Source organism: Hypanus sabinus, chromosome 6 (assembly GCF_030144855.1).
Source record: "Hypanus sabinus isolate sHypSab1 chromosome 6, sHypSab1.hap1, whole genome shotgun sequence".
In the NCBI taxonomy this organism is placed as follows: domain Eukaryota; kingdom Metazoa; phylum Chordata; class Chondrichthyes; order Myliobatiformes; family Dasyatidae; genus Hypanus; species Hypanus sabinus.
In genome coordinates, this window is record NC_082711.1 from 68,828,181 (window position 1) to 69,946,217 (window position 1,118,037).

The 1,118,037-nt window shown below is 40.8% G+C and overlaps 8 protein-coding genes and 3 long non-coding RNA genes across 20 annotated transcripts; 7 read left to right on the forward strand and 4 right to left on the reverse strand.

The window, feature by feature from the left end:
* Positions 1-13,326: 13,326 nt before the first annotated feature.
* Positions 13,327-22,217, reverse strand: btd (biotinidase). Of its 2 annotated transcripts, XM_059972362.1 has the most exons (4): positions 22,011-22,146; positions 20,427-20,544; positions 19,705-19,854; positions 13,327-16,072 (listed from the first exon to the last, which is right to left on the reverse strand). In XM_059972362.1, exons 2-4 carry the CDS (start codon positions 20,445-20,447, stop codon positions 14,894-14,896), a joined length of 1,350 nt encoding a protein of 449 aa, XP_059828345.1. In that variant the 5' UTR covers positions 20,448-20,544; positions 22,011-22,146; the 3' UTR covers positions 13,327-14,893. The 2 variants fall into 2 exon arrangements, with proteins under 2 accessions (XP_059828345.1, XP_059828344.1); XM_059972361.1 differs by lacking the exon at positions 20,427-20,544 and having other exon boundaries at positions 22,011-22,217.
* LOC132395568 (uncharacterized) lies at positions 22,159-37,639 on the forward strand. Of its 2 annotated transcripts, XR_009512672.1 has the most exons (4): positions 22,161-22,296; positions 24,293-24,384; positions 32,947-33,070; positions 37,510-37,639. It is a non-coding gene; the product is annotated as an uncharacterized LOC132395568 (long non-coding RNA). The 2 variants fall into 2 exon arrangements; XR_009512673.1 differs by lacking the exon at positions 24,293-24,384 and having other exon boundaries at positions 22,159-22,296.
* Positions 31,126-43,466, reverse strand: LOC132395567 (uncharacterized). Its single transcript, XR_009512671.1, has 3 exons — positions 43,327-43,466; positions 37,469-37,642; positions 31,126-31,831 (listed from the first exon to the last, which is right to left on the reverse strand). It is a non-coding gene; the product is annotated as an uncharacterized LOC132395567 (long non-coding RNA).
* A 456-nt stretch (positions 43,467-43,922) lies between these two features.
* Positions 43,923-157,066, forward strand: hacl1 (2-hydroxyacyl-CoA lyase 1). 5 transcript variants are annotated; one of them, XR_009512674.1, is made up of 18 exons: positions 43,943-48,279; positions 51,113-51,217; positions 51,317-51,357; positions 51,469-51,549; positions 53,562-53,634; positions 60,199-60,276; positions 61,921-62,015; positions 63,733-63,845; positions 69,827-69,962; positions 82,547-82,652; positions 84,280-84,363; positions 99,496-99,597; positions 117,382-117,536; positions 119,163-119,321; positions 126,980-127,087; positions 150,438-150,624; positions 153,011-153,127; positions 153,931-157,066. XR_009512674.1 is itself a non-coding variant. In XM_059972365.1 (18 exons), the coding sequence occupies exons 1-17, from the start codon at positions 48,139-48,141 to the stop codon at positions 153,041-153,043; spliced, it is 1,797 nt and encodes a 598-aa protein (XP_059828348.1). In that variant the 5' UTR covers positions 43,943-48,138; the 3' UTR covers positions 153,044-153,063; positions 153,927-157,066. The 5 variants fall into 5 exon arrangements, 4 of the variants coding, with proteins under 4 accessions (XP_059828349.1, XP_059828350.1, XP_059828348.1 ...); XM_059972365.1 differs by having other exon boundaries at positions 153,011-153,063; positions 153,927-157,066; XM_059972366.1 differs by having other exon boundaries at positions 43,923-44,047; positions 153,011-157,066.
* Positions 157,067-190,438: 33,372 nt separating this feature from the next.
* On the forward strand, positions 190,439-628,260 carry LOC132395570 (E3 ubiquitin-protein ligase HECW1-like). Of its 2 annotated transcripts, XM_059972368.1 has the most exons (29): positions 190,439-190,605; positions 312,105-312,405; positions 335,034-335,141; positions 389,572-389,666; positions 417,041-417,113; positions 422,323-422,492; positions 428,917-429,059; positions 436,110-436,210; positions 437,583-438,935; positions 455,664-455,765; positions 496,459-496,609; positions 510,634-510,704; positions 515,127-515,248; positions 518,843-519,028; positions 522,113-522,247; positions 528,470-528,575; positions 529,510-529,606; positions 535,316-535,399; positions 552,157-552,266; positions 552,874-552,994; positions 553,644-553,757; positions 571,270-571,422; positions 587,552-587,650; positions 601,399-601,528; positions 604,834-604,980; positions 607,445-607,559; positions 609,057-609,142; positions 609,626-609,738; positions 627,545-628,260. In XM_059972368.1, the coding sequence occupies exons 1-29, from the start codon at positions 190,576-190,578 to the stop codon at positions 627,654-627,656; spliced, it is 4,728 nt and encodes a 1,575-aa protein (XP_059828351.1). In that variant the 5' UTR covers positions 190,439-190,575; the 3' UTR covers positions 627,657-628,260. The 2 variants fall into 2 exon arrangements, with proteins under 2 accessions (XP_059828351.1, XP_059828352.1); XM_059972369.1 differs by lacking the exons at positions 571,270-571,422; positions 587,552-587,650; positions 601,399-601,528; ... (3 more) ...; positions 609,626-609,738; positions 627,545-628,260 and adding an exon at positions 554,976-557,232.
* A 9,465-nt stretch (positions 628,261-637,725) lies between these two features.
* stk17a (serine/threonine kinase 17a) lies at positions 637,726-746,562 on the forward strand. The gene is made up of 7 exons (XM_059972371.1): positions 637,726-638,190; positions 684,921-685,133; positions 719,081-719,225; positions 735,360-735,486; positions 741,687-741,735; positions 741,822-742,001; positions 744,507-746,562. The coding sequence occupies exons 1-7, from the start codon at positions 638,090-638,092 to the stop codon at positions 744,802-744,804; spliced, it is 1,113 nt and encodes a 370-aa protein (XP_059828354.1). The 5' UTR covers positions 637,726-638,089; the 3' UTR covers positions 744,805-746,562.
* Positions 746,338-831,063, reverse strand: LOC132395572 (cytochrome c oxidase assembly factor 1 homolog). 2 transcript variants are annotated; one of them, XM_059972373.1, is made up of 7 exons: positions 765,652-765,710; positions 759,511-759,624; positions 753,618-753,769; positions 753,202-753,278; positions 750,334-750,834; positions 748,722-750,278; positions 746,338-746,989 (listed from the first exon to the last, which is right to left on the reverse strand). In XM_059972373.1, exons 2-5 carry the CDS (start codon positions 759,605-759,607, stop codon positions 750,747-750,749), a joined length of 414 nt encoding a protein of 137 aa, XP_059828356.1. In that variant the 5' UTR covers positions 759,608-759,624; positions 765,652-765,710; the 3' UTR covers positions 746,338-746,989; positions 748,722-750,278; positions 750,334-750,746. The 2 variants fall into 2 exon arrangements, with proteins under 2 accessions (XP_059828356.1, XP_059828355.1); XM_059972372.1 differs by lacking the exons at positions 746,338-746,989; positions 748,722-750,278; positions 765,652-765,710 and adding exons at positions 799,473-799,546; positions 830,862-831,063.
* Positions 831,064-831,437: 374 nt separating this feature from the next.
* blvra (biliverdin reductase A) lies at positions 831,438-885,559 on the forward strand. 2 transcript variants are annotated; one of them, XM_059972375.1, is made up of 7 exons: positions 831,438-831,480; positions 854,547-854,673; positions 859,698-859,817; positions 868,964-869,061; positions 870,462-870,569; positions 872,526-872,697; positions 883,849-885,559. In XM_059972375.1, exons 2-7 carry the CDS (start codon positions 854,555-854,557, stop codon positions 884,108-884,110), a joined length of 879 nt encoding a protein of 292 aa, XP_059828358.1. In that variant the 5' UTR covers positions 831,438-831,480; positions 854,547-854,554; the 3' UTR covers positions 884,111-885,559. The 2 variants fall into 2 exon arrangements, with proteins under 2 accessions (XP_059828358.1, XP_059828357.1); XM_059972374.1 differs by lacking the exon at positions 831,438-831,480 and adding an exon at positions 845,115-845,169.
* A 12,665-nt stretch (positions 885,560-898,224) lies between these two features.
* vopp1b (VOPP1 WW domain binding protein b) lies at positions 898,225-949,339 on the forward strand. The gene is made up of 5 exons (XM_059972376.1): positions 898,225-898,414; positions 930,525-930,583; positions 932,279-932,356; positions 935,429-935,580; positions 946,530-949,339. The coding sequence occupies exons 1-5, from the start codon at positions 898,355-898,357 to the stop codon at positions 946,721-946,723; spliced, it is 543 nt and encodes a 180-aa protein (XP_059828359.1). The 5' UTR covers positions 898,225-898,354; the 3' UTR covers positions 946,724-949,339.
* A 23,646-nt stretch (positions 949,340-972,985) lies between these two features.
* lancl2 (LanC lantibiotic synthetase component C-like 2 (bacterial)) lies at positions 972,986-1,027,109 on the reverse strand. Its single transcript, XM_059972380.1, has 9 exons — positions 1,026,724-1,027,109; positions 1,020,074-1,020,191; positions 1,011,182-1,011,389; positions 1,006,795-1,006,942; positions 1,000,337-1,000,483; positions 997,348-997,530; positions 995,397-995,573; positions 988,008-988,080; positions 972,986-979,347 (listed from the first exon to the last, which is right to left on the reverse strand). The coding sequence occupies exons 1-9, from the start codon at positions 1,026,868-1,026,870 to the stop codon at positions 979,271-979,273; spliced, it is 1,278 nt and encodes a 425-aa protein (XP_059828363.1). The 5' UTR covers positions 1,026,871-1,027,109; the 3' UTR covers positions 972,986-979,270.
* LOC132395578 (uncharacterized) lies at positions 1,026,844-1,039,045 on the forward strand. Its single transcript, XR_009512675.1, has 3 exons — positions 1,026,844-1,026,980; positions 1,029,094-1,029,284; positions 1,035,393-1,039,045. It is a non-coding gene; the product is annotated as an uncharacterized LOC132395578 (long non-coding RNA).
* The last annotated feature ends 78,992 nt before the right edge of the window (positions 1,039,046-1,118,037 follow it).

The window sequence follows — 1,118,037 nt, forward strand, 5'->3', positions numbered from 1 at the left end:
GGAATCTATTTAAGGACATATTACAAAACCAATATTTAATCAAGTCTTACATCCGGCTTTTCATGAAGTATAAAAGCCGTAGTTGCAAGGTCAACACATGATTAAAGGGCTCAGACAGCTTTGTGCAACTAGGCATAATTGTTTGTGTATTCACTCTCTTTCCAAAGGGCTGCTTTTGATCTTTCCAACACTTTGATTTTAAAATATATTCTTCAGTTAGGTCATTTTCCTCAACTCAAAACTAGAGATTAATTAAAAAGATAAAAGCAACAAGTTAAGATCAAACTAGCTTTTATACTAACTAATGATCATGAAGTATTAAAATCTACTGCTTCACTTGCCTAAGTCATCAATTATTGATACCCCTTCCTAAAGAAGGTAGCTGATTTTATAGTTAGAATATATCCCCAATTTATGAACTGACATTTCAACTGAATTGGAAAGGTAAGTCATCAGTTACATCTTCCTATCTAAATTGTTTGTATTGATAAACTTTTAATTCTGTCAGCAGTTCAGTCCTTTTTAAACACAACTGAATTTCCATCAATAAGTTTTCAACTGACCTAGCTTTTTGGCAAAGTTTTAAATTTCCCAATAACTTCTGTGTGGAATAGTGCTACACATTAAATACAACTCATTCTAATCTCAAGCTTGCATTCCACACAAATGTAGCTTCCCTCTTTCTTCAATACCTTTAATTATCTCCATTAAATCACCTTTAATCTATTTAAGGGAATACAAACCAGTCCATGCAAACTTGCTCCTTGAATTCTTTAATATTTGACTATGAAGAATTATTTTAAGTGAAATTCTGAAGTTCAACAGCCTCAACTAAACACAGTTCCATTCAGCCACAAAATAGATTGAAAATTCACAATAAAACAGATATCATGATATTAAATGCTGGCTAGCCATCAGCAGTTAGGAGAACATGTTTCCACTAATGAAGAAAGAATTAGTTTAGCACGAACTCAGGATGTCCTGTGATTGTTTCCTTTCAGTCTGATTCTAATAAATCGTACTGCTGATGGGCTCACAGTCAAGAAAAGACCACTTCTTTTTTTCATAGTGGAAACGCACTCACAATGTCGCTGTTAATCCACTGATTCTATCCATCTTTGTTCTCTCAAGCAATCCTCTATGACCCGAGCTAGTTTTTCATATTGTGCTTTTAATTTTGGAAAGGCAGTACAGAGAGCGTGGTGACTGTACTGCATCTGAAGCAAAATGGAGAGCATAGACCAGTGACATTAGTTAACAGTTGGAATTTCATTTGACAAGGGCACAATTAGCTCATTCAAGTCAGGCAGAGGAGTGAAGTGGTACCACATTATCATTTATTCAACAGCAAATGGAAAATGAGTCATCAGTTTAGAACCAATGTAGCTGGGTATTTTATACACCACCACCTGCATTCTGTGGAAATTCTATAGCATTTTCTCATCATGAGACAAACATTATCAAAGAAAATAAACACGATGCACTTAACAATAGTCAGGGGCCGCAAAAATAAAGAATCTAAGGAAATCATTGAAAACAATACAAAAGAATTAGATTAGTTTGCATTTGAAGAGGCAAGGGTTGTTCAGAGATAGCAACAGGACTTTAGAGGAAGTCCAGTCTGATTACTTTAAGTGATTTTTTTTTTGTTAGGAGATGCTAAAGTGCATCAATGAACGTAGTGCATTTGATGTATTCTACTGTACATGGACTTAAAACCTTTGGTAAGATGCCAAATGGGTATTGGTTACAAAAGGTAAGGCCAAAAAACAGCAGAATTAGGCCATTCAGCACACCGAGCCTGCTCTGCCATTCCATTAAGGCTGATTTATTATCCACCTCAACACCATTTTATCTCCCTGTAACCTTTGACTAAAAGGAGCCTATCAACCTCTGCTTTAAATATATGAGAATCAGATTTAATTTCACCGTCATATATTGTGAAATTTATTGTCATTGTGGCAGCAGTACAATGCAAAATGTAATAAGAAAAAAAGTGAATTACGGTAAGTATATATATTAAGTAGTTAAATAAGTAGTACAAAAATAAAAGTAAAGTAGTTGAGGTACGGTTCATGGGTTCAATGTCCATTCAGAAATTGAATGGCAGAGGAGAGAAGCTGAATCGTTGAGTGTGCCTTCATCAATCATGGAATTGAATTTAGAAGCCAAGAGGTAATGTTGCAGCTATATAGGACCCTGATCAGATCCCACTTGGAGTCTGGTCACCTCACTGTAGGAAGGATGTGGAAACTATAAAAAGGGTGCGGAGGAGATTTACAAGGATGTTGCCTGCATTGGGGAGCATGCCTTATGAGAATAGGTTAAATAAACCTGGCCTTTTCTCCTTGGAGAGGTGGAGGATGAGAGGTGACCTGATAGAGTTGTATAAGGTGATGAGAGGCATTGATGGTGTGGATAGTCAGAGGCTTTTTTTCAAGGGCTGAAATGGCTAACACGAGAGAGCACAGTTTTAAGGTGATTGGAAGTAGGTACAGAGGAGATGTCGGGTACGTTTTTTACGCAGGAAGTGATGATTGCGTGGAATAGGCTGCAAGCAATGGTGGTGGAGGCAGATATGATGGCATCTTTTAAGAAACTCCTCGATAGGTATGTGGAGCTTAAAAAAATAGAGGGCTATGGGTAGCCCTAGGTAATTTCTAAAGTAAGTGCTGAAGGGCCTGTATTGTGCTGTAGATTTTCTATGTTTCTATGCCTGTTAAGAACCCTTAGCATCCACAGCACTTTTGCCAATAGGATCTGAAATTGGTTTGGTAATGAGAGATAGAGAGCAATGATTGTGGGTTGTTTTTGCAGCTAGAAGCTTGCCTCCAATGCCAGGCAGCAGGGATGCATTGATTGTTATTTACTGTCTGGGTATGAATATAAGAGATATGATTAGTAAGTTTATAGATGACTTTAGTGTGCTTGTCCATGGATCTTTGAAGGCAGCAGCAAAGATAGACAAGGCATATAGGAAGGAATATAGAATACATGAAGTCATAGAGAAGTACAGAACAGGCCCTTTGGCCCATGCCAAAGCCATTTAAACTGCCTACTTTCATTGACCTGCACCAGGACCATAGCCCTCCATATCCCTGCTATTCATGTACTTATCCAAATTTCTCTTAAACTTTGAAATTGAGCTCAGATGGATCAGTTCTGCTGGCAGCTCATTCCACGCTCTCTCAACTCTCTGAGTGAAGAAGTTTCCCCCTCACGTTCCCTTTAAACTTCTCACCTTTCACCCTCCAGCCATGGCCTCTATTTGTACTCCCACTCAACCTCAGTGGAAAAAGCCTGCTTACATTTACCCTATTTATACCCCTCATAATTGTGTATACCTCTATCAAATCTCCTCTCAATCTTCTACATTCTAAAGAATAATCCTAACCTATTCAACTTCAGGCAGGTGGGACTCATCAACCTTGGACGGCAGCCTGCCGAGGAGAAGGAAAACTCAGATTTTAAACCTCTGCTGCCTTCCAGCCATACCCCCCCCCCCCCCATGGGAGAGGCTTTGGGAGTAAACCCCGAGCAAGAAATCCGGAGCCGGGGTCCCCAAGGCAGTTTGATGTTGTTTATAACTTCACTGTGGCAACCTCTGCAACAACACTGGTGCCAAACTGCATCAGCACTTGCCCTTCCCACATAAGTGACGTGGAGAAGGGAGCCTTTTGCATGGGCAACAGCCACTTCTTCCAATCTTCCTTCCAGGAGAGGACACAGTCCACCAGAGTTGCAAACCCATGATTCAGTGGGATTGATGGCTACCTACTACTAACCTATTCTATCTTTCCTTATAACTCAGGACCTCCAGACCCAGCAACATCTTTGTAAACTTTCCCCGCACTCTCTCAACCTTGTTTATATCTTTCCTCTCAGTAGGTGACTCAAAACTAGGCTCACCAATGTCTTATACAACTTCAACCTAATATCCCATCTTCTGTACTCAATACATCGATTTATGAAGGCCAGTGTGCCAAAAGCTTTCTTAACGACCCTACTACTTATGATGCCACTTTCAACAAATTATGTAGCTATATCTGCAGATACCTTTGTTCGACCACATTCTTTAGTGCCCTACCATTCATTGTTTAAGACCTACCTGACTGGTCCTATTGAAGTGCAAAACCTCGCATTTGTCTGCTATAAATTCCATCTGCCATTTTTCAGCCTATTTTTCCAGCTGGTGCAAATCCCTCTGCAAGCCATGATAGCCTTCCTCACTGTCCACTACGCCCACAACCTTGGTGTCATCCGCAAATTTGCTGATCCAGTTAACCATATTGTCATCCAGATAATTGATATACAAACCCCATTTCCAGATAAGTTGGGATATTTTCCAAGATGCAATAAAAACAAAAATCTGTGGTATGTCAACTCATGTGAACCTTTAGTTAACTGAAAAAAGTACAAAGAAAAGATTTTCAATAGTTTTACTGACCAACTTAATTGTATTTTGTAAATATACACAAATTTAGAATTTGATGGCTGCAACACACTCAACAAAAGTTGGGACAGAGGCATGTTTACCATTGTGTTACATCACCTTTCCTTTTAATAACACTTTTTAATCGTTTTGGAACTGAGGATACTAATTGTAGTAGATTTGCAATTGGAAATTTTGTCCATTCTTGCTTGATATTGCTCAGCTGCTCAACAGTCGTGGTCTCTATTGTCTGATTCTCCTCTTCATGATGTGCCATACATTTTCAATAGGAGATAGATCTGGACTGGCAGCAGGCCAGTCAAGCACACACTCTCTGTGTCTACAAAGCCATGCTGTTGTAACCCGTGCAGAATGTGGTCTGGCATTGTCCTGCTGAAATAAGCATGGACATCCTGGGAAGAGACGTCGCCTTGATGGCAACAACTGTAGATGTTGAAAGACCTAAATTCTCTGCAATACAAAAATTTAGAAATTGATGGCTGCAACACACTCAACAAAAGTTGGGATAGAGCTAAAATAAGATTGTAAAGTGCACAGAATATTCAAGTAACACCGGTTTGGAAGACTCCACATTAAACAGGCTAATTGGTAGCAGGTGAGGTATCATGACTGGGTATAAAAGTAGCGTCCATCAAAGTCTCAGTCTTTACAAGCAAGGATGGGTCATGGCTCACTTCTTTGTGCCAAAATTCGTGAGAGAATTGTTAGTCAGTTCAAAAGGAACATTTCCCAACGCAAGATTGATGAGAATTTAGGTCTTTCAACATCTACAGTACATAATATTGTGAAAAGATTCAGAGAATTCAGACACATCTCCGTACGTAAAGGGCAAGGTCGGAAACCACTGTTGAATGTGCGTGATCTTCAAACCCTCAGGTGGCACTGCCTAAGAAACTGTCATGCTACTGTGACAATTATAGCCACCTGGGCTTGGGAGTACTTCGGAAAACCATTGTCACTTAACACAGTCCGTCGCTGCATCCAGAAATGCAACTTGAAACTGTATTACTCAAAGAGGAAGCCATACATCAACTCTGCAGAAACACCGGCGAGTTCTCTGGGTCCGAGCTCATCTCACATGGACCGAAAGACTGTGGAACCGTGTGCTGTGGTCAGATGAGTCCATATTTCAGCTAGTTTTCGGGAAAAAAGTTCTGGCATCGAGTTCTCTGCGCCAAAGATGAAAACAACCATCCTGATCGTTATCAGCAAAAAGTGCAAAAGCCAGCATCTGTGATGGTATGGGGCTACATCAGTGCCCACGGCATGGGTGAGTTGCATGTATGTGAAGGTACCATTGACTCTGAGGCATATATTAGGATTTTAGAGAGACATATGTTGCCATCAAGGCAGTGCCTCTTCCCGGGATGTCCATGCTTATTTCAGCAGGACAATGCCTGACCACATTCTGCACGGGCTACAACAGCGTGGCTTTGTAGACACAGAGTGTGTGTGCTTGACTGGCCTGCTGCCAGTCCAGATCTATCTCCTATTGAAAATGTATGGCACATCATGAAGAGGAGAATCAGACAATAGAGACCACGACTGTTGAGCAGCTGAGCAATATCAAGCAAGAATGGACAAAATTTCCAATTGCAAATCTACTACAATTAGTATCCTCAGTTCCAAAACGATTAAAAAGTGTTATTAAAAGGGAAGGTGATGGAATACAATGGTAAACAGCCTCTGTCCCAAATTTTGTTGTGTGTGTTGCAGTCATCAAATTCTAAATTTGTGTATATTTACAAAATACAATTAAATTGGTAAGTAAAACTATTGAAAATCTTTTCTTTGTACTTTTGTCAGTTAAATAAAGGTTCATGTGAAATAACATCACAAATTTTTGTTTTTATTGCATTTTGGAAAATATCCCAACTTTTTTGGAAATGGGGTTTGTTGATGGCAAAACAATGAAGAACCCAGCACCGATCCCTGCAACCCTCCACTCATCACAGGCCTCCAGTTAGGGAGACAACCCTCTACCACTCTCTGTTTACTCCCACAAAGCCAAAGTTTATGTCAGTACCTCCAGTTGAACTCTGTCTTTTTGTATCATCCTGTGTTTTTTGTATTGCCATGTACTCCTGTCCCTGCCCTACTCCAGCCTCTGTGTCGCTGATTACTCTGCCTCTCACCTGTATTACTACCATCTGTGTCTCATTGTGCTCCACCTATCATCTGCCTCTGTATATTGCTCAGTGTATTTCAGTCCTGTGTTTTCACCTGTTTGTTGCCAGATTGTGCCAGTGAGTTTTCCTGAACCTTCCCAGCATTGGTATCTGTGCTCTGTCTTAATATCGACTCTGCCTTTTTCCCCAATTCTGGTTTTTGGATCTCTCTGGATTTTTTTAAATCTCCGCCTGAACTTTGACGCCAACTTTGTTGCCCCTCTGGATTTGCTGCTCAATAAATATCACAGTGCACACAGTACTTGGTCTGTGATTGTGTTCCTGCTTCAGCATCCTGACAGTCAAATCCAATTTACAAACGTTTGTACTACCTAATCCTGAATGCTGAGCAACTGAACCTTCTTGACCAGCCTGCATACAGGACCTTGTCAAATGCCTTGCTAAAGTCCACATAGAGAACACCCACTGTCTTGCCTTCATCCATTTTCCTGGTAACTTCCTCGAAAAAAAATCTATAAGATTGGTTAGACGTGACCTACCGCACATGAAGCCCTGCTGACTATCTTCAATCAGTCCATGTCTTTCAAAATACTTAAATATCCAGTCCCCTTGAATACCTTCCAATAACTTTCCCACAACTGATGTCAAGCTCACCGGCCTATAATTTTCAGTTTTTACAAGGGCTTCACCTTTTTATGAAGGTAGGTTGAGCAAGTACATAGGACTGTCAGGGGTAGGTGTTTATTACACCAAGTTAGAGTGGTGGGTGTATGCAGTCGGAGTGATGATAGAGGCAGTTACATTAGAGACATTTAAGAGACTCTTAGGCACGAGGATAAAAGGAAAATGAATGACAATGTGGGAAGGAGGGTTAGTTTGATCTTAGAGTAGGTTATAAGATCAGCATAATATCTTGGGCCAAAGGGCTTGTCCTGTGCTGCACTGTTCTATGCTCTTGATAAAGTTCCTTTACAATCACAAACAAAAAGTTCCAAGCATTTCCGCTTTACTGCTACATCTACATATGAGTGTCTTCATCATAGCTAACAGTGGAGCGTAGGTGGACGTCATGGAGGGATTGTCTACGGAATCTCTGTGGGTGGAGGTTGGGAACAGGAAGGGGTCAATAACTTTTCTGGATGTTTTTTATTGGCCGCCCAATAGTAACAGGGATATCGAGGAGCAGATAGGGAAACAGATCCTGGAAAAGTGTAATTATAAAGTTGTCGTGATGGGAGATTTTAATTTCCCAAATCTTGATTGGCATCTCTCTAGAGCAAGGGGTTTAGATGGGATGAAGTTTGTTAGGTGTGTTCAGGAAGGTTTCTTGACACAATATGTAGGTAAGTCTACAAGAGGAGAGGCTGTACTTGATTTGGTATTGGGAAATGAACCTGGTCAGGTGTCAGATCTCTCAGTGGGAGAGCATTTTGGAGATAGTGATCATAATTCTATCTCCTTGACAAGAGCAATGGAAAGAGAAAAGCAAGTTAGAAAAGCATTTAACTGGAGTAAGGGGAATTATGAGGCTATCAGGCAGGAAATTGGAAGCTTAAATTGGAAACAGATGTTCTCAGGGAATAGTACGGAAGAAATGTGGCAAATGTTCAGGGGATGTTTGTGTGGAGTTCTGCATAGGTACTTTCCAATGAGACAGGGAAGTTATGGTAGGGTACAGGGACCATGGTGTACAAAGGCTATAATAAATCTAGTCAAGAAGAAAAGAAAAGCTTACAAAAGGTTCAGAGAGCTAGGTAATCGTAGAGATCTAAAACATTATAAGGCTAACAGGAAGGAGCTTAAGAAGGAAATTAGGAGATCCAGAAGGGGGCATGAGAAGGCCTCGGCAGGCAGGGTTAAGGAAAACTCTAAGGCAATCTACAAGTATGTGAAGAGCAAGAGGATAAGACGTGAAAGAATAGGACCTATCACGTGTGACAGTGGGAATTCTTTACTTCAGTATTCACTATGGAAAAAGATCTTGGTGATTATAGTAATGACTTGCAGCAGACTGAAAAGCTTGAGCTTCTAGATATTAAGAAAGAGGATGTGCTGGAGCTTTTGGAAAGCATCAAGTTGGATAAGTCTGTGGGACCGGATGAGATGTACCCCAGGCTACTGTGGGAGGCAAGGGAGGAGATCGCTGAGCCTCTGACGATGATCTTTGCAACATCAATGGGGATGGGAGAGGTTCTGGAGGATTAGAGGATTGCATATGTTGTTCCTTTATTCAAGAAAGGGAGTAGAGATAGCCCAGGAAATTACAGACCAGTGAGTCTTACCACGGTGGTTGGTAAGTTTATGGAAAAGATCCTGAGAGGCAGGACTTATGAACATTTGGAGAAGTATAATATGATTAGGAATAGACAGCATGGCTTTGTCAAGGGCAGGTTGTGCCTTATGAGCCTAATTGAATTTTTTGAGGATGTGACTAAACACATTGAAGAAGGAAGAGCAGTAGATGTAGTGTATCTGGATTTCAGCAAGGCATTTGATAAGGTACCCCATGCAAGGCTTATTGAGAAAGTAAGGAGGCGTGAGATCCAAGGGGACATTGCATTGTGGATCCGGAACTGGCTTGCCCACAGAAGGCTAAGAGTGGTTGTAGACGAATCATATTCTGCATGCAGTCGGTCACCAGTGGAGTGCCTCAGGGCTCTGTTCTGGGACCGTTACTCTTCTTGATTTTTATAAATGACCTGGATGAGTAAGTGGAGGGATGGGTTAGTAAGTTTGCTTATGACACAAAGGTTAGAGGTGTTGTGGATAACGTGGAGGACTGTCAGAAGTTATAGTGGGACATTGATAGAATGCAAAACTGAGCTGAGAAATGGCAGATTGAGTTCAGCCCAGATAAGTGTGAAGTGGTTCATTTTAGTAGGTCAAATATAATGGTAGAATATAGTATAAATGGTAAGACTTGGCAGTGTAGAGGATCAGAGGGATCTTGAGGTCCAAGTCCATAGGACGCTCAAAGCAGCTGCGCTGGTTGACTCTGTGGTTAAGAAGGCGTACGGTGTATTGGCCTTCATGAATCGTGGAATTGAATTTAGGAGCCAAGAGGTAATGTTGCAGCTGTACAGGACCCTGGTTAGACCCCACTTGGAGTACTGTGCTCAGTTCTGGTCGCCTCACTACAGGAAGGATGTAGAAGCCATAGAAAGGGTGCAGAGGAGATTTACAAGGATGTTGCCTGGATTGGGGAGCATGCCTTATGAGAATAGGTTGATTGAACTTGGCCTTTTCTCCTTGGAGCGACAAAGGATGAGAGGTGGCCTGATAGAGGTGTACAAGATGATGAGAGGCATTGATCATGTGGATAGCCAGAGGCTTTTTCCCAGGACTGAAATGGTTGCCACAAGAGCACACAGGTTTAAGATGCTGGGGAGTAAGTACAGAGGAGATGGCAGGGGTAAATGTTTTAATTAGAGAGTGGTGAGTGTGTGGAATGGGCTGCCAGCAACGGTGGTGGAGACAGATACAATAGGGTCTTTTAAGAGATTTTTGGATAGGTGCTTAGAGAAATAGAGGGCTATAGGTAAACCTAGTAATGCTGTAGGTTTTCTATGTTTCTATATCAAATAAAATGCAACCAGAGCCAGTGGGCATAGGCTTCATAGAAGAGAAATTTAAAGAGCTGAGTGACAGATAGTGGTGGGCATATGGAATGAGCTGCTTGAGGAAGTGGTTTTGGACATTATAAAGTTCCAAAGATGCTGCATAAGTCCTAGACTTTTTTTCTTATATTTCATTTTCCTATTGTTCCTGGTCCAGTTGTTTTTAAAACTATGCCCATTTCTATCTCTTGCTTCAGATTTTTAAATATAACTTTGAGAATCAGGTCTTTTCAAGAACTTCATCAATTACAGCTTAAAAGTACTTACATAAGCTCACAGCTTTCAGGCAGTCCATTTCATACCCAAATATCCTCCAATTGAATGCCTCTGCTCTCCAGATGTTTTGGCAGTTGTATTAACTTTAGGACTTCCCAATACCAATGCATCTGCTGTTAATGGATGTTTTGTACAGTGGGGAAGCACGGTCATCTGCCACCTCCTGTAAGGCATGTGGAGGAGGTCTGGGTATCGATGCCAGTAAGAGTTGGTGTGTGAAGGCCTTAGTATTAACAGCCCCCTGCTCACTGCAGAGAGTTTTTAACAGTGAAGTGCAGGCCCTTCTACTTACCAAGGGAGTTCACTGCTGTTGTAATTGTTGCTGTTTACATCCTTCCCTGTGCTAATGCTGGGGAAGCACAGCAGGAACTCATAGTTGCTCTTTCCTGTGCCATCACAGAACTCTCAAGACACATTTGTGACACCAGGGACACGCGGCGTGTGTGGCAAGGTATACAGCGTAAAAAAAATTACAAGTTACCTTGTGTTTCAACGACAGTGATGCCTCCTTCCTGATAGGCTGTATGCCTTCTATGCATGATTTGATGCAATGTGACATCATCTCCCCCGAGGAACAGGCACCTTATTTGCCACAGGGTAAACACACGCAAAGCTGCAAGCTGGTTAGGTGCTGAGGGATTGTGGAACCCAGCTAACCGAGGTCTTAATGGATATCTATAATATCTCTCTGCAACAGTCCACTGTCCCTGCAGGCTTCAAGGCAGCTGCCAAAGACAGCAATGGTAAATGACCTGAGCGATTGCTCAGTGGCACTGACCTGAACAATCACTAAGCTCTTTGAGCAGCTGGTGATGGATTGTATAAAATCCCACCTTCCACACAGTTCCTTGGTGTGCATGTAATGGATGATCTAACCACCACTCATTAGTCAGGAAAGCACAACAGCAACCCAGCACCTAGACTGAGATTGAGGTGTGCAAGGCTCCTGGCCTCCATTCTAATGTTTGCAGCAGCATCATTGAGAGTGTTGTGTCTGGCTACATTGTCGTGTGGTATGGAAGCTGCAGGCATTGGACTACAAGGCCCTGCAGAGTACAGTAAAATCCAATGGAAGGATCACTGGGGCCTCCGTCCCACTTGTGACATTTACCAGGAGAGTTGTATGCAAGGGGCCCAAAGACCACCCATCTCGCAATCTCTTTGTCCCACTACTGTCAGGAAGGAGGTACAGAAGCATCAGGACTAGGATTGACAGACTGGATAACAGCTTCCTCCCTCAAGCTGTGAGACTAATGAATACCCTGCCAGCACTGACGTCTTATCACAAGGTCTGATTACTATTTAGCTGAGTGGTGCATTACATGCACTTTGAATTGTATTATAACAACTTATCTGTACTAATATTTTATACTATACGCTGTGTGAGCTGGGTTCATTTCCCACCGCTGGCTGTAAGGGGATTGTACATTCTCCCTGTGACCACATGGGTTTCCTCTGGGTGCTCCAGTTTCCACAATCTAAAGCTGTATCAACTGGTAGCTTAATTGGTCATTGTAAATTGCCCCATGATTAGGCTAGGACTAAGTCAGGGGATTGCTGGGCAGCATGGCTTGAAGGGATGGAAAGGTGTAATCCTCACTGTAAAACAAGAAATCAATAACAGTATTCCAATTTTTCTGCATAATTTGATCAAAGCCTGTGTTGTTGATAGGATTGAATTGGAGGCCCAAACTTTTATATCCAGCAAGTGCATAGCTTCATTGAAAGCCAGAGAAGACACAAGAGACAGGAGAGCATAAACACCAGAAATTCTGCAGATGCTGGAAATCCAAAACTATACATACAAAATGCTGGAGGGGATCTGCAGGTCAGGCAGCATCTATGGAAATGAATAAATAGTTGCTATTTCAGGCTGAGACCCTTTTTCAGGACTGGAAAGGAAGGGGGAAGATGATGAAAGATGCTGGAACAACAAACAACTTGCTGAAGGAACTCAGAGCAGCGACTATGGAAGGAAAGGAACTGTCAATGTTTCTGGTCAAAACCCTGCAACAGGGCTGAGAGTGGAGAGGCAAGATGGTTGGGCAGGGAAGACAGGAGAATACACACAAGTCCTCATTGAGGGTTGTGCAGTAGAAAGGGTGAGTAACTTCAAGCTTCTGGGCATCCACATCTCTGAGGATCTATCTTGACCCAAAATAATGGTGAAGGTATATCAGTGTGTGAAAGAAAAATAAGCTTGAGAATAAAGGGTTAACAAAATCATGAGAATAGCAGGGTGAGAAGCAGATGGGGTCTGTCTATTCACACTAATTAGCAATGTCCTGTTACAAATGAAGAACTGATAGTGCACAGATGTTGTAAGTCCTGTTGCTGATGAAGCACTGATAATGGATGGATGTATGCAAGGAGGAACCCTTAGTCCTCAATTCTACATGTCTAATGACTTTGTTTCTTATAATCAATGGGGAGGAACCATTGGCTTTCAAGACTACATGATTAAAGGCTTGGTTGCTTCTAATTAATAGGGAGCTGATTGTGTATGTGGGGACCCTTTGTCTAATTTTGAGTAAGGTATGCAAGCATCCAGAACCTTGTCAATAAGGTCTAAGCAGGAACTCTTGACTCCTGAAAACTGGTGGACTGCATGCATTTTAAGCTATAAAAGACCATGCTGGAGCTCACTTTAGCAGAGGCTCTTAGTGAGCTCTCAGTGATCACATAATAAAGTAATTAAACTAAATACCAGTGTCTGTGTCTTTACTTAAGTCAAATTTGTAATAATAATTTCTCTAACGCAGTGGTTATATTTCATTGTGAGTATGAGGAGAATTGGTATGTCACCAAGAACTCAAGCAAATTTCTAAAAATGTACTAAGGAAGGCATTCAAAAGGATTCAATGGTTCTTTTATTATTAAAGTATACAACTCCGAAATTCTTCTTCAGGTAGCCACAAAACTAAGGGAAAAAAAGAGAATGGCAACATGATCAACTCCCAAATTCCCCGTCCTGCACAAAAAAACCAAGAAAAATCGGGCAAAAATGACAGTATATAGAAAACTGTAAGACTGGAAAAATAGTCTATTGCCCACAGTCCAAATCCATAGCAATATAGAAAATGCAGAAAACCTCAATAACATTGTCTAGGCACAGCAACAGGCCACAGCCTCTCCACTCCAGCAGCAGAGCAATCCCACCAGCGACCAAAAGGCAGGCAGCCAGTGCTCGCCTTCCACAATTGCCTCGATGTTTTAATCTCCCTCGTTGCTTTAATCAGTAAAATAGAGTCCAACATTGGCATGAGGCTGCGCTTGCTGCCTCCTGGAATCCTCTAGGAGACAGCAAAGCAATGGATTGCCCAAACTGTCTCCAACAGCTCCAGAAACACTTGCATGATGAAAACAGATGTAAGAGACATAAAGGAAGAGAAATAAATGGTTTTGTAGTCTATCCAGAAGATGTTGAGCGTGGGAGCACTGCAGGCAGGCGTTTTCTTGCCTGGAAGCTGGCCGGCATTCCGGCTGTTTGCATCGGCGTCTGGTCTGGACACCAATGAACAGGATTAGAAAAAGTTGCAGAGGGTTGTAAACTCAAGCCAGCTTCATCAAGGTCACTAGCCTTCCCACCATTGAGGACATCTTCAAAAGGTGATACCTCAAGAAGGCAGAATCCTTCATCAAGGACTCTCACCATCCAGAACATGCACTCTTCTTATTACGAACATCAGGAAGGAGAGACAGGAGCAGGAAGACACACACACACACAACAGTTTAGGAATAGTTTCTTCCCCTCCACAATTAGATTTCTGAACAATCCATTAACCCATAAAAACTACCTCACAATTTGGCGCTCTTTTTTGCGCTGCTTTTTTATTTTATTTCTAGTTGGAAATTGTAGTAGTATTTTTTATTATTAAGTATTGCGCTGTAGCACTGCCACTGAACAACAAATTTCACAAGTCAATAATCATAATACTGATTCTGAGAATAAAGATGAGAAGGGAAGGGTGAAGCAGGAACCCAGGCTGATTGGAGGACTTCAGTAGCAAGACTTTTTAAACAGAATTAGTTAACTGGCAGGTAAGGATAGAGTTCAATAGCATTCTGCACACTGGACTATTGCAGAAGACCACTCAACTTTACAGATAGCTGTCTGCAACAGGACTCTTGCTGACAGGTGGAAGAGTTAATGGTGAAATCAGCAAAGTCTAAAGGTTGTCCCAACCACACCCAGGATTAGCTTCCTTGATGGCCATGTGTTCAGAGATGCATCCATTCAGAATGTTTTTGTCTTACATCTTCAAGTGGGCCCTTCTCGGAGATGAGAGCTAACATGCTTTCAGTCTGTAACTGGCCAAAATCCAGAATTCTACCCGTGTGTAAATCATTAGTTTGTCAATATTGATCTTTAATTTAAGAATTGTCACAATCAGAAAATAATCTGAAATTTTATCCCATTAATCTTTTTTGTACCACCTTCCATATAGTGCTGCAGTTACAAGGCCCTCTGACATCCCCCACTTAGTCATGTAAAAATTGTTGTTAACCCACTCCAAGGTATCTGCACGATAAAGTTTCACCTCAGTAGCCAGTATCTCTGTATAGATGTGGTGGGTACTGAAATTTCCCCACAACTGGAAGTCAATAATATCAGAGGCAGTGGTAACACTTTGTCCACAGGTGTCAATGGTGGAGCCTGCACACTTCACCAAAGCGCACACTTGCAAGTAGTACGTGCCGTGTACTGTGTGAAGCCCATCAAAGGCTCCGAATGCATACAGATCACTGGCGTGGCTACGTCGGTAAAACAGATGGCAACAGAGTGTGTTAGAACAGACTTGCAAATTACCTTCCAAGTCTGTCACAGGAACAAAGGTATAATTGTCGTACATCATTAGACTATAAAAGATATCACCAAGACCATCTGCTGCACGTAAGAATTGCTGACTTTGGTCCATCTGTATTCTCCTTTCTTGCAGCTGAGGAGCAGAAGGTTCAATGTGAATGTGCCTTTCAGGAAATTCCAATCTTCCCTGAAATGGCTCCAGCTCCGGACTGTGGACATTGTAACTTGTAATTATTGGAACCTCTGCCACTAGGAGCTTTCCTTCACGGGTCTCCATATTGTAGTAATAGTGGGAAGCAAAAGGACTGTAAATCCCACTTCCTGTCATTTTGTATTCGGGGTGATGCTGATTAGCTGCAAGGAGATTGATACCAAATGCAGTTGCAAAAGCTTGCTGGAATTCAACTGCTGATAACAGTGGAAGCTGGTTTATCCATGCAGTGGGGAATATGATTTGTTTTACACCATAATTATCAATTAGGCTCACTGCTGGCTCATAAAATAAGATATCAAAACATGTAAAAATTCCAAATTTTCCAGCAAAAGGAGTATTAAAGATGACGTGCTCCACTACCCTGGGTGTGTTGAAAGCTTCTTCAAAGTAAAGGTTCTGTTTATGATATTTGGCAATTAAAGAACCTTCAGCATCAAAAATTACATCTGTGTTAAACTGGTATCTTCCATCTGAGGGACACCAAGGATCACTGCGCTCACAGGACTGCCTTTCCCCCATGTTTGCTATCAAGTACATTTTTCCATACCTTGCCATACAACTCAGTTGATAAAGAACCTGCAAAAAAAAAGGAAATATTAGCATATGTTTTTTGTGATGGATATGCATTTTGTTGGGGAGAAACAAAGATCAAAGATTCATTGCACATTATTCTTTCCAAAGTCTAATTTCTCCGAAAGTACAGTTATTGTAGTAGTTTATAAAAGTGAGTGATATTGCTCAGAAATCAGATACATAAGTGTTTCACTGGGAAAGATGCATGCTTCCCAGTTTGAAGTGATAACTATTGATGCTCAAAGCAAGATTTTTCAAGTTGGTGATGTACTACGAAATAGTCGCAGAAAAATTCATTCAGGACCCAATTCCATTTAATATTATTTCTAGATTGCTGATATACAATCTGCCTGCAATCTAAAATTCTGTGATACGACTGTGGTGAGAACAGTTGCCTGCAAACAATTGTTCCAGCGTGTGCAAACCGTTCCACAGCAAGCAGAAGAAAATAGAATGCTGAATGTAAACATTTTGATATTAACAATGTACTTCAGATGAAAGTGTTGATGGTTGAGATTGCTAGCAATAGCACACACTTGCACCAAATACAGTATGTGCACCATCTTTACTAAGATGAAAAATGTAGTATTATACCAGTCTTGCCAAATTAAGCTGGCGAAATCTGTAATCGTTTTTCACGGCTGGTGAACTGTATTGAGTGCATTCTGGTGCATAGATTTCTACTGTAAAGCAACACGATCAGAAACTGCATATTACTAGTTATTACTATATTATATTTTACTATATTATTAATTACTAGTTATTACTATATTACTGGTTATTACTAGTAAGGGTATCCTTGTGCGCCACTGCAACGCTTATAATGGATTATTCCTCAAACTCCAGCTCCCAGTGGGCAGTAATCCTTGCAAGGAATAATGACTGGAGAACTGAGACTGGCACATGTACCACCAGTTCCTATTCAAACAAGCACTTTAGTGTGAGCAGAGAAATAACTATACAGGTTAGCACATTGGATTTTCTTTTCAAGGAAAAATGGATAAATCTTTGGAGTAAGACCTCAAAATATATCTTGCAGTGTTCACTCTTCATTGGAGAAAGCAAGCACAGTAGTGTTTGGTACTGCTTAGTAGTGCACCTGCATTCAGTCCACAGAGTTAACACTCAGCTTCCCACTCCTACTCCAATCTATGTTGCCCAGTGTAAACTTGAGGACCATAAGATATAGGAGCATAATTGGGCCATTTGGCCTATCGAGTCTGTTCTGCCATTTCATCACGGCTGATCCGTTCCCTCTCAGCCCCCAATCTCCTGCCTTCTCCCCGTATCCCTTCACAGCACTTTACCTTTTCCTTGGGCTTGTTGCAGCCTTCTGGACCACAACTTCAGTTAAGTTGATTACTCTCTAAGTTACACATATTTGATATTGGCTCAGCTTGTTTCCTCCATTTTAATTTTCCTCAGGGACTGGAGGACATGCCTAACCTGACCTGCCAGGCATGTCTCCTTGCTCTGCTTTTCTAATTCCAATGTTACTTTGTCTATGTTCTCCCTCTCTAACTGCTCCCATTCAGTTATTGAGTAGATAATCTTGACTGCAGTTCATTCCTATTGTCACAAGATTCTCTCGCCTCCTTCCCAGTTCTATAATTGATCTTCAAGCTGAAACATTCACTTGAAGGACAAAAGAGAAGCCTGATAAGCTGCAGGCTGGATAGGGGTGGGGTGCAGGTGGTGGAGCTGTCTCAGAGGGGATAAGGTTATCCAGTCAATGAATGAATTGGTGCAATCAGAGACACATGGCCTGTTCTCTTTTCTAGCATTTTTCATGATTATTTAATATTTCAAGCAATTCCTTCCAAAAAGAGCCAGTTGAGTTTTATTTCTCCGTTTCTCAGGAAGATGCTGGCAAGGTCAGTATTTACTGCCTACAGCAAATTTCCCACAAGATAATGGTGACAAACTTGAATTGCCGCAGATCTTCTGGTTAGGGCAATCCCATAATGCTGCTTTGTAGGGAGTTCTAAGACTTGTATCCAGTGATGACGAAGGAAAGGTAATATATGACTTGGGAGGGAGCCAACCTACAGATAGTGAAGATCCCATGATGTATTCACTGCCTTTAACCTTGCTGGTGGCAGAGTTCTTGGGTTCAATGACAGCTCTCAAAATATCTGAATGAATAATTGTGGTGCATTTAGTTAACAAGAATAAGAAATAGGAGCAGAGTAAGCCATCTGAAACTGCCCTGTCATTCATCAAGATCATTTCTGACCTGCTCTTTCAACTGCATTTTCCTGCACTACTCTTTGTCCCTTGGGGCGAGGAAAGCATGAGTAAGTTGTCTTCTACTGGAGACAATCATTACCTGGCATTACGGTGTCAATATTATTTGCCACTTATCAGGCAATGCGTGACTGGTGACTTACTGCTTCATCTGCTGAAGAGTTGCAATTAGAATTGAATATTATGCATTCATCAGAAAACATCCCCAGTTTCAACCTTATTAAGGAAGAAAGGACAGTAGTGCATGTCACTACCCTGCAGGATTCCTGCTGTGATGTCAACAACCATCAACATCTTGGAAAAACAGACTGATATGACTTAGGAAGGTTGTTGGAGATCCTTGAGGGGATGCAGAAAATATTTACTGCAGTGGTTCCAGAATGAAGGATTTTCTACAGCCTGAGAAAGAGACAAGTTTGTTAGAGACGCACAAAATCATGAATAGAGTGAAACCATTCCTCTCAGCAGATTGTTCAAGGATCTGGGGACACAGATTTAAAAGTTTGCACAAGATATACAAAACTGAGTGTAGTTATGGTTTGAGTTTGTTGTTTGTAACAGTGCAAGAAACAGAATTAATCAGTACTTCCAAAAGCAACTGGATGGGCAGCTGAGAGAACAGGTTACAGGATTGAGTGAAAGGACCAGAGACAGACTGATGAATCAATCTGTTCAGAGTCAATGAAGAGAATGGCCTTCTTCTGCGCTGTAAAAATCCTCTGTTTCTATGAATTTTGGAAACTTGAGATGCATTGATAAAATCTACAGATATTAGGAATCTAAAATATAAACATGTATTGTGCAAAGTGAACAACATATAGGGCCAGACTTCAAGTGCAGAAGCTGAGTTAACATTTTTAAGAGTTGCGCCTTCACTGGGTTTGGTTGCAAAAACTTTTTAAGATGACAGATCCACAAACCTATTGGTCATTCTTAAGTCTTTAGGGTAACGTTTACAAAACTCAACTAGGGGTGGAGTTTCAAGATGGCGACGTAAGCATCTGCCTTTTAGGCGCTCTTTACTTTTTCAACTATAATCACCCTTTAATCAAAACTCAACTCAGTGTAAGCTTTAATTTCCAAGCACATAGAGTGAGTTTCTCTGAAATTTTAAATGAAAAGTTACTCAATGCGCCAATTACATTTCCAATTTACTGTTTAGTCAGGGCAGCTTCAATTCCAAAAAGGTGATTTGGTAAGGCCAACCATCAAACTCAAAGTATGTTACTACTTAATTAATACAATATATGCAAAAGATACAATGCAGGATTATAAACATTAGCACCCTCTTTCTGTAAGACATTCTGAATAAGCTTGTGTTAGTTTTCCTTAAATGTTTATAAATAAGATTAAGAGATACAAAACTGGATACTTCATATAGCTCCTACCTCTGTATTATTAATTGCTTTTGGACGTAGACAGGGATTCCACTTAACAACTGTAGGATCTGGAATAGGCTCCAGATATGGAAAAATCCAATCTCTGGTGTAATTAAAGCCATAGAGGCCCTCCTCGGGAAAGACAATTATCTTAGCTCCCTAAAACATATCAAAAATAATAATTTGGTTAGCATAAACAAAATTCTACATTTAAATAGTACAGCTAATGGGATAAACTGTTCCAAACATTACTGTATAAGCAAAATGGTGTTAATGCTATATTTACTTAAATAAGATCATATGACCATTAGATACAGGAGGAGAACCAGGCCATTCAGCCCAATAAATCTGCTCTGCCATTCCATTAAGGCTGCTTTATTTTCATAAAAATATGAAGAGAGCCTGAATGGTGGGGGCCTTTGATGATGGATGCTGCTTTCCTGCAATAGCACTCCATCAGAACAGAATCAGGTTTAATATCACCGACATAAGTTGTGAAATTTGTTAACTTAGCGGCTGCAGTACAATGCAACACATGACAATACAGAAAAAATGAATTACAGTAAGTATATTAAAATAGTTGAATTAAAAATAGTAACAAAGACAGAAGGAATAACAAAAAAGTGAGGTAGTGCTCATCAGTTCAATGTCCATTTAGAAATCAGACGGTAGAGGGGAAGCTGTTCCTAAATCACTGAGTGTGTGCGCATTCAGGCTTCTGTACCTCCTACCTGATATTGAGAAGAGAGCATGCCCTGGGTGATGGTAGGGGGTGGTTCTTAATAATGGATGTCATCTTTCTGAGGCACTGCTCCTTGAAAATGCCTTGGGTACTATGGAGGCAAGTACCTAAGATGGAGCAAACACAAGGAAATCTGCAGATGCTGGAAATTCAAACAACAACATACACAAAATGCTGGTGGAACACAGCAGGTCAGGCCGGAGGGGGTGGGATGAAGCTAAGAGCTGGAAAGGTGATTGGCGAAAGTGATACAGAGCTGGAGAAGGGAAAGGATCATGGGACGGGAGGCCTCAGGAGAAAGAAGGGGGGGGGAGCGCCAGAGGGAGATGGAGAACAGGCAAACAACTAAATATGACAGGGATGGGGTAAGAAGGGGAGGAGGGGCATTAATGGAAGTTAATGAAGTCAATGTTCATGCCATCAGGTTGGAGGCTACCCAGCTGGTATATAAGGTGTTGTTCCTCCAACCTGAGTTTGGATTCATTTTGACAATAGAGGAGGCCATGGATAGACATATCAGAATGGGAATGGGACGTGGAATTAAAATGTGTGGCCACTGGGAGATCCTGCTTTTTCTGGCGGACCGAGCGTAGTTGTTCAGGGAAACGGTCTCCCAGTCTGTGTTGGATCTTACCAATATATAAAAGGCCACACCGGGAGCACCGGACGCAGTATACCACACCAGCCGACTCACAGGTGAAGTGTCGCCTCACCTGGAAGGACTGTCTGGGGCCCTGAATGGTGGTGAGGGAGGAAGTGTAAGAGCAGGGGTAGCACTTGTTCCATTTACAAGGATAAGTGCCAAGAGGGAAATCGGTGGGAAGGGATGGGGAGGGGTGGACGAGTGGACAAGGGAGTCACGTAGGGAGCGATCCCTGCAAAAAGCAGAAGGGGGGGAGGGAAAAAAGAATCAAAAAAAGAGAGAGTGAAAAAGAGAGAGAGTGAACCCCTCACCCCCATCCCTATCCCTATCCATTATTTCAGTCTGGTTCTCTTTTTCTCCCCTCACTATAATCTCCCCCCAGCCCTACCTTTCTTTCTCTTTTATTTCCCATAATTCTCTACCTCCCCCCCAGCCCATTTCCCTCCAGCCTATCACTTTCCAGCTCTCTACTTCATCCCTCCCCCCACTTCTTATCCCCTCTCCACCATCCCATGTTACTTCACTCCTGATGAAGGGTTTCGGCCCGAAGCGTTGTCACTACCTCCTCCCATAGATGCTGTCTGGCCTGCTGAGTTCTGCCAGCATTTTGTGTTTTTATTAACTGAGATGATGTTGTTTTCATATTTTCAATCCTCCCATATGTTGATTAATCACCACCTCCGATAAAATGCATCGCTCCTGAAGGCCCCGCAGCGTTTCTCATGCAAATTAATTCTACCCCTAACTTCAGTGTTTATAGGTGTTACTCATCAGATAACTTTTTTTAAGACTCCAAACGTCATATTTTATTTCCCTGGCCCCTGATTTTTCGTCAGTCGGGCTTCTTACTGGAAGGAGTAAACGAATAAAGTCACACACACAAACCGGCGGAGGCGCTCAGCAGGCCTGACAGCATCTGTGTCACTTTACCTGCTTGCTCGCTTCGGACACTTGTAGTTGGTAGATGTCCAGGTTTTCCCTCATGTGCCTCAGCGCTGCCTGACGTGTGGGACGGACCTTCGGACTTGGATTCAATATCGATCTGTGTTCGTAGACGGCCGCGGTGTAAACATCGATTCCGCTCACTAGCGTACATTGGCACGCCAAGAGCAGCCAGTTCAGGCTCTGAATCTCCATGACTGGACCTGGGGTGAACACTTCTGTTTTTAGCGCAGCTGTCTGGTCAATAATTAGCTTCAAACGCGGGCTGGGCAAGGTGAGGAACGGGTGCAGAAAATCGGGAAAATGAAATCGGTATCACTTCCGCCCCCATGTCACGTACGTTCGTAAACTTCACTTACCCTTTTGATTTGCTTAGTTATTCTCCCCCTTTGCAACGTTACAGTGCACTCTGGAGTCGAAAGTGTGCACGCTCACTCCATTTCCGTTGCGCTTTGCACCAATTACAAGGAGTCTTTTTTTAAATTCTGCTTATCAGCTAAAGCAAACTTATCTTCTGGAATACTGGCTGCTGGTCTGGTCCTCTTTCACACGCACTAACACCGCTCACCAATACATGATCCACGGCAACACTGCGCTACTGAGTTAAAAATGAAATTGTTAATGAATCACCTTTTGTTCAAACATTGTCATTTTAGCCCATATATGCAGCCTCAGCAAAAGGACTAGGAAAATAGCTGTTGATGAGATGGGAATAAATTAAGCCATTAGCAGCTACATAATACACACTGACCCAGAAAAGTTTAGTACCCACATAAAAGTGAACAAATGGTAGTTATCTAAAATAACTGCCAGAAGTTTCTTGAATTCAACAGCATAAGCCTTCAAAATTAACATCCCAAATGTGTGATATTACAAAGGCTCTGCCACTATACGAGGGGTGATTGATACGTTTGTGGCCTAAGGTGGGAGTCAATTTTAGAAAACCTAGCACATTTATTTTTCAACATAGTCCCCCTCCTACATTTACACACTTAGTCCAGCAGTGGCGGAGCATACGGATCTTGGACCTCCAGAAAATGTTCACAGCAGGGGTGATTGATAAGTTCGTGGCCTAAGGTAGAAGGAGATGAGTTATACAGCTCTCGTTACATGCACGTGCAGTTCAACTCTGAGTGATTATGCAGAAAGATTTAAGTTAATAACTTATCAGTTAATAACTCAGCAGGGGTGATTGATAAGTTCGTGGCCTAGGGTAGAAGGAGATGAATTATTCAATTCAAACTTGGTGGCTCAGAGGATGGTCCCTTATTCGTGGTGGCTCGGAAGACGGTCCTTATTTGTGGTGGTTTGGTACTTGACTCGGGCTCGGAACTTGCATAGCCGCTCTGATGAGTTGATGAAGCAGCAACGCGTAGATGTAAGCCAGAGTTTTTATGCTGCTGGTTCGAATGAGGATCAGCTGCCCTAATCAAGGAGCCCAGTGGAACACGGGGAAAAGGAAATTAACTGAAATGAGTCATCAATGGACCAGACCATGACAACCATATGCATTTGATTTAATTTTGCATCATTAGTTTTAGGTCATGGAAAGTCCCCAATACATTTAACCAGTATTTACTAAAACTCTTCTTAACCCCATTGATGAGGCCAGTTTTTATTGTAATCCACAAATGCCCTTGAGAAAATGGTAGTGTTGCCTTGTCCAACTTTGCAGACATTGAAGGAGCTCACACAGTTGAATAGGAAATACCAGATTTTTAAAGCAGTAATGAAACTAGATAGTATATGGTTTGGAAATTGGTGCTGTTCTCATGTGCCTGCTAGGTCCTTTCAAACAGTGGAGTTACAGAACTGGAAGATATTATCCAAGAATCCGTGATGCTGTTGGGGGTGGGGTAGGACGAAGGATAGGAATAGATGTCAATGAAATGAGATGCTGAGTCATGGTTCTTGATGAGTTCTAATGGAGTTGCAATACACTGTCCCTTTTCATCAATGGTGAAAAGCTTCGGGGAATCAGGAGTCGCTTACTTACCACAGAACGTCCAGCCCTTGTTTCACCTTTATATCCTCTGAATTTGTAGAGGCAGTTAAGGTTCCACTCACTTGCAAATCCAGACTGCTGATGTTCCAGGATCCAGCTAAAGGTGTTGCTGTTCCAATGCCAGAGGGAGAGGGATAGATTCCATTTTGAAGGAAATTGTCAATTTTGAGTGCCACTTATTGTGGCAGGAGAACAAGTACGTTGTGTTCTCCTCATGTTTCTTAGTGTGAGACAGTGTAATAATAAGAGTATTTTATGTATCTAGGTTTAATGCTTATAACATTGGAATTCAAATCCATAAATTCCAACGGCCCAGTCAACGGCAGGAGCAGGCTAAAGCGACGAGGTTTCTTGCAGGTTGGTGGCACTTGTTTAAAAGCAGAGCTTCACGGGAGTTCGGTCTTATTCTGATGCAACAGCAAGGCACAGCAAGAAGGTTTCTCGCAGGTTGGCGACATGCTTAAAGGTACAAAAGGGATAAATGGGGCACCCATTGTTGGGAGTAGGCAAGTGGTGAACATAGAAGTGTCAGGCTTTGCCTCAAGGGAGACTTCAGCTTGAAAGAGGTGTTGGCTCTGGGTAAGCTACCGTTAAGTTTCCTTTTTTTTCTGTCTAACTGTACCTAGTGTAGTAACTGGCTGTTGTGTGTTCTTCATGCCGGATGTTAGAGTGCTGGGAGACACAGAATCTCCGAGGGAACTACATCTGCATGAAGTGCATTCAGCTGCAGCTCCTTGAAGACCATGTTAGAGATCTGGAGTGGCAGCTGGATGACCTTTGGCTTGTCTGGGAAAGTGAGGAGATATTTGATCAGAGTTGTAAGGAAGTAGTCAGACCAATGTTGCAGGAGGTGAGTAGCTGGGTGACTGTCAGGAGAAATGGAGATAGACGGTTAGCACAGAGAACCCCTGTGGCCATTCCCCTCAATAATAAATATACTGTTCTGGGGAGTGACCTCCCAGGGGAAATGCCACCGGGTTATTGGCACTGAGCATAGGTCCGAGGTGCAGAAAGGAAAGGGGGAGAAGAGGGCAGTGGTAGTGTTAGGGGTCTTAATAGTCAGGGGAACAGACTATTCAGTGGATGTGAATGGGTTACCTGGATGGTATGTTGCCTCCCAGGTGCCAGGGTCAGGGTTGTCTCAGATCACGTCCACAACATTTTGGAGAGGGAGGGAGAGCAACCAGATGTCATGGTACATATTGGTACCAATAAAATAGGAAGGAAAAGCAAAGAGGTCCCGAAAAGGGAATTTAGAGAGCCTGGTAGGAAGTTGAGGAGCAGAACCTTCCGGGTAGTAATTTCTGGATTGCTGCCTGTGCCACGTGTCAGTGAAGGTAGAAATAGGATGGTTTGGCAAATTAATGTGTGGCTGAGAAGTTGGTGCAGGGGGCAGAGCTTCAGGTAAGTTGATCATTGGGATCTTTTCTAGGGGATGTATGACCTGTTCAAAAGTGACGGGTTGCACCCAAACCCAAAGGGAACCAATATTTTCGTGGGCAGGTTTGTTAGAGCTGTTGGGGAGGGTTTAAAGTTATTTGGCAGAGAGGTGGGAACTGGAGTGAAGGGACTTGGGATAGGACTGATGGTGAAAAAGGAAAGACAGTGTACAATCAGGCTGTTAAGAAGGGCAGGCAGATGACAGGATATAACTGCAGGCAGCAGGGTGAGTATCAGTGTAATAGGGATGCAGAATTGAAAAGGGTAGCAAATTCAGCACTAAAAGTGTTAAATCTCAATACACAGAGTATAAGAAATAAGGTGGATGATTTTGTAACACTTCTATGGATTGTTGGATATGATGTTGTGGCCATCACTGAATTGCGGCTATAGTTGGAAGCAGAATGTTCAAGGTTACATGTTGTATCGGAGGGATAGGAAGGTCAGTGGAGGAGGTGGTGTGGCTCTGCTGGTAAAAATGGCATCAAATCAATAGAAAGATGTGACACAGGATTGGAAGATGTTGAATCCTTGTGGGTTGAGTTAAGAAACTGCAAGGGTAAAAGTACCCTGATGGCAGTTATATACAGGCCTCCCAACAGTAGTTGGAATGTGGACTACAGATCATAATGGAAATAGACAAGGCATGTCAAAAGGGCAATGTTATGATATTCATGGGAGATTTCAACATACTGGTCAATTGGGGATATCAGGTTGGAAATGGATCCCAAGAGAGTGAGTTTGTTGAATGCCACTGAGATTTTTTTTAGAGCAGTTTGTCATTGAGCCTACTAGGGGATCAGCTATTCTGAGTTGGATGTTATGTAATGAACTAGAGGTGATTAGGGAGCTTAAGGTAAAAGAACAACTTTTAATTTGATAGGGAGAAAGTAAAGTCTGATGTAGCAGTATTTCAGTGGAGTAACAGAAATTACAGTGGTGTGAGAGAGGAGCTGGCTAAGGTAAATTGGAAAGAGCTGCTGAAAGGGAAGATGATAGAGCAGCAATGTTGTGAGTTTCTAGGAAAAATGAGGAAGGTGCAGGATTGATGTGTTCCAAAAACAAATAAACACTCAAATAGCAAAAATAGTACAAATGTGGCTGACAAGGAAAGCTAAAGCAGATGTAAAAGCAAAAGAGAGGGCATACAACAAAGCAAAAATTAGTGGGAAGACAGAGGATTAGAAAGCTTCTAAAACCCTACTGAAAGTAACTAAAAGATTCATTAGGAGGAAAAGATGAAAATGAAAGCAAGCTAGCAAACAATATCAAAGTAGAAGCTTTTACAAGTATGTAAAACATATAAAGAAGATGAGAGTGGATATAGGACCGCTAGAAAATGAAGCCGGAGAAATAATAACGGGAGCCAAGGAGACGGCAGATTAACTAAATGAATATTTTGCATTAGTCTTCACTGTGGAAGACACTAGCAGTGTGCCAGACGTTGAAGGGTCTGAGGGGAGAGAAGTGAGTGCAGTTACAATTACAAGGGAGAAGGTGCTCAAAAAGCTGAAAGATCTAAGGGTAGATAAGACACCTGGACCAGATGAAGTACACCCTGGGGTTCTGAAAGAGATAGTGGTAGAGACTGTCGAGGCATTAGTAATCATTGGCATTAGTAATCAAAAATCATTGGGCTCAGGCCTGGGGCCAGAGGACTAGGTAATTGCAAATATCACTGCACTCTTTAAGAAAGGAGGATGGCAGCAGAAAGAAAATTATAGACCAGTTAGCCTGATCTCAGTGGTTGAGAAGATGTTGGAATCAATTATTAAGGATTAAGTTATGGAGTACTTGGTGACACAGGACAGGATAAGCCAAAGTCAGCATGGTTTTCTGAAGGGAAAATCTTGCTTGATGAACCTGGTGGAATTCTTTGAGGAGATTGCACGTAGGATAGGTAAAAGGGATGCAGTGGATGTTGTATATTTGGACTTTCAGAGGACTTTGATAAGGTGCCACACATGAGGCTGCTTATCAAGTTAAGAGCCCATGGCATTACAGGAAAGTTACTGGCATGTTTAGAGCATTGGCAGATTGGTAGGAGGCAGAGACTGGGAATAAAAGGATCCTTTTCTGGTTGGCTGCCAGTGATTAATGGAGTTCAGCAGAGATCAGTGTTGGGACCCCTTATTTTTATGTTGTCTAGCAATGACTTAGATGATGGAATAGATGTCTTTGTTGCTAAGTTTGTAGATGATACTAAGATTGGTGGAGGGGCAGGTAGTGTTGACAGTGTTGTTAAGAAGGTGTATGGTGTGTTGGTCTTTATCAACCGTGGGACTGAGTTCAAGAGCCACGAGGTAGTTAGACCCCACTTTGAATACTGTGTTCAGTTCTGGTCAACTCATTACAGGAAAGGTGTGGATGCTATGGAGAGAGTGCAGAGGAGATATACGGGGATGTTGCCTGCATCAGAGAGCATGCCCTATGAGAATAGGTTGAGTGAACTTGGCCTTATCTCCTTGGAGATCGGAGGATGAGAAGTGACCTGATAGAGGTGTATAAGATGATGAGAGACATAGTTTCAAGGTGCTTGGAAGTAGGTACAAGGGGGATGTCAGGGGTAAGTTTTTCACACAGAGAGTGGTTGGTGCATGGAATGCACTGCCAGAAAATGTGGTAGAGGCCGATACAATAGGGTCTTTTAAGAGACTCTTAGATAGGTACATGGAGCTTAGAAAAATAGAGGTCTATGTGTTAGGGAAATACTATGCAGCTTCTAGATTAGGTTACATGGTTGGCACAACATCGTGGGTCGAAGGGCCTGTAATGTGCTGTAGATCTTTGTTCGATGTTGTAAACAGGTAGGCTGCAGAAGGACAAAGACAAATGCAGCATTCGTATTCATTTCAAGAGGTCTAGAATACAAGAGCAGGGATGTGATGCTGAGGCTTTATAAGGCATTGGTGAGACCTCACCATGGGTATTGTGAGCAGTTTTGGGCTCCTCATCTAAGAAAAGATGTGCATTGGAGAGAGTTCAGAGGAGGTTTACAAGGATGATTTGGGAATAAAAAGGCTATCATATGAGGAACGTTTGATGTCTCTGGGTCTGTATTTGCTGCAATTTAGAAGGATAAGGGCGGGGGGGATTTCATCAAAACCTTTTGAATGTTGAAAGGCCTAGACAGAGTAAATGTGGAAAGGATGTTTCCCATGGTTGGGGAGTCTAGGATAAGAGGGCACAACCTCAGGTTAGCATCTATTTAAAACAGAGATGGAAGAAATTTCTTTAGCCAGAGGGTGGTGAATTTGTTTAATTTATTACCACATGCAGCTATGGAGGGCAGGTCGTTGGGAATACTTAAGGCAAAGATTGATAGACTCTTGCTTGGATACAGCTTTAGAGTTTCCGGGTGAAGGCTGGGGAGTGGGTCTGAGGAAGGGAAGAAAAGATCAGCCATGATTGTGCCAAATGGCCTATTTCTGCTCCTATGTCTAAATCACAATGCTATAGCACAGTGCACTTATTTTGCTGTAGCATACACAGTATTTCACACATAAAAATAAGATCACACTTCCCTGGAAGCCATAATGAGGACATCAGTGATCCTATATACAGACTTCAGAGCGAAAACTTCTGATGAATCACTTGGTAAGGTTTCAACTGCAAAAGAGGGCATCTCAGTTCCCAATTGAGTTTATAAGTGTAAAGGAAGAGAAAATACAAGTGGAAATGTGTTTAAACACAGCAGAACCAGCCAAGAGAGCATGTGCCAAGTCTGTGAAGGGAAAATTTAGGATGTATGTCAAAAACTAGTTGATGGTAAATATTAGTAATTAACATTTTGTTTTGGAAGTGTATTAATAGCTGTAAGTTACCAGGAGTAATTGGGGATCAAGTTTATGGCATGAGAAATTCAGAATAAGATTTATTATTTATCGAAAAATGTGTTGTTTAGTGGCAGCAGTACAATGCAAGACATAAAAATTACTGTAAGCTACAAAGATAAATAAATAAATATTAAAAAGAGCAATAGTGAGGTAGTATTCATGGACCATTCAAATAACCTGACGGCAGAGGGGAAGAAGCTGTATCTAAGATGTTGCATATGGGATTTCAAGCTTCTGTACCTTCTCCCCGATAGAAAAGAAGGCACGTCCCAGAAAGTGAGGGGCCTCAGTGATGGATACAACCTTCTTGCGGCACCATCTTTTGATGGTGAGGTGGGCTGTTCCGTGATGGAGTTGGTTGAGTCTTTAACTTCCTGCAGCCTCTTTTGATTCTGCACATTGGAGGCTCCATACCTGGCTGTTATGCAACCAGCCAGAATGTTGTCCACCTTACATCTCTAGAAATTTGCTGGAGTCTTTGGTAACATACCAAATCTCCTCAAATTCCTAATGATGTATAGTTCTGGCATGCCTACTTCATGATTTCATCAATATGGTGGGTCCAAGATCGATCCTCTGAGATGCTGATGCCTAGAAACGTGAAGCTTCTCACCCTTTCCACCGCTGACCCCTCAGTGCATTCTCTTACCGTCTCCTTCCTGAAGTCCACAATCAATTCCTTGGTCTCGCTGAGTGCAAGGTTGTTATGACATCACTCAAACAGCAGATCTAGGTCATTCTGGTATGCCTCCTCATCTTCATCTGAGATTCTGCCAACATCAGTGGTGACACTGGCAGATTTATAGATGGAGTTTGTGCTGTGCCTGGCCACACAGTCATGAGTGTTGAGAGTTGAACATGCATCCTTGAAGTACACCTGTGCTGATTGTCAATGAGTGATGGTCAAATTAGTTTTCTGAAAAGGGCAAAATGTATCAAGTATATAATGTGGAAATGAAGACTTAAACCTTACTTACAATTCCATGAAATTAATTCAGGGAAATCTTTACCTCCCAAAGAATTAGTCCCCGATACACATACTGTATAGTCATGATCTTCCCATCCTATAGTCAGATCAAAAGCAATTCAAATTAAAGAGTTAAAAAATAAATTTGGAATGGATTAGATTTATCAAGAGAATTGATGGGTTCGTGAATGAACTGGGGAACAGCTCATTTGCTTTCCCAGTTGTAGCTGCAGGTACAGATTCCAAAATAATGCTGATGATCAACATAAACACTTAACGCATTATGAATTTCTGCCTGTTAATCAACAGATCTGCAGAGGCTGGAAATCTAAAACAAAGTAGAGAATACAGAGCCAACACAGAGTTGGAGACAATTCTTTGATGTTTATTCATGACAAATGTTCTCTGACCTGAAACACTGACTGCTTCCCTTCCCACAGATACAACCTGTCCTGTTGAGTCTTGCAACTATCCTGTATTAATTTGAATATCCTGACTTCAGACTGTACAGCTAATCCTCTATGATGCTTGGTGCTTTTACTGAAATTTCCAACTTGAATTCTAGGCTATTAACATATTAAAGGTTGTGAATCATGCTTTCATATTTTGATCCACTATTTGAGTGGACACTATAAATTTACTTCCCATCTAACCAGATTGCTACTGTTGCTTCAAAGGAACCAGGATCAGAAATGCACAGAACAGAGCATATGACTGAAATTCAATAAACATATACAAATATATAGTAGACGTAATTTAAACATATATCATTTTCAACTGAATTGAAGAGATTTCAGTTCATTTTACAAATGATTTGTGGACAAATTTGCACCCTGTTAGATGCCTAAAAATAGATCTTGCTTAAAATTTCTTTTAATCAATGCAGAATAAAAGACATTACAAGCTTTTTGCGATAATGACAGTTATATTTTCATAGGAAAGGCTGCATAATTCAATGAATAAAACTAGCTAACTAATTGAATTACATTAATTTAAAGTAGTTCTAAATACATAATTATACTTTCAGTTTGTCACAGTTCTGCATAAAATCATATGTTCTAGATACAATATTCATCTGAAAAGGGCAGGTAGAATAAATTATTTTCAAAATCTTACTTTGTTGTTTGGTCTGCGCTTCTGAAAATGTACTATTTGTGCTTAGTGAGTCATGCATATGTCAGTGGATTTCTGAGTGGGCTGGAGAAGGTGTATAAATTGTAGAATTATTGCAGATCATAGATCAGAGGCAGAAGCAGAGCCTTTGCTTGTGCACAAGTATCAGTCTTCTAGATAGGTAAGAACAAACTGTGGAAATCTACTACGTACTACATTTTTTTCTGATTCCTTCATTAATTGTACTCTTATGCTTTATGGTTCAATTTTGTTTGGAACAAAAAAGAACAGCAGATTTTGGAAATCTGCTTGACGGACCCTTTGTCAGAACTGGAAAAGTGATCATTCATTCTGTTATCTCCACCTTCCCCTCTCTGCAAATTAAAGTGCACTTGTCTTCTCAGTGTTCAGTTCTGATAAACAGTCCCAATGCTCAGTCAGGCAACATCTGAAAAGAATAAAATATGTTTGAAATCAATGGCATTTCATCAAAGTTTTGACCTCATTTCATTAACTGCATTGCTGTTTAAGAATTGATTGATGACAACTTAGAAGGGAAGATGAAACAGTAAAAAAAAATGGCTGGCTAATCTTTTTGTATCGGGGTCAAGCTTACTAATTTTCTTTATCTTACTTCAAACAGCTTTCCTGTTAGAGAAAAGAGTCATCAAGTCTAAGACCAGTCTCTTTCAGTGCCTTCTTTTGCTTATCAAAGAATATTTCCTGTGTTAGGATCATTTTAAGAGAAAGGAGATTATCTCAGGTTGCCTAATATAATTGGCACTTCATTATGGCTTTTGATTTTAACCTGGTTTTTACGTTAGACCAACATCAGAAGCCTATTCACAAATGGCTGACAGGATATATGGGATAAGCTAGTCTGTTCCTTCCATCATCCCTGTGGGCTTCCAGTGACTGGCTCTCAGTACCACCCTGAATGCTGCACCTCCACTTTGAGTGAACAGCGTCCACAAACGCCCAGGACTCATGGTTTTGTATTTCTTTAGAAACCTTGCCTACATCCTTCTCTCTTCATTGTCAACAATGATCTATGATTTAGTCAATGGCCTTCATTCTGACCTTTGTACGTTAATCAGTTCTTTCACATCATCACTCTTAGTATCAAAGGTTTCAAAGATACAATTTAATGTCAGAGAAATGTATACAATATACATCCTGAAATATTTTTTCTGCGCATCCAAATCATTCTTCACCATTCACATGATTCTCAAGATGTTTTTAAAACAGTGAAGGGACTAGTCAGTGTTTGTATATAGTGGAGGTGTGTTCAATAGCAGGTTGGTTCAAAACCAGTAAGCCAAAGGAAACTAAGTAAATAAACCAGTCTCTAAGAAATCTAACTAGTGATCCAGGAGAAACTTCTTCATCAAGACGGAGGAAAGAATTAAGCTGAGGGGAACTGCTGATGTGCATTTATCTGGAAACTGCATTGTAAATAAAGAACAAGAAATACATTCTGTTGGACTGAGATAAAAAGTGTGGTGTTTAATCTGCTGTGGATTCTATGTTTTTGACTGTGTAAAAAACATTCCTTATTATTAGGATGAACAGTATTCCGCTCCTCATTCCCTTTGCATTTATCTTCCTACTGGTATGTGTAACCCCTGAGCCAATTGGAAATGAAGATGGATGGAAATCTTTAGAGAAGCAACAAAACAGGGACTTGGTAAGTGTTTGGCAGACAATAATGTAATTACTTAGCAAGCAATCTTTGGAGGAAGGAGGGACACAAATTCTCCTTTAAAATGGGTGTGATACTTAATAAAACTTGGCATTGGCATTCATCAACTAGAAGGACAAGGAGGATAGTGAGCTCAGGGAGGAGGAGGATGATATTCTAGGGCATGTGATATCCAGAAGGAGAAGGTGTTGGGTGTTTGGAAGAACATTAAGGTGGATTAACCCATTGGGCTTGATGAGGTCTACCTCAGATTATTGACAGAGCCAAGGGAGGAGGTTGCTGAGGCCTTGACAAAAATCTTTGTATCTTCTTTAGCCCAGTGTGAGGTTCCAGAGGGCTGGAGAATAGCCAGCATTGTTCCCTTGTTTAATAAGAGCAATAGGGACAATTCAGGATGTTATAGTGAGGTGAACCTTACATCAGTGGTATTGAAATTACTGGTGAAGATCCTTAGGGATAAGATTTACTCACATCTGGAAACATATGGACTTGTAGGGGTGTCAGCATGGCTTTGAATGGGAGACGTACATGGACTTAAGAAAAGCATTTGATAAGACCCCTTACATTCAATAGGCTGATCCAGATGATTAAGGCTCATGGAATCCATAGATTGGATCCAAAACTGACTGTGGCACAGAAGACAGGGAATACTGGTGGTGAGGTTCTTTGAATGTTGACCTGTGACCAGTAGCATTCCATGGGGAACAGTGCATGAACTTTATCATCTGCCACTAATGGTTTGGATGAAAACTTGGGTAAACTAATGGAGAGGGTTCTTAGGGACAAGATTTATGAGCTTTTGGAGAAGCACAGTCTTATTAGGGATAGTCAGCATGGCTTTGGGAGTGGCAGGACTTGCCTCACAAGCATGATTGAGTTTTTTTGAGGAGGAGGCAAAACAAACTGATGAAGATGGAGCAATGGATTTTACGTGTATAGAATTTAGTAAGGAATTTGACGAGGAAGACTCATCCAGAAACTCATGGGGCTTAGGATCCTTAGAAACTAGGCAGCACGGATTCAGAAATGGCTAGTTGGGGAACTGAGCTCAAGAAGCTGTGGGGTGGTGATTCTTAATCATACAAATTGACCGCAAAGTGTACTTTATATAAGTAATAACGTTTTGTGGTGAAACTGTGACGCCTTCGGCTGTTTAAAAAGAAAAGAGCTGTGGGGTGATGTTGCAGTTCTATAAAACTGATTAGATCACCATTGGAGTATTGTGTTCAGTTCTGGTCACCTCATTATAGGAAGAAAATAGATGTTTTACAGAAGATGCAGAGTTGTTGCTGATTGGATTGGAGAACATGTTCAATGTTCAAGGTTCAAAGTAAATTTTATAATCAATGTACATATATGTCACCATAAACAACTCTGAGATTCATTTTCCTGCAGGCATACTCGCAAATCCATAGAATAGTGACTATAACAGAAACAATGAAAAATCAACCAGAGTGCAGAAGACAACAAACAGTGCAAATGCAAATATAAATAAATAGTAATAAATAATGACAGAATGAGATAAAGAGTTCTTAAAGTGAGATCATTGGTTGTGGGAACATCTCAATGAATGGGCAGGTGAGTGTAGTTAACCCACTTGTTCAGGAGTTCAATGGTTGTGAGGTAGTAACTGCTTTTGAACCTGGTGGTGTGAGTCCTGAGGCTCTTGTACCTGCTGGCAGCAGTGAGAAAAAAGCATGGCCTGGGTGGTGGGGATCTCTGATGATGGATGCTGCTTCCCTATGGAAACGTTTCATGTAGATGTGCTCAATGGCTGGGAGGGCTGAATCCACTACCTTTTGTAGGGTTTTCTGTTCAAAGGCATTGGTGTTTTCATCAGGCCATGATGCAGCCAGTCAATGCACTCTCCACTACCCAGACTCCTAAGGAAGTAGAAGCGCTGCCATGCTTTCTTCTCAATTGCACTTACGTGCTGGGTCCAGGACAGGTTCTCTGAAGTAGTAACACTCAGGAATTTAAAGTTGCTAACTCTCTCCACTTCTGATCCTCCAAAGAGGACTGGCTGGTGGACCATTGGTTTCCTATCCTGAAATCTACAAACAGTTCCTTGGTCTTGCTGACATTGAGTGAGAGATTGTTGTTACGTCACCACTCAGTCAAATTTTCAATCTCCCTTCTGCAAGCTGATTCATCACCACCTTTGATTTGGCCCACAACAGTGGTGTTATCAGCAAACTTGAATATGCCATTGGAGCTGTGCTTAGCCACACAGTCATAAGTGTAAAGCGAGTAGAGCAGGGTGCTAAGCACACAGCCTTGTGGTGCACTTTTGCTGATAGAGATCATGGAGGAAATGTTGCCAATCCAAACTGACTGGGGTCTACAAGTGAGGAAATCCAGAATCCATTTGCACAAGGAGGTATTGAGGATGAGGTCTTAAAGCTTATAGATTAATTTTGAGGGGATGGTAGTATCCAATCCTGAGCTGTAGTCAATAAAGAGCATCCTGATGTACGCATCTTTGCTATCTGATGTTCCAGGGTTGAGTGAAGAGCCAGTGAGATGGCATCTGCTGTTGACCAGTTGTTCCGGTAGACAAATTGGACAGAATCCGAGTAATCTCTCAGGAAGGAGCTAATATATTTCATCGTATATCCTAAATGAAGAAATGTTGAGCAAGCAAGGGCTTTTCTCTTTGAAGCAAAGGAGGATGAGAAGCAACTTGTTGGAGGTATTTAAGATTATATGATGCACAGATAGAGTGGACAGCAAGAGTCTTTTCCCAGGCAGCAATGGTTAATACCAGAGGATAAACTTTTAAATCGAGTGAAAAGAAGTTTGGGGAGATGTCAGAGGTGTTTCTATTTCACCTAGAGAGTGTTAAGTACCTGGAACATACTGCTGGGGCTGGGGTAGAGGCTAATACAACAGGGATAGGCACATGGATGAAAGAAAATGGAGAGAGTGGAAGAGAAGAGTTGCATAAATCATAGAGTAGGTTAAAAGGTTGGCATCACATTGTGGGCCGAAGGGCCTGTATTGCGTTGTACTGTTTCATGTTCTAAGAAAATGTAGGTGGGCTGATTAGTAAGCTCACCAAAGACATAAAAGTTGGCAGAGTTGTGGATAGTGAGGAAGGTTGTCAGAGGATACAACAGGTTATAGATCCATTGGAAATATGGGCCAAGAAATGGCAATGGACTTTCCCCTTGGGGTGCTGCACTTTGGGAAGTCAATTATAGAAGGAAATTATACAATAAATGGCAGGACTGTTAAGATCTTTGATGTACAGTATGATCTTGGGGTGAAAGTCCATAGCTCCTTGAGGTTGGAAACAGAGAGGGTATCCTTGCCTTCATCAGTTAGGCATGGAGTATGAATGTTGGCAAATCATGTCGACTTCATTAAACCTGACCTAGCCACATTTAGGATGTGGATGCTTTGGCATGCGTGTAAGCAGCCTCACCAAGATGACGCCTGGATTAGACTGTATTAGCTATAAGGAGAGGTTGGACAAACTCAAATAGATTTCTCAGGATCGTCAAAGGCTGAAGGGGCAACCTGATATAAAATTTTGAGAGATATGGATAAAGTAACTCTGCTATCGATGGCCCCAAGCCTGGCTGTGAAAGGAGGAAAGTTGGAGAATTGGTTAGCAATCCCATCCCGTAAAAACCCAGAACTACAGGAACTCCTTCTTTCCCTGGGAGGGGGAGGATCCTCGTCTAGAAGATGTGTGAAGTTGTGTGATGAAGTTGGAAGCCACAAGGCCAATCAACCTTCGGCCCAGGACAGATGATTCTAGCAACTTGCTGCTGGCGGCCTATGCCCCATGGGGGGAATGTGGGCTGAAGAAGGAGAAGAGTGGATAAAATAGATATCCAAAGTTTTTCTCAGGGTGTAAGTACTAGAAGGCAGATCCTTGAGTTAAGAGGAGAAAAGTTTAAACAAGATTCAGAAGGCAAGCTGTTTTACACAGAGGGTAGAAGGTGCCTGGAACACGCTGCTGGGGAGCTGCTGGAGGCACTTCAACAGGCAGGAAATGAAGGGAAATGGGTTCTGCGTGCATTCAGATTTGATTAGTTTAAATAGACATCAATGTTGGCACAGGCATCGTGGGTTGAATGGCCTGTTCTTGTGCTACACTGTCCTATGTTCTATTTGAACTAGCCTTTACAGTATTATGCAACCTCACCCTCCACATCCATGTCAACCTTATTGCCTATTCATTTGTACCCTTCAATGCTTAACTAAATGCAATTATTGCATCCGACTCCACCTACAGATAGGGTAAGGCATAAGTATTTTCCAATTTGCTTGTTATCTTTAACCTCCGCTGGTGAAGATACAAACGATTTTTAGACAATCCAATTCTTAATACATTGGAAAGCACAGTGGCAATATTGGAATTTAAATGCTTACCTTGGATAATTATTTTAATTTCTTTTTCTACCACTGAACAGTTTTTCCGAATCCTTCAGTCCTATTTCACTGGTAGAGGGATGAATTTTGGACTTGGAAGAAAAGAAAAGCTTCATGGAAGATATGAAAGCAAAATTGGTTCATATGATGACAAATTCAACAACAATCTGGAAACTAAAGAGATTTTCAGTGGTTAGTTATCCATTCAGTGGGTAATCAATACTTGTTCATTAGAAAAAAAGATTGTTAGAATTAAAGTATAATTATAGTAAGTGCCAGAAGAACATCTACATCAGTTGAGAATGAGTTACCTGTGACTGTAAACTGCGAAAACATTTTGTTCAGTTTGTTGTTGCCGATAATAAAATAAAATATTTAAATTAACTGGTCCCAGAACACACTTACTCCTATGACTCAAATATATTTTGATTTTACTTGTGCGCAAGGAAAATAGTATCTTTCACCTACACTGTTCTGAGGCCAGCACAGAAAACTTGCTCTTTATTATACAGAATTGGCTTAGCAGTTATAGATATTGACCATTTGGTAAATTTGGCAAACATCTTAGGCGCATATGTATAGTTTGGGTGCCTGAGACTTTTGCTCAGTAGTGTATTCGTCAATGTGGAATGGAGAGTGAATTTTTGTCAATCTGGAAGAAGCAAAAGATGTTGGGAATGGCGAGTGTGGAGTGCCATGGGAGGGGTGTGGGATGGATAGTAAAGAAGCAGTGGCAAGAGCAGAGGGTGCAGACTCACCGAGCCCTGAGACACTAAGCAAGGTCATTTGATTCCAAACAACTGGGTTATTGATAATTACAGAACGTACCTCTCAGAGGTTCCCAACCTTTTATATGCCATGGACCAATACCATTAAGCAAGGGGTCTATGAACCCCATTTTGGGAACCCCTGGTCTCTCTGGTGCTTCCTGCACCCTCACCTCTCCCTTCCCCTTTTCACAACCATGATTCCCCTCACCTTGCCCCCTTCCCACACTCAGTCCACAATAGAGACCCATATCAGAATCAGGTTTATCAATACTCACATAAGTCATGCAACTTGTCTTTTTTGTGGCAGCATAAAAGTGCAATACATAAAATTACTACAGTACTGTGCAAAGTCCTAGACACCCTAGATATACGTACCTAAGATTTTGCACAGTACTGTATATGTTTGAATTCTTTGCTTGCAGATTTAATTGCCATTCACAAAAGAGATGGTAAAGTCAATTGAACGTTCAAGCGGACAGCTGCTGATATTTTGAAATTATTAAAGACAATTGTCCCTGAGTTTTTCACATCCTTCCATTATTCCTATCTCATTTACAACTTCCACACTCCCTCCTCTTTGTCCTGTAAAAGACAAAATAAACCTTATTGAATTTCAATAGCACAGAGTCCCTGAAACTCCATGACAGTTTCATCAAGGTCAGCTGGCTGTTGATAACAGGGGAATATGTGCAACACTCCTGGAAAATAATGCCCCACCTCTCTTTGACAACAGAAAATCTGGTGCTAGTTGATCTTAAATGGCCACAGTATGGATTGCCAGCATTTCAACAGTAATGTCATTGATGGCCTGGCTTGTGCCATGTAGCACTAAGGCTGTGTTAGTAACCTATTTCCCCAGTAGCGCTGAGGCCATGTTAATGCTTTCATGAACCAGTCTGGCAGGTTCCCAGACAGGAACACTACAGTCCAGAAACACAGTCTCCATAGTCCTTCAATGGCAGCCCCACACATAAGGATGTAGAGAGAGTTTGGAGATGGTACATCTATGGTACTACGTAGGCCAGATAACATCATCTCCTCCATGGCTTAGCATCACCCAAATATCCCATTTTAGAAAGGTTAACACTGACAGCCAGTGATAGGCCTGCTGGCTATTCCCAGTAAGTACCATTAGTGGGATTCAGAGTGTCACCGGTAGTATAGACATAGCATGTACTGCACTGCTAACTAGTCTAGTCTCATCCCTTGTTGGTTACAGTAACGTACTTCACCACTAGCCCCATGAAGCAGTTTCAGAGAAGGATGATTATGCAATGATTGTAAATAGTTTGATACCAACTCTCTGAACTGTTGCATCGGCAAGAGTCATTCCTGTGGACAGGGTAGTCTTAGGCTCCCTTTGTAGTTCTAATACTGCTATCAAAGTAAAACACAGACTCAAATTCTCCGTGATTTAGGAGTATAAACACATTGGCAATCCACCTTCTGAATGTATAGACCCTCTCTAGAGCACACCCAACGTAACCTGACTGGTTAGTGCAAGACACATATTCATAACTAAGGTGAAGAAAGGTAGTAGGAGTATTAATGTAGTGAGATACTTCTGCATTTAGGCAGAAAATGGATGTCCAGATTAACCAAAATGTATAATGCATGGTGATTGCTCAAGGTGGCAAATAGGAAAGATCAAGAGTTCAGTCCATCAGTCCTTATCATCAGTTCTACTGGCCACCTGTTCCCTAGAACAATGGCATCGCTGTCTTAACGTGTTTTCCTTGTACGTTTAAAGCAGTATATGTGGTCAGCAGCACTTGGAATGGACCTTCCCAGCAGGACTCCAGGCAGTTCTTTCAGCGGTAGGCTCCCTCCAGCACCCAATCTCCTGGCGGGTAGGTCTGATACTCTGCAGCCAGAATGAGCTTCTGGGCTTCAGGCACCTGTTGATGGGAACTTTTAGGACAACTTACAGAACAGCACCGGAATTGACTCTGGACTCCAGAATGCCCTGAATTATAATAGCATTGTACTACCTGCTGTGCTACCATGGTGTGATGTGCACACTCCACATCTTCTTTTGAAAGAAGATTCTTTTATTAATCTTCTTTTGTAAGTCCAAGGAGTGTTGTGTGTTACAGGGATCATTGAAGTGTTGAATTGATTTATGAGGGTATGCTGAACACTGTGTTGATAGGCTCAGGATGCATGTGAAGAAAAACTGTGTGGAGACAAAAAAATCAAAGGAGTTGTTTTCTCATGGGGTGTTCCACGTCTGGGAAATTTGTAGTTATTCGGTGTCCTTCCCAGTTTCATTGGACTTTGTCCAGAACGGAAATAGCGATCAGTGCCTGGGATTCATGAGTGAGTTGGAATTCCGATTTCCCCCAACAACAGCAACAATCAAGAGGAGACTTAGAATCGTGAGCCCTAAAATCTTTTTGAAAATCTATGTGACTTGCTACATAGTATTTTGTGTGGTTTATTTGTGCTTTCTATTTTACAATAATAAATTAATCTTAAATTACTTGTGCAATTATTATCACATCTCCTGGACACTCAAAATGTTGGCTCTGATCAACCCAGCCTGCTACATAAACGAGGTAAGAAATTCTGGAGCCCAAGGTATTTGCTTCATCTTTAGTCACAGCTGAAGTTCCAAAAGACTGGACTGGGGTTAATGTATTGTCATTTAAAAAGGCTAGCAAAAGCAAAGCATGGAACTATAGGCCAATGAGTCTGATATCAGTGGTGGATAAGTTACTGGATGGAATTCTGAAAGATAGGATCTACCAACATTTGAATAGACAAGGTCTAAATTGAAATAGTTAGCATGGCTTTGTCCATGGGAAATCATGTCCGATGAATCCCAATGGTAGGAATCAGAGGGTGATGGTGGAAAGTTGGTTCTTGGACTGGAGGCCCATGAATAGAGGTGTGTTATAAGGATCGGTGCTGGGACCTTTGTTGCCTGTGGTTATTAAGGTTGTAAACAATTCTAAAATTGGTGGTATTGTAGACTGTGAGAAAAGTTAGGGGATCTTGATCAGTTAGGTAAGTGGGCTGAAGAATAGCAAATGGCTTTCAATCTAGGACTATGTGAGATGTTGCGTTTTGGATTAGTTGGACAGGGTAGGTCTTAAACAATTAACAGTTGGGCCCTGGGGAACAGGGGAACCTAGGCTAACAGGTGCAAAATTTACTGAAATGTCATCACAGGTAAACTGAGTGGCTTTCGTGACACATTGGCTTTCATCAACCTGTGCACTGACTATAAGAGATAGCATATTATGTTGCAGTTGTACAAGACTGATGAGGGTGCACTTGGAGTGTTGTATTCAGTTCTGGTCACTCTTTTATAGGAAAGAATTCAGCAAGTTGTAAAGAGTACAATGAAAACTTACGAGAATTTTGCCAGGACTCACTGGCCTGAGTTATAAAGAGAGGTTGGGCAGGCCAGAACTTCATTCCTTGGAACATAGGAAACTGACTTACTTCCCTTAGCTCCCTGTGGAGTTCATCAATGCTTTTGCAATCCATTGCATTACTGTACGGGAAAGTGGTCTACACAGCTTCGCCAGTGCCCTGTTGTCTGGCCTTACCCATTTCCACCTCTCTGCCGGGCATGTAGGGCTGGACTTTGAGAGGCATGGGCAACTAAGGGGCGAGCTTATTCAGGTGCATAAAATCAAAAGCGGTACAGAGAGGGTGAATGCATGCTGTCTTTTTCCCCAGAGTAGGAGAACCAGAAACAAGAGGGCATAGGTTTAAGACGAGAGATCAAAGATTTAAAAGGGTTCTGAGGAACTCCTTTATCACAAGGAGGGCAATGGGTATATGAGACCAGCTGCCTGAGAAAGTAGTTGAGTTGGGTACATCAATGACATTAAGAGACATTTAGTTACTTAACTGCAAACACAAATTAGCAGAAGAGCATGAAGTGGAACATGCTCCACAGCTGGTGGGTGCTTTGTGGCAAACAATAGAACCTATCATGCCATAAACCTGTCAGATAAACACTATTGACATCCACCCTCAAGAGCTGGCCAGGTTAGACTCATCCATTATTTTAGGACGTTAATCCCAGTCCTTTCACTTTGGAAAGGTGTTACTCCTGGGGGAGAAACGAGTAGGGATCCTCAAAATGACCTGCTCCTTAGTTTTCAGGTGCAATATTAGCAACCCAATAATGGCCTTCACTATTCTGACACATGAGTTTTATTTTATTCCACGCTTACTTAATTAAGTTTTGCAGCTTTATGGTCAGACTTGAATTTGTACTCCAGATGTTACTTCCCTTTACTTCGAGAGAAGAACCATGCAGAATCTATCTAAATTTTTGCTCAAAATCCACTGTGCAAGAAGCAAAGTTATAACTCTCCATCACTCCTTTCTTCCTTGTTTTACAGCGGTTGGCACCCAGCTTAATGGTGCATTACTGCCACCTTCTGCTCCAGAGTGTGGACCAGATGAGACTTACATTCTAAATCCCTTCACCCATTCACACACACACACATACCCTAATCTACACTTTATCCTTTCTTCTTTGGCCATCCTAAATGCCCTATCCATCATATCCTATTAAAAAAAAACCCTGAATCCCTTAAGAAAGCTAAAAGTACCCTGACCTGTGTTCTCTCACCCATGCCCAGTAACCGTTCTAATGCGAATCCTTGCAACCCCAATTCCCTTAGATTAATTCTCATCATCTCTGTCTGTATCCCATACTTCCTGCAACTCAGAATGACATATTCTACTGACTCCTCTTCCTGACATTCCTCACACAATCCTGTCTGGTGTTTCCCTATCATTTTCAGTGTTTTGTTTACTGCACAGTGCCCCAGCCTTAACCGCGTCCACACAGTTTCCTCTCTTCCGTATCCACTGCATCCCTAGTACCTGTATCACTCTTCTGTATTTGATATAAATGCCTCCCTTTCCCCTCTCTGTCCCATCTTTCTTGCCACATTTGGTTTATTTTTCCCAAATTATACACTTCGCCTCTGCTTTGCTAATACTAATGTGCATTTCTATATTTCCTTTCTTTAACGCCCCCTTTGCCAACTCATCCACCCTCACATTCCCCTTCACCCCTACATGAGCTGGAAGAAACCCATAGAAATTTAACCTGACCTCCCTGATTTGCAGCTCTTGCGACTGACTGAAGGATTTCATAAAGTACATCTCGTCGGCTGTTGAGTGAACACTCCATCACTCCGACACGCACTCTTTTATCCGGAATGACGTCCCGGTCCTGGTCAATCAGACATCATGTCTCACACTCGGATTGGTCAATCAGACATCATGTCTCACACTCGGATTGGTCAATCAGACATCATGTCTCACACTCGGATTGGTCAATAAGGCATCACGTCACACACTCGGATTGGTCAATCAGACATCATGTCTCACACTCGGATTGGTCAATAAGGCATCACGTCCCACACTCGGATTGGTCAATCAGACATCATGTCTCACACTCGGATTGGTCAATAAGGCATCACGTCCCACACTCGGATTGGTCAATCAGACATCATGTCTCACACTCGGATTGGTCAATAAGGCATCACGTCCCACACTCGGATTGGTCAATCAGACATCATGTCTCACACTCGGATTGGTCAATAAGGCATCACGTCCCACACTCGGATTGGTCAATCAGACATCACGCCCCACATTCGGATTGGTCCCTGTACTTGTCATACAGGACTCAGCGCTGCACGCTCTGATTGGTCGCAGTCCTGGTCACTCAAGGCGCTTCCTCGGCAATCTGAAAATGGAAGGGATTGGGGTGGCTGGGGAGTTGGAGGAGCTCACTGGAGCTCAGGTTATAGCAGATGCTTTGAGAGAACAGGTGAGTGATATTAGTAGCATTAAATTTATTCACCGACATGAAGATGAAAGCCGTGAAACCATTGCAATATTTTAACAGTGCCACTTTGTAACTATGATTAGTAGTTACAAGAGCCTTCGACTCTTCGACCAGACTCACTACCAGACCCACATGTACCTTTCCCACCCACCTGGCTTCACCTTCTAGCCACCCTACTTCCCCTTTCTCCACCTTTTTCTTCCGGCATCTTCCCCCTCCCTTTCCAGTCCTGAAGAAGGGTCTCGGCCCGGAACGTTGACTTTATTTCCATAGATGCTGGCTGACTTGCTGAGTTACTCGAGCATTTTGTGTGTGTTGCTTTGGATTTCCAGCATCTGCAGAATTTCTCCTGCTTATGATCCACTCACTGGCGGGTCCACTCACCAAGCAGGTCAAGCAGCATCTGTTAGGGGCAAGGAGAATTATGATATGCTGATGCAGGATTTCCACCCGAAAGGTCAATAATTTCTTTCGCACTTTCCCCTTTCCACGGATGCTTCTTGAGTCTCTGAGTTCCTCCAGCATTTTGTTTGGAATAGCCAATCTGTGGTATACTATACTTCTGTAGTTTATTCATCAATGCTTTTAGTTGATGTGTTTTAACTTAAAATCACTTACCTTTTCATGCTTAGACTTTTTTGCTCTTTAAATTTTTTACCATTTTGTATCTTAATATCTCAAATTATCACACATTCCTCTTATTAAAACTAATTCTGCTAAATGGTGTTCTCTTGAGGACATTACAATCCTCCCTATTTTTGTGTACCCAAATATTTGGATAGCGAGCCTTTTTTTTTAATCTGGAGCCTGATCTTGTTTTGAAGTTATCAGCAGGACTGACTCCAATAATGACTCCTGGAACCTAAGCCATATGTATTATCGGATGATTATTAAGCAAGATCAATTGTGCCAAGTATGAGGCAATAACCCTGTGAGTCTAGTCTTATCAGCCTGCCACAGGATTGGGAAAAATGATATTCCACTGTTGATGAGCTACCATCATCACTGGACTCTTATTGTTTGTCATTTTCTGGCTTCATTATTCTGGAAGAACCAGCTGTCCAAATTTTCCTAAATGTTTCTTTCATGGTCAGAGTCTGGAACACAGGAAATAATGAAGAAATATTGCAACAACAGAAATGCTCAGTGCCTCTCAGACCGCGGGGGGTGGGGGGGTGGTGGTATGAGAACACCTATCACTGATCGACCCAAAGATTCATCATAAATTCAGATAGAAAGAGTCTGAAATGAAAATATTGTGCAGCATCCGCAGAGAGAAGAAGCAAAGTTAACATTTTTGATGAAATTATAGAATTGGAAAGAAAACTAAAATGAGAAAAGCGGGTAATGGGCAAGAAGAAATGCATGAACATTCCGAATGATAGAAGTGATGGCAAAATGGGCTGGCAATAAAAGACATATTCAGAACAGAGCAACACCGTGGTGCAGTCAGCCTCCGCTTCAGTGACCTGGATCCAATCAATCCTGACCTCTGCTATTGTCAGTGTGGTGTTTGCATGTTCTCCCCGTAACCATGTGAGTTTCCTCCAAGTATTCAGTTTCCTTCCACAACCCAAGAATACAAAGGTTGGTAATGTAATTGACCTCTGTAAATCCCCCCTTCGAGGGATGTGATGATGTGGTCTGTACGGGTGGCTCAGTGCAGCTCATGACACGTGACATCATAAACTGATATGATCAAGAAGCTGAATCTGGGGAGAGTTTGATCAGAATTGGGGAGGGGAAAGTAAAGTGGGTGAGCATAGGATTATATACATTAATAAGCAGTGCAAAAAAAAAAAAAAAGTGGTGAGTTAGTTTTCATGGGTTCAATGTCCATTTGGAAACAGATGGCAGAGGGAAAGAAGCTGATCCTGAATCATTGAGGCTTCTGTACCTCCTTCCTGATGGTAGCAATGAGAAGGTGGCATGTCCTGAGTGATGGGGGTCCTTGATGATGGACACCGCCTTTTTGAGGCACTGCTCCTTAAAGATGTTCTGAATGCTACAGAGGCTGTTGTCCGTGATGAAGCTGACTATTTTTACACTCTGCAGCTTACTTTGATCTTGTACAGTAGCCTCATCCCCCCCATATCAGACAGTGATGCAATCAGTTAGAATGCTCTCCACGCTACACCTCAAAAGTACATTCAATGTCAGAGAAATGTATACAATATACATCCTGAAATCCTTTCTCCTTGCAAACATCCACAAAAACAGAGGAGTGCTGCAAGGTATGAATGACAGTTAAATGTTAGAACCCCAAAGCCCCCCCATCCATAAGTAGCAGCAAACCAATGACCCCCACTCCCCACCAGCAAAAAAAAGCATCAGCGCCCCCCGACCAAGCACTCAAGTGTGCAGCAAAGCATCGATAAAGACACAGACCTGTAGTACCCCAAAGACTACTCGTTCACCCGATAATTTGACAGGCTCTCTCGCTCTCTCCCTAATAAGGGAAAAAGAGGTGTCCCCGTTTCACAGCAAACGGGGGGGGGGGGAAACATAACAAAATTTATGGTGATTTATGGTGTTAAAAGTCTGTTGTGTCACTTCACTTGAAGGAGACTAGTGTTGAAATTGCAGGGGCCCTGGAGGTTATCTTTAAAATGTCAGTATCTACGGGTGAGGTGCCGGAGGATTGGCGGATAGCTCATGTTGTTCCGTTGTTTAAAAAAGGCTCTAAAGGTAATCCGGGAAATTATAGGCCGGTAAATTTGACGTCGCTAGTAGGTAAATTATTGGAAGGAGTACAAAGAGATAGGATCTACAAGTAGTTGGATAGACAGGGACTTATTAGGGAAGAGTCAATATGGCTTTGTGCATAGTAGGTCATGTTTAACAAATCTATTAGAGTTTTTTGAGGAGGTTACCAGGAAAGTGGATGAAGGGAAGGCAGTGTATGTTGTCTGCATGTATGTTGTCAAAGGCCTTTGACAAGGTCCCGCATGGGAGTTTGGTTAGGAAGATTCAGTAGTTAGGTATTCATGGTGAGGTAGTAAATTGGATTAGACATTAGCTCAAAGGGAGAAGTCAGAGAGTGGTGGTGGAGGATTGCTTCTCTGAGTGGAGGCCTGTGACTAGTGGTGTGCCACAGGGATCAGTGCTGGGTCCATTGTTATTTGTCATCTATATCAATGATCTGGATGATAATGTGGTAAATTGGATCAGCAAATTTGCTGATAATACAAAGATTGGAGGTGTAGTGGACAGTGAGGAAGGTTTTCAAAGCTTGCAGAGGGATTTGGACCAGCTGGAAAAATGGGCTGACAAATGGCAGATGGAGTTTAATACAGCCAAGTGTGAGGTATTGCACTTTGGAAGGACAAATCAAGGCAGAACATACAAAGTAAATGGCAGGGCACTGAGGAGTGCAGTGGAACAGAAGGATCTGGGAATACAGATACAAAATTCCCTATAAGTGGCATCACAGGTAGATAGGGTCGTAAAGAGAGCTTTTGGCACATTGGCCTTTATAAATCGAAGTATTGAGTATAAGAGTTGGGATGTTATGGTGAGGTTGTATAAGGCATTGATGAGGCCGAATTTGGAATATTGTGTGCAGTTTTGGTCATCGAATTACAGGAAGGATATTAATAAGGTTGAAAGAGTGCAGAGAAGGTTTACAAGGATGTTGCTGGGACTTGAGAAACTGAGTTACAGAGAAAGATTGAATAGGTTAGGAGTTTATTCCCTGGTGTGTAGAAGAATGAGGGGAGACTTGATAGAGGTATATACAATTATGACGGGTATAGATAGAGTGAATGCAAGCAGGCATTTTCCACCGAGGCTAGGGGAGAAATAAACCAGAGGACATGGGTTAAGGGTGAAGGGGCAAAAGTTTAAAAGGAACCTGAGGGGGGGCTTCTTCACACAGAGAGTGGTGGGAGTGTGGAATGAGCTGCCAGTTGAAGTGGTGAATGCAGGCTCACTTTTAACATGTAAGAAAAACTTGAATAAGTACATGGATGAGAGGTGTGTGGAGGAATATGGTCCAGGTGCAGGTCAGTGGGACTTGGCAGAAAAATGGTTCGGCATAGCCAAGAAGGCCTGTTTCTGTGCTGTAATGTTCTATGGTTTTTCCGAGCTCTGGGCACACAGCCAACAGCCAGCTTGTGCTTTTGATCTTCCGTGTTCTTCCACAACATATCAGACGGCAGTATCGACCCCAAGTCCACCCGCCTCCAGAGCCACGAAATCCTGGAACCCTGAAGGTACGCTAATCTTCTAGGACACATTCTTAAGATGCAAGCAAAGGAGTCACCGTTAGGCACCATTGTCATCCTAAGCTTCACCTATTGTTTGTACCATGTAGAATGCTTGAGATGGAACTAAATTGAGAGGTGATCAAAGCCTGTGATCATATTCATGAACTGAATAAAAATGTAGCACAAAGTGATCAAAATCAGGTTTATTATCACCGGCATGTGACATGAAATTTAACTTAGCAGCAGCAGTTCAATGCAATACATAATCTAGCAGAGAAAAAATATTAATAATAAATAAACAAATCAAATCAAATATTGAATAGATTAAAAATGCACAATAACAGAAATACTGTATATTTTTTGAAAAGTGAGGTAGTGTCCAAAGATTCAATGACCATTTAGGAATTGGATGGCAGAGGGGAAGAAGCTGTTCCTGAATTGCTGAGTGTGTGTCTTCAGGCTTCTGGACCTCCTACCTGATGGTAAAAGTGAGAAAAGGGCATGCCCTGGGTGCTGGAGGTCCTTAATAATGGACGCTGCCTTTCTGAGACACTGCTCCCTAAAGATATCCTGGGTACTTTGAAGGCTAGTGCCGAGGATGGAGCTGACTCGTGTGACTCACCTCTCCACTGATAAGCAGTGAAAAGAGACATACAACACAGAATCGGGCCTTTGGCCCAACACATGCATGATGAGTAAAATGCCTATCTAAGCTAATCCCAGTTCCCCACATTTTACCTATATTCAGCTAAACTATGCCTATTCATGTACCTGTCCAAATTTCTTTTAAATGTTGATGTTGTACCAGCCTCAGCTACTTCCTCCACCCTGTACCACCCTGTGCACAAAAAAGTTGTCCGTCCTTATTAAATCTTTCCCTTCTTACTGTAAATCCATGCCTTCTTAAATTCTGATATCCGAAGCCAGGGAGAGACTGCATGCATTCATCCTATCTGCACCCTCATGTTTTTATACGCCTCTAAAAGATCACCCCTTGCTCCGCTATTTGTCAAGGGATAACACCCTAGCCTGCAAACACTTCCTATAATCCCGTTTCTCGAGAATGGGCAACATCATCATCAATTTTTCCTGCACTCTTGCCAACTTAATGCCATCTTTCCTATTGTTGGAACTCACACGACATTCAGGCACCGGTGGACTTGAATATGATCACCAATGCTCTACTTGACATTGAATAAAGGCACAAAGTTTGCAGTCAGTTTGGAAGGAAGAGAGAGGGAATTGGTGATGGGGACTGAAGAAAATAGCTTTGACTCATTCTGATGTTTTACTGAATTTTGCTTATCCTGGATATCAGAAATACAGTCGGCCCTCCTTATTCGTGGGGGATTGGTTCCGGGGCCCCCCTGTGGATACCAAAATTCACGGATGCTCAAATCCCTTATTTAACAACTATCAGTGTGGTGGTCTTTAGGACCCAGCGGAACCCTGGACTTTATTTAACATGTCTCTGTGCAGTGGACATTAGGACCTGGTGGCGCAGCTCTGAACCTGCGGTGTTTCTGTTCATGAAAATAATCACGATTGCGATTGAAAATAAGGTGGAAGTAATAAAGTGATCGGAAAGTGGTGAAACACCATCGGTCATTGGAAAAGCGTTAGGCTACAATCGGTCAACGATCGGAACAATTTTAATGGAGAATGTGAAAGGCCCTACCCCAATGAAAGCTACAATTATTACTAAGCTACGCAGTGGTTAAATTATTGAAATACATATGTTTAAGTATTTTATATGCATGGAAAGATAAAATATGTACTATATACTAAGAAAAACGTTTGACTCTAAATAATACCAGATGTACCCATTCCGACTTCAAATCCGACTTAAAGACAAACTCAGGCATGGAACTCATTCATAACCTGGGGACTGCCTGTACTTTTAAGTCATTTCTAGATTACTTATAATACCTAATACAATGTAAATGCTATGTAAATAGTTGTTATACAGTATTGTTTAGGGAATAATGACAAGAAAAAAATAGTCTATACATACTCAAGCAATGAGTGCTGGAGAGAGAACTTCCGGGTTTTCCTGATCCGCGGTTGGTTGAATCCGCGGATAAGGAGGGCCGACTGTATAGTAGAATAATTTGGAGAAAGTGGAGGAGTCAGGAAATATAACAGTGAGTAAGTTGGCTGTCAGAAGTGAAGCCATGGAATGGAAGGTGACACTGAAAATGGAGGGAGCACACCTAGGACAAGTAGGAGGGACTAAGGAGAGATAATTGGAGGCAACAGTGATCAAGGGACGAGAAGTCATCACTCATTGATTCACTGTTTATGATCAGGTAGATAAAAATGATAAAAATATAAATAAAACAGCATGATGCATGTTTATTAATCCGGTTTATGGTGGAGAGGATTGAGAAAAAGATATTTCAAAAGCTATGGCTGCTTGAGAAGGACAATTAGGGATAAATTATATTTGCTGTAATTATATCAGAAGTCATGAGCGACTTTGATCAGTTTTTTGATGAATTGATACTGGCTTTATACACATGGTTTTAAAACAAAGGATACTAGAATAACGCTATCAAGAGCCCTGAAATAAATTTAAGGTACAACCCATGAGAGAAACAGTGCATAATGAGAACTATTGGGTCTACTACAAGCACTGTACTTCTAAAGCTGGCCTATTTGACCATGGCATCACTGATGGCATTTTTAAAACAAACTTTCCAACCTCATTAAATTATGTGATATTTATTGTTTTGATTATCCATAGCTTTAATATGCGATCTAAAGAGTATATTTTTCTTAAATTCAGACTGTTTATTGACATTCGGTAAACATTACGTCAGTTTTTTTCTCTTTGTAGGGTATTCAATACATGTTTGGTGTTGTTGGTATCCCAGTGATTGAAATTGCTATGGCAGCCCAAGCTGTTGGAATGAAGTACATTGGAATGAGAAATGAACAAGCTGTAAGTAAAACAGTTAATTTTATGTTGTTCCTTAACACAGAATTCCTAAAGCAAAGGCCTGGGATGCTTCACTGGCTCTTTATTTTCATGTCCAAACAGGCTTGTTATGCAGCTTCTGTGGTGGGATATTTAACAGGAAGGTTAGTCTCTCTGTGGTTGACTTTTAATTTCATGGATTTGCTGCATTGTAGTATGTGTTTATATGTGATTCTGCTATGTAAAAGTGATTGTAACTAATCTTTCTGTTTCAGACCAGGAGTTTGCCTTGCAGTCTCTGGGCCAGGTCTTATTCATGCTCTGGGAGGAATGGCAAATGCAAACATGAACTGCTGGTAACTTCACCAAATTATTGTATTTGCATATTTCAGTTTGTTCTGTGAAAAATACTCCTGCATAAGATGGAAAGTTAGCTGATAAACAGTAACTTTTATGGACTCTGTGTCTTTAATTGGTATTATGATTATTTTTAATGGTCTTGTACAGGTCAGAGAATGAACCTGAGTTTATCCTGGTCTGTATAATTCAACTTCACATTGAATATTATGTTAACAAATAAGCATTCATGAGGAAGAAAGGATAGGGATGTTTTTGTAATTTTGTTTTTTTTTGGTGTTGTTCAAATGAACCTGAAACATGAAACTTTTCTGATTTTTCTTTGTCTCAGCCAGAGGAGGCAGGTGTTCCTTCAACAGGAATGTTCTGGTTGAGCAAGGATGAGGGGGAGGAGATGGTGAAGTCATGTATTGACTGGTGGAATAAGAAGAGTTGAATTTATACAAGACTAATACAAATCATAAACAAGAGAAAATCTGCAGATGCTGGGAATCCAAGCAACACATGAAATGCTGGAGGAACTCAGCAGGCCAGGCAGCATCTAAGGAAAAGACATTTTGGGCTCAAACCCTTCGGCAGGACTGGAGAAAAAAAAAATTCTTTGGTCCTTTAACGTTAGTCATAGAAACCAAGACAAGAACATTTGATCCATTGTGCCTACACTAGCTCTTTGACTCTTATCAAATTTGTCTCTTTCCCAATTGACTTTAAATGCACAATCATCATTGCACAAGTAGTGTTTACTATTGGGATTTTTATTATTTTGTGACATTGATCAATATGAACTCTTGGTGCTTTTACCCTGCTGATGAAATGTAATAGATCTAATCTGAACTGGAATTGATGTAGAGTCACAGGTGAAAAGATGGTAGCTCACTGCTATCTGTCCAAACCTACCACTCCCTGCATAATCAGTACTGTAACAGTATACATTTTGACCTGGAATGAATATAAGTTCACCTTTGGGGTTTGGTGTTTTCAATGCAGAATTACTTCATTTGATGGCTGTGGACTGTTTGTCTGTCTGCCTGTACCGTCGTTAATGTGCAGCAGCACAACTGACTACAGTACACAAAGTTTTGAAAAAAATATGATGATGTGGAATAGTATTGCATGTCATTTGTGGGGAAGGGATGAAAAGGAAATAGTTGATGTTTTGGATCAAGACTGTGCATCAGGTCTGAGTCCCGATGCAGTATTCCAAATGTCGATAATTCCTTTGCTCCCACTGAGCTTGCTCGACTCACCGAGTACCTCCAGTAGATTGTTTGCTCCAGATTCCAGCATCTGTGTTTCCAAGGAGAAATTAATGTGCATTTTATACATTTAAGCTTTTCAGTTTGAATAATTTGTTTAGTTTTGCAGTTAACACTATTAAATCTGCCTTGCATCTCAAAGACAATTGAATTTTATGGATACGGCTATTGTGAACCACACCTGCTTTACTTAAAAAATATTGGTTACCTTTGCTGAATTACATGGCCTCCAGAGTGATTTTAAGCATCACATCATCAGAGAAAGGATGAATTAATATTTTTAGGTGTTTACTTTATATTGAACCTGATTCTGATGATGGGACTTCACCTATATTGTTACCCTTTCGAATGTTGGCAGGCCTTTTGAAAAAATTCTGTCTAATATTTTTACAAAAGGCAAAGTGCAGAAATGACATAGATTGCTGATTATTTGAGGAGGGACTGACAAGGCTTTAATCCTGGTGTAGCCACAAGTCTCATTAATTCAGGTTAAGAGCAGTTGTTCTACACATTAGCCTTCATTGTATGTATGAATTTTCCATACTCTAATCACTAACTAGAAAATAGTTTGTCAGCTTTTATGCATTTCAAGACTTGTACATATTTTAATATGAAAAAATTGCCTGAGAAATTGAGGTGACAAAATTAATTCATGTCAGCTAAAACTGTTAAATAGTAGTTCTTTTGAAGATGTAACCCTTTGGCATGAGTGAAATTTGAAACATTTTTATTCAGTGGAATTTAATTATTTTCAGGCCTGTTATTGTCATAGCAGGATCATCTGATACAAATCAGGAAACGATGGGTGCTTTTCAGGAGTTTTCACAGGTTTGTGAAATTTGTCAACTCTTTAGAATTATGATTACTTTACCCTTGCTTAGTTTGGGATGTTTGAAGTCACTGTCAATATCACTGCTTGTGCATCTGAATTCATTGCATTGTATGATAAAATATTTCAATGACTGGTTTATTATTTTTTCCACTACCCTGAATTTCACTTTTTTCCAGTTTTAAGATAGAATGCATACGGTGTATTGGCGTTCATCAATCGTGGAATTGAATTTAGGAACCAAGTGGTAATGTTGCAGCTATATAAGACCCTGTGAATATGATCCTCAGAGTATCATACATTGAAAGGAATTCCAACAATTTCATCCTAGAAAAGATTGGCACGAAACCAATACTTCTGGAAACCGTTATTCAAAGGAAATTTCATTATTTTGGACACATCTCAAGAACTGATAACACACTGGAACGCACTGTGTTCGAAGGCAGAGTAGAAGGAAGCCGCTCCTGAGGTAGACAGAGGACAACCTGGATCGGCATCATCAAGATGTGGACCAGCCTCACTGCCAGAGATGCAAGAGGTTTGACTGCAGACAGATCACAGTGGAAGAAAGTGGTCGCTGAGGCTCTGGCGGAGTATGGCACATGATGATGATGTCAATATAAGAAATAATGAAAAAAAACACTTCTATAGATGTACAGTGGAGAGCATTCTGACAGGCTGTATCATTGTCTGGTATGTAGCAGGGGAGAGGGGTTACTACACAGGACCAAAAAAAAGCTACAAAAAGTTGTAAAATTAGTCAGCTCCATCTTAGTTACTACCCTCTGTAGCATGCAAGACATCTTCAAGGAGCAGTGCCACAGAAAGATGGCATCCATTATTAACAACCCCCAAAATCCAGGACATGCCCTCTTCTCATTGTTACTGTCAGGAAGGAGATACAGAAGCCGGACGAAACACACTCAACAATCCTGGAACAGATTCTTCCCCTGTACCTTCAGATTTCTGAATGTACATTGAACCCATGAACTCTACCTCACTTTTTTTGTATTATTTCTGTTTTGCACTATTGTAATCTAACTATTTAATATACATACTTACTGTAATTGATTTGCTTTTTTACATATTATCATGTATTACATTGTACTGCTAATAAGTTACCAAATTTTATGCCATGTGCTGGTGATAATAAACCTGATTCTGATTCTGACAACAATTTTAGCAAGTAATATTTGACTAAATTGCTATACTTTAGGCTGCTAAACAAGATACGAGCCCATGGTATACAGGAAGGATGCTAGCATAGATAGAAGACTGGCTGATTGGCAGGAGGCAAAGAGTGGGAATAAAGAGGGCTTTTCTGGATGGCTGCCAGTAACTTGCAGTGTTCCACAAGGGTTGGTGGTGTGATTGCTTTGTTTCATGTTATATGTCAATGATTTGGATGATGGAATTGATGGCTTTGTGGCCATGTTGGTGGATTATACAAAGATTGGTGAAGAGGCGGGTAGTGTTGAGGAAGAAGGGAGTCTGTAGGACAGATTGGGAGAATGGGCAAAAAAGTGGTAAATAGATCACAGTGTAGGGAAGTATGTGGTCATGCACTTTAGTAGAAGAAATAAAGGCATAGACTATTTTCTAACTGGGGGAGAAAATTCAGAAATCAGAGGTTTAAACTTCGGAGTGCTCGCTCAGGATTCCCTAAAGGTTAACTTACAGTTTTAGTCAGTGGTAAGGAAGGCAAATTCATGCTAGCATTCATTTCGAGAGTACTAGAACATGAAAGCAAGGATGTAATACTGAGGTTTTGTAAGGCATTGGTCAGATCATACTTAGAGTATCCTGAGCAATTTTGGGCCCCTTATCTAAGAAAGGATAAGCTGACATTGGAGAGGGTCCAGAGGAGGTTCATAAGAATGAACCCACCCGGGAATGAAAGGGTTAATGTATGTGGAGCATTTGATGGATCTGCGCCTGTACTCACTGGAAATTAGAAGAATGAGGGAGAATCTGATTGAAATGTACCAAATATTTAAAGGCCTAGACAGAGTGGAAGTAGGGAGATATTTCCTATTGTGAGAGAGTCTAAAACGAGTGGGCACAGCCTCTGAATACAAGAAAGTCCCTTTAGAACATTGATGAGGAATTTCTTTAGCCAGAGGATAGTGAATTTGTGGAATTTATTGCTACAGGTGGCTACGGAAGCCAAGACATTGAGTATACTTAAAGTGGGGGTTGATAGGTTCTACATTAGTAAGGTCAGTTGATTGTCGGTTGAGTGGTATAGTCAAGCAAGTTGAATATAAAAGTCACGTTACATCTGTATAAAGCTCTGGTCAGGCCACGTTTGAGCTGTGTGCAGTTCTACAAGCTGCGTTATGTGGAAGTTTTGAGAGAGTGCAGAAGAGGTTCACAAGGGTATGCCCTGGTTTAGAGAATATCAGCTTCAATAAGAATTTGGGCAAATTTGGAGCACTGATGGCCGTGGTCTGATCTTACAGAAGTATATACATTTAAGAGAGGTATAAATAGGGTAGATAGTCAGCTTTTTCCTAGGATAAAAACAGTAAATGGGAACATAGAGCAGTACAGCCTTCGGCTCACAATGTTGTGCCAACCTTTTAACCTACTCCAAGATTAATCTAAGGCTTCCCTCCTGCATAGCCTTCTATTTATTTTCAAATAATAGAGAGCATAGGTTTAATGTAAGAGGAAGAAAGCTTAAAGAATGTTTGTTCAGTGTGGTAGGTGCCTGGAAACAGACATAATAGCAGTGTTTTAGAGGTATTTAGAAAGGGACATGAACTGGCAGAGAATGGAAGGATATAAATCATGTGCCAGCAGATGGGATTAGTTTCAACTGGCATCATGGTTGGCACTGACATTGCGCCAAAAGGTCTGTTCCTATTCTGTACTATTTTAGAGTCACAAAGTCAGAGAAGAGTACAGCATAGAAACAAGTTCTTTGGCCTATCTAATCCATGCCAAACCATTTAAACTGCCTACTCCCATCAACCTGCACCCGGACCATAGCCCTCCTTACCTCTGCCATCCGTGTACCTATCCAAACGTCTCTTAAATATTGAAATCAAGCTCTCTTGCACCACTTGGGCTGGCAGCTCATTCACACTCTCATGACCCTCTGAGTGATAAAGTTTTCCCTCCTGTTTCCCTTAAACTTCTACTTTTCACCTTTAACCCATGACCTCTAGTTGTCGTCCCACCCACCCACCCTCAGTGGAAAAAGCCTGCTTGCATGTACCCTATCTATACCCCTCAGAATTTTGTATATCTATCAAATCCCCACTCAATCTTCTAATTATCCAAGGAATAAAGCCCTAACCTATTCCATCTTTCCTTATAACTCAGGCTCTGCAGTCCTGGAAGCACCCTTGTAAATTTTCTGTGTATTCTTTTACCCTTATTTATATCTTTCCTGTAGATCAGTGATCAAAGCTGTACACAATACTTCAAATTAGGCTTGTACAACTTCAATAAAGTATCACATCTCCTGAACACCTTGTCAGGCCTGGGGATTTATCCACCCTAATTTACTTCAAAATAGCAAACACTTCCTCATCTCCAATCTGTATAGAGTCCATGACCTCTCTGCTGCTTAGTCTCACTTCTATGGAACCTGTGTCCATCTCCTGAGTAAATACAGATGCAAAGAATTAATCTAAAATCTCTCACCTCTGTTTTGGTTTTATGTATAAATTATCTTCCAGAGGACCAATTTTGTCTCTTGCAATCCTTTTGCTCTTAACATATCTGTAGAATCCCTTGGGATTCTCCTTCACTTTGCTAGGGCAACCATATCCCTTCTTTTAGCCCTATTAATTTATCTCTTAAGTATTCTCTTGCATTTCTTGTACTCCATAAGCACTTCATTTGTTCCTACCTGCTTATACCCACTATACAACTCCTTTTTATTTTCTCATTTGCTACTAGCAGATCAAATGTCACACACACTCTTGCTGAGACTTCTTTGTACTGTTTAAAGAAGCTTTCTGTACACATTTGACAAACTCTTGTCTTGTCTAGTCCTTTTACAGTATGGAAGTCCAAGTCTATACTGTGTTTCTTGCAACAGTCTGCAATTTCTCTACTAATTTGTTCCTCTAAATCCCGTGGGCTGTTGGTCACACCTTCTGGCTTCCCCAGTTCTACCTATAAAGCCCCACTAGACAAGTTCTTCAGTCTGTCCTGACTGAGCACTGCCATGACGTTTTTCCTGACTGGTAATTGTGGGCAAGTCCCTGAAGCCAGCCCCACTGGACCCAGAATCTTGTCCTCTCTCTCCCCGAGCACCTGAATTCGGTCTCAGCCTCAGCAACAACAGAGGCTGCAGAGGGTTGTAGACTCAACCATCCCCATCAGGGGTACAAGCCACCCCACTATATAGGACCTCCTGAAAAGGCAATGCTGAAAGAATGTAGCATTCATCTTTAAGGACCTTCAGCATCCACGGCATGTCCTTTTCTTATTACTACCATTGGGGAGGAGGTACAGGAGCCTTAAGACGCACAGTCAACATTTTCGGAACAGCTTCTTCCCCTCTGCAATCAGGAGGATTCCAGAATCAGAATCAGGTTTAATATCACTGGAATATGTTGTGATATTTTTGACCATGTCTACAGTCAATACTGAGGACTCCAAGGGCTGGTCCCTTCCACTTACACGCCAGTGCTGCACCAGAGATTTCTAAAACTCTTAAATCTACCTATTCTCAAGAAATAAAATAAATTGATCACTACCTCAGAAAATAGCAAAAAAAAAATGACTAGAAAGCTATACACCACAAGACCTCTAGAACTATATATACTGGTGTACCAGAGAGACTGGACATACCCAGTGAATGCGGTACAGTCAGACATTATTTGCAAAGTCTGATTCTCTCAGCATAACTAACCCATTTGGGTAAACAATTCCAAAGATCACCATTTGTTTGGAGAAAGAAAAACTTCATTCTGTGCTTATTTAGTTGAGTGTTAATACACTGCTGTGGTTTATTCTAGTACAACAACTAAGATATTTTATTGGCTCCAAAAAAGTGTTTTGAGATGTCCTGAAAGAGACATTAAACTCTTTCCCTCCAAACTACCCGTGTAAATACAGGAGCTTCTGTATGTTTATCCGTCACCTTTTTAGTGAGAAATAGTAGGGTGGAAAGCCTGATCAAATGTGACCTTGCTTGGTTTGAAATATGGACGGGGAGAGATATCTTGTGATGAGGATGTGACCAGTCCTATTGTGATGGTGAACAACTTCCTTGAACCCATACAGTCCTTCTGGTGAAGACGTTCTCATAGTGTTGTTCGGCAGTTCAGAATAGTGGTATTTGCATGTGATTGCTGTCCTTTTCCTTCTTGGTGGTAGAGATTTGAAAGCTGTACTGGTGTACCCTAGTCAGTGCAATTTATAGGTAGTGAATACTGCATGTTAATGGAGGAGGGAATGAGTGTTTACAAAGGAGGATAGGTTACCAATCATTGCAGATGGCTGGAGCTTATTTCAGCAGTGCCTTGTATAAAATCATTGAGAATTTAAAAGCTACACGCTCTAAGAGGAGTTGACATAATCTCTCCCTGAATGTCACCTTGCATTTTGCTCAGAAGCTGTGTAAGATGGATATGGCTGAATAATTCAGTATAAATACTGTGTGGGAAATGGGTTGGAGGGTAATCCCTATGAACTGCGTGAGGAATCATTAACGGCATGTGCTCTTTGGTTGTCACAGAGGAGCTAAAGGTGCTCCAAAAGCTTAGAATTATCAATGTAATAGGGGTGGGTGGAGCTAATGATTTTCATCACATCCTCCTGCACACATGTGAGGATAATTTAGGGTTTAATAGTTATGCAGGAACCAACTTTCAGTGTGCTTTCCAATGTATTCTGAAATGAAGACTCATTTACTTATTATTTTAATATATAATAGACAAGTAGTTAATAGTCTGATAGTTATTTATCAATTGATTTTTTTTGCTATTTTTAAAAAATTGATCAGCTGCACTGCAAAATAAGTCAATAAGGAAAGCTCACTTAAACAGGTTCAAGCAACAATGTTCGAAGAATATTTTATGAATGGTGTGAGGAGACATTGTATTGAGTGGTATTGAGTCTTGTAAAAGAAGGTAATTCTATTGGCATTAATTAAAGTTATTCTTAATTAAAGTCATCAACAATTTTTTTTTCTGTTTTCGCTGTGTGTGTGTGTGTGTGTGTGTGGTTGTCTATGCCTTGTTGGCTGGGTTCTGCAAGGTTGGCAGTATTAACTTTCACACCCTCCATACTCCACTGCATCTCCCTGCCACCCTAACCTTCCCAATTAGTTACAAAACAGTAGGTGTACTTGATTAATTTCCAAATTGTATACCACAAGGATTGAAATAGTTTTATTTATATTTAGATCCTGAAAGTCAGAGTTCTCAGTACTTTGTGTTCTCAATAAAGACCAATTTGAGAGATCCTGCTCCTGTGTATCTGTGACGTGCACTATGTATGCGTTCAAACTGTAAAACCTGCTTCACGATAAGGTTATGTTCTGTCTATGTAAGCCAAACTTTATTTAACTGACTTAATCACATCATTAATTTTGGCAGGTGGAGGCATGTAGACTCTACAGCAAATTCTCGGCTAGACCAAGCAGCTTGAGATTTGTACCGGCCATTATTGAAAAGGTAATTTGCAAATCAAAAGGGATGATATGTAAGATGTCCAGTTTATTGAAAAAGATCGTTGTAGAAGATACTTGGAATTGACCACGGCATTCAACCCTTTTTCATGGAGCAGTGGTTTCGTGTGGAGCAGGAAGCTGTGACTGAAGTTGCTGTGGAGGAACTCAGCAGATCAGGCAGCATCTAAGAAGAGGAATTAACAGTTAATGCTTCAGGCTGAAACCTTTCATCAGGATTCTGCAGATTTCCAGCATCTGCAGAATCTTCTGTTTGTGACTGAAGTTGTAGTGGTGACACAGGAAGGTCATTGCCCCTGCTCAGAGATATTAAATGGTACACAATACCCACATCTTGTTGCTTGTGTAATATTCTATTGTGCATGTGAAGCTTGTGAGAGTACTGGAGCAGATTTGAAGGATAGTTTTGGTCAGCTTTAGTGAGCTGCAACCTATCCAGACAGGTGGCAGAGAGTTTACAATTCCCTCTTCCTCTTAGTGGCTGCCATGTTTAATTTTTCATTGTTACCCACTTCAGCCCCTTTTCTCCTATCATTTTGTATTCCCTGTATCATTGTCTTGCTATCCCCTCTGTAACAAATCCTTTCTCCAACTCTGACTATCTTCCCACTCTCTCCACCTCATTGACCTCTCCCAGATGGATTTCCTCTGCAATGTCAGAAGGTCATGCAGGAAAGTCTTAACTTAAAAGTACCTTCAGGGGTGGGGTATTGAAGTTGTTTCAGTAGGCCTTTGAAAGAGTGATTGGTGGTAAATATTCTGACTTGCAGCACAAATGGATATACTTGAAAGTAAAAAGTTGATAGCGATAATTACTGTAAACAGTACTTGTTCTTAACTATCTCAGTAAATTGATCTCAAAGGACATACTTCAAGATCTTTCCTAAAAGGTTCATCTGTTATTGATCAAAGAGTTTTTGGTAAGGAGAGCAAAATTGTTTTTTTTTCTTCACACCAAATGGATGAGACAAAGGGGGAGAGGGATGTTCCTTTTCTCACATTTATATTTGGAGGAATTCCTGCAATTGATAGATTGTGGATGAGTATTTTACTTTTTGGTGGGTTTTTAAAATTGGATTTATTTGATCAGAAACAGGCTGGTTATGTGTTTGAGTAACAATGAGCAATTTTTATCAAGGTTGTTCACATGTTTAACATGCATGAATTTCGTCCGCGGGAAGCAGTTTGTTGCATTTTTATGAATAAATCTCTGTACAAAGTAAATATATAACTATGCACATAGAAATTATAATGATTTCAGTTAATTGATGAGGGAATTCTGTGTCTTGGGAGATGGCACTTTCAGAAGGTCTGTTAAGTCCTGCTATATTGATTAGTTGGAAAAGACAATTTCAAAGTCACACAGGAAAATTATACAGATGTCCTAACCTATATTTTCTCCCATCAACATCCTTTACTAAGTAGATATTTTGATTCTTTTAATCACATTGCTGTTTGTGGAAGCTAACTTTCCACAAAGTAATTACTTTGACATATTTTTGACTTTAATGCTGTGACTACTCGTGAAAGTTATTTAATTGACTTTAGGTGTTTTGTGTCATTCTGAGATGGTGATCTGTGCTACGTAAATACATGTCATTCTTTTTTAATTTTTTACCATTTTTTAAAGGCAGTTAGAAGTAGTATGTATGGGCGTCCAGGAGCCTGCTATGTTGATATCCCTGGAGATATGGTGACTTCAAAAATCCACACTGCCTCGCTGAGGTAAGTGTGCATGCCAAGTTAGTCAGATGTTGGTCAATTGTTCAAACTCAGACTCAGGTTTACTATCACTGACATACGTCATTAAATTTGATGTTTTACTGCAGTAATAGAATGCAGTAAGTAAGAACTATAAGAAAAATAAGTAGTGCAAAAAGAGAGCAAAATAATGAGGTAGTGTTGATAGTTTCACAGGCTGTTTATAAATCTGATGATGGAAGGCAAGAAGTTGCCCTAAATCATTGTGTGTATCTTCAGGCTCCAGTACCACCTCCTTGATGGTAGTAGTGAGAAGAGGGCATGACTTAGAGGCTGAGGATCCTTAATGATGGATCCAACCTTTTTGAGGCATCCCTTTTTAAAGACGTTCTCAATCTTGGGGAGGCTAATGCCCATGATGGAGCTGGCTGAGTTTATAACCCTGTGCAGCTCCTTCTGATCCTGTGCATTGTTGCCTCCATACCAGGCAGTAACACACCAACTAGAATGTTCTCCATGGTACATATGTCATAGGAGCAGAAATCTCCTGTTTCTACACCTGTAGAAATTTGCTGGAGTCTTTAGTGACATATCAAATCTCCTCAAACTTCTAATGAAATATAGCAGCTGGTGTACCTTCTTTGTAATTGTTTTAAGATGTTGGGCTTAGGATAGATCTTCAGAGAAGTTGACTCACAGGAACTTGAAACTGCTCACCCTTTCCACTGCTGATCACTGCTGATACTGGTGTGTGTTCCCTCGATATTCCCTTCCTGAAGTCCATAATGAATTCTAGTCTTACTGATGTTGAGGTCAAGCTTCTTGTTGCACCACCACCACTGTCTCACTCTGTACACCTCCTCACCATCTGAGATAGTGCCAACTACAGCTGTGTCATCTATGAATTTATAGATGGCATTTGAGCTGTGCCCAATGAGACAGTCATGGGTATAGAGAGGGTAAAGCAGTGGGTTACTCACGCATCCTAACGCGCACCTTTGTTGATTATCAGCGAAGAGGAGATGCTATTTCTGATCCAGACTACTGAAGACTCCCAATGAGGAAGTCAAGTATCCAGTTGCAGAAGAAGGTGCAGAAGCCAGGGTTTCAAAGTTTGTTGATTAGTGCTGAGGTGTGATGGTGATTGTTTCAGAAATTTTAATTTATTCAGTAATTCTGCTTATCAAAATAGAAAAATATTATTGAAACTTAGCATGCCAAGCAGCATGTGTGGAAATGAAAACAGCTGGTAATTCAGATTGTTTATGCTCCTGATGTTTCTTGTCCTGAGATTTTTATCTAGTGTAGAAGGAATTCTTTGAACACAGGATCTTTGAACTCCTCTTTGGTAGTAAATTTCACAACCCTGAGCTACTTGAAACAGTAGCTTGAAACTTGATCCACTGACAGCATGTTTTGCAGTTTTGGCATTTCTTTGTTTTACCAATTTACAGTTTCAGTCATTTAATCATAGTTTTATTAAAAAACCATGAACGTTTGAAATTTTTGTCTTGGCTTTTACTGTGAGGTAAATTACTAGACCTAATTTATCACACACTTGTAAATGCCACCTTTTGTTCTTGACGTTAATGGTGTATTGTAGAATAATGTGATTGATTTTGCAATGAAACATGCATCTATGACCCTATAGTGGGTGCTTGTTCTCCAATGTTGAAGCTTATTGTGTGTTTCAAGACGATAAGAGACAGGATAATCAATCTAATTAACTTTCTCCCTGTAGAACTGTTCCGTGTTGTCCCCATCCTCCATTGGCTTCAGCAAATCCCACTGCAGTGAGAGAAGCAGTTTTGATCATTAAGAATGCCAAGAAGCCCCTTGTTATCATCGGAAAAGGTATGGTGATCAAACATCGTATTTTAAAAGAAAGGAATTGGAATCTCTGGCATACAGATAAAGGAATTCATTCTTCTTGCTAATGGATTCCATATAGGCAATGGTAATTAAGAATAAATTGTACAAAACTAATCACTTCCCAATATGAACAATAAGAAAGTTGTTTAAAAAGGATTTGTTTCAGGTAACTACATTTCTGAACAGTAGGTGGCAGCAGCACTCTGAGTTGTACACTGTAGGGTGCAGAAACTGCACAGCAAATGAAATTTACAGTAAATACATGGTGGGGGGGCTTCAAGCATATGCAGGGGGTGGTAGCCTACCTGTTCGTTTGGCTTCCTCAACAATCATCTTAATGCAGAAGTGGGTTAAATTTTCCATTTCTACCTCGTGTGCATATTTAGCTCTCTATGCAGTTGCAGTTCATAAACAGGCAGATACAAGGGACTTTTTAAAAAGATAACTGACCTTATGAGTATTAATCAGCTTCCAAACTTCTTCATTTTTGAAATTGCTTTACTGGGCAATGAGAATGTGGGTCACACATCAAATAATAACGGGACCTGGCAGAGATGTCCAATTTCCTTGAGTCCCGGGAATTTGTGGAAAGAGACAGATGGATGATGGGGGTAATAGTTGTTTGTTTGCCTTCTCTGTGTTGGCAAAAGCCACTAGGGGAGGGATTGGATATTGTCTGCCAACATCTCACTCCACAGAGCCAAATAACACCTGACAATACTGAAAGGGTAGGAGTGATAAAAGTAAACACTTATGGAAATCGCATATAGTTGTAGGATGATTTTAACTTTCCTAATATTGACCTGGACTGCTATTGTGCAAAGTGTTCTGATGCGGCAAAATTTGCTAAGTGTGTCTAGAGAAGTTTTTCTCAAGCAAAATGTAGATTGCCCTTCTGGAGAGAGGACAGCACTCAACCTCCACTGGAAAGAAAGCTGAGCAGGTGGCTGAAGTGTCATTGAGATCAGTGAGTATAATTGTATTAGTTTTCAAATGGTTGTGGAAAAAGTAGTACCAGTCTACAAATTACAGCCCTAAATTGATGCAAGACCAGTTTTGATGGTATTATGCAGGAACTTGTAAATTTGATTGGGAGTAGCTGTTACAAGGTAAAAGGACATCAGGCAAATGGAAGGTTTTAAAAAGTGAAATAGGGTTTTAATTGTGTTTATCTGAAGAGGATTGTCAAGGACAGGACTGCATATGTTGTGTAGATGGACTTCAGCAAAGTCTCACATGGTAGACTAGTCCAGGGGTTAGATCATGTTGGATCTAGGAGAATACAGAATTAGCTTGATGGTAGGCACCAGAGGGCGGTACTTGAGGCCTTTTTATCACATTGGAGGCCTGTGATCACTGGTGTTGCACAGGGATCAAGTGCCATATATACGAACAGTTGGGATGATACTGCATATGGCATGATTAGTAGATTTTCAGATTTCACTCATATTGGACGTGTGGTGAACATTGAAAAAGGTTGTCTGAGGTTACAGTAGGATCCAGATCAATGGGGACATTGTGAAAAGGAATGATAGATGGAATTTAAGTCAGACAAGTGTGAAATGAAACATTTTGGGAAATTAAACCGGAGAATAGTAAATGACAGTCTTTGGCAAAGTCCCACATGGGAGGCTGGTCAATAAAATTCAGTCGCATGGCATTCAAGTTGAGCTAGTAAACTGGATTAGACATTGGCTTGAAGGAGAAGCCAAAGAGTAGTAGTAGATGGCTGCCTCTCTGACTGGAGACCTGTGACTTGTGGTGTGCTGCAGGGATTGATGCTGGATCTATTGTTGTTTGTCAACTATATTAACTATCTAGATGGTAATATGGTAAACTGGATCAGTAAACTTGCATAGTGGATACCGAGGAAGGCTGTCAAAGCTTGCGTTGGGGTCTGGAGCAGCTGGAAAAATAGGCTAAAAATGGCAGAAGGAGTTTGTAAGACCATAAGTTGTAGGAGCAGAACCGGGCCATTCAGCCCATCAAATTTGCTGCACCACTTCATCATGGCTGATCTATTTCCCTCTTATCATCATTCCCCTGCTTATTAAGACCATGAGACATAGGAGCAGAATTAGGACAATTAATATGGACAAGTGTGAGGATCAAACCAGAGTAGGACATACATGTAGTAGCGTCTTTTGTCCCATGTTAACTGCTAAGGTTAATAAAATGGCTTCCCTGTAATGTAAATTAACATGGGGTCTCTGTTGTTCTCGGCAGCAGCTTGTTTTGGTTGTTATACTGATAATGGGTTTACTGTCCAATAGGAGAAGTGTTATTCTTTCTGATGTCTGGGAACTTGGGTTTTCGCGCGCTGGGTCAGGGAGGCAGGCGAAGAGGATGGACGTGTGGGAGTGGACAGAGTCCCAGGACAGCGGATACTGGGATTTGGTGGTTCGGAGGTTGTCAGAGGCTCGGAGGTTGTTGTGGAGGATCCGGAGGTGTGAGCTCCAACGCAGTAAACTTTCTTGTTCACAAAACTGATAACTTTACTGATTTGGTGCCTTTATTTTATTTGTTTCTACTAACCCATCACCAAGAAATAATTATAAAGTGTTATCATTTACTTGCATATTTTAAGTTGTGGGTTTGTACCGTGGAGCATCACACATTATCCACACCAGTGAAATTACAGTGTTGGTGGGGTCACCGCCAGTTAGACGAACAGGAGTCAGTTTGGGGTGTAGTTGCTACATACACATTGCATGGTAGGGGATTGAAGTGTGTGGTAGAACATAAGGGATCTGGGAATACAGATCCACAATTCTTCGAAAGTAGCTTTACAGGTAGACAGGTTCATAAAAATAGCTTGTGGCACATTGGCCTTCATAAATCAAAGTATTGGGTGTAGGAGATGGGATGTTATATGGAAGTTTTATAAGATGTTGGTAAGGCCAAATTTGGAGTATTGTGTGCAGTTCTGGTAATCTACCTGCAGGAAAGTTATCAATATGATTGAAAGAGTCCAGAAAAAATTTACAAGGACTTGAGAACCTGAATTATAGGGAGAAGTTAACCAGGCTAGGATATTTTTTTCTGGAATGTAGGAGAATGAGAGATTTTATAGAGGTACAGTGTACAGAATTACGAGAGGTAGAATTCTGAGATAGGGAGACTAGAACTAGAAGTCATAGGTTAAAGGTAAAAGGTGAAATATTTAAGGGGAACCTAAGAGGGTTCAGTCAGAGGGTGGTGCATGTATGGAATGAGCTGCCAACGGAAGTTTTGGATGTGTGTTCAATTGCAACATTAGTGAGAAGTTTGGATGAGTGCATGGATTGAGGGCTGTGGTGCAGATGCGGTTTGATGGGACTAGTCGGAATAACAGTTCAGCAAGGTCTAGATGGGCCAAAGGGCTCTATGACATAGCCTTGGGATGTGAGAGCTAGGGGTGCAAGTATGTAACTCCCTGAAATAGTTGATAAAAGTAGATGATGGTGAAGATATGTGCATGCTTGCCTTCGTTGGTTGGGGATTTTGTAACTATTCTGTCAGACTTTAGTAACACTATACCTGATGTATTGTGTATAATTTTGCTCACCGTTCTATAGGAAGGCTGTGGTTAAGTTAGAGAGGATGCAGAGATATTGATACGAATGTTGCCAGGATTAGAGATTTTGAGTTTTAAGGAGGGACTGATTAGGTTGATTGGTGAATTATAGAGGTTTATAGAATCATGCAGAGCATAGATAAGTTAGGTGGTCATAGCCTTTTTTCAAAGGTGGGGGGAGTAGTCTAAAGCTAAAGTGCAGGTTTGAGAGAAAAGATTTAAAGAGAAACTGAAGGGCAAGCTTTTCCCACATAGAGGTGCTGGGTGTATGGAACGAGCTGCTTGATAAAGCTGTAGAGTTGGGTACAATTACAATATTTGGATAAGTGCCTGAATAGGGAAAGCTGTGAGTGATGTGGGCCATATTCTGACAAATGGGACTAGTCACCTTGGTTGGCATGGATGAGTTGGGCCAAAGGGCCTTTTCAATGCTGTATAACTCTGTGACTTGGAAAAAGCAACATAACTAAAACTGTGGCTCCAAAGAGGAGGAGTGTGTGGATCAAAGTACAGACATCTTAAATATAGAATTGATAATTATTTTCTAAAATTGGAAGTCAGCCAGAGTATCACCTAAAATGGCTTTTTTAAAATCTCACTTCAAATTCCAGTGTGGGCTGGAACACCCAGCTCCACTGCAGTCCCTCTCACCCTTCAGTATTTCCGAATTGAAGACAAAACTGGAATCTAGAATGAAAAGCAGAAAGCTGAAAGAACTCAGTGGTTCAAGCAGCATCCGTGGAGGGACATGGTATTAACCTACAGACAAAAAGTGCTGGAGGAACTCAGCAAGTGGCATTGACATTTTGGATTGATACCCTATGTCAAGACTGGGGGGGAGCAAGAAAGAACCGGTTGTATATATCAACATGCAGCAGATGGGATGGAGGATTGTTGATGATTGATGGAACCATTTGGGGAAGGGCTAATGGGTGAATGGAACTAGATGTGGGATGGGTAGATGAAATGCTGGTAAATGATATATGGGGCCCAGCTGGGGAGGGGAAGATGAGCAGATGGAACCAGCTGGGGGAAGGGAATGGGAGGGATCAATTAAAGGATAAGGTAACTCGGTGAGCAGGTGAGTGTTTGTACTGTAAGATTGTACCAGAGGCGGGGGCTGCTGAAATTGGAAAACTCAGTATTTGTGCCATTGATTTGGAAAATACCCAAAACCAGATGTTCTTTCAATTTGAATTTGGCTTCTCTGTGGCAATGGTAAAACAATATCCTTGTAAATCTCAACCCAACATATTGATTTATTCCTTTTCCCTTTGCAGATGCTGCTTGACCTGTTAGGTTTCTGTTTTAGAATCTGTGAATTGGTTGATTGTTTGTCTGACTTCCTGTTCTAGATGAGCTGGAAATTCCTCTCTAGATTCGTTTGACATGCTGTACATAGTTTAATGTACAGAGGAATTTCTGGGATGTTATGTATTCATCTCAGGAAAAAGGTAAATTACTGTTTCTGGAATAAACAGTAATATGAGGGACCACCTACCACTTAATTTAGGTTTAATATTCATCCCTTGAATTTTGCAACAATTAAATAACATAGAAAGATCTCAACACCAGGTAATTAAAATTGTAGTTGAAACATCTGCAATGTTCCTTCTGGCTTCTCCATGGATCTGATGTGCAAATATATGGGACTTCTAGACATGCGCTGTGGTGTTTAGCAACATTTCTGTGAATGTTATTCTGTGCACTGTAGCTGTGAATGGTGCAGGCCACTTGTGTACAAAGAGGCTTTCACAGCACACACGTGGTGGCTTCTATGTTACTTAATGGAGATCGTAACTGGTCCCAGGAAGTGAAATCTAGCACAGAAAATGGGCTCAAACTGAATGGGACCCTTGCAATGTTTCTCTTTCAATCTCCCCAAATCCTCACCAATCCTTTTACGCCCTCATCCCAAATTACAACTCTGGCACCCTACCTCACAATTATGAGCCTAATATTCACCAGTCATTTCCCTAGTTTATATCTACCACACACCCGACCCTGGTCCTGGCCTCACCAGCTGTGACGATGAGCCCTCCCCATTTTCCCAGCTGCTCTCCCCACTGTTTGTAACCTGCCCCTCCTAGTTTTGATCCACTGTGACCAATGATTTGAAACTCCCGTGCAGGGCAATCCCATCTCACCTCGTCCTGGGTTCTGTATGGCATGGAGAGAAAAGGTGCTTTTTTATGCTCAAACTAGACAATCTGTTGTGCACAATGGTTTGTGCTATTTTTGCAGCTTTGTGTCCTTAAGAAAAAATTTGCACCATTGAGCTAATATACCCTTAAAGAGCTCAGAAGAATTTCTAAGCTATTGTTTTTTCTTATCATAGTTATATTGGAAGCATTTGTTCATGGGTGCACACATGAATTGGAAGACATATTCCTTCATTTTCTTAAAGGTGCAGCCTATTCTCGTGCTGAGGAATACATTAGCAAGCTTGTAGATGTCTGTGGATTGCCATTTCTGCCTACTCCAATGGGGAAAGGTGTGATACCTGATGACCATGTAAACTGTGTCTCTGCAGCCAGATCCAGGTTAGTGTCTGAAGCAAAGCTGATATTTTACCAAATTTAAAGAGCAACTCAAGGTTTCAACACATTCTGAAAGTTGAGCGATCTCTAAGCAGGGAGTTCCTAACTTTTTTTATGCCGTGGATCAATACTGTTAAGCAAGGAGTCTATAGACCCCAGGTTGGGAACCCCTGCACTAAACAGCCTTAAATTTACACTTAAGTCAAGTTTCCATTTCTGGACTAATCTAAATTGTATACTTTATGTGCTGAATTTGCCATCATTTTGCTATTGCTGACATGTTTGTGGCTGCCAAATTGTATTACCTTTAACTGATCCGCTACATGTTTCTTATCATCGTCACAATTCATGCACTTGCCTTTTCCCATCTGCCCACGGCAAGAATGTCAGTCTCATGCTCTCCTTTGTCAAGTCTGTGAATTTGACTCCATCATGGTTTGAAACTTGAACAGAAATACTTAAGCAGTTACTGAAGGTTTTTTTTTCAGTCAACTTTACTAGGTAGTGTGAATGCATCAGGTATTTTCCTGTGGCCCGGAATCAAGGGTGCTAATGTCAAGGATAAAATCAAGGTTTGTAAGTTCTTCAGATTTCCCCTTCAAGAGGGCACTGGCTGCCCTTCTGCCCTGTAAGTTCCCACCACCTCCAAATGTTACCTAACTGCCAACATTTTCCAGTTTTAGTTAAAAATTTCCATTAGTTTCATGCCTTTGAGAATGCTTTAGTGTGATTAGCTGCTCAGCCAACTTGATTGCATCACAACTGCTGGATGCTAGAGGCCCAGCTGAACTGGTACATGGCAATGCTAACTATCAGAGAAGTGGAAATAATGATCACAGGATTTGTAGAGAGAACTTGTAGCAAGGTTGGTAGGAAATGCTGTTGCTTTGTTGTTGACTGGAAATATTGTCCAATTAATTTTCTGCATCTTTCTTTCTTAAACCATCCACTCCAAACTCTATAACTTTTACCATCACCATCTTTTTTAATCTCTGCTACATATTGAAGGCATGTGCACTATAGTTAAGGCTAATGATTTTTGAGTGAACTGCAGTTATAATTTTATGAGTTCATCCCATATTACACCATGCTGGGAATTACTTCAAAGCTGCTCCTTTTCACCCACTGTAATTTAAAATTTGTCAAGAACCTATATAAACAACTTGCACTCCAGTAAAATTAACTTAAAACTATTTACGTACTTGCACATCAGTTACACGTTTTACTTCAAAGAGCCAAACTGAAATGGATGGGTATGTTTAGTAGCAAACAGACACAGAATTGTTCAACAATTTTAATTATGAACTGGTTTAAGTGCAGTTTTCTTGTGTCATTTGCTGCAAATTATGATGTTTGTTCTGAATACTGAGATAAATAAATGCGAGAGAATTTGAAGTGAAAGCTTGAAATTGCTTAATTATTTTGGAAGAAAATCGCACTTGTTTCCAATTGCTCAAGGAGTGGGCTTGGGCAGTTTAAATTTTGAATATTAAAGTTACTATGTTCCTAATTTTAGTATTTTGTCTGCTTTATTTCATATTCCATTTTAAATTAGAACATTATTACCTTGTGTTGACATTGATGAAGGAAGGTGTGGTGTTATGATGCTGTTTAGAATAGTGTTAATTGTTACCTCTTAGTAAAGTGTAACTTATATTCTGATATATCAGAGTATTGTATGAGGCAGTGTCTTCCAACATACCAAAAAACTTTTTTTAGGTGGGCAGCTTAAGCAGTCAGGGAGGTGTTTTGAAAATTGTATGCATGAATATTAACTGGGAATTAGAGATAAACCATATCATCATCTATACAAACTTTCACATTGATATATGTGAGCAGATAGCTATGCTAGGACAAGGTGATGCCATCTCTTAAGCATTTGCTTTTACTTTCTTTAAATTTGCTTATGTTCCCTAATATTCATTTAGAGCAGAAGGTCACAGTTCTTGATTAACTATGTGAAATCAGGGCTATAGCAGTTCATCTGATCCAATTATATCTTCCCACATTTTTTAAACATAAAACATAAAGGTACAAAATTTAAAACCTTTTTACTTTGTGCATGAAGGAACATGATATGTTAGATCTGGTATTATGTAATGAGAGTAGATTATTTGATGAACTGGTAGTTAAGGGGCCTTAAGGAGAAAGTAATTAATAATTTGATAGAATCTTATGTAAAAATTGAAAGTGAATTGAGTCCTTTTTGAAACCAGTCCCTTAAGTCTGAATGAAGAAAACCACAAAGACAAACATTTGAGCTGCCTGTGATAGGTTGTGAAATTACATTAAAATGTGTGAGAGTAAACAAGCCACAGCTAATAGTTAACATTTTGTATATAGTTTATAGGTAATATATATCCCATTTAAGGCAAAAACAAACCTCAGTAGGATAGCAGTTGTACTCACTGCAATGTTGCCACAAAAAGCAGTAATCATGAGGACTGGGAGATTTCAGAATACAAAGACACTAATTGAAAAGGGAAAGCATAATTCAAGGGTAGGATAGGAAAAACTGAAGTAGATATGAAGATAGTGGATGCAAGTTGCAAATGTTACAACGCTGTTTGAGGAAAGAGAGAGGGGAAAAATGAGAAACTATAGACCAGTAAACCTGATAAGATAGAACTGTTTATTAAGGAAGTATTAAAATGCATAAATAATGGCATTGGGACATGAAAGGGAAGTAATGTAGCAAAGTTCAAAGTAAATTTATTATCGAAGTACATATATGTCAGCATATACAACTCTTGAGATTCTTTTTCTTGTGGACATACTCAATAAATCCATAATGGAATAATAACCATAATAGAATATAAATATCACACCAACTTGGGTGTTCAATCAGTGTGCAAAAGACAAACTGTACAAATACATAAAGAATTAATAATGCTAATAAATAAACAAAAAATAAATATCAAGAACATGAACGACGAGTCCTTGAAAGTGAGTCCATAGGTTGTGGTAACTTTTCAGAGATGGGCAAGTGAATGTGTGAAGTTATCTCCTTTTGTTCAAGAACCTAATGGTTGAGGGGTAATAACTGTTCCTGAACTTGGTGTGGTGAGTCCTGAGGCCCCTCTACCACATTCATGATGGCAACAGTGAGAAGAGAGCGTGGCCTGGATGGCGGGAATCCGTGATGATGGATGCTATCTTCCTGCAACAACACTTCGTATAAATGTGCTCAGTGGTGAGGTTCTTACCCACAATGGACTGCGCTGTATCCACTACTTTTTGTAGGATTTTTCATTTAAGGGCATTAGTGTTTCCATATTAGGCTTTGATGGAGCTATCTATAGAAGTTTGTAAAGTTTTATATGCGATGCCAAACCTTCCTAAACTCTTAAGGAAGTAGAGAGACTGTCGTGCACTTACTTGTCTGGCCCAGGTCAGGTCCTCCAAAATAATGACACCGAAGAATTTAAAATTGCTGACCCTCTTCATGTGTGATCCTCTGATGAGGAGAGGTTTACGGACCCTTGGTTTTCTCTTCCTGAAGCCAATAATCAGCTTCTTGGTCTTGCTGACATTGAGTAAGAGGTTGTTGTTATGGCACCACTTGGCCAGATTTTCAATCTCCCTTCTATACGTTGATTTGTCACTACCTTTGATTTGGCCTACAACAATGACGTCATTAGCAAACTTGAATATGGCATTGGACCTGTGCTTGGCCACACAGTTATGTATAAAGTGAGCTAAGCATACAGCCTTGTGGTGTACCTGTGGTAATGGAGATTGTGAAGGAGATGTTGTTGCCAATCCGAACTGACTGGGGTCTGCAAGTGAGGAGACCAAGAATCCTATGTAAAAGGAGGTATTGAGGCCAAGGTCTTGAAGCTTATTGATTAGTTTTGAGGGGATAATGGTATTGAATGCTGAGCAGTAATCGATATATAACATCCTGATGTATACATCCTCACTGTCCAGATGTTCCAGAGTTGAATGAAGAGACAATGAGATGGCATCGGCTGTGAACCTGTTGTGCTGGTAGACAAATTGGAGTGGATCCAAGTCACTTCTCAGGCAGGAGTTGATATGTTTCATCTCTAGTTTCTTAAAACAATTCTCACTGTGGATGTAAGTGCTACTGGATGATAGTCATTGAGGCAGGTTACCATGTTCCTCTTAGACACTGGTATAAGTTACACCTGCTTGAAGCAATGGGTACTTCAGACTGCCGAAGTGAGAGGTTAAAGATCTCAGTGAACAATCCAGCCAGTCGATCAGTACAGGTCTTTAGTACTAGACCAGGTACCCCTTCATGGCTGGATGCTTTTTGTGCGCTCACCCTCCTGAAGGCTGCTCACATGTTGGCCTCAGATCCTAAAATCACAGGATCAACAAGGGATGTGGGAGTTCTTGATGGTTCTTCCATGTTTTGACGGTCAAAACAAACATAGAAGGCATTGATCTCAACTGGAAACTAAGGTCTGTTGTTGCCTATGTTGCTTGATTTTACTTTGTAAGAGGTGATAGCATTCAAGCCTTCCCACAACTGTTGAGCATTCTTTGTTGATTCAAGTTTAGTCTGGAATTGCCACTTTGCCTGTGAGATGACTTCCTGGGGATTGTACCTGGACCTTTTTTAACTTTGCTGGTCACCAAAGTTACAATTACTTGGTTGTTGCAGATCTCGTCGTTCATCCAGGGCTTCTGGTTGGGGAAGGCTTTGATGACTTTGTAGGTACACAGTTGTCTACAACTGTTTTAATAAAGTTTGTGACAACCATGGTGTACTTACTCAGATCCACAGTTGAGTTCTTGAATGTGGCTTAGTCCGTTGTAAAACTGTTGTAATTTAGCAGATCTTGGAGTTTCAGCGGGCCTTCAATAAGTGACACAAACACAAGGGATAAACAAATTTAGATTTTTAGTATTGATACAGATTGAGAATGAATGAATTAGTCTTTTTTGAAGTATAATCAATGAGAGATTGTGAACGCAAGATGCTGCAAGGATCTGTGCTGGACTCCCAAATGTGCTTAATTGATATTGATAATTGAACGAGGGTAACAAAGATAATATATCCAAGATTGCTGATGATTCAAAGCTAGGTGACAGCATGGGGCATGGAAGATTTAAAGAGTTTTGGATTGGATATAGAAGCATAATAGAATGGGAAATGTGAAAAATGAGAAGCAAACTACTTATCAAAATAGAAATGCAGATTGTTACTTAACTCTGCCCTTGAGGTGAAGAAACTTCAAGACGGAGTGCAAGCCGATGTTCAATTCCATTTCACAGATGAAAGTGTCCATTAATCACCGATTAAAGTGTTGAGGAAGATTGAGACATCGAGGAGAATGTGGAAGGCAAACAAGAGTTCAGCACTGACTGTTCTTGCCACTGCCACGAGGGGGTCTGTGGGTGGCCTATCACTGTGTGTCTCGCTGTGGGACACTCTGGTGCTCTGAGAAAATGTGGTATCTTTCCCATCGGTGGTGAAGGAGGATATTACTGTGGTTTTGCATTATGGATTGGAGTATTGCGTTTATAGATTGTGGACTTTTTTCAGACTTATGGTTTCTATATTCTGTGTTTTTCGCCCGTTCCTTTCCATTTTGTTGTGCAGGGGGGTGGGGGTATGGGAGTTGTTGTTCTTACTGCGTTCTGTTAGTATTTTTGTGCGTGCGGATGGGTTGTTGCGTTCAATTTGTACTTTTATGTGGGGAAGGGAGTCTGGGGCATTGATGTTGTTTGTTGTGCAGGGGGTGGGTTTGATGTTTCTCTTTGGATGACTTTCAAGCTTTTTCTTTGTTTGTGGCTATCTGGAGAAGAAGAAGCTCAGAATTGTATGTGGATACATACTTCGGTAATAAATGAACCTTCGAACATTTAAAATATTCACAAACTGAAAGGTCTAAATCGAAACCTTGCTATGTCTATGAATAGTTGCATGTTAACATGATGGTAGAGTAAGCAATTAGGTGCATCATCGTAGCATAGCAGTTAGCACAGTACTATTGCAGCTCAGGGTGTTGGGAGTTCAGTTTTGGTGTCCAAAGCCAGTTTGTATGTTGCTTCCCATATATGCTTAAGTTTCTTCTGGGTGTTCTTGTGTCTTCCCACAGTCCGAAAACAAACCAGTTGGGAGGTTAGTTGGTCATTGTAAATTGTCCTGTGTTTAAGCCAGGGTTAAATTGCTGGGTTACTGGGTGGTGTGGCTCGAAGGACCAGAATAGTATGTAACTTTAAATAAAATAAAAGTAAAAGGCAAATGTCCTTTATTCCAAAAGGATCTGAGTGCCAGAGTTGACATATCTTAAGAACTTGGAACATAGAACAATATAGCACAAGGAGAGCCCACAATGTCTGCACTGACCATGATATAAATATAAACTAATCCCATCTGTCTCCAGTTGGTGTGTATCCCTCTATTGTTCCACTGTTTATATGTTTGAAGGCTTCTGCCACCTTGCCGAAAGGTGTGACAAAGGCACCAATAGGTTCAATAGGTACATTTAATGTCAGAGAAATGAATACAATATACATCCTGAAATTCTTTATCTTCAGAAACATCCACAAAAACAGAGGAGTACCCCAAAGAATGAAGGACAGTTAAACGTGAGAACCCCAAAGCTTCCCCCCCCCCAGCTCCCCCCTTCCACGCCCACGTACAAACAGTGGCAAGGTAACGATACCCCCTCCCCCACCAGCAAAAAAGCATCAACGCCCTCCACCGAGCACTCAAGCATGCAGCAAGCATCAATAAAGATCCAGACTTGCAGTACCCCAAAGCCTACCTGTTCACCCGGTAATTCAACATACCACAGGCTCTCTCTCTCCCTAATAAGGGAAAAAGAGGTTTCACAGTGAGAGGGGAGACATAGAAACAACTGGCTGACTTACGATGTTAAAAGTCTGTTACGTCTACGCCCAGAGTCGGCCCCAGAAAGGTTCAGGCCTCTGGACACACAACCCATGGCAGCTAACCCGCTGCTCCTGATGTTCCGTGATCTGCAACGCTTCAGTCAGGAGCACACTGTCTATTTTAAAAAAAGCAAAATTGCCTCACAAATATCCTTTAAACTTTCTCCTTCCCACTTAAAACTATGCCCTCTAGTGTTTGACATTTCCATCCTGGGAGGAAGACTGCCTACCCAGTCTTCCTCTTTCATAATTTTATATACTTCTATCAGATTTTCCCTCAGCGTTTGGTACTCCAGTAAAAAAAAACGAATTTGTCCTACCTCTATAGCTAATACTCTTTAATCTGATAATCATGCTGGTGAACCTACTTTATATCTTTTTCAAAGACTCAAGACTTGCACCCCAAGATCTCTCTTTACATCTCGCTGACAGTCAGTACCAGTGTACCTTAAGGATGCATGCCCTCCTGCTTTGCTCTCTCTACAGCCCTGACTCTGTGGCTACTGTTACGAACCGGCAGGTTTTGTTTACTGTGGACTATCACTTTAAAAGAGCACTTCAGTGAGGCAGGACTATGATGGTGTTCACTGACTGACTAGCAGCTTGTTTACCTTTCAAACAACAACACAGACAGTTACGGTCAGAAGTCAGAAGAAGAGAGAGAGAGAGAGAGAGAGAGAGGAGCAAACCTGGAAAAGGTAGCAGCTGCAGCTTGTCGAAGCTGGGAATTTGGAACTCTGCTGTACTCACGAGAGTGGGTTGATTATCGATCCAGTGCACATCGAATGTGTGGCTGTCACTTTGTGTAATCCACAGGAGTGGATTTAGGAATGTCCTGTGGGACCACTCGAAGTTAACCCTTGCCTGGGTATATTATGTGGTAACCCCTTGAAAACGACATCCCTGTGACAGATCACTCTGATGGTAATTCATTGGCCGGTTCATTGGCTATATTTAAGAGGGAGTTAGATATGGCCCTTGTGGCTAAAGGGATGGGGGGTATGGAGAGAAAGCAGGTATAGGGTTCTGAGTTGGATGATCAGCCATGATCATACTGAATGGTGGTGCAGGCTCGAAGGGCCAAATGGCCTACTCCTGCACCTATTTTCTATGTTTCTAATTCGTACTTGGATTTGGAACGGTGGAAGGATCTTCCACCACTGATACTTATTAATTAACATTGTGGAACCTGTGGAATTCAACGTAATTGCCTTCCCTCTACATAATACCTTGGAGTACAAATATCTCTCTCCCATCATTTATTCCTTGGATTACTGAACTTTCCTACTTTACCATCTCAAGACTCTAAGCCTTGTTCCCCCAGGCTCGATAGCTTGGCAGTTATATTTATACATATTGATACAGATAACGCTGTTAATTTTTGTTTATCTTGTTAAGTTACAATATTATAAGTAAATACTAATAAAGATAGTGGTTTTAACATCAAAACCAGACTTTAGGTGAAATCTATTGCTGTTGGTTTGTTTCTAAAATGTTACAGTTTGTAACACTACGCCATCCATCAATTTGCAATTGATAAACTGTTGTTAGCAGATGGTAATGAGTTTATAGGAGGGAGATAGATCTGCTGGTAGAGTGGTGGTGTAACAACACTCTTGCACTCAGTGTCAGCAAGACCAAGGAATTGATTGTGTAGGGGAAGTCGTGGAATCACACACCCACGACTTTCTGAGGGGTCCACAATGGAAAGAAGGAGCAGTTTCAAATACCTGGGTGTCAGCATCTTTGAAAATCTTTCCTGGCCCAGCATATTGATGCAATTACGAAGAAGGCACGGCAATGGCCATAGTTGATTAGGTGTTTGAGGAGATTTGGTATGTCACTGAAGACGCTATCAAATTTCCACGAATATACCAGCATTCTAACTGGTTGCATCACCATCTGGTATGGAGGGTTCTCTGTACAGGATCGGAAAAAGCTGCAGGAGATTGCAACAACCCTTTACTCGCTGTTAGTAAGACCAAAAAGCTGATTACCGACTTCAGAAGAAGGAAATCAAAGGTCCGTGAGCTGATCCTTAATCGAGGATCAGAGGTGGGGAAGTTTAGCAACTTTACTAGGTGTCGTAATTTTGAGGACCTGTCCTGAGCCCAACGTGAAACTGCAGTTACGACAAAAGCACGACAATGCCTCTACTTTCTTAGTTTTCCAGGATTTGGCACAACATCTAAAACTGCGACAAACTTCTGTAGATGTGGGGTGGAGAGTATATTGACCGGCTGCATCACAGCCTAGTATGGAAATGTAAAATGCCTTTGAATGAAAAAATCCTACAAAAAGTAATGGTTTGGGATAAGTCCATCATGGGTAAAACCCTCCCAACCATTGAGCATATCCACATGAAATGCTGTCACAGGAAAGTGGAATCTATCATCAGAGACCCCACCACCCAGGACATGCTCTTTTCTCATTGCTGCCAGTAGGAAGAAGGTACAGGAGTCTTAGGATTCACACCATTAGGTTCAGGAATAGTTATGACCCCTCAACCATCAGGCTCTTGAACCAGAGGGGATAACTCTCTGGTTCATTGAAATGTTACCACAATCTGTGGACTCACCTTCAAGGGTTCTTCCTCTCATGTTTTCAGAATCAGAATCAGGTTTATATCACCGGCATGTGACGTGAAATTTGTTAACTTAGTAGCTGCAGAGAGAGAGAGAGAGAGAGAGAGAGAGAGAGAAAAAAATAATAAATAAAATGAGACATAATAATAAATAAACAAGTAAATCAATTAGTTATATTGAATAGACTATTATAAAATGTGCAAAAACAGAAATACTGCATATTAAAAAAAGTGAGGTAGTGTCCAAAGCTTCAATGTCCATTTAGGAATCGGTTGGCAGAGGGGAAGAAGCTGTTCCTGAATCGCTGAGTGTGTGCCTTCAGGCTTCTGTACCTCCTACCTGATGGTAGCAATGCACTGGGTGCTGGAGGTTCTTAATAATGGACACTGCCTTTCTGAGACAGCACTCCCTAAAGATGTCCTGGGTACTTTGTAGGCTAGTGCCCAAGATGGAGCTGACTAGATTTACTACCTCCTGCAGCTTCTTTTGGTTCTGTGCAGTAGCCCCTCCATACCAGACAGTGATGCAGCCTGTCAGAATGCTCTCCACAGTACAACTATAGAAGCTTTTGAGTGTATTTGTTGACATGCCAAATGGCTTCAAACTCCTAATAAAGTATAGTCGCTGTCTTGCCTTCTTTATGACTGTGTTGGGACTAGGTTAGATCCTCAGAGACCTTGACACCCAGGAACTAGAAGCTGCTCACTCTCTCCACTTCTGATCCCTCTGAGAATTGGTATGTGTTCCTCCGTCTTACCCTTCCGGAAGTCCACAATCAGCTCTTTCGTCTTACTGACGTTGAGTGCCAGGTTGTTGCTGTGGCACCATTCCACTAGGTGGCATATCTGACTCTTGTACGCCCTCTCATCACCTCCTGAGATTCTACCAACAATGGTTGTATTGTCAGCAAATTTATAGATGGTATTTGAGCTATGTCTAGCCACACAGTCGTGTATACAGAGAGTTATCACCAATCCGCACAGACTGTAGTCTTCTGGTTAGGAGGTCAATCCAATTGCAGAGGGAGGTACAGAGGCCCAGGTTGTGCAACTTCTCAGTCAGGATTGTGGAAATGATGGTATTAAATGCTGAGCTATAGTTGATGAACAGCATCCTGATGTAGGTGTTTGTACTGTCTATCTAGGTGGTCTGAAGCCTTGTGAAGACCCATGGAGATTGCATCTGCCATTGATCTATTGTGGCAATAGGCAAATTGCAATGGGTCCAGGTCCTTGCTGTGGCAGGAGTTCAGTCTAGTCATGACCAACCTCTCAAAGCATTTCATCACTGTTGATGTGCGTGCTACTGGGCGATAGTCATTAAGGCAGCCCACGTTATTCTTCTTTGTCACTGGTATAATTGTTGCCTTTTTGAAGCAAGTGGGAACTTCTGCCCATAGCAGTGAGAGGCTGAAAATGTCCTTGAGTACTCCTGCTAGTTGGTTGGCACAATCAGAGCCTTACCAGGTACTGTACCAGGATCTTCTGCTTTGCGAGGGTTCACCCTCTTTAAAGACGGTGATATTCATTGTTTATTCATTTATTGTTATTATTTCTTCTTTTAGTATTTGCACGATCTGTTGTCTTCTGCACTCTGGTTGTACTTCCTAGTTTCGTGGTCGTTCATTGATTGTGTTATAGTTATTATCTTATAGATCTGAGTATGCCTGCAAGAAAAGGAATCTCAGGGTTGTATATGTTGACATATATGTACTTTGATAAAATTTACTTTGAACTTTGAAATTCTGCCAGCTTTATCATAGGTACTGATCTCCACAGCAGCATGTCCCTGAGGACATCTTCAACAGGTGATACCTCAAGGGGGCAGCATCCATCATTGAGGACCTCCATCACCCATGAATGAATGTACACTGAATCAACCCATGAACACTACTTATTTAATTACATTTTATAATATATTTGTTATTGTAATTTATAGTATTTTATATATGACACTGTACTGCTGCCATGAAACAACAGATTTCACGACGCATGTCAGCGATTTCTTTGTTTAGAGATACCATGTCAAATAGGCCCGTCTGGCCCTTGGGGCCAGGCCACTCATGTGTTATTAAACCTGATTCTGACTTCTGTGATCCGAAGGATTCAGCAATTTACTGTATACTTTATTCTAATGTGACTTCCCTGAATGCAACACCTCACACTCGTGTGGATTAAACTATATCTGCCATTTTTCTGGTGCAGTTTAGTCCAGTCTTATTCTTCTTCCCTCTCTAGAGTGGCCCTCCATTTCCCTTTTGATTCTGTCGCCATCATCAGATTTGGAGTGAGTTCCAAATCTGAGCTACTCTCTGAATTATGAATGATGCTTTGGCAAAATTTGCAATCTCTGCTCCTGGTCCTTGAACGGTCCACTAGTAGAACGGCATCACTGTTTTTGCACAATTTAAGCCAGACGTGATCTTGTACTCCTCTGATTAATCTCCTCCCAACCTTCTGTGGTCCAGAGGAGGAGTTACAGCTTTTCCAGTGCAGTAAACCTTACAGCTGAAATCCCTTATCCCCAGATCTATTGCAGTGTAAGTCGGTTCTATAGTAAATCTTAAGTGTATTTGCTTTTAATTATTCGCCCAAGCTATAGTTTATTTACAAGAAAGAAATTGTCTAATTTAGTAGATGGAAATGATTGCTGGCTCTACTTGTCATTTTTTGATTGCCTATTTCTTTCTCTCAGAAATCTGGACCCAGTTCATGGTTCTGAAATGTATTTCATATTGCACTTACTGACTCAGCATCTTTATAATGAATTATTGCCAACTTGTTTGCTTCTTGTAGGATGACAGTACTAGAAAAAAGCTGCATCAAATGTTGTGTATAACTGCATTGCCTCTTAATATTAAGCAAAATCTAGTTATATAGTGGAAATGTTTTGTGACCCCAAAATGATGCTGGTGGTGAATTAATTACTCTGCAAGTGGGGAACAAAAAGTCTAATACGATTAGACTCACAAAAGACCCAGAGATGCCACAGTTAATCTATGTGACCCCAAGCTTGCGATGCTCTAGAAAATTTTGAGGGCCTATTTTCTTCCCAGAAATAATAGTTAAGGGATATATCATTAATTAGTCTGCAACCTGAAATAATTTTCAGAATTTTATTATTCCTCAGAGCCTTGTTGAATGCAGATGTGATTCTGCTGTTGGGAGCCAGGTTAAACTGGATGTTGCATTTTGGCCATCCGCCACGATTCCGATCAGATGTGAAAATCATACAGGTATTATATGCTAAAACACTGATAAGTATGCTGTTCTGGTTAGTGTCTAAATTCATGGTGCTGATGTTTGCCTTCAACTGTACTGTATATTTAATTTGTATTCTCCTCTAGTGTGTTTATTTAGATTAAGTTATAAGATAATTTAGTTTCTAAGCCATTTATCTCACTCTCTGAGTGATGCACTCTTAGTTTTCTGGTGTTGAAATGTTGACCTTCAAATGAGTGCATAAAGTGCATATCACAAGGGAGTCACCACACCATTGTGCAGGAATTTTTCACTGCAAGGAGTGCTTGACAACCAGGCTTCCTTCCCTTGATAAGAATCAGTATCCAACCTTACCTGCTGCAAGTCCATATACCTTAAAAGTGCATTTAGACAGATTCCTTGCACAGACTGCTGGTAACCTGATGACCAATATGAGGATAATTTGGAATTCATTTATATTGTTACTTATTTAAAGATCATGCATGGTAACAGGTCCTTCTGACCCAATGAACCCATGCTGTTCAATTGCACCCATGTGACCAGTTAACATACCAACCCCTACATCTTTGGAATTTGAGAGGAAACTGGAGCACCTGGAGAAAACCCACATGGCCGAGGGGAGAACGTACGAGCTCCTTGCAGACAGTGGAGTGAATTGAACCGAGGTCGATGGTAGTATAATAGCATTATATTAATGGCTACACCACCGCATCACCCAGTTTGATGCACATTAATAGAAATGAGCCCTGGTAATTAAAATATCTTTGGGCCTCAAGCATGGCGAATTCAGTGCTTACCATTGCACCTCCATGCAGTGATTCCATCTTCCATTAAGATCTTCCCATTTATGTCAGCTGGATGCTGAGAAATAGGAGTAGTTCTGCCATTTTTAGGTGAGCTTCTAAGCAGCCAGAGGGATAGAATATTGGAGCCTTCTCTTTTGTAGTTAATAAATAGCACTGCAGCATGCTATTGTGTACACTGCATTGAAGAGTAATTTAATTTATGGAATGTTTGTGGAGGAGGAGAGTGTTTGACATTATTAGGTATACAATTTAAACCATCGTGTGCCTCAAAGCAATTCTGATGCTCGTCTTCTCAAAGAAGTGGGAAAATGCCAAAGCTAAAATTGATCATAAAACAAGACATGCAGTAAACTATAACACTTTATTTTTGGTGAGGCAGAAGCATCAATTTATTCTTAAAGAATTGGAAAATAAGCATTTCAGTTTCCAGCAGCTTTATAAAATGCTTTATATCTGACCTTGTTCAGAAGTCTGGATTTCTTTTCCCCAAACTGAAATTGGAATGTTACTGCGCATGTTAATAGGGAATTGTCGATCACTGAAGAAGGCATTGCTCTTTTAACTTGAGCAGAAAAATGTTGAAAGTGCAATGCAATTCCTGAGAGAAATAGAAATTAACTTTCAGGTACAATACATCCCTCCCTAAAATATTTATTGCTTTTGGTTCTCTCAGGTGCATATTGACCTGGTGTGTGTTTCAAACATTTTCTGTATTTTGGAACTTTAACATTTGTTTTCTTCTCCTCTCATCTCATTTTAATTATATTTTGTCAAATGTGTTTTAAATTTATTACTCTTTAGAAATTGAATATTAACTTCCATATGCTTTGTTTAGGTAGACATTTGTGCTGAAGAATTAGGAAATAATGTGAGACCTGCTATAGCCTTACTTGGTGATGTGAGATCTGTTGTTCAGCAGGTAATGTGTTTTTCTTTTTCATAATTACTTGGGTTTTCCATTTCTTTGCTTTCTTACACACTCCCTGGAAATTTTTTTAGCCATGGCAACAATATTTTGCTCAATGGCACATCTGACTGTGCCACACTAAGTGTGTTATCAAGGCCTACTGTTCTCAGCCAAGCCTTCACCCTATTTGAAAATACTCCAAAAATACAAGGGCAACCTCTAGTTTCTTTTCTGCACTGCAAATTATCATCTTCAATGTATTTTCTGATTCCTCACTTCTGATAAAAGTACACAGACTTTGTCACGAATGTTGAGATCCTTTTGTGCTTCAGCCTCCTTCCTTTGGCGTTTCAAGCCAATCAATCCTCCCTTTCTTAGCCCTGAATTTCTTCCATGGTTTCATTAAGCCAATATCCCACACTCCCAGCCCTTTACCCATGAAACTGTTAAATATCCAACTTTCCTTTTGTGGCTATAAACCAAATGCTAAAAATATCCTATAGGTTAGACATAATCTGTTCAAGGTGAAGAAGAGTTTATATCTCAGCTAAAGGCACTTACTAAGAAAACTTTATTCTGTTTTCTTTCCATTTATGCTCCCTGACATTTTGAGATCTTAAACTTTTATATCAGATTTCTAACATTTACAGTTTTGGCTTCTGGTGATATTGATAATAATAATTCTTCTTCTCCTCCCTGAGTACTGTTCCTTTCTGTTTCCAAATGCCTCTTCCAAAAGCTGTAAATGAATGCAGTAACTATTCCTAGTTCTTCTCAACCCGTTTGAAGCCCTTGACATGCTTGACATACCATTTTCTTTTAGTCCCTTCCAACTTCATTCATGGGTTGAACTCAAGTTGGGAAGATCACAAGCACAAGAAAATCTGATGATGCTGGAAATCCAAGGCAAAACACACAAAATGTTGGAGGATCTCAGCAGGTCAGGCAGCATCTATGGAAATGAATAAACAGAGCTCAGTCAGGACAGACTGGAGAACTTGTATAGTGAGGTGTTATGGGTAGAACTGAGGAGTAAGAAACATATGACCATGTTAATGAAGCTATATTACAGATCACTCAACTGTCCTAGGAATTTAGAGTAACAAATTTGTAGAGGGATCACAGACTTTTGTAAGAAACATAAGGTTGTTATAGTAGGTGATTTTGACTTTCCACATATTGATTGGGACTCCCATATGGTAAAAAGACTAGATGGGATAGAGTCTGTTAGATGTGTTCAGGAAAGTTTCCTTAACCAGTACATAGAAGTCCCATGGAAAGAGAGTGCAATACTTGATCTGCTATTAGGGAATGAGACGCTGGTGACAGCAGTTTGTGTAGCGGGACACCTTGCATCTAGTGATCATGATGTCTTTAGTTTCAAAGTAAGTAGGGAAAAGATTCTAAAATGAAGAAAGGCCAATTTTGATGGTATCAGAAAAGATCTGGCAAGTGTGGATTGGGACAGGTTGTTTTCTGGCAAAGGTGCACTTGGTAAAAGTGAGGCCTTCAAAAGTGAAACTTTGAGAGTACAGAGTTCGTATGTTTCTGTCGGAGTAAAAGGTCAAGATAAAAGGTTTAGGAAACATTGGTTTTCAAGAGAGATTAAGGCCCTAGTTAAGAAAAAGGAACAAATATGCAGGAAGGCACAAATGAGGTACTTGAGTATAGAATGTGCAAGAGAACACTTAAAGAAGTTAGCAGGGCTAAAAGAAGGCATGAGGTTGCTCTAGCAAACAAGGTGAAGGAGAATCCTAGGCTTCCACAAATATATTAAGAGCAAAAGGATAACAAGGAACAAAATTGGTCCTCTAGAAGATCAGAGTGGTAATCTATGCGTAGAGCTAAAAGAGATGGGGGAGATCTTAAATGGATTTTTTGCATCTGCATTTACTCAGGAGATGGATGCAGAGTGTGTAATTATGAAACAATGCAGCAACGAGGCCGTGGAACTGATACAGATTACAGAGGGGGAGATGTTTGCCGTCTTGAGACCAAATTAAGGTGGATAAATCTCAGAACCTGACAATATGTTGCCTTGGATCCTGTGGGAGGCTTGTGCAGAAATTGCAGGGGCCCTAGCAGAGATATTTAAAGCAACTTTAGCCATTGATGAGGTGCAGGAGGATAGGTAATGTTTTTTTGTTGTTTAAGAAAGCTTCTAAGAATAAAGAAATTATAGGCCAGTGAGCTTGACACCAAGTGGGTAAGTGGGTAAGTTATTGAAAGGTATCCTAAGGGATCAGATATATAAATATTTGAATAGACAGGGACTGACTCAGGATAGTCATTGTGGCTTTTTGTGTGGTAAGTTGTGTTTAACCCAACTTAAAGAGTTTTTAGAGTAAGTTACCAGGAAAGTTGATGAAGGCAAGGCAGTAGATGTTGTCTTCATGGACTTTAGCAAGGCCTTTGACAAAGTCCTGCATGGGAGGTTGGTCAAGAAGGTTCAGTTGCTTGGCATTCAAGTTGAGGTGGTGAATTGGATTAGACATTGGCTTTGCAGGAGAAGCCAGAGAGGGGTTGTAGATAGTTGCCTCTTTGACTGCAAGCCTATGATTACTGGTGTGCCACAGGGATCAGTGCGGGGTCCATTGTTTTTTGTCATCTATATCAACAATCTGGCTGATAATATGGTAAACTGGATCAGCAAATTTGCAGATGACATCAAAATTGGGAGTATAGTGGACAATGAAGAAGACTGTCGAAGCTTGCAGTGGAATCTGGACCAGCTGGAAAAATGGGCTGAAAAATGGCAGATGGAATTTCATGCAAGTGTGAGGTGTTGTATTTCAGGATACCAACCAGAGTAGGTCTTATTCAGTGAATGGTAGGGCACTGAAGAGTGCTGTAGAACAGGAATCCCGGAGTACAAATCCCAAATCACTTATGAAGGTGGTGTCTCAGGTAGATAGGGTCATAAAGAAAGCTTTTGGAACATTGGCCTTTATAAATCAAAGTACTGAGTACGATGAAGCCTAATTTCATCGTTTAAAGTAAAATTGTCATTTAAAGTAAAACTGGATAGGTATATGGACCGGAAAGGAATGGAGGGTTATGGGCTGACTGCGGGCCAGTGGGACTAGGTGAGAGTAAGCGTTCGGCATGGACTGGAAGGGCTGAGATGGCCTGTTTCTGTGCTGTAATTGTTATATGGTTATAATTTGGAGTATTGTGTACATGTTTTGTAATCTTCCTATAGGAAAATTGTAAATGAGATTGAAAGAGTACAGGGCAAATTTACAAGGATGTTGCCGGGGTCTTGAGGACACAATTTATATGGAAAAGTTGAATAGGTTTGAACTTTATTTCTGATAACAGTGGTTCTCAACCTTTCTCTGTTCATGACCCACCTGTGACTTTCATTTAACTCTATGATTCCCATCCTCCATGGTCTCTGTCAGTTGCTAATTTTTTTTGTCAATTGTCTTAATTTTGAATGAACGACAGTTGAATGTAAGAACCCCAAAGTGCCCCCAGCTCCCCTCCCTCCTGCGCGTAAGCTGCAGCAAGGAACGATCCCCCCCTCTCCCATTAGCAAAAAGAAAGCATCAGCACCCGCCACTGAGCACTCAACCGTCAGCAAAGCAATGGCAAAGTCACAGACTTGCAGTTACCCCAAAGACTTTGCGTTTCACCCTGCATTTGACACACCACAGGTTCTGTCTCTCCCTAAAAAGGGAGAAGGAGGTGTCTCCATTTTTTCCCCAGCAAGCAGGGAGACAGAACAAACAACTCGCTAGTTCACATGATGTTAAAAGTCTGTTACGTTGTTTTTTCTGAGCTCTGTTCCCAAAGATCTCAAAGATCCTGGGTCTTTGGGCACACAGCAGTAGATTTTCCAACTCCCCCAACGACACATGGGTCTCCTGGCGTGACATCAACCTTCGATCTGCCCATCTACAGAGCCCCGAGATCTTAGGCTTCCAAATCCAAGCCAGACTCTCAGGCTGAACCCTTGCGACCAGTCCTGAAACCCCGAGAACGGGTCCCATTCCCTCAAAGAACCGAAGTCAGCGTGTAACTCCAGGTCAGGGTCTTCAAAAGAACCCTGAAAAGGAAAAATAAAGATATTAAAGGTGGAAATAGAGCTGTTTCTGAAGATGCAAGCAAAGGAGTCGCCATTTAGTGCCATCTTGATTTTGCTTTGCCTCTCTGTATTGCCTCTCCATCAATATTTATGTTTTAAGAGGTTATTGGTGTATTATACATTAAATATAATGTTACAGGTGAATATGAAAAATTATTTCAAAATTACTTCTGCTGAAGATGCTTTATTTATAATCTTCCAACTGGCAGTGGAAGAAGCGCTTAATATTGTTACTTTGGGTCTTCAGTGAGATCCTTGTGACTGATGCAAACGCGAGTTTTTCAACATCTGGTTGCAACTTGGTTAAAGGAATTCAAGATCACAACGTCAAGTCAGTTATGAGCTTTTGAAAGCAGGTGAATAGCTTGACAAAACCACATTCTAGATAAAGGTGGGAAATCCACTTAAAAACAACTTTGCTTTCTCCTAGAGCTGTGGAAACTTATTTTGAATATCACGAGTAATTCATAAATTTTGCTTGTTGTGTTTGAATCTTGCTTCAGTTGTTATATCACTCGGCAGCTTAGTAAGACGTTGTTACAATGTGGTGTTAACGTCATTCACATTCACCCCAGATGGATCCACTACCCAATCTGGAAATAGCTCTCCAGCAGGTCTCAGAACTGAAATTCCATATCAGTGTGCAGTTGTTTCAAATGATCATCATCTTGCAATTCTATTTTAAGTGGCCAGTGAAGGAAATTGCATAAACACCCATCATCCAGTATTGCTGCTGAAAAGTTTAAGTTTGCCAAAGAAAGTGGTAATAGCCTCTTTGCATGATATGAGATTACAGTTTTTTCCTTGAAACTGATTAATGAATTTGTTTTCTCAAACATATCTGACAGGTAAAATATGTCAGACCTAGCAGCGAAAATTTGTTGCATAAGCCGTTTATGTTTACCAGTGGAATACTGTTTTCTGAGAAATAGCTCTTGACTTCTTCAAAATGGTTTCATGTTTTGTATCTGTCAGTATTGAATATACATGTAAAAATAAAACTAGCTTTTTAGACAGTATTTTTTCCAAAATTATTCAGTATTTTATACAAATATTTTTAAAGAAAAGCGAATTGAACTTCCTTTCAAAATATGTTAAGTATCAGGGATTTAATGGAGGTTGTACGGTAGATATTGATTCAGTGGTAGAATTCACATGTTTGTGCCTCTCTGCAGTTTAGCCTTTGCTAGCAGATGACCCCACTGCAGTAACTGCATCCTTCATGTCACATTTTATAAGTATTGTAACAGGCTCGAGTCAGGGGAAGGCAAACAGAATCAGCCTCCTGCTGCATAGTTGCTGATTGACCTTGCTGCAGACAGACCCACTCAATCTGCAGTTTGTGATTTGGGGGTGGATGTGGAGCAGGGCTGAGCAAGCTGTTCTTGTGCAGGGTCAAGCAGGAGCAGATATAGCGATTGACATGCTGCAGCCCCGTGTTTGTATGTGCGCGTGTGCGCGCACACAAACACACACACAGCTGTTTTGCTTTCTCACTTGTATCATCCAGCATATTTTCCCATTCAGTTCATTCTTGATGGTAGTATCCGTTAGTCTCCCGAGAGCATGGATGTGCGCCTGGAAGCTTGCTTCAGTCTGTGTTGGTAGAGCAGCATCTGTTGTGGCTGTAGAGGTCTACACAGGAGTGACAGTCTCGGCTGCAGCGACTGCACTTGAAGGTGTTGTCTTGGTGCTGTTTTTTGTGTGAGTGTGCTTTTCTTCAGCAGGAAAGCCTCAGCTTCTCTTCTCCTCTTTTTAGACCTCTGTGTAGTTCCAGCCTCCAGCGAGAGCAATCACTTACAATGTCCTCCCACCTCTCGACGTTTATGTTCAGTGACTTCATGTCTCTCTTGCAGACATCTTTGAAGTGAAGGTGGGGCCACCCTTGTGCTCTCTTGCTGGAGGCCAGTTCCCCGTAGAGCAGGTCTTTCGGGATCCTCCCATCTGACATGTGGTGTACGTGGCCCAGCCGGCGGAGACGGCATTGTTGGAGCAGGGTGAAGAGGCTTCGTATTTGAGTGCAGGCCAGGACCTCATTGTTGGTGACTCGGTCAGTCCACTTGATGCCCAGGATGCGTCTCAGGTTGTGAAGGTGGAAGATATTGAGACACTGCTCTTGTCTGAAGTAGAGACTCCAGCTCTCACTACCGTAAAGAAGTGTGCTGAGGACACAGGCCCTGAAGACTGCAATCTTGGTGTGTGTTGTCAGCTTTCTGTTCTCCCAGGCTCTCTTTGTCAGCCTGGCGAATGTTGAGGCTGCTCGTCCGATCTGTCTGTTGATCTCGGGGTCTAGGGAGAGACTGTTCGTGATGGTGGAGCGAAGGTATGTAAACTCATGAACTACCTCCAGCTCATAGTTGTTGATGGTAATGGCAGGGGGGTGCTCAATGCCTTGGCCCAACAAGTTGGTCTTCTTCAGGCTGATGGTCAAGCTGAAGTCCTGACAGGCTCGTGAGAAGCTGTCCATGAGGCGTTGCAGTTGCTCTTCAGAGTGTGTTGCCAGTGCAGTGTCATCTGCAAACAACATGTCCTTGATGAGTACTTCATGAATCTTGGTTTTCGCCCTCAGCCGGAACAGACTGAACAGCCTCCTGTCTGATCTGGTGTGGAGGGAGACACCATCAGTTGATGTTCCAAAGGCGTGCTTCAGCATGACTGCAGAGAAGATGCTGAACAAGGTGGGGGCAAGCACACAGCCCTGCTTCACACCACTGCAGATGTTGAAGGCCTCCGAAGAAGAGCTGTCAAACTGAAAGACACCCTTCATGTCTGTGTGGAATGACTGAACTATCCTGAGGAGCCTCGGCGAACAACTAATCCTGGCGAGGATTTTGAACAGGCCGTCTCTGCTCACAAGGTCGAAGGCCTTCGTTGACCTCAGTTCACTCAGAGTTCTAATTAAACTGCAGTGCATACATCCATTTCTTTTTTCATTTATACTGCAATTTTAGTCATATTTCATTAAAACAGAAAACTTATCATGGTCTATTCAGGCCCCCAGTTTCTTGTTGTTTACTTGTGGCTCCATGAAGGACAATTTGGCCCACGATGAGAACCACTGCCCTAGCACATAGAAGATGAGGGAAGTTTACAAAATTATGAGTGGTATAGATACGGTAAATATAAGCATGCTTTTCCCACTTGAGGTTGGTTGAGACTGCAACTAAAGGGCATGGGTTAAGGTTGAAAGGTGAAATGTTTAAGGGGAACATGAGGGGGAACTGCTTCACTTAGATGGTGTTGAGAGTGTGGAATGAACTGCCAGTGCAAATGGTAGATGTGGGATCGATTTCAAAATTTAAGAGAAATTTGTATAGGTACATGCATGGGAGAGTTATGGAGGGCTATGGGCTGGCTGCAGGTGGATGGGACTAAGCAGATTAATGGTTTGGCACAAACTAGGTGGGCTAAAGGGCCTGCCTCTGTTCTATAGTGCTTTATGTCTATGAATCTATATTAAAACTGTTAGATATTGAGATAATCAAAATTTAGATCTAAAATCTGAATCTGAAGTACAGGAGTTACAGTGAAATTGTCCAATCAGTCCAAAGAATATAAACAATTTGTTCTAATCACAATTTTGGTAACCCATTCCTGTATCCCATGTTTCTCTTTATTCGTTTTTCAAAATAATTAGATATATTTTGTTTCTTCAGAGTGATTTGAAGTTGTAAGATTGCATTCAAAAACCTCTTGAAACAAATCGATCTCATCTGTTAAGAATGTGCTTTAAGTGAACATAAATAATTACTAATCTATAAGGCACTTCAGACGTTCAATTGCCTTGCTTTTGCAATCACTTCTAAAAATACTTTTTTTTACTTTGTGGAGACCTAGCTGTTCTCTATTTTGTTCAGTAAAGTGCAGACTAGCTCCACTAGGAATAAGCCCAGAATAGGCCGGTGTATTTTTAAATGCTGCATTGGATCATCTATATTTTGCAATGTCTGAGAAAAATGGGTCTGACTGAGGATTAGTTGCTTCAACTGGCTCAGCTAAGCGAAGAAGGTAAGTGCAATTCCTTAAAGAAAAAAATCTAATTCTGGAATCAGTGACCACATCAAGCATATTGAAGAAAGATATTGCACATCTAAAATAGAACTCTCACAATTGACCAATGAAGATAATTAATTGGGTAGTATGTCAGAGAGTAAGGGAACATTGTGGGAGGGTGCTGATGGTTGAAAATACTTTTTTAGGAGTTTGAAGCGATTTGGCATCTCAACAAATACACTCAAAAACTTCTTTAGATGTACTGTGGAGAGCATTTTGACAGGCTGCATCACTGTCTGGTATGGAGGGACTACTGCACAGGACCGAAAGAAGCTGCAGAAGGTTGTAAATCTAGACAGCTCCATCTTGGCCACTAACACAAAGTACCCAGGACATCTTTCAGAAAGGCAGTGTATTATTAAAGCCCTCCAGCACCGAGGGCATGCCCTTTTCTCACTGTTACCATCAGGTAGGAGGTACAGAAGCCTGAAGGCACACACTCAGTGATTCAGAAACAACTCTGCCATCTGATTCCTAAATGGACTTTGAAGCTTTGGACACTACCTCACTTTTTCTGTATTTCTGTTTTTGCACATTTTTTAAATAATCTATTCAATATACGTAATTGATTTACTTGTTTATTATTATGTTTTATTTTTTTTCCTCTCTCTGCTAGATTATGTATTGCATTGAACTTCAGCTGCTAAGTTAACAAATTTCACGTCACGTGCCGGTGATAATAAACCTGATTCTGGTTCTGAAATAACCAGGGGAGGCAATGGAAATGAAGAGGGGTGCTATAAGTGGCAGCAGTGGAGAAGATGAGCAGTGAGGAGAGCAGCCATCTGGGAAAAACAGGAGTGTGATTGTGGTAGACACAAATAAACTTTATCCATTTGGGGCATAAACTTGGGAGTTTTGAGGGGGAAAGATTTGCATTCAAGGTGCACTTCTAGCAGTACCAGAGATAAAGAGGAAGTGGCAACAAAATAGGCCAAAGGGACGGGAATGTGAGAATGATGGCAGGCCACAATATTGAAGTAGTGAAGGTGAGGTTAAAATGGGACCCCAGTGTAAGGCTGTAGAGAGCATACATCCATCAGACTGGTGGCATTATATTAGTCTGAGCAAAGCTTTCAACCCCATTTGTATTCTATCACTCAGATCCAAAATACATTTTCCACAATGTGGCCCTCTGTACACCATGCTGCTATCTCAGCTCATCAATAGCCACGATACTTACATGTGCCTTTGCTGCTAGACCAACCCATTCCAGTGCTCTCTTGACAGTTACATGTCCTTTTGTATTTGAGCTAATCCTAATCTCAGCTCCATCACATTTTGCATCAACTCTTCATGAACTTCACATCCTTGTGCTCATGGAGGAGGATTCTCTCTCTCTTAGGCAATTCTTTGTTCTAAAATCACTCCATGATCTTCACTTTTCTCTTTTTCTGTGAACTCATGTGGCCCTACGACTCTCTGAGGTCTATGTCCTTCTGCGTTGTGTCCTCATGCATATTCCTGATTATATTCGCTTATCTGTTAATGGCTCATCATTCAGCTGCTCTGGCTTTAAATTCTAGAATACCCTCCCTCAATCTCTCCAATTCTATAATTGTCTTTCCACCTACTGTATCTGAGGAGATTCTGAAAGTGCAACTCTTTGCGAAAGCTGTCCATTATTTCTAATATATTTTTGTGGCACAGGGTTTTATTTGATATTGCTTCTGTGAAATCTTATAAAAGAAAGATTCGTGTTTGTAATATTCTGTTACAGCATAGAAAGAGACCACTAGATCTCAGCTCTCAGAGTAACTCCATCAACCCTGTTCCCCCATTTGTTTTCCAGTAGTCTTTCATTAAAGGCAATCATCTCTGATTCTTGTACTGCCACTCATTTTCATTAGGGTTAAAATGCGGTCCCCAATTAATGTACCACCATGATTTGGGATGTGGGAGGAAAGCAATGTAACTGGGGGAAATCCACATAATAACGGAAAATGCAATCTTTAGAGTTCACAGGTCAGAACCAAACTGGTTCATTGGTGTTAATCAGGCAGTTGCGTTGCCTGCAGCAGAGCTGTGCTGCATTTTTCGCAATTTCCATCTCTTACACCATGGCTTTCTTTGTTATTTGGAAATTATTTTTTGATAGGACTTCATTAAGGGTGAATAAGTCAATGGAATGGCTGTCCTCTACCCTGCACCCTTTCCCCACCCCATAGCCTGTCTTTGAGGAAAATTTGAAAGCATTTCCTAAACCAGGGGTCAGCAACCTTTATCACTGAAAGAGCCACTTGGACCCGTTTCCCACAGAAAAGAAAACACTGGGAGCCGCAAAACCCGTTTGACATTTAAAATGAAATAACACTGCATACAACGTTTTGTTTTGCCTTTATGCTATGTATAAATAAACTATAATGTGTTGCATTTATGAAATTGATGAACTCCTGCAGAGAAAACGAAATTACATTTCTGCATGCAACAAAAACATTTTGAACTCCGAAAAAAAGACGTTGGGTTGAAGGTTACTTTTAAGTAAAATACTCAACGTCTATTTGAGTCCTTCTTGTATTTATGAAAAACGCCAAACTTAAATTTGCCGCCAGCAGCAAACCAAAAATAACGTCAGCCAGCTGTCAACCTGAAAAATAAAAGGACTATTTCACTGAACAATGAAAACATATGAATATACGTAAAATAATACGCAATTAAAATATTTATCATACTTCTTCAGGTTGACTCACACCTGACAATGCAGTCGTATTCAGTAGGGATGGATCGATGCTTAGGGGAGTGACCGGGAAGGATAATGTGTTTTTTTCCTCTCTGAACTCACAGAAGCGTTTCCCAAACGATGTTTGCATTGCGATGATTGCAGAATGTAAATACTCCGAATTTATCATGTCGTGACATTGTTTGAACTCTCTCAAATTGGGCAAGTGAGACAATGTGCCTTTCTGTAAATCTCTGGCAAGCAACGTCAACTTGCGCTCGAATGCAAAACATCCTCCAACATGTGCAGGGCTGTACGTCCTTTCCCCTGAAGAGCTGTGTTCAGCATGTTCAGGTGCGCTGTCATGTCTACCATGAAATGTAGCTTTTCCAGCCACTCTGGCTGTTCCAGCTCAGGAAAGTTGAGCCCTTTGCTGCCCAGGAAAGTTTTCACTTCTTCCAGACGCGCGACAAAGCGTTTCAGCACCTCCCCTCTGGACAGCCAGCGATAAAAACACGTTGTAGTGGTTGCTACACGCAGTCAGTAAACTGCAGTCAAAGATAGCTTTATTCGAACTAAACAGCCTTGCTTTTAAGCCTCCCTCAACCCGCCCCCCATGGGCGCGGATGCTGCAAAAGACACGTACTCACAAACCCCCGTAGGCTATCTCCCTTAGCCTGAACGCTGGCTAATTGTGAGCCGGTTCGGATGTGTCAGGAAATGCGTCGCCACAACGTCTTATTTAGATTGTACAAGATCACCATAATCTTCAAATTTAGATTTACATTTCAAAAACTAACAAACTAACATAAAATACATATTAATTAAATACTGACCATGTAGCGGTGTGCTACACGCAGCGCTAAAATTACGACACGGAGTCGGTAACTGCAGTCGAAGGAAAAAAACTTTATTCGAAATCTTCAGCCTCACTTTTAAGCCTCCCTCAACCTGCCCCCCCCCCCCCCCCATGGCGCAGAGGCTCCAAAGCTCTGTGCTCGCAAACCCCCGTAGGCTATCTTATTGTGAGTCGGTTCGGATGTGCCAGGAAAAGGGTCGCCACAACCAATTATTTCCCAAAGCAACAGGGAGCCGCAGCACAGACGTAAAAGAGCCACATGTGGCTCCGGAGCAGCGGGTTGCCGACCCCCGTCCTAAACCAATAACAGTTTTAAAATTAGTATGCAGGAGATAGTATTTTGCCTGTTGGGTGAGAGAAGAAAACTAGAAAAATGTTTTAAAATATTTTCAATGATTTGGCTGGCACAGATTGTAGTTGACAAATATTGTTGTTATTCAAAAATGCATGTGGACTAATTATATATACTTTGTATATAAATAGAGCATAGTATAAAATTTATTTATTGCATTAAGTTAATTGTGCAAGAGTTTTAGCTAGTTCTGTTGTACATTATTTAGTAATCAGAGTGCAAGTCATAACAAATACAACCTGCAATATTACTTAAGGCTTGCCAGCTGTACTTTGTTGATTTCAACACACTTGTGGAATAACTGCAACCTTGGAGGGGTTTGAAAACAAATAAATTCAGTTTGGAGGGGTGTGTAAATTACAGTTCTATTCTTAGTGATCGTCCCATGATCCGAGCTAGCCTTCAACAATACCTTAAGTATAGGAAGCTCTAATTATCTTAGTGGCAAGCATAATGATTTTGTGATCAATTTTTTTCATTATTGATTAACAGTAATTTTCAATTTAATGAGGTGAAGCTTCACACAACCTTGTTGATTTTAAGTCTTGCAATCAAGTAAGATGATAAATAGTGACTTTGGTCTATGAATGTGCTGCATGTAGATTATAGCTTGGAAAGTCAATGGGACTTGTGAAGCAAGCTGTGTAAGTAATTAGCACTATGGCTAAGAATCAGCACTGCTATAACATGCATAAAATGCTGGAGAAACTCAACAGGTCAGGTAGTATCGATGGAGAAGAATGGAGTCGACATTCGGGCCAAGGCCCTTGGTGCTGCCTGATGATCTGAGTTCCTCTGGCATTTACGTATGTTACTCTGCATTTTCAGCATCTGCAGAATTTTTTGTGTTTATAATCAGCACTACTGGTTTTTAATAAACTACTAGTGGAGGCTTCTTATAGCAAAACTTGTATCAAGGATCAAGAGACTTTAGACTTATCACTGCAGCACAGCACAGCTGAGTTTTTCCGCCAAAAAAAGAACTAAAATTATTTACAAGACAAGATAGCAATAATACAATGCTGGGACTCTGACAAGATAGTAATTAGTGATATCTTAGGTTAGCAGTAGCCCTGATTGGGAAGTTATCAGCTGAAGTCCCACCTCCAGAGATTTGAACATTAACATTTAGCCTGATGCAAGGCTGAAGGAAAATTACATTGTTAGAAGATTTTTTGGGTAAGATGTTAGTGGAAATGTTTCTCTTATCATTGTGGTAAGTAAAAGAAAAGAGTGAACAGGTAATTAAACATAAAGATAATCATTTCCTTGACAAAAATACACAAGAGAACCAATCTTGGTAGGGATTGGTGTCGAACAAAATTGTCTATTAATCTCAACACTTTCCTCCACCCCTCTTGCTGCAATACGGTATTCACTCAGCGGCTGAGCTCCAGGTCATCATTAACTAGCTCACTGAAACGTGCACATTGTACATTGCTCCATGCTGTACATGGCTCCAATCCTCCCACTCTCCATAACTAGGCCCTGAAAAAATGTGGACCATTTCCATATCTTTAGAGCCACTTGTTGGTGAAAGCAGACTATGTTAACTGGATTCATCTACGATGTCAGTGTACTTGGTAAGTGTCTGAATATCAAGGCCTTAGAAGTAATGTTCTACCAGGTAGCATTCATTCTTGCCCATGTGTAATCTTCCACCTGTCGTAGGCATCTCAGTGCACCTGATGAGGTACCATCAAATGCTGCCTCTGCAAAATCCTCCAAGTCACGTCTGTTGAACTGCTGCTCAGACTAATACTGCATCAGTACTCTTGAGTCATGTCCAAAGGGCTTGAAATGTTAATGTGTTTGACAAATGACTTCTAAAGTAATGTCTCGGTCCAACTTTTGTCATAGCAAGAGATTAGTAGGTAGACAGAGTAAAAGATTCAAGTATGTTATCAAAACTTCTTTGTGAAATTGTACCCAATTTTTGGAGTCCATATGTTATAATTGCCTTACAACACAGAAAGAGGACAGTCAGCTGATCATTTGTGCTGGCTCTCAAAGCAATCTCATTAATCCCATGCCCCCAATTATTTCCCTGTAGCCTGTTCTCTCTCACAGATCCATCAACATCCCTCCCCCAGCTCCTGATTCTCTTGCTGACCCCCAACACTGTGGGGAATTAGCAGTGGCCAATTAACCCCTCAGCATATCTTTGGGATGTGCAAAGAAACTGGTACACCTGAGGAATTGGCAATCTAATTAAAAAACAGAAGTGCACCAGTTCCCAAACCAAATAGCACCAATATGTGGTAGAGCCTCCAAATGTCAGGTTCATCTGCCATTTCAAAACCTAAAGAACTGAAATGAAAACTTGTCATCCATAACCCCACGAAAGAGAGGGGAAACTAAGTAATGCATCTGTGCACTTTGTAAACCTTTGTAAAAATAGTAAGTTAATAGTTTTGCATACATTCCATCAGCCTATTTCTGTTGTAGTGTGTTCTATTTTTAAATAAAGTTGTGTCTTATGGTATTTTGCTTAAATTGGTGCTTGTGGAGGGAATGCCAGATTTGCATTGGTATAGGGTAGCAATAAGCATCATAAAAACCCTACTGTTGATCCAAAAGTCTTCCTGAGCAATGCTACAGGATTCAAAAGGAAAGGATTAGCATTGACATATCTCTTGTTTATAATCGTGGGATGTTCTGTCAGCTGCAATGTACTGCAGAGAAGACTCACTGCTGAAACATTAGAGTCGTAGTAGATGATATGATAGACGGCTTCTATTAATATGTAATGGTTTTAAAAGGTTCTACACTGTAATGTTTGGTCATTGCATTTTCACATTTTCTAACTAATACAAACAGAAAGCAAGATCTGATTTCAAAACGATAGTAGTTTGATCAGTGTGTTTCTAGTAGAATGTATATGATGGGACTTAGTACAATACTTGGAATTTATGCCCTGTGTAATTAACTATATCTTGCAACTGATGTGCTTTTTATACTTTGACCATATGAGCATTTCTATATGAGCATTTACCATTTTAGGTTCTGTCGTGTACGTTTTGCAATCACTGTGAGGTGGCTGCAGGCTATGGCACAAATTTCTGTGATCAATGTGCAGTGTATATGCCATTTTAAAATTCAGGTATGCAATTACAACTTTTGTTTTTCAGTTATTGGATTTCTTCAGGATTGCACCATGGTTTTACCCATCCAACTCTGAATGGTGGTTATTTCTGAAGGAGAAAATGAAAGCTAATGAAGAAATATCTAAGGTAAATCACTGAAACTGTTGAATTGCCCATAAATGTTTTAAGTTATTCAGATCTCTGTACTAACATGTATCATTTAAATCTTTCATCGGGGGTAATCTACTTGAAATGTGACTCATTTACTTTCCATGGCAGAATTGTAGCTCATGACTTAGAGTGTCAGTTTTGAGTGACATATTAATTATTTGACTGACATATTACATTAGTTATCTGTTTTTGCTAACAGAAGGTGTTTTCACTGTTACCAAAAAAGTCAGCGCACGTCCCGAGCAGCCGCGATCCTCCCCGGGAACTGCATTCTACCCGGCATTGCTTAAACATATGCCTGTGAGCATCTGTGCTTTATGTCGATTTATTTTGTGCATCTGTTAGCAAGATGAGTTCTAAGGTATCGGAAAAGCGTAAAAGAGCGTGTAAGGGTGTTACACAGCGTAAAACTAGACATAATTAAGTGTTTCAGTCCTGGTGAATGGAGTAAGGATATAGTGAGTTTGGCTAAGGGTTTGTGGAAGTTGACGAAGATGATGTTGAAGAGGTTTTGGTATCCCATGACCAAGAGCTGACAGATGAAGAGCTGATGCAATTTCAAGAAGAAAGGATAACAATCGAAACTGAATGCAGTAGTGACAGCCCGAAAGTAAAGTCGTCCAGGGACTGAACGTGAAGAAATTGCGTGAGATTTTCGCTGTGATTGACAACGCTGCAAGGATTGAAGAAAAGTATGACTTTAATTTTGAAAGGGTACGTGGGTTTAGGGCATATTTGCAGGATGGTTTGAGTGCTTGCAAAGAACTGTATGATAGAAAAATGCGCGAGGCTAAGCAGTCAAGCATACTGTCGTTTTCGAGCCTTCCACATCAGCCACAGCAGATAACGAACCTCAATGTTCAACATTGAGTCAGGCAGACAGAAGAAGGTGACCTGCCTGCCCTGATGGAAAGAGATGACAATGAGATGACACCCCAGTGTCCTCTACCTCCCACCACTGCAACCTCTGACGACTCAGCCTAACACACCATCATCAGTCTGCTTGCTGTCTTCCTGATTCCAGTAAGTGAAACTACACTGTACATACATTATTTCTACTTTATGTCGGCTGTGTATTTTTATGTGTTATTTGGTATGATTTGGCAGCTTCATAGCTTAAAGGTTACTGGAGAGAGTGCTGCTGAGAGCGTTTGCTTGAGATTTTTGCTACGCTAGACAGTGCTGTAATGATTGCTGAAAAGTATTTCTACTTTATATGGGCTGTGCATTTATCATATGCTGCTTTCACTGTTATTTTAGGTTTATGTGTTATTTGGCATGATTTGGTAGGTTATTTTTTGGGTCTGCGAACACTCACAAATTTTTCCCATATAAATAAATGCTTATTGCTTCTTCGTTTTACGACATTCCGGCTTATAAACCGTTTCATAGGAACGCTCTACCTTCGGATAGCAGGGGAAACCTATTTATGTTTTTTTGGTTGAATCAATTGGTGGAATGTTCCGAAGTGCTGCGCTTCTGAGAAAAAAAGTGAATAAGAGAATCCTATCAGAAAAATTATGATATATTTAAAACGTACCCACTCTTGAAAGTATTGCTATGATTACTCAGGCCATTTTTAATTTCTGGGTTTGACTGACCCTTGGTTATTTTGTGCAAGGCAGAATATTGCCAGGTGTGATGTTGTCACTGAAATGTGGCTGAAGGATGGTTATAGTTGGGAGCTGAATGTCCAAGGTTACACGTTGTAATGGAGGGGTAGGAAGGTAGGCAGAGGGGATGGTGTGTCTATACTGGTAAAGAATGGCATCAAATCAGTAGAAAGATGTGACATAGGATTAGAAGATGTTGAATCCTTGTGGGTTGAGTTAAGAAACTGCGAGGGTAAAAGGACGTTGATGGCAGTTTTATGTAGGCCTCCCAACAGTTGCTGGGAGTCAGACCACTGGCTACAGCAGGAAATAGAAAAGGCGAGGAAAAAGGGCAATGTTATGCTAGTCATGGGAGATTTTAACATGCAGGTCGATTGGGAAAATCCAGTTGGTAATGGATCTCAAGAGAGTGAGTTTGTTGAGTACCTATGAGATGTCTTTTTAGAGCAGTTTGTCATTGAGCCTACTAGGGAATCAGCTATGCTGGATTGGGTGTTATGTAATGAACTGGAGGCGATTAGGGAGCTTAAGGTAAAAGAAACCCTTAGGAACCAGTGATCACAATGTGATTGAGTTCAACTTGAAATTTGATCGGGGAAGAAGTAAAGTCTGATGTAGCAGTATTTCAGTGGAGTAAGAGAAACTACAACAGTATAACAGAGGAGTTGACCAAAGTAAATTGGAAGGAGCTGTTGGCAGGGATGTCAGCAGAGCAGCAATGACGCGTGTTTCTGGGAAAAAATGAGGAAGGTGCAGGACGTGTGTATTCCATAAATGAAGAAATACTCAAATGGTAAAATAATACAGTCATGACTGACAAAGAAAGTCAAAGCTATTGTAAAAGCAAAAGAAAGGGCATACAACAAAGCAAAGAGGTCTATAAGATGATGAGAGGCATTGATCATGTGGATAATCAGAGGCTTTTTCCTGGGGTTGAAATGGCTGCCACAAGAGGGAACAGGTATAAGGTGCTTGAGAGTAGGTACAGAGGAGATGTCAAGGGTATGTCTTTTACAGAGGGAGTGGTGATTGCGTGGAATGGGCTGCCGGCAACGGTGGTGGAGGCGGATACGATAGGGTCTTAAAAGAGACTTTTGGATAGGTACATGGAGCTTAGAAGAATAGAGGGCTATGGGTAAGCCTAGTAATTTCTAAGTTAGGGACATGTACAGCACAACTTTGTGGGTTGAAAGGCCTGTATTATGCTGTAGGCTTTCTATGTTTCAAAACTTAGTGGGAAGATAGAGGATTGGGAAATTTTTAAAAACCTACAGAGAGCAACTAAAAAATCCATTAGAAGGGAAAAGATGCAATACGAAAGCAAGCTAACAAATAATATCAAAATGGATAGTAAAACTATTTTCAAGTATGTTCAAAATAAAAGAAAAATGCAAGTGGATATAGAACCACTAGAAAATGAGGTAGGAGAAATAATAACAGGGGACAAGGAGATGGCTGATGAATTAAATGAGTATTTTGCATCAGCCTTTACTGTGGAAGACACTAGCAGTATGCCTGATGTTGTGTGTGAAGGAAGAGAAGTGGGTGCAGTTACTGTTACAAGAGAGAAGGTGCTCAAAAAGCTGAAAGACCTAAAGGTATGTAAGTCACCTAGACAAGATGAACTGCACCTTAGGGTTCTGAAAGAGGTAGCATTAGAGATTGTGGTGCCATTAGAAATAATCTTTTAAACATCATTGGACTCTGGCATGGTGCCAGAGGACTGGAAAATTGCAAATGTCACTCCATTCTTTAAGAAAGGAGGAAGGTAACAGAAAGGAAATTATAGACCAGTTAGCCTGATCTTAGCAGCTAGGAACATGTTAGAGTCAATTGTTAAGGATGAGGTGATGGAGTACTTGGTTACACAGGACAAGATAGTACAAAGTCAACATGGTTTCCTTCAGAGAAAATTCTGCCTGACAAACCTGTTGGAATTTTTTGAGGAGATCACAGGTAGGATAAATAGAGGGGATACAGTGAATGCTGTATCTCTGGATTTTGACAAAGTGCCACACATGAGGCTGCTTACCAAGTTCAGAGCTCAAGTTGGCTGCCAGTAACTAGTAGTGTTCCACAGGGGTCGGTGTTGGGACCACTTCTTTTTATGCTGTATGTAAATGATTTAGATGATGGAAAGTTTGTTGCCAAGTTTGCAGATGGTTCAAAGATTGGTGGCGGGGCAGGTAGTATTGAGGAAACAGGTGGGATGCAGAGGGATTTAGACAGATTAGGAGAATGTGCAAGAAAGTGACAAATGAAATACAATGTTGGAAGATGAATGGTCATGCACTTTGGTAGTAGAAATGAATGTGCAGACTATTTTCTTAATGGGGAGAAAATCCAGGAATCTGAGATACAGAAGGACTTGGGAGTCCTTGTGCAGAACACCCTGAAGGTTAACTTGCAGGTTGAGTCGGTGATAAGGAAGGCAAATGCCATGTTAGTTTTCATTTCAAGAGGTCTAGAATACAAGAGCAAGGATGTGATGCTGAGGCTTTATAAGGCACTGGTGAGGCCTCACCTTGAGTATTGTGAACAGTTTTGGCCCCTCATTGTAGAAAAGATGTGCTGGTATTGGAGAGGTTCCAGAGGAGTTTTACAAGGACGATTCCAGGAATGAAAGGGTTATTATACGAGGAACGTTTGATGGCTCTGGGTCTGTACTCGCTGGAATTCAGAAGGACGAGCGGAGATCTTACTAAAACCTTTCGAATGTTGGAAGGCTTAGACAGATTAGATGTAGAAAGGATGTTTCCCATGGTGGGGGAATTTAGGGCAAAAGGGCACAGCCTCAGGATGGGGGGGGGCACTCTTTCAAAACAGAGATGTAGAGAAACTTCTTTAGCCAAAGGGTGGTGAATTTGTGGAATTTATTGCCACATGCAGCTGTGGAGGCCAGGTCGATGGGTGTATTTAAGGCAGAGATTGATAGGTTCTTGATTGGATATGGCATCAAAGGTTACGGGGAGAAGGCCAGGAACTGCGGTTGAGGAGGAGAAGAGAAAAGGATTGGCCATGATTGAGTGGCGAAGCAGATCCAATGGGCCAGATGGCCTAATTCTGCTCCTATGTCTTCTGGTCTTAATATCAAAGATGTTGCAAATTTTGCTTATTTGTTTATGATGATTTTGGCAAGAAGTTCTGACAATTATTTTGTGATTTTTTTTTGTTTATATATTCAGAATATGAAATACTAGATGTAAGACCATAAGACATAGGAGCAGAATTAAGCCATTCTATTTCACAGTTCTGTCATGGCTGATTTATTATACCTCTCAATCCCATACTCTTGACTTCTCCCTGGAACCTTTGACATCCTCACTAATCAGCAACCCAATGACTTGGTCTCCACAGCTCTATGTGGCGATGAATTCCACAGATTCACTGCCCCAATCTTTTTTTAATGTTTAGCCATTTCCACCCAAATAATTCAAGATTTTGCAGGAAGAAAGAGGTCATGCATGGAAAAAGAACAAATCTCTATTTTCTCAGTGTTAATCTGAAAGGATAGTAACAATATGGAAATCTCTGCTACACATTGACGCAAAATACACTATTTAAAGAATGTTACAATTTTTAATTCACAGTCACTAAATAAAATATAGATTTGTTTTTCAGTTTTAATGTAGCAACTCCTTCAATTAATATGTGAAAAGTATAAAAATGCCTGAAATAAGGCAAGCAGAAACTAGAGCCTTTCAATGCTGAGGCTGAGGAGATGAACTATTACACTTGAATCTAATGAAATACTCGTACAGTGATTAAAACGTATTTGTTCAGATTTTCTCTCTGACTAATCAGACTTTAGTTCCTATTTCTTTTTGCAGGTTGGCCATGAGAGACCACCACAAGCTGCCAAAACAGTGATGTGAATGAAACAATTGCTACAATCACAATAATAATGACCAGCTGGAGGTTTTTCATGCACATTGTTCTTGCTAGGTTTCTGCTGGTGGTTTTAACTCTGACTGAAGAATCTACTAAATTACCAGTTTAGTCAATCAACAATTCTACTTTTTCCTCCTCTTTGTGCTACCAAATCAATATTTTAGACCATGATTCCTTTCAACTCGTCTACTTGAGTCTGATTCTCCAAAATATGGTCAGAGTTATTGGTTTCTGATGAATATTTCATTTGTGCAGCTAAAACACTGGAGAATTCACTGTATATTGCATTAGCCTATGCAGTTTGTGCAGTTTGGCCTAAAATTGCAGTGCCTCTTGCAATCTTTGCAAACAAGATATCCATGGCTCCTCTCAAAAGGTACTAAGCTGCCTCCTTCCCAAGGCCCTGTTATGCTGAAGCAACTCCTTCCTTACACATTTCCAGCTTCCATAAAGAAGTAAGATTCCTATAAAGCAGCAAAATTATATTTAGGTTAGTAATTTGATCTATAAAAGAATGATGTGTCGAAAATTTTATAAAGTTGAAAATGTTACAAAACACAGCTAATCTGAAAAACCTATCAGGTTTTCCATCTTAGTTCTAGCTGTTTAGAAATAAGTAATTTTACAGGATTAAGTCTGAGGTAATGACCTGCTTTCTTTTAATCAGCCTTCTGCATTGTTCTATCTAATTTAGTAATCCAGATGGGAACAGCTTTGTGATAGGTTTTGATTTTCACTGTTGGATAATTAGAGCAGTCATTAATCTGTGAATCATGTAACATCCCATTTGGTTACTGTTTGTAGTAAAACAAAATTATTTGTACAAGTAATTAATGTAACCATCTAAGTATCAGAAAAGGAACCCTTTTGTATTTATAATGTACTTTATTAACTTGCTCAGAAATATTTATATGTTTATGGTATTCGTGACATGATCCCATAATGTGCACTGATCACGGATACTGAAATTGAATTTAGATCTTTGATTGAAAATGCAGCCCTTCTGAAAATTCTTGGAAGTTTTAAAGTGTTTTTCTAAATTTGTTTCGTAATATGAGCACCGCTGATTTGTATTATCCAGTCTGAAATGATGTTAGGACATTATCAGCTATGTCAGGTAGAATTACATATTTGTATGGAGATCAGACCAGATCACGGTGGCATACTTTTCACTGATGGTCATTAATAAACTGGATTTCAGCATCATCCTATCATCCATCACTATCCATTTTCACTGGACATTTTTTTTTGTTCAATTTCAGAACTTTCCATTGTGAACACAAATTATAATCTCCTTTATAATAGGATCTGGCATAGTGGATTAACTAGTCTGTAGTCTCTACAATGTCCACCTGAAGCATAGAAATAGGAGCAGGAGTAGCCCTATTTAACTCAATCATGAGTCTGAATAGACCAGGACTTTTTTATCAGGACAAATGGAGGCTGAATGATGACCTTATAGCAGTATATACAAGGGAGTAGGTAAGTTGCATGGTCAGTCTTTTTCCCAGAGTAGGAGAATCTGATAACTATAGGGTGTAGGTTTAAAGCGAGGAGAGAAAAATATAGTCGTGACCTGAGGAGTAACTTGGGTATATGGAACAAGCTGCCAGAGAAAGCTGTAAAAATGAGTTGTTTTGGAAAAAAGGAAGAGTTACATGCGTGTTGCACAACTCTTAAGTTTATTCTTTGTGCAATCCCATTAAAGTTTTCCAAGCTTTCTGTTATTGTACAGTATATTATATTATAGTGTATTGTATTGTTGTATATTTATAGTTTATTCCAACATTTTCTTATTAGATTAACTAATTTGTAATTCACCATATTCGCCATATTTTCTCTTCTCCTTTTATAAATTAAATCTGCTATCCTCTAATCTGTAGAAACTGTATTTGGATTAAATAAAACAATGAGATGACCAATGCATTCACTTTTTCTAGGGCCATGTCCTTTAATATTCTGGGTTGTAAATTAACAGAGCTTGGGGATTTGTCAGCCTTCTACTGAATTGATTTGTCCTTCATTATTGCTTTACTCACACTAATTTCCTTTAATTCCTTGCTCTATCCCATTCCTAATGTATTTAAGAGATTATTTGCACCCTCCATTGTGAAGATAGAGCCTAGAACATAGACATCTCCAGCACGTTACAGGCCCTTTGGCCCACAATGTTATGCCAACCATGTAGCTTATTCCAGAAGCTGCCTAGAATTTCCTTACTGCATAGCCGTCTATTTTTCTAAGCTCCACGTACCTAAGAGGCTCCACCACCATCACTGGCAGTACACTCCACGCACCCACCACTCTCTGTGTGAAAAACATACCCCTGACATCCTCTCTGTACCTACTTCCAAGCACTTTAAAACTATGTCCACTCGTGTTAGACCAAAGTATTTGTTGAATTGTTCTGCTACGTTTTTGCTCCCAATCATAATTTGCATCTACATTTTCCTGCACAGACATTCACATATTTGCAGAAGCTTTAACAATCGGGTTTTATTTTCTGTGTAAGATTACTCTTGTACTCTGTTCATCTCTCATCCAACCCTTCCTACAAGCTTTAGGTTCTTCTTTGATGAATTGCAAAATACTCCCAATCCATACTGATAATTTTTTCTGGCCATTTTTTAGCCTGCTCCATAGATCTAATACTATTGCTAATGCCCTTCTTAAGCTATAATTGAGTTGCTTTCCTGATTTATTTTTGAACCAGACAGGAATGAATGACTGAATTTTGAAACAGCTGCTGAAGCTGGTAATCTAGAATAAAAATATCCCAGTAGGCCAGACTATGCACAATTAACTCGAAGAAACTTAGGCTGATTTTACTTATTATTTTGCATTATTTTGCCCTATTAGTGAAATACCCTTTGTTTCTTCATATCACCCCACCTTTTCCTCTACCTTGACTAGGCAGTTTTCTCTTTTTATGTGATAAAGGGTACAGACCTGACATTTTAACAGCTTCTCTTTCGAGAGATGCTGCCAGACCTGTGGCCTGACTTGTATATTTTAATATTTTCAACTTCCCATACAGTGTCAACTCATTAATTTCTCTGGATCTTTCACAGCTATAGATTCAGGAGTCTAGTTTCTAAATTTACTCTTGTATTCTCCATCCGAACTAAGAATTCTATCATACCAAGGTTATTCTTCCCTAAGGAAGCATAAGAAAATTGTTATTTTTTTCTTTCTCATTGTAGTCTAGGACAATCTGTCTCCAGTTAAGCTGTATTGATCTAAACATTCAGAATCAGGTTTTCTGTCATCAACATTAGTCATGAAATTTGTTTTGTGGTAGCAGTACAGTGTGGGCATAACAAATAGCATAAGTTTACAATTACAAATAAATTGTGCAAAGAGGAATAGTGATGTATGCTTATGGGTTCAAGGACCATTCAGAAATCTGATAGTAGAGGGGAAGATGCTGTTCCCGTCCTGAAACAAAAGCTGCAGAATCTGGGCCTCTGCACCTCCCTCTGCAACTGGATCTTCGACTTCCTAACCGGAAGACCACAGTCTGTGGGGATCGGAAATAACATCTCCACCTCGCTGACGATTAACACTGGCACTCCACAGAGATGTGTGCTTAGCCCACTGCTCTACTCTCTCTACACCCTATAGTTCAAACAGCATCTATAAATTTGCTGATGATGCAACCATTATTGGCAGAATTTCAGATGGTGATGAAAGGGCGAACAGGAGCGAGGTATACCAGCTAGTTGAGTGATGTCACATCAACAACCTTGCGCTCAACATCAGCAAGACCAAACAGCTGATTGTGGACTTCAGGAAGAGTAAGATGAAGGAACATATACCAATCCTCATAGAGGAATCAGAATTGGAGAGAGTGAGCAGTTTCAAGTTCCTAGTCTCAATATCTCCGAGGAATTAACCTGGATGCAACATATTGATGCAGCTATTAAAAAGGCAAGGCAGCTGCTACACTTCATTGGGAGTTTGAGAAGATTTGGTTTGTCAAATGAAACACTCAGAGACTACTACAGATGTACCATGGAGAGCATTCTGACTGGATGATCACCTTCTGGTATGGCAAAGGGGGCATGGCTACTGCACAAGATCGAAATAAGTTGCAGAAACTTGTAAATTTAGTCATTTCTATCATGGGTACCAGCCCCCATAGCATCCAAGACATCTTCAAGGAGCAGTGCCTTAGGAAGGCGGTGTCCATCATTAAGGATTCCCACTGCTCAGGATATGACCTCTTCACACTGTTACTGTCCGGAAGGAGATATAGTATCACACACTTGGTGATTCAGGAACAGCTTCTTCCCCTCTACCATCTGATTTCCAAATGGACGTTGAACCTATGAACACTAGCTCACTACTTTTTCATTTCTGTTGTTTTCCACTACTTATTTCAACTTTGCTATTTAATAGACATACAGATACTTAACGTAACAGTTTTTTCACCATATTTATTTATCACATATTACACTGTACTGTTGCCATAAAGTTAACAAATTTCATGACTTATGCCAGTGATATTAAATCTGATTCTGTTTCTGATATTTAAATGATAAGTGTGGGTCTTCAGGCTCTTGTACAGCCTCCCTGAAGGTAGTAATTAATAAGAGGACATGTCTGGGATGGTGAGGGTCCTTAGTGATGAACATCGCTTTCTTGAGGCACTATCTTATGAAGTGGTGGGGAGGCTTGTGCCCGTGATGGAGCTGGGTGAGTCTACAACCCTTTGAACCCTCTAATGATTCTGTTCATCAGCACCTCTATACAAGACGGTGATGGAACAAGTCAGAATGTTATGTGTGGTACATCTGCTAGAATCTTTGGTAGAACAGCAGTGCAGCATAGCAGTTAGCATAATGACATTATGGTGCCAGGGACCTGGGTTCAGTTCTGTCGCTGCCTGCAAGGATTTTGTATGTTCTTACCATAGCTGCATGGGTTTCTTCCAGATGCTCTAGTTCACTCCCGTACGTGTTAGGAGTTTAATTGGTCAAATGGGATTAATTGGTAGTGTGGGCTTGTTAAGCTAGATGAAGCAGTTACCATGTTGTTTCTCAAAATAAAATAAAAACCATATCTCTGCAAAATCCTCATGAAGAATAGCTGCTGGTGCATTTGTCCTGAGTGCATCGATATGGTGCAGATACAAACCTGAAACAAATATCTCCCAACTACCCCTTCCTAAAGTTCACAATCAGTTTATAGGTCTTGTTACCGTTGAGTCACCACTTAACTAGCCAGTCAATTTCACACTTTGTGCCTCCTCATTGCCACCAACACTAAAGTCCTCGGTCAATGTGTAGATGACATTTGAGCAGTGCCTAGGCACACAGTCATGAGTGTAGAGAAAGTAGAGCAGTGGCCTAAATGGGCATTTTTGATATGTGCCTGTGTTGATTATCAGCAAGGAGGAGATGTTGTCATTAGTCTGTATTAACTGTGAAGAATCTATCCAATTGCAGAGAGATCCAGGCTTTGATCCTTGTTGATTGTATTGAAGGTACATCCCAGGAATTTATCCTTCACAGCATTATTTCTGAATTGATTTGACCAATCATTTACTAGATTATAGTTACTCACTGTTACTGTTGTACTGTATTTGTGTATTTCTCTAGTTTTCTGTTTACTTCCACTTCCTACGTTAACAGTACTCTTTAGGAACTTATGGACAACATCCACTAACCTCTTCTGTCATTTGGAGTTTCTTACCCATACAAATTCCACATTTTGATATTCTAAGCCAAAACCCATCTTCACCATTGCATTTTAACATCATAATCTCACTTTTTTTCTTTTAGCCTGTCCTCCCTAAGTATTAAATATTCCTACAAGTTAATTTCCCATCCTTGGTTATCTTGTAGCCACGTCTCCATTATAGTATCAATCAGTGTGTTATTTCATTTATTGTACTGCAAGCATTCCGGGCACTGAGGCATAATGCCATTACTCTTATGATTTTAACATAATTAGTCCTCTTTGCTTTTTATCTGCACTAAGGCCCTAAGTGCCACTTGTCTTTGTTTTCTCTGCTTTTCCATATTTGATTCTACTTTTCCGTCTTTCATTTATTTTGATGTTTCTCCTTCCCTGTCTATGCTCAGGTTCCTCACCTCCTGCCAGTCTAATTAAATTCTCCAGCACAAAACTAGTAAATACCTCCGCACCCCTTATTGAGTCTGTTAGTGCTGGTCCTGATACTGCCCAAGTGTGATCCGTCTAATTAGTAGTGATCTCACATCCCCCAGATTCAGTGCTGAAATCCTACGAGGATCTACCTTCTCCAGCATTTCAAAACTTGAACAAGTGTTGAGACCTTGGTTTAAGATCATCACACAAGTATGATTAAATGTCAGTTCAGAATAACTTGGGTCTTATGATTTATTACTTGAACCCAAAATGTTTCTACCCCACGATCTCAGGTAGCCAACTGTTTCAAGCTTGCACTCTTGAAAAGAATACAAATTTTGCATTCTCCACAGCATTTTCTCAAGATTACTTGATGGATATTGAATCTGTAGTATACTGACTTCATATGAAGATAAAAATACTTTGCAATTTTTCACATTTTCCTTGACTGTTGGTTTGTTGGAATTTTGGCCAGAGAACAAACGGTTAACAGTAAGGACAGCAGTTTCAGCCGAGAGGTAGTTTCTTTGACAATGTAGCACCTGCTCGATGCGAAGTTGAGTGTTTAAATGATTTAATAACACATAAATGGATAAGCTTTCTAAGTTTATTGAGTGCTGCCACTATTTGTCATGCTAATAATATTCATTTCTTCATTTTACATTGACCCACAGAGAAGCTTTTTACCATAACAAAATATAGATTTGTTGAAGTATGGAGAGTGGCCATACTGTTTTGAATATTAGTGCAGTTGGTTTTGTTCCCTCGCCCTTTCCATTCCTTTCATATACTTATTGAATTTTGTTTGGAAAAACTGCTATTGATTCTACTTCCATGATCTTTGAGACAGGAAATGTTAAATTACAAGTATCTGCTGTGAGAAAGAATGTTTCTTCATCTCACCTTAAATCTGCCTCCTTGTTTTCCACCTTCAACTAATGGAAAAAATCTTTATTGAGTCAATTTATTTTCTGATCACATCACCTCTGCTGTACGGAGAAAAACTCCAGCTTTTTCATCCTGCCTGCATAAGTCATCTCTGGGACCATTCTGACAAATCCTTTGTCCATCCCTTCCAAGGCTAGACACTTTTTAAAAATTGTGTCTGGAAATGGACACAGTATCTGTGGTTGAATCAGTGTTTCATAGGAGTTCATAAGAACTTGGCATCTCTTCAGCATTTTCAAACTCTTTTCTCTGCTTATTCTACCACCTTTAAATATTTGTGCATCTATATATCTATGTCTTTTTAAAGCTTCACCACATACTCTTTGGACCAGGTATTCCCCTTCTTTCTCAAGGAGGCTTTGACTGCACCCTTGAGGAGTTTTTTTTTGTACACGCACAACTCTCTCACCATATGGCAGTTTAAATGAACAATGCCTAATGGAGCCAGCTAGTTTAATTGGAACCTCAGTGCTGGAAGTATCGGCCTGGTAACACTGGTTCTCTTATCCTTTCTTTGGATTTGGAGGATCTGTGATCTCAGTCTCTGAGACTGATGTGAGAGTATCCGTCAGTAGGGTGCATCCGTGGTAAGCATCTGGCCCAGGTGGCATACTTGGCCAAGTACTGAAAACCGTGTTAGTCAAGTGCCTAGAGTGCTTACGTACATCTTCAACCTCTCACTTCGGCAGCCTGAGGTATCTATCTGCTTCAAGTTGCCATCAATTATACTGGTGCCCAAGAAGAATGTGGTAACCTGCTCCAATGACTATTGTCAGTAGCACTTGCGTACGTCCACTGTAATGAGAGGTTGGTCACAAAACATATCAACTCCTGCCTTAGGAGTGAGCTGAACCTGTTCCAATTTGCCTACCATGACAACAGGTCAACAGCAGATGCCATTTCATTGGTTCTTCCCTCAGCTCATGGGCACCTGGACAATGAAGATGCCTATGTCAGGTTGTTTTTCATTGACTACAGCTCAGCATTCAACACTATCATTTCCTTGAAACACATTACTATGCTCTGAGACCTGGGTTTCAGTACAAGTGGGTCCTCAGTTTCCTAACTGGCAGACCCCAGTTAGTACAGGTTGGCAACAGCATCAGCTCCACATTCACCATAATGCTGTGTGCTTATCCCCATGCTCTACTTACTTTAAACTTACGATGGTGTAGCTAAGTACAACTCCAACACTGTATTTAACTTCGCTGATGACACTGCTGATGTTGGCTGAATCAGGGAGGGAGATTGGTTGAGTGATGCAATAACTACAACTTCTCACACAACATCAACAGAATCGAAGAGCTGATTATCAACTACAGGAGGAAGAAGCCATAGGTCCATGGGCCGGTTCTCATCGGGGGATCAAAGGTTTAGAGAGTCAATAGCTTTCATTACCTTGGTGTTATGTCGGAGGATCTGCGCTGGGACCAGCACACAAGTGTTATCACAGACTTTCTGAAAAGTTCTATAGATGAACAGTGAAGAGTACCCTAACTGATTACATCACAGCCCAGGGATCAAAAATGCTACAGTGAGGGGACGTCACGTGATGACGTAGGATCGAGACGCTGGAACTCAGCTCTCCCTTAAAAAAATCAATAAATTAATGTTTAAGTGAAGAAAAGTTAGTCAATACTTTCTAAAAGTTACTTATAAACTACTCTGGATTGTTTCAAGCTATGCCTCAAAAACAGAAGATGAAGAAAACCATTACTGGGAAGACAAAGCAACTTGGAGCAGAACCGAGGCCCACTTCTACCAAAGAACTGCGGACTCAGGTACATTATACCACCGGCGATACGGAACAGGAAACTGCAGCAACATCGGACATTCCTGAAGGAAAAGACCAACGAGAACTACGCAAGCGTGAAGCAAGGAGCATGCGCAAATGGGAGCAACCAGAACCACAAAGCCCAGATACGACTGCAACTGAAAGTGAAAGTGACTCTGAGGGAGAGTCAAATTCTCTGGAAAGATCAGACGGAGATGGAGATAAAAGTTCTTCTGGAAATATAGAAAAGACTTTGAGGCAAATAATGCGTAAATTAGGCACAGTAAAAGTAATCAAAAAGTAATTAAAAGTAATCAAAAAGAAAAAAGAAAAAATGATAAAAATGGAGATTATGTTTGATAAAATGACAAAGACAGGAAAAATGGAAAAGAGAATTATAGACTTGGAAACTACAACAAAAGACATGGTTGAAAGAATGAACAAAATGGAAGATGAGAATACTGCTTGGACATCAGAAAGAAAACAATTTATGGAAAAAATTGATAAGCTTGAAAATTTTAGTAGACGAAACAATATTAAAATTGTTGGACTTAAAGAAGATGAAGAAGGTGATGATCCAATAAGTTTTTTTCAAAAATGGATCCCTGAAAAATTGGAAATGGAAAGAGAAACTCCAATTGAGATAGAAAGGGCTCACAGAACCTTAAGGTCAAGACCTCAACCTGATCAAAATCCACGATCAATTTTGATAAAATGCTTAAGATACCAAGATAAAGAAAAGATCCTGAAGGCGACTGCCCGAAGAGCCAAAAATAGAAACGGGCCATTGATGATAGCAGGGAAACCAGTTCTTTTTTATCCTGATGTAAGTTATAACCTTTTGAAGAGAAAGAAGGAATTTAACCCAGCGAAAAAAGCCTTATGGGAAAAAGGTTATAAATTTATAATGCGTCACCCAGCAACATTGATAATTTTTTTGAAGGAGGGAAAAAGAAGATATTTTCCGATTATCAAGAAGCGGAGGTGTTCGCACAAGAACTTCCATCTAGTGGCTAATTATACATAGAGACTTCCAAACGTAATGGATTAAAGATGAAGATAGAGACAGTGAACGGAAGTGATGGACATTTAAGGATAATATAGAGGAGTAAAGCAAAATTTTAGAAACACTAATTGAGAATAGTATTTTTTTTCTTCTTATGTATATACTTTTTCATGTTGTGGGGGGGCTGGGGAGCTTTGGACCGGTTTCTGCGGGATTCACGTGTGTAATCATGGCGATTGCCATGACCCGTACAACAGAGGGGGGTAATGTTGTGTTTTTTTCACAATATTAGTAGGGGGGTATTTTGTTTTTGTCTTTATATTCTATTTTTCTTCTATCTTTCTGCCTGGATGATTGGTGGGGACACACATAGCAACATGGAGAATTTCAAAAAGATTTCCCAAGATACCAAGAAAGTTGAAAGATTAGGTATTATTATAGCTTGGAGTAACATAATTAAAAATAATGACTAATTTACTGAATTTTTTAAGTTTTAATGTTAATGGACTTAATGGACCGGTAAAAAGAAAAAGAATTCTAACATACATTTAAAAAATGAAAATAGATATAGCTTTTTTACAAGAAACACATTTAACAGATAAAGAACATCAGAAATTAAAAAGAGACTGGGTTGAAAGTGTTATTGCAGCTTCATTTAATTCAAAGGCGAGAGGAGTTGCAATTTTGGTTAATAAAAATTTTCCAATTAAAATACAAAACGTATTAATTGATTCGGCGGGGAGATTCGTAATTATACATTGTCAAATTTTTTCAGAACTATGGACTCTTATGAATATTTATGCACCAAATGAAAATGATGTAAAATTTATACAAGAGGTCTTTTTGAATTTGGCTAACGCACATGACAAAATATTAACAGGTGAAGATTTTAACTTTTGTCTAGATCCAGTTTTAGATAGATCAACAAAGGTGGTCACAAAATCAAAAGTAGTAAAATTAACTCTATCATTGATGAAAGATTTAAACTTGATTGATATATGGAGAAGAATTAATCCAAAAGAAAGAGATTACTCATTTTATTCAAATAGACATAAAACATATTCAAGGATAGATTTTTTCCTATTATCAATGAATATTCAAGATAGAGTGAAAAATGTGGAATATAAAGCGAGAATATTGTCAGATCATTCTCCTTTGATAATGACAATGATAATGACAGATAAAGAGGAATCAATTTATAGATGGAGATTTAATTCAATGTTACTAAAACGTCAAGATTTTTGTGATTTTATGAAAAAGCAGATTCAGTTCTTTTTAGATACAAATTCACATTCAGTTGATAAATTCATATTGTGGGAAGCAATGAAGACATACTTGAGAGGTCAGATAATAAGTTATACTTCTAAAATTAAGAAGGAATATATGATAGAAATAGATCAATTGGAAAAAGAGATTACAAAATTAGAAAAAGAATCTCAAAGAAATATGACAAGAAAAATGAAGACAACTTATTAATAAGAAGTTGCAATATAATACACTCCAGACATATCGAACAGAAAAAGCAATTATGAGAATTAAACAGAGATATTATGAACTAGGTGAAAGATCACATAAGGTCCTTGCATGGCAGTTAAAAACAGACCAGACTTCTAAAACAATAAATGCAATTCGAACAAGAGTAAATAAAACTACTTATAAACCTTTAGAAATTAATGAAACTTTTAAGAATTTTTATTCTGAGTTGTATAAATCAGAATCACAAAATGATAATGTCAAGATAGAAAGATTTTTATCACAAATAACTCTTCCAAAAATGCTGCAGTAAGTGGTGCATACAACTCAGTCCAACACAACAAAACCTACCCCACCATTGAGTCCATTTATATGGAGGACTACTACAAGTAAGCAGCATCTGTTGTCAAGGATCTCTACTGTCCAGTCCGCGCCCTGCTCTCTGGACTAACATTGGGCAGAAAGTACAGAAGCCTTAGATCCCACATCACCAGGTTCAGGAACAGTTATTATCCTATAATCATCAGGCCCCTGAAATGGCATGGATAACTTCATCTACCACTTCTCTCATATGATAATATCTATAACCTGTAGATTTACTTTTTCTTTACTGCTCATGTTCTATTATTTTTATTTGCTATTTGTCTTCTTTTGCACATTGGTTGCGTGTTAGTCCTTGTCTGTTTATGTGTAGATTTTTGTAAAATTCAGTTGTATTTTTTTCCTGTAAATGCCTGCAAGAAAATGAATTTCAAGGTAGTGTATGGTAACATTATACATACTTTGATAATAAACTTACTTTAAACTTTGAACTTGCCAATTTTCTTGCAATCTATCCATGTTTACCATACTTTAGTTTCATGCCTTGATTAATTTGGCAATTTTTAAAATCTCACTCCATATGTGATTGTACTTAATACATTCTAACTTTTCCTTACTAGGCAATGGCAGTAAAGGACTCTCTGCCTATGAACTACTACACTGTTTTCCACACCATTCAACCACTGCTGACAAAAGATTGTATTATTGTTTCTGAGGGTGCCAACACCATGGACATTGGCCGTACCATCCTCCCTAACTACTTGCCAAGGCATAGGTAATTACCATCATAATAATATCAAGGTTACTTAATAGAAAACTTCAGAAAGTTGCAGAATATTTAATTTAACTTTTGTACCTCTACAAAACTCCCAATATTTTGTCCCAATGTTTCACATTAAAAGAAGTTTCAAAGAATGCAAATGATTGTATCCAAGAAGTTTTACATATTCTCAAAAGATGTTGTCATGCATAGAAATACTATACTGGGGGCACACATTCACTCACACTTGGGTTGCAGCTACCAAAGTGCATTTCTTGTCACATTCTTGGAGATACATTCTCTGATGACTTTTGATTTCAACTAATTAATACTTAAAGGAGATAGGGAATTGATGTGATTAAATGGATGCTACAAGAAATGTTAACCTAAACACCAAGTACAGTGTTTGCTGAACATCTGAAAACTGGAAAATAATGGAAATAATGATTTCAGTTCACATCAGTTGAAGAAACAATTTCATTTATAATTTTTCAGCTGTGAAAGCCAAGTTATTATGTATTTTTAAAGCAGAGGTTGATGGATTCTTGATTAGTAAGGGAATCAAAGATTATGGGAATAGGGTTTAGAGGGATATCAGCCATGATGGGCAAACTTGAGGATCCAAATGGACTAATTCTTCTCCTATGTCTTATGGTCTTTTGCTCTGAACTCCTTGAGAAAGGTCATTTTATTTGTCCTTCTCTCCTGTGGCGTACTCTTTGCAAACAGAGAATACAATCCCAGTCCAAGGGTATGACATTCAAAAATGATTTGTTCACTAGATGTGGATGCTGATGAACAGACCTGCGTTTATTAACCATCCCTAATTACCTTTAAACTGTGGAGGCTGACAGGATCAACCACATTGGCTGGGCCTGGATTTACATGTAGACCATACTAGGGAAGGCCTGTGGATTTTCTTTCTTGAAGAACATTCATGAAGTAGTTTACAACCATCTGATAGCTTAATGAGTATTGTGATGAAGAACAGGCTTTATTTTGAATTCCTCATTTAATTTAATTTGTATCCCTCGGTAGTCCAATACTCTAGTTGCTGTCCAGTAATTTAACCGGCATGTGCTGACGTTTGGGAAGCATTGTGCAGTTTGGAGGTTATTTGCCACTCATCAATTATACCAAACTGTGAAGGTGTGTGAAGGAGCAAATATTGACAAATATTGCAACATAATTCAAGAAACAAGACTGGAAATTAAATGCATTTTAACAAAGATGCAAATGAGATATACTCAGGTCAAAAAAATCAAACCACTTTTAGTATCTTAGAAAATATGAAGGTGATCAAGATGGGTAAGCAAAGGGGTCAAAGGACATTGGTGAACAAGCCCTTAAAGAAATCCCACATAAAAGTGGTAGAAAAGCCACGGAAAGTGTTAGATGCTAATTTAAATTGTGATTATAAATTTGAGATTAACAATTCTTGCAGGATGTGGAACTAAGAGTGGAGACATGATAAAGATGAGTAATAATCTGATTAAAGGGAAAGCAAATTTGAGATGTTGAACTGTTATTCCAGTACTGCTGTACAATTTCTTTATAATGTTGTTGCTTTTCAGCACGTATCTAATTTGTGTTGTTGCCACTAAAACTGTGCAAAATTCCATCTGCTGCCTTTTCTTTTAGGTTGGATGCTGGCACTTTTGGTACCATGGGGGTAGGCCTAGGTTTTGCCATAGCTGCAGCGTTGATTGCCAAAGATCAGACTCCACGTCAACGTGTTGTCTGTATTGAAGGAGACAGTGCATTTGGGTTTTCTGGGATGGAAGTGGAGACCATGTGCAGGTAATGTATTTAACATGGAGCATATGAAAGAAACAATCTTTTGTATTGTTGTGTATGTATCAGTGCTGGCGTTGAGAAAGAGATTATTTACGTTTTCAATATTTATCAATTGTGAAAACCCAAGGCTGGAGGTTCAAAGTAAAATTAAAATGGTAACGTTAAAAATGATAAAGTTTAAAATTAAAATGTCATGAATTCATAAATAATGATTGTGCAACATCATAGTGGATTTTCAAGTGGTGAGACTATGGTAATTTCTTCAGTTTCTCTCTGGTGTATCCATTTCAGGACACTGTTTCTGTGGCTGATGAGGCCAGTGTGGGAACCACAGAGGAGAGAGAAGTGCTTGGTGGAGTGTGTGGGTGAGGAGCTTGGGAAGTGCTCCTTTTGCCACTGTTGCAGTGGTTCCTTGTGCTTCTGATCAATGGATTTGAGGTTTTCAATGCCACTCCCTTTTCTTTGCACCAGGGATTTCCACTCTTTCTCAAGGAGGCATTGACTACATCCTTGAAGAGTTTTCTTTGTCCACACACATATTTCTCACTAAGTGGCAGTTAAAATGAATGATATGACCTGCCTGTTGGAGCCATTTAGTTTAATTGGAACCTCAGTGCTGGAAGTGGTCTTGGGAGAGGATACTAACACTGGTTCCCTTATCCTTTCTTTGGATTTTGAAGATTTTGCAGAGATAGCATTGATGGTATCTCTCCAGTGCTTTGTAGTATCTGTTGTAGGTTATCCATATTTCAGAGCATACCTCAGGGTCCATTTCAGGGCAGAGATCATAGCTGCCTGGTAGTTTGTGAACTTCCTGCCAGGCTTGAAGTCTTGATCTTCAGACAGCTGAAGGCTGTGTTAGCACATTTGAGGACATTCAGTGAATATCATTGTCTGCTTTCATTGGAAGGTGGCTCCTGAGATATTTTTAAGTTAAGTGGCAGTGTGGTTTGTTTGGAGGATGCAGTGTGCTTCAGGGATATATAATCAGGTTATCGGAATGGCAGGGCCTTTTTAACTATTTGATTTTCAATGTGTATTTTTAACTTTGTGTCAATACTTAAGCATTTTATTTACTTGAATGTATTTTAATTGGTCCTGATTTTTCTGAAAACTCTGTCTGACATTGTTAAGTGATTTTGCTTTCTCACATTGCTTAAGCAGGAATCAATCATTATCTTACTAACATAAACAAAGCAAAAATCAGGGTCCAAGTCAATAGCAGCTCTAAGCAGCTGAGCAGGTTGACTCTGTGGTTAAGAAGGCATTTGTTGTGTTGGCCTTCATCAATCTTGGAATTGAATTTAGGAGCTGAGAGGTAACGTTACAGCTATATAGGACCCTGATCAGACCTCACTTGGATTACTGTGCTCACTTCTGGTCGCCTCACTATAGGAAGGATGTAGAAGCCATAGAAAAGGTGCAGAGGAGATTTACAAGGATGTTGCCTGGATTGGGGAACATGCCTTATGAGAATAGGTTGAGTGAACTCGGCCTTTTCTCCTTGGAGCGACGGAGGATGAGAGCTGACCTGATAGAGGTGTATAAGATGATAGCCATTGATCGTGTGGGTAGTCAGAGGCTTTTTCCCAGGGCTGAAATGGTTGTGACAAGAGGACACAGGTTTAAGGTGCTGGGGAGTACGTACAGAGGAGATGTCAGGGGTAAGTTTTTTACTCAGAGAGCGGTGAGTGCAGGGAATGGGCTGCTGGCAACGATGGTGGAGGCAGATACGATAGGGTCTTTTAAGAGACTTTTGGATAGGTACATGGGGCTTAGAAAAATAGAGGGCTATGGGTAAGCCTAGTAAATTCTAAGATTGAGACGTGTTCGACACAACTTAGTGGGCCAAAGGTTTTCTACGTTTCTATGAGTCAGAGTGGCTATTGAGATTTATTGCCTATTCACTCCAAACATGTCTGATCCTCTATTCTCAACATCAAATTTCTTACTCTTTTCCTCTGCCTTTTGATACATCCTTCTGTAATAATTGGCCACCACCACTTTCTGTGATGGATAATTCCATAGGTTCACACAGTTGAGTGAAGAGTCTGACCCAATATCCTGAGATATTGCCCCTATTTCTAGATGTCTCATCCTCCCTGTATCTAGCCGGTCAGGCTTTGTTGGAAGTTTCTACTGTACATTTCATGGAGATCTCTTATTTTTCTAATTTGTGCTGAATACAGACCTAGATAACCGAACCTCCCTCTGGACAGCAGCCCGATATTCCAGGTATCAGACTGGTGAACCTTTGTCCCTTATTGCACTTCTTAGTGCCTTTTCACCTTGATCTAGGCTGCTGGACTAATACTCATTTTGTCATGTCTTTTACAAATCCGTGTGAAGTCAGCTAACTCAGGTAAAGCCTTGCTTATGAAGTGAATAATAAGTCACAGTCAGCACATGAAACTTCTGGGGGAGAAAATGTAGTGAATTACCAAATTATTTTCTCATACAGTAGATTACTTTTCATCTCATGTATGCAAGACTTATAAAGCAGCAGTGCTGCATTTACTGCATGCAAAAAAAACAGACAAAATTTTCTGCTCAAAGGCATTTGTGTTCCCATACCAGGCCATAATGCAGCCAGTCAACACATTTTCCACTACACACCTATAGAAGTTTGCCAAGGTTTTTGAAAACATGTCTTATCTCCTTAGACTCCTGAAGAAGTAGAGGCATTGTCATGCTTCCTTTGCAATAATATTTATATCGTGGGACAAGGATAGGTCCTCTGATAATGTGACACCCAAGAATTTAAGGTTACTGACCCTCTCCATCTCTGGTGATTGCTGGCTCATGGGCCTCAGGTTTTCCTCTCCTGCAGTCTACAATCAGTTCCTTGGTCCTATTAACATTGAGTGACAGGTTTTATTTATTACACCACTCAGCCAAATTTTCAGTCTCCCTCCTGTATGCTGATTCATCACCACCTTTGATACAGCCCACAACAGTGGTGTCATTAGCGGGCTTGCTTAGGGTGCTGGAGCTGTACTTAGCTGCACAGTCATAGGTGTAAAGTGAGTAGAGCAGGGGCCAAGCACACATCCCTGTGGTGCTGCTGTGCTAATGGAGATTGTGGAGGAGATGTTTTCACAAGTGAAGACCCTGTTCCCCCTCAAGTCTTTCCTGCTATCAAATCTTAGCTGATCCGATCTTGACCTCAGCTCCACTTTCCTTCCTGTACCCTATAACTTTTGATTATTCTCTAGAGCAAAATTCTGTAAGTTAGTTCCCTAAGATGTTGGTGAGACCTAATTTGGAGTATTGTGTGCAGTTTTGGTCACTTGCCTACAGGAAAGATGTCTGTAAGATTGAAAGAGTGCAGAGAAGATATACAAGGATGTTGATAGGACTCGATGATCTGAGTTATAAGGAAAGATTGAAAGGGACTTTATTCCCTTGATCATTGGAGAATAAGAGGAGATTTGATAGAGGTATACAAAATTATAAGTGGTATAGATAAGACATATGCAAGCAAGCTTTTTCCATTGGGGATAGGTGAGACTAGAACTGGAGGTCATGGGTTAAAGATGAAAGCTGAAATATTTAAGGGGAACATGAGGGGGAGCTACTTCACCCAGAGAGTGGTGGGAATGTGGAATGAGCTGCCAGCAGATGTGGTGGATGCAGGTTTGATGTCAATGTTTAAGATATTTTTGGATAGGTACATAATGGAAGGGCTTACTGTCTGGATGCAGGTCAGTGGGACTAGACAGGTTAATAGTTTGGCACTGACTTGATAGGCTGAATGGCCTTTTTCTGTGCTGTAGTGTTCTACTACTTTTTGTCTCTTTTAGGCCTTGAACATGGTTCAATCTCCATAACTCCATATAGAAAATTCTAATGGTTTACAACCCTCTGGGGGTGGGGTGTGGGAAGTTCTCCTGATCTATGTCTGAAGTCCGTTTTTGAATCTATTCTCCCTCAATCAAGAATCCCCATGTGAAGTAACATCTTCTCACCATCCACCTTGTCAAGCTATTGACTACACTCTACTAAACTTCAATTCTAATCTGTTTGTCCTATCCTAATTAGACAATTACTTCATTACAGAGATCAGTCCAGTGAATCTTCCTGTGCACTACCTCCTCTCCTCCATAAAAGTATGCTGTTACTCTTGCCTCTGTAAAATTGTGGAAAGACTCCTGAACAGATGACATCCAGATCCCTCTGCATAGCAGTATTCTGCAGTCTCTCTTTATTTAATTATTATTCTACTTTTGTATATTTACTATAAAGTGGGCGACCTTATAGTTCAGTACTCCACCTGGCAATTTTTTTTGATGGACATTTACTTCTTGTTTTTTTTGCTAAGCTTGCTTTCTGAACACAACTATCACTTCTAAGATCAAATACATATGTATCTGATCATGGATGGAAGTCAGTCTTCAATTCTTAAAATGGAAATGGAAAATAGTTATCAGCTTGAAGTTAAAACATAGCTTTTCATACAATCTCTGTATTTTGCAGATGCTCAGTCTATGCAGAAGCAGATACTAACTCACTGCACCTGGTTTATTATTGCTCAAGATGCAGTATGAACAATAGGTTGTTTCAAACAGACAAGCTGACTCTTAAGTTACTTAGTTCAAGGAAGTTTGCAGACCATATGGAGAATATTATTTAGCATATCAATAACTGTGTATATAGTTGAAATCAGAAATTAGTTTTACAGATCTTCATCTCCAAAAAACTGCTTTTAGATTATTTGTTTTAAAAGGATATCTGAGGAATTGTCATATGTGTGTTAAGTCACCCAAGTCAGAGAAAAAAAAAAGAGCAGTTGAAGTTTATTAGGAACGGGGTGAGAAATATGAAGAATCATGGGAAGAAACATGGAGTGAATGAGGATCCCTTCCTCCAGCTTCGGTTTCTGCATTGGGCAATTCATTGTCTGAGTTGTGGTATCATAAATTCCAGTGTACAAGCTGACCCAAAGTATAAGCCGACCCCTTTTGTAGAAGTTTTTGATATAACCAGAAAAGATCATAAGATTTCACATCAGTACTCAGCTTTGCTGGATCTGGAGCCTGGAAATTTTGTGTACCAGTACCTGTTAAGAAAACAGGCCTACATATTGTAGAGCATTATAAGCGAATTCTTAATAAGTAAATCAGGGAGGGAAATTTGGGATTAGGTTTCCAAAGTAAAAGAATCCTCTAAAATGTAACCCCTGTGATACTATTTAATGCCCATCGTAATCTTGTTAAAACATAACATGGGGTAGCGGGATCAGCACGTGTACTCAGTATTGAGTTTGCGACCACCATGTACAAAAGATTAAAACGAATGTGATATGATGCTAGCTTCAAGCTGAAGGTTGTTGATTTGCTAAAGGAAAGAATAATTCTGCAGCTGCTAAGAAGTTTAGTGTAAATGAGAGAGAGAGAGAGAGTGGAGAAAGGCAGAGGACACACTGAGAGAAATGCCATAGGTGAAATGTACAAACTGCAGGAAAACATGCCAGTGGCCAGAACTGGAAGAAAAAGTGGATCACCAGTGATCATCTGGATACATTGTTACCAGAGAAATGATTTGAGTTCAAGCATTGAAATGGAAGGGAAAACACCATGAGGTCAGCGAAAATTTCAAAGCTACGTGAAGTTGGTGCACTCGATTTATGAATAGACGTTGAGGCAAAAAACAAAGATTGCTCAGAAAATTCCCACGGGGTGTTGTTTACGTTCAAGAATGCTACTGGATGGACAAAGCGGGTTAAAGAGGTGTGGTGTCGACCTCCCAAAGGTTTCAGGCAGGCTACTTGTCTGGGACATGTTCAAAGCGCACTTGTCAGGTGAGACACAAAAGCAGCATTGAAAGCTGAAAATATAGACATTGCAGTCATCCTCAGTAGCTTGACATCCGTGCTGCAGCCACGAGATGTGAGTTTAAACAAACCATTCAAAGAATTCATGTGTCGACAGTGGAACGCATTTGACTCAATAACAGCCAATAAATACGACCTGTCTTCCGTGTATTCGTTTTTCCAAAGTTGGCACCCTCTGTATAAGCCGACTCCCTAATTTTAGGACCAAAATTTAGGGCCAAAATTCTCGGCTTATACACCGGAATTTACACTATGTCTTTTTAATTTATAGGTATTGTACCTGTGTTTTTAGAAATCCTTTGCATTTAAGAAATCTTTACTTTGGGTTTTTGAGCTTTGTGCTTTCTTTTAGAAATGGTTTGTGTTTTAGAAACTGGTTGTAATTTGGAAATGTTTTATAATTGTTTAAGATTCAAGATAATGATTTAGTGATTCAAGCTGAGATAGAAATGCTCTGTGAGAATTCAGAAATGCTTAGGATTGAAATTCTGAATCTTAAACGTCTTTTGAGAATGTGTGGACTTAAAAGTGTATCACAGAAAATTAATGAATTGTGTTTTAAACTATTTTGGTAGCTGGAAGGGAGAGGGAGAGGTAGGGAGAGGGGTCCCACTACTCAAATAGTGGATATTGGCAGCAAAACTTGCCGAAGAGAATATACAGAGAAGTAAACTACTCTTTGCAGATTGGGTTGTTTCAGGATAGTCTCCCTATAGTGGGAGTGCTCATAGCTATTTATATTGGATAGGCTTAAGGTCTTTGTTTGAGTCTAAAAGTTTGTGAACCCAATACCATCACAATTTTTGCCTACTTATTTAGTCCACCTACTTCCCTTCTGTATACTTCCAGTTGACCTCAAATTTTGCTTAGTCACCTATCTTTGTGTATGTATATTCGACCATAATGCATTCAATCATTTAATTTAATTTGCTAAAGTAGAATATAAATAATGGAGGCCTGAGAACTGACCACCATAGCACTCCACTAGTAGCAGTCTGCCCACGTGAAGCTTCTGCTTATTAGCTACTCTTAATGGGTTGGTTAACTAACCATGATGATTCAATGTTTGTGCAGCTTTCTCCTGAGTCATGTCATCCTCTTGGTCTCTGCTCTGATTTTTCTGCTTTTGTAGTCACCTTTGGAAATCGCAATCGATGATCTGATCGTTTCATACCAAAAGAATTTATAGTCGGCAATTTCCCTAGGTCAGTTTTGTGGATTATTAAGCCCCATTTTCCTGCAGGTACAAACACAACTTTCAAAAGACAATTGTGCAGGTATATGAATTGGAAAGATCTTAACATTATGGGCCAGATGCTGGGAAATGGGACTACTGTATCTTGAATGGACATCTTGGCAGCATGGACTATTTGGGCCAGAAGACCTGTTTCCATGCCGTATAACTCCATGACTCTATCTTCAGTTACATAAGTATCCTTTGTATCTTAAATAGTGAACTAAGAAAGTTCATTGTTGCCAGTCTTGAAAATTTCTAAACCTTTTTGAAGAAAGTTTCAAATTTCCACTGCTTATATGTAGTTCCTACTATCACTCTTGAACTGGCAAGTTTTGGATCTCACCAGATTGAATTGAATACCTCCTGTTAAGCCACAATTTTATAAATTCTATGATATACAAAGCATCTTTATATGAGCTGTCATATTTAAGCTCTAAATCTCTGCTATCACTCTGGTGAAACTGTGCTGTGCAGTTGCTATCTTGACCATTTTAAAATTTGCTTTGCAGTCTTGTTGATTATGACTGACAGTTGGATTGTTGTATATTAAAAGGATGTTCTGTTTGGCATTAACCATTTGCTTTATTTTAGATATAATCTGCCAATAATAATCATTGTAGTGAACAACAATGGAATTTATTGTGGAATGGATGAGTGCTCCTGGAAACAGATGGCAGAATTGGGTGAGCCTTCAATTGTGTGAGTAATGACAGCTTTTTTGGGGGGTGGTTAATAAGTCTCTTGATGTTTGTAATAAAGTGTAAAATCTTAGAGCTTCCTTTTGAAAGCATAAAGCTGTATCTGGAACTGATTAGATTTCTGCCAAGACCTACAACTGGCTCCTGTACAACAAGCCCTTCTCGACACTCAAGATTTAATTGACTAGTCTGTCAAACTTAATGAAACAGAGGTACATCTGCTTGCTCTATGCCAAATGTAGCACCACATTTCTGAAGTTAATTAGAAACTGGTATCTTGTGGATTCTTGGCTGCGAAACCTGAGCAGCCTTGTACGATTTCATCCCAAGTTACGGGTTGGGGGTGGGGTGCATTATGGAGGGAAATATTTTTTCATTTGCTAATGATCTCATTTTATTATTTTAATTGTGCAAATCCATAATGAAGTCTTGTATTTTACTGCACACATCTTTTATATCACTTATATGTGATTGTCTATAAATAGCCGGTTTATTTTTAAGAAAGTATTGTGGCGGGGGGGGGGGGGGGGGAAACAAAAGCATATCACGTTCACAGTCAGAAAGCCAGCTATTCTATTCCCCTTTAATAAAATAAAACGCAGAAAATGCTGGAAGTACTCAACTGATCAGACAGCACGTGTGGAAAGAGAAACCGAGTTACAATCTTCTGATGAAGGGTTCTGGACCTGAATTGTTAACTGGCTGTCTTTCCTCAGATGCTGCCTAACCTGATGAGTGTTCTCAACACTTCCTTGTTAAGAATGACCAAAAAACATTTCAATGCAATATGTAGAGAGTCCTACCAAGAACAGGTCAGTGCTCAAACTTGGGGATACAAAATCAGGCAGGTGGCATGTGGTGGGAGAGCTCTTTGGAAACAGTGACTACAATTCTTTATGTTTCAAGTTAGCTAGGTAAAGGAATATACTTGGCCCTCAAGTTAGGAAATTGAATTTGGGGGAAGGCAGATCTCAACAGTGTAGGAGAGGACCTAGAAAAGTAGTTTGGGAGATGATGCTTGCAAATAAAGCTACTACTCACAGGTGAGCCTCTTTTAAGGGGGAGCTAATACTTGCAGGTAAAACAACAACCCACAAGTGGGGCTCTCTTGAAAGGAAGTTAGTTCTTCCAAAAAAATCAAAACTGTGCTGGATCTTTGAATGAATCCTGTGTGTGCCTCATTATAGAAGAGCATTTTACAGTTTAAAATTTTCTTCTCAGACCAGTATTTGAAGAGATTGGCAGATGAAGAATGGCTCCTCTTAGCAAATAAAGGGTTAATATGTGTGTGGAGCCGGATGATGTAGTTGAGGTCTTAAATGAATACTCATTTGTATTATCTCAGAAGAAGAGCCTGAAAGATAATGAATTCAGGGAGGGTATATAGATAATCTGAATCAGATCAGTTAAAAAGAGGAGGTGCTAAATATCACGGGATATATGAGGGTTGATAAACCTGCAGGGCCTGATTAAATCTATTCCAGTTTGCAACGGATGAGATAGCTGGGCTCTAAAGGAGATTTTTGCATGTTAATTAGTCATGGTTAAATGCCAGAAATTTGGAGGTTAACTAATGTTCCTTTATTTAAGAAGGGCCGCAGGAATAGGCCATATAACTGCAGTTTGGTTAGCCTTATGTCAGTGGTAGTGAAATTACTGGAGAACATTTTAAAGGATGGTACTTATGTACATTTGGAAAGGCAAGGTTTGATCATGGTTTACAAAGTCCCACATGGTTGGCTGACCCAAGAGGTTAAGGTAAATAGATCGAAGGTGAGCTTGCTTATTGGATCCAAAGTTGCCTTGGTGATAGAATGCAGAGGCTAGAAATGGAAATGTGCTTTTCTGAATGGAAGTCTGTGATCAGTGGTGCACCCTAGTGGCCCTGTGCCTGTATTCTTGTTTGCGATATACTCTCAGTAGCCACATCATTAGGTACAAGACTGGAACACTGTGTGCTCTTTTGCTGCTGAAGTCCATCCACTTAAAGGTTTGACATGTTGCACATTTGGATATGCTCTTCTGCACACTGCTGTTGTAACACATGGTTATTTGAGTTACTGTTGCCTTCCTGTCACTTTGAACAGGTCTGGTCATTCTCCTCTGACTTCTGTCATGAACAAGGTGTTTTTGCCTACAGGACTGCCACTCGCTGGTTATTTTTTGTTTTTCACCCTGTAAATTCCAGAGACTGCTGGGTGTGAACCCCAGGAAATCAACAGTTTCTGAGATGCAACCTATCTGGTACCAACAATCATTCCACAGTCAAAGTCATTTAGATTGCTCTTCTTTCCCATTGTAATGTTTTATCTGAACAACAACCGAACCTCTTCACCATGTCTGCATGCTTTTGTGCATTGTGTTGCTGCCTCATGATTGGATGTTTAGATATCTACATTAACGAGCAGGTATACCTAATAAAGTGGGCACTGAATGTATATTAACTCTTGGATATGAATGTAAGAGATATAGGACATTTCAGCACAGTGCAGGCCTTTCACCCATTATGTTGCACTGCCCTTTTTCCTACTTTAAGACCAATCTAACCATTCCTTCCTACGTGGTCCTTCATTTTTCTATCATCCATGTGCCTGTCCAAGAGTTTCTGAAATGCTCCTAATGTATATGCCTCTGCCACCATCCCTAGCAGGATGTTCCCCACTCCAACTACTCTCTTTAAAAAAATTGTCTCGAACATTCCTCTATATTTTCTCACAATCAACAGTGCCCTTGTATTAGCCATTTCCGCCCTGGGAATAAGTCTCTGTTTGTCCACTCTATCTATGTCTCTTATCATCTTGTTCACCTCTATCAAGTCTTTCATCCTCTGCTCCGAAGAGAAAAGTCCTAGCTTGTTCAGCCTATCTTCTTAAGACATGCCTGTTGTGACTGTGATCAAAGGCACTGGAGAGTAACTGAAAGCGATGATATAGAAGACTTTATTCATCACAGCAAGCAGGCATCATTGTGGAGACACTTGCAGAGGCTCCCAAACCTAAAGATACATTACATCTTGATCCAAGATGGTGGCATGACGCAGCTTGCAGCGGCCACTCCGGAGCTGATTATCTGTTATTTGTGAAGTGGGGTGCCGTGCGCAATCATAATTGATTGAAAACGGACGTGGGAGCACGGAGGAACATCTGCTAATCTCAAGGAAGACCTTCTTCGTTGCTGCTGCTGCTGTGAGGTCCGGGACTCTGCTGGAAAGAACAGGCCCTCAGTCCTCGGGGTTGCGTTGTTGATGGCCATTGGCGGGACCATCTTAATACGCTTGGCAGAGGATGGTGCTCGGAGAAGCTGTGCCGGAAGGGACGGTCGTCGGCTTGGAGGTTCGACGGACTCAGAGTCCGCTGCGGTCAGGTCCCTTTCGGTGTGTGCTGCGTCTGCGAGGCTGGGATCGACAGAGCTTTCATTGTCTGCTGCATATGCAAGGCTGAGTCAGGTGGCGCCGTGTAAGTCCATAGCGGGGTTATTCCCTTCTGCCGCCGGCGTGGGATGGTGAGTCTGTCGGGACCCTGGGGACTTGTGGAAACTGTGTGGTGATTTCTTTTGAACTTATAGTCCTTTAACATCTTTGGACTATTTTTACTGTGCCCATGGTCTGTTCTTGTAATCAATTATGCTATTGTTTGCACTGTTGTAACTATATGTTGTAACTAATTGGTTTTGTGCAGGTCTTGTAGCTTTAGTTTTTGGTCTTGTTTGTCTGGTGGATTTCTGGGAAATGCACTAAGATGGTAGCACGATATTAATACGCAGCAGCCTCTCCGGACTCTGGATTGGGGATTGCCAAATGTTATATGGATTTTCTGGTGTAGTCTGTTTTGTCATATGCTTTTGTGATATCATTCTTGAGGAACGTTGTCTCATTTTTTAACTGCATTGCATTTCTAAATGACAATAATCTGAATCTGAATCTGAATCTGATTTTTATACCCTTAGGATTGAAGGTAACAGGAGGTGATTTAGTGAAATTTCAAAAGATATAATAACATTGTTTACTTCAATACTTTTGGTTGACGAATGGTTCCTTTGAGATGTATAGTGAAGTACATTGTAATTGATAAGACACTTGTGAAGATTGAAAAGCCTTTCAAAGAAACTAATTAACATAAATATTTTAAAATCTTTTGACAACAGAGAACCTGGCACCCAAAATTAATGCTGTCAGAGCTTTCTACATAAATATCATAAGTACACAAAAATTATTGATCACCTGTACCTGTGGCCATGTTTAATATGTTAAGTGATTACATCTGTCTGACCTGCCAGTTTGAACTCGAGTTACAATGTTGTAAATAACTTAGTAGTGTTGCCTGGTTTGATGCAAGCCAATTAACACAACCCCATTGTCTTAACATTTATCAATTGCATATACAACCTTCATCATTGGGCCAGTTTAACTTCAGTCTACTGTTTGCAATTTACAATAAGACTGAAGACTAACTGCAAGTCTCCTGAACTTTCTTAAATTTACAACAAGAACTGAAAATTGGTTCTTGTTTGAATTACTATCTGCTCTATAGACATAACTCCTGAATACTCCCTAACAATGCCTTCTAGTCCAGGCAGCAACCTTGTCAATCTCTACACCATCTCTAAAGCTTTCACATTCTTCCTAAAATAAGACAACCAGAACTATGATTAGTAAGTTTATGAATGACAAAACAAGTTGGTGGTTTTGTAGATAGCAGGAAGGTTGTCTAAGGCTGCTTATAAATCAAATAGAAAGTTTGGTAATTAGCACAAGAATGTGCAATTTGGGAAGTTAAGTTGGGGTAGGAGAAAAACAATAAATGGTAGTACAAGAAGTACAGATATACCAAGGGTCTTGCAGGTTCAAGCACAAAATTACCTGTAAGTGGCATCACAGGTTGAAAAGGTGGTGAAGGCACATTGTAAGGGTAGGTTACTTTACAAAATGCTGGTTAGACCGCACTTGTGGTATAGTGTACATTTCAAGTTGCCACACTATGGGAAGCATGTGAATGCATTGATAAAAGTAAAGAGCAGATTCCTTGAACTGGAGGACTTTGGTTATGGAGAGAGAATGGACAGGGTAGGATTGTATAACAGGCTGAGGGGTGACCAAAGGAGTATAGAATTAACAAGGTCTAAATCACGTAGATATACTGAATTTTTTCCACTTGTCGGGGGGACCAAAAACAAGTGAGTGTAGGTTAAAGGTGAAAGGAAGGGAATTTAAGGGCAAGTTCTTTATACAGAGTATGATTTATTTCATTATCAGAGGAGGTGTTAAAGTCATTGCAGGTATTATGTTTAAAGGACATTTAGACAGTTAGATAAACAGGCCTAATGCAGACAAATTAGCTTACTGTAGATGGGCAATAAGGCCAACATGGAGTTGGTGGGCTGAAGGGCCAATTTCTGTGTCTGTATGACCGTGATTCAATATATAAAGCTGGCAGGTAAAGACCAGGCATATGGATTTTATTTGTGCCCTGGATGCTCTAAGTCCATTGATTTTTCTTTTTGGACAGGCACACTATATCTGTGTAATTTGGGGTGAAGACTATTTAAATGTGCAAAGCAAAGTCTGGTGTCTGAGTAGAGCCCTGACTGCCATTCCCCATTCTACAGTTCAGTGGGCAACCATTTATTCTGGTCATTTGTTCCACACATTGCCTTGGCACCAGACCTCAAAAGGTCCACAGAAGGTCAATATAGAGGCAGAGTCTATTCAGTTGGTAGGTGGTGGCTGCTGTGAGGGAGAATCTTGAGCTTGGTTCATTATCACTATTAACTATTTGCAAAAAAAAAAAAATCCCCATCCCTATTTTATAATAATTGTGTGCAGTTTTGGGCTTCTTATTTTAGAAGGGATATACTGACATTGGAGAAGTTCAGAGAAGATTCACGAGAATGATTCCAGGTATGAAAGGGTTACTGTATGAGGAACATCTGGCAACTTTTGGGCTGTATTTCCTGGAGTTCAGGAGAATGAGGGGGGATCTCAAAGAAACATACCAAATGTTAAAAGGCATGAACAGACTAGATATGGCGATGTTATTTCCCATGGTAGGGGATTCTAGGACAAGAGGGCACAACTTCAGGATTGAAAGAAGCCCTTTTAGAACTGAGATGTAGAGAAATTACTAGTCAGAGGGTGGCAAATCTGTGGAATTTGTTGCCATGACCATCTGTGGAGGACAAAGTCATTGGATGCATTTATGGCAGAGATAAACAGATTCTTGATTAGCCAGGGCATCAGAGGGTATGGGGTGAAAGCAGGGGAGTGGGGATGACTGGAAGAATTGGATCAGCCCATGATTGGATGGCAGAGCAGACTCGATGGGCCAAATGGCCTACATCTGCTCCTATATCTTATTGTCTAATAACTCTGACTTCTTGTCCATGGTCCACTCATTTTGCCAATATTTGCTGACTGGGTCATACACTCTGTAATCTACTCCATTAACCTCACTACCTACCTTTATTCTCTGAAAATCTTCATCTTAGCCCTCAACACACCCCTTCCAATATCTCCATTTTAAAATTATTTATTTATTGAGCTAAAGTGCAGAATAAACCCTTCTGGCCCCGTGAGCCACACCGCCCAGAAATCCCCTGATTTAATCCTAGCCTGATCGGGGACAATTTACAATGATCAATTAACCTACCAACCGGTATGTCGCTGGATTATGGAAGGAAACTGGAGCACCCTGAGGAAGCCTACATCATCACAGGGAGATCGTACAAACGCCTTACAGACAACGACGGGAATTGAACCCAAGTTGCCTGTACTGTAAAGCATTGTGCTAACCACTATGCAATCGTGCCACCTCAATTAGGTCATCTTTGACCAAAAATGTTAGCTGTACACAGGTACAATTTTGTTCATTCAAAATGACAGTATAGAAAGACATGATTTTCCAGTGGGTAGAAATGAGACAGCAGCTGATGCTACAAAATCGGCAGGTGTTGGAGAAAATTGAAGGAGTACGCATTGTATATAGAGTGGCTGATGAGAGCACAAAAACCCACATTGTTAGTGTCAGTTTTGATTCAACAATTTATATAGAAACTAAATATTTGAAATCAATTACCTCTTTTGGCTTGGAATATTATAGTGCATGCATACAACTTCTTGTACTGAATTATGGAAGAGGCATTGAATGTTGGGTTTTCTTTCCGAGGTTATCATCCCTGGTTTGTTTAATAAGCGGATTTCTTTTCAGGGGGTTCTGTAAGTTCTTTTCATAACTGTTGGATCAAGTGCCCTTTTTAATAAAGAAGCTATTTATCTGGATCACTGGATTGCTAATTTCTTCTCGCTCGATGCAACAGCTGATCCTTTTGTGAGATGTCTTTCTTTGTTCTCTAATAAATAAATAATCTTGGAGACATACTGTCTGCTGCTTTGCCCTGTTCACAATTATTCTGACTTTATACTGTAGGTAGATTTTTGACATGTTATTTTGTATGTTTTCTGTTTCCACCAAAACCTGGACTATTGGCAAAATTTGTGTCTCAAATGATGAGATAGACAGCTTTTATTTATTTCCTAAACTAACCAGTATTATTAAGTGTTAGTGTTTTTTTTTACCTGGAACTTTTAACAGCCATTGAATAAATTTATTTACCCCATTTTGTTGGGCTTGGTTAAAATGAAAATCTCTGAAAGAGCATTAGTTGGTATGGATTTGAAACCTTCAGTCAGAAGAGGATGCAAAAGAAAAGGCGGCATTCTACTATTGATCAGAAGTCCATTGCTTTAGTTATCAGGGAGGATATCCCAGAAAACTCTTCAAGTGAGGCTGTGTGGAATTGTTGAATACAACGGGGTGATCACATTGTTGATATATAGTGCAGACCTCCTAACATGAGCAGATATGTAGGCAAATCACTGGGAGATGTGAGAGTAATGAGGTTTTAGTAGCAGAGGAATAACTAAGAAGGAGAAAGACATTGCAATTGCTGAATTCAGGAAGGAGGCAGTGAAAGTTCAAAGTGAATTTATTATCAAGGTACATATATGTCACCACATACAAACCTGAGATTCATTTACTTGCAGGAATACTCACTAAATCCAATAACCATAATTGAATCAATGAAAGACTTCACCAACAAGGAGGGCAACCAGTGTGCAAAAGACAACAATCTGTGCAAATAAAAAAATAAATAATAATAATAATAATAGCAAATAAACAATAAATATCGAGAACATGAGATGAAGAGTCCTTGTAAGTAAGTCCATAGGTTCTGGAAGCAGTTTAGTGATGGGGTAAGTGAAGTTATCCTCTCTGGTTCAGGAGCCTGATAGTTAAGGGGTAATAAGTGTCCCTGAACCTGGTAGTGTGAATCCTGAGGCATTTGCACCACTTTGCTGATGGCGGCAGTGAAAAGAGAACTTGACCATGGTGGTGGGGGTTCCTGATGATGGATGCTGCTTTTCTGTGACAATGCTCCGTGTGGATGTGCTCAGTCAGGGGGAGGGCTTTACCGGTGATGAACTGGGCTGTATCCACTATCTTTTGCAGGATTTTCCATTCAACAGCATTGGTGTTTCTATACCTGGTTTTAATGCAATCAATCAATATACTGTCCATCACATCTATAGAAGTTCATCAAAGTTTTAGTTGTCATGCCGAATCTTTGGAAACACTTAAGGAAGGAGAGATGCTGCCGTGCTTTCTTCATGATTGCACTCAGGTGCTAGACCCAGGACAGGTCCTCTAAAGTAATAACACCAGGGAATTTAAAGTTGCTGATCCTCTTCATCTTAGAACCCCCGATGAGGATTGGCTCTTGGACCTCCAGTTTCCTCCTGAAGTCAATAACCATCTCCTTAGTCTTGTTGACATTGAAAAGATCAGAATCAGGTTTATTATCACTGGCATGTATTGTAAAATTTGTTAACTTAGCAGCAGCAGTTCAATGCAATACATAACATAGAAGAAGAAAAAAAATAGTAATAATAAATATGTATATTAAATAGATTAAAAATTGTGCAAAAACAGAAATTATATATGTGTGTGAGGTAGTATTCATGGGTTCGATGCCCATTTAGGAATCGGATGCAGAGAGGTTGTTGTTGTGGCACCACTCAGCCAGATTTTCAAACTCCCTCCTATATGCTGTTAAATCACCACTTTTGATTTGGCAAATGACAGTGGTGTCATCAGCAAGCTTAAATATGGCATTGGAGCTGTGGTTAGCCACAAGACATAAGTGTAAAGTGAGTAGAGCAGAGGGCTAACCACACGGCCTTGTGGTGCATCTGTGCTGATGGAGATTGTGAAAGAGATGTTGTTGCCAATCCAAACTGACTGTGGTCTACAAGTGAAGAAATCAAGGCCAAGGCCTTGAAGCTTATTGATTAGTTTTGAGGGGATGATAGTACTGAATGCTGAGCTGTAGTTGATAAAGGGCATCATGATGTGTGGATCCTCGCTGTTCCAGAGTTGAGTAAAGAGCAAATAAAATGCATTTACTGTGGTCTTATCTGGTAGTCTAGAATATGTTACTATTTAAAAAGGAGATTGCAGAAGTGATAGTAGTTAAATCCCCAAGCTTGATGAGATATATTCCAGGCAGGAAATATGTGAGGGAAAGGTGAAATGTTGTTGGTGCCCTGACTGATTTTTAAATCTTTGCTGACCAAAGTAAGGTACCAGATAACTGGAGGGCAGGAAATATGGTACCTTTATTCAAGAAAGTCAACAAGAGTAAGCCAGGTAACGACAAGCTTGTGGGTCTAACATCAACATTACTGAAGTTATTGGATAAGTATTGAGATATAAAATTAACTTACACTTGCAAGGCAGGTGGTCAGATATTCGTCATACTTTGTAGATGGTCAGCATGGCTTTGTTAGAGGGGGTATCCTCTGACCAATTTGACTACGTTGTTGAAACCCAGTTGTAGGATTTAGAGGAGCAAATTTATAGAGAGATTGCAGACAGTTGGAAAAACCATAATGTTGTAATAGTAATTGATTTTAATGTTCCACATATTGACTGAGACCCAGACTTGCAAACTAGCTGGATGGGATAGAGTTTGTCAGTCGTATTCAGGAAAGCTTCCTTAATATATAGAGGTCCCGACTAGATGGAGTATAATACTGGATCTCCTATTAGGGACAGGACAGATGACAGAGGTGTGTGTAGGGGAATACTTTCAATCTAGTGATCATAATAACGTTAATTATAAGATAACTTTGGAAAAGGATAGTTTTGGTGCTCAGATTAAGATTCTAAATTGTTGCGAGGCTAATTTTGATGGTATCAGAAAAGATCAGACAAGTGTGTTCTCAGACAAAGTTGAAAAGTTGTGCTTGGTAAGTGGGAGGCCTTCAAAAGTGAAAATTTTCAAGTCTATTCCTGTCAGAATTAAAGGCAAGGATAGCGGGTTTAGGTAGCCTTGGTTTTTGAGAGAAGAAGGAGGTGCATGGCAGCTATAGGCAGTGAAGAACAAATAAGGTGCTTGAGGAGCATAAGAAATGCAAGAGAACACTTACGAAGGAAATCAGGAGGGCCAAAAGAAGGCATGAGGTTGCCCCAGCAGACAAGATATACAGATATATTAGAAGCAAAATGATAACATGGAACAAAACGGCCCCTCTTGAATGTCAGAGTGATCATCTACATGTGGAGCTTAAAGAAGTGGGGGAGATCTTAAGTAGTTTTTTTTTGCATCTATATTTACAAGGGAGATGGACACAGAGTCTATAGAAATGAGGCAAAATGCCAATAAGGTGTATAGACTGTATACGGATTATAGAGGTGGAGGTGCTTGCTGCCTTGAGTCAAGTTAGAGTGGATAAATCCCCAAAGCCTGGCAAGGTGTTCCCTTTGTTATATATGTAATATTTTGAATGTATTGTTTGAGTATATTGTTTGCATTCTTTATTTGTTTAAATAATTCATTATGGGTTATATGTAAAATTACATGAATTGCATACATCATGACACAGCCATGTGATATGTGCATGCCTCACTTAAAGTAAAAATGAAACTAAAATCTTTTCTCCTGGGCTCCCATATTTTTCTTGGAATTAGTTTTATTTTGGAGTTACAAACCACAATACCCTTGGACCCAGCGGGGGGCAAGTGCAGAAATTGCAGGGGCCCGAGCAGAGGTATTTAAAGTGCCCTTAGCCATGGGTGAGGTGCTGGAGGTTTGGAAGATAGATTATGTTGTTCCATTGTTTAAGAAAGGGCATAAGAATAAGCCAGGAAATGGTGGGATGGTGAGCCTGATATCAAGAATGGGTAAGTGATTGGAAGATACATTAAGGGACTGTCCCAAACTCAGCTGTGAAAGGAGGAGACTTTGGCATAGGGAAGCAAACCAGTCCCGTAAAAACCCAGAGCAACAGAAGTCTCAGAGGCCTCATCCCTGGGAGAAGAAGATGGGTTGTACCTGGGGACAGCTTGAAGGACTGGACCTGGAGAGAAGACTCTAGTGAGCTGCTTTCGGCCTATGCCCCAGAACGAGTGATGGGCTGAAGAAAAAGAAAAAGAATTTTAAGTGACTGGATAGATAAAGTATTTGAATAGATAGGGACTGATTAGGGATAGTCAACATAGTGCATAGTAGGTTGTGTCTAACCAATCTTAAAGTTTTTCAGGGAAGTTACCAGGAAAGTTAATGAAGCAAAGGCAGTAAATAATGACTACATGGAATTTAGCAAGGCCCATAACAGGGTCCCGCATGGGAGGTTGGTCAAGAAGGTTCAGTCACTTGGCATTCAGATTGATTAGTAAAATAGATTAAACATTGGCTTTGTGGGAGAAGTCAGAGAGAAGTAGTAGATGGTTGCTTCTCTGACTGGAAGCATGTGACTAATGGTGTGCCGCAGGGATCAGTGCTATGTCTGTTGTTGTTTGTCATCTTTGTCAGTGATTTGGATGATAACATAGTTAACTGGATCAGCAAATTTGAGGGTGTAGTAGATGGTAGGGAAGAATGTCAAAGCTTGCAGTGGGATTTGGATCATTTGAAAAAATGGGCTGAATAATGGCGGGTGAAATTTAATGCAGACAGGTGTGAGGTGTTGCAATTTGGGAGGACAAGCCCGAGTAGGATTTGTGTGGTGAGTGGTCGGGCACTGAGCAGTGTGTTAGAACAGAGGGATCTCAGAATACTTGTCCATAGTTACTTGATAGTGGCATCACAGGCAGCCAGGATTGTAAAGAGAGCTTTTGGCACAGTGGCCTTCATAAATCAAAGTATTGAGTACAGGCGTTGAGATGTTATGTTGAAGCTGTACAAGAGATTGGGGAGGCCTAATTTGAAGTATTGTGTGTAGTTCTGTTAACCTACCTACAGGGAAGATATAAATAAGATTAAAAGTGTGCCAATAAAGTTTACAAGGATGTTTCTGGTACTTGAGAACCTAATTTATAGGGAAAAATTGAATAGGTAAGGACTTTATTCCCTAGAGCATAGGAGAATAAGAGGAGATTTTATAAATAAATACAAAATTGTGAGCAGTATTGATAGGGTAAATGCAAGCAGCCTTTTTCCATGGAGTTTGGGTGAGAATAGAAGTGAAGGTCATATGTTAAGGGAAATAGGTGAAATGTTTAAGAGAAACATGGGGGGAACTTCTTCTCTCAGAGGGTTGTGAAAATGTGTAACAAGCTGCCAGTAAAAGTGATAGAGTGGGTTTGTTTTTAACATTGAAGAAAAATTTGGATAGGTACCTGGAATGGAAGGGTATGGACCATTATGGTCTGGGTGCAGGTCGACGTGATCAGGTCGTTTGGCATGGACGGGATGAGTCACATGACCTTTCTCTGTGCTTTAGTGTTTCATGACTATAGGTAACAAAATGTAATGGTCTCAGAGTAAGGAAATGAGGGCATTGTGCTTGAGATTTGTAACATGGACTTACAGTAGTAAGGCATTTGTCATGATCCCAAATGAGAAACTTACTCAAAAGGTTAGAATCCATGGAATCCAGGACAAGTTGGATACAAAATGTAGTAGGTGGCGGTCACTGATGGTATATTGTTTGGTATGTACATTAATGACATATATGAATGTAGAGGGAAAATTATCAAGTTTGCAGATGACAGAAAAATCAGTGGTGTTGTTGACAGTAAGGAACATATCACAGTCTTCAGTCCACCATGTCTCTGTCAACTTGTCTATACTAATCCCATTGATCAGCCCTTGGTTTATAGTCATCAAGTGTTAGTCTCAAAAATTATTAAATATTAAATGTCTTCCTCCACTGTGTACTCAAAGCCCTTCATTCCAGATTAAAGATATCTCTGGCTGAAAAGCTTAAACTCAGATCCACTTTAAAACACTCAATCGTCACCCTATATGCTGATAAATAGGTACTTGATGGTCAAAATGGATATCTTGGGGCAAGGGGCCTTTTGCAGTGCCATATGACTTCTAATTCTATCATTGTAGATAGTTAACTCACACCTGTTTATGAGTCATTATTATTATGTTCAGATGTCCTTTACTCGTCCCCGAAACACAACCATTTTCCCAATCTCTGTGGTCGAGCTAATTTTGCAAGGAAGTGTTTGTAATGTTATTCAGCTGTCATTCTTGGTGGGAGTTAAACTTGGAAATTTATTTTGGCTGCACATATCATTTCTGCTCATGTGCAATGCATATATACTTTGGAAGTGTGTGATTAAGAAATATGTACAGGTTTTGCCTGCTATTCGAAGGTAGAGCATTCGTATGAAATGGTTCATAAGCCGAAATGTCATAAAATGAAGAAGCAGTTACCATTTATTTATATGGGAAAAATTTGTGAGCGTTCTCAGACGCAAAAAAATAACTTGCCAAGTAACACATAAAACCTAAAATAACAGTAACATATAGTTAAAGCAGAAATGATCTGATAAATACACAGCCTTATATAAAATAGGAATACTTTTATGCAATTATTGCAGCACTGTCCACCGCAGCGAAAATCTCATGCAAGCGCTCCCGGCAGAAGCACTCTTTCCAGAAACCTTTAAGCTAGGAAGCTGCCAAATCATACCAAATAACACATAAAAATATACAGCCTACATAAAGTAGAAATAATATATGTACAGTGTAGTTTCACTTACTGGAATCTTGAAGACAGCGAGCACGCTGATGATGGTGTGTTAGGCTGAGTGGTTGGAGGTTGCTGTGGTGGGAGACTTGGGTGTCATCTCATCGTCGTCTGTTTCCATCAGGGCAGGCAGGTCGCCTTTCTCTCTCTCTGCCTGCCTGGATGTTGAAGGTCGAGGTTCGTCATCTGCTGTGGCTGATGTGGAAGGCTTGAAAAACGACAGTATGCTTGACTGCTTAGCCTCACGCATTTTTCTGTCATACAGTTCTTTGTAAGCACTCAAACCATCCTGCAAATATGCCCTAAACCTGCGTACCCTTTCAAAAATTAAAGTCATACTTTTCTGCAATCATTGCAGCGTTGTGAATTGCTGCGAAAATCTCATCATGTTCAGTTCCTGGACGACTTCACTTTTGGACCATTCGCTACTGTGTTTGGCTTCAGTTGTTATCCTTTCCTCTTCATCAGCTCTTCATCTGTCAGCTCTTGGTCATGGGATGCCAAAACCTCTTCAACATCATCTTCGTCAACTTGCACAAACCCTTAGCCAAACTCACTATATCCTTACTTTGTTCACCACGATCAAAACGCTTAATTATGTCTAGTTTTATGCTAAGTGTAACACTCTTACGCGCTCTTTTAGGCTTTTCCGATACCTTAGAACTCATCTTGCAAACGGATGCACAAAATAAATCGACATAAAGCACAGATGCTCACAGGCATGTGTTTAAGCAATGCCGGGTAGAATGCAGTTCCGGGGGAGGAGCTTGGCTGCTCGGGATGCACGCTGCCTTTATTCGTAACATTGAAATCACCTTCTGTTAGTGAAAACAGGTAACTAATGTAGGTCTTTTGTAACAGCGAGGTGTTGTAAAGTGGATGTTCACAAAACGGGACACCTGTGCCCCAGATTTTCCTGCAAGTATACATTCCCAGCTGACCACAGAAAAGTCAGGGAATTCAGTCTTCTGCCTAAGTTTGTACTAATGCCAATGTCCCGAACGATCCAAGACATCCTTCCCATTGCTTGTTTTGACTGCACTCTGACATTGATCCTCCATGTGTTTCTCAGTAGTCACATTACACTGCGAAATCAGCTTACAGGATACAGTTTTAGTAACTCCCTTCAGCTTCAGGACATTTGTAGTATTTAATAATTTAAATGAGGTAATTTACACTTAATTGTCTCTTATATTTTCAGTGTTTTTATTTTGCAAAAGTATATGTGAACCTTTATGAATGCCTTTAACATATATCTTCAAAGTAAAATCTAATTGACAGTGGATGTGGTATATTTAGATTTTCAAAAGGCTTTTGACAAGGTCCCACACAGGAGATTAGTGTGCAAACTTAAAACACAAGGTACTGGGGTATTGATGTGGGTAGAGAATTGGTTGGCAGACAGGAAGCAAAGAGTGGGAGTAAACGGGGCCTTTTCAGAATGGCAGGCAGTGACTAGTGGGGTACCGCAAGGCTCAGTGCTGGGATCCCAGTTGTTTACAATATATATTAATGATTTAGACGAGGGAATTAAATGCAGCATCTCCAAGTTTGCGGATGACACGAAGCTGGACGGCGGTGTTAGCTGTGAGGAGGATGCTAAAAGGATGCAAGGTGACTTAGATAGGTTAGGTGAATGGGCAAACTCATGGCAGCTGCAATTTAATGTGGATAAATGTGAGGTTATCCACTTTGGTTGCAAGAACAGGAAAACAGATTATTATCTGAACGGTGGCTGATTAGGAAAAGGGGAGATGCAACGAGACCTGGGTGTCATTGTACACCGGTCATTGAAGGTGGGCATGCAGGTACAGCAGGCGGTGAAAAAGGCAAATGGTATGTTGGCATTCATAGCAAGAGGATTTGAGTACAGGAGCAGGGCGGTTCTACTGCAGTTGTACAAGGCCTTGGTGAGACCACACCTAGAATATTGTGTGCAGTTTTGGTCCCCTAATCTGAGGAAAGACATTCTTGCCATAGAGGGAGTACAGAGAAGGTTCACCAGATTGATTCCTGGGATGGCAGGACTTTCATATGAAGAAAGACTGGATCAACTAGGCTTATACTCGCTGGAATTTAGAAGATTGAGGGGGGATCTTATTGAAACGTATAAAATTCTAAAGGGTTTGGACAGGCTAGATGCAGGAAGATTGTTTCTGATGTTGGGGAAGTCCAGAATGAGGGGTCACAGTTTAAGGATAATGGGGAAGCCTTTTAGATGAGGAAAAACTTATTCACACGGAGAGTGGTGAATCTGTGGAATTCTCTGCCGCAGGAAACAGTTGAGGCTGGTTCATTGGCTATATTTAAGAGGAAGTTAGATATTGCCCTTGTGGCTAAAGGGATCAGGGGGTATGGAGAAAAGCAGGTACAGGGTTCTGAGTTGGATGATCAGCCATGATCATACTGAATGGCAGTGCAGGCTTAAAGGGCCAAATGGCCTACTCCTGCACCTATTTTCTATGTTCCTATGTCTTAACGTTGTTCGGCTTGAGGGCACAGTTTATATGTGCTCTTTCCGGTAAGACTCGTGGTGGTAGCTTGTATGTATACACCAATATGGAATGATGCAAGAACTCTGTGCTGGTTTCCCGATACTGCTCATTGCTAGTGGAGTTTATGACTGTTAGATGTAGACCATTTGATTTACCACGGGATTTCACCACTGTTCTTATAGTCAGTGTCTACATTCCCCCACCAGCACTCACACTAAGGAAGTGCTATGTGAACAGTATGGGGTTATTAGCGAACTGCAGAATGCACACCCTGATGGACTGTTTATTGTCAATAGACAATAGGTGCATGAGTAGGCCATTTGGCAGTTCGAGCCAGCACCGCCATTCAATGTGATCATGGCTGATCAACCACAATCAGTACCCCGTTCCTGCCTTCTCCCCATAGCCCTTGACTCTGCTATCTTTAAGAGCTCTATCTAACTCTTTCTTGAAAGCATCCAGAGAATTGGCCTCCACTGCCTTCTGAGGCAGAGCATTCCACAGATCCACAATTCTCTGGGTGAAAAAGTTTTTCCTCAACTCTGTTCTAAATGGCCTACTCCCTATTCTTAAACTGTGGCCTCTGGTTCTGGACTCCCCCCACATCGGGAACATGTTTCCTGCGTCTAGCGTGTCCAATCCCTTAATAATCTTACATGTTTCAATCAAATCTCCGTTCCTCCTTCTAAATTCCAGTGTATACAATCCCAGTCGTGAACGTACGCTGTACTCCCTCAATAGCAAGAATGTCCTTTCTCAAATTTGGAGACCAAAACTGAACACAATACTCCAGATGTGGTCTCACCAGGGCCCTGTACAACTGCAGAAGGACCTCTTTGCTCCTATACTCAACTCCCCTTGTTATGAAGGCCAACATGTCATTAGCTTTCTTCACTGCCTGCCGTACCAGCATGCTTACTTCAGTGACTGATGAACAAGGACACCTAGATCTCATTGTACTTCCCCTTTTCCTAATGACACCATTCAGATAGTAATATGCCTTCCTGTTCTTGCCACCAAAGTGGATAACCTCACATTTATCCACATTAAACTGCATCTGCCCACTCACCCAACCTGTCCATCCTGCTTTCTCCTAACATCCTCCTCATATTTCACACTGCCACCCAGCTTTGTGTCATCTGCAAATTTGCTAATGTTGCTTTTAATCCCTTCATCTAAATCATTAATATATATTGTAAATAGCTGCAGTCCCAGCACTGAGCCTTGCGGTACCCCACTAGTCACTGCCTGCCATTCTGAAAAGGACCTGTTAATCCCCACTCTTTGTTTCCTGTCTGCCAACCAATTTTCTATCCAAGTTAGTACCCTACCCCCAATACCATGTGCTCTAATTTTGCCCACTAATCTCCCATGTTGGACCTTATCCAGGTACTGTACATCCACTGGCTTTCCCTTGTCCATTTTCATAGTTACATCCTCAAAAAATTCCAGAAGATTAGTCAAGCATGATTTCCCCTTCGTAAATCCATGCTGACTCGGACCGATCCAAATGTGCCGCTATTTCATCTTTTATAATTGACTCCAGCATCTTCCTCACCACTGATGCAAGGCTAACTGGTTTTTAATTCTCTGTTTTCTCTCTCCCTCCTTTCTTAAAAAGTGGGATAACATCAGCTGCCCTCCAATTCTCAGGAACTGATCCTGAATCTATAGAACATTGGAAAATGATTACCAATGCGTCCATGATTTCTAGGGCCACCTTCTTAAGTACCCTGGAATGCAGACCATCAGGCCCCGGGGATTTATCAGCCTTCAGTCCCATCAGTCTACCCAACACCATTTTCTGCCTAATGTGAGTTTCCTTCAGTTCCTCCATTACCCTAGGTCCTCTGGCCACTATTACATCTGGGAGATTGTCTATGTCTTCCCTAGTGAAGACAGATCCAAAGTACCTGTTCAACTCATCTGCCATTTCCTTGTTCCCCATAATAAATTCACCCATTTCTGCCTTCAAGGGCCCAACTTTGGTCTTAACTAATTTTTTCCTCTTCACATACATAAAGAAGCTTTTACTATCCTCCTTTATATTCTTGGCTAGCTTACTTTTGTACCTCATCTTTTCTCCCCATATTGCCTTTTTAGTTCTGTTTGTTCTTTAAAAGTTTCCCAATCCTCTGGCTTCCCGTTCAACTTTGCCATGTTATTTTAAAAGCAAATACGAGGAAACCTGCAGATGCTGGAAATTCAAGCAACAACACACACAAAATGCTGGTTGAACGCAGCAGGCCAGGCAGCATCTATAGGGAGAAGTGCTGTCAATGTTTCTGGCACTTATCCTTGCACTTATCCTTACTATCCTTGCCCTTACACTCTGCCTCACCACAATTCAGGGCCCCAGACAGTCCTTCCAGGTGAGGCGACACTTCACCTGTGAGTCGGCTGGTGTGGTATATTGGTATATATATTTCATATATTGGTGAGACCTGACGCATACTGGGAGACTGTTTCGCTGAGCACCTACGCTCTGTCCGCCAGAGAAAGCAGGATCTCCCAGTGGCCACACATTTTAATTCCATGTCCCATTCCCATTCTGATATGTCTATCCATGGCCTCCTCTACTGTCAAGATGAAACCACACTTGGGTTGGAGGAACAACACCTTATATACCGGCTGGGTAGCCTCCAACCTGATGGCATGAACATTTACTTCTCTAATTTCTGTTAATGCCCCTCCTCCCCTTCTTACCCCATCCCTGATATATTTAGCTTTTCTCCCCCTCCTTTTTTTTCTCTCTCTGCCCATCACTGCCTGTTCTCCATCTCCCGGCCTATCCATCCTATGACCCTTTCCTTCTCTAGCTCTGTATCACTTTTGCCAATCACCTTTCCAGCTCTCAGCTTCACCCTACCCCCTCCAGTCTTCTCCTATCATTTCACATTTTCCCCTCCCCCTCCCCCTCCTTTCAAATCTCTTACTCTCTTTCCTTTCAGTTAGTGCTGACAAAGGGTCTCGGCCCAAAACGTTGACAGTGCTTCTCCCTATAGATGCTGTCTGGCCTGCTGCGTTCCACCAGCATTTTGTGTGGTTTGCCATGTTATACTTCTCTTTTATTTTTATACTGTTCTTGACTTCCCTTGTCAGTCACGGTCGCCCCTTACACCCCTTAGAATCTTTCTTCCTCTTTGGAATGAACTGATCCTGCACCTTCTGTATTACTCCCAGAAATACCTGCCATTGTTGTTCCACTGTCATTTGGCTGGTTCCTCCCTCATGGCTTCATAGTCCCCTTTGTTCAACAGTTATACTGACACTTCCAATTTTCCCCCCTCCCTCTAAAATTGTAGATTAAAACTTATCATATTATGGTCACTACCTCCTAATTGCTCCTTAACCTCGAGTTCCCTCGTCACTGGAGATTTTAACCACGCAAACCTCAAGTCAGTGCTCCCCAAGTTCCATCCGTATGTGGACTTTGCAATGAGAGGGGAGACATGTTGGACCTTGTTTACACAAACATCCCCAAAGCGTACTGGGCGGAGCCCTACCCCCACCTCAGTTACTCAGACCACATCTCTGTTATGCTTTTTCTTTTCCAATCTTTTTATTATTATTATTAATATCAACATAATATGATTAATACATAGATAATGGGATTACAAACATACAAATTTAAACTGAACATGAAAAGATACATAAATAATAGTTACAATATAAATGAGTCTTTCCAAATCATGAACGATACAAGTAACATATAAACAAAGCAAAACTAGGTATATCATAATATATATTTTTAAAAAAAGAAAAGAGAAAAAGAGAAAAAAAAATTATGGTAGAAAAACTAATTGAACAACCTAATAACTAATAAAGAGAAAAAAAGAAAAAAGGAAAAAAAATAATGATGAAAAAAAAGGGCTGTTTATAATATCTAACAAAAATACAAAATCATCAGTGTCGTCAACTCCGATCCTCTCAACATATGTAAAATCAAAACTGGAAAAACAAATCGGCTTGGAACAGGGTCACATTACATCATATGAAAATATTGAATAAATGGTCTCCATATCTTTTCAGATTTAATAGAAGGGTCAAATACAACACTTCTAATTTTCTCTAAATTTAGACATAACATAGATTGAGAAAACCAATGAAATACGGTAGGAGGATTAATTTCTTTACAATTCAACAAAATAGATCTTCTAGCCATTAATGTAAGAAATGCAATCATTCGACAAGCAGAAGAAGATAAATGGATTGAGTCCATCTTTGGTAAACCAAAAATTGCAGTAATAGGATGAGGTTGTAAATCAATGTTCAATACCATGGAAATAATATCAAAAATGTACACGTGTCCAGCGAATCCACTGCCACTTCCAGGACAGCAGCAACACGCGGTGCATGTGGAAGAGCATTCAAGACCACTAACTACAGGACAACATCACCTGACTGTTCAGGTGACGCCTCCCTCCCAGATGCGCTGAACAACTTCTACGCTCGTTTTGAGGCGGAAAACGACATGACGGCGAAGAAGACCACCCTTCCTCCAAATGACCAGGTGCTGTGTCTCACTGTGGCCGATGTGAGAAGAACCCTGTGCAGGGTCAACCCACGGAAGGCTGCTGGACCAGACAATATTCCTGGTAGAGTGCTTAGAGGATGTGCAGACCAGCTAGCAGACATCTGATATCCACTGACATCTTCAACATCTCCCTGAGCAGCACCATCGTTCCAATGTGCTTCAAGGCCACCACCATCGTTCCCGTGCCGAAGAAGTCTTCAGTGTCCTGCCTCAATGACTACTGTCCCATTGCACTCACATCCATTATCATGAAGTGTTTCAAGAGGCTTGTCATGAGGCACATCAAGACCCTGCTGCCCCCCTTACTGGACCCTGCAGTTCGTGTTCCATCGACGCCATTGCCATCACCCTCCACCTGGACAAAAAAGACACGTATGTTTGAATGCTGTTCATAGGCTTCAGTTCAGCATTCAACATAATCATTCCTCAGAAAGTGATTGGAAAGCTGAGCCTACTGGGCCTGAACACCTCCCTCTGCAATTGGATCCTAGACTTCCTGACTGGGAGACCTCAATCAGTCCGGATCGGAGGCAGCATCTCCAACACCATCACACTGAGCACGGGGACCCCCCCAGGGCTGTGTGCTCTGTCCACTGCTGTTCACTCTGCTGACCCATGACTGTGCTACAACACACAGCTCGAACCACATCATCAAGTTCACCGATGACACGACCGTGGTGGGTCTCATCAGCAAGAACGACGAGTCGGCTTACAGAGAGGAGGTGTAGCGGCTAACGGACTGGTGCAGAGCCAACAGCCTGTCTCTTAATGTGAACAAAACAAAAGAGATGGTTGTTGACTTCAGGAGGGCACAGAGCAGCCACTCTCTGCTGAACATCGACGGCTCCTCGGTAGAGATCGTTAAGAGCACCAAATTTCTTGGTGTTCACCTGGTCCTTCAACACCAGCTCCATAGCAAAGAAAGCCCAGCAGCGTCTCTACTTTCTGCAAAGGTTGAGGAAAGTCTATCTCCCACCCCCCATCCTCATCATATTCTACAGGGGTTGTATTGAGAGCGTCCTGAGCAGCTGCATCACTGCCTGGTTCGGAAATTGCACCGTCTCGGATCGCAAGACCCTGCAGCAGGTAGTGAGATCAGCTGAGAGGATCATCAGGGTCTCTGTTCCCACCATCACAGACAATTACACCACATGCTGCATCCGCAAAGGAAACAGCATTATGAAGGACCCCACGCACCCCTCATACAAACTCTTCTCCCTCCTGCCATCTGGCAAAAGGCACTGAAGCATTTGGGCTCTCACGACCAGACTATGCAACAGTTTCTTTCCCCAAACCATCAGGCTCCTCAATACTCAGAGCCTTACTGCCCTCTACTGTGCCTATTGTCTTGTTTATTATTTATTGTAATGCTTGCACTGTTTTGTGTACTTTATGCAGTCCTGGGTAGGTCTGTAGTCTAGTGTAGTTTTTTTTTCTGTGTTTTTACGTAGTTCAGTGTAGTTTTTGTACTGTTTCATGTAACATCATGGTCCTGAAAAACGTTGTTTCGTTTTTACTATGTACTGTACCAGCAGTTATGGTTGAAATGACAATAAAAAGTTACTTGACTTGACGTGATTGTCAGTCTTTCTGGTGCTTTACAATCAATGGAGACTTCGCTGCACAGAGACTTGCCAAGCAAGTTGGGACTAAAGTTCAGGCAGTTCTTGATGGGAAAATTGCTGAAGTTAAGAGTAGATTTAGTAGGTAGCTCACTGCTCCCATTAATTCTAAAACTATTGTTTTATTTGAGTATTCTTTAGGAAAAATCTAGTGTTGGCAGAATTCTTTTGGGTCTCATATACTTGAGATAAAACATTGGAAGAGAGGTGAATTTTGGGTTGTGCTACAGTTGGCACTCGGATAAATGGCCATTTTATGCTAAATGGTATGTGGTTCTTTGCCTTTTTTTCACTGGAACATAGAAACGAAAAATACTGCTTTAAAAATAAAATTGACAAGGCTTGACCTTGTCTTCTGGTAAAAGTGCTTGGTGCCCCTGATATCTGTCTCTGTCTAAGTTGATATTTAAAACACGTTACTAATGATTCCCTCAGCCATATTACCCACTGATGATATTAAATTAAGGAACCATCAGTTGGCAGCTTCTGCCTTTTTATACCCCTTTTAACTAACTAAGTTCGTTTTAGCCTCTCAGGACAGTTATATTAAATAATAAATTGCTTGAATTTTAACATTGGGTTATGTCACTGGGTACCTGTACTTAAAGAGAAGTAAATGTCTGTTTTCCTTCATTGAGCTGCTTTATTTCTTTCAGATCCCCTCCCACAAGCCTCATGCCTAATGCTCATTATGAGCAGGTGATGACTGCATTTGGGGGCAAAGGTTACTTTGTACAGACACCAGAAGAACTAAAGAAGGCAGTTGTTTCATGTTTGGATCAGGAGAAAATGCCGTCTCTTATTAATGTGATGATTGATCCATCATCTGACAGAAAGGCACAAGTAAGTGTATCTGAAGTTGTGCATCTTGTGCCCATTAAAGTATAGATTAATTTTCGTCATTTCGATTAGTGAAAATGAACAAGATGGTGGAAAGGATTGAAGGAGTCTTGTTCTGTGGTGTAAATTATCTCAGCCATGGTCTTGCATATTCAGTCTTTGTTCCTTTTAGTTTAATTTACAGCAGAGAATATACCTGCAGTCTTTATCTCATTCAGTAAGTTTCCACATCCTTTTGATAATGAGATGACTAGAACTGAACACAATATTCCAAGTGTGGTTGAAACAGAGTTGCAAATTACATTATGGCTCTTGAATTCAGTCCCCTGACTAATTTAGGCCAACACACCATACACATTCTTAACAACCCTAACAACTTGCACAGTAAGTTTGAGAGATCTATAGACATGGACCCCAAGATCCCTCTGTTCCTCTATAGTGCTAAGAATCCTGCCATTAATCCTGTATTCTGCCTTCAAATTCAACTTTCCAAAGTGTACCTCTTCATCCTTTTCTGGGAAACTCCATCTCCACTTTTCAGTTGAGAGGGCATTTGAACTCTATCTACCACTTATAAGAGTGTATGAGATAATGATGGACATTGATCATGTGGATAGCGAGAGATTTTTTTCCCAGGGCTGAAATGCTTAACATGAGGGGGCATAGTTTTAGGGTGCTGGAAATGGGTACCGAGGGGATGTCAGAATAAGATTTTCACACACAGTGGTGGGTGCATGGAATGCACTGCCGGCAGCAGTGATGGAAGTGGATACAACAGGGTCTTTTAAGAGCCTCTTAGATAGGTACATGGAGCTTAGAAAAACAGAGGGCTGTGCGGTAGAGAAATTCTAGGCAGTTTCTAGAGTAGGTTACATGGACGGTACAACATTGTGAGCCGAAGGGACTGTAATATGCTGTAGATTTCTATGTTCTATGTTCTCAGTCCAGCTCTGCATCCTATCAGTGTCCCATTGTAACCTTCAACAATAGGACCTGCTACATTGTCCACAACACCGCAACCTTTGTGTCATCTGCAAATATATTAAACCATCTATTCACTTCTTCATCCAAGTCATTTATAAAAATCTCAAAGAGCAGGGGTCGCAGAACTGATCCCCGCAGAACACCACTGGTCACCTACCTCCAGGCAGAATACACTCCATCTGCTACCACCAGCTACCCTCTGTGAGCAAGCCAATTTTGAATCCATACAGCCAAGTTTTCCTGGATCCCATGCCGTCTCATTTTCTGAATGAGCCCACCCTGGGGAGCTATATCAAGCACCTTACTAAAATCCATTTTCATTATGTCCTCTGCTCTGCCTTCATCATTGTGTTTAGTCACATCCTCAAAGAATTCAGTCAGGCTCCTGAGCCATGTCCTGCCTCTCACAAAGCCGTGCTGACTATCTCTAGATAGCCTGTGCTTCTCCACATACTCATAAATCCTGTCTCTTAGAGTTGTCTCTACTAATTTGTCCACCACTGAAGTAGGACTCATTAGACTATAATTCCAAGCAGAACACCAGAATTATCTCTACTCATTTTCAAGAACAAAGGGATAACATTTGCCGCACTTCAATCATCTGGTACTACTCCTGTGGCCAGTGAGGAGGAAAAGATCATCACTGAAGGCACAGTGAGCTCTGCCATTGCTTCCCGTAGTAACCTGGAGTAATTCCAATTCAACCCAGGGGACTTATCTATCCAAACTGATGAAATAAATTTCTTCTGAATTTTATTTAATTTCTTCCGTGTGCACCTGTAAATGGTGGGGACCATGTCACAACAGTTTCAGTTTGTCTTTTTGTTCAAGTACCGAGGATTGTATCTGATCAGTAACAGTGATTGAATACTGTTCTTTGATAAATCGTTACTAATAGTTGAGAGAAATATTAATAATACCACATGCTTTCAATGTTCAGTACTTTTTCTTTCTCCTGTTTTGGCCTTTCATTTTTCATTTATCTTTTGCCTCAAGTATAGATTTTGTTATTCACTATCCTTTATCATCCTCCTTCAGCCAGCTTACTCGCTTTCAATCTAGCCCGGTCTCAATTGGATTGCAGTTGTCTCCTTTCGTTCCTCCTTGGTTTATTATCAATTTTAAATTTGCTTCGTTTTTGACTTTTCCTTGTTTTGATGAGAAGTCATCAAGTTGAAACGTCAGTTGCTGCTCTCTCCACAGATGCCAGCTCACTTTGGGTGGTGCTGGTATTTTATTAGTTGCAGCACTCCTTGAACTGTAACTTCAAGAAGAAAGGCCAAATATTATTGTGGAGATAAATAACTCCATAATCAACTTACCTTATGATCTATGGATATTTTGAAATTGATTGGACAAATAATCTTTCATCACTCTCAACTTTCTGTATGTTATTTGCTTTCAGGATTTCACCTGGCTGACTCGCTCCAAAGTGTGAATTGAATGACTTGTGAAGAGGTGTTGTATTTACATAGCAAGCAAAATCTCAGATTAAATCAGGCTAAACAAACCAAACAAGCAAGTTTTTTATACTTAAGATTCTGCAAATATATTAAGATATATAAAAAGGAAAATATGCTACAAACTTTTGGGTGAACAATGAAGCCTTTGGGGTAACTGCAAGTCTGTGTCTTTGCTATTGCTTTGCTCAGGCTTGAGTGCTGGTAGCGGGTGCATTTTATTTTTGCCGGAGGGGGAGGGGGATTGTTGCTTGCTGCCGCTTACGTGCGAGAGGAAGGGGAACTGGGGAGGAGACTTTGGGGTTCTAACATTTAACATTTTCTTTGGGCGCACTCCTCTGTTTTTGTAGATGATTGTGAAGAAAAAGCATTTAAGGATGTATACTGTATACATTTCTCCAACATTAAATGTGCCTTTGAACCTTTGAAATTCTGAAATCTCGATGAAATTGAACGCTAATTTTCTTTGAGCTTGGAATTGATTCTGTTAGGTACTTGTGCCTTTCTGATGGGATAAAATTAACTTATTGGTGCTATTTAAAATATACATCTAAGGATATAAAGTTGGCCAGGAGTGCTCGTAAAATTAGCATTCAGTCTCATCAGTAATTAGTATATCAACAAGTGGGTAGAATTATTAAGTTGTACTAGTAGCTCAAAATATCATTATCACCAATATGAACTACTAGTAAAATGTGTACTTTCTGTATTTGTACCAGATGATACTCATTTTTGTATTTTTTCATTTTTAATCTTGATTACAAAATGAGTAATACATTATATAATATTTCAAAAATTCAAAGTACATTTATTGTCAAAGTATGTATGCAATATACAACCCTGGGGTTCATCTTCCCACAGACAGCCACGAAAGAAAGAAAACCAGGGAACCTGTTCAAAGAAAAACATCAGCGCGCCCCCCCCCCCGACTCGTTTAAAGAAAACAAATCGTGCAAACAGCAAAAAAAAAGAGTGAGAAGCACAGAATGTGAAACACAAACCCACAAAGGTCATTGGATGAGTCCAGCCCTATTCAGTTCAGTTCAGTTCTATTCAGTCTAGTGCTGTGTCATTCGATATCTGCAGGCCACCCCAATCAAAATTGCACAAAACAGCAGAAACCCAAAACACATCGTAACGTGAACTACAGAATCCAGTCCACAAACCACGTTGATTAAACTTCGCCGAAGACCCAGGAATCCGGCATCGTCTTCCAATAGCATCAGGGATAGAGAGACGAAATCAGCGAGAAAAGGAGCGGTTCATGGGCTTGCACACACTGTCTTCATCCCCGAGGCCGCTCGCCTTCTGGAACCATCTCAAAGACAGCAAAGAGCCAGATCGCTCAATCATCCTGAAAGCCCACCACCAAAATGTAGACCACAGGTTCCAGCAGTAGCAGAACCCATTTGAAAGAAAAAGAAGACATAAAAGAAGTGAAATAAATAGTTTTGTGAACTGTCTGAAGGATGTCACCTTTGGTCGCACTGTTTGCTGGTGCCATTTTCTTCTGGATAACTTGTAAAGTGTTATATCCTGGCCTAATTTAGTTGAGAAGTTGTATTTCATTGAGGTAAATAAAACTAAGCTTTTTTTCACTTTGCAGAGGTTCCTTTGTAATATAATTTTAAGTATTTAAAGAGCTAAGTTACCTGATGCATGTTTGAGAAATGAAGTACAATGCAGTATATTAAATACAAGCAATATACTTTCATTAACCTCTTGAAGAAGAAAGCTTTTAGGGATATTTAATATTTATTTCATTGCCAATTTAACCTTGAGAGTTTACATGACTCATAAAAAGGGGCCATTAATCAAGAACAGCACACATAAAATGCTGGAGGAACTCAGCAGGTCTGGCAATGTCTATGGAAAGGTCCAAAGCGTCCACTATTAATTTCTTTCCATAGATGTAGCCTGACCTGCTGAGGTCCTCCAGCATCTTCAGAATCTCTTATGCTTGTGGCCATCAATCAAGTTTTAGTTTTCTGTGCATAGATAGCATTGCTAGATCATAAGAAAACTGATAATAACAAATGTAAACACTAAATTTAGAGCCAGTCCGTTTCTCTTTCTATTTATTGTATTTATTTTTTAAGTCATATTTTAATTAGTCTTTGGATGTCATGGGCATAAAAATAGGTGCATTGATTGAATTTAAAAATAGGATTCTAGATAATTGGAGCAAGTAAAAGGGCCACTAATTGGGCAGGTAGTTCACATGTCTCTAGTATATCTTTGACATCTATAACCTCAGGGAGGTTGGTGCTAATTAGTTAAACTTAGAGTTAAAATGATATTGAGCAAGCAAGGTAAAAAGATACTGATGAAGCATATGAGGCTTTAAAATTTTAATATTTCAATGATATGTAATACTGTACATCAAATGAGCATTCTAGGAGTTTAAGTCTGTTACTTGCATTTTATTTGATCTTCTGTAACTAACAGTGGTGTCAAGACAATTGAAATTATAACTAGCAAAAAGAATGGTCTTCAGAGCTGAAGTTCTCTTGATTTTATTCATTATTTGAAGGACAATATATGTGGTCACTTTGGACCTTGAAGTTTTAAAAATTGAAAAAAAATTCTGAGAAATTGTTTGATTATACAGGTGTGTGACAGATCTGTGCAAATTAGTTTGAACTTTGCAATATGGCAATGTGAGTGGAGCAAAATTGAGCAAAATCTGCACCCAAGGCTTTACATTATTTTATGACTTCGTTCCCTTTGCACTACATGCCTTACAAGCCACTGATCAAGAACTGTCTTAGTGTCACAGCCAAGGTATTTGCTATCTTGGCTCTCTTAATACTTTATTTTAATGAATATTAATGAAAGCAGCAGTAAAGTTATATTAAAAATGAAGAGTATCATACTTTGTGAATCATTACTATGTTGACCAAAAACAGGATGTACAGTTAGCTATTTATTGTGCCAAAGTTAAAAATTGTTTATCCAATGTATATCAAAAAGTCATTTTGTCATCTTAACTTTATCATTGCCACTTCCTCCAACTCTTTCTATTCTGTAATGTTTACAACACCAAGGGGCTATTACATTGACGTTCCATTTGCACCATTCCCATAGGGACCAATGAATCACTTTTGGTGGTTTTTACTGTGTGCAAAGAGTGTTCCATTTACTTGAGGCTCTCTATGGGCATTCTAAGCTAGAAATACTAACTGCTTTAAGTCCATCCACATTAATGTTAATTTACCTGCAGAGATCAGTATCCTGTTTTCGTTCTGGAATAACACATTTGAATGGCATAAAATTCGTTAGAGGATACTAATATTGAAATTGGATTGATAAACATGAGAAATTCTAGAATCATGTTGAACTCATGTCAAGGTTCCAGCAGAATGTACCAGAATAGGCATTTTTTTCTTGTGAATGGTTACTCATTTTACTATATAATTATTGGTGAAGTGTTTTTGAATATTCCAAGAGAATGTTTTATGGGCAAGGTTTTATTTTCTCAGATTTCTTTGCAGATGTGTTGATACAGATTAGATAACTGAATACTACTTTCGTACTAGCATTTAGGATATGAATTCTGTAAATCACTAATCAGTATCAGAGCTACAATATATTGTAAAAGTACATGTAAAGTTTTTTTAACTAATTCCATGATTTAATTATTTGTCCAATATGCAAGTTAGAGGATCAATATCCAGGAGTAGAAATTTTTTTGAACTGCCAATGCTGGAAATCTAAAATTAAAACAGAAAATGTAGGATCACTCAACAGCTCAGGCGGAATCTGTAATGGAGTATTTCCATAAATTTTTGTTTTTATTTTATAAGGAATTTCCATATTCTGTCATTATGTGTATCCAGATACTGGGAAGTTTGCAGTAACATCCCAGATTAAATCTTGTTGCTATATTAATTATATCGCAGGTGGGTTCCATAACTCTCATTTGTTATTTACAGATTGCTGATTTAATGCTCTTGTTTAGAAATTCAGTGGCTACTAAATAAATTGAAATGCTAAATTGATTAGCAATGTAATGTGTGATTCTGATTTCCAACCACCATCAAAGGGGAGATGCTGAGCATGCAGCAGTGAATTAAGTTGGCACAAAATCATGCTTGATAATCCCACATATCGGGTCGCTCAAGATCCGAAGTCAAACCCGCATTTGGCAAGTCTTGCAATCAAAACCATGATTGGCGAGCCCTGGGATCAGGGCCCAAAGGTCTAATCCATGATTGGCCAGTCCTGGGGGTGAGACCCAAATGTATTACCCGTGGTTGGTGAGTCCTGGCACCAATATCCAGAGGTGGATGAAGTACAGAGGGCATAGCTGAAGCTTGAAGTGAGTCCAGACGTAGAGGGCAAGTCTGGGCTGGAGCCCGGAGGTTGAAGGCCTGATGACTGCAAGTCTTGGAGTCCAGGCCACAGGAGGCCTGACATCTGTGAGTCATAGAAAAATACAGCACAGAACCAGGCTTTTTGGCTCATCCAGTCTGTGTTGAACCATTTAAACTGCTTACTCCCATTGACCTGCAGCTGAACCATTGCACTCCATACCCTTACCATCCATGTACCTATCCAAATTTCTCTCAAGTGGTGCATGCACCACTTGTGCTGGCAGCTCATTCCACACTCTCATGATACTATTGAGTGGAGAAGTTTCCCTTCATGTTCCCCTTAAACTTTTTACCTTTCACCCTTAACCCATGACATCCATCTGTAGCCCTATCCAATCTCAGTAAAAATTTCTGCTTGCATTTTCCCTATATATACCCCTCATAATTTTGTATTCCTCTATTAAATCTCCCCTCAATCTTCTACATTCCAAGGAATAAAGTCCTAACCTATTCAATATTCCCTCATAACTCAGGTCCCCCAGTCCCAGAAACATCCTTGTAAATTTTCTCTGTACTCTTGCAACCTTATTTACATCTTTCCTCTGACCAAAATTGCACACAACCCTCCAAATTAGACCTCACCAACATTTTATACAACTTCAACATAACATTATTACCTAATATTTTGAGTTATGAAAGCCAATGTACCAAAAGCTTTCTTTATGACATTATCTACCTGTGCTGCCACTTTCAATTAATTATGGATGTGTATTCCCAGATCCCTCTGTTCTACCCCACTCCTCAGTGCCCAACTGTTCACTGTCCAAGACCTACCTGGTTGATCCTACTGAAGTGCAACACCCCTCACTTGTCTGCATTAAGTTCCATCTGCCATTTTTCACCCCAATTTTCCAGTTCCTCTATATCCATGATAGCCTTCCTCGCTGTCCACTATGCCCCAATCTTGGTGTCATCTGCAAATTTGCTAATCCAGTTAGCAGCATTATTATCCAGATTATTGATATAGATGACAAACAACAACAGACTCAACACCAGTCCATGCAGCAGTCCACCAGTCACTGGCCTCCAGTCTGAGAGGGAACCCTCAACTACCACAAAGCCAATGCCTGATCCAATTTACTACCTCATCTTAAATGCCAAGTGACAGAACTTTCTTGACCAACCTCCCATGCAAGACCATGTAAACAACATCCTCTGCCTTCCTGGTAACTTTCCTGGTAACTTACTCAAAAAGTTCTATAGATTGGTCAGGCATGTCATGGTCCGGTCCGGGGTCCGCGTTCCAGTCAGCGGGCTCCGGACTCCGGGTCCTCCGGCTGTCCCTTGTTTCGGTTGGACTCACTAAACCATAAACACCTGATGCTCATCTTGTTGGCTGGGAATATAAGTGGCCCTGGGATTGAGTGTGGTTGGTTGGGGGGGGGGGGGTCATCTTGTCAAGCTTCCCTGGCATGATTCTCATAGAGCAAATGGCTGGTGGAAGGCTGGTACAGCCACTTTGCCATCTTTAGGCTGTGTTGGAGAACCATTGCTTCTTGGATCCTTGCTGTCAGGAGTCAGAGCTGTCATTGCGGTATGGATTCGGCCTTTTCCCATGCCAGCTGGGTGGCCATCAGCCACTCCGAGCTAAGTAGGGATCCGGTTGTTTCCATAGCCAGCCAAGGTTGCTGGCCGTAACGGCTTCTCGGAGCAACCCCGATGCAGGGATGGAACTGTCTGTCGTTCTTTGGTGTTTGTCTCTTCCTGTCCTCGTCCCGTGGAGTAAGTCGGCTGTCCTGTCATTGCCCTGCGGGATAATCTGTCTTGTCCTGGCCTCCATGGGGTAAGTCAGGCTGTTCGGCCGTTGCCCTGCAGGGGGAATCTGTCTTGTCTTTGCCTCCATCGGGTAAGTCCGGCCGTTCTGCCATTACCCGGTGGATGGTCCTGCCCCACCTTGGTGTGGAGTGAAAGTTGAGTCCCGGCTTGTCAAAGGAGAGGTCTCGGCTCTATGTCTATGTTCTGTCCAGTCTCATGTTAGTGTCTTGTGAAAGATGAGTCCCGGCTCTATGTTGATGTACAGTTCCTAGTCTGCCTCCAAGCTCCAGCCTGGCCTCGACCCCAGCCTCAAGCCTCCAGCGAAGCCTCGACCCCAGCCTCAAGCCTCCAGCCTGGCCTCGACCCCAGCCTCAAGCCTCCAGCGAAGCCTCGACCCCAGCCTCAAGCCTCCAGCCTGGCCTCGACCCCAGCTTCAAGCTTCCAGCGAAGCCTCGACCCCAGCCTCAAGCCTCCAGCCTGGCCTTGACCCCAGCCTCAAGCCTCCAGCCTGGCCTCGACCCCAGCCTCAAGCCTCCAGCGAAGCCTCGACCCCAGCCTCAAGCCTCCAGCCTGGCCTCAACCCCAGCATCAAGCCTCCAGCCAAGCCTCAAGACCCCAGCCTCAAGCCCCCAGCCTGGCCTCGACCCCAGCCTCCAGCCTGGCCTCGACCCCAGCCTCAAGCCTCCAGCCTGGCCTTGACCCCAGCCTCAAGCCTGGCCTCGACCCCAGCCTCAAGCCTGGCCTCGACCCCAGCCTCAAGCCTCCAGCGAAGCCTCGACCCCAGCCTCAAGCCTCCAGCGAAGCCTTGACCCCAGCTTCAAGCCTCCGGCCTGGCCTCGACCCCAGCCTCAAGCCTCCAGCGAAGCCTCGACCCCAGCCTCAAGCCTCCAGCCTGGCCTCGACCCCAGCCTCAAGCCTCCAGCCTGGCCTCGACCCCAGCCTCAAGCCTCCAGCCTGGCCTCGACCCCAGCCTCCAGCCTGGCCTCGACCCCAGCCTCCAGCCTGGCCTCGACCCCAGCCTCAAGCCTCCAGCCTGGCCTTGACCCCAGCCTCAAGCCTGGCCTCGACCCCAGCCTCAAACCTCCAGCCTGGCCTCGACCCCAGCCTCAAGCCTCCAGTGAAGCCTCGACCCCAGCCTCAAGCCTCCAGCGAAGCCTCGACCCCAGCCTCAAGCCCCCAGCCTGGCCTCGACCCCAGCCTCAAGCCCCCAGCCTGGCCTCGACCCCAGCCTCAAGCCTCCAGCGAAGCCTCGACCCCAGCCTCAAGCCTCCAGCCTGGCCTCGACCCCAGCCTCAAGCCTGCAGCCTGGCCTCGACCCCAGCCTCAAGCCTGCAGCCTGGCCTCGATCCCAGCCTCAAGCCTCCAGCCTGGCCTCGACCCCAGCCTCAAGCCTCCAGCCTGGCCTCGACCCCAGCCTCAAGCCTCCAGCCTGGCCTCGACCCCAGCCTCAAGCCTGCAGCCTGGCCTCGACCCCAGCCTCAAGCCTGCAGCCTGGCCTCGATCCCAGCCTCAAGCCTCCAGCCTGGCCTCGACCCCAGCCTCAAGCCTCCAGCCTGGCCTCGACCCCAGCCTCAAGCCTCCAGCCTGGCCTCGACCCCAGCCTCAAGCCTGCAGCCTGGCCTCGACCCCAGCCTCAAGCCTCCAGCCTGGCCTCGACCCCAGCCTCAAGCCTGCAGCCTGGCCTCGATCCCAGCCTCAAGCCTCCAGCCTGGCCTCGACCCCAGCCTCAAGCCTCCAGCCTGGCCTCGACCCCAGCCTCAAGCCTGCAGCCTGGCCTCGACCCCAGCCTCAAGCCTCCAGCCTGGCCTCGACCCCAGCCTCAAGCCTCCAGCCTGGCCTCGACCCCAGCCTCAAGCCTCCAGCCTGGCCTCGACCCCAGCCTAAAGCCTCCAGCCTGGCCTCGACCCCAGCCTCAAGCCGGCCTGGCCTCGACCCCAGCATCAAGCCTCCAGCCAAGACTCAAGACCCCAAGTCTCTAGCCAAGCTTCGTCACGTCTTCGCCTGGTTTTGGGGGTCCGAGCCCGAGGGAAGACCCAGGTTCTGGGTCCTTGTCCAGTCTCGGGCATGGAGTCCACCCCAGGTTCCTTGTTCCCAGTCCCTTGTCCTGCCCTGTTCCTGACACTGCAGTGTCTGTGTCCTGTGGGTCCTGATACAACACCCCCGTATGATAAGGCATGACCTACCATACACAAAAGCATGCTGACTATCCTTAATCAGTCCATGTCTATCCTAATACTCATATACCCAGTCCCTTAGAATATCTTCCAATAACTTTTCCACTACTGATGTCAAGTTTACCAGCTTATGATTTCCTGGTTTGTTCTTAGAGCCTTTCTTAAATAACAGAACAGCATTACTTGACCTCCAATCCTCTGGTATCTTACCTATTGCTAAGGATTATTTAAATATCTTCTGGGGAAGGTGGGACCTGTACAGATTGGATGGGTTGCACGTGAATTCGAGGGGGAGCAATATCTTTGCTGGTAGGTTTGCTAGCATGGTTCGGGAGGGTTTAAACTAATTTGCAAGGGGGGTGGGACCCGGAGCGATAGAGCAGTGAAAGAAGTGCATGGAGTAAAGCCAGATCCAATAAATAGAGAGGCTTTGAGGAAAGAGAAGCTGAATAAAGAGTATAAAGGTAGTAAGGTAGAAGGGCTAAAGTGTGTGTACTTCTATGCAAGAAGCATCAGGAACAAAGGTGATGAACTGAGAACTTGGATACAAACATGGAATTATGATGTAGTGGCCATTATGGAGACTTGGCTGGCACCAGGGCAGGAATGGATTCTCAATATTCCTGGATTTCAGTGCTTTAATATGGATGGGGTGGGGGAGGGGAGGAGGGGTGGCATTACTGGTCAGGGATACTATTACAGCTGCAGAAAGGGTGGGTAATGTAGCAGGATCCTCTTTTGAGTCAGTATGGGTGGAAGTCAGGAACAGGAAGGGAGCAGTTACTCTACTGGGGGTATTCTACAGGCCCCCTGGTAGCAGCAGAGATACCGAGGAGCAGATTGGGAGGCAGATTTTGGAAAGGTGCAAAAATAACAGGGTTGTTATGATGGGTGACTTTAATTTCTCTAATATTGATTGGCACTTGATTAGTTCCAAGGGTTTAGATGGGGCAGAGTTTGTTAAGTGTGTCCAGGATGGATTCCTGTCACAGTATGTTGACAGGCCAACTAGGGGGAATGCCATACTAGATCTAGTATTAGGTAACGAACTGGGTAAGGTCTCAGATCTGTCAGTGGGTGAGTATCTGGGGGACAGTGACCACCGCTCCCTGACCTTTAGCATTATCATGGAAAAGGATAGAATCAGAGAGGACAGGAAAATTTTTAATTGCGGAAGGGCAAATTATGAGGCTACAAGGCTAGAACTTGCTGGTGTGAATTGGGATGATGTTTTTGCAGGGAAATGTACTATGGACATGGGATCGATGTTCAGGGCTATCTTGCAGGATGTTAGGGATAAGTTTGTCCCGGTGAGGAAGATAAAGAATGGTAGGGTGAAGAAACCATGGGTGACAAGTGAAGTGGAAAATCTAGTCAAATGGAAGAAGGCAGCATACACGAGGTTTAAGAAGCAAGGATCAGATGGGTCTATTGAGTAATATAGGGTAGCAAGAAAGGAACTTAAGAAGGGGCTGAGAAGAGCAAGAAGGGGGCATAAGAAGGCCTTGGTGAGTAGGGTAAAGGAAAACCCCAAGGCATTCTTCAATTATGTGAAGAACAAAAGGATGACAGGAGTGAAGGTAGGACCGATTAGAGATAAAAGTGGGAAGATATGCCTGGAGGCTGTGGAAGTGAGGGAGATCCTCAGTGAATACTTCTCTTCGGTATTCACCACTGAGAGGGAACATGATAACAGTGAGGACAATAAGTGGGGTTGATGTTCTGGAGCATGTTAATATTAAGGGAGAGGAGGTGTTGGAGTTGTTAAAATACATTAGGACGGATAAGTCCGCGGGGCCTGACGGAATATTCCCCAGGCTGCTCCACAAGGCAAGGGAAGAGATTGCTGAACCTCTGGCTAGGATCTTTATGTCCTCGTTGTCCACAGGAATGGTACTGGAGGACTGGAGGGAGACGAATGTTGTCCCCTTGTTCAAAAAAGGTAGTAGGGATAGTCCAAGTAATTATAGACCAGTGAGCCTTACGTCTGTGGTGGGAAAGCTGTTGGAAAAGATTCTTAGAGATGGGATCTATGGGTATTTAGAGAATCATCATCTGATCAGGGACAGTCAGCATGGCTTTGTGAAGAGCAGATTGTGTCTAACAAGCCTGATAGAGTTCTTTGAGGAGGTGACCAGGCATATAGATGAGGGTAGTGTAGTGGATGTGATCTACGTGGATTTTAGTAAGGCATTTGACAAGGTTCCACATGGTAGGCTTATTCAGAAAGTCAGAAGGCATGGGATCCAGGGAAGTTTGGCCAGGTGGATTCAGAATTGGCTTGCCTGCAGAAGGCAGAGGATTGTGGTGGAGGGAGTACATTCAGATTGGAGGGTTGTGACTAGTGGTGTCCCACAAGGATCTGTTCTGGGCCCTCTACTTTTTGTCATTTTTATTAACGACCTGGATGTGAGGTTAGAAGGGTGGGTTGGCAAGTTTGCAGATGACACAAAGGTTGGTGGTGTTGTAGATAGTGTAGAGGATTGTCGAAGATTGCAGAGAGACATTGATAGGATGCAGAAGTGGGCTGAGAAGTGGCAGATGGAGTTCAACCTGGAGAAGTGTACACTTCGGAAGGACAAACTCCAAGGCAGAGTACAAAGTAAATGGCAGGATACTTGGTAGTGTGGAGGAGCAGAGAGATCTGGGGGTACATGTCCACAGATCCCTGAAAGTTGCCTCACAGGTAGATAGGGTAGTTAAGAAAGCTTATTGGGGTGTTGGCTTTCATAAGTCGAGGGATAGAGTTTAAGAGATGCGATGTGATGATGCAACTCTATAAAACTCTGGTTAGGCCACACTTAGAGTACTGTGTACAGTTCTGGTCGCCTCACGATAGGAAAGGTGTGGAAGCATTGGAAAGAATACAGAAGAGATTTACCAGGATGCTGCCTGGTTTAGAGAGTAAGGATTATGATCAGAGATTAAGGGAGCTAGGGCTTTACTGTTTGGATAGTAGGAGGATGAGAGGAGACATGATAGAGGTGTACAAGATATTAAGAGGAATAGACAGAGTGGACAGCCAGTGCCTCTTCTCCAGGGCACCACTGCTCAGTACAAGAGGACATGGCTTTAAGGTAAGGGGAGGGAAGTTCAAGGGGGATATCAGAGGGAGGTTTTTCACTCAGAGAGTGGTTGGTGTGTGGAATGCACTGCATGAGTCAGTGGTGGAGGCAGATACACTAGTGAAGTTTAAGAGACTACTGGACAGGTATATGGAGGAATTTAAGGTGGTGGGTTATATGGGAGGCAGGGTTTGAAGGTCGGCACAACATTGTGGGCCGAAGAGCCTGTAATATGCTGTACTATTCTATGTTCTATGTTCTATCTTTGCTAGGGCAATTTCTGCATGCCTCCCACAGGATCTTGTCAGGACCTGGGGATTTATCTACCTTAATTTGCAAATTTAAGACATCAAACACTTCCTGTCTCTGTCTCCTCAGGTGCAAAAAAGATCTATTTAAGATCTTTCCCGTATCTTTTGGCTCCACACATAGATTACCATTCTGATCTTCCAGAGAACCAATTTTGTCCCTTGCAATCCTTTTTCTCTTAACATACCCGTAGAATCTCTTGGGATTCTCCTTCACCCTGTCTGCTAGGGCAAATTCATGCCGCTTTTTAGATCTCCTGATTTTTTTTTAAAGTGTTCTCTTGCATTTCTTATAATTCACAAGTACCTCAATTGTTCATACCTGTCTATATCTGCTATGCACCCCCTTTTTTGTCTTAACCGGGGTCTCGATATCTCTTGAAAACCAAGGTCCTCTAAACCTGTTATCCTTATCTTTTACTCTGACAGGCACATAATAGCTTTGTACTCTCAAAAGTTCACTTTTGAAGGCTTTCCACTTACCAGGTACACCTTTGCCAGAAAACAGCTTGTCCCAATCCACACTAAGCAGATCCTTTATGATAGCATCAAAGATGGCCTTTCTCCAATTTAGAATCTGAACTCAAGCTCCAGACCTACCTTTTTCCATACTTACTTTGGACGAATGGCAATATGTCACAGATGCAAAGTGTTTGCCTTACACAGACCTGTCACCTGCCCTGTCTGGTTTCCCAATAGGAGATCAAATATCACGCAATCTCGCATTGGGACTTCTATGCACTCATTAAGGAAACTTTCCTGAACCCATTTGACAAACTCTATCCCATCTAGTCCTTTTACAAAATGGGATTCCCAGTCAATATGTGGAAAGTTAAAATCACTAACTATAACCTCATGTTTCTTGTAACAATCTGTGATCTCTCTACAAAATTGTTCCTCTAAATCCCACGGACTGTTGGGTGGTCTATAATAGAACCCCATTAACATGGTCATAACGTGAGTTTAAAAGTCTGGTGCCAAGGACTAGAGCCTTTGGTGTGGTTGGAGATCTGTGTGTGCAAGGGGATGGCAGGGTTGGAAAGGGACTTGTTTAGCTGTTGTTTTCTTTTGTTATGTTGTTGTTGCTGCTTTTGTTTTACAGTTGAACGTTGTGGGCATGCTGTGTTGGCGATGGAATGTGTAGCAACACTTGTGGGCTTCCCCCTGCACATCTTTGGGTGTGTTGGTTGTTAACTCAAATGATACATTTCAATGTATGTGTGGTTTGATGCATATGTGGTAAATTCAGTAAATCTGAGTCTGACAGTCAGCTGTGACTTTAGACCTTGGAGCTATCTGTTGAAAATAATAAGCCTTGACTACAAGAGGGTGAAAGCTGGCTTGAGCATAGGTTAATGTGTCCACCTATATCAGGTAATTTCAGCTTGTCTGCCACTAGAAACCAATAATAATATTTTATTCTTGTACCAAATGCCCCAATGATCAAGATAAGATCTTTCTCTTTTGCAGGAAACCCTGTCTATAGCTATAGTGCTATAGCTAGGTGTTCGCATTTTTCTTCATGATGCCTGACTTTTCTACTGTTATAAATGTCAAATCGTGCATGCTGATCACATAAGAAATTTCTCGCCTGTGGCTTCGGTAATGAGGTCCAATGAACAGCATCTTTTTAACAGCATTTTAAAAACTATAAAGGGTGTTGTCTGACCCATATGAATGTTTACTGGTTGTTTTCCCCCAGGTAAGTATGCAAATTTACAGCCGTTCACCATTAAAGATGTAGAATTACTTGATACTCTGTGTGGACCATTAAAACAAGATACTTTTGCATCTGGGAGTTACTCTGATTGACAATGTGCAAAGCCAGAAAATAATTTTGAGTAGTAAATGGGAATCAGAATGAGCACTATAATGGGTCATTAGCTGTGGATCAGTTTCCATTGAAATTCTCATCATGTGACCTAGCAATGACTCGCAAATATAGAATAGGCCTTAACAGACTTGCTGCTGGTTCATTTATTTTTACATTTTTATGAATTTTGATAGAATCAATTTCTTTTTATATAATCACAAATGGAATTAAGTCAGTATGACTCGTGTAAAGGAAACAAGACTATCCAGCTCTTAATGTGAAGCACTGAGTCTGTTTACAATGGAGAAATGCAAGGAAGATCACAGGTATGATTTATGAGTTAACTTTGCAACACTAAACATGCTTGTATTAAATAAGATGACTGTAAGACTTGGGAGCAGAATTAGGCCACTCAGGCCTTCGAGCCTTCTCCGACATTCCATCGAAGCTAATTTATTATCCCTCTCAACTACAGTCTCCTGTCTTCTCCCTGAAATTTTTGATGCCCTGACTAATCAAAAGCCTATCAACTTTTGCTTTAAATATACTCCACCATTTGGCCTCCGCAGCCATCAGTGGCAATGAACTGCACAGACTCATGGCCCTCTGGCTGAAGAAATTCCTTCTTATTTCTGTTTTGAACGGACGTCCTTCGATTCCAAGGGTTCCCAACCATTTTTATGCCATGGACCAATTATATTAATCAATGGGTCGGTGTACCCCAGCTCTATTCTGAAGCTGTGCCCTCTGGTACTAGACACCAGAAACATTCCACATCCACTCTGTCTAGGCCATTCAATATTCTATATGTTTCAATGAGATCGCCCCGCATTTGTCTAAACTTCAGTTGCGTACAGGCCCAGAGCCATCAAACACTCCTCATATGTTAACCCTTTTATTCCCAGAATCATTCTCATGAACCACCTCTGGACCTTCTCCAATGCCAGCCCATCTTTTCTTAGATAAGGTGCCCAAAACTGCTCACGATATTCCAACTCCAATGTTTTGTAAATCCTCAGCATCATATCCTTACTCTTATACAGTATTCTAGTCCTCTTGAAATGAATGCTAATATTGCAGTTATCTTTCATCCCACTGATTAAACCTACAAATTAACCTTTAGGGAATCTTGCATGAGGACTCCCAAATACCTTTGCACCTTGGATTTTTGAATTTTCTCTCTATTTAGAAAATAACCTACACCTTGATTCCTTCTACCAAAGTGCGTAACCACACATTTCCCTACACTATGTTACATCTGCCACTTTTCCCATTCTCCCACTCTATCCAAGTCCTTCTGCAGACTCCTGCTTCCTCAATGCTACCTGCCCTTCCACGTATCTTTGATTTGGCTACAAACTTGGCCAAAAAGCCATCATCAACCAAATCCATGACATATAACATGAAAAGAAGCAGTCCCAATACTGACCCCTGTGGAACACCACTTGTCACTGGAAGCCAACCAGAATAGGTTCCCTTTATTCTGACTCTTTGCCTCCTGCCATTCAGCCAATCTTCTATCCATGCTAGTATCTTCCCTGTAATGCCATGAGCTCTTGTCAAACAGCCTCATGTGTGGCACCTTGTCAAAGGCCTTCTGAAAATACAAGTAAACAACATCTACAGGCTCTCCTTTGTCTATCCTGCTTGTTATTTCCATAAAGAATTCCAACAGATTTGTTGGACAAGATTTCTCTTTAAGGAAACCATGCTAACTTTGGTCTACTTTGTCATGTACCTCCAACAACCCTGAAACCTCATCCTTATTAATGGACTGTACCATCTCCCCAACCACTGAAGTCAGGCTAACTGGCCTATAGTTTCCTTCTGCCTCCCTCTTGTCTTGAAGACTGGAATGTCATTTGTAATTCCAGTCCTCTGGAACCATGCCAGAATATATTGATTCTTCAAAAATCATTACTAATGCATCCACAATCTCTTCAGCTACCTCTTTCAACATACTGGGGTGAGTCCATCTGGTCTAGGTGACTTACCCTACCTTCAGAACTTTCAGCTTCCAAAGAAACTTTTTAGAAATAGCAATTACATTCACTTCTGCCCTCTGACACTCAAATTTCTGGCATATTGCTAGTGTCATCCACAGTGAATCTTCTCAGTCTTGACGATTGGACAATCAAAGACACTGCCTTTTATATTAGTTCTGGTACATCAAATCCTTATAATGTGGTGACATAGGATTGGAAAATGTGGAATCCTTCAAGTTGGAGTTAAGAAACAGCAAGGGTAAAAAGGCCATGATGAGAGTTATATTCTTAATAGAAATTAAGTAAATCTGCCATTTCTTTGTTCTCCATTACTACCTCCAGCATCACTTCAAACAGTCTAATTTCCACTTTTGCTCTTAATGTGTGTGAAAAATCTTTTGGTATCCTCTGATATTTTTGGCTAGCTTACCTTCATAAATAATCTTTTCACTATATTTAGTTGCCTTCTGGTGATTTTTAAAACCTTACCAATCCTCTAACTTCCCACTATTTTTTGCTATATGCCGTCTTTCGCTTTTTTGCTGTCTTTTACTTCCTTTGTCACTCACAGTTGCCTCATTCTCCCTTTACAATACTTCTTTATCTTTGGGATATATCTATCCTGCACCTTCCAATTTGCCTCCAGAAACTCTAGCCATTGCTGATCTGCTGTCATCCCTGCTAGTGTTCTCTTCCAACCAACTTTGACCAGTTCCTGTCTCATGACTCTGTAATTCCCTTTACTCCACTGTAATACTGATACTACAGGCTTTATCATCTTCCTCTCAAACTGTAGGATGAATTCTGTCATATTATGATTACTGCCTCCCAAGTGTTCCTTCACCTTAAGCTCCCTAGTCAAATCTGGTTCAAGACCCCATCTAGAATTGCCTTTCCACAAGCTGCTCTCAAAAGCCATCTCAAAGGCATGCTACAAATTTCCTCTTGGGATCCAGCACCAACCTAATTTTCCTAGTCTACCTGTATACAGAAATACCCGTCACTATTTCCCTTATTACATGTCTTTTCTATTTCCTGTTGAAATTTGTATCTCACATCCAGGCTACTGTTCAAGGGCCTGTATATAACTTCCACCAGGGTCTCTTTACCCTTGCGGTTTCTTAACTCCACCCCCCCCCCCCCAGGGATTCTGCATTTTCTGATCCTATTTCACCTCTTTCTATGAATTTGATTTACCAGAACCATTAGGCTGTGAATTGTCTTTGGTTGCCCAAGAGGCCAAGCTGAGAAGGTGGATGCCAAGCCCCTGAAAATAGTTTTTGTACTCTGCAAAAACTGAATTCGGATCATTCAGTAGTTCAGAGATGCGTCATAAGGAAATGTCTGAAACAAAAAACTGAAGACTAATATTCTGATCATTATGTCTGATTCTAATGCTTTTTTCCTAATTTCTTCTAGGTAGTTAATCTTTGGTGTGCCATATTTGGAATCAGCTTTTATAGTGTCATGTGAAGATTTCATATTATCATCATATTTTTCAATTATATAGATGACCTTTTGATCCATCATATCTGTGCAGCTTCTCAGAGCAATCCCATTCCCGATTTATAGTGTTATAATCAATTCTCTCATATATAAACACAAGATGCTGGCAATCCAGAGTAACACGTACAAAATACTGGAGGAATTCAGCGGGTCAGAAAGCGTCTATAGAAAGGAATAAACAGTTGATGGTTTGGGCTGAGATCCTGGGGGCTGGAAACAAAGGAGGGGGGAAGAAGCTAGGTTAAGGTAGTGGGATGGGGAGTGGAAGGAAAAAAGCTAGAAGGTGACAGGTGAAGCCAGGTGGGGGATGCTGAGAAGCTGGAAAAGGTAAAGGGCTGAAGAAGAAGGAATCTAATAGGAGAGGAGAGTGGACCATGGAGAAAAAGGAAGGAGGAGGGGCACCGGGGAGAGGTCATAGGCAGGTGAGGAGAAGACTAATAGATAAGGAGGGAGTCAGAGTAAGGAAGAGAAGAAATATAGAACTGATATAGTACCAATATCTATGGTATGGGGTAATGTTTATTACTTTCTACCAAATCTGTACATCTCTATCAGGTCTCCCCCTCATTAATTTAGTGTTCTTGCCTTTTTCTTGTGATTTGCCTAGTTTCTGTTAACCTAGGCTACTTGTGAAAGCCTGCTAACGAGTTAATTTACTATGGCTGAATGATGATATAAAGGTGGTATGTCTGCAGGGATCAGCTGCTCATTGTATTAGTGAATTGAGTTCATTGAGTACCCAAAAGTAGCCTTAAGTCACAATTTCAGTACCAGCAATGCAGCAGCATTTTGATATTGAGCAGTATGCAGTGTGAAGTCCTAAGGACTGACAAGCTTGGCTGCAATTAAGCAAGAGAGTTTAATTATGTGGGGTATTGCCTTGATATGCAGATGATAGGGTAAGGTTGTACAGTCGACTTGATAAGATAATCTAATTAAAAAGTCATTAGAACAGTTCTCAAAAGCACTGGAGGACTGATGTGTATAAATTTGAAAATCTGATGAGCACCTTTTAAATGAAGATCAGGAACAGAAGATAGAAGTTCACTGATTTTTTGTTCTGGCAATCTTGAGATTGCGGGAGATTAAAACCAGCCTTTTATCTCTGGGTTTGGATGAAAGAACCAGCCAGTGTTCTTAGTGTGACTGTTGATTTAGCTGCCTGGCAAGAGCAGGATCTGGTAAAGGGTTGCAGCTGTGGGATCAGATATCCTGCAGAGTTAGCCTACTTTCATACACTTGCTTCTCTTTGCTCTCTCCTTTCTTGTAAAGCCTGAACATTTGGGAGAAGTTCCTCTGAAGGCTGCCTCTGACAGAGACACATTTGTCTGAAATGTGCATGTATGCTTCATGAAAACCAATAGCCTGTTCAGCTTTGTTGAAGTGATGAGCTAATGACTTCCACCTAAATGTAATAACCACTTTTAATAACATCTCACAAAAGAATTTCAGTGCAAGTGTTTACTGCTCTACATGGGATAACACAACTGTATCACAAGAGCTATATTTGGTTCTGCCTTTATTCAGAAATGTCAGAGGTCTCACTTCAACATGAATTTTGCCTTTTCATAGAAAACCTACAGCACAATACAGGCCCTTCAGCCCACAAAGTTGTGCTGAACATGTTAGAAATTACTAGGCTTACCTATAACCCTCTATTTTTCTAAGCTCCATGTACCTATCCAAAGTCTCTTAAAAGATCCTATTGTATCCTGCCTTCACCACCATTGCCAGCAGCCCATTCCACGCACTCACCACTCTCTGAGTAAAAAACTTACCCCTGACATCTCCTCTGTACCTCCTCCGCAGCACCTTAAACCTGTGTCCTCTTGTGGCAACCATTTCAGCCCTGGGAAAAAGCCTCTGACTATCCACATGATCAATGCTTCTCATCATCTTATACACCTCTATCAGGTCACCTCTCATCCTCCGTCACTTTTGACTTTCAACACAAACTATATCTTAAAGTTGGATTGAAAATTTGGTGCAGCTAAAATAATTCCACATGAGGCTTCACTTTGAACCCTGTATATTTGTAAGTGTATAATCTCTTTCTCCTCCCAATCAGGTGAGGAGAAGATAAAGGATAAGCCAGGTGCAGCCTCGTCAACGATCTATACAGCTACAACATAATGTCCCTACTCCTATACTCAAGGACCCTAACTGATAAAGGCCAATGTGCTAAATGCCTTTTTCACCACCCTTTCTACCTGTGATGCTGCTTTCAACTTGTGCTCCTGTATCCTTCTGTTTCATTCCATGGCCTTGTGCCCTACCATTCATAATATGAGTTCTACTTTGCTTTGAATTTCCAAAAAATTTCACCTCATAACCATCTGTATTGAACTCCATTTACCACCCCTTCGCCTATTTCCCTAAGTGAGCAAGATCCCCTGTAATCTATAATAATCTTCACTATGTCAAACACCTCAGCAAAAACTTTATGCATTCCCACCCAAACCATTAGTATAAGTGATGAATAATAAGCAACTCAATACTAATGCCTCTGGCACACCAATAGTTGCTGGACTCGATTCTGAGAAATAACCTTCAATCACTACCCTCTGCTTCTGACCTTGGAGACAATTTTGAATCCAACTAACTATCTCTCCTTGAACTCCATGGGATCTAACCTTCTAGATCAGCCTGCCATGCAGGACCTTGCTAATGTTCAAATAGACAATATCTACTACCCTTTCCTCATCTACCCTTTGGGTAACCCCTTCAAAAACACAAAAAGGTTCATCAAGTACAAGGGGTCATCAAATCACTAAAGGCATTGCGCCAGGGCTTTGGGACTACACTTGACCTTCAACTTCATCATAAAGTTTTCTCCATTCTTCAACTCTCTGGACAGTTTGTCCTGCTTTATCCTCTTCCTCCAGCAAGTCCTCTTGTGAAGCATCTAGAAATCGGAGTATACCCATTGACATACCTTTCCCGGGTTATTTTTAGTTTCAGAGTTCTCGTGTTTTCTCTTATTTCTAATCACCGGTGGTGGTGGCCATTTGGCTTGTTGTGGCTACACTGCTTGTCTGAGTGATGGCTGTTATCCTCTACTGCAACCACAAGGCACATCCCCTTTTAAAGAGAGCAGATTCCCTTTAATGATATCTCCCATCATGGTCAATGGCTGCTCACAGAAATCATTGTAATTATCAGCCAGCAAGAAATTAGTATGCTGCCTGCATTGCAGCCCATGGGGTTAGTCATGTGTGACAATTCCTGATCTGCATGAGATCCGATAAATTTAAAACTAGCTCTTTATTTGAATCAGAATCTAATTTATCATCACTGACTTGTATGATGAGAAATTTGTTGCTTTGCAGCAGTGATACAGTGCAAAATCATAAAATTACTATATATTGCAAACAAAACGAATAGCAGAGAAAAAGGAATAATGAGATAGTGTTCATGGGCTAATGGGCCATTCAGAAATCTGATGGCAGAGGGGAAGGAGTTGTTTCTGCGTGTGGATAAATGATATTAAATGTGTGCTGTTAACAATGCGCATTTAATATCACTTAGCCACTACCTGATAATTCACTTCGTATCTTTCATGTTTTGCATTGATTTTTCAATTTTTGTCCCTTTTGAGATACCTTGTAAAATCACCTCCATCTTTCTGCTTGAACTTTGTCCTGTGTAAAAACTTGATAATAATTGTAAGGGATTTATACTAGAAAATATTGGTTCCATAGCTCTTTTAAAGAATGGCTATTTCTTCCAAATTTCCAATCCTGTCACAAAGGTGAGTTTTATGCACTGGTTGGAAAAAGGCGATGTGAACAAAGTCTCATTTATGTTTTCCATGAGTATTTGTGATGCTTCATTTGTTTTTTGGTTGGGATTTCTTAAGTGTGTTTCCTAACAGTTCAAATGGTTTGGCTTATGGTTTAGTGGTAGCTCGAACAAAAGATCTTAAGAAATTGCTCCAGATGAAAGGTTCACCCAATTAAAAATTTGCGGATTCTACTTGTTTTTTTTTAGCTGAGCTGTCAGATGTGACAGTATATTGTGGCACAAGCATGGGTATCTGTGGTTCTTAGCTTCAGTAGGGCAGGGGTTGACTAGAAATGTAGTTGTGATGAAACTAGCTGTGGCTGCCGATCATAAGCAGTGCCACTGATCCTTACTCTTGCTGTACATTCGTAGGTGATGAGTGAAGATGGGATTGATAAAGAATCTAATTCTCACTTGATTAGATAGCCTGCCAGGATTGGTTTGGTGATATATGGAAGGGAAAAACTTACTGGTAAGTTCCAACACTGATAGAACTGCCTTCTAGCTTTTCTTGTACTTTATTTGATTTTGATTTCCCATAGTGAGATCTCCAACTTTTTAATTGTGATTTAAATCTGAAACACCACAATGCCATTATATCCTTTCTGGTCAATTCTGGACACAATAATGCTTTTAAAGGTACATCACAATATTGCTCACCATACTGTCAAATATAATGACTGAATATATAGTAAATAGCCTGAGAAAAGTAAAGCAAGGTATGTAAACTGATTAAATAAGGAACAATAAGTTATATTATAAAGTGTCCAAGCCACAAACATCATTTTGATCAGCCAGTGTTGATAAAGCTATTTGACAGGGAAATTAGTGATGAAAATTATTAAAATTTTCATTTATGAACTGTTTTCATGTGGTTCTTTACAAATGATAAAGGATATGTATCTCTAGTGTTCAGAATCAGCTTTATTATCACTGACATGTTATGAAATTTGTTGTTCAGTGGCATGTCTTTCTTTTGATTAGTAATTTGAAGTTACAAAACATAACAGTGGCAACAAGGATGGGATTGGAAAACTCAAACATATCAAGGGTAAAATAGTGCTAAATGAAAATACCACACCCAAGTTTTGCAAACCCCATCTGGTGATAAAACAGCCAGTGAGTTAGATCGCATGGATGCTAAAGGAATTCTTTCCAAGGTTGCGTGGAGCCCGTGGGCAGTGTCAGTGGCCCCAGAAGCAAAGAAGAATGGGTCCACCAGGATTTCTAGTGATTCTAAGGTTACCATCAACCCAGTACTGAAGGTAGATCAATAGCCCCTACCTGGGATAGAGGATATCTTTGCAATCCTTTCTGGAGGAAAACTCTTCAGCAAAGTGGACTTAGCTGAGGCTTACCTTCAGATGGAGATGTAAGAAGAGTCCAAAATGTTTCTCATGGTAAACACTCACAAGGGGCTTTATCACTACAATAGGCTTACCTTTGGAGTAACATCTGCAGCTGCACTCTAGCAAGGTTGTCCAGACAGACACTCGTTGTTACCTGGATAACATCATTGTTACCATTAAGGATGACAAAGCACATTACCAAAATCTTAAAATATTGTTAAAAAGATGAGAATATTATGGGCTCAGAACACAATGCAACAAGTGTGAATTCTTTAAACCAAGTAGTCATACCATTAACGCATGAGGATTCTAGAAGTGTGCTGAGAAAATTCAAGCAGTTATGTATGCCCCAGGTTTAAAGGACATGTCACAGTTGTGGTCCTTTTTAGGATTTGTCAATTACTATAATAGGTTCCTGTCTAACCTGACTACAGTATATAAGTTTAATGTCAGAGAAATGTGTACAATATATAGTCTGAAATTCTTTCTCTTCTCAAACGTCCACAAAACAGGAGTGCCCCAAAGAATGAATGACTGTTAAATGTTCGAACCCCAAAGCACCCAGCAAAAATCATCAGTGCCCTCCAACGAGCATTCAAGTATGTAGAAGAGCACCAATAAAGACACAGACTTGCAGTATCCCAAAGACTACTCGTTCACCCAGTATTCGACATACCACAGACTCTCTCTCACCCTAATAAGGGAAAAAGAGGTGTCCCCGTTTCATAGCAAGAGGGGAGACATAACAAACAACTCACTGATTTACGATGTTAAACGTCTATTGCATTGCTTTTTCTGAGCTCTGTGTCCAAAGAACTCGAGTCTCTGGGCACACAGCCAGCTGTCAGCCCACTGCTTCTGATCTTCCATGTTCTCCTGCGACACATCAGACTGCAGCGGCATCAGCCTTGAATCAGCCCATCTCCAAAGCCACGAAAATCTGGCACCCTGACGCGTGCTGGTCTTCCAGGCCGCGTCCTTGGCATGTCAAAAAGCGGCCAGTCGTGAGGGCCCTGAGAGCGGGTCCCATTCCCGCAAAGAACCGAAGTCAGCGTGTAACTCCAGGTCAGGGTCTTCAAAAGAACCCTGAAAGTGAAAAATATATATTAAAGATAGAAATAGAGCTGTTTCAGAAGATGCAAGCAAAGGAGCTGCCAATTTGCACCATCATCATTAAGCTCTGCCCTCTATTTGTTAATTATGACACTATTAGGAACTTTGCTAATATAGGCATGAGTTCAAATACATGAAAATGCCTATTGCAGTTTTGTGGTCACCTAGATATAATCACTTGAATGATCTTCTCCAAGTAATTTAAATTTAACAATTAGCTCTTTAAAAATTAGAGTTTGTTGAACAAATTTCCAGGATTTGATCCTAACATATATCCAGCAGGTTAATTCTGCAAGGATACAATCATCAAGATAGCATATGGAAATCTGGCGATTATTTGCTTGCCTTTTCCCTGTACTTTATCAAATCTTACACATTTTTTTGATTTGAACTTTTCCTGTCTGACCATATCATTGCACAATCCAGTTGGTTGATAAGCAAGGCATTTCAAAGGACTGCCAAAATCTTTCTAATTAAGGCAGATGATTACAATACATTGAACTGGTTTTTGTTAATGTCACCGTATTGTCGTCTCATACCTGATTTTCTATTAAGGATGTTGGTTTCTAATATGGGTCTTGATATTAGTAATCTGAGTTTTGGTCAGGAATACAGGTAGGAAATTGAGTGTGTTGCAGGAAAATGCAGAAGCTACCTTCAACCTTGAGACAAGATCTAGGGAATTAGTGAGTTTATTAAATGGGTTAAAATCTGTCATGACCATTCCAAACTTTGCAAGGTTGTTGCTTATATTTTAAAGATATATCAAGTCATATATTAAATTCACTGTGCCTATCAAGCACCTCTTGTAATTTGTATGCAAAGTGACCTCACATAAAGAATTACCCTCAAAGTAGTGTTGGAATTCATTAAATCTAAATGTCTTCTTTTCCTGTATTAAAATTATCTTGATTGAATTTATTTAGACACTGGTTGATATATATGGCATTTCCCACATAGAGACAGATTTATCACTTAAACACATATATGTTTAAGGCATCCTAGCATTTAGCATAACACTACAAAAAGTAGTGGATACAGCCCAGTCCATTATGGGCAAAGATCTCCCCACCATTGTGCACATCTACATGGAGAACTGTCACAGAACAGTTGCATCCTCATCAAGGACTTCAACAATCTAGGCCATGCTCTCTTCTTGCTGCTGTCATCAGGAGAAGGTAGAGGAGCCTCTGGACCCACATCACCAGGGTCAGTTACTGCTCCTCAACCATCAGGCTCTTGAACCAGAGAGGATAACTTCACTCAACTTTACTTGCCCCATCACTGAATTGTTCCCATAATTAATGGGCTCACTTGCAAGTACTTTTCATTGCATATTCTTGATATTTATTGCTTGCTTGCTTATTTATCTATTTATCTATCTTTCTTTCTTTCTTTTTGTATTTATTCAGTTTGTTGTGATTTCTACATTGGTTGTTTGTCCGTCCTGTTGGGTGCGGTCTTCCATTGATTCTGTTGTGTTTCATATTTCATGTATCAAGAATGTTCACAAAAAATGATCTCTGGGTTGTATATGGTGATGTATATGTATAGTACTTTGATAATAAATTTACCTTGAACTTTTGAAATTTGAATGTTGGTTCAGGAAGCATGGTGACACTTGTGGGCTGCCCCCAGCACGTACTTGACGCTAACAATGCATTCACTGAATGTTTCCATGTGCAATGTACATGTGACAAATAAAGCTAGTCTTTAAAATACTGTATATGTGTGAGTATACAGTGAGTGAGGGCCTCCGTCAGCAGAGCTGACCATGGATATTGCAGCTTAGCTGTCTACATATGCAAGCCTGGGCAGTACAATATGGAGACCATGCAGCAAGCTCCCCCCTCCACACATCTGATGAACCCAAATGAACGGTAGAGACTGATAGAGTTTGGTGGCAGCAGTGGATGCAGGAGTTGCCAGTTGGCATTGACTCAATGTAGAACTGCATCAGGGACTCCAGCTCTGTACTTTTCCCTGGGGGTTTACTCCCGAAGCCTTCTCCATGAAGGGGCATAGCCACAAGGCAGTGGAGGTTTGAGATCAGAGTTTTTCTCCTCTGAGATGGGCTATTAACCACGGCTGATGGGCCTCATCTGCCCAAAGTGACTGGTTTTAGGACGCCAGCAATTATAAACCTCCTGAAAGCTGCAGTCAAATTCACTAGAAAGAAAAAAAAACTTGTTTGTACAATAAATTTAGACAGGAGTCAATGTTAGTACATTGGTGATCAACTTATGAGTAGTACACTGCCATGAAATCACAGTAAAATCATGAGATAAATAGATAATTCATGTATGAGGCTCATGGTTGGAGGATCATTGTTATGCTTGATACTGCAGGATCTCTACTACAGGACAATAATGGGTTAAGCATGTTCAACTTATGGACACTCCTACAAACAACCAAGCTCCCATAATATTATTAAATTCAGAAGTCTGATGTACGTACATTGCCTATAATAAGTATTCACCATTATTCCCCCAGAGAGGTTTTCATATTGTTTTACAACATTGAATCACAGTGGATTTAATTTGGCTTTTTTGACACTGATCAACAGCCAAAGACTCTTTCATGTCAAACTGAAAACAGATATCTACAAAATAATCTAAATTAATTACAAACATAAAATACAAAATAACTGATTGCATAAGTACTCACACCCTTTAATATAACTCACCAAATAATCACTGATGCAGTTAATTGGTTTTAGAAGTCACATAATTAGTTAAGGTGTGCTAATTATATATAAACCTGTGTGCACTCAAGGTGTTTCAATTAACTACAGTAAAAATACACCTGTATCTGGAAGGCCCAACTGCTGGTGAGTCAGTATCCTGGCAAAAAACTACACCATGAAGACAAAAGAACACTCCAAACAGCTCTGTGAAAAGGTTATTGAAAAACACAAATCAGGAGATGAGTACAAGGGAATTTCCCTGTCACTGAATATCCCTTGGGGTACAGTTAAGTCAGTCATCAAGAAATAGAAAGAATATGGCACAGTTGTAAATATGCCAAGAGCAAGCCGTTCTCAAAAACTGAGAGACCATGCAAAAAGGTGACTAGTGACACCAAAAGACCTATGACAACTCTGGAAGAGTTACAATCTTCAGTGGCTGAGATGGGAGAGATTGCACATACACTAACTGTTGCCCGGGAGCTTCACTATTGCAGCTTTATGGGAGAGTGGCAAAGAGAAAGCCACTGGTGATTTAAAAAAAAAACTCACATGAAATCTCAGCTACAGTTTGCCAGAAGGCATGTGGGAGACTCTGAAGTCAGCTGGAAGAAAGTTCTATGATCTGATGAAACCAAAATTGAAGCTTTTTAGCCATTGGACTAAACACTATGTTTGGCATATGCCAGACACCGCACATCATCAGAAACGTGAAACATGGTGGTGGCTGCACCATGCTGTGGGGATGCTTCTCTGTCTTGTGAGGATTTGTGGCTGGACTTGAAAAGGGCTTTTTCACTCACGATCCCAATGCAATCTGACAGAGCTTGAGCAGCTTTGTAAAGAAGAATGGGGGGAAATTGCAGTATCCCGATGTGCAAAGCTGATAGAGACCCATCCACACAGACTCAAGGCTGTAGCTTCTGCCAAAGGTGCAACTACTAAATACCAACCTGAAGGGTGTGAGTAATAATGCAATCAATTACTGTATTTTGCGATTAATAATTGAAATAAATTTAGACCAGTTTGTAGAAATTTGTTTTCACCTTGACACAAAGGAGTCTTTTCAAATCCATAGTGATTCAGTGTTGTAAAACAATCAAACATGAAAACTTGCGGAGGTTGGGGGTGGGGGGGGTGAATACTTTTTATAGGCACTGTGCATTCGTTCTTACCAACAGCAGAACTAGTTTCAGTAAGAATGCCCAGATTAACTCTCAGTATGGCAGACTTATGAGGAGAGATTAGGTATACAGGGCCTGGACAGGCTTGCCCTTAGTGATATAGAAATGATCCCATTCGATCAAACTGCTTGGAGGCTTTCATGCTGATGGTTCCCCTGACTGAGCGTGAGAATGCAGGGATCACAGTCTCATAATAAGTGTCTGCTATTCAGGCAACTTTTTCACACTGGTAGGTTTATGGAACAAGGTGGGTGAGGCGGGTATAGACGCAGTTGTGAAGCACTTGGACAGGTACATGGATGGAAATGAAATAGTGGAATATAGTTCAAACACAAAAAAATGGGATAAGTATAGCTGAGCATCTCGGTCAGCATGAACAGGTCATGCCAAATGCTTGTTTCCATTGTCTATGACTGTGGCAGAGACGAGAAGAAATCCCTTCATTGGAAGGGTCTTTAGACCTCTACCCAGGGAATGTGCAAGTTCTGTTATCGAGTATGCTTAAGACAGAGAACAATGAAGATTTAAATATTAGTGAATCAAGGTATTTACTGTAGAGCTACTGAAGACAATGGACCTGAGGTTAAATATCAACCATATCATTAATGAATAGTGGAGCAGTTATGATGCAGTTCCTACTTCTCTTTCATGTGTTTTTATGTAATCACATGAAATGTGACCATACTTATTAATAGAATTACTTTCTGTTTTGTCAAACACTCCATTTTTACCAAAACATTTGGTATTTTATTTTATGTGATAAAACAAAGGGTGAATATGTAGGAGATCTTGGGACACTCACAAGTCCAGAAGCCATTAAAGACAAGCATCGTAACTGTGGAATATGTAGAACTAGGTTGTTGAGTTTATTATGGAACTGTAATTGATTTTGTACTCTTGATGTCTGTGTGATAAACTTGCATGGATAAGTCTAAACCACAAGTGTTATTTTAATTTAAAGATGATTTCTTACAATAACAAAAAAGTGTTCCCATTAATGCGATGTGGTTGCAAAGGTTGAAGTGATTTTGGTTAGAAGTCATGACAGTCAGTACACTGCATGTACATAAACCTGCACACATACTTCTCCCTTATGCCCACTGGAAGACCATTAGTCTACTCTTTAGGCCTCCTGGAGTGCCAAGACGCCTAGCTGATCCAGCAGCTGGTGATCCAGTGATATGGATTTGAGGCTTTCAAATGATGGCATCCACAAAACTGCAGAACATTTTAGATTATGATATTGCACAGACAATTTTGTGTGAAACAATGTGTCTGTATCCATCCTGCCAAATCTCTGGATCTTTTAAATGCATCAAATGCATTTCTAGGTAATTTGCAAAAATTAGTGGAAAACATACTGAGATTACATAACCCAGACTTGTGGAGCACAGAAACAGCCGTTTGGCCAAGCTCATCCATCCCGACCAAAGTGTCTCCTTCAGTGAGTCCTGTATCTCTGTATTTGGCCTATATCCCTATAAATCTTCTCTATCCATGAACCTGTTTAAATGTCTTTTCAATGTTGTGATTGTATCAAACCCACCACTTCCTTTGGCACACACCAATTAATGTAATAATATGCCTCAGAGAACATCTTCACCCTCTGTGCAAATTAAAAACACTTGGCCCTTGGGTCCCAATTAAATCTATACCCTCTAGTTTTAGACTCCGCTACATTGATACAAATGGCCAGTTGCTGGAAGCATTCAGCTAACAGAACTGCTGCATCTCTCTAGCATTCTGCTTTTATATCAGGTTTCCTATATCTGCAGATTTTCTAGAGAATATAGGCTTCTGAGCTACTCAATTTCTCCTTATACAGCTAACTTGATATCCCTGGATCCAATCTCATGATCTGAACATTGGCATTATTCTGTTGGTCTTTACAGTTTGACTGAAAACTGTGTCTGATAGTTTTGATGAGAATTAATCCAAAGGTGGGATACACAATTTTGGAGGTATGAAGAATTGTAGGGAATTCTGTCAAGCATACTGCAACTGCATATCCTACCAGGTTAAATAGTAACTCCTGTAGACAAAATCTAAAAATCAATGATCTGCAAATATTTAACTATTATCTTAATTTGATGTACTCTACACTTGATGAGATGGCCATTTCAAATTTTGTTGAACCATCTGGAAAAGCATAGACCACCACCAAGTTCAAGAACAGTTACTACCCGTTTACCATCAGGCTCTTGAACAAAAGAGAATAATTACACTCATCTATTAAGATATCCCACAGCCAATGATCTCATTTTAAGGAATCTTTATCATGTTATTTCATGCTCTTGTTTTTATGCTATTAATTTATAGTTGCATTTCATCATTTTGTTGTCTTTTAAACTCTTGTTCTTTCGTTGATCCTGTTTACAGTTCCTATTCTATTGATTTACTGAATATGCTCACAGGAAAAATATCTCAGGGTTGTATGTGGTGACATGTATGTACTCTGATAATAAGTTTTACTCTGAGCTTTGACTTATTAGGGATAGTCATTTGGCTTTGTGCATGGGAAACCACGTCTTACAAACTTGAGATTTTTGAGGCAGTACTGAAGATGGTTGATCATATAGAGCAGTGGATGGACTGGAGTAAAGCTTTGACAAAAACCCTTATGGTAGGCTGATCCAGATGAATAAGCACTTGTAATCCATGGAGACTTGGTAGATTGGATTCAAAATTGGTTTGGCCTTAGAAGATAGAATGTAGAGGTGGAGGATTGTAACCAGTGATGTTCTTCAAGGATCACTGCTAGGACCTCTTTTTATTCTGCATTCATGAGTTATAAAATAAAATTATCAAAGTTAACATTGATTAAAAAAAAGAACAGATGCAGCATTTTAACAATACATTAATAAAATTCCAATAATTTTGACCTTGGTGGTATTGAACTTGCAGAATTTCTGGACTATAGGACGTTACACCTTTTAATACCCAAACACATATTTATTCCACTCCTTGTACCACGTCAGTGGAACGATAATTTTTTTAGCAACACAATGAGTTTAAAAGGGGCAGGAGGTATGCAATAGCTCTGAAACCTGGCTCCAGCTAGCCATGCTCCTGATTCACAGCATACCACGCCCAACTTTGACTCTGACTACAGACCCAGCCTGAAGTCCAGACTCAGAGTTCATCCACACTTCAGAACCCCTGTGCTGGATGCACGTCCCGGTTGTGCTCTAGACTCCCATCATGTATCCTGGACAAATGAAGGAGCCAGATGCTGAACTATTATGTTTTCCAAACAAGGACCTTGACAGCAGACTATCAGAATTTTACTATAAATTGATGAGATTATCCAGTATTTCACGATCAACATTATGGAAATATATTGTTCATAGCATAATCTAGTCAGCACATATATTATGCCTCTTTTAATAAAACATAGCACTGATTCTAAAAGTAGATTGGCTAAAATTTCAAATTTTATTGAATCAAGGATCTTTGCTTGTAACTAATTTTAGACATACCACTTTGAAAGATTAATCTGAAAACTACCTAAAAACAGATTATTTAGGAAGTACTGTTGGAAGCTAAAATCCAATGTCCATGAAGTCTATTCGTATAAGGAATACTGCTCTGCAAAGACACATGGATGTGATTATGGAAAAATGCAAAAGCTCATACACAAACTTGCTTTGGTTTAATAAATCAATGTGAAGATGTGGGTCTGAGGAGGGTTAGGCTAAGGCCCACCTCATCAAGTTGGTTTACTGTCCTATTGGAGTTAATATCTATAATGATCAGATTTTCATCCTGTCTAGATTGTTTTCAAATAATCAAGTTCATAATTTTATAGCCTCTTTGGGTTGAGAATGTCTTGCTTTCATTCTAGTTCCATAGGATTGGGACAGTCTCATGAGGTGAGTGTGAGTCCCACAAACTCTGCTTTAGGTGGTGCTCGGCATGGAAGGTGGGTGGGTGTCTTGGAAGGCGATGATCTCCTTCCATTGTGGTGCTTCCGTCCTAGTGAAGAGACTTCTGGTTCTCATTGTAGGATCTTCCTCCTTTTTAAATGATCAGGGGCCAGGGACTCTCATTAACCAATAGGAATGTTTGTTTAAACTTTTCCAACGTCCTCCTGATAATCTCTTGCCACAATTTTGAAACTTGTTTCAAGAGTCTGTTGTCAGGAATCTGAATGGTGTGATCTGCCCATTGGGGCTGGCTGAGTGTGATTAGTGAATTGGTACTCTGGGTGCAGGCTATGGCGAGGAAGCTAGCATTAGTTAGATTACACTGGTAGTGAATTGAGAGGATTTAGTGGAGAGAGTGGTGGGGTCTGTCCAAGGTTTTGTGGTTCCTGCTTCATCAATCCATGTGGCAAATGAAATGGCAGAGATTAATGCTTCTTACTGTGAGGTCTGTGGTTTTGACCCACAGACTTCTTTTCTCGAAAGGATGACCAAAGGTTGGTATGATTTTCTTCACTGTTATCTGAACTCCACCTTGGACAGTCCCAAGCATAGCAATGAAAGGAGGAGTGTTGGGCATGGGGCTGGCAACTCCAACCCATTTTTTAAAAAAGCAGCTACAGAAATGCCAACGTAGATTCCAGGGATCTCACCCCTGGGAGAGGAAGGAAGATTGGCTACACCTGGGGACAGCTTGAAAGACTGGCCCAGGACAGAGAACTTTGGTGAGCTGCTGTCAGCAGCCTATGCCCCAGTAGGAGTGATGGGCTGAAGAAGAAGAAACCGTTATCTGAATGTTAGCACATTATTCAAAATGATTTCATCAAATACAAAGTTGCTGCCTGAGCAAATCAATTTCAATTGAGAAGCTCCCACCCAAGTAAGTACCCATCAGAATGTTCAGATGTACTCCGAGGTACTTCTTACCCATGGCTGTGTTTGCAGCAGCTTTGTCTTTAAATTACGGGACTGCTGGTTTAAACATTGTGCCAGGCAGTTGAATACAGAAACCCAGGATGCCAAACAAATACACAAAATTTAGTGCTGTTGTAGGTTGTGGGTTGTTTCTCAGCTGGAAATTTGAATGGAGCAATGTCAGGTGAAATTTAATCATGACAAGTGCAAAATGATGCATTTTGGAAGGTCAAATAAGGGTAGGATTTACACAGTGCTTGGTAGGACCCTGAGAGTGTTGTGGTACTCATCCATAGATCTCTGAAAATGGCAACACAGATAGAGAAGTTGGTTTAAAAATACACATTTGGGATAGTTGTTTTCATCAGCTATGATATAGATACAATTGGAGGGATATCTCTGAGGTTCTAATCTGCTCCCAACATATCAATGCAGCTAGAAAGAAGGCAAGACAGCAGCTGTATTTCATTAAGAGCTTGAAGAGATTTGGTTTATTACCTAAAACACTCAAACTTCTGCAGATGTACCCCAGAGAGCATTCTGACTGGCTGCATCACTCTCTGGTATGGGGGGGGGGCACTACTGCACAGGACTGAAATAAGCTACAGAAAGTTGCAAAATTTGTCAGCTACATCTTGGGTACTAGACTCCATAGTATCCAAGACATCTTCGAGGAGTGGTGCCTCAGAAAAGTCATGTCCATTATTAAGGTCTCCTATCACCTAGAACATGCCCTCTTCTCATTGTTACTGTCAGGAAGGAAGGCACACACTCAGCAATTCAGGAACAGCTTCTTCCCCTCTGCTGTATGATTCCTAATTGGGCATTGAACCCATGAATACTTCCCCACTTTTTAAATATATATTATTTCTATTTTGCACTATTTTTAATCTAACTATTTAATATACATGTATACGCTTTAATTGATTTACTTTCTTTTTCTTTCTCTGTTATCATGTATTGCATTGTACTGCTGCGGCAGAGATAACAAATTTCAGGATGCATGCCGATGATGGTAAAGTGGATTCTAATTCTGATCATGTTTTGTAGAAACATAGAAAACCTACGGCACAATACAGGCCCTTCGGCCCACAGTGCTGTGCCAAACATGTCCCTACATTAGAAATTACCTAGGGTTACCCATAGCCCTCTATTTTTCTAAGCTCCATGTACCTACCCAGGAGTCTCTTAAAAGACCCTGTTGTATCCACCTCCACCACCGTCACTGGCAACCCATTACACGCACTCACCACTCTCTGCATAAAAATCTTACTCCTGACATCTCCTGTGTACCTACTTCCAAGCTCCTTAAAACTGTGTTTTCTCATGCTAGCCATTTCAGCCCTGGGAAAAAGCCTCTGACTATCCACATGATCAATTCCTCTCATCATCTTGTACACCTCTATCAGATCACCTCTCATCCTCCATTGCTCCAAGGAGAAGAGGCTGAGTTTGCTCAGTCTATTCTCACAAGGCATGCTCCTGAATCCAGGCAACATCCTTGTAAATCTCCTCTGCACCCCTCTATAATTTCCACATCTTTTCTATAGTGAGGCAACCAGAACTGAGCACAGTACTCCAAGTGGGGTCTGACTAGGGTCCTATATAGCTGCAACATTACCTCTCAGCTCTTAAACTCAGTCCCACGATTGATGAAGGCCAATGCACCATATGCCTTCTCAACCACAGAGTCAACCTGTGCAGCAGCTTTGAGTGTCCTATGGACTCGGACCCCAAGATCCCTCTGATCCTCCATACTGCCAAGAGTCTTACCATAAATACTATATTCTGCCATCATATTTGGCCTACTAAAATGAACCAGTTCACACTTATCTGGGTTGAATTCCATCTGCCACTTCTCAGCTCAGTTTTGCATCCTATCAATGTCCTGCTGTAATCTCTGACAGCCCTCCACACTATCCACAACATTGCCAACTTTTCTGTCATCAGCAAACTTACTAACCCACCCTCCACTTTCTCATCCAGGGCATTTATAAAAATCACAAAGAATAAGGGTCCTAGAACAGATCCCTGAGGCACAACACTGGTGATCAACCTCCATGCAGAATATGACCCGCCTACAACCACTCCTTGCCTTCTGTGGGCAAGGCAGTTATGGATTCACAAGGCAATGTCCCCTTGGATCCCATACCTCTTTATTTTCTCAATAAGCCTTGCATGGGGTACCTTGTCAAATGCCTTGCTGAAATCCAAATATACTACATCTACTGCTCTACCTTCATCAATGTGTTTCGTCACAACCTCAAAAAATTCAATCAGGCTCATAAGGCACAACCTGCCCTTTACAAAGCCATGCTGACTGTTCCTAATCGTAATATGCCTCTTCAAATGTTCATAAATCCTGCCTCTCAGGATCTTCTCCATTAACTTGCCACCATTGAAGTAAGACTCTCTGGTCTATAATTCTCTGGGCTATCTCTACTCCCTTTCTTGAATAAAGGAATAACATCTGTAAACCTCCAATCCTCCAGAACCTCTCCCGTCCCCATTGATGATGCAAAGATCATCACCAGAGGCTCTGCAATCTCTTCCCTTGCCTTCCACAGTAGCCGAGGGTACATCTCATCCAGTCCCAGTGACTTACCCAACTTGATGCTTTCCAAAAGCTCCAGCCCATCCTCTTCCTTAGTATCTACATGTTTCAGTCCACTATAAGTCATTCCTACAATTGCCAAGCTCCTTTTCTGTAGTGAATAATGAAGCAAAGTATTCATTAAGTACCTCTGCTATTTCCTCTGGTTCCATACATGCTCTTCCACTGTCACACTTGATTTGTCCTATTCTCTCATGTCTTGTGTTTTAACCTTATAAACATTGCTTAGGCTACACCTGGAGAATTGTGTGGCACATAATCGCCACATTAGAGGAAGGATGTGCTTATGCTGGAGACAGTGTGGGAGAGATTCACTAGGATGTTGCCTGGATTGAAGCATTTCAGTTATAAGCAGAGATTAGGATGGTTGGTTTGGTATTCCCTAGAGCAGAGGAGGCTGAGATGGACCTGATAGAGGTATGTAAAACTATGAGATGGGGGAGATGGCGTCACAGGTAGACAGGATGATAAAGAAGGATTGTGGCATGCTCTCCTTCAATCAGGGCATTGGGTGTATGAGCTGGCATGCGTTTTTATGAGACGTTGATGGAACTACATTTGGAATATTGCTTTGCTTTTGATCCCACATTATAAGAAAGATGTCCTTAAGCTGGGAAAAGTGCAGAAAAGAATTAAGAGGACATGACCAGAACTTAATGGACTGGGTAACTTGGAGAGGTTTAGAAGGCTAATCACTGGAGTATTGATTCATTGAATGAATAGTGTCTCAAATCATGAGGACCAAAGACAGAGTGAATGACCATGATCTTTTCCCCAGGGCTGGGGAATCAAGAACTGGAAGTTTAGATAGAGATAGAGGTTGAAGGTAAGAGTGGAAAGATTTAATGAAAATCTGAGGGGTAACTTTTTCACCCAGAGGGTGGTCTATAGACAGAATGAGCTGTCAGTGGAAGTGGTTGAGCTGGTACATTAACAACATTTAAGATTCACTTGGACAGGTGCATGAATTGGAAAGATTTAGAGGGACATGCGTGAAACTTAGGCAATTGGGACCAGCTTAGATGGGCATCTTGGTTGGCATGGACCAACTGGACTGTTTCCTTGCTGTATGAGATAGAAATAATCTTTCTGTCTTGGCGGGGGTTGGTGGGGGGAAGTCTAAACCACATTTACAATAAGAGGTAGGAGGCTCAGAGGAAATTTGAGAAAGGATGTTTTCACCCAAAGAGTGGTTGGAGTCTTCAAAACACTACTACCCAGATGGGTGGTGCAGACAGATACTGTCTTGGTAAGACATCTACATAAGCATATGAATCACTCAGAGAGAGGAGGCTTTGAACCAAGTGCAGATAAATGGGATGAATGCAATGATTAATATGGACATGATAGGCTTCTTTCTGATTCCATTTATATGCAATACTGAAAGAATGCTGAAGGTATCTAAAGGTACAAATGAATCATTAAAATATTCTCTCAGTTTGACATATTTTTAAGAAGTGCATTGTTTATAAAAGCAATACCCTGTGTCCTGACTTAAATATCCTTCAGTCAGTGTACTGGCCTAAATATCCTTCAGTTAGTATTGGAAAAAATGTAATCTGGTTAAAATGACACTGCCGCTTACTGAACACAAGTTGACTGCTATCATGCTATATTGCATGAATGACTGCATTTTGGAAACTATAAAGTCGTTAGTCATATTGGATAGTTAACACTGAGCTGCTCACAAAATAAGAGGAGAAAACCAACAGGTACTGGCAGATAACTGGTGAAGTACTGTGATAAAGGTATTTCCGTTAGTGACTCCTAAATAAGTGCTTAATCTTATAATTCATAAGTGGAGAGATTTTCAGTCTTAGGAAAAAATCATAGTGCTTAACATTTAAAGTTGAAGTGATGCAGGAATTTACACTCCATCACTTCATTCTGTTCAGATATATATTTTTAAATTGCTTGTAGTTACAGCTGTAGTAGAATATCAATAATGCAATTTTTCCAAAGTCTACATCACATTTATTGCAATTACTGATGATGAAAAGGAACTTCTTGAAATAGATTTAATTTCATTAAAATGAATTTAACAACACGATTTTGCGTGAGATTTACTACCGAAATTTAAGCTTGGTTAGCAGAGTTCAGACCAGTATTTGGAAAGGCTATCTGTATCAGAATAAATGACACCAGTATCATTTGCTCAATTGCTTCTGCTTCCTCTGCAGTTTCTGTGAAAGTGTTGCATTTTGGCAGCCACCAGATGGAATGCAGAGAGCTGTCTTACTGAATGAATTTAACCTTCTACTCTGCCAAGACTGGTTAATACAAAAATAATATAACTAGCTATCTGTTTTCCCTCATCTAATCTGAGTGCATTAAAAACAGGTAGGAAACACTATGAAATTCAGAATATTGAATCTTAAACGTATATTAGGATATTTCTGTGTCCGACCTATCTTTAATATGCATACCTAAAATTCTAAATTACTATTGTTTGGAAAACCTAATTCAGGATAAATGTCTTAAGAGATGCATCGGACTACATCTACTGCCTATACCTAAATATCAGACATCAGCAGCAGCAGCATGTATATAAATTTCTAATAACGCTGCTTCCTAGCCTGAAGGAAAGTCGGAGCTGCAGCAGAAAGTGCGGAAATGATCGGGCTTGTGTCCGGACAGCCCCCTGGGACAGGGAGGTACAGCTGCAGAACTGACAACGCTTTGCTGAGCACTTGCTTGATATGTGTGGTATTAGTGTGTTTGTGTGTACGTGGGGAGGATAAGGAAAGAAAGGGGTTGGTTTAATAGCCCAAGTAGCTGGTTGGCTGCAGCTGTCTGGTGCTGAGAGAGAGGCAGAGGGTGGAACGGAAATGAAGTGTGCAGCATCTCTCTGTAGCAACTGTTGTTTGTGCTGGGATATGATGAATCAGTGATTGGCTTACGGACTGTCACTACTAACCTAATCATGAGGGGTTTGCGCCTGATTTAGCCAGCTTGTGAAGTATGATTCCTGCCCAGACCATTATTGTACAGGTAACGTAATGAGATGCTCTTTCCGTTGCTAAGCAAGTACTGTGTATTTGGTATGATGTTTGCTTAAAATTACAAGGAAAAACGGATTTTACTGCTTTCTAGTACAGCATCAGGCAATGCATTAATGTTGACATTAGGCATTGACAAGGGATAGCGTTTAATCAACAGATAACAGGATGGGATCGGTGTGTGTTTGGATCTAGGAGAGCTGCTGCAGCTACTTTGCAGGTGAATTACTAGCTGAGCACTTTTGTTCCCGTAGTTCTGTGAATGGTACGTGATGTGGCATATTCATGAGAAAATCGTTGCACTGCTGGCAAGAAATGGACACTCAAGAGTAATCATAAGTGAAACGCGTGTAATGCAGTGATGAAAACTGTTTGCAGAAGAAGATTATTATAATATTTTAGAAATTAAAATAATAACTGAAGTACCATGTTTCCTTTTGCCAGTGAAGTAAGATCTGCATAAATAACACAAGCACTGAACAGTACACAGCCAGGTTATGTTGCGGCAGGTTATCAAGCCTGTAGCGTCTATTTTTCCAGACCTGATGGCTCATTGAAAAGACAAAAACAATGCTCCTAACAGACTTTTAATTCTAAGTCCCGGCAAAATTAAAAGAAATAATAATGGCAGTACATAATTAAGGTAGATGTTTTCAATCAAAGGGAATAACATGTATTGCGAGTATTATGCACGCTCCAGATCGGGGTTGATGTAATATGTTTTCTGTAGTGCTCAGCAGAAGTAAGGACTGACAGTAGTATCTTCCACTGACAGAGATTACCAATTCCTCCAGTGCAGGGTGGAAACCTCTTTTGTTGTCTACTGCTGTCTTTAATTAGTAAGGTTAGGGCGCTGCAAATACAACCTTAGCTTGAATAGGATTTTGATTAGTAGGGACCATTTTACAGTCCCAAAAAATTCAGTCAGATGTTCAGCTATACTTCCATGCTTAAAAAATGATTGCCATTAATATAATGTCTCGTTTTGGTTAGATTTATTTGCGCTCTAATGTAGTTTGACATTATATTTCAAAGGAGTATACGAATTTTATGTTAATTTTACCTGCGTTCGGTTATTGACAAATGACATTTGAAAGAAAATGTATTAAGCTGGAAAAAAATATGCATCGATAAACATTGGAAATTATTACTGCAGGGTTATGTGGAATGTACAAATTGGCTACTGTTCAAGAGCCCGTGTACTTTAAATGAGGAGAGAAGATAGCTTTAAACCACTGCCCAACTCTCAGTGTCAATCATTGGATTGTCTTGGAGTCAGATTAGCAGTCGGGGTTTTATATATGACCTGATTAATGATTTCAAGTCACTTGGTTTGTATTTAGCAGAAGTTCTAAGAAACTGTTTAATGTATTTTAATAGTGGTGAAACCGTGTAATTGCCAGGAGTTAAGATTATAGACTGGAAGAATATCTACAGTATATTTGAGAAAGCTTGAATTTAAATCAATTGAGAAGATCTGGATAACTTTTCCTGTACATCTAACTTTTAATATTCTGCTTCTCTCTACCATCATCATTTAATGCCTTTCACAAAATACGCAGATGCTGAAAGTTTTATGCTAGAAAATGTGATGTGCATTTCTTTGCAATTCTTTTGGTGAGGGCTTTTTAAATGACAGTAATATTTCTATAAGAAAGTAGGAAATAAATACAGGCTCTATTTCTATAAGATTAATTTTAAGATTGATTTTATGTATTTGCAGTATTTTAATATTTTCTCTATTATTAACAGTACAAAACAAAATGTGTAGTAAGCTGCCAGATTTTCTTTTAACTGCAGTATTTTGTGAACCAATGGAAGTAATAGTTTCTTTCTCGTTGTCTGGAAAAAGCATACTGTCTCTGGCAAAGGACAGTTATAATTTCATTATGCAAAAGAAGCCCATACTAGCACATTCCCAAATATTCCACATTTGGTATGTTAGATTATAATACCTGGCTACCTATAAAAAGCATTATTTTGAATGGATTAAGTGATTTGTACTAATCACCATTTTTACTCTTTTAAGTGAATGTTATGTGTATTACTGTGTATACAACTTGCAACACTTGTTAAAATAAAAATTGCCATGTTTGCTTGTGACTTGGATTTCTGCTTGTTCTGAGCACAAGGTTTCTTTTTCTGTAGTTGTGCACTATATGCAAGCTAACATTGTAGTCACACTATGGAGTCACTCAAATTAAAACATCATTCCGCAGATTTATTCATTTCCATTCAATGGAAGCACTGTTTCCAACATTACTAAGATTTAGGTAGACCAGTTGGCAAGTTATCCAGTTTTGCCTATTCCATCTTTTTTGAAACAAGATGGAATTTTCTATCACTTCTGCTTCTTTCCCTTTCCTCAAACAAGATGGTGTTTTTAAAAAATCAGTTCCATCTCATCCCCTACCTATCTCTTCATTGCTGGGTATATAGTGTATAGATACTTTCAACCAATGTATAGACATTGTCCCTGTAGACACTCACTCATCTATCCATTGGGAGATGTACCTCAGCATGTTGGGAGATGGTCCCTGGCTGCTTTTCTTTCATCTCCACATGCTAAATTAGAAACAGATGACAAAGTTTCCTCAGTAGGTAACCTAGTGAAAATGTTTCCCTTGGCTAAATATTAACTTTGAGATTAATAGCAAAGAGTGCATCGTTTTAATGCTCTAGTTTATAAATACTTTCTCTGATCATGCAAGACTGAATACATCTAAATGTACTTCAGTGAACATTGGCGCATGATATTGTGCTGACCTTTTAACCTGCTCTGTTCAATCTAACCCTTTCCCATAGCTCTCTTTTTTATTTCATCCATATGCCTATCTATGAATTTCTTGAATGTCCCTAATATAAACATATATATATATCCCTGGAATCCTTCAATGTATTCTATGGAGTGGATAAGTAAGAATGAAAATTCTCCTGTTAAATGTAATTTAGCAGAATGACCTGATAGAAGCTGTATATTTTAGCAACAAATGGGTGGTTATCCTGTGTTATCTGGAATCTAGACTATATTTAACATTTTACCTGTTTTTTTCATTTTAAGGACATTGCTTTAGATTTGTAGTATCTGGTGTGATTAGCTGTTACATTGGACAACACTACTCAAAATGACTCAAAGCAAGATGACTTACAATCTTCAAGGTTAAGATCAAAGCAGGCTTTCTTGTAAGAAAACATTTCACTACTTCATAAAGCCTGACACTGACATTTTAATCTAGATGTTGCTAAATATACAGTAAACACAAAATAAAAATTTCTTGGAGGTAGGATGCTTGTCTATTGTTTGTGGAGCATCTCACTGGGATATGCATGGTTAAAACTTGAATGTAATGTGGTGATGAATTCTAGTGTTTCACACTGCTGTCCGTCAAAATAATTCAGAGAATTCTTCAGAATTATTCAAGTTCCGCAAAAATATTATGTGAGCAATCTCTAATAGGACCACACTCAACTAGATCCAGTGCATTGTCCTGAGTTGCTCCATGCCTTCATACAGAAGATGGGTAGGCAAGCCATGATTGAATGACAGGGCAAGCTTGAGGGGTTGTGGCCCATCTCTGTTTTCCTATGTTGTTCCTGTGTTCTTATTAACCCCACAGCCTTCAATCTCAATGTAGACAAACATACTCAGTTTTCTTCATCATTTCCATGCAGGCAAAGACAGCAAGAAATGAGAGGAAGAACATCTATATGAGAGGTGTGGGAGAGATGGAGAGTCATGATTTCATTGTCTGTTTGCAATACAGGAAACTGATTCCCAACCTCAGGAGCATGTGATCTAGCAGGTCGGCACACTGACAGTGCTTCATTGTGATCACTACATCCCCTTGGTTTTAATCCGGAGTAGATATCGTAATTACCATCTGAGCTGCTTACATCACCAGAAATGTGCTTATACTACAGCTTGCATGCAGCTTCCTTCTGCTTTACCTCTGCTGACTATCAGAGTGGTCTACCTGCTTCCCCTTCCCTTAAAGAGGAAGACACCGAGGAAGGGAAATGGGAGGAAGAGATATTGGAAGTAGGAGGACAAGAAGTGGATGAAGAAGACCTCAATTCATTGTGTGTCATTGCACCTAATATACTCCAGAGCATCTCAAAGATCAGCAAAATAAGAAGAGAGCAGGTTAATTTCCATGCCCTCTCCCTGCCAATAATGAATTATTTTATATTATTTATTCTGTTATTGTAATCAACTATTGGCTCTTGACCTGAGGAAGTGAGGGGAAATGAACACAACTCTATCCACTTCAATGGAGCACTGATCAAGAAAGTGCTTACATAAATTTGACATGTCCACAAGGATTCGCTATAGAAACTGGTTTGCTCTGAACTAAAGTAACCTGCAGAGAGTTGTAAACACTGCCAAGTCCATCACAGGTTCATCACATTCTTCCTCTAGTCCGTTTTGACAGCACATTGCTTCAAGAAGGCTGATAGAAACATCCAAGGATACCTGCCATCCTGCCGTACCCTTTTCACTTCACTGTCTTCTGGGAGATGATGCAGGAGCTTGAAATCCCAGACAACCAGACCCAAGAACAGCTTCTTCCTCACTGCTTTCAGACTTCTGAACCAATCGCCTCTTTCACACCCCTTTCCAGTAGTGGTGCTATTCTCCTATATGCTTAATTCTACTTCTTTTGGTGATTCTGTATTTGTCACCTCAGTCTGCACTGCAATTTACCATTTTGTTCTTGTATTTGTTGTTGTGTTTGTTATTATCATATATACTGTTTACTCTCAACTTCATATTGGCCAGGAATTTCGTTGCACCTTGGTGTATATGTTAATAAACTAAACTAATCTGAATCTGAAATGTTGATTCACCTTAAAAAGGATCCTAACCGTTTCCACTTGCCAGGTCAGTTTTAATTGATATTCTGTGCCATATGATTGTTAATTTGCTCTTCACTATCAAACTGCTCTCCTGTTAACTTAGCAGTTAAATAAACCTTGCAGAGTAGATAGTTCCAGTTTTAAATTACAACATGCACTGAATTAACTGACTTGAGCCTTGAAATACCTGGACAAACCTTATTATCCTTCAGTGTTTGCATAAGTGCTAGTCAGGGAGAGGTTTACCTTTTGTACTGATCAACTAACTCATAGATCCAGTCTAGTGCAGATTGTCTTCCACAAAATCAGATGCTGCGTAAATGCAAACGGCTGCTGCTCACTTGATGAACAATTGTTGGTGTATGATTTCTATTTTACTGGATTTTGAAAAATAACTTAGTTAACATGCTACACATCATTACCTTAATTTTATCTGTTGTCTAAAAAAATGCATAAAATTAGTTCCACATTGTCCTGTATAGGCTTTCTAAAGGCTTATTCTATAAAAGCTGGCAATTCCAGTTGCTGGACAAGCTTGAAACTCTCCTTAGAAGGAAGAAGTCTTTTAAAGAAGTAGTCACTTCAGTAGAGTTGAATGCTGTACACACTATAATTATCAAACATTATGCTATATGAAAGAAGCTAGGAAATCAGAGAGCCGCTCACTTAATGTCAATATGTCTGATCTTGACATATGAAAAAGGCATCCAAGGTGAAGTATGGCTTAGAAAAATACAAAGGGGCTATGCAGGCACACAAAGGTTGGAGCTGAAGGTAGAAACACAATGTAGCTTGAAGATATTCAGACGCCAAATCAAAGGGATTAGGATGTTGCATGCAAAAACTACAAACCACTATGAAGTTAACTAATTGAGAAGGATCCAATGTGAAAAATGTGGTGGCCACTTTATTAGGTACATCATCAATGCAAATATCTAATTGGCCAATCATGTAGCAGCAACTCAATGCATAAAAGCATGCAGACATGGTCAAGAGGTTAAGTTGTTGTTCAGACCAAACATCAGAATGGGGAAGAAATGTAATAGAAATGGTTTTGATCAGGACTATCAAGACTAGGACTGGTAGATTGGGTAACAGCTTCTTCCCCAGGCTGTGAGACAAATGAATACCTAGCCACTAACGAAGACTCATCACTAGGATAGAGGTGTTTACTGTTTACGTGTAATTCACACTTTACATCCATTTTGAATTATATTTTATTTATGTGCTGTGTGTGATGTATGTGTTGGGGTGAACCATGGTGTGGAGGAATGCTGGTTCACTTGGTTGTATATGTGTACTGTCAGATGACAAACTTGAACGTTGACAGTGGAATGTTTGTTGATGCCAGTTAGGGTGGTTTGAATATCTCAGAAACTGCTGCTAGAACATAGAAATCTACAGCACATTACAGGCCCTTTGGCCCACAATATTGTGCAGACCATGAAACCTACTCTAGAAACTGCCTAAAATTTCCCTAGCGCATAGCCCTCTATTTCTCTAACCTCCATGTACCTAACTAAGAGGCCCTTAAGAGACCCGATTTGATTTATGCACTTCCACCATCGCCACGGGCAGTGCATTCCATGCACCCACCACTCTTTATCTGAAAAGCTTACCCCTGACATCCCCTTGGTACCTATTTTGAAGCACCTTATAACTATACGTGCTCGTGTTAGCCATTTCAGCCCTGGGAAAAAGCCTCTGGCTATCTACATGATCAATGCCCCTCAGCATCTTGTACACCTCTATCAGGTCACCTCTCATCCTCCGTCACTCCAAGGAGAAAAGGCCAAGGTCATTCAATCTATTCTAACACTGGGCCTCCTGTATTTTTCACTCAAAACATTCTCCAGAATTTACAGAGAGGGGTGTGAAAAACACCCAGTCAGTGGCAGCTTCTGCCTTGTTAATGAGAGAGGGCTAGAGGATAGTGGACAGGCTAGTTCAAACTGACAGTAAATCAAGTCACTGCACCTTACGACGGTGTGCAGAAAAGCAGCTCTGAATGCACAACACATAGAAGCTTGAAGGGGATAAGCTACAGCAGCAGAAGACCATATAAATACACTCAGTGACCACTTTATTAGGTACAGGAGGTACCGAATAAAGTGGTCACTGAGTGTATGTTCATTGGCGGATGTGGTTAAAGAATTATTTAAGATAAAATGAATGAAAAATGCTACATTCTTTAAATAATTAATTCCTTTAACTTAGATACCCAAGTGTATAGAATCAAATTTCTTACTACACTAGCATGGAAGAATCACTGATCAAATCAAATCAGATTTATTATGATGACAGTCAATTGTACAACAGAGTAAAAACAGAAATATTTAGCATCTTGTCAAGGAAAATATTTCAGAGCAATCACCTTTCATCGGATGTAGACAAGGTTGAAGCTGAGAGTGTTTTAATGTGCAGAAGGGATGGAATAGAGAGAACACTGATAGTGTCAGTGATGCAAATGGCTTTGATGTTGGCCACGAGAGAAGATCGTGAAGGTTACTAGTGGCGGGTGATGTGTCTGAAGGAAATATGGGCTCTGACCAACAGAACACCACAGCAATTGGTACTGCAACCCTTGCTTCTCAATAAGCAAGTACTTAGACAGTAACTTCTCAAATGACTCAAAGATTGCTGGTAGTGAGTCAGGGAGTATTCTGGAGTTACGTGAAAATATCTGCTATTAATTCAAACTGGAACCAGTCTTCAGTTTTTATTGTAAACTGCAAGCAGTAAACTGAAGTTAAAAGCCCACAAGCTAAGAGATATGATTTGCAGAATGGTGACTGTGAGGCATTTGCACATGCAAGGATCAAATGTTAAGACAATGGGGTTATGTTAATTGGCTTTGCACCATTGTGACTTGAGTTCAAGCTGTCAGATCAGACTGATGTTGTCACTTAGCATATCAAACATGGTCACAGAGATAGGCAATCAATAGTTTGAGTACTCGGGATATTTGTGCACCTTGACAATATTAAATTTGAGGTGGCTGGCTTTCTGTCATCAGAAGTTTTTAGAATATCTGTGGCAATTACTTGCTTGCAAAATAGCTGTTTGAATCTTCAGAGACGTCTTATCAACTACAATGTGCTTCCACTTTAAGTAGGTACCTCAATGGAACCATTTGTCAACTCAAAGTATTGAAGTAAACAGTCATTGTACATATTGAAATTGTATTGAATCAGCTGTTAACTTTGACTTTTAAGGTATAAAAATGTGATGTATTTTGGGGTTTGTTAGCCTCTACCAAGTTGACTCCCCAATGATGGTCTACTTTTTGTGATGAAAAAAGACTTCTATATCACCAACTTCATTGACTCTCCAGTGACTTTGTTCACAATCTCAACATTTGGGACCTCGTCTGGGATACATTTGTGACCCACTGTGTGGCTAGCAACTTAAGTAGTTGAAGGTGGTGAGTATTTTTAACAGAGTTCACATGGTCAGTTCAATAACCACGGGATCACAAAGTATCAAAGAAAATGGCAGAGAGAGAGAGAGAGAGAGTGTGTGTGTAAAGACCAGCAAGCAGACAGTTTTTGGGTAGTTTGGTGAGGCAGGGCCACTAGTGACGGCTACTGACTGTTTAGGATGTAAGAGGGATATGTGTATAGTTGGGATACTGTCTAGTAGTATATTTGTTTGTGAGTGCATTTGTGTGTTTTAAGAATAAGTTTGAAACTTTTTGGTGTAACAGACTTTTACATGAAAGGGACTCTTATATTGAGTGAAAGGTTATAACTAAGCTTAGCTGTTCGGATGGCATCTTTTGAGGTCAGACAACGACATGTTGAGAACCCTGACGATCCCAGCAAGCCCTTGACCCTGATTGCTACCATTCACAGACTCCACCCCTGGGGAAATGCAGAGCAATTTGTATGAACTGCCTTCACTTAATGTTGCTTGTGGGAATTCAGAATTCTGATGCAAGCTCAAGGAAGTGATTGAAATTCCAGATGTATTCCAAAGATATGTATGTGTTGGGGAAAGCAAAATGCCTGAGGGATACGTGGGACAGGGTGTGTGGGATGGTAGATGGGTAACTACTGGTGATGCCAGTAAAGGGGAGAGATATCATTTCTTTAAAGGTGAAATGAAGCAGTGACTAGTGGAGGTGAGAGTAACTGGGGAATGTTAATGTCAGTAGTTCAGAGAACTGATGAGCCAGCCATGGTGTTATACAGAGTGTAAATATTGAGTATGCTGTATGAGGAGTGCATAGGACTGGATAGTCCAGAGAAGGATGATCTAGTCTTCCTGAAAATGCTGAAAGAAGCCCTAAGTTAAGCCCACCAAGAAGTTTTAGATATTGGATAGCAGTAGGATCAACCTATCCCAGAATAGTAGCATAGGCTGGGAGATAAAACGGAGGAGGGGGAAGATAAGTCATAAAGTAACTGTAATGGATGTAGCTGCTGTGAAGACACAGAAATTTGTTTTGTGTGCCAGCAGCCAGGGCCCCTAGCAAAGAACTGGCAGAATAGACGCAGAAGGAAAAAGGAGATGATTTGATCCAGCTGTGGCCTCTCAGACCATGGTTGGAGGCAGTGCTCTAAAAAGGGAGGAAGGTGTGAGAGTCACTCACCAAAACGGATAGAAATGACAATGCCTTTTCTGTCCAATTTGACCTCTGACCAGCTTAGAGAGCTGTTAAATATAGCATCCATGTTTGAGAAATGGCTGGCAGTAGTGGTCACCCACAGATGTACAGGAAAGGTTTATTAGAGGGCTGGGGTCAGCATTGTGATAGATTAGTGGACATGCACTCATCAGTGTCAGTAACTGACCTACCCTTCCCATGACTGGAGAAGGGATTTACATACCAGTGCTGGTCGTAAAACAACAAGGGCAGAGAGAAGTGAGCCTCAATATCTCAAATTGAAGGACTGTAGTATGCCCAAACAGTGAGGTACTGAAATGGAGATAGGTGCACTAAATAGGGCAGGTGCTAGCATAGATTCAGGAAAGGGAGAAATCACATGGACATGACAGGGACAACAAACAAGTATGATCCACAAGGCAGATACCATGGCCCACAGTGAGACAGCAGGAACAGTGTGGGAGTCATGTTAGAAAGTCCCAGGAGTAGGGCCCCAATGTAGACAAGAACTGTAGAAGCTGTGCAGTTGCCTGCAGAAGGAGCAACAATTAATGTAAAGACACACCAGAAAGGCAGAGTAAAGGGCAGAAAGGAAAAGAGTGTGCAGGCCATGGGGCAAAGATGTAGCAGAAGAACATGAGACAGAATTTGAAGAGAAAGAAACTAATTGGAGCCAATTTAGTTAGATTAAATGGAGATGTGAAGGACAACTACAACCAAGTAATGTGTTGAGGGAGAGAGCAATAAAAAACAGCAGCAACATATTGCAGATCTGAGAGAGGTGGAGGGAGGGAAGACGGTCCCACTTCAGTGAATGACCAAGACACATTAAGGGAGCTGCCTGAAAAGGCTCCCAGGTGGATAGGACCAGAATCAGAATCAGAATCAGGTTTTTCATCATTGGCATGTGTTGTGAAGTTTGTTAACTTAGCCCCAGCAGTACAATGATAATATAGAAAGAAAAATGTAAATCATTACAGTAAATACAGTGTATATATGTTTATTAGATTAAGAATAGTGCAAAAATCAAAGTAATATATATTTTTAAAAATGAGATAGTGTTCATGGGTTCAATGTCCATTTCGAAGTCGTATAGCAGAGGGGAAAGCTGGTCCTGAATCTCTAAGTGTGCCTTCAGGCTTCTGTATCTCCTTCCTAATGGTAACAATGAGGAGAGGGCATGTCTGGGGGGTGTGAGGGTCCTTTCTGAGGCACTGCTCCTTGAAGGTGTCTTGGATACTACAGAAGCTAGTACCCAAGTCGGAGCTGACTAATTTTACAACTTTCTGCAGCTTCTTTCAGTCCTGTGCAGTAGCCACTCCACCCCACTCTCCCCATACCAGATGGTGATACAGCCTGTCAGAGCACCCTCCACGGAGCATCTATAGAAGTTTAGAGTGTTTTAGGTGAGAAACTAAATCTCTTCAGACTCCTAATGAAATATAACCACTGTCTTACTTTCTTTTTATACCTGCATCAATATGTTGAGACCAGGTTAGATCATCAGAGATCTTGACACCCGGGACTTGAAACTGCTCCCTCACTCCACTTCTAATCCTTCTAAGAGAATTGATTTGTGTTCCCTCATCTTACCCTTACTGAAGTTCACATTAATCTCTTTTGTCTTACTGACATTGAGCGCAAGATTGTTGCTGCAGTGCCACTAAACTAGCTGCTATATCTTGCTCCTATATGTCCTCTCATCTCCATCTGAGATTCAACCAACAATGGTTGTGTCATCAGCAAATTTATAGTTAGTATTTGAGCTATACCTAGCTATACAGTCATGTGAGGGAGTAGAGCAGTGGGCTAAGCACACACCCCTGAGGCGCGCCAGTGTAGATTGTCAGCAAGGAGGAGATATTATCACCAATCCACACGGATTGTGGTCTTCCGGTTAGGAAGCTGAGGACCTAATTGCAGAGGGAGGTACGGAGGCTCAGGTTCTGTAACTTTTCTATCAGAACTGTGGGAATAATGGTGTTAAACGCTGAGCTATGGTAACAAACAGCATCCTGTATAGTCCAGGTGATCTGAGGCCATGTGAGGAGCCAGTGAGATTGCGTCTGCTGTAGACCTATTGTGGTGATGGGCACATTGCAGTGGGTCCAGGTCCTTGCTGAGCAGGAGTTCATTCTAGCTGTGACCAACAGCTGAAGGCATTTTGTCGCTATGGATGCGAGTGCTACTGGACAACTGTCATTAAGGCAGCTCACACAGGTGGTGCTTTGATAGATGACACCTGTGTCTGTGTGCAGACCCGGTGAGGCAGCCAGTGGAAACACTGGACCCTATGACTCACCTTAAACCACGTGACTCACCTTCTTGTTGCCCTCACAAGGGATCAGGTCTACCCATTAACAATGTCATTTTAGAGAAGCTGTGATGAACGGCAGCCTGCTGCTTCACAGCTGACCTGATACAAGTAGACCCACAGATGAAAGAGAACGGAAATACAAATGCAGAAGGCATGGAGAGAGTGTGTCAGCAAACTGTAATAAAGTGTTAAGGTAATGCAGCATCTGAACTTTGCAATGAAGGCTGGTTCTGGAAGGTAGATGATTAGTTGTATGGATTAGAATAGAAAGATGTTGGGGAAAATAGATGGCAAAGGATCTGAGTTACGACAGGGACATCAAGCTCTACAACCTTGATGGCAAGGCAGACTGGGAAAGAGAAGAAATTACACGCAGCATCTAAAGGCATTGACCTCCAGTGTGGAATGGGTGTGTAGACAAAGGAGCTGTTTTTCTCAGCTGGGTCAATGACTGCAAGGACAATCCAGGAGGAGGAGCTAATAGGGTGAGTTCCTTGCAGGCATTCAAATAGAGACCACTCCAACCCTCCCGTACCCTTCACTTTGGATCCTTTCTCCAACTACTAGAGGGTCTGAGAGACTTGTCAGATTATTCTGACAATCCTTTGTCATTGTGTGGAATGTGAGCAGTTGTCTGTGAGTCTGATACAGTTAGCTTGCTGATGGCCCCTGCCCACAGAGTAACTACTAGCCACTGCTGAGTTTTAGCTATCAGAGGATAAATGGACGAAGATGAGGATATGACGGGCCAGCGGGGAAGGAGGTAACAGGTACAAGAATGACAAAACTGCATTTTAAAGACTGTTTGACAGTGAGAGGACAAAAGTATCCAAGAAGAAGATGTGATCAAATCTCTGTAATGTTTTGTTGTCTTTTCTGTTTAATCTTATAGCTAGCCAGTTAGGGATGCTAATGTAAATGTAGATGCACGTAGAGACATAATAGATCAGTAATTGGAGAAAGGATCCAAAGTGAAGGGTATTTTTGCTGCCCTACTTAATTCGATCCTCCTTAACATTTGGCTTTCCTGGGACAGATTTCTGTCTGGGCCCAAGAGGAAGGTATATTAGGGAGTATTCAAGAGTTATATGAATTTAGTAGATATTACTTCAAATAGGAACCAGTCTTTAGTTTTTATTGTAAATTGCAAGCAGTAAACTGGTTAAAAGCCCACAGACTGAGATATGGTTTGCAAAATGATGACCATGCAATGTCTGCATATGCGTGAGCCAACCATTAAGACAATGGGGCTGTGTTAATTGGCTTGCTTAAAACAAAGCCATATGGGCTAAGTTATTTGCATCATTATGACTTGATTTCAAGCTGGCAGATCAGATGGATGTTAACACTTAGCCTATCAAACATGGTTACGGGTATGGATAATCAATAGTTTTTGTGTACTTAGAGACAGTATTGACAACTTTACTTTTGAGTGTGTGGCTTTCTGTTGTGAGAAGGTTTTAGAATATCTGTGCTAGTTATTTTCTCCAAACAAAGGTGTTTGAATGTTTAGAGGTGTCTTAGCAATTACAATGTGCTTCCACTATAAATATGTACTATATCTCAAAGAAATCATTTGTCAACCCAAATGTTGAAGTAAACAATGTCATTGTAACTATTGAAATTGTATTGAACTGCCTGTTGTTGACTTTGATCTTAAGGATATAATAATGTGGTGTACTTTTAGATTTGTGAGCCTCTACCAAGGGTGCTTCCGGAATGTTGTGATTAATGAAGACTTTTATATCTCCGGCTTTAGTGTCTGTCTGGTGACTTTGCTCACAGTCACAACAGTGAGATAGATCATCTTTAGCTGTGCAGTATTACTAATCAGTTGGTAGGATTGGTGATGAAACAGCACATGGAGTTGAATCCTGAAGGAAGTGATATGATGCATTCTGGTAAGACACAGGACTAGGCTGGGTACAATGAGTGCTGGGATTCTAGGGACTACTGAGAAACAAAGGGATCTTGGTGTACATGTCCAATGGTCTCTGAAGGTTGCAATATGTGGGTGGTATGATTAAAATGTCATACACAATTCTTAACTTTATTAGCTGAGGCAATGAATATAAGAACAAAAAGTTAGGTACAACTTGATGAAACATTGGATAGGCCATGGCTGGATACTATACACAGTTCTGGTAGGCAAAATGTAGGAAGGAAGTGATTGGAGAAAGTGTAGATGAGATTCACCAGGATGTTGCCTGGAATTATTTGTTCCAGTTATGCAGAGAGGCTGTTTTTTTTTGGAGCAGAGAAGGCCAAGCGGTTACCTAATGAAGGTTACCTCCCACTGTGTGAGATCTCTGCTCATTCTCCTATGTTCCAGGGAATAAAGTCCTAACCTATTCAACTTTTCCCTGTAAGTCAGGTTCTCAAATCCCAGAAACATCCTCGTGAATTTTCTCTGCACTCTTTCAAGCTTACTGGTATCTTTCCTGTAGGTACAGTAGATGACCAGAACTGCACACAATACTCCAAGTTTGGCCTCACCTATATCTTGTATATCTTCAACACAGCATCCTAATTCCTGTACTCAATGGTCTGATTTATGAAGGCCAATATGCCACAAGCTGTGTAGACACTACTTATCTACATAAGGCGAAGATCTACAAGGATATTGCTGGGATGAGAATCTGAGTTATAGGGAAAGGCTGAAAAGGTTTAGGGCATCATTGCTGGAGCGTGAGAATAAGAGCAGATCTGAAATTGGGTGAGACTGGAACTACAGGTCATAGTTTTCGGATAAAAAGTGAAACATTTAAGGGGAATGTAAGGGAACATTTCTTTATTCACAGTGCGGTGCAGGTGTAGAATGAGCTGTCAGCACAGGTGGTGGATGCACGCTCATAGAGTCATAGAAAAGTACAACACAGCAACAGGCCCTTCAGCCCATCTAGTCCATGCCAAGTCATTTAAACTGCCTACTTCCATCAACCTACACCCGGACCATAGCCCTTCACATCCTTACCATCCATATACTGTACCTATCCAAACTTCTGTCAAACATTGGACTTGAGCTCTCATGCGTCACCTGTGCTGGCAGCTCATTCCGCACTCTCACGACTCTCTGAGTGAAGAAGTTTCCTCTCATGTTCCCCTTAAACTTTTCACCTTTCAACCTTAACCCATGACTTTTAGTTGTAATCCCACCCAACCTCAATTGCAACATTTCAGAGATGTTTAGATAGGTATGTGGATGTGAGGTTATGGAGAGTAATGATGCAGGTAGATGGGACTAGGCAGAAAAATAGGTTGGCATGAACTGGATGGGCCAAAGGGCCTTGTTCTGTTCTGTAGTGCTCTATTACTCTATTGACTTGACAAATCAGGCAGCATCTGTGGGGTGGGGTGGGGGGCATAGTTGAAGTTTTGATTTGAAATCCTGCCTGTCTGACTTTTTAACCTGGAATATTGATTCTGTTCCCTCCTCACTCATCCTGTCTGAACTGCTTTATTTTGATTTATTTATAGAGCACTTTCTACGCAATGTAGTTCAAAGTGCTTTACAGTGGGATAAAGTGCAAACACAAAATAAAAGGCAACATGATGTTACTTATTGCAAATTTTTGAGCTGGACTTTAGAAGTGTCAACTGAGTTCATCCCTTATAGTTTTAGGTTTTGAATTCCACAGTTTAGGAGTGTGGTACAAAAAAGCTGACCTGCCAATCATCTTTTGAGGTAGATTGTTTAAATTTGAGTGACCTGAGAGCTCGAGGAAGATTATAAAACGGAAGCGATTCTGTGATGTACTGTGGTCCTAGACCATTAGAAGCTTTCAAAACAAGTAGGAGAACCTTAACATCAGTCCAATAAGATACAGGAAGCCAATGCAGGATAACTAGTTTGGAAGTGATAAGCTCCCTCATCCTGTTTTCAGTTAAAAGTCTAATAGATTTTGTTTGTCAATAGATTGCTTAGGAAGGCTAGTAAAATGTGCTCTGTAGTACTCTAGTCTAATCTATATTAAGGCATGAATTAGTTTTTCAGAATCATTACCTAACATTACCTGGTCATTTTCTTTATGAGGGATTTAAAAGTCAAATCTGAATCAAGGATAACACCAGGTTTGTTATTCTGATATTACAAGTTCTACAGTTTATATATTTTTTTTTCTCCTTTGGCTTTGGAACTAACCAAAAGAATTTCAGTTTTATCTTCATTTAGTTTGAGGAAAATATTGCTCATTTATCTGTGTGTTGCATTCTTAGCAAAAATCAGAGAAGAAGGGTGCTATCATCATCAGGCTTAACTGAGATATGCAATTGTGTGTCATCTGTATAAGTGTGGAAATCAAGTTTGTGCTCTCTATTGATGTCTCCTAAGCGGAACATGTATAAGGAGAAGAGTAGGAGACCAAGATCTGAGGAAAGCCAAAAGGTACACTGTATCTCTTAGAAAGTTGGTCTTTAAGGCAGATCAATTTGTGTCCTTTCTTGTTTGTCACTTAGATCTTCAGCCTGTTGACTTGAGTAATAAATAGTGCAAATGCAGAAGAAGTTAATTATGACAGATGCTGTTTGAAGAGTAAAATTCATTAGTAGGTCATGTGGCAAAGTTCCAGTTGAAATTTTATTGTTTTGGTTTCTTTATCCTGCTGGGTTCAAGGATACTAGCTTACTACTCTAATTCCTCTTTCAATCTTATTAAATTAGCACAGTACACTGTACAGTTATAAGTAAACTTGCCTCATGCTGAGTTCATGAGGAAGAACACATCTTTACAGCAAATTGGGCCTAGGGCTGAATTAGAAATTCCTGGCATGAATTCTAGGCTGAGATGATTGACTTCCAACACCACAGCAATTTTCTTTGAGCTATTTTTAAGTATTATTTTGCTTGTACAAATGCTACTTCAACAATAAAATAGCCTTTTCATTATGGAAAATGTCCACACTTGCAGTGCTCCAGCATAGGTGTATAAGATGATGAGAGGCATTGATCGTGTGGGTAGTCAGAGGCTTTCTCCCAGGGCTGAAATGGTTGCCGCAAGAGGGTACATTTTTAAAGTGCTGGGGAGTAGGTACAGAGGAGAAGTCAGGGGTAAATTTTTTAATCAGAGAATGGTGAGTGCGTGGTATGGGCTGTCAGCAACGGTGGTGGAGGCGGATACAATAGGGTCTTTTAAGAGACTTTTGGATAGGTACATGGAGCTTAGAAAAATAGAGGGCTATGGGTAACCGTAGTAATTTCTAATGTAGAGACATGTTCGGCTCAACTTTGTGGGCCAAAGGGCCTGTATTGTGCTGTAGGTTTTCTATGTTTCTATGCCCTTTCTGTGATTACTGATGATCAATAGATATGAACTTGTATTTGTCAGCTGATAATGCAGCAGTGTACAAAAATTCTTCAACTTATTTTCATTGTTTAATCTTGAGTATGATGTTCAAACCTTACAGTAATACAGGAAGCTATCTTGCATTAAATCACCTCTGTAAGCAAGTTTTACTGAGGATATTGTGCCCAGTAGGTATTGAGATTGCTTTTGAAGTCCTGAGTAGTGTCAGTGGGAGAGCAGCATTTCATGCAGGGGAGATTATTTAAATTGCTGATGATATTTAGAAGGATGTGTTTGCTTATTATTAAGTGGATTCAAAGAGGCACAAAAGGTCTTTCCAGCTGTGGAAAGACCACTGCCTAGAAGTTCATCGCCAGTCAGTACCACTACATTTACATCATCCAAACATCCCACTTTTAAACATTAGTTTCCATTGATTTCAGTCACTGCTATATAATACATCTACTGTAGTTCTCTCACTTGGGGCAAATTGTGACAAGACTTAAGAACCATGGAATTTTTCGCAGGTTTTCTGTGTTTAGGATGTGGACATTTTAGTCTTATACTTTTTTATGTTCTGTGTTTTTTGCCTGATCTTTCCTTTTTTTGTCCATGGAGGGGGATTGTGGGGGGATCAATGTGCCTGTCCTGTTTTCTTAATTTTTTTGTGTGGGAGGAGGGATTTTGGGGGTTGATGATGGTGCTGCCTTTCTTTTCTTTCTTGGTTTCATGGTTACGTGGAGATGAAGAAATTCAGAGTTGTATACCTTGATAATGAACCTTGAAAATAAGCCAGTCCAACACTGCCATATAACAAGTGAAAGGTCCAATTGTGACACAGTTATGCTTACTGCTTCATCATGCTTACATACAAGCGATAGATCTTTGATTACTTTACAATTTGCAACTTGGCAAATGTGGTGTATTTATATTTTCCCAGTGATGTCTATATTGATCATTACTAACACAAATATGGTTGATTGTGATACCTAGGATGGTGAACTACGTGTGCCTGTCTGGACTCGCCCCCTGCTGACTGCTCAGTTCCTAGCTAATTCTGCATGCTTGAATGTGGACATCTTTCATTTCTTGAAACACGCTGTAAAATAGATCAGGTTACTTGGATTCTCATAGGTCTGTGCTCCATCAGTGATTAATAGATATGAAGACAAAATTGAAGCTATGTGTGGTGAACTACGTGTGCCTGTCTGGACACGCCCCCTGCTGACTGCTCCTGTGGCTCCTCCCACAGACCCCTGTATAAAGGCGATCAAGGCCTGAGCCCGGCCTCTCAGTCTCCAGGATGTAGTATGGTGGTCACTCACTGTTTGTTCCTTCTTCCAGTCAATTAAAGCTGATATCTCGCCTTTACGTCTCAGAGTGAGTTATTGATGGAGCATCACCTAGATTACAGATGCTGAAAACATAAATGAAAAGAAAAATTGCTGGAAATACTCAGTGGCATCAGTAGTGAAAGAAACGGAGTTAACACTTTAGTTTGATTACATTTTCTCGATATCAGGTACAGTTATGAGCATGTTTTAAGTTGTGCAGAGATGGGTGGGTGGCAGAAGGTTGTGGAGAGAATAAAGGGAAACGTGACAAGATGGATCTCAAGTAACACAGCGATGTTGGGAGAAGGTTGCTTAAGTGCACGTGGTTAATACAATCATCAATGATTGCTAGGACAATCATCAATGTCCCTTGAACTTTAGGAGAAGTTTTGATGTAGTTATTGTCAACTGCTGAGATCGGAGGGAAATTCATTTCTGATTAATTCTGTACATGTGAGTGGTATGTAGGCATGAATTTAAAGCTCGTCTGTAATTGCTTTTAGGAAGGTGATGATGAGCCACTTTTTGAACTGTTGTAGTCCTTGTCGTGAAGTTGTTCCATGGTCCTGTTTGGGGAGGGATATCCAGGACTTTGACACAACAATGATGCAAGAAGAATCAGAAATTTCCAAGCCAGTGTGAAGTGCACTTGGAAGAGTACTGAGAGGTTATAGCATTCCTGTTTGACTTTTGTCCTTGACAGGGATGTTGGAAGGATCAGGTTAGAGACACGATGTCAAAGAAGTAATGTATAGTAACTACGGGACTAAATGCATTGAATGATCAATGGAGCTGCCAATTGATTGTCTGACCTTTTCCTGAATAGTGCAAAACACCTTGTGTGTTATTGGAACTGCACTCATCTGGTATGCTCCTGACTTGTGCGTCCTGTGTGGTGGAAAGGCTTTGGGGTGATGTGCTGAAAGTTCACTGCAGAATGCCTGGCCTCTGACTTGCTTGTGTATGGCCAGTCTGTTCCCTTCTCTGGTGATTTCCCCCCTCCTCATGTTTGTTGACTTTGGGGGACACTGCAAGGTAATGATAGGGAATATCTTTTTCAGAGATGAAAATTGACCTGCACGTGGATGGTGTGAACATTTCTTGCCAATTATTTCAGTATACCTGAATCTTTTCCAGGTTTTATTACATGCAGAGATAAGCTGCCTAATTAACTGAGAAGTTCCTAATGGATTTATATAGGGTACAGTTATCAGTAAACTTACCTCATTCTGACTTCATGAGGAAGGACATGTCTTTAAAGCGAATCGGGCCTAGACTGCATTAGAAATTCCTGACATGTATTCTGGGGCTGAGATGATTGATTTCTAACACCACAGCAATTTTCTTTGTGCTAGTTGTGGCTTAGTGCAATGGATATTTATCCAAATGGCTTGGTGTGAAGGGCAGTCACTGTCTGTTCATTTTGGAACTCAATTTTTCTGTTCATATTTGGACCAAAGATGTAATAGTGTCTGCATCCGGATAGTCTTGGCAGAATGCTGAGGGGGCATCATTGAAAAGGTTAACTCTAAGTTCTGCTTGGTAACCATGTTGATGATTCAGAAAAGGCAGTCAGATCAGTAATTGGTAGGTCTGGATTTGTCCCGATTTCTATTTTAGTTTATTTATTTATGATACAGCACAGTAACAGGCCCTCCTGGCCCAATGAACCCATGCTGCCCAATTACACTCATATGACCAATTAATCTACTGAGCGGTACCTCTTTGGAATGTGGGGCAAACAGGAGCATCCGGAGGAAATCCGCGCTGTCACAGGGAGAATGTGCAATGTTCCTTACAGACAGCACCGGAATTGAACCAAGGTCGCTGATGCTGAAATAGCATCATGCTCACTGCAATGTTACCGTGCTGTGAGGTGTTTTAACAGCTATCATTGGCCAGAGAGCTTGTTCCTGTACTCTTATGTTTGTAACATAGCTTAGGTGATGTGCATTAACCCTGATGGAAAATCAGTTTATCGAATGTAGATATCTATCAATGTAGAGGACTGATGAATAGACACCATTATCACCGTTCATTTGTAATCATTATATAGCCACCAAGGAAGCATTCACTCAGTCTTATTACATCCAAAATGGAATGTTGAATTAGAACTGGTAATACCTGGCCGAGTTTTTCTTATTTTCTTTATATGGGCTGGTCTGCTGAGCATGGTCCACAGCCTTGCTGTTTACAAAAACATAATGCAAACAAAAAGTTTATTGTGCTAATAATTAATCCCATTAACCCATTTGGACATCTATCAAAGGTATTGCCTTGTATTATACCCATATCTCCTTTACTTCCTCTTTTATTCTAAGTTAATTTGTTTATTTTTTCCCCACTTTTGATGAGAGTCCCAGACCTGCACATAACTCTTTTTCCTCTTTCTACGGGTGTTCTGAAATGAATGTTCCTTGCTTTTTCTGTTTCAATTTCAGGTTTCCATCATCTGCAGTTTTTGATTTTCTATTCTGTTGAATCATTGAGTTATACAGTAGTGTTCGAAAGTCTTAAGCATGTGTATATAATTATAGTACTGTATATTGGTTAAAATAGGAAGGTGGCAAGGGAACAGAAATAAGTCTACTTAGCTTTGTAATAGCTCAGTATTGTTAAGTGTTATTTGGCAACTGGACATATGTAATATACAGTACTGAACAAAAGTCTTAGGCACTCTAGTTATGTGCCTAAGACTTTTGCACAATATTGTAAATTAAAATGAGTTCATTTTTTAAATTCATAACTGAGATAATGGACAAAAATGGAACTTAACTTTTTCAAAACAGTAAAGGAACTTAAAGGAGTGAGGTATGAAATCTTTGAACTGAGTATAGTTGTAAATCAAAATACATAAATTGTGATGTATGAAGTTTGCTAAAATAATTTTGCATATATTTTCAACAAGATCATTCAGCCAGCTTTAAGCAGGTTCAAACTTACATCAAAATAACAATAGAGCGGAAATTTGGTTGATCACAAGGAAGGACCGTGCTGCTTAGTTAGAAGTGGTGGATTCCCAAGTTGGTAACTGAACAATATTTTGATTCCAAATACCTCCTCTTCTTGGGTTTGGGTATAATAAAGGCCAACTTGCTCACTGTTTAGGATAAAACAGAAGGAGAGCTGGCAAATGGTGGAGAAATGTCAACACTTTAAGAATATGGAAAGCCACGAGATGATACTTTATAGGGAAAAAGTAAAGGGATGGTAGTATGGACTCATAGAAAAGACAAGAACTGATGTGGATGAACAAAAACTTTGCTGCTGAAGTATATAATTCCATTAATGCATGAGTACAGCCAGATTAAGTAAGTATTTTGAGGAGAATAAAGAGATGTTGTTTACTTCATACAAAACATTGGCTTGAACATTTAAATTAATGGTGTGTGCAGTTTTGTAGAACTCATTCTACAAAGACATTAAAACCAAAGTAAGTGTTCATTATAAATTTCGTAGGCAGCATACCCCCTTATAAGGAGTAACTTGAAATGCTGGGGCTGTTATTGGAACAAAGGAGGTTAAGAGAAACTTTAATAGCAGTTTTCAAAAGTTTAAAGAACTCTGACAGAATGAATAAGCAAAGGCAATTATCTCTGGTTGTAGAGTTAACAGCAAGGTTTCACTGAGGAGACTGGGAAGCAGACATCACTTTGCATTGAAAAATCACTGATATGGATACAAAGACATGCTCCAGTCATAAATCAGTGAACCTGACTAAAGTTCAGAATTGCTGAGTTCAAATATAATCATGGGAGTTTGATTATTTTTTAAAGTAAACTGCTAAAATGAAAATTAGATATTTGTAAATAAAGATCATAAGGATATCAAAGTGCCATAGACACCCACTATCATTTATCTTTTTACTTAACTGTCCTGAATGCAACTGCAATTACACATCTCCAACATGTTTAACTTCTCAGTGACAACCCCACATTTCACTATGTCTGATTAAAGCTACTACAAAATAACACACAGAATGCAGAGGTGTGTCACATCCTAATATTCACATTCCAAAAATAGGGGAGAAGCTGTTGTTGAGCACTAGTCTAGTTACACATCTCTGACATCTCTCTGGCCCTACACTCAGGTGCATCTGGACAGTAAAGACACTTTCATTAGACTATTGTTTATTGACAATTGCTCAGCCTTCAATTACAAGTAAACTTCTCTCTACATCTTTAGATCTGGGACCTCACATCTCCCTTTTCTTGACCTCCTGACCAACAGACCACAATTAGTAAGCATAGGTAGCAACAACTCTGCCATGATTATTCTCAGTACTGATGCCTGACAATGCCACATCCTCAGCCCGCTATACACTCATGAATATGTGTTCTGATTTACTCTAATTCAACATACTGGGCCATACCTCAAATGATGAGTAGGCAGACTACAGAAAAGAGATAATGACATAGCATCATGACAACAACCTTTCTCTCAATGTCAGCAAAACAAAAGAGCTGATCATGGATTTGGATTGGGGTGGGGGGCAGTGTACGTGCTCCTGTTTACATTGATAGATTTGAGGTTAAGAGGGTTGAGAGCTTCAAATTCCTTGCTTGTCCAGGAACAACCACATTGACACTTCAGCCAAGAAAACTCACCAACACCTCCACTTCCTCAGGAGGCCAGTGAAACTTGGCCATTTCTCTTGACCTACACCAATTTTACTAATGCATCACAGAATACACCCTGTCCAGCTTGTGATGGCAGCTGCTCTGCCCATGACAGCAAGAACACTGCAGAAAGTTGTGGACACAACCACAGCACATCACAGAAAGCAAACTTACCTCCATGGACTCTGTCTACACCTCACTATCTCTGTAAAGCAGCCAACGTAATTAAAGACTGATCCCTACCCCCCCCCCCACCCCAACCTGGACATAAGACATGAGAGCAGAGTTAAGCCATTTCGCCCTTTGAGTTTGTTCTGCCGTTCCATCATTGTTAATTCTTTTCCCACTCAACCCCTTTTCCTGTCTTCTCCTCTTCATATTTCATGCCCTAATTACTCAAGAACCTATCAACCTTTACCTTAAATATATCTAATGACTGGCAATGAATTTCACAAATCCACCACCCTCTGGCTAAAGAAATTCCTCCACATCTCCATTTTAAATAGACATCCTCAATTTTGAGGCTGTGCTCTCTGATCTTGAACTCCTCCAACAAAGAAAACATCCCCTCCACATCCACTCATCTAGGCCTTTCAACATGCGATAGGTTTCAGTGAGATCCCCCCCATTCTTCTTAATTCTGGTAAGTACAGGCCCAGAGTCATCAATCACTCCTCGTGAAATAATTTTCCAACAATTCCAACAATCATTCTCATGAACCTCCTGTGAATGCTTTCCAATATCAGCACAAAACTGTTCACAATACTCCAAGTGAGGTCTCATCAGTGTTACATCCATGCTTTTAAATTCTAGTCCTCTTGAAATGAATGCTAACATTGCATTTGTCTTCCTCACCACTGACTCAACCTATAAATTATTACCCTTTAAGGAATCTTGCACGAGGACTCCCAAGTCCCTTTGCACCTCGGATTTTTGAATTTTTCTGTTTAGAAAATAGTCTACGTAGTTCATCCATCTACCAAGGTGCATAACCTTGCACTTCCCTACACTATATTGAATCTGCCACTGCTTAGCCCATTCACCTCCTCCAGCCTCCCTGCTTCCTCAACACTATCTTCCCCTCCACCTTTCTTCATATTGTCCACAAACATAATCAAAAACCCATCAATTCCACCATCCAAATAATTGACATACAATGTAAAAAGAAGTGGTCCCAATACCGAACCCCGTGGAACACCACTCGTCACCGGCAGCCATTCAGTAAAGGCTCCCTCTATTCCTACTTTGCCTCCTGCCAATCAGCCAATGTTCTATCCATGCTAGTATGCTTCCTATAAAATCATGGGTTCTTATCTTGTTAAGCAGCCTCAAGTGTGGCACCTTGTCAAAGGCCTTCTTTATCCTGCTTGCTATTTCCTCAAAGGGTAACAACAGATTTATCCGGCAAGATTTTCCCTTGAGGAAACCATGCTGACTTTGGCCAGTTCTATCATCTGCCTCCAAGTACCCTGAGACCACATCTGTAGCAATAGATTCCAACATCTTCCCAACTGATGAGGTCAGGCTAATTGGCCTATAATTTCTTTTCTTCTGCTTCTCTCCCTTCTTGAAGAGTGGAGTGACATTTGCAATTTTCTAGTAATAGACGCCAGAATCTATTGATTCTTGAAAAATCATTACTAATGCCTGCACAATCTCTTCCGCTACCTCTTTACAATACTGGGGTGTAGTCCATCTGGTCCAGGTGATTTCAGTCTTCCCAGACACCACCTCCCTAGTAGCAGCAAATTCATTTACTTCTGCCCTCTGACACTCTTGAACTTTTGGTATTCTGCTAGTATCTTCCACAGTGAAGACTGCTGCAAAATATTTATCTAGTTTATCTGCCGTTTCCTTGTCTTCATTACTAACTCTCCAGTATCATTTCCCAGTGGACCAATATCTTTTCTCATCTGACTTTTACTCTTTATATGTCTGAAAAAACATCTGGACATTCTCTCTTCCCTGCCTTCCTTCTAGGCAGAAGCTACAAAAGCCTGAAAGTACGTACAACTAGGCTCAAGGACAGCTTTTGTTTTGATTTTATAAGCCCTAGTGTGATAAGATGGACACTTAACCTCACATGTTGTGATCTTGCACCTTATTGTCTGCCTGCATTGCTCTTTCTCTGTAACTGTAGCACTTAATTCTCCATTCTGTTATTGTTTTACCTTGTATTACCTCAATAAACAGTTGTAATGTATTGATTCGTATAGAAGGTATGTAAGAGAAGTTTATAACTGTACCTCAATATATGTGACAATAATAACCCAGTTTATGAAAGCTAGCAGCAAGGTATTCTACAGCCAAAAGTAGGACATTCGTTTGCTTGGAAGAAATAGAAATTCTAAATAAATAACAGAACTGCAAATTCATCAAAAGAGATTCGTCAAAAATTCTTTGCATAGCATGTGGAACACTTTTAGAAACATGATAGAGAACATGTCAGATAAATGCATGATTAAATTCGGCAAGGGGAAACCTTAACTTAATTGCCTTTAGATCAATAAATTGATTAACAAGAGTCATAGGCACAGTAAAAGGCTCTTTAGCCAATCATGTGCATGATGTCTATTGAACCTTTTACACTAATCTGATCTATCCATGTTAGGGCTGTCCCCTGTACTTTTTTGATTAAAGCACTGGTTTAGATGCTTCTTAAACAGTTTGAGAGTATCTGTCTCCACTACTGCTTCTGAAAGGATATTCCAGACACCCACTACCCTTTGCATGAAAAAAATTCTACCTCAGATCTCCATTAAACATGTCTTACCTTAAACCTACAGTATGTCATCTCATCTTTGACACCCCCCCCCCCCCCCCGGTCAGGTATTTTTACTATCTATCCTCTTTATAATTTTATATACCCCTGTCAGGTCACTCCTCATTCAGCCCGCTTGCTCAGTTTCAAGGAAAAGAAACCCAGCCTGTCCAACATTTTCTTTCAACTGAAATACTCTGATCCAGGCAACATCCTAATGAATCTCTGCCCCTCTCCAGTGCAATCACATCCTTCCTACAATGTGATGACTAGAACTACGCAGGACACTCCAAGTGTGGCTTAATCAATATTTAACAAATTTGGAACATCATGTCCCAGTTCTTATCAGCTGCCTTCATCACATAATCCACCAGTGCTCCTTTTTCCAGAGATCTTGAACCCCCTCTTCTCGTCAACAATACTACTGTGTACATTCTACCATTGTTTGTTCTCTCAAAATGCATCATCACACACTTGAAAGTATTAAATTCCATTTGCTATTTTTCTGCACTATTTTCCAGCTATATCATTCTGTTGCCTTGCTACCCATGATACCACCAATTTTCATATCATCTGTAAACTTACTGATCATAACTCCTGCATTCACCTGCAGCGAAGAGCAGGAAAAATAATTTTCCCCAATAGGGAATAAGCATGCTAAAGACTGATAAGAGGAGGAAAGAAAAATCTATATATAATCTGAGTTGAGAAAAGAAAAAAGTAATGGGGAAATGTTGCTCAGCAGATTATCATTGCTTTGGTAGGTTTCTGTCATTAGTTGCACTTCCCCTTGTCCTTCAGTTGTGCAACAAGGGATGGAATAGGACAGCCAATATCTCCTTCGCCACAGGGATTTAATAAGTGAGGACTAAACAATGGAAAGTCCTCACCAGTTATAAACAAACCAGTTATATTCAAGGTTTAATCTGGTACTGGAAAAGAAATATAGAAAAGGAGACTTGGGAATGAAAAGAAAACATTGGGAAAATGGGACTGTTCTCTCAAAATCATGAAGCTCGAGGACTGAACTCTGCACTGTTAACTAATTCCAGAGGAATGATGGCAGTATTTAATAACTATTACATTGGTCAAACAGAACTTGCACTGTTAAGTACTGGACATAAATAACGGTGTGGCTTTAAATCATGTCTGCCACGCTAGTCCTTAATGCCATTAAAGGTGGTACAGTAGCATTGTGGTTAGCACAATGCTTTACAGTGGCAGTTTTAAGTTTGGGTTTCAATTTCAGCCGCTGCCTGTGAGGAGTTTGTACATTCTTCCTGTGACCCCATGGGTTAGGGATATTACGATGTGATCCTGCCTTGCTGGCATTGGAAACATGTTGACACAGGTGAGTTGCCTTGATGCAAGCAATATATTTTACTGCATGTATCAATGAATGTACATGTAACAATTAAAGCTAATCCCTGTGTATATCAGTGGAGAGAGGAAGTGAGCAAAATGGTACTTTTTTAAAGCTAATAGTGGAGAAGTGAACCCAGAGCAAATTTTGGATATTTATGATGAGCATCTGATTCTCATGTACAGTTGCAGTAGTATTTATTTACATAGTAGTACCAAGGAATCTTATTACTTCAGGGTTAGCTTGATTGGAAATCTGGGCCAACGGTAATTTTTTCCAGTCGTTCAATTCTAAGAGGGCAGTAAGAGTACAAAAAGTGATGAGAAAATTGCTCTGAAAAAAAAAGATAAACATATGTTTACTTGGAAGAAAAACATGATGTTTTTCTTCCAAGTATTCAATGGGGCACTGATGAGCAAGAGTTTGAATTCATTCAATGATATTGATGTAAATTAAGTAGAAATTCTAATCAATGACATTGGTTAAGTTCAATTGCAACTTTAGATGGGAAGCAGATACTCATTCACTGTTAAGATCCGAAAGTTGCTTCGCTTCTCTATCATTTGTTTTATGAAAGTGACATTGTGACAACTTCCACATTACTGGTGCACAAGAATGGCACATTGATACATTTGCATGGTAGACTTGCTTGGAGCTATTTAATAGAATAAGTACCCTTTGAACATTGCAATAATTACAATTAATTTAGATCTTATTTTTCCAAGAGAGAAACGATGAAAAAAATGTGTAATCCACTGATGAACATTATAGTTTGGAAAAATACTACAGTACAAGGAAGTTCAATAAACAAGGTAACACAATGGGACATAGGACAGTATAGCACAGGAATAGCCCTTACAACCACAATGTTGTGCATTACTAATTAAATTAGTAATCAAATGCCCAAATAGACTAATTCCTTCTCCTTATACCATGTCCATATCCTGCATTAATCTTTCTTCATATACATATAAATAATGGACTGAATTACCATGAGTAAGCTAATCGTGTATCTAAGCAATAATCAGGTTTTACTCCCAGCAATGGGCTGCCTCTGCTTCTTGCTGTGATAAGTAAAATCATGACACCATGGTCAACTATCAATCCCAAGCTTGCCTGATTTCTGATGACAGACCCAGGTGTGGAAGTAGCCCCTTATACAATATGAAGTTCTCGTGTTAGGAGGCAGAATAAGTCCCATCTAACCATAAACAAGCTGGCTAATCTATACTCCCTGCTTTGTCAAATAAATGTTTCTGAATGTCACTGGCATTGGAATCCCAAACTCTATCAAAAATTCAAAAACTGTTAAATTCCAATTAAAATAATTTAAATGCTATTTGAAATTACAATAAATAAACAAAAACTAAAATACTTGGAGCAGTTAACACATTAAAATAATTAAGCATGTCACTAATTAACAATGTTAGTTAGCTAATAGATAACTTGTGCCAGGACTAATGTGAAGTAGTTTCAATGAGTAGATTTTTCTCAGGGAATTGCTGTAAGTTATAGCACAGCTTATGGGGATCATTGGGAGCTCAATATCAGAGAGCTGGGAGGAAACTGCAAATGAATATTGGCTAGTAGGCTTGTGACACCTCTGCTAGCATTGGAATCCCAAACTCTTTTAAAGAAAACCTAGTAGTTACTCACAAAATCCAACAAAATAATTTATAGTCAGTGGGAGTCTACATGAATTACAAAGATAATGATTCTGTCTGAACTTGTTGACCTTAGTTTTAGACATAATATGAGTGATGTGCCTGAAATAAATCTAGCACTGGGGGTGGAGTGGGTTAGGATGGGTTGCAAGGGAAATCTAGACTCTTGTTTGATGGATAAAGTAAGATGGTTTGAAGGATATTATACAAGCCTCTGTGTATTTTAAAGAGCTTAAACTTCAATACAGTTTGACCCAGTCTTCAACCATAATTTGCAGGATCAGCAAAATCTCCTGAAAAGGAGTAGGTAACTAATTTTTGTTCATTTGGCTATGGTTTTCACCTGTCTTTGGGTAAAGCTAGAATCAGAGATTCAGAGATTGAGACAATAACGACAGAAGTTCAATGTTCTTGCTCTTTAATACCAGCCAGAGTAATTGGTGCTATCTCAGTTTAAATTAAAATAATCAAGCCCTATCTTTTTGGAGATGTCGCATATTGGATGAACTATTAAAACAAAACCCCTTCTGCTTCTGCATTTCTTCCTAAACAAAGGCACCACCTTAGCCACCCTCCAGTCTTCAATACATCACTCAGATAAGAAAGGTACTAAAAACTCTTATTAGAGTCCCTGCAACCTCTTCCCTGACTTCTCACAATGTCCTAGGATAGACTTGATCACACTGCAATGATTTCTCAACTATTATATGCCTCAACACTCCAGCACCTCTTGTTTCATAATGTTGATTTCCTCAAATGTGTAAAAAAAATTTAGATTATTTTAATTATTTTAAGACCTTCTGGACTAGGTTTTCAGTGGACTTAATACCTGCCTGTTGAATGTATTTTAGAGAGAAGTTGCCTTAATAATATTTCATAAATCGCAAATTGGATTCACAGTTTATAGATACCATATTTTGCATTGTGAGCAATCAGTCAGGCTTGCAGAACGTCTAGCTTTCCTTTATCCTGTGATTGAATTTTCTTCACAGGTGTATCTTTTCACTGCAGAGTGAATCTGGGTATAACTCAACAGTAACACTTAAGTATAAACAAGCAACCAAATCATCATGCCTAAGGATTTGTGTGCTGGGGGTTAGGCTGTAACTGGTTCGTATAATATCTTGTCAGTAATCGTGTGTCAGTAATCTTGCTGAGCAGGTCACCCACCCATTGCACCAGCTGCCATTTCTATTGATTTAATTTGGGGGTTAATGAATTGAGGTATTTGAAAATGTTATGCGATCTTACAGAGTGTGATAGAGAAATTATTCCTGAGTCAGAGCAAGAGGGCACAAGAATTATTTCTTAAAATTGGAACCAGACAGACCTTTTAGAAATCAAGAAACATTTAATCAAAGAAGGGTTAGCGACAATATGCAAGTCCCACCCCAAAAGCCTATGGATGCAGGTTATTAAAATTTTGATGACTGAGATTAATACATTTTAATAAGGAATGATTGTGGGACAAAGGCAAATCAATCTGGAGTATGATGTAACTGGTGAAATGGATTTGAGAAGCATGGAAAGAGCAGCCCAATCATGTGAAAATTCTTGTATTTATCTGGATTGTAATGCTTGTTAATTTTAATTAATACATGTTTTTCCTGCATGCTGAAAATATTTGAATCTATGGCAGATGTTTTGTTTAAACCTTTTGTACTTACATTACGGTTGCAGTTGAGTATTTTGAATTTTTTTTGACAATTTCACAATGTAGTAAATTTGCATGGGCTTTTTTATACTATAGCTGCAGCATTAATTGTGAGCCACAGCCTTGGGCACTGCAGTCAGGGATATAATGACGCATACTGCTAGGCAAGCCAGTCCAACATTTCAGGCACTCTGCCAGCTGCACAGGCATTTTATTTCAAAGCTAGGTAATGGATGCTTTTTTAAAGGTCCAACATTCCTGCTTCCTTTATCAGAAAATCAAAAAATCAACGTATACAGTGGGAGGCAAATTCTCATTCATATGTTACGAGTGGTAAACCTCGGACACTGACTGAATACTAAACTCATCCAGAATTAGGCAAGATTCAATTAATTAATGGAACATAAAAATTGGTTTCAATATGTATATAATTTGCATTGACCTATTTTTAAAAGAAATTATATGCTGTCACTCAATTTTTAGCTCCCTGGGGTGTTATATTGTATTAAAAATAAGTAATTTTTGATTGGGAACAGGTTGCAAAGATGGCAATTAGACTTAAGAGAAAGGCAATCTTCCACAATATCAGTTTAACAGCTGCTGTGGAATATAATTTGGCAGGAGGGATGGTATTACATTAGAAAGATGCACACTTACCAATCATTCTAATTCGATTGCTAGATACTTACCCAGGTCCTCCTTGAAGTTTCCAGAAACCTATGCATCCACCATTAGAATAGAAAACCTTCTTGATAACTAATATCCAAAGCAATTAAACATTGCTCCTCCAGGGCAAGCATTTATTGAATCCACATCAATATGGGCATCTTAAATTAGCTACTTCTCTTAGTATCCTGTATTATACCTCTGTATAAATATACCTGTGTTAATAGACTTGTGAAAGCCAGGAAGAAAATTAATATTCTTATTCAAATCACAGTGTTTTGAACAGGATCATTGGTATGGATGGAACAAGTAGTATTTTGGAAACTATTAATATTCTTAAAAGAGTATGAAGATCCTATGGAGAAAACTGTCTCAAGTTAAATAGCATTAGATCATATTGTACAAATCTACTCTAAACTGGTAAGCAAAATAACAAGTATAATTTAGTAATATTTGTAAAGGTTGCCGATGCAAATCCATATCCCCAACTTAAACATCTAGTCACTTAAATTAGCAATTATTAGTAGTATAGTTGAAAGTTGACACATCAACAGTAAACAAAAGTGGCAACATGTGGACATGGCTCTACTAGTGTACCAAAGATTAGACTTGGCCTCCATCGCTATCTTTGGCAATGAATTCCACAGATTCACTACCTTGGGTGAAAGAAATGCCTCCTTATTTGCTTTCTGAATGGATATCCCTCTATTCTGAGACTGTGCTCTCTGGTCTTGGACTCGCCCACTATAGAAAGCATTCTCTCTATCTCGGCCTTTCAATATTCAGTAGGTTTCAATGAGATCCTCCCTCATTCTTTGAAACGCCAGCGAATAAAGGCTCGGAACCATCAAATGATTCTCAGATGTTAGCCCTTTGATTCCCAGAATCATTCTTGTGAATCTCCTCTGGACCCTTTATAAGAACAGCACATCTTTTCTTAGATAAGGGGCCCAAAACTGCTCGCAATACTCCAGGTGTGGTCTGAACAATGCCTTATAAAACCTCAGCGTTACAGCATGCTTTTATATTCTAGTCCTCTTGAAACGAATGCTAACACTGATTTGCCTTCCTTACAATTAACTCAACCTGCAGCTTAACCTTCAGGGAATCCTGCAAGTTCCTTTGCACATATGATACGTTGAATTTTCTTTCCAGTTGGAAAACAGTCTGTGTCTTTATTTCTTTTACCCAAGTGCATGACCATATACTTCCCCACACTATATTTCATTGCAGCTTCTTTGTCCATTCTCCCAACTAAGTCCTTCTGCAGATTCCTTGCTTCCTTGACACTACCTGCCCCTCAACCTATCTTTGTATCGCTGGCAAACTTGGCCACAAAGCCATTAATTCCATCATCTAAATCACTGATATATAATGAGAAAAGAAGTGGTCCCAACTCCAACCCCCGCAGAACACCAATAATCATCGGCAGCCAACCAAAAAAGGACCCCCTTTATTCCCACCTGTTGTCTCTTGCCAGTCAGCCAATCTTCTATCCATGCTAGATCTTCCCTGTAATACCATGGGTTCTTATCTTATTAAGCAGCTTCATGTGCGGCTCCTCCTTCTGAAAATCCAAGTAAGCAACATCCGCTGTCTATCCTGCTAGTTATTTCCTCGAAGAATTTCAAAAGATTTGTCAGGCAAGATTTCCCCTTACCATGCTGACTTTGGCCTGTTTTATCATGTGCCTCCAAGTACCCTGAAACCTCATCCTCAACAATCAACTCCAACATCATCCCAACCACTGAAGTCAGGCTAACTGGCTTGTAATTTCCTTTCTTCTCCCTTCTTAAAGACTGGAGTGACATTTGAAATTTTCCAGTCCTCTGGAATCAGTGTATGTTGAAAGATCACTGCTAATGGCACAATAATCCCTTTAGCTCCCTCTTTTAGAACCCTGGGGTGAAGTCCATTGATCAAGGCAGTTTATTTACCTTCAGACCATTCAGCTTCCCAAAAATATTATCCTTACTAACAGCAACTACATTCACTTCTGACCCCTGACACTCTCAAAATTTCTGGCATACTGCTCGAGTCTTCCATCGTGAAGATTGACACAAAAGCTTACCAAGGTCATCTACCATTTCTTAGTTACTCATTACTACCTCTCCAGTGTAATTTTCTAGCAGTCTGATATCCACACTCCCCTTTCTTTTACCCTTTATGTATCTGAAAAACTTTGGGTATCCTCTTTAATATTATTGGTGAGCTTCCCTTCATATTTCGTCTTTTCTCTCCTTATGGCCTTTTTAATTACCCTGTTGGATTTTAAAAGCTTCCCAATCCTCTGACTTGACACCAATTTTTGCTATATTTTATGCCCTCTTTTGCTTTTATGCTTCCTTGTCAGTCATGGTTACCTCATTGTCCCTTTAGAATACAACTTTATCTTTGGGATGTATCTACCTTGCACCTTCTGGCTTGCTTTCAGAAACTCCAGCCATTGTTGTTTAGCTATCATCCCTGCTAGTGTCCCCTTCCAATCATCTTTGGCCAGATCTTCTCTCATGCCTCTGTAATTCCCTTTTGTCCATTGTATACTGATACATTTGACTTTAGCCTCTCTCTCTCTCTCTCTCTCTCTCTCTCTCTCCCTCTCCCTCCCCCTCTCCCTCTCCCTCCCCCTCTCCCTCTCCCTCTCCCTCTCCCTCTCCCTCTCTCTCCCTCTCCCTCTCCCTCCCCCTCTCTCAAACTGCAGGGTGATTTCCTCAGTGTTCCTTTACCTTAAGCTCCCTCATCAAATTTGGTTCATTACACAACACCCAATCTAGAATTGCCTTTTTCCGGGTATGTTCTATCTCAAGAAGCTTTAAAAAGACACCCAGTGGGATTTCTACAAATTCTGTCACTTGGGATCCAGTGCCAACCTGATTTTCCTAATCTACTTGAATATTGAAATTCTTCAATGTCTAGCATTTACCCTTTATACATGCCTTTTCTATCTTACATTGTTATTTCTACACCATCCAGGCTACGGTTTGGAGGCCTGTATATAACTCCTATCAGGGTCTTTATAGCTTCTTAACTCTACCCACAACGATTCTATATCTTCCCATCCTATTTCACCTCTTTTTAAGGATTTGATTTTACCAAAAGAGCCGCCCACCTCCTCTGTCCACCTGTCTGTCCTTTTGATATGGTGTGTATCCTTGGAAGTTAAGCTCCCAACTCTGATCTTCTTTTAGCTATGACTCGGTGAAGCCTGCCCACCTCTAACTCTGCTACAAGTTCATCTACCATATACTACATGTTATTCAGATATAACATCTTCAGTCCTGTAAACATCACCCTTTTTGATTTTGCTCCTGTGTTACACTTCAACTCATCCCACTGACTGAAATTTGCTGTTATCATCTGCCTGCCTTTCCTCACCATCTCACCACACACCTTGTATACAAACTGCTCCATCCTCATCCCTGTCGCTCTCATGCTCAACCCCCTGCCAAATTAGTTTAAACCCTTCCCAACAGCTCCAGCAAACCTTCCCACAAAGATATTGATTCCCCCTTGGTGTAACCTACTCATTTTGTACAGGTCATACCTTTCCCAGAAGAGATGGCAATGGTCCAGAGATCTGAAACCCTGCCCCCAGCAGCAGTTCCTCAACCACATGTTCATTGTCCTATTTTTACCCACACTGGCACTTGGCACAAAGAGTAATCCAGAGATTACCAACACTGAAATCCTGCTTTCTACCTAACTCCCTATACTAACTGGAAAGATGGGGAGTATTGAAAGAAATCTGCGTACAGTAAGTAATAAATCCAGAATTCATAAGCTACTGACATGAATACATTTAAGGATAGAGAAATTGATGTGAGAGTGACCATTTGCAGTAAAAATACAGGAAGGACACTGAACGGGTTATATTTTAAGCATATTTCTGTTGCATAATTATTAAAAACCAATTTTTGAAATGGGAAATCTGACAGAATCAATACCTGCTGATTTTTCATCATTTCCTTGTGCTATTTGGTCCCTCTTGCAATCCTTCACTAAGTCCTGAGCTCTTAAATATGTTAATGACCAATGGTAGCCATGTGGCATGATGTCTTCTGCTTTCACATTTGCATTCAGTAATTCAATCTGAGTTTTGTAAGTGTGGAATCTAGAGTTTTATTTTGTAGTAGCTGCAAGTACAACAACTCAGTCAAGGGAGAGCCACCAACAGAATATCCTGTACTGAGGACAGCTATTTAAATTAAACTATAATGTTTGGATCAACAATGTAAGAGGGCTACATCTAATTGTAAACTCAGTTTTTAAAGCTACACTCACACTTATACATGTTACATTGCCCCTTTTAATAAGCATGCAATAAACCCTTAGTTACTTTCATACATGTAAATTTGATCAGTTGTTAATTGCCTTTGTCTAAAGTCTTAATCTACAAAACTTTTCACTTTCACCAATGCCTCTCACTTCTTTTGCTTTTTATTCTTTCTTGTGGATTTAGTCACCATTTTTCCCCTCAGGACACATGAATCTTGGGCTTTGTCTCCATCAGAACTCTCCAGTGCAGTGCTGCTGTGGTGGGGCTATGTACACAATCCACTGTTGGATCTTACAAACTTTCCTTGCACTGTCAGTGGCCTACAAAATCTAAGTGTTGTTCCCTGAGCAACACTAATCAAGCATGTGTGACATTTAATTTGAATGAGGGGAGTCATGGCTCATATTCTCTTTAAAGCTCCTTCATTTTCTTGTTTGCACCCACATCCATTGTCACTTATTTTCATATTCTGGCTTCTGACTGTCGACTTGTTTACAGCCCTGTGTTCACTGTACTGTTTCCATTTCTGGTGCCTTAGTCTATCTTTAGATTACTCTTGCCCTCAGCCTACAGCGACTGGAAGCATATCTCCTCCTTTTCTTGACCAGTGCTGTGTATTTTTATGTCAATGTCCGTTATATCAGAACTTGCTGTTTTCAGTGTTATAAGTATCTTTGAATCTTGATGTGTGTTTGCAAAATCTACTGTTAATATGCTGATGCGAATTGTAAACCAGCCCTTAGTTTCTGCACCTTATCCCCATTCCAGTGTTTCTGCTGCTTTACTCTCAGATTAAATAGACATAACACTCAGTTTTCAATTACAAACCAGGAGCCACCTATTCTAATATTTAGAGCATCCTTGAATATTTCTTTGAAGTCAGCCAGCAACATCTTGTGGGAATGATTCTTAACAATGCGCTGTAGTTAATCTCTGAGTGGCCATCTCTGCTGCAACTTCATCTGTTTCTCTCCAGTTATCAGCAATTCCTTGAACGGTTTCTCCTTCAGTGGCTTTCCCAATGGTGGGGACTTCATTTAACACACTTTTGTGAAGAATTGCTTTCTCTTGTACTACCCTACTGTGCTGAAATGGTGTTCAGCAGATAACTTCCCTGGTTTTTCCTGGAGATTAGGCACCTATGTTTCTGAATTTTTCAGCTACTCTTGACACCTCAGTTTAATTTGCTTGATCTGGTCCCAGAGTGAAGGATTCTCTTCTTCCAAAGCCATTAAGTTATCTGCCGTACCCTCGTGGGTAGAGCTATGAAACTGCAAGAGTGAGAAGACACCGATGGAAATTGTATGTAAGCTTCCAAATGGTAGCCAGGATGTGGGGTACAAATTACACTGGGAGATAAAAACATATAAAAAGGGCAGTGCTAGTCATGGGGGGGGGGGATGGGGGAATTTCAATATGCAAGTAGGTTAGGAAAATTAGGTGCTGGTTGGTGCTGGATCCCAAGAAAAGGAATCTGTAGAATGCCTACAGCATGGCTTTTTAAAGTTGCTTGTCGTTGAGCTCACAAGAGAAAAGTCAATGCTGGATTGGGTGCTGTGTAATGAACCAAATTTGATTAGGGAGTTTAAGGTGAAAGAACCCTTAGGTGGCAGTGATTAATATAGGATAGAATTTACACTGCAGTTTGAGAGGGAAAACCTAAAGTCAAATGTACTGGTACTACAGTGGAGTAAAGGGAACTACAGAGGCATGAGAAAGGAGCTAGCCAAATTGATTGGAAGGGGATACTAGCAGGGATGGCAGCAGAACAGCAATGGCTGAAGTTTCTGGGAGCAATCGGGAAGGCACAGGATAGATACATTGCAAAGAAGAATTTAAAGGCAGAATAATGCAGCCATTGCTGACAAGGGAAGTCGAAGACTGCTTAACAGCAAAAGAGATGGCATGTAGTATAACAAAAATTAGTGGGAAGTTTTTTAAAGCCAACGGAAGGAAACTAAAAAAGTAATAAGGGGAGCAAAAAACAAACTGTGATGGGAGCTACCCAATAATGTTAAAGAGGATAAGAGGATTTTTTCTCAGGTTTAAGGGTATAAAGAGAGGTGAGAGTTGATATCGTGGAGCTAGAAAATGATGCTGGAAAGATAATAATGGGAGAGACGGGACAAAGAAATGGCGGGCAAACCTTAATGATTTTGCGATGGTCTTAACTGTGGAAGACACCAGCAGTATGCCAGAAATTTGCAAATGTCAGGGGGCAGAAGTGAGTAGAGTGAATATTAATGAGGAGAAAATGCTTGGGAAGCTAAGTTCTGAAAGTAGATAAGTCATCTTGACCAGATGGACTACACCCCATGGTTCTGAAAAAGGTTGCTGAAGAGATTGTGAAGGCATTAGTAGTAATCTTTGAAAAATCCCTTGATTCTGGCATAGTTCCCCAGGACTACAAAACTACAAATGTCACTTCAGTCTTTAAGGAAGGAGGGAGGCAGAAGAAAGGAAATTATAGACCCAATAGTCTGACTTCAGTGTTTGGGAAGATTTTGGAGTCCATTAATTAAAGGTGAGGTCTCAAGGTCCTTGGAGGCACATTGTAAAGTAAGCCAAAGTCACCATAGTTCTTTAAAGGGGAACCTTGCCTGTCCAATCTGTTGGAATACTTCTAGGGGAAAAAATACTGGATAGATCAAGAGTCAGTGTCACAGGAAAAATGCTTGCAAAAGTAGAAGATTGGCTTAATGGCAGTAAGCAGAGAGTGGGAATAAAAGGGGCCTTTTGTGGTTGTCTGTCAATGACTAGTGGTGTTCTGCAGAGGCTGGTGTTGGGAGCATTTCTTTTCATGTTATGTGTACAATATGTCAATAATTTGGAAGACAGAATTGATAGTTTTGTGGCCAAGTTTGCGGATGATATAGATAGGTGGAGGGGCAGGTAATGTTGAGGAATTAGATATTCTGCAAAAGGAGTTAGTTTGGGCAATGAAGTGGCAGATGGAATATAACGTAGGGAATCGTTTGGTCTTGCACTTTGGTAGAAGGAATAAAGGTGTAGTCTATTTTTTAACAATCAGGTATGCAAAGAATCTTGAGAGTCCTTGGCAAGATTCCCTAAAGAATAACTTAAAATTCAAGGTTATTGTCATTCAACTGTACATATATAGACTGCCAATGAGCCAGTGTTCCTCTGGACCAAGGTGCACAACACAGTACATATAGCTTACACACATAACACAAAGTAATATTACCACAAATAAATTAAGAAAAAGTAAACAGTATCATTACTAGCTCTTCATATCATACGTGATGAGACCTGGGTGGTAGGGAATTCAGACTTTATAGCCTGGGAGAAAGAAACGGTTTTCCCATCCAACACTTCTTGTCCTAATGCTATGGTACCTCCTGCCTATTGGTAAGGGGTCAAAAAGATTGTTGAACTGCATCTAGCAGTGCATCTGTGCCACAGCAGCGGACTGAGCATGCAGTGCCGGCACTCAGTATGATGGAGCTGGAGATGTTGCTGCTGACAAGGACCTTTCTGTGAAGTCCAGGATCCAGTTACAGAGAGGGGTGTCGATACCCAATGAGGACAGCTTACCTAGCAGTTTCTGAAATGTGATGGGACTGGCTCCATTTCCAGGCCACCATCAAAAAAGACAACTCCTGCGAGCAGCTCTGATAGATACCATCAAATACTCCTACTTCAACCTGCTACAGGGAAGGACCATAATGGCACCTAAGGTCTGTACAGTTAGTAAGGATGTTTTCATGTGACTTAAAAATTTTTTTGCTACTTAAAAGCAATCAAATGGATTGATCTGGTTGCCACGTTGGCACCCTTCCCCTTTAAAGAGGCTGAAGAGTGGATGCAGATCTGAACTAGGTTTGTTTAAGAAAACGAGGCTTTCAACTCCCAATACCAACCATCTTGTTTGCAAACGTACAGTCTCTAGTAAATAAAACTGAGGATCTCAGAGCAAGTGTTCCATATCAGAGGAACATTAGGACCACTTGCATCTTCTGTTTTGCAGGGACTTGGTTAACCCCTTCTGACTGGATGCTGCGATTTGGATTAATGTATTCACAATACACCACCAAGGTAGAACTGCTGAGTCTTTCGAAGGCAAGAGTGGTGGCATATGCTTCATACCCAACTCCTGAGGGTGTACAGATGCGGTCCTGTTCATCAGACCTGGAGCACCTCGTGACAAAGTGATGTCCATTTTACCTGCCGTGGGAGATCTCAGTCATCACTTTGGTAGTGGTGTACATCCCACCACAGCTCAATGTCAGGATCAAGATGAACTGTGATGAACATGCATGAAACAACACAGTCTGGTGCCTTCCCCTTTATTTTGGGGGATTTTAACCAGGCCAGCTTGAAAAAGTCACTAAATAATTATCATCAAAAAATCACGTGTAGTATCAGAGGAACTAACACACGTGACCACTATTAGAATCAGAATCAGAATGTTACACCATCTTCAGGAGCGCTTACTATGCTACCCCATGCCCACACTTTGTAAAGTCTGATCCCCTGGCTATATTTCTACCCCCTGAGTATAGGCAGAGACTGAAAATGGCAGCACCAGTCGTGAGGACCAAGAAGGTATGGACAAGGGAGGCACAGAAACATTTACAGGACTGCCTTGAATTGGTGAACTGGAGTGTATTCAGGGATTCATCTTTGAGTGTGAATATGCTACAGCTTTCAATGACTTCGTTAAAACCTGTATGGATGAGTGTGTGCCTCTGAGAACCTACTGTATATAACCAAATCAAAAACCATGAATGAACTAGGAAGTTTGTGGTCTGCTGAGAGCTAAATCTGTGGCATTTAAGTCTGGCAGCTCAGATCTGTACAAGAAAACCAAGAATGACTTGCAGAGGGCTATTTCAAGAGGTAAGGAACAATTTCAAGTGAAGCTTGAGGCGACATCGGATGTATGTCAACTCTGGCAGGGTTTGCAGGCCATTACTTCCTACAAAGGGAAAAGCAACATCATGAGTGGCTGTGATGCTTCACTCCCGGATGAGCTCAATGCTTTTTATGCTCGCTTTGTAAAGGAGAATAAACTACAGTTACTAGGATCCTTGCAGCACCCAGTGACCCCATGATTTCAGATTTGCAGGTCAGACTGTCTTTCAGGAGGATGAACTCTCGCAAAGTGCTAGGCCCCAATGGAGTACTTGATAAGGCCCTGAAAACTTGTGCCAACCAGCTGGCCAGCATGTTCAAAGATATTTTCAATCTCTCTTTGCTACAGTTGGAAGTTCCCACCAGCTTCAAAAGGGCAAAATTATATCAGTTCCCAAGAAGAGCAGTGTGAGCTGCCTTAATGACTATCATTCAGTAGCACTGACGTATACAATGATGAAATGCTTTGAGAGGTCTTTCATGGCTAGAATCAACTCCCGCCTCAGTAAGGAACTGGACCCACTGCAATCTGCCTATGACTACAATAAGTCCACAGCAGACCCAATCTCATTGGCTCTCCATGCAGCCTTGGATCACCTGGATGATATAAATACCTATACCTGGGTGAAGTTTATTGACTACAGCTCAGCGTTTAACACCATTCTACAGTCCTGTTGGAAAAGCTACAGAACCTGGGCCACTGTACCTCCCTTTGCAACTGGATCCTCAACTTCCAAGCCAGAAGACCACGATCTGTGTGGATTGGAAATAACATCTCTGCCATGCTGACAATCAACACTGGTGCACCTCAGGGATGTGTCCTTAGCCCATTGCTCTACACTCTCTACACCCATGACTGTGTAGCTAGGCATAGCTCAAATGCCATCTATGAATTTACTGACGATACAACTATTGTTGGCAGAATCTCAGATGGTGACGATAGGACGTACAGGAGCAAGAACCTTGCACTTTATGTCATTAAGACCAAAGAGCTGATTGTGGACTTCAGAAAGGGTAAGACAAGGGAATACACACCAGTCCTCATAGAGAGATCAGAAGTGGAGAGAGTAAGCAATTTCAAGTTCCTGTGTGTGAATATATCTGAGGGCCTAACCTGGTCCTAACATATCAACACAGTTGTAAAGAAGGCAAGACAGTAACTATACCTCGTTAGGAGCTACCGCAAAGTTTACAAATTTCATGACATATGCCAGTGATATAAAACTTGATTCTAATTCATAATGAATGCTGAGCTGAGGTCATTAAGTCACCATTTTCCAGGTGGTAGAGGACAGAGTGGAATGCAGAGGCAATGGGATCAACAGTGGACCAATGTGAGTGATAAGTGAACTGGAAAGGGTCCAATGTAGCTGGAAGATGGGACTTGATGCGTTCCATAACTAGCCACTCAAAGTCCTTCATTGTTTTTGAGGTGAGTGCTACTAGATGGTATTTGTTGAGGCAGGTTACTGTCATCCTTCTGGGCATCTGCATGATGGAGATGTGCTCAATGGTGGGGAGGTATTTACCTGTGATGGACTGGACTGAATCTGTTACTTTTTGTAGACTTTCCATTGAAGGGCATTGATGTTTCCATACCAGGCTGTATATTCTCCATCTATAGAAGTTTGTCAAAATTTAGATGACATGCCAAATTTCTGCAAGCTTTTAAGAAAATAGAGGCACTGAAGTGCCTTCTTTGTAATGGCACTGAAAAGCTGGACGTACATTGTTGCATGACCTTGACTCATAACCATAGCACCTCCTACTCACCCAACAGTCCATCTCATCCATGTCTTGGTCCACTCCTTAAACAGTGGTAGAAATATTCCTTGATCCACCTCTTGGTCCACTTCCTTGGACAGTGGTAGAAGTATTCCTTATATGCATCTTGTCTCAATATAGAAGGGTTCAGAACACATCCTTATGATTGTTCCCTCTGTGGCATTACAAGCATCATCGTAATCATTGTTTTTAGCCGTTCAACCAAAACCACTGAATATTCCCAGTTCCAGTCTACGTGGTTTTGTAAACCTGTTCTGTTAACTTGCCTTTTATTAACTCAGGTGTTGCTTCCTCCATTGGCTACTAGCTTCTTGAAGGAGTTGTACAAGGTACGTTGTGTTTTGTCCAAAGACAGTTTTAGCACCGAGGTGTAGAATGAGCATTTGGAGATTAGGTGCCTCCCATGGCATCCATAAGAACATAAGAAACAGGAGCAGGATTAGGCCAACTGGCCCAGTGAGCCTGCTCTGCCATTCAGAAAATCATGGCTGATCTGGCCGTGGACTCATCTTCACCTACTTGCCTTTTCCCCATAACCCTTAATTCCCCTACTATGCAAAAATCTATCCAGCCTTGTCTTAAATATATTTACTGAGGTAGCTTCCACTGCTTACTTGAGCAGAGAATTCCACAGATTCACCCCTTTCTGGGGAAAACAGTTTCTCCTCACTCCATCCTAAATCTACTCCCCCGAATTTTGAGGCTATGTCCCCCTAGTTCTAGTCTCACCTACCAGTGGAAACAATTTTCCTGCCTCTATCTTATCAATCTCTTTCATAATTTTATATGTTTCTCTAAGATCTCCTCTCATTCTTCTGAATTCCGGTGAGTACAGTCCCAGGCAACTCAATCTCCTCATAGTCTAACACCTTCATCTCTGGAATCATCCTGGTGAACCTCCTCTGCACTGCCTCCAAAGCCAGTATATCCTTCCTTAAGTAATGAGACCAGAACTGTACACAGTACTCCAGGTGCGGCCTCACCAGTACCCTGTATAGTTGCAGCGTAAACTCCCTGCTCTTAAGTTCAATCCCTCTAGCAATGAAGGCCAACATCCCATTTGCCTTCTTGATAACCTGCTGTACCTGCAAACCAACCTTTTGTGATACATGCACAAGCAAGAATTCATGGCAAGTCTCCAGTCTCCACCCCCTGTGACCTGTAGCTTTCCTTCCTTTAATGCTAATGAGACTTATTTTCCAGCTTAACCCACATGAGCATTCAATTCTTTTGCTGTCACAAAGATCTTGGCACAATTAGCAACTCAATGCTAAAAGCGACCTCACTTTTCCACATGGCACCTCCCTACTGGTGGTGAAGCCCTCCTCACCTTTGAGCACCTCTACAAGGAGTGTTGTTGTAAGAAAGCAGCATTTATTGTGAAGGACCACCAGCATCCCAGCCATGCTCTCTTCTCACTGCAGCTGTCAGGAAGGAGGAAAAGGAGCATTGGGTGCCACACCACCAGGTTTATGTCCAGTTGTTACCCCTCAACTAACAGGCTCCTCAATCCGAGTGGGTGATATTACTCACCCAACACTGAACTGATTCCACAAACTTTGGACTCACTTTTAAGGGCTCTGTAACTCACGTTCTCAATACTAATTATTTATTCATTTATTATTATTTTGCTTTTTTTCTTTTTTGAATTTACACAATTTTGCATATTGGTTGTCCGTCTTTGTTGTGTGCAGTTTTTTTTAACTTGATTGTGTTTCTTTGTTTTTACCGTGAATGCCCGTAAGAAAATGAATTTCCAGGTAGTACACACTGACATATATGTACTTTGATAATAACTTTATTTTGAACTTTGATCCTGCTGCTCCCTCACACATTAGATCTATTATATTGACTCCTTTTGCTTGAATTGTCTCATCATTTCCCTTCAGCATTGGACTGGAATGCCCCATTAGTTGGTCAACCCAGGTCAACAGCACATAAAAAGAGCTAGCTTTTTTTTTAAACTTTTTTTATTGCATTTTTAAATGATTACAAAGTATGAAAAAACAATGTATATAACCCATACCCCCTCCCCTTAACCCCTCCCCCCTAACTACCCTATAGAAAAAAAAAAGAAAGAAAGAAAAAAAAAGAGCTAGCTTTCAATCAGGATGGCGATGAAGATCTTAAAGGCAGAGCATCGTGGCACTTTCTCTGAGTCGAGGAGTGACAAATTGGTAAGAGGGACTAATTAGAAAGGGCCAATAAAAATAGCCTAGGTGCGAACAGAGTGGCCATTGTTGTGAGTGTGCCAGTGTTCAAAGTGGTTTTGGCTCATCAGGCCAGAGATCTGGCTTGGGTGAAGTACCTTGGGTAAAATATCTTTAAGTTACTCTCATTCTGTTCTTATTTGTTCATTCCTCATTTGTTTGGACATAGAAGCTTAGTGAGAATAGCTCCAGGACCAGTGCTTTGTACTGTGTGTGGGATGTTGGGAAGTCTGGGAGACCTTCAGTCTCCCCAATAAATGCATCTGCACCAGGGGCACCAAGCTGCAGCTCCTGAGAGAACGTATTAAAGAACTGGAACTACAGCTCAACGACCTTTGATTCATACAGGAGAATAAGGAGGTGATGGACAGGAGCTGCAAGGAGGTAGTCACCCCTAGATTGCAGGAGACAGGTAACTGGGTGAGTCAGGAAGAGGGAGAATGCACAACCAGTGCAGGGTATACCTGTGACCATTCCCCTCAATAATATGTATACTACATTAGATATTATTGAAGCAGATGACCTAAGGGGGGGGGGGTTGAGGGTGAGGTGGTTGACCATGGTGACCAGGTCTGTGGCATTAACTCACTAACTCAGGTGCTGTGGCTCAGAAAAGCGGAGAGGTGAAGAGGACTGCAGTGGTGATAGGAGATTCCATAGTCGGAGAGACGAGGTTCTCAAGAGATGAGGTTCTGAGGGTGTGATAGAGACACCCAAGTGGTACAAATGGTATGTTGCCTCCCTGGTGCCAGGATCAAGGATGTCTCAGATCAGGTGCATGGCATTTTTAAGGCGATAGTGAGCATTCAGAAATCTTAATGTTGTGCAGTGAGCCAAAATTGATTAGAGAGCTTAAGAACAATTGGACAAGTGATCATAATATGACCAACTTCACCTTGAAATTTAAGAAGCTAATGTCAGATGAGTCAGTATTACATTAGAGTAAAGGGAATTACAGAGGTACGAGAGATGAGTTGTCCAGAATTGATTGGAAAGGAATACTGGCACAGATGACAGCAAAGCAATAATGGCTGGAATTTCTGGAAGCTGTTTGGAAGGCATAGGATATATATATATATATATATCCGAAAGAGGAAGGAGTATTCTAAAGGAAAGAACACGACCATGGCTAACAAGAGAAGTCAAAGCAAATATAAAACCCAAAGAGAGGGCATATAATAGAGCAAAAATTAGTGGGAACAGAATATTGGGAAGCTTTTTAAAACCAACAGACGCAACTAAAAATGTCATTAAGAATGTAAAGATGGAATACAAAAGCAAGTTAGCTGATGATATTAACAAGGATACCAGAAGTGTAAAGTGTAAAAGAGAGGCGAGAATGGATGTTAGACCGCTGGAAATGTCCTGAGGTGGTAATGTAGGACAAGGAAGTGGCAAATGAACTGAATAAGTGTTTTGCATCAGTCTTCACTGTGGAAGACACTAGCAGTATGGTGGAAGTTCCAGGTGTCGGGGTGATGAAGTGTGTGAAGTTATCATTTCTAGAGAAAAGGTTCTTGGGAAACCAAAGGGACTGAAGGTAGATAATTTATCTGGGCCAGATGGACTACACCACAGGGTAGAGAAATCTGTTGGAATTCTTTTATGAAATAACGAGCAGGATGAACAAAGGATAATCAGTTGATGTTGTTTACTTGGATTTTCAGAAGGCCTTTGACAAGATGCCACGCATGAGTCTGCTTAACAACCTATGAACCAATGCTATAACAGCAAAGATTTTAGCATGGATAAAGCAGTGGCTGATTGGCAGGAGGCAAAGAGTAGGAAATAACGGTTTGCTGCCAGTGACTAGTGGTGTTCCATACGAGTCTGTGATGGGACCAATTCTTTTTACGTTATGTGTGAATTGTGTGGATGATGGAATTGATGGCTTTATTGCAAAGTTTGCAGAGAGTATGAAGGTGGTGAGGTAGGTAGTTCTGAGGAAGTAGAGAGGTTGCAGGACTTAGTTTAGGAGAATGGGCAAAGAAGTGGCAGATGGAAGTGTTGGGAAGTTTATGGTCATGCACATTGGTGGAAGGAATGAAAGGGGTTGATTATTTTCCAAATGGAGAGAAAATACAAAAAAACTGAGGTGCAAAGGGACTTGGGAGTCCTTGTGCAGGATTCTCTAAAGGTTTATTTGCAGGTTGAGTCTGTGGTTAGGAAGGCAAATGTGATGTTAGCATTCATTTTAAGAGGACTAGAATATAAAAGCAAGGATGTAATGTTGAGACTTTATAGAGCATCAGTGAGGCCTCATTTAGAGTATTGTGAGCAGTTTTGGGCACGTATCTGTATACTACTCTGAAATTTGTCTTCTCCAGTCAGCCAGCAAACAAAGAAAGAACATGAAAGTAGTTCAGAGTGAAACTGAAAGCACAACAACCCCCCGCATACAAAAAAGAATGGCATCCCCATCATCAACCCCCCAAAACCCTCCTCCCCCACACAAAATGGAACAAGAACATCAATACCCCAAAAATCTACCCCTTCCCCGCATAAAAAACTAACAGAACACAACCCCCAAGCCCCCCCACCACACACAACAAAACGGAAAAGGAACAGGCGATTTAAAAACCCACAATATAAAATCCATTTCTGAAAAAGTCCATAATCTACTTGTACAATCGATACACCCAGAACCACGATGAGATAGGCCGTGAGGCCTATCCACCTGCCACAGTGAGCCTCACAGTGACAGGCCGCTCACAGACTCCTTCTCTGGCAGCGATCAAAAGTCAGGCAGTCAACATTGAAACTCTTGCTTGCCTTCTGCTTTCACCTTGATGTCTCAGTCATCTTCGACTCTTTATCAATGATTAATGGATGCTTTAAATGGCAAAATAGGATTGAACATCAGCTTGGGCCCCATCTTGAGGTTGCTTGGCATTGAGACTGCTTCCTGGAATCTTCTCGGAGCCTGTAAAGTGCTGGATCATTCAAACAATCTGCAAACTGTAAATTGCAGGCTCCAGCAGTCCCAGAAATACATTTAAGGTGAAAAGCAGATGTAAAAGAAGTAAAAAAAAGCTATTTTAATTTGCTATCTGGAAGATGTCGACTGAGGGAGCACTGGATGCTGGCGTGATCTTCTCTGTGTGTGGCATTCATTTATCTATTCCTGACAATTCTAGACCAGCAATCACCTCTCTGAAACTCCTCAGCTTCAGCTTCAGCCTTCAGTGAGCTCCCTGGAATTGCATATGTTCTTCTGCAAGTGTAGGGATCAGGGTGGAGTGGGTGTTGAATGCCAAACCACAGGAAGCTGTCATCATGGATCTAAAGCAATGGATTGTGATGGTTAACCAAGTAGCTGTGAGAAGGTTTGGAAAGGCTTGTGGTGGATGGAGGGGAGTAGGTGGGCCACAGAAAGTCATCATCTAGTGTTGAATCACCTTTCCCTTTGTAATCTTTCTTCTCTGATACCGATTCATTTTCCTCACCACTCTGACCTGCTGAGAAGGCCACCATGGCTTAGTTCAAGATATAGTTTGGACAATTGGGACCCCACCGATGTATTCAGAGAAAACACCAGTATTTTTTTGCGTGTGCAAATCTGGAACCCAAAGAAGACAGAATTACTGAAAGGGGTGAGTGACATTTGTGGTACTGCATTTCTGGCTATTTAGCTCTTTATCATTCAGTTCCTGTTGGCAATTCCAAGTTTGGATTTAATGGACCAAACTGAGCTGACTGGCAGCTGGCTGTTAACTGCTCAGGCTTCTCTATGACTAGACATGAGTGAATGCCAGTGAAACCCAGAGGGCCAAGGCAAGCTGGAGATCAAATAGTGGTGTATCTGACCATCTGCTGATGGATATTATCTGTCATGTTTTAATGTGTTTTTATTATTTTTAGAATTTTGTTAATGACTTTAATATTTTCTGAGTGCCTCTGGGTGTCAGAAAAGAAGCTCCAGAGGTGGCCAAGATGTTCTGGGGCACAGCATCAGATCACATTCAGGTTCAGTTTATTGTCATTCAGCTGTTTCCATGTATACTGGCAAACGAAACAACATTCCCCCAGACCAAGCTGCACAACACAGTACATATAGCTCACACACATAACACTTAAAGTAATTTATTTGTGGTAATATTAACAAATAATAAGGTGCTTCATACATGGTGAGACCTGGGTGGTGGCAGGGAGTTCAGTAGTCTTTCCACCTGGGGAAAAAGCTGTTTCCATCCTAACAGTTCTTGTCCTAATGCTCGGGTATCTCCTGCCTAATGCTAGGGGTTCAAAGAAATTGTTGCACCTAGGGACATAACAGCTGAGGCCTACTCACCACTCAGAGCCAACTCTGCCCCTCAAGGGATGCCTTAGGTTCAAAGTTGAAGGAATCAGCTCTTTCAATCTTTGCATCCAGAGAATCTGAGTCCAAATGGCTGTGGCCAGAGCATGTTGAGCCTGGACAATGGATGGCCCCACTGTGATCTGGACCAGGACATTGAGATCCTATTCTTGTGTTTTCCTTCAGAGACTATAAACATCTGGAGAGACTGTTGAGAAATAACAAATATTCATGTTTTAAGAGTGGCAGATAAACTGATAAAGAGTCAGCACAATACAATTTATAATTGGTTTAATGGATGAAACGTGTACAATAGTCTTCGTGGTTTCATATTGCAGATGACATCAAAATTGGTGGTAGAGTGGAGAATGAAGAAGATTACAATAGGATCTAAATCAGCTTGGAGCATGGGTCAGGGAATAGAAGATAGAATGTAACTTGGACAAGTACAAAGTGAGACATTTTGGAAATTGTGACAGAACCCTACAGAGTACTGGTGAACAGAGAGACCTGAGGTACAGGTACATAGTTCCCAAAAAGAGGCGATACAGTTGGACGGCATGATGAAGAAGCTGTATGGCATCCTTGCCTTCATTGATCAAGGCACTGACTCTAAGAATTGGGATATCATGGTTCAATTACACAAAACATTGGTTAGGCTGTACTTAGAATATTGTGCATAGTTCTGGTTGCCCCAGTACGGGGCAGATGTGATGAAACCAGAGAGGAGCAGCAAAGATCACAAGGGATGTTGCCCGGATTGGTGGCTTGAGTTATTGGGACAGATTGGATGGGATGGGTCTGTTTTCCCCAGAGCAAAGGAGGCTGAGAGGTGACACGATAGAGGTATATAAATTATGAGAGACATGCATAGGGTAGATAGCCAGAGGCACAAGTGTCATATAGGTTTAAGGTGAAAGGAAGAAGGTTTAAAGAGGATATGAGTGGGTACTTTTTTCTAGTTGCTGGTATTTGAAATGAGTGACCAAAGGAGATAGTGTAGGCAAGACTTAAGAGGCATTTGGACAAGTACTTCAATGAGAAACCATAGAGGGATATGAAATTAATGCAGGCAAGTGGGATGTGCAGGTAGGCAATATGCAGTATAACATGGTGGACCAAGGTTCTGTATTTATGCTGTACTGCATTCTGACACAGTTTCTTACTGTGCAAGCAATTAAACATCAAAACAGAATCTATTGTTATACGGTGACATCACCATTATAAACCCACTTAGAGGGAACAAGTATGGTATTGTTGTCTCAGGAAAAGATAGTTAGGAAGAATAATACAGTGAAGGGTAATTACATGCTAGTTGTTCGTTATTCTAACTAAATAATCTATTTTTTATCAGTTCCTCCTTGGAAGCTTGTGATGTACACCATTAGTGTCTGCTGAGGAAATAGAGCATGCCCAAGGAATCCCCTTGGTGTGAACAAAATAGCAGAAGAATGAGCACACTGACTCCAGTGACAATAACAGGATTTCCTTGACTGGGGTTTCAGTGCCTTTGCTTTTAACACATTATATGAATGAGTCAGTAAGCTCTCCACGGAGTATTATCTGAAATGAAAATTTAAAAATTGAATATTTAAAATAGATATATTAGTAGATTTTTAATTTGTTTTAAGATTCATATTTATGAGTACATAATTTACAAGTTAAAGTATGTTATCCCAGTAGTCTCTCGTTTGCAGGGATAATTTCTCATTGAAGACTTATTGACCCAGTGATGCTGATTGGGGTTTAAAAACTAAATTTGTTACATATCAAAGATGAAATATAGTTACTGCCATGCTGGATTTCAGAATATAGTTAAATAAATATGTTGTTTCATTTCTGTTTATATTTCTGGTTCAGACCCGTGGGATGTTTGATTTCTTTCCAAAGATATTACATTGTTCTTTTGCAAAATGTTGCCTATTTATTCTTGGTACATTCATCGTTATAGTTCTTGCAATCCATAGTATGAACTGCTTTTCTCTGTCATGTAACTGCAGAGAGACAAATGGTTGGACATGCAATTATGATGTAGTGGCCATTACAGAGACTTGGCTGGCACCAGGGCAGGAATAGATTCTCAATATTCCTGGATTTCAGTGCTTTAGAAGAGATGGAGAGCGGGGGAAAGGGGAGGAAGGGTGGCATTACTGGTCAGGGGTACTATTACAGCTACAGAAAGGGTGGGTAATGTAGCAGGATCAGTCTGGGTAGAAGTCAGGAACAGGAAGTTCCTATTGGGAGTATTCTATAGGCCCCCTGGTAGCAGCAGAGATACCGAGGAGCAGATTGGGAGGCAGATTTTGGAAAGGTGCAAAAATAACAGGGTTGTTATCATGAGTGACTTTAACTTCCCTAATATTGATTGGCACCTGATTAGTTCCAATGGTTTAGACGGGGCAGAGTTTGTTAAGTGTGTCCAGGACGGATTCCTGTCACAGTATATTACAGGCCAACTAGGGGGAATGCCATACTAGATCTAGTATTAGATAACGAACCAGGTCAGGTCACAGATCTGTCAGTGGGTGAGCATCTGGCAGACAGTAATCACTGCTCCCTGGCTTTTAGCGTTATCATGGAAAAGGATAGAATCAGAGAGGAAGGAAAATATTTAATTGGGGAAGGGTAAATTATGAAGCTATACGACTAGAACTTGCGGGTGTGAATTGAGATGATGTTTTTGCAAGGAAATGTTCTATGGACATGTGGTCAATGTTTAGGGGTCTCTTGCAGGATGTTAGGGATAAATTTGTCCCGGTGAGGAAGATAAAGAATGCTAGGGTGAAGGAACCATGAGAGACAAGTGAGGTGGAGAAGCTAGCCAGATGGAAGAAAGCAGCGTACATGAGGTTTGGAAAGCAAGGATCAGATGAGTCTATTGAGGAATATAGGGTAGCAAGAAAGGAACTTAAGAAGGGGCTGAGGAGAGCAAAAAGGGGGCATGAGAAGGCTTTGGTGAGTAGGGTAAAGGAAAACCCCAAGGCATTCTTCAATTAAGTGAAGAACAAAAGGTTGACAGGAGTGAAGATCGGAGCGATTAGAGATAAAGGTGGGAAGATGTGTCTGGAGGCTGTGGAAGTGAGCGAGGACCTTAATGAATACTTCTCTTCGGTATTCACCAATGAGAGGGAACTTGATGACGGTGAGGACATTATGAGTGAGGTTGATGTTCTGGAGCATGTTGATATTAAGGGAGAAGAGGTGTTGGAGTTGTTAAAATACATTAGGACGGATAAGTCCCTGGGGCCTGACGGAATATTCCCCAGGCTGCTCCACGAGGCGAGGGTAGAGATTGCTGAGCCTCTGGCTAGGATCTTTATGTCCTTGTTATCCACAGGAATGGTACCGGAAGATTGGAGGGAGGCGAATGTTGTCCCCCTGTTCAAAAAAGGTAGTAGGGATAGTCTGGGTAATTATAGACCAGTGAGCCTTACGTCTGTGGTGGGAAAACTGTCGGAAATGATTCTTAGAGATAGAATCTATGGGCATTTAGAGAATCATGGTCTGATCAGGGACAGTCAGCATGGCTTTGTGAAGGACAGATCATGTCTAACAAGCCTGATAGAGTTCTTTGCGGAGGTGACCAGGCATATAGATGAGTGTAGTGCAGTGGATGTGATCTACATGGATTTTAGAAAGGCATTTGACAAAGTACCACACGGTAGACTTATTTGGAAAGTCAGAAGGCAGAGGATCCAGGGAAGTTTGGCCAGGTGGATTCAGAATTGGCTTGCCTGCAGAAGGCAGAGGGTTGTGGTGGAGGGAGTACATTCAGATTGGAGGGTTGTGACTGGTGGTGTCCCACAAGGATCTGTTCTGGGATCTCTACTTTTCATGATTTTTTTTAGTGACTTGGATGTGGGGGTAGAAGGGTGGGTTGGCAAGTTTGCAGACGACACAAAGGTTGGTGGTGTTGGGGATAGTGTTGAGGATTGTCAAAGATTGCAGAGAGACATTGATAGGATGCAGAAATAGGCTCAGAAGTGGCAGATGGAGTTCAGCCCGGAGAAGTGTGAGGTGGTACACTTTGGAAGGACAAACTCCAAGGCAGAGTACAAAGTAAATGGCAAGATACTTGGTAGTGTGGAGGAGCAGAGGGATCTGGGGGTAAATGTCCATAGATCCCTGAAAGTTGCCTCACAGGTGAATAGGGTAGATAAGAAAGCTTATGGAGTGTTAGCTTTCATAAGTTGAGGGATAGAGTTTAAGATTCGCTGGGTATTGGTGCAGCTCTATAAAACTCTGGTTAGACCACATTTGGAGTACTGTGTCCAGTTCTGGTCGCCTCACGATAGGAAGGATGTGGGAGCATTGGAAAGGGTACAGAGGAGATTTACCAGGATGCTGCCTGGTTTAGAGAGTATGCATTATGATCAGAGGTTAAGGGAGCTAGAGCTTTACTCCATGGAGAGAAGGAGGATGAGAGGAGACATGATGGAGGTATAAAAAATTTTAAGAGGAATAGATAGAGTGAACAGCTAGCGCCTCTTTCCCAGGGCACCACTGTTCAATATAAGAGCACATAAATTTAAGGTAAGGGGAAGAAAGTTCAAGGGGGATATTAGAGGAAGGTTTTCTCCTCAGAGAGTGGTTGGTGTGTGGAATGCACTGCCTGAGTCAGTGGTGGAGGCAGATACACTAGTGAGGTTTAAGAGACTACTAGACAGGTATATGGTGGAATTTAATGTGGGGGGTTATATGGGAGGCAGGGTTTGAGGGTCGGCACACCATTGTGGGCTGAAGGGCCTGTATGGTGCTGTATTGTTCTATGTTCTATATTTTAATGTCATCCACAAACTTACTAATCACAACTCTCTGTTCATATCCAAGTCATTAATATATTACACACGTTAAAAGTCCCAGCACCAAACGCTGTGGGCACAAATGAACATAGGTTTCCAATCAGGCTGCAATCATAATGTCTCTGAGACACTTGGCAGGGGCCAGTATAAAACTGTGAGGCGTAAGCAGAACAGCCATTGTTAGAGTGGCCAGGCTTTGCCTCAACAGGCTTGGGCAAGAACAGCTATAAGCTGGAGCTCAAGCCTGAGAAGCTAGAGGCATAAAAAGTTTAGGGAGGATGGTAGTTAAGGGAATGGATTGCTTCTCCTGTGAGATGTGGGATTTCAGGCTATGTGACAGTTTCCGTGATGACTTCATCTATGAGAAGTACATCCAGCTGCTGCTGACTGACAAGTTCAAGGAACTGGAGTTGGATTTTCTGAGGATCATCCAGGAGGCTGGAACCCTAATAGACGAGACTTTTACTGAGGTGATCACACTCGGAGTGCAGGCTTCAGAGAGTAGATGAGGACCACCAGGAGAAAGAAGAGGAGTAAACAGTCGGTGCAGGCCATTCCCTTCAGCAGCAAGTATACCCTTTGGATGCCGCTGGGGGTGACCTATCAAAGCACAGCAGGTGCAGCCAGGCCAGTGGCACTGTGGCCAGCTCTGAGGCTCAGCAGGGAAGGATAAAATCAGGCAGAGTGATAGTAATAGGAGACTCAATAGTTAGCTGGATGGACAGGAGATTCTGTGACCACTAAAGAGACGTCAGGATGGCGTGTTGCCTCCCAGGTGCTCGGGTCTAGGATGTCTCAGAGCAGCTGCAGAAGATTCTCAAGAGGGAGTGTGAACAGCCAGAGGTCATGCTGCACATTATGAGACAAAGATAGGTGGAGGGTAGGTAGTGTTGAAGAAGCAAAGATTCTGCAGAAAAACCCAGATCGATTGGGAGAGTGGGAAAAGAAGTGGCAGATGGAACATAGTGTAGGTAATTTTATGATCATGCATTTTGCTAGAAGGAATATAGGCACAGACTGTTTTCTAAACGGAGAAAATTCAAACTCAGAGTTGCAAAGGGACTTAGGAGTCCCTGAACATTAACTTGCAGGTTGAGTTGGTGGTAAGAAAGACAAATATAATGTTAGTATTTGTTTCAGGAGATCTAGAATACAAGAGTAAGGATGTAACGCTGCGGTTTTACAAGGCATTGGGCAGACCACACCTGGAGTATTGTGAGCAGTTTCAAGTCAAATCACTTTTTTTGTCATTTCGACCATAACTGCTGGTACAGTACATAGTAAAGATGAGACAACGTTTTTCAGGACCATGGTGTTACATGACACAGTACAAAAACTAGACTGAACTACGTAAAAAACAACACGAAGAAAAAAAAACAACTAAACTAGACTACAGACCTACACAGGATTGCATAATGTGCACAAAAACAGTGCAGACATTACAATAAATAATAAACAGGACAATAGGGCAGTAAGATGTCAGTCCAGGCTCTGGGTATCGAGGAGTCTGATAGCTTGGGGGGAGAAACTGTTACATAGTCTGGTTGTGAGAACCCAAATGCTCCGGTGCCTTTTCCCAGACGGCAGAAGGGAGAAGAGATTGTATGAGGGGTGCGTGGGGTCCTTCATAATGCTGTTTCCTTTGCAGATGCAGTGTGTAGTGTAAATGTCCATGATGACGGGAAGAGAGACCCGATGATCTTCTCAGCTGACCTCACTATCCGCTGCAGGGTCTTGCGATCTGAGATGGTGCAATTTCCGAACCAGGCAGTGATGCAGCTGCTCAGGATGCTCTCAATACAACCCCTGTAGAGTGTGATGAGGATGGGGGGTGGGAAATGGACTTTACTCAGCCTTCGCAGAAAGTAGAGACGCTGCTGGGCTTTCTTTGCAATGGAGCTGGTGTTGAGGGACCAGGTGAGATTCTCCGTCAGGTGAACACCAAGAAATTTGGAGCTCTTTACAATCTCTACCAAGGAGCCGCTGATGTTAAATGACTCTCAGCAGTTTTGGACTCTATCTAAGAAAAGGTTTACTGGCATTGGAGAGGGTCCAGAGGAGGTACACAAGTATGTTTTTTGGAATGAAAGGGTCTGTACTTGCTGGAGTTTAGAAGAATGAGGGGAAATCTCATTGAAACCTATTGAATATTGAAAGCCATAGATAGAGTGTATGTGTAAGAGGATGCTTCCTATAGTGGGTGAGTCGAGGACCAGAGGGCGCAGCCTCAGAAAAGAGGGACATCCATTTAGAACAGAGATGAGGAGGAATTTCTTTAGCCAGAAGGTGGTGAATCTGGAATTCATTGTCACAGACAGCTGAGGAGCCCAAGCTATTGGGTATATACCAAGTAGAAGTTGAAGTGTTCTTGCTTAATCAGGGCATCAAAGGTTACAGTTTGAAGGCAGGAGAATGAAGTTGTGAGGGATACTAAATCAACCATGACAGAATGGCAGAGCAGACTTGATGGGCTGAATGGCCTTTTCTGCTCCCCTGTCTTAAAGTCATATTCAATCATTGTGAAATACTTTAACTGTGGTATATTGTATGAAGTTCTGAGGTAAAGGGCCTCACTGTTTTCCTTTTAAGTTATGAACATACACTGGCATTTTCTTGGAATTTCTCGGCATTTTCTGCGTTTATCCTCTTGAATTTGTTGGTCTTCTACGATGTATTTTTGATCATTTTTGTGTCATCCACCTGGTCCTGTACTGACACAGGGAGCACTGGGAAGAAGTCTCCAACTCTGAGCCAGGTGTTCAAAGCTTCCTTGTTGACATCTAGTCGGCTCAGATCACAGGGATGTCTTCCATGGAGGATCATGCTCTTCCATTGGTTAACCTTTTCTTCAATAGTGATACTGTCTTCATTTTTCTGGATTGTTGTCTCATTTAAGTTTAGTGGTATATACTTTGTGTCAGAATTGCATATGCTTGCAATTATTATTATTGTGTTCTTATTTTCTGTGTAGTTTTTTTGTGCTGCATCAGATCTAGAGTAACAATGATTTTGTTCTCCTTACACTTGTGTACTGGAAATGACATTAAACAATCTTAAGTCTTTTCTGCAGCCTCTCCAGTGTAATCTCATTTTCCCTATAGTATGGCGACCAGAATTACACACAGTATAAGTGTTATACACAGTATCAGGAGGCAGTGATCATAATATGATTGAATTCATACTGCAATTTGAGAGGGAGAAGCATAAATCAGATAGATCAGTAAGTATATCACAATGGAATAAAGGGAATTACAGAGGCGTGAGAGAGGAGCTTGCCCAGGTGGAGTGGAGGAGGATACTGGCAGGGATGATGGCAGAGCAGAGGTGGCTAAAGTTTCAGGGAATAGTTCACAAGGCACAGGATAAATATGTCCCACAGAAGAAATTGTTCTCAAATGACAGGGGTTGGCAACCATGGCTGACAAGGCAAGTTAAGGACTGCATAAAAAGCAAAGAAAGTGTGTATAAGGTAGCAAAAGTGAGTAGGAAGATGGATGGTTGGGAAGCTTTTAAAATCCGACAAAAGGCAACTAAGATATAAGAGGGAAAAGATGAAACATGAGGGCAAACTAGCCAACAATATAAAGCAGGTATTTTGCATCAGTCTTCACTGTGGAAGACACTAGCAGAATGCCAGTGGTCCATGAATGTCAGGGAGCAGGAGTGAGTGCCATTGCTATCATGAAGGAAAAAGTGCTAGGCAAACTCAAAGGTCGTAAGATGGATAAGTTATCTGGACCAGATGGACTACATCCCAGAGTCCTGAAGGAGGTTGGTCATGATCTTTCATGGATCGGTTGATTCTGGCATGGTCCCAGATGATTGGAAAGATTGCAAATGTCACTCTACTCTTTAAGAAGGGAAGAAGGCAAAAGAAAGAAAATTATAGCCTAACCTCAGCGGCTGGGAAAGTGTTGGATTCTATTATTAAGGATGAGGTTTCGGGATACTTGGAGACTAATGATAAAATAAGTCAAAGTCAGTATGGTTTCTGTGAAGAGAAATCTTGCCTGACGAATTTGTTAGAGTTCTTCAAGGAAGTAACAAGCAGGGTGGACGAAGGAGAGGCAGTGGATGTCATTTACTTGGATTTTCAGAAGGCATTTGATAAAGTGCCACACATGAGGTTGCTTAATAAGATAAAATCCTAAGGCACTACTGGAAAGATACTGGCATGGGTAGCCAGGAGGCAGGGATTGGGAATAAAGGGGGCCTTTTCTGGTTGGCTGCCGGTGACTAGGTGTTCCTCAGGGGTCAGTATTGGGACTGCCACTTTTCACATTGTTTGTCACATTGTTTGGATCATGGAATTGATGGCTTTGTGGCAAAATTTGCAGATGATATCAAGATAGGTGAAGGGGAAGATAGTGCTGAGGAAGCAATGTGATTGCAGCAGGACTTAGACAAGTTGGAAGAATGAACAAAAAAGTGGCAGATGGACTTCAGCATTGGGAAATGTATGATAATGCAAATTAGTAAAAGGAACAATAGTGCAGACTATTATCTAAATGGCGAGAAGGTTCAAACATCAGAGGTGCAGAGGGAGCTTGGAATCCTCGTGCAAGGCTCCCAGAAAGTTAATTTACACATTGAGTCTGTGGTAAAGAAATCAAATGCAATGTTGACATTTATTTCAAGGGGAATAGAATGTAAAAGCAAGTAGATAATGCTGAGGCTTTATAAGACACTTGTCAGGCCACACTTAGAGTATTGTCAACAGTTTTGGGCCCCTTATCTCAGAAAGGACGCGTTGTTATTGGAGAGAGTCCAGAGGAGGTTCACGAGGATGATTACAGGAATGAAGGGAGTAACACTTGAGGAATGTTTGAAAGCTTTGGGCTTGTACTCACTGGAATTTAGAAGAATGCGTGAGGATATCATTGAAACCTACTGAATGTTGAAAGGACTAGATAGGGTGGATGTGGAGAGGATGTTTCCTATAGTGGGGGTATCCAGAACTAAAGGGCACAGCCTTAAGATTGAGGGGTGGCCTTTTAGAACAGAGGAAAGGAGGAATTTTTAGCTGGAGAGTAGTAAATCTGTGGAATGCTGTGCCCCAGACAGTGGTGGAGGCCAAGTCCTTGGGTATATTTAAGGCGGAAGTTGATAGTTTCCTGGTTGGTCAGGGCATCAAAGGATATGGTGAGAAGACAAATGTATGGGGTTGAGTGAGATCCGGGATCAGCCATGATGAAAAGGTGGAACAGATTCGATGGGCTGAATGGCCTTATTCTGCTCCTATGTCTTATGGTCTTATGACCTAATCCTTTGTAACTATGTTCTTAGATCCTAGCTTTTCGGTTGTATTCTTATAGACTTCAAGCCACTCATTTGATAACAATTTCCTATACTTGACATATGCCTCCTTCTTCTATAGGAGTGACAATGTAGTGTAGTGGTTAGCGTAACACTACTACAGTGCCACCAACCCAAGTGCAGTTTTGCTGCTGTCTGTAAGCAGTTAATAGGTTCTCCTTGTGATGGCATGGGTTTCTTCCCACATTCCAAAGATATGCAGGTTAGTGTGTTAATTGGTCATATGGGTGTAATTTGCTAGTGTGTTTCATTTGGCCAGAAGAGCCTGTTGGTGTGCTATATCTCTACATAAAATAAAACAGACTCAGCATTCATTAACCAAGTTTCCTGAACTTACAATCATGCAGACTCTGAACTCCTATTATCTTGCATTTAAATACTTCTTACTTATCAGGTCCTGTCTTACAGTATTGGAATCTGCCTTCTCCCAGTTTAGTTCTATAACTAGTAAATCAACTTTATTTTTTTCTAATGCTACCCCACAAGCTCTTCTCGGGCTTCCAACTGGGTACAGGTATTGGTTATAACTGATGTTTCTATGACAAACTCTGTCATAAATCCCTGAAAAACAATGGCAGTGTTTGTCATTGAATTCTAAGTTATAATTGATACCCAGACCTGGCTGGAAGCCCGAGAAGACTTTATTCCCAAAGGGTACCTCCAAAGACACCTCAACACACGTCTGACCTCATTCCTTAAGATATCTGTCACTGTTAGTAACTTCTCCCTCAGTAGTTTTATTGAAGTAGTCTTTCCCATATTTACTAATCACTGAGGAAGAATTTCTCACATGTACTTTGCAGACAGTTATATAGTTCAAGTGCATGAAGGCACACACACAGAGTCAGTGTTTCAGGAACAGCTTCTTCCCTGCCACCATCAGATTTCTGAATGAACAATGAACCCATGTACACTACCTAACTTTTCTTTAATTCTCTTTTTGCATTACTTTTTAATTTAATGTAAAAATATTTCTTAGAGTCGTTTATAGATTTAAAATTGCGTATTGCACTGTGCTGCTGCAAAACAACACCTTTCATGACGTATGCCAGTGACCTAGGTTCAGTTTCTGCCGCTCTCTGTAAGGAATTTGCACGTTTTGCTTGTGACCATGTAGGTTTCTTCCTGGTGCTCCAGTTTCCTCTCTCACTTCAAAAACGTACCATTTGGTAGATTAATTGGTGATGGTAAATTGTCCTGTGATTATTATCTGTCTGTTACACTGCTGGTGTTTAGATCAGAAATGAAGGTGCTCCATCTTGGTTTGTCCATACAGTCCTGTACAGATTGAGAAGGATTCTTCATTGCTGTTTCCATAACAATTTTTTTTACCAGTCAGTGTTGTTAGCCCTGAGCTGAACCCTTGAACCTGAAGGACCACTTCTAAAAATTCTCATGCCTGCTTCGTGTTTGCCTGAGCAGAACTTCTTCAGTGTCCCAGTTAAAGTGGTGTCCCTCATGTACCGAAATCAGTGACAGTGGATCATGTCCCTGTACCGCTGGTTTCTTCTCTGGTAAACAGGTTGAGAGTTTGTTTTCAGTGATTGTGATGACATGAGGTTTGAGCTGTAGGTTCTGAGATGTTTTTGATGTAGGACAAGGTTGTGCATTTCAGTGATATACTTTAAACTTGGTAAAGGTGCTCAATGGATTAGGGGGAAAAAATCTAAACTGCTTCAAAGTAAATGTAAAGAATGTAGGAAACTAATGAGCTTAAAAGGAATTGATTTCTTTTATCCAAATACCTAGACTCAAGAGAAGAAACAAAAATACATCTATGAGCTGGACACTTGCAAAATTAATATGTTGGGAGTAAATGTTTGGTGATGAGGTTGGCAAGAATCAGACTGGATGTTGTTGATGAATAACTGCCACTTGAAAGCATATTGTGATACCTTAAGCACCTTACTGATGGTTAAGATTGGAATTGATTTGTTCTCTTTAGAAATTGTACATTGCTAGGGTTCTCAGCAGTGGCATGATACAGCATGGACTGTATCAAATTGGCAGTCGATTAATTTCCAGGATGGTAGGAATCTTGGAAGGAGTCCACAGTTGGTCATCCTCTTTCTTGTTTTGACTGAGCTTAGTTACAAATGTTTTGGTCAAGTTTTCCTCACTCATGTGGTGGGCCCTACCACTGCTGAGGTCGGGGTGCCTCCACTATTCATGACAAGATCTGGTAGGATTGTGGAAGCTCCATTTTGGGATCACCTGTCTCTGTCTTCTGCATAAAGTTTTCTTTCTCACAAACATGTACTCCTGTGTTGCACCTTTGGTGGGATGTGACCTCCTCATATTTAGGTACACTGATTGACCTGGTGTAACTCCCAGCATGCCTTCTACATTACTGCTTGAGCTTGGATTGGTTTCCTTGGAGGGATAACTGCTGGGTCATGAGTCTGAATACAATTCTGTTGCTGCTGATGGTGCAAAAGCTTCATCAGTTGCCACATTTTCATGATCATATGCATATTAATTAGACTGAAAGCAGGAGATGGAATATTTCCAAAGTATTTAGAACTTCTTCAATGAACATGATGTTGGTTTATCTGTAGTAGTGGAGGCATTGCCAGCTCTGGTATAGGTATTAGTAATGATTTTTTGTGGAATATCTAAGTATAGGTAAGGAACTTGGACGTTGTAACCATTGTAATTTTTGAATTTCATTGTTGTGTTATGGAACTTTGGGTGAGATACCGCAAAAGCATATAGCATGGAAGGATACCACATTGGCTATTGTGTCTATGGGATTAGTGAATAATCACCAAATATTTTCCAGTATCTCAAAGAAAGATAGAGATGTTATCTCATCCTTACCAATTATGCCAAACTCCCTATCAGTAGAAATATTTCTCTATATCTACCTGCTCAAAATCGTTGAAAATGTTGAGACTTGATAAAGCACTGGTCAGGCCACACTTGGAGTATTGTGAGCAGTTCTGGGCCACTTATGTTAGAAATGATGTGCTATAACTGGAGGTGTTTCAAAGGAGGTTCGCAAAAGTGATTCCAGGATTGAATGGCTAGTCATATGAAAAGTATTTGATGGCTTTGGGTCTATATTCACTAGAAGTCAGAAGAATGAGGGGTGACCTCATCGAAACCTATCGGAGGGTGAAAGGCCTTGATAGAGTGGATATGGAAAGGATGCTTCTTTTGGTGGGAGAGTCTAAGACCGCAGGACACAGCCTCAGAATAAAGGGGCATTCTTTTAGAATAGAGATAAGGAAGAATTTCCTTAGTCAGCGAGTGGTGAATCTGTGGAATCCTTTGCCATAGGCAGCTGTGGAGGTCAAGTCTTTATGTATATTTAAGTCAGAGGGTTGATAGATTCTTGATTGTTCAAGGCATGCAGGGATACGGGGAGAAGCAGGAGATTGAGGCTGAGAGGAAAATTGGATCTACCATGATGAAATGGTGGAGCAGATTCGATGGGCCAAATGGCCTAATTCTGCTGTTATATATTACAGACTTATGGTCTTATGGAAAATGTTAAGCACTTCTGGTAAATCCATGACAAAAGCAGGAATTGCTGGAAATTCTCAGCAAGGTCAGGCTGAATCTGTGGGAAAAGAAACAGGGTCACGGTCAGTGTATCAAGTCAGGGAGGTGAAGGGTCAGATCTGCTGAGTATTTCTAGCTTCTGTAATCAAGTTAGATTTCCAGTATCTGCAGTTCTTTTTAAATTTTCTTTCTGGTAAGTTCATCTCTGCTGTAAGGAAACCAGCCAAAACTGCACTCATTCCTGTTAAAATAATCATAAATCATTATGTGGTTTCCAGAATTGAAGCCAGTACAATAACTGAGTTCTAACCAATGGTTTGAAAGCTTTTGCCAAAGTTTCTTTGTGCCTGTTTTTTAAATGTCTGCTCTGAATACGTTCTTTTCCTGACATAAGACATGCTTACAAGTAAATTGGCAAAATTAGTTTATCACACATATACTGAGATACAGTGAAAAATTTAGTTTTACATGCCATCTATACAAATAATTTTAATACATCAGTACATTGAGTACAAGGGAAATACAAAAGCAGAATGCAGAATATAGTGTCATAGTTACAAAGAAAGTTCCTTGTGAGTAAGCAATAATGTGCAAGGCCATGATGAGGTGGACTTTGAAGTCAAAAGTCTTCCTGATTGACGAACTATTCAGTAGACTTATATCAGTGGGATAGTAGCTGTCTTTGACCTAGAGGTACATACTTTAAGGCTTTTCTTTTAAATCACTGCCCCATGGGAGGTGAGAAAAGTGAGAATGACTGGGGTGGATGGAGTCTTTGATTATGTTGGCTGCCTAACTGAGGCAGTAAGAAGGATAGACAGAGTCCGTGGAGATGAGACTGGTTTCTGTAATGTGCTGATCAGCATACGCACTCCCTACAGTTTTTGACAGTCTCGGGCAGAACAATTGCCATAACAAACCCTGAGGCACCTCCAAATACTTGGAGAGCATCAAAGTGGAAATGCCAAGTTTCTTCAGCCTTCTGCTGGTGCACTTTCTTGTTCATGGAGTCTATGTGATTGAACCAGGACAAGCTGCTAGTGAAGTTCACTCCTGGGAACATGAAGATCTCAACCACCATGCTGTTGATGTAGACAGGAGCACGTGCACTACCCCCTTCCTAAAATTAATGACTGGCTCTTGTGTTTTGACGACATTGAGGGAAAGGTTGTTGTCATTGGCACCCTGCCACTATCACCTTCCTACACTGAGATTCAGCCTACTATGGTGGTGTTGTGGTTACTTCTACTTTACAAAAAGAACACTCGACAACTTGATGGCCAAAAGAGCATCTTTATCTGGGACGGCAAATGATATTTACAATACAGAGGCTTCCAGGTACCTCGTGCGGCCTGGGTGGAGGAACTATATACAATGCATGCCCGGAGTAAAAAGAGCGGAAGTAAAGACCCCGCCAACCCCGGATCCCGCCTCTTGCTACCAACAGCTTCCTGATTAGTATTAACTTACTTTTAATAATACTCACATTACAACACTTCTCCTTTAAAATCCAACATTCCCCAAATATAGAAGAACTGGGTAATAAAAACAGTGGTATCATTAGCAACAGGTTACCAATACAAAAACACCTAAATTCAACATACAATCTAACAACAAAAGAAACTATCCAATCAAGGATTCAGTCTGTCAGGAGGTTTGTGAGGGCGCTGTGATCTACGCACTACCCCTGGTGACCCAGCAGGCACCGCTGGTGAGGATGTTTTGGGTGGATCTAGTGTTGGGGACACGAGAGGGGTCTGTGTGTCCGCGTGAGAAAGTCCATCCTCTTCAGGGGACTCTGCCCCTCTGCCAGTGTGTCTCCCTCGAGCAAAGTCACTGGTGGACATGCTTTCCCCGTAGTCAGTCTCACCATTGGAAACTCCATGGAACTGTCTACCTCTAAGCCGGAATCATGATGCAGGCACACATGGTCCTGATGTCTGCAGAAAACACGCCCATCGGTCAGCTTAACAACATAGGAGACTGGACCACTCTGCTTAAGAATAACACCTGGTAGCCATTGCCATTTCTCACAGACATTGTCATCCGGTTCTAACTGTATGTCTCGCGCATGTTGATCATGTCCCTCCTTCTGCTTTTCCTGATTTCTCTCCACTTTTGCCTTCATGTCCAGGTGCAGCAGGTCCAATCTTGACTTGGGCCTACGCCCATCAGCATCTCTGCTGGAGTGCATGCAGTCGTAGTCTGTGGCATGAGGCGGTACTTAAACAGGAAATGTGAAAGCCGGGTGCTAAGAGAGTCCCCTGTCATCCGCTTCAGGCCTTCCTTCACTGTGTGAACAGCCTGCTCAGCCAAACCATTTGAGGCTGGGTGGAAAGGGGCCGTCTGAATGTGACAAATGCCATTCTGCCGCATGAACTCACCGAATGGCCACTGGTGAACGTCGGGCCATTATCAGTGACCAGAGTGTCAGGCAACCTGTGGAATGCAAACAGTTGCCTGAGTTTGTCTATGGTTGAGGGGGCTGTGATGTTGCTCAAGATGTGAGCTTTGATCCATTTGGAATGTGCATCCACCATTACAGGAAACATCTGTCCCATAAAGGGACCAGCAGAGTCCAATTTGGCCTAGACCAGGAGTAGACTGGTCACTCCCATGGGTGCAAAGGAGCTGGTGGTGGCATGTTCTGATTGGTCTGACATTGCGTGCATGACTTTACCTTGTTCTCCATATCTTGATCCATTCTTGGCCACCAGACGTAGGATTTTGCAAGGCTTTTCATTCGAGACACCCCTGGGTGAGTCTCATGAATTACCTCCACAATCTGTGAATGGCCAGGGGGAGGCACGATGACCCTCGCCCCCCAGAAAATGCAACCATCCTGCAGACTCAGTTCAGTCTTGCGTTTGGCATAAGGTCTCAGTTCCTCTCCTTCCACAGCTCTGGGCTAACCTTGTAAAAGAAAAGTCTTGACTTGAGATGGGACTGGGTTCCTCTCTGTCCACTGCTTGATCTGAGTTGCCTTTACAGGTGTCTCTGACAGCCTCTCCAATGAGAACAGTCTCTGGAGGCACATATGTAGTAACAGGCGTCTCAGGTAAAGAGAGTCAACTCAGTGCATTGACGTTTGCATTATCCCCACCCGCTCTGTACACGATAGTATACTGGTAGGCTGACAATGTGAGAGCCCAATGCTGTATCCTAGTTGAGGCTAGCGGTGGGATGCATCTGGTCTCCCTAAAAAGGCTCATCAGTGGCTTATGGTCTATATAAATTGTGAATGCACGTCCATAGAGGTACTGATGAAAACGTTTGACCGCAAAAACAATGGCCAGACCTTCTTTGTCTAGCTATGAATATCCCTTCTCAGCAGCCGTCAGGGTACGTGAAGCAAAACCAATAGGCTTCTCTGAATGGTCCTCCATTACATGTGAGAGAACTGCCCTGACTCCATAGGATGAAGTTTCGAATGAGAGGGTGATCTCCTTGTCTGGGTCACAGTGAACAAGCAGCTTCGCTGAGTGGAGGAGTTCTTTCTCTTCCTTGAAAGCTTCCTTCTGCTCTTCACCCCACTGCAACCTAGTATCACTGAGAAGTAGCTTATACAGTGGGGCCAAAACTGTTGAGAGGTCAGGAAGAAACTTGTCATAATAATTCACCATGCCCCAAAATGATCTGAGTTCAATGATGCTCTTGGGGCTTGGGGCCTCTTTGATAGCTCTCACTTTTTCCTCCACTGTGCAAAGCCACTCAGCTGTAATCTTGTGTCCCAGGTATGTCACACTCGCAGCCAGGAACACATGTTTTCCGCGTTTCAACCGCAGCCCTGCATCTGAGAGTCTCTTCAGCACCTGTTCTAAATTAGCCAGATGCTCCCCCTCCATGGCCCCGTGATCAAAATATCATCAAGATACACTGCTACACGTGGAATCCCCTGCAGCAAAGAGTCCATTGTCCTTTGGAAAATGGCGGGGCTAGACACCACTCCAAACACCAGGCGATTGTACTTGAATAATCCCTTGCGCATATTGATGGTGACGTACTCCTTTGAATCCTCGTCCAGCGGCAGCTGTTGGTAGGCATGGCTCATGTTTAGCTTTGTGAACAGCTTACCCCCTGACAGGGTCGCAAACAGGTCACCCACCCGTGGCAATGGGTACTTCTCCAGCTTAGAGACCTGATTCACCGTAAGCTTGTAGACCCCTCAAATACTCACCGTTATATCTGCCTTCAAAACTGGAACAATAAGAGCCACCCACTTTGAAAACTGGACGGCTCAATGATGCCCAGCCCCTGTAAACGTACCAGCTCTGCCTCGACTTTGCCTTTCATGGCACAGGGCACCAACCTGGGCTTAAAAAAACGTGGTGTGGCCTCAGGGTCGACATAGAGTTTCACGGTCACACCCTTCAGTGTGCCCAGCTCATCCCTGAAAACGTCACTATACTGCTGCAGAATGTCTTCCGTCGTGAGTGCATGCTTAATTTCATGCCAGTTGAGCTGGATTTTGCAAAGCCAATCACAGCCCAAGAGACTGTCCCACTGCCCTTAGCTATCACCAGCCTGGCTTCAGCCTTCTGAAATGTCCAATATAACACCCCTAAATGAGGTATGGGCTGCCCCGTGTAGGTCCAGAGTTGGAGCTTAGATGGTCTGATGGGAGGCAGGTTGGATCCCTATGTCCTGCTGTACATCTCCTCACTAAAGACTGATGCAGTAGCCCCTGAATCAATCTCAAACTTAATGTCCTTTCCCTTGACAGTGACTGTGGCATAATATGGTTCAGGTGGTTCCTCATCCGTTTCCACTCCAAACATGTTGTAGGCACACACTGCCTCTCCATCTGCCTCTCCTAGGTGGTGTGTGGCTGCCCGCGTCTGTTGAGCTTTCCCCTGGCCAGGCTTAACCTCACCCTTTATGCTCCTGCACTTTTTAACTAAATGTCCCTTTTTGCCACAAGCTTGGCAGACAGTATGTTTGAATTTACAAACATTTGCATAGTGCGTTCCTCCACACCGAAAACATTCCACCTGCTTTTCCTGTCTACCAGTGTCCCTCCTGACTTGGAGCACTGCCGTCGACTGCGACCCCCATATCCTTTCTGTATATCCTTGGCATTATCAACAGCCATCTCCATGTCTTGGGCAATCTCTAGGGCTGTCTTGAAAGTCAATGGTGGGGTTTCCTACAACAAGCGGCGTTGTACGGCGTCATTATTAATGCCACATACTAAACTGTCAAGGAGCATGTCATCCAACTCGGCTCTGCAATCGCAATGCTCGGCCACAAAATCGGCCACAGACCGACCTGGCTTCCGGACATGGCTGTGAAATTTGAACCGTTGAACTATCACCAAAGGCTTTGGATTGTGGTGGTTCCCCACGAGCTTGACCAGTTCGTCTTATGAAATTTCTCCCGGTTTCCATGGTGTAGCTAAGTTCTGTATCAGCTTGTACGTCTTTGTACGTCACACAAACTCAGGAGAATAGAGCGCTCTTAGCCTCCTCAGTAATTCCATCAGCACAGAAAAAGTGGCCCAACCTTTCCTCGTATTCCGGCCACTCCTCGATTTGCTCGTCAAACACACTGACCGTTCAGAACGCAGCTATCCGAACACGAGGCTTCTCACCCACTCACAGCTCCCGATCAAAAACAGGGCCGACCCATCCACAAAACCAGTTTACCTCGTCGCCAAAAATATGTGGTAACTTCTGCTTTACAAAAAGACCACTCGACAACTTGATGGCCAAAAGAGCATCTTTATCTGAGACGGCAAATGATATTTACAATACAGAGCCTTCCAGGTACCTCATGCAGCATGGGTGGAGGAACTATATACATGCACACTGGGAGTAAAAAGAGCGGAAGTAAAGACCCCGCCAACCCCGGATCCCGCCTCTTGCTACCAACAGGTTCCCGATTAAAATTAACTTACTTATAATAATACTCACATTACAACAGGTGCCATCTACAATCTTGTAGATGGAGTTAGAGCCAAAGCTGGACACGTCACGAGAGTACAGGCAGTAAAGTGATGGGCTGAGGATGTGGTTTTGTGGGGCACTGGTACTGGGAGTGATTGTGACTCTGCAACACTGGGTGTTGCTGCCTATCCTTACTGATTGGGGTTTGTTGCTCAGGAACTTAAGAAATGATCAATACTATATTTTGAGCCTGTGACCCATGTGTTTATGCACTGCATTCAAGGGAAATGTCATCCCTGTATCTCCCTTCTAGCTCTGAAAGAAATTGTATATTTCATTGAGATCACCTCTCAGATAATTGCCCTGCCTAAGAAATCCATCTGATATACTTTTGCTGCATGTCCTCTTGCAAGTGTGTCCTTCCTTAAGTACCCTTGTACTCAAACCCCCTTGCAATCAAAGCCAGTTATGCTGTATTACCATTCAGTCATCTATATGCCACTACAGCTAGGTTCCTCTGAACACCAACACCTTTCAATCTCTCTTCATTAAAAAAGAGTGATTCCATTCTTCCCATCACATCATAATTAATAAAACTCTGTATAGTAAAGATGTTGGATCATCAGTGATAGGAGTCTGTTAGTGTCATAATATAATTTGGAATTCATTGAACCTGTGGCATTATTTGAGTTGAGGAATATAGAGTGAATCATAACTTCCAAAGATGGGTGGTGTGTCCAAGGTAGGGTCTAGTGTTGGTTTGTTCCATTGCAGTACGATTCTGCCCTTCCATTGGGCCTCCAATGACAAAATAGGCTATTTGGAGGGATGGTTTTGGAGTTCCATGCACGCAAAAGCCCGTAGAAAATCCCTGACAGCTGACTGTCAAAATTAGATGGATATTTCTGTCTTGAATATTTCTGTCATTGGATTAAACACAATTACAACAGACTCTAAATAGAGCCAATTTTTAAAAAATAAATACATTCACACAATTGTTTAAAATATCCAAATTAATTAATAGCTAACTGCTCCATCACATTTCAACACCCTGTTCAAATGCATAGACCTGCTGCCCATGCTCTGGGAACTATGCACAGGTTCCCCACTGAGGGTAGGGGGTGTTATGATACCATTACACTGGCTTGCTGGATATCAATACAGCGTAGTGTTAGCTAGCCAATGGTATTTACTGGACCAACAACCTCAGAAACAGACAATAAACTCTAGAGAGTTGAGTCAAATCCCAAGGCAACTCTGGAATTTAAATTTGTTTTAAGAAATACAGTCAAAATGACCAGATTATTTTTAAAATATGGTTCTGGTCAGCTGACAGCACTTAAAAAGTATTTAGATGAACATTTGAGCAATGCGTGCAGAATGGTAAAGGAACTCGAGTCAGGCAGCATCTATGCAGGGAAATGACCAGCTAATATTTTGTACTGATTCAAGTACTGATGAAGGGTGTTGGCCTGAAATGCTGGCTGTTTATTTCCCTCCATTGATGCTGTCTGGCCTACTGAGTTGCTCAAGAATTCCAGCATTTGCAGAGTCTCTTGTATCTCTATAGATGAACACGTGAATTGTCTGGTATAAAGATTATAAGACATATGCATTAATATGGAGGAATCTCTACATGTCTGCATGAATGTGGTGACCTGAATGGGTCGATGGTATAGCTCGATCATTTTATGATGCAATTTCCCTTAGAAGAACTGGCCTAACCAGATCTGGCCTGTAAGTTACTCCAAGCCCAATAAAATGCTCAGGAACAATTAGGGATATGGAATAAATGGTGAGCTTGCCAGGAAAACCAAGTCCTGAAGAATGAAAAAAAAAGCATAGATAAGAACCGATTTGATGTTTAGGACATGCATTTGCATATATGTTGTTAAGCTGCTGAAGGCTGAATGGGAAATATTGTCAGATTTACAGACAAAATGTGATGTTTTTTTCACAGTTTACAAAATTAGAACATTTGGTCTAACCGTTGATTGTACAGTTTGGTGTTGTATAGATTAATTTTGAGGGTAGTTGGAGTGTAACATTAAAGTTAGAGCATGACATGGTAAAATAAACCAGACTCTTGCACTGAGTGAATGACCTTTATTGAAAAGAGTGTCAATGTAGATGCAGAATTGAGTTTAACTATATTGTCCTCCAGAATCACATGGTACACTGACACTCAATGATAAGGATGTTTTTATAGAAAGCTGAAGGTTCCCCTGAAATACTATATAGATATACTTCCAGATTTTCCACATTGCTAATGAAAAGTATGGGGTGCAGAAGTGCATCTTCCAGTTTTTGTACAGCGCAAGATTTCCAGATTTATTTTTAGGTATAAAAATTTCTGAGCCATTTGCTATTGCATCTATGGTGCATCAGGAATATACTTTTATACTTCAGCATTAAATTTTGAAATATGACTGATCCCTGGGCATGGAGGCTCGTGTTTATATGAATATAGCAATGTAAATTTACAGAGAACCTGGAGTTTTGATTGATGCAAGTGAAGTAAGATGAAATAGCTGTCAGAAAAAAAGACAAATTTTTGACTCTTTTCCCATCAAAGTCATGACACCTCAGTAAATTTTCATTCTGGTGTTCATAAAATTGAAATTCTCCCCTTATATTTCAACATGAAATTGTTTTCACTTTAATATGTGAACCAAAACCTTTGTGTTGTTTCTTTTCTAATTCCATCATTGTGACAGAATATTTTCTGTGCTTCAGAGCTATATAAAACCCTTGCAGCTACAATAGTTCTTTATAGATGAGAAACAATGTTCAAAGTAAAATTTATTATCAGAGTACATACATGTCGCCATATACAACCTTGAGATTCTTTTTCTGTGGGCATACTTTGCAAATCTATCAAACAGTAATTGTAAACAGGATCAATGGACAACAAACTGTGCAAATGCAGCTATAAATAAATAGTGATAAATAGCAAGCATGGAATAACAAGATAAAAGAGTCCTTAAATGAGTGTGGTTATCCCCTTTTGTTCAAGAACCTAAAGGGTGAGGAGAAGTAACTGTTTTTGAACCTGGTGGTGCAAGTCCTGAGGCATCTGTACCTTCTACCTAATAGCGACAGTGAGAAAAGAACATGGCCTGGGTGGTGAGGATCTTTGATGGATGCTGCTTTCCGATGGCCACATTTCATGTAGATGTGCTCAATGACTGGAGGGTTTTACCTGTGATGTACTAGGCCGAATCCACTACCTTTTGTAGGACTTTCCGCTCAAAGGCATTGGTGTTCCCATACCAGGATATAATGCAGCCAGTCAGCACACTTTCCACAACACATCTATAGACGTTTGCCAAGGGTTTTGATGACATGCAGACTCCTGAGGAAGTAGAGGCACTGTTGTATTTTATTTGCAATAATATTTATATGATGGGTGCAGGACAGGTCCTCTGAGATATCAACACCCAGAAATTTAAAATTACTGACCCTCTCCAGTTCTGATCCTTCAATGATTACTGGCTCATGGATCTCTGGTTTCCCCCTCCTGAAGTCTACAATCAGTTCCTGGGTCTTAGTGACATTCAGTAAAAGGTTGTTTTTGTTACACCACTCAGCCAAGTTTTCAATCTCTCTCCTGTATGCTGATTCATCACCACCTTTGATACAGCCCACAATAGTAGTTTCATTAGCAAACTTGTATATGGTGTTGGAGCTATACTTAGCCAAACAGTCATAGGTGTAAAGTGAGTGGGGCAGGGATCTAAGGAAACATCCCTGCAGTACTCCTATGTTGATGGAATAACCTAACGATGGAGAACCAAAGTAATCAGACTTTGTGACCCAAGTTTTTCACAGGGTACATATGTAAGCAAGACTGGTATAGATAAACTGCAGCTCGTCCGTCTGTCCACAAGGTGAGCTACTTTGAGACACATTCATAACGAAGGTTGTCTTTCTTCAGGAAATATATAACCAAAGATACCCAGACTCAGAGTAAACTGTATAGGCTTCTGAGGTCAGGGTAATGAAGGTATGCCTGAACATGCAGTGTCTTATTAGACAGATGGATGGAGTTTCTCACCAAAACTTTTAGGTCAAAGGCACCTTTTACTTTTTCTAATTATAATATTTACAGCATTAATATTACGTTGGTGCAAATTCCTTAAGATTTGATGTTACACAACATTAACTTAAGCCACTTTTGTCATCTCAACTATTATGTGGCTACACAACCTGTACATATCTATGTACAGAGTATGTACTGAACGTGTGTCACTGTGGAAGTGTTGCACATGATTCCCATCCTTAGTAACTTAAAAATTGTTCTCTACTGAGCTGAGTTAAATAGAAACCATGTTGCTAATTTTGACATAAACCTTGAATCAACTTCTTTCAGCACATTGAATATAATTCTGCAAATTAAGGACATAGAAATAAATGCAATGGAAAGTAATAAAATACTTCAATTGTACTAGCCAATATTTTTGAATAATTTAGTGGAACAAAATCTTGCTTTCCCAGTATTTTATTGTTCTCCACTTTCACTTATACCTACTTGTTCTTTGATATACTCTCCTTTGAATCATTGCCTAGCTACCATAAAGAAGGCCTGATGATGGTACTTGAAGTGAGTTTCCAATAATATCCTCACAAGAGAAACAGATAAAGGAATTTTGCAATGCTGTTTCAACCATGGCTTTAAAGACAAGCTTCACAGAATTTTTCCCCATATTAGTTTAATGTTAAGAACTTGCCACTTATAAAATCCCTTTATTCTTTTCAATTACACTGCTTTTCCTTGTTATCTGGAAAGGAGTTTGAAAATCAGGCAGAGAACTGGTATTATTTTCTGTGTGTAAAGGGGGTTTCTTCTTTTTTCTTTGTTACTGTGTATGTAATCAAAATGGCTTCTTTGTTTTGTTAAAAGCAGGAATGCTTCTTTGTTGCGAGAGAGTGCTGGAAGCTTGTTTGGGTTAAAATTTACTGATAACAATAATTGTATTCCTTTGTAAACCAATTGGGATTAATGTTGTTCTTTCTTCTGAGTCTGGAAGCTATTGTTGGCGGGCTTTTGGGGAGATCGGCGCGAGGGGTTGAGAGAGAGAGGACGTGATGGAACGGACCCCAAGCGGGGGTCCAAGGCCAGGAGGTACCCTGAGGAGAGGAGATGAAGCTAGATGTGCTTGGTTGACCATTTCGGATGGTCCTAAGCTGTGAGTTGAGGAGTTCGGAGGGGATCGAATGGTGGCCAGAAGACTTCAGTAATTGAGCTCCAATGGTTGTGCATGAAGTGGTTTGGACTTTGATAAGTTTGGCGCCTTTTCTTTAATTTTTTCTTCATATATACTGTATCGTTATTAATCACTTAGTTGTAGTAACCTTTATAAGTTGTACTCATTTAATCGCATATGGTGTACTGTCTGTTTTTGGGCAAGGCGGGGACATCACACAGCATCCACACCAGCTGATTACCCAGTTTGGCGGGGCCAAAGGCTGCTCCCCCTAGACGAGAATGAGCTGAGTGAGCCTGAGGCGACCCAGGGGGTTCATCCGGGATTGATTTCTGTGGAAGCTGTGTGATCACCCTCTTTAAATTATGTCTGCGGCGAAGAGCTGGTGTGCTTTTGTGGGTGTGCGATTGCTGGTTATCACTGCGTGTGTGTTGGGTGGGGTGGCTGCTGTTGGTAGCCCGGAGGTCGTTGTTTGAGTTCCGACTAGCGCTGACGAAATGGTGGTGGGACCATGGGTTGTCTGTACTGTTTGGAGAGTGAGGAGTGACAGGTTGGGATGTTTCAGCAGTGGTAGGCTCCGCCCGGTTGTTGGAATAACGTTCAGCCCTAAAGGGGCAGTGGCATGGGCGGAGCAGACCCCTCAGTTGTTGGGTGAGTGGCAGTGCTTGGCTGAGGGAAAGCGACAGGGACTGGTTGAAAGTTTGAGTAGGCGGGATGTTAGAACTGTCAAGCGCAATTTCCTCGAAGTGACAGCTGCCAGTTCTGGGAAAGTGTGGGAAAATGTGTGTGGTTCGACTGGAAGTCAAATGCCGCAGCTGGGGGGTTTAACATATCCGTGGCAGGAGATTGGTGGAAAGTTTTTAGGGTATCCCTTTTGGCTAGGGGGGCAGATAAATTGCTTGCGATGCCAAGGGGATCTGTCAAGGGGATCAGTTGTTCCGCTGATCCAAGAGGTGTCGGGAAACTTAGAGGAGGCCCAGTGGGGGAACGGCTTGGGGTCTCTGGGGGAGCACGTTCCCAGCAATGTACCAAGGAACTCCCGAAAGGAGCAGACCCTATTCCTGAAGGCTTAGAGGGACCACGCGCACAGGTGTTGTTACGGATGGATGGAAGTCAAGTTAAAGCCATCCTTGGCACCGGGGCACCGGTTAAGTTGCTGTACAGTTTGTTTTATAACCTTTATTGAAAGCATTTACCCTTGACGACATTGAGGGCACTGGAGATTTGGGGTACCAGTGCCGGTGATTATCTAGACGACGGTTGTTGCTCAGTGAAAATGGAGTACTTAGAGGCAAATGTGGAGGTGACTGAGGTTGGTGAATCGTTAATGCTGATGTGTCCGGACACTGTTGAGACTGGTAGCATTTCGGTTCTGGAGAGAACCAATATCCTGCTGGTGCGCTTGGGGGCCTGCTCGGAGGAGGCGGGTGAGCGCTGTTTGGAGGCATTGTCGATGCACCCAGAGTTTCGAGCTGCTTGTGCGGATGTGTGTAGCAGCATTGGGCCGATACCGAATTCAAACAAGAGCAGATGCTGGTACGGCCTGGGGGAAGTATCTGAGGGTGAGACCCTCTTCGTGGATGCTGCGAAATACCACGAGGGAGGGGAGTTGACTGTTGAAGACACCTCGGAGAGAGAGAGGTTGCGGCGACTGGCCCCTACAGCCGTGTAAGACATAGGCAGCATGTGTGTAGATTATATTGCGCTGAAGAGGTGCACTGTCAGTGACCAGAATACGGCCCTGAGGGCCGAATAGGCGATGGCCTGTCTGAGTGGTGCAAAGTGGTTTAAGGTGCTGGATCTGAGGAGTGGATGTTGCCAGATCCCGATGAGTGAGGCTGACAAGGAGAAGACGGCCGTTATAAGTTCCCTAGGAGTCTTCTGGTCTGAAAAGTTGCGACAGGGCATATCTGGAGCCCTTGCAACCTTCCCGCGGGGCATGTGGAAGACCATGGGGGATGTGGAGGCGTTTGGAGTTTTGGCATATGTGGATGATCTCTTGGTATTTGGATTTGCCTCAGGAGAATATGAAGTGAGGTCGTTGCAGGAGCGGCTGAGAACTACAGAGTTAAAGTGTTTTCTGGACACGTGCCAGGGCTGGTGAAGGTTGCAGCTCGTGAGTGACTGTCTCTACAGAATCAAGTTTGAAATGAAGACAGAGAGACTGGAGAATGTTGATCTGGAAGAAGTTATGAGGAAGAAAAAGCTGGAGAGAAGTGCCGTAAATACTGAACAGGAGGCTGAAGAGACTGCAGGAGCAGTGCAGGCCATGTGTTTCCGTTAGGAGAAGATCAAACAGCAGCTACCGATTGCAGAAATGAGGAAGAATACAGATTCGATGGATGATGTGCTGGATGTGTGGTACTTGCTGCCTTTTGCTGACTTTCCCTCGATTGAGGAAGAGACCTTTGGCCCTTCTCACACTGAGTCAGGTGTAGCGGGGAGGGTTAGCTGTGTGCAGTGTGGGGCATGAGTGAGAGGTTGAGAGAGGAGTTGGTAGTGGGCCCAAGGTATCCCCAGTTGTGTCCTAGCCTGAAGGGTTTAGGTGAGGGGGTATGGAGGTCTCAGAAGGGTTAGGGAACTCCCAGATAGTTGGCCTATGTAGCGCCTGAGGAACAGGGCGTGAGGTTTACTGTGTGGGGAGGAGATGTCACTGTTTGTGCTTGGGTTACGGTGTGTTGGCAGGAAAGGTGGCGAGTTATTTAATAGTCATGAGGACATGACTTTTATTTAGTTGGGGGAGAGTGTAAAGGGGGTTTCTTCTTTTTTCTTTGTTACTGTAATCAAAAATATGGTGTACTGTCTGTTTTTGGGCGAGGCGGGGACATCACACAGCATCCACACCAGCTGATTACCCAGTTTGGCGGGGCTGAAGGCTGCTCCCCCTAGACGAGAACGAGCTGAGCGAGCCTGAGGCGACCCAGGGGGTTACATGTGCTAGAAATGACTTTGGGTGTTCAATAACAGAAAATCAAGAGTTTCCGCAGATACTGCAAGTCTTGAGCAGCACACATAAAATGATGGAGTAACTCAGCAAGGCATGATCTCCCTGTGGCTATCCATTTCAGTTCAACTTCTGATTCCCATTCTGTCTGTCCATGGCTTCCTATTCTGCCATGAAGAGGCCAAACTCAGGTTGGAGGAGCAATAACTCATGTTCCATCTAGATAGCCTCCAACCTGGTAGCATGAACAGGAATTTCTGTCCGCCCTTCCTTCTTTCTTTTTTTTAGTTCCCAATCTGACTCCCATCTTACCCTATATCTTCTCCTCACCTGTCCATCACCTCTGTTAGGTCCTTCCCTTTCTTCCTTGGACTTCCACCCTCTCCCATGGGATTCCTCCTTCTTTGGTGCTTTATCTTTTTCACATAATCCTTCTCAGCTTCTTACTTCATCACCCCTCCCCCAATCCATCCAGCTCCCCCCCCCACCTGAGCTGCCCTATCACCAGCCAGTTTGTAATCCTCTTACACCCCCCCCCCCCAACCTTCTTATTGCTGATTCTGTCCCCTTCCTTTATATTCCCAATGGAACATTTTGTTTGGGTGTTCAACTGAATTTAGGAGAGGTACGCTGAACACTGGAAAGATAGTAACATGTCTTACATATTTCCTGTCACCTACACCCTGGTAAAACTGGCTAAAGGGAATACTAATTGTAGCTCTGCCAGAGATCCACCCTCAACTTCTCGAGCAGCAATCACTCTATAGATCAAAATCTGCATTTTTTTGAGGGGATTTGAGCATGATCGTGATCAAGGCTGATATTTATTTTCCATCCTGTGGTGAAAATAATATATTTCTTACTGGAATGATTATATAAGTTTCTTGTTCTAGGGTTATAGCGTAAACATTGCTTCACCCATTTTCTTACTGCTGTGCCTGTATTGAATTACTTTTTTTCTGTGTTCATTCCCTAATACACTTGAGAAGGTGGTGCTGAGTCAACTCCTTGGACACTGCAGGCCATCCAATGGTATGGAGAACCAAAGTAATCAGACTTTGGTACTCCAATGGTGCAGGGAGTTCCAGGACTTGGACCCAGTAACCATAAAGAACCTGTGACATGTTTCTCAGTCATGATAGTGAATAACATGGAGAAGAACCTGGAGATGGTGGTGACCTCATGTACCTGCTGCTCTTAACCCTCTTGATATTGTTGGAACTGCAGTGTATTCTGTTGGTGTTTACATTGCAACCACTGTGCATCCGTGGAAGTGGCCATGAATATTTGGGCAGTGCATGTGTTACCAGATTTGAATATTTGGAGCCATACTCATTCAGACAAGTGGATGAGTATGGCTCCACTTTGCCTTGCTGGTGGTAGAAAGACTATCTGTTGTCGGAAATAGGCGATCCATCCTTTGACCATTTTGTTTCAGGTCACTGGTAGCCTCAAAAATACTGAAAACAAGAAACTTAGCAGTAGAAATGTCATTTAATAACAAGGGTAGGTGGTTAAACTCTTTCTTACTAGAGATAATCATTGTTTCATTGTTTCCCATGCCTGTGACATGAACGTTACTTATTGGGCATCAGCCCAAGATGATTGAATATTGGGCAATTCTTGACAAATGTACAGACTTCTGACTTTATGATGGAAGCTTGGTTATTACTGGACCCAAAATAATACCCTGACAAACTCATTAAAACATAAGGAGTAGGAGCAGGTGTAGGTCATCCTGCCTGCTCCACCATTCTCAGGATCTTGGCTGATCCATCTCAGCACCATTTTCCTATATCCCTTGATGTTCCTAAACCTAGCGATTGCTGCTTGGAACATCATGATAGAACTCCTCCTGTGATGCCCTCTGATGAGGTATTGACTTCCAACAACTACAATCGTCCTTCTTTGTGCAATTTATGACTTCAGTTCTATCAGAGCTTCTTGATGCTCAAGGTCAGCCATTCTTCTGTTTTTGCCTCAAGCTTAGACTGTTTCTGTGATGAAACACAAAACCTTGTTGAAACTGAAGTTCGACATCAGTTATTGGAGAGCAGATGCCATTTGATAGAAATGCAAATAACACTTTCCATCATTTTGGTTATTGAGAGTAAACATTGAATGGTGATTAGCTGGATTGAATGTTTATTATTTTTTTGTTCAGCTTTTTTGTGAACTGGACATATCAATAGATGCCAGTGTTGGAAGTGTACTGGAACTGATAGAGTATACTGTATGGCTTAATCTGCAGTGCAGGTCTTCAGTACCACAACTAGGTTGTTGTCTGGTCTTATGGTCTTTGCTGAATCCCTTGTCTCTTGAGTGGTTTGAATAACGGCAGAAGCTGAAACAAATCATCCGTTTGATTCTTCTTGATCAACGTGGTTGTATATTCTGAGACCTTGTTTTTAGCAATCGCATTCTGGGCATGACATTGTTGAGATCTTGAAATCTTCCTCCTCCTCCCATCAGTTGCATAATTACTGTATTTTCTTACATCATAGAAGGGGAGCCATTTAGCTATCAAGTCCATGCTGGATCTGAAAGCAATCCTGTCAACCCTATTTCTCTGTATTTGCTTTCCCGGAGGCCGATTGACGCTCCTCTGAGACTCCCACTGTCAACCGACACTGGGAGCAATTTACAGGAGCCAAATAAACTACAATCAGCCTTGTAGCATACATGTACCTTGTTGTGGCAGCTTTAATGGGTTGGCAACACATTTTTAGCTATTCCTAGCATGTCCTCATTGAATCAAGATCATACCCTTAGCTTGATATATGGTAGAGTGATGGCCATGAGGTTACCGATGGTGGCGTACGCACCTGCTGATGTTGCTGGTCCCATTTTTTCATTATTATCATATGTACTGAGGTAACTTTAAAACTTTCTTTTGCATGCCATCCATATAGATCATTTCATCACATCAGTACATTAAGATGATACAACAGAATGCAGAATAATGTGTTACAATTGCAGAGAAATTGCAGTGCATGTAGACAGTAAGGTAAAAGGTCATGATGAGGTAGATCGTGAGGTCAAGTGTTCATTATTGTTTAACAGTGGGGTAGAAACTATCCTTGAGCATTGAATTTGAGCTTTGGTTGTCATGAGCGGTCAGTTTTCACTGATCAGATCTATTATAACTTTATTCTATTTACTACAATTGTGATGCCACACACCATGAAGGAGGATGTCCTTTCTGTGACAATGGGATTTTGCCTCCATGAGGATTGTATTGTTTGCACCTTAAACAATGCTATCATGGGCAGAGAAATTGTAGACTGATGAGGATAAGGGTAAGGACGTTTATCTCCAATGTTCCTAGCTTCCAACTTCCAGCAGAGCCAGTCCGGCACCAATGTCCTACATGCCATGGCTGGCTCGATCCATAATGGTGTTACCTTATTGGTAATGATGGATGTGGAAATCTCCCAATTAGAGCACATTTCACTGGTTCAATGTTTCTTTGATGCCTTGTGCAACAAGGAGGAGCACTAATTCATCATCTAAGGTGAGGCAGTGAGTGTTAACAAGGAGGTTTCCTTTTCCATGTTGGAGCTGCTGCTCTGAGAAACCACAGGTTCATAGAGTAATATGGAACAGGCACAGCTCATATGAATCATCAAGCATTTATTTGCATTTACACTAATCCCATCTGCAAGAGGATATTGATTTGAGACGAGGTTTAAATGCTCAGGCGTAATTTGAATGACTTTTCCATACAGTGAGTGGTTGGAATCTGGAGTACGCTGCCTGAAAGGACATTAGAGACTGGTGTTATGCTGCTGTCATTTCACAACAGAATCTGTTGTGAGTCCAGCATGTAAGTGATATTACAGAGAACACAAGGCAGCATCTCTCCTTTCTTAGAAGTTTTTGAAGACTTGGTACATCACCTAAAATTTGACAAAGGTCTATAGATGTGTGGTAAAGAATATATTGACTTGTTGCATCATGGCTTGGTATAGAATCACCAATGTCCTTGAATGGAAAATCCTCCCAAAAGTAGTGGATACAGCCAGTCCCACTACTTTGATGGTAAAGCCTTCCCATCACTGAGCATATCCACATGGATTGCTGTTGCAGGAAAGCAGCATCCATCTCAAAGACCCCCACCATCCAGGACATGCTTTCTTCTCACTGCAGCCATGAGGAAGAAGGTACATGGGGCCCACACCACCAGCTTCGGAAACAGTTACCAAACGGTGAAACGCCTTGATAGAGTGTATGTGGAGATGATATTTCCTATGGTGGGAGAATCTAAGACCACATCCTCAGAATAGAGTGATGTCCTTTTAGAATGGAGATGAAGGGAAATTTCTTTAGCGAGAGAGAGGTGAATCTGTAGAATTCATTGCCACAGGCAGCTGTGGAAGCCAAGTTTGTATGTATATTTAAGGCAGAGTTTGATAGCTCCTTAATTGGTCAGAGCGTGAAGGGATATGAGGAGAAGGCAGAAGATTGGTGCTGAGAGGAACATGGATTGGCCACGATGAAATGGCAGAGCAGATTTGATGGGCCAAGTGGCCTAATTCTGCTCATATATATTATATTTCATGGCCTTATGTTATTATCCCTCAACCATCAGTCCCTTGAAGCAGTGGAGATAATTTCACTCACCGCAACACTGAACTGTTCCCACAACCTATGGACTCACTTTCAAGAACTCTTTGTCCCATGCTCTCAATATTTTTTGCTTATTTATTATTATTATTATCATTTTGTTTGTTTTCTTTTTTATTTGCACAGTTTGTGCCCTTTTGCACTCTAGTTGTCTGGTGTGTGTGGTCTTTCTTTGATTCTATTGCATTTATTTGTACTTACTGCAAATGCCCACAGAAAATGAATCTCAGGGTAGTATATGGCAACATATATGTACCTTGATAATAAATTTATTTTGAACTTTGATCTTTCTCACAACATTTAGAATGTATTCAGACAAGCATTTGAATTGCCTACATTTAGAAAGTTGCAGACCATGTAGTGTTAAATGGAATTGGTGCAGTTACATACCAATGGGCGTAATGTTTGTTTTATGTTCTGTATGACTGCATGACTTGAACCTGATAATTCAATCACTACATCACCACCATTCAGAGTGAGAGAATTCTATCCATCTGATTCCTGGCAGTTTTGAAGCTATTTTTCACATTCGGGTCTATTGCAATTATACCATCAGCAATGGAACTACATCACTCTGGGTGCCAAATTAATACAATAGTCTGAAGAGATTTAGAAGAGTGTACTATGTGGGGGTTTCATCATAATTCATTATTGGATTGTTTTCATTTCTTTGCAATCATTTACTATTCAGCCATTTACTGACCAGGTTTAGGGATGCTGGACATCTGGGTTTACTTGTACTTTCCAGCAGGAGGCTGCTTTTTCCAGAAAGATGAGTGGATATTTTGAAGAGGATGGGTAGTAGTGGTAGATAGCAAGAGATAATAACTAGAGCAGTACACCGTGTGGACCCAGTGATGGACTAATTGAAGTGAGTTGTGTAGATGTATATTCGGCAAAGCTTGAAAGTAATGTGATACTAAGTTTTTGAAGGATTTGTTGATCGATTTCAATGAAGCAGAAACGAAAGTTTCTCCATTGTATAGATGACAAATAGCCTCTTTGTATGCTGCAGTATAGCAGTGTAGTTATTTTGCCCTTGATATATTGCAAAATTAAAAGAAATATATAGCCCTATTTTTAACTTGAGGGTGAAACTCTCCATGGGAATGTGAGAAAATAAGTTAGCCATTTATCCTCTGGAGCCTGTTCTGTCATGCAGCAATGTGGCTATTTAATCTCACAACTCCTTGTACCTGGTCTTTTCCCCATATACTTTAAAATCTCAGCGTAACACAAATCTTGAAATCTCAGATTTGACCCAGCGTCAATTGGATGGCAGATTTTGGAAGTAAATTGAAGGGAGGTTTCTGCAAGCAACACAACAGAAATTCATTTACACTCCCAGGTATTATTGCAAGGAAGATGAGGGGATAATTTTACCCTGGGGGGCACATTGCTGTTTCAAGCTTTTGGACATTTCTAATTCTCTCAGCAGCAGGTTACTTTCAAAGGAATGGTACAGCAGGTAGGTTGTGACTCGTGCATCTGATTCCCTATTTTCAGCAGGTCAGCTACATCCTGGCACTTGCTGGAGATGGCACCACCACTTGTAGATGCACATGAAAGAAAATCAAAAACGTTCATTCATTGAGTGTATAAAAATGTTAGGGCATTTAGAGGTCAAGGAGGAGGAAGTGTTGGATCTCCTAATGAGTATTAAAGTGCATATGTTCCCAGTGCCTGATAAGATTTACCCCAGGTTATTGATTGAGACAAGAGATGAGATTGCTGAGGCCTTGAGCTGTACCTTTGTGTCCTCACTTGGCACAGGCGAGGTCCTGGAGGCTAATGAGTGAGTGGCTAATGTACATCTATTTAAGAAGCGAACAAGGGAAAATCCTGGGAACTATAGACCGGTAAGTCTCATGTTAGTTATAGGGAAACTGCTGCAGAAAATTCTCCGGGATAGGATATTTGAGTATTTGGAAACCCATGACTTGATTAGGGAGAACTAGCAATGCTTTGTATGGGGCAGGTCATGTCTTGCCAGCTTGATTGAGTTTTTTGACAAGGTGATAAGAGGAGTGATGAGGATAGGGCAGTGGATGTTGTCTACATAGATTTTAGGATTTACCAAAATCCATCATGGGAGGCTAATTCAGATGATTAAGGTGTATGGAGTCTGGGGTGATTTGGATGTTTGGATTCAGAACTGGCTTGTGCATAGAAGACAGGGTAATGGTTGAAGGGACTCATTCAAGCTGGAGGTCTGTGATTAGTGGTGTTTCACAGGGATCTGTGCTGGGTCTTCTGTTGTTTGTAATGTACATAAATGACCTGGACGAAATGTAGATGGGTGGGTTAGTAAGTTTGCAGATAATGTTGAGATTGGTGGTGTTTTGGATAATGTAAAAGACTGACAAGGAATACAGAATGATATAGGTCAGTTGCAGATATGGGAAAAGAAATGGCAGATGGAGTTTAACCCAAATAAATGTGAGGCATTGCACCTTTGTAGGGCAAGTGCAAGGAGACAATACGGTTAAGGGCAAGATCCTTAACAGGGTTGCTGAACAGAGAGATCTTGGTATCCAGGTTTTCAAGTTGCTACTTGAAAGTGGCAATGCACGGATTAGGGTGGTGAAGACGGCTTATGGAATGATTGCTTTTATTAGTCTAGGCATTGAGTTTAAAAGTCATGAGGTTATGTTGCAACATTATAAAACTCCGCTTTGACCACATCTGGTATATTGCATACAATTCTGGTTGCCCAACTATAGGGAGGATGATGAGGCTTTGGGGAGGGTGCAGAAGAGGTTTATCTGGATGCTGCCTGCTTTAGAGGATGTGCTCTCATGAGGGGCTGGATAAACTTGAGTTGTTTTATCTGGAGCAGCAGAGGCTGAGGGTAGATCTGATAGAGGTTTGAAAGATTATGAGTTAGATACATAGTATGGACACGGAGTATGTTTCCCAGGGTGAAAATGTCTAATAGCAGAGGACATGCATTGAAGATGAGAGAGGGTAAGGTCAAAGGGGATTTGAGGGGTAACTTTTTTCTCAGAGTGATGGATGTTTGGAATGTACTGCCCGGTATGATGGGAGAGGCAAATACATTAGAGGCTTTTAAGAAACCTTTAGATAGGGACATGGATGTAAGGATGGTGGAGGGATATGGACATTGTATAGGTAGGAGGGATTGGTATCTGGGTGTTTTTGATTTACTTTTTAGCTGGCTCAGCACAGCATCGTGAGTCCTTTACTGTATAGTTCTATGCTTACCTTCCTTGTGGATCCAAAGGTGTGCTCCTACTTTCCCTTGCCACCAGACTCTCAGTGGCCACTTTATTAGGAACACCTGTACACCTGCTCATAAGTGCAATTTCTGTGTGTCATGGTTCCTGGGGAGGAGTTCAATTGCATTGCAAGAGAGAGTGAGTTCAAAAGATGCGAGAGGAGACAGTTGGGCCATTCTGCACACCACATTTCCCAAGGAGACATTAGATTGCATAGTGGGAGAGAGAGAGAGTTCAAAAGAAATGAGAAAGAGCAGTGGGGATGTTCTGCATGCCTCAGTTCCCGAGGAGACTTTGAATTGTGCATAACTTGGCATTTGGATGTGGGTAGACAGGGAGACCTGTCGTGTCGCTGATGACGAAACCTGCAAGAAGTACATCCAGCTGTAGCTCTTTCAGACAATGTTAAGGAATTGGAGCTGGAACTGAACGAATGCAGGATCATTCAGGAAGCTGAGATTTTGATCAATAGGAAATATAGGGGGGTAGTTACACCCAAGGTGCAGGGCACAGGTAACTGGGAGAAAGGGGATAGGCAGCCAGTGCAGAGTACCCCTGTGGCCATTCCTCTTAACAACATCTGTAGAGACACCTGGGATGGTATGTTGCCTCCCAGGTGCCAGAGTCAGGGATGTCTCAGATCAGGACCATGGCATTCTAAAAGGGGAGAGTGAGCAGCCCGAAGTTCTAGTGCATATTGGTATCATTGACATAGGTCGGAATGCTGTTCATAGACTTTAGTTCAGTATTCAACACAATCATCCCTCAGAAACTGATTGGAAAGCTGAGTCTACTGGGCCTGAACACCTCCCTCTGCAACTGGATCCTAGACTTCCTGACTGGGAGACCTCAGTCAGTCCGGATCGGGAGCAGCATCTCCAACACCATCACACTGAGCATGGTGGCTCCCCAGGGCTGTGTGCTCAGTCCACTGCTGTTCACTCTGCTGACCCATGACCGTGCTGCAACACACAGCTTGAACCACATCATCAAGTTCACCGATGACACGACTGTAGTGGGTCTCATCAGCAAGAATGATGAGTCAGCTTACAGAGAGGAAATACAGCATCTAACAGACTGGTGCAGAGCCAACAACCTGTCTCTGAATGTGAACAAAACAAAAGAGATGGTTGTTGACTTCAGGAGGCATGGAGCGACTACTCCCCGCTGAACATCAACGGCTCCTCGGTAGAAATCGTTAAGAGCACCAAATTTCTTGGTGTTCACCTGGTGAAGAATCTCACCTGGTCCCTCAATACCAGCTCCATAGTAAAGAAAGCCCAGCAGCGTCTCTACTTTTTGCGAAGGCTGAGGAAAGTCCATCTCCCACCCCCCATCCTCATCACATTCTACAGGGGTTGTATTGAGAGCATCCTGAGCAGCTGCATCACTGCCTGGTTCGGAAATTGCACCATCTCGGATTGCAAGACTCTGCAGCGGATAGTGAGGTCAGCTGAGAAGATCATCAGGGTCTCTCTTCCTGCCATTACGGATATTTACACTACACACTGCATCTGCAAAGCAAACAGTATTATGAAGGACCCCACGCACCCCTCATACAAACTCTTCTCCCTCCTGCCATCTGGGAAAAGTCGCCTTTGGTCTCTCACAACCAGACTATGTAGCAGTTTCTTCCCCCAAGCTATCAGACTCCTCAATACCCAGAGCCTGGACTGACACCTTACTGCCCTATTGTCTTGTTTATTATTTATTGTAATGCCCACACTGTTTTGTGCACTTTATGCAGTGCTGGGTAGGTCTGTAGTCTACTTTTTTTCTGTGTTGTTTTTTATGTAGTTCGTTCTAGTTTTTATACTGTGTCATGTAACACCATGGTCCTGAAAAAGCATTGTCTCATTTTTACTGTGTACTGTACCAGCAGTTATGGTCGAAATGACAATAGAAGTGACTTGACTTGACTTGAAAAGGAAGAAGGTCTTGAAGAGAGAATATAGTGACTTATCCAGAAATCAGGACCTCTGGAGTAGTAATGTCTGGATGCTGCCTGTGCCACATGCCAGGGAGGGTAAGAATAGGATGATTTGGCAGATGAATGTGTGGCTCAGAATTGATGCGGGGGCAGTGTTTCAGATATCTGGATCTTTGGGATCTGGGGAAGGTATGGCCTGCACAAAAAGGACAGATGACACCTAAACACAAGCAGTCCAATGTCCTTGTGGGCTATTTTGCTGGTGGTGTTGGGAGGATTTAAAGTGATTTGGCAGGGGGCTGAGAACTGATGAGACTGAGGATGGGGCAGTTGGTATGATTTTGATGCAGTTTGTTGTGAGACTGTGAGGAAAGGGTATGTAGATGGTAGGGCAGAATTGCAGTCAGTGGGATGAGTTGAGGTGTAATATGGGGGCAGGATCAAAAATGAATACAGGACTGAAGATGTTATATTTGAATGCATGTAGTACAGTATATAGAATAAGGTAGATCATCTTGTAGTGTAGTTAGAGATTGGTATGTCATTGTGGGCATCACTGAATCATGGCTAAAAGAAGATCACAGTTGGGAGCTTAATAACCAATGATATACATTACATTGAAAGAATAGGCAGGTAGGCAGAGGGGATAGGTGGTTATGTTTGTAAAAAGTTAAATTAAAAAGAAGTGACATCGGATCAGGAGATGTAAAATTGTTGTAGGTAGAGTTAGGAAACTGCAAGGAAAAATAGACCATGATAGGTGTTATATAGAGACCTTGGAATAGTAGCTAGGATGTGGGGTACGAATGACAACAGGAGATAAGAAAGATATGTCAAAAGTGCAATGTTACTATAGTCATGGGAGACTTCTCTAAGCAGGTAGATTGGGTAAATCAGGTTGGTGTTGGATCCCAAGAGATGGAATTTGAAGAATGCCTACAAGATGGCTTTTTAGAGCAGCTTGTGGTTGGGCCCACTTGGGGAAAGGCTGTTCTGGATTGGGTGTTGTGTAATGAACAAAATTTGATTAGGGAGCTTAAGGTAAAGAAACCCTTTGGAGACGGTGATCATAATATGATAGAATTCTTACTGCAGTTTGGGAGGGAGGCAGTCTAACAGCGGAATAAAGGGAATTACGGAGGCATGAGAGAAAAGGTGGCCAAAAAGCTGTGAAACAGGGACACCTCTTTGAATCACTGGGTGAATGAATAGCCTTTGGGGTACTGCAAGTCTGGGTCTTTATTGATACTTTGCTGCATGTTTGAGTGCTCAGTAGATGGTGCAGATGCTTTTTTGCTGGTGAGGGCGTCGTTGCTTTGCTGCTGCTTGTTCGTGGGAGGGGGAGTTGGGGGGGAGCTTTGGGGTTCTAACACTTAACTGTCATTCATTCTTTGGGGCACTGCTCTGTTTTTGTGCATGTTTGCAAAGAAAAAAAAATTCAGGATGTATATTGTATGCATTTCTCTGACATTAAATGTACCTTTGAAACCTATTGAATTTGATTGAAAGGGAACGCTAGCAGGAATGACAGCAGAACAGCAATGGCCATAGTTTCTGGGAGCAATTTGGAAGGCTTAGGATAGATACATCCTAAAGATGAAGATGTATTCTAAAGGGACAATGAAGTACCCTTGGCTGGCAAGGACAGTAAAAGACAGCGTAAAGTAAAAGAAAAGGCTGTAGAATAGAGCAAAAATTAGTGGAAAGTTAGAGGTTTGGGAAGCTTTTAAAAACCAACAGAAGGCAACTTAAGGAGAGAAAAGAAGAAATATGAAAGTAAGCTAGCTGATAATATAAAACAGGATACCAAAACGTATAAACTCTTCTTGGGCTTCCAGCTGGGGACAGGTATGGATTTTAATCAATGTTTCGATGACAGATTCTGCCATCTTCATCAGGGATGATGCTTGGGCATGTCTAGTCCAGTGGTATTTACACCCCCATCATCCCTCCCTCCTGACTGGTTAGTCCTCATCCAATCAGGTTTCTGTTCTCCCACCTTGTTCACAATCGAATCCAATTCTTACTTAGAACAAGACCTTCATCTTTGTTAAAATTCTTTTCCCCTAGTTTTATTTCAATGTCTTTCTTCACCTGGCTGTTCCAGAAGCCATTGGCACAGCACAGTAGTTCTGTGCCGTCAAAATCAATCCTATAGTCATTGAGAATGCAATGTTCTGCTACTGCCGATTTCTCCATGTAAACCAAATGGATACACCTCCTGTGCTCCTTGATGCGGGTTTCCACTGTGTGTCCCATCTGACTGATATATGCTTCCCAGCATTCTGAGGGAATCCTGTAAACTCCAGCCATCCTGAGTCCCAGGTCACCTTTGACCCACACAAGCTGCAGTTTGAGCTCCCTTACAGGTTTGTGGATGTTACTAATCCGGTATTTCTTCAGGGTCATTCCTACTTTCTTTATACTTTGATTAACTGTGTGAAAACTATTTTGAATCCAGAGAGTATCCATGAGAAAATAAGATGATTATGCATGATATTCCTTCAGAATGGCTGCATGGTGAAGCAAATCAATCGGGCCCTTAAAAGGGTTGGATGGAAAACCAGGAAACCCAACAATGAGGAGGAACCCGTTGCTACTGGTTGTCTTCCCTATATTTCCATGATTTCTGGAAGGACCGCCAAGATCCTGAAGAAATACCAGATTAATATTATCCACAAGCCCATAAGGAAACTCAAATCACAGCTTATGCAGGTCAGAGATGAACTGGGTGTCAGGATGGCTGGTGTTCACAGGATTCCCTGTAACTGCGGAGCGGCATATAGACGCAAGGCATGGTGGAAACCCGCGTCAAGGAGCACAGGAGGTGTATCCATTTGGGTAACCCAGAGAAATAAGCAGTACAAGAACACGGCATTTACAATGACCATAGGATTGACTTCGAAGCCACAAAACTACTGTGCCACACCAATGGCTTTTGGGACTGTCCGGTGAAGTAAGCCATTGAAATAAAACCAGAGGAAAAGAATTTTAACAGACAAAGATCTCTAGGTAAGAACTGGAAATCAATTGTAAACAAGGTTGGACAGTGGAAACCTGATTGGATGAGGACTAACCAATCAGAAGAGATGGATGATGAGGGTATAAATACCGCTGGATTAGACATGCCCAGGCATAATCCCTGATGAAAATGGCAGAGTTTGTCATTGAAACCTCAGTTAAAATCAATACTTGTACCCAGCTGGAAGCCCAAGAAGATTTTATTCATCATATATGCTGGGAAAGCACTAGATCTTCTTTTAGGATGCCAAAAGTTTATTCAGATATATAAAGAATTCAAGAGAACTTGGAGTGGATATCAGACCACTGGAAAATAATGCAGGACATGTAGTAATGGGGGGGGGGGGAATGGTGAATGAACTTAATAGTATTTTGCAACAATCTTCACTTGGAAGACACTAGCAGTATGGCAGGAATTCAAGAGTGTCAGAGACAGAAGTGAGTGTAGCTGCTTTTACCTGGGAAGAAGATGCTTGGGAAACTGAAAGGTCTGAAAGTAGATCAGTCACCTGGACCAGATGAACTGCACCTCAGGGTTCTGAAAGAGGTAGCTGAAAAGTTGTGGAAGTATTAGTAAGACTCACTAGATTGGTTCAGGATGGCTGAAAATTGCAAACATCACTCCTCATTTTAACAAGGGAGGGAGGTGGAAGAAAGGAAATTGTAGGCCAGTTAGCCCGATGTCAGTGGTTGGGAAGATGCTGGAGTCGATTGTTAAGGTATTGGAGGCACATGATAAAATAGGTCAAAATCAGTATGGTTTCCTTGAGGGGAAATCTGCCTGGCAAATCTGTTAGAATTCTTTAAGGAAATAACAAGCAGGATAGACAAAGAAGAGTCAGTGGGGATGTTGTGTACTTGGATTTTCAGAAGGCCTTTGACAAGGAACTGCACATGAGGATGCTGAACAAGCTAAGAACCTATGGTATTACAAAAAAGATGCTAGCATGGATAGAAGAATGGGTGTCTGGCAAGAGTCAAAGAGTGAGAATAAAAGGGACCTTTTCTGGTTGGCTGCCAATGACTAGTAGTGTTCCAAAGGGGTCAGTATTAGGACCACTACTTTTCACTTTATAGGTCAATGATTTGGATGACAGAATTGATGGCTTTGTGGCAAAGTTTGTGAATGATTTGAAAGGTGGAGGTGCAGGCAGTGTTGAGGAAGCTCTGTAGAGGGACTTGGGAGAATGGGCAAAGAATTGGCAGATGTAATATAGTGTTGCAGGGTGGGGGTACATCACTACCAAAGGAGGCATAAGGCACTCCCCTCAGCTAGCCTGCAGGTCACCCTCAGGCAAGGGGTAGCACCTGCTTAGCCCTCCAATTAGGAACTCGTGATGACACAGGAGTAGGTGGCGGATGGTCATATGAGTAGCTGGTGCATATCACAAGTCCTGGTTATGCAACCACTGATGTCAGGCAGACAATCTCTGAAGAATATTGATGATGGCTGGGGTCAACTGTCTTTGTAAAGCCAATGTCCAGAAGAAGGCAATGGCAAACCAGTTCTGGATAAAAATCTGCCAAGACTATGATCACCCACGCCATACAACATGGCACATAATGATGATGATGAATTTAGTTTAGGGAAGTGTATTGACATGCACTTTGGAAGAAGGAATAAAGGTGTGGACTATTTCTCAATGGAGGGTAAATTCAAAACTCTGAGGTGCAATGGGACTTGAGAGTCCTCCTGCAATATCCCATAAAGGTTTATTCACATTGAGTCGGTGGTAAGGAAGGCAAATATAATGTTAGCATTCATTTCAAGAGAAGTAGAATATGAACACAAGGATCTAATGCAGAGTCTTTATAAGGTATTGAAAAAGTAAGGAGGCATGGGGTCCAAGAGGACATTGCTTTGTATATCCAGAACTGGCTTGCTCACAGAAGTCCAAGAGTGGTTGTGGTCAGGTCATATTCTGCATGGAGGTGGGTGACCAGTGGAGTGTCTCAGGGATCTGATTTGGGACCCTTACTCTTGGTGATTTTTATAAATGACCTGGATGAGGAAGTGGAGGGATGGGTTAGTAAATTTGCTGATGACACAAAGGTTGGGGGTGTTGTGGATAGTGTGGAGGGCTGGCAGAGGTTACAGCGGGACATTGATAGGATGCAAAACTGAGCTGAGAAGTGGCAGATGGAGTTCAACCCAGATGTGTGAAGTGGTTCATTTTGGTAGGTCAAATATGATGGCAGAATATAGCATTAATGGTAAGTTTCTTGGTGGTGTGGAGGATCAGAGGGATCTTGGGTCCCGAGTCCATAGGACACTCAAAGCTGCTGCACAGATTGACTCTGTGGTTAAGAAGGCATACAGTGTATTGGCTTTCATCAATCGTGGGATTGAATTTAGGAGCTGAGAGGTAATGTCGCAGCTATATAGGACCCTGGTCAGACCCCACTTGGAGTACTGTGCTCAGTTCTGGTCGCCTCACTACAGGAAGGATGTGAAAGCCCTAGTAGGGGTGCAGAGGAGATTTACAAGGATGTTGCCTGGATTGGGGAGCATGCCTTATAAGAATAGGTTGAGTGAACTCGGCCTTTTCTCCTTGGATCGACGGAGGATGAGAGGTGATTTGATAGAGGTGTATAAGATGATGAGAGGCATTGATCATGTGGATAGTCAGAGGCTTTTTCCCAGGGCTGAAGTGGCTAGCACAAGAGGGCACAGTTTTAAGGTGCTTGGAAGTAGGTACAGGGGTAAGGTTTTTTTTTTATGCAGAGAGTGGTGAGTGAATGGAATGGGCTGCCAGCGATGGTGGTGGAGGCGGATGTGGTAGGGTCTTTTAAAAGACTCCTGGACAGGTACATGGAACTCAGAAAAACAGAGTGCTATAGGTAAACCCTAGGTAATTTCTAAGGTAAGGACATGTTCAGCACAGCTTTGTGGGCTGAAAGGCCTGTATTGTGCAGTAGGTTTTCTGTGTTTCTAAGGCATTTATCAGACTGCATTTAGAGTACTGTGAGCATTTTTGGGTCCCTTATCTAAGAAAACATGCCGGCATCGGGGAGGATCCAGAGGAGGCTCATGAGAATGATTCGTGGAATGGAAGGGCTTAACATTTGAGTTCAGTTTGATGGCTTTGGACCTACACTTGTTGGGGTTTATAAGAATGAGGGGGGAATCACATTGAAAGGCCCAAATGAAGTGGATGTGGAGAGGATGTTTTCTATAGTTGGGGATTCTAGGGCCGCAGGGCACAGCCTTAGAATAGAAGGATGTTCATTTAGGACAGAGATGAGGAAGAATTTCTTCAGCCAGAGGGTAGTGAAGCTGTGGAATTCATTGCCAGAGACGACAGTGGAGGCCAAGTCATTGGGTACATTTAAAGCAGAGGCTACGAGGTTCTTGATTTGTTAGGGTATTGGGATTTGAAGAAAGAAGGCAGGAGATGGGGTTGAGAGGGCTAATAAATTAGCTATGATAGAATGGTGGAGCAGAGTTGATGGACTGAATGGCCTAATTCTGCTTCTATGTTTTACGGTCTAATCAGCCAATCATGTGGCAGTAACACAATGCATAATAGCATGCAGACATGATCAAGAGGTTCAGTTCTTGGTCAGATGAAACATTAGAATGGGAAAAAATGTGATCTTTGTGACTTTGACCACTGAATGATTGCTGGTGCCAGACAGGGTGGTTTGAGTATCTCAGAAACTGCTGATCTCCTGGGATTTTCATGCACAACAGTCTCTGGAGTTTACAGAAAATGGTGTGAAAAATTCAAAAAAAAATCCAGTGACTGGCAGTTCTGTGGGTGAAAATGCTTTATTAATGAGAGGTCAGAGCAGAAAGCCCAGATTGGTTCAAGATGACAGGAAGGCAACATTAACTCAAATAACCACCCACTGCAGAAGAGCATCTCAGAACCTTGAAGTGGATGGGCTTCTGCAGCAGAAGACCACAAAGATACACTCAGTGATCACTTTCTTAGGTATGTTCATAAAGTGACCACTGAGTGTAGAACCTTCCTCTCCGCGACCTGTGGTGCACCAGGCAGCAACCATAGAACATTACAGCACAGAAACAGGCCTTTTGGCCCTTCCTGGCTGTGCCGAACCATTTTTCTGCCTAGTCCCACTGACCTGCACCTGGCCCATATCCTTCCATACACCTCTCATCCATGTACCTGTCCAAGTTTTTCTTAAATGTTAAAAGTGAGCCCGCATTTACCACTTCAATCTGGCAGCTCATTCCACACTCCCACCACTTTCTGTGTGAAGAAGCGCCCCCCATGTTCCCTTTAAACTTTTGCCCCTTCACCCTTAACCCATGTCCTCTGTTTTTTTTTCTCCTCTAGCCTCAGTGTGAAAAGCCTGCTTGTATTCACTCTATCTATACTCATCATAATTTTATATACCTCTATCAAATCTCTCCTCATTCTTCTATGCTCCAGGGAATAAAGTCCTAACCCATTCAACCTTGCCATTTCTTTAGCATTTGTCTTTTTTTTTATGAGGCCAAATTGCTAGCTCGACACAACCCAGTGCGGATGGAAAGTGTGCAAGGAGCCAGCTGGATTCGAACTTGGGACCACTTGCCTCGAAATCCAGTGCAGGTGCTATTACACCACCAGCCAGCTAGTGTAGAGCCTATTAAAAATTATTTCAACTTGTAACAGTGTGCTGGAGGTCACCTGCTACTAACTTTCCAGCTAGTTTTGTGGCTGTGCATTTCTTGTGTAGGAACACCTTACAGTATTAGCTAATTTACAATGACACTAGGTTTATTATACAACACCCTGGTCTGAGATTCAACCTCATCACTACCCCAGCCCTGCCCTCCCATCATACCAGCTGAAGCCTTTCAACTTGGGACATTGCGGAACAGGAGGTGACATATTGAGTAGGAGCTCAGAATTCAGTCCATTAATGTTTGTGATTGTAATGTATTTTATGTTGGCTGTAATAGGGTTACTGTAGCTTTAAGACTGTGTCTTTATTAATTACTGTCTTACATGAGCGATCGTGCTGTGGTTTGTAGCAGTGGGGTTGATGGGAATAAACAGATATTCTGCTGCTTCTGAATTTGTGAGTCTATTCCATTCCACGTACATTCCTTGCCTATGATGATGAGAGTATCTGAACTATGTCATCTTTTGTTAGGTGTTGTACAAAGGTGAGAAATTTTTCACAGAGAATGACATATATATTGGAGGGGTATCATGGGCTACTGTTGTGTAGTCTCCCAGGATTGTTGGTTGTTGATTGGAAGGGGAAACTAGTAGGATGAATGGAAAGCAGCAGTGACTGGGGTTTCTGGAAGTAATTCAGAAGACACAGAATTGATCCATCCCAAAGAAGAAGAATTCTAAAAGGAGGAGTAGGGACCCATAGCTGGCAAAGGAAGTCAAAGGCAGCATAGAAGTGAAAGAAAGGGCATACATTATAAAGAGCAAAAATTAGTGGGAAGCTTTGAAAAAAAAACAAGGCAATTAAAAAAAAAGCAATAAGAAATGAATATGAAGGTAGGCTAGCCAATAATCAGAATCAGGTTTATTATCATCGGCATGTGATGTGAGATTTGTTAACTTAGCTGCAGCAGTTCAATGCATCATCTTGCAGAGAGGAAAAAAGTAATTAATAAAACATAATAATAGAAAATTAACAAGTAAATCAATTATATATATTGAATAGATTAAAAATATGAAAAAACAGAAGTACTGTATATTAAAAAATTAAGTGAGATATTGTCCAAAGCTTCAATATCCATTTAGGAATCGGATGGCAGAGGGAAAAAAGCTGTTCCTGAATCACTGAGTGTGTGCTTTCAGGCTTCTGTACCTCCTACCTGATGGTAACAGTGAGAAAAAGGCATGCCCTGGTGCTAAAGGTCCTTAGTAATGGACGCTGCCTTTCTGAGACACTGCTCCCTAAAGTTGTCCTGGATACTTTGTAGGCTAGTGCCTAAGATGGAGCCGACAAGATTTACAACCTTCTGTAGCTTCTTTCGGTCCTGTTCAGTAGCCCCTCCATACCAGACAGTGATGCAGCCTGTCAAAATGCTTTCCAAATATAGAAGAGGATACCAGAAGCTTTTTTTTTCAGATACATAAAAAGAAAAAGAGAGGCAAAAGTAGACAATGGTCTGCTGGAAAATGAGTCTGGAGAGGTAGTAATGGTGAATGAAGAAATGGTGGATGTACTGTTGAGTACTTTGCATCAGTTTTCACTGTGGAAGATACCAGCAACATGCCAGAAATCCAAGATTCAGGGGACAGAAGTGAATGTAGTCACTATTACTAAGGAGAAAATATTTGGGAAGCTGTAAGGTTTGGAGATAGGTAAATCATCTGGAGCAGATTGACAATAGCCCAGTGAGTGAGGTGGCTAAAGAGACTATAGAGGCATTTGTAAAGATCTTTTCACAAATCACCAGATTCTGGAATACTTCTGGAAGCCGAGAAAATTGCAAATGTCCTTCTCTTCTTTAAGAAGGGAGTGAGGCAAAAGAGAAGAAATTATAGACTAATTAGCCTGATTTCAGTGATTGGTAAGATGTTTGAATGCATTATTAAGGATACTTGAAGGTGTTTGACAAAATAGACCAAAGTCAACATGGTTTCCTTAAGGGGAAATCCTAACTGACAAATCCAGTGTAATTATTTGAGGCAATAACAGGCAGGATAGACAGAGGAGGATCAGAAGATGTTGTTTACTTGGATTTTCAGAGGCTTTTGACAAGTACTGCACATGAAGCTGCTAAACAAGGGAGGAGCCCATGGTATTACGGTAACACTTAGAGTCTTTACTAATCAAGAACTTAGCAATGGTAGAGGATTAGCTGAATAACACAGGTGGAGGAGCAAGAGGTGTCGAGCAAGCAGGGAGTCTGTAGAAGGATTTGGTAAAGAAATGGCAGATGGAATACAGCACAGGGAAGTGTATTGTCATATACTTTGGTAGAAGGAATAAAGGCATAGTCTATTTTCATTTTGAGAGGGCTAGAATATAAAAGCAAGGATATGATGCTAAGGTTTTTAAAGGCATTCGTCAGATCGCATTTGGAATATTCTGAGCAGTTTTTGGCCCCATAGCTAAGAAAGGATGTGCTGACATTGGAGAGGGTTCAGAAGAGATACACAAGGATGATCCAGGGAATTGAAGGCTTAATGTATGAGGTGTGTTTGATGGCTCTATGTCTATACTCACTGGAGTTTAGAAGAGTGAGGGGGATCTCTTTGAAACCTACAGCATATTAGAAAGACTGGATAGAGTGGAAACTGGGAGGATGTTTCCAATAGTGGGAGAGTCTAGGACCAGAGAGCAAAGCAAAATAGAGGACATCTCTTTGGAACAGAGATGAGGTGGGATTTCTTTAGCCAGAGGGTGGTGGTTTGGTGGAATTCATTGCCACAGACAGCTGTAGAGGCCAGGACATTGGGTATATTTAAACCAGACATTGCTAAGTTCTTGATTAGAAAAGACTCCAAGTGTTCTCCAAGAACGCAGGAGAATGGGGCTGAGGGAAATTTAATCAGCCATGTTGAAATGATAGAACGGACTCGATGAGCCAAGTTGTCTAATCTTCTCCTGTGTCTTGTAGTCTTTTGGTTCCTGGAGCCAATTCAAATTTGACAATACAGTAGTAGAAAACGTATTAGAGTATAAAATCACAGTAAAGGAAAATTAAAGAAAAAATGTAACATAATTTAAGAAATTATAACTTATCATATGTAAACATTCCAAGAGGGTAATTATTTAAAGCTGATGCAGAATTTTACAACTGATTTGACTTTGCACGGGTTACTTCTGATTCATTAACACATATAGTTTAATGTACAAAGGGCCATTTAGATGCAGATACCATTCAGAGCCAATCACATTGAAACATTCTTGTTGCAACTGACAAAATGCTGTGACAGCTAATTCTTATGTATTTTAAAGAACATTGCCATTTCTCTCAAAATATAAATTTATTTGTTGATTGAGTGTATGATAGCAGCCTTGCCCCAGATTAATTCTTTAGCTACTATAGGCCCTGTATTGAGTATTTCTTCTAAATGATTGCAACAATCAAAGGACTGTGTCCAATTGATGTACAATTATGAAAAGGCCTATTGAGGGAGAGAAATTATTCACTCCATTTACCTTGATGGCCTGAAAATAGCCTCATTCTGACCCTTTAGACTGATTGGACAGATGCTTGTATTACAGAGCAGAACCATGGGCCCTGCTTATCTCAGTAGCTCCAGATCCAACAGCATTGGAATAAATGCCCTTCTGGGGAAGAGTCCCACTGATCTCGTGTTCAGCATCTGAGAAAGGCTCCTGGAATTTGCAGACTAATATTTTGATCTTTTATCTCCTGTGTTTGTTATCCTTGGATCTCAAGTGGGAAATTAAGAACGTATCATTACCCAGCTGCCTCCTAGAATTGAGAAATGTTTGGTGCAGAATGCTGTACATGCATAAATCCAGTATTTGTCTGATCTAGGGAGCTAAATAAATCCGATTGATAATCCTTGTTTCTTAATATTTCCAACCAGCAGATATAAAACAGTAGTCAAGTGTACATTGATCCACTGGTGTGCTTTAAGATGCTTATTACATTGCACCAGTTGTTCTGATACAGTACAATAAATCTCTTTATTATGAAGCTGTGCTTCACTTATTTCATTACAACTCACAATAAGGAGATTGTACCACGTGGAAATGGGTCAAATTACTAGAGCAGAGCCATTTAATTTTACACACTACTGGCAGGAGATTATATTATCTTCACATATGAATTCTGCTCAGATTGTATTTATTTTACCCAGCAATGACATGATTACAACAGTATGGAAAGGCTCTGCACCAGAAGTCAATACATTTTGTTGTTGTGAAGCCAAACTGATTAATTTGCTGCATAGATACAGAAAAACTGACCCCTAAATTGATTTTTTTGTTTTATTCATTAGGGAATGTTTAAAATTTTACAGTATTTTTGTAGTGTGTACAAAGAAATCTTATTTATCAACCATTGATCGGCAAACATAAGGAGTGATGTGACAAGCTAGTTAGCATAACAAGTCATCCTTTCTTAGAAACCAACGCAACCTCCTTCAGTTAATCCGATTGCCTCCTGAATGATCTGGAGGATTTGCTTCTGCTTCCTGACCTGGAAAATCTTTCTATATATTCATCGTTCTTTGCCACAGTTTTGCAAAATCATTTGTGATTGCCTTTAAGGGTGTGAGGTGTGGTGAACTACATATACCTGTCTGGACACGCCCCCTGCTGACTGCTCCTGTGGCTCCTCCCACAGACCCCTTTATAAAGGCTATTGAGGTCTGAGCCCGGCCTCTCAGTCTCCAGGATGTAGTATGGTGGTCAACCACTGCTTGTTCCTTCTTCCAGTCAATAAAAGCCGATATCTCGCCGTTACGTCTCAGAGTGAGTTATTGATGGTGCATCATGAGGTTACAGAGGTGTGCTACTTGTCACAGTATTTCTGCAGGGATCACCGGATCTTCCAGTACAACTTTGGTGGAAACTACCAACAAAAACGTGAATGACAATTTCGTCCACTTCCTTGAGATTACATTGATTTTCTATTGAATTTATTCCAGAAACTTTGGAGACACTCCATTATGTTCACTGAAAATTGCAAGGCTAATATGCATTCATATAATTCCAGGAATAATTGAGGGAAAAACTGTGCAAAGCAACAATGGAGCATAACAGAACAGAAAGGGTTGTTACTGTCTTGGATCCTTTCCAGGTTACACCACGAATACTATGTTTAGTTTGTCCAACTATAATATGAAAGATAATCTTGAACTTGCAAGAACACTGAGATTTTTAACAAAAATAATAACAATGATTAAGAGTTTAAGGACTCTGAAAAATTGTCCTTTTATTTGAAAAAAGATTTAATTTGAGGTTTCAAAGTTGTGAATGAAATCAAAATTTAGTCTGGTAAAAGATTAAGTATTCAATTAATACAGGTTAAAACTATTAAGTGACACAACAACATAGGTAAACAGCACAGAAAAATGCTAATTGACACAATGGATTAATGTAACTGTGTATATTCTGCATATGACTCCTTCCATTCTACGTACATCGACCTGGGCTTTAAACAGATTTTCACTTCTTTCTTTTCCCATGTAAGCAATGAAATCTGCGGAACATCTAAGCAATTTGTTCCAACCACATGCCAAGCAGTGCGTTCCAACCACATGCCAAGCAGTGCGTTCCAACCACATGCCAAGCAGTGTGTTTCAACCACACTCCGGAGAAGTATTTCCTGTTTCCCCTTTGGACTTCATTAATGGCAAGAATCAGCATTTCCAATTCGCATTCAGCAGTGTAAAAGTCTGTAGTAACACGTAAAACTGCTGGAAGACCTCGGTAGGCCAGGCAGCATCTAGGAAGAGTGCAGTTGATGTTTCAGGCTGAAACATCGACTGTACTCTGGATTATCAGCATCTGTAGATTTTCTCTTGTTTGTGGAAGTCTGTAGTGTACAAATCAAGACTAGCCAAACAACAGCCTGACATAGTTGTACTCACGGAATCATATTTAACAATGTGCCAGACTCCTCCACCACAATCCTCGGGAACATCTCAATCCAGAACAGATCCTTAAGAAGTGGTAGTGCAATGGCAGACAAGCAGCTGAATGTGCCCCCAGGTGTCTTCACGTTCTACTTCCACTCCCTGGAATCTCATGATACCAGGTCAAACCAGTCTCTTCCTGAATCCCACCCACTTTTCATCCTCAGCTGATGAATCAATGCCCCGTTGAATCAAGCAACACTTGGAAACAGCTTTGAAAGTAGAAAGGGTGCAGGATGAAGTCCAGCTTTTAAAGTGACCTGGAGTGATAAACATAACATCCTGAAGGGCATAGCTCTAGACTGGATCTGGTGCAGGGATTGAGAGAGCCAGGAAAAGGAATTAAATCTGATTAGTTTCCACTTCACTACCTTGCCTCTTGGTTATGAATTGGTTATGGCGAGCATCACTCAAAGCCCCGCGTTCATATTCAGAAGACTTTCTTTCATGTTTTGTGGCAGTACTCCTCCCACTCTACAGAGATCAAACTCAGCTTTAAGCATATTTTCACTTCCTCCTTCTCTCCTGTAAGATGTTGCTGTGTGTCTGAGCTACTCGTCCCAACACAGTCACGTTAAATGGCACCACGAATAGGATATCCATGATGGATGGAGGGTAAGCAGTACAATAGTGAGAATGTATCTTATCCAAATCTTTAACCCAGTGGGACCAGGAAGTATCCTGACTGTGATAGAAAAGCAGAACTAGCTATGCCACTGGTCAAATTGATCCAGTGCAGTTTACAATACTGATAATGGGGAAACAAACAAAAACATTGACTATTTCATATATGATGAGAGGTCATGGTTGACTTTGCACACAAGTCTCTGATAGCTAACATAAATTTGCAACAAGCAATGGTGAGGGTAAATTGTATGCCGTCCTTTTTCGAAAGAGGATTTGAGTACAATGGCAAGGATCACTTATAACAATTATATATGGCCTTTGTGAGCACTGCTGGTGTATTATATAAATTTTAGTCTCCTCACCCAACAAAATGTAGACTTACTAAAGTGGGCGTGCAGCAAAGTTTCATCTTTCTGGTTTCTGAGATAATAGATCTAAGAGGAGAGGTTGAGAAGAAATCATCTCTAATTTCTGGAGTTTAAAAGAATGAGAAATGATTCTTTTGGAAAATACAAATTTACTAGAGAGCTCAACAGGGTAAAAGTAGGAAGGATGTTTCCTTTGGCAACAGTTCAAAACTGGAAGTCTGGAACTCTGCATAAAAAGTAGACAGTTTAGGGCTGAAATGGGAAGTTTTTTTCTTTCTGAGGGTGGTGAGCCTTTGGAATTCTCTACCTTGGCAGGCTAGAGAGGTTCAGCTTATTGATTATAGAGGCTGATAGATTTCAGAGTATTGAGTAAATCAAAAGATATGGGCATAAGGTAGGAAATTGCTGCTGAGGGAGAAGATCACTGAACTATATTAATGGCAGTTTACAAAGGACAACCAGTATATCCCGAGTATGTGGCAGGGGGCCAGAGACCCAGAGGAAACCCATGTAGTCTGTTTTCATGCCATCCTTTCTTCAATGATTTGTTCATGTGGAGCCATATTTAAATTACCTACTGAACTACAAGTTTTCTATTGTCTCCTTCCATTCAGCAACATTTTCCTATTTGTCAGTTGGAGTCACAATTTGTTATTGCCTTCGATTCTGATGCTAAATTTCTTTTCTTGAAATTCAGATCAATAATTTTAAGTTATTAATATCAATGGAACCTGCATTGATCCTCGTAGGTTCCGTCCCTTAAATCTGAAACACTTTCCTTCTAATAGCTTCTCTCTGCTTAAAGGGCAATCTGTTATCATTCAGCTTTCTGTGCCTTGACATTAATTGCCTGAGTTTTGTCTGGATTCTATTGAGTCTACCTGATCAACTTTCTAGTAAAGCATAGCACCTTACAACATGTCTTTTTTCTACGCATCTTAAAGAATTCTACTTTAGAAAATACCTGAATATTTACCACTCAAACATTAAAGGTGTGTGACAAAACACCTTGGATAATTTATTAAAATTCTAGAGGACAGTTTAATTAGTTTAAAGATGCAATTTGATTTAAAAGAGGGAAAAATTGTGGTGACCTGCAGAGATAATAAATTGATGAGTTCTTACAACTAGGTTAACATGGTCTTCAAGTAAGGAGCTAGCCATTTAAAGCAGAAATGAAAAGAAACTTACGCATTTATTTCTACAAAGGGGACTGTGGTAACTTAGTCACTAATTATATTCCAGACAGATATCTATGGGCTTTCATATATTAAGGGACTTTAGTATTGTGGGATTGGTATGGGGAAGTGATGCTCAAGTGGAAGATAAGCAATGATCTTGTTGCATGGGAGTGCAGGAACGATGGACCAAATGTCCTACTTTTGCTTCAGTTTCTTATGTTTTTGCGCTCTTTCACAGGTGTGGCTTTCTTACATCTTAGCAATGGCCTGACTGGGAACAGATCTGAATTTTCAGTTGCTTAGCTCCAAACATTTAACTCTTAAGTACCAAACAGTACTCCAACTCTAACAGTACCAAAACATTTACCTTCAGCGTAGAGCCGAAAAAAATACCAGGTTGCTCTTAAACCATGTTACTCATGCTGAGAGTTCACAGGCGGTAGGAATAAATTTGCAACACATAATAGGAAGCAATAAGTGACAAGCACTTTGGCATTGTGTTAGGAATATGAAGCAGCCCGTGAAGTACGTATGTGTCTCACTAATGAATCACTTGTAATTGGTTTAGTTTATGGATGTCAAGAGAGGGCAGCAGATTGAATTTTCCAGGATAAATAAGTGTCTGATTTCTGATTTGATGATATTAAAAATATTCATTGCTGCAAACCAACAAGTCTGTTGTTACTGTGGATGAAGAAGATGATATAATATTTCTGCAAAGGTAATGTTATAGTGGTACAGCTAGTAGGGTTCCTACACCCTAGCTCCAGCGATCTGGGTTCAATCCTGACCTCTGTGCTATCTGTGTGGAGCTCACAGTCTCCCTGTGTTTGATGGGAATGTGGGAAATATAAAATGGGCAAGTGTTTGGATTTGTGTAAAAGTAGATGTTTGTTGGACAGCACAGATTTGGTGGGCAGAAGGGCCTCTTTCTGTGTTATATTTCTCTATGAATCTATTATGTCTACCTCCTCCATTGGAAATCTCTGAAAGATTCTCTAATTCCAAGAAGCAATTTATTCGGCACTGTTTCATCCAATATAATGCAAAAGAGTCAGGTTGGATGTCTTGCACTTCCACTTACTGCCTAGAACAAAAGCTGCATCCTTGCCTTTACGCATAGAGTGACATTGACTGGAGACCAAACCAGTTTCTTTGCCTTCTTTCCCAGTATAGTAGTTGTCTCAAGAGAGGGTGAGCTTTGGGGTCTGCTGAATGATTCTGTGGAGTGAAACTAGTATTGGCTCTTATCATTCTCCTCTAGCTTCCTAATATTTTATAGCTGCAGCTCAGTCGAGCCCTAAATGTGAACCAGCTCCTCACAAACATGGGCTGTTTCCAACACTGTGTGTGGCCAACCTTCAGCAGCCACAGCTGGTGCCTCACACTGAATTTCTTTCTTCAGCACTTGTTGGCCTTCTGTAATTGTAGAGATCTCCCAAAGAGCCCACCCTGAATAGGCATTGATCATTGATCCTGAAAACAGGGAAGAGAAGAACTCAGCTGCTGGCCTCCTGGAACTGCGAGGAGTGCAAATACCTTATTCCCTCAGCTAATATGTTTCTTTTAGAATTCACCTGTCATGGGGTGCATCCTGCCCTCAAAAACCAACTAAATCCATGTCTATTTGAACTGTTATTCATCAATTCGTTTGCTGAATTGGAGTAATTAGCTTCTAAGTATTTTCTAAACTATTATTTCTATTTTTCCACTTTCTTGTTCTATTCTGACGTTTCATCCTTCTTTCAAAGCAGTTTTAAATTATTTTAAAACCAGTTGGTTTAGCTATGACCATTCAGTTAAATAGTCGGAGTTGAAACTTTATGTAACTCAACTTGACATATTGAATTTTAAATTGCTTGGACTGTATTGTGTTCAGGGAAAATGATCATTATTCATTCACCGTGTAGCCAGATATGTTAAATCAAACAACAGTGGGGTAGAATACACTTAGATATCTCCCTCTGCATAATCAATGACATAACCATTGCTGAGTCCATTAATAATTTCTATTCTTAATCATTTGTGGTCACTCTGGACCAGAAACTCAAGAGGATCACATAAATGCCACGTTCACAAGAGCAGGTAAGGGCCTATGTGTCAGTAGAGTGGCTCACCTGTTCCTTCAAAGCCTTTTCATTATTTAGAAGGCACAACTAAGGACTGTGTTGGAAGAAACACACAGAAAATGCCGGAGGCACGCAGCATCAATGGAAAAGTATTCACATTTGATATTTCGGGCCGAGGTTTGTGTGTATTGTTTGGATTCCATCTGCAGATTTTCTCGCCTTTGTGAGGGAAGACTCTTCTTCTTTGGATGAGCACAGCATCAACAAGAAGCTTGATGCCATTCAGGGCAAAGGAGCCTACTTGATTGGCATCCCATCCATTACTCTAAACTTTCATTTCCCCACCACTGGCACACAGTGGCTGCTGTGTACAACAACTGCAAAACGTGGTGCCGTAATTTATCCAGGCTACACTGACAGCAGCTCCCAGACATGTCATCTCTACCACCAGGAAGGACAAGGGCACTAGGTGCATAAAAACCTACACCACATATTCCCCTCCAGGGATTGCACTATCCCAGTTTGCAAATAATTTCCTGGGTTTAAATCCTCTCCAAAAGCACCGTGTGACTATCTTCACCAGTGCTAAGTTTTCTAGGTCAGCAAGGACAATGCTTGATGCAAGGTCTCGGTGTAAAATAATGGTTATTCCCACAGATGTTGTTCAACCCACTGAGTTCCTCCAGATTAGTACCATGGTAATAACACAGGTTGGTGACCTGGATTTTGAGAGACTGAAAGCAATAACATCATGAAGTCAGAAATGCTGAACCACAAGATGCAGATATGCAGATTCTGAAATGCAATGTGCAAATATAACTCAGACCAAAGACAATTTATTTTACAGAGAAAATTCTACATGGCTATATAAATGGCCACAAGCAATATATTGTAAAACTCGGGGCAGATGTAAGAAACCACTCGATGCTGTTTTATGCATAAAACGTTTCATACTATTGGAAAGAAAGGCATTTTAGGTCCAGTTTCTTTTTCTGAATATATCTTTTGATGTTTATGTAAGTCATTCATTAGATACAAATATACTGTTTGAAAGATATTGGGCTGAAATATCATGTGAAATTTAGCTTAAAATGCATTTCCAAAAATAAAATCAGCAATGTGACTGAGCTCAAATATATCTTATTTTCCTCAGCAGAGAATGTACTTTTTCACTTTTAGATTTTCAGCTGGCCAAAGAGAAATTCATGGGATGAGCAGTGGAAATGAAGATTCTGTTAATCTCTTACCATATAAGCAGAACAAAAATAGACTAGGACGCAGCAATTCTTCAAAAGCAAAATCAACAGCAAACACAATATTTTAGATGCTTTATACAATAATTTCCTTTGATGGGTTCTCTAAAGGTTGTACTGTTTGCCGTGGCTTTTAGAAATGTTTTTAATGGGATGTGAGAAACAATAGCAAGGGGAGCAATTTTTGCCCATCTCTGTTTACTCTTTGGAAAATGATGTTGAAATGCCTAATAAAATTGTTACTGTCTATTTAGTGAAAAAACAGTACCGTTAGGATTTTCTATGGTTTTGACACAATTACAATGGAAGGTCAACTCAATATTTCCTTCTCAGAAGTTGTGACTATGAAGGGAACTAATCAGTGTGATATGGCTTTGTTCCCACCAGCATTGCCCTAGTGGGCAGTAGGCTTTGTGAGTTTGGGTGATGTTTTTTTAAAAAAGTGTTGCTGTTCGAATGCTGAAACTATGACTTACCAGATATGGAGAGCATGAATGTTTGAGTTCAGTGGCTATCAAGCAAACTACTTTGATCTGGATGCTGCTGCATTTCATCACTCTGTTGATTTTAGCTTTTTTTTAAGATGGTGGCAAGTGTTTGAGAAATAAAGAGATATGTTATTCCCTGCAGAATCTCACCCTTTGATGTGTTCTGATAGATGCAGCATTTAGGCAGCTCGTCCAGTTTCTGATCAGCTTTGACATGGATGGTCTCAGTAAATGGGACTAATATTTCAGGATGAAGAAGAGGAATCAGAATCTGGATTATTATTAGTGATATTTGTTGCGAAATGTGTTGTTTTGCAGCAACAGAACAGTGCCAGACATAAAAAAATTGTTACAAAAAAAAGTAAATAATGCAAAAGACAAATACTGAGATAATGTCATGAACCATTCAGAAAAGTGATGGCAGAGGGGAAGAAACTCTTTTTAGAATGTTGAGTGTAGGTTTTAGACTCCTGCACCTTCTCCTGATGGTAGTAATGGCAAGAAGAAATGTCCCAGATGGAGAAATGACTTCACCCAGAAAGGAGCAAACATCTCTACTACAGACTTTCATAATGGAGGGTTATTCATTAATGAGCACCCAAAGAAGTAAATAGGACACCATCCTGAGGAACATCTGCAGTTGTATGGGCTATAAATATGCTATAATTCAACTTCACAATAGTTTTATCTTATATTTATGATTAAATAATTTGGTGACTATCTGAATGCACAAGATCTGTTATTCAATTATATAATCTGCTGTACCTGTAGGAAAAGACTAAGTGATATTCTTATGAAAATATGTAATGGCTGCAGTGTGGAATTTGAGAGTAAATTTTATTGTTTATTCATTGAAAAGATGTTACTACAAATCTGTAAACAATTTGTGCTTGAATTTTGCTAATAAATGTATTGACTACTATTTGTGCTAAGGAATCAATGCTAAGTAATTTCATTAACCTTTTCCCAGGATTTGATGTGCTTGCAGTTAGTGAGTCATTATGCTGCTACATCTGTGTAGTGTTAAGGTTAGTGTTTTTTTCCTGTTTTTGTCACTCATTACTATCCATTAAACATTCACCTTCATTGACAATGGAATGCACCTTCAGAAACTAAGAACTTGCTGGTAAAGTTTTGTTTGCAATTAAAGCTTAATGATATTTAAAGGTACCCACGTCACAGGTAGGTACATTTAAGAATATTTGTTTCAAATATTTCTCATGTTTCCTTACGGAAACATTCAAATCTTCATCACGTCAAAGTGATCTGAAAATGGCTGTTCACTAAGCTGGACCCACGTCATCAATGCATGTAATATAGTAAAAATAGAAGAGTTAAAGTATCAATACATTATGCTCAAAGATCAAATATCGTGGAAGGTGAGATCATATGACAGAGTCTCTTGAGTTATTGCAATTTGAGCTAATAAAATCCAAGTGAGGATCAATCGATTTATTCGCTCCTTTATTTCTGAAAATATTACATGCATTTGCAACTTAAGACCAACTTTCATTTCATTAATATGACAAAACACTTTTGCCTGCTAATGCATGTATTTCATTAATATCATGAAGCTTTGCCAATCAATTAGTGAGTTTGAGAGTCACTGGATACTTTTAAAGAAATAAATGAACAGATCTTTAGATTTTGTTAAGATGGAGATGGGTTTGAAAGATTGAGTATTTGAGGGTTATGCTGAAATAGAGTGGAAGTGGAGATGCGACCAACATAGATTAGTCATGATCGTATTGACTGGCAGGGCAGACTCAAGGGGCCTGATATGTGGGAGGCAATTGAAGCACCCTGAGGAAACCCATATAGCCACATGAAGAAAAGTCAAAATCTATGCAGGAAGCACCTGTGGTCAGGTTTGAACCTATTGTAGGTCTCCAGAGCTGTTTGGCAGTTGCTCCACTAGCTTTTCCACAGTGCTGTCTAATTTCTTGTTTAATTTCTAATTTGTTTATGCATTTATGAAGTCACTATGCTACCATTCATTCCTTGTGTAGAAGCCAGAACTTCAATTCCTCAACTTTTCTAAAGAGGTGCAATCTCAGAGTAATATTATTCTTGTAATTGGATCATTTTTAACTGACTTTTATTTCCATGAATAATCAAGGAAATGATACCAGTTGTTCATATTTCAAAGTCTAACTTTAAAACAGCTAACAATTTTTTTTCTAACACCTTATGTGCAGCAATATATTTATTTTTATTTGTTAAGAGAGACAGTGAAGAATAGGTCCTTCTGGTCAGTGAGCTGCACTCTCCAGCAACCCAACCCCCTACCAACAAACCCAATTTAACCATACTCCAATCACAGGACAATTAACCTACACCTACATCTTCGGACTGTGGGAGGAAACTGGAGAAAAGCCACACACTCCATAAGCAGAACGTACAGTCTCCTTTCAGAGGGTGCTGGGATTGAACTCCTAACTCCGATGCTCCGAGCTGTAATAGCATCACGCTAACGGCTACTGTACCGTGTGTGCCCGATATGCAAAGATGTGCTCTGACCCCTTACATAAGATAACACAAAAATATATAAATCTGGAAGTTAACAATTTATAACCTAATGTATCATGTACCTTCCTCGTGAATTTTAACAGTCCTAGCCACTAAATAGTCAAGAAGTATGCGCTGGAAATATTACTGTGCAAAGGCAGTCGGAATTACTTCACTGCCCAGAACAATAATAGCTTATATTCTATGTATAACATTGTGCATACCTTTCTTCTGTAATTGAATTAATTATGATGGCTTGTTTGACAAAATCATAAAACATTTTAGCTCTGTATTTGGTGAGGCTGCATCTCCCTTTTCATCCACGCAGACTTCACAGCAAAGATTGTTCCAATCATCTAACTGCAGGTAACCTGATTAGTCTGCATTCACTCAGCACACAGATAACAGAGTTATCTAAGCTGTTTTCCACATTTCCTGTGGTTCTCACCTTTTCAGGTTCAAACTCTCAATTATTATTTCTTATGATATTTTATTCATAGTTCTCTATCCTTCAGTCTATTCTTGATTTTGTTTACCATTGTTGTGGTCTTAGAGTCATTCAACCAGGAATGCCAACAATCAAGAACCCACTTACAATAATCCTGAACAAATCCCATTTACTCTCCCCGAATTCTCACTAATTGCTCCAAATTCTACCACTTACCTTCACATTAGGGGCCAATTAAGCTACCAACCCTTTGAAACCAAAACACTGAGATAAAACCCACATGAGCATAGGGGAGAATATGAAAACTACACTTAGGCATCTTTGGAGATCAGGATTGAATTCAGATCACTGGAATAGTGAGAGGCTGTGGTTCTACTAATCATAGGCGATGCTGCATGGGTACTTCCTTTGTTCAGTATTACCAAAGCATTGCACACTTAATGTAAATTGCCCAAACAGAGGATAAATATGTAAGTATATTGGCCAATTCTGAATTGGCAATTACAAGAAGGGACCAACTTTAGATGAGAAGCAGAATGATCCTATCTAGGAAAAAGTGGCGATCAGTCTCTGGTTGAATTGTTGCTGAATCAGAATCTATAAATTGTTTTAGAAAAGTAATTGGATATTTGATTAGAAAATGAAAAGTTTAAGAGGAATGAACAGCAAACAGAGGATGACAATGAACTGTACTTCAGATTTAAAATATTTCAAAATGAATAATGGGTTACAATAATGTTGAAGTAGCAAAATGATAAATCAGGACTCATGACTACTGTGGATTTAAATCATGACTTAATGGCTTGTACTGCATTTTGTTCTTTAGCTCTCTAATCTCTAAAAACCAACCCAGTTGTCAGTAGCACCTGGATATCGAAACAATTCTTAAGTTTTTCGGTAAAAATTCCAAATAGTTTTCTTGGCAAAGATTTAGTGACATGGAAGAAAATGATTTTTTGTTGATTTAGCAGAGCCTATAAAGTTGACCTTTCACTCCGTGAACTACAAAAGCAGAAACCAGCCCCATTGCTATCCAGTAACCAGAATCATCAGGGAGTTGTGTGGTGAGAAGATTTGCCTTGGTCATTACCCTGCCCTGGTGGGGTAATCTGTTAGTATTCTGTTAGAGCTCATTCCTCAACCATGTGTAAAGATTTATTATTTACAAATGTGGTGATAGCTTTAGCATCAGGAGAAAAGGGGATAAATTTGGAGAGGTGAAGAAATATCTGAACAAAAATGCCATATAAAAACTGCCTCCTCTCTACATGTTAGAACTAACCCATTTGAAATGTTAATGTCTGAATTGTTATGGGATCAGGTCATTACTTATGGAACAATGATAAATAGAGTGTATTGGCTGGGAGCTCTTTTGAGGCCCAGGCCATTTATAAAATACGATTGGTGGGCCTCAGAGTTACATGGATGCTTCAGTGCAGTTTGTGAGTTTAAGATTATGGAAAGCATTGTGTACTAAAAATCAGCTGGTTGACAGCAAGGCAAGATTTCAGGAGGAGTTGTAATTCTTGAAGACTCTGGTTCTTTAATGAAGCCCAGGCAGAAATAATGAGGTAGCCCTTTGCCAATACTGCTCACATCCCAACTAATTTGCTCTAAAATTGTGTTGAAGGATTGGTGGGTGGGGATTCTTGCGTATTTCTCAGGACCCTGATTTATATGTTGACACCAGTTTGAGGCTGTCATATAATTGCACCACCCCATGGGATTATCATATACCTCTGACAATGGCTAACCAGTCAACCTTAAAAAAGGGTTGTAAGACCTGAGGCCAATAAATGCCTCAGTGATGCTGATGTCAGCTGTATAGGTGACAGTAACGTAGGTTGTAGTGTTGTCTGACAGTTGCGTGGACCTTGTGTTGACTGTGAGGTTTGTACACTCTCCCTGTCACCATGTGGGGTTCTCCAGATGTTCTTCCCAGATGTTCTATCTGTCACAATGTGGGGTTCTCCAGAGGTTCTTCACAGATGTACTCTCTGTCACCGTTTGGGGATGTCCAGATGTTCTTCCCAGGTGTTCTCTCTGTCACCATGTGGGGTTCTCCAGATGTTCTTCCCAGATGTTCCCTCTGTCACCATGTGGAGTTCTCCCAGATGTTCTCTCTGTCACTACATGGGGTTCTCCCAGATCTTCTTCTTTCCTCCCACGTCGTAAAGATGTGCAGGCTGGTAAGCTAACTGACCTGTATAAATTGTCCTCATGCTAGAGTTGAGTTGCAGAGCTTCATGAATCTTGGGGAGAACAGATTGCAGAGAATACTTTTGCAGATTGTACTATGAGCTGGTTTAGACTCAATGGGTAATATGGTCTCCCGCACTGACATAAAAATAGATGAAAGGTGAAAATATTCAATCTGTATCAAATGCCACTATCCTTCTTTGAACGGAATTTCTTAAATAACCTGTAGCCAGCACCTTAATGGACAGCAGATAAACTATAAACAAATCAACCAAATTCATTGGCATGATAATGGTACATACAGCATGGAAAGAGTCCCTTGGGCTGACCAAATCAAACACCCACTCACACTGTTCCCATTTTGCTTTTGTTTATCGACAGTATTATTTCCATCAGCTGTCATTGAGCTCTACTGCTCACTTCTATAACCTATTGTCTGTTTGCCTGCTGACAGACTCTGGAACATCACTCCATGTCCAGTCAGAGTAAGAGATTTCCAGGAAGACAAGACCTTCTAGATAAAACATCCTCAGTTATTTATGAGAACCCTTGGCACGTGAATGCTCAGAATACAGAGTCACCCTGGAAAGTGCTGAGAAACAAGTATCTTGTTGGAAGCGTATGCGTATGGGGTGAAATGGTAGAAGGAACCCAGCAGCCTCCAAGTTACCCACACAACAACACCTCCCTACACCTAACCTGCCTTCACCTCCCACAAAACCCACCATCATTTAACAGCTCCTGATCCACCTGTAGCAGCTTTCTGACACCAGGTTGACACCAGCCTCATCTTTGCCTCAGAATTCGTTGAAGTAGAGTGGAAACAAGTCAGTCTTGATCCTAAGGGTATACTGTATAATTAGAATAACAACTAAGAATGTTACATTAGTACAATGTACGTAATATAATTCAACCAAGAACATCATAATATAAGTTTCAAAAACATACAATAATAACATATTTAGCTATGACACATGATACATACGAAAATGTATAATAGAAAAACAATAGCCTTTTGCTGTAATAAATGTAGTTGAATACAAGTGTACTCAGAAATACAGGTGCACGGCACACTGAAGGTAGCCATGTAGGAAGACTGGATGCTGAAGAATACATTTACCATGCTGGACTTCATCAGTCAGGGCAACAGGTGTAGTTATGTTGCAGTTATATAGGTTGCTACTGAGGCTGCACTTAAAGGAGTGTGTACAGTTTTGGTCACACTGTTGTAGGAAATACTGGCAAACTGGGGAGGGTGCAGAGGAGGTTTATGAGGATACTGCCTGGATTAGAGGGCCTTAGTTATAGGGAAAAGTTGGCATGTGGAATATTTATTCCCTGGAACACAGGGGTGACCTCATAGAAGTTTATAAAATCATGGAAGGTATGGATAAGGTGGATGGTCGTGGTCTTTTCTGCAGTGTTGGAGAGTCCAAAACTAAGGACACAGATACAAGATAAGAGGGAAGAAATTTAAGAAAGATGAGAGGTAACTTCTTTACCCAAAGGGTAGTGAGTAGCTGGAATGAACTGCAAGAGGATACATTTGCAACATTTAAGAGACATTTGGACAGGTACATGGAGGGGAAAGGCTTGGAAGGTTATGAGCCAAACACAAGATATTGCGATTAGCTGTCAGAGTATGGACTTACTGGACTTATCCGTGCTGCTTTGCTCTATGACCCTATAGAAATTTCCAAAGTTATAAAGATAAAATACTTTCACGGGCAAAAATCATGACTGATATTAATGTTAGATAGATTTATGACTAAGTAGTAGGGAAAAAAAACAATAGCAAGTACCTAGAATGAAGAGGCTGGGTGAAATCTTTGAGCAAATCGCCAAAAACAGATGAAAATCCTAAAATCCTAAATATATGTGGAAGGGTATGTTAGATCAATTAGATCAAGAGTTTAAACCCAGGCTTGTATGGTGAGCTGTTACTGTCACTGGTGCCTTTGTCAGAAGGTTATAGAGTCAATCAGCATTGAGGGAGACACAGACACTGCAGAAGCTGAGATCTGGGACATAAAACAAGCTACAGGAGGAAGCTGGTGGGTCACACAGTATCTGTGGAGGGAAATGGACAATCAATGGTTTGGGTTGAGATCCTGCATCAGATTTATTTACTTATTGTCCAGACAATTTTTGATCCAGCTTACCTTGGATCCCATGACATTTTGAATCAATGTACCATGTGGAACATTGTCAAAGGCTTTACTCCATAGTCAGGGTCAGGATGCTGAGTCCTAACTGTCAGCTGCAAGCCAGTACACAAGCTAGGGCAGTACAATATGGCGAACAAGCTGTTGCCCATGCAGCAGACACACCCTCTCCACGCAGCTGTTGAATGCAAAGAAACAGCAGAAAACAATATAATTTGGCACCACAGGAGTTGCCAGTCAGCTTTGAACTAAACATAAGCCTTGGGGCCTCTGGCTCCAGATTTTTCCTGGGGGTTTGCTCCCAAAGCCTTCCCCGTGAGTGGGTATAGCTGCAAGGCAGCAAAGGTTTCAGATAAGAGTTTTCCTTCTCTGAGATGAGCTGCCAACTGTGACCGAATTTGCCCAAATCAACTGTTTTTAAGTTGCCAGTAAGCCGCCTTTGCCCCTTCTCCTGTCAGTAGAAATGGTGCTGCTGGCCTTAGTATCTAAGCCACATGTGAAGACCAGGAGCTGACCATGGTTGTCAAAGGCTATTTGAGAGCAACAAATAGGTATTGGGAGCTCATTCCCACCAACCTTCTCCGCCACCCAGCTATGACAACCTTCAGTAATCAAAGGCTTTATTTAAGTCCATATAAATCACTTACTACCCTGTACTCTTTCATGCAATTTGTTACTTTGTCAAGAACACAGAGGACGATTTTTGTCGTCCTCCAGTCATTTTGTACCTCATTTTTGTGCAGCAAGTGTTTAGAAATGTCAGCCAGAGCATCAGCATTATTTTCTCTTGCCTCCTGTAACCACCTTAGAAAAATGCCATTCAGTCCTGGGATTTATCCACCTTTGAGTTGGCTAAGGCATTGAGTACCCTCTCCTTATTTATGGAGCCCTTCGCTGGACTCTCACCTTCCCATTTATTGGATTCTCCAGCCACAAACTTTGTTGCCTTTATGAATACTAATGAAAAATATTCATCTAGAACCATATTTATATCTTCTGGCTCCATGCACAAATTACTCTGTAGATCTTAATGGGCTCTACTTTTTCACTGGTTTCTCCTTTCCCCTTAAAGTATTTCTAGAATGCCCTTAGATTTACCGTTATATTGTCTGCCAGTGATTTTTGTAACCCCTCTTGCCTTCCTAATGGCCTTCTTATACTTATAATACTGTTAACATAGAAGCATAGAAAACCTACAGCACAATACAGGCCCTTCAGCCCACAAAGTTGTGCCAAACATGTCCCTACCTTAGAAATACCTAGGCTTTACCCATAGCTCTCTATTTTTCTAAGCTCCATGTAACCATCCAGGAGTCTTTTAAAAGACCCTATTGTATCCGTCTCCACCACCGTCACCAGCAGCCCATTCCACGTATTCACCACTCCCTGCTTAAGAAATTTATCTCTGACATCTCCTCTGTACCTACTTCCAAGCACCTTAAAACTATGCCCTCTCATGCTAGCCATTTCAGCCCAGGGGAAAAGCCTCTGATTATCCACACGATCAATGCCTCTCATTATCTTGTATGCCTCTATCAGTCACCTCTCATCCTCTGTCGCTCCAAGGAGAAAAGGCTGAGTTCACTCAACCGATTCTCATAAGGCATGCTCCCCAATCCAGGCAACATCCTTGTAAATCTCCTCTGCACCCTTTCTATGGTTTCCACATCCTTCCTGTAGTGAGGCGACCAGAATTGAGCTCAGTACAGGGTCCTATATAACTGCAAAATTACCTCTCAGCTCTTAAACTCAATCCCACAATTGATAAAAGCCAATGCACCGTATGCCTTCTTAGCCACAAGAGTCAACATGTGCAGCAGCTTTGAGTGTCCTATGGACTCGGACCCCAAGATCCCTCTGATCCTCCACACTTACCATTAATACTATATTCTGCCATCATATTTGACCTACCAAAATGAACCACTTCACACTTATCTGGGTTGAACTCCATCTGCCACTTCTCAGCCCAGTTTTGCATCCTAACAATGTCCTGTTGTAACCTCTGACAGCCCTCCACACTATCCACAACACACCAACCTTTGTGTCATGAGCAAATTTACTAACCCATCCCTTCATTTCCTCATCCAGATCATTTATAAAAATCACAAAGAGTAAGGGTCACAGAACAGATCCCTGAGGCACACCACTGATAACCGGCCTCCATGCAGAATATGACCCATCTACTAACACTCTTTGCTTTCTATGGGCAAGCCAGTTCTGGATCCAAAAAGCAATGTCCCCTTGGATCCCATGCCTCCTTACTTTCTCAATAAGCCTTGCATGAGGTACCTTATCAAATGCCTTGCTAAAATCCTTATACATTACATCTACTGCTCTTCGTTCATCAAAGTGTTTAGTCACATCCTCAAAAAACAGGCCTCTCCTATTAATTCTCTATACCTCTTAAATATTGTATTTCTCCTCTTCATTCAACCCTCAATATCCCTCAACATCTAAAGTCCCCTGTATTTGTACCCCAGGCTTTTATCCTTACAGGAATCTGTTGTCCTTGCTAATTATCCTTTAAATGCTTCTCACTGTGCAGATGCAAACTTACCTACAAGTAGATGGTCCAAATCTACCTTTGCTATATCCATCCTAATAGAAATGGCCTTCCACTAATTTAAGACTTTTATTACTGGGTCAAACCTATCATTTTTCAGAACCATTTTAAAATATATGGAGATATAGTTACTACTTCCAATATTATCTCCCAGTAACACTTGCTCTACTCGACCAGCTTTATTCCCCAGTTTAATTGTCCAGTAATTTTCCTTTTGCTCATTGGTCTATCTCTATACTGCATCAAAAATGCTGGCTCGGACTCACCTCAAACATTCTGCTCCCTCTGAATCTTTAAGGCAAACTCAACTAATATTATGGAAATTGAAATTTTAATTAAAGCTTTGAGTTCATCAGCTTTACTAGTTATACTTCTTGCCTTAAAATAGGCAGTTTAGCTTTGAATACTCCTGCTGTTCTTTTACTTTATTGTTATATGTTCTGGACTTACTAACCATCTTTCTTGAATTGATTGTATCTCTCCATCTGGAAAACCACTCTGAACCCCGATGGAGAGGTGAATCACCTAGGGGAGATATAGTAAGTTGGGAGGGTGGAGAGCTAAATTAAAACTCAGAGAACTAAATCACAACTCTGAATTTACGTAAAGGGTCTACAGCATTGTTCAAAAAGAAATTGCATTATTATCTGGCATTCCAGCCAATATTTATCCTTAACTGACATCATCAAAGTTATATTTGTTTTTAAAGTGCTCGATCTCTCAAAATAATGTAGAAACCAGCTAAGTGACTTTAGGATGTAACGGGCTAAATGACTGACATGTTAAAGGTTATGCCACCTATTGTTACCAGAAAGACTATTACAATACTCATGGCACTTCTTCATTGACAGCATTTTCATATGATAGCTATCTGCAACAAACTTGCTGCTATATAGAATTTTTAAAAATATTTCACTTTGCTAGTTGCCAGATGAACTTTGAAGCAACCTGTATAACATCTATCAATTCAAGTTTATGAATAGTCTTTGGGAGGAGATTAATCCAATATATTATATGTATAAACATTCAGAAAAACATTCTTACTCTCTGCACTGAAGCTGTATCTGCCCTGTAAAGCAATGTTTTTTTTAGGATTTGAGGAAATCTTGTTCCTTTCTTTCTGGTTTTAGTCTTTTATTTCTTCTATGTTGAGATACAGTTGAGTTTACAGTTTAATCTTCTGTTTAAAATTACAGTAATGGACAAAAATAGAATGTATTCATGTAAAATCCAAAACCCAATGATTACTTGAAGGAATCAGTTGAAATTATTTCTATCTTCCTTAAGTATTGATTAAGCCATCTTTTGTAAGAATCAGCTGACAAGTCATAGTATTTTCTGTTGCAATTTAAATAATTTGAATGTTATTTAATTTATATCTGAGATTAATACAGTAAATATTAATTAGCAGATTTTTTTCTTACACTGACACATGAAAGCCTTTATGTATAAATAGTGGAAGTGCTGCTTCTGTGGCTAGCTTTGATGAGAATTATTTCATAATTTATTTGATTTATATAGACTATCACCAATATACCCCAGTCTGATCATCTTTAATATGTCTATATTTTCACATAGATCAATCTTTCAATTTATTCTTTAAGTTGACTTGTGACTCATGCATTTTTATATCTCTTTTTGTTGTCTAACATTCTGAGTATTTCATTAATAAGCTAGTCCGTTATATTTCTCCAACAAGCTTTCTCCTTTTCCTGATGGTTTTGAGTTTGCTGAGGTGTGCTAATGTGTGCTCGATCATCTAGCATTTTGTCAAAGTGGCATTCTTTGTGCATGAAAATCAAGGGTGAATGTCAGTAGGCTATTTTACGTTGGGGGATTTCGCAACTGATCTTTGTTTTACTTGCACTTTTCAACAAGCTTACCAATTAGAGCAGAAACTTTGAGTAGTCATTTACCTTTACAGCCCAAAGGTTCTTCTATTTTGTTGCAATGCCCAAGAGCTGCATTTGCCAAAACCAGTGTATTTAGTAGCAGACTTAGAGAGTGAAACTGGAATTTTCCTCATCTAAGTGGCTGTTTGACATTGGCCATTGAGTTTCTGATGAAGCATTTACATTGGCTATCACCATCTTTTATATTCTGAGGTTTACCTAAAAGAGCACAATCACATTGCTGCAATTGGGAAACCGCCTTTTTGCAGTAGGCATTGGCAAAACTCAGCAAGTCTTCACCCTCCCTTAACTATTTCCAGTTCATTCATATTCCCAAGAAAGCTTTCTTATTTAATCAGTAATTTAAGATATATTTTAAATGATCAAGCTCTACCAATATCAATTTCATAGCACCTAGTATTGCGAAGCACTAATCCTTTCCTCTCTAGTAATGGAATTCTTCAAAATAATTTTATCACCAAACCACACTCAAGTTTAATTTAAACATGCCACCTTACTTTTCAGTATTGCTTGAACAGTCTGTGAGGAATAACCTGTTCTGCAGAATTAACCACAATGTACTGCAGTTTCTTGATGGCCCGAAATGAATTTCTTCATCCATTTCAGACTGTAATGTTTGCTGTGACCTTTGTTATAGATTGCTGGGCAAACGTTCCTTTCTTTCAGTACTCCATCCTTATCCTGATATATAGACTGAGAAATCATAAGGTATATGAAGGTTGACTAAATAAAATTCCCTGAGAGTAGTCATTTATAGTACCACACACCTGAACTCTAAATGCCACCTCATTATCAGCAGAAATTGCAGAAAGTGGATTATTTATGTGTAAATCTTGGTTAAGTAGAAAAGTAAGAGTAGGAGTAGGCCATTTGACCCTTCAAGTCTGTTCTGTCATTCAGTACATTCATGGCTAATCATCAATCTCAATATAACATTCCCACTCTTTCCCCATTCTTCTTGTTATCTGGGTGAGTGCTGTTTCACAACACTCAATAAATTAGACACCATACAAGACATGTTCACTTGATAAGCACCTAGTCTACAACTATTCAGAGTAGCTTCTTAGAATAGGTTAAATTCCTGATAAATTCATTAATAAATGGCATTAGAATTCATTTTAACGTGATATGTTTCTATCAACTAGTGAAAATCAGTATTTAATAAAAACAATCATCCTCCTGATCAATAATTCAGGCCCATTATCCAAAAGAAATGTGTACACGCTGGTCTTGATGACATAAGCATTGACATTTCTCTTACACTAGACATCTCTGTGTTTAGCTACCCCTTACTTTCCCAGAAAGTGCATTACATTAACCAAACCCTGGGTAGTAATCCGATAAACAATATATTCCTACCAATCTAAAAGAGAAAATAAAGAAGTGATACCTTATAATAATTTTAATCTAATCTCTGTTACGTCATTAAATCTTCTTGTACTGCTGATGAGGACATAAACATGAATGCTTAGACTTCAGCTACATTAAGGAAAATTATATTTTCAACACATATTTGTGAATTATAAATACTTTTGAACAATATTCAATTGATTCAATTTAATTTGTTGTAATTATTCATTTAGCTAAGAGAGACGATATGGTGTAATCTAAATAATTTAGTCAGTGCCTCTCTGATTAAAGCCATATAATTTTAAGATTTGTCTATTGAAGGAGTATCTTTATCTCCAGAAAATATAAAGTAAAAATAGATGATAGAAATAAGATATATTTGTACTTTTCTTATTATTCAGATTGTAGTTCAACATTAATTTAAAAACTAGATTGGAGAAAACCAAGCTAACAGCTTATGCTTGAGTCAAAATACACCCTGTTTAAAAAAAAATCATTGAGGTTGAGGAATGATATTTCTGGAGGCTGAAGCAAATTTTCATTTAGATTATCCAAAGTCACTGTCAAATACACCCATGTCAGTTATAGCTAGGATCAAATAAAGACTGAGTGTATATAGCAGCTGAATGCCAAATTCGAGCTAGTTTCATACTGTGGATTCATGCCTGCTATTTTAATTATTTAAATGTATTTAATTAAAAATACTTGAGCTCATTTCAAGTTGTAACAGTTGACAGGCAGAGCGACCTTCATTCCACCAGCCTGATAACCACTTGAATCCGGAAGATGCAAGGATGGTGTTTTAATCCACAGCACTAAGTCACTCTATGGCTATTTTCCTATACAGATCTAACATGCACACATGCACATACCTGTACTCAGACACACACAGTAATAAAACATGGATTTTACAATGTGTCTAAGTGCCATACTTACCTCTCTCCCTGCTGATTGTATTGGCAGGACTCAGAGTTCTGTTGTGTGAGCCAAGTTCATCAGCCTCTGGCCTCAAGGTTCTGTTCCACAGTGGAACTTGCGCACCATCAGGGAGTGAGGTAAGAATGGAGCCTCTGAGCAAAGTTTAGAAACTTAATCAAAACAAAAATGTAGCTGGCAAATATATAGAAATAGAAAATATATCATAAATAGAAATATTCTTTTAAAGCAGTGGTCCATTCAACTCCACAGAGTCTGTTATATATTCAAAACAAAAGTGAAATTGGAAATTAAGTGATTTCACTGACTTTTTTGCCCAGTGAAGTAGCTTCTTGAAGGCTACTTGGACTGGATAGTACCATGCTGGACTGGTTAATTTGCCTTATCACTTGCCTTATAAATGTTGCATTCTGGGAAAAAAGTTGCATTTTGCATATCTTGTGGATTTTTTTCTCTTATCTACATTAATAGCTTTAATTCATCTTTGCTCTTTTGTTTCACCTTTTCAATTTCTTTACTTTCAAAAATTCAAATTAATGTTGGTCAAGATATTTCCATCACCTGTCTGTAGAATTATTTCTGTTGGAAACATTTGAAGGCCAGAAACAGAAGCAGTACGATATTGGACGAGCTCTTAAAAACATAGAACACAGGTTTCATGACTTGCTTTCACTTTTACATGTCATTAACCTCTAGAGTTTGGCACATTTCGGGACTGAAAGATGAGATTCATTGAAGCTATAAATCAATATGTATCTTTTGTTGTATCTGAGCCCATGACAATTTGCTTACAAAGATTAAATTTGGCATAAGAGTTTAATGCATATATTCATGGACAGCTCTTTAGTTGGACTAACATCAACTGTCACTTGAAAAAAGCTCATTAATGGTCCATTACATGACTTTAGGCATCAGGAGGTATTTCTGCCATTAAAACTGTCGCAGAAACAGCAAAATGCCAGCAGTGTACAATTCTTTTTCAGCAGTGTTTATGAAATGGGACAGTAAATCTGTCACGAAGTCCAGTCAGCACTGATCTTAATCAATTATCTTTGTGAGCTAACCCATATTTTGAAAGCCATTTGGAAGAAAACGTGATGTAAAAAGAAATGAACAACTTAAAATATTTGTACAAATATTTTACAAACAATTCAATGACATCAATTTCTGCTTTTTGTAATAATTTTCAAAAGGTTAAAAGAAATATATGATTAAAATACAAGTGTTAACTAAATTTTAGATGTGGTATTTTATCAAGGTTAATAGTTACAAAATGTGTGCGCAACTTTATTTCCTATTTCTGTCCAAAGTAACATAATTTCAAGCAGGTAGTGTTGGAATATAATTCCTATAGTAACAGAGATTTCAGTGTACATGATAACAAAAATTTCTCTAACATGTAGGATTTTGGTAGATAAATTTAAATTTCTTCTTCAAGTGCAACAAAACTGTCCAAGCATGTGAACAAGAGGATTAACCGTATTTAAAGTATAAAAGTTTAAAAAACGTTCTAACTCTTTACCTTCCTGAATAACCTAGGCTACTGTTATTAGTTTGAAGGTACGTCTTTAGCAAGAGCAGTGCTTAAAGCAGCATGCTACCTAATTCCATTATCTCTCATGAATGTTACACTTCCATTCATTTTTTGAAGAAGAATTATTAACAAGTTATAGCACACAGCCCTGTCCATGAATACTATAATAACCTTGAAGAATATAGTTCATAAATACTATCGTCATTCATTTATTCAACCACAAACTTAGTTATTGTGCATGATTAATTAGCACCAAAAAGCTGATGTGGAATTCACGATCTTTTTATATTATTTCAGAACTTGTACCAGAATAGGTTTCTGGGTTTGGCAGCCATGGCATCGCCTTCCCGAAACTCTCAGAGCCGACGGCGATGCAAAGATCCCCTCAGATACAGCTACAACCCGGAGCAATTCCGCAACATGGCTGTCACCATTCCACGTGCAAACAGTGACACGAACCTGGTGAATTCAGGGAGTCGTTCCACCTTGATGGTCAGCAGCTCCCGTTACACCATCGGTCAGTCACAGGACCTTATCATCTGCTGGGATATTAAGGAAGAAGTAGATGCTGGGGATTGGATTGGCATGTATCTCATAGGTAAGGATATTTATTACCATTATTTAAATAAACAGAAGATTTGTTTATGATTAGGTGCAGTCAGAACATGCAGAGAGTTATTAATTTGTTTTCACATTTTCGTTTTACCTAACATTTACAATTGTCTTGCAATAACATTAAATTGCTAAGGAAAGTGTTATGAGCAGCAAGAATCATATTTAATGGCAGAGCAGGAGTCAAGGGTCAAAAGCCTAAACCTATTTCTGTTTTTAATGTTCTTGAAATAATAAAGGTCACTTGTCTTTGCTCATTTTCCAAATAACTTGCATATCTTTTAAAAGTATTAACTATCGTGACCATAACGATGTGCTACACACAGCGCTGAAATAACGACATGTAAGTTGTTTTGAGACTAGTTTATTCAAACTTCGCGGCGCTGGCATTTAATCCCTAGCCCCGCCCTCTCCGGGCGGAAATGGCATCAGAGGTGCATTACCAAAGTCTCTCCCCGCGCGCTGGCTATTTGTGAGCCGGTTTGCCTGCGCAGAAAGTGGGTCGCCACATAACTGCCCCCCCCCAAGAACCGACCGACGATACCCCCCCCCCAGTGTCCACAGTCTGGATCAGCCTCTGCTTGGTAGGTCTGCCTCTGCGCCGCGGTGCCTGATCCTCGACCGGCTGCGCCAAGTCCACATGAGCTGGTTTGAGTCGGTCCACCGTGAAAACCTCCTCTTTCCCCCAAGTGTCCAGAATATACGTGGACCCGTTGTTGTTGATCACCCTGTATGGCCCCTTGTACTGCTGCTGTAGCGGTGCCCAGTGTCCGCCCCTTCGTACAAACACAAACTTACAGTTCTGCAGGGTCGGGGTCCGTCCGTGCTGTGAAGTTGGTACGGGGGCCAGGTTGCCGAGCCTCTGTAGTCTGTCCAGGACTGCTATGGGTTCTTCCTCTTGCCCCCTTGGGGCTGGTATGAACTCTCCTGGGATGGCCAGGGGTGCGCCTTACATGAACTCAGCCGACAATGCGTGCAGGTCTTCTTTGGGCGCTGTACGAATTCCAAGCAGGACCCAGGGAAGCTCGTCCACCCAGTTGGGCCCTTTGAGGTGAACCATGAGAGCCGACTTCAGGTGATGGTGGAAACGCTCCACCAGTCCGTTCGACTGTGAGTGGTAGGCAGTTGTGTGGTGTAGCTGCGTTCCCAACTGGCTGGCCACAGCCGACCACAGGCTGAAGGTGAACTGGGCGCCTCTGTCGGAGGTAATGTGGGCCGGTACCCCGAAGCGTGCTACCCAGGTTGCAATCAGTGCTTGGGCGCAGGAATTGGCAGATGTGTCGGTGAGCGGGACCGCCTCTGGCCACCTCGTGAACCGGTCTACCATAGTTAGGAGGTACCGTGCTCCTCGGGACACTGGTAGGGGGCCCACAATATCCACATGAATGTGGTCGAACCTCGGGTGGGTGGGTTCGAACTGCTGCGGCGGGGCTTTAGTGTGCCGCTGCACCTTGGCTGTTTGGCACTGTGTGCACGTTCTGGCCCATTCACTGACCTGCTTGCGAAGTCTGTGCCACGCGAACTTACTGGAGACCAGCCGGACGGTTGTCCTGATAGATGGGTGTGCCAAACCATGTATGGAGTCGAAAACTCGCCGCCTCCAGGCTGCCGGAACGATGGGACGATGCTAGCCGGTAGCCACGTCGCACAGGAGGGTCCTATCACCTGGGCCTACAAGAAGGCCTTGCAGCTGCAAACCCGAGACTGTGGTCCTGTAGCTGGGCATCTCGTCGTCTGCCTGCTGCGCCTCCGCCAGTGCTGTAAGGTCCACCCCCAGGGGCAGGGCCTGGACAGCTGGTCTGGAGAGTGCGTCTGCCATGACGTTGTCCTTTCCCGAGACATGCTGGATGTCCATTGTGTACTCGGAGATGTAGGACAGATGTCGCTGCTGGCGAGCCGACCAGGGATCGGACACCTTCGTGAACGCAAAGGTCAACGGTTTGTGGTCCGTGAACGCGGTGAACGGCCTGCCTTCTAAGAAGTACCTGAAATGCCAGATTGCCAGATACAGTGCCAACAGCTCCTGGTCAAAAGCACTGTACTTGAGTTTGGGTGGTCGTAGGTGCTTGCTGAAGAATGCCAGGGGTTGCCAGCGCCCCTCATTGAGCTGCTCCAGTACCCCACCGACTGCTATGTCGGATGTGTCCACCCTGAGTGCGGTCCGAACGTCCGTTCTGGGGTGCACCAGCATCGCAGCATCTGCCAAGGCTTCCTTGGCTTTAACGAAAGCGGCCGTGGCCTCCTCGTCCCAAGTAATGTCCTTGCCTTTACCCAACATCAGGGGGTACAAAGGGCACATGATACGGGCTGCTGAGGGGAGGAAATGGTGGTAGAAGTTCACCATACCAACAAACTCCTGCAGGCCTTTGACCATGTTGGGCCAGGCAAAGTGGCGGATCGTGTCTACCTTGGCAGGCAGAGGTGTTGCCCCATCTTTGGTAATCCTGTGGCCCAGGAAGTCGATGGTATTGAGACCGAACTGGCATTTGGCCGGGTTGATCGTGAGGCTGAAATCACACAGGCGGGAGTAGAGCTGGCGGAGGTGGGACAGATGCTCCCGACGACTACTGCTGGCTATAAGGATGTCGTCCAAATAGATGAACGCAAAGTCCAGGTCGCGTCCCACCGCATCCATTAGCCGCTGGAACAGCTGTGCGGCATTCTTCAGGCCGAACGGCATTCGGAGGAACTCGAACAGGCCGAACAGGGTGATGAGTGCTGTATTGGGGATGTCTTCAGGGTGCACCGGGATTTGATGGTATCCCTGGACGAGGTCTACTTTGGAAAAGATTCTTGCCCCGTGCAGGTTCGCTGCAAAGTCCTGTATGTGCGGCATGGGGTAGCGGTCTGGAGTTGTAGCCTCGTTCGGTCTGCGGTAGTCGCCGCATGGTCTCCAACCCCCAGCTGCTTTGGGCACCATGTGCAGGGGGGTGGCCCATGGGCTGTTGGACCTCCGTACGATCCCCAATTCCTCCATCCTCTTGAACTCCTCCTTCTCCAGGCGGAGCTTTTCCGGGGGGAGCCTTCGTGTGCGGGCGTGGAGGGGTGGTCCCTGAGTCGGGATGTGGTGCTGTACTCCGTGTCTGGGCGTGGCTGTTGTGAACTGCGGTGCTAGAATCGATGGAAAGTCCACCAGGATTCTGGTGAATTTGTTGTCTGACAGCGTGATGGAGTCCAGGTGTGGGGCCGGCAACTTGGCTTCACCCAGGGAGAATGTTTGGAAAGTCTCGGCATGTACCAGTCTTTTCCCTTGCAAGACCAGCAGGCTGTGAGCTCGCAAGTAGTCCGCCCCCAGGAGTGGTTGGGCCAGTGTGAAGTCCCACGTGAACCGGCTGGTGCCGAACTGTAACTGCACTGTGTGGTGCTGTAGGTCCGTATCGTACTGTCGTTTGCGGCCGTCAGGGTGGGTCCTGGCTTCCTGTTGCAGGTGTCATACCCCGTTGGGGGCAAGATGCTGATCTCTGTTCCAGTGTCGACCAAGAAGCGGCATCCCGACTGTTTGTCCCAGACGTACAAGAGGCTGTCCTGGTGGCCAGCCGCCATGGCCATTAGCGGCAGCTGGTCCTGGCCCTGGCTCTGGCCCTTGCAGGGCGGGCGACAACAGCGGGCTTCTGTGCCCCACCACTGGTGGTAGAAACACCACTGTTCACTGTCCTCCTCACTCCTGCCTCTGTGTTGTGTGTGCCCCCCTGCCAGGCCTGGTCTGGTCTGCTATTGGGCGCATGGCCTGGTAATCTGACCGACGGACGCCACGCTCTCCCTCTTGGCTATCCACAGCACGTCTGCCCAGGCCGCCACCTTCCAGAGGTTGCTGAAATCTGCGTCAGCCAGCAGCAGATGTATGTCCTTGGACAGTTGCTCTAGGAACGCTTGCTCGAACATGAGGCAGGGCTTGTGTCTGTCAGCCAGGGACAGCATCTTGATAATCAATGCTGACGGCAGCCTGTCTCCCAAACCATCCCGGTGAAGCAGGTGGGCACCCCGCTCACGCCATGAGAGGCCAAAGGTCCCAATGAGCAGCGCTTTGAATGCTTCATATTTACCTTCTTCCTGGGGCGACTGTATGAAATCCGCAACCTGGGCGGCCGTCTACTGGTCAAGGGCGCTCACCACGTGATAGTAACGCATGGGATCAGAAGATATCTGCCGAATCTGGAACTGGGCTTCTGCTTGGCTAAAACACACGCGTGGTCGCAGCATCCAGAAAGCTGGCAGTTTTAGCGAAACTGCGTGAACAGGTGAAGAGTCGGTCATCTTTGGTCCAAATCCCGTTTGGACTGTCGGGGTCACCAATGTAGCGATGTGCTACCTACAGCACCGAAATAACGACACGCAGTCAGTAAGTCGTTTCAAGACTGGTTTATTCAAACTTCGTGGCGCTGGCATTTAATCCCTAGCGCCCGCCCTCTCCGGGCGGAAATGGCATTAGAGGTGCATTACCAAAGTCATTACCGGGTCACCACATGACACTGTATTGTTCAGAAAAGACTGATACATATTTTGAAGAATAGCGTACTCTTTCTTAGAAATGAATGCCATGAATTTCTAAGTTTTCTCAAATGTGTGCATTCAGTGGAAAGCTGGGTGAAATGGACAAATGACATGAGTGGTCACCAAGGATGGACATAAATTACATTTCCTAGCAGTATGATTGTGTCACTGTCATTGCCAATTTAAACCATCTATATTGACTGCATTGGCCTCTTTCATACTCTGGGTTTCTACTGGCAAATCCCTTATTGAGGCTCTAATCGTGATTGTTTCTCTTTATAATCAATTGCTTCATTCCACTATTAGAGTTTATACCCATCACTGCCTTCCACTGTTAAATCATAAACAACTACTTTTATTTTTAAAATCTCTTTATACTTTTAAATATTCCTGACCATAAACTGAAGCAAATAAGTCTAGAAAATAGCGTACTCAGAATCAGATTCAGGTTTATTATCACCAGCGTGTGTCATGAAATCTGTTAACTTAGCAGCTGCAGTATAATGCAATATATGATAATATGGAAACAAAAAAATAGATAAATAATAAGTAAGTAATAAATACTGGTCGCATTTTTAAATAGTAAATATTTGTATATGCTGGCAACTATTTACCCTAAAAAGCTAGTGTAGCACTTTATAATGCCGGATATAGGAAGATCAGGGTTCAATCCTCACTGCTGTCTGCGCAGAATATGTACATTCCCCCATGGGCACATGGTTTTCCTCCAGGAACGCTGGATTCCTCTCACATTCCAGAAACTCATTCAGGTTAGGGTTAGTGATTTCTGGGCATGCCGTTTTAGTACCTGAAGTCAAAATTGTGACACTTATGGGTTCCTCGCAGCACTTCACAAACGATGATGTAAATGACACATTTCACCGTATGTTTCAATGTACACGTGACAAATAATCTGATCTAATATTATCTGAGAATATTACAATGCACACGTATGAACTTAAAATTTTACCTAGACCCGTGGAAGTGTAGCATTTTCAAAGATCTTACAGTATGATGAATTTCAAAACAACTTGAATATACAAAATTTCAAATGATGCCTTTTGATTCTGTCAAGATTATTAGAAATAGAGCATCCTATGGAGAGCTCCTCCATCAGTGACCATAGCTTCTGGATTCTTGTCAGCTTAATGGTGTAACAATGACAGTCTCCATCAATACTAATACAAAATCTGGGCCTTATGTCTGTTTGTTTCTGTTACTGGTGCTCCATGTTTTGGATCACTGACACCCAAATTGGATTCCCAATCTGTAACTTGAGTATTATGTCTAGACTGCAATGGTGATGAAATATGGAGGGCATGTTATTCTTTTTGTCTTTATATTAAAAATATGCTCCATATCTCTGTTCTGATAGTTCGGGTGGGTCTAAGGATCAAAGGGAATTTATATAAACTGGACATCTGGAGCTTGGTTAGTTAAGTGCCACTTGAAGATTTTGGATGAGGAGTCCAGTTGGGGAAGGGACAGTTCTTACATGCTTTGGATAATGATAAGCATATCTAACTTAATATTGTTTCAGTCACAGTTTCTATCAGATAGGCAAAGGGAATGCTCTTAGATGTTGTGTAAGTTTTCAATGAATTGTCTTTTATATTTTTACATCTCTTTCCAATCCCTTTGTGGGATGAGAAAGCCAACAGCTCAATTTGATCATTCATGTCAATATGTCTCAATACAGTCTTGCTTCATCAATACAGCACTGGGGTTGGCAAAGCTACTGGTGTGGTCTGTCTCTGACTGAAGGTTTGATTGCAAAAGATTGACTAGTTCATAATGGAGAGCAGCAATATCCAATTTTCTTTCACATTGTCAAAGAAAATATAGGATCATTGATTAGAAGGTCAAAGTGCTAAAGTAAAAACCATAGATGTTTCCTAGATGGTGAAATTTAATCATGCTTATTTTTACCATTTGTTTAGTTGATTTTGGTGATAAAAGAAATTAACATGGATTTATATTAAGTAAAAATTAAAATTCCAGTACTCAATATCAAACTGAATATCATAATATAATAGATTAGATATGGCACAGAAGGAGGCCATTTGTATCCACTGACTCCTGTAATGGGCTGGGTTGATTGGACCTAAACTACTCAAGTGTATAGGGGATCTGCTAATATGCATACAAGCCCAGCGAAGTAACTTACTATCATAAAATAGAAAGCACAAATAAACCTCACCAGTGACTACATTGCAAGGCTTAAAGATTTTCACAAAGATTTCAGGGCTTGCAATTCTTGGAGATCATTTGATTTTTGCTGATGTCAGGGGGAATTTCGAATTCCAACTCACTCATAAAACTACTCCCTGGTTGCAGGCACCAATTGCAATATCTGGTCTGGGTGAAATCCAACGAAACCAGGGAAAGACAGTCCAAAATATTCACAAGTTTCACAAGGCAGAAAGACCCAGAAACAGCCAGACTCTTTGATCTTTAATTCTCATACCATTAACTCAGCCTGGGTTTTTTTCATTTAAACTAACACATGCTTGTTAAAATAGTGTTCAGCATACCCTTATAAATCAATTACACACTTTAATGGTCACTCCTCAGTCCACCAATGGTTTGGACACAACATTTCCTTTATACGCACAAAAGGAGATTAATATTACATATACGGTAAGTGATAAGCCTGACTCCGAAAAATAATCCATCAAGCTAACTTGACAGACACTGAAAAAGAATCCATCAACCTAGCTCTCAAAGTGACTAACAGACATTTAGTTATTAACAGAGATCCTCTTGTTAATGGTACCTGAAACTAGGAAAGAATCCAGCTGCTATTAGCAAACACTAGACATTAACAGACTTAGAGTGTTTTATCTGCACAGACACTTCACAAACATTACTCATTAACAGACATACAGACCAAGCCTGCTGAGTTCAAAAAGAGTTAAATTATTATTTTGAACTGTTCAGATAATCATCCAATGTTTTACAAAATTTAATACAACACAGCTCTCTACCAGAGGAACATTCTAGTTCCATGCCCTGGACCTTTTTCTGTAACCTTTCAACTTTACCTCTACTACATATTTATCCTATTCTTTCTTGAAGGCCACAATGGAACAATGGAATTTGTCTCCACCATGTCACTCATAATTCTTTTCCCATTTTTTTTATACATCACAGCTCCTGTTCTTGAATCATTCACCAAAAGGAACAGTTTCCTGCTATCAATCTGTCCAGACCCTTCATTATTTCATATACCACACAGTACTTCAATCAAATCTTCAACCACCTTCAAATCAAACATCTATCATGTAACTGTAGTTCTTGATGGTAGGTAATGCTCAAACAAATCTTTTCTTGAACAAATCTCTACTATCTTTTTCTGATTCTTATAATGCAGCAAACAGACTAGACCACAGTATGTTGGGCACAGTAAGGCTAGACCAGTGTTTTATAAATGTTCAGCATAACCTCCCTGATTTATACTCTATGTCTCTCCTGTTAAAGATCAAAATTGTGTATGCCTGTTTTTTTTTAACCTGCCCTGCCACTTCCAATAACGTGTGCACGATTCCTGTACCACTTTTAGAACAATGTTCTATATGCCCTATCTTCATTCTTTCTACTCAATGTCATCACCACACATTTTTCTGTGCTATTCATCTCATATGCATCTACCAATTCCAGCAGCATGTTTATATTTTGTCTCAGTCTATCACCACCGTGTTTGCAGTTCATAATACTGCCAGTTTCTGTGTCATCTAGAAATTTAGAAATTGTGGCTTGTGTTCCCAAGTTTAGGACATTAACATAAATTCAAAAAAAAGACAAAGGCTTTTACACCTGTCCCAGAGGATTGCCAATGTACACTTCCTTTAGTCAGGAAAAATAACTATTCACTACAATTGTTTGTTGTCAGTTAATTAGTCAGCTTGATATCCATTCCATCTGTTTCAACTTGGCTGAGAAGTCTGTTGTGTTGCAATATACCAAGAGCCTTCTGCAAGTCCATGTCCATCACATTGACTGTATTACTCAAATCAATTCCATTATTGGCTCATCCCTCAACAAATCAATGTTGCCTTGCTTTAATTAATCTACTTTCCTCTGAGTGACAGTTCATCTTGTCTCAGATCCCTATTTCTAAAAGTTTTCTCACCGCCAAGTTAAACTGATTGGTTCAGTAGTTGCGAGGCCTATCCTTGTATCCTTTTTGAACATGGGAATTAGCTTCTCTGCAGTCCTCTAACATCACTCTAGTATCCAATACTCATTGCTGGATTTTAATCAGAGCAACTGTGATGTCCTCCTGTGCTTTGGTCAAGATCCCAGAACGTATCCCATCTGGTCCTGCTGTCTTACTCACTTTAAATTCAACCGTCCATCAATCTTTAATGCTGCAAGTATCTGCTTCTTTACTATTATTTTGGAAGTAACTCATCAGTGGTGAAAACAGAAACAAAGAACTCGTTCTGTATCTTACCGGAGGCTTCAACATCCATTCACAAGTTTCCATTTTTGTCCTTTATGGACCTGCCATCACCTTTTCCCTATTATGATGTCTATAGAATATCTTTACATCCTAATTTTTGTTGATTGTTGATCTTGTCTCCAAAACTCTCTTTTCCAATCTTATCTTAATTATTATTTCCCTATACTTCTTTTATAATTTGTCTGATTCTCACTTATACTTACAACCAGACACTTAGCCTATGCAGCCTTTTTGTTTTGCTTTATCTTCTTCTACATATCGTTCATCATTTAGGATTTGTTTCATCTTCTCTGCCCCTCAGAGGGATATGCCTCACCTGGATCATGCTTTCGTTCATGGCACATTCTGGTGTCGCTTTGCTTGTCAACTTCTGGTTGATTTAACTGGGCCAAATCCATTCTCACCCCATTGAAACTGGCCTTCTTATTTTTACTTTGGATTAATATTTTGAGCTAAATCATTTAACACAAGAACATTGAAAGCTGAAGCATTGTCACGTAAAATTAATTATGCTTGAGACTGATCTTAAACTCAAAATACTGAACAATGTTCTCTTTTCAAATATCTTAGATGAGGTTAAGACTAAATAAAGTTATTGCAGGTAAAAGATCATTTCTTGGAACTGGAATTTTGATGTGTTATATACATTGACAAGATAAATGTAAAACATTTACAGTACATTGGATTGGCCATGATCTTGCACTCAACAGCAATAATGATGCAATGAGCTGTGCTGTGTGAATGTTAACACAACATAATTAAATGTACAAGGAATAAAACTGTTTCAGATTTCCTTTTATTCAGCTTTGCCAACTGTTACTTCTTTTCAAAAGCTAAACACAACACATTATTGATACTGAAGAATTTAAATTACTGTCGGTGACAAGAAACAAACTGTACTTCTGTTTACCTTATATAAGCTATTGCCTTTCAAAACAACACTACTAATTATTTCAAATAAATGTTGAGCATAAATTATAATTTTTATTTGGAAAATACATTACAAATTTTGTTTCTTGTTTTGTCATCTCTGCAAAATATAAGTTTAACTTATTGGCCAGGGTATTAAGTAATTTGCTGCTATTGTTTGGAGTAGTGACATAGGATAATTTACATGCTGCTGAAGGGAGTTTGGGGCTCAGTTTAGAGCTTCTAAGAATCAATCAAGGCAGAAAATGTATAAACCTTCCACTATTTTCATTGTGTTGCATTGGCCATGTGGACAGATGGATGCATACAGCCCCTCTTCCCTCATGCTTGTATCTGAGCACAAGTACACGCACATAATATGAACGAAAAGTGAAGCAGACGTGTGAGTAGTGATAGTCAGACATTAAAAGAACAGTACTCAGAGGAACCAGGCTGGTCTCCAGACTGAGAAAAAAAATCTCTGGCATTAAAAGCATCTCTGAGTCAACAAAGATCTTTTGTCATTTTGATGATTAGTTCTTAGAAAAATAACATAAGGCTTTTTGTTTGAATAAAAATAAAATTATATTAACTTAATCAGCGTACTTTTCCCTCTGTTTTTACCTTGGAGAGAGATATGAAGTATTCAGACCTTGAGATAATGGGGAGCTCACGGGGTTAGTCTGCATTACAACAGAGGAAGTATTCGATATAAAACATTTGCCTTGATGTTAGGAAGAAGAGGCTGATGGTAGAAGTTTGACTTCCTGACTGGAGGCCCATGACGAGTGATGTTCTCCAGGACTCTGTGCTAGGCCCTTTGGTATTTTTCAAATATATCAATGATTTTGATGAGACGGTACAAAGCATGATTAGTGCATTTGTAGATTACACTAAAGTAGGTGATGTTGTTGACAGGGAAGATGGTTATCAGGATTTACAGTGGGATCTTCATCAGCTGGGTAAGCGGGCTGAGGAATGGCAAATGAAGTTTAATTTGGATATATAAGAGGCGTTGCATTTTGGGAAGACAGATCAGGATAGCATATTCACAGTGAGCGGTAGGGTCCTCAGTTGTGTTGTAGAACAGATTAAGAGTGCGGGTATACGGTTCCCCGAAAGTAGTGTCACAGATAGAAAGCATGATCTTTACCAGTCAGGGCACTGAGTATAAAGCAACACACATAAAATGCTGGAAGAACTCAGCAGGTCGGGCAGTATCTGTGGAAATTAATAAATGGCTGACGTTTTGGGTGAGACCCTACTTCAGGACTGAAAAGGAAGGGGGAAGATTCCAGAATAAAAAGGTGAGAGAAGGGGAAGGAGGCTAGCTGGAAGGTGATAGATAAAGCCAGATGGAAAATAAGAACATAAGAAATAGGAGCAGGAGTAGGCCATCCAGCGCATCGAGCCTGCCCTGCCATTCAATAAGATCATATCTGATCTGTCTGTAAGCTCAGCTCCATCTACCTGCCTTTTCCCCATAACGCTTAATTCCCTTACTATGTAAAAATCTATCTAACTGTTTCTTAAATATATTTAGTGAAGAAGCCTCAACTGCTTCCCTAGGCAGAGATTTCCACAGATTCACCACTCTTTTGGAAAAACAGTTTCTCCTCATCTCTGTCCTAAATCTTCTCCCCTGAATCTTGAGGCAATGTCCCCTAGTTCTAGTCTCACCTACCAATGGAAACAAATTTCCGACTTCTATCTTATCTATCCCTTTCAAAATTTTGTATGTTTCTAAAAGATCCCCTCTCATTCTTCTGAACTCCAGAGAGTATAGTCCCAGGCGACTCAATCTGTCCTCATAGGTTAACCCCTTCATCCCTGGAATCAACCTGGTGAACCTCCTCTGCACTGCCTCCAAAGCCAGTATATCCGTCCTCAAGTATGGAGACCAGAACTGCACATAGTACTCCAGGTGTGGCCTCACCAGTACCCTGTATGACCTCCCTGCTCTTGAATTCAAGTCCTTTAGCAATGAAGGCCAACATTCCGTTTGCCTTCTTGATGACCTGTTGTACCTGCAAGCCAACTTTTTGCGGTGGGAAAGGTAAAGGGCTAGAGAAGAAGGAGTCTGATAGGAGAGGAGAGTTGAACACAGGGGATTGCAAAAAGAAGGAAGGGACCCAGGGGGAAGAGATAGGCAGGTAAGAAGAGGTAAAGAACAGAGTGAGGAATAGAAGAAGAGGGGAAGGAGAAGGAAAAAAATTACTGGAAGGAGAAGTTGATATTCATGCCCTCAGGTTGGAGACTACCCAAATGACATGAGGTGTTGTTCCTCCACCCTGAGGAATTAAAATGTTTGGCCACCAGGAAGTACGACTTTTGGCAGATGCAGTGCAGGGCTCACTGAAGCAGTTGCCCATTTACAATGGGTCTCACCAGTGTAGAGGAGGCAGCATTGTGAGCACTGGACGTGATAGATGACACCAGCAGATTCACAATTGAAGCGTTGCCTCACTTGGACACACTGTTTGGGACCCTGAATGGAGGTGAGGGAGAGGTAAATGGACAGGTGCAGCATTTAGGCTGCTTGAGGGATAAGTGCCAGGAGGGATGAATGGACAAGGGAATTGTGGAGGGAATTATCCCTATGGAAAGTGGAGGGGAGGTAGTAAAGAGCAAACACGAGGAAATCTGCAGATGCTGGAAATTCAAGCAACAACACACACAAAATGCTGGTGGAACACAGCAGGCCAGGCAGCATCTATAGGGAGAAGCGCTGTCGACGTTTCGGGTCGAGACCCTTTGTCAGGACTAACAGAAAGGAAAGGTAGTAAGAGATTTGAAAGTAGTGGGGGGAGGGGGAAACGCAAAATGATAGGAGAAGACTGGAGGGGGTGGAATGAAGCTAAGAGCTGGAAAGGTGATTGGTGAAAGTGATACAGAGCTGGAGAAGGGAAAGTATCATGGGACGGGAGGCCTCAGGAGAAAGAAAGGGGGGGGGAAGCACCAGAGGGAGATGGAGAACAGGCAAACAACTAAATATGTCAGGGATGGGGTAAGAAGGGGAGGAGGGGCATTAACGGAAGTTAGAGAAGTCAATGTTCATGCCATCAGGTTGGAGGCTACCCAGCCGGTATATAAGCTGTTGTTCCTCCAGCCTGAGTTTAGATTCATTTTGACAATAGAGGAGGCCATGGATAGACATATCAGAATGGGAATGGGACGTGGAATTAAAATGTGTGGCCACTGGGAGATCCTGCTTTTTCTGGCAGACCGAGCATAGGTGTTCCGCGAAACGGTCTCCCCTCCTCCCCTTCTTACCCCATCCCTGACATATTTAGTTGTTTGCCTGTTCTCCATCTCCCTCTGGTGCTCCCCCCCTTTCTTTCCCCTGAGGCCTCCCGTCCCATGATCCTTTCCCTTCTCCAGCTCTGTATCACTTTCGCCAAATCACCTTTCCAGCTCTTAGCTTCATCCCACCCCCTCCAGTCTTCTCCTATCATTTCGCATTTTCCCCTCCCCCCACTACTTTCAAATCTTTTACTATCTTTCCTTTCGGTTAGTCCTGACTAAGGATCTCGGCCTGAAACGTCGACAGTGCTTCTCCCTATAGATGCTGCCTAGCCTGCTGTGTACCACCAGCATTTTGTGTGTGTTGTGCGAGGTAGTAAAGGCAGGTTTAGTGGCCGGATCCCTCTGGAAATGGCATAAGTTGCAGAGGATGATGTGTGGGATGTGGAGGCTCATGGGGTGGTAGGTAAGGACAAGAGGAACTGTTAACATGGATAAGGCAGTAGGAAGATGGGGTGAGTGGGGACGTACGGGAAATGGAGGAGTTGCAATTGAGGGCAGCATCAACGGTGAAGGAGAAGAAGGGAAACCTCGTTCTTTGAAAAAGGAGGATATCTTGGATCGCATTCTGGGAACAGATGGGGTGAAGGCAAAGGAACTAAGAAAAGGGAATAGCATTTTTACAGGAGACAGGATGGGAAGAGGTATATTCAGGATAACTGTGGGAATTGGTAGGTTTATTAAAGATGTCGATTGACAGTTCGTCTTCAGACAGAGTGAGCTGAGACTTAGCATAAAGGTTGTGATGTTATGTTGCAAGCCATGGGTGAGGCTGCTTGCTATGGGAAGAGTGCAGAGGAGGTTTACAAAGATGTTGCCAAGGCTCAAAGGGACTAAATAATGGAGAGAGGTTGAGCCTTCTTTCATTGGAGCATAGGGGAATGAGGAGTGATCTTATAGAGGTGTATAGATATGGTAACAGTCATAATAAATGAAATGTTTCCATTTTCATTTAAAAATGACTTTCTCTGGTTCAGAAATATGCAGAATAGTAATATCAATTTCATTCTGCTTTCATTCAGATATCATTTTTGAACTCACTATAATTCATGAGCTATCTTATCATCACTATGAATGACATACGTGATCATGGTCTCATAACCATGGATTGTTCTTGGCTAATTTTTCTACAGAAGTGATTTGCCATTGCCTTCTTCTGCTGGCAGTGACCCAGCCATTATCAATACTCGTCAGGGATTGTCTGCCTGGTGTCAGTGGTCACATAACCAGGACTTGTGATATGCACCAGCTGCTCCCATGGTTTCATGTGATCCTGATAGTGGGTTGGGGAGGGGGGTGCGGGTCCAAGCAGGTGCTAAACCTTGCCCAAGGGTGACCTGCAGGGGTGGAACATCTTACACCTCCTTTGGCAGAGACCTGTCTCTACCCCGCCACACATCATTAATTCTATTATGGTAGTCTTCTAGTTGAGATGTTTGTTCATTGTTTGTTCCTTGGTTGTGATTTTTGTTTTCTTTTAATGATGGACAACTGGCTATGTGTCAGAAATCTGCATTCATACAATATATAAAGAGCATATCAGACATTGTGATTTATATTTGCAATATAAATTTTAGAAATTTACCATGCATTTACTTATTGCATAACCAGCTGCATATCTAGATCTTACTATTTATGTTCTTTTTCCCTTTTACAATGTGCCATTGACATTGTAAATTAAAATTCAAGCAGCAAATGCAGCTGAGAATATTTTCATAGCTATAGCTGAGATTTTAAATAAATAACCATGCATAAAACATACATTGCTTGTGGCTGATGGAGGGAAGTATTCAAGAAATATTCAGGCAGACAGAGGTGAAGATGCAGGGTGTGCTCAGAGCCCTTTGAAATTCCCTTATACTCCTGAGAATCCCTGGCATACGGCATTTAGACTGAAGAAACCTTTGGGTTGTTACTGAAAATCTTGAATCCATGCATCAGGAACACACAGGAATCCTGCACAAGATGAAGAAACAGAATATAATCCCACAAGGTACCCAATGCCAAACCATCAGACGTTTCTTGCCTTAACTGTGTAAGAGACTGTGATTCCCACTTTGGCCTTATCAATCATCTCAGATCCAAAATGAAACAAGCTTTCCTCAATCCCAAGGTACTGCCAAAGTGTTATTGGATATAAAATCCTGAAAGATGAAAACATTGTGATAACTCATGCAACAAGGCTGTGAGCAACAACTAGATAATTCATAGCCTGTACGTAGTTACCTCCTAAATACTGCTCAGATTCTTTTTGCAACTGGCTTCAAGGGTAAAGAGAGCCAAACGGGATATATCGTCTTGAGATCTACTTCAACACTCTTGAAAGCTTATAAATCGAGAAATACTACCCCTGGTTAGCAGCACTAAACAACAGTTTAGTAGAGCTAGGACAGAGTACTGTGTCTGAATTACATTCCATTATTTCAATAATCTGCTTCAGCTGCCAGTCACTGGGGGGCCACTTAACCTTGGAACAACCAGGAATTCCTCTTTCACCCTTCTTGGGTAAAGAGCTGTGAGTATTATTTTGCATCCATCTGAGAGGGCAGCAGGCTGTGGTTTTAACAACTCAGCTGTTTAATCTGTCTTATTTTAATGAAATAGGAATCAAGATGCAGTACAGCCACAATCTAATCAAATGATGGAGCAGGCTTGAGATGCCAAGTTATCTGCTTCTGTTCATCTGGCTAGACCTCATATCAATTTGATCCGGAAATGCCGACACTAGAAAAGCAGTGACAGCTGCTTGCCAAAGGTGGACAATCCTCCTGAGCTGACCAAACAGGATCTTAACTCATTCACAGTGATGATTGAAGGCTATTATTACCCTTCCTTAACTGCCCGTGAACAGTCTAATTTATCTGAATGGCTTCAGAGGACAGTTAAAAGTCAATCCTGTCAGAGGCTATCAGGGAAGGAAGAAGATTAGTCCTACGCCATAGAAAGAGATACTTTTCAGCCCAACGTGCTCCTGCTGACCTCGGTGTCTTCCCGAGTTAATCTACTATACTTTCATTTGTACACAATGAAGATAACTGTAGGCCACATTTCTAAAAGATTTAGTTATCTAAAAGATTGAATTTTTGTCTTAAAGCAATCTGTTTGTTTCATGGTCATCCTCACTAATTCTACCTTTTTATCCCAGATTTACTTAATGACTCAACCTAAATTCCTCTGATGCCACAGTGGGATTTGAACTCATGTTTTTTGACCTATATTCTGGGATGAGTAATATAACCACTACTCCATCTTACTTTTAACAAAAAGGGAGATGCAGTGCTGGAAAAGGTGGGTGATGGAGAGCCATCTTAGGGTCAACAGTTGAAGGGGTGATGTTTGTGGTGCCTAGTGAATCATACTTCCTCTCACCCAGCTGAAAATCTCTCTTTAAGAATGATTGGTTCAACTTATCAATGTTTGTATTCACTGTGTATAGTAAGCATATAATGAACTCTGCCCAATAGAAGGCCAAATACACAGATGTTCTTAAAAGCTGAGGCAGGTATTTAACTTTGGTCTCACTCTCATTGGATATAAAAATAAGCAGATGTATAATATCTTTGGGAAAACATAAAAAGCCTCTCTGTGTATTTAGCAGATGTCGCAAAATGTAATATTACTTGAATAAATAAAATATGTTCGTTTTCCATTATAGCCAGACCAAATTGTTTACAGTCAACTTTACAATACCCATCTTTCAGAGCCCTGGTACTGCACCCAATACCCTACTCACTTTAATAAAAGCCTTATCACATTATGTAATTCTAAAGTTCTCCTCAGTTCCACAGCTATAAGTGACCGATGTCACAACCTGGTAATTAAATTTGGCCGATAAAACTTTACACTGAGGCTACATCCACACTATGCCGGATAAATCCGTAACCGAAGATTTTTCTCTTCGTTTTTACCCTCCATCTACACTAAAACGGCGTTTTCGTCCCCCGAAAATGGAGCTTTTCAGAAACGCTTTCCAGGGTGGGTTATTTTTGAAAACGCTGCTCGAGCAGATCAATGTGGACAGCGTAACCGGAGACTTCTGAAAACGCTATCAGACAGCAGCGCACTATTTAATTGTTTTCTTGAACGCAACCTAGCAATTTCAGAACAGACGGCCAAGAGACTGAAGCCAGAAGAGTTAGAAATGTACTCACCAAATACTTTGACCCATAACTTACTGAATAAACAAGTATACTTTACTCACTTTGCCCTGTTTTCTGTCCTTGCTCGTATGAAGGTGGTTTACTTATTTATGCAAGTACTTCTCTGACAATAGATGTGTAACAGCCGGATGTAACATTGTATGGAAATACAAGATAACACTGATGCAGACATGTTTTATACATTTAACAAGGTACTTTATTAATGCAACAGAGTTAGTCAGCCAGGTCAATCAGTCATTGAACTCCCTGTTGGTTGCCGCCGTACGCTCCAGTATTTGTTTTTTTTAGCTTTGAGTTATTCTGCACGAGAGCCAACAGCTGTCCGTCGTTTTAAGTTTTTCTGGTCTGTAACTTATACAAACGCGCACTTTTACGGCGAGTTTCGACACCAAACATGTCACTTGTTTTCGGTAGATGTGTCCTGCGCATGCGCAGGAGGAGGAGATTCGCCAAAATCTCCGTTTCAGTGTGGGTAGAGATATTTTCAAAAACGCATAGTGTGGATGCCTATCGTTTTTAGTCGAAACCGGCGTTTTCAAAATTATCCGGTCTAGTGTGGATGTAGCCTGAAGGTCTTCTGTGATCATTAGCCTTAACTCAGGTTATTTTAATGAGTCTGTAATCCGTATACGAATCTTGTATCTGGTTCCTAAATATTCTTCTGTGTCATTAGCACATTTAAGGATCTTACTAATGATGCTATTATCAAACCAGATAACACAAGTTAACATTAATTTAGCATGGAAAAACTGCAGCTGCTGGACATACTCCTTGGGTCAGGCAGCAACTGTGGTAAGTGAAATGACTAAAATTTCAAGTCAAAAACACCAACTGCTCCCCCTTACATGGAATTTTCCCATGCCACTGGGGGACTTCTTCAGTAAATTGCATACTTAGTGCTCCATGTGTCGTCAGACATACCAGCTGCTGGACAGAACACCTCCATTCAGTCCGCAAGAGTGATTCTGACCTTCATGTGAACAATCGCTTTAATTCTCCGTCACATTTCCATTCTGACATCTCTATTCTCTTGCTTCCGGCCCTGTTCCAAAGAAGACAATGTAAGCTCAAGGCACAGCAGTCCATCTTTGGTCTCACCTGCTGCAGGCCTTGGTACTCAAGATTGAGTTCAGTAATTTCAGATAATCAACCTTTCCTGTGTCAGGGCTGACTAGTTCTTAAGTAAAATTATCCATCTGTATTCATTTATTTCTCTCCACACATGTTGCCTGAACTGATAGGTATTTTTAGGATTTGCTATTGTTTTACATTACCAGTGGCTGCTGTGTTCAAATCAAGTCAAGTCGCTTTTATTGTCATTTCAACCATAACTGCCAGTACAGTACACAGTAAAAACGAGACAACGTTCCTCCAGGTCCATGGTGCTACCTGAAACAACACAAAACTACATTAGACTTCAGACCTACATGGACTACAAAACAGTGCAAGACAGTACAATAATTAATAACCAAGACAATAGACATAGTAAAGGGCAAACTACAATATAATAATAAATGCTGTAGATGTAAACAATGTTTTTAGCAGGAATTGAGAAAGAAATGAGCAAAAATTGCAAAGAGAGTGGTGAGAGAGAGAGAGTGTGTGTATTTATATATATATATATATATATGTGTGTGTGTGTGTGTGTGTATATATATATAATATATATGTTGATGTCAGTCCAGACTCTGGGAATTAAGGAGTCTAATGACTTGGGGGAAGAAACTGTTGCACTGTCCGGTTGTGAGAGCCCGAATACTTAGGTACCTTTTGCCAGATGGCAGGAGGGAGAAGAGTTTGTATGAGGGGTGCGTGGGGTCCTTCACAATACTGTTAGCTTTGCGGATGCAGCGTGTGGTGTCAATGTCTGTAATAGCAGGAAGAGAGACCCCGATGATCCCTTCAGCTGACCTCACTATTTGCTGCAGGGTCTTATGATCCGAGACGGTGCAATTTCCGAAGCACCTCTGCTTCTTACAGCTTCAGCAGGTTCAATCTTTCCTTTATTGTCTCCCTAATTGCCATCACTCATCCATCAAAAACAAAGTACTGAAATAATTTTATCACAAGCAATCCAGATGAAGAACTCTCTACTCCAGTCATTGTCTGGACTTTTTCTTCCAAAGAAGCTATTCCTTGAGCAGATTAGTTTGCTCCAGGCTGTAGCATCTGCAGTCTCATGTGGCTCAACTTTGTTCTCCACCCTATCACAATCAACACCTTTGTTTCCTTCACCTCTCCAAACCCCTGCCCTCTGCAACTTAAAACACACCTCTTTTATTTTGCACTTCTCATGACCTAATAAAGAAAGGGTCAGTAACTGAAGATGCTAATTGTTTTCCTCTCCACACAATGCTACCTGACCTGCTGTGAGTGTTTCCAGCATTTTCTGTTTCTAGTCTTAACACTCATGCTTGCAGCACGGCCGTGGTGAATATCTCCCACACAGAGCGACTGCTATTAATAAATAAGCTCTGCCTACGCAAAAACAACCATTTCACGACCCAGTTTAAACACTGACTGATAATCGAATCTCACATGCTGAATTCTTATTCAATAACATTTTATGCAGGATTTTATTATGATCGTTTCTTGATATAACTTTTCACAATATTAACCAGGTAATCAATTTTACCTCATCAAACATTTTGTCAAATTGGAGCAACCACAATTTTTTAAAACTATATTGCTGGTCTTTAAAAACTATTTTTTTTATTTCTGTAATTATACAGCATTACTGTATAATTACTTAGAAATAAAAAATAGTTATTAAATTGATTAACTTGTTTAAGACTGGTTTGTTTTAAGTGTTGATTTATTTTTGATAAGAGATCGCTTAACACAGTTGGTGATTTTTTTTTCAGACATAATTTTATCTTTTGACAGTACAGTGGTGCTTCCACGACTATATTAAAGCCAATGGGAAAATAATCATTATTACCCATTCTTATTCATATACCTAATGGGATGTCTCCATGCAAGTTTGACACATGCTTGTAAAAATGACTCCAAACTTTGAGCAGCTTGTTTAATTCTCTCATCTAAAAGCTGATGTTATATTGCTTCAAGTTGGTATGCCTCAGCCTGGTGTTAAATGCCAGATGGCCAGTTGGGCCACTGAAGCATTTTCAATTGTCCTTTAAAAGTTGGTAGGGAAAGTTAAAAGTGTAGTTGCTATTCTCACCAACCATGTTCAAGGGCAAGGGGCATGGCTTCAAAGTGGGAAGGTGGGGGACAAAAGATTCAGTGGATGTGAAGAAACATTTTTTTTTAATGCATGAAGAGGTTCTGATCTGGAGCACAATGCCTGTAGGGGCTTTGGAAATGATCATAGTTTCCAAAAATAAATTTGGTAGGTACACAAACACGAGAAAATATGCAGATGCTGGAAATACAAAGCAATGCACAAAAATGCTGGAGAAACTCAGCAGGCCAGGCAGCATAATTAGTCATCATTTCTGATCCTGAAGAAGGGTCTCAGCCTGAAATGCTGACTTTTTACTCTTTTCCATAGAAGCTGCCTGGCTTGTTAAGTTCCTCAGGCATTTTGTGTGTGTTGCCTTGATAGGTAGGTAGTTAGGGAAATGAGGCCACCCTCAGGGCGGAGGAGCAACACCTTATATTCCGTTTGTGTAGCATCCAACCTGATGGCATGAATATAATTTCTCCTTCCATTTAAAAACTACCCTCATACCCTTTCTTCTCTATTCCCCACTCTGACCTTTAACTTCTTTTCACTTGCCTTTTATTTCCCCTGGGTCCCTTCCTCCTTCACTTTTTCTGATAGTCCATTCATCTCTCCTATCAGATTCCTTCTTTTGCAGCCCTTGACCTTTCCCATCCATCTGGCTTGATCTATCACCTTCCAAGTAGCCTCTCCCCCCTCCCCCCACCTTTTTATTCTGGCATCTTCTGCCTTCCTTTTCACTGCTGAAGAAGGGTCTCAGCCCAAAACTTGACTGTTTATTCATTTCCATAGATGCTGCCTGACCTGCTGAGTTCCTCCAGTATTTTGTGTGTGTGGCTTTGGATTTCCAGCATCTGCAGACTTTCTCGTGTTTATAGTTAGGGAGGTATTTTGCAGAATTGTGTTTGACAATGAGAATGAATGGATTGTTGCCCAAGGAGGTGGCATGATCTAAATGGCCCCTATACTGTAATGAATCCAATATTCTTTAAAGACACGTGTATGGATGTTGCAAAGGGTGACACTCATGCAATTTTCATCTGTGATTGGAGCATCATATGCCATTGGGAATCACCACATTTCAGAAGTGTCCACAGCACTTTTGTTGAGAGTGCTTTAAAATTAGGTCATAAAGATAAGGAAACAGTTTTTGGGCTGTGCTGAAACTCGATGACGGTACTGTCATTATAATGTCTTGAAATCCTGGGTTAAAGGAAAGAAAACTAAACTGTACCCCTACAACTTACTGATGTGTGCTGGAATTATGACTGCAGATGCCAGTTACTCACTGAGTTTCTTTGTTTCTCACAGTTGAATGATACACCACTTATTTTGACCATATGCAGATATGAAAGCTGAGGTAAAACTGGAAATACTTAGCAGGGCAGGATGTATTTGCAGAGAAGGAATGACATTTAACATGTTAGTTCAATGGCTGTTCAGAATGGAGAATCACACGTACAGTTTCACAAACTGAATCATGACACAACTTCAGTAAAATAGAAGAAAACGTACAGAAAGTAAATAATATAAACAATTTCAAAAGATTGACTAAAAAAATCTATATTAATTGTACATTTGCCTAAGCTTATAAGAAGATAAATACTTCAATTATCTGTTTTTAACACTGGACAGTAAGTTGCCTGGTGATTAAACAAACAACATTTTTCAATAAAAGTGCAACCATAATGTCACATTTATTCATCATCATACCTCAAGAAAGCATATCATACAGCGAGCATCAATGTTACCCCGGCCTGTTATACCTGACTGAAAATAAGATAACTTTCCCTTCCCATGGGCTGTTCATTCAGTGTATATAATAAAGAAAATAGCAGAGCTTGATGTATAGGTCATTTTGTATCCTTAGGGTTCAAACTATATCTGTCAAGTACTCAAATCTCATTCACATTGTGTTGTCAACCATCTGAAGATGTCGCCCTTATCGTGGTTTAGCAGTCATTTTATTTGTGTTTGTTCTTTCTTTGAAACTGACAAGGTTTCTGACTGCCCCTTAATCCAATGAGACATGACGTGCTGTGATTGAGATGTCACCTTTGTAAAATAATCTTGTAAATTCTGTTTCCTTTCAATTACAGATGAGATTCTCTCTGAAAACTTCCTGGATTACAAAAACCGTGGAGTTAATGGTTCACACCAAGGACAGATCATTTGGAAAATCGAGCCAAGTTCCTACTTTGTGGAGCGTAAGTACAATGACTGCCTATGCTAACTACTTTAAAGGATGCAATCTTTAGTTTTTATTTGCTTATTGAACATTATATGCTTTGATGCAGGTAATTTAAAGAAAACATGTTTAGATTGTTTGCAGAGACACAAGGAACTGTAGATGCTAGAATATGGAGCAACAAATCCCCTGCTAGAGGAACTCGGTGTGCCTAGCAGCTTCCATAAGATAAACTGTCGATGTTTCATGTCAATAGGACCTGAAATATTCTTTTTCCTCCATAAATTTGCCCCACACCATGGGTTCCTTCTGGCAGTTAGTTTCAGGCTGCTTGTCTCTGCCGTGCCAAAATAAATGTGAAATGCGGACAAATCTTCTACTTCAATACAGATTTTGCTTTAATTAAAAATAATTAGGTAAATTGCATATCACTTAGAAAATCTTATCTGCAAAAAGTTTCTTTTGCCTTAGTACTGATTTTATTATAATAGATGCAGATTAAGGAGACTTGGTTCACGTGGTTCCTTCCCAGAGAATTGGAATGCTGTGCAGATCGTATTGAATTCTCCATAACACTGAAAACCATAATGAAAAGGGCAGTCAAAAATCTTCTGCAGTCATTGGAAGCTTGATAGTAGACATATGATTTCAGTCATGAATCCTGGACTTCCCTGCGTACCGTAGACCATTCCCTTAATTATTTTGCTAACTCAGATTTCCTTCTGATGCTGTCAGGTTCCCATCGTTCATTCAGCAGAATAGGCAACTTTTTACTGCAAAGAGCTGTAATGAACGAAATAAGGCACTGGAGGTGCAGTGCATTTTTTTCTCTAGAGCAGTAAATGCTGAGTCAATTTGCAAAATTATCTGTACCAGCTGTCAACTTACAAATCGAGGAGTAATTGGGAGATGTTGTAAGTGCAGTTTCTTGGAGATACGTTAAATGTAACTAAAGTTCATTTTACTGGAATGGTTTGGTGTATTTTTTGCAATTTTTGTGAATGCCGTTCTTCATCTGGGTGCTCTTGCTGAATGTGCTTCTGCATCTGCAGTGAACTTTTTTAATATAATATCTTTCCATTGATCATGCTGTTTATGCAACTGATAGAGGCAAATAGACAGTGCTTAATTGCTGCAATTAATCAACAACTCCATTTTTGCTGTTTCATACAACTGTAAGAGCGGTAGATGGCAAACTCGATGATTCTTTGTTGTCTAGCAATTTCTATCTTATGAATGCTGACCAGCCTTATTTAAATAGTATGATCACACCAGCAGATGAACGCAGCAAGAAATCTTTGGAAGTTCATTATTTAAGCTTAGATTTTCGTACATGTTCCACTCCACTTTATTTTCAAATAGATATGGAGTTCTGAATGTGAAACAAAAACTGCTCAAGATCTGATGGAAATGCACTTGGATGCATCCTGATTTATTTTTCAGCATTAGCAGGGATAGAAACGCGCACTTCGTACAAACAGGAGCAGGGTCTCTGTCTGAGGCATGACAGTCCTAGTTGTCACTTCCCCTGAGGGCTTCATTTGGACAAGCCACACAGATTCTACCGAGTACAAAGAGACACACATTATGCTAATGTCGTCTTTTGTGGCTTTTCTTATTATTTCCATTACCATCAAGGGAAGGATTTCATCAGGATTCATGTGCGTTTTGACCAACAGGACTTTTCCTGCCAGTTGTTGTTTCACAACGAAGAGCATCTTGCAATGAGAAATTGCCATTGCTGAGTGTAATTATGCTCTGAGAAACTGCTATTTACATTGAATTTGTTGTTGTTGTTTTATGCAACAGATCAAGGGAATATTCTTAATGTAGACCATTGCACTATTGAACATAATGCAGGAGGTCAAGTTCAGCCAACAGTTACAATTATGAAATATTACAAATTATAAGGCCACATTGAATAGTTTCATTTAATATTGGAGAAATGTATACAATATACATCCTGAAATTCTTGTTCTTCGCAGACACCCACGAAGACAGAGGAGTTCCCCTAAAGAATGAGTGACAGTAAAATTGTTAGAAGCCCAAAGCCCCCCTACTCGCCCCAAGCACAAGCAACAATCCTCCCCCTCTCTGACTTACTTCAGCAAAAAAAGCATCAGCACCCTCCACCCACCAAGCAAGCAATAGCAAAGCCCCCAAAAAAGACCATGATCTGTAGTACAACACAAACTAATTGTTTACCCGACAATTCGACAACCGATAGACTTTCTCGCTCTCTAATAAAGGGGAAAAAAAGGTGTCTCCTTTCACAGTGGGAGGGGAGACGTGACAAAGCAACTTTCTGATAAAGTCTGTTGCACTGCTTTCTCCCCCCCAAGTTCTCTGACCTGAGAACTCCTCCCGCCACTGAGCGAGAGAGTGCGATTCATCTAGTACAGAACCTCTGACAGCTGATCCGCTGCTCCCGATGTTCTGTTTGTATCCTGTCACACTTCAGGTGGCAGCACCGGCATAGAATCAGCCCGTCGACAGGGCTGCGAAACCTCGAAACCCAAAGGCACACTTGCCTTCTACGCCGTGTCCTTGGGATTTGGAAAAGCGGCCAGTCGTGAGCCTCCAGGAATAGGTCCCACCATTGCAAAGAACCGAAGTCTGTGTGTAACCCCAGGTCAAGGTCTTCAACAAAACCCCATCCACCCTGAAAAGAAAAAAAGAGAGACATAAAGGTGGAAATCAAGCTGTATCTGCAGATGAACTCAAATAAGTTGCCATTGAGTGCTATCATAACTCCCCCTCCATCTATGTACATTCAAGAACAAAATCCTTTTATTTGAACATAACAATAGATACTTTGAAAGCCAGCAATGCGTCGAGCATCTTTCCACCATGTTCCATAGCAAACAACAAATAAATCAGAGTGGATCAGTCATAAGCGTGTTTATTTTACTTGCAGCAAGGGAAATCTAGCACCATGCAAGCTGGTGTTAGCTTTGAAAATACAGACAGCATAGTCACCCCTTTTATCAAGTGTGGCTACCCACACCTCAGTTCAAGGACAGGGTATAACCATTTCTGCTTAATCAGTGTACTTGGTATTCTTCCACTAACTGAATCCTGCAGTTTACAATACACTCAGGGTCCATCGGCATAATGTTGCATGAACACTAGTAGCAAAGCACTCCTGTACAATACAGGTTCCATTTGGTTACAGACAGAAATACCATTTTGTTATTACAAGTACATTTCCATATTCCCTCCTTTTTGTTATTTTGCGACACTACATTTCGTCAAATACAGTGATTGAGATATGCATATATATGTATATAAAGCAATGATACAATTTCAATGCCCTACCCAAAATTCCCTTTTTATCCACCTACTTCAGCGAGCAGCCAGTCCTTTCCTTAATATCCTCTCCTTTGTCCTGTTATTTCACACAAAATTCGTAAAAGAATAATGGCTATTATTATAATACCATGATGCCCAGCAGTTGCCCACCATCCTCCCAGTGCCCTGAAAGTCCACCTCCCACCTCCCACAGGGTAAAGGTTGTGATACTGATCTCCTACTTCCCTCATCTCTTTGGGGAGCTTCTTGGATGTGGTTGGCCAAGTTAGTTATAATTTCTGATTCATCAATTATGTAAGTAGAGCATTCTTGCTCCATCAGGGCACAAGTGCACCCTTTTCTGATAGAATAAAATCCAAAGCCATTCTGTTCTGTAACAACCACTAGTTCTGCCGACAACTTGGTTAGCGCTTGCTGCGTTTGATCAAAGGCGTAGTGGTCTCATTCACTGTCTTCGCCAAAGCTGATGCATATTAATCATGTCCCAAGACAGCCCAGCAGTCCCATATGCGAAAAAGGGAATCATCCAGAATCTCTTGGCCTCTGTAATGGACTTCTGGTACAGTATACACACAGTAAGTCCCCCAGGAATGCAGGTAATCGTAGCTCACAAATTACATCATAAATCTCATCCATATAAGTTTACAGGCACATCCGGGGAAAGTAGAAAGTTATGATATAAACCTCCACCGGGTCTGATTTTGGGACATTAATAGGCTGTGACCCTTTTTAGGTTATGCAATATTTTTCGTACTAGACCTTGATGTAGGGTTGTCTAGTAGGTGGCTCCTGTGTCCATCAGAAACAATTGGCATTATCCATTTAACCCATCTAGGCAATTCTTCCACCCATCCCTTCCCATAGTTATTAAACATATACCGTGCTGGTGTCCCTTTATTTGGGACGTAGGACTCCCCTTGTCCCATCATTACTAATTTCTAGTCTCTCTTCCCCCAACTTGCCATATTTTCTATTTCTTTTGTTCACTATATTATCCTGAAAGGATTAAATTTAAGAGCTCAGTTTCCACAAATCTCACCCTTAATTACCCTTTTTACTGGTGCATCCCTGACACCAGACTGTAGCTGACTTTGATGCTTTTACCATTCAGATTTCAGGTGTCTTAGAGTCATAGAAAAGTACAGCTCTGCAACAAGCCCTTCAGCCCATCTAATCCATGCATAACCATTTTAATTACCTACTTCTATTGACCTGCACTCGGACTATAGCCCTCCATACCCTTGCCATCCACGTACCTATCCAAACTTCTCTTAAACTTCGAGATTAAGCTTGCCTACACTACTTGTGCTTGCAGCTTGTTCCACACCCTCATGACCCTCTGAGTGAAGACATTTCCCCTCATGTACCCCTTAAACGCTTCATCTTTCACCCCAACCTATAACCTCTAGTTGTAATCCACCCAACCTCAGTCGAAAATGTTATCTTGCATTTATTCTATCTATACCATTCATAATTTTGTATACCTCTATCAAATCTCCCCTCAATCTTCTACCTTCCAAGGAATAAAGTCCTAACCTATTCCATCTTTCCTTAAAATTCAGGTCCTTCAGTCCTGGCAACATTGTGGTAAATTTTCTCTTTACACATTCAACCTTATTTACTTCTTTCCTATAGGTAGACCAAAACTGCACATAATACTCCAAATTAACCCTCACAAATATCTTACACAAATTCAACATAACATCCCATCTCCTGTACTCAGTACTTTGATTTACAAAGGCCAGTGTGCCAAAAACTTTCTTTATGACTCTACCTATCTGTTCTGCCACTTTCAATGAATTATGGACCTGTATTCCCAGATTCCTTTGTTCTACCACACTCCTCAGTGCCCTCACATTCACTGTGTAAGTCCTACCCTGGTTGGTCGTAATGAAATGCATTGTCTGCATTAAATTCCATCTGCCATTTTCCAGCCCATATTTCCAACTGGCCCAGATCCCACTACAAGCTATGATAGACTTACTTGCTGGCCTCTAAACCACCAATCTTGATGTTATTGGCTATTTTGATAATCCAGTGAACCCCATTATCATCCAGTTCATTAATACAGACAACAAACAAAAATAGACCCAGCACTGATCCCTGTGACACTCCACTAATTACAGCCCTCCAGTCAGAGAGGCAACTGTCTACTACCAGTCTGTGGCATTTCCTACAAACCCAATGTCTAATCCAATTTACTACCTCATTTTGAATGCTAAACAACTGAATCTTCTTGACCAACTTCCCATGCGGGACCTTGTCAAATGCTTTGCTAAAGTGCATGTAGACAACACCCACTGCCTTGCCTTCATCAGCTTTCCTGGTAACTTCCTCAAAAAATCTAAATAACATTTGGTTAGACACGACCTACCACACACAATGCCAAGCTGACTATCCCCAATCAATCCTTGTCTCTCCAAATGCTCATGTACCTGGTCCCTTATAATACCTTCCAGTAACTTTCCCACTAGTGATGTCAAGGCTGACCTACCCATAATTTCATGGTTTATTTTTAGAGTCTTTCTTAAACAGTGGAATGACATTGGCTATCCTCCAATACGCTGGTATTTCAGTCGTTGCTAAGGATGACAAATATCTCTGTTAAGGCCCCTGCAATTTCTGCACTTGCCCCCCACCCCCAGGGTCCGAGCAAAATTTTGTCAGGTCCTGAAGATTTATCCATCCTAATTTGCCTGAAGACAGCAAACAGCTCCTCCTCTGTAATCTGTACAGGGTCCATGACCTCACTGCTGCTTTGCCTCATTCCTATAGATTCTGTGTCCATCTCCTAAGTAAATGCACATGAATCCAATTAAGATCTCTTTTGGCTCCATGCATAAATTACAGTTCTGATCTTCCAGAGGACCAATTTAGACCCTTGCAATTCTTTTCCTCTTAACATATCTGACCCTGACTCTCTTACCAGTCAAATTGTTACTTGTATGTTTCTGTCACCATACCAAAAGCGTTGGAATCATGGAGAGAGAAACTGATCCACTCAGTAGACAGTAGCACAGATCGTGTATAGAATGGGAGAGTGGCAGAACCCAGTAGTTGCTACTCACCTGGAAAATTCACAAAAAGCAAAAATTAAACCTACTCTTTGGTGATCACTCCTCTGCCAGAGTCTCCCCAGGAGCACAAACACGAGTAGCAAAGCAGTCTGGTACAATACAGGTTCCATTTTGTTACAGACAAAAATAACATTTTGTTATTACAAGTACATTTCCACAAACATGTTGACAGTTATGCTGAAGTAAGAAATTATGAGAATGTGGAAGAAAATCATTGTATTATTTACTTCTTGTAGATTTTTAAACTTTTTATACAACGTAATTTTAAATTCTCAGGAATTCAGTCTGTGCCTTAAAGTTAAACATCATTCAGAATTTTTCAACTTATTGAGCCAAACTACACTAGATCTAGATTATTGCTCTGAATCTCCACCAGATACTCCCATATATGTATTAACCTAATCTATTACTTCATGTTGTCACTGGGATCTGATGGTATTACAAGGGAATGTGAGGATTCTGTAGCAACTAAGTCTCAGATGGTGTCCAACTTAGTCCATGTTGTCAGAATACTTCTGACAAGTTTAAATAGAAAACAATGAATATCAAGCTGTAAAATCAGTTCATGAAACTAAGAAGCATCAAGTGACAGAAAATCATGGTGGGAGTTATCAAGAGGTCTACAAACATTAATATTAGTGTTGATCTTGTAATTAAACAGGAAATTAGAGATGTACATTACAAAGGTATTGCAGGTACCATGGTGACTTTCGTCTACATGTGGACTGATCAAATCAAATTAGCTATAATAATGTGGTCAAATTATACAGATTAGTGTTTTAGATCAGTATATTGATAAGTAGGAAACAGCCTAATCTAGATTGGGCAATGAGAAGCATTTATTTAATAATCTGGTTGTTTGGAATCCTTCAAAGAAGAGTGGCCATAAGGTGTTGAATTTTCCATTATGGTGGAAAGTGAGAAATTGCAATCTGAAACTAAGTTCCTGAATCTAACCAAATGATACTATAGGGCACTGAAGGGTGAATTATCTATTAAATACTGAGGAGCATCTTTTCAAAATGATGGTTAGTAGAGAATATCTAATATTGGAACAAATGCTGCAGCTGTAATATGGAAATGCCAAATAAAAAATGTAGGCCTTCAATGCAAGAGGTTTTGTGTCTTACTGCATTTAAATGGGAGGTTTGTGCAGAAGAAAAGATATACTTACCATAGATGAATGCTATGGAAGATCTTCATGCAAATTCCTGGGATGTTGGTATGTTATTTGAGGAGACATTTAGTTATCTAGGACTGTGTTCACTAGAGATTAGAAAAATTTAAGGAGAACTCATAGAAATGTGCAAAACTCTGACAATTCAATAAGCTGACAGGAGGGAGAATGATTTTTCTGATTGGGCATGGGGACAAGGAGTCACAGTCTCAGCATATAGAGTAACACCATTAGGACCAAAAGATATAGGAGCAGAATTAGGCCTTTTGGCCCATCAAGTCTGCTCCACCATTTCATCATGGCTGATCCATTTGCCCTCTCATCCTCAATCTCCTGCCTTCTCCCTGTATCCTTTCATGCCCTGACTAAACAAGAATGTATTAACCTCTGCCTTAAATATACCCAATGACTTGTCCTTCACAGCCATCTGTGGCAACAAATTCCACATGTTCACCACTCTCTAGCTAAAGAAATTCTTCCTCATCTCCATTCTAAAAGGATGCCCCTCTATTCTGAGGTTGTGTCCTCTGGTTCTAGACTCTCCCACCATAGGAAACATCGTCTCCTTATCTACTCTATCAAGGCCTTTCAAATATTCGATAGGTTTCAATGAGGTCACCACTCATTCTTCTGAATTCCAGTGAGTAGATGTGTAGAGCCATCAAATGCTCCTTGTAAGACAAGCCTTTCAATCTCAGAATTGCTTTCATGAACCTCCTTTGAACCCTCTGCAGTTTCAGCTCTTCCTTTCTCAGATAGGTGGCCCAAAACTGCTCACAACACTCCAAGTGAGGCCTCACCAGTGCTTTATAAAGTCTCAACATTACATCCTTGCTTTTGTATTTTCGTCTGCTTGAAATGAATGCTAATGTCACATTTGCCTTCCTCACCACCAACTCAACCTGCAAATTAACTGCTAGAGAATCCGGCATTAGGACTCCTAAGTCCCTTTGTACCTCAGATTTTTGAGTTTTCTCTCTATTTAGAAAATAGTCTGTGGTTTCATTTCTTCTACCAAAATGCATGATCATACATTTCCTGACACTGCATTCCATTTGCCACTTCTTTGTCCATTCTTTTAACCTGCCTAAGTCCTTCTGTAGCCTCTCTAGTTTCTCAAAATTTCCTGCCCCTCTACCTAAAACCAATATGACAGAACATTTGTTCAACCAGACTGTGGTAAATCTATGCAATTCTTTAACACTAAAGGTCATGGAGGTAAAGTCATTACATCTAATTGAGAAAGAGATACTTATATTGCTAGAATTCATCTGGCGATACAGGGGGAGAGTGGAAGTATGATATTGTGTAGGAGCACGTTTGAAGAACTGAATAGCCTACTCCTACACCTAATATTCCATGTTTGTACAGAGCTTTGTCATTTGTCAAAGCTGTCAAGGCATATATATATCTCTGTCATTCAGTATATTAAAAATTAATTGAAACTGATTTAAATAATTAAAGCATAAACATTAAAGCATTTTATGTTCACTAAAAGCACATACAATCACTCAATATCATTAAAAACATTAAACTGAAGTAAAATTTACCAAAAGCATAGCCCTAGTTATTCAAGGCAGTAAATCCCTATTAAAATAAATGTAGGCTTCCTTCCTGCACTAAGAATGTGGCCGAGTATCAGAGAGATGGATTTTCCAGTGTACCGCAAAGGAACCTTGACAAGATTGAGTCCTGCTGTTGCACTGCAGTGGGTATGTTGCCATCTATCTTTCAATAAATCTTGGATTTACTGTGGGTTTACATTAGCTCGGGACTGATCTCATTGCAAATGGCTGAACACTGATGCTTTCACCTGGAACTGTCAGCAACATCCAACGTGATTCAGCCCTTTAATGATCTAAGCATTGGAACTTAGATTATGATTCATACTGAACAAATCAATACAGTCTGCAATCATTTTTCATATTGTCAACATTGACCATTTTTTTCTAATTTGCATCTGCTTTTGTGATTTTTTTTGATATTTAGACTGGACACATCAAAAGCCAATAAGAAATTCGATATTTATCTGGCAACTGTAAATTCAGATAAAGCAGCACATCTGCTATTAATTGTCAGTTCAGAATTAGCTGACAGGAGGCAAGATCATCTAGGAAGGTAGAGACAAATCTCCAGCTCGGTCTATTTCTCCCCTTAGTTCATTTTTCCTCCAACTGCAAACTTAGCTGAGACCAGCAAAATTTACCTACTGAGAAAAATAACTTAAAAATCAGTTAATGCCATCTAATATATTGGCTCCTGGCACCTTAATTAATGGGCACCATTTAAAATGCTACTGAAGTATCTAGTTTACATCTGCATTGCTCAGAGCTTTGCTTTGAGAAGACATTTTACTAAGTATAAAACAGTAGAATCCAGTTTATCTGACACTCCCACCCAGGATCTTATTTGCTTATATTAGCAAAAAGACTTTTGGAAAAAAAAACAGTCATGTCTGCATACAAGACTAAGAATGCACAATAAATTAATCTCAAAAGCAAAATAAAGTGGAAGCTAAAAGTTTGAGGTAATAATAAAAAAATGCTGAAAACTCTTAGCAGGTCATGTAGCATCTATGGAGAAAGAAACAGGTTCTGCATTTCAGGTCAGTGATCTTCATCAGGTCTGCTGTTTCTAGCATTTACCATTTTTCTATGATAAATTAATTTGATGAATCACTATAGATTCATTGGCAAAAGCTGCAAGAGCTTATTGCCACCCGAAACATTTGAAACAGTAACCTGGAGAATTGGTTTAGCCACTAGTGAAGATCCACAATTGATCTGCATTTTACTGATTTCACAATGAATGTACAATCCAGAATATCACCAAAATGATAAGGACAAAAATTTGATGCATTAAAACATTGACGTAACTTGGAAAGTACTGTGAGATTGATTTTAAAGAGCTCAAAATTCATCAGTAGCTGTGCACAGAGGATGAGAACGCTGAAATCACAAGAGGAATCAACCCAGTTGTAATTGTTGGGAATTTCATTGTACCATAACTACTTGGAGAAGTGCTTGAGGTCCTGAAAGGACTCGCATTCTGATCCACTGTGACATCCACATGTTGTCATAGCAATGGTTAACCTTCTACTTTTGAGTATCCATAATGATAAAGGGGAGGCATATCTCTAAATGTATCCCGGTTCATTGCAGCCCAATGCTTGGAGCTGGAGGTCCCGTTTCCGAATTCCAGTACTTGTCTGCAATAGGGTTGGAAACCCTACCTCTTTGATTCAGGGACAGGAATGCAGCCAACAAGCCAAGTTTGGTTAGCACTATTCATATATAATGATCACGTAATGAAGAACACATTCTACGGCCTGCTCTTCCTGTTGATTGAAGTTGTGTAGGGTATGTTTTCACACTCTGTACAGCCTGTTAGAAACCTAGTGAAAATTTCTGGACTGGTCCAACACAATGTAAATTCTGCCCTGTCTGAAAGGAATGGAGTTATGGTGTATGCTGAGTAAATTAGCAGTTGCTATGAGTGAAATTAAACCTCGATTTTCATTGTCATTCATCTTCTCTGACTTTGAAGGTTGGGACCAGAATTTTGCAAATGCAAAGTTTTCAGGTAAATGGATGCTTGCCACATGCAAAGTAGGCATTCTTCTCAGTGTTTTGAAGCTCTTGATACACTTGCTCAGACCTCACAACTATTTTGGAATTTTCTGCCACATTTTAAGGGCAGAATTAGCCTTTTAAATTGACCATTCTCCAAAGTACTGAGCATCTTCTCTGTTGCACCTTTATTGGAAGGACAACCTGTCTTTGGTCTTTGATCTTGCTGTTCTTTCATCTTCACCATAAGACATAAGAGTTCTATTAAGCCTTTCAGCCTATTGGGTCTGCTCTGCTGTTTCATCATGGCTGATCAGATTCATAGAACGTAGAATTGTACAGCACAGTACAGGCCCTTCGACCCACAATATTGTGCTGACCCTTAAACCCTGCCTCCCATATAACCCCCCCCCACCTTAAATTCCTCCATATACCTGTCTAGTAGTCTCTTAATTTTCACTAGTGTATCTGCCTCCACCACTGACTCAGGCAGTGCGTTCCACGCACCAACCACTCTCTGAGTAAAAAACCTTCGTCTAATATCCCCCTTGAACTTCCCACCCCTTACCTTAAAGGCATGTCTTTGAGCAGTCTAACTCTATCTATTCACCTAATATTCCCCTCTCAATCATCTAAAATGACAATCCAGTGTACAACAGCTCACCACCCCTGTGAGTTAGCAATCTCCGCATCCATGGCATATGGAGCCAAAATACGTAATTTCCATGGGAAGGTCTTCTTGAATCTGACATTATTGCTTCACTAAGCAGCCAGCAGAGATGCACCCGGCCAACTGCTAAATCATTGGCATCATGGTGCAGCTAGTGGTGGCAGTGCCTCACTATCCTGGTTCAATCCTGACTTTGGGTGCTGTCTGTGTCGAAGTTACGCTTTCTCCCCATGACTACGTGAGATTCCTCTTGGTCCCTTGTTTTCCATTCACTTTGCAGCTGTTCCCGTATCACAGGTCCAGGCTCATTGTTTCTCAGCAAGCAGTCTGGAGATCTGTAGAGCTGCTCATTAAAACTGAGAACTCTTTCATTAATGAAAGCTTTTATCTATGCACGTGAGCAATCTGAAAGTTCCCAGCTGGTTCACCGTCGAACATTAATAAGCAATTTATGCATTTTCATTGCCTCAATAGTAACTGGAACAGAGACTGTGTTCTTAGAATAAGCTCAGCACGCCTCTGCCCCACGGTTTCTTTGCAATTTATTTTAACTCTTTCATAGATGGGCAGCACATGAAAATGTTCTTATAGCTGATGAGTTAAAAATGTAAACTGTATATTGAGATTTAATGCAATTACTTTGTCAAATTTCAATATGCATAGAAAACTGGGTATAGACTAAGAAAAGGAAAGGTGGGGTTGGGGAAGGACAAAGGGAAGTCCTCTAAAGGTAAATGGAAATTGTTCCTTTATTATTTCAGTTAATATTAATGTTTTCATACATTTGAATAATCTTGATGTTTCAAATTAATTGAACATTTTTATGTGAATGTTTCTCTACAGTTTCTAAATATCTCCTTCAGGAGCTGATACTGGGCCATCAGGTTGGTCTTTGGGTGGGGCTATGGTTTCTGCTGCCTACCCATGAACTTCCCCTACACTGGTCTGTCCCGCTAAATGACTGTGGCCATGGGCATCCTGCAAGAGGTGAACGTGAGGCAAAGCCTAGGTTCAGTGCTAACTGGCCCAGTGTCAGACTCTGCTGTACTTTAATGATGTTTGCTTTATAACCACTTTGTTCCACACTACCTCACTCTCAGAATAGAATGTCAGTCCACAATCCATACTAGAGTCACACAGCACAGAAAGCAGCCCATTGTTTTCCAGCTGACCTTCAAGTACCGATCTCTGATCATCTCAGCAAGCGACCTGTCGGCTTCCACACTGTGACATGCCATGTGTTCATCTGAATGCTTATTAAATATTATGAGAGTTCCTGCTTCTACCACTTTTTCAGGTAAAGCATTCCAGACTTGGCCATGTGTTCATCTGAATGCTTATTAAATATTATGAGAGTTCCTGCTTCTACCACTTTTTCAGGTAAAGCATTCCAGACTTGACCATGCTCAGGCTCGAAAAATTCCTCCTCAAAATCCATTTTAAATCCTGAATGAGGAGACACATTTCCAAGTTGAGGAACTGGTTGTTTAAAACTGGAGTGTGTAAAATTTTCTTCTTGCAGAGGGTGGTAAATATCAATAATTTTCTACCCTAGAGTTTTGTGAAGGTGAAATTATTAGTATTTAACGTGTAAGCAAATAGATTGTCTGAAGATCAGAACACTGAGGACCATGGGGAAAATGCACAGAATTTATGTCTAGGTAGATCAGTCATGATCATTTTAAAATGGGGGGGGGGGCAGGCTTGAGTGGTCTATACTTGTTCCCATTTTCTTGTATTCTTGTCCCTTTCACCTTAAGCCCATGTCCATAAGACCATAAGAAAGGAGCAGAATTTGGTAATTTGGCCCATCGAATCTGCTCCACCATTCAATCATAGCTGATACTTTTCTCGCATCCTCAGCCCCACTCCCTAGCCTTCTCCCCATAACCTTTGATGTAGGGGTCAATCAAGAACCTATCAGTCTCCACTTTAAATACACCCAATGACCTGGCCTTCACAGCTGCATGTGCTAACAAATTCCACAGTGGGTTCAGAGGAGGTTTATGAGGATGATTCCGGAAATGAAAAGGTTATTGTATAAGGAACGTTTGATGGTTCTGGGTCAGTACTGGCTGGATTTTAGAAGGATGAGTGGGGTTCTAATTGAAACCTTTTGAATGTTAAAAGGCCTAGACAGAGTAGAGGTGGAAAAGCTATTTTCCAGGGTGCAGGAGTCTAGGACAAGAGGGTACACCCTTAGAATAGAGGGGCATCCAATTCACCGTGGCTGAAGAGATTTCTCTGCATCTAGGATCATTTTGGTAACAGTTTACATTCCACCTCAGGCCTATGTCAATCAGGCTTTAGATGATCTGAGTAATGGAATCAACATGCACGAACAGTGCACCCTAATGCCTTCACCGTCGTTTTGGGAAATGTTAACCAGGCCAGTCTGGAAAACTCACTAAACAACTACCATCAACAGATCACTTGCAATACCAGACGAAACAACACACTTGACCATTCCTACACCACCATCAAGAATGACTACCGTGCTATTCCACGCCCTCACTTTGGGAAGTCTGATCACCTGGCTGTACTTCTACTCACTGAGTATAGGCAGAGACTGAAAACGGCAGCACCAGTGGTGAGGACCAAGAAGGTTCAGACAAGGGAAACACAGGATTGCTTACAGGACTGCTTTAAATCGGTGGACTGGACTGTATCCAGGGATTCATCTTTGAATCTGGATGAGTATGCTGCAGCTGTTAACTGACTTAATTAAAACCTGTGTGGATGAGTGTGTGCCTACAAAGACTTACTGTACATTCCCAAACCAAAAGCCGTGGATGAACCAGGAGGTATGTCGTCTGCTGAAGGCAAGATCTGTGGCATTCCAGTCTGGCAACCCAGGCCTGTATCAGAAAGTCAGGTATGATTTGCGGAGGGCTATTTCAAGGGTGAAGAGACAATTTCGAACGAGATTGGAGGTGACATCAGATGCACAGCAACTCTGGCAGGGACTGCAAGATATTACTTCCTACAAAGTGAAACCCAGTCACTGCATGAATGGCAGTGATGCTTCACTACCAAATGAACTCAACACGTTCTATGCATGCTTTGAAAGTGAGAACACAACTACAGCTGTGAAGATCCCTGCTGCACCTGATGACCCTGTGATCTCCATCTCAGAGTCCGATGTTAGACTGCCTTTAAAGAGAGTGAACCCTCGCAAAGCAGAAGGTCCCGATACAGAACCTGGTAAGGCTCTGAAAACCTGTGCAAACCAACTAACGGGAGTATTGAAGGACATTTTCAACCTGTCACTGCCCGAGCAGAAGTTCCCACTTTCTTCAAAAAGGCAACAATTTTACCAGTGCTTAAGAAGAGTAATGTGAGCTGCCTTAATGACAATCACTTGGTAGCACACACATCGACAGTGATGAAATACTTTGAGAGGTTGGTTATGACTAGACTGACCTGCTGCCTCAGGAAGGACCTGGACCCATTGCAATTTGCCTATCACCACAATAGGTCAATGGCAGATTGTGGTGAACTACATATACCTGTCTGGACACGCCCCCTGCTGACTACTCCTGTGGCTCCTCCCACAGACCCTGGTATAAAGGCAATTGAGGCCTGAGCCCGGCCCTCATTCTCCAGGATGTAGTATGGTGGTCAACTACTGCTTGTTCTTTCTTCCAGTCAATAAAATTGATGCACCATCAATAACTCTCTCTGAGACGTGAAGTCGAGATATCGGCTTTTATTGACTGGAAGAGAAAACAAGCAGTAGTTGACCACCATACTACATTCTGGAGACTGAGGGCCGGGCTTAGGCCCCAATTGCCTTTATACTGGGGTCTTTGTGAGGCGCCACAGGAGCAGTCAGCAGGGGGCGTGTCCAGACAGGTATATGTAGTTCACCACACAGATGCAATCTCAATGGCTCTCCACACAAACACCTATGTCAGGATGCTATTTGTTGACAATAGCTCAGCATTTAATACAATTCCCACAATTCTGATTGAGAAGTTGCAGAACCTGGGCCTCTGCAATTGGATACTCAACTTCCTAACCTGAAGACGACAGTCTGTGCGGATTGGTGATAACATATCCTCCTCAGTGAGATCAACACTGTTGCACCTCAGGGTGTGTGCTTAGCCCACTGCTCTATTCTCTATACACCCATGTCTGTGGTTAGACATAGCTCAAATACCATCCATGAATTTGCTGATGATACAACCATTGTTGGTAGAATCTCTGGTGGTGACAAGAGGGCGTACAGGAGTGAGATATGCCAACTAGTGGAGTGGTGTCACAGCAACAACCTGGCACTCAACGTCAGTAAGACGAAAGAGCTGATTGTGGACTTCAGGAAAGGTAAGATGAAAGAACACATACCAATCCTCATAGAAGGATCAGAAGAGGAGAGAGTGAGCAGTTTTAAGTTCCTGGATGTCAAGATCTCTGAGGATGTAACCTGGTCCCAACATATCGATGAAGTTAGAAAGAAGACAAGACAGTGGCTATGCTTTATTAGGAGTTTGAAGAAATTTGGCTTGTCAACAAACACATTCAGAAACTTCTACAGTTGTACTGTGAAGAGCATTCTGACAGGCTGCATCACTGTCTGGTATGGAGGGGCTACTGCACAGGACCGAAAGAAGCTGCAGAAGGTTGTAAATCTAGTCAGCTCCATCTTGGGTACTAGCCTACAAAGTACCCAGGACATCTTTAGGGAGCGCTGTCTCAGAAAAGCACCGTCCATTATTAAAGCCCTCCAGCACCCAGGGCATGCCCTTTTCTCACTGTTACCATCAGGTAGGAGATACAGAAGCCTGAAGACACACACTCAGCGATTCAGGAACAGCTTCTTCCCCTCTGTCATCTGATTCCTAAATGGATATTGAAGCTTTGGACACTACCTCACTTTTTTCCCAAAATTCGGTATTTCTGTTTTTGCACTTTTAAAAATCTATTCAATATACATAATTGATTTACTTGTTAATTTATTATTATTGTTTTATTTTATTATTATTATTTTTCTCTCTGCTAGATTATGTATTGCATTCAACTGCTTTGTTAAGTTAACAAATTTAACGCCACATGCTGGTGATAATAAACATAATTCTGATCTCTGTTTTAAATGGACGCCCCTTTACCCTAAGGCTCTGCCCTCTTGTCCTAGAATCCCCACATCTACTCTGTCTAGGCCTTTCAACATTTGACAGGTTTCAATAGGATCCCCCTCATCCTTCTAAGTTCGAGTGAGTGCAGGCCCAGAGCCATCAAATGTTCCTCATATGATAACCCTTTCATTTCCAGAAATATCCTTGTGAACCTCCTCTGAACCCTCTCCAATGCCAGCACATCTTTTCTTAGATGAGGAGCCTGAAACTGTTGACAATGCTCAAGGTGAGCCTTCACCAGTGCCTTATAAAGCATCAGCATCACATCCCTGCTCTTTTATTGTAGACGTCTTGAAATGAATGCTAACATTGTATTTGCCTTCCTCACCACTGACTCAACCTGCAAGTTAACATTTAGGGTATCCTGCACAAGGACCCCCAAGTCCCTTTGCATCTCAGGTTTTTGGAGTTTCTCTTTGTTTAGAAAATAGACTGCACATTTATTTCTTCTACCAAAGTGTATGGCCATGCATTTTCCAACATTGTATTTCATTTGCTACTTTCTTGCCCATTCTCCTAATTTGCCTCAGTCCTTCTGCAGCCTTCCTGTTTCCCCAACGCTACCTGCCCCTCCACCAATCTAACTTGGCAACAAATCCATTTATTCCATCATTTACGTTATTGTTATACAGCATAAAAAGAAGCGGTCCAACACCAACCCCTGCGGAGCACCACTGATACTGTCACCCTGCGGGCTGCAATCCTGTCTTATCGTTTCCCTGCCCTTCTTGACAGCTTGACTGCATGCTACCTTTGTCTTTTTTTTAAACCTTCAATCCCATCCTGAGTCCCTTCACTCCTGTTCCCATCCTCTGCCAAATTAGTCTAAACCCACCCCAACAGCTGTAACAAACCTGGCCACCAGAACATTGGTCCCCCTCGGGTTCAGCTGCAACCTGTCCTTTTGTACAAATCATACCTCCCAGAAGAGATCCCAATGATCCAAATACCTGAAGCCCTGCCCCCTGCACCAGCTCCTCGGCCACACATTTATCTGCCAAACCATCCTGCTTCTGCCCTCACTGGTGCTTGCCACAGGTAGAAAACCAGAAGTTACTTCCCTGGAGCTCCTACTTCTTTCTGCCTAGCTCTCTAAATTCTCTCTTCAGGACCTCTTTGCTTTTCCTTCCTATGTCATTGGTACCAGTAAGTACCAAGACATCTGGCTGCTCTCCCTTTCCATCTGATATGATTCAAAACATCCCTGACCTTGCCACCTGGGAGTCAATATACCATCTTAATTCCCATTCACGTCCACAGAATCTCCTGCCTGTTCCTTTGACTACCGAGTCCCCTATTACTACTGTTCTTCTCTGTCTTTCCCTTCTGCTCAGTGCCTATAACCTGGTCTCTGTGTAATTCCCCTGGTAGAGAGGTCATCCCACACAATCGTACCCAAAACATTATATTTATTATTGAGGGGAATGGCCACAGGGGTGTTCTGTGCTAACTACCTATTAACCATCCCATTCCTTCTCCGGACAGTCACCCAGCTACCCACCTCCTGCAACTTAGGGGTGACTACTTCTCTGTAAATCTGATTGATGATCTCCTCACTCTACCGTGGAAGCCAAAGATCATCCAGCTGCTCCTTCAGACCCTAACCTGGTCTTCAAGGAGCTGCAGCTGGATGCAGTTCCCTGTGTTACTCTGGGTCCCAACATCTGGCATGAAGAACACACAATAGCCATTTAAACTACACTAAGTACCCCTGACACAGTAAGAACAAAGAGAAACTTAATGGAAACTTACCTTGTCCTTTGATTGTAGACACCTTATGCACCCCACATTTTTGTACTTCTCAATTAAATTTCCCCTCAGCTTTCTTCACCCCAAATAAATCAGTCCAAGTCTTTTCTCATCATTCAGATGTTCACCCCAGGGTATTTCCTGGTGAATCACTGCTGAGGCTTCTTCAGTGCAAACCCATCTCTCATATAATTCGGTGACCGAAACTGCAAATAGAAATCCAGCTGTGGCCTAACTAATGTTTTATACAGTTCCACAATAACCTTTTATGTAACAGCTCATGACGCTAAGTATCCAATGTGTCAGCTTATCTACAGTACTTGTGCAACACATGTTTTCTCATGTTTGTGTTACCTATTTGTGCCACTGCTTTAAGGGATGACTGAGCACTCACGCCAAAGTCTTTCTGGTTCTCAGTGATTCCTATTATTATCCCAGCTACATAAATCTTCTGAAGATGTATCTCCTCACATTTTTCAAGATTAAATTGCATCTGCCATTTCTCATCTCACCAGCAGATCAATATTGTTCTGCAGTTAAAGATGTCCTTCCTCACCATCAGTATCACCAATCTATATGTCATTTTGAAACTTGCTAATCATATCTCCTATATTCATATCCAGATAGTTTGTAGCATAGCTCTGATCTCTGCACTCAGCCATTGGTTACAAGCTTTCAATCATATTTTAAAAAATCCCTTGATCATTAATCTATGCTTTCTTTCACAAAGACAATTTTGGAACCAATTTGTGAAATTGACCAGAATCCAGTGGGCATATTAAATGGCATAAATCTCCTTCAATTGAGAAAGAAAACCCTGCAATTGTACAGGATTTTCTAAAGCCTGCAGCTGCTGCTAATCTGAAAGGCAAACAGCAAAAGCTGAGAAGATTCAGCAAGAGAAAGGAGAGCATCATCCAGAGACCCAGAGACTCTCTCCAAGGAAATGGTGACTTATTTTCACTTCTTCCAATCTAAAGGCTGATTTATACTTCTGTGTAGGCTCTACGCCATAGCGGGCATGCGTTGGTGTGCGCTTAAACGCTAATTGGCAGTGTGGTTTCTATGCCACTAAGTTGGGTTTCTCCTTGAAAGACATGGACGAGGAAATGTATTTCAAACATTTTCGCATGTCGGCAGGTAGATTTGACAATTTGGTTCATCTATTTCGCATCGGTGTACAGACATGGTGGAGAAGAAGCAATCAGAAATGCGTAGGAGGAAATGCGATGCTACCAAGTGGACCAATCACAGTTGTTGTGGTCTACGTTGCCACAACGCTTGAGTTACTTTTTTGTGGAGGTGCACATCACCCTACGGCATAGGGTACAGTGTAGGGTATGCGGTACCTACAGGGTAGATTTGACGTAGAAGTATAAATTGGCCTTAATGTTCAGCACTCTGTGTTCAGCATTGGGAAAAAAACAAATACAGATTGGGTGATTGCTATGTGGAGCTCCTGCATTCAGACATCAAAGATGAATGTCTGCCGCTTTAACTTTTCATTCCATTCCTACTATGACCGATGTTTCTATAGCCCCCTTTATTGATCACTATAACCTCAAGGAATTGCAACTCATCTTCTTCCTGATACTTGACTGCCACTTGATCTCAATATTGAAATCTTTGATTGGAAGTAATCCTCTACAATCAGAACTGACAATTTCTCCTGTAAGTTAGAGTTGGCCCTTGTGGCTAAAGGGATCAGGGGTATGAAGAGAAAGCAGGTACAGGGTTCTGAGTTGGATGATCAGCCATGATCATACTGAATGGCGGTGCGGGCTCGAAGGGCCGAATGGCCTACTCCTGCACCTATTTTCTATGTTTCTATAAGTTATTATTCTATGCTTTTTGACTCATTTTTTCTTTCTTCGTTAGCCTGTTGTGGAAGACCTACGTTTCATAGCATTTTATGTTTCTTTGTTTCCATTCACGGTCTCTAATTTTCCTCATTTCTAGTTTTTATTCACTTTCTCTTTTTCTAACTTCTCCCATTAGCCCATCTATCACTTCTATAATCATAACAACTCTGGCCTCACCCTGTCAACAATATTCCCTCCCCTATCCCCTCCAATTGTCATTTTTGAATGAGTTTTCCTTCTGAACCATTAACTTTATACTGCAACCCCTTTGAAATAAGAGCTAATTTTCTATTAGCTTTTATGATGATTTCCTGCACTTGAGTGCTAGCTTCCAGTGTTTTGTGCACAAGAATAGTCTCTCCTATACAATAAAGAAACGGTTGCCATAGGCATCAAGGCCTTGAAGGTCTGATTTGAGGCTAATGACTGGAATGTGCTTTGTGAACCATATGGGGAGGACATTAACTGGACTTACTGATTGCATCACTGGCCACATCAACTATTATACAAACACTGTCATACCATTAAGGACTGTTCGCTGCTTCCTGAACAACAAACCATGGGTCACCAGTGATCTAAAAGCTCTTCTTAACCACAGAAAGAGAGCCCTTAGATCAGGGCTGAAACGTGTACAGAGGGAGCTAAAGGAGAAGGTCAAGGTGGCCAAAGAGAAACACCAGAGAGAACTGGAGAACAAGTTTGGGCAAAGTAGCACAGGGGATGTGTGAAGATGCATGAAGAACATCACTGGTTTCAATTGGCCTATCTGTAGAGCCTCGGAACACAGCCATGAATGGGCTAATGAGTTTAACTGATTCTTCAATAGGTTTGACAATTGCCCTCTTGTTCACACCCCCCTCAGCACCTCTCCTCCTCCTATCTTGCCCCTTCCAGTTCAACACGTGGATGAACAACACAGTTTACACTGTCTACAAGCCCTCCTTCCCATGCAGCTACCATCTACTGACTCCTCGTCATCATGGACTCACCTTCACTACTGAGCAGGTGAGAAGGACTCTGGGGAATCTCAGACACGGCAAAGCATTGGGACCGGATAGTGTGAACCCCAAGGTCCTGAGGGAGAGTGCTGAGCAGCTGTGCGGAGTTCTCCAGCACATTTTCAGTCTGAGTTTCAGCCTGGAAAGGGTCCCAACTGTGTGGTCCCAGTACCCATGAAAGGCCAACCGGAAGTCTTGAATGACTACCGTCCAGTGGCCCTGACCTCACACATCATGAAGACCCTAGAGAGGCCGGTTCTAACTCAAATCTGACCCCTGGTCAGATCCGCCAGCGATCCTCTGCAGGTTGCCTACCAGGAGCACATTGTAATCAGCAATGCTGTCATCTACCTGCTGAACAGAACCGACTCCCATTTGGATAAGCTGGGCGGCATTATGGGGATTATGTTTTTTGATTTCTCCAATGCCCTCAATACCATTCAGCCCTCATTACAGGGGGAAAAGCTCTGTTCAATGCAGGTTGGCACTTCCATTGTATCCTGGATAATGGACTACCTGACTGGCAGACCACAGTTTGTGCAGCTTCAAGAGCTGCGTGCCAGACATGGCTATAAGCAGCACTGGGGCCCCACAAGGAACTGTATTGGCTCCCTTCCTGTTTACCCTGTATATCTCGGACTTTACATACAACACTGAGTGGTGTCATCTGCAGAAATCCTCTGATGATTCAGCAATAATTGATGTTCTCAGAGAGGACAGGAGGATGAATACAGGGTCCTGGTGGAGGAATTGTCAAATGGTGCAAACTGAATCATCTGCAGCTCAACAGCAGTAAGACAAAGGAGATGGTGATGGACTTTAAGAAGATTAAGCCTGCTTTGCTCCCTGTTACTATTGATGGTGAGGACGTGGATCTGGTGAGGACCGACAGGTACCTGGAGCTGCACCTGAAGCACCAACACACCAACACAGAGGCTGTGTACAAGAAGGGCCAGGGTTGCCTCTACTTCCTGAGGAGACTGGGGTCCTTTGGAATATGCAGACCTCTCCTTCACATGCTGTACCATTCTGTTGTTGCCAGTACAATTTTCTATGTGGTGATGTGCTGGGGCAATGACATCAACATGAGAGATGCATACAGGCTCAATAAACTGATTAAAAAGTGCCTCTGTTACAGGAGTCAAACTGGACACACTGGAGGCTGTGGTAAAACAAAGGACCCTGTGGAGAAAACGTCAATTCTGCACAATGTTTCTCACCCTCTGCATGCCACCTTGGCTGAACAGAGGGGCACTTTCAGTAATAAACTAAGCAAACTGTGCTGCTTCAAACAGCACTATATGAGGTCATTCTTACCCTCGGTAATGAGTCAATCTATAGTTGGGAAAGTGATGACCCCATCCTGTTAGACTGTCTACCAGAACTCTGTTTATCATTACTGTATAATAGTATGGTAATTATTGCCCTACCATCTTATCACTGTGAACTTAGAAATCTATAAATCTAGTAAGCTTTGACTTGTAAATCTTGTTCATCTTATTTTTAAGGTAACCTATTTTTAATATTCTTTTACTACTCTGCTAATATTTGTATATCTGTGCACTTGTCATGCTACTGTGACACTGTAATTTCCTTTGGGATTAATGATTATCTATCTATCTATCTGGAACTTTAGCACCTTTGAGGAAAATTTCAGCTTTGGGCTATATTGGCTCAGCTGCCTGTAAAGTACAGTACTCAGATTAAATTTTCAACCAAGTTAATGAAAATTAAGTGTGTTTAAAAGCGTGTCAATCAGATATTGTGTACTTTATATCAGTATCCATAAAAAATCTATACTACCCCCTTTATGTTTTGACATATAATCTTCATGTAAAACATTGACTTATCTTTATTTATTACAGCCCTGTCAAAACTTATGTATACTTCAGCACTTTATTTCTGTATGTTTAATATGTGCATTTTTTATTTACTTATCACCTTCTTCTGCTGACTAGTATGTTTCAAAGGTTTCAAAGGTACATTTAATGTCAGAGGAATGTATACAATATACATTCTGAAATGCTTTTTCTTCACAACCATCCACAAAAACAGAGGAGCAAAATGAATGAATGACAGTTAAATGTTAGAATCCCAAAGTCCCCCCCAAACTCCCCTCCCTCCCGCATGTAAGCAGCAGCAAGCAATGATACCCCTCCTCTCATCAGCAAAAAAAAAGCTTCGGCACCCAACACCAAGCACTCAAGCATGCAGCAAAGCAACAGCAAAGACACAGACTTGCAGTACTCCAAAGACTACTTGTTCACCCAGTATTCAACATACCACAGACTCTCTCTCTCCCTAATAAGGGAGAAAGAAGAGTCTCTATTTCACAGCAAGAGGGGAGACATAACAATCAACTTGTTGGTTTACTATGTTGGAAGTTGTATAATGTTCTATATTTATTAATTTTTCTCAGTTTTCAATTACACACTATAGAAATCTGGCAATGCCACAAACATTTTCCAGACAATTATTTTAAATAGTTGTAAATTCATTAGATTCCCACACCAGAATTTTTGATATGAGCCCCAGGCAGGAGAAATTCTGCAATCGATAACTAAAATTACAAGATTATCCCTCATGAGTAACATTGCCCTCAAAGATATCCACATCAGGAACATCTAGGTTATTTTCAACTTTTCAAATTATTTTTGAAGGAAAATATAACAATCTCTGATGAGTAAAATGGCTAGAATTTGCTTTTAACAAAATTTCTTGGCAAAAGCATTCTATCGGATTATATTAATGAGCCAAATTTGCGTATTTCAGAAAGCATTTTACTGTGGAAAGATTATAATTGCGTGACAAGGACAAATGACATCATCTTGTGTTGTCTGTCACTGCCTTAAACTGAACTATTCTAGACAATTGACATGGTGAATAATAAAATTATAACATTTGTAAATGGAACTTAAGGCTTGTAGATTGAAAATTCAAATGATGTTATCCAGTTAATTGTCAAAAGTACTCACTTAATCAGCAAATATCAATTAAAGTTATTGATATGAGATTATGCAGGTGCTAGAAATCCTGAGCAACATACATAAAATGTTGGAGGAACTCAGCAGGTGGAGCATCTATGGAGATGAATTAACAGCCGGCATTTCGGGCCCAAACCCTTCCTCTTAACTAATTATATTATGATTATTTACTTTGAGTGTATTACATTTCTATGGCATAACTAAGTTTCTTTATGTTTTATCTGTTGGAGCCTACTCATCAATAATGTGCTACACCAGTCAGTTGTGTACATAATTATTTAGGCAGCATAGCTATTGCTCTCCTATTCACACTGCAAGGCAAGTAGATTCATTTAGGGGTCTGCAGCACATCCAGTGTTGAAAGTAATATCACCAAGAATGACATTTACAATGGTTCGAATGCCGTGATTCTTTTACGGACTGACTCTGACATTAGGAAATTAAACTTGCTGAAATTAGAGTGGACCTCAGGCATAATGCCAGCACTGTAAGGCAATTTTCCTTGGCTGGACAAAATGCCAATCTAAAATTGCTTATTGCTTAATGTAAAGCTATATATGTGTAAAAAGAATCTCATTGCACAAAATGACAAAATGCAGCACAGGAATGAATAAATGCTGTCTGTTTTCCTGTGGCATCATAAAAGTTATTATATAAAGATTTTACCTTGTGAGGTCTTTGCAATTCATCAATGCAGTAGTTGAAGAAATAGCCTAGAATTTCCTGTCAGTAACAAGCCACTAAAGTTATCTACTGATATATAGCACGAATTCACAATGTTCACATGAGACACACTCCTACAAAATATTAGCCCAGTCCTTGGTGGCAAGTCCTTGCCCACTTGCAGAGATTTGCACACTTGAATACTGCTTCATAAGGGGAACAAAACAAACTCAACCATGGAAGTCAAAGGACATCTTGGATGGCTGGGTAACCCATAACCTAATCCTATCTTAGGCAAGTGCCAATATTTATAATAATTCAATAACTTTTGTAAATATTCAAAAACAAGTAAAACTTGCTAAGGTTAACAAAATATTTTTTTTAATAACCAAATGCTTAAGAGCATTTAAATTACAAAACATTGAGTTGAGCAATTAATTCCAAAAAAGACTAACTTACCGACCACAATTTTGCACTTCCTGCTTCATTCTAACATAGAATCAGAATCAGGTTTATTATCACTGGCATGTGACGTGAAACTTGTTAACTTAGCAGCAGCAGTTCAATGCAATACATAATCTAGCAGATAGAGAAAAAAATAACAAACAATTAAATCAATTTTGTATATTGAATAGATTTTCTAAAAATGTGCAAAAACAGAAATACTGTATATTTTTTAAAAAGCGAGATAGAGTCTGAAGATTCAATGTCCATTTAGGAATCGGGTGGTAGAGGGGAAGAAGCTGTTCCTGAATCGCTGAGTGTGTGCCTTCAGGCTTCTGTATCTCCTACCTGATGGTAACAGTGAGAAAAGGGCATGCCCTGGGTGCTGGAGGTCCTTAGTAATGGACGCTGCCTTTCTGAGACACTGCTCTCTAAAGATGTCCTGGATACTTTGTAGGCTAGTGCCCAAGATGGAGCTGACCAGATTTACAACCTTCTGCAGCTTCTTTTGGTCCAGTGCAGTAGCCCCTCCATACCAGACAGTGATGCAGCCTGTCAGAATGCTCTCCATGGTACATCATTCGAAGTTTTTGAGTGTATTTGTTAACAAGCTGGATCTCTTCCTAATAAATTATATCCGCTGCTTTGCCTTCTTTAAAACTACATCAATATGTTGGGACCAGGTTAGATTCCCAGAGATCTTGACACCCAGGAACTTGAAGCTGCTCACTCTCTCCTCTTCTGATCCCTCGATGAGGATTGGTATGTGTTCTTTCGTCTTACCCTTCCTGAAGTCCAGAATCAGCTCTTTCATCTTACTGACATTGAGTGCCAGGTTGTTGCTGTGGCACCACTCCACTAGTTGGCATATCTCACTCCTGTACGCTCTCTCGTCACCACCTGAGATTCTACCAACAATAGTTGTATTGTCAGCAAATTTGTAGATGGTATTTGAGCTATGCCTAGCCACACAGTCATGTGCATACAGTGAATAGAGCAGTGGGCTAAGCACACACACCTGAGGTGCACCAGTGTTGATTGTCAGTGAGGAGGATATGTTATCAGCAATCCACACAGACTGTGGTCTCCTGGTTAGGAAGTCGAGGATCCAGTTGCAGAGGGAGGTACAGAGGCCCAGGTTCTGCAACTTCTCAATCAGACCAAGTTCTTTTGCCCAATTTTCCAATGTAACAGCAAGGTTATTGTTACAGCATTATGCTACCTGGCTTGAGTCTAAGTGGGGAACAATGCTGTGGCTGGCAAACAGCTGCCGGCAAATTTGCAAATGTCTTGTTTGTTCATACACAGGAATCCCAAACTTAGGAGGACATAAGTGATGAAAAGCCAGTAATTCCACACAAAAGCAATGTAATTAATACTGTTTAGGTGTATTGGTGTTGGTTAGAGTAAGCCAAACTTATCACATTTCTGCCATGTTATATATGTTTTCCTGCCCTTTAAAAAGAAACTGTCCAATAGTTCTGCACAACTGTTGTCTGACCACCAAATGTTGGTAAGTACAACTAGAAAATACTATCCATTCCACATGTGTAGAATTTGAAGTTAGCACATGTATTTTAAAGAGAAGGCCTTTGATTCGGGTATTGGGTGATTGCAATTATGGTTTTATTATCAATTTTCTGAAGTCTGCTCATTGCTCAGCTTCATGTCCAGAAGCAGATGGATGTTGGAAGGGTTTTTGAACTTAGGGGATTGAATAGGGAAAAGAAGTTCAGGGTGCCAACTAAGTAATTAATTTGTTTATTCGATACACTTACGCAATACATTTCTCACGATATTAGATAGGATTCCTGATTGACATTCAGGAAGCCAGAACAAGCACTGGAAATGCCAATGAGTTCCTACCAAAATGTCTGTGTTCCTTTGTGTAATTGTCAAGAATTCTGGAAGGCAGCCTGTGAATTTTTTAGGATATAGGAACATCAAAAATCTCCCTTTTTTATTCAGTCAGGAAGCCTGGGAGAACAGAATAGCTTAGAAAACTGTAAAAGTGTTTTGTATCAGTTGTATGGGATTTGCTTGCTCTGGCCCACTCACTGATGACATAATATTTCGGAAGGACATGCCACCATTTTAGATTAGGGCAATTTATGCAAGTAGGTTTGTAACAGTATGTATGTTCTTATGATGTATCAATACTAAGAAAACACACACAGGAAGTATTACAATTTTCTATATATTTCTGTTATTTTCTTCTTGGTATACAGCAAGGAATTGGCAAGTTGTCTCTTCTAGGACCATTTGATGACAAAATCTCAAAACAATTTGAGGTTCTGTGATGATAATTGTTTTCAGTGATTAGAAGATGTAACTTGAATTGGATAATATGGTTGTACGGTATGATCCTACAAAAATACATAGTACAGGAAGGACGTACAAGAGGACCCATACTACCAGGTTCAGAAACAGTTATTACACCTCAACCATCAGGCACCTGAACCAGAGTGGATAACTTCACTCGCCCCAAAACTGAACTGATTTAAGAAATTATGGACTGCTTTCAAGGATGCTACAACTTATGATCTCAATATTGAATATTTATTTGTTGTTTTTTTCTTTTTATATTTGCACAATTTGTTGTATTTTGCAGATTGATTGTTTGTCTGTCTTTGCTTCATGTGCCGGTTTTCATTGATTCCATTGTGTTTCATTGTATTTATTAGACTGCCTGCCTGCAAGAAAATGAATCTCAGGGTAGTACATGGTGATGTGTATGTACTTTGATAATAAATTTACTTTGTACTTTGAACATTTTCGGATATTTAGATATGTACGTGTCCATGACCCCTCATTACAAACTCCCTCTTTAGGAGGACAGTAATATTTTTAGAAGTCTGGTTACAATAAACCAATCTCCTTCTATTTTATTATTAAGATTTTCAGCTGCAAAGATAGCTGGAATTTTGGTTATTAAAATATAACTTCTCTTTAAGATTTAAAATACTGTATGTGTCAGCTACCAATTTGTGAAGAACAGACTAATTATTTTCCTCACACAAAATGCTAGAGGAACTCAGAAGGCCAGGCAGTATCTATGGAAAAGAGTAAACAGTTGATGTTTCGGGCTGAGAATGCTTGCCGAGTCCTTCCAGCATTTTGTGTGTGTTGCTTTGGATTTCCAGCATCTGCAGATTTTCTTGTAATTATTTTCCTCCTTCAATTTTCACAATCTCTGAGAGTTGTGCTTGCTGCTCAAAATATCAACTGCACCATTTAACACACCTACACATTCAGATCGTCCATTCTTGTGCATTAAAATGCACTTAGTGATTTCTATAAATTGTATTTTAAAAAGTTTTACAATTTTCTCAAAAGGAAGTATATTAAAACTCTGACAAAAATATTAAACATATTTTTAGAGAAAAGTAATAAGTACTTGGCAGAACTTTGAAAAGGATCAATGCAGAAGTGAAATTTGTAAAACAACAAAATACTAATGTTTTCCAAGTTTATGGACTGTTGTTTTGGAAATTTTTCTGTATATTTTCTTCTTTCACCTATTTGTTCATAAAAATGCTGAAATGTCAGAATCTATTATCCATACTTATTTTGTCCCTGTATCAGGGAGGCTGTAAAGATTCTTCAGAAATGATCAGTTTGCTATTGCATTCAGCCAGGCTAGACAAGAATAGTAGATTTTCCTTCAAGACTTAAGTGAACCAGGTAGGATTTTATGATAATCTTTTGGTTTCTTCCCTCCTTTGCTGAAACTAGCTTTTTCTTTAAGTTCCAGATTTTTTTTTTAAACTCTGTAACTCAAATTCCCTAGGAGGAGGAGTTTGTGAAGAGTTTGAAATATTTTTTTGTCCATAATCTGTTTAGCCTTTCTAATATTCTTTTGAGCTATCAGACTAAATTGAACCTAGAAAGTTTACTCTATTGCAGGTAAATATTTTACACAACGCCATTCTCATGCATTTTGTATTAGTTTATTTTAGAATAATACCCTTTGGAACAGCAACATTCCTTTGACCATCAAGCCATTAGGAGATAAATGATCAAGAATGGAATTCACTCCAATGCTAATACATGTTTTTGTTATCCAAATTATAAAATTAATTTGTTTTTCTAGTGAATATATTATAAGATGCTTCCTCAGTAGCCCCAGATTTAGTGGCCCCTTGCTCACATGATGAAGTAGTGGCCTGTTTTCTGTACTATAACTCAACAGCTTCCAGCCAGTCCAGCTGTTTGGCACCAATGCATGTAAATGAGCTGAACCCACAGAAGAATTGATACAATAAATGGCACTTTGCAGAAACTCACATCCCTAAAGGTGCATTTCAGGTTCACTTTGAAGGTTGTATCGGTTAAAGGTCTGGCAATGAAGTAGACACCAGAGACCTAAAGTGTTTATGCCCTATTGCTGTTCCCCCCCCCCCCACCCCCGGAAAGTGCATCCACTGATCGATGGCAGAGAAAAACATTCTTCTTGCATGCTCCTATTCCAGTGCTTGCTGTTTGAGGAATTGATGTTGGTATTGGCTCGTGTCACATGTATGCATGCCATCCAGACAGATTGTCTCTGACATCGAGGTAGTACAAAAAAGAAAGCAAAAAACGAATGCAAGATATGATGTTGCAGTTAGAGATTTCTAGACAGGTCAACAAAGTGCAAGAGCCGTGATAAAATAGGTGGATCGAAGTGAACACTTGCAAGTCCAAAATGAAGTCGAACGTATGTGCAATGAAGATTCTGATAATTTCTTATTTATGAGGGGGGTGAAGTAAGAATGTAGAATATCATGAATGGTATCAGAAAATGCTGAAGATCAATGGCTCCACCAAATCTCAAGATGAATTATTGGAACATCTTTCAAGATGGTTTTTGTTGTCTAGTTTTAGGACTTGCGAGAAGATCTGATCACATTTTAGGTCATACTTATGTAAAAACAGAAAATTCTAAAGGGTTCATGAACTTTCTAGAGTCACTGTGCTCCTCAGTCTAAATACATCACTATGCAATCAGGTGTTGAACTTTCCAACTAACATACCTCAGACACTCAGGATACACAACCACTCCTCCCTCATCATCCTCAGCACGGGTGACCCCCAGGGCGGTGTGCTGAGCCCATTGCTCTACAATCTACACTCACACAAACACCTGAGCAATCACAAACACAGGGGAATTGGAAGAGCTCGAGGCCTGGGGCCAGGCAAATCACCTTTTCCTCAGTGTCAACAAGAAACAGGAGATGGCTATCGACTTCAGGGGACCTGCACCTCTCACAACCTCCTTTACGCCGACAGCATAGAAGTGGAAACTCCTGGGTGTGCACATCTTACCCGACCTTTCATGGTCTCCGAACGCATCCTGCACAGTCATGAAGGCTCACCAGTGCCTCTCCTTTCTGAGGAGGCTGAAGAGAGCTTGATCATGTACGTGAATACTCGGTTGAGAGCATCCTAACATGCTGCATCCCTGTGTGGTATGCAACTGCACTGCAGTGGACAGGGCACTAGAATGTGTAGTTAAAACTGCCAAACATGTAACCTGCAACAGCCTACCCACCGTCAAGGACAAATGTAGAGAAAGGTGCCAGAAAAAGGCCAGCAATATCATGAAGGCTCCCATCCACCCTGCTTACGGACTGTTTGTCCCTCTCCCATCAGGGAAGAAAATATGTGGTATCCATAGCAGGACCTCTAGATTCAAAAGCAGATACTTCACCCAAGATGTCAGGTTGATAAAAACCTCCAACCATTAACCCACCTCCCCCACCACTACTACATTTACATCAGCTACTCTTCCCTTCAGCACCCTTCAACCCCCACTCACTGCCACTTTTTACTTGTACATTTCGTTTGAAATAAACACTTATACATTTGTTCTTTGTGCACATGTTTTTAGAATACTGGAGTAACAATCTTTTCATTCTCTTGTGCACTGAAGAATGACAATAAATGATCTTGAATCTTGAATAACTATGAGAGTGCATATTGGGATACCAAACACAAGAGGGAAGTGTACAGTAAATGGCAGGACTCAACGTTGATGTACAGAGGTGCAAGTCTACATCTTCCAAGTAATAACGTGGTACCTCCAAGAGGACCACAACCTTGTTGTAGGGTTTGGAGGCTTGCATGCCTCAATGACCTAGAGAGGTATGTTGGCTGAAGTGAGGGTCTTGTGCTTTGGCACTTGATGGGGTCACCCATGCCAAACAGGTCAAAGGGTAGAGGCTAAGAATGGTCCACCAGTCCTCCAGGTTTGGGGGTTTAGGTCAGTGCTAACGATCCCGACTGGCCAAAATACAATTGTTACGGAAACAGCAATGAGGAATCCTGCTATATAGACAGAGATGGAGGACCTTCCTAGCTGCCTTAAATGCCAGCAGTGTTATGGGTAGTAAGATAAGAATAGAGTGGTAAAGAAGGAATACAGCATGTTTGACTTCATTAGTCAAGGCACTGAATGTAAAAGTTAGGAAGTCATGTTGTAGCTGTATAAATTTGCCAGAGATATTGCCACCAATTCCTATGCAACTTTCAAATGGCACTTTAGTTGGGTGGATATGATTCAGACCATTTAGATCTTAAGTTGCAAGTAAGCAGTAATATTCCTGAGGTAATTATACACCTGAACAACAGAGCTGATCTTTAATTAACTAGATTATTCCATAAACCTAGTTTTGTCAGCATTGTTTTTAACATTACTTTTTTGTGAGAAAGGAATATCCTATAAACAGCTCATTAAAATTGCTTAGAACTGGTTTTGTTAATGTTAATAAGGTATATTTTTTGTTCTCTTGTCATGGTTCACAAAATATTCCAACAATTCTGAGATATGTCAGGCTGATCTGAATTATCTTCCAATAAGAGGTTTCAAGTTGTTCATTTTCTCTATTGTACGTGATTTTTAAACCAGTTTGCTATTCTGACATTTTGATCTAAGCTTCAATTATTTTGAGAGATTTTCAGACAATCACAGAAATACTGGCAGTATTTAAATTTAAAGAATGCAAATGAATGTGAAATATACAGAACAAAGCTGATTTTCCTTTTGCTTCATTGCTCAATGTGACTTGGGCAATGCAGTTTGTCTGCAAGCTGTCCCTTAATTAAACCAATTATTTGTCTGGATTCAGCTCCATGTATTGTCTGCCCATTGAGTGAAATCAGTGATGCTTGCTCTAAGTCTGTGGCAGGAAATTTGGATTCAGTTAAAAGCATCATAAATTCTGAGCAACACATACAAAATGCTGGATGAGCTCAACAGGCAACATGTATGAAAATTAATTACAGTTGACGTTTTGGGCCAAGACCCTTCTTCAGGACTGGAAGGGAAGGGTGAAGATGTCAGAATAAAAAGGTTGGGGGAGAGAGCAGCGCCTTACATTCTGTCAACTTAGTGCTACACCTGTACATACACCTCCTCCCTCACCTCCATTCTGGGCCCCAGGCAGTCCTTCCAGGTGGTGCAACACTTCACCTGTGAATTTGCTGGGGTCACCTATTGTGTCCAGTGCTCCTGATGCGGCCTCCTCTACACTGGTGGGTCCCATTGTAAACTGGGGGACCGCTTCGTCAAGCACCTCCGCTCCATCCACCAAAAGTGGAACTTGCTTTTGGCGAAATGTTTAAATTACAATTCCCATTCTCATTCTGACATGTCACCTCATGGTCTCCCCTTGTCCTGGGATGAGGGCATCCTCAGGGCAGAGGAGCAACATCTTATATTCTGTCTGAGTTGCCTCCAACCTGATGGCATGAATATCGATCTCTCCTTACAGTAAAAATATTTTTCCCTCCCCTTCCCCTCTTCTATTCCCCACTCTTCTCACCTCTGGCTTCCCTCCTCTTTCCCTTTCTCCTATGGCTCACTCTCCTCTTTTATTTGTTTTGACCTATCCGAACAGGCACTGGCAAAGTCAGGAAATTAGGGATGGAGAGTCAGCCCCAGTTGATCCCATTGCTTCCCCCCATTTCACATTTCCCTGAAATACCTGTTTGTTGCTTTTTCTCAAACTCAAGAGCTCTTTCAGTGAACCCTTGCTACTTAGTTAAAACAGAAATTAAAGGTAAAACTGATGCTTGAATCCACACCAGATCCATTTGTTCAGGTTTCAACTGCTTAATGTGTATTAGTTCTCAGGTTCAGATGATGATCTTGTCATTTCAAAGGTTTCAAGGGTGCATTTAATGTCAGAGAAATGTATACAATATACATCCTGAAATGATTTTTCTTCGCAAACATCCACAAAAATAGGGGAGTGCCCCCAAAGAATGAATAACAGTTAAATGTTAGAACCCCCCAAAGTGCCCCCAGCTCCCCCCATGTGTAAGCAACAGCAAAGCAAAAATCCCCCTCCCCCACCACCAGTAAATAAAAGCATCGGCATCTGCCGCTGAGCACTCAAGCAACAGCAAAGGCGCAGAGTTGCAATACCCCAAAGACTGCTGTTTCACCCGGTATTCAACGGACCACAGGTTCTCTCTCCCTAATGAGCGAGAAAGAGGTGTCTCTGTTTCACAGTGAGAGGGGAGACATAACAAACAACTCACTGATTTACCATGTTAAAGGTCAGTTGCGTCGCTTTTTCCGAGCTCTGTGCCCAAAGGTCTGGGGTCTCTGGGCACACAGCCAGAGCTTTTCTGTCTCCCATGATACACTGATTTCCCGCTGGGACACCGACCTTCGGTCCACCCGTCTCCAGAGCCGCGAGATCCCGGAACGCCAAAGGCGAGCTAATCTCTTATGCCGCATCCTTGGCATGTCGAATAACGGCCAGTCTTGAGACCCCAAAGGTGGTCCCATTCCAGCATATAACTCCAAGTCTGGGCCTTCACAAGAACCCTGAAAGGGAAAAACAGAAATAGTAATGATAAAAATAGAGCTGTTTCCAAAGATGCAAGCAAAGGAGTCACCGTTAGGCGCCATTGTCTCCTCCTGAGCTCTCTGTTTATTATTCAAGATATGATGTAATATTGAATATTGCTGCCTTTCCAAGTAATATTCCTGTAATCAAATTTACCATTGCAACAATGAAAAGCACCACTTTGAGGAAGCTAAGTAAGTGCACGAGAGAGAGAGAGAATTAGGTTATGTCAATAGAGTGAGTTGAAATTAGGTGGAAGGAGAGTAACGTGGAGCTTAATACTGGTATGGATCTATGCAACAGTATATGATTTTGTTTCATTATCTCACCATTATTCCCACTCTGTATTTGCAATACACCTTGGATTTGTGTGAGAATGGTGCAGGAATTTTCCAAATGCAAAAATAATTTACAGGGCTGAGGTCTACATCAAATATAATGTGCTGGAGCTAATTTCTAATGTAACAATGTGAATTTAATTTAGAATACTGCAAAATATCTTGGCCAAATTGTACCCAATGCATGCTGGAGGCCCCCAGTCGGACGTGATATCATAGAACATGTAAATCAGGAGAGTGGAAGGACATTTAGCAAGTTTAATATAATAATAGTAATAGGATTTTTATCTAGGTATCGACTGCATAAACCAAATTGGCAGCATTACTGTGGAAGACAAATGCATTAAAATCAGGCTATTGAGAAACTAATGAAAGAACAGGCTTTTTTCTAATTCTACTATTGTGCAATTGGAAAGGGACAATTAGTAATTTGGTAGTTAAGGATAAGAGTGTGAGATATTTTACAGAAGGTTTTATGATGATGTGAAATGAGATTGTTAAAGCTAAATCAAATGGGGTTGGGGGTATTATTGAGATGCAAGAGGCTGCAGATCCTGTAAATCTGGATCAACAGAAAAGAGCTAAAGGAACTCAGATCAGGCAGCATTTATGGAGAGAATTTGACAGTCAACGTTTCAGGTCAGGACACTTTATGTAATGAAGCCCTGGGTTCTATAAATTGACTTTGCACTTAGTATTAAAAGGTGGGTGGAAGGAGTAGATCAGGGGCCATTATTGGTATGGATTGATGACTGGTTACTGTGACTAATTGTGTGCTGCAGGAATCAATGTCACAATCTGCATCAGTGATTTGGATGAGAGGATCAGGTATATCCAAGTTTGCTGATGATACTAAGCTTTGTGGCAGTGTGGGTGAAAGAGTTGGTGGGTTTGAAGCCTATGTAAACAAGCCTAATGAATATTCAAGGACATGGCATTTGGACAATAACATTGAAGATCAAATATCTTTATAAGTATTGAGAGATTGAAAGATATTGGCGTTAGGTGGGTCTTGGAAATCTTTGTATTGAAAGCTGATATTCATGTACAACAGCAAATTAGGAAATCATATAATAAGTTGTCCTTTACTGCGTGAAGATTTGAGTACAAGAGTAGAGATATCTTACAACAATTCACCTGGGTTATTGTGTACCAAAAGAATGATATGCTTGCATCAGAAGGAATGCAATGATGGTTGACTAGCGTGATTACGAGGATGAGGGGTTTCTTCTGTGCTTAAGCACATTGAGCCCATACTTTGGAGAGTCTAGAACCAGGAGTTACCCAGGATGGAGTTCAATTTTTTTTTCATAGGTGAATCATTGAAATTCTCTACCCATTGGGAGGCTCATTTGCCGAGTGCATTGAGAAACGTGATCAGTAGAGTTTTTGACCTAAGGTGTACAGGGAAGTAGCACCAGGGTTAAAGTCAGCTGTGATCTCACTAAATGACAGAGCAAAGACAAGGAGTCAAATGCATTTATTTCTTCTGCACTAACAAAATGAGAGCATTTCCTGAAAACAAAATACAGGTAGAAGCCTCTTTCAATACATGAAGGTCATAAAAAATGGCTGATTTTACATCTGAGTCTTTGCAGTTTTCATTTATTCTCCTGCATCTGCCTCTCACAGAATTACGTTACTGTAATGCATAAGTTTCTCTGTTGGTGGGTTGGCACTGCACTCCCTTTTCATTTCCTCTTATAATTCTAGAGTTGAAGTATGCAAGGATATTGAGAGGGCAATTTGTATTACAGGTAGCCCCCGAGTTACAAACGTCTGACTTATGGACAACTCGTACTTACGAACCGAGGGAGGAGAACACCGTCTGCCTTTTTAAGTTGGATCCTGATGTTGTCCGCCATTTTAAGTCATTGCAGTTGACACTGTGTTGAGTGTTTAACTTTGTATTTGGCTTTAAATTTTCTTAGTAAGATTCACCCTGACCCCACCTCCCCCATTCCAGTCGGCTGGTGGCGCAGTGAGATCAGCGCCGGGTGGAGAACAGAGGTTTCCGAGTTCAATCCAGTGACAGACTGCACCTGTGCCAGGTTGATGTCAATCCAGTGACTCCCGTACCATCTGTGCTGGGTTGATGTCGAGCTTGCAACTCGACCTCATAAAAAAAACACTGCCACCTCCAGTTTAAATTCCCACGCGGAATATCGTGGATGATTAAATACCCAAACCCAGCACAGCTCCCACTTGTCCAATTCAGTCTGTCTCAGTGCAGTGGTTGTTAAGACCCAGCGGACCTTGGGAGCAGGCGGAGGTCGGGACCCGACGCCCGCAGTGTTTCTGTTCCGTTGATGGGAAGTGATCGCGATTGAAAATAATGTGGAAATAATAAAGTGTTTGGAAAGAGGTGAAACACCATTGGTCATTAGAAAAGCATTAGGAAAGATCGGAACAATTTTAAAGGATAACGGATAAAGTGAGAATAATGGAGTATGTGAAAGGCCCTGCCCCGATGAAAGCTACAATTATTACTAAGCAAAGCAGTGGTTTAGTTATTGGAATACAAATGTTTCTTAAGTGTATATATGCATAGAAAGGTAAAATATATACTATATACTAAGACAAACGTTTGACTAACTGACGCTAAATAATACCAGATGTACTTGTTCCAACTTATGTACAAATCCGACTTAAATACAGACTCAGGAACGGAACTCGTACGTAACCCAGGGACTGCCTGTGTTTAAGTTGAATGCCATTTTTCTGCTATGACTGGAACATCACAGGTACAGTCTGCACCCTGTTCCTCAGTTGTCATGCTCACCATTAACATCCTTGGGCATGTGATGAGAAACTGGACAAGGTAGCTTTTCCCAACTTTGGTCCTAAACACTTATCTGGTTGTACCAGCAGAAAAGTCATCTTAACAGATCTGAAGTAGAAGAATCACATATTAGCTCTCAGTAAGACGTTGCTCATTATGAAATTTTGATGTACTGAAATAATTTAATTAGATGGTCCAGAGGTCCTGTTTTTGTGCTGTACATTTCTATGACTCTTCCACCAGTGGGAGTATGGTGAAACTTTAAATTCAAACTTTAAATAGTATATCTATCAATATCTTACGTAAAATAGAATCATGTACTGTACCCATAGAAATGGGAGCTTCATCCCACCCGTTCCTGCCTATCCATACTAATTTATCAGCACATCATCTGCAGTCTAACCTGCCCTGGTAGTTCAGCAGCTTCTTAAATTTTATGAGATTACCTGCTATCATTTCTAGCAGATGTCATCACAATTCAATGATTCTTCCTGGGGTCTCATCTGAAGTTATTACTCTTCATATTAAACCTGTACCCTTTGGAGTTAGATGTCTCTGTCATTGAGTGGAAGTTCCTTACTATCTACCTTACTACCTAGCTTCTCATAATAACATTTTAATTATGTTGCCCCCACAGCCTCCTCTGTTCCAAGGAAAACAAATACATCCTATCCAGTCTCCTCTCATAACTGAAATATTCTATCTTGAGCAATACATTGGCATATTTCCTCTGCATCCTCCTAGTGAAATCACATACTCTCTGGAGAGAGTCAACCAGCTGTGGCCTAACAAGTTCTACCAAGAGCTCCCTGCTTTTGCAGCTACTGTCATTGATCTTTAGATTTGTACATAAATGTCCCTTTGTTTCTCAAGCCCTCCTCACCTTTCATGTATTTATTCTGTCCTTATTTAAGCTTCCAAAATCACCACATTGCACTTGTCAAGATTACATTCTATCTGCCACTTCTCTGCCCAACTTACCAACCAGTTAGTTATCATTCTGTAGACAAAGACTATCGTTGCTGATGAAAGCAACTCCAATTTTCAAAGTTCAAAGGTTGAAAGTACATTTATTGTCAAAGTGCGCATACTTTATACAACCTTGAGATTTGTTTCCTTACAGGCAGCCGTGAAACAGAGACCCCCAACAGAACCCACTGAAAGCAAAAGAAGGTCATCAAACTCCCAATGACAAAGAGAAAAAAATACTAACCACGCGAAAAATAAAGCAAACAAACTGCATTCAGAACTGAAGTTCACAACACCAGGCATCACTGCAGCTGACTCAGAAGACCACAGAAGCTGATTTCGAAGACCTTAGTCCAGCACAGAGTTGAGCAAGCTCTTCAGAGCAGTGAACTAAACTGGCCAGTCTACTACCTCTGACCTTGACACCTCGACCATTTCACTCTGGCCTGGCACTTAAATCATTCCAACCTCAAGTTGTTCCTCGCCCTCGGGCTCCATTGCCTCGATAAGACCTGTACCCAACTTTTCTAATTTGGTTCAGCTCTTAATTCAATCAAACCTTGGATCTTTCCAAGCCTCAGCTCCACCATATCAAGTTGCCTCCAAGTCCAACCCTGAAAGTCCAACCTGGACATGCTGCAGCTGTCCTGCCCCACTGAGACTTCGGTTACACCACAAAAATGCCCGATCGTACAGACGATTCCACACAACTCTAACAAGGAAGCCACAGGCCACTGTTTGCAGCATCATTTACCAGAAAAATCGTGAATAACAAAGTATTTAGTTACTTTTTTTGGTCCATAGGCCACCAGCAAGCTGTCACTCAAACCAGTAAGTTGCACCATCTTAAAATGGAACCTTTCACAATGGTGTGGATAACTAAGATACAGATATTCTGAAGATAATAAGCATTTGATGGGGAGGAGGTGTAAATGTTCAGCAGACAACACTTTATGGAAAAATATTAAAGTCTCATGGCAAAATATTTATTGCCTGATATTGCATCACCACAAGTTATGTTGAATTTGCTGTGCTCTCTCTTGTACTTACTCTCATAGGTGCAGCACACGGTATGGAAGTATGTCAGGAATGGTGTTCTGTTATCATCTAAGCCTCCTGATGTGCCCAATAAGGAAATATTCATTATACTCACCTTATACATCTCCACATTCATTTAACCATTCTGAATGAGAAATGCCAGTATTATAACACATGCCTCTCTTTGGGGCTTCTTTTTTATCCTAACAACTTCTCCCTTTCCAGCCTGGATATCAGTTTATATTGAGAGCACAGGTTTGGAGTCTGATGAAGTTTGAAATCTATATTTGTCCCCATGTTTTAGGCATTATTTTTTATATTCAGACTGCTGGCCAAACATTCCATATGCATCTGTGCAGGACAGAAGTGTACTTGTTGTAAAGCATCTGGAGCAACAAGCAATCTGCTGGAGGAACTTAGCATGTCAAGCAGCATCCACTGGGGGAAGTTCATTGTTGACATCGCGAATTAAAACTTTGCAACAGCCCACAGGTACTGCTTAACTGAGTGAGATCCTCCAACAAATTCAGTTGCTGCAAAGAAATGGAAGAATCTGGAGAAGAAGATAGATGTTGAAGGCTGGTACTTTGTTGAAGACCTTAAAGGTAGCTGTCGATAAATGTGAGTCAATAAGGTGGACATATCATACAAAGTATTTTCTTTCACAGAATGCTATATAGTAGCAGCGAGATTATAATGTAATTCTATTCTGTGTTGAATGCACTGTGGCTCAGAATCTGTATAGAATATGGTGACCATTCAGTAGGAAAAATGTGATTACACCAGAGATGCTGAAAAATTATGAAAATGTTGGAAGAACTAGAAAATTTTAGCTAAGAGAAAAAATTTGAATGTCAGTCTCCGAGGACTTAACTGGTAATTACAATTATGGGGGGCTTGTAAAACTGTTCCATCAACAGAGGGCATAGATTTAAATGAAATGGTAAAAGAATTGGAGGGGAGATGAGTTTTTTTTTTCCAAAGGGTGGAAGGAATCTAAAACTCACAGCCTGAAGGGATGGTAAAGGCAGAAACTCTCATCACATTTATAAAGGTAATTGGATTTGTTCTGCGGGGGTACCGGCCAATTGCTGCCAGACAGAATTCAGCTGGCTAGTTGTTTTTCAACTGGTAAAAGGATCATATAGCTTTCTTTGATGTTATGGATTTTCTGATTTTATGAACGATCTCAATTTTACCTCTTGCTGAATAGCTGACTATAAAAATGGATAAACAATTTTCCCTCTTTTATTAATATCATAGCTATGATTATTCTGTAGGATTTGCTGATCTTGTTAAACAATAAAGAAATTTAAGGATTCTTTTTCTTACTCGGAAAGAGAGGGTCAAAAAATAATCAAACAGAAGAAAGAGTACAAGTTATAGCAAGCTGATTGAAAAAGAAGCAACAGAAAGGCATTCATTGAGTAACAAAAGAGGGATAGAAAAGTTGACCCTTGAAATACAGAAAGAGATAGAGTGAGGGATAGAGAAACAATTGGTAGAAAAAATTCATTAAAGTTTGTTTCAGACCCAAAATTCTGTGGCATGTGCTGTTTTACGCATGTTCCAGATAGACTGTAAACTTCAGATATTCTTAAAATGATGGGGACATGAAAGCAAACTCACAGCTTCATGTTAACCAGTCATTTCCTTTTCTGTACTTTAAAAGAATATTCAATTACTTCTGAAATGGGTATTGAAAATGAACAAGCTAAAAGCAACTGAAATATGAGTAAAAAATTGGATACAATTAATTCCATCAACTATGCTTGATTGTCACAGACTGTAATGAAAAATATAAATTTTGAGTCTTGCAAATTTGCTTGATGTGGTCATTAAATTATTCTCGTTCATACTCAATTTAGACAAGCTGATTGAATTAATCTTGGAATTTCAACTGTTAGTAATACCAGGCTCTGGAAGTATGGTAATGTATTCTTTATTTCATTAGGGGAAAGTAAAAAGCAATTGTCAAACTGATGATTCTCATTTCTCAGAGTAATTTGTGATTTTTTTAAGTATTTGAGTTTTCTGTATTTCTTAATCTAAAGTGCTTTACCAAGAATATCATCCTTTCTCTTGTACCTGTTTGCTCTCTCATTCTTTTCCCCCAGTTGTCTTGTACTCGTTTTTTGCTCAATGCTTCTTACTTCTTAGTGTTTATTCATTATCTTGTGTCTGATTCTGTTCATCATTTCTATAATGCACTCTTACCACTCTAAATTTCTCACTCTCACTTTTTTGTGACAAGATGTTCATTTTTTTTTAATAATTTCCACTCTCCACCGATGAACTGGACTTGGAAATCTGTATATTTTGGACAACAGTGAATGACTAGCTTTTATATTCTGGTGCCAATTCATTTCCATTGAGATGAATTAATGGAAAGTCTGGAGTTGATGGTGAATGGCAGATTGGGGCTTCTGGCCATGGTGGGGCAGACGCCTGTGTCAGGAAGAAGGAGAACATGGAAGAACTGATTATTGTGCTGCAGGAGGCAGTGGTTCAGCAGATAATCTGGAAGCGGAGACAGAATTGTAACCTAGAGGATGGAGATGAAGCCTGGGAGTAGGGTACGGATCTGGTGCTGCCAAGAGCATACAGAATATAACAAATACAGATAATGGTGAAAATATTCAGCAGCCTTGAACTTCTGTCAATTTCACATGACTTTTCATCAAGACAGGTAAATTTAGAACGGTACCAAGTGTTAAGCAAGTCGAACCAATGTTGCGTTTGAGAAGTTGCTTGGATAGGCAATAACTAAGTGTAGAGAATAGATCATGGAAATGGAACAAGAGTGACTTCCATGGTATTACAACATTAGTAATAATAACAAATCATAGATGATATAGAGGCCAGAAAATGCGTGTAAAATATTAAAGGTGAACTAACTGCACCATAACAAAAGGTAGTTAGTAAGAGCTGGAATTAAGTTCACCATTCATGTGTAACAGTTGATTTCTAATTTGACTTTCATTTGTTATATGTGAATGAGTGGGTAAAATACACACAAGACTGACAAATGTTAATATTTTGTTCTGATAGTGGAAATTTATCACATTAAGAATGACAATGCCTTGGTTTTGAGCATTTGGATTTTGAAAGCAGAGGTGTTGAGATGTTAAATGCACAGTACAAACATTTCCTCTGCAGCAGCATGATTACATTGGTAGAAAATTGCTATGTGTGTTATGTTTGACAAAATCATAAACCCATTTATGAAGAATAAACATTTCTGATTAATGACCTTAACACGGCTATTCTGAGCAACAACTGGTATTTTTCTGGCTAGCTGTGAACACACATTAACCTATTTTCTCAGTCAGATGTTCAACGTAGATAAATCTCATGTGAGTGCTTTTTAATCTATGCAATATCTTTACACTCTCACCTACTTTTCCCTAAAATTATCAGAGTAATAGGACTCCATATAATGCATTGATTCCTTAAGGTTGTCATAGCTAGGGGAGGTAGTAGGGATAAACTCCCACTACCTATTAGATGCTCCCAATGACACGTGTCTCAAAAAGCCTCTGACAACCAAGAAAAGCCCCTGGCCGTCATGTGTGGCTTAACTACTAAGCCCAGCAGAATCACTTCTACTGACAGGAGAAAGAGCAAAGGCAGGTTCCTGGAACCTTAAAACCAGTTGCTTTGGCCAGATGGAGCTCATCAGATATGGCTGGAAGCTCATCTAAAAGGAAGACCTTCGTCTCAAACCTCCACTGCCTTGTGGCTATACCCACTTATGGGAAGGCTCTGGGAGTAAATTCCAAGGAAAAGCTCTGAAGCTGGAGTCCCTAAGGCAGTCCAATGTTGAGTTCAATGCTGACTGGCAACTCCTGCGATGCCACTGGTGCTAAACTGTATCAGCCTCTGCCAGATCTTTGGATTCATCAGCTGCATGGAGAGGGGGAGCCGGCTGCGTGGGCAACAGCTTGCTCTCTATATAGTATTGCCCTGGCTTGTGTACCACCTTCAGTATCACATTAGCAGCCAGGACACAATATCCATGGTCGAGCCCGACCAATGGAGAACCTCAGCATTCATTCCATTACTCTGTTTATATGTTGTATCATTGGAAAGGATTGCAATTTTACATGAACAGATAAGGTAGAAAAAGTGCAATTTATTGGAATGAAAAAGCTAACCTGCAAAAAATGCACAATTTCAGCAGAAAATCCAAAATTATTTGATTACCCATGTGTGAAGTATCACAATGGTGAAATCCTCTTGCAAAGGCCAAACTTCAGTCTCCCGAAGCAAGCTATTTCTCTGAGCTCAGTCATGGCAAGTTCTCAGTAGGAGGAGACAGAAGTATCTGAATGAAATCCTCAGGATAAACATGAAGTACAACACATACACAAACTCCTGGGTAAGTACTGCCTGAAAAACTGTCCTTACCTATCCCATGTGCCTGAGATGACAAAAGGACCTGGTACAAAAATCATAGCATTTTGAAACTTCCAACAAATTATAGAAAACAGGAATGGCAGGAATAGGAGTTCCACACATCCCTCTCATAGATGTTTATCAATCGTAGATCAACTTCATTAATTCGCTTCAAACCTCCAAGTAAACTAATCTTTGAAAAAGCATCTAGTGCATTTATCACAATTAAACTCTCCTCAGGCTTTCAGCTGGGTACTGGTATCAATTTTAATCAATGTTACGGTGACAAACTCTGCCATCTTCATCAGGATGATGCCTGGGCATGTCTAGTCTGGTGGTATTTATACCCCCATCGTCTGTCCCTTCTGATTGGTTGGTCCTCATCCAATCAGGGTTCTGCTGTCCCACCTTGTTTACAAACGAATTTCAATTCTTACTTAGTGCGAACCCTTCATCTTTGTTAGGATTCTTTTCCTCTAGTTTTATTTTACTGGCTTCCTTCACCAGGCACCTCTCCTTCCTGGATATTCTGTGATAGACAGATTCTGGACAGTAGCTTTGGGCATGGCATCTATCGGAAACCCACCCATACGGACTTATACCTCAACAAGAACAGCCACCATCACACCTCGCATCTATCGGAAACCCACTCACACAGACTCAACAAGAACAGCCACCATCACACCTGCCAACGTAGAGCAGTTCTTGCTACTTTGATTAACTGTGCAAAAACTATTCCAGACCCAGAGAGACGATTATGCATGACATTAACCAGGAGTGAGTGTCTATCATACAATGTCCTGGAGACTGAGGCCGAGCGTCAGGCCTCAGATCTCCTTTATACAGGGGCCTGTGGGAGGAGCCACAGGAGCAGTCAGCAGGGGGCGTGTCCCAACAGGCACATAGTTCACCACAGAGACAATCAAGTCTAAAGAGTTTCCCTCTCCCTGGAACTTTATACCACTGCAGAGGGAAGCTTGTTGGAGAAATGATGCAATATTGCACTAAGGTTACTCCTGTTATTTGAAACTTGCAACCAGCAGACAGGATGCTGACATGCTGCACTTTGGTGGGTGGTTCAGAGTCAGATCTGCCAAAGGTGATTAGAGGGCAGTGACATAGGTACCTTATTTGTGATTCTGCTGGGGACAAGATGGCAAGAGTTCTGTTCCAGGGACTCATTTGTAGACTGGATGAGCAATAGGAGGAGGACGGTGTTGCAAGGATAAGCATTGTCAAGCCTGACTGAGAGCATGTGTGAACTGTGCAGATTTCTGGCTGTTCCTGGAGCCCGTCCTGTGAAACTTGGATGTACTCTAAGTCACAACTTGCAGACCCAGCATCTAATGACCATTACAGCTCCCAATGCAATTCAAGCAGAAGCCACACAATGCACGAGTCCTGCAAGGAAAATGCAGACCTTTGCTGACATCACTGACATCTTAGCTCTGGACCTCAGGGTTCACAGGGAAATCAGTCTTCCATCCAATGTTCCTGAGATCCCCAGCTATTGTTCCCCAAGGGTGACAAATTTTGCTGTGGCATGTCAGTCAGGTATCCCAGGATTGCTACTGCTCATGGTGAAGCCACCTTGAGCCAGAACTGCAAAAGCTAATCTGCCTAGCCCTTGAATTCTAAAGGAAGGAAGCAGTTTGTCAACAGGTTAATTAGAGCCACTGTCTCTGGCGGAGCACTGTGTGGAAGGAGCAGCTCAGACAAAGACACATGGAGTCATAGAGTTAAATAGTATTGAAATGGGCCATCAGCCTATCTGAGCTAGTTGCCAAGTTGCCTGATTCAGCTAGCCCATTTTCCTCTGAACCGTTCCTACCCATGAAGCTGTCCAAATGCCTGTTCCATAGGTTTGCTAAGTATGTCCACAGGGTTGTATGTAGTCACACGTATGTGTTCTGATAATAGATTTTACTGTGAACTTTGAAATATCACATATGTACCAGCCTCTGGCAGCTCGTACCATATCCTTACCACCATCTGAGTGGAAAAACCTGCATTTTTAAATCTCTCCCCTGTTATGCTCTTTAGTTTCTCACTCCGCTACCCCGAGGAAAAGATGGTGACTATTTACCTTTACTATGCTGCTCTTGATTTTATAAAACTCTATAACCTCTCAGCCTTCTCTACTCCAGGGGAAAAGAAATGTTGGCCTATCTAGCTTCTGCTTATAATTCAAACTCTCCAGTCCTGGTAACCATTCTGGTTGGCTGCTGGTTACCAGTGGTGTTCCACAGGGGTAAGTGTTGGGGCTGCTTCTTTTTACATTGTATACCAACGATTTGGATTATGGAACAGATGGCTTTGTGGCTAAGTTCGCTGATGATACAAAGATAGGTGGAGGGGACAGTACTGCTGAGGAAACAGAGAGTCTGCAGAGAGACTTGGATAGATTGGGAGAATGGGCAAAGAAGCGGCAAATGAAATACAATGTCAGAAAGTGTATAGTCATGCACTTATGGTAGAAGAAATAAACGGGCAGACTATTATTTAAATGGGGAGAGAATTCAAAGTTCTGAGATGCAACGGGACTTGGGAGTCCTCGTGCAGGATACCCTTAAGATTAACCTCCAGGTTGAGTCAGTGGTGAAGAAGGCGAATGCAATGTCGGCATTCATTTCTAGAGGAATAGAGTATAGGAGCAGGGATGTGATGTTGAGGCTCTATAAGGCACTGGTAAGACCTCACTTGGAATACTATGTGCAGTTTTGGGCTCCTTATTTAAGAAAGGATGTACTGACATTGGAGAGGGTTTAGAGAAGATTCACTAAAATGATTCCAGGAATGAGAGAGTTAACATATGAGGAACATTTGACCGCTCTTGGACTGTACTCCTTGGAGTTTAGAAGAATGAGGGGACAGCTCATAGAAACATCTCAAATGTTGAAAGGCATGGACAGAATGGATGTGGCAAAGTTGTTTCCCATGGTGGGGAGTCTAATACGAGAGGACATGACCTGTGGATTGCAGGACGCCCATTCAGAACAGAGATGCGAAAAAAAAATTTTAGCCAGAGGGAGGTGAATCTATGGAATTTGTTGCCACGGGCGGCAGTGGAGGCCAAGTCATTGGGTGTATTTAAGGCAGAGATTGATAGGTATCTGAGTAGTCAGGACATCAAAGGTTATGGTGAGAAGGCGGGGGAATGGGACTAAAGGGGAGATTGGATCAGCTCATGATAAAATGGTGGAGCAGACTCTATAGGCCGAATGGCCGACTTCTGCTCCTTTGTGTTATGGTCTTATGGTAACATCTTGTAAACCTTATTTTTTTACACCCCTTCCAGTTCAATGACATCCTTCTAATAGCAAGGGTACTAGAAATGTAGGCATTACTCCAAATGTGGCCTTACCAATGTACACCTGTAACATGACATCCCAACTCCTGTAATCAATATCTTGATCGATGAATGCAAATATGTCAAGCATCTTCTTCAACTATCTGTATGGAAAACAGTTACAGGGGCTGAATAATTAGAACTATATGAAACAAAGAACGGACTGGATTGATCACCTCACATTTCACTGACTGTATTGAGAAAGGTTCTAAGCCACAGTTCCCCAGGGTCAACTCAGCCCCTATATAGTCAGTAAACGCTAGTACAGGCATCGGGCTGTTGCCTGTACCCAAGGATAGCTTCCTCCTTTCAGCTCTGTTTCCTGCATGTAGTTTACATAACACAGTAGGTGCATTGAAGCTGCCCGGTTTGGCGGGTCACAAATCATATCAGCTTCACGTAAGGACTAACATAATCAACTGTCATTCCTCTGACATGTGCACTCAGTACATGGGCAATCATACTGCTCCATGTGATGACAGTACAATCACAAACTGTGACTGGGTTTCTGGATAAATAGAGAACTCCACCTCTGAAAATCTCAGCCTGACACAGACTGATAGGAACATGTGTGTCTCTGTGTTGAAATCGTTGAAAAGAGATATATGGGATCTAAAAAAAAACAGTGATGTTCAGTAGACTCTGTGGTTTTAGACGTCACCCACTTTCACCTACTTTATTACCATATCAGCCAGTTCCTCAAAGCTCACTCATAATAAATTGATGATTGCAGCTCCAGTCAGTCTTTAGGTAAAAAACCGATTCTGGCCAATTAGACTTTAAGACGTCAAAAAAGAATTAGGCTACTTAGCCCATTGAGTCTGCTCTGCCATTCCATCATGGCTGATTTATTATCCCTCTCAATCCCATTCTCCTGCCTCCTTCCTATAACATTTGACGCCCTGACTAACCAAGAATCTGACAACCTCTGCTTTAAATGCTCAGTGACTTGGCCTCCACAACTGTCCGTTGCAAAGAATTCCAGAAATTCATCACCTTCTGGCCAAAGAAATACCTTCTTCTCTCTGTTCTAAGTGGATGTCCCTCTGTTCTGAGGTTGCGCCCTCTGGTTCTAGACTCATCCAATATAGGAAACATCTTCTCCACATTCTGTATACTCAATCTAGGCCTTTCAATAGTCAGTCACAAACATGAGAAGATCTGCAGGGGCTGCAAGTTCAAGCAACATACACAAAATGCTGGAGGAACTCAGCAGGCCAGGTAGAGTCTTGATGAAGAGTTTCGACCTGAAACATCGATTGTACTCTTTTCCACAGAGGCTGCCTGGCCTCCTGAGTTCCTCCAGCATTTCGTGTATGTTGCTTACAAGGACTCCCAAGCTCCTTTGCACCTCTGATTTTTGAATTTTCTCCCAATTTAGAAAATAGTCTACTCTTTTATTCCTTCTCTTAAAGTGCATGACCATTACACTTCCATTTGCCACTTCTTTGCCCAATCTTCCAAGTTGTCCCCTTCTGTAGCCTCCTTGTTTCTTCAACACTACCTGCCCCTCCACCTATCGTTGTATCATCTACAAACTTGGCCACAAAGCCATGAATTCCGTCATGCAAATCATTGACATATGCCATGAAAAACAGTCCCAGTAGCAACCCCTGTGAACACCACTAGTCACTGGCAGCCAACTAGAATAGGCCCCTTTATTCTGAATCTTTGCCTCCTGGCAGTCAGCCTATCTTCTTTCCATGGTAGACTTTCTTTATCACCCACAGTTACCTCATTCTCCCTTTAGAATATGTCTTCCTATTTAGGATGTATCTATCCTGTGCCTTCCAAATTGTTCCCAGAATCTCCAGCCATTGCTGTTCTGCCATCTTACCTGCTAGTATCCCCTTCCAATAAACTTTGGCCCATTACTCTCTTGTTTATGCCTCTAATTCCCTTTACTCCACTCTAATACTGATACATCTGACTTTAGCTTCTCCCTCTCAAACTGCAGGGTGAATTCTAACATATGTAGAACATAGAACATAGAAATCTACAGCACATTACAGGCCTTTTGGCCCACAATGTTGTACCAACCATATAACCAACTCTAGAAACTGCCTAGAATTTCCCTAGCATATAGCCCTTTATTTTTCTAACCTCCATGTACTGTGATCACTGTCTTCTAAGTGTTCCTTTACCTTAAGCTTCCCAATTAAATCCAGTTCATTACATAACACCAAATCTAGAATTACCTTTCCCTAATGAGCTCAACCATAAGTTGCTCTAAAAAGCCGTTTCATAGCTATTCTATAATTTCCCTCTCTTGGGATCCAACATCAACCTGTTTTTCCCCAATCTACCTGCATATTGAAATCCCTCAACACTATCACAACATTGCCCTTATTAAATGCCTTTTCTATTTCCCACATCCAAGATACTGTTTGAGGATCTGTGTGTACTTCCCATCAGGGTCTTTTTACCCTTGCAGTTTCTTAACTCTACACACAAAGATTCTATATCCTGTGATCCTGTGTCACCTCTTTCTAAGGATTTGATTTAAAAATGGAGCCAGAACATTCAGGTCATGCCTTTCCTAGAAGAGATCCCAATGATCCAGATATCTGAAACACTGCCCCCACCACCTACTCCTCAGCCACTCAGTCATCTGTACTGTCAGCCTATTCCTGCCCTGATTACAACATGATACAATTAAATTGTTATGTTTGGAAATAAAAGAAGTTCCAGGAGAGTTGTACATTTCTGTTTAACCAGAAACTCACCTATCATCATAACAAGCAAAATCTGTATGGACAATCATAACTCCAAGATCCATAATACAAGCAAAGCTATTAAACTTGTTAGAGGGACTGTGATGTCAGTGGCCAGACAGTCAGAAGAACATAAAAAATAGAAGATCAATTGGTGCCTCTTCCATTCAATAAGATCATCAAAAATATTTTAACTGGCGCATCACTTTCCTGCACTAAGCCCATATCACTTGATTCCCGTATTTTAAGTACATTTATCAACCTTAGTCTTAAATAATCTAACCAACTGAGCTTCCAAAGCACTCTCAATAATTTACTTCCCTCCGGATGAAGTATTTTTTCTCATTTTTGTAATGGACCACTGAGCCCCTATTCTGTGACTATAACACCTGGTCCTAGACATCCTAACCAGGGGGAACATCTCCAAAACGTCTCTACTAAGCCATGTGACCATTTTTTAAAAACATTTCATGAGATCCTCTTTCATGCTCTTGTAATCATGAGAGTGCAGATTTAGTTTGCTTAATCACTCCAAATCATGACAAATCTACTGTCCCTGAAATCAATCTGGTGAAAGGGTAAGCAGTCTACTCAAAACTGCTTGCATCCTTTGTATCACTGCACTTTTCAAAGGAACAGCAGACCATATTGACCTGCATTCCTATTCCATATTACACTGACTTAGTACTTTAAGCTAATTAAAGCAATTGCTACTAATTGCCCTTGGAACCATAGTGCAGCACACTGTATACCTTAACCCAAAGTGAAGGATAATGTTGTCTATTGATACTGGTTTATTATTGTTTCATGTACAAAGGTACTATAAAGAGATTTTGTTTAGTGTGCCATCTTGACAATTATGCCATACAGTTACATTGAAGTACTAAAAGGAAAACAGATTGCAAAATATAGCATGCTGTTGCAAGGAAAGTGCACTGCAGGTAGACAAATAAAGTGCAAGGGTCACGATGAAGTAGATGGGGAGATCAAGAGTTTGTCTTTTAGCATATGAATGGTCTGTTCAGGAGTCTAATTGAGATAGAAGTTGTTTTGAGTCTGGTGATTCATGTTCTCAGGAGTTTGCATCGAGAAACACAGAAAACCTCCAGCACAACACAGGCCCTTCGGCCCACAATGCTGTACCGAACATGTCCTTACTTTAGAAAGGGTTGCAAACCTGGGGTTACTCATAGCCATCTTCTGCTGATGCAGAAGGTAGACAGATAATGGGATTGGAGTGGTCCTTGGTTATGTTAACTGATTTCCTGAGGCAGTGGGAAGTGAGTCACTGGAAGTGAGGTTGGTTTATGTGATTGACTGGGCTATGTTCACAATTCTGCAATTTCTTGTGGTCTTGGGCAGAGCCGTTGCCATACCAAGCTGCGATACATCCAAATATGATGTTTCCTGTGATGTGTCTACAAAAACTGATAATAGCCATTGGGGACATGCTGAACTTCCTTAGCCTTCCAAGTAAGCAGAAGTGTTTTTATAATTTTTGACCTTAGTATACTGACATTCAGAGAAAGACAAATTTTGATGATATTTACACCCAGGAATTTGAAGCTCTCAAAATCAAAACATTAATGATGGAAACCTGCACATGAAGTTCCTTGAATGTCAGAGGTCTTCAAATGGCTGCAGTGATCTGCAAGTTGGTCAGGTGGGTTTGCAGTTACATGTAACTGTCGGTTGTGATGTGCTTAGCACTCTCTCAAATCATTGCATGAACTGCTCCTGGTGAGTTACTAAAGCAGTTTGGCTGGGCTCAGCATTTGTGGTGCAAGAGAGATTCAGTTCTGCAGCTGCTTTTTCTGACCCCTGCCTCTTCACCACCAGGATGCCGGGTTGTCTGTTCTTGGATATCAAGAGGAGCAGGATAAGATATTGTAGAATCGTAGCTGTAGGGAATATTGAAATAGAGAATTACATGGTGAAACAACAAACTGAGTTCTGCAGTGCAGCAATGCACATTTAGCTGAACAACTCACTGCAGTGGAAAAACCCCAGCTATTTTAAACATTTTGTGGTTATTGGCAATCCCTTCTAGGACTGCTAGTGAGTCAGCATGTAAAGCACATTATTCGAATGCAGAACTCTCGGCACCAGCTGCATTCAGAATGATTCAACTCAAGGGTTACCTCAAGCAGGATTTTAGCCCTTAATTTGTAAGAGGGGAGTTTCAGCTGCAAGTTAGGATGTCTATACTGGAGATACAAGAGCTGCAATCCTTTCAGTATCTACTTACCTGAATTCACCCATCGCTTGATACCTCTTGCCCTCCCCCCTCACCTCTTTATTTTCCATCTATTGTTTCTGTAGGATGGAGGGTCTTAGTCTGAAATGTCAAATGTCCATTTGCTATGACAGATGCTGCCTGAGTTCTTTCAGCAGATCATCTAAACTGGAATCTCCTGCCCTTGGTTGGCAGAACCTGTATGGTCATGGCAACTACTATCAGATGGGTAAAACTGGTGTGTTGGCAATGTAGATCCTGGCCTCTGTGGCTGAATAGAAAGTCTGGAGAGTGGTAGTTCGAAAATTGAACCTGCCCAGGGGATTTTTGTGCTGTATATTGGTGATGTGCAACATTCAAGCGTCCAGATGAAGTAAATTATGGGAAAATTAAAGAACAGATGCTGGGATCTGAATCAAACACAAACAACGTTGGAAGAGCTCAACGAACCATGCGACATCAGTGGAGAGAGAAAGAATGAGGTCGAAAATCCTTTACAAAGTCCTTGTCATTATTTACATCTCAACCAACATTGATGAAACCTTATTAATAAGTCAAACAGTATATGTCAGTAGTGATATAGGAGATGAGACCCATACACTAGGAATGTAGGTATTTGATATATTAGGGTGTAGGGGAATTGAGACCCACACAATAGTGGCTATAGCAGATTAGATATAAAAGGGGTGTAGGGGATTGAGACCCACACACTGGGGTATAGGGGATTGAGACCCACACACTGGGGTATAGGGGATTGAGATCCACACACTGGGGTATAGGGGATTAGATATACTAGGGTGTAGGGGATTGAGACCCACACACTGAGGTATAGGGGGTTAGATATACTAGGGTGTAGGGGATTGAGACCCACACACTGAGGTATAGGGGGTTAGATATACTAGGGTACAGGGGATTGAGACCCACACACTGGGGTATAGGGGGTTAGATATACTAGGGTGTAGGGGATTGAGACCCACACACTGAGGTATAGGGGGTTAGATATACTAGGGTGTAGGGGATTGAGACCCACACACTGGGGTATAGGGAATTAGATATACTAGGGTGCAGAAGATTAAGGTTAACTAGGGATGCAGGGATTGAAACACAGACACAATAGGAGTAAGGTTACTTGATTCAGAGGCACAGAACACTAGGAATGAAGGGGGCTGAACCATGGTAAATGTACGTACGCACCCGAGTAAGATCTAAAGTGTCTTTAATCCTGAGTTATTACATTTTTGGTCAAAAGTATTACGAAATGAAAGAACAAACTTGCAGCACCATTCTATCGAGTGTGAAGACAGACCATATCACCGTGCCATACTTCACTGTTAGTGTTTCATTTTCTTGGAACTCATAACATTTATTCCTCATAAATCTCCCAGACTCTAGTACAGCAGCATGTCCTGTTTCTGGCACAAACCCTGCAGGATTAAAACAACTCAGCTCTATTCTCAATAGGATTTATTTTACTCTAAGTATTATTTCTTTTCTGTCAACCTCTTTAGTTCAGGATTAAACTGAAATCTGATGTGGAGTTGACTGATGAATGATAAACACATCGCAGAATTCTGGGACATTTGGACTTCCTCTGAAGATGTTGAAACAAAACTAAGAAGCTTTATTAAATGTGCCTCTGCATCTGAAAAGTTTAAGTTGTTTTGAGCTCACAAGAAGTGATAATTTAAATGAAAACATCCACAAATTAATGTTTCTTTTGTTTGTTCATATTGATTATTGCTTCTTTGAAATTAACATAGGATGCTTACACAGAGAGAGGAAACTAGGGTCCCTGTGACTAAGTGATACCTAATCATGCTTGATGGACTCATCATTATCTGTAACTTGTATGAAAATGAGATGATGCTTGACTGTGATATCTGTATGTTCATATAACCTAGTGACACTTGTGAAGTGCACAATGGGATCTCTCAGTCAGACAACTGATACCTGCATCTATTCCTAACAGGAAATAACATGATTTACCACAAAAATTGAAGTTGCAGAATTGAGAAAATGGTGAGAAATTATGCAGAAAACAAAATATCATTCTTGCTTTGTTCATAGCTACAGAACCATAAGAAATGATAACATCCCACACAGTAATCTCTCCAAGATTTAATTTGATCTTAATCTATTTTACAGCTGAAACAAAAATCTGCTTTAAGTATTACCATGGAGCCACTGGAGCGCTTCGAGCAACAACACCGAGTATCAGTGTGAGAAACCCTTCTGCTCCTGTGAGTTCCTTACTGCATTGTACTTCTTACATGTAGATTCCGTTAAATTACTCTTCACATTAATTTTTCAGCATGGTACTGACAAGTTTACATCTGAGTGAAACAGAAATAAAAATAGAATGTGTCCTCTTTCTCACCGCTGTATGTAGTCTCCAAAAGCAACCCATAATTCTTACTGCAATGCATAAAATCACATCAATAAGGCTCTGTCCTTCCTATCTATATTTTTTTTGTCATAGAATAGTACAGCACAGTATAGTTCTTTCAGCCCTTGATGCTGTGCTGACCTTTTCACCTACTCCACAATTGATCTAACCCTTCTCTCCCACATAAAGTTCCATTTTTCCTTCATCCTGTGCCTCTCCAAGACTCTCTTAAATCTCCCTAATATATCTGTGGTGAACTACATATACCTGTCTGGACATGCCCCCTGCTGACTGCTCCTGTGGCTCCTCCCACAGACCCCTGTATAAAGGCTATTGGAGGCACTGCTCCTCCCTCAGTCTCCAGGATGTTGTGTGGTGGTCTCTTGCAGCTAATAAAAGCCTATCGTTTGCCTCCCGTCTCCGAGAGTTATTGATGGTGCATCAATATCTGCACCTTCCAACAACCCCAGCAGCACATTCTACACACCCACAACTCTGTATTTAAAAAAAAACTACCTTTAACCCGCTATACTTTCTTCCAATCACCTTAAAATTATATCCTCTCATGTTCGCATTTCCACCCTGGGAAAAGGGCACTGGCTGTCCACTCTGCAGAGTTTGAAGGTCTGCAGATGCTGGAAATCCAAAGCAACACTTTTTTTATTCTGGTGTCTTCCCCCCTTGAAGATGAGTCTTGGCCTGAAATATTGACTGTTTATTCATTTCCATAGATGTTGCCTGACCTGCTGAGTTCCTCCAGCATTTTGTAACTGCCTTTCTATCTATGCCTCTTATCAGCTTAGAAACCTCTGTCAAGTCACCTCACATTCTCCTGCACTCCAAAGGGAAAAGCCTTGGCTCACTCAGCCTTTTCTCATATTGCATGTTCTGTAATCCAGGCAGCATCCTGGTAAATCTACTCTCCACTCTCTCTAAAGCTTCCACATCCTTCCTATAATGGGGTGGCTGTGATCTAACCAGAGTATTATAGAGTTGCAACATTAGCTCACGGCTCTTGAACTCCATCCCCAGACAAATGAAAGTCCATACTCCATTACTTCTGAACCACCCTATCAACTTGCCTGCCAACTTTGAGGGATCAATGGACTTGGACTCCAAGATCCCTCTGTTTGTTCCTGCACACTCCTAAGAATACTGCCATTAACCTTGTACCCTGTTTGAAGTTTAACCTCCCAAAGTGAATCACTTCACACTTTTAAAGACTGAACTCCATCTGCCACTTCTCAGCCCAGCTTTCCATCCTGTCAGTGTCCTGTTGTGATATACAACGACCTCCTATACTATGCACAGCACCAACAACCATCACGTCATCAGCAAACTGACTAACCGACCCTTCCACTTTCTCATCCAATTCATTGATAAAAATCATAGAGATCATGAGTCCCAGAAGATATCCCTGTGGAGCACTGCTGGTCACCGACTTCCAGGCAGCCAGCCCCTGCCTTTGTGATCCCATGCCTCCTGACTTTAATAATGAGCCTACTGTGCAGAACCTTGTCAAACACCTTACTAAAATCAATATACACTACATCCACTACCTTCATCGATTTGTTTTGTTACTTACTCGGAGAACTCAATCAGGTCAGGAGGCATGGTGTGTCCCTCACAAAGTCGTGCTAACTATCCCTGATCAGACTATGCTTCTCCAAATACTTGTAAATCCTGTCTCTAGCAATCCTCTCCAATGATCATGACTGATGTAACTATCACTAGTCTGTAATGCCCAAGGTTATCCCTATTAACATTTGCTAGTCTCCAAGCTCCTGGTACTACTGCTGTGCCCGTGAGGATGCAAAGATCATAGCCAGTGTGCAACAACCTCTTCCCTCACGGAGTTGTGGTCACTGTCTCCAGAATGCTCACCCACCCAGATCTGTCATCTGACCAGGTTCATTGCCTAGTTCCAGATCCAATATGGCCTCTCCACTAGATGGCCTGTCCATATATTGTGTCAGGAATCCGTCCTGGTGCACCTTACAAGTTCTCCCCCATCTAAACCTCTTACACTAAGGAGGTGCCAATCAATAACAGGGAAATTGAAGTCACCCCGTTATGCTTCTCATCTGCTTCTCCGTGTCTCTGTTGTCACTGGGGTGTCTATAGCATATTCCTAATAGAGTGATTGCTCCCTTCCTGTTTCTGACTTTGACCCATACTGGCACAGTAGACGATCACTTCACAACATCGTCCCTTTCTGCAGTGGTGATACAATCCCTGATTTGTAATGTCACTTTCCCACTCTTTTACCTCCCTCCCTGTCCCTTTTGAAACATTTAAACCCTGGACAATCAATCACCATTCTTGCCCTTGTGAGTCAAGTTTCTATAATGGCCACAACGTTGTAGTTCCACATGCTCACCCTTGTTCCTGATACTTGCAGTGGAGTAGACACATTTCAACCCATCCAGCTGACTATATCTATGTCCTATCCACCTCCTTATCTCCTCACAGTCTTTCTACACGTTGCTTCTATCTTTACACTAACTGTTCCATTCTCTGACCTATCACTCTGGTTCCCATACACCTGCCAACCAAGGTTAAACCCTCTTCCACAGTTCTCGTAAACCTTTATTGGTCCCCCTCGGGTTCAGGTGTAACCAGACATTTTTCTCCAGGTCATGTTTTTCCCAGCAGAGATCCTTATGATCCAGACACTTGAAGCCCTGTCCCCTGCACCAACTTCTCAGCCATGAATTCATCTGCAAGATCATCCTATTCTTACCCTCTCTGGCACTTGGCACAGCCAGCAAACCAGAGAACATGACCCTTGAGGTCCTGTATTTTAGCTTCCTAACAAGCTCCCTATATTTGCTCTTCAGGACCTCATTCCTTTTCCTATCTATGTTGTTGCTTCCAATGTGTACCATGTGTTTGGCTGCTCACACTCCTACTTAAGAATGTTGGAATATAAATCTAAATATGTAGTTTTTCCTAAGTTGCAGCAAAGACACACTACCTAACAAGTGATCTCATGCAACTTTTAATCCCGATTTGTCTTCATAAATGCTGCTGATGAAAGCATATGTGTCCTTATGTTGTGCTCGTAAACATTTAAATATTATTATGATCTTCCTTATCACAAAATGCCAGTTGGTACCAAGATTCACAGAGAGGCTAGTCCCCTAATTTTTCCCTTCTTGCACAGTCTACTTACGTATTAATAATCTGGATGAAAATGGAGGTGGTCTGATTAGAAAACTCAGTAAATCTGCAAATACACAAAGACTGTTGGAACTGTGGATAGAAAGGAAGGTTGTCAAAACATACTGTAGCTTGTTGATCAGTTGGAAATATGGGCAGAAAAATGCCTGATAAAGTTTAAACTAGGTAATTATGAGGTATTGCATCTACAGTGGTCAAATGCGAGAGGAAAATTGCAGCACCCATAAGAGCACTGGTGCACAGGCACAGAGGAATGTTTGGTTGCAAGTCTGTGGTTCCCTGAACGAGGCAACACAAGTGGATAGAGTAATGAAGAAGGCACTGGGTATGCTTGCCTTCATTAGTTGGATATTTGAGCATAAAACTCTGGAGGTTGTGTTGCAACAATATATAGTTGTAGTTAGGCCACGACTGGGGTATTGTATGAAATTCTGATTGTCATCTGACTGGGAGGATATGGAGATCTTGGAGGCTGTGCAGAAGCTGCCAGGATTAGCTGTGTGGAGAGGCTGCACGACATTGGACTGTTTTCTCTGGAACCTTGAACGCTGAGGGTGACCTGATAGAAGTGGATACAATTCAGAGAGGCACAGAAAGGGTCTTTTCCCCTGGGTTGAAATACCAAATTCTAGACTCCGGGACATGGCTTTAAGGTGATAACCAGAAATTTGAAAGTCAATTTGAGAGACAAGTTTCTTGTAATTGGAAAGTACTTGTAATACACTGCCAAGGAGGTGGTAGAAGCAGATGCAAACACATTATTTAAGAGGTATTTTAATAGACACAACAGCAAGCAGGGAATGGAAGGATACAGACCATGTGCTGGCAAATGAGATAAGTTAGATTGACATTATATTCAACACAGACATTGTGGGGTGAAAGTCCTGTTCCTGTGATGTATGTTTTCTGTTTTATGTTCTATAAATAAACGTAGATTCATTACTCAGATTTAAGTTCCTTTTCATTCTGGGATAATCACAGTCTAGCACTATTCTGCCCTTGTCCCTTGGGCACAAATTTGCATTTGTTAGGGTAGTTTTGACAGTGGATGGTAACCTAAAATAGTGAATTGGCATCCTTTTAGCATATCTCCTGATTATTATTTCCACTGAAATCCATGGAAGTAAGAATCAGAGAATAGGTAAAACAGTTTGCAGGTATACTATCACTCATACCACTGGGGAAAGTAAAATTCAACCCCATCAGCAACAATTGGGAAAATAAATTCAAGTTGATTTGTCCTCCTCAACATGACAAGTCACTGAGAAGGATTATAGTATTTTTGCGCATAGTCTCACCTAGCCAAACTGAGACTCTGAGCAAACCGGGAATCAATCTTTGTTTGGCCTTCGTGCTTTTGCAGTTCATCTACTTACAGGATAAACTCAATGAGCCATGAGAAACATTAGGATTAATATTTAAAGCAAAATCTTTTACGAGAATGACTGTATGGTGCTAGATTGAAAATGTTATGTTTTGCTTGAAGACAATTCAAGAACCTTATTAGAATTCATGCACAGTATTAATCTTCTGAAACTGAATATTCAGTGCAAAGAATGGACAGATTTAGAGAGTTGTGCAGTATGGAAACAGGCCCTTTGGCCCATCTCATTCATGCTTGCTAAAGTACTTTGCTGAGGTGGTCTCATTAGCCTGTTAAACCTTTTCTATCACTGGACAGTCCAAATGTTTAAACATTGTAACTTTGCCCCTACCACTTGCTCTGGCAGCTTACTGTATTTACCCACCCCTCCCTCTGTGGTAAAACCTGCCCTCAGGCCCGTTTTAACCTTTCTAGGTTCATTTTAATTCCCTCTAATTTTAGACTCCCCTCCCTGGAAGAAATCTGTGACCAGCATGCCTGTCTGTGCTCCACTGATGTAATGTAAGGCCTCAGATCAAAACGCTGTTTGTTCATTTCCTTCCATAGGTGCTGCCTGACCTGCTGAGTTTCTCAAATATTTTGTGTGTGTTACTCCAGATTTACAGTATCTGACTTCTCTTGTGTCATTGTTCACTGTGCAGGAGAGAAGAATCCCATCTAACCTCAATTTCTAACAGCAATACATTTGGTCTTGATGTAAGATTGGGTAATTTATGACAGGAAATATGTAATTCTTTTTGATATCTTAAGTTGTTAAGTCTACTACTTACTGACATTTTATAAAAGTATCTGGAAATTCCTGTATTCTTGGTCAGTTTAGAGCCCTATACGATCTTTAATCGAGGAAATAGAATTGGATGGACAGTAAAATAGTTGAATGCCTGATCTCATCTTGATTGGATGAGTTAGACTAACACTGTTGACGAAATTTCCTCAATTTCAATGTTACACTACAAGTTTTCTTCATAAGCTTCTAATCTGGTTCCCATTTATTGCAATTTTGCATGGGATCTTTCCAGGTTTGTATTGTAACTAAGGCACTTGCCAAAATCAAAAAGATTGTGTGTAAGATTGATACACTGAAAAATGTTAGGAGTAGCAGATTGTAGATCCAGGTAAACGTGCCAGATCTCCCTGAACTGTTCGTAGTGAGTCAGAGGATATTTTATTTTAAGTATTAGGAATGTTATGCCAGGTAACACATATAGTATGATAATCTATTTTTGTGAATGTTTTAAGTTTTCAATTAAGCTCTCTGGTAAATCTTTTTCTTCTGCCCTTTAACCCACACTCTCTCACACATTATTCTCGCAAATAAACACCTCATTTCTCTCAGTCCCCTTTAGAGGTCTTCCCTCCACTGTCTTACCCAGCGACTGTGTTACACTCATATTTACTGACGCACTGAAAACCACCTTTCTTTTGTGTAAAATAAAGGTTGTGGCGGAGAGTAGGATGAGGTCCACCATCGCTACATTGGAGCTTGGCCACAATGCTGGAGAAGCTTTAAGTGAGCAGCAAGAACACAGAACATACAACAATTGAGCACAGTACCGGCCCCTAGCCCACGACGTTGTGCTAACCAATGTAACTTTACTCCTCAATCAATCTAACTCCTCCCTTCTACCCAGCCCATAACACTCAGCTTTTCTTACACCCATGTGCCTATCTCTGTTAAATGTCACGATATGTCAGGGGAAAGAAATACAGCCAGGTGAAAGAAATACAGCCAGGTGATCAGACTTAACACACCCACAGTTCAGGAAGTCTGATCCCCTGGCCGTACTTCTACTCCCTGAATATGGGCAGAGACTGAAGACTGTAGCACCAGTAGTGAGGTCCAAGAAGGTGTGGACCAGGGAGGTACAGGATTGCTTTGAGTCGGTGAACTGGAGTGTATTCAGGGAGTCCTCTTCAAGTCTGAATGAGTATGCCACAACTGTCACTGACTTCATTAAACCTGTGTGGATAAGTGTGTGCTAAGAAAACTTACTGTATGTTCCCAAATCAAAAGCCGTGGAAGAACCAGGTGGTTCAAAGCCTGCTGATTTAAGTCCGGTGATCCAGGTCTGTATAAGAAGATAAGGTATGAATTGCAGAGGGCTATTTCAAGAGCCGAGAATCAATTCCGGGAGAGATTAACGGTGACATCGGATGCACGTCAACTCGGGCAGAGTTTGCAGCCATTGCTTCCTACAAAGCAAAACCCAACATCATGAATAACAGTGATGCTTCACTGCCAGACGAGCTCAATGCCCTTTATGCTCGCTTTGAAAGGGAGAATAAAACCAAGCTATGAGGATCTCTGTAGCACCCAGTTGCCCTGTGATCTCTGTCTTGGAGGCTGACATCAGCCTGTCTTTCAAGAGGGTGAATGCTTGCAAGGTGGCAGGCCCCGATGGAATCCTGGACAGGCTCTGAAAATCTGTCCTTAACCAACTGGCGAGAGTATTCAAAGACATTTTCAATCTCTCACTGCTACATTCAAAAGTTCCCACCTGCTTTAAAAGAGCAACAGTTATACCAGAATCCAAGAAGAATAGCATGATCTGCCTTAATGACTGTCGTCCAGTAACACTCACATCTACAGTGATGAAATGCTTTGAGAGGTTGGTCATAGCTAGAATCAACTCCTGCCTCAGGAAGGACCTGGAGCCGCTGCAATTTGCTTATTGACACAATAGGTCCACAGCAGATGCAAGCTCAATGGTGCTCCACGCAGCCTTGGATCACCTGGACAATGCAAATACCTATGTTAGGATGTTGTTTATTGACTATAGCTCAGCATTTAACACCGTCATTCCCACAGTTCTGATCAAAAAGCTACAGAACCTGAGCCTCTGTACCTCGCTCTGCAACTGGATCCTCGACTTTCTAACCAGAAGATCACAATCTGTGCGGATTGGATATAGCATTTCCACCCCACTGACAATCAACGCTACCACACTACAGGGCTGTGTGTGCCCACTGCTCTGCTCTCTCTACCCCCACAGCTGGGCGTAGCTCAAGTGCCATCTACAAATATGCTGATGGTACAACCATTGTTGGCAGAATTTCAGATGGTGATGAAAAGGCGTACAGGAGCGAGATACACCAGTTAGTCGAGTGGTGTCACAGCAACAACCTTGCACTAAAAGTGAGCAAGACCATAGAACTGATTGTGGACGTTAGGAATGGTAAGATTAGGGAACACAAACCAATTCTCATGGAGTGATCAGAAGTGGAGAGATTGAGAAATTTCTAATTCCTGGTTGTTAAAATCTGAGGATCTAACCTGGACACAACATATTGATGCAGTTATTAAGAAGACAAGACAGCAGCTTCAATTCAGTAGAGTTTGAGGAGATTTGGTTTGCCAACTAAAACACACAGAAACTTCTACAAATGTTCTGTGGAGAGCATTCTGACTGGCTGCATCACCATCTGGTACAGTGGGGGGGGGGGGAATTCTGCACAAGATTGAAGTAAGTTGCAGAAGCGTAAAGTTAGTCCGTTCCATCAGGGGTACTAGCCTCTGTAGTATCCGAGACATCTTCAAGGAGCGCTGCCTTTGGATGGGAGTGTCCTTCATTGAGGATCCCCACCACCCAGGATGCCCTCCTCACATTGTTACTGTCGGGAAGGAGGTACAGAAACCCAAAGGCTCACTCAGCAATTCCGGAACAGCTTCTTCTCCTCTACCACCTGATTTCTAAATGGGCATTGAACCCGTGAACACGACCTCATTATTTCTGTTATTTGCACTACTTTAGCTTAATTATTTAATAGACATAAATATACTTAATGTAACTCACTTTTTCTCTATTTATTTATCATGTATTTCATTGTACTGCTGTTGTAAAGTTAACACATTTCAAGAAATATGCTGGTGATATTAAATCTGATTCTCTACCAGCCTTTACCACCATCCCTGGGAGTACATTCCAGGCACCCACCAAAAAAAAATCTACTTTTGACATTTGCGCTAAACTTTCTTCCATTCATCTTGATTGGATGTTCTCTGGTATTGGCCACTGCTGCCCTGGGGAAAAGGTGCATGCAGTCCACTCTGTATTTGCCGAACGATTTTATGCATCTCTATCAAGTCTCCTCTCATCCTCTGTCACTCCAAAGATAAAGCACCCTGGCTCACTTAACCTTTCCTCATAAGCCATGTGCTCTCAATCAGGCAACGTCCTGATAAATCTCTTCTGCATCATCTCTAAAATTTCCACATCCTTCCTACAATTAAGCAACCAGAAATGCTCCAAATGCGATCTAACTAGATTTTATAGATCTGTAACGTTACCTTCCAGCTCTTGAACTTAATCCCCCAACTAATGATGGTCATCCTCCCGACTTGCACAGCAACTTTGAGGGATCTCGGACTTGGACCACAAGATCCCTCTATTCCTTGACACTATAAGAATTCCACCATTAACCTTGTACTCTGCCTTCAAGTTCAATCTTTGAAAGTGTATCACTTCACACTTTTCCAGATTGAACTCCATCTGCAACTTTTCCGCCCAGCTCTGTATCCTGCCTGTAGCCTGTTGTAACCCATAACAACACTAAGTTGTGGGAAGGGTTGAAATGAGGGAGGGCATTGGAATTGAAACATAAGAGAGTTTGACCCAGTCTGGGATGAACAAGGGTTAGACAGTTGAATCTTGGAATAAGATTAGATATGGGTATTTAAGCAGTTAATAGAATTGAGGTCTGAAGCCACTAAAGAAATTATCTGGGCTCTTACAACCACAGGATGAATCAGAACAATATGCAGAAAGCCTGAAATCTGCCATGATCAGCTTTTATTCTCTGAGAGTCAACTATAGCTGTGATGCTGGGGTCACTGGAGCATCAAAAGACAAAATGAGCATACTGCACGACCATGCTGGAATCAGCAGACAGGACAGCAGGAATACAGGCAGGAAAAGCTAATAAGCAAAGGGAAGAGCTAGGAAACATGGAGCAGAAAATGGATAAGAAAGCTGTGGTGCAGGAAAGCTTGGAAACGTTCAAACTACATGGATTTGGAGGGGCAGGCTCCGTTTCGTTTCCCTCTCTTACTGGATGCAACTCCAAAGTTGACATTATCTTTAATGTTGCCAGTGCAGCAGGAATAAAGTAGAAGGAAACCAGTGAAGAGGGAAGTTTCTAGCACTCCGAGGAAAGGATGGCCACCTAGGTGGAATAGGAACTCTCTGACTACCGACGACAGAGAGGGGAACACCAAGGATTGTTGGAGAGCACATCTCAGAGAGGAAGCTGTGGCAGTTTAACAAGTGTCTCAACACAGTTTGAGCCACCACACTAAATCCATAAGGGCAGGAAAATGGGTGAAGTGACTGAGCTGAGAAACATGACCAGTGAGCCAGGAAGCATTTGGATGCTAAGAATGTAAGAAATAAAAACAAGAGTAGGGATTTTGGTCCTTTGTGACTGCTATAAGATTATGGTTCACCTTATACCTCAGTGTTACTGTCCTGCATCATTTTCTTCAATTATTATTTCATTCACCTAATGTCTGAGCATTGAAACACCCTCAGCCTCTTACACAGAGCATTCCAAACATTCACTGCTGCCTCGGGCAAGAAGTTGTCTCTTCTCTCAATTATGAATGGTCGTCTCTTTATTCTGAGACTCCATCAGTCAAGAGAAACATCATTGCCATTTCTACAATGCCAACACCTCAGAATAATTTTGTACGTTTCAATACAATCACCTCTCATTCTTCTAAAGTAAAGAGAATATAGGCCCAGAGTGTTTAACAAAGTTCACATAGCACATGCTTCACCTGAACAGCCCCCCCCCCAACTTCTTATTTCTAAAATCTCAGAACTCAGCACGCTCTGAGAACCAGCATCACAAGTGATTTGCTGTGAAATACCGACAAAGGGATACTGTAGCATTTCTATCTCCACCATCGTGGATGCTCTGAGGATCAGCATCAATACCTGGTCCCAGAATCATACCACTTCCCATTCCCTTTTACTTGCATTTATCCTGTCATCTTATGGATATCCTCTGTGTACTCAGCCTCAGTACCCAGCTGATATTTAACCTCCTCTAAATAACAACAATCTACTTGTGTTGCCAGTTGCATTGCAAAATAACTTTAAAAGAAATAGGAAAACAATGAAAATACTTTGGGATGGGCAGAAGTGAGAAGTGCAACAAGAGCATAGCAGAAAAGTGACAAGCAACAGAACAAAGTAAGGATTTGGAAAAGGCTAATTTTTTTTACATATTGTATACAGGCAGTCTCTGGGTTACGGACGAGTTCCGTTCCTGAGTCCGTCTTTAAGTCGGATTTGTACGTAAGTCGGAACAAGTACATCCAGTATTATTTAGCGTCAGTTAGTCAAACGTTTGTCTTAGTATATAGTATATATTTTACCTTTCTATGCATATAAAACACTTAAGAAACATATGTATTCCAATAATTAAACCACTGCGTTGCTTAGTAATAATTGTAGCTTTCATCGAGGCAGGGCCTTTCACATGCTCCATTATTCTCACTTTATCTTTTATCCTTTAAAATTGTTCCCATCATTGACTGACTGTAGCCTAACACATTTCCAATGACATTTCACCTCTTTCCAAACGCTTTATTATTTCCACTTTATTTTCAATTGTGTTCGCTTCCCGTCAATGGAACAGAAACACTGTGGACCGCGGGTCCCGAGCTCCGCTGGGTCCTAAGGACCACTGCTCTGAAATCTCCGGGTTCTAAACTGCACCACACTGAGACAGGTTAAATGGGACAAGTGGGGGCTGTGCTGGGTTTGGGTATTTGAGCCTCCACGATATTCCGCGTAAGAATTTAAACTGTAGGTGGCAGTGTTTTTTTCTTTACGAGGTCGAGTTGCAAGCTCGAAATCAACCCGTGCCGGGTTGGTATGGGAGTCACTGGATCGGCATCAACCCAGCGTGCTTGGGAGCGGTCTGTCTTGAGCCCGGCGCTGATCTCAATATGCCTCCAGCCGACCGGAAAAGGTGGGGGGGTGGGGTCAGGATGAATCTTGCTAAGAAAAATTTAAGCCAAATACAAAGTTACACACTCAACACAGTGTCAACAGCAATGACTTAAAATGGCGGACGGTGTTCTCCTTTCTAGGTTCGTAAGTACGAGTTGTCCATAAATTGGACGTTCATAATTCGGGGACTACCTGTATATAAATTACCAGTAATTTAATAGTCCATTATGAAACAACACATTTTATAATTTATATTTAATTCCACACAGTTGCATCAGTTTCTAAAATGGCAGTTTTAAAGAATCTACAAAACTTTGTGTTACACACAAATGCTGGAGGAACTCAGCAGGTCAGGTAGCATCTATGGAAATGAATAAACAGTTAACATTTCAGGCTGAGACACTGACAGTTTATTCATTTCCATTGATGCTGCCCAACCTGTTGCATTCCTTCACCATTTTGTGCGTGTCGCTCAAAATTTTTTAGCATATGCAGAATCTCGAGTATAAAAATTTCCACCAAGTAGAATTTTAATACAGTGGTAAGATTTTGGTAATGGGATCCAAATTGAGGAAGCAGAGTCTCAAAGATCTCCAATGGAATTTTTTTACGAAATCCCGTAACTGGATCACTTACCAGCAAAGATAGAGAGGTCCGTTGAAGTCTGATGGTACTATTTTTTTAAAGTATTTATTGATAAAGGGCACAAAAATAAGATTAATCCAAACATACAGATAATATACGTCATCAATACTAAATCTAAAGTGCAGGTATAATAATAACCAATAAGAAATAGCTCTATCATTGTCTAGGGGATAATGTATTGTCCGATGGAAAGATAACAGTCACTGTTAGTTCGTTCAAGCTGTAGCGTTTTTGGGTTTAAGAGCGAGGCAGTTTAAACTTGTCCAGGTCTTTTATGATGCCAATCCGTTGAGTCAAGGGAGTGGGTTCCCCGTTGTTAGCTAAAAGCCGTTTTCCATGGTTTCAGCCACCAATTCCAGCAACGGAACTGAACGCACGTGGCCTCCTTCAGATGACTTCCTGCTGTTACGTGGTCGCTTAACATTTCTTCTGGTGCATCTGAGGGACTGTTCCTACAGACCCTCTTTTATCCTGACTCGCAGGGTCATAGATGTCAATCAGGTTGGGGGTGATGCAATCTCTCCCTCAACCAGCCCACTTTGCCTGAGGGCGTTCACGTAGCATAGTATCTCAATCTACAAAATTGTCTCCAAGAGACAATGGCCATGTCCCATAGCTTTACATCGCCGGGGAAACGAGACAGTCTGCATGTCTCTTCTCCCATTTCCTGGGCCCCTTGACCCCACCCAACAGTGATCTTGCGATTCTCACAGAGGGGGTTGCAGATGTAACAAATTAAAGTATAGATGACCAATAATCAATTCTTGCAGCAGAACTTTTGAACACAGGTGGGCATGTGATGCTCTAATCAGTCAACATGCCCAGAAGGATTCACAGCATAAACAATTTTAATCATTCAGGCTCATTAATATGCTGCTTGCAAAACACCTAACCTGCCATGAAATACACTGGAAGGCTGTGAAAAATCTGACATGCCTGAGACAACAAATCAGGCACAGTTAGGTGCGGACTGGGGCTCTGCAACCACAACATGTCACTGCTAGTAGGTTCAGTCCTGCACTCTGTCACAGCTGACTAGCTAACTGCTTCAGTTTTATCTTCCCTCTCATTGAATACCAGTGAACTCAATTGCAGAGAAAAGTCACTCAAAATTAAAGGAAAAAATCCAACAAGATTTTACTGGATTCCTTAGCAGGCAAGGTGCAGGGAAAGTCAAAATCCAAAATAAAACCATGAACTAGAGTTTCAGAAATTAGAGATCATACAAACAGAAACAATACCTCACTTACAAAAGACAATAGTCATACTGAGCAAAGAAACCGGGGACAAGGAACTCATATTGGGCTCTAAACAAGGCACAGGTGATAACAATGAACTAACAATTAGCCTGATTGGCAGGTGGACAGGAAAGGGTTGGCTTTCTCATCTCTGCCTCCCTCTGGTGGCCAGTTCAAGGTGTGACAAGCTCAGGTGCTGTCAATATGGATTTTGAATATTCTCCCTGTGGCCACATGGATTTCCTCATTTCCTCTCACATCCCAAAGCTATGAAGTTGGTAGGATAATTGCCACTAGAGACTGCCCCAGATGTGTAGGTGAGTTGTAGAATGTGGGGTAATTCTGGGAGGGCACTGTTTTAAGGTGCTTGAAAGTAGGTACAGAGGAGATGTCAGGAGTAAGTTTTTTATGCAGAGAGTGGTGAGTGTGTGGAATGGGCTGCCGGCAACAGTAGTGGAGGCGGATACGATAGGGTCTTTTAAGAGATTCCTGGATAGTTACACAGAGCTTAGAAAAATAGAGGGCTATTGGTAATCTTAGGTAATTTCTAAAGTAAGTACATGTTCGGCACAGCATCGTGAGCCGAAGGGCCTGTTTCTAATTGATGAGAATATAAGGAGAATAAAACAGGATTAGTGTAGGATTGATGTAAGTGGGTACATGATGGTCAGTATGTATTTGATGGGTTGAAGATCCTGTTTCTTTGCTGTATAACTGATGTCAGTAAGTCACTCAATTTTAACTGTCCATTCCCTGTAATTTTTCTGAGAAGAGGAACTTAACTGTCTTCCTCCACCTCTTTTCCTCAGTATACTGAGGATAGATGTGTTCTGTATGGAGACTGAGCAATTTGACACTGTATTCTTTTGTGTGTAGAAGACAGGAGAACCCACTTAATTTTCAGGACTCAATATATGATAAAGGGAGGACGTTTCCCTTGACCAGGGAATCTAGAACCAGAGGTCAGAAAGAGTGTTTTCCATTGGCTTTTTGTGTCATTTAAGTTGTTCTTTGGGCTAAACTAAAGCTCATTTATAATGTTTAGTTTCTGCTCTGAAACTGTCTGATGAAAGAGCTGTTTACTTCCAGACTGGCAAATCTAATTCTACTGGTAAGCACGTTCACCTGTGAATCTGGGCTTTATCAAGTGCTGCCGGGACCCCAATGAAAAGCTAACTCTTAATGTAAAGGGAACATTCCAATGGTGTAATCTAGTTTTAGAGGTCCTGTAGGTTTTAAACATTCAAATGCCAGAACATGATTGATGTATAAAGTGATGATTGCTTTTGCAAATGAGAACACCGCTAAAGTTAAAAAAGAAATGCTGCAAACACAAAGGAAGCCAGTTCCTGTCTGTGGAAAACAGGGCTGTAGTGTCAGGTTAATAGCCTTTTATCAAAACAGGGAAATGTTAGGACTTAACAGATTTTAAAGGTGCAGAGTTTGGTACATGATAGGGCCATTCTATAATGGCTAAATACAATATGCTGTCATTGCATTATACCACCTTATACTATTAATACAGTGCTAATTAAGGATAAACTTACAGGAAAATGTATTTTATATGATGCTCACATGGCAGTCTCTTCCACGCTGGGCCGATTAAACGTAGATTCAGTGATTGCTTTACAGAACACAAGTTGACCCTCTAGTGCTTGTCACTTTATTTTTTACTCTCTCACAAGCTGAATGGAAATTTGAGCAACAGCTCTTCACCTTTTGATTACAGAGTCGACACTGAATTCACTAATCTCAGGTCATAAGCAATTCTTTTCTGTTCTTCCCAACAGTGTGTACTGTATGCTTCCTGCAGACCTATGCTTTGTTACTTTACTTGTCCCAGTAGTTTCCTCCTCTTGGGCTTGAGAATAACTTGCTCCCGGTCCGAACTGTTGTTACTAAGGTGGCTGATAGGAGGCACACTGACTCTGCTAATGGAGGACAATGATGTTGGTTCACTTATCCTGCCTGTTGATTCTGAGGATTTTACAAAAGCTGCATTGCTGATATCTGTACCGTGCACTGAGATGCCGCCTCAATGATGGTACATGTGTTCAAAGGTAAGCGATCAAACTCAGAGCTCAGTTGTGAGTCTTGCTCTTCAAACACACTTTTCCTCAGCTGGCCAAAGGGTGTGCAGAGCACAGAATGTGAATTGATCTTCACTGAGAAGGAACACCCAAAATATGAGGGCAGGGTTCATGTTTCCCAGGCTCTTGATGTAAATGTTCGTTGTTTGAGGACAGGATTATATTGCAGCAGTTGGTTGGTAGAAGACCTTTGTTTTGTGTTTATTAATTGGAGCCCCATTCTCCGCAACGCCAGTGAACGATTCAGCAATGACTTTCTGTTTGGTTTTGGAGCAAAGTGCAGTTCAGTGACCGAGGTCAGAGTGACCTTGAGTAATGTTGATGAAGATCCAACAATCACCTTTGTCCTGTACACAGGCTCCTTTCCAGTGAGCTAAAGTACAGGGCAATGGCACCTTTGTCCTGTACACAGGCTCCTTTCCAGTGAGCTAAAGTACAGGGCAATGGCACCTTTGTCCTGTACACAGGCTCCTTTCCAGTGAGCTAAAGTACAGGGCAATGGCACCTTTGTCCTGTACACAGGCTCCTTTCCAGTGAGCTAAAGTACAGGGCAATGGCACCTTTGTCCTGTACACAGGCTCCTTTCCAGTGAGCTAAAGTACAGGGCAATGGCACCTTTGTTGCAGGTAAGGTGCAGCATTCAGTGAGTAAGATTGAAAAAAACTGTTGGGCATTTCAGTCCTTCTTGACACATGTCTGTTCTGAGTTTGGATCCCTGTGGAAAAGACCATGTCTCATTAATAGTGGTTAGCAAGACGCCATTTCAGCTCGGAGTTCGATGTCGGCACCGTCCATATAGAATCTCTGTGCATCCTCCCCGCGGAATGTGTGGCTTTTCCCCACAGTCTGAATAAGTACCAGACAGGTTAGTTGGTCATTGTAAATTGTCCTGTGATTAGGTCAGGGTTAATTGGGGTTGCTTGGGATGCTGGGACAGTAGGGCTTGAAGAGCCAGAGGGCCAACTCACCACTAAATAAATAAAATACTTAAGCTGGTACACATTGGAAATGAATTTCGGTGTATATAGGCACATACAGACAGGAACATTTCCCATTGTTCCCCTCCATGGACTCAGTCCATACTTCTCACTGCCTGAGTAACACATCCAGCATAATCAAAGACCCCAGCCACATTCTCTCTTCTCCCTTCTTCCATCAGGCAGAGACACAAAAGCCTGACAGCACATACCACCAGGCTCAGGGGCAGTTTCTACCTCAATGTTGGAAGACATTATGAGACAATACATTATGAGACCATAAGATACAGGAGCAGAAACAGGCCATTTGGCCCATCAAATCTGCTCTGCCATTCAATCATGGACTGATCCAATTCTCCCAGTCATCCTCACTCCCCTGCCTTCACCCCATACCCTTTGATGCCCTGGCTAATCAAGAACCTATCTCTCTCTGCCTTAAATACACCCAGTGACTTGGCCTCCAGAGCTGCTCGTGGGAACAAATTACACAGATTTACCACCTTCTGACTAAAGTAATTTCTCCACATCTCAGTTCTAAATGGACGTACTTCAATCCTGAAGTAGTGTGATCTTGTCCTAGACTCCCCTACCATGGGAAGTAACTTTGCCATATCTAATCTGTACAGGCGTTTTAACATTTGGAATGTTTCTATGAGATCCCCCCTCATTCTCCTGAACTCCAGGGAAAGGATTGCTTTATGAAGATTTTCCCCATCTCCAGTTATTTTTTTAATTTATTTTTAATAATAACATTTTATCAATAAAATGTAATTCTATTTTTTTTTTCATTTTCTTGTGATCATATCTGTGATTTTAGAACTTGGTACTTGCAATCAGATAGATCACACTTTGGGATCAAGGCCTGGAGTTGTACGAAGGGATCAATTCCCAGACTGAGTCAGCGCCATGACACCTCCTCCAGCATATTTAAGAAGCATGCATTAAATGGCAAAGTAATTTAAGCAGAGACCTTTCTTATTAGGAAGCAAAATATTATCTAGCCTATTTTTATTCAGTTCATGATGTGTGAGTGTCGCTGAGTAGGCCTGCAATTATTGCTTTTGGACTGCTTGGCTTGCTACATAATTTCAGAGTACAATTCAAGGCCAGCCATATTAACTGAGGGTCTGGGAGTCTTATGTCAGAAAAGTAAGGACAGCCATTTCCTTTTCTGAAGGAAATTACTGAACTAGATGGTCTACTGATCATATTCACTAGGAGCAACTTTGTATTCCAGATATATTTGGTTTCTTGAATCTAAAATCCCCATCACCAGTGGTGGAATTCAAACTAGTGTCTCCATTCAACAGAACAAGGCCCCTGACATTTAACAAATAAAGAGTTTTGACCAACCGTCAGCAGGAACTAGGATGTGGTAGACAGTTAATGAGCTGGTTAAATTATTTATATTACAGTACTTCCAAATTTTTTGACATCAGGTTCCCATTAGTTTATTTTCTCTGTTAAATACAAAATATCAGCGGCTGATTAAATATATTTTAAACAGAAGACACACATTCCTCACTATGTTGAGGCAGGTTAGCAAAGTCATATTGATGAAGAAGGTCTTTAGTTTAAATACTTCTGTGACATTCAATAACATTGAAATTTATTGCTTTATTTTTTTAGTAACTGATCCATGGTTGATTTGACAGATTTAAACAAGTAGAACTAATACGTTGCTGCTGGGAAGAGAGACAGGGTACTTTGAAAACTAGGAAGGACAAATAGCAAAATGATGGATATTGAAGAAAAATGAAGACCTACATAGAAGTATAAAGCAAAGCAGACTGGCATGGTCTTGGAATTTATGTGTGTTAATGCAAAGTATGGTACAAATAGCCTAATTATCAAGCTGCTGGAGAGACTCAGCAGGTCAAGGCAGCATTTGTGAAGGCAAATGAATATAATCAGGTTTAATATCACCATCATACGTCCTGAAATTTGTTAACTTAGCAGCAGCAGTACAGTGCAATGCATGATAAATATAGAGAAAACAACAATCACAGAAACTATATAAATATATATTAAATAGTTAAAATAGTGCAAAAACAGAAATAAGAAAAGAAAGTGAGGTAGTGTTCATGGCTTCAAAGTCCATTTAGAAATCAGGTGGCAGAGGGGAAGAAGCTGTTCCGGAATCGCTGTATGTGTGTCTTCAGGCTTCTGTACTCCTCAACAGTAACAATAAGAATAGCTAATGTTTCCAGTTGTGACCACACATCAGGACTAAAAGGGTAAAGGAGAAATGACTGGTATTAGTAATTGGTAATTTGTTCATTATTGTCACATGTACAGAGGTACAGTGAAACATTTGCTTTGAATGCTATCTATACTGTTCATTTCGTCACATCCACATTGAGGTAGTATAGGGGAACAGCAATAACAGGACATAAAATGTAAATGTGCTTCATTCACAAAGAGAGTGCAGTGCAGGAAGACAATAAGGTGACAAAGTAAACTGTGAGGTCAAGAGTCCATCTTATTTTACAAGAGTACCATTCATTAGTCTTATAACACCGGGATAGAAATGGTCCTTGAGCCTGGTGATACGAGCGTTTAGGAGTTTGTCTGTTCTCATTGAAGATCAGTGTGCCTGCACAGCTTTTGGCCAGCTGAGGAAAGCTCCGTTTGAAGATCAAGACTCAGTTGTGATTGTTTACCTTCTAATACATGTACTATCTACAGGAGGCACCTCAGTGCATGGTAGAGATACCAAAAATGCAGCTGTTGTAAAATCCTCTATATCAACTGCGGGATAAGTGTACCAACATCAGTGTTGTTGGATTCTGGTGTCTTTCAGAATTCAGGACAGAGGCACAGAACACTTGTTTTATTAAGTGTTGATAGAACTAAGGAAACAAGAGTAGAAGCTAGTAGCAGAAGGCCTAACGGCAAGAGACTAAGCTGCTAAGATGGTGCCCCAGAACACAGCAGCCAATTTAATACCATAGAGATAAGGAAAATTCCTTTCAAATTTATAGATAAGAATTAATCAATTAGAAAGCTATTATTCAAATACTGAAATACAAGTCAACCAAAGAGAAAGTGTTTCCCAGGGTGGAGCACCAACACTAGCGTCACTAACAGATCCACCCATTTGCAGTCGCAACTGGACTTTTCCATTTTGGTTTAGTTTGCCTCTGAGCTCTGCACAATGCCCTTCAATCGAATTCCCATGCTGTTCTCTTGCTTGTTTGGTTTATGCGAAGATTAGCTCTTCAGACTTTTTACTGTCTCTATTATGCTGCTTTCGTAGCTTATCACAAGTTTCACTTTTCCTTCAATTAGTAGAAGACTTTGCTCATCCCTTAACTCTTTCAATCACTCACACATTCAATCAAATGGGCCAAGCCGTCTTACCTCCACTAAATTGGCAGCAGCCTTTTTCTGGATTTAATGCATGCCTTCTTTTTCTAAATAAACTTAACATTGTTTTTTGTCTGGACTTTTTTCATTAATTTTATAAAACTGAGATGTTTAATTCAGGTTAGAGGTCTTAGAAGGTTTCATGACATTTGCCATTGTTTTGATTCAATCTTAATTCAAATGTGCATTTTATCCAAATTTTGACCGCAATCTCAAAATATTAATAGATTCTATCCAAACAGATTGATCCAGCAACCAAATAGATCGCAACTGAGTAGGTTGATCCAATAGCCGTAGATTGATCCCGTGCCAAATAGATAGCAATCAAATTGATTACAGCTAAATAGATTTTTTTTTACCAGCTATCAAAATAGATCATTGTGTGACCAAATAGATTGTAATCAATTAGGCTACAACCAAATAGATTGCAACCAATACTTGCACATCTGTTTTTCTTTCTAAATAGCAATGCAGCAGTCCTCAATCCTAATTTCCATCTGATATTTGAAGGTAGAACTTTTTCTGTCTCAGAAAACAGAGGAACTGGGAAGTTCTTACTCCTTTTGTTTAGGCACCATAAATTGCACGTTGTCTGATTGTTCCAAGTCCTAAATCTTCAAAATCTTCACTAACTACACCATTTTGGATTCTGGTGTTCTTTCAGAAGTCAGGAAAGAGGCACAAATCCTGTTGCTTCCCAATTTTTGTATTAAAAGTGACGACTTGAAGTGTTGATAGAACAAAGAAAACAGGAGTAAAAGTTAGTAGCAGAAGGCTTATAGACAAGAGACTTAGATGCAAAGGTGGCATCAAGCATGGAACAGCTATGTTAATACCACAGATATAAAGATAATCCCATTCAAATTTATAGATAAGAATTAACAATTAGAAAGCCACTATTCAAATACTTCAGTACCAAGATAAACAATGAGAAAGCACTTATTCAAATAATGCAGAATAAAGACACTTCCAGAGCTTTCCAGAATAACACTTCGTATAGCCACTAGAGTCATAGTAAACAGTTATATGCCTATGAGAAATACTTAAAATACAAACAAATAATTAATTGTTAAACTGAAAAGAAAATAGCAATTAAACAGTCTAATCAAAGAATTAAACTGTTGAATCCAACAGTGTCCACCATTATCAGAGTCTGCAAGTCCCCTAACGGCCTCATCCATCACCTTAGTAACCACGTATGGAGTGGAAGCAAGCTACCCTTGAGCCTAAGGGACTGCCTAAGAGGAGAAAAACTAATGGGACAAGTAACAGAGCTTAGGTCTGGAGGACACATAATTAGAAATACACACTGTTTGAAAGAATGAGATTAGTGAATTCAGCATTAACCCATCATTGCATGATCAAAAGGTGAAGAGCTGTTGCTCAAACTTCCATTCAGCTTGTGAGAGCGAATGGGACATCAAGGATAGAATAGGAGAAGCGTAAAAAAATTAAAGTGACAGGCATGGGGGGGGGGGGGGGGGAGGGTCAACTTGTGTTTTGCAAAGGAATCACAGAATCTATGTTTAATCATCCCAGTGTGGAGCAGACTGTTATGTGAGCAGGAAGTTAAATATATTTGTCTATAAATTTATCCTCAATTATCAGTGTATTAATAGTAGTAAGGTGGTATAATGCAATGACAGCATATTGTGTTTAGCCATTATAGAATGGCCCTATCATTTTCCAAACTCTGCACCTTTAAAATCTGTTAAGTCCTAACATTTCCCTGTTTTGATAAAAGGCCATTAACCTGACACTATAGTCCTGCTTTCCACAGACAGGAACTGGCTTCCTTTGTGTATGCAGCATTTCTTTTTTAATTTTAGCAGTGTTCTCATTTGCAAAAACAGTTGTCATTTTATACTTCAATCATGTTCTAAGTGCTTGAAACCTACAGGACCTCAAAGCTAGACATAAAAGCTAGAGTTTCCTGGCCATGGTGTCTACATTGTTGGACCAAGATGGACAACTTGTGATGCTCACTCCTAAGAACTTGAAACTCTTAGCCTTCTCCCCTTCAGCACCCTCGACATTAACAGGATAGTTTGCACTCACCCCACGTTGCTGAGTTCAATGAGCAGCTCTTTACATTTTCTGGCTTTGAAGAACGGTTATTGTCAAGACACCATGCCACTGGGCTCCACTTCCCTTCTTGTGCTCGGACTCAGTGTTATTTGAGATTTGGCCCACTACCAGTGGTGGCATCAGCAAACTTGTAGAATGAGTTAAACCAGAACAGGGGAAGCAGTCCCAAGTGTACAGGGAGTAGAGAGGAGGCTCGAAGATGCAGCCTAGCGTGGCACCGGTATTAAGGATTATCTTGGCAGAGGTGCCACTGCCTATCCCTATCGGTTGCAATCTGTTGGCCAGGAAGTCAAGGATCAAGTTGCAAAGGGAGACGTTGAGTCCAATGGTATTGAAGTTTGGAGATGAGTTTGCTTGGAATTATGGTTTTGAAGGCCGAAATGAAATCCATGAATAGTAGGCTGACGTAATTGTCTTTATTCTCAGAGGTGAGTGTAAGGCCAGAGGATGTGGACTTGCAAATTGCAGTGGGTTGAGGTTGTCTGGGAAGCTGGAGTTAATGTGTGCCATGACTGGCTTCTTGAAACTTAAAGAGTTGTGTGGGGGTGGCAATGCAGGGGTTGGCATCTGTTAGGTGGGTCCAGGTTGAGGAGAGGTTAAGATGGAGCCAAGTAGGGAGGGGGCATTCTTGAATCTGAAAAGAAAGGAAGCTGGTCAGTGGAACCAGATATAGGAGTGCTGTTGGTTGAAAGGTGAAAGGTGGGCTTTGGGGACCAAGTGGGTAGAGTGTGTGGGTGACAGGCAGATGGAAATGGGGTGGAGGGATGGGAAGGGAAAAGGGAAAGGAGAGGCTGGGGGAGATTGTGAAAAGAAGGGAGTACAGGAGAAGCAGTGTGGATTGGGCGCTGAGATGAAGAAACAGAAGGGAACGTGGGTTACATGAAATTGGAGAATTCAGTCTTTGAAACAATGTGTTGTAGAGTATTCAAGCAGAATATGAGGTGCTGTTCCTCTCCATCCTGTCAGTGGAGGCTGGGGTCAGTAGGTCAGTGTGGGGATGGGGAGGAAGGTCAAGATGGTTTGCATAGAGAAAACAACTCTTCTGTTTACTCTTAGACCTGAAACATTCTGCATTTGTCTGCTCTTCAGAATCAGAATCAGGTTTATTACCACTGGCATGTGATATGAAATTTGTTAACTTAGCAGCTGCAGTTCAATGCAATACATTATCTAGGAGAGACAGAAAAAATACTAATAATAAGTAAAATAAAACATAATAATAAATAAACAAGTAAATTACACATATTGAATAGATTATTTAAAAATGTGCAAAAACAGAAATACTGCATATTTAAAAAGTGAGGTAGTGTCCAAAGCTTCAAAGCCCACTCAGGAATCGAATGACAGAGGGGAAGAAGCTGTTCCTGAATCGCTGAGTGTGTGCCTTCAGGCTTCTGTACCTCCTACCAGATGGTAACAGTGAGAAAAGTTTATATTGATGGTAACAGGTTCTGGAAACAAAAGCAGGATCCCTAAATATGCAGATGATATCAAATCCAGAGAGGAGATTGTCTGTACTAAACAGAATTACACTAAATTCCAGGAGGATATGTAATAAGCACAGAAGGGACAATTGACCAGTGGAGCTCAACATAGAATAGTGTATGTGTGGTCACTATTACTTTTAAAGGGTAGAGGGACATAGAAATCTCAGAGTACAACTACATTGATCACTAAAGGTGATGCCGCAGATTAACAAAGCTATTGAGAAAAGCAAAGCAAGCAGAGTTTATTTTCAGTTGGATGGGATTGAAAAGCAGGGGAGTTCTGCTGAGTGGGTATTGCACCTTGATTAGACCACACAGAGCACTGCTTTGTTCACTGTGTTCTGAAGAGAATGAAAGAGCACAGCAGGGATGTTTTCCAGGATAAATCCGGAAATGAGAGGGAATGTATAGCAGGACAGGTTAATGTAATAGTTTGTTTTCTCTAAAGAGAAAAAGGTTGAGGGAGGAACTAAAAGAGGTTTTAAAATTACGTTTTCAGAGTGGATACAGAGAGAAGGTTTCTACATAAGAAAAATTACAACAGAATCATAGAAAATATGTGATACAGGTAGAGGCCATTCTCTGCTGTTGAGTATGAGCCGGCCGAAGAGCCTCATCCTATCCTCTATCTCATATTTTTCTTGCAACACGTATTGTTTCAAAGCAGAAAGAGATTACTCAGCTCACAGTGTCCACACCAGAGCATTCCCATTCAGTTGCCTTCCTGAATCTCCTGCCACTAACCTACACTAGGGGCAACTTACAGTAGGTAATTTAACCTGCCTTTAAGATGTGGAAGAAAACTTGAGTTTCCGGAGAAAATCCATTCAGTTACAGGATCACAGGCAGCATCCAGTGAACCTGGATTTCTTAAATAGTGCAGGAACAGCAGCATTAACTGTCTTAGATCTGCATTATTATCTTTTCCTTCACTCCTGGCATTGGAGCTCCATTGCTTAGCACAGTATTTTTAAACGCAGTGCAATAGTTTTGGAGTTGAAATTTATTGCTTTGAGTATTTCATCTCAATGACCAGGCTGAAAAGACATTGATATATATTATTAATTCAGTTTCTCTCTCCCACCCACTGATGCACACACACAAAATGCTAGAGGAACTCAGCAGATCATTCAGCATCCATTGAGAAGAATAAACAGTCAATGTTCTGGGCTGAGACCCTTCAAGAGGACTCAGCCCAAAATGTTGACTGTTTATTCCTCTCCAAAGATGCTGCATGACCAGCTGAGTTCCTCCAGCACTTTCTGTGTGTTACTCTGGATTTCCAGCATCTGCAGAAACTCGTGTGTTAATAATATGTGGACTCACTGAGTACATCTCATGCTTTCGGTGATTCTGACTCTGTTTTATTGATGATTTATTGGGACAGAAAGACCAGAAAGAAAAATGAACCAGCAGGATGTAGAGAAAAGAAGGTGAAAAGGGCAAATAATGGCAATTAATTTACACTTGTATTTACTCCAGTTGCTCATCTTTGTTTCATTCAATGTCAACATGGTTATGGACTGACTGAAGATTTAGGTTGTTCAACAGTGACACTTACTGGACATATCCTCCAACTACATCTAGACTCATCAATAACATTTACACTCAGGACAGTCTATTGTTTCTGTGTGAAATGTGAAACTATAGATAAAATCTTCATATTCTTTTAAAGGCTTTGTCCTCTGCAAAGGCATGAGTAGAGATTTCAATGCATTTTGAAATAATATGTTGTGTCCCACACATCTTTTCTCATTTTCCAAAAGTGTACATGAATCTTGGAATTGTCAGTTGTATTTTGAAAAAAAATTATTTGTTATGAATCATAAAGGTCAAGTCACTATGATATGATCAATATTGTAGGGCTAACTTTGCTTTGTGAAGCTTTTGCAGCCCTTGCATAAAGAGATCATTTTAAAAAAAACAAGATTAGAAGGCCACAATCATTCCTGTACCTTGTGGAGTCCAGGTCACTTGAGGACTTCCCACCTATATCATTGGCTGAGATGTAACTTCAGAAAATAGTAATTTCCTTCCCTGATCACCCTGATAATATTGATGACACTAAATCCATATTTTCAATGGGTGTCGATCTAGTTCAATTTTAAACATGCCAAAATTACAACACCTTTTCTAACAGTCTATTTCACTTTAACTACGTTAAAGGAGACAAATGTTGTACAGCTTCCTCCTCCATAACTTTCTATTTATCCAATGGATCCTGGTCTCAGTAGCAAATATCTCTATCCTCATTGAACTAAAGTCATGGAGCACTACAGCACAGAGCAGTCCCTTCAGCCCATCCTGTTTGTGCTGTACTGTTACTTTATCTCATCCTGTTGGCCCACACCTGGACCATTGCCCTCCAAGCCCCTCTATGTAAACTTACCTTCAATGCTGAAATTAAACCTGCACCCAATACTTCCTCTTGCAGCTCGTTCCAAACTCACACTACCCTCTGAGTGAAGAGATTTCCCCCTCAGGTTCCCCTTAAATATTTCACATACCACCCTTAACCTATGGTATCTAGTTCTAGTTTCATCCAACCTCATTGGGAAAAGCCTGCTGGCACTAACCCTATCTATACCCCTCATACTTTTGTAAACCTCTATCAAATCTGCACATGCTCCTTATCCATTACTGTCTCAAATTGAAAACCTGCGTAGTATACTTGAAATTACTGAATCACCTTACCAAACCTATCTCCTTCAGCCTACCTTCTCACTACCTCATCTGCCCCTCCTCAATTCAGTCCACATTGGCTGCAGAGTTTGCAGTAGCCTGGCTGTTATACCCAAATCTTTCCATTTCAAACAACAACACACACAAAATCTGCACATTTCCTCGTGTTTGATTTCCATTTCACCGGTTTTCCTTAAAAGCCCTTCAAAGCACCATTTTATGGCTCCCGATTTTTATGTATTTTTAGTTAGCGATACAGCAAGGCCCTGTGGCCCCTTGAGCCAAGCTGCCCCAGCAATCCCACAGCCCTGATTAACCCTAATCTCACCACAGAACAATTTACAATGACCCATTAACCTACCAGTCTGTGAGACGAAACCAGAGCACACAGGATAAACCCACACATTCCATGCGGAGGGTGTTCAGAACAACTCTGGAACTGAACTCCGAAACACCCCAAGCTGTAATAGTGTCGCGATAACCATTACACTACCATGGCAAGCTAACTTCGGTCCACCTCTCCTGTCTTCTTCGTCCCAGCCGTGGTGTTGACTGTCATGGCACATTTTGAGAACTGTCTCTGAATATTTTTGAAAGGTTCATTATAAATTAATGTTTGTTTCAAGTTTATAAGATTTGTTTTACGTACTCTAGCCCCTAAACCCATTGTCTAATTATCATTATTTTGAAAACCGGGGTCATATTGACATTTTTCTCCAGTGCCCCATGGCCCCTTAATGTGTCCTTATCATTGAAAGTAAATTTGGTCTTGAGGAGATAGCCATGAGGATTATTCTTATCTTTTCACTCTGCAAGTACAAGATTCAAAGGGTTAAACAAAAATTTGCATGCTGAAGTATTGGTTCTATTTCTGTTCAAATACTCCTTGACATGAACAGTTTTAGTTCATTTATAAACTTGATGTCTGGAGATCTTTACATTAGTACATTTCTCTGACATTAAATGTACCTATTGAGCATTTTGTGTTACACTTCACCAGTGTGATAAGAGAGGATACACAAATAGATTTTGTCAATTTTAGTATCTGTTTGTATTTTGTAACTTTCCGTGCTTTGGTCCTTTGAGGAAGAGACTCAATATTGAATATTTTTCTTCTTCCTAACAGATTTTTAAAACTATTTCCAATGAAGGTGCTCAAGGCCAGGGAAATCGGAGACTGATCAGCTTTACATTGTCAGGTATGGTGGCCTTTTAAAGAGCATCAACCTCGCCATACCAGTAATTTTGGAATTATAGAATATAGAGTACAGGCCCATCAGCCCACAGTGTTGAGCAAATCTTGTAACCTACTCCACCAACCTTCATATCATCTACAAAATTACTAACCCACCCACCTTCTCATCCAAGTAATTTATAAAAATCTCAAAGTGTAGGGGTCCCAGAACACACCTCTGAAGCACCATTGGTCACTGACCTCCAGGCAGAATATTCTCCATGTTCTACCTCCCTCTGCCTTCAACAGGCAATCCAAATCTATATCTGTACCGTCAGGTTTCCCTGGAATGTTGTTTTTCCGTGTCCTGACTCATGCTCTAAGTTCATCTCCCTTGTTCCTGATATTTCTTACATTAAAATAGACTCACTTCAACCCATCCCACTGGCTGCAATTTTACACTATCAACTGCCTTTCCGTCCTCACAAACCTCTACGTGCTTCAACTACTTGTACGCCAACTGTCCCATCTTCTGACAAGTCACTCTGATTCTCACCCCCCTGCCAAACTATTTTAAACCCTCCCCAACAGTTCCAACAAATATGCCCACATGGATATTGGTCCCCCTCAAATTCAAGTGTTAATTCGTCCTTTTTGTACAGGTCATACCTTCCCCAGCAGAGGTCACAGTGATCCATAAATCTGAAACTCCGTCTCCTACACCAATTCCTCAGCCAAGTGGTGCAGCCAGCAAACACTAAAGATCACTATCCTTGAGGTCCTTCTTTTCAGCTTCTTACCTGGCTTACTATATTCTCTCTTCAGGACCTAATCCCCTTTCTTACCTATGTCGTTGGTACTAATATGTAACACAGCTTCTGGCCACAGAATCTCCAGCCTGCTTTCCGAACTATGGAATCTCCTGTCACCACTGTTTCTTCCCCCTTCCCTTCTCAGCCACAGATCCGGACTCAGTGCTAGGGACCTAGTCACTGTGGCTTTCCTCTGGTAGGTTTCGACCACCTTTCCCAACCGTTCCAAAGTGGTATCCTTATTATAGAGGGGAATGGCCACAGGCATACTCTACACCGTCTGTCTATTCCCTTTCCCTCTTCTGACAGTCACCCAGCTACCTGCCTCCCTGTCGGTCTTGTCTATCTTCCCTTCATTCTTCTGAATGAGTCGTGGGTCATCCACCTGAAACTCCAGTCCCTAACACAGTCTGTAAGGAGCTGCCCCTAGATGCACCTCGCCGAGTCTGGAGAAATCCTACACCCGACATGAAGAACACACCACTGACCCTGGACCCATCCTCACTGCACTAGCTGGGCACTAATGGACAAAGAGAGAAAGAAACTTGTCATAGCCTCTGCCTCTAATGCTAAAGTCTCTTGGGCTAAAGCCTCAAGCAATCCACTGTCTGCCTCACAGCTTGGCCACTCTGTTAAATCCTCTCTTCTTTTGATACACCAAGTGCCTGATTACCCTGCGATCTCAGGCTTGCAGAATGTTCCCTGCTGGCCCCACTCCCATTTTCAAATCTCACTCCCACCATTGATGGTCAAAGCTTGTTCAAATACTGGTTGAAAGGAGCTTTTGAAGAGGAGAAAGGGATAGAGTATTAGGGATAGAGTATAAGGTAGAATTACTGAGTATGGAAACAAATCACCAATGGTATATCACAATGGAGGAAGAGCTGAACCATGGGATTGTATTCAGTAGATTGGAAATTTGGGAGGTTCAGAACTAAAAGGAGTAACAGAGTGTGAGGTCATTAAAATGTGTGTTTATGGTGAGAATGTTTATAACCAGATGCATTGAGAAACTAAGTTGATGATAAAGTAGGAGGGGTTATAAGCAACAGATTTCTTAATGAAGTGAAGCCTTGCATTCATCATCTGCTGCTGATGGTTGCGAATGAATTGTAGACTATGCAATGAAGCATCTAAGGTCACATTACATACCGAGGAAATCCTGTCGCCTGGTAAGACTGCAAGGTCTTTTCACATCGTTGCCAATTGTCCATTAAATTGGAGATTAAATTGTTTGCCCCAGTAAGAAAAGTATCTGACACTAGTTCCACAGAATCCACTTCCTTCAGATTGCTTCATAACTGTGATATTGCTAGGGGCTGTTGTGAACGAAGCTGAGCTTCTGAAATTAAAGGTTTTTGGTACTTTCACGATTACAGTGCCAGAATTCCCAAACACGGTTTTCACAGGTGAAATAGTTTACGGATGTTGAAAACATCAAAATGATATCACCAAGATAGAAAAGCACTGACATTAAAAAGAGGCAACCTTTTCCCTTAAGCACTTTCTGTTACTTTTCAAATTCATGACTGGATCTTTGTGCCAAGTCTTAAAGTAGCTGTCCTATGCTTATCATGCTCCCTTTGGTTATATCCACAGCTGTAGATAAGTGGGATTAATCAGAAAAGCCATTATATTATCTTAGATTTATTTCTTTTTATTCTGTATCATATTATGCAAACATGTTCCTGGTAAAACTAATTGTTAGTAAGGGAGAAAGGGGAGAACTAAATTGATCTCTGCTTATTTAAAACATGCACAATGGTCCAGCACTGGAAAGGATGAGTAGCAATCCCAAATGAATTTATCACTTCATTTTAATGTCAGTGTTTTTCCAAGTGATACCTTATGGATAATTCCCACACGATATATTAAACCTAATGACCATTAGTTGTTCTAGATCTAGCATGGTTATTAAGTATCCAAGTTTAGTACTTGTCAATATGACTGGTTATACGAGAAAATGAGGTTGTCGGTCTGAAGAAAATTACATAGAGCTGAATTTTCTCCAAATTTTAGTGGGAATGTTCTCTGAACATCAAAAATGTGCTGCAAGTCATGGATGGACCAACTTGCCTTCCTTAACACTCCACCTGCTGCAAGCTGGCACAAACTTACCAGTACTTCTGACAAGTGCAGAATGGGATTAGTTGGGTTTATAGGAGGTTTAAACTGATAGTCTTTAAAACTTACCCTGACCAGTATAAAGGTGAAAACAGAATCATCATTAGCATATGGGGTTCGAACTATTAGCAGTGAAGTATGCAAGGTCTAGCACGGGATAAAATAAGTGAATGTCGAGTAATGTTCTGTAATAATGATCAAACGTTGATATTACGTATTAATAATACAAAATGGATTAATCTCGTCTGTCTAATGATTCCTTCATTTGTCTTTCTTGGAAGGTAAATTTCTCCTTATCAAGTTTTACAGTAAGAACATAAGAATACTATTAAAGTATTAATTGCACTAAATTATTTGAAATAACTACATCAAATAACATGATACTCCCAATAATTTCTACAGTTCTTAATATTTAATGACAATGAGAGCTAAACTTATTTCCACTTCTGCGATAGACCCCAGAAAAAGTAAGTGTGGACATCCAGCTTTCACTTCAGTCTAAATTGCCGTTCGATATGTTGCATGGTCACTGCTTCTCTTGTGTTTCCACGAAACACAAGCATGTTTAACATCTGAGAAGTGAAAATGATCACCTCTCTTTATGGAGAATTAGCCCCAAATGTATTTAAGACTTAATATATAATGGTACTTACTTATGAAAATCAGCCATGGTTTTCTTAACAAAAGCACCATTAAAGGAAGAGGTTATTCAGTCTCCCCATCTATCTGCTCTATCTGCAATGACTATCTGTAGCTACCAGATGCTCCCCATTCCCACACCAACCTTCTCTACTGCCAGTGTGAGGCCAATTACAAACTAGGGGAATAACTACTCATATTCTGCCTGGATAGTTTAGAAATCAACATTGAATTCTCGAATTTCAGGTAATCCGTGGTCTAAATTCCTTTTTCTCTTCTTCAGATACACTCTGATCTCTTCATTCCTTCCAACACCCCTCCATGTTACCCAATTTCTTTTCTTTCCCCTACTTAGTTCCATCTGCCTATCACCCACACAATCCCTTACACCTACCTACAACAGTTCTTCTGCCCACCATCCCCCAACTATCTGACTCCATTCGTCACCTTTCTTATCAGATTCCATAATCCCAAACCCTTTGTTGTTTCCATCTGTCACTTCTCCAACTCTTCCCCCACCCTTCCCTTTGCCATCTGCCCATGAATCCTTCCTCACTTGCATCCACCTATTGCTTGCCGGCTCTTGCTTCACCTTTTCCCGTCACCTCTTCCAGCTTGTGATCTCACCCTTTGCTCTCATGGTCCCGATGACTCGAAACGTCAATTATCCCTTTGCCTCCATGATGCTGCCTGACCCACTGAGATCCTCCCACCTGTCCCCTCCCCCCACCAGCTTGAAGTTTCTGTCCCATGTGTCAGCTGCTATGGTTGCTTGTACCTCCTGACTTTCCTCCACTTCAAACATACTGTACATCTAATTTTCCACTACAACACAATGGCCCCTGCCTCGACTCCTCTGTGTGACAGACTATCCTGTAAACCATGTTTCTCTTGTAATACAATGAGATGGATTTTCTTAGTGTTGCCAGATGTGGTTTTTCAGAAACAGATCTTTCTATTAAAGATGAAAAATGTTTAAATTGCATTTCCAGCAGGCAGATGCATGGAGATTTATCAAAATGATCAGATTTAAGACAGCTGCAAGCTGGATGTAGCCATCTCCTGACTCCGAGTTAAATCTGATAAAGCTTTAATCTGACACCTGGGAATGCACATTCCAGCACTTTAAACACTTTCACCTTGCACAGAGAGATTTGTTTTCAAAGTGCTTCCTGTTGATGTTAAATTCTGAGTCAAGGATAGCTTCTATCCTGCTGTTATAAGACTATTTATTGTCTCCCTAGCGTGATGAAATGGACTCTTGACCTCACCATCTACCCTGTTATTCACAATCTATTTCATTATGATCTTGCGCATTGTTGTTTCCCTGCACAGTACGTTCCCTGTAGCTGTTTCACTCTATTCTGCATTGTTATCATTGTTACCCTATTCTACTTCAATGCATTGTGTAGTGATCTGATCTGTATGAACATGTTTCTCTTATATCAAGACAAGATTTTCACCATATCTCGGTCCAGGTGATGATTCTAGTCAAATTCCAATTGCAATATTGCTTGATGTGAAGATAATGATTGTTTATTAGAATCTCAAATGTTTTAAAAGTTATGAAAGTAAATTATTTGCAATATAAAATGTTTACACTTTCTCAGAGAATATCTTTCATATTCTTATTAAAAAATGTTTTGATTACTTTGATAGGGTTTCAAGCTGTTGGTCTGAAGAAGGGGATGTTCTTTAATCCTGATCCTTACCTGAAGATTTCCATTCAGCCGGGCAAACATAGCATTTTCCCAGTATTACCTCACCATGGGCAGGAGAAAAGAACTGGAATTACTTTTAACACCATCAACCCTGTCTGGCAGAGAGAGGTAGGAAGATGAAGCCTTAATGTACAAAACCAATGAATCAAGATCACTAATTAAAAATATACATTATATCAGTGTGGTCTTGATTGAACCAACTGAGATTTGGAAAATGACAAGAAAGAAATTAGGAAGGCAAAAAGAAGCCACAAACTGACTTTGGCAGGTAGGATCATGAAGAATCCCGAAATCTTGTATAAGTATGTTAGAAGTGAGAGGGTAGCTAAAAAACAAAGGAAAGGTCCTCTGTGGCACCAGAGGGCATAATGTATGTGTGGAGCCAGCAAGTAAGAGTGAGACCCAAAATGAATACTTCTCATCAGGATTCACCGGGGAGAAAGATGTAGAATTAGAGCTGTATAGTTGAGGGAGAGGTACACTGATATCTGAGAGCAGGAAGGAGGAAGCGCGAGAAACATTGGAGCACATTAGGATGAATAAGTCCCCAGAGACAGAAGGGATCTACCTATGGATGTCAAAGGAAGCCAGGGAAGAGATTGCCTGGGCTTGATGGAAAGTTTTTCACCTTTGTTAGCCGGTAGTGAGGTACCAGAACACTGGAGGGTAGCTGATGTTAAAAGCGTGTTCAGAAAGGGCTCGAAGGATAAGTCTGGAATTCTCAGGCTAATGAGCATTTGTCAACTGTAGAGAAGTTTTGGAGGAAACTCTGAGGGACCAAACTTGGAAAGGCAGGTACTGGCAAAGAGCAGTCAGCATGGTTTTGTATACGGGAAATCATGTCTCATAAATCTCATTGACATGTTTGGGGCTGCAACCAAGAAATTAATGAAGGAAGATTTAACCCGAGCTTTTCCACGGGACAGTTTACAATGACCACTTAATCTACCAGCCAGAATGCCTTTGGACTGTGGGAGGAAACCAGAGCACCCGGAGGAAATACACACAGTCACAGGAGAACATACCGATTACTTGCAGACAGTAGCAGGAATGATGGAGGCAGATATAATTACATTTTGAAGATATTTGAATAAGAAAGAAGACAGCCTACAGTGGACAAATAGGATTAGCATAGATCGGCATCATTGTCAGGATGGACAAGGTGACCCGTAACTGCCCCTTAATGATCACAACACACACAAAATGCTGGAGGAACTCAGCAGGCCAGGCAGCGTCCATGGAAAAAAAAGTACAGTCATCACATGTACTCTTTTCCATGGATGCTGCCTGGCCTGCTGAGCTCCTCCAGCATTTTGTGTGCATTGCCTGGATTTCCAGTACCTACAGATTTTCTCTTAATGTTCTGTGGTTTCTAAGATTATATTTAACTGTCTAAATTCTTCTTAAACGTTGTGATTGTTTCTGATTTAACTACCTCCTCTGACAGTGTGTTCCAGGTGTAAAGCATTCTACATGTGTGTAAGAGAAAAAATTCTCCACAAATCCCCTTTAACACTCCTTCTCATCTTAAACCTACCCTTGCCATGGGAAGGTAAATTAAAGTAGGTTAATTGGCCGCTGTGCATTGCCCCCGGTGTGTAGTCAAGTGGGATAATCTGGGGAGTTGATGGAAATGTGAGGAGGGTAACATGGGATTAGTGTTAATTGGTCACTGAAAATTGTCCCTGATGGGTAGATGACTGAAACAATATGGGAAACACAAAGTACGCTGCAGATGCTGTGGTCAAATCAACATGTACAAACAAGCTGGATGAACTCAGCAGGTCGGGCAGCATCCATTGAAATGAGCATTTAACGTTTTGGGCTGAGACCCTTTGTCAGGACTGAAGAAGGAGGGGGCAGGGGCCCCATAAAGAAGGTGGGGGGAGGGTGGAAGGTGCCAGGTGAAAAACCAATCAGAGGAAAGATCAAGAGGTGGGGGAGGGGAAGCAGGGAGGGAATAGGCAGGAGAGGTGAAGAAGGAATGTAAGGGGAAAGCACTATGGGTAGTAGAAGAAGGCACGCCACAACAGACAGGATTTCCCGGCTGCCACCCACTTCAACTCTGCTTCACATTCCCATTCGGATATATCCATACATGGCCTCCTCTACTGCCGTGATGAGGCCAAACTCAGGTTGGAGGAGCAACACCTCATATACCATCTGGGTAGTCTTCAACCCCTTGGTATGAACATCAAATTTTCCAACTTCCAGTAATTCCCTCCCATTCCTTCACCCATCCCATTTTCACTCTGCCTCCTCTTCCAGCTGCCTATCACCTCTCTCATGATTCTCCCTTCTTCTACAACCCATAGTGCTTTCCTCTTACATTCCTTCATCACCTTTCCTGCCTATCCCCTCTCCGCTTCCCCTCCCCCACCCCTTGATTGGTTTTTCACCCTCCCCCCACCTTCTTTATAGGGCCCCTGCCCTCTCCTTCTTCAGTCCTGACAAAGGGTCTCAGCCCGACACACTGACTGCTCGTTTCAATGGATGCTGCCCGACCTGCTGAGTTTATCCAGCTTGTTTGTACGTGTTGATACAATATGGGGCTGTATGATTCTGATCCTGTTACAGTTAAGCAACTGTTTGTCACTAAGTATGCAATGTTGCAAATTAAATGAGAATCACATTAAGGAAAGCAAGACGGGAAACTTGATAGATAAATGGTAGATGGTAGAACACAGCAAATTGAGGAGGAGACAAGACTTTGGAATGCAAGTCCATTGAAACCAAGGTGAATCGATGAAGTGGAGAGTAAGCAAGGGTGGTGAACCTTTCTGAGAGTCTGTGCCCAAATTGGTGACAGATTTTCTAAAAAAAATTCTTTCACATCCATGGTAATTTTGAGCAGAGATTGTCATTGTTTAATGAATTAATAACAGTAATTTTGGACTTCTTATGAAGAACATTAAGAAAATAGACATTTTTGATCCAAATCAGTTATTTCCTCTCACATATATTAAAAAATTGGAGTTGATCTTAAATATATAATGATATTTTTGAATAGTTCACTGAAGAACAGATTAAAATGGAAATATTACTGAAGAATTTTAGTCTTTATGAGATAAAGTGGACATTTACGATTATACTGTGATATTAAAATAAAACTTAGTCTGAATCTATAACAGGAGATGACTTGTACAGATTTCACTTGATTACATTATGGGAGATTTGCAGGTGAACATTCAGTGGTGTCTGCGTGGAGAGATTTAGTAAGTAGGACTGAATTAACTCTAAATATTTAATAAATCAGGTACTACATGCGTTATATTCAAGCTTTAATTATGTCTGGAACTTTGATTTTTATTGCTCGTGAGTCTTTTGAAAAAGGAGATTCAGCAGATTTAATTGGTGATGAGCAAACATTTGTCAATTATGACAATAAAATGAATTACAGACCACTGAAAAATTGACTTAAAATTCTTTATTTAATAAGCTGCTAAGTCAAATGTAACTGTAATAGATTTTGAAACCTAATGTCTGTTTGGGATTTAAAATATAATCAAATCACAGTTTGCAATAAGTCATAAAATCATAGAATTGCTCCGGCATTGATTAAGTCCATTTGGCCCATACTGGTTCAAAGTAAAGCAAACCTGTAAGTTTATTGATCAATGGATGAAAATGTAAAAAAAAATCTGCAGATCCTGGAAATCTGAAAGAAAAACAGAAAATGGGTGGAAGCACTGAGCAAGTCAGTCAGCATCAAATGCAAAGAAGAACAGAGGTAATGCTTCAGGTGGAGGCCTTTCACCAGCACTGGGAAAGAGAGAGAAACTAGTTTCAAGTTGTGGAGAAGATGAAGAAGGGATGATTAAGATACGGGAATATCTCTGATATAGAGAGGAGAGGGTTGATGGGTTTTTCTTATGAAATGTAGTGACCTCAGCTCTAGTACAGCACAGTGAGCACTGGCCATCCATCTCTTACTGACATTAAAAAAAAATGAATGCAACTTCCCCCATGCAATCACTTATTTGTGGTTCCTGCCTAAAACCAGTATAGGCCCAACAGGTCCTCAAACTGGCTTGCTGCCTCGCCCAGCATCCTCATGCAGCTGTGTGGAATTTTTACAGTAGATGACAGGCTGTCCCAACATCAAATGGTAAAGGCATCCAGGGATGTTTATGGACAAGCCTCAGAAATTGAAAGTGGGAAGAAACAGAGAAGCGGATTTGTGTCATCCAGTTGGAAGGAGGTTGCCAGAGTGAAAGAGCAAATAAATACCATTTTGAGGAAGGATATGGTCAACAGTTGGGATGAAGATACATGATCAGGGATTGGTTGCATGGTGAGAAAATGTGTTATTGCAGAAGGCAGGCCAGAGGGAATGATAGACACTCAACTTGTCAGCCACTAGCGTATTGTCAGCAACATGCTCAAGTTTTCAAAAAAATTGAGTAACTATTTGAAAGAAGATATATTATGGACATGGAGAAAGATCAGAGGTGTGAGACTAAGAAAATAGTTCTGCAAGGAGCTATGATAAACACGGTTGGCTAACTAGTCTTCTCACCTACTGAATCAGTCTGACACTTTCCTTGAAATTTTTAAGGGTATGTTCCTTGGTTTTAAATGTTTTCCTCCCCCACCATCTTAGAAATCATGGCAGGAGGAAGGTTGGAATTTTTCTTCCCATCAAGAGGCATTTGGCGCTCTATGTCTACAAATATTGAAAGAGCAAGCCAATTAATCTCATCCACCTACCCAGACTGGACACAAAGTTTCAGCTAATAGCTAACCAATGATTTTTAAATGTTTATGTTTCCCAATGCTTCTCTCATTGCTGCTTTAACAATTTGAGGACTGTGACTTGTTGCTTTAAGATGTTTGAGTATTGAAGGACGAGTGAGTGTGTTGCCTATCTGTGTGTGCACATACACATTCCTGTGCACATCTCCACTGACAATACAATATGAATGTTTTCAAGTGTAACTTTGATATAAATCAAACCACTTTGCTTAAGAAAGGAATTTCTAGTTTTCATGCAATTGCCATCTAAAGAATGTTAGGATATTCACGGAAAACTAAATTAGTAACTACAGCCACTGCAGAATATCATGGAGTTACAGTAATCCTTTAACTTAGATTTGCAGCTCAAATTGTTTACCTATTGATAGATTAAATTTTGAATTCTTTTGTGGATACCTATAAATCTTTAGCTAGCATTTATTCTATATTGTAAACATATATTTTATAGTAATTTTTTTCTACTTGTGCTCACTGTAATTAAATAATAGATCAGTCAGAATCTTCTGATGTCAGTTGAAGGTGGAAATCCACAATTGCTGTTAGAGTTGCCCTGCACCTCCAGAATCTTAACTGAATCTTACAAAAAGACTGGTTGATATTCACTGAACTAACCAGAACTCAATAGAGCAGGCCTGTCCACCATTGGTAAATATTTTCACATTTTGACATTTGAATTATTCATACAACCATTCTGCATTGTAAAGTGTCTTGCACAAGTGTGGAGTTCTGTTTTTTTCAGATTTTAGGTAGAATTTGGGAATTTAAAAGGTATTCAAGTACAATTAATCAGTTCTTGCTTTCATTCTTTCTCATCTCTCTGTTAATTGCATTTTTCATACGCTCATTATTTCATCCTAGGATGATGGTATGTTTCAAAGGTACTTTAGTTGTTATTAAATGATTTGGAATATCCCAATTCATGAAGCCATAATGGATGCATCTGAGATCTTGGGAAGTTTACCAAAGTCACTTTGGTCTAGATTTTTCTGTGATAATGACAGGGAAACAATAAGGCATTTTCTGTTTCATCTTTCCAATGTGCTACATTATTACCTATATGGCAATGCAAATTGGAATCAGACTCAAGCAAATATTCTATATATTGCCCCTGCAGTTAGACCCTGTGCCTGTTGAAGCCCAGTCTTGCACTGGAGAGTGACAGCACTGGCTGATCAATGGACTTAAAAGCTGAAATTAATTTATATTTTTCTTTTAACCTCCAGCTTTATAACATTTTCATTATACTTTTTAATTACTTTACAACACTGGTTCCATAGTTTAATAAATATGATCATTGTATTTTTTTGCGATTGTGGAACAAGAAGAGAAATATAACGTAAACCTAGTTTGGAAAGGACTGTTGCTGTTCAGAGGTAATCATGACTTGTAGAGTACATAGTGGGTATTTGTGCTGGCTAAAATTTTTAAAAATTAGAAAATGCTGGAAATACTCATAAGGTCAGACAGCATTGGCAGGATTAACATTTCTGATCTGGGCACTTTGTCATAATTGTTCGCCAGAGCATAGTTCAAAGACTTATAAATCCAAAGCATTTTCTTTTTCTCTTTCTAGAATTTCCACAGCTGCTGCCTGACCTATTAGGTGTTTCTGGCAGTTTGTTTTTATTACAAATTTACAGCATTGCAAGAGGTTTGTTTTTTTTTTTGATTTTCATTCATGCTGGGCTGGTTGTTGGATTTTGTAAGTAGAATGTAGCTTTGTCTTTTTTTACTCTCTCTCTCTCTCTCTTTCTTTTTCCCTCTCTGTCCTTTGCAGCAGCACAGTTTTGTTTCACTTCCCACAGATGTGCTAGAAATTGAGGTCAAGGACAAGTTTGCAAAGAGCCGCCCCATTATAAAGCGCTTTCTAGGAAAGCTTTCAATGCCAGTACAGAGATTACTGGAAAGACATGCAATCGGGTAAGCCTGTATCTTTTCATATTGGGAATTGAATTGTTTATCTTGACTGAAAGGATATATTTTAATATTATGTGTAGGAAAATAATGGTTCTGTCGCTAATTCAAAAGGGTGATTTATTTGATGAAATGTTGATTTTAAGGAAAGTATTGAGGTCAGAATTAAACAGATAATACTACAACTGAGAGGCATAAGTCAACATCAGATGTTAGCTTTTTAATTCTATTTTTGGTTTTGTCATGTTCTTGATAAAGCTGAAATTCTAATCAGGATAGATGCTGTACAATTCTGCCAGAATATGGTCAAATGCTGCCTTTTTCTACATCATGATGTGAATTGAAAACCTTATATTAGTAATTTTGATGGGGAAAGTCAGCATCACCAATGAGGCAATTACCCAAAACAGAATCAACATAAAGTTTTAGATTAGCAGGTTCGTTAACTTGAAGGGCAGTGAAGAATCCTTTGGACTATAATAAAAAAAGCCTGTACTTTTCGTAGCCATCTTTTATCACATGTTGGCTCACAAACCCCCAAATTTATTTTGATAACTTGGCCCAGTGAGTAGAGCTGCTAACCTCTTGGTCATTGTGATAGTAATGGGTTGCTGGACCTTAGTTTACTGTCTCATTGAAAGGACAGCCCTTCCAACTGTGCAGCAATCCCTTTGTGCCAACTTCTGTCCTTTTCTTCCACCTCTGATCTAATTTTCAAACTCTCAGCTTTATGATTCGGGTAATGATCCTACCTATAGTTAACACTTGCCACATGGAAGAGCAGTGTACTGACTAGAACACCAGTGTTCTTGACTAATTGACCATGACTGAAATGCTTGCAAGATAAGTAAGTGATGTTCAATGCCATCGGATGGAAGGCTTGATGCACCATCAATAACTCTTGGAGACGGGAAGTGAGCGATAGGCTTTTATTAGCATCAGAAGGGACCACAACATCTCGGAGACTGAGGGAGGAGCAGTGCCCCAATCGCCTTTATACAGGGATCTGTGGGAGGAGCCACAGGAGCAGTCAGCACAGGGGCGTGGCCAGACAGGTATACATAGTTTACCACAAGGCTTAATCCAACTTGTTGGAACACAACTAATTGTCTAGCAAAACCACATTCACTTGACTATTTCTACACATACTCTTTCCCTGGGATGGAAGGCGCAGGTCAGCCATGATCACTGCGAACGATGGGGCAGTACTGAGAGACTAAGGGGCCTATTTCTGTTGCTATTTTCTTATGTTCTCCCTTTAAAAACAATATGTATACAGATGATTATTTAAAATCATAATTTTGCATTGAAGGAAAAGTAGTTTGATATTTCTAGTAAGTTTTCACATATAGTGGTTCTGTTCTTCCTCTGTTGAGACAGTAGGTTGCAGTGATGGGACTGAACCGTAAAAATGAGGTTTCAGTGAATACCTGGAGGGAGAGTTAATGAAATTACCAATACACAGGGTGTAGTCACCTTAAGGTTGAATGTATTTTCTCTAAGAAAGAGGAAAGCATATTGCAGTACTTTGAATGTTCAGTCTGTGTTGTGATGATGTATATGTTGTCATGCAGCCCTCTGGTGGTGAGATGACCTCAGGGCTCCTCCCACAGACCCCTGTATAAAGGCGATTGGAGACACTGCTCCTCCCTCAGTCTCCAGGATGTCATGTGGTGTTCTCTTGCCGCTGACTGCTCTCTTCCAGCGAATAAAAGCCTATGTCTCGCCTCATGTCTCTGAGAGTTATTAATGGTGCATCAGTGACCCAAAACTTTAATAAATGAACCAAGTGTCAGAAACTAAGCAAATAATCCTTTCCTTCACAAATACTGCATCAGGCAAAGGATTAGGGGTCAATTATTTGAAGAAGATGAATAGAAACCAGATTTATTTTGTGCAAAGGTGAAGTATTAAATCCCTATGCTACAATAGCAAGAGGTTACTAATTGAAAGGGAACTGAAGAGATTCTTCAAAAGGATTGTAACAGTAGAAGGACCAGTTGAAGAAGCCTTAACCTGAAACCAGGTGAAATGAGTCACTGAACTAAAACTGAAATTACAGAGACCAAATAAATAAGAGGCACTAAAAGCAGAATCTAAAAGTCATTTAATAGATTGCATATTATTTACCAAATTAGTAATGGAGAAGTACATACACATGACAACATGGAATCAAATGGCCAATCCACCACTTAGTCTCCACAAGCAGGGGTATCTACGGAAAATTGTGCCTATGGCAAGCACTGAAATTGCGCCCCTGTCCAAGCATCTGGCACCCATCTTTTAGATAACTTTACCATAATATCAGCTCAAAAATACAAGTCAAGCTTATTAATTTTTTAATTAACAAATTATGGCACTACATGAAAATTATAACTGCACCTTCCTTGCTTTCACAGATGCAAATTGGTCTATGATCAAGTCAAGTCAAGTCACTTTTACTGTCATTTCGAACATAACTGCTGATACGGTACTTAGTAAAAATGAGAAAAATTTTCAGGACCATGGTGTTACATGACACAGTAGAAAAAACTAAACTGAACTACATTAAAAAAAAACACAGAGAGAGTGAAAACAGCTACACTAGACTACAGAACTACCCAGGACTGCATAAAGTGCACAAAACAGTGCAGGCATTACAATAAATAATAAACAGGACAATAGGGCAGTAAGGTGTCAGTCCAGGCTGGGTATTGAGGAGTCTGATAGCTTGGGGGAAGAAACTGTTACATAGTCTGGTCGTGTGGTGGTCTGGTATGATGTGATTAAAGTCAGTTTTTTTCAGTTCCTTCTCTTTCTACACTCAGCAGAGCAAGATCACAGAGTCTGCCTTGACCCATGGAGGCTCTCAAATACAAAAGTATTAGTTTTAACTTGCTGAATAATCTCAGTGCAATGGTTAGCATTATCTGAATAGCAGTGCGAAGATTGGGGAAGATGCTCTCATCTCCATACTGAACAATAAATTCAAGGAGCTCTTCAGGTCTTGATATTTTCAAGTTGACCCGCCTTGATAGCAACATTCTGCAATCCAAAATTTCTTCAAATAGCTGCTGTCCATCAATATCGGAGCTGTACAATTCGTCCAAATTTTCACATTTCTTCTTTAGGTCGTTACTGTTGGCGCCGTAACACAATCTCTCGACATTGAGAAGGAACCCAAACTTGGCGTCAGTGTCGTACAAATGAGCGAACCTTTCATCCACTTCTCTGTAAAGACAGTCGAGTGTTCCCTTCATGACTCTTTCCATTTCCTCCTTTGCTGTTAACCCAGCGTCTCTCGAGTTCTCATCAGCCATTTGTTTCTTTCATCTCTGATGTCTTTCAACTTCGGTTATCCATTCTTGACAGAGACTGACTCCTTCTTCGAGTGACTCACTGACCAACACTTCTCTTTCATCATAAAAATGATCTTGGAGGGCTTTCAATTCCAGGGCAGCATTGTGGAAGTTAATGCTAGGATCCTGTAGCCTCTTTTGAATACAGTCGATGCGAATGGGTACTTTGTTCCAAAATCCTAGAAAAATCAGAAAATCGTAACTCAACATGCGGTTGTACAGCTGCCTTGTGTCACTTCTTGTTTCACTGGTCTCGTTTTCAATGTCTCTCATGTCCTGGAGAACTTGTAGTATCTCCTCAAGGTACTTGTTGACGGGCTTCACTGCTTCTGTCCTTACACTTCACCTGGTTTCGGACTCCAACTTAACAACCACAGGCACAGCGTTTTTGAATTTTCCCAGCGCTGTGTTGAACGAGAGAAAAACACGTAGAGAGCTTTGATAGTTCCAAAAAGCGTGACCATCATTGTATCCTGCTTGGCTGCACGTACACCCACCAAGTTGAGTGAGTGTTTGTCGCAATTCACAAACACTGCCAGGTTGTTTTTCTTACTTATTCTTTGGTGAACACCTCTTCTGTGTCCAGCCATCACAGCAGCATTGTCATGGCACTGTGACGGATAATTTTGTAGCTCCAATTCGTCCTTCTCTAGCTGTTTCAAGATGTCTTCAACCAAGCTCTCAGCATCCTTCTGGCTCATCTGGATAAAACCAAGGAAGGACTCTCTAACACGGACTGTTTTCCTCTCAAAATCAACTTTCACATACATCACTACTTCTGCCATCTGCTCACGGTGTGCCTGATCAGAAGTCGAGTCAAACATGAGACCATAATACTTGGCTTTACGAATGCTTCTCAGTAAACTCTGGCAAACAGTGGATGCCATCATGTGGATGAATTTGTTCTGGATACCATTGAAAGATAAGATGTGGATCCAGGATGACTTTCCAAATGAGTGAGTTGTTCTTTTATGACAGGGTCAAAGATGACCAGTAGTTTCAGTAAGCCAAGGAAATTTCCCACATTGGAGTCATCGTCTAGCTGGAGCGATTCCGTGTCCTCGCAAAGCCAGGTTCCGAGTCTGACGAATTTTATACAGTGAAGGATTCTCGTCAAGATATCACACCATTTCTGCTTTTCCTTCTCAATCTGTGACTGAAATACTGTGTCAATAACTCCTCTGTTTCCAGCATTCCCAATGATTCTTGGCATTTTCATGAACACTATTCCTTTCAGGTGCTTTCTACTGGTTGAATCCACTTTCCTGCTCCAATGAGGATTGATGGTCTGACCGGAAATAGAGAAGACAACAGATACAAAATGCAGGCTTTTAACAAGAGGAATAGACCAGCCATGAGCGAGTCACTTCCTCACTACGACCATTTCCCAGTTTCCTCTTGAACCAAGTTTTGTTCATTGAGCGGTTATTTGTTGGTAGGAAAGGTCCCTCACTGTTCTGGAAATGCCTCAGCTTTATTATTTCTGTTCTCAACGCGTCAGACAGAATTGCTTTTCCAGTGTCCTTGTCGAACTTAAGAAGTCCAATGTCATGCTGGTCAATCACTTCAGGTATAACAGTTCGAGGCTCTTTGACACCATCCAGTTCACTAGGTTCAGTGTCGTCAGGTTCAATCTCGTCAATGAACTCAACATCACCACCACCACCATCGTCTTCCCCTCCTGTCATGTCCATGGTCTCTGTGGCAGCCTCACTCTTAATCTCATCATACTCAGATTTATCTGACTTCACTACCTCCTCGGCTTGTGATGCATTTATACTTGATCCACCTTTGGATTCTAACAAACTTGTAGCAGGTGAAGGCGACTCCATGGAACATGTCGAACTACTTGTTCCAGGCTTTTCAAAGAAGGGCATGAAGAACTTGCTCGACTTCTTGGCTTCATCCACCTCCAACTTTCGTCTCTTCCATTCTTAGCTCCACTTTCATTCTTCTTCATGAAGAAACATTTCATGGTCTTCTTACACAATGCTCTGAAATAAGGCCATTCTCACCCATGATAATCAAAGACAGATCATACATCTGAAGAAAATTCTTTTTTCACTAACCGAGGATGGCTTGTCTGACTTTAATAGAAACTGTTCAGGGCATGTACCATACCTGCCATACCTTAGATATGCCATTGTCCACAAGACTAAATGGTCTGTATGGATTAAATAGAAATATTTAATAATAGTCAAACGTTTAGTTCTGCAATTACGTGAGGATAGAGCTTATATAAAATCATTGATGGAAGAAGGAATGTCACAATTTTGAGGTATTTTGCTTAAAGGTGAACCAACACTGGGTGTCTGCTGTTCAAATAAGCTGATATGTATTACTGTTATTACATTTACAACAGTATGTTTGGCAACACGACACATCTTTCTATTAGATGCAGAAGTAATCCCTCTCCTCCATTGGCATTTGTCTCTCTAATAACCAGAAAAGTGAAATTCTTACACATTTAGCCTTTTGTATATACATAGAAAACCAGGCAAGCTGTCAAATAGCCCAGAGCAGCCAATGCACTTTGATCTGGAGTAGAAGAATTTTCACTGTGCTGCTGTCTCACAGCTTTAGTACTAAATATCTGGTGTTGAATGCACACATTTTAAAACATGTGACTTGAAACTGCATACATTTTGATTCCTTCCCAATATTTACAACCCCTTAGCTTTTATTTACTTTTATTACTCACAGCTCTGGTTTCTGTGATTGCTTTACAGCCTTATGTAATTTAGAACTGCTAAAGTTTTACACACGAGATTTGACTTGTGCATGGGCTATAGGTGTTCCAAATAATTTTGAAACATTGTCTCCATCAACGTTGCAAACCTGATTAAAAAAAAGAAACTATTGCTATGAAGTTATGTGCTTTGGGCCCTCTGAAAACAGTTGATTGCCCTTTTCTTCCAATCCAGAAGTTAATAAACTACAAACAAGTACCTGAATAAGATTTTCAGAGTACAAATCCGGAGCTGAAGGTAACAAAATTAAGGGAGAATTATGATGTTTTCTCCATTTGGTTGAGGTAGCACAATATCCAAAAGAAAGGGCAAAATAAAAAATCCAAAAAGACTGCAGATGCTGAAAATCTACAATAAAGCCAAGAATGGAGGAGACACTTAACAGTTCAGAGAACATTTATGGAAAGAGAGGCGAAGATAATTCAGGTCAAAGACCGGGAAACAGAGCTGGCATAAGCAAAATGGCTGCTGCAGTGGCATCCCAATGGTGGATTTTTGCATATATGGCAAGACAGATACAAAAAAGAAAATCTCTTGTTTCTCTCTTTTTAAATTCCATTAAGAGTCCCAGATTTTAAACATTAACTGTTTCTTTTTCCATGGATGCAGCCTAACCTGCTGAGATTTTTCAGCTATTTCTGTTTTCACTTGGGGGCAAAATAAACGCCTCTAGTGTTTTCTTGCTAATTCTATGGGAAGAGACACATTGAGTGAATCGTGTAGTTCATCCACTTAATTAATTAAATTAGACTCTTAATTTGGTGCCTATCAATCCAAGAGAATTTATGTAACAAGTCACCAGTCACTCCCCACAGCTACTAATAAAAGCCAGTCGATATAAATGTACTGAATTTTTCTCTGCAAGTTTTTTATCATTAATTGTTGAACCTGTTTGTCTATTTGATGGCCAGATCATGCTTTATAATTCATCTGGGAAACATTCTTTATACCTGTTTGTTTCCGTACAGGGACAGAGTGGTGAGCTATACACTGGGCCGTAGACTGCCAACGGACCATGTCAGCGGACAGCTGCAGTTCCGATTCGAAATAACATCTTCAATCCACCAAGGTTGTTTGTGTTTCAATACATGAAGTGAAAGTTTAAAAGTATCTGCAGTGAAACGTTTAGTTACTACTGAAATAATGTGATTAGATTTATTTTAGTTTAATTTTTATGAGGGGATAAAGAGCATAGCTAAACACCATACACTCTATCTTAACTTACAGGACATCTCCGGACTCAGAGAATTAGCTGAGATAATTATATAGATCATATGATTGAGTTTGGTAGTCTGCATGGTCTGATAGGGACTCAATGCTTCATCTGTTCCATGCATTTTTAAATGTTCCACAACATTGTAGTTCAGTAGTGAACTAATATCAAGTGGCATTTTACTTGCTCATTTTCTGAATGTGGGCATCAAGGACAATGCCAGCAATTTTAGCCCACTTCTATTTGACTCTGAACTGGCAAGGCAGTCAAGATTCAATCATATGAATTAAACTAATTGACAAAAAAAATCCTTTCCTGAAGCACCCTGGTAAGCACCCAGGTGATTTTTATGGCAATTAATCTAGGCTTCCTGTTTCAACGTTACTGAGAGTTGTTTATTTCAATCCTTGCAACTTATATTAAAGGCTAAAGTGAAGACACAAGAGACTGTGGATGCTGGAATCTTAAGCAGCACAAAGAGCAGTAAAGGAACTCAGTAGATCAGGCAGCTTCTACCTGGTCCAGGTGAAGGGTCTCAAGTTGAAATGTTGAACTGTCCATTTCCCTCCATAGATGCCGCCAAAACTACTGATTTCCTCCAGTGCTTTCTGTGTTGCTAAAGATTAACATACTGATTTTAAAGACTATTGTGATATCTATAAATACCTGATCAAGATAGAAGCGTGTTCCTGTCTAAGAAGTTGGGCAAGTGATACTGGACAAAAAAACTATTCTCTCATTTGGATTGTAATCGGAGAGTCCAGTAGTCCAAAATGGGAAAGGGAAGGAAGCATGTGTACTTCATCTCCCCACCTAGGGGTTCAGGTAATGGATGGATTTGAGCCTAAGTTATGATACATCGTATACTCCTGCTTCTACATTAAACTATCCTTGGTCATTCCTTAAGTGAGGACCACACCAGAAAGTGACAAGTTGAGCGGGTAGTAACCAGCAACAGTCCAAGTTAACAGATCATATGACCTGAGTGTCAGTGGGGCTGTCGTGATTTTCTAATGTTCTCCAGGTGTTTTGGGACAAGTTACACAAGCAGCAGTGGAATATTACCCTTGTGTTCTGGCTTTTGTTTTTAGGGATTCTTAATGATCTGTGCTGTACTTCCAGCATTTACTGCTTTTAAAAGCTTAATTATGTGAGCTTGGTATGGCATAGTTCATAATAGGATGCTTTCACTTCGTCTTCTAATTCTTTTTTCTCTGATAACTTTTAGATGATGAAGATATCTCAGCCAGTACTGAATCAGGAACAGCTGAACAACAGGAAAATCCAATAATGGACGCAACCGAGCAGACCTGTTGTGAGTCCCAGAGTGTCAGCGGTACAGAAGAGGTTGAGCAGTTGAATGAGCGTGAAAGTAATGTGAATGGTGTGGACTTGAGTAGTCCGTCCAACGGTATTAACGTTGTGACTTTGAGTGAACCACCACCTGTCACTGAATTCAACCTAACCATTGAAAATGTGAATGGTGAGGGTGACAACAATAAAGAGGATAATTTACCAGCAAGTATATTGGATCTCAGGGAGCCAGTACCTGACATAACTGATTTAACCGAGCCTGAGGCTAGCACAGTTTTGGATGCAATGCCAGAGAGAGAAAGAACACTGGAAAGTGATGAGACAGAGAACACACAAGAAGAAGTGTGTTCTGGTCAATCCATGCCCGAGGCTGAAAATGTCACTCAAGACATGTGTGAGGTAGATGGGACTGAGAACACTGAAGCTTCACCTCAGCAGGAAGACGATACATTGAAAATGCGGAAAACTGGGAAGAGGAAAACTAGGCCATTCTCTCTGCCAGTGTCTGAGCTGGAATCCGTGATCGCTTCAGCTTGTGGTTCAGGAGAGCCAGAAACCCCTCGAACCCACTACATCACTCTGCACCGGCTGCTCCATAGTCTGCCCTCTGCACAGCTGGATAATGATGATGCCCAGGAACAGGCCAGTAGCAATTTTGTTCCCTTAGAACTGTTAGAAAAAGACACCGTGGATCAAAGTGGAACATGTGAGATGGATACAACAGAGCTTCAAACGAGTAGTGATACAAGTGGGCCCAGTAATACTGGGAGAAGGATGCTGCCTCGTAGTGCATCAGTTGAACATCTTTCAGAGTTAAACCAAATCTTAGAGAAGGATCAGCAAAGCAATCAAAGTGAGACTGTCGCAGATACAGAACAGCAGGTCAATAACGAATGGGACATCTGTGATACACCATGTTGTAGAACTTCTTGTTACAGCACTTCCTGTTACAGTACATCCTGTTATAGCACTTCCTGCCAAAGTACTTCCTGTTACGATAGTACAAATCACTTCTCCTCAAGTCATACCAGGTTCTCCTCAATTGACAGTGCACGGCTGTCTGAAAGTACAGTTTTCTCTTCACAAGAAGAGGAGGATGAGAACAGTGCATTTGAGTCGATGCCAGAGTCGGGCCATAGCCCTGAGTCCTGTGACAGAATACAAGTGGACAGCATCCTTCAGTGGCCTGAGGAGCCTGCCGCCCAAGGACTGGAAAGAATATTGGTAAATGATGAGACTGCTGCAGGGCAGAGCAGCAGAATGGAAGGTCAGAGTCACAGATGTTTACTTTGGCTAGTAGCTTGGAATTCCCTCAACATTATAATGCTTTCATTGGCCATATAAGTTTACATCATTAAAAAAAGTTCATAAACATGTAATAATGAAGCATTTTCTTATCTATTCTTCTCTTCCTTCATTTTCCTGTCATCAGTAATGTAAAGAAAATATTGTTGGCAAGATGCAGGGGGCTATGTTTGATAGCTGCTCAAGATAATAGATTGGTTGTAGAATGGTGGACGCTGACATCGTAAATGGTAGTTACTTCTAGTCAGAAAACAATCAACCACGATTCTCCAAATAAAGATAAATCTTGTGATGTTAGCTCCCCCTCCCTACACTTTGGGGAAGCTCATGTCAAGATTAAGCTTTATCTAAGATAAGAAAAAGCTTGTAAAGGTAAAGGGAAAACTTGTGATATTGTCTCCCCACCCCCAGCCCTACACCAAGGTTCCATCTCAACACACTGTTTTATTGTTCCAAATTCCAGCACTGTCAACGTGCATTAGAGAAATCATTATTCATGTTTCAAGAAGGAGTGTTTAATGTTATTTCCGGTACACAAGTGTAAAAGAGAACAAAGTAATTGTTACTCCAGAACCAGTGCAGCACAAAAGATAAAAAAAAATATACAACAATAAAGAAACACAATAAATATAAACACATAAGGTAACTTGTGTACCTTAGTGGAATGTCCGTAATGTGACATGAAGCTCAGGAGGTGACTCTGACAGGAAATGATAAAGCAGTGGAGGTGGAGGTGTTGATCAGCCTTCCCGCTTGGTTTAAGTAACTGTTTTTGAGTCTGATGATCCTGGCATCAATGCTACATAGCCTACTCCCTGTTAGACGTGGGACAAACAGTCCATGAGCAGGGTGGGTGGGATCCTTCATGATGTTACTGGCCTTTTCTAGCATCTTTCTCTATATATTTCACCTATCACCCCACCAGCCTCCACTTCCAATGCATAGTTTTCCATAACTTTCGGCATCTCCAATGGGACCCCACCACCAAGCACATCTTTCCCTCTCGCCCCCCCCCCCCACTTTCTGCTTTCCACAGGGATCTCTCCCTATGTGACTCCCCTGTCCATTCATTCCCTCCTCACTGATCTCACTTCTGGCACTTGTCCTCGCAAGCAGAACAAGTGCTACACCTGCCCCTACACCCCTACACGTCCTCCCTCACTACCAAACAGTCCTTCCAGGTGAGATGATACTTCACCTGTGAGTTTGTTGGGGTCATCCACTGTATCCAGTGCTCCTGGTGTGGCGTCCTGTACAACTTTCAGACCCAACATAGATTGGGAGACCTCTTCGCTGAGCACCTATGCTCCATCTGCCAGAAAGAGCAGCATTGCTAGAAGGCTCATACAGATGATGCGTTGGGCTGTTTTGACCAGCCATAGTTCTTGTCCACCTCGGTGCAGTGATGTAGCATGTTGGGATGCTCTCTGCTGCACGCCTAGAGAATGGCATGAGTACTGGTGTGCCTAGTCCAGCTCTCCTCAGCCTCTGCAGAAAGCAGAGGCATTGGTGAGCTTTCTTGATTGCATAGCATGTGCTCTGGGACCATGAGAGGCTGTGCATGATGTGCACTCCCAGGAGTTTGAAACTGCTTGCAGTTTCCACTGCTGTGCCAACAATGTAAAGTGGAATCTGCATGGTGTGCATTCCCCTGAAGTTGATAACCATCTCTTTTGTCTTATTGACATTGAGGAGGAGATTATTTGCCTGGCAACAGGCCTTGAGGACTTGGCATTATTTTCACTTTGGTATTTTACTAATTTGTACTATTAACAGTATCTTCTATGTGGAAGAATCTATGGTTTCTCATTAGCCAGCTTAAAAACCACACAACTGGCTTGTTAGTGAGTCATCCCTGAGTCCAAAGAAGTGCCTTGTAAAAAGGATTAACTTTGCAACACATATTTAGCCCAAATAGGGTTAAATGGATCTCTTATACCAAACAATTAGAATTTTATTTTAGTTGATGTCAACATAGTTTTTAGTGCACGTTCACCTGTGGGTTCTAAGCTGCTTCAATCCATAATGTGAGCTCAGGAAATTTGAATTTCCAATGCTTCTGCCATTCACTTGAACAGGATAACAAAACACAATTCTGGCATATTCTGTGAGTCGCCACATTTGCTGTTAATGGCAAACAGCTCAGTCTCTTTTCAAAAATGAGTTTCATTTCTGAAACTGAGAGCTTATCTCCCTGCCTGTAACGTTCACACCCAGTTCTGGACAGGACACTGGGCTTAGAGGGAATGTAGTACAGATTGCCTTAAGGTTAAATTAGGAGGATGATTTGCAGAATCTAAGGTTGCATTTTGTGGCAGCAAATTAATTGAAGCATTTAATGTATTAGTAGGGGCTACTCGGCTGGAGAGTGGAAATTATTCCCCCTTATTGGGAAGCGTTAATATTACAGTTTAATTAGACCCAGAGTTTTCAGCACTTCCAGTTCTCTGCCTTTTAGTTCAGGCTACCTGCGATCAACTCAAAACACAGACACTGTCTGTGCAGAGCTTGCTCATTCTCCTAGTGACCACGTGGGTTTCCTCCTGCAGCTGCAGTTTTCTCCCATGTCCCAAAGCAGCATGGATTCAAAAGCTAAAAATGATAAAATTCATGGGAATGCTGTGCCAAGGAAAAAAGTGGGGAAGTGGGATTGCTGTATGGATGGGCAATGACTCAGGATAAAAGGCCTCCAGTGTCCTATGAAAATGTATGTAGCAAAATTAGGAAATAATTTCACACACAAGATGTCAGTAGAGATTTAGGAGTTTGTACACTTAATGCTGATCAGCTATTAATTGTAAATTTGAGACTGATACATTTAATGAGTTACGTATTTAAGTCCCAGATCATGTTTTGTTCCTTTCAAATGGTGCATCAGCTCAAGGGGCAAAGGAGCTTGAATGCAAAGAGGAGCATTACTGGACCAACATGCTGTTGTTACTGAGATCATAGCCAGAGAGGAACCAAGTGGTGCTTGAAAGATACAACATGTCAAATTCACAGAATGATGTTGGACAGTGACACCCTTTCTACTTTTACATGGAATCTAAGGCCTCACTCTTAGCTGCTGAGCCTTTCAGGCCAATCAAAATTCTCCTGAGGTACCAAGTGTAGAAATGAGGTGCCTCTTGCAACAGATTTTGGTAAGCAAGTAGATGAGATGTGTTTCATGGTTTTGGACTTAGGGCCAGTCACACCCAGGTCATCACACATCAGACGCAGAAGTTAATGGCATTCTGCAAAGATGGCAAAACTGAAGCTTCAAACCTCAAAGAAAAGTCCAAAGAAAGGAAAATCATAGTGATTTTAAATTGATTTTTAAGGAATTGATTTTGAATGTGATGTATTATGCTACAAATTTGGCTTTGGGTTATTAATCCAAAATAATCTTGCTAAAAGCATTTTCAATTATCTTGAATAGTTCTATTGGTTGGCTATTTCTGACATAAGTGGCACATTAGTTTTGTTTTTTATATAGTGATTGATTCTCTAATCTCTTTCAAAGACTTATTCCTTGTCTACTACTGGCTCTTGTTACTCATTTGGTGCAATGTCTATAAAGCAGTGATTTAAAGTGATCAGTTGTTTTTTATTGAAGTAAATAGGAAAGACAGCGTTAATCTGCTTTAAATTATAGAACTTTGATGAATGATGGGATCTTCCTTATTCCTTGGCGATGTGCAAGATTCAGGAGACCAAACAGCTTTGGCTTTGTTTTGCTGGCTTGTTTGAGACTTCTCAGTTTTTTCAAATATGCAGCATTAGGGTGATGTTACCTCATCAAAATCTCCGAGCAGTACCAATGTCTATGTCAAGGATGCTAATTTTGGTGTAGGCAGAAACAGTGATACTGTTATGTTATTTTCAAAGTAGCCCTAAAAAATGCCTTTGTTGCACATTTCAACCAACATTCTTATCTGTACAAGTTCTACCAAATATCACATTATGCTGCTTTATTTTTCATTGAATATCTTGGTTAGGATGAATCATACCTGACACAATGAAAGCACAAATTATGCACATCCTACCCTAACCAACCTTGTGTTCCCCATGCCTCTCAGGGATGGATTTGTAGAAAATGGAAGTGAAATCTTCAATTGACAGGGTGTAGAAAAAATACATTATCTGCGGATTTCTACTGTGAAGCTTGACTTCATATAATTTAAATTATTGATGAGATAACATAAAATGCAAGAGCACCAGAAAGTAGGAGCAGAAGTAGACCACATGAGACCTCAGGCCTTTCAATATAAACATGACAGATCTGTCTGAAGTATCAACACATCTTCTGTGCCAGTTTTCTCTGGTCCTGATTTTCCCTGATCTCTCATTAAAGTTGTCTCATTCCTCTTTAATCTAACTTCCACTTGAGATAGAGAATTCCAGAGATCCACAGTCTTATAAGAGAAGGACTTCCTTTTCACCAGCATATTAAATAACCACCTGCTTACCTTGTAATAATGTGCATTGTATTAAATTTGCAGATGGCCTTAAGTTAGAAGGTTATGTGGATGAGAAGTTACAGAAGGACATAAATCAAATGAGTTGGCAAAATCCATTGGTAGGTAGGATTTCAATTTGATGAAGAATGAGGTGCAGCAATTTAAATCAGCTTTGAATGCATTCTTAGTAGTAAGAAGACCAGGAAATGTAAGGGATCAAATAGTCAGAATCTTGTAGAAGGAAAAAGGCCTTTTGTTACATCATGCTTATATTGGTTTTATGAAAAGATAGCACATTTAATCCCCCTGTATCTTCTCAATCTTACTCCAATACCCATCTATTTGCATTTTGAAAATTCAAATGAATTTTTTTTCCTCTTTTCATACCCAGCCATTCAGGTCAAGCAACAGTACAGTATAGATTTAATGGACCAAAATGACATCCTTCTGTGCCATTAGGAGCTATGAAAGATAAATCAAGTTCCAATCGTCGATTGTAAAGCTTTAACATATCTGCTTCTTTTTTCGTCGTTGTTATATTTATTTACTAACGGTGATGTCCCATAAACCTTTAAGATTAGTACTCATCAAACGCGGGCCCTTCTCTCCTTGAATCACATGTGCTGCTCATTTCAGCAGAGTCCTGCGGCTGTCCTTATAAAGCTTTTTTACTATCCCGCCTACTACCATGTTGCTGAGTTTCATATTCTCCACAAATCTAACAAAAAAAAAGAAATGGTTCCCCCTCCCCTTTCAGAAAACCAACTCTTCTCTACTTGCATGTCCATTATCTCTTTCTTGATTTTGTATCCAAATCACACTGACCATTGAGAACTATATGCTTTGACTTTTCAAATGTAATGTTATAAAGTCATGCAGTGCTACGGCACAGAAACAGATACTTTGAGCAATCTAAACTGTGCCAGCAGTTCTTCTGACTAGTCCCATCTACCTGTTGTCAGACTGTAGCCCTCCATACCTCTCACCCATGTACCTGTCCAAACTTCTTTTAACCATTACAATTGAACTTTAATCTACCTCTTCCACTGACAGCTCGTTCTACACTCATTCAGCCCTTTTAGTGTAGTACCCTTAAGATTCCCCTTAAATGTTTAACCTTTCACCCTAAACCTGTAACCTCTAGTTCTTATCTCACCCAACCTGCATGCATTCACCCTTCATAATTTTGTATACCTCCATAAGAATCTCCCCTCATTCTCCTGCACTCCAGGGAATAAAGTGCTAACTCATTCAACCTATCCCTGTAACTTACTATATTTTATTTGATCAGATACTTTTTGAAAATCCACATGTACAACTGAAATGCACATCCCTTTCAGCCCTCTCTTAATTTCGTCAAAGAGTACTTTAGTCAGAGAGTACTTTGATTTAACAAATATGTGGAAGTTAGTAAAACATGCTTCTCCAAATGAAAGTTAATTTTGTCCTTTTGGAATGATTTTTGATGGTTTTGGTCCATCACTGACATTACACTAATTAGCCCATAGCTAACCCTGTACCCTTTTATTTGGGACAATGATTACACTGACTGTTCTCCAGTTCTGTGGTTTCACACCAAAATCTTAGTAGACTGGTCAAAATTTCTGATCCCTTTGGATAATGTGAGCAAACTGGGATTTGTTTCATTAAGATCAGTAACTTTGCATTATACAGTATGTAGATACATATGTAGCCAGTGTATAGATACTAAAAGTAGTGGGAAATCTTGCATTGCATTTTGTTTCAAAGACTTATGGTCAGTTCTAGTTCACAATGCCAAACTGAAAGCTTACATTCAATACAGAAAAAGTATTGGTAAATAGTCAATCACTTCCTGGAACCCATTATCCTATGGCATAAAATGTTTGTTAACTTACAGTGACTGTCCTATTCACTATCTACAGCTTGGCCAATAAGACATGGTGCAATAGAAAACAGTTGAGGGACTCGGACAAATTGTCATCTTCACCTATTTGGTTGGCTGAACAACCATTAGATCATGCAGTGTTTTTTCCTTGTTCTCCTGAAGGGAATGGTTTCGGCTGGGATTAGGTTTCAACAAGCATCAATTATCTTTGGTATTCATCCAAATTGCCATTTCTATTGAGTCAAATGAACCAAGTAGGGTTTAATCACAAGTTATTCAAAGCAAAGGGATCATTAGAAATGCAAAATGCTGGAGATTTTCAGTGGATCAGGCAAGAATCTATGGAGAAAAAATGGACAGGGGATGTTATAGGTTGAAATCCTTCATTTGCCTACGCTTGGTGAAGAACAGCAGTGTGAATTACGATACCTTATTTTCTTTTTCCCAGTTCCAGGATGTTTGGGTGAGTGCAGAGATCTCAATGACTTTGAAACTGCAATTGATAGAAATAATGGTTATAAGACTTCTTAGTGTAAATATAATGCTGCAGTCTTAAATTTTTAATGAAACCACAAACTTCTCATTTGCAATAGGTTTCTGTAAGCATATTGGGATATTTTCCTACTGGTCCAGGGAAAACGTGACATGAGTGCAAGTTGTTAACTCATCTTTTTTGTAACATTGCCCATTTACTATTATGAAACCACTAAATATTTTATGTACGATATCCAGCAAGGAACCCTCAAGTCTGTGATGTAGTCAAGCTGCTGTATTATTTCATAGAGTTTAGGGATATCAAGTGGTTTAAATAATATTGAAAATTGTCCTTTTAGAGACCAATAACAGGACATAATCTTTCTCATCCAGTAAACCATTTTTGTAAGATGTTATTATCAACATTTCATCTACAGTACAATAACCAAACCATTGGCACTTTCATTCAATAGTTTTCAGTTGACAATCCATTTGATGTTCTCAAGATCATTTTAATATTATTCATAGTCATAGAAAACCTGCAGCACAATACAGGCCCTTTGGCCCACAAAGCTGTGCTGAACATGTCCTTACCTTAGAACTACCTAGGTTTACCCATAGCCCTTTAATTTTCTGAGCTCTATGTACCTATCCAGGAGTCCCTTAAAAGACCCTATCGTTTCTGCCTCCACCACCGCTGCTGGCAGCCCATTCCATGCACTCACCAATCTCTGCGTAAAAAATCTTACTACTGACATCTCCTCTGTACCTACTTCCAAGCACCTTAAAACTATGCCCTCTCGTGCTAGCCATTTCAGCCCTGGGAAGAAAGCCTCTCACTATCCACACAATCAATGCCTCTCATTATCTTGTACACCCCTATCAGGTCACCTCTCATCCTCCATCGCTCCAAAGAGAAAAGGCTGAGTTCCCAATGGCATGCTCCCCAATCCAGGCGATATGCTTGTAAATCTCCTTTGCACCCTTTCTATGGTTTCCACATCTTTCCTGTAGTGAGGCGACCAGAATTGAGCACAGTACTCCAAGTCGGGTCTGACAAGGGTCCAATATAGCTGCAACATTACCTCTCAGCTCTTAAACTCAGTCCCACAGTTGATGAAGGCCAATGCACCGTATGCCTTCTTAACCACAGAGTCAACCTGCGCAGCTGCTTTGATCATCCTATGGACTCGGACCCCAAGATCCCTCTGATCCTCCACACTGCCAAGAGTCTTACCATTTATACTATATCCTGCCATCATATTTGACCTACCAAAATGAACCACTTCACACTTATCTGGGTTGAACTCCATTTGCCACTTCTCAGCCCAGTTTTGCATCCTATCAATGTCCCGCTGTAACCTCTGACAACCCTCCACACTATCCACAACACCCCCAACCTTTGTGTTATCAACAAATTTACTAACCCATCCCTCCACTTCTTCATCCAGGTCATTTATAAAAATCACTAAGCGTACGGGTCCCAGAACAGATCCCTGAGGCACACCACTGATCACCGACCTCCATACAGAATATGACCCATCTCCAACCACTCTTTGCCTTCTATGAGCAAATCATTTCTGGATCCATAAAGCAATGTCCCCTTGGATCTCATGCCTCCTTACTTTCTCAATAAGCCCTGCATGGGGTACCTTAACAAAAGCCTTGCTGAAGGCATTTAACTAACACCTTCATAAACTAATACAGCACAGAAACAGATCCTTCCACACAACTCGTTGATGCCGACATCTAAACCAGTCCCATTTTGCCAAGTTTGCCTGCAACCGTCTAAATCTTTCCTATCCATGTAGTTATCCAAATATCTTTTAAATGTTATTTTTGTACCTGCCTCAACTCTGTACTCTGCTAACACATTCCTTTGATTTGACAAGACTGACTGAATCACCATTATAGAATCATGGAAAATTTGTAACATGGGCCATTTGAATTCTGTTGCCTCGTTCAGTTGGTGAGCTGTCCATCCCCGGCCTCCCTTCCATATCTCGACTTGTAGCCCTGCAGGCCATGGCTTTTCAAGGTGTGTTGAGGGACTCTGCTTCCACTGCCCTTTGGGGCAGTGAGTTAGCAGACCCACCATCCTTGGAGTAAAAACATTTTCCTCCATCTCCCCTCTAGTCCCCATACCATTAACTTTAAATCTGTGCCCTTCGTTGTTTTTATTTTGACTCATTGGCTGTAAGAACTGAGCTCCTCCTATCCACTATAACCAGGCCACTTATATAGCTTTATACATCTTAATTAAATGAGTCCTCAGCCTCCTCTCTTGTGTTCAAAAAATACAACCCCAGTTTACCCAATTGTTAAATAAATCTACAATTTTCTAGTCTGGTAAGCACTTTCTGATGAAACCCCCCTTTTCTGGGCATCCTTGGAAATGTGGCTCGTTAGCCCCTTGGTAACAGTCACTGTATTTGGTGGCAAGAACCCACCTTTCGCTTCGAACATCTAGGGTGCAAATGACTTTGGTCCCGCCAAATCTGTGGGGTAGGGATGTCTCGCCCAACAAGACCCCAGTTTGTGTGAATGCTGTGTGATTTATTGCCCTGCAAAAGCCAGTTAGCATAAAATAACAGATTGCACACTGCATACAGTTACAAACTTGTATAAAGAAGTATATTTGTGGACGTCAACTTAACCAAAGAGTTAGTAAAGAAAAGAAAGGAAAAAACAAAAGGGCCCATTATAATTAAACAGTCGTATGTGCACAGGTTGGAACTCAAATCTTCCAAAAGCCATAGTCACTGACCTCTGCGTCTCGGCTCCATCGAATCACGTTTCCTCACCAATCGAATCCTACACCCAGTTCTCTTCAGCGTCCTCTCTTCAACTCCCACCAAATAAAGACAGCCTCACCACCAGTGTCAGTCACAAAACCGCTTCTCCAGCCTTCTCCCCATTCCACTCTCCTGATTGGATGGCCCACATTCCTAAGCATCCCTTATCTCCGATAGTAACCCAAACACTGTGTCTACAGAAAGACCATTTCATGAAATACCCTGCAGCATTAGCAGTAAGACCTTTACCAGGAAGTTATACTAATAATGTTGTCACCAGCAATTGTCCAATTGGAGTAGTCTGCAGTTGTGCTAGTGCACAACTGGCCAGCTCTTATATTCTCCATTTTGGCCAATAAAGGAAAGAATCCTATATGCGTTTTTAATTATCCTCTTGACCTGTCTTGGTAGTTTACAGCTCCTGCTTTGTGGCATCTCCCAAAGGCAATTCTCTGGACTAAATTTGACGTCATCTTTTTGCCAACGGACCAGAGGATTGATGTCTTCCTGCAGTCTAATCTTTCCTTCCTCATTCACAAATATATTGCCTTTTCTTAAATCACCTGCCAAATTCCTTACCAGTCCCCTACATTTGGGTTCTAATTCATCAACGCACACTCTGTGGCCACTTTGTGAGGTGGGCATCATCAAGTGGCCACTGGGTGTACGTTAGTGGTCTTTCGCTGCTGTAGTTTGACACGCTGTATGTTCAAAGATGCTCTTCTGCACACTCCTGTTGTAATGCATGGTTATTTGAGTTATTGTTCCTTCTTGTCAGCTTGAACCAGTCTTGGAACCGTCTCTAATCTCTGTCATTAACAAGGGATTTTCACCCACAGAAATGCCACTCTGGATATTTGTTGTTGTTTTTTTTACACCATTCTCTGGAAACTCCAGAGACTGTTGTGTGTGGAAAATCCCAGGAGATCAGCAGTTTCTGAGATACTAAAACCACCCTGTTTGGCGCCAACAATCACATTCAAAGACACTTAGATCATATTACTTCCTCATTCTGATTTTCGGTTTGAACAAATGAACCTCATGACCATGTCTGCAAGCTTTTATGCATTGTGTTGCTGCCAAATAATTGGCTGATTAGGTATTTGTATTTATGAACAGGCATACTGTACAGGTGTATCTAATAAAGTGGTCACTGAGTGTAAGGGTTGAAATAATGAGTTCAGTGAAACACCACACTGGTAACAGGTTTCCTTTAACAAAAATATCTTTCAAGCATTGCCTTTCACCTCTAATCCATTTAGACCAGGGTTTCCAAAACTTTTTTCTGGCATGGACCTTTACTGTTAACCAGAGAGTCTGTGGACCCCAGGTTGGGAACTCCTGATTTAGACTGTATCAAATACTTATAGCAAATAAACCTTCCAAGTTAATTCCACAAATAATTGAATTATATTAGTCAAGCATGACCTTCCCTTAATACTGTACACTGGCTACCTCTGATTAAACTATTACTTTCTAACAGAATCTTTGTACTGTTCCCAATAATTTGTCTACTGCCCAAATTAAACTATCTGGCCTTGGTTTAGGCCTTGTTTCTTTTTTAAATAATGGTATAATGTTAGACTCCATCGTATCCCCAGTGCCAATCCTATTGTCAGAATATGATTTCCTTCACTAATTAATGCCATAAATGCTGACAGATCTGTGTGGAATTGTATACATTCCCATGTCTAAGAGTCTGCTAATTGACCAAAAGACATAGGAGCAGAATTTGGCTATTTGGTCTATTGAGTCTACTCTGCCATTCCATGATTTATTATCTCTCTCAACCCCATCCCTCTGCCTTCTCTCTGTAACTTTTGACTCACTGATTAATCAAGAACCTATCAATCTCTGCCTTAAATATGCCCAATATTTTGACCTGCAGTCATCTATGACAACGAAGTCCACAAACTCACCACCAAAGAATATTTTCCTCATCTCTGTTCTAAATGGATGTTCTTCTATTCTGAGGTTGTGTCCTGTGGTTGTAGACTCACCCACTCTTGGAAACATTCTCTTCACATCCACTCTCTCTAGATCTTTCAACATTCAGTAGGTTTCAATGAGATCTGCCATTATTCTTCAAAACGCCAGTGAATATAGGCCCAGAGCCATCAAATGCCCCTCCTCATCAAACGCCTTTCATTCCTGGGATCATTCTTGTGAATCTCCTCTGGGCTCTCTCTACTGCCAGCACATCTTTTTTAGATAAGGGGCCCAAAATTGCTAATACATCTCCAAATGCAGTCTGACCAATGCCTTATAAAGCCTCAGCATTACATCCTTGTTTTTATATTCTGCTCAAAATATATGCTAATGTTCCATTTCCCTTCCTTACCACTGACTCAACCTGCAAGTTAACCTTTAGAGAATCCTGCATAAGGACTCCCAAGTCCCTTTGTACCTCTGATTTTTGAGTTTTTGCCTCATATATAAAATAGTCCAGGCCTTTATCCCTTCTATCAAACTGCATGACCATTACATTTCCATGTACTATATTCGATCTACCATGTCTTTACCCATTCCCCCAATCTGTTTAAGTCCTTCTGCTTCCTCCACACCACCTGCCCCTCAATCTATCTTTCTATCATCTGCAAACTTGTCCGCAAATCCATCAATTCCTTCATAGAAATCATTGACATATAATATGAAATATGGGTTCCAACACTGAACCCTGCGGCACCCCACTAGTCACCAGCAGTCAAATAGAAAAGGCTCCCTTTATTCCCACTCTTTGCTTCCAGCTGGTCAGCCAATCGTAGACCATAGGACCATATGATGTAGGAGCAGAATTGGGCCATTTGGCCCATTGAGTCTACTCCAAAATCTCATGATGACTAATTCATTTTCCCTTTCCGCCCCAACTCCTGCCTCCACCCGACCCCCCACCCCCCATATTCAATCAGGTCCTAACTAGTCAAGAACTTCTCAACCTCTGCCTTAAGTATGCATAAATACTTGAGCTCCACTGATTTACTACTCTCTGGCAAAAGGAATTCCTCCTCACCTCTGTACTAAAAGGTTGTTCCTCTACTTTGAGGCTGTATCCTCTGGTCTTAGACACTCCCACCATAGGAAACATTCTCTCCACGTTCATTCTATCAAGGCCTTTCACCATTCGATAAGTTTCAATGAGGTTATTTCTCATTCTTCTGAATTCCAGTGAAAACAGTCCCAGAGCCATCAATTGCTCTTCATATGAAAAGTCATTTAATCCTGGAATCATTTTTGTGAACCTCCTTTCGAACCTTCTCCAATTTCAGCACATCTTTTCTAAGATAAGGTGCCCAAAACTGCTCACAATACTCCAGGTGATGCCTCACCAGTGCTTTGTAAAGTCTCAACATTACATCCTTGCTTTTATATTCTAGATCTCTTGGAATGAATGCAAACATCACATTTGCCTCCCTCACCACTGACTCAATCTGCAAATAAACCTTTAAGGAGTCCTGCACAAGGACTTCCAAATCCCTTTGTGCCTCAGATTTTTGTTTTATCTCTCCATTTAGAATATAGTCAACCCTTTCATTTCTTCTACCAAAGTGCATGACCATACACTTTCCAACATTGTATTCCATCTGCCACTTCTTTGCCCATTCATCTGATCTGTCTAAGTCCTTCTGTAACCTCTCTATTTCCTCAGAACTACCTGCCCTTCCACCTGTCTTCATATCATCGGCAAACTTTGCAACAAAGCCATTTATCCCATATCCAAATCCCTGACATATAACATGAACAGAATCAGTCCCAATACTGACCCCTGTGGAACACCACTAGTCACTGGCAGCCAACCAGAAAAGGCTCCCTTTATTCCCACTCTTTGCTTCCTGCCAATCAGCCACTGCTTTATCCACATGCTAGAATCTTTCTTGTAGTACCTTGGGCTCATAGCTTGTTAAGTAGCCTCATGTGTGGCACCTTGTCTAAGGCTTTCTGGAAATCAATATCCATGGATTCGCTTTGCTCATCCTGCCTGGTATTTCCCCGAAGAATTCCAACAGATTTGGAAGGCAAGGTTTTCCCTTAAGGAAACCATTCTCACTTCGGCCTATTTTGTCATGTGCCTTCAAGTACCCCAAAACCTCATCCTTAATAATAGACTCCAACATCTGCCCAACCACTGAAGTCAGACTAACTGGCCTACAATTTCCTTTCTACTGTTCTCCCTCCCTTCTTAAAGAGTGAAGTAATATTTGCAATTTTCAGCCCTCCGAAACCATTCCAGAATCTAGTTGTTCCTGAAGGATCATTACTAAAGCCTCCATGATCTCTTCAGCTACCTCTTTCAGAACCTTGGGGTGTTGTCCATCTGGTCCATGTGACCTTTCAGCTTCTCAAGCACTTTCTACTTAATAATAGCAACCACATTCACTTCTTTATCTTGACTCGCTTGCATTTTTGACATTTTGCTAGTGTCTTCCACAGTAAGGACTGATGCAGAATACTTACTAAGTGTGTCTGTCATTTCTTTGTCCCCTATTATTACCCGTCCAGTGTCATTTTCCAGCCATTTGATATCCTCTCCCACCTCCCTTTTACTCTATATATCTGAAAAAAAAACTTTTGTTATCCTCTTTTATGTTGTTGGCCAGCTTACCTTCATATTCCATCTTTTCTCTCATGGTGAATTTTTAGTTGCCTTTTGTTGGTTTTTAAAAGCTTCCCAATCCTCCACCTTTCTGCTAAATTTGCTATATTGTATGCCCTCTTTTGCTTTTGTGCTCTCTTTGACTTGCCTTGTCAGCCATGGTTGCCTCATCCTCCCTTTAGAATACTTCTTCATCTTTGAGATGTGTCTTTCCTATGCCTTCCAAATTACTCCAGAAACTTCAGCCATTACGATCTTGCTGTCATCACTGCTGATGTCTCCTTCCAATCAACTCTGGACAGTTCCTTGCTTAGTACCTCTGTAATTCCCTTTACTCCACTGTAATACTGATACATCTGATTTCAACTTTTCCTTCTCAAACTGCAGGGTGAAGTTTATCATAGTATGATAACTGTCTTCTAAGGGTTTCTTTACCTTAAGTTCCCTAATCAAATATGGTTCATTACACAACACCTAATCTAGAATTGCCTTTCCACTGGTGGGCTCAACCATAAGCTGCTCTAAAAAGTCATCTTGTAGGCATTCTACAAATTTCCTCTCTTGGAATCCAGCACCAACATGACTTTCCCAATCTACCAGCATATTGAAATCCCCATGATTATCACAACATTGCCCTTTTTACATTCCTTTTCTATCTCCCATTGTAATGTATAGTCTACATCTTGGTTACTGTTTGGAGTTCTGTATATAACTCCCATCAAGGTCTTTTTACCCTTGTAGTTTCTTATCTCCACCCACAAGGATTCTACTTCTGCTGATCCTATGTCATCTCTGTCTAAGGATTTGATTTAACTTGTTACCTACAGAGCCACATGTAATTGTCTGTCCTTTCAATACAATGTGTATCCTTGGATGTTAAGCCCCCAAATGCATCTTTTTTCAACCACAACTCAGCAATGCAAACACCGTCATATCTGCCAATCTCTAACTGCGTTACAAGGTCATCTACCTTATTCCGTATACTGCGTGCATTTAAATATCACACCTTTAGTCCTCTATTCATCACCCTTTTCAAGTTTGGCCCCCTATTACAATTGAACTCATCCCATAGACTTTAATTTTGCCCTATCATCTGCCTATCCTTCCTGACAATCTCACGACACCTACTTGTATTCCAATTGCCCATCACTCCGACTCCCATCCCCCTGCTAAATCCCCCAACAGCTCTAGTAAAACTGCCTGCAGTGATATTGGACCCCCCAGGTTCAGGTGTAACCTGTCCTTTTTGTATTGGTCACTCCTTCCCCAGAAAGTCCCAATGATCCAGAATTCTGATCTCTGCACCAAATCTTCAGCCACATATTCATCTGCCAAGTCATCCTGTTCTTATCCTCACTGGCACATGGCACAGGTGGCAATCCAGAGATTACTACCCTGGAGGTTCTGCTTTTCAGCTTTCTACCTAATTCCCTATATCCTCACTTCAGGACCTCTTTTTTTTTGTCTATGTCATTGGTTCCAATATGTACCACAGCTTCTTGCTGTTCTCCCTCCCCGTTAGAACGCAGTGGACCTAAACTGAGACATCCCTGACCCTGGCACCTCAGAGGGTGTGTATTTCACATCTGCTGTCTGCTCCTCTCATTATGGACTCCCCTATCACTACTGCATTCCTCTTCTTCCCCCTATCCTTCCCTTCTCAGCCACTGAGACAGATATCAGGTCACTGCAACTGGTAGTTCATTCCTCCCCATAGGATCCAAAGCGGTATACTTATTATTGAGGAAAACAGTCACGGGGTACTCTGAGGATGCCCATCTTACTGGGAGCAGGCTGTCTGCGTTTTTCTGACTGCGGTCTGCCAATGGACCTCTTGCGAAGTGCATTAGGGAGTATGAAACTGTGGCAGGTACCCATTTCTTTCTGTAGGGCATCTACACAAAAACCTGTGCCAAGGTAGCCACAGCATATAAATAGCATCTCAATTCATACGAGTAGAGAGGAATGAGTACATGTATGTTTGGAATTGTCTTAGTTTCTTTAAATAGTTTTGATTTGACTTTCATTGTATTTAACGTCGAATTTTTTAAAATGTTCAGTCACTTCCTAAAAATCAATTGAAATGTTTTTGATTGCTTCTCAATGTCAAAAGCATTCATACAATTTTGACAGCTTTTGACTGACAGCTAAACCTACCTCTGAAGTTTTCCCTTGGGTTTTCTCTATCTCCTCTGAACTGAATGGGATTTATGTGCAGAGGACCCTGCCATGCTGCAGGCTTTACTACTAGGCTGGGGGCCAATATTTTACAGAAAGTCATCCTTTTGAAATTCTTGAGAGGTAAGTGTGACCATCCTTCTTCAGGCAGTGATGACCAAAGACGTCTTGCCATTGACCACAATATCTGGGCCTGTGTTATTAAGATTCAGTATGAGTATAATTTCCCAGCTTTGCATTTGCATCCAATATTTTTATAATTACTGGGACAAAGAAAATATTTAATATTTTATTGCACTAATGTAAAGCAAAATAATTTTTGAATACATTTTTCCTCTTGTAGGTGATATCCCTTTACCACACTGTGCTCAGACAATAAATCAGCTGCCTTCTTTGAGACAAGACAGCAACCGTTACCCTACCATCGATGAGCCCCTTCCTCCCAGTAAGCTTTAATTTCTTTGTAATCTTCTTGTTGTGCTATCAGTGCAGGAAGCATATTAATTATATTCATTCTGAATTGATTGATTATATTCATTTTGAATCAATTCAGATCATTTGAACTGATAATCAGATAATGAATAAAATGTCTTGCACTTCTTCACAAGAAATCTATCTAAACAAAGCATCTACTAAGGAAAATCTCCAGTTCTTCTGTTAAATATGTGCAACTTTTTAAATATCACAGAAGATGTATGTTATGCTTTGATTTTCAAATTGTATGTTTGGCAGAAAAGCACCTTTTAAGAAACAAAATGTATAAAATCTGCAAGAGTGGCTGTTGATTTTAAGACTAGGCAGTTTGATCAATTATGAACAAAAAAGTTCACCAAAGATGCATCGGTCTGTTTGGCATTAAATGGTGATCACATTTACAAAAGGCCTTGGAATGCAAAAATGAATACAATTCATAATTGACCTCTGCTACTGAGATAAGGAGGTTCTTAAATTTCCAGTACTAGTTTATTTGACTCAATGGCAATCTTTAGAATAGATATCATTTGCTTGAAATCAATATTGTCCAGGCATGTGAAATATGTTTTCATTTCACTGAGTGCTTTATGGTTGTTTGAGGGATACAGTTAAGGAAAGTAACATATTTTCACGAAATCTTGATTGTCATCCTTTAAAATCAAAGATAAGCTATTGCTGTTGATTAGTTGGTAAACTGGTAAATTCATCACCCTCTCACTAATTGGATCTTGGCATTGGTTGCTGTGGTGATCACGTGTGCTGCCCTTTCCTCCATTTCACTTTGCCCCAGTGGACAATATGTTTCCATCTTCCAGCCTTCTAGGACAGTTACCATTCACCATGAAAAGTGCACGTTGGTTCCATTTCCCCAGTGACAGAAATCAACCTATCGTGACATTCTGACAGATTCAGAAAAGTTATTTTAGCAGCAAATGTGCTTATAACACAATCAAAGATAGAAAGGTGACTTTAAAAGCAGAGTGCAGAAGTTTACACATATATCTGCTTTAATTTTTCCCTATTATACAATTGATGAAATATTAGATGTGGTCGTGATAGGAGTAACAAGAGCTTAATGTCACGGTGTATTCTTATGTTAACTACATTGCTTGATTTTTATACATAATTACAGCCTCCAGAGAAGACAGTGAATCCAATGTAATGAAAACGATTTTGAAGTTGATCATTCCATAGCAGCATTTAGGACCCTGTTCATTCGTGTAAAGTTACTTTGCAGATACTTTTATTTATTGTGCTGGCTATTGAAAAGCTGAGTTTGCTGCTGGCCATTATGGGGCATTAGGGGTGACTTATAACTCCAGGTGGGAAACATACATTTGTGGGGAAGATCAGTCCAAATGCTGTAGCACTGTTAGAGAGCACATGCAACATCTGCTGGACAAGTGCAGCATAGATATATCACGTTAAGCAATGCTTGATAATGTGATGCAGTACTGCCATTTTACTTTCAGTGCTCCAGTTAACATCCTTTCTTGAACTTAAATGACTATCTTCTCCTTGGACTTCAAGAAGCATCCCAACTAGTACTTTTTAAAGAAATCAAATTTTTAAAAAATCAGGTTAAAAAAGCAGGAAATACTGGAAGTAACAGCTCAGGTAGCATCAACAGAGAGAGAAACTGAGTTCATGTTTCAGACAATGAACTTTCATCAGAATTGTTTGTGAGAGAACATACTTCCTCACCATTATGAGGGTATATTTTTTTCCCTCAGCTTTGGGGCAAGCAGTCTATAAAGGCTGAAGTCTCTAATTTAGTTCATATTGTCCTGAGTTTCCTGTTGTTCACTGGCATTCACTGTACCTGGCCCATGAACCATGAGCGTATTTATTTGGATGGCGATTGCAAGGCTGTTAGAAAGAAGAGAAAGTAAAGGTCTGTAGTATATTTTAGTTACAGTATTAGACTTTTTTTAATATTTTAATTATTTACAGGTGTTTGAAGATCTTAAAACAAGTTTTGGTTTTTGTTTCTTTTCTTTCAATATTTAATCTTTTTTATATGTTTCTGAAATGTTAGCGAAATTTATCAAAACATTTTCAAAACATGCTTTTTATTTGGAAGTGAGAGAGGTCACAATTCTATTAGCTTTTGTGCAAAGACATACTTCCTGATATTATTGTTGAATGACAAACATACTAGATAACGTTGTTCCCCTTATCCTTGCATTCTCCACCAGAGTAGTTTAACAACTTTAAAAATGACTCCATTAACCTCAGACACTTCAGTGATATCATTCCGTGATCTCTACATTTTATAGCTCCTTCCTGCACGATGAAACTCACTATTACAATGGCATTCCATGGAGCCATGAAAATCTATGGAGCCAGATTTTATCAGGAGCTTGCTGCCCACACTTCCTCTCTGTTTTCTCCATCCATCCAAAATTATTTTTTCTGGATACAGCAGGCTTTTTTTGCTGGCCCAAATGGCCACAGTCTGATAGCAAGGCTTTGAATGACATGTTGTTGGGTGAGAGCCAGAACAAGTCCCACCAAGACAATTCCGTTACAAGCCTTTGACAGATGGTACGCCTTTCTTCTTGTTCTCCAAAGCTGGCAAAGATTTTGAGTGTTGAATCCTGAACTGAGAATGAATCAGAATCAGGTTTATTTGTTTGTTTAGTGATACAGTGCAGAGTGGGGCCTCCCAGCCTTTCAAGTCTCGATGCCCCAGCATCCCCCAACAAACCCAATTTAGCCCTAACCGAATTACAGGACAGTTTACAATGGCCAGTTAACGTACCAGTAAGTCTTTGGACAGTGGGTGGAAACAGGAGGACACAGAGGAAACCCATGGATTCCTCAGGGAGAACGCACAGAAACTCTTCACAGAAAGGCACTGGAATTGAACTCAACTCCAGAACACCCTGAGCTGTAATAGCGTTGTGCTAATGGCTGTGCTACCGTGGTGCCCATTATCACAGACATTTGTCATTAAATTAGTTGCTTTGCAGCAGCAGTACAGTATAATTTACAATAAGTAATATATAAAGATAAATAGTACAAAAAAAAGAAAAATATTGAGGTAATGTTTGTGAATTCACAGAGCATTCTGAAATGTGATGAGAGAGGGGAAGAACCTATTCCTAAAACATTGAGTATGTGTCTTCAGCCTCGTGTACCTCCTTGCTGATGGTAACCATAAGAAGAAGGCTGTCCGGGGTGGTGGGGGTCCTTACTGATGGATGCCACCTTCAGGCAGCACCTTTTGAACATACTCTCGATGCTGGCCCAGTATGTTGGGCCCAAGATCGATCCTCTGAAATGCTAATGCCCAGGATCATGAAGCTGCTGGCTCCTCAGTGAGGACTGGTGTGTGTTTTCCCAGCCTCCCCCTCCCGAAGTCCATAATCAATCCCTTCGATTTACTGACACTGAGTGAAAGGTTGTTGTTGTAAAACAACTCAACCAGCCAATCTTTCATATGCTTTAATGCCTCCTCGTCACCATCTGAGATTCTGGCAGCAGCAGTTGTGTCATTGGCAAATCTATTGATGGTGTTTGAGCTGTGCCTAGCCACTCAGTCGTGAGTGTAGAGAGATTAAGCACCCATCCATGAGGTGTGCCTGTGTCGATTGTCAGTGAGGAGGAGATGTTATTTCCAATCTGCAGTGATGGTGGTCTGTCGATGAGGAAGTCAAGGATCCAGTTGCAGAGGGAGGTACAGAGCCTAGGTTTTGTTGAAGTTTGTTGAATGGTGCAAGTAATGAAGGTATGATGATGGTGTAGAACACTGAGCTCTAATCAATGAACAACAGTCTGACATAGGTATTGCTGTTCTCCACGTAGTCCAAGGCTGAGTGGAGAGCCATTGAGACTTTAGTCTCACACCCCAGTAAGATATCTGCTGTAGGCTTATGACAGCAGGCAAATTGCAGGAGGTCCAGGCTGATCTTTCCTAAAGTGAATGCACTAAATCTGCACCTGGTGTATCGAGCTGCAGCTCCTAAGGGACCACATTAGGGAACTGGAGTTGCAACTCAATGATCTTCGTGTGGTCAGGGAGAGTGAGGAGGTGATAGAAAGGAGACCACGGGAGACATAAGTAGGTCACAGTCAGGAGGGGAAAAGGGGAAGGGGAAGAGTCAGGTACTAGAGAGTACACCTGTGGCTGTCCCCCTGACCAATGAGTACTCCTGTTTGAGTACTGTTGGCGGGGACAGCCTACCTGAGGGAAGCAGTCAGTGGCCGTCCCTCTGGCACAGAGTCCAGTCCCCTGGCTCAGAAGGGTAGGGAAAGGACGAGAAAGGCAGTAGTGATCAGGGACTCTATAGTTAGGAGGTCAGACAGGAGATATTGTGGATGCAGAAAAGAAACACGGATGGTAGTTTGCCTCCCAGGTGTCAGGGTCCAGGATGTTTCCGATCGCATCCACGATATCCTGCATTGGGAGGGAGAACAGACAAAGGTTGTGGTACATATTAGTGCCAACGACATAGGTAGGAAAAAGGAAGTGGTCCTGAAAACAGACTACTTGGAAATTAGGAAGGAAGTTGAGAAGCAGGACCTCAAAGGTAGTAATCTTGAGATTACTGCCTGTGGCACGTGACAGTGAGAATAGGAATAGAATGAGATGGAGGATAAATGTGTGGCTGAGGGATTGGAGCAGGGGGCAGGTATTCAGATTTTTGGATCATTGGGACCTCTTCTGGGGCAGGTGTGACCTGTACAAAAAGGAGGCATTGCACTTGAATCCCAGGGGGACCAACATCCTGGTGTGGAGGTTTGCTAAGGCTACTGGGGAGAGTTTAAACTAGAATTGTTTGGGGGTGGGAACCGAACTGAAGAGACTGGGGAAGAGGCTGTTGGCTCACAAATAGAGAAAGCTTGGAAACGGTGTGTGAGGGAGGATAGGCAGGTGATAGAGAAGGGACGGTTTGAGATGTGTCTATTTTAACACAAGGAGTATTATGAATGAAGTGGATGAGCTTAGAGCGTGGATCAGTACTTGGAGTTATGATGTGGTGGCCATTAGAGAGACTAGGGTGGCTCAGGGACAGGAATAGCTACTTCAAGTGCTGGGTTTTAGATGTTTCAGAAAGGACAGGGAAGGAGGCAGAAAAGGTGGGGCGTGGCACTGTTGATCAGAGATAGTGTCACGGCTGCAGAAAAGGTGGACATCATGGAGGGATTGTCTACGGAGTCTCTGTGGGTGAAGGTTAGGACCAGGAAAGGGTCAATAACTCTGCTGGGTGTTTCTTATCGGCCGCTCAATAGTAACAGGGATATCAAGGAGCAGATAGGGAAAGAGATCCTGGAAAAATGTAATAATAACAGAGTTGTCGTGGTGGGAGATTTTAATTTCCCAAATATTGATTGGCATTTCCTTAGAGTGAGAGGTTTAGATGGGGTGGAGTTTGTTACGTGTGTTCAGGAAGGTTTCTTAACACAATATGTAGATAAGCCTACAAGAAGAGAGGCTGTATTTGATTTGGTATTGGGAAATGAACCTGGTCAGGTGTCAGATCTCTCAGTGGGAGTGCATTTTGGAGATAGTGATCATAATTCTATCTCCTTTACAGTAGCATTGGAGAGAGATAGGAATAGATAAGTTGGAAAACCGCTTAATTGGAGCAGGGAAATTATGAGGCTATCAGGCAGGAAATTGGAAACAGATGTTCTCAGAAGAGTACAGAAGAAATGTCGCAAAGGTTCAGGGGATATTTGTGTGGCATTCTGCATAGGTATGTTCCAATGAGACAGGGAAATTATGATAGGGTCCAGGAACTGTGATGTACAAAGGCTGTAGAAAATCGAGTTAAGGAGAAAAGAAAAGCTTACGAAAGGTTCAGAAAGCTAGGTGATGTTAGAGATCTAGAAGATTTTAAGACTAACAGGAAGGAGCTTAAGAAATAAATTAGGAGAGCCAGAAGGGGCCATGAAACGGCCTTTGCAGGCAGGATTATGGAAAACCCCAAGGCATTCTACAAGTATGTGAAGAGCAAGAGGATAAGACGTGAAAGAATAGGACCTATCAAGTGTGACAGTGGGAAAGTGTGTATGGAACCGGAGGAAATAGCAGAGGTACTTAATGAATACTTTAATTCAGCATTCACTATGGAAAAGGATCTTGGTGATAGTAGTGATGACTTTCAGTGGACTGAAAAGCTTGAGCATATAGATAGTAAGAAAGAGGATGTGCTGGAGCTTTTGGAAAGAATCAAGTTGGATAAGTTGCCTGGACTCGATGAGATGTACCACAGGCTACTGTGGGAGACAGGAGAGGTTCTGGAGGATTGGAGGGTTGCAGATATTGTTCCCTTATTCAAGAAAGGGAGTAAAGATAGCCCAGGAAAGTATAGACCAGTGAGTCTTACCTCAGTAGTTGGCAAGTTGATGGAGAAGATCCTGAGAGTTAGGATTTGTGAACATTTGGAGAGGCATAATGTGAGTAGGAATAGTCAGCATGGCTTTGTCAAGGAAAGGTCGTACCTTAAGAGTCTGACTGAATTTTTTTGAGGATGTGACTAAATGCATTGATGAAGGAAGAGCAGTAGAAGTAGTGTATATGGATTTCAGCAAGGCATTAGATAAGGTACCTCATGCAAGGCTTATTGAGAAAGTAAAGGAGAGGCATGGAATCCAAGGAGACATTGCTTTGTGGATCCAGAACTGGCTTGCCCACAGAAGGCAAAGAGTGGTTGTAGATGGGTCATATTCTGCATGGGGGTCAGTGACCAGTGGTGTGCCTCAGGGATCTGTTCTGGGACCCTTACTCTTCGTGATTTTTATAAATGACCTGGCTGAGGAAGTGGAGGGATGGGTTAGTAAGTTTGCAGATGACACAAAGTTTGGAGGTGTTGTGGATAGTGTGGAGGGTTGTCAGATGTTACAGCGGGACATTGATAGGATGCAAAACTGGGCTGAGAAGTGGCAGATGGAGTTCAGCCCAGATAAGTGTGAAGTGGTTCATTTTGGTAGGTCAAATATGATGACAGAATATAGTATAAATGGTAAGACTCTTGGCGGTGTGGAGGATCAGAGGGATCTTGGGGTCCGAGTCCATAGGACGCTCAAAGTACCTGCACAGGTTGACTCTGGTTAAGAAGGCATATAACCATATAACAATCACAGCACGGAAACAGGCCATCTTGGCCCTCCTAGTCCGTGCTGAACCCTTAATCTCACCTAGTCCCACCTACCCGCACTCAGCCCATAACCCTCCACTCCTTTCCTGTCCATATACCTATCCAATTTTACCTTAAATGACACAACTGAACTGGCCTCTACTACTTCTACAGGAAGCTCATTCCACACAGCTATCACTCTTTGAGTAAAGAAATACCCCCTCGTGTTTCCCTTAAACTTCTGCCCCCTAACTCTCAAATCATGTCCTCTAGTTTGAATCTCCCCTACTCTCAATGGAAACAGCCTGTTCACATCAACTCTATTTATCCCTCTCAAAATTTTAAATACCTCGATCAAATCCCCCCTCAACCTTCTACGCTCCAATGAATAGAGACCTAACTTGTTCAACCTTTCTCTGTAACTTAATTGCTGAAACCCAGGTAACATCCTAGTAAATCGTCTCTGCACTCTCTCTAATTTATTGATATCTTTCCTATAATTCGGTGACCAGAACTGCACACAATATTCCAAATTTGGCCTTACCAATGCCTTGTACAACTTTAGCATTACATCCCAACTTCTGTACTCAATGTTTTGATTTATAAAGGCCAGCGTTCCAAAAGCCCTCTTCACCACCCTATCTACATGAGACTCCACTTTCAGGGAACTATGCACAGTTATTCCTAGATCTCTCTGTTCCTCTGCATTCCTCAATGCCCTACCATTTACTCTGTATGTTCTATTTGGATTATTCCTGCCAAAATGTAGAACCTCACACTTCTCAGCATTAAACTCCATCTGCCAACATTCAGCCCATTCTTCTAACCGGCATAAATCTCCCTGCAAGCTTTGAAAATCCACCTCATTATCCACAACACCTCCTACCTTAGTATTATCGGCATACTTACTAATCCAATTTACCACCCCATCATCCAGATCATTTATGTATATTACAAACAACATTGGGCCCAAAACAGATCCCTGAGGCACCCCGCTAGTCACCGGCCTCCATTCCGATAAACAATTATCCACCACTACTCTCTGGCATCTCCCATCTAGCCACTGTTGAATCCATTTTATTACTCCAGCATTAATACCTAACGACTGAACCTTCTTAACTAACCTTCCATGTGGAACTTTGTCAAAGGCTTTGCTGAAGTCCATATAGACTACATTCACTGCCTTACCCTCGTCAACATTCCTCGTAACTTCTTCAAAAAATTCAATAAGGTTTGTCAAACATGACCTTCCACGCACAAATCCATGCTGGCTACTTCTAATCAGATCCCGTCTATCCAGATAATTATAAATACTATCTCTAAGAATACTTTCCATTAATTTACCCACCACTGATGTCAAACTGACAGGTCTATAATTGCTAGGCTTCCTTCTAGAACCCTTTTTAAACAATGGAACCACATGAGCAATACGCCAATCCTCCGGCACAATCCCCGTTTCTAATGACATATTAAAGATCTCCGTCAGAGCTCCTGCTATTTCTACACAAACTTCCCTCAAGGTCCTGGGGAATATCCTGTCAGGACCCAGAGATTTATCCACTTTTAAATTTCTTAAAAGCGCCAGTACCTCCACCTCTTTAATTGTCATAGGTTCCATAACTTCCTTACTTGTTTCCCACACCTTAGACAATTCAATATCCTTCTCCTTAGTGAATACCGAAGAGAAGAAATCATTCAAAATCTCTCCCATCTCCTTCGGTTCCACACATAGCTGACCACTCTGATTCTCTAAGAGGCTAATTTTATCCCTCACTATCCTCTTGCTTTTAATATAACTGTAGAAACCTTTCGGATTTACTTTCACCTTATTTGCCAAACCAACCTCGTATCTTCTTTTAGCTTTTCTAATCTCTTTCTTAAGATTCCTTTTACATTCTTTATATTCCTCGAGCAATTCCTTTACTCCATGCTGCCTATATCTATTGTAGACATCCCTCTTTTTCTGAACCAAATTTCTAATATCCCTTGAAAACCATGGTGCTCTCAAACCTTTAACCTTTCCTTTCACCCTAACAGGAACATAAAGATTCTGTACCCTCATAATTTCACCCTTAAATGACCTCCATTTCTCTATTACATCCTTCCCATAAAACAACTTGACCCAATCCACTCTCTCTAAATCCCTTCGCATCCCCTCAAAGTTAGCCTTTCTCCAATCAAAAATCTCAACTCTAGGTCCAGTCCTGTCCTTCTCCATAATTATATTGAAGCTAATGCTATTGTGATCACTGGACCTGAAGTGCTCCCCAACACATACATCTGTCAGCTGACCTATCGCATTCCCTAACAGGAGATCCAACACTGCCCCATCTCTAGTCGGTACTTCTATGTATTGTTGCAAAAAACTATCCTGCACACATTTCACAAACTCTAAACTATCCAGCCCTTTTACAGAATGAGCTTCACAGTCTACGTTTGGAAAATTAAAATCTCCCACAATCACCACCTTGTGTTTACTACAAATATATGCTATCTCCTTACACATTTGCTCTTCCAACTCATGCGCCCCATTAGGTGGCCTATAATACACTCCTATCAGTGTTACTGCACCTTTCCCATTCTTCAATTCCACCCAAATGGCGTCCCTAGAGGAGCTCTCTAATCTATCCTTCCAAAGCACCGCCATAAGATTTTCTCGGACAAGCAATGCAACACCTCCTCCTCTGGCCCCTCCTACTCTATCACACCTGAAGCAACTAAATCCAGGAATATGGTGCATTGGCCTTCATCAACTGTGGGACTGAGTTTAAGAGCTGAGAGGTAATGTTGCAGCTATATTGGACTATTGGAGTACTATGCTTAGTTCTGGTCTCCTCGCTACAGGAAGGATGTGGAAACCATAGAAAGGGTGCAGAGGAGATTTACAAGGGTTTTGCCTGGATTGGGGAGCATACCTTATGAAGACAGGTTGAGTGAACGCGGCCTTTCTTCCTTGGAGCAACTGAGGATGAGAGGTGACTTGATTGATGATAAAAGGCTTTGATCATGTGGATAGTCAGAGGCTTTTTCCCAGGGCTGAAATGGCTGCCACAAGAGGGAAGAGGTTTAAGAGGTTTGAGGTGCTGGGGTGTAGGTACAGGGATGTCGGGGTAAGATTTTTACGCAGAGAGTGGTCATTGCATGGAATTGGCTGCTGGCAATGGTGGTGGAGACAGATAGGTTAGGATCTTTTAAGAGACTTTTGGATAGGTACATGGAGCTTAGAGGGCTATGGGTTACCCTAGTAATTTCTAAGGTAGGGACATGTTCAGCACAACTTTGTGGGCCGAAGGGCCTGTATTGTGCTGTAGGTTTTCTGTTTCTAAATGTGAACAGTGTACATAGATTTAGCATTGAATTTTTAGTTTCATATTGGATGTACGTACACACAGGATCCGGCGGCTGATTTTATACATATTCCTCATCCTATTCTCAGATTTCCATCTCTCACCATTGCACTACCATGAGGATTGTGATTGAAGAAGTGTTATAGTTAGAAAGATTGCCAATAAAGGGCAGGGGAGCCGGTAGCTTACTTCAGCTTCTCGAGAGAAATTCCTTATATGTTTTCCTGAAGGGTTAACAAGTCAAGAATGTGAAACAAATCTCCAGCACCTAATACAAAACTGGGTGCACCACATCTCCTAGGCATGTCTGCTTACGTGAAGTCTGCCAGAAATTTGAGATGTGTGCTACAACCTGTACCAATTGGAACTTCGGGGAATGCACTGAATATGCTAGGATTTTATATAAAATTGTCAAAGGCTGTCAGAGTTGGGAAATGAGGTTAACTCTGACAATACATGAAAATGTCTCACTCCTGGTACAGCACCAAGAATCAAGAAAATGTGTGAAATTATGCAAAATTTTGGATTTTTATTTCAGGAATAATTGTTTCAACTGTCAAACTAACTAATAGCTCATAAAATCTGAAAATATTTAGCAGGTCTGTCAGCACCCATAGAGAAATGGCAATAGTGTTTCGGCTCAAAAACCTTCCTTCACAACTGAAAGTTGGAGATTTAACAGCTGTAGATTTAACAAGGCTAAAGGAGACCTGCAGAAAAAATCTCATTATAAAAAGCAGCCTTCCAGGCAAGGTTCCTTCTCATTTTTTTAACAGCTGCGCAGACCAGCCATTGCTCTGAGCAGGAAGTTTTTACACGGCCTGAAGACTGCATGGCACTTTAAATCTCTATTTTTGTGATAAGCACACTATGAATATATGAAATAAAGAACTGGCGGCAACAAACGTGCTTGAACTGTACTTCTAAACTTATTTCCCCCTTAAAAGGAGGATATGGACGTCCGTAGTCATGTTGTACTCTTGGTCCTCACTATTCCAATGTAACTGCTTCTTTCAGTACACTTGTTTTGGCAGTGTTGAGTACACTTTTGAACACCAAGTGGATCAGAGTTTCAGCAAATGAGTAGCAGAATTGACCCTGTGCTTCAGGTCTGTTTTGAACAGACTGACAGAGAAGACACAGACCTCAAGAAATATGCCTCATCTGTCACTGGCTACATCTGTAAGTGTGTAGACGACATTGGTACCTCAAGAATTGTCATCACACGGCCCAACCAGATGCCTTGGCTGAACGCAGAGTTGAGATCCCTATTAAAATCCCGGGACGCTTGACTGGTGACCGCAAGTCTGGTGACCGGACAGCTCTCAGAGCAGCCAGGTGAAGCCTCATCTTCGGCATCAGAGGGCAAAGATTACCCACTCACAAAAAATTCAGGACACCTGTCTGATAACGATCCCTAGTGTACGTGGCTGACCATCGAGGGGATTACTGAATACACAGGGAAAAACAGCGTCCACTGTGTTGTGTCCTTGCAACTACATATCAATTAAATTAAAGTACGCATGCAGGAGATGGGTTTAACTGTTGTAATCACATTGCAGTGAGAGAGGGAGAGAGAGAGAGAGAGAGAATGCACATGTGTAAACAAACGATCAATGTGCATGCATGGACGCAGATCAATACATAGTGCTGGGGGAGACATTGCTCTAAAAGAAATAGACCCATACATTACACTTCCTCTCCCTTTAGATTAATGCAACATTAAACTGTATATGTGCAAAGCATTCAATTTCCCTTTCATAAACCATATTCAAATAAACATGCTTTCACAATAACGGTCCATAACTAACTTCACTATACTAAAAATTCAGTCTTTTGTATGGTGGCTCTCTTTGTTTCAGCATAGTGTCTTTGGACCTGTGTAGTGACATCAGGTTTGCAGGTGTCTTGTCAAAGACAACGTTCTCAGCTGCCGGTTTCACGTTGCTGTCAGTGACAAGATCATCACAGAGAGGTAAGTCCGGTGATTGTAATGTGTCCATCTTGCTGGATGCAGTCAACTCGGGTATGTTCTTCAGTTGAGCATCCAGCATCTGGTCTATATAATGTCTCCATGTCTGATCTCCAACTGACCAGGAGAAACCAGTAGTAGTAGTTTATAAGGCCCAGGTATGACCTGAGTTGTGACACATTTTCCTATTCGGGTGCCTGCAGCACTGCTTCAAGCTTCTCTTATGACTTACATAAGACATACTTGTCAATGACTTGTCCACAATATGAGATTCCATTCTTGAAAAACTCACATTTCTCTCTCTTTGTGCATAGACCATACTCACTCAGCCTGGTAGAAAACTTTACCAAGGTTCGGGCAGAGCTCTTCATCATTCTTTCCAGAGTCGACGATGTCATCAAGGTAACATGGTGTTCCTGGGATATCTTGGAGCACTTGATCCATTGCTCATTGCCAATTGCTGGATCTCATGAGACACCAAAGATGAGGCACTTATACTGGAATGGTTCTTTGTGAGTGTTGATTGTGAGGAAGCTCCTGTTTAACTCTTCAGTCTCTATTTGCAGATAAACTCATGACAGATCAATCTTTGAAAACCTCTTCCCACCTACAAAAGGTGCAAAAGTTTCTTCTATTCATGGCAAGGGATATTGCATAGTATGCAGTACTGGGCTGATACTTACTTGGAAATCCCCACATATGCAAACAGTTCAGGCCTTCCCTTTCTTGTTCACCAGGGCAATGGTTGTGGTTCAATCACTCCACTCAACCTTGGGAGAGAATTCCAGATGCCTCCAAGCTCTGAAGTTCAGCATCCACTTTAGGACGTAGTGCATAAGGCACTGGACACGTTTTATGGAATCTTGGCATTGCTGATTCATCCAGTTCAATTCTAGCCTTAATGCCTTTGAGTTTACCAATGCATTTCTCAAACACCTTCTCATTGGCATGAAGCAGCTGTGACAGTCTCTGGTTAGTGCTGCCACTTCGGCTGCAGTTGCCTGTTGATGACATATTGAGAGCTTGGATTGTGTGCCAGATTAGTTGGATTTTTCTCAACCATTCACGTCCAAAAAGTGCAGGCCCTCCACTGTTCAATATTTAAATTCTAACTACTGAGTTTGATCTCCATATGTCATATTCACTTTCAGTTTGCCTTTGGTAGACTGTTGTTTGTCTGTACAGGACTTTAGTATCACTAAGGTCGTCTCTAATGGTAGCTTAGAAAAGAGTCTGGTGTAATCAGCCTCTCAAATTATAGACAAAGCTGAATCTGTATCCAGCTCAATTTTTGGCTTTATACCGGACACAAGTATTGTGATCCATATGATTTTGTGATCTGCCCTGTAGTTCTAGGCAAGACAGCTCACCTTCGTCAGATTGTTGTCTGATTCTGCTTCACGTTCAGTCACTATGTGCATTTGCTTAGTTTTGCGTTTGAAACTTTTCACTCAATTGTGCTTTTTGTCTGCTTTGCCATTGTCCTCAATGTGATCTTGTTTGCAACACTTTCTGCAAGCTTTTCCTTTGAATCAACAATCATTTGCATTGTGGGAGGATTTGCCACTGCAGTAATATTTTTGGCTTTTTACACCATTCAGGAACATTTTGTGCATTTCACATTCTAAGCTCTTTTTCTATAGTTCTGCTGCATCCTTTGCTGCAGTCTCTAATGATATTGCAATGGTCAATGCCCATTCTAAGGTTAAGTCTCTTTCTGACAGTAGCTACTACTTCTGAATGCTTTGATAATGCATGCCACATACAAGCCTGCCCTTTAATGTATCAGAAAGGCTATCTCCAAAGACACAATAATGGGTAAGTTTGCGTAGTTCTGCAGTGTAATCAAAAATGCTTTCATCCTTTGACTGGTTCCTTTTGTAAAATCTAAAAATCTCAGCTATTACCAGCGGTTTAGGGTTCAAGTGATTTTAAAAAATTGTAACAATTTTGTCGAACATCTGGATTGCTTACTAGGTTGCATAAGAGACTGTACATTCTAGCACCCGTTAAGCATGGGTGCTTTCTTTTCCTCATTCACGTTGTTCACTTGGTGCGTGGCCAAGTGGCTAAGGCGTTCATCTAGTAATCTGAAGGTCACTAGTTCGAGCCTTAGCTGAGGCTGCGTGTGTGTCCTTGAGCAAGGCACTTAACCACATATTGCTCTGCGATGACACCAGTGCCAACTGTATGGGTCCTAATGCCCTTCTCTTGGACAACATTGGTGGCGTGGAGAGGGGGGACTTGCAGCTTGGCCAACTGCCGGTCTTCCATAAAAAAAAAACCTTGTGCCCTGGAAACTTTCCAAGATGCAAATCCATGGTCTATCGAGACTAACAGAGGCCTACATGTCCACGTTACATTACAGTTCAACCCTCTTGATATACTGCTCTCAGCCTTCATTAGCACTATTAAATTCATAATCTTTCCTGACTAAAGCCATTGTCACGTTTCTCTGTATGCAATGTATTTACTCACACGTCCCTTTGTTAAATTCCGTGACAACATACTCCATACTGTTTAACTCTTTCCTCTCACTGTTTTGTCCCATAACTGGTGGTGCAGTTGGGAATATTCTCTGACATTCAGGCTTCTGTTTATCACCAATTTGTTGTGTCTTTGCAACTACATATTGATTAAATAAAAGCACACATGTGGGAAATGGCTTAAACTGGTGTATTCACATTGCAGCGAGAGAGAAAGACACAATGTGTATGCATAGACAGCATAGGACATTCACTAAGATGCTTCCCAACAGAACCAGTCTACAACAAATGTACAACAAGCACCTGACCCCTGCACATCTAGAAAACAAGGGCACATTCTTCAGAATATTGCTTCTGGATTTCAGTTCCACATTCAACACTATTTTCCTGCTTATCAAGATAAAATCCTATGGTGATACAGGAAAGATACTGGCATGGATAGAGAAATGGCTGACAGTGAATGGGAATAAAGGGGGCCTTTTCTGGTTGGCTGCCAGTAACTAGTGGAGTTCCTCAGGGGTCAGAATTGGGACTGCTGCTTTTCACAATGTGTGTCAGTGTTTTGGATAGTGGAATTAATGGCTTTGTGGCAAAGTTTGCGGATGATATGAAGATAGATGGAGGAGTATACAGTGCTGAGGAAGCAATGTGATTGCACCAGGACTTAGACAAATTGGAAGAATAGGCAAAAAAATGGCAGATGGAATGCAGTGTTGGGAAATGTATGATAATGCATTTTGGTAAAAGGAACAATAGTGCGGACTATTATCTAAATGAGGAGAAGGTTCAAACATCAGAGTTGCAGAGGGACTTAGGAGTCCTCGTGCAAGACTCCCAGAAGGTTAATTTACATGTTAAGTCTGTAGTAAAGAAGGAAAATGCAATGTTGGCATTTATTTCAAGGGGAATAGAATATAAAAGCAAGGAGATAATGCTGAGGCTTTATAAGTCAAGTAAAGTCAAGTTTATTTATATAGCACATTTAAAAACAACCCACATTGATCAAAGTGCAGTACAGATCAGAGCAGACAGCTAAAATCACAAATTCAAAAAACACAGACGTTTCCAACAAGGCAAACTGCTTATAGACACAAAAGAAACAATACAAGGGCCTAGGCACAAGCCAAAAATCAACCACATCAGAAGGATAGAAGTAAGTTTTGAGCCTGAATTTAAAAGAGTCGATGGAGGGGGCAGATCTGATAGGGAGGGGAATGCTGTTCCACAGTCTAGGGGCTACAATAGCAAAGGTGTGGTCACCCCTGAGCTAAGTTTGGATCGTGGGACAGCCAGGAACCCCAAGTCAGCTGACCTGAGGGACCTGGAAGAAGAATAAGGGGTTAGAAGGTCTCTGATATAAGGGGGGGGGGCAGCCCATTTAGGGCTTTATAAACAAACAGGAGAATCTTAAAATCAATTCTGAACCATTCTGGCAGCCAGTGGAGGGAGGCCATGATAGGAGGAACTTGGTCCCTCTTCCGAGCACCTGTCAGGAGCCTGGCTGCAGAATTCTGGACCAGCAACAGGTGGGACAGGGATGACTGACTAATCCCAGTATACAGGGAGTTGGAGTAGTCCAAGCGGGAGGATATAAAGGAGTGGATGACTTTCTTGAGATCTTTGAAAGAGAGAAACGGCTTGATTTTGGCAATAGTATGAAGCTGGAAAAAAACTGGCTTTTACTACTGCATTAACTTGCTTCTCAAACTTAAAGGTGGAATCAAATATCACACCAAGAGATTTAACATGGGGTTTGACAAGGGTGGATGGGTTACCAAGACTGTTGGTAATCACTTTGATGGAGTCAGGGGGTCCAAATAGGACAACTTCAGACTTGCCTTCATTCAGCTGTAGGAAGTTTTGTGGCACCCAACACTTTATGTCCTCAAGGCAGTTCATGAGGCTGGCTAGATTTGACTGGTCGTTTGCTTTCAGGGGGAGATAAAGCTGTGTGTCATCAGCGTAACAGTGGGAAGAAATGTTGTATTTTTGAATGGTTTGGCAGAGGGGAAGCATATACATAGGGAAAAGAATGGGACCTAGGATGGAGAGACTAGCTGGGGGGAGAAGAAAATTTTCCTATGTTGACGGAGAAGCTTCTGTTTTTGAGGTAGGATAAAAACCAGTTCAAGGCAGTGCCATCAACACAAACCCTGTACTGGAGATGGTCTACTAAAATGGCGTGATCCACAGTATCGAACGCTGCGCTGAGGTCAAGAAGAGTTCGAATGGCAGAGTCACCTGAGTCGATAGAGGGGAGCAGGTCACTGTACACCTTCAGCAGGGCAGACTCTGTGCTACAAGACACTAGTCAGGCCATATTTGGAGTATTGTCAACAGTTCTGGGCCCCATATTGCAGAAGTGGTGTGTTGTCATTGGAGAGAGTCCAGAGGAGGTTCACAAGGATGATTATAGGAATGAAGGGATTAACAAATGAGGAGCATTTGGTTGCTTTGTGCCTATACCCACTGGACTTGAGAAGAATGCAGGGGGATCTTATCGAAACTTACCAAATATCGAAAGGACTAGATAGGGTGGATGGGGAGAGGATGTTTCCTATGGTGGGGGTAAACAGAACTAGATGTCACAGCCTCAAAATTGAGGGGCTGACCTTTAAGAACAGAGGTAAGGAGGAATTTTTTTAGCCAGAGAGTAGTGAATCTGTGGAATGCTCTGCCACAGGCTGTGGTGGTGGCTAAATCCTTGGGTATATTTAAGGCAGAAGTTGATAGTATCTGATTGGTCAGGGCATCGAAGGATATGGTGAGAAGGTGTATGGGGTTGAGTAGGATCTGGGATCAGCCATGATGGAATGGTGGAGCAGACTTGATTGGCTGAATTGCCCAATTCTGTTCCTATGTCTTTTGGTTTTATCCCACAGATCTTGGTGAACAAACTCCTACTCCTTGGTCTGTGCAACTGGGTGTTGGACTTTCCAACCAGAAGACCATAGATATTCCTGATGCACAAATGCTTCTCCCTCTGCATCATCCTCAACATTGGTGTCCTCCAGGGGTATGCGCAGTGCCCATTGATGTACATGCTGTTCACATGTGACTGCACAGCCAAGCACCCGTGAAACTGCACTGTTAAAATAACCAATGGCACAACAGTGATGGGGCTTGTTACCAACAGTGATGAGTTGACCTACAGAGAGGAAGTGGAAGAGCTTGAGGTCTGGTGCCAGGCAAATAACCTCTTACTCAATGTCAACAAGACAAAGAAGATGGCTATCGCTTCAGGAGAGCTTGTACCACTCCCACACTTCTGTAAAATGGTGGCACAAAAGTGGAAACTGGGAACGGTTTCAAACTTTTTGGAGTGCACACTTTGCACAACCTCTCACAGCCCCAGAACAAATCCTACTTAATCAGGAATCTACTTTCCGAGGAGGCTGAGGAGAGCTGCATTATGCACATCTGTGTCCATGTCCTTCTACAAATGTGCAATAGAGAGCATCCTAACATCCTGCATCACTGTGTGGTATAGAAACTGCACTACAGCAAACGGGAAGGGTCAACAAAGGGTAGTCTAAACTGCCCAACCCATCCCCAGCACCAGCTTACCTGCCATCAAGAACATATATACAGAAAGGTGTCAGAAAAGGGCCAAAGCATCATGAAGGACCCATCCACTCTGCTCATGGGCTGTTTGTCCCAGTCCTGTCAGGAAGGAGGCTACCTAGAATCCACACCAAGACCACCAGACTCAAAAGCAGTTAGTTTCTCTAAGCAATAAAGCTGATCAGCATCTCTGCCCACTAACCCATCCCTCCACAACCCCCACCACCACTACTTTATTGTTTCCTGTCAGAGTCACCTTAAGTACAGACATTCCTGTGCATAGGGTCTCTTTATGGACTTACAATCATTCTATGTATATACTGTAAGCTATCTTATGTATTTATATTTATTGGGGTTTCTTTTGTTATTGTTTCCTTTATCTTATTCCGTTTTTTTTGCTGTGCTGCATCAGATCTGGAGTAACAATTATTTTGTTCTCCTTTAAACTTGTGTGCAGGAAACAACATTCAACAACCTTGAATTTTATGCCATAGGTTCAACAACAGTCTCATTGAATGACAAAGCAAACTCATGCGGTCATATAGCCTGTCCCTGCTTCTTTTTCTGATCTTTTATAAGTGGGACCACAGAGATTCACTTTTACAAAGGGAATTATGAAATATCATAATCAATAGTTTCATTTTTGATTTTGGTAACAAAAATATTTGAACATTCATTTTAAGTTTTAATCATAGGCTGCTTATAATCATCGAGCTGTTTGTCAATTCTGCATTCTGTTTTGATGTCTCTACATATCCTTATAAATCCCATGTGCTGCAAAGTTTACGAACAACATATTCTGTAAGAATCTTCTTCAGGAGCGAGTGGGAGTTCCTTTGAATTTACATCCCACCCGCTTTAATCTTTTCTATTCATGCAGCGGAAATCCCATTCAGAAATCAGTTTTGAAGCATCAATTGACTTTTGTCGAATGTTCCTGTTTGATATCACTGCCAACTTATAAAGTTTAGCAGTGAGAGCATTATGCTATGCTTTTTGCCCCATTATTTAATCAAGCCATTAATTGCCTATAATGAATCTCAAACACAGTCCCTTTTCAGCTAACATTGCTTTGTGGTGGTTTATTTGGAAAGAAAATGAATTGAATAATCACTTGCGCAAGATTTTAAAATTAACATTAAGAAAGATGAAAGGCTAAAATGTATGTCAGTGGTAAAAAATGCAATAACTAAATTTCTTCTGTAGCTGCTGCATTATTTTGTGGCAAATATGTAAAAAGCTACAGGATATTGAAACAAGCCTGTGTTCTCCAAACATAAAATCAAACAAGGAAATGTGTCATTATCCACTTTGAAATAAAGAATGAAAAAGTAAAGTATGTTTGAAATGGAGCAAGGCATACAGGAGTGAGATAGATCAACTGGTTGAGTGGTGTCACAGAAACAGCCTTATACTCAATGTCAGTACAAATGTGAGAGGTATGATTACTCAATGTCATGGAATTGATTGTGGACTTCAGGAAGAGGAAGTTGAGGAAAGGCACATCAGTCCTCATTGAGTGATCAGAGGTGGAAAGGGTGAGCAGTCTCAAGTTCTTGGGCATCAACATCCCTGAGGATCTACAGTATCCTGGGTCCAACATGTAGATGCAATTAAAAAGAAGGTATGACAATGGAAATACAGGTGGCCCCCATTTTTCAAACGTTCGCTTTACGACAGTTCGCTGTTATGAAAGACCTACATTAGTACCTGTTTTTGCTAACCAAAGAGGATTTTTGCTTTTACGAAAAAAAGATGCCCGCTTTATATGTGTGTTTACCCCGAGAAAGGCTACCATGACTGTGAAGCCTTGTGCAGGCAGTTGTGTGCGCATGCGTGTAATGTGCCGTTTTTTTTTTCTCTTCAAATCGATTTTGGCTTGTTGTCTTCCTGATTTTGATAAGTGAAACTACACTGTACATATAATATTTCTACTTTATATAGGCTGTATATTTTTCATATCATTCCTGCTTTTACTGTATGTTCATATTATTTTAGGTTTTATGTGTTATTTGGTACGATTTGGTAGGTTATTTTTTTGGGTCTGGGAACGCTCAAAAATTATTCCCATATAAATTAATGGTAATTGCTTCTTTGCTTTACAATATTTCGGCTTACAAACGATTTCATAGGAATGCTGTACCTTCGGATAGCGGGGGAAACCTGTATTCCATTTTGAGTTTGAGAAGAATTGATATGTCACCAAAGAAACTCACAAATTTCTACAGATGTACTGTGGAGAGCTTCCTAACTGGTTGCATTGAGGGGCCACTGCACAGTATTGGAAAAGCTGCAGAAAGTTGTAAACTCAGTCAGCTCCATCATGGATACTAGCCCCCCACCCCATCTTCAAAAGGGGATGTCTCAGAAATGCAGCATCCATTATTAAGGACCCCCACCACTTAGGACATGGCCTCTTCTCATTGCTACCATAAAGAAGGAGGTGCAGAAATCTGAAGACACACTCAATGTTTCAGGAACAGATTCCTCCCCTCCACCCTTTGATTTCTGAATGGACAATGAACCCATAAACACATAAACCCATAAACAGTATTTTACCTGCTTATTTAATTTAATTTTTTATATATGTTTATTGCAATTTATAGATTTTATTACAATACATTGCAATGTGCTGCTGCTGCAAAACACCAAATTTCAAGATATATGTCAGTGATATTAAACCTCATTTAGACTCTGATACAAAATTTTGCAGCATAAAGCTATCAGAGCACCCTAGTCCATGAGGCTAAAAGTTAACATGTAGAGACAGGAGGCAATTTAGATGACTAATGGAATGTGGTCTTTATTGCAAGCTGTGTGGGTAAGGAATTTTAAATGCAAGTTTACAGGGTGTTGGTGAAACGGCACCTGGAATATTTATTATGTGCTATTCTAGTCACTATCGTAAAAGAAGCTTGTGTTTGCACTGAAGACAATGCAGAGAAGGTCATCTAGGTGATTCCTCTGATGAAGAGTTGACTGCGAAGAATGGCTGAATAAGATGGCCTATACACAGAAAATTAGTCTATATGTACCGGAAAATTGAAATGTACATCATCCTCCGGGATCAGATCAGCACTTGCAGAAAGAGCAACATTTAGTGTTTCAGATTCAAGGTGAAGATTATTTCTAGCTCTGTTTCTCTTTCCACAGATACCACCTGGACTACTGAGTGTTTCCAATATTTTCTGCTTTTGTTCCAGGTTGCCATCATGTAAAGTTTTTAATTTTCAAGATTCTGTGGTGGGTTGACATGGTGGATTCTAAGAGGATGTTTCCCTCGCTGGAACCTGCAGGTGTAGCTTCAGAATAAAAGGAGATCCATATTAGATGAACATGATAATGGGCTTCTTCTTTCACGGGGTTGCCAAAGGGGAGGGGGCAGGAAGGCGCTACTGAATCAAAATTATGTCAGTCGTGCGAAATTCAAAAACAGACTAAGCACCACCTAGTCCAATTCGTGCTCCTGTTTCTTACTGCTTATATTCCTTAAATTCATTATATCTAAAACACAAGAATAAAACAACTATGTTCTAGTATTGTTCGCATTCACTTTCAACCTCTTTCAATCTAAATCATCAAGTCACCTGAACTGAAGAAATCTCGGTTCATTCCTTATTTATTACCTGAAAGATGTTAGTCAACAATATCTCAATTCTGTGTTAAATTTCATTACATTCTGTTGGATCAGCTAAGTCAGATGGCTCTTCACTGTAAAGAGTTTTCATCTCTGAAAGCTTTCTCAGTTTTATAAACTGTGAACAATGCATAATGCAAGAGCAGCAGTTCAAGTGCCAACATACAGTATTTCCTTGTCAGTTCAGTACTTAGTTTGAGTCAAAGCTTCACTTTTCATAATAGTGTAGCGGTGTGCTACACGCAGCACTAAAATAACGACACGGGAGTCGGTAAACTGCAGTCAAAGGTAACTTTATTCGAACTAAACAGCCTTGCTTTAAAGCCTCCCTCAACCCACCCCCCGTGGGCGCGGATGCTCCAAAAGACACGTACTCACAAACCCCCGTAGGCTATCTCCCTTAGCCGGAACACTGGCTAATTGTGAGCCGGTTCGGGTGTGCCAGGAAATGGGTCGCCACAGTAGCATCTTAAAGAGAGGAGATGTATCATTTGTGGCATTGCTAAATTTCTTTAAAAAATTGTAGCAATTCCCCATGCAACTCACAAACTCTTTAAGAAGTTCACAATCTCATTTTACATGAATGCAAACTATTTTGCATAAATGGAAATCCCACACATTCCACATGTATTCACTGAGGGGGTGAACTTTGAGCAGAAGAGAATCTTGTTGAATTGTTTGTAAGGTATTGAGTCTAGACTGCTGGGACACAGGAACTATGATGCCTAGCTGTCCACATGTATGTGTCAAATTACCTTCCGCCACCAATAGGCTTCTGCCAAGGTGAGGGAGGCCTCAGTGGTCAGTAGGCCAAGGCAGTTCCCCCAAAATGTCTCGACAACTTGTGATAAGAGGCTAGTGTGGAACCTTGCCTTCTGTCAAATTGTATCAAAGCTTTATTATGATTTTGAATGTTTTATTGATACTTATTGTGGGAAAAATAGGAAGTAAACTAAAAAATAATTAGATCATCAAAATACAGCAAAATAAGTGAAAATATTATTTTTTCAACTTTTCTAGGGGATGTGCCCATTGCAGGCTGATCTATATTTAACTTTCCATCCCTAACTGCCCTTGATAATATGCTACTATGTTGCCTTCTTGACCCTGCAGTTATTTTGGTGTGGTTATATCCAGATTGCTGTTAGGGAGAGAGTTTCTCTATTTTGTCAGTGAAGGAATGCCAATATGTTTTCAAATGAGGGTGATGTGTGGCTTGGAGGCAATTTCCCAATGATGGTGTTCCCATGCTAATGCTGCCTCTGCCCTTCTAACTGGTTGAGATGATAGGTTTAGAAAGGGTGTTAAAGGGGTCTTGATGAGTTGCTGCAGTGCATCCTGTAAATGAAACTGTGCCTAACAGTGGAGTGAGTGAATGGGGTTCCTAATAAGCCAGCTGCTATCTCCTGTATGGTGTTGAACTTCTTGATTGTTGCTGGGGTTGCACTCATTCAGGCAAGTGAAGTGACTATGCAAATGTATTGACTCTATTTGTCTCTTCCCTCTTCATCTGCAGTGTCGAGAGCAGAGAAGGTAAAGAGTTCCTAAGACCGATTTCCTGAAATTGCATGCTTATGGTCCAGTGAGGATGGAGGCATTGCTGGATCTAGTTCTAGGGAAGAAAGGTGTCCAGTGCACCAACATAGTTGGAAAATCTTCAGGAGATAGTGATCATTACATAACAGGGTTTAGGTTAGCTTTGAAAAAGAGATGGAAAATTATTGTCAGAGTCAGGGGAGAGAAAAGTCTAATTGAGTATTTGTAGTGTGGCATTCATTAGTGAGGGGAAGAGAGAGTTGCTTCGGTAACCTAAACAAGATTCCAGAATGGTACTTTCCCTCCCTGCTAACAGAATCAGAGGTGTCTTGGATCAGCTACAGAACATTTTGAAGGGTGAGACAGAGGTTGTATTATATGTTGGTAGTAACCACAGAGGCATACGAAGGATGAGCCCCTGCCTAGTGAATTTAGAGAGTGTGACAAAGGATTTTAACTAAAAAGCCCATGGATTACTCCCTGTGCATTCTGCTAGTGAGGGTAAAAGTCAGAGGAAGGTTAGACAGGTTCCAAACCTGGAGTCCACATACCCTTCCCCTTAGTTAATGGTAGGGGTCCATGGCATAACAACAGCTGGAAAGCCCTGAGTTAGATGAATGCATGGGGTGAAGAACTGGTGAAGGTATTTGGATCATTGTCCTTGGGATAGATGGGATCTGCTCTACATGGATGGGTTGGACCTAAACTGAAAGGAAGCTATTATCCAGAGACGCTTGATGAAGCTACTTTGGAAGGTTTAACCTAATTTGTCAAGGTGAAGCATTGTAATTGTGCAGCAAATAGGGAGAAAAAGGTAAAGGAGAAATCCAGCAAGTTCCAGTGGACAAAGCAGACAGCGAGAGGTTAGGAAGCATTGAAAAATTGGCAGGCACAACTGCATTTACCTCATGCATGGTGCCTCACTTGAAAGTCAGGTGAGCTTAGTGCACAAGGAACCATGATATTAATGATATTACAAAAAATGAGTTGAGGGAAGAATGGACTGGCAGCTTAATGCCCCAGATCTAGAAGTTTCAGAAATGACAGATATGTATAACAGGAGCGGGAGTTGCACAACTCATGAGGGAGAATATCACAGCAGTACATAAAGAGGATATCCTGAGGATAGCTTTCAATGAGGTTACCCTTCATTCTTCTGAATTCTAGTGAATACCGGCCCAGAGCTATCAGGGTCATCAGAAGCTCTTCATATAACAAACCATTCAATCCTGGAATAATTTTCATGAAGCTCCTTTGAACCCTGGACAGTTTCAGCACATCCTTTCTAAGATAAGGGGCCCAAAACTGATCACAATACTCCAAGTGAGGCCTCACCAGTGCTTTATAAAGTCTTGACATTACATCCTTGCTTTTATATTCAAGTCCTTTTGAAATGAATGCTAACGTCACATTTGCTTTCCTCACCACAGACTCAACCTGAAAATTAACGTTTAGGGAATCCTGTACAAGGACTCCCAAGTCTCTTTGTGTCTCAGTTTTTTGAATTTTCTTTCCATTTAGGAAATAGTCAACCCTTTCATTTGTTCTTCCAAGGTGTATGATCATATTCTTCCCAACAGTGTATTCCATCCATCATTTCTTTGCCCATTCTCCTAATCTGTCTAAAAGCTTTGTAGCCTCTCTACTTCCTCAAAACTACCTGCACCTCCACCTATTTTCATATTGTCTGCAAACTTTGCAACAAAGCCTTCAATTCCATCATCCAAATAATTGATTTATAACGTAAAAGTACTATGTCCCAACACAGACTCCTGTGGATCACACTAGTCACCAGCAGCAAACCAGAAAATGCTCTCCCTTTATTGCCTCCTGCCAATCAGCCATTGCTTTATCCATGCTAGAATCTTTGCTGTAATACCATGGACTCTTAGCTTGTTAAGCAGCCTCATGTGTGGCACCTTGCCAAAGGCCTTCTGAAAGTCCAAGTGTGCAATATCCACTGACTTCCTTGTGTCCATCCTGCCTATTATTTCCTCAAAGAATTCCAATAGATTTGTAAGGCAAGGTTTTCTCTTCAGGAAACCATGCTGACCTCAGCCTAATTTTTCTTGTTCTTTCAAGTACTTTGAGACCTCCAACATCTTCCCAACCACTGAAGTCAGACTAACTGGCCTGTAGTTCCCTTTCTTCTGCCTCTCTCCCTTCTTGCAGAGTAGAGTAACATCTGCAATTTTCCAGTCTTCCAGACCCATACCAGAATTTAGAGATTCTTGAAAGATCATGACTAATGCCGCCACAATCTCTTCAGCCACCTCTTTCAGAACCCTGGGGTGTACACCATCTGGTCCAGGTGACTTATCTGCCTTCAGACCTTTCAGTTTCCCAAAAATCTTCTCTCTGATTTTGGTAACTTCACACGCTCCATGCCCCCGACACCTGGAAATTCCACTGTACTGCTAGAGAAGATTGATGCAAGATATTTATTCTGTTCATCCGCCATTTCCTTGGCCCCCATTATTACCTCTCCAGTATTCTTTTCCAGTGGTCTGTATCTACTTTTCTCTCTCTTTTAGACTTTATGCATCTGAAGAAACTTTTGGTATCCTCTTTAATATTACAGGCTAGCTCACTTTTGTATTCCATCTTTATTTTCTTAATGACTTTTTTAGTTGCCTTCTGTTGGTTTTTAAAAGCTTCCCAGTCCTCTACCTTCCTATGATTTTTTGCTCCATTATGCTCTCTCTTTGTCATTTATGTTGACTTTGACTTCTCTTGTTAACCACAGTTGTGTCATCTTTCCTTTAGAGTACTTCCCCTTTGGGATGTATATATCCTGTGCCTTCCAAATTGCTTCCAGAAACTCCAGCCTTTGCTGCTCTGCTGTCATCCTTGCCAGTGTTCTTTTCCAATTATTTCTGGCCAGCTCCTCTCTCATGCCTCTGTAATTCCCTTCACTCCACTGTAATACTGATACATCTGACTTCTAGCCTCAGAAATTTATGGGTGAATTTGATTATAATTTTATCTCCTTCCCCTAGGGGTTCTTTTACCTTAAGCTCTCTGGTCAATTCTAGTTTGTTGCACAACACCCAATCCAGAATAGCTGATGCCCCAGTGGGCTTAAGCATGAGCTGCTCTAAAAAGCTATCTTGTAGGCATTCTAGAGATTTCCCATCCTGGGATCCAGCACCAACCTGATTTTCCCAATCTACCTGCATATTGAAGTTCCCTGTAATTATTGTAAGATTGCTATTTTGGCATGCATTTTCTACCTCCCATTGTAATTTGTAGGCCACAATCTTACTAATGTTTTGGGGGTCTGTATACATCTCCCATCAGGGTATTTTTACCCTATTAGTTCCTTAGCTCTATCCACAATGATTCAACATCTTCTGACCCTATGTCACCTATTCCTACTGATTTGATTTCATTTTTTACCAACAGAGCGACACCACCCCCTCTGCCTTCCTGCCTGTCCTTTCAGTAGAATATGTATCCTTGGACATTAAGCTCCCAACTATAATCTTCTTTCAGCCAGGATTCAGTGATGCCCACAACATCATACCTGCCAATCTGCAACTGTGCTGCAAGTTCATCTACCTTACTCTGTATACTGCATGCATTCAAATATGTCATCTTTAGTCCTGTATTCACCCTTTTTGATTTTGTTTGCCTTTTATGTTGCAGCTCATATTGTTAACTGCAATTTTGCCCTCTCCTCACTACAAATGGCCTCTGTTTGTAAAGCAGCTACTCATCTTCAGCACTATTATCCACCTTTCCTACAATACTTGTTGCATTGAAATATACACAGCTCAGGACATTAGTCACACCATGCTCAACATTTTGATTCCTAACTTTGTCTGTTTTAACAATATCTGCCTCCACAACCTCTCCACTAACTGTTCTGGCACTCTGGTTCCCATCCCCCTGCAATTCTAGTTTAAACCTCATTCTAGTTTAAACCTTACCTCTGATATACCCACTGTATATTCCTCCAATCACCTTAAAATTATAACCCTTGTATTAGCCATTTCTGCCCTAGAAAAATGTTTCTGTATATTCACTCTGTCCATGCTTCTTATCATCATATATGCCTCTATCTTAAAGTCATGAGGCTCTCAAGTTGGCCTCATCCTCTGAAGGCTGATGTGAGAGCATCCTTCAGGAGGGTGAACCCATGGAAAGCTTCCGGACCAGATGGAATACCTGGCTGAGTACTGAAGGCCTGAGCTGATCACCAATATCTTTAACCTTTTGCTTCACCAGTCTAGGATACCCACTTGCTTCAAGCAGGCATCAATTATACTGGTGTCTAAGAAGAACCTGATAACTTGCCACAATGACTATCATCCAGTAGCATTTACATTGACTGTGATGGAGTGCTTTGAGAGGCTGTTGATGAAACGTGTCAACTCCTGCCTGAGAAGTAACTTGGATCTGCTCCAATTTGCCTACCATCACGACAGATCCACAGCAGATGCCATTTCATTGGCTCTTCACTCAGCCTTGGAATATCTGGACAGTGAGGATGCTCTTTATTGGCTACAATTTGGCATTCAATACCATCATCCCCTCAAAACTAAATACCTCAAAGCTTCAAGATCTTGGCCTCAATACCTCCTTGTGCAATTGGATTTTCAGTTTCCTCACTTACAGACCCCAGTCAGTTTGGATCAACAGCAACATCTCCTCCACAATCTCCATCAGCATAGGTACACCACAAGGCTGTGTGCTTAGCCCCTTGCTTGACTCGCTTTACACGTATGACTGTGAGGCTAAACACAACTTCAATGCCATACCTTAGTTTCCTGATAGCACCATTATTATTTGCCAAATCAAAGGTGATAACGTATCAGCATGTTGAGATTGAAAGTTTGGCTGAGCAGTGCCACAACAACCTCTTTTTCAATGTCAGCAAGACCAAGGAGCTAATTATTAACTTCAGAAGGTGGAAACTGGGGGTCCATGAGCCAGTCATCACTGGGGGAAGCAGAGGTGGAGAGAGTCACCAACTTTAAATTCCTCAGTGTTTTAATTACTTCTAGCCCCAGCATGTAAGAGCCTTTATGAAGAAAGCATGGCAGAATCTCTACTTTCTCAGAAGTTTGAAAAGATTCGGCATGACATCTAGAACTTTGACAAACTTCTGTAGATGTGTGATGGAGAGGATATTGAGCAGGTGCGTCACAGCCTGGTATGGAAATATAAATGCCCTTGAATGAAAAATTCTACAAAAAGCAGTGGATACAGCCCAGACCATCATGGGTAAAGCCTTCCCCACCAATTGAGCACATCTACATAGAGTGTTGTTGCAGGAAAGCAGCATCCATCATCAAGGACCTCACCACCAGGCCATGCTCTTGTAACCCTGAGGTTCGTCTAGGGTAAGACAGCATCTGGCCCAGCCAAACTGAGAAACCTTGCTTGTGTGGATGCTGCGTGATGTGCTGCCTGGTTACAAATCCAAACCACAAGATATCAGACAGCACACTGTATGCAATTAAACAATTGAACTTTATAAATCTTAATCTGACTATAGGGTTACTAAAGAAAATAAAAAGAAAAAGGGCCCATTTTAATGAAACAGTCTATAGTGCACATTAAAGCTCATGGAATCATACATTTGACCCCCCCCCCCCATCGACCTCCAAGCGTTGCTGACCATCGGACCCTCACTCTGAGTCCACTCCGTATGGCAGTCTGCCAACTCTTTCCATTCGCGTCTTCTCTCTTCTTCTCTCACCGAGAAAAGATCATGAAATCCCTGCTCCCAGACCCACAAGAAAGAACAACATGCCTCTCATTGGCTAGCATAGATTCCAAAGGCTTCGTTATCTCTAGCCATAACCCAAACATTGCTACTACAGAGAAACTATTACCTCAGCAGTGGATCATTAAAGAGCGGCCATTACATTAGCAGTGAAGCCTTATGGCACATTACAGTGTCTTCTCACTGCTGCCATTAGGGAGAAGGTTCAGGAGCCTCAGGACAGTTGTCACACCACAAGGTCAGGAACAGTTGTTACTGCTCAATCATTGGGCTCTTGAATCAGAGGGGATAACTTCACTCACCCCATTACTGAACTGTTCCCACAACCTATGAACTCACTTTCAAGGATACTTCACCTCATGTTCTAGACACTTAATGTTTTATTATTATCATCATCATCTTTTTAATTTTGTATTTGCACAGTTAGTTGTCTTTTGCATTTTCATTATCCATTCTGTTGGGTGAGGTTTTCCATTGATTCTGTTGTGTTTCTTGGAATTACTGTGTATGTCCACAAGGAAAAAAATCTCAGGTTTGCATGTGATGACATATATATACTTTGATAATATATTTACTTTGAACCTCTCATCCTCCTTTGCCCCAAAGAGAAAAGCCCTAGATCACTCAACCTATCTTCATAAGACAGCCCTCTTTTCCAGGTAGTATTCTGGTAAATTTCTACTCCACCCTCTCTAAAGCTTCCTCATCCTTCCCATAATGAGGTGACCAGAACTGAACACAGTAGTCCAGGTGTGGTCTAACCAAGGCTTTATAGAGCTGTAATTTAACATCCTCTCATTTTTTTCTGGCAAAATGGAATCTTTCATATTTGTACCCAAAACTGTAATCGACAGCCCATTTGTCCAGCTCTCTGTAACTCTTTGAATGAAATGGAAAAAATGCTGGAAATTATGAACAGGACTGTCAGCACCTGTGGAGAAATAAACAGAGTTTTGGTGTGAATAACTAGAAAAAAATAATACTTTTAGTGCAGAGGAAGGTGGAGGAAGCTAAGGCAATATTTGTGATAGTGTGGTCAACAAGTAAATCTGTAGACTGTGAAAGCATGGTGAAAATTTGTTGATTTCAATTGACATGCTTTCAAGAAGTCAAACTAAAGAGAAATAAATGATAATAGAGGAGAGAGAAAAATGAATACTGCTGGAACTAAAATTTAAGGCAATGCTGGAAAAGCCCAATAAAAGTCTCTAAGGGGAGAGAGAGAATAAAACATGTTTAATTGTTTATCTTGCATCTAAACTAGCTGGTCCTGAAACCCCTATAGGCTGGTTATCTGAAATTATTGAGAAATGCAAATGCCATTCCTCAGGCTTATAGAAACATGGAAAACCTACAGCACAATACAGGCTCTTCAGCTCACAATGCTGTGCCAAACATGTACTTACTTTAGAAATTACCTCGTGTTACCCATGGCCCTCCGTTTTATGTTAGCCTTTGTTGAAGCCGCTTAAGAAACCACGAACAGAAACATCAGGATGGGAAGAGGATGAAGAATTAAAGTGACAGGCAATTAGAAGCTGAGAGCCACCCATGCTGACTGAACAAAGTTGATTTGCAGAGAGGTCACACAATTTGCCTTTAGTTTCTCCAGTGTGGAATACATCGCCTGCACTGAATGCAGTGAAGTGGAAGGGCAAACTAATATTTCAAGTCTGCTGTTATCCTCTCATTTTACTGTTCCTTCACATTTTGGGTCACCTGTAGAGATAGAATTCATGCCCTTTACACCCACATTCAAGAATGAATATATGCTTTGCATGATAGGCTGAGGTGACAACACACAACACAAAATGCTGATTGTTCACTGTTACACAATATACTGAGGATCAGTTTTCCTTTGTGGAAAAACTTGTTATTAATTCTAATTGTATATAATTTAAAATCTGACTGTAGATATTTAAACCTTTCAATTCAATTGGAAATGAAACTAATAAAATCATGCCCACCTGCAAAGTTAACGGATAAAAGAATACAAACTTAGAGGTGTTTGTGTAACCTAATGGTGCATTGGGTTCAATTTAATCTAATCCTCATCTGGTTGATCTTCCTGTTCGATCCGGTGTATAAGTGGCTAATCGAAAAACTCATGCTGCCCATCTTCCAACACAGCAAGTTCCATTTCTCATGTCACTGCATTTGCTGACACAGAAGAGTTCCCAGTTAACGTGATGTCTTAATTTTAAAAACCACGCGTTGGTTTGCAAATCAGTTGATGATCCCATGACTCCTTAGTTCTATAACTGACTTCTTGGCTGTCCCTGAATTTAATTGTTCTCCTTTGATCATACCCTTAGGTGCAAAGGCCCTAAATTTGGTAGGGATGCCAGCAGAGCAGCAATGGTGTGCATTTCTGGGAAAAATGAGCAAGGTGCAGAACTTATGTATTCCAAAAATGAAGAAATACCCAAATGGTAAAATAATACAACCGTGTCTGACAAGGGAAGTCAAAGCTATTGTAAAAGCAAAATAAAGGGCATACAAGAAAGTAAAAATTAGTGGGAAGATAGAGGATTGGGAAGTTTTTAAAAACCTACAGAGAGCAACTAAAAAATCATTAGAAATGAAAAGATGAAATATGAAAGCAAGCCAGCAAATAATATTAAAGTGGATAGTAAGAGTTTTTTCAAATATGTTAAAAATAAAAGAGAAATGAGAGTGGACATACGATCACTAGAAAATGAGGCAAGAGAAATAATAATGGGGAACGAGGAGATGGCTGATTAAATAAATGAATATTTTGCCTCAGTCTTCACTGTGGAAGACTGTAGTATGCCTAATGTTGTAGTGTGTGAAAGAAGGGAAGTGGGTGCAGTTACTATTACAAGAGAGACGGTACACAAAATGCTAAAAAACATCCTAAAGGTACGCAAGTCACCCGGACCAGATGAACTACACCCTAGGATTCTGAAAGGGGTAGCATTAGAGATTGTGGTGGCATTAGAAATGATCTTCCAAAAATTATTAGACTCAGGCATGGTGCCAGAGGACATGAAAATTGCAAATGTCACTCCATTCTTTATGAAAGGAGGAAGGTAGAAGAAAGGAAATTATAGACCAGTTAGGCTGACCTCAGTGGTTGGGAAGTTGTTAGAGTCAATTGTTAAGGATGAGGTGATGGAGTACTTGGTAACACAGGACAAGATAGTACAAAGTCAGCATGGTTTCCTTCAGGGAAAATCCTGCCTGATGGCACATGTTGAAATTCTTTGAGGAGATTGTAAGTAGGATAGATAGAGGGGATGCAGTGGGTGTAGTATATTTTGAGCTTCTGAAGGCCCTTGACAAGATGCCACACATGAGGCTGCTTACCAAGTTAAGGGCCCTTGGTATTACTGGAAAGTTACTAACATGGTTGGAGCATTGGCTGATTGGTAGGAGGCAGCGAGTGGGAATAAAAGGATCCTTTTTTGGTTGGCTGCCAGTGACTAGTTATGTTCTGCAGGGGTTGGTGTTGGGACCACTTTTTTTATGCTGTATATAAATGATTTAGATGATGGAATAGATGGCTTTGTTGCTAAGTTTGTAGATGATCTGAAGATTGGTGGAGGGGCAGGTAGTGTTGAGGAAACTGGTAGAATGCAAAAGGACTTAAGATTAGGAGAATGGGCAAGAAGGTGGCAAGTGAAATACAATGTTGGAAAATGCATGATCATGAACTTTGGTAGTAGAAATAAATGTGCGGACTATTTTATAAACGGAGAAAATCCAACAATCTGAGATGCAAAGTCCTTGTGCAGAACACCCTGAAGGTTAACTTGCAGGTTGAGTATATGGTGAGGAAGGAAAATGTCATGTTAGTATTCATTTCAAGAGGTCTAGAATACAAGAGCAGGGATGTGATGCTGAGGCTTTATAATGAGGCACTGGTGAGGCCTCACCTTGAATATTGTGAACCATTTTGAGCCCCTCATCTTAGAAAAGATGTGCTAGCATTGGAGAGGGTCCAGAGGAGGTTCACAAGGATGATTCCAGGAATGAAAGGGTATCATATGAGGAACGTTTGATGGCTCTAGGTCTGTACTTGATGAAATTCAGAAGGATGAGGGGGTATCTGATTGAAAGCTTTCAAGTGTTGAAAGGACTGGACAGAGTAGATGTGGATAAGATATTTTGCATGATGGGAGAGTCTTGGTCAAGAGGGCACACCTCAGGATAGAGGGGCCTCTATCCTGGAATTCTGGAATTTGTTGCCACATGCAGCTGTGAAGGCCAGGTTGTTGGATGTATTTAGAGCAGAGATGATAGATTATTGATTGGACGTGGCATCAAAGGTTATGAGGAGAAGACCGGGAACTGGGGTTGAGGAGGAGAAGAAAAAAGGATCAGCCATGATTAAATGGCAAAGCTGACTCGATGGGCCAGATGGCCTGATTCTGCTCCTATGTCTTACGGTCTTATCATGTATCAGAGTGATGTGAGGAATTAATCTCGAATGGAGCCACTGAGTAAAGGGACTTTTGACTGTATTCTAATAATGCTCATATGTTTGGAGTCACATTTCTTGTGTATTTTAATTGCAGTTAATTTTCTTTGTTTTAAGACTCTTTCATTTTGTGCTAACCTCTGTGGGATTAGCTCTCAGCAAGCAACACTGAATTAAAATGGTGATCAGTTTATTCATCAAACCTTTCAAATTTGGCTTGTAATTCTCACTTCTCACTCTTGAACCAAGTATTAAATTTAACCACAACAAATTACTTTGCCTTGTTGCTTTTACTGCCTTGTTTTCAAAATTGGTACTAAATCCATTCTATAACTTAATTGTCTTCATTATTGGGGATGTTCTGCTATTCTATCCTTTGTGAAAATTTAAACTTCTCTTATCTTCTAGTTGTCTTTACTGCATGCATGTCTAGATGTATGTGCAAATATGTAATAGAATACAATAAAAATCAAAACACTCTCCACATTTGCATTCCATATCTACATTTATTGATCCTTTCTACCCCGGTTCTAAAAACATTGCTAAATGAATATTCTTGCCTTCTGTCACGAACACTTGTATAATTCATGAACCTGCAGGTAGAATTATCATGGGTGTGTTTGCCATAAGGAACTAGTTACACTTCTGTTAATGGCTTAGGTATGTGGAAGGAATCTGCAAATCTTTAACACAACATACCATTGAGCCCAGATGAGATCATCACCATAAACCTTACTCACTAAATACTTCCATGGAATTTTTTTAGAAACTAATAAATGTAGAAGAAGCTAGAGTTATAAAATAAAACTTTAAGAAATTGCCAAAGGAAATATATAAAAGGCCAGATCTGTAAGATTCCTGTGGAAGATATCCTTAAACTCATGTGTTCTGTTATTACTCCATTTACAAAATTACTGGTCAACTTCATCTCAAATATAGATTCAGAGCTCTATAATGTTGCTGCAAACACAACAGTTGGAAGTTAGAAGTCTATGTGATTAATCAATAGCTGCTGCCTGTTTCATTCTTTAATAAACATGAGATAAACAGCAAGAAAAATCAGGCAAACAATGTTAGAAAACTTCAATCCTGTCCAATAATTTTCCATCCCTGGAATTCCTTTCTTTACTCACCAGCTTTTATGATTTTTCTGTGATTGACTCATGCTAGGAAGATCATGTTTATAAATGCACAGTGAGCATTTCCTCCTAATTTTTGATGCAACACAAAACAACAAGGCATTTTTGTAATAAAATACTTTTTAAATATAACCCTCCCTCATCGGGGCTCCTATACAAATGTGGCTTGTTAGCTAACTATGTTAACAGTCATGTGACTCAGCAGTGAGTAGGCCACCTTTCAAAAGCATTGGTGTGAAAGGTGTGATTGGTGTGATTTGGCTTCCACCAAACACGGAAGCTGGGATGTTCCTATTAAGGAACATTGATCGTACTGAATACTGTGTAAATACTGCCCCATACACAATTATCGGTCACCAAGAATTATCGGACAGACCGTACACCATAGTTGAGAGTATCATTGTTGTCATGCATTGAACCCACATTCTGCGTGAAGGACTCCAGCCACAGTTCGAACTTTCCTTGAAGACCATCTCAAACGAACAGGATAACTCAGGAGTATTGGCACTTACTCCTTTTGAGCCATTCATCTGCACAAAGCAATTCTTTCAACGGGAACTCTCCTTCCAATGACATTCAACGAGCATCTTCTCTTATGTCCCACTCGGCAGATCCCGCCAAAAGACCCCAAACCAGACCACAGTCCATCAGACTCATCCCACCCTGCCCCCTTGAATGTTGCTTTCACTGGGCAAAAAGTTACAACACATACCAAGACAGCCCCATTTGGCTGACACGATATTCCTAAGTTGGACAAGATGGCTCCTTATCTTTAGCCAAATACAAAATGCTATTGATACCAGGACACACTGCTTTTGTAGAAAAATGCTAAAATAAAAATACCTCACAGAATAACAGTAGAAATCTTTACCAGGGCATTGCAAAACTATTTGCTTTATTTGTCACATGTGCGTCGAAACATACAGTGAAACATGCTGCTTTGTGTCAACAACCAGTGGAGTTTGGGATGTGCACGTAATTTCTTTCCTATCATTTGAATCCAGTGATAACACTGAGCACTTTGGTATTTTTGTGGGACAGCCTATTTGTTTTCATAAATGCAATTGAGGCTAAAAATGACATCCATAAGGATTTCATCAACATACTGTATATTTATTACTTCATTAATAGGTAATATTTAATGTAACAGTGTTCATAATCATCTCCTTACTGTCCATGTACTCAACCAGACGTTATGGCATGTGATAAGGTAAAATATTTTTGCACAAGAAGCTTAATGAGGTCCACCCAGAGTGACTGCTTGCCAAACCAGACTCTCCTGCCCTGAATCATCCCTATTTGTTCTGCTACTTATTACTCACTTTGATTTCAAGTTCTTCTCGGGGTGAATTCCTCTTCATTTGTTCCAAGTTGCTAGCTTCTGGTCGAAAGTTCGGTGTGAGTAATGCTTTCATTGCTTCAGTCTGCCACTTGCCTTTGAAATTAATTATGAACTCCTGGTTCTTACATTAGCACCTGAAAAGGGAAGCAGAAGGTACATTTATAATCCATTATGGCATGTAACATTTTTTAGTGCAATAGACTGCAAAACTTTAGTGTTTGAAATGAGAGCACAAGTCCATTTATTCTTCCCGGTTCTGCCTATATGGAGAATGTGGCATAATTTTTTTATGTAATATTATCTGGCATATGCCTGTCTTCTACCTCTGTTGAAGAGATTTGATCATTGGTGAAATTCCACATAATGTATTCAAAATTGTCAGGTCTTCAAAGCATTTCTTCTCCAATTCTGTTATTATGGACACTGTCTAAGTGCATCTGCTTCCATTATCTTTTCTGTATAACCAGAGCATTTACAGTATAAATCTGCAAGACACTTCCAAGACAGCATCTTTATTAGGACATCATTGTTCAATTATGTGTGTGTTAGCAAAAAACTAAACATGATTTCCAGGATTAAAATCTTAAATATCTTGAACAGCTGCAATCAATCCTTTATATAAATATTGCCAAATTTTACCTCCATTTCCTAACGTTACTTTGGATGCAATCCTTAAATCATGATTTTTTTTCACAATAGGACTGCAGAGACAAGCTCTGCCAGTAGTGTAGGTATCTTTCTTTTTCTCCATGTGGTCTGTTTACATCACATATTCCTTTTTGAAGTTAATGACAATTTAGTACTACGTTTATATTTGATTTCAAAATATCAGTATGAACCTCAAACTGGTAAGCTTATTTTTCAAATGTATGAAATTACAGAGAATCTCTGAAGAATCAGACTGCTGGTTAAGAGGGCAGATGATACTTACAAATTGAAATAGGTGAACTTTATTTTTTAAATTGGAAAATATCTCGGAACTATTTTGATGCCTTAATGACAACTTAAAGTTTAATTTCACTCCCACCCTTTTATTACTGATTGTTTTCACTCTCTTAATCAGTCTAGGATATTGGTTTGACAATCAAAAGGTAGGTCTGCAGATGGCAGAATTTTAACATTAGAATAATAGGCGTTGTAACCTCTCAGTAGTTTAGGTAGCACCTCTTCAAAGAGAAGCAGAATTTGGGATGAAGAGTTATCAACTTGAAACCCTGTCCCTTTCAACAATTGCTGCTGTAAGTGTTGATTTTTTTCCCCAGCATGATGTTACTCAGGACACTTTGATGCAGAATAATTGAGATTCACGCTCTTAAATGTATTATTTGTTATCCGTTTATGAGGATTTGAGCTTTGTTGGTAAGATTACCATTTGATGTCCATACTGAATTTCTTAAGAAAGTGTTGAAGTTATCGTCTAGATCTGCTGTACAGTGTTCTTGTTGTATCAATCATGTAAGCCTCAGAGCGATAATCAATACTGCTACGTTACACCTGCTAAAGGCCATCAGTATAGTAGCAAAAAATGAGAGCAAGAGACTAAATCAGCCAAAAGTACTCACAAGGACTGCTGGAAATAATTTTCCAATGAGTTGTTTTTTTTGGCCGCATTTGTAGAACATGGGACTTGATATTTCCCCATTTACAATGTAGCATTTATTCCAGAGTCCAAGCTAGATATCTTTTGATTGGCCATATTGTAATACTGTCAGAAAGCTTTTTTATTGATACATTCATCAATTGTACAAAAATAACAAAAAATAGAAAATTATTGACATATGAATTATATAAATGATTTAGATGATCGAATAGATGGCTTTGTTGCCCAGTATGCAGATGATACGAAGATTGGTGGAGGGGCAGGTGGTGTTGAGGAAACAGGTAGGATGTAGAAAGGCTTATACAGATTAAGAGAATGGGCAAAAAAGTGGCAAATGAAATACAATGTTGGAAAATACATGGTCATGCACTTTGGTAAATACATGTGCAGACTATTTTCTAAACGGGGGGGGGGGGGGGGGTCCAAAAATCTGAGATGAAGAGGGACTTGGGAGTCCTTGTGCAGAACACCCTGAAGGTAAACTTGCAGATAAGTCGGGGTGAGGAACACAAATGCAATGTTGGTATTCATTTCAAGAGATGTAGAATACAAGAGCAGCAATGTGATATTGAGGCTTTATAAGGTACTGCTGAGGCCTCACCTTGAGTATTGTGAACAGTTTTGGGCTCCTCATCTAAGTAAAGATGTGCTGACATTGGAGAGGATTCAGAGGAGGTTCACACAGATGATCAGGAATGAAAGGGTTATCATACAAGGAACGTTGGATGGCTTTGGGTCTGTACTCACTGGAATTTAGAAAGATGAGGTTGGATCTCATTGAAGCCTTTTGAATGTTGAAAAGGCTAGACCAGGGGTGGGCAAACTTTTTGACTTGTGGGCCACAAAGGGTTCTAAAATTTGACAGGGGAGCCAGACCAGGAGCAGATGGATGGAGTGTTTTGGTAATACACCTCATAAGAGAAAATAAAATATCATGGGATATGTAGAAAACATGTGCTTTAATTTCAATTGAAAATGAACAAATGCATTACAACAAAATATCTGTCTTTGAAGTCCCATGGTATTTAGCTATTTATTGAAATGACTTTTAAAACACTGAAAATTAAATGAATAAAATACAGCTTTTTTAATAGTAACAGTTATTATTTTAAAGCACTGAAAATTCTGTTATCCTTCAAGATATTATCATCATCACTCTCCTCCTGACTGTCTTTATTTCAAAAATAAAGGAAATGCTGGTCTACTTGTCCTGCTCCTTCTTATTCAATTGTCCCCTGTGCCAAAACTCAACAACGACCAGCACAAAGACAGAACACTGACAGCGCGCCAGCATGCGGAGCGCGTTATTTGATCTGGAGCGCATTTTTTTTATTTTGAGAACGTACGTGCACCTAAGCACTACTCGTGTCCATCACTTAACAGAAATGACATGTAACATGTAAGGCTTATTGAAAAAAATATTTTCAAATGCATTTTTTACATAACACAATGAAGAAACTTATTTTTAATTTCAGTGGGAACAGTGTTTTTGGTCTCCCTTTTTAGCCAGCGCATCAAAGTCTGGATTTAGTTTTGTTGTGGCGATTCTCAGGATGGATCTGAGGTGTTGGTCAGTTAACTTGGATCTGTGGCTGGCTTTGTTGATGTTCATGACGCTGAACACCTGTTCACACAAATCGGTCGAGCCGAACAAAGAGTAAAGTGCAAATGTGGAGTAATACGCTGCACCTCAACAAAGGTCAATGTATATAGAGTGCGTCATCTATAGGGAAAACGCCAGAATTGCGGGGAAAAAACGTTAACAAGGTTTATTAATATAATTTCATCAAGTTCTGCGGGCCGGATTAAAAAGTTTAACGGGCCGCATATGGCCCGCGGGCCGTAGTTTGCCCATGCCTGGGCTAGACAAAGTGGATGTGGAAAGGATTTTCTAGGACAAGAGGGCACAGCCTCAGGATAGGGCGGTGTCCATTTAAAACAGAATTTTTTCTTTAGCCAGTGGGTGGTGAATTTGTGGAACTTGTTACCACAGGCAGCTGTGGAGGCTGGATCATTAGGTATATTTAAGAGAGAGCTTGATATATTCTTGATTGGACATGGCATCAAAGATTACAGGGAGTAGACCAGGGAGTGGGGCTGAGCAGGAGAAAAAAGGATCAGCCATGATTGAATGGCAAAGCAGACTCGATTGGCCAAATGGCCTAATTCTGTTCCAGTGTCTTCTGATTTTATCTGAATTGTTGAATTTCCCATTAGAAACTCTCCTTCACTTTCAACAGAAATTGGCAAACTGGCATATTATTGTCATGCCTCGAAGTACAGAGAAGAAGTTGACTCAGAATCCATTCATGCAGATCAATCCAGTACAACAGTACATTGAAGTAGTACAACATAAGACAGTAACAGAATGCAGAATAGTTATGGTACAGAGTAGATGCAATCCTGATAGGTGCAAGGTCACAAGGTAGATCATGAGCTCAAGTCCAGTTTATCAAACTGGGGAAACATTCAGTAGTGGATCAAAGCTGTCCTTGAGCCTGGAGATACATGCCTTCAGATTTTGTACATTCTGGCTGATAGGAGGCGGGGAAAGAGTGAGTATTTGGGGTGGATGAGATCTTTGATTATGATAGCATCTTTACTGAGGCTGTGTGAAGTATAGGCAGAGTTACTAGGGGATATGCTGCCCTGTGTCCATAATTCTCTGCAGATAAAATTACAGATTTTTGTGATGTTTAGTTGTATTACAGCATGAAATTAAAATTCTTTGATTTTCAACCGTAGAAGCTAAAAATAAGTCTTGTTAAATTCCAGATTGGGAAGCACGAATTGATAGCCACGGGAGGGTGTTTTATGTGGATCATGTAAACCGGACGACAACATGGCAACGGCCTACAACAGCTGCTACGCTCGATGGTTTGCGCAGGTCGAACTCCATCCAACAAATGGAACAGCTTAACCGGCGGTAGGTGGTGCATTCACCACTCATCACAGTGTTAAGAGAGAATGTGACTGGAAAGTTCTCCATTCGTTTGACTATTCTGTTAGTGTGTGTGCACACTTATGTATCGATGGTTATGGCAGTCAATTCTCTCACAGAACAGAGAGAGTTACAGTGTAGGCAATGAATGAAAACTAATATGTCCATTGTGGTCTTCTAGAATGAATCACATAAATATACGGTGAAGGAAAATTTGCAAGGCTACGGAGAAAGTACTCATGAGCTGGTAAAGAGTTGGCATGGACTTGATAGATTCCTGGGCAATAACCATTCTGTTATTCAATGGTACTGATTTTTTTGGTGAGGGATTCAATATCAAGTTGCATGGTATTCAAAGATCACCAAGAATGTGAACAATGTATTCTGTACCTACTTTAGTTTGTTGCTTAATGTATTTCAAAATGATCCAAGAATGTGAAAAGATGCAAAATGATAGATTCTACAATTTCTATAGAGCAAAATAACACTGTCCAGACACCGTATCCAAATACCTGAATAGTAGAGCGTGAGAAGGAAAGAGAACAGTGTTAGATTACAAATGAGTTGCTATCTGAGACTAAGTAAGATGTTGATGCTTGAAGACAAGACATATGAACTGGATTGTAACTGAATCTGTCTGAGGTTCATCGATGCATGTAGACAGGAGACATAAATGAGAAGTAATTCTCTCCATGATTAGCATATTCAACATCTCAGCTGAAAATATTGTCACGAGAAGCTATTGATGCTGAGCAATGTGACATAAACTCGTTTGAGGGAAAACCTCCACTGGAGTTTTCCTGATACCCTGCCATGGTTCAGCCCATCCTTCTGTAGCTTCAAGTGAAGTCACAATACTTGGCAGAATTACTTTGTAAATTTTAATAGCTATTTCAAACAAGTAAATACATTGAAAATCTGGATCATCCTAAACTTTGTCATGTTAACAAAATTATGTAGTTAAAGAAATTTACACATATATAGTATTTATTAAAGAGGGATGCAGCAGTATGGCACTACATTCACCAAGCCTACTTGCTTCCCAATTTCTTCATGGCACTATTCAAAATGGCTGCAAGAGATCACTGCTGTATACTTGGTCCCTTATAGCTCTGAGTCTCCCTTGGAATTGTAGCAGACATTGGGGAGATAGTAATTGATTAGAAAAGGACGTGAAAAAGCTAGTTGATTAGAGGAGACAGGTGCTACAGGAAATTCAGTTCTGGAGAGTGTGATGATACATGTTGTATGGAGAACTGGAATTGGTTTATTATTGTCACATGTACTGAAGTACAGTGAAAAACCTGCCTTGCAGACTCATCATACAGATCAATTTATCACAATATATTGAGGTGCAACAAGGTAAAACACCAACAGAATGCAGAATAAAGTGTAAGCACTACAGAGTGCAGGTAGACTATAAAGTGTAAGATTTTAACAAGGTAGATTGTGAGGTCGGGAGTGAATCTTACCGTACCAGGGAGCCATTCACTTGTCTTACAACAGCAGAGTACAAGCTGTCTTTGGGCCCGGTGGTGCATGCTATCAGGCTTTTCTCTCTTACACCTGATGGGAAAGGGGAGAAGAGTGAACGTCTGTGATCTTTGGTTATGCCGAAGCAGTGAGAGATAGAGAAGAATCAGGTATGATTAAAATGTACAGACTCACTAAATCTGGAGAGGATGGAAGAACTGAAATGCCAGATGGTATTTGTGCACAAATCCTTGTACAAACGTTTGTAGATACCGAGGTAGATAACGTGACAATTAATAAGGTTTGTAAGATTTATAAATGCAGGTGTACACTCCAGAAGGTTCCAAAGTGAGGATGTAACAGCTCAGCTTGAGTACTGTATCCACTTCTGGGCAAGGTACTTAAACAAAGCCATAATTTTAAAAAATGGTTGCAGGAATGGGCTGTAATTCTCTGGATAAGTGCAGAAACTGGGACTATTTTCCATAAGATCAGGGAAGTCTGAGAAGAGTTGATGGGAGGGTTTAGACAAAATAAATAAAATGAAACTCTTTCCAAGGGCTAAAGGATCAATACCCAAAGAAAAGGGATTTAAGATAATGGTCAAAGTTCCCAGAAGCAGTTTGAAGGGAAATATTTTATGTAGCAAGCAATTAGGATTTGGAATGCTCTGCCTGAAAGGGTGAGAATATTTAACACTGGTATACAGAGATCTATGACTGAGTCTCCACACAACCCTGCGGGGGAAGAATTCCACATAGTCCATAACCTCTTGAGTATCAAAATTTCTTCTCATCTCAATCTTCCAAGGCTTACACCTTACTCTGAGAAGCTACCATTCTGCAACTGAAGACGATTCTGAGGAATAAGTTATGCAATTATTTGGAAAGATATGGGTTGATTCGAGATTGTCAGCATGGCTTTATGCATGGGAGATTACGTCTTACAGATTTGATTGAGTTCTTTGCCAAGAAGATTGATGAAGGCAAGGCCATAGACACCTTCTGTATGGTTTTCAGCAAGGCCTTTGATAAGGTCCCGCACAGTAGCCGCTATGAAAAGTTAGATCACATGGAATCGAGGAAGAGCTGGCTAACTGAATACACAATTGGCTTGATGGTAGGGAACAAGAGTATGATCGTGGAAGATTGTTTTACAACTAGAAGACTGTGATTAGCGGTGTTCTCCCAAAATCAGTGCTAAGCTATGTCATCTGTTGCATTTTGGGCAGACAAGTGAGATTAGAGCTTTCACAGTGAATGGTGGGGAGTGTTGTAGAATAGAGGTGCCTAGGAGTATAAGCATGCTGGTCTGCATCAGTCAAATTTTTCTGCGCAGGAGTTAGGATGCTATGTTGCTGTTGTACAAGACAATGGTGGGACTGCCTTTGGAATATTGTGTTCAGTTTTAGTCTCCCTATATTAAGATAGACGCCATTACGTTGGAAAGAGTGCACAAGAGATTTACAAGCATGTTGTCCCGACTTGAGGGACAGAGTTATGGAGAGAGGCTGAGAATAGGAGAATGAGGAATGATCTTAAAGAGGTGTATAAATCATGACGGGTATAGATAGGATCATTGTGCAGTCCTTTTTCCCAGGGGTGGGAATCAATAACTGGAGGTCATAGATTTAAGGTGAGGGGGCTCGAAGCGAATCATATTAAGTAACCCACTTTTGCCCATTCTCCTGTCTGTAGAAACAGTTCCGTCAGGCTTAGTAGCTAAGCCACATGTGAAGACTAGGAGCTGGACTTGGTTGAAAGAGGTTATATGAGGCACACACCATTGAGAGCATCTAATAGGTAGTGGGAGTTTTTCCCTACCACCACCCCCAGCTATAACAACCTTAAGGAACCTTCAAACTGAGTCTATCTAATTTCTTCTTCTTGTCAACCAACCACATCACCCCAGGAGAAATCTGTTGTATTGTCTCTACACTTTCGCTATGGTAAAGGAGACCAAAATTAAGTCAAATAGTTTAGGCATAATCTCACCAACAGGTGGATGTAGCATGATCTTTTTTCAACTATCCTCATATAAACTTACATTTAAAATCAACAACACACACAAATGCTGGAGGAACTCAGCAGACCAGGCGGCATCTGTGGAAAAGAGTACAGTCGATGTTTCAGACCAAGACCCTTCATCAGGACTGGATTTTTTAAAAAGGCTGAGGAGTCAGTTAGCAAGTAGGGGAAGGGGAGGAAGGAACACAGGTGATAGGTGAAACCGGGAGGAGGGGAGAGGGGAGGAACACAGGTGATAGGTGAAACTGGGAGGAGGGGAGAGGGGAGGAACACAGGTGATAGGTGAAACCGGGAGGAGGGGAGAGGGGAGGAACACAGGTGATAGGTGAAACCGGGAGGAGGGGAGAGGGGAGGAACACAGGTGATAGGTGAAACTGGGAGGAGGGGAGAGGGGAGGAACACAGGTGATAGGTGAAACCGGGAGGAGGGGAGAGGGGAGGAACACAGGTGATAGGTGAAACCGGGAGGAGGGGAGAGGGGAGGAACACAGGTGATAGGTGAAACCGGGAGGAGGGGAGAGGGGAGGAACACAGGTGATAGGTGAAACCGGGAGGAGGGGAGAGGGGAGGAACACAGGTGATAGGTGAAACCGGGAGGAGGGGGAAGGAGGGGAGGAACACAGGTGATAGGTGAAACCGGGAGGAGGGGGAAGGAGGGGAGGAACACAGGTGATAGGTGAAACCGGGAGGAGGGGGAAGGAGGGGAGGAACACAGGTGATAGGTGAAACCAGGAGGAGGGGAGAGGGGAGGAACACAGGTGAAAGGTGAAACTGGGAGGAGGGGAGAGGGGAGGAACACAGGTGATAGGTGAAACTGGGAGGAGGGTGAAGGAGGGGAGGAACACAGGTGATAGGTGAAACCGGGAGGAGGGGAGAGGGGAGGAACACAGGTGATAGGTGAAACCGGGAGGAGGGGAGAGGGGAGGAACGCAGGTGATAGGGGAAACCGGGAGGAGGGGAGAGGGGAGGAACACAGGTGATAGGTGAAACCGGGAGGAGGGGGAAGGAGGGGAGGAACACAGGTGATAGGTGAAACCTGGAGGAGGGGGAAGGAGGGGAGGAACACAGGTGATAGGTGAAACTGGGAGGAGGGGGAAGGAGGGGAGGAACACAGGTGATAGGTGAAACCGGGAGGAGGGGGAAGGAGGGGAGGAACACAGGTGATAGGTGAAACCGGGAGGAGGGGGAAGGAGTGGAGGAACACAGGTGATAGGTGAAACCGGGAGGAGGGGAGAGGGGAGGAACACAGGTGATAGGTGAAACTGGGAGGAGGGGATGAACTAAAGAGCCGGAAGTTGATTGGTGAAAGAGATACAGGGATGGAGAAGGGGGATTCTGATGGAGAATAATGTGCTGGATGTGGAGCTGGTGGGGTGGTAGGTGAGGACAAGAGAAACCCTATCTCTGGTGGGGTACCGAGAAGATGGGGTGTCAGAAACACACTGAGTCTCAGCAATTTGCAGAACGGTAAACTTTATTTTTCGAGTCTGCAGAGTCGGACCCAACCAGCTCCTGCTAGATTGAGTGCCGAATTACACTTTGCACAGTTTTTTATACCCTACATTCTTCTTTAATCTCATTACAAAATTACAAATGTGATTACCCCTTTGGCCCACTTATCAGCCTCAGCGCATTAACACCGTTATTGTTCAATCGTTAAGCATGTCTTCCCGTTACCCGTATCGCTTCTTTAATCAGCAAGCTATTGTTTCATCCTGATTTTGCAAATTGGTTTATACGTTGCCCTGCAAGTTGCTTTGCACGTTCTTTCTGTGTCAGCACATTCTAAATGGACTCCTTAAGAATCATTTCTCTCATGGGGTGAGGGCAGATGTTTACAAAATGGAATCTCTTCTTGCAAACGGAACAAGTGCCACACCTGCCTTTACACTACCTCCCTCACTACCATTCAGGGCCCCAAACAGTCCTTCACCTGTGAGTCTGTTGGGGTCATCTACTGTATCCAGTGCTCCCAGTGTCGCCACCTGTGTATCAGTGAGACCCAACATAGACTGAGAGACCACATTGCTGAGCACCTACTAGAAAAAGCAAGATCTTACAGTGGCCACCCATTTTAATTCCACTTCCCATTCCCACATCAGTCAAAGCATGTTGTAACATGTCAATCCATTGCCTCCTCTACTGTTGCAATAAGGCCACACTGACGTTGGAGGAGCAACACCTTATATTCCATTTGGATGGCCTCCAACATGATGGCATGAAATTTGATTTGTCGAACTTCCAGTAGTGTTCCCCCGTCCTTCACCATTCCCGCTTCCCTTTTCCTTATCTCCTTACCTGACCATCACCTCCCTGTGGTTCTCTTCCGCCTTTTCTTTTTCCCATGGCCTTCTGTCCTCTCCTCTCAGATTCCCCCTTCTCCATCTCTGTATCCCTTTCACTAATCAATTTCCAGCTTTTTATTTCACCCCTCCTCCCTCCTGGTTTCACCTATCACCTTGTGTTTCTTCCTTCCCTCCCCCCACCTTCTAACTCTAACTCCTCATTTTTTTTTTCTCCAATCCTGAGGAAGGGACTCAACCTGAAACGTCAGCTATACTCTTTTCCATAGATGCTGCCGGGCCTGCTGAGTTCCTTTAGCATTTTGTGTGTGTTGCATGGATTTCCAGCATTTGCACATTTTCTCCTGTAGTTAAAGACAACAGATCATTTTCTCTCTGAGTGTTACACCTTCAGTGACATGTATATGGACGGTGTTTTTGCACCAGTGTTTTTGTTCCATTTGTCATGTTTTCACTCAGTTTGTCCAAATTCTCTGGAAACCTCTCTATAAATTCCTCTGTACTCGTAAACCCATCTAGTTTAGTATCAGAGTGCATACATGCCGCTACATACAACCCAGAGGCTCTCCTTCTGCAGGCATACTCAGCAAATCTGTAGAACAATAACTGTAAACAGCATCAATGGACAACAAACTGTGTAAATGCAGATATAATTAAATAGCAATAAATATCAAGCATGAAGTACCTAGATAAACGAGTCCTTAATTGAGTGTAGTTATCGCCTTTTGTTCAGAAGCCTGATTGCTGAGGGGTAGTAACCATTCTTGAACTTGATGGTGTGCGTCCTGAGGCACTTATACCTTCTACCTGATGGCGACAGTGAGAAAAGAGCACGGCCTGGGTGGTGAGGATCTTTGATGATGGACACCTCTTTTCTATGGGAATGTTTCATGTAGATGTGCTCAGTGGTTGTGAGGGTTTTACCCATGATGTACTGGGCCAAATCCACTACCTTTTGTAGTATTTTCTGCTCAAAGGCATTGGTGTTCCCGTACCAGGCTGTAATTCAGCCTGTCAGCACACTTTTCACCATGCATCCATAGAAGTTTGCCAAGGTTTTCAATGAGATGCCTAACCTCTGCAATTACCTGAGGAAGTAGAGGCACTGTTATGCTTTCTTTGCAATAATACGTATATGATGGGTCTAGGACAGGTCCTCTGAGATAGTGACACTCAGGAGTTTAAAGTTACTGACTCTCTCTACCTCTGATCCTCCATGATTACTGGCTCATGGATCTCTGGTTTCCCTCTCCTGAAGTCTACAATCAGTTGCTTGATCTTATTGACACTGAGTGAGAGGTTGTTGTTATTACAATACTCAGCCAATTTTCAATCTCACTCCTGTATGCTGATTCATCATCCCCTTTGATACAGCCCACAACAGCAAACTTCTACAGTATATGGTGTTGGAGCTGTACTTAGCCACACAGTCAAAGGTGTAGAGTGAGAAGAGCAGGGGGCTGAGTACAAATCCCTGTGGTGTTCCTGTACTGATGGAGATTGTGGAGATGTTTTTGCCAATCCAAACTGTTATAGAGATTGCATTTGTCAGAAGCATTATTGTGTTCTGTGTTAAGTTAAAAGAAAACACACATATATGACAATTGATTATGAAAAGCTAATGCCTAAGCACTAATCCTTGTGTATTCCAGTAGTCGCAGGCTACCAGTCTGAGAAAATCCTGCTTCTTCCCATTATGCTTTCCCTCTGCTATCAATTTTCAATCCATATCAATATAGTGCCTTCAATTCCATTTAGCTATCTTGATCAACTTCTGTGTGGTAACTTACTGAAAGCTTTCTGAAAATCGAGATAAAGCGCACCCTCTGATCTCCTATTTCTATTCTACTTGTCACATCCTCCAAGACCTCCAATAGATTGGTCAAACATGTTTTTCCTTTCATAAATTCATGCTGTTAATCATCTCTCTCTTACTATTCTTTCCTTGTTTTCTGTCATGACACCCTCCAAGATAGTTAACTTTATAATCTGGCCAGTTTCTCTCTGAGACTTTGCTGAAGCTGGGTTGTTTCTTCAGCTATCTAATCAGACAGAAAACATCAAGGTACTCAGTTATTCCACTTCACACTTCCTTTTACTGAACTGCAAATCAATGTTGAGAATTTGTGGAATTCCTCTCTTCTCAGTGGAATTCCACCTTTAAGTTCTTTAATCTCCATCGTGGAAACTTCCATTAACTCGTACCATTGAGCATGCTTCTACATCTCAGGGTTTCTGCTTTGAATTATCTGCAAAGACTGTTATTAACTATCTTGATCTCCATGTATTGTAACTGATCCAGGCTGCTTTTTATACTGTCTGTCTTAAATCTCCCCCAGGAGATTCAACTTCCAGACGGTGCAAGTACATCTGAAACACTGCTATGTTCTGCCCTTGAAACTAACCCAGATGTCTACTTGAGGATTCAAAGATCCAGAGTAAACACAAAATAATTTGTTTTTTTTCTAAGGAATCCTATTTCTAATATTTCAAACAATTTAATTTTGGAAGATAAGTTTAATTGTAACTACCGATCATATTTGAAATATTAAATTGGCATTAGCAAATAAGATGCTTTAAATCCACTTTTTCCCAATTTGTCTCATATTTCTGAGAAAATCATCTCATGTTTATGTCACTCGTTTAATTCACATCAACAAACTTAAAAGTCTTCAAAAGAATGTAGCAATTGTCTGTTCTCTGCAGCTAATAAAGGAACATTGTGAGACTGGTTTAATTTAGGGAGTGTTAAATAATCTCTTTGAATTATTGGCATAATGTCAAGTAAGATTGTTGTGCTACATATAAAATTAGTCCGGAAAAATAGACAGATACAGGATAAGCAATGTCATAAAATAGATTTATTCTTGGTAATTGTTTAGATGCATTTTTTGTGTTCTGTGTTAAGTTAAAAGAAAACACTGATATATGAAAGACAATGCCCTGCTCCTATGTCAGTAGAAAGTGGTGCTGATAGTAAGCTTTTCCCAGGATATCGCAGGTGCTCAGTCGACAATAACCTGTTTTAATTTTTATTAGGAGAAATTGAATCAGCATCAAGTTTTTAAAGAGGAAATCAAAAGCAAATTTGGCAAGTGCACATGTGCAGTTAAATGTGAAAATCGGGAGGTTGCTCCTCACAAACACAAGAAAAATCTGCAAATACTGGAAGTCCAAAGCAACACACACAAAATGATGGAAGAACTCAGCAGGTCAGGCAGCATCTATAGAACAGATTCCTGATGAGGGGAATCTCACTGTTTAGCTGTTTACTCACTTCTATGGATGCTGCCTGGCCTGCTAAGTTCCTCTAGCAATTTGTGTGTGTTGCTGTTCAGATAGCTACATCTATATCATGCCAAGAAAGTCTGCATTGTAACATGAGGAACAAGCTGAAGTTGCTTCAATGATAGATAAGGAATGAACTGAAGTTATTTAGGTATTAGATGCATTCACAACGTGATGCTAAAGGGTTAAAGCTTATCCATTCAGATATTGGTAAATGATATTGGTATAGGTGGGAACTTGATGTTCAGAAGGTTGGGATGAGCTGAACGAGATTTCTATGCCATATGAATCAACGACTCATTCCAGTAAAATCAAAGTTGTGTTATGTCCTCAAACATCTCATAACACCTTTGGCTTTATAATTTAATAATTACAATTTGTGGTGTTCAGTTCTTCTGATTTTAAATATTGTAGGAATAGCAATGTAAATATTTTTCAGATCTCTTCTTCTGTTTGCTTTTTTATCTGTCACTTAATCTTATCTTTATCCTGACTTTGCTTTTAATAGATATGTTGGCATTGGGTAGCGGGGTGGAAGTATGCCTCTACTAAAGGAGGTGTAAGGCGCTCCTTCCCTCCGCTAGCCTGCAGGTCACCCTTGGGCAAGGTGTAGCACCTGCTTAACCTCCCCCCCACCCCCCACCAACCGATCAGGGTCATGTGAAAGAAGGGAGCAGGTGATGGATGGTTATATGAGCAGCTGGTGCACATCACAAGTGCTGGTTATGCGACTACTGACACCAGGCAGACGACCTCTGAAGAATAGTGATAATGGCTGAGGTCACTTGTCTTGTAAAGACACTGCCCAGAAGAAGGTAATGGCAAACCACTTCTGTAGAAAAAAAATTATCAAGAACAATCATGGGTATAAGACCATGATCACCTACGTCATACAACACAGCACATAATGATGTTGATTGGCGCTGGATTATCTACTGTATGTTACACTTCCTCTTTCAGGTTATGTGCTTCATTATACCTCCAGATTTCTATGAAACATGCTGATTTAAAATGATTAGTTTATCACTGAAAGCAGCAGAGCAACTCTGTGTGGAGGTTTCATTGCAATGAACATCTTCATTTACTCCAAACCACTGTCCAAAATATTGTCATCACCATAAAGGCATTACTGAGGACTGACTATTAAGGAGGTCTTTTGCCATTGGTAGATATTCCAGTAGATTGGATTTTACCCGTTTTCATGCTCTATAGAAACTGCTATTACCCATGTGTGTAGCACTAACAGCGAATCAGGAGATCCACAAGAAAGATCTAAAAATTGGTGAAAAATCCAGTTTAAAAATCCTTAGTGGGGTTTTCACTCTGAATCGTGTATTTCCTGAAGGTGCCTGCCTGAGAAACTTGTATCTGCAGTGTCTTTTATGCAGTGACCAAGGGGAAGCAGGTCAGCTGTTTAAGAACACTCTTCACAGCAGCCACAGTATTGTAGCATGAAACACCTCCGTGCCTTGTACAGAGAGGACGGACAGACTCCTTACAGAAGACGTTGGAATTGAACTCTGAACTCCCCTGCCCTGAGCCGTAATGGTGTCGCACTAACTGCTGCAATTCTGTGGCACCCAAAGGTGCCATCACTGAGCTGCTTACTGAAGAGGTGGTGATAAGGTGTGTCTGGCGCTGTCAGTGGGCAAGACCTTTTTTCCCAGCAGGGACCCTGAAACTGACATTTAACCGTGAAATTGCTAAACTGTTTTCTGTTTGATTTCATCTGAGTGGAAGATGAACATGTATGACAAATCATAATCCATTTGGACCACGTGGTTGCCTAGAAACTGGATTTCACTCTCTTTTGGTGAAGTACACGCACGCCGTATATAGTGGTAATGCGCAATTAAATCCACTACAAAAACTCACATAAATATGTGGAAAAGGGTATTGCAGATGGGATGTCATCTAGAGGTGCCCATTTTATGATGGACATGGGGGTGTGCTAAAGCAAACTGAGGTCGGAAATGTCCGCGAAGTTTTGTGATAGTCATTGATGCACCATCAATAACTCTCGGAGACGGGAGGCAAAAGATAGGCTTTTATTAACTGCAAACGTGACCACGACATCTTGGAGACTGAGGGAGGAGCAGTGCCTCCAATCGCCTTTATACAGGGGTCTGTGGGAGGAGCCACAGGAGCAGTCAGCAGAGGGGCGTGTCCCGACAGGTATGCACATCGTTTACCACAGTCATTAAGTGGCCTGGGACTTAAATGACCTTCACATGCAACAGCAGCATAAGTGGATGCAATGGCCGGGCAACGGTTTCTCACCCACCACACTTCTCATTCCATGTTTCAGAACTTCTCAACATCTTAATCATGAAGATATTGTGTTTAAAATTGAAGGAAATAAAATAAATATTGAAAATAGTGTTAAATATCTTTGTAATATTTGAATTAATGACCTGTTCTTGTCGTATTAAATAAATTTAAGATATAAATTATTTCTTGAAAAATCTCAGGAGGACAACAAAGTTCATGTGGAAAAAGCTGAAAACGCTAACAGTCTTTTCTTGCAAAACAACACTTATCCTTTGTGGGCAGGCTCTGCAAGCTGACCCCAGACCAAATCCTTGGAGATGAAAGGGAATGAGGACAGAAAGATTATTTACCCCTCTGAATGTGAATAAGCATGATATAAACCCTTATTTTGAATTAGACCTTCAAATATCATCTTCATTACTTTAAAGTACATATATTCCAGTCTGCACATCTCTTGGGATTATAATGTGCACACAAATGCATAAACATATAAAAGGACTAGTACTTTTGCAATACAAGACCAAAACTTCATGCTGTAACGGAGCTGAATAAATAACTTGGCCAGTGTCTCAGCCTTTTTCCTAATCAGTCTGAAATCAATCAACCACCAATTTTCCAACAAATGAAAGTAGTAGCCCAGATATCAAGAACAACACAAAGGGTACATTTATCAAATCCATACTGCCAGCAGGGAGTTGCACTAGCAGAGGTCAGAGAATAAATTGTATATTATAGTTGCTATAACACCAACTTAACTCCCTTGAAGCTTGGCTTCTCTCAATGATTGGTGATTATTTTCCCTCTTATTGCTACAATACTGTTGATTGTACAGTGATCCCCTTGTAACAGTTGTTAAATGTTTTGGCAGGATTTAGTACAGCTCTTGTGTTGAGTGCAACTTGATCATCATCTGGGTTGAGGCAACAATTCTTTGTAGGTAGGGTGCTGAGGAGGGTCTGGAATCTGAGAACTATTTCAAAATATTTGACATAAATGGCATATGAAATATTCCACTGTGATGTCAGATTTGATTTAGAGTGCTATTGTACACCTAATACTAACATTTTTAGTGCATATTGTTTCAAGTTCTGGAATTCCCTCTAAATATTTTCTATATCTCCCTTCAACTTTTAAGAAATGCTTTAAAATTTTGCTACTAAAATTGTGCCTGCGTGACATGCCTCCAAAGGGACCACGGCCCTGTCGTGGTTTGAAGGCTTGTGTGCCTCAATGACCCAGAGAACTATGTTGGCTAGAGTCAGGGCTTTATGCTTTGGCTCTTGATAGAGTGACCCATGCCAAACAGGTCAAAGGGTAGAGGCCAGACTGAGAGTGGTCCACCAGTCCTCCAGGTTTGAGGGTTCAGCTCAGGGCTAACAACCCTGATTGGTAAAGCAAAATTGTTACAGAAATAGCAATGAAGAATCCTCTACATCCGAGTCTGATGGTATTCCTGAGTCTCCACCCGGGACTTGCATGACTGACAGTAGTGAAAACTGAAAGGAAGCTACTGACATGATGAAGGAAGCGCTGAACTCCACCAGAGATGGAGGACCTTCATTGCTGCCCTAAATGCCAATGGCATAACGGGCAGTAACATTACGTGGCGTGATTTCTAAAATTGCAAAATAGCTTTGGACACTTCAGTACAATAAAGATACTCAATAATTACAAGTTCTTTCTCGGCATACAAGTTCTCATAAATGTTTTGAAGTCTTTACCAAAGAACAGTGCTGTGAACATTTGTAGAACTTAGAATCATAGAGTAAAAACACAAAGAAACAAACCCTTTGGGACAACTCCTCCATAGTGATCAAGATGCCCATCTAAGTTAGTCCTATTCTGAGCCTATCCCACTAAACCTTACCTAGCCATTTACAGTACTTGTCCAAGTGTGTCTTAAGTGTTCAGCTTGCGTGTGTTCACACCAGAACTCCTGTGTATTTAATATTTCAATAATATTTGAGTAATCTTGTGTGCATGTGTGTGTGTATATATATACATGTATATATTTGATTTAGCATTCTTCTTCCTTTAATTCATTTCAAGTTATATGTGTAAAGACATGAATTGCTTACGTCATCATGCTGCCACATGATATGTGGGCACCTCTCTTAAAGCAAGCTCAAAGTTAGAGTTCACGTTTAGATTCTCAAGTCTTCCTTTGAATTAGTGTAATGTTCTGCAGTTACAAAACATAACAAGAGCGTGGTCATGTGAATAACATGTTGCCTGGCAATTAGAATATTAAGGCATCCTAACACATTTTCACATGGACTGGTAAGAACTGACTCCATGCTCTGAAATACCAGTAAGAATGATGGCAAAGAACTTACTGGTAAACAGAATTTGGAATTAGGGAAGAATCGATATCCACTGATCTTGTGCAGTTCTTAATAATTGATTCAAAATCGGAACTGGCAGAGTTTGGAGAGTGTGACAGCACTATGTCAAGGGCAGAAGAAATAACATACACTGAAAGAAAAATCATTACTGCCTCAAGTCACGAGTTATGGTTGATTTATAACACAAACCTGGTTGCCATGGCAATTAATTAACTGCTTTTAAACTGTGACTATAGATAAACACCCTGGTGCAGCTATTTCTGCATTCCAATAAAATTATTTCACCTTCTGTTTTGACAACAGGTATCAGAATATCCAGCGGACAATTGCAACAGAAGATGAGGCCACGACAGAGATTTCACAACCAAACACAGGCTTGTATTTTTACCAAATATATTCTTGAACACAGTTCTTTGTAAATCCTTGGCACAGTTCCAAGTATAACATCCAGATTTCTTAACTTTCTCAGGCATGATCACTGTAGTTAAAATGTCTAGAAAAGGTCAGCTATAATGTCACAAAACCATCTTCTGTGGTTGTTGTGAAGTTTCATTTGTTTGCTTAATTAGTAGGATTGTTGTCAAGTATTTTTCCTAATTGTCAATGCATGAAAGTCAATCAAGGTCTTATGAAGAAACCAGTAATGTCCCATAGGATCTTACCGATGCACCTGCAGGTCTAGGAAAAGAATGAGTGAAAAGATGAAAGATTTCACGAAGAAAATGTGATCTGCTTGTTCCTCTTAATACCTCCTGTGGGGTAGTGAAAATCCTGATGGGCTTCAAACTGCAGCAGTTGGAATCAATCACTTACCTTGTACAGATTCTTCAGAGCTATTTTACGTTATGTAACATATGTAGAAGTGAATGACACATTGAAATGCTGAACGAAGCAGGGTTGTCACATACAAAAAGCACAAATTAGCTTATGGAAAAGTCAGAGATTTAATGTATATTCCTTATACATTGAAAGCTTCCAAGCCTTATACAATAAAGTAATTCCTTGGTGCTTCGACTACTTTGCTATAATGTGAATCTTACTGGATTCGTTTTTGAGTTTTTTCAATAACTGCATGCCACCTAAAATGTATCGGTTATAGTTTTTTTTCCGACTCGGACGTCTTGGTAAATTACCACAGTGCATCATATACACTGCGGATCTGGTTAGAGATTACAATATGCACTGTTTTTGACTTCTACAAATTAGTCATTAACATGGGATGTGGGTGCAGTTGTCAAGGAAACCTTTTATTGCTCACCCCTAGCCCTGGAGACAGTGAGCCACCATGAACAATGTAGTTAAGTCAGTGGTCCTCATCGTGAGCTAAATGGCTTCCCAGGAGACACGTAAAGATCAAGAATCTGGGAGCCACAGGATAGGCCATGATAGGTTTACTGTTTTAAAATTTGCAAAATATATCAATAAAAAAATGAGTATATGTAATTTAATTGGAAACCTGAATTAAATGAGTGGGGAAATATGCAAAGGAGGCAGCAAATCTGTAGCCTCAGTGTGAGATGCTAGCAGTAGTTGCGGTGTGTGCCATGTCAGTCGTTTTCTCTCCTCCTGCTTGATCATGAACAAATTACCGTTCACACTCTACCAGGCAGCCCACTGAGCCCTTATCCACCCGCACCCCCAAATTATTGAGCAGGTGAGCCTGAGTGCAGGGAGCCAGCCAGTGTTTGGCTGCTGGAGCGGACTTGGTGATTCAGAGTGGCAGAGCCACGGCGAGGTGATGGGACCTGGGCCCGAGAGCAAGGAACAAGCCGATGTTTGATGATTTAAGCACTGAGCCGCATTGAGAAGGTCAGGATGTCAGGACTGGAAGCAAGGGACGGGCTGGTGTTTGTTTCACTGCTCCACGAGGTTTACTCACTGCACTGAACTGAAGCTGTGGCCCGCAACTAAAGGGCTCCTGTATCGGCTTCAGTGATGACTGGCTTCGTGGCTGTGGACCCACTTTCATGAACTTCGGTTCTGAATGTTATCTGCTTACTTTTATTGTTTGCATCATTCATTTTCTTTTCTATACACATTGAGTGTTTAACACGTTTTAAATTCGTTTTATTGGGTTTCTTTGTTTTGTGGCTGCTTGTAAGAAGACAAATCTCAAGTTTGTATATATTATGCATACTTTGATTATAAATATACTTTGTTTTGAACTTATACATAAAGTATCCTATTCAGAGCTTTGAAATAATTTTATTTTTCATATACACCTGTTACATTATATTTAACCCATAATAACACCTAAAACCCGTTAGTAATAAATATTGACTGTATGTAGAATGATAGATATAGGTGACCAAAAAAATCTTTAGCAACTGACAGAGACCATGGAGGATGGGAGCTTCAGAGGTAAATGCAAGTCACAAGTGGGTCATGAACAGAAAATATTTGAGAACCACTGTGTTAACTTACTTCCAAGGTGCTGTGAGAGGTCAGTTATTTATTCCTTTCACCTCATTAACTAAAAGGTTGGAATTTAGTAAATTCAAATCAGTTTTGACAGGAGCACCCTGATACAGTTCCACCAAGATTTTCTTTAACAACAAAATCATAGAATACAAACAAAATATCTCATGGGACTTAGAGCCTTCAAGTAAATTGCTAGACAAAGCAATCGTCTGAATCATTAAATGTCTTCTTCCTAGTAGTCTAGGAACCATTTGACCTTATTAGAATTTTTTAAACAATTCTTTTAAAAGTAAGAGGCATTGTTGTTGATGTTAGTACAGTTTTTTCACTGTTCCTTCTCTCTTTGTTCTTGCTTCTTCCTCCTTGCTCAGCCTCCTTACTCAGGGAGAAATTAGGTACTAGGAATCAGTTATCTTCGTGTCCTCTTACATTTATTTGTTTGTTTATTCTTTCTTCTTTTTGTATGTAACCCCCTCACCTTGGCCCGTTAGCTGGCTCTGCTAACAGCCATGGGATTCAGCGGTGAGAAGGCAACCATTCATGAGCAATATACATCTAGAGCTGATATGATTTGGAAAGTCATGATGTTCGGATTAAAAAGAGCCTCGATTTGAGCAAAAGCTGTGTCCATACACAGTTGTCGGCTGGCATGAAATATCAGATTGTACACTGCATGAAGTTTTAAGTAAAGTATATTTACAAATTTTGGTTTTATCAAACAGTTAGTAGGAAAAAGAAAAGAAAATTAAAATAAAAGGGCCCATTTCTGTTAACACTGGCCAAATGTGCACATAAAGTTGGAGTTTATCTTGAAGCTTTCTTTTTTACTTTCATGCTTGATCCAGGGTCTGCGTGAAATCGCACGCCACATTCTGAAGTTAGCTCGAAATCCATCTCAAACAAACGGGCTCTGTCTCAGGAGTATTGGCCCTTCCTTCTTGGAGCCATTTATTTGTACACAGCACTCTGTGCAAAAGGGATGTTTCTTCCCATGACATCCTCGGCCTTCTTCCCTCCTGTCCTCTCTGCAGTTCCCGCCTAAAAAAACCCATGAACCACACTGTCCATCACCATCTTACTCCACCCAGCTTTCTCCCAGTTCTACCATCCTGATTGGCTGACACAACATTCTGAAGTTGAACATCATAGCCCCTTATCTTTTAGCCAAAACCAAACATTCTAAAAGCTGAATGCGCTGCTTTTACAGAACTGCTAAAATGAAATACCTAGCATTGCAGTAAAAATTGTAACCAGGGCATTACATGTATTGACACAGCTTGTTGCCTTTTCCACTCGGGTTGAACACCCAAATTGGGTGATCTTTCATTGACGGTGTAATGGTTATTATTCTACAGATCTATTGCATATGCCCACTATCAAATGAATCTCAGAGTTGAATATGGTGATGTATATGTACTTTAATAATAAAATTTACTTTGAATTTTGAACAAGTATGCTGCATGATTTCTCCAAGGTTTCAGGTTTGAAGCAGAGGTCTAGGATTTGAATACAATAACTGTCGAGCAGCATTGGTATTTTTCCAATTCAGAATGAGTGACTTGGAGAGGAAGATGGGAAGATGTAGGAGGTGTTGGCCTCATGCTTGAGTTGCACTTTCCCATTGAAAAGGCAGGACTCACAAATTTGGTTTGTAGAGAAGCCCTGGCCAGTTTGTTCCAGGGAATCTATATAAATGGAATACACTGCACTCATAATGCTCAGCTGGCAAGGGACTGAATGTTTAATGTCATGGACCAGATAACAAGTAAACTGGTTTTCTCTGGATGCCATCAAGCTTCTTCCGTGTTGTTAGAGCTACAATCATTCGGGCAAATGGTATGTATTTCATCACAGTTCTGCCTTACAGATTGAGGTAGTGAAAGCACTTGGGATTGTCAGGTATGGATCATTTGCCTAAGACTACCGCATCTCCAATTGGGTCCTGTAGCCACAGTTTTTTAACTGCTATTGTCAACCTTATGTTAAAAGTCAGTCCTCACAACAGGGAGGAATTTGATGGGGTTAGTGACATTGAATATCAGTGACTTTACAAGAAGAGGTATGTAGACTCCCTTGTTGAAAACAGGAGACCCAAAATCGTCTGAATCCCAATTTTTCATAATGCAAAGATATGTCAACTTCGCATGTGTCAAGAAACATAAGTTGAAAATAAGTCTATTTATTTTATTTTATCTCATTAATGCTCTAAGTGTGAATTTTATTCAGTGAGTCAATTTTTTGGATAGATACTTATGAATTCAATGAAGGTGAATTTCCATTACCCAAATGGCCATAATGTGAGGGTTGCCTCTATGGTCATTTTCTGGCACTTTGTGTGTTTTAGCAATAATATTGCATTTCTACCTTTTCACTAGAACTAAGACGAGAAGGCTCGTTGTCTCCAGTGAATTCTCAGAAAATTAACATGTTATTGCAGTCTCCAACTGTCAAATTTATCACCAATCCTGAGTTTTTCACCGTGCTGCATTCAAACAATGTAAGTACACTTTATGGTGTCTACAATTTTTGTTATTCTTTAATAAATGACACTCAGCAAAGTGGTTTGTACCTGAATGTGATGGCTCTGCATTTTTTCTTTCTCAACTATTTCCTGCACCATAACTGGAAATGCTAGTTTCCACCCGCATGTCTACAACAGCCAGTTCTACCTCGGCTCCCTCGATCTTTGCTCAGCATCTGGTTTGTACAGGATGAGCAGAAACATGTTCTGTCCCACTGTAAACTCTATTTTGTAGCCAATGGATTGCATCTTTCTCCCTGATAACTGACTGAAATTGGGCCAGACTATTCACAAACTTGGTTTTAAACTTGGCCCCATGAAGAGAATATGCATGTTTTTCTTGACTGTTTCTACCGCTGATACATCATGAGACTTCACTGTGTCTTAGCTCACCTGTGGGTGAAGTCCTTTGTCATCGTAGGAACTGATCATTCCAGTATATTCCTGTCTAGCCTCTAAGAACTTGAAACCTATTTCTCTTTTTTAACTATTAAACTGAAAACCTACGGACATTGACTTCTAGTTGCACATTTCTCACCTATTTTTCAGATTCCTCTGTGACATTTCTCTCTCTATTTCTGGAAACTTCATCCAAGACAACCCTCCAGCCATTTCTGTATGATTCTCCATAAACCTAAACCGAGGCAATTTTCTCTTCTCTCTCTGCCTTTCTACTTCCCCTTCCTCCCTCAGAAACTTCTTAAAACTCATCGCTTCTCTGACCAATCTTCTGGTTATTAATCTAATAACTAATTGGTTCAGCGTCCGATTTTCATGAAGTGCCTGAGTTATACAACACAAAAATAGGCCTTTTGTTCCAATTTGTCCTCGTCAATCAAGCTGCCTTCCTGAGTAAGTCCCATTTCCATGCATTTGGCCTATATAAACCTTCCCATCCATGAACCTGTCTAAATAACTTATAAATGTAAATGTTTATAGCCGACTCCACCATTTCTAAACACCCACCACACTTCATGTGAAAAACTTTCCTCTCGGGTTCCTTTTAAAACTTTCCCCTCACACCTTAAATCAATGTCCTCTATTTTAAACTTCCGACCCTGGGTAAAAGACTGTGACCTTATCTCTGCCCCCTATGATTACATATGCTTCCATAAGATCATCTTCAGCCTCCTTCCCTCCAGGAAAAACAGTCCCAAACTAACCAGTCCCGGCAACGTTCTTGTGAATCATTTCTGCACCATCTCCAGCTAAATCACATGCTTCCTTTAGTGCCGTGACCAGAAAGGACTACAAGTAATATTCCATGTACAGTCTCACTAACATCCCATTGTGTAAAATTATGCCCCAGCTCATGTACACAATACCCAACTACTGAAGGCAAGCATGTTCACCACATTACCTACCTGTTGTCCATCTTCATTCCTTAACTGTCCTATGAAATACTTAGAAGCATGTTACTACATTAAATGCATTATAATCTGGTCTTTTTTTTGTAATATAGTCTACATTTTTTTTCTTGTATGGTCTAATTTGTGTTCTTTCCTTTACAACCTAAATTCACCACCCCATCCATTCTATGCCCAGATTCAATGTGGCATTGTTCCCACTTCATTACTGTGCTTGCCTTAATTCTGCTAAAAATGTTGGAATCTTCACCCTTCTCTCCAAAGTCATCTTCAATCCACACAGCTTCATGATCTGCAGTCTCTCCCAAAAAAAAACATTTTAATTCCCCTTCTCATACTCACTCTCGGTGTCCCACCTTGTTCCAATTAATTTCAATGTATGCACTCCATCTTGCAACCGGACAAGTTGCAGACCCCAGGCTCGCCACTGAGTTCAACCATTTCAAATGAGGAGCATTTCCAGAATACTTTGCAAATTCCTAAGTAATTCAGATGATCGTTTTGCATTTCATCTCCTGCAAATGTGAACTGTCTTATACCATCATATTTATCATATAATGTCACCACTTCCCCTTTGATTCTCTTCTCCCCTTCTCTCCTGTCACTATAACTTCCCTCTCACTGTACCTATAACCTTACTGTCACAATAACTTCCCTCTCACTGCACCTATAATCTTACTGTTCCCCATTCCAGTGAAAAGTCATCGACCTGAAATGCTAACTCATTTTCTTTCCTATAGATGGTGCCTTAAATGCTGAGATTTTCTAATAATTTCTGTTTTATTAATTTTGTATCTCCTGAATAATAATTTTTTGTGATTTATCTTTTGTTTAGCAAATTTGCGGTAGTTAATGGCTAACAGACTTTTTTAAACATTTCTTTCCATCCCATGTTTTCCTATCCATGCTACCTATCTGACCTTTGATAGGTTATTATTGGTGATAGCTCTGTGTTCTGTGTCAGAAGAATATAAAATCACTTAACAAAGGATACACAAGAGAACAGTTACTCAAAGTATTTGATTAAATTTCGATTACGGCAGTTTTTCTCCTTGAAGTTACTTCTATGGTAATGTAAAATGGATCCAATCTTATCCAGATTAAAACTTGCCACATGAAATTGCACTGTTTGGGAGATGGCCCAGGTACTTGCCTATGCATCTCACCTCAGTGCAGTTAGTGTTTCCTAGCATCATGTACACTCTAAGTAATACGAAGGTCAGTGTATCGCATGTTTCCTTTATGACTTGCATGCCTTCTGACTTCTGGATACAACCTGTGACTCATTAAAGATTCAGAGAGAAACTCAGAGTGCATTGCACAGGATTGGCAAAAAGTCATCTATGAAATGTTTGCAGTGGGATTTTGATGACTGGCACACAGAACCTACCAGCTTCAGTTACCAAGGGTCAGGATAATGGAAAGTGTCAGAACTTACATCAGAACTGCTTGTTGAGACTTCTCTCCTCCTTAGCTTTCCACACCTTGCAGTAACATAGAAACACTGAAAGCCTAAAGCACAATACAGGCCTTTCGGCCCACAAAGTTGTGTTGAACATGCCTCTACCTTAGAAATTACTAGGCTTACCCATAGCCCCATGTACTTATCCAAAAATCTCTTAAAAGACCCTATCGAATCCGCCTCCACCACTGTCACCAGCAGCCCATTCCACACACTCACCGCTCTCTGCGTAAAAAACTTACCCCTGACAATGGGGCCACAGTTGGCCGGAGTTTGTTTGTATTGGACTATCACATGGGAAGCCAGCACTCACATGCTTCCTCCTTCAATGTGGTTTCCCTCACTCCCAGGACTTTCTTTTAAGCTGACTTCTTGTGGCTGCAAAGAGGGGAGTGCTTTAAAGTCTGACAGTCTGCCCAATGACCTTCGTGGCAACCATGGGACAACTGTAAGCTTCTCAAGCAGTTCCTGCTGGGAACCACTCAGCTCGTCCTTCAGCTCACGGTCACCATCGTGCTGGTTTTGTGTTGCTCAGTTCCATAGCTTTTGCAGTAAATCTAAGTGAGCACAAATGCTGTATGCTTTATGTGTTCACTGCCTCAAAATAGGGTCAAATTCAATTTTTAGACGAACGAGTGGCCCAGCTGGATTGTGAACAAGATCTGACAGTTAGCGAACAGCGATGAATTGTTATTGTTCTCTGATGGTAATTAACACTCAGGCTACATCTTCCATTTCCAGAGTGCCTATCGAATGTTTACCAACAGTACCTGTTTGAAGCACATGATACTGAAGGTCCGCAGGGATGCCCGGAATTTTGAGCGGTACCAACATAACAGGGACCTGGTGACTTTCCTGAACATGTTTGCAGATACACAGCTAGAGCTTCCTCGGGGGTGGGAGATAAAGACAGATCAACAGGGCAAGGTAAGAGAAACTAAGCTGAAGAGAATAAAATGTTTCTTTAGGTTGCTCTCTGTAAGTAATTCAAAGCAATTTTGCTGCTCAGCCAATCCACAAGTTTCTACAATCTGTCTTCCCTGCTCAAACAGTTCTTTCAAAAAGTTTATTTTCCCTCATTTTATTTTTACAATTCTAATAACAGAGTATGACCAATTCCTTTTCTGCGAAAGTTCTTTTTCCTGTAGTGTTCTACTCCGTGATTCACGGTGCTGATAAAGTGAATAATTTTACTTAAGTTAGTTCTGCAAATAACATATCATGACATTCATATTCTTTTATCTGTCATAGTTTTTTACATAATTTGCATACAGTAAAAAGTCACTTACTAAAATGATAAAAAAGATTGTGCAGTATAATTGCTATCTTTGATTACACACATGATAATATATCTACACCACACTCCTTCCACTGAGCAATCTCCTGCCTTTGGTGAAACAAACGAATTGAGCAGAGATTTGCATTTGCTCAAACTGCGGTTACTTTGTAGACTGGTTCCACCTCTAGAGTTCCTTGGTATTCCAAATCCAGCTCGAGCAGGCCCGGTAGTTTGCTTTGATTTTTGTTCAGAAGCTGAAGAATAATTGAATGTTGGATTTTTTACATATTACTTCAATGGTTTGATTGCATAATTGATAAGTTTGATGTGATGGGGCAAAGGAAAAACAAGTCAAGTGACTGAAATGTTATTCTCTCTCTGGTTGGATCCAGCAACCCATTACCGGATTTTAAATATATATTTTTTTGAGTTCGAGGCAAATATGCAAAACAAGAAGGGTTAGCTCTTGGTGGGACCAAGATTTTGTACTGGATTAGTATTTCAATAAATTTCAATAGTATTCATTATTTTAGAGTGGCAAGGATATTCAGGGAGATGCATGATGTTTATCACAATGTCTGTCTTAAGTCAGAGCTGTCAGTGTTTTTCACTTTTCTGGGCAGTGTTTGTGTTATAACCAATCACTATACACACCCACCAATCATATGTGATCCCTTTACTGTGCTAAAAAGTGTCTCAACATGCACCAAAATATTCTCTAGGCTTTCCATCACTCAGTGGCCATTTTATTGGGTACACCTGCTTGTTATTGCAAATATCTAATCAGCCAGTTGTGTGGCAGCAACTCAACGCTTAAAACCATGCAACCATGAAGAGATTCAGTTGTTGTTCAGACCAAACATCAGAATGGGGAGGAAATGTGATCTAAGTGACTTGGACCACTGAATGATTGCTGGTGCCAGACAGGGTGGTTTGAGTATCTCAGAAACTACTGATCTCCTGCGATTTTCACACACTCCAGAGATTACAGAGAATGGTGCAAAGAACAAAAAAAATCCAGTGAGGGGCAGTTCTGTGGGCAATAATTCCTTGGTAATGAGAGATAATGGCCTGATTGGTTCAAGCTGACAGGAGGGTGATAGTAATTCAAATAACCATGCAGTTGTTGCAACAGTGGTGTGCAGAAAATCATTTTTGAACACACAACAGACACGAGGCACCTAATAAAGTGCACGCTGAGTATATGTAAACATAGAAACATAGAAAACCTACAGCACAATACAGGCCCTTCAGCCCACAAAGCTGTGCTGAACATGTCCCTACCTTAGAACTACCTAGGCTTTACCCATAGCCCTCTATTTTTTAAGCTACATGTAGCCATTTAGGAGTCTCTTAAAGACCCTATCGTTTCTGCCTCCACCACTGCTGCTGGCAGCCCATTCCACGCACTCACCTCTCTGTGCGTAAAAAAACTTACCCTTGACATCCCCTCTGTACCAATTTCCAAGCACCTTAAAACTATGTCCACTCGTGCTGGCTATTTCAGCCTTGGGGAAAAGCCTCTGACTATCCACATGATCAATGCCTCTCATTATCTTGTACGCCTCTATCAGGTCACTTCTCATCCTCCATCGGTCCAAGGAGAAAAGGCTGAGTTCACTCAACCTGTTTTCATAAGGCATGCTTCCCAATCCAGGCAACATCCTTGTAAATCTCCTCTGCACCCTTTCTATGGATTCCACATCCTTCCTGTAGTGAGGCAACCAGAATTGAGCACAGTACTCCCAAGTGGGTTCTGACCAGGGTCCTATATAGCTGTGACATTACCTCTCAGCTTTTAAACTCAATTCCACCATTGATTAAGGCCAATGCACTGCATGTAAGCCAACTTGTTCCAGATAAGTTTGATTTTTATTCCGAAGCTTGAAACACAAGTGGATGATTTGAAACTGTTTGTAAATTCTAGCCCATGAACAAGAAGTGTGGTACTTGTGTGTAAAGTGTAAAAATGGAGTGGTTGAGTTCCTAGCTAATTCTGCATGCTTGAATGTGGACATCTTTCATTTCTTGAAACACGCTGTAAAATAGATCAGGTTACTTGGATTCTCATAGGTCTGTGCGCCATCAGTGATTAATAGATATGAAGACAAAATTGAAGCTATGTGTGGTGAACTACATACACCTGTCTGGACACGCCCCCTGCTGACTGCTCCTGTGGCTCCTCCCACAGACCCCTGTATAAAGGTGATCAAGGCCTGAGCCCGGCCTCTCAGTCTCCAGGATGTAGTATGGTGGTCACTCACTGCTTGTTCCTTCTTCCAGTCAATAAAAGCCGATATCTCGCCTTTACGTCTCAGAGTGAGCTATTGATGGTGCATCACTATGCTAACAGAGTTAAATAAAGTAGGAAGGAGTTTATATGAGCATAAACTTACACAAATCTGTCAAGACAATGTCCTGTTTCTATGTTATAATATGTATATATTTCTAACATGTCATTTCCTACCTTGTTTTAACCAAGAGAGTTAAACTATTATACATTAATCAAACAATAACATTGCTCACAGATTTCAGTTTTATGTATCTTATGTGCTTTTTGCTTTGCTCTGTATCCCATTTCCAACATCACAACAATACTTAAAAACATGGTTTTGAGTAATTGTACTTGTTTAAAAGTATTATGTGCATTTTAATATTGCACACCTGAATTAGTATGGAATAGTTTGTTAATGAAAAACGTAGCTTTCTAATAAAATCATTCTCCTTTCCAGTCATTTTTTGTTGATCACAACAGTCGCGCAACAACATTTATTGATCCCAGGCTTCCACTGCAGAATGGCCGTTTGCCAAACCATTTGACACATAGGCAACACTTGCAGCGTCTGCGCAGTTACAGTGCAGGGGAGGTAAGTATGAACTGGGCTTATAGTCAATTTCTAAGAACAGATTTACGTGCTTTTAAATTGTGTTCCATTAAGTTGTTTCAAACAATACTGTTAATGATAGCTTATGTCAGGGGTTCCCAATCTGTGATCTACAGACCTCTTGGTTAATGATAAGGGTCCACGGCATAAAAAAAGTTGGGAGCCCCTGGCTTATGGGGACCAGTATGGTTCAGTTTGTCCTGCACGTACAATCCACAACTAGCAAAACCATAAGCAAAGACTTCCTAACAGTTGATTTCACATGGGCGCTAACACGAGTGATGCCCAGCCACACAGACCAGACGTTTCTCCATTCATTGGCCAGTCTGTTGAATTTTTTAATTACAATGCGACATTGTGGAAAATCATAAGTTAAATTTGAAAGGATTTATAATGAGGAAAGTAAGATGCCTTTGAATGAGACTGTAATGAACCAATTCTATTGAAATAAAATTAACATGTTTCTTCTCTGCTGAAATAAGAAGTACATTTTAACAATTACTATAACGTCAAAACAAGAATCTGAATGTATACTTTGCCTGATGTCATAAGTTTTGCTTATGAGCTGAATGTCCAAATCTAAAGTCTAATGTCCAAATCCTGGTTGTCCATAAAACAAATCTTGCCTGAACTTAATGTTTCTGCAAGTTCATTCATTGGTTAGCTTTGCTGTTTGGATTATATTGGCATGCCAGATCTTGTGACTCTGCTGTTACACCATAGCAACCTAAACCACCTGACCCAGCTTTGAAAGCAGATATCAGATAACAGGAGGAATGTTTGGTAGATACAAATTTATATATATACTGTATTTTTTTAACTTTTTTTTATGTTGTCCAATAACTGAAATTTGGGATAGTCTCCTTCTCAAGGGTGCCAGAATTGGACATCAGACCTGTATTAATCAAGTTCAAATTTTAAATGAAATAGCTTGCAAGGAATAGGCAATTAAGGACTGAAATGAGGAGAAATTTCTTCATTCAGAGTGGTGAATTTTTGAAACTTTCTTCCATGGATGGCTATTAATACTCAGCCAGCAAGTAACTTCAAATCTGAGATTGTTACATTTTGCGATAATAGAAAAATCAGGGGATATGGAGTTAGTGCTGAAAGTATTGTTAAAACAGAAGCCTTGATCTTATTGAACGGCTTACTCCTGCTTTTTTTGTTATGTTCTTATTCAACCTTCACACCTTCTACACCATTCAGTAAAATCATCATTGTACCTCAGCACCACTTACTGTGCTGACCACATTTGCCTTCATCCCTTGGTCAATGATGAAAGATCAGCTTTATTCTCCATTTATAGTTACGTGATTAGATGCACAGGCACGACATGTAAAATAAAAACAACATTCAACAATTAAGCAGAATGAAAAATTATAAAAATAAAGTTAGAAGTACAGAATAAAATCTGCACAAATATATAAATACCAGTATGTATGTACAATGCAAATACCATTATAAAAAGCATTATATATTATCCAAAATCTATCAATCTCTATCTTGAATATATTGTGATGATGAACCTCCAGAACCCTCTCTACCAGCCAGGTGAAAATTTTCTGTTCATCTCTGTTCTGGATGACCAACTCTTATTTTAAAAGTATGACTCCTAATTTCTGACGTTCCAACCAGGGGAAATATCATCCCAGCATTTATCCTGACAAGTCCCATAAGAGCTTTGTGTTTCCTCAGGGATATTGTTAAGTTTTGTATGACATTATCTCTTTCTAAACTTGAGAGCATTGACCTTTTAGCTTCATACAACAAGGGAGACATACCAGGATATGCCCTTGTGAATCTTCGCAACACTCCCTCTGTCACTGATACTTCTTTCAATTAGGGAGATGAAGTGACTGCACAATATTACAGCTGAGGTCCTACCAGACATAGAATAGAATAGTACAGCACATTACAGGTCCTTCGGCCCACAATGTTGTGCCAATCCTCAAACCCTGCCTTCCAAATAACCCCCCTATCTTAAATTCCTCCATATACCTGTCTAGTAGTCTCTTAAACTTCAGTGGTGTACCTGCCTCCACCACTGACTCAGGCAGTGCATTCCATGCACCAACTAGTCTCTGAGTGAAAAACCTTCCTCTAATATCCCCCTTGAACTTCCCTCCCCTTACCTTAAAGCCATGTCATCTTGTACTGAGCAGTGGTGCCCTGGGGAAGAGGCACTGGCTGTCCACTCTGTCTATTCCTCTTAATATCTTGTACACCTCTATCATGTCTCCTCTCATCCTCCTCCTCTTCAAAGAGTAAAGCCCTAGCTCCCTTAATCTCTGATCATAATCCATACTCTCTAAACCAGGCAGCATCCTGGTAAGTCTCCTCTGTACCCTTTCCAATACTTCCACATCCTTTCTATACCAGAACTGGACACAGTACTCCAAGTGTGGCCTAACTAGAGTTTTATAGAGCTGCATCATTACATCGCGTCTCTTAAACTCTATCCCTCAACTTATGAAATCTAACACCCCATAAGCTTTCTCAATTACCATGTCTACCTGTGAGGCAACTTTCAGGGATCTGTGGACATGTACCCCCAGATCCCTCTGCTCCTCCACACTACCAAGTATCCTGCCATTTACTTTGTACTCTGCCTTGGAGTTTGTCCTTCCGAAGTGTACCACCTCACACTTCTCCGAGTTGAACTCCATCTGCCACTTCTCAGCCCACTCCTGCATCCTATCAATGTCTCTCTGCAATCTTCAACAATCCTCTACACTATCTACAACACCACCAACCTTTGTGTCATCTGCAAACTTGCCAACCCACCCTTCTACCCCCACATCCAGGTCGTTAATAAAAATCACAAAAAGTAGAGGTTCCAGAACAGATTCTTGTGGGACACCACTAGTCACAACCCTCCAATCTGAATGTACTCCCTCCACCACAACCCTCTGCCTTCTGCAGGCAAGCCAATTCTGAATCCATCTGGCCAAACTTCCCTGGATCCCATGCCTTCTGACTTTCTGTTATGCCTACCGTGTGGAACCTTGTCAAATGCCTTACTAAAATCCACGTAGATCACATCCACTGCACTACCCTCATCTATATGCCTGGTCACCTCCTCAAAGAACTCTATCAGACTTGTTAGGCATGATCTGCCCTTCACAAAGCCATGCTGACTGTCCCTGATCAGACCATGATTCTCTAAATGCCCATAGATCCTATCTCTAAGAATCTTTTCCAACAGCTTTCCCACCACAGACTTAAGGCTCAATGGTCTATAATTACTTGGACTATCCCTACTACCTTTTTTGAACAAGGGGACAACATTCGCCTCCCTCCAATCCTCCAGTAACATTCCCGTGGACAATGAGGACATAAAGATCCTACCCAGAGGTTCAGCAATCTCTTCCCTCACCTCGTGTAGCAGCCTGGGGAATATAAGTCAGGCCCCAGGGACTTATCTGTCCTAATGTATTTTAACAACTCCAACACCTCCTCTCCTTTAATATCAACATGCTCCAGAACATCAACCTCACTGATATTGTCCTCACCGTCATCAAGTTCCCTCTCAGTGGTGAATACCGAAGACTTATTCATTGAGGACTTCGCTCACTTCCACAGCTTCCCACTTTTATCTCTAATCGGTCCTACCTTCACCCCTTCAGACCATGTAATTATAGTAAGAATTCCCTATGATTGTACACATATCCTCTTGCAATGAAGGCTAACAATTTCTTGGCTTCTTAATTGCTTGCTTTAACTCTATATGAATGTTCAGTACTTTGTGTAAAATGACATCTAATACTATTACATCTCTTATCATTTGGGAATTATTCCACATTTCTTTATTTTTCTAACATAGTGGGAGACCTCACATTTTTCTACGTTATATTCCATCCAATGTGTCCTCATCTCATCACGTAACATATTTTAGTCCCTTGAAGCCTCTCTTCCTTACAACACACACTTGCCACCCAGATTTCGATCATCAAAATACATGGATATGTTGCTCTTGATTCTCTCGCCAAACCATTACAAATGAGTTGCTATATTGGCTGATAAATGCTATGTAAATAGTGAGCAGTTATTTTTGGTATTGAATGATAGGATCGCTCAGATTCTAGTGTTTGTGATTGATCACCATCGATACCGGTGATAAAACACCAGCCAAATCCTCCCAACACAAAGATGGCCTGCTTATTCTGATTTTCATTTTTTCTCTCCACTAACCAATCCCGATTCCTTGGCGAGTGTATGACTCCCAACCCCATGCAAAAATTATTTGATTCTTTTCTGGCATCTTGTCAAATAGCTTTTGGAGGTCTCAATGCACCATTCAAAAATGTCCATCTTGGCAAGAAATATTAAAAATAAACATATAATCTAAAGGGAGTTACATCACAGAGCTACAAGATGCAGAGGGATCTTGGTGTCATGGTGCATGTTTCACTAAAGGTTAACATTAAGGGTTCTGCAAGTAATTAAGAACAGTAATAAAGTTATCAGTTATTGCTTGGGGGAGGGGGAATTAAAAACAAAAGTACTGCTTCTTTTGGTGGTGATTTGTGAGACCACATCTGCTTGCAACAATGTATGAAGCATTGGCTGATTACTTAAGGAAGATTGATAGAATATTGGAAGCAGTAGGTTTACAAAGCTGGTCTTGGAATGGGTGGATTGTTTCATAAGGAGTTTAGAAGAGTAAGATATGACATGATTGAAATATACAAGATCCTGTGGGGTCTTGACTGCCTGGATGTGAAATGGATGCTTCCTCTTGTGGAAGAGTCTGGAACTAAGGGATACTGTTTACATTTATGTCATCATCCAATTAAGACAAAGATGAGCAATTTTTTTTTCCCATCAGCTTCACATCCACGAATCTTTGGAACTGTCTTCCTCACAGGGCAGAATAAGCACAGTCTTGGAATAATTTTAAGGGGACAAAATGTGGGAAGAGGAGTTCCTATCAGAAGTTAGAGAAACTGATGTTCGTGATGTCAGATTGGAGGCATCAAGGTGGAATGTTAGATGCTGTCCCTCTCATCTACACCTAGCATCAACTTGGCAGAGGAGGAAGTTGTAGACACTTGTGGTGTGGGAATGGGAAGTGCAATTCAAATGGCTAACCATTGGGAAATCCAAGTTAGTATGGCAGATGGAACAACAGTGCTCAATAAAGTAATTTCATTCAACCTTCGTCAGGTCTCACTGATGTAGAGGAGGTCACACCACGAGCACTGGGTGTAATCAATAAACTGTTGGATTCACTTGTGAAGAGCTGCTTCACCTGGCAGGATTGTTCAGGATCCTGAATGGTGGTTAGGGTGGAGGTGCAGGAGCAGGTGTAACACTTAGCACTGTTGCAGGGGTAAATGCCTGGAGCGGGACTGGTGGGGAGGGACAAGTAGAAAGGGAGGAACAGAGAGACTGCAGAAAGTGGAGGGGTGGGGAAGGGGAGGAGAAAATGTGCCTGTTGAAGATGTCAGAATTTGCAGAATATGTTGGATGCATAGGCTCATGGGGTAGTAGGTGAGTGTAATATTGTTTGTGATTTTTTGTTTCTTAACTCCAGCCAAACTGATTCTACTTCTTGTTTTTCTCTACTGCCTTGGTCAAATCCTTAATTATCCAAACTATCCTTCCTTCTTTCTATTTTACCCATCTTTTCGACAGGTTAAGTCTCCTGGAATATTTAATTTCATAATTCACAACTCTTGTTACTTAGAAATCATAATTCTGTAATGACTGATAGATTGTACTAATTTATTCTTATTTACGCAATTAATCTGTCTATCTCATAATGAATATTATGTTTTTAGATAAAGCATTCAAGTTAGTCTTTTTACCATTTTCCCTTGCTCTGACTTGAACACTGATATATCTGTGAGCTTTGTCCCTTCCTAGCAAACTCTGGTACTGTTATCCATCCCTTTACTTTGAATCATCACCTTGTCCTTTCTCCTTAGCTTAACACAATTCCCCTCTCCAGAACTATCCCTCCCTTACTTTTTGGCCTTCTAGTAATGATGAAACCATTTTTAAAACAGAGATATTTTAGGACAGCATGTGTTGTGGCCAAGAGGTTCTCTAAAATTATGTCATGTGGTTTAAAACATCAATGTAAAACTCATGCTTACAAGTTGTAGCCAACTCTACTGGGTAGCCGTGTACTCAGTCATAATAGTCACTTATTTCCCGATCCTGATACTGAAAAGATTATTTCATATTTTGGTGTAGGCTTCTGACGTTTCGCGAGTCCGGGGATCTGCACTGTTAGCCAGACCTACCAACACTCTGGTTGCAGCCATACGCAATCAGTACCAGCCAGATGCTGTGCCTGTGGGTAAGAAGATGAAAACACATTTAGTTTGCATTTCCTTCTTGGTGTCACAGGGCTTTCCGATAAAATTCAGCTGTCCTGCTCAGGCCATGTTGTGAAAGAGTACTCTGTTCTTGGAAGAGCTTTCTAAGTTTATTGGCAACAAATATAAGCACTAAGCCCTTGCTTCAATTTCCAGAATTTGAACTTGATAAGATTTTTTTTTAAAAAATGAGACATAGAAGTATTTTTAAAGTTTAATTTAGTTGAGGGGTAATCATTAATTACAACCAACCTGGGTTTTAAGAGTTGTGTGTGTGGGGGGGTGGGGAATTATTTGTTGATGGGGGCAGTGAGGGAGGGAAATAAAGAGTATTGGTGGTGATGGCAGAGGAAATAAATGTTCTATGCTCCACAAACATGATGTTATTCCAGATCATGTATCTTTACTCCTGTTTTTACAACTTTGTAATTGGTCAAAAAATCCTCAGCCTTGCCTTCAATGTAATATGAAGCAAACCTGTCCTCATCTCATGGTTAAGCTGAGGTGTACAAGTCAAGTTAAATCCAACTTCTATACATTACTACTGCAGAGTTAGCTAATCTCATTCAGGAAATACCAGGGCCATTTCTAGAGAGGTGCAATTAAAAAGAAAATGATTAGTCAGTCCTGGATGTCCAGCTACAGTGGTTGTACGATTAATATATAGGTAGAATATGAGCACAAGATTAAATCTTAATGTAAAATTCTTCCTTCATTGGGGAATCAACTGCCTATATTTGCTATTCAGAAGCATGCTGGATAATGGTCGTCTGCATAAGATGTGCATGTAAGTGTGAAATCTTGCCTCAATAGGAGTCAATATCCTTCAGCAAAAATGTTCATGAAATATTAAACATATAAACAAGTGTACAAAATGCTTAGAACGCTCATTTTTCATTTTTTTCCCAATTACAGCATACAATGACAAGATTGTAGCTTTCCTCCGTCAGGCAAACATTTTCGAGATGCTTCAAGAGCGGCAGCCCAGCCTAAGCAGAAATCACACGCTCAGGTAAATGTACATATTATCAACTGAGTTCAGGGAGACACGAAGGACCCTGCATACGCTGGAAATCTTGAGCACCACACACAAACCACTGGGGTAGTTCAGTGGGTGAAGCAGTATCAATGGAGTCAGTTCCGGGCCAAGGCCATTCATCGGGACTGGAAAGGAAAGGAACAGAAGCCACAATAAAAAGGGATGAAGCACAAGTTGGCAGGTGATAGGTGAGACCAGACGAGAAGGGGGAGAGGGATGAAAGGGAACGACGTTAGAATCTGGGAGGTTGAGAGGTGGAAGCGGCAAAGGGCTGAAGAAAAAGGAAACTGATAGGAGAGGACCGTGGATGATGGAGTAAAGGTAGAGAACCAAAGGAAGTTTGTGAGATGGGGGAGAGGAAGAGATGGGTTGAGGAGACCACAGGAGTGAGAGAAAATGGGGTTGGGGGGGAACAGAAGGGAGTGGTTACCAGAAGTTTGAGAGATCGATGTGATGTTGGATGCAACCAAGATAGAATTTAAAGTCCAACCTGCACCTGGTCTCAATGTGAGTGACAGCAAGGGAGGCCAAATACAGGCTTGTCAATGTGGGAAAGGGAAGTGAAATTGAAGCTGATAGTCATTAGGCACTCCTTGGCTGCTGTGTCCGATCGAACGTTCGTAACCACTCCCTCTGTTTTACTTTCTCACTCCTGCCTTTGTTTTCCCTGATTCCTGTGGCTAGTTCATCCCTTCACTTCTGTTGCCCCACCCTCACAATCTGACTATCACCTCCTTCCGTTTATTCCATGGTCCACTGTCCTTTCCTATCAGATTCCTTTTCCTTCAGCCTTTTACGTTTTCCACCTATCTCCTAGTTGTAAGCATCATTCTTTTTCCCCACCCACATACCTACCCCTCCCCTCTGATCTGACAGCTTGTGATCCTCACCCCCCCCCCCCCCCAACTTTTTATTCTGGCTTCTGCCCACTTCCCTTCCACTCCTGATGAATGGTCTCAGCCAGAAATGCCAACTGTTCATTTCCCTCCAAAGACGCTGCCTGATCTGCTGTGTTCCTCCAGCATTCTGTGTGTATAACTGAGTTCATTGTTTAGTTTTGTTTCTGTATGTGGAACTGATTGAAGTTCATGCCAGTTTACAAAATGCAGGCGGCTATGGTGTTCTTTATAGCCCAGAGGCTGAATTCACTAAGTAAGGGTATAATTTTGAATTTGTTTCCTTTAGCTGACCTTCCTTACTATAACTCACTGATTTTGAGAGTTACGTTCTCACATATTGCAGTAGTAACCAGAGTTCGACTTGTGCCACAGACTTTTTGACTCCCAAGACCTTCTTAATTACCGGTAATTATTACTACTCAAATCCTTTGGATTACTAAAAGAATAAAACACATTGAAAACCATACATTTCCATAAGCATCGCATTTTATGAATTTTACTGTTTCCCCATTTTTTGAACCGTGTTAGGCTTTAGAGAATTCTAGGAACCTGCAGAACATTAATCTGCATCAAAGTTGAATTTCAGAGCAAACAGTCGAGGTGCAAAATCTGCCATCTGCACCACAATTCTGCACAAGACCATTCAATAATTACAACTTTAAGCAAAGGTTCATTTATTATCAAAGTACGTATGAAGTATAGAACTCTGAGATTCTTCTTCTCCAGATAGCCATGAAACAAAGAAAAGTTCAGAGAGAAACAGAAAACCGCCCCCAACACGATCAACAACTCCCCAACCCTCCCCCCCGCACAAAAAGCAACAAGAACATTAACCCCCAAATCCCCTTCCCCCATGTAAAAATAATGAGAGGGACTTCAGGCACAGCCTCCTCTTCGGCAGCAGAGTGATCCCACCAGCAATCAGAAGGCCTTCAGCACTCGCCCCTGCATTCACCTTAATATTTTGACCTTCATTGTCTCTTTAGTCAGCAAAATGGAGTCGAACATCGGCTCACGCCCGTCTTGTACTTTCTTCACCTCGAGATTTGTGCTTGTTGCTTCCTTGAATCTTCTTGGAGACAGCAAAACGCTGGATTGCTCAAGCGATCTCCAAACTGGAAATTGCAGCCTCTAGCAGATCTAGAAACACATTCAAGATGAAAAACAGACATAAAAGAAGTGAGATATACAGTTTTGTGATCTATCCAGAAGAACAAAAGAGCTTTGCTGCTCATTATATTTGATGAGAAGGGAGCTGGATTTATTGCTTGTTCTCAGTACATTTTAACAAATAAAATGTAACCAACCAGTGGTAGCTACAACAAAATGAAATAATAACAGTTTTGATCTGAAGACACAAGAAAATGTACAGATGCTGAAAAACAGGAGTAACCCATGCAAAACACTGGAGGAGTTGAGCAGGTCAGGCAGCATCTATGGAGAAAAAAGAACAATATATTACAGAGTTGACATTACGGGCCAATATAGTTCACCCAGACTGGAAAGAAAGAGGGCAGAAGCCAGAGTAAATGATGGGGAAATGAGGAGGAGGGTGAGCTGTCAGGTAATAGGTGAGTCCATGTGAGGGGGGAAAGGTAGGTGGGAGCAAGAGGAAGGGGATGATCTGAGAAGCTGAAAGGTGATTTGTGGAAGAGGCAAAGGGCTCAAGCTGAAGAAATATGATAGTAGAAGATGGCAGCCCATGGCATAAAGGAAATGAGGTGACAAACCAGAGAGAGAGGGGTGTAGGTGATGGGCAGATCGTGAGGTCATGTGTTTCAGTTTAGGATATTGTTCAGTATTGAATAAAAAGTTCACTAAATGTTGTGCAGGTAAATCACCAAGCAGGAATATGGAAAGTAACCAGGTGGTCTGGATAAAACAAATGCTTTTGAAAGATGGTGTGAGTTAAATTTGGAAGGGATGATTTATCAGTCCTTTTGAGAACAAAGGAAAGCCCACGTCTGATATGGAGACACACGAGAGACTGCAGATGCTGTAAATCTGCAGAATGCGGTGGAGGAGCAAATGGAGACATGAGAGAGACTGTGTGTGTTACTCTATATTCGATTTGATTTTCTCCCCTCCCCAAACGGTACTCTTATAAATCACGGACAGACAGTAACATACAACACCACTGCACTGTTTGTTTGCAAGTTCCACATGCTGCATTCATTTTAAAGAGTGCTCTTGAGAAATAGATGATATCTCTTCCTGCCATCACAGGGTCATTTGTTTTTTTTTAGTTTCAAACATACAAAAAACTCTGAAGTCTGCTTCAGTGAATTGTGCAGAATTGCAAAAAGGTTACAGAATGGTGGGGAGACCATGCGGCCCATTGAGACTGGGCTGGCTTACTGCAGCTCCATACGTGCCTTGTTCTTTTTGAAAGTCCACAGTGGATTCCATCTCCCCCTGTCAGTGTGTCCAGATTCTTGCTCACTAAGTATTAAATCATCTCACTCTTTGGTTCTTTTGCCAATCAATCTCATTTCCCGTCCTCTGGATTTTGATCCTTCGACCAATGGGAGCAGCTTCTCTCTTTCTCTTCTGTAGACCCCACATGATTTTAAACATCTCTTTTAGACTCCCACACAATCTCCTCAATTCCAAGCCAGTTTTCCCAAAGTGTTCATATAGTCAGAGGCCACTCATTCCTGGAAGCATTCCAGTGAGTTGCTTCTGGACAATTACCAAAGTATTTTTGTTTGTCTGAAGCTTTGTTTCATGATTACTTTTAATTAGTTAAAGATTTTCCCACCACCCACCATTGTTTCCCTATGACACCCCCCTGCTCCTCTCCCCTCATCTCACTCTTTCAGTGAGAGTCACAAATTCACATCTTCTCTACCAGCTGACCTAAATTCTATGAGACACATGCGAAGACTAAAATAAAGCCTGTTGAGGGCAGACAAGCTATGAGCCAGTCACCATTTATAACTCGACATGAGATGAACACCACAAGAGTTCATGATGTGAACTACAAAGTCAACAAACCTTCACCTCCCCAACAATGAGCACATCTACACGAAGCGTTGTCATAGGAAAGCAGAATCCATCATCAGAGACCCCCACCACCCAGCTCATTCTCTCTTCCCATCAGGAAGAAGGTACAGGAGCCTCAAGACCCACACCACCAGGTTCAAGAGCAGTTATTACCCCTCAACCATCAGGTTCTTGAACCAGAGGAGGTAACTTCACTTGACTTCACTGAACTGTTCCCTCAACCTATGGACTCAATTTCAAAGACTCTTCATCTCATCTCCTCAATATTTATTGCTTGCTTACTTATTTGTTAGTTTATTTATTATTCCTTTTTGTATTTGTACAAAAATAAAAACTGGCAGTCTACCCTGTTGGTGCGGTCTTTCATTGATTCTATTACGATGATTAGATTTATTAAGTATGCCAGCAAGGAAATGAATATCAGGGGTGTATATAGCGACATATCTGTAGTTTGATATTAAACTTACTTTGCACTTTGAACTTTGACTTTGACCAAGCTTACACCAATCAGTCAAGCCTGTGGCTTGGGACTGAGCTGAATGAGTTGGAGTTGGATGGTCTAGGTCATGCGTGATGCTCACCTGAGAACTATGAATATACTGTGCATGGCAAATGCCACGAGGAAGATCTTCGTTTCTGCTAAGTTTAATTTGATTATTTTTATTAACTTTGATAGCCACATTCCTGACTTTTGGTCACCACTGCTGAAGACAGAAGGCAGAATGTACCTTATTGTCATTTACATTGGAGATATGAACACTTTGATATAATTTTACAAAGAACTAATGCACCACCTGCTTTAATAATGAACTCTGCAGGACTAAGTGTAGCCTCTGATGTCTGGCATCGTATGGCATCAGCAGAGAAGGTCCAATCCGCATGCTGTGTTAAATCTGATTTACAGCACCTGCTGTAGTTGGCCTCAATATCCTAGGCTAAGAAGTGACACTGCAGATCTGACTAAATAGGGCAGGGTGGGGTAAAGTTTCTATCTGTGTGACTGTAAGATTAGGCCCGGGTAAAATGAAAGCCAAGGTTGCATAATCTTTCTGCACTGGAATGGAGTGTGTGCACCTGAGAGCAGGACAGGAGAATAAAGAACAGCTTTGAGAATGCTCCACGTTTACAAGGGGAGAGAACTCTTTATTTATTTTAATTAAAATACCAAATAAAAAAAAGAATAATTTCACAAGCTATATCTTAGCAGAAATAGAATGCTGAAGTTACTTTTTATAACAGAAACCAATGGTAATCGAATGACATTTTTCTGTTCACTATTATAACAAGTAACTTTCTATTTCCATGTGTCAGATTTCCTTCCCTCGCTCGATTATCAGACTATACTATGTCATCTGGACAGGTCCGTCATTACGATTGATAGTAGCCTGGACTCCAGATACAATATTGTGCACGTTAATGAATTTATCCATGACTGGGATCACCGAAGAATAGAAAGCGTAAACCATTCTGCACCTTGGCAGAGCATAGGCAGTTTTCCACGTTTGTGCTTCCGTGGATTTCTGATACACACTCCCAACATTATCTAATTCAGAGTGAATTTCACATTAATTAAAACGGATTGAAAATTAGTTTTAATGTGTCAGGTTTATTAAGTAGAGTCAGTTTGCATGTAATGGAGAAGAAAAGTTGAACCATTTATGAATGGAAATCTGGGTAAATAGATCCAAGTCATATTTTCCTTTCCTGCAAAATTGTTTAACTATATGCTACTAAGTTCCTTTCAAAAATCCTCTATTTCTTTACCTTTTGATTTCAGGGAGAAAATCCATTATATTCGGACAGAAGGAACACTTGGTCTTGAGAAGCTGTCATGTGATGCGGATTTGGTTATTTTGTTGAGGTAAAACGATTTTATTTTGGTCTGTTATTTTCCCTGACCTCCTTAGTTGATCATTGACATAGTTGTGTGACTGCACCATGCACAGACGTGTTTTGAATATTATTTGAAAAACTTAGTGAAATGCAAATTATGAAGCTGTTTCATTTTACAGTCAGCAAGCAAACACACAGAATTACATTATAATCAAGGCTTCAGTTCACTTTAATCCTTCACTAATACAAAGCAAAAGTAATCAACTAATTATATGTAATAAATAAATCAGAGGTCTGATATAATTTACCTAGTTGTCTGGTTATCACAAGCCTTTATTTTGAGTAGTAAATTTTCTCTCATTATTTCAAGGCCCCTTTCCCAACCAACTAACTTTCTTATTACTGCCATTTACATCACTGGTGTTTAGGGCAGCAATGAAAATCCATCTCTGGCAAAGCTCAGGGCTTCCTTCATCATGTCAGTGGATTCCTCTCCGTTTTCACCACTGTCATGTAAGTCCTAGGTGGAGACTCAGGAATACTGTCGCACTGGGATGTAGAAGGATTCTTCATTGCTGTTTCCATAACAATTTTGTTAGCCCTGAACTGAACCCCTGAACCTGGAGGATTGGTAAACCTGAATCTGGCTTCTACCCTTTGACCTGTTTGGCATGGGTGACCCTAAAGTGTAAAGCCCTGACTGTAGCCAACATAGCTCTCTGGGTCATTGAGGCAAGCAACCCTCCAAATCCAACGTCAAGGGTCATGGTCCTCTTGGAGGAAGACCAACTGAGCAAAAACAAAACATAAGTTGATGAATATTAGTAGAGAAAAAGATTTAAAAATTAGTGGGACTAATGACCCACAAATCACCTGGATCACATGTCATGCCTCCTCAGGTTTTAAGAGGTGACTGTGAAGGCAGCCAACATTTTATTTTGATATCAAGAGTTCTTTAGGTTACCAAAATTCTGTGGTTCAGAGGGTATAAAAGAGAAAGAGAAACAGAAAGAGAGAGAGAGAGAGAGAGAGAGAGAGAGAGAGAGATAAGATAAGATAATAAAATAATGTGGCTGCTCCTGACAGCAGATTTCTGTGAAGGTATTGTTACTGAGGTGGAGACATATCATACATTGATTGTGTACGAGACTCACACATCAGGATTACATGTTGAATATTATGTCCTGTTGTGATTACTTTCTTCCCCTATTCCTCCTGGCAGGACATGTTGAAATAGTAATTAGATGATTTGTAATTTTGAAAGAAAATTGGGATAGGTTTTGAGGAAAATAAACTTGCAGGAATATGATTAAAACAAGGGGAATGGAACTTACTGGATTGCCCTACAGAGAGCTCGAATGGAGCAGATAAACTGAATGGCCTTTTTCACTGCTGCCATACACAACGATCTGCCAATCTGAACCCACAACAGAGGGCTCAGAATCAGAATCAGGTTTAATGTCATCAGCATATGTCGTGAAATTGTTAACAGTAGCAGTACAATGCAATACATGATAAATGTAGAAAAATAAATAAATTAATAAATTACTGTGTGTGTGTTTGTATGTATGTATACCAAATAGTTAAATTAAAAATAGTGCCAAAACAAAAATAAATTTAAAAAAAAGTGAGTTAGTGTTCATGGGTTCAATGTTCATTTAGGAATCAGATGGTAGAGGGGAAGAAGCTGTTCCTGAATCACTGAGTGTGTGCCTTCAGGCTTCTGAACGTCCTGCCTGATGGTAGCAATGAGAAGAGGGCATGTCCTGGGTGACGGGAGTCCTTAATGACTTGTGAAATTTTATAAACATAAGCAAACTGTGGATTGTTGATCATCTGTTTAAATAATGATCTTGAGTGAAGTGGGTTGGAAAAGGGATAGTTAAGAGAAGTTGTCAACAGGAGTATTACGTTCCACAATAGAAATGATATTCTAACATCGGCATTGAACTGTGATTGATGATAATCTGCCTTCTCTGCTTGCCTTTGATGCACATTCAGTGTGTAAGCACTAATACACTTACCTAGCTATTCACACAGATCATTAATATTATGTTGGAGCTCCCAGAAACAAAAAGAAATCCATTACTGAGTCCACTCTTGTGCTCTATGACTTATATTTACCAACAGTCAAAAAAGCTACCTGGAGTGTATGTCCTGTTTCTGGATTAAGATTCATAATGTGTGGTAAAAAAAAAATGTCATGCCAGAGTTCACTACTGGGTAAATTTGAAACCATTGTAAAACGGTATCATTTAATTTGAGTTCTCTACTCATTCAATGTCTGATGTGCGAGTCGTTATCTCTCTCATTGATTCCTCTTTAACCTCCTGGAGTCTGTTACAGTCTTCCACACTCTTCACTATTCCCCGCAAGTTTCATATTACTTGCAGACTTTGGAAATTATTGAATGCCACCTCACTAATATACATCAAAAAGAACAATAGAACTAAAGTACATTTTGGCTGGAAATTATTTGATGCAATAGCAAAGCACTAAGTGGTGGAAATCTAAAATAAAAGAAGGAAATGTGGACAGTGTCGATGGGTAAAGGAAGAAGGTACATTGCAGCTCAACGACCTTCCATCAGAACTCACTCCACAGCCTAGCCGGTTGAGTAATTCATCATTCTCCTTCTGCAAAGCAGTCAGTTTTTGTGTATTTTCTCTCATACCCAGCTCTTTCAGAAGTCAATAATGCTGAGTGGCCATGCAACTCCAATTTTATACCTCTAGGGATCAATCCTTGGCTTTGGTACTGTGCTTTGAAATGCGATTCTCAGTCATTTGAACAAAGACCAATTGGACAATGATGCACCATCAATAACTCTCAGAGACTGGAAGTGAACGATAGGCTTTTATTAGCAGCAAAAGGGACCACGACATCTCGGAGACTGAGGGAGGAGCAGTGCCCCAATCGCCTTTATACAGGGGTCTGTGGGAGGAGCCACAGGAGCAGTCAGCGGAGGGGCATGTCCAGACAGGTATACGTAGTTTACCACAGACATCCAACAGATAGATCAGTAGATAGGTCTTTCTTGTGACAATACAGTACCATAAGCATTTCCTAGCCAAGTTCTATGAAAAGGTGTTAACCTCAGGAAGATCTCAAAACATATTTCTCAAAAGTAGGAAGTACTGACAAATAAAGCAATGCTGAACTGTTTAGTTCCAATGGCTGTTCATCATTTTGATCTTGGCTATTTGGTACATTAACTCTACTCATCTTTTCACCATCTCTTGATAGCAGAGCTAACACTAATCAGGGTTGTCAATTTCAGTTGATCCACTTTCTACAGCCTTTTGAAAGGGAAGTGTTTCGGAGTTTCAATGCTGTGAGCAATCGCATATTTCCCAGAGATTTATTGTTTGTAATAAAGTCTTTTTTTTCCTGTGCAACATATACAAAATGCTGGATAAATTTGTATTGATTTGATTTATTTTCATATAAAACCATGCCATATGAGACTAATTCCTTCTGAGAGACTTGATGAAGTTCTTTATATTGATTATTAATTCTGTGCCATATCAGAATTTAAACTAACTGCTCCCCCCCCCACCCCCAATCATTTTCAGAGCTTTCAGGGCTAATGTGTTTTGTTTTCCCTGGAACAAGGTTTAATATCTCATTCATTTGTCTATGTGCAGGAAAAATGAATAGTAAAACTGGATGCATTTGCTTTAATGGCCAGTCAATGTAAGATAGACACAGATGGAGTTCAGAATTAGATGGAAACAGGTTGATCCAAAGTGATTATTGTTGAAACTTTTAAGAGCTAAAGAGGTAGCGAGGGAGCACTGAACTTAGGGTCCTCAGAATTAAAAGGAAACAAGGTACCCAAAACAACTGATGGGCTAAACTCATAGCCATTGAAAATCAAGGAGAACTATCATAAAAGTTTAAAATAAAAGACCTTAAAAAGGGGAAAATAGTGACAATCCTCTTGAAGAAGCAGAGAGATCAATATTGCAGGACGTCAAAATGAAAATGGCCTTAAAAGGAAAAAATGGATTTTTTAAAAGTATTGTTTCTATTTTGTTCAGTCTGAAAGCTGTCCTGAGAACATGAATTAAGATGTCAAAATGGCATGGAGTGGTGAACCATCTCCACAAGTATATCAATTTAGCAAAAAGATAGAATGACATTTTCTGTGTTCATATGACATGAAGATACGTCACATTAAAAAAACAGAAATAATTGTTCATCCCCTTCAGTCAATTAATTTTGAAAACTCTCTCAAGCAACAATGTTGACCTGCTTTGGGGATATTGAATGAAAGATGAACTTTGGTCTGGTCCCCAGAAATATCTCCTCTACTCTTCTGCAAAATAATGCTATTGAAATCAGTGACATGTCCTTCCAAGAGAGCAGACAGAGCCTTGGTTTAATGTGTGTGTGAAAGGTGATTCATCTGACAGTACATCACTCCCTCACTACTACACAGAGTCCATTTTAATTTCCACATTTGTACTTTTGCAAAAGGTTTAGACAGAAGATCTTCAGGATTGTAGCAAATGTAAAGAGAGAGAGGTTGAAGAGCCATTCTTGGTTTGAAGGCTGGAGTGAAGAAATCACATTAAAACCACTGTTGAAGCAGAGTCATTATATTCTAAAATGACACTGGGTGAAAGAGGCTTGGAAGGAACCATGGAATAAAAGCCTGATTAATCAGAAAGGTGGTTTTGGCCTGGGATGAGTGTTTCGAAATTTATACAAAATTACCATAAGATTATTACATGGAAACCATCCATTCTGATGTTTTTAAATAAAGCAATCCACATAAGTATGATTAATATTAGGGAAATCAACATTTCCGGAGTAATAACTAGAATACGAAGAAAAAAAATATTTACATCATTTGAGGGTTATACCGAAGTGGTGTAAAGAGGACATTTGCACTGTTCCTCCAGAGTTTCCCTTGATGTACCATTAAACATATTTCACCTTTCAATAAAAAGGTCTTGTAATCTTTCTGAATTCTCCATCAGAATTAATTCCTTCCATTTTCTCCATTTTATTAAATCCCTTGAAGATTTCAAAGCTGATTTACTGAGGTACTTAAATGATTCAGTCAATCTGAAATTTGTGCATTGCTGCCATGGCCAGCTTTTATTGTTAGGTATTTTGTAGATGTCACTCTCTGCAGTGTTAATGTGCTAGTGATAGAAGAAATGAATGTTTGGATAAGATGATAATCAACCGGACTGAATTTGTGCAGCTCTTTGTAAACATGGCAGACCTGGGCCATTGCTAAGGACTATCTCATGCTACAGAGCTGGATAAAACATTACTTCCAGTTAAGAAGGCATGACTGAATGTGTGCAAAAGCTTCTGGTAGTCAAAAAGTTAAGAAATCTGACTAAAAACATCACTAAAAATACATTTTCTGTGGTAAATCGTGTTAAATTATTGCCTCAAAGAGTGAAGGGGCAACCGATGGTGAGGTGAGTTCAGGGCATGAGCTGAGGCAGCGTGTCGTAGAGTCATTGCAGTTGGAGTTCTGATGCCAGTACAGCTCGCCCAGGAGTGAGGTTGGATCTCTCTGGACACTGAAAGGAGAAGTTGGGGCCTGGGCAGAGAAGATCCGATGCTCTTTCAACTGGCCCGGGTGTGAGGTTGGATCATTCTGGGCACCCTGATCTGAAGAGCCTAAGAGCAGCTTCAGGCTGGGCAATGGAATCTGGGCACAGAGCAAGTCATTGGGCAATGTGGTCTAGGCCTGGAGCCTTTAAGTGCAGTGGTGTCTGGGTCTAGTGCAAGGTACATTATGCTGTTCAAACACTTTAAATGCCAGCTGATTTCACTCACTCCATGATCTTCACTCCTCTTTCCAGGGCACCGGAGCCAGAGCCTTTTGCTGTTCTGTTGTTGGATCAATTTAAATGCTAGCCCAGGTGAACTGAAAAGACAGGGTGTTGGTCAGGATGAGAGGTGAATTCACTCATTCTCTGCTGTTATCTCTCTGGCACTGAGGCTATGAAGACTGACTTGGCTGCTGTGCTCCATGCCTACTAATATGGTAAACTGATAAGCAAGGCTTTGGGCCTACTCTGGGCTGCTCCAGGGTTCAGGTCAATTTTGGTTTGGAATTGCTGTTGTTCGCTTCAAATGTTTGCATGATTTATATTTTTTTTTCTTTCTCTTGTGCAGCGGGTGTTGGTCTTTTATTTTTATTGTTCTTTTCTTTAATTGGGTTCTTTTGAGTTTCTTGCTTTGTGGCTGCCTGTGAGGCCCGTCAACCCCTCAAGCACTTGCGATCACATGTACTGAACCAGCATAATATCCGAAAAGCCATGAAGTGTACAAAGCAGTAGTCCTTAGTAGTCTATTATAAGGCTGTGAAACCTGGACTGTATATAGAAGGCACCTTGAAATGCTAGAACTCTTCCATACAGATAGCCTGAGATCAATCCTGGGCATCGTAACCCCAAATTGGAAGTCCTCGACAGAGCAAAGAGCACAACCATTGAAGCAATGATCCTGCAAGCCCAGTTTTGCTGGACAGGCCAGGTTATACGTATGGAGAATTCCAGAATACCCAAGCAATTGCCATACAGAGAGCTGTCATAAGGAAGAAGAAACAGGGGGCGACCTTGTAAAGGGTTCAAGGACTGTGTGAAAGCCAACCTCGTGCATGCTGACATTGCTCCTCAGCAACTTGAGTGGAGTGCTCAGGACTGGACTGGATGGCGTGCCCCAGTAAGACGAGCTTGCAATAACTTCAAGAATAGTGGCTGTGCAGAACTGGCCACTGTTGGAGAGAGGAGAAAAACAGCCACATCAGCTGCTCCTACAGTGGCTGGACAGGTTACCTGCTCTTACCGTCAACACTCATGCCCTTCTGAACCGGACTGCAGAGCCACCGCAGAATGCTCAACTGGTGAGCTGCACAGACAAACATCATCGTCAGAAACGACTGACACACTGTGAGCAAGCAAATCTCAAAGTTGTATGATTTATACATTCGTTGATAATAAATGAAAATTGAACCTTGAACAAATGTGTTGCATACATTTCATCTTGTATGTTTCTACAAACACTTGGTTTCTGTTGTGTATTTAATATTTCAGAATATAATTGAATAATATTTTAAACATATTGTTTGATTAAGCATTCTTTGTTGTTTACATAATACATTGAGGGTTATATGTAAAGGTACTTAAATGGCATACGTCATTATGCTGCCGCATCATGCAAATTCGCCTCACTTAAAGTAAAAATGAAGTTAGACTCACATTCCCAGCTCTTTTGTTTCCCTTTCAATTAGTTATTGTATTTTGGAGTGGCAACCAGGTAGTTTTAAGATGAACACGAGACCTACCTGTTGAAGTACAGCAAGACTGTTGAGTCTGAAAAAAGCACAGTGAGATGTTAGAGGTTTTTAAAAAAAGTGCAGTGAGATGTTAGAGGTTTTTTAAAAAAGTGCAGTGAGATGTTAGAGGTTTTTTAAAAAAGTGCAGTGAGATGTTAGAGGTTTTTAAAAAAAGTGCAGTGAGATGTTAGAGCAAAAAAAAGACAAATTCGTAGGTTCGTAAACAGTGAGTACTGGGTGATAAGAATTGTAATTTGTTTTAAAAGAGCAGAAATGGCTGGCCACGTCAGAAAGAAAGACTCATTTGATTAAACAACCGATAACTGGAATAAGTATACTGAGCATGTTGTGCTGTACTTTTGAAGCAAATGAAATAGTCAATGAGAAGAGAATGCTAGTTTTGCTAAGTGCCTTGGGTACAGTTTGCTTAGAAATTTGACTGCTCCAACCAAACCAGCTGAAATGAGCTTTGCTGATATCATGAAAGTGATGCAGGCACATTGTTGATTGCAGAATGCTTTAGGCTTCATAAGCAGAGTCACAAGGAATGCGAGCATGATTGAATTGAAGAGATAGCCTGAATATTGTCAGCTCAGTGATGCTCTGAGAGGTCATTTAGTTTGTGGAATCTTATAAGAGAGCATTCAAAAATGGCTCCTAACTGAAGCACAACTTACGTTTAAGAGAGCAGATAAAATCAATGGAAACAGCAGACAGAGACAGAGTCATGAATGAAAGTGAGAGTAAACAAAATTCCATTGTCTAAACAGTAATCAGCCCGGCCAAGCGAATTGTGTGACTGTTGTGGCAGGGATTAACATATACCAGACCTAAGCAGGTTTAAAAGTGAAACTTGTTGAAAATGCAACAAAGTAGGACACAATGTACAAAGAACAGGTTGGGCAGACAAAAATAAATGGACAGCAGAGGGAAGAGAAAAAGATAAAAAGTCAAGTTGCAGGTTCAAAAAGAGCACTCATTTGCATCCTGTTGATGAAAAATATGATAATTTCCCACTGTTGATGTCAGTCTCACCAGCCTATAATTTCCTGGTTTATTTTTAGAGCGTTACTTAAACAGTGGAACAACATGAGCTATCCTTCAATCCTCTGGGACCTCACCTGTTGCTAAGGATGATTGAAATATTTTGCTTGGGCACCTGTAATTTCTACACTTGCTTACTACAGGACACCTTTGGCAGAAAACAGCCTGTCCCAATCCATACTTGCCAAATCTGTTCTGATACCATCAAAACTGGCCTTTCTCCAGTTTAGAGTTTCAACCCGAGGACCAGGTCTATCCTTCTCCATAAATATCTTGAAAGGAATAGCATTATGATCACGAGATGTGAAGTGTTCCCCTACACAAACTTCTGGCACCTGTCATGTTGCATTCCCTGACAGTAGATCAAGTATTACACACTCTCTGTTTGGGACTTCTATGGACCGATGAAGGACACTTTACTGAACACATCTAGTCCTTTTACAGTATGGGAATTCCAGTCAATATGTGGAAAGTTAAAATCACATACTAGATGGGTTCCCTGTAGAATTTTATAAATCATTCTCTTCACTTATTCCTCCTCAGTTACTTTCAGTATTATCTGACTTGTTTAATTACTGCAAATTGCCACCCTCTTTTAATGAGGCATCTATTATTCTTCTATTAAAAAAGGGTAAAGACCCAACAGAGTGGTCCTCGTATAGGCCAATTTCTTTGCTCAATGTTGATGTAAAGATCTTAGCTAAAGTTTTGGCTTATAGATTAGAAAACGTTATTCCCTCTATTATCTCTGATGACCAATCAGGTTTTATTAAAAACCGTCTCCCTTTTTTTAACATTCGGCGTTTATTTAATATTTTATGTTCACCTCCAACTGGGATTCCTGAATGTGTTATTTCCCTCGATGCGGAGAAAGCATTTGATCGTATAGAGTGGAACTACCTTTTTGCAGTCTTAGAAAAACTTGACCTCGGTCAAAGTTTCATCTCTTGGATCAAATTGCTGTACCTATGTCCTACTGCTTCTGTTTTAACTAATTTTCAGAAATCCCAGGTATTTAATCTCAAACGTGGCACCCGTCAGGGATGCCCCTTAAGTCTCTTTCTCTTTGATTTGTCTATAGAACCTTTGGCGATAGCATTTCAAAATTGTCCTGAATTGACCGGGATTTGGAGAGGGGGTGTTGAGCGTAAAGTTTCTCTTTATGCTGATGACTTATTACTCTTTCTCTCAAATCCATCTGCATTCCTACCTCCAATGTTTTCACTTCTTCACCAGTTTAGCCAGATCTCTGGCTATAAACTTAATTTACATAAGAGTGAACTTTTCCCAATTAATAAAGAAGCACAAGAATTAACATTTCGTGATCTCCCTTTTAAAGTAGTCCATAATCAATTTACTTATCTTGGAATTACAGTCACAAGGAAGTTTAAAGATCTCTTTTGTGAAAACTTTGCCAATCTTTCATATACTATAAAACAGAGTCTGGTACAATGGTCACCTCTAAATATGTCTTTGGTAGGTCGTATTAATGTTGTTAAAATGTATGTTCTCCCCAAATTTTTATACTTATTTCAATCTATCCCAATTTTTATTCCTAAATCTTTTTTTGATTCCTTCGACTCTATTATTTTGTCATATCTGTGGCAGAATAAGTGCTCTAGAATTAATAAAGTTTATCTCCAAAAATCTAAAAAAGAGGGTGGCATGGCTTTACCTAACTTTCGTTTATATTATTGGGCAGCTAATATACGTTGTGCTACCTTTTGGTCTTTCTTCCATGACCAACCCGAGTGCCCTAATTGGGTGGCAATGGAATTGAGCTCCACTAAAGAATTATCTATCTTTGCACTTCTTGGCTCTGCACTCCCTAGTAGTCTGTCCAGATTAATAGCTAATCCTCTTGTTAGACACACTTTGCATATATGGGCTCAGTTTAGGAAATGCTATGGTTTCCATGGTTTTTCCGTTTCCAGCCCTGTCGTACATAATCACCTTTTTTTACCTACTACGTACGATTCAGCATTCCATGTTTGGTATAGGAAGGGCATTAGACTTTTTGAAGATCTTTTCATTGATAATGGCTTCGCTTCTTTTCAGCAGCTCTCTGATAAAAGTTCAATCTGCCCAATGCTCATTTTTTTAGATATCTCCAAATTAGACACTTTATTGCTCCTTTAATTCCTAACTTTCCTGAAATGCCTGCGAAAAATGCTATAGACTTATTTCTTTCCATGAATCCACTAGGTAAAGGTTTAATATCAATTATTCAAGATAAATTAGCAGCCTTACGACGGGCCCCTGTGGATAAAATTAAAATGGCATGGGAGCAGGATTTAAATACCTCCTTATCTAATGAGAGTTGGGACTCAATTCTCAAATCGGTTAACTCAACCTCTCTTTGTGCTCGCCATTGCCTTTTACAGTTTAAGATTGTTCATAGAGCCCATATGTCTAAATCTAAACTATCGCGATTCTACCCTAACATTAGTCCGCTTTGTGATAAATGCAAGAGGGGCGAGGCCTCTCTCATTCATATGTACTGGTTCTGTCCTAGCTTGGAGAAATTTTGGAAAGATGTCTTCACTACGTTATCGTGTATTCTGAATCAGCACCTCAAACCAAACCCCTTAATTGCTTTGTTCGGTTTCTGGGGCGAGACAGATTTACGTCTGAGTCCGACCAAATGCCGAAATTATCCTTTGCCTCTCTCCTGGCTAGACGCTTGATCCTCCTTAGATGGAGAGATGTTGCCCCGCCCACTCATGCTCAATGGCTTAACGACATTATGGCCTGCTTGGACCTCGAAAAAATTCATTATTCAGTTCTTAATTCGGATCTAAAGTTCCATAAGGTCTGGGGGCCTTTTATCGAGTACTTTCATAACCTTCCTCTTGACTAGGGTTTTCTCTTTTCGGTCCCTTGCTTTCAGCTCTTTTTTTTTCTGGTAGAAGGCATTATTATCCTCTGTTGCTAAGTGTATTCACAGTCTGGGAGTTTGATTGCCCTGATTTATGTTCTCTATATTGTGTTTTGGTTGGTCTGGAGTTTTTTTTTGTGTTGTGGGGCTTGGGGAGGATACTAAGCTTACTTGTCTTAAATTTAGGTGCTTTTTTTTTAAATTCTCTTTCTTTGTAACATATTGTCATTGTATGCTTAATTTTGCACTGTATTAATGTTCCTCATTTTGATTTGGGGTTTTTTTAATTTGTAGAATGTATAAAAAAACTAATTAAAAAAAAATTTAAATCACGTACTATATAACCTTATGTTTCTTGCAACTGTCAGCGATCTCTCTACAAATTTGATCCTCTAAATCCCACAGACTGTTGGATGGTCTATAATATAATCCCACTTATGTGATCATACCTTTCTTATTCTTTGGTTCCATCCATAGAGCCTCACAAGACAGGTTCTCCAATCTGTCCTGACTGAGCACTGCAATGACAATTTCCCTGACTAGTAATGCCACCCCTTCCCCTTTAATCCCTCCCACTTTGTCGTACCTAATACAATGGAACCCCAGAATATTGAGCCATTGTTCCGGTCCCTTCTTCAGCCGAGACTCACTAATATCCATGTGTTGATCCATGCCCTGAACTCATCTGCCTTTCCTACAATACTGCTTGCATTGCCATGCACACAGCTCAGAACATTAGTCACACCATGCTCAACCTTTTGATTCCTAACTTTGTTGGGGTCTTAATGACATCTGATGTCATAACCACTGCACCCTCTGTTCTTTCACTCTGGTTCCTATGCCCCTCCCCCACCCCATGCAGCACTAGCAAATATCCTGCTAGGATATTAGATCCTTCCAGTTCAAATGCAACCACCTCTTCTGTACAGGTCTAATCTTCCCTGAAAGAAAGCCCAATGATCTAAATATCTGATGCCCTCCCTCTTACACCAACCCCTTAGCTACATGTTAAACTGCATGACCTTCCAATTTCTCACCTCACTAGCACGTGGCATGAGTAGCAATCCTGAGATTAGAACCCTAGAGGTCTCGCCCTTTAACTTGGCACCTAACTCCCTGAATTCCCTATGCAGAACCCCATCACTCTTCCAACCTACGTCATTGGTACCTACATGAACTACAACCTCCCACGTAAAGAATACTGAGGACTCAACCCTTGCACCCAGGTGGCAACATACCATCCAGTAATCTCGATCTCATCCACAGACCCTTCCGTCTGATCCCCAAATGAAGGAATCCCTTATCTCTGCAGTTTACCTCTTCTTCCCTCTTCCCTTCAGAGTCACCAAGCCAGACTCAGTGCCAGAGTTCTGACCACCGTGACTTTCCTCTGCTATGTCAACCAACCCCAAACAGTATCCAAAATGATACACCTGTTCTTGAGGGGGATGGCCACAGGAGTATTCTGCACTGGCTTCTTAACCCCTTTCCCTTTCCTGTCTGTCATCCAGTTTCCCGTGTCCTGCACCTTAGGTGTAACTACCTCTCTGTATGTCCTGGCTATCACCCTGTCAGCCTGCCGTGTGTTCTGGAGTTCATCCAGTTCCAGCTCTAGCTCCTTAGTGCGGATTGTAGAAGCGGCAGTTGGATGCACTTCCCACAGAGTCATCATCAGGAACACTGGAGGTCTCCCTGCCTTCCCACATCCTGTAGGAGAAGCATTCAACTATCCTGCCTGGCATCCAGACTGTTCTAACTGTGCAAGTGTAAAGAAGGAAAAGAATAAACAAACGAGGAGAAAAATATCTACCTACTGCCTTTTCACCTTTTCTCTCTTAATCCTCTCCTTGCTAAAGCCTCTAATGCCCACTCTATACTCTCCACTTCAAAGATGGCCACTCCCACAATGGCTTTTTCACTTGTTCCTGACGTTAGTTATCCCACAAGAGTAAAAAAAGCCTCCACAGCAATTAAATCTTTAGGCCTGAATGGGACAATTTAAAATTCACAATGCTGTGAATGTCTATATACAGTAGTTGTATTTCATAGTATACTGTATATATAGTTGAGATGCATTCTACAAACCCCATTTCAAGAAAAGTTGGGATATTTTCCAAAATGCAATAAAAACAAAAATCTGTGATATGTTAATTCACGTGAACCTTTATTTAACTGACAAACATACAAAGAAAAGATTTTCAATAATTTTACTGACCAACTTAATTGTATTTTGTAAATATAAACAAATTTAGAATTTGATGGCTGCAACACACTCAACAAAAATTGGGATAGAGGCATGCTTACCATTGTGTTACATCACCTTTCCTTTTAATAACACTTTTTAATTGTTTTGGAACTGAAGGTACTAATTGTAGTAGATTTGCAATTGGAAATTTTGTCCATTCTTGCTTGATATAAGACTTCAGCTGCTCAACAGTCCGTGGTCTCCATTGTCTGATTCTCCTCTTCATGATGCGCCATACATTTTCAATAGGAGATAGATCTGGACTGGCAACAGGCCAGTCAAGCACACACACTCTGTGTCTACAAAGCCACGCTGTTGTAGCTCATGCAGAATGTGGTCTGGCATTGTCCTGCTGAAATAAGCATGGACGTCCCGGGAAGAGACTTCGCCTTGATGGCAACATATGTCTCTCTAAAATCCTAATATATGCCTCAGAGTCAATGGTACCTTCACATACATGCAGCTCACCCATGCCGTGGGCACTGATGCACCCCCATACCATCACAGATGCTGGCTTTTGCACCTTTCGCTGATAACAATCAGGATGGTTGTTTTCATCTTTGGCACTGAGAACTCGACGCCCGTTTTTTTCCGAAAACTAGCTGAAATGTGAACTCATCTGACCACAGCACATGGTTCCACAGTCTTTCGGTCCATGTGAGATGAACTCGGGCCCAGAGAACTCGCCGGCGTTTCTGCATAGAGTTGATGTATGGCTTCCTCCTTGCGTAATACAGTTTCAAGTTGCATTTCTGGATGCAGTGACGGACTGTGTTAAGTGACAATGGTTTTCCAAAGTACTCCCGAGCCCAGGTGGCTATAATTGTCACAGTAGCATGACGGTTTCTTAGGCAGTGCCACCTGAGGGTTTGAAGATCACGCGCATTCAGCAGTGGTTTCTGACCTTGCCCTTTACGCACTGAGATGTCTCTCAATTCTCTGAATCTTTTCACAATATTATGTACTGTAGATGTTGAAAGACCTAAATTCTCTGCAATCTTGTGTTGGGAAATATTTCCTTTGAACTGACTAACAATTCTCTGTGAGCCACGACCCATCCTTGCTTGCAAAGACTGAGCCTTTGATGGACGCTACTTTTATACCCAGTCATGATACCTCACCTGCTACCAATTAGCCTGCTTAATGTGGAGTCTTCCAAACTGGTGTTACTTGAATATTCTGTGCAATTTTCAATCTTATTTTAACTCTGTCCCAACTTTTGTTGAGTGTGTTGCAGCCATCAAATTCTAAATTTGTGTATATTTACAAAATACAATTAAGTTGATCAGTAAAATTATTGAAAATCTTTTCTTTGTATATTTGTCAGTTAAATAAAGGTTCACGTGAATTAACATATCACAGATTTTTGTTGTTATTGCATTTTGGAAAATATCCCAACTTTTATGGAAATGGGGTTTGTATATTAATTGGAAGTTCACAGCTAAGTAGAGTGGAGTGTAGTGCATTTGATATTGTAAATATATTTGATTAAATATCCTTTGTTGTTTACAGAACTCATTGTGGATTATATGTAAAAATATGTAAAGAGCATATGTCATTTTGCTACCCCATTCTTACGCACTTCACTTAAACTAAAAACTGGTTAGACTCACATTGCCAGCTCCCTTGTTTTCTTTTCAATTGTTTATTACACTTTGGGGTTACAATACACAACAGTTTCTATTTACAGACTGATGCTGTCAGGTTTAAAATTATTTATAAAATTCAAATGCTATATGTTAATTGTAGGTCTTTATTATGGTAATATATAGAAGAACAATATTATTTGGATACATGTAGATTACACTTGCTTCAAGTAAAAACTTATGTTGAATTCCTTTTAGGAAATTTTTCGAATTGATGCTAGTATGATACTATTGAAACCAGCAGCAACTCAAGGCATGCAGAGTTAAACATAGAAGTTTAGAAGTCACTGATATGAACACACTTTTGCTTTATGGGTGATCTTATTGAAGTTGTCAGAGGTGCAGCCAACGTAGAATTTATTTTTGTAATGTGGAGTCTCACTGTCGTGACAGAAAATTTAGATATTAATATTATTAAAATTTAAACCAAATTTGATATTTCAACTCCAGTCAAGTTTATTGTCATTTCGACCATAAACTACTGGTACAGTACACAGTAAAAATGAAACAACGTTCCTCCAGGACCCTGGTGCTACGTGAAACAACTCAAAACTACACTAGACTATGTGAAACAGCACAAGGCTACACTAGACTACGTAAAACAACATAAAAACTACACTAGACTACAGACCTACGCAGGACTATATAAAGTGCACAAAACAGTACAGGGCAGTACAATAATTAATAAACAAGACAAGAGGCACAGTAGAGGACAAATTACAATATACTAATAAATGACGTAGATGTCAGTCTAGACTCTGGGTATTGAGGAGTCTGATAGCTTGGGGGAAGAAACTGGTGCACAGTCTGGTTGTGAGAGCCCGAATGCTTCAGTACCTTTTGCCAGATGGCAGGAGGGAGAAGAGTTTGTGTGAGAGGTGCCGGGGTGGGGGGGGGGTCTTTCCACAATACTGCTAGCTTTGCGGGTTCAGCATGTGGTGTAAATGTCTGTAATAGTGGGAAGAGAGACCCTGATGATCTTCTCAGCTGATCTCACTATCTGCTGCAGGGTCTTGCAATCTGAGACTGTGCAATTCCCAAACCAGGCAGTGGTGCAGCTGCTCAGGATGCTCTCAATACATCCTCTGTAGAATGTGGTGAGGATGGGGGTGGGAGATGAACTTTTCTCAGCCTTTGCAGAAAGTAGATTCGCTGCATAGCATATATTTTGCTATGTAACTTTCTTTTCACACCACGTAAATGTCCAAGCACTTTTCTATTACATCCAATGACTTACATGTGATGTATGTTGCCTCCTTTTTCACTTCCTGCTTTGCCAACTGTTATGTGCTTCTGATTGATATTTGTTCTGCTGTTTTGATGGGCAGCACAAATCCCCAAATGGAAGCAGCAAATTGCAGTGCTTGTAGCTCTGAAGACACCACGTTATAAGATCAGGATCAAGAACATTCTATTGACACTGACCACAGAATCCAGCTGGTGTTTATTTTAATATTTTTCTGAGTACGAAGTCTTACTTATGTTCACGTACACGAAGTAAGTTTAAAATTCACATTGCATTCTGAAAAGAAAATGCTTTTGTCTATAGCAGTTGTATCACTTGTGCATATGGCAGTAAACTCAATTTTGAGTTTGCCCCTTTCCAAAGCAGATTGCCAAAGAAATCAAATGTGGATTTATGCTCTCTCTTTTCTTTCAGCCTCTTTGAAGATGAAATCATGTCCTATGTTCCAGCGCATGCTTTGTTTCACCCAGGATACAGCTACTCTCCCCGGTGCTCCCCTGGATCCTCACCTCAGAATTCCCCAGGTGAACTGTGTTTAGTGTTGGAATCACATTGAAGCACATCTGCACATCATTATAACCTCAGGCAAATAAACTAGCGTAGGCCATGCAGCACACGATCACAACTGGAAATTTCATTCAAGGTGGTCATTTTCAATCAAACAAAAGTGAGCAGTTCTTAAAGTAGATGCGTACTGCATCTCTTCTGGAACACCACAGATTCAACTCTTTTTATCCAGTAGTTCAGTAGTAGTTGCACTTATTTTTCTTGGAGTTAACTTTCACAGTAGATCATGATCAAAGCCTAAGGATCAACAATAGTGCTACAAGCGAACCTGAAGCTGACACACATTGTTGAGTCCTGTCAGACTCCGATCAGATAGATTGGCTCTTAGGATTGTTTATGTCAATCTACACCATTGCATTATATACAGTTATTTAAAGGCCAGTGTGTAGATGGGCACTAATTTATCAAACAGATTATAGTATTGTGCCATTTATTGCAATCTGTCATATAGTCTGTAGCACAGACATTGAGAGAAATCATGTCACAGAAATGGGTACGTCCTGATTTTACCTCATGTCATAAACTAGAAACTGGAAATGATGTTTTGAATGTTTTATTTACTAGGTATGCAGCGTGCAAGTGCAAGGGCCCCTGCACCGTACAGGAGGGATTTTGAAGCGAAGTTGAGAAATTTCTACAGAAAGCTTGAAGCCAAAGGTTATGGGCAAGGACCAGGAAAGATTAAGTAAGGACACCACATCTATAATTTCCTCATGCTGTTGTTAATGAAATCTGTTTTACAAACTCAAGCAGCAGCATGGAGCTTTGGGAAACAGAACCAAGTAGAAATTTGGCATAGGGTTTGATTGAAAACCACTGAAAGTATTATCCTTAAAACTAATGGGGCAAAAGTTGGCAAGAACATATATTTGTGGTAACTGCTCAATATACTGAGGGCATTAGTAATCTTTAGCTGTAAAACACTTGGGTATTTCTAAGGTTATAATGAAATAATGCATGAAGGCATATTTTATTCTTCCTTTACAAAAATGCACCTTTTTTTTGTAAAAGGGATCTCTATTTGGTGAGAGTAGAAGTATGTGAGAATTGTATTAAAATTAATGACAGATAGCTCAGTCAACAGTGTTTTGTAGTTTCATTTTTGAAAAGTGTCTTGTGAAGATTAGGTCAATTTAAGAGACGTGTTATTAAGCAATTCAAAAATGTACACAATTTCTCCAAGAAAAATTATTTGGTATTTTCCAAATGGGTGATACATGTGCTTTCAATTACCAAAAAAATGAAATTCCTTAAGTGACAATCCCACCGGCAACAGTTCTTCACAGCCAATTATTTCTATTACCTCACTTTAAGCACTGTTCTATCCGTTACAGGTTAATTATACGGCGGGATCACTTGCTGGAAGGTACCTTCAATCAGGTTATGGCCTATTCACGCAAAGACCTCCAACGGAACAAGCTGTTCGTCACATTCGTGGGAGAAGAAGGGTATGGATTCATTAGCCTGCCACTGATTAAACTTTGTTTACTTTTTGCTTTACATTAGTAATTGTTCATCAATACTAATGGGAATACTTTTGTAACCTTGCCAAAGTAACTTTATAGAAAAGCTCACTTTGATCACTAAAACCTTATTGCAAACTGTTCCTACCTCTGAATAATCTATTTGTTTTCTGGTGAAGATTGTAAATTCCCAGTAAGTGAATATGACCTCATAACATCTAATACATATTTATACATGATTTTTACAGCTTCACGGTTCCATATGATTTAAGATTTGCCAAATAATATGAAATCCTGTCCAAATAACAGCATTCAAGAATGTACGTACAATATTCCATGAATGTTTTCCTTATAATGTAAATCCAAGGCAAATCCACAGGCATGCAGGGTCAATCCTGGATTCTCTTATATCAATAAGTTTTAACAGTTCACTCTTCATGCAATAAGAATTGATCCTAGATAGTCCTGTTTAATAAAATGTGATTCTAGAGACTTAGTTTTCAATATTTCCTAACACTTTACAACATGCAAAAATTGTTTTCTTACGAGAGTCATGGGGGTGAATTGTTAACGGAATTCTCCCGGTAACTTTAACTGTGTTGGGAAATAAACAGTGAACCTCGCTGGGAAATACTAATGACAGGGTTGTATCTCAGTTCTGCTATCCAACTTGCTTTATAAAGAATATAGCCATAGGCTTTATTTTATAAAATGTGCAGTCTGGGAAAACCTCACTACCCTGAGGCTTCTGGATGTATTGGAAGCCAAAATATTTTTAAGTGTTATATGCTGAATATGATTGAATATGCCAAACTCCGTGTGGCAATCTTTTGACTCCAGTGATGGGTTAGTATGAAGTTAAGTGAGCACCAAAGAAAAAGCCTTTTTTTAGAACTTTTTATCCTCTGTTCCACAAAGGATTAGCAGAGCCTGCACAGCTGGGGTGAGGCTGCAAATCAAACAATTGCTGAGTTGACAAACATTTTGTGCAGGCACATGCTTGCAGTTACAGATGCCATGTGCCCTTTAAAAACAAAGTGAAACCACTATATTCACATGGCAAGGGAATTTGAAGCAGTACACTTCAAATCTCAAACAAGAGAAAACCTGCCAATGCTGGTAATCCAGGCAGCACACACAAAATTGGTGAGTCCTGCTGAAGGGTCTTGGCCTGAAACATTGACTGTCCTTTTTTTCCCATAGATGCTGCCTGGCCTGCGGTCTTCCTGCATTTTGTGTGTGACACTTCAAATCTTCCTTATTTGGTTATGTTATTGCCCTGACTGCAATGCAACTGTCAACTGACGTCATGGCAACGTAGCCCGTGATTACAAAAACTGCAAGCTCACTGAATGCACAACAAGTGCAAACTGTTTTCTGTTGTATCACCGATAGAGATCTTTCTTAGTCATCAAAGATCATTCACTAATGAGAAACACAATTGCCATTTTGAACTATTTAACAACTCTACCAAGACATTCAATATTACCACTGGGGCATTGCAATAGATCTCAGAACACTGGGAAGCACAGCATGTAAATACTCCTGTTTAAATTAGTTTTGTACCCTCAGTGACACTTGCTTGTTAATGAAAATATTGAATCGGCCAATTATGTGGCAACAACTCAATGCATAAAAACATGCAGACATGGTCAAGAAGTTCAGCTGTTCAGCCCAAACATCAGAATGGGGAAGAAGTGTGATCAAAGTGACTTCGTAGAGTGATTGCTTGTAACAGACAGAGTGGTTTGAGTATTTTAGAAACTGCTAATGGCCTGGGATTTTCATGCACAACAGCCTCTTGAATTACAGAGGCAATTCTGTGAGCAAAAATGCCTTGTTAATAAGAGAGGTCAGAGGTGAATGGCCAGACTGGTTTACTCTGACAGGAAAGTGGTAGTAACTCATATAACCAAGTGTTACGACAGTGGTGTGCAGAAGAATGTCTCTGAATGCACAATATATAAAAGCTTGAACTGGATGGGCTACAGCAGCAGAAGACTACAAACTTATGCTCACTGGCCACTTTATTAGGTAAAGGAGTGGCCATTGACTGTACTGTTGAACAGAAGCATTCTGAGCACAGTCCAATCAGGAGAAATACAAAATAACCTCTAAGATCTCTGCATAAAAGGATGTATTTAACAAATCAGTATTTCACATCTGGGGGCACATCTTCAAACAGGATGACCAAACAGCTAGAGGAAACAGGTCTATTTAAAAAACTGTAGAATTAGCTCTTAAGAAGAAGTAAGAATCGTTTGTACAATCATAACCTGTGTCAAGAGTGCCCACTAATTTCTACCTCTTTGAGTCTGGTAGGTTTTTGCCAATCTCTATTCCCGTTGCAGCAGTAGAGACAGGTAGGCCTTCATGGACTGATAAACAGAGCTCAAAGATTCAGAAAGGCAAGACCATGCCTGAGCTATCCCTTCAGCATTGAGCAATAAACAGTGCTGAGGAAAGTTCTGTGCCAAAATTCCATGCAGTTACTAGGCAAGCTCAAAGCTGAATTCGGGATCAACCTCAAAATAACCATGGAAGTGCCAAAAAAAAAGTATTTACTGGAGGTATAATGTCAGGGACAAAGATGGAAATAAGAAGTATAATTGTTTATTTATTTCCATAAATGCCTTGGTTTCAAGAACTGACTTCAGAGTTTTAGATATGTTATGCTTGTATAGAATATTCACTCGTGAAGTTCAGTGCAGGCAACTGCATTTTAGTTCACAAGAAGGAAACAGAAAGCAACATGCAAACTCTTGAAAAACATGTTAAGCTAAGTAAGAACAGGTATGGGAAGGGTGGGGTATAGGAGTTGGGCACTGACAGCTCACAAATTCCCAACATGTGGATATGGGTTGGGATCACAGTTTCTCAAGGGTAAATAGGGGATTGTAAAATAGGTGGATTATTGGTTAAGGGACCTGGGGCATAGCATTTGTGGGGTGAGGAGGCAGAGAGACGGTGAGGGAACAAGATTGGAGATGAGGATGCCAAAGTTTGAGGGGAATAATTCACGGATAGGCAATGAACAGTGTGGTGAAGGAAATCAGTGGGTCATCTATTTGGGGAGGGAGGGGAGGGGAAGGAATTGGCCTTGATGTAGGACTTTGACCTCCACTGTTGACAATTCCTCCCCCCCCAACAGATATTGTTTGACTTGCTGAATTCTTTCAGCAAATTGTACATTCCTCTAGATTCCAGCATCTGCCAACGCTTGTGTCTCCATTGACCAGACATGTGTTGTGTGGTGCAGTAGGTAACCCATAACTGACCATTAATCTGTATTGTTAAGGAAATTAATACTTTTAAAGAGAACTTGCTCTTAAATCCTTCACTAGATTGTGGTACCATTTTCTATGATTTGTCTTTAAAATGATGAGAAAACTTGATGAAGGAATAAATTATTTTGTCACTCAATTACTCTTTATTGTAGCACTTGTAAGATCACATACCATAAAAAACCAACACCATCTCAAATTTCAAGTATTATCTTGAACCCCAATTCCAATCACAATCAGCTGGGCTTTTAACGTATCTCTCACATGATACACATGATACACACTGTTTTGTTCTGGGAAATTCTTTAAAAAGCTCTAAAACTCTTTTTCTTTTCACCAGTCCATTAACATTAAAACTTAAAAAATTCAGTAAATGAGTCATTATTTTTAACGGTCTATAATAATACATAATATTTCAACTCTCATAGTACCTTGGGGAATTATTTTAAAATTCTCCATGTTGCTATGTGTCTCCCCTCCGATCATCCAGGCAAAGAAAGAAAGATAAAAGAAAAATAGATTATAAAGAAAAAAAAAACCCCTGCTAATGTTGTGAATGAAAAGAAACACAACATTACCCCCCTCCGTTGTGTGGGTCATGGTAAACGCCATGATTACATACGTGAATCCCATAGTGATTGATCCGGTTCCCCCAGCTACCCCGTAACATGAGAAAAGTATATATAAGAGAAGAAAAAATAATATCACTACTCTCGATTAGTATTTCTCAAACTTTTACCTTTCTCCCCTTGTATCATATAATTAAAAATATATTTGAATATTCTTCTGTCCTTAATGTCCATCAACTCACTTCAGTGTCCCCATCTTCATCTTTAATCTTTTTCACTTTTAAATCTTTACTGCGTCTGGTGAATATTTGGAAGTTCTTGTGCAAACTCCTCTGCATCCCGATGATCAGTAAAAAATCTTCTTTTTCCGTCATCCAAAAAAATTATCAGTGTTGCCAGGTGGCGCAATATAAATTTATAACCCTTTTCCCATAAAACTTTTTTCGCTGGGTTAAATTCCTTCTTTCTCTTCAAAAGGTCATAACTTATATCAGGACAGAAAAGAACTGCTTTCCCTTCTATCATCAATGGCTCATTTCTCTTTCTGGCACATTGGGTAGCCGCCTTCAGGATCTTTTCTTTATCTTGGTATCTTAAGCATTTTATCAAGATTGGTCGTGGGTTTTGATCAGCTTGAGGTTTTGGTCTTAAGGCTCTGTGGACCCTTTTGTTTTCAATCAACTGGGTTCCCTCTTCCATTTCCAAATTTTCCGGGATCCATTTTTGAAAAAATTTTAATGGATCCTCTCCCTCTATTCCTTCTTTAAGACCAAAAATTTTAATATTACTTCGTCTACTAAAATTTTCAAGCACGTCTATTTTTTCCAACAGTCGTTTTCTTTCTGATATCCAGGCAAGAATATTATCTTCCATTCTATTCACTTTATCAATAGTGTCTCCCATTATTTCTTCCAGCTTTTTAACTTTCTTGTCCATTTTCTCCTGTTTTTTCACCATTTTATCAAACATAGTCTTCATATTTTTAATAGCTTTTATTATTTTCAATGTTTTTAATTCTTTTAATTCATGTATTATTCGCACCAAAGCTTCTCTTATATCTCCAGAATATCTTCCACCTCCAACCTCTTCCTGTTGTTCTTCTTTTGCCTCCTCATCTTCATCTGTATGTTCCAGAGAATCCGAATCCTCCTCGGGTTCATTTTCACTTCCGCTTCCAATCGTAGCTGGGATTTGTAGTTCAAATTGCTTATGTTTGCGCATTCCCTTTCCTGTGCGCACACGCAGTTTCCTGTTGTTCCTTCTTGGAGACTGTTGATGTTGCAGCCGATTTCTGTTCTGTATCGCCGGAGGTAAGATGCACTTGAGTCCGAGGCTTCTTCATGGTGGCCGGCCCAGCTTGTATTGTCTTCAAAGTAGTAGTATTCTTCTTTGTCTGTTTAGGAGGCATATCTAAGGAAAATCCTGAGTAGTTTAGACATAGTTTTTAGAAAATATTTACTTTCTTTTCTTCATTTAAACATTAATTTAGTTTTTTTACGGGAGAGCTGGATTTCCACGTCTCGATCATACGTCATCACATGACGTCCCCCCATGGAATGTCATGATGGTGGTGGAGGGGGATACGATAGGGTCTTTAAGAGACTCCTGGACAGGTACATGGAGCTCAGAAAAATAGAGGGCTATGGGTAACCCTAGGTAATTTCTAAGGTGAGGACATGTTCAGCACAGCTTTGTGGGCTGAAGGTTTTCTATGTTTCTAACATACATTAAGAAAATGAAAATTGATATAGCTTTTATACAGGAAACACACTTAACAGAGATAGAACATCAGGAATTAAAGAGAGATTGGGTCAGAAATGTTATAGCAGCTTCATTTAATTCAAAGTCGGGGGGAGTTGCAATTTTGGTCAATAAAACTTTACCAATTAAAATACAAAACGTATTAATTGATTCTGCGGGAAGATATGTAATTATACATTGTCAAATCTTTTCAGAACTATGGACTCTTATGAATGTTTATGCACCAAATGAAAACGATGTAAAATTTATACAAGAGGTTTTTTTGAATTTGGCTGATGCACATGATAAAATATTAATAGGTGGAGACTAACTTTTGTCTAGACCCAGTTTTAGATAGGTCAACAAAGGTTGTTACAAAACCAAAAGTAGCAAAATTAACTTTATCATTGATGAAAGATTTAAATTTGATTGATATATGGAGAAGAATTAACCCAAGAGAGAGAGATTATTCATTTTATTCAAATAGACATAAAACTTATTCAAGGATAGATTTTTTTCCTACTATCAGCGAATATTCAAGACAGAGTGAAAAATGTGGAATATAAAGCAAGAATATTGTCAGATCATTCCCCTTTGATAATGACAATGATAATGATGGCTAAGGAGGAGTAAATTTACAGATGGAGATTTAATTCAATATTATTAAAACGTCAAGATTTTTGTGATTTTATGAAAAAACAGATTCAGTTTTTCTTAGATACAAACTCACATTCAGTTGATGATAAATTTATATTATGGGAAGTGTTGAAGGCATATTTGAGAGGACAGATAATAAGTTAAACTTCTAAAATTAAGAAGAAATATATTGTAGAAATAGATCAATTGGAAAAAGAGATTACAAAGTTAGAAAAAGAATCTCAAAGATATATGACAGAAGAAAAACAAAGACAACTTGTTAATAAGAAGCTACAATATAATACACTTCAGACGTACCGAACAGAAAAAGCAATTATGAGGACTAAACAGAGATATTATGAACTAGGTGAAAGATCACACAAGATTCTTGCTTGGCAGTTGAAAACAGAGCAGGCTTCCAAAACGATAAATGCAATTAGACCAAGTGTAAATAAAATTACTTATAAACCTTTAGAAATCATTGAAACTTTAATTTTTTTTATTCTGAACAATATCAATCAGAATCACAAAATGATATTGTTGAGATAGAAAAGTTTTTATCACAAATAACTCTCCCAAATTGAATTCGGAAGAACAGAAAGGATTAGATGTACCTTTTACATTAGAAGAGGTTGAAGAAGCTCTAGGATCACTTCAGAGTAATAAATCTCCAGGAGAAGATGGTTTTCAACCTGAATTTTACAAAAAGTTTAAAGATTTATTAATTCCTCCCTTTATGGAGCAGAAAGAACGCATAAACTTCCAGAATCTTTTTCGACAGTTATTTTAATAGTATTGCCAAAAAAAGACAGAGATCTTTTAAAGCTAACATCATATAGACCTATTTCTTTGTTGAACATGGACTATAAAATAATAGCAAAGATTTTATCTAATAGATTATCTAAATCCTTACCAAAATTAATACACATGGACCAAACAGGATTTATTAAAAATAGACAATCGGCAGATAATGTAACTTGGTTACTTAGCATAATTCATTTGGCACAAAAGAGGGAAGAAATGAGTGTGGCAGTTGCTTTGGATGCAGAAAAAGCATTTCATAGATTGGAATGGGATTTTTAATTTAAGGTATTGGAAAAATATGGATTAGGAGTATCTTTTATAAAATGGATTAAAACCTTATATACTAACCCCAAAGCTAAAGTGGTGACAAATGACCAAATTTCAACATCATTTCAGTTAACAAGGTCAACTAGAGAAGGTTGTCCATTATCACCTGCTTTATTTGTGTTGGCTATAGAACCATTAGCTGAATTAGTTAGAACAGACTCAGATATTATGGGTTTCAGAGTTGATCAGGAGGAATATAAGATTAACTTATTTGATGTTCTGATTTATCTAACTAACCCATTGCATTCGTTGCATAAATTATCTTCTAGATTGGAAGAATATGGGAAAATATCAGGGTACAAAATAAATTGGGATAAAAGTGAAATTCTACCCCTTACTAAAGGAGATTATAGTCAATGTCAATTAATAACTCAATTTAGATGGCCGATAAATGGTATAAAGTATTTAGGTATAAGAGTTGATAATGATATAAAAATTTATATAAATTAAATTATTTGCCATTATTAAAAAAAATTCAAGAGGATCTTGATAAACGGATGATGTTACCAATAACATTAATAGGTAGAGTCAATGCTGTAAAAATGAATATATTCCCTAGATTACAATATATATTCCAAACACTACCAATACAATTACCATAGAAATTTTTTCAAGAGTTAAATAAAAGTGTGAGGAAATTCTTTTGGAAAGGTAAGATGTCAAGAATATTGTTGGAAAAATTGACATGGAAATTTGACCTAGGAGGGTTACAATTACCAAATTTTAAGAATTATTACAAAGCAAATCAATTTAGATTTATCGCATCTTTTTTTGATGAAGATAAACTGGCATGGATTAGAATAGAATTAGACAAAATAGGAGAAAATATACCAGAAGATTTTATATATAAATGGATACAGGAAGAGAAAGTATCTCCTATACTAAAACATTTCATTGATTTATGGAATAAGATAAATGTTGATGAGATAAAGAAATCTTTATTAGCAAAGAGACCTTTAATTCAAAATAAACTTATCCCTTTTACAATGGGTAATCAACTTTTATATAACTGGTTTCACAAAGGGATTAGATATATAGAAGACTGTTTTGAAGGAGGTATATTAATGTCATTTGACCAATTAAAGAATAAATATAAAATATCAAATAACACTCTTTTTTGTTATTTCCAATTAAGGGATTACTTAAGAGATAAACTGGGTCAAACAATGTTATTGCCGAAACCTAATGAAATAGAAACTTTAATTCGTAAAGGAAAAATTAAAAAATTTATTTCTGGTATGTATAATTTGATTCAGAAACAGGCAATTAAACAAGGAATTCATAAGTCAAGACAAAAATGGGAAACTGATTTGAATATTAAAATTGATGAAACAAGTTGGTCAAGATTACGTCTTGACAGTATGACAAATACAATAAATGTTCGACTAAGATTAGTACAATATAACTTTTTACATCAAATATATATTACACCACAAAAAATAAATAGATTAAACTCAATTTTATCTGATCAATGTTTTCAATGTAATCAAGAAATTGGTACTTTTTTACACTCTACTTGGTCTTGTTTTAAAATTCAACCTTTTTGGACAAATTTAAGAGTTTTACTGGAACAAATTATTGGAATACAACTTCCACATAATCCAATATTATTTTTACTAGGCGACATTGAAGGGATAAAATTGAAATCCAAATTGAATAAATATCAGAAAGAATTCATAAAAATTGCATTGGCAGTAGCCAAAAAGGCTATTGCAGTTACTTGGAAATCGGATTCATACTTAAGTATGGATCGTTGGAAGAATGAAATGTTTAGCTGCATTCCACTTGAAAAAATTACTTACATAAATATGAAATATTTCTGAAAATTTGGTGCCCTTATTTACAAAAAATAGGATTAAATATATAGGAGCTCCGAAGATAAAATTATTGGTTATCTGGGGAAAGAAATAAATATACATATTAAAGCTATTACGAACTCCGTGGAGCATGTGGAGATCTTCTGATATCCAGGCACTCTTTCTTTCTTTCTTTTTTCTTTCTTTCTTTCTTTTTTCTTCTCTTTTTTTTCTATAGGGATATGTTGGGGGGAGGGGTTAAGGGGAGGGGGAAGGGTTGATAATTTTTTTTTCTTTCTGTAACCTATTTGAAAATTCAATAAAAAAAATTTTAAAGCTCTAAAACCAGCCAGTATTCCACCAATCAACAGATTTTCACAATCACAGATCAATTTCTTTTTTGTTCCACTTTTGTAATGATTGAAGGTCCTTTCACAATTGCCACTTCTGACTTTCTACCAAAGTTCAAGCGGCAGATTCAGAGAAGCTCCAAGGAACTTGCAGATCTCTGTCATTGTCAGTTTAACTTAGAAGGGAAGTAAACACACAAGAGAGACTGCAGGCACGGAGAAAAGAAGCAAGATGCTGAAGCAACACAGCAGGTGAAGCAGCATCGGTTGAGGCAGAGGGGCGCTCAACATTCATCAGAACTGAGAGCGTAGAAGAAATATGAACTCCAATTGAAATCCAATAATATGGACATTACATTGTCCAATTTCAGATGACCCCCCCCACCAACTCTGTTCTTTCTCGCACTCCAGCCATGTTGTCTCTCTCTGTGCCTACCTTGTCGATCACCCATACACCCATCCCTTATCCTGGTCTACTCTTCCTATCAGCTCCCACACCTGACTCCATCTGCTCATTTGTTTTGTTTTCTTATCTACCTCCACTCATCTTCCACCAGTCTCTGGCTTCACACGCCCGCTCTCTTCCACCACCTCACCTCCTTTCCCCCATCTGGTTCCACGTATCATATACCACCCCTTGTCTCTCATCTCCTTCAGTTATCTTCCCCCCACATTCAAACCTGATGCAGAGTAAAGAGCCATAACATTGATTATCCTTTTACCTCCGCAGATGCTGCTCCACCACTGAGTTCCTCCAGCAGTTTATTTGAGGTGAAAGTATATGTTCATCATATTGTCAAATGGCACAGAAACTGGTCCTTCAGTCAGCCTTGTCTATGCTAACCGTCAAGTACATATCTGTACCAATCTTGTTCATCAGCACTGGTCCTTTGCCTTCCATGCTTTAGGCATGCACGTGTTAGACGAGATACTTCTTAAAGAACTTCCAGAATGCATCACATTGTATTTGCATAATACCTTTTCTATTAGTGCAAATCGAAACAAATTAAAAAGTGAATCCAATTAGATCCCTTTCAGGAATAAAAAGAAAATTAGGATCAGTGATGCACGCACTTAACAACTTGTAAAATACCTTTGTTTGATAAATTATTAAAAACGGGAAACATACCATTTGGGAAAAATTGCTGAACCTTGCCAAAAATCTGAGGGAGTGGCATTAGAGTAAACGATGGTGACATTACTGTTCAATGTGTCCATATTCATTAGAGACAAACACTGCTTAAACTTGATTTTGACCACAAGCCAGCATATTGAAAACAATAGGATAATGTGGAGACTTGGTGGGAATTGAAGTACTGCATATTTAATGTGGCTGATAGCAAGCTGAGCAATTGATAATGTGCAATGGAAGATATTGCAAAGGAGCAAACTATCACTTCATCCTGGCAAATTTACAAAATGTTTGTTTCTAAACTTAGGAATCTCATAAACAGCAGCCAAACTGACTACTTTCCCACAGGAAGGATGTTGGGGGGTGGGGGGTGTGGTTGCAAACTGCAAGCCCCATTAAGATCCTATTAACAAATTCTGCTATCAAGTCTTTTATCAGAAATAAGAAAATAATATAAAAATTATATAAAATTATATAAATTATATAAAAATAATGAAATGTTTTAGTATAGGAGATTCTTTTTTTCCCGTATCCATTTATATATAAAATCTTCTGGTATATTTTCTCCTATTTTGTCTAATTCTATTCTAATCCATGCCAGTTTATCTTCATCAAAAAAAGATGCGATAAATCTAAATTGATTTGCTTTGTAATAATTCTTAAAATTTGGTAATTGTAACCCTCCTAGGTCAAATTTCCATGTCAATTTTTCCAACAATATTCTTGACATCTTACCTTTGCTTGGACTTGACCAGTTGATCCAAATGTGTCAAAAAATGTAGAGGAGGCTTGACCCAAAAGCAGAGCAGCAGAAACGATATAGCTGAAACAATAACTTTAATAATTGACTGCAAAATAGCAAGCCACAAGGGGCCACGGAACAAAAGAGAACAGATCTAAACTCACAGGCAACAAGGTAACTGAAGGCTTGGAACAACTGGGTGAGTCTGGCTGGTTTGATAAGTGAACCAGGGCTGTGGACAAGAGCTGGGTTTAAATACGCTGCAGGTAATGAATTGGAAGTTACTGTTAGGTGACTCCTATTAGCTGAGTGGAGAAAGGGAGGCCTGACAAGACACACCCCCTCCCACCTCCGGTGGTAGCCAGCACCTAGCACCCAGCGGCCCTAATGATTCGAAAGGGTCTTGTGGAACTAATCAATGAGTGACAGATGCAAGATGAAACTGGACATCATCCAAGATCTCTTCTCTGGGCTGTACCCTTCTCACTCAACCAGATACAGCATAGCCCATCCATGATGACATGAATCCATCAACCGTCAAACAGCCACACTAGACCACTTTCCGCTATTCCAGGTAGTGGAGATGCAGGTTCAGGTGGTACCAGTGGTCTGTGGACAACAGGCTTGAGGCAGGAAACACAGAGGGTAGATGTGATCTTGAGGAACGGTGGCATTTGGAGACAGCACGTAACTGGATTGATGCGATGGGTAATTTTGAAGGGGCCAGTGAACTGAGGAAAGAACTTGTGGGAGTTGGTGCGCAAGGGCAGATGTCAGGTGGACGACTTCACGTGGTTTCCAGGCAGGAGTCGTCTGGCTGGGAGGGCAGTTGGCAACTTGAATACATTCACTCGAATGTACATCTAAATGTGTCTGTAATGCTGTCTCTATTACTGTTCCATGCGTGATTATGTACAAGAGTAACTGGAAGCTATCTTGAGTAGTGGCTGGTAGGTTTTAGACATGAAGAATAATGATACTGTAGCGGTGTGCTACAAGCAGCGCTAAAATTACGACACGGAGTCGGTAACTGCAGTCGAAGGAAAAACTTTATTCGAAAACTTCAGCCTCACTTATAAGCCTCTGTCAACCAGCCCCCCATGGCGAAGAGGCTCCAAAGCTCTGTGCTCGCAAACCCCCGTAGGCTATCTAATTGTGAGTCGGTTCGGATACGCTAGGAAATGAGGCGCTACATAACCCCCCCCCAGAACCGGCGATACACCCCCCAATGTCCACAGCCTGGGCCAGAACCTGCTTGGGAGGTCGGCCTCTGCGCCGAGGCGCCGGAAACTCGGCCGGTTGCGCCAGGTCCACATGGGCCGGCTTGAGGCGGTCCACCGTGAAAACCTCCTCCTTCCCCCCAACGTCCAGCACGAACGTGGACCCGTTGTTCCGGAGCACCGTAAACGGCCCCTCGTATGGCCGCTGCAGCGGTGGCCGATGCCCGCCCCTTCGCACAAACACAAACTTACAGTTCCGTAGATCTGTGGGTACGCAGGTCGGCTGCCGCCCATGCTGTGAAGTGGGTATGGGGGCCAGGCTACCGAGCTTCTCGCGAAGTCTGCCCAGGACTGCAGCGGGTTCTTCCTCTTGCCCCCTCGGGGCTGGTAGGAACTCCCCGGGGACGGCCAGGGGCGCGCCGTATACCAACTCGGCCGACGAGGCGTGCAGGTCGTCCTTGGGCGCTGTGCGGATGCCGAGAAGGACCCAGGGAAGCTCGTCCGCCCAGTTGGCTCCTCGCAGGCGGGCCATGAGGGCCGACTTCAGGTGACGGTGGAAACGCTCCACTAGCCCGTTCGACTGTGGGTGGTAGGCAGTGGTGTGGTGCAGCTGAGTCCCCAAAAGGCTGGCCATAGCTGACCACAGGCTGGAGGTGAACTGGGCGCCTCTGTCGGAGGTAATGTGGGCTGGTACACCAAAGCGGGATATCCAGGTGGCGAGCAGGGCTCGGGCGCAAGATTCGGAGGTGGTGTCGGTGAGCGGGACCGCCTCTGGCCATCTTGTGAACCGGTCCACGATAGTCAGGAGGTAACGCGCTCCGCGCGACACTGGCAGGGGGCCCACGATATCCACATGAATGTGGTCGAAACGCCGGTGGGCGGGATGGAACTGCTGCGGTGGGGCTTTGGTGTGCCGCTGAACCTTGGCCGTCTGGCAGTGCATGCACGTTCTGGCCCATTCACTGACCTGTTTGCGGAGACCGTGCCAAACGAACCTGCTGGAAACCAGCCGGACAGTTGTCCGGATGGAGGGATGCGCCAAGTTATGAATGGAGTCGAAAACACGTCGCCGCCAGGCTGCGGGGACAACCGGACGGGGCCGGCCGGTGGCGACGTCACAGAGTAGGGTCCTCTCACCTGGGCCCACGGGGAAGTCCTGGAGCTGCAAACCAGAGACTGCAGTCCTGTAACTCGGAATCTCCTCATCTACCTGCTGTGCCTCTGCCAGTGCCTCAAAGTCTACCCCTTGGGAAAGGGCATGAACGGTAGGGCGAGAGAGCGCATCCGCCACGACATTGTCCTTACCCGAGACGTGCCGGACATCCGTTGTGTATTCAGAGATGTAGGACAGGTGGCGTTGCTGGCGGGATGACCAGGGGTCGGATGCTTTCGTAAACGCAAAGGTAAGCGGTTTGTGGTCCGTGAACGCGGTGAAGGGCCGACCTTCTAGGAAGTACCTGAAATGCCAGATTGCCAGGTAGAGCGCCAACAGTTCCCGGTCAAAAGCACTGTACTTGAGCTCGGGTGGCCGCAGGTGTTTGCTGAAAAACGCCAGGGGTTGCCAGCGACCTGCGATGAGCTGCTCCAGCACCCCACCGACTGCCGTGTTTGATGCGTCCACTGTGAGGGCGGTAGGGGTGTCCATTCTGGGATGTACTAGCATTGCGGCGTCAGCCAAAGCTTCCTTCGTTTGAACGAAAGCGGCGGCGGACTCCTCGTCCCAGGTAATGTTCTTGCTCGGACCCGACATCAGGGCGAACAGGGGGCGCTGAAGGGAGGAAGCGGCGGTAGAAATTGACCATACCTACGAATTCCTGAAGGCCTTTGATCGTGGTGGGTCGGGGGAAGTGGCGGACCGCATCTACCTTAGCGGGCAGAGGGGTTGCCCCGTCTTTAGTAATCCTGTGGCCCAGGAAGTCAATGGTATCAAGTCCGAACTGGCATTTGGCAGGGTTGATTGTAAGACCGTACTCACTCAGTCGGGCGCAGAGTTGACGGAGGTGGGACAGATGTTCCTGACGACTGCCGCTGGCTATGAGGATGTCATCCAAATAGATGAACGCGAAGTCCAGGTCCCGTCCCACCGCGTCCATTAACCGCTGGAATGTCTGTGCGGCATTCTTCAGGCCGAACGGCATGCGGAGGAACTCGAAGAGGCCAAACGGGGTGATGAGAGCCGTTTTGGGGACGTCGTCAGGATGCATCGGGATTTGATGGTACCCTCGGACAAGGTCGACCTTGGAGAAGATCCGGGTGCCGTGCAGGTTTGCCGCAAAGTCCTGAATGTGCGGCACAGGGGAGCGGTCCGGTGTGGTAGCCTCGTTCAGCCTGCGGTAGTCGCCGCACGGTCTCCAGCCCCCCGTCGCTTTGGGCACCATGTGCAGGGGGGAAGCCCAGGGGCTGTCGGACCGCCGGATGATCCCCAATTCCTCCATTCTCTGGAACTCCTCCTTCGCCAGTCGGAGCTTGTCCGGGGGAAGCCGCCGAGCACGGGCATGGAGGGGTGGTCCCTGTGTCGGGATGTGGTGCTGTACGCCGTGCCTGGGCATGGCTGCTGTGAACTGCGGTGCCAGAACCGATGGGAACTCCGCCAGGACCCTGGTGAAATCGTTGTCGGACAGCGTGATGGAGCCGAGGTGAGGGGCTGGCAACTGGGCCGCGCCCAGGGAGAACGTCTGAAAGGTCTCGGCGTGTACCAGTCTCTTCCTGGGCAGGTCAACCAGCAGGCTGTGAGCTCGCAAAAAATCCGCACCCAGAAGCGGTTGGGCTACGGCGGCCAGTGTGAAGTCCCACGTGAACTGGCTGGGGCTGAACAGTAGCTGCACCTGATGGGAGCCATAGGTCCTTACTGTGCTGCCATTCACGGCCCTCAGGGGGGGACCCGGTGCCCTGCTGCGGGTGTCGTAACTCGTCGGAGGTAAAACGCTGATCTCAGCCCCAGTATCGACCAAAAACCGGCGTCCCGACCTTCTATCCCACACATACAGGAGGCTATCCCGATGGCCAGCCGCCGTAGCCATCAGCGGCGGCTGGCCCTGGCGTTTCCCGGGAACTTGCAGGGCGGGCGGCAACGGCGGGCTTCTGCGCCCCACCGCTGGTGGTAGAAGCACCAGTGGTCATTGGGCCGGGGGTTAGTGGGCTCTGCGGCCGGGCCTGGACTGGTTTGCTGCTGGGAGCGTGGCTGGGAGATCTGTGCGATGGACGCCCCGCTCACCTTTTTGGCGTTCCACAGCAAGTCCGCCCGGGCTGCCACCTTCCGGGGGTCACTGAAATCCGCGTCGGACAGCAGCAGGCGTATGTCCTCGGGCAGCTGCTCCAGGAATGCCTGCTCAAACATGAGGCCTGTGTGTCCCTCGGCCAGAGACAACATCTCATTCATTAAAGCCGATGGAGGTCTGTCGCCCAAGCCATCCAGGTGCAGTAAACGGGCAGCCCGCTCGCGCCGTGAGAGTCCGAAAGTCCTGAGGAGCAGGGCTTTGAATTCCGTGTACTTGCCGTCTGCCGGGGGCGACTGTACGAACTCCGCGACCTGGGCAGCTGTGTCCTGGTCGAGGGAGCCCACCACGTAGTAGTAGCGGGTGTCTTCTGAGGTGATCCGGCGAACGTGGAATTGGGCTTCGGCTTGCTGGAACCATAGGTCCGGGCGCTGTGTCCAGAAACCCGGCAGTTTCAACGAAACCGCATGAACAGAGGCGGCGTCGGTCATTTCTGGTCCAAAAATCGTTTGGACCGTCGGGGTCACCAATTGTAGCGGTGTGCTACAAGCAGCGCTAAAATTACGACACGGAGTCGGTAACTGCAGTCGAAGGAAAAACTTTATTCGAAAACTTCAGCCTCACTTATAAGCCTCTGTCAACCGGCCCCCCATGGCGAAGAGGCTCCAAAGCTCTGTGCTCGCAAACCCCCGTAGGCTATCTAATTGTGAGTCGGTTCGGATACGCTAGGAAATGAGGCGCTACAATACATCATTTTTCCTCTGTTTGCTTGGCTTACCAAGTGTCATTCCAAGAGATCTTGACCTCAAATCAAATGTGTGAGGAAACAGACAGAGTTTATGGACAAGGATATGCTGTTGCATATGTGGTAGGAGGAAGCTACTAAGTAATTTGGAGGAGCTACGATAGTTTGGAAAGTACATTTTAAGTATAGAGAAAGATGGTGTAATCCATATTAGAACTGAGGGTGACAAATCAGAAGTTCTCTTTCATAAGCACGATTTAACACAAGGATAATTGTTAATTTTAGATTTGAGACGGATCAAGTTTTGTTAAGCAAAGGTATTAAGAAATATGAGGGAATGACAGGTATAAAATTCTAGCTTGCAGATGATCACATTGATCAATGGAACATACTTTGATTGTGTGGGAATCTTACTATTAAAAGCATTTTTCCAATGCTTTTACTAGTGAGATACTGAGAGCTTTGGTAGTCCACATACATAAATCATGAGAACCTGGTGAATAGGTATAGAAAGTAATAAATAAAAAAACCAATGGAACCTCAGTGAGCTGGAATTCCAAACTGAGGAAGAGGCACACACCTTGTTTAGACAACTTCTGAAAAAGTGTATTCAGATTGAAAACTGATGGTAAAAGCTGACGTCTCTACATGGCCAAAATGTTCTGGTCTTTCACAGGAAGAACTACCATTCAGACAAGGTGTGGGTGAGTCCATTGTGAGCTATTGGCTACTAAGGGAGAGGATAAACATGATATTGGAGGCTGAAGTCACTAAGTAATCAAATTAAAATTGCCCCGAAAATAAATGAACACAGAAGAATCTCTCATAAACACCCAGCTTTATTGTTAGCATTTTAATTCATTTAGTATATGACTGTTCCAAGATGTCCTCCAAACTGTATTATTGTACCTTATTTTGTTTTGTGCTTCCTTTACAGTCTGGATTACAGTGGACCATCGAGAGAGTTTTTCTTCCTCTTATCACAAGAGCTATTCAATCCTTACTACGGTTTATTTGAGTACTCAGCCAATGATACGTACACTGTGCAGATCAGTCCGATGTCAGCGTTCGTAGAAAATCACCTGGAATGGTAACATCTCTTCCTTCATTCTTCCTCTACTCTTCAAGTTCCCCAAAAAAAGTCACAAAAGCCGAATTTCCCATAAATGTTAATGTAAAGAATGCAATGATCAGAAAATAGATTTTTACAGTGCAAAAAAGGGACCACGGTCCTGAGAATCTGGTTCAGGGCTCTGCAGAGCAAGTTCATCAGACCCGTAACTCCAGTCTTTGCTGGTATTTATTGACACTGAGGTGCCTGATTTATTCCTTGTTGGAAGTCTTGATTGATACTGCTTCCATCTCCCTGTGATTCCAGATCATAGCTTTCCTTGGTGTATCACTAAAGACTAAGCAATCACAATTATTTGACAGCCACCTTTATCAAGCCATTGTGAAAAGTTCCCTTTTTCTTATTTACCCATTTCCCTCTCTGATTTATCCTGTTGGCTCATGCAAGAAGCCAAGCTTGCTTGAATCATGGCCTATCCTATTAAATCATAATTCATACGTTGCTATTCTCTAAAGAAATGAAGGTATACTTTTCTTGCTAGTGTCTTTGCTATTCTTAGTTGATTTCCGTGAGGGAACCAGAAGGCATTCTATTTCACTGTGTTCCCGTTAACTAGCTTACCAGAGCTACACAGAATGGAGGGCAGGAGTAGGGTGGTGTGGGATTCGAGGTTCAGCACTTGGGTTGGAACTGTCAGTCAAAGAAAGTGTTCAGGGAGGCAGTAATGTCTCAATCTATTTGGGAAAATGGATCATTATTAAATAGGATATTAAGTTTAGATACTTGGCATCATTTCAATATTGGAAGCAACATTTAAACATAAAATAGGTTAGGTACGGATTCCTTAACAGTGCCATGCCCTTTTACGAGTGCTGTTACTATTTGGAATAAATTTACGAGATGAATTTAAGGGGAGCCCTTTCATTTATTTGTTGTAACTTAGCCAGAATATCTGTGGTAACGCTCGTAGAATGGTGGAAATTTATGCAATTTGCATGCCAGGTTTATGCTCAGTGGGTTTTAATGGTTTGAGTGAATAAAAGTTCTCACAGTTGCATACATCTTATATAATATGCTGTCAGAATTCAGTCAAATTGCCCACATCCTGCTGGCCTTAACTTAAGAAAGTTTGTTGATAGAGAACAAAGCGCTTACATTCATATCTCCTGAAACTTCAGTGATCACTGTGCTTCATTTTGCTCTATAAGTTTGTTAGACTCTATACTATGCAAACAGTGAAGGCCCGGACTGATCCACTGTAGTCATTGCTACCAGAAGGTTAAGTTGGTATTACATTAAAGTAATTATTTTTAGAGCTTTCTGCTCATTATTGGTAAGAACTGTTTTAAGATTAGTGAATATATTTGTAATAATCAATGGCTTTTAATAATAAGCCCTTGAAACAAATTTTTCACATTACAGCAGACGATGCAATTTATATGAGACACTTCTATGCATAGAACCAGATCCTTTTTACCCTCTTTGTGGTAGTCACGTTGCTGACAGCAGATGAACACATCTACAAAGAGCTCTGTCACAAGAAAGCGACATCCATCATCAAGGACCCCAACATCCAGACAATGTTCTCTTCTTGCTACTACCATTAGGAAGGAGGTACAGGGGCCTTGGGACCCAGACGTCTAGGTTCAGGAACAATTAATACCCTTCATCTATCAAGTTTATTTTAAATTTTATTTTATTTATTATTTTTTTCTCTCTGCTAGAATTTTTTGAAGATGTAACTAGTAGAGTGGATAGTGGAGAGCCAGTTGATGTGGTATATTTAGATTTTCAAAAGGCTTTTGACAAGGTCCTAATAAGGAGATTAGTGTGCAAACTTAAAGCACACGGTATTGGGGGTATGGTATTGATGTGGATAGAGAATTGGTTGGCAGACAGGAAGCAAAGAGTGGGAGTAAACGGGACCTTTTCAGAATGGCAGGCAGTGACTAGTGGGGTATCGCAAGGCTCAGTGCTGGGATCCCAGTTGTTTACAATATATATTAATGATTTAGACGAAAGAATTAAATGCAGCATCTCCAAGTTTGCGGATGACACGAAGCTGGGTGGCAGTGTTAGCTGTGAGGAGGATGCTATGAGGATGCAGGGTGACTTGGATAGGTTAGGTGAGTGGGCAAATTCATGGCAGTTGCAACTTAATGTGGATAAATGTGAGGTTATCCACTTTGGTTGCAAGATCAAGAAAACAGATTATAATCTTAACGGTGGCCGATTAGGAAAAGGGGAGCTGCAATGAGACCTGGGTGTCATTGTACACCAGTCATTGAAGTTGGGCATGCAGGTACAGCAGGCGGTGAAAAAGGCAAATGGTATGTTGGCATTCATAGCAAGAGGATTCAAGTACAGGAGCAGGGAGTTTCTACTGCAGTTGTACAAGGCCTTGGTGAGACTGCACCTAGAGTATTGTATGCAGTTTTGGTCCCCTAATCTGAGGAAAGACATTCTTGCCATAGAGGGAGTACAAAGAAGGTTCGCCAGATTGATTCCTAGGATGGCAGGACTTTCATATGATAAAAGACTGGATCAACTAGGCTTGTACTCGCTGGAATTTAGAAGATTGAGTGGGGATCTTATTGAAACATATAAAATTCTAAAGGGATTGGACAGGCTAGATGCAGGAAGATTGTTTCCGATGTTGGGGAAGTCCAGAACGAGGGGTCACAGTTTGAGGATAAAAGGGAAGCCTTTTAGGACCGAGATGAGGAAAAACTTCTTCACACAGAGAGTGGTGAATCTGTGGAGTTCTCTGCCAAAGGAAATAGTTGAGGCCGGTTCATTGGCTATATTTAAGAGGAAGTTAGATATGGCCCTTGTGGCTAAAGGGATCGGGGGTATGGAGAGAAAGCAGGTACAGGATTTTGAGTTGGATGATCAGCCGTGATATACTGAATGGCGGTGCAAGCTCAAAGGGCCGAATGGCCTACTCCTGCACCTATTTTCTATGTTTCTATGCTAGGTTGCTGCATTGAACTGCTGCTGCTAAGTTAACAAATTTCACGTCACATGCTGGTGATAATAAGCCTGATTCTGATTCCTGAACCACTGTGGGCACCTTCGCTCACCACAACATTGAATTGATCATTGAACACAACCTATGGATTCACTTTCAAGGACTCTACAACTCATGTCCTCCTTTATTATTTATTTACTTATCTATTTATTTTCTTGTTGCAGTTTGTGTTTGCACAGTTTGTCTTTTTTTGCACATTGGTTGTTTGTCAGTCTTTGTAGTTTTTCATTGATTCTATTGCACCTGTTCTACTGTGAATGCCTGCAAGAAAATGAATCACAGAGTAGTATTTGGCGACACAGGTACTTTGATAATTAATTTACTTTGAACCTTTGATTAGAAAAAAGTAGAACAGCAAGGTTAACAGCTGGTGAGAAAATCAAGCTAAGCCAGAAGTCACAGTTTACTACTAATTTTCCTACATGTCAACTTGGCCCAGCATTCCCCACATCCTGAGAACAAAGTAATTAGCAAATAACCAACTCATTTGTAATAGATAGAGTGTACAGAAGTGGTTAATACAAGGGAAATAATGTTAATGTCATTGGGGGAAGTGGGTGTAAGTTTTTACACAGAGGCTGGTAGATGCATGAGAAGTGCTGCCAGGAGTGTTGGTGGAGACAGATAGTTAGGGACTCTGAGATAGGCACATGGATGAAATTTTCTTTATCTACTCTAAATTCAGTCTAATCTTTCTGTGGAAGGCTATGCATGAGGGAAAGGTTAGGTCGATCTGAGAGTAGGTTAAAAGATGGGCACATTATCATGGGTTGAAGGGCTGTACTGTTCCATGCTGGCCTTCTGGATAAACCAAATGTGTCAAGAAGAGGGACGGTCAACATTTTAGATCGAGACCCTGCATCAAGGCTGAGAGTATAAAGGGAAGATAGCTAGTATGAAGAGATAAAAGGGAAGGGTGAGATAGGTTGGTCGATGGAACCAGACGGGGAATAGGAAGGGTAGGCCGGGGGATGAAACCCATATGGACAAGTGTATGGGTGATGAGCAGATGGAAATGAGAATGGTGAACAGTGAGCCTACATGAACCAGTATATGTGTGGGTAAGAAACACAGAGGTGTTCCTCATCCCTCCGCTCTAGGATAGCACCGTTACACTACTGAACTCATTAGATGGCATGTCAATCATGTAAAAAATATTCTGCTGTTTCAGTTTTTCTATCAAAGATGATGGCTTCCTATTATTCACTCCTTCCTATTATATTCAACTGGCCAAGTTCATGCTTGTTCAGCTAACTCGCCAGTGCCCCCATAAAACCTCTCCATCTGTCTCACTGCCAGACTAGTTATGTAATTTTAACAAATCTGTAGATATTACATTAGATCCTTTAATCATTGATATCAACTGTGAGTCACTGGGATCCCCCACCTATTCCTGCAGCACCCAATATTCAAGCCTCTCGGTCTTAAAATAATTAATTAATTCCTACTCCCAAATTTCTGTCCATTCACCAATCCTTATTCTACACCTATATATTATCACAGGAACTATACCCTCTAGTTTTGTTCAATCATAGCCTACCAAAGGCCTCTGAATCTCCAAATATATTGCATCAAAGGTTTACCTTATCTATTTTTCTTATTGTACTTTAGAAATATTTTATCAGATTTGTCTAACATAATTTCCAGGCATAAATCTGTGGTGACTCTACCATTCCTCTTTCACTATCCACATCCCCTGTTAGCACCTTCTTGATAACAAAAAGCATTTTCCTACTGTTAATTGGTCTGCAGTTCCCTATTTATTCTCTTCCTCTTTTGTTAAGGTGGCACATGCCTGAGGGCTCAATGGGAAAACACCCCTGTACAGGGTTCTTCCACTACTGGAGAAGTCTGGGTTGAGTGAGGAAGCCCCCCCCCCCCCCCAGTTATTGTAGTACTGTACCATCACAGAGGGCCATGTGGTTGGTAATAGTCCTGTTGGTTTTACAGAATACTGTAGAAGAGTACTGAAAGCATTGGCTATGAATCTAAGAGAGAAACAGATTGCAAGAGGTCCTACTGTATGCAAGCACAGACAGCTTCAATTTCTGAGGAGACACAAATGAAATTGAACATTGTGCATTCTTTAGTGAACATATTGTCTCCTGAACTTAGGATGAAAGGAAACCACAAAGACTTCCAACAAACATCCAAACCCAACCCCTCCTTCTGGGTCCTTCACATTCCTAAACATTCAAAAACTATTTTAAAAAAACATTGAAGCAATTAATATGATAAAAATTATTTAAATTGTAAGTAAATTTTAAATACTTCTGGATTATTAAAACCAGTTAATTAAACTCAGTTCATAAAATATAAATTATTTAATGCCCATCTTTGCTCCTTGCAGTCATTTCTTTTGAAATGCATGGTCCCAATGTTTCTGAATAAGGTTCAGCAGGTAGATTTTGCTGAGGGACTGCAGCAAGTTCAAGCCTTCATTCTGGACTTCCATAAGGAGTTCAACGTTGTGGAGCTGTCATGAAATCACTAAGTAAAAGAAATTTCCACATTGATACAGGAGTGTGCACAAATCCCTGTCCTTCTGGCACTCATATCAAGAAATGCCAGCTGGTCAGCATAGAAGCACTGGGATTTCCAAGCAAGTTCCATCCCAGAATGGTTTCAAGCCTCCCATTGTTTAAGCAGAGGAAATTGTCCCTCCTCCAGAACTGAGACAAGCAGCATGATAGCATAGAGGGTGTGAAGGGCTCAGTGGAGGTGTCTGAGAGCTTGACCTGGGTCTAATGAGCTTGAATGCGGAACCAGCCACTGTGGAGCCACTAACTACAATGCAGGGGTGGGGTGAAGTTATGGACAGAAAACCTAGAAGTGTGACATACAGTCATGCCACCTCTGGTACACAAGCAATGCCATGAAGGCCGAAAGCTGACTTATGTTTTCATCCTTTCTCTCACCTTTTAAATTGTTGGGTTTTCTATGAATCAAGAAACCCAGCAGGAGGTATAAAAATAAAAATGATATTAAATGAAGCAATGCTACCTCATTGGAATATTTTAAAATGTTTGATCAGGGAAACTGCCCCTTTCCACACCTTCATTTAAAGCTGGTGGGTTTGAGACGTGACCGTGTATAAAATGCATCCTCCTAACAGTAACATGCAGAAACTTGTTTTTGTTCTTTAACCAGGGTGTAGACTGTGGAGTTGCTTTTGATAGATTGATGCTAAACTTGAAACAAGAGCAAATCTAAATGGAATCATTCCTATGGAAATGATGAAAGGTCTTTGCACTTTAACTGGAAAGTATCAATTGTTTGAGTGTGACGATCTACAGTATGATTTTGCAGTTCTACTTTTTAATTTATAAATTATAAGATTCCTTGCAACACAGGAGCATGCCAGCAGTTCCAAGCAGAGCAGGCAATCTATCATAGGAAAATACAGACCCTGATATAAATTGTAACTGTACTTGAGTTAGATAACAAGCATCACAGCATGTATATTCCCAAGTGTGTATGTGTAATGGTTTTGTTTTATTTTTCTTCCTTTTTTAAAGGAATTCCAGAAGTTACAGTTCAGCATTAGTAGCCCCCTCAGTTACTGATGTGGCAGCAGTGGCAATCTGAGAAATATGCAATCACGCTGAGCTCATAAAACATTTATATCTGTTAACTTATACTAGACTCATACTATATATGTATTGAGATAGTTTTTTTCTAACAGTTTGTTGCTGCAAGAATTGCACTTCAAAACAAGCACTTATATGTGTTTAAATGTGTTCAACAGCCACTCTTTGTTGCCAATATAGAAACAGCTGTACAGCCAGCACAATATGTCCACTGTTAGAAAATGGCTTTCAGCCACAACACTTTTCTAAAAGTAGCTTACAATTAGATTTCAGCTTGATAACATCTAAATTATAAAGTACATTTTCATTCCTTCTTAAAGGGGCTAGCTATTGAATTAAAGGGATTGCATGATCATTTGATCTGATTCGCTGTTCTGCCTTACCAGGCATTTTGCTGACAAGTTTAATTCCTACTGAATATTCAATAGATACTGCCTTTACAGTCTCTGTCTTCTCTCTTCCCTGCCTACTCAAAATAAAATCCATATCCAAGAAAGGTTTCCTCTGGAAACTCAGCCAAAACGAATTTAATAAATTGGCAGTTTTAATTGTAATTTACTATTTCCCATTATCTGATGTCAATTCTAATTATAGTATACTGCAGGAAATAATGAATGGTCAAACTTAATAAACTTCTACAAGTCCAAAACAGATGGTTACTGTGGTGGTACCACCTTGAACTTCATTCATGCCCAAGATCAAAATATTGCACATTTTCAGGGGTGCATATAGGCTATCCAGGAGCAAAACCTGGCATAAGATATCCATGGGGAGGGGGCCAGCAGTTTTAATCATAGAGCATGACCTAGACTTGGATTGATCATCGGGCAAGTGGTATGGGTAAGGAAGGTGGAGATTAGGGCTTTGTAGGATTGCTGGGATATGAGAAGCAGATTAGTGTATAGATTGGTCTAAAGAGAAATGCTAGGCGAGAGGTAAGGGGAAGAGAGAGAAATGAGTGGGAGGATCAGAGCCTGAAAAAGATAGATGATCCTACTGGCCAAGTAGTTAGAGGCAGGCGTAAGTATCAGAACCTAGACAGAATCGCATATTGTGGAGTATTGGGAGAGATGAAGATCAAGGAGGACACTGTGAATGGGGTGCTATTGCAAAAGGGCCAACCAAAGTATTGGAGAGGCATTAACACGTCTTATTCCATGGCAAGTATTTTCTCATTTGTCTTGTCCCAATGTAGAGTTATGGAGATGTACTTTATGGAAATATGCCCTTTGGTCCATCTCACCAATGCTGACCAAGATGTCTTCTTGAGCTAATCCATTTGCCTGCAATTGTCCCATATCCCTCTAAACCAGGAGTCTTATCTTGGGTTCCCTGAATAGATTCCAGGGGGACTGTGAACTTGGATGGGAAAAAATTTACATCTTTACTTTCACAAACCTCTGACTGAAATTTAACATTTCCTCCAATAAAGAAGGTAGGCAACAAACCACAGTGGTATTAGCAGTACCTGTGACTTTACCAACAATAGAAACCACAGATATTTTCATAGAACCATAGAACATTACAGCACCGAAGCAGGCCCTCTGGCCCTTCTTCGATGTGCTGAACCATTTTTCTGTCCAGTCTCACTGACCTGCACCTGGACCATATCCCTCCATACACCTCTCATCCATGTACCTGTCCAAGTTAAAAGTGAGCCTGTATTTACCACTTCATCTGGCAGCTCATTCCACACTCCCACCACTCTCTGTGTGAAGAAGCCCCCACTAATGTTCCCTTTAAACTTTTCCCCCTTCACCCTTAACCCATATCCTGTTTTTTTTCCTCTCCTAGCCTCAGTGTGAAAAGCCTGCTTGCATTCACTCTTATCTATACCCATCATAATTTTATATACCTCTATCAAATCTCCCCTCATTTTTCTGTGCTCCAGGGAATAAAGTCCTAACCTCTCCAACCTTTCTCTGTAACTTAGCTTCTCAAGTCCCGGCAACATCCTTGTAAAACTTCTCTACAATCTTTCAACCTTATTAATATCCTTCCTGTAATTAGGTGACCAAAACTGCACACAGTACTCCAAAGTATTACTCCATCAGCCTCACCAATGTCTTATACAACCTCATATCACATATTGTTACCAATCTCTCAAAATATCATTTACAGCATGCTCATCACTACTTCAAAATTAAGGTAGTTATTAGACACTGCTAGATTGAACGTAATCACAGCTCATTCAACGTAGCTGGCCAATTATTGGGCTGGTCTGTGATTGGATGTCCAACATTACATGCTTATTGCTTTGTCAAAGATCACCCCACATTTAATGTTTGTGTTCAAGCTAAGCAACAACAGCTTTTACACTGATAGACCTTTAAAAAATAAAATTTAATTTTAACTTGCCTATATTTTAAATGTATAGTCTTATTTAATGCACTAATAAAGAAGCACATATATATTATACCACAAATGTGTTTTAAAAAATATTTTGATAACTATATTTCAATATAATTGGTTTATTTTGTAATCCAATGTACCTTTTTATATATTTAAATGCATAATTTTCAGAAGGGGTTCATAGGCTTCACTAGACTGTTAAAGTGGCCATGGCATGAAAATGGTTAAGAATCCCTGCTCTAAATATTTCCTATCCATGTATCTGCCCAAAAGTATTTTTAAACATAGTAAATGTAGCCACCTATACCACTTCCTCAGGCAACTTATTCAATGTTCCCACCACTTTCTTCATGAAAAATTTGCCTTTAAATTTTTCCTTTCCACCTTAAACCAATGCCCTCTATCCTGGAAAAATGACTGTGACTATCCACAATATCTATGCCCCCCCCCCAAGCTCTCCAGAGCTGGCAACATCCTCATGAATCTCTTCTAAATCATCTCTAGCTGAATGATCTGCCAGTTCTTGTACTCAGTGACCCATCCTATGAAGACAAGTATGCAATATATTAAATTTCTACTATTGTCCACCTTGGAGTCGTAGTAACAAGCTTAGGTCTTCTTTTAAAATAGTTAACCCTAGTTTGCTTGATATTTTTCCCATTTTGTTCATTATAATATATTCAGTCCAATTATTATTTTCAGTTTTAAAACTCTACCCCATAAACAATGGTAATCAAAAAATTGCAGGCGGAAACAAAAACTTTCCTATTTCTGAGAGTCTTCAATGGGAAATGTTAATTCTGTTTCTCTCTCCCTAGATGCTCCTTGACCTACTGTTCCTTGCCTTAAGTGTAGTGCATTTCTTTTGCCAAACTGCTTCTTACCTTCATTTCAGTCATTGGAAATTATGGCATTTCAGAATAATAAAAAAATGGAGGCCTATGTAGGAGGGGAGAGTTAGATTGAATTTCGAGTGGGTAAAAAGGTGGGTGCAACAATCTATATTCTAATTCCACAGATCAAAAGATCCACTATCCCTGTGTCAACTCATTAAGAGAACTAATTAGGGTCGCTCCCTCTCTCAATCATTTGAATGTTCCTTTCAATAACATGCCCTACCACCTTTAAAAATTCCTGTTGATTCTTCATTACCACTCTTTCCAATAGTGCACTCCTGGTTCTTGTCCTTTCATTTTATTCCTCTAATGGCATCTGCTGATTATGATCATTTTAATTTCCCAACTTAATGGTTTTATCATTTGTTTCCCCATTGTACTAAAATGTTTAGGGTTCACGCACACAGCCCATACAGTTTTCATCTGCTTCAGATCCAACACCTTCATCAAAATAGTTGTATTGCTTTTATTTGTACCAAGTAAATCTTTCTATCCTTTCTATTCTGCCAGTTAGTAAGAGGAGTAATCTGGTGTTGCCTGTAATGAACTTCAATTCCCAAGCCTGAATCCTAATCTTCTAAATCATTTTTTTAACTTAAACCCCTATTTAATCAATTACATGTCATTTTGATATTGGAGGCACAGCAGACTGCAGCCTGGAATCTGGAGTAACAATCAATCCACTGGATTGTCTCACTGAGTTGAGTTGAGTGGTATCTGTAGGGGGACAGGAATTGTTGACGTTTTGGGTTGAAACGTTGCATCAGGATTCACAAAGATGGCTAGTATAAAGAGAAATTGGGGAAGTGTGAGGCAGGAGTTCAAGGTGACTGGTGGATCGAGGAGTGATGTTTTTCCAAGTAGGGGAGGGAGTGGGGGTAGAGTTGGGAGATAGCGGCAAGATGGAGAGGGTCAAAGAGAGAGAGAGAGAAAAAATGAGAGTTAATTAGAACAAGATAGGTGAGGAGTGTGTGAAGGTGGAAACCAGCCTCCGGAGGGAGATGAGCTGAAAGATAAGCTGTTACCAGTGCTGGATTCTGATAAGTAAAGAGTGTGATAATGGAGAGTGAATGGCAGATGGAACTGAAGCCAGACAGGGAAGTGGGATGCATTTGATAAACAGTGTTTGTCGTGGATGGATGATGGAGACTGGAGACTGGGAATCATTGAGAGAAAGGGGACAAAAATCGAAAGACCAGAAGGAGAGGGATAAACAACCCACTGGAGGGGAGGGTCAGCTAAAGCTGGAAAACTCAATATTAATGCCATTAATTGTAGACTACCCAGGCGGAATGTGAGGTGTTGTACAATCTAGTTTGCATTGGCCTTCCTCCTGACGGTAGAGAAGGCCAAGGATAGATAGATGACTGGGGGAAGGAGAAGGGGAAATGAAAAAGCATGCAACTAAGCTGAGGATGATCACTGAAACCAAGTACAGGTACAAAATGGATATCCTATTGATTTGGTCTTAGCAATATAAAGGAACCCACATCAGGAGCACCAAATGCAATAGATAAGATTGAGAAGATGTACCTGAACCTTTGTCTCAACTGGAAGAACTAATGCGGTCCCCGGATTGTAGTGAGGGAGGGGATGTAAGGATAAGTGCTACACTTCTTGTGACTGACTGTAGGCAAAACGTACTAGGAGTAATGGAGGAATGGGTGGGGTGGGGGTGGTGTTGTGTCGGGCCAGTGGTTAGGAGGCCACGTCAGGCTGCGGGTCGGTAGGCCATGCTGGGCCAGCAGTTGGGAGACCGTGCTGGACCGGTGGTCAGAAAGCCGTGGGTTGTTGGATCAAGGCTCCGCATGGAAGGACTGAGTTCCAACTGTCACTCTTCTCGATGCTGACAGAGGATGTTTTTGGATTTCCAAGACATATGTGATTATCAGTGTGAACTGTAGCTTTTATGGTCTCCTTCAGTTTTCTGTGTTTTCTTTCTTGTTGCCATCTTCTGGGAGTACGATATGTTACTTTTTGTGCGAGGGAGGGGTTGGGGATTTGGAGTCTGATGTTCTTCTCGATGTTTTTCCGCGTGGGCCATCTTTGTTTTTTTATTTGTGAGAGAGGGGGTTAGGTGTTTGATGTTCTGGCTGCCGTTTCCCTAGTGGGCGATCTGCTAGATTTTGTGGGAGGGAATGGTTGGGGGGGGGGATTGGGATTTTTGAGTTTTGTTTCTTTTGCTTTTTCATGCGGGGGGGGGGGTTGATCTCTTTTTCAATGATTTCCAGTTTTTCTGTATTTCTCGAGAAGATGAATCTCAGAGTTGTATTTTGCATACATACTTTGATAATAAAATTTGAACTTTTGAACCTTTGAGTCAGGGAGGGGTGGGTGGGGTGAGATGAGTAGACCAGGGAGTCACGGTATTCCTCCCTCGCAAAATATTTTCCATACAGTGTTTAAACCCGACCTGCTGAGAGATAAGAGATTTTTCTAAACCATTTCCTTTTCCTGTTAAGCATATTAGAATAATTCACAATTGAGTAATATCAACATTAATTGTTTTCCTGTAATTTGCTGCTCTTAACTATTTAATCAGCATTCTCTATTGTATAACTAACCATATTGCTTTTCCCACACCTTACACCTCACCCAACAATCTCCTTATCGGTGGTGCCATTATTATTTTATGTCCCTATCCATAAACAGATAAAGCTTCAAGTTATATTTTACAGTATTAACTGGTGTTAATATTCCTCTTTTTCCATTCCTTCTTGCCATGGTCCCAACATTCAATGATTATCCTTTTCATGCTGACACTACCTGCTCCCCATCACCCAATTGTCACCCTATCTCTCAGACTCTCCCTCAAAAAGACATCTTTCTTGGATTCCCTGCACCCTCTCCCAAGGCATTGGGGTTCTGCGGAGCAAGTACTCAGTTGAGTATGTGCGGCATAGCTTAATGTTTCCTCACTCTAAAGCTCTGCAGCACTGGTAAAACCTTGCAAAGTTTGCTCTCTTTTCTTCTATCTTTATTGACAAGTCCTTTGCAGTACAATTTTGAAAAATCTCATAGAACATAGAAATCTCCAGCACATTACAGACTCTTCGGCCCGCAATGTGTGCCGACCACGTAACCTGCCTGGAATTTCCCTGCCACATAGCTCTATTTTTCTATGGTCTACGTACCTATCCATGAGCATGATCCAGATACCCATAATAACTTATTATGAACTATTATCATCTTTTACAAAGATGTCTCTCACATTTTGTTTTGCTATGAGGATTGAATTGCTGTGGGAATAATTATTCACCATCTATTAGTCACAGTGCTGTGCTGTTTGAGTTGTTTCTCAGGTACACATTGCACAATGTTAAACACTCAGGGTGGGGGATCTTGGAATGATTATGAATAATGAACTACTGATATTGCAGAAAGGGTGGATGGGCGCATGAATCAACCACAAAAGGATGTTGTTCTTTCTTTTCCTTTAATATCGAGTGTGGTATAACTGTAATACATTGGTAAAAGTGTTCATAAATAGGTCAGAAAAACAAGTAAAATGCGCTCCTGAATTTTGGGGAGAAAGTTTTGAACCTATTTTGTTGATAATATAGAGAAAATTGAAGAAACTATTTCTGCAGGATACCGTTTGCAATTAGTGGTGCAAGCCTTCCTGGCAATGTATTAACATCCAATAAAACGATGAGACGCATTTTTCTGCTGATGAGTAACGACCATGACAAAGCTCAGATTAAGCAAATTGAAAGCTGGTTCCCGATATAAGAGATATGAGTCACATTCCTCATCATGAACTGTAGGAAATACATCAATTAGAATTAAGCTAACCAATACCACTAATGACTTCTGGTTCTAGATTCCAGCAACTGTGCCTGTCTCCATACCACCAGTCATCAATGTATAGTAGCACAGTACTGGAGTGTAATGATGTCTTCAAATTAGACTATAAACATTGATAAAGTGCCATTTCTATAATATCTTACCATCATACTGTGTGTAAACCTTGCCCTTAAAAGAGTAAAAGTGTCCAAATAAAGAAAGTGAATTATTTACCCACAAATCTTGTTCCATCATTTTAATGTATTCCAGTTGGTCAAACTTCCCTTCTGAAAAATTTCTTTCTATATATTTGGAATTGGAATTCGTTTATTATTGTCGCATGCCACAAGTGAAAAGCTTGTCTTGCATACAGATCAAATCTTTCCACATCATATTGAGGTAAAACAAGGTAAAACAATAACACTTTACAGAATAAAGTGCAAGAGCTACAGAGAATATGTACTGTAGGTAAAACAAAAAGGTGTAAGATCATTACAAGATAAATTTTGAGTTCAAGAATCCGTTTTATCGTGCTAGAGAACCATTCAATAGTCTCAAAACAATGGGACAGAAACTGTCCTTGAGCCTGGTGGTACATATTTTCAAGCTTTTGTATCTTCTGTCTGGTAGGAGAGGAGAGTAGAGAGAATGTCTGGAGTGGGTGGGGACTTTGATTTTGCTGGCCAATTTACTGAGGCAGCAAGAAGTATAGACAGATCTGATGGAGTGGAGGTTGGTTCCAAAGATGTGCTGAGCTGTGTATGCAAATCTCGGCAGTTTCTTGCTGTTGCGTGCCCAGCAATTGCCATATCAAACCGTTATGCATCCTGATAGGATGCTTTCTGTGGTGCATCAGTAAAAATTGGTAAGGCTGACAGGGTCATGCCAGATTTCTTTGGCCTCCTGAGGAAGTTCAGGCGCTTGTGAGCTTTCTTGGCCTTGGATTCTATGTGGTTAGACTACAATAGATTCTTGGTGATAGTCACTCCTAGGAGCTCGGAGTCCTCAACCCTCTCAACCTCAACACCATTGAGATAGGCAGGAGCATGTGCACTGTACCCCTTCCTGAAGTCCATGACCAGCTCTTTGCATTGAGGGAAAGGCTGTCATCACCCAGTGTTACTAAGCTTTCCATTTCCTTCATGGACTGGCTCATCGTTATTTGAGATACCATCCACAACGATGATTGGCCACATCTCAAATAACAATGAGATGGAGTTAGGGCTGAGCATTTACTGGTGCTTTATTATCAATTGGTGTGTAAAATTGGTGTTTTATCTTTATGTACAGCAATAAGAAGGATAACATTTTTCATATAATACAGGGTTTAAATCCTCAGTTCCCAGTCCTCTCCAGAGGTGCTGCTCTGTCTGCTGAGTTCCACCAGCAGATTCTTCACTGTTCCATACTACAGCAAATTCAGTCTCTCGTGTCTTTGTTTAACATTTTTCAGGATCTTTCTGAATTTCACATACTCAGTGATACCAATATTCCAACTAGGTATTCATTAAAATTCAGAAGTTGGATTTTTCTTTTAAATATTACAGTCCAGTCATTCCAGTTTGCTCCGTATGCTTATGTCCAGCTACTTGCTCAGTTCCAGTAACTGAATGTGAAGCGTATCAATTTCAATTATTTTACTTAGCTTCGAGAGCAATCAAAGAAGAATATTTCAGAAATACGGCTAAGCGTTGGGACCACTTCCCTATTTACATATTTGTGCAATAAGAGTCTAAACATGAGACGAAGTGAGCTTGCCACCACATATCCATTCCAGTGTTTTACCTTCCACCTTCCCTCCTCTGTAATCATAAACTAATTAAAACTCTTAAATCTGAAACCTAACTCAATCGTCTGTTCACACAAACCCCTGAGCCCACTGACCTCCATCAGTTCTCAGGCCAGAAGCACTTTGATTTTAAAACTCACATCCTTGCTTTCATTTCCTTAACATAGTTTCACTCTTTCGTCTCTTTGTAGTCTTACAGCTCTCTGAAAGTCTCTGTTCCTCCAATTTTTTTTTACATCTACTGTATAAATCATTCTGAATTGGCATTGTTCTTCATAAGCCCTGGAATTCCTTTCTGAAGCCCCTCTGGCTCCCTAGATGTCTCCTATGTGGCTCAATATTTGTTAAATTTTCCACAAAATTCCTTGGACTACATAGACATTTAGCGGTTATTTTATCCCATGTACTTTTTTGATGTTACATGGCAGCTGTTTTCAGGAAAACCAGATGGAAAGTAAATCAGCTTTTGTCATCTTGGTACTGATTTTTTTGCTCAAGTGTACTGCTCTTACAAGGGTTATTAGACTGTTCACTATTGCTCTGCTCAGTATTGATGATTGGATGTAAACCATCTTCCATAACGGGACTGTCCCAATTTGGACATCTTTCAGGTTGTAGGAGGTATAAATGAATAACCCAACATTAACAAATGCAACTTTAAATGGTTCCTTAATAACCTCACAGTAGTTACTCTTCCTTTCAGGTTTCGATTCAGTGGTCGTATTCTGGGCCTTGCCCTAATTCACCAGTACCTGTTGGATGCCTTCTTCACTCGGCCTTTCTACAAGGCACTACTACGGCTGTAAGTGTAGAACTCCAAGATTCTGCACAAATTTGGCTGATTTATGTATCATAACTGTTTAGATATAGCTTCAGAAGCAAAATCATTCTAATATACTTTGGAATGAGGTTCTGTGGCCATTTTATGTAATTTTAGCTCTTTAATAAATGCTTTATTAGCTTTAAATCATAATCTTTCCTTTAGTTGAGGCTAACCAGAATCCCACAGCATGTACAATCAAAAGCTAACATTGCAGACCCTACAGTGGTCAGTCAGCTTTGTTCCTCAGTTTTATCCATGGAGTTCTCTCGATCCATAATGTTTTGCTGGGCTATGTCATTGAATATTGTAAAGAATTGCAATTGCTGAATGGTTTTTATGAAAAACAGTTACAATTGTAGCTTCGCAAGAGTTTGAAATGGTAAAGTTAGTAAGAACTATCCATTAAATTACATTCATGTTGCAGGGATGTTGAACTATTATAATATCACTTTCAACAACTAAATGGAAAAATCTGTATGATTTTAACAATCAAAGCCTTGAAGACTCAGGATTATAATCCATGGTGGTTTAACAAATTGCCTGCAGTGAAGTATTTTGGATTTTTAAACTATTCAAAAAATGTTTCAAAAGTGAGTGGATGTTAATGAATACATTATCATAGAAGACATAGGACAGAGATTAATGTGGAAGCAAAATGATATCTGGGTTTTCATGTACTTGCGTAATAATTATTACAATATCCTTTTGCCAAAATTGTATTTTACTAAGAACAGAAAAAAAGCAGTCAATGGCAATTTGCATAAATTAAACAAGTCCTCACTTTGAAGATTACTAAACCTCTAGTTTCAAAAATGTGTGACAGTGAAAGTGTAGTTGAATAAGTAATCCACTACATAACAGTAAGCCATTAAGACTTTAAAACTTAAAAATATCATCTAACCAGTTGATTTTGAGCCATTTAGTTATAGACAATCAAAGAGACAATGTCTCCTCAGAACCGAAAATCTGGTAAATGTGATGCACAGTGCTTTTTTCTTATTTATACAATTTGTAACTATTTATTATTTTTGTTGGTCCACCAAAATAGCCATTCTTATTCAGTCAGACAACGAATGTCACAATAGGCTGTGCTGAACCAGTGCAGAAAATATTTATAAGGACAAACATGAGATTCTGCAGATGCTGGAAATGCAGAGCAACTCACACAACATGCTGGAGGAACTCAGAAGCTCAGACAGCATGTATGGAAAGGAATAGAAAGCCTACATTTTGTGCCAGAATCCTTCATCAGGACTGGAAAGGAAGGGGAAGAAGCCGGTATAAGAAAGTGGAGCGAGGGGAAGCAGAAAAAACTTCGTGATTGGTGGAGCCAGGAGTTGGGGAGGGTAGGTGGGTGGGGGAGGAGGATGAAATGAGGAGGTGATAAGTGGCTAACATTAAGGGCTGAAGAAGAAGGAATCTGATAGGAGCGGAGAGGGGACCATGTGAGAAAGGGCACCAGAGGGAGGTGATTGGCAGATACCAAAATAGGGAATGGAAGAAGAGAGAAAAGGGAGGAGAATTAAATTACCAGAAGTTAGAGAAATCAATGTTCATGCTCCAAACATTCCTTCCAGGTGAAGCACTACTTCACCTGTGAGTATGTCAGGGTCATCTGCTGCACCCAGTCCGGCCTTCACTGCATCATTGGAAACCGATGTAGATGAGGGGCCGCTTTGTCAAACACCTCTGCTCCATCCGCAATGAGCAGGATTTCCCGGTGGCCAAACATTTTAATTCCAATCCCAAACTGGAAGGCTTTGCCTATAACCTTCCAGCTTGCACTTCTTCCCCTCCCCCAACATTCTTATTATAGCTTCTTCCTCCATCCTTTCCCATCCTGGTGAAGGGTCTTGGCTTGAAACATATATGCCCTAATCCTTCCCATAGATGCTGCCTGACTTGATTTTCTCCAGCATTTTGTGAGATTTACAAGGATGCATACAGGACTGCAGACACTGAATTATAAGGAGAGGGTAGCTAGGAATTTATTCCATGGAGTGCAGGAGACTGAGCAGTGATCTTATAGAGGACTATAAAAACAAGAGATAAATAGAGTGAATTTCCCAGGGATGGAAAATCAAAAGCTAGAAGGCCTAAATTTGAAGGTGAGGGCAGAAAGTTTTAATAGGATCTTGGGGAGGGGGGGGGGTGCTATATTTTTGCACTAAGAATGGATCTATGTGGGTCGAGTCAGCAGAGTGGTTGAGGCTAGTATATGAACAACTTTTAAAAAGCAGTTGGACAGGTACAAGGATTGGAAAGGTTTAGAAGATTACAGGGAAAATTCTAGTAAAATGGGACTATCTTGGATGGGGCATCTTTGTCAGCATGGGCCAATTAGGTCAAAGAGCTGCTTCCATATTGTGTTGCTCTGTGACCCAGACACTACACTGATCAAAGTCTACACCAATGCATTTTAAACTGAGATCTGTGGGTAGTGCATAAGAGCAGGAATAGTGATTGATGTAGTTCTCCTGGAGTTCTGCTGTGACTGTGAACAGAAACAACAGAATGATCAAGTGACAATGACATAGCACAAGGGGAAGAATCATTTTTGTAAAGGCTACGAGTGAGCTTCACATCCAACTTCCATTCTATATTTGCATATTCGTTTAAATCTTTTTGTTTTTTAAAATGTCTTGTTAAAGTATGTATATGTCACCATATTCTACCCCAAGTTTCATTTTCTTGTGGGCATTCACGGTAGATACAAAGAAACACAATAGAATCAATGCTATGGTCAGAAATTTCCACCTGCTTCAAAAGGCCAACAATTGTACCAGGGCCGTAGAAAAGTAGGGTGAGCTTTCTTAATGACTAGCATTCACATCTATGGTGATGAAATGCTTTGAGAGGCAGGTCATGGCTAGAATCAACTTAGCAAGGGCCTGGACCTACTGCAATTTGCCTATCACCACAATAGGTCTACGGCAGACACAATCTCAGTGGCTCTTCAGATGGCCTTGTATCAGCTGGACAATACAAACACCTATATCAAGATGCTGTTGGTTGACTATAGCTCAGCGTTTAACACCATTATTCCCACAGCCTTGATTAACAAGCTACAGAACCTGGGCCTCTGTACCTCCCTGTGCAATTGGATCCTCAACTTCCTAAGCAGAAGACCACAGTCTGTGCAGATTGGTAATACAGTAACATCTCCTCCTCGCTGATGATCGACATTGGAGCCCTGAGGGGTGTGTGCTTAGCCCACTGCTCTACTCTCTCTATACTGTCACTGTGTGGCTAGGCATAGCTCAAATTCTATCTCTAACTTTGCTGATGATACAACCATTGTTGACAGAATCTTAGATGGAGACAAGAGGGCATACAGGAGCAAGATATGCCAGCTAGTTGAATGGTGTCGCAGCAACAGCTTTGCACTCAACTTTAGTAAGACCAAAGATTGAGGACTTCAGAAGGTCGGATGAGGAAACATGAGCTAATTCTCACAAAGGGCTCAGAAGCAGAGAGAGCGAGCAAATTCAAGTTCCCGGGTGTCAATATCTCTGAGGATATAACCTGATCCCAACATATTGGTACAGCAAAAAAGAAGGCAAGACAGTGGTTATATTTCATTTGGAGTTTGAGGAGATTTCGTTTGTTGCCTAAGTTAACAAATTTCATGACACATGCCAGTGATATTAAACCTGATTCTGATTCTGATTCTGAAAAACTCCACAGAAACAAAAACGGACAAACAATTTACAAAAAGCAAACAGTACAAATACAAAAGAAAACAAATAAGATTAATCATAAATGAGCAACAGATAATTCTGAGAATGTGACTTGTAGATTTCTTGACAGTGAGTCCGTACTTTGTTGAAGTGAGTGAAGTTATCCACACTGGTTCAGGAACCTGATGATTGAAGGGTAATAACTGTTCTTGAACCTGACGGTGAGGAACCTAAAAGACCTTTCACAATGACAGCAGTGAGGAGAGAGCATTGACTTTCTGGTAAGGTCCTTGATGATAGATGCTTCTTCTTGAGGTAGCGCACCTAATAGATAAGCTCAATGGTGGGAAGGATTTTCCTGTGATGAACTGGGCTGTATCTGCTATGTTTTGTAGGCTATTTCATTCATGGACAATGGTGATTCCACACCAGGTGGCAATGCAACCAGTCAGGATGCTCTCCACTGTCATCTATAGAAGTTTGTCAAAGTTTTAAATGACTTACTAAATCTGCACAGACTTCTAAGAAAGCAGAGGTGCTGCTGTGCCTTCTTGATAATGGTACATACATGCTGGCCTCAGGACAAATCCTCTAGAATGATAACACGGGAATTTTAAATTGCTGACCCTCTCCACCTTTGATCCCCGATGAGGACTGACTCATGGGCCTCTAGTTTCCTCCCCCTGTATCAATGATCAGCTCTTCGGTCTTACTAATGTTGAGTGAGAGGTTATTATTATGGCACCACTCAGCCAGATTTTCAATCTCCCTCCTATATGCCAATTTGTTACAACGGTGGTGATTTGGCAAACAACAATAATATCATCAGAAAGTTTGAATATGGAACTGGAGCTGTGATTAGCCACACAGTCTTAAGTATAAAGCATCCTGATGTTTGCATCTTCACTGTCCAGATGTCTCAGGGATGAGTGAAGAGCCAATATAGCAGCATCTACTGTTGATCTGTTGTGACGGTAGGCAGGTTGGAGCCAATCCATCACTTCTCAGGCAGGAGTAGATATGTTTCTGAAACAACCTCTCAAATCAGTTCATCCCAGTGTAAATTCTATTGGGTGATGGTCATTGAGGCAGATTAGCACATTCTTTGTGATTGAAACCTGCTTGAAGCAGGTGGGTACCTCAGACTGCCAAAGCGAGAGGTTAAAGATCTCAGTGAACACTCCAGCCAGTTGACTTGCAGCAGTCTTTGGAATTCAGCCAGGTGCCCCACCTGGGCCAGCCAGATGCTTTCTGTGGGTTCAGCTTCCTGAAGGATGCTCTCAAGTCGACCTCAGAGACTGAAATCACAGTGTCGACGGCAACTGTGGGAGTTTGTGAAGGTGTCAGTTAAAGCAAGCATAAAAGGCATTGATCTCACCTTGTTGTCACATATGCCACTTGGTTTCGATTTAATTAATTTACTGTAATCAATACCTGATGTACAAATTGCCCTCATGAATAATCCCTTTTGGTTATGGAACATGATACTGTTGAATAGCTGCTCAGTGATTTCTGTGCATTTGTACGAGTTGAGTAATTACTCATATATAAAGTGACTATTATTATTCCTGGCGTAATACTGCTGGCCAAATGAAGTCTGTATTTATAGAGTGATCCCGATAACCATGGGTCCCTCATGGCAAAACAAGTCCAATGAGAAGTTTTGAACAGCTGGCTAAGCCATACCCTCCAGCGTAGGCTAAACTGTCTCAGCTGTAAGATACTCTTGACTGTTTCTGAATGGCCCAGATATCCACAAATGTTCAGTAACATTCAAAATCTTTTAAAAGTGTTAAAAGATTTGAAAGGTAGAAGAATAAATTGTTTAAGCTTAATTAATTAAAAACATAAATTAATGCAATAGTTTGTGGCTTCTATTTCCTCCCATTGAAAGCATACGCATACGCAAAGTGCTGGGGCAAACTCAGTAGGTTAGGTAGCATCTATGGAAATTAATAAGCAGTCAACAATTCTGGCCAAGACCCTTCTTCAGGGCTGGAAAGGAAGGAGAAAGATGCCAGAATGAAAAGGTGAGGTGAGGGGAAGGAGGGCAGCTAGAAAGTCACCAGTGAAGCCAGGTCGGTAGGAAAGGTAGAGGGCTGGAGAAGAAGGAACCTGATAGGAGAGGAGAGTAGACCATGGGAGAAAGGGAAGAAGGAGGGGACCCAGGGGGAAGTGGTAGGCAAATGAGAAGAGGTAAAAGGCTAAAGTGGGGAATAGAAGAGAAGGGGAGGGGTGAGGCATTTTTTTTACCAGAAGGAGAAATCGACATTCATGCCATCGGGTTGGATTGAATTGAATTGACTTTATTTCTTGCATCCTTCATACACATGAGGAGTAAAAATCTTTACGTTACATCTCTGTCTCAATGTGCAATTTATAGTAATTTATAATAAATATTATGTACAACAGGATAGTCAGTGTAACAGGAATACTGTTGTGTCAGCATGAATTAAGCAGTCTGATGGCCTGGTGGAAGAAGTTGTCCTGGAGCCTGTGGTCCTGGGCTTTTATGCTGCAGTACCATTTCCTGGATGGTAGCAGCTGGAACAATTAGTGATTGGGGTGACTAAGGTCCCCAATGAATCTTCAGGCCCTTTTTACCCACCTGCCTTTGTAAATGTCCTGAGTAGTGGGAAGTTCACATCTACAGATACGCTGGGCTGTCCACACTACACTCTGCAGAGTCCTGCGAAGGAGGGAAGTATAGTTCCCATACCAGTCAGGATGCTCTCAATTGTGTTCCTGTAGAAAGTTCTTAGGATTTGGGGGCCCATACCAAACTTGTTTAACCATATGAGGTGAAAGAGGCACTGTTGTGCTTTTTTCACCACACAGCCGGTATGTACAGACCACGTGAGATCCTCGGTGATATGTACACTGAAGAACTTAAAGCTGTTCACCCTCTAAACCCCAGATCCATTGATGTCACACACACACAAAATGCTGGTAGAACACAGCAGACCAGGCAGCATCTATAAGGAGAAGCACTGTCGACGTTTTGGGCCGAGACTCTTCGTCAGGACTAACTGAAAGGAAAGATAGTAAGAGATCTACTATAAGCCTACAGACTCTCACAACTACCTGGACTATTCCTGTTCCCACCCTGTCTCTTGCAAAAAGGCTATCCCCTTCTCACAATTCCTCCATCTCCGCCGCATCTGCTCTCAGGATGAGGCTTTTCATTCCAAGACAAAGGAGATGTCTTCCTTTTTTAAAAAAATGGGCTTCCCTTCTTCCACCATCAACTCTGCTCTCAAATGCATCTCTCCCATTTCCTGCACATCTGCCCTCACCCCATCCACCCACCACCCCACTCGGGGTAGGGTTCCCCTTGTCCTCACCTACCACCCCACCAGCCTCCGGGTCTAACGCATAATTCTCTGTAACTTCCGCTACCTTCAACAGGATCCCACTACCAAGCACATCTTTCCCTCCCCAGCCTTTCTGCTTTCCGCAGGGATCGCTTCCTACGCGACTGACTTGTCCACTCGTCCCCCCCATCCCTTCCCACCGATCCCCCTCCTGGCACTTATCCTCGTAAGCGGAACAAGTGCTACACCTGCCCTTACACTTCCTCCCTTACCACCATTCAGGACCCCAGACAGTCCTTCCAGGTGAGGCGACACTTCACCTGTGAGTCGGCTGGTGTGGTATACTGCGTCCGGTGCTCCCGGTGTGGCTTTTTATATATTGGTAAGATCCAACACAGACTGGGAGACTGTTTCGCTGAACACCTACGCTCTGCCCACCAGAGAAAGCAGGATCTCCCAGTGACCACACATTTTAATTCCACGTCCCATTCCCATCCTGATATGTCTATTCATGGCCTCCTCTATTGTCAAAATGAATCCAAACTCAGGTTGGAGGAACAACAGCTTATATACTGGCTGGGTAGCCTCCAACCTGATGGCATGAACATTGACTTCTCTAACTTCCGTTAATGCCCCTCCTCCCCTTCTTACCCCATCCCTGATATATTTAGTTTTCACCCCCTTTTTTTTCTTTCTCTCTTTCTGCCCATCACTCTGCCTGTTCTCCATCTCCCTCTGGTGCTCCCCTCCCCCTTTCTTTCTCCCTAGGCCTCCCGTCCCATGATCCTTTCCCTTCTCCAGCTCTGTAACCCTTTTGCCTATCACCTTTCCGGCTCTCAGCTTCACCCCACCCCTTCCGATCTTCTCCTATCATTTCGCATTTTCCCCTCCCCCTCCTACTTTCATATCTCTTAATACCTTTCCTTTCTGTTAGTCCTGACGAAGTGTCTCAGCCTGAAACATCGACAGTGCTTCTCCCTATAGATGCTGCCTGGCCTGCTGTGTTCCACCAGCATTTTGTGTGTGTTGTTGTTTGAATTTCCAGCATCTGCAGATTTCCTCGTGTTTCCATTGATGTCAATGGAGGTTAGTCTGTCTCCATTCCTCCTGTAGTCCATAACCAGCTCCTTCGTCTTGCCAACATTGAGGGAGGCTGCGCAGACAGAGCATAAGTTGTTGCTCTTCCACCTCATCTCGGCACAAGAAGAGGCCATGGGCTGACATGTTGGAACAGGAATGGGAATTGTAATTAAAATGTTTGGCCACAGGAAAGTTCCACTTCTGACGAGTGGAGCTGAGGGGGTCGACGAAGCGGTCTCCCAGTTTACAATAGGTCTCACTAACATAGAGGAGGCTGCATTGGGAGCACTGGACGCATCAGATGAATCCAGCTGATTCACAGGTGAAGTGTTGCCTGACCTGTTTGGAGCCCTGAATGGAGGTGAAGAAGCAGGTGTATGCCAGGAGGGGGATTAATGGAGAGGGACAAATGGACAAGGGAATCGCAGAGGGAGCAATTCCTGTGGAAAGTGGGGGGTGGGGAGAAGAGAAGGGTAACAGCCCATATGAGAATATCAACATTTCCAATGAAACCCATTTTATATGAAACAGGGAGACCCGCCTAAAAACAGTACAAAACTCAATTGTATTAAAGTGCAATAAGAATTCAGTGACTTTTTGTGTCCATATTTCTGCCCAGCATTTGAACTTCAGAAATTATTTTGTTGATTTAGGCAACTGTAGTACAATTTCTGATTTTGCAATGGTATGTAGCCCTTAGTCAGTAAAATTATAATGGCCTTTTCATCATCTCAGATGAAGTGTCTTGAATTGATGAATCATCCTTAGCATATTGAAATCAACAGCACCAGTTGAAGATATGTGTACAAACTGACAACACACTATTTATAGCGGAAGTGTTCCTCAGTTGTATTTCTGAGTACCATAAAATCTTCTCTGATGAAATTAGTGCAAGCTACTTCATCTAACTATGTGAGAATTTTAATACCGGGTTTTTCTATCAGAGTAATGAACCATTCGGCAAATGTCTCCCTATTTAGAAAAACCAAAGACCTGTTGGATTTCAGGTAGCGTTATGAGGCAAACTGGGTGGAGTAAATTGATTCTTTTGTCAGTCTGTTCAGGAGCAATGGCAACAGCTCCTGCCACTAAGGACTCCAGTGGGAGCTCTGAGACCACTTTTCTGCCAAAACCTTTCGTTTTTCCAATTGCTGAGATGCTGCTTGTTCCAGTAGCCTTTGGAAGATATGTGAAATAAATATGCAAGCAGAATAAAGTGATGCAAGAACAATGAAATACAAAGAAATTAGTTTTGTTTTATTAATGATTCTCTTTACATCTGTTATCTGGGACACTTTTGCCATAACACCGCAGAAATATGTAGAAAGTCAGATCATAGCAGAAATGGGAGAACCCCAGAGAACGACTAGAAAAGGTAGAGTTTTAATCCCCAATATCTCATTCTTTGCCCTCACGCCTGTGATTCTGTCATTGTTGTTCAATAAGACCAAGAAGTTGATTGTAGACTCCAGGAAAGGGAATCCAAGGGTCCAGGAGCCAGTAATCATCAGAGGATCAGAGGTGGAGAGGGTCAGCAACTTTAAATTACTGGGGACCTGCAAATCAGAGGACCTGTCCTGGACCCATCATATAAATACTATTGTGAAGAAAGCGTGGTGATGCCTCTGCTTCTTCACGAATCTGTGGAGGCTCGGCATGTCATTGAAAACCTCCACAAGCTTCTTTAGATGTATGGTGGAAAGTGTACTGACTGGCTGCATTGTGGCCTAGTACGGGAACTCTAATGCATTTGAGTGGGAAGTCCAACAAAAGGTAGTGGATTCAGCCCAGTACATCACAGGTAATACCATCCCAACTATCTACATGAAATATTGCTATAGAAAAACAGCATCCATCATCAAAGATCCTCACCACCTAGGCCATTCTCTTTTCTCACTGCTGCCATCAGGAAGAAGGTACAGGTGCCTCAGGACTCGAACCACCAGGTTCAAGAACAGTTACTACCCCTCAATCAATAGGCCCTTGAACTAAAGGGGAGAGCTACACTCATTTAAGGGCTCTGTTGTATTATTGTTTCAAGCTTGTTATTTATCACTATTTATTTATAGCTGCATTTGCACAGTTTGTTTACAGTTTACAGTTACTCTTCTATAGATTTGCTTAGATGACAGCAGAAAAAGAATCTCAGGGCTGTGTGTGATGACATGTAGGTACTCTGATAATAAATTTTACTTTGAACTTTCAGTTGGGAGCTGGAGGCATAGGTGTATCTTCTATTCAGTTGCAAGTTGATAGTTGAGTCTTTTGGAAATGCTTCAGGCTCCTCAAAAGATTCATGTGAAGTGACGCCAATAGGAATAAACTAAATGTGCCTGGAATATTGGTTCCACCTGTGGCAGAGTGTCTGTGGATCACTCCATCCTTAAGAAGATCAGGCTGGTACTGTGTAGGTTCTGCTGTGTTCCTCGGGCTCATCCCGCCCTTAGACTATGCACTTATCCACAGTGTGACGTGGAATGCGGATTGGGGATTGATGGATTAATAAAATACTCTGCCACGTTCCCTCCATTGGATCAAATCTGTTGGATTTTCAGTCTCATAATGTCTACTTCTTCCATTTATTCACATCTCATGCAAATATTGCAAGAGTATAAATATGCCAATATAAAGGTTGGTTTTAAAGTACAATGAAGCAATTAGTTTACCTGCTCTATTTTTAGCATATTGTATTTATTCACTTCATAACTCGCTCAAAGTTCAAACAAAATTTATTATCAAAGTACATTGATGTCGCCACACACACCCCAAGATTGATTTTCTTGCGGGCATACTGAATAAATCCAATGACCATAATAGAATCATGAAAGACCACACCAGTTGAGCGTACAAACTGCAAAAGGCAACAAGCTGTGCAAATACAAATAGAAAGAATAATTAATCAATTAGCCAATTAATTAATTAATTAATTAATGAGCAATAAATATTGAGAACATAAGATGAAAAGTCCTTGAAATGAGTCCATTGGTTGTAGGAACATTTCAATGATGGGGCAAGTAAGGTTCAGTGAAGTTTTCCCCTTTGGTTCAAGAGTCTGAAGGTTGAGGGGTAGTAACTGTTACTAAACCAAGTGGTGAGAGTCCTGAGGCTCCTGTATTTTCTTCCTGATGGCAACAGTGAGAAGAGAGTGGGGGTCCCTAATGATAGATGCTGCTTCCTGCGACAGCATTTCATGTAGATGTGCTCAATGGTGGGGAGAGCTTAACTCTTGATGAACTGGGCCATTATCACTACTCATTGTAGAATTTTTCCATTCCTGTGCATTGGTGTTTCCTTACCAGGCTGTGATGAAGCCAGTCAATATACTCTCCACTTCACATCTATAAAAGCTTGTCAAAGTTTTAGATGACACACCGAAATTTAACAAACTCCCAAGGAGGTAGAGGCCCTGCAATGCTTTCTTCAAAATTGCACATATGTGCTGGGCCCAGGACAGGTCCACTGAAATAATACCAAGGAATTTAAAATTACTGACCTGCCACATCTTAGATCCCCCGATGAGGACTGGCTCATGGACCTCTGGTTTCCTTCTCCTGAAGTCAAAAACCAGCTCTTTGGTCTCACTGACATTGAGTAAGAGGTTGTTGTTAAGGCACCACTCAGCCAGATTTTCAATGCTAATTTATCACCACCTTTGATTTGGCCTATGACAGTGGTGTCATCAGCAAACTTGAAGATAGCACTGGCACTGCACTTGGAATAAGTGTATATGTGTATAGCATAAGTGAAAAGCAAGTAGAGCACAGAGCCTTCGGGTGCTCCTGTGCTGATAGAGATCGTGGAGAAGATCTTGTTGCCAATCCGACCTGACTGGGGTCTGCAAGTGAGGATCCAATTCACAAGGAGGTTTTGATGCCAAGGTCTTGAAGCTTATTGATTAGTTCTGAGGGCACAATAGTATTAAATGCTGAGCTGTAGTCGACAAAAAGCATCATGATGAGTGCATCTTTGCTGTCCAGATGTTCTAGGGTTGTGTGAAGCTGACTTCACTCACCACAACCATCAGTTTATTGCATCAAAGTCTTGACTAATTACTACATTCATTTATTAATATAATAGGGTACTAAATAATCTGCAAAAGCACTTTTAAAATATTACCAAAACTATCTACTCTACCACATAGATATACCATAAAAGAACATTTTAAAGATTTAAACATAGCCTCCTCTTATTCGCTAAAGAGTTAATGCAGGCTACAACATTTCTTAGAAAAGTTAAATCATTAAAGAGTCTATTCCTGATTATTTCTTTATGGATTCTGAAGATTTCAGAAAATAAATCTTGAGATATTTTGCTATTATTGCAGTTTGTTGAGGTACCTTTGAACATGAATTAATCATTTAAATTTCAGAAAGTGGTCAAGATACTTCCACATAATATTACAAAGTTTACTATCAATTTAATAAATAAGACATACAGTAATTAATTCAGCATTAACACATAAAGTATGTCTACACATCTTCATTATTGATAAATATATTTGCTTAAATTATTTACATTTTTTAAATTTGCTTTCAACAACTGGAAATAGGGTTTATGATATATGTAAATAAAATTTAAGACAATGAACTATGGCTATAAAGATCAAAAAATAATCACTTAACATGGAAATACTTTCAGAGTACTTACAGTCGCGTATTCTTGATAAAGCGTTTATCAAAGTTATCAGCTGCAGTAATTGATGAAACCAGCAGAACTCTGTCACAGATTTTTTATCTGCCGAGGGAGTTTTCCTTCGTCATCTTAATAGTGGTGTACATTCCACCTCAGGGCAATGTCAGACAGGCACTGACGGAGCTGAGCACTGCAATCAGCAGTCATGAAACACCACACTCTAGTTTCCCTATTATTGCAGGGGATTTGAAGCAGGCCAACTTGAAGAAGTCTCTGAATAATGACCAGCAACATATCACCCATGTAGCCAGAGGAGCCAACACCATATCACCATCAAGAATACTTCCCATGCAATCCCTCACCCACACTTTAGAAAGTCCAATCACCTGGTTGTGCTTCTACTCCCAGCATTCTGGCAAGGACTGAAGACTGCATTACCAGTGGTGAGGACCAAAAAGGTAGTAGACAGGCGTCGATCCTGGGGGATCATGGGTTTGTGCCTCTGGTGGACTGTGTCCTCTCCAGGGCGCAAGCCTGGGTGGGAAGATTTGAAGAACTGGCTGTTGCCATGCAGCAGGTTCCCCCTCTCCACGTCACTAATGCAGTCCAAGGGAAGGGCAAGCGCCGATACAGCTCGGCACCAGTGTTGTCACAGAGGTTACCAGAGTGAAGTTGTAAACAACATCAAACTGCCTTGGGGACCCCGGCTCTGGATTTCTTCCTTGGGGTTTACTCCCCAAAGCCTTTCTTGTGGGTGGGTATGGCCACAAAGCAGAGGTTTAAAATCTGAGTTTTCCTTTTAGGCGGGCTGCCGTCCAAGGCTGATGAGCCCCACCTGCCCGAACCCAACCAAAAAGATATAGTCAAGGGAAGCTTATAGGACTGTTCTGAGTTGGTGGACTGGTCAATATTCAGACATTCCCTTTCATTCTAAACTCTAATTCACAGCTGATATGATGAACTTGCCTGACTGAAGATGCATATTGCAAATTTATATTAAACATTTGTTATTCCCTTTCAGACCATGTGACTTAAGTGACCTGGAATACCTGGATGAAGAGTTCCATCAAAGTCTACAATGGATGAAAGATAATGACATTACAGATATCCTTGACCTCACCTTTACAGTTAATGAGGAGGTGTTTGGACAGGTTTGTGCATTTTCTCCTACAGCAATAGCAAGACCGGGTAAACACAAAGGTTGATATTTGAAAGCCGAAGTGATAAAGTTAATTTATTTAAGTGTTCCTTTGATGAATTTGCCAGTGTTATGCCCACCAACAAAATGTCCATTGGCTCCCTGAAAGTCACTGTTTAACACAGTTGCCTTTTGTCTTCGGGCATCTGTGGGATTTTGCTCCAAATTTATTATCAGACGTTCTGGAACAAGCTTCCAAACTGCTTCCTGCTAAATATTTGGCAGATTTAAGGCAAGAAGGGTGGAACGCAGCCCAGAAACAAATGCTGCATTCCCACTCCCTGGTATTGGAGGAATTCCTTTTGGTGCAAGGAAATGTTGTGTAACTGAAGAACTCAACATTTTGTATGATTGAATGATTTCAGTACTGATCTGGAAGGATAACCTTTGGATCCATGTTGCTCAGTTAATATTTCATGAGTAATTCCTCTCTCAATTGCATGCAGACTGGGTTAAATCAAACACACATAAGATACAGGAATGGAATTAGCACATTCAGCCCAATGACTTTGCTCCACTATTCAATCATGGATTAATTATTTTACAACCCCATTCTTCCCATGATGTTTAACCACTTTCTGATCAAGAATCTTTCAATCTGTGCCTTAAATATTTCCCACAACTTGGCCTCCACAGCCCTTGCTAGCAACTTATTCCACAGATTCACAATCCTTGGGCTGAAGAAATAACTCCTCATCTCATATTTAAAGGGACATTTGTTTATTCTGAGGCTGTGCACTTGGATCTGGGATATCACATAAACAAATGTGACATATTGAGCAACTGAGTTATGCACGCTGTGCCAAAAATCTTCTTGATACATGACCATCACTTATTGACCACTCAGTCTGAATGTACCCTCACATGTATTAATAACCCATTTCTTAATATGACTTCTTCGAGCCAAGATTCCTAAAACTGTGAGACTCCTTTCAGATTTGGAGCAGTTTTTCAAACACAACTTGAAAAAAGGTCATTGACATCATTGAACCTGTGTTACCAATTCTTGATTTCCTCATACAGATTTCTGGCACTTGCTCAAGGTACAAGAAAAACTTTTTAAAAACTTATATGACTACATGTTCATAAATGTCTTACTTTAGTTACACTAAGATCTGAGCACAAACTGACCTAATTTGACGAGCTATTTTCCCTTATTTTTATTCAAACTAATTTTAATCTAATTTTAAAAAGACATTAAATAAATGTGTTTAGGGCAGTCAAAATGCAAACTTTGTGTAATATAGCTGGAAATCATTTAATTGCCAAAAATAATCATTTCAGTTAGGGGTCAAGTCCCAAGTAAGGCCACTTTAAGCGTCATTCCTCTCCCTGCTTCCCAATCTACTACAAAGCTATCTTACTACCTTTCTCTTCACGTTAAAACAAACAATCTGACTTCTCTAACTTCCGTTAATGCCCCTCCTCCCCTTCTTACCCCATCCCTGATATATTTAGATTTCCCCCCCCCCTCCTTTTTTTTTCTCTCTTTCTGCCCATCACTCTACCTGTTCTCCATCTCCCTCTGGTGCTCCCCTCTCCCTTTCTTTCTCCCTAGGCCTCCCGTCCTATGATCCTTTCCCTTATCCAGCTCTGTATCACTTTTGCCAATCACCTTTCCAGCTCTCAGCTTCATCCCACCCCCTCCGGTCTTCTCCTATCATTCCGCATTTCCCCCTCCCCCTCCTACTTTCAAATCTCTTACTATCTTTCCTTTCAGTTAGTCCTGACGAATGGTCTCGGCCTGAAATGTCGACAGCGCTTCTCCCTATAGATGCTGACTGACCTGCTGTGTTCCACCAGCATTTTGTGTGTTTTACTTGAATTTCCAGCATCTGCAGATTTCCTCATGTCAATCTGTTGAAAGAACTCAGCGAGTCAGACAACATCTGGAATTGTCAACTGTGTTGATTCGAACCCCTGCATCAGGACCTGATGTTGATACTGCTCCTGATGCAGGGGTTCAGACTGAAACATTAACAGTTCCTTTCCTCCCACAGATTCTGCTTGATTCACAAAGTTCTTCCAGTTGTTTGTTTCCCCAGTTTCCATCATCTGCAGTCTCTTGCGTCTCTACTGCATTTTAAAATGTGTTTCTCTTTAACTTTCCCCAGTTCCAATAAAGCGCCTGTGACCTACAATGTTAGATCTAATTCTCTTTCATCAGATACTACCTAACTGCTTCCAATGCTTTTGGTTTCTGTTTCAGATTTACAAAATCTGGCTATTCTGCTTTTGATTTTTCCTAATTGAAACTGACTGTACAAAAATGAACCAAGTTGGTGTTCTCCTTATGTTTGTGTATCCAGTCGTTTCTAAATGAAGTTCTTAGAATTTCTTTGAAACTTCTTCATCATTTACTCTAGTTGATGGGTGCCACTTTCAATGATTAATGGTTGAAATTTTAATTTTCATTTTTAAAAGAAGAAATGTACTCATGGTGTGAATACAGCATCTGAACAGTAATCGTTGATTTTCTGTTTTCATGTTTGTATTGATTTGCAGGAATTTCAAACTCAACTGAATAGATATATTTTCAGGCATGATTTCTGGATTGCAACTAGATAAGTAATTCCAGGCTGCAGGATTATAAAATTTGCAGGGAGAGACTAATACACTTTTTTGTAATCAGATCAATGAAATGTGCAGGTGGGAAAGACGGACTAAAAACATTTAGATTTAAAAAAGTATGTATCACAGACTACACAGAGACTGCTTCCATTGTCATGGTTGTGATTTTTCACTCCAGTACATCGATCATTCCCTCTCTCATTTGGAGACTTACCATGTGATGTCAACTGAGCTTCTGCAATATTTAAGGAACCACCAGATTTGGACATTACTGAGGTTGAGGTCAGATCTCAATGCAGAGTGGAGATCCTGCTGAAATGGGAAAACTTAGATTGTAAAATATGCTGTTAGTTTGCTTTCTGCCTAATGGGATAATTCCATTTTGTTGTGCAGCAAACATATTCATATTCTCTGAAAGGTTTTGTGAAGATCTTCCTGAAATCCTGGGGCAGACTACTGTAACTCTATGACTATGGAAAATATCTTAAGTTTCTTTATTGCTTAAAGAGGAAAAGGAAGCTGATTATCCAAGGAGCAGGATATATGAACCTTATTTATTAAGTCTGTGCAAACCCTTAATAATAAAATACCAATTTTTATTCTTTGAATATAAATTCAAAAGCTTTTCCTCCCCTCAATATTTGCACTTCTGAGTTTAAATAGTACTTTTGCTACTTTTACTCATAGGTCACTGAACGAGAACTGAAGTCAGGAGGAGCCAATATTCAAGTATCAGAGAAAAACAAAAAGGAATATATCGAGCGGATGGTGAAATGGAGAGTGGAAAGGGGTGTTGTTCAGCAGACTGAAGCCTTGGTTCGTGGTTTCTATGAGGTAGATTGAAGCCTTCAGAAAATTGAAAATGTACATGAGCTCAATCAGTAAAACACAACATTCTCTCCATACAGGCTATTGAACTTACTGAGAGTTTCCTGATTTCAGATTCCTTGGCATTAATGTATTTTTCATTTTGCTTTAGTAAATGATTGGAGAAATTCCTTAAGAATTAACTTTCAATTGAGTTTCTACTTCCAACTGGATCCACCATCTGACCAACAACAGGCCACTCTCTCCCAATACCCCAACCTCCAGTCATTACATCCCCTTGCTATTCTCTGAATTTTTGAAAACTTTTGTTCTTTGGCCGGGGAAATCTTATGGACTGACCAAGTTCTTAAAGTATAACCGGCAATAGCAAGGGTTGACAAACTACTTAATGTAATAGCTGAGACTGATCTTGCCCAGTGAAGACTTTCAGGAGAAGTCACTGGATACAGATCACATTTAGGAATTGAGTCAAGTTTTGGAACTTTAGACATTTAGTTTACCACTGGAACAAATGATCTGATGTTGACGGGGTCTGAATTTCTGAGTGAGAATGTAGTTGTTAAAATAGAATGATTGCTCATCTTACAGTTCCAAATCAGAATTCTAATACTGAGTACTCAGTGATCCTGATAGAAGTTATGACAAATGCAGGTTTATGACTAATGGATGCTATGAGTCATAAATGAATTTCTGATACAAAGCATGCAGCTATACTGTATAAATTCGCTGTTTTTCTTTGACATAATGTCATGCAATTGAAATCTAGAATTAGAAAATATATTCAAATTAATCTGTTTATGAGAACAAAAGCAAACATTCCTGGAACTACCATTACTTTTACTATTGAATAAATGTAATGGGTACTTGGTCCTTTGAATTCTCGGTCAAAGTTAATCCTCTGTGATGGGGACCATCTCTTTTGGAAGTTCCCACCTATTTGACCTTCCATCTGCTGGTTATGAGATTAGTTATTTCTACCAATTGTGTGCTGTATATTCTGATTAATATCTTGCATTGTAGCTTCACCAGCTAGGCAATTTGTTTTTGGTGCTGCCTTCTACAGCTCAGCATATCACAGTGTCCAACCTCCCCTCCATGGACTCTGTCCACACTTCTGGCTACCTCAGTAAAACAGTAAACACCCAAATGACTTCAGCATTCTCCCTTCTGTCCCCCACCCCCCACCATTGGGCAGAAAATACCAAAGCCTGAAAGCACCTACCATCAGGCTGAAGAATAACTTCTATCCAGACTACCAGACAGTCACCTTGTATGATAAAAATGGGCTCTTGCCCACACAGTCTATCTTATTATGGCCTTGGACCTTATTATCTAGCTACATTACAATTTCTCTGCCTTTTGTTCTACCTCAATGATCTGATGCGATGAAATGAGTTGTGTGGATGGCACACGAAACAGAGTTTTTCACTCTACCTCAGTACCTATGACAATACTAAACCAATTTACCAATGTAAAGGTTGGCTCTCCTAGTTTGGTAGCTCCTCTGATGGTGTGTCCTGCCAATGGGACAGAAAATACCCAGTGCGGGGAGTTTGTAAGGTTTGATTGTATGACGAAGACTATCTCAGACTGTTTCCTGACTAATCTATCTAATCGTGACTAATTTCCTGACAGCTATCCCAATCTAGAGGCCAATTTACTTGTCAATTTGGAGGATATGTCAAAATCGACTGGGCTAGGAGTGACTCTGATCCATTCAAATTCATTTCTTTGCTTGATGCTGGATGACTTTATTCTTTTCCACAACAATGTCTTCACCGGCCATTTCAAAATTAGCCACATCCTTGAGTCTAGAGTCACATTCTGGCCAGATAAATAAATACCTTCAAGGGACATTAGTAAAGGATGTGGAGTGTTTAATGATGCCGGGGATTTTTCCCCCCCAATTTCCAGATTACTAATTGGAATTAAAATTCTCAGCAGCTGTGCTTGGGTTTGAACTCAGGCCTCTGGGCTATTAGTCTATAATATAGCTGGTCTGTTGCCACCATTCTCATGAAGAAGTTTTAAAGCAAAATTGGTAAATATATGAAAAAAAGTATTAATGTATATATACATAGACTGGACTATTCAAAGAAATGCCATGAGTGATAGTCAAGCAGCCTCTATCTATACTCCCAAATTCTCTGATTCAGTAAATCAAATTCTAAGTATTACATTTATAAAACTATTCATCTTATACTTACAAAAGCTACATCCACTTGGCATGATTAACTTATTATTTAATTATTTATGGTTTTATATTGCTATATTTCTTCACTATTCTTGGTGCGGCTGTAATAAAACCCGATTTCCCTCAGGATCAATAAAGTATGTCCGTCTGTCTGTATTTTTCCAGTTCTATTTTGATTCACAATGTGAGATAATTCTCTACAGATAAACTGTTGTCATATCTGTTGTAAACCTGTTGCTGAACTTCCAACAGATTAACAGTTGACTTGCTTTACAGGTGGTAGATTCAAGGCTGGTATCAGTGTTTGACGCCCGAGAGCTGGAACTGGTTATTGCAGGCACGGCAGAGATTGATCTGAATGACTGGCGCAATAACACTGAGTATCGAAGTGGTGAGTGCTTCCCTCTTTCTCAGTCCTTGGGACACTGCAGATAGCTGAATTACATGCTGGACAATCGGTTTGTCCCGTTGCCACCCTGAATTAAAATTCACTTCTCGTTACACAACAGTGCAGTTGTGGCCCTCTGCCTATTCCGACTTAGTAGATGATTATCTAAAAGAACTGCACTAGGGATAGCACTCACACACCTTGATACAGCTTGCTGCCCAAGGCCCTGGAAGAAGATTAATGGCTCTGAGGTCCTGGGATAAACGTCGGGCTGTGCTGGGTTCATGAAGGTTCACTGAGGAATGAGATGTGTGGTTTACTTGTATTTTCTCAGCAGCTTTCAGGACTAGTTAGTTCCCAACAGATCTGGAAAAATTTAGTACAATATTCATAGTACGTACTCCGCTCAGTTTAAGGTGCATTTTGTACCTGATTAACATACTTAACAAGGTTAGGCAAATGTTCTGAACATTTAACTGTTGTCTAATTGCTTGTCACTACACCTCAGCAGCCACTTCCTTCTAACTCCCCACTGATGTTCATGCCCTCCATAAGTTCTGTTTCTCTTATGTATTTCAAGCAGTGGGAAGACAGGCAAAACTCAGAAAATGTTTTCTGAAAATGAGGTCGGGATTGAATCCCAGGCACTAGAGTCGTGAGGTAGCAGCTCTATTATCTGTGTCACTGAACGACAGCTCACACTGATGTGTGTACTTCCTTTCTCATTAATACCATTTTTCATCAGATCCTGTCTAAAGGATTTATCTCCAAAATCCACTTTGAGACTCTCCAACATTTTCTGGAAGGGTCATTATATAACAGAGAGCGAAAAAGGTGACCTTAAGCCTATCACCATGTACCAAATTACCATCCACTTCCTACAGATAAAAAGGTTTGTTATAATCAACTGCTAATCCAGTCCCCATATCTAATTTCAAATTAGATGGAATGTCATTTCCTTCAATGTCACTCATCTCTAATTAAAAAAGGATTTGAACCCAAAATGTATTCTTGAACACTTAATTTGGCTGACAATGCGTGCGATACTGAGAAAGCTGAATTGTCAGAAAGTCATATTTTTCCATGATCTAAAACCTTATTTTGTCTCTGCTGTTGATTCAGATCGACGATAAAGATGCTGTGGTGCCATTTAGAAAGAGTGGATTGCCCCCAGTCATTTAAACTGATCATTTTCCTCAGTGTTGCTTATGCGATCCTGTTATCTGCAAAATAAATGCCAATTTTGTGTGAAATAATTTCTGTTTCCAACCTTCTCTAAGAATTCTCCTCCCACTATAACATTCAAATATATTTATTTATTTGGTTTTTTGCTATTATCAAGATTGAGAGTAATTTATCAATTATTTTCTGGAGTAATCTGTCTTACTGAATCTAGATGGAAATTATTGTGAAGACTCTTGTTAAGAGTTCAGATGTGCCAGAAACCCAGCCAATTAATAAACATACAGTCATGAATATGGTCTTGCATTTAATGCACAGGTTATCACGATGGTCACATTGTAATAAAGTGGTTCTGGACGGCTGTGGAGCACTTCAACAATGAGCAGCGTCTCCGGCTTTTACAGGTACACAATAAGAGAGCTTGGTATTGATCTCACGTGGCTCAGAAGCTTGGATGCTAGTCCTAACAGTATGGTTTAAGTCCATTTGCTTCACATTTCTTATAAATCCCAAAATGGCTGTGTTTGTCTAGTTAACACCTCTGTTAAAGCAAGCAGTAGAAGCATCCAATTAGAACGCCTGAGGTGTTGTTAATTAATATCGTAAATAGCCATTTCTGATTTACAAAATTACTACAGAATAACTGATGAAAGCTCTTTAAAATAATTTCAAATGATTGTTTTCAGAAGCAACGTGAAATATTTACCTGAGACAATGTTCTGGGTTAGTCTAAATCTATGCAGGATGTTATCAGAGAGTTACGTTGTTCAGATTTACAAGTGGTAATGAGCTCCTCGAATTAAGCAGTTCATTACATGATGAGACACTGTAAATTAAATAGTAGCTGGTATATTTATTTACAAGACAGTTTTCCCTTTCTTTACCAGTTTGTGACGGGGACATCCAGCATCCCTTATGAAGGCTTTGCTGCACTGAGAGGGAGCAATGGACTCAGGCGATTCTGTATTGAGAAATGGGGAAAAGTAACATCACTGCCAAGGTATATTTTAGGGAATAATTTTTTACAGTTACTTCAGTGTGTAGCAATAATCCTGTTGCTTTATACATCAAAATGTTCTGCAGGAATGAGGTGATAACACTTGCTGATTTCTTGATCTCCTGAATCAGTGCTGTATTGTGTTTCTTCGCTGGGTGGTATGATGTGCATAACTCATTTTTTTTGTTCCTCTCTCCTCACTTCCTACAAGGAAGAATTGTGCCCAGAAATTATATTGAACATACGTTGGCTGTTTTATTTTCCTGAAATATATATGAGCAGCAATAGAATCCACTTCGACAATAGTTGATAAATATACAGGTGTCCCCCGTTTTTTGAACGTTCACTTTACGACATCCCTCTGTAACGAAAGACCTACATTAGTTACCTGTTTTCACTAACAGAAGGTGTTTTCACTGTTACCAAAAAAGTCAGCGCACGTCCCGAGCAGCCAAGCCCCTCCCCCGGAACTGCATTCTAGCTGGCATTGCTTAAACACATGCCTGTGAGCATCTGTGCTTTATGTCGATTTATTTTGTGCATCCGTTAGCAAGGTGACTTCTAAGATATCAGAAAAGCCTAAAAGTGCACGTAAGCGTGTTATACTTAGCATAAAACTAGACATAGTTAAGCATTTTGATCGTGGTGAACAAAGTAAGGATATAGTGAGTTTGGCTAAGGGTTTGTGCAAGTTGACGAAGATGATGTTGAAGAGATTTTGGCATCCCATGACCAAGAGCTGACAGATGAAGAGCTGATGAAGAGGAAAGGATAACAATTGAAACCGAACGCAGTAGCGAATGGCCCGAAAGTGAAATCGTCCAGGAACTGAACGTGAAGCAATTGTGCAGAAAAGTATGACTTTAATTTTGAAAGGGTACTTAGGTTTAGGGTATATTCACAGTATGGTTTGAGTGCTTACAAAGAACTGTATGATAGAAAAATGTGTGAGGCTAAGCAGTCAAGCCTACTGTCATTTTTAAAGCCTTCCACATCAGCCACAGCAGACGACGACTCTCGACCTTTGACATCGAGGCAGGCAGACATAGAAGAAGATGACCTGCCTGCCCTGATGGAAACAGATGACGATGAGATGACACCCCAGTGTCCCACCACCCCAACCCCAATAACTCAGCCTAACACACCATCATCAGTGTGCTCGCTGTCTTCCCGATTCCAGTAAGTGAAACTACACTGGACGTACATTTTTCTACTTTATATAGGCTGTGTATTTTTATGTGTTATTTGGTCTGATTTGGCAGCTTCATAGCCTAAAGGTTACTGGAAAGAGTGTTTCTGCCGAGAGCGCTTGCATGAGACTTTCGTTGTGGTGGACAGTGCTGCAATGATTGCAGAAAAGTATTCCTACTTTATATAGGCTGTGTATTTATCAGATCATTCCTGCTTTTACTGTATATTACTATTATTTTAGGTTTTGTGTGTTACTGGGCATGATTTGGTAGGTTAATTTTTGGGTCTGCAAAAGCTCACAAATTTTTCCCATATAAGTAAATGGTAACTGCTTCTTCACTTTGCGACATTCCGGCTCACGAACCATTTCATAGGAACTCTCTACCTTCGAATAGTGGGGGAAACCTGTATTAATTCCTGTGTAACAACTAATTGAGATAATGCACAGGATGTATAGTCCTTCATACATGGAAAGTGTAATTTCTGCAACACTGGATGCTAATAACTAAGGATGACCATTAGGAAAATAATGCCTTTTAGTTTTGATAACTGATAAATCCTCATTTAAAGCACCAGCATTTCTAAATAGCTAGAATTTAATAGAACTGCTTAAATGGATGATGCAAAATGCATAATCTTTAAACATTTTGTATACATGCATTAATTGTTAAACGTTCAACAACCATGGTCATTTCTGAAACTAAGAGAACCACAGAACATCTCCTCCACAATCTCCATCAGCACAGGTGCACCACAAGGCTGTGTGTTTAGCCCCCTGTTCCACTCGCTTTATACACATGACTGTGGGGCTGATCACAGCTCCAATGCCATAATTAAGTTTGCTGATGACACCACGGTCAATGACCGAATCAAAGGTGGTGATCAATCAGCGTGTAGAAGGGAAATTGAAAATTTGGCTATGGGTGGCACAGCAACAATCTCCCACACAGTCTCAGAAAGACCTAGGAGATGATTGTTAACTTCAGGAGGAGGAAACTGGAGGTACATGAGCCAGTGATCATTGGAGGATCAGAGGGTGGAGAGGGTCAGCGACTTTAAATTCCTCAGTGTTACCTTTTTGGAGGAACTGTCCAAGTCTAGCATGCAAGTGCAATTATGAAGATAGCATGGCAGCGCCTCTGCTTTCTTAGAAGTTTACAAAGATTAGGCGTGACATCTAAAAGTTTGATAACTTTCTATATTTGTGTGGTGGAGAGTATGCTGACTGGTTGCATTAGAGCCTGGTATGGAAACACCAATGCCCTTGAACAGACAAGCCTACAAAAAATATTGGATATGGCCTAATCCATCATGCTCAAGACCTCCCCACCATTGAGCACATCTACATGGTACATTGTTGCAGGAAAGCAGCATCAATCATCAAGGACTCTCACCATTCACGCCATACTCTCTTCTTGCTGCTGCTATCAGGATGAAGGTACGAGAGCCTCAGGACCCGCACCACCAGGTTCAGGAACAGTTATTATCTCTCAACCAGAGTGAATAACTTCACTCAACTTTACTCATCTCATCACTGAACTGTTCCCACAACCTTTGGACTCACTTTCAAGAACTCTTCATCTCCTGTTCTTGATATTTGTTGCTTAATTGTTTTTTATTATTATTATTATTATTATTATTATTATTCCTCTTTTTCTTTTTTTTTTGCAGTTTGTTTTCTTTTGCACATTGGTTGTTGGCCCATCCTGTTAGATGTAGTCTTTCATTGATTCTATTGTGTTTTTTGTGTTTAATATGATTGCCTACAGAAAATTAATCTCAAGGTTGTATATATTGACATATATATACTTTGAACTTTAAAATTGTATTTTGCACCTGAGTTGCCCACTTCTTTGTATCAGACGTTGTGATGAGGATATTGGAAAGGCCAAAGATTACTGGAAAAATCTTTTTTAGAAAGTAAAAGTAAACAATTTTCTATCTCTGCTGTCTTAGTATCTTCTTGAAGACAAAAACAGAGCCTACACCAGGCTCAGGGGCTGTCCTCAGATATATCATAATGATTCTGCCTTTTAGGTTTCCAGCCAGATTTTGGTGCAAATCAGAAAATGAGCTGGTCTGCAACAAAGCAGCTCTCTGCAGGTGGACTATAATGTGCCTTCTCTCCCCAAGCCTAAGACCTTTGACTTTATCATTCTAATATATTTTTAAAAATCACTTCATAAGTGTTGTTGAGTGAATGAAATCACCAGAGAGAGTTACTGGTAGATACAAAGCAGCTTCTTTATTCAACAAAACAAGGCACAGCAGGCATCGTACAGAGACACTTTCGGTGGAAAGGTCTGCTTGCCCAGTGTGGGGCTGAATGTTTATTTGCTAAACACAAAGCACAATTCTATATAGAAACATAGAAAACTTACAGCACAATACAGGCCGTTTGACCCACAAAGTTGTGCCAAACATGTCCCTACCTTAGAAATTACTAGGGTTACCCATAGCCCTCTATTTTTCTAAGCTTCATGTACCTATCTAAAAGTATCTTAAAAGACCCTTAAAGACAATATTTACAAAGTATAGGCAATGCTTTCTTTTGAAGCCTCATACAGACTTCACATCTTGTGATTCGTATCCATCCCACAGATGCCAGCAGTGTCTGGACTGGGATCCACAGCTTTTAGGAACTCACTGTTCCAAACTGAATCCACAATACATTGTCAAGGAACAGAAGACTGGTAGCCAAAGCAATTTAAATGTAAATGACCTGAACCCTAAAATCACTCTAACAATTCGTTGAATGAAAATTGTCAAAGACTTCACTGTGTTAACTGTACAACCCATGGCCCAGATTTTGTGGTCAGCAATGAGCAATAGCACTGCCACCAATCACAAAGAAAGTTACGACAAACCCCATATTCATCACCATCCTAAACTTCATATTCCATCTGGTGGCCTCAAAAATGATGGCATTAACATTCATTTCTCTAAATTCAGGTAATTACCCCCCTTTCCTTTTCCCATTCCCCATTCTGGATCCCCTCTCACCCCTCCTCTTCACCTGCCATTCACCTCCCTCTGATTGCCCTCCTCCTTCCTTATCTTCTATGGTCCACTCTTCTCTCCTATTAGATTCCTATACTTCAGCCCTTTATCACCTCCTGGCTTCTTACTTCATTCACCAGCCCAACCCACCCACCCAGCTTCCACCTCTCCTGGACTCATCTATTACCTGCCAGCTTATACTACTCCCCCTCCCACCCCACCTTCTTTCTCTGGCTTTTACCCCCTTGCTTTCTAGTCCTGATTAAAGGTATCAACCCCAAACAACAACAGTTTATTCCCTTTCATAGATGCTGCCTGTCTTGCTGAGTTCCTCCATCATTTTGTGTATGTTTCTCTGGATTTCCAGCATCTGCAGAATCTTTTGTTTCACAAACCTTGTGATCTCTATGAGATTCTGGCTGTTGTCTAGGTTCAGCCAAAGGGAATTTTGTGGTGCTCGGTAACACTATGTCCTGGAGAGTGAAAAAAAAACACAGTCAGGAAGACTAATTCTTAGACCTACTAGGAAGCAAAATAAAGATAAGTATAATAACACAAGATTACAACAGCATTTGAAAATAATATTTTGAGAAAACAATGGAATCTGACATAGGGATGTGTATGTAAGAGCAGTTTTTTTTTGGGCCAGAGAGATTGTTAAGGAGTATTTGTGGCTTATTTTAACTGAGTTGTAACATTTCATGATTTTGAATAAGGAGAACAATTTGTAAATAGTCAAAGCTTTTATCATCTCTCTAGATTACACTAGAGAATACTCCAATGTTAAAACCTGTGGAAGAGTAGGAATTGTTGACAACAGCTTTTGAGTCACTCAGTTTAAATGGACATGTACATAGTCCCGGCTTTATTGTCAGATTCTTTTCATTAGAACTGCCAATGCAAATTCAGGGCTTTATATCATAACCAAGAACTGGTAGCTATGCTACATCAGGGCAAATACAATTATAAAAAATAGGAAGTTCTCAAAAAGCCTGAGAAAAAGAACGACTCAACTGAATCGTCAGCAGCTATTTCAGACAGTAAAGTGTTGGTAGATTCAGATCAAAGCAAAACATGCTTCAAGTCATAGGCTGCGCTTCAAGCGACTTTCAAATCTTCATGTCTTGGAAAGGCAACCTAACTTCTGCATTAATTCTGTGAACTGGTCACTTTATAGTTTGACTAGAGTATACAGAGGGTAATCTGTAATATATTCTCCAATATTATTGTATAGAATAATTCACTTGTGCAGATCTATTTGTGTCTTGACACAAATTAACTGCATGATGCAAGCCAACTGTTGTATGGGATTGACTCAACAGGCTTAAATCATGCAACTAATTTTGTGTCAAGACATAAGTGCACTAAGCTGTGTAATAACAATGCTGACAGAAGGGAAATCATAGCTGTGGGTGAGAAGACCAGACGAGATGGGAAGTTGGGGGGGGGGGGACATCAACTAAATCAAGGAATTTGTAGCTTCAGCTGCACTTAGATCTGCTCTTGAGATTACGGAGCAACAATAATACAGAAGTACTTTAGGAGACTTCTGAATTCTGGAGAATAGTTGACACACAGGGGACTATCACTTATTTGTTGCTTTGCAAACTGGCCTATCACTTGATCCCAAAAAGAAATTGCACTCTTATGCAGGAGACTAAGAAGCCCCTTGCTCAACCAAGAATACTTAATGATGTGTGACACGAAGCAGGTAAAAATGAGACATGAAAGCAAGGCAGAATAAACAAAATGAGAATCAAAAACAAATTGCTGGCAGAGCTCATCTGGTCAGGCAGCATCTGCAGAGGAAATGGAAAGGTGACTTTCTAGATGGATATGTCCAGGTGAAGGGGCTTAACCCGGAATATTGACTGAGATCCCCATCTGTTCTGGATTCCTGTAACTACACTATCACATATGTCCCAGAATATTGAAAGACGCAAATAAGGAGATTATAAACACAAAGAGTTCTGCAGATGGTGGAAATCCAAAGCAACACACACAGGATGCTGGAGGAACTCAGCAGGTCAGGCAATATCTGTGGAACTGAATAAACAGTCAACGTTTCAAGCTGAAACCTTTCTTCGGGACTGTTTATCAATTTATTCAAAGGTTGGACAAACGTGCGTTGTTCTCCCTCTCATACAGAGGCTGTATGAGAATCAACACACACAAAATGCTGGAGGAGCTCAGCAGGCCAGGCAGCATCTTTGGGAAAAAAAATACAGTCGATGCTGCCTGGCCTGCTGAGTTCCTCCAGCATTTTGTGTGTGTTGCTTGGATTTCCAGCATCTGCAGATTTTCTCTTGTACATGACCTGTATGAGAAGTACGGTTACAGCAGACAGTCTGAATCTTTTCCCCAGGATAGAAATGTCAAACACCAGGGGATATGCTTTTATGGTCAGAGGTGGGGAGTCTGAAGGTGACCTGAGGAACAAGATTTTTATTCAGAGAGTGGTAGGTATTTGGATAGGTTCCATGCCTAGTAGTGGAAGCAGGCAGTTTGGTGGAGTTTGAGGTTTTTAGATTGACACATGAATATAGAGGGAACAGAGAGATGTGGACGATATACAGGAAAATATATATCAAAATTGGCCTAACATCATGTGCTGAATGGCCTTTCCCATGCCATACCACTCTATGTTCTACAGTCTCTGTGTCTTCAGGAAAATGAGAACTCTGGAAGTGCTCCAGATATCTGATTGATTTGATTAACAGGACTGGAGTTAACTTTTTTTTGAAGAAAACGAAAGAGTACAGCAATTTGCATTGTCAATCATTCAAAGAAGAACTTGGGTATCAGTTATCAGCTTTTTAATAAATTAGATAATACGTGGAGGTGTAGATGTCAGTGTGATGTGCATTTAAGTTATGATATTATAAACATAAAATTACAAGGTTATCATGTTTCATAATTACCAACTGGAAAGCTTGTGAAATGATAACTATATTGGTTTTATTGACAGATAAGGACTCTAGTATGAATTAAGGAGATAAAGACTTTGAATATGATCTACAATTAGCTATTTTCTTTTACTTTATGCCTGTCCAGTTCTGCTTAAATTGATTTGTTTTCAGAAATGGCCTTGGGCCTATCAGTTAGTTGTAATATTTTCATGGAGAAAACAATTGCTCACACCAGTGGAGAAACACTGCCCTCACAAATAATAGACCATTTCCACCAGCTTCAACATGAGCGAGATCTCCGAATTGGAGCTTCTGGGGAAGGTCACACTACAAGGAGTGAGAAAAAAGATGCAGGAGTGAGTTGAAAAGACATTCGGATTCTCTCCCCCATTATTTTATTGTTTCCTCCAGCACCTTTCAGAATTATGAACTAGAGTCCTAATTTGTTTGTTAATATACATTTAGCTCCTCTATGCACACAAACTTCTCATCCTGAAGAAAGAGAAGGTAAAGAAACATGCTCCTTTACATCCAGTTGTACCATCAAATCAGGGCAAATGCATTAATATTCATTCTTCCTTTCTTACGCACATGCCCAGAGACATTTAACTATAGGGTGGAAAAGTAAGGGTCACCAAAAGTGAGTCTACCGGGTCATGAAATAAAGAATAAGCAAGCCAGATGGAAAATGTAAATTGAGATATGTCTGACCAGTGAGTTGGGAAGAAGCAAATCTTGCCAGAATGAATTGGAGTTCCATATTCCAAAGACTGTGCTTTTAAACAAATGGTACCTTTAGAGCATCTAATACATGAAAAGGCTCTTGGGGGCATTAACCCCCATGATACGGGTATGAAGACACTGCTTTGCAATGGAGGATTGCATTTCCTTCTTTTGCTCCACAAGATGGAAACTTAATGGGCTACCCTGTGAAAACATAACAAGATTAGAAGAAAGGAGATTCACATCAGGAATCACAAGAATAAGAGGAATGGGACTGATCTTGAGTTGATGATATGGAAAAAATTACTTACACCGGAAATTACTTGATGAACCTTTTATGGTCCTACTGTTGAGGTACTACCTCTAGTGAATCAAGATAAATGGACTCTGGATTGGAGGACACCATTCAGTAAGGACAATTAATATGTTTTATTATCTTGTGTACTGCGGAAAGAGAAAACTATTCTGTTTAATCTCCAATTAAATCAGGTTGAAGTCAATGCTTGACAAATTAATAATCAGTAAGTCTTTAAATTATTTAATTGGACAGAAGAATTCAGGAAATGGTAAATCAAAAATAGTACCAAAAATGGCAGATCTGTTATTAAAAATAAGGAAGGCTCTGAAAGCAACAAGATAACAGACATTAATGTTGAAGGTAACAGAAAGGGGAAAAACTCAAAACAAAATAGGTGAAATAACAGGACAAAGGAAAATTGTCATTGTAGAGATGTTGAAAGGTATGGCCAAGGTTAGTTACTGAACTTTGTAGTCAACTTGACATTTTAGAATAAATCGGTAAAATGGAATAAGAGACATGAAGCTACAGGTGCTGAATTCTGTAGTGCCAAACAATCTGCTGGAGGAATTCAGCAGGTTGAGCAACATCTGTGGGAGAAAAGGAACTTTTGATACTTTGGGCCAAAACCCTTCATCAGCATGGAAAGTGGAAAAGAAGGTGGTTTTGGAAGGGAGATAGCCCTGATAGTATAGGAATTAGTTCATGCAGCATGTTTTTTCCTTTAAAAAAACCCATCACCCATTTTCCCTCAAGTCAGTTGTGCTATTTATCATTTCTAGGTTCAATATTGTCATATTGTGATATACGTTAGGGTGATTGACCCTTACCCAGAAACTCTCTAAACTCAGAGATGCTATTATGAATGTAGTGCACATTTGCACCTGTAACAAAATAAGTTAGAGCCAAAGTTTCACACAACAGCCCTGGTGGAACAGTCTCATTCTAACTCGTGCACTTTGTGCTGATCAAGGCCCTCCATTGGTTGGGGTCAACCATGGATGTTGCATAATAGCTGTCGTATGCAAGCCAGGGCAGTACAATCGGGAGAGCAAGCTGTTGCCCATGCAGTAGGATCACCCTCTGCACAGTTGATTAATCCAAAGGAACAGCAGAGACTGATACAGTTTGGCACTAGTGGCATCACAGGAGTTGCCAGTCAGTATTGACCTCAATGTTGGATTGCCTTAGGAACTCCGGCTCTTTCCTCAGGGTTTACTCCAGAAGCCTTCCCCATGAGTGGGTGTAGCCACAAGGCAGTGAAGGTTTGAGATCAGAGTTTTGCTTCTCCTAGATGAGCTGCCAACCACAGCTGGTGAGCCCCTTCTGCCTTGGCCTGTAGGTAAAAATGGTTCCGCCGGCCTTAGTAGCTAAGCCACATGTGAAGGCCAGGAACTGGACGTGGTTGTCAGAGGCTGTGTGAGATGCACATCACTGGGAGCACTTAATAGGTAGTGGGAGCTTATCACTACTACCCTCCCCCCACCATTTTGTTTTTTTTTCTAGTTATTTAAAGGGACATTCTAACTTTTATAAAGGAAGCTGACCATGCAGTTCCAGAAATGACTGCCAGCTGTTCAGAAATCTTCAATGGCCCAAAGAGCTTATTACAGCTGAGGTGGAAGGTTTTCAACTGCAGGAAGATATAAATGGTCTGCTCAATCAGGCAGGAAAGAGGCATCTGGGATTTAATCGGGAGAAGTGTGAAATAATGTATTTAAGGAGGTGTAAGAATACAAAGGTGCATATGGCACATGGGAGTATTTTGAGAGATGTGGAGGAACAGAGGGACCTCAACTTACAGGTACCCAATTCCTAAATGTAACAGGACTTGTCAATTAAGTCATTAAAAAGCATATGGAATGCTTTGTTTTTGACTGCTAGGCATAACGTAGGAGAATAAAAGTGTAATGCTAGATTTGCTAATGCCATTAGTAAGCTAGACACTGAGCCTCATGGAATTGTTTCCTGTTGACTCACTTATCTCTGTCATGCTCATACACTTCATCCATCTTTTCCTAGAATAGTGCTGATTCCATCTACTGTATTCTCCTGATCACTCAATCTTCCCCCCCCCCCCCCTTAGTTACCTACTCTATAACTCTGTCTTTTCCTCCTCATCCCTAATGTCAAATGTCATGTCATTTTTCTCTGGGAACACTTAAATATGGGCCCCTGTGTTCATGCTTTAGACTCGTAGAAAGAACTGTATACCTTCCGATATCACAAAGCCATTCCTACTTTAGAGGTAATTTACTGGTGATGTATAACATCACCTGCTCATCCAAAGTTTTCTCATCCTTGTCTCTTGTTACAAGGATGTAGGCTGTAGGACTGGTCTCCCTCTGCCTACTTGCGTTGACAATGGGCCATTAATTGAATCATTGGTAGCTGTGCAGAAGTCCTGTCTTGGCACTTTCAGTAAATGATGAAAAGAACTGAAGTCCTTAATCTATGATTAAATGCTTGTGGTTGAGACATTGCAGTAATCTTAAAGCAACAGCGGAGACTAGAACATCCTTCCCTTCATCTCTAACTTTCAGTATTAATAACAAAGATTTGTATATATTTATGTCTGTCCCAATGGTCAATTCACCAACTTATGATGACTAACCAAGGCTCTTTTTGTCCGACTGTAGTGCCTTTATGGCAGAGAGGTGTTACTTTTCTTTAATATGCTTTCCTTATTGGAATGCCATTGTTAAACCTTTCTCCACCTTCTTTTAAGACAACACAATCAAGATCATAAGTGTTGAAAAATATTTTTCTCCTCTCCTGCCAAATCTTCCATGTAATAATTTCCTTTTTATCAATTTCCCCAGTGACATCTGCCACAGTATGAATAAGAGGTTCCTTCGGAATTTTGCTAGGGTCATTCCTAAACACCTTGAGGGAGATGCTACATAGTCTGCCCAGTTACTCAATCTATCTCAATGCAGGTATCCAAAGGGAGTTTACAAGTTTCATTATGCAGCATCAGCATAGTTTCAATTAAATATTTAGAACATAGAACATTGCAGCACAGTCCATCACACATTGTTGTGCTGAGCTTTTAACCTACTCCAAGATTCTTCTCTCCTCAAAACCCTCTTTATTTTCTATCATCCATATGCTTATCTTAAATGTCCCTAATATGTCCACTCCTACCACCCCTGGCTGGCCATTCCATTCACCAACACTCTCTGTGTAAAACACTTGCCTCTGACAACCCCCCATCCCCCCTGAGGTTAGCCATTTCCGCCCTGGGAAACGGTCTCTGATGATCCACTCTGTCTACATGTCACTTAACATTCTTTAACCGTTGTTGTTTGCTCTTTTCAGTATTCAGTGCAATACATATTTTGCATGCTTTGAAAGGGAGAACACAACTACAGCTGTGAAGATCCCTGCTGTACCTGATGACCCTGTGATCTCTGTCTCAGAGGCTGATGTTAGACTGTCTTTAAAGAGGGTGAACCCTCTTAAGGCAGAAGGTCCTGATGGAGTACCTGGTAAGGCTCTGAAAACCTGTGCCAACCAATTAGCAGAGTATTCAAGAACATTTTCAACCCCTTACTGCTACGGTCAGAAGTTCCCACTTGCTTCAAAAAGGCAACAATTATATCAGTGCCAACGAAGAATAATGTGGGTTGCCTTAATGACTATTGCCAAGTAGCACTCATATCGACAGTGATGAAATGCTTTGAGAGGTTGGTTACTGAACTCTTGCCTCAGCAAGTACCTGGACCTATTGCAATTTGCCTATCACCACAATAGGTCAACGGCAGATGCAATCTCAATGCTCTCCAAACAGCTTTAGACCAACTGGACAACACAAATACCTACATCAGGATGCTGTTCATCGACTATAACTCAGCATTTAATACCATCATTCCCACAATCCTGTTTGAGAAATTGCAGAACCTGGGCCACTGTACCTCTCTCTGCAATTGGATCCTCGACTTCCTAACTGGAAGACCACAGTCTGTGCAGATTGGTGATAACATATCCTCCTCACTGATTATCAATACTGGAGCACCTCAGCTCTACTCCCTGTATACATATGACTGTGTGGCTAGGCATAGCTCAAATACCATCTACAAATTTGCTGATGACACAACCATTGTTGGTAGAATATCAGGTGGTGACGAGAGGGCATATAGGAGTGAGATATGCCAACTAGTGGAGTGGTGCTAGAGCAACAACCTGGCACTCAATGTCAGTAAGACGAAAGAGCTGATTGTGGACTTCAGGAAGGTTAAGACGAAGGAACACATACCAATCCTCATAGAGGGATCAGAAGTGGAGAGAGTGAGCTGCTTCAAGTTCCTGGGTGTCAAGATATCTGAGGATCTAACCTGGTCCCGACATATTTATGTAGTCATAACAAGACTTTATTATACTTTATTACTTTATTAGGAGTTTGAAGAGATTTGGCATGTCAACAAGTACACTCAAAAACTTCTATAGTTGTATCTTGGGGAGCATTCTGACAGGCTGCATCACTGTCTGGTATGGAGGGGCTACTGCACAGGACCGAAAGAAGCTGCAGAAGGTTGTAAATCTAGTCAGCTCCACCTTGGGCACTGGCCTACAAAGTACCCAGGACATCATTAGGCAGCAGTGTCTCAGAAAGGCAGCGTCAATTATTAAAGACCTCCAACATCCAGGGCATGCCCTTTTCTCACTGTTACCATCAGGTAGGAGATACAGAAGCTGAAGGCCTTTATCCATGCTGTACATCTCTATGAGTCTTAGCTTTTCAAGTAGCAATTTCATATTTAAGTTATGCATCAGTGATGTTCACAATTTAATCTGCTTGGTTGTAATTCAAAGCTTCACCCTCGTTTTCTGGATTTCACTGCCACCATTCACTACCAGAAAGATAATTTCCAAAGTGAATTATTTGTCCAGTCAAATCCTGTTCCCTGCTTTAAACGTTATCAGTTTACTTGTTTCCTCCTCCACATGGAATATAATCTAACTCTACTAAGACGATTTCCCCTGTTGTGCACATGGGATTCTTGCCCAATTAAGTGTGTTTTCCTGTACTTCTATTTTCTGGTCTTGAGAGAGTGCGTTCTTAGTAATGTGATTGAATGTTGAGATAGCATTGGAAATGTTCATCTTTGGGCTTTTTTAATACATAATCTTTTTATATTCCTTTTTTCTACTGTTATCTGTGTATTTTAGAAATAAAAGACTTGCTTTCAAAGAAATATTTCTCGTAGCACAGCTGCTGACAACAGCTGCTTCCTCAGTGCTTCCAGTGACCATATTTCTACACAAAGCTATTCCATTAGACTGTCAATGGCTGTTGGGGATTTGGAGGAAAAAGAGGAATTTAAGACAGGCTGGGAAAAATATGGAATCTGATATCCATTAAAATTCAGCCCTGCATTCAAGCAAGTAGGTCTAAGTGAAGACAAGTTTTGATATATTGAAGAGAATTATCAGTTCACAAACAAGGCAATTGTCTTGTGGCATTTAGTTCAGGGACACAATCCCAAATGCTCAGTTCCGTATTACTACGAAAATTACCAGAGCTACTGATTGATTTCAAACCACTACTGATGGCATTTGACACATAGATAACTGATGATGTATTGATGTATAATATATATTTTCACCCCAGAGGGAATATCATATTAATAAGTGGAAAATGAGAGTTTCCTTTTTGTAGAGTCATTCCTGGTGTCAGAATGTTTCCAACAGTTTTGCAAGGAACAGATAATGTGGTGCATTTCAATTTCCATAATACACTAAATAAGGTATCAGATAAAAAAGTTATTGAGTCAGTTCAGGCTGCTTGGGGTTAAGGGTAATACATTAGAATAAATAAATGAATAGAAATTATCCACTATCACATACAATACAAAGATAAGAAGAGTGAATTACGAATAGAACAAAGTCTTTAGAGAAACAATTTATGTGAGTGGGCAAAAAGATGGCAGATGCAGTATAACTGAGGCAAATATAAGATTACCACTGTGTTAGGAAAAACAGAAGAGCAGATGGCGTGAAACTTTTAAGTGTTGTGTTCACAGAGATCAAAGTGATCTTGAAATGTAGAAAGCTGCCATACTGGTAAAACTAGTAATTAAGGAGGCAAATGGAATGTTGCAGGAGGATGGAGAACAAGGCAGATGAAGTCTTGCTACAATATGCAGGATTTGGTGAGCTTTCATCTGGATCACTGCATACAGTTTTGTTCTTTAAAGTCAGTGCCCTGAGGTTTACCAGTTTCTTTTTTCTTGAGATGAGAGACCTAAAATGTGAGGGATGATTGAATAAAATGGCATAAACTTGCCAGAGCTATAGTAGAGAGAGGCGAAGTCATGAAAGCATCCAATTTTGAGGAGCTGGGGATATCTAGAAGTAGAGTGTTGTCAAATGATAATGGGCCAGCCACTTAGGACTGAGTTTAGAAAGAACATCTCTCTCACAAGACCCAGTTAGGACTGAAGTGAGAAGGAACGTCTCTCTCACGGAAGTTTAACATACCAATCCTTGGAATTCTCTCCCTCAACACCAGTAAGTGTATTCCAGACTAATGTAGGTGTATTTGGACCATAGGATCATAAATGTTGGTCAGGATTAGACAAGAAAATATAACTGAATTTAAAGATCAGATCTACAGTCTACCAGGGATAAGTTTTCCACACAGAGAATGGAGGATGCATGGAATGCCCTGCCAGAGTAGTGGTAGAGGCAGACCCATTCAGGGCATTTAAGAATCTCTTAGATAGGCACATTCATGATGGAAAAATGGAGGGCTATGTAAGAGGGAAGGATTAGATTAATCTTAAACTAGATTTAAAGGTTGGCACAATATCACTGGTCAAAGAGCTTGTTATGTGTTGTAATTCTCTATGTTTTATGTTCTTATTGAATGGTGCCGGAGGTACAAGCAGCACATGTCCAATTGGTGCTCCTTTTTTGTGTTACGTTCTCCAAAGTGTAATCGTTGTGTCAATGATATCAAAGTATAAAATGCAATAGTCGATTTTCAAACAGCAGCTCCCATAAACAATTGTAATAATCAGGCATTCTTGTAATTATATTCACCTTGTTTAAGGAATAACTATTAGCCATGATAGACAAATAACTAACAGCCCCTGAAAAGGGTACGCTATTATGAGACTGTAATCTTTTATGTACTCTGTCTTTTATGGCAATGGTGAAATATTGAAGCCCTTAACCACTTCCCCAACACACCTAAATTAGAATTCTGTTTGTTTCCATTAGCATTTAGGTGTTGCATGAGCATGTACATGGAATAATGTACATGCTCATGCACATTATTACTGCACATTAGTAATGCACATATCATTACTGTATGATACCAGGGCAAAAGGTTACAATTTCTTTGTACTAACCTTAACTTGAAGGGAGGAAGCAGAATGGATGACATGTCTAGGTGTTCATACTAATAAAGTGCCCTGAGCAGTGGCCCATTGGAAAAGGCTTAGTCTTTAACTAAATCTTAGTGAAATACATAACCGGAACACTAACATTACTTTACAATTAATAGACTCATCAGGCTCACAACTATAACCTGTATAATTCTTTATCTCACGATGGGAAAGCTTTTATCGTGGGAGAAGGAACAAAAAGGCATATCCAAAATATTTCAAATTCTTCTGCAGTCAGAAGGAGTAATATGTTAATTATTCTTAAAGGGTTTCTCTTTCAATTTTTTATTATGGTCTTATTCAATGTTGCTATCCATATATTAGTTTCAGGAAATAATTCCCATTTGTTAGTTTTCAGACCTCTCAGTGGGAGAATAGTTTTCATTTTCCACTGTGAGATGAATCCAAATAACTAATGTACTAGTCAAGAATAATCAGTGCTCCCTCAGAACTGGGCTTGCGTGTCAATCTGAAATGTTGTGCCCAGAGTCTTTTACCCTTGCAGTGAAGTTTGAACATGGATAATTGACTCAGCAGCAAGAACAGTACCACCTGAGCCACAACTGGCTGTGTCATCCAGCACTGAGTAGCTAAATGGAGATCATGATGCCTGAGCTCTGTTAAAATTATGCTGAGGTTTTAGTCAGATGAATGTCAGCTTTATCTGCACCTGTCTCCTGATGAAACTATTGCTTTAGGAATTGCAGTCCCTGTGTATTTCAGCTATGTCGTTAAGTAATTATAGATGGAAAGGCACGAGTATCAGTGGGCATATGGTTAAAGGTTGCCTCTTTAGCATGAACTCCTTGCATTAGATATCTAATCTATGTACTCTTCTTTCATACGTAATGTGTGGAAACCAAAGTGAGAACTCGGTGATTGCTAATAACTAGTCTGCAAAATCAAACTTAATAAGGAATGTTACACAAAATTTGTGAAAGTGTTGAGAGAAAGAAAGAAGGATGGAAAAAAAAGCATGACAGATTTTTCAGCAATCATTGGTCATTAGTCATACCAATGAATGCTGCCAAGTCTGTAATGCTTCTTTTCTCGATTTCTTTCTCTCACACACTTCCACAAACACACATTCATCCTCACATACATACACAATTCCAGTTAGCTTCTACATACCTAACAAATGTCTTTTCGTTCCACCTTCCGACTGATCGTCTCTGCTGTGAGAGTGTTTGTCCTATATTTAGTCTCAGATGAATCTCATCTTCCTACAATTAAATACTGAATGACAAAACACATTACCATCTGTTTGCCACTGATGATTGAAATCAGTGAACTGGATTTTTGAAGCAGAGTTCAATGTGCACACATTGCTGTTGAGCACACTCAGAATACAAGCCAAGAACAGATTTTCCAGTCCTGCTTCAGATGGTTTACATGCAAACCAAGTTTGGTTGGATGGTACCCAAGAAATAGGGAATGAAACCCCAAGCAAGGAGTAAAGCTTAAAGGAGTGGAAAAGGCAAGAGGAGAAAATTCACAGCAAATGGAAGAATTCATAAACAAATACAAAAACTGTAGTCATTGTTTTCAAAATACTGTATTCAATGATTTAAAGTGTTAAAATTATGTTGGTGTCAAAATATTTTAGAAACTGCCTTCAGGAAAATTCAGAGGCTGAAATTCTGGACTCACTACACCAGGATTGTGTGTGTCAGTGTGCCTGCTGGCAGGTGTTGCCAGAGATGGAGGGCAGATTGTATATGCAGAAGTACCTGTAATTGATGCCATGATTGATAATCTTTAATTCTCTTCTGCCATATATGGCTCTAAAGTGACTCTCCACTAACAGTGCATATGGTTAAAAGCATGTCCCACTTCGATTACTGCATCTATTGCTAACATTACAGACTTTGCAACCTGTAGTCATGATTCCACTCCATGATTGACCCCAATTATGACCATTTATGTTAAAGTCAACTAATGTAACCTCATTAATACATCTTCGCAAATAAGAGATTCTGTAATCAGCAGAAACTTGGTATATCTGATTCCCCTTGCTGAATCAAGTGGAACTTCTATAAAATTTCTTTGTTACAGTGTTTTGTGACATTATGTGCAGCTATAAGTTTGTCTTGGTTTTCCAGCATCTTTGATCCATTTGCTCCTGCCTTAGATTCTCATCATATGAAGGTTAATGCCAATGGCAATGATGTTATACTTAAACAATACTGATTTTTGGAAGAATAGGATGTAAGCTTGAATTATCCCTGAATATGCTACTAGATGAAAAGTGAGGTTATATTAATAATGTTGATTATTTTTCTGTACCACTGCAGGGCACACACATGTTTCAACCGCTTGGATCTTCCCTCATACCCATCGTATTCTATGCTGTATGAAAAGCTACTCACAGCAGTGGAAGAAACCAGTACCTTTGGTCTTGAGTGAAAGAAGTGCTCACTTCTCATGATGAGTTGCACTACTGCATAAGCAAGGGCATCCTTGTCTTTACGACGTGAGAAGCACAAAATGAGCATGTGCAAAGAAGATGCCTCAAATGTGAAGTATTATAGACACCTCTTGATTTCAAGAAAGGAAGAAAACATTGATGTTGAACCATTGTAACTACTTTCCTGCTTGGATTCATTTTTTTATTTTTGTAAATAAACATTTTCTCCTAAACAAATGGATTATAGACAATCTCATGCAATTAAAGCCATTTTCTTTCTTGACAGGACCATTTATGTTAAAGTCAACTAATGTAACCTCATTAACACATCTTCACAAATTAATGTGTAAGAATCATTGATTGTAATCACATTCAGTTACAAAATCATGAAAGAGGGTCTATCTTTGATCTGTGGAATATTTTATGGAACTTCACTATCAGACAACTACATAATAATTAGCTGATTGGCTGGTTCGAAAGTCACATGATACTCAGGCTGCACTTCCTGTACAATCATGCTGCTGTATAAGAATGTCAATAAAACTAATTTGTTATGCCACAATATTTATGGTAGTCTTGTTATGCAGTTTCTCCTCAGATTATCCAAAATCAGTTGGCTATATGATGATAGTTGTCAATGTTAAGTCGAGACATAACAAGGTCATTGTGATTCATTGCAGATTTGACTTAAATTTATTGTTTTAAAACTGCAGTAGAGTTATGGTGCAATGTTCAAAAATCCTGTGTTCTGTTTTTTTTTGTATTAGCTTCCATGGAAAATAAATACACTTGGTATATTTTCCTAGCACCACACCACCACATCCTATTTTCAAATGTAAATTTGGTATGTCGCAGAAAGCCAGAATTTCATCAAGTAATGGCACCAATGTAGCCAGTGGATATTAATTGGTTCACTCTATTCTATTATGTTCTGTAAGCAGTGTCAAACTTTTAATTTGAAGAGGTTTTATTATTATCAACAGAGCCATTGTTTTTAGTTGGGAAATTTTGCTGTATAGAATGGCATCTTTAATTTGATGTTGTTTTGTTATCCTTCATGGCAATATTTCAACTGATCTTTCCATTTTTTTCTAAGGAACAAATCATTAAATAAGTCCATAATTGTAAATAGCTTTTCAGTTGCAAACTATGTAAACTGAAAGTGGAGGATAAAAAATGTTACATGTGTCATTTGTACTTCACCAAGGAAGAAAAAGTGACATGGAAAAGAGAATGAACAATAGATACTGGTAAAGCATACATAAACATTCCATTTCATATGCAAAATAATAAAAATCAACTAACGTTAATGTGCATAAGAATGCTGAAATAGAATGTAAATCTTAATAAAATTTTGCATTTTAATACAGCCACAGTAAAATGTATACAAAACGCTGGTGGAACCCAGCAGGCCAGGCAGCATCTATAAGGAGAAGCACTGTCAACATTTCATTTGAGTCCTGACGAAGGGTCTCGGCCTAAAACGTCGACAGTGCTTCTTCTTATAGATTCTGCCTGGCCTGCTGTGTTCCGCCAGCATTTTGTGTGTGCTGTTTGAATTTCCAGTCTCTGCAGATTTCCTCGTGTTTGCACAGTAAAATGCAGTTAATTTTAATATAATTTAAAATAAAGATGTATTTTAGAATTTGGAAAAAAGACACCATTTTAAATATGTACAAATCAAATGAATGGATGGCTGGTAAAAGAAATTTTAGCCAATGGTGTCATTCATTGAATGAGACGACATTTCCGTCACAACTGAATTTGAATGTTACTCTTGGAAGAATGAAAACCAATAATTAATTGGCTTATTTGACACACATATACCAAATGTCTATGGATAATAAATGGAAAATATGATCTTTTGAAACTATTAACTATTGGAGAAATTGTGAGAAATTCCAATAACAAATATAGTGAATTATAGTAGTGGTGCTCTGTAGGCTGAATTTAGGGCTTCAGATAGCTTGTGATTTTTTTCATATCTGGAATCTAGTACCAGATTGGATTTTTGTTTATCAACCAATGTTTTTGGGTTTAATTGAGAATTCTTTAACTATTACTTATCTACATTCAGCATTTATTATTTTATGCTATGAAAATATTCTTAAAATACTACATTCACAGCATACTCTGTATCATTGGAAAAGGAGTAGGCCATTCAGCCACAAGAGCTTCTTGTAGCATTTCGACTATTCAATTAAATCATGGCAAATATGAACTCAGCAGCCACTTTATTAAGTACCTCCTGTACACAATTAAGTGTCCACTGAGTGTAAGTCCTTGGTCTAATGCTGCTATGGCCCCTCCAGTTCAAGGTTCAAAGTGTGTATTCAGAGATGCTATTCTGCACACCACTTTTGTAACACGTAGTTATTTGAGTTACTGTCGCCATCCTGTCAGCTTGAACCAGTCTGGCCTCTCTGTTTAACAAGCCATTTTTGCCCACAGAACTGCCACTCCCTTGATATCTTTTGTTTCTTGCTCCATTCTATGTCAACTCTAGTGACTGTTCTGTGTGAAAATCCCAGATCAAATTCCTGAAATACTCAAACTATCCTGTCTGGCACCAAAAATCATCCTATGCTCAAAGTCACGCAGATCACATTTCTTCCCTATTTTGATGGCCCAACCAACAACTAAGCCTCTTGACTGTGCCTGAATGTTTTATGCTTTGAGTTGCTCCCATATGATTGGCTGATTAGGTATGTGTTAATAAGCAGGTGTACCTAATAAAGTGGCCACTGCGTGTATGTCTTAACTGGACCTACCAACTTGGTTTTGGAGCATTTCTTCAAACATCTTGTGGAAAGAGTGTCTTCTGACTTTGTCCCTGAAGAGCCTACTTCTGGTTTTAAAATTCGAGAGGTGCAGGGAGAGAAATTTGTTCTAGCTATCATTGCTTTTGATACTGAAGTAGGATCTTTATGAATGCTCCATTGATATTTATTGTTCATTCTCTGCATTGAGCCTGTTGCTTTGATTACCATCTTTTGTAATCATTTCACCTCTGTGAAGAAAAATACCTTAATAGAACCACAATGTCGCAGTTCCATTCACTTGCTGAAGTAAGTCCTGCTGTTTTGGTTTCTGAAAAAACATAACCTCTACCTATCATTCTAACTGTAGTTCAATTGCAGGAGATTTCATTAGGGTAATTTTGCATGGTTTTGTGTCTTGGCCAGAATCTTGCAGTCCTAAAGATGAAACTGCAATCGGACAATCCCCTGATGATACAAACTGCAGGGAAAGAGAGAACCTTGCATTTCTATTGATTGCATCTTTCTTCACCTTCAGTGAAGCGTTTTTGAGATTTGGTCATTGTTTAAAGTAGAAAATGCAGCAGTCTGTGCACACCAATTTCCCAAAATGATAAAAGATGACCAGATAATCCGATAAGCCTGAAAACTCTCCTGTTCTATGTTAAAATTAAGCCAATGGAAATTTTACATTAACATGAACGAGCAGATGTGACCTTTATGCCACATCTGAGAGGAGGCCCCTTCAAACGCACTGCACATTTTCATTATTGCAGTAAACATACAGTGGCAATTTCAAAAGAGTGATTTTCAATGTTGTTGGGGAGGGGGATGTTTAGACACATGCTTTCCTTGAAAAAGTAGTTGTTCCTCGATTGTTATTCATTACTTTAATCTATTTCAATGTGCAGACAAAAGCCATGCTGGAAACATCAAGTATGGGTTCAGATTTGATTATGATATATGACGATATTCAGCCCATTGAGTCAATGCTAGCTCAGATCAATCAATTCCTCTACTAATTTCCCCTGTATCTAATTCACCCTACTTGTTTTGGGGCATGGGAGAAAACTGGAGCACCCACAGGAAATCCCTGAGATTACAGCAAGAACATGCAAATTGTAGACAAGTAGCATAGGAAGCCAGGATTGAAATCCAGGCACTGGCACTGTGAGGCAACAGCATGACTTGCTCTATCACTAGGCATTTACAACCTAAACCATCAAAAACGGCTGCAGAAGGTAAGATGGTGAAGAAGACTTTCATTAGTGAGGGCATAGAATAACAGAGCCATTAGGTAATGGTGCAAATTGACAAACCTTTAGTTAGGTCAAAGCTGGAGTTCTAGTTGCCGCTCTGTAGGAAGGACGTGGTTACACTGGAGAGGAGGTTTGCCAGGATGTTGTCTGGGGCAGAATGTTTTAATCATGAGGAGAGACTGACTAGGCCAGGTCTGTTTTCCTTGGTGTGAAGGAAGCTGAGGGGCAACCTGGTAGATATATACATAATTATGAGAGACGTACATAGGGTGGCTATTGAGAAACATTTCTTAATTACAGAAATATCTAAAAATAGATTATGCAAGTTTAAGCTGAGAAAATGTGCAAAAAAAGTAGTTTCACCCATAAAGTAGATGCTTTTTTTTGTACACACTGCCTGAGAAAGTGGTGAAGGTAGGTACCCATACAGCATTTAAAAAGATATCTGGATGAGGACCCAAAAAGACCAAGTGCTGATGTGGATGGATAGTGGATGGTTGGCATCAATGTGGTGGGGGGGCTTGTTTCTGTGCTATGTGCTTCAATGTATTGTGATCGAGCTTTTCATTAACTTTCATTAATCCCAGCGTAAATTTTATCAGTTGAAAGAATACATTGAATACATCTTTCTGGCAATGTGTTTTAAAAGAAATAATGTCAAACAGTCTTGAAATATCAATTTATTGCAGTTAGAGAGAAACCAAGAGTATTAAAAAATTTTGGAAAAGCTACTAATATTGACAAATGTAACTTGATCAGATATTTTTGATCTCTTTAATCCCGATATTCTTACTTGTGAATTTTTTCAAACTATTTTTTTTCTAAATTGATTTTCTGTAGAGGTATTAAGATAGAAGCACGTTGACACATCACTGATTTTTATGTTATCTATGAAGAGCCACAATAACTAGGTTTAATTATTTGCATAATAAAGGAAGATAATTGTTGTATTTCATGTAAGTGATCTTCAGTAATTATGAAACCAATTAAACAGTATTTCTTTATATTCTGCCCATTGATACATAATCAACTGATTGTTAAAGCTATGAAATGATAGGTAAGTTTAGCAAAGTGTTTGCCACATTTTAATTACTGCTCTGTTTCTTGTCTAGAAACACCTCAACTAGAAATCTGATTTGAGAAGACTTCCATCTTGATCCCTGTCAAGACTATTATGTTGCTAGTTAGCAAGTGATGGTTGTAAATCCACATTCATAATTACACTTGGCCTACAGTCCTTTAACTCATCGAAGAACTTAATATATTTAGTCAAGCACAAGTTATCATTGAACTATATTTTCCCCATTGCCAGCTAAGTTTGACCCAATTATTGGCTCTAGAAGAGTCTCTACCAATGATAAAAACTGACTGGTTAATAATTGGTGGGTTTATTTCCCTTTCTGTTTATAGATATTACCCAATCTCTCACTTTATTAAAAGATCTCCAACCTGTTCATTTTTTTTTCTAATAGGTATAGCTTAATAGTTCTGGATTCACCCTTTGCCCAGCGGGGAGTGCATGAAGATCTAGGGTAATGCTCCAGGACAGCATTGAAAGAAAGTTGCAGTGTTGGATGAGACACTGAACTGTACACTCAATTGATAGTAAACATCCATTGGTGTTACTTATTTTTTCATTTATTGAGATAAATAGGCCCTTTGAGGCACACTGCCTTGTAATCCCTTGATGTAATCCACCCCTAATTTACAATTTGGACCCTGGGAGGAAACCGGAGCACCCAGAGGAAACCCAAACGATCACGGGGAAAATGTAGAAACTCCTTACAGGCCACAGCAGGAATTGAACCAGGGTCACCTGTAATGTAAAGTGTTGTGCTAACCACTATGCTACCATGCCACTTTGGGGAAAAGCAGGAAAAATCTCCTTGATTTACTAACCTCTTTCAATCCTTCAATCTACAGCTCCAAAACAGATTAACAGGTTATTGTTACATTAGAATCAGAGGATAAAAGAAAACTGACAAGATTGAATGAGACCTGTCAACCAACTGTGTCACAACCTGTCAAAACAGAAACCTCCAGTTTAATCTCACCTTCCAAACCTGGTCCAAATCAAGACATGGTTCTTCAAGAACATGTGCAAGTAAATGTTTAATCATGATGTTGGTTTCTGCCTTTAGATAGCATTCCCATGTGACAAATGCAGTGATCTTACTTCACTTTATTCATAATATCTTTTGTTCATATCTACTCTCCCATCCACTCTCATGCTTGTTCATTTGCTCCCTCTCTGCGTTGCACGTGGGGTTCTTGATGTTAGACATCTGTGCAGTACTGAGGTAAAAGGTCTTATTGAATGATGGAGCAGGCCTGCTCTTGCCTTTATTTCTTACGTTTCCTCCAACTTTTCAGGCACTGAGTTCCGAACTTCATTCAAACACTTTTCCTTCAACTAATACAACCCTATTATACCTACAACTCTTGAGAATTTTCTCTACATACCTGTTCCTAAAGTTCCCACTGACTATTTGGGGATCTATGATCCAGCCTCACTTGAATGACCCTCACCTTCCTGTTTCTAAGTTCTACCCATAAGGGCTCACTGACCAATCCTCCAAGAATGTCATCTCTAAGTACTGTTGTGGTGTCCTCTATTACCAAAAAGGCTCTACCTTCTCCTTACTTACCCATACCTCTGTCATACCTGTAGCATATTTACCTTGGAATATTGAATTGTCAGTCCTGCCCTTCTTTTAGCCATGGTTCTATTATGGCTATAACATCCTATCCTCTCAGCCAATCCATGCTCTGAACTCGTCTGCCTTATCAGTTCAACTTTGTGCATTGAAATAATTATAGTACAACTAGGAATTCCTTTCCCTGCCATTATTATGACCTTGGCTATCTTGATGACTGAATGTGCTCTTGCTGGCTACTGTTTTGTCCCTTGACTTGGTCCTGCTCAGAGTCCCACCCCCTTGTCAACCTAAATTCAACACATATTTTCTTTCCCCTCTGGTTCTCCTCTGTTTAAAATGCAATTTGTTGCTCTTGTACAAGTTGCCTCTCCCCAAGGAAGGATCTCAATGGTCTAACAACCTGATTCCTTGCCTCCTGCACAGGCCCCTCAGCCACAAATTCAGCTAGCCTGTCTTTCTATTTCTGACCTTGCTAGTATGTGGCACTGAAACCAATCTGGAGATCACTACCTTCGAGCTTCTGTTTCCTTACCTAACCCTCTATATTCATTCTGCTGAAACTTATCCCTCAATTTATCTATGTCATTTGTACCAATTTGTGCCGTACAATAACCTCTGAATGTTGCCCTTCCGCTCAACAATTTTCTGCAGCTACTCCAATATATCCTTAAGCCTGGCACTCATGAGGCAACACAACATTCTGATGTCTCCTCCGCACCCACAGAATCTCCTGTCTGTCTCCCCTCACTATTGAATCTCCCATTACTTCTGCCCTGTCTGACTGTACCCTTTCAACCTGGAGCTCAGAGTCAATCACGGTGTGAGAGACCGGAGTACTGCTGTCAGCCCTGGAAAGAGCATCTGCCTCAATAGCGTTCAAAAAGTTATATCTGTTAGTCAGGGGAATCACCACAAGGGAACTCTGTATTGATTGCCTACTCTACTTACTTTTCCTGGTGGTCACCCATCTAACTTAAGCCCATATTCTGGGAACCACTACCTCAGGTAAGGTCTCATCTATGAAACTTTCAGCTTTATAGAAGATCCTGAGTTTATCCAACACCAGCTTCTATTCCTTGATCTCATTGCACTTTCCAGACCCCACTGCACTGTACTTAGTTGCAGTCATTAGGGAGACTGTGAGGTCCCCTGACTTCCCACATTTTGCAGGAAAGGTGTTGCACAGAAAACAACACAATCTCATCCAATTCTTCTTCACTGCTACAATTTTCCCCCTACCTTTTCCAAAGCAGTCATAACTTCCCTACATTTTCATGACCTAATATTGTATCCCATATTCAAACAATGATCTAACCAGTAAATTATATAATTTTATCTAAACTTCCATGTACTTATATAATGTTCCTCAGCTAATGAAAGATAGCATCCCCATGTGTTTTAAACAAAGTTACTGACATCTCCTGTTTTCCTTACAGATCTGTGTTCAAGCACTCCAAGGTTACTGACGTCTTCCACACAACTCAGTATTATTTAACCTAGCTTGTGATCCTTTGCCTAATCCATCCTTTTCTGGATTAGTAATAACTTTATTTATATAGCACCTTTCATATCTAATATAGTCATAAAATATGAGACAAAATTTAAAAATCATAGAATGCATAAAATAAAATGTAATTGAATATACCAAATTATATAAGTGCAATCAACATCAACAGACATTAAGTAATCCTATAACTAGGAGTATTTTTTAAAAAAGTAGTTTTTAAGAAGCATTTTGAAACACTCCACAGTACTAGTATTCCAGGTTTTTGGTGCATAAGAGCAAAAGGGCGCATAACCATTTCTTATATGTTCGGCTTTAGGAACACTAAGAAAACCAATATTTAGAGATTTTAGATTATCATTAGCGATGTAAGGGGATAGACACCCCAAAATATATGGAGGAGTGATTATTCAGAGCCTTATATATAATGTAAGAGTATTTCAAAATTGATTGTGAAGGACACAGGCAACCAGTGTAATGACAAAACAGGTTAAATGTGCTCAGATTTTCTTTATTTTTTTTGTTACGATTCTTGCTGCTGTATTTTGAACAAACAGCAGCTGATTTATGTCTTTCTTAGGCAGTCCTGAAAAGAGTACATTACAATAGTCTAATCAGCTAAAAACAAAAGTGTGTATCAATTTTTCTGCATTCTGAGATAAGAAATCAAACTCTTGCAATGTTCCTTCAATGAAAGAATGCAGTCTTAATAATATGGTTTATTATTGATGGATTAGATTCCATTAACAAATTCTCTAACTGGTGCAGGTCATGACCAGGCCATCTGCTTGCAATCTACAGCTTTCCTCCTCACTATCAACTATAGATAATTTTTGCATGCTACATTTAGATTGAAATCAATATATACAATAAAAAGTAAGTGACTGAGTAGTCAAGCCCTCAGGAAACCCACTTTTAACAGCCTTCTGTTCATAAAAGCAGCCATTAAACATTGCCATTTGCTTCCTGCCACTGAAACAATTTTGGATTCAATTTGGCCGACCCCCAGATCGCATGGACTTTGAGTATTTTGTTTAAAGCATGTAGATTACATTTAACACTGCTGTTATTGATCTTGTTTTCTTCTCAAAGCAGATTTCCCCCAATACTGTTCCTGTTTAATTTATCTTTCTAAATGAACTTTTGTACTGACATTAAGAATGGATTCCAATAACTTGCCATCGATTGATGTTAAACCAACTAGACTGCAATTTCTTGGTTTCATCGCTACATCCTTTAAAAAAGGTTTGATGTTATCAACACCCCAGATCTTCAGCACCAATTCAGTCGCCAAAGTGCACTGAAATATTGTAGTATCTCCACAGTTATTTTATGGCGGCCAGAAATGCATTTCATTTGGGCTTGGTGATTTATCAGTTTTCAAGGACAGTGAATCCTTAACAAATCTCTTATTAATATGTTTATCCCATCTAATATTTCAAACTAAACTACAGTGTCATCACTATTCCCTTTCTCGTGAAGGCAACTGCAAAATATTAATTAAGAACCTTGATATCTACAGTTTCCATGTGCTACATTATTGGCCCCATTGTTTCTTTATTTAGTGAGTATAGACTGCATAACATTTCTCTGCATTATGACAGTTTAAATGGTTCAAATGATTCCATTTATTATCAGAGAATGTATATAGTATACAACCTGAAATTCTTACTCTTTGCCGACATCCACGACAAACAGAATAATCCCAAAAGAATGAACCACAGAATAACATTCGAACCCCAAAGCCCCCTCTACCCCCTCCCCCGCGCAAGCAGCAGCAGCTTCGACAAAAATTTTAAAAATCTTCTCTGGCCGAAAAGCTTCGGAATGACCTGAAGCTGTGAAAGTCTCCACAGAAACGCAATTTTTTCTGCTCTGTTGCCTCAGTATCCTGTGTCCGTGTCTCCACTTCCGCGCAGGATAGTGTATTTTTAATATCGTAATGAGATTATTCCATAAACGCTGGTGGAAGTTGTACGAGGGTAAAAATAAACATTGAATTAGCTAACCTTCACCTGAACGGCTCTTTCATAGGATTGTTTCATTGGTGTTTTAAATGGAAACGGCAGCATGCGCTCGTCCGGTGCTGTCAATCAGCGGCGTCTCCATGGTGACGGCGGCGGGGCTGGGGGAGGGGGTGTAGTCTGGCCGCTGCCCGGCCAGAGCCGCTCACTCGGCGGTGGATGAGTGCGGCGTTCGTGTCGGGACACCGGTGTTGCTCGTCTCTCACCCGCGCTGACTGCAGCCGCCATGACCCACCCACGAAGCGGGCTGGTGTCCGACATCCAGACCCGAATCTGTAGCGACAGCTTCAACAACTGCTACACGCTGGTGGGCAAGGAGCTCGGGAGGTAAGTTGGGCACGGTTGGCAGTGAGAGGGCTTCGGACTAGGGGACAGACACCGGGGGGTGGGGGAGGCCGCATGTGGGGCCAGAGAGAGATCCCCTTTTCTATTAAAAAAGAGTAAATTTGTTGTACATTGTGACTGAGCGAGGCCGCGCATTGTGATTTACGTCCAAGCAGTTAAGGGTGTCCTCTCAAATTGAAATAGCCATGGTTACCCCACATCTCCATTCGATATAACGAGGAGTTCTCTAAAAAGATATAAATAAAAACGAAACTCTTTAGCACCTTTTGAAGGCTGACAGTCTTTAATAATGATCCATACTGCCGAGGGCTAAGAGACTCGGTTGAATTACTTTAGGCGGCTAACTTTTATCCTTTTGATGTTGGACGAAGTTGCAGTGGAAATTTGTGTCCGAAGCAGATGCTCAACATGTTCTGATGACCTGTTGTGAGTTTTGAAAGTTTGTTCACTGCTTTTCAGTACATATAAGTATAAGTTCTGCAACACTCATTATTATAAATGAGTTGTGACTGTTGGATTCTAGAAGAGGAAGTATTCGGTGCTTTGGTATCTAGTAGTTTGCATTTAAAAATATTTAGAGCTGTACTTTCCCTTATCGATATAACCAGATGATTTTAGAAAGTCCAAAGGAAGCTGGTACTGTGCTACTATTGAGGCTGCTGTAATGCCTCACAAAGCTTATGAAAGATTCTTTAATTGATGTTGCATTGTGAATTTTGTGCTCTGACTTGCGTCTTTACTAAAGTTCTACGTTATTTCACATTTATTTGTGAAGTAATTTAAGAAAATGGACTGGCTACGCTATTGCGCAATGGAAGCTTTAAAACTACGTTTGGGGATTAGGTACTTTCATCTGTATTTAATCGTTGCTTATTAAATGGAAAAAAAATACAAATTGATACGTTCTGGTACACAAGCTGCAGTGTTTAGCAAGGACGTAGTTCCCAAATTGACCTACTCCCATTGGTTAAATCCAGATGCAATAAGAGAAAATTACCAGAAATAGTCTGATATTTCTGTCTAATAGATGTAAACTATAATGTTCTGGCACTAAAGGTTATTTGTTTTGTAAAGAGGAATAAATTTCATGCAGAATATTCACCAATTTTGTCATTAGAAATATTGCTGCAATTAACCTCCCATTCAAAGAATTTGATTAAGTGAAGTCTTTATGAAGTTTTTGAGAAATGAGGAATTAACTAAGAAAATATTTACATGGAAAGGGAAGTCTGAAGGACTTATTACTTATTTAATGGGGAAGATGAAGTCAACACTATTGATATGAATAAACTCAGATTTTTATATTTCAGTATTGATATAAACTGAGCCCAATTTATAGCATTTTTGAATCAGATTATTAAATTCAAGATTATTTGTTTTTAATGTCTGTTCAGTGTGATTGAACTACTCACCCTGAGCTGCATCCTTTCCCAAGAAGAACTCCAGCTTTGTGTATTTAAACATTAGATTGATGATCTGCAGTGAGTCAGTCCACTTGGGGCAGCAAAGAAACTGTGTTTCAGATTCCCACCAGTCTATTTAACTGAGTTGTTTTGCCACAGTTCAGCAATTTAGCTGCACACTCTATGCTTAAGATATAAAGATTTGTCAGAATGAAGTGTATTAAGATCTTCATACTTCTTTACAGTACTTCAGTGCAAGCATGTCATGGAGATAAGGGGATTCTGTCACTTGTCTGAAAGCTCTCCATAAATTATGAAGCTTTCGATATAAACTGTCTGCTTTGAAGATTCCTGAAGCAGATCTAAATAAAATAAGTAAATGACCTAGATTGTCAGAGATAGTAAATCAGATGGTTTCCTTTCATTATTGGAGAAAGTGCACAAGAATATTTTGGTTTCATTGATGTTTTTTCTCAAACCGTTTCCCCTCCCAAGTTGCACACTAACCTATTTTGGAAATGTTTCACTGTGTCTTCAAAAGTGCTGAATCCAAATCAGCAGCGAAGTCAAAGTACATGTAGTTTATTTGTTGAGTCTTCACCTTCTGTGTCTGGAACTTTATAGCAAGGTTTTTGCAGCTGAAGAAGTTGTTAGTCTTTTAAATTTAGAGATACAGAATGGTAACAGGCCCATCTGGCCAAACAAGCACCCAGTGCCCAATTATGCCCATGTGATCTACTAGCCCATGTGGCTTGGGAACATGGGAGGAAACCCATTCAGTCATTGGGACAGTGCACAAAGTCCTTACAGACAGTAGCCGAATTGAACACAGACTACTGGCAATATAACAGGGTTACACCAGCTGCTATGCTACCAAACCGCCTATTGAAATGCTAGTTTCCTTAAGAAAATAACTTGTAGTCTTGGATCACTGGTGCATACTATGTTGATTTTCTTTTTCAAGAACTGATTCATTGCAGCACATGTTTTTGTCTTCTCTGTGACTTGGTGTTAATTCTGTTCAACTTGCATGTTCACTAGCTGTGGCTGGAATATCTTCCTTTCTTGGGCTCTTATGATATTGACTCACATGGACTCTTAACCAAAAATATTGAATGCTGTTTATTCGTGAATGTTTGTGGGTTCTCTTTGGGAGCACCTTTAACCATGTCTTCTGCATTTCCTGTAAGAAAATCTTGGTAAAGCCCGCCCCACCATTGAGCACACCTAGAAGGAGTGCTGTTGCAGGAAATCAGCATCCATCTTCAAGGGCCCTCACCACCCAGGCAATACTCTCTTCTCACTGCTGTCATCAGGAAGGAGGCACAAGAGCCTCAGGACCCACAACAGTTCAGGAACAGTTATTACCTTCAACCATAAGGCTCTTGAACTAGAGGGGATAGCTTCACTCACCCCAATACTGAAACTGTACCCATATCTTGGACTCACTTTCAAGGTCTCGTCATCTTGTGTTTTTGATATTTATTGCTTTATTTTCTTTGTATTTGCCCAGTTTGTAGTCTGTCAACATTGTTTTTTTTTGTGTCTTCTGTTCACTTTTTTATTGATTCTGGTGTGAATCTCAGGGTAATATATGGTGACATGTATGCACTTTGAATTTGTGTATAATTTCCAGGAGAAGAATGCAAAGAAACTTGTAAACTATGGGGGGACTCTTCAAAATTTTTTCCCCCCTATCTTCACAGCATAATATCTTGGATCATGTACGCTTACCTCCAACCTGTAAGAAGATCTTGGTACACAAGCTCTACCTTACAGGTTGAAACTTTCTCTTTTGGATTTGTCTTTCCTGTACTTTACATGCATGGCACATAAATAGAGCTGCTTATGGTCACAGTGGCTAATCTTCACCTGACCTTTATGTTTAGAAATGCATCAAGTAAGGTTTAGCATTTAGTTTATGTTCTGATGTACCAAAAAGGGATTCAGTAATGACACTTTACAATGAAAAAGGCGTGTGTTCTAGCGGATTATTTTTCTCTTCCTATCATCTCAGTATCTTTTTAATTAACAAAGTGGTTTCAATGGTCGCAAGGTTGGTTAGAGATTTGGCATCGTGGAGGATCATTACCTTGGAGTCCCAGAGCTCAGTCACATTTTGCAGTGCCGATGACGATGGTCTGAACCTTTTAACAGCTCACAACATTAAATTATAGGCCTAAATCACTTTCTTCAGTGTGAAAGAATAGCTGCCTTTCTTAAACTTGATGCTATGTTGATGAGGTCTTCTGAGCACTTTCTCCTTTATTCAAAGGGGTTTCCCCTTGGGTTTGCCTTGATTGCACAGACAATTTTCAATATCCTGCGGAGTGGACTTGATGGGCCGAATGGCCTGCTTCTGCTCCTATATCTTATGGTCATCTCAGCCTCAGTAATTTTGGAAATTACTTTATTCCCTGCTGTAGCTTGGTGGGTGTTAATTTGAAATTGTGTTGGCTTCCTATATCTGCATTAGTTAGACTTGGGCACAAGTCACATCTAATTTTGTCCTCTGCCAAATCAGCCTTGAAAATGAATTTTGTCTTTCATCACATTATTAAGGCACTTTAATCTCATTAGAGATGGATGGTCTTGCCTGCCCAAGCTATCACCACTATGTACATCATCCTGCCACTTGCTAGTGTCTCAGAGCCTTTTGGTTTGTTTAGCTCTTCCACCAGCTTTTTCATCATTTGGGTCTGTTTACTGTAGATGGCTTGGCAGTTTGGTTTGTTATGTGTGACCTCTTGAGTTATTTGTTAAATACATCTTCATATTATGCCAGAAGCAGCTTTAAGCAAAGTTGTAATATTTACCTTGACTATCAATCCACTCTTCACACTTTCAACCTTCCTCATGAAATTGGTTTCTCAATAGACATAAGTATGATTAAACTTCTTGGGCGTCCAGCCAGGCACAGGTATTAATTATAACCGTTGCAATGACAGACTCTGCCATCTTCATCAGGGATGATTCGGACATCATACGCAGAGTTTAGTCATCATACACACCGGGAAAACACTAGATCCTTTTTCAATCATAAGCATAAACAGTAGCTTGATCTTTGGCCCATTATAGTGTCCTGCATGTTCCATTTGTCCTTGTACATGTGGAATCTTATCAGAGTATATTCTCAATATTAAATTATTCACTAACGGAACTGCCCTGTGGTTTTGGTCAAATGTTTCTCTTCCCATGATGAAGCAGTCTGTTGTTTTATCAACAGGTGTACACTTGTAAAACACTTGTACAGGTGTTTTAATTATTAATCTTTGAATTTGAAAGCATTGCCTCTATCACAGTTGTGTGACTGATTAAAAAGTGAATGCTGCATTCCTCACAGGGTGCTACTTGAGTTTGCTTGTTTGGGCTGCTGAATTTTGTTTAGTCCTAGGCACAGGATTTGTCCTTGCTTTCTGCAATTGAAACATTTCCCTGCTTTGCGCAGCCACACATGGGATGATGAGTCACATTGGAAACCATAGCAGAGATTCCCACCAGCCCCATTTCCTCATGTAACTTGCATGCGTGATTGAACTTCCACTATTCAGCCTGATCTGTATTTAATGTTTACACAAACTCTTGGTGCTGGCTGAAAGTCCTTAAGATATTTTGGAGGGCATCAGTTAATGTAGCTATTAATCATGCTTCCAAAGATGTATGGGCATGTTGATTGGTCACTATAAATTGACCTGTGGTGTAGGTAGATAACAAAAGAATTCCTTTAGAGTTGATGACCATGTGATCAAGACTAAGTTGCAGGGACGTGTAAAATGGGAGAGCACTGCACTTTCGGGAGCTGCAAAGGAATCAATGGATTGAAAGGCCTCTCTCTGCTGTAATAGACAGGTAGAAAAATAAATTATATAAGCAGCGAAGCATAAATTTAAATGATGGGAAGAAGTTCAAGCGTATTGCTTCAAAGGATCTTCATAAGTTGTCTTTGAAGCCTTTTGCAAACATTGTTACAATCCATAGAGCCAAAGGTGCTGGGTTCATTTTATTGTCAAATTATGTATGCAATATACAACTGACATTTGTCTTCTCCAGATAGCCACGAAACAGGAAAGAGCATGGAAATCGATGAAAGACATGCTATTAACTCTCCCCTGCACAAAAAAAACAGAAACTTGCAACCCCCTACCCCCTCCCTCGCTCAAAAACTAACAGATCACCCACATGGAAAACGGCAACTAGAACATCAAACCCCAACCCACCCCCGTTGTTTTTTTTTTTGAAAACACAACTGGCATATCGCCCACACAAGTGGGGGGGGGGACAGCAAAAACACTAATGGGTTACTAGCACAGAAAAAACACCAACAAAAACATCAACTCCCCTCAAATCCTCAACCCTTCTGTCGCACAAAAACTGAACATATCACCCATCCAGAAAATGGCATAGAGGACACCAAAACCCAACCCCCAGATTGCCAATCCTTAAAGATGTAACATATTCTTTCAAGGGGGACAACCTTAAAACCACAGCTATTGTGCATAATCAATACTTCGTTTGGCCTGACCCTGTTTAATTGGGGTAAAACCTGTCACAACTCCAGATCCCTTAAAGTTCATTAATATTTGGTTAATTTTACCCCCAGAATATATTATACTGATACCACTTTTACTGACAGACTTTGTCAGCTAAGGAGCTCAGAGAAGCCTATGTGTATTTGCACCAGCAGGTATTTCTCCTCTCTGTGTGGAGCCTTTTTGAAAAGTTTACTGCTTGAACCCCTTGGTCCCCCAGGACCTGCTGGAATAGAAATTTTGGTAAAGTTTTTTGTTCGTTAGTTTGTGTTGTTAGCTTTTGGCTACAAGGGGTTGCTACCTTTGGCAAACTTCTATTTCTCATCCACATGCAGGCCCTCTTACTGATCATAAATGTCCAGCGTGCAGACCTGTGCTATCCCTGAATCACGGGGCATTGGCTGTATTGTCTTCTGCTCCAGATTTCAGGTTTCAGTAGTCCAGTGAGCACATCAGGCAGTGTTTGCTTGCCTGTGACCCCCCCCTTTGTCTTATCCTAGATCGGGGTAGGCAACCTTAGGCACAAATAATTTTCTAGCATGCATTATTCATTAATTTGAGGCAAAACAGCACTAGATGTACAGTATTTAAATAGATAATTCCCATATTTCAAGTTTTTAATGGCATTTATCTGGCCCACCATCCACTCATTAATACGCAATCCGGCCCACAGAGGCAAAATGGTTGCTGACCCCTGTCCTAGATCTTGCCACCAAAAGGCAACTCCTGAGCAGAGTGTCTAGGCCAGGCATGGGCAGACTACGACCCCCGGGCCATATGCGGCCCGTTAAGCTTTTTAATCCGGCCCGCAGAACTTGATGAAATTATATTAATAAACCTTGTTAACGTTTTTTCCCCGCAATTCTGGCGTTTTCCCAATAGATGACGCACTCTATATACATTGACCTTTGTTGAGGTGCAGCGTATTACTCCACATTTGCGCTTTACTCTTTGTTCGGCTCGACCTATTTGTGTGAACAGGCGTTCAGCATCATGAACATCAACAAAGCCAGCCACAGATCCAAGTTAACTGACCAACACCTAGATCCATCCTGAGAATTGCCACAACAAAACTAAATCCAGACTTTGATGCGCTGGCTAAAAAGGGAGACCAAAAACACTGTTCCCACTGAAATTAAAAATAAGTTTCTTCGTTGTGTTATGTAAAAAAATGCATTTGAAAATATTTTTTCAATAAGCCTTACATGTTACATGTCATTTCTGTTAAGTGATGGACATGAGTAGTGCGCAGGTGCACGTACGTTCTCAAAATAAAAAATGCGCTCCAGATCAAATAACGCGCTCCGCATACTGGCGCGCTGTCAGTGTTCTGTCTTTGTGCTGGTCGTTGTTGAGTTTTGGCACGGGGGACAATTGAATAAGAAGGAGCAGGACAAATAGACCTGCATCTCCTACCATTTTTGAAATAAAGACAGTCAGGAGGAAAGTGATGATGATAATATCTTGAAGGATAACAGAATTTTCAGTGCTTTAAAATAATAAATGTTACTATTAAAAAAGCTGTATTTTATTCATTTAATTTTCAGTGTTTTAAAAGTCATTTCAATAAATAGCTAAATACCATGGGACTTCAAAGACAGATATTTTGTTGTAATGCATTTGTTCATTTTCAATTGAAATTAAAGCACATGTTTTCTACATATCCCATGATATTTTATTTTCTCTTATGAGGTGTATTACCAAAAGACTCCGTCCATCTGCTCCTGGTCTGGCTCCCCTGTCAAATTTTAGAACCCTTTGTGGCCCACAAGTCAAAAAGTTTGCCCACCCCTGGTCTAGGCTGATTAGCCATTATTAGTTTGATAATACAGTGAATTCCAGTTATTTTGTTCCAGTGAATTCAGTGCATTTTGGCCCAATTTGGTGGCTTCCCCAATTAGTCAGTTTCATGGAAAGTTAAAAAGGTATAGTTAAAGAAAACAAACTACCATTTAACTGAATAGCAAGTTGTGTATCTGAATGAAAAACAGCAAATTAAAAACTACTGGTCCTACTGCAGTACTATAAAACTGTATTAGTTCCTAATAGTTGACAGGAATTCATTCAATGTACTCTGCCATGTTTTGATTGACTGTAAATGAAGAAAATAGCACAGGCACCTAGTGTTTATACTGGACTTCCTTCATACAATGCTTTTGATGATTGTATCCTCCATAGCTTTACTTTCATTGTAAAATTTATGTAGATTGTCCATACCTTCAGATTCTTTGTAAGTCCTAGCTTGATGAAGATGTGAAATTGTTTCATTTTCCCTCTCATCTGTTTCTGGCATCTCCAAGCCTGAATACTTCAAACAACACAGGAAACCACTTTTGAATTGTCTTGCTGCTTATTTCTTGCCAATAAAAATCACTGCTTTTTAAATACAAATACACACAACTGGCACTCTTTAAAAATTATTTGATCTCAGCATGGCTGAGTGTCTAATAGCCACACAAGTCACTAGATTTTTGCTAGTTAGAAACTGTTTGGCAACAGCTTCCTGTCCCAATTAAGTATCATAGTATCCCAAATAAACAAAGAGAATCCCAGCTATTAGTTATTTTTTTAAGAGTTGTCCCAAATAAGTGGCTGGCCCAATTAATCAGAATCCACTAATTGTATTCTTCACTTCACAGCTTGTTCAATGAGCAACAGTGTTAATGTGTTCCAGTTATCTATCTTTCACCTTCACAGCAAAATTTCCCAAGATGCTGCTCTGAAGTGTGATCGAACAAAAATGAAGTGCCGGGCTGTTTATCATCCTGTTGTTACAGGTTTTGGCAGCACCAGCAATTATTTCAAATCTGTGGGTGCTTTCCTGCAGAGCCTGTAATGTGGGAAGTATCAAAAGTTTGGGCAAACAGATGTTTAAGGATTTTAAAAGAATAACAAAATGTTGTGGGAAGCAATTCCAAAGAATATTTCGGTTCTGATTTGCATCTTGCTTTAAGATCGAGGTGATTAGAATTAGCTCTGCATTCAACAATAGTCAATCACTCTTCATTCTCGCTCCCAGGTCTCTTCTATGGACCACGGTGCCCTTTGCCTTGTCCATTCAAGAATTTGAGTAGGTGTTCTTGGTGTCATTTTAATGCAGTGCTTTAGAGTATTGTGTTGCTTATTTCAGATAAAACATTTAAATCAAATGTTGTTTATCTCTTCTAGTACTTTAGATGAGTGCTAATGGCCATAAAGTTATTTAGAAATGTAATTAATTGAGAGCCACCTTGTTGTTTGAGCCAGCAATATTCCCTCTGCCTACCCTACACAAAAGAATTTATTTCATCACTGGCTTTGGCATTTTGCATGGTGCTACTTGGTTGCATTGTTTGCCATCAGAAGTAAGTGCACTTAATAGTTTTGGTAGCTTTTTGACAACTTTCCCAGCTACAGGTTTTCTCTACTTATTAGTAAGATCCTTCTATTGTGTGTGCCTGGATGAGTGCTACTTTAAACAGGTTTATGGATGGAAGAGGAGCTGCATTAGGCATTGTTTGTCTCTGTCATGCATCTCACAAGATAAAGTAAAAGTATGGATTACTACAGTGTAGAAGCCAGCCCTTGGGCCCATCTAGCCTATGTCAGCCTGGTCTTCTGCCTAGTCCCACCTGCATACACCTCTCATTCATATACATATTCAAACTTGAATGTTAAATTAAATCCACATCGAACAATTCCACTGGCAGCTTATTCCACACTTATGCCAACCTCTGAGTGAAGTTCACTCTCAGATTCCCTGTAAATATTTCACCTGTCACTGTAAGCCTATGACTCCAGTTCTAGTCTCACCATCCTGAAGGGGAAAAGCCTGCAAGCATTCACCCAATCTGTACCCCTCAATTTTATGTACCTCTATAAGATCTTCCCTCATTCTCTTGTACTCCAGGGAATAAAGTCCAAACCTATTCAAACTTTCCCTTCAAGTCCTGGTAACATCCTTGTAAATTTTCTCTGAACTTTTTCAAGCTTACTGATACCTTTTCTGTAGAAAAGTGACCAGAAAAGCACACAGATGTGGTGCTCCTTAAAATCTCTATTTGGCAAACTCTTGGCATCTCCCATATTCTCAAGGCTTGACAGGAAAGCACCTGCACGTATGAAATGATTGCTGATACTGCCAAAGCCTGAAATGACAGGATGATAAATATCCTGACATGATTCTTTTTGTTTGTTCACATTCCTGAGCAGTACCTTGAGAAACATTGTTAGGATGAAGGTGAAAGATAAATGGAATAGATTTTCACTGTCATTCATTGAACAAGCTATGAAATGAAACAAGATGTGAGTTTTTTTTTGGACCTCAGTGTGGCTGTCCAAATCTTACACAGTACAGTATACAGTTGTGTACTGGTTTTGCTTTGCATTTGCTGAAATATAATCGCAGAGCCTCAGATGCACCCAGTTTTAATGTTGTGAAGGATTGGTTCACTGTATTTTTTAAAAAAGTTATGTATTACTCTCCTTCCAGTGAGTACTGGGTAGCTCTGAGATATTTGCTTCTAGTAATGAAACAGATAAGAGAGAGATGAAGGCCAGTGGAACCAGGGTAGGGAGGGGTGCCAAGGGAGAGGAAACCCTGGGGAGTGGGTAAAGGGCAGATTGAACCGGATGGGGGTAGGTAATGAGCTTGAGAGACAAACGAATAGAGAAGGTGAACTAAGGGGGAGAGAGACCCTGGGTGGTCTGGGTGTATGTTATTTTTTTTAAGTGAGTGTTCATACCATCTGGCTAAAGTCTGCCCAAATGGAAAACAAAATGTTCTTCTGGTTTGTGTTTGCACTTGCCTTTGCAGTGGATACGGCCGAGGACAGACAAGTAAGTGTGGGATTGGGAAGGGGAGTAGAAATACCATGCCAGCAGAAGCTTGAGATGGCCATTATTGTCCAGGCTTTGGTGCGCTGACAAAGAGCCACCTCGTCACTGACCGGTCTCGCCATTTTAGATGAGCCAATAGATCAGGTTGGAGGAGGTACGTGAGAATCTCTCTCATCTGGAAGGGCTGTTAACCTGGATGGTGCAGAGGGCAGAGATGATATGCTGGATGTGGAAGCTAGGTGGGAACCGGGGGAATTCCATCTCTGCTCCTGAATGGTGGAAGTTGGTGGCAAAGTTAATAACGTTGACCGGTTCTGCAAAAGTGCAGGAAGCAGCACTAATGCAATTGCCAGTGTAGCAGAGAAATAGTGCAGGGATGTGGGTTGGAAAAGGACTGTTCTATGTAGCCAACCACAATTGTTTTATTTGTGCACTACGCAGTTATTTTGCTCTGCATCTTTCAAAGTACTTACTTTTATTAATGGCCTTGAACATTTTTATTATATCTACCATAAGCCTACAGACTCTCACAGCTACCTGGACTATTCCTCTTCCCACCCTGTCTCTTGCAAAAAGGCTATCCCCTTCTCACAATTCCTCTGTCTCCGCAGCATCTGCTCTCAGGGTGAGGCTTTTCATTCCAGGACGAAGGAGATGCCTTTCTTTTTTAAACAAAGGGGCTTCCCTTTGTCCACCATCAACTCTGCTCTCAAATGCATCCTTTCCATTTCCCGCACATATGCCCTCACACCATCCACCCGCCACCCCACTCGGGATAGGGTTCCCCTTGTCCTTACCTACCACCTCACCAGCCTCCAGGTCCAATGTATAATTCTCCGTAACTTCCGCTGCCTCCAACGGAATCACACTACCAAACACATTTTTCCCTCCCCCCCTTCTGCTTTTCGTAGGGATCGCTCCCTCCGTGACTCCCTTGTCCACTCGTCCCTGTCTCCCCCCCCCCCCCCCCATCCCTTCCCACCGATCTCCCTCCTGGCACTTATCCTTGTAAATGGAACAAGTGCTACACCTGCCCTTACACTTCCTCCCTCACCACCATTCAGGGCCCCAGACAGTCCTTCCAGGTGAGGCGACACTTCACCTGTGAGTAAGCTGGTGTGGTATACTGCGTCCAGTGCTCCCGGTGTGGCCTTTTATATATTGGTGAGACCCAACGCAGACTGGGAGACCATTTCGCTGAACACCTACGCTCGGTCTGCCTGAAAAAGCAGGATCTCCCTGTGACCACCCATTTTAATTCCATGTCCTATTCCCATTCTGATATGTCTATCCATGGCCTCCTCTATTGTCAAAATGATTCCAAACTGAACAACACCTTATATACCGGCTGGGTAGCCTCCAACCTGATGGCATGAACATTGACTTCTCTAACTTCCGTTAATGCCCCTCCTCCCCTTCTTACCCCATCCCTGACATATTTAGTTGTTTGCCTGTTCTCCATCTCCCTCTGGTGCTCCCCTCCCCCCCTTTCTTTCTCCTGAGGCTTCCCATCCCATGATCCTTTCCCTTCTCCAGCTCTGTATCACTTTCGCCAATCACCCTTCTAGCTCTTAGTTTCATCCCACCCTCTGGTCTTCTCGTATCATTCCGCATTTCCCCCTCCCCCCATTACTTTCAAATCTCTTACTATCTTTCCTTTCGGTTAGTCCTGACGAAGGGTCTCGGCTCGAAACGTCGATGCTGCCTGGCCTACTGTGTTCCACCAGCTTTTTGTGTGTGTTGTTGTTAACATTTTTATTACTTGCTTTTTGTTACAACTACAGCAAGTAACTGAAATTGTCAACATTACAGAGAAAGGAACAGGCACCGGGAAGATTTCTAATCATTCTGTAGATTGCAGCACTTTGATTAATATTCTTAGCTTAATGCAGAGTTGACATGTTTACATGTAAATAATCTTTTATTCAGTTGAGGCAAAAGCAAACTTTTCTTTGGTTGTTCTCCAAACAAAAATATTTTTCCAAAACAAACATAATCACCCATTCTTGCAGTTGAGATGAGATTTAACTCCTGATGTGTTTTGATTTTTTTTACATTTAAATTATTGAAATGTAAACAAATCAAAAACATCAGGGCAAGCAGTTGGTATAGTTGAATAATTATGCTGGTTCAGATAAAAAAATTTTAAAAAGTTGAATTTGTGCAGGTGACCCTTGTGTTATCAAAGATCAGGTCATGGAAATTCACCCTGACAGTATTCACAAATCTCAACAAATTTGGGGAAGAAAACAAATATCTGAACTTCTTTCAACTGCTAAAACATGCCCAAGTGGTGTGTCTGTGTTATCCTCATAATGACTTCCCTGTAATGTGTGGGTAGCCCATACAATAAATGTAAAACATTGCAACCAATGAGACACCTGTAGTCTTGCATAAAGCAACAGGTTGGGGAAAAGGCAGCTTCTTGCTGAGTCTTTATGCCCCTCCTCCTCTTCTACCCCATCCATCCCTGATATATTTGGTTTTTCTCCCCCCTCTTCTTTTCTTTCTTTCTGCCCATCACTCTGCCTGTTCTCCATCTCCCTCTGGTGCTCCCCTCCCCCTTTATTTCTCCCTAGGCCTCCTGTCCCATGATCCTTTCCCTTCTCTAGCTCTGTATCCCTTTTGCCAATCACCTTTCCAGTTCACAGCTTCATCCCACCCCCTCTGGTCTTCTCGTATCATTCTGCATTCCCCCCTCCCCCTCCTACTTTCAAATCTCTTACTATCTTTCCTTTCAGTTTGTCCTGACGAAGGGTCTCAGCCTGAAATGTCGACAATGCTTCTTCCTATAGATGCTGCTTGGCCTGCTGCGTTCCACCAGCATTTTTCGTGTGTTTCTTGCTGAGTTGCAGTCTTCAGAACTTCTGAGGTTGAAGTGCAATATAGGGCTCCTCAGGTTACAAATGAATTGACTTAGAGATCCTACTATGCAAATTCTCCTTACACTTAAAGCATTTTTCAATAATAATTGAATGTTTTGTGGTATTCCTTAATGACTCTCAATCAGCACAGGGGTGCCACAAGGCTGTATGTTTTGCCCCCTGCTCTACTTGCTATGCACACAGAGTATGACTGTGGAGGAAAGCTCCAGAGCCATATTCGTTTGTTGATGACACAACTGTCATGGGCTGAATCAAAGGTAGTGATGAATAAGCATAAAGGAGGGAGATTGAAAATCTGGCTGGGTGGTGACACAACAACAACCTCCTACCAAGGAGGTGATTATTGACTTTGGGAGAAGGAAACTGGAAGTTCATGAGCCAGTCCTCATCAGGGGATCAAAGTTGGAGGGTGTTAACAACTTTAAATTTCAGAGAATCTGTCCTGAGTCCAGCTTATAAGTGCAAGATGAAGAAAGCAGTGACTCTACTTAAGAGTTTGCGAAATTTTGGCATGAAATCTAATACTTTAACAAACATCTATAGATATGTGGTAGAGAATAGATTGACCGGTTGTAACACAGCTTGGTATAGAAACACCAATGCCCTTGAATGGAAAATCCTACCAAAAGTAGTGGATATGAGCCCAGTCCATCACAAAGCCTTTTCCACCATTGCACATATCTACACAGTGCTGTCGCAGGAAAGCAGCATCCATCATCAGTGACCCACACTACCCAGGCCATCTTCTCTTCTCACTGCTGCCATCAGGAAGAAGGTACAGGAGCCTGAGGACTTTCACCATCAGGCCCTTGAACGAGTGGGGATAACTTCACTCAACTTTACTTGTCCCATCACTTTCAAGGACTCTTCATCTTGTGTTCTTGATATTTATTGCTCATTTATTTTGTTCTTATTTTGTATTTGCACAGTTTGGGTGTTTTTTGCATGTTAGTTGTCTTTCATTGATTTCATATGGTTCTTGTATGCCCGCAAGGAAATGAATCTCAGTGTTCTATATGGTGAACAGTATTTTGATATTTTTACTTCAAGGTTTGAACTTTGGTATAGATTATATTTAATTAGTTTAAATAGTCCCAACATTACTGATAATTAAGGAACTGGAGATTTATGCGAAATTGTCTCATGGACAGTTCTCAGGAATGGCCTTGAATATAGCCAGGCATCTCCTGCATTGTTGTGCTTTGTATCATAACATTTACTGTTTTTACTGCTACTATTTGCATTGAGGAGCCATGGTGGATTTGAGTATCCATGAATGACCTTTATGGGTCTATGGCTTATTTTTATGCAGGAGACTATTCAGCCCATTGGGACCTGCTGCTTTCAGACAACAATTATATTAGTCCCATTTCTCCCCCTCCCATTTCCCTGTATTCCTCCAATCACTCACATGCACGTTAATTTCTCCTTTGAATCATTTGGCACTTGCCTGCAGTGACATTTCCAGTAGCCAGCTACTAGGATTTGAGAAGCAACTAGACCACCTAGTGGAAACTTGCACAGGTCATAATTTGTACAGTTTCACAGTATTTTGATACCTGTGGATAGGGGAAAATATCAGTATTGATTAACTGCAATCATAGGAATTGCTGACAAGGTACAGTGATGTTATTTTAAACATGTAAGTAAACCAAAAGCACTCCTTTTATTATACAAGTTAACTGATACAAAAAAAATGTATATGTTTAATCAAAGCAGATGCAGTTAGCTATAGCTGGGTTGCAAATTAGCTGCAAGTGGATTAAGGTGTTGGCCAGCCCTGAATTGCAGTTAACTTGCATTAGTAAACTGTGACCATTTTTAGGTAATGCGTGAAGTGGGAGTTCTAATGTACTGTATCTTGGAACTGAGTGTCAATAGGGTAATAATCGATTTTACAGCAGAGGATAATTAAAGATTTTACAAAGTGTCTTTCCAAATAATCGCAAGGAAAATTATTGCTCAGTTTTGCCCTGTTGGTTACCAGCCAATGCAGTTGGAAAATTTTGAAACCTTGTGACTCTAACAATCAGTTTTCCAGTGCCTGAAGTCAGCTTTAAAAGTTTTTTTATTATTGCAATGTAGAAAACTGCAGCAAAAGAACCACTTAAAAGAGTCATAAACACCAAGTCTCTGTTAATTTTGTACAGTTCAGTTCTAATTTTAATCTATAAAGTCCTGCCATGTTCTTTAATGGCATGCTTGTGCAAGTAGGAAAGGAGGTGTTGATCAGTGAAACAGCTTGCATTCCTCAGCATAATTTGATTTTTTTTTTAAAAAAACCAAGATTATGTTGCTTATGCAGACAAGATTGTCCTCTGTCTTGGGTGCCAGTTATTACACAATTCAGTGGCTGTTCTGGGTCATCCATCTGCTTGGGCAATGCAATCACTGCAGTTCTTTTGTCATTTTGTCTCACTGTTTTAATGTATTCTTGAGTGAGATCAATAGTTTTCTGTCAACACTAAGGATGTCAAAAAGATAGCAAAATTGGGTTCAACTGTTGTTTCCTGACAATTAATTTGTAGGAGTTATGATTTGCTCCAGGCTTGGCTGTGGGATTCTTGGCCATTTTTGAGTTGCTTGATTACCATTGCTCTAGAGTGCTACCTTTGGACATTTTTGCTTTGCAGTACAATGTTTCAGTGAGTGTCTTGGGAAATCTACTTAAAACAAAATCATTTAAGCATCAAACACCTCACCGCTCCTGTAGTTTGGAGTGGAGTGACTGATGTCTTCTATTGATCCTAGTGTTGGTGTTTTATCACAGTAAAAGAAAGCTCTATTGTTTTCCCAACCAAAATGGAAGCTTTCAGCCTATTTTAATAACTTCCTTTGCATCTGCTCAAGAAAGGTTTGAGTTCAACTTCTGGGTTCAGATGGTTATTTAGCTAGTGTTTGAAGTCATTGGAAAGGAAATTGATTGGAGGAGATGACAGGTACCAGTCCATAATTGCCATTCAAGAGTGGCCTGCTTTGGTCAGTGAAAATCAGATAAGGAGTTGCAGATACTGGTAATCCTAAATTAAAAGAAGATCCTGGAAATACTCTGTCAGGCCACACCCATAGGAAGCAAAACAGATTTGATGTTCAACCTGAACTGTTAACTCTTTCGTTTCCCATAGATTTGTCAAAACTGTGGATCCTGTATTTGCTGTTTTAATTTGGCTTCCTCTCATTCTGGGGTTCAAGATTGATTTGACAAGACTATCTTCTATTAAACCTCTCTCTCCTGTTTATGAAAATGAGCATTTTATTTCAATGTAGCTTGAAAACAGTGTTTTCACCAGCATTTCATGAGAGGAAACTTAAAAGAATTTCAGCAACACTTTATGTATTTCAGAATCAATCATGATTGAGAAGCAACTCCTGTCCAATGGAGTTTTGTAAATATATTGAAATAAAGAACAGAAATTTTGGAATGGAATTTGTATCCAAATTTAATGAAGTATACTGAAGAATTGTTGGAGGTCTGTTTAAGTAATGGGGTGGATTGTTATGAAGATCTAGTTTGATAATATTTCTGAGCTGATCGTGGAATCGTAACATTGTATATCATGGAAATGAGTCAATCCAATTTGTCCGTGCCAACCAGTGGTACCTTTCTAGATGGACACCATGGCCCAGCACCTGGTCCATAGGCATCTATACCCAAGCAATGTCAAGTGTTTATCTAGCTACTTAACAATGTCAGCAACCCAATTTCAGTCATACTCTCAGGCAGTGCATTCCAGGTATTCAACACTTCCTGGCTGAACAAGATACTCTGGTCTCCTCTGAATCTCTTCCCTGTCTCTATCTCCTTGTCTTCTAGTTTTATCTACCTCTGATATTGGGGAAAGCTTTTGGCAGTCTATACTACCTATACCCCTCATAACTTTATATACCTCAATCATGACTTCTCTGCTTCAGGGAGAACAGACCAGCTTTTCCTGTTTCCCCTCAAAGCTGAAGTGTTCCATCCTACGTAACATCCTGATGAATCTCCTCTGCATGTTTTCAGTGCTATTGCATCCTTCCTGTACCTCGGTGACTGGATCTGCAATACTACTCCAGATGAGGTCTGACTCAAAATTTATAAAATTTGTGTTCTGTAGCTCAATTAAAGCCAGTATCCCATATCCCTTCCTATCCACATTGTCTTCCTGCATAGCCGGTGTTTAAGAATATGTGGAAGTGCTATGTGGTTTCTGTATCTTAATGCTCCCTGGGACCTGGTGTATGTGCAAGCCTCATTCATACTCCCATATAATTACCTCACATTTGTCTGCATTCGTGTTACATTTGTGTTGCAGGAGTTGCCAGTCAGCATTAAATGTAGAACATAGAATAAAAAAAAGAATAGTACAGCACATTACAGGCCCTTTGGCCCACAATGTTGTGCCGACCCTCAAACCCTGCCTCCCATATAACCCCCCCCCCCCACCTTAAATTCCTCCATATAACTGTCTAGTTGTCTCTTGTTAAACTCAACATAACTGCCCTAGGGACTCCAGCTCCAGATTTTTCCTTGGGATTTACACCCAAAGTCTTCCTCTTTGGGGGTAAAGCCACAGGGCAGCAGAGGTTTGCATTCAGTTTTCCTTCTAGGTGAGCTGCCAATCGCAGCTGCTGAGCCCAATCTGCCTGAAGCACTTGTTTTAAGGTGCCAGTAACCTACCACCTCATGTCAGTAGCAACAGGTGAACCAGGCTTCATAGCTAAGCCACACGTGAAGGCTTGAAGCTGGACTTGGCTGTCACAGTCTATTTGAGATGCATGCCATTGAAGCACTTAATAGGTAATGGGAGCTTATCCCCATTACCACCCCCAGCTATAACAACCTTAAGGTTCTTCCTTACACTGATATTAGGCTATGAATGTAAGGGATTTTTGGACGGGCAGCTACTGATTCAATATAATTGGAAACTGCTTGAAAGGGGTGAACTAATAATGGGGAATGATTGAGTGCTTTATATTGTGTGATGTGTCTCTTTTGAAATGTGTAGTTTGTATGAGTTATAACCAGTTTTTCCAGCCTAGCTCTGACAAAAGTGAAGTTCCTAAATTTAAATTCAATTTATTATAGTCTTCCTTTGAGTGCAAGAAGTTCCTTTCATTGCAATGGCCATTAACCATTATGGAGTGATAAACGATGAAGCAGAAATGCAAGTCTCTTTCCCTTTTCAGTTAAAATACAAATTCATTTCTATCATTGAATAGCTGCTCTTTCAGGTTATAATGTGTAATAATTGTGTTATAGTAGTTGCTTCAAAGTGTACTTTGATTATTCATTATGGTTATAAATTGTTCATGACCTTGAACATTGAAAACTGCACATCAAGTTCTATCATTGCTTTGTTCAAAATAAACAATTAGGTCATTGCTTGACAGGAAATGGATGGTCTTTTTAAAATTCTCAACCAGATTATTTACTAATTTTCCACAGATAATCTACTAATAATTTAAAAATAAACTAGGAGAGGACAACAGACTAGGAGAGGAATTTAGCATTTATTGATGGTGGGGGAGAACAGCTGTCTAGACCAATTACGTACACCGTATCTAGATGAATGAACTCTGGAGCAATAAACATTTTGCCGTTGTTTTCACTATTGAAGTTGGCCATAGGACACAAGGTTGGTATTGGGAAAATTATTTTGAAGAAATTTCATTATGGTTGAATGGTAGTTCTTGATCTTGGAAAGAACCCTATTCAGGAACATTAGGGCATTGTCTCTGACACCATCACCATCTCATCAACTCTGAAGATCTCCTATCCATAGCCACCAGCCTCAGTTCCCTTACCCTGCACTACTCGTTTCTACCTCCTACCCAAGATCTACAAGCCTAATTGTCTAAGTAGACCCATTGTTTATCCCACTTGGTTCAGTCCATTCCATTCCTATGTACATTTGTGAAATTTCATCTTCTCTTGATCTCCTCAACAGGTTTCAGTTTTCTGTCCCTGATTGCCTCATTTTCACCATGGATGTCCAGAACCTATACATTTCTATCCCTCATTAAGAAGGCCATAAAGCTGTCCACTTCCACAACATAGACCTGAGCAGTTCTCCTATATGTGGAACAGTCCACAACCAAGTCTTCTCTGGTAATGCTCCCAAATCTATGTGCTACATTGACGGCTGCACTGGTGCTACTTCCTGCACCCATGCTGACCTGGGCAATTTCATCAGCTTTGCTTCCAACTTCCTCCCTGCTCTTGAATTCACTTGATCCACGTCTGACATCTCTTTCCGTCTCCATCACCAGAGACAAACTGTCTGACATATTTTATAAAGCCACTGATTCCCATGGCTATCTTGACTATACCTCTTCCCACTGTCTCCTGCAAATGCCATTTCATTTTATCAGTTCTTTTGTCTTTGCTGCATTTGCTCCCAGACAAAGGCTCTCCTTTCCAGAATATTAGAGATGTCCTCCTTCAACGTACAGAATTTCCCTTTCTCCGCCATTGTTGCCGCCTCACCCGCATCTCCTCCATTTGCCAAACATCTACATTCACTTATCTTAACATTATAGCCTTAAAAGTGATAGAGTTCCAGAGTTCCTCTTGCCCTCACCTATCACCCCATGCACCTCCACATCTAACACATCATTGTCTGCAACTTCAGCCATCTTGAATGGGTGATTTTTTAAAAAAAAATTTGGCTAACACCAAACACATCTTTAGCTCTCCCCTCGCCACCACCTTCCCCAGATTTTGTTCTCCATAGGGGTCACATCCTCTATGATTCCCTTGTTCATTCATTCCTCAGTAATCTCCCTCCTGCCACATCCCTGCAAGGGGCAATAGTGCTACACCTGCTTTCTCGCATCCATTCAAGGCCCTGAAAAGCCCTTCCAGGTGAGGCAGCTGTTCACTTGCGGATCTGTTTGGGTTGACTACTATGTCCAGCACTGCTAATGTAGGCTTCTCTACATCAGTGATGTGGTTTTCTCTTTTGCCATTCTCGGGTTGGAGGAGCAACACCTCGTATTCTGACCAGTTGACCTCCAACACCAATTTCTCCAGCTGCTGGTGGCTTTCCACTCCCCCTTCCATCTTCACTTTCCCCATTCTAGTTTCTTGCTTCTTCTCACCTGCCTGTTGCCTCCCCTTGGTACCCTTCCTCCTTCCCTTTCTCCCATGATCCACTCTCCTCTCCTATCAAATTCTTTCTCCAGCCCATTACCTTTTCCACTTATCACCTCCCAGCTTCTTTCTTCATCCTCCCTTCTTCCTCTCCACCCACCTGGCTTCACCAATCACCTCCTTCCCCTTCCCACCTCATTCTTTTTCTCCCTCCCTTTCCAGTCCTAATGAAGGGTTTCGGCCTGAAACGTTGACTGTTTATTCAGTTCCATAGATGCTGCCTGGCCTGCTGAGTTCCTCCAGCTCCAGAATTTTGTGTGTGTTTTTCTTAAATCTTAGACTGTTTGAATAATGTAGTGAGGGGAGATGAAAATTGTGCGGTTGCAGTGGTTTTGTGCAAGAATGAGAAATTATTAAATCTGCTTGTAATTCACCAGTCAGAATCAAAATTAGAAGGTACGCTGGCAGTAAGGTAGTCAGGTAAAACTGAGGTCAATAGGCATTAATGGCAAAGCACTCAATTCCTCACACAAAGGTAGATGACTATGGCTGTTGAGTTTTATCGAGTGGTGACTTGGGCCGATCTGTCTTGAGCTCTGCTTCAGTGATTTTCTTTCCATTATAAAGGTCAGAAGCACTGATGATGGCACAATGTCATATTTAACTTGCAGCTTCTCAGCAAATGAAGTGTGCATGCAACAATACCTACAAAAAACATGGGCATAGGTTGTTAACTTGTGCCATTAAAGTACCAGGCAGTGACCATCTTGATAAAGAGAGTCTGATAACTATAACCATTGACGTTGTAATTGTAGAGCCCCACCATCCATATTACAATCGGGTTTGAGATCACTGACATATGTTGTGAAATTTGTTTATGACAGCAGTGCAATGCAATACATGATGAATACATATAGAAAATTTGTTAACCAAGGACTTATTAATGCATAGTGGAAACTACCAAGGCAAACCACATATTATAGTCTTTTTATCATCTACAAGGCAAAAAAGGCATAATGGAATATTGTTCACTTGCCTGGATGAATTCGCCTCCATATCATCCAGGACAAGGCTGCTTGAATGTCACCCCATCACCCAAACAATGTACAGCAACTACAATGTGTGTGATGGTTACTGTGATAGCACTTCCCCAAGGCAATTGCCTGTACGTTCCCCTCCTGATTTGGGAATATGTCACTGGTCCTTCATCGTTGCTGGGTCCAAATCCTGGGCCTCCTACCAGTAGCATTTTTAGAGCATCTTTATTGGAAGGGGTTGCAGAAGCTCACCTACGTGAAGGTAATTTGGGATGGGCAATAAATGCCTGCTGTGTCACCAGCTCCCATAGTGCAATATGGGTGAAAAACATGGGTGAAAAAGGATCTAGTGCTTCTTGCTGCTTCAAAAAGCAATAGATCCATTGCCGTGCCAATGACTTTTGGGACCGCCTGATAAAAGAAGCCATGAAATAAAACTAGAGGAAAAGAATTTCAACAAAGGTGAAGGTCTCACTCTAAGTTGGAACTGGAATTCGATGGTAAACAAGTTGGGACAGTGGAAACCTGATTGTATGAGGTCTTGCCAATTGGGAGGGATAGACTATGGAGATATAACCACCACTGGTCTAGACGTGCCCGGGCATCACCCAATGAAGATGGCAGAGTTTGTCATCAAAACATAAGTTATAATCAATATCTGTACCCAGCTAGAAGCCTGAGAAAAGTTTATTTAACGATATAGGGATTTGGATGGTGTTTCAGCACTGATTTTATTACGCAGGCAGTCCCCGGGTTACGTACGAGTTCCGTTCCTAAGTCTGCCTTTCAGTTGTATTTGTACATAAGTTGGAACAAGTACATCCAGTATTATTTAGCGTCAGTTAGTCAAACATTTGTCTTAGTATATATTTTACCTTTCTATGCATATAAAACATTTAAGAAATGTATGTATTCCAATAATTAAACCACTGCATTGCTTAGTAATAATTGTAGCTTTCATCGGGGCAGGGCTTTTCACATGCTCTATTATTCTCACTTTATCTATTATCCTTTAAAATTGTTCCGATCGTTGACCGACTGTAGCCTAACACTTTTCCAAAGACCGATGGTGTTTCACCTCTTTCCAAACGCTTTATTATTTCCACTTTAATTTCAATTGCGATCACTTCCTGTCAATGGAACAGAAACACTGTGGGCAGCGGCTCCCGAGGTCCGCTGGGCCCTAAGGACCACCACACTGAGACAGGCTAAATGGGACAAGTGGGGGCTGTGCTGGGTTTGGGTATTGGATCCTCCACAATATTCCACATGGGGAATTTAAACTGGAGGTGGCAGTTTTTTTTACGAGGTCGAGTTGCGAGCTCGACATCAACCTGGCAAGGATAGTACAGGAGCCACTGGATCGACAGCAACCTGGCAGGGGAGCAGTCTGTCACTGGATTGAACTCAGAAACCTCCGTTCTCGAGCCCGGTGCTGATCTCACTGCGCCATCAGCCAACCGGAACGGTGGGGGGGGGGGGGGGGAGTGGGTGGTCAGGGTGAATCTTACTAAGAAAAATTTAAGCCAAATACAAAGTTAAACATTCAACACAGTGTCAACAGCAACAACTTAAAATGGCGGACAGTGTCGCGATCCGACTTAAAATGGCGGATGGCGTTCTCCGTCCTCGATTCATAAGTACGAGTTGTCCGTAAGTCAGATGCCTGTAACTCGGGGACTACCTGTATATAAAATGTTATACTGTGACTAGAAAGTTTGGTGAATGTGTTGCTCAGTTTAGTCAAGGAATGAGAGCAGGTAATCCACATTTCTATGCAAGGCTCATTTGTATTTTGGAGATTTGCAAGAGGAGATTGATATTCTGACCATAAAACAATGGTAATATTCTTGCATTAGACCAAATGTAATAATTGGTGATGAAGGCAGTCAGTTGTTCCTTGAAGAACTAAAAGATTTTTAAGCTACAGGTCTGGTTTGTATCACACCAAAGTGAGCTCCTTGTGGTTCCTGGGCATGGAATAAATAGAGCTGGACTCTTTCAAACTGTTAGGTTCAACGGGGAAAAAGTAATGTAGGCAAGCTGGTTGGATGGTGTATGAAGTGAATCCATACAGCTTATGATGGCTACAGATACATCTTGACATTGTTTTGTCTGTTAAAGGCCTGCTCTTGCAATTGTCTTTGTAATTGATTTATAGCCAAATAGGTGGTTCATTTTATTAATAATGAAGTCATTTCTTGTGTTAACTTGGATTGGCTATTTTCATAGTGGTAAATACAAGCTGTTTTACTTTTCACCTACTTCTAAGCATATTTGTAACATTTTGTCCTCCATTGCATCTGAAGGTTGCATGGGTGGGGTATTTAGAATCAACCTTGGGTTTAATAATTAATTTTGTAAGTGACACATGGGGAAACGTGTTGCAAAACTGAACTGTAGTACAGTATTTACAATTCGGCTTGCTCTTCAGGTGTAATTTTCGATTGAATAATTCCTGAACAGTGTGTAGACATGCTCAAGTAATGGACCTTTTCAAAGTGAAAAGTAATGTGTAGTTCAGTCCTGCTTGCAACATCGGGTAGCAAAATTTGAATATGGTTATTTGTTAATGACTGAAAACTCAGATTACAAGGTATGCACATTCCTGTTCAGGACTTGAACACTAATTAGAAATGATAAATCAAGGGGTTTGGGAGAGGCAAATATGGACGTTCCGCTGTAGTTGGCCATGTGTTACTGCATCTGTGAATCAGAGCAAAGAGCCTGCTTCATTACCTTTCATTATCATGTTTTTGCGTGGTTTGTTGATGATGCTGCCTAGGCCAAAACTATTTTTCAATACATAAGGAGACTGAGATAATGGACCTTTTTAATTTTATTGCCATTCTTGTTATGATATGATGGTTCCTATTGCAGATAGGTTGGTGACTGGTAGTAACAATATGGGAAATGTGGAATAATACTTTTATGCACTTGTTCTCATGATGATACAGCTGATATCTACAACATATTGTAGATATTACAGAGCAAGGTGATGTTGAAGAAAATAACATCAGTGACTTAGTGCAAGAGGTTGTGGGAGTGGAGTCTTCATAAAATTTAAGTGCAGCGTACAAGTTGAATAATTATCAAGTAGCTTCAGTCTTGATCTTGTGACAAAATAAAGAAATTACCACCAATAAAGCATATTTAGGATGAGCATAATTTAAGATGCACTTGGTGAAGGTAGCTGCTTGGATACTGTAATGACCAGAGCAGCCGAAGGTAACTTTTAAAGACCATAAAATATAGCAGGAGAATGAAACCATTTAGCCCATTAGGTTTGCTGTGCCATTTCATCATGACCGATCTATTTTCCCTCTCAACCCTATCCTCCTGCCTCCTCCTTGCATCCCTTATTGCCCTGACTAATCAACAACCTATCAACCTCTGCCTTTAAAACTTCGAATGAGCTGGCCTCCACAGCTGCCTGTGGCAATGAATTCCACAGATTCACCACACTTTGGCTAAAGAAATTCCTCCTTGTCTCCATTCTAACTGGACGTCCTTCTGTTCTGAGAGGGTGCCCTTGGTCCTGGACTCCCCCACTGTAGGAAATATCATCTTCACATCCACTCTATTGAGGCCTTTCAACATTTGATAGGTTTCAGTGAGTTCCCCCCCCCCCCAACCCCCCCTTACCAAAGCCCAGACTCAGAGCCATCAAGTACTTCTCTTTCATTCCAGAAATCATCATTCTGGTGAATCATCCTCTTAAACCCTCTACAATGCCAGCACATCCTTTCATAGACAAGGGGCCCGAAACTCTTCACAATACTTAAACAGAGGCTGGACCAGTGCCTTTATAAAGCCTCAGCATTACATTCTTGATTTTTTTTATTCTAGCCCTCTTGAAATGAATGCTAACACTGCATTAGCTTTCCTCACCACTGATTCAACCTGCAAGTTAACCTTTAGGGAATTCTGTATGATGACTCCCAAGTCCATTTGCTCCTCAATTTTTAAATTTTCTGCCTGGTTGAAAATAGTCTACACCTCTGTTCCTTCTACCAAAGTGCACGGTCAACCATTTCCCAACACTGTATTCCATCTGCCATTCTAATCTGTCCAAGTACTTTTGAAGCCTTCCTGTTTCCTCAGCACTACCTGCTTCTCACCTTGTCTTTGCATTGTCTGCAAATTTGCCCACAGAGCCAGCAATTCCATAATCCAAATCACTGATTTAAAACATAAAAAGAAGTGCCAACACCAGTGCCTGTGTAACATCGCTAGTCACTGGCAAACAACCAGAAATGGTTCTCTTTATTCCCACTCATTGCCTCCTGCAAATCAGCCAATCCTCTATCCATGCTGGCATCTTTCCTGTAATACCAGGAAATGCTTTTATCTTGTGTGGCACCTTATCAAAGGCCTGAAGAACTAAGTAAACAACATCCACTGACTCTCCTTTGTCTATCTTGCCTGTTATTTCCTCGAAGATTACCTACAGATTTGTCAGGCAGGTTTTTTCCTTAAGGAAACCATGCTGACTTTGGCCTATTTTATTTTGTGCCTTCAAGTACACTGAGACCTCAACCTTAACAATCATCTGCAACTTCTTCCCAACCACTGAAGTCAGGCTAACTGGTCTATAATATCTTCTGCCTCTCTTCCCTTCTTGAAGAGCGGGTGATATTTGCAATTTTCCAGTCCTCCCGAAGCATGCCAGAATCTAGTGATTCTTGAAAGATCATTACTAATGCATACATATCTCCCTAGATACCTCTTTCAGAATTCTGGGTGTAGTCTATTTGGTCTAAGTGACCTTTCTACTGTCAGACCTTTTAGCTTCCCAAGCACCTTCTCCCTAGTAATAGCAACTCTTACTTCTGCCCCCTGAAACTCTTGAATTTCTGGCAAGCTGTTAGTATCTTCCACAGTGATGATGGATGCAAAATACTTGTAGTTCATCTGCCATTTCTTTTGTCCCCTGTTACAATTTCCCCGGTGTTATTTTCCAGTAGCCTGATAGCTACCCTTGCCTCTCTTTAACTCTTATATTTCTGAAAAACTTTAGTAAACTCTTCAATATTATTGGCTACCTTCTCTTCATACTTCATCTTTCCTACCTTAGGGTTTTTTTTGGTTGCCTTCTGTTGGTTTTTAAAAGCTTTCCAATCCTCTAACTTCCTAATAATTTTGGCTCTATTGGATGCCTTCTATTTTACTTTCATGTTCTTGACTTCCCTTGTCAACCATGGTTGCATAATGCTGCCTTTAGAATACTTTGGAATGTGTCTATCCTGTACCTTCTGAATTGCTCCCAGAAATTCCAGCCATTGCTCTGCTGCCTTCATCCCTGCTGGTGTCCCCTTCTGATCAACTTTGACCAATTCCTGTCTCTATAATTCCCTTTTGACATGCTTTATCTATCTCCCATTGTAATTTGTAGCCCAGGTCCTGGCTGCTGTTTGGAGGCCTGTACTGTATATATTTCCCATTGTGGTCTTTTTACCTTTGCAGTCTCTTGACTCTCCCCAAAAGGATTCCACAACTTCTGATTCCATGTCATCTCTTTCTAAGGATTTTTTTTTATCAATAGAGCCAGCCCACATCTCTGCCTACCTGTCTGTCCCTTTGATAGTGTTAAGCTCCCATTGTGATCTTCATTAAGCCACGATCCAGTGATGCCCACAACATCATACCTACCAATCTCTAACTATGCTATACGATCATCTATGTTATTCCATATACTGCCTACATTCAATTGTGTCCCATATTTCTCATCCTAATGATGCAGAAATCTGAAACCCAGCCCCCTGCACCAGTTCCTCAGCTACACCTTTATTTGCCAAAACATGCTATTCTTGCCCTCTGGTGCATGGCACAGGCTACAGTCCAGGGATTCGTACCCTGAAAGTCCTGCTTTTCAGCTTTCTACCTAACTCCTTAATTTCTTTCTTCAGGCCCTCTTCTCTTTTCCTACCTGTATGATTGGTGCCAATATATGCCAAGGCTTCGGGCTGCTCACCCTCCCACTTTAGAATGCCATGGACTTGATCCGAGAAATCTGACCCTGGCACCTGGGTGGGAAAGTACCACCCAGGTGTCTCATTCACGTCCATTGAATCTTGTGTCTACCTCTCTAACTAGGAATCTTCTATCTCTGCTGCAGTCCTCTTCTCTTCCTTCCCTTCTGAGCCACAGCACCAGACACAGTGCCAGAAAACCGCCCACAGCAACTCTTCCCCCGCTAGGTCGTCCTTCTCAACAGTATCCAAAGCAATATACATATTATTGAGGAAAATGGCCAGAGGAGAAATCTGCACTTTTCCTTTTCCCCCTCCTGACAGTCACCCAGTTACCTGCCTCCTGCAATTTGGCGATGACTACCTCCCTGTAGCTCCTATCTATCACCTCCTCAGTCACTCATATGAGTGAAAGATCAAACTGCAGCTCCAGTTCGCTGAGGAGCTGCAGCTCAGTTCACCTGGTACAGATGTGGTCCTCCAGTCGCCTGGAGGTTTCCCAGAATTCCCACATCTCATACAAAGAACACAACACAGGCCCTGGAGCCATTCTCACTGAACTAACTGATGAAGAATGAACCATTGAACCATAGAAAATCTACAGCACAATACAGGCCCTTCAGCCCAGAATGCTGTGCCAAACATATTCGTAGTTTCAAAATTTGCTAGGGTTACCCATAGCCCTTTTTTAAGCGTCATATACCTATCCAGGAGTCTCTTAAAAGACCCTATCATATCTGCCTCCACCACCATTGTCGGCAGCCCATTCCACACACTTGCCACTCTCTGCATTTTTAAAGCAAAAACAACTTTCCCCTGACATCTCCTCTGTATCTACTTCCAAGCACCGTAAAACTGTGCCCTCTCGTGTTAGCCATTTCAGCCCTGGAATCCAGAAGAAACTTACCAGAAGCTTACCTTGCCTAAGCTTTTCCTTTTGTATGATAGAATGTGCCTGCATTTGCAAATATAGACTTTGATCTACAATAGATCCTCCTTTTGTTCACCTGTTAATACAACATTGCCAAGTTACTGTGCATTCCAAGTATTAAGTAAGTTCTGATGAACTCCAGAGAACTGGATTCTCTGTAACCAAGGACTCTAAGACTTGGTAGAGTTGGTACCTCAAGAAAGTGGTGTCATCCACAAAGACCCTCACCATTTGGGACATGCTCTCTTGTTTCTACCATTGAGGTGGTACAGGAGCCTGAAGACCCACACTCAAAATTCTGAAGGTTTTTTTTCCCCTCTGACAAAAGATTATTGAATAGTCCCTGTTATTCCTTTTGTTCGGTCTTAATTATTTTAACTTGCTGTAATTTTGTCTTTGCACTATACTGCTGCAGTAAAACAACAAACCTCACGACCTATAAACAGTGATAATTTGGACCCTTGCTACCTCTGATCCTCTGATGACTACTGGCTCAACCTCTGGTTTCTCTCTTCTGAAGTCTACAGTCAGTTCCTTGGTCTTATTGATATTGAGTTGTTATTACACTATTCAGTTGGCAATGGTTTGATTTTTGTATGAACCATTTAGACAGCTGAAGGTACCACATGAAGGGTATTGAACCAAAATGTCAACTACTTTCATCCACAGATGCAACCGAACCCACTGAGTTCCTCCAGCAGTTTGTTTTCAGCCAGTTAGCAGCTTTAATGACTTCAGTATGAATGGCAAGTATGTGTATATGTGTCAATCATTGTCCCAGGGATAAAACTCCCTTTTTGGTGATGCTAAACTCTCCTAATGTGATATTTTACCTTTGTTTCTTATTCTATATTAGCATTAACCTACTTCATATAACCCTTCTCCTCTTCATGCTCTCCTAGCCCCACCGATGACCCCTTCTCCCGTCTTCAACCCTCCTCCTCTTCATGGACACCCCGCTCTGGTCTTCTGCCTGCTCTGGATCTCTTTATTGCTAATTGCCGATGGGACATCACCATCTCGACTTCACTGCACCCTGTTCCAATTCCAACCTCACTCCTTCCGAACACTCTGCTCTCCACTCCATCCACACCAATCCGAACCTCACTATAAGGGTGGGGGGAGCTGATGTTGTCTGGTGTAATGATCTCTACCTGGCCGAGGCACAGCAACAACTCTCTGATACCTCCTCTTATTTACTCCTTGATCATGACCCTACTAAGGAGCACCAGACCATTGTCTCCTATACCATCACCAACCTTATCAGCTTTGGGGATCTCACTTCCACTGCCACCAACCTCATAGTTCCCACACCCCGCACTTCCCATTTCTACCTCCTACTCAAGATCCACAAACTTGCCTGTCCAGGTAGACCTATTGTCTTAGCTTGCTCCTGCCCCACCGAACTCGTGTCTGCATACCTTGGCACTGTCTTATTCCCCCCTTGTTCAATCTCTTCCCACCTATGTTCGTGACACTTCTTGTGCTTTGAATTTTTTCAATGATTTTAAGTTCCCTGTACCCCACCGCCTTATTTTCACCATGGACGTCCAGTCCCTATATACTTCCATCCCCCACCCGGATGGTTTCAAAGCTCTTGGTTTCTTTTTAGATTCCAGACCTAACCAATTCCCCTCTACCACCACTCCTCCGTTTAGCAGAATTAGTTCTTACTGTCAATAATTTCTCCTTTGGCTCCTCCCACTTCCTCCAAACCAAGGGTGTAGCCATGGGCACCCGTATGGGTCCCAGCTATGCCTGCCTTTTTGTTGGCTTTGTAGAACATTCTATGTTCCAAGTCTATACGGGTATCTGTCCCCCTCTTTTCCTTTGCTACATCGGCGACTGCATTGGCGCTGCCTCCTGCACGCATGCTGAGCTCGTTGACTTCATTAACTTTGCCTCCAACTTTCACCCTGCCCTCAAATTTACCTGGTCCATTTCTGACACCTCCCTCCCTTTCTTGGTCTTTCTGTCTCTATCTCTGGAGACGGCTTATCTACTGATATTTACTATAAGCCTACAGACTCTCACAGCTGCCTGGACTATTCCTCTTCCCACCCTGTCTCTTGCAAAAATGCTATCCCCTTCTCACAATTTCTCCGCCACACCTGCTCTTAGGATGAGGCTTTTCATTCCAGGATGAAGGAGATGTCTTTATTAAACAAAGGGGCTTCCCTTCTTCCACCATCAACTCTGGTCTCAAACGCATCTCTCCTATTTCCCGCATATCTGCCCTCATCTGCCCGCCACCCCACTCGGGATAGGGTTCCCTTTGTCCTCACCTACCACCCCACCAGCCTCCAGGTCCAAAGTATAATTTTCCGTAACTTCCGCCACCTCCAACGGGATCCCACTACCAAGCATATCTTTCCCCCCACCACCCTTTCTGCTTTCCGCAGGGATCACTCCCTACACGACTCCCTTGTCCACTCATCCTTCCCACCGATCTCCCTCCTGACACTTATCCTCGTAAGCAGAACAAGTGCTACACCTGCCCTTGCACTTCCTCCCTCACCACCATTCAGGGCCCCAGGTGAGGCACCTATGAGTCGGCTGGTGTGGTATACTGCGTCCGGTGCTCCCGGTGTGGCCTTTTATATATTGGTGAGACCTGACGCAGACTGGGAGACCGTTTCGCTGAACACCTATGCGCAGCCCACCGGAGAAAGCAGGATCTCCCAGTGGCCACACATTTTAATTCGATGTCCCATTCCCATCCTGATATGTCTATTCATGGCCTCCTCTATTGTCAAAATGAATCCACACTCAGGTTGGAGGAACAACACCTTATATACCAGCTGGGTAGCCTCCAACCTGATGGCATGAACGTTGACTTTTCTAACTTCCATTAATGCCCCTCCTCACCCCATCCCTGACATATTTAGTTGTTTGCCTGTTCTCCATCTCCCTCTGGTGCTCCCCCCCCCCCACTTTCTTTCTCCTGAGGCCTCCCATCCCATTATCTTTTCCCTTCTCCAGCTCTGTATAACTTTTGCCAAACACCTTTCCAGCTCTTGGCTTCATCCCACCCCCTCCGGTCTTCTCCTATCATTTCGCATTTCCCCCTCCCCCCACTACTTTCAAATCTCTTACTATCTTTCCTTTCAGTTAGTCCTGACAAAGGGTCTCAGCCCGAAACATTGACAGCGCTTCTCCTAATAGATGCTGCCTGGCCTGCTGTGTTCTACCAGCATTCTCTGTGTGTTGTTTGAATTTCCAGCATCTGCAGATTTCCTCATGTTTGCTCATATAACATTTTGTTTTTTGTAAAATCCATACCAGTCAATTACCATGTTATTTGTTGGAGAGAACTCTAGTTCGGTTGTCTAGGCACACTGTTGATACTGTAATGCCCTGCTTCATATCTTTACTGTTATGTTGTAGGTATTTCATTTAGCAGCTCTGTTTTGCTTTTAGCCTATTTAGGTTATTGTTGAAGATGATGTGGAATGTGTGCCATCCAATTAGCGGGGGGATTTTCTTGGTGAGGGACAATCAGGTCTTGGGCTTTTGTTCGTCGGGAGATGTAGAGAGAAGACGCTGGGGAGAACCGGTCGTAGCAAACAATCCAGTGGGAGATCCGTTTGTTCGAGCTAGATTGCGAGCGATGTTCGGAAGGTGGTGAGGGCATTCACATTGACTGAGGGCCCAGCGCGAGTGACAGAAGTTCCAGATGAGCTCCAACTTGTACACATTTGACCGTTTAATTAGAATGGTCTCTTTTTTTTGTTATTCTTTACTAACCCCTTTAGCTACTTTATGAATCTTATGCAGTGTACTGTCTGTTATTTCGTGGCACTAATATGTAACAGGGTCGCAAATTGCAGACTGTCCACACAAACTGGGGTTTGGGGTGGGACGAGCCATCTCAATCTCACGAGTTTGAGAGTGTCATCCCTAGACTTGCGCAGCCAAGGAAACTAGGCGTTTCAATGACACTTCTTTTCTATTGACTCCTGCTGGTGGGAGGCAGAGGAGCAGCTACAGGAGTGCTTCAAGCCGGTGGACTGGACCGTGTTCAAGGGCTCGTCTGTGGATGAATGATTGCCACAGACTATGTTAAAACAGCTGTAGACAAGTGTGTCCTCACAAAATCATTCCGTGTCTTCCCCAATCAGAAGCTTTGGGTGAAGCATGAGATCCACAATCTATTGAAGGCCAGATCAAAGGCATTCAAGTCTAGGGACCAAGAAAGTCACGAGATCCTGGAACGATCTCCAGAAGACCATCTCATGAACAAAGTGACAATTGCAGACTAAACTTGAATCTTTGAAGGATGCTTGACAGTTGTGGGGGGTGGGGTTGAATACTATCACCTCTTGTAAAGTTAAATCAAGAGAAATGGGTGTCAATGTCAGCAGGGCCAAGGAGATGATTAGTGACTTCAGGAGGAAACCAGAGGTCTGTGGGTCAGTCCTCATCAGATGATCAGTAACTTAAAATTCTCACTGTGATTATTTTGGAGGACCTGTCCCGGTCCCAGCACATGGCGCAATTACAAAAAAAGCATGGCAGCGTCTACTTCCTTAGGAGTTTGCGAAGGTTTTGCACAACATGTAAAACTTTAACATATTTCTCCAGATGTGTAGTGACTGACTACATTATGGCCTGGTATGGAAACACCAATGCCCTTGAACAGAAAATCCTACATAAAGCAGTGGCTATGGTCCAGTCCATCACAGGTAAAGTCCTCCCCACCATTTGAGCATGTCTGCACAGACGAGTCACAGGGAAGCAGCATCCATTATCAGGGTCTCTGCCGTTCTCTTCTTAATGCTGCATTCAGGAAGAAGGTACAGGAGCATCAGGACTCTCATCAGGATTCAGGGACAGTTATTACCCCTCGACCATCAGGTTTTTGAACCAGAGAGGTAAAGTCGCTCAACTTCACTGGCACCAGCAACGAAATGTTCCCACAACCTATGGACTCACCTTCAAGGGCTCTTCATCTCATGTTCTTAATATTTAATGCTTATTTTTTATCATTTTTTTTTTGGTATCTGTACTGTTTATTGTATTTTGCACACTGGGATTGAATGCCCAGTTGTTGCAGTCATTCATTGATTCTATTGGGTTTTTATTCTATTATGGAATTAGAGTATGCCCAAAAGAAAATGAATCTTTGATATGTGACATGTATGTACTGTACTTTGATAATAAATTTACTTTGAACTTTTTTTCAAAAGGTATGATTGACTTTTCATTATTCCTAATGATATTTCTGTTTTTTCTAATGCATGCTTTTTGAATTGTTGTTTTTCTCTCATTATAGATATGTGGTTGAATATTTCTGTAATGGTTTTGAAGACATTAAAACATATATTGAATATCTGTAACGTGCAGTACTTAAGCACATGATACTGCTTTTTCTTTGAAAAAGCAATTATAAAATGCAAGAAACTAAAAGTTATAATTAATGAACTCCATCTATAAATATAGTCCAGAAACCAATTTTCAGAGTCTACCTGTCTTTGAGTTTCTGGTAGTCAATCAGATTTTGGATTGCTTTAGTTCTGGATTTGAATTAAAGATGTTTTTGTTGTCGGACTTGGTTGTGTAATTTTGTTTCCTGAAGTTTGCTTTAGATTTCAGTCTGACCAAACTAAACATTCGATTGATTCAACATCTCTGTCAGAGGTGACCAGATTATCACAAATTTCAACTAAATATCTCTTCGTCCCCTTACTGGGTTCTGTGTTTCACTTGGGTAAATTCAGTTTGCTTGGTGGGCTATGAACACAAATGTGCCCATTTTGCTTTAAGTAAAGCAAAGCCCTGTTATCTGGCATCTCGCCATTTGGCACTTTCTAGTCCTCAGCATTTCAAGATCCCCTGCACTAAGCTGGCTGATATCTGAGTTTCCAGTGTATGCCAAAAGGCACTCAACATAATAATCCTTAGGAAGTACAGCAAGACCATTAGATGCGCAATTAGATTCTGAATAACAAGACATGAACGAAGTGTAAGCAAAATTTCCAGCATTTGCATTATAATTTGATTAACTGGTGCATCTGATTTTCTGGATGTGTCAATTCTGGTACACAATAGATGAAAGGACTTCTACTGTTTTTTCCATTGTGATTAGAATGATGGGGACTTTTTTTAACTTCACTTGTTATATTCAGTAACAGAAGCTATTTTTTTGATCCAGGCTCAAGTGTTTTGTTTTCTCTTAGAGTTGTGCAAGTTTATACTCTATAATTGTGTGTGGCGTAGCTCTTTCTTGAAGAGATTAATCAAGCAATATTTCATGCTGAATTTTGAATATCCCTGCAAGATTTCTTTCTCAAAGGGGCTTCAACTATTCTGACTGACCTCAGCCCTCTTTTAAAATTAAGAAACTGGGGAATGTGTGACATAATTCTGTTTCAAAGATGGAAGAGAACAGATCACAACTGGTGGCTGTTGCTTGAACAAACATTCAGTAGTGATACCTGTACCCAGTGTTTCTCTTTTCAATTTGCTGAGTGACTGTTGACCAGTACAGGCAGTCCCTGCGTTACGAACGCCCGGCTTATGAACCGAGGAAGGAGAACGCCGTCTGCCATTTTAAGTCGGATCGTGACGCCATCTGCCAATTTAAGTCGTTGCCGTTTATACTGTGTTGAGTGTTTAACTTGTTGTATTTGGCTTAAATTTTTCATAGTAAGATTCACCCTGACCCCGCTCTCTTTCCCCCCGCCGTTCTGGTTGGCTGGTGGCGCAGTGAGATTGGCGCCAGGCTAGAGAACGGGGGGGGGGGTGTTCGCGAGTTCAATCCAGTGACAGACCCTCCCGTACCGGTTTGATGTCGATCCAGTGACTCCCGTACCATCCGTGCCGGGTTGATGTCGAGCTGGCAACTCAACCTCATTTAAAAAAAAAACACTGTCACCTCCAGTTTAAATTCTCACGCGGAATATTGTGGAGGGTCAAGTACCTAAACCCAGCACAGCCCCCACTTGTCCCATTCAGCCTGTCTCAGTGCGGTGGTCGTTAGGACTCAGCAGACCTCGGGAGCCAGTGGAGGTCGGGACCCGACACCCGACGGGAAGCGATCGTGATTGAACATAAAGTGGAAATAATAAAGCTTTTGAAAAGAGGTGAAAAGTTATTGGAAAAGCATGAGGCTACAGTTGGTCAACGATTGGAACAATTTTAAAGGATAAAGTGTGAATAATAGAACATTTGAAAGGCCCTGCCCCGATGAAAGCTACAATTATTACTAAGCAATGCAGTAGTTTAATTATTGGAATACATTCATTTCTTAAGTGTTTTATATGCTTAGAAAGGTAAAATATATACTATATACTAAGACAAACGTTTGACTGATGCTGAATAATACCAGATGTACTTGTTTTGACTTGCGTACAGATCCGACTTATTCAGGAATGGAACTCGTACATAACCCTGCCTGTACCAAAAAATTATCATTTTTCTCCCAAGTCTACCTTCAACCCATGAAAATATATCCAAGGCCATGATCATTATTGCCAATGTGTTCGGTAGCTTGTTCCACAGCTTCCGCAATTGCTTGCCGATCATTTGAGGCCATAAAGGGCATAGATAGGGTAAATATCCAATCTGGTTTCTGCTCACCCACCTTGAACCTTGTTTACAATCAAATTCTAGTTCTCACTGAGAACCAGACATTTGTCTTTGTTAAAATTCTTTTCCTCTAGTTTATTTCAATGGCTTCTTTTACCAACATGGTCCCAAAAGCTATTGAAATGTTTCCTAACAAATATTACCACACTGAGGTCCATCTGCATGGTAACTAGTGCAATAATTGTGGAATAGTTTTCTGTTCTTGACCTGTATTAAATTCTGTTATCCTTTAAACTTCCTTTCTTGGGCTCTTTTCACCAATGAGTCTTTTTGAGACTAATCTGAAGTAGTTACTGGGAAGACATTGTCTCTTGTATTTCAGGTGAGGATTGTATGTTTTTCTCTGGCATCAGAGTTCTCATGTGGTAGTTGTGAAAGAATATCTGCAGTGGAGTTCTATTTGAAACACCTTTACTTTGATAGGATGGCCTGTTTTTATATTCATGACATAATAGGCATACAGTAAGTACATCACAGAAATGGGCCCCTTGATCCAACTCCTTCAAGCAGATCAAATTGTGACTGTGTTTGGTCCAATTCCCTTTTAATCCTTTCCTATCCATGTACCTGTCTAAATGCCTTTTAAACATAATTGATCATAATTGCCAACTCCTCTGACAGTTCAGTCTACATAGCCACTGCCCTCTGGTAGGAATTACCTGTTGCTTCCCCTTTAAATGTTTTTCCCTATCTAATTAGTTCTAGACTTGTGCTGGAGAAAAATGCCGCTCATGACTTTTATACACTGTAAAGTTATCCCTCAGCCTCCTACGCTCCAGGGAGAAAACGATCCTTGGCCTGTCTGACTCCCTGTAACTCAATCTCCTGTGAATTGCTTAGACTTTTGGTGTTGCTTCTAGAATGTTCTGTTGTCAATTTACCTTACAAGATATTGTTAGAATAAAAGACTCCCCTGGTTTGAAAGGTGTTGTAATGCCAGTCAAAAGTACCTTTCTCAAATTTTACATGATTGTAGTCTCTTTTTTTTGTGAATGGGAGAAGGGAAAGTGCCTTGCATTCACTAGGTCACTTCTCAACTTCAGTTGAAAGTTGAAGCATCATTAACTTCATATTGCAATGAATTGGGAGAATTTAAGTTTTTAAAAAAAAATTTATATGTTGTCTGCACCACTATTGTCCCTTATTCCAAATCATATTTTACAAGGTCTTGTATTGTGAGAATATTGGGTGGAGCTTAGTTCTATGTTTTTAGGTTTTTAATTATTTCTGTCCTCGATTATTGGAGCAACAAAGTGGCATTCCACTTTCTACACAATGTCTTAAAACTGGAACTATTTGCTTTGTTCACTGAGAATTGTCAGCATGTAATGTGCCCCAGTAAAACTCCTTGGGATGTTGCCTTTTTTTTTCCTACCATTGAGTACTGCATTAGTGCCACCTCAAGTGTCTAGGTATTGTTTGCTTTAAGCAGTACATCCACTTGTTCAGTTAAAGAGCTTGATGTTTCTTACATTTTGTCAAGTTCCCCATTTAGTCATTTTGGGGCTACCATGTTCAAATGCTGTTTAACAATGACACAACTAAATGTGCTGCTTGAGGGATTGATGTTGTTCCTTTCTACTGAGTCTTTCTGCAATATATATGCTTGTCAATGTCGAGAGACATTGGACAAACAACATTTCGTGTGTAGGATCAGAGGAGACACCATGAAAATGTGCTGAACTTGCCATGTGAGCTTGGTCATGTTCTGATGAAGGATTAAGCAAAGGATTTCCCTCATAGCAAATCCTGCCTGACCTGATGAGTACTTTTGGCACTTCGTTTTACTTCTGGTTTCCAGTTTATGTACTTCATTCAATTTTATCAGACTTTTACTTTAATAGACTTAATCTGACTCTGTTGGGACCTTGACGTGCATTGGTGGATTTTCCGGATTATTAGAATTTCTTTTAAGACCACCACCACACTTACTACTTGTAGATATTTGTATTGTGCTACAATAAATTTTCCAACATGACATGCCAGTTGAGTTGAAGGAAGCATGGGGAAGTGAAACTATTGGCCCAGGGAGCTACAGTGGCATGCAAAAGTTTGGGCACCCCTGGTCAAAATTTTTGTTACTGTGAATAGCTAAGCGAGTAAGAGATGACCTGATTTCCAAAAGGCATAAAGTGAAAGATGACACATTTCTTTAATATCTTAAGCAAGATTACTTATTTCCATCTTTTACAGTTTCAAAATAACAAAAAAGGAAAAGGGCCCAAAGCAAAAGTTTGGGTACCCTGCATTGTCAATACTTAGTAACACCCCCTTTGGCAAGTTTCACAGCTTGTAAGTGCTTTCTGTAGCCAGCTAAGAGTCTTTCAATTCTTGTTTGGGGGATTTTCGCCCATTCTTCCTTGCAAAAGGCTTCTAGTTCTGTGAGATTCTTGGGCTGTCTTGCATGCACTGCTCTTTTGAGGTCTATCCACAGATTTTTGATTATGTTTAGGTTGAGGGACTGTGAGGGCCATTGCAAAACCTTCAGCTTGCGCCTCTTGAGGTAGTCCATTGTAGATTTTGAGGTGTGTTTAGGATCATTATCCTGTTGTAGAAGCTATCCCCTTCATCTTCTTTTTACAGACGGTTTGATGTTTGCTTCCAGAATTTGCTGGTATTTAATTGAACTCATTGTTCCCTCTACCAGTGAAATGTTCTCCGTGCCACTGGCTGCAACACAAGCCCCAAAGCATGATCGATCCACCCCCATGCTTAACATTTGGAGAGACGTTCTTTTCATGAAATTCTGCACCCTTTTTTCCCCTCAGAAAGTACCATTGCTCATTGTGGTAAAAAAGTTCTATTTTAACTTCATCAGTCCACAGGACTTGTTTCCAAATGCATCAGGCTTGTTTAGATGTTCCTTTGCAAACTTCTGAGGCTGAATTTTGTGGTGAGGACAAAGGAAAAGTTTTCTTCTGATGACTCTTTCATAAAGGTCATATTTGTGCAGGTGTCACTGCACAGTAGAACAGTGCACCACCCCTCCAGTCTGCTAAATCTTCCTGAAGGTCTTTTGCAGTTAAATGAGGGTTTTGATTTACCTTTCTAGCAACCCTACGAGCAGTTCTCTCGGAAAGTGTTCTTGGTCTTCCAGACATCAACTTGACCTCGACCGTTCCTGTTAACTGCCATTTCTTAATTACATTATGAACTGAGGAAATGGCTACTTGAAAACGCTTTGCTATCTTCTTACAGCCTTCTCCTGCTTTGTGGGCATAATTTATTTTAATTTTCAAAGTGCTAGGCAGCTGCTTAGAGAAGCCCATGGCTACTGATTGTTGGGACATGGTTTGAGGAGTCAGGGTATTTATAAAGCTTTGAAATTTGTTTCACCTGGCCTTTCCTAACGATGATTGTGAACAAGCCATAGCCGTAACAAGCTAATTAAGGTCTGAGAGCTTGGTAAAAGTTATCTGAGAGCTCGAATCTCTTGGAGTGCCCAAACATTTGCATGGTGTTCCTTTCCTTTTTTTCCCCACTCTAAAATTGTACAATACAAAAATAATACACTAATCTTGCTTACAATGTTGAAAAGAATGTTTCATCTTTAACTTTATGACCTTTGGAGATCAGTTCATCTTCTGTTCACTTAACTATTCACAGTAACAGAAATTTTGACCATGGGGTGCCCAAACTTTTGCATGCCACCGTATATGTCAAACTATTGGGATTTCCAAACAATAGGACAGTGTTTACTGTGCATGTAACCTTCAACTGTGTGTGCCTGGTGTAGTTACTTTTGTTGCAAGATGAGTACGGCACATAATCTTCTCGTTCATCAAGATAACAGTGCAAACTTGTCTAGATACGTTAGAATACCCTGTACATATTTAAAGATGCACTGCGACTTCAATTGGTTTACATTGCCAAGCTGTATCGTTGAATTGCTGCACAGTTGTTAGACTTCCGACTCTGGAATTAGTAGCAATTGTTTAAGTCAAGTTCAACTCCTTTATTACTGGAGCTGACTTCAGTCCTTCAGAAAGATGAAGGCAGGCATTAACATTGTTAGATTATAGTTTTTAATGATGTGTGAAAATTTAAAAGCATTCTATAGGAGAGGCTGATTGTGTACAGGCAAGTAATCTATCCAGTGAAACTGTTCAAAATACTGTTTCTCTTTATAACACATTTATAATGGGTGATCTACTTATACTATTCCTCAATCTCCAGAAAATGTGTGAGAGAAGTGAATAAATGACTTCATCTGTTAGCAATGCAGTTGCACCAAAGAAGAGACTTGTATTCTTTTTGGGAGGGTGCATGTTTAGATTAGATTTGGGGCAGCGGCACATTCCCACCTCCAGCTGATGGTTTCTATTGCAGGAAATTATTAGTGATTCACACCAAGGAATTCTGTACTTTTGGATCGTGCACTCCCTGTCAGTGAAAAGTACCTAATTGTGTCTTCTCTGTCACTTGCTGCCAGTAAACAAACCACTACTGTTTATTTGAAAAGTGGGATAAATGGCTTGCCAGCAGGGCTTAACTTTTTACATAATTCACTGAAATGCATTATATTCATGCACTGTGGTGTTGTGAAGCTTACAAAGCAATAAATAACAGCTTCTTGTTAACTCAGAGCTTTGAATTGACATATTGGTGTGCTCTACTACTCTGACCACGTTTCCATAGAATCACTAAACCCACAATAAACTATTGGTATGACTTTAAGTGGAAAAATAAACTGGGTTGAGATGGTTGGGGGGGGGGGGAAGAGAAAGAAAAGTTTTCCCACTCAGCATAAATGTTTGCCTTATTTGTCTTTCTTGTCTTTCATTAGTTTGTGGAGTTTGGATATTTTTTGGAGTGGAGTGTTTCTAATGGCACTGGCAAGGATGGCTCTGTTGCCACCTAACTTGCCTTGAGAACGTGACAGTGAACCACATCAGCCTTGTGAAGATATTTGTTATGTATTGAATAATTCAGTATTTCAATAATATTGTGAGTGGGTGTATATATGTAGCATTCTTGTTCATTTAAATAATTTGTTACTGGTTATATGTAGAAATAAATGAATTGCTTAATTCATGATGCTACAACGTGAAATGTGTGCACTTCACTTCAAATGAACACAAAGTTAGAATTACATTCCCAGTCCCGACTATTTTAATTAATGTTTTGAAGTTACAAAACATAACAATACTCCCACAATGCGTAGGGGACTTGAGGATTGCAACCTTTTGGAATGAATGAAGTGAAAATGGTGTGTAATCTGGAGTATTGTACATGTAGGGTTCAATGTTCCCACTCGTGCGCCCCCCCCCCCCCCCACCAAGCACTAGCGCATATTCGCGCACACATGTGGATTTCTTGTGCTTCTGGAGTATCAGCACAATGCAGTCACAGTGACCACGTATTGAGATCTAAGTAACTACCATCCGGTGGCACTGACACCAATCATCATGAAGTGCTTTGAACAGATGGTAATGGCACAGAGCAAAAACTCTATTCCTGCCATTCTGGACACTCAAATATGTTCACCAACAGAACCACTCTACAACAAATCCAATAGCATCAGTCATGCACCTGGTCCTGGCATAATGCTGTTTCTGGATTTCAGTTTGACATTCAACAGAGATCTTGGTGAACACGCTTGTACTCCTTGGTCTAAATATGTCACTGCAACTGGGTGAACAAACTTCACAGATTGCTTCTCCTTCCCCTTCACCCTCAATATGGGTAACTTCCCACCCCTTCCCAAGTTGTGTGCTGAGCCCATTGCTGTAGACTGCTCACACATGACAGCATGGCCAACACCCGAGTAATAACGCAGTTAAGTTCGCCAATGACACAACAGTGGTGGGGCTCACCACCAACAATGATGAGACAGCATACAGAGAGGAGGTGGATGTGCTTAAGGCCTGGTACCAGACAGATAACTTCCTTAATGTCAACAAAACAAAGCAGATAGTTACTGACTTCAGGGGTACTCGTGCCACTCTCAGCCCTCTTTACAATGGTGGCACTGCAGTGGAAACTGCAAGCAGTTTCGGAATCCTGTCTCACACAGCCTCTTATGGTCCAGAGCCCATCCTACAGTCAGGAAAGCTTGGTGCCATCTCTATCAGAGGAGGCTGAAGAGAGCTGAATTATACACATCTATACTCATTTTCTTCAGATGCGCTGTAGAGAGCATCCTAACATGCTGCACCACTGCATGGTACGGAAACTGCTCAGTAGCAGACAGAAAGGCTCTACAACAGATAGTCCATGTTGCTCAACGTGTTAGCCTAACATTAGCCTACCCACCATCAAGGACATGTATACAGAAAAGTGTCAGGAAAAAGACCAGTAATGTCATGAAGGATCCCACCTACCATGCTCACGGACCGTGTGTCCCACTCCCATCAGTGGTAGGGTGTGTGGCAACCATGCCAAGACCACCAAACTCAACAACAAATGAGAAAATCTGCAGAGGCTGGAAATCCAGGCAACACACACAAAATGCTGGAGGAACTCAGCAGGCCAGGCAGCATCGAAGGGGGTGGAAAAAATACAGTCAACTTTTTAGGCTGAGACAGTTAATTTCCCCAAGCAATAAGGCTGATCAACATCTGCACCCACTAATCCACCCCTCCAGAACTCCCACCTGCACTGTTTTATCAGTTGCCGTCAGTGTCGCCTTATCTACAAATCCTGTGCTTAACATCAATTTGTGGGCATAATCAGTCTATGTACATAAAATAAATACACAAGTTTTATTGTTTTTTTTTATTGTGTTCTTTATCTTGAGTTATTTTTGATCTGGTGTAAATTATTTTGTTGTCCTTTACACTTGTCTACTGGAAATTCTATTAAACAATCTTGAATCTTGACTGGTTGTAGAGGATCATGGGTGTAATTTCAGTCAAGTGTCCCTAGTGATCTTCAGTATCTAGAGTGTTTGATTTGTGAATGCTCAGTTCTGAGTCTGTACCATTATCACTACAGAAATGCTCCTGCTTTTGCATCTCATGACAAGATATTGCCTCGACAAGGAATGTGCCCTGCATCTGCAAGTGATAGCTTGCTGTAGAGATGGTCAAGGGTATTTGTCTCATATTGGTTCAATCACTAACTTGCTACTGATCCATTCTGATAGCAATTGTGGTGCTTACGTAATTCTTTGTGATGGGATATGGAAGTCCCACATCTATATATTTTCTTGCAAGTCAGAAACTGTGGCAAGGTAACATTTATGTGGATGAATTGCACCACTGTTTTCAAGGGAGGGGTTAGTTTTTTGCACTGTGGCAATGCGGGGGGGGGAACAACTTCAAATAGAATGGACTTAACAGAAGAGTGGTCGATAAGGATCTAGTGCTTTAGTAGATGATAGTGATCTAGTAGGTGAATGGTAGAATCTGGGTTAATGGGAACATAGGAAGAATTTGAACATGGAATTACTATAGGATTAGTGTAAATAGGTGACTGAAATCTGTGTTCAGAGTTTCCTCTCCCAAAACTATCATGTGGTGTTTTCTTACCTCTACTCCTGAACATACTGTTTGTGGGGGGGGGGGGGGGAGGAGGTTTGGGGGTGAGTGAACTAAATCTCCTATTCTAAATACTCTTTTATTGAACTTTTGGTTCTCCTTTCCTACTGAGCTAACAAACCACACACAACCTTGCTCTAAGTACAGTAACATAACCAATTGAAATGAAGCTCCAGAATTGCAGTTTTCATATCTCTGTCGTGTGGGCGACAGTAATCTAGATTCTTATCCCTTAAAGCAGCTAAGGTTAAATCGAGATGCATAGAATCATGAAGGGCTTTGCTAAACTATCTAAATTTCCTTAACCAAAAATTTCTGGTTTTAAGTATTTGGATTTTTTTTTTCATTTTGTGCAGTGAGATTAGATGTGCTGTCTATCAGTGATGGAATGGATAATACTGTTCAAACAGGGGAGTAGGAGCAGTGAGATTAAATGGATAGATTTCAAACAATGTTGCAGGAATGATGTGTCAAATGATTGCCATCATTTTCCATGATGTTGTGAACACGGTAATGCTTTTAAATTTCTAGTCCATTTTCTATTGCTAACAGAGTGAGTGAAAAATACACAAGGTATTTATCAGCACTAAGAGGCAGTTTTTCAAAAAAAAACAAGCACTTGTGGGTGTCAGTCCTCAAACTCAAATTAAATAAGATATAAGATGACATTCAATCACATGGTAAACGTATTTAGCAATGCACTTTAAGCAGTTACGTGGGAGATCTGTGCATACACTCAAACATTTACAGATTTGATTGGCTTTTTTCACTGAAGGTTCATTTGAACCACTCAGGCTGAAAAGAATTATTCAATCCCCAGGTTTCTGTCAGCACAGTTGTCTGCCAACAATATTTCTGCAGTGGTGAAAAGACGATTGTACCTTTTTAGGGATTCTGCTCTCAAGGCCATTTAGTTATGGTCCTTATGATTGACAGTGGAAAATGACATTGTAGTCAATCTGGTTCTATGCTGTCAGCCTGGTGGTCTATTTCCTTTTGATAAATTGCCAATATAGGAAACTACTTCATAATTGAAAAAGGAGCATCACCATCTTTCACTGCAAGTCTCAGTGATTGTGTCCTCCACGCCACATCTCATGGCTTGATTGAGAAAGCCAACATGCAGGGAATTGAAACTTGGAAAATACAGTTTATGATCCAGGCAACAACTTCTTTTTGTGAGCAAAACTAGTTATTTCTGCTCTAAGTAATGCGGAAAATATTCATCCAACTATTCAGATGTGGTCAGAAACAATTTTTTTTCAAAGAATGACTTAGTGGAAAAAAAACAAAGCTAAATTGTTTTCAGCTGTGTTTAGGTATGCCAAAATAAATCTTGGGTCAATCTTCCAGAAGACAGAGTAGTTTGAAATTTTTCAATTATGTTTGAAATGTTGTGGGGTATAATAATAGATTAAGTTTTCCAGTCAACATTCTTTTGTGTTTTTTTTAAAGTTGTAAAGATGGAGCAATATTGCACTCCTCGTTGGGCATACCTTTGGTATTTTTCCTTCAGGGGAAGTGGTGTTAATAGGAAAATCTGACATCCTTCAAATTTTTTCCTACCTGAGCAATTGCAACTTTATGCAAATTTAGTCATCAGAAGTTTGTGTCATGAAGCTTTTGCCATTGGTTGGAATGTTTTTGATTTAACTTGCATACAAATAGCTACTTGTTTTTAAAGCTTTCTGTTATCTATGGTGACTGGTGAGCCAATGAATCAGCTGAAGTTACTCTGAAGCTTCTAATTTACTTTTGCTTTTCTGTGCCTGATTCTTTCTTGCACATGTTTCATTTCATTATAGGTTCCTGCAAGCCATTCGTATGACTGAATTAATTCAAACAGTGGTTATATACTATTTAGGACAATTTAAAATTGGGTTTTAAAACAATAAATCTTAATTATTTCAAAATGCAACCTAAATTCTAAACAAACTTATTTGTGTTTCTCCCAAATGCATACCTTTTTAATTTTAGGTGATTTATTTAAAATTAATTAATTTGCAAATTTATAAATTTATTTTAAAGTGGAAAACAATGCAACAGCTGAGCTGTAGTTGTTTGAAGTCTTTTAAGAAATTTGTGTTTTTAAAACTATTTAGAAACCTTGAACAACAACACACACAAAATGCTGGTGGAACACAGCAGGCCAGGCAGCATCTATGGGGGAAGTACTGTTGACGTTTCGGGCCCAGACCCTTCGTCAGGACTAACCGAAAGGAAAGATAGTAAGAGAACACAGTTCAAAGGAGGAGGACAGCTTCAAAGCGATTGCACAACCACCGACTGCGACTCCAGCCTTGAACTGCAGGCCGGGTCTTCACATGCTGCGATTGTGACTCCCGTTTCCCCTTCCCCCACCACCACTCTGCAATCCCCTCTCCCTCAGATCCCATCGTCAGCTCCTGGGCCCTCAGAGGTTCCATCTTCCTCTCACCCCAACCCTCCCCTCTCCACCGACACTACCAGTCTCCCTCCCCCCTCTGATCCCATCTCTCATCTGTGCCCGGTCTTTACCATTCCCTCTGACCTTCAACTCTGTCCTCAGTAAGGGCCTCAGCTTTGTCCCCCTTTGCCCACACCTCAGCGAGTTCCGTGTACGCCATGACGCTGAACTCTTGTTCCGCCGGTTCCTTCTCCGAGCTTACCTCTTTGACAAGGACTCTCCTACACCCACCGATTACCCCTTCTCCCGTCTTCAACCCTCCTCCTCTTCATGGACACCCCGTTCTGGTCTTCTGCCTGCTCTGGATCTCTTTATTGCTAATCGCCAATGGGACATCAACCGTTCTCTTACTATCTTTCCTTTTGGTTAGTCCTGATGAAGGGTCTCGGCCCGAAACGTCGACAGTACTTCCCCTATAGATGCTGCCTGGCCTGCTGTGTTCCACCAGCATTTTGTGTGTGTTGTTGTTTGAATTTCCAGCATCTGCAGATTGCCTCGTGTTTGCTCCAGAAACCTTGAATATGTTTTGTCATTTTTCCTTGCAGAGGCAAATTTGCAGTCGTTAAAAAGTGCATTGAAAAGGCAACAGGAAAAGAGTATGCTGCCAAATTTATGAGAAAAAGAAGGAAGGGTCAAGACTGTCGAATGGAAATTATTCATGAGATTGCAGTATTAGAACTGGCTAAATCCAATCCATGGGTCATCAACCTGTATGAAGTATATGAGACAGCATCAGAAATGATCTTGGTATTGGAATAGTAAGTATATCTTTTAATTCTTTCCATTGTCTTTTGTTTCAATCTTGGTTTAAGAGTACACTGGGTAAATTATTGGACAAGGGCACTACAGGTAGTCCCCAAGTTACGAACGTCCAACTTATGGACAACTCGTACTTACGAACCAAGGAAGGAGAACACTGTCCACCATTTTAAGTCATTGCCGTTGACACTGTTGAGTGTTTAACTTTGTATTTGGCTTAAATTTTTCTTAGTAAGATTCACCCTGACCCACCTCCCCCCACCCCCCCCCACCCCCCCCCCCCCCCCATTCCGGTTGACTGTTGGCGCAGTCAGATCAACACCAGACTAGAGAATGGAAGTTCCTGAGTTCAATTTAGTGACAGACGGCTCCCGTGCTGGGTTGATGTCGATCCAGTGACTCCTGTGCTGGGTTGATGTCGAGCTTGCAACTCGACCTCAAAAAAAACCCACTGCCTCCTCCAGTATAAATTCCCACATGTGGAATATTGTGGAGGATCAAATACCCAAACCCAGCACAGCCCCCACATGTCCCATTTAACCTGTCTCAGTGCAGTGATCCTTAGGACCTAGCGGACCTCAGGAGCCAGTGCAGGTCGGGACCCACAGCCCGCAGTGTTTCTGTTCCATTGACGGGAAGCCATCGTGATTGAAAATAAAGTGGAAATAATAAAGTGTTTGGAAAGAGATGAAATGTCATCAGTCATTGGAAAAGCATTAGGTTACAGTCAGTCAATGATCAGAACAATTTTAAAGGATGACAGATAAAGTGAGAATAATGGAGCATGTGAAAGGCCCTGCCCCGATGAAAGCTACAATTATTACTAAGCAATGCAGTGGTTTAATTATTGAAATACATACATTTTTAAGTGTTTTATATGCATAGAAAGGTAAATTATATACTAAGACAAATGCTTGTCTAACTGATGCCAAATAATACCGGATGTACTTGTTCCGATTTGCGTACAAATCCGACTTAAAGGCGGACTCGGGAACGGAACTTGTACGTAACCCGGGGACTGCCAGATTAGTGGATTAATCAGTTCATTAAAATTGTTAAACCTTTGATATCTGTACACACTGGCCACTTTATTAGATATACCTGTAGAGTTGTATGTTAATACAGTACTAATGTCTAATCAACCAATCATGTAACAGTAACACAATGTATAAAAGCACACAGACATGGTCAAGAGGTTCAGTTGTGTTCAGACCAAACATCAGAATGCAGAAGAAATGATATTTAAGTGTTGTTGATTGATGTATGATTAGTTTCAGTATCTTGGAAACTGCTGATTTCCTGGGATTTTCATGCACAATAGTGATTAGCAGGGGTTCCCAATCTGGGGTCCACTGACCCCTCGATTGATGTTAAGGGTCCATGGTATAAAAAGAGGTTGAGAATGCCTGCTTCAGAATTTACAGAGAACAATAGAAAGAAAAACATTCAGTGAGCAGCAGTTCTGTGGGCAAAAATGTCTTGTTGATGAGACAAGTCAGAGGTGAATGGCCAACTGGATCAAGCTGACAGGAAGATGAGAATAACTCAAATAACTACATATTACAAAAGTTGTGTGCAAGAGAGCATCTCTGAACGCATAACACTTCAAACAAAGTGGAGAAGATACAGCAGCAGAAGGCCATGAACATACATTGTGGCCACTTCATTAGCTATAGGGAGTATCGTAAGACATGGGAGCAGAATTAGGCTATTCAGCCCATTGAGTTTGCTCTGCCATTCCATCATAGCTGATCCCAGATCCCACTCAACCCCATCACCTGCCTTCTTGCCATATATTTTGATGCCCTGAGCGATCAGGAAATGCTCAACTTGGCCTCCACTGCAGTCTGTGACAAAGCATTCCACAGGTTTACTGCTCTCTGGCTTCAAAAAAAAAGGAAATTAAAAAATAAATAAATAAAATTACTCCTTGCCTCTTTTCTAAAGCATCACCCCTCAATTTTGATGCTCTGCCCTCTAGTTCTGGATATCTCCACATCCACCCTATCTAGCCTTTCAATATTCGTTAGGTTTCAATGAGATTCTTAAGTCCAGTGAGTACAGGCCCAAAGCTGCCAAATGCTCCTCATACGTTAACCCCTTCATTCTTGGAATCATCCTCGTGAACCTCCCCTGACTCTCTCCAATGACAACACATCCTTTCTGAGATATGAGGTGCTAAACTGTTGACAAAACTCTTAAGTGCAGCCTGACTAGTGTCTTATACAGCCTCCTTGCTTTTTATATTCTATTCCCCTTGAAATAAATGCCAACATTGCCTTTACCTTCTTTACCACAGACTCAACCTGTAAATTGACCTTCTGGGAGTCTTGCATGAGGACTCCTAAGACCCTCTGCACCTCTGATGTTTGAACCTTCTCCTTATATAGATAATAGTCCGCACTATTGTTCCTTTTACCAAAATGCATTATTATACATTTCCCAACATTGTATTCCATCTGCCACATTTTTGCCCATTCTTCCAGTTTGTCCAAGTCCCGCTGCAATCGCATTGCTTCCTCAGCACTACCCTCCCTTCCACCTATCTTCGTAATATCCACAAACTTTGACACAAAGCCATCAATTGCATTATCCAAATAAATGACAAACAATGTGAAAAGCAGCGGTCCCAATACTAACCCCTGAGAAACACCACTAGTCACTGGCAGCCAACAGGAAAAGGCCCATTGTATTCTCACTCACAGCCTCCAGCCTGTTAGCCATTCCGTTATCCTTGCCAGTACCTTTCCTGTAACACCAAAGGATTTTATCTTAAGCAGCTTCATGTGTGCTACCTTCTGAAAATCCAAGTAAATAACATCCACTGCCTCTCCATTGTTACTCTTAAAACTCCAACAGCTTTGTGCTTTATGAATTGAAGTGCATTAGGTGGCAAGGAAACATTCCTCTACTTTCATCATGTGGCTTTCAAAGTTAAGAGTAGATTTATCCTCGAAGTACATGTAAGTCATTATATACAACCCTGAGATTCATTTTCTTGTGGGCATAGCAAATATTCTATAGAACAGTAGCCTTAATAGAATCAATGGAAGATTGCCCAACCTTGGCATTGAAGCACAGTGCAGAAGACAACAGACAGTGCAAGTACAAAAATAAAAAAATGATAATAAATAAGCAATAAATGTTGAGAACATGAGATGAAGAGTCCTTGGAAGTGAATCCATGGGTTGTGGGAACATTTCAATGATTGGGCAAGTGAAGTTGTACTGTTGGGTTCAAGAGCCAGATGATTGAGTAGTAATTGTTCCTGAACCTGGTGGTTTGAGTCCTGATTTTTCCTGTACCACCTTCTGGATGGCAGCTGCAAGAAGAGGGCGTGTTCTCGGTGCTGGGGTTTTCTAACGATGGATGCTGCTTTTCTATAGCAGCATTTCATGTAGATGTGCTCAATGGTGGGGAGGTCTTTACGTGTAATGGACTGTGCCATATCCAGTACTTTTTGTAGGAGCTTCTATTCAAGAGCATTGGTGTTTCCATACTAGGCTGTGACGCAGCCAGTCAATATACTCTCCACTACACATCAGTAGAAGTATGTCAAAGCTTTAGATGTCATGCCAAATCTCCACAAACTCCTAAGGAAGTACAGTCACTGCCATGCTTTCTTTATAATTGTACTTGCGTGCTGGGCCCAGGACAGTTCATTTAAAAAAAAGTGATATCAAGTGACTTAAAGTTGCTGACTCTCTCTTCCTCTGAGGACCACCTTATGGAACACTTGTTTCCCCCTCCTGAAAATAATAATCAGCTCCTTGGTCTTTCTGACAAAGAGTAAGAGGTTGTTATTATGGCACTTCTCAGCCTGTTTTTCAATCTTCCTTCCAGTTATGACAGTGGTGTCATCAGCAAACTTAAATATGGCATTGGAGCTGTGCTGAGCCACACAGTCACAAATGTAAAATGAGTAGAGCAGGGGGCTAAGCACACGTTCTTGTGGTGCACTTGTGCTGATGAAGATCGTAGTGGAGATGTTGCCCATCTGAACTGACTGAGGTCTGCAAGTGAGGAAGTTGAGGATTGAATTGCAGAAGGAAGTATTGAGGTCCAGGTCTTGGAGCTTATTGTTTAGTTTTTTGACATCTAAATGCTTTTTAATCTGTGGACAGAGTAGATAAGTGAAGGAAAAATTCCATTGTTAGATGGTACACTATCTTTAATACTGGCTTTTATTTTATCCACTTCCAGACATCCCACCTCTCCCGGAAGTTCCGGGAGTCTCCCACATATTGATAGCGGCTCCCTGACGCCTGCAAGTTATATGTAATATCCTGGAAATAGATTTTTTTTTAAAGCGGAAGACCAAGAGGAAGCATCCTAATAGGTCCACTTAGCACGAAGAGAGACCAATCAGTTTTCTCTGTGGGCGGGCTTTACAGTCGCCCCTCTCCCCTGCCATGGCAGAGTGTTCTGAAAAAAGAAAATATAAAACATACTTCACCCCAGACTACACTAAAGTGTACCCCTGCCTAATAGGGATCAAACATAATGACAGTCTTGCTTGCTGCACTGTTTGCAACAGTGGCTTCTCTATTGCCTAAATGACTGTAAAAGACATGTTGAGGTGAATTTCACAGGTCTCATTCGTTCATTAGCATAGCTAATGTTATTTCAACAAGTTGGCTAGCTGCTGAGGAGCTTGATGTCCTACGTGATCAGGCCAAACTCCCTGTAAACTTGCTTAAAGTTGTAATAGAATTAAAAAAATCAATTTCACGATAATATAATATAGGTACGTATTTTTTTATATCACATTTTCTGCATATACCCAACTTGGTTTACAGATTAGACAAAATCACTAAACTAAGCATTACATACACCCTTGGAGGTCGACCAGATGGCTGGGGAGGGGGGGGATATAGGGTTGTGGGGGGGTGGGGGTGCTACCTCCCTGAGATGAGTTTTTGCAGGGTGGGATATCTGCACTTCCAGCTGCTCCCAAATAATAGTATTCTAAGTATTATAGTATTATCTGTCTAGATAATAGTATTCTAAGCTGTGGTTCTGGAAAGGGCCAGCAAAAGCAGAATCACTTGGAGAACGGTATGTCACTTGGTATTCTGTTCAGCTGGACAAACCTATTTTTAAAAAGTGGGGAAACACCCCGCATACTGCTTTACAAATTAATTTTCCTGGCTGATTCTGCTGCCAGTGTGATAGGGTAATCGGTAGTGTGATATTGGGTTGTGTCCTTCTGATAAACACTAATCATCAGCCGTTGTCCATTACAGACCTTATGGTCTCTCTGCCCTTAATATAAAAGATTGCTTTCATCTTCAACACAAAGTTAGATAAATGGACATTTTATGATTGCTGCATTAGAGTTGCAGGAACCAGTTTTAATCCTGACTGTGGTACTATTTGTGTAGAAATTGGAGGTTTTCCTTGTGATGATATGGGTTTCTCCAAGCCCTTTATCTTTCCTACCCACTTTTCTTCACCTATCACCTACAAGCAATCCTCCTTCCCCTCCCCCCACCTTTTTATTCTGGCATTTTCCCCTTTCCAGTCCTGAAGAAGGGTCTCAGCCTGAAACATCAACCATTTCTGTAGATGCTGTCTGAACCTGCTGAGTCCTCCAGAATTTTGTGTGTATTGCTTTGGTTTCTCTTACATATCAAAAAAAGTGCTGATAGTTTAACTGGCTATTGCGAAGAATGTTGGTGAAATTCAGGGGCCTGGGGTGGGGGGGGGGGTGTGTGATATATATGTGGTGGAAGACGTTGCAGCAAAAGAAAGCCTTCACATTTATCTCTTGTGTTTAGCCTTAAGGTAAATATTTGCCCAAATTAGAAATGATCCAGTTATGTCTTTGTATGGTAAATTAGCATTAATCTTCTAACCAATTGTTTAGAAATCCCAGTGGCTAGGCATCTGGCTCACTGGTGTCCCTGTTCCTGTGCCTTCTTTAAACTAATGAGATTCGCTGGACAATTTTTACTATTATATGTAGCATCTTCTAAAAACAATGGTGAATTGAAAATGTGTGGGGATAATGGGTGTAACATCCAATAAATATGGAAAATCTGTTACTCTGAAACCACCAAAATCCTGATAGTTTGGTTGTATTCTCATTACAGAACAAAGAATGATGTATTTATCAGTACTTGCTCATATTGAGGAAAATATGGCAAGTTCTTCATGACTATCGCTTATGAAATGTCATTTATGTAGGGAAGTTGTCAATTTGTCCTAATGCCCTATAGGAAATAGAATAACTAATTTTGTTAATGCTAATTAAATGATGTACACCGAGGAACACCGAGTGCCAATGCTTTGAACAGGATCCTTGCGTTCACATAGGATTTTAACATCGGAAAACTGTATCCATGGTAGTGTATCATTTCCTCTGTTTGTACTTGATTGAAGAGTTGCCTAACTTCATGAATGAATCTGAAAACTGCTGTTTCGGAGAGAAGAGCTTCATCAATTGGTCCAAGCTAAATCTGGAAAATAACACATCCTTGATGATCTAATTAACAGAAAACTTTGTGGATGTCTTTCTTTGATGAAACTGTATTAAAGATTATGATGTAATCTGACAGAATATTCATGTTTATTGGGAATTATTCTCATATGGGACGGAGATGAAAAACCAGTCAAAATCACGCAGGCAAGCAAGATTAGTGACCTATGTGTAATTGACATTTTTGGTGTAGCGATAGGGAAACAATAGCACTTATTATATTTGCACTGATATTATTATCCTGTAGGATAAGCTACTAACAGTCCTGAATAATTCGCATTCATTAATCTAATCAGATTTTCAATTTCCTGCATAACTTTTTTTAAATTAAAATTGCACAGTCATTAAATTAAGTTTCACCTCTAGGAATAAAAAAAAACTACTTGCATGCCGAGCAGTTCTTGGCTGGTACCACTAATGGAAAATGGACTGAATCCAGTCATTAATGAGCACCACAAAATATTATTACTAGCTTGAAAAATACTTTATTTAAAAAAAGTACAGGAAAATTTACATAAAGTTAGATTTCCATAAGTCAAATCATTTTTAATCTGGGGAAGTCCTGTATAGTTTTACTAATATTAATTTCCTTCTGTTCCCCATGTTCACCTGCTTCTTCACTTTTTGCACATTTTCTTTCACAACCATTAAGGGACCTAAACAGCTTTCCAGTAAGGCAAAGATTTGCCTGTACCACTTCCAAACTTGTCTACTGCATTTGCTGCTGCTCATGTTGCCTCCTCTTTGTGCAACTGGATCCTTGATTTCTTCACTTGCAGGGCCCGGTCAGTTTGGATTGGCAACATCTCCATGATCTCCACCCACACAGGTGCACCTAAAGACTGTGCTTAGCTCCCTTCTTTACCTGCATTACGCTTGTGACTATATGGCTAAGCAGAGCTCCAATGCTATATTCAAGTTTGCTGATGACACCACTGTTGTAGGCCAAACCGAAGGTGGTGACAAATTAGCATATAGGAAGGAGACTGAAAACCTGGCTGACTGATGCCATAACACCAACCTCTTGCTCAATGTGCACAAGACCAAAGAGTGGATTTTTGACTTCAGGAGGAGAAAACTAGATGTCCATTAGCTAGCCTTCTGGAAGAGAGGGTCAGCATCTTTAAATTCCTCTGTTTAAAATTTCAGAAGACCTGTCCTGGGCCCAGCATATTAATTACAATTATGAAGAAAGCATGGCAGCACCTCGACTTCTTTGGGTGTTTGTGAAAATTTGGTATAACATATCAAACCTTGACAAACTTCTGTAGGTATGGAGTGGCTAGTATGTTGGCTGGCTGCTACAGTATGGAAACACCAATGCCCTTAACCAGAAAATCCTTCAAGAAGTAGTGGATACAGCCGAGTCCATCACAGGTGTAAAGCCCTCCTCACTATTGTGCACATCTACACAAAGCATTGTTATAGGGAAGTAGCATCCAACATCAGAGATCCCTACCACGTAGGACATGCTCTCTTCTCACTGCTGCTAGAAGAAAGTACAGGAGCCTCAGAACTCACACCACCAGGTTTAGGAATGATTATTACCCCTCAACCAACAGGTTCTCGAACCGAAGGGGATAACTTCACTCAACTTCACTTGACCCATCATTGAAATGTTCCCACAACCTATGGACTCGTTTTCAAGGGCTCTTCATCTTGTGTTCTTGATATTTATTTATCATAATTATATTTTATTTTGTATTTGCACAGTTATAACAGAAGACAATCAGTTTTCCATTGATTCTATTATTATTATTACTATTATTCTATAATGGGTTGAGAATGCTCACAAGAAAATGAGTTTCAGCATTGTACATGGTGACACATATACACTTTTACTTTTGAGCTTTGAACTCTTTCTTGTCAAAATCAAACACAGATTTGCAGAACCCCAACAATATGCTCATTCTGAAAGTGACTTGATAGACTGGGTTTGTTTTCTTTGTGATGGAGAAGGCTGAGGGTGGACCTGAGTGAAAGTTATGAAAGGCTCTGCTGAAGTTGATTGTGGGAAAATTTTCCACTAAGCAGAGATCCCTATGACCACAGGGAGAAGTTTAGAAGGGACTTGAAGAGTTTTTCCATAGAATTTGCTTGTAATGTGGAACACATTCCAAGGATGACAATGTACCAGTCTGGAATTGGGTTTGTGGCCATAGAAATGCCATTTGGCCCCTTTGTCTATGGAATCTGTGACATTTCTCTGTCACTCTTGAAAAGCAATGATGGACTAATTCTAGACCTTAACAACAGTTTTATCTGTAGTAGTGCAGTCTTAACAGTAGTAGTGCATACAAAAGTAAGACCAAAATTGTGGTCAAGTGTAATTTCATGGAATTAATTTAGCAGAAATCTTCAGGATGAGTTCATAAAATCCTTTGGAGTTGATTTCATAAATAAGCAGAGTGCAAGCTGTTTTAATTCTGGCCATGTACAGTGTGACTGGATTAGTTAATAATCTGCTCCTTTTGAAGCACTTTGATCATAATGTCAACTACTGCAGATGCTGGAAATCTGAAGCAAAACTTCAGGAGTGAGAGAGATTTAACATTTCAGGTAATTGACTATTAATTAGATGAAGCGCATAAGTATTTTCCTTTCTTTGATTTCTTAGGTTGAATATTAACAATAAAATTCAGTGCAGGTTTTGCAGCAGTTTATTTAGGGAAATTATTTGGAACTAGAAACTTGTCCTACGAGTAGGTTGATGTGCAAGTGGTCCACCATAACTTGAAGCTCCATTTTTATTGCACTGCATGTATTTATTTACCCAATCACTTATGTTCAGCATTATATGAAATGAAAACATAATATTTTAATTAGTATAATTTTCAGATGGTATGCAGGCAAAATACAAATTTGAAGCTTGATTCACAAACAAGAGAAGATCTGCAGATGCTGGAATCCAAACAACACACAAAGTGCTGGAGGAACTCAACAGGCCAGGTGGCATCTATGGGGAAGAAAGATACAGTCAACACTTCAGGCAGAGACCCTTCAGCAGGACTGGAGAAAAAAAGACAAGGAGTAGATTTAGAAGGAGGGGGGAAGAGAAACACAAGGTGACAGGTGAAACCGGGAGGGAAGGAGGGTGAGGTAAAGAGCTGGAAGTTGATTGGGGAAGGGGGAATCTGCTGGGGGAGGACAGAAAGTCATGGAAGTTACTGCCCCCTCCCTCCACCATTCCCCATCCCCTTTATTCCTACCCCCCCCACCTTATCCTCTTGCCTGCCCATGGCTTCCCTCTGGTGCCCCTTTCCCCCTTTCCTCTGTGGCCTTCTGTCCTTTCCTATCAGATTCCCCTTTCTCCAGCCCTATATTTCTTTCACCAATCAACTTCCAGCTCTTTATTTCGCTCTCCCTACCAGTTTCACCTATCACATTGTTTCTCCCTCTCTGCCCCCTCCCTTTAAATTTACTCTTTTTTTTCTTGTCCTGATGAAAGGGCTTGGCCTGAAATGTCAACTGTATTCTTCTTTTCCATGGATGCTGCCTGGCCTGCTGAGTTCTTTCAGCATTTTGTGTTTGAAGCTTGACTGTGTGTAGAAAACATTTAAGAATATTTATATGCATCATTGTTAGGACATGGAACAGCAGTTGATTGGGAAAATGAGACATGAGTTTTGTCCAGTTGTTTTCTATGTAATGATCCATTTACCTGAAAGCCTTTTAATCAAATTGTGGTTGCACATTTAATTCTGTTGTCTTGTTTGTGCTTGTTGAAGTAATTGAAAGAACCAAGTTTTTTGCCTTAGTGGAAATTAATTTGATAAACACAAAGGTTTAGTTGAAGGCAGTGGCAGGTCCTGATTTCTTTTGTGTCTACCATATGTTGTAGTAACAGGACAACTTATTATGTTTGAAGGGAAATTGTGCAATAAATCTCTTCTATATTTAACAGTCTGTACAGCTGAAAAGTGCGTAAGCATCAGTTTGCATCCTTTGACAATTGAAGAAGCCCTTTGTAGAAGTTTCCTGCAGAGGAACAAAAGCAAGTTTTATCCTTCCATCAACAAAATTTGTAGATTAAATGGAGTGTAATACCACCAATGTCGTCTCCACAAAACTGCCATATTCATGGGAAGTGTGAGCAAATCAACATTGGTGTCCTCTCTCCCAGGATAGCATTCCTGACATTGAGATCCCTGTACTGAGTCTGTGATCTTAGGCAAATCCTGTCATTCGGGACCCTGACAGCAGATTCCCAAACTAGCAGTAGCTATCCTTGAAACCCACATGAGAAACAAGTCGGTCTCTGTTCTGAAGAACTGTCCAAGAAGAAACGTAATGTGTAGAATTGTTAGTCTTTGTTGTGAGTAATGCAGAGTTTTTAACGGGTATGAAAAAGTATTTCTAGTTCAAGCTGCTGAGTCTAGTTGACTAGTGATAGATTTTATGGAAGAATTAGACAGCATAGCCCTGTTGTTTAATTCTGCTTTGAGATCAAAAGTAACAATGCATCTGGTGCATAAACTTGGCCTCATTGCTCACTGGTTTCCTGCTGTGAATTCATTATGTCATTGTTCTTTCAGTTGCATGTTACAGTCCTTGTTCATGGCCTGAAGCAGCATTAAGTAAAGTGGACTCTTCAGATACCAAGGGTTCATTGTTTAGTTAGGGCAGGATACTATTCATAGCAAACTTGGTCTGGAGTGCAAATTGCTTTCATAAGGGGAAGTTGGACTTTGTTTTTCCACAGTGGATTTGTGAGGGCAACATTTGTATAACGAGTTAAATTTCTTGATCCAGAAATTGTTTGTTTATTTGTGTGTGTGTGTAATATGTTTTTTTTCATTCACTCTATATTCCCGTAGGGTTGAGTGTGCTCCTTTGCTGTGGATTATGTTTCACATTTAATTGGCCTGTAAATTTGATCAAGGTAAATACAGATCCATGATGGCAAAATGGAGTCTGAGTTAATAAAATGGGCAACTTTAATATTTGTCTAATGTATTACAACTATACTGGTGTTAGAACTGAACTGATGCACAATTTTCTACAACACCTGATTAATTTGCCCTCCTGAAGTATTTTCAAAAATGTTTAATCTGGTTTTGATTCCTGAACTTTGACTGTAAAGTGGGTCATGGTTAATACTATTCCTTCATCAGTGGCCATAGGACTATCCTCAGCTGAACTGGAGGACTTAAATTGAATTTAAATATGCCACTGAGCTGATCGGACTTTTTAATCCTGAGCTCTATTGTACTTGTGTAGTTAAGCTGATTATCCATCACCTTATTTGAAAATGACTTGGTTTTACTTGACACTTCCTCGGTGTCTGAGTACAGCTGTATCTTCTCATAATTTACTACAGTTGCATTGTTAACAGGAAGAGTTGGTCGCAAAGAATGGTATCAAATGTGCACGAGAGTAAGTGTGGCACAAGTTCAAATTAAACTAACGTGTGGGAAAGGTGCCCTTCAGGATTTTCCTTTTTTGGTTTTCAAACTTAATTGAATCCAGTGTGCATACCCCTGATTTCAGATGATCAGGATTTCCTTATGAGGGAGAAAATAACACTAGTTGAGATCATGACTTGTGTTGTACATGTATAGTAACTTGTCCATGATATGTTTTTTCTATTTTCTGGTTCTGTTTATCAGGGATTTATAATTTTGCTTTTGCTCGGTTCTTCAAAGTTGGTTACTGTAAAAGCAAATGAAGTTTCACATGTTGGAAATATGAACTAATAAATGCTGGGGATACTCAAGCAGCTCAGTCAGCAACTGTAGAGAGGGAAATGAGGCTAATGTTCCAGTTTGATTTTTTTTTTGATTTATTGGGGCTGAGAGGGAAATTAATTAGTCATGATAAAATGGTGAAGCAAACTCAATGGACCAAATGGCCTAATTCTGCTCCTACATATTATGGTCTTATTCAAGATTTTCTGATTTCATTCATTTAATTATTGGGTGCTTATTAAGTGTGACTCCAGGTAGTTCTGATTTTAACACATTTGAATTTTGCCAGGAATGTTCTCAAGCCACAATTCTTAAAATGTGTTTTGCATAATGCCTCCTGCTAGTCTCTCGGCTGTTAGGCCAGAGGCTGCTCTTGACTTGATGTTACCTGACTGTATAGCACCTATCATTGAGCTAACAAGTGGCAGGTAACGTCAGTATAGAAGAGTTTACAGTGAGGGACACTTAAAGAAAAAAACTGAGTGTGATTAATGGCAGGATGTAGACCTGATGCAAGAAAATCAAAGTTCAAATTAAAGTTATTATTAAAGTACATCTATGTCACCATATACAGCCTTGAGCTTAGTTTTCTTGTGGGCATACAGTTATTCCAAGAAACACAACAGAATCAGTAAAAAAGCACACTCAATAACCAATGTGCAAAAAAAAACTGCAAATAGAAAGGTAATAAATATCCGACATGAGATGAACAGTCCTTAAGTGATTCCATAGGTTGTGAGAGCAGTTCATTGACGGGTTGAGTGAAATTATCCACTTTGGTTCAAGAGCCTGATGGTTGAGGGGTAATAACTGTTCCTGATCCTGGTGTGGTGTGGGTCCTGAAGCTCCTGTACCACCTTCCTGATGGCAGCAGCGAGAGAGCATGGCTTGCCTGGTGGGGAGTCTCTGATAATGGATGCTGCTTTCCTGCGACAATGCTTATTGTGCAGGTGTGCTCAATGGTGGGGAGAGCTCTATCTGAACGGAGTAATTTCCACTTCCTGTAGAATTTTCTGTTCAAGGGCATTGGGGTTTCCATTCCAGGCCATTGTGTAATTATGGTTATTATGAAACTTAAATGCCTTCAGCCTTAGGACTCCTCATGAATGAGACAAAAGTATTCAGAGCCAAACTAAGTAACAGGGGTTAAGATTCAGAACAATTGTGTTTCAGTTAATTGATGGGGCAGATTTTTAGGGCCAAAGCTTCCTTCTCTTACGCTATTCATTTGGTTCTTCACTCTATCAGTACTCTATTGTGGCTGTAGATGATATTACTGTATAACTTGCATTCAAAATGCTTCTAACATTGAATTTCCTACAGAAGTACGTGAAAATATTATTAATGTCAGCACTCACAGCAGGAGCTTACTTAAGGAATTTGCTTTAGAAATTGTCAGGGCAATCTCTTAATGTTTCTTTAGCAGATTCAGATTTATTTATTACTTGTACACCAAAACATACAGTGAAATGTGTTACTAACAACCAGCACAGTCAAAGGTGTGCTGGGGGCAGCCCACAAGTGTTGCCCCACACTACTGCAGCAACATAGCATGTCCACAGTGTTTTAACACAACACAGAACACGAGCAGCAGCAACAACTACAAAACATAAGGAACCACCCTCCCATCCCCTCACAAACACAGGCCACCTCTGAGCTTCCAGTCCTTGACCACAGACTCTCAGTCTCACAGACATTGGGCCTCAACCCTCCAGTCTCCAGCCCAGAATTGCCCTCTACCACCAGACTTGCTGACTTCAGTTTTTGACCTTTTGGGTTTTCTTCCTCTGGATTAGCCAAGCTCTGGACTACAACCTTTGGCTTTGCCCTCTGGACTTTACTGACCTCTGGGTATCAACCTGAGGACTCGCTAATCATGGGTTTGATCTCCAGGCTTCAATCACAGGTTTAACATTCCAGCCTCAACCAACCCAACCTCCAGTATTGTTGCTATTTTGTTAAGTATTGTAACATCCATTTCTAATTAAAACAGCAACTGTCTCTTCTGCCTACAATGCACAAAATTCCCTTTCCTGTAGTCAGTTCACCTGTAGCAACATTACTGTTGAACATAAAACTTGTAAGAATCCATTTCCATTCATAACATTGGATTCAATATGGGAGAGGGGGTGGGGTAATGGAAAATCATGATATGAGTGTTTTGTCTGGCAGCTCATCTTCTCTATTGCAGGGGTATACAGGAATAATCTAGCTTTTTGATTCCTTTTACTGAAGTGCATGACCTCTCATTTCCATGCATTAAACTCCTTTTGCCAGGATTTCTTCCAGCCACTGTATCCAAATGCACCTCATCACAATTGGTGTCCTCATCACAGTGTGCCATTTGGCCTATATTTATACCCTGGATTGAACCAGTTTCTGGGTGGTCCACTAGCTGCATCTTTCCAGCCTGAAATAGACCCATTTATTCAAACTTTTTTTAATATATGAGAACCATCTTAACACATATTCTCAATATCTTGAGCTGGTAAACTATGTGCCAGTCTCTTATGTGGCACCTTGTAAAGTGTCTTTTGAAAATCTCAATAGACTACATTTACAGCTTCCTTTCTATCAACTCTTCTTGTCACATCCATGAAGAATTCAGGCTTTCCTTTCATGAAACTGCATTGATTAGCTGTGATTATGTTTCTTTCTGAAATTATTAGTCACTTTGTTCTTGATTATTGATTCTAATAACATCTTGCCAACAATAGATGTTAAAGTAACTGGCCTATAATACAGCATATTTTGTCTTCTCCTTTTGAACTGGGAAGTAACACGAGTTATTTTCTAAGCTTTTGGTACCCTTCCTGAATTTAGTAAGTTTTGAAAAATCTCAACCAATGGATGTACCTCATAGGAACATTGTTTCCCATTTCTCCTTTTGGATAATTAAAAAAAAATCCCATCTTGGATATTTCATCATTACTTCCTAATTGGAATCTTGAAGCTTCCCATCTAATTCTGTGGTGTGAACATCAGCACCAGGACAGCAAAAAGGAGAAAGTATAGTACCAAACTCCCAAACTAGAAATAGTCAATAAATGCAAGCTTGCCAGCATGTTTAATGGGTTTCTTCAACATGCGGAGAAAACTGATCTAATCTTGAGCAAACGATATTCCAACAAATCAAGAGTAGCTACATGAAAGTAATTTGTAGCAATGTGTACCATGCAGACGCAACTGCACAGAGAAACACTTGTATAAAAGAGCAATGCTTGGGTTTGCTATTGATTCTTGCATTTAGCATGACTATTCAAGAATCATTGCAGTTGGGCTTTGCAATAAAATCAAAGAAAACTATGCTTTTTTTTAGGCTGTAGTTTTTCAAATTTCACTTAATGGTCAGTCCACTTAATTAATATGTTTGCTCTGTTTATTTGCTTGTTTATCTGTCATGTGTCCTTGTACCTTATAATTCAAACATTTTAGAGATGCAGCTTTATAACGGGCCCTTCTGGTCCAACAAGCCTGCACCACTCTTACAACCCATTAACTCATTCAGTGCTTCAGAATAATTCCCATACAGTCGCGCCTATCCTTATCGCAAACCTCCAACTTGTTAAGTTTAAACTTCAAACAGATGAAGTAAGTCACTGCATTAGAGATAAATTCAAAGTTCATCATGTGAAGCAGAGGTTCAGTGTGTAAGCAAGCAGGTAATCAATGCAATAAGCTCTTGAGATGATGGTGAGGGTGATGGTTTTGATCCAGACGGAAATAAAGAATGCATGCTGGGATATAGTATATAAATAGAGATATCATATTGTAGCTATAACATACCTGGAGATTGGTTGAAAATGGCCCCACAGAGAAAACTGTATGGCTTAACTGTCCATATTAGATCCATTTCATTTTTTTCAGTTTAATAATATGAGCAAACCAAAATTCTCAATTCCACCTGTATTGATGTTCAGAGATATCTGAACACTTGTGCATGAATCAAACAGTTAGCAAGCAGGCACAACAGGTAATTAGAAAGGCACAAAGGGAATTGGAATTCAGCACTAGGAAAGTATTGTTACACTTGTCCTTTTAGAGATGTATTTACACTGGAGGCAATCCCAAAAAGACTCATTCTGCTGAATCCTGTGACGAGACTGCTGCACCACGAGCTGCTAAAGTATAGATGTATTGGAGTTTAGAAGAATGAGGGGTGATCATGTTGAAACATACAAAATCCTGAACTGCATCATGTTGGAAGAATTAAGAATGAGGTACATATTACAAGATTAAGGGTTTGTCTAAGGTACCCAACAACTACTTAAGGAGGGTGGGGAATCTCTGTGATTTTCCCCAAAGGGTTGCAGAGACTAGATCATTGGAAGTACGGATTTTTTTTTAAACCATTAGGGAAAATTGAGAGCTATTGGGAACTGGCACCAAAGAGGATCTGAAACCTGAGATAGATTGACAAAAATTGTCAGGCCTGATGGCCCTATGGTTTTCTCCTCCTATTTTCTTGTGTTTGTTCATGGAAAAAGAGCTGAACATCTTTTGAAAATGCTAATTTTGCAGAAATCTGACAGTTGGATAATTTGTACAGCTGAACGAATGATCAAACTCATTCCTTTTGTACATTGTGAATGAGCTGCTTTCTTTCGGTTTTTAAACTACTGCTGTCCTTTTGTATTCTGCATTTTGGTGTTTGGAGTTCTTTTGTAAACTTGTGTGCTCCTTATAATTTGCCAGTCTTGTGCTTTAAATTATTAAATGTTTGTATACATCAAGGTGTTTATTTTTAGCATTATACCAGAAGTAACATAGCAATTTGAGTAGGGTGGGGATAAAAAGGTTGGGAAATAAACTTCAAAGTAAGTTACAGTTACTGCTTGTTATGCTGCTGGTGTTTAGGGCTGCGAAGTAAGTTTGGAAGTTAAAATATTTCAGTTTCTCCCCATCGTTCTCCTGGTTTTATCACGGTTGAGCCATGTAATTGGTGTGAGATCAGAAGATGTGTTTATTGGGCTGCACATTTTGATTTTAATTGTATTTTTATATTTAACACACTGATAATGGAACTTGCAGTCCTCTGGAATCTTACCAGGTAAATGGACTGAGCTGAGGCCATATGCAGAGGTCTTTGTTTCTCTGCTTGTGGATCATGCTTCCCAAGCACAACAAACTTTACATCTGTGGGCACTTTAAACTGGCTGACCACGCGTATGTCATTACATCTTTAGTTTTAAGTAGCATCATGACACAGGAAATTTGAACGCCTTAAGAAAAATGTTGAAGCATTTTAATACTTCCAGGAAGTTTTTGCAAGTGAAAATGCTTACTTCCCTCACCATAGCTCAAGTATATATTAGGACTGGTATTTTTTTTTTGCCCTGACCTTTGACCAAATTTTCATTTTCCGTTTTATTACTTGGGTACCCGCTATTATTGTGGCCAGCTTAATCTCTGTGTGGAGTTTGCATAATTTCCAATGTCTGGGGCGTGTTTCCTCTGACTCCCGTTTCTTCCCATATCCCAAAGATGGGTATATAGGTCATAGGGCACCAACTTGTATATAGATGTGTGGCAGGATTGGTGGCAGTAGGTTAAAATGTGCAAAGAAAAATATGGGATTAGTGTAGAGTTGCTAAGTGAAGACTTGTTTAGCTACGCTGTGAGCCGTAATGTCTAATTGTTTAGTTCATTAAGGTTGTCATAGCTTGGATGGGGGCTGGGTAGTGGGGATAAGTTCTCACTACCGAGTAAATGCTCCCAACAGTGCTACTAAGACTGTTTCTACTGACAGAGAAGGGACAAAAGTGGGTTAAAACTAGTTGCTTTGGGCAGATTTGGTTCATCAGCAGTGGGTTAAGCAGCTCATCTAGGAGAAGAAATACTCATCTCAAACCTCTACCACCTTTGGCTAGACCCACTCATGAGAGGGGGAGCCTGCTACATGGGCACTAGCTTGCTCTCCATATTGTACGGCCCTGGTGTGTATCAACTGAATGTGGACAGTGAGGACGTAACGTTCATAGTCGACCCCAACCAACAGAGGGCCTCCGTAACCTGACTACAAGGTGTGTCCAAACCATCTTGTTCTCATCCAACACTTGCATACATTCAGTTACCCAGAGTGGATTCTAAACCTTTGCTCCCTGTTCCCCATTTGTACATCTCACAAGCTGCCCTGAGTTGTGTTGGACTTGCTGAGATCAAACGTGGAATCTAGCTGATGGGCAGGAATCTTTATCCTGTACATAGCTGGGATCTTTGGGGGAGCAAAGAGATGCTGCTTGATACAGTCAGCAATGACTAAAGGCCAGCTTTGTGAGGGATATGCCTTAAATTGCACACAGCTGTGCCTGCTACGTGGTTCAATATCTGATGTGCTACAGTGTGAGTAGTTGTAAATGTTTGCTCTGTGTTTTGTTGCGGGTTTGGATAAAATATTGAATTGAAATTCTGAAGCAAGTGTTTTTCATTGGAAGCTAATTTATTGTTTCACACAGCTGACTGCAAGTTGACAAATTGCAGAAAATACTTTTCTATATTGTGTGCTTCATGGGTCAGATGCATTGCATAGAGAGCAAACTAAAAGGCAGGTAAAGCATTTCAGCCGGAATTGTGATCTTCAACTCCAGGGTGTTGTTGCTGCTGGTGGTTGAAATTTCCTGTGTGACTTTATTGTTGGTATTGTGATATGATCTCAGTTTAATTCTGTAGTAGAAGGTTGAACATTCTCTTGTAATTGATGTACCATGATGAAGGTTACAACTTATATGATGGGCCAGCTCAGCAAGAACTTATTAACAATGAGATTATTAAAACAGATATACTTTTAAAGCAGTCATAGTTTGTTGATTTGGGGGTCGTGGGAGAGAACTTCCTCACTCTTTGAATAGTGCCCTGAGACATTTGGACTCCGACAGCTGCTTAGAACTGGATAGCTTGCATTGTTGCATTTATCAGGGAGAACGGCATTCTGTTAAATTTCAAAGTGAGCAAAATGATCTATTATAACCCACTTAAACATTTTTTATGCTGGAATATTTAAAGTGTGTTTAAAATTGTCACCTGCAATTCAGTTGTATATCATGCCCTTGGATTCACCTTGTCCAAGCTGACCTTTTTGTCCATCCATGCTAATCCTGTCTGCCTGCATCCTGTGCCTTCTATTCAAGTAACTGTCTAGATGTCTCTTAGTCTTTGTTGTTGTGAGTGTTAGCACCACCACCTCTGGGAGTATGTTCTGGGATATATACCCTCTGAAGTCCTTTTTTTTGTTTTTTAAACTCTTTCCTCTCAACATAAACCAATGCTCAATTTTTTTTTATACTATTTGTATGGGGGGGGGGTGGAAGATGTAATCTACTCTGCCAGTCCTTTAATTTTATTCACCTTCATCAGGTCACCTTTGAACTTCCTTTGCTCAAAGCTGGGCTTCAGAAGGGAAACGGGTATATTCTTGAACTTGCTATATTTAGTTGGTACTTTCACAAAGGAATAGAAAGGGACTGGGGTGGAGGGATGGACTTAGAATTTAATCACTCTGTTACTGTGTGGAATCCACCCAAATCTGCCAAGCGGATTGCTTACCACAAGGCTACTAATGAATGTTCAAAATTCATACATTCAAACATTCATACTGAATGTTCTTGAGTAAGATTTCGTGCTGCCTGATGCTTGGGGGTGTGTGTTGGCCATGTGCACCTGTGCCATACAGGTGAACTCCAACTGGTCAGTGAGACATTGTGAAGGTTTTCCAACTCTGAACCTTTACCAGGTTAACTTCGCATAAGTACAGCAGGTCCGTTGAAATGAATGGAAGAAAATTGTTTGTCTGCAGAAGTGAAGCTTTGTATCTGATTTAGTTTTAGTGTTTTAAATTCTGGTGTGTGTATGTGTTTTTAACAGATGTGGTGAGTTTGAATGCACTTACTTACAAATGGATATTCAGTGTCTGACCGCATTGACCGTGGTAAGCCTGGAATCTTACACAGCTGGCTTGGGCCAAGAATGTAAGGATTAAATAGTTGACTGAAATGATCATGTTGAACAGTGATTGGTGAAACTCATTGAAGCTAAGTACAGGGCTCTGAATGTCACTAGGAAAATTGTAGAGATGCATTGATTGGACCAATGAGTGCCATACGGTATTCAAATTATTGGGAGCAATTCTGAGACAGCAGATTACAGCAGACTCATCAGCTGATTGATAATAAAGAACTATTAACTAATAAAGAAAACTTGGGAAAAATTAGGGTTGTGCTAAATAATGTCTAAGTTGTGGTAACTTCTACTTTGAAAAAGGACCACTCGACAATTTCATGCCCAAAAGAACAACTTTATCTGGAATGGCAAACCAATATTTAGATACAGAGGCTATCAGGTAACTCATGCTGGAACTATATACAATGCGTACCTGAAGTAAAACCCCGTCAATCCCGGAACTGGCCTCTTTTTACCAGCAGCTTCATGATTTGTATTAACTTACTTTTAATAATACTCACATTACAACACTTCACCCCCTTTTAAATCCAACATTCCCCAAATATAGAAGAACTGGGGAATAAAAAACAGTGGTATCATTAGCTTGTGTACCACAAAACTTATACTAGTTTACCAATACAAAACCACTGGGAAAACGTGGCAGATTCAACATTCAATCTAACAACCGTCCAGCCAAAGATTCAGTCTGTCAGGAGCTTTTGCGAGGGCGCTGTGATCTATGTAATACCCCCGGTGACCCAGCAGGCACCGCTGGTGAGGACGTTTTGAGTGGATCTGCTGTTGGGGGCATGTGTGTCCATGTGAGAATGTCCATCCTCTTTAGCGGACCCTGATCCTTTTGCCAGCGTCTCTCCCTCTAGCAAAGTGACTGGTGGACATGCTTCCCCAGGAGTCTGTCTCACCATTGGATACTCCATGGGACTGTCTACCTCTGAGCCTGAATCATGACGCAGGTGTGCATGATCCTGATGTCTGCGGAAAACACGCCTATCAGTCAGCTAAACAACAGGAGACTGGACCACTCTGCTTAAGGATAACCCCAGGGAGCCATTGCTGATTGTTGTTACTGCTGAAGTTTCTCACGTAGACATTGTCATCCGGTTTTAACTGTGTCTCTCACGCATGTTGAACATGTCCCTCCTTCTGCTTTTCCTGCTTTCCCTCCACTTTTGCCTTCATGTCCGGGTGCAGCAGGTCCAATCTTGACTTGGGCCTACGCCCATCAGCATCTCTGCTGGAGTGCGTGCAGTCGTAGTCTGTGGCATGAGGCGGTACTTAAACAGGAAATGTGAAAGCCGGGTGCTAAGAGAGTCCCCTGTCATCCACTTCAGGCCTTCCTTCACTGTGTGAACAGCCTGCTCAGCCAGACCATTTGAGGCTGGGTGGAAAGGGGCCGTCTGAATGTGACAAATGCCATTCTGCTGCATGAACTCACCGAACAGCTCACTGGTAGACGTTGGGCCATTATCAGTGACCAGAGTGTCAGGCAACCTGTGGAATGCAAACAGTTGCCTGAGTTTGTCTATGGTTGAGGGGGCTGTGATGTTGCTCATGATGTGAGCTTCAATCCATTTGGAATGTGCATCCACCATTACAGGAAACATCTGTCCCATAAAGGGACCAGCAGAGTCCAATTTGGCCTAGACCAGGAGTAGACTGGTCACTCCCATGGGTGCAAAGGAGCTGGTGGTGGCATGTTCTGATTGGTCTGACATTGCGTGCATGACTTTACCTTGTTCTCCATATCTTGATCCATTCTTGGCCACCAGACGTAGGATTTTGCAAGGCTTTTCATTCGAGACACCCCTGAGTGAGTCTCATGAATTACCTCCACAATCTGTGAATGGCCAGGGGGAGGCACGATGACCCTCGCCCCCCCCAAGAAAATGGAGCCATCCTGCAGACTCAGTTCTGCCTTGACTTTGGCATATGGTCTCAGTTCCTCTCCTTCCACAACTCTGGGCCAACCTTACAAAAAAGAAAGTCTTGACTTGAGATGGGACTGGGTTCCTCTCTGTCCACTGCTTGATCTGGGTCGCCTTTACAGGTGTCTCTGACAGCCTTTCCAATGAGAACAGTCTCTGGAGGCACATATGTAGTAACAGGCGTCTCAGGTAAAGGGAGTCGACTCAGTGCATCGGCGTTTGCATTATCCCCACCCGTTCTGTACACGATAGTATACTGGTAGGCTGACAATGTGAGAGCCCAATGCTGTATCCTAGTTGAGGCTAGCGGTGGGATGCATCTGGTCTCCCTAAAAAGGCTCATCAGTGGCTTATGGTCTATATAAATTGTGAATGCACGTCCATAGAGGTACTGATGAAAACGTTTGACCGCAAAAACAATGGCCAGACCTTCTTTGTCTAGCTATGAATATCCCTTCTCAGCAGCCATCAGGGTACGTGAAGCAAAACCAATAGGCTTCTCTGAATGGTCCTCCATTACATGTGAGAGTACTGCCCTGACTCCATAGGACGAAGTTTCGGATGAATGGGTGATCTCCTTGTCTGGGTCATAGTGAACAAGCAGCTTCGCTGAGTGGCAGAGTTCTTTCACTTCCTTGAAAGCTTCCTCCTGCTCTTCACCCCACTGCAACCTAGTATCACTGAGAAGTAGCTTATACAGTGGGGCCAAAACCTTTGAGAGGTCAGGAAGAAACTTGTCATAATAATTCACCATGCCCCAAAATGATCTGAGTTCAGTGATGCTGTTGGGGCTTGGGGCCTCTTTGATAGCTTTTTTAAAAACTTTTTTTTATTAAGTTTTCTGATGATTACAGAAAGAAAAAAAATACCCTTCCCCCCCTCCCCCCTAACATCCCTATAGGAAAAAAAGAAAGAAGGAAAGAAAGAAAGAAAGAGTGCCTGGATATCAGAAGATCCCCACATGCTCCACGGAGTTCGTAATAACTTTAGTATATATATTTATTTCTTTCCCCAAATAACCAATTATTTTATCTTCAGAACACCTATATATTTAATCCTATCTTTTGTAAATAAGGATGCTAAATTTTCAAAAATGTTTCGTATGTATCTCTTAAATTATAAGTAATTTTTTCAAGTGGAATACAGCTGGAAATTTCATTCTTCCAACGATTTATACTTAAATATGCATCCAATTTCCAAGTAACTGCAATAGCCTTTTTGGCTACTGCCAGTGCAATTTTTATAAATTCTTTCTGATATTTATTCAATTTGGGTTTCGATTTTATCCCTTCAATTTCGCCTAATAAAAATAATATTGGATTATGTGGAAGTTGTGTTCCAATAATTTGTTCCAATAAAACTCTTAAATTTGTCCAAGAAGGTTAAATTTTAGAACAAGACCAAGTAGAATGTAAAAAAAGTACCAATTTCTTGGTTACATCGGAAACACTGATCAGATAGATGTAATATATAATTGATGTAAAAAATTATATTGCACTAATCCTAACCGGACATTTATTGTATTTGTCATTCTATCAAGACATAGTCTTGACCAATTTGTTTCTTCAATTTTAATATTCAAGTCACTTTCCCATTTTTGTCTTGACTTATGGACTCCTTGTTTAATTGCCTGTTTTTGAATCAAGTTATACATACAAGAGATAAATTTTTTAATCTTTCCTTTTTGAATTAAAGTTTCTATTTCATTAGATTTTGGCAATAACATTGTTTGACCTAATTTTTCTCTTAAGTAAGCCCTTAGTTGGAAGTAACAAATAAGAGTGTTGTTTGATACTTTATATTTATTCTTTAATTGATCAAATGACATTAATATACCTCCTTCAAAACAATCTCCTATATATCTAATCCCTTTTTGAAACCAGTTGTATAAAAGTTGGTTATCCATTGTAAAAGGAATAAATTTATTTTGAAATAAAGATCTCTTTGCTAATGAAGATTTCTTTATCTCATCATCAATATTTATCTTATTCCATAAATCAATCAAATGTTTTAATATTGAAGATTCTTTCTTTTCCCGTATCCATTTAGATACCCACTTGTATATAAAATCTTCTGGTGTATTTTCTCCTATTTTATCTAGTTCTATTCTAATCCATGCCGGTGTATCTTCATCAAAAAAAATGCAATAAATCTAAGTTGATTTGCTTTATAATTTTTTAAAGTTTGGAAGTTGTAACCCTCCAAGGTCAAATTTCCATGTCAATTTTTCCAGTGGTATTCTTGACATCTTACCTTTCCAAAGAAACACATTTACTCACACATTTACTTAACTCTTGAAAAAATTTCTGGGGTAATTGTATTGGTAGTGATTGAAATAAATATTGTAGTCTAGGGAATATATTCATTTTTACGGTATTTACTCTACCTATTAATGTTATTGGTCATATCATCCATTTATCAAGATCTTCTTGAATTTTTTTCAATAATGTTAAGTAATTTAATTTGTATAAGTTCTTTATATAATTATAGACTCTTGTACCTAAATATTTTATACCATTTGCCAGCCATCTAAATTGAGTTATTAATTGATATTGACTATAATCTCCTTTAGTAAGAGGTAAAATTTCACTTTTATCCCAATTTATTTTGTAACCTGATATTTTCCCATATTCTTCTAATCTATAGGATAATTTACGCAACGAGTGCAATGAGTTTGTTAAATAAATCAGAACATCATCAGCAAATAAGTTAATCTTGATTAATTCTTCCTGATTAATTCTGAAACCCTTAATATCTGGGTCCATTCTAATTAATTCAGCTAATGGTTCTATCGCCACCACAAATAAAGCAGGTGATAATGGACAACCTTGCCTAGTTGACCTTGTTAACTGAAATGATGTTGAAATTTGACCATTTTTTACTACTTTAGCTTTGGGATTAATATTTAAGGTTTTGATCCATTTTATAAAAGATACCCCTAATCCATATTTTTCCAATACCTTAAATAAAAAATCCCATTCCAATCTGTCAAATGCTTTTTCTGCATCTAAAGCAACTACCACACTCATTTCCTCCCTCTTTTGAGCCAAATGAATTATACTAAATAACTGAGTTACATTATCTGCCGATTGTCTATTTTTAATAAATCCTGTTTGATCTATATGTATTAATTTTGGTAAGTATTTAGTCTATCAGGTAAGATTTTTGCTATTATTTTATAATCAGTATTTAACAAAGAAATAGGTCTATATGATGTTGGCTTTAAAAGATCTCTATCTTTTTTTGGCAATACTATTAAAATAGCTGTCAAAAGATTCTGGAAGTTTATGCGTTCTTTCCGCTTGATGTATTAACTCCATAAAAGGAGGAATTAATAAATCTTTAATTTTTTATAAAATTCAGGAAGAAAACCATCTTCTGGAGATTTATTATTTTGAAATGATCCTAAAGCTTCTTCAACCTCTTTTAATGTAAAAGGCATATCTAATCTCTTCTGCCGTATTTAATTTTGGAAGAGTTATTTGTGATAAAAACCTTTCTATCTTGACATTATCATTTTGTGATTCTGATTTATACAATTCAGAATAAAATTTCTTGAAAGTTTCATTAATTTCTAAAGGTTTATAAGTAATTTTATTTACTCTTGTTCAAATTGCATTTATCATTTTAGAAGTCTGATCTGTTTTTAACTGCCATGCAAGGACCTTATGTGATCTTTCACCTCGTTCTTAATATCTCTGTTTAGTTCTCATAATTGCTTTTTCTGTTTGATAAGTCTGAAGAGTATTATATTGTAACTTATAAGTTGTCTTCGTTTTTCTTCTGTCATATATTTTTGAGATTCTTTTTCTAATTTTGTAATCTTTTTCCAATTGATCTATTTCTATCATATATTCCTTCTTAATTTTAGAAGTATTATCTGACCTCTCAAATATGCCTTCATTGCTTCCCATACTATAAATTTACCATCAACTGAATGTGAATTTGTATCTAAAAAAAACTGAATCTGCTTTTTCATAAAATCACAAAAATCTTGACGTTTTAGTAACATTGAATTAAATCTCCATCTATAAATTGATTCCTCTTTATCTATCATTATCATTGTCATTATCAAAGGAGAATGATCTGACAATATTCTCGCTTTATATTCCATGTTTTTCACTCTGTCTTGCATATTCGTTGATGATAAGAAAAAATCTATCCTTGAATATGTTTTATGTCTATTTGAATAAAATGTATAATCTCTTTCTTTTGGGTTAATTCTTCTCCATATATCAATCAAATTTAAGTCTTTCATCAATGATAGAGTTAATTTTGCTACTTTTAATTTTGTGACCACCTTTGTTGATCTATCTAAAACTGGATCTAAACAAAAGTTAAAATCTCCACCTATTAATATTTTGTCATGTGCATTAGCCAAATTCAAAAAGACCTCTTGTATAAATTTTACATCATTTTCATTTGGTGCATAAATATTCATAAGAGTCCATAATTCTGAAAAAATGTGACAATGTATAATTACATATCTCCCCACCGAATCAATTAATATGTTTTGTATTTTAACTGGTAAATTTTTATTAACCAAAACTGCAACTCCTCTCGCCTTTGAATTAAATGAAGCTGCAATAACATTTCCAACCCAGTCTCTTTTTAATTTCTGATGTTCTATCTCCGTTAAGTGTGTTTCTTGGGTTATGTCCGCAGCCCCCTCCTTTGTGAGAATCGCAAGAGCACTAGTTGAGGGAGCAGGGGTCAGTCGACCCAGTAAGTGGGAGAGAGAGAGACGTGCTGAATAGACACAGGAAATGGGAGAGAGAGAGATGTGCCGAATACCGCGTTCCACCGGGATGCAAAACAAGGCGATATTGACTATTGTCTCATGGAAACCACATGTAAAGCCCTCGGGCAAAGTGGGCTGGTTGAGAGAGAGATTGCATGATCTCAACCTGATTGACACCTGCGACTCGGTGAGGAAGTATAAAGGAGGGTCTAAGGGGGACGGCCCCTTTAGACGCACCAAGAAGACACGATAGTGATCCCGTCGTAGCGGGAAGCCACGTGCGTTAGATTCCGGGCCTGGAGTCTGTGGCTGGAATCACAGAAAACCTCTTTTAACTAACATCGGGGGTGGGGTGGGGGAGCCCGCTCCCCTGATTCAACGGATTTGCTTCATAAAGACCCGGGCAAGTTTTCCTTTTCTCACCAATCTCTCTCTCTCTCACCAACACGTGAAACCCAGCGATTCCCAAAAAGCTGAAGCCTGCAGACTTCTGAGTGACTTTTATATTTCCAACGGACAATATATTATCCCCTAGACAACAGTAGAGCTTATTTCTTAATGATGATTATTACTATACGCGCACTTTATATTGAGTATTGACGACATATATTATCTGAATGTTTGTATTAACCTTACTTTTGTGCCCCTTTATAAATAAAAACGTTTGAAAATAGTGCCATCAGACTTCAACGGACCTCTCTATCTTTGCTGGTAAGTGATCCAGTTACGGGATACGTAACACTTGTTTTAAAAAAAAAAGCTATATCTATTTTCATTTTTTTTTACGTATGTTAAAATTCTTTTTCTTTTCACCGGTCCATTAAGCCTATTAACATTAAAACTTAAAAATCAGTAAATTAGTCATTATTTTCAATTATGTTACTCCAATCTATAATAATACCTAATCTTTCAACTTTCGTAGTATCTTGGGAAATCTTTCTAAAATTCTCCATGTTGCTATGTGTGTCCCCGCTGATCACCCAGGCAGAAAGATGGAAGAAAAATAGAGTGTAAAGAAAAAAACAAAATACCCCCCCCCCCCCACTAATGTTGTGATAAAAAAAGAACACAACATTACCCCCCTCTATTGTACGGGTCATGGCGATCGCCATGATTACACACGTGAATCCCGTAGTAATCGATCCAAAGCTCCCCAGCCCCACCGCAACATAAAGTGTGTGTGTGTGTGTGTGTATATATATATATATATAAAGAAAAAAAAATACTATTCTCAATTAGTATATCTGAAATTTTGCTTTTCTCCCCTATGTCATCCTTAAATGTCCATCACTTCCATTCACTGTCTCTGTCTTCATCTTTAATCCATTACACTTGGAGATCTCGATGTGTAATTAGAAAGTATTTGGGAGTTTTTGTGCGAACTCCTCCGCTTCTCGATAATCGGTAAAAAATCTTCTTTTTCTCTCCTCCAAAAAAATTATCAGTGTTGCTGGGTGACGCATTATAAATTTATAACCCTTTTCTCATAAAACTCTTTTCGCTGGGTTAAACTCCTTCTTTCCCTTCAAAAGGTTATAACTTATATCAGGATAGAAAAGAACTGCCTTCCCTTCTATGATCAATGGCCCGTTTCTCTTTTTGGCACATTGGGCAGCTGCATTCAGGATCTTTTCTTTATCTTGGTATCTTAAGCATTTTATCAAAATTGATCGTGGATTTTGATCAGCTTGAGGTCTTGACCTTAAGGCTCTATGAGCCCTTTCAATTGGAGTTTCTCCTTCCATTTCCAATTTTTCAGGAATCCATTTTTGAAAAAAATTTATTGGATCTCCTTCTATATCTTCTTTAAGTCCAACAATTTTAATATTATTTCGTCTACTAAAATTTTCAAGCTTATCAACTTTTTCCAACATTTGTTTTCTTTCTGATGTCCAGGCAGTAATATCTTCCATTTTATTCATTCTTTCAACCATGTCTTCTGTTGTAGATTCCAAATCTATAATTCACTTTTCCAGTTTTTCCTGTCTTTTTGTCATTTTCTCAAACATAATCTCCACATTTATCATTTCTTTTGGATTACTTTTAATGCGCCTAATTTACGCATTATTTGCATCAAAGTCTTTTCTATATTTCCAGAAGAACTTTCACCTCCATTTTCTTCTGATTTTTCCAGAGACTCTCCCTCAGCTTCACTTTCACTTTTGGTTTCAGTCGTAACTGGGATTTGTAGTTCAGGTTGTTCTCGTTTGCGCATGCTCCTTCCTTCACGTTTGCGCAGTTCTCGTTGGTCTTTTTCTTTAGAAATGGTCGATTTAGAAATGATATAGAAACAGTTTCCTGTTCTATATCACCGGTGGTATAATGTACCTGAGCCCGTGGTTCTTTGGCAGAGGTGGGCCTTGGTTCTGTTCCAACTTCCGTTGTCTTCACAGTAGTAGTTTTCTTCATCTTCTGTTTATAAGGCATAACTTGAAACAATCCGGAGTAGTTTATAAGTAACTTTTAGAAAGTATTAACTAACTTTTCTTCACTTAAACATTAATTTACTGATTTTTTTTTACGGAAGATCTGGGTTCCAGCGTCTCGATCTTACGTCATCACGTGACGTCCCCCTTTTGATAGCTTTCACTTCATCCTCCACAGGGCAGAGCCTCTCAGGTGTGATCTTGTGTCCCAGGTAGGTCACACTTGGTGCCAAGAACAGACATTTTCCACATTTCAGTCGCAGCCTTGTGTCTAAGAGCATCAAGTTGGCCAGATGCTCCACCTCTGTGGCTCCTGTTACAGACCAGCAACAATAAATGTAGAATGGAGTCGGGGAATTATTGCAAAACAACTAAATTTATTAACATTTAAGCAGAAATATAGAAAATTAAACAAACGACTAACTTAAACAGAAATTAATGGTGTTATGCATCTATAGCTCCCAAACAATCAAACTTAAAAACAATTTTTAACAAAGTCTTACTCAAGCACAGTCTTAGAGTGGCGGTTTAGAAAGTCCAGGTGATTCATTAAATAAGTGAGAGGAGAGACTTGTGTATTCACGATGCAGTGAAGAGATGATCTTGGAGATTCACTATACAGTGGAGAAACGATCTCACAGAGACGAAGAAACAGTTATTGCAGTTTGCAGCTGCAGAGTACCTTTTCCTCAGAGTCCAAGAAGAGCGAGATTGTACAGAGTAACTGACAGGCAATGTCCCTTTCGCCGAAATGGTCATCACACAACACCCGAGACCATGCAGGGGTTAACCAAAAGTGTGTGCCACAATCCACGTATGGATTATACGAAATGTCAGTCACATTCGAAATGCAGTGATGCCGCCTAACCCAATCCTTTGGGTTCGTTTGAAGCCTGCAATCTTCACCCTCTCTCTCTTCCCGTTGATTCCTTATCGACTCCTTACCAAGTGACTCCCGATTTCTCGCAATTGTTCTGTTTCTTTTTTTTTTAATATACCATCAGTATACGTCATCAAGTGAAGCTTACAGAACAGAAACTACAGATTCCCAGGAAAGCGAAACTATGATCACATGACACCCACAGGAATCAAAACTACAAACTTCCAACAAAACAAGACCATAGATACGTTGCACTTAGTAAATGAAGCTAATATCACATGTCATCTACAGGAATCGATACTGTGGACCCATAACACCCCCATGATCAAAATATCATCAAGATACCCTGCTACGTGCAGAATCCCCTGCAGCAAAGAGTCCATTGTCCTTTGGAAAATGGCGGGGCTAGACGCCACTCCAAACACCAGGTGATTATATTTGAATAATCCCTTGTGTGTGTTGATTGCAATGTACTCCTTTGAATCCTCATCCAGCGGCAGCTGTTGGTAGGCGTGGCTCATATTCAGCTTTGTGAACACCTTACCCCCTGACAGGCTCGCAAACAGGTCATCCACCCGTGGCAATGGGTACTTCTCCAGCTTAGAGATCTGATTCACCGTAAGCTTGTAGACCCCTCAAATACTCACCGTTTTGTCTGCCTTCAAAACTGGAACAATGGGAGCTGCCCACCTTGAAAACTGGACGGCTCAATGATGCCCAGCTCCTGTAAACGTTCCAGCTCCTCCTCCTCCTCCTCGACTTTGCCATTCATGGCATAAGGCACCGACTTGGGCTTAAAAAAATGTGGTGTGGCCTCAGGGTCAACATGGAGTTTTACTGTCACACCCTTCGGTGTGCCCAGCTCATCCCTGAAAACGTCACTATACTGCTGCAGAATGTCTTCCGTCGTGAGTGCATGCTTAATTTCATGCCAGTTGAGCTGGATTTTGCAAAGCCAATCACAGCCCAAGAGACTGTCCCACTGCCCTTAGCTATCACCAGCCTGGCTTCAGCCTTCTGAAATGTCCAATATAACACCCCTAAATGAGGTATGGGCTGCCCCGTATAGGTCCCGAGTTGGAGCTTAGATGGTCTGATGGGAGGCAGGTTGGACCCCTATGTCCTCCTGTACGTCTCCTCACTAATGACTGATGCAGTAGCCCCTGAATCAATCTAGAACTTAAAGTCCTTTCCCCTGACAGTGACTGTGGCATAATATGGTTCAGCTGGTTGGTTCCTGATCCGTTTCCACCCCAAACATGTTGTAGGCGCACACTGCCTCTTCGTTGTCTACTTCTAGATGGTGTGTGGCTGACTGAGCCTGATGAGCTTTCCCCTGCCCAGGCTTAAACTTACCCTTTGAACTCCTGCACTTTTTAGCTAAATGTCCCTTTTTGCTACAAGCATGGCAGACAGTGTCTTTGAATTTGCAGTCATTTGCATAGTGCGTCCCTCCACACTGAAAACATTCCACCCGCTTTGTCTGTTTACCAGTCTCCCTCCTGACTTGGTGCACTGCCGTCGACTGCGACCCCCCCCCCCCCCCCCCCATGTCCTTTCTGGATATCGTTGGCATTATCAACAGCCATCTCCATGCCTTGGGCAATCTCTTGGGCCTTCTTATAAGTCAGCGAAGGGGTTTCTCCCAGAAAGCGGCATCGCATGGTGTAATTATTAATGCCACATGCTCATCTATCATGGAGCATGTCAACCAACCCTGCTCCGAAGTCACAATGCTCCGACAGCTGACTAAGCTTGGCCACAGACTGACCTGGCTTCCTAAAATGGCTATGAAACTTACACCGTTGGGCTATCACAGAAGGATTCAGATTGTAGTGGTTCCCCACGAGCTTGACCAGTTCGTCCTAGGGAATGTCCCCCCTGGTTTCTGCGGTGTGGTTAGGTTTCTTATCAGCTTGGACGACTTTGCCCCACACTCACTCAGGAGAATAGAGTGCTTCTTAGCCTCCTCAGTAATTCCATAACACAGGAAAAAGTGTCCCAGCCTTTCCACGTATTCCAGCCAGTCCCCATTTCCCTTCACCGATACACCGATAGTCCCGAACGCAGCCGTCTGAACGTGAGGCTCCTCGTCCTCTCTCAGTTCCTGTTCGAAATGGGCCGACCTGCCCACAGAAACAGTTCACCTCGTCGCCAAAAATATGTGGTAACTTCTACTTTTAAAAAGGACCACTCAACAATTTCATGCCCAAAAGAGCATCTTTATCTGGGACGGCAAATGATATTTACAATACAGAGGCTTTCAGGTAACTCGTACGTCATGGCCGAGGAACTAAATACAATGCATACCGGGAGCAAAAAGAATGGAAGTAAAACCCCGCTAACCCGGAACCAGCCTCTTTTTACCAATAGCTTCCCGATTAGTATTAACTTACTGTTAATAATACTCACATTACACCATAAAGTGATTGAACAGAGGGATTTCAACTTTTTGTAGTGGATAGATATATGGTGGCATGCAAAAGTTTGGGCACCCTTGGTCAAAATTTCTGTTACTGTGAATAGCTAAGTCAGTAGAAGATGAACTGACCTCCAAAAATCATAAAGTTAAAGATGAAACATTCTTTTCAACATTTTAAGTAAGATTAATGTATTATTCTCTTGTACAAATTAGAGTGAAATAAAGGAAAGGAGCACCATGGTCAAACCCCAAGAGATTTGAGCTCTCAGATTACTTCCCGTCAATGGAACAGAAACACTGTGGGCGGCGGGTCCCGAGGTCCGCTGGGCCCTAAGGACCACCACACTGAGACAGGCTAAGTGGGTCAAGTGGGGGCTGTGCTGGGTTTGGGTAATTGACCCTTCACGATATTCCGCGTGGGAATTTAAACTGGAGGTGGCAATGTTTTTTTTTACGAGGTTGAGTTGTGAGCTTGACATCAACCCGGCACAGATGGTACGGGAGTCACTGGATTGATATCAACCCAGCACGTATGGTACAGGAGTCACTGGATCAATATCAACCCGGAACGGGAGCGGTCTGTCACTGGATTGAATCTCCATTCTCGAGCCCGGCGCTGATCTCACTGCGCCACCAGCCGATCAGAACGGGGGGTGGAGGCAGGGTCAGGGTGAATCTTACTAAGAAAAACTTAAGCCAAAAACAAAGTTAAACACTCAACACAGCGTCAACGGCAACAACTTAAAATGGCTGACAGCGTTGTTATCCGATTTAAAATGGTGAACGGCGTCGCGATCTGACAGCATTCTCCTTCCTTGGTTCATAAGTACGAGTTTGTAACTCTGGGGACTACCTGCAATTAGAGCTGCTTTGTTTCTAATGTGGTGCTAGTGTTGTAAAGGTGGTGTAATGATGTATTGTCTGGCCTAGTGGTCTAATGGGCCAGGGAATAAAAAATAAAAAAGGTGAAAGGGGGTTAGTTAGATGGCAAAAAAAAGCCAGCTTTGGTACAAACAAAGTGGAAGTCATCTAAAGTTGGAGAATTCACTGCAGGGTTCTGCAGCTACAAGGTGCCCAGAATTTGGGGGTGAATTTTCCAACCAATAACTTTTTTCCCTATGTGTAAGTTGTTGTTTCTTTAAGGAAGTACTGCAGCATTATGTTTCTGGAATGGCCTCTTGTATGCAAATTTTATAACTGGCACATGGAAAGCAATCATTCTTCAGTGTTCTTGGACAGGAGTAAAGCCAGTCATCAAGTTGTACAAAATCGAGAGAGTATTTCATGTATCTCATTTTATAAATGGAAAAAGCTTGTGCAAAAATACTCAAGGCCTTTGGATTTTATTTTTGGACTTTGCAAAGAAAGTATAGCCATTTACTGTCTCCACTACTATATGTTAAATTAACTTTCACCTTTCATCTACAGTGCTGCTGGTGGTGAGATTTTCAACCAATGTGTAGCTGAGCGGGAAGAGGCCTTCAAAGAAAAAGACGTCAAACGACTGATGAGACAGATTTTGGAGGGTGTTGCTTTTTTGCACAGAAATAACATCGTTCATCTTGATTTAAAAGTAAGTGTCGTCATCTATTTCTAAAACATAACAACTGTGAAAATTGAAGGGATATTATATACCACAAGCTTTTACGTGACCCTTCAGTTGATCAGTGCAACATGCGCGCACAATGCTGGAAGAACTCAGTATCTGTGGGGGAAAAAAGTAAACAGTTGACTTTTCGGGCAGAGCCCCTTCATGAAGGGTTTTGGCCCAAAACGTTGACTGCTTACTCATTTCAATAGACAATGTCTGGCTTTCTAAGTTCCTCCAGCATTTTGTGTGTTGTTTGAATTACCTGCATCTGTAGATTTTCTCTTGTAGTTGTTCTGTACATTGTCTTTTCATGTCAAGTCAGTGGGCCTTGGTTAAGAGAGTGGGTGTGTGTGTGTGTGTGTGTGTGTCTGTAAACCTATGTACAATTTAACTCTAGATTAACTACTTGTAGTCAATGAATTATTTGTACCAATTACTGTGAAGTAAATATGATCTAGATACAGCTTTTACCTTTGAACCTTTGCCCTTGTAAAGTTTAAATAGTTAATTCTTTAATTCTTTGTATATTAAAGCTAATAAATATAGTCTAGACTAATTGCATAATTTCCTCAATTGGGGGGAATTTATCAGTGCTGAGCATAATCTTCCAGAACACATTTAGAAATTTGGAGAATGCGAAGATTCAATGATGGGGAAAGATTTAAATGCCACAAAAAATAATTTTGGGGTTCTACAATAATTGTTACAAATTTAACTGAATTTTTGAGAATTTAGTTAAAATGTACTATGGGTTACATTAAGATTTGTTACAAAGGTTATGACTTCATGTTTACATTTAGAAAAATTGTAAAACAAAGCTGGATGTGACAAAATATAAGCTTCGTAAGTAGAGTATTGCTCCTGTCCAAATCAGTAGTGAACAATAAAGGATATTGAAAGGTGAAGGGCAGTGGAGGGACAGCAGGGGCATTCCTTCCTCCATATTTATCAAGGATATTTATCATTAAGAATGTGTTCAATGTGTTTTAATCTGCCTCTCCAAAAGTGAAAAGTTCAAATGCTTGTGCATGTACCTAGATAAAAAGAAAATGCCCTTAATATTCAGATTCTTTAAAGCTGTAGAAGCTACGGGGAAGGATAAAACTTAAGAATCTGTCACTGGAGGGAAAAATAGTAGGTAAACTAATGGTATCTAAATCTGGAATGTGGATATGTTCCAGATATGAATCTGGAATAGATATGTTGGTTGTAGAACATTACAGCACTGTACAGGGTCTTCAGCCCATGACTTTATGTCAACCTTTTAAGGTATTAAGATATATCTAAGCCTTCCCTCCTACATGGCCCTCCTTTTTTTCCCATGTGCCCATCTATGAGTTTCTTAACTGCCCCTAATGTGCCTGCTTCAACCACCACACATCTCAGGATGTTCCACACAATCAGTACATTCCATCATTTACCAACATTTCCTGGATTCTGCAAAAGTCCAAGATACTTTTTTTTAAAAAAAACTGCAGTTGAAATGCTATTCAAGATAGAGAGGCAGCAAGCAAGAAACTATTGTCCCGTTAGCAGATACTGGTCAGAAGTGCCCCGAGGATTTTAATGCTGTTGAACTTGGTGATGTAATGCCATTCAGTGTCAATAGCTTACTTAGACTCTTTGTCATTGACTAGTAGTTCAGCGCTTGAATGTTACTCGTCACTTATCAGCACTTGCCTGAATGTTACCTCAGACGTGTTCCGTGCAGGCAGATTTGTTCTGGATTTACAAATGGAATTGAGCATGGTGCACTCATCATGAAAACCTCCATGTTTAAACATAGGATACAAGGAAGGTTGATGATGAACAAAGAAGGTTGGGGTTATGAAACTGCTGAAGAAATAAGTGATGTGGTAGTGTTGCTTCTGTCCTATTTAGACGTGGTATGATTGCAATATTCTACTATATGTTAAGAACTGCTATCAAGTAGTATATATTCTGCTATACATTAAGAAGTACTGCAGGTTTAACCCATCAGCGAATTGTTCGTTGGTGGAGAAAATGAAGGAGCTGCGCATTGTGCTGCTGCCTGATTTGAAGGAGGCATACAGTCTAATAGCAAATGACTGTCACGATCACTTTTCTTGTGATCGCAGCACCCTTTTGGCCATTCTTACTGTGGAATGCTGCAAGTTTAATTCACTGATACATTGGCTAAGAGCAGGGGTGAACAGCAAGGAGCTGCGTGGCCTCGGTCATAGTAAGGACTAACTAGGGCTCAAGCAGCGGTTTTACAACCACCTGGAGAGAGGGATTGAAGCCAATGCAGGCCACTGGGGTATCGGTGTGTTTTTCTTCCCCCCCCCCCCCCCCCCGGTGTGCTCCAACAGGGGTAGTGTGGTGAGATGTCCAGGCTGGAGTCTGTGCTGACCCCAGTCTTCACTTGGCAAAAGACAGACTCTCTTGTGGTCAATTGCAAATTTCTATGGCATTGATGGCTCAAGTCCAGACTTTTTTTAAATTGTGTGGCTGTGTCTTACTGATACCTTTTGTGCTTGCTATCTTCGTGCTACGTATGCTTTGGGTTGTGTGGCTGTTTTGCACCTTGGCGCCAGAATAACGCTGTATTCATGCGTGTTTGTGTATGTTTGAATGGCAGTTAAAATTGAATATGATTCCAGTTACTTGTTTTCATTTTTGTCGTGTATTGATTTAGATCTTACCAGGTTGGCTTGATGCTTCACCCAACCTTGATGTCAATTTTTGATGCTTCAACTGGGCAATGGTGAACAGGTCATTGACATGTGAATTCTGGAATTGACCCTGGAACTAAGGAGTGCATTTTCAAAAAAAGGTGGCCATTTCGGACAGAAATGAGGAGTTTCTTTGAGTCAAAGCTGTAGAGGAGTCATTGAATGTACTTGAGGTTGAGGGATCTTAAGGGTATGTTCAGAGGTGGTGGTTCTGGTTAGATTAGTCTTCATTGTATTGAATGGTGATGTGAACTTGCGGGACTAGTTAGCCAATTTAGTCTTTAAGGAATGTGCTGTTATCAAAGCTCACAAAAATTATTTTGTTTATTAAGTGTTGTTTACAAGGATTAGTTGTGTTGAAGAAGTGATTGGTTCTCTTTGCACACAGTGAATTTGGAAATGGTTGGTCTTAGCAGGAAGGGCAGTTTGGCAGCACTTGAATCACACTTGAATAGTCCTGCCAGAACTGAGCTAAACAATTTGTGTGCCAAAAATGGTCTCAATCCTAAAACATAGTAACTCTCTGTTGTGGGAAACCAAGCCAATGCTACCTCAAAATCAGGTTTATTATCACTGACTAGTACGATGAAATGGACGTTATGTATACTGCTTTGTGGCAGTAGTACAGTACCAAGATAAAATTGAAATAAATTACAAAATAGTACAAAGGAATAAAAAGAGTTCATGAGCCATTCAGAAATCTGTTGACAGAGGAAAAGCAACTGTTCCTGAAACATTAAGTGTGAGTCTTCAGGCTCCAGTCCCATCTATCTGATGGTAGTAAAGAGCAGAGAGCATGTCCCAGTTGGAGAGGGTACTTGGTGATGAATGCTGCCTTCTTGAGCCAGTGCCTCTTGAAGATGTCCTCATTTGAGACGGTTGTGCCTGTGATGGAGCTCTGTAAGCCTGCAATTATCTTCAGCCTCTTGCACTCCTGTTTATTGGAAGCTCCAGATCAGGCTGTGAAGCAACCAGTCAAATGTTCTCCACTGTGCATCGGTAGAAATTTGCAAGCCTTTGTTTGGAGTTTGAAGAGATTTGGTTTACATCTTTAGAAATTTGCAAGCCTTTGGTGCAAACCAAATCTCTTCAAGCTCCGAACAAAGAAATATGACTGGTATTCTTCATGATCTGTATCAATGTGTTGAGCCCAGGATAGATCTGCTGAGATATTGATGTCCAGGAATTTAAAGTTGCTCATCCTGTCCATTGCTTACCTCTCACTGGTGTATGTTCTCCCAACTTCTGCTTTCCAAAGTCCACAATCAATTCCCTGGGCTTGCTAATTTATTGTTCTGACACCACTTGTCTATCTGATTTAACTCGTCCATGACAACAAGATAGTTCAATATTGAAATTTCAATCTTAGAATCTATCTAAGATTCACTGTTTGGTTGTACTGCAGGAGAAATCCAGTGTGTTTACAGTAAATAGCAGTATCCTTTGGAGCACTGCTGTACAGATGGATCTGGGGGTACAAGTCCATATTTTCTTGAAAGTGGGCCACAAGTAGATAGGGTGGTAAAGGTGTCAGGCAAACTTAAAAGATTAGCTTAGTTGTCACATTTAAATAGAAACATGCAATGAAGTGTATCATTTGCATCAACAACCAGCACAGTCCGGGGTGTGATGTGGACAGACTGCGAATGTTGCCATGCTTCTGGCAGCAACTTACTAACCCTAATCTCTGTCTTTTTGGAATTTTGAAGGGGGAACAGGATCACTTGGAGGAAACCTTGCACGGTCATGAGGAGAACGTACAGACTCCTTACAAACAGTGACAGGAATTGAACCCTGATCACTGGCACTCTTAACATGTGACACTTACCGCTCTGCTACCATGCTGCATTATGCTCTCATCATTCAAGGCGATGAGTATAAAAGTTGGGAAGTCGTGTCACAGCTGCATATAACTTTTGTTGTACCATATTTAGAGAACTGTTGCACTTCTGGTTGCAGCATTATGGGAAGGATGAGGGTGCTTTGGAGAGGGTGCAAAAAGGCTCTCCTGGACGTTGCCTGAATTAGAGTCCATGAATTTAAAGGGGAGGTTAAACAAGACTGCACTTGTTTTTCTGGAGTGTCTGAGGTTGAGGGGTAAAGCTGGCAGATATAAAATTTTGAAAAGCCTGTGTAAGGTAGAATGTCAGTGTCTATTTCCTAGGCTGGAAATGTCAAATACTAGAGGGCACAGAATTAAGGTGAGGAGGTGAAAGCTTACGGAAGATCTATTAGGCAAGATATTATTTTTACAGAGTTGTCGATAACCTGGAATGTACTGCCACATGAAGTGTTGTAAGTAGATGCAGACATTAAAGAGGCATTTAAAGAGACACATGAACGAACAAGTAACAAAGGTAGAAGACCGTGGGCAGGCAGATGGGATTAGTTTGGTTTGGCATCATTGTTGGCACAGACATTGTGGTTAAAGGGCCCAATCCTGTGCTATTTTCTTTAAAAAATATTCAGTGCCACCTTCCTGGCTACCCTATTCCTTTTTGACTGATCACAGGACAAAGATTCCTAGGTGGTCTTGAAGATGTTGCATTTCATTCAAGGTTTGAGCAAATAGTTCTGAATAAACCGTCTGTCTTGGTGTTAGACACTTGGATAATGTAGAGCTGGTTCAACATAAATTGGGTCTCTGTGCTGACCCACAGGTGTTTATTTGCTTCCTTTTCCTAAGAATAAGGAGCGTTTTGTGGAGATGGTGTCAGTAATACCTCTCCCAGCATTTTGAAATTTGCTGCCAAATAGGCATTGAGCACAGTGCTGGGTTTGAGGTCACCCTCAACATTGGATCACATCATCTAAGTGTTGATATCAAACTTTTACAACTCTACTCACTTGAACTTTAAAATCATCTCAACTAGCCCAGACTGTTGTGTTGTTGCTGTTCTTCTAAAGGAATTAAATCTTGCTAAAGTTCAGATTTTATTTCAGGGCAGTAACATGCTAGTTCAGAGATAAGTAACCACAATCTCACAATGAATATACGGCTTTCCTTTGGAGAGCTCCACCCTTGTAAGGTTATTTTACATTTTGTGCAAGACTTTCGTTCTAACCATGACTCAGAGGTTGCAGTTGTGTCTTGCAGCCAGAAGATTGTAATTCAAGTAGGACTGTGGACATGTGAGCACAGATTACAGGCTGATGCATTAGCCAATACTGAGTTAGTGTTGTGACAGCAGAAATGCTTCCTTTTTGTATTAAACGTTATGACATTAAATTTATTCCAGGGTTCACTGAAGAAGAATGAAGTTCTCTCTGGTATTTGTAACCATAGCTCCTTCAGAAATGACCCCATTTAAACAATATATTGATTTGAAAGTTCTGTCATTGTTTTGTTATTCCAAACCTGTCAATTTGGAGATTTTTGATAATCTACTTTCTGTCTACTAGAGCATCCTGAAACTTTTAACACTCAACTATAGTCAGCTGTGCCTTCAGTGCTTTAAATTACTAAGTCATACAACGAAATAATAGGTATGCAGCATTCATGTGAGGTACAAAGAAACTTTGTATTATGGTAAGGTGCATGTTATTGTTATAATACTTTCTCCTTCCCCTTCTTTCCTTGCATTATTGACATTGAGTTTTCAGGCCGAGGCTCTTCATCAAGACTGGGGGGAGAAAAAGATGAGAAGATTTTTCCCCAGTCCTGGTGAAGGGTCTTGGCCCAAAATGTTGACTATTTACTCTTTTCCATAGATGCTGCCTGGCTTGCTGAGTTCCTCCAGCATTTTGTGTATTGTTAAGTTACAAGATCAGTAACCCAGAGGTCTGCACAAACATTCCAGAGATTTGAGTTCAAATTCCACCATGGTGTCTGTAGAATATAGTTGCAATTACTGATCTAGATTTTTTCATTAATGATGAACATATAATGTATTGTTTGTTGTATGCTCACCTGGAAAACTAATGAATGCTCATAATCGTTTTGATGCCAGACCCAAACTAAAAGCTTTTCAGTTTGCCATTCAGTTATATTGTAAGTGAAGTGATTCCCAAGATGGATGATATTGCACTCCTGGGGGTGTTGGAGATTTCTGAGAGGCCAGTGAGAGACTGCTCAGTAGCAAGGTGGGGGTAGATGAGGAATTACAGGCTTAATTTAAGAAATGAATTACAGTATTTATAAGCATTTGATCCTCAGTCCCTCATTGATTACAATGATCATGTAATCACCTCATCTCTTGCTAACCCACAGTTCTCTTGGACTTTGTTCAAAGTGCCTTATAGTTGTTGAAAAGTAATGTGACGTTTCTGTATCTGGCATATCATGAGAAATCAGGACAGAAGAAATGGTTATTTCAGTGCCCGGCTGGTGCATTTTGCCATCCACTACTGTAGTACAGTGTTAGCTAGTATGTTTCCCATACTCTAATCACACAATGACACAATTCCTGTGAATTAGGGTGTGGCACTCAGTGGGGTGAAGTTCAGAATCTGCCCTTTTTGAATGGTCTTGACCACATTTCTCTAGCTCTCAGCCCAACTGACATACTGCTGTCCCACTTTATGTACCTTCAGGCAGAGAGTCACATTTTGCCTGAGATATGATGTTAGAACTTCCCCTTTATTGATCAGAGCATTGGAGGTTGGACTTGAACCACAAGCGATTGACTGTGATTGTTAATCCATAACACAAATGGCAGAAGCAGAGCAAATGAAAGTGTGGACATTATAGTGTGGAGTATCTGAATTATGGATTTATACCAGCACCAAGCAAATAGTCAATGTGTCTGTGTGAAAAAGATTTTAGTAATGAGGCAATGAAACTGTCCAGGCTCCTTGAACATTTGAAGAAAATAACTAATAAAACAAATGTGAACTCAGCTTATTTTCAGTCACTTTCAGAAATGGAAAGTACTTCAAAACACATTTGTCAGCACTTCATAACAAAACATTGATGGTTTGCGTGTTTCATACAACATTTCATTGCTAATTCTGGAAAGCCCGATGCAATTGGAGAAGAACTGATTCTTCCAGCAGTAAGGGAAGTTGAGATTGTTTTGCATAAGTCACCAGAGCAAATAATTAGTGATTCTGCTCAATGACAACTCTGTTCAAAAACGATTAGATGGAATATCTGAGAACGTGAAAGATACATGTGCCATATAGGACAACAGAATTTGCTCTGCAGTTGAATGAGTCAGCTAACAGATCTATGCTTCTTGGTTATGTCTGCTTCATCAAAAATGAAAGCATGGTTCAGGAGACATTACTTGCAAGGGGTCTAGAAATGTACAAAGAAAAGTCAATATTTTTGGGTTATTAAGCAATTTTTCAAAGTGAATGACATTGCACTCACCAACACTCTTGCTTGTGCAACATACGGGGCACCATCAATGCCAGGATGCCACTATGGCATTGTTGTTATCTTGGGAAAAAGCTGTACTTAACATATTTACCATTCACTATAATTCACAGGCAACATCTTGTCACAAAAAACAAAAGTGACTGCAAAAATGATTAACTACTGTTATCACAGTGGTAAATAAAATCAAATCCCATGCTGTCAATTCATGACTATTTTGAGAGATTTGTATCGAGAATGATGAACAGTTTGAACACGTACTGTTGCACATAGTCACTTACCTGTGAACAGGAAATTGCTTGAGATGCTTGACTGCTTGACTTTTTGAAACTAAATTTCTTGGAAGACTTCAGTGCTTCATTCAGTAATCAGCTCAAGAATATTAGGCATGACATTGCATATTTATCAGAGTTATTCATCACACTTAATGAAATCAGTCTTTAATTACAAGGAAGTGAAGCAAATCTTATCAAAGTCAAATGAGTCATCTCTTTTTTTGTCCAATTTAACCCTAATTAAGTGCAGCGTTGGCTGCCATGACCTTTTCATATTTCTGAGTTGGAAGAGAAAAGAATACCAGATGATGATCTTCAAGTAGACTGTGACACCTGGGCGGGCTGCACGAACACATGAAAGAGATTTGAAGATCTTTTTGATCCAAATTCCAGATTTAGTAATATATCCATTCCTGAACATAGTTAATGAGGAACCTAACAGGAAGGATGGAGGAAAGGCTGATCTCACGCCAAAGTGACTTTGAGCTGAAGTAGAGATTCAAAAAATCATATGAAAACTATTGGCTGCAGAATGAAATTTCTCAACATTCTCTGGCACTGTGGGGAAGAGGCCAAGATGTTACTTATTCCCTTTCCAGCATCATATTTAGTGGAGTGCAGTTTCAGTGCAGTTGCCCAATTTCTTTCAAAGCAACGCAAATTACACTGAATGTAGGGATCTTAGACTCCTTCAGAGTAACATTCATCCTAATGTTCAGAAGCTGATTCACTATACCCAGCACTTTAGCTATTTTTTTTCATCTTTCAATGAGATGAGTGAATAGTTGGACTAATTTATGCTCTAAAATCGTTTTGTTTTTACTGTAACTAAATTTATTGTAGCTTTAAATAGATTTGAATAATTTTTGGAATTGCTTATCACTGCTTGCAATTTGCAGTGCCTATTTTCTTTCACTTTCCATTGTAACTAAAGTAATTTTTACACAATGGCTGGAAAAGGAGAGAAGGGTGCTGGGGATATGATCTGGGAACAAGGGTGTGGTAATCTTCTTTAAAAAAAAAAAATTGGGAACCACTGGGTTATAACACAGCTACCATGTTAAAACACAAGATAAAACCAGCTGGGCTACCCAGTATTTAACTACAGACTTTTCCAGATGTTCCTTGATGGTGACAGGAAGGTGCACAGGATTGAGATAGATTGGTGTTGCAACAATAACCTTACACTCAACCTGCTGATCTTCGAAGGAATTGATTGTGGGGAAGGGAAAGTTGGGAAAGTACACACCAGTCCACAATTGGGGTGGAAAGGGTGAGCATCTTCAAGTTCCTGGTTGTCGACATCTTGGAGGATCTATCCTGGTTCCAGAGCTTCATTAGAAACACAAGGAGGCTATGCCAGCATCTCTACTTCATTAGGAGTTTGTGTTATGTCCTGCAAATTTCAGACGTACATAGGAGAGCAACACTTCTTGATATGGAGACTCCACTGTGCAGGATCCGAAGACTGCAGAGGGTTCTAGACTGAGTCAGCTCCATCACAGGTCAATGCTCCCCATCATAGTGAGCATCTTCAAGAAGCCTTGCCTCAAGGCAGTAGCATCCATTATAAGGACCCTCCACCATCTAAGACCTCTTTTTATTACCATTGGGAAAGGGGCACAGGAGCCTGAAGATCCTTACTCAATATTTAAGAACAGCTTCTTCCCTTCTGCCATCAGATTTCTGAATAGTCTGTGAACAATACCTCAATATTCCTTTTATACTATTTATTTTTGTAACTGACAGTAATTTTTGTTTTTCACTATATTGCTGCTGCAAAACAATAAGTTTCACAGCATATGTCAATGATAATAAATTGATTCTAATTTTGATTCAACCTTGCAAAGTTCATACACGAATATGGGGCCTAATAGCTAAATTGAGAGAGGTGTTCTGCTGATTTATTAAATAGGATGTGGGTAGATGGAGCTCTTTAGCCTGGGAAGGCAGTCCATCTGAGAGGGAAAACTCTGATTTCAAACCTCTGCTGCCTTGCGGCCTTATCCACTTATGGGAAAGGCTTCGGGAGTAAACCCTGAGGACAAATCTGGAGCTAGAGTCCCGAAGGCAGTCCGACGTTGCTTTCAACCTCGCTCTAGCAACTCCTGTGACGTCATGGTGCCAAGCTGTATCGGCTCTTGCTTTTTGCTTGGACAACATCTGTGTCGTGGAGAGGGGAGACTTGCCGCTTGGGCAACTGTCGGTCTTCCATACAACCTTGCCCAGGCCTGTGCCCTGGAGAGGACACTTTTGAAGCAAGACTTTCCAGGCGCAGATCTACGGTCCTGCGAGACTAACGGATGCCATCATGCCACGTACTACATTGAGATTCATCTTCTTGCAGGCATCTACAAAGAAAAGAAGGAATCCACAAAAAAATGCACACGACAAAGACTGATAAACATCCAATGTACAAAAGAGGGCAAATCATGCAAATAGTGTGTGTGTGTTTTTTTTAAGTGAACAATTAATACATAGAACTTGAAGCTGCAGAGTCCCCAAAAGTGAGTCCACAGCTGTGGAGTTGGTTCAATGCTGAAGTGAGTGAAGCCGTTCCAGGACCCTGATGCTTCAGAGCAACATCTGCTCTCAAACCTAGTGGTGTGGGTGCCAAGACTCTTGTACCTCCTGTCCGATGGTAATAGCAAAAAGAGGGGCAGATGGGTTAAGCGCAGGCTGAACACTGGTTTGTTTCCACTCTCGAGCATCAGTGATTTAATCTGGCTTGACACTTTAATCAGTGCAGAGTAACAGACCTGAGCATGGGTTTGTGTTCTGTTCTCGGGTCTCAACAGTGTCTCCCCCCACCAGTGGCCACCCCGGTGATGGCTGTACCTGCATCCTCCAGTCAATTTCGCCAAATCCTCAGGAGATCGTGAAATCACTAGTTCCTTTTTGCGAGTTCAAAAGTACATTTCTTAAATAGAAATTCCGGGCTGTGGATTGCGTGACCCTAGTTCAGAAGTGTATCTAATGAAGCATCTTTCGTCTAGTATCCCTAAGTCCACGAGATCCCTGCAGAGGTGGTTGTTCAGGGAAGAGAGTGAGAGAGTAGTCCTGGTAGTCTTCAGCATTTTTCTTCATTTGCTGTTTTAGTGGTGACGTTGGTAGGAGTCCTGATAGACTGAAACGTCCTAACTTTGCATTGTACTATGTGGCCTTAATGGAATTTTCTCAGCTGATGTGGCAGCTCAAAACAGCATTTGTGAGGCACTGTGGGCCATGAACAGCAACTGAAACGTACACTACCAACATGGATCTGCATATTCTCTACCAGTTGACTGGGGTTCCGCTACAGTTCAATGAGTACCGTAGAAGGGCCTGTTGGAAGCAGCACCTAACGTACCTTAAAAAAAATAATGTGCCAAGTCTTGAAGTTGTAGCATAGAACAGCCAAGGCATCAGGCCAAGCTATCCCACAACCAGTGGATCAAATCAAAGCTTCACAGACCTGCCATATTGACTAGAACTAGGGGTCAGAGCTAAAGGGTGAAAGGTGAAATATTTTAAGGGGAACCTGAGGAGTAGCTTCACTGAGGGTGGTGAAAGTGTAATGAACTGCCATTGTAAGTGGTGGATACTAGTCCTGAAGAAAGGTCTCAGCTGGAAGCATTGACCATCGATGCTGTCTGAACTGCTGAGTTCCACCAGCATTTTGTGTCTGTTGTTGTGGATATAGATTCTGGTGCAACACTTAAAGAAATTTGAATAAGTCTGTGGATGAGAGGGGTATGATGGGCTATGATCCAGCTGTGAGTCAATAGGATTAGGCACAGTAAATGTTTGGCACAGCTAGATGGGCCAAATGGCCTATTTCTGTGCTATGTGCTCTGTGACTCCATGACTGATCTAGTCCTGAATGGTGAAGTACAATCAAATAGCTAATGGAAGGGTGAGGGGGCAGAATGACTGCATGGATGTTTCCATCCCTAACAATAGCAGGAACCGACTTGTGAGTTCTAAAGATGAGGCTAAAGCATTTGCAACCAGGGATAGCCAGAAGTGCTGAGTAGATATGACAATTTTCTTTTCCTTCCAAGATTACATCACCAATGATTAGCATAATCCAAGTAACTATCAGGAGGTAACTGAAAGCACTAGATATAGCAAAGGTTAATGGGACAGGATGTCATCGCAGATTATGGTCTGCAGAACGAGCAATTCTGGTAGCCAAGCTATTAAGGTGCATTACAATGCCCCAGTTATTTGGGATTGTCGAAAATTGCCATGTTTTTCCCTGTTGCAGGACAAAGGATTGATTAGTCTCTAGCTCTCCAGTATGCTTGCTGAAACCTACGTTTTGGCTTTGATCTGTAACATGTGGATCCAGAGTTCATCACTGTCTCAGTCCAAATCAACACCTAAGAACTGAATTTCAGAGAAGAGGTGAGGGTGACATCAAAGCAGCATTTGATAGATTGTAACATCATGAAACTATGATAAACCAAACTGAAGTCAATAACTGGAGTCAAAACTTGCATATTGGAAGATGGTTTTTGGTTCAGACCCATAATTCTGAGATCCAGAGGGCAGATGCCTGAGCTCAGCCATCTTCTATTGGTTCATTTTTTTGAGCTTCCATTTTAAGGCCAGAAGTGGGGATCTTTGCTGACATTCAATTCTATTTGTAACTTCTCAACAAATGAAGCAGCTCATGCCTATGTGAAGCAAGACCTGGACAGCACCCAGAAGCAAGTCATATTCAAGTACTAGGCAACGACCATTTTCAAAAACTGAGAGTCTAAACACCAACCCTCAGCTTTCACTCTTAACATTTCAGAGGTCGCCATTGACCAGAAACTCAACTAGACCAAGTGCATAAATATTGTGGCTACAAGAGCAAGTAATAAGGCAGGTATGCTGCTATGAGTGACTCTCTGCCTGACACCTAAAAGCCTTTCCACCATTTATAGGAAGCATTAAGAGCTTAATAGGACGCTCTTCACTTACTGGATTTTTGGGTTTAGAATTGCATTGAATGGTTGGATGTAGTTATAACTGCTGAAGCTCAACAAAGCAGCTACTGATTGTAACCCATCAACAACTGACAACATTCATTTCCTCCACTGACTGGTTGACTGATTCTGTAAAACGTATGGCACTCTTTCAGCTGGAGTGCTCTAATAACACCTCACAAACTCTCAGAATGAGGAGGAGGACGACAGCAGGCCCATTTGAGCCATGATTTGCACACAGCCTTGATTTGGAAATTTAGCAGATTTCCTTTGTTTTTCCCCAGGGTCTGAATCCTGGAACTTTGCCCAACAGCACTGTGCCAGTACTTTCACCAAAAGGACTCCCATGGTTCAAGAGGCTGTTTCACACATGTATTTTTTTTAGTCCGTTTAGAGATGAGAAATGAATGCCAGGCCCGCCAGCAATGTGCATATCAAAAATTACCTTTTTACAAGAAAAAGCAGCTTGTTGACAGCTGTTTTGAAAGCTCTCTGGAGTTGAGGAAAGTATTCTATAAATGTGTTTTTGTTCTTTGGCTGACAACAAAAAAAATAACTGGTTTTGTCTATTCCATTGGAGATAATAAGGCAACCCAAATGGAATAGACACAGCACTCATTCAATAGGAGTTGTAGTTATAAAGCAAATGCTGAAAAAATATGATTTTCTTGCTTGATCTGGGAAACTTAATGAGTGAACTGATGAAGGTCTTTGAGGAATATAATGATGGATTGATTCCACTGGCCATGAACTGAGGAAGCAATCTAAAATCATGAAGATACCAGAGACTGCAAATGGTAGAATCTGGAGCAGTCATCTATTTGGGGCACTTGGTGTAGGAAGGAAGAATTGTCAACTTTTGGTAATATCAATTCAGAACTTACATAGTGATTAGAATGTGGAGCATTTTGCCACAAAAGTTGACTGTTTCTTGTTTGAAAATGGAACTATACACTTGTTATTAAAAATATAGAAGGTATAAAGTATGCAAGGGAAAGATGAAGTGATGCAAAGCATCAGGCTTGATGAGCTGATTGCCCTGTTTCTGATCAATAATTATTGATTAATACTGCATATTGTAATTCTAGAGCTCCTAGCTGCAACTGTAAGAGGGTTCAAAATGTTCATACAGTATAAATGGTGAAACCAAACACAAAATTTACTCCACAGATGGCTAACTTCACTTACTCCATCACTGAACTGGTTCCCAACCTATGGGCTCACTTTCAAGGACTCTACAACTCATGTTTTCAGTGTTATTTATTCTTTATTATTTAGTTTATTTATATCTGCGCAATTTGTCATCTTTTGCACATTGGTCGGTTGTCTGTCTTTGTGTGTAGTTTTCCATTGATTCTTAGTATTTATTGTGAATGTCCACAAGAAAATGAATCTCAGGATAGTATATAGTGATATATGTGTACTTAGATAATAAATTTACTTTGAGCAAGGTACAGTTCATTCCAAATTACATCTTGACTAGACCTCTTTGTTCCATGATGGCAGTGACATAATCATAACTATTTTATCTTTCTGACACTGTTTAGTTGCCAACCCTTAATCCACCCCACACTTATTTTACTAAGTATAATTATGGATTAGAGTGTGCATGTTTTATTGATAGTTTACAGCATTCGTATTTTCCCTGTAATTGTGCTGCATGCTATGGAGAAAATATAAAATAAGCACATAATGTATCTGCTCTTTGCAATAGGGAATTCCACACAGCTCCTGCTCTTTACGAAGAAGTAATTACTAACTTTTCCAGTGGCCTTTCTGATTTTCTTCAGATACCTCTTCCCTGCTAGACTACCACACCAGCCAAAAGATTTCCAGCTCAGACAATTACTTTCAAAATCCTTAAAGTTCCTATTTAAATTGCTCTTTAAACTTCTGGTTGTTATTCAAGGGAAGTCAAGTGCATTTTATATAATAGTTCTTTGTAATCTAATCCCCAGAGTCCTGGAACCATGCTGGTCAGGTTTTGCTTTACTTCCAAGACAAATATAATTTTTTGTGATCCTGCATGATCCAAGGTTAAGAAATGAGGCAAAAGCATTCTGGAAAGATGGTCACTGATGCAATGTATTTGAGGGACACGGGAATTAGTACAGTATTCTCATTGTCAAAATATTTGTTTAAAAATACGAAATCTTTTCACAACCAGGTAGTCTCCCGTCAGTGGGGGGGAGAAAGTTCTAACATAAACACCACACTGCTCTGTAACTATGTTAAATATGTTGTGCACATGTATTAAATGTGAAACAGTTGTCAGTACCTTCATTCTAGATACTTCAGTTTGTGTTTTACAATCAGCTAAAATCTTTGTTCTATTCCACAGACTATGCTACTTCTCTACCTATGCAAAGATTTACTTTGTTAACTTGTAGTCAAGATAATGGTTCCAGACATGAACTTGAGCATGGGAGGAATGGAGTGAATCGTGTACAATTTGGAAGAAATAAAGAGAGCAAAAATCTTAGTTCAGCAATAATTCAAAAGAGTCGTTACAATAAAACTTCCATATCTTAGCATCACAGAGCACTACACAGAAATAGGCCCTTCAGTCCATCTAATCAGAACAATTATTCTGCCTCGTCCCTTAGACCTACACCTGGACTATATCAACAAGCAGCTGTTTTATTTGAGCCTTTGTGCCTGCATCTGACCAATAAATTGTAATATTGTTAAATTGTGGTAATATTGCCAGGATAAACTTTCAAATTTTGGTGTGTCCTTTGTGTGGAGATCCTTTTTGAATTGAGTACTTAAAATATGACAAGAAGTTAGAGCAATTGTTTGCTATATTTTTTGGAACAGCTATTTACTCCTCTCTAACCACTGTCTGTACTGTGCTTCCATTTCAGCCGCAAAATATTCTTCTGACAAGTGAGTCGCCTCTGGGGGATATTAAGATTGTTGATTTTGGCCTTTCTAGAAGGATCAATAATAATGAAGAGCTAAGGGAAATCATGGGAACACCTGAATATGTAGGTAGGTAACCCGAGTTCAACCTCACTGGAGCTACAGCAGCATAGCTCAAATCATTTGTGTACTCTCCAAAACCACACCATTTATAGCATTCTCTTTTAACTTGCTGAGTGCTCTTTTAAAAAGTCCAATCTAAAAAGATTTTTCATTGGGGATATAGCATGGGGAAGATACTTTGTCCCATTGATATATGATATAGAGCAATACAATTTAGATCCCATTCCTTTCTCCATAGCACTGCATGAATTCTTGTGTAAAACAAATGTATTTTGAAAGCTCATTGCACCACGCTCACCAATGTTATATTGCAGATCAGAACAAATAATAATGTTCTTTAAAAAGACAGCTATACTACCCCTATGTGTGATTATTCCAATGATTAATTCCACAAAATCACTATTGCTACTGACTGCAAATTTGCCCTATCATCTGCCTGTTCTTCTTGATAGTCTTACTGTCCTCTGTATCTGGTTATATACCAACTGCCCAATCCACAGACATATCACTCTGGTTCCCATTCTCCTGCCAAATTAGTTTAAACCTTCACCCCCCACCCCCCTGAAGAGCTCTAACAAACCTGCCAACAAGCGTATCGGTTCCCCTTGAGTTCTGGTGTAACCCATCTCTTTTGTACAGGCCATACCATCCCTAGAAGAGATCTTAATGATCTAGAAATCCAAATCCTTTGAAACGGGTGACATGGGACCAGAAGATGTAAAATCCTCATGGGTAGAGTAACTGCAAAGATTTTTAAAAAAACAACCCTGATGTAAGTTATATACAGATCTCCAAACAGTAGCCAGGATGTGGACTCCAAATTACAATGGGAGATAGAAAACACATGTAACAAGGACAATGTAACGATAGTCATGCGGGATTTCAAAATGAAGATGGATTGGGAAAATCAGGTAGGTGCTGGATACCGAGAGAATTTGTAGAATGCCTGCAATATGACTTTTTAGAGCAGCTTGTGGTTGAGCCCACTAGGTGAATGGTTATTTTGTTTTGGGTGTTGTGTAATGAATGGGATTTGATTAGGGAGCTTAAGGTAAAAGAACCTTAGGAGGCTGTGATCATAATACGAATGCCTTCACCCTTCAATTTGAGGGGGAGGGTTTAAAGTCAAATGTATCGGGATTACAGTGGAATAAGTGGAGTTATAGAGGTATGAGAGAGGAATTGGCTGAAGTTGATTGGAAAGGAACATGGATGACAGAATGCAGCAGTGGCTGGAATTTTTGGGAGAAATTCAGAAACGACAGGATAGATGCATCCCAAAGAACTATTCTAAAGGTGGGGTAATGCAATTGTGGCTGACAAATAAAGTCAAAAACAAAATAATAACAAAAGAGAGGGCATATGATATAGCAAAATTAGTGGGAAGTTAGAGGATTGTGAAGCTTTTTGTAAAAAAAATCAATAAAAAGCAACTAAAAAGCTATAAGGAGGAAAAAGATGAAATATGGAGGTAAGCTAGCCAATAATATCAAAGATACCAAAAGTTCTTTCAGATATAAAGAGTAAAAGAGTTGAAAGTAGATAAATGATCCACTTTAAAATTACATTGGAGAAGTTGCAATGGGGACAAAGAAATGGCAGGTAAACTAAATAAGTATTTTTCATCTGTTTTCACTGGAAAACACAAGCAGTATGCCAGAAATTGGAGTGTCAGGGGGCAGAAGTGAATGCAGTTGCTATTACTAAGGAGAACTTGTTTTGGAAGTTGAAAGGTCTATAGGTAGGTAAGTCACCTGGACCAGATGGACTACACTCCAGGGTTCTGAAAGATGTAGTTGAAGAGAATGAAGGAGGTATTAGTAATGATCTTTCAATAATCACTAGATTCTGGCATGCATCTGGAGGACCTGAGGATTACAGATGTCATTCCTCTCTTCCAGAAGAGAGGGAGGCAAAAGAAAGGAAATTATAGGCCAGTTAGCCTAACCTAACCTGGTTGGGAAGATGTTGGGAGTAGATTGTTAAGGAGGGTACTTGGAGGCACTGATAAAATAGGCTAAAGTCAGCATGGTTTCCTTGAGGGAAAATCTTGTCTGACAAATCTGTTGGAATCCTTTGAAGAAATAACAAGCAGTATAGATAAAGGATGTTGTGAACTGGGATTTGCAGAAGGTGTTTGATAAAGTGCCATACATGAGGCTGCTTAACAAGTTAAGAGCCCATGATATTGCAGGAAAGATACCAGCATGGATAGAGCATTGGCTGATTGGCAGGAGGGCAACAAAATAGCAGATAGAATACAGTGTCAGGAAGTGTATGGTCATGCATTTTGGTAGGAGGAATAAAAATGTAGACTATTTTCCGGATGGGCAGAAAATTCAAAAATCCAAGATGCAAAGTGACTTGGGAGTCCTCTTGCAGGATTCCCTAAAGGTTAACTTGCAGGCTGAGTTGGTGGCAAAGAAAGCAAATGTAATGTTAGCATTCATTATGAGAGTACTAGAATAAAAGAGCAAGGATGTTAATGCTGAGGCTTTATAAGGCATTGGTCGAACTGTACTTGGAGTGTTGGGCCCCTTATCTAAGGAAGAGTGTGTTGACATTGGGAAAGTTCAAAGGAGGTTCACGAGAACGTTTCCAGGAATGAAAGGGTTATTTGAGCAGTAACCTGTACTCATTATAATTGAGAAGAATGGGGTGGGGGTCTCATTGAAACCTAATACATTTGCAAAGGCGTAGATAAGAGTTGATGTTTTCTATAGTGGGGGAGTCTAGGACCAGATGACACAGCCTCAGAATAGGACGTCCATTTAGAATGGCGATGAGAAATTTATTTAGCCAGAGGCTGGTGTATTTATGGAAGTTTGTTGCCATCAGCAGCTATGGAGGCCAGGTATTTGAGTGTTTTTAAGTGGAGATTGATAGGTTTTTGATTAGTGAGGGCATGAAAAGTTAAGGGGAGAAGGAAGGAGAATGGGGTTGGGAGGGCAAATGGATCAGCTGTGATAAAATGGTGAAGCCGACTCAATAGGCTAAATGGCCTCATTCTGCTCCTGTCACTCATGACTTTCTCATTTAAAAAACATTTGCTTTTCTTGTCTCACAGCTTCATTTATTTTGTTCCTTTGCTCATTCACAAACATGTCTTGAGTTTAAACAGCAATTTCATTTTAAACTTCTCATACTTGTTTCTAAATCCCTCCATGATCTTGCCCATTTCAATTGCTGTATAGCAATCTATCCCACTCTGTGAAACTTACTCATGTAATTTAATTATCCCTAAATTTAATTGCATTACCTAGATGCCGAGAGTCTGAACTCTGGAAAAACCTCCAATAACATCTCTCTACATTTAATATGATATCCTTTGAAAGCTTGGTCATCTAGCCTCATTTCTCCTTATGTAGCTTATTGTCTAACTTCATTTTGCTTCTGTGAGACACCTTGCAACATTTTTCTCATTAAAACCTCTATCTTTTGGTGCAAAAATCTATTCATTAAATTTCACCTGCCATATTTATTTCATCAGTGTTCCCTCTTACTTTGATTTGTATGGCCAGTGTTTGCTTTTTCCATATTTATTTAATTTTACAGAAATATGTATACTCAGTCACATTATTAGTGTTTAATAAAATGGCCACAGGAGTGGAACCTGATGTTGTCTTTAGCTGCTATAGTCCATCCACTTCAAGGTCTGATGTGCTCTATGTTCAGAGATGCTCTTCTGTACACCACTGTTGTAACATAGTTATTTGAGTTACTGTCGCCACCTTGAAACAGGTTGAACCAGTCTGGCCGTTCTCTGACCTCTCATTAACAAGGAGTTTTTGCCATTGAACTACCACTCTCTGGATTTTTTTTTTAGTATTTTGCACATTCTCTGTAAACCCTAGAGACTCTTGTGCATGATTATTGAGGTCTCTCTTCTACCCATCTGAGATATTTATTAGGAGCATTGCAAATGCAGGATCTCTCCCATCTGTATTTCTTTGACTCCCCACCATCAAGCAGGAGGTACCATAACATTAGAACAATGATGGTTAGGATGTGAAACAACTTTTTCCCCCATGCCATGAGACAGCTAAACTTCCTGCCACCATCAAGGCCTCATCAGTTATTAAGTGTTATACTGTTTACTTTTTAACTTGTATCATAAGTACACCTTGTGCTCAATGTCAGTCTTCTGGAATACATTTTATTTTAATTGTTAAATTATTTGTCTTAATATTGCTTTGTGTTGTATGTGAGTTCTATGTATTTTAATGTGCACCTTGGTCTGGAGGAATGTTTCGTTTTGCGGTACAGTCGGCCCTCCTTATCAGCGGATTCCGCATGTGCGGATTCAACCAACCGCGGATCGGGAAAACCCTAAAGTTCTCTCTCCAGCACTCGTTTGAGCACGTACAGACTATTTTTGCTTGCCATTATTCCCTAAACAATACAGTATAACAACTATTTACATAGCATTTACATTGTATTAGGTATTATAAGTAATCTAGAAATGACTTAAAAGTACAGGCAGTCCCCAGGTTACGAACGAGTTCCGTTCCCGAGTCTGTCTTTAAGTCGGATTTGAAGTTGGAACAGGTACATCTGGTATTATTTAGCGTCAGTTAGTCAAACATTTGTCTTAGTATATAGTACATATTTTACCTTTCTATGCATATAAAACACTTGAGAAACATACATATTTCAATAGTTAAACCACTGCGTTGCTTAGTAATAATTGTAGCTTTCATCGGGGCAGGGCCTTTCACATGCTCCATTAAAATTGTTCTGATCGTTGACCGACTGTAGCCTAATACTTTTCCAATGACTGAAGGCATTTTACTTCTTTCTGATCACTTTATTTTTTCCACCTTATTTTCATTCGCGATTATTTTTGTGAACAGAAACACTGCGGATTCAGCGCTGCACCGCCGTGTCCTAAAGACCACCACACTGAGACAGGTTAAATAAGGGACTTGTGCATCTGTGTTTTTTGGTATCTGTGGGGGGTTCTCGGAACCAATCCCCCGCTGATACGGAGGGCCGACAGTATATGGTTGAATGGCAGTAAACTTGGAACTTGAAAATCCCAGGAGGTCAGCATTTCTGAGATACTCAACCTACCCCATCTGGCACCAACAATCATTCCACAGTCAAAGTCACTTAGATCACATTTCTCCCCATTCTGATGTTTGGTCTGAACAACTGAACCTCTTGACCATGTTTTTATCCATTGAGTTCCTGGCACATGATTGGCCAATTAGATATTTGCATTAATGTACAGGTGTAGTTAGTAAAGTGGCTACTAAGTATATACTACAATGTATATTTCTTTTACTAGTTGATGAATTTCATATTTTTTTTTCCTACTCTGATTTCCTTCAAACCAGTACTTGTCATAGCTGCAGTGGTAGCTAGCCTATTTTCAACACTGGTCCAATAGAGACATAACCTCCTCCCTTTCTGCTGTCAGGTGTAAGGACATAAATAGAAGCAGGAATAAGTCACATTGCCACTTTACTATTCTGCTGCACAGTAAATCAAGGCTGATCTTGTACTGTGTGTCCACTTTTCTGATTAATTCCCATACCACTTGATTTACTGTGTGCCCCAAAACTTCTGGATCTTGGCCTTCAGTATACACAACTGCATAAACATCTAATTCTGCAGTGGAGAATTTCAAAAATTTATCACTTTCTTTACTGAAAGAGATTTTTCCTCTTGTACGAGTCCCCATTTCTAGACGCCAGTTGGAGGCAATTGCCTCTTGGTGCCCTCAAACCCTGGTGTGATTTGATGAGATTACCTGTCACTCTTCCAAACCTAGCTCATGAAAACTTGTCCTATGGGATCAGACTTGTCCAACTCATTTCAGTACCCAATATGAAGACAACTTGGTAGTTAATACAGCACCAGCAACCGAGGTTCAATCCGCCATTGTCTGTAAAGTGTTTGTACATTCTCACCATGACTGCATGGATTTCTTCCCACATTCCAAAGGCACGAGTTAGTAGGTTAATTGTCCTGGGCTTGTTGGGCTGGAAGGGCCTGTTATTGTGTTTTATGTCTAAATAAATAAAATTTAAAAAAAAAACTTTTAAAACCTATTATTAATTTCAAAGGATTGGTTACTTCCCTAATATAAACCTTTGCTGCTTTGGCATATTGGGAGGAAGATTACACTATGTAACACACCTTGGCAGTTTGTGCTGTGCAATAAATTCACCTTTAATTCTGTTATTTTCATTTTTTCGCAGCTCCTGAAATTTTAAATTATGAGCCAATTAGCACTGCAACAGATATGTGGTAAGTAAAGTTGAAGTGTGATTTTAGAAAATCATGCTGCAATGAAATTGGTTGAAACTGCTGCTGATGACAACTTTTCTCTCCAGGAGTATAGGTGTTCTTGCATATGTTATGCTGACAGGGATCTCACCGTTCTTGGGAGATGACAAGCAAGAAACTTTTCTCAACATCTCTCAAATAAATCTCAGTTTTACAGATGAAGATTTTGAGCATGTCTCCAAACAAGCTATAGACTTTATTAAGTCACTTCTTGTTAAGGAACCTGAGTAAGTTGTTAATTTAGTAATGTTTACTAATATTTGTTGATGCTAAACATTTTTGAAGCCATTGTAGTTGGTAACAACTTGTGCTTAATTTATGCTTTGCGTCTCCTGGCCAGGAGCAACGAGTTACATTAATGTAACTATTAATTTTTTTGTCACCGTGGGCTCTGTTGATGCTGAGTCAGTTGTACAAAAACTTTTAAATGCTTAGGTGGGTCAATGGAAGCTGAAGCTAACTTTTAATGAGCTAGAATGAGTTCCTACGAATCCCATTTTCATAATTCGTAAACTTGCATTATTCTCATCTTTCCTTCAGCCTGTGCTATCTTTTTCTTGAGCTTCAGGTTTTCTAAATGTCAAGTCTATTGTCTTTATATTATAATTGTTCAACTAGATTATTGCCTTTAAGTGGAATGAGTAGCAGATTTTGAAATGTTCTCTACCAAAGATATTTTAGATTTTACAACCCTGCTTAAAGTCAGCACTTTAAATTCTTGTACCACTTGGCTATTTATTGTTGTTGGTGTGGCAGTGAAATCCAGTATATAGGATTTTTGTGAGATTATTCCAAATATACTGCCTGCCATTCCTCATTCCATCTTGCAAATACTGTGCAGGGACTTTTTCCTACTTCATCTCTACTTTCATATATTGCAAGCAGGAACTTACCAGCCCCTTTGGGGTTGGTTTAGGCCAGGTCACTGTGCATGGCATTGAGTGAAGTGGGATCTGAAAGGAGTGAACAGATAGTTGTGAACAATATGGATCAGTGAAGATAATAAACAAGGGACAACTAATAATAGAAGGAACTGTAGAAATGCTAAAATATAAACGAAAATTAAGCATTCTGGATTCAAATTTGTCCTTCATTTCTTGAAGGGATATCCTTCAAGTGTAGCAAAAATTGTTTTGTCACCATTTTCCTTTGACTGAGTTATTCCAAAATAACTGAGTTTTCTCTGTATTCTCTACTTAGTGCCTTTTAAATGCTTGTGTGTTTTTCTTTATATGGGGTAGTGGGCCATTTTTAATTATTTGCCTGGTTTGGCACATAATTGCAGGCTCACATATTAATGAGAGAGTTTATTGACAGATTACAGCCCTGTGCTACTTGAGACTCCAAAACTAATTGCACTTTACTCCTTTCTCTATCTCCTGTCTCCATGTGCTTCCAATATTCCTTTTGAATGCTGCTGACACGCATCTCTTGGCTCTCTTTTCTGTAAAGCATTTTGTTTACGAACAAAGCAGAGGAAGTAGTCTTTCTATCAAACACTGAATAACATTTTCTCTCTCTCTCACTCTAATGGAATTAATCCTATTTGAAAGCATCTATCGTTTGCTATTCTTATCTTTACCTTGATTAATCTAAACTGTATACCCTCAGGTTGCTGTTAAACCTCTCTAACAAGGTTCTTTAAAATTCTACATGTATTATTTAATTAATATTTTGTATAAATTTATCAATTACAATCTACTCTCACATTTGTAATGTAATAGTAACCAATGTTTTGCCTTGCGAAGTTCATTACAGAAACTTTGGTCTCTCTTCTCATCCATACCATTTTGCTTAATGTTTATTCTCTCATTCCATCATTTACCATTGAATATGCATTATGCTTCGTGTCCCAATTACTTTAAGATGTATTTCTCCATTCTGCTAACTATTCTCATCTTCAGGAAGATTGCCAGCCACTATTTGAGTTCTTTATGATCAAATTTAAATTATCTTGTAACCTGGCATTTACCTTTGAACCTTTCCTGTCCCTACACCTCCTCTCTTACCACCATTCAGGGCCCCAAACAGTCCTTCCAGGTGAGGCAACACTTCACCTGTGAGTCTGTTGGGTAATCTATTGCATCCGGTGTCCCCGGTGCGGCCTCCTCTCCTTCACATTCCCATTCCGATATGTCCATATGTGGCCTCCTCTATTGTCATGATGAGGCCAAACTTTGGTTGGAGGAACAACATCTCATATACCATCTGGGTAGTCTCCAGCCCCTTGGTATGAACATCAAATTCTCCAACTTCCAGTAAATCCCTCCCTCTCCCTTCACCCATCCCATCTTTACTTTGTCTCCTCTTCTAGCTGCCTATCACCTCTCATGACTCTGCCGCCTTCTACTATCCATAGTGCTTTCCCCTTAGATTCCTTCTTCACCTCTCCTATCTATCCCCTCCCCCACCCCTTAATCTTTCCTCTGATTGGTTTTCCACCCTCCCCCCACCTTTATAGGGCCCTTGCCCCCTCCTCCTTTAGTACTGACGAAGGGTCTCGACCTGAAACGTTGACTGCTTCTTTCAACGGATGCTGCCTGACCTGCTGAGTTCATCCAGCTTTTTTGTACGTCTTGATTTGACCACAGCATCTGCAGTGTACTTTGTGTTAACCTTTGAACACCATCACTTTTAACCTTTCTCCAATTTTGGTTGTGCCCTTATGATGCAAGGGCACACTACTATACTTGCCAGGAAATTTAACTTGTGGTGTATGTTTTCTTCCACAGAGAACGAGCTTTAGCTGAGGAATGCCTTGAACACCCATGGATGGCATGTGAATGCGATGAAACTGGATTTGCCACTGAAAGCTCAGTCAGCACACTTGAGTCCACAATTTCAGAAGAATCAGAAAGGCAAAATCAAGAAACTGAAGAGCTCATTGTCATGGCATCGTACACACTGGGACAATGTAGACAGTCTGAGACAGAGAATCTAAAAACTGACCAAAAGGCCATTTCCAAGCGCTTCAAGTTTGAAGAGCCCTTCAATACTTTACAGGAAATTTCAGGAGAGTTTATCTATTGAGTAATGGAACGAAACACTTCATATTTGACAGTACTTTTTTTTTAATAATAGTTTCTGTCACAGAAGACTTCTGTTTCTGCTACAAATACTCAAGTAGAAACAAATTAATATCTAAACACCAAAAACTAATGTGCCTATCTTACGGATATGTGTGAGAAATGCTCATACTAAAGCCAAGCAAAGCGATGTAAGAAATAGTATATAATTGAAGTACATTCCTCGGGGGTACACTGCTCAGAGTTAATGTTGGTTTCACAAAAGGTGGTTGGATGAGTATTACGGTGGAGTTTTTGGTTCTATTTGCACAGTGGGTGGTGAGCAATTTGTTTGGGAGGGGGGTGAAGAAAAGCTTCAGTTCCAAATTGGTCCTTCAAGACACTGTACAGTTAACAGTATACTTTAAATGTGCAGTACATGTGAATAATGCACTTGATGTTTAGCTGGAATCTGAAAATGCCTGTTTTCCCCCATAAATTGTTCACAAATAATGCATGTTTGATTTTGATATGAACTGGAGCTATTCACAACATTCCTTATTTTATTATGTATATTTGAATTGCACAACTCCAGTTGATTTTCTTGATGGCTTTCATCATACTTGATTAGTGTTACTATTTTTTGAATAATATTGTATTTGTATATGTATTTTTGTTCATATTTTTGTGATATTTTGCAAGATTTCAGTGATGTAGTTTGTGCCTTACAGATTAGAAATTAATATAGTATTCATTATGCAAAGGACTGCAAAATTAATTTGATTAAATGTACACCAATTTGTTCAATATGGGTAACCTGGATAACTACTTGGAACAGTGAACAAACTTTGGCTTGTTGATTAGTGAGAGGGTTTTTACAAAATAGCTTTTCTAAATACATTTTTAAAATGTAGCTAAAATTAAATGCTAGGACAGCTATTCATATCACTTTGTGCAGGCATTTAAACAGGAGTATTGCACTGTACTTTGCAACAGTCAATACTGAAAGCTTGTCTCTAGAAGTTCAAGCTTATGATTCAGTTCTTCAGTTGCAAAGCGAGTTCTGTTCAGCAGATTGTGGTATTTATTCGAGTTCCTAATTAAACAGCACAAAAGTATAATTTGCAATAATCTTTTTAAGTAACTCAGGGATCCCTGAACATGGTCACATTTTAATTATTGTTTTTACTACTAAAAGGTTTTATTTTAAGGTGATCTTAGTATTGAATCTTAAGTTTATCAGTTTTCTTTGAATTTCCCCACACCCCCTTTCCCACAAAATATAAGCAATCAACTTTTGCTTATTCACATGTAAAGTGTTCAACCTGAAAGGGAACAGCTAGATCGAATTTTTAAAGCTCTTATCATAACTCTGAAGTGTCTAATCAGGAATGTGTTTTTTTCACCCCCAATCTGCAGTATTCAACTGCAAATGATGCTGAATACAATCTTAGCTGAAAGAGCAGTTCCATGTGCTACTGGAGATGTATTTTTGTTTCTGTATTTAAAAAGCTAGCTATTATTCTTGATGTAAATTTCCCTCTGGTAAGTTTGAGAGAGCCATATTTTCATAATTGTAACATCTATTTTTTTCTCTAAACAATGTTGTGTTGAACTTTGCATTTATTTTCAGGACAATACTGTAAAATTAATCGACAGCTAGCCAGTGCGTTTACCTATGAAACTATGTATACCATATTCCACTGGGGGAAAATGCAGCAGTTTCTGTACCCTTATCAAAGATGCATATATTTCCTTTAATAAACATCTGGATGCTTATTGATTTTTGTAGTTTTGAGTATTATTGAGTAAAAATCTTCTATTATAGGGCTCAGGACTTATTGAACAGAATCATGCTGGACCCAGACTTTGTGTTTCTTTACCAGTATGTGGTGGGCTAAATCTGAAAGAAATTGTGCAGAATGTACCGTACTCCCAGCAGGAATCCTTGGCAAGCAAAATGCTGAGTTCCTGTATCTAGAATGCACTCCTAGCTGGCTGCTATAAGACTTTTGCATTGTTCTTTTTAAATGTAAAGATATTTAAAACCTATTCAAATATAACTATTTTAAAAATTCACAAAATAAAGTAAAATAATTTGAGTACTTTTTATCTTCAAGGTCACAAATTAAACTCTAAGTCAGTATCCAACTCCCAGCTGGTCTTGTTCTGCTGCATTTCAACACAGAGGCATATAAATCCAAGGTGTCCTGCAAATTACAGAAAAGTAAGCTGCAGGTAAGTATTAATTTGCCCAATGCAAAAAGCACATGTTAATGTTGTTAACTATAAATGTTGTCTGACAAATCTCCTAACCAGGATGTTTGACTGATGCCTAACTACTGTGAAAAATGTCAAGATTCTTGATGCAAGGATCTTGTCCACTAAACGCCCCTGCACCAGGGAATGGCATTGCACTGAAGTGATTAATACCATCATCATCACTAATTGCCCCTCTGTGCTGCATAGAAGAAAACTAAGGCTATTGATTTTAACTTTATTTGTAATGCCTTTTTCTGGAAGTATAATTAAAACTGGCAGAACAATTTGCATTCTGTACTGATAACCAAGTGAAAAATTCCAGCTCGAAGTTGTAGACACATGGGCCACATGATTAACTAATGCACAATAAGATACTTACAAGCATGCAACCTCATTTAGTTTCTTTTCACAAGCAACAGACATCAACAGATGCTCTGCTGCAGCACGCAGGCTCTGCCCAAGATTTAGGGGGAATAAAGCTCAAGGGGACTGAGTAAACAAGCAGGTAGCGGGCATTCTGAGACTAGTTATTGTACACAAAGCTAGAACTAGCATTGCTTTACAAAACTATACAGTTCTGCATAAAAATTGCACTTTGGATCCTTTCACCAGTGTAGTCATAACACGAGATTCTGCAGATCCTATATAGTACTGCTGTGGGTTTAACACTGCTATGTTTAATACTGCAGTGTTTTCTGGATAGCATCTTCAGGAGTGCACAGAAGCTCTGTAAATATGTTGCCAGGCATGGAGAATTAAACTGTTGGATGAGCCTGGGTTATCCTCTTTTTGGGGGGGGGGGGTTTCAGTGAGCTTTTTGGTGTATAAATGGGAACAACCTAGTTACTCTGGGTGGGGGCCATAGGGTTACAGTAATTCGTGGAAGGAGTGGTAAGGAAAACTTTCTATCCAGTGGGTTGATCGGGCATGTACCCACTCCTTGAAAGAGTGGTAGACACAGAAACCCTAATCACACTTTGAAGAACACTGACCTGAAGGACAAGCCAAGTGCTGAAATAAGTGATTAGGATGGGTGGTTCTTTCCATCTAATATGGAGATGATTGTACACATCACATTTTTCTGTGCCTATTTCACCCCCTATTGAAGCTCCAGCCTACTGCTCTCCCATTTATCAATGTTCATCCCATTAGGTAAGAGGAATATCACCTCATATTCTGCTTGGATAGTCTACAACCAAATGGGATGAACAATGCGTTTTCTGATTTTAGGTAGCCTTCCATTCTGGTAGATTATCCCCTCCCCCACAATCATATTTCTGTGCTCCCATTTTTTGCCACCTTTCCCCCCTGCACTGGGTTCCATCCATCTACTACACATACTGTTCACCTGTAGGTTCCCCATTTCTGCCCTCCCTCAAATTCTGGTTTCATCTGCCACCCCTCCACTATGGTCCTCCTTTTGCTTATCAGTGCTGATAGCCCTTTGAGTTCCTGCTCATCTCCTTCTAGTAATTGTATCCAAATTTTATACTTCCTTGGCTCCTCTTTGCTCCATCTGCCTCTTAGTATTTCTCTCTCTCCATCTCATTCACCCGCCAAGATTTCCCAAACTCAACCTCAACTTCACTCCTTGCCTGTCATCTTCCACTACTCTTCAATCCACAAGTCATCTTGGACTCCGTCTCACCACATCGCTTCTCTTTTAATTGGCTATCTTACCTCTCCGCAGTTTGATGCCTCTGATGTCTCCGTAGTTTGCTTAGCAGATAGATCAGAAACCATTGAAAAATAACCATTTAGAGTAGTTGATGGATTGACTTTTTTGTCATCTTCCCTCATCTATGTCCAGTATCTATGTAGGCGTCCAGCACTCACTAAAGGGGATAGAAGGAGTGACAATTGAATGTATACCCGAAGAACTGTGCCCTAGGACTAATGAAGTAGTGGTGGAAGGTGGGAATAGACTGGGTAACACTTAAATGATAATTTTTCTACAATGCTAAACAGTGGTTTACTGTGGCTGCAATAAGTGTTACAGGCATTTACTCACCCAGGTTAATCCAACTACACCTTCCAAACCTGAGTTCTCTACCAACGAGAAGAACAAAGGTTTCAGGTTCAGGAGAACTTCAGTGCTTTGCTCTTAATCATACATTTGGAAATATAGTTCCATTCTTTTGTTGCTGGGTCTAAATTCTGGAAATTCCAACACAGTTAAATTATTAAGCAGAAGGACTTCAGTGATTTAAGAAGGTACTTTGTTACCTCCTTTGCAAAGAGAATACATATTGGCTTTGCCACTGATTACTGCTTCATGGAAAAAATTACAAATTAAAGTTAATTTGTTTGATTTCTTTCACAAACAGGACCCAGTTATGACCATTGTGGCTGAAATGAATTATTTGGGTCAAAAAGAGCAGTGTCCAAGAGACATGAATAAAGGGAAGGCACAAAGGGAAGGCAATACACTGTTAGGAGAATTAACCCACAACTTCCTTAAGAGAGTTTCCTAAACAACAGCTCTGTCAAAACAAATGCTTATGTAGTTTTCCAAAATTATCAGCACAATCCTTTTGAATAATCTATTTAATGCTGGTATCTAGAGTTGAATGCATGTTGGATTAGCTATGCATACCAAACAAATCCACTGCATATCCAGTTTACCTCCAAATGTTAGCCATCGTTTCTTTGCATATGCACTTCCCTAAAATTTGAATCTATTATGCTGAAATGTTTCTGCCATCCTTCCAATTTCTACCAGATGTAGGTATACATTTCACAATATGAAATGATTGCTCAACATTTGAGACTGAAAGATGAAAAACATGTCTTAACAGAACTACAAGCATATGTTCCAGTAAATAAACATTTAAGTAGTGTTCACGTTCTGTTTTATTGTGCTGTACCAAAGTATTTGCTCTCTTGCACAATTATGAATCAGATAATAGCTAGGCTTATTAATTAACCATACTTTACAAAATTTTCATCTTTGCTCAAAAATGTCTATACATAGCATAAAGCTCCAGGCTATGATCTATCCTTCCATCAACCAAATAAGAACCTAGTGTCATAGAATACTCTGCTTCATTCACCAAAAGCTGCACTTCCTGGTGGCCAAACATTTTAATTCTGATTCCTGTTCTGACATGTTGGTCCATGGACTCTTCTGTCAAGATAGGCCACAATCATGATGGAGGAGCAACACTTATATATTTCATCTGGGTAGCCTCTAATCTGATGGCATGAATATCGATTTCTCCTTCTGGTTTAAAAACCCTGCTGCTCTTCATCTATTCCCCCCCCCCCACTCTGGCCCCTCATCTCTTCTCACCTGCCTATCATGGGTCCCCCTCTCATTCCCTTTCTCCTATGATCCACTCTCCTCTCAGAATTCTTCTTCTCCAGCCCTTTATCTTTCCAATCCACCTTCTAGCTACCCTCCTTCTCCAGCTCCCACTTATTTATTCCGGCATCTTCCCCCTTCCTTTTCAGACCTGAAGAAGGGTCTCAGTCTAAAACATTGACTGTTTATTAATTCTCCAGCATTTCATGTGTGTTGCTTCATAGAATATTACTATTATTTTTGGATGAACCAGATCTGTACCATGAAGCTTAATCTGTACAATTAATTGTGTTTTATTATCTTTTAAATAGCAGAGAAGCTGAGCACATTTTGATTTGTATAGATTTATTAAACATCCAGATACTTCCAGGATAAAATTACTAAAAGCCATCCCACATGCATTAACTTTGGTCTTCATCCTTGTTCACGGTGTAAACTGAAAGCTGTTGACCATCTAACAACTGTAAAGTGGCTTCTTGCAAAAACCATCTGACAAAAGCAAAGAACACGTAATATTATGGGCTAACAATTATTCAACAAAACTCTTAACAAAGGAATATTAAAACAAAGATTTGTTTGAGTTTCTCTGCATTTCTTAGTCCTCTCCTCCCTCCACTGAGCTCCACAGCACTCCATTCCCCTCCCTTTCTCCCCCCCCCCATCCTCAGAATGATAGTAACATGTTAGTGAAATATGCTGACAAGTGGCAGATGGAGCTTAATTCTCGTGAATGAAGTGAAGCATTTTTGGGACAAACGGAATGAAAGGAAAGGTCTAAGGTCATTTCCCTGGAGTGGAAGAGAACTGACAGGTATGTAAAGTTGTGAGGGGTTTAGATAGGGAAGACTGCACAAAATATATATCACAAATGAATAAAACCAGAGGACATAGATTTAGGCTAAGGGTAAACAATATACAAAGGATTTCAGGGAGACCCTTGACGCCTAAATGCTGAGCACCTGGAATTCACTGCCTGAGGCAATTGTGGTAGCAGAGTCACTGACACCATTTAAAAAGACATACACCACAAATGCCGAGGCATAGAAAGCTACAAGCCAAGTGCTTGAAGATGGCATTAATACAGATAGCTACCCATTAATTGGCATGGACATGGTTTGAAGAGCTTTTATTCCATCCTCTACAGCTCTGGGCCAGAATGCAGTGAACTACATTAGAATTAGACCAGCTTGAGGCTGAGGGACCACCCAGCACATAAGAAATTTTCAAATAGAAGTGGGGGGGGGGGCAATAAGAGAGACTTTAATCCTTTTCTCCCTTAATTAAGAGTATTGAATTCTGAAATTATTTTGAAATAAAATCAAGTGGTGTTAGGTTCATGATGAAACCTGCCATCTTGGAGTAACCATGTCACAATACAGTACTGAGAAAGAAACAGTGTTTAATTTTAGACTAAAGCATAATTTTGTTGATGTACCTGGCTAGGCAAAACTGGAAAAAAAGGCAAGTCAGTTGTGGAGACTACCTGTGAGTCAGCATGACAGTTCCTAAGCTTCCTTCTAGTTACTCCAAAGAAAAATAATCAGACAAAAAAATCTGAAGCTACTTAGTTGAACACATTTAACTACGTAACAGAAATGCTATATAAATAAAAGTTTAAAAATGGCAAATACTCAAAACTCTAAAATGAAAACAGAAAATGTTAGAAGCATTCAGCAGATCTGGTGACAGCAGTGGAAACGTTTCTAGCTTGGGATCCTTGATCAGAACTGCTGCCACATGTAGCCGTAAAAGAAAACTTTCTCAATTCTTTGTAGCTACTTCCCTTCTAAGAATTGTTAAAGCAGAAGAAAGCACAGCACAGGAAGAAGCCTATATATAAGTATATATCTGCACTTGGTCTATATAGCTTTCTACAGGTGGAGAAATGAAAATAGAGATACGTGGACAAGTGTGATGTGTTTCATTTTACAAGGTCAAATGCAAAAATACAATAAATGGCAGGACCCTTCTGTCCAATGATGTACCGAGGGATATTGGCATTCAAATCCATAGCTCTTTACAAATGGTAGAGCATGTATTTAAGAGTAATAGAATTATACAGCATGGAAATACTCTTTGGCGTAACTTGTCCACACTGAACTAGTCCCATGCCTTCAATTGGCCCAAAGCCCTCTAGACATCTTCTTATCCCTGTACTTATCTAGGTGAATGGATTATACTTGACTTCAAATCTGTTTTGCATATCTCTGAACTCCATCCAACATTCCCTCCAGGTTTGCATAGGTCCTACAGGGCATTTTCAAAATTGCATCTGAAAGGCTTTAAAGAAATTTTACAACCCAATTTCCAGGCTTAAATCTCTTAAACTTCAGTTTAGTCAGGTTAAACTATTCTGATAATTGCCATCCTTACTTTTACATAAATTACTTCTTGTGTTGAAAAAAGTTAAGTTGGTAACAAAAACTATCTTAATTTGTTCAAAAACAGCAATTCTAGAACTATAACCCAGTCTTTTCTATCCTTGAAGCTAACTATTTACACTTTCTTAGATAATGAGGAATAACAATTTCTACATCATAAAAATTGAAGCTGTTCTGTAAAATATTATTTGGGTTAGAAATCATCTTTTGGAGGAAAATGGAAGTAGATGTTTTAGGGAATGGAGGAAACTCAACATGAAATGTTGACTATCCATTTTCCTCCATAAGTGCTGCCTGACACAATTCCGCCAGCATCTTGGGTATTGCTCCCGGTTCCTGAATATGTAAAATATTTAGCTTCAGGAAATCAGCAGTCCTCTCAGTCCAAGTAATTTGCAATTTTGCATTCTGTTACATCATTTTTTTCTATTCAATAAATTTTGAACTCGACATTTCAACATCAGCTAAAAGTTACCTTTTTTCTACTGTGTCTCTGATACAATAGGTGTGGAGATAACCAGCTGATTTGTTTCCACTTACTGGAATTTTAATCTGTAAACAAATGTGACAAGTTATAAAGAATATTTTTGGGAAAAAATATCATTTAGTAAAGTGATTATCTGCCAGTAACTGTCCTTAGAATGCCATTTATTCTAACTCTGCACTCCAGTTACTGTAGTTCAAAGAGTATGAATTTTCTCAATGTAGCATTGTGAGTAACAGTACAAAAACTGATAAACTATATCTAAATCAAGAAATGTGAATTCTGCCATGCATTTACAAGGGAGATTGAAAACCACTTATTAGAATTGCTGGTTTACGTAGAAGAGGCCTACAATTTGGGTACAAAACCACAGTTTATTTTAAAAAAGCAGCACCTGAATACTGTACCTTTGCACTAATTCCATCCACCCGATTATTTCTGTCGGTGAGTTTGATATTTCGGATCTGGAGAGGAGGGGCTCCCAAGGCATCCAGTGCTACGTCACTTTTCTTGAGCTCCTCAATTGCCAACTTGTAGTATTCTGACTTGGCAAAATTTTCTATAAAATCATAGTTGTAAGCAAGATCTTCACAAAATACATTAATAATGAACATTTTATGCACTTCCAAGAATTGCTTAAATAATTAGCCCCCTGATCTACTCCTGAATTCAATAAGATCATCATTCATCTGAACTTGGTCTTTCTGTACATTCATACCTGTTCCCTTTAATACACAAATGCATCTACGTTGGCATTGAATAACTCGTTCTCCAGAGCTCCTTAGGACTGCATGTATATCCTCATAATTTCCATGTAAAATGAATGAACAATTATTCTGAACAATACCTAATAATGACATTATCATAGGGTCAGACACAGAAACAAGCTTTTCATCCACGCTGATCATCAAGCACTCATCTATATTAATCCTATTTACCATCTCTGGGTTCACAGCTTTGTCTTTTTGACGAAAGTGCTCATCTTGATTTTGATAGAATCAGCCCTATAAACCCCATTTAGAGTCTTACAAATGTCAATTGGAAATTCTAACAGGTCACTATTTTCAGCCACCTTTATAAGGTAACCGCTTCATTCTTGGTGCAAAATAAAAATAAACTGCCGGAGGAATGAATGAAGACTTGTGGAGACAAAGGGGCAGTCGACATTTCAAGTTGAGACACTATGAGAACAGTTCTGATGCAAGCACTTAACCTAAAAATTGACAGTCCCCTTGCTGCCACAGATGCTGATACCCTACTGAGTTCTTCCTGCATTTTTTTCGCTCCAGATTACAGCCCATTGAACCTTGTCCCTAATGTTACATAGAAAATATACAGTACATCTCTTCCATGAGACAACCAAATCTGCTTAGTACAGCAGTACCCTGCAGAGCTATAGCAGAACCTTGCTGCCATTACATTAAATTTCTCTTGCAAAAAGGCCACTATTTCATTTTCATTCCTAACAACTTGAGGTACATGCATGGCAACTCTTTTTCAGACATGAGCATTGCAATATCTCTCTCTACAACAACATTTAAACAATGTTCTGCTTCTGTATTCCTGTGTTGGATCTGATTGTTTAATTATCATTTTCTTTTAAGTTTAACAATTAAAATATCTGCCTTATTGTAAGTAGTTTTTAAATACATAAGTGACTTTATATGCCTCTAGTAGTGGCTATACAAAGTATAATTCTGCAAGCTTTGTACTGCATTAGGTGAATAAGATTTTCCCCCTAACTTGTACAAAAGCTGGATGAACTCAGCAGATCGGGCAGCATCCGTTGAAATGAGCAGTCAACATATCGGTCTGAGACCCTTCGTCAGGACTGGCAAAGGGTCTCATTCCGAAACGTTGACTGCTCATTTCAACAGATGCTGCCCGACCTGCTGAGTTCATCCAGCTTTTGTACGTGTAGGTTTTCCCTCTATTGGTTAACTTTTTACTACAGTATTTGAATAAATGTTTTCTACTTGGTCGTCTCTTATTCTTGGAATTTTTCTTATCTCATGGGTATTGGATCTGTTTCTGTCATTTCCCCTGACAGCATATCTTCAATAATGTACCAATCAGTGTTTTTATAAATGAGTTGCCTCAAATTCTGCATATCTCCTGTAAAGTTTTGTTATCTCAGTTTAACTCTAGGCCCTTTAGTTTTTGATATTTCTATCCTAGGAAAAAAATTCCATGCCTCATAATTTTGTATGCTACTATCAGGTTGCCACCTCAGCCTCCATCACACCATAGAAAACCATTCATATTTGTCTGACTTCTCCTTACAGCTAATACCCTCCAGTCCAGGCAACATTTCAAACTTATTTTGCGCCCTCTCCAAAGCCTCCATATTCTTCCTGTAATGCAGTGCCCAGACTGCACACAATATTCTCATATGTGGCCTAATCAAAGTTTTATACAGTTGCAACATGACTTCCCAGCTTTTGTTCAATTCCCTGACTGATAGTCAAGCATGTTATACATCTTTAGCACCCCATCTGCTTATCTTGCCACTTTCAGACTGTGCCACTTGCCACAGTCCATGATCCCTCTCTACATTTATGGTCCTAAGGTTCTGCCATTTATTGTATATTTTCTTCTTACATTTGACCACACAAAGAGCAGGAGCTCCAAATTAAAGTTTATCTGCTATTTTTCTGCCCAAGTTTTTAACTTATCTTGTATCCTTTGACAACCTTTATGCACAACTTCACTATTTTTCGTCTTCTTTACACTTAGTGATCAGCCAACTACATTTTCATTCACATTATTTATTTATACACCGTAGAGGCTCCAGCATTGATCTTGATGGAAACCTCCTATCAAAATAACACCCCTCTGTTACCCCTGTCTTCTATGGCCAATCCAAGTTTGAATCCAATCTACCATTCCCCTTGTGCCTCAGCCTTCAGGATAATATGTGGGACGTTATTGAAAAGCTTTACCAAAGCCCATGTCTACCACATTTGTTCCTCCTGCTGCCTTCACCTGCTTTGTCACCTTCTAAAAAAAATCACGGTCGGATTTGTAAAACATGACCTACCCACACAGAAAGTCATACTGATTATCTATGATTTTCCAGATGCCATTAGATCCTATCTAACAATCTTGAAATTGGCTATTGTCACACATACCAAGTACAATAAAAAAGATTTTGTTTTGTATGCTTTTCAAACAGATCATGCCATAGAGAGTGATATCAGGCAAGTACAAAGAAAACAATGTAGTGCATACAGTTAGAGAATTTTCCTACCACTGCTGCAAAACTCACTCGTCTATAATTTCCTGGTCTGTCTCTGTTGCCCTTAAATAGAAGTAAAACATTGGCCATTCTCCAGTCATCTGGGACCTCACCTGTAGTTAAAGAGATGCAAAGATCTCTGGCAAATGCCCATCAATCTCCTCACTTGCCTCTCTTAATCATCTGAGATAGAACCTCCTGTCCTTGGGAACTTATCCATCTTAATGTTCAAGAAACTCAACACCTTTTTGTTATCAACCTGCTCCAGAAAATCAGCAAACCCCTCCCTGATTTTGTTATTCTTGATGTCCTTCTCCTGAGTTAATACCAATGCAAAGTATGTTTAGAACCTCAACCACTTCCTCTGTCCCTGAGCAGTTATAGTTTGTTACTTCTTATCTGAAAACAGCAATAATTTTACTTTCTAAATATTCCAATTAAGCCAGTACTTGCCACGTTCTGAAGGGACAAATTCTAGATTTCCGCCAACCTTTGTTTAAAAAATGTTTCTTAACATTCACACATGACGTCAAATTTTACTTTTATATATATTTATTTCAAGCTCACCTGTAAGTCTAAGTAAATGTTGGTAATGTACCTGCCTCAACCACTTCCTCCAGCAGTTCATTCCATATACTGACTGCCTTCTGGGTGGCAAAAGTAGCCCTCATATTCCTATCAAGTCTCTCCCTTCTCACCTTAAAACCATGCTCTTGAGCTCTTGTTTTCCCAAAACTAATTAACAAAGTGCAAATTCATCTAATCTACACCCCTCATAATTTTATCTATCTCTATAAGATCATCCCTAATTCTCCTACTCTTCAGTAGAAAGGCTAAACTGTTCAACCTCCCTCAACTAGTCAGCCCCTCGAGCCCCAGCAACATCCTCTTACATCTCCCTGCTGACATTCCAGCCCGATCGCATCTTGTAGATGCGACCAAAACTGATCACCATATTCCAAATGTGGCCTCACCAATGAATAGTATATACTGCAACAGAATATCCACCTTCTACACTCAATGCTCTGCCTGAAGAAGGCCAGCTTGCCTCCTTCACCACCCTTGTCTATTTCCAATGCAACTTACAAGGAACCATGTACTTGCACTCATAGGACTCTGCTGTAGATGAGCAGAGAATTGTTTGAGATTACAGAGCTGAGTGAAACAACTGGGATGGGCAAATGGTGTGTGAAGAAAATCAGAGAAATTCCATGGCATAAAGGTTTAATGTTAAATTATTTTGGCCCATGACTATGAACTATTAGTAGGATATGTTCAGTCAATCACGTGCTTAAACCACAGACTGGTGGTCTTGTACTCTGTGATCCAAGGATGCACTCAAGAACATTAATTTCCCATTTATTTACTCTGTTGGAAAGCCTCCAACATTACCATGGCAACAGAGCTGATCAGTAATTAAACATTTGGGCAAATTGTGACTATGAACCTCAAATTTTATCACTCCATGGTACACCATTTAGCAAATCAGGCATGCTGTTTAGTACGAAACTCGCAAAACTATTCAACGGGAAAAATCCTAAGGTTTAACAGGAAGCAACAATTAAAACAATGACAGAACAAATGTTTGCAGCCAAGAACATTTTTCCAACTCGAGCATCGGAGAAAAAAACAACTGTAGGAATAACAGCCCATGTACGAAACAAACTCAGTTCCTAGAAAGTCTAAACATTTTCAAACTTAGTTATATATGTTTAACAACAGTTTCCTTAAGGGGAAATCTTGCGTGACAAAGCTGTTGAAATTCTGAAGAAAAACAAGCAGGATAAACAAAGGAGAGGCCGTGGGATGTTGTTTACTTGGACTTTCAAAAGGCCTTTGATAAGGTGCCACACATCAGGGTGCTAAACAATGTAAGAGCCCATGGTATTACAGGAAAGATACTAGAACGGATAGAAAATTGGCTGACCAGTCCGAGGAGGCAAAGAGTGGGAATAAAGGGGGCCTTTTAACTAGTTGTCTGCTGGTGACAAGTGGTGTTCTGCAAGAGTCTGTTTTGGGACAGCTCCTTTTCACGTTATATGCCAATGATTTGAATGACAGAATTGATTGCTTTGTGGCCAAGTCTGCTGCCGACATGAGAATGGGTGGAGGGGCAGATACGTTGAGGGAACAGGGACTCTGCAGGAGGACTTAGACAGATTAGGAGAATGGGAAAAGAAGTGGCATTCGGAATATTGTATAGGGAAGTGTATGATCAGGCACTTTGGTAGAAGGAAGAAGGGCATACATTACTTTCTGAATGGGGAGAAAATTCAAAAATCAGCAGACCAAAGGGACTTGGGAGTCCTTGTGCAGGGTTCCCTAAAGGTTAACTTGCAGGTTGAGTCAGTGGTAAGGAAGGCAAATGCAACATCAGCATTCATTTTGCGAGGATTAGAATATAAAAGCAAGAATATACAGTAACGCTGACTTTTTATCAGCCGTTGGGGAGACCACACTCGGAGTATTTAGTCCCCTTATCTAAGAAAGGGTGTGCTGGTATTTGAGAGGGTATAGAGAATGATCCTGGAAATGAAAGGGTTTGCGTAAGTCGAGCTTTTGATGGCTCTGGACCTGCACTCACTGAAGTTTATAAGAATGAGGGGGATCTGAGATTACTGAATACTGAAAAGCCTAGACAGAGTGGCCGGCGAGTGTCTAGTGGGAGAGTTTATGACCAGATGCCGGAACTTCTTTATCCAGACAGTAGTGAATCTGTGTAATTCATTGCCACAGACAGCTGTGGAGACCAAGTTATTGTATTTATTTAAAGCAGAAATTAATAGGTTCTTGACTGGTATGGATGTCAACGGTTACGTGGGGAAGGCAGGAGATTGGAGGTGAGAGTGATAATAACTCAGGCATGATAGAGTGGCAGAGCAGACTCTATGGACCAAATAGCCTAATTCTGCTCCTATGTCTCATGATTTTAAGGTCTATTTTCAGATAGGGTGGAGGATAGTGCAACTTAATGAAGAGTATTTGTAAACAGGATACTTAGAGCAAAACAAGAAGGACAGTGAATTTCAAAATAGGTTTAACAGGTCATTTTTTTTACTTACGTTGCATAAGATAATACATCACTGCACATCCTCCTCCAGAAACTATCCCTAAATATATTGCCATCTGTTGTAAAGCATGTGTTGAAACCGGCATCATGAAAAACTTCACAGACCCTAATAAAAAGAAAGTTAAATATCAGTAAACAGTAGACCCCAAGATATTTGAAATCTCATGTTCAATATTTTAATTAACAGACATACCCCAAAAATTTGGGGAATTTTAAAAGAACTTCTGTAATTATAGGGCCTTCTGCACATCAAAATAAAAAGATCAGATGAATCTTTCATTCTGCATTTTACAAGAAAACTTACTAAAAAGCACACATCTGCCCCTCCCTTAGTTGTTGACAAGCAGCTGTGCAATTCCTGAATGTTCTGTTTTTCTTTTATTTTGAACCCAGCAACTGTCCTCACGCTACCGCAAGTCTGGAGATAATAAGGTGGTACATTTCCATACGTTAAATAATGGATATACTCTGTATGTCAAACATTCTTTTACAGTTCTTATGGTGAGATTTCTGTGTATAAATAGTTCAAATGTAAATAGGAAGGCACGTAGGAAGAAAGCAGACCCAACTTATGGTCACATATACAGTTTAAGATTATTTTTAATTCAAATATATATTTTAGGTAATTCCTACACACTAAAAACCAGTAGAGCATCTGCCACATCACCAAACCAAATCAATATTAAAAAGCTGTAAAAGCACATGTAATGTAAAAATGTGACCCAGCATCATTCTGACAATGCACCACATTTAACAGAACTGGTAAACCCTCTCGTTCAGTAAGGTAAAGTTTTGCATACCATTCCTATTCTTCAGCTATAACAGGCAAAATTCCTCTCCAGCAACACACAAAGCACTGGAAGAACTCAATGGGTCAAACAGATGATCAACATTTTGAATTGAGACCCTTCAAATGAACAGAAGAGGGAAGGACTGAAGCAAAAGCAAGTGAGGCTGCATAAGAGGCAGATGGTGCACGGGAGAGTTGGAATAGTGCCAGAAACTGGGGAGTGATAGGTGGAAGTGACAAAGTGCTGAAGATTCTGAAAGCTTTTAGGAGAGGAAATTGGAACATAGAATCAAAAGGAGGAGGAATGGCGTGGAATCAAGAATTGTGGTAATTCGATTCTGCACCCTCTTCAAAACCTTTACATCCTTCCTATAATGGGACAGCCAGAACTGTACCTGATACTTAGTGTGGCCAATATAAGCTTTCATACACATGCAACATGACTTCCCAATTCTTACTCAGTGCTCAGACTAGCACACTTGTCTTCATCATTCACCTTTTTTTGCAACTCTATCTACTTACGTACCCAAGTTCAGGGAAGTATGGAGTTGGATCCCAAGATTCCTTGCCATTAACTGCATATTTTCCCTTTACACTTGACCACCCAATCACCTCAAATTAAACTCTATCTGCCATTTCTCCATCTACATCCGTAAGTGATCTATGTCCTGCCTTGTCCTTTGACAACTTCCTTCACTTTCCATAACTACACCAATTTTGTTGTGCCTAAAGCACACTGGAGCCTCTCAGCACCCTCTTCACAATTCCCACTTATCATCCACAACCTTGAAGCAATTACATTTAGCTTTGTCACCTAAATCATTAATGTATGTTATGATTATCACCCAAACTCTGAACTTACTGTACCCAATATTCACTGCCTACCATTCAGAAAATCTGTTTATTCTTACAGCCTGTTTCTGCACTGTCAACTAGTTCATAATCCATGTTAATATATTAGCCTCATCCCATGTGGAAAAGTCTGGCCATCAAAATTGCCTGGTTAGAAAAGGTTTTATACCTTCCCCCAATGCCCATGTGATTGTATTTGAATTCAGCAGAACAGGATCCTGATGGGCCTTAAAGGAGATTTACATCTTTCTGCTAAGAAAATTGTGATTGCCTGATTTTATTTTTCAATGTTTAGACATTTCCACAATGCCACAAATTCTGAATTTTAAACAAAATTGTTAGCAGGCTGAAGTATTTAAAGGGAATACTTATAAAAACATAAGCTCTCCTTAACCTTATAATTTGACTGAAAAATACACTTAACAGGCAAAAATTTCAGCAGGGGATATTAAAACGCTGTTTCATCCTTCCATTCATTCCACTGAGTTACTTGCTTTCCATTTTCTTATTCATTATTTGGAATGATCTTGGTAAATTCTGTAGATCTGGATATGGTCATGAGAATATGTATGAATGGAGTGACACTATTCCACAATAGTAGTGCTCATCATTGAACTGTTCCCACAACCCATGGTTTCACTTTCAAGGACTCTTCCTCTCAGGTCCTTGATGTTTATTGTTTATTAATTATTATTATTATTATTGTTGCATTTGCTAAGCTTGTTGTCTTGTTGATTTTCTATCCAGCTAGGTGTGGACTTCCATTGATTCTATCGTGTTTCTTCTATTTACTGTGAATACCCACAAGAAAAAGAATCTCATGGTTGTATTTGGTGACATATATGTACGTTGTTAATAATTTACTTTGAACTTTATTTCCAAACCATTCAACAATGACACGGTTGCTTTTAAAAAAACTAACGATGTTTTTCTCTTGGGCAGAAGCAAGTCATCAATAGTGAAATCATCAAACCTTTTTACGTCCTCTCACTATGATCGTCATTTTGGTTGTTGAGAATGTCCGAGGAGAAATCATTCTTAAGGACTTGTTTCCTTGGGCTCAAAATTCACACTTTCTGGGATGAGCTGTCTTGTGCCTAATTGCCCCCACAGTCCACCTTCACAATGATTGAATGCCAACCAGAAATTTGGCAGCTAGATCAATTAGACACACAGAATTTGGTAAACAATTGCCTAAGTCAAGTATACCAAACAATAGACAAAAACAGTAGATCTACACAGATTTTCAGCAAAACCAAGAACAAGAGTAAGTCACTCTTGCCCAACTATTTCAAAAGAACCTGATTAATCTGATCTAGATGTAGCTGGGTAGTGCCTGTTGCTTCCAGTTGAAAGGAAAATAGCAAAGGACTATACTCTCCAGGTTGCCTTAAAGAAGCTTGCTGTTCACACATCCTTGGGCCAGGGTCGAGTTTACTGTAGATGAGTGGGCAGCATTGCTGATACTCTTGGCCAATTTATTTTAGTGACCATGTGTACCTGCGTGAGGTGTTTTACCTATACTGCTATTTTGGTACATTGCAGGACCACGTATATCTTAGTGTGAGCCACTGCTTTAGCCTTTTGCTTAGTTTGAACCTGTGGTATTTCTATGGCTAGTCTCAAATTTCCATGTGAACCTGAAGCACTGATGTACCAGCTTCATCTAACATACTTCATTGCATTGATTCATTTCATTTCACACGGTGGTGGACAGCTTTGAGACTTTAGCACTGAATGGGCCATAAGCTAAAGATAGTACCACTGCACTCTATTTGATTTGATGGTAGCTCGAGAGCTCTATTCTATTTGAAAACTGACTTGCCTCTCTACTTACAAAGTTTTTTTTTAAAAAAACTTGTTTGTTAATAAAATTTGTTGTAATTTTATACTAGATTGTTTGATGGCCTGCCTCAGAGGGGTTGAGAACCTGCCCATATTGTCCTGTACTCCACCTTCCTGCCTGTTCACCATTACAAGTGACTCCCTTATCTATCACAGCCCTGAATATATTCAAAGCCTTAGCCTCTGATGTACAAAATTCTGTAGATTCACAATCTGCGGCAAAGGAACTACTCACCTAGGGTTTAAATGATCAATTGATTAAACTTTCCACTTATGATTCAAGATTACTTGTCAAATGAACAATGAAACATCCAGTGAAATAAGTCATTTGTGGTAACAACTAATACAGCAGAAGGTATACTGGCAGCTGTCGTTAAGTGTCACCACATATTCCAGTGCCAATGAAGTATGCCCACAATGCTCGGCAGAACAACGGCGAACAGAAAACGGAACAAAACAACAACAAAAGCAAGGCCTGATCCTCTATCACATGCACAATCCTTTAACCCCAGGACAGGCCTCCAGCATCCAGGAGACAAGGGTCCGGGTCTGCAGACACCAGGCTTCAACCTCCCCAGCAAACTCGTAGAGAATCAAAGACTTGGCTTCGACCAATGGGCATCGATTTCCAGACCTTCTATCTGCACAGAACTCAGACTTCAGAACCTGGCAAGAACTTGATGGGAGCCTCTCATCCCAGAAATCAAACTATTGAGTCTAAGATGAACTCCCTGAATGCCAGCATATTCCCTTCTAAATGCAGAGACCAAAGCAGGAGCTTCATACAAGATTGTTGATGGTTGTCAAAGAATAAGCAGTCCCGAGGAAGGGTCTCAGCCCGAAACATCAACAGTGCTTCTCCTATAGATGTTGCCTGGCCTGCTGTGTTCCACCAGCATTTTGTGTGTGTTGCTTGAATTTCCAGCATCTGCAGATTTCCTCATGTTAGCAGTTTTTTTCCTTTGTTTTCTCACACATTTTAAACCTGTTGCACAGCGGGTCCTTCATTATTGCAAAGGGCATTATTGGCTTTATGAAGCTGGAGCATCAGCAACTCACTGGACTTGAGGAAATGAGAGCAAGACCCAAACTGTAACAAAGCTTTCACCTCTGGCTGTGCTCTCCAGACTGAAAGGTGTCAGTATCCAGCACACAAACAGTTTCTCTGCCTTTAGTTTGGAGTAGATGATTACAGCAAATACTAATTCAGACATTGATTTGTCCACAGTGGCAGAAATCTACCATAATATAGCTCTGACCAGTTATTCTTTCAAATCAGATTTTAAAGAAAAAGCAGAATTAATTAATTTGGAGGCATTGCACCAAAAGTACCATCTCCTAGTTGTTCTTTGAGTTGGACACCATAGTTCCATCCCGGCTCGACAAGAAGCTCAGAGACCTCGGTATTGACCCTGCCTTGTGTAGCTGGATCCTGGACTTGCTGTCAGATGACCAGCAGGTTGTAAGAGTGGGCTCCCTCACTTCCAACCCTCTGACTCTCAATACAGGAGCCCCTCTTAGTTGCGTACTAAGTCCCCTCCTTAACTCCCTGTATACCCATGACTGTTTTGCCACCCACAGCTCTATCTGCTAATTAAATTTGCTGATGATACTACATTGATTGGCCTCAAGCAATAATGAGATGGCCTATAGGGAAGATGTCATCTGACACAGTGGTGTCAAGAAAACACCCTTTCCCTCAATGTTGCAAAGACAAAGAAGCAGGTTGTGGACTACAAGAGGAATGGAGATGGGCTAACCCCTATTGACATCAATGGATCTGGTGTTGAGAGGGTAAACAGCTTCAAGTTCCTCGGCATCCACATCACCGAGGACCTCACGTGGTCAGTACACACCAGCTGTGTGTGTGGCGAAAAAGGCACAACAGTGTCTCTTTCACCTCAGACGGTTGAGGAAGTTTGGTATGGGCCTCCAAATCATAAGAATTTCCTACCGGGGCACAATTTGAGAGCATCCTGATTGGTTGCATCACTGCCTGGTATGGAAACTGTACCTCCCTTAATCGCAGGACTCTGCAGAGAGTGGTGCAGACAGCCCAGCACATCTGTACTTATGAACGTCCCAAGATTCAAGACAATTAGAAGGACAGGTGTGTAAAAAGGGCCTGTAGGATCATTGGGGACCTAAGTCATCCCAACCACAACCTATTCCAGCTGCTACCATCGGGGAAGTGGTACCACAACATAAAAGCCAGGACCAACAGGCTCCGGGACAGCTTCATCAGACCATCAGACTGATGAACTCATGCTGACTTGGGCGTACTCTATATTACATTGATGGCTCTATTTATTAGAAATTACTATGATTGCACATTGCACATTCAGATGGAGACGTAACAAAGATTTTTACTCCTCACGTAGGTGAAGAATGTAAGAAATAAAGTCAATTCAATTCAACATAAAGATCCCATTGAACTATCTCAAAGAAGACCCTCAAAGTTATCCCTGGAGTCCAGGCTGATTCTTATCATTCAGCCAGCAAAACCAGATTTTCTGCTGTGACGTCTGTGGGAGATTATTGTGTATACGAGGAGTGATTGATATGTTTGTGGCCTAAGGTAGGAGTCAATTTTAGAAAACCTAGCACATTTATTTTTCAACATAGTTCCCTCCTGCATTTACACACTTAGTCCAACGGTCGTGGAGCTTACGGATCTTGGACCTCCAGAAAGTATCCACAGATGGATGATTGATAAGTTCGTGACCTAAGATAGAAGGAGATGAGTTATTAACTTCAAACTTTCTACATAATCACTCAAAGTGTTGATCTGCATGTGCATGTAACAAGAGCTGTATAACTCATCTCCTTCTACCTTAGGCCACAAACTTGTCAATCACCCATCTGTGGACACTTTCTGGAGGTCCAAGATCCGTATGCTCCATGACCCCTGGACTAAGTGTATAAATGTAGGAGGAGACTATGTTGAAAAATAAATGTGCTAGGTTTTCTAAAATTGACTCCTTCTACCTTAGGTGACAAACTTATCAATCATCCCTCATATTGTGTGCTCAATGTCTTGCTTTGTATCTAAGTTCACTACCAAATGCTGAAAATTATTGTAAAACATTACTTTTTAACTAGTTTCCAGCATCCGCATTTCTTCCTTTCCAAAATATCTTGTTTGCTTTGAATCATTTTGTTAAAAAAAATCTCCTCTCATTCATTTCTTCTGCAGCCAAGAACAATTTTGAACATCTTTGACAAAATAGAACATCTGCATCAGTGAGAAAAGGAAGGCAGAGACCTTTGAAAGATTTCAAATAAAAATAATCTGATATAGTCATTGTTCATCATAATTTTAAAAAAAATTTCCAAGCTTATCATTTTATGAACCAGCTGCTCCAATTATTTTGCACTTTGAGTAGTTATTTTTCTTGGCAAATTTACAATTGGCAACCAGCACTTGCTTTTCACCAGTTTGTAATAATTGTAATGAAAAACATCAAAAACATTACAACTCATCTTCTGATGTTAACTCTCTGATCATTTTCTCATAAAACAAAACGAAGGATTTTAAAGATGATAACGGAAGCAATCCAGACTGTAAACTCACGCCAACTAATCAAAGTGAATTTATTAGCATACTACAGGTCAAAAATTAAGTGCTTGCTTGCTTGTGCATGGCTTTCAGTATGCAGTAAACGAGCTTCAATTCAATGTAGTTTATTTGCAGTTAGAAAACTGAAAACATTTAAAATAACCTATGCTGCTTATCTTAACCCTATGCTGCTTACATGCAATCCAGTCATGCACTGAAACCATGTCATAGTTCTCAAGTTGTCAATTAAAGCTTCTGTTTCAGTTGGCCTTTTGAAATGCTAAAATAAAGGATAACGATTTAGATGCAGTAGGATTTTGATAATCATTTGTTTTGTCCAAGACCTTTATGCCACATCACTATGTTTTATAAGTGTTGCACAGAGATGTTACAATGCATTGCTGATAAAACAATTATGCACAGTATACAGTCAGTGGCCACTTTCCTAAGTACACCTGCTTAATACAAATATCAAATCAGCCAATCATCTGGACGCAACTCAATGCATGAAAGTGTGGAGACATAGTCAAGCGATTCAATTGTTGTTCAGACCGAACATCAGGATGGGAAAGAAATGAGACCTAAGTGACTTTGATCATGGAATGATTGTTGGTGCCAGACAGGGTGGTTTGAGTAGCTCAGGAACTGCCGGTCTCTTGGGATTTTCACACAGAACCATTTCTAGAGTTTACAGAGAATGGTGTGTCAAAAAAAAAACATTTAGTAAGCAGCAATTCTGTGAGTGAAACTACCTAGTTTATGAGGGATAATGGCCAGACTAGTTCAAGGTGACAGGAAGGTGATAGTAACACAAATAACCACTCACTACAACAGTGGCAGAAGAGCTTCTCTGAAAGCACAACACATCAAACCTTGCAGTGGATGGATGACAGCAGCAGAAAACCATTAACATACACAGATACACTCAGTGGCCACTGTATTAAGTGCAGGCGGTACCTCAAAGTGGACTCCGAGTGTATCACAGTGTAGTCCAACTTGTTCCAGATAATTTTGATTTTTATTCCAAATCTAGCAACAAGAGTTGATGATTTGAAGCTATTTGTAAATTCCAGCCCACGGACAAGGAGGAAGGGTATGTGGCGATTGTAGGTAACATGCACAAATGGAGTGGTGGAATCTCTGGCTAATTCCGCATGCTTGAATGTGGCCATCTTTCACTTTTCCAAATAGTAAAACAGATCAAGGTTACTTAGATTCTCATAGGTCTGTGCCCCATCATTGAATAGGTCTAATAAGTAGATAAATACATTTCCTAGGATTTTCACACACAGCTGTTCTAGTTTACAGAGAATGGTGCATAAAACAAAAAGGAACATTCAGAGAATAGCAGTTCTGTGGGCAAAAACACCCTGTTAATGAGAGGCCAGAGGAGGATGCCCAGATTGGTTCAAGCTGACAGTAATTCAAATAACCACACATTATAACTATGCTGTGCACAACATGTCAAACTTTGAAATGGATGGCCTACAGCAGCAGAAGACCATGGACATATTTGCCATACTACTCAGTGAGAGAGAGTACGCACTACAATCCCTGCTACAATGCATCCCATCACAACTTAGAATGCTAAGATAGCAAAGATTCCTCATGCCAATTCAGTTAGACTGCTTCTTCAGCAGACTGTGCATTGCTGTGGAAATGGTGAACTCCTTCCATCTGTTGCACAGAGCTTTATGTGTTCCTGATGAACGATCCTTCATCAGTTCATGCATCCAAGGCCGTGAGTTCCCAGAGGATAATGTAGATGTTGTATTTCACCAAGATGGCTTTGAGCACATCCCTGAAACTTCCCACCATCTGCCTGTTAATCCCACACCAGACCTACTTAAATCATAGTGCTCTAGGACCTAGTGTCTGAACATACGCACCTAAGTATCTTCCTAAACGCTGAAAGCATCTGCTGGGGCTGTGGATTACTATACTATGAACCTGCTGCAAAGCCCTGCCTTCTTCTGGAGACAGGCTGGGGTGATTCATGCAGACATACATGACTGCTGAGCTTAGTGCTGCCCCAGCCTCTCTGCAAGTGCCAATCCGATGCTGGAGACTGACATCTCCACACATTGACAGAGCACCTGAAATTCTCTGGGTCTTTCTCATCAACTTTCACAGGGTGCAATGAAAGTTGCTGTCTAGTCTTCTTTTTGTCATACTGCACAGCTCTCCAAAACCATGGACATTTCCTATTGTAACATGCTTAAGGTGGGAACAGATGTTACTACTTGCAGTAATGGTTGACACTGACCATGCTCACCAAAGTGTAGTCCTGAACCCTGCACCTCAGCGCTCAGTGCTCTCCCCAACTTGCCCAGCAACCACTACATATTGTATCAATGGTTCACTACAGTGAGTCACACCATGATGAGCTCAGAAACCAGTGGAATCAACCACACCAGGGACGTCAGGATTCTGCATATGGTTCCCAGCTCTGTAGTGCTGTCAGTAATGCATCTCTCTGCTGTATAATGCTATGACACATTTTAGCATTAATTTCTTTGAATCTTGAAAATGCACCCCAAGCACAAAGCAAAGTACCAGTGCATTACCCTTGTAGGGTAATATAATCGGTGGAAACGTACAGAACTCACAACCACTGGCATTGGGTTGGGGTTTCACTTTAAGGGGCTGGTCTGATGTGATGAGGTAATTACATAAAGGACTTTTACTGCACTGTGTTCAGTTTTTTGGTGCTTTATAAATGAATTGCTACATTTTTTTCTAAACATAAAATGCTTCTGCCATTTTATTTCTGGAAACCTACATTGGTGACCCAGATGTCCTCGGGCGATTCTGGAGTTATTGAACATGGCCAATGCAGTCGCTTTGAAACAGCCAGAATTTTGAGAGCAAAATGCCGTCGTTTGGTTTGTTCAAGCTGAGGCCCAATTCGCGCTGTAAGAAGTCTCCACTGACAACACCAAATATTTCTACGTGGTAGCATTGCTCAGTAATTCCATGGCTACGAGTCTGTTAAGTCTCCTAGATCACAATACCAACCACTAAAAACTCACCTTTTACAGACTTCTGGACTATTGGAGTCTGAGCACGCCGAACAGTTGCTCTCCATGCCCAGCTTCGACAATGCTAAGCCATCAGAGCTAATGGACCACACCTCTCTCCTGAGAAATCACCATCCTGGTTTAATTTTTAAAGAACTCTTCATGCAGCAAATGCCTGATCAAGTTTGCATAGCCCTCGCTAATGCACTCATGAAGGACTGTATGGAGCTCGGTAAAACAGTCTACACTTAGCTAGGCAGCGATGCATCCATTCCTGCTCCTTTCTCTACCTCAATAAACCTGGTCAGCAAGGTCCCCAACACAAGGACACCTGCACCTGCGAAACAGATGACACTGGGCCTTTGTTATACCATGCTCACTTTGGTAAGAACGGTACCGCTTCAACAGTGCAGAGCATTGGGACATCAGAGGTCTGTGAACACCGTGGGTTCCAGCTTCGTCTTCTGTTCACTATAGACACCCTTTCAGGGCGATGCTTCCTGTCTGACACAGGTGTTCAAGTGAGTGTGCAGCCAGCATCACCTATTGATAAAAAGGCACATCGGAGACCACTAACAGCAGCAGGATCTAGACCTACAGGACATGACCTACTCTGCTTCTGTGGATGACGTTACACATGGGACTTCATCCTGGCTAAATTGGCTAGACATCTGCTTGGTGCAGATTTCTTGTGTGCCCAAGGACTGTTAGTTGATTTTAAGATCTGCTGGCTTGTGGATGTCAAGGACTTTGGGTCATCGCCCTTCTCCACCAGTAATTTACCCCCAAAGACTCTGTCAAGCTCATGCACTGCCACAAGTGAGTTTACTCGGCTGCTGGGCGAATTCCCAAACCTCACCAAACCCACATTCTCCATGAGTCACAAAACATGGGATCGAGAACCACATTTCCACAACTGGCCTGCCAGTTCACTCCTGCTCACATAAACTGGACACAAAAAAGCTGGCAACTGTGAAGGCCAAGTTTGCCAACATGGAAATATTTGGCATTGTACGCCGGGTAAATAGTCCCCAAAGTCTGATGGTGGTTGCCAACCCTCTGGCGATTACTGACACCTTAATGAGGCCACCACCCCTGATCGTTACCTGGGTCCACACATCCAGTACTTTATAGTATGTTTAGCTGGAAAGTTAATTTTTTCCAAGGTTGATCTAGTAGGGTCTACCATCAGGTGCCTGTGTGCTTGGAAAACAATCCCAAAACAGCTGTGATAACTCCATTTGGCCTTTTTGAGATTCTGTGCATGCCATTTGGACTGAAAAATGCAGTACAGACTTTCCAATAGCTGATGAATTCTGTATTAAAAGACTTGGAATTTCTTTTTTCTTTACCTGGATGACATACTTGTCACCTGCGCGTCTTAATCTGAACACTTACCTCATCTCCACACACTTCTCAAGCGCTTAAGCCAACAGGGGTTGATTATTGCCAGTTTGGATCATCACCCATTGACTTTCTAAGCATTGCATTGCTGCAGAAGGTTGAAAACCCCTCCCATCAAAAGTAGCCACTATTATGGATTTCACATCACCCCGCTCTACTTAAATAAAACGGGTATTATTGGGCATGGTGAAGTTCAATCAGTGCTTCATTCCATGAGCTGCTGAACTTGTGCTTCTCCTGTAGTGTGTGCTTAAGGGCAATATCCCTCATCTTGTGCTTGACTGGTCGGAGGATGTGACCAGAGCATTTGATGACACTGTGTAAGCTTTTTCCTACACGACCTTACTGGCGCATCCACTCCACAATGCACCTATAGCCATTACTACTGATGCTTCAGACTGTGCTGTGGGTCGTGTGCACGAACGGATAATCAGAGGTACGTGGTAGCCGCTCGCCTTCTTTGTTCGGTAGTTCCAGCCCACTCAAAGGCAAGTACAGCACATTTGACCGTGTTCTTGGTCTCCATCTCACAGTCCGCCATTTTTGTTTTGCTTCCAGAGGATTGCCATTGCTTAGCATTTGTTGACCACAAAATCTTTGTGCATGTGATGGCCAAAAATATCAGACTGCTGGTCTGCGTGGCAGCAATGCCAACTGACCTACATATCAGAATTCACAAATGATATACGATATGTCAAGGAGAAAATAATGCTGTGGCTGATTGCCTCTCATGGCCAGTCGTGGAGGCCATACACATAGGGGTTGACTATGCCGGGATGGCAGCCAACCAAGCCACTGACTCAGAGGTCCAGGCTTACTGAACAGCAGTCATGGGCCTGCTGTTGACTGACATCATGTTCAGGGAAGGTGGGGTTGCTTTCCTGTGCGATGGCTCAACCGGTCACCCTCACCCCATAGTGCCTGCAAACTGGAGGCGGACTGTTTTCGACTCCATACATGGCCTCTGACATCTGGCCAGGCGGCCTCACAGAAACAGATTGCACTAAACTTGTGTGGACTTAGGTGCGTGAGATTGGACTGCAGCCCGTCGGCAAAAATTAACTGGCATGTCCAGGCGCCATTAGCAACTTTTGAGGTCAATAGACAATAGACAATAGGTGCCGAAGTAGACCATTCGCCTGGAGCAATGGTTTGACTATGCCAAGGTGGACTTCGTTGATCCTCTTTCCCCCTCCTGTGGTTTCACGCACCTCCTTACTGTGGAGGACCACACCACCACCAGGTGGCCAGCGGTGGTCATTCTTGCATCAACAACAGCCCCAGACATGGTTTAGGCGTTCATCAACACCTGGATTGCTCGGTTTGGCACTCCATCTGATATTTCCTCTGACCACGGTTCCCAAATAATATCAGACCTCTGGGCTGTGATGGCCCGGAACCTTGGTGTTAGGCTACGTCACACCATAGTGTATCGCCCACAGTCCAATAGCCTATGCCAGCGGTTTCACCACTCATTAAACACTGCTCTGTGGGCTTCCCTGACGAGTGAGTGTTGGCATGATCATCTCCTGTGGGTCCTGCTGGGGCTTACAACAGCTCCAAAAAAGAACCTGCAGTGGTTTGTGGTTAAATTGGTACGCCGGAAGCCGTTAGGAGTGACAGGTGACTTTATTCCTGTCAGCACGACTGCCTGGTTGGCCTCTCAACAGGTTCACCTTCCTCAGTAAATTCAATTCCTTTGCACCGATTCCTACCTCCCATCAAGGCATACAGCACTCTTGGGTCCCTGCTGATCTACATTCCACCTCATTTGTTTTAGTCCGCCATGATACACACCAACATTGCCTTAGGTGCCCTAAGCGATGGCCCTTTCCATGTTTTGGAACAGAGGGAAAAGACTTTTATCATAGATAAAAGGGGTAAACCTGAATGTGTTTTAGATTATCACCTCAAACCGGCCCACAGAGATTTGGAGAATTCCGCTACCATGCCTCTGTTGTCACAACATGACTATGAACGTGTCAACATACCTTTGGATGAGCCAGAAGCATTTGCTGTTCCTCCACCCATGAAGGGCTCACAATGTCAGTTTTGGGGGGGGGGGGGCAGTGTAGGCTAATGTAATTGGAGGAAATGTACAGAATTTACAACCACCGACATTGTGTTGGGGTTTTTAAGAGGCTAGTTTCACGTGCTGAGGCAATTATGTAAAGGACTTTTAGCGCACGTTGTATTCAGTTTTTTTTGGTGATCAATAAATGAGTTGCTATTTTATTAGTTTAAACCTACACCTACATGCCACACCATGCTTTTATCAACATCACTGAAAAACATTTACTTGCATAAATATTACACAAGTATTCATTTTGGCACAACTGCAACACACTTCAAATTCAGCTGACACAAGATGTTAGATTCAAAGCAATCAGGGTTAAAAATTGTAACTTAAAAATAGAATTGTTCTCTTTGTGGTGGCAGTATAAACTTGTAATAACAGCCAGCTGAACAAGTATGCAGGAACAGATATAACTTTTGCATGTTGATCACAGAAATTCCCGTTAATATTGCAAAATCTAGACAGCAATTTTAAGCCAAATTCATTTCCTCTGAAACCACATTTTTATTGCATGTGACATGAAAGCTGCTTTGAAACGCTCCCATCTTACATCTATTGCAATAAACATGTCAGAATGGTTATGAAATTAAATCTTAAGGTCAGAAGTAGAGATGCTTACTGATGAAAGTTTAACACCATTTGCAACTCCTCAGATGATGATACAGTCCACAACCTGGACAATATCCAAAACCAGACCAGCAAGTAACATTCATGCCACACAAGTGCCAGGTAATGCTGATAGCCAACAAGATTAAATCTAGTTAGCACCCCCAAGATTCAATGGTGTTATCATCACTATCAACATCCTGAGGCTATCAGCGATAGAAGCTGAATAGAGTAGCCATGCGGAAAAAATTGCTACAAGATTACAGAAGAGGCTAGGATTTCTGTGGTGAGTAACTCATCTCCTAGTTCCCCAAAGGCTGTCTACAATCTACAAGACTCTAAGCAGGAAGGTGATGGAATATACTCTACTTGATTGGATAAGTGCAGCTTCAACAACATGCATGAAGTGTGACACCATATGGAATTGAGAAGCCTGATTGATAGCCGCACTGTCCGAACTATTCACTTACTTCACAGCTACATTAGCAGCAGTTTCTGCCAGCTATAGGATACACACTAGCATCTCATCAATATTCCTTGGACAGCACCTTCCAAACTGAAAACCTCGTCAGCTAGAGACTGTATAACTCTGACTCAACATCACCTCTCTCAAACTTGTTGTTAGAAATTGGCTGAATGGTAGCACTCATGCCTGTAAGTCAAGAGGGTAGGGCATTCAGAGTGCATGGTAGGTCACTGAGGAGTGTTATAGGACAGAGGGACCTTGGAGAAGAAGTACATGATTCCATAAAAGTGGCATCACAGGTAGACAATGCAGTGATGGAGGCTTTTATCATGCTGTCCTTCATCAAGCAGCACATTGAGCACAGAAGTTGTGATGTTACGTTGCAGTTGTACAAGACATTGGTGAGACTACACTTGATCAGTTTTGGTCACCCTGTTTAGCTGGAAAAGAGTGCACAGGAGATATACAAGGACTTTGCTGGAATTAGTTATGGAGAGGCTAAGGAAGTTGGTATAGATTTTATTGGAGTATAGGAAAATGAAGAGTGATCTTATAGAAAATAAAATTATGACGGGTCAGACGAAGTGAAAGTGCACAGATTTTGTCCTCGGGTTGGGGAAATCGAGAACTGGAGGGCATAGGTTTTAGGTGAGAGGGGAGAGACTTAACAGGAATACATGGGGCAACTTGTTCAAGTGTGAATGGTCAGTGTATTGAATGAACAGACAAGAAAATGGTTGTGACAAGAATATTAACACATTTGAAATGTACCTAGACAAGTATGTGATAAGAAGGTTTAGATGGATATGGGCTAGACTCAGAGAAACGGGACAAGCATAGATTTGAAATTTGGTCAGCACGGACCAGTTGGGTCGAAGAGCCATGTTGTGGGTTCAAGCATCACTTCCAGAAGAACCTCTGCCGACCCTAGGGATTACTTCAATCTTACACAGAGGGAGTGCTGCTCTCACAGGAGGTACGATGTACCTTGTTTTGTTCCTTAGATGGATATTAAAGATCCCACAGTACTGGTTAAAGACGAGCAGCCAAGTTCTTCTAATAGACTAGCTGGCATTGGTGCATTAAACAATTCCTTAAAGAGGTGATTAATGATTTCATTGTCATTTAGGAGCTTTTTGTATATGAAGAATGTATTCTACCTTACAGCAGTGGTCACTCTTCAAGAGTACTTCTCTGTCAGTAAAGCCCACCCAACAAACTGATAACTTTCTTCCTCCCACCCCACACCCTTTCCCTACACTATAGCTCCCAACCGTGCCATTGAAAAGGAGGTGTTCCCAACTGGCAGCCAGCTGGTTTCCTAATCTGGCTGGCTACCAGGTAGGAAGCGCAGCACAATAACTCAAATAAGATCTTGTCATTAATTTTGGCAAGACCTTCTCATTTCCATGTTTCTGATTCTTGGATCTTGATTTATTTCTCCTCCACCCCACCCCCAACCCCCACCCCTGCGTGGATGTGGGTTTCAAGTCTGGATGTTAAGGCTGCCAGGCCAATTTTGTAATCACTACTTTACCACATCCTGATGAATTATGCACAAACCCGTAAATTTTAAGATTAAGACACTTGAAATGACACGAACGACTAAGTCTGCATGTGTTGCTTTAAAAGGACCATAAGAAATAGGAGTAGAATCAGGCCATTCATCCCAGCAAGTCTGCTCCAGCAGTCTATCACGACTGATTATTACCCCCCTCAACCTCACTCTCCTGCCTTCTCCCTGTAACCTTTGACGTCAAGAACCTATCAACCTCCACTTTAAATATACCCAATGACTTGGCCTCCACAGCCATCCGTGGCAATGAATTCCACAAATTCACTACCCTCTGGGTGAAGAAATTCCTCCTCATCTCTGTTCTAAATGGACATACCTCTGAGTCTGAGGCTGTGCCCCCTGGTCCTAGACTCACCTACTATAGCAAACATCCTCCCTACATCCACTCTATCCAGTCCTTTCAAAATTCGATAGGTTTCAATGAGTGGAAAAGAGAGAGTGAGAGAAAAAAAAAGAGTAACAGATATTTAAGGGCATGTTCTCCAATAAGAATAGACATTAAAAAATGCCCTTAAGTTCTAAAAGGTTAATCATGGAACATTCAAAAACAGAAAAATGACTCTCTCTCTCTCTCTCTCTCTCTATAATATAGAGAGAGAGAGAGACAGAGAGAGGGGGGGAGGGAGAGAGAGAGGGGGGGGAGGGAGAGAGAGAGAGGAGGGGAGGGAGAGAGAGAGAGGAGGGGAGGGAGAGAGAGAGAGGAGGGGAGGGAGAGAGAGAGAGGGGGAGGGAGAGAGAGAGAGGGGGGGAGGGAGAGAGAGAGGGGGGGGAGGGAGGGAGAGATAAGGAGAATGACAAGTACAGATAGGAATAAAAGGAAAGAATGAAAATTTCCGAGAAAAAGTGGGGGTGCACAGGGAAGTATGGACAGAAGACAGAAAAAGTGAGCAAAGTCCAGGCACATGGAAAATATATGGCAATAAAATTGTGATAGAGAATAGAGGCAAAAAGAGAAACCATGAATTTCTGGATCTTAGAATTTGAAACGGATTAAAACATGTCAATGTGACAGAGCCTCAAAGGAAGAAAGAATGAAAATTACAGGCAACTAAAACCAATGAAGCAAAGAAACAATTTTAAGCATTTGCCATCAAGGATGGGCATAAGAAGTGAACTTGCTAAGTCTGGAAAGGAATTTATAATTAGTAAGAATTTTGCTCCAGCAACATGCCCACCCTTTACAGGATACAGGCAGGTAAAATGGATAACTTCTGTTTGACTTCAGATTTGACAGAGGTAATACTTTTATTCCATCTTTACAGTTAAAATTGACATATTTGCTTGTTCTGTCATAACACCAGCATGGAACTTAGAAAGTGCCAAAACCTTTCTACCAAACTCCTAGCTTCTTCCGGATGTACAGATAAAAGCTAGTTCCATTTCACATGGAACTAAAACATTTATATGGACTTTTGACAGCAATTAATCCAGCACAAATACATACATAAATAAATAACATAATTAATACTCATACTCATCAAGGGAAGGCATTTACAAGGATTTTTAAAAGTCAACTGGTAATGTTCTGCTTAAGAGTTCAAAGGGTAAAAGGAGGAAGCTGGAAATGAAAATCTCCTTTCTTCTGCTTCTCTCCCTTCTTGAAGGGTGGAGTGGCATTTGCAATTTTCCAGTCTTCCAGAACATAGAAACATAGAAAACCTACAGCATAATACAGGCCCTTCAGCCCACAAAGCTGTGCTGAACATGTCCTTAGCCTAGAACTACCTCGGCTTACCCACAGCCCTCTATTTTTCTAAGCTCCAAGTATCCAGGAGTCTCTTAAAAGACTGAATTGTTTCCGCCTCCACCACCGTCAACGCCACTGACAGCCCATTCCACGCACTCACCGCTCTACATAAAAAACTTACCCCTGACATCTCTGTACCTACTTCCAAGCACCCTAAACCTGTGCCCTCTTGTGGCAGCCATTTCAGCCCTGGGAAAGAGCCTCTGACTATCCACACGATCAATGCCTCTCATTATCTTGTACTCCTCTATCAGGTCACCTCTCATCCTCCGTTGCTTCAAGGAGAGAAGGCCAAGTTCACTCAACCTATCCTCATAAGGCATGCTTCCCAATCCAGGCAACATCCTTGTAAATCTCCTGTGCACCCTTTCTATGGTTTCCATTTCCTTCCTGTAGTGAGGCGACCAGAATTGAGCACAGTACTCCAAGTGTGGTCCTATATAGCTGCAACATTACCTCTTGGCTCTTAAACTCAATCCCATGGTTAAAGGAGATAAATGCACCATATGCCTTCTTAACCACAGAGTCAACCTGCGTAACAGATTTGAATGTCCTATGGACTCAAACCCCAAGATCCCAATGATCCTCCACACTGCCATTAATGCTATATTCTGCCATCATATTTGACCTACCAAATGAACCATCTCAGACTTATCTGGGTTGAACTCCATCTCAGCCTACTTTTGCATCCTATAGTGACCTTGAAAGATCATTACTAATGCCTCCACAATCTCTTCAGCCACCTCTTTCAGAACCCCGGGGTGTACACATCTGGTCCAGGTGACTTATCTACCTTCAGACCTTTCAGTTTCCCAAGAACCTTCTCTCTCGTAATGGTAAGTTCACACACGTCATGACCCCGGCACCTGGAACTTCACCATACTGGTAGAGTCTTCCACAGTGAAGTCTGATGCAAAATACTTATAGGCCAGTTAGTCTGACCTCAGTGGTTGGGAAGATGTCGGAGTCAATTGTTAGGGATGTGGTGTCGGAGTACTTGGAGGCACATGTTAAAATAGGTTGAAGTCAAGTTGGTTTCCTGAAGGGAAAATCTTGTCTGACAAATCTTTTGGAATTCTTTAAAGAAATAAAAAGCAGAATAGACAAAAGAGAATCAGTGGATGTTGTGGACTTGGATTTGCAGAAACCCTTAGACAAGTTGCCACACACAAGGCTATTTAACAAGTTAAAAGCCCATGGTATTATAGGAAAGATAGTAGTCTGGATACAGCTTTGGCTGATTGGTAGGAGGCAAAGAGTTAGAGTAAAGGGAACCTTTTCTGGTTGGTTGCCAACGACTAGTGGTGTTCCACAAGGGACTGTGTAGAGACTGATTCTTTTTACGTTATTTGGCAATGATTTGGATGATGGAATTGATGGCTTTGTTGCAAGGATATAACGTTGAGTCCTTTATAAGGCACTCATGAGGCCTCACCTGTTAGTAGTTTTGGGCCCCTTATATAAGAAAGGATGTGCTGATATTAAAGAGGGCCCAAAGGATGTTCGGGATTGAAAGGCCTTATATGAGGAGTGTTTGATGGCTCTGGGCCTGTATTCACTGGGACTCAGAAAAAATGAGGGTGGGGGAGGGGACCTCAGTGAAACCTATTGAACGTAGAAAGGCTTCAATAGAGTGGATGTGGAGAGGATGTTCCCTATGGTTGGGGAGTCTAAGACCACAGGACACAGCCTCAGAATAGAGGGATATTTATTTAGAATGGTGATAGGAGGAATTTCTTTAGCCAGAGAAAAGTGAATCTGGAATTCATTGCCACAGGCAGCTGTGGAGGCCAAGTCATTGGGTATATTTAAGGCAGGGGTTGATAGATTCTTGAATAGTCAGGGCATGAAGGGATATAGGAAGAATGCATGAGATTGGGGCAGAGAGGGAAATGGATCAGCCATGATGAAATGGTGGAGCAGTCTTGATGGGCCAAGTGGCCTAATTCTGCTCCTATATCTTATGGTCTTACAAGCAGCGTTCACATGGAGAACATAAAATCAGAAATAATATTACTCACTGTTTTAACTAGAAAGAACATGATTAGAGGAACACAAGCAGAACAAATAAAAGACAAGCTAATTTTAAAGTGATCAAAGTAGTCAGAGTGTTGCTAAACTTCAGTGATTAGGGTGGTGCTGGTTAGTTCAAGAACTGAATGGTTGAACGGAAGTTGCTGTTCTTGAACCTGGTGGCATGGAATTACAGGTATCTGTAATCCTTAACAGTGGTACCAGGGACACAACATGTCATACTAGAATCACATTTGTAACCAGAAAATCTGCTATCTGCTCACCTAACTACAGCAAATTAACATAATTTTTGGTCTGCTAACCATTCCCCTCCTTCCCTGTACAGTTGAGACATCCAAAGCACTCAAGTCTCAGTTGGAAACATTCATTACTCATTGATTAACGACCAAGATGCCATCAAGGCTTTCGTGGATAACCTGTCTGTTCCTGGCCAGGCCCTCTCTAGCAAATGCACTGGTAAATTGGTCTAATATGGACACTTCAGCCAAGGTACAGGGTGAAATCTGTCTTGCATACCAGTCAGATCAATTCGTTACAACAGTACATTAAGATAGTACAAGGTACAACTATAAAGGATTCGGAATAAAGTGTTACAGTTATAGAAAGTGCAAATGCAGCTGGACCCTAAGGCACCAGGTATTAACAAGACAGATTGTGAGGTTAATAGTCTAACTTATTGAACCGATAGTCTTAAACCGCAGGACAGAAGCCATCCTTGAGCCTGATGATACATTCTTTCAGGCTCTGGTACTTTCTGCCCGGTGGGAGAGCTGAGAAGAAAGAATGCCCAGGGTAGTGAGGTCTTTGATTGTGTTAGCTACTTTTCCAAGGCATGGAAAATGTCCATGGAGAGGAGGCTGGTTTCTGCTAAATGCTGAGCTCTGTCCACAACTTTCTGCAGTTCCGTGTGATCATAGTTTTTCAGTCTTGCCTCGAAGTCCATTAGTCACTATTGCCCACACTTGTTGAGCGGTGCATTGTACATACAGTGGTTTGTACATACCAGCTGTGTAGTGAAAAAGGAACAAGAAGTTTGGTATGGGCCCCCAAATCCTAAGAACTTTCTGGCACAAGTGAGAGGATCCTGACTGGCTACATCACTGCCTGGTATGGAAACTGTACTTCCCTCAGTCGTGTGATTCTGCAGAGAGTGGTGCAGACAACCAGCGCATCTGGAGATGAGAACTTCCTATCATTCAGGACATTTACAATGACAGGTGTGTAAAAAGGGCCCAAAGGATCATTGGGGACCCAAGTCACCCCAACCACAAGCTGTTCCAGCTGCTACCATCTGGGAAACAGTACCACAGTATAAAAGCCAGGACCAAGAGGCTCCGGGACAGCTTTTTCCACCAGGCCATCAGACTGCTTAACTCACGCTGATGCATCTGTATTTCTATGTTATATTGACTATCCTGTTGTACATAATATTTATTATAAATTACTATAAATTGCACATTGCCCATTTAGACAGAGACATAAGGTAAAGATTTTTACTCCTCATGTAAGAAATAAAGCCAATTCAATTGAATTCATGTACTGGAAGACATGTATAACCTGCACGTTGAGGTTCCATGCCAACCTGGTAGGAATTTTCATGGATCAGATAAAGTAAATGCCAGTCTCAATTTCTACATGCTGTAAGTAGTGGCCCATCAAGGACCACTGAAGACCATTCAGTAGAGGGATTTTTGTCTCAGGCTATACACTGCCACTACAGTTTCGTTGCCCCCTTTCCCTCCCAAAACCCATGCAGAGCCTGGCTGATCTTCCACATTCTGTGAACTACAAGCTGTAGCAGAGCGCCTCTTTGACACCAGTGATTTGTTGTAAAAATATTAAATAAAACTCTGTGCATGAAAATAACTAACTTAGCACTTGTTAATGATACATGTTCTACTATATGTCTACTTCCAGCTCAGATTTTTCACTTAGTTATCGGTACAGAACAATCAATTGTTCCAGCCAGACTCAATCAAACTGACAGTAAAAGCTATTTTTGGTGCCATACATCAAATTATACCAAATAGCTTAGTCTTTCATTTTGCTGAAAACTTTAGCAGCAGATTGAGGCAATTATCAATGTTACCATGAATCACTCCAATGCCGTGCAATGCAATGCCACTCCCTTTGGTAAAGAGGGATTTTGGCAAGGCATTAAATGAATGTGACGTAATTTCTTTTGTAAGGAATTAGCCCTATTGGACCAACTCGTGATGCATCTAGATTCAACACTTTCTATGGTACATTGATTGGTGAGGGTCAGAGGGAACATGCCAAAAAGTAGAAGTGCTGGTGGACTGTCCTGGTCCAAACATTTAGACACCATAGCCTAAAACCTGAAGCTATCAACCTTCTCAACCTTAGCACCGTTGATGTAAATGAAGTGCATGTACCTCTCCAACTGAAGACAATAACTAGCTCTTTGGTTTTGCTGACATTGAGGGAAAGGTTGTTTTCATGACACCACGTCAATACGTTCTCTATCACTTTCTTGTGTCTCATTATTTGAGATGCGGCCACCTACGGTGGTGTCATCTGCAAACTTGTAGATGGAATTGCTGCACTCCTTGCAGTTTTGAATTTCAGAATGACTACCATATGTTATGTATAAGACAGTTAGCTTCAGAGAAGGGCTGCAGTGATGTCAGTCATTGCTTACGTTTTAAACCCAGAGCCTGAACTCCTCCAAAGTTCAAAGTGAATTTATTTTCAAAGTTCCTATAATTCACCATATACTACCCTGAGGTTCATTTTCTTTCTGGCATTCATAGTAGATACAAAGAAGCACAATAGAATCAATGCAAAACTGCACACAACAAAGATGGACAAATAACCAACATGCAAAAGACAACAAACTGTGCAAATACAAACTAAGCAATAAACAGGATTTATAGAGTCTTTAAGAGTGAGTTCATTGATTCTGGATCAGTTCAGTGTTGGAGTGAGTGAAGTTATCCCTTCTGGTTGAGAGGTAATAAGTGTACCTAAACCTGATGGTGTAGGACTTGAGGCTCCTGTACCTCCCTCCTGATGGCAGCAGCGAGAAGACAGCATGGCCTGGATTAATTTTCTTGCAGGCTTGCACTTGATACCACCAAGGTGGGCTGCATCTGTAAACAATGACTTGGAGTACAGGAAGGAGATAGAGAGTAACACAGAGCCATGATATCAACCATTCCCTCAGTGTCATCAAAACAAAACAGCTAGTCATAAAGGAGGGTGGGGAAGCGGCGGGAGGGTTGAAAGCTTCAAATTTCTAGGAGTAACTATCACTAATAGCCCATCATAGTACTATCATGTTAATGCCAAGGCCATGAAAGCTCACCAATGTCTCTACCTTCTCAAGAGGCTAAAGGAAGCTTAAATGCCTCCTTCAGCCTTTACTAATTTTTATCAATGCTCTATAGGAATATCCTATCTGGAAGCATAACAGCCTGGTATGGAAACTGGTTTGCGTGTGTCCGTAAGAAACTGCAGAGAAACACACACAAATTCTTGAGGAACTCAGCAGGTCAGGCAGCATCAATGCAAATAAAAAGCAATCAACGTTTCGGGCCAAGACCCTTCATCAGGACTGGAAAAGGGGGAAAGCCAGATTAAGAAGTGGGTTGGGAGGGGGGAATGAAGTAAAAATCTGGCATGTGATAGATGGAAAAGGTAAATATCTAAAGAAGCAATCTGCTAGGAGTGCGGAGTGGGAAATAGGGAAGGAGGAGAGGCAGCTCCAACATCATATACAAGTTTGCTGACAACACTGTCACAGGCCAAATGAAAAGTGGTGATGAATCAGCACATAGGAAGGAGACTGAAAATCTGGCTGAGTGGTGCCGCAACAACAACCTCTTTTGCAATGTCAGCAAGATCGTTGACTTCAATGCTTGAGGTCTATGAGCCAGTCCTCACTGTAGGATCAGAGGTGGAAAGGGATAGCAAGTTTGAATTCCTCAGTGTTCTCATTTCAGAGGACCTGTGCAGGAACCAGCACGCAAGTTTAGAACATAGAGCGTAGAAAACTAAAGCACAATATAAGCCCTTCGGCTCACAATGCTGTGCCAAACATGTACTTACCTTAGAAATTACCTAGAGTTACCCATAGTTTTCTATTTTTCTAAGCTCCATGTACTTATCCAGGAGTCCCTTAAAAGACCCTGTCGAATCTGCCTCCACCACCATTGCCGGCAGCCCATTCCATGCACTCACTATTCTCTGAGTAAAAAACTTACCCCTGACATCTCCTCTGTACCTACTTCCAAAAGCACCTTAAAACTGTACCTTCTCATGCTAGCCATCTCACCCCTGGGAAAAAGCCTCTGTCTATCCACTCAATCAATGCCTCTCATCATCTTATACACCTCTATCAGGTCACCTCTCATCCTCTGCCACTCCAAGGAGAAAAGGCCAAGTTCACTCAACCTATTCTCGTAAGGCCTGCTCCCTAATTCAGGCAACATCCTTGTAAATCTCCTCTGCACCCTTTCTATGGTTTCCACATCCTTCCTATAGTGACACAACCAGAACTGAGCACAGTACTCCAAGTGGGCTCTGACCAGCGTCCTATATAGCTGTAATGTTATCTCTCGGCTCCTAAACTCAATCCCACGATTGATGAAGGCCAATGCACCGTATGCCTTCTTAACCACAGAGTCGACCTGCGCAGCAGCTTTGAGTGTCCTATGGACTTGGACCCCAAGATCCCTCTGTTCCTCCACACTGCCAAGAGTCTTACCATTAATACTATATTCTGTCATCATAGTTGATCTACCAACGTAGATTGGGGGACCACTTTGCTGAGCATCTACACTCTATCTGCCAGAAAAATCAGGATCACATAGTGGCCACCCATTTTAATTCCAATTCCCATTCCACAGCTTCCTCTACTGCCGTGATGAAGCCACACTCAGGTTGGAGGAACAACACCTTATATTCCATCTGGGTAGTCTCCAACCTGATGAGCTGCCCATTGATTTCTTGAACTTCTGGTAATGCCCTCTCCCCCACCATTCTCCATTTCCCTTTCTCATCTATCTACTTACCTTCCCATTACCTCCCTCAGGTGCTCCTCCTCCTCCCCTTTCTTCCATGGCCTCCTGCCCTCTCCTATCAGATTCCCCCTTCTCCAGCCCTTTATCTCTTTCACCAATCGACTTCCCAGCTCTTTACTTCACCTATTTCCTTGTATTTCTTCCTCCCCTTCCCCCACCTTCCCATCTTTTTTCTCCAGTTCTGATAAAGGGTCTCAGCCTGAAATGTTGATTGTTTACTTTTTTCCCCATAGATGCTGCCTGGACTGCTGACTTCCTCCAGCATTTTGAGTGTATATCTTGGATTTCCAGCATCTGCAGATTTTCTTGTTTGTGGATACAGCCCAGTCCATCATAGGGAAAGACCTCCCTACCATTGAGCACATCTGCACGAGCATTGTTGCAGGAAAGCAACATCATCATCAGCAGTCCCCACCACCCATGACACATGCTCTCTTCTTGCTACTGCCATCAGGAACATGTACAGGAGTCTCAGGACACTCACTACCAGGTTCAGGAACAGTTATTACCCCTCAACCATAAGGCTCTTGAACCATTGGGGATAACTTCACTCAACTTCACTTGCCCAATCATTGAAATGTTCCCACAATTTTTGGCCTCACTTTCAAGAACGTTTCATCTCATGTTCTCAATATTTATTGCTTATTTATTATTAATAATTTTTTTTTTGTATTTACACAGTTTGTTGTCTTTTGCACACTGGCTGAATGCCCAAGTTGATGTGATCTTTCATTGATTCTGTTATGGTTATTATTCAACAATGGATTTATTGAATATGCACACAAGAAAATGAATCTCAGGGTTGTATATGGTGACATATACATACTTTGATAATAAATTTACTTTAAACTCTAATACTTAACTCCAGCATTTTTCTGATGACAAATGATGTAAAGTTAGTTGGCCTGCAGTCTCCCTCTCTTTCCTTCACTAGTGATTATGTATTTGCCACCTTTCAATCCTCTTGAATCATTCTAGAAGTATTCTAGATGTGGAATTTTGGATAATTCACAAACAATGCCTCCATCAAATGTGAATGTATCAAGAAGCAAACTGAGGGGAAGCAAAATTTGAATGTATGACTTCATGAAATTAATTCAAATCCATTGCAGCTTTACATTTTCCCACAACTGCTGCAATGTAGATGATCTTGCTGCACCATCATTTAATTTTAAAGCAACTTCCTAGTTTGGTTTGACTTCTCTTTCATGTTTCTAAATGTCTAAGGGAGTATAGTGTGATGGCTTTCATCAACCACGGGATTGAGTTCATGAGTGCTAATGTTACAGCTATACAAGACCTTAGTTAGACCCCACTTTGAGTACAGTACTATGTTCAGTTCTGGTCACCTCACTACAGGAAGGATGTGGACACTATAGAGAGAGTGCAGAGATTTACAAGGATGTTGCCTGGATTGGAGAACACGCCTTATGAGAATAGGTTGAGTGAACTCGGCCTTTTCTCCTTGGAGTGACGGAGGATAAGTGGTGACTCGATAGAGGTGTACAAGATGATGAGAGGCATTGATCATGTGGAGAGGCAGAGGCTTTTTCCCAGGGCTGAAATGGCAAACACGAGGGGGGATAGTTTTAAGGTGCTTGGAAGTAGGTAGAAGGAGGATGTCAAGGGTAAGTTTTTCACACAAAGAATGATGGGTGCATGGAATGCACTGCCAGCAACAGTGGTAGAGGCAGATACAACAAGGTTTTTAGATAGGTACATGGAGCTTAGAAAAATAGAGGGCTATGTGGTAGGGAAATTCTAGGCAGCTTCTACAGTAGGTTACATGATTTGCACAACATTGTGGGCTGAAACACCTGTAATGTACTGTAGATTTCTGTGTATATGGTGTTACCTTATAGTCAATAGTAAATTTATTCCATCTCTCAAAAGTTATTTTTGATTAACTAAATATCTGACAAGGTCAACCACGCACACCACAGAGGAGGAAACACTCAGTACACATGACTTTTGAACCAAGGCCACAGGGGTGGTGTTGATCAATGGAAACAGAGGCTGTCATCAGACTAATAATTAGCCTAGCTGATGAAAAAACTGTTGGAGGATATCATCTTCTCACATTTAGTTGGGAAAGATCACTTCTTCACAACTGGTTGGAGAAAATAATCATACCACAACTGTGGCTGAGGCAAAGTGCATTCTTCCGCAGTAAAATGAGCTCTTGTTGCCCTCGTCAGTTGGAGGCAATCATCTTGGCACACATCTTGAAAGGAAGATTATCTTGGAAGGGAAGCGGCAGAAACTGTTATCATTATAAAAACCTCCCAAGAGATTCCAGTGGAATTTTCATTGCTGGCTGGCCAGTTGCATTTCATGTTGCACAGCTTGCTCCTGGACTATTTCTAAATCATCTCAAGAACTGCTTCCCAGTAAACAAGAAATGAATGGTATCCATCTGTTTAATGGATTTTAAAGGTTAAACTGAAAGCCAGAGGTGTCTAAAACATTGTTTAATGCAGCCACATCACATCCATGATGTTTGCAGCTGTCATGCTGTACAGCCTGCCAGGGAAGTCAACCTGGATCTTTATCCATTTGTCATCTGGTTGGAAGCTTTCAAAACTGTAAGGTTATCTGAAGACACAAGAGACTGCAGATGCCGGAATCTGCAGCAAAATGCAAGAAAGTGTAAAAATCACTTCTAGTACCAGACACCTCTAGGTCTATTATTGAATCCGGGGCATCCCAGTGACTTCACAGATTTAAGGTTTAATCTGGCCCGTAGTATCATCTGTGCGGAATTTGCATGTTCTTCTTGTAACTCATGGGATAGATCCCGATGCTCCAGTTTCAACCCACATCCAAAACATCTGCTTGCTGTGGGGATAATTGGCTACTGTAAATTAGAACATAGAATAGTACAGCACATTACAGGCCCTTCAGCCCACAATGTTGTGCTGACCATCAAACCCTGCCTCACATATAACCCCCCACCTTAAGTTCCTCCATATACTTGTCTAGTAGTCTCTTAAACTTCACTAGTGTGTCTGCCTCCACCACTGACTTAGGCAGTGCATTCCACACACCAACCACTCTCTGAGTAAAAAACCTTCCTCTAATATCCCCCTTGAACTTCCCTCCCCTTAATTTAAAGCCATGTCATCTTGTACTGAGCAGTAGTGCCCTGGGCAAGAGGCACTGGCTGTCCACTCTGTCTATTCCTCTTAATATCTTGTACACCTCTATCATGTCTCCTCTCATCCTCCTTCTCTCCAAACAATAAAGCCCTAGCTCCCTTAATCTCTGATCATAATCATACTTTCTAAACCAGGCAGCATCCTGGTAAATCCCCTCTGTACCCTTTCCAATGCTTCCACATCCTTCCTATCGTGAGGCGACCAGAACTGGACACAGTACTCTAAGTGTGGCCTAACCAGAGTTTTATAGAGCTGTATCATTACATCGTGTCAAAGCTAACACCCCATAAGCTTTCTTAACTACCCTATCTACCTGTGAGGCAACTTTCAGGGATCTGTGGACATGTACCCCAGATCCCTCTGCTCCTCCACACTACCAAGTATCCTGCCATTTACTTTGTACTCTGCCTTGGAGTTTGCCCTTCCAAACTGTACCACCTCACACTTCTCCGGGTTGAACTCCATCTGCCACTGCTCAGCCCACTTCTGCATCCTATCAATGTCTCTCTGCAATCTTCGACAATCCTCGCCACTATCTACAACACCGCCAACCTTTGTGACGTCTGCAAACTTGCCAACCCACCCTTCTACCCCCACATCCAGGTCGTTAATAAAAATCACAAAAAGTAGAGGTCCCAGAACAGATCCTTGTGGGACACCACTAGTCACAACCCTCCAATCTGAATGTACTCCCTCCACCACAACCCTCTGCCTTCTGCAGGCAAGCCAATTCTGAATCCACCTTGCCAAACTTCCCTGGATCCCATACCTTCTGACTTTCTGAGTAAGCCTACTGTGTGGTACCTTATCAAATGCCTTACTAAAATCCATGTAGATCACATCCACTGCACTACCTTCATCTATATGCCTGGTCACCTCCTCAAAGAACTCTATCAGGCTTATTAGACACGATCTGCCCTTCACAAAGCCATGCTGACTGTCCCTGATCAGACCATGATTCTCTAAATGCCCATAGATCCTATTTCTAAGAATCCTTTCCAACAGCTTTCCCACCAGAGACGTAGGCTCACTGGTCTATAATTACCCGGACTATCCCTACTACCTTTTTTGAACAAGGGGACAACATTCACCTCCCTCTAGTCCTTCGGTACCATTCCTGTGGACAACAAGGACATAAAGATCCTAGCCAGAGGCTCAGCAATCTCTTCCCTCGCCTCGTGGAGCAGCCTGAGGAATATCCCATCAGGCCCCGGGGACTTATCCGTCCTAATGTATTTTAACAACTCCAACACCTCCTCTCCCTTAATATCTACATTTTCCAGAACATCAACCTCACTCATATTGTCCTCACCGTCATCAAGTTCCCTCTCATTGGTGAATACCGAAGAGAAGTATTCATTGAGGACCTTGCTCACTTCCACAGCCTCCAGGCACATCTTCCCACTTTTATCTCCAATCGGTCCTACCTTTACTCCTGTCATCCTTTTGTTCTTCACATAATTGAAGAATGCCTTGGGGTTTTCCTTTACCCTACTCGCCAAAGCCTTCTCATGACCCCTTCTTGCTCTTCACCGCCCCTTCTTAAGCTCCTTTCTTGCTACCCTATACTCCTCAATAGACCCATCTGATCCCTGCTTCCTAAACCTCATGTAGCCGGCCTTCTTCCACCTGACTAGATTTTCCACTTCACTTGTCACCCATGGTTCCTTCACCCTACCACTCTTTATCTTCCTCACCGGGACAAATTTATCCCTAATATCCTGCAAGATATCCCTAAACATCCACCACATGTCCATAGTACATTTCCCTGCAAAAATATCATCCCAATTCACACCAGCAAGTTCTAGCCTTATAGCCTCATAATTTGCCCCTCCCCAATTAAAAATTTTCCTGTCCTCTCTGATTCTATCCTTTTCCATGATAATGCTAAAGGCCAGGGAGCGGTGATCACTGTCCCCCAGATGCTCACCCACTGACAAATCTGAGACCTTACCCAGTTCGTTACCTAATACTAGATCTAGTATGGCATTCCCCTTGGTCGGCCTGTCAACATGCTGTGACAGGAATCCATCCTGGACACACTTAACAAACTCTGCCCCATCCAAACCCTTGGAACTAATCAGGTGCCAATCAATATTAGAGAAGTTAAAGTCACCCATGATAACAACCTTGTTATTTTTGCACCTTTCCAAAATCTGCTCCCAATCTGCTCCTCAGTATCTCTGCTGCTACCAGGGGGCCTATAGAATACCCCCAGTAGAGTAACTGCTCCCTTCCTGTTCCTGACTTCCACCCATACTGACTCAGAAGAGGATCCTGCTACATTACCCATCCTTTCTGCAGCTGTAATAGTATCCCTGACCAGTAATGCCACCCCTCCTCCCCTTCCCCCCCTCTCTATCCCTTTTAAAGCACTGAAATCCAGGAATATTGAGAATCCATTCCTGCCCTGGTGCCAGCCAAGTCTCTGTAATGGCCACTGCATCATAATTCCATGTTTGTATCCAAGCTCTCAGATCATCACCTTTGTTCCTGGTGCTTCTTGCATAGAAGTACACACACGTTAGCCCTTCTACCTTACTACCTTTATACCCTTTATTCTGCTGCTCTTTCCTCAAAGCCTCTCTATGTGTTAGATCTGGCTTTACTCCATGCACTTCTTCCACTGCTCTATTGCTCCGGGTCCCATCCCCCTTGTAAATTAGTTTAAACCCTCCCGAACCATGCTAGCAAACCTACCAGCAAAGATATTGCTCCCCCTTGAGTTCAGGTGCAACCCATCCAATCTGTACAGGTCCCACCTTCCCCAGAAGAGATCCCAATGGTCCAAAAATCTGAAACCCTGCCCCCTGCACCAACTCCTCAGCCACGCATTCAACTGCCATCTCCTCCAATTCTTACCATCACTATCACATAGTACTGGCAGCAATCCTGAGAACGCCACCCTTGAGGTCCTGTTCTTCAGCCTTCTACCTAGTTCCCGAAACTCACACTTCAGGACCTCATCCTTCTTCCTGCCTATGTCTTTGGTCCCAACATGTATCATGACTTCTGGTTGCTTTCCCTCTTGTACCACGATGTCATGCACCCGGTCAGAGTTATCCCAGACTCTGGCACCCAGGAGACAACAAACCATGCGGGTTTCCTTCTCACGTCCACAAAATTTCCTGTCTGCTCCCTGACTATAGAGTCTTCAATGACAACAGCTCTCCTCTTCTCCGTCCCATCCTTCTGCACCACAGGGTCAGACTCAGTGCCAGAGGCCCTGCCACCGTGGCTCACACCTGGTTGGTCGTCCTCACCATCAGCATCCAGGACAGTAAACTTATTATTCAGGGGAATGGCTACAGGGGTGCTCTGCACTACCTGTCCACTCTCCTTCACTTTCCCCCCTCGGACTGTCACCAAACGACCTGCTTCCGGCAGCCTAGGTGTGACTACCTCCCTGTAGCTCTCATCTATGACTGCCTCATTCTCCCTTATGAGTCGAAGGTCATCCAGCTGCTGCTCCAGATTCCTCACATGGTCTTCCAGATCGCCTAGCCGCAAGCACTTCTGGCAGATGTGACTCTGCGGGAGAGGGGAGTTCCCCCAAGACTGCCACATCTTACAGGAGAGGCACATCACCATCTCAGGAGGCATTGTGAAGACTAACTGGGAACAAGCTCGTCCTCTGCCTCTTCTTGTCAAAGCCTCTCGAGTCAAAGCCTCAAAGCTCCACTCCTTCACTGGCCCACCCACTCACTGGCCGCTTTCCACAGGCCGCTCCGCTTCAGGTAACCCTCTATTTATTTGTTTGAGCTTTTCGAACTGCTTGGTCACCTGACCTCGATTGCCCAATCAGCTGCTTTCTGCTGAGTCTGAGCTATTCAAATCTTGATTGTCTAATCAACGGCTTTCTGCTGAGCTATTCAAATCTTGATTGACTTGATTGTACAGTCCAACTGCCAAAACTGCCAGAATCTCTCGAGTCAAAGCCTCAAATCTCCACTCCTTCTCTGGCCCACTCACTCACTGGCCGCTTTCCACTCCTGTTACTCTTGTTTTAGAAGGGTAGGGGGAGAATCTGGATATGTGGAATGGTGGAGGACAGGGAGTTGATCAGCTTGTAAGACAGAATGAGCAAATAAATGGGGAAAAGTATATTGACAGTATGAGATTTGTGAATGGTCTTCTTATATGATAAAGATTAACTCTTGATCTCTCGATCTACCTCATAGTGGCCCTTGCACTTTATTATCTCCACGCACTACACTCGTTGGCTGTTACACTATTGTTTCAGCATTGTTTTGTTTTTCTTTTGAAATACCTCAATGTACTTGGGTATGGAATAACTTGTCTGGAAGTCTTGCAAATAAAACATTTCCACTTAATCTTGGTGCATGAGACTACAAGACCAGAAAATACAGTTGCCAGAATTAGGCCAGTTGGCCCATCGTCTGCTCCACCATTTCATCACGGCTGATCTAATTCCCTCTTAGACCCAATCTCCTGCCTTCTCCTTGTATCCCTTCATGCCCTGACTAACCAAGAATCTATCAATCTTTGCCTTAATTATACTCAAGGACTTGGCCTCCATTGCCATCTGTGTTGATGAATTTCACAGATTTACCAATCTCTGGTGAAAGAAATTCTTCCTTATCTCTGTTCTAAATGGATGTCCTATTCTGAGACTATGTCCTCTGGTCTTAGACTCCCCCACCATAGGAAACATCCTCTCCACATCCACTATCAAGGCCTTTCACCATTCAATAGATTTCAATTAGGTCTCCTCTCATTCTTCTGAATACAGTCCCAGAGGTATCAAATGCTCCTCATATGATAAGCCTTTCAATCCTGGATTCAGTTTCATGAACCTCCTTTGAACCTTCTCCAATGTCAGCACACCCTTCCTTAGTTAAGGGGCTCAAAACTGCCCACAATGCTCCAAGTGAGGCCTCATCAGTGCCTTATAAAGCCTGAACATTACATCCTTTACATTACATTACATTACATCTATTCTAATCCACTCAAAATAAGTACTGACATTGTATTTGCCTTCCTCACCACAGACTCAACCTGCAAATTAACCTTTAGGGAACCCTGTAGTAAAGATTTTTAAATTTTCTCTCCATTTAGAAAAGTCTTTACTTTTATTTCTTCTACCAAATTGCATGACCATACACTTCCCAACACTAGAATCCATCTGCCACGTCTTTGCCCACTGTCCTTAATATGTCTAAGTCCTTCTATAGCCTCTCTGCTTCCTCAACACTACTTGCCACTCTATCTTTGTATCGCCCACAAACTTGGCCACAAAGTCCTAAATTCTGTCATCCAAATCATAAATGTATAACAAAAAAAGAAGTGGTCCCAACGTAGATCCCTGTGGAACAGAACTAGTCACTGTCAGCCGAACAGGAAAAGCTCCCTTTATTCCCACTCTTTGCCTTCTGTCAGCCAGCCAATGCTCTAACAGACATCTTCAACATCTCTTTGGAACAGTCCGCTGTCCCCTTAGGATTCAAGGCGGCAAGTGCCTAGTGCCCAAGAGGACAGCAGTAACCTTCCTGAATGAATACCATCCAGTGGCACTGTTCTCAACAATAAGTGCTTCGAGAGGCTGTTTATGGATCACATTAAATCCCATCTTGGACCCTTCTCACTTCACTACCACTCAAATTGGTTCACTGATGATCCATAGCCTCTGCACACCACTCTGTCCTCTACCACTGAAAATGGTGCCTCAAATGCCAGGATGCTATCTATTGACTTCACTTCAGCATTCAAAATGATCATACTTCAGAGAGTAAACTGTCCTTGTTGGGTCTCAACACATCTCTCTCTCTCTATAATCGGATCCTGGACTTCTTGACAGAAAGGCCACAGTCAACAGCCAAAAGGCTCAACAAACTGATTAGAAAGACTGGCTCTTTTATAGGAGTCAAACTGGACATAGCGGAGGCTGTGATAGAACAAAGGAGCCTGCAGAAAATCCTGGCAATTCCGTACAATGTTTCTCACCCTCTGCATGCCTCTTTGGCTGAACAGAGGAGAACTTATAGTAATAGACTAAGACAATTGTGTTGCTCCAAAGGGTCATTCTTACCTTCAGCCATTAGACTCTATAATGAGCCAAACTGCAGCTGGGAAAGTGATAATCCCCTCCTGTTAAAACTGCTTGTGGCAACTCATTTTTTATTCTTTCTACTTCTCTTCCAATATTTATATTTGTGCACTTGCAAATGTTTTTGTGACACTGTAGCTTCTTTTGGGATCAGTAAAGTATCTACAGTATCTATCAGTCAGTCCAGTTTGGCAGAAACACTGCTAACTCCATCACACTGAGCACCAGCGCTCCCCAGACCTGTGCTCAGCCCACTGCTGACACATGACTGCATTGCTACATACAGTTCAAACTGATGTTTGCTGGTGACGCAAAAGTGATTGGCCTCATCCACAAAAAACGACAAGATGGTATAGAGAGAGGAGGCAGAGCAGCTGGTAGAATGGTGCAAGCACAATAACTTGAATTTCAACGTGGATAAGACCAAAGAGGTGAGTGTGGACTTTAGGAAAGTGCAAGCTGACACTCCTCTCTGCGCATACACAGCTCCTGCCGCGGACAGTCAGGACCACCAACTTTCTGGAAGTGCACATAACGGATGATCTCACCTGGTCCCTCAACACCACCTTTTTATAGCACAGCATGGTCTCCATTTCCTGAGATTGTCATGACTGAAGCTTCCTCCAACCCCATTTTAATCAATTTTTCACAGGAGCACTATCTGGTACTGGAATTGCAAGGCATCTGATCTCAAGACCCTACAAAGAATTGCGAGGACTGCTGAGAGATCATCAGGGTCTCTCTTCCACCCATTTGACATATCTATCAGGAGCGCTGTGCACGCAGAGCCCTTAGCATTGTCACTGATCCTTCCCATCCGTACAACAATCTCTTTGACCCTACCATCAGGCAGAAGGTAGCACAGCATTAGGACAAGAACTGTTAGGATAGGAAACAACTTCCTCCACCAGGCCACAAGACTACTGAACTCCCTGCCACCACCCAGGTCTCATCACATATGAAGTGCCAGTAGCATTATGCTGTTTACTCATTAACTTGCATCATGTATGCATCTTTATTATTTGTTTAATTCATTTGTGGTAATATTATTTATGTGTTGTGAGTTATATGTACTGCGTTGTGCACCTTGGTCTGGAGGAATGTGGTCTCGTTTGGCAGTCTATATGTGTACAGCTGAGTAACAATAAACTTGAACTTGAACATTTACCTCAGTTGTAAGTGGTTCAAATTGAATCAGCAGGGTCTAATTTGCAGCCATTAGGTTTCCTAAGTTTTACTTCGTGGGGGGGGGGGGGGGAGGATGGTCCTCAAACTCTGAGTTACTGTTTACTTACCCAGCAGATGTGGAAATTTATCAAATGGACAAACATTCAGGTCAGCTGAAGTGCATAACGTGACACTTTTGAAGTAACCCCGCAGGCCTCAATTAGAGTCGGGTTGTTCTGTGGCTGTAACAGGTGCCCAAGTTTAAAGGAATTTATGAAAATCAAATATTTAAACCCATGATTAGCAGTTACCCCCATTGTTGGAAAACCATAGCTTTAAATTTGACAGATGTTTACTTCTAATCTTCCATAAACAGCTGTAGCTACCAGCATGGGATTGTATTGCAGTTTAGCTTGGCCAACTATATGTGCTATTTAGTTAAGTATATACCCTGCAGTTTTAGCCACTTTAAACAGGTAGAAAACCATACAATTACCCTTGTCCTTAACAGTGCTTCTCTACATTCACTCCACCCACATTACAAAGCAACCCTTGGGACCAATACATGTTGCGTGCTAGAATAGGTGTTTGATAAAAGTATTTACCCTCAAAATTAACTATAATGAAATAAAGAGACATAGATATCTAAAGCTACATAGCTAAGCTGTTATGTTGAAAACTTTATCGTAAGAGCTAAGTGCAATTTCTATAAGATACAAGTTTGATACTTTAAACAAAAAATTGATTTGTGAATATATTGACCTACTCTGCAGCTAATTCCTTATATAAAAAAAATCAAAGATCTGATACACCTTGCAGAACTGACATACATTGATTTACATTATAATCTAAATCAAGTCCAACAAGTTGCAGTTTACCATCCACTGTCTCTGTAACTTTCCCATGGAACCTCTCATTAACAAGTTGGATGGACATTACATCACACTTCATGGTAAACAATTTTGCTGCAATGTAACAAGAACTAATTGCAATAAGGTAGTAAGTGTTGTTGTACAAAGGTACACTATTACTTTGAAAGTCATCCACGATGAAGTGTTAGCACACTGACTCACAGAGTTAAAGACCTGGCCAGTTTTAATCCAGCTCAGACAGAAAAAATATTGCTTTCAGTTATGCAAAACCTTATTTGCAGATAACAGTAAGAAATGTTATTGAAATCTAGCATTTCTTCTGTGACGGAGTGAAAATAAGATGATGTACATCCTGACAGAATGAGGACCTTCATTTAGGATTTGACATTACTGTAACTAATGAAAGAGTTGCTTACTGCAAGCAGTGGATCAGAACATTTCACTCTCAGCTATATTAACATCAATAACCTTGGTGAGCTCAAAAATACCAACTACCTAAAAATTCAACATTGTGTAACAAACCTAATTACTCAATGGGATTAAACGTCCTTTTAGGTGTAACAGTCGCAGAAAGAGTGGGGTTTGAAGCTACAGATGGGACAGGATGAAACTTTACACAGTTCCATTTAGCCTTAAGGATGGGGTCATGCAATGAATGCAGAGTTAATGGTGAGGGCAATGTTGATCTCAATGGTCAATTGGAAAAAGCAAGTTATTCTGAATTTGGAATACAATACTAATCCTGAGACTAGAAAGTTAACAAAATGCTCAAGTGAGAGATAAAACTAATTTGGCATCCAGAAAAGGTTTAAGTAATTCCATGTCAATGTGTGAAATGTGGATGATGCAATTCAAGATAACATTCATGCACTGTGTGGATTCGGTAGCAAGATCTCTCCAGATGGAAATACAGAAGCTATAAGAATGAAATTAGGACAGCCAGAAGAGGCCATGAGAAACCCTTGGTGGACAGGATTAAGGAAAACCCCAAGGTATTCTACAAGTATGTGAAGAGCAAGAGGATAAGACGTGAGAGAACAGAACCAATCAAGTGTGACAATGGAAGAGTATGTATGGAACTGGAGGAGATGGCAGACGTACTTAATGAACACTTTGCTTCAGTATTCACTACGGAAAAGGATCTTGGCGATTGTAGGGATGACTTGCAGTGGACTGAAAAGCTTGAGAATGTAGATATTAAGAAAGGGATGTGCTGGAGCTTTTGGAAAGCATCAAGTTGGATAAGTCAGCGGGACCAGAGGGGATGTACCCTAAGCTACCGTGGGAAGCGAGGAAGAGATTGCTGAGCCCCTGGCAATGATCTTTGCATCAATGAGGATGGGAGAGATTCCGGAGAATTGGAGGGTTGTGGATGTTGTTCCCTTATTCAAGAAAGTGTGAAGGGATAGCTCAGGAAATTATAGACCAGTGAGTCTTACTTCAGTGCTTGGTAAGTTGATGGAGAAGATCCTGAGAGGCAGGATTTATGAACATTTCGAAAGGCATAATATGATTAGGAATAGTCAGCATAGCTTTGTGAAAATTACTAAACACATTGATAAAGGCAGAACCGTAAATGTAGTGTATATGGATTTCAGCAAGGCATTTGATAAGGTACATCATGCAAGCTTATTGAGAAAGTAAGGAGGCATGGGATCCATGGGGATATTGCTTTGTGGATCCAGAACGGGCTTGCCCACAGAAAGCAAAGAGTGATTGTAGATGGGTCATATCTGTTCTGGGACCCTATCTTTGTGATTTTTCAGAATGACCTGGATGAGGAAGTGGAGGGATGGGTTAGTAAGTTTGTTGATGACACAAAGGTTGGGGGTGTTGTGGATAGTGTGAAGGGCTGTCAGAGGTTACAGTGGGACATTAATAGGATGCAAAACTGGGCTGAGAAGTGGCAGATGAAGTTTAACCCAGATAAGTGTGAGGTGGAACAAACACGAGGATCTTCAGATGCTGGAAATTCAAACAACAACACACACAAAATGCTGGTAGAGCACAGCAGGCTAGGCAGCATCTATAGAGAGAAGCACTGTCGACATTTCAGGCCGAGACCCTTCATCAGGGTGAGGTGGTTCATTTTGGTAGGTCAAGTATGATGGCAGAATATAGCATTAATGACAAGACTCTTGGCAGTGTGGAGGATCAGAGGGTTCTTGTGGTCTGAGTCCATAGGACACTCAAAGCTGCTACGCTGGTTGACCCTGTGGTTAAGAAAGCATATGATGCATTGGCCTTCATCAATCGTTGGATTGAGTTTAAGAGCCGAGAGGTAATGTTGCAACTATATGGGACCCTGTTCAGACCCCATTTAGAGTATTGTGCTCAATTCTGGTTGCCTCACTACAGGAAGGACATGGAAACCATAGAAAGGGTGCAGAGGAGATTTACAAAGATGTTGCCTGGATTGGGGAGCATGCCTTACAAGAATAGGTTGACTGAACTCAGCCTTTTCACCTTGGAGTGATGTAGGATGAGAGGTGACCTGACAGAGGTGTACAAGATAAAGAGAGGCATTGATCGTATGGATAGTCAGAGGCTTTTTACAAGGGCTGAAATGGCTAGCATGAAAGGGCTTATTTTTAAGGTGCTTGGAAGTAGGTACAGAGGGGATGTCAGGGGTAAGTTGTATTTTTTTAAAGCAGAGAGTGGTGAGTGCGTGGAATGGGCTGCTGTCAGCAGTGGTGGAGGCGGAAATGATAGGGTCTTTTAAGAGAGTCCTGGATGGATTCATGGAACTTAGAAAAACAAGAGGGCTATGGGTAAAACCTAGGTAGTTCTATAGTAAGGACATGTTTGGCACAGCTTTGTGGGCCAAAGGGCCTGTATTGTGTTATAGGTTTTCTATGTGTCAATATGTGATGAAGCAGTAGCTTCATGCAAGATACAAGATATGTAAATACAGCTCTGTGATGCTAGATCGTGTAAAGAGGCATTGAAAAGAATGGTATGATTCACCACCTTCTGACTGAAAAAATTCTTCCTCACCTCCATTCTAATTTGATGTCACTCTATTCTGAGGCCGTGCCCTCTGGTCCTAGACTCCCCCACTATAGGAAATATCCTCTTCACATCCACTTCGTCTAGTCCTTTCAACGTTTGATAGGTTTCAATGAGATTTCTCTAAATTCCAGCAAATATAGGCCCAGAGCTATCAAATACTTCTCATACAATAAGAATTTCATTTTTGGAATCATTCTTGTGAACCTTCTCTGAACCCTCTCCAATGTCAACACATCCCTTCTTAGATAAGGGGCCCTAAAATTGCTCACCAGTGGCTTATAAAGCCTCAGTGTTTTTACTCTTTGCTTTTACTCTTTGTATATAAAATGAGTCTCATACATGTTGTTTCAAAAGGAAAGGCAGGTTGGCAGAGGGGGTGGGATGGCCTGGTTGGGAAAAAAATGAAATTAAATCCTTAAAAAAAAGGTGACGGGATCAGAATATGTTGAGTCCTTGTAGGAAAAGTTAAGAAACTGTAAACTGGATGATGTAACAAAGGGCCCATTCCAGTGCTGTACGTACGTTCCTGTGAATACACTTCATCATTTCGTCTGACCAGAGAAACACATCCCTGTCAAATTAATTGGTTCTGAAATTTTGTAAAAACTGCTGTTTATTTGTAAATAGAACTATTTTCTGATTAAATAACTAACTCACCTATTTGGTGATTGCGGGTAGAAATGCAGAATAACAAAATGAAGAGCTGATACTTGGGCAAGTCCACAGAAGACCTGGAAAAGTAACACAAAAAGGTAAAAAATCTACCACAGAGAATGGAAGGTAAACAGGCAGCAAATGAAATGATCCTTTTTACAGATTGTAAGTATGATATATCTGCAGAAATATATCATGGGACCAGAGACATCTGTGGGCCACTCAGCTTACTAACTTCATCCCCCTGTGCATTAAAACAAAGTTTATGTGCATCTCGTTCCCAAATCACAAATTGGGTTCCATTGCTCAAAAAATACTTTACCAATCTCTGTTTTTAAATTTTCATCTGACCTGTACTCAAGAAGGACTGTATTTTTCACTACCTTTGTGTAGAGAAGTGCTTGCTACCATCAACGCAAGTTATCTGGTGTTTCACACTTAGAATCATAGCACAATACAGGCCCTCAGCCCAACCAGTCCATGTCAATCATTGTGCCCACCTATCTAGTTCCAATTTCCTGCATTCAGCACACATCTATCCGAGCTCTGCCCCTACATGTACCTATTGAAATGCTCCTTAAATGTTACTACTATACCTGTCTCAACCATTTCCTCTGGCACCTCACTCCATTTTCAGGTTCCTTTTAAGTGTTTTCCCTCTCACCCTAAACCTATGCCCCTTTTGGCTCCCCATGCTATGGAAAAGACTGTTAATATCCACTTTATCTATGCCTCTCATTTTAAATACCTCTATAAGACCACTCCTATGTTCCAAGATATAAAGACCTCTGCTGGCCAACCTCTCCCTATAACTCATGTCTTTTTCTGGCAACATCCTCTTAACTCTTCTCTGCACTCTTTCCAGTTTAACATTTTTTTAATAATACAGAGTTCAAACTTTTACAGAGTATTCCAAAAGCTGCCTCACCAGTGGACTTACACAAGCATAATATAAAGTCCCAATTTCTATACTCAGTGCCCTGACTGATGAAGGTCAGCATGCCAAATACCTTTATCATCACCCGGTTTACTGTGATGCTGAGCTTCATCCATCAAAAGAGAGAAAAAAACATAACCCACTCGTTTAGCCATCTGAAATGTTTCAATTGGTTCAGCAAGTTACTGAAACAAAGTCTGAATAGTCTGTACTTGGAAAAGTATGAATTAATCAAAGATGGTCAGCATGGCTTTGTTGGGAGGAGATCTTTCAAACCAACTTGATTAAATTTAACAAAGATGTAAAAAAATGTTTTGCAGAGATCAATGCAGTCTTTCTGGATTTCAGTAAGGCCTTTGAGGAAGTCTCATGTGGGTAGCTAGTCCAAAAGGTAAGAGCTACTAAGGATCCAAAATTACTTGATTATAGGAGGTAGAGAGTGATGACAGATGGTTGCTTTTGTGATTGAGAAGCCCCTGACAGTAATGCAAAGCAAGGATCAGTGATGGGACTCTTACTGTTTGTTATACATATTAATGATTTGGATATGATTGACATGTCTGGTAAATTTGCAGATGACACAAAATTGGCAATCTTGTTGAAACTAAAAAGGAGAATCTTAGCCGACTGGATATTATCAATCAGTTGTTAAGGTCGGCAAAGCAATGACAGGCAGAATTTAGTCCAGGTAAGTATGAAAAATGCATTTTAGGAGGTCCAATGATAAATCCCAGGGAGTAATGAGAAACAGAGGGATTCCTAAAAGCAGCAGCACAGATATATAACTGCTGGGGGGGGGGGGGGGGGTGGTTACGGCATGACTTTGTAAACCATGGTTTGGCCACAGCTGGAACAGTGAGAGCTGCATAAGAAGGGAGTGATTGCATGGGAAAGAGTGGAAGACATTTACTAGAATGCTACCTGGGAAGGAGTGTTTTAGGTACGAATAAAGACTGAATGGATATGTTGGGTTTGTTTTCTTTGGAGTGGAGTAGGCTGATGGTATAGATTAATTTTTAAAAATCAGAGGGCAAAGGTTTAAGGTAAGCACTAGAAGGTTTAGCAGGGATCTGAGAAAGGTTTCTTTTATCATTTGGTGGCTGGAATCTAGAATGCACTGTGTGAGAGAGTGATGGAGGCAGAACTCTCGCTACCTGTAGGAAGCATCCAAAATGAACAGCAGAATCATCAAGACATTGAAGGCTGTGGGCCAACTCTTCAAAACCAGTATTGATGGATAGATGATAGAGGTCCAAAGGGATTATTTCTGTGTTACTGGGGACGATCCCATGGCTCTAGATTCTCTCTTAATCCTCAACAGTCACAAAAAGGAGTCTTGTCAAGAAAACTTGACTTTTATCACTTGTGCTGTTTTAGTGAATCTGCACTTTATTTTCTCCAAGTCCAATACACCCTTCCTGAGATTTGCTGCCCTGGATAGAATGCACTTGGTAAGGTATAGCCAGCTATTTTTGAGTTGACAATTATTTCTGATCTACCTTGCAAAGAGCTTTTGAACCAAAAGTGCATTTTTGTAAAATACTTTTGAAAGACTGTCTTGAGACAATTTGGTAACCTGAGTCACAAATTTATTCTCACAAGCTGCCTAGAGTACCATCCAGCCTAGAGAAAATAACATCTGAAGAGTGGCAATGCTGAAGGCAGAGAAATCCACTTTCGGTTACTGGCACTAAATTGATTTGAGAGTTTCTTGTCATGTTGTCTCAATGACCTTCACAGGAACCAACAATGGGGCGATAAAGGCACAACAGGCAGCCAGTCTTGCATGCAATTATTGCTAGCCAATGAAGGATAACTCCCCCTCCCCAGTACTTTAGTGAAATTTATGTGGATGTTGTAGCCATCACATCTCCAACACATCGAGCTGTCATGCACTTTCCCACAAGAAAGAAAACTCAGATCATTCCGTTAAAAGATCTAACTGAGTCCATTGGAAGACTGAATAGCAGGTCTGCTTTTGATCATACTGCTTGAGGATAGCAATGAACAAAATCAGGATCTAAAAGCATACAACATCAGATATGATCCCACATGCCTGCAGTATTTAAAAAATGAAAAGTATGTCCCTTGGAGAGGCTGAGGTTTAGAGTTTCATTGGTTTCTGCTTGTTTTAAATGCATTGTACTGAAGCTTCCAAGCACGACAACACTGATAATCCGATTTCCATACATGCTTGTGGTTAAACTTCTTACAGTGAATTGCTGTTACAGAGGATTTTAAAAAGTAAGTTTCGAAAATTAGAACCAGGCCAATGATAGATATTCCAACATAAACCGTGTACTTCAGTGTCAATTAGTGATATTCCACAGGATTTTAGATTTGGTTATAAATCCTTAATGGCATATATAAGCAAGAGGATAACACTGATAAAAATTGATTATATACCAGACATACTGAAATTAAAATGCTATATCTCCGCTGAATTGCCAGTGGCACTAAATCTCCTGTAGAGTCTGTTAATTTAACCCATGGGATCCCCACAAACATAGATGCAAAACAATAATCAGTGCAAGTTTAAAATAGGGAAGTTACATCTTACTTTGAGATGAAGCCTAATAATTAGGCCTCAAAACATATCTCTCCCCAAATGGTCAAAATAAAATCAAAGAACGAGGTCTAAAATACACTAATACCGAAATGACATGGTTTTCATTATCTTGGTCCATGGGAAAAACACAAGCCGGGCCTGATCAATCCTGGCTGGGTCACCTGGGCGAGGGTACGTAGTGATTAAAGACCAGAAACACCCCAAGGCCCCAGGTTACATTACTGATGATGTGCCTCAGTGCATACCCGGTCAGTTAAGCCAAGTGGTGTTGGACCAGGTTAATGAAAAGCATGGGCCAGATTAAAGTGGCTCTGTGACCTATCCGCCATAGCTGTACATGCCTCCGGACACTAAACTGCACAACCCTATCTGCCCCAGCCCCACATATGCATCCACCAACCCTACCCTTAACCCTAATGTCCAAGGCCCACACACCCCATCTAACCCGGACTGAACCTGACTAACTCTGGCCACCACCTCTCAAACTAGCTAACATGTGTAAGGAGGAGGAAATCCAATAATGTGTTGGACCTGGTTAATGAAGGCATTAACCATGGGCCAGATCAAAGTGGCAGGCTTGTAAGACACAAACTCATTTCGTTTTCAATCTTTTTTTATTGATTTTCCAACAGAGGAAAAATATACAAATCAGAGGAGAAGTTTTAGCAAACACGTAGCACAAAAAACATTGAAACAACAAAAGAAAATATACTGTCAAGGTCAATTAAATATAATGTTAAGCTGTTGTAAATAGTATATAAACAAGAAACCACAACTCTTAACAAATTGTAAAGACAAAAAAATAGGAGTTTTTATTAATAAAGAGGGAAAAAAACCACTAAACTAACCTAAAACAAAAAAAAGTAAGATTAGGCAGTCCATTTGTAATTTAATTTTTTATTGAAGTTCATCAAACAAACATTTCCATAAGATGTATTTCAGACATTGTACATATATATCATATAATCATATATATCACAAATCTCCACAAAGTATTTATCTGGGCTATACACTTAAAGAAAAGAGTGGAAAGAAAAAACAAGCAAAAGAACTATGTACAAGTAGGGAGTAATCTTTTTTTTACAACAGATTCATTGATTTGTGAGAATAAAATCAGGCCTATGAGGCATTATGTAGTTAAACCATTATGATAGTAACCTCCCTGTTTGCTGGAGAAATTGTGGAAATCAAAATGCAAATCATTATCATATTTTTTGGGACGGCTCTGTTATCAAAAACTATTGGATTAAATGTCCATTATAATCTCCATCCATGTATTTAAAGTTGGGCTCTCCTGTGATAACCATTTCCTAGTAAGTCTTTTTACCAGCTACCAACAGTATAGTCATTAAATATTTATCTCTTTTCAACCATTCTTGAGGTATGTATCCAAAATATATGGTTTTACTCTCCAAGGGTATTTCATATTTAAAGACGTCTTGTAGGGCATTGTGTATCCCCGTCCAATAGTTTTTGATAACAGAGCCAGTAGCTCTCCTAGCCAGTAAAGTTGCAAAGGCTATGACATGTTGAGCGGAAGCAGGAACTCTTCCTGTTTTCTCTGGAATAATCCCAAAAATTGCCGTAAGTCATAGGTGTCAAACTCAAGGCCCGGCGTACAATTATATCCGGCCCGCGAGATCATTTTAGATAGATCTATTATTTTAATTATTAATGGCCCGGCGATATGAAGCCTATGATTGTAAGTTAATACCAATCATAAATATAATGCTTGCTCAGCAGTCTTCTTCATAAGAAACGGAATTTGTGAAGTGAAGCACTTTGTAGTTATAGCAGAGACTGAGACACATGAGAACAGGCTGAAAAAACGGAGGCAATGAAAGCTGCGTTCGCACGCGCCCGACTAATCCGGCCCGCATGAAGCTGCATTTTGCCCAATCCAGCCCGTGACCTAAAATGAGTTTGACAACCCTGCCGTAAGTGAATTGGGTTGTAAATCCACACCTATAACTTTTGATAATATTCTAAACACATCCCTCCTAAAATTATTTAACTTTACACAGGATCAAAACATATGAGTTAGAGTAGCCACCTCAGCGTTGCATCTGTCACAGGTGGGGCTTATATTAGAAAAAATATGCGCTACTTTATCTTTTGACATATGGGCCCTGTGTACTATCTTAAACTGAATTAGGGAGTGACGTGCACAGATAGATGAATTATTAACTAAATAATAAATTTTACTCCATTCGTCATCTGAAAGTGAATGTTGAAGTTCTATTTCCCAAGTATGTTTAACCTTATCATTAGGTATCATACGTGCATTCATTAACTGTCTATATATAATAGCTATTAATCGTTTTTGAAATGGCCTAAGCTGAAAAATAGCATAAACCAAATTTTGTGAATAAGCCAATGGATAGTTTGGTAAAAAAATCACGTAAAAATTTCCTAACTTGTAAATATCTAAAAAAAATGTGTACTAGATATATCGTATTTAGCCATTAACTGTAAAAAAGATATTAAACAATCCTCTGAAAATAAATCTAAAAAAGTTTTTATTCCCTTAGTTTTCCATATTAAAAAAGTCTTATCCAGAGTTGATGGTTTAAAGAAAAAGTTAAAATAGATATTACTAGAGAGTACAAAGTTACTTAATTTAAAAAATCTACGAAACTGAAACCAAATTTTTAAAGTATGTTTAACAATACGACTAAGACCTTGTCTACCTATCCTGGAGAACGAAAGAGGAAGAGGAGCTCCCAGTAAAGAAGCTAAAGAAAACCTCCTCACCGAATTCTCCTCCAAATGTTACCATGAAGGGCAGTCCTGGTTATCTATACCATGAATCCAGAAGGTGATACAACGAATATTAATTGCCCAATAATAAAATCTATAGTTTGATAGCACCAGTCCTCCATCTTTTTTTTATTTTTGCAATAAAAATTTATTCACTCTGGAGCTTTTATTATTCCAAATGTAAGACAAGATCATAGAATCTATTTTATCAAAAAATATTTTTGGAACAAAAGATGGAACTGCTTGAAATGTATATAAAAATTTCGATAAAATAACCATTTTTATAGCATTTATTCAATCAATTAATGACATCAACAGGTGACCATTTAGAAAGCACTTGCTGAGTATATTCAATTAGAGGGGAAAAATTATACTGGTATAGGTCTTTAAAATTTTTAGTAATTTTAATACCAAGGTAAGTAAAATAGTTTTTAGCAATATTAAAAGGTATTTGATCATAATAATCAGAATAATTATTAAAAGGAAATAGTTCACTTTTATGTAAATTAAGTTTACACCAGAGAAAATACTAAATTCCGTAAATATAGATAACATAAAAGGAATAGATTTCTTAGCGTCTGAAATTGTGTCAGAGACACAATACATTCAGATTCTTTAACTGAGGGGGAATAAATATATTTATCAATCTTCAAATATTAAAATGTGAGTACCTACTTTTAATAAATCCAGTTTGATCATTTGAGATAACAGTAGGTAAAATATTCTCAAGTCTATTGGCTAGAATCTTAGAGAGAATTTTAAAATCTACATTCAGTAGAGCTATAGGTCTATAGGATGCACATTCCAATAAATCTTATCCTTTTTTAGGAATCAATGAAATCAATGCCTCTTAAAACGTTTTCGGAAGATTCCCAGACAGTATTGAATCAGCAAAAGTCTGATGAAGATGTTGTATAAGCATTTCATGGAAAGTCTTATAAAATTCCACCGTGTAACCATCTGGTCCCGGAGCTTTCCGTAACTGCATGGAGGATATAGCTTTAGCTATCTCCTCTTGTTTAATAGGTGCATTTAATATATCAACATCTTGAGTCAAAATTTTGCGTATATTTAATTTTTGCAAAAATCTATTCATAATAATAGTATTGTCAGAGAATTCAGATTTATAAAGATTAGAGTAGAAATCCATAAATATCTTATTAATTTCACAAGGATCTAAGGTTTCAGTTCTATCTGGTCTACGAATTGTTAAAATCTGTCTTCTAACCATACCAGCCTTTAACTGACCATCCAAAAGTTTACCTGACTTATCTCCATGTATATAAAATAGACTTTTAGATTTAAGAATTTGCTGTTCGATGGGAAAGGTCAGAAGCAAATCATAATGTGATTGAAGTTCGACCCTTTCTTTATATAGGTCTTCAGTAGGTTTAACTGAATATGCTTTATCTATCTCTCTAATTTTATTAGTAAGCACTGACAGTTCCGCTTTAGTTTTCTTTCTTAAAGCTGATGAGTATGAAATTATCTGTCCCCCAGGAAAAGACTTCATTGTATCCCATATAACCAAGTTTGACATTCCTTCAGTTGTATTAAATTCAAAAAATATAGAAATTTGCTCCTTAATAAAACTAACAAAAGCTGGATCCTGTAACAATATGGGATTCAATCTCCACTGTGAGATTTTCAGAAAGCTATCAAAAAACTTCAGGGTTAATTTCAAAGGCGCGTGATCCGACAACGCAATGATGTCATACGCACACTCAACAACAGAGTGTAGCAAGCGTGTGTCTAGAAAAAAGTAATCAATTCTAGAGTATTTATGATGAAAGTGTGAAAAAAAAGAAAAGTATTTGTCGTTAGGGGTGTTTATATCTCCAGATATCGACCAGGCCATATTCTAGTTGAAAAGAATTCATACTAGCCACTGCTTTATTAGGAAGTGACGGATTGGTTGATGTCCTGTCAATCGCCGGGTTCAGACAACAATTAAAGTCACCGCCCATGATCAACTTATATTCATTCAAATTCAGTAGCTCAGAAAAAAGCTTCGTAAAAATTTCAGGACTATCTACATTAAGTGCGTATACACACACCAAAGCTACTTTTTGATCGCATAATAAACCAGTAACAATTAAATATCCTCCAGTTGAATCAGTAATAGTATTAAAATGTACAAAAGGGATTTTGGAGTTAACAAAAATAGATACCCATCTAACTGTATTAGCCGATAACGAATGAAATAAAGGTCCCTTCCAAAATTTGAAAAAACGATCCTCATCCTGTCTCTGTATATGATTTTCTTGCACGAAAATAATATCTGCATTAAATGTTTTTAATTTTTTAAAAATCTTTTTATGCTTAATAGGATGATTCACACCGTTCAGATTCCAAGAGGTTATATTAATTTTATTAACATCCATGTTTAAAATTTAATTTAATATTTTATAAAGAAAACTATTGCACAAGCACAGATTAATCCAAAAGAAACGGATATGACTACAAGGAATGACATATTTGTGAAAAAAAAGTCCATCAAAAGAACCGCCCAATCGAGAAAGAAAACCTATTCTAATAGATCCCCCCTCCCCCACAAAGCCAGAAAAACAGCAACCAATAGGCTGGTAGCATGCTAACCTAGTGACCCTTGACCCTATCCTCCATTTTGCAGCTACATACATTAAAATTAAAATATTAATCCCACCCAATTTAACCATAATAAAAGAGACAAACAAATTTCAAATACTGCAATGTTATATCTAACAGTAGTAAAAACATAACTGGCAATGGCCATCTTAAATTCATCTAAAGTATATCAATCACATACTCAAAGAAAAGTAAATCCAAGCAAATAATATTACAACTGAAGTTCTTTCAAAAAGAAGAAAAAAAAGACAATCCCAAAATTATATTAATGTTGAAACAAACAAAAAAATAAAAAGGGTAGTTCACGGCAGGACCTATACGGACCTCTATAGTATAATACTGTAAGAGTTCCCTACAAAACAGTTATAAGTATATACTAATTATTAATGAGTAACAAAAAATGTAATCAGCCACATCCCATACGGAGATTCAAAAAGCATAGAATAAACTTTACTCAGGGCATCTATAAACATCTCATACATCAGAACTACCTATTCAACAATCGGCTTAACTTTAAGATTTTTAATATACTCCCATCCATCCTGGGGGGAGTAGATTCTCTGTGAATGAGACCCTTCAGGAAAGATTATCAGCTGCGCTGGATACCGAAGAAAAGGATGTAAATTTTGCTTAAACATCTCGTTCATGACTTCTTGGTATTTCCTTCTTTCTACAAAAATCTCAGGAGGAAAATCTTCGACTATATGAATCTCTGTTGATTTGAAGATTATCTTTCGCTTTCGTCTGGCCTTTTGAAGTACGGCTCCTTTGGTTGTATAATAATGCAAACAAAGTACAATTGGCCAAGGATGCAACTCAGATGAACGCCGAAATCTTGGAACTCTATGGACCCAATCGAGTAAAGGGCGAGCTTCCAGTGTCTCACTAAAAAGTGAGTCTGAGAATGTCTGAGAATGAGCATGTCTGAGAAGAAATTTAACAGATCACCAGTTTAAGTATTTTCAGGCAATCTAGTATGCGCAAATTCCTCCAACGTGCTCTACTATCTAACTCAATCATTTTTTTTCTTTGTTTTAGATAGTTCTGAGGTAATTTCATTGATTTTCTTTTCCATCAAAGACATCTTCACTCCTTGTTCTTTAGTAGTTTGCCTGAATTGTTCATGTTCACTCTCAATTCGATTTGTAGTCTGTTAAGCGTCTAAAATTGAAAGTCGAAATTCTTCAGAGATTCTTGGACATTAAAGATAGATTTTTCAAGCTTCCCGTTGGTATCTGTCAGCTTATCAATCTTAGTATTGAGCGATCCAAATTCAAACTTCATATCTTGCATTGAAGAAAATATTCCTGCTAAAGTGACAGGTTCCTCCGATTTCTTCATTTGTTCAGTTTGCTCCGTTTCAGGAAAAGTCTTGCCGCTTCTCAATTCAATACCAGATCGACTTCCGGCCATCGTAATTAAATCGTAAATCCTTCAGCAGAAGTAATAAATCATCAAACTTAAAAGGAATCGGATGTAAAATATAAAGAAAAGTGGAGCTGCTATAGAAACGCGTCTTACTCCATGTGCTGCAAAATGGCGGATTCGACACTGAAACTCAAATAACGAGATCAAGAAGCACGAGAGGGATGATTTTTCTACTGCCTGCATAGAACAAAGGAGATGCTGATGGATTTTAGGAAGACTAAGCTTGCACTGCTCCCTGTTACTATTGATGGTGAGGATGTGGATGCGATGAGGACGTACAAGTACCTAGGGGTATGCCTGGATAACAGACTTGAGTGGAGCATCAACACAAGAAGGGCCAGAGGGGCCAAGAAGGACCTTCTTTGTACAACAAGGGCCAGAATCGCCTCAACTTCCTGAGGAGACTGAGGTCCTTTGGAGTATGCAGGCCTCTCCTTCACATGTTCTACCAGTCTGTTGTCGTCAATCTTCTATGAGATGGTGTGCTGGGGCAATGGCATCAACACGGGTGATGCCAACAGTCTCAATAAACTGATTAGAAAGGCTGGCGCTGTTATAGGAGTTAAACTGGACACACTGGAGGCTGTGGTGAACAAAGGACCCAATGGAAAATCCTGGCAATTCTGAACAATGTTTCTTACCCCCTGCGTGCCACCTTGGCTAATCAGAGGACCACTTTTAGTTATAGACTATAACAACTGCACTGTTCCAAAGAGTGCTATATGAGGTCATTCTTACCCTCTGCCATTAGGCTCGATAATGAGTCAACTTATAGCCAGGGAAGTGGCGACCCCTCCCGTTAGTCTGTTTGAGACAACTTATTTTTTTATTCCTTCTTACTTCTCTTCCAATATTTGTATATCTGCATTGTGATGTTACTATGACACTGTTGTTTCATTTGGGATCAATAAAGTATATCTAACCTGGCCAATATTTTACATACACTAAAGGATTAAACAAGAAGTACAAATATCCCAAAGAAATCAATTTTCTGGAATATTAAATATCTCTCTCTAAAGATGATACTTTTTCCAGACAGTTGTCATTCATGTAGGAGAGCCAATAGAGGCAGAGCTCAGATAGCTTTACTACAGAGGCCAAACTCAGTGTAAAATTCCTTTCTGTGCAAGAGCTTCAGAAACATAAGTTTTTTGATAAGTATTACACAGAACATAAAGATTGATAAAAATTGAAGTATTAAATGAAAACTCACTCGCCGGAGCAATGATAGTGGAGGGGTAAGGAAAACAGGAATGTAATACATTTCATTGATTTTACTACATACTATTTTACTACATACATTTTACTATATTCATTCAAAAGTTGGCCCATGGCCTAGTGGGCAAGGCATCAGACTAGTAACCTGAAGGTCACTGGTTTGAGCCTCAGCTGTGGCAGCGTGTTTGTGTCCTTGAGCAAGGCACTTAACAACACATTGCTCTGCGATGTCACCAGTGCCAAGCTGCTTGGGTCCTAGTGCCCTTCCCTTGGATAACATCAGTGGCGTGGAGAGGGTAAGGCCTGCAGCTTGGGCAACTGCCAGTCTCCCATATCCATGGTCTCTCGAGACCGACGGATGCCACCCCACAGCTTTCATTTGGTTTATACTTTCATAGTTTTATCAGTTCTATATCTTCATTCACGGTAGACAAGACTGATATTCGAAAGATAGAGTGCCAGGTCAATTTACTTTTATATAATTTTTCTCTGAATCAGTTTAGGAAAAGAGACAATACAGTAAACTGCCATCATCCTCCTACCCTCTTGTTAGGTGAATGAAATAGGCAGGACTGAATTTCCTGTCCTCCATTCCCAGTGAAGTGTTAAATAAGCCTTTATACTTTAAGTTACCATTTCCTGAAAATAATTAATAGTGAAAATCATCTTCTTAAGATGATGCAATGAAGAACTAAGAACAGGGGAGTGGAGAGGAAGTGTTCTTAGGAGACGAAGAAAGATGCAACAAACATGTAGTTCACAATTCACTGTTCAGTAGGCTTCCTACAACCAGGAAGCTACTTCCTCCAACATCTAGCATCACTATTTTCAATAAAATTCTGTGAACTGGCATGAGAGTGGAGTCACAATGAAATGGTGGTTACCTTCTTCAATTAATCACAGTATTCCAGCCACAAAGCTTAATGTTGAGTGATTAAAAGTAAACATTGCTCTGTGCAACTACTGTCAGAAGGCACTCCCTGAAGGTGCAATACACCCATTTCAGAATGGAATCCACAGATGTTTAAAATTGCATTGTTAGTGCTCCTTATCTGCATCTTTAGCAGATGATGTTTTGTGGTAACCATTGAAGGGCCAACACCACCTCCTTCAGGTAAGATTGGGCAATGTCTCTTCTCCTGTGCTTAAGCACCAGAATGGTACTTCCCAAAAACAGGCTCCACATTAAAGGGATGGATGTAATAAGAGGGGCTGAGAATTCCCTCTGGAACAAGGTGGGGGAGGAGTTAACAATGTAGGGCTTAACACCGAGAGAGGAGAGAATAACAGAGACAAAGACCCTTGTCACATGTAAAGTGATCTTTGAAAGAGCTGTCCCAGAGAGTCAGCAGCATTGAAAGAAGGGAATGCTGAGGCTGAAGACTTATAAGGCATTGGTCAGACCACATATAGTGAGCAGTTTTGGGCCGCTCTTCTAAGAAAGGATGTGCTGGCAATGGAGAGGGTCCAGAGGAGGTTCACGAGAATGATCCAGGGAATGATGTGGTTAACACATTAGTAAAGTTTGATGGCTCTGGGCCTGTACTTGTTGGAGTTAAGAAGAATTGGGGGGAGGGTGATTGAATATATTGAATATTGGAAACCGATTGAATATTGAAAGGCCTGTATACAGTGTATGTGGAGATGCATCTATATAGTGGGGGAGTATAGGACCAGAGGGCGCAGCCTCCGAACAGAAAAATGTCCCTTTAAAACAGATACCTAGAGGAATTTCTTCAGCCAGAGCTCACAGAATCTGTGGAGTTTTAGCTACAGACTCTGTGGAGATCAAGACATTGGGTATATTTAAAGTGGTGGTTGATAGGTTCTTGATTAGTAAGGGCATCAAAGGTTACAGGAAGAACGCAGGAGAGTGGGGTTGAGAGGGATGATAAATTAGCCATGATGGAAAGGTAGAGCAGACCGACGAGCCAAACGGCTTAATTCTGCTCCTATATCTTATGATCGTATGAAAACATGATCCAAAATGACAACCAAGCCCTTTCCTGCTTTATAGTAATCTTAGTTATGTGTTAAGCAGCCATGTTACCTACACAAAGGCAGGAAGTGTTTAGGATACTGCTAGAAATCACTATAATCTTTAACATTTCTGCAAAAGTTGAGTAAGGTGATTAGTTAATATGGCTAATTAAAACAGGCAGCTCACACCCCTCAGACAAAAGTCAACCATGCAGTGTCATTTACAGAGACAGCTGTTCTGATCCCCAGAGGCTACAACACTCAATCCACCCAGCAGGACAGGAAACACTTAATTTCCAAACAGGAAGACAGGATAAAAATCAAATTCCAAACAAAATGCAGATTAATTTCGAAAACAATCTATGTTAATCCAGTCCTCTGTAGAACCTATCCTACTAATGGGTCAGTAACAAATCGAGGGTGTGGAATTGGCTACTCCAAACTAACTATTGAAACAGTGCTGTGTCAGTGTAGACATCAGAAATCTTCCACCTCTGCATTGCATTGCATTGTAATTTCATCAAAGCGTAAACTGTGTGCACATCCAGTAAGGAACCAAAATACAGATGGAATAGGAGAAATGGAATTTTTCTTACTGAATATGGCACAGGAAACAGTAATTCAGCTCAATGGATTGATGCCGGCTTCCTGTAAAGCAATTCTATCTGTCCCTTTTCTTCATCTTTTTCACATGGTCATAAACTCCTCGTTATTCTTTTGCCACTTGCCTATACTAAGGAGTAATTTACAGTAGTCAATCAACCTACAAGCACATCTTTGGGATATGGGAACCAGAGTGTCTGAACAAAACCCACGTGGTCAAAGGAAAACATGCAAAGTCTTCAAGGTCAGGACTGAATAACTGAAAACTAAAAAAAATTCCAGCCTGTTAAATTCAATTCTAAGTATGCTGCCGGAGGACATAATCCCAGAGCTCTCCATCATCAAATTTCTCAAACAGAAGATAGTTGTTCTATTGACCGGTATTTTGTATTAGGCTACAGATGATTCTATATTGAAAGGCATCCTTCTAAAGAGGGTACTCATCTTCTTGCTCGTAATGATTCTGTGCTAATCCCCATGACGGCAGAGAAAAGCAGGACCACATATTGACCAATACAAAGTTTGATTGTTCCAGTCTGTGTCATGTGACCAGGTCTCTTCTGATCACCAACCAGTGACCCCTGATGGAAGGAGAAATGCTTATTGCTCGGGACTTCCATGGTGCCAAAGGATATTCTCACACCGTTTGTACATCAAACAACGAGTCTGCTGTTAGAGGGTGGGAGTCAATAGCTTCAAACACTGGCTTTAAGAAAAGGGGATCAGAATGAGACAGGGAAAAAAACATGTAATTTCACAATAGTAAAGGATACTATTACAGAAAAGCATGGTGCAAGAAACCATTAGATTACACACATATAACTCTACATTTCTAATGTTTACTGTCAATTTCATCTAACATTTTCAGGTAAAGCCTACTTTTAATTCAGACTACTTTCCTATTCATGCCTGTCTGGTATCACAACTGTGCCAGGAAATCTGCGGAGGGAATATTAATTTTGAATGTTTAGATCAGAATGATGTAGTCACTTTACAGTCAGCCAGCGCCCTCTGCAGATAATATCTGGTAACAACTATACTGTGAACTATCCCATGCTGATAGGGCAAATGAAATTGTCAGGTGCCCTCTCCAGTATTAGGTAGTCTTCATTAAAGTAGTAGTTTTCGTGTTTCTTCAATTCAGTGAGGAGCACAACTCTTAAATGTAAAGATATTTATGAAAAATTTAGGACGTTTGTGTCACTCTGATTATATTTAAGTGTATAATTAAACCTGCTGACTATTTTCGGTAAACATGGAATACCCACAATAATTTTATCTTTTGTGGGATGAGGGCAAAGACATAAGTTACTGCCCTGGAAAAATTAGAGGCAAGCTAATGTCTTCGATCACTACACTCTACATGGTGAAGATAGAACCATAATGCTATTAGATACAAGGATGCAGAATTTTGATCCACTGATATTGAAGGCACAGTGACGTACAGAGATCCATTGTGCCAAAAAAACTTTGCAGCTGACGAGGGCCGGGTTAAATGGGAATGAAGATGATTTTATGTCAGTGACAATAAACCCGATTGTGATTCTCCCCAGCTTCCTTCTGGCCAATGCACAGATGTACTGCGACCAAGAACCGGATAGAAGACATGAGTGCAAGATTGCTGTATCAGAGGGATATAAAAAAGTTTCAGACATGGCTCAGCCCCCCCAACTCTCCCAACAAAGAATGTTCCAACCCAAGGTTTTCTTGCTCCACCTCATGGACCAGATGGCAGCATTGGGCAAGGGAAAAGGCAGTAACACTCGCATCATGATAAGCTGGTTGTGATGTACAGACATGTTGGCCTTGTCCCATTCCTGCTCCCTTGACTTGGAACACCTGGTAAAGAAGTGCCGACCATTCTACCAGTTCCACAATCAGCAAGAATGAAGCAGTGTACCCTAATACCTGTCATCCTGTGGCAGGAAACTTTAACCAGGCCGGTTGAGTGTTCAGGGCATCTTCCATCTCTCACTGTTGCAGTCAGAGGTCCCCAAAAAGGGTGACAATCATAGTAGTGCACAAGAAGAGCAGGGTGAGCTGCCTCAACAATCATCACCCAGTTGCACACGTGTCTAGTGTGATGAAGTACTTTAAGAGGTTGGTCATAGCTAGAATCAACTCCTGCAAAGCAAGGTCCTGCATCACAATACGTCTACTATGGACGCAATCAGTGGCTCTCAACTTGGTCGCAGATCACCTGGACAATGGTAACACCCATGTCAGGCTGCTGTTTATTAATGACATCTCAGCATTCAACACGATCATATTGTCAATTCTAATCACCCCAGCTCCAAAACCTGTGCCTCTTTACCTCCCTCTACACTGGATCCTCGATTTCCTCAATGAGAGGCCACAGTCTGTGGAATCTGAAATAACATCTCCTCGTTGACAATCAACATTGGCGCACTTCAATGATGCATGCTTAGCTCACTGCTCTACACTCTCTACACCCACAATTGTGTGGCTCGGCACATCTCAAAGGCCATTTGTAAATCTGCCAACAACACAACTATTGTTGGCAGTATTTCAGTTGGTGATGAAGAGGCGTACAGAAGCAAGATAGATCAGCTGGTTGAGTGGTGCCACAGCAACAACCTTGCACTCAATGTCAGTAATGCCAAGGAACTAATTGTGGACTTCAGGAAGGGGAAGTTGAAGGAACATTCACGACTCTTCATCGAGGGTTCAGCGGTGGACAGGGTGGGGGGGTGTGAGTGACCCATCAGGGCATGGCAGCAGATGCCTGGTTACTGCCACTGTGGCCAGCTCTGAGGATCAACAGGGAAGGGTAAAGTCAGACAGTGTGGAAGTTGTAAGGGACTCAATAGTTCAGGAGATTGTGTGTCTGCAAAAGAGACACCAATATGGTATGTTGCCTCCCAGGTGCTCGGGACCAGGATGTATTGAAGTGGCTGCAGGATATTATCAAGGGGGAGGATGAACAGCCAGAGGTCGTGGTGCATAATGGCACCATTGACATAGGCAGTAGAAGGGAAGAGATCCTATGAAGTGAGTATATAGAGTTAGGAAAGAAGCTGAAGAGTAGGACCTCCAAGATAGTAATCTCCAGATTACCCCTGGTGCCATGGGCTAGTGTAGGTAGGAATGAGGTGACAGCATGGATGAATGAGTGGCAGAGGAGATGCTGCAGGGGACAGGGTCTCAAGTTCTTGGATTATTGGAATCTTTAGATTTTAATGAATCGAGAATACTACCAATCTCCTAGCTGGGAGGTTTTCTAATGCTACTCGGGAGAGTTTAAACTAGCTTTGCAGGGGGCTGGGAACCTGAGCCCCTGGTCAGTAAGGCAAGGATCAGATGGGAAGATAGATGTCAGGGAAAGAAAGTACTGAAAAGCAAAATCAAAATAACAGGTATGATGGACTGGATAGTTTGAAGTGTGTATATTTTAATGCTAGGGTACTATGGGTAAGGGTGATGAACTTAAGAGCATGGATCAGTACATGCAGCTACAATGTTATGGCCATTACTGAAACTTGGTTGAGAGGGGGTCAGGAATGGGTACCAAGTTTCAAAGTTTTAGAAAAGATAGACAAGATAAAAGGATTGGGGGGGGGGGGTTGCACTACTAATCAGGGTCACCTAATGGAGGAAGTCAAACTCTGAGTCCATTTGGGTGGAAATCAGGAATAGGAAGGGCACAATCACACTGATGGGATTGAACTACAGAGCCCCCTCCCCAATAGCCAATGGACATTGAGGAACAGATATGTAATTACGTTAAAGAAATGTATAAAAATAATAGGGATGTCATGGGGGATTTCAACTTCCCAAATACGAACTGGGACCTTCTTAATGTAAGGGGCAAAATGTATTAATTGTATCCAGGAAGGTTTCTTAAATCAATATGTGGATGGTCCGATAAGATTAGGGGTCATACTGGACCTGTTGTTGGATTATGAGCCTGACCAGGTAAGTAACCTTTCAGTGGGTGAGCAATTAGGGAACAGTGACCACAACTCCTTAACTTTCAGGATAGCTATAGATAAGTATGGTTTTTGCAGGAGAGTTTTAAATTGGAGTAGGGAAAATTATGAAGGCATTAGGCAGGAACTAAGAAGGGTTAATTGCGAACACCTTTTCTCTAGCAAGTCCACTTTAGACATGTGGAGGGTGTTTAAAAATCAATTGCACAGAGTACAGGAAAGGTATGTTACTGTTAGAAGGATGGATGGGAATGGAAAGATAAGAGAACCTTGGGTGTCCAGAGAGGTGATGAATTTAGTCAAATATGTAAAGCTTTGGATGTTTGGATCAAACGAAGCACCTGAAGACTATAAAGAAGCCAGAAAAAAAACTATAGAAGGGTATCAGGAAAGTCAGGAGAGGTCATGAACAGTCCTTGGCAAGCAGGATTAAGGCAAATCCCAAGGCATTCTATACATACTTCAAGAGCAAGAGGATAGCTAGGCATAGGGGGGGGGATCACTCAAGGATAAAGGGGAGAACATTTGCTTGAGAATGCGGAGTGTGAGAGAGGTACTTAATGAGTATCTTGCTGCAGTATTTACCAAGCAAAAGCATATGGAGGACCAAGAGATCTGTGCTGAGTTTATAAATACATTAGGGCATCGAGAGGTCAAGAAGGATGAAGTGTTGGGCCTCCAAATGAGTATTAAGGTGGATAAGTCCCCAGGGTCTGATGGGATTTACCCCAACTTATCGAAGCAGGCAAGAGATGAGATTGCAGGGGCCTTGACCAGTAACTTTGTGTCCTCTCAAGGCACGGAGGAGGCCTCAGAGGACTAGCAAGTGGCTAACATTGTACCTCCATTTAAGAAGGCATCAAAGGGAATTCCTAGGAACTACAGACCAGTGAGCCCACATCAATTTTAGGGAAATTGCTGGAGAAAATTCTTTGGGATAGGATATATGAGCATGTGGAAACCCATGGCCTAATTAGAGAGAGCTAGCATGGCTTTGTTGAGGGAAGATTGTGTTTTACTAATTTGAATGAATTTTTTGTCTAGGTGACGAGAGAGATTGATGCAGTTAGGGAAGTGGATGTCAGCTACACTGACGTTAGTAAGTTGTTTGACAACGTCCCTCATGGGACACTAATCCTAAACATTAAGATGCACGGGGTCCACAGTGGATTGCCTTGCACAAAGAAGACAGAGGGTAGTGGTTGGAGGTCTGTAATTAGTGGTGCTCTACAGCGATCTGTACTGGAACCTCTGCTGTTTGTGATGTATATAAATGACCTGGATGAAAATGTAGGTGGGTGGGTTAGTAAATTTGTGGATGACACAGAGATTGGTGGAATTCTGGAGAGTGTGGAAGACTGGCAAAGAATACAGCACGATATAGATCTGTTGCAGATAAAGACAGAAATGGCAAACTGAGTTTAACCCAGATAAATGTGAGGTGTTGCCCTTCAGAACGGCAAATGCAAGCAGACAGTACACTGTTATGGGCAAGAGCCCTAACAGTGTTGCTAAGCAGAGAGATCGTGGGATCCAAGTTCATAGATCCCTGAAAGTGGTGACACAGGTCGATAAGGTGATTAAGGTGGCTTATGGAATGCTTGGTTTCATTAGTTAAGGCACTGAATTCAAAAGTCAGGAACTCCTTAACTTTATAAAACTCTGTTTCACCCACATCTGGAGTATTGCATACAGTTCTGGTCCCCCCACTACAGGAAGGATATTGAGGGTTTGAAGAGGGTGCAGAAGATACTTACTGGAATGCTGCCTGGTTTAGAAGGCAGATGCTATCATGAGAGGCTGGATAAACTTGGGTTGTTTTCTCTGGAACAGCAGAGACTGGGGGGAGATCTGATAGGGGTTATAAGATTATTACAGGCATAAATAGAGTAGATAGGGAGTATTTGTTTCCCAGGGTTGAAATGTCCAAAACCACAAGGCATGCATTGAAGGTGAGAGGGTTATGTTCAAGGGGAATGTGAGGGGTAAGTTTTTACTCAGGGAGTGGTGACTGACTCAGGGAATGAGCTGCCTGGTATGGTGATATAGGCTTTTAAGACGTAATATGGATGTAAGGAAGATGGAATGATATGGACATTGTGTAGGTAGGAGGAAATAGTGTTTGAGTATTTCTGATTTGCTTCTTAGTTGATTTGGCACAACACTGTGGGCTGAACAGCCTGCTCCTGTGCTGTACTGTTGAATGTTCTTGGGTTATTGCAATAAATAGTTTTTTTATTACAGATTGCAATGAACTGCTGCCACAAACAATACATTTCATTACATCTGGCAGTGATATTAAACCTGATTCAGATTCGGGCTTGAGGAAGCCTGTGTTAGGTCTGTGCAGAGGCCTGGCGACTACCAACACAACTAGAGGACCTAACACACTAGACCACTGCCATACCACCACCAAGTAGCCTCCTATTCTAACCTCGTCTGCACTTTGATAAATCAAACCACCTGACCATGCGTCTTCAGCCTATATAAAGAGACAGGAGAGCGCAGCCCCAGTGAAGACGGCCACAAAGAGCGGCACAGGAGAAGCGGAGGAGTGCTTCTAGTCGGTGGACTAGATCTCATTCAAGGATTTGTCAGCAGACCACAATGAATATGAATTCATAACGAAATGCATGGATGAGTGTATACCCACAAAAACAGAGTCTTTCCCAACAAAAACAGCGAGATGAAATGAAAGGGTATAATCTGATGGAGTAGATCTATGGCATTTAAGGCTGAGGACCTACAGTAGATTTTTATAAGAAATCCAGGAATGATCTCTGGAAGGCCACTGTGAGTGCAAAAGAGTCAATTTCAGTTTAAACTAGAATCACAGATAAATGATTGACAGCTGTGGCAGAATTTGTGCAATGTTACTTCCTACAAGGTGAGATTGGTTAGTGTGAACGTCAATAACCCATCACATCCAGATGAACTCAATGTCTTTTATATATGGTCTAATAGGGAGAACTATAAAACACCCACAAGTCTCCAAGTCTCCAGATAACCTTCTAATCTCAGTCTTTGAACTGACATCTGGGCATCTTTCAAGAGGGTAAATCCATGAAAGACATCTGGTCCAGATGGAATAACTAGCTAGGTACAAAAGATCCGTGTGGTCCAACTGGCTGGATATTTATGGATATCTTCAACCTCTCACTGTTTGAAGTGCCCACCTGCTTGAAAATGGCTTCAATTGTACCAGTGCCCAAGAAGAGCATGGAGACTTGTCTTAGAGACTACCATCCGAAAGCGCTGACATCGACTGTAGTGAAGTGCTTTGAGAGGTTGGTCATGATGTGAATCAATTCCTTCCTCAAATGTGACCTGGATCTATTTCAAAGCCTGTCCATCATCTACATGGCTCAGGTCGGGAGTGTTATGGAACACTCGCCACTCGCCTGGATGAGTGCAGCTCCATCAACACTCAAGAAGCTTGACATCATCCAGTACAAGGTAGCCCACTTGATTGGTACCCCTTCCACAAGCAGCCAAACCCTCCACCATTGACGAACAGTTGTTGCAGTGTGTACTGTCTACAAGATGCACTGCAACCACACACCAAAGCTCCTAAGGCAGCACCTTCCAGACCCATGTCCACCACCATCTAGAAGGACAAGAACAGCAGATACCTGGGAACACCACCACTTAGAAATTCCCCTCCGAGTCACTCACCATCCTGACTTGGAAACATATCGCCATTCCTTCATTGTCACTGGGTCAACATCATGGAATTCCCTCCCTAATAACACTGTGGACCTACACCTCAGGGACTGAAGCAGTTCAAGAAGGCAGCTCATCATTACCTTCTCAAGGGCAATGGGGTTGGGCAATAAATGCTGGCTTAGCTGGTGACACCCACGTCCCGTGCGTGAATACATCTTAAAAAAAAATAATGTTTTAAAAATTTGGCTAGTGCACAATAAGCCAAGAGTAGATGTGATTTCTCCGATTCCTCACTCTGTTCTGGACAACAGGAACACATGTGTTGATGTTCAACACAATCATCACAAAATTTCCCATCAAGCTTCAAGAATTTCCTATCCTCCACTGCAAGTAGATCCAGGAGTGAGAAAGGACACTTGATTGAATGGTGCTTCAACAAGAACCTCCCACTCATCATTAGCAAGACTAAAGAACTGACTTCAGACAGTGGAAGAAGGGTGAACACTTGTCAGACTATATTGAGGAATCAGTGACGGAGAGAGTCAGCAGCTTTAAATTCCCTGTCATTAACATATCAGGTGACCTGTTCCAGGCCCAGCAAATAGATGCAATCACATGGAAGCCACACCAGTGTCTACTTATTTTATTTTAAAAGAAGGTTAAGGAAGTCTGGCACGTCACTGACACTTTCAACAGTAGTACTGTTGAAAGTATCCTAACTTGTTGCATCATATTCTGGTATGCACAGAAATGTAAGAAACTGCAGAGGATAGTGGACATAGTACAAAACTTCAAGACTACATCCCTTCCCACCATCAACTGTATTTAAACAAGGCAACATCTATCATCAAAAAATACCCACCATGTGGACCTTCTTCTCAGAGCTACCATTGGGCTGGAGGCACAGAAGCCTGACATCCTACACCACCAGCTACTTCTCTTAAACCAACTGGTTCTTGACCAACCTGTACAACCCTAATCACGACCCACAAAATGCATTCAAAACTGGCCTGGTAAATAGAGGCAGAGGGTGAGTACTTTTCTGAAAAGAAGTCTATCACAGGGTCGGTACTGGAACATTTGTTATCTGTGATGTACATTCATTGTTTGTAAATGGAACAGGGAGATAGATCAGCTGCAATATTAGGTGGAGCCATTGCAAATGGAATTTGAGCTTGATAAGTGTAATGCAATGCATTTTGGGAGGGCAAGCAAAATAAGGACATAAGGCAGGGCCTTTGAGAGGATGGTGAACGGAAGGACCTTACGAAACAAATATATAAATTCCTGAAAATGGTAGTAAAGGTGGATAAGGAGTTTATATATACATAGTTGATTCAGGTTAACTGGCATATATCAGATCTAGTACATTTTAGCCTAATTAAGCAGCTGCTCCAATTAGTCCAAGTTTTATGGAAATAGTTAAAAAGGCATTGTATATAAAACTGAGTAACAAATTATGTACTTAAATACATATAGAACAAATTAGAACACCACCAATACTACAACAGTACTATAAAATTGTGTATTTGTTCCTAGTGAGGGCTGCATGAAGGAGATAAGTCTCGACCAAAAAAGGTGTAAAGTGTTCCTTCCCTCCACTAACCTGCAGGTCACCCGTGGGCAAGGTGTAGCACCTGCTTAGCAGTGCCCCCCCCCCCCCACAAACAGGGACACACTAAACCATGTTCGCCCACATCAAACAATGATGAGCTCCTGGTAGTTATCGATGGATGAATTCATCCAGAGTAGGCTGCCGTGTGTGGGGTGCTAGGGAGGGGTAGCTCCACTCCGGAAGGGGCTTGTCGAGTCCTTTCTGGGGCAGCTCACTCACCTTTGGTCCCCACTGGACACTCAGCTCTTACCTGTGTCTCTGTGTTTCTGTTTGCATGTGACAGCAGCCACACCGTGATTCACTGCTTTGACAGGCGTGCTAAACCAAGTGAGGGTAGCCAGTGGACCTGAAATTCTAGTGGAATAGGGACATGCCTGTCCTAGTACGTGAAGTCATTTCTGGCAGATTGGGTGGATGAAATCAACAGTGCTTTCCAATGGCCAAGAAGGTAGCTCTGCAAGGCTTCGTGGAGAGCAAAGGGCACGATAAGGCATGGAAGAGGCTCAAGTTTTCCACTGCAACCAAGAAAGACCGCAGTTTGTGACACTACTCATACCATTGGACCCGGACTTCTGAGTTCAAGAGTAAAACTGTCCCAGTGCCACAGCTTTTCGGACTGAACCTAGGTCTCTGGCAATGACTCAACTAGCAGTGCTAGTGTGTACGTACTGATCGCAAAGGCCTGCTTCAAAGAATTTGCTCTGCTGTCCATACAGATAAGTTTTACAGAGGTGGCATCCAACAAGTATTTTACATTACTGAATGCCACCACGTTTGATCAGAGGACCTGGAACAATAAGACAATGCTTGTGAAACACACAGGTGAACCACCGTAGTGGGCAGTATCTCAATTATGGTCTCAAAGTACAGCATGAGTTAGAGAGCCTAGTAAACCTTTACTGCAGAAATTAAAAAAGTATGGTGGTATGGCTTTGCCAAATTTTAGAATGTATTACTGGGCAATTAATATTCGATATATTCATTTTTGGATTCATTTCTCAGACATACATGACTATCCTTTATGGGTGGATTTGGAGAAAAACTCGGTGAAGGGGTAATCTTTGGCCTCTTTACTGAGAGCTTCTCTTCCATTTTTGCTTTCTAAGATTGGTAGTCGAGACCTTAATCCCATTATTAAATGAGAGAAATGATTAAATTAAAAACGGTACTTAAGGAGTCCATTTAGAATGTGCTGACACAGAAAGCGTGCAAAGCAACTTGCAGGGCAACTTATAAACCAATTTGCAAAATGAGGATGAAACAATAGCTTGCTGATTAAAGAAGCGATACGGGTAACGGGAAGACATGCTTAACGGTTGAACAATAACGGTGTTAATGCGCTGAGGCTGATAAGTGGGCCAAAGGGTAATCACATTTGTAATTTTGTAATGAGATTAAGGAAGAATGTCTGCACCTCACATGGGTGCAACTCACAAAGTCGTAAACAAGTAGGGTATAAAAAACTGTGCAAAGTGTGATTCGGCACTCAATCTAGCAGGAGCTGGTTGGGTCCGACTCTGCAGACTCGAAAAATAAAGTTTACCGTTCTGCAAATTGCTGAGACTCAGTGTGTTTCTGACAACGTGGGGGCTCGTCCGGGATCCACACTCCGGCCGCGGTGGACACGAGGAAGGACATCGGAGACGGTGCACCCCGCCGAGTTTGGCGGTCCCTGACTCCTTGCTCGTCGCTCCGGCGCGGCTTGAGCGAGTGATATCCGGACAGCGCAGAGCGGTAAACGGGGAGAAGGGGACAGTACCTGGTACTGGAAGTCCCCAGGACGCACCGGGTAAGTGCCTACTATTATAGTAGAAGGGTGCGGGAATAAGTAAGGACGGAGAAGACCGGGATAGCTACCCGGGGGTCCTCCTGATAAAAGTCCTTGGGACGCACCGGGTAAAGTGCCTACTGTTGCAGTAGAAGGGTGCGGGATTAAGTAAGAGCGGAATAAGATGGGAGGGGGTGGCTCTAAAAAGAAAGAGGAAACGGAAAGACCGGGACCATACCCGGGGGTTCCTCCTGATAGCCCCCTCGGTAGAATGTTTGAGAATTGGGGATGTGGAAGACTAAAAGGGAAACAAAAGAAAAAAATGATACAGTACTGTTTAATTTGGTCGAAACAGCCGATAGAAAAACCTGCGGTCTGGTGGCCGCGGCTTGGGTCTGAGGAGGATTGGGTACGACAAGCCTTAAACATTTACGTTAATTCAAAACCAAATGTAAAATCGGAAGAAATTGCTTATGCTTTTTGTTGGGCTCCCTGGCCAGGAGTAACAACAAAGAGTTTTAAATTGGGCATTAAAGGGGAGTGGAAGTGGGACCCACTCGATCATTTACCCCCTCCCTATGTCCAGCCTTCTGCGCCCCTTGCGGGAGCAGAGGGAGGACGTGAAGAAAGTGAAAAAACAGAAGAAATAGACCCGGAGAGGGAAGAGAGGGATGTTAGGGAAAAAGCAAAGGCAAGGATCGAAACAAGGAGTGTGACAGGAGCAGATAAGAAAAAGAAGGACGAATCAAAAAGGGAAGAGGTATCGATGTATCCCCTTCGAGAGGTTCCAATGGGAGGAGCACAAGGAGGGACAGGATTTGTAAACGTCCCTCTGACAAGTACCGAAGTACGAGGATTTAAGAAAGATATGAAAACTTTATTAGAAGATCCAATGGGACTGGCAGAACAGTTGGATCAATTCTTAGGACCTAATGTTTACACTTGGGAAGAAATGCATGCGATTATGGGAACGCTATTTTCTGCACAAGAGAGGCAAATGATACGACAAGCTGCAATATCAATTTGGGGAAGGGAACAGCCGAATGAGTTACCGGGGGACCGGAAATTTCCAGTAAACGACCCACAGTGGGACAAACAAGCAGAAGAGGGAAGACGCAATATGCGACAGTGGCGAGAGTACATCATTAAGGGAATAAGGGAGGCTGTGCCAAAAGGTCACAACTTTGCCAAGGCGTTTGGAAACCACCAAGGGAAAGATGAGAGCCCAACCGACTTCCTCGATAGGGTGCCGAAAAATGTGCAACAGTATGCGGGGGTGGACCCTAATTCGGCAGTAGGGGAACAATTCATACGAATTGAATTTGTATCAAAAGCATGGCAAGACATCCGGAAGAAGCAACTCCGGTGGACCGTCTTGCCCCAAGGGTTCACGGAGTCCCCAAACCTATTCGAACAGGTACTGGAGCAAGTATTGGCTGGATTCCATTGTACCGAAAAGAACCAACTATTACAGTATGTCGATGACCTATTACTATCGGGACCAGCAGAGGAGGTAGTGCGAGACGATACTATAAGACTCCTGAATTACCTAGGAGAAAAAGGATTGCGGGTGTCCAAGAAGAAACTGCAATTTGTCGAGAAGGAAATAACATATCTCGGACACAGAGTCAGTAAAGGGCACCGCCAAATAACCCCAGAAAGAATAGTGGGAATAACTAAAATACCGCTTCCCAGGACAAAGAAGGAAATAAGACAATTTCTGGGCTTAGTGGGCTATTGCCGGATTTGGATAGAGAATTATACCTCCCTGGTGAAGTTTATGTACGACAAATTGGCAAAGGAAGACCGGGGAATAATCAGCTGGACCGAAGAAGAAGAACAGAAGTTCAGGAAAATAAAAGGGCAACTAATTCGGGCCCCGGTATTAACACTGCCAGCACTGGAAAAGCCCTTTCAGCTGTATGCAACAAACAATGAAGGAACTGCGTTAGGAGTACTAACCCAAGAAAAAGGAGGAAAGCGGCAACCTGTGGCCTTTTTATCAAAAATGTTAGACCCGGTATCCCGGGGATGGCCGACGTGCATACAAGCCGTAGCGGCAGCAGCCGTACTAGTAGAAGCAGCACGGAAATTAACCTTTGGGGGAAGAATGACGGTGTATACCCCGCACTCCGTTAGCACCCTCTTAGCCCAAAAAGCTCAGCGGTGGTTGACGGACTCTCGCATACTGAAATACGAAACCATTCTGATGGTCGGGGATGATTTAAGCTTTGAAAAGAACAATAGTTGTAACCCGGCACAGTTCTTATACGGGGAATCAACAGGGGAGGAAACCGAGCATAACTGCGTGGAGCTAACAGACCTTCAGACAAAAAGAAGGGAAGATCTACAAGAAGTTCCCCTAATTGAAGGCGAGGAACTATATATCGACGGCTCCTCCAGATGCATCAATGGGGTACGACACAGTAGATATGCTATTATAAACGGGAGGACTAGGGAGACGGTGGAGTCCGGCCGGCTCCCGGGTAATTGGTCAGCCCAGTCTTGTGAACTATATGCCTTGCAGAGGGGACTGCAACTGTTAAGAAACAAAATAGGCACTATATACACCGATTCTAAGTATGCCTATGGAGTGGTACACACCTTCGGAAAGATTTGGAAAGAACGGGGGTTGATAACAGCCAGAGGAAGGGAATTAGCTCACGAACAAATGATAAGCATGACTCTGGAAGCCCTAACATTACCTCAAGAAATTGCAGTGGTTCACGTTCCAGGACATCAACGAGGAACAGCCCCGGAAGCAATAGGAAACCGGCTCGCAGATGAAGAAGCCAAACGGGCAGCAATGGAAAAAACGGTCCGACTTCTAACCCTGATACCAATAAGGGAAGGGCTTAACAAACTACCAGTCTTCACCCAAGTAGAAATAGACGCTATGAGCCAGCTGGGAGCCCGACAAACATCAGAAGGCGAGTGGAAGACCCCCGACGGACGGCAAGTACTGAATAAGGAAGTAACTCGTCATATACTGCAACAACTACACCAACAAAGCCATTGGGGAGTGCAAGCTATGTGCGACACTATCCTAAGGGACTATGTTTGTAAAGGGATATTCACACTAGCTCAACAGGAGGTGTGGGGCTGTTACACCTGCCAAAAGGTAAACAAGAAAATGATGCGTGCCACCCATAAGGGGGGACAAACACTAGCCGTCCGACCGTTCCATCGGATCCAAATAGACTTTACGGAACTACCACAAGTTCAGAGATGGAAGTACCTGTTAGTAATTGTGGATCACTTCACTCGGTGGGTGGAAGCATTCCCAACCACTAAAGCGGACGCCCCTACAGTGGCACGGATCCTATTAGAAAATATAGTCCCGAGATATGGAATAATGGGGTCTATTGATTCAGATAGGGGAACACACTTTGCCTCAAAAACACACCAGCTAATCTGTGACGCCTTAGGAATCCAGTGGAAGCTGCACACCCCCTGGCACCCTCAGAGCTCAGGAAGAGTTGAGAGGATGAACAGTACTCTGAAGACGCAATTGACAAAACTAATGATGGAAACCAAGCTACCCTGGACCAAGTGTCTACCCCTGGCCCTACTAAGAATCCGCACGGCTCCTCGAAAAGATATAGGAGTATCCCCTTATGAAATGTTGTTTGGCCTTCCATATTGGAACAAGGTGGAGGGCTATCCTTCCCTGCAAGGGGGAGATGTCTTTGTAAGGGACTATTTACAGGCACTGTCTCGTTCTTTTGCAGAATTGCGCAGGAAGGGGTTACTCGCACAAACCCCACCTCTGGACTTCGCACTCCACCGAACTCAGCCCGGTGACTGGGTCCTGATTAAGACTTGGGAGCCAGAGAAGTTACAGCCGCAGTGGGAAGGCCCATTCCAGGTGCTACTGACCACCGAAGCCGCAGTAAGGACAAAAGAAAAAGGGTGGACCCACGCCGCGAGAATCAAGGGACCCGTAAAGCCCGAAGAAGGTGCAGAATGGACTTGCGTCCAGGGAGAAGACCCAATGGTGCTAAAGCTCAAAAGACGGACAGAATGAACTTTGGGACTGTAATGTATATACTGCTATTGTTGAGAAGCGCTGAAGGGGGATGTGATAAGTGCAGGACGACGGTAAGGGTGGGCATGACGGTTTTTCCAGGGTCCTTTGTATCACACTCGCATGTAAACGAGAAATGTTATGACTACAACAAAAAGGAGGCTGGTGGCGAACCGCTTTAGGGGTTATAGGAGGGGGATTGATGGTCCTCCTTCTGCTACCATGTCTGATCCCCTGCTTGCGGGAGCTAGTAGCTCGGGTGGCAAGACAAGTCATGCAACCAGGGGCCCCAGCTGATCCTGTTCAGGTACTCCTACAAAGGGAAATAGAGCTAGAGGAAGAAGCCTATGTAAACCCGTGGCAAAAGCCCAACTGATAGCACATTCTAAAAAGAAAAAGGGTGGATTGAGAGAAATGATTAAATTAAAGACGGTACTTAAGGAGTCCATTTAGAATGTGCTGACACAGAAAGAGCGTGCAAAGCAGCTTGCAGGGCAACGTATAAACCAATTTGCAAAATGAGGATGAAACAATAGCTTGCTGATTAAAGAAGCGATACGGGTAACGGGAAGACATGCTTAACGGTTGAACAATAACGGTGTTAATGCGCTGAGGCTGATAAGTGGGCCAAAGGGTAATCACATTTGTAATTTTGTAATGAGATTAAGGAAGAATGTCTGCACCTCACATGGGTGCAACTCACAAAGTCGTAAACAAGTAGGGTATAAAAAACTGTGCAAAGTGTGATTCGGCACTCAATCTAGCAGGAGCTGGTTGGGTCCGACTCTGCAGACTCGAAAAATAAAGTTTACCGTTCTGCAAATTGCTGAGACTCAGTGTGTTTCTGACATTAAACATACATTAAGAATTTGGTTTCAATTTCAGAGATTCTTTGACTTTAATAATTTTGTCCTTTCTAGTAAAATCCATCTCAATTATTTTTTTTAAAATCCATCAATTCCCAATCAGACCTTTTCAATTTGGAAAACCAAAGGAATAGTAACTTTTTTAGAGGAATGTAATGAAACTGACAATTGCCACCATTCATGAAGGATATGTTAATTTGTATTGTAGCAAGGCAAGTAGAATACTGAAGCAGCCATTTCAATTCAGCTGCTAGCTTGAACATCTTAGCTTAACATTGGACCAATAGTCAACAATATAGATTTATAATTTATAGCAGCACTCTATGGTAGGGCTGCAGCAATAGCACAGGAATCAAAATATGTAGTTTACTGCCAGCTCTTTAGTCCAGAGATGATCTCCATTACAATGAGAATGGCCTCGGTTGGAGTTGAAGAACCAGATCTTATACTGAGTCACGTCACTCCCAGACTGACCCCGGTGTTGCCAGCTGGTTCTGTCTGAGAAATATTGGAGGATGGGGCTTAAATCATTTCATGATGATTCTGGACATTTGGGGGTGGAAAAGACCTATGGATTGCTCAGAGACCAGTTTTACTGCTGCTTTTTACAGTTTCACGTTTTTTTAGTGTCAATATATGAGGATCTAACTTGGACTCAACATATCAATGCAGCTACAAAAAAGGCACAACTCATTAGGAGTTTCAGGAGATTTGGCATGTCACCAAAGACACCTGCAAATACCCACAGATGAACAGTGGAGAACATTCTATCTGGCTGCAATGCCGTCTAGTATTGGGGGGGGGGGGGTCTACTGCAAAGGATCTCAATAAGCTGTAGAGAGTTGTAAACTTCGCTTCAACATGGGCACTAGACTCTGCAGTATCTGGGACATCTTTAATGAGTGATGCCTCAAAAAGGCGGCATCCATACTTGAAGACACCCCATCACCCAGGCCATGCCTTGTTCTCATTGCCACTGGCAGGAGAAGGCACAGAAAGCAAGGCACTCATTGATTCCGGAACAGCTTCTTCCCCTCTGCCATCTGATTTCTGAATGAACATTGAACCCATGAACACTAGCTAACTACTTTTTATTTCTATTTTTCCCAATGTACACACACACACACACAGAGTAATTCATGTTTATTTTCTAGCAATATGTATGCATTGCTGCACAAAGACACCAAATCTCACGACATACGCGGGTGATTTTAAAGCCGATTCTGACCCTCGAGAAACCCCGTCGACCGCCGCGGGCTGTGATGGACGCCAGCAAATCACCGCGGGGGAGCGGTTTACCGGTCACCCTGCACCGACCCCTCCTACCCCGCGGCTGTACCTGCGTTATTCTGCGGGTTGGGCTGACCGCAGCAGAACAGAATTAAGATAGTTACTCACCTCCGTTCTCGGCGATGTCAGCCCGTGGGGGCCGCCATCTTGTCACAATAACTTTATTGACACACGGAAGCCGTGGAGACGGGTTTCATCAGCAAGCAGGATCTCCTCACTGACTTCAGATACCCACACTCCAGATGTATTTTATCCCCCAACAATACTTGTCACTGCAATCGTTCCCCGGTGTCCCAACTTTTCTCACCCAAAAGCAAACGACTGCAGAAAATGGAGTTAATGAAATAAAACATACGATGCTCGATGTAGTGAGAAGGTCAGGCTGTAGTCTCAGAGAGAGAGAGAAAGTTTGCATTTCAGATGGATGGCTTTTCAATTTATACTTCTTGCTATTTAATATATATATTTAACTGATGCGTTCCATTATATTGTTGCTCAGGATTAGTACAAATTATGTAACTGCAAAACACTCGCTGCATTCCAACTCCCAGCAAAAATTACAAAGGAATAACTTGGAACAGGAAAATGGTAACGTAAAGAAACCTGCTACAGCGTCATAAGAATATGGTCTATTCGATGTTTTGTAGCCGGATTACGTATGTCAGACATGCTCAGACTACCAGAAAGGAGGGGCTCGTTATGTAACTTGCCTCGTGAGTATTGTTGGGTGAGTGTTTATAATCCTATTTAAAGACAGTAATTGCACTTGTATTCAGAAATCAGTAGCGATAAGCATTTGTTGATTACTCGTAAATGTATTTTTAGCTTTGCATTTTAATTGGTAACTGTAAACCGAAGTTTGTTAGGACATATTTAAAATGAAATATTGTAGCGGTGTGCTACATGCAGCGCTAAAATTACGACACGGAGTCGGTAACTGCAGTCGAAGGAAAAAACTTTATTCGAAATCTTCAGCCTCACTTTTAAGACTCTCTCAACCTGCCCCCCATGGCGCAGAGGCTCCAAAGCTGTGCTCGCAAACCCCTGTAGGCTATCTAATTGTGAGTCGGTTCGGATGTGCCAGGAAATGGGTCGCCACATAACCCCCCCCCCCCCCCCCCCCCGCAGAACCGGCGATACACCCCCCCCAATGTCCACAGTCTGGGCCAGAACCTGCTTGGGAGGTCGGCCTCTGCGCCGAGGTGCCAGAAACTCGGCCGGTTGCGCCAGGTCCACATGGGCCGGTTTGAGGCGGTCCACTGTGAAAACCTCCTCTTTCCCCCCAATGTCCAGCACGAACGTGGACCCGTTGTTCCGGAGCACCATAAATGGCCCCTCGTATGGCCGCCCCTTCGTACAAACACAAACTTACAGTTCTGTAGGTCTTTGGGTACGCAGGTCGGGTGCTGCCCGTGCTGTGAAGTGGGTATGGGGGCCAGGTTACTGAGCTTCTCGCGTAGTCTGCCCAGGACTGCTGCGGGATCTTCCTCTTGCCCCCGTGGGGCTGGTAGGAACTCCCCAGGGACGACCAGGGGCGCGCCGTATACCAACTCGGCCGACAAGGCGTGCAGGTCGTCCTTGGGCGCTGTGCGGATGCCGAGTAGGACCCAAGGAAGCTCGTCCGCGCAGTTGGCTCCTCGCCATGAGGGCCGACTTCAGGTGACGGTGGAAACGCTCCACTAGCCCGTTCGACTGGGTGGTAGGCAGTGGTGTGGTGCAGCTGAGTCCCCAAAAGGCTGGCCATAGCTGACCACAGGCTGGAGGTGAACCGGGCACCTCTGTCGGAGGTAATGTGGGCCGGTTCACCAAAGCGAGATATCCAGGTGGCGATCAGGGCTCAGGCGCAAGATTCGGAGGTGGTGTCGGTGAGCGGGACCGCCTCTGGCCATCTTGTGAACCGGTCCACGATAGTCAGGAGGTGCCGTGCTCCTCGCGACACTGGCAGGGGCCCACGATATCCACATGAATGTGGTCGAAACGCCGGTGGGCGGGATGGAACTGCTGCGGTAGGGCTTTGGTGTGCCGCTGCACCTTGGCCGTCTGGCAGTGCATGCACGTTTTGGCCCATTCACTGACCTGTTTGCAGAGTCTGTGCCAAACGAACCTGCTGGAAACCATCCGGACAGTTGTCCGGATGGAGGGATGCGCCAAGTTATGAATGGAGTCGAAAAAGTGGCACCGCCAGGCTGTCGGGATGACGGGGCGGGGCTGGCCGGTGGCGACGTCACAGAGTAGGGTCCTCTCACCCGGGCCCACGGGGAGGTCCTGAAGCTGCAAACCGGAGACTGCGGTTCTGTAACTCGGAATCTCCTCATCCGCCTGCTGCGCCTCTGCCAGTGCCTCAAAGTCTACCCCTTGGGAAAGGGCATGAACGGTAGGGCGAGAGAGCGCATCCGCCACGACATTGTCCTTACCCGAGACGTGCCGGACATCCGTCGTGTATTCAGAGATGTAGGACAGGTGGCGTTGCTGGCGGGACGACCAGGGGTCGGACGCTTTCGTAAACGCAAAGGTAAGCGGTTTGTGGCCTGTGAACGTGGTGAAGGGCCGACCTTCTAGGAAGTACCTGAAATGCCGGATTGCCAGGTAGAGCGCCAACAGTTCCCGGTCGAAAGCACTGTACTTGAGCTCGGGTGGCCGCAGGTGTTTGCTGAAAAATGCCAGGGGTTGCCAGCGACCTGCGATGAGTTGCTTCAGCACCCCACCGACTGCCGTGTTTGATGCGTCCACTGTGAGGGCGGTAGGGGCGTCCATTCTGGGATGTACTAGCATTGCGGCGTCCGCCAAAGCTTCCTTCGTTTGAACGAAAGCGGCGGCGGACTCCTCGTCCCAGGTAATGTCCTTGCTCGGACCCGACATCAGGGCGAACAGGGGGCGCATGATCCGGGCAGCTGAAGGGAGGAAGCGGCGGTAGAAATTGACCATACCTACGAATTCCTGAAGGCCTTTGATCGTGGTGGGTCGGGGAAAGAGGCGGACCGCATCTACCTTAGCGGGCAGAGGGGTTGCCCCGTCTTTAGTAATCCTGTGGCCCAGGAAGTCAATGGTATCGAGTCCGAACTGGCATTTGGCAGGGTTGATTGTAAGACCGTACTCACTCAGTCGGGCGCAGAGTTGAAGGAGGTGGGACAGATGCTCCTGACGACTGCTGCTGGCTATGAGGATGTCATCCAAATAGATGAACGCGAAGTCCAGGTCCCATCCCACCGCGTCCATTAACCGCTGGAACGTCTGTGCGGCATTCTTCAGGCCGAACGGCATGCGGAGGAACTCGAAAAGGCCAAACGGGGTGATGAGAGCCGTTTTGGGGACGTCGTCAGGATGCATCGGGATTTGATGGTACCCTCGGACGAGGTCTACCTTGGAGAAGGTCCGTGCGCCGTGCAGGTTTGCTGCAAAGTCCTGAATGTGCGGCACAGGGTAGCGGTCTGGTGTGGTAGCCTCGTTCAGCCTGCGGTAGTCGCCGCACGGTCTCCAGCCCCCCGTCGCTTTGGGCACCATGTGCAGGGGGGAGGCCCATGGGCTATCGGACCGCCGGATGATCCCCAATTCCTCCATCCTCTGGAACTCCTCCTTCGCCAGTTGGAGCTTGTCCGGGGGAAACCGCCGAGCGCGGGCATGGAGGGGTGGTCCCTGGGTCGGTATGTGGTGCTGTACGCCGTGCCTGGGCATGGCCGCTGTGAACTGCGGTGCCAGAACCGATGGGAAATCCGCCAGGACCCTGGTGAAGTCGTTGTCGGACAGCGTGATGGAGCCGAGGTGAGGGGCTGGCAACTGGGCTGCACCCAGGGAGAACGTCTGAAAGGTCTCGGCGTGGGCAGGTCGACCAGTAGGCTGTGAGCCCGCAAAAAATCCGCACCCAGAAGCGGTTGGGCTACGGCGGCCAGTGTGAAGTCCCACGTGAACTGGCTGGAGCCGAACTGTAGCTGCACCTGACGGGTGCCATAGGTCCTTACTGTGCTGCCATTCACGGCCCTCAGGGGGGGACCCGGTGCCCTGCTGTGGGTGTCGTAACTCGTCGGAGGTAAAACGCTGATCTCAGCCCCAGTATCGACCAAAAACCGGCATCCCGACCTTCTATCCCACACATACAGGAGGCTATCCCGATGGCCAGCCGCCGTAGCCATCAGCGGCGGCTGGCCCTGGCGTTTCCCGGGAACTCGCAGGGCGGGCGACAACGGCGGGCTTCTGCGCCCCACCGCTGGTGGTAGAAGCACCAGTGTTCATTGGGCCGGGGGTTGGCGGGCTCTGCGGCCGGGCCTGGACTGGTTTGCTGCCGGGAGCGTGGCTGGGAGATCTGTGTGATGGACGCCCCGCTCACCTTTTTGGCGTTCCACAGCAAGTCCGCCCGGGCTGCCACCTTCCGGGGGTCACTGAAATCCGCGTCGGACAGCAGCAGGCGTATGTCCTCGGGCAGCTGCTCCAGGAATGCCTGCTGAAACATGAGGCAGGATGTGTGTCCGTCGGCCAGAGACAACATCTCATTCATTAAAGCCGATGGAGGTCTGTCGCCCAAGCCATCCAGGTGCAGTAAACGGCCAGCCCGCTCACGCCGTGAGAGTCCGAAAGTCCTGAGGAGCAGGGCTTTGAATTCCGTGTACTTGCCGTCTGCCGGGGGCGACTGTATGAACTCCGCGACCTGGGCCGCTGTGTCCTGGTCGAGGGAGCTCACCACGTAGTAGTAGCGGGTGTCTTCTGAGGTGATCTGGCGAACGTGGAATTGGGCTTCGGCTTGCTGGAACCATAGGTCCGGGCGCTGTGTCCAGAAACCCGGCAGTTTCAACAAAACCGCATGAACAGAGGCGGCGTCGGTCATTTCTGGTCCAAAAATCGTTTGGACCGTCGGGGTCACCAATTGTAGCGGTGTGCTACACGCAGCGCTAAAATTACGACACGGAGTCGGTAACTGCAGTCGAAGGAAAAAACTTTATTCGAAATCTTCAGCCTCACTTTTAAGCCTCTCTCAACCTGCCCCCCATGGCGCAGAGGCTCCAAAGCTCTGTGCTCGCAAACCCCCGTAGGCTATCTAATTGTGAGTCGGTTTGGATGTGCCAGGAAATGGGTCGCCACAATATAAGGGGTCACTTCTTTCAGTGCCTCTCATTAAAATCAATATTATACTCTCTGTAACAAATTGTGCTGAAGGCAAGAGGGTGTAGGCTTACACGAATAAGAGTTATATTTACAATTCTATCGTGAAATTCTTTCTCCATAATCGTTTTTCAGGATCTGGACATCTGTGTTGAGAAATTGTTTTGATGTCCTGAATAATATGGTACAAGAATATAGACCACTAGTTCATGGAGATTTTAGCAATTTAACTTTCAAAGGAATAGCGGTGTAAATATCTATTAATAGTTATGCCCTTCTGAGTTTCTGGTTAATATGAATGAAATTTGAAGCTAGAATTTAGTTAGTGTGTGTGAAGCTATTGTGTAATCTACCAGTTGTCAGTGCTGGGATACTATAGTAATAAAGGAATCTCATAGGATGTTTGGCTAATTGGCACATGTTTTCTCATTATGGTGAGAAGTGGTTGCCACACTTTCTGGTTTTCAGTGTCTTTTTAAAAAGTTTCCTTTTATAAGCAGAAGTGCTGCTGTTGCTAGATAAGCCTGGTTGGCCTTACTTTCAATATGAGCTGAGTGGTTTGAAGAAAGGCAAGATGTTGCAAGACTCCTGATTGAAAGTATGTATTAATAGTATGCAGCTCTGCAGCTGTGAAATGCTGAGTCAAGTCACTTTTATTGTAATTTTGACCATAACTGCTGGTACAGTACATGGTAAAAATGAGACAACGTTTTTCAGGACCATGGTGTTACATGACACAGTATAAAAACTAAACTGAACTACGTAAAAAAAACACAACACAGAGAAAGCTACACTAGACTACAGACCTACGCAGGACTGCATAAAGTGCACAAAACAATGCAGACATTACAATAAATAATAAACAGGACAATAGGGCAGTAAGGTGTCAGTCCAGGCTTCGGGTATTGAGGAGTCTGATAGCTTGGGGGAAGAAACTGTTACATAGTCTGGTCGTGAGAGCCTGAATGCTTCGGAGCCTTTTCCCAGAGGGAAATGCTGTTTCCTTTGTGGATGCAGCGTATAGTGTAAATGTCCGTGATGGTGGGAAGAGAGACCCTAATGATCTTCTCAGCTGACCTCACTATCCGCTGCAGGGTCTTGCGATCTGAGATGGTGCAATTTCCGAACCAGGCAGTGATGCAGCTGCTCAGAATGCTCTCAGTACAACCCCTGTAGAGTGTGATGAGGTTGGGGGGGTGGGAGATGGACTTTCCTCAGTCTTTGCAGAAAGTAGAAGACTGCTGGGCTTTCTTTGCTAGGGAGCTGGTGTTGAGGGACCAGTTGAGATTCTCCATCAGGTGAACACCAAGATATTTGGTGCTCTTTATGATCTGTACTGAGGAGCCGTTGATGTTCATTTTTTCATTTTTCAATCTTTTTTATTGATTTTCAAGTAAAGAATATACAAATCGAAAGACGAGTTTAATTAGATAATATAAAAGACATATAAACAGCAATAGTAAAAACAGAAAGTATATAATGTCAAAATCAAATAGGTAATATATTATGCTGTAATATATACAATGGTCAAAAATAAATTACAACTCCTCATAGCAATTGTAAACAAAGATTGGAAATTTTATCGATAAAGAAAGAAAAACCCCATTAACTAAACTGAAACAAAAAAAAGAGAAAGAAAAAAAAAGGGAAAGAAAAAGAAAGATTGGGCAGTCCAATTGAGGATAAACTTTAAAAAGAGAGAGAGAGAGAAAAAACACATGCTTCCAGTCATCTCCGAACCTTCATGGATAAGGATTTTCTCCAAAGAGAATAAAGAAATATAAATAAATAAGTAAAAATTAAATCATGTGAAAATATTGAATAGAGGGTCGCTAGACTTGTTCAAAATTAAAGGATGTATCAAATGTCCAGCTTCTAATTTTCTCCAAGCTTAGACATGACATAATGGAGGAGAGCCAATAGAAAACAGTAGGTGGGTTAGATTCTTTCCAGTGTGGCAAAATAGCTGTCCTAGCCAGTAAAGTTGAAAAAGCGATCACATGTTGGGCAGAGGCAGACACTTTGCTTGCTTCCTCTGGAAAAATCACAAAAATTGCTGTAAGTGGATTAGGTTGAACATCCATATGTATAACTTTAGATAATATACCAAACACATCCCTCCAAAAATTATTTAAACTTACACATGACCAAAACATATGGGTTAGAGTAGCCACTTCTGCGCTACATCTGTCACAAATAGGGCTTATATTAGGAAAGATATGCGCCAGTTTATCTTTGGACATATGGGCCCTGTGTACTATCTTAAACTGAATTAAAATATGGTGTGCGCAGACAGATGAATTATTAACTAGATAATAAATTTTACTCCATTGGTTATCTGAGAGTGAATGTTGAAGTTCTACTTTCCAGGAGCATTGAACCCTATCATTAGGCGACATGCGAGCATTCATTAACTGTTTATAAATGATAGCTATTAATCGTTTTTGAAAAGGTTTAAACTGAAAAATAACATAAGCCAAATTTAAAGAGCAGGACAAGGGGTAATTCGGTAAAAAATCACGTAAAAAATTCCTAACCTGTACATACCTGAAAAAATGTGTATTAGAGATATCATATTTATACATTGACTGTGAAAAAGACATTAAACAATCTCGTAAAAACAAATCTAAAAAAACTTTTATTCCCTTAATTTTCCATGAATTCCCTTAATTTTCCATGTTACAAAAGCCTTATCCAAAGTTGATGGTTTAAAAAAGAAATTAGAATAAATATTACTAGAAAGTAAAAGATCATTTAATTCAAAAAATCTATGAAATAGAAACCAAATTTTTAAAATATATTTAACAATAGGGTTAAGAGCTTGTCTACCTATTCTGGAGAGCGAAAACGGAAGAGGAGCTCCTAATAAAGAAGCTAACGAAAACCCCACTACTGAATTTTCCTCCAACTGTAACCATGAATGGCGATCTTGATCGTCTATATCATAAATCAAAAAGTAATATAATGAATATTAATTGCCCAATAATAAAATCTAAAGTTTGGTAAAGCCAGTCCTCCATCTTTTTTTGATTTTTACAATAAAAGTTTATTCACTCTCGAGCTTTTATTATTCCAAACATAAGACAAAATCAGAGAGTCTATTTTATCAAAAAATGCTTTTGGAACAAAAGAGGGAACTGCTTGAAATATATATAAAAATTTCAGTAGAATAACCATTTTTATAGCATTTATTCGACCTATCGATGACATTGACATAGGTGACCATTTGGAAAGCGCCTGTTGAGTATATTCAACTAAAGGGAAGAAATTATACCTATATAGGTCTTTAAAATTTTTTGTAATTTTGATACCAAGGTAAGTAAAATGGTTTTTGGCAATATTAGAAGGTATTTGATCATAATAATAAAAATAATTATTAATAGGAAATAATTTGCTTTTATTTAAATTAAGTTTATATCCAGAAAAAGTACCAAATTCCATAAATATAGATAACAGAGAAGGAAGAGATTTCTTAGGATTTGAAATGTAAACTAATAAATCATCCGCGTATAACGAAACTTTATGTAATTTATCCCCTCTCCTAATACCCAGCACAGAATTAGAATCCCTAAGAGCGATAGCAAGTGGTTCTAAAGCCAAATTAAATAATAAAGGGCTAAGGGGACAGCCCTGACGGGTACCTCTATATAATCTAAAGTAAGGAGACTTTTGATTATTAGTTAGAACTGCAGCATGATAAATCAATTTAATCCAGGAAATAAATCCCGGACCAAAATTGAACCTCTTCAAAAGCTAAAACAGATAAGGCCACTCCACCCTATCAAAGGCTTTCTCTACATCCAAAGATATAATACATTCAGATTATTTGGCTGAGGGGGAATAAATGATATTTAATAATATTTGAATATTAAAATATAAGTACCTATTTTTAATAAATCCTGTTCGATCGTTTGAGATAACATTAGGCAAGATACTCTCAAGCCTATTTGCAAGAATCTTAGAGAGGATTTTAAAATCTACATTCAGTAAAGAAACAGGTCTATAGAATACACATTCCAGTGGGTCTTTTCCTTTTTTTGGAATCAATGAAATTAGTGCTTCATAAAAAGTTTTAGGAAGGTTCCCAGAGGATGTAGAATCAGTGAACGTTTGATGTGGTATAAGCATTTCATGAAAGGTCTTATAAAATTCTACCGTATAACCATCAGGTCCCGGAGCTTTACCTATTTGCATAAAGGATATAGCCTTGGCTATCGCCTCTTGTTTAATAGGTGCATCTAACATATCAGCATCTTGAATTGAAATTTGAGGTATGTTTAACCTTTGCAAAAATCTATTCATAGTAATATTACTATCAGAGAATTCAGATTTATAAAGATTAGAATAAAAGTCCATAAATATCTTATTAATTTCATAAGGATCTAAAGTTTCTGTTCTATCTGGTCGGCGAATTTTTAAAATCTGTCTTCTGACCATCCCAGCCTTTAACTGACCTGCTAAAAGTTTGGCAGATTTTTCCCCATGTATATAACATAAACTTTTAGATTTAAAAATTTGCTGTTCAATGGGAAAGGTCAGAAGCAAATCATTGAAGTTCGACCCTTTCTTTACATAGGTCTTCAGTAGGTTTAACTGAATACACTTGATCTATCTGTTTAATTTTATTAATAAGCACTGACAATTCTGCTTTAGTTTTCTTTCTCAAGGCTGCTGAATATGAGATTATCTGTCCCCTAAGAAAAGATTTCAAGGTGTCCCATATAACCAGATTTGACATTCCTTCAGTTGTATTAAATTCAAAAAATATAGAAATTTGCTCCTTAATAAAAATAACAAAAGCTGGATCCTGTAACAATACAGGGTTCAATCTCCACTGTAAAATTTTCAAAAATCTATCCGGAAGCTTAAGGGTTAACTTTAAAGGTGTGTGATCTGAAAGTGCAATGATATCATAAGCGGTCGATGTCCAGCGGGGAGTGGTTGCTCCGTGTCCTCCTGAAGTCAACAACCATCTCTTCTGTTTTGTTCACATTAAGAGACAGGTGGTTGGCTCTGCACCAGTTCTTTAGCCGCTGTTAACCTCCTCTCTGTAAGCTGACTCATCGTTCTTGCTGATGTGACCCACCACGGTTGTGTCATCGGCGAACTTGATGATATGGTTCGAGCTGTGTGTTGCAGCACAATCGTGGGTCAGCAGAGTGAACAGCAGTGGACTGAGCACACAGCCCTGGGGAGCCCCGTGCTAAGTGTGATGGTTTGGAGATGCTGCTCCCGATCCGGACTGACTGAGATCTCCCAGTCAGGAAGTCTAGAATCCAGTTGCAGAGGGAGGTGTTCAGGCCCAGTAGGCTCAGCTTTCCAATCAGTTTCTGAGGGATGATTGTGTTGAATGCTGAACTGAAATCTATGAACAGCATCTGAACATATGTGTCTTTTTTGCCCAGGTGGGTCAGGGCCAGGTGAAGGGTGATGGCAATGGTGTCATCTGTTGAGCGGTTGGGACGGTAGGCAAACTGCAGGGTGTCCAGTGAGGGGGGCAGCAGGGTCTTGATATGCCTCATGACGAGCCTCTCGAAACACTTCATGATGATGGATGTAAGTGCAACAGGATGGTAGTCATTTAGGCAGGACACGGAAGACTTCTTCGGCACGGGGACGATGGTGGCGGCCTTAAAGCAAATTGGAACGGTGGCGCTGCTCAGGGAGATGTTAAAGATGTCAGTGAGAACATCTGCTAGCTGGTCTGCACATCCTCTAAGCACTCTACCAGAGATGTTGTCTGGTCCAGCAGCCTTCCGTGGGTTGACCCTGCACAGGGTTCTTCTCACGTTGGCCACAATGAGACACAGCACCTGGTCATTTATAGGAGGGGTGGACTTCCTCGCCGCCACATCATTTTCTGCCTCAAACTGGGCATAGAAGTTATTCAGCGCATCTGGGAGGGAGGCATCACCCGCACAGTCAGGTGATGCTGTCCTGTAAGTGGTGATGTCCTGGATGCCCTTCCACATGTGCCGCGTGTCGCCGCTGTCCTAGAAGTGGCTGTGGATTAGCTGGGCATGTGCACGCTTTGCCCCTCTGATGGCCCGGGACAGTTTGCCCCTTGCTGTTGTTGGAGCTGCCTTGTCGCCTGATCTGAAGGTGGAGTCGCGGGATCTCAGCAGCACATGCACCTCTGCAGTCAACCATGGCTTCTGGTTGGCACGTACAGTGATGGTCTTGGACAGAGTAACATCATCAATGAACTTGCTGATGCAGCTGGTCACTGATGCTGTGTACTCCTCTAAGTTGGTAGATTTGCCATCGGTTACAGCCTCCCTGAACATGTGCCAGACAGTGTACTCAAAGAAGTCTTGAAGAGCAGAGATGGCTCCTGCTGGCCAGGTTTTCACCTGCTTCTGAACTGGTCTGGAGCGCCTGACGAGCGGTCTGTATGCTGGGATTAGCATAACAGAGATGTGGTCTGAGTATCCGAGGTGGGGGCGGGGCTCTGCCCGGTACGCGTCGGGGATGTTTGTGTAAACCAGGTCCAATGCGTTCTCCCCCTTTGTTGCAAAGTCCACATACTGATGGAATTTGGGGAGCACTGACTTAAGGTTTGCGTGGTTAAAATCACCGGCGACAGTAAACAGACCATCAGGGTGAGCTAACAGAGATGTGACTTCTCTCACCATAACACTGAACACAACCTATGGACTCATTTACAAGGACTCTACAACTAATGTTCTCACTATTATTTTTTTCTCTGGTAAGATGGTGGTGCACTTAGACGCAGCGGCCACTCTGGGTCCAATTAAAGGTGTGTTGGCATGCTTTTGGGGTTAGGACATCCAGCAAGCAAGTTCAACCACCAACCTTCAGATCTGAATCTGGAATGTAGATTCAATTTAAGATACAGCTCTGGACAATGGGATCCGAGAGCTGTGAAAACAACGGTTGATTAAAGGACCACACAACGTTGATTAACATTGTCTGGATGCAAATTGGGGGTGGGATGTGAGAGTCGAGCAGGCCTCTTCCTCCAAATCCTCCTCAAAATGATGCCTGGCAGCATCTATGGGAAAGAGTACAGTCGATGTTTCGGGCTGAGACCCTACAGCAGAACCTCCAGTTCCTCCAACATTTGTGTGTGTTACTTGGATTTCTGGTATCTGCAGATTTTCTCTTGTTCATCAATATGAAGCCTGCTGTGTCTCATTTTGTTGAATAAAAGACTACTCCATATCTACCAGCTCAGTCTCTCCGGTGACTTTGTTCAAGCGACAACAGTTGTATTTGTTCACCATGTACGCAATCACAGGTCGCTGTGTCATTACTGGATGCTTGGAACTTCAAGCTCTGCAGGAGCAAGTTGCTCAATGGCAATGAAGCTGGACTTTTTGCATCTCATTATTGTGTTGTCACCTGTACTTGTGCCAAAATGGTGCATGGTCTCAAAAATGGTGTGAATAATTGTCTTGGACATCTTTTATCGTGATTGCTAGATCCTGCTGGACATTGGTAATGTAGAATACTGCAAGCTCAGTTCACTAGTTCATTTGGCGAAACTGATGGTGTGTGGGAGGGGGGTGGGCTCCGAGTTACGTCAGTTGTTGCACGTACAAGGCCCGTGTGCCTCTGACTGACCTGTTGTGGTTGCTAGTGTAGGAGACGCCAGAACTGGCTGTTTGCTGCTGGATTCTGTACTGTGTTGGGGGCTGGCTGCTCTTGTGGGGGCTGCCCTTTGTCCAGTGTTTGCTCAGTGGAAATACAAGCTGGACCAGTACAACTCAGAAACTTGTTTTTTCTTGCTCTTTGTGAATGTAGTTTTTTTTTCTGAAGTTGAAAACATATGTGCAGTTTGTGCTATGTGCAATGTGCTTTGTGCTGTTGGTTCTGTATCTTGCACCTTTGTCCCAGAGGAATGCTATTTTGTCTGGCTGAATGATAATTAAACTTGTCCTTTGCACATACGTTGCTTGTCAATCTTTATGTGTAGTTTTTCATTGATTTTATTGTATTTCTTTGTTCTACTGTGAATGCCTGTAAGAAAATTAATCTCGGGGGAGTATTTATTTGGTGACATACATACTTTGAAAATAAATTTATGTCGAACTTTGAAAAGTCCACGGTCTTTTTCCTGTATTTCCATACATGAAGTATAAATGGCAGATACATTAGGGATATTTCAGAGACTCGTAGAGAAGCATTTGGAGCCTGTGGAAGGCTCGTGCAGAAATTGGAAAGTCCAAAATTGGTTTGCCTGCCGAAGACAGGGTAATGCTTGATTTCTGCCTGTTATGCCTCTGGCATATAAAGCAGCAATGATGGTCCTCCCTCTCGCTCTGTTCTTGGCCATCTTCTCTATTGTGCTCCAGATGTGGTTCAGGTTCTTCATTGCTACAGCACCAAGTTGTCTTTAGTCTTGCGCCTTTCCTCCGCTCTTCGGGGATCCAACAGAGAGCTGTCTTCATGATGGAGTCAGCTTCTCTACTCGTTACATGCCCAATCCATCTCCAATGTTTTCTCATAATGATTGTGACCATGTCCTCTTGATGACAGTGAAGGAATAGGGTGCGGTTGGAGATCTTTCTTGGCCAGAAAATATAGAAGATCCTCTGGAGGATCGTGGTGTGGAATGACGACAGATTGGCAAAGTCACTCTCTGTCATGCACCAGCTTCCTGACCCGTACAGGAATGTGGACAGAGGTACGGCTTCACCTTCGTGTGGATACTGTACTTGGCTGATCCCCATATCTTGCTCATTGATCTGTCGACAGTTCTAGCTTTGCTGAGCCTGCACCGGATGTCACTCTTGGTCCCACCATCCTGCCGAATGATGTACTCAGGTCCGTGAATATGCTGGTTCAATCGATGCCATATGCCTTGATGGGAGGTGAGGGTCACAGTCTCAGTCTTTCTCTGGCTGACTGAGTCCAACCTGTACACCAAAGGTGCACAGGCGCTGAGTTTTCTCTTGCATGTTCTGGTGTGTACGTGATAGTAATGCAAGGTCATCCGCAAAGTCAAGGTCTTCCAAAGTAGAGAATAAAGTTTATCTGATGCCTCTCTGCTTTATCTTTTGTTGTTTGATTGACATCAGCTTGAGCTTCGTCACTGCTACAACAATGTGGTGGTCACTATCTGCTGCTGTCTTCACCTTTACATCCTGCAAGGATCGTCTCCACATACCATTGATCATCAAATGGTCAATCCGGTTCTTGTTTCGTCCATTGGATGAGCACCATGTCAGTTTGTGGATTTCACGCCGTGGAACGAGGATCTCTCCTATGGCCAGATTGTTCAAGGCAAAGAATTCCACCAGTCTTTCACAATTGTTATTCATGGCTGCACGACCATGCCTGCCCATGACCCTGGTGAATTGTGAGTTACCATTTCCCACTTTGGCATTTAGACTTCCCATGACAATAATTATGTCATGGCATAGTGTTAACTCTAGCTCCGATTGCAGCTATCTTTTTCTGTAATGTCACTATTGTTAGTTGGGGCATAGCACTGATGTACAGTCATGTTCACTTGCTTCCCATTCAGCCTGACTCTCATCAGCCTACTGTTGATTGGCTTCCACTCCAACAAGCACTTCTCAATGCCTTTATTCAAAATGACAGCTACACCATCATGATGCTGACCATCTTCCCTTCCTCAGTATAAAACTGTTTCACTAGTTGCTGCCTTTAGTCTGCCAGACCCTGTCCATCTTCACTGACACCCAATGTTGTAGTGTTATGTAGCCCATAACTGGGTGTCTTACCAGCAAAGTTAGAAGTATCCATTGGAGTCTGGTACTATTTTCAAAACAGTGTTTATTAGTAAAATAGACAAATCAATATCAACAAAGCAAATATACAGATAATACACTTTAGGATTACTAAACCTAAAAGTGTGGGTATGATAATAATCAATAATAAACAAGCTCTATCGTTGTCTAGGGGATAATGAAGTATCATGGGAAAGTATAAAGTTCAGTTGATGTAGGCTGAGGTAGTTGTTGGTTCTTTTGTTGTAACCAAGGTGGGGGGAGGGAGGGAGGGAGGGAGGGGGAGAGGGAGAGAGAGAGAGGGAGAGAGGGAGAGAGAGAGGGGGAGAGGGAGAGAGAGAGAGGGAGAGAGAGAGAGAGAGAGAGACCTTCCTTTACGTGCTTGATCCGTCGAGGTGTTGTGGCCATTCAGATATGACCCCTCTGTCCTTCAGCTACACCATTCTTCTATGGTGGACTCATCACCCAGGCAAGGGTGGACACACACGCAAGCCCCCAACGGCCTCGCTATAAACACTGAGTTAAAACTGACCGATCCTTCGTTCGGTCTCCGAAGCCCCACACCTTCTCTTAGGTTCCAACACTCAAGCAGTGCTCACTAGTGTGTCTCCTGGTGTGTCTGAGGGGTGTCTCCCCAGACCTCACTTTTATCCCTACTCACGGGGTCTCAGGTGTCAATCAATTTTGAATGGCTTAGTCCATCAAACCAGCCCACTCCGGCTGTCCACTGAGGAATTTTAGCGAACAGAATGGTACCAAATAAACAGCCCTCTCTGGAGCCATAAGTCTTACAGGAGTCATAATATGGTGGAACAACAAGTCTCTCTCTCCCGGTGTTATCTCTCCCTTATCTGAAGCAAATGTTCCAGTCCCAGTATGTTTTCCCTTTGTCTTTCTTTCTCTCATTAGCAGCATTACAACAGTAACAGTTTGTAATTCTCCCAGGGGAGGGGACATGGGCAACTTTGTACCCTTCTGCCCATCAGAGTTGTTCATCCTTCGTAACAGTAGCAACACATTTGTGCTAGCTTGCCAGTGTTGTACATAATTTGTACATTCCAAAAACCAGTTTTGATCTTGGTCTTGGTAGTGTTCAGGGCTTCCATCATCATGCCAGTGGAGTCCTCTCAGTTGTCACTACTGTCAGCTGTGCAAGTTCTGGGTGGAATCTCAGGAATTCAGGTCTAGAAGGATTCTTCATTGCTGTTTCCATAACAAATTTAGGGTCATTAGTCCAGAGCTGAACCCCCAAATCTAGAGGACCAGTGGAGTACTCTTAGTTTGGCTTTTACCCTCTGACCTGTTTGACATTGGTGACCTTACCAAGAGCCAAAGCACAGGGCCCTGACTCCAGCAACATAGCTCTCTGAGTAATCGACGCGCACAAACCTCCAAATCCTATGACAAGGTTGTGGTCCTCTTGGAGGACAGAGGTTAATGGTGGGGTACTACTCTGGATAGGGGTCTGCAACTAGTGGTGCTCTGTAGGGATCTTACACTTTTGGAGATGCAATACATAGGAAAAATTCACATTTAATGGCAGGAGCCTTAACAGCATTGATGAACAGAAGGATCTTGGGGTCCAAATACGTGGCTCCCTAAAAGTGGCTGCACTTCAAAGTACATATATGTCACCATACACAACCCTGAGATTCAGTAAACCTGTAGTAAAGAAGATCTATGACAGGCCTGCCTTCATTATTTGAAGCATTGAGTTCAAGAGTCAGGAGGTTATGTTACAACTTTACAATAGTCTGGTCAGGGAACTTTCAGAGCATTGCATCCATTTCTGGTCACCTCGTTTTAGGAAGAATGTGAAGGCTTTGGAGAAGGCATAGAGGAAGTTTAACAAGATACTGACTGATTTGGAGGGCATGTGCTTGAGAAGAGTTCAAAAAGTTGGGGCTGTTTTTTTTTCTAGAGCAGTGGAGGCTGAAGGAATATTTAATGGAAGTTTATAAAAGTTGTGCAAGGCATAGGTGGAGTAGATAGCCAATATCTTTTTACCAGGTTTTGAAATTTGAAGGTGAGAGAGGGGAAGTGCAAAGATGAGTGAGAGATTTTCCTTTTGCACAGTGGTGGGGCCTAGAATGCATTGCCAAGGCAGGCAGTGCAGGCAGATAGCACAGGAGCTTCTTTGTTAGGCAGAGAAGGGAAGGATGTGGTCAATGTGCGGGGAAGAAAGATTAGATTAATTAGGAACTATTGGTTCAATTAATCCATCACAAAATCATGTGCTGAAGACCCTGTCGTATGCTGTTCTTTGCAGATAGTACTCTTTGGGATTGACTGAGATTAGGAAAATGAGAACATAGTTTAATTGCATGAAATATTTCTAATTACTCATTGGAGATATGACAGAGTGGATAAGAAGCTCTTTTCTACTTGGGGAAGCAGGGAATTCATCTCATGCCAAGCTGCATCTCCAGAAGCCATGCCCTTAGAACACAAATACAAGTAGTGTATTTGGATTTCAAAAAGGCAATGGATAAGGTGACCAATAAGATGTAACTGCACAAGATGAGAGTTGTGACTTTAAAGATAACGCAACAACATTGACAGAGAATGGACCAACTAGCAGAAAACAATGATAAAAATGAGAATGTCTGCATTTGCTAGACATCCAAAGCAACACCCACAAAATGCTGGAGAAACTCAGCAGGTCAGGTGGCATCTAGGGAAAAGAATAAACGGTTGACGTTTCGGACTGAGACCCTTCTGGATAACTTTCAGGTTGGCAAATTCTAATTGGTGGAATGCAACAGTGCTGAATGCTGGAACCTTAACTAATTACAATCCATATTAATGACAGATAAAAAAATTGAATGTATTGCACTTTTTGATGATACAAAAATTTGAAAAACTAATTGTGAGGAAGGAACAATGTGTTTGCAAAGGGATTAAAAAATAGACTGGTTAAGCAAATGAGCAGTAATTTGGTAAGTGAAATACAGTTTGGTTATGTGTAATTCCCTAATTTGGTAAAAATTTAGTCATAAGTAACAAAGAAAATTCCTATTCATTCAGCTCTTTTACACTATGGGAGTCCCAGTCAATATGAGGAAAGTTAAAATTACCTACTATCGAGGGGATGACTGGAAGAATTGGATCAGCCCAGGATTGAATGGCGGAGCAGACTTGATGGGCCTAATGGCCTGCTTCTGCTCCTATATCTTATAGTCTTTCTTGCAAAGACCACAAAACCATCAGATCACTGTGAAAACCCATATATGGTTCAGTTAATCACAAACAAGGGAAACTCTGCAGATGCTGGAAATCCAAGCAACACATACAAAAGCTGGAGGAACTCAGCAGGCCAGGCAGCATCTATGGAAAAGAGGTTTCAGGCCGAGACCCTTCATCAGGATGTTCAGTTAATGTTCTTTAGGGGAAGAAACCTGGAATTTTCACCCAATCTGGCCCATTCATAGCACCAGGCCCATGAATGCAGTTGATTCTTAAATGCCTTCTGAGGTAAACCAGTAGGTTATTCACTTCAAAAGCAATTAAGGACTGACAATAATTGTTGGCCTTTCCAGTGGTACCCACATGCTGAAAATGAATAAATTAAACTGTGCTGCTGATAATTTTCTTCAAGGATAACTGAACATAAATTATTGTCTTGAGTTAATTTTGAGATGCTGGAATTAATTTGGCAAAGATGTAATTTCAAAGAACTGAGGTTGGTGACCTCTGGGTGTGCTGGTTTCTTCCTACATGTCAAAGGCACACGGTGGGTGGGGTATTTCCCCACCATAAGTTGCTCCAAATGTGTAGGTGAATGGTTGATCCTCGGTAAATTGATGGAAGATGTTTTGAAAATAAAATTGGTTAGTTTTGGATTAGTCAAAAAAAGGCCATTTGATGTTGGTTTGGACACCAGAGATCTGAAGGGCACTTTCCCATAATTTTTGTTGATGACTATATAAATGAGTTGCAACATATGTTGCTTTAGAATTCACTGCTTTTAATCAGGTGGTCCAGATGACTTCTGCAAACATTTCAAAAAAGAATTACTGTGTATACTGCATTTTAATTGAACTTTCTATCACGTTAGGAGAAATATTTCAAGCAAATTCTGTTCCACGTACATCTAGAAATCTGGTACTTAACTGAAGTAGTGCAGCTGATGTCAGCCAAATAGTATTGTATAATCCAAGTTGATTTTGGGAATTTGACTGAAGACTAATCAGAAATGATCATAAAATAATGCCGGAGATCAAATAAGTTCAAAATAAAATTTATGCTCCACAAGTTGCCATGGAGTTCTAACTATCTGCCTATCAAAGTGAAGATAACTATTCTCTTTTTTGTTTAATTTCAGAAAATGTTGAGACTGCTCTGCCAGGGACTGAAGTTGTTCAATATGAGAACAAATTAAACCAGCAGGAAAAGGGCCAGATTAATGAGATCAATGTGAAATGTTGGCTTGTTCTCTTTTCTCAGGTGTTTGACATGCCAAATATTTGCAGAATTTGCAGCTTTTATTTCAGATCTTCAGCACAAACAACTATTTTCTTTTTGCCTGTTTGAATATTGTTGGGATAGCAATTGTTCATTTTGATATTCCAACTCAAGGCAACGGAAATAGCAAGTTTGAAAGTATAACGTTATCCATTGGCCCAGCTATTCCAACTAGACAAATGTGGCTACCAATCGTTTCAAATATTTACGGGGTGAAATAGGACTATTCTGCGCTTTAGAGTTTAAAGCAAAATTATTACACTCATTGCTTGAAGAACATCCTAATGGCAACAATTGTGTGTATCACCATTGTTTTATAGTTTCCTTGCACTTAAAACCCACAACTCTTGCTTCTGGCATGTTACACTGAGTAAGAAAGAATAAACTTTAGACTTTAAAACATACCTTTTACTTCTTAGCCATTTTTAGGTAATTGCATACACCTGGACACAATTGGGAAAAAGAGAAATCACGGCATCTTCTGTTCCTAATAACAGATACACAGTTATTTTCATTTGATGGGCTGAAGGTTCAGCCTGAGCTGTCCCTAATGTTGCTTCATTGATGTGAATATCCCAATTTTCAGAACTATTAGCATTGCCAGGAAACTGAACTGGGATGGTTGAACGCAGATTACTCCATCCCCCCCCTCCCCAACTCAGAAAACATCCACCTTCTATTTGCTAACTCCACCCACCCAATTCCCTCCTTGTGTTCCTAATCCTATTCCTAACAAAAGGACTTCCCACTACAGATCCCTTTGTGAACTGCTGGTCTCCCTCTCTTTAACACTCCCCACTATCACATTGCAGATCTCCTGCTCCCAGTCCCTTCACAAATTGCATTATCTGTCATCGAAAAACACCCTTACACTCAGCACCATCCAATTTCATCCCTCAGCAGCAACAATTATTCCTCCAACCTATCCTGTCCTTAAATAACACTGGCTGTTTCTTTTACTACTCCTCCCCAGCAACCTACTGTTATCACACTTTTGAAAAGATCTGTCATATGCTCAAATGAATTTTTGATCTCCCAATCTACTTTGTCATGGCCTTTGAACTTTATTTGTTTATCTGTACTGCACTTTCTCTGTAGCTATGCAACTTACATTCTGTGTTCTGTTTTTCTTTTTATTACTTGATGTACTTGTGTATGGCATAATCTAACTGAATAGCACCCAAAAGAACCTTTTCTCTGTATCTCAGTATATGCGATAATAATCAAACCAACCAAACTACTTCCACACAACAATCACAATGACTTAACACATAGAACAGTATAGCACAAGAACAGGCCCTTTGGCCTACAATGATTGACCGATCCAATTAAATTAGCAATCAAATTGCCATCCTAACTAATCTCCTCTGCCTACACAATGTCCATATCTTTGCATTTTCTTTACATTCATGTGTCTATATAAATGTCTCTCAAAAGTCTCTAATACATCTGCCTCTGCCACTGCTCCAGGCAGCATATTTCAGGTACCCATCAATCTCTGGAAAAAAAACCAACTTGCCCACATCTCCTTCGAAATTAGCCCCTCTCATCTTAAATGCAGGCCCTCTGGTATTGTACATTTCCACCCTGGGAAAATGATACTGCATGCCTACTTTATCAATGACTCTCATAATCTTGTAAACCTCTGTTAGATCTCCCCTCATCCTCTACCATTTCAGAGACAACAACCAAGTTTCTTCAACCTCTCATAATAGAACACAGCCTCAAATCCAGACAGCATCCTGATAGACCTCTCTCCTCTCTTGTACCCTCAGCAAAGCCTTGACATCCTGCCTACAATGGGATGACTGGAACTGTATGTAATACTGCAGATACAGCCTAACTGTTGTTTTATAAAGCTCCACACAACTTCCTGACTTTTGAACTCAATGCCTCAACTATTAAAGGCAAGAATGCCCTATGCCTGCTTCACTTGTGTAGCCCCTTTCAGGGAGCTATGAAATTGAACCCCAAGATTCCTCTGCTCAGCAACACTGGTAAGGATCTTGCACTTAACAGTGTACTGCCCCTTTACATTTGACCTTCCAAGGTGTAACACTTCACACTATCTGGGTTAAGTTCCATCTGCCATTTTTTTTAACCCTACTTGCCAAGGACTTATCATGGCCCCTCCTGGCTTTCCTCATTCACTTCTTTTCTGGCTTCTTTATAATCCTCGATGGCTCTATTTGTTTCAAGCTTCAAATCTTTACATACTTTTCCTTTAACTTCTTCACTAAATCCATTACCTTTCTTGACGTCCAAGGTTTTTTACTTTGTCATCCTATTCCTTCCCTCTGACTGGAATATACCTGCCCTGTACTCGGCATTTGGGCTTTAAATACCCTCGGCATATCGGATGTGGACTTGCCCAAAATCAGCTGTTCCCAATAACTCTCCTTAGTTCCTGTCTAATACTCTCATAGCTTACCCTGATCCAGTTTAATACTCTCCCACAAGCTCCATACTTATCCTTATCTATAGCTATCTTACAACTTAAGGAGTTGTGGTCATGTTCCCTAACTGCTCACCCACGGAAAGGTTAGTCATTTGGCCAGGCCCTGTACCCAATACCAGAACAGATCCAGAACAGATCTTCCTCTAGTTGGACTACCTATATATTGATTTAAGAAGCTCTTCTGGATACACCTAACAAAGTCTGCCCAATCTGAAAGTCTTGCATGAAGATGTTCCTAATTTATATTAGGGAAGTTGAAGCTCCCCATTACAACAACTCTGTTGTTTTTAAACCTTCCCTTAATCTACTTGCACATCTGTTCCTCAATGTCCTGGTAGCTATTAGGTTGTCTGTAGTACAATCCCATCAGAATGATTCACCCTTTTTGTTTTTGAGTTCTATTCATTATATCTTCTCAGAGTGTAGCTGTGATATTGTCCCTGATTAGCAGTGCAACTCCTCCCCACTCTTTTAAGTCTTTCTCTATCTTTTCTAAAACATCAAAACCCTGGGATGTTAAGCATCCATTCCTATCCCTCTCTCAACCAAGTCTCTTTAACTTAGTCATGACTTGGTCAAAAAATGGAGGATCAGGTGCTACATTGACTGTAACACCCATGCACCTGCCTAGTGTGTTGATTACTGTGGCAAGTTCACTACTCTGCCTTTCTACCATAATCCAAAAAATTTTTTGCTGGCTTTGCTTCTCTTGGTGATGTTGAGTGGTATCTTGGATAAATCTGTGGAAAGCTATGCCACTTAATTGGAACAAACAGCCATCACTTCTCCCAGTTTGTGAAATAAAGGGGCTGGAATGAGGATGACAGTGCAAGTGCCAGCACGTATAATGGACTGCCCCTTTGCACGTGAAAAACAAACCACAAATGTTGGAATTCTAAAATAAGACAGCAAATACCAAGAACACACCACAGGTCAGGCAGCAGCTATGGGAAGAAAAACAAGAGTTAACATTTCAGGTCGGAGTTCCTTTTTCAGAATGGGTGTCCCAATGCACAGTTCTTCAAACTATTAAAGAAATGTGAGATATCCACCCACGGAAATATTTAGTGATGCAAGTTGAGCACCCCTTATCCAAAATGTTTGGGGCCGGAAGTGTTTTGGATTTTTTCAGGTTTTAAAATATATACATCTATATAACGAGATGCCTTGGGGATGGGACCTAAGTCTTAACACATAATCCATTTACATTCCTTACATAGCTTATACATATACCCTAAAGGTAATTTTATTTAATGTTTTTGTACGTGAAACAATAATGTGTGCATTGAACCATCTGAAAGGTAAGCTATCAATACCTGAGCCACCCAGGTGGACAGTCAGTGGCTGCTTGGCATCACCATCATTCCAGACTCTGAATTTATGTGCTTCCAGTAGACAGTCTTTGTCTTACACTTGTTCATCACACATATAGTATGTAGTGATGTAACCATTCATTGTGTTAGATTTTCATCACACCAAAGTTTTAAAATTTGATGCGGTTGATTTTCTTAAATTTCTGCAACCAGCCTGCTGAATATTCAAAATTACCTTCAATTTTCAGTTCATCATGATAGATCTTTGCTTGTTTTATGATCAGTATACAATTAAGCTGCATACAGTATGACTATCTGACACTGACGATTCCACTCTTTCAATACATACTCAAGATCTTCATTTTTCACTTTACGCAGTGTTTTTCATTAACTTCAGCTTATTACATATGTGAGGTCACTTCTTTATCCAGTCTGTAAGTAGAGGCCTGCTTACATATTGCCTGGGAACCTTTCCAGCACCTAGTGGAATTTGTCAGCATTCAAAAAATCTGAATTTCAGAGGTTTTCAGATTTTGGAATTTCCAAAAAGGGGTTTCTCGGATAATTACAAAAACTAGACTTAACGTTATTAGAAACAGTGAAAAGTAAAATTTGCAGTCTTTCACTTTGACCAGTAGGTGGCTTAACATGACAAATATGTTTATTTGCTTTTTCCTTGATGGCAATGTGCTTGATGTAAAAGAACACTTCACATAATTTTTCTATACAATTTTGTGCTGATTTTCAGACACTGAAATGTTGGGCGTTGTTGTTGTTGGGATTGGTATTGCTGGCAGAGTTCGGATCCGTGACCTTCTGAATCCATTGCCTAACAGTCCCATAGAAAATCTTAAACTCGTGGGTTTTGTCTCCAGGTAAGACCTATTGACCAAAATGCCAACCTTTGCTCAAACATAAGACTGTGATATACTTTTTGCTAAATTTGAACTAACTTTTAGTTTTGGTTGCACTCTAGCTGATGCTAAAATTCAGCAATCTGCTGGCACAACGATGACAGGTGAAACACAAAGAAAAACCCACAGCCAGTCTCATCAAAGATCAAAGTGAATTTATTAACCAGATCCATATATGTCACCACATATTACCTTGATACTCGTTTTCTTGTAGACATTCACAGTAGAAATACAATTGAATCAAATTAATCAGTCCAGCCTTTTTGCAGGTTTTAATGAAATCTCTCATTCTTCTAATCCTTAGAGAATACAAGCCTATTCTACTCAATCCTTGCTGCAAGTATGTACTGTGATATTAATTACGGTAAAGGCTATCATTCCTCTTGTAATGAAAGCTGATGTACCATATGCATTCCAAATCACCTGCTGCACTTGTATGTTGGCACGAGAGCACCAATAATATCCCAAGTGTTAGCACTGCCTCGTCTCTCACCATTTAACAAATACTGTACTTCTTGAGGAGAGTGCAGGCATATCAAACTCTAGTTCCCAGGACAAATAGGACAGAACTGCTGGCTGCTGTTGTGTTTAGGATTCTTGAAAGAGAGAGTTGCCTTTTTTGAAAATTGAAGCAATCCTTTTAAAGGCGGCACAGTGTACTTTGGAACTTCCCTTAGTTTTAGGTGGGCAGGAACCAGCAGTTTCATTCACATTGTGCAACTCTTCTGCCTGGGTATACCCCCAGGCACAAAAGTTTTGCTTTGTTACATGCCCCTATTTTTAAAAGAAAACCTTGTTTAGTATTATCAGAAAGTTTTGTCAATTTTGCCCAAGTCATTTGTAAACCTTACAAATTAACATAAATTTGGCACTGTACCGTTAGAAGTTGGCAACACTTAGTACATTTTTGTGCCGATGCACTCTTCTGGACATTCGTCTCTTCATATTTTCTGAAGATTTTTTTATTCCTCTCTAGCACTTTTTTTCCTCTTTCCTCAAATATCAGAATCATGGCAGAAAAAGCACAAGAGGCTGGAAGGATTTGATGAGGAGAAGTATTCTCAAGTGACGCACACTTGTACAGTAAATACATATGGTAGACAACTTTTTCTTAATTGATTACACTATTATTTCAACACATTTTCTTACAATGTGTCAGTGTCCCTTATGTTTCCTCCCTTTTTATTCAAAATAATGCTTAATAATATATAGGAATACAAAATTATACAGTCCTTTGTCTACATTAATTTTTACCTTCCATTTACTGTTGACACATTCGATTAAAATGTATCAAAACCACCCATTTTTCCTTCTTAAACAGTGCACCTGTAAGTGCTTCAGAGGCTGTTACACAGGGCACAGCCCATCAGGGTCCTCTGCTGACAGGAATTGGACTGTAATCCTCCCCACGGAGCCTTTGTGGTGGCTACATCAAGAATCAGTGTGTAGTCGGCTTCCTCAGATTGTATTTCTTCATTGTGGTATGTGTCAGTTGACAGCATTCACTTCCAGACATCTTACACTGGAGAACCATAAAGTTTTGGACAAACCAAAGTACCTATTTCATGGAGGTGATGATCTGCCAGCAGCATGTGATATTTATCTCAGAATGCATTAGAGAGAATAGCCCATAGATCAGAGATTCCTTTGTTATACAGCTGCTCGGGCAAACCTCAACAAGAGCACATTCATCCTTTGCCAGACTATCTTGGCAAATGCACAGAGCACAAAGTAGTGGAAAATTGTCTCATCTACTTTGCAGCCATAACAATGCTAGCATGCATTGGAAGTGAGACTCTGACCATGCAGGAAGGATCTGATCAGAAGGATCTCTCTCACTGCCAGGCAAGCAATGTCTTAGTGCTTTCTGTTCCAATGTTATATTATTCCATGAAAACCATCTGAAGTTTATATTGTAAATGCTGCCTTTTATCATCATGAGAATGGGACCATAAGACATACTTTGGTATAGAATTAGGTCATTCAGCCCACTGAGTCAGCACTGCCACTCGATCATGGCTGATTTATTTTCCCTCTTAACCTCATTCTCCAGCCTTCTCCCATAACATTTGACGATAAGGCCATAAAATGTAGGAGGAGATAGACCTGATGAGGTAACTCAGTTGATCTTTGATAATACGATGATCTGATCGGGTTCAATTGAGTTTGAAGCCAACCAGATCCCTCCTGGGATGCAGTAATTTGTGATGTATTGTTACCATAATGTTTCAAGCAATTCTAGAATAGCTGATGTTTTACTATGTTCTTCAGCTGCAAGATGAGAGCTCATGAAACTGGAGTAACAGGCTACTCCAGTTGAAAAATAATGAAAAATAGTGTATTTTTTTTAATACTAAGAAACTAAAGGGAGCACCATGACATAGCCCAGAACCTTAAACACTCATACAAGGCTGTCAGACACGAAAGGCAATTGAGTATGTAACTTTATAGAGAAATGCTATTATTTCTCCTTTATATTATTTGATTTCATAATGCTATAAACAATTCTGCAAGTGCCATTCAGTGTCATCTAAGGCAAAAAAAGATTGTGTCGAGAGAGATCATGTTAGCAGAGGTGTTGGTGGCATTTCTTCCTATCATAGAAAAGATAAGAAAGGCTGCTAACGCTGTGCTTTTGATGCCAATGTGCTGAACTCATCCAAGACACTTTCTGCAAAACTGTACTGAAAAACCTGATTGAAATTCATTCCGTGAATCATTTCAAACCTTTTGAAAATATTGAGAAAATGAAGCCTATCAGTTAGAAATGCTGTAGGTGCTCAAATGGGAGTGAACTAACGACTAGACTAAATGTAGATTCCAGTTTGGGCATCATTCTGCAGAGGAAATTAAAGCTGTGGGGGCTGGAGCTCAAAGGTGCTGATTTCAATTCAGTTATTTGAGATAATGTTTTGACTCTGAATCATTTAATTGCGACTTTGCTATGGTTATGAAGTCAAATTGTCCAAACAAGAGCGTCTTGGACCTCCAGGTGGTCCACTGCAGGGGTGATTGATAAGTTTGTGGCCTAAGGGAGAAGGAGGTGAGTTATACAGCTCTTGTTACACTTACATGCAGTTCAACTCTGAGTGAAAATGCAGAAAGTTTGAAGTTAATAACTCATCTCCTTCTCCCTTAGGCCACAAACTTATCAATCACCCCGATGAGTTATTAACTTCAATCTTTCTGCATTATCACTCAAAGAGTTGAACTGCATGTGCATGTAACGAGAGCTGTATAACTCATCTCCTTGTACCTTAGGCCACAACCTTATCAATCACCCCTGCTGTGGATCCATATGCTCCATGACCGCTGGACTAAGTGTGTAAATGTAGGAGGGGACTATGTTGAAAAATGAATGTGCTAGGTTTTCTAAAATTGACTCCTTCGACCTTAAGCCACGAACTTATCAATCACCCCTTGTATTTCTCATTGGTATAAGCATTGCTTGCATACTTGAATTTTTTTTCAAGCCCTTCCCTTAAAGCAGTCCTGGTGGAATTGTTGTTTATTTTTTATGTTGATCCTAGCAAGACGTTTTAAACTTCAGTTTTGGAATGATGTCTGCCTCAGTATGTGACATAAAAAGAGAAAAGCCTGTGCCAGTTTGTGAACATCCATAAAATATTTAAACTGTCCCAGGAGACCTAAGGGGTTTTTAGCAGTACTCGAAGATATTTTCCTAACCACCTCTGGTATTTGGTAATACGAAGTTCTGTACGAAAATAAGCTCACTTCCTCCAGAAGGAATTCGGTGAATAAGTATTAATCTCCTTGTTTTTAGGAATCAAGGATAACGTGCTTCCACTTCAGTCTGTGTGTTCTAATTACCTGGGTGGAATGGGTAGACACTGCCCCATGTAGGGTATGTGTTGCTTGAAGGAGTGTGAGAGTGGAATATTTGGAACAGTGTGTGCTCCTGCAGTTTTTTGTGAAAGGTTCCCCATGCTCCCACTTGAGATTCTCCAAGGCTCAGTGCCTTCGGGATGCTTTCTCTCCACATTGAGATTTAATTGAGTCAGTGAGGGTATTTCATTTTATTTTCCAAGGAAAGTTATTTGGAAAGCTTTGCTCTCCTGTGGGAAATTTCCTATTGCTTTGGAACGCAGACGTTGTCTCAGAATCTAGTGATACATTGGTAGATAATGGTGCCTACCCAAGGAACCTGGTTGAGTATGATCAGAGCCTTGATGCTCTGGAGGAGGATACTAGAGTTGGTAGAGTAGCATAGTAGCCCAATAGCTGATGCTGTTGCCTGGTAGCTCCAGTGATTCGGGTTCAGTCCTGACCCATAGAGTTTGTATGTTCTCCCAGGGGACTCAGATTTTCCCTGACATCCCAAAAACATCCAGATTAGTAGCGTAATTAGCTGCTATAAATGACCCCTTATGTGGGTGGGATGTGGGAGAATTGTGTAATGGGAGCTGAGAAGAGGTTTTTAGGAAGTCAGTGGGAAAATTAGATAGAGTATAGCCCTTTTCAATGCTGTGACAAAGTATGGTTTCCTTAGTATTGCTGATTTGGACATTCAGGTGTGTACACACACAGGTGAGAAAGTTGCAGAGTGATGCGGGCCAGTTGCAGACAAGTGGGACCAACTTGCATCAACACGTTAATTACCATGGACAAGTTGGGCTGAAGGACCTGTTTCCATGCTCCATGATGGGAAGGATGCTTTTAGTTGTGGTATTGACCGTACTTTCCCACTGCTTTGCCTGCTCTAGCTTTTCTACATTTCCAGGAGGATGAGGATCACTGCTACTCATTTGGTGTTGGGTTTGACATCTTGATCTCTTTGCCTCAGTCAGTGATGCTGACTGAAAGTTATGGTGAAATTCATCACCAATACCTGCATTTGTAAAGAGGTAGCTCCTGAGAAAAAGAAGGCAGTCCATTTCTTTATATTTCACAGTGAACGTCCTGCCATGTGCATCTGTATTATTGGAAGTGAATTTATTGCTGTGCTTCTTCCTTCAACTTTGCAGGCGGACATTAGGCAACATAGAGCACCTGAATCAGATCACCTTGGATGAAGCTCTTGGCAGTGATGAAGTACAGGCTGCCATCATCAGTGTGGAGAATGAGGTCCATGAAGAGTATGTCAGGTACTAAAAGGAAGACAGCTCTCAAACTTGTATATCATGAGTTAGACAGAAATCCACTGTAATACTCCCTTGATTAAGGCAACAGAAGATTCTGCAGTTTATCTAGTTTATCCAAAAACTATAATAGCTCTCAATTATCCTCACCTTCAAATATTTATTCATTCTTCCATACATTAACACATAGTGATTTCACTTCCATCATCTTCTACATTGAGTGATTAATTCATCAAAATTTATGGCACGGAAAACCATACATTCCATTAAGTCTATACCAACTGGAAGAATACTATCTATTTTAATTCGTTGTCCAGCTTTTGTTTTGTAACTACATCAAGTGCTCATCCAAGTATTTTGTACAATGAAATATACATTTCACCACCCACCAGCTGATTTTTGCTGTGTCTTAATTTCCCTCTCATTCTTCAGTTTATTACCGGTTATAGCTATTTAGGTAACAGAAATTCTTTGTTACAAAATTCACAAAGCACTACACGAAAATATGAGGCTCAGAATAAAATTCTTTCTTATAGAATTTATGTGAAAGGAAGTAAATAGACAGACAGACAGACATACTTTATTGATCCCGAGGGAAATTGGGTTTCGTTACAGTTGCACCAACCAAGAATAGAGTAGAAATATAACAATATAAAGCCATAAATAATAATAGGTAAATAATGCCAAGTGGAAATAAGTCCAGAACCAGCCTATTGGCTTAGGGTATCTGACACTCTGAGGGAGGAGTTGTAAAGAATGACTTCCTATGATGCTCAGTGTTGCATCTCAGTGGAATGAGTCTCTGGCTGAATGTACTCCTATGCCTAACCAGTACATTATGGAGTGGACGGGAGACATTGTCCAAGATGGCATGCAACTTGGACAGCATCCTCTTTTCAGATACCACCATCAGAGAGTCCAGTTCCACCCCCACAACATCACTGTCCTTACGAATGAGTTTGTTGATTCTGTTGGTGTCTGCTACCCCGGCACACAGCAGCAAACACGACAGCACTGGCTACCACAGAGTTGTAGAACATCCTCAGCTTTGTCCAGCAGATGTTAAAGGACCTCAGTCTCCTCAGGAAGTAGAGACTGAAGAGTAGAAATAAATAAACACTGTTTATTCTTTTTCCACTTGCATTTCTTGATGGACATGCAGATGACTGGATTGTCTTGTCAGAACGCTAGTCACCCATCACCCAGAGGTTGCCTATACTTTAAATCTATAACCAAAAGATGGAATGCTGGAGGCATTCAGCGTGTCTGGTAACATCAGTGGGGAGAGAAACAGAGGTAGTGTTTCAGCAGAACTGGAAAAGTATGTTTTAGTTGCAGAGGGGATGGGGAAAATGGGAAGAAAAATCTGCAAGAGTCCTGGAAGGTGTACTTCTCATCTATATTCACCAAGGGGAAGAATATGGAAGGCCATGAGTTCAGGAAGAGGCATATGGATAACCCTGGGGTAGGTCAGTATTGTGTAGGAGGAGTTGTTAGATGTCTTGGGGCATATAGAGGCTGATCAATCTCAGGAAGAAATAGTTGGGGGTCTGATGGAGATTTGTACATCTTTGTTAGCCATAGATGACATGCCAGAAAACTGAGGATAGCTAATGCTGTTTCTGTATTATAGAAGGGTAATAGGGATAATTCAGGAAATGACAGGCCAGTGGACCTTATATCAGTGGTGAGGAAATGACTGGAGAAAATTCAGAGGAACAGGGTTTATGTTTATTTGGAAAGGGGGTATCTGATTAGGGACAATCAGCATAACAATCAGACTTCTGCAAGAGAAATCCACTCTTGTTACTGAGATATTTGTAGAGGTAACTAAGATGATTGATGAAGGCAGGGCAGTAGAAGTTTTCATGTAGGCCTAAGGTTGTGGGTTTCCAATGTGAACCAATGTTTACCAGTCTGCTATTTCTTTGTGGATTGTAAATCATTGTACAACTATATGACATTGGGGCAGAATTAGGCCAATTGAATCTGCTCTATCATGGCTGATTTATTATCCCTCTCTACCCCATTTTCCAGTCTTCACCCTGTAACCTTTGACACCCTTACTAATCAAGAGCCTACCAACCTCCACTTTAAAAAAATCCAGCCGTCTGTGGCAATGAATTCTGCAGATTCACCACCCTCGGCCTGAAGAAATTCCTCCTCATCTCTCTTCTAAAGGGACGTCTTCCTATTCTAACGCCCTCTGGTATTAGACTCCCCTTCCCCCCCACTACTGCAGGAAGCATCCTCTCCATGTCCACTCTATCTAAGCCTTTCAATACTCGATAGGTTTCAATGAGATCCCCCTCCCCATTCTTCTGAACTCTAGCGAGTACCTGCCCAAAGCCATCAAACGCACCTCATACATTAATCGTTTCATTTTTAGCCTCCTCTGGACCCTCTCCAATGTTAGCACATCCTTTCTTAGACACGGGGCCCAAGATTGCTCACAATACTCCCAAGTGTAATTTGACTAATGCCTTATAAAGCCTCAGCTTAACCTTCCTGCATTTATATTCTGGTCCTCTCAAAATGAACGCTAACATTGCATTTGCCTAATTACCACTGACTCAGACTGCAAGTTAACCTTTTGGGGAATAGTACAAGAGAACCCCCTCCAAGTCCCTTTGCTCCTCTGATTTCTTAATTTTCTCCCTGTTTAGAAAATAGTCTACACCTTTATTTCTTCTACTAGAGTGCATGACCATACAGTTCTCTACACTATTTTCTACTTTTTTGATCATTCTCCTCATCCATCTGTCCTTCCGCATAAACTCTGCTTCGTGAACAGTGTGAACAGTACCTACCCCTCCAGCTATATTCATATCATCTGCAAACTTAGCCACATCAATTCCATCACCCAAATCATTAACATATAACATGAAAAGAAGCAGTCCCAATACTGACCCCTTCGGAACACTATTAGTCACCAGCAGCCAACCAGAAAAGGCCCCCCTTACTCCCACTCTTTGCCTTTGTCAGTTAGCCAACCTTCTATCTATGCGGGTACCTTTCCTGCAATGCCATGTGCTGTTAGCAATCTCGTGTGTGGCACCTTTTCAAAGGTCTTCTGAAAATCCAAGTAAACAACATCCACTGACTCTTTTGTCTATCCTGCCTGTTACTTCTTCAAAGAATTTAAAATAGAAGGAAACCTTGCTGACTTTGGCTTATGTTATCGTGTGCCTCCAAGTACCACAAAACTTCAACTTTAATATTGGACTCCAACATCTGCCTAACCACTGAAGTCAGACTAACTGGCCTTTAATTTCCTGTCTTTTGTCTTCCTCCCTTCTTAAAGAGTGGAGTGACATTTGTAGTTTTTCAGTCTTCAGGAACCAGTACAGAATCTAGTGATTTTTGAAAGATCAACACCAATGCCTCCACAATCTCTTCAGCTACCTCTTTCAGAACCCTGGGGTTTTGTCGGTCTGGTCCAGGTGACTTCTCTACCTTCAGACCTTTCAGTGTCCCAAGCACTTTCTCCTTAGTAATAGTAATCACACTCACTTCTACCTCCTGACGTTCTCGAATTTCTGACATACTGCTGGTGTCATACCACAGTGAAGATTGATGCAAAAGACTTATTGAGTTTGTCCGCCAATTCTTTTGTCCTCATTACTAACTCTCCAGTGTTATTTTTCAGCAGCCTGAAATCCACTCTCACCTCTCTTTTATACTGTATATATCTGAAAAATCCTTCAGAATCCTCTTTTTATTATATTGGCTAGCTTATCTTCATACTTCGTCCTTTATTGCTTTTATAATTGTCTTCTGTTGGTTTTTAAAAGTTTACCAATCCTCTAGTTTCCCACTAATATTTGCTATATTGTATGCCTTCTTTTACTTTTACTCTCTTTGTCAGCCACAGTTGCTTCATCATCCCTTTAGAATACATCTTCTTTAGAATGTATCTATCCTGCATCTTCCGAATTGCTCCCAGAAACTCCAGCCAATGTTGTTCTGCAGTTATCCCTGCTAGTGTTCCTTTCCAATCAACTTTGGCGTGCTCCTCTCTCATGCCTCTGTAGTTCCCCGTACTCCTCTGTACCCACCCCAGACATTGCTGTTAGGCAGAAGATACAAAATCCTGAAAGCATGTACCTCCAGGCTTAAGGATAGCTTCTAAACCACTGTTATATGATTAATTAAATGGTTCCTTAGTACAATAAGATGGACTCTGGACCTCACAATATAACTTGCATGACTTTGCATTTTATTGTCTTTTTTTGTCCGCTTTCTCTCGAACTCTTACACTTTATTCTAATTTTGTTACTGTATTACCTGGTCCTTCTTGGGTGCACTGTGTAACAATTTGATCTGTATGTATAGTATTCGAGACAACTATTTCATGGTATTCCATTACATGTGACAGTAAAAAACCGATTCCAATCTCTTAGATGCCTCACTGTGACAACACAGGTTGGGTAGTGAAAAAGGCATATGGCGTGCTGGCTTTCATAGGTCAAGGCATGGAATATGCAAGTCGTTTAGTGTTGCAACTTTTCATAACACTAGTAAGGTCATACGTGGAGTATTATGTGCAGATCTCACACTACAAGTAGAATGTGGTTATAACACCATAAGTCATATAGGAGCAGAGTTATGCTATTTGGCCCATCAAGTCTGTTCCGGCATTTCATCATGGCTGATCCATTTCCCTCTCAACCTCATTCTCCTTCCTTCTCCTCATAACGTTTCACACGCTGACCCAAGAACCTATCAAACTCTGTCTTAAATACAGTCAAGGACTTGGCCTCCACAGCCACGTGTGGCAATGAATTCCACAGATTCACCACCCTTTGGCTAGAGAAATTCCTCCTCATCTCCATTCTGCATAGATGTCCCTCTGTTCTCAAGCTGTGCCCTCTGGTCCTGGACCAGAAAAAAACAGGAAAAAGTCCTCTCCACATCCATTCTATCTAGGCCTTTCAATATTGAATAGGTTTCAATGTGATCCCCCACCTCATTCTTCTAAATTCCAGCAAGTAGCTGGAATCAAAGCTATCAATCATTCCTCAAACTATAAGCCTTTCATTCCCAGAATCATTCTCGAGAAACTCCCCTGAACCCTCTCCAATGTCAGCACATCCTTTCTTAAACAAGGGGTCCAAAAATGCTCACAATACACCAAGTGAGGCCTCACCAGTGTCTTAAAAAGAATCAGCATTACATCCTTGCTTTTATATTCTAGTCCTCACAGAATGAATGCTAACATTGCATTTGCCTTCCTCTTCACTGACTCAACCTGCAAATTAACCCTTAGGGAATCCTGTATGAGGACTCCCAAGTCCCTTTACATCTCAGAGTTTTGAATTTTCTCTTTTAGAAAATACACTATGCTTTTATTCTTTCTACAAAAGTACATGAGTATTCACTTCTGTACTGTGTATTCCATTTGCCATTTCCTTGCCCATTCTTCTAATATGTCCAAATCCGTTTGCAGCCTCCCTGCTTCCTCAACACTACCTATTCCTCCACCTCTCTTGGTATCTACCTTATCTATCATCAGACCTTTCAGATTCCCAAGAGCCTTCTCACTAGTAATGGCAACTTCACTTACTTCTAACCTCTGACACTCTCGCACTTCCACCATATTGCTAGTGTCTTCCACAGTGAAGAATAATGCAAAATACTTACTCAGTTCATCTGCCATTTCCTTGTTCACCATTACTTCCTATCCAGCTCATTTTCCAATGGTCCAATATCTACTCTCGCCTCACTTTCTTCTCTCTCTCTCTCTCACTCTCTCATATATGTTATTAAAAGCTTCCAATCCTCTAATTTCCCACTAATTTTTGCTGTATTGTATGCCCTTTCATTTGCTCTTATGGTCACTTTGACTTCCCTTGTCAGCCCCGATTGTGTCATCCTGCTTTTAGAACACTATCCATCCTGCACCTTCTGAATTGTTCTCAGCGATTCCAACCATTGCTGCTCTGCTGACATCCCTGCTAGTGTCTCCTTCCAATCAACATTGGCTGGATCCTCTCTCGTGTCTCTGTAATTCACTTCACACCACTGTAATATTAATACATCTGACTTTATCTTCTCCCTCTCATAAGTCACACTGTAATTTATTATATTGTGATAACTTCCTCCTAAGGGTTCCTTTATCTTAACCTCCCTAATCAAATCCAGTTCATTACACAGCCCCCCAATCCAGAATAGCTGATTTCCTAGTGGGCTCAACCACAAGCTGCTCTAAAAAGCCATCTTGTAAGCGTTCTACAAGTTGCCTCTCATCAACCTGATTTTCCCAATCCACCTGCATATTGAAATCCCCCATGTCTATCGTAATATTGCCCTTCTTACATGCCTTTTCTATGTCCCCACTGTAATTTGTACTCCACATCCTGGCTAGATTCAGAGGCCTGTTTATAAATCCCTTAAGGATTGCAGTTTCTTAACTCAATCCACACCTTCTGATCCTATGTCAGAAGGATTTTATTTCATTTTTTTTTAACCAACAAAGCGACACCACCCCCTCTGCCTACCTGCCTGTCCTTTTGATAAAATGTGTGCCCTTGGATGTTAAGCTCCCAACTATAAACTCTTTTCAGCTATGCTCCATGATGCTCAGAACATCATATTTGCCAATCTCTAACTGCAACACAGCATAATCTACCTTTTTCCCTGTACTACATGCTTTCAGATATAACACCTAGAATTCTGTATCCATTGCCCTTTTACACTGGAGCTAATCCCACTGACTGTAAATTTGACCTGTCATCCTTCCTGACAATCTCACTACACACTGCCTCTGCTTGTAAACTGTCCTTAGCCCATCTGGTTCCCATCCTCCTGCCATGTGAGTTTAAACTCTGCCCAACAGCTCTAGCAAACATTCCTGCAAGGATATTGGTCCCCTGGGGTTAAGTTGTAACCCTTCCCTTTTGTGAGAGTCTTACCTTCCCCAGAAATCTGAAACCCTACCTCCTGCACCAGTTTCTCAGCTATTTCATCTACCAAATCATTCTATTCTTACCCTCAGTGGTACATGACAGAGGGAGCAATCCAGAGATTGCTACCTTCGATATCCTGCTTTTCAGCTTTCTACCTGTTCTCTGTTCAGGATCTCCTCATTTTTTCCTACTTATGTCATTGGCGAAAATATATGCCAAGACTTCTGGCTGCTCACCCTCCCTCTTTAGGATGTTGTGGACTTGATCTGACCCCAGCACCTGAGAGGCAACATACCACCGGGTGTCTCCATCGTGTCTACAGGATTTCGTGTCTTCTTCTCTAACTATGGAATCCCCTATCACTGTTGCAGTCCTATTCTTCCCCTTTCCCTTCTGAGCTGCATCGCCAGACTCAGTGCCAGAGATCCGGTCACGGCGTGCCGTCTCCTCAGTTTCCTGCTTGAGCCGAAGGTCATCGAGCTGCAGCCCTGTGCACCTAGTGCAGATGTGGTTATCCAGGAGGCTGGAGGTCTCTCAGAATTCCCAAATCTCACACAAAGAACACAACATAACCCCCGGAGCCATCCTCATTGCTCTAACTATGCACTAACAGATGAAGAAGAAACTTACCTAATATGCACCTCGCCCAAGCCTGCTCTTGCCTGATGATCCAAAAGTCCACTCTATCACTGGTCCACTCCAACAATGGCCACTGGGCTTGTCACTGCTTTATTTTTATTCACCCTTGCTACTGAATCATGACTGCATTGCCAAATAAATGCTGTCATATGAAAGCTGCTTTTAAAAATTTCTCGCTCCCTGTGGTGAACTATGTGCCTGTCTGGACACGCCCCCTGCTGACTGCTCCTGTGGCTCCTCCCACAGGCCCCTGTATAAAGGCGATCTGAGGCCTGACGCTCGGCCTCAGTCTCCAGGACATAGTATGATGGACACTCACTCCTGGTTCCTTCTTCCAGTCAATAAAAGCCGATATCTCGCCTTGCGTCTCAGTGTGAGTTATTGATGGTGCATCACTCCCCGGCCTCCATGAGACCTCTGTTGCAATTCAACTGTGACTATACCACTGATTTAAAAATTCACCAGGATGTTGGCTGGACTAATGAACTTTAGTTATGGGAAGGGATTAGATAGAGTGAGCTTTTTAGTTAACCTAGAGGGAAGGAGGTTGAGGACTGAAATGATAAGAGGTATATTAAATTATGTTTATGAGTATAGATCAAAATCATTTTCCCATGGCAGGGGTAACAAGTCGAGGACATACTGTAGATTTAAGATGAGAGAAAAAAGCCTTAGAGGGGAAAGTTTTTTTTTAACAGAGTGATTGATATCTGTACAGAGAGTGGTTGATATCTGGAACTCTCTGGCAAAGAAGGTGGTGGAATCAGCTTCAATTACTTTGTTTAAGTAACATTCAGACAGAAATTTAATATGGTGAAGATATTGAAGGATACTGACTACTGCAGGCATTGGAATGATAGAAATTGTCAAAAATTTAGCATAGATATGGTGGGCAAAAGGTCCCATTTTGGTGCTGTACAATTGTGATTCCAGAGGAGAACCTTATAGGCAATTTGAAATGTGTATGGAAGCAGACCAGACAAGAGTGGACAACTGGGATCTTTTTTCCCCCCAGAGTCAAAATGTCTAATATTAGAGGGCATAGATTTAAGGTGAGCGGGGGTAAGTTCAAATGAGATGTGCATGGCAATTTTTTTTTACAGAGAGAATGGTGGGTGCCAGAGTTAATGGTGGAAGCAACTATCCTATAGGCATCAGGGGCTCTTGGTTAGGCACATTAATGTGCAGAGAATGGATGGATATGGACATTGTGTAGGCAGAAAGAAGTTTTAATTAGGCATTTGATTACTACTTTAATTAGTTCAACACAACATTGTGGGCCAAATTGCTTGTTCCTATGCTGTTCTGCTGTATATTCCATATTCAGATTTATGAGTAACAAAAAACAGGCCAGTCTGAAATGTTAAAGCTCCTCAAACAGGCCATCATCTTCATTACAGTTATCCTTCTCTTCTCATGAAGCTGAATCCCCTTCCCTGTTGCTCCATGCTTTTTTTTTTAAATATCAGAGTATGATACAGACTAGAAAGAGTGAGAAAATAATAATTGTCTTTTGTTTCCAAGAAGAACATGGACTGTGTTAGATTCAGTTTGTTTCCAAAATAATCATGCAAGTTTGTTGATTATGTTCATTTTATTCAAAAGGAAATTTTTGAATGCAGGGAAGCATGTTTGTGTAGAATACCCAATGGCACTCTCAGTGGATGCTGCCTGTGAACTGTGGGAACTTGCTGATGCCAAAGGTAATTTAATGAGACAGGTATGGTAAAACAATGTTATCAGGGATTGGATTAATAATTGGACATGAGTCCAAATGCCAATGAAAGAGCATGGTGAATTTCTGATCAGAATCGGGGTTAACCCTGAGCATGCCTATTTAACTAATTGCTTCTAATATTAATATCAACTTGCACACTAATTATTCCAATTGGTAATTTCAGTCACCAATTCAACAGTGGAAAGGAAATTTGTTTTTGTTTTTTGTATTTTATTTAATTTGATCCAAAATAAAATTAGGCAGAGCAGAATAAGTGATATTTACTGCTCACAGTTGGCTTCCTTTGCAAACTTATTCACAGGTGCATACAAAAACTCTATGTGAACATTTCAAAATACACTCTTTATTTGTTTTGGCTAAACACTTGTTCAGTATTATTGAGGAACTCTTAAGTAATTATTAAAAACTTAAGGCTTTTCAGTTCACTGATAAGAACACAGCAGTTCTATATCCCGTAGTTAAATGTCACTTATACTCATTCAATAGAAGTATATGGTTAATATTGAGTTTAAAATAAAGCAAAAACATTCTGAAATTAGACTCATAATGTGTTTCTTTCATATGAAAGTATCAAACTTAATTTTATATACAGAAATGTCAACTCTGAAATCATGATTTAAGCATTACTTTATAATGTTCTCCATTTGATCAGGCAGTGGATCAAACAATTCAGACAATGAGGGTTGCTATATCTTTTGAAGGGCAACACAGTCATTTAATCTGTTTTGAAAGTCAACATTGAGGTTTGACTTTTTCATCCCTTGTTAAAGTAAAGTGTATAATTATCCACACACAATATCTTAAATTGTAGATGTATCATAAGAGACTTTTAATGGAAAACATGAACACTAATGACAGTGACAAATGCAGCATTTATTTTATCTTTTCCTTTTAACCCAGCATATTAAACCACTGAAAATTTTTATTTTATTTCATTGCTTCATCTCAAGAAGAAACTTTCTATAAATTTCTAAATACACTACAGTACAACGTCCAAATTTATTATTGATGTATATTTATTATTTTTGGACAACAAGGCTCACAGAAATGTGGACACTGAAAACTTCCGTTGATTGGAAGTGAAACTGAATTTCTCTGCACCTCTGGCTGAGAAACTGCACACACTGAGACACTGTAGCATTACCTGTACTAAAGGGAATAATTACTTAATAATCGTCTTTCAAGGACAGCTTTCATCATAAAATAAATGTGGAAATTCTATAAATGCGCACAGAATTAATAACATAGCAACAATCTGTTTAGAATTTTATTGTGTTTATGTGTTTGAGTAAGTTTTGTTTATACAGTTATGTCACAGATACAATGATAATGTATATATTGTGTATGTAATTTTTCTGAATGCAGGAAAGGTTCTACATGTGGAGCATATAGAACTACTGACAGCAGAATACAGCCTGTTAAAACAAAAAGTGAATGGGAAAGAGCTGATCGAGGGTACTCTGCATTTCACAGGTAGCCATAATGAAATGCTTGTACCTAAAAAGCTGTAGAAATGAGCATTATAAAATATAAAAGTGAAAACTTGCTTTTACAGTTGTGGTTATATATCATTCTACTATTAGCACAACAGTTTAATTTATTAGAGATGATAACTGAAGTAAGAAAAGCTTCCTTTTTGACTGAGACACACTTTTATGTAGTGATAGGATGATGCCAACTCACCTTCAATAACAAAAAACTTCATTTCTACATATCAAAACCTCTCCACTGGTTGATATTTTGAAAGGTTCTAATGTCATGAAAGCTGTCTCACAAATGTAAAGTTTTCTTTTTCTACCATAATTTTCACCTGAGGGCTCTCAGCTCTTTGCTAATCCTGGCCATACTTTTCTTGTTTATTCTGGTTAGTGAGGGAAAGAAAATAAATAGGAACTATTATCCTGGTATTTGTTACACCAGTGAACGCCTTTCATTAAAATTGAAGGCAGCATCAGTTAACTTGTTTTTACTATAGATTAATGACTACACTTCAATGTATTTTTATTGTAAAGTATGATAGGTGGAAGTCATGATATAAATGCAAGTTTTTTTTAACTTAACCAAATCCCATAAAATGCAGCAAAAAACAAACTGCTCGATGAACTTTGTGGATTGAGGGGCATCTATGGAGGCAAAGACCTTGTATCAGGATGTGACCAGAAACTTCAACTATTCTTTTGCTTCCACAGATGCTGCTTAATTCACTGAGTTCCTTCAGCAGTTGTTTGGTTTTTGGTTTGTTTTGCACCACCTTAAGTATCCCCGTGTGGTGTAGTTGTTGCCACTTTAAGCAAGGTGATGAATTTTACATAAAGCTTTACTCAACAAGAGGACAAATCAGGTGAAGAGCATAACATTTTCAGTCAACAGCACAAAAAAACAATTGTCCAGTCTATGTAGGGTCTCAAGCACGTTATTGGCTATTAACTACCATCAGTCCACTCTTAGCTGCTTAATATTTCAGTGCAGCACAATTTTTGAAGTAGGGCAGAAAAAAGTGTATTGTGGAAGAGAAAAGCTCTACAGATTTCAAACGTTTTTAAATATTATTAGTGTTCAAGAAATCAATGTGAATTTAGATATTCTTTCTTTTCAAATTACTACAGATTTTACTCTTAATTCTCCCCAAACCATCTTCTGGTACTTTTTAAGTGAAACATTGGCACTAAAGAACCCAGTTGTAGGATATTTAATCAGTTCCATGCCTGGCCAGTTTTGCCACGCACCTGTCATTGAAAATAAAGCTCTGCATTCTCACTGACAATTCTCATTACCTACCACATTCAATGTACTTTATATGTTTTTAATGCAGCCCATAAGAACTAAATAATTTGTATTCATATAGCACCTTTCCAATCCTCAGGCAACATGTCACCTCACATAAATATCCAGTGTAAATTGGTGCTTGTGGAGAGTTAGCCAGGATACCAGCAAATCAAGTCTAATCTTTGGACAATCACCCTTTACAGACAGACAAGTCTGCAGTTAATGCTTTCTCTTTAAGATTATATCTCAAGAAATAATCACTAAAATGATGTGAACCAATTAATATTCTGGTTTAAAAGACCCAAGCACGGGGTGATCTTCATTCCCCATCATATAGTAAGAACAGTTGAGATTCCAAACCAAATTTAGCACCAATTATGGTAAAATATGATCCTTGTTCAAGAGATTCTTACTTCGTAAGACCAGGTTCATCTCTTCTGTCAATTGCGAATTGTATATCTCAAGGTAGTTTCAATATTGACATTCATTATGTTGAAAACTCTATTTATAATTTCAGCAACAAAATTTTGAATGCATTACTGTTTAAGGAGGCATTTATTACAAGTGTATTGTGTTTGGTTTCTTATTCATTTATTTTTAAATACTTACATTTGAAGAATCTTCTTGTTATAAGACAAGGGGAGATAACTATTTACCTTCCAGGTGGACCTTTGAATAGACAACGTACTGGCTTTCTTGCCTTCAGCGGGGTGTCCCGTCTGACGTGGCTTGTGGATTTGTTTGGAGAACTCACGTTCAAGTCTGCTATATTCAGTGAAGATCAAAACCAGCAATACTCAAAGATGACAGTACAATTCCACACTAAAAATAGCAGGTTAGATTTTCTGATATCAGTCATGTGGCAATTTCAGTTTTACTAATTGCAAGCAGTAGACATAAGGAGTTATTTGTAAAATATAATTGAAGCATTGCCCACTTGCATCTAGAAAGAGAGGTAAAGGGTGAGCTAATAGTGTCTGTCAAATTATAGCTAAAGGCTAGTAGGAACAGTCAGGGTCCAATAGAGGAAAATTTAGTAACTTAAAGTCATAATACAGTAAATTGCAAAACTATCTTTTGATTCAGAGACCAGGCTTCAAAGTTGCAATGAGATAGAAATGCTTGGCTAGAAATAGTGAAATCAGAATCCTGCACTGACCCATCATCTACAGTATACTGACTTGCTTTCCACTATCTGTAAATTACACTGTGCCTGAAAATATGCATTTAAGCAGTACCGTACAGGACAGCCATGCCAGTTTAGCATTCTTCATGAAAGAATAGGAGTTATATGCTTAAATGTTCACAGAAACATTCCCAAAGGCAGAGAGGTCATGGATTTGGGAGAAGGCAGAAATTTTGAGGGGAGACCATATAACCATATAACAATCACAGCACGGACAGGCCATCTCGGCCCTCCTAGTCTGTGCCGAACTCTTAATCTTACCTAGTCCCACCTGCCCGCACTCAGCCCAAAACCCTCCACTCCTTTCCTGTCCATATACCTATCGAATTTTACCTTAAATGACACAACTGAACTGGCCTCTACTACTTCTACAGGAAGCTCATTCCACACAGCTGTCACTCTCTGAGTAAAGAAATACCCCCTCGTGTTTCCCTTAAACTTCTGCCCCCTAACTCTCAAATCATGTCCTCTCGTTTGAATCTCCCCTACTCTCAATGGAAACAGCCTATTCACGTCAACTCTATCTATCCCTCTCAAAATTTTAAATACCTCGATCAAATCCCCCCTCAACCTTCTACGCTCCAATGAATAGAGACCTAACTTGCTCAACCTTTCTCTGTAACTTAAGTGCTGAAACCCAGGTAACATCCTAGTAAATCGTCTCTGCACTCTCTCTAATTTATTGATATCTTTCCTATAATTCGGTGACCAGAACTGCACACAATATTCCAAATTTGGCCTTACCAATGCCTTGTACAATTTTAACATTACATCCCAACTTCTGTACTCAATGCTTTTATTTATAAAGGCCAGCGTTCCAAAAGCCTTCTTCACCACCCTATCTACATGATACTCCACCTTCAGGGAACTATGCACTGTTATTCCTAGATCTCTCTGTTCCTCTGCATTCCTCAATGCCCTACTATTTACCCTGTATGTTCTATTTGGATTATTCCTGCCAAAATGTAGAACCTCACACTTCTCAGCATTAAACTCCATCTGCCAACGTTCAGCCCATTCTTCTAACTGGCATAAATCTCCCTGCAAGCTTTGAAAACCCACCTCATTATCCACAACACCTCCTACCTTAGTATCATTGGCATACTTACTAATCCAATTTACCACCCCATCATCCAGATCATTTATGTATATTACAAACAACATTGAGCCCAAAACAGATCCCTGAGGCACCCCGCTTGTCACCGGCCTCCATCCTGATAAACAATTATCCACCACTACTCTCTGGCATCTCCCATCTAGCCACTGTTGAATCCATTTTATTACTCCAGCATTAATACCTAACGACTGAACCTTCTTAACTAACCTTCCATGTGGAACTTTGTCAAAGGCTTTGCTGAAGTCCATATAGACAACATCCACTGCCTTACCCTCATCAACATTCCTCGTAACTTCTTCAAAAAATTCAATAAGGTTTGTCAAACATGACCTTCCACGCACAAATCCATGCTGGCTACTCCTAATCAGATCCTGTCTCTCCAGATAATTATTAATACTATCTCTAAGAATACTTTCCATTAATTTACCCACCACTGATGTCAAACTGACAGATCTATAATTGCTAGCCTTACTTCTAGAACCCTTTTTAAACAATGGAACCACATGAGCAATACGCCAATCCTCCTGCACAATCCCCGTTTCTAATGACATCTTAAAGATCTCCGTCAGAGCTCCTGCTATTTCTACACAAACTTCCCTCAAGGTCCTGGGGAATATCCTGTCAGGACCCGGAGATTTATCCACTTTTAAATATCTTAAAAGCGCCAGTACTTCCACCTCTTTAATTGTCATAGGTTCCATAACTTCCTTACTTGTTTCCCACACCTTACTCAATTCAATATCCTTCTCCTTAGTGAATACCGAAGAGAAGAAATCATTCAAAATCTCTCCCATCTCCCTCGGCTCCACGCATAGCTGACCACTCTGATTCTCTAAGGGGCCAATTTTATCCCTCACTATCCTCTTGCTTTTAATATAACTGTAGAAACCTTTCGGATTTACTTTCACCTTATTTGCCAAACCAACCTCATATCTTCTTTTAGCTTTTCTAATCTCTTTCTTAAGATTCCTTTTACATTCTTTATATTCCTTGAGCAATTCCTTTACTCCATGCTGCCTATATCTATTGTAGACATCCCTCTTTTTCCGAACCAAATTTGTAATATCCCTTGAAAACCATGGTGCTTTCAAACCTTTAACCTTTCCTTTCAACCTAACAGGAACATAAAGATTCTGTACCCTCATAATTTCACCCTTAAATGACCTCCATTACTCTATTACATCCTTCCCATAAAACAACTTGACCCAATCCACTCTCGCTAAATCCCTTCGCATCTCCTCAAAGTTAGCCTTACTCCAATCAAAAATCTCAACTCTAGGTCCTGTTCTGTCCTTCTCCATAATTATATTGAAGCTAATGCTATTGTGATCACTGGACCCGAAGTGCTCCCTAACACATACATCTGTCAGCTGACCTATCGCATTCCCTAACAGGAGATCCAACACTGCCCCATCTCTAGTCGGTACTTCTATGTATTGTTGCAAAAAACTATCCTGCACACATTTCACAAACTCTAAACCATCCAGCCCTTTTACAGAATGAGCTTCCCAGTCTACGTGTGGAAAATTAAAATCTCCCACAATCACCACCTTGTGTTTACTACAAATATCTGCTATCTCCTTACACATTTGCTCTTCCAACTCACGCTCCCCATTAGGTGACCTATAATATACTCCTATCAGTGTTACTACACCTTTCCCATTCCTCAACTCCACCCAAATAGCCTCCCTAGAGGAGCTCTCTAATCTATCCTTCCAAAGCACCGCCATAAGATTTTCTCAGACAAGCAATGCAACACCTCCTCCTCTGGCCCCTCCTACTCTATCACACCTGAAGCAACTAAATCCAGGAATATTTAGTTGCCAATCACACCCTTCCTGCAACCATGTTTCACTAATAGCTACAACATCATAATTCCAGGTATCAATCCACGCTTTAAGCTCATCCACCTTTCTTACAATGCTAGCATTAAAATAGATACATTTAAGATACTCTCCACCTCCTCCTCTCTTTTCATCCCTAACAATGCATTCAAATTTATTATCCTTTTCTTTTTTCTCCCCTACATCTTCGGGCTGAGCGCATCCCTTCTCCATCACCCGCCTTTCCTCCCTCACACACTGTCTCTTTACTTTTTCTACTGGTGAACTAACCTCCTCTCCCATAGTTTCCTCAAATTGATTCCCACCCCCCATCTTACTAGTTTAAAGTCTGCCCTGTAGCCCTAGCAAACCTCCCCGCTAGGATATTGGTCCCCCCAGGATTCAAGTGTAACCCGTCCTTCTTGAACAGGTCACACCTGCCCCAGAAGAGGTCCCAATGATCCAGAAACTTGAATCCCTGCCCCCGCTCCAATCCCACAGCCAAGCATTCATCCTCCACCTAATTCCATTTCTACTCTCACTGTCGCGTGGCACAGGCAGTAATCCCGAGATTACTACCTTTGCGGTCCTTCTTCTTAACTGCCTTCCTAACTCCCTATACTCTCGTTTCAGGACCTCTTCCCCTTTCCTACCTATGTCATTGGTACCTACATGTACCACGACCTCTGGCTCCTCACCCTCCTACTTCAGGATATCTTGGACGCGATCAGAAACGTCCCGAACCCTGGCACCAGGGAGGCAAATTACCATCCGGGACTCCCGATCACCTCCACAGAACTGCCTGTCTGAACCCCTGACTATCGAGTCCCCTATTACTATGGTCCTCTTTCTTCTATCCCTACCCTTCTGAGCTACAGGGCCGTCCTCTGTGCCGGAGGCCCGGCCACTGTCACTTCCACCAGGTAGGCTGTCCCCCCCAACAGTACTCAAATTGTCAAGGGGTACAGCCACTGGGGTACTCTCTAGTACCTGCCTCTTCCCCTTCCTGACCGTGACCCACCTATCTGCCTCCTGTGGCCCCGGAGTGACCACCTGCCTGTAACTCCTCTCAATCACGTCCTCACTCTCCTTGACCAGGCGAAGGTCATCGAGCTGCAGCTCCAGTTCCCTAACTCGGTCCTTCAGGAGCTGCAGTTCGGTGCACCTGGCGCAGATGTGGACATTCAGGAAAAAGATAGGCAATGATGCTTGGATCAGTTGAGCAGCCAGTTTAGAAAGATTCGGTGAGCCAGTGAGTTACCGTCAGACTGGAAGGGGATGGGTGTTCTGGAAGTAATCAAAAGGTCAGGAAAATTTGGGAAGGTGCGGGGAATAGGGGTGGGACAGAAGTGGGTCGGGGTAAGGACTGAGTGCCCAATAACACCAGCAACAAGTGTGTCTAAGGCAAGAACAGAGTTAGGAACAATCAATCAGTAAGAAGCACCTATCTAGAAGAAGATAGGTGGCACAGTGGAGCAGGTGTTAGAGCTGCTGTCTTGCAGCGCCAGAGACCAAGGCTCATTCCTGACCTCAGGTGTTGTCTGCATGAGTGTGCATGTTTTCCCTGTGACCTCTGAGTGTTCCAGTTCCAGTTTCCTTCCACAAACACATGTGGATTGGTACATTATTCAGCATTGTAAATTGTCTCTAGTTGTAAATGAACAATAGAATTTGAGGTAGCTGATTAGAATGTGGTAGGAATACAAACACAGGTTTAATGTAAGGTTAGTGTAAATGAGTCAGTGTAAACTCGGTGGGCGGAGGGGTTTGCTTTTTTGCCATATTTCTATGACTGTAAGATGAATGCCTGCAGGCTGTTAGAAGACCATGTAGACTTGAGAACACCAATCCTCAATACACTAAGTGGGGCATTTTTTCAGTTTTTTTTCCCCAAAGGAAATTACACGATTGAGGATTTTGCACTAATTGCCGCATCTCATTCTGTTACCTAGAATTAACAGCAATCTAACTTAGCAGCACGAATTCAATAGTGTGTCACAGAATGCCAGACATAATGGGATTCTCAGAGGAAGATGGAGAAGATGTATACTTAACTTTGCAATGAGATCATCGTTGCATTGGATCACTTCTTGTGATATTTCCTGGTTGTTCTTTACAGTAGAAACAAAAAAAATAAAGGGCTAGAGTAGCACTGAGGGATCAATGGAGTCTGATTGAGTCTCTAACCCCAACATTTCATTACTCATTATATCTTAAGCATTACTCACAATAGTACATCAATCCTGAGCTGTGCATGTACATTTCCATTCTGGAAATTTAATATGACCAAGTGAAGAAAGGATGCATACAGTATTCAGGGATAGGGAAACGATGAGCTTAGGTTCAATGCTGGACAGAGAGAGGAGCAAAGGTCAAGATCATCATCATAGCTGGGAACGGAGGGAGAAGTAAGATACTGATGGGATCAGAAGTTCAAGAAATAGGGAAATTAGGATGAGAGTAGTGGTTAGAGATGATTAGGCAGGAGATTATGGTGATAGTTGGTATGTGGTACGGAGACAGCGGTCTGAGGGGAAGAACAGGATCACTGGGTAGAGGTTGATTGATGAAGAGGACATCAGAAAGGCGGTGCTCCAAAGGGAGTGGAGCAACTCCAGGATGGAATTGATAGCGAAGATGTTAACATTAGGAAGAGCAACAAATTTCATTGCCAGAAGCCCAGGCAAATTTGACTCCATCAATGAAGGCAGAAGCAAAGGCTCACACATTTTAAGTATTGGGTATTAGAAAAAAATGAAAGCGGTATCATAATTTTGTTAAATACAAGCGCAATTGTGACAAAACAGCAGGAGCAAATTTTCTAAATGGATCTCTGCTTGCTCACAGTAACTAATCACACTTAGCAATAAACCTCTATGTAAAATTCAATCCATAGCACACAAGAAAAACACAAAGCAATCAAATTTCTAGTCTATTGGACAGAAAATGTCTGTATGAAATAGATGAATTAGAGAGAACTACAACAAAAGAAGCAAATCAAGCTACATCTGTAATGGATTTCCAAAACCTGATGTGGGTGTCCAGTCTGAAGAGTAGGTTTGCTTTCTTATTCTAAATTGATGGAATCATTAAGTGATGAAACAAGTCAGAGAAATAGTAAAAAAAAAGGATATGATGCAATGTCTAAAATTATTTCTCTTTGTGGTATAAAATTGAACATGTTTATCTCATTCTTCTGAAATAAATACATGATTGTAAGAAGAAAATGTGTAACTGGATCCAAAGCAGGACATGCTGAAAATACTCAGTAGAACTACCGTGAGAAGAACTTCTATTCTTGATCCAGTGCTTGTGCCATTACTACTCAGAACTGCTACAAAATGATATGCAAAGGCTTCCATCATTGGTTTGTCACCCATTTTCCCTTCTTATTTCTCAGGGTAGTGGTATTCAAATAGTCCCTACTTCTAAGGTAATTTATTCACAACTCAGGAGCAAATTTTACAAAGTATTTACTCTATTAATATTCATATTGTCACAGCAGCTCTTACTGCATGCAAGTATGTTTAATATAATCCACAGGGAGAATCGATGTTATAAAGAACATTGGTGACCTTTAATTATGTTGTATCCTATTGATCTTGAATTTTATAAGAATATTTCTATTCCAGAAATTCATGAGAAATATTCAGCAGACTTGGGAATTAAGATCTGTGTCTAGAAATTGGACATTTCTTCTTGGGCGCTATAGTGCCTGTAAAATGTATTCACCCCTCCTTGGGAGTTTTCATGTTTTATTGTTTTACAACATTGAATCACAGTGGATCTAATTTGGCTTTTTTGACACTGATCAAGAGAAAATGACTCTTTCATGTGAAAGTGAAAACAGATCTCTACAAAGCGATCTAAATTAATTACAAATATAAAACACAAAATAGTTGATTACATAAGTGTTCACTTAAAGTCAGTATTTAGTAGATGCAACTTTGGCAGCAATTACAGCCTTGAGTCTGTGTGGATAGGTCTCTATCAGCTTTGCATATCTGGACACTGCAAATTTTCACCATTCTTCTTTATAAAACTGCTCAAGCTCTGACAGATTGCATGAGGATCGTGAGTGAACAGCCTTTTTCCAAGTCCAGCCAGAAACTCAGTTGGATTGAGGTCTGGACTCTGACTTGGCCCCTCCAGGACATTAACTTTGTTGATTTTAAGCCATTCGTGTGTAGCTTTTTGGCTTTATTCCTGGGATCATTGTCTTACTAGAAGACAAATCTTCTCTCAAGTTGCAGTTTTCTTGCAAACTGCAACCAGATTTTCCTCCATGGCTTCCCCGTATTTTGCTGCATTCATTTTACCCTCTACTTTCACAAGCCTTCCAGAGTCTGGTGCAGTGAAGTATCCCCACAGCATGATGCAGCCACCACCATGCTTCAAAGTAGGAATGGTGTATTTTTAACGAGGTGCAGTGTTTAGTCTGATGGCCAAAAGGCTTTTTGCTCAATTTTGGTTTTATTTAACCATAAAACCTTCTTCTGGCTGACTTCAGCATCTCCAACATGCCTTCTGCCAAACTCTTGCTGAGATTTCATGTGAGTTTTTTTTTTCTTTTCCTCTTTGCCAGTCTCCCATAAAGCTGCAATTGGTGAAGCAGCCAGGCAACAGTTGTAGTATGTGCAGTATCTCCCATCTCAGCCACTGAAGCTTGTAACTCCTCCAGAGTGGCCATAGGTCTCCTGGTGGTGCCCCTCACTAGTCCCCTTCTTGCACGGTCACTCAGTTTTTTTTTTCTCAGCAATATTTTTATTGGTTTTTAAAATCAAGAAAGCATTGTACAAAGGAGGTTTGTGCAGTACATAACAAATGTACAATTCACATCTATGAAAGAGATTCACCCATAGTACAATCATGCTTTGGTTGCTTCCCTGCCCCTCCCAATTCTTATCTCCAAGCCATCATTGCATTAGCAAAAAGGGTTAAACAGAACCTTTATCCCCATAGAGCTGCATTGGTATAGAGAGGGTTTATTTTCCTAACGCATAAACTGTTGTATGTTTACACGTCAGAGTTCGTAAAATTTTACCGGAGAATGCTGAGGGTGTTATGTGCAGAGGAAAGGAAGAAGGGATGAACCTTTAGTTTGGCTGGAAATTCTGAAAATATTCAAGAAAAGGTCCCCTCGCCTTTTGGAACTTTATGTCTGAATTGAGAGTTGAATAATGGATCTTCTCAAGGTATAGACTGGTCATGATGTCCCTAAGCCACTGAGCATGGGTGGGCAGGGCAGCATCCCTCCACCTGAGCAAGACTGCGTGCCTGGCCAAAAAAGAAGCAAAAGACAGTATGCGATGTTTGGTCGGACTTAGGTGTGTGTTCCCCTCTCCGGAAGTGCCGAAAAGAGCAATCAAAGGGTTAGGTACCAGATTGTAATTAAGTATTTGAGATAGAGTTTGGAAAACATCTTTCTAGTATTTTTCCAAGCGAGGGCATGGGTCACTCAGTCTTTGAGGATGGCTTGCTCTGCTGCAGGCAGATTTACAGCTGTGTTATATTCTTTCATTTTTTGTTGATTGATTTAATTGTACTCCAAGGGATATTCAATGACTTGGAAATTTTCTTGTATCCATCTCCTGGCTTATGCTTTTCAATAACCTTTTCACGGACTTGCTTGGAGTGTTCTTTTGTTTTCATGGTGTAGTTTTTGCCCAGGGATACTGACTCACCAGTAGTTGGATCTTCCAGATACAGGTGTATTTTTTACTACAATCAATTGAAACACCTTGACTACACACAGGTGATCTCTGTTTAGCTAATGATGTGACTTCTAAAACCAATAGGCTGCACCAGTGATGATTTGGTAAGTCATTTTAAAGGGGGGGGAGTGAATACTTACGCAATTAATTATTTTATGTTTTATATTTGTAATTAATTTAGATCAATTTATAGAGACCAGTTTAGAGATCTCTAAAGAGATATAAGTGATAAAGAGATATAGCGATCTCTATAGAGAGTAAGTCTTTTTCTGTTGATCAGTGTCAAAAAAGCCAAATTAAATTCACTGTGATTCATTGTTGTAAAACAATAAAACATGAAAACTTCCAAGGGGGTGAATACTTTTTATAGGCACTGTATGTTTGACAATACCAAATCAGGAAACACAAAGTTGCAAAATTGGGACATTGAGAAAATAATTATGGTAGATTATTGCCCATTTAAAAACCTCCCTCCATGCTTCACAGACAGCAGCAGCTTGCTGGACCAGATAGGTTGTGTGAGTGTGTTAGATACGGAGATGGGGAAACTGTGGCAATGAGATGCAGGAATAAGAGAGATGGAACAGAGTAATGGCAGACTGGTTTGCTGGAAACTGCTCGTAGGTTGAAGAGTTTATTAGCGGACACAAATTTATTTTCTAATTAAAAATTTGTGGCAAGATTATTTTCACTAAAGAACAATATGAAGGGGAAGGGAATACAGTGGATTCCAGTTAACTGAGAAATTTTGGGACCAGTACGTTTTCGCCCATTTAAGCAAATGCTCCAATAAAGTTTCATGGAAATAGTTCAAAAGGTATTTAAAAAAACTGTTTAAATGAAATACACAACAAATTGGAACACTACCAATACTGCTACAGTACTATAAAACTGTATATTTTTTGCTAATAGTTATTGACAGAGAAATTCAACCAGTGTATGCTCCCATGTCATTTTGATTGACTATAAATGAACAAAATCAGTGTAGACACCAAGTGCAGATTATGGATTGCCTTCTCACTTTTTTTGATGATTACATCCTCTAAATCTTCATTATCATTGTAACATTCAATGTAATTGTTGATACCTTCAAATTCTTTGTAGATCCTAACTTGTTGAAGTAGAGAAATAATTTCATTTTCACCACTGGCCTTTTCTAGCATCTCCAAGCCTGAATGCTTGTAACTGCAGTGAGCAAATCAGTTCTGAATTATCTTACGGCTTATTTCTTGAGAACTATCAGTGACAAGTTCACTGTTTTTTGAACACACACAACTGATGCTATTTCAAAACTGTTCACTCTTAGCACAGTGTAGTGTCCAACGGCCACACAAGTGCACATGACTGGCGCAAGTTAGAAAGTGTTCAGCAACAGTCTTCTGTCCCAATTGAATAGCATAATGTCTTTATAAAGAATATGAATCCCAGATTTTTCTCAATTAGTTTTTGTTCTTTAAGAGTTGTCCTAATTACGTGGCTGTCTCAATTAACCAGAATCCACTGTACTTTAAAACACACACAGTTCCTATTTTCATATTTATAAAAATTTAATTGTATGGTGATAAAGAAAGCAGTGTTCACAACTTTTGATCCAATTTCTGTAGCTAAATAATTAAACTGAGCTGTGCATTTTGATGACATCAATACATGCAGGAAATATGACAAGCAAATGAAACCTGCAGTAGAGTGATTGACGCCATTCTGTCTCTGATCCAATTCCCTGATTGGCAGGGCTTATGCTAGAAATGGGCACACTTTAAGTTTGCTTTTATGTGAAAGTTACTCACATGAAATAAATTGAGTGGATCCAATTTCTAAGTATAAGTGAATTTATCCCTTCCATTATATAAAAGTCCTCTCCATTAGTACATCTTTGTTACTGTACATCAGGACTGAACGTTTATCAATTCATTCTACACAAATGATGACAAAAATAGTTTGTTTTAGAGATGGTTTCCTGGAGATTTTAACTGTGACTTTTTGTTTGCTTTCCCACTGTCTCAGAAGTTAGAAGGGAAAGGGTGATTGGCATATCATTCTGAAACAGGTTGTAACAGAATCAGTTCTACTGATGTATCAACAAGTAATGTGATATGAAACTTCAATTTACAATATCAAGTGTCTGCTTTTTATTAACTTTTTTTAGACCAGTAGTCTGGATTGAAGAAAGAGGACCAGGATTAAAACGTGGAAAACGTATCAATTTCCAATTTAAATCCAACAATTTGGATCATATTCCAAAAGTGCCTAATGATCATGTTGGACTATTTATGAAAGACCTCAACCTATTTGCCCAAAAACTAGTAGGGAAAAAGCTCACTGACACCTCTGAAAAGAAACGCATCCTTCACTGTCTGGGCCTGGCAGATGAGATAAGAATTTATTGTGAACAGACACCACCAAAATAAAATTATTGTTACATTTCTGACTCTGCAGATATAATTGGCATTCTGTTAGATCGATGGAAATTATTTTAAGGACTAATACAGTATGTATGCTTGATTTTAAAATTTTGATTAATACAGTTACCTTATTAGTCCTTTGCAGAACTTGTGTTAAGAAACATGAAGTGATAGTTATATAGTTATTTCGTAGTTATATGTTACCAACAAGCAGGTGGATAAAGTCTGATCTCGTTGGAATCTTTTTGTTTTGTTCTAATATGATAGCATTTGCTAAAACTTAACATAACTGGAAATACTATTATTCTTTATAAAGGACATAATCTCTGTGTTAAGCAATAAATGGGGTAAGCGTTCATAATATTTTGCTACATTTATATGCACTCTTATTAAGACTTGATTTGTAATAGTTGAGATTTAAATACAGTGGATTTTGGTTAATTGGGCCATGGGTTAATCAGGGCAGCTCCTTATTTGGGACAAAATCTAATCAAAAAAATAGCTGGAATTCACTTTGTTTATATGGGACACTATGTCACTTAATCAGGACAGGAGTATGTTGCTGAAATTTCTAATTAGCATCAGTCACATGCATTTATGTGGCCGTTAGATACTACATCATGCTTAAAGCGAACCGTTTTTACGTAGTGCTGCATGTTTGTGTTCAAAAAGCAGTGATTTTTTTGTCAATTGGCAAGAAATTCAGAACTGTTTTGCACTCAGGATTGGAGTAGTCAGAAACAGCCAGTAGTGAAAATGAAACAATTTTACTATTTGAAGAAGTTAGGAACTATGAAGAATTTGAAGATTAATTTCATTGAATGTTACAATGAAAATGAAGATTTGGAGGATGCATTCGATAAGAGTGTTGTATAAAGGCAGTCCATAATCTGAACTAGGTGTCTTCACTGACTTTGTTCATTTACAGTCTATCAAAAGAACATAGGATAACACTGGATGAATTCCTCTGTGATTAACTATTATGAACTAATACACAGTTGTATAGTACTGTTGTATTGGTAGTGTTCTAATTTGTTCTGTATTTCATTTCAATACATCATTTGCTACACAGTTAAACAGTAGTTTGTCAATTTTTATTCCTCCTTAACTATTTCCATGAAACTTAGGCTAATTGGGGAACTGTTTAATTGGGCCAAAATGTTCTGGTCTCAGTGTGCCCCAATTTACTGGAATCCACTGTATTATATTTCCATAGTAACTAGAATTATTAGCCAGGCATTACTCTGTTCTCCTTTAGTTATGTTATATATAATAAATGAGATATAATTGAATTTGAATAAAAGAATGACTTAATAATCTGTGAGATTCTTAAATCATTGTGATTACTTCAAATAAACTAGATTTAGTACTATGGTGAAGATTCAATATGCTAATGTAATTTATGTGTATTATGTCATTGGCTTGTCATCTAAATAAATTGATTTCTGTTCTTAAGTCACAACTTGTGAATTTTTAAAAAAGTAACCAAATGAAACGTAAGAGCTAGATTATACCGTTAAAATATCGATATAAATTCACTTAAGTAGGCCTAAAATACCAATAGCAAACCCTCTAAATGCAATTTTCCAATTTTGTCCTCCAGATTCAAGGCCAGTCAGTTATGCAGCAATACATTTAAAAGTAACTAACATTCTTTATATTTCAATCATGAAATTCTCCATGTATGAACTGGAGTGTCAGCAAACTATTTGACTTTGGAGAAATTAGAGAAGCACCCCATCTGTGCTATAACCTACCTTCACTGAATATCCAGCAGGTGTATTAAATATCATTGCAAAACTAAAAGCCTAGTTAATATTTTTCCACTTCCCTTGCCCAGAGACATTGAAACCAACCAGAGCAACATCACAATATTGAGACAACAAAGAAAGCAAAACATGCTTTCCTGATCTGTTCCATTATGGATATTGAAATTTCAAATTAAACCATTGATTCATTTTAAAAGGAGAGTTCTGAATTGAATGGGAAGGTTTATAACCACTGTGGATTTGTAGTTTTACAGATCCTCATATTCTTTCAAGTATGTTATCCAGGTACCACAGATATTTTAAAATTATAATGACAGGACAAAAATTCAAGATGTTTGTCTTAATGAAATTGGAACTGTGGTTCTCTAAGAAAGTGGTCTAATACAAGCCACAATGTACAATGATATCCAAACACAAACAATTTTATTTTTTACTTGGAGTTGTCAGCACTGATGTTTCTAATCCAGATGGATTCCATCATCATGTTGAGTGGGACTTACTCCCTGACAGATTTCTAAACAAGTTTCATTATCTATTCTGTTAATGCCACTATTATCCTGCGGCACCAACAATAAGTACAATCACAAGTGTTATATTCTCAGAAAGTATGTTTCATATATATTTCAATCCTGTTACTTCCACAATTGCAGACTAAGATGGGAAAAAGAAGAGTACTTGGACCAATTAGCCTTAGGACTTCGTACACAGTTATGTCCCTAATTAATATAAACCTTGAATAACGTGGTTAAGATTGTTGTCCTGTCATCCTTGCAGGGAATTGAAGTTGTTGCAAAATTCTACCAGGATAATTGTTATTTGCCTGGTTATCTGATTTCACAGGAAATTTGGTTAACAGCTGCATGCTGCTTCTCAACTCCAGCAGCTTGTGTTCAATGCTGCACTTGGGTGCTGTGTGAAGTTCCAGTCTGCCCGTGACCAGGTGGATAACCCCCTGGGTTTGTTGGTTTCCTCCTTCATTGCACAGATGCATTGACAGCTCCCATTTAACCTACAAACAAATTGTCAGCAAGTAATTAGATCCTGAAGATGTTCCTTAGAACATGAGGGCAACAAGTTACAGGAATAATTACACCAGACAACAAATATTTTGCTTCCTGAATACCTTGGGTGTACTTGATTGTGGATTTTGTGCTGTTGATCACAAAAATCCTTATTACACACCATTGTTCTGAAATTGCCTATATTTGTTATTTCAATTCATAGTTTGAGTCAGAATACCTGATGCCAAGATTAAAGAAGGCATTTTTGTTGGTCCACAAATCAAGCAGGTCATTAATCACAGGCAATTCAAAGGCCTTCTACTGGGACCAGAGAAAATCAGATGAAAGGCATTCAAGGATGTTCTACAGAGCAGCAAACTACATGGAGCTGGTTGACAACATGCTTCAAGCATACAAAACCATGAAATCCAACGTGTCACTAAAGATTAATTTTCTGCATTCCCATTTAGACTTCTTCCCTGCAAATCTTGGTGCTGTCAGTGACAAGAATGGTGAAAGGTTTCACCATGACATTGCAGTCATGGAGAAATGCTATCAGGGCAACTGGAATCCATCAGAGCTGGCCGATTATTGTTGGACATTTAAGCAAATAGACTCAGACACTGAGTACAGATGAAAATCACCTACTGAACATTTTTAGCTTAGTTGAACTATTGCAAAGCATCAGCACCATTATGCAATTAAATGCATCATATTCAATAAAAGTTAATTTCTTGTTTCTCCAAATTCCTAAATGTTACAACTAGTCTGAAATTATATTTGTGTTCAGCTACAAGCTGTCTATCATAAACAAAACTTTGAAAAAGTTTGTTGTCCAGTGTCAGTGGGGAAATGGAATTACTCTGAGTTTCAATAGGCAACAGGCCAAATGGCCTTCTTCCATGTCAGAAGAAATTATACGTAACTAGAATCTCAGTTAAAAACAGTTATGTTATTAAAAATGGAAATTCCGATCTTAGAACCATAGAACACTACAGCACAGTACAGGCCCTTCAGCCCTCCATGTTGTGCTGACCCATATAATCCCCCAAAAAAAGTACTAAACAAACACTACCCCATAACCCTCCATTTTTCTTTCATCCACGTGCCTATCCAAGAGTCTCTTAAATACCCCTAATGTTTTAGCCTCCACCACCATCCCTGGCAAGTCATTCTAGGCACTCACAACCCTCTGTGTAATAAAACTTACCCCGATGTCTCTCCGCAACTTCCCTCCCTTAATTTTGTACATATGCCCTCTGGTGTTTGCTATTGGTGCCCTGGGAAACAGGTACTGACTATCCACCCTATCTATGCCTCTCATAATCTTGTAGATCTCTATCAAGTCCTCTCTCATTCTTATACACTCCAAAGAGAAAAGTCCCAGCTCTGCTAACCTTGCTTCATATGACTTGTTCTCCAATCCAAGCAACATCCTGGTAAATCTCCTCTGCACCCTCTCCACAGCTTCCATATCCTTCCTATAATGAGGTGACCAGAACTGAACACAATACTCTAAGTGCGATCTCACCAGAGATTTGTAGAGTTGCAACATGACCTCTCTACTCTTGAACTCAATTCCCCTGTTAATGAAGCCTAGCATTCCATAGGCCTTCTTAACTACCCTATCAACCTGTGCAGTGACCTTGAGGGATGTATGGATTTGAACCCCAAGGTCCCTTTGTTCATCCACACTCTTAAGTAACTGACCATTAATCCTGTACTCAGACTTCTGGTTTGTCCTTCCAAAATGCATTACCTCACACTTGTCCGGATTGAACTCCATCTGCCATTTTTCTGCCCAACTCTGCAGCCTGTCTATATCCTCTTGTAACCTTCGACCACCTATAGCTCCATCCACAACTCCTCCAATCTTCATGTCATCCGCAAACTTACTCACCAATCCTTCCGCCTCTACATCCAGGTCATTTATAAAAATCACAAATAGCAGGGGTCCCAGGACAGATCCCTGCGGCACTCCACTAGTCACGTATCTTGATAGACATATGCAGCTCCACTGTTAGCTTTACCAATATACAACCTGGATGCTGGCTCCTTGTTCCAATGAATGAATAGTGTGAAATTCTAATACTCAGTTTTGGTTTGTAGAGGGGCACTGACAGTTTTAAGAAGTAGGAATCTTCATCTGTCAGGTTTTAACAGGAATTAACATTTTGCAAAGACTCATTTTCTTCAGTGCTATCTCTGTTAATTCCTATTACATTTCTCTTTGAGTCTTATTTGACAACTAGTTCATCAGTTGTACTTTTGGGACTGTAGTGTCAAAACAGCCAAAAGCCACTGACATTAGTTAGAAAATACTAAGTACTAAGTAGAAAATACTAAGTAATCGTCTCCTGTCTGAATAGTGTCGAATAGTGTCCCAAATAAACGAAGTAAATCAAGGCTATTTTCTTGATTTACTCATCTTTGTTCAGGAGCTGTATTGGATATTCTAGAGTTCTTCCCTGATTGTTTAGGAGAGAAACAGATGCTTGGCCTGGTCACTCATATTCTAGATGCACTATATTAATATGACATCAGTTTCTATTGTACAATTACAAAGACAGGCCAAGAGAAATGAGACAGAGCAATGACAAGTCTAAGTAAATGATTGACAGCAATTTTTCTGACATAAGAAGTAACTCTAAGATGCTGTATAATATACAAGACATTATTGTCCTTAGGTGTTCATCTGCTTTTCATGTGAAATTATTCAAATGAAGGCAGAAATAAAAAGGGAATTATGATGTAAGCTATTTTTCTTGCCATTAGCAGCTAACTCTAATACAGTGGATTCCAGTTAATTGAGGCACATTGGGACCAGTACATTTTGGTCTAATCAAGCAGATGCCCCAATTAGCCGAATTTTCATGGAAATAGTTAAAAAGGCATTAAAAAAAGACAAACTAATTTAACTGAGAAACAAATTATGTATTTACATGAAATCCTGAATAAATTAGAACACTACCAAAACTACTACATTATGATAAAACTGCATTAGTTTCATAATAGTTTTTGATGGAGGAATTCATTCAGTGTACGCTGACGTATTCTTTTGATTGACTAAATGAACAAAAGCTAGAGCAGATAGTGGACCTCTTTTAAACAGTGCTTTTGATGATTGCATCCTCTAAATCATGTCATTGTAACATTCAAGATGATTATCGATACCTTCAAATTCTTTGTAGTTCTTATCTTGTCAAAGTAATTAAATTATTTCACTTTCACTCACGGCCATTTCTGGCATCTCCAAGCCTGAATGTTTGAAACTGCAGTGAGTAAAGCAATTCTGAATTATATTACTCTTTATTACTTCCCAACCATCAATGACAAAAATCACTACCTTTTGAACAGAAACACACATGTGACACTATTTTAAAAACTATCGCACTAAGTGCACTGTAGTGTCAAACAGCCAAAAGCCACTGACACTAGTTAGAAAATATTAAGTAATCGTCTCCTGCTTGAATTAAGCAGCATAGTGTCCCAAATAAACAAGTAAATCAAGGCTATTTTCTTGATTTGTTTTTAAGAGTTATCTCGAGCAAATACCTGCCTGATTAACTGATGGCCCAATTTTACCAGAATCCACTGTATTGAATTTTAGCATTAAAATGCCAATATTCCACAACCTTGGAGAAGAAATTTCTGTAAGTCATTTACATTATCCGTTTAGTATAAGTGAAGTGATTTTATCTTGAAAGAAATAACACCAATTATTGAAAATAAAATGTTGGTACCTCATTAGTGGTCCCTAACGATGAGTTAATTGGGAATATTAAGACTCAGACCAAAATTATCAATATGGTAAGCAGTAATACTAGATTACTGTTCATTGTCTCAGTTACTTTAGTCAGCACATAAAACTGGTCTGGACAAAATCACATAAGTGACCATTCAATCATAAGCACTAATGGGTGCAATGAAACTGACAACTGCCACCATTCATGAAGGATATGTTAATTTGAATTGTAGCAAGGCAAGTAGAATACTGAAGCAGCCATTTCAATTCAGTTGTTAGCTTGAACATCTTAGCTTAACATTGGACCAATAGTCAACAATATAGATTTATAATTTATAGCAGCACTCTATGGTAGGGCTGCAGCAATAGCACAGGAATCAAAATATGTAGTTTACTGCCAGCTCTTTAGTCCAGAGATGATCTAACAGCTGCCTTGTGTGTACTTAATGATACATTTTGGTTTACATCCATTTATTTTCTTCATTCTCATCAAAAAGTGAGATTCACATACAATCAAGGAATAGGAAAGACAGATTGAACACTGTCAAGTGACTGAACAAATTGGTACCCACTCTCTCAATTCTGACAATTTTAAAATTAATCCAATTGCCATATTTAGCAGTATTCTCATTGTTTTGGGATTCACATCACCTGCCATGAATGCTAGTTTTGTGTAGAAAGAACAATGGATATAGTCCACAGCAAATTTACCATGGTGGTCTTTTAGAGTAAAGACAGAAAAGTAACAACTCGTTCAGCCTTTGACAAAGTAAAACATCCCAAGACTTTTGATGGCTACAAATTAGCACGGATGACCAAAAACTTGTTCAGAGAGGTAGGTTGTAAAGAGGGTTTTTAAGGGAATTAAGAGAGACTGAGACACTCTGGGAGGAAATTTCAGAGGTTCAGGGATTGACAGCTGAAAGCATAGCATCAGAACTGGTGCGATTATAATCAGGAATGTGCAAGTGGCTAGAATTTGAAGAGCACAGATGTATTTATACTGAATAACAAAGAATTTTAAACAAAACTCTTGCCAAAATAGCAGATGGAAACATGCAACTATAATGCTTGTAGAAGGTTGAATCTGTTCCCAAACTTTACCACTGTTACTGTTTTCCTGGTTACAGAATTTCACAGGAACAAAAGTGCTATTAAAGTAGTGCAGTGAAGTGAGAAGAGCTGCTGCCTCATATCACCAGTGATTTGGGTTTGATTTTGACCTTGGTTCAGTTTGTATGGAGGTTGTGTGTTCTCCTAGTGCCTCTGAGTTTCCCCAGGGTTCTGAAGTTCCTTTGCACATTTGAGGACATGCTGTTGGGGTTGATTAATTAGCCACTGTAAATTAATCTTACCAGGGGTGGCTGTCAGGAGAACCAGTGGAGAGTCGGAGCACGAGAATCATTTGCAGAGAAATAGGTGGGAAAATGGGACTGATGGCTCTAAGAGCCAGCATAGTTGATGGGCAGAATAGCTTATTTCCATGTGAGATATGAAGTAATTAGGAGGTAAATGAAATCTGAAATATCAGATTAAGACTGAGAAAAATATAACAAATGGCAGAGACATGAGATTTAAGACCAAAATAAATAATTGCTGAAATTATTAAACTCAATACTGAGTCCATCAGATTGTAATATGTCAAACCGGAAGATGAGATGTCATGGAAATTTCTGATGCAGGTCACTATTTAGTCCATTGTGTTATGTGTTGTTCAAAAAATTTCCACCAATTCTAAACCCTGTTTCTTGTATGAGATTCCTGTTTGTGCAGTTAACAGCTCTTTAAGTGCACTTCCAAATGCTTATTAAATGTGGTGAGAGTTTGTTTTCAAAGCCTAAAATTCTCCAGCTGAAAAAGAACCTATTACCCTGTTTTTGATCCTTCTACTCAAGGAAATAAGACCCTCCTATTTACACCAGTCAACTCCCTCATCACTTTATGCACTCCCATCAGGCAGAAGATAAAAAAGCCTAAAAGCACGTAGCACCAGGCTCAAGGACAGTGTCTACCTGCTGTTATAAGACTACTGAACAATACCCTAGTACAATAAAATGGATTCTTGAACTCACAATCAAACTTTAAAATGGCCTTGTACCTTATTGTCTGCCTGCACTGCATTTTCTCTGTAGCTGTAACACTTTGATCTGCATTCTGTTATTGTACTTTCTTGTACTAACTCAATGTACTGATACCCTGATACAATTAAATGATCTTTTCACTGTACCTCAGCATATGTAGTATTCAAGCTGTGACAAAAATAGCGTTGTGTACAACAGTTTGGCATTCTTCTTCAAGCTTGTGCTGAGTTTTATGAACCTCCTCTTCTGGGATTTGACATCTCAGCATGGCAACAAGTGATTATGTTGCCATGTTAATAACCCAGCCATCTGGCAACAATCCAGAGATACAAATTCAAATCTTACCATAGCTGCTAGTTACTTGGAATTTATATAAAGAAATTGTCTTGATAAAAATGACCAGGAAACTACTGGATTGTTATGGAAACCTCATTAACAAGGTGTTTTCACTCACAGAATTGTCGCTCACTGGAGTTTTTGTCAACTGTAAAAACTACAAAGACCTTCTGGTTCACTAACATCAGGAAGGAAAGCTACCGTCCTTTACTCGATTCGTCTGTTGTCTGACTCCTGATCATTAGCTTTATTGTTGAGTCCTAATTACCTTTTGCAGTGGTTGGTCAGCCACTCACTTATATCAGAACGAAGGAAAGCCAGACAAATCGTCAATATTAATGAAGGCACCAAATTCACATATGGCAAATTTGCTCCTAACACAGATACCCAAACATCTGGCAATTGGTATCTAAGTTGCAAGATATCTAACAGACTGAACAAGCAAAAGCCTGATATATTGGTACTCACAGAATTACACCTTAAATTATGGTCAACTATCCACACATGCTCGGAGAGTGACCAATCCAACAGCAGGATGGATCAAACAGAGGCAGTACAAGTTGGTATACAAGTAGGAAAAGTGTCGCTAGATATATACAGAAGGCAGGCAGTGACTGAATAAACACTATTAAAACATAGATTGAGTCCATTCTACCCCTTGTGTCCATGCTTTTCAACCAGTCCATTTGCACTGCAACCTATTCTCATGTGCCCATTAAACAACCCTTCCACCATCATCTCCATTTTTCATTATTACTGCTCCAAACTTGTCTTTTATAGACCAATATTTACTATGTTAACTCATTCATAGATCATAAGAAACACATATTAACTCTCTGATTAGTTTTATCTTATATAATGTGGAGAGGGTGGCAATATGGTGTTGCATCACAGGGTTAGACATGATCATAGTATATGATAAAATAAATTCAATGAACCAAAGTCAATACCTGCTCCTACTTTCTACCTCTTTATGTTTCCATTTGGTTTTCCTTGTAAATCTTTTCATCATTTGTTGTTTTTCTATATTCTGACCTGTTACTTGTTTATGCACAATTATATGCCTCTTTTCTGTATGTTTGCTATTATCTATAATATCTTTTACTTAACCATGGATGCTGGTTTCCCCTTTGGAATTTTCTTTTGCATTGCATTGCATCTACGATGCATTCCGAAAGATCCTGGAAAATGTGTGCCACAGCATCTAAACTGATTGATGTTTTAACCTAATTTGTCAGTTCAGTTCATATAGCTTTGCTTTCATGCCCTCATATAGTAATCAATGTAAAATTCAATCATTTCATTACTTAGGGTTGCCCAAGTGATTTCATAATACTGTCTCATTGCACAATACCTGTCTGGAGTCTGGAATAGCCTGCTCTCTGGTTGGTTTTAGAACCTGCTGCTCTACAAAGCCTTTGATTGCAGCTTGGTGACCTTTATTTATCTGATTTTTTCCCATCTATATGCAGATTAAAATGCTTTATTTACTTCACCATACTTGACTACTCATATAATTTCTTTTTTTATGCTCTGCCCAAAAACATGGTGACTATTCGGAAGTTTCTATGCCTTTCACATAACTACTTTCGCATTCTGGTTTTCTGAACTAAGGAAACTTCTCTTTAATGCTAATTAGCAGTGCTAATTTCCCCTAGCTCTTTTTCTAGCTCTATTTCCTCTTTTTAAAATGAAGTACCTTTTAATAACCATGTTCCAGCCTATGTTGTCCTGCAGCACGTCACTGAAATGGATATCAGAACATATAGTACTTATCTATTTCTATTTGTATTCTCTGTTGTTTCATGTGTAGATTATTTAGCATTTACTTTTTATTATTTTTGTAATCCCTAGCTTTATCTACTGATTTACTTTAGGAATATTTGCTCTCTTTTCCTTTATGTTTATCATCTCCAAGTCAAAGGGCTTTAAGGGAAAGACATACTGTTAAGAGTCAAACCTTGCAACAGAATGACGGGCACAGATAGATTGGAAGGTTATGGTCTTCTCCCTGGGGTAGGGGAGTCCAGAGCTGCAGGGCATGGATTTGCAGTAAGAGGGGAAGGATTTGAGAGGGACCAGAGGCATAACTTCTTCATACAGACGTAGGTGGGCACGTGGAGTGAGCAGCCAGAAAAAGTGATTAGCTTGAGTACAATGGTATAATTTAAGAAGAACTTGGATTGGTACATGGAGGGTTGGGGCCTAAAGGGATATTGTCAAAGACAAAGAATTGGGACAAGTTGGGTATACACTGTAGCTGGCATGGATTCATTGGAATGACAGGCATGTATCCATGCAGTACTGGTCTATGACTAGGACAGAGAAAACATGGAGATAATAGAAAAATTGTAGATGAAGCAATGCACAAAATGTTGGAGGAAATCAGTGGATTAGGCAGCAGCTAGGGTTGGAAATATTTCAGGTCAAGAGTCTTCATCAGTCTCAACCCTAAATTTTACCTATCTGTTTCTCTCCATAGATGCTGTGTGAGCTGCTGAATTCCTCCAGCATTTTGTATGTTGCACAAAAACAAATGTGGTTGTGCCTGCCTACAATACCAGCCCCAAATTAGCTTTGAAAGAATTCCAAAATCCAACTATTTTCAATCATTTCATCAATAATCATTTTCCTTCATGAGATCAGAGGTAGGGTCATGCAATGATACTGAACAGTGTTTAATTGAAGCAGTCATGCCTGCAAAACCCAGACGATATCCGGCAATTGTCTGTTAAACAGCAAGTAACATTTGCACCTCAAGTTGTCCATTTCCTGTCAGCTTGAAGCAGCTCGGTCATTGTCCTCTGACCTCTCTCATTAACAAGGTGTTTTCACTCACAATTGTTGCTCACTGGATTTTTTGTAAACTGTCAAGACTGTGGTGTGTGAAAATCCTAGGAGATCAGCAGTTTCTGAAATATTCAAACTACTCCACCTAGCACCAATCATCCCACGGTCAAAGTCAGTTAGAACATATTTCTTCCCCGTTCTGATATCGGGTCTGAACAACCTCGTGATCATGTCTGCATGCTTTTTTTTGTACTGAGTTGCTGCTACATGATTGGTTGATTAGATAGTTACATTATTGAGCAAGTGTACAGGTGTACTAATAAATTGGCCACTGAGTATATATGGCTCAGAGCATTCTGACTTTATGGTTTATTGTTCCTCTGAAGATAAATAGAAAACAAAGGAAAAACTTTGAGTGAAATGCAGGCAGGAGTGATGCAAATTGTACGTGCTTGACAGGTCACTTGAAGTATATTATCTACCTGTCCATTTATGTAAAATATTACTCACTAAAAGAAACTGCAATGAGTTTGAATCAACTGCTTTAAACTAATTCTTAGAGGCCTGGAATAACATTTCTGTTTGGGGCGCACTTCTTAGTAATTATGAAAATTTATGTAAATTTTGTTTATTCAAAATTCCTGAAGGAGGATTTTGTGGTTGGCTTTGAAACTATGCAATTCAAATGAACTATTTGCATGCAGATATTTAATATTGTGTTTATTCTCTTATGCTACTGGCAAATTCCAGCAAATTAAAGAATTTCCCTTACATGTGATCTGCCCTTAGATTCATAAGCACTGGATTAGGCTTGACTATAAACAAATGCACATGGATAAAGCTCAAAGGATTTCAGCCCGAAACGTCAACTGTGTTTTTTCCCCATAGATGCTGCCTAGCCTGCTGAGTTCCTCCAGCATTTTGATATCCAAATAAATAAGTTTTATCTTGTTTGTTTTCTAAAATATTAACATACAATAGCAAATATCTAACAAATAGCTCTGTTAGATGTATATTATTAGCCTTGTTTGCTACTTCCATATTCCTTGCTTAAAATAAATTATTGTTGCTGATGTACAAACACACGCACAGGTTCCAAAACCTTATTTCAATAGTCTTTTCATGTCTACTCGGAAAAACAAATTGTCAGGCTATTCTGCAATTGAGGTTATGATAGCTGATCTCATAGAAGCTTTCCCAGCAGAGAACAAATAGGAGAAGTATGTGTGGTTAATATTTTTGACCTAATTTAAGTTGGGTGAACTACAGCATTAGCATCTGCCATTGTGGGTGAAAATACAAACTGGAGATCTGACACATGGTAACACCATCACCTGTGTAGTTGGAATAAAATATTTAGATAAGAAAACAAGAAATAGAAGCAGGTGTAGGCTTTTCAGAAACCCAAGTCTGCTCTGCTATTCAAAAGATCTTCTACTTCAATACTATTTTCCGTACTATCCTTCCATTCCTTATTTCTGCTCTATCCAGAAAACCAATGATCTTTCTTTTCAATGCAATCAGTGACTGACCTTCTACAAGCTTCACGGTGCTGGAGGGAGGGGATGGGGTGGTGGTAGAGAATAACAAAAATTTATCACTCTGAGTGAACACATTCCTTCTCCTTTATCCTAAATAGCTTACCTTTTATTTTGAAACTATGACACTCCAGTTGTAGCATCATTAACCAGGGAAACATACGCCTCATATTTACTCAGTCAAGCCCTCTAGTTTCAAACAGAGGTCTAGCTTACTCGGTCTCTCCCCATATAATAGAACTCTTATCCATCCCAGCAATCACTCTGGTGAATCTTCATTGCACTCCTATGAAATACATCATTGTTTAGGTAAGCAGAGCAAAATTGTGCACAATATTCCACTTGTGTCACCAAGACCCCTTTTATTGTAGTAAGTGTTTTACTCCTACATCCAAAACCTCCTCACTACTTAGACTCTCACATCATCACCTTTATTCCTTCTGTAATAGAAACCAAGGATTCACATACCAGGACCTCTGTTCCTGTTTTTTTTCCCCCCAGTCACTGACTCCTTTTTTCCCGTTCACTGTGGTCCGGTTCCCCACGCTCCTTTCCACGACCGGCGGGCCCAGACTCACTTAAAACTCCCCTGATTCTGATTTCCTTCGCCGTTGAAACAACCTTGGTTCTTTTCCCCAGGCTCACTTGAAGATGACCCGTTTCTATTTCCTGCACTCTGCTGAAACCTCATAGCGCTCTATAAATCTTATAACTTCCACCGTGTAACATCCTAAACCAAAAATAAATAGAAAGCAGTGTTTTTATAACATCCAGCAGTCCGGAACACCTGCTAGTTGGGCACCTCCCTGCAGGATCGCTCCAACCGCCTTTCCTCGGGCGGGTGCGCGCAGCGGGCGGCTCGTGAGCGCGCCGAAGGGGCGGCCCATTACATAAGGCTAATTATAGCCGCACGCTTGGCCGCTCCAAGACATGAGACTTGCTTGAGCGCTCTGGCCCCGCTCCGGCAGTCGGGTGGTTTCTGCAGCCGCGATGGCCGTGAGTCCTAGGCCGAGCTCGGCGATTACCTGCCTGATTCTGCTGCTGTTGGAGGTGAGGGGTTGCGACCGGGGCCGTTAACACAGCGGGACTGGGAGGATGGAGCGACTGTTAAACCCCGGAGCAGCCGAGCTTGGCAGCGAGGCGGCTCGGCCGATGTCGACAGTTTGAGGGAACCTTGCAGCTTGCGTCTTAATCAAATCGGCTGAGTCTGGCGGGTTCCGGGGAAGGACCCGATGCTTGGGTAGGAGCCCTCCATTCCTTTCCCTATCTCCCACTGTGGAAGAGCATTTGTTTCTGTGAACGCGGGATTGCATCCGCTGTAGGTTTTGTTTTAAACAGGCAATCCTCACACAGCGAGTATGTATCGTCGTCAGTGTGCAGAAACGAATCAGTTTGGGGCGACAAGCTATTCCAGATCCGGTTGCAAACTTAGTTATAGCCACACATCATTAAACCCACTGCAATTTTACGACGTCCGGGGCCATAGAATCTATTAATTATCCAGTTTCCCCGTTACATAAATGTCTGGAAACTGATTAGAACGTAAGTCGTGATGGTTTATCAATGAAAATATTTTTGTCATGGGGTAGTTTGTATTGGATCGTAATCACAAATTTTATATATTCCTTCTATAAATGCTGCCACTTTAGTTATACCTTTATCTTGGGGTCGATTTTTCATCTGTCATTTAAAAAATTTGTTTCACAAGTTTTTGCCATCAGGTTAGACCATAACATAGAAATTAAACAAATGGCATTCTAGTGGATTAAAGCATTACTTTCACATTGCAGTTAAAGGTCTAATAAAAATACTTGTTTTCAGAATGCCACTCAAAAGACCAAATATTCCATGTGACTCAGTTTTAATAGGAGTAATAGTATGTGCCCCTCGTTTGTTGCAAGAAAAGTCATGGTTGTTATTCAATGACAGCTGTTGAAAATGTGTTAGATCTAACTGCAGCATCAAAACTTTAAGCTAGCCTCTTGAAATTCATGTGAAAAAGTGGCTGTTTGAATTTGATACCCAGAATGCAAATAATATATGCTATCTTTGGAAGTGAAGAAGATATTTGAATGTTTAAAACCGAAAATGTTGAAAGTCAGGCCGCAGTTGTAGGAAGAGAATTAGAGTAAATGTTGAGGTTGAAGACTTCATCAGAATATTCAGTACTGTATTCAATTTGGAAAAATGTGCTGGATGTGAGTCTCTTAAGTATATTGAATTTGTTACAAAACACAGCAATGTAAATTTATTGACTATAATTTTGAATTAAGTCAATGGTTAATGGAGAAAAAATTCAAATGTAATTAGCAAAGCAGCACTTATCTATAGGTAAATAAAATAGGTAGTTCTATGTTTGAATTGTGGCTTTTTAGTGATATTAACTAAATGGAACAAAGAGTGATGTGCTCACTGTTCTAAAGTAATATGCTTTCCCTGATAGCTGTTTAAATATTGGGTTTGAGATATATAGACTAGAGAATGCTCAGATGACCTTGTCTGTCAGAATGACCATAATTGTTTTTGACAGAGACTGAGGAGAAAATGATTGTTCAACTTCCTTTCTTGATGGCTATTTAGTAACTGCAGCTGAAAGGCTGCATAATGACATCTGTGGTTGTTTATTAACATGGCTATAACACTAGATATATACTAGATAACACTCAAAGGGTAGTAGATAAAGTACCAATAAGGGATCATGTGACCAAAGTGGCTAATGGAGTAATTTGACATTTTCAACTAGTTTTACGTCAGTACATCCAGTTTTAGATGTTTACTCACCAAAACAGTTTCAGATGCTTGTGTTTTGAGAAATGTATGTTAAGAAATGGAAGTCACATTGACTTAAATGTAGATGAGTAAGTGGATTGCTGAAGGTAGTGCCAGAGATGTACATATAGATACTAAAAGGTATTTTATTACAATTGAAGTCCATAGGATTAAAGAGATGAATGCAGCATGGTAAAGGAACTTAGTGAAGAACAGAAGTTCTTCTAATGTCCAATTTTCAGACTAGAGAGAAGTTTGCGATGTTCTCCTCTGTGAATTGGTGTTGTGACTGCAGGTCTAAGAGGCATTATGTAGCTGCCACTTTGAAGGGAGATTTTAATTTATTATTGTATTTTGATACTATTTTATGGTTTATAAAATATTTGAATTGCAATGAAATAGCATCTGGGAATTTGGCACTTCTAATTTCTTAAACTGGATCCTTTCTGGTTAATTTTGGCCTAAAGTTGAAACTAATTAAAGGTAAACTCTCTTGACATTTAGTAATCTGACATGCACTTTTCAAAATGTCAATCAGTCCTCCTCTATAAAATAAAGGCAACTTGAGTTTCAAATATAAAAAACATCACAGTAAATTATTTTTAGTTTAATTGAACGTGCATTTTTATGGTAAGAACTAGATGGGTGGTGTAAGTACAACCTAGGATCAATACCAGCTGATCCATATGCATACTAATGGATCTATAATACTGTATAACCAAATATGAATTATTTGGCTGTATTTATTACGGTCTGACTTTCAAATTTGGATGCACTCCAAATAACAGATTTTCACTTATTGCTGTTGGACTGATATAAAATTATGGTAGTGGCCATGGAGCCATTGAACTTCAAATGTATTTTGTATTGGAGTACCAACCATAACATCCGTAAGTACAAGCTGAAAATGCTCAGCAAATCAGGCAGCATCTTTGGTGAAGGAAAGCTACAGTTTCAGGTCAATGACAGTTGGTCAGAACTCGATTGGAAATTAGACATGCTTTAAGTTGCAAAGAAATGGGAGCAGTGAAGGGAACAAATTGCTTATGATAGAATCGTAACAGGCACAATGATAACACGGGGTGATTTTGGCTGAGCTTTTAGTTGGTGAGTTTGGGCTTCCGAACTGTCATAAAGCAAAAAAAGGTGAAGACCAGCTATCGCAAATCCTGCAGTTGCCTGGACAGGTAGAATGAGAAGTTGAGTGAATGTTTCTTGAGATAAAACTGTGAACTAGTGAGCTGGAAAAGAAATGGTCTCATTGGAATGCTGAAGGAGAAGAGGGAAGATGTTTTAGAATTTGTTAGAGATGAGAGGATTTAGAAGTTGCTTTGAAAATGAAGATAAGGAGAGCACTATGTTTCTGCAAGGAAGAAAAGAAATGTAAACAGAAGTGCAGAAACTGAAGCAGACTATTACACCACTCTTATTCTTGCAATTTACTCCAATAAAAACATTTCCCATTTTATACATGAGTGAAGTGAAACATTGTTCTCTTAATTTTCCCAATTCTGATAAAAGATTATTCTGTCTCTTCATTAATGCTGGCTGATGTACTGAGGCATTTCCTGCACTTTTCAGATTTGCAACATCTGCAGCTTTTTGCTTTGTTATCAGAAGTTAGTTGGAGAAAGCACCGAGATAAACAGTCAATAGTCTGGTCTAATGTGTGAATGTTGTCTTGGAAAAATTAGATTTATTCTTCAAATAATCCTTTGATTTGTATATTTCCCATCTGGATAGTCAGAGCTTCCCTTGTTTTAACTTCTCATTAGAAACACTACTTTTGAAAAGGCAGTTGTCCCACTGCACTAAACTGAAATGGAAAGATTAAGCTTTGTTAATTAAACAATGATTTTTTTTGAATCAGCTAAGTATTATGAGCTGATCAAAAATTTCAGCCATGAATTATCAACCTATACCTTTCAGAGTAATTGACTGAAGACTTAATATGTTAATAAAAACCATGCTAAAAACGTGAAATCAGGCAGCACTGGGAATAAGAGAAAACAAACTGCAGGGAATGTCTGTAAGGTGAGGCCAGGGTTGCTTTGGTGATGAGCAGTTGATTAGGTCATCTGATTAATGGGAAAAATCAGAACATAATCTATGAAAGAAGGGGAGCTTAGAGCGTGAGGATATAAAGGTATGTAAAAGTTGCAAAATGTGGAGCTAAAGGACAGTCCCAGAAGGTTAGGCTGTGCTAATGGAGAAAGACAATCTTGAGTTAGTAATCTGACCAGTTCTGATAAAGAAAGCAATTAGAAGGCTGAAATTGCAGCTTTCTGAATGCTACCAAATTCTACAGTGTTCTCAGATAGAAGATGAGATGCTTTTTCTTAAGTTTTCATGGGCTACATACAGGTCAGTGTGGAGTGGATGCAGGAAGCTCATCATCACTCCTGTGGACTAAATGCAGAAAAAAAATTGAGTTTTATTTTCTGATGTAATTTCGTACTTTAATGTATTTTTATTTGCTGGTATAATTTAAAATGTATGTTAAGAAGCATTGAACAGAAGTTGCTATTTCTATAGTCTTAATTTCTCATGACTTATCCACTGCACAATGGTGAATGAGTACTAGAAATACTAGACTATTGAAAGAGCATAAACAATATTTCCTGATATTTCTGTTCCCTCTCCCCTCCCCGGTCTTGCTTCTATTATTAATGAAGTTGTTTTAATTCTAATCTGTCCCGTCTAGGCCAGTGTAAAGGAACTCCTAACCTCATTTTATTAAATTAAGGAAATGGCAATTGGTCAGGGTTGCTGCTGTGATATCCAAACAATAATTACAATGGATAATCTGAAGAGGGATTTGGATTTGGTGTGATACTCCTTTTCAAGCCTTTGATAGTCTAGTCTACTTTTGATTTCTTGTGCACCAGTCAGAATATACTTAGATCTTTTGAGCTTGAGTACACCCATTCCAAAAACAAAACTGTGCATGTTATTGCCATATTAGATTCCTTTTGTTAAATTGTAGATATGCACCTTGAGATATTTTGTATCACCACATTGCCTTTTTATAATGGTTCCACATCACAAAAGTGGTAGGGTTACCCCTCATTGTATTTTTTTATGCATGTTAAGTAATCACAATGATTTCCATGTAGCAAACAATGGCTGAACTATGTGACCAAAAGTGTTGACTATCCATATGGAGTTCCAGCTCTTTTAAGTAAGCTGCTTCTTTCTCTTACAGGGGTCTTTTTTATGTTAGTCTGGGGTGGGGAAGAGAGGCATGAATTTGTTCCATTAAATGTTTTTTTTAAACTTTTTCAATGCAATTGAGTTACAATCTTAAGTGATATACTTTGGAAATCTAAACGTGAAGGCAAAGTTCAAGCTTAATGGCAGGATTCTTAGTATTGTGGAGGAACAGTGATCTTGAGGTCCATAGATCCATAAGAATTGCTACACTGGTTGGTAGGTTGGTTAAGAAATCATATGGTGTATTCATTAGTTGGGGGATTGATGTCGTCATGAGCTGTGAGCTGTCATGTAGCAGCTCCATAATACTGGTTAGACCACACTTGGAGTATTGTTCATTCTGGTCACCTCATTATAGAGAATATGACTTGCGTGGAAAGATTGAGAAAGGCAAGGCTTTTCTTTCTTTTTTTATTAAGTGCAGTCGTGAACAATAGCCCAGTCAGAAATGCTGATCAAGTCAACTAGTTCCCAAAGAGAACTCTGATAGGCCAATCAGATGGTTCACTGCTGCTCAGTGATAGAACACAAAAAATCATATGTACAATTAAGAAACATTAAAAAATAGTAGAAATACTGGAGTCATGATGAAGTCTGCTGGAGAGAGGCAATTATACATATGCCGTGCTGTCTTCTATAATTCAGAGAGATTGAGGGGTAAGGTTGCAGGGTGACAAAACGTGGCAGGATTACATGGAACTAAAAACTAATCCTTACCGGGAGAAAATAGTGCCTGATCTTTCCGCACTGTTCTCCAGCAGTTTAAGGACTAAGTCCAGCTGGAACATAACTCACAAGTGCTCTTGAAAGTCAGGTATTAACCCTACCTGCCAACAACCAAGCATTGCCATCCTGGTCCCCTTCATGATAGCTTATGAAGAAGCACATGACTTCCCTTCCAGAGATGATAGGTGTTTGTGGACTCGACTCTTGAAGGCTCTGGACCCTCATCATCGCAGATGTTTCCAACCACAGCATCTGGAAGGCTGTTCCAAGTTCTGATAGCACGGTGAAGGAAGCTTCTATCCATTGTGTAGGTTCTTGCATCAGGCACAGAAACAGCATGTGCAGACATAGATAAACTTCATCGTGTGGTGCGCCGTCTCTCATAAGATGAAGGCAGCATGGCGCAAAGGTCTGCAGGGCTGTTGTGGGTGTGCATTTTGTACAGCACAGTAGCTGCAGCAACCTGTCGTCTGTGGTGTACGCTACTGATGGCTAGCTTCTCCTGTGGTTTCATCTACACCTATAATCCTGAGAGCCTTTCTTTGAATGGAATCAAGCTGGCTGAGGACACTCTGTGAGGTATTCATCCATGATAAGCAGGCACACTCTATGAAACTGGAACAGGCAATGAAGCTTGTTTATAAGTACAGAAGGGACAAGCAGGATGGCCATTGTTTGGTCTAGGTCATTTTGTCGTGGTTTCTTGTGCCCCACAAATGACCAGGAGATGCAGAAGATTCTTCAAGAAGTATTAAACTTTAATTTGCAAATCAAAGCTGAGACAGTCATTGAGCTGGTCGCCGATTGCCCACCGATCCTTGTACATAACATTTTTTATAGCAATCTCCTGGTTTAGTTGCATTAGCATATCCAATCGGTCACAATTGCATATCACAAGTACACCCGGACACTGTTGTTTCTACCCATTGACTTAATCATATTCTAATCTACATCTCTTAGCTACCTCTCATTAACACACCATTGTCTTCTACATTCTTAAGATTTCATTCTCCTTCTAAATTGGATACATGCATAGCAAATAGCAAACTCAAAGCTGACTACATATTTTTGGTTACACAGCAAACAATGCAACTTTTATACTCCAATATGCCCCCCCCCTTTGAGACCCATAGGGTCTCATACAGAGAAAGAAGACTAAGAGTCCGCGCACAAAAGCCCCAATAAACTCAAGCACTTATTCCCAAATCTCGGGTTAAACTATAATTTTCTGCGCCAAGACCTCAAAGAATTCTCTCCCTTTTACTCTGGGCCACTGAGCCAAAAACCTGTCCCTTTGTACCTGAGACAGGGGAAAAAAACAAGTGCACAGCTGAACAATACAATACTGACAGTTATTGCCATTTTAGTCATCCATGCTCCCCATCCTCCGAGTCTACTTTCTAACCAGTCAAATAACTGATGTCCGAACCCTGCATTCTGTGTGCATACCTCGCACTGTGACAAGACAAAGTCCACTGAAGCCTGTAAATAAGGTGACCAAAAACCATCCTTCTTTATTTTCTTTATCACTTCCCCCCCTTGCACAATGGTCAATCCCATGCGCTTCTGAAATCAGAATCGTCAGTAGAGGGGTGGGCGCTACCAGCAAACAGTCTTCCATGCTCCACAAGCCTTCTGGGTTCTGCTTGGCCCCCCTTCGTCTCCACATTGTCTGTTCTGCCAAAGTTGCCTTACCTTGTATTTCAATTAGGTCCTCTACCTCAGGTTCTGGAGCTAGGCTTACCTGGGGGGCAATGACAGCTGATGTACATCCAGACACTTTTCTGGCTGCCTCGTCCGCAGCTTGATTTCCCTTTTTTATTACATCATTTCCCTTTTTATGTGCCTGGCATTTTACTATAGCCAATTCTTTAGGTTTCATCATGGCTCTTATTAAGTCTAGAATTCGCTGACAATGTTGTATGGGATCTCCACTGCTTTTTTTAAGACCTCTCTGTTTCCACACTGCCCTGAACAAATGGCATACTCCATGAGCATATGCCGAATCAGTATAGATGTCTACTTTCTCACCTTCCATCATTTCACACGCAGCTGTCAGGGCTTGGATTTCCGCTAGTTGGGCGGAACACGGTTGGGGACAGGACTCCATCCTAATAATCTTATAGCTCAACTGATCCTGCTGCACTACTGAGAACCCTGCATGATTTCCATCATTATCCCTATAACAAGAGCCATCTACGAACGGAACCTTTTTATCTGCATCCTCTAGTGGTTCTGACCGTAAATCTGCTCTCAATTTGGCAAATGCCATCATCTTCCCTACACAATCATGGGGTTCTCCTTCACAGTCCAAAGGGACAAAATTGGCTATATTACTGGTAGTGCATCTCTGTATAGTTATGTCTGGAAATGTCAATAGCATCTGATAGGCTGCTATCCTGGCTGGCATCAGCACAAATTTCCCTCTTTCCAGCAATTCTACTTTGTGGTGTGTGTACAGAGTCACAGGATAGCCCAGGGTTACAGATGATGCCTTTTCATAAGCATAGTACAGCGCCGCCAATCCCTGATAACAGGGTGGATACCCCTGAGCCACCTCAACTAGTCTCGTACTGTAGTATGCTATCGGCTTCTTTGCTTCTCCTGTGCCTGTCTCTTGTGTTAGAACCACTGTGACATAACCCTCCTGTCGGTTGGATACATACAAATGAAAAACCTTCTCGTAGACAGGCAAAGCTAATGCTGGTGCTGACTGCAATTCCTGCTTAAAAGTATTGAAAACTATCTCCGCCTCTCCATTCCACTGTAAACCGTTCTTCAAATTTGTATCTCCTGCTTCTTTCATTATCTTTCTCAAAGGTGCCACAATCTCAGCATATTCTCTTATCCTATCCAATCTGAGCTGTACCCTGCCATTCCCAAAAACATCATCATCTGCCCTACAGTCTGGGGTTTTGGGGCCTTAGTTATTGCCTCAATCTGATCTGGTGCTATCGCCTTCACTCCCTTGGATATTACCCTGCCTAAGTATTCCACTTGCTGCGTGCAAAATTGCAGTTTCTGTTTTGGATACTTTATGTCCTCTGTGCGCCAGCTTCTCGATAACAGAGTTATGTCCTGCTCACACTGTTCCTTACTGTGGGAGCAAATCAACAGGTCATCCACATACTGTAACAATGTACTTTCCAATAGTATGCCCTCTAGGTCTGCCTTAAACATCTGATTAAAAACATGTAGTGAATGTTTAAACCCTTGCGGCATTCTGGTATAGGTATACTGAACACCTCTGTAAGTAAATGCAAACAGATACTGACACTGGTCGGCTAGAGGAATGCTGAAGAAAGCTGAACACAAATCAGTCACTGAAAAGTAACTTGCTTCTGGTGGAACATTAGCCAAAAGCGTGTGTGGGTTGGGGACTACTGCTGGCCAGTCCTCTACCACATCATTTACTGCTTGCAAATCATGCACCAATCTCCACTTAGATTTATCTGCTTTTAAGACTGGCAGCAACGGAGTATTGCATGGACTGTTTGTTCTTTTAAGCACTCCTATTTCAAGCAACCCCTGTACTGTCGATGCTATTCCCTCTTCTGCTTCTGGTCGTAGAGGGTATTGTGGTCTCCTGGGTGGAATTGCTCCCCTTTTCAGCTTTATTTCCACCGGACTAGCTGTTTTTATTTTCCCTACGTCCATGTCATGCTGTGACCACAGAATAGATGGCAACTCATCAACCTTCTATCTTTCTGCTGGCCTCTTTCCTTTTCCCAGCAATGGCATGTGTGGTTGGGGAGTTATTTCAACCTCTCTCACTGCCCTCCCTTACATGTCTACACTTACCATTATTTTAATGCAATTGTTTTCTTCTGATATCCACACCTCTGGCGTGATTTTCCTCCACACTGTTACGGTTTCAGCACTCTTAACTAAGGGTCCTAAGTCTTTAGACTGATATCCCTTGTTTACCAACAACGTTACGTGGGGCGCTGCCTCCGCTATCCTGTACCATTTTTCTAAAAAGGTGTTCCACTTAACTTGTAAAGCTGCCCCTTGCTTTCCAATTATCACAGCCTCCCCTTCCAAGTGCTGTTGGGTACATGCCACCAGGTGCCATCTCTCCTCTAACTCCCTGTTCTGAGTCTCGTCAAAAATCACTGTACAATGTAGCTTAGATTTGGGCATTACAGCCCTGGGTAATATAGCCTGCACGCCCTTTTTCCATTTTTCCCAGGTTTCCTGAATCTGATCTGCGATGTCTCCTATCCAAAAGACATTAGCCTTCTTGTCTTCTCGCACTATCAATTGAGCCCCTGCTCTTTCCACACTCAGCCTATTTCTGGTGCATTCTAATTTTAATTCCAGTTTCAATAAGGCCCGAGAACCCTACCATCTTAATAAACTTTCCTGACATGGGAAGGTGAAGGGCATACTGTGGCTGTACACAAGTGTACTTGGCTCCAGTATCTATCATCATTGGTGTCAGTTGCCCTTCTAACATAACCTGAACAATGGGTTCCTCGTCTGCCTCCCTCGTTATCATTGGGTAATGTCCCTTCCCACTCGAGTTCTCGGGGCACCCCTAATACCTCGCATAGGGGTTCACAGGTCTGCTTGGGCCTGTGGGGGCTGGTCCTTGGCTAAACTTTAGTTCCCTTCTTATTGGTTCCTGCTGGTGTGTGACAGGCCATGGTGTAAACAGACAATCTCTTCACATGTGACCTGGCTGATTACATCCCCAGCACAATCTCTCTACCTCTCTTTCCCCCTGTTTCCTCACTAGTCCCCTCTGCCCATAGCTCCTCTGTCCCCCTCCTTGGGACTTCCAGTCCTGTCTGGGCTGTTTGAATTTAGTCTGTCCTGATAGGGCATTTGTGGGAATGCTCCTCCAAAGACGTTGATTATTGGCATGGGGTTTTCCGGCCCTTGTCTTATAGTATGATCGGTTCCTCCATATAGCGGTGCTTCATCCAGTTCGATGGCTGTACTCGGACTGGTGGTTGCTGGCAGCATCTTTTTGCTTTTGTCTTTTTCCTTTTTGAGTTCTTCAGGCTGCATTTGTATTAACTTTCTTTGCATCTCTTCCTGCTTCTCAGCCAACCTTCGTTTGTCTTTCCGGTATTTCTCAACTGCATGGACTACATGGTCTCTAGTTCTTGTGGGGTCATTGACATCAGCCCAACCACTTCCTCCAGTTTGGATTTTACTTGCAGAGGCATTGCATCCAAAACGCTATGTCAGAACAGTGTGGTGATAAATAAGCTATTTTCCACCTCTTGCTCAGTCTCCAGTCTCCACCTTTTCAACTGGTTTTCTACGTAGGCTGCTAGGTTTTCAGTGTCTCCCAGTGGATCTCCCTTTAAGGCTTTGGGGTCCACTTTGGGTGGATAAAGCTTCCTGAGGGCCTGCCATACCCTCTGCCTCACTCTGTTAAACCCGTCTCAATAGACAATAGGTGCAGAAGTAGACCATTTGGCCCTTTGAGTCTGCACCACCATTCTGAGATCATGGCTGATCATTCACTATCAATACCATCAGTTCGAGTTTACTATGCCAGCCATTTCCATTAGTTCGTTAAATTTGGAGGTTCCCATCAACCTTATCAATAGTGCCTCCAAATCTCCCATAGCCAATAATCGTCCCACTATTTCTTCTTCAAAGGCTCTAATCCATTTCCCTGCTCCTTTATGTAGATTGGGCAGAGTGTTTTTCAGCCCTTCTAGGTCCTGGGAAGGGATGTACTACACTTGTCCTGATCCTTTAACTAACTACGGCATCATTCTTTCTCCTCCTTCCCACCTGCCCTGGCTCTCCTCCTCACTTGACTCCCCATCTGTCTCAGGGTATGTCTTTACTGCCTCCCACACAAATTTCTCCGGGGTCCTCTTCTTCCCTCGGTCTCCCAGTGGAGTCCTTCCTTTCTGTCTTGATTCAATACTTGGTTAGCCCCTGGAGTATTTTTCGCATCTCCTCTGGCAATCCTCTCTCAGTAACTTATCTAGCTCTTTCTCTACTTCCGCAAGTCGCTTCCCGACCGCCTCCTTCTGCTCTTCTAGGCTTCTGCCTCCTACCTCTTCCCCACAAATTCTCGCATCCTCTCTCTCTCCACTTAACTCTTGCTACTCCAATGAGTCACCTTCTCTTTCTTCCTGTCCGTGTCTGTACACCTGTGGCAGGGACTCCTCATGATCCTTACTCGTGCTTGATTCCCTTCTCTAAGACTCTCATCTCCTATCTTTTTTCCACTTCCTCTTGAATGCCTCATCTCTTCCTGCCACTTTCTTTTCTAGTCTGTTTATTTCTATGGTATAACCGACACTCCTCATACTCCTTTTCCTCTCTCAAGTATTTCATCCATTCAATCTCTTCTTTCATTTCTCTTTGCCTGTTCCACCTTTATCCTTTCTGCCTGTATCTCCTTCCATATCCCCACTTTTTCCTTCTCGTATTGTCTTTTTTCCTCATTATCCCAAACTTGTACTTCTCCCTGCATGTTTACTGTTCCTGTCAGCAGGGGGCACTGCTTAGGGGTTCCTTCCTCATTATAGGGAGGGGGCTTTGCTGTTTCTCCAGCACCTTAGTGTCTTCCTCGCTTGTAATCAATATTCTACCTGTCCTCCTCAGCCTTTCTCCCTCCGTTCTGAAGAGTTTTAGCACTTCCATTTCTCGTTTTCTTTTTTGCCCTCTTAGATTTATCTTTTGGTTTGTAATTTTTAATTAGTGCCTCGATTTCTTCGCACAAGCTTACATCAAACGTTCCTTCTCTTGGCCATTTTGTGACCAGATTTTTGGTTCTCTTTTCCCATCTTTCTGAAGTTTTTGTGATCTCATATTTATTTACTGGGAATTTTTTGCTCCGAATCTCTACTGCCGTTCCTTTACCTGTCATGTTGTTCTCTCTTTTTAAGGTATTTCAGAGATTCACAGTTCATTTACTGGATAATATTATTTACTCTAATTCTATGCCTAGTCTATCGTCTATCTACCAGCGCTTTATACATTGGACTGTCCTTGTTTCCTATTCTGTTCTGCCCGTACAAACCTCTATTCAGAGTGGTATTCACAGAACTTTCTCTTTGCACCTCGTCTATTCAGACCCTTATCTCTTAAGGCGGTATCCACGAGGATTTTCTCTATTTTCCTTTCCCTGCCCGTTCAGACCTTCGTTTCATATGAAGTGGTATCCACAGGGACTTACCAACACCACGTGGAATTTTTCTTCACTTAACTTCTTATTAGCTTATTTGTACTTACCCTCACTGCAGTGTTCTTGATCAATCCTCTGAGCCTCCTGTTAATGCCCAATTCTGCCAGATGTTTTGGACCGGAGAGACCCTTCGGCAGTGGTTCTACACTTCTGAGACTCCAAGACCTCCCCAAAACCAACAGAATTCTTAGTCCAAATTGTCGCAAAAAGTGCTTACCTTTTGTTTGGGTGTACCCTTAATTCTGTTAGCCTTGTGGGGGTTCCTAGAGGTCTGGGAAGTGTCCCCAATCTGCCGTTTCCTTTCCGCGGGTCTCTTTCCGGTCCTGCCACAGTCGCCAATTTTGCCGTGGTTTCTCGTGCCCCACAAACGACCAGGAGACGCAGAAGATTCTTCAAGAAGTATTAAACTTTAATTTGCAAATCAAAGCTGAGACAGTCATTGAGCTAGTCGCTGATTGCCCACCGATCCTTGTACATAGCATTTTTTATAGCAATCTCCTGGTTTAGTTGCATTAGCATATGCAATCGGTCTACAGTTGCATATCACAAGTACATCCACCACTATTGTTTCTACCCATTGACTTAATTGTGTTCTATTCTACATCTCTTAGCTACCTCTCATTAACACACCATTGTCTTCTACATTCTTAAGATTTCATTCTCCTACTAAATTGGATACATGCATAGCAAATAGCAAGTTCAAAGCTGACTACACAGTTTTGGTTACACAGCAAACAATGCAACTTTTATACTCCAATAGTCATTAGTAAGACGAGGAGTGTCAGGCTTCAGCTCGGAAGAGACGTTGGCTCTGGGTAAGCTTCTGTTAAGGTTCCTTTTTTTCCTCTTACTGTACCCAGTGTAGTAAATGGCCATTGTATGTTCATGGGAGACCCACAGCCTCTCCCAGGGAACTACATCTGTATGAAGTGCAGATGTAGACTGGGTTCAGGACATGGAGCAGCAGCTGGATGACTTTTGGCTTGTACTGGAGGGTGAGGAGATATTTGGAGTTACAGGGAAGTAGTCACCCCTCAGCTGCAAGAGGGGGGTAGCTGGGTGACTCAGGAGAAATGGAAATGTGAAGCGCACAACGGAAAAGTCAGTGCAGAGCACCCCCTGTGGCCATTCCTCACAATAAAAAGTATCCAGTTTTGGATACTGTTGTGCAGAAGACCTCTCAGGGGAATGCCACGGAGACCAGGTTACTGACACTGAACATGAGTTTGTGGTGCAGAAGGGAAAGAGGGAGAAGAGGGGAGTGCTTAGTGATAGGGGACTATCAATAGTAGGAGGAACAGACAGGAGAACATGTGGATGTGAACAGGGTGCCCAAATGGTATGTTGCCTTCCAGGTGCTAGGGTTAGGGATGTCTTGGATTGCGTCCACAATATTTTGGAGGGAGCGGGGGTGTGGGGGGTAAGCAGCCAGATGTCTTGGTAGATACAAGGACTGATGACATAGGAAAGAAAAGCAAAGAGGGCCTGAGGAGAGAATTTAGAGAGCGAGACAGAAAACGGAGAAGCAGGGCCTCCAGGGTAGTAACTTCCAGATTGCTGCTTTGCCATGCACTAGTGATTTGGCAGATTAATGTGTGGTTGAGATGCTGTTGCAGGGGACAGGACTGAAGGTTCTTGGATCATTGTGATCTCTTCCGGGGGAGGTATGATCTGTTCAAAATTGACAAGTTGCACCTGAACCCGAGGGGGACCAATATTCTTGCAGGCAGGTTTGTTAGAGCTGTTGGGGATGGTTTTATTGAATTTGGCAGGGGGATGGAAACTGGAGTGAAGGGACTCAGGATAGGACAGATGGGTGAGAAAAAGCAATGATGGCATGCAGTCAGACTGTCAGGAAAGGTAGGTCAAAATTGCAGCCAGCAAGGTGAGAATCAGTGAATTAAGGATGCAGAATCAAAATAGGTAGCAAATATAGTACTGGGTACACAGGTTATAAGAAATAAGGTGAATGATCTTTTTGCACTATTACAGATTGTCAGGTATGATATTGTGGCCATCGCTGACTCATGGCTGAAGGATAGTTGTAGTTGGGAGCTGAATGTCCAAGGTTACACGTTGTAATGGAGGGGTAGGAAGGTAGGTAGAGGGGATGGTGTGGCTCTGCTGGTAAAGAATGGCATCAAATCTGTAGAAAGATGTGACAAGGAATCAGAAGATGTTGAATCCTTGTGGGTTGAGTTGTTAAACTGCAAGGGTAAAAGGACCCTGATGGCAGCCTCCCAACAGTAGCTGGCATGTGGACTACAGATTACAATGAGAAATAGAAAAGACGTGTCAAAAGGGCAATGTTATGATGTTATGGGAGATTTCAACATGCAGGTTAATTGGGAAAATCAGGTTGGAAATAGATCCCAAGAGAGTGAGTTTATTGAATGCCACTGATTTTTTTTTTAGAGCTGTTTGTCATTGAGCCTACTAGGAGATCAACTATACTGGATTGGGTGTTTATGTAATAAGCTGGAAACAATTAGGGACCTTAAGGTAGAAGAATCCTTGGGAGACAGAGATCACAATATGATTGAGTTCAACTTGAAATTTGATAGGGAGAATGTAAAGTCTGACATAGAAGTATTTCAGTGGAAAAAAGGAAGTTAGTGTTATGAGAGAGGAGTTGGAAGGAGGTGCTGGCAGGGATGAATTTCTGGGGGAAATGAGGAAGGTGCAGAATAGATGCATTCAAGAAATGAAGAAATACTCAAATGGCAAAGTAGTACAACTGTGGCTGACAAGGGAATTCAAAACTAATGTAAAAGTAAAAGGAAAGGCTGACAGCAAAGCAAGAATTAGCAGGAAGATAAAGGATTGGGAAACTTTTAATACCCTACAGAGCGACTAAAAGAGTCATTGGGAGGGAAAATATGAAAGCAAGCTAGCAAACAATAATAGCAAAACAAGTGGATAGTAGAAGCTTTTTCACATATGTAAAAAAAAATAGAGATGAGAGTAGATATCGGACCACTAGCAAATGGGACTGGAGAAATAATAATGGGGGCCAAGGAGATGGCAGATGAACTAAATAAGTGTTTTGCATCAGTCCTCACTGTGGAAGACACTGGTGGTGTGAGGAAAGAGAAGTAAGTGCAATTACTACTACAAGGGAGAAGGTGCTCAAAAAGCTGAAAGACTAAGGATACGTAAGTCACCTGGACCAGATGAACTGTACCCTATGGTTCTGAAAGAGGTAGCAGTAGAGATTGTGGAGGCACTAGTAATCATCTTTCAAAAGTCACTTGATTCTGGCATGATGCCAGAGGACTGGAAAATGCAAATGTCACTCCACTCTTTAAGAAAGGAAGGCAGCAGAAAGGAAATTATAGATCAATTAGCTTGACCTCGGTGTTTGGGAAGATTTTGGAGTTAATTGTTAAGGATGAGGTTATGGAGTACTTGGTGACACAGGACAAGATAGGACAAAGTCAGCATAGTTTCCTTAAGGGAAAATCTTGCTTGACAAACCTGTCGGAATTATTTGAGGAAATTACAAATAGGATAGATAAAGGATGCTGTTTATATGAACTTTCAAATGGCCTTTGACAAGGTGCCACACATGAGGCTGCTTATTAAATTAAGAGCCCATGGTATTACAAGAAAGTTACTAGCTTGTTGAGAGCATTGGCTGATTGGTTAGAAGCAGGGAATGGGAATAAAAGGTTCCTTTTTTGGTTAGCTGCCAGTGACCAGTGGTGTTCCACAGGGGTCTGAGTTGGGACCACTTCTTTTTATGCCGTGTATCAATGATATAGATGATGGAATAGGTGGCTTTGTTGCTAAGTTAGCAGATGATATAAAGGTTGGTGGAGGGGCAGGTGGTACTGAGGAAACAGGGAAGGCTGCAGAACGACTTGCACAGATTAAGAGAATGGGCAAGGAAGTGGCAAATAAAAAATGGAAATGCATGGTCATGCACTTTAGTAGTGAAAATAAATGTGCAGACTATTTTCTAAAAGGGAAGAAAATCCTTGCAGAAAACCTGGAACAAGGTAAACTTGCTAGTTGAGTCGGTAGTGAGGAAGGCAAATGCAGTAACCTATGATAGAATGGCAGCAGCTCATGGAGCCAATAGCCTGCTACTGTTGTTCTCTTGTACGGAGTCTTGAAATACTACACTCTGAGACTTTTGGGAAGTTAAGCTATCTTATCAATGGAAACTACGTACAAATTTTTTGCACATTAAGTCAATCCAATAGAATTGTATTAACTGACCTCGAAAGCAAGATATTATTTTGAGAAATTTCCAACTATAGTAATCAATATGATGCTAATGTGTACCTTTGTAATGCATGCTCTATATACATACCCTACAGTTGATTTCAGTTGAAATTAAGTCTTTAACACTGATACCACTAATGTTTTACTGACAATTTTGGTGTTATTGTTATACCCAAGTGGTTCATTATCAATTCCAAAAGAGTGCTTGCATTAAATACATAGACTTGTAACCTTGTACAAATGCATTTTAATTCCTTGACATAAATTTTCAGTTTTATTTTCAGTGGAAATTAAGATAAGTTGTGGTTTTTATGCCATTACTTGGTATATCACTTTCATCTATCAAAATTGTTGGTGTGGTGCCAGAAGTGTAAGGCTAAAAAAAATCTTATTGGGCATTGATGTCCATTTTGAAAAGCCATAATTTCTGGTTTATATTCCATATACAGCAGTTCGTTTACACTTCTATCCCGTTAGGAATGCCTTAAAGCACTCTCCCTGTTTCTAGACAACTGATCTAGCCAGATCCCTTCCACATTTGCCCTCCTCCACCTGGTTCTTGTTCTCTATCGGCTCCTCCAATGTCTCCAAACCCAAAATGTAGCCATGAGCACCCACAGCAGCCCTAGCTATGCCTGTCTTTTCATAGGCTATATGGAAAACTCCGTGCTCCAAGCCTACACTGGTAACATTCCCCAACTCTTGGTGTTGCTTCCTATATCCATGCTAAGCATGTCAATTTCATCAACCGCATTTAACTTCTGCCCTGCCCTCAAATTTACTTGGTCCACCTCTGACACCTTTTTCCATGATCTATCTCAGCCTCTTGAGACAGACCATATAGAGATCTTTTCCAGCTCTTTCACAGCTACCTTAACTGTGCCTCTTCACACCGTCACTTGTAAAAGTGCCATTCCTTTTCCTCAGTACCTCTTGTCTCCACTGCATCTCCTCGTAGGATGAGGCTTTCCATTCCAGAACACTTGAGATGTCCTCCTCCTTCAAAGAACAGTGCCTTTCCACTACCATTGACACTGCCCTCACCCATATCTTCTTTACTTCCCGTACCTCTGCCCTCTCCCTATTTTCGCACCACTGTTTCAGGTACAGGTTTCCCTCGCAATCGGAAGGTAGAGCGTTCCTATGAAACCGTTTGTAAACTGAAATGTCGTAAATCAAAGAAGCGATTACCATTAATTTATATGGGAAAAATGTAGTGTTCCCAGACCCAAAAAATAACCTACCAAATCAAACCAAATAGTACATAAAATCTAAAATAACACAAACATATAGTAAAAGCAGGAATGATATAAAAATACACCCTATATAAAGTAGAAATATTGTATGTACAGTGTAGTTTCACTTACCAAACTCAGGAAGACAGCGAGCCAAAATGGATTTGGAGAAAAAAAATTGGCACGTACACGCCTACGCACGTACATGCATAATAGTACACACATGCATATGCATGTACACATATGTGCAAACAACTGCCCGCACAAGGTTTCACGGTCATTGTAGTCTTTCTCAGGGTAAACACACGTATAAAGTGTGTTTTGCTTTTTTTCGTAAAAGTGGAAATCCTCTTTGGTTAGTGAAAACAGGTATTAATGCAGGTCTTTCGTAACAGCGAGCTGTTGTAAAGCGAATGTTTGAAAAACGGGACACCTGTATTCCTCTTGCTCCCACCTACCACCCTACAAGCCTTCATATCCAGCATATCATTGTCTTTAACTTCTGCCATCTCCAACAGTTTCCTACCACTGTGCACGCCTTTCCTTCCCCCAACCAGACTCTCCACTTTCTGCAGGAATTGCTCTCTTTGTGACTCCCTTGTTCACTTGTCCCTCTAACCTGATCTCCCTGCCGGCACTTATCCCTGCAAGTGGGACAAGTACTACATCTTCCCCTACACTTCCTCTCCACCATTCAGGGCCTCAAACAGTCTTTCCATATGAGGCAGTACTTCACCTGTGAGTTTGTAGGGGTCATCTACTGTATGCAGTGGTTCTGGTGTGGCCGACTAGATTGTTGAGACCTGATGCAGATTGGGTGAGAGGGAGCTGCTTTTGAACTACAGAAGTGCAACTGGGCCAGCCTCTCTAAAAAATTGGGCTTTGTGTGAATTCACAGGATTTGTCATCTTCAGTCGCACCTTTGTCTCCCAGCACTTCAGGATGTAAATAAACGGTCATGTATTTCTTCAAAATATATAACACAACCTGCTGAAAATCTGAAATAAAAGTCATTTCCTTTCTTAATGTATTTCCCCAGGCAGCTGCGGAAGATGCAGCAATTGTTCTTGTACCTTTACCCTCTCACACAGGCACCCAAATGGTACTTGCAGGGCAAGCAGTGATTTGCACTTCTTCCAATCTAGTGGCGTCACAATCTGGTCTCCTTTATATTGAAGACACCAAATGCAGCCTGACACTGTTATATCAAGGCCCAATGTAAGCTTGAGGATCAGCATTTAATTTTTCTTTTGGGTCTGTAGCATTTTTCCGACTCCATCAATTTCTACATCTTCGGGTAATTCTTTCTCTATATAAGAACTGGCCAAACTTACATTTCCTATACTGCTGCTTTTTGCAGCATGTTATGTCTATTGTTTCTGTTCTGATTCTGTAATTGCTTTTCATTGATTAATGAAAGAACCACAAACTCTATCCACAGAATGACTTCATATGCTGCTTTTTCCACAGAAATCTAGGCCTCTCAATTTGAGAGATTATTCATTGTTTTATCCGTTTTTCACTTTCACCCTAACTGCAGCATGTTTTCTCTCAATAATTCTGTTGAAGAATTTTTGCCCTGAAATGTTAACTGTATCTCATTCCTCAGATACTGCCTTCGTGTTGAATACTCACTTTTTAATTTTTCATGCTTGATTCAGTTCCTTACACAGACTAGCTTTGCTTTAGTTTAGAACTAATTTACCAGGATTAATGTCATAAAGATGTGCCCCCAGTCCTCCACTGCAGTAGATGTATAATTTAAGCACTACAGCTCCCTAGCCAGTGGTTTCACGGAAATGATCTGGAAGCTGGGGCTGACAAGGAGAATGTGGTAGGAATACAAATGCTGATAGGGCCTGCACTATGACCTTTCCTTTAGGTCAAATCATTATTGCACGAGGCAACTATTTATGCTAGCAAGTCTTGCTGACTCCTTGCAGTACAACCCAGTCATTTTCATTTGCCAGTTCTTTTCATAACCCTGGGAATGCTTTGATCTTCAAATATTTATTGATTTTATTTTTGAAATTGATTCTGTATTCCCTTTGTTTTCAGTACTACAGTGCGTTCTAAATCATAACTACAGTTTGTTTTTGTCATGTCACCCTGGATCACATCAATTCTTCTTTGCTTCTGTATTAATGAGACAACAATTTCACTATTTACCTTTTCATCCTCTTCATTATTTTGTTACTATGCTCTCAAACCTCTTCTGCTCTTGGAACAATGTTAGGTTCTCTTGGCAATTCTTGTAATCAAAATTCCCTCATCCCTTACACTATTCTATTAAATCTCATCAGGATCCATCACAGGACCTGGTGCCCTTTCAAAATTCGGAACGTTACTCTAGTTGTGGTTTATCAGTGTTTATACAAGTTTAATACGACCTTGCTTTTTATATACTGTATGAGTTTCTATGTGTACACGCACACACCCAGACTCCCATGTGCTGCTGTAACTGCTTCCCTAATCTACCGTTGCCTTCAAAGATTTATACAATATATCTTTGTTCCTACATCCTTTGAGAGAATTACACCATTTAATTTCTCCTGTATCTTCCTGCCAAGATGTTACCTTTTGTACTTGTGGCAGAAAAAAACATCTTGCGCTTTTTTTTAGTGTGTCGTTGTTTAACTGAGACCTATATTTGTCCTCGCTCTGTACTGCACTAAGTAAGGGCTGAGGTTCCTTTGCGTTTGCAGGTCTGACACAACTTTCTAGGTGAGTGGGAAGAGGAAGAATACCATTCTGCTTCTCTGCAGCTTTAAAATAAAATCTGCGATTCTACTTTGTCCTTTAAGTATTTTTATCTATGCCACCGCTGATACTATCATTCTACAGGTTTTGTTTTGCCAGCCAGCCTGGTATGCATATCAAACCTCATTCAAAAATTGATTTGTCCATCCTTTGTTAATTAGTGGAAACATTCAAATTGTTGGTTATGTTCTATCTTTTAACAAGCTTTTATTACCTTTTATTGAAAAAATGTAATTCTTCCTGATCCTCATTTCTGGAAACTTCAGCAGGGTTTATTCTTGCATCCTTGTTTTTAAAAAAACTGGGATAGAACATTTGTTATTTTGAAGCCTTCCAGCAATACTCATGTGACTATGAATAATGATATGTGGTTGTTCCTTCAGGAATTTTCTGTTAATTATGGCCTTGCTCTACCACACCCTCACCAGCCCCATAGACCCTTTATTTTCTTCCCTTATCCTTTTGTGTGCTGTCATTTAGCTATCCCATCTGTCTTTTTTAAGCACTTGAATTACGTTTACTAGTCAAATATTGCTTCTCCACCTTGGATAATTATAACCCTCCAGCTTCTTAATTTTTCTATGTTTTTCTCTTTCCATGCTCCTGGTTTCCTAAAAGCTCTTTATTTTTGATGACTTGGATCCTTTCTTTTCCATTTTTTTAAAAATTGGCTTTTTTAAGCTTCTGATGAAACCCACTTTTATTTAAAAACAATCACAGGCTTTTCCAACCATCTGCATGCTTGTTCTAACATCAGCAACTAGCAAGCTGATCCAATTGGCAAATTGGCAAACAACGTTAATGCTAATTTTAAAATGCAGTGGATTCTGGTTATTGGGACACATGAGGGCCAGTACATTTTGGCCCAATTAAGTGGCTGCCCCAATTAGCTGAAGTTTCATGGAAATAGTTTTTAAAAAGTACAAAAACAAATAGAGTAACATTATGTATTTAAATGAAATACAGAACAAATTGGAACACACCCAGTATTACAGCAGTGCCATAAATCTGTGTATTTGCTCCTAATACTTATCCATGTCATGTTCTTTTGACTGTAAATATACAAAATTAGTGCAGATAATGGACTGCCTTCATACAATGCTGTTGATGTCTTCAAGTTCTTTGTAGTTCCTAGCTTGTTAAAGTAGTGAAATCATTTAATTTTCACTCCTGGCCATTTCTGGCATCTCCCAGCCTGAATGCTTGAAACTGCAGTGAACAAAAATCTCCGAATTGCTGCTTATTTTTCTCCAACTATCAGTGACAAGATCACTTCTTTTTGGACACACACACACCCAAATGATATTTTAAAAACTATTCACTCTAAGCATGGTGTAGATTCTAACGGTCACACAGGTTCATGCAATTGATGCTAGTTAGAAACTTCTCGGCAACAGTCTGTTGTCCCAAATAAACAAAGGGAATCCCAGATAATTTGGTTAAGTTTTTTGTTCTTTATGAGTTGTCCAAAATAAACGGTGCCTTGTGGCGACCCATTTCCTGGCACATCCGAACCGACTCACAATTAGATAGCTTACGGGGGTTTGCGAGCACAGAGCTTTGGAGCCTCTGCGCCATGGGGGGCAGGTTGAGGGAGGCTGAAGATTTCGAATAAAGTTTTTTCCTTCGACTGCAGTTACCGACTCCGTGTCATAATTTTAGCGCTGCGTGTAGCACACCGCTACAATTGGTGACCCCGACAGTCCAAACGATTTTTGGACCAGAAATGACCGACGCCGCCTCTGTTCATGCGGTTTCGTTGAAACTGCCGGGTTTCTGGACACAGCGCCCGTACCTATGGTTCCAGCGAGCCGAAGCCCAATTCCACGTTCGCCAGATCACCTCAGAAGACACCCGCTACTACTACGCGGCCCAGGTCGCAGAGTTCGTACAGTCGCCCCCGGCAGACGGCAAGTACACGGAATTCAAAGCCCTGCTCCTCAGGACTTTCGGACTCTCACGGCGCGAGCGGGCTGCCCGTTTACTGCACCTGGATGGCTTGGGCAACAGACCTCCATCGGCTTTAATGAATGAGATGTTGTCTCTCACTGACGGACACACGCCCTCCCTCATGTTTGAGCAGGCATTCCTGGAGCAGCTGCCCGAGGACATACACCTGCTGCTGTCCGACGCGGATTTCAGTGACCCCCGGAAGGTGGCAGCCCGGGTGGACTTGCTGTGGAACGCCAAAAAGGTGAGCGGGGCGTCCATCGCACAAATCTCCCAGCCACGCTCCCGACAGCAAACCAGTCCAGGCCCGGCTGCAGAGCCCGCCAACCCCCGGCCCAATGAACACTGGTGCTTCTACCACCAGCGGTGGGGCGCAGAAGCCTGCCGTTGTCGCCCGCCCTGCAAGTTCCCAGGAAACGCCAGGGCCAGCCGCCGCTGATGGCTACGGCGGCTGGCCATCAGGATAGCCTCCTGTATGTGTGGGATAGAAGGTCGGGGCGCCGGTTTTTGGTCGATACTGGGGCTGAGATCAGCGTTTTACCTCTGACGAGTTACGACACCCGCAGCAGGGCACCGGGTCCCCCCCGAGGGCCGTGAATGGCAGCACAGTAAGGACCTATGGCACCCGTCAGGTGCAGCTACAGTTCGGCTCCAGCCAGTTCACGTGGGACTTCACACTGGCCGCCGTAGCCCAACCGCTTCTGGGTGCGGATTTTTTGCGGGCTCACAGCCTACTGGTCGACCTGCCCAGGAAGAGACTGGTCCACGCCGAGACCTTTCAGACGTTCTCCCTGGGTGCAGCCCAGTTGCCAGCCCCTCACCTCGGCTCCATCACGCTGTCCGACAACGACTTCACCAGGGTCCTGGCAGATTTCCCATCGGTTCTGGCACCGCAGTTCACAGCGGCCATGCCCAGGCACGGCGTACAGCACCACATCCCGACCCAGGGACCACCCCTCCATGCCCGCGCTCGGCGGCTTCCCCCGGACAAGCTCCGACTGGCGAAGGAGGAGTTCCAGAGGATGGAGGAATTGGGGATCATCCGACGGTCCGACAGCCCATGGGCCTCCCCCCTGCACATGGTGCCCAAAGCGACGGGGGGCTGGAGACCGTGTGGCGACTACCGCAGGCTGAACGAGGCTACCACACCGGACCGCTACCCTGTGCCGCACATTCAGGACTTTGCAGCAAACCTGCACGGCACACGGATCTTCTCCAAGGTAGACCTCGTCCGAGGGTACCATCAAATCCCGATGCATCCTGACGACGTCCCCAAAACGGCTCTCATCACCCCGTTTGGCCTTTTCGAGTTCCTCCGCATGCCGTTCGGCCTGAAGAATGCCGCACAGACGTTCCAGCGGTTAATGGACGCGGTGGGACGGGACTTGGACTTCGCGTTCATCTATTTGGATGACATCCTCATAGCCAGCAGCAGTCATCAGGAGCATCTGTCCCACCTCCGTCAACTCTGCGCCCGACTGAGTGAGTACGGTCTTACAATCAACCCCGCCAAATGCCAGTTCGGACTCGATACCATTGACTTCCTGGGCCACAGGATTACTAAAGACGGGGCAACCCCTCTGCCCGCTAAGGTAGATGCGGTCCGCCTCTTTCCCCGACCCACCACGATGAAAGGCCTTCAGGAATTCGTAGGTATGGTCAATTTCTACCGCCGCTTCCTCCCTTCAGCTGCCCGGATCATGCGTCCCCTGTTCGCCCTGATGTCGGGTCCGAGCAAGGACATTACCTGGGACGAGGAGTCCGCCGCCGCTTTCGTTCAAACGAAGGAAGCTTTGGCGGACGCCGCAATGCTAGTACATCCCAGAATGGACGCCCCTACCGCCTTCACAGTGGACGCATCGAACACGGCAGTCGGTGGGGTGCTGGAGCAACTCATCGCAGGTCACTGGCAACCCCTGGCGTTTTTCAGCAAACACCTGCGACCACCCGAGCTCAAATACAGTGCTTTCGACCGGGAACTGTTGGCGCTTTACCTGGCAATCCGGCATTTCAGGTACTTCCTAGAAGGTCGGCCCTTCACCGCGTTCACGGACCACAAACCACTTACCTTTGTGTTGACGAAAGCGTCCGACCCCTGGTCGTCCCGCCAGCAACGCCACCTGTCCTACATCTCTGAATACACGATGGATGTCCGGCACGTCTCGGGTAAGGACAATGTCGTGGCGGATGCGCTCTCTCGCCCTACCATTCATGCCCTTTCCCAAGGGGTAGACTTTGAGGCACTGGCAGAGGCGCAGCAGGCGGATGAGGAGATTCCGAGTTACAGAACCGCAGTCTCCGGTTTGCAGCTCCAGGACCTCCCCGTGGGCCCAAGTGAGAGGACCCTTCTCTGTGACGTCGCCACCGGCCAGCCCCGTCCCGTCGTCCCGACAGCTTGGCGGCGCCGCGTTTTCGACTCCATTCATAACTTGGCGCATCCCTCCATCCGGACAACTGTCCGGATGGTTTCCAGCAGGTTCGTTTGGCACGGACTCCGCAAACAGGTCAGTGAATGGGCCAAAACGTGCATGCACTGCCAGACGGCCAAGGTGCAACGGCACACCAAAGCCCCACCGCAGCAGTTCCATCCCGCCCACCGGCGTTTCGACCACATTCATGTGGATATCGTGGGCCCCTGCCAGTGTCGCGCGGAGCGCGTTACCTCCTGACTATCGTGGACCGGTTCACAAGATGGCCAGAGGCGGTCCCGCTCACCGACACCACCTCCGAATCTTGCGCCCGAGCCCTGATCGCCACCTGGATATCTCGCTTTGGTGTACCAGCCCACATTACCTCCGACAGAGGCGCCCGGTTCACCTCCAGCCTGTGGTCAGCTATGGCCAGCCTTTTGGGGACTCAGCTGCACCACACCACTGCCTACCACCCACAGTCGAACGGGCTAGTGGAGCGTTTCCACCGTCACCTGAAGTCGGCCCTCATGGCCCGCCTGCGAGGAGCCAACTGGGCGGACGAGCTTCCCTGGGTACTACTCGGCATCCGCACAGCACCCAAGGACGACCTGCACGCCTCGTCGGCCGAGTTGGTATACGGCGCGCCCCTGGTCGTCCCCGGGGAGTTCCTACCAGCCCCAAGGGGGCAAGAGGAAGATCCCGTAGCAGTCCTGGGCAGACTACGCGAGAAGCTTGGTAACCTGGCCCCCATACCCACTTCACAGCACGGGCGGCACCCGACCTGCATACCCAAAGACCTACAGAACTGTAAGTTTGTGTTTGTACGAAGGGGCGGGCATCGGCCACCGCTGCAGCGGCCATACGAGGGGCCGTTTATGGTGCTCCGGAACAACGGGTCCACGTTCGTGCTGGACGTTGGGGGGAAAGAGGAGGTTTTCACGGTGGACCGCCTCAAACCGGCCCATGCGGACCTGGCGCAACCGGCCGAGTTTCCGGCACCTCGGCGCAGAGGCCGACCTCCCAAGCAGGTTCTGGCCCAGACTGTGGACATTGGGGGGTGTGTCGCCGGTTCTGGGGGGGGGGGGGTTATGTGGCGACCCATTTCTTGGCACATCCGAACCGACTCACAATTAGATAGCCTACGGGGGTTTGCGAGCACAGAGCTTTGGAGCCTCTGCGCCATGGGGGGGCAGGTTGAGGGAGGCTTAAAAGTGAGGCTGAAGATTTCGAATAAAGTTTTTTCCTTCGACTGCAGTTACCGACTCCGTGTCGTAATTTTAGCGCTGCATGTAGCACACCGCTACAGCCTGATTAATTGTTGGCCCAATTCACTGGAATCAATTGTAGTACTAATTATTGTAATCACAGTTGAATGTATTTCAATCCTGAAATAAACAGGCAATGGAATTTTAACCAGGGGGAATCATGGGAGTTTTTCAGATATCCATATTGATCATTAACTTAAGTGTTACAATTGTTATATTCATTCCCAGATCCAACTCTGTTGTAGAAATTTATGTCACAGGAGGTGGTTATTCCATTTATTGTCTATACAGGAGAAAAATAGTTATGCCATTTCCCAAGGTATTTTTTAAAATCGTGGTGAAGATTTTGATCTTGCTGTTATTAAGTGTGAATTTCAAAGAGCACCGCAAAACCTAAAGTAAAATAGTGACTTGGGGTTGAAGGAAAACGTATACATTAACTAGACTTTATCACTGTATGAGTGTCAGAGCTCAAAATTCTTTTAATACTATTACTGACATGCAAATCAGGATTAAGCTGGGTCAACACAACATTTAATCACTTAAACCATTTGGGGAAGCTTACATTACAAAAATACAATTGGAGCAGTTTTGTACTAAAAGCAGTTTTAGCTTTTAGTTACCAATGATGGGTTTAGATTTAAGAAGGTTCTTTTGCTAATATTTCAGAACTGGTTCATTTTACCTGTCTTATAATTTTAAAATAAAATAGTTGCCATTTGATCCTTCACACCTCATGCAAAGCTCTTAGTTCAGTCTTGCATATTTTCACGGTGTTTACTTGAAGTTTAAATTATGTGACTATGAATATTGAGTTCAATGTTTTTAAAAGTTTTACTGGTGATTGCAAGGAATTAGATGGATCTGATGTTTGAAGCACTTCTCTGATCTCTTAGTATTTATTTTTGACTTCCAAGTAGTTATTGTTACCAATATTGTTGAAATAACCAAAACTTGGTGTTAGATGAGGCATTTAATGTCAGAGAAATGTATACAATATACATCCTGAAATTTTTTTCTTCACCGACATCCACGAAAACAGAGTGCCCCAAAGAATGAATGACAGTTAAAACATTAGAACCCCAAAGCCCCCCCATGCACAAGCAGCAGCAAGTCAACAAACCCCCCCCCACCCCATACCAGCAAAAAAGCATCAGCACCAAGCACTGAAGTGTGCAGCAAAGCATCAATAAAGACACAGACTTGCAGTACCCCAAAAACTACTTATTCGCCTGGAGAGGCAGCACCAAAAAGCCTCAGCTCTTCAGCTACTCAACCCCGAGCAGCTAATCCATTGCTTCTGATGTTCCGTGTTCTCCCTGGCACTACAGTCAGGAGCACCGGCCTAGAATCAGCACATCCCCAGAGCCACGAAATCCTGGAACCCTGAAGGCTGTGACCTTGGGATATCAAAAAAACGGTCGGTTGTGAGGCCCTGAGAGCGGTCCCATTGTTAACCTGCTCAGTTGAGGAAAAAGCATCAGAGACACGAATTAACCTCTGAAACGGTTTTTATTCAGCGTAGAGTTCGCGGCCACATGCACCTTGGTGTACGGTAGCCAACTCCGAATCTGTTGGTTTACAGAGGTCATATTTTTACCCAAAAGCAGGGCACTACGTTCGCAAATATGGTTACCGATTCAAATTCATTGATTGATTGGTTATTGCATAGCTAAGCACGCGAAATACTCGGGAATAGGTATAGACACAAGCGAAATGCTCGGAATAGGTATAGACACAAGCGAAATGCTCGGAATAGGTATAGACACAAGCGAAATGCTCGGAATAGGTATAGACACAAGCGAAATGCTCGGAATAGGTATAGACACAAGCGAAATGCTCGGAATAGGTATAGACACAAGCGAAATGCTCGGAATAGGTATAGACACAAGCGAAATACTCGGAATAGGTATAGACACAAGCAAAACACTTGGAATAGGTATACAGCTCAGATACTTTGCCAGACACATTGTCTTGCGGTGGCAAGGTTCCCTTTCTTTGTGGTTGCCACATCCGTCTGTTACTCTATTTTAGTTACTTGTTCCCTGTCCTCCTGCACTTCCCCAATCACATACTCTGTCCCCAGTCCTGTACACATACTTTGCTACACTTACACCTCATCCCCCCCTTCTACACGTACCCCTCAACCTCTCCATATTCTCACCATTCCCACAAAGAACCAAAGTCAGAGTATAACTCCAGGTCAGGGTTTTCAAAATAACCCCCACACCCTGAAAGGGGAAAAAAAGAGAGAGGATGGATAGAAATAAAGTTATCCGAAGATGCAGGCAACAGAATTGCCGTTTGGTGTCATGTTAACTTTGCCCCACCTCCTTAGCTTACACACATGAAAAATAGTTGAGCAGTTTACTGCAGAACTCAGTGTTAGGTGTTTTATTCTTGCCTCCTTCCCACCCATAGGCCATTGGTGTTTCTCAAGAAAATGGGGAAGACAGGTAACTACAGTGAAGTGTTTTACATTTGCACCATTAGAAGCACGTTATTTTTCTTTGTAAATTATATTATCAAGCCAGGGAAGCTCTTTCAACAAGTTTAAGTTTTGAAATTAATCACCTGGTATATATTGAATGGTATCTGACCATTAGTGTTGGGAACTATGAAGTCATTTGTTCCATCAACATGCCTGTAACTGAATTAAGTTTCTTTGTTCCCATTTACAAGGGTAAGACAGCACACAAATGTGAGTGCTGTAAGCAACAAGCACATCTATTGTGTGGAATCAGCTGGCCTATGTGTAAAGAAAAATCAAATATGGTTCTAGAACTGAACATTAATAGCACAATGGAGCCAAGCTTGGATCAGTCAGATAATGAATTTACTATGATATATCACGATTATTGTCCATTTTTGCTGATGGCAGCCATCAATTAAACATTGATGTTATTGAAAAGCAAGACTTGGGAAACTAGCATTTATTTATACCAAGGATGTATTGAAAAATTTCTACAGCTACAAGGGGAAAAGTTGGGTCTTTGTCTTTTGAACCTCTGCTTTTTGATTTTAGTTAATGGTCTTTGAGCATAAAAATTGTCAATTTCTCTTTTAACCAAATGGTTGTTGGGCTACCAGGGTTTCAGGTCAACAGTACTATTGTTAAAGCTTGAGTACTAAACCTAGAAGTAAGTGGGTTGCACGCATTGGCTAGCTTTGCTACTGTATGTGGTCAATGAATTGACAATTGGCAAGTGCCAGGATGGGTTGTGAATTGTGTGACTTGGCTCTGGAGGTCCAAAGGAAGGAGCACGTTTACTCTCCTGCTCTGTGGTGTTCCTGTGCTCTGCGGTGTTCCTGTGCTCTGCATTCTCTCTGCCCTGCTCCCATGTTTCTGCAAACTAATGTTTTCCTAGCAAAACTTTTTTTTCAGTAGGCATGCCTACATGGGTCTCTTGGAGAAAACTTTGAATTTATTATAATTTTGGTGGTATGACTGTATCTGGGGTAATCTCCCAGATATGTTGGCTAAAACTTGAGTATGACTGTGATCCGTTTTACTCCTTTAATAAAAAAGAGCAGGCAATTGAATTGACAGTTGTTGCCTTAAAAATCCTCTGGGTAGCTGTTCCTTGCCTAAGTGTCAACTTGTGTAATAAAATGGATGCTGCATCACATAGACCCAAGTTAGGTTCTGAATAACTTCAAAGTGCCAACCAGAAAGGAAGTTTGCAGGGGCAATAGCCATGTATTTGAAAGTGAAAGTAATAAGCCCAAAAGCTAACAGTTTTTGTCTTGTCTGGATAGATCACAGCATGAATAGTGATGAACTGTTTGAGGGCATAATTGGAGATGTATGTCAATAATAATCAAACTCTCAGGAGGAGATATCAAGATACTGCTCTAAATAAGAGAAGAGAGGCAGAAACATGCCAATGCTGATAAAAGCAGCACAAATCACCATGAAATGACACATTCATTGTTTTACTTTGAACTTTGAAATTATTCAAGATAAATTTCACTATCAAAGTACATATATGTCACCATGTACAACCCTGAGATTCACTGTGTGGGCATACTCAACAAACCTATAGAATAGTAACTATAACAGGATCAATGAAAGATCAACTAGAGTGCAGAAGGCAACAAACTGTTCACGTACAAATATAAATAAATATCATTAAATAGCGTGAGGTAATGAATTTGAGGTAAATTCTTGAGATTGAAGATGTCTTGCTTTCCCTCAGAAAACCCACTGGGAGAATGTACAAACTCATTACAGACAACAGCAGAAGTGAACCTCTATTACTGGTGTAATAGCATACTACTAACCACTATGCTACTCTGCCGCCAGTTTCTCTTATCATCACTGGGTCTGTGTCCTGAAACTCCGCATCAATAGCTCTATTGGAGTACCTTAACCAGAAGAACTGTAGAAATTCATAAAGTGACATGCTACCATATTCTCAGGAGTCATTAGGGATGAGTAATAAATGCTGGTCTTGCCAGCAAGGGCTGAATTCTGATAATGACTTGTCTAATTCAATGGGAAACGTGGAACATAGAACAATACAGGACAGGAACAGGCTCTTCATCCTATGATGTTAACTGAAAGTTGTATCAGGAGACTGCATTATCTTGTGTGAAAGCCAAAAAGACAAAAGGTCTCAGTTTTATTTTTACATCATACCATGAGCTAATTCAGCATCTTTGAAGCCAAATTTCCTTTTCTACTGATTCATGCTGGATTCCGTGATATGATTTCTTTTATTTTAATGCTGCAGTTTTATATTGTGATCTGACCATCACTGGCAAATCCAGCATTTATTGTCCATCTGTATTTGCCCCTCAAGTGGATTTTGTTAAGCAATTTCAGAGGTACTTGAGAATTAAACACACTGGCCTAGAGAATCATACATGCCAGATAGTGACAGATCCACCTTGAAAGACACTTGTGTGATGGGTTTTGATGATAACCTGGTAATTTATGTATGGTCATCATTATTAACAAATCTTTTTCAAATTCTAAGATGTTAGTTGAATTTAAATTCCACACTTGCTATAGTGGAATTTGAACTTTGGTTGTTCGTTCTGGCCTATAGATTTCTAGTCCAGTAATTTAATCCGTGTGTGTTCAATGCTGACTAACCATTTGTGAATAATTAGAGGATTTAAAAAAAAATTATTTATAGGTGGCTCGATGTATCTTTTATCACCTCATTTCCTTTTGCAGCTTCATGCTCAACTTTACTGTGTGAAATACAAAGAAAGTATGCGCATTAAGAAAAATTCTTTGAAATATTGGCTTACATATGGGACTTTTTTATTATTGAATATGATCCTGTTGACACACGGGATCTAAATCGAAGTGGGAGCACAGGGTTTGACTTGGTTTCAGTACTTGAGTAAGTATTTTGTCTACTGAGGATGCAAAATAGAATCTGTTGGTTTAAAAAAAACAAATTATTTCTTCTTACTCCCCAGTGTACAGCAGCCAAAAAATATTGCTGGTATGTGGATGCAGGATATCCCACCTATTTTATGTAAGTATTTTAGAGCTTAATGTATGTTTTCTTATAGTATGTCACACTGTTAATGCTGCTCAAATACAGCAGTCATAAATACCTGGACAGATGAAGATTCTAGTTGGTTGTTTAAATTTAAATATTTTCCTAGTGTAAAATATGAAATATGGAGAGTTCAGTTCTAAATTATAGGTTATGTATATTAATATAAATGATTTGTCCTTTATTAGTATGCCTATTTGGAACTTCATACTCGGGTTTATCTGTGGTTTTAGGGGTTGAGGCATAAAGCAACAATGTATTGCTATAGGTTACATCCTCAAGTCATCTTACTCTTTTGGTAAGATGAATGCTGATGTGGTATATAATCATTAAAGGGCTTGCTGAGAAATTGAAAAGTTTGCTCGTTGTCACCAGTATTAATTGAACCCACAGGCTAACAGTCCTAACAGTCTGTGTGCTATCTCTGTAAGATTATGCACAAAAGAAGATTGAAAGGAAAATGCCCTAGATACACCTTAGATGAAAATGTTAAGTCACCTCCTCTATGTGGAAAATTCCTCATTAAAACTGCTTTCTCGGTGAAATTTTTTAATGGAATTTGCTGACACTATCTTGTTTTCAATACTAAAGCACACTTACACAATCCTGTCTTGTTTCTGCCAATCCTGTGTTGAAATCAGTCCTTTTACTGTGTTGCTCTCCTTGTGTGTGAAGAATGAAGTACATATTTCAGCAGTAAGTCATTCTCCACTCAACGGAACACAGGAGTTAGGATATAAATATCCAAGCTCCGGGTGCTTTATTTGGGCAACACTGTCATTACAATTGAGTAAGAATAAAAAGATTATTTTGATGGCACAAATAAACAGGTTTTTGTAAATGTGCTTCAGTCTGACTGAAAAACTCCGCTGAAACTACATGGCTGCCCTCATGTGGTCCAACAGAACTTCAAATTTAAGGTCAGCAGCACAAATAAAAGTTGGCAGGGCAATATTTAAAAATAAAGGCCTGAACATTCATCTGTATCCTTTTTTGTATTGAGAACCTCTAATCAGACTGTTATCTCTCAATAACAGACTTTTGAAGAGAAGCTTGCCTTTGCTCTTATGTTTGGCCTTGTGACCCAGCTAGGTTAAGCTGGTCTTCCATGCCTCTGTCATAACTTCAGAAACACTACTGAGCAGCCAACTGAACTGAACAATTGTATCCATTTTTGGTGAGAGCAGAGCATTAGCCACCTTGACCTATTAAAATACAGATCCTTTGTAGCTGAGAAGTAATAAACTACTTCTGTCAAGTTTGCTTAAGGGGATATTTAGCAATTCTTCTTTGTACGCTGGCTAAGGTGTAATAAAGCAATGATATTTGTTAACCAGCTGAGGTTCAGATTGATGTCTTCCCCTGAAAGATTTCACGTGCCAGTGCTAGCAATATTTCACTGCTGCACTTGTTACTGTTTGCTTATCTAATATTTTAAATTCTGTAGTGGAATTGAAATTGCAGTTTCCTAGTTTGAGACAGAGTGCTTAAAAACTAGGAAGAACATTGGTGTTTGCACCACATGATGAAATAATCAGGAATAAGACTGGCTGTATTGTCCTTAAGGACTTTATGTTGGCATAAAAAATGAGATTGATCCACATAATACATTAGCTATTATGTTGCTAAAATATTATCCAATAGCTAAAATATTATCCAATATTTTCGTAGCTGTCGTGCATATGAAGATTGCTGTGGTACGAGATGCTGCATGCGAGCATTCTCTATTCAACGATTATGGTATTTTTGGTAAGTTTTTGTGTGATATCTTACGCTTGGATTTGGTGTAATCAAATGCGAGGGGGAAGAAGCCGTCAATCAATATCTGCAAATCTTAGCAGTTTTTGATACAGTCCGAAGTAAATTTATTATCAAAGTACATATATGTCACCATATACAACCTTAACACTAATTTTCATGTGGGCATATTCATTAAATCAATAACAGAATAATAACTATAATAGAATCAATGAAAGACATCATTAACTTAGGCATTCAACCAATGTGCATAAGACAACAAACTGTGCAAATACGAAAATAAAGAAATAATAATAGCAAATAAATAAACAATGAATATTGAGAACATGAGATGAAGAGTCCTTGAAAGTGAGTCCATAGCTTGTGGGAACATTTCAATGATTGGGCAAGTAAAGTTATCCCTTTTGGTTCAAGAGCCGGGTGGTTGAGGGGTAATAACTGTTCCTGATTCTGATGGTGTGAGTCCTAAAGCTTCTTGATGGCAGCACTGAAGAAGGGTGGTGGGGGTTCTTGATGATGGATGCTGCTTTATCATGACAACGCTCTGTGTTGACATGTTCAATGGTGGGGAGGTATTTACCTGTGATGGACTGGGCTGTATCCACTACTTTTTGTAGGATTTTCCATTCAAGGTCATGGGTGTTTCATACCAAGCTGTGATGCAGCCAGTCAGTATACTCTCCACCATGCATCCATCAAAGTCTGTCAAAATTTTAGATTTCATGCAGGATCTTCGCAAACTCCTAAGTAGAGGCACCACAGTGCTTTCTTCATAATTGCACTTGTGTGCTGGCCCGGGAGAGGTTCTACGAAATGATAACACCAAGGAATTTAAAGTTGTTGACTCTCTCCACCTCTGATCCTCCAAGGACTGGCTAATAGATCTCTGGTTTCCTCCTGAAATCATAATCGGCTCCTTGGTCTTCCTGACATTGAGAGATTGCTGCTGTGGCATCACTCAGCCAGATTTTATGCTGATTTACTTTGACAGTGGAGTCATCAGCAAACTTGAATTGGAGCTGTGTTTAACTACACAGTCATAATTGTAAAGTGAGTAAAACAGAAGGCTAAGCACAGAGCCTTGAGGTACACCTGTGCTGATGGAGATCATGGAGGAGATGTTACCAATCCAAAATGACTTTGAGATCTGCAGGTGAGGAGATCAAGGATCAAATTGCACAAGGAAGTATTGAGGCCAAAGTCTTGAAGCTTATTGATTAATTTTCAGGGGATGATGGAATTGAATGCTGATTCTTTGTCAATAAAGAGTATCCTGAAGTATGTATCTTTGTTGTCCAGATGTTCCAGGGTTGAGTGAAGAGCCAATGAGATGGCATCTGCTGTGGACCTATTGCTCCAAATTGGAGCAAATTGGCAAATTTGGACTGCCTACCAAAACTTGCCTACTGAATTTGGTAGGCAAATTGGAATGGACCCAAGTTATTTCTCAGACAGGAGTTGGTTTCATCACCAACCTCTCAAAATAACTTCATTGTGGATGTAAGTGTTACTGGATGATGGTCATTGAGGCAGGCTACCACGTTCTTAGGCACCAGTACAAGTGAACCTTGCTTGAAGCAGGTGGGTTCCTCAGATTGCCGAAGTGAGAGGTTGAAGATCTCAGTGAACAGCCAGTTGATCAGCACAGGTCTTTAATACTTAGCCAGGTAACACATCTGGGCTGGATGCTTTTCGTGGGTTCATCCTCCTAAAGGCTGCTGGCATGTCATCCTCAGAAACTGAAATCACCGTATCATCGGGTTGTGGAAATTTGTGATGATCCCTATTTATTTTGCTAGTCAAAGTGAGAATAGAAGGCATTGAGCCTATCTGGAAGCAAAACCCTGTTGTCACCTATGTCACTTGATCAAAGTTTATAAGAGGTGATGACATTCAAGGTCTGCCACACTGATGAGCATCCTTCATTAATTCAAGTTTAGTCTGGAATTGCAACTTCACCCGTGAGATGGATTTCCAGAGATCATGCCTGGACCTCTTGTAACTCTCTTAGCCAACAGCCTCTGATCTGGCCCTCATCAGATTGCAGATCTCTCAGTTCATCCAGGGCTTCTGGTTGGAGAAGACCCTGAATGATTTTGTGGGGATACAGCTGTTTTTATAAAGACAATGACAACCATGGTGTATTCATTCAGATGCACAGATGAGTCCTTGAACACAGCCCAGTCCACCAACTCATAGTTGCTCTTTTACCTCCCGCAATCACCTCTTTGTTGTCCTGAACTCTGGAGCTTTGCTCTTTAGTCTCTGCAGAGATGTGGTCTGGTACTGGAACAGTAGGCATTCCTTATCTACACTATGAAACATCAAAATATTTATTCGCAGGCAGTCAGCTTTGTACAATGAAGTCTATTACGGATCAACTTTTGATTTAGCTGAATACATAGCCTTTAATATCTTACTGAATTGTTATACTTATAAAACTGAGTTGTACTTTCTAGCTAATTACATAAAAGCATGATGTTGTGCACAGGTTTTGTGTGAATAACATCTAGGTTCCTTAGACCCTAGGGCATGAGGACATAATACGAAGTACAGATTTGTTTTTATTGGAGGAAAAACTGGAGGGAAAATGCTTAACTGAGGGTGTGATCTGGATCTCCCAAAGTTCTATGAGTACTTGGATGAAGACAATGGAAGAGTAGAATTGAGGGAAAGGGATTAATCCAAAGTTTACTTTGGGTTTGTATAGACATAAAGGATGAGGGAAAGAGGCCCAAGGAAACAACCTGAGTGTTTTCCTTAAATGTAAGTAGAAAAATAGAGGGCTATGGGTAAAGCCTAGGTAGTTCTAAGGTAGGGACATGTTTGGCACAGCTTTGTGGGCTGAAGGCCCTGTATTGTGCTGTAGGTTTTCTATGTTTCTATGGGTTTTTTTTACTGCCTTGGAAATGTTTTGTCATTCTTCCTTTTATAACAGTGTTGAAATCCTGGATCCACTGAGACAAGGGGATTGACAGTAATGAATGGTAGCTTTGCCAGTGGCATCCACGTACCATATAATTTTATAAAATGCTTGTGCATGATTCCTTTTGCTATTCACAGGTTTCTTTTAATGATGGGGGTCCTATTTTGTTGCGGAGCTGGTTTCTTCATTCGGAGAAGACTGCATCCTCCTCAAATGACCGATGACCCTCCCTTTACAGTGGGTTTCACCAGGCAACCTGTTAACACAACTGGTTGTCAGACTACAGGAAGTAAGTATTAAACACTCAAATTCTAGGAGTAAATTTGTGCCGATGAGTAATCACATTTCTGTTGAACATTGTTCTGTCTACAAAATAGAACACAAAGAAAATTGTCCAGAGCAGTGAAGTACCTGCATACCTAAAATCTGGTTGATCTTGGACCAAGCAGTTCTGTTTCCATTGAGTATTAACCAAATACAACTGTAACTGCCTGTTTACTCAGAAAGAGAATCTGCTTGGGAACTCAGTATCTGTGGAGGAAAGGAACATTGCAGGTTGATAATCTGATTCAGTACTGAGTGGAAAATTAAGATGGTCGTTATAAAAATGGGGTGTGGTGAGAGGAACTAAAGCTGATTGGGTAAGGAGGGGTGGAAGATGACAGGCAGGTAGTAGAGGAAGGAAAAAGGGTTGAAGTTAGGAGTTAGTGAAAGATAGAGGGGGAAAGGAGAGGCAGATCAAGTGGGGGGTGGGGAGAGGTGAGTGTGGAGATTGGAGACAGCTGCTGGAGGGAGTTAACAGGACAAAAAGGGCTACCTGAGCTGTACTCTGATAAATATAGGTGGTGAAAATGGTAAAACAAAGAACCATTAGGGAAAGGTGAGTGGCACTTGGAACCAGAAGCAGAAAGAGGAGGTAGGCGAATGTGGTTGCACAGTGTAGTGAATGGATAGAACCAGGAAGGGGTGAGGTGGGTGGGATGGTTTGAGGAGGTACTAGAGAAAGATGACAATAATTGGGAGACTGGAGGAGAATTGGAAGGAGAGAGAGAGAGAGGAGACAAATGCTTAATATCTGTCATTGTCAAGATCTTACAACTATATACAATTTGTATAAATTTGATAATTTTGCTGATGACAAAAATAGATAGGAAAATAAATTGTGAAGAGCAATGAAGGGAAGAAGTTGAGTGGAAAAAATATTAGCACATAGGCTCCCAACCTTTTTTATGTCATGGACCCCTACCATTAATGGAGGTGTTCGTAGACCACAGGTTGGGAGTCCCTGATTTAGTATGCAGACATGGAGACTATGATAGCTTAACTGAGTGGACAAATATCTAGTAAGTGAAACAATATGAACTTGCCCATTTTGGCAAGAAATTCTTTTTAAAAAAGAGCTTCTATTAAATAGAGATGCAAGAGTTCAAGTACTAGAATATCTGAATGAATTATTCAGAAAGGCCTAGTTTCTGTGTACTCGAGGAATTTTTTTTTAAATTAACAGGGAGATGCAAAATCTGGAAGTTTGTTTGAGTTATATGGGGCAATTGTGAGACTACTTCAAGGCTACTCTGTGCATTATTGTTTGTATTTAAGGAAACGTTATGTACTGGAATCAATTCAAAGATTCATTATCAGCTTAATACCTGGAATGGGCAAGCTATTCTTAGTTAAAAACATAAGAAGTAGGAGAAGGAATAGGCCATCCAGCCTGTCAAGTCTGCTGCACCATTCAATAAGATCATGGCTGATCTGACCATGGACTCAGCTCCAGCTAACTATCTTTTCTCCATAACCTTGAATTTCCCTACGATGCAAAAATTTCACTATTTAAAGCTAATTAATACAGTAGCTTCTACCGCTTCACTGGGCATGGGCAGAGAATTCTATAGATTTACTATTCCCTTGGAAAAGCAGTTTCTCTTCCTCTGTTCTAAATCTATTCCCCCAAATCTTGAGGCTATGTCCTCTAGTTCACATCTTCTACTAGTAGAAACAACTTTCCTTACCCTATTATGGCTTATATTATCTATTGCTTTCATAATTTTATGTTTCTCTAAGATCCACTTGAGTATTATACCAGGTGACACAATGCCTCCTCATACTGTTGGTTAAACTCATTTCCAGAATTAACCTCGTGAACTTCCTCTGTACCAACGCCAGTGTATCTTTCCTCAAATAAGGATGTTCTCCAGCCTGACCCACTACACTGCAGAGTTGCAGCAGAACCTCCCCGCTCTTAAATTCAATCACTAGCAATGAAGACCATCAGATACAAGAGTAGAGTTAGGCCATTCAGCCCATCGAATCTGCTCTGCCATTCCATCATTGCAATCATTCAATGATCGCTGGATGGCCTGGATCTGTCGTGGTTTCTTGTGCTCCACAAACGACCAGGAGACGCAGAAGATTCTTCAAGAAGGGTTAACCTTTAATTTGCAAATCAAAGTTGAGACGGTCATTGAGCTAGTCGCTGATTGCCCACCGATCTTTGTACATAGCATTTTTAATAGCAATCTCCTGGTTTAGTTGCATTAGCATATCCAATCAGTCTACAGTTGCGTATCACAAGTACATCCGCCACTATTGTTTCTACCCATTGACTTAATCATGTTCTAATCTACATCTCTTAGCTACCTCTTATTAACACACCATTATCTTCTACAGTCTTAAGACTTCATTCTCCTACTAAATTGGATACATGCATAGCAAATATCAAACTCAAAGCTGACTACATAGTTTTGGTTACACAGCAAACAATGCATCTTTTATGCTCCAGTAGATCCTACTCAACCCCGTACACTTGCCTTTTTGCCATATCAACAAGATCATCCATCTTATTTCTTATAATACGCACATTTAGATACTACACCTTGAGTACTGTTTTTGCTGTCCTTTCTGATTCTGCATCCCTAATGATTTGATACTCAGCCTGTTGGCTGCAACTAACTCCTTCCTGACAGTCTGTGTGCTATCTTTACTTTTTTATCATCCATCCTTTCCTGAGTCCCTTCACTCCGGTTCCCACCCCTTTGCCAAATTAGTTCAAACCCTCCCCAACAATTGTAACAAACCTGCCCGTGAGAATATTGGTCCCCCTCGGGTTCAGGTGCAATCTGTCACTTTTGAACAGGTTATACCTCCCCCAGAAGAGATCCCAGTGGTCCAAGAACCTGAAGCCTTGCCCCCTGCACCAGCTTCTTAGCATTGTATTTATCTGCCAAATCATCCTGTTTCTACCCTCACTGGCGTGTGGTACAGGCAGAAATCCTGAAATTACTACCCTGAAGATTCTGCTTCTCACTTTCTACATAGCTCTAAATTCTCTTTTCTGGATCCATGATGCCACTTTTAATGAATTATGCACCTGTAGAATTATGTTCTACAGGGCTTCTAAGTGCCCTACTGCCCTGGTTGGTCCTACTGACGAGCAACACCTTGTACTTGTCTACATTAAATTTCATCTGAAATTTTACAGCCCATTTTTCCAGCTGGTCCAGATCCCTCTGCAAGCTTTGATAGACTTCTTTGCTGTCCACTGCACCACTAATCTGTCATCCACAAATTTGCTGATCCTGTTAACAACATTATCATGTAGATTGTTAGTATAGATGACAAACAACAATGGACCCAGCACTGACCTGTGGCACTCCACTAGTCATAGGCCTCCAGTCAGAGACAACAATCTACTATCACTTTCTAGATTCCCCCACAAAGACAATGTCTAATCCAGTTTACTACTACATCTTTAATTCCAAGGGACTGAACCTTCTTGACCAACCTTCCATGCAGGATCCCTTGCCTTCTATTGACTCTGTCCATTTTCTGAGTAAATACAGATGTAAAAAATCCATTTAAGAACTGCCCCATCACTTTTGGCTGCACACATAGATTACCGATCTGTTCTTCCATCGGACCAATTTTGGCCCTTGCAACCCTATTGCTCTAACGTATCAGTAGAAGCCCTTAGGATTCTCTTTCACCTTGTCTGCTATAACATCCTCATGACTTTTAGTCTTCCTGATTTCTTTATTAAGTGTTCTTTTATATTTGTTACACTGAGGTACCTCATTTGTTCCTACCTGCTTATAGCTGGTTTGCACCTTTTCTGTAACCTTCTTAACCAATACAAAGTTCCCTAATACTGTTTCCTTGCCTTTTATTCCAACACATACATTTCCCACTTACTAAGTATACTTTTGCCAGAAAACTGCCTATCCCAATCCACATTTGCCAGATCCTTTATGATACCATCATAATTTGCCTTTCACCAATTTGGAATCTCAACCCAAGGACCAGATCTATCCTTTTCTATAATTGTCTTGAAACTATGGCATGATCACTAGATGCAAAGTGTTCTCCTACACAAACTTCTGACACTTGTCTTATCTCATTTCCTTATAACAGATCAAGAATCGCACTCACTCTAGTTCAGATCTCTATACATTGATGAAGGAAACTTCCCTGAACACATTTGACAAACTCTGTCCCACCTAGTCCTAGTACAGCATGTGTATGTGTATCCCACTCAGTATGTGGAAAGTTAAAACTGCCTACTATCACAACCTTGGGTTTCTCGCAACTCAGAACATTAGTCCCACAACTGCTCGACCGTCTGATCCGGCAGTGTGGTTCTCAGCTCCCTCAACGCTAGTTTAAACTCTCTCTCTCTCTCTCTCTCTCTCTCTCTCCCCCCCCCCCTTCCCCCCACCAGTGCAGTACTAATAAACGTTCCTGCTATGATATTAGTCGCCCTCCAGTTTGGGTGCAAACTGTCTCTTCTGTACAGGCCCCACCCTCCCTGGAACAGAGCCCAAAAGCCTAAGCCCTCCTTCCTACATCAACTCGATAGCTACATGTTAAACTGTATGCTCTTCCTATTTTTGGCCTCACTAGCTCATTGGCATGGGTAGGTAGCAATGCTGAGATCACAACCATGGAGGTCCTATCCTTTAATTTACCACTAAACTCCCTGCGCTTACTGTGCTAAGACAGAGCCTCATCTGTCTTCCTACTTCTGCCATTTGTACCTTCATGAACCGTGACCTGTGGCTGCTCAACTGCCCAATTAAGAATGCTAAGGACTTTATCTGAGATGTCCCAGACCCTGGCAAATAGGAGACAACATACCATCTGAGAATCTTGTTCACATCTAAGAATCTCCTTTCTGTTCCCCTAACAAATCCCCTATCACCACAGCTTGCCTCTCCTCCTCCCCCCTCCCCCAGTCTCCCTCCTTTCTGAGTCATGGAGCCAGACTCCATGCCAGAGACCTGACCACTGTGACTTTCCTCTGCTAGATCATTCTCTTTCTCTTCCCCCCCCCCCCCCCCCGACCCCAACAACAGTATCTTAAGTGGTATACCTGTTGTTGATGAGGATGGCCTCGAGTACTCTGCACTGGCTGTTTAACCCTCCTGACCCTCCTGATTGTCACCCAGTTTCCTGTATCCTGCATCTTGAGTGTAACTACCTCTGTATGTGGCCTGTCTGTCACCCTCCCAAATGAACCGGAGTTCATCCAGTTCCATCTCCCAACTCCTTAACAGTGTTAAAAGCTGCAGCTGGATGTACTACTTGAAGGTGAAGTCACCTGGGACCCTGCCTGACATCCCCATTGCTCTAGCTGTGCAATTATAAAGAAGGAAACAATAAACTGAAAAAAAAAATGTACCTCCCGCTTTTCTTGGGAGACTCCATCTCCTATCACATCTAACAGGAAGTGTTGAGAGAAACCATAGGAACATGGCACCCCCTTGATATATGGAATAGGTGTTGTCAGACCCCAGCTAAGGCTTGCACTTATCCTGCGGCCCAAGTTTCAGCCATGAGCCCAGCATTTATGTTCCATAACTTCATTGCTTGACTGAGCCCACATAATACCAGCTATTGTTGCATTTATCACCAAGTATACTGTTTACTCTTTGCTTCACATGAGCCAGGAATTCCATTGCACTGTGGTGTACATGACAAAAATCTAATCTGAATCAGAATCCTCACAGGCTGTCTCTCCACACTAATTGCTGCCGTGCTCATGATGTAATAACATGCAGTAGAGTGGCAGATAGGAATTTGCACTTGGTTCCTCCTACATCAATAATTTATCTCTCAAGATAATGCTATAATGGTCCATTTTAGCTTATTCAATTTTCCCCTGGAATATATTCTGACACTACAAGGTATAAATGTATGAATTGAAGTTGTCCATAGCAACCCCTTAAACCTGTTCTTGCATTCAATTAGATTGATCGAATATTTGACTCCCAATTTAATTTTCTGCCAAATCCATACAACTTTGACTTCTCTTGTACAGAAACGTACAGTATCTCTGCCTTTAATAAATTTTCTACTTTTCCAGTATGCTCGGTAGAAAAATTATAGTAAATTGCCACTAAATTTATTCTCCTGTTTGAGGCTGAACTTTTCTGAAGTCCTGTATTTTCCCATCCTCAAGGGAAACATTCTCACAGTAGAATCTTGTTTCAATGAGGTTTTTAATGCTGGAGAATGGAAGTCCAATCTGCTCATCTTTCAGCACAAGTCAGCCCCCTAATTTAAAGAATCCATCTGTTGAAACTTCACTGAATTGGCTTAAAGTATAGGGCCTATAAAAAGTATTCATGTATTCATCCCCCCCCCCCCCCCCCGGGAAGTTGTTGTTTTATTATTTTACAGCATTGAATCACAGTTGATTTAATTTTGCTTTTTTTTACACTGATCAACAGAAAAAGACTTATGTCAAAGTGAAAGCAGATGTCTGCGAAGTGATCTAAATTAATCACAAATATAAAACAAAATAATTGATTGCTTAAGTATTCACTCTTTTCATGTCAGTATTTAATAGATGTACCTTTGGCAACAATTACAACCTTGAATCTGTGTGGATAGGTCTCTATCAGCTTTGCACATCTGGACACTACAATTTTCCCCCCCATTCTTCTTTACAAAACTGCTAAAGCTCTGTCAGATTGCATTGGGACCTTGAATGAACAGCCCTTTTCAAGTCCAGTCACACATTCTCATTTGGATTGAGGTTGGCCACTCCAGGACATTAACTTTGTTGTTTTTAAGCCATTCCTGTGTAGCTTTGGCTTTATGCTTGGGGGTCATTGTCTTGCTGGTAAACACATCTTCTCTCACGTCTCTGTTCTCCTGTAGACTGCATCAGGTTTTCTGCCAGGAGTCTTTTTCTGTTGATCAGTGTCAAAAAAGCCAAATTAAATTCACTGTAATTCCATGTTATAAAACAATAAAACATGAAAACTTCGGGGGGGTGGGGGTGAATACTTTTTATAGGCACTGCATATTGTCTATAAGCCAGTCAAAACTTCACAGTTTTCTAGGTATGATCCCAGCAGAAAGATTGCCAAAACTTCATTTGATGTATTATTCAATTCTCCTTGCAATAAAGCCTAACATTTTATTTGCCATATCTCCATGCTAACTTAGTACAGTATGTGGCACCCTGAATATTGATAGTAGTCTAGTGTTGCTTGTGGACCATTGTTATTCAGTGGAAAATCTCTTGTTTTCTTTCTTATCACATCCTATTTGTTATCCTTTTGGTGAATGTTCCTATCTCCTTTGAAAAGCTCAGAATTTCCTGCCCATCCTTCTGCACACAATATGCTGTCAATTTTAAGTTAATGCTTGCACTACTGATTCTTCATGCATCCCACTTATTACAACATTCTAACTGCAAATAACCTATTTTTCCCTAATTTGTTTTCTATTACAAACTGATCTCCAGCCATGCTCATATTGCACTTAATCTCACAAACCTTTATCCTTGGTGTTAACCTTTTGTGACACCTACTTTATCCACGCACACAGCCATTGGCTCTAACATTTTAAAACCTGTAGTGTATTGCCTAATCATTCCCTCCAAGAATCAGTTTCTGAATATTTGAGCGGGGCACGACTGCGCAAGCACGTGGAGGTCAGCCAGTGAGAAAAGCGAGAAGAGTTTAAAAAGAAGACAGATTTATACAGTGGGCATAAGAGTAGAGGGAGACAAGAGTAGGAAGGCTTTGGTTCAACGGGGCTTCGGCGATAAAGGGTCGAGGTGAGGTAGGTTATCAGTGTAGAGTACTGTGTGTAGTATGTGTGTGAGGCCAGTTTTCTGTGCTCTGTGCCAGATGTGCGAGGTCCCGGAGACTCCCAGCCTCCCGGACGGCCACATCTGCACCAGGTGCATTGAGCTGCAGATCCTTGGGGACCATGTTAGGGAGCTGGCGATGCAGCTCGATGACCTTTGTCTGGTCAGGGAGAGTGAGGAGGTGATGGACAGGAGCTATAGGCAGGTAGTCACTCCAGGGCCTAGGGAGACAGGTAAGTGAGTAACAATCGGGAGAGGGAAGGGCAAGAGGCAGATGCTAGAGAGTGTCCCTGTGGCTGTCCCCTTTAACAATAAGTACTCCTGTTTGAGTACTATTGGTGGGGGGGGGGGGGGGAGGGCGGACTACCTGGGGGAAGCAACAGTGGTCATGCCTCTGGCACAGAGTCTGGCCCTGTGGCTCAGAAGGGTAGGGGAAGGAAGAGGATGGCAGCAGTGATAGGGGACTCTATAGTTAGGGTAAAACAGGTGATTCTGTGGACACAGGAAAGAAACTCAGTTGGTAGTTTGCTTCCCAGGTGCCAGGGTCCGGGATGTTTCTGATCGCATCCACGATATCTTGGCATGGGAAGGAGAATAGCCAGAGGTCGTGGTGCATATTGGTACCAACGACACAGGTAGGAAAAGGGAAGAGGTCCTGAAAGCAGACTACAGGGAGTTAGGAAGGAAGTTGAGAAGCAGGACCTCAAAGGTAGTAATTTTGGGATTACTGCCTGTGGCACTCGACAGTGAGTATAGGAATAGAATGAGGTGGAGGATAAATGCGTGGCTGTGGGATTGGAGCAGGGAGCAGGAATTCAGATTTCTGGATCATTGGGACCTCTTTTGGGGTAGGTATGACCGGTACAAAAAGGACAGGTTGCATTTGAATCCCAGGCGGACAAATATCCTAGCAGGGAGGTTTGCTCGGGCTGTTGGGGAGAGTTTAAACTAGAATTGCTGGGGAGTGCAATCGAACTGAAGTGACGGAGGAACAGGAGGTTGGCTCAGAAATAGAGAAAGCTTGGAGATAGTGCGAGAGGGAGAATAGGCAGGTGATAGAGAAGGGACACGCTCAGACCAATGGTGGATCGGCATTTGGAGCTATGATGTTGTGGCCAATACAGAGACTTGGATGGCTCAGGGACAGGAATGGTTACTTCAAGTGCCAAGCTTTTATATGTTTCAGAAAGGACAGGGAGGGAAGCAAAGGAGGTGGGGTGTGGCACTGTTGATCAGCGATAGTGTCACAGCTGCAGAAAAGGAGGAAGTCATGAAGGGGTTGTTTATGGAGTCTCTGTGGGTAGAAGTCAGGAATAGAAAAGGGTCAATAACTGTACTGGGTGTTTTTTTTATAGACTACCCAATAGTAACAGGGACATCGAGGAGCAGATAGGTAGGCAGATTCTGTAATAATAACAGGGTTATTGTGGGAGATATTAATTTCCCAAATACTGATTGGCATCTCCCTAGAGTGGGGGGTTTAGATAGGGTGGAATTAGGTGTGTTCAGGAAGGTTTCTTTGACACAATATGTAGATAAGCCTACAAGAGGAGAGGCTGTACTTGATCTGGTATTGGGAAATGAACCTGATTAGGTGTCAGATCTCAGTGGGAGAGAATTTTGGAGACAGTGATCACAGTTCTATCTCCTTTATCATAGCATTGGAGAGGGATAGGAACAGACAAGTTAGGGAAACGTTTAATTGGAGAAAGGGGAAATATGAGGCTATCATGCAGGAACTTGGAAGCCTAAATTAGAAACAGATATTCCAGTAGACATCCATGAATTAACACAAGCTGATGATCAGACTGAGAACTCATTGATCAAACCTCACTGGTCACTGTGTAAACTTGCTGAAACTTGAAAGGAAACCTATTTTTCTTTCTAATTTTCTAGTATATTTAAAAATAATCTAACTTGCTGACAATGTTTTTCTGGCTTAAATGCTACTTTTAAAATTTACTCAAATTATAAACCTAAAATGTGTAATTATGTTGTAATAATCACCAAGTCTGTCTTTATTTTATAGAAGTTAGAAGATCTACTTGTAGAGAATTCATGCTAGCTGTATTTAGACAGTTTTTGTAGTTTTGGAGAGTGGCAATCTCAGGCTACTGCTGAGGTATTGCTGATTTGTTACATGAAACTTAATTCAGATTGCATGTACAGGTCTGTGCTAAAGTCTTGGGCACATGTAAATAGCTGGAACATGTCACAAAATACTGGAGGAGCTCAGCAGATCAGGCAGCATCTTTGGAAGTGAATAGATAGTTGATATTTCAGGCTGAGACCCTTGATAAGATACTCCAGCATTTTGTATGTTGGGTTGGATTTCCAGCATTGCAAACTTTCTCGTGTTTATATATAACTAAGATGCCTAAGACTTTTGCATAGTACCTTAATAAATTTACAGTATTGTACTGCTGCCACAAAAAAACCACATTTTATGACACGTTAGTGATAAACGATTCTGATACGGGTCTTTATTGTGGACTGAGAGTGGGAAAGGAGCAGGAAGAGGAGAGTCATGGCTGGGAAAAGGGGAAGGGTGAGGAGAGAGAGAGCAGGAAGCACCAGAGAGACGTGCTGCAATGATCAATAAGCCACTTGTTTGGAATCAAATAACCTTGCCTGGTGTCACAGGGATGGGTGTGTCTGCACCCATGCCATCCCCCACCCCAGCATTCCTTCTTTGCTACCTGTCCTACCCCTCCCCGTGGCGCTCCACCCTTACCAAACCCAACATCCTTTACTCCTGCCAGATTTACAAACTTGCTCTCTGCTCCACCATGACAAAAACAGTATTGGGTAAATAAGTGTCTATATATATCTAAGACTTTTGCACAGTACTGCAGATTGATTTCCAGAGCGTGAGTTTGACAGTATTATTTTTACACAATGGATGCATGGAATGTGGCAAGGGGTGGTGTTAGTGGCAGGTATATTAAAGGGATGTGGATAAAAGGAAATATAGGACTATGCAGAAGGGAGTTGTTAGATTGCTCGGGGTAGGTTAAAAGGTCAGCACTACAGTGTGGCAGAAGGGCCTATGCTCTGCTGTACTGCTGTGTTCTTTAGGTAATTTTTCATGTGAGTGTCATCCTTGATTATAAGATATTTTTCCTATTTTCTTACAGATACTCAGAGTGGAATGCAATATTATACAGAACCTGGAGCACCTGTTGTTAATCCCATTGCCTCAACTTTCCAAATCCAGCCAAATTTTCCTCTCCTCAACCCAGCCTACCCACCCCCACCAGCATATTGCAATCAGCCACCCCCTCCCTATGAGCAAGTTGTAAAAACTACAAATAAGCAATCAGAGAGATAAACATTCGATTTCAGCAAACATCACAGTTGCCGATTTTTACCTTTTTATAGACAGTCTGGAGAGCTGCAAATCTTCAGTGATATGTGCTTGACCTCAGTACACCCTAGGAGTTGCATTTAGCTCTGCTTTTGATAAGTTAATATACTGTAGTGACTTAAGCATGTATGATCAGGAATTTAAAGAAAATAACATGTTTTATTTGAAAACTGAAAATTTATATTGGGATTTTGGAAGAAACTGTGCATCAGATTCTGCAGAGATTATCTAAACTGCTTTTCCCGATGATGGTTACAAGTAAATTGTCTTCCTTTTGAATATTTGACAGTTTTTGATTTGATTAAAATAGAAGAAAAATCATTCTCAGTTTAACTGGACTTGTTAATCAGCATACTGGTTAGCTAAGCAGAAGACATTCAATTTTTATGATGTATGTTGATAACTGCTAAAGTCATTGAAAATAGATTGAAATGTTTTATGGATTAACATTTCATTTTAGTCTTACAGTGCCTTTTAAAAGTATTTAGTTCCCAAACCTTTGTTCACATAAATGAGTATTGCAACTAGGGATTTTGATCAATTTAACTGAATTTTTATTTGTGAATCACATGTCCTTTTTTCACAGTAGAGCCCAGAAAACAGGGAAAATTGTAAACCATGAAAAGCAAAAAATTAAAAAAAGTGAAATATCAGCAGTTCAAAAGTATTCATCCCCCTTTACCGAGTACTTAAAACCACCTCTTGCAGATATTGCAGCCAATATTCTTTGTGCAAAGCTAATAGAGACTTATACAAAATGCGGTGGAGCAAGATTTGCCCATTCTTCCTTACAAAATTGCTCAGGCTGTGTCAGGTTGGTTGGCGGGCAGCAGTGGATCGCAATCTTGTGGTCTTGCCAGAGGTGTTTGATTGGGTTAAGGTTACAACTCTTTGCCACTCAAGGGCATCAATTTTCTTCATTTGAAGCCACTCCATGGTTACTCTGGCAGTGCACTTTGGGTTGATATCCTGTTGAAAGACCAACTTCCTTCCCAGTTAAATGCTTTCTAGCAGAGCTTTTTATCCAGGATCTCCTGGTATTTAGCAGCATTCATCTTCCAGTCAAATTTCCAGTCCTCCTACTCAAAAACATCCTCATAGCATGATGCTACATCCACCATACTTTACAGTTGGTATGGCGTTATCTGGCTTATCCACTTTAGTCTCTTCTGACCCCAAGACCACCTTCCACATCTTAACAGAATCTTCTAAGTGATGCTTTGTGGGCAAGTGAAGTCTTTATGGGCAAGTTTATATTTTTTTTTTAGCCAGAGCTGCTTCCTTGCCATTCTTCCATAAACACCCTACTTGTGCAAGACCTTGGAGATTGTGGAGCCATGAATTTTATCCCCAGTTGCAGCCACTGACATCTGCAGCTCATTCAATGACTGTGCCACAGTAGCCTCTCTTACAAGTGCCATTTTTCTCCAGCGGCTGAGTTTTGAGGGGTGGCCTGACCTTGGTAGTGTGTGGTTTCAAGATGGACTGAACTCCAAGATATGTTTAGTGCTTTTGAGATGGTTTTGTACTCTTCACCAGATTTATTCTTCTCTCTAATCATTTCCCTGACTTGTCTTGAACGCTTTTAGTCTTTTTTGTGGTTTGGGCTGTGGAAAATTTACCATTCTGTTGGACTTTGAGAGAGAGGGTTATTTATTCGTGAAATTATTTTTGAATTAATTGAAAACAGATGATTCTCCTTCCAGTTTTCTACATCAACAAATTGGATGAATCGGTAAGATAATAATATACCATATTGCACCTGAGGAAAGTTAGCGTAGTAATTGCATAGGGGATGAATACTTTTTCAGCCTCAATTTTGGTTTTAAATTTTTGGTAAATTGTTGACAGGTTTTGGAAATTTTGCTTTTGATTTGACATGATGCACAATGTTTTGTAGATTAGCTTAAAATCTTACTTTAATATATTTTAAATTTAGAAATTGGGACAATAAAGTATGAAATTAGTTGTGGAGGCTGAATACTTTTTCAAGGCACTGTATTTTAAATAGCACCTTGAAGGCTTTGAATAAATTTTTGTATAAGGGTTTGTCATGTGAAACACAGGTTTACAGTGGCTAGCTAGAGATGTTTACTCTAGAATATTCCATAAATGGATTATATTTAATGGCGAATGAAGAATCATTTAGTGCTTTGTAAATTTATTTCAAATAAGTAGGAAATTAGACTTAAATGGTATGACTGAGAATTTAGTAATGTTAATGCTTATTGTATTTTTGGTTTTTCATAGTGAAGTCAGTCTTGTTAATTTAAAAACCCTTAAATAATTTCTCAACATTATGGTGTTCAGAAAGATGCATGACTGTATTTGAGACTTTTTTTTTAAAGTATATCAACTGTTTCAATTTGTATATTTTTCAGTAGTTCTTCAATTTTTGGAGCCAAATGCTTGATCTCTGTATTCATGATGTTCAGTTCTATCAACTACTTGTACTAAGGTAGCCGTTTGTAAAATTTTCATTCTGAGCACCAATTTCATGTGTGATTTGTCAATTAATGGAATAGAATTTTTGATTTAATATAAAAATCTGTGTAAAAATAAATTTAGTTCTGCACTATGCTAACTGCTATATATATATATATATATGAGAAAGCATTGCTATATGTATATTAGAAAGCATTTTTAAAAGCAGCAAATACTTTTTTTACCAGTTATTTTCCCTTTTTATCAAAGGGCTTATTAATTTTGGAGGCATGAAGTTGTTCAAGAGTATGTTCTTTAATGATTTAGTTTGTTGAATTGCTATCTTATAGATAACAAAATGCTGTTTAATCCCAAGATTTCATTGTAACTAAACAATAGTAATTCTCATGCACAGCAATGAAATTTGATCTCTGAAGATCTAGTGAACAGTGCATTTAGTGATAAGGAAAGAAAAACTTCGGTAGAAAGGGAACCCCTCTATTTTCAGTCATTCTTGCTCTAATGTAGATTTTTGGATGAAGATTGAATTGGGTTCAGCTGTAAAACTTGCTATAATGTAGTTTGCTCACGTTTAATGAGCGCAAACATGAGAGAAGTTTGTTTTTGTTCTATACAATCTAGGAAGCCATTTGGACCATCCTATCAATGTTGGCTTTCTCTGTAATCTATTATCTCACCTGCCCATCAAATCCATTAAAGTTCTCCTACTCACCTATGGACTTTAAGGAACCAATTATCTTCCCAAATAGTATATCTTGTGGGAGGAAACACAAGGAACAGGTGAAGAACATGTGGTTATAAGGAGAATGTGCAAGCTTTTCACGCAGACAACATTACGGTTGGGTTCAAACCAATTTGCTGGAGAGGTAAGACAGCAATACTACCTCATGAACCATAATGGTCAAATTGTTATTTAATCTCAACACAACTCCCAAACAATAGCCCCCTTTAACTTGACAAGTCCGTGCAAATCATTTTGGTTCTCATTGGGTTTGACAGGCAGATGTTTTCATTAGTGGAAGAATCATGCAAAATAAGGGGCAGATCATTTAAAACTAGAAATCTCTCAGATAGTTGATGAATATTTGGAATTCTCTGTTGCTGAGGCTGGTAGAGGCCAAGTATTTGGGTGTATATCAGAGAAAACACATAGATTGAACAGAGGGTTATGCAGAACTGGCATAGAAAGAGTTGAGGCTAGCATAGAGTGACAATGATCACATTGACTGGCAGTGCAGACTTGAATGCTGTCATTGCCACTTACCATCTTTGAAATTAAAAACATTATTTCTGATGTGTTCCAAGGGTTAGAGAAAAATCAAGATTGCATTTAGTGCCAAATATTAATTAAACTGGACTACCTTTCTGGACAACAAATTTGGTCTTTGCAGTTTCATCCTTCCCCCAGTCCTTCCTCTACAGCTTTCAGTTAACCTTGCCTACCTCTCCCATTATCACAAAGGAGAAAATCCAAAGCACACAAAGTGCTGGAGAAACTCAGCAGGTCAGGCAGCATCTATGGAAAAGGGTAAACAGTCAACGTTTTTGGCTGAGATATTTCATCAGGACTGGAAGGAAGGGAAGCCATTAAGAAGGTGGGGGAGGAAGTACCAGACATGGGTAATGGGTGAAACAAAGAACTGGGAAGTTGATTGTTGAAGCTGGAGAAGGGAATCTTATCAGAGAAGATAGAAGACGAAGGAAGAAAGGTCTCCCATTATCAACTCAGAGTACAGTCAAACAGTGCAAAAACAGGCCCACTGAGCATCTATTTGTATTAATCTTACATTAATACCACTGTGTTGTCCTCGTGTTGCAATGAACTGCCCACTACATTTGATTTATTCTTGGCAGAATCCACGCAGTTAGTAGAGAGAATATCTGAACTCCATACATACAATATTTGAAGTCAGGATTGAATTTGGTTGCAGGAGCTGTGAAGCAGTAGCTCTACCAGCTGCACCACAATCTTCAGCCAGATTTTGTACTTGCTACCCAAAACTAGTATGTTACTTTGCTAACTTAAATCATTACAAGGCTTGGGCTTAAAGAGTAGGTACTATTTTGTTATTAGTATGCACAACACCATTTTGTGAATTCATATTATAATCCAAAGCATGTTTAAAATCCCTGTGCCCAACAGCATTCCCATTTGTCAGTGTTACTGACTTCGTCATCTCTTTCAAATTAATGCCAGGCATTTGAATTTTTTATTTTGTAGGTCGAAATGCCGTTAATCAGGGATGGCCAACCTGTGGCGCATGCAGCAAAAGTGGTGCATTTGATGATTAGAAGTGGCGCATTGCACCCCAGTGATGATAATAAAAAAGTAACCCTACTCGTGCAAAAAGTATTAACCAAAAACTGATTTTTTGAAAAAAAAGAATCTATAACAGGAATTCAAGTAGCTTAGAGTTAGAAATGGGTTTTACTGAGAATAAATCTAAAACTTAGCAATTATTTTTAGCGATTTTATTATTTCGTGTACAACTTTTGGGGAATGTTATCCTTTTTCACATTAATTTGTTTTCAACAACTACTGGCGCAGGTTTTTGCCAGTCAGCTTACAATTGACACTCAAGCGCTACGGAGTTGTGCTTTGTTCATCCTTTGTGAACATTAGCAGTTTTGTACTTGTCTGAAAATTAAGCCTTGTTTTTACATTCAGTTACCCACCACAGTGCAAAAGAAAAGCAGAAAGTGATGGGGAGTGAATTCAATGAACAGTGGGAAAGTGAGTTCTTATTTATAGTGGGTCCGTCAGGAAAACCGTTGTACGTAGTTGGTGAAAACACTTTCTCACGTAATAGAAGACATGATCTTAATAGGCAGTATAAAACACAACATCAGACTGAAATAGAAGGAAAACTGAAGCTAGTGCTTGGGTCTGAGTTACAGAAAGAATGTGATTGAGAAAAAGGAAGAAATCAAAAGGACAAAATATATTTGTTAGAAGTCTCATTAAGGTAAGTAATGTTTATCTTGTTTTTATATTAAAACAATATCATGTAAAATGCTACAGATGTCTATATTAACATATTTTTACAAGAATTGAATGGGGTACAAGAGTTGTATGGAGCATCTGAACTCGTGCGTGAAAAAATTGACGCACGGAATGTAAAAGGTTGGCCACCCCTGCATTAAAGAGATGTTTGAACAGCAGGTGGCACTGCTGCTCATCCAAGACATAATCAGGACTCATGCCTCAAATCACTAAAGTTTACATTAATTAACTTTTCATTCATTAAAGATGTTTACTGACTTTACCTGTTTCTAAATGATGGCAGCGTGAATAAGCTGGTTATTCATGCTGTCATCAATGTGTTTTCTCCGCTTGTATATGTAAACAGCTGGATGAGGCAGCCCTCTTCTTTCAAACTTTCTCTATTATTTATTAATGCATAATCAGGTCACTTCAACTCCAGCTCTTGCACAATCCATTTTTTCCTGACTTTAGGAACCAAATTCTGATTGATGTCTCAACTTTAGTGAACAATTCAGTCTCTATTGAGTGGAGAATTCCTTAGGTACACATTAACAAACCTTTTTAAGAAAGATTTCTGCCCTACATTCACACACTTCCCCCTTTACAACCCAGCCCAGCCACACACAATACACTGGTTAATCAGAATTGGCAGAATTATTGTAACAAGTTCACTATTGGATCATTTGTAAATAATTTCTCTGCTCTGGTTGAATCCTTTTTTGGCTCTGAGAGTGCAAAATAGATGACCTTTCTTTTCCAGGGTATGTCCAAAGTTGGCAAGGTTGCATTGAAAAGTTCTGAGCCAGCTCCATCAAAATAAATTACAACTGATCCAGTGCCTCAAAAATCATATCACTTTCCATATTAACATAGAAAATAGGTGCAGGAGTAGGCCATTCGGCCCTTCGAGCCTGCACCGCCATTCAGTATGATCATGGCCGATCATCCAACTCAGAACCTTGTACCTGCTTTCTCTCCATACCCCCTGATCCCTTTAGCCACAAGGGCCATATCTAACTTCCTCTTAAATATAGCCAATGAACCAGCCTCAACTGTTTCCTTTGGCAGAGAATTCCACAGATTCACCACTCTCTGTGTAAAGAAGTTTTTCCTCATCTTGGTCCTAAAAGGCTTCCCCTTTATCCTTAAACTGTGACCCCTCGTTCTGGACTTACCCAACATCGGAAACAATCTTCCTGCATCTAGCCTGTCCAATCCCTTTAGAATTTTATACGTTTCAATAAGATTCCCCCCTCAATCTTCTAAATTCCAGTGAGTATAAGCCTAGTCGATCCAGTCTTTCTTCATATGTAAGTCCTGCCATCCCAGGAGTCAATCTGGTGAGCCTTCTCTGTACTCCCTCTATGGCAAGAATGTCTTTCCTCAGATTAGGGGACCAAAACTGCACACAATATTCTAGGTGCGGTCTCACCAAGGCCTTGTACAACTGCAGTAGAACCTCCCTGCTCCTGTACTCGAATCCTCTTGCTATGAATGCCAACATACCATTTGCCTTTTTCACTGCCTGCTGTACCTGCATGCCCACTTTCAATGACTGGTATACAATGACACCCAGGTCTCATTGCAGCTCCCCTTTTCCAAATAGGCCACCATTCAGATAATAATCTGTTTTCCTGTTCTTCAACCAAAGTGGATAACCTCACATTTATCCACATTAAATTGCATCTGCCATGAATTTGCCCACTCACCTAACCTATCCAAGTCACCCTGCATCCTCATAGCATCCTCTTCACAGCTAACACTGCCGCCCAGCTTCGTGTCATCTGCAAATTTGGAGATGCTGCATTTAATTCCCTCGTCTAAATCATTAATATATATTGTAAACAACTGGGGTCCCAGCACTGAGCCCTGCAGTACCCCACTAGTCACTGCCTGCCATTCCGAAAAGGTCCCATTTACTCCCACTCTTTGCTTCCTGTCTGCCAACCAATTCTCTATCCACATCAATACCATACCCCCAATACCGTGTGCTTTAAGTTTGCACACTAATCGCCTGTGTGGGACCTTTCAAAAGCTTTTTGAAAATCTAAATATACCACATCCACTGGCTCTCCCCTATCCACTCTACTAGTTACATCTTCAAAAAATTCTATAGGATTCGTCAGATATGATTTTCCTTTCACAAATCCATGCTGATTTTGTCCGATGATTTCACCTCTTTCCAAATGTGCTGTTATCACATCTTTGATAACTGACTCTAGCATTTTTCCCATCACTGATGTCAGACTAATTTCCCAGTTTCTCTCTCCTTTTTTAAAAAGTGGGGTTACATTAGCCACCCTCCAATCCTCAGGAACTAATCCAGAATCTAAGGAGTTCTGAAAAATTATCACTAATGCATCCACTATTTCTTGGGCTACTTCCTTAAGCACTCTGGATGCAGGCCATCTGGCCCTGGGGATTTATCTGCCTTTAATCCCTTCAATTTACCTAACACCACTTCCCTACTAACATGTATTTCCCTCAATTCCTCCATCTCACTAGACCCTCGGTCCCTTACTATTTCCGGGAGATTATTTATGTCCTCCTTAGTGAAGACAGAACCAAAGTAGTTATTCAATTGGTCTGCCATGTCTTTGTTCCCTATGATCAATTCACCTGTTTCTGACTGTAAATGACCTGCATTTGTCTTGACCAATCTTTTTCTTTTCACGTATCTATAAAAGCTTTTACACTCAGTTTTTATGTTCCCTGCCAGCTTTCTCTCATAATCTTTTTTCTCTTTCCTAATTAAGCCCTTTGTCCTCCTCTGCTGGTCTCTGAATTTCTCCCAGTCCTCAGGTGTGCTGCTTTTTTTTGCTAATCTATATGTTTCTTCTTTGCACTTGATTCTATCCCTAATTTCCCTTGTCAGCCATGAGTGCACTACCTTCCCTGGTTTATTCTTTTGCCAAACTGGGATGAACAATTGTTGTAGTTCATCCATGCGATCTTTAAATGCTTGCCAATGCATATCCACCGTCAACCCTTTAAGTATCATTTGCCAGTCTATCTTAGCTAATTCACGTCTCATACCTTCAATGTTACCCTTCTTTAAGTTCAGAACCTTTGTTTCTGAATTAACTATGTCACTCTCCATCTTAATGAAGAACTCCACCATATTATGGTCACTTATATTCTCCTAATTCCTTAGTTTCTTTTAATCTTACCATTGGGTGTATTGAATGATTCAGCATGCATATCTTCCAAGGCAAAGAATTCCTTATCTAAGTACTTACCAACCTGTTACTCTTAACCATCATCCTTAATTTGAGACTATTTGCCATATTCTTCCTGTAGTGCAATGACTAGAACTGCACAATACTACAAACATGGTCAAACTAATATTTTGTGTAGTTGCAATATAATGTCAACTCTCGTACTCAATGTTTCAGCCAAAGAAGGCAAGCATACCAAAGGCCATGCTATCCACCAGTGTTACTACTTTCAGTGAGCTGCAGCCATACACGAAGTCGCTCTGTAATCAACGCTTTTAAGATTTCTGCAATTTTACAGGTCCTAGAAGTATTTTTCTTTAAAGAGAATTACCTCACACTTGTCTACATTGAACTCCATCTGCCAAAGCTCTGCCGTAATTTTCAGCTCCTCTGTCTCAATGTACCTGAAAAAACCAACTTTGACATCTATGACTCTGAAATTAGTCATCTGCATGTTACTACTAATGTTATTCCTTGCATGCCAAGTCATTATACACATATGTGCAATACAAAGTTCCCAATTGCAATCACTTGCAAAGACTTGCAGGCAGTACACCTATCCACCATTACCTCTGTTCCCTACCACCAAGCCGATTTTGGATCCATAAGAGACTGCAGAATCTGGAATCATTTCAACCTGGAATGTCAACTATTCCTTTCCCTCCACTGATGCTACCAAACTCACTGAATTCCTCTGGCAATTTTTTTTTTGCTTTAATTTTGGATCCAATTTGCCAACATGTTTTAAACTTGCGGACCGGTCTACCATGAGGGAACTTGTCAAAGACATTGCTAAGATCTATTTAGATCATGCTGCCTTCAATAATTAGCAGTTAACTTTTAAAAAAAAACTCAATTAGATATGGGGTCACTCTTCAACTGCTCACATTTATTTGTTTAGTAACAAGATAATCTTGTTTGCTGGCTATCCTTGCAGTCAATTAGGTTTCACCATATCCAAGTCATTCCCTAGTCCACTACCCTCTCCGTAGTTTGATGAGCTTTCTTTCTCATCTTCCCAGTTCTGACAAAGGGTTTTCAATCTGAAATGTTAGCTCTCTTCCTCTTATCACAAATGTGGCCTGACTGAAGTATTTCAAGAATTTTTATTTTGATTTAAAGCATCTGCAGTTATTTTTTGATTTTCAATATAAAAGCATACCTATTTTCTAATTTAAATTCCATTTACACCATTTCCATGGCTCTAGAAATCGTGGATGCATCGGTAATCATTTTCCAATGTGCTATAGATTTAGGATCAGTTCCTGAGGATTGGGTAGCTAATGTTATCCCACTTTTTAAGAAAGGAGGGAGAGAGAAAACGGAATTATAGACCAGCTAGCCTGACATCAGTGGTGGGGAGGATGCTGGAGTCAATTATAAAAGATGAAATAGCAGTAACAGGACTGCTCCAAGTCAGCATGGATTTATGAAGGGGAGATCATACTTGGCTAATCTAATGGAATTTTTTGAGGATGTAACTATGAAAATGGACAAGAGAGAGCCAGTGAATGTAGTGGACTTTCAGAAAGCCTTTGATAAGGTCCCACATAGGAGATTAGTGGGCAAAATTAGAGCACATGGTATTGGGGGCAGAGTACTGAGATGGATAGAAAATTGGTTGGCAAACAGAAAAAGAGTAGGGATTAACGGGTCCTTTTCGGAATGGCAGGCAGTGACTAGTGGGGTACCGCAATGCTCGGTGCTGGGACCGCAGCTATTTACAATGTACATTAATGATTTAGATGAAGGGATGAAAAGTAACATTAGCAAATTTGCAGATGACACAAAGCTGGGTGGCAGTGTGAAATGTGAGGAGGATGTGAGAATGCAGGGTGACTTGGACAGGTTGGGTGAGTGGGCAGATTCAGTTTAATGTGGATAAATGTGTGGTTATCCACTTTGGTGGCAAGAACAAGAAGGCATATTCCTATCTGAAAGGTGTCTAGTTAGGAAAAGGAGAAGTTCAACGAGATCAAGGTGTCCTTGTTCATCAGTCACTGAAAGTAAGCATGCTGGTACGGCAGGCAGTGAAGAAAGCTAATGGCATGTTGGCCTTCATAACAAGGGGAGTTGAGTATAGGAGCTAAGAGGTCCTTTTGCAGTTGTACAGGGCCCTGGTGAGACCACACCTAGAGTATTGTGTGCAGTTTTGGTCTCCAAATTTGAAGAAGGACACTCTTGCTATTGAGGGAGTACAGCGTAGGTTCATGAAGTTAATTCCCGGGATGGTGGGACTGTCATATGTTGGAAAAATTGGAGTGACTGGGCTTGTATACACTGGAATTTAGAAGGATGAGAAGGGATCTGATTGAAACATAAGATTATTAAGGGATTGGACACGCTAGAGGCAGGAAACATGTTCCCGATGTTGGGGGAGTCCAGAATCAGAGGCCACAGTTTAAGAATAAGGGGTAGGACATTTAGAATGGAGTTCAGGAAAAGCTATTTCACCCAGAGAGTTGTGGATCTGTGGAATGCTCTGCCTCAGAAGGCAGTGGAGGCCAATTCTCTGGATGCTTTTAAAGATAGAGATGGAGCTCTTAAAGATAGTGGAGTCAAGGGATGTGAGGAGGGCAGGGACGGGGTACTGATTGTGGATGATCAGCCATGATTACAGTGAATGGCAGTGCTGGCTTGAAGGGCCAATTGGCCTACTCGTGCACCTATTGTCTATATGCCCTCCAATCCAGCAACATCCTTGTAAATCTCCTCTGCACTCTCTATAGTATCTATATATTTCCTGTAGTGAGGTGACCAGAACCGAACACAGCTCCAAGTGGGGTCTGGCCAAGGTCTTGTATAGCTGTAACATTACCTCACGGCTCTTGAACTCAATCCCACGGTTGATGAAGGCCAACACACCATACACCACCTTAACAACAATGTCAACCTGCGCAGCAGCTCTGACTGTCCAATGGACATGGACCCCTAGATCTCCCAGATCCTCCACACTCCCAAGAGTCTTACCATTAATATTGTTTTCAAACTTGACCTACCAAAATGAGCCACTTCACACTTATCTGGGTTGAAGTCCATTTGCCACTTCTCATCCCTGTTCTGCATTCTATCAATGACCTGCTGTAACCTCTGACAGCCCTCCAGACTATCCACAACACCCCCAACCTTTGTGTCATCAGCAAATTTACTAACCCCCCCCCCCCCTTCTACTAAATGATCTTTATAAATGACCTGTTGAAGAGCAGGGATCCCAAAAATGGATCCCTGTGGAACTACCTATCTCCATGTAGGATACAAACCATCTACACCCACTATTTGCCTTCTTTGGCAACCTTATCAAATGCCTTACTGAAATCCATATACACTGCTCTACCTTCATCAACTTGTTTTGTTACATACTCAAAGAACTCAATCAGGCTTGTAAGGCATGATCTGCCCTTGACAAAGCCATGTTGACTATCTAATCAGATTATGTCTCTCCAAATGCTCATAAATCCAGCCTCTCAGGATCATATTCAAAAACTTTCCCACCACCAAAGTCAGACTCACTGGTCTATAATTTCCTGGGTTATCTCTACTCCCTTTCATGAACAAGGGAACAGCATTTGCAACCCTCCGGTACTTCTGCCATCCCTATTGATGATGCAAAAATCATCACAAGAGGCTCGGCAATCTTCTCCCTTGCTTCCCACAATAGGCTGGGATATATCTTCTCCAGTCCTGGTGACTTACATGACTCAATGCTTTAAGAAAGCTCCGGCGCATCCTCTTTCTATGTGTCTATATGCTCAAGCGTTTCGGTCCACCGTTAAGTCATCCCCACACTTGCCAAGATCTTTTTCCTTGGTGAATACTGAAGCAAAGTATTCATTAAGTACCTCTGCTACTTCCGACTCCTTTCCACTATTGCACCTGATTGGTCCTATTCTCATACAGCTTTGTTCTTGCTCTTCACATAATTGTAAAATGCCTTGTGGTTTTCCTTAAGCCAGCTCACCAAGGCCTTCTCGTGGCCCCTTCTGGCTCTCCTAATTCCATTCTTAAACTCCTTCCCAGCAATCTTGTAATTTTCTAGTGCTCTAGTAGTACCTACCTAGTTTCTTGAACCTTTCATAAGCTTTTTTTCTTAACTAGATTTTCTACATCCTTTGTAGAAAGGGGTCTTTAACCCTACCATCCTTACCCTGCCTCAAAGGAACATACCTATGCTGAACTCCATTTCTGCCATGCTTTTTCCCTGAGAACATCTGCTCCCAAGTTCCTGCTTAATAGCATCTTATTTCCCCCTACCCCAATTAAATGTTTTTCCAAACTGTCTGCTTCTATCCTTCTCGAATGCTATGGTGAAGGAGATAGAGTTGTGGTCAATCCCTCCAAAATGCTCTCCCACTGAGACCTGACATCTGATCAGGTTGATTTCTCAACACCAGATCAAGTACAGCCTTTCCTCTAGTTGGCTTACCTACATATTGTGTCAGGAAACCTTTGTGAACACACCTAACAAACTCCACTCCATCTGAACCCCTTGCACTAAGGAGATGCCAGTCATTATTAGGAAAGTTAAAATCTCCCATCACAACAACCCTATTATTATTATTGGACTATTTCAGAATCTACCTTCCTTTCTGTTCCTCTGTGTCCCTATACTAATGGGGGCGGGGGCGGGGGGGGGGTCTATAAAAAAAAAACACCCAGTAGAGTTATTGCCCCTTTCCTGTTTCTGACTTCCACCCACACTGACTCAGACCATCCCTCCATGACTTCCTCCTTTTCTGCAGCAGTGACACTATCCCTAATTAGCAATGCCACACCCTCACCTCTTTTGTCTCCCTCTCTGTTCTTTTTGAAACATCTAAAGCCTGGCACACTCAGCAGCCATTCCTGCTCCTGAGACATACTAGTCTCTCTAATGGCCACATCGTCACAGTTCCACATATTGATCCACGCTTAAGTACATCTGTCTTGTTTGTGATACTCCTTCTATTAAAATAGAACATCTCAAACCATCAAACTTGGTGCATCTTTGCTCTAATATCTACCTGTCCTTTCTCACAAACTCCCTACAAGCTGTCACTAATTGTGCCCCAACCTCCCCATCCTCTGCCTTTTCTCTTCAGTTCCCACATCCCTGCAAATCTAGTTTAAATCCTCCCCAAAATCATTAGCAAACCTCCTTGCCAGGATATTGGCCCCCCTTGGATTCAAGTGCAACTGCCCAGAAGAGGTCCCAATGACCCAAAAATCTGAATACCTGCCCCCTGCTCCAATCCTTCAGCCACACATTCATCCTCCACCTCATTTCATTCCTATACTCACTGTCATGTGGCACAGGTGGAAATCCTGAGATTACTATCTTTGAGTTTGTGCTTCACAGCCTCCTTTCCTACTTCCTGTATTCTGCTTTCAGGACCTCCACCCTTTTTCTACCCATGATATTGGTACCAATATGTACCATGACCTTTGGCTGCTCCCTCCGATTTCAGGATATTGGGGACACGCCGAGAAACATCACGAACCCTGGTAACTGGGAGGCAAACTACCATCGTTGTTTCTTTTTGCACCCATAGAATCGCCTAGCTATTATCCTAACTATAGAGTTGCTTATTACTGCTGCCCTCCTCTTCCGTTCCCTACCCCTCCGAGCCACAGGGCCAGACTCAGCACTAAAGGCACAGCTACTGTTGCTTCCACCAGGTAGGTCGGCAGCCCCCAACACTCAAAATGGAGTACTTATTGTTAAGGGGGCAGCCACAGGGGTGCTCTCCACTATACCTGACTCTTTCCTCTTCCGACAGTCACCCACTTATCTGTCTCCTGTGGCCCCATAGCAACTAGCTACCTGAAGCTCCTGTCTATCACCACCTCACTTTCCCTAACAAGCCGAGGGTCATCGCACGGCAGCTCCAGTTCCCTAACTCTATCTTGAAGGAGCTGCAGCTCGATGCACCTGGCGCAGATCTGGCCATCAGGGAGACTGGAAGTCGGAACATCCCACATCTGACACTCAGAACAGAAAACTGGCCTCGCAGTCGTACCCACTATTCTTGTTAGAGGGGGTGAAAAAAGAAGTAACTTGCCTTGCCTGGGCCTGTCCTCGCCGAAGCCCCTGTGAGCCAAATCCCTACTACTCTTCCAAGGCCCACTCTTTTGATGACGACTCTGCTAGACAGCGTCTCTCTTTTATTTTGGAGATTTCTCAGCATCCTTGTGCAATGACAAGTTACTGTGTCTGCGCACTTCTCCCCGACCTGTGTGAAGCTCGCTCTCTCTGAATCAATTGATCCGCCACTAATGGGCCAAGCCCCATGAAACCCTCTTTTTTTTAAACTGTTCTGAACATGTGTGGAACTCACTGTTTCCTCAAATTGATTGGTCCACCGCTAAATCATTGACATACAACGTAAAAAAAAGTCCAAAAAAAAGGTCCCTGTGGAACACCACTGGTTACCGGCAGTTGACCAGAAAGGTCTCCCTTTACTCCCACTCCTGACAATCAGCCACTGCTTTATCCTGTAATACCTTGGGCTCATAGCTTGTTAAGCAGCCTCACAAATGGCATCTTGTCAAATGCCTTCTGAAAATCCAAGAACAACATCAACTGAATCTCCTTTGTCCATCCTGCCTGTTACTTCTTCAAAGAATTCCAACAGATTTGTCATAGAAAAATTTTTCCTTGAGGAAACCATGCTCACTACAGCTTTATCACGTGCTTCCAATTACCCTGAGATATCCTTAATAATCAACTCCAACATCTTCCCAATCACTGAGATCAAACTAACTGGCTTATAGTTTCCTTTCTTCCTCCTCTCTCCCTTCTTGAAGAGTGGAGTGAATTTTGCTACCTTCCAGTCTTCCAGAACCATTCCAGAAACTAGTGATTCTGGAAAGATAATTACTAATGCCTCCATGATCTCTTCAGCCACCATTCTGGGGTGTACACCATCTAGTCCGGGTGACCTATCTACCTTCAGACCTTTCAGACCTGTACTTGTTTCCCAAGAACACTCTCTCTAGCTATAGTAACTTCATACACTGATACCTGAAACTTCCACCATTCTGCTAGTGTCTTCCACAGTGAAGACTGATGCAAAATACTTCAATTTCATCTGCCATTTTGTTGTCCCTCCTTACTACCTCTCCAACATCATTTTCTAACAGTCCGATATCTACTCTTGCCCCTCTTTTACACTGAAGAAACTTTTGGTATCCTCTTTAATATCACTAGCTTTTGTATTCCATCTTTACCTTCTTAATGAGTTTTTTAGTTGCCTTCTGTTGGTTTTTTAAAAGCTTCCCAATCCTCTAACTTCCCACTAATTTTTGCTCTATTATGTGCTCTCTCTTTGGCTTTTATGTTGGCTTTGATTTCTCTGGTTAGCCATGGTTGTGTCATCTTGCCTTTAGAATACTACTTCCTCTTTGGGATCTACCCTGTGCCTTTTTAATTGCTTCCAGAAATTGCAGCCATTGCTGCTCTGCCATCATCCCTGCCAATTTTCTTTTCCAATTGATTCTGGCCAACTCTTCTCATGCCTCTGTAATTCCCTTTGGAATTTTACAGTGAGATTCCCTTTATCCCACTGTAATACTGATATATCTGACTTTAACTTCTCCTCCTCAAATTTCAGGGTGAATTTTATCATATTATGATCACTTGTCCCCAAGGTTTCTTTTACCTTAAGCTCTCTAATCAATTCTGGTTCATAGCTGATCCTCTAGTAGACTCAATCATGAGCTGCTCTAAAAAGCCATCTCGTAGGCATTCTGGAAATTCCCCTTCCTGTAATCTAGCAACAACCATATTTTCCCAATCTACTTACATATTGAAGTCCCCCACGACTATTGTAGCATTGATCTTTTGGCATGCTTTCTCTATCTTCCATTGTAATTTTGCCCAACAGCCTCTCCTCATTACACATTGCCTCTGTTTGTAAACGAGCTATCTCATATTCAGTACTATTATCCACTTTATTCCCACCTTTCTTGTTTGCATACATCTATGAAAAATATCCAGTGATTTATCAACATAAACTGCCTATGTGCGTTTACTAACTGTGTCCACCAAGGCTGAGTTGAGAAAGGGCCAGGGTTGTTAGGCAATGCCTTCATGCTACATCCAAAAGTGGATACATTGTAATAATCTGTGGGCCACTAGCCTGGGGAAGGTTTTTGTAGTCCAAATAAAATAAGTAAACAAACAGGAAAACGGACAAATACTTGCAGTATCTACATCTACCATTGAGATATTTGATTTCTCTAAACCATGGGACTTTGAGAGATGGCTCAGACACTAACAGATTTAGGGTTACAAGCAATCCCACTCGGGCTTCATAAGAGCATGAAGTAAGTACACTGATAAACTGCATAGGTGACAAAGCGGATAACATCTGGGTGCATTAGGATTGACAGATGCTCAGGGAAAGGAGTTCAAAACAGTGCAGGGCAAACTCAAATAACATTTCACAGGCATGCAAAATGTGATATACAAGAGAGCAAAGTTCAACTCCAGAAAACAGGAGCCAGATGAAAGTGTAAATTACTTCACACAGCATTATACACCCAGTCAGACAACTGTGCATATGAGAATCTGAGAGATGAGCTCATTAGACAGGATTGTTATCAGGCAACTAGACACTAAATTATCACAGAGACTTAAGATGCAGGCAAATCTCGCACTAAAGAAAGCTATTATTATGGTTGGGCCAAGTGAGAATGTTTTTTTAAAAAAATTTTTTATTAGTTTTTCAAAACATTTTACAAATTAAAAACCGCAAATCCCGATGAGGAATATTAAAACAGTGCAAAATTAAGCATACAATGACAATATGCTACAAAGGAAGAGAATTTAGCGGAAAAAAAGCACCTAAATTAAAGACAAGTAAGCTTAGTGTCTTCCCCAAGCCCCACAACACAAGAAAAAACAACAGCAACTCCAGACTAACCACAACACAATATAGCGAGTATAAGTCAGGACAGCCAAGCTCCCAGACTGTGAATACACTCAGCAACAGAGGATAATAATGCCTTCAAAAAAAAGAGCTGAAAGCAAGGGACCGAAAAGAAAAAAAAACAAAAAACCCTAGTCAAGAGGAAGGTTATGAAAGTACTCGATAAAAGGTCCCCAGACCTTATGGAACTTTAGATCCGAATTGAGAACTGAATAATGAATTTTTTCGAGGTCCAAACAGGCCATGATGTCGTTAAGCCATTGAGCATGAGTGGGCGGGGCCGCATCTCTCCATCTGAGGAGGATCAAGCGTCTAGCCAGAAGAGAGGCGAAGGATAATATTCGGCATTTGGTCGGACCCAGACATAAATCTGTCTCGCCCCAAAAACCGAACAGAGCAATTAAGGGGTTTGGTTCTAGGTGTTGATTCAGAATACACGATAACGTAGTGAAGACATCTTTCCAGAATTTCTCCAAGCTAGGACAGAACCAGTATATATGGATGAGAGAGGCCACGCCCCTCTTGCATTTATCACAGAGCGGACTAACGCTAGGGTAGAATCGTGATAGTTTAGATTTAGACATATGGACTCTATGAACAATCTTAAACTGTAAAAGGCAGTGGCGAGCACAAAGAGAGGTTGAGTTAACCGATTTGAGAACTGAATCCCAGCTCTCCTCAGATAAGGAGATATTTAATCCTGCTCCCAGGCCATTTTGATTTTATCCATGGGGGCCCATCGTAAGGCCGCTAGTTTATCTCGGATGATTGATATTAAGCCTTTACCTAGTGGATTCATGGAAAGAAATAGGTCCATAGCATTTTTCGCAGGCATTTCAGGGAAGTTAGGAATTAAGGGAGCAATAAAGTGTCAGATTTGGAGATATCTGAAAAAATGAGCATTGGGCAGATTGAACTTAACAGGGAGCTGCTGAAAAGAAGCGAAGCGATTATCAATGAAAAGATCTTCAAAATGTCTGATGCCCTTCCTATACCAAACCTGGAATGCTGAATCGTACGTAGTAGGTAAAAAAAAGGTGATTATGAGCAATAGGGCTGGAAACGGAAAACCCCTGGAAACCATAGCATTTCCTGATCTGAGCCCATATACGCAAAGTGTGTCTAACAAGAGGATTAGCTATTGATCTGGGCAGACTACTAGGGAGTGCAGAGCCAAGAAGTGCAGAGATGGATAATTCTTTGCTGGAGCTCAGCTCCATCGCCACCCAATTAGGGCACTCGGGTTGGCCATGGAAGAAAGACCAGAAGGTAGCACAACGTATATTAGCTGCCCAATAATATAAACGAAAGTTAGGTAAAGCCATGCCACCCTCTTTTTTAGATTTTTGGAGATGGATTTTATTAATTTTAGAGTGCTTATACTTCCACAAATATGACAAAATAATAGAGTCTAAGGAATCAAAAAAAGATTTAGGAATAAAAATTGGGATGGATTGAAATAGGTATAAAAATTTGGGGAGAACATACATTTTAACAACATTAATACAACCTACCAAAGACATAGATAGAGGTGACCATTGTACCAGACTCTGTTTTATAGCATATGAAAGGTTGGCAAAGTTTTCACGAAAGAGATCTTTAAACTTCCTTGTGACTGTAATTCCAAGATAAGTAAATTGATTATGGACTACTTTAAAAGGGAGATCATGAAATGTTAGTTCTTGTGCTTCTTTATTAATTGGGAGAAGTTCACTCTTATGTAGATTAAGTTTATAGCCAGAGATCTGGCTAAACTGGTCAAGAAGTGAAAACATTAGAGGTAAGGATGTAGATGGATTTGAGAGAAAGAGTAATAAGTCATCAGCATAAAGAGAAACTTTATGCTCAACACCCCCTCTCCAAATCCCAGTCAATTCAGGGCAGTTTCGAAATGCTATCGCCAGAGGTTCCATAGCCAAATCAAAGAGAAAGGGACTTCAGGGGCATCCCTGGCGGGTGCCACGTTTGAGATTAAGTACTTGGGATTTCTGAAAATTGGTTAAAACAGAGGCAGTAGGACATAGGTACAGCAATTGGATCCAAGAGATGAAACTTTGGCCAAGGCAAGTGAGAATGTTTATCAGAAACGGGCAGAACTCAGGCATGAAAACAATGCTGAAGTAAAACTAGCTGTGCAAAATAGAGGGTACAAACAAGGTGCAGTCAGAAAGACAAGACAGTAGAGGTCTGCTCAAAGGAAACAGACAAGCAAAGTGCAGGTAAAATGTCCAACTGCAGGAGATGTGTTAAATCTTCATTCCATGTCAGAGTTCTATCCAGCAGAAGTGAAATGCCACCAATGCATTAGAGTTGGCTATTATAAAAGCCAGTGTTACTCTAAAAACAGTTCTTCAGGAAGTCAAAAAAGACCATGATTCAGATGAAGAGAGAGTCTTCCTTGGGGTTGCAGATTCAAACAGACAATGCTAGTGCATTATGGTTCAGCTGTAAAGTGAGGCAGTGATGATCAAAATAGACTCTGGGGCAGATGCTGCAGCCATCCCCGAATGTCTGTTCACAAAACTGGTGGTGAAACGGGCATTATGCTAAACTCAAAACAGAAAACTAAGCTCAGTGTGAAAGGAATGTTAACTACTTCCATTTGTAAAAATGAGAGACAGTTAAAAGAGGATGCCTGTGCTGTTCAGAAACTCTTCTCACCACTACTGGGACGACATGCCATCGAGAAGTTGAACCTCATTGCAAGACTGGATTCACCAAACAACCTTCAGTGGCAGGAGAAGTACCTGGAGTTGTTCACAGGCCTGGAGATACTGAAAGAAAAGATGCCAGGAGTAACAATCTACATGCATATCAGAGCACAGCATAAACCAGTCCCATTGATGAACAAAGTCAAAGCTGAACTTGAGAGAATGGGGTGCTTGAAATCAGAACTAGAGTGAATGGACCTACTACTGGTGTGAAGGTATTGTTCCTATTCCCAAGCCAGATGACACAAGGATGATCTGTGTTGATCTAACAGAACTGAATACTGCAGTGAGGTGGGAGAAATTTATTCTACCCTCTGTTGAGCATGCATTAGGTATGCTGGGTGGAGCAAAGTTCTACACCAAACTAGATGCAAACTCATGGTTTAGCTCCTGAGTCACAGAAGCTCACAATCAACAAACTCATTCGTGAGGCCAGTGATGTTGTGGGGGTGGAACTGGACTCTCTGATGGTGGTGTCTGAAAAGAGGATGCTGTCCAAGTTGCATGCCATCTTGGATAATGTCTCCCATCCACTCCATAATGTACTAGTTAGGCACAGGAGTACATTCAGCCAGAGACTCATTCCACCGAGATGTAACACTGAGTGGCATAGGAAGTCATTCCTACCTGTGGCCATCAAACCTTACCACACCTCCCTCGGAGTGTCAGACACCCTGTGCCAATAGGCTGGTCCTGGACTTATTTCCACTTGGCATGATTAACTTATTATTTATTTATGGTTTTATAGTGCTATATTTCTTCAATATTCTTGGTTGGTGCGCTGTAACGAAACCCAATTTCCCTTGGGATCAATAAAGTATGTCTGTCTTTATCACACCATATGGACACTATACCTTCAAGAAACTCCCTTAAAATTTTTCAGATGAGAATGAACCAAATTTTGGAGGGAATGGCAGAGTCTGCACATGGACAAAATACTCATCTTCAGAGCTCAAGTGAGGAACCTGACAAAAGAGAGAAAGCAACCTTGGAGAAACTGAAACAGGCTGGAATTGCCCTAAACAAAAAGAAATGTGAATTTGCAAAACTGGAGGTGAAGTTCTCAATGTACTCTGCACTATGCCTCAATAACGAGCACAACAGATACTATTTGATTTTCAGTAGACAGAACAGAAATGTGTGAAAACCAGTAACATTTAACAGCCTTTTTCTTGGGTTAATGGGACATAATTAACTGGGAAGGTCTCTATCAATCATAACAAAAAACAATAAGCTATAATAAGAGTTGCAGTGATTGGTTTGGGTTAACATTTTTAAATATTTAAAGTTCAATGTGCATACAGTGCTTGTAAGAAGTATCTTCTCCACCCCCCCACCCCCCACCACCAGAAGTTTTCATGTTTATCGTTTTACAACATTGAATCATGGAGGATTTACTTTGGTTTTTTGGACACTGAACAACAGAAAAGACTTTCATACCAAAGTGAAAACAAATTTCTACAAACTGGTCTAAATTTACTACAATTATTAAACACAAAATAATTACTCATCCCTTTCAAGTCAGTATTTAATAGATGCACCACTGGCAGCAATTACAGCCTTGAGTCTGTGTGGATACGTTTCTATCAGCTTCGCGCATCTCAAGCCCACAATTTTTCCTCATTCTCCTTTACAAAACGCTCAAGCTCTGTCAGATTGCATGGAGATTGTGAGTGAATAGCCCTTCTCAAGTCCAGCCACAAATTCTCAATTGGATTGAGGTCTGGACTCTTACTTAGCCAATCCAGGACATTGACTCTGTTGTTTTTAAGCCGTTCCTTTGGAGCTTTGGCTTTATGCTTGGGGTGATTGTCTTGCTGGAAAACAAATATTTCCCCCGTCTCTTTAGGTTTTCCTCCAGGATTATCCTGTATTTTGCTGCATTCATTTTACTCTCCACAAGTCTGCCAGGGCTTGCTGTAGTGAATTATCCACATAGCACAATGTAGCCATCACCATACTTCAGAGTGTGTTTTTGATGATGTGCAGTGTTTGGCTTATGACAAACATAGTGTTTAGACTGATGGCCAAAAAGATCAGTTTTACTTACATCTTCCAGCTGAGATTTCATGTGATTTTTTTTCCCCAACAGTGCTTACTCTTTGCTACTCTCCATAAATCTGCGACTGATGAAGCACCCAGACAACAGTTGTAGTATGTGCAGTCTCTCCCATCTCAGCCACTGAAGCTTGTAACTCCTCCAGAGTTGTCACAGGTCTCTTCTTGGCCTCCCTCACTAGTCCCCTTCTTGCACAGTCACTCAGTATTTGAGGATGGCCTGCTCTAGGCAGATTTACAGCTGTGCCATATTCTTTCTATTTCTTGATGGTTCTGTACTCCAAGCAAGATTCAGTGACTTGGAATTTTTCTTGTATCCGTACCTTGACTTGTTCTTTTCAATAACCTTTTTGTGGAGTTTCTTGGAGTCTTCTTCTGTCTTCCCGGTATAGTTTTTGCCACGAAATGGACTCACCAGCAGTTGGGCCTTCCACATACAGGTGTATTTTTACTACAATCAATTGAAACACCTCGCCTGTACACAGGTGATCTCCATTTAACTAATTATGTGACTTCTGAAACCAATTAGTTGCATCTGTGATTTGGTGTGTCATATTAAAAGAGCAAATACTTAAAGCAACCAATTATTTTGTATTTTATATTCGTAATTAATTTAGATCACTTTGTAGACACAAGAGACTTTTTCTGTTGATCAGTGTAAAAAAGGCCAAATTAAATCCACTGTGATTCAATATTGTAAAACATGAAAACTTCCAAGGAAAAGGGTGTATACTTTTTATAGGCACTGTACACTGTATGTCACCATACACTACCCTGAGATTCATTTTCTTGCAGGCATTTATGGAATAAAAATTACAATAGTGTTTATGAAAAACTATATATAAGACTGCCAAATATCCAACGTGTAAGAGGACAAATTGTGCCAATAATAAATAACACTGCGAATGAGTTTCTAAAGGGATAAGGCTATCATTGCTGACAATGGAAGTCAAAGTCAGCATTAAAGGTTAAGAGAGGACATAGCAAAAATAGAAGAAAGATAGTAAAGAAAAAAAAAAACAGAATACCTCCCCACTAATGTTGTGAATGATAGTGATGGGGGGGGGGGGGGGGAGACACATAGCAATATGGAGAATTTTAAAGAGATTCCCCAAGGTACTATGAATGACTAGTTTACTCAATTTTTAAAGTTTTAATGTTAATGAGCTTAATGGACCTGTGAAAAGAAAAAGAGTTTTAACATATATTAAGAAAATGAAAGGAAATATAGCTTTTTTGCAGGAAACACATTTAACAGAGACAGAACATCAGAAATTAAAGAGAAATTGGGTTGGAAGTGTTATTGCAGCTTCATTTAGTTCAAAGTCGGGGGTAGTTGCAATTTTGGTTAATAAAACCTTGCCAATTAAAATACAAAATGTACTAATTGATTCTGTGGGGAGATATGTGATTATATATTGTCAAATCTTTTCAGAATTATGGACTCTTATGAACATTTATGCACCAAGTGAAAATGATGCAAAATTCATACAAGAAGTTTTTTTGAATTTGGCCGATGCACATGATAAAATATTAAAAGGTGGAGATTTTAACTTTTGCTTAGACCCAGTTCTAGATAGGTCAACTAAGGCTATTACAAAAGCAAACGTAATAAAGCTAACTTTATCATTGATGAAAGACTTAAATTTGATTGATATATGGAGAAGAATTAATCCAAGAGAAAGAGATTATTCATTTTATTCAAATAGACATAAAACATAGACATAAAGGATTGATTTTTTTCTTATTATCAATGAATATTCAGGATAGAGTGAAAAGTGTGGAATATAAACCGAGAATACTGTCAGATCATTCCCCCTTGATAATGACAGTGATAATGATGGATAAGGAGGAATTGATTTACAGATGGAAATTTAATTCAATTTTATTAAAAATCAAGATTTTTGTGATTTTATGAAAAAACAGATCCAATTTTTTTTGGATACAAACTCATATTCAGTTGATGATAAATTTATATTATGGGAAGCGATGAAAGCATATTTGAGGGCTCAAATATTAAGTTATACTTCTGAAATTAAGAAGGAATATATGGTAGAAATAGATCAATTAGAAAGAGATTACAAAATTAGAAAAAGAATCCCAAAGATATATGACAGAAGAAAAATGAAGATAACTTGTCAATAAGCTACAATATAATACACTCCAGACATATCGAACAGAAAAAGTAATTATGAGAACTAAACAGAGATATTACGAATTAGGTGAAAGATCACATAAGATTCTTGCTTGGTAGTTGAAAACAGAGCAGGCTTCCAAAACAATAAATGCAATTAGAACAAGTGCAAATAAAATTATTTATAAACCTTTTGAAATTAATGAAATTAAAAAAAAATTTACTCTGAATTATATCAATCTCAATCACAAAATGAGGTTGCTGAGATAGAAATTTTTTTATCACAAATAACTCTTCCAAAATTGAATTCGGAAGAACAGAAAGGATTAGATTTGCCCTTTACATTAAAAGAGGTTGAAGAAGCTTTAGGATCATTTCAGAGTAATAAATCTCCAGAAGATGGTTTTCCGCCTGAATTTTATAAAAAATTTAAAGATGTATTAATCCCTCCCTTTATGGAGTTAATATGTCAAGCGGAAAAAACACAAACTTCCACAATCTTTTTCGACAGCGATCCTAATAGTATTGCCAAAAAAAGATAGAGATCCTTTAAAACCAACATCATATAGGCCTATTTCTTTGCTGAATACAGATTATAAAATAATAGCAACAATTTTATCTAATAGATTATCTAAATATTTACCAAAATTAATACATATGGATCAAACAGGCTTTATTAAAAATAGACAATCGGCAGATAATGTAACTCAGTTACTTAGCATAATTCATTTGGCATAAAAGGAGGAGGAAATGAGTGTGGCAGTTGCTTTGGATGCAGAAAAAGCATTTGATAGATTGGAGTGGGACTTTTTATTTAAGGTATTGGAAAAATATGGGTTAGGAAAATCTTTTATAAAATGGATTAAAACCTTAAGTACTAGTCCCAAAGCTAAAGTAGTGACAAATGGTCAAACTTCAACATCATTCCAGTTAACAAGGTCAGCTAGACAAGGCTGTCCATTATCACCTGCCCTATTTGTATAGGCGATAGAACCATTAGCTGAATTAATTAGAACAGATCCAGATATTGTGGGCTTCAGGAGGAATATAAGATTAATTTATTTGCTGATAATGTTCTGATTTAACAAACCCATTGCATTCATTGCATAAATTATCTTTCAGATTGGAAGAATATGGGAAAATATCAGGGTATAAAGTAAACTGGGATAAAAGTGAAGATTATAGTCGATGTCGATTAGTAACACAATTTAGATGGCCGACAAATGGTATAAAATAGTTAGGTATAAGAGTTGATAATGATATAAAGTACTTATGTAAATTAAATTATTTGCCATTCTTGAAAAAAATACAAGAAGATCTTGATAAATCGATGATGTTACCAATAATATTAGTAGGTAGAGTTAATGCTGTAAAAATGAATATATTTCCTAAATTACAATATTTATTCCAAACATTACCAATACAACTGCCCCAGAAGTTTTTTCAAGAGTTGAATAAATATGTGAGGAAGTTTCTTTGGAAAGGTAAGATGTCAATAATATCGTTGGAAAAATTGACATGTAAATTTGACCTAGAAGGGTTACAACTCCCAAATTTTAAGATTTATTATAAAGCAAATCAACTTAGATTTATTGCATTTTTTTGATGAAGAAAAACCAGCATGGATTAGAATAGAGTTAGATAGGATAGAAGAAAATATATCAGAAGATTTTATATATAAATGGGAATCCAAATGGATACGGGAAAAGAAAGAATCTCTTATATTAAAACATCTGATCGATTTATGGAATAAAATAAATGTGGATGATGAGATAAAGAAATCTTTATTAGAAAAGAGAAACCTAATTCAAAATAGACATATTCCTTTTACAATGGATGATCAACTTTTATATAACTGGTTTCAAAAAGGGATCAGATATATAGGTGACTGTTTTGAAGGAGGTATATTGATGTCGTTTGATCAATTAAAGAATAAATATAAAATATCAATTAACACTCTTCTGTTATTTTCAATTAAAGGCCTATAAGAGATAAACTGGGTCAAACAATGTTAATGCTTAATGAAATAGAAACTTTAATTCAAAAAGGAAAAATTAAAAAATTTATGTCTTGTATGTATAATTTGATTCAAAAACAGACAATTAAACCAGGAATTCATAAGTCAAGACAAAAATGGGAAACTGATTTGAATATTAAAACTGATGAAAAAAATTGGTCAAGACTATGTCTTGATAGTATGACAAATACAATAAATGTCTGACTTAGATTAGTACAATACAATTTTTTACATCAATTATATATTACACCACAAAAAGTAAATAGATTAAACCCAAATTTATCTGACAAACGTTTCTGATGCAATCAAGAAATCAGTACTTTTTTACACTCTACTTGGTCTTGTTTTAAAATTCAACCTTTTTGGATAAATTTAAGACTTTTACTGGAACAGATTATTGGAATACAACTTCCACATAACCCAATATTATTTTTATTAGGCGATATTGAAGGGATAATACCGAAATCTAAATTGAATAAATATCAGAAAAAATTTATAAAAATTGCAAAAAGGCTACTGCATTTACCTGGAAATCAGATTCATACTTAACTATGAACTGTTGGAATAAAGAAATATTTAGCTGCATTCCACTTGAAAAAATTACTTATAATTTAAGAAATGAATGATATATTTTTGAAAATTTGGCACCCCCATCTACAAAAGATAGGATTAAATATATAGGTACTTTGAAGATAAAATTATTAGTTACTTGGGGAAAAAATAAAGATATACTAAAGTTATTTTGAACTCCATGGAGCATGTGGGGATCCTCCGATATCCAGGTAATCCTCCTTTCTTTCTTTCTTTTTTCTTTTTTTGTTAGACAGGGATTTAAGGGGGGGGGGGGAAGGGTTAAGGGAGGCTAATAATTTTCATTACTCTATTATTCTATTCATTGTATACGATTCTCTTAAAAATGTAATAAATATATATATAAAAAAGAGAGGACATAGGGATATAATATAGAAAAAATTAGTGGGAAGTTAGAGGATTGGGAAGCTTTTAAAAACCAACAGAAGGCAACTTAAAAAGCCATAAGGAGAGAAAAGATGAAATATGAAAGTAAGCTAGCTATTCATATAAAAAGGACCACACATGCTGGAGAAACTCAGGAGGCTAGGCTGCATCTATGGAAGAGTAAACAGTCGACATTTTACTTGAAGCAGAACGACGACTACACCTGCTCCTACACTTCCTCCCTCACCACCATTCATGGCCCCAAACAGTTGTTCTAGGTGAGGAGACACTTCACCTGCGAGTCTGTTGGGAGTCATCCACTGTATCTGGTGTCCTCTCCTGTATATCGTTGAGACCCAAAGTAGATTAGGAGACCGCTTCGTTCAGCACCTACGCTCCAACCGCCAGAAAAAGCTGGATATCCCGGTGTCCGCACATTTCAATTCTACTTCCCATTCTGACGTGTCTGTCCATGCCCTCCTCTACTGAGGAGTTGAGGCCACACTTAGGTTGGAAGGGCAACACCTTATTTTCCTTCTAGGTAGCCTCCAACCTAATGGACTGATCATCAATTTCTCAAACTTATGCTTCACACTTCCCAGATTCTGTTTCTCTCTCACCTAATCTTCCTACTTCCCATCACTTCCCTCTGGTGCTCCTCCCCCTTCTTTTTCCCATGGTTTTCTACCCTCTTCTATCAGATACCCCCTCCTCCAGCTCTTTATATCTCTTTCAGCTATCAATTTCTCATCTCTTTACTTCACCTTTCCCTCTGTCCCAGTTTTACCTATCACCTACTACCTCGAACCTCTTCCTCCCTCCCCCCACCCCCTTCTTGCCCTGGCTTCTCATCTTTTTTCCCAGTCCTGATGAAGGACGTTGGGCCAAAATATCGACTGTTTACTCTTCTTTAGATGCTGCCTGGCCTGCTAAGTTTCTCCAGTATTATGTGTGTTGCTTGGATTACCAGCATCTGTAGATTTTCTCAATTTTTGTGAATATTAAAAAAAGTGATACAAAAAGTATTTCCACATACATAAAGAGAAAAAGAGAGACAAGTGTGGATTCCGGGCTTCTGAACTGGATGATGCTGGATAAGTAGCAATGGGAGACAAAGAAATGGTGGAGGAACTTAATTAAGTGCTTTGCTTCAGTCTTCACTGTGGAATATTGTAAAAGTATGGCAGATATGCAAATATGTCAGATATGCGAGAATGTCAGGGAACAGAGGTGAGTATGGCTGCTATTACTAAGGTGAAGGTGCTCTGGAAGCTGAAAGATCTGAAGGAGACTAGTCATCTGGAACAAACTCACTTACACCCCAGAGTTCTGAAAGTAGTAGCTGAAGAGATTAGTAGAGACCTTTTAAGAATCACTAGGTTCTGTAAGGTTCCAGAATACTGAAAAATTGCATATGTTACTCTACTCTATAAGGAGAGAGGAAGGCAAAAGACACAAAATTATAGGCCAGTTAGTCTGGCTTCAGTGGCTGGTAAAACGTTGGAGTCCATTATTAAAGATGAGGTTTTACGGTATTTGAAAGCACATGATAAAATACACCAAAGTCAGCATGGTTTCCTTTAGAGGAATTCCATGACCTTACTACTTGTTTGCCTTATTTCCATAGACTCCTTGCCAGTTTCCTTAGTAAATACAGATGCAAAAAGCCCATTTAAGATCTCCCCCATTTCTTTTGGTTCCATACATAGCCGACCACTCTGATCTTCAAGAGGACCAATTTTATCCCTTACTATCCTTTTGCTTTTATACACCTGTAGAAGCTCTTAGGATTATCCTTCACTTTGACTGCCAAAGCAACCTCATGTCTTCTTTTGGTCCTCCTGATATCTTTCTTAAGTACTTTCTTGCATTTTTTATATTCCTGAAGCACCTTATTTGCTCCTTGTTGCCTATACCTGTCATATATCTCTCTCTTCTTCATCAGATTTCTAATATCCCTCGAAAACCAAGGTTCCTTATTCTTAGTCACTTTGCCTTTAATCTTGACAGGAACATACAAACTCTGTACTCTCAAAATTTCTCCTTTGAAGGCCTCCCACTTACCAATCACATCCTTGCCAGAGAACAATCTGTCCCAATCCACGCTTTTTAGATCCTTTCTCATTTCTTCAAATTTGGCCTTTTTCCAGTTTAGTACCTCAAGCCAAGGACTAGATCTATCTTTATCCATGACCAAGCTGAAACTAATGGCGTTATGATCACTAGACCCAAAGTGTTCCCCTACACACACTTCTGTCACTTGTCCTAACTCATTTCCTAATAGGAGATCTAATATTGCATCCTCTCTAGTTGGTACCTCTATATATTGATTTAGAGAACTTTCCTGAACACATTTTACAAACTCTAACCCATGTAGCCCTTTAACAGCTTTATCATTCTTACTTTGGCTATATGGTTAGTAAGGAAATGAGAAAAAGAACAAAAAGGGCCCAATCTTATGAAACAGTCTACTGTGCAATGTTGGAGCTCACTGATAGGCCTATCGTCCACCATCGATCTCCTCCGATTGTTGCTGCCCTTTGGACCCTCACTCCAAGTCCAACCCATCCGGTGGTCTACCAACTCTCTCCATTCGCGTCTTCTCTCATCTCTCCCCGGCCAAAGACTCACAAGAAAGAACAACAGCATGCTAAACCCCCTCATCTCTAGTCATAACCCAAACGTTGCTGCTACAGAGAAACCATTACATTATTAGTGAAACCTTACAGCATGTTACACAACAGTGAAACCCTACACTAGCATAGATAGTAAGAAAGGATGGAGGCAGAAGAAAGGAAATTATAGGCCAATTAGTCTGACTTAAATGGTTGGGTAGATGTTGGAGTCCATTATTAAGGTTGAGGGTTTAGGATACTTGGAGGCACATAATAATAGGCCAAAGCCAGTATGGTTTCCTTAAGGGAAAATCTTCCTTAACAAATTTGTTGGAATTCCTTGAGGAAATAATAGGCAGGATAGACAACAGAGGGTCAGTGGATGTTGCTTACTTGGATTTTCAGAAGGCTATTGACAAGGTACTGCACAAAAGGTAGCTTAACAAGAACCCATGGTATTACAGCAAGAACAGAAATTTGGCACATTGGCAGAAGACAGAATGGGAAAATAAAAGAGAAAAACTGCATATGCTGGAAATCCAAGCTACACATACACACACAAAATGCTGGAGGAACTCATCAGGGTCTCAGCCTGAAACGCCAAGTGTTCACTCTTTTCCATAAATGCTGCCTGGCCTGTTGAGTTCCTCCACCATTTTATGTGTGTTGCATGGGAATCAAAGGGGCCTTTTCTAGTTGGTGACTGTGACTGGTGGTGTTCTGGGTGTTCTGCAGGGTACGGTATTGAGCCTGCTTCTTTTCATAATATGTGCCTAACACTTTTGCACAGCACTATAATTCAATGAATTGGGTGATGGTACTGATGGCTTAGTGGGCAAGTCTGCAGATGATATGAAGATGGATGGAGCAGCAAGTAGTTTTAAGGGAGCAGGGAGACTGCAGAGGAATTGGACAGATGGGGAGAATGGGCTGTTAGCGGCACATGGAATATAGTGTAGGCAAATGTATGGTCATACACTATGGTAGAAGGAATAAAAGTGTAGACTATTTTCTAAACGGAAGAAAATTCAAAGATCAGAGCTGCAAAGGGACTTGGGAGACATTGTGCAGGATTCCCAACATGTTAACTTGCAGGTTGAGTTGGTGGTAAGGAAGACAAATGTAATATTAGCATTCATTTTGAGAGGACTGGAACATAAGAGCAAGTATGTGATGTCTTTATAAAGCATTTGTCAGACCACTCTTGGCAGTATTGTGAGCAGTTTTGGGACGCTTAGCTACAAAAAAAAATGCACTGGGATTAGAAAGGGCCCAGAGGAGGTTCACAAGAATTATTCTGGGAATGAAAGGGTTGTTGGATGAGGAGCATGTGATGGCTCTGGGCCGGTACTCGCTGGAGTTCAGAAGAATGAAGGAGGATCTCATTGAAACCTATTGAATATTGAAAGGCCTAGACAGAGTGGATGTGTAGAGGATATCTCCCATAGTAGGGGAGTCTAGGATCTGAGGGCACAGCCTCAGAATTAAGGAAGAGAGATGAAGAAGAATTTCTTAAACCAGAGTGGTAAATCTGTGGAATTCATTGCCAAGGTTGGTTTTGGAGGACAAGTTATTAAGTATATTTAAAGCAAAAGTTGATAGGTATGGATTAGCGGGGTGTCAAAGGTTACACAGAGAAGGCAGGAGAATGAGAAGGATAATAAATCACCCATGATGGAATGGCAGTATAGACTCCATGGGCTGATTAGCCTAATTCTACTCTCATGTCTTATTGTCATATAAAACCCTTTAAGGTTGCTTTTAGGTTTTCATTTTCTGCAACAATTATTCCTTATCACCAATTGCAAAACCAGTAATAAATCAACATTTGTTTTACAACTGATGTTGATAATGAAAGAGTAGGAAAGAAATTAAACATAAGTGAGAAAGATGCTACTTGGGGATAATTCCACTTAATATTTTTCTTCAACACAAGCCAACTGCCAGATTTAGCAAATATGTACTTTATTTGTCTTGTTGCAAATAAAAAAAATCAAACAGGACCAACAACCCTAACTACACACTACCTTATTCTAAAAGGCATCTTCAAGCAGAATCATAAATAAATTGGCACTAGTGGATCAATGATCATTTTCTTCACATGCATAAAATGTACTATGACCAATATTTTACAAAATACATGGATTCCAAATGAATGAAGACAACTAAAAATGCTTAAGATTTTAAGCGTGCATACAATCAAACTCTGAAGTAAGCACGTGTTAATTTTAGTTATTTAATTTTGTTTCAACTGAAATGCAATGACTCGCAAGACAAAAACAATGTTATTTAGAGACTTTGCTTCATTTGTTGCCTTTGATTGTTGAAGTTCTTAAGATAGCAGTCGGACTACATAGGTATTGAGGAAACAGGTACCAAGAAGTCCTATTCTCCACAGAAAAGATGTCCTACACCAAATCCAAAATCATTCATTCTTCAATTAGCACAACTTTGTTGTACATTACAGTTCCAAGGCTGGAAATCGAGCTGCTTCTGGATTCAAAATATCAGACAAGAAGTGAATAGTGCCAGCCATCCCTGTAAAACACAAAAGTGCAATTATTGGCCCATTTATCCATTTATAGTCCAGTAAAAGAGGTCACCTAGCTAACAATTTCCACGTGCCACCTTGTGCATGGATTTTTTTTTAGTAGAAACTGGAGCTCTATGCAATAATAGTCATTTCAATTTCTGATTGAAAATAGAAATTTTAAACATTGATCTGTAGAAATTGGTCAGGCTCGGTCTTTATTACTCTGAACATAGCAGAATGAGGGGTAATCTGACATTATTTTAAATAACATTTAAAGTTATGTGGCATTAATAAGGTGGGTGCTTACGGTCTTTTCCTTAAAGTCTACAACAAGGGGGCTGAGATTAAGGGTGAGAGAGGAAAGATCTAAAAGAGACCTGAGGGGCAACTTCTTCATACAGAGAACAGTAACTATGGGACATGCTGCCAGAAGAAGCAGTTGAGGTACAATGCTATCACTTAAGAGGCACTTGGATGGGTACATGCAGGGAAGGTTCTTAAAGGGAAATGAGCAGGCAGGGAACTGGGTGACTGCCTCCTCATAGAAGGAAGGAAAATGGGCAGCCAGTGCAACCCTGTGGCCATTCCCCTCAATAATAAGGATAACATTTTGAATACTGTTGAGGAGACAACCTACTGGAGGGAGCCACAGCAACTAGGTCTTTGGCACTGAGTCTGGTGTTGTAGCTCAGAAGAGAAGGTGAAGAGGACTGCAGTAGTGATAGGAGACTTCATAAAGGTATAAATACGAGATTCTGTGGGTGCGATTGAGGCACCTGAATGGTATGCTGGGGTCAGGGATGTCTTGGTTCGGGTCCATGGCATTCTAAAAGGGGGAGGGTGAGCATCCAGAAGTCTTGCTATGTATTGGCACCAATGACAAAGGTGAGGACACAGGAAAGATGAGGACGTCCTGAAGACAGGTTTTAGAGAGCTAGGTAGAAAGCTGAAAAGCAGGACCTCCAGGGTAGTAATCTCCAGAATCACATGCCAATGAAGGTAAGAATAGGATAATTTAGCAGATGAATGAGTGATTGAAGAATTGGTGCAGAGGGCAGGGTTCAGATTTCTGGATCATTGGGATCTCTTCTAGAGAAGGTAAGACCTGTACAAAGGGATTGGGTTACATCTGAACCTGAGGGGAACCAATACCCTTGCAAGTAGGTTTGCTAGACTATTTGGGAGGATTTAAAATAATTTGGCTGGGGGACAAGAACTGGAGTGATAGGGCTGAGGATGGGGTTTACAAACAGAGGCAGTGCATAGTGAGACTGCTAATAAGAAGAGGCTGATGATAGGGCAAAATTGCAGTCAATAGGATGAGTTGGGCACAAAATTGAAAAGAGTGATGAATACAAGACTAAAAATGTTATATCTGAATGCATGCAGTATACGGAATAAGGCTGATGACCTTGTAGCAGTTACAGATTGGCATGTATGATGTTGCGGGCATCATGGAATCATGGCTGAAAGAAGGTTATAGCTGCAAACTTAATATCCAAAAATACACATTGTATTGAAAGGACAGGCAGGAAGCAGAAGGGGTGGGTGGCTCTATTGGTAAAACATGACATCAAATTACTAGAAAGAGGTGTCATAGGATTGGAAGGTGTGAAATCATTGTGGGCAGAGCTAAAAAACTGCAAGGGTAAAAATACCCTGATGGGAATTATATGCAGACCTCTGAAAAGTACCAAAGATATGGTCTACAAATTACAATTGGAGATAGAAAATGCATGTCAAAAGGGCAACGTTACGATAAGCATGGGAGAAGGTCAATATGCAGGTAGACTGGGAAAGATCAGGATTCCAAGAGTGGGAATTTGTATAATACTTATGAGATGGCTTTTTAGAGCAGTTTGTGATTGTGTCCAGTAGGAGATCAGCTATTCTGGATTGGCAGTTGTTGCAATGAATTGGAATTGATTAGAGAGCTTAAGGTAAAGGAGCCAGTGATCATAATATGAAAGTTCTCACCCTGCAATTTTAGAATGAGAAGCTAAAGTCAGATGTATCAGTATTACAGGGAGTAAAAGAAATTACAGAAACATGAGAGAGGAGCTGGCCAAAACTGATTGGAAGGGGTCACTGGTAGGGATGACGGCACAGCAACAATTGCTGGAGTTTCTGTGAGCAATTTGGAAGGCACAAGTTAGATACATCCCAAAGAACAAGTCATATTCTAAAGGCAGGATGACGCAAGTATGGCTGACAAGAGAAGTCAAAGCCCATGTAAAAGACAAAAGAGAGGGCATATAATATAGAAAAAAAAAGTGGGAAGTTAGAGGACTGGAAACTTTTAAAAACCACCAGAAGGCAACTAAAATGTCATTGAGAGAGAAAAGATGGAATCCAAAGGTAAGCTAGCCAATAGTGTTAAAGAGAATACCAAAAGTTTCTTCAGATACATGAAGTGTAAATGAGAGGTAAGAATAGATATCGGCTGCTGGAGAGGTAGTAATGGGGACACTAAAATGGCAAATGACCTGAATCAGTATTTTGTATCAGTCTTCACTGTTGAAGACACTAGCAGTATTCCAGAAGTTTGAGAGTGTTGGGGGCAGAAGTGAGCACAGTTGCTATTACTAGGGAGAAGGTGCATGGGAAACTGAGGTCTGATGTAGTTAAGTCACCTGGACCAGATGGTCTACATACCAGGGTTCTAAAAGAAGTAACTGAAGAGACTGTGGAGGCATTAGTAATAATCTTTTAAGAATCAACAGATTCTGGCATTGTTCTGGAAGACTGGAAAATTGCAGAAGTCACTTCACTTTTGAAGAAGGGAAATTAAAGGCCAGTTATCCTGACCTCAGTGTTGGAAGATGGAGTCAATTGTTAAGGATATGGTTTTAAGCTACTTGGAGGCACATGATAAAATAGGTCAAAATCAGAACATTTCCTTAAGGGAAAATCTAGCCTGAGAAATCTGTTGGAATTCCTTGAAGAAATAACAAGCAGGATAGACAAAGGAGAATCAGTGGATGTCGTGTACTTGGATTTTCAGAAGGCCTTTGACAAGGTGCCACATACAAGGCTGCTTAACAAGTTAAGAGCCCATGGTATTACAAGAAAGATACTAGCAAGGATACAGCACTGGCTGATTGGCACGAGGCAAAGAGTGGGAATAAAGGGAGCCTTTTCTGGTTGGCTGCTGGTGACTAGTGGTGTTCCAGAGTCTGTATTGGGATCACTTCTTCTTATATTAATTATCAATGATTTTTAAGATGGATTTCATGGTTTTGTGGCCAAGCTTGCAGACAATATGAAAACAGGTGGAGGGGCAGGTAGTGTTGAGGAAGCAGAGGCTATAAAAGGACTTAAACAGATTAGGAAAATTGGCAAAGAAGTGGCAGTTGGAATATAGTGTCAGGAATTGTATGGTCATGCACCTTGGTGAATAAAATAAAAGCCTAGACTATTTTCTAAATGGAGAGAAAATATTTAAAAATTTGAAGTGCAATAGGACTTGGAAGACCTCTTGCAGGATTTCCTAAAGATTAATTTGCAGCTTGAGTCAGTGGTGAAAAAAGCAAATGAAATGCTGTCCTCTTGAAATGAATGCTTAGAATATAAAAACAATGAAGTAATGTTGAGGCTTCATAAGGCACTAGTGAAGCCTTACTTGGAGTACTGTGAGCAGTTTTGAGTGTCTTATCTAAGAAAGGACATGCTGACATTGTAGAGTGTTTAAAGGAGGTTCACAAAAATTATTCTGGGATTAAAAGGCTTATCTATTGAGGAGCATTTGATGGCTCTGGGTCTGTTCTCACTGTAAGTCATAAGAATAAAGGACTATCTCATCGAAATATATCGAATGTTGAAAGGCCTTGAGAGAGTGGATGTGGAAAGGATGTTTCCTCTGATGGGTGAGTCTAAGATAAGAGGATACAGCCTCAGAATGGAGGAATGTCAATTTAGAACAGAGAGAAGGAGAAATTTCTTTAGCAAGAATGTGGTGAATCTGTGGAATTCATTGTCACAGCTGGCTGCGGAGGCCAAATCACTGGGTATATTTAAGGTGGAGAATGACACATAATACAGGAAGAAAGCAGGAGATTGGGACCAACAGGGACATGGATCAACCGTGATGAAATGGCGGAGCAAACTCTTTGGGCCAAATGGCCTAATTCTGTTCCTATATCTTATTGTCCTATGGGCTAAATGCAGGGAATTGGGAATTGGGACTAGCATGATGAGCATGGTCATCATGGACTTGTCAGGCCAAAGCACCCATGTGTTGATCTATAGCTCTATAAATATGTAACACTACTTGGAAGAACCTTTAACTGGTTTTTTTCCTTTAGATCCTTAGTCAATTATTACAGGTGTATAATTTGTGTCAATGGCACTTATTGTTTTTTACTATATGCATATTGAGTGATTTAATTGATTTTCTTTTTGCATTATGTATTAACTGTCAAGCTGGTTGCACCTGAAGGGGATTGTGGTTAATAATTATTTCTATTTTACATAGAACTAGAACAGCACAGCACAGTACAGGCCCTTCAGCCCACACTGTTGTGCTGACTTTTTAAACCTACTCCAAATAGCCCTTCCCTCCCACAAAGCCCTCCATATTTTTTCATTCATGAGTCCAAGAGTCCTAGAGTATCCGGCTCTACCATTATCCCCAGCAGAGCTTTCCATGCACCTACCACTCTCGGTTAAAAAACCCTGCCTCTGACCTCCTCCACTACCCTCTCCACCAATCACATCTCATATTATGCCCTTTCATACAGTATTAGCCATTTCCTTCCTGGGAAAAAGACACTGGCTTTCTACAGTACTCAGTCTATGCCACTCATAATTTTATATACCTCTATCAAGTATCCTCTCATCCTCCTTTGATTCAAAGAGAAAAGCTGTAGCTCACTCAACCTTTCCTCATGACATGTTCTCTAATCCAGGCAGTATCCTGATAAATCTTCTCTGCATTCTTTGTAAAGCTTCCACATCTTTTCTATAATGAATGGAATGGAATACTCCAAGTGTGGCCTTACACTTGCTTGGAAGTAGAGAATGTGAGTGAGGTACTTAATGAGTACCTTGCTTCAGTACTTCCAAGGCAAAGGGCCCGGAGGATCAGGAGATCAGTGCTGAGTGCATTAATATATTAGGATGTTTAGAGATCAAGGAAGAGTAAGTGTTTGATTGCCTAATGAGTATTAAGATAGATAACTCCCAGCACCTGATGGGATTTACCCCAGGTTATTAGCCAGAGAACTGCAAATGTTGTACCTCTATTTAAGAAGTAACAAGAGAATCCTTGTCTCACGTCAGTTGTAGGGAAATTGCTGCAGAAAATTCTTAAGGACAGGATATATGAGCACTTGGAAACTTGTGGCCTACTTAGGGAGATCCAGCTTGGCTTTGTGTGGGGTAGATCACACTCTACCAAGATGATTAAGATTTTTGACAAGGTGACAAGAAAGACTGATGAAGGTAGAGCAGTGGACGTTGTCTACATTGATTTTAGTGAGGCATTTGACAAAGTCCCTCATGGAAGGCTAATAGGATGCAACAAATTAGCTATGTGGATTCAGAAGTGGCTTATGCATAGAAGACAGAGTAACGGTTGAAGGGACTCATTCAAGCTGGAGACCTGTGATTCACCGGGATCGGTGCTGGGACCTCTGGTATTTGTGAAGTATGTAAGTGACATGGATGAAAGTGTAGATGTGTAGGTCAGTAAGCTTGTGGATGATGCCAAGATTGATGGAGATATGGATAGTGTAGAAGACTGGCGAACAATACAGTGCAATACAGATCAGATGCAGGCATGGGCAGAGAAATGGCAGATGGAGTTTAACCCAGATAAATCTGAGGTGCTATACTTTGGTATGGCAAGACCCTTAACAGTGTTGCTGAACAGAGATCTTGGGGTCCATATTCACAGCTCCATGAAAGAGGTTACATAGGTTGATAGGGTGGTTAAGGTAGCTTATGGAATGCTTGCTTTTATTAATTGAGGCATTAAGTCCAAAAGTGAAGAGGTTATGTTGCAACTTTATAAAACTCTGGTTTTAAAGTTATATCTGGAGTATTGCATACAGTTCTGGTCGCCACACTATAGGAAGGATGTTAAGGCTTTGGAGAGGTTTACCAGGATGCTGCCTGGTTTACAGGGCAGGTGCTATCATGAGAGGCTAGACAAACTTGGGTTATTTTTTTTTTGGAGCAGAAGCTGAGGGGAGATCTGATAGAAGTTTATAAGAATATACAAGGCATAGAACGAGTAGACAAGGACTATCTTTTTTCCAGAGTAGTAATGTCTAATACCAGAGTGATAGTGAAGGGGAGTAGGTTCAAAGGGGATGTGAGGGATAAGTTTTTTTACTCAAGAGAGTGGAGGATGCCTGGAATTCAGATGGAGGCAAATACATTACAGGCTTTTAAGGGACGTTCAGACAGCCACATGAATGGGAGGAAGTCAGAAGGATATAGTCATTGTGTAGGTAGGATGGATTTGTTTTGGGGGATTTTGGATTTACTTTTTAGCTGGTTCAGCATAATATTGTGGGCTGAAGCACCTGTTCCTGTACTGTCCTGTTCTTTGTTCTAACCAGGGTTTTAGAGAGTTGCAAAATGACCTTGCAGTTCTTGAACTCAATACCCCGATTAATGAAGGCCAACTCACCATTCTAGGAATCAGCATTCCATACCACTGACCCTGTCTCTGAATCTTGTACTCTGTCTTAAAGTTTGATCTTCCAAAGAGTATCACTTCATATTTTTGCATACTAAACTACATCTGCCACTTCTCAGCCCTGCTCTGCATCCTATCAGTGTCCTATACAACAAGCACCTACCACCAACACTACCAATTGTCACATCATCTACATGAAACTTTTGTGTCATTTTGGCATACAACATCCACCCCCCCATAAAGTATAACGTGCAATAAATCTACTCTTACAGTATTTAGAGCGTTAATATGTTCAATTCATAATTCATGCAATCTGTTCAAATTCCATTACAAGCTTAATGGGTATTGAGTCCTGACTCAATATAATAGCAAATATTTAATGGAAAATGGTAGCCTCATTAAATAGTATTCCATTTATTTGGAGGAATTTACTTGTACCAATAATGTTTGGGTTTACAGGATCCAAATCTAAGAATTACATCACTTGAAACTATGTATAAATGTAATACTGCAGATACAATTACTCCAAAATAAGAATGGAAAATATAGGAAATATTTAGGAGAATATCAGAATCTGATATTTGCTTCAGAAACCGCAAACTTAAAAAAAATACAATGCTTATCAATTTGTAGATCAACCCAGCAATGGCATCTTTTTCACCTTGTCTTGGGGGACAGCATGTTATCTTTTGTCTGCGACCAGCAGAACTCAGTTTTGAAGTCTGCATCTTCAGGTATCTTGCACTTTCATTGCATCAGGACTGGTCATTTTTCTTTGCCACTCTCTTTCTTTCCTTTGTATATTCTGACCCATCCTTCATAAATTTAATAACACATTCTACAGCCAGAAGAGCTCAACTGCCCATCTTGTATGATTACTTCATGATATAACATATACTTATTTTGTTCTCATATATTAACCTCTCCACCTTCTCTGCTACCCAAAATATCTAGCTTTCTCTCTTTCTCACTTCTGACAAAGGCTCTTCATTCAGAAATGTTAACATTTCTTTTTCCACAGATGCTGCTCTAACAGTCATTCAGCACAGAAATAGGCCCTTTAGCCTGACTCGTTCATGTTGCCTACCTGAGTTAATTCCCTTTGATAGTGTTTGGCTGAAATTCCTTATCCACATCTTTTAAAATTGCGATTGTACTTCCACTACCACTTCTCTGGCAGTTTTTAATCCTGCCCCCCCGCACCCCCCCCCCACAATATCCACCATCCTATGAGTGGGTAAAACTTATCACTTCAAATCTTTCCACTCTCACCTTAAACCTGTGCCCTCTAGTTTTAGACTTCACTAAACTGGAAAATGACTGTGCCCATTCACTATATCTTCGCTATGATTTTAAACCTCTGTGTCAGGGGTCCACAGTCCCCTTGGTTAATGGTATTGGCCCATGACATAAAAAAGTTTGGGCCCCCTGCTCTATAGGTTTACCCCTCACCCTGCTGTGTTGTCCCAGCCTATACAGTCTCAATTTAAAACTTAAACCCTCCAATCCAAGTAATATCCTTCTGAATATTTTCTGTACCTTCTCAGGCTTAATCACATCCTTTTTATAGCATGGAAACCAAAAGCACACACAATAATCCAAGTATAGTCCAACATCTTGTACAGCTGTAACATGGCATCCCAGTCCCTCTGCTCAATGCACCAGCCCATGAAGATAAACATACAATATGCCTTTTCATCACCAGTCTACAGGTGCCAGAACTTGAGAGAATTATGTACTTACAGCCCTGGAACGTTCCATTCTACAACACCCCACAGGGCAGAGATCTTCTAGAATTTTATTTTTATTTCTAGCTTATTGCATCTGCAGCTTTTATTTGTGATTTTCAGATGAAGACTTGTTCAACTGAAACATTAACTCTGTTTTTCTCTCCAAAAAAGCTACCCGGCCTGTTAAGTATTTTCACAAAACTGAATTTGTTTCAGATTGTCAAATCATACAGAGATTTGCATCATCTCAAAACATTATTAAAAGGTCAACTATTGCACAATGTATTACCTTCAAACAAAGAATATGGTCTGTCAGGAATGCGGCATCCGTGAGTCCCATAATCCAAGCACCATTCTGCAAACTATAAACGAGAAGTTTCAAAGATGCATTTAGCTTGTTTTTTTATTGTTTTAAACAATTAATCAAAAATTGCTTGCGAGTAGCAAGCGTATAAAAGCTCAGAGAAAAAAGCATAGAATATCAGGCGTATAAAGGCTTACAGAAAAAAATGTGAAATTGTAAAACGGCTCAAAAGAGAGGGGAAGCTGGTTAAATCATCAACTCACTGTCATATACCCCATAGCTGGTTTTACAATAATCAGGATTAAAAGCTAATTATGTGCCCACATCCTCTTGAGGAATAATGAAATTGGGCCAGTTTTGAAATTTAAAGAAAGGATATAGTCAAAATAGAACACTGAGGAATGTTTTGTATTTTTGGTTTCAATTGAGACACCATGATGCAGTCAATGAAAATTATAATAAGTCGCAAATGCACCAATGGACAACACATTTATTTTTAACAATTTGATAGTTCAGAATTAGTGACTAATAAATATAGATAACTAAAAAAATTGAACACATACACTGTTTCAAGACTCCTGACGGTAGGATTAAAAAAGTTAAGTGCTGAATAATATGATCAAAACTGTATTCCTTCATATTAACTAATGAAGAAGTCCAAGACAAGTTATTACATTGAGAGACGGAAGGAGTAAGAAATAAAGATATTTCCCTCTCAATGCGGTGAAGCTACTAGAATTCTGCCATACAGTCTGATAATTTTTAGATTGTAAATTGATAAACATTTCCTCATCACACTTTAGCTTTGGTGATAATCTAATAAATCAATTATAATAAAATAAATGAACAAACATCACATATGACTGTGTTGTTTAGCTGTAGGTAGAAAAGAAAGAATTCAGATATTTAGACTGGAGTTCAGTTCTCTGCGAAATGTTTTTTCCTGGCTAACAGGCACACACCTTCAGATAAACTAAATCATGAACAACCTTAGCTCAAGGCCAACACAAATGGACAGAAGAAACATATTAGTATATGTACTGTGGACAAGACCATTGTGTATGATAATCAAATGGCATGGCCAGGGTTAAGGTTTTAACAAGGCATTCAAGTTTCAAACAAGACTATGGCATCAATTACAATTATGGAGATAGATGTTAATAGATAGGGGATGAGGGGGAGTGGGCATAGGCATAAGCATTCCTCCTAGCACCAAAAAACAGAAGATTAGAAAAGCCAAATGAGGTGAATTTGGCTAAGAGACATGGCTTTGTCAGGATTAGATGTTAGCTTTAAAATCAAGCCTACATTTTTATTGTAGGCATACACACACACAAAGCATAAATTAATGTACAAAATTAACACTTCTGGAACCTAAAGACTGCTTAAAGAATGGTAAACCTGATGCAAAAAAATTGTTCTGGACAATTTCTATCACAATTCACTTCACAACCAGCACACTCAAAACAACCCATGCACAGAATCAAATGTCCCTGTGAATGGTCAGAGGCTTTCTGTATAGCACTCTCTCCAGATCAGTCAACAATGAAAATGAAGACAAGATAACAAAGCCATCACCACTTCTGGAAGATTGAGAAGCTTGGAAAGGAAGAGGAATCAGTCTATAGACCATGGTGAAGGTATATTATGCTGTTGTCATGCCCACTTTATGCTTGTGAGATTGTATAGTGTATGAAAGGCATGCCAGACAATTCAACCATTTCCATGTGGCCTAACTATGTAGAATACTCCATGTGAAGTGGCAAGATTCCAAAACACACAGATTATGTCCCAAAAGCCATTGTTAAAAGAATTACATGTGATTGGGCAGGATATATGAGAAGAATGTCTAAGGACAGAATACTTAAGCAGTTACTTTATGGAGAACTAACTGATGATCACATGGGAGGCATAAAAAAGAGATTCTGTAGAACATCCCTGAAGAGCTTCAACATCAACATATACCACTGTGCTCAAGCACTGGATCATTTATTTAGTGTAACTGCATAAAAAGTGGTGCTCATACATGAGGAAGTTATAATAGAGAAAACAAAGGAAAAGAGTATCTCAAAAAAATCAAGAGAGCTGTTGCTTCAGCATCCCTACACCTCTGACACTTAAGTGAATTGAACCATCTAGCCAGTATGTTGTCTGGATTAGAGCACATTAGCTATAAAGAGAGGTTGGACAAATTTGGATTGTTTTCTCAGGAGCAAAGGCTGAAAGGTAATCTGATGGATAGCATCGATAGTCAGAAGTTTTATCCCCAGAAAGAAATGTCAAACATAGAGAGCAGCGCACACTCTTCATTAGAGTTTGAGGAGATTCAGTATGTTACCAAAGTCTCTTGCAAATTTCTTTAGATGCACAGTGGAGAGCATTCTGATTGGTTGCATCACAGCCTGAAATAGAGTCTTCAATGAACAGGACCACAAGAAGCTGCAGAGGGCCGTAGACTCAGCTGGCTCCATCATGGGTACAACCATCCCTACCATTGAAGATGTCTTCACAAAGCTTGCCACAAAATGGCAGCATCCATCATCAATGATAGGGCTGATCATAATGATGACCATAAGCAATGGGGTAGTTGGCAAGTAGATGCAGTGTGTAGTGAGACTCTGAGGAAGTACAGGCAGATGATAGAGGAAAATTGCAGTAAGTGGGGTGAGTTCAAATGTAACAGGGGGCCAAAACCAAAAAGGATGATAAATACAGGACCGAAGCTGTTATATTTGAACCTACACAGTATACGAAATAAGGTAGGTGATCTTATAGCGCAATTAGATACTGGCAGGTATGATACTGTGAACTTCTCCAAGTCGTGGCTGAAAGAAGACCATAGATGGGAGCTTAACATCCAAGGATGTTCCATTGTAACGAAAGGACAGGCAGGTAGGCAGAAGGGTGTGATAGCCCTATTGTTAAAAAAATGAAATCAAATTGTAGAGTCCTTGTGGGTATTGTTAAGAAACTGCAAGGGTAAAAAGATCCTGATGGAAGCCACATAGATCTCCGAACAGCAGCCAGGATTTGGGCTACAAATTACAACAAGAGATAGAAAATGCATGTTAAAAGGACAGTGTTGTGATAATCATGATGTTTTCGATATGCAGGTAGATTGGAAAAATTTAGTCGGTGCTGGATTCCAAGTGAGGGAATTTGTAGAATAACGACAAGATGGCTTTTTAGAGCAACTTGTGGTTGAACCTTCTAAGGGAATAGCAATTTTGGATTGAGTCACATGTAATAACCCAGATTGGATTAGGAAACTTAAAGGTAAAGGACGGTAGTGATCATATGATGATAGAATTCACCAGGAAGTTGTGAAGGAGAAGCTAAAATTGGATGTATCAGTATTACAGTGGAGTAAAGGGAATTACATAGGCATGAGAAAGGAGTTGGCCACAGTTGATTGTTCAAAGTATATAACCATATAACAATTACAGCATGGAAACAGGTCATCTCGGCCTTTCTAGTCCATGCTGAACGCTTACTCTCACCTAGTCCCACCGACCTGCACTCAGCCCATAACCCTCCATTTCCTGTCCATATACCTATCCAATTTTACTTTAAATGACAATATTGAACTTGCCTCTACCATTTCTACTGGAAGCTCGTTCCACACAGCTACCACTCTCTGAGTAAAGAAATTCCCCCTCCTGTTACCCCTAAACTTTTGCCCCCTAACCCTCAACTCATGTCCTCTTGTTTGAATCTCCCCTACTCTCAATGGAAAAAGCCTATCCACATTTTCTCTATCTATCCCCCTCATAATTTTAAATACCTCTATCAAGTCCCCCCTCAACCTTCTATGCTCCAAAGAATAAAGACCTAACTTGTTCAACCTTTCCCTGTAACTTAGGTGCTGAAACCCAGCTAATATTCTAGTAAATCTCCTCTGTACTCTCTCTATTTTGTTGACATCTTTCCTACAATTCAGTGACCAGAACTGTACACAATAAAATAAATAAAAAAAAAAAGTCCATTTATTATTAAGGTATGTATACTTCATACATAAGCTGGCTGGTGGTGTAGTGGCATCAGCACCAGACTTTAAGGCGACTGGTCCCAAGTTCGAATCCAGCCGGCTTCTTGCATGTTTTCCATCTGTGCAGGGTTAACCATTAAACTAGCAACTCAGCCTCACAAAAAAGTCAAATGTTACAGAAACTGCAAAAATACCGCCCGATGCACCACAAAGCACAAAAAGGAACAACACAAACAATACTTCATACAACCTTGAGATTTGTCTCCTTGCAGACAGCCACAAAGATTGAAATGGAACACTAGAAGGGATGATGCACTAAAATTCAACCTTTTTGGACAAATTTAAGACTTTTACTGGAACAAATTACAGGAACACAATTTCCTCATAATCCAATATTATTTTTACTAGGTGATATTGAAGGGATAAAACCGAAACTCAAACTAAATAAGTATCAGAAAGAATTTATAAAAATTGCACTGGCAGTAGCCAAAAAAGCTATTGCAGTTACTTGGAAATCGGATACACATTTAAGTATAGATTCTTGGAAGAAAGAAATCTATGGTTGTATTCCATTAGAAAAAATTACTTATTATTTACGAGATAAATATGAAACATTTTTGAAAATTTGGAGCTCTTATTTACAAAAGACAGGATTAAATATATAGATGCTCTGAAGATGAAACAATTGGTTATTAGGGGAATGAAATAAATATACATATTAAAGTTATTACGAATTCCATGGAGCATGTGGAGATCTTCCAACAACCAGGCATTCTTTCTTTCTTTCTTTCTTTTTTTTTCTATAGGGCAGTTAGGGGGGAGGGGTTAAGGGGAGGGGGTATGGGTTATATACATTGTTTTTTCATACTTTGTAACCATTTAAAAATGCAATAAAAAAAGTTTTAAAAAAAATAGAAGGGATGATGCAAAATTCTTGAAGTATGGCTCGTGCAGTGGTGCATCTGGGATAAATTTGGAAGGTGCAGAAAAGATGCAAACCAAAGATAAAGAAGTATTCAAGAGAGGATGAGTCAACTGTGGTTGACAAGGGAAGTCAAAGACAGTATAAAATAACAAGACAGGGAAACTCCAACATTTTTCCAACCACTGAAGTCAGGTTAACTGGCTTATAATTGCCTTTGTTCTGCCTTCTTCCATTCTTAAAGAGTGGAATATCATTTGCAATTTTCCAATGATTTCCAATAATTTCAAAAATTTAGTTATTCTTGAAAGGTCGTCATTAATGTCTCCACAATCTCTTCAGCTACCTGTCAGAACCCTGGGGTGGAGTCCATCTGGTCTTGGTGAGTTTAGCTAGAGGGCACTGAAAGTATGGAATTCTTTGGTACAGAAGGCTATGCAGGCCAAGTCATTTGGTACATTTTAAGGTGCAGGTGGTTAGGTTGATTTATCAGAGTGTTAAAGGCTAAGGGGCTAAGGCAGGAAAAGTGGTTGAGACGGATAATAAATCAGCTATGATGGAATGGTGGAACAGACTTGATGGGTTGAATGGCCTAATTGTGCTCCTAGGTCTTAAGGACTCTCACCATTTGGGACATTCCTTCCTCTTGCTACGGCCATCTGTGAGGAAGTACAAGAGCCTGAAGACCCACACTCAATGATTCAGTAACAGGTTCTTTTCCTCCATCAGATTTCTGAACAGTTTGTTAGCTCATGAAAACTACCTCAATATTCCTTCTTCTTGCACTATTTTATAGTAATTTTTTTTGTCTTTTCATTGTACTGCCGCCTCAGACAGTGCTTCAAATATATTTAACATCAGCTAAGTCAGTGACAATAAATCCAATTCTGATTTCAGTTGAGAGGGAAAAAGCTTAAAGAAAGTGATTTACAGTACTAGGCCAGTTTTCTTAACTCAGATGGGAAGGGAGGGGGGGGAAGCAGATATGACTGCAATGTTTAAAAGGCATTTACATATAAACACTAACTGGCAGGGATAGGGACCATATGTAGTTTAAATTGTCATGACCAGCACAGACATTATGGGCTGAAGAGCCTATTCTTGTGCTGTACTATGTTCCATGTTCTACTTAAGTATGGCAAGTTATATTATACGAACTATAAACATAAAACATTGCACAGAACATCGAAACAGTCTGATTGGCTAATCTGCAAAGAGGACAGTGAATAAAACAAAGGCAAGGCCAAGAGTTCTAATCATGAATAGCAGAGTTTGAATTCCTGAGTGCAGTGTTTGAATGTAAGTACTGAGCCTTTGGCTCAGAGGAGTTAAGCAGAGGAAGGAAAGAAGTGAAGTCAAGCAAATTATTTTTAACTTTACCATTTAGAATGAGTGCAGTTGGATGTCAGTTAGGCCAGTGGTTTGCTACTCCTGAAAGATGTAGATCAATGAGACTCCCAGTGTCCCCAAAGATACATGTGTAGGAAGTACACCCAGGTACATCTGCTGATTGATTAAAGAATTGGAGCTAGATTTGGGCATTGGACTTTTCAAGATGCTGAGAGAATTGGAGACAAGGGCTTTAGTGAAGGTAGTCACACCTAAGATGTATGTTGCAGCGAGCTGAATGATCACCAGGTGATGCAAGGGGAAGAGACAGATAGAGCCCGGTTTCCCTGTGACCATTCCCCTCAGCATTAACAATATCTGGATACCGCTAGGGAGGAACAGCAACAGTAGCACTGTTGGAGGCACAGTGACTGGCTCTGAGGCTCAGCAAGAGAAAAGTTTTTGGATCACCTGTACAAGGAAACCTATTGCATCTGAACTAGAAGGGGACAAAAATGCTGGATAGAAGATTTGTAAATGCTACTCTGGAATACCAGAGTGGCAGAGGGGTGGGGCCCTGAGGACAGTTGTGATAGGAGACTCAATAGTTAAAGGAACAAACAGGAGATGTTGTGCCTGAAATGAGATACCAGGATGGAGTGTTGTCTCATGGGTACAGGGTCAATGACATTTTGGACAGGCTATAGAATATTCTTAATGTTAAGGCTAAGAGGCCAGAGATTATGATACATAATACATCATATCTAAAGACATATCGAAGTAGAGAGAGGGATGAGATCCTGTGCAGTGAAAATAGAGTTAGGAGAGAATCAGCCACAATCCCTTACAACCTACTTTAGTGGAATTATCTGTTCTACTAACTTCTAACTTTTTCCACATCCTCTTCATCCCATTTCATTCCAGTTTAAGCACCCTTTATTAGATGCTCACACCATCACTTACTTGCCCAATGCATAAGACACGCCAATAGAAAACTTCAAATTGGAAGCAGGTATAGAAAATGAAATACCTACAATGAAATAATGCATGCATAGGGTGTTACAATTGCTACTCTGTACTATTTAATTAGATACAAAATTCATATATTTATTATTCCATCCATTTTTCAACTCACCTTACAAGCTCTGTAGAGATATTTTTTGTCCTGAGTTAACTTGTATAGACAAAGGAAAGAGTATCCATTTCCTGCAGTTCCATGGCAGATTCCATAACCCTTCCGCAGTAGCCCTCGCTGCCAGATAACATCACTGCACTCAGTTGCATCCCTCAGGTACTTTTCTTCTTTGAAAGTCTGTATGGAGAAAAAAATTTCAATTTTAATCTTAGTATCGAAGGTCAAATGGGTACTGTGACAGCATACTGGAAATTGTCAGAGAAACACATACAAAATGCTGAAAGAACTCAGCAGTTCAGGCCATGTCAATGGAAATGGATAGACAGTCGATGCTTCAGGCCGAGACTTCATCAGGACTGGAAAGGAATGGGGAAGATGCCAGAATAAGAAGGTGGGGGTGGCTAGGGGGAAGGAAGACAAGAAAGATGGTGATAGTTGAAGCCAGGTGGGTGGGGGAGACAGATGAAGTAAAAAAGCAAGGAGTTGGTAAATGGAAGAGGCAAAGAGCTGGAGAAGAATGAATCTGAGAGGAGAGGAGATTGGATCACCAAAGGAGAAGGGGCCGCAAGTTAGAGGTGATATTTCATGGCCCTGATTACCTCCTTTTCACCATGGATGTCCAATCCCTATGTATTTCTAACCCCCATCAAGATGGCTTTAAAGCTCTCTGCTTCTTTCTTGACACCAGACTGGACCAGCTTGCCTCCACCACCACCTTCCTCCATCTAGCAGAACTGGTCCTCACCCTCAACAATTTCTTTTCCAGCTCTGTACATGTAGCCATGGGTACCTGCATGAGCCCCAGCTACATCTGCCTTTTCGTTGGCTACATGGAACAGTGCACATTCTAAATCTTCCCTGATAATGGTCCCCAACTACATTGACAATTCCTTTAGTGTTGCTTCATGCACCCATGCTGAACTTGTCAACTTTACCTCCAACATCCCCTCTGCCCTTAAATTCACTTCGTCCATTTCTGATACCTCTCTCCCCTTTCCAATTTCTCTGTCTCCATCACTGGAGATGGAATGTCTACTGATACCTTTCCCAAATTCACCAATTCCCATGGCTATCTTGACATCTTTTCACTGTCTCCTGTAAAAATGCCATTCCCCTTTCAAAGTTCCTTTGTCTCTGCCGTGTCTGTTCCCAGGATGAGGACTTCCTTTGCAGAACATTGTGGCCTCCATCGGTCGTGGTCAACCATGGGTACTGCACCTGTGGTAGTTACTGAGAGTGGCTTCTCCCGGGTGCAAGCCAGGGCAGAGTTGATATGGAGATCCGTCTGTTGCCCATGCAGTGGGAATCCCCTCTCCATGCTGATGACAGGTACAGAGGAACGACGGAAGTTGGTACAGTTTGGTGCCAGCAGTATTGCAGTATGCCGGTGCTGGGTACAGCGGTCAATTGCCTTCAGGATTCCGAAGAACATTACACATGGATTACTCCCTCCAGATTCCTTTGTCCGTTCATCTCTCCTCATTAATCTCCCTCCTGGCAATAATCCCTGCTACCAGAAGATCTACAGCTGCCCATTCATCTCTTCCCTCACCTCCATTCATCAAAAAGAAATGTTTACCTTTAATCCCCTTATATACCTTGTTCACTGTACACCAACTGGCTAAAGAAATTAATAATTGGAATGCAAGAGTAAATATTGATAAGAATATGTTACTTTAAGGTACTTCAGCCAATTCACGAAGGAAAAGCACAAGGCAGGTGAAGTATGAAATCTATCATTCTATGAGATTGTATTTTATGGCAATTACATGGCTCCAAAATGATCCTCACATTTAGGCTTGCCTTAGAAAAAATATCAACATGCTCCTCTTCACTTCCTTTATAGCTACGTTAATTAAGTGTGATCACGAAGAAAGGGAAGTGCTGTTTTAAAATAAAACCATATTCCATGACAGAAAATTCCTGAAAGAGCCTTTAAAAAAATACTAACCTTATAAGATTGTAGCAACATGTGTATAACACCAGGAGCACCATGGCACCAATGAACCAGTCTATCGGTTTCATTGCTTAATGACGAAGGATAATTTCCAGACCTGAACTTTTTATGTCGCACGTAGTCCACACTGGGTTTTACCAATTCAATCAAAGTCTCTTGCTCCACCTTTGAACTTGGCTGGAACAGAATTTATTTTTTTTAATTTTTTTTTTAAATCCCAACAAACAGCATTCAAAAACATTAAAATAAACATATTTTTGGTAAGTTCTTTTTGTTACAGCTGGGAATGCAAAACTAAACTCCATTACAATAAGAGACAATAACAACATATACCTGTGGAGTGAGTTTTTATTTTGTAAAAGTGAGAAAATAAATAGAAAAATATTTTAAGTCAATCAATCAAATCAGGTGCAAGCTTGTAGGATTATTCTAGTTCTCAGTCAAAAAATATTGATTTCACCTTAACACATCTAATGTTAAAAACAGATGCCTCTGCGTCACTTACACAATTTACTTAGTCAATGAAATCATGGGGAGCATAAAGTAGGAAGTTAAGAGAGTAACATCAGATTCTTGCCAGATAGATTGAATCAAGTTTGCTCTGATGAGCTAAGTACACAACTTCTTGAGCTGTTAATTATCGCATGAATTACAGCTTTACACAAATGTTCACAACTCTTTTTATATTAACAAACATTGCTTTTCAGATGGAGCTTAGTGATCACACTTCTGCAAGTAAATGAGATTGAGTATCTGGACACAACTTATGTAATTATTCCGCTGTCCTAAATTCTTCTGAAGAAACTTGCCTGTTTCCAATACATTTTCTACTGCTTCTGATTATTATTTTTTTTAATGCTTTTGTTTTTAAAGTAAATTTATGTTGTTGATGCATGAGAGCAAACTTCTCTGAAAGGCTGATGCATCTTCAAATCTGCTCTGTTCAGCATTATAGGAAAGTATTCCACAGGGCTAATATTACCAATAGCAAAGCGTTTTCTCATACGGAACATTTCATCCTGGATAGATGTGATTAATGTATCAATTTATCACCACATCAAAATATATTTCTGATAAGGAGATTTATTTTTATAAAGGGCAAATTTCGGTAAGAAATGCAAGAGCCAGGAACATTAAACTAGGATTTATCTTTTCCATCAGTGGCATGTGTACATAGTTTTACTGAAATCACTGTTCACATCAGGAATAGGAATTCTGGATGACTGTCAGCGGCCATTTTCAATATACTGACATTTAAATTTTAGACTACTCAATTTAAACATCTCTGCATTTTTCAACTTCAATAGAATATCATTTGAATGAAATAATTGATTTAACTGATGAAAACAATGGATTACAGATGTAGAACAATCTATTTTGCACTTCCACTAACAAAATTTAAAAGGAACAAAAAAACTCAGATGTTTTTACAGTCCTAAGAATAGTATCTGGAGAGAATATTTCAAATGCAAGCAACATTTTCTGTAACAGTCTACACCTGAACACATTAGGCTATGCTAAATACTTCTAGGATTATTGAAGATATTGATTACATAATTATATACAATCAGCAAATCCTCATTCAAGTTTAAAATGCAAAGGACCAGAAAATAATGGTTTAAGTTCAAAGAGTTTTATTATAAATTGTGCAACAAATATCAAATCGAGAATTTTCAAACACTAATGGACCCCTTTGCAAATCCAGCATCTGCACTTTTCAAATTCAAAAATGTAGTCAAAGAGAACATCTTAATTACTGAGTTCAGGTCTGAACTTTACTTCCATGGAACACTTATTCCATATTTAGGGGGCATGTTTAAAATGATTTAAAACTATTATTCAACACGTACATTTCAAGGGCTTGTGCCTTTGAACACCCAGACAAGTTATGGACCAAGTTTTAGCATAACGCTTTTCATTATATTCAAGTTTCCTGTAGACCAAGATATTGCAAGTTTCTTTCAAATTCTCAATAACATTTAAGATATAAGATGCTTTTAAAATACAATTTAGTGCTATGGTTTATTCAGTAGTAATTAAGATTATTTGTTAAAGTTTACACAAATTGAAAACTATTTTGACCGCATTTAGGGTGTGCCTAATGTCATGTTCCGGAACCTCAGATGCTTTGATGTTGAATTTGTCAAAAAGTGACTTAAGAAACATGGAGAAGCAGAATGAAAAGTTCTCAGTCTCCTGGTTTAAATCTATGAATGTACAGATACCTGAAGTTACTGTCCAATCTGTTCTTTAATAAGCAAAAGTGGCAAAGTACTGCTGCTTCTAAACAACTAAACATGGGCTAGGATAATTGGTATACATTAGATTGACATCTTTTTCTTTCACTGGCTTGTTATAATATTATAGTTCTTGGTATCAAAAGTAACACTACATTACTTATAATTTTCTCTAGCTACCTTCTCTGTCCACTAGATTATTGAATTTAGCTATGTTAAAATATGATACAAATACCACAAATAGAACTTTATTTTCCAAATAGGGAACAGAGTTATAGGGAGAGATTGGACAGGCTGGGACTTTATTCTTTAGAGTGAAAGAGACTGAGAGAAGATCTTATAGAAGTATATGAAATCATGAGGGGCATAGGTTGGGTGAATGCATTCAGTCTCCACACAACACCTCCAACCCCAGAGGTGGAGAATCAAGAACTAGAGGGCTTAGGTTTAAGGAGAGAAGAGAAAACATTTAAGGTGAATTTGATGGGCAGCCTTTTAAAAAAAAATCAAAGGGTGGTATTTATGTGGAATCAGCTGACAGAGGAGGTGTTTGAGCCAGGTACAATAACAACTATTAAAATATAACTGGATAGGTATATAGACTGGAAAGGTTTACAAGGTTTTGACCCAAACACTGGCAATTGGGACTAGCTTGGATGGAGCATCTTGGTCATCAGGAACCAATGACTCTTTAAAATAAAACAGCATTCAAACAATTCTAATAAAGTTTAGAATTAGAAGCCAACCTGCATCAGCATGTAGTAGATCCCAGCTAGGCCATGGGCTGCTCCAACATACTGTTTTCTATGCCATTGATACAAGAGTGGACAGCGTTCCGTTTTGCGCTCTTCCTTGGAGAAGTTCTTGCCAGATTCAATTATAGCATTAACCACCTGTTTGTCAAGTTTAGAGTTTGGAATAAAAAAGGTTTTATTTTTGTGGTTGGAGAAGTCAAAGAAAGAAGAAAGGAAAACTGAATTAAAGTCAACAACCCAATTCTTAACATTAAATTACAGTCATACTACCAAATTTGTAAAATTGTGGTTTTAAATTATTTAAGCATACTATTTAGCAACATAGAAAACATACAGTACAATACGGGCCCTTCGGCCCACAAAGCTGTGCCAAACATGTCCTTACCTGAGAAATTATCTAGGGTTACCCACAGCCCTGTATTTTTCTGAGCTCCATATACCTGTTCAGGAATCTCTTAAAAGACCCTACTGTATCCACCTCCACCACTGTCGCTGGCAACCCGTTCCACACACTCACCACTCTCTGCATAAAAACCCCGAAATCTCCTCTGTACCTACTGCCAAGCACCTTAAATCTGTGCCCTCTCGTGTTAGCCATTTCAGCACTGGGAAAAAGCCTCTGATTATCCACACGATCAATGCTTCTCATCATCTTATATACCTCTATAAGGTCACCTCTCATTCTCCGTCACTCCAAGGAAAAAAAGGCCAAGTTCACTCAACCTGTTCTCATAAGGCATGCTCCCCAATCCAGGCAACATCTTTGACTGCACCCTTTCTATGGTTTCCACATCCTTCACTTTGTCACATGGTGCGAGCAGAATCATCTGCAGCTTAATGTGAAAAAGACTAAGGAGCTGGTGGTGGACCTGAGGAAGGCTAAGGTACCGGTGACCCCTGTTTCCATCCAAGGGGTCAGTATGGACATGTTGGAGGATTACAAATACCTGGGGATATGAATTGACATTAAACTGGACTGGTCAAAGAACAATGAGGTTGTCTACAAGAAGGGGCAGAGCCGTCTCTATTTCCTGAGGAGACTGAGGTCCTTTAACAACTGCTGGATGATGCTGAGGATGTTCTACGAGTCTGTGGTGGCCAGTGCTATCATGTTTGCTGTTGTGCGCTGGGGCAGCAGGCTAAGGGTAGCAGACACCAACAGAATCAACAAACTCATTTGTAAAGCCAGTGATGTTGTGGGGGTGGAACTGGACTCTGACGGTGGTGTCTGAAAAGAGGATACTGTCCAAGTTGCATGCCATCTTGAACAATGACTCCCATCCACTCCATAATGTACTGGTTAGGCACAGGAGTACATTCAGCCAGAGACTCATTTCACCGAGATGTAACACTGAGCAGCACAGGAAGTTATTCCTACCTGTGGCCATCAAACTTTACAACTCCTCCCTTGGAGTTTCAGACACCCTAAGCCAATAGGCTGGTCCTGGACTTATTTCCACTTTGCACGATTAACTTATTATTATTTACTTATTTATGGTTTTATATTGCTATATTTCTTCACTATTCTTAGTGCGGCTGTTATGAAATCCAATTTCCCTCGGGATCAATAAAATATGTCTGTCTGTCTGTCTAGAGTAAGGTGACCAAAACTGAGCACAGTCCTCTAAGTGGGGTTTGACCAGGGTCCTATATAGCTGCAACAGTACCCCTTGGCTCATAAACTCAAACCCATGAGTGATGAAGGCTAATACACTGTATGCTTTCTTAACCACAGTGTCAACCTGCACAGCAACTTTGTCTATGGACTTGGACCAAAAGATCCCTCTGATCCTCCACACTGCCAAGAGTCTTACCATTAATACTATATTCTGTCATCATATTTGACCCACCAAAATGAACTACCTCACACTTATCTAGCTTGAACTCCATCTGCCACTTCTCAGCTCAGTTTTGCATCCTATCAATGTCCCGCTGTAGCCTCTGACAGCCCTCCACACTATCCACAACACCGCTAACCTTTGTGTCATCAACAAATTTACTAACCGATCCCTCCACTTCTTCATCCAGGTCTTTTATAAAACCCAGAACAGAGCCCTGAGTCACACCACTAGTGACTGAGCTGCATGCAGATTATGACCCATCTACAACCACTCTTTGCCTTTTGTAGGCAAGCCAGTTCTGGATCCACAAAGCAATTTCTTCTTGGATCTCATACTTCCTTACTTTCTCAATAAGCCTTGCATGGGGTACCTCATCAAATGCCTTGCTGAAATCCATATACACTACACCTATGTCTCTACCTTCATCAATGTGTTTAGTCACATCCTCAAAAAATTCAATCAGGCTCATAAGGCACAACCTGCCCTTGACAAAGCCATGCTGACTACTCCTAATCATATTGTACCTCTCCAAATGTTGTACCTATTGTACCTCTCCTGCCTCTTCAGATCTTCGCCATCAACTTACCAACCACTGAAGTAAGACTCACTGGTCTATACTTTCCTGGGCTATCTCTACTCCCTTTCTTGAATAATGGAACAACATCCGCAACCCTCCAATCCTCCAGAACCTCTCTGTCCTTGTTGATGATGCAAAGATCATCGCCAGAGGCTCAGCAATCTCTCCCTTGCCTCCCACAGTAGCCTGGGGTTCACCTCATTTGGTGCCGGTGACTTATCCAACTTGATACTTTCCAAAAGCTCCAGCACATCCACTTTCTTAATATCTACATGCTCAAGCTTTTCAGTCCACTGTAAGTCATCCCTACAATAGCCAAGAAATCTGAATTTCCTCCCTCACACAGCCAGTGGATAAAAAAGTTAATATCCTGTAGTAAACCTGAAAAGATCTTGTATAGTGTGAGGAGGAAACTAGCAACATACAAAAAAATATGAGTCTCCTTTTTGGCCTTATTACCATCATTACACCTCGGCTACTGAATTAGTATGGGTACCTGTCTTCCCGTGCAGCTACTATCCGCTTAGTGTAGTAATATATACTTGATTAATTCACATTCGGACCTCATAACTTACTTGATCGAATTTTATTTTTGCTATTTTTCAATTGTGAACAAGGAAGAAATTTTTACCATACCAAGGTTGTGGGTGTATTTTGTCTGTTTTTGGTTTGCTTGTTTTTTTTCTTATGTGTATCTGTATATAAAATGTTTTTTTGCTTCAATAAAAATATCTATATTACAAATGCATACCGCATGACCTCTCACACTTCGCTGGTCCAGGAATTTAAGTCACGTGCGGTCCACGGTCAGCTCGTAAGCTGGATACAAAATTAGTTTTGTCATAGAAAACAGGATAGCAATGAAGGGGTGCCTCTCCAACTAGTCTTCCACAAGTGCTGGGACCTCCACTGGTAATATATTAATGATTTGGATCAAAATCAACTAGTTTGATTAGTAAGCCTGCAGATGAGTTGCAGATAGTGAAGATAGCTGCCAGCGGATACAGCAGGATCAATCAGAAATATGGGAAGAGAAACTGCAGGTGGAATTTAATATGGACAAGTGTGAGGTGGTGCATTTTGAGAGAAAAATATGACAGAAAAATCTACAGTAAGAGTAAGGATCCTTCGGAGGACTTGCATATAGATGGATCTTAGGATGCACATTGATCCTGGAAAGCATTAACACAAGTAGATAGGGTGGTAAAGGTGGCAGGCAACATGTATGCCTTTAAATTGGTCAGGATATTGAATATAAAATTTGGCAAGTCACGGTGTAACTCCATAAAACTTTGGTTACGACATGAGGACCGTTGTGTGCAGTTCTGCTTGCCACACCAAAGGTATACAAGATAACGAAAGGCCTGCTTTTGTGAACACAAAATTAAGAATGTTCAAGCAGAATGGCAAATTCTCAAAACAGAATCTGAGTATTTGGAGACCAAGCAACTGTGCCTTGTTTACACTGTAACTTGAGTACCGTATTCTACTAAATTGTTGAAAGTCAAGGATAGATATGCAAATGCCAATAACAGGTTCAAGAGATAACGCAAGATTCATTCCACGTCCAAAAGATAAATTTACAGAGTGTCAGCAGAGAAAGGAAAATCTCTGAAAAATTATCTTAGGAGGTAAATGATAATTAAAAGAGCAGAAAAGGTACATTAAGGTACAAGAGGCTTCTGCAATATAATTTCAAATGGGTCTTGACCTTCTAAAACACAGCTATTTTTGATGAACACTCAATGTTGGTACTGAATTGTTCTCTCAGCCATTGTGCCTGTATACAACAGGGCAGGACTACAGAACACATTGGAAATCATATATATTGGACCTCTTGTTCCTATTTAACATGTCACCAGTCTGCCTTCATTGCGTAATGCCATACTTGTCCTTTAAACTTTATGCCAATCATAGCATAGTCCCAATCATTTGGATTGTTGCTAACCTTCACTAAGAAGCTAAATGAAGATCTTTTCTGCTCTTACTTAAATGTCATATATTAATGTCAACTTAAAAATTAAAAGATATTTCCCCATCCACTTTTTTAAAAAAAATGTTGAATCATTAGAATGCAAGGGCACTGTGAAGATTAGCGGTTCCCAACCTTTTTTTATGTCATGGACCCTTACCATTAACTGAGGGGTCTGTGGACCTCAAGTTGGGAACCCTTGGTGTAGAGCATTGAGGGGGAAAAAAAAACAGCATAGGCCAGGTCCAGCCTGATATTTACTGGGAGGAGGTAACCTTTGTTACAAAAAAGATAGTTATAGTCATTTAAGAAACAGGATTACAATCAACTCTCACAATTCAATGCCACCAGGGACAATTCTCTACTATGTTAGCGCAATGTCTCAGACAAAACCCAATACCAACAATAGTACTGGTCTACAAAGTGGTAGTGCCCAAAAAGATACAACATGCTTGTCAATATAAAAAGGGAACAGCCAGACAAAAGCAAAGGAGCAGATCTACTGCTCTAACAGTGGTGCTTATATAACGACTTCTGGGATCTCTACAGATGTACCACACAATCATCAATTCTTCCAATTTCCTGTGCCACAGTGAGAACAATGATTTTCCATCGAAAAGCCAGCTCATGCCCAACTGAATTGCGTGAGTCTTCATATTAATGAGATACATCTCTTTCAAAGAGAAAGGTAATACAAGATAGTCTAAAATTAATCAAAATTAATAAACTGTGGATGAGCTTTTTTTAAGATTTTTAAATAAGTGTAAGAACTTAGTTAATTTTGTTGTTGAGTGCTCACCGAGCTGCCTTGTTAGATTGCAGACGTTTCATCACCCAGCTAGACAACATCATCAGTGCAACTTTGAATGACATGTTGGTAATTGTTCGTCATGTCATTCGAAGTTGCACTGATGATGTTGCCAGCTGGATAATGAAACGTATGCAAGCTAACAAGCCAGCTCAGCGAGCTACTCAACAATAACATCCTCAACCCAAGCTACATATCTTTTCCAACATCTTAAACATAGTTAATTTTTTTTGTGCTCAGATTACTGAATTCTGACAAATCTCAAAACTGGTCACGAGCATTTAATCGCTCTAATAAAACTGACTGCCTTAATAACTATCAAAGGTTCGATGAGATCAATCAGTCATTGACCGCTGAGCTGGCCACAGTTGTTCTAGTGTGGGCTTGACAAATCTTGCGTTGGGAACTCAGTACCCAACAGCACATGCACCAAGGCCAGATGAGGACAGACAGTAAATGCCATATGGGTCAGCAGACAGTGATTTGAGGGAAACGACAGATCTGTCCCAATATTTATACAGAAAGGGGACACATTGCAAAGAGATTTTTAAAATGGATCTTGCATTTCAAATACATGAAATTAAAGCAGAGCAAGATCATTATGTAATAAACAGAATTCACAAACAGTAGGGGTAATGTGTAATTACCAATATGGCATACAAGTCTAATCAGGTAATTCTGACGGTGTTAACACACATACAATGCTGGAGGAAGTAGGGAAATAAACATTTGATGTTTCAGGCTGAGACCCTTCATCAGGACTTCATTTCCCTCCATAGATGCTGCATGACTCACTGCGTTCCTCTAGCATTGTGTGTGTGTTGATCCAGATTTCTGGCATCTTGCAGTCTCTTTTGTCTCTCTACTTTCATAGTGCATTTGTCAGGGGCAACTTTATGCTTAACTTATCATGCTTTTTTTCCGTTTCATGAGGCACATTTTGACAAGCAAACAAATCTACTGCAGTATCTTAATCAAATTTTTGCAGTGCCTTAATCATATTCTTAAGTGACAAATATAAATTGCTCCTTATGAATGAAAACATTACAAGCAATAGCATGTAGCAAGAGTAATTCATTATCTTTAGTTCCACTGAATAAAAGACATTGAACTCTCTGCTCCAAATATTGTCACACAATCTTTTACATCTTCTGAAACAGAATACAGCACCATACCACATCTAAGGGTAGCTTTCCAATAATGCAGCAATCGATTACACCAAACAATATAATCAAAAGGTGTTTTTCTTACCTCCTGAATAACAGAATAAGGAACAGTATCTTGTCCAATTTCTGTATTCACATACAATAAAGCATACAAGTACCCAGCTCGGCCATACAGCAGCTCATCTGGGATATCAGAGTCCAAGCTTACAACTGTTTTCTGCAATTGTATCAATCTAATAAGAAAAAAAGCATATACACCTAAACAATCCCTTAGTCATCATTAAAAAATATTGCAACATTCCAGATAGAAAATATTTTAAATCCAAAGAAATGTAAACAATTAGATATAATATTAATCCTTTTTAAAAAAAAATCTGTAATCAAAGTCTGCCATCTTTCCAGTCCCTAAATATGCTTATGAAATGTGATGGTGAGTCATCTTTATCTCCTACGGTACTTCTGGTGAACTCTTTCAGGGAGGGTATTCTAGGGGTAAGACACAATGATGGCAATGTAATTCCAAATGAAGGGTGTGTGCGACTTGGGAGAGGAACAGATGGGTGGCATTAATTCTGTGCAATTGTGGGCAGGTATTTGGAACCTTCTGTCGGAATAACTCTGAGAATAAGAGCAATGCATTTGTAGGTGATAGGGACTCTAAGATATACGAGTAGTGGTGAAAATGAAGAAGTGGGATAACGGATGGAGTGCTAATAAAGCCATTTTAATTGTCAATCTTTGAGTTTTGTTGAAGCTGCATTCATCCAGCATGTGAAAAGTATTCCATATCACTCCTGATAAAGTGCCCTGATGATCACAGCAATAAGGGGTAAAACAGTAAAATAGCCTTTACTGAAAAGATGTTGGAGTTTACAGACATGGAAGTTTTATTACAACTTACAAGGAATTGGTGAGATCACACACTCTTGATCCTCTTAGTCAAAAAGTAGAACTTTGTGGCCCAAAGGAGGTTCCCTAGGCCAATATCTGGTACAAGAGGACTTTCCTATCAAGACAAGCTAAACAGGAGGGGCCTATACTCTTTGAATTTTATAAAAATGAGGGTTAATCTTATTGAAATATAAAATACCCTAAAGGGAGCATGATAATAGTAGGTGCTGTGATGTTGTCACTTGTGGTCAAATCTTGAACAATGTGAATTTTTTTTTAATGGGGGGGGGGGGGGAAGTCATTTAAAACCAGTGTGCTTAGAAATGTCTCCTTGCAGAGGACAGAAAATTCCAAATTCTTTAATCAAGACAGTTATGGAGGATAGATTATTATAAGTTTTCAAAGAGGTGGTAGATATATTTTAGAAAGATTGGGGAACTGAGATCTACTGGGATCTGGCACAGAGAATTGGTTGAGGACTGGGATATATTAACCAAGATTATATTGAATGGCAGGGTAGACTAGAGTGGGCAGATGGCCTAAACCTGCTTTTACTTTCTGATATTCATTCATCAAAGGATATTCAGAATGTCTCTTCATAGTAGTACATGAGTGGCTGATCCAATTAAGTTTCTGGTCAGTAGGGACTCAAGGATGTTGATAACAGGGGCCAGAAGTACTGGTGACCTTCAAGAAGATGACTACTTTCTGGCAAGAACATTTCATGCCAATTATCTGAAGAACATTTCATGCCAATTATCTGGAAGCATTCAAATGTTATCTCAGTCTCATTGTATGCAGACAACAACTTCATGAATGCTCTGTATACATGCTCACTTCAGAATTTAAGATAATTGCCCGGGTATCCCCTATTTTAAGAACTTAAGCTAAGTCATTGAAGCAGTTGAAAAAGATTCAAAGTATGTATACACTATACAGCTCTGAGATTCATCTTCCCCACAGATAGTCACAAAAAATGAAAACCATGGAACTTGTTCAAAGAAAATCATCACTCCCCCATGCACAAAAAAATCAAATGATGCAAATGGCAGCACAAAAAAAAAGCAAAAAACACAGAATATAAAACACAAAATCAAAAGAGTCCAGGCATATTCAGCTTAGCCAAGGGTTTGTTATCTGCCGGCCACCCCGATTCAAAATCTCCAAAATAGCAACCAAAAAAAAAAAGGGGAATGATCAGGAAGCTCTTCATAATTTGAGCTGCAGTCCAATCCACAAATGGCATTGATTAAACCTTGCCCAAAATCCAGGACACCATCCCGAGATATCCTACAACCATGTCCTGAGATGGAAACATAGAAAGCCTACAGCGCAATACAGGCCCTTCAGCCCACAAAGCTGTGCCAAACATGTCCTTACTATAGAAACTACCCAGGGTTAACCATAGCCCCCTCTAAGGCCCATGTACCTATCCAGGAGTCTCTTAAAAGACCCTATCGTATCCATCTCCACCATTGTTGCCAGCAGTCCATTCCATGCACTCACCACTCTCAGCTTAAAAAAAACTTACCCAACATCTCCTCTGTACCTTCTTCGAAGTACCTTAAAACCGTGCCCTCTCATGTTAGCCATTTCAGCCCTGGGAAAAAACCTCAACTATCCACACGAACAACGCCTCTCATCATCTTAGACACTTCGTATGCAAAATCTCATCTGCTATCTAAATCTACATTACATTGTAGTTCAGTGTTACTGTTTTTTGATCAGTAATGTTCTTGGATAGATAAATGTGATATTTGCGTATGTTTTAACAACTATATGTTTATTCAGAGAAGTTAATGTAACCCAGAAAAATAGCACTGGTTCTACACCAGTTCAAGAAGGGCAATCTCCTTGTCCAATTCCTTATCCTATTTCTCTATAGCCCAATGATTTATACTTAGGCTCAGAATTAATATCACTGACATACGCCTTGAAATTTGTTGCTTTGTGGCAGTTTACAGTGCAATACATACACAAACTATGCTGCCTGCTTAGACAGTGGGTAGAGTGTTAACAATATGAACAGTGATGTTTTCATACCTTTTACCACTCCATATCATTTTGTACAACATAAAAAAAGCAGCAATTTTCCATGTGATGCCCACTAATTTCAGCTTTGCTAGTACTTCTTAACTTTTCCTTGGTCAAATGCTAGCTTGAGGTCAGTCACTCTCACTTCATCCTGAGAATTCAGCTCCTAAGTCCATGATTTGATCAAAGCTGCATAGAGGCCTAGAGCTGAAATAGCCCTAGTAAAACTCAAACAAAGCATCAATATACATGTTTTTGGCATGTACCACTTGAAAACACTGATGAAAACATCTCCCAACATGTAGATGAAGACTGGGTGGAAGACAGTAATTAACCAGATTCCATTTCTGTGGATAGGGGATACCTGGGCAATTTTCCATTGTGTAGTTGCCACTTTTATTTCATATTGTGGGTAGATATGTGGGCGGCTCTATACTGTAGTACAACAAATGGGATACTGTCTATTCCAAAGGTCTTTGGTGCAGCCAGTGCGCTAAGCCGCATCTTGAGATCCACTGGTACAAATTAAATTAATTGACAACTAGTTCCTATGATGGTGGGTTTCACAGGAAGGAGGAAACCAAAATGAATCATTTACTCAGCAATTCTGGCTGAATGCGACAGCAAATATTTCAAATCTGTCAAATGCTGGGACCTCCCACTGTTTCAGAAATCTACTCCATCAACATTAACAACAAGCAGATTTACAAAGCATTGATATGATCTGTTGTTAGAAATCGCTTAGTTCTACTTATTACAAGCTAAAGAGCAATGTCTATGATAGTTGCAACATTTTGTGGAGAAAGGCCTCAGTGTGAAGATAGAATTTGTCTCTACAGTGGTTGTACAGTAGTTACTCCCACCAGTTTTGTTCAAAACAGGTGCATAAGCCAAAGGTATATTGGAAAGAACAAGGACAATTTCATCATTTCAGATATGTTAAGAGCACTTTGTGCATTTTAAATTAAAACTTCCAAACTGCTGTTTGCAAATGTTATATGCTTAAAAGTATATAAGCATAGAGCTGTGCCAAACATGTACTTACCTTAGAACTACCTAGGCTTACCCATAGCCCTCTAATTTTCTAAGCTCCACGTAGCCATCCAGGAGTTTCTTAAAAGACCCTATCACTTCCGCTGCCGCCGCCGCCAGCAGCCCATTCCACACACTCACCACTCTCTACATAAAAAGCTTACACCTAACATCTCTTCTGTATCTACTTCCGAGCACCTTAAAACTCTGTCCTCTCATGCTAGCCATTTCAGCCTTGGGGAAAAGCCTCTGACTATCAACACGATCAATGCCTCTCATTATCTTGTTCACCTCTCATCCTTCGCTGCTCCAAGGAGAAAAGGCCGAGTTCACTCAACCTAATTTCATAAGGCATGCTCCCCAAATATAATAATGGAAGGAAAGAAAATACAAACTATTCAGCTTTAGCTCATCTAAAAAAACCCTAACTTCATGAACTTCTGAATAAATTATAGCAAGGCTTGAAATTCAATTTAAAAATCCACTTACTGAACTTAATGAAAAACGGGTCTTACTTTGCAATGCATTCTTGTGATTCTGTTTCATTCTTGAGCTTGTGGTGCACAACTGCACCAACAGCCAAAGGTCCTGCATCACCACATAGAAAGGTGACTCTTCGACCATTCAGATTACGCAGTGTCCTCTTCACGTAATGTAGAGATCGCTGGAGATAGGCTGGATCCTGGTTTGTACGGAAACACTGTAGATAAAGGAGAGCAATCCCTAGTCCCAAAAAAGAGAATGCATTAGCTTTGTAATTAAATTGAAACCATGCCTAATCTACAGAACTGGCATATGTATCTTTTAACACAATTTCTAAAAAACATACCCACTTTTGTAATCAGCAACTTAAGACAACCTAATCAGGAAAATTAGAATTCATATGAACAAACACTCGAAGAACAGCATTGTGTTTTCTGACAAAAGGGTTTATTCTCAAATATTTTTTCATGAACTTCTGTTCATTACTTTCAGCAAAGAACTTTATTTATCTGTTTCTTCAGGTTGTAGATGGTAGATGTACCAACACCATACTCCTCATCAGATGCTTCACACTTACACCGCTCTCAAATTTTTCCGACAACCTGACTGTATGTTATACATAAGGATAAATGTATTTTTGTCTTTTCGCAATTGCCCATAGGGGTAAGTGCGACCTTTTTGAAAGTTTCAACAATATCTTCATAGAACAGAGCAGAGAATATGTGCAAACCACATGGTAATCACGGTGCATAATGCACAAAGGTCTGGCTACAATGACTGCTGAAAATAAACTGGTGCCAACAGGGCCCCAATCGAAGTATGTGAAATCACTTCTCAGATATATGGTGCGCAGAGATCCGCAAATCAACTTTCCAGCACCTTGTGGAATTTTCCATTAGCAGCGTCATGTTAGTGCTCAAAAAAAATTTCAATTTTGAAGGTTTTCAGATTTTCAGAGAAGGGGTGTTAAATCTATACATATAACTACTGGGCAACATCAAAAAACAAAAATAACTTAAGAATGTTAGTTTATTGGTTGAAAATAATATCCCATATGCAGAAAATCTGCCAATCCAGCACCAAAGTCCTATGTATGGCAGATGAATGGAATTTTAAAATAGTTCACCATAGAAGCACACCTGCTTAGAATCCAGAACCCAAACCATCTACTGATCTGAGGCACAAGGATGAATCCCACAGTGGCAGCTAGAAAACTTCAAATAAATGAACTGTGAATTGTCATCAAATCCATTTGGTTCATAAATTTTAGTCAGTGAAGGAAATCGGTAGTCCTCATCTTAGCATTTGATTAGCCATTAGCTGCTCCCTGAAACAGCCCAGCAAGCAATTCAAGGGAAATGAGGGATGACCAATAAACCCTGACTTAAACAGAACATTGAACATAGACCAGCACAACACAGAAAGAGGCTCTTTGGCTCACTATGTTATACCAAACCAATTAAATTAATAATCAAGTGGCTTACTAATCTCTTCTGCCTACACAATATCCTTCCATTTTCCTCTCAGTCATATGCCTCTTAAAAGTCCCTAATGTTTCTGCTTCTACAGCAGGCAGCATATTCCAGGTACCCACCACCCTCCGTGTAAACAAAGAACTTGGTATTAGACACTACAACCCTGGAAAAAAGATGCTGTCTGTATACTCTTTATATGCCTCTCATAATCTTATAAACCTCTACCAGATCTCCCCTCAGCCTCCGCCACCGCAGAGAAAATCACCCGAGTTTGACCAACCTCTCATTATGACACATGCCCTCTAATCCAGGCAACATCCGAGTAAACTTGTTCTGCATCCTCTCCAAAGACACACCATCCTTCCTGTAATGAGGCAACCAGAACTGCTTGCAATAGTCCAGATGCAGCCCAACTAGAGTCTTATAAAGCTGCAACTACCTGATCTTTGAATTCATTGCTTTGACTAATAGAGGTAAGCATGCTATATGCCTTCTTAACTACCCTATTAACCAGTGCAGTCACTTTCAGGGAGCAATGAACTTGGACCCCAAGATCCCTCTGCTTATCAATACTTAAGAGTCTTACCCTTAACAGTACACTGTCTCTTTACATTTGACCTACCTAGGTGCAAAACTTAACACCTGGCCAGGTAAAACTCCAAGTGCCATTTCTCTGCCCATATCTGCAACTGATCTATATCCCGTTGTATTCTTTGCCATCCTTCAAACTTACTAACTCACTCATCTCCTGTACACTTGCATTCAGGTAACTTATATACGTCCTAAACAGCAGAGGTCCCAGAACAGATCCCTGCAGACCACCACTTTGACAACTATGGACAACTACCCCTCTGTCTTCTATGGGCAAGTTCCAAAACCAAATGGCCAATTCATCATTGTTTCCATGCATCTTAATCTTCTGGATGAGCCTCCCAAGAGGGACATTGTCAAATAGCTTACTAAAATCCGTGTAAATATCCATAGCTCTACCTCCATCAATCACACTTGTCACCTTGTTAAAAAACCAAAATCAAGGTAGTAAGAAATTACTTGCCCTGCACAAGGCCATGCTGGCCCTCTCTAATTAGGCCATGGTTCTCCAAATGCTAATAAGTCCTAACCCTAAGAATTCTCTCCAGTAACTTCCCTATCACTGACACGAGACTCACCAGTCTATAGTTTCCAGGATTATCTCTGGTTCCCTTCTTGAATAATGGAACAACATTGGCAACTCACCAATCCTCTGGAACCTCGCCTGTGACTAGAGAGGACAAGAAAACACAAAGAACCCAGCAATCTCATCTCTTGCCCCTCTCAATAACCTGGGGTTTATCCCAACAGGCCCAGGGTACTTATCTACCTTAATGCTCTTTAAGACACTACTTCCTCCTTTACCTCGAAAAGTCCTAGCATATCAATACACTTGGCACTGATCGCCCTATCCTCCTTGTCCTTCTTGTTAAATACTGATGTGAAGTACTTATGGATCATACCCACATCCTTTGCATCCAAACAGATGTTCCCCCCCCCCCTTATCTTTCAATGCTCTCACCTTAATCCTACTTGCAAGGACTTAGCATGGCCCCACTTTCCTAATTCCCTTCTCAAATTCTTTTCTGGTTTCTTTATAATCCTCAAGGGCTCTGTTTGATTCTAGCTTCCCAAGATTTACATACTTTTCCTTTTACTTCTTGATTAAATTCATCACCTCCTTTGACATGCAGGATTCTCTTACCTTGCCATCCTTGTCCTTCCTTTTGACCGGAAGGACCTCTCACTGCTATGGGCAGAAAGAGCTCCTTCCACTTGCTTCAAAAAGGCAACAATTACACCAGTGCCAAAGAAGAATAACGTGAGCTGCCTTAATGACTATCGCCCAGTAGCACTCACACCTACAGTGATGGAATGCTTTGAGAGGTTGGTCATGACTAGACCGAGTTCCTATCTCAGAAAGGACCTGGACCCATTGCGATTTGCCTATTGGACAATAGGCCAGCGACAGACGCAATCTCAATGGCTCTTCACATGGCTTTAGACCACCTAGACAACATAAACACCTATGTCAGGATGCTGTTCATCGACTATAGCTCAGCATTTAATACTAACATTCCCACAATCCTGATTGAGAAGTTGCAGGACCTGGGCCTCTGTACCTCCCTCTGCAATTGGATCCTCAACTTCCTAACCAGAAGACCACAGCCTGTGTGGATTGGTCATAACATATCCTCCTCGCTGACAATAAACACTGGCGCACCTCAGGGGTGTGTGTTTAGCCCACTGCTCTACTGTCTATATACACATGACTGTGTGGCTAGGCATAGCTCAAATACCATTTACAAATTTGCTGATGTTGGTAAAATCTCAGGTGGTGACGGGAGGGCGTACAGAAGTGAGATGTGCCAACTAGTGGAATGGTGTCGCAGCAACAACATGGCACTCAACGTCAATAAGACGAAAAAACCGATTGTGGACATCAGGAAGGGTAAGATGAAGGAGCACATACCAATCATCATAGAGGGATCAGAAGTGGAGAGAGTGAGCAGCTTCAAGTTCCTGGGTGTCAAGATCTCTGAGGATCTAACCTAGTCCCAACATATTGATGTAGTCATAATGAAGGCAAGACAGTGGCTATACTTTATTAGGAGCTTGAAGAGATTTCGCATGTCAACAAATACACTCAAAAGCTTCTATAATTGTACCGTGGAGAGCATTCTGACAGGCTGTATCACTGTCTGGTATGGAGGGGCTACTGCTCAGGACCGAAAGAAGCTGCAGAGGGCTGTAAATCTAGTCAGCTCCATCTTGGGCACTGGCCTACAAGGTACCCAGGACATCTTTAGGCAGCAGTGTCTCAGAAAGGCAGCGTCCATTATTAAGGACCTCCAGCTCCCAGGGCATGTCCTTTTCTCACTGTTACCATCAGGTAGGAGATACAGAAGCCTGAAGACACACACTCAGCAACTCAGGAACAGCTTCTTCCCCTCTGACATCCAATTCTTGAATGGACATTGAAGCTTTGGACACTACCTTAGTTTTTTAAAATATACATTATTTCTGTTTTTGCACATTTTAAAAAATCTATTCAATACACGTAATTGATTTACTTGTTTATTTATTATGTTTTATTTACTATTGTTATTTTTCTCTCTCTCTGCTAGATTATGTATTGCATTGAACTGCTGCTGCTAAGTCAACAAAGTTCACGTCACATGCCGGTGTTAATAAACCTGATTCTGAACATAATTTTGTAAGCTGTGCAGTTGGTCTGTAAACACCCTCCACATGTTGGATGTGGACATGCCCAAAAAAACCTGTTTCCAATTAACTCTTCCTAGTTCCTGCTTAATGCTTTTGTAATTTGCCCTGCTCCAGTTTAATATTCTCCTGTAAGGTCCATACTGATCCTTATCTATAACTATCTTAAAACTTAAGTAGCTGTGGTTACTATTCCTTAACTGCTCACTCAATAAATGTCAATCACCTGGCCAGTCTTAGTCCCCAACACCAGATCGCGTACAGTCCCTCCTCTTGTTGCACTATCTACATATGGATATAAGGAACCTTCCTGGATGTACCTAACAAATTCTGCCCCATCTAAACCTTTTGCACTAAGGTCTCAGTTTACATTAGGGAAACTGAATACCCCCATGACAACCCTACTATTTTAACACCTTTCCTTAATCTGCCTACATATCTGTTCCTCAATGTCCCGATGGCCAACAGGAATTTGTAGTACAATCCCATCAGAGTGATTGAACCCTTCCTGTTTTTGAGCTGCATCGATACAGACTAAGTGGATGAGCCCTCCATTATGTTCCCTCGAAGTGCAGCTGTGATATTGTCCCTGATTAGTAGTGCAAATACCCCACTTCTTTTAATCACTGTCTCTACCTTTTCTAAAACATCAAACCCCTAGGATATCAAGCTTCTGTCCCTCTCTCAACAAAGTTTCTGTAGTGGCCACATCATCATAGTTCCATATACTAATCCATGCTCTAAGTTCATCACCTTTACCTATAATACTCCAGGCATTAAAATACACACTCTTCAAACCATTTGTTCCATCGTATCTATTACTTTGCGGCTGCCTGTTTTTACTGGTCCTGACATCCACCATTCTCTCCATCCTTCCACTTTCTGACCTGGTGCGCTGGTTCACATCGAACTCACAAACTTTTGTAGTTTAAACTCTTCCGAGTATCAGTAATGCAACTCCTGACCAGGATATTGGTTCCCCTCCAGTTTAGATACAACCTGTCCCTTATGTAGAAGTCACCCTGACCCAGCTAGACAGATACACCTTCATAGAAACATAGAAAACCTACAGCACAATACAAGCCCTTCAACCCACAAAGTTGTGCCGAACATGTCCCTACATTAGAAATGACTAGGCTTACCCACAGCCCTCTATTTTACTAAGCTCCATGTACCTCTCTAAAAGTCTCTTAAAAGACCCTATCATATCCGCCTCCACCACCATTGCCAGCAGCCCATTCCATGCACTCACCACTCTCTGAGTAAAAACCTACCCGACATCTCCTCTGTACCTACTCCCAGCACCTTAAACCTGTGCCCTCTTGTGGCAACTATATCAGTCCTTGAAAAAAGCCTGACTATCCACACGCTCAATGCCTCTATCTTTTACACCTCTATCAGATCACCTTTCATTTTCTGTCGCTCTAAGGAGAAAAGGCCAAGTTCACTCAACCTATTCTCATAAGGCATGCTCCCCAATCCAGGCAACATCCTTGTAAATCTCCTCTGCACACTTTCTATGGCTTCCATATCCTTCCTGTAGTGAGGTGACCAGAACTGAGCACAGTACTCCAAGTGGGGTCTGACCAGGGTCCTATATAGCTGCAACATATTTGCCTCTCAGCTTCTAAATTCAATTCCACGATTGATGAAGGCCAATACACCATACTCCTTCTTAACCACAGAGTCAACCAGCACAGCTGCTTTGAGCATCCTCTGGACTTGGACCTCAAGATCCCTCTGATCCTCCACACTGCCAAGAATCTTACCATTAATACTATATTCTGCCATCATATTTGACCTAGCAAAATGAACCACTTCACACTTATCTGGGTTGAACTCCATCTGCCACCTCTCGGCCCAGTTTTGCATTCTATCAATGTCCCACTGTAACCTCTGACAGACCTCCACACTATCCACAACACCTCCAACCTTTGTGTCATAAGCAAACTTACTAACCCATCCCTCCACTTCCTCATCCAGGTCATTTATGAAAATCACAAAGAGTAAGGGTCCCAGAACAGATCCCTGAGGCACACCACTGGTGACCGACCTCCATGCAGAATATGACCTGTCTACAACCACTCTTTGCCTTCTGTGGGCAAGCCAGTTCTGGATGCACAAAGCAATGTCCCCTTGGTCCCACACCTTTCTCAATAAACCTTGCATGAGGTACCTTATCAAATGCCTTGCTGAAATCCATATACACTACATCTACTGCTCTTCTTTCATCAATGTGTTTAGTTACATCCTCAAAAAATTCAATCAGGCTCATAAGGCACAACTGTCCTTGATTAAGCCATGCTGACTAATCATATAATACCTCTCCAAATGTTCATAACTCCTGCCGCTCAGGATCTTTTCCATCAACTTACCAACCACTCAGTTAAGACCCACTGGTCTATAATTTCCTGGGCTATCTCTACTCCCTTTCTTGAACAATGGAAAATATTTGCAACCTTCCAATCCTCAGGAACCTCTCCTGTCCCCATTGTTGATGCAAAGATCATCACCAGAGGCTCAGCAATCTCCTCCCTCACCTAGTAGCCTGAGGTACATCTCATCTGGTCCCGACGACTTATCCAACTTGATGTTTTCCAAAAGCTCCAGCACATCCTCTTCCTTAATATCTACAGGCTCAAGCTTTTCAGTCCACTGAAAGTCATCACTGCAATCACCAAGATCCTTTTCCATAGTGAATACTGAAGTAAAGTATTCATTAAGTACCTCTGCTGTTTCCTCCGGTTCCATACACACTTCCCCATTCTGAGAACAAGTGTAAAAGTACTAAGTAATTATAGTGATGTACTGATGCCACCTACATTATTGGGGGGGGGGGGGGGGGGGGGGAGTTGAAAAGAGGTGATTTTAGTTCCTAGAAAATGGTCACTAGCTTGATTTTCTGTAACACAATAGCACATCTGCACATACATCAAGAAATGCTAACTGTAAGGAAAGACCTGTTATTTATGTTTTTGCTTAAATACTGTAAGATGTTATCTTACTCTGCATCTCAAGTTTTTGGGTTGTGATTGTGACAGGTTGCCTGCATCTGCAAATTTACAAGCTTGTCTTTGACATAAAAGGTTATAGAAGAAACACACACAAAATGCTGGAGGAACTCAGAAAGTCATGCAGGGGAATAAACAGTTGATGTTTCAGCCCAAGACTGGAAAGGATTCAAATTCAGAGTTATTTATCACATCCATCCAAAACATACAATGAAATGAGTCATTCTCGTTAACTAATACACCCACGATGTACTGGGGCAGCCAGCAAGTGCCATGCTGGTGCCAACAAAGCATGCTCACACTGCTCTGCAAAACAACAGAGAACAAGTGACATAACAACAGCAAAACAAGCCCCGTTCCTTCCCTCCTCCCATTGACCCATCCACAGAGTCCTCCAACACCAAACCATCTTCTGCTTCCAGTGAACTCAGAGACTCACAGACATTGGGCTTTCAACTTCCCCAACAGAGATTCACAGAATTAAGGCCCTGGTCACTGGGCCTCAACTGCCAATCAATCTTTGATATAATCTCTCAGACACTAGGCCTTAAACTCTGGACTTGTTGGTTCACATACCTAGGGGGGCACCAGCCCTCATTCCTCTGGCTCATTAGAATATCCAATCCAAAAAACTACTGTCCATCTTGAGCAGCTCTACATGGTATAGCTCATAGTATCACTGAGATACACAAGAACACTCACCATGACAAGGTAACAGTCATTGAGGAGGCCAGCAGATCTGGAAAACCCAACAATGGCCTTTAGACTGGAAAAGATCAGTTTATATCCTAATTCCCAAGAAGAGAAATGTAAAGGAATGTTCAAATTACTGAACAATTTCGCGTGCTAGTAAGGTAATGCTAAAGATCATGCAAGCAAGACTCCAGCAATATATGGAATGAGAAATGCCAGAGGTACATGCTGGTTTTAGAAAAGGCAGAGGCACCAGAGACCAAATTGCTAAGCTACGCTGGATAATGGAGAAATCAAGGGAATTCCAGAAAAGTACTTATCTATGTTTATATTGAGTACTCTAAAGCCTGCGACAGCGTGGACCATAATAAACTATGGCAAATCTTTAAAGAAATGGGGATACCTGGACATCTGATCTGCCTTATAAGAAAATTGTAAATTAGAGTCTGAAATCGGAAACTGCAAGTGACTGAAGCAATATAATGTTCACCTGTCCAGCCAGTGTAAGCACAACAGTCATGAGGATCTGCAGTCTTGAGACCTTCTTCCATTTGCATCAGAAGGTCTTTGATTTTAGACTGAATCCGCTTTATGAAGGCAGGACAAATCTACAAAAGAAAATACAATATAATAAACATATCACACAGTTTTGAAGTTAGTCTATTAATACAAAATTACTGCATATAAATGAGATTTTTAACATACAGGACTTCTTTGTATATACCAAAAGATGAAATGTGTGCCCAACATAAAGATGTCTAAGCTGATAAAGTGATTCAGACATTTAATACTTTTTCGCAGATTGTAGAGATGGCTAGACATTTTGATTTCCATATCATGAAACAGGTCTAAAATTACCTTATTTTAAAACTGGAAAAAGTGTGTGCAATGGTCCATCTGAATCAGAACACCATTTGGTTCTCAGTTGAGGGGAAATAAGCATGACTGGAAAATCTTCAGAAGTAGGCTAAAAAGATCAGTTGCTATACTCATGAAGGTTGTTTAGTGAAACTACAATCAAGATATTATAACACATTCCCCAAACTAACATGATCCCGAAGAAGCGGTACATAATTGGAATTGCAGATCCAAAACAAATTGAAACATCTCTCTCAGTGGAAAGTGCAACTTGCCCATGATGTCACCAAGGATCAAGTAACTCTCTTATTTTGCTGACAAATATATACTGTATATCTCAATCTAGAGCAAAAGAAGAAGACTATCTAGTAAATAATCTTTCTAGCTGCTCCAGGACACTGCTATGCACATAGACAACCTTGAAATTATATACTCAAAAGGGTGGTCAAAAATGCATAGGTAAAATATTTAAATCATAATGGGCTTTATAGAACTAGAGATATATATCCAAGACAAGTAAAACTCTAATCAAAAGTACATTCAAGCAAGATGTAGTTAACAAATTATACTGAACACAAAATGGTACAAGGTTTTAGCCTGATGATCAATACATTGTTGAAAGACTGGATAAAGATAAACATGACAGGCTCTTCAATTACATTTAGGAGCTTCTAAGGTCAGAGGGGAAAAAAAAAGAGATAATTACTCTGTAAAGTATAAATCCAAGCTTCTATTTGATCTGTCCAGTAACAAAACAACTTTATTATGACATGTCCATTTACTAACATATTATAGAGGTTTTAGCACTTTAAGGAAATGTGTTGTGTACTCTTCAGTTGTTTGATCTTCTTCACTCATCTATGTAAAGATAGCCTAATTCATACTGCAGATTTATAGTAAAGGAAATAAAGCATGATAAATCCAATTTTATACTTTTAAATTCAGATATATTCATGGGTGTTGAACCTTTCTGAGTGTGTGTGCAAAATTGGTGATAATCTAAAAAATTTTCTCATGTACCATGGTAATTTTGTTCAGAGATTATCATTAATTAATTAGTAACAATGATCATGCACTGTAAGGAACAAAGGATGAATTTATGGGTTGTAATAAAATGAATTTTTGCTTCTTTGGTAGTAAAGGTAATTTTTTTTTTTATTATGGATGGGTTTTAAAGGATTGAGAGAGTGAGGGACAGCATTGCATGCTGTCTGCCAACAAAATTTTTTTGCATGTGCCGTCTTGGGCACACATGCCATAGGTTCACCACTTCTGAATGTATTTATCTAGGAAAGAAATTAAAATAGAGAGTAGAAGCACTGGTAACAATTTGGAGATATGATTGATCAAAATAGCAATACTTAAAATTATTGTTTTTCCAATGGAATTTTAGATCAGAATACTAAAAACAACAATGTATATAAACCAGAATGTAATTTAAATACTTTTGACTAATACAGACAAGGAAGAATTTCCTTTTCCTTACAAGAGGAACAGAGCTTGTAGAATTGAGTAAAAAAACAGGACAGGTCACAAAACATCTGTGAAGATAAAACTAACCTGCAACCTTTTCTAAAAAAGACTAGATAAATTGACAGTTTACTAGACATTGGGCACCAGTGGATAATGCCACCATTAATCAAGACGCTCCATCAAAATTTTTAGCGATAGATTGAACTAATAATTTAACTAATCTTCACTGCTTGCACTTCTGGCAAGAAAGAAATTTATTACAATCTCTTTTACAAGTCCCATTTCCTCTAAACTTTAAATAGAATGCTTTCTGAGTTAATTACATTGTTAGCTGTATAATCAACAATTTCCAGTGAGTTCAAGTACATGATCAATTATTCACAACTCTAACACCCGAAACATACTTTAAAAGAAAAGTTCAAGGCTCACTCCCGAAGACTTTCATACTTAACCTGCAAAAAAATAGGATCTTCTTAATACCTGATAAAATTTTGATGGACTGCCAACATTCAAAGATCAGAAATAAAATTTTCAAGTTTAAGTAATTTTCATTATGTGGAAAAAATCCATTTCCAACTCATAAAATGGAGAGGAACCAGACATAAGAGTCTGATGAATTGGGGTTACAGGGAAATGGCATAAAGAGATATTGCGGCCAGCATAGATCAGCAGTAATCATATTGAACGTCAGTGGCAGGCTGGAGGGACCAAGCAGCCAACTTCTATTCCTATTTTATTGTGTTCTTTTGTAATATACTGCAAAGGACAGTCACTTGCCTTACCATATCTGTACTTTATACTTAATAATATATACAGTAATTGCAATTGGGACATGGCCATCCCCACTCCATTATAACATTAAAATCATTATCTCTTCTTACAATATCCAGGTTTAAGGTGAGATTGATAAGATTTAAAGGGGACTTGAGAAACAACTTTTCTCCATATAGGTGATACGTATGTGAAACAAGCTGCCAGAGGTGGTATTAGAGGCAGGTACAATTACAACCTTTGAAAGACATTGGACAGGTACGTGTGCAGAAATGGGTTAGAGGGATATGGGCTAAATCCAGGCAAGCTCAGGCAGGCACCTTGGTTGGTGTGGATGAGTTGGGCCAAAAGGTCTGCTTCTGTCTATACAAGATTGTGAAGGATTTCAAAAAAGCTTCAACTTCTTTGGTAGTTTTATTTATCAAGACAACATTCTTGCAGCTTTGCTTTAGAAAGCAAGAACATTTTATTTATTGGAACAAAACTTCATTGGCTTTTGGAAAGCACAAGTATAGAGAAAAAACACCATAAAAGTTATACTTCACTGAATGGTTCTCATGAGGAATTCAGAACCTTAGAAAAAAATTATTGTAGAATTACCTCCATATTTTGCATGGTTTTGTGGATACAATAGTAAAAAAAAGTGCTCTTTGAAGTTGCACATTGAGGTTGATTGGCAGTTAATGACATCTGAGCCACCAAAGTGAATTAGTTAAATTCTTAAACAAGAGGAAATCTGCAGATGCTGGAAATCCAAGCAACACACAAAATGCAGGAGGAACTCAGCAGGCCAGGCAGCATCTATGGAAAAGAGTACAGTCAACATTTCAGATCAACTCTTCAGCAGGATGTCTTGCCGAAGGGTCTCAACCCAAAACATTGACTGCACTTCTTTCCATAGATGCTGTCTCGCCAGCTGAGTTCCTCCAGCATTTTGTGTGTTGCCCATTTAACTCTTGAAGTGTTTCTAAAATTCAAGGCTGGAACTCCACTATACTGTTGTTTCAAACATAAGATGAGAATACCCAATTATGACATCTGAGAAATTTTTGAACATTTAACAGGCAAATTTTGCTCTGGAGTTCCTAACATATACTTAGCAGAGAACTTACTGCTTTCATTCTCATGAATGTGGCTGGTTTAGTTTACTATTCTTCTTGTGCAGTCATTGTTATTTATCTTCACCCTATTTGAAATTCAACAACCGTGTATGCTCACATACCATGATAGAAGATGCAGAATAACATGGTACTAAATTACATTGATTTGGATACTATATTGAAATTGCTGTTATTTTTTTAATCTGGAATTTTTATTTCTTCCAAACTGTACTGAAGTTTCTTAATATTGGCTATTCCTTATCATAGATTTCCAATGTTGTAAAAAGCTGAAGATGCAAGTAGTACAATGCTGCTTTTTGGTGATAAAACGGGACTATCACTGAATTACAGAGTTCCAGAGAAGAAATTATTACCTTGTTCCATGTCCAAATGGATGATTTAATTTTAAAATATTATGTTAGTATGAAAGCTTGATTAAATAATTCATACTGTAACTACTGCAAGTTGATGTTTGCACACCATAAAACATTACAGCAGAGGCTCTTCTGCACACAATATTGTGCCTACTCCAAGTTCAATCCAACCCTTCCCTCTCACATTGCCCTCCATTTTTAAAAAATCATTTATGTTCCTATGTAAGAGTTTCTTAAATGCCCCGAATGTATCTGCCTCTACAATCAATTTGTCAGTGCATCCATGTACCTATCACTCTCAGTGTAAAAAAAAACTACTTCTGACATCCTCCCTGTACTACTCTCCTATCATTTTAATGTTATACCTCTTCATATTAGCTTCTTCCAACCTGGGGAAAAGTCTCTGGCTATCCACTCAATCTATAGTAAGTCTTTTATCATCTTGCAAATCTTCATCAAGTCACCTCTCATTCTCCTACTTGCCACAGAGAAAAACCCAGGCTCCCTCAACCTATCCTCACAAGGCACACTCTCTAATCCAGACAGCATCCCGGTAAATCTCCTCTGCACCCTCTTGAAAGCATCCGTATCCTTCTTAAAATGAGACAATCAGTACTGAACACAATACTCCAAGTATGGTCATACCAGAGTTTTATAGAGCTGAAACATCACCTCGAGGCTCTTGAACTCAATCCCTGAACTAATTAAGGCCAACACAATCTTCTTAACCACCCTATCAACTTACACAACAACTTTGAGGGATCAATGGACATGACACCAAGATCCCTCTGTTCCTCCACTTTGTTAAGAATCCTGTCATTAACCCTGTATTCTGCTTTCAAGTTCACCTTCCTAAATAAATCACTTCACACTTTTCCAAACTGAACTCCATCTGCCACTCTCAGCCCAGTTCTGCATCCTTATTCTTTATATCCTACCATGCAAGATCAATTCTCTCTACACCTCCCTTAACTTCTCCATCTCTGTTAGGTCACTCCTTGGCCTACTTTACCCAAAGAAAACAAATTCAAGCTATCCAACCTCTTCCCTCAAGGTAAAGTCCTCTAATGCAGACAACATCCTGGTTAATCTCATGCCTTGAATATTTTAATTAACATTTGACAATTTAAAATCCATGATGTTGAACTTGGGGCAAAAAAAGTCACAACTGCAGTCTTTCAGTAATGATAGGAAACAAACCTATAACATTGATAAATAGAAAACGCTGGAAGCACTCAGCACATCATGCAGCATTCATGGGAGGAGAAATACAGTTAATAATTCAGATCACTGACCATTCTAAGAATTGGAAAAGTGAGAAGGTAAGTTCGTTGCAAGTTAATGAGGGCAAGAAAACACAAGCAATATTTGTAACAGAATGTGGACTAAAATTATTGACTTTAAACACTAACAACTATACTAGAGAAAGATGAAAAAAAGAAAATGACACAGAATAAAAAGCTAAATACCAAAATTACTGAGTTTAATGGAGTCCTAAGGGCTGGAACATACCCAGATGGAAAATAAGGTAGAGTTCCTCAAGGTTAAACTGGGAACAGAAATACAAGAGACCACAGATAAAACAACTACTCTGTATAAATCTGGAGCAAGAAAAAATAAACTGCTTGAGGAACTCAGTGGGTCCAGATGCAGGGGCTCGATTCAAAACATCAAGCATCCTCCAGTCTCCACAAATGCTGCCTGACCCACTGAGTTCCTCCAACAGTATGATCTTCTGATACATTGGGCATCTCTGGTCAGAGACAGCAAAACCAGAGTGGGGGTGAAATTAGATGGGCAGAAAGTGTGGGGTCACCCTCACATATGGAGCAGTCATCCTATCTACATGGTTTATAAAAAGTAGTGGAGACTGCTTGTGAGTTCCAAATACACGAAGATGGAAGTGTTTCATGTGTGATCTTTGAAATATAGTTTGGCGGACACTCCAAGATCACTAAACACATTGCGTTTGTATATACAGTATTCAAAGCAAATTCACTTTACAATTTTGGTCCGCGCGCCATCGCAAATGCTCTCCATCCTTTTTCTACAACTTAAAAACGTTTTCAGTTCAAAATGATCATGAATGGACCTATCCCAATTGATTGTTTTCTCTTCATGAATGTTGTTTGATTTGTTAAGCGTTTCTGGCATATTCCGTTTTGCTTCAGTCTGCAATCCAAAACAACGCTCCAAGTAAACATGATGGTTAATGTAAAAACCTCTCCCCTCACACACCAACTGCAGCGGCTCCACGCGTGCTGTAATATTTCCAGTAAATCAGCGGGCAATTTATTTTGCAGACACCTCCTCCCTGTGCAATGGCCCAAGCGGGCCAAGGGAGAAGGGGGAGGGACTACTCAGTATTTTCGGGCAGAAGGCAGCCCGGCCGGGCACGGTCCCTCCCCTCCACCGGGCAGGTTCATCTTGGCCGAGAGCCCAACGGGCGAGCTTCATTCTCGCCACCACTTGTACAGTGGGGAAAGGTTGCCCCCAGCCCCCAGCCCCCCGTCACACTTGCTCACTGTTAGCACCTTCCAATGCATCTATCTTGACTCCATTACCTTTCCATGTGCGTCGAAGCAATCGATCCCCTCCTGCTGTTCGGCCGCGGCGACGTCGCCCCTGTCCGGGTACGGGTTGACGAACGACCTCTCCTCCATCTCCAGCTCCATGTCTGACCTCAACCGCTTCGACATCGTTTCTCCCATCACACCCCGGGACTACGGAGCTCGGCGCGGGACAAACCGAGGCCGGTCGCCGAGCGCTGCCACACACCTGATAACAATGAAGGTGGCGGGGAGGAGGCTCTCCGGCAGCGGTGGGTGCGCAGCTTGCCCAAGCACACTCGCTATAAATGCAGCAGTCGCTCCCCCTTTATTCGGTTACTATTGTACCATTCATGAACGCTTCATAAGTACAAGAACTCCATACACATATACACACTGCGAACAGCCAAGATCGTCACCCCTCGTGAGTTTATCTACACAGCAACACCCACTCCTAACATTAATTACACTTCAGGTCACGGAAGAAATTTTCTATCTACGGTTTTCACCCAAACACACCTAATATCACAAAATTAATCCAAACCTTAAAATGTACTGCACTGCCGTATGCCCTTCAAGTCTGTGCTTAGGCTACTCGTATCGAATAAGTGCCGTCGATTCAATAAAAGCAATACTCATTGATAAATTACTACACGCTAATAAGCTAATATATCTCAAAATATACCAGCCTATTCCATCACTAAACAATTTCGCACAACCATTGTAATAAAGCTATTTTTGATCATGAAATCCACCTGCATGAAAATAGTCCCTTGAATACGATATTACTATAGTAAACAAAATACACTTATGATTTGGAAACAATTACTGGTCTCTTCAAAATACGATTGTACTAATCTGCTTTTCCTTTGCTGACAAACCCCTCCAGTCTGACTTCTTGCGCGAGAAGCTCGTTCGTCCGTTGCATTGAGCATATAGATCCTTTCATTTCTGTTTCATCCCGCACCAGGCACTCTGTATATCTCTTTAAAATGATAGGTTGTTCCGTTTTAGAAAACTAATCGAGATATGAGCTTTACGGCAAGAACTTCGACACATTACTTTCTTATCTCGTTTTCCTCCTGCAATAAAGGCGGGAATGTGAAAAGGATTGGGCAGATTTGCAGAACTATCAAGCTATACTGTTATTTATAATCTTCTGTAGACTCAGATGTTGGAAAATTAGACCAGTATGATGAACAGATGGTGCCTTTGTAATTTCAGTACAGTGCTCTTGAGTGGATCGAAACATACATTTTGCTATCTATTTTATATATATATATATATATATATATATATATATAAATTTTGAACCATTTTAATTTAAACCGGAATGCGCAATTTTTGTTATCTGTTTTGCGGTAGGAAGCAAAGTTTAATAGGCAAAAGGAGTCCTCTGTTGTTTCTCTTAGAAATGATTTGGAATGGATCGGTTCTATAGAAGACGGCATGTAATTTTGTGGAACCAATTATTACTGACTTACGAAACTGTCTCTGTCCAAGCTTCTCAAGTTTCAAAAGAGGTGGCTCGAAAATTAAAAATTCCTGGCTATTTCAGAAAAAGATTCACGAAGATTTTCTTTTAGCTTTGATGAAAAATTTGAAAGGTCTTTCTTTTGAAACCAAGGAGACTTAATTGTGGTGTATAAAATTTTGAGGTGTCTGGAGAGAAAAAGTAATAACCGATTTCCCTTGGTCGGGAGGTCAAAAGACAGTGAGGTCTAGGTTTAATACGATTGTCAGAGCGGTTAGAGGAGAGAAAAGGAATATTTAGATTGTCATCCATTGCGTGAAAGAGGTTTGGAGCTCACTGCCTGAAAGGGTGTCGGCGGCCATATGCCACATTTATAATGTGCCTGGATGTGCAATTAATGAATCTTGACTTGCAGGGCTGTGCACCAACTGTTGGAAAGTGAGATTAATGTTTTGACCATCAAGAATATGATGGACCAAATCGTTTTCCTTCTGTGTTGTAAATTTACTTCGATTCTATACCTCTGGGCCCTTCCTGTACAGGGATAAACTGTTGTGCTGTAACTGAACTTAATTAATTTAACACTAATTGTGAAAGTAGAACCTGACAGATATGTATGATCAGCATCTTTTTAGTAACTTATGCAGCCACTTAATTATTGGAGGCAAGTAATTTAAAGCTAAACAATAGATCACATTTTCTATTAGATTATTTATTGTGAGCCTGATTGCAGGTAGTATGAATGTTTTTGTTACTTGACATAACAAAGACCATTATAATGGTAAACCGTAAGGTCACATTGATTCATTTGGAGTCAGTCCCAAGGCAACATTTCAACTTTTGAGTGTACTTTCACATATTGGTTACAGAGTAACAATGCAGATGAATATCCTTTCTTTTTTTCTTCTTAGGCAGTCCCTTGGAATCGAGGATGAATTAATTCCATTCCATTTTTGTGTGTTCTTGGGTGGCTAACGGGGCCGGCGTAGAAGCCACAGATGCTTTGACAAAATGGAGATTGATTGTGAAGTAATCCACTCTTTCAGTTATCTGGAAAGAATATCCTCAAAATACTCAGCAGATCAGATAGCATTGATGAAATGTAAGTGATGTGGAACATTAGCCCCATTCCTTTATTATGTTATATCAATTATATTTCATTTATTTCAGTTGCATTTTGGAGAAAATGTTTCTTGCTGGTTGAATTCTCCATTATTACAAGGTTTGGAAATATTATTTTAGTTCTCTAAGTTCTTAATCAAAGCAAGGGGTAAATGTATTGTTGCTTGCTTTGGGTTCTCCTAACCTTATTTTCTTGAGTGATTATCTTTCTGTATGTGCTGTCAAAAGAAATTAACTGAAACAACAATTTTAATTGTTTCCTGTATATAAAGATTGCAAGCCACTGGTGTAACTGTAATAGGATATGCCTGTTGGATGTCTGGCACAGAATTTTGATCTTAATTACTGACTTTCCAATAATTTTAATTTGCCTAGAGCTGTAATATAAAAATCTTAACGTTTTGGCACTGAAAAGCTAATTGAGGGAATTTTAGCAATTACGTTATATGTGACCTACACTCACTCCATTGTGTGTACAGTTTGACACAGCAGCCGGTATCAAGCCAAGTCACTTTATTGTCCTACGTACAAGTACCTTTATGTCACAAGTGCAATGAAAAACTTACTTGCAGAAACATTAGAGGCAGAACATTCAGAAAAAAGCATGAATTGTGCATAAATTATACAAAATAGTACAAGAAAGAACACATTAGAATAAAAAAAAATTCAATTTAGTGCAGCGTGGTTCAAGCACCAGCAGTTGAAGGGATGTTATTGTTCTTGAATGTGGTGACATGGGACTTCAGGCTTCTGTATCTCCTACCCAACAATAGCTGTGAGAATGCTGGTGGAACACAGCAGCATTTTGTGTGTGTTGTTCGAATTTCCAGCATCTGCAGATTTCCTCGCGATAGCTGTGAGAAGATGTCCTGGCCTGAATAGTGAGGGTCCTTGTTTGTAGATATTACCTTATTGAGGTATAATTTTTTTTTTTCAGTTTTGGGGAGACATGTGACTGTGATGTATTGGGCTGAGTATAGCTTAGGAACTGTGGCTTCTGCACTCTCAGAACCAGCATTTAAGATCCTGGTGTGGCACCTCTAGAGAATGTTCTAGTAGGATTCAGTCCCATTCATCTTTCAGGTGAAGGTAGTCTCCCAGAAAAGTGCCAGCCTCCAAGAACTCACTTTTGTCTTAGTGACAACAATTAAGTATTTCAATATGATAATGTAATACCTACACTACACATTAAATCACATGTAATGTATGCTACTGTGCAAAACTCGAAACTCACTGATATTTATTCTCAATGTTCACCAAAGACATCATCATCTGATGGCTATTAGCGAGCATCAGATCAAATATCATCCATCAAATTCTCTGCACATGCCCTGATAAATGCTAGTAGATAACTTAAATTGCATTCAGCCCATTAACAATCCCATGGGCAGCCTTTGCCAATGCACAATGGTACAGAGATTAGCACACGTGCAAAATGCTGGAGGAACTCAACAAACCAGGCAACATCTATGGAAAAGAGTACAGTTGACGTATTTGGCCGAGACACTCAGCAGGATTGGAGGAGAAAAGATATTAGAGCTGTGGTCCTGCAGCTCCAGCAACCAGGATTATGTACTGTCCTCCAACACTGTCTGTTGACATTTTGTGCCTGGGTTTCCTCAGGGTGCCCCAGTCTCCTCCCATGTGCCAGAGAACATGTACCGGTAGGCTAATTGGTCATTGTAACTTGTCCTGAGTGAATCGATGAGATGTGGAACTGGAGCAAAAGGCAGTTGATGGGAATGTGGGGAAAATAAAGTTGTAAGTAGTGGTTGATGGTCAGTGCAGACCCTTTTTGTGCTGCATTACTTTATGGCTACAGATAGACAAGTTGGAAGAATGGACAACAAAAAGTGGCAGATGGAATACAGTGTTGGGAAATTAATGATAATGCATTTTGGTAAAAGGAACAGTAATGCAGACTATTTTGTAAATGGAGAGCACATTCAAACATCAGAGATGCAAAAGGACTTAGTCATGCAAGACTCCCAGAAGGTTAATTCACAGGTAGAGTCTGTGGTAATTAAGGCAAATGCAATATTGGCATTTATTTCAAGGGGAATAGAATACAAAAACAAGGAGATAATGCTGAAGATTTATAAGACACTAGTTAGGCCGCACTTGGGGTATTGTCAACAGTTTTGGGCCCCTGATCTCAGAAACGATGTACTGTCAACAGAGAGAGTCTAGAGGAGGTTTACAAAGATGATTCAGGGAATGAAGGGGTTAACATATGAGGAGTGTCTGGCAGTTTCGGGCCTGTAATCACCGGAATTTAGACAAATGTGTAGGGATCTCATTGAAACCTACCAAATGTTGAGAGAACTAGATAAGGTGGATGTGGAGATTATGTTTCCTTTGATGGGGATATCCAGAACTAGAGGGCATGGCCTTAAAATTGAGACACAACCTTTTAGAACAGAAGTAAGGAGAAAATTTGTTTAATCTGTGGAATGCTATGCCTCAGACTGTGGTGGAGGCCAAGTCTGTGGGTATATTCAAAGCGGAAGTTGATAGATTCCTGACTGGTCGGGGCATCAAATGATATGGTGAGAGGGCAGGTGTATGCAGTTGAATTGATCCAGGATCAGCCATAATGAAATGGTGGAGCGGATTCTTTCCACAGATGCTACCTGACTGCTGAGGATTACAGCATCTTTGTTTTTTTAATTTCATGTTTCGATTTGTCTGGCACTGCTCCTCTACACCTCTCATTGAACCAGTGAAGGTTTTCTGGCTTGATGATCATGATAGTATGAGATAGATTCAGAATGATCAGGTTTTAAAATGTGGTGGAATACAATTCTTCTGCTTCTGATGCATTTCATGTGAAGTTGCGAGATCTGTTGTGAACCTATTTAATTTAGTATATTGGTAATGAGATGCTTGTTTCTGCAAGGACTGTGCAATGGTCATTCCTGTAATGTGCAGTGTCATCTTCAGATGGTAGGTTGGTGAGTTCAGGACTGAATAGATTTTTCCTGTCATGTTGGTTCGTAAGGATTACTTTAATCAGGAATGAAGACTTCATTTTATTGCTCAAGTAAGCACCATTTTCAGACTTAGTACTTCTGATGTCCAAAGGGCAAAACAATATTTCCAAATAATCAAACGGGACCTGAAGCTCAGTGCCAAGTTAAAGTGAGTCTGCATCAATACATTATAACATGTAGAAATATTGCTGTGTCATTGCTGGTTGCTCTAAGTTAACTGATTCTGCTACATAGTATTGCATGGAACACTGCATTAAAATTACTGCAGTAGTGCACAGAAATTATGACTTACTTAAGTACATTACTCATCTGATTAAGCTCTGATAGACTCTAAAGAGACTTTTTAGATTATGGGATGCCTTTGTCCATGTACCTTAAAGTATGACACATAATTTGACTGACATGATCACTTTAACAATATTTGACTCTTCCAGCTATACTATTGATCTAACAAATTTCAACAAATGTGGTTTGAAATCCTTTGACAAATTTAGTTGAGTGTTCCCAGTGGTGTCCAAGGCAGAATGTAATTAAGCATTTAAATAATTCAGACATGGTTGACACTATGTAATGCTGCAACTGAAGAAGATAAAAGACCTGAGTTGAACTATTAATTCTTTTAATTAATCATTTTTGACACACTATATCTTGCTCAAGATTTCAAAAGTATTGTTACTGTTTTATTATGCAAGGGGACAATAAATTTGACTTGCAAGTAAATATCCAATAAAATTCATTTGTTATGTCCATAATAATTGTCAACATAATGTGATTTCCTTTTTATGGAGAATAAAAACAATGCAAAATAACATATTTTAAAAGAAAAGCCTTTTCTTTGGGTGTTATAGTTAATCACAGATATTTGGACATGAGTGTAAAGGTCAACTGAACTGCAGTGTGCTGATTGCACTTAATTTTTTTGCTGTCTTCTTGTTATTATGATTATTAGTTGCTCATCTGGGGCTAGACAATTACAGTTTGTGTAAATTTTACTAAAAGAGCAATAACCAACTATGGATAAACATTGTGATTTGTAGCATAAATCAGCAGTTAGTAAGACCTAAGTTAATCAAGGGCTGTCAGTGTGAATTTGTTAAGAGAAGGCTGTGTAAATTTGTTTTGAGGAGTGTTTTGAGAGTGCGGTTCAACCCTGGGAAAGAGATAACACTACTTACTCTTATAAATTTCTATCAGTTCTCCCCTCTGCCTCTGCCACACCAGAAAAATAAACAACCCAAACCCAAGCCCGTCGAACATCTCCCCAGAGCACTTGCCCCCTATTCAGGCAGCAAGCTGGTAAACCACTTCTGAATCCTCTCCAAAGCTTCCACATCCTTCCTTCAAAGGAGTGACCAGAATTGAATGCAATACTCCAGATGCAGCCTAAATAGATTTTTATAAAGATGCAATATGATCTCCTGATGTTTGAACTCAGTGCCTCAACTAATAAAGACAAGTAAGCTGTATGCCTTCTTTACCACCGTATCTACCTGTGCAGCCACTTTCAATGACCTATGGACTTGGACCCCAAGATCTCTCTCACATCAACACTGTTAAGGGTCCTGTTATTAACCATGTACTTCCTCATTATTTTTGATTTCCTAAAGTACAACACTTATATTTGTCTGGATTAAATTCCATCTGGTATCTCTCCACCCCTATCTGCAAACAATCTATACCTGCTGTCTCCTCCACTATCCATAACATCACCAATCTTTGTTTCATCTGCAAATTTACGAACCCACCCATCTACATTTTCATCCAGGTAATTTTTCTGTATTATAAACAGCAGAGATCTCACTACGGATCCTTGCAAAACACCTCTATCATGAACCTCCAGCCTGGATAGGTCCCATCAACCTACCAAAGCAACAGGTCTTCAGCCGATGTTATCTCATCCTGGAACATCTGGACAACAAAGATGCATACATCTGGATGCTCTTTATTGATTACAGCTCAGTATTTAATACTACTGTCTCCTCTAAACTAATCAGTAAACTCCAAGACCAGGGCCTCAAAACCTCCATGTGCAGTTGGATCCTGAATTTCCTCACTGGCAGACCTTATTCAGTTTGGATTGGCAAGAACATCTCCTCCACAATCTCCGTCAGCACAGGAGCACCATAAGGCTGTGCTCTCCCCCGCTCTACTTGCTTTACACCTATGGCAGTGTGGCCAAGTACAGCTCCAACACAATATATAAGTTTGCCAAAGGCACCACTATTGTGGTGATGAATCAGCATACAGGAGGGAGACTGAAAATTTGGTTGAGTGGTGTAATAACAACAACCTTTCACTCAATGTCAATAAGACCAAGGATCTGATTGTAGACTTCAGGAGAGGGAAACCAGAGAACCATGAGCCAGTAATCATCAGATGGTCAGAGATGGAGATGGTCAGTAACTTTAAATTTCTGGGTGTCACTATCTCAGAGGACCTGACCTGGACCCATCATATAAATATTATTGTGAAGAAAGCACGACAGTACCTCTACTTCCTCAGGAGTCTGTGGAGGTTCAGCATGTCATCAAAAACCCTGGAAACTTTTACAGATGTATGGTGTAAAGTGTGCTGACTGGCTATGGCCTGGTATGTGAACACCAATGCCCTTGAGCAGAAAATCCTACAAAAGGTAGTGGATTTGGCTCAGTACTTCACGGATAAAACCCTCCTGACCATTCAGCATATCTACATGAAATGTTGCTGTAGAAAAGCAGCAATAAGCATCGAAGATTCTCACCACCCAGGCCCTGCTCTTTTCCTGCTGCTGTCATCAGGTAGAAGGTACAGGTGCCTCAGGACTCGCACCACCAGGTTCAAGAATAGCTATTACCCCTCAACCATCAGGCTCTTGAACAAAAGGGCATAACTACACTCATTTAAGGACTCTGTTATATTGTTATTTTATGCTCTTTATTCATTGTTATTTATTTATATCTGTATTTGCACAGTTTGTTTAGAGTAAATAGTTCTTGATTTTTACAGTTGACAGTTATCGTTCTATAGATTTGCTAAGTATGCCTGCAGAAAAAAGAATCCCAGGGTTATATGTGGTGACATATATGTACTCTGATAACATTTTTTCTATTTTACAGTACTATCTGTCTTCTATGGTTAAACCAATTCTGAATCAAAATGGCCAAGCCATCATGGATCCTGTGCATATTAATCTTCTGGGTAAGACTATGAGGAACTTGTCTAAAGTCTTACTAAGCTCCTTGTGGACAGGTTCTGCCTTCATTGGAAGTGAGTGACCTTTGCAGTGATCATTGCTACCAACATAGTAGTAAATAACACTATTCTGCTTTGCATCACTGAAGTCCGCTAGACAATACTTCTATTTAAGTGCTTGTTAAATGTCACCACCGTATATTTTTCCAACACCTTCCATGGTGGTATGTGCAGAGCACTTACTATTCTCTGCATACGAAGCTTGCCTCATAAATGTGCAAGCTTTTCCTCTCTCATCTTAAACTCATATCCTCCAGTATTTGACGGTTTTATCCTGGCAAAGAAAATACTAACTCTCTACCCTACCTAGGCCTCATTTAATTTTACACACTTCTCTGAGGCCTTCTTTCAGCCTTGGACACTCCAGGGAAAACAACTCACATTTGTCCAATGGTTCCCTATAGCTAGCACACACCAAATGAGGCAATATCCTGGTAAGCCACTTCTGCATCTCCTCCTCTTTCTTCCTACAGTGGTGAACAGAACTGCACACGACACTCCACATGTAGCCTAAACAAATGTTATTCAGCTGCCACATGGCTTCCAGATGCAAGCATGCCATATGCCTTCCTTACAAACCTGTGCACTTGTAATGTCACTGCAGGAGTATTCAAGTGAGCTGGTGCACAGCACAGCCATGTAAATATTGCACCAAGTCACTTCTGGCACAAATCATTTTTAAAATTGATATGCACATCTTCATATGGACCATCCAGGCACCTGACTGTAGAAATATATTGTGTGGTGCAACCCTGCTCTATCTTAGAAATAAGTTGCAGTAGTCCCATCTTTGGCAGCACTGCTGTTATATAAATAATCTGGCTGTGTCACCAGCAGCATTACAAAGAAATGCTCAGTGAAACTGTCATTGTAATGATGTTGGTGTTCTTATCATACCAATATACAGTGCTAGGAATATAATGAAGCAACATGGAGAAATGCTAAAATACCCCCAACTTGTCTAATGTATTCTCTCCAAATACTCTGTTCATGTACACAGACCTCATTCACTTCATATGCAGCATTGCCTTTACCTTTTTGAAAGAAAAGATCAGTTCACCCGGATGCATTATTTGTAGAGTTACAACTCTATAGGCTTTCTGAGTCTCACTGAACTTTTCAAATCCGATGATTTTGGCATCATATCCAGTTCTTATCTTGGGGAAGCTGCTACTTCTTCACAATCTAGTAGGGTTTTGTGCCATTTCTTCTACAGCATAGTATCCATTGGATTAATTTCTGGAATTCTCTCATGATCACATAGTTCTTTGATATACTGTATAACTTGCTGGATTTATAATTCTGTCTCTTGTTTTCACAATGTGTCCCTCTATATTGCATATTTCAATGCCCTGCTTCTAGATGTCATAGTTCTAAGGTGATGTTAATATGTAAGATCTGTCATATTATTTAAAATCTTTGAAACATAATTGTGTTTCTGTCTGCACTGCTTCTTTTCCTCCTTAATCAAAATTTGGCTAAGCCAAGCACAGTTGTGTCTTTGCCTTTGGTCCATTTATAACTCATTATGGAATGTGGATATTGTGTGTAATTTAGCAAGATGTTTGCTAATCTATGTTTCAGTGTTACACTTGGGAACTTTTTCTTCTTTAATGCTTCTTTGACAATTTTCAGCGATCCCTGTACCGTGCCATTTGATGCTGTTTGATCCTGTGAAACAGATATGTGTTGAATACCATTTTATTTTATAAATCACTCAAATGGAAATTAGTGGCACTGAGCACCATCTCTTCATGAGGTACATTAATCATGTCCTTGTCGTAAAAGTGTAATTTCGTGTGGGTGCTTATTCGAATGTCAAGTGGTGCCAAGAATACAGTATTATGAATCACTAAGAGACACGGAGAACTGATATAATATATTTCCACCTTCTTTATTCCACTGTTTCCAACAACAGGGCATATAGAGTCATAGAAAACTACAGCACATAAATAGGTACATAAATAATACAGACCATGGAGCCTGTGTGAACTATTTAAACTGCTTAGTCCAATTGACCAGCATCAGGACAGTAGTCCTTCATGCTCTTCCCATCCATGTACCTATCCACACTTCAGTTAAACATTGAAATTGGAATCGCATCCTCTACTTGCACTGGCAGCTTGTTCAACCCTGTCACCACATTCTGAATGAAGAAGCTTCCCCTAATGTTCCCTTTAAACTTTCACCTTTCACCCTTAACCCATAATCTCTAGTCTCTAGTCTCACCCAACCTCAATGGCAAAAGCTTGCTTACATTTACCTTATCTATATCTCTCATAATTTCATATACCACTTTCAAATCTCCCCTCAATCTTCTGTGCTCTAGGGAATGAGATTCTAACCTATTCAACCTTTCCATATAACTCAGATCCTCCAGTCCCTGCAGCATCCTTGTAAATTTTCTCTGCACTCTTTCAAACTTACTTACATATTTCCTGTAGGTATGTGACCAAAACTATACAAAGTACTCCAAATTAGGCCTTATCGATGTCTTGTGCAACTTCAACATTGAACCCTCCTGACCAACCTTCTGTGCAGGACCTTGTCAAATGCCTTGCTGAAGTCCATGTAGGTAACATCCTCTGCCTTGCTTTCATCAATGTGCCTGGTATTATCCTGAAAAACAACATAAGATTGGTTGGACACAACCTACCTACCACGTACAAAGCCATGCTGATTACCACTAATCAGTCTTTGTCTATCCAAATTCTCATATATCTGGTCTCCTAGAATACCTTCCAATAACTTCCCTGCTACTGATGTCAGGCTCACTGGCCTAAAGTTTCCTGTTTTCTTCTTAGTGACTTTCTCAAATGGCAGACCAACATTAGCTATCCTTCAATCCTCCTGCACCTCACTTGGTGCTAAGGATGATTTAAGTATCTCTGCTAGGACCCTTGCAGTTTCTGCACTTGCCTCCCACAAGATCTGAGGGAACACTTTGTCAGGCCCTAAGGATTTGTCCCCCCCCTAATCTTCCTTAAGACAGCAAACACGTCCTCCTCTGTAATAGGTATAGGGTTTGTGACCTTGCTGTTGCTTTGTCTCACTTCTGTAGACTCTGGGTCCACCTCCTGAGTAAATGCAGATGCAAAAAATCAACTTAAGAACTCCCCAAACTCTTTTGGCTCCATGCATAGACCAGTTTTGTCCCTTGCAATCCCTGGCTCTTAATATATCTGTGAAGTCCTTGGGATTCTCCTTCACCTTGTCTGCTAGAGCAATCTCATGCCTTCTTTTAGCCCTCCCACTTTGTTTCTCAAGTGCACATAGGTCACATCATTCCACTCTAGTCAATCATACAAAGGATAGCTGTGGAACTGGTATAATAATGTAAGCATTTGGTCCAACAAGTTGTGTAGGCTGAAAATTGAACATTGTATGTCATATTCACATAGTTAATGATATCTTGTATGCAGATTAACAGCTGTATTTCATTGAAATAGGGATTGCAAAATAAAGGTATTTCATTGACTATAGTGCCTGATATATATTTAACTGAGTACTTGTTTGATTCAACACCCTTTATTTATAAATAAATCTGACAATTAAATCTTTTCCTGTATACTCAACCATCTCCAATACTGTAAATTGAAAAACCTCTTGTTATTTTCAGTATGAAAATCACACTCTCAGTGCCTGTTTGTGAATTCTCAAATGGTAACCTTGACAACACACCTGCAATTGCATTATGTTTTGAAGTTCTATATTTGAATTGGCATCTCAAAGAGAATAGCCTACCTTTGTATTCTTGTCACAATCATTGTTAGTGTTGCCGACCTGCAAGCAAGAATGGGCAGCAAAGTCTTCAGGACTGTGACCAATGCAAAGAATAGAAACATTTTTGCTTTAAATAAAACAAATAACATTTCTTTCTCAAATTAAGTTTATTTCACCCCACTCCTCATCAATATATGTAATGCAAACAAAACTGTTTTTTCTTGACTTTAAGCTATTACATGAACTATGTCAGGTCCTGACCACAAATTAAAGCATAAGATGCACATTTAATTGCATGGACTGGGCAAATATGAATTGATAAAGACTCACCTCCTATATGCACAATGGATATACATGTCCAATTTTACATCACAGTCTCTGGATTCAATCCCATATAAACTTTTGCAACATGTCCTTTCGATGTGAAAACCCACTTCATTTTGCCAATCGCCACAATAGGTTTATGGCAGACGCAATCTCAATGGCTCTTCATGCAGCCGTTGATCACCTAGTCAATACAAGCACCTATTTGTCAGGATGTTGTTCATTGACGATAGCTCAACGTTTAACACCATCATTCCTACGGTCCTGATTGAAAAGCTACAGGACATGCCCTCTGTACCTTCCTCTACTATTGGATCCTCCATGTCCTAACTGGAGGATCACAATCTGTGTGGATAGGTAATAACATTTACTCCTCACTGATGATCAACATTGGGGCACCTCAAGGATGTGCACTTAGCCCACTGCTCTACTCCCTCTATACACATGACTGTGTGGATAGGTATAGTTTAATTGCCATTGATAAATTTACTGAAGGTACAACCATTGTTGGCAGAATCTCAGATGGATTCAGGAGGTCACTCCCAAGTGAGGTATACCAGCTAGTTGAGTGGTGTCACAGCAACAACCTTGTACTCAATGTCAGTAAAGCCAACGAGTTGATTGTGGACTTCAGGATGGGTAAGATGAGGGAACACAAACTAATCCCCACAGACGGATCATAAATGGAGAGAGTGAGCAATTTCAAGTTTCTGGGTGTTAGTATCTCTGTGGATCTAACCTGGTCCTAACATATCGATGCAGATATAAAGAAGGCAAGATGTTGGGCTATATTTCATTTGGAGTTTGAGGTGATTTGTTTTATTAACTAAAACACTTGAAAACTACTACAGATGTACCTTGAGAGCATTCTGACTGTTTGCAGGACCATCTGGTATTGGGGGCGGGGGGGGGGTCTATTACACAGGATCAAAGCAGAGAGTTGTAAAGATAGCTCCATCAAGGGTACAAACCACCATAGTATCCAAGACATCTTCAAGGAGTGGTGCCTCAGAATGGACCCCCATCATCCAGGACATGCCTTCTTCTTATTGTTACTGTCAGGAAGGAGGTACAGAAGCCTGAAGGCACATGCTCAGCGATTCAAGAACACTAGAAAACACTGCTGGTGGAGGCAGGTATTCTCATCAGCCATAGGATGAATCTACACAAGCATCTAAAATGCCAAGGCATAGGCAGCTACAGGTCAAATGCTGATAAATGGAATCAGTGTAGAAGGGTACTTCATGACTAACATGGACAAGGTGGGCCAAAAAGCTAGTTGTTTTTCTATGATTCCACAATGGAAGATTATGGATAATCCATAATACGTTTGTCAATTCAAAACTGCAAGATGTTTTAAATGTAAGAAAAAAGGGCACACATCCTCAATGTGTAAAGCTAAACCTCAGACCACTCCAGCAGAGTGATCTTTTTTGAAGGAAGTTTCAGAATCAGGTTTAGTATCACCGACGTATGTTGCAAAATTTGTTAACTTTGTGGGAGCAGTACAATGTAATACATGATAAATATGGAAAAAAATAAATAAATCAATTACAGTAAATATGTATATTGAATAGTTAAATTAAAAAATGTGCAAAAATAGAAATAATAAAAAAGGGAAGTAATGTTCATGGGTTCAATGTCCTTTGAGAAGACAGATGGCAGAGGGGAAGAAGCTGTTCTTGAATCACTGAGTGTGTGCCTTCAGGCTTATGGACCTCCTTCCTGACAAAACTGACAAGAATACATGAGTGATGAAAGTTCTTCCTCAGATGCCTGCTAAACCTCTTGCCTATTATCTTGAACCTATGTCTTCTTGTTTTAGTTATCTCTATGAAGGGTCATATTGCATGTGTTCTTGTCATTTTTGTGCATGTGTTTCAAACTTTGGTTTGAAACCTTAAATTCACTATTGCTCAGTGATTGTAAATGACCATTGTGTTTATAGCTTACATTGGATGTTTTTATTAGTGATTCCTTGATGCTAAAATCAACAGTGAGATTGTGGGAATTTAGTAATTTATCTTGTTCTTGGATTAAAATACGAACAGACTTGTCAAACAAATCATGCTCTAGGAAAATGCCAAAGTCATTAATGAGGCAATGTACTTGTTCACAGTCTGCCCTGATTTGTCATTCCTACTTTCAGGATACTAGAAGCTTTGCTGACATTCTATATATTTCTCAATCTCATTTCAATGAATCGAGTAACATTCTTTTTCTTGTATAGCATCATCTTGCACAGCTACATTCTCACGTACAGATAATTTCCACTAAGTTATTTGTTCTACAATAATGATTCCAACATGTGAACAGAAGGGATAACCCTGTAGCCTTTTCAGAAAGGATAATGCATCTGCTCATATCCATCAGGGCATTCATATACACACCATGACACTCAGTGCCCAACTGCACTAATGAGCATGTCTTTTTGTCCATTTTTGTCATAACTGATCATAAATTAATATGTGCAATTCCTCATCACTTCAGAGTCTATTGAGTTCAATGTTGCACCTTCTGATTTATTAAACTAACCCGCAATGTTTCCCTTAATTTGAGCTCTGTGCTTTGAATCAGTAGAAAGCTGTCTTACCAAAGTTCACACACATACACACATGTGAAACAATTCCAGTAGTTATTCTGTAGCTGAGTAACCCGACTCTTTCAATTAGGAGTTGTGCTGGTCTTCACCAAAAGTACTCACCTAGCAAGATCTCAAGCCTCACAGGTCATCCATCTTGTGCAATGATTTGGCTGCTGTTGTCTCCATGTTCAGGATTAGCTGTCAGCAATGTTGATTGTGCTTTAACCTGCCACCATGACCACCACAGCAATCGGCTTGCAGGCCTATTTTGTGATTTGACACAAGTTGTGTTGTCTTTCTTCCTGTGAAGTCTGATCTTTATGTTCTCATTGATAACTAGTAATTACACAGACCTTCTTATTCTAATGCTATCCAGTGCCAGGAATATAATGAGTCATTAAAAGACATTGACAATTCTTAAAACACCTGCATCTTGTTTATTCCATTCTTTCCAACAAATTGTGCACATGTGCTCATTTGGTTTACACACATCACTAAGGATCATGTCTTTAACCTGCTACTCTGCTTTTAAGTTTGATCTTCCAAAATGAATCACTTCACAATTTTCTAGCTGAAGTCCTTCTGCCACTTCTTTGCCGAGCTCTGAATCCTGTCTACATCTTGTTATAACCTACAACAGCTTTCTGCACTATGCACAACCTCATGTCATCAGTAAGCTTACTAACTCAAAATTCCACTTCCTCATCCAATTCGTGCATCAAAATCACAGAAATCAGGTTTCCCAGAACAGATCCTTGCGGAACACCACTGGTCACTGATCTCCAGGCGGAATATGCACCATCTACTATCACGCTCTGCCTTCTGTGGACAAATCAATTCTGTATCCATACAGCTAAGTTTCTCTGGATCCCATGATCCCATGCCTAATGAATTTCTAATGAGCTTACCATGGGGATCCTTGTCAAATGTCTTAGTAAAATCAATATAGCACTGTTCTACCTTCAAAAAATTGTTTTATGAACACCTCAAAAAACTCAGTCAGGCTTGTGAAGCATGATCTGCCCTCATAAAACTATGCTAATGATCCCTGAAGAGGTGCCAATCAAAATCAGGAAACCTGAAATCACCATGGCAATACCTTTTCTGCCACATTAGTGTAGCGGTTAGCGCGATGCTATTACAGCTCAGGGTGTCGGTGTTTGGGATTCAACTCCAGCCCCGTCTGCAAGGAGTTTGTATGTTCTCACCCACATGTGGGTTTCCTCTTCCGGTTTCCTCCCACAGTCCAAAGATATACCAGTTAGTGGGCTAATTGTTCATTGTAAATTGCCCTGTGTTAAATAGGTGGGTTACTATGCAGCCTGGCTTGATGGACTTCACTAGAAGAACCTGTTCTGCACTGTATCTCTAAATAAATAAATAAAATCTGCTTACTTATCTGCTCCTCAATGTTCCAGTTGCTACTGGCGAGAAGGGGAGTGCTATAGAATACTCTCAATAGAGTGCTTAATCTTTGTGTTTCTAACTTCCATCGACACTGGTTCAGTGGACGACCCCTCCACAACATGCTCCCTTTCTGTACCTGTGAAATTATCCTTCATTAGCAGCACTTCTTCCCCCCACCCCATTTTACCTCCCTCCTTGTCTCTTTTGAAACAACTAAACCTTGGAACCCCAAGCAGCTGATCCTGCCTTTGCAACAGCTAACTCTGTTATTGATTTTCTCTTTGTACCACCCTTGATCCAGTTTATTTATGTTTTGAAGTTATCTGTCTGGATTTTATTCTAATGCTGTTGCACATCAGCCTGGAGTTGTCTGGTTCCTACATTGCAGTGCCAGAGTGAATACTGACCAAGCTGTTTGCTGGCTTCATGATTTATCAGGGAGCCTATTACAGCCATGGTATGAGCTGTCTGAATTTGCAAGACAGCATTCGGGCTTTCCTTGGCTGAACTTGGACCTTGCCCATACAATGACAGCTCTTTGTGTTAGATACAGTGACATTAGCAATCAAAATCTGCATCATAGTGGATAGAATCCAAAGACTGTGCAGTGCCCTCTGCCAAATCAGTGTTGGATTCTTCATGCTTCTTGAGATTGGGACTAGGATTCATTTGGCAGGCTTTCTCATGCACTTTTACTCACTCAGTCTTCCACTGAGTTTGCGGCTGTAGGTATAAGTCTAAATAATTCTTTTGCACCTTCAGTGTCTTTCACTTCTGAAATGAAAAAGGGACCAGGGTTAAATAGTTTTGAAGAAGGAGAGTGAAAAAAGGTTAGAACTTATAGATGCACTTATCCCTTTCTTGTTCTTTCCTGTTATCTGCTAGTATGCACAACCTTTTCTTGTAAGCAAGAATGAAATGTGTGATTGAATGTCATGTTTGAGTGATGTGGATGTCTTTTTGAGCAGCTGCCAGTACATGCAAGCCGTAAATCATGGCTAGAAGCCTTGCAACAGGACAAACTGTGTGAGGATGAGATAAGGAATATTTAATTCAGGGCTGAGTATTGATTGATAGAGTTTGTTGGGAGGCAGTGGGTGAATTAAGCAGTGGATAAAACTGGTGGTGCAGATGGTATGTTCTGTTATTTAAGAGAATTAAGTTAGCTTGCCAGATTGTGAAGTTTCTACCGAAGCCTTGTCGTCAGAGCAATATTCCTGGCATTTATTTCTACTGTTACTTATCCCAACTGCTTCCTGAGCATATGCCTGAAAGGCGCCTACAACACTGAGGAGCCATGTTCATTTCCAACTCTTCCACCAAAACGTGCAGTGCATTATCTTAACTGCATGATGCCATTTCATTTTCATTTTTGTTGGCTCAGAGTTCACAGACCAGCTAACTTATGAGAAAACACCCTCCACTTCTTGAATTCACAGTGTTGCTACCCATTAAGAGGAGCAGGCTGCTTAGTGCCATCCATCAGTAATATTTGATACATTGTCAATAAACAGTGCAAGACATGCTGGATGCTTAAAGTCATTTTTTAAAATTAGAGACAGAATGAATTTAATATGTTGTCTGCAACCCAATGTAAGGGAACTTAAATTATTGTATATTGTTCCGTTTTGTAACTCCAGAAGCTAATTGAACAAAAAATGTGTGAGCCAGGACACGTTTACTTAGTTTTTGTTTCCTTTCTTCTAATGAGTTGCTTACATGTGACGTGATGATGTAATGATGCATGCCATTCATGCATTTACATAAACCTATATGTAAACAAATTATGTAAGCAAAGAATGCTTAATCAAACAATATTTACAACATTATTCAAATATTACTGAAAATATTAAATACACTACATATATCAAGATTCCCTAGTTCGTTTACAAGAATATCAATTTAACCATTATATTTAAATGTTGTTTTCATGAGTATCTTACTTGCTGTTCATTAGTCACATCATGATATGAAATCATAATAAATTTAATTACTGTTTATGATATTAAAATATTTTGATGAATAGTGTGGGAGTTTATACCTGACCCATGCCCCTTATTTAGATAGCTCAACAAGAATTTCTTGTACTCTGCTTGTCAAGAGGACAGAATGTTTCACATTTATCGAGAAATCCATTTGTGCTTGTTTAGCTTCATTGTTTTAAAACCAGTCGGCTTGTTTGAAAAGTCTTCATTAATTTCATGGAACACAACCATCTGGCAAGCTATTTAAAACATTTTGCAAAGAATTGATGGTTGCTGTCAAAGAAGATGAAAAATCTGTAGTAAGAATGAACTAATACACAACTATTTGTCAAACAGATAACCTATTATTGGTATATAATATGGAGGTGAGATTTCATTTTCTATATCTAAATATCTCTGGTACTAGTCTAAGAAGAGTTCTTCCAATATTTTGGTAGTTTTTTTCTTTAGCCGGTAGCACTAAAAACAAATTAATGAATCACTGTCGACTAGTCACAGCATTTTAAAGCATTTCATAGCACATAAATGTAGATGGATCAACGATGGAAGGCCATACTAAACTTTGTATTGGGAAATAAACTCGGCCACATGATTGGGCCTTCAGGGAAAGCATTGTGGGAACTGAAATGTAGACATTGGGAGAAAGTGCTAAGTAAGGGGAAGCGTTGGGGAGAGTAGATGGGAGCAGCTGATAAATCCTCATTGATGTGTGGGAGTAGGTTAAAGACCAGCTGATCTGAATTTAAGACTGCTGTGTTCCAGTGAGGTAATAAAAAAATAAGGATGGCAAGTCTTTGAGAATCTTGGATGATGTGAGATATTATTCATTTAGTCATAAAAGAAAAAGCAGCTTATGTACGGTTAGGAAGCTGAAACTGGACAGGGTTTTTAAGGAATGTTAAAAACAACTATTTACATTGGAAATACCATAGGCAAGTAGGATTAAGGAAAATCACAAGGCATTGAAAACAAGATGGTACTTAGGATGAGTTTGGACCAGCCAAGGCCAAAGGTGGGAATTTATGCCTGCAGCCAGAGGAACTGAGAGAGCTACTAAGTGAGTACTTCGGATCAGTATCACTGAAGAGGACATGGAGGAAAGTGAGATAAATGTGGGGTATGCTAATGTTTCAGGACATGTTCATATCAAGAAGGAAGTGGTGTTGGGTCTCCTGAAGAACATAAAGTTAATTCCTCAGGGCCTGATGGGATCTATTCCAGCTATTGTGAGAGGCAAGAGAGGAGATTATTGAGGCTTGATAAAGATCTTTGTATTTTCTCTAGCCATACGTGAGGTCGCAAGACTATTGTTCCTTTGTTTAGGAAAATTATAGGCTGGTGAACCTTACATCAGTGGTAAGGAAGTTCATGGAGACAATTCTTAGGGATCATATATACTCACATTTAAAACTAATGCTTATTGATTTATTATTATTACATGTACTGAGATACAATGAAAAGCTTTTGTTTGCAAAAACATCTGGACAGATCATTCCATATATACAGTAAGTACTTTGAGTTAGTACTGAAGGAAAAAGAAATAGAATGTAGAATAGAGTGTAACAGTTACAGAGATAGAACAGTGCAGGGAAACAAATAATCTACTATGTCATGGTAGGTGACAGATGAAGAGTTCACCTACGAGGTCTGTTCTGGAGTCTTGGTACAGCATGACAGAAGCTGTCCTCGATCCTGGTGGTATGTGTTTTCAAGTTTTTGCATCTGCCTGATGGGAGTGGGGAGAAGAGACAACAGCTAGGAGAGGAATATGTTTTTTCTTGAAAGTATTAGCTACTTTCCCAAAGCAACAGGAAGTGCAGACTGCCAATTGAGGGAAGGTTGATTTTATTGATAAACTCAGCAATTGCTTATGGTCTTGGGCCGAGTAATTACCACACAAAGCTGTGATAGATGCTGTTTACGGTGCGTTTGCAAAAGCTGTTGAGGGTCATTGGGTGCGTGTCCTTTTCAGGCAGTAGAGGTGCTTCGGTGGTCGTGGTGTCCACATGGTTGAACCCGGACAGATTGTTAGTGACATTTACACTTGGGAACTTGATGCTCACAACCATCTCCACCAATGTACCATTGACACACACAGGGGTGTACATTGACCATAGAGCAGTACAGGAAAGGAACAGACCCTGTAGCCCACTAAGTCTGTGCCAACAAACACTATTCTGAATTAAACTAACATTTAATTAATAAATTAATTTTAACAAATGAATTGAACTCTGCTTGTTTGTGGTCCATATCCTCCAGTCCCTCCACATTCATGTGCCTATATGAAAGTTTCTGAAATGCCACTATCTTGTCTGCTTCCACCATTTCTCCTGGCAGACTATTCCAGGATTATACCACTGTGTGAAAAAAAAAGCCCTGCAGATCTCTTTGAACATACCCTCCTTGTTTTAAATGCATGTCCTAAAGCATTTAACATTTCCATGTTTGACCATGTACGCAGTCCCGCTTGCTGAAGTCAATGACCAAAAGAGAAGACAAGTTGCAGCTGTATAAAGCTTTTGTTGTGCCACATTTGGAGCTCTGTGTTCAGATCTGGTAGCTACATTGCAGGAAGGATGTAAAGGCCTTGGAGACGGTACAGAAGAGCAAGATGCCTGGATTACAGAGAAATTGCTCACGCATAAGCTGTAAAGTGAAATTGAACAAACTTGGATTGCTTTATCTGGATTGTTGGAGGCTGAGGTGAGAATGAACAGAAGCTTGTAACATCATGAGAGCAATACCTGGGCAGTCTTTCTCCAAGGGCATATGCTTTAGTTGTGGGGGGGGGGGGTGTGTAAACAAAATGTATGGTGCAGGTGTTTTTAGTGGTGGAAGTAAATAATAAAGTAACATGTAGACAGGGACATGAACATGCAGGGAATGGAGAGATAGTTGCAGGCAGATGTGATAAGCTAAACTGCCATCATGGTCAGCGAGACATCATAGGCTAACAAGGTGGCTCCTATACCCTACTGTTCTATGTTCTAATTAGGAAGTTTTATTTCTTAAATGCTAGTGAGACGAGTAGATTTATTTTGACACCAAAGCAACATGATACTTTACAAAGTTGAGTTAAGGTAAGGTGAATGGTAATCGAGAAGCTTTATCATCTGTGGAGTACAATCATTCTTGAGATAATGGGAGACTGTAATGCGAATATGGATAGACTCTTTCTGAATGCAATGTAGTAGATGTGGTTCCTTAACTATTGATCTAGATTTGAGTCCAACTGCATGAGTGGTGGTATTTAAATTAAAACAATTAATTAGCTGCTGGAATAAAAAGCTCTGAGCATGAAATGATCCATTTGTTATAAAAATACATCCAATTTATTCATGACATATAACCTCAGAAGGAAGAAGGCCATTTGGATGATCAAGTCATGAGTAACCCAGGAATTATTCTTCCCTCTTCACCCCCTACAGTACTGCGAGAAGTTTTGTTTCAAGTCCTTTCCCAAAATCTGTGGAAATTTGACCCTCCATTATCTTATCACTGATCGACCGCCTTCAACCTTCTCCCATTGGTGTAGACATATCTACTTTCCATTTCTCCAACTAAATAGAGTTTGTCATTGGGCACTCTAGGATGCTCTTTCTCTCTAGCACTAAAATATTTTCTTTAATCAATAATGCCAAGGTTGCATAAGTTTAAGGCATTTGGTAGCAAGTATAGTGGAATGTCGGAGGTAGGTATTTTACACAAAGAGTGTTATTAGATGCATTGAATGTACTGCCAAGGGTGATGGTATTCATTAGGGACATTTAAGAGACTCTTTGATACGCACATTGATGAAAGAAAAATGGAGGGCTGTGTCAGAGGGAAGGGTCAGATTTATTTTGGAGGAGGTTAAAGAGTCAGCAGCACATTGTGAGCCAAAAGGCCTGAATTATGCTGTACTGTTCAAAACTAAAGAGGTATATCTTATACCTTGTCCTACCATGCTTCAGTCTCCAATATGCAGCTCATCATTATCTTATGGCTAATTACTCTTGCAGTTATTCAACATATTTATTTTGCATTTATATACAGTACATGCACTATAAACCAACTTTGCCCTCTCACACAGCCTAGTTCTATCTAAAGCTTTTCATTTTAAATCCAATACTATTCATCATCTCTCTCAAGCCTTTGAGATGTTTTCCCCTTTACTCCCTCTAAGATGACTGACTCTATCCAGTGATGACCACATTGAACACGAAATTTAATTGATTTTTACCTTGGCTGTCTTTGTAAAATACTATCCCATTGCCATCTTCCTTTTCCCTGGGTTGCTACAGTAATGTCGTAGTTAGTGTGATGCTATTACGGCTTGGGACGTTGGAGTTCGGGATGATGGGTTTTCTTTGGGTGCTCTGGTTTCCTCCCAAAGTCCAAAGACATACCTGCTAGTAGATTAATTGGTCATTGTAAATTGTCACTCCATTAGGCTAGGCCTTGCTTAAATTGGGGTTGCTGGTTGCCACGGCTTGAAGGGTCAGAGGGCCTATTCTACGCTGTATCTCTAAATTAAAAAAATCTTTGATTATGCTCTAGTCTCAGTAATTAATGTCCACTCTTCCTTGACTGTCGTGTTTGAATCCTTCCAATGGCATTCTTAATTTACTACCAACAGCTCTTATAAAAATGCATATTGACATTTGAGTCTGACAAAGCTAACATTTTTCTTTTTACCTCTTTGTATTCTTCGACTCGATTGGCCGCATGATGCTTTATGAAAGCTTTTCACCAGCTCCCAGATGAGAAGGATTATATTTTTTTGTCTGGTTCCATTTCTTTTCATCTAGAAAAATGCCATCTCTTTTACTTATTCATTTTTGGGATGAAGGTTTCAGTAACAAGGCCAGCATTTATTGTCCATTCCAAATCACCTTTGAGGAGATGGTGGTGAACTGCCGTTTTCAACTGCTGTAGCTACAAGGTCACAGATCAATATGACATGGAGTCAGCCCATATCGCTTGAAGCCCCCACCCTCCCCTGCTCTACTTTCCTATCCAAGTGTTTCGTAAATGATACTATTGCACCTGCCTCAACCACTTCCTCTGGCAGTTCATTCCATACCCTCATCACTCGCTATATGAAAAAGTTACCCTTTTACCGAGGTTAAATTATGACATGATTCAGTTAGTGACAATGATATTCCTGGTGTGTTCCAAGGTCAGACTAAGCGACGATTCAGCTTTACCTGGCAAAACACACTGGTGAATCAGATTGCTTTTTACTATAATTCAGCAGTTTCATATTCAGTATTAATGTGATGTGTGTTTTGTAATTATATTTTCAAACTTGATTTTCAAACTTTTTTAATCCAAATTTAATTTCCACAGTGTGATTTCAGCTTTGACTGTTGAATCAGGCCTCTGGAGTATTAGTCTAATCACAACGATTACGCCCCCACTGTACTTGCAGTTTTTGTGACTGCTCCCACTTATGTTCCCTCAACAGTTCCTTGGGATTTATTCTACTTCTTATCTACCTGCATCCCCTGGGAAAAATCTAACAAAACCTCAGCTTCTGTCTCTACACGTTCTCTGATAATATCTGGTTCTACCGCATCACCACTTCCTGTCCATTGTTTCTAAGTTGACAATGTTCTTGATCAACATTCAAAACCAGATTATGAGAATGGCCTCAACGGCATCCAAGGATTGCAAATATAAAACTATCGTCTATGATTCCTATTACAAACTTTTGACATTGTTCTGAAACAGAATCATATTACTCAATGGCCTTTATGTCATATTTCATTCTGGAGTCAGGTTTTCATATATATGCCATTATTGGGATCACCTATTTTTGCCTCTAGTAACATCAACATCACTTGAGCCTCCTCACCTAAGAAAAAATATATGGAGAAGGAATAGGAGTCAGCCATCTGGCTCTGTGAATCTGTTCTGATGAACTCATAGCTTACCTTATGCCTTAAAAACATTGTTCACGATATCCTTTGAGTCCTTAATATCCAAGAATCTGTCTGTTGTGTATTTAGTAGGGTATTCAGTAACATTTGAACAAGAATGCTTAATCAACCTAAATGTATATAGATTGATTAAGCATTCTTGTTCATTTGTTCATTTTTTTTGGTAATTTATTTTTTATTGAAGTTCATCATCAACCAAACATTTCCATAAGATGTATTTCAGATATTGTACATATATTTCATTTAGTCATATTTGCCACAAATCTCCACATAATATTTATCTGAGGTGTACCCTTATAGAAAAGAGAGGAAAGAAAGAACAAGCGAAAGGAGAAAACTATGTACAAGTAGGGAGTGATCCTTTTTTTCCTACAACATATTCATTGTTTTGTGAGGATAAAATCAGGCCTATGAGGTGTTATGTAGTTTAACCATTTTTCCCAGTATGAATCAAATTGTTCCAACTTATGATTAACAGATGCTGTTATCTTCTTCATTTTGTATATGTCCATAGGTCATTTGTTCATTTAAATAATTCATTACAGGTTATATGTATACATACGTGAAATGCTGATACACCGCGGTGATAGGTGTTTTATTAGTAAGCGGAACAGATAGAAGGTTCCATGGACGATAATGAAATTCCCAGATGTTATGTTGCATCCCAGGTGCCAGGGTCCGGGATATTTCAGATGAAATCCTCAGCATTCTTAAGCAGGGAAATGAACAGCCAGAAGTCATGGTCCTTATAGATACCAGTGACATAGGTAGGATGAGTGACGAGGTTCTGCATAGGTGTTCAGGGAGGAAGGTGTTAAGTTAAAGAGCAGGACGTCCAAGTTATGATCTCAGGATTGCTAGCCATGCCACATGCTAGTCAGGCCAGCACTAGGAAGATTATACAGTTTAATTCGAGGCTAAGGAGTTGGTGTTGGAGGGAGGTCATAAGATATTTGGATCATTGCACACTCTTCCAGGGAAGGGGGGAACTGTACAGATGGGACAGTTTGCACCTGAACTGGAGGGGAACTAATATCCCAGGGGTAAGGTTTGTTAATGCTTCACGGTGGGGTTTAACCTAGAGTTGCAGTGGGATGGAAACCAGAATGCTGGAAGAGTTAGTAAAGAGGTTGTGGAGGCAGATGTTAATAAGACCTCAGACAAAGTTAGAAATCAAAAGGTTGAGCATGGTGTGACTAGTGTCCTGAGCTGCCGATATTTCAATGCAAGAACTATTGTAGGAAAGTCGGATGATAGTGCCGAAGATGAGGTAGCTGGTATACAGACAATGTTTCAAAGGTTTCAAAGGTACATTTAATGTCAGAGGAATGTATACAATATACTTCCTGAAATGATTTTACTTCACAACCATCCACAAAAACAGAGGAGTGCTCCCAAAGAATGAATGGCAGTTAAATGTTAGAACCCCAAAGCCCCCCCTGGTACCTCTCCCTCCCACGACTAAGCGGCAGCAATGAAATGATCCACCCTCCCCCCACCGGCAAAAAGAAAAGCATTGGCACCCGCCACTGAGCACTCAAGCATAAGCAAAGCAACGGCAAAGACGCAGTGGTACTCCAAAGACTACTTGTTCACCCGGTATCCGACATGCCACAGGCTCTCTCTCTCCCTAATGACGGAGAAAGTGGTGTCTCCATTTCACACCGAGAGGGGAGACATAACCAATAACTCACTGGTTTACGACATTGAAATTCCATTGTGTCACTTTTTCCGAGCTCTGTACCCAAAGGTCTCGGGTCTCTGGGCACACAGCCTTAAATCTTCTATCTCCCATGACGCACCGATCTGCCCGGACAACGACCTCCAATCCGTCCATCTCCAGAGCCATGAGATCTTGGCCCTCCGCAGGTGAGCTGGGCTCTTAGGCCAAGCCCTTGGTGTGCCAAATTACAGCCAGTCGTGAAACCCCGAGTGCGGGTCCCATTCCCACAAAGAACTGTAGTCAGCATGTAACTCCGGCTCAGGGTCTTCAAAAGAACTCTGAAAGGGGAAAATAGAAATTAAGGATAGAAATAGAGCTGTTTCCAAAGATGCAAGCAAAGGAGTCGCCATTAATCCTCCTAAGCTCCTCCTCCAGAGGCTGTTTATGGGGCAAAATTGCAGTCAACAGAGTGAATTGCAATGTAAAAGGAGGATAAAATTGAAAAGGGTGAACACAGGACTGAAGGTGTTATATTTGAATAAGGTAGATGAACTTGCAGCACAGTTGCAGATTGGCAGGTATGATGTTGTAAGCATCACTGAATCATGGCTGAAATATGATTATAGCTGGGAGCTTATTGTCCAAGGATACACATTGTATTGAAAGGTTAGGCAGGAAGGCAGAGGGGGCAGTATTGCCCTGTTGGTAAAAAATAAAATCAAATTATTAGAAAGAGGTGGCATAAGATCAGAAGGTGTTGCGGATAGAGATAAAGAACTGCAAGGGCAAAAAGACCCTGGTGGGTTGTAAACAGACCCCCAAACAGTAGTAACAATGTGGTCTACAAATTACAATGGGAGTAAGAAATTGCATGCCAAAAGGGCAATGTTACAATAGTCATGGGAGATTTCAATAAGGTGGTAGATAGGGAAAATCAGGTTGGTGCTGGATTCCAGGAAGGGAAATTCCTAGAGTGCCTATGAGATGGCTTTTTAGAGCAGTTGATGGTTGATCCCACAAGGGGATCAGCCATTCTGGTTAGGTGTGCAATGAACTGGAATTGATAAGAGAGCTAAAGGTAAAAAACCCTCAGGGACAGGTGATCATAATAAGATTGAATTCACTCTGAAATTTGAGAGGGAGAAGCTAAAGTCAGATGTATCAGTATTACAGTGGAGTAAATGCAATTACAGAGACATGAGAGAAGTTGGCCAGAATTGATTGGAAAAGAACACTGGCAGCAAAGCAGCAATGGCTGGAATTTCTGGAAGCAATTTGGAAGGTACAGGATATATGGGTCCTAAAGAGGAAGAAGTATTCTAAAAGCAAGATGACACAACCATGTCTAACAAGGGAAGTCAAAATGAACATAAAAGCCAAAGAGAGGGCATATAAAAGAGCAAAATATTAGTGGGAAGTTAAAGGAATAGGAAGCTTTTAAAAGCCAACAGAAGGCAACTAGAAAAATATTAAGAAGATAAAGATGGAATGGAGGATTATGGGCTGAGTGCAGGTTGGTGGGATTAGGTGAGAGTAAGCATTCGGCACGGACTAGAAGGGCCAAGATGGCCTGTTTACGTGCTGTAATTGTTATATGGTTATAATATGAAAGTAAGCTGGCCAATAATATTAAAGAGATTAACAAAAATTTTTTCAGATACATAAAGGGTAAAAGAGATGCAAGAGTGGATATTGGACCAATGTAAAATGATACTGGAGAGGTAGCAATAGGGGACAAGGAAATATTAGACAAACTAAATACATATTTTGCATCAGACTTCACTGTGGAAGACACTAGCAATACGGAGAAGTTCCTGGTGTCAGTGATCATGAAATGTGTGAAGTTACAATTAGTAAAGAGAGGTTCTTGGGAAACTAAAAGGTCTGAAGGTAGATAAGTCACCTGGACTAGATGGTGTACATCCCAGGGTTCTGAAAGAGGTGGCTGAAGAGGTTGTGGAGGCATTAGTAATCTTTCAAGAATCAATGGATTCCGGCATGGTTCTGGAAGACTGGAAAATTGCATATGTCACTCCACTCTGCAAGAAGGGAGAGAGACAGAAGAAAGGAAACTACAGGCTGGTTCGTCTGACCTCAGTGGTTGGGAAGATGTTGGAAGACCAAAACTGTCCATGTAATTGTGGATTATTTCCCCTCCTGTGCGAGGTTTGTTGGAGGTGAGATGAAATATAATTACAGAAAGGACTGAAAAAAAAAGTTTTGAGATAATGTTATTACTTTGTTTGTTACTGGTCTTCACTGAGAATGGTTCTGTTGAAACTCTTGGTTAATATCATGGCTTAATAATGTTATAGAGCAAAGATTGTACTGAATTTCCATGAGCCAAAAAGTGTACTTACTATTTTCTTCATGATTGATGGAAGCAATGTCTTTGAAGAAGTCAAGAAAGAAAATATAGTTGTTGGTAATGCTCTCTATATATTTTTTGGGGATGACATGCAGCGACATCTGCAATTAAAGTGAGACAAGTTGATGCTTGCCTGACTGAATGGTTTAAGCTGCTGCAACACCCAGAAAGCCAGGTCATCCAGAACAAAGGTAAAGCACATGCAATTGGAATACCATGCTGTAGCATCTGCAGTTGAAACCAAAATACAGAACAGTCATTCACAAAATTGACTTTAGCAGCACCTCCCTTTCCTCAGGCTTTTACCACCAAGAGGGCAAGAAGCAGCAAGCCAAGTAAACAAAATCACTTCCCATTTCCCTTCAAATTCTACTCATAGCCCATTGGCACTCTTCATCCCCCTCATGTCCTGCCATTTTACAATTTCGTGTACATTTGCTTAATAGGATTGCTTTTAAGATCATAAGATATTGGAGCAGAAATAGGCCATTTGGCCCATTGAGACAGCTCAACCATCAAATCATGGGTTGATCCAATTTTTCCAGTCATCCCCACTCCCCTGCTTTCCCCCTATACCCCTTGATGACCTGGCTAATCAAGAACCTATCTATCTCTGTCCTAAATACACCCAATGACTTGGCCTCCACAGCCGCTCGTGGCATCAAATTCCACAGATTTACCACCCTCTGACTAAACTAATTTCTCCACATCTCTGTTCTAAATGGATGCCTTTCAATCCTGAAGTCATGCCCTCTTGTCCTAGACTCCCCTACCATGGGAAATAACTTTGTCATACCTAATCTGTTCAGGCCTTTTAACATTCGGAATGTTTCTATGAGATCCCCTCTCATTCTCCTGAACTCCAGGGAACACAACCCAAGAGCTGCCAGACATTCCTCATACGGTACCCTTTCATTCCTGGAATCATTCTCGTGAATCTCCTGAACCCTCTCCAATGTCAGTATATAAGGAGCCCAAAATAAGGAGCCCAACATTGCTTACAATACTCCAAGTGTGGTCTCACAAGTGCCTCAACATCACATCCTTGTTCTTATATTCTATACCTCTAGAAATGAATGCCAACATTACATTCGCCTTCTTCACAACCGACTCAACCTAGAGGTTAACCTTTAGGATATCTTGCACAAGGACTCCCAAGTCCCTTTGCATCTCTGCATTTTGAATTCTCTCCCCATCTAAATAATAGTCTGTTTATTTCTTCCACCAAAGTGCATGACCATACACTTTCCACATTGTATTTCATTTGCCATTTCTTTGCCCATTCCCCTAAACTATCTCAGTCTCTTTGCAGGCTCTCTGCTTCCTCAACACTATTCGCTCCTCCACCTACTATATCTTTGTATCATTGACAAATTTAGCCAGAAATCCATTAATACCATAGTCCAAATTATTGACACATATCATAAAAGCAGCAGTCCCAACACCGACCCTTGTGGAACTCCACTGGAAACCGGCAGCCAGTCAGTATAGGATCCCTTTATCCCCATTCTCTGTTTTCTGCTGACCAACTGTGCAAGTAACTCCCCCAAAATTCCATGAACTGTTATCTTGCTAAGCAGCCCCATGTGTGGCACATTGCCAAAGGCCTTCTGAAAATCCAAGTACACCACATCTACTGCATCTCCTTTGTCTATCCTGCTTGTAATTTCCTCAAAAAAATTGCAGTAGGTTAGTCAGGCAGGATTTTCCTTTCAGGAAACCATGCCGGCTTTCACCTATCTTGTTTCACCTCCAGGTGCTCCGTAATCTCATCCCTAATAATCGATTCCAACAACTTTCCAACCACTGATGTCAGGCTAACTTGTCTATAGTTTTCTTTCTGCTGCCTCCCACCCTTCTTAAATAGCGGAGTAACATTTGCAATTTTCCATTCATTCGGTAAAATGTCAGAATCTATTGATTCTTGAAAGATCATTGTTAACGCCTCTGCAATCTCTCCATCTACTTCCTTCAGAACCCGAGAGTGTATTCCATCAGGTCCAGGAGATTTATTCAACCTCAGACCATTAAACTTCCTGAGCACTTTCTCAGTCATAATTTTCACTGCACATACATTACTTCACTTCTGTGACACTCCTGGATGTCTGTATACTGCAGATGTCTTCTACTGTGAAGACTGATGCAAAATCTTCTCTGCATCTGTCATTACAATATTACCAGCGTCAGTTTCTGATGGTCCTTTATCTACCCTCAACTCTCTTTTACCCTTTATATACCTAAAAAGCTTTTAGTATCTTCTTTGATATTAAAAGGATATCCAGCTTCCTTTCATAGTTCATCTTTTCCTTCCTAATGACCTTCTTAGTTTCCTTCTGCAAATTTTTAGAAGCTTCCCAATCCTCTATCTTCCCACTAGCTTTGGCTTCCTTGTATGCCTCTCTTTTGCTTTTACTTTGCCTCTGACTTCACTTGTCAGCCACGGTAGTGTCCTTCTGCCATACAAAAATTTCTTCTTATTTGGAATATATCTGTCTTGCGCTTTTATATTTATACTTAGTATTTTTGATGCTCCTTGTGCTTTTTTTATGCTGCACTCGATCCAGAGTAATAACCACTTTGCTCCCCTTTCCAATTATGTACTGAATAATCACAAATGATCTTGAATCTTGAATGCTGAAGTTAGGTTATTTTTTGTTATTTTTTGCTGTTTTTGAAGGTGTCATCAGATTAAATCATTTTTCTGGACTTGTGTGGAATTCACATTAAGGTCTTGCAGTTTTTTTTGACCTTCAGTATATAGATGGAAATCTAACAAATCAGGCAAAACCCTTGAAACAAATTAATGGCTCAGAAACTACTACAGACCATTTTGTTAGATACATAAAGAAAATACTTACCCTAATTTAGAGATGTACTTAAGTGGGAAATAAAATATATCACGAACAGTCTGTAAAGGGTCGCTAACCTAGTAAAGATATAATTATCCAGATCTGTACCCAGCTGGTAGCCCAAGAAGAGTTTATTCGTCATATACACCAGGAAAGTATTAATCATTTTTCACAAATATTCAATGTTTTCTGCTTCAACATACCTTCAGCTCTAGGAGGGAAGTGAAAGCACCTTGTCCGATCTCATCTCACAAAGTATGTGGAACCCACTAGATTTTAATTTACAAGATATATAGTTGCTTTCAAGAACTCAACATCAGGGTAATTCTAAGTTCAACAAATTTGCTATCTATCTTTCACAATTTTTCAATTTGCTAGATTTGACAAACAAAAAACAATGCCTTCTTATTAAATATATCACTGACTATATCTTTAGAAATGATTTAGATTCTATTGTTTTAGACCCTATGTATTTATTTTTGAAATTGATTTACTTTGATGACAACTTAAAATATGTTAGCAAAGTGTGGAACATTGCCCAAAACAGGAGTTTATTACTATACTCTCTGAGGCAGCCTTACTTTACACGAAGCATGGCACAAAGCTGAAAATGAGGCAAACTAATATCTTCTATGGAGGATTTACTGCAGCTGAAAACCTTGATGTAGTCTTGTTTCTATTTCTACCTTTTACACACAGGTTCTGACACACAGTACCTACTTATTGATAGCGATAGCTTGATAGCGATTACCTTGATGATTTGCTGCAAAGTATACTATGGAACTTAACTCAAAGTGGTCTGTGTGGTAGGGCCACCTTATGTAAGGAGAACTGGCTTTATTAAGTATCTTACTGCTTTTATATATTGCAGAACTTTAAATAATTTACTGTAGTTTCTTAATCCAGAGCCAGTCAACTCTGGGGTATGGCTTGCTGGGAGAAATCTATAGCATTATGTCATACTTGAGTTGGCCTGAAAGCAGGTAGAGTGGTGGGAATGGTTAGAGGAGAGCTGGGTGGGTGGACGGAGTGTGGGAAGGAGCTGGTTGCAGCATAACACGAAGGAAGCCTGCACTGTTCTCTCTAAGCTATGCAGGTGAGTAGCCACACAGTAAATGGAATGCTCTTGCGCATGTAGCCTTTGATGCCACATAGCTGGAATTTACTTTTATATAATGTTAATATAATTTTGAAATCTACGTTAAAATAATTGTGAAATACCTTGTAATTGATTGTGTTAATGAGTATAATCCATAAATTTTCTAAATAGTAAATGTAACACTTTGAAACATTTTAGAGCTTCAACGAATTTACATTGTCAGTGTTTCATGTTACAACACTGTAACAATAAACACAGTAGCTCATTGTTAATAAACCGCCGTTGCCATCTATTCAAAGCAATTTAGTTTTGCCATTGTGCCTATCAATTGCTCTGACTGCCTGACATCGTTTACTTGTGTTGTGCGTATGTTTGTGTTTGCTTGATCAGTATGTTACAAAAAACATTTAAGGCATCGTGCTGTTTTAGGTGATGCAAGAAATTCCTTCTCAGAGCAATGGTTGGTCTTTGCACTGTAAAAATATTCAAGGGAACAGTGAAGGCCTGCAGCATCAGGATGGAACATTCACTTCATTGGCAGAATTGCAATTGGTCCTCTGTATAGAATTCCATAAATGGGTGAGTCCCTTGATCAGACTGTTGCTATCCATTTGCATTGGGGAAGATCTGATGGCAGTCACAGATGTGTGATTTGTAATCTTGCAAATATTAACATCTCAGCATGGGAGGTCTTTTTGATATTTTGTTGAGTCTGGTGGAAATACTCCTGCCATACAAATTGTGCTTTGAAGGCATTTAACTCATGGATTCAATCCTACCTAGCGCTACATGCTGGGCAACCAAAAGCCTGAAATACTTGCCCAATGTGATTTTCAAAATAATGCCTATTAATATGCAGGTGCACAGCAAAATGACAGATCTGTCTCCTGAAAGTAAATTGGTCACCAATTCAGCATCTTGCCTGTATCAAAATTTGAAATAGTTAGGTTCAAAGATGTTTCCCTGCTTGCTTTAGGTTTCATTTTGGTATGTTACCATCTGATCTGACAATATATTTATTCCTGGGAGTCAAGATTCAGCTGTTTATTCCACAGGCCAAAGTTACAGCTACCAGTGATGTACCTGATATTTTCCCAGGTCAATAATCTTCTAACAACAGTTTCTGCAACCTTGTTATCACACTTATTTAAAATCCTCATCTAAGCAGTTTCCTTAAGGCACTGATTAGTTAGTCGACTTGATTCTGGTGGAAGTATCATTTTATTATGTCTGAAAACAAAATTTATGACTTACAATATAGGCCACATGTACCACTCTGGAAGCCTTAGAACAAATCTGTGATAGAGTTTGAATATACCAAAAGCAAGAAGAAAATAATTAGTCCTAATAAGAGAGGCATGAATCATACTCTCTTTTTGAAACTCTACCATTTCTGATTGTGCAGAACTTTTGGCAGTGATTGCAATGATACACAAGATAGGTAGTCACAGAGGCTGCCCAGTTCAGGCCTCCCCTACTGTTAAGATGAGGCCAAACTCAGGTTGGAGGAGCAACACCTCATCTACTGTCTGGTGGTATGAACATTGAATTCTCCAATTTCCAGTAATTCCCTCCCCCTTCCCCTATCCCAGGTCCCTCTCTGCCTCTCTCCCCTTTCAACTTTCTGCTTCTTTATCTCTACAGTTCTTTCATGCTTATCCCCTCCCCCTCCTCCCTTTATCTTTCCTCTGATTGGTTTTCCACCTGTCACCTCTAGGCCCTACCCCCCTCCCCTATCTCTATTACTGGGCTTTGGCCCTCTCTTCCCCCCCCATTCCTGATGAAGGGTCTCAGCCCGAAACATTGGCTACTCTTTTCTCACGGATGCTGCCTGATCTGCTGTGTTCTTCCAGCATTGTGTATCCTCTGCCCAGTTCAAGTTGTGTCTGGTGGTGTTCAAGGTATCTTGAGCTGAAGCATAAGAATTAGACCAACATGCCAGCATAAATTAAGTGAGAAAACTAATGTGCTATCAAGAACTAATGCCTAGCTGAAGTATCCCAGGATTTGGGCAACAAATCAGAACTTCATTTGACTGAATGTCATAGAAATATTTTCAAAAACATCTGGTCCTTGGATTGCTGGACTTTGGAAATTCACCCTGTGCCTGAGTTGTAAAGACCATAAGACATAGGAGCAGAATTAGGCTATTCAGTCTATTGAGATTGTTCTGCTATTCTATCAAGCCTGATTTACTATCCCTTTCAAACTGACTCTCCTGACTTCTCCTTGTAACTTTTGACACCCTTACTCATCAGAACCTATCAACCTCTGTTCCAAATATACCCAATGACATGACTTCCACAGCCATCTGTGGCAATGAATTCCACATCATCCTCTGGCTATAGAAATTCCACGTGCACTCTCTCTAGGCCTTTCCATACTCAATAGATGATGTTGAATGGTAAAACCATGTGTGGCAAGACTATCTAATAAATCCTCTCATTAATTAAGTTAACCAAAGGATTAATTCCACTTTTCTGGTTAACCTTTTCCAATTGTATCTGGTTCTATGATCCATGCCATAAACTATTTTGGATGTTTCTGTACATAACGTATTAGATTTTTATTGATAATAATTAAATGGTTTAATAGTGGTAAAAAAATTCATCTTTGGGATCAGGTCTAAATCTAAATGTCCCTGATAGAATATTATTTTTCCTTTTTTGATGAAGTGTGAAATGAATCCTGTGTGGCAAGGATTTAGATAAAAGGAAGAAAATTGAAATCAGAAATAAATATATACCACATCAGCAGAACAGGTTGGAATTTGTATGTGTAAATCGTGTGCAAAATAAAAAAAACATTCTACTGAAGTTTGGGTTAAAATACATTGAAGGACAAAATGTGGGAAGTGATTTGAAAGCGTATGTTATTCCCACCAGGAAATACATTTAAATACCTTTTATGCAGTATTTTAGGAATACAATACATGCACAATCAAAACAGGCAAAGGTACCTCCAGAAAATTATTCCTTGCACCATGAGTGCGTACAACAAAAGAAACCAAACAATATTATGTAACAATTAGAAGATGTAATTTAACCTGGGCAAGTGTGAGGTGACATATTTTGGGATGTCACAAGCAAGAGGAAAGAATCATTATATATACTGTGTAACTAGAATGAGCTCCACTCTCACTCTCACATCCCCTATCTGGTGCAAACTATTTGTCACCTCACACCGTTCTCAGTCCACCAATCACCTCAGACTCTGGTCTCACTACTCCCATTGGCCATCATCTCTCTAGCTTGGACCTAATGCAGGCTTCTGACCTGAAACATTGACAACTCCAAATTCTCTCCTCCGACAGATGCCTATTGAGTTCCTTCAGCAAATAGTTTGTTGCTCCAGTTTCCAGCATCTACAGTCCCTCGTGTCTCTGATATACTGAATAGGTTTGGGGAAGAAGTCCATAGGAACACGCCAGCACAAGTGGATGGGGTGGTAAAGAAAGAATATGGTATTGTTACCAAAAAGTCAGAAAGTCAAGTCGCAGCTGTGAAAAGAAATTAGTTAGGTCACATTTGGAATATAATGTGTATTTCTAGTGCTCACGATAGAAAGGGGATAAGCACTTTAGAGAGGGCTCAGAAGAGGTTAGCCAGGATGCTGCCTGGATTTGTGTGTATTCGTTCTGGGACATGAGTGGAGACTTCCCAGACATTTATCAATTATGAGAGGCACAGATAGGGTAGATAGAGTCATTTTCACAGGGTGGGAAAGTCAACTACAAGGTATAATCTTAAGGTGAGAAGGGGGAAGCTTAAAGGAGATAAGCAAAGAAGGTTTTTATACAGAGAGTGATAGGTTCCTTGAATGCATCGACAGTGGAGGAGGTAGAAGCAGATATGATAGCGAAGTTTAAGAGATTTTTAGACATGGATACAGGTTATGCAGATAGATTAACTGGATTATGCATCGTGGTTGGCACAGACACAGTGGGCTGAAGGGCCTGTTCTAAGCTTTACTCCTCTGTATTCTATGTAAATTTAGGGAGGACCAACATTGAGTACCTAGAATGATGTGAGAATTAGCTAAAAGGATCATCTTTCACTTCTACAGGTGCTGTGTAATCAATAATAACTGGGATTAATTAGCCAGGATTGATATTACCTCCTCCGGCTTTTCATACAATAATGTTAATTGGGGCTAGGAAGGAGCTTAATATCCATCTTTTTACAAAGTGACCTGCAAAGACAAGAAATTTCAAATGAATAGTATTTGTTGGGAACACTGAGGAGTTTTAATACAACAGCATGAATTTTTTTTTACACAGATTTGTTTTCAACAAGCCAGCATGATCGACAAGTTGACTATCATGAAAGACTACAAACCAAGAGCAATTTTGTGCTCCTAGGTTTACAGATCATGTGGCTGTAGGAAACAGTGGGTTTTCAGAGCAATGGGTGATTTGAAGGAAATACTGGTATACTGTTAACCACCATATACTGCAAAGTACATATAAAATTCATAACTCTCTTTGTTCATTTTCACAAATATTGTGAAACTTCTTGACTGTCTTTTTTTAAACTGTTGTTGTTTCTAGCTGTTGGGATACTTCCTGACAGCCATGATACAGATCTGCAGCACTTTGTTTTGTTTTGTATTGAGCAGTTCTCTCCCCTTGCTTCCTATAGTTAAAGCATCTGTTGTCTCTGAACTGACACACTTGTGAGAAGTGTTTTCCACAGTGGAAGGGTTGCTTGCTGGTCTTGGCCCTAGCAGCATTCTTGCTCATGTGTCCTGGATTCAAGGTCAGAGCTCCCAGCATTATTCATAATAACAATACCTTCACCTTCTGAAATGCCATTTCCAGTGTTATATCTTGCCTGCCCATTCCAACATTTTGTTTGAAGTAACTTGGTTTGGAAAAAAATGATCCAACAGTTCACACTTAAACTAATCCAACTACTCCCCTCCTTCCTTCGTCAATGTTGCAATGCTGCAACAGATCCATTCAGAATACTAGGTACTCACTAATTTGTATCTTCCTATCCTTACCTCTGGTTATGGCTGTTAACTTATAACATAGAACATAGTTACAGGCCTTTCGGCCCCCCCCCCCCCGTCCCAACAACTGTGATGCCAATCTGCTCACACATGATCCATATCCCTCTGTTCCCTTTTGTTTGTGTCTAAATGTCTCTTAAAATGTCACTGCCATATCATCTCCTGCCTTGTCTATTGACAGCGCATCTCTGGCACCTACCTCACTCTGGGCAAAATAACTTGCCTTGCACATCTCCTTTAAATGTTCCTTTTCTCAGCACAAACCTGAGCTCTCTTGTATGTGGCCATTCCACTTTGTGGGAAAAATCAAGGGGATGAGTTACAATTGTAATGACCTGGAAAAGGTTTCCCTGCTGATGGAAAGGTTTCTCTGTAGTGCAGTTTTTGGGGTTATGACTAGAGATAATGGGGGCTTTGGAATGTGCGCTGGCAATGAGGGGAGATGTTTTTCTTTCTTGTGTGCCAGAGAGAAGGTTTTGCAGTCTTTGATTTGGCGGAAGATGGAGAGAGAAGGTGCCAGAATAGGGAAGTCATAGACTGCAGGATGGAGTGGACTCAGAATGGGGCCGGGAATTGATATCCAGGGGGAAATCGATGGAGAATGAACAGACAGGAAAACAGTGAGCTCAAGTGTTGTGCATTGGACTGTTTCTTGAGAAAGTGTCCTTTTTCTTTACTAACCCTATAGTCAAATAAAGAATTATAAAGTGCAATCGTTCAATTGCATATTGTGTACTGTTTGTTATTTTGTGGTACTAATCTGTAACAGGGGAATACATCATGCAGCATCCACCCAAACAAGATTTCTCATTTGGCCGGCAGAAGGCTGTCTCCCCTAGAGTAGGCTGCTAGCCCCACCTGAGGGTTACAATTGTGGGGGCTTCGTTCAGGATTGATTTTGTTCGATGCTGTGTGATTACCCTGAGCATTGAACCAGTGGTGAAGATATTTGTACTTAGGATGAATTGTTTATTTGCCTGTTAACTACTGTTAAAGTTGTGATTGCAGGGCTGAGGTTTGATCAAATGGTGGGTGCAGCTCACATTTTAATGCAGACCAGCATTGACATAATAGCAGAAGGTGGGCCAAACCACAAGTCGAGTTTTCCATAGCTGGGGTTGGAGATTTCAAAGACAGGGTTCTATAGTTTCTGAGGAGTGAGGGGAAGGAGTGGTCAGATTTGGAATGTCTAATTAGTCCCCGTCCCCCAGGGAAGAGTGAGAATTCTGAGGTAGTACCCATCCTTACCTCTCTGGTGAACAAATAGAAAAATGCCCAGGTCCAAAGATTCAGCTATGATAGGTTCTGCCTATTCTCTGGAATAATGCCCACCCCTAAAGGGGAAGAGGAGTATGAGACTTGGGTGGAGCAGACCTCTCAGTTGTTAGATGAATGGAGTGCTCTGATGATGTAAAGTGACAGAGATTGGTTGAGAGTTTGAGTGGGTGGGCTGCTGACATTGTGAGAGCTGTCAGGTTGTGGTATCCCATCATTAAACCTGTCAATTACATGAAAGCACTGAAAAAATGCTTTCAGGCACAATAACAAAGCAAAAAATACCACAATCCAATAGAACACAATGCACAATTGACTTATATGCACAGACTGCTAGGTGATGCTAGGAGATGGTATGTAATAGTGGGGGTGTTAGGGTGGGTTAGTGGTTGGAGGTGCTGATCAGCTTGACAGCCTGGAGGAAGTAACTGACTGGTCCTGGCGTGGATGCTCTTCTGTGATGGGAGTGGGACAAACAGTCCATAAACAGGGAGGGTGGGATCCTTAATGATATTGCTGACCTTTTTCTAGCACCTTTCTGTATGTATGTTTTTGATGGTGGGTAGGCTGATGTTGGGCAGTCCTAACTACTCGTTGTAGAACACTACTGTCCTCCACAGAGGAGTTTCTGTCCCAGCCCATGATACGATGCTCTTAACTGCACGTCTACGGAAGGCTGTGAGTACTGAGTGCATAGACCAGGTCTCTTTAGCCTCCTCAGAAAGTAGAAGTGTTGTTGAGCTTTACTGATTGTGTAAGATGTTTGTCTGGAACCATAAGCGATCGTGTGAGATCCGCACTCCCAGGAGCTTGTAACTACTCATGGTTTCCACTGCTGTGCCCTGGATGTGAAGGGGAGAGTGAATGGCAAGTCTTCCTGAAATCGATGACTGTCTTCTTTGCCACACACTCAAAATACTGGAGGAACTCAGCTGGTCAGCTGATTATGAAAATCAATATATGGTCTACGTTTCAGGGCAAGATCCTTCATCAGAAGAAGGGTCTCAGCCTGAAAAATTGACTGTTCATTCATTTCCATAGATGCTGTTTAACCCACTGAGTTCTGCCAGCATTTAGTGTGTGTTGCTCCAGATATATTTTTTATTGATTGAGATACAGCATGTAGTAGGCCCTTCCAGTCCTTCAAGCTACCCCACTCAGCAATCCCCTGATTTAATACTAGCCTAACCACAGGATAATTTATCATGATAAACTAACCTACCAAATGGTACGTCTTTGGACTGTGGGAGGAAATCCATAGCACCCGGAGGAAACTCACATGGTCATGTGGAGAACATACAAACTCCTTATAGGCAGTGACAGGAATTGAACCCAGGTCCCGTGTGACCACTACACTCCCGTGGCATCTGCAGATTTCCGGCATCTTGTGTTTATCACCATCTCCTTTGTCTTGCTGATATTAAGGAGGAGGTTATCTGCCTGGCACCAGGCCTCGAGCTCTTCCAGCTACTCTCTGTCTACCATCTCAATGTTGTTGTTGACGGCTCCACCACTACCGTGTCATTGGCAAACTTGACAATGTGATTGCTTGGGTGTTTGGCCTTGCAGTTGTGTGTGAGCAGAGTGTACTCAACACACAGACCTGGGGCGCAGCTGTGTTGAAGATGGTGGGGAGGGAGGAGTGGTTGTGCATCCTGCTTGTCTAAGGTCTGTTGGTTAGGAAGTCTGATACCTAGTTCCTCAGTGGTGTATTTAGACTGAGGAGCAGGAGTTTGTTCATCAAGCTCTGTGGGACCATAGTGTTGAAAAGTGAACTGAAATCTTGAAGCAGTATTCTGACACAAATGGCCTTGTTTTCTAGGTGTGTCAAGGTCAGGAGAATGACAGGTGCTATGGCATTCATCATAGAGTGGTTCTGTTGGTAAACATATTGATAAGTTTCCAGTGTGGCAAGAATGGAGTTCTTGATATGTGCCATTACTGTTCAAAACACTTCATCATGATTGGCATCAGTGCCACTGGGCACTATTTCCACAACTGTAGACTTCTTTGGTATAGGGATAATGGTATCTGATTTGAAGCATGCAGCCTGCATTACCTATATTGTCTACATTAAATTCCATTTGCCATAATTTTCCATTAATTAAACTGTGTTGGATTGAACTTACGTAGAATTGTCTTTGTTGCATCATTAAATGGGACATTGATTGTCCAGGGGGTGTATATACGTTTGCCACAGTAGTGAAAGTATCTAGTTCCAGTTCCATCCATGAAATTTCCATATTGCCTCATTCTGATCACTTCATCCTTGATCTCTGTTTTCCCTGAAAAGATACTTCCACTCTTTTGATGTGCAAATTGTAGGGCTCCCACACCTTCTTGAAATCGCCAAAGTTTATGATATCAAACCAGTCCTTGACTGGTCCATCAGTTTATATTGTCTACCATTCGTGGCCATTACTAGCCTTGACCTTTTGCATGTTATATCTTCTTGGTACTCAAATGTGCTGCAAATTATAATGAGCTTTGCACGTTCCCAAAACAGTCACATAGTACTGAGCCTGCGATTTGCCATTCTCTTCATTGACAGTGTAATGTATTTGTGCTCATTGGGTTCTTAACCTCTAACAGCATCAATTGTAGTAAGCGCAGAGGTTTCTATTAAAATCCCCCATGTATGCTTTTTTAAAAAGGTGTTCACAAACTGTCTCTGGAACTTCCTATAAAAAATTGTTGCAGCCCAATGAGCAGCTAAACCTTAAGTTAGCCATAGTTGTGCACAAGCTGTATTACATGTACAGCAATTACTAACCGGTAATGGGTAGAGAAAATGACGGATATATTTAAAGTGGGCAGAAATAAAACCCAGTATTTGCTCATTTAGAATTTGACATTGATTATTACAGCATACAAGAAGTTTACTGGTGAAACATGCCTATGTTTCATAAATTGAGATTTAATTTAATGTTTAGCAACCTTTTTCACAAAACTTAAATCACTATTTGACTGTTGCTTTATAAAATCATGAATGGAAGACATAAAAGTCCTGAGAATAGTCCTTGCTCATTAATATATTATCTTGAGGATTTTACATAATTTAGTGGCTTCTTGGCCTTCATTTAACTAATTTCCTATCCTATCTGCAGAGTCTTTAGTAGCCTGCTCATTTTAAGTTTTCAATATTTTATATGCTGTGAGACTTTTAACATGGCTTGCTATTTAAATATTTTAATATTCATACCACTACAATTTGTATACAAGATTTTGGTGTAAGCAATCTCTTTTCAAGTCGTGTCAACAATAATTTACCACATTCATGAATGGAGTATTTCAAAAATGTTCAGTTGATTTATTTTAGTTTTCAATCATTGCGAAGTTCCATATTCTTACTGATCGTACATATTGTGACTTGATGTGATACTTCGGTGGTAGGCTGATGTACCTGTGGACCCACAAATTTTTCTGATTCTGCTTCTAGTCAGCACCATCATCAGTCTTTTCACATATCATGTTCAAAGTTAAACCCCAGGACCTCACCTCCATTACACCTTAGCTTGAAGTCTTTAATAGAGAATATTCTTGTTGATAGCTCTGCCTTAGTCTGAGGGGTAGGTTTTGAAACAACAACAAAGAAATCTAGAGACAACGTTGTTATTCTGTAAAAGGGAAAATAATCTCACAAGCTCGATTACACATATGTTATCACTCTTTGAAGCAGTATTTCTGTAGAAAACTGTGGACTATGGAGGGTAAACTACAATTGTATCATTTAGATTAAATAATAAAACTCTCTTTTCTCTATTGGTCCAGGCGCATTTTAAGCTATTATTTTTCAGTGTGTTCTGGGCAACATTCTCCCTTCAACATTGTCACGTCTGCGTGCTTCCTGCTCACTGCTAAGACTTCAGTGGAACTCCTACTTATTTCATAAATAACGATTCCACTGAACAAACTCCAAAGAAGTTGGTGAAATCCCAAGGACATTTGTCACATGGTCATTCAATGCTGAATCTTGCTGTGTGCCAAATGGCTGCTATATCTACTTATATGAACAATAGTTATTGTGCTTCATGTTTATGAAAAGATGAGAATAATGTTCACTATTTTATAAATTCAAATACTTTTTATTTATTAAGTCCTATTTTCTCAGCACATAATCTGTTGAAGAGTTCAGTTTTATATTGCTTACTTCGAAGTCTATGTTGATTGGTGCATACTTAATTTATTACTATGGCATTGTTACTTTGTTCAGTTAAATTAAGCTGTAACAATCATTTAGAGGTGAAATAACAGCAGATGCTGGAAATCTGAAATGAAAACAAAGAATGGCAGAAGTATTCAACAATTCTGGAAGCACCTGTGGAGAGAGAAAAGACAGATGATCTTTCATCAGAAGTAACTAGTTCTGACACAAACTGGAAGGGCTGATTACCTGAAATTGTTGCAAGTGTTGCAGACAAGATGGCTCCAGTGGCAACATCCTGCTGACAGTTCATGAAGTACTTTTACTTCTTCTTTCATATTTGATTCTATTTCTACACTGTATGCTATTGGAACCTGTGTTTTGGTGCCAAATGAGTGATGTGGTATATTGTTGCCTATGCTAGAATTTGATGAGGTTTGGTGTGGAGTGTACGGCCTGGAGGCCTGGTAGCCTGGAGAAGGAGTGCAAGCCCATGATTGACTCCATTGCTTCACTGACTGGGGCGTCAACTCCATTGCTTCAGTCAGAGAGAAACATTGATGGTGTGAGTCCATGATCAACTCCATTGCTTCACTCTGACTGAAGCATCGACAGTGTGAGCCCACGATCGACTCTATTGCTTCTCGCTGACTGAGCATTGATGATGTGAGCCCACGATCGACTCCTTTGTTTCTCTTTGACTGAATCATCGAACAAGGTTGATGACAATGAGATTGAGAGTGGAGAATGAGCAGGCGTTCAGCGCCATCTGCCTGCATTTGACCGATCTTCCCCCCCCCACTCCTGTCGGAGAAAAGTGCAGGAATCTTCGGATCCATGTTGCCAGGATTGATCAGCGAGGCTGATGGATTCTGGTTACTCTACTTTCTTTCTGTTTTTGAGGGGTTGATCAGGGTGATCAATGTGCTTTGGCAAAGAATGGCACTATGGCCCGCATTAGCTTAAGGCATGGCTCTGAACTGGACTAAACTGAATACTACGGGTTTGGTGTTTGATATTCTGTGTGTTCTTATGCCATTTGTGCAATTTGTCTCTTTCTTGCGCGTTGGGTGTTTGATGTTTCTTGAACGGGTTCTGTGGTGTTTCTTTGTTTCATGGATGCTTGTGGGAGGATGATAATTTGATAATAAATGTACTTTGAAGTCCTGGAGATTATAACACTCCTAGTCTAAACATGAAATACTGTTCCTTGAGAGAGTAAGAGGACTAGGTCATAGTAGCCAAAGGGGAAAGAATAGTGCAGTGACAGGCAATTGAAACTCACCCTAGCAGACTGGAGATCTTCTTCAGTGACAACCCAGCCTGAATTTATTTTCTCTGGTAGAGAGCACATAGTAAGTACCAAAAGTAGTGTCCTAAATTGGAAGAAATAAAAGTGATTTGCAAGAATCAATTGTCAGAAAATGATCAGAGGTTAAGTTGAAAAAAAGTTGTGTAAACAAATATTAGGACATTCTTCATCATACTTCTTGCAATGATTTATTACACCACCAGCACAAAAGCTAGAATTAATCTGGTTTGCATGATTCAGATGCTACAACATACAGAACCTGCTTACTCACTGGTGCATTTTGTTTTGATTTTACTAATGAAACATAAGGCAAGCAAATCCAGTTAATAGATCGAGTCACAGCAAGCCATTCAGCCGTGACAGGAGAAGGCACAGCAGGGAGGCTCATTTCGATTCATTATGGCAGACAAATGAGGAAAGTAGATTGCAGTTCAGCTAATTAAGTATGCAAGGCATGAACTGTTTGGATGTAAGTACTACCTTTAACAAGCAAAATAATGACAATATCAACTTATCCAGTATCATTACAAAATATGCTCTTTCAAAGCAAAGATTTGTATTCATTAAGATGAAGTGACTGCACCTTTTCAAATGCGCATTTTTATAATCTAGTTACCTTTATTTCTCCTTTCTGTAATAACAATACAAATTGTTCCATCTTAACTTTGACACTATTTAATTTTTTTTCAATTTCTCTTCACTTTAGACATATTACTTTAAGTGAAATATGATGTACTTTACCCCAAAGAATTACAAATAACATGTGATTTTTGTTTAAATATTGATGCCAGAGCATTGATAAAATAGATCCAAATATCAAGCAAAATGTTTATTTCTTTCCATAGTGTCTGTAAATTGCTGTGTAGTATTGGTATAAGTAGACAGGTATAATATTACAAACAGAATACACCTCATGCTTAGTGGTGCTAGTAGCTCACAAAGTAAGATATCAATGACAACATGTAAAAGTCATACCAAATGGCAAACTCTATTCTTAGAGGTACAATTATGTAATAATATATGCCTTAGGCTTTGTTTGATTAATTGAGTATGTATGGACAAAGGATATATGAGCTTAATCATCATGACTTCCACTAAATCTCTGCAGAGCTCAATGAATGTCAAGAAAAGATTGAACACTTCAGTACTTCTGCTACTAATGAATGAAGTAATAAATCTTAAGAGCTGAAAATATGCTACCACAATTTTGTAATCTCAAAGAACAATCTGGAATTTTCTTTTTATATTAAGATGTACCTAACTAATGCTGTGATGTAATAACACTTAGATTCAGGGTCATAATGCTTGTTGCTTTTGACAGCTGGCACTACAAGACATAAAACCATAAGATATAGAAGCAGAGGTAGGCCATTTGGCCCATTGAGTCTACTCCACATTTTAATCATGGCTGATCCATTTCCCCTCAGCTCCTGTATACTCCCTATATCCCCACATGCCCTAACTAATCAAGAATCATTCAGCTTCTGCCTTAAATTTCTCCAATGACTTGAACTCAGAAGCCACTGGTGGCAATGAGTGCCACAGATTCACAGATTGACCTCAACCCCGTTGATTCCAGCCCCCCCCCCCTTCCTGATGTCAATGACCAAATTGTTTGTTTTCTGACATTGAGGGAAGGTTGTTATCATGACACCATGTATTAGGCTCACTTTCTCCTTTGTGTATTCTAATTTAATGTTATTTGAGAAACAGCCAACTGCAGTGGTGTCATCTGCAAACTTGTAAATGGAATTAGAGTAGAATCTGGCCAGTCAGTTGTTAGTGTGCAAGGAGTAGAGTAGAAGGCTGAAGATGCATCCTTGTTGGACCCAAATGTCGAGGACAATTGTGGTGGGGATGTTGCTGCCTATCCTTAATGCATATGGACTCTTGGGCAAGTGGTTCAAGGATCCACTTGCAAAGGGAGGTGTTGAATGCTGTGTCACACAGCATGAAAATAAGCCCTTCAGCCCAATTGGTCCATGCTGACCAGAATTCTGATCTACGCTAGTCCCATTTTCCCAGGTTTGGCTCATATCCCTCTAAATCTTTCCTATCATGTACTTGTCCAAGTACCTCTTAAATGCTTTTAACATGCATGCCTCAACCACTTCACTCAGCAGCTTACTCCATATACTGACCACCTTCTGTATGAAAAAGTTGTCCCTCAGATTCCAATTAAATCCATTCGCCTCATCTTAAACTCATAACCAACGCAGGGAATAAGACGCTGCACAATATCCTATCTATGCCCCTCATGCTTTTGCACAATTCTAGAAGCTCATTCTTCATTCACCTAAGCTCCGAAGAAAAATGTCCCAACCTGCTCAACCTCTCTACATAATTCAATGCCTCAGGTCCTAGCATCATTGTCATTCTTTCCAGCATAATGTCCAGCCCATCTTTACTTTCTTCAGCACAGGTCATTAATGGTTTATTTTGCTGTCAGCATCTGCTGTGTATTCAGTATGTTAGCCAACGTATTTGCTGATTTTACAAAATTATTCATTGAAAGTAAATCATGTGGCATTAACATATTTTGAGACAGTCTTTGATACGTTACATCAAAGTATTTCCTTCATGTTTTTCTTTAATCACAACTGAAGAACTTCAAACATTTAAATGTAAGATTGATTACTTTAAAACTTCCATTTTTATTTTATTTGGAGTATCACACACTGTTAAGCTGGAAAGGGTGCAGAAAAGATTATGGAGATGTTATCATGACTTAAGATCTTAAGTTATAGAGACTGGATATTAGAATATTCTTCCATGGAACATAGGAGGTTTGAGAGGTCATCTTGTGGAGATACATTATATAAATCAGGAGTGGGTCAGATAAAGCAAATAGTCACAAGGTTGGAGAGCCTCAACATTGGAGAACACATTGGAGATGAAAGATTTAAAGAGAACCTGAAGAACAAATTTTTCACACAGATGCTAGTGAGTAAATGGAATAAGCTGTCAGAGGAAGCTGTTGAGAAGGATATAATTATTATATCTAAAATACATTTGGACAAGCACAGGTTTAGAGGAATATGGGCTACATGCTGGCAAATGGGACTAACTCAGATGGACATTTCGGTCAGAACGGATGTGTTGGGCTGAAGGGCCTGTTTCTGTGCTGCGTAACTCTATGACTTTATAAATGTTTTCATTTATTTATTTATGGAACATGAATGTTGGCTTGTAGTGAGCATCCATTGAATTGTCTCCAAACTGCTTTCTTGGCCTAATTGAGGCAACTACATTGGAGGGGTCTAGGGTTATGTACAGTGCATAAGACAGAAAATGCTGAAGGGACTCAGCAGGCCAGGCAATGTCAATGGAAAAGGGCACAGTCGATGTTTCAGGCCAAGATCATTCATTAGGGCTCTTTTCCATAGATATGCCTAGCTGGCTGAGTTCCTCCAGCATTTTGTGTGTGTTGTTTGAATTTCCATCATCTGCAGATTTTCTCTTGTTTGTATAGTACATTAGATGCTGATTTACTCTCCAAAGAGTATTAACATACAAATGGATCTTTCCAACCAGCTGATGTTTCATGGCTATGATTAAAGATACTAGCTTCCTATTCCAGATTTATTTAATTAAGTAAATTTAATTTCTGTAGCTGCTATTATGGGATTCAAATTCATTCCTCTGGATCAATTATCAGGGCTCTGTATGCTGATCCAGTATTTTAACCATGATACTATTTTAGAGATTTGGTGCTAGTGATTACACTGGTTTGATTTTGAAAGCTATCATTCATTACAGCCAGATATGCAGAGGCAAAAATATAGTAAAATGTTTAAACTTCAAAAAGGCCAAGTAAATCTATTATCAAACTACATGTATGTCACCACTTACAACTCTGAGATTCATTTTCTTATGGGCATTCACAGTAAATACAAAAAAATGCAATAGAATTGATGAAAGCACACAACAAAGTAGAACAAAGAACAGATGTGCAAAGGACAAAAAACTGCAAATAAAATAGAAATAATAATTAATAAATAAATAAGCAATAAATATGGAGAACATGAGATGAAGAGTCCTTGGAAGTGAATCCATAGGTTGTGTTCTGTTCAGTGTTGGGGTGAGTGAAATTGAGTGAAATTATGCCCTCTGGTTCAAATTATAGTTAAGCCTGATAGTTGAGGGGTAATAACTGTTCCTGAACCTAATGGTGTGGGTCCTAATGCTCCTGTACCTCCTTCCAGCAGTGAGAGGAGAATGTGGACTCGATGGTGGGAGTCCCTGATGATGGATGCTGCTTTCCTGCAACAATGCTCCATGTAGATGTACTCAGTGGTGGGGAGGGCTCTACTAATGATGCACTATATCCACTGCTTTTTGCAGGTTTTTCCATTTAATGGCATTCATGTTTCCAGACCAAACCCTGATGCAACCAGTTGGTATACTGTCCACCGTACATCTATAGAAGTTTGTCAAAGTTTTAGATGACGTGCTGAATCTATGCAAACTTCTAAGAAAGTAGAGTAGCTGCTGTGCTTTTCAATTTGTAATGACACTTACGTGCTGGACCCAGGACAGATCTTCTGACATGCTAACACTAAGAAACTTAAAGTTTTGCATCACTCAGCCAGATTTTCAATCTCCTTTCTAGATAAAGATTCATCACCACCTTTGATTCGACCAATGTCACCAACAAACAAATATGGCATTGGAATTGTGCTGAGACTCATAGTCATAAGTATAAAAGTGAGTAGAGTATGAGGCTAAGCTTAGCCTTCTGATGCACCTCTGCTGATGGAGATTGTGAAGGAGAAGTTGTTGTCAATCCAAACTAACTGAGATCTGCAAGTGAGGAAATCAAGGATCTAGCTGCACAATTAGGTATTGAGGCCTACATCTAGGAGGTTATCAACTAGCTTAGAGGAGATGATAGTATTAAATACCAAGCTGTAGTCAATGAGAATCCTTATTTATGCATCTTCATTGTACAGATGTTCCAGAGCTGAGTGAATAGCCAGTGAAATGGCACCTGTTGTGATAGTAGGCAAACTGGAGCAGATCCAAGTCACTGCTCAAGCAGGAATTGATACGTTTCATCATGAAACTCTCAAAGTATTTCATCACAGTAGATAACAGTGCTACTGGATGACAACAGGAAATCAGTATTGCTCAAATCATGAAGAAGACACAATAAGGCCAAATGGTCTCCGGGAAAACAGAAGTACCAAATTTGGAGGAGCATAGATCTCTCGGTGATTACAGAGAAATGAAGCATCAAGCCATCTGAAGATGAGGTAAGCAATGCTTAAAATGAGGCAATGCCAAGGCAGAGGCTAGTTCAGGTCAGCAAGTACAGAGTAATGAATGAATAGGACTTCAGATAATTATTAGATGAATTCACATTTATAGAGGGTGGTGGAAGATGGAAAGCCAGCAGGGAAGCATTATCATGACCAAATAACTACAGAGGCATTGGTGATGTTTTCAGCAGCAGATGAGCCAGATAGTTGGACTGCGACCAATCATTCAGTGGGAGTATGAGAAGAGAACTACCTTTTCACTTAGGTACACACTCAGGATTAAAGGGAGAACTTTGTAGCAGCTTTTCAGAGTTGGACTGTGACCAGTCATTGAGCAGCATTGTTGTGCGTGGACCAATGTTTGGAGTGGCTTTGGCTCATTCGGCTTAGGTGAGATCTGACTTGGGTGAAGTAAGTATCTCGTAGGTTTCTCGTTTTCTTTATTTTTCATTCCTCATTTGTAGAGTACAGTTACTACAGTGTTTTGTTCTGTGTACGGCAGGTGGGAATTCTGGGAGAACTCTAGTCTCCTGGGTAACCACATCTGTACCAGGTGCACCGAGATGCAGCTCCTCAGAGAACATGTTAAGGAACTGGAGCTACAAGGAAATTGAGGAGATGATAGATTGGAGCTACAGGGAGGTAGTCACTCCTAAGTTGCAGGAGGCAGGTGAATAGGTAACTGTCAGGAGAAGGAAGGGAAAGGGCCAGCCCATGCAAAATACCCTGTGACTGTTCTCCTCAATAATAAGTATACCAATTTGGATACTGCTGAGGGGGACAATTGATGGGGGGGGGGGAGTTACAGAGCAACTGGGTCTTTGACACTGAGTCTTGCGCTGTGGCTCAGAAGAGAAATGATGTGAAGCAGACTGCAGTGGTGATAGGAGATTCCATAGTCAGAGGAACAGAGGTGAGATTCTGTGAACATGATAGACACACCTGAATGGTATATTACCTCCCAGCTGCCAATGTCAGGGATGCCTCCAATCAGGTCCACAGCATTCTAAAGGAGGAGGGTGAGCAGCCAGAAGATCCGGTACATATTGTCATCAATGACATAAGTAGGAAAGGTAAGAAGGTCCTGAAGAGAGGCACAGATAAGGTGGATAGTCACAGGATCTTTCCTAGGGTAGGAGAGCCTCAACATTGGAGAACACACATTTCATGGGAGAGAGGAAAGATTTAAAGAGGACCTGAAGAAAAATTTTTTCACACTAGTGCTAGTGGGTAAATAGAACGAGCTGCCAGTGGATTTTGTCCACCTTTTACATCGCACCTCTTCTAGATGACTGTAATTTTGCTTCATCGTCTCTCCTTGCTAACAGTCTCACTACAGACTGCTTCTCTTTGTAAACTGATTACTTCACTCTCAGCACTATCACTACAGTTCCCATTCCCCTGCCGAATTAGTTTAAACGCTCTTGAAAATCGAAAGAGTGAATTCAGAACTGAAGGTGTTACATTTGAATGTGCGCAGTATCCAGAATAAGGCAGACAAACAGGTAGCATAGTTACAGATTGGCATGTATGATGTTGTGGGCATCACTGAATTGTGGCTGAAAGAAGATTATAGCTAGGAGCTTAACATCCAAGGCTACACATTGTATTGAAAGGACCGGCAGGTTGGCAGAGGCGGTGACATGGCTATTGGTAAAAAATGAAATCAAATCAATAAAAAGAGGTGACATAGGGTTGGAAGATGTTGAATCATTGTGGGTAAAGCTAAAGAGCTGCAAGGGTAAAAAGACCCCAAGGGGAGTTGTATGTTGACCCCCAAACAATAGTAAAGGTGTGCGCTTCAAATTACAACATGTGATAGAAACTGCATACCAAAGCGGCAATGTTACCAATAGACAATGGGCAGGTAAATCAGGAAAATCAGGTTAGTGCTGGATCCCAAGAGGGAAAATTTCTAGAATGCCGACAAGATGGCTTTTTAGAGCAGCTTGTGACTGATCCCACTAGGGGATCAGATATTCTGGATTCGGTTTTGTGCAAAGAACCAGAATAGATTAAAGGGACCCTTAGGAGTCAGTGATCATAATATGATAGAATTCACCCCACAATTTGAGAAGGAGAACCCAAATCAGATGTATCAGTATTACAGTGGAGTGAAGGGAATTACAGATGCATGAGAGAGCAGCTGGCTAAAATTGATTGGAAAAGAACACAGGCAAGGATGACAGTGGAGCAGCAATGGCTGAAACTTCAGGGAGCAATTTGGAAGGCATAAGATATATACTTCCAAAGAGAAAGAAATATTCTGAAGACACAAAACACAAAGACACAACCGTGGCTGACAAAAGAAGTCAAAGCCAACATAAAAAACAAAGAGAGGGCATATAATGGAGCAAAAATTAATGGGAAGTTAGAGGATTGGGCAGGTTTTAAAAACCAACAGGTGGCAATTAAAAGTCATAAAATGGAAAAGATGGCAAGTGAATAATATTAAAGAGGATATCAGAAGTTTCTTGCGATGCATAAAGTGCAAAAGAGAGGCAAGAGTAGATATCAGACCACTGGAAAATGATGCTGCAGAGATAGATATGAGGACCAGGAAATGGTGGACTAACTGAATAATTCTTTTGCATCAGTCTTCACTGTGCAAGATACTAGCAGTAGGGCAGAAGATCCAGGTGTCAATGGTCATAAAGAGTGTGAAGATATCATTACCAGGGTGAAGATTCTTGGAAAACTGAAAGGTCTGAAGGTAGACAAGTCATCGGGACCAGATGGCATATACCCGAGAGTTTTGAAAAAGGTGGCTGAACAGATTATGGAGGCATTAGTAATGATCTTTCAAGAATCAATTCTTTCTGGCATGGTTCCAGAAAATGGAAAATTGCAGATGTCACACCACTCTTCAAGAAGGGATAGAGGCAGAGAAAAAGAAATTATAAGCCAGTTAGTCTGACCTCAGTGGTAGAGACGATGTTGGGGTCAATTGTTAAGGACGTGGTTTCAGGTTACATGATAAAATAGACCATAGTCAGCATGGTTTCCGTAAGGAAAATTCTTGTTTGAGAAATCTGTAAGAATTCTTTGAAAAAATAACAAGCAGGATAGACAAAAGAGAATCGATGGATGTTATGTACTTAGATTTTCAAAAGGCCTTTGACAAGGTGGTACAAGATACAAGACCATGGTGTTACAGGAGAGTTTTAGCATGGATAAAGCAGTAGCTGTTTGGCAGGAGGCAAAGAGTGGGAATAAAGGGAGACTCTTCTGGTTGGCTGCTGTTGACTAGTGGTGTTCCACAGGGTCTTATGTTGGGACTACTTCTTTTTACATTACATGTCAATGACTTGGAAGTGGAATTGATGGCTTTGTGGCAAAGTTTGTGGATGATACGAAGACAGGTGGAGAGGCAGATAGTTTTGGGGAAGTAGAAAATGTTGTGTTCTTTATATTTATACATACCCTGGGTTACTAATAAAGAATCATCTTCTGGAAGAAATTGAACTTTTATTTAACAACAACCACAATGTTTTTACAATATCATGTTTCTCGATGTTTTTATCATTCCTGTGCATGCTCAGAACTCTCTCCAATCACATTCTTACACATCATATCACCACAGAGAAGCTATAGAAGGACTTAGGGGAATGGGCGAAGACACTATAAATGGAATACCGGTAATATTAGATATGATAGAGGTCTACAAGATATTAAGAGGAATAGACAGAGTGGATAGCCAGTGCCTCTTCAATATTGTGACCTTGTCCAACTACATTGATATCATGTCCAAGAAAGATCACCAATGCTTCTTCATTCTCGGGTGGCTAAAGAAGTTTGCAATGTGCCCTTTGAAGCTCTCCAATTGTTTATTGATGCATCGTAGAAAACATCCTATCTGGATGCATCATTGCTTGGTATAGCAATTGTTCTGCCAGAGACTGCAAGAAACTGCTGAGTTGTAGGCACAGCTCAGCACATCATGAGAACCAGTCTCCCTTCCATGTACTTGGTCTAATTTTCTTACTGACTCTTTAAAGCAGTCAGCATAATCAAGGACCCAGCCACCTTGGGCATTCACTCTTGTTCCCTTTTCCTTTGTACTATCTCAATGCTTTGTTAGAACGAAATAATCTGTATGAGTGGCATGCATGACAGAGTTTTTTCACTGTATCAGTACATGTAATAATAATAAATCAATTTACCAATACATGACCCTCTTCTTGCTCTTTAAACAGTGCAGCAATGTTTTTTAAGTAGGCACATTTACTACACTTTAATAATCTGTTATTCAAAGTTTGCCATCTCAATCATCGATATTGCAATGAGTGTAGGCTCAGAGATGAGCAGTTACATTGCCTTTTAATTCAACAATATGTGAGCTGCCGCTTACATCAGGCTGATATAACTCAGTTTTTTTGCTGCTAAATGTAATTATAGGAAATTCAGCAAGATAGATTTTAGCAGGGTATTAATTATTATGTCAAACTGTCAAAGCACAATGTGCTTTTTGAATAACATTCCAAAATTTATAAAAAATAAGAGCAAGAATTGGCACATAGCCCAATGAGCATAGTCTGCCCTTCAATAATTTGATCTTTCCCCTAACCATCTTCCAAAATCCTTGGCTTCTCCACAATCTGAAATTCCGTTTATCTCAGTCTCTAAATTACATAACGGCTCAGCATCTACAATACTCAAGGTTCAAGAATTAAAAAGGTTTATGACTCTCCACAGGAAGAATTTTTTTACTTAACTTAAGTCTTAAGAAAGTGATGTTTTTTTGTCAGACTTTGTCACCTAACTTTAGATTACCTCCAGAGGAAACACCCTCACCGCATCCCTCAATGTTTCAATGGGAATGTTTCAAAGGAGCAGGCTCTTTGGCCCACAATGCTGTATTGAACCAGCTAAAAGTTAATCAACCCCACCTCCCCAAACTAATCCTGTGCCTTAGAGGACATGAAAATACTGTTCAAGGACCCAGCAAACTCAAGTCTTGGCTCCCTCAATAACATATTATTTTTCCAAGTCATAGGCCTAATCTATTTGATCATTCCTTATAACCATTCTTTTATCCCACCAACCCATCTTAGGAATGTACTTTACACCATTTTCATTTGAATCTGTTAGATTTCTCGTAAGTGGTAAGACTCTTGGCAGTGTGGAGGATCTGAGAGATCGGGGGGTCCATGTCCATAGGATACTCAAAACTGCTGCACAGGTTGACAGTGTTACATAGAAACATAGAAAATAGGTGCAGGAGTAGGTCATTTGGCCCTTTGAGCCTGTGCCGCCATTCAGTATGATCATGGCTGATCAACCAACTCAGAACCCTGTACCTGCATTCTCTCCATACCCCCTGATCCCTTTAGCCACAAGGGCCATATCTAACTTCCTCTTAAATATAGCCAATGAACCGGCCTCAACTGTTTCCTGTGGCAGAGAATTCCACAGATTCATCACTCTCTGTGTGAAGAAATTTTTCCTCATCTCGGTACTAAAAGGTTTCCCCTTTATCCTTAAACTGTGACCCCTCGTTCTGGACTTCCCCAACATCGGAAACAATCTTCCTGCATCTAGCCTGTCCAATCCATTTAGAATGTTATACGTTTCAATAAGATCCCCCCTCAATCTTCTAAATTCCAGCGAGTATAAGCCTAGTTGTTAAGAAGGCATATGGAGTATTGACATTCATCAACCATGGGATTGAGTTCAAGAGCCGTGAGGTAATGTTATGGCTTTACAAGATCTTGGCCAGACCCCATTTGGAGTACTGTGTTCAGTTCTGGTCACCTCGCTATGGGAAGAATATGGCTACTATAGAGAGAGTGCAGAGGAGATTTACAAGGATGTTGCCTGGATTGGAGGGTGAACTTTATGAGAACAGGTTGAGAGTACTTGACCTTTTCTCCTTGGAGCGATGGAGGATGAGAGGTGACCTGATAGAGGTGTATAAGATGATGAGGGGCATTGATTGTGTGGATAGCCAGAGGCTTTTTCTCAGGGCTGAAATGGCTAACATTGGGGGGCATAGTTTTAAGGTGCTTGGAAATAGATATCAAGGGGACGTCAGGGGTAAGTTTTTCACACAGAGAGTGGTGGGTGCGTGGAGTGCACTGCCAGTGGCAGTGGTGAAAGCAGATACAGGTCTTTTAAGCTTGGAAAAATAGAGGGCTCTGTACTAGGAAAATTCCAGGCGGCTAGAGTAGGTTACATAGTTGACACAACATTGTGGGCTGAAGGGCCTGTAATGTACTGTAGATTTCTATTTTCTAGGTGTTCTATGCTCTCCAAGAAGCCCTAGCTTCCTGGTCTGTATTCTGTTACCTCTCTTCCACACGTACTGCAGCAGCTTGACAAAATATAAAAATAATTTAATTACCAGCTTGGCATTGGGAATATATACAGAATATATCTATTTGGACAGCAATAAAATTCAGTAATGCCCATTTACAAGTCCTTTGAAGGCTTGTACACATTTCAATGCAGTGCAGCTTATGATCCATATCAGGCGGACAGAATCGAAAAGGGTGAATACAGGACGGGAGGTGTTATATTGAATGTGCGTAGTATATGGAATAAGGTAGATGAACTTGTAGCACGGTTACAGATTGCCATGTCTAATGTTGTAGGCATCACTGCTTCATGACTGAGAGAAGATTATAGCTGGGAGCTTAATGTCCAAAGATACACTTTGTATCAAAAGGACAGGCAGGAAGACAAAGGGTCAGCGTTGCTCTATTGGTAAAAAATCAAATCAAATCATTGGAAAGAGGTGACATCGTGGTGGGAGTCGTTGATTCATTGTAGATAGAGCAAAGGAACTGCAAGGGTAAAAAGACCCTGAGGAGAGTTGTATCGAGACCTCAAACAGTCGGAAGGATGTGGTCTACAAATTACAATGGAGTTAGAACATGCATGTCATAAAGGGCAATTCTACAATAGCCAGGGCTTCAATATACAGGTAGCTTTGTGTCTCTGCAGAACTACATATCAATTAAATAAGGCACGTATGCAGGAGATGGCTTTAACTGGTGTATTCACACTGCAGTGAGAGAGAGAACAGTGTGCATGCATAGACAATAGCGCATGTAAAGACAACAGATCAATACGTAGTGCTGCGGGGTGTCATTACTCTAAAAGAAATAGATCCATACACTTGCTCCCCCTTTAGATTAAATATCATAAAACTGTATATGTACAAAACATTCAACTTCCATAAGACATTGGAGCAGAAATAGGCCATTCAGCCCATAGAGACTGTTCTGCCATTTCATCATGGCTGATCCCAAATCCCACTCAACCCCATTCACCTGCCCTCTTGCCAACTCCTTTGATACCATGACCAGTCAGGAAACAATCGATTTTCACCATAAACATACAAATGGACTTGGCCTCCACCACAGTCTGTGGCAGAGCATTCCACAGATTTATTACTTTCTGGCTAAAGGAGTTCTTCCCTACCTCTGTCCTAAAGGGTTTCCCCTTAATTCTAAGGCTGTGCTCTCCAGTTCTGGATACCCCCACCATAGGAAACCTCCTCTCCACATCCACCCTATCTAGTCCTTTCAACATTCGGTAGATTTCAATGAGATCCCCGCCACATTCTTCTAAGTTCCAGTAAGTACAGGCCCAAAGCTGCCAAATGCTCTTCATATATTAACCACTTCATTCCTGGAATCATCCCTGTAAACCTCCTCTGGATTCTCTCCAATGACAACACATGCTTTCTGAGGTATGGGGCCCCAACCTGTTTACAATGCTCCAAGTGCAGCCTGACTAGTGTCTTATAAAGTCTCAGCATTATCTCCTTGCTTTTATATTCTATTCCCCTTGAAATAAATGCCAACATTGCATCTGCCTTCTTTACCACAGTCTCAACAGGTAAATTAGCCTTTTGGGAGTCTTGCATGAGGATCCTAAGTCCCTCTGCACCTCTGATGTTTGAACTTTCTCCCTATTTAGATAACAGTCCACACTATTGTTCCTTTGACTAAAATGCTTTATCATACATTTCCCAACACTGTATTTCATCTGCCACTGTCCTGCCCATTCTTCCAATTTGTCTATGTCCTGCTGAAATTGCTTTGCCTCCTCAGCACTGCCTACCCCTCCACCTATCTTCATATCTCCACAAACTTTGCCACAAAACCATCAATTCCATTTTCTAAATCATTGACAAACAATGTGAAAAGCAGTGGTCCCAATACTGTACTGACAGCTGAGGAACACCACAAGTCATCCACAGCCAACCCAGAAAGATCCCTTTAACTCCCACTTGCTGTCTTCTGCCTGTCAGCTATTTTGCTATCCATGCCAAGATTTTATCTTGTTAAGCAATCTCACGTGTGGCACTTTATTAACTACCTTCTGAAAACCCAAGTAAATGCCATTCATTGCCTCTCCTTTGTTCACCCTGCTTGTTACTTCCTCGAAGAACTTTTAACAGATTTGTCAAGCAAGATTTCCCTTCATGTTTATTCTACCATTAGTCTCCAAGTACCTTGAAACTTCATCCTGAATAATAGACTCCAACACTTTCCAAACCACTGAAGTTAGGCTAACTGGCCTATAATTTCCTTTCTTTTGTCTTCTTCCCTTCTTAAAGAGTGGAAAGACACTTGCAATCTTCCAGTTGTCCTGGATCATTCCAGAATGAAGTGATTCTTGGAAGATCATGACCAATGCATGTGCTTTCTCTTCAGCAAGATTATTGGACTCCAATTATTAATAGATCCCCAACCACTGAGGTTAGGCTAACTAGTCTATAATTTCCTTTCTTTCACCTTCCTCCCTTATCAAGGAGTGGAGTGAAATTTGCATTCTTCAAATCCTCCGGGACTATGCCAGAATCAAGTGATTCTTGAAAGATCATGACCAATGCATCTGTTACCTCTTCAGCAACCTCTGTCAGGGTTCTGGGATGTAGCCCATCTGATCCAGGTGACTTACCCACCTTAAGACCATTGAGTTTGCCTACCACTTTTTCCTTTGTAATAGCAATAGCACTCACTCCTGCTCCCTGACACTCACAGACCTCTGGCACATGGCTAGTGTCTTCCATAGTGAAGACAGATGCAAACTACCCATTAAGTTCATCTGCCATTTCTTTGTCCCCATTACTACCTCACCAGCATCATTTTCCAATGGTCCAAAATCAACCCTCACGTCCCTTTTAGTCTTTATATAACTGAAAAACTTTTGGCATCCTGCTTTATATTATTCGCTAGTCTGCCCTCCTATTTCATCTTTTACCTTTTTAATTGCCTTTTGTTGGATATTAAAAGCTTTCCAATCATCCAACTTCCAATTCACTTTATGTCCTTTCCTTGGCTTTTATGCAGCCATTAACTTCCTTTGTCGGCCATGGTTGCCTACCCCTGTCACTTGAGAACTTCTTCCTCTGTGGGACATATCTATACTGCGCCTTGAGAACTATTCCCAGAAACTTCAGCCATCTATCTTCTCTGCCGTTATCCCCAATCCACCTGGGCAAGCTCCTCTCTCATGCTTCTGTAATTCCCATTATTCCATTGCGATACTGATACATGACATGCTTCTCCCTCTCAAATTGCAGTATGAATATTTTCCCAATCCCCTTGCATCTTGAAGTCCCCCACTACAACTGTGTCATTACCCTTCTTACATGCCTTTTCCAGCTCCCTTTGCAATTACAAATCCACATCTTGGCTACTATTTGGAGGCCTATATATGATTCCCATGTATTTTTTACCCTTGCAATTTCATAACTCCACCCACAAAGATTCAACATTCTTTGACCTCATGTCACCTTTTCTAAAGGTCTAATTCCATCTCTTACTAACAGAGCCACACCACTGCCTATGCCTTCTTGCCTATTCTTTCGATACAAGATATATCCTTTGATGTTAAGCTCCCACCTTATTCAGAATGCTATGTGCATTTAAATAGAACATAGAACAATACAGCACAGTACAGGCCCTTCGGCCCACAATGTTGTGCTGACCCTTAAACCCTGCCTCCCATATAACTAGAACATAGAACAAAAGAGCACAGTACAGGACAATACAGCACAGTACAGAATTCAATGTTGAGTCCCAAGGACTATAATGTAAGATATCAAAAGACAAGACTCTCCTCTCCTCGAGCTTAAGTTCAACTCCAGCACCTTCAGTCCTGCATTCTTAACCCTTTTGAATTTGGCCTCTGTGGTACAATATAGCTCTTTGCCCTGTCTGTATTTGTACCCAATCATTGGCTTGTCCTTCCTTACATTCATGTTACATCCATCATCTACTAGTAAACCTGCTGGATCATCCTCAGCTCTGTCATACTGGCTCCCTCCCTACTGCCTTATTAGTTTAAACCATTTGCAGCAGCGCCAATAAATTTGCCCACAAAAATATTCCCTTTCATAAACCCATATTCTAAATAAACCTGCTTTCACAATAACCATCCATAACTAAATTCACAGTTCTAAAGGTTCAGTCTTTTGGGTGGTGCTCTGCTTCTTTCAGGATAGCACCCCTGGACCTGTGCAGTGGCATCAGGTTTGGCAGGTGTCTTGTCAACATTAACGTTCTTGTCTCACCTCTGGATGTATGGAGTGGCTTTAGGTTTGTGTGGATGCTGTGTAATTTGGAACCCTGTTACAAATTAATGCCACAAAATAACAGACAGTACACTGCCTATGATTAAAGGAATCATATTTATGAATCTTAACTAAAGGGGTAGTAAAGAATAACAAAAAGAAAAGGGCCCATCCTAATTAAACATCCAAATGTGCACAAGTTGGAGCTCATCTTGAACTTCTCTGTCACTCAAGAGCTGGGCCCTCGGTCGATGTGAAAGCACACACCACCTTCTGTACGTCGCTCACAATCCATCTCGAACAAATGGGTCTCCCACTGGATCGTAAGCTACAGCCGGTTCCCCTGGCGTCTTCTTTCTTCATCCCTTCTCAAACCAAAGCCCAAGACCAGTCTTATTGTCCCTTACCAAGAAAAACCACCTGCTAGATGGATGGTACATTCCACATCATCCCTTCTCTTCAACAATAACCCAAACAGGCTGAAAGCTGAACAAACAGCTCTTACAGAGCTGCTAAATGAAATACCTACAGCATAACTGTAAAGATGTGAAGCAGGGCACTACACACTCCCCCCACCACAAACAGTCATGTCCTCATGACTTTGAGTAATTTGTCATCCTGTCATTAATAACATTGTTTCCAAAGGAATTTTGTGATGTTCGAACCTCCAAACCTCCACTCCATTTGTAAATGGTAGTGACATATCTCACCAGGGGATAGTCACAACCCTCTGTTCCCCCGGTGCTACATTGCCAACCTACCTGGGGGTCTCCTGACCTTTGAGACCTCCATATCCTATCATCTACATCTTCAGTTTCAGACATTCCTTGGGATACTTTTGGTCTACGTGGTGAGGCCTCCCCCGGTCTATTACTCATGCCTTCCAGCAACTCTGGTCCCTCTGCCTCTTGGCTGAGCTCAGCTTCATTGCCAGTTACTTTAGAGCCCAGCCGCCCTTCGGGGTCCAGCTGAAAACCTACGTGTCCACAGATAGCACCCCAATTTCGCCTGCCTCAGCGTGAGAAGGGTTGGAAATCTGTTCCTCAATTAGTGGGGAGTTAGCTGAAGGCAGCATATCCCACACCTCCATTTCCTCATCCACTGAATTCGTATCCCAATCAGGACTGGGTGCCAGTCTTATCTTTCCTGCTACTGATCCTTTAGTCTCTCTACGTTGCCACAGAGTCCTCTTACTTGGTGTAGGGTCCAGGTCATGCACCTCTCGTTCCAGAGGCAGAAGGTGGTTCTGGAGAATCTTGACAGGCCCATTCCCATCCTCTGGTTTCACCTGGAAAACTGGTACATTTGGCATCTGACTCTCCACTACATAGGGTGTAGCCGCCAAGCGGTCAGCCAACTTATGCTTCCGCAGATGCTACTGAAGGCCTTCCACCTCTGCGGGAGTCATTCAGAGAAAGGTCACAGCGACACATCAAACTCGTCAGTAGAAAAGACACCTTCCAGTTTCAACACCTGCTCTATCAAGCTCTTCTTCCAACCGTCAGGTACCAGGGAGTGCCCAAAGTTGAATGACTTGGCAGTCATCTTTCCTCGTTTCGGAGAGAATGTCTCCCCAGTTCATATCACAGGGACATGAGACATCACCATCACTGAGAGGAGATGCGCCACTGGCATCCCCTACCTGAGGGTGACCTCCCGCTCCGAAGTGTTCTGACACTCACAGTCATCCTGTTCACCTGTACAACCGAGGGCTTCTGCAGTTCACCAGTATCCCAGTGGGTAAGCCTGACTCCTCTTCGTGGTCTTCCGGCGCATCCACTGAGAGGGCCTCGGCCTCAGGCATTCCAAGATATCTGGGGTTCCCCCATCACTCTCGCTACTTCCTCAGGCCGTAACATGACTGGTTTTGACTGGGTGAACCACGCAGTCCCTTGTTTATGCTCATCATCCAGCCCAGTGCAGCCACGTACTTCCTCAAAAGCAGCTCAAAACACCGGGTGAATGGACAATGTTTTCAGAAACCGCTCTCCAACTTTCTCCTTGCAGGTTCCCACTAGCCTCCTCATAATAGGAGCGTTCATTCCCACGAGAATTGAAGCTTCGTCCCTCTTGACCGGGTCTGGACAAACCAGCACTAATGTATCAAGGACCTCAGCTACTCCCACATCAAGCCTCTGAAAACTCCAGCTTCAATGGCAAGTAACCATTGTATGGATACTCATCCATACGAAGACCCCAGATCTCTGGCGCATTGAGTGACGTTAATGGTAAATGCGTCGAAGACCGGTTGTAAAATGAATGGTACAGCAGAGTAACCTGAGAGCCCGTGTCAAGTATGGCTGTAGAATAAATACCCTCAATCCATAGCAATACACTGGAGTTTGACCTGCTAAGCCTTCAGGAATAGGATTTTTTGTTTAGGGTTTTCATGGATATGTTGCTGGGAACGTGTTCCCCCGAGATGCCAGGCCGTTCCCTCACTGGGTCTCTCCACTTAGGCACTCAGGGGCTCAGTCTCTGAGGGGTTTCCTGTCGTTCACACTCCTACCTGAAGTCTGCCTCCTCATCACAGTTATAGCAGACAATACTGGCCACTCCTCTTCCTGTGGGACGCCAGCCTCTAGCTGCCCTCTGCGTAGACTGTCCCCTGGGGGGGGGGGGGTGGGTCAGCCTCCCTATCATATGGGAGGGGGGTGCCGTGCCCGCTGATAACAACCGGGACATCTCAGTCCTAAACTCTGCCACCAGCTCCATCGGCACTTCGCGGGGTGGGTTATCAGTGGCCCCCTCAGCCAAGGGGACCACTACTGAGGACTGTACCCGGTGGATGGAGGCCTCCTGTGCCTCTAGCGCATTCTCTCCTACTTCTCTGATCAGCACAACGAACGAGGGAGGGGGATGTGTCCTATGAGACATTCGGAGACCGCAAGCGATCAGGTCCGGCGAATGGGTGCCTTTCGCCACATGGTCCCTTCTTAACTGATTCACTTCAGTCATTTGAATGGCGCCTCTATGCTGTAAGCAATTTAGCTGCCTCTCCAGCTGAAAAATATAGGCAGAAAGCTTCTCCCCCTTCTCCTGAAACATGTTCTGAAATCCCGTCAAAAGCTCCAATGGGCTTCCCGTCACACCAAACACCTTTTCTAGCGCTTGCATGTAGGCGGCAGAGGCAGCAAAGGGGTTCTGTGTCCTTCCGGATCTCACTATGTCAACAGCTGGCCCCCTCAAACTTTCAACCAATCATTGTCTTTTTTCTTCATCATCAGGGCACTGCCCCTCATCCAGCAACAGAGGGTCTGCTCTGCCCAAGTCTCATACTTCTCTTCCCCTTTAAGGTTGGGCTTCGTTCCTGAGAACAGGCAGAGCCTGAGATAGCTGGGACTTTCAACTTGGGCATTTTGCCATTTATTCCCCTGAGTGGTAAGGGCTGCTACCAACTCGGAATGCTCAGCCCTCGCTGGAGGACTCATCAGTCCCTCCACATCAGACTACTCCTTCCCCTCGCTCCGCAGAAACATGAGCAACTTATCTTTAAAGTCTCCACCCCCAGCTACGGGAAACTCTGCTTCCGATACGGCACGTTCATCTTCACTTTTCCTCCCGGAAAATATAGACAGCCCACAACTCCCCTCCCCGGGGCCATAATAGTACCAGGCAGTTCCACTGCCGTTATATCAGCACTAGTCTGAACTAGAACAAAGGCTTTGCCCGCCATTTTATCAAACCTCTACTCCACCCCGCAGCATCCATAATCATGTATCATAATCACTTTACCGAACAACAGTTTAACACAGACTTCAACACACAACCCACTGGATCAATGCTCAGAGCAGCTAACTGAAAAACCTACAGCATAACAGTAAAGATGTGAGCTAGGGTATGACATAATGTTCTTGGTTTACGGTGTTACGTTGCTGTCCATGACATGCTCATCACTGGGAGGCAAGTCCGGTGACTGTAATGTGTCTGATTTGTTGGATGTAGTTGACGCAGGTGTGTTCTTCAGTTGAGCATCCAGTATCTGCTCCAGGTGGTTTCTCCATGTCTGATTTCCGACATCCACTCTGTACATCGGTAGTCTAGTCCCTCATAAACAGCATTGCAGGTGTTTGACTTCTCGTCACAGGAACAGAGTTCCAATACATGTAAAGAAAGTTGTCCACCGTGTGCTGAGGATTGCCACACCCATGGGTGTAACAGTGTCCGTGGGAGTGCATTTTGAACTTTTTGGCATCCCAAACAGCTGTTGGCCAAGTTTTCAATCTGTTTATATATTCCCAGCCACCACACGTAGCTTCAGGTGAGACCCTTCATCTTGACTGTACCCAGGTGTCCTTCATGCAGATTTTCTAACACTCAGGTACACTTTTTTGAGGAGCCACAACATGAGATCCACATATTAGTATTCTTTGACATATCGACAGTCTTGCTGAGAACACTGGAAACTCTGAGCCACCATTCTTACATGGTGGTGTCATAGACTTTGACAATGTTGGGTGACTCCTTGTTCCCCTTTGTGTAGCCAGAAACTGGTTCACCAATGTGGTGTGGAACACTTCTGCTAGGTCACAGTATGAAGACTTTTCTTCTTCAGTTGCCATTAGTGGAAGATGTGACAAGTCATCAGCATTTCTGTGTTGTTTGATACCCTTGAATTCTATGTCATAGGAGTGGGCTCCTAGGAATAGGGCCCAGTCTTGTAACAGGAATTCTCTTCCTGTGATTGAAAATGAACACAAGGAGCTGGTGATCTGTCTGTCACTAGTGTAAACTTTTGTCCGTAGAGGTAGTGGTTGAAGTTCTTTATTTCCCATACTAGGCTGAAGGCTTCTTGGTCGATTTGTGCATAGTTGTGTTCTGCATTTGTCAGTGATCTTGAAGCAAGCACAATCGGGTGTTCTGATCCATCTTTCATGACGTGTGACAAATGGCTCCAATGCCGTAAGGGGATGCATTGCATGCCAGTCTAATGGGTAGGGATGTATCATAATGTGTGAGCAGTTGATCAGATGTTAATAGTCTCTTTGTTTCCTTGAATGCTCTTTCACATCTTTCTGACCATTCCCACTTTTTCTGTCTGTATCAGTGCATTCAATGGATGCAACACCATAGCAATGTTTGGGAGAAGCTGGGGGTAGCAGTTCACAAGGCCCAAGTATGACCTGAGTTGTGACACGTTTTCTGGTTTGGACGTCGGAAGCAAGGCTTCAATCTTCTCTTGTGATTTATGTAAGCCATGCTTATCAATCACACGTTCACAATATGAGATTTCATTCTTGAAAAACTCACATTTCTCTCTCTGCGCACAGACCATACTCACTCAGCCTGGTAAGCACTTTACCAAAGTTCGAGAGGAACTGTTCATCATTTTTACCAGTGACAATGATATCATCAAGATAACATTGTGTTCCTGAGATATCTTGGATCACTTGGTCCATTGCTCTTTGCCAAATTGCTGGATCTGATGTGACACCAAAGATGAGACGATTATACTGAACAGTCCCTTGTGAGTGTTGAATGTGAGGAACTTCCTGCCTGACTCCTCAATCTCCATTTGTAGATAGGCTTGTAACAAGTTAGTTTTTGAAAACTTCTCCCCGCCTGCCAAAGATGCAAAAATGTTTTCTCTACATGGCAGGGGATGCTGCACAGTACACAGCACTGGGTTGATGCTCACCTTGAAATCCCCACGTATGTGAATGACTCTGGCCTTTCTTTTCTTCATCACTGGGACAATGGGCAGATCCAATAACTTCACTCACCCTTGCAGAGAATTCCAGACACCTTCAAGTTCTGAAGTTCAGCATCCATTTTATGACGTTGTGCATAAGGCACCAGACGTGCTATATGGGATCTTGGTGTTGCTCCTGTATTCAATTCAATTCTGGTCTTCATGCCTTTGAGTTTACCAATTCGCTTCTCAACACATTCTGATTAGCATGAAGCAGCCGTGCTAGTCTCTGGTTAGTGCTACCATTTGGGCAGCAGTTGCCTGTTGGTGCCACCCTGAGAGCTTGAGAGATTGAGTGTCAGTCTAGTTGGATTTTTCCAACCATTCACGCTTAAAATATGCTGGCCCACAACTTTTCAATACTAACTGTTGTGTTTGGCCTCCATACATCACATTTACTTTCTGTTTGACTTTGGGAAACACTTTTCCAGCTGTATAAGTCTATTAGCATCACTGAGGTCTTCTCTAATGGTATCTTAGAAAACAGCCTGTTCTGGTCAGCCTCTGGAATTATGGATAAAGCTAATCCTGTGTCCAGCTCCATTTTCAATATTACACTGGACACATTGATTGTGATCTGCTTCAGTTATACTACACATTTCTAGGCATGACAGTTCACGTTTGTCAGACTCTATGTTGTCTGATACTGTTTTACATTCGGTAACTTTATGCGTTTGCTTAGTCTTGTGTTTGAGACTTCACTCAGTTGTGCTTTTTGTCTGCCTTGCACACTCTCTGTACGTGACCTTATCTGTGACTCTTTCCGCAGACTTCTGCATGCCTATTCTAAGGTCAGGTCTCCTTCTGCCAATAGCCTTGTTTGATTTCTTTGACTATGCATGCCAGACACAACCCTGTACTTAATGCATCAGAAAGTCCATCTCTAAAGTCACAGTACTGGGAAAGTTTGCACATTTCTGCAATGTATTCAGAAAGGCTTTCATCTTTTGACTGGTTCCTTTAGTAAAATCTAAATCACTCAGTTATTACTAGTGATTCAGGGCTCAAATGATTTTGTAAAATTGTAACAATTTCATCAACCATCTTGCTTGCTGGCTTTTTAGGGGTTACTAAATTGTGTAAGAGACTGTATGTTCTTGGGCCCATTAAGCTCAGAAGTGTATGGGTTTTCCTTTGCTCCTCCACATTGTTCTCTTTACAGTACAGTTCAACCCTCTCAATATACGACTCGCAGCCTTCATTAGCACTATCAAATTTGTCAATACTCCCAAATGAAGCCATTGCAACAGAATTTTCACTTTAAATTCAGCACAACTTTCACTGTTACAATGCTGTACTAACGCCTTCCTTTGTTAGCATCCGTGACAGCCTTTTCATGCTGTTTACAGGCTGATTTATAGTTGTGTGTTTGGGCTACACCGTAGCCTATGCCTTAGGCCTGATTTTCACTTCTGCATCGGCTCTATGCTATAGCGAGCATGCAAGGTGTGCGCCAAAATGCTTGTTGGTGGTAGGGTTCCTATGCCACTGTGTTGAGTTCCTTCGTTAGAGACATGGACATGGAAATGCTTTTCAAACATTTTCACATGTTGGCAGGTAGATTTGACAATTTGGTTCATCTATTTTGCATCGGTGTACAAACATGGCAGAGAAGAAGCAACCGGAAACGCGTAGGAGGAAATACGATACTACCAAGTGGACCAATCACAGTTGTTGTGGTCTGCATGTGAGTTACTTTTTTGGGGAGGTGCACGTCACCCTACGGTGTAGGGTACGGTGTAGGGTATGCAGTACCTACAGCATAGGTGCGACGCAGAAGTATAAATCAGGCTTAACGCTCGCTGTTTGTCCCGTAACTGTCGGCGCTGTTTATGGTATTTTTTGATATTCTGGTTAATAGATGTTGCCAATTTGTTGTGTCTGGGCTCAACTACATATTGATTAAAGGAAAGTATGCATGCGGGAGATGTTTAACTGGTGGATTTACATTGCAGCGAGAAAGCGCGAGAGAGAACAAAGCACATGCATAGACAACAGATCAATACATAGTGCTAATGGGGAGGTCATTGCTCTAAAAGAAATAGATCCATACATTACAGGTAGTGAGAATATCAGGTTGGTGCTAGATCACAAAAGGGGGAATTTCTAGAATGCCTACAAGATGACTTTTCAAAGCAGCTTGTGACTGAGCCCACTAGGAGATTAGATATTCTAGATTGGGTGTTGTAGAATGAACCGGAATTGCTTGGAGAGCTTATGGTAAAGGAACCCATAGAGACAAGTGATCATAATATGATCAAGTTCACCCCGAAATTTGAGAAGGAGTAGCTAAAGTCAGATGTATCAGTATTACAGTGGAGTGAAGGGAATTACAGAGGCATGAAAAAGGAGTTGGCAGAATTGATTGGAAAAGAACACTGGCAGGGATGATGGCAGAGCAGCAATGACTGGAATTTCTGTAAGTAATTTGGAAGGCACAGGATATATACATCCCTTTATTAATTCTAGAATGTTTATTCTTCCACAGATAGGACAAAATAATAGAGTCTAAGGAATCAAAAAAGGTTTTAGAAATAAAAATTGGAATAGAATGAAATAAATATAAAAATTTCGGGAGCATGTACATTTTAATAACATTAAGACGACCGACCAAGGACATAGATAGAGGTGACCATTGTGACAGACTCAGTTTTGTAGTGTATAAAATATTGGCATCTTTAAACTTCCTTGTAACTGTAATACCAAGGTAAGTAAATTGATTATGAACTACTTTAAAGGGGAGGTCACGAAATGCTAATACTTGTGCTTCTTTATTAATTGGGAAAAGTTCACTCTTATGTAAATTAAGTTTATAGCCAGAAAACTGGCTAAATTGATCAAGAAGTGAAAACATTCACTTCTAAAAAATCTAAAAAAGAGGGTGGCATGGCCTTAGCTAATTTTCGTTTATACTACTGGGCAGCTAACATTCGTTGCACTATCTTCTGGTATTTTTTGCATAGCCAATCTGAGTGCCCTAATTGGGTAGCAATGGAGCTGAATTCCACTAAAGATCTATTTCTGCACCTCTTGGTTCTGCACTCCCTAGTAGTTTGTCTAAACTAATTGTTAATCCTCTTGTTAGACATACTTTGCGAATATGGGCCCAGTTTAGGAAATTTTATGGTTTTTCCCTTTCTAATCCTATCTTACATAATCATCTTTTTCTACCTACTATGTATGATTCAACATTCTATGATTGGTATAGAAAGGGCATTAGGCATTTTAAAGATCTTTTTATCGATAATCACTTCTCATCCTTTCAACAGCTCTCTGCTAAGTTCAGTCTGCCCAATGCCCATTTCTTTAGTTATCTCCACATCAGACACTTTATTAATCCTTTATTTCCCAACTTCCCTGAAATGCCCGAGAAAAATGCTATGGATTTCTTTCTTTCTATTAACCCACTGGGTAAAGGTTTAATATCCTTTATCCGTGATAAATTAGTATCCTTACAGCGTGCCCCTGTGGATAAAATGAGAATGGCTTGGGAGAATGACTTAAATATCCCTTTATCTGATGTGATTTGGGACTCGATTCTCAAATGGGTTAATTCAACTTCTCTCTGTGCTCGCCACTGTCTTTTACAGTTTAAGATTGTTCATAGAGCCCATATGTCCAAATCTAAATTATCTCAATTTTACCCTAATATTAGTCCTTTTTGTGATAAATGCAAAAGTGGCGAGGCTTCTCATTCATATGTACTGGTTTTGTCCTGGCTTAGAGAAATGTTGGAGAGATGTTTTTATAACCTTATCCTGCATTCTGAATCGCCACTTAGAACCCAACCCTTTAATTGCTCTGTTTGGTTTCTTGGGTGGGACCGATATACGCTTGAGTTCGACTAAATGTTGAATATTATCTTTTGCTTCTCTCCTGGCTAGACATCTAATTCTCCTTAGATGGAGAGATGTTGCCCCACCCACGCATGCTCAATGGCTTAACGATATCATGTCCTGTTTAGACCTTGAAAAAATCCATTATTCAATTCTTAATTCGGATATAAAGTTTCATAAGGTCTGGGGACCTTTTATTGAGTATTTTCATAATCTCCCTCTTAATTAAGTTTTTTTTCAGTCCCTTGCTTTCAGCTCTTTTTTTTGGTAGTAGGCATTATTGTCTTCTGTTTTCAAGTGTATCTACAGTTTTGGGGGTTTGAATGTTCTGATTTATATTTTCTACATTTTGTTTTGGTTGGTCTGGAGTTTTTTTTGTTGTGGGGCCTGGGGAGGATACTAACTTTACACGACTTCAATTTGGGTGCTTTCTCAATTACCTTACTTTGTATTATATTACTATTGTATGTTTATCTTGCACTGTACTAATTTTCTACTTTGTTTTTGTTTTTTTTTCAATTTGTAGTGTTGTAGAAAATGCATTTAAAAAATCAATAAAAAAAGGATATATACATCCCAAAGGGGAAGTAGCATTCTAAAGGAAAGATGACACAACTGTGGCTAACAAGAGAAGTCAAAGCTAAACAGAGGGCATATAATAGAGCAAAAATTAAGTGGGAAGTTAAAGGATTAGGAAGCTTTTAAAAGTCGACAGAAGACAATTTAAAAAAGCATTAAGAAGGTAAAGTTGGAATACGAAGCCAATAATATTCAAGCAAATATGAAATTTTTCTTCAGATACATAAAGTGTAAAAGAGAGGTTAGAGTGGATATCGAACTACTAGAAAATGATGCTGTAGGAGTAGTAAGAGGGGCGAGAAAATGGTGGATGAACTGAATAAGTATTTTGCATCAGTCTTCGCTGTGGAAGACACTAGCAGTATGGTGAAAGTTCCAGGTGTCAGGGGTCATGTGTGTGAAATTATCAAAACTAGAGAAAAGGTTCTTGGGAAACTGAAAGGTCTGAAGGTAGATAGGTTACCTGGACCAGATGCTGTACACCACAGGGTTCTGAAAGAGGTGGCTGAGAGATTGTGGAGGCATTAGTAATGATCTTTCAAGAATTACTGGATTCTGGAATGGTTCTGGAAAAATTGCAAATGTCTCTCCACATTTCAAGAAGGGAGAGATGTGGAAAGAATTATAGGCCAGTTAGTCTGACCACAGTGATTGGGAAGACGTTGGAGTCAATTGCTCAGGCTGTGATTTCAGGGTATTTGGAGGCACGCAATAAAATAGGCTGTAGTCAGCATAGTTTCTTCAAGAGAAAATCTTGCCTGACAAATTTGTAGGAATTCTTTGAAGAAATAGCAATCAGGATAGACAAAGGAGAATCGGTTGATGTTGTGTACTTGGATTTTCAGAAGGCCTTTGACAAGATGCCACAAATGAGGTTGTTTAACAAGTTATGAGCCCATAGTATTACAGGAAGGATTCTAGCATGGATAAAGTAGTGGCTGATGGTCAGAAGGCAAAGAGTGGGAATAAAGGGAGCCTTTTCCAGTTGGCTGCCACTGACTAGTGATGTTCCACAGTGTAGGAAGATTTAGTCCAGGTCATCTCAACCATTCAGCACGCCAATGTGAAATGCTGTCGAAAGAAAGCAGCATCCATCATCAAAGATCCTCACCACCAGGCCATGCTGCCACCAGGTAGAATGTATAAGTGCCTGAGGACTTGTACCGCCAGGTTCAAGAACAGTTACTGCCCCTCAACCATCAAGCTCTTGAACCACACAGAAGCACAGAAGCCTATACAGAGGAGGAGGTGTTTTCCTGTCTCGAGGCAAATTAGGATGGACAAATCCCCAGGGCCTGACAAGACGTTCCCTCAGATCCTGTGGGAGGCATGTGCAGAAATTGCCAGGGCCCTAGCAGAGATATTTAAATCATCCTTAGTGACAGGTGAAGTACCAGAGGATTAGGGGACAGCCAATGTTGTTCTGCTGTTTATGAAAGGAAGGCAGTAAGAATAAACTTGGAAATTACAGGCTGGTGAGCCTGAAATCAGTAGTGGGAAAGTTATCTGAAGCTATTCTAAGGGACCGGATGTTTGAGTATTTGGGTAGACAGAGATTGATAGTAAGCATGGCCTTGTGCGTTATAGCTTGTTTCCAACCAATCTTGTACAGCTTTTCGAGGAAGTTACCAGGAAAGCTGATGAAGGTAAGTCAGTGGATATTGTCCATATATTAGCAAGGTATTTGACAAGGTCCAGCTTGGCAAGTTGGTCCAGAATGTTCAGTTGCTTGGCAATCAAGATGAGGTAGTAAATTGGCTTTGTGGGGCAGAAAGAGAATGGCAGTAGGTAGTTACCTCTGACTGGAAGCCTTTGACTAGTGATGTGCTGCAGAGGTCAGTGCTATGTCTATTGTTATTTGTCATCTATATCAACAATCTGGATGATATTGTGCTTAACTGGATCAGTAAATTTGCGGATGACACAGATTGCGGTGGGGGGGGGGGGGGGGTGGAGTTAATGGACAGTGAAGAAGGCTATCAGAACTTACAGTGGGATCTGGACCAGCTGGAAAAATGGGCTGTAAAATGGAAGATGGAATTTAATACAGACAAATGTGAGGCTTTGCATGTTGGGAGGACCAACCAGGGTAGGTCTTACATAGTAAGGCACTAAGGAGTGCGGGATCTGGGAATACAGGTCCATATTTCATTGAAAGTGGCATCACAGTTAGATAAGGTTGTAAAGAAAACTTTAGGCAGATAGGCCTTTATAAACCAAAGTACTGATTACAGGAGTTAGGATGTTATATTGAAGTTGTATAAGACATTGGTGAGGCCTAATTTGGAGTATTGTATCACCTACTCACAGGAAAGATGTAAATAAGATTGAAAGAGTACAGAGAAAGTTTTCAAGGGTGTTGCCGGGATGGAGGACCCGAGCTGCAAGGAAAGTCTGAACAGATTCGGACTTTATTCCCTAAAACATAGAAAATTGAGGGGAGATTTATTAGAGATGTACAAAATTATGAGGGGTATAGATAGGGCAAATGCAAGCAGGCTTTTTCCACTGAGGTTGGATGAGACTCGAACTGGAGGTCATGGGTTAAATGTTTAAGGGGAACACGAGTGGAAATAGCTTCCCCTCAGGGTGGTGAGAGTGTGGAATGAGCTGCCAGCACAATGTTTAAGGGAAGTTTAACTAGATACATGGATGGGAGGAGCATGGAGGGCTATGGCCTGGATGCAGGTTGATGGGAGTAGGCAGTTTAAATTGCTTGGCACAGACTAGATGGGCTGAAGGTATTGCTTCTGTACTGTAGTTTTCTATGACATTTCAATTGCATTTAGAGGTCAGTGCACATTGTGATTTCTGTTTTTCAGGGTCATAACTTTATGTTCATTCAAAGGGGTGATTGATGGAGTTCTGGACATTGAATTTCAGAGATTTGGAGCCAGTGATTGAAGGTGGCTTTGAAGTATATCAATCATGGTCCTGATGAACAGCAGAACAACCACAGAAGGCTGGATGACCTTCTCATCTTCCTGTGATTTATAATCTTATGACTGAAATGTATGAAATATTCTTGAGGTTTCATTCGGCAGGGTTGTCCTGCAAGGTCTTATTGCTGTAGTCACCTTGTCATGGGGAATGATCAGTCAGTAGCAACTAAGTTTCAAATGGTTTCTCCTTAAGTTCTGCTCCTAGGTGCACCGATGACCATTTCCAAAAAGCCTTAATAACGTAGCTTAAATAGTTTTAAAAAGAATTTTAATAATTAAAATAACATGTTAACAAAACTAAAAAGATAAAAGTAATAAATATACTTAAAAACTCTTAAATGCCATAATTGAATAAAACATAATGTTAAATAATGGGTGGGGGGAACACTTACCTGCAATTAACTGGCCATTGATCATTAAGATCAGTGGCCAATTAAAATACAAGCAAATTTACAACTTAGTTCTGGCGTAAGCCTGATAATGGGTGACTAGACTGCAATTTCATCTACACATTCCTGCTTACTGTGGATGCTGTTCAACACAAGTTTTACATTGCACCTGTGACATGTGACAGTAAATTTGACTTTGACTTTGAAGCCATTCATATAAATTTTAAAAGGGTAGTGCACCAGCACTAATTTCTGTGGCACACAATACTTTCACCTTGTTAACCATGAGCAAAAGCATTCGTGTCTATTAGTCGAGCATATTATTTCTTGTAGGATGGGGGAGGGGGAAGGGAAAATGGGTAGAGCGGTAAGGGGAGGGGGAAGGAAGTGGAGAGAGGGGGAATGCTGGAAGAGGAGGAGGAGGGAGAGGCATCCTCTGCGGTCATTCCCCTCAATAGCATGTATACTGCTTTGTACACTGTTGAGAAGGGTTGGGGGAGTGGAATGACCTAGCAGAGTAAAACCATAGAGTTGAGGCCTCTGGCACTGAGTCTGGCTCTGTGACTCAGAAGGGAAGGGGAGAGAAGAGGCGAGCTGTGGTGACAGGGGATTCAATGGTAAGGGGAACCGGCAACAGGTTCTGTGGACGAGAACAAGATTCCCAGATGCTGTGTTGCCTCCCGGGTGCCAGGGTCTGGAACATTTCAAACTCTGAAGCATCGTTAAGTGGGAGGGTGAGCAGCCCAAGGTTGTGGTCCATGTGGGCACCAATGACATGAGTAGGAAGATTGCTGAGTTCCTGCAAAGTGAATTCAGGGAGTTAGGTGCTGAGTTAAAGGACAGGACTTTTAGGGTTCTGAGCTCAGGATTGCTACCCATGTCGTGTGCTACTGAGGCCAGAAATAGGAAGAGAGTTCAGTTTAACATGTGGCGTAGTAGATGGTGCAAGAGGGAGGACTTCAGATTTTTGAATCATTAGGCTCTCTTTCCAATGGATGGCTTGTAGTTAAATTGGATGGGGAATAACATCTCCTCAGTTAGTACTGCTCGGGGGAGGAGGGTGTTAAAACTACAGCTGCAGGGGGATGGGAACCAGGGCAGGCAGCAGAGAGGTTTTCATTACAAAACCTATCTCTAATCGTTCACAGACCAGTGAGTACTGAAGAGAAGAACCACTGAACTGAAAGAGAAATCTGCTGGCGCACTCCTTAAACCTTCAGTCTCTTCTTAATCTGCCTCATCACTTAGCGGTATCCACTGAAAGTCAATTGTTCCGGACACTCTGAGTCAAATCATTCCTCAGCTGAAAAGTATAGCTTTATTCCTCCCAAAAAATTTTCAAGGAACCCAATACTTGTGCTATGGCTGAGCGGTTTCCTTCTGGGCTATGTGATTTTATAAACTGCAGGATAGTGGCTTCACCAGACTGCACAGTGTCATGTATCAAACCTACCGCTCCACGTCTGTTCAAACAAATTTCCCTCAGCTCACAGAACAGGCAATGCAGAATGAGCAGAAGAATTTTAAAAAAATCTACATATTTATCAGGAAATAATTAATATGATTTTGCACGTTGTCGTTTACCTACACTGCACACTTTTGATAACTCTTGCACTTTATCGTGCATTGTTATTATTTGCCTTATTCTAGCTTAATGAACCATGCAATGATTTGGTCTGTAGAAGCAATATGCAAGACAAGCTTTTCACTGTATCTTGGTACATGTGACAATAGTAAAGTAATACCTTTCAATAATTTCATTGCTGGCTAATGCATTTGTTCTAATTTAAATAGGTACAACATCACAGATTTTCAGGGAATTTCAGATTTGATTATCTTTGCATAAGCAATTAGAAGTTAACAAGATTTTACGTTTCATCATTTCCATTATTCCATCAGATACAATGATTATTTGTGGTAGTTTTCATCATCCTGTAAATTCAGATGAGTTCAAATTTAAATATAGAAAATCTTCCATTTGTTACTTGTGGGCACTTACCATAAGAAAACTGATTACATGCTCATTTACATAACAAGTCACTGTTATTCAAAAGAAATTAGTTGGTTGTGGCGACCCACTTTCTGCGCAGGTGAACCGGCTCACAAATAGCCAGCGCGCGGTGAGAGACTTTGGTAATGCACCTCTGATGTCATTTCCGCCCGGAGAGGGCGGGCGCTAGGGATTAAATGCCAGCACCGCGAAGTTTGAATAAACTAGTCTCAAAACAACTTACCAACTGCGTGTCATTATTTCAGCGCTGTGTGTAGCACATCACTACATTGGTGACCCCGACGTGATTCGAACATGCAGCCTTCTGAATGCCGACTCCTTCAGCCGACTTTCTGGATGCTGCGACCACGCGTGTGGTTTAGCCAATCAGATGCCCAGTTCCAGATTCGGCAGATATCCTCTGATTCCACGTGTTACTATCATGCAGTGAGCTCCCTTGACCAGGAGACGGCCACCCAGGTTGTGGATTTCATACAGTCGCCCCCGGAAGAAGGCAAATATGAAGCATTCAAAGCGCTGCTCATTGGGACCTTTGGCCTCTCATGGCGTGAGCGGGGTGCCCGCCTGCTTCACCTGGACGGTTTGTGAGACAGGCTGCCATCAGCATTGATGAACAAGATGCTGTCCCTGGCTGATGGACACAAGCCCTGCCTCATGTTCGAGCAAGCGTTCCTAGAGCAACTGCCCGAGGACATAAATCTGCTGCTGGCCGACGCAGATTTCAGCGACCCCCGGAAGGTGGCGGCCTGGGAAGACGTGCTGTGGAAAGCCAAGAGGGAGAGCATGGCGTCTGTTGGTCAGATTACCAGGCCACGCACCCAACAGCAGACCAGACCAGACCAGGCCCGGCAGGGGAGCACACACAACACAGAGACAGGAGTGAGGAGGCCAGTGAACAGTGGTGGGGCACAAAAGCCCGCAGTTGTCGCCCGTGCTGCAAGGGCCAGGACCAGCTGCCGCTAACGGCTATGGCAGCTGGCCACCAGGACAGCCTCTTGTACGTCTGAGACAAACAGTCGGGACGCCGCTTCTTGGTCGACACTGGAGCGGAGATCAGTGTCTTGCCCCCAACGGGGTACGACACCCGCAACAGGAAGCCAGGACCCACCCTGAGGGCCGCAAATGGCAGCACGATACGTACCTACGGCACCCGCACAGTGCAGCTGCAGTTCGGCGCTAGCCGGTTCACGTGGGACTTCACACTGGCCGCCGTGGCCCAACCACTCCTGGGGGTGGACTTCTTGCGAGCTCACAGCCTGCTGGTAGACTTGCAAGGGAAAAGACTGGTACATGCCGAGACTTTCCAGACGTTCTCCCTGGGTGAAGCCAAGTTGCCGGCCCACACCTGGACTCCATCACGCTGTCGGTCAACAAATTCACCAGAATCCTGGTGGACATTCCATCGATTCTGGCACCGCAGTTCACGGCAGCCATGCCCAGACACGGGGTACAGCACCACTTCCCGACCCAGGGACCACCCCTCCATGCCCGCGCATAAAAGGCTTCCCCCAGAAAAGCTCCGCCTGACGAAGGAGGAGTTCAAGAGGATGGAGGAATTGGGGATCATACGGAGGTCCGACAGCCCATGGGCCTCCCCCCTGCACATGGTGCCCAAAGCAGCTGGGGGTTGGAGACCATGCGGCGACTACCGCAGACTGAACGAGGCTAAAACTCCAGAACGCTACCCTGTGCTGCACATACAGGAATTTGCAGCAAACCTGTACGGGGCAAGAATATTTTCCAAAGTAGACCTCGTCCGGGGATACCATCAAATCCCGGTGCACCCTGAAGACATCCTCAAAACAGCACTCATCACCCCGTTCGGCCTGTTCGAGTTCTTCCGAATGCCGTTCGGCCTGAAGAATGCCACACAGATGTTCCAGCAGCTAATGGATGCGGTGGGATGCGACCTGGACTTTGCCTTCATCTATTTGGACAACATCCTTATAGCCAGCAGTAGTCGTCAGGAGCATCTGTCCCACCTCCGCCAGCTCTACTCCCGCCTGAGTGATTTCGGCCTCACGATAATCCCGGCCAAATGCCAGTTTGGTCTCGATACCATCGACTTCCTGGGCCACAGGTTTACCAAAGACGGGGCAACACCTCTGCCCGCCAAGTTAGACACGATCCGCCACTTTGCCCGGCCCAACACAGTCAAAGGCCTACAGGAGTTCGTTGGTCTGGTGAACTTCTACCACCGTTTCCTCCCCTCAGCAGCCCGTATCATGCGCCCTTTGTACACCCTGATGTCGGGTAAAGGCAAGGACATTACTTGGGACGAGGAGGCTGTGGCTGCTTTCGTTAAAGCCAAGGAAACCTTGGCAGATGCCGTGATGCTGGTGCACCCCAGAACGGATGTTCCGACTGCCCTCACGGTGGACGCATCCGACACAACAGTCAGTGGGGTACTGGAGCAACTCATCAAGGAGTGCTGGCAGCCCCTGGCGTTCCTCAGCAAGCACCTACAACCACCCAAACTCAAGTACAGTGCTTTCGACCGTGAGCTGTTGGCACTGTATCTGGCAATCCGGCATTTCAGGTACTTCTTAGAAGGCAGGCTGTTCACCACGTTCACGGACCACAAACCGTTGACCTTCGCGTTCACGAAGGTGTCCGATCCCTGGCCGGTTCGCCAGCAGCGACATCTGTCCTACATCTCCGAGTACATGACAGACATCCAGCATGTCTTGGGAAAGGACAACATCATGGCAGACGCACTCTCCAGACCAGCTGTCCAGGCCCTGTCCCTGGGGGTGGACGAGGCAGCACTGGCGGAGGCGCAGCAGGCAGACGACGAGATGCCCAGCTACAGGACCGCAGTCTCGGGTTTGCAGCTGCTGGACTTTCTTGTAGGCCCAGGTGATAGGACCCTCCTGTGCGACGTGGCTACCGGCCAACCTCACCCCATCGTCCCGGCAGCCTGGAGGCAATGAGTTTTTGACTCCATACACGGTTTGGCGCACCCATCTATCAGGACAACCGTCCTGCTGGTCTCCAGCAAGTTTGCGTGGCACGGACTTCGCAAGCAGGTCAGTGAATGGGCCAGAACGCGCCGCAGTGCCAAACAGCCAAGGTGCAGTGGCACACTAAAGCCCCAGTGCAGCAGTTCAAATCCACCCACCAGAGGTTCGACCACATTCATGTGGATATCGTGGGCCCCCTATCCGTGTCCCGAGGAGCGCAGTACCTCCTAACTATGGTAGACCGGTTCATGAGGTGGCCAGAGGCGGTCCCGCTCACCGACACATCTGCCGATTCCTGCGCCCGAGCACTAATTGCAACCTGGGTAGCACGCTTCGGGGTACCGGCCCACATTACCTCCGACAGAGGCGCCCAGTTCACCTCCAGCCTATGGTCGGCTGTGGCCAGCCTGTTGGGAACGCAGCTACACCACACAATTGCCTACCACCCACAGTTGAACGAACTGGTGGAACGCTTCCACTGTCACTTGAAGTCAGCTCTCATGGCCTGCCTGAGAGGACATAACTGGGTGGACGAGCTTCCCTGTGTCCTGTTTGGAATTCGCACAGCCCCTGGCCACGACAGGATCAGACACAACGCACCAAATTCCATCTGGGTAGCCTCCAAACTGATAGAATAAACAACCATTTCTCTAACTTCTGTTAATTACTCCCACCCTTCTTTTTCCATTCCCTATTCTGTTTACCCTTTCATCTCTTCTTCTCATCTGCCCATCACTTCCCTCTACTTCCCCCCCCTTCCCTTTATTCCATGGTCTACTGTTTTCTCGAATTAAGTTCCTTCTTCTTCAGCCTTTTTCCTCTTTCACTTTTCACCTCCAAGTCCTCTCTCAACCCACCTGTTGTTGAGTGAATGAAATCACCAGAGAGATTTACTGGTAGATACAAAGCAGCTTCTACATTTGACAAAACCAGGTCCAGCAGGCATTATATGGAGATGCTTTCGGTGGAAAGGTCTGCTGGCCCAACGTGAGGCTTAATATTTACTGTATTTGCTAAACACAAAGGACAATTCCACATTTACAAAGTATAGACAATGCTTTATTTTGAAATTACATACAAACTTCATTCCTTCTGATTTGCATCCATCCCACAGACGCCAGCAGTGTCTGGACTGGGATCCACAGCTTTTAGGAATGCATTGTCCCAAACCGAATCCACAATACATTATCAAGGAACAGAAGACTGGTAGCCAAAGCCATTTGCTAAATGTAAATGACCCAAACCCAGAATTACTCTAATACCACCCATCTTCCACCTCAGCTGGCTAGCCTGTATGCCTCCCCCTCCTTCACCTTCTTATTCTGGCCTCATGTGAGCTTCCTTTCCAGTTCCAATGAAGGGGCTCAACCTGAAAAAATGATCACTTATTCTCCTTCATTGGTGCCATCTGACCTGCTGAATTCCTCCAGTATCTTGTATGTTTGTTCAAGATTTATAGGATCTGCAATATCTCAGCAGGTCAGGCAGCATCTATGGAAATGGATAGACAGTTGACGTTTCAAGCTGAGACCCTTCAACAGTTCTCCCCAAAGCATGAATCTCTGCCTGAAATGTCACCTGTTTTCTCTTTTCCATAGAATTTCAGGATATATATTGTATACATTTCTCTGACATTAAATGTACGTACTGAACCTATCAATCAATTGTATGGTTAGGACTTGGTGACATTCATGCAATTAAGTGTCAAGGATAAAGTGTTAGGCTGTCTCTTGTTGAAGAAGATTACTGATGATACTGATATGGCACGAATATGCTAATATTCTTGCCAAAACAAGCACTTCTCAGCCTACTGTACACTGGGACATTGTCTTGCTAAAGGCTTGGACCATTTCATTAGCAGAGGAATTGCAAACAGAAAAGAACCTTGTGCAATAATCAATAAACAACTCCACTTCTAATTTTATAATGGAAGGCTCATTGATTAAACAACTGAGGAGAATTGAAACAAGGACAATGTCGCAAAGAACTCCTTTGATGATGTTCTGAAGCTGGAATGAATGACGTCCAGCAAGCACAGGACTCGTGAGCTCACTTAGGCAAGGTGGTAACAGATCTCTTGTACTCAGGAAATTGTACTTCTGGAAAGTCCCAGGAAGAGAGGCATTACTTGGATTCATGTAATACTTCAAAAAGCTGTTGAACTGTTGGAGACGTACACTATTTGTGGTGGGTCAGAATAGAGGAAGGCATGCGGGGCTTTGAATATGATACTGGTAGATTGAAATACAAATACTGCAGCTGTTTGGGGATGGGGGTAAAACGGTAGCAGGCTAGCAGTTATGGAACAAGAGAGTTAACAGTTTGTGTCAATGACCTGCAATTAGAACTGGGAGAAGTTTGAAATTAAAACAAGGGAAATTTGGTTGGGATGGCCAGTCTAGAGTGTTCCACATAGAATTGAGCAGAAGAGTCAGATACGTACATTAAAGATCATTGAAACCACCGGCATCCTGCAAGGTGCAGCTTGGGTCCAATGTGATCCAGCTGAAAAGATTATCACACTGTGTGAGATACAATTATTGTTGTTCAGTCAGTTAGTGCAGCTTCATATTATATATTCAAGTACACCACCTGATGCATCTTCAGAACAACCAGTTCATAATCAGAATTAGATTCAGATTCAGAATCAGAATTAGGTTTCATATCACTGGCATATGTTGTGAAATTTCTTATGCGGCAGCAATAGTTTACTTTAGTTTACAGTTTTTATTAAAAAGTTAAATCAAGTTAATAGCTCATAATGAGAAAAAAATAGTGAGGTAGTATTCATGGGCTCAACATCCACTCAGAAATCAGATGACAGAGGGAAAGCAGCTCTTTCTGAATCATTGAATGCATGTGCCTTCAGGTTTCTATACAGAAACCCTGATGACAAGAGGACCTGTCCTGGGTGATGGGACCCTTTGTGATGGATGCCACCTTTTTGAGGCATTGTCCCTTGAAGATGTCCTGGATGCTGGGGAGGCTAGTGTCCATGATGGGCTGCCTTGTTAAAGCAGGCCCCATGGACATTGTTTCTTGGACTTTGCTGCAGGGAGTTCCTTAGACTTGAGAAACCCAACTCATTTGCCTAACTTGGATGAATACCTTGAATATACACAATGGTTGAATCCAACACTTTGTTGCTGCCACACACTTGTCCATGCCTTGAAGTTATTTTGTGAACATAAGGAACATGCATGGTGTGACAGTAACAGAAGGTAGATCCGTGGGACATCTTGGCTTGAAAATGCTCAGCTGATCAGATGGAGCCAGTATGGATTTGTAAAGGGGAAGTCACACCTAAAAACAAATCTGTGCTTTTGAAAAGCTGGTTTGAGTGAGGAACAAGGGAACTTTTATAGACATTGCTTATACAGGCAGTTAACAAGCCTTGACAAAACTTAGCTAAACATTGAATATTCATTGTTTTTATAAACAAATTAGATGCTAAGAGAGTAAGTCACAGCTTTCCTCGATGCCTCAAAGCAGCTAATATAATCAGAGTCCAGCTACTCTGGACATTTTACCCTCCCTTCCACTGTGCAGAAGATTCTAGAAGCCTAAAAGCACACACACCAGGCTCAAGGGCCCCTTCTACCCTGCTATAAGACTATTGAACAGTTCCCTAATACAATAAGATGGACTCTCGACTTCAAAAACTACCATGCTGTGGCCTTACACCTTATCATTGGCCTGCACTGTAATTTCTCTGTAACTGTGACACTTTATTCTGCATTGTTCCTGTTTTCCCTTGTATTGCCTCAATATACTATTGCAATGAATTGATCTGTGGCATACCAAACAAAGCCTTTCACTGTGGCTCAGTACATACAACAATAATAAGCTAATCAACAGAAAATCTGCAGACGCTGGAAATCCAATCAATACACACAAAATGGCGGAGGAACTCAGTAACCAGGCAGCATCTATAGAAAAGAGTAAATGGTCGATGTTTCAGGCAGAGACCTTTCATCAGGACTGGGAAAAAAAGACGATAAGTTCAAGCAGGAAGGGTGAGGGAGGGGAGGAAGAAGTACAAGCTAGTAGGGGATAGGTGAAACCAAGAGAGGGGAAGGGTACTCTTTCCTCCCCTCCCTTCACCTTCTTGCTCTAACTTCGCATCTTTTTTTCCCAGTCCTGACGAATAGTCCCGCCCGAAACGTCAACTATTTACCCTTTTCCAACAATAAGCTAAATTCAAGTTTGGTGATGGCAAAAGGTCCGAGGATTGGGCAAAGGAAGAACTAACTTGGAGAAATACATTAAAACACAAAATGCTGGCAGAACTCAGCAGGCCAGACAGCATCTATGGGAGGAGGTAATGACGACGTTTCGGAATGAAACCCTTCATCAGGAGTGAAGTAACGTGGGATGGTGGAGAGGGGATAAGAAGTGGGGGGAGGGATGAAGTAGAGAGCTGGGAAGTGATAGGCTGGAGGGAAATGGGCTGGGGGGGAAGGTGGAGAATTATGGGAAATAAAAGAGAAAGAAAGGTAGGGCTGGGGGGGAGATTATAGTGAGGGGGGAAAACGAGAAAGGAAGAGAACCATACTAAAATTATAGATAGGGATGGGGGTAAGGGGGGGCAGGGGTATCAACGGAGGTCAGTGAGTTGGATGTTCATGCCAGCAGGAAGGTGGCTACCTAGGCGGGAGATAAGGTATTGCTCCATCGACCTGCGTGTGGCCTCATCTTGACGGTAGGGGAGGCCATGAACAGACATATCGGAGTGGGAGTGGTCTGTAGAATTGAAGTGTGTGGCCACAGGGAGATCCCGCCACTGCTGGAGGACTGAGCGCCGGTGTTCGGCGAAACGTTCTCCCAGTCAGCGGCGGGTCTCCCCAATGTATAAATGGCCACATCGGGAGCACCGGATACAGTATATCACCCCAGGTGACTCACAGGTGAAGTGGTGCCTCACCTGAAAGGACTGTCTGGGGCCTGGGATGGTGGTGAGGGAAGAAGTGTGGGGGCAGTTCTTCCATTTGCAGGGATGAGTGCCCGGAGGGAGGTCGGTGGGGAGGGATGGGGGCGGGGGGATGAATGTACAAGGGAGTCGCATAGGGAGCGATCCCTGCAGAAAGCCGAGAGTGGGGGGGGAGGGGAAGATGTGGTTGGTGGTGGGATCCCATAGGAGGCGGTGGAAGTTACGGAGGATTATGCGTTGGATCTGTAGGCTGGTAGGGTGATAGGTGAGGACCAGGGGGACTCTATCCCTGGTGGGCTGGTGGGGGGATGAGGTGAGGGCAGAGGTGTGTGATACACGAGAGGCACGATGGAGGGCAGAGTTGATAGTGGACGAAGGGAAGCACCTTTCTTTAAAAAAGGAAGACATCTCTCCTAGAATGAAAAGCCTCATCCTGAGAGCAGATGCGGCGGAGGTGGAGGAATTGAGAGAAAGGGTTAGCATTTTTGCAGGAGACAGGGTGGGAGGAGGATTAGTGCAGGAGACAGGGTCACCTGGTCTATTTCCGACACCTCCCTCCCCTTTCTAGATCTTTCTGTTTCTATCTCTAGAGACAGCCCATCCACTGACGTCTACTACAAACCTACTAACTCCCACAGCTACCTAGACTATTCCGAAGGCTAATAGCAATCATTTTTTGAGAGTCACTGAATGGCTGCGGCACAGAAAGAAGACATTTACTCTATGGTATCTGCTTGAATCTCTTTCAGATTCTATCCACTGGCCCTTAGTGATTCTGAGTGTTTTTCAGAACTCTACATTTCACCATTTCCCTCTGCAATGCTTTAAAGGAATTTACCTTTAAACATTAATTCTGCAAGTCCAGTGTAATGCTAACCTTTGGCTTGGCGTAGTTGGCAGTACATAAGAGCAAATGGTGAGATTATACTAAAGTAGGGACAATTCTCAGGCAGCTGTGCAAGCGCTGTAATATTAGCAGTTAATTACCAACAGAAACTCTTTGGTGCCACCTAGTGGTTATCCCTTTATTCTACTTCCAACAGATGGGTTCTGGGTTACATTTTCTTTTGAGGGTATCTGTCTTTGGATAGCTTTGGGATACCCAAATAATAAACTCATGTAGTAATCAACTCCGATATAAAAAAAACAACAAACTGTACCAGAAATTTCTTAGCAAAGCTGCCATTTCCCTTTTACAGAACCGGAAAATGCAGGAATGACATAGCAGGTCAGGCGGCAGCTGCAGAAAGAGAGCCAGAGTTAACAAAGACCCATCTCAGGTCTGAAGTGTCGTTAACCTGAAACATTAACTCTGTTCCTCTGCTAACAGGTGCTGCTGTTTTCTGTTTTAACCTCAGATTTCCAGCATTTTTTCCCAAAGTTTTCTCTTAGTTATTCTATAAAATGTTTTTAGAGATTACATTTCCAACTCAAGTGCTTCATAGTCCCAAGCTGGCTCTCAATAAAATCACATCCATATAAATTACAGTTAAGTGATATGCCAATGAAGGGCAATTCAAATGAATTCCACATGAACGATTTGGCTTTGATTGAGGTGGTTGCACAATGGAAAGGCAAATCAAATGTTAGAATAAACTATGGCCTGGGAGTATCATTTCATGGCAAGATCTTGATTTTCCAAAACCTCTTAAAAGTGTGAGAAATTACTGCTATCAGGAAATTCTGCAGGGACACGGGATAATAAAACTGTAGCACTGGGAAATGCTCTAAAAGCTGGCAGAAACAGAAATAGATTTGAAGGGACATAAGGGAACAATTAAAGCAAAGTAACTGAGCAATGCTGTTTGGCCACACTTCAGTAAGTGGAATATTTTAACAACACATCGCTGAGAGTGTAGAATGAATACATTCCCTGCAAATCAACACTCAGCAGCTACTTTTATTAGGTATTCTGTTACATCTGCTCATGTGCAAATTTATAATCTGCCAATCATGTGACAGCAAATCAATGCATAAAAGCATGCAGACATGGTCAAGAGGTTTACTTACTGTTCAGACCAAACATCAGAATGGGGAAGAAATGTGATCAAGTGACTTTGACCATGGAATGATCACTGGTTCCATAAGACCAGAAGCAGGCCATTTGGCCCATTGAGTTTGCTCTGCAGGGTGCTTTGCTTCACAGATGGGATGTTTTGAGTATCTCAGAAACTACTGATCTCCAGGGAATTTTACGCACAACCGTCTCTAGAATTTACAGAGGAGAGTGCAAAAAGCAAAAAAGAAAATCCAGTGAATGGCAGTTTCCTGGGTAAAATCACCTTGTTAATGAGAGAGGTCAGAGGAGAATGGCCAGACTGCTTCAAGCAACAGTAGATTAAGTAATCATGCGTTACAACGGTGGTGTGCAGAAGAGCATCTCTGAATGTCAAATATTGAAGTGGACCGGCTACAGCAGCGAAAGACCATACTGGGTTCTACTCTTCTACCTAATAAAGTGGCCACTAAGTGTATACAGTGAATGCTGGAAGTGCTTTGTAGGTCAGGCCATACATATAGAATAATTAATATTTGATGTTAATGACCTTCCATAGAAACTAAGAAATCAAATGATTACAGCAGCGTAAGAAGGGGTGGGGTGAAACAGGTATCTGTCTAAGATAGGGTCGGTATCTGGAGTGATGAAATGACAAGTGGTGGTGCTGGCTGTGATTAGTGGTGAGGGATTGCTAATTGCTGGTGATGCACCAGGTCAAAGGAAAGACAGCAAATGGGGGAATTCTGTAACTAGAGATACAAACTAGATGCTGCAAATCTGAAACAACAACAGAAAACGCTATACCATCTCAGCATCTATTGAGAGAGAAGCAAAGTTACTCTTACAGATTGAAGAAATGGTCACCTTTGATACAAATCAGAAATAACGAGTGTCTGTTATTGTTTTACTCTTATCAGACGTACATACATCTAAATGGATTAATAAGTGGAATTCTTATCACTCCAGGGAGAAGAGGCACAGGACATGATAAGAAAAAGGATAATGTTGAAGATTTGAGCCAAAGGATAAAGCAAAGTCTTGAGAACATTATGCATGCTCAATAAATTTGCCTGATCCTCAAAGGAAGGATCTGATCCTGAGTTGTACTGAATTTTCTTGCAGATGTAGAGAGGAGAGCATTCTAAATCATTGAATCACTGGCACAGGATGGCAAGACCCTGCAGTGCATTGTAAACTCATGGGCACAGGTCTCCCCAGCATCAAGGACATTTTCCAGGGGCAGTGTTACTTGGGGCTCTCCATCATTAATTACCCTCACTATCCAGATATTCCCTCTCCTTGTTACTACATCAGGGACCCGAGGAGCCACACTCAGTGATTCAGCAGCAGCTTCCCCACATCTGCCATCATGTTTCTGAGCAGTCCCTTCTTTTTGACTATTTACTTCGTAGTTTATAGCAATTTTTGCCTTTGCACTGCACCGCTGCTGCAAATTAGCTGATTTCACTCCAGGCAAGTATGTGATAAGGAATCCGGTTCTGATTCAGCTTCAGAGCCGGTGTAGGGCTGGCAGAGCTGCTGTCTCACAGCTCCGATAACCGGGGTTCGACCACGACCCCTGGTCCTGTCCGGTTGGAGGTTGTGCATTCTCCGTGACTGCATGGGTTCACCCCTGCTGTGCTAGATTCCCCCCATGTGCCGAAGTGTTGTTTTAAATCACGTTTACAGGTTCAGTGAGTGGGGACAGAAATCACTCACTACCTAAGTTAACTACTTATTTACAGGACAAAGAAAGAGACTAAACATTTGGTAAACCCTTCAAGTTACACTCAGTTACTAATACCTGTCTAAATTGAGTGCTCGAAACAGCAGGATTGTCAGACACTAAACATGCATGCATTGGCAAATATTTAACTGAAGTGTGCACCCAAGCCCTTTTCACTGCAGAACACTGCCACTGTTTACTGATTCCATAGCAGCCACCGACCCCCAGCCCGTGGTTTCCCTGCAGTAGATTTATACTCTTTTGGCACTGTCATGTCATCAGCTAAACGGCAGCTACTAAGATGGGCTGAAATGCCCCTGACCCGGGGTGATCTCAACCTCCCACGGGGGTGGCTTTCGATGAGCAGGTAAGTTTAACACTTACTGCAACATTCCCTCAAAAGATACATCCCAGGCTAGTATAACCCCTGTGGACACCCCACTCATTACACACAGAATGTAACACTATAATACCCAGGATTATCAGTCCACCAGCCACCCAGGGTCTAGTACTTACGGAGCTGGCTGCCTGCTTTACTGAGGCTGGTAGTGCTCCCGGACTTTTCGGGGATGTAGTTGCAGCACTCCTACAGGTGCCCCCTTTCTTCAGGAGCTGGTAATTCAAGGCCATCTGATTTTGTAAGGCTACCATCTGAATAGCCGCCACTCTGCTCGGTGCATTCTCCATGTGCTCGAGGAGTGGGGCTGCCCCATCACGAAGGCCCTGCGTACCGGTCCCCAGGAAAGCTTGCCCGCACCATACAGGGGCAAGGCTGGAAGTCAGAATCCTTTCTGCCTCTGTGATACACTTCCCACTGCCTGACCCTCACGGGCAGGGTGCTCGTCCAGGCTACTAACGTGGTGTATGCATGGTACCACGTACCCCAGATAGCAGCAGCCATGGTGTCCCACAGGAGGCCGGGCGCTGCATGTCCAGTACATACCCTCTAGCATACCTTCACGGCACCATTCGGTGTCGACACAGTCGTCCCCGAATACTGCTTTGCTCACCCTTACTGTGCTCATCGTACCACGGGTACCAATACACCTTCATCCTTCCTTAGCACAGGGATTAATGTCCAAGGTAGGAGCATGGGATTAGACAAATTGTACTGGCCCTTAAAACACTTCCTCTACCAGGGGTCACTGAGACTCAAGGTCCTTAAGGCATTCCCATCTGAAGGGGCAAGGTTGGCTAGAGTGGAATACTCCCTCCCCACTTCCCCTAAAACAGAATGCCAAAACCCAAGAAGCTGGGCAAATTTCTCCAACGTCTTCATTAAAGGGGATCGGTATCAGCGGTACCCATTCTGCAGCGTGGGATGGCGCCCTCGTACAGATTCAACAGTCCAACGTGTTAGTGTGGTTCCCGTGTGTATACACCCTCCATAAGAACATGGCATAGGATTTCACACAGACCACTGCCACTGCTGTCAGCATCCACCACTTTGTCATTCTGTAATACAGGAGTCACACTCTCACTCCCTCCTGGTTAGCTGCCGGGCATTTAGATAAGTGGCTCGCACACTTTTATAGCCCAAAGTGCCTTCATACTTGCAAAAGCTGCTCTTAGGCACAATATACTTTCCGGCACCCCTATAATGTTAAAAACACGTCAACAATATGCTAAAATGAAAAAAATGATTCTGCTTTATTATTTGTCTTTAAACCTGGCTTACACAGTACCTATGCAGTGTACAGCAGCTACAATATCAATGTGATCCATAAGCTTGATGGGTTTTAGCCAGAGTTGAGATATCTGGTTCAAACTGTGACAAGCCTCAAATCCCCACGTGGAGCAATGTCTAAGCAGGTTCTGATTTGTGTGAGGATGTGGTTCGCCACACTAAAGCCTCTTTCATCAAGGCAGGAGGATGGAAATGCAATGAAGAGCAGTTTGAGTCTTCTCCAAAGACCAGGAAACTTTGTATGACAGTGTAGCCACATACCACAAAAGCCGACGTTTTTGAAAAGCATTTTTGCTTCTCCATCATTCTGAATTTAGATAATTTCTTCTTGCAAGCTCTCTTCCTGTTCTTCCACCCTACAAAGAAATGGGTTAACACGAAGTACGCTGCAGATGCTGTGGTCAAATCAAAACGTACAAGCAAGCTGGAGGAACTCAGCAGGTCGGGCAGCATCCGTTGAAAGGAGCAGTCAACGACTCGGGCCGAGGCCTGGCGAAGAGTCTCGGCCCAAAACGTTGACTGCTCATTTCAAAGAAATGGGTTAATTACCCAGTTTGGAATTTCCAGATTTTTCAAATCTTAATTTATGCATCCCCAGTAATGTCTGTCTGGTTGGTAAACTTGGATAAGGTTGCTGAGTTTTAGACGCTTTGTAATGAAGAGTGCTCACTGCCAGCAGAGCTGTGGTTCATCCTGTGTTCCAGTGTCTCACCTTTTTTTTCGGAAGTACCTGATCTACTAATGATTGGTCAGGTCTTGTGCATCAAGTTAGGGTGCTGCTTACTGAACCCCCCCCCCTTCCCCTCCCCCAACGACCTCTATTTCCCCTAATGTCCGCATAGGACATGTAACTGCCCCCATTGGGAATCACTGACTTAGACAGATTTTTCTCTATTCCTCTGGTTATGCCACCCATGGCAAACTCCCTTCCCCAAGCTCTGGTGGCTGCTGGGTGTGCTGTACGTACACCTTCTCCAACTCCATCCACTGGGGCCCCTCCTGGGCCCGACAGCCTGGAGATCAGGTTATCCGCCACCAGCTGCAGCACCCTCAGCCACGCCTCGAGAGAGCAGCTGCAGGTCGCTAACATTGTGCTGTTTCATGCACTTGACCAGCCCTGCCACCCGTGGGACACCCACAGCCCATCTCTGGACTTTAGCCCGTGAAATGTGAGCCATTGTCCAACTGGATCTCCCAGGGGATCCCATACAGCATTGATGACAAGTGCGCAAACCTTTTACGGTGCTTTCCTGATCCGCGTGGCACCACCATCAGGAGCCCTGAATATGTGACCACCAGCAGGAACACATATCAGTTCCTGTTCTACAGAAGCAGAGGCCTCACATAATCTACTTGCCATACCTGACCTGTCATTGTGCCTCTACGTACACTGGCCATCCCCTGGGTTTAACCTGCTGACAGGCAAGGCATCATGCAGCTACTGTCCTGGCATCATCAAACATTCAAGCTTGTTTGATTAATTACCACTCATACATGAATATAGCCAAACCAAACAGCAGCCCTCTGGGGTCAAGATGTAAAACACACTACCAACACATTGCACATAGAACACATTTATGACTTCAGGAAAACATACCGCAACAAATTTTAAAAAAACACTTAGCCCCAGTCCCTGAGTGACATGACTGTAGATTGATGGTAAGTTGATTTGGTCCAGCTTGTTCTTCCACCGAGCAAACACTGGGGGCAGCACTGATGGGAGGGCAGCCCCCCAACCCAGTACGAATTCCAGTGTGCCAACTGAGGCCCCGCTCTCTCTCATGGCGCCTCAGCATCTCTTCGCCTGGGTGGCTGCAACTTCGTTCTCAAGCTAAGCCATCTCTTCTTCCTTCAGTGAGACTGTCTTGTACTGCTGCATTACTATGGCTGCTTTCAGCCCCCCTTCCACCTCGGGAACCGAAATGTTGACTGTACTTTCTTCCATAGCTACTGCCTGGCCTGCTGAGTTCCTCCAGCATTTTGTGTGTTTCTCAGTTACAAACACTTACCCAAGTTGAGAGCTCGAAGTGCCAGGACAAGACAGACTCTAAACAAACACACAATGGCAAATATTTATCTAAAGTGTGCACTCGGGTCCATTTTACTGCAGAACATCTCCAGTGGTTACTGCTTCCACAGCATCAGCCAATGCCCAACCCATGGTGACCTGGAGAGTGAAAAGCGAGCATGGTTTCTGTGCATTAGATTTATACTCTACCAGTAGCATGACGTCATCAACTAAACAGCAGCTAGTGTAATGTTCCTTACACGGGCCAATCCCAGACTCCCACGG

Excerpts from the sequence above, each read along its gene's own strand:
- btd (XM_059972361.1), bottom strand. The coding sequence starts at position 22,217 with ATGGAGATTCAGAGCCTGAACTGGCTGCTCTTGGCGTGCCAATGTACG. Across the intron at positions 19,855-22,010 it reads TGTCCGAAGCGAGCAAGCAG|GGAGCTAAGATAATTGTCTT; the intron begins GTAAAGTGACAC and ends GATATGTTTTAG. Across the intron at positions 16,073-19,704 it reads AAGCAATTAATAATACAGAG|GTTCTTTATCAACTGAGTTG; the intron begins GTAGGAGCTATA and ends TTTTTTTTGCAG.
- hacl1 (XM_059972364.1), top strand. The coding sequence starts at position 48,139 with ATGGTTTTTCCGAGCTCTGGGCACACAGCCAACAGCCAGCTTGTGCTT. Across the intron at positions 84,364-99,495 it reads TGAGATCTGTTGTTCAGCAG|TTATTGGATTTCTTCAGGAT; the intron begins GTAATGTGTTTT and ends TTTGTTTTTCAG. Across the intron at positions 119,322-126,979 it reads GAAGTGGAGACCATGTGCAG|ATATAATCTGCCAATAATAA; the intron begins GTAATGTATTTA and ends GCTTTATTTTAG.
- LOC132395570 (XM_059972368.1), top strand. The coding sequence starts at position 190,576 with ATGATTCCTGCCCAGACCATTATTGTACAG. Across the intron at positions 417,114-422,322 it reads GATCAGCTTTACATTGTCAG|GGTTTCAAGCTGTTGGTCTG; the intron begins GTATGGTGGCCT and ends TTACTTTGATAG. Across the intron at positions 522,248-528,469 it reads GCAGTTACAGTGCAGGGGAG|GCTTCTGACGTTTCGCGAGT; the intron begins GTAAGTATGAAC and ends ATTTTGGTGTAG.
- stk17a (XM_059972371.1), top strand. The coding sequence starts at position 638,090 with ATGACCCACCCACGAAGCGGGCTGGTGTCCGACATCCAGACCCGAATC. Across the intron at positions 638,191-684,920 it reads GTGGGCAAGGAGCTCGGGAG|AGGCAAATTTGCAGTCGTTA; the intron begins GTAAGTTGGGCA and ends TTTTCCTTGCAG. Across the intron at positions 719,226-735,359 it reads TCGTTCATCTTGATTTAAAA|CCGCAAAATATTCTTCTGAC; the intron begins GTAAGTGTCGTC and ends CTTCCATTTCAG.
- LOC132395572 (XM_059972373.1), bottom strand. The coding sequence starts at position 759,607 with ATGATGCCGGTTTCAACACATGCTTTACAACAGATGGCAATATATTTA. Across the intron at positions 753,770-759,510 it reads GATGTATTATCTTATGCAAC|AAAATTTTGCCAAGTCAGAA; the intron begins GTAAGTAAAAAA and ends ATGATTTTATAG. Across the intron at positions 750,835-753,201 it reads AGAGACACAGTAGAAAAAAG|ATGGTTTTTGCAAGAAGCCA; the intron begins GTAACTTTTAGC and ends TGCTTTTGTCAG.
- blvra (XM_059972374.1), top strand. The coding sequence starts at position 845,130 with ATGGCTGCACGACCATGCCTGCCCATGACCCTGGTGAATT. Across the intron at positions 845,170-854,546 it reads GCCCATGACCCTGGTGAATT|ACACTGAAATGTTGGGCGTT; the intron begins GTGAGTTACCAT and ends GCTGATTTTCAG. Across the intron at positions 859,818-868,963 it reads GTCCATGAAGAGTATGTCAG|GAAATTTTTGAATGCAGGGA; the intron begins GTACTAAAAGGA and ends TTTATTCAAAAG.
- vopp1b (XM_059972376.1), top strand. The coding sequence starts at position 898,355 with ATGGCCGTGAGTCCTAGGCCGAGCTCGGCGATTACCTGCCTGATTCTG. Across the intron at positions 898,415-930,524 it reads TGATTCTGCTGCTGTTGGAG|TGTACAGCAGCCAAAAAATA; the intron begins GTGAGGGGTTGC and ends CTTACTCCCCAG. Across the intron at positions 935,581-946,529 it reads TGGTTGTCAGACTACAGGAA|ATACTCAGAGTGGAATGCAA; the intron begins GTAAGTATTAAA and ends ATTTTCTTACAG.
- lancl2 (XM_059972380.1), bottom strand. The coding sequence starts at position 1,026,870 with ATGGGAGAAACGATGTCGAAGCGGTTGAGGTCAGACATGGAGCTGGAG. Across the intron at positions 988,081-995,396 it reads ATCTCTACAGAGCTTGTAAG|TTTGCAGAATGGTGCTTGGA; the intron begins GTGAGTTGAAAA and ends TCTCGTTTATAG. Across the intron at positions 979,348-988,007 it reads ACCATATTCTTTGTTTGAAG|GGATGGCTGGCACTATTCAC; the intron begins GTAATACATTGT and ends TGTGTTTTACAG.